Consider the following 975,175-nt stretch of genomic DNA (forward strand, 5'->3'; position numbering starts at 1 on the left):
GAAGATGACGTCTACACAAACTACCACACAAGTTAGATCTGTTTACCTCCTATATCAGTCCATGACCCTATAGACCGCAATATTTGCAGCACAATCGGTGCATGAGCCCTCCGTGATGGAAAGGATTGTTTTTTGTGCTTTAAAGTCTAACTCCCCTATGCCGGCGTCAGTGCAGAGCATTACTTTACCGCCAGACAGAAGTTGGAGAAGCACCAACTGGAAATTGTAACCTTTAAGAAATTGGTCACAGGCTCCTCTATGGAGACCCTGAAGATCCTCTGTGTATGCAACAAAGGTGTGAACTCCTGGTTATAGTGGTTGTTTTTATGAAAAATGATAGCAGGCCTTCAGGAAGTTTGTGGTCCTTCCTAGTCTCCATAGGTCCCTTATCGACGACATAAACCGTTCCATTGTTGAGGTTCAATCATAAAACTGCTCAGTCAATGAATGTCTCAGGATAGTTTTCAAAACCCACCCTGTCAACAAAGGTTTTTCCAACGGAAAGCCAACTGAGTCAACAATTCAATAAGTAGCTAGAATCTCGTGTAACGCAGCTCTAAACAACATTAATGAAGCAAGCGTTTTACAGAGGTCTTAGGACAATAAAGTTCTTCATTTTGCAGAGGCTTCAATGTTTCTGATGCCTAAGTCGGCCAGCATGACCAAGGAGATACTCACTGCTACTATCAAAAGGTTTTTAAGAAGCTATTCCCCACAACGATAGTTATCTCCGCATACAGCCCACAACCTCCAATTTCCTGAGCAGTATAGCTATATTCGTGTTTGAGCCTCCTAGACAAAAGCTGCGAGCCGCAACTGGAGATCTTGTAGATGAGGCCCACGCTCCTAGGTGCTGGGGACCGATTACCCAGGACACACCCGCCTGTCCAGAATGACTGTCTCTGGGTGATGGGCCAAAGGAACCGCTTCGGACGGTGCCCTTGGTGCAGGGCCAAATAAGCACACACTGACACACAAAGGGTGTAATTTGTGCCCATCTCCAGAGCACAAAGAAGTGTGCAGCTTGCGCATTGTTTAAAAAAAACCAAAACCCACAATTGGGACCCTTGGGGATAGACGCCTGGCACATACCATGGAACTGGCGGCTGAGATGGAGTTTTCGCATGACAGCTACGCGGAGAGCAAGGCAAGTGCGCCTGTAGGAGATGGGATGGTTATCACCAGCCCCCACTATTTTGCTTCTGATTGTCCTCTGGTGACAAACCTGGTCCGGTGCATGTTGAGGGGCACGCATAGACTAAGGCTGATCACTGTTTCCAGGCCAAGGACCAAGACTACGTGAGTACTATGGACCCTGTGTAAAGATCTTACTTGCCTCCACCACACCATGGTGCGCTACAGCCCTCTGGCTGAACCATGAGCACGCCTTGGAGCCGAGAAGGGACGAGAATATTCTTAATTCGAATTGGGCAACAAGGCCAACATGTGTACGGCTCTGGCACTGCGCCTGTACAGAAGCACAAGTCTCCACCTACCAAGCCGTCTGCACCAGAAGGCACATCAATACCGAAAGATGCCAAGCAGGCAGCGACCACAAGAAAATCATCTGATCTGAAGAAATGCTCAGGCTCTAGTGCCTCGGAATCGAAAGACCTCCGTTGCGAGGACTGTAAAACAACATGAACTATCTTCTGGACAGAAGAAAAGTCTCACCTCTGGGCTTCCAAAGCTACACAAGGTTTTGGAGGACAGTCTGCTCCAAAGAAACAAGACTCCTACATAAAGAACTGGTGAAGAACAAGGCATTGTCTTTGAAAGACTGCAAACATTTATGCAGGAAAAATGTAAAGGAAATGCCAAGAGACAGGCTTAGGAACAATATTTGCCACAGCCGCCACCAAAACCAGTGCCACAAGCCCAATGACTTTCAGCCCCCCAGAATCGCCACAACCACACTTGCTGTCTCCACAAGAGGAGGGAGAGATACAGGATACAGATTCCAAAGGAACACAGGACACCCACCATACCCCTGACCCATGTGGTGATTATGATGTGGTCCTGCCTGGAGCCACCAGTACCCACTAAAAGGTTGCCACCAAATGACACATCCTCATACCACAGTGTCATCCAAAGAGCTTTGGAGCACAACAAGCTTGCCATGCACACTACAGAGGAGCCAACTGACTTCCTAGTGGAAACACTTTAGGGCACAGAGCACAATTCAATCTCTTCCAATTATTGCATCCGTCTTAAATGTATTCAAAGACATCTTGAAGGACCAAGTCAAATCCCGGGTCCTAACTTCGCATAGAGAAGAAATACAGGTAGTCTCCAATTGACCCTATTTACATGCAGGGCATCCCACAGCAGCCCTGTTGTCGACACAGCCAGGAAGAGAGCTGCAGTAAAAGCCAGTGGAGTCACTGCCTCCGGTCAAAAAGTAAACTAAATTGATGAATCGGGCAAAAGTGTATGGCATGAAAACAACTGGAAAGATCACCAGTTCAGGTGGCCGCCTCTCCTGATAAAATTGGGCTACCTGGGAAGAGATGTAGGAACTGATCTAACATCACCCAGACTAATACAAGAAACGAGGCAAATCCTTCACAAATGAGGGAGCCAGATAGCAAATGTAATAGTCACGTGCACTAGACGGAGCTTACGCTGCTGCAAGGGGCATCAATACATCAATCCTGCTCTGTGGACAAACATGGCTGCACATATCTGGGCTTCAAACCTGAGGTGCAGCAGCACAATCTTAATCTCCCATTCATTGGGGGACACCTCTTTGGGCTGTCTATAGACACACAGCTAGAGAAAATAAAGCAGGTCACCAACGCAGCCAAATCCATGTGTGCCTTAAAAATAACACTACAAGAACAGCCCTTTCGGCGGCAGCAGGGGCGATGGGCAGCAAAAGCCTCTACCACAGAAAATACCACATATCCGCGCCGGCAACCGCAGTATCGCCAGCAAGGGTGTGGTTACGATTGGGAAGGCTACAAGAACAGGGGCAGTGACAGAGGTGGCCTCAACAACGGCACAGCTACACCATCAAGTAAATGACTTGCCCACACTCTACCTCTGAGCACTAAACACCTGTTAGGGGAAGACTAGGGCAATTCCACCAGTTGTGGCTAAACATCACATCAGACCAATGGGTACTACAAATAATCAGGCAGGTATGTTGCCTAGAACTAACTCAACAGCCTCCAAATATCACGCCACAATGGCAGGTATTAAAGCCACAACATCTACATCTGCTAAAGGCAGAAGTAATAAGCATTACTACTAAAAGGGGCCATAGAAGTAGTCCCACTTAAACATCAAAACAAAGAAGTCTACTCCCTTTGGTTCCTCATACCAAAGACAGACTGCTCACTATGGCCCATTCTGGACTTGCGCACTCAGTCCCTACATACGATACGAACACTTCCATATGGTCACATTGCAAAATATACTACTACAACAAAAGGGCGACTTCGTGACTGCATTAGACCTGAAGGACGCTTACTTTCACATTTCCAGTCCACCCGGCGCACTGCAAATACCTACCGTTTGTGGTAAGTGGATGTCATTATCAGTCAAGGTGCTACCATGGGGGTGGAGGGTGGGATAACAACCCCAATGGTGTTCACAAAATGCTTAGCGGTAGTAGCAACAAAATTACATCGGGAAAGCTTGCATGTCTTCCCCTAGCTAGATGATTGGTTGATCAGGAATCCAAGCCAAATGTCAAACACTCATAACACGATCAACTTACTACACCAATTGGACTTCATTATCAAAGCCATAAAGTTGCATCTCCAATCGCTCCAGGTATAACCATACCTAGGAGTGATACTCCATTCTGTATCTGGAACAGCTTACCCCAATCTGCAAAGGGTTCTCCATCTCCAGATCCAAGTGGGTCTTTTTCAGCCACATCGTCGTCTATCAGTCAGTAAACTGATGCACTTACTAGGGATGATGGCATCATGCATAGCGATAGTGGCACATGCACTTCTACACATGAGACCTCAAAGTGTTTAGCATCACAGTGGTCACAAGCAGAGGGGAACATGGAAGATCTTGTGTTAGTTTCACCCAAGACCCATCAGGCACTACAATGGTGGAACACCTCAAACATACTGAAGGGAAAACTCCTCAAGGACCCAAACCAGCAATTGACAATGCACATGAACATGCTGGAGGTGCTAGCCATCTATAAGACTCTCAAAGCGTTGCTAACAAACATTACAGTAAAAAAGGTCCTGCTACGAACAGAAAATGACTGCAGTGTATTACGTTCTTACACAGGGGTGGGTAGAGGGACTATTCCATACAACTGTTACAACTAGCGCCGACCATATGGAAATGGGAAAACAAACACTAAATCTTCCACCTGGTGCAATAGATACCAGGGCATAAACTCCATTGCAGACCTGCTTAGCAAGACCAGCAACAAGGTCACCTGTGGGGGGGCGTGGCCAACCGGGCAACATGGCGGACGCGAGCTGCTGAGGCTCCGACCGTAATCCCCTGATGATCCTGACGGCGATCCTGTGATGGGACAGGACGTGGCGGCCAGACGCGGGTCCAGAGAGAGGAGACCGCGAGGAGTCCGCGCAGCCCAGCGGGCGGTGATTTCATAGCGCCGGGGCCCAGGGCGGCTCGGGAGACGGGGACGCGCGCGGCGGCCTGCGAGGAGGGGCCGGCCGCTGGAGCCCGCGCTGGCACTCGACGGAGGCCCTGTGACGGTGCCTCGGAGCGGAGAGACCTGCAGGCTGCAAACTGCCGGCGCCTGGGGACGCGACCTGACGGGACCCCTGCCGGGTGCTGGGGCATTGTGAGGGGCCCAGAGGAGGCGGCACGAGGCGGTGCCCAAGACTGCCTGCTGGAGGCCTGCTGCACCCTGCGAGGCGACTGGAGACGGGGCATCGTGGGACTGTGGCCCATGCGGACGAAGAGACCCTGATGAATGTGAGCCCGATGTGAGGTGCGGAAGGCCTTGGCGCCGGGGGGTGATCCACGGTCGCGCCTGAGGCAAGACGTGGGCGCAGGAGCCTGGACTGGAGTGGCCTAGAGCCGGTGCACATTGAGGGACGCCGGGCGGTGAGGGGTACAGCGAGCCCGGAGGCCGCGCGCGGGCGGCCGCTGCTGAACCTGAGGCCGGGCATAAACAGGGGCGGACGCCATTTCGTCGGAGGCGCCATCTTGGGTGCGGCTGTGGATGCGCCTGGCCCGCTGGACGCTGCGGGGGTCGCCGACCGGCACACAGCGGAGCAATCTGGGGCCCCCCCCATGAGCCGGTGAGCTGGGGAGTGGAGATCGCGGGAGTGGGACCCCACCCGTGGGACTGGCTGATGGGACTGGACTGACTCACGCCCCAGTGGGCACGAAGACGGCGAAGGCAGAGTGCGTCGAGGGGTGCAGCGGTCTGCTAGCGGGCACCGGTCGGGTGTACCTGGCAAGACTGGAGAGGGCCTAGACCGGAGGACGCGCCAGGGACAAGTGCTGTGGTGCGGTGCCCTGAGGAGTGAGGGGTGACAGGTCCCGAGCGCCCCACCTGGGCGGGGAAGCCTTGCTGGTGTGTTTCCCTTTGGAGCCTGTTGTCTGAGCGGACTGTGGGGTGCTCTCTGTCCTCCTCCCGGTTGTTCGTGGCCTGGCGACTGCGACCTCGGAGCCCGAGGAGGACCCCGGCGGCCGCGCCGGGCGACGTGTCGGTGGGTCCGGAGAGCCCACGCCTGGCTGTGGCCGCGACGCCTGGGGCCGAATCGTGAATGCCGTCCGCCCAGCAGTACGCAATGGGCCGGCTTCGAGACAAATCGCAGCAGGGACAGCTGCGCGCTGGGAGCCTGGACCCCCCGCAGGGGCGCTCGGAGTGAGGTGCGGAGCCGCAAACGGCGGCCCTCTCCGCCAAAATGGACACCATGCTCGCGGCGGTGGAGAAACTCAGCACCACCCTGGACCAGACACGGGAGTCCCTTGAAACAAGGATAGACAAGGTCGCATCGGACTTCACCCTCCTTCATGCTGACCATCGCAAACTGGCCGAGAGGGTAGCGGCTCACGACCAAACGCTCCAGGAGCTTCCGCCTCTTGTCCAGAGCCACAGCGCGGCATTGCAGGATGTGCTGGACCGGGTCCATGCCCTTGAAGACCGGGTGGACGATGCGGAAGGGCGCTCCCGGCGCAACAACATCCGCGCAGTGGGCCTTCCGGAAGGAGTGGAGGGTAGGCACCCGGAGCGCTATGTGGAGACCTGGCTGCGTGCTCTCCTGCCCCAAGGGGTACTGTCCCAGCACTTCGTGGTGGAACGGGCACACAGGGTGCCGGCGCAGAAGCCCAAGCCGGGGGCTCGGCCCCGGCCGTTCCTCTTCAGGCTTCTCAACTACCGGGACAGGGATGCAGTTCTGAGTGAAATCAGGAAGTCTGGCGACCTGACGGTGGGCAGCAGCCGAGTCATGCTGTTCCCGGACTACACTGCAGCCGTGCAGCGGCGAAGAAGCAACTACATGGCAGTGAAGAGGCAGCTCCGGGAGCTGGCGCTACCCTACTCCCTGCTGTTCCCGGCCCGCCTCCGAGTGGTGGCGAAAGAGGGGGCCCGCTTCTTCGACTCCCCGGCGGACGTGTGGGACTGGCTGGAGGAGACGGGGCAGTGGACGGGGGCGAGACCCGATGGTCCGGACAGTGAAGGCCGCCCTAAGCGACGATCCAGAAGACGGGGGCGCAACGGGGCACGGCAGCTAGTGCATCCGGGACGAGTGGCGCCTAGTCCAGAAAGAATGCGGATGGAACGGCAGGAGGCACTTGAGGCGGTGGCGACGCTTGGGGCATCGCCTGCCAGTGGGCGAATGGAGACTGGTGCGCACAGCGCCCCGGGCACGAGTGGGGCGTCGTCCCCGTCCACTGTGGTCTCGGAAGACTTGCTCTTGCCCGTGGTGACCCCACAAACTGCCGACCTAATGGTGTGATCAGCTGTTGCAGTGTTGCGGACTGGGTGGGGACCATGCAGGTTAGATGGTGCAGAGTACTTGCAGTGGCGCCGCGCTGGGTGACCCTGGGGACCCTAAGCCCGGTTTGGGGGGGGCGGGGGACAGGGGGACAGGCGCGGGGAGCGACTGGCCTTGTGGGGGGGGGAGGGGGGTGGCGCATGGCACGTCCCACTAGATGTCGCAGCCGCGGGCTCCCACCGTTGCGCCTTGCGCTGGGTCTGCGCGGCAGTTTGGTCCTTGCCACGATGCTGCCCCTCCTTCTATCAGCGGCGATAGGGGAAGGGAACCGCCACTAAAGCGTAGTTACACTCGCGCGAACCCCATTAGGCACCACCCTGCCATAGCCTAATCTTGCTTAGCAACTCAGAAGTTTGGACGGATGCCCCGTTGGGAATACGCCCCATTTGTTAACTTGTTCATAGTAGTTATATTGTTTGTATGGCAGCGCATTAACATGCTCCCTCCGCACTGTGGCCCGCCTTCCTCCCCCGGCGCTGACGCTTTGCCCCTGGCCCGGCTTGCTCGACTGGCTTCGCAATGGCGCACACCAACATTGTGACCTGGAATATACGGGGCATGCACACGCCGTCCAAGCGGTACTCCATCTTTTCCTACTTACAGCGACATTCCGTTGGGATTGCACTCATGCAGGAGACGCATATGACCCAGACGGAGCTAGGCAGACTCTCCAGGCGCTGGAGGGGGCGGACTTATGGCACTGTTTACTCGGCGCACGCACGGGGCACGATGATCTGGGTGCGTGCAGGCGTCCCCTTCGACTGCAAGGAGGTGGTGGTGGACAGGGAAGGCAGATACACGCTTGTGCGAGGGAAGCTGAATGGGCAGGAGATGTTGCTGGGCTCACTCTACGCGCCTAACGTAGATCAGGCCTCCTTTTTGGTGTACTTGACACAGCTTCTACATCCTTATGCTGGGCTCCCCTGGATGTTAGGGGGGGACTTCAACATGGTGCTGGATGTCCAGTTATATAGATCCTTCCCTCCCCTCCGTGCAACGACGGCAGAGTCCGGTGCCCGGGCGCTGGGAGACTGGCTCACACACTGGTCGCTGCTGGACCTGTGGCGCATACTACACCCTCAGGACAGGATATACTCTTACTATTCGGCAGTTCATGACCTACACGTACGGCTGGATAGGATCGTGGGCTCCCGGTCCTTGCTCCCGCTTATCGAGCAGTCTGAGTACCTGGGGCGGACACACTCTGACCATAACCCCTTGTGGTTTAGGATTGGCTGGGTGGCGGATCGCCCGCCTGTGCCTACCTGGCGACTCCAGCCGAGCGCGCTGGAGGACCCGGAGTTCCGCTCTTCTCTTGGCACGGCTGTGCTGGAATACTTTGACACCAATGAGGGGACGGCGGGTAGCGCCTTGGTGGAATGGGACGCCCATAAGGTGGCCGTTCGGGGGCACTGCCTGGGGGCCCAGTGGAACATACGTAAGACCCTGTCCGACTCCTTGGCGCGCCTGGAGGACGAACTCCTGCAGTATGAGAGGGAGGGAGAAGGAGGGGGTAGGTACTCCCGTAGCCTGGAGGACCTCCGTGGGAAACACGCGGAGCTCTTGGAGCGGCTCCGTTGCCACAACTACGCAGCGCACACGGCCAGAACGCACGCTAGAGCGGACAGGGCAGGCCGCCTGCTGACCTGGTTGATCCGCCAGGACGACCGTCGTGACCCGGTCGGGGCGATCCGCACGGAAGAAGGGGTGGTGGTGTACACGCAGCACGAAATACACCGGGCCTTCACGGCTCATTACAGGCGACTGTACACGGCCAGGGGGACGGGTCCTCGACACCTCCTTGGGGAGTTTATGGCTTCCGTCCACCTACCGGTGGCCTCCAGGGAACACAACGCAGCGCTCGGTGGCCCCCTTTCCCTAGAGGAAATTGGGGAGGCGATACAGTCCATGGCGTCGGGAAAAACGCCGGGGCCGGACAGGCTGCCCGCGGAGTACTACAAGGCTTACCGCGAATCTTTAGTGCCGCTGCTGCGAGCACTCTACAGTAAGGCGCTGGAGGACGGGACGCTCCCACCCTCCATGCGGGAGGCGTTCCTGGTTTCTCTGCCTAAGCCGGATCGTGACAGCACATCCCTGGGCTCCTACCGACCCCTGGCAATGCTCAACATGGATTACAAAATCCTAGCAAAGGCTCTGGCGGACCGGCTGGCACCAGTGGTTCCTCACCTGGTGCATCCGGACCAAAACGGGTTTGTCCCTGCGAGGTCCACGTCATTGAACCTTCGGAGATACTTCCGGGTGGCTAGCGAGGCCGTGCACAGGTGGCCCAGAGCGGGGTGCCTTCTTCTAGATTTGGAGAAGGCGTTCGATTGCCTGGAATGGGGCTACCTGTCCACGGTATTGTTGCAGTACGGACTGGACGGGGAATTCCTCCAAATGGTCGACCTGCTCTACAGGAACCCCACGGTTCGTGTCCGGCTGGGCCCCTATGTCTCGGAGGCGGTGCCGGTGGGCCGGGGCACCCGGCAGGGATGCCCTCTGTCCCCACTGCTGTTCGCCCTGGCGATGGAGCCCCTGGCGGCGGCCATGCGGATGACCCTGGGAGATGGTATACCGCTGGGGGACGCGGTTCATCAAGTGTCGCTCTATGCCGATGACCTGTTGGTATACGTCAAGGATGTGGGGTGCATCCCGGAACAGTTGGCCCAGTTGCTGCAGACTTTTGCCACCGTCTCGGGGCTCCGCGTCAATGCAGGCAAACCTTGCCTATACGCTTTCAGCGCAGAAACGGAGAACCCGGGTTACCGCCTGCACGGCACGCCAGTTCAGTGGCGGGAGGGCACCTTTCGGTACCTGGGGTTGCAAATATACCGCTGCCCGACTGACTTCTTTGATGGCAACCTGGGAAGGGCGGTCACGGCGCTCCGGTCGCAGGTGCGTTTTTGGAGCACGCTCCCCCTGACGACCACGGGCAGAGTGGCACTCGCCAAAATGGTTATGCTCCCCCGCCTCCTGTACTTCTTTGTTAACCTGCCGACGTATGTTCCCCCCCGCCTTTTTCGGTACGCTCACTAGGATGTTGCGGGATTTTGTTTAGAGAACCGGGAGACACAGGCTTGCGCTCGCAAAACTATATTTGCTGACGGACAGAGGTGGTCTGGCGGCTCCTTGCTTTGAGCACTACTACCTGGCCGCCCAGCTGCAATGGGTAGCACGGTGGTTGGCTGATCGAGGCAGGGACGACACAGCAGCGGCGGAGGCACCCTACTCGCTGGAACGTGTGACCGGTCTCTTTCACCCCCTGGCCGCGGTTGGGGGGCCGCTGCCGCTCCTCTTAGCTGTGGCACACAGGTGCTTCCGGAGGGCACTGTACCTCACTCGCGCGGTCGTTCCATACGCACCGGCCATCCCCCTGGAGGGCTCCCCCGGAGGCGGGGGGGTGCTTGCGGCCTCTGCATTGGCGGGCTGGTGGGAGGCCGACGTGCACACGCTGGGGGACCTATATAGGGACGGGGAGCTAATACCATATGAGACTTTGGTGTCGGAGGATGGGCTCCCGCCCGGTGGGTTTCTTACACACCGCTCGCTCCTGGCGAGGTTGACCGCTAAATGGGGGAACTTGACTACGGAGCCCCGCCAACACCTGACCGTGCAATACCTGCACGTCATGGGGAGGGGCGGGCACCTGGTCCGCTGGTTCGCGGCTTCGATGCGGGAGCACGCGGCGATTGATCTGGGCCCACTCCGCGTCAAGTGGGAGCGGGACCTGGGGCGGCCATTCGCCGATAAGGAGTGGGAGAGGGTGCTTAAAAGCCCAGTGCGAGTCCCCAGAAACATGCGGTTCCGCCAAATCCAGCTGTTCATAGTGCACAGGGCCTACCTCACCCCCGAGTTGATCAATAAGTACTTTCGCCGTGATGACGCATCCTGCCCGAGGTGCGGAGAGCTGGGGGCGGGGTTCTTACACATGCTGTGGAGCTGTCCTGGGTTGAGCGCCTATTGGAGGGAGGTCAATAGGCTACTGCATGGGAGCGTGGGCCGCAACATCCCATTTGACTGGCCCGAGCACATTTTGCACCTCTTCAAGAGACCACCCAAAGACAAGGTAACGTCCCGATTCATGGACCTGGGGCTCGTAGTTGCAAAGCGCCTCATTACCAAGAGATGGAAGGCACACGACTCGCCACACACGTGGGCATGGACCTCCTCATTCCAGGCGTGGGCTAGGGCGGAGGGGACAGTCATCCGTAGGGAGGAGACGCTGGGGCTGCGGAGGGAACCTATGGCGGACCGCTGGGAGCAATTACTTGCTGAGCTCCGGCGTCTAGAAGGGGAGGGGCGCACAGACCAGGAGGGGGGGGGGGGGGGGGGGGGGGAGATGGATGGATGGATGTGCCTGCGCGAGTGGCGGCGTGCGATCAGCTGCCCCGTAGATGGGATAGCATAGTCCCTGATGCTTCTGACCCGTAGACAGGGGTGCCTGCGGCCATATGGAGACAACTGCATTCTCAGGGCTGGGGGGGGCGGGCTTGGGGGGGGGGGGGGGAGGGGGTCGCGGGCGAGAAAGGGGGGGGGGACTTTCCGTGTACAACTGTTCAGGCTGCCACTGTTCTGAGTTTTTTCCGTTTGATCAGTTTGTGATTCACTGGTTCTCCATGTCTAAGTTGCTTGGATGGCTCACACTGGCTTGTATGGCTAAGTGGCTGATGTGTGGTGGCTGCTGCCCCCTTTTAAGAGACACCACTGGAACTGATGAGACACAGGCATCCAACCCCCGGGCAGGTTGCGACTGGTACATTTCTTAACTGTGGGGATGTCTGGCTGGCTAGGCCAGACACGGATCGGCGACCCGCATATGTTTATATACTTCCATGTGTAATGTATCCTGCTGAACCACGTATGCTTTCTTTGTTATACTTTGAAAAAAAAGCAATAAAAACAGATTTGCAAAAAAAAAAACAAGGTCACCTGTGTGAATTGCACACTCCATTACTGCAACAAGTTACACCGGTGGGGAGCCCCCACACTAGACCTATTTGCCACCGCCAAAAACTCAATGCCAGGGCTTCGCATCCAGATACCCTCAACTACTGTCCAAAGGGAACATTCTATGGATTTTCTGGTCAGGGATATTGGCTTATGCTTTTCCTCCTCTCCCACTCATTCCATACACTGTCAGGAAACTCAGACTTCAGTAACCTTAATACTAGTTGCTCTCACATGGGCTCGACATCCATGGTACATAACACTGCTAGAGCTAACCTTCGTTCCACACGAGAAGCTACCCAACTAGCCAAACTGTTTCACTCTCAGCAGGAGGCAGGGTGAGACATCCAAATACAGTCACAGGTGGATAAATGGATATGGCTGCCTTTATCCATGGCAGGTAGAATCGCTATTATAAAGATGATAGTGCTCCCAAAATTTTTATATCTGTTTAATAATATCCCCCATACCCCTCACTCTAAGCTTTTTTGCCACATTACGATCCCATTTGGTAAGACTGGTCTGGGTAGGCAAGCAGCCCCGGGTCCGGTGGAAGATACTCACTCTCCCGTACGATAGAGGCAGACTTGGCATACCAGATGTTTATCTGTACTACCTGATCGCACAGTACGCGCATGCATACGCCTGGTAACCACCCTGATGCGCGGATTCCATGCTTGCGCCCGGAAGCGGACTTTGTGCTTCCTGACCGCTTAGCAGCGGTACTACCTAGAGGCGAACCCAGAAGTCTGGTAGACATACAAACTATGTCGACCACTAGCTGGCCCTGGAACAGGCTCCTACGCTACATGGATCAATCCACGTTATATTCCTCTGCTCTCCCGTTGCCAAATGCACGATGGCTTCTCGTAACCAGCGAAAGGATCGTGCAACGCACGTTGACTAAATTTGAAATCCCCAAGATGGGTGATTTGTACCCGGGCGGGCACATATTCTCAGTCTCGGAGGAGGCGCGCTTCCAGGACGCCACTTTCATGGACAAATTTCTTCTCAACCGGCTATATTTAACAGCAAGATCTGAGGTGGGGGGATTCCCATTAGAGCCTTAATCTTTCGAGCCATTGACTCTCCTCATTGAAAAGGAAACTGGGGCGCATATAATTTCCAAATTGTACAAACTGTGCATAGCGCAGGTTCCCTGCAGGGACGAGAAACTGCGTTTGGATTGGGAGGCTGACCTGGGGCGTCCTATTGTGGATGATCAATGGTCAGCCTGCTGCAAGGTCACCCAAAAGATATCACTAAATAGTTGCCATAAGCTGTTACACAAAGTTTTTTCGGAGAAGCTACATGACACCGGCAAAGCTGCATACTATTGACCCGAAGAGGCCACACACGTGCTGGAAATGCGGCGCCCCACACGCTGATTTTGCCCATATGAATTGGTCCTGTCCACGCATACACTTGTATTGGGTACAGATACACAATTCTGGGTGAGATGCTTGGGCTTCCGTTGATCCCTACCCCGGAGGTGGCATTGCTGGAGTATACAGTCAACTTCCCCAAGTCGGCGCGGAGGTTGGCTTCCATTTGTTTTCTGTTAGCAAAGCGAGAGATCGCGCTGTGCTGGGGGAGCGGGGCGGTTCCCACAACCCAGGCATGGCTCACTGATTTGGCCTTTTGCAGCATAAACAGCGAGATTTATTCTAGCCTACTGCCCAGCGTAGCGCGCCCTAAAGATATCTGGGGTCCCTACAGAACGTATATAGCGACTCTGCCCACTTCCTCTCAGTTCGGCTCCCGGATTGTGCACACAGGGGTTGGTTAGCTCGGGCGGCGGGAACACTGTTAGCCGGACGGGCAATGTGTTCGTGGAGGTAGCATCAGGCTCTCCCCTGGACAGGTGCAGATGGCGGGTAATGTCGTAATCAATTGCATAAGAGTATGTATGTAGAGATGGCTCTCGGGGGGGAGGAGGGGGGGGGAACTGTTAGGAGACTGGGCTACCCCAGTGACATTGGAGAGGTGTGACAGGTCTGAAGAAGGCTGCAAGGACTAGGGTGCTATTAGCGCAGAGCTAGAAGTGCATATTGAAAATGGAGACAGAACTGTTGTCGCCGGAATGTATATTGAACACCTAAGACTAATGTAACTGCTTATGTGATTTTATTGTTGATTTGCTTATAAAAGACAAAGTAAAAAAAAGGCATCCAAATACACAGCAGCTCAATCTTTCAATCTGACTCATTAGGTCATAGTTTGGATACCCAAATCTACCTCCAGAATGCATGATTATTCTAAAGTAGGCCAGAAGGCCGACCACAGGGCTTGCTATGCAGCAAAATTGAAATGTTTCATCCACTTCTGTACATTCTATAACATCAACCCTTCGTCCCCAATTTTTGAACTACTAATCTGTTACCTGTTACACCTACAAATGGCACATTTAGCATATACCTCAATATGCCTTAATTTAGCAGCCATTACTGCATACCTACAAAACAGTAAGCACTAGTTGCTTTTCCTCATGAAGGATTAAAACTAGTCATTCCACTGCATACACCTCCAGTACCTGTGTGAAACCTGAACATTGTCCTCACACGACTCATGGGGCCACCATTTGAACCACTTCGTAATTGTCAAATGCAATTATTAACATGGAAGGTGGCCTTCCTTGTAGCTATAAAATCTCTATGAAGGGTTTCTGTACACTTTATATTAAATGGGCACTTCTGTACTACTTGGAACTTACAAAACCTTCCAGGAAAACACAACTATTTCTTTAGTTTTCAAATCCACGTAAAGGAAAGACTATTTCAAAGTCAGGAATAGCAAGATGGATTGTGAAATGTATCCAAATTTGTTATGCTGAAGCAAACCTAACTACGCCAAGGGCTCATTCTATAAGGAAGAAATGAGCAACCATAACCTTTTTAGGGACTATCCCTCTCGATTACATTTGCAAAGCAGCAACATGGGCACACCCACATTTACAAAACATTGTGTGGATATTCAAGCAAGACAACAAGCTCTATTTGGACAAACAGTCCTTCAAGCATTTCAAATAAGTGCACCATCTCATGCCTAAAGCCACAACGGGCGTGGTACTGCAGCCAACATATGCTACGAATGGAGTATTTTTACTGATCATGCAACCATCTATTCCTAGCATGTGGTGCTGCAGATTCACATGCACACTCCCGACTCCCTGGCACGTTTTAGATGGTGAGCAGAATACACACAAATACAGCATGTTCAACAGCAAATGCTAACTTAGCAGACTATAGCCTCACTGTAAATGGCATGGGGAAAAAAATCATTATCTAACAAAGGAGCAGTTGAACATGCGCAATCCTCCAGGGGCAGAAGTAACATAAAAATTCCTTGAGGAAAAACTGTTTGCAGAGTGCAGGCCCCACATTAGATGGCAGGCGTATGCATAGCATGTTAATCTACAGCACAACACGCTACAAATGGATGTTTACAGGGTAAGAAATACTTCTGTGATGTCGGACATGGATCTGAAGCTCACACCCTTAACTGTTCTGTCGTTTTGCAGGATTTCTTTGCCTAAAGTTTCTCCCTGTGGAAGAGATATGTCCCCTTCAAAGACTATAGGATTTAAACTCAGCAGGGACTGTCACTAACCGATGTCTGGCAGGCCCCCCACCCTCCCCACCACACCAGGTTTGTCTCTGCTTCCTGGGTTTGTCGCCTGACTCCAAGTCTTTTGGGAACTGTGCCACGATAAATTCAAAGGCCAGCCAAGACCACAGAGCCAAGCTCTGTTGCTGAACAGTCTGGGTGGTAGCGAAAGGGCTTGTCTCAGTTGAAATCAAGAACTCAAACACATTCTCAGGAAAGATCCTTCAAAATCGGTTATCAGTGAAGTCTGAGACAAAAACCTACGTTGAAGCATCACACTCAATCTTCCTTGAGGAGTCACGTGGACATCATTGTCTTTATCTGTCTCCTACTGCGGAGCCGATCCCATAACGTATCCTGATCCTGTAGGAATTCGAAGGCTCATTGGCTACACAGCAACAATTCAAGGCCTTCAAAGAGACCATGTTTTACGTTTGGCACCCTTCCGGATGCCTCTGGCGTGCCGTCAGGCCACATGAATCTGAGGAGGCCTCAGCATCTGTTCGTAACGCTCTGACTTTTGACCCCATTTCCGGGTTCACCCCCCTAACTTCACAGCACACTCCCATCCCAAATTTGCACCTTGTGCCGAGACCAACCCTGGTCCCCCAATCAGTCAACTCTGATGCCATAGGAGGAACAAATAATTCTTTATGACTCTGAAGCAAATCACAGCCTCCACCAAAGTCATGCCCCCCTCAGACTCAAATGCAGCCAATTCTTCCCCATTTTGACTCTTGGGGGTCCTGTAATAATATTGCATATTCCTTTTGAATTTGGATTCTGACCAAAATGAGGTTTGGGGTAATTCATCTCTGCTGCGATAAATCTTTTTATGCAACTTCAGGATACCAGTGGGTTGGACACATCCCCAGTCACACCATCCTCCTCAGCCCTATGTATCACCACTGCAAACTATGTTTTTGGCTCTTCAGCTTCCAATGGTTGAAGTAAAGAATATGGAAGTCCTACAACCTGGCCAGACTGCCACAGAACCGCTCCTTCCTTTTTTTTTAATGAAGCTCTTACTAAAACACTAATGGACACTTGGGTCTATCTGGGCTCTTGCTCACAAGTCAGCCAGTAAAACAAACATGAAGACTTGCCTTTTCTTCTCCAGCATCCTATGCCTGACAACCTAGTGATCCCGGTGTAGACTACCAGGCTAAACCCACATTCATTCCCTCTTACACCTACAGAAAGGCAATCCAAATGAATGCGGGCATTTGGAACGTAGAGTTCTTCTGCCACTTTTACCCTCTGCTCAGTGAATGCTAGTTGCTTCCTTGGACCCTATTTGCATATGTTATGGGACCTGGTCAGTGAGATTTTGCCACGGTCTATGAAAATCTTCTACAATCTTATGCAGATTATATAGAATGGTCAAGACTTTGAAATATGTTCTCCACTCTGGGCTGGACACCACAGTCTGCTTGAGCAGGGCAGTTGGTGCCAGTGTAGTGCTTCAGTGTCGCACGTGGATGAAATGCACAGGTTTCACTAGTGATGTGCCGGCATTAGTGATCGACATGCAGTCTAATGGCACCCGCCTCTTCAATGCCATACTCCAATCTTGGAGCTCTTCAAAGGGAGCAGGTCCACACTGTGCTCCCCCCAACCTCTTGTTGCCTGTGTGGCAGTATACACTGCAGGTTTTCCCTTTTCAAGGCTTCAGAAGAGACTTTGTACAACACTGCCAAGTTCCACCTCTGCACCAACAAACTCTCCATCCATCCCCTAGACATTTTGTAGCATGGGTCAGTGATCCAGCCAACCTCACCCGGGCCCACATTGGTAAGGTAATGATCAGTACCTTGCCCCTTCCGCCACTGCCAACAGACTAATTTAGCTTACCTTTGGTGGCACATGTTCGAGGCAGGATAAGATATTACCTCCGCAGGTAGAGCATCACATCTGAATGCCTATTTCTGCGTCTCAATCCTGCATTCCCACAGGCATTACCATTGGTTCATGGTGGGCCACAAGCATTATCACTTTTTTGTGCTCACCTTTGGCCTCACCAGAGCCCCGCAGGTGTTAACAAAAGTGATACCCATGGTCGCAGTACATCTTTGGAGATTGGGACACCAGTCTTCCCAGAGCTCCATGCCTGGTTGCTGAAGATCTGCTAGTCTCAGTCAGTCGTAGATCACCTTCAGGTGGCAGCCAACCTCATCACATCTTTGTGGTTCTCGATCAACGTGCTAAAATCAAACCGGACTCCCAGAGGTTGCCATTCATCAGAGCTGTTTTGCATACAGTACACTCTCGATCTTCGTTACCGGCTCAGCGGGTCCAGGACATTTGCACTATGATCCAGATGTTTTATCCTCTATTTTGGGTCTCATGACTGCTAATCTAAGGGTTCTTCCCCTTCTTGCCTCCTCCATCCTACTTGTGGAACACCCCAGATGGCATATGCAGACTTTGCATTGGGATCTGAAGTATCAGTGGGTACAGCATCGAATTCCATCCAGGTTATGACGTAGACTACGAAAGACCTGCAATGGTGGCTGTTTGACCAAAGTTAAACTGATGGCAGACCCCTCTCCCTACCCCACGCAGAGTTAATGGATGCATCATTGATGGGTTGGAGGGTTTCCATCTGGGAGGGGTGGAAATCAGAGGACTCAGATCTTTAGCAGAAACCCTCCTCCACATGTTGTATTTGCAGGCAATTCGCTTGGCGCTAAAGGCCTGCCTCCTGTCAATCAAGGGAGGCTGGTTGAGGTTCTGGCCGACAACCCTGCCACCACCATGACATTGCACCAAACTGGGTGGAGTGAGGTCCTGGTTCCTGTGTCAAGAGACTCTGGCTCTGATGGTGGTTGAGCCTCCCTGACATCTGCTGGTAACCAACCACCTGGCGGTATCTTTGACCACCAGGGTGGACAATCTGTTAGCCTTGCTAATTACACTAAGGTGGCACAGGATGTCTTCCAGTAGTGGGGAGAACCCTCATTGGTTCTTTTTGTTGCCATCACCAAGAACGTGCAGTGACCAAGCTTTTGCACATTGGAGTTTCCAAGGGGACTTTCCCTACTATGCATTCTGCTTAGAGTAGAGCTTAGGACTTGGGTATGCTTTCCTGCTTCGACCTCTTCTGCCCAAAGTTCTGAAGATGAGGAGTGACTGGGCCAAAGTCAACTAATTGGGACCTGAAACTTGTGGGCATGAGCCTCTGTGCCCCTGATGAAGCTTCCGCTTCTGAAGGATTTCTGTTGCCCTTCATTTGGGCAGGCACAATTACATCACCATGTGTAGATTTTGAGCAGCAACAGCTGACTGCTTTTGACCTCCCTCCTAATATTATGGCCTGGTGTGCCTCTTGGTAGCTAGAACTGCTGTTCTTAAAATGCACAGCTGTCCTTTGCCTCTTGTGGTTCTGAAAATCCTCTTTCTCATAGTGTTGCATGAAAGAGTTGCAAGCACTGTTAATTCAACGACTATATACCACATTTTTTCAGGACAAACTGGTGCTGCGGACGAAAGCAGCATTCCTGTCCAATGTTGACTCCATTCCATGTCAGGCATTCTATCGCCATTTTGGCATTCTTTGCTCCACATCCTTCCTCGAAAGAAGAAATGTTCCCTCATTTGCATCCCACAATCACGCAAAGGAACAAAGAATGGTAAGGCAGTAAAGAAAACCAATTCAAGGTAGATAATCCTCTGTATAACTGCCAGTAGTCTTTGCTTGAATATGAAAAGGACTCTGCAGATCATCTAGAGCCACAAGCATTAAGACTGAGGCTACTCCTGAGCTTGGAATGACAGGGGGTTCTTATCACAGTAGATAATCCAACCTTGACGTCACTAAGTAAGTGAGAACAAGCTTCTGCTTTTTCTACTAAGCTGTACAACTGCTGTGGGACTAGGCCCTCTCCAACCAAGTGGATGTTGCGGTGGATCGTCTTTTAGGTTGTCAGAATGACCAAGCAGGCGCGCTCTGTAGGACATGCAAGCTACAAAGGTACTATCCTGTCCAAAAAGACTCAAGTGAATATCTCACCTCAACCTGGGATAATCGTTCCCAATTTGATCAATCTATCAATTATGAACACAATACCCTTACATAAATTTGTGCATTTAATACAAAACTATTCAAAAATACATTTCAAATTTCTTATGGCTATAATTTCAATTAGGACTAAACATTTGAGAGTATTAAATAAGACTCACAGCTGTATTTAACATCCCCCTATAGATACTTAAACTCCTCATCCATACGAACTCATACCAAACATCACTCACACCATCCACATACTACTATCATCTAACACACCATATAAAGTAAATCTTCACATCCACTTTGCACATGTGGAAGGTTACACACAGGAACAAAAACCAACGAACTGGGATTCAGAATACAACAGTACAATTTCACAATGCATATGTTATACAATATAAATTGGACACAACTTTTAAATATGTAGGGCAGACTGCTAAGATATGGAGCTCCACCAACACCTTTTCACCAAATTCCAGCACAAGAGACGCCAGTACTACACTAGCTGGTACTGGCAAAACGGTACCAAGGGCAATGCCTTTTCAATGAGATGGTAGAAAACCTTTGCCGATGTGTATGTATATATATATATTTTCTTTCTCCTAATCCTCGTGGTACTGAGGTAGGTGGAAGTGGATCACAGTTCCCTTATTTTTCATTTACCTGGCATGACCTTCCAAGTACTGGTGTTGTGGTTTACGGAGGCTGGCTGCATGTCTGGCATTATGATTCCAAAAGCATCCCAAACTCCTCCAGACACAACTGAGACACTACTACATCACAATCTTGGGTCTTTCAGTTTGACAGCTTGGTTCCAATACTTCAGGAAAGGGCTATTTGGAGCATTCCCTCCAATACGCTATTCTCCAGTGATGTTAAGAGTTCGCATGCTTTGGTGCCTTTTTCTTTTTGAGTTTAATCCTATTTATCATGTTCGTTTGTGTCTGTCATTAATTATAAAGCCAAGTGGTGTTCCCTAGAGCATTTTGTTAGCTTTGGGTCATTGTAAATGACTACTATGACGTCACTGATGTTTCTTCAAAACATTTTAGATGAATATGCTGTGTGTTTATTTTTGCAATCTTATGGTCCAAAGAAAGTTGCTTTCTTCTGGGCATAGACTATAAAAGTCAGTTGACTTCTGATCAAGTTTACCTTTAAGCCTAGAATTGCTCACAACTTGAGCACCGTTTTTAGGTTCCTATTTTGGTCTCGCCTAGGTAGGGCTTTCGCTCTTTTCGAGACCTGATGTATTTAGGTATGGACTTGAAGCTCCGCCCATCTTTTTAATTGGCTCCTGTTGCTGTCCTTTGTAAACTGACTTTTCAGCGGTCAATAGGCTTAGTCCCACCTTAGTACGCCTTGTCTCATCTTGTAACCTCCTATGAAGGACACCCCCTGTTACATGTGTTAATCGGTAGGCTTTAATTACAGACCCAGAGTGCGATTTGGTTAAATGGTTTTCTCCTGCCTGTTGCAGGTAGGACACGCTCTCACAATGCTTTCCGTTTGTTTTTCATTGCATGGCACGGCACACCTCACATAATGGAGGCCATGCTTTTGGTTTGTTTGCGGCGCTGAACACTGCTGCATGTTTTTTTTTCTTCCTATTTAACTTTTTTGTTTTAAAGCTTTCATTTTATCTGTTTTGAAAACCAACACATAAATAAAAGGCATTGTCCTTCACAATGCCAATAGCCCGAACTGTCACAAATGTGAGACCTATTGCATTGCAAATGTTTGTTTAGCTTTCTGGTTTAGATGCATGCACCAGTTCAGTGGGTGAAGAATAAGTGAAGTTGGTTTTCAGGTACTTTTTCTTTAACAATAGTTAGGTCACAGATCGAATAAAGAGAACAATTTATCATAGGACCCGACAATTATTTGCTAAAGAACAGATTTGTTTTTTTCCTCTAGACTTTAACCATAGAAGGTCTAAGGTTTGATAGAGAGCCTTGCTTGCCAGAAAATTGTGTTACAGCTGTTTATAAAATAACTTTAACAGTAGAAATAATGTGGTTTAGATTTGGCCTTCCGTTCAGTCTGTACACACAGACATTGTATGCAATGCATGTCTCAACCGCAATATATTGGGGCTTGCATGGTTCTCAAAACACGAAAAATAATAACCTGAATGAATGAAGGTTTGTTAACATAATGCTTATCTTGCTTTTTTAAAAAATTTCTGTACTTGCACGTCATTAATAGACCTATGGTACTCCTCGACTTGCTGTACTGAAAGTTGCGTTAACGGTTTCTTAGATTAAACCTACAAATCCATTAAACTTTTTCTTCGACACACCATATAAAAAGTTCAAATTCAAGATTCAGGGGGTAACCCAAAAGATGAGGTTTGCAGGAAACCTAGGAGGGCCCAGAAAAGATGCACGATCAGAGTTCCAAAAGCAAGCACTATCAAGGTCATCTTGAAAGCCAAACTGTTACTGTGCATAAGCTAAGCAAGCTATAGCTGTTGAAATTGAAGAAATAACAGTTTTGGTATTGAAAGAGGGTCATTTGATTCAAGTGAAAAGGAGATAAACACTGAAAACGTATGCACTCCTAAAGGAAAGCTAGTGAGTTAACTAAAAAAAGAGAGGCTGAGCGTATACAGGAGTATTATCAAAGAAAGCTGAATGTTAATTAGGCAGGAAGAAGACTCTTAAAGTTGGGGGTTAATGGTGGGGAGCAGGGGGTAGAAGGCAAGGTTTTGCAGAATCGAAGGATGCAGCATGTAGGACTTGACCCTGTGGAGTAACAGATGTGGTGATAAACAGGAGTTAATCTTGAGGCAGAGCTTGAGGAATCTTGCTTCCTACGCGAGACATCGATGTAGCCAATTTGTGCCTGTTCTGATCAACATTAGTCTAAAGCTGCTAAGGGACTAACCCCCCGGGTTCGTAAGTCACCCAAGATCCAATTTGTTTATTCCTTCACCTGGAGCTTTGTTCACCGACTGCCAGGAAGATAACCCTAATATCGTCTGTTAAGACTAACAGCTTCCAGACACAGAGAATAAGGGGTGTGACTAGGGTTGCCACCTTGCTAGTTTTATAGTGGTATGACCGGTATTTTGCTGTCCCTGTTGGTACAAAAATCTGGAAAATCACTTAATGTGGGTGTATGCCGCTCATCAGAACATACTTTAAACAGTAAATGCAAGAGATCACTTGAAAATGTGTTCCACAGCTGCATTAAATGCCTCTGGCTGATAATTAAAGTAAACCAAGACAGACAATCAGAATATAAAAAAAGATGCATTGTCATAGACGGGCCTAAAAAAATCATAACTTTTACTAGACTACAGGTCTTGTAACTCTTAATCTACTCAACCTAACTATAATGTACTTGACCCGTAACCTGATCTCACATTTTGTGAGCCTAGGCAAATATTTTGTTAGAGCTGACTTGGTCGTCCTGATCACATTTGAGAGCACCTTCGAATATCTGAATTCAGCATTTCTGCTGTACAAAAAAAAAACCTCTTGTTTGATTCAACAGATTAAATGTTTGCTCTTTGTTTAATAAGCTACCCACATATGCAGTACACAATCTGACTTGCCTGTTAGTTCACAAATAAAATTGCCATTGGTGCATGGGCATTTCTCAGTTCATGTTTAAATTAAATGTTCTCTTATAATTAATATATTACGAAAGCATGATGTGGTAGTGCACTGTCATTTGCATTCCCATTAACCTAGTTTTACTGAAACTATATAATGCAAAACAATCTGCGACAATTGGGTTTCAGCAAACCTATTTATCATTTGCACATCGCCAAATAAAGTGTTCTGATTTTGTTTTTATCCTTTTAAGATATTTTGTTCATCCCACAATTACAATAAATGGGCTTTCATAACTATTGAAATGTTTGTACAGTTCACTTATTAGCTATTTAAATGTTTTGTGTTAGAAAAAAAAGGATAGCCTTTCATTTCACACTCTTTATACAGCATGTCAGACAGTTCACTTAACAAAATCCTGGAACTCTGCAGTCAGAGAAATAAAAAGTAATTGTAAGAAAATGTAAAGTGACTTCTGACCGATGTCTCTATACATAGAGCAAATGCAACAAGATTTAAAGGTATCTTTATTGCTCCTTCACTTTCTTATTGCACAGAACACCTGTTCTTTGTCAGCATGCCAGAGCTGGTGAGAAGGCCCTAAATATAGCTCGCCCTGATAAAATCTAACTTGCCATAGTGAGTGGGAGAGTAGATTTCTTGAGTCCTGATAGTTCTTCTTAAGAATCATGTCCAATCTTTTGCAGATTTTTTAAACGAGAAGAGATGAGTATTTTTCTCTTATAAAGGTGGCAACCCTAGATGTGGATGCAGTAAAGTCTGGTGCTACAGTGTAAAATGTAAATTCAACTGCATGAAACTATTTGGAGGACATAAAGGTCTTGCCGCACCTCTCCAAGTAACACTAGAAAAAGGCTGCTTCAGTTGTTTCAAGGAAAGGTCCTTTCTCCTCTCCCTTTGAAGGGAAATAGGATTACCAAGAAGTAATGTTTCCATTGCCAAAATGTTCTTAGTTGCCATGTGGGCTAGCAGTCCATGAAACCTGCCAACTTAGTCCAGGATCTTGGTAGACACCATCCCTGGTTGATTTCAGACAGGAAACCATAAATCCATGCTCCTATTAACACCGCTGAATAGAGAACATTCATTTTGACTTCGAGTTTGTGATAGGGGGGGGGGGAAAGGATTGAGAACAGTCAAAGCCATTTGTAGGGGAGGTGTTTAAAAAAACCAAAGAGGTTCCTATAAGGTTGCCTCCCAAAATCAAATTCCGCCACATGGGGTGGCCAATATTTATAACCGTGCTACAGTCAGCCGCCATCACAACATTGTAAATACCAAACATCATCTTTGTGGCCACAACATCAGCAGTCACGTGGTCCTTTCTTGTCAGGGGAAGTGTTAGAGGACAGGGTAGGAAGAGTTACAGGAGAGTGTTGCAAAGGGCTCTGCCACTATTACAAAGTGAGATAATATTAATTTAACCTAACCATCCCTTGCCCATTTAGAGGCATTGGAAATTTTCTGAGAGCATTTAACTCTTGAGTACTTCATAGGATCTATAGCCAAACCCTAAAACATCAGACCGAAACAGGGACTTGAAGATTACATCCCTCTGTCCTTGGCAGAGGTGCAATGTTGCATAAACGAAGACTCTGGCTTAGCTATACAAGGCTTGCTTTCACATCCACGGGTGTCCCAAGTGAACTTAGTTCAATGCACCAGCAATTGAACGTGAAACAGGTTGTAGCCCCAAACAACCCCACACAATACATAGTTGAAGCGGTGTCTGTGTTTTTAGCTTGCTAACAGTTCCTAAACTGGGATCCTACGACAGTGGAAATTTAGTAGCCCAATTCCGTTCCCTACAATACAACACAAGAACAACACTAAGGAAAAGACACTTTTTTTTTTTTTTAAATACTTTTTATTGGCATTTAAGAATAGAAGTATACATACATCATTTTTCGTGAAAATGGGTACGCTACAAGAGTGAGCAAATAGACCAACATCTATATAGAGAGTGCGTATATGTCTGGGTGGAAGTGGTCTGTATGGTAGCAGATCATTGCCTGTATAAAAAACTGGGGAGGAGAACCAAACTGGGGGATGCCATGGAGTTCTCAGGGACGAGGTCTAGGCTATGTCCCAAATCGGCCATTGCCTATTCAGCTATATTCCTGCCTCCCATCTAGGGGGGGTGGGCGTGTGCACAGTCCGGGATGAGGAGCCATGGGGTGCATCAGGTGAGCGGGGGGGGGGGGGGAACTCCGCTGGCCCGGGGGTGGTGCGGGGGGACATTGGGGGGGATCCCTCGCCGTGGAGACCCGGACCGCGTTAGGCGGTGCGGCGTCGGGGGTATTCCTGCCGGCTACCGGTGCAGGTGGGGTCTGAGATTCTCTGAATTGGTGTAGTAGGAGCGCCCATTCTAAAGAGATAGGGGTTTTACGGGTACCTTTGGCTTCCTCCTCTCGTATTGCATCTTCCTCCGCAGCAGCCCATTTAAGAACAGCCCCCACCCAAGCTGCAAGTGGAGGACCAGTGGGGTATCACCAGTGCATTGAAGCACTTTAATAGTATTTATTTCAAGTCTCATCCTGTTGCTTAGCAAATCTAAAGTAACCGCACCAAATATTATGAAAACTGCACATATGCATGTTGCAAACGACAATAAAATGAACATTTCCACCATAGTTAAAATGACATCTAGCAACCCAACATCTCAAATTCTACTTCTATGCACTATACTAAGTGAGAGTGTGGAGTAGCATAACTTGCATCTAGAGTTTCTTGGGAGAATCGCATATCGGTTTACAACAAAATGCTGTAGTTCTTAGTAGTTGGGAGCAAGTGTTCTCTCGAGAGGTAAACGTGCATGAGCTGTAGCTTCTCTCCCTGACTTGGCTGTGTCCGCTTTCAGTGGAAAATGAGTGATGGTGCAATAATCTGGGAGGAAAGACCTGTCCTCACAAGTGATTGATTGGCGTCCTTTTGTACCATATTTTGAGATCGTAATTTCTTACATAACCTTAGCCTTGTCTATCATAACATATGTGCATAAATATGCTGGTTTTAGACGCGTTCTAAACAAATAAGGTAGCAACATGACAATTCTCACTTCAATGTTGTTTATCCGACTTTGAGATACAGATACCAAGGCACTTGTTCCAGACTGATGTCTCATCCCGTGTCTTATTGATGTCATTGTCTGAATGACTTAATGCTTCACAGGTTCTTGAAAAGTTAAGGAAACACTGCACCTGCGTCAAAGGTAGACTTGTTTATGATTCTGCAAAAATAGACAAAATTAAGTCCCTGCCTGCTCAAGATGGAATTGGGCCTCAGAGGGCCCTTACATCGCAAGCTTTCTTATTGGTACTTCCATCAGAGACAGGGAGGTAGTCCCTTTATTTTCCTTTTAAAATTATTTTTTTTTAATTCTAACCGGTGAATATCATTGTTCGCATAATAACACCTCATAATATCCTTCAGTTGTTGCAAACGTCGGAGTGTTAGGCAAACTTTGACTCAATAGCTGCTTACTTGCCGCACACCCCAAATACTTTTGGTGAATAAATAAGTACTGTCAGTTCAAAATACTTTTTCTAGGCTTACACTCTGTTTAGAAGAGGAAAGTAGGAGACTTAATATTTTAAAAAAAATAATCAGGAGTGTGTATTTCTCCCATTCACCTCTATTGCAATAGAGGCAATTTCAGGCAGAGGACAGCCAAAATAAAACCATATTTTACTTTGAAAAATCGTGAGTCTCCCGTCTGTCATTGGGTCAGCTCCCTACCATTGGCGGCTCCTCTGCTTAGGAGGAGGAACGTGGCCCACTGCGCTTTGAGCAGTGCAAAAAATAAAATGATATTAACACAATGTTATTTTCATTTTATTTTCACTGCACATTTGAAGCCAGTTTAGGGCCTGCCGGGCAAGAGCAGAGACGAGTGGTTTGCACTCTTAAGTGCGCATGAAAATTCATGCATCCTGAGCATGTCCTCCACCCGGCTGTCTTGCACAGCCAAGTGGAGAACTATCCCAGGCACTGCCAGAGCTTCCAGACAGGCTGCTCAGGCAAAGCACGACGCTGCTGTGAAGAGGATGGAGGAGAGGCGGTGGCATTCACAGGTAAGGGTTTTTTGTTTCGCTTCATCCCGGCCTCACCACCCTGTTCTGTAGCAGCTGCCACTGCTCCCAATATAGAGCAGTCCTTAGAAGGATGCCATTGTTAAACCAAATGTGAGGGGTTCCTATCAGCTTAGGAGAGACTACAACAGGCGCAAGGAAACATGGTCATGGAAGGAGTCGTCCTCGAGGTGGCATCCACTGAATGAGCATTGCTGGTAGTTCTGCCAAAAAAAGGGATAGGAGGTTGTGCATTGGAGGTTGTGCATAGAGTTGACCGTGCTTATTGACTGTATTGTAGTGGATAATCACATGTCGCCAAACATAATTGAGTTGATTTCGGTGGTGCAAGCATTTTTTCCACATTGGACCTGGAAGCTGCCAATCATCGGGTAGAATTCTGAGTCTGCAGTGCTTACCGCATTCATTACCCCATCTGGGTTAATTTAATTATGAAGGATACCCTTCAGACTAGCTTAGCCTCCTCATTTTTCAAAGGCTCATATTCTGCATTTTCAAGGACTTGGACTCTTCTGTTAAAGTTTTCCAAGGTATCATGCTAGTATTTGCTGAGGCAATACAAAATAGTGGATTGATTTGAGTCCTGAAAAGTGCTCCTAGTGTCAAGATTTTTAATTGTATTATATGCGACATCCCACCTCCCAGTAAAGGAGTGGTACCCAAGGTGACTTGGTGGAAGCTATTCGAGTAGTACTGGCTCCAAATACATGAGAGAATTTGTCTCTTTCATGAGACTCTGTAAAATACAATAGTAGATTTGTTGTGTAATTATGGAACCTCTCAGGTTTTTGTTGCAATTTGTCTGGAAGAAGGGCCAGAAGCAAGCCTCTATTGCTGTAGAAATCAGCAATTGCTTCTGCTTTCACACGCAAACCTTTTCGTTTTGGTAAGACGTGTGATTACAGTGTACATAAGTGCATACGGCTTGGTAGCCATGCTCTTCTAACACGCTTAGTATTCGGTCCCTTGGGTTGGTAGAAATTCTACAGATAGATTAGCACACTTGTGCTCCAAATTGCAGGAATACTGTTTGGACATGTGATTTATTCCTTGTAAAAAGAATTCTAGGTTAGCTTGTTTAGCTTACTGGCCTCTAAAACAACGCTCCAGTGGATGGGGGGTGAGTGAGACGGTCAGAATATCTTCCATGAGGATAGACCAATCTGTTGGGGGTATCTGAGTAATTTTTTTTACAAGAAGCTTAATCCAAATATAAGAACCTCATACTGTTTTAAAAGTACCTTTCTGAGGGATGGCTAGCATCTAGATAATTACACTGTCTGTTGGGAGCTTTCAGTGATGCAGCATTGGAGTTGACCAAGGTGGGTACTTTGCTGCCAAGGTATTGGAAATGCATGTTTCCTGAAGGGGTTAGAGAAAAATTACTGGATAAAGGTTGTCCTGGTCCTAGGAGTGTCGGCTCTATAAAACGTGTTCTGATCTAATTTTTGGTGGCCATGTATGCATTAGGAGGCTGACCAGAGGTTGAGAGAATGCTGCCTTTGTGCAGACTCCGATAAATCTTGCAAGAGTCTCCTAGCCAGTGTTTCTTGTGGAGAGGCCAAATATAGCGTGGCAGAAACTTGCTTTTGACATAACGGACCCTTCAAAGTGCAGTTGAATCAGTTCAGGTCTACATTAGTGGTAGCAGACTATCATCCTAAATAGCTGGAAGTGGCATTTGCACAATAACCCACCAAGAAATGATGATTTTTTTTTTGTTTGGTGTATTCAGTACGGAAGGGTTTTCAGAAATGCAAGTTATAGACTATCAGGTTGAACTTCCGTCCTTGCGGATGAAAGACATTTTGAATAAATATGGCGTAGCGCTCCTCACCTTTGCCCTGTATGATGCTCAATGCAAGGGACAGGTGGAGCAGTTTAACTTCTGTTTGAAGGATAGTGTTCTTGCCACCCAAAAAACACAACCCTGGCTTAAACCCATGTGGAAAAGACTTTGGGCATACAGGTCTGAGACACATAATTTTTTTTTTTTTTGTTTTCGTTTTTCTGAAGGGTAAAATACTTGCTTCTCACATTCGCCCTGGTGGCCAAAAAAGAATCTCCTCAAATTTCAAGAGAATAAAGCTAACCTTTTTTTTTGTTAAGTTAAAACCTATCCGACAAATGAGCTATAGTCAAAGTATTATAACCTCTGTACTAAAGTCAGGATTTCCAATGTTAAAGCTGTAGATTGGGTTAGATTCCCTGTATAATTTATTGGTCAAATATGATTCAAAACCTTCACTGGTTGAGGGAAAATTGGAAAGTAAACTAAGGCGGTGCAATAACCGAAGATAGAAAATGCTATAATCAGTAGAGTGTCAAATGGTGTCCTCTCTGAGTAGGGAATCTTTACCCATGGACTGTGAAGGGGGTCTCTTCTGAAGGGGCGTGTGGTATGTACTTTCAGACACACCCCATACAGATTCTCCATTGGCGACTGCGTGGCATCATTAGGCAGCAGGAAAAGCAGCTCAACATTGATAACTAACGGCTTCAATGTGATTGTAGTCAGCATGCTGTGAAAGTTGGAGTGCACTCAGTGAAGTCTATTCTGCTGCAGTGGCACCCACTGAGATGTATTGGAGTTTTCCACATCTCATTTCCAGTGTTGTAAAGAACTGAGGCCAGATAACAGACGGGACTTTTATTCAGCGAGGTTACTCTGCAGCATCATCCTACACTGAAAGAGTAACAGTCTCCGTTTTCTTATGGGATCTTGTCGACCGCAATGGAATGTACCAACTATAAGGGGCTAAGGGGTGAGTGATGAAAAGATAGACGTGTATACGATTATAGTATAACTATACATGTGACACTTGTCGAAGATCTATTGTGGGCAATGCCATTACTTACAGGGTGCTTGGTTTCAGCTTATTGCTTACCATTGGCTGTCTCTCTTGTCCATCTCATGTGCTGGTCACTTAATCCATGACTTTCCTTCTTATGTAGTTATCCCTCCCCTGCAGCATAGCTTCTTTCCCATCCTTTCCTTGGCTTTTTTCATATCTCTACATTAGGGAACACCTGTTTTTCTTTTGCTAAACAGTCCATCTTGAGAGACAGAAAAAAAAAACGTACCTTTGTGTGCGGTTTCTCCCCATTTTCCTTGCCCCATGCTGTTGCCCTGCCCAAAACTCGCCTGTTGCTTGTCTTGTCCAGCTGTGCCTTTTCTCTAAATCCCAAAAACGTGCTTTGAGGCAGCTTTTATGTTCTTTTTAATTTACTGAGTATCTGCCATCTTGTAATGATAAATTGAACCAAATGAATACCTAGTGATTATGCACAGATGCATGTCAATTGTCCGGACACTGGGACTGCCGAGGTGTCGAACATGTGATGACACGTCCACACACATTCCTCCTCTATGCCTGCCTTAGTTAAAAGGACCTATATTTCGAATGTTTATTTTTTTCTTCATTTTGTTTTTGTAAGCAGTCCATATGGGATATCAGCTGTGTACATGCCAGTCGTGTAGAAAGTCCACTGAAATTGTGATTAATTGATGTGTGTGTGTGTATATATATTTTTATTTTTCTCTTTTTTGCCCTGCTCAGGCACGTCCAGATCAGCAACGAATCAGCAATCTACTTCTACAGAAAGTTTGGTTTTGAGATTATTGAGACAAAGAAAAACTATTACAAGAGGATAGAACCGGCAGATGCTCATGTGCTACAGAAAAACCTCAAGACACCTTCCCTTGGCCAGAATGCAGATGTGCAAAAGACCGACAATTAAATGCCTATATGTATATAATCAGTGAACACTCTTTTTTGCACTTGCTTATCGCCAAATAAGAGGCTCGTCAAAAGCAAAATTTTCCACTTCCCTTTCTTAAACATACAGTTGCTTACGATTCTATTCTGCCTTCGCTGACCCCCTCACAAAATTGAAATATTTTACTGTGGACTGTAAACTCACTTATTTTCTGGTAATATTTTAAATGTACTATGGGCCTTGTTGGCAAAGGGTGTGTGTTTGCTTTGGTTTTGGGATGAGGAAGTGTGTTCACAAAAATAGATTTTGTCTATAGATATTACTAATTGGGGAGAAGAGGTGTGGCATGCTGAGTATTTTTCTGCTTTCACATTGAAGGGCAGAGCTTAGACATATATCTATATGTATTTATAAAAGATGAAAGATTTAGCACTATCTAGTCTTCTCATTCACACATGGAGCCAAGAGTTTCTCCAAACAACAAGATGGACTTTGTTACGCACTCCACCCCTGTGAGCATTTCGGCAAGATTTCATTTTAACAGTTTCAAGTTCAATATTAAACAGTTTTAAACATTGCAGTTTGATAAATCTGCTTGTTTTGATGCTTTTATTTTCTACTGCATAATTGCACCCAAATCCTTGCTGATGTATGTGCCTTTCTTGGTGGGGTTGAAGATATGGGAAATCGGGTGCACACTCTTTGACATAAAATGCTTACCCAATAGTCAGGAGTGTTGTAAGGAGCCTAGTGATTATATGATCAGCCTTGCAGGCAGATATGTCACCAGTGAGGTATAAAGTGTTAATCACATGCTTTGATTTATTTCATTGTTTTGATGAAAAAAAATATATATATATGATACCCTCCTCACATCTTGAGTGCATGGTCACCCTTCTGCTTCCTCTGTCTCTTCACACATTACCCTACCTGTCCTCAACCTTCTACCTCAACTCCAACATTGAAGCTTTCATAATATTACATGCTTAAATTGTTCCATTTAGTCTGCTAACCTATTTAAGTGTCCAAACTCTAGCAATGCTGAACAGGCTTGGAGGTCCACTCCTCCAGAGACTCCCTGAGCTCCAGGTTTTTTTCTTCACGTTAAGTGTAAGGAGGTAATCCTGAAAGCTCTGCTCGCTTCAGATGTCACCTTCTTAAACTACAATATGTGGTCATTTCTTCCTGTGATGCTCCATTTCTCAGCACCAGCTGAAAGATAAACTCATCTGGTAGCTTCCTGTTGGTTGAGATCTGAGAGTGGAGTTCCTGCTCAGGGTGGACACCTGCAGAAAGGCTGTATTTCAGGCCTTGTGAATCATGTGGAGAACATCTTTTGTGCAACCCTACCATCGGATGCATTTAGTACCTAAAGCCAGAACATACGGACATGAAATGTGCTATTAGCAAAACCCTTGCTGACATGTTCCAGAGTGACTGTTAAAGACTACTTTTTGACCTAAAGGCTGCCTCCTCCAGTGAGGAGTTTGTACCGAGGGCACCTCCCAAAGGTCCTGGCTCCAAGACAAAATAAGGAAGCTGCCCTTGTGTAGCTCCAGTGATCCTGTCAGAGATTCATCTGCCCCTTTGCTTCACAACAACAGCAACACTGTTTCAAGGTGGAAGCTGACATCTAGTGAGTGTGTAAAGTTTGCAGGAAAGTTGAAGAAATCAAAGTCTATAGATACCTTGATGACCGCAAAGGAAATATCTTATTTGCCTTCATAAGTGGCTCCTTCTAAAATAGTCAAACCGACAGTGTCTAGAGCAGACTCCAGTGCTTAGTCATTCACAACCAAACACAGGTCTCAGTTGTTGTAGGCTGTTTTTTAAAGGTCTTTCCCCTCATTCACGTCCCTCTTTGCCAGGCCCCCACTGTTAGATACGCTCAACACTATCAGTGCATACAGAGTATTTCACAGGTCTATTTGGGGCCTCCACCTCAGCCTGTTGTAGCTTCACCACCGATGCAGCCTTTGTCTGAGACGCAACTGCCTCGTTTGACTGTGACACAGCAGTTTGCCTGTTCAGATGAACAGAAAAACAGCAGTTTGCCTGTTCAGATGAACAGAAAAACAGAGTGCCTGAGGACAGGCAATGGAGACTCAAATCCCTCCTTGCATCAGGCTCCTGCTTGATGATGCCACTGACCCACCTTAGAGGGGAATCCATCACCTATCGAGCATATTTAACACATTTCCATACCCTTACTGATAAAGCATGCAAGTAGTTTTATCGTCCTGTGCCCACCACTGAAAATACTTGTTTCCTGTTTGATTCAAAGAGCAAATCTTTACAATACATGTAACCTCAAGACATTACAGAAACTTTCTAGGAAGGTTTGGTCTGTAAGTAAAAACCCTTCCATATATTCTGCTATTATTGCATGGTTGTCTAAAAAATATAGAGCACTTGAGACTTCAGCATTTCTTGTTAATTTGTTGTAGTTAGTGTCCTCTCTGCTGCTGGTCGAAGTCGGTTCCTCAAATAGTTTTGTCATTGCGCAGTGCGTCAGGAATGGAAAGGCAAGACTGGACACCAAGGGCAGAAAACTATGCCTTAAGAGTTGATGCAGCAATTTATTTCTAGGTATGACTGATAACATTGTACTTTTCCTCGATGTCCAAATATGCCCTGCACCTGCAAGTCCACCTAGCTTAGGATGAAAACACCATGACTGCACTCATGAGTCCTCGGATACCTGAGAAATTTTGCTCAGATAGGACTGGCTTCAAAGCACCTTTCTGCCAAGATGTAAATTGCAAGAGTTCTAGACATGCTATTCAACAGTCAGAACCATTTCAATAAGTCAACAAAGCACAGCAGGCCACAATAGGTGATTAAATTAAGTAACTGGCAGCATTATCCATTCTACACAACCTACAGATGCAACACTTGTGGAGAAAGAAGCAGTTATCCAGCATTGTAGCTTTCATACATTTACATGCTTGAATCATTCTGAGTTAGGCTGAGAATTCCAGTTAAACTGCGTTGGAATGACCGTAGGTCTCATCAATAGTGTTTTAGTAGCACATACACCTCATTTGAAACAATCAGCCAATAAGTTGGAGGTGCTGAGTTCTACTTCCCCTTAGAAGCTACATGTTGTGTAAGGGATTCCCTGAGAAGACTTGTGGAGGGACCTCTTAATCGTTACTTCCCAACCATTTATTTATTCTCCCTGGACTCTAGCCCACCCTATCTCCAGCTTTCATTTTTCTGCAAGTTATTTTTAGGAAGTGTATTAAATGTTCCACAACGGTGGTGCAAACACTGAAATATCTTGTACTTCTTTAGCTTGAATTGACTAAAAACAAAGTACTTGCAGCCACCTCCTCCAAAGTAAAGTCTGGTTCCTCCTCTAAAACATTGAAAATGGGCAAAGATCAGAAAAAATGTAATAAATTCAGTTGCAGAAGCCCTGTCTGATTTGCCTGTCCAACACCACAAGTAAGCCTCCCTTATCAAAGAATATTCCACTGTCGTCATCGATCACATCTCTAGTAAAGTCCACACTGGAACTGCTCAACCCAAGTCACCCGCATCCACACTTACAACCAGACCCTTGTCAGCCTCAACACGGATGTTCATCATCCCCCCAAGCCAATCCCCAACCCGATGGAGTTACAACTAGCTTGATGACCGTAATACCTTTTTACAGTGGCTTTGACACATTCACCTAAGAAGGTTTCACCCCAACTACCTTCTCCTATTTAAGACGATACACTGAAATATACAAAAGTGATGGCTGGAACGTTTGAATAAATCTAAATCCCTGGTAATTTCTCAGGACCGCATTCCAGTCCGTCATTATTTTGCACACTATGCCATCTCAGCCCCTCCAAGAGCTAAACTTCTTCAAGCTGCCTGTAAGGCCCCCGCCTCGTCCACCGCCCACATCCATCCATTCACCTCCACTATCCAGAATTCATCCTGTTGGGGGATACATTTCCTTTTTTCCTGCCCGCCTAGGAATCCATTTCTACAGGCTTCTGGGTGCTTCAATCTGTGCAAACTGACACACTAAAATCCTTGCAGAAACCACCTTATCCACTCTGAAAATACCATTATTTATACCTGCAGTAGCTGTAGGAGGAAATTTGCCCTCTATTGGAAAGAGCAGTAGAAGCTGTCCCAATTCCTAAAGGAACAGGTTCTTCCTGATCTAGAATTTGCTGTAGGAAGGGAAATACCTTGTTACCTGGACCTTCAGTATGCATACTGCCATGTCCCAAACGCCAGATTCACAGGCAGTAACTCCACTTTTCAGTGGCGGGGCAGAACTGTCAATTTAAGATGTTTCCCATTAGACTCAAGTCTCCACTTTGTATCTTTACAACGGTCCCTAGCGCCAGTGACTGCCTGTCAGAGCTTTTACAAGCCATTCGTCCAAGTACAGGTTTACTTGGAGACAATAACTCCTCAATCAAGGGACGAGATGAAGACCTCTACAGCTGCCTGCTTCTGACTCGGCCTCATATGTACACAGCAAAATCTACAGTCTGCGCCGGAAACAAGGCTAGAGATCTTGGGGCAGTCCTATATTCACAGCTAGGAAAAGCCTTCCCCTTAAAGAAAAGGATATAAAATATCCAGGCAATGGCAAAAACTTTTTGCACCAATTTGTCAGTCGGCTCTACACATTAGTTGCAACAAATGACTTTGTAAGACAGTCTATCTAACAAGACTTAAACAGGTGGTGGCTTCTATTGAAACTCAATACGGGCCTTCCTTTCCAGCCTTTGAGATGCATCGGTGGCATCATGCAAGAGGTAATGGGCTCTGGTTGGATCCAGAAAGATGCTCCACATCATTATTGTGGCTCTGTGTGCAATAATACTCGGTCTACAATCGCTCTTCCAGATATCAGCAGGACAGGCTGTTCTCCTAAGACATACAATCTTGATATAATACATCACAAAGCAATGGGGAGTGAGGTCTCGCTTGCTCTGATAAAGCACAAATGCTGTGGGACCAGGCCTTCTCCAATCAAGTGGAGGTTGCAGTGGAACATCTTCCAGATTGTAGGAAAGAACAAGCGGATGCGTTCGCTTGGACTGCTCATTCTTGCTAAAACTCATCAGTGGCAAACTAAGTCTCTCCCTGTTCACCATGTTCCAGAGCAAGTAATGCCAGTACCTTGCCTGCAATTACTGGCATTTAGGAACCAAGGGCAATAACCTTTCAATGATCTGATCCAATCTATTTCCTTTTTGTTTGATTCTACTCCCCAGGCTAGTGAGGAAAGCAGATTACTATTCCCTGATCCTAATGGCCCAATGTGGCCTCACCAGTACTGGTACAGTGGCTTACCGAGGTTATCCATGTGGTCCGCATTACAGCTCAACGTTCCCCGTAGCAGCTTCTTTAGACACAGGCCGGATACTGCTAACAACATCACCTAGAGTTTGGCCGCGTGGACATTTCACCCGATAGCAGAAACATTCTGGTGTAGCCACATGCTCCATCAACCACAAAGATCTAGAGAGCCAAGTGATAGGGTTTCTGCATGTGAAACACGGGCCTCCATCTGTGTTACCTAATACTTCCGTACCTACTGCACCTGGCCAGAAAAGGGGCTTTAAGTACTTAACAGTAGGAGTCCATTTAGCAGCTCTCTCAAGATTCTGAAGAACTGAGTAATTCATCATTCTTGTTCTCACAAAGAATTGGAAAACAATCCAAATAAGCCACTCTTTAGCGCCTTTGAAGCTAAACACTATTAAGCCAAGTCAAGCAACTTTATTTGAACCAAGCCTTAAAACCTATTTAAAGTTCTTTTCGGGAAAACAGCTGATTTGATTGCTCTTGGGTCAGCAAGGAGAATTGGAGTTGCAAGGTTTACCGTAAAAGAACACTTTCTCACATTTGCTATGGACAAAGTCCTCTTTCGAACCAACTCCCAGTTCTCAAAGTTCATGCGGAAAGTAAAAGGCTTCCATTAGGAACATTCTTAGTTCAACGAAATAATTCTACTGACTGGTAGTATAAAAGAACGAGCATTGCATATAACATCTGGATTATCAAAGTTCATGCCAAAAGAGCCTACAGACTCTAAAGTTGATCTCGAAAGTGCATATAGAGTTCACATAAACGTGGCTGTTGTTCTGCACTTGTTTTTGCCTAATCATGCCGTGTTGTCAGAAAATTCTGTCCGCCAGCACACTGTGGAAGCCTCCGATGTGCTGGCGGATTCTGCTGCTTTATAATCCCCTTCACCGGCAGTTTTATTTGGTGTCTTGCAATTTTAGTCCGAGGGTGTTTGACTACGGACTACGAGGCATGACGACTAAATTACCCTCCCCCCCCCCCCCCCCCCCCCCTCCCCGGACTGCGAGACCACGAATTGCTGCATCGCAGACCGGAACGCCGGTCAAAACGCGGCTTGCTGTTACTGTTGCCTCAAATAAAAAAACTTCAACGCTACCTGATCCAGAAGGGCTCCAGAGGCATAATCAAGCAGCAACAACAGTGCTTGAAGCTGTGGGACAGACCTCAAAGGGTTCGTTGGATGATTTACAAGGTATGGTCAAAGTGCAGAATCCGGCTATACCGGCGATGTTCACACATAAGGTGAATAGGAAAAAACGAAAAGACGAGTCTGTTACTCAGATGAATCATTGCGAGGTTTTGGTCGGTTTGGAGCGCAACGAAAATAATGAAAGTAATGTAACAGTGGTGAGTGGGGAAATTAGTAAGTCGGTGGTAGTGAACGATATTGGTGAATTCCCAGTTCCAACATATCTAGCTACCTCGCTAGGTATTGAGCCTGTTGGTAATTCACTCTCACTGGGCATTCTGGGAGTTGAAGTCCTGCCAGCAGATGTTATCGAACAACCTAATGCTAATGGCTCTTTCATTTGTGGATGATGATGGAGGAGCTAGAAGCGTTTTACATGAGGATGTCAGGATTGGGGCAAGGACTGAGGTTGTTATGGATTCTGCTGAGGTCTCTACGGTGGCGAATATTCAGTATGGTCTGGAGCTCTGTGAACCACCTGATAAACTATCTAATGCAGATGATTTTTTCTCTCTGTCAGACCATTCTTCAGATGAGAGTTTTGTAGAAGATGGGCTGGAGGAAGTGGGCTCTGGTGAAGGTGGAGCTAAAGTGGCAAGGCCCCCTATTGGATCACTCTCAGAACGCAATATGTGGCTTGATTGCAGCAGAAGGAGGAAGATTGAGCCCACCTGGCTCAGATGCATCACTCTCCTGGGATTATAAGGGCTCGCCGAATTCAATTGCCCCTCCTTTAGAATCTCATTTATCTTCATCAGCTGGTGATGTTGTTGTAAGGAGCGAGAATGGGGAAATAACGTTGGCTACTATCTATGACCTGATCATGGCACATAGGGCAGAAACCCAGGCTGAGAGTATACGGACGCAAAATTCATCTAAAAAATTACAGAATTCAATCCGGAGGGTGGTGAAGACTTGTACAGATATGTCTAACAGAATCAGCGAGGCGGAAACACGGATTTCTGCTCTGGAGGACGACGTCACCGAGCAGAGAGAACTTACAGGATTTATGAAAGCCCACCGAGATGACTTGCAGTGGAAGTTGACTGATTTAGAGCATCGTGTAAGATGCAATAATCTCAGACTTTTGGGGGTTCCTGAGGGGAAAGAAGGTGCGGATACGCGAAAGTTTGTAGCTGAATTGTTGGGAGAGGCTTTTCCGGAGTTCTCACAATGGAACTGGCGGGTAGAGATACAGCGAGCTCACTGCTTTCCTGTCAGTCAGAGAAAGAAGTCAGGCCAGGATGCTTCGTTTCCTCGTGCAATTTTGATATCGCTAAATAATTTCTTGGCTCGTGAAGCTCTTTATATCGCACGGCCTACAAAGAAAGGCCATGCGAAGGACTGTGATTTTTTTGTAAGGCCTGACTTTTGCCAATCCACAGTTGATCTTCGCTGGAGGATGCGGCAACTGATCCCACAGTTTCAGGTTAAAGGCGCTCAAGTTTTCCTCCAGAACCCTGCAAAGCTGAAGATTGTTGCTAAGGGGCGGACATCTGTGTTTTTTGACGAGCTGTCCGCCAAGGAGTTCCTGCATTCTCTATAACATTTAATTGATGACTCTATTATTCTCTTCGTAAAGTCTGGTTATGAGCTGATAAGGAGTTATGATTTATTGGTTACAATAGCCTGTTTGATTTTGTATTAAAACGTAGGTTATGTTTGATTGACTATGGTCCCAATGCCTCATGGGGGTGGTAGGGCAGCTTTGGGGTGGAGATGGGGGGTGTGAGGTAGGGCTAGGGGTTGCAGGAGTTGTAGGGGTTGTTTGCACTGGGTGGGGGGGTTCAGGGGGATTTGGGGTGAAAATTACAGCAGTAGATTTATTTTTGTTTTGGTATGGAGGGATCCCTTTAAATTGTTTTTATAGTACTAGTTTGAAATTGGTAATAGCAGGTTTAAGTCAGAGAATGAAGGCAAACTTAAGGAGGGAGAGTATTGGGCAGAAGACATGATGTTTCTGAACAAATATAATAAAACAAATGGGCAAACTCTCATTCTGTTCTCTTAATATATGTGGGTTGAATGACTCTAATAAGAGGCGGGTTTTTGCAAGGATAATTCAGGTGATGTCCTGGGATATTTTGTGCCTACAAGAAACGCATATATCATGGTCGAATCGAGGTTGGCTTAAGGCTTTGGGTATGGACCTAGTTGTCTGTTCACGTCGGTCAATAAACTCAAGGGGGGTTGCTATCCTATCTAAGAAGGGGGCACTGACGGTCAGGAAGTTTAAGGAGGATAAGTGGGGGCGCTGGGTATTTGCGGAGGTTATTTTTAATAGTAAAATGTTTACAATCTGTACCGTTTATGGTCCAAATTTAGATGAGTCTGAATTCTTTGACAAGATTAATCTAGAATTGTCCACTTGGACAGAACCGTTAATAGTCTGTGCGGACCTAAATATACACCTGGATGGGGGATTTGATGTTAAAAGCAATCGGGCCTATTTTGGTAGGAAGCCTAGAGTATATAAAAGTGTACGCAGACTGTCTTAGGATCAAGAACTATTTGATGCCTGGAAAGAACTTAATGTGGATCAGTCAGGCTATACGTTTTTTTCAGCCCCTCATAAAAAATTGGTTCGATTGGATTATTCTTTTGTTTCACATTCTTAGCTTAGTAGGGCGAATATATTTACTCTCCCAAGGTTTATTTCTGACCATAACCCTTTAGTTTTAAAAATTGAGCTTGACACAGTTACCCCACGGAATTCTGAGTGGACATTTGATAGAAAACTGTTGTTTGACTCTGAGTATTGTAGCCATATTAAGGACTGGATTCCATGCTTTTTTGAGATTAATAGGAACTCTGCCCCGGAAGGGGTGGTATGGGATGCTTTTAAGGCGGGACTTAGGGGTGAGACTCTTAGTTTCGTGGCTTATAAACGCAAAACATTGAAGGCAGTCTTGGCAAAACGCATTAGGGATCTAGGCAATATTGAATGTGAGGTGGATATAATAATGAAAGAAGGAGCGGATTTGACAGATATTGAGAAGGCTTGCTATTAATAGATCTGTTTTATTTCAACAGTTTGCTGAGGAGGTGGCTGCTAAGTTTCAGTTCTATAAAAGGGAATGTTATGAGTATGGGGAGAAGACTGGAAGAGTTCTTGCCAATCGACTTCGACAAAGAGCGGTGCAGAATAAAATCCTTAAAATTAAAGATACTCAGGGAGTACTCCAGCAAACGCCCCAAGGGGTGAGGAAAGCTTTTCAAATTTTTTATGAGAATCTATATTGTAACGAGGACACGGATAAGGCGGATAGTTATTTAGCAGGGATTGTCTCTTTCCCCCCCCCCCCCCCCCCCCCCCCCCTTAACAGAAGAGCAGAAAGATATTTTATCTGAGTCCATTACATTAGAAGAAGTAGAGGCCGCCATCCTCTCACTTCCATGTGGCAAGGCGATGGGCCCTGATAAAATACCTCTGGAGTTTTATAGTAAGTTTAGGGCGGAGCTGGGGTTAGAGCTAGTGGCTTTAATGAAAAATGCTTCTAAAGGTTCTCCGCCGGATTCACGGTCCAAGACGATAATTATGGTTTTTAAGAAGAAGGGGAAGGATGGGTTACAGTTAGGCTCATACCGACCCATTTCTTTAATAAACTCGGATAGTAACATTTATTCAAAACTCCTTGCTAAGAGAATTGCTTAAGTTATCACCTCAATTGTCTCATTGCGTCAGCACGGTTTTATTGCTGGACAGGGTACCACAGATCATATTGCCCGGGTCATATCCCTGTTGGACTGGGCACAGGCGACAGATTCTCAGGTTGGGGTGGCCCTGTTGGATGCCGAAAAGGCATTCAACAGGGTCTGCTGGGCCTATTTATGGTCTGTTCTTACTTGGAAGGGATTCCCCTCCGATTTTGTGAAGGCTATACAGACTTTATATAGAAACCCGGCTGCCACCGTAAGGGTTTCTGGGGTGGAATCGGAGGAGTTTAAAGTGTTAAGGGGCACCCGACAGGGATGCCCCTGTTCGCCTCTTCTTTTCGCTCTTTATATAGAGCCGTTGATTTGTAAATTGGAATATGACCCGCTAATTATTTCTGTTAAACCCCAGTTATATGATGTCAAAGTTTTAGCCTATGCTGACGACCTAGCGGTTTTGACAAGTGACGTGGCTAGTGCGCTACATAGAATTGAGATCGTGACGAACGATTTTGCCCGGTTTTCAGGCTACAAGTTGAACTTGGCCAAGACCCAGATTTTGCACTCGGAAAAGGGACGCCCAGTAGACCCCAAAATAGTTGATAAGGCAGTATAACTGGGTATTAAAATCTCGGCAAAAGTACAGGATATTCCAGCCTTGAATGTTGATCCTATTGTTTCAGATTCTAATTAGACCTTGGCGAGATTAGATCATTTGCACTTATCACTTTATGGGAGAAGCAATGTCATTAAAATGCTAATCTTTCCGCAGTTTTTATATGTATTTCGGGCTGTTCCACTATTGTTTCCTAATTCTTTATTTCTGAGGATAGAAAGGATGTGCTCTCGGTTCTTATGGAGCTATAAAAGGGCGAGAAGAGCTATGAAGTGGCTTTATCTGCCTATTGCTCGTGGGGGGTGGGCTATCCCAAATTTTTGGTTCTATTATTATGCATCGATGCTTTAATATTTTTGAATTCTGATCTCTGGAGAAATAGCTAGTCAGGATTTGGCTATCTTTCCCTCTATTTATGAATTAGTTTTGGGTCTAGAAGCACAGTATTTATTAGTTAGGGTTATCGAGCCAAGTTATTACAAAAAAACTAGATTTAAAATTTTGTCTGCAGCATTTTTTGTTTGGACAAAGATATGCTTGCTGTGCAAGATAAAGGAATTTAACTGCTATACTCCGATTGGTTTGCCTGGGGCTATCTCAACAGTCCTTATGGACTCTGTTGCCCGGAAGTGGCGTACGGTTGGCATTCGGACTGTTGGGCATTTATGTGAACATGGTCAAATGTCATATGCCTCACTGAGAGAGAAATTTGAATTAGACAAGGGTGATTTTTTTTAAATACTTACAGCTGTGTAGTTTTCTAGATAAAAACATTATAAAGGGTATCTGCTCTTTAGAGGGAATTCGCATACTGGAGGTTTTAATATGTAGGGGGAAGTTGGCGCAAATATATCAAGAAGTTACTAGAGGACAGCAAGATGATCTCTCTATGCAGGAACTAAAATGGGAAAGAAGGCTTGGAATTCAGAATATAGATATTCAGGAGTCTTTAGAATTGGCAAGTTCAATCTTGCTGTCCGGAAGCCTAAAGAGTCAGTGTTTTATGTCAATTTTTGATCTCTACTATACTCCCGCTAAGATTGCAAAATGGAAGGGGAGATAAATGTCCTCGGTGTGGTGAGATAGCAGCGGATGCTGCGCATATGTTCTTTTTGTGTCCGGCATTGGCTTTCTGATCTGCAATTTATTTTGAAGTCCTCCTTAGAAATATCGATGGTTTTTAATCCGGGTTTTGTCCTCTTTGGCATTGAGTTTGATTCAACAATTAGTAAAAGATCCGCACCACATAGGGGGTTTTCTATTTTTATGTATGGCTGTGATGCGCCTTTGCATAACCTCACAGTGGCTGAGCCCGGATCCACCCCTTTTTTCTGAATGGAGGGCTAGGATCCTTGCTTTATACCATATGGAAAAGGCTCTTTATAAATTGAAGGGTCATAGAAGAAAGCAACTTGGCGAGCAATTATGGGCACCGATAACCGGATGGTGTTGAATAGCGATGAATGTTAAAAAGCTCCAGTTTGGGAATTTATGTCTGCCTTGTTTCTTTTACTGTATAAAGTTTGGCTATTTTGTAATCTTTATGAAATCTGATACTGCTGAATAAAATTCATTAAAAAAAAAAAAGACAAAAGATATTTGCGCATCTGAGTTGCTGTTTGTGTCCTTCGGACATGCGGGGTAAGGTTGACCCCTGTTGAAACAATGAGTATAATATTTGTTTACTGCCTGCATCACCTTCTACCACAACAAGGTGAAGTGTCCTATCCAGGGCAGAGTGAGGGTGCATTCCACCAGAAGCATGGTGACAGTTGCATTCTTTGCTGGACATCTGCTGTGCAGCCGCGTGGAAGAGAGGGCACGCCTTCACAAAGCTCTACTGTCTGGATGTGGGTGGGGTGGTTCAGCAGTAGGACAGTCTGCCATATGCAACCGCTCAGTAAAGGAAAGCCTGAATTCCATTTTATTATAATGCTATGCATTGTTTGCTTTTCTAATTAAAGCATGTGAATATCCGAAAGATCCTATACTGTCGAAGAAATTAGTTGCCTGTATCTCCAGTTCTCCAGCATTGGTATCTTTCATATATTCACAAGCAGCCCTCCCTCCAGAGGTTCAGTTTCTATTATGTACTCTTCTAACACTTCTTGAAATCTGACCTATGGTGGTCTCTAGCAGGGAGTAGCAGAGCTGGCACTTTCACTATTTTGGCTGAAGACTGGGTTATTTCAAATGAGGTAGATGTGCTATTAAACAATGTGGAGGTCTGTGGGCATTTTGGCACTGTTTAATGCTATTTTAAGTTTACTGGGATCCCCAGCCCGACGATTGGAAAGGATTCAAGCATGTGAACATATGAAAGGACTTGGTCTTATAGCTGGATAACTTGTTCCTAGGAGCCCTACAACTTTCCAGATGTCTGAAGCCATGCACTCAGAAGTGCCACTATGGTTCCATTTGGGCCTCCTAAACTTTAATTAGTTCTTGCCTTCCTGAACACAAGCCTTCTGATTTACACCCGATTTTGAATAGATATCCAAACTCTGCAGAGTCTGTTTTAAGCTTATGGTCCTCGTACAGGGCAAACAGTCCAAAACTGAGAGTGACTGTGGAGCTAAAAAGAGTTCTTGGGTATCCTGTCCTCATGCATCCTGGTGCCTACCGGCTGTCTTGAGAATGCTGCTGCTTTAAGAGATGTTGGTGTATCAATGGCAACAATTCACAAGTCAATGGGATGACCTTGTCCAGGTCACGCATGAGACTAAAAGTGGTGTACAGAGACAGACCACATTTACAAGGACCATGACCGGTTAGTACAAAGTACACCAATCCATCTCGGCAGTGAACGTGTGTGGTGTCGCTCAGAACTTTTATTAGGGGACCATTGGCTACCTCAAGAAGAAAGATTCAACATAAATATAAAGTAAGAACTGTGACTTCTCAAACGAACTTGAAGGTGTTGATGGACCGACAACCTGACCACCTTTACTATATTTGAAAAATGGTTGCTTTCTTGTCCATGGAATGTTCAAAAACTGGCATTGGCTGATAAATAAGAATGTCACCACATATAGGCAAACGTGCTAAGCCGGCAAGGTACCAACGCTAGATGGCTGCTGCTCATCCACGAGGGATGGGAATGCTCCTGGACCTATCTGAAATGGCAGTTTTTCAGTATCACCTGCTTTTCTCTACCATACTCTGCATTAAAGAGGTCTGCCTATCTACGTTTCTCACGAATAGAATGAAAGGCTGTATGCAATCCGACCAACTGTATGTCCACCTTAGTAACTTTAATAAGGGCCAGCTCATTTAAAAGATATTTCACACTGCTTAATGTACTGGGCCATCCCAAACACATTCACGATAGACAAAAAGTATCTGTAGAGCAGATTCATTCAATGAGTTCCCTGGATTTTACCAACCATTAGAGTAGAAAAACTTCAGTTTGCAAACATAGGTCCATCACCTTGTACATTAAAGTTGTGAGTTGAGACTTCATGTGCATACACCACAATGTTGATAATTCACACTGAAGAGGTACAATCACATCATTAGCATCCTGCAGACGAATGCACATGGAAAGGCAATCTCTAGAGCTCCTGAACGCTTGGATGTGGAGAAGTGCTGGTGTGTCCTTCGACAGGTAGATTTATATCCATCTGGACCTGTGTAGAGAGGGGAGGAACAGTGCAAACATCTACTAAGAGATGTGTCGTAGTTTATCGTATGGCGCTTACGTGCACTAAGGTAAAGGCGACCATGTTTAAGCAATCACCTATTTTACCTGTAATATGTAAATTATACATTCTTGTTATTTTGACCCTTTCATCACAGCTAATATTACGTATATTCACTTTCTGTAAAATATACCTCCAGAGGGGGGAATCCAGAGTGGTTGTCTGCAAAATAGCTCGAACGTCATCCCTTTTGTATTTCAGACATGTCCACAAAAGTAGAAAAACTTCCATTAGGAACATTTGTAGTCCAATTAAATGCCTCTACTGACTTAAATATGAAAACAAGCATTGCATATCACCTCCGGTTTCTCAAACGCTGTTCTTCAGATTGGTAGTGCCTCTTTCTAACTTACTTTTTAAAGGTTTGTCCTTTTAGTGTTCTTAGGGTGGGCGAACATGTCTGCACACGGTCACTGCTGTCCTGAACTAGCCTTTTACGAAGATGTTCTTACCTCATGACTTGTCTTGGACACCATGAAGCAATGTATAGCCTTCCAAGGACTGGAATCGATTAAGAACCATTTTGGACGTGTGGAACTTGCTCCAGAGTGAGGTGATGATGTGTTGGACATGCCACCATGTAAGTAAGTCTGTTTAGAATGTTTCACTTTGTGAGCTTGATGGCAATGGGGGCGGAGGAAGGGAGGGAGGTGTAATCCTGCACATTACTGAAAAGTTGAACGTTTGAATGTGATGTACCAACTAGCGCGGTGGTCCTCCACAACAATTAAAACTGTCTAGAATGTGTCACCTTTTTTTGTGAGCATCATATTATGGGGAAGGGGTGGATGTAAACTTGCACCATATTTAAAAGTTGGACTTATGAACGTTATAGACCAAAATACCTGGTGGGCCCCTTTGATACAAAAGTTTATACATATCGAAGCTGTGTCCCCAGATGTTAGCCTGACTTCAGCCATCCACAGGCAATGCTAATAATGCAGTCTGGAAAATCTGAGAGGATGTTCATTTCTGATGGATTCTTCGAACTGCAGATTCTCCACCTTGGGACTTTTTCCCCACCCCGGGTGTCTGCCATCTGTACCCTTTGGGTCTGCATCGGGTTCAGCACCACCTGCAGTGCCGACTTTGGTTCTGATGATGTACCCTGCGCTGGTTCCTTTTGCATCGAGGCCGGAGAAGGATGCTAAGTCCATCTTGCTGTCCAACTCCAAGCAGAAATCACCTCGACTGAGATTGCACCCAGCTCTGACCAGCATGCAGCAACTTGGCAATCCTTCCGATTATGATACCTTGCCCTTACCACATGTTAGGGCCAACACAATGTTTTCGGCACTGACTTGGACAATGATAGCTATGAGGAAAGAGATTACTGTGAAGAGTAACACTGTTGTGAAGAACCTCAGGATGCTAGTGGACTGGATACTTCCTTATATACTGGTCTTGCACCTTCCTGCCCCCTGGCCATGAAGGGCAGCAACATTTTTAGATTTACAGGTCCCCACTTTAGAAGAGAAGACAAATTTATTGGCTGAAATACTTGAGCCTGGACAGGCTCCCTCGGAGCCTCTAAGCCTCTATTACCATTTAATGAGGCCGTTACGGATTCTCTTTTGGTCACTTGCTCCAAACCATGTTCAGTCCCACTTGTTAACAGGCAAGGCTGCTCATTGCCATCTCTCACCACGCGATCCTGCCTTTCTTACTCAACACCCGACGCCAAAGAGCTGGCTAGTACAGGGTCCACCAGCAAAATGAATTGAAATTCTTTTTCTACCACTCCACCTGTGGTCAAAAACAATAGAAACATTAGGGAAACAGAATTTCCTTTCCTCCACAAACATGGCCATGAGGTCTGTGAATGTCCGCTGCCTTCTAGGCCACTACTCTTATGCCCTTTGGGATATCGTGGCACAGGTTTTACTGGGTGTTCCAGATAATCTTCGGGCATCCCTTACCCTCAACATTCAAGATGATTGTTATGTGACCCAATCGTGGCTGATACCTTCGTTCTCAGAGACCATGCTCAGTAGAGCAGCGACAATGCAGTTTCCTCCCCCCTGCCGTCCCAGCAACTGCAGGCGCAAAACTGCTTTAGTGTTTAGCAGCATACAGCAACCCTGTCGGAGGCAGGATTGGATATTTGTCACCAAGAGTAGCAGGTCATCACTTTGGACAAATGGGTCCTCCTAATCAAATTGTCCATCGGGACTATATCCTCCCATTTCTTTCTACCACACCACCCACCCCCTTCTGGGAGGCTGATGGAGGACCACCTGTCCATCTTGCAGCAGGAAATGCAGGCCCTTGTGGCCAAGAGGCCATAGCGAGTGTTCCATCCACGGACATATGAACTGGATGTTACTCCCGCTACTTTAGATCTTTGCCTTTTCAAGGCATACTGTGAAAGGGTACATTCAAACTGTTAATTCTAGCCTTGGTCCTGTCAGGTAGACTCCAGAAACTGGATGGTGGTGCTGAACCAGCAGGATGCTTGTTTCCGAATCCCCTCCTCCTGCAAACACTAGCTGCAGTTCAGTGTTCCGTTTTCACCTCCCAAGTGCCCCTACGGTCTTCACGAAAGTGGTGGTGGTGGGCACAGCACACCTTCGGAGGTTGGGAGTAGCAGTCTTCTACCTAGACAACTGGCTGTTGAAGGTGGGCCTGCCCCATGCAGTTGTCAACCACTTCCAGACAGCGGCGAACCTCCTAACAATCTTGGGGGGGACGCAGCAGAACCACTGATTGTAGGCGGTGCTGCTAGCTGTGTGTTGGTGCTACTAGAATCTTTAGTCGAGCTTTTAAACATTTTTTAAACTGCTATTGCTTGGAAATCGTTGATCCTTGTTTTTAAATGCATCATTAGAAACTTTGCACATACTTGCTAAACTTACTTAACACCAGTATCTGGGAAAATTCACGTGCCTTCCATAGACCACCTCACCCACACCTCGGTCCGACTCGGCAAGTGCCGTTGAGCGGAAGGAGACATTGGGACGGCGGCATTGAGGACGGGAACACTTCCGGTGGGTAGCGGTTAGCGGGCTAGTCTTTCCCGCAATACCTCTACTTAAACTGATGCCAGAGCACACGCGCAGCGGACGCGCTGCCAGCGCACCAAAGGCAAGCCCGTGTCTGCCTGAACCGGGCCTAGGGTTCTACCCCCTGGCTCTTCCTCGTCAGCTCTGCCTGGTAAGATGTTAAAGTATTCCAGTAAACAGCTGAAAGACATCGGCTCTGCAATTAAGGCACACAAGTGTCCCTACGTATACAGGCTCTAACCACGCATTCTCCTCTCAGTTGTCCCAATTGCTCGTTTAAACTGGAACTCCGCACCAACTCGGCACATCCCCCCTAGAGGCAACATCCGCACACTAATCGGGAACATATTCGCCTAGCTCTTATAAACCAACCATAAATATGAAATATCACGTTTTCTAAAAGACCATGATCTTGATATTCTATTTATAACTGAAACCTGGGCGGACCCTTCGTCTGGACCCAACCTCTGTACTGCAACACCCAATGGCTACCTGGCTTATAGATAAGACAGACCCATTTAAACGGGAGGTGGACTGGCGATTATTTGTGATAAATACCCAGTTGGGGTGGAGACTATCCCCTCCTTGGTCTGTGAAGCTTTCCATTTTTCAATTGTGCTCACCCACTCACAACCCTTCAAGGGTATCCTTCTCTATCGCCCACCGGGCTAGCGAGCAGAATTTCTCTCTGCCTTGGGCAACCTTCTAGAACCCTTAGCAGGAGAACCCAACTTCACCATCTTGGGTAAATTTAACTTTCATTTAGAGAACCACAATGACCAGGACACCACCTCGCTTATCACAGAATTAGAGGCAGTGGGCCTTACTCAGTGGGTGACCAGCCCCACGCACTCAGCGGGCCACACCCTTCATGGTCTGTTTTCTAGCAATCCACTAATTTCCTAAAGAACATCCTGCCTTTGGTCTGGACTGACCACTGCGCCGTTTTATTTAATATTCAAATAACAAGGAAAGATACTGTAAACTCTAAGCCAAATCCATCCACATCGTTCAAAGCCTGGAACAGCGTTGATCAACATCTTCTTTAAACCCATCTGCTCTCCGCTCAACCCGACCTCCTACTCTATCCCGATCTCATTTAACTATTTAGAATGGCTTCATAATGCCTTCAATTCCCTGGTACCACTAAAAAAAGCCTCCAAAAACCGACATGCCCCTTCTGCACCTTGGTTCTCAGAGGTCCTCAGACTCAAAAAACAACGATATAGAAACCTCGAGAGGCACTGACAAAAAGATTATGACAACAATGTAATAATCCGCTACAAGGAAGCATTAGCTAAGTACAAACTTCTTATTATAAAGGAGAAAAGTAAGTACTACCTTAAGCAGATACAATCCGCTCAAGATTCTAATAAAACAACTGTCTCAGGTAGTAGCCAAGCTATCCGGGCAGTCGTTGAATTTCACTATAGGCCCCTCACAATCCTTATGTAACTCACTTGCTAACTACTTCCATGAAAAGGTCAACCATATATATGTCAACTTCTCATCACAACCCAAGACAGACTACCAGACTTCGGCCTATAACACCATAGAAATTTCCCCCTCGTTCTCAGAAAGTCTCACCCCATAAGATTGCAGAACTAATCTCCCTTATTAAATCTGGATCCTCCACTGAACCCTGTCCACCTTCAGTTTTGAAACTTATCTCCGCTCTTATAGCCCCCAACCGCTCAAATATCTGTAATGCGATGTTTAGAACAGGCAACTATCCGCTCATATGAAAAAAGGCCATTATTAAGCCTTTGTTTAAAAAGCACAATCTTGACCCTACAGATCCCAAAAATTGAAAAGATCATGAATTCCCAGTTGTCCAAACATATTGAAGAAAATAATTTACTGGATGACACACAATTTGGCTTTCGTAAGGGCCATGGAACCGAGACAGCCCTGATTAAGGCATCTGAAGAAATCAGGATGATACTAGATCAAGGCGGTGCCGCTGTCCTGGTGCTGCTGGACCTGTCAGCGGCATTTGACACGGTTGACCACGTTACTTTAATCGACCGTGTCTCAACCAGTGGTATCAGACATGGGGCCAAAGCACTCTTAGCCTCCTTCCTTTCTAACCGCACCCAACTAGTGAGTCTTGGCGCGTTTAACTCCTCATCGTTCACCCCCCATGGGTGTGCCATAAGGATCATCTCAGAGTCCGACACTATTTTTAACATCTATGTGTCGGACTTAGCCAGAGTCATCAAAGCACACGGAATGGGTCTCACATCTTACGCTGATGACACACAATTGGTGCTTGCAGTGCATAACGATGGAGGAGCAGTCGCGGACAATTTTCAGGATGAAATGGTGGCCATCAGTATGTGGATGGCTAATTTCCTAAAGTTAAACTCTGAAAAAACAGAGGTGATGATATTTGGCAATCTGTCCCCGGGTTGGTCCTCCATCTGGTGGCCTACCAAACTGGGACCACCTCCACTCCCTGTATCAAAAGTCAGAAATTTAGGTGTCACATTTGACGACAAGTCCTTTGCACCTCATGTCAACACTGTTGTCTCATCATCTTTTTATATACTGAGGATGATAAAAAAAAAACTCTTACCATTCCTCCCACGCAGTGCTGGAAAAACCCTTGTCAGTACTTTAATAATGTCAAAAATTGACTATTGCAAGGTCCTCAACAAACTACAGCGGGTGCAGAACTCAGCTGCCGGGATTCTATCAGGCACCGCTAAGTATAAATCTATCTCAAAGGTACTGCGATAGTTCCACTGGCTTCCCTATAAGAAGTCGAATCAAATTTAAGGCCCTCTGCATCGCCTATAAGGTTACGTGCAATACTGGACCTGTGTTCTTGAAGGAAGCTCTTGGTGCCTACACCCCCAATAGATCCCTACGTTCATCAACAGCAAACCTGTTGAGGATCCCCCGCACTAAGAAAGCTTCATGGGGTGACAGACGATTCGCCACCGCCAAATTGTGGAATACACTCCCTCTCCACATCAAAACTAGCCCGACCTTGCTTGCCTTCAGAAAAATTAGAAAAACATGGCTTTTTAGCCAACAGTCAACAGATCTTGGTTCATGCTTACTGTCCGTAGCGCCGAGACACACACTGGTATTTGCGCGCTTTATAAATTGTATAAATAAAAAATAAAATAAATGTGCTCAAGTCATGCCTGACTCCTTCGCAAATACTCCAGTTCATTGGAGCTATTTTGGGTTCAGTACAGTTTTGTGCCTTTCCTCTGGAGCAGATAGTCCAGGGTATTCAGGTTATGATCCCGATGTTTCAGGCTCTGTCCTGGATCTCAGTGCAGAAGACTGAGGCTGCTGGGATTGTTGGCCCCTGCATCCTGTTGATAAAACATGACATATGGCATGTGTGGGCTCTACAGTGGCACCTCCAGTCCCAATGGGCACAGCACCAGGTTTATCTGTTAGATTATATCCATATTTTGAAGGAGACTGCAAGAAGATCTGCAGTGATGGCTACAAGACCTCGAGTGGGTCAGTGGTAGGCTCCTCTCCTTGCCAGCACCCAGAGTTGGCGGTGGTAACGGATGCATCAGTAATGGGTTGGGAAGTTTATCTGGGAGAGGTGGAGATGGAAGCCTCTAGTCTCCAGCAGAGACTCAACTACACATACATCTGTTGGAGTTGAGGACGGTTTGCTTAGGGTTGAAGGCTCTTCTACAGACCGTCCGAAGGCGGCTAATGGAGGTGCTCATGGACACTACCACCCCAATGTGGTACTATGACAAACCAGGTAGGGTGGGATCTTGGGCCATGTGCCCTTCAGGAAATGGCTGGCCCACCAGTAAATTTCCCTGGTGGTAAATCACTTGGCGGGACCTCTGAACATCAGGGCAGATTAACTCCGCCACAGGCACTTAGCAGAACTTGAATGGCAGTGTTAACTCGGAGGTGAAACAAGGTGTCTAGCAATGGGGAGAACCCTGGCTAGAGCTCCTCGCCACAGCAAAGAACACAAAATAGGAGGTCTTTGGCATGTTGGAGTTTCCAAAGCAGCTCTTTAAGATGCCTTCTGTCTAGAGTGGTGTACAGGACTTATGTATGCGTCTGTGTGTGCAGCAGCCTAGATATCAACCTGCATGAGTGGCGTATATATAGGTCTCTGCCTGTCATTCCCAGGGCAGTACGACTTCAGCACAGACCGACATGACTCCACTTGCCTGAGCACAGGAGTACTGCTTTTAAGTTTTCAGATCCAGTCTGACACGTGGGGGGAATGCGTGAGGAATCTAAGATTTAGGTTTCTATGGGAAAGAGAGTTACCGAAGATAAATAACCTATTAATCTAGCTTATGATCACAAGTATACATTGGGTATACATTACCTATAACCGTAACAAATAAAAGTGCAGTCCTGACCTATCAGATCAACTTATTCCATTCTGTGGAATCACTCACATCTCCCTTGTTCAGTCTCACCTACCAGACTGCTCAACAGTGGTGTAACACAAGTTTAAGGGGCCCCCCTGCAATGGACACGGAGGGGCCCCTGCTCCGGATTTAATCTGGAGCGCTCAGGTCTGAGTACTCTGCTGAGGGGGCCCTCTGCAGCTTGGGCTCCCCCCCGCACCGCGGGGGATGCGGGGGCCTGTTACGCCCTTGCTGCTCAAGCTACTTGCGAAAGACCTATACAGTGGGCTTCTGTCTTGCCAATTGCTTACCACTGGTTGGCTTTACTTTAACTTTCATAGATAGCTGAATGGAAAACAAATAAGCAGCAAGCAAATGTGAGTGACAATAATGTGTTTTCGAACTCCTTGGTTTGTTGCCCCTTGCCCCCCCTTAAATAGCATTCTCTGTACTGTTGCTCCCCATCCTTCCCACCTTGTCTGTAAAAACACAGCAACAGGGATATTTTTACAGGGGTGTGGGTTAAGAGCAGACTTTTATGGTTGTTTTATCTTCTGCATTCTACATATTACATGACAGCATGAGCTTTGGCACACATGCTTTCATGGCGCTGGGGGAAGAGCCACCTGCTGCTCACACTAAGCTGGTGTCTGAGGCAGAAGGTGTACTTAGCATGATACGTCTACTGGAGGTCCATAAATATGCTCCCTGGGTTAGTGAAAAGGGCGAAATGGCTGAATGGTGTGGAAAGTAAATTAGACCTTGGAAATTGTTTACCTTTACGTTCTGACACTTCCCTAATTTGTTTTATTTTTTATTCTGTTTCATGAGTTGAAAGTATTTGAAAAATAAACCATCATTGAATTCCATATACATTTTTAATGTAATATCAAATGTGTTTGCTTTTCTTCCAATATGTAGATTTTTTTTTTCTGTTACAATTTTTCTTTTTTTTTTTTTGCTTTACAAACGTTGTCAAAGCCAACAGCCCGGCACATAACAAAGGTCAGACCCCTTAGCTTTGCCAATACTTGTTTTTTGTAATGATGCAGAATGCAGGTGACCTTTGATTATTTTTTTTATAAAAAAAAAAAACTGCTTCTGTGTCACTGCTTACTGATGATGTAAGGCTATTTGGACTAATGTGGTAATCTGTGCCCGTGCTGTTCCAAGTGCCAGAATACTTCATTTCTATAGGTACCAACATCTGCCACTACAGTGGCCCCCACTCTTATGGGTTGGGTTGATTAGAATTGTATTATTACTCCATTTCAGTAGCGGTGGTCTTTTCAGCAGACAAGTGTCTGTATTGTTTGGTTTATTTTCCAATTTAAACATTTCTTCAAGCTCTGACTGTTCACATCCCTTCATTTCATGCCCACGAGAAGTATTCCTAGAGCTTTATTTTATACATTTGATAGAATTCAATGCAAAATAAAAATGGGTTACGGGAAGGAGTGAGTTCAAATTTTAAACTGTTATTCAAAACTTCTTTTGCATAACCAAAAGTCTCAAATTAAGAAAGGCTTTTTGTTGTGCTTATGATAAGAATGAACAAATCACTGGTGCATTTCCTAGAGTCGTGCTCCACTCTTTTGCAATCTTTATAACCTGATCTTGAAGCTGTTTGGGCTGGATGTTTATACATATTCCTGGGGTTTGAATATATGACGTTACAATGCAAACAAATACAACGCATGCTTTTACAACGCAACTTTTACAACGCAACTACCATTACATCGCAACTTTTTGCAACGCATACAATTACAACGCAAATTTAGTATAATAAATTGAATGATCCATTACAACGCATACTACAACAACGCACACATTTACAACGCAATATATATATTTTTTTGTATAATTAACCCCTTGAGTGGGATGCATGGAAAATAGGGGTTTTGGGCACAGAAGTGTATTAAAACGTAATTATTCGAAATTAATACACAAGCATTAGAATTAATACTCTAGTACTAAAATTAATGCTATAGGTTCACATTCATAATTAAAAAAAAATTGATATGAATGTATAAAATAATTGCCACAACACATACTATTTTATTACGCAATATGTAATTAAATTACCCAATAGTAAAAAAAAAATACTCGTGTAACAAAGTAGAGCACTTTTTCAGGATTTTTTTTGTTTATAATTTTAGTAAACATTACCAAAATGCATAATACACATTTAAATTTAAAACTTAAATCAATATAAACTAATTTATTTACATTTTAACATAACATACATTTAACCAACATTTTCAAAATGTTATTATGTAAACACACAAAAAATACACAAACATGAAAACACTACTTCATAACACAAATTAAACTACTATTAATAAATCGTAAATTTTCACATAACAAAAACAGTATAACACGCAACTAATACCAACACCAAAAAGAAAACTTCCCTTTTAAAAATGTGAAATAGTCGTACGACTCTTTCACTGAAATTACTTTGAACCGGAAATAGCCAAAACGGATGTTAAAATATACTAAAATAAAAACATACGAAAACTAATAATTATTTATATTCTCACACACCATAAAAACAATAAGAAAAATGAAACACAAAACATTTTACTTTCAAATAACATTCAAGACAACAAAACGTATAAAAAGAGCCATCCACCACTTTTAAAACTGTAGTTACCTGATTACCAGAGACTGCATGCGGGATTACACACTGCAAATTCTACTCATCGAAGAAAACCAGCTAAAACTACAAAAATGTATATCTACTTAATAATTTGTAGCGAGACAAATAAACTAAAATCCAACATATTATTCTTTTTTTCAGTTTGTTACAAAACTTTACAACTTCCAACCAACTTTAATAAATACTCCATTTGGGATAATATATATCTAAAGTAAGTCACAACATATTTTTTTTCTCGTTTAAAACCAAATGTATAATAGTTGTTTTATAGTAAATATTACTAAAACAAACTAGACTACACCAAAAAAAAATTATTATTCACTTTACAAAATATATTCAAAGTAAAAATATTTCCGTTTAAACATTTGTATACACTTGATTCTGAAAATGTGCAAGATAATGTATTAAAATTACTATTCTTATTCCAAAGGATGCTTGCCTGTGAGAAAATACTGGATAGTGTTTAGGTTAAAATAACTTTTCCTAATCCAAAGTATGCTTTCCTCTGAGAAAATGCTAGACAGTGTTTAGGTTAAAATAACTATTCAAACACCAAATTGCTTTCCTAAGAGAAAATGCTGGATACTGTTTAACTTAAAATAACCTTTCCAAGTACAAAAGATGCCTGCCTGAGAGAAAATGCTGGGTAGTATTGAAGTTAAAATAAATATTCCAACTCCAAAACATGCTAACCTGAGAGATAATGCTGGATAGTGTTTAGGTTAAAATAACTATTCCAAAAGGTGTTTGATTCAGAAAATGTGCAGGATAAGAATGCATTAAAATAACTATTCCTACTCCAAAGGGTGCTTGCCTCTCAGAAAATGCTGGATAGTGTTTAGGTTAAAATTACTATTCCAACTCCAAAAGATGCTTGCCTGAAAACAAAATGCTGGATAATGTTCATGTTAAAATAACTATCCCAACTCCAAAATGTGCTCGATTCTGAAAATTTGCAGGATACTAGTATGTTAAAATTACTATTCCTACTCCAAAATATGCTTGACTCAGAGAAAATGCTGGATAGTGATGAGAATAAAAGAAATATTCATACTCCAAAAGGTGCTTCTTTCAATAAACATGCATAATAGTAATACGTGAAAATTACTATTCCTACTGTTTTTTTTTTATATCAACAGATTACTACAAAATACAACATCAAAAATAAACAACATTTCAACAAAAATCTCAAGATCCACTTGACATCAGCAAAATCATATACCAAGGTAATTCTCTCCAATATAACAAAAAGCAAATGAGAAAACATACAAACACAAAATACATCATCAACATAAATTATTAACAATCGTCAATTTCTTTTTTCCAGCTTTCAAACCTTCAAACAATAAGAAAAAAACAAAACCAAGGTAATTTCCACATCAATAATTATTTAAATTTTAAAATGTATTTCAATTATTTTCAAGAAATTATATTTTATATCCCACACAAAGACATATAACGAGTAAATAAATTGATTATACTTGAATAAGAAATGTTGATGAACACACATTTAAGGCTTGGATTCCCCAAAAATAATTGTACATAATCATAAAACATGATTGTATTGTTCCTTAACCAAAAATATGATATTATATTTAATTATGTAACAAATTTTTAATACAGAAACAATAATATTCTTTAATCTTTTTCAGACCACAAAACTCACAATAATAAAAAAAAGGAAGAAACAACCTATACACTTTTATAAAGGTAAGATTACAAAAACAAAAGCCAACGAAAATAATTGTTACTCTCACTAGGAAACTTGACCAGTAAACTACATATATCTAATCAAACTCAAAATATATTTTTCTTTTCAGAAAAATAGAAGACCACAACTAATTTTCCAACACAAAAGAACATTGCAACATCTAATTCAAAGGTAAGCAAATTGATGTATTTTTCTCTACAATTAATTAAATTTCCTTCCTCCCAATAAAGCAGGATCGTTTGTTAAAATACAACAAAAATAGAGGTACATCAAAATAAATACAATAACCAGATTTTGAAAATGCATACATTGTAAACTGTGAAAAAACTAATACGAAACATACTGTCATTTTCCCTCTAAAAAGGTATACATCACAAAATTTTAGATAAATAACATTGTTTATTTCTTCTCTTTTCAGAAAAAAATGGCAATACCATCCAAAGAAGCAAAGTACATCCAAAGCAAAAGGGGGAACAGACTGCTTAACCATAGTGGGTATGTTTATTGTAAGGAGAGACTATCTGAACCCAGGTGTCATTGGTGGTGTGTGCAATATTACTCAACCTATTGCACAGGCAGAGCGGTTACTCTTGGTGACACTGTCTTAAGGACCACAGACCATAACCACTCTGCTTCTGCAATGGAGATTGAAGTTTGTGAAAGAATAAATGAAATTAAAGATATTGCATCAGCCTCCAATGAACCCTGTGGTTCACTTTTAAGGAAGGTATTGCAACAAATTCCCCCACATGTTGCAAGTAGTATGCCCACCATACCTAATTTGAGAAGAATTATTCAACGTCAAAAACAGACCAGTAACCCACAAAGAGTAACACCCCAAACATACTCTGACATAATAATTCCACCTGAACTCTGGACTGCTTCTAATGAACCTTTCCTATTGCATGATAATGAAAACCCTCAAAAGAGAATCCTAATCTTCAGCACACCACATAATCTAGTAAGGTTAGAAAACAATGATATTTGGATGATGAATGGAATGTTTAAAAGCACGCCCCATCCAGTCACCCAGATATACACTATTCACGCATACATTAACAATACAGTAGTTCCATTAGTATACCGTTTACTGCCTGATAAACAATCCTCAACATACACTTTTTATCAGTGATAAAATTTAAAACATCTAACAAACCTGCTTAGACGGAGGAGCAAAAACAAAAAATGCCATAGAGGGATGGCACAACTCCTTCAACAAAGCAATTGGCAAACCTCATCCTAATTTCTATCATTTTTTGGAACTTTTGAAGAAGGAGCAAAGTTTCCAAGAAATGAGAATGGCGCAATCATTAACAGGTAGTCTGAAACCACGTATTTCTACCAGAACTAAGGAAATGTCAGACAGACTATTGGGTGTAAATCAACAATTTTCGTTGCCAGTGACTTCAGACTACCTTGATAATCTTGCACATATCATACACTTTTAAAACACATTTATTTAACTTGTCTGTTTTACCCTAAAACAACTCCTACTAATTCAATTGATCATATATAAAAATTATTAATAAAAGTTTGGTCTTCTTACCTTCAGAAGTTTTCTATCTTCAACTCTTGGACTTGCATTCCATCCATTACTTCACCAAGAGTCCTTTTTTTTCTTTAATCCATAGTAAATAACAGCGAATCCATGTTAAAAATCCATCACCTGATGAAAAATATATTAATATGCACACAAAAATCAGTGCATACGTCAAAATACGCACCCAATACAAAAATCCAGATTTTTTATTTTTTTTTTAGAAGAAACGCAACAAATTCCAACGTTGCAATCCAATTCTAATCGAAATCCAATAACATTTCGAAATCGCTAGAAATCCAAAATAGGGAAACCCAAGAAAAAAATCCTGAAAATATATATTTTTTTTAACATGGAAAAAAACGCAACAAATTCCCAGAATTCAATCCATCTAGGGCCAAAATCCTGTACAAAAAAAAAAATTAGAGTTGAACAGTTTAAACAAAGTTTAAATACATCTAACCGCAAAGATGATAAAAATGTATTATTTATTAAAAAACGTACCGCTAAACCAAAAAGATACATATTTCCAAACACTGTTGTTCAATTAAGTGTTTAATATATATATATATATATATATATATACACCATTAACCACTTAACAAAACATATGTAGTTTTGGAAATTAATAGACCCAAAGTGGGACTACTACTGCAACATGTAATGGTGGAAATTAGTTTGTTAAAAGATACGTACAGCACATTTACTAAATAGATATACCTCCCTCATCTCTCCTTACAATAAACATTGGCAGTACACTATGAGGCCCATTAGAATGTCGGGCGAATCGCCACCGCCCGCATGGCTGTGGCGATCTGCCCGACATTCTTGCCCGCATGCCATTCTCCCCCTGCCACATTACTATGGGGACCCTGGCGGACGGAAAGACCGTCCGCCGGTTGACAATCCGCCCGATTGCTTACCGGGCGGAAAAGCTGTTAATATGGTGGCGGCGTTTGGTAGACACAGCCATCCTTATTAGAATGCAGGCGGGGACATGCCTTGCCGCCACGAAAAGGCATGCGGTCTTCAACATTGAGGGCCCGTAGCAGGGATTCTGGGGGGTGCACATGGGGGGTACCTATGGTACCCCCCTGCATTTCAATGTACAGCGTGGCAGGCACCGCGCGGTGCCGGTCATGTTGTGCATTGAAAGGCACAACTTGCTTTTGTGGCATTGCAACGGGCGGTGCTGATGCCGCAATGTTACACAAATGCGGGATGCGCCCGCCAGTGTTGCGGGTGCATCCTAATTGTTGTTGCAGGGACCGCCGCATGCATTGCGGGTGGTCCCTTTTCCCGGGGGTATGGCGGGTGGGCAAAGTCCACCCGCCATACTAATGTCCCTCTATGTAAATTTATCTTACCTTAACGCAGCTCTCCCTTGCTTCTGTTCTCTCCAGCGACGATCTCCATAATGATGAAACTTACGTCTACGTGTCGACGTCATATCTTTTAGAAAATATGAAAAAAGGACATTTTCTCTCATTGAAAACAATGGAAAAGCGTGATAAACGTATTATAAAATATTACTCTACATAATAAAGTACAAAACTATTTTTATAAAATGTTTATATACTCTATTTTTCTATATACTTTTCAGAATTTATTACAATGATTCTAAATATGTTAAATCAACTATAAAAAATTCTGAAAAAGAAATTACCGGTTTCCTATTTCTTTGTACATGTTTATTTATCTTTAATAAAAATGGAAAATACATTTTTTATTTAAATATTTAAATCTATATATATTTTTTTACATTTATTAATAAATATTGACATACTTTACATTAAAATATACATATAATTATTCACAATTTACTCTTAACAGTAAGTGTATTTAAACATAACAGTAACTTCATTTTTTCTATATATTTTTTTAATTTAAAATATTGAAATATTTAATTTATATTTTCCATGACTTTTTACATAACAAATACTTATAAACATCATTAATACCCGAGTATTAATTTACAAAAAATGATAACCTGAACCTTAAAATAAAGTAAATAATTATTACCATCAAAATTAAATATTTGCCACCAATATTAATACCGGAGTATTTTTTTAAATATTAAAAAAAAATTCTATACATGTTTCCATATTAATTATAACCGCAGCATTAATATTAATACCTGAGTATTAATTTGCTCATACCTTAAAATTATTCCATAAATTATGTATTAACAAACCTATTAACTCTTTAATAACAATAATAATATATTAAAACGAATGAACTATAAATTATGTTTTATAAATATTAAATTATTTAACATGCAATATCTAAAAATATAGCAAACACTTACCATACAATACTTACCAATGCGTTGTAAAAGCATGCGTTGTACCTATATATGCGTAGTAATAGCATGCATTGTAAAATCATGCAATGGTAATGTACCTGCGTTGTAATGGTTGCGTTGTAAAGGCATTACGTTGTAATGCCTGCGTTGTAAAGGTAGTTTCCCCTGGGGTTTAGCTAGCCTTCCAATGTTTACCACAAGGGCTCCATGTAGGGCCTTTGTAATTCATTTGTTCTTGAGAACTTCGAGGTTGTCCCATTCACCAATGTCTTTGGTAATTTTGGTTAAATCCTTGCCATTCATCAAGAAGGGAAGAGACCAGATCTGAGCAATATGTTCATTGCCATATCCCGTCAAATCTGACATGCTGCTGTGAAAGGAAGTGGGACCGCTGCTGTGTAAATGAGTACTGCCAGCCTGACCACGAGGAATAATTCAAGCATGTTAACTCTTTGAAATATAAGGATACTAGATTACTATACCAACAGGAGAGTCATTTAATTCATCCACCTCCGTTCTCTGATCCAAACCATCACTGCCTCGGAAGGTACTTTCTCAGTTACTCCATCCCTCCAACCTGCTTCCTTAATGTTACTGTTCCACCTTCTAAGTACTCTTTCAAAATTGCAACTTTGTCTCTTACTTCTCCACCTCTCTAAACCTCAGATACTTCCACCCATCCATGCCTACTCCCCCCCCCCCCCCCCCCCACCCTCGTGAATGTCTGTCCTTGAAAGGTAACGTTTCATCCTCTACCTGTCCACCTTTCCACCAGCCGCTCCCACAGCCCTCTATTAGCACCACTTTATCTTCCACAAACCATTATATTACCTCTGTGTTGTTGCTTTTCTTCTTGGTTTCACCTACCCACTACCATTATTCCTTGAACAGTCTACGGACTGCGTTAGCTGGTAGAACTTCGCAACGTCTTCCTTACACCACCACCCCCCCCCCGTGCCGTTAAATCACTCAATAAATTAATAGGGCCAGACTCTGGCTCCTCCACCCCACAGCCACCTCCCAGGCTGTAGCTTTTGCAGAACGCACACCTACAAAAATACCACCTCTTAAAGTCATCCATGCAGTCTTTTCATAAATGAGCCATTCATCAGAGAGACTGAGTATCACCTTAACTTGATTGCAGACTCCTGTCTAGACCTTCTCTGGCCTATGGAAACTTTATTAGAAGATCTGCCCTCCATGAGGCTGTATCTACTGGTAAAAGATATTTATGTAGACGTGTGATACGAAAAAATATTCAAACGCAATAATGGTCATCAACAAGAACCCCTACCCACCACTTCATTACCCGAGTGCTCCCCTGTATGAATCTCTACGATACAGAACTTCAATGTAATTTGACCTGATCTGCCCACGTGTTCCTTCCAGCCCATACTTGGAGAAGCCCTTCTAAACTTTGTTGCAACCATTCTTGGAGACCTCAGCGCCAGGGCGAGCTTGACCCTCCCCAGATGGGGTCTTGAACGTGGATGATACACTCATGATTCTAACTTTGCCAGTCACAGGACTAGACTGCAATGATCACTAGAAGCCTAAGACAAAGCTGGAGTGACCATCATTCAATCATCTTCTTCTTCCACACCCAAATCTCTATGCAATACAAAAAACAAGATGCCCACAAGACAATGGAAGAGTAGTTTCCCTAATTGTCTAGATGCCTTCTTTATTGGAAGGAGGGCCACAAACTCCTGAGTTAGTGTAACTATCTAACAAAGGGACAGCATTAGCATTCGATGTTTAATTCCTGACCAGCAACATACATTTGTCTGAAATAAATTCCACTTTTTCATCAAGAAACTAGTCGGTGAAAGCAACAACAAAAAAAGCACTGTAAAACGCTGCGAGAAATGGCATTGTGAGAATGATTGGCTGCATCTGACGTATTAAAGCAAAGTTTACAGGTTCACCATCCGAAAACATAACTCATCACAAAATACAGGGCTTCATAAAGCTATTACTAAACTGCCCCTGAGAGTCCACTGGCAAGGGCATCGCTCACTTGCAAATCTACAGCCATACCCTAGCAGTGTACTGTCTCCGCAGCCTCTTCGCTGAACTCCTATCCCCTACCAAAAGGCACACTATTAACCACTACCAACGCTTCTGCCAACATGGCTTCCCATTCCAACCGTTTTGCTACTTCAACCCTGTGACCGTAAAAGATTTGATTCAGTAAAATTGGGTGGCCAGTCTGGCTCACCTACTGACCATTCCCACTTTGGGCACCCTCCCAACACCAACAACTAGACTAGCCAGCCAAGATCATCCTCAATTTTGTTTCGTTCTTCCCTGCCAATTATGAATAAAGTAGATATATATCCAACTGGCCCAGCACATTTCATGACAATTGGACAATGAATAAATAAACTGATAAAGAATATCTTTTAATGCTTTTCAGCAGATCTCTTTACTTCTTGCAGGATCATGTTGAATTCACCAACTGGGTTGTGCAGGATGGCGCAGAAGTGTTGCTCATTGTCATCGGGGGCATTCTTGCAGCCGTAGTTTATCAGAATGTGTGGCAGTATCCTTGATCTCTGTGCAACACCATCCCCTCTTTTAGGACAGGCAAATGAATTTATAATCCAAGGGACATCGTTAGTTTGAATCTAATCTTATTTTGTAAAGAGACATCAAATAATTACCTTCTAAATTTTGTATTTCACTTTTCTTTGAATAAGGTGTCCTGGAAAGCTCTCCTCTCTTTCTTTCAATGCCTATCTGAGCCCTCTTCTGGAAATAGACATCAAGCCTCTCCTCCTATACATCTGCTGATGATATCCAGATTATCCTAACGTGGAGCTTGGTTCTTCACCCACCCCTATCCAAAGAATGTAGGATAACCCCCTCACACCACCTCTGCTAGCAAGGCCATGCACCATGAAGGTACCATAGACCAGACCAAAGCAGCCTCCTCTTCTGACGTGCATCTTCCCTGTCCTGGGGTTCTTCAGTGGTTCCAGGATGCCATGACGCTTCTACTTTCCTGGCTTGACTATGCTTACCAAATACCTGGGAGAGGGGGCGGGGGGCAGGGGTAGTTTTTCTCTGATATAGATTGCAGTTAACCTTTGAGGAAAGGATTGCATACCATTCGCACCTTTCTTGTCTCCCTGTTGCTTGATGTATGTCATCCAAGGTGTCCTGCTTTGCTCACAGTCTAATCCCTGATGTAGGCCTGACTCTTAACATTGCCTTTGAAGCTATCCTCCAGAAGGAACCTCCAGTTCAAAAGCGGCACCTATTCCTAAGCATCATTCCTTGTTCGGCTGGATCGAACTTTCTGAGGAAGATGGTCTTGAAAATATCAGCTGTGCTTTATACATAGGTAGACTCGATGGGGGAAACAGGTGTTAGTTGTGTCGAAGAACTCTTCTGATGTAAGCGAGATCAAGACAACTGGTTTCAGCCTATTGTTTGGTTTATGGTTAGGTTGGTGATTGAACGTTTGAGGTCCACTACTCTTCCTTTTCTTCACGAGGTGGGTCTGGAAGCCATTTGCATTTTTTATGAAATGATTTGCCCTAGAATCACAAAGTTGCAGGAAATGTCCCTTTTGTTTCAGTGAATGCTTGGTTCTGGAATTTATTTATGATTTTACGCAGTTCCTGAAGATATAGTGATATGGTGCAAGCATTGTATTCTTCCGTTTGACCTTATTGCTGACATCGATTCTGGATCGGTGTTGGAGGGCTATCTTCATTATTACTACAGGTTTCCTTCAATAATCCCTCAGGGGTTCATCCGTTTGATTTTAACTATTTTAATTCGGTTGTCAACCAACCTGAAAAGTCTGTCATTCCAGATCCATTTAAGTGGTAAAAAATAATCAAAAGAATACAATAGAAAAGGTATTGGCATGCCGGTGGCTAAGGCGGAAATGGAGACTGTAACCATTTTGCTCCAAGATCCTAAGTTTATATTGTCATTTTGGGGGATAGGAGACTGTAATTTATTTTCATTGTTGGAGCATTGGAATTAAATTACATGAGGCTCAGTCTCAGTTACAGAAGGTGCATTGAAGAGGCAGATGTTACACCAAGAATGTATCCAACTGTGCGAGTAGGTCAACAGACTTTAGAAGATGTATAGATACAAAGCTTGAGTGTTGGTATTTTGTTTGGCATACTGTTATATCCTCATGTTTTCGCATGTTCTGTTATGTTTCCTACCTGTTGTCATGGCCTTGGTGCATGTTGCATCACGGCCTTTACTAGTTACCTTGGTGATTTAGAATGCGGGTTTCTTGAAAGCTCCATGGGAGTCAGTTGCTGCTGTGGGGCTAATGAAGGAAGCTGCTCTGTGAGGGTCCTTGGTGCTGTCTTCCTACATACTACAATAAACCTGCTCTTCAACCTGTTCCTGCTGTGTGGTTTACCTTCTTCAGGATGTAAAACATACCCAACCAGATCTTGAAGTCTACATTCTGAATTGGTTGGGGTGGTTTAATGTAGTCTCAGCAATGTAGTCTAGGAATGATACATAACATGCTAAATTGTAGGGTGGAGATCCGTAGATCAGGAGGACTGTCCATGTTTATATCGGAGCTTTGAGCAATTGACTCATTCAGGAGTCGGAATGGCCTCGGTTTGGACAAAGAGCTGCTTTCCTGACAGTGTCCGCCCCTGGTCTATTTTTTGATGGAGAGTAAATTTGGACTATGTGTTATGTAATGGTGAATTCATGTAAAATGGGTGGTTCGCTGTCACTTATGCAGGCGTCTTTCTCAAAAAGGTGACAACTTGCCTCCGGCATGCAGTTCCGAATGTTAAGGCAATTTTTATTTAGTGATCAAGCATTCCTGCACTTGCAAGATACAAAATAAGGGAATCTGGTGGGGTTGATGAGACAATAAGCTAGGTTGAGTGTAGGATTTGTAGGTAGGCGAGTGTCGAACATGTTTAATTATATTTAGAAATTTTTATTATTGGGATAAGGCAATAGGGAGCAGAGAGTGCAATTATGGATAGAGGGGGAAGTAGGGAGTTATGCTTGGTGAGGAAATGAGATACAAAATGTAGGAGGATTAATGCGCAAGGTTGTCAGAGTTGGTGACTAGGAGGAAGGGGTGGATTGGAGGAAACCAATTAATGTAGACATTTGGGTGATAGAGGGTGGTTAATGTGAGCTTCATGTTGCTGAGTATGGAAAGTCTAGGTTTTGCTACTAACCAGGGCAACGATAACCATCATGCAAAGTTTGCTTCACTAAGCATTCTGATGGATACCTCACCTTTAGAAGATCCCAAGGTGCCAGGCTCGATTCAGAAAAACTTCAAGTTGCGCTTCTGCCTGCCGGTAAACGGAGCCACATATAAGCGTTGCTCCTAGCATTATGATGTCCGTTCCTTTCCTTCTGCACTTTCCGATGGGAATCCAGAGTGCCACTCCCAATTCTGTCGCTCTTGCAACCACTTAGAAATAAACTTTGCACAGAGTGCTTAGGAACCATGTCTCCACAGAAAACAACAGGATTAAAGTTGTGCCAAGACTGTAAGAAGGAGATGCCTGTCGTGGGTCAGCGTGAGGTGTACCTTTTGGTGCCTGGGTTCCAGACATGACTCGATCATGTGACCAATGTTCCCTGATGCACCGAAGGTGATTTGAGCTTGGGAGATGCAGCTGTACATCGCTGAACATACGAAGTTATTGCAGTCTTCATGTAGGTCCTGTCCCACTCCCAGTTGCAAGGCAGTTCCTGCGACCGCTAGACTTCTCACTCAAAATCTTTGGGTAGGTCGAAGTGCAAATACTAGCATAAAAAAAAGCATTGACAGACTCAACTGTATCCCACCACATTTGTTCTAAAGATAGAAGTAAGAGCATCAAGATTTAATTGATGCTCCTTTGAGGTCACTGGTCATAGCTCAGCTGGATCGACTAGCCCCGAGTTCCCTAGTCCGTTGTCAATCCCGCAGCACATCATGCCCTCAAGAAAACCATGCTGCAAATCTTTAGGGTTCTCCTATTCCTTTAGGCCCCATGGACCCATAGGAGTGAAATATGGACCTCACACATTGCATTGACATAGCAGTTGGTACCAATTTCCTGCTTCTCATACACGCCTGGATGAGCTTGACTGGATTTTTTGGTGCTATGCAGGCATTAGTGCCTGCCTCTTCGAAAATAAGGCAGATTCTACGCTAGAATGGTTCAAAGATAGGAGTTCCACAGCGAGTTCCTATCTTTTGACTCCTGCAATGGTAACCTTCCCAGTCAGTAATGCAGCAGACAGCCTAGTCCTTTTGGGGCTGCCCACATGGCACCAGAAGATATTGCACAGATCAGCAGAGGCACTAGTCCTCCAACTCCTCTGATACTGCTACTGCGGCTGCAAGGCAACTTTAGCTTAATCTCAGTGGTTCATTCCCGACTGGTGAGAGACCAGATTCAGAATTTCCTCCCAAGCTGACAACACCATCAGATCCAAAAGATACTTCTTCCACATTGTTCAAAGAGGCTATGCCTTGCCCTTAATTTCATCCCATCCCCACATTCTTCTCTCATCAGGACAAACTTTGGAGGAGTATCTGTTTATCCTGCTGCACAAAGTGCACCTCCTAATCTTTAGGGGTGTCATGAAGAGGTACTGGACTTGGAGAGAGGCAATGGTAGTTATTCGTGTTAATTCCTCATCCTGACGCAGAATGGGGGAACAGGCCTATCTTGGACCTTTGACCCTTGAATGTCTTCCTGCAGAAGAACAAGTTCAAACTGCTCTCAACACGGGCGATTGAATTGTGTCCTTGTGCTTGCTGGATGCATATTTTCTTATACCCATCCTGTATTTCCACAGTGTTGCCTCTGGTCCAAAGTGGGCCAGCAACCCTGCCAATCTTTAATGCTCCCTTTCAACCTTGCCTCCGCCCCTCAGGTATTCAGGAAAGTGTTGGCAATAGTCACTGGCATCTTTGCGGTTTGTTTTCTCGTACCTCGACGATTGGCCGCTGAAGGTACCTGGATGATTGGCTGCTGAAGGTGGAGTCCATCTCAGACTTTCACCATAAACAAACAAAAATATCACCTGATTCCCTCATGCAGGCTTCCATTCATTGGGGGTGATCCTTGATACTATGAGGTTCAAACATTTTCCTCTACTAGTACAAGTCTAGTACATTTGCGATATGATCCTGATGTTTCGGGTTCAATCCTAGGTCCTGTTGAGGATGGCTTTGAGGCCTCTTAGGCTCGTGCATCCTCCTTTGTCAACTATGCCAGGTGGCATGTGTGGTCCATGCAATAGAACCTGATCCCAGTGGGCCCAGCATCAAGGTCGGCTTTCTGACCCCATCTAGGTCTCAAAGGAAATGGCCCATGATCGGCAGTGGTAGCTGGCAGATCACAATTTGTTCTGTACAAGACTGATTTCCCATCCCTTTCCAGAGCGGACAGTGGTGACAGACGCATCACTACTGGTCTGGGGGAGGAAGAAATCAGATGCCTCTGGTCTCCTATGGAGAGTCAGCTCCAGATCAACCTATTGGATCAGTCAATCAGCATTGGTAGATGTCATCCCTGGGAGTATCTGGGCACTGAGGTGCGAAGTCTGTCGTGCCGGCTTGAACGGCAGGAAGAGGGAAGAAATTAGCAGAAAAAGGCAAAACATAAGGCAGAAAGACAAGCAGAAAAAGGAAGAACGGGGCCGAAAAACTAGTAGAAAAGTCAAAACAGCAGAACAGGCAAAACAGAGGGCAGCAAAATGAGCAGGAAAGGCAAAACGGAGCATAAGAGGGGGAAAAATTGGCAGAAAGGCAAAACCAGAGGGTAGACAAAGTAGCACAAAAGGCAAAAACAGAGGGCAGAAACATTAGCAAAAGGCAAAACAAAGCAGAAGAGAGCAAAACAAAGGGCAGAAAAACTAGTAGAAAAGCCAAAATGGAGAGCAGAGAAATGAGCAGAAAAGACAAAACCGAGAAGCAAGAAAGACAAAACGGGGCAGAAAAAGGCAAAATAGAGGACGCAAAAACGAGCAGAAAGGCAACACAGAGCAAGAAATTAGCAGAGTTGGCAGAAATAGAGGGCAGAATAACTAGCAGAAAAAGGGAAACGGAGGGCAGGATAGGCAAAACACAGCAGAAAAAGGCAGAACAGAGGGCAGAAATTGCAAAAGGGAGGGCAGAAAAATTAGGAGAAAGGCAAAACAGAGGGCAGAGAAACTAGCCGAAAAGGCAATACAGAGCAGAAGAGAGCAAAACAGAGGGCAGAAAAACGAGCAGGAAAGGCAAAACAGAACAAGAAATGAGCAGAGGAGGGAGAAATAGACAGCAGAAAAACGAGCAGAAAATGGCGAAACAGAGGTCAGAAAAACCAGCAGAAATTGCAAAACGGAGGGCAGAAAAATTAGGCGAAAGGCAAAACAGAGCAGAAAATAAGCCGGAAAGGCAAAATAATGCAATAAATGAGCAGAGGAGGCACAAACAGAGAGCAGCAGGTGACAGGCAGCAGAGGGTAGTGTACTCGCGGCAAACTGGACAGGGGCACTGTCGCAGGGGTAGCTGGCACGAGGACCTGCTCAATGGGGTTGTGCTGCGGCCTTCATTAAGTAGGTCCTGGGAGGAAGGCAGGGCGCTGGGTGGTGGGTGGTGGGAGGGGGGATACAGCAGGAGAAGGGAAATGGAGGAAAGAGGAAAGAAATGGGTAGAAAGAGGCAAAACTGCACAGGAAAGGGCAAAACAGAGAGTAGAAAAGGCAAAAGAGAGGGCAGAGAAACTAGCCAAAAAAGGCAAAACAGGGGGGCAGAAAAACTAGCAGAAGAGGCAAAACAGGGCAGAAAAAACGAGCAGAAGAGGCAAAACAGTGCAAGAAATGAGCAGAGGAGGCACATTCAGAGGGAAGCAGGTAGACAGGCAGCAGAGTGTAGTGGACTGCGGGCAAACTGGACAAGAGAATTGTCCCATGGGGAGGGGTCACATGGGACAGGCTGTTCATTTGGCCCAGAAGGCTTATCTGCCATCCATTAATAGGAAGTTGGAACGGGTTCTCATAGACCAAGCCACTGCCAATGGAACTGCAACAGGCAGGGCAGAGTGGAGTTCTGCTGCCTGTGTAAAGAGGCTATGTGTCTCTGGAGGCAATTGGAGCAGCAGCACCTCTTTCCAGCCTCTAACCACTTGGCGGGGTCTCTGAATGCTAGACCGGATGAACTGAGCACACATCGCTTGGCAATCATGAGTGGCAGCTGCATATCAAGGTGGCCCAGGGTGTATTCAATTAGTGTGGAGAGTCCTGGCTAGAACTATTTGCCACCATTGAGAGCACATGGCGTCATCGGATCTGTGCACTGGAATTTCCACAAGATCGCTCGTTAGGAGACACTTCTAACTATGATGCACAAGGGGACTTTGGTATGCCTTCCTACCTCCACCTCTCTTGATGCGGGTTACGAAGAAGATCCAAAATTACCAGACCCAAGTCAACCTAATTACCCCAGACTGTGGCAGGCGAGTATGGTACCCAGAACTCCTCAGCATGAGCATCTGTCCTCCAATTAGGCTACCACTCTGGGAGGACCTCCTTTCTCAGCAACAGGGCAGATTCCTTCATCTGAACCTCTGCAAATTACATCTTCGTGATTAGAGTTTGAGTGGCATTGGCTGCATTTGACTGGCCCTCAGAGGTGGTGGATGTTGTCCTCAATGCCAGACTCCCTTCTGCGAAATCCATCTAAGCTGGGCGCTGGACCAGTTCGTAACCTGGTGAGATGCCCTGGACACTGACCCCGGCCCAGCAAGGCCTTGCAGTGGGCACCGCAAACGTTGTTGCTCCTTTCAGCCTTTCTGTGTTTGCCAGACCAATCATCTTTTCTTTTGCAGTATACTGACAATATAGAGCAGGTTTAATAATCATCTTTAAACCCTATAGAAAAAAGATAAAATAAAATGCAATGTGGGGCAGTGTAACTTTTGATAAGGTCCTTTGATTACAATGTTTATTTTTATCCACTGGCTAGGATTGATTGGTAGACACTTACCTTGCTTCAAGGCTGGGCGTGCAAGGATGAACTTGTCAGGTGTTGTGCTGATTAATGTTTTAAGACCAGCACTGTCATTGTTAAGGTGTATTTTTACCACCACTGAAAGAAAACCAAAATACTGTGTTTAATATTTTTAAATTTGTGTAGGGAAGCTAAATAGCCTGTGAATTAATTCAGCACTGTGAATTACACAAAATAATTCACAGTTAGACCTCTTTTCTTTGAAATACCAGCTTTAAAAAGCTTTACCAGCATTTTTGGAAGGTAAAGTAGGTATTATAAAGTATTGTAAAGGTCAACAACATCTTGTATGAAATGCAGTGCAAAGTACCTTGTAGTAAAGGCATGCATGGTAACGAATTATATTCACGTTTGATGCAGTGTTTTAAAGGTTTAACTCATATGTTCCTTCCCAAAAGGTTTGTGATGGCCCAGTGGGACCTTAACTTGGTCTTGACATTTCTCATGTCTCCTTTGAGTGTACACTTAGTTTCTTGCTGCGTCTTTTGACTATGTCATCCTCATTCTGATTACATCAGCGCTTCGTGTCAGCGAACTGCAGGCACTTTCAATACGATCATCCTACACCACCTTCTTCCCCGACAAGTGGGTGCTGAGTGGGCGGCTTTTCTTCTTAAGGTGACACCCTTCCACGTTGGGCAGTCGATCGCTCACCAGTTTTCTTTGCTCCCTCTCATCAGTCAAAAGAGGAGGAGAGGCTCCATCGGTTCAACCCTAAAAGCTTTTATACCGATCTACCTAGGCTGATCAGCTCTTTGTGGGGTTTCTGCAGCACCAAAGAGAAGGCTGCACAAAAGAGAACCCTGTCAAGGTAGAGAGTCTTCAAGGTCCCATTCCACCAGGGCCAAGGCCATTACTACTGTTGACCGTAGTATCTGCTGGGCTGCGACATGGGCATCGGTGCATACATGCACAAAACACTACTGCCTTAGCTGCCTGGTCAGGCGCATTAGACACTGTGCCTGCTTAGTTCTGCAGCACTTTGTAATTTGAGTCCACTCCACAGACACTCCACTCTTTAAAAAAAAAAAAAAAAAAAAAGTCTTTATATTGTGCGTTTATCACAAACAAGCAATACTTAAAATGTAACATAATCAAACATAACATCTGGCAGCTGACATGTACAGGTACAGGTTGAGGGGCTGGTTCTGACATAATTCTGTATGACTCAGTTCTATAAATACTGTGGTTCTACCCTCAGGTCTTCTTGTGTCCAGGTCCCCAATGGACACCCTCCCCTTTGAAGATCTCCACAGCCACCAGGACCTCTCACTACAACCAGCAGCTCCTTGGGGACACCATCCATCACTCCCCCTCTATCTCCAAAAATCGGTCCCTATCTCTGCAAATTTCTAGGGACAGCCTCTTGCCCTGAATATGGCTCCTCTGCCTGTCGGCACCAAGCCGAATTGGATATCCAGTTCTTCATTGTTGGAACCTGCATGCACCCCGAATATCCTATCACGTCTCATCTCGGGCAAAGAAGAAGAGTGTACCTGTCTAGGGTCACCTCTCCCCAGATACCCAAGAAGATCAGCCGAGGAGTGAGCTCAAAGGCATCTCCTACCACCTGTGCGAGCCTTTGCTGTACACCCAAACAGAAGGCCCTCACTCTCAGGCATTCCCAGAGTGTGTGCACAAGCGTACCTTGCTGACCACATCCCCTCAAGCAGTAATCTGTGTTACTCTTCCCCATACTGTAGAGACTTGCGCCTGTGAAATAAGCCCGGTGCAGCAGTTTTAGCTGTATCAGCCGCAACCCTGCCCAGACTGCAACCTCCCCAGGGTATTTACAGGCCTGCCCCGCACTCATCATGACCGCTTGGGAGGAAGCGCTATTGTATTTATTCTAAAGGTGAAGAATCTGTGGTTAGATGTATCCATCAGAAGAAAGTTACTTACCTTTGGTAACGCTCTTTCTGGTGTAAACTCTATATAACTGCAGTTTCCTCACAGCACTTCCACTTCCCAGTCTGTAGAGTGGCCTCTTTTTAACCTCTAATAGGGTCCCAAGTTAGAGATCAGCAGACTGTCGCCAACAATTGTTTCACATTCCATGCCTGAGGGTGCAGAAAAGGGAAAAGTCAAGAAACTGACAGCATGCTACAGTGGCACTTATATGTGACTCTTCCCTGTCAATTTTGGGGCAGGATGGAGGAGTTGTTGCAGATCTGCACAACACCGCCTTCAGGCACACAGGAGCATTGGTGGAAAAAGTCTCCAGATCCAATTTGCACCAGAAAGAGCATTAGCGAAGGTAAGGAACTTTTTCATCTGATTCTGTGGTAAGACATGAATGAGGAGTTGCGGTATAGCTCCTGAAGGTAGTGCAGAATAAGTTAAGGTAAACACAGTTATCACAGTTGCAACAAAGATGTGGACCTCCAGCCAGTAAATAATACTTTTATTCAAGAGTATGTAAGTATGCCTTGAGTACAAATGGGAATTCAAATGGAAGTAATCAATCAAAACACTATTAAATGATAATGTAACAATTTCTAGTAAAATTGCAGTTGCTGTCTGTGCGCACTATATACAGTCCGTAATCGCTAGACGATCAAGAGCGTTGGCCAAGTCCTGAAAAACAAAAGCACAATACCATAATAATGCGGGTATGGAAATGTTGCTAAGGTTAGGCCGCATTCACAAACAATGTTTGCGTTCATTAAATTATCGCAATCACCAAACTAAGACAGAGGATCACAATCTTCCCAAAATGGAATTTGTTATGAGTTGGCAATGTTTACTGTTTGCAAACCAGAACCAGAAAGCAATTTCTCTAGAAAACAAAGTGCAGTCTACTGTGTCCCCTACATAAGAAGGGGCTAGAGTCTCGGAGTCTGGAAAGTATTTTTATTTATACTGTCTCTAGAAAGGTAAACATAACTCCTAGCTTTAGGGTAAATCGTATTGTTCAATCAGGTCACTGGATACAAGTCAAAAGTGGATTCCTGATTAACACTAACCTACTATTAACTGGGTTAATAGTAGGTTAGTGTTAATCAGGAACAGCCGAATGTTTGTGGAAGAGGAGACCGAGTTTCTTTTTTTTATAGGATAAAGGTTACTGTCTCCCTTGTCAATTCTCAACACACTAATGTAGCACATAGCCCTCTTACTGGTCTCCACAAACTGGATCAGAAAAAGAACCCAAAAGTTTCTCTTTTGGGTTCTGTTTCGGCTCCAATTCCTGGAGATCAGCAGGAGGGCTATAAGATACCTTGATGTGTTGAGGATTTCTAGTTTACTCTTCGAAAATCAATTCATTATCTTAAAGATCTGTTTTTGGTACGATAATAATGAGCATTTGGCAGCCAATTCTGGAGGGTTCAATTGGATCTATAACTTTGTGAGCTTCAGAAATCCTGTATGATCGCTGACATACCGTTTTTGGTTTGTATCACATTTTTTAAGTATAATATTGAACCCAGACTATGAAGAGAAAATAGAGTCCACTTCGTAAGCAAAATAAAAAGAAATCCGAAGACAGGTAACCATAAAGCAAAGGTATTTGGCAGTTAAATAAATCATCAAAACTACTACTAGAAAACTAGGGTCTAAGGGAAGAATATTTATAGACCTGCCCAAATTCCAATCCCCACAACTGAACTATACACACAAACAAGAACTGGGGGTCTACTAACAGGCAGCACAGAAGAAAAGAGAGAAGGAGGTTGGTGCATAAAATCAATCCCGAACAGTCCTAGAGCAGAGCGTGGATTACCATCAATCTCACTCGTAGGATGGAGCATATAGTAAGAGCAAAGTAGCTCTCTCGATCATTTATATCATTTGGTCATCCAACTTTTGGCAGAGGTATGTCTCTTGATCATGGAGACTGCCTCACTAGTTTGAAGCTCTATAGCTCATTCGGGCTGATGAATGTTGGCCATAAAGCAAGTGAAAAAACTATTGTGTCCAGGATGAATAATCCTCTAATGTGCAGTGCAAAGAAAACAGTGAAAACTAAAAAAGGTTGTGTAGAGAGAAAAATCCTAAATATTCCATTCACTCCGCACACCTTGATTAAAAAAGTGTAACAAAATTATAGCAGTGCTTCCTAGTGACTGCTATATATAGGTCGACATGTTTCAGCCAACCGGGTGTACTACCCATGGCTTTCTTCAGGACCTGTATTTCTCTAAACCATGCTACTGCAGTCAATTAGTACACTCCCACTAGTGAAACGTGCCCACACATATCCAAAATATGAGAAAATAAATGAAAATAAACAAGGTTGAAATTAATACAACCTCAATGAATCCTAATCCTCTGGATCACAGGGTGCAATTGTCACCCCACGTGATCTGGGATTGCACCTCACCTACCCTGGAACCTGGCTCGGGTGAAGGAGGTCCCGCTCTGTCCGTCGTTGCCCCAAGTCTTTCCGAGCAGGGTGGGAGGCCTTATTTTGGATATGTGTGGGCACGTTTCACTATTGGGAGTGTACTAATTGACTGCAGTAGCATGGTTTATGCACCAACCTCCTTCTCTCTTTTCTTCTGTGCTGCCTGTTAGTAGACCCCCAGTTCTTGTTTGTGTGTATAGTTAAATAAATCAGGCAAATTAGGAAGGATAAAATACACAGAATAATCATTAAGGATTTAACAAACACGACAAACTGGGTGTAAAACACTGTTAATAGATTGACTAGATCTTGGTTTTGTACCTCGAATAAGGAGTTTTCTGTCAGGGCTAAAATTTCCTTCACATAGATGGGAGGAAAAAGGTCCGCATTGATCGGATGGACGTAAGGCAATTTACTTTTTTCATTTGCAGAGTAATCTACTACTTTAACAGACTGATGTAGTGCACTCTCATTCACAGGATCAACTTTGGCTAGTCTACTCCACAGGAGAACTTGCTGAGGGTCACAACCTTACAAAGGTCATGCCATTGTGCCAGGAGTCAGTGTTCCACTTTTGATGGTAGTACTAGTACTTCATAGCCTTTGGAAATTCTCTTAGCCTGGATCCTTGATTATAGCAAGTTTCTTGATCTTTTTGAGGTCTATTTCTCAAATGTCAAGTCACAGTAACCATGGAAAATGTAGGGAGCCAGATGCTGAGGGGTCTCAAGGATGAGTTGGAACCAAATAGAACCAGTTATACACACAAAAAAAGCCACCCAAGTGATTTTATAATATTCTGATCTATCACATTATGTAACATGTTCATGTCATACCAGCCTGCTCCTAAACATATACAAAAATGTGACGGGATGTCCTCACACACCACCGGGTGTCAAGCTTCAGACGTCTAGGTCATCGGGAGGAAAGACCATTAGGTGACCAGTGAGGAACGCATCTGTATGTGTGACTATAGGGGTTCCTGAGCCCTCCATGGCACCCAGATGACCTAGATTTAGGGGACCTAGGAAAATAGTGTTGACAAAGGTCAGACCACCAACATAGTGAAGTTAGTTGCTTGATCTCCCATGATTTCCTTGTAAGTGCAGAGGAATCAGCAGATCGTACATGTGTTTACTTGTTATTTGTCATACAGCAAGAGTCTCAATCGAAAATGAATGTACCATAGTCCTAGTCACAAGTATAACGAAATACACTTAGCTGGCTGGTTCCAAGGGGCTGATGATGTTCAAACATTACAGATAGAATTGCTCTCAAACTAATGGCATTGGTTTATGGATCTTCTGCGCTTAGCTGTGGTTATTGAATCAACAATCGGGGTTCCTTTTTCAGAATGTAGCTGTCTGAGCCTATATCCATTAAAAACAATGTAGTAGATTTTAGGACTGCAATAAGTTAAGCACACTAGACAAGAACTAACAGTTGGACTTTTATTTTCTGTGAGCGATAACATACTGTAAATCAATGTTCGAGGCATATGAGCTGCAGATCACACACTTAGGATAAGATCGCCATCTGGTGTTGGGCTCGGATGATTGCAGGTTGTTGTTGTCTTCGGAAGAAGCCTTTTGATCACGAGATAGGTGACTCCTCCTCTGGACAACAGTGCGCATGGGCATCCACTCCATCCTCAGATTGTTTTGTTCTGCCATTGGGTTCAGATGAACTTTTCCACTCTGGCTGAAAACTTCTGAAAATCCAGCTTTCGAAACCAACAACCTTTACAACTCGACGTCGAAATCCAATCGGCCCGGTTCCGGATACGGCTCATGGAAAGGACACCTTTTAAAAAATGCCCCCAATGTGGAGCAAAGTTCCCCCACAGTGACCACCACGAGGTCTGCAACCTGTGCCTCTCGCCAGAACATAACGAATCCAACTGTCCATCCTGCGCCGCATTCCATTCCAAGAAAACCATCCGGGACCGAAGAGCTCGACGCCATATCATGGCCAGACCAGCTCCAGAACCAGAGGACATCTTTGCCCAGGATGTCCTGGAAGACGATTCCGAAGACCTCCAAATCGTATACGAGGCGGACGATTCTGATGACCTCATCACTCTGGGGCAACGAGTGAGTACCAGTGCCCCTACCCTCGGGCCCGGCTCCGAAGAAATATAAGCCTGCAGGTGGCTCGGGCTCGAGCAAACCACATGTTATTGTGACCACAATACCTTCGGCACCGAAGACTCAACACCTCTCGGCACCAAAGCAGGCTCCGGAACCATCGAGGCCGAAATCTCCACTGGCACCAAAACGTTCTTCGGCACCAAAGTCTCCACCGGCACTGAAACGTTCTTCGGCACCAAAATCTCCGCCGGGACCGAAAAAAGCCCACAAAGACTCTACCGATCACCCAAAACATAGATCGGAACCGAAAAAGTCAGTACCAAAACCACTTTCGGACAATGAAGAACTTTTTCGCCCAGATCCCACGCAAAAAAGGATTTATGTCAATCCAAAAACCGGACATGCCACCGCTGTGCCATACAAGAAAAGGAAGCTGGACACAACACCTCCTCCAGCTCCCATAAAGAAGAAGGACTTCGCCACCTCACCCATTCGTCCTTCCTCTCCTATATCACCTCTCATCCCACCCCCTCTGCCCCCATCTCCTTCTCCTCTACCATCTCCTTCACATACACCACCTCCACAGGATGATGATGATGACTTAGGGGGAGGGGGGGATCCGGATGACCTTAATGACCCTTTCACACTCCCGGATACGGCACCCTTAGATGACTGGGCTTACCCTTTACCTGATATTCCTGATCCCACTACATACCCCTCCAAACCCTCCCCTCCTGATGACCACCCAGGGTTTGGACAGCTGATAAACAGGGCGGCACTTTTCCATGGCGTCACCATGCACTCGGATACACCTGAAGAGGACTTTCTTCTAGACACATTTGAGCAGTCGCAAAAATCAGTTCAGATCTTGCCCATGATTAAGGGAGTCACAAAACACGCCACAGAGGTTTTTAAAGACCCTGTTAGAGCTAGGGTTCTTAACCCCCGAATTGAAAAAAAATATAGACCGGCCCCACAGGATCCCGCGTACATTAAAGCACAGCTCCCTCTAGACTCTTTAGTCGTTTCCAACGCAAGAAAATGGGCTAACTCCCAAACAGGAGACACACCGCCCCCAGACAAAGAGTCCAAGCTATTAGAGGCCTCGGGCAAAAGAGTTGCAGCACAAGCTGCTAACCATTGGCGTATTGCCAACACACAAGCCCTATTAGCCCGATATGATAGGGCTCATTATGATCAGTTAGAAGATCTTTTACAACACCTGCCAGATCAGTACAAATCCCAGGCCAACGACCTCATCCAAGAGGGAAAACTCATATCTAATGCATCAATCAAATGTGCACTAGACGCAGCGGACACTGCCTCTAGGGCGGTCAACACAAGCATACTACTTAGACGCCACGCATGGCTACGTATTTCAGGCTTTAAGCCGGAAGTACAAACAACAATTCTTGCTCAACCATTCAACCAAGAGCAACTATTTGGACTCGCAGTAGATACTGCACTAGAGAAGATGAAGAAAGATCACGAAACTGCTAAATCAATGGGAGCATTACAGTCTCCACAACCACGAGGCTCCTTTCGACGCTCCTTTTATAGGGGAGCCTCCAAAAATGTGGGAACAGACACCTATTCCACTTTCAAAACCTCCGCTCAAACATCCCCTAACAGAGGATATTTTAGAGGAGGATATAGGGGAAACAACACCAAGGGCCGAGGTAGGGGCAATACCAACACCCGCACCTCTCCAGCCACTAAACAGTGACTTGCCCCCGCTCCCCCCAGACCATTCCACTCCAGTCAGGGGAAGACACCAACAGTTCCTACCTGTCAGGAATTCCATCACAACAGACAAGTGGGTAAGACAAATTATCCAGTTTGGTTACTGCCTCGAACTCACAAACGCCCCCCCACACATACCACCCAAACACCGTCCAATGTCACCACACCATCTTACACTCCTCAAACAGGAAATTCGGTCCTTGCTTCAAAAACACGCAATAGAACCAGTTCCACTCCAGCATCAGGGTACAGGAGTATATTCTCTATACTTCCTAATTCCCAAAAAGGACGAGACTTTAAGACCCATACTCGACCTCAGACTACTAAACCAGTACATACTCAGATCACTTCCATATGATCACTCTCCAACAAGTCCTCCCACTACTTCAACAAGGCGACTTCCTTGCCACATTAGACCTCAAGGACGCATACTTTCACATCCCCATGCATCCTGCTCACAGGAAGTATCTAAGATTTGTGGTAGACGGACAGCACTATCAGTTTACAGTCCTCCCATTCGGAGTAACAACTGCACCCAGGGTATTCACCAAATGCTTAGCAGTAGTGGCAGCGCACCTCAGGAGACAACAAATCCATGTCTTCCCGTATCTCGACGATTGGCTCATAAAAGCCAATACTCTCGACAAATGCGTTCTCCACACTCACCGCACTATTCAAACCCTACACAACTTGGGATTTCCCATCAACTATTCCAAATCTCAACTGCAACCCTCCCACATACATCAATATCTGGGAGCCACCATAAATACGTCCAAGGCCATAGCTTATCCCAGCACAGCCAGGATAGCCAACATACAAAACCTCATCTTAAAATTTCAAACTCAACAGTCTCTTCCAGCAAGAGTGTTTATGCAACTGTTAGGCATGATGGCGTCATGCATCTCCATTGTGCCCCACGCATGACTTCAAATGCATCCCTTGCAAGAATGTCTAGCACAACATTGGAACCAGGCTCACGGACAACTTACCGATCTGGTGTTGGTGGACAGTCGCTCACTTCGTTCACTGAAATGGTGGAACACCATCAACCTGTCCAAAGGGCGACCGTTCTTAGAGCCTCTTCCACAAGTAGTGCTGACGACCGACGCATCTCTCACAGGGTGGGGAGCCCACCTCCTTCAACACACCACTCAGGGCAGATGGACCACTCAACAAAAACTGCTCCATATCAATCACCTAGAACTTCTAGTGGTGTTCCTAGCACTGAAATCCTTTCAAGTACATCTAAGGAACAAAACTGTCCTCATCCGCACAGATAACATGATGACAATGTATTACATACAAAAACAGGGGGGGGACACATTCTCTCCAACTGTCCCAACTCGCACAGAACATCTGGAGATGGGCAATTCCCCAAAACATCTACCTGCTAGCGGAACACCTTCCAGGGGTTCACAACCAGGTTGCCGATCTCCTAAGTCGTCAGACACAGCAAATCCACGAATGGGAATTACACCCCAAAGTCCTATTCCCATTCTTCCAAAAATGGGGCCAACCAGACATAGACCTGTTCGCCACACACGAAAACGCACAATGCCCAACCTTCGCCGCCAGGTTTCCACGCCCACAGTCGAAGGGCAATGCAATATGGATGAACTGGTCAGGCAGATTTGCGTGCGCTTTTCCGCCTCTCCCACTCATTCCATTTGTGGTACGCAAGCTCAAACAACAGTCTCTAAAACTGATCCTAGTAGCTCCCACTTGGGCACGTCAACCCTGGTTCACGACACTTCTGGAACTATCGCTAGTTCCACATCAAAAACTGCGCCTTTCCCCGGCCCTTTTAACCCAGAACCATGGAGAAATCAGACACCCAGATCCACAGCAACTGAACTTGGCAATCTGGCTCCTGAAGTCTTAGAGTTCGGTTACCTCAACCTCCCACCAGACTGTATGAATATCATAAAAGAAGCTAGAAGACCTACTACTAGGGCATGTTATGCTGCAAAATGGAAAAGATTTGCCATTTACTGCACTAACAATAATATACGTCCACTGGATGCTTCCATCCAAAACATTATTTGCTATTTACTACACTTGCAAAGATGCAATTTAGCGTATTCCTCCATACGTCTACACCTAGCAGCCTACTTACAAAATAGACAACACCTGTCACTATTTAAGGTACCAGCCATCAAAGCCTTTATGGAAGGTCTCAAAAGAATTATTCCTCCAAGATTACCACCTTCCCCACTGTGGAATCTAAATATTGTTCTAACAAGGCTCATGGGCCCTCCATTTGAACCTATGCATAAATGCGAACTGCAGTTCCTAACATGGAAAGTGGCTTTCCTTATCGCAATCACATCCCTGCGAAGGGTAAGTGAGATACAAGCCTTAACTCTTGAAGAACCATTCCTACAACTACATCGTAACAAAGTGGTTCTTAGGACAAACCCAAAATTCCTACCTAAAGTCATTTCCCCTTTCCATCTTAACCAATCAGTCGAGCTACCAGTCTTCTTCCCTAATCCAGACTCAGTAGCTGAGAGAGCCCTTCATACCTTAGATGTTAAAAGAGCCTTGCTTTATTACATTGACAGAACCAAACCTTTTCGCAAAACCAAACAACTGTTTGTTGCTTTCTCTCCACCACATAAAGGCAACCCCATTTCAAAATCAGGTATAGCCAGGTGGATAGTTAAATGTATCCAAATATGTTACCAAAAAGCTAAACGCACTCTTACAGTTCCCCCTAGGGCGCACTCCACGCGTAAAATAGGGGCTTCCATGGCATTCTTAGGGAACATTCCCTTAGAAGATATTTGCAAAGCAGCCACATGGTCTACCACACACACCTTCACTAAACATTACTGTGTTGATGTGCAATACAAACAACAAGCTTCCGTAGGCCAAGCTGTCCTAAAAACTCTATTCCAAACTGCTGCAACGGATACAGGTGACCACCGCTAGGGGAGACACTGCTATATAGTCTATACTAAGTGTGTGATCTGCAGCTCATATGCCTCGAACGGAATATGCTACTTACCAGTATGCATCTGTTCTTGGCATGTAGAGCTGCAGAGCCACACACGGCCACCCGCCTCCCCGGGACCTGTATCTGTCCCAGCATTGTCTTAATTAGACACTACACATGGACATCCTTTCTCTTTTTTCTTATACACCATCATTTCCCACCATGGCGAAAAACAATCTGAGGATGGAGTGGATCCCCATGCGCACTGTTGTCCAGAGGAGGAGTCACCTATCTCGTGACCAAAAGGCTTCTTCCGAAGACCACAACAACCTGCAATCATCCGAGCCCAACACCAGATGGCGATCTTATCCTTAGTGTGTGGCTCTGCAGCTCTACATGCCAAGAACAGATGCATACTGGTAAGTAGCATATTCCTTTCTCGTAGATTGGAAAAGATGTAGTTTGTGGTACCGGTTTTTTAACATTCTTCTGGCGATGACTATCGGTACTCATAACAAAAGTACTTTACTGTCTGTTGGGCTTTCTTGAAACTTCAGCCCACATTATTTAAACACCAATCTTGGAGTCCTATTCACAAACTGCATTCTGTAGTACATTTAATAGCAATACAGTGGTACTACTTAAATCGTACAACATACAATTCACAAACCTAAGTTCAGAGATCGCTGCCTCCAACTCTCCTTTATTGTGTTGATCACTGCGCACGTAGGTCTACGTTTTAGCAGCAAAGGGGGGAGTGGCTGAGACATGGGGAATAATCGCCTAAACTGGAGGGGCAAGGAGGGGTTTAGAGTAACATGCAAAAATGTATGTGGGATTTTTGGTGTCATTTATTCTTTAGAAATATTTTTAATTTAAACAAAAACAATAAATATTGAATTATGAAATTAACATTAAAATTAATGTGCTGTAACATCTTATTAAGTCTAGATTTAAATTAACCATATAAAATTATTTCCCATTAGTATTTTATAATAAAATATTTTTATTTATTTCTTAACATACCTTTTTTTGTTTAAAATTTGTTTATTGGGATTTTTACATTTCTTGTTACATATTAACGTCTTATAGCATTGTATTACATTGACACGTGACTACGGTGAAGAGCGAAATAATTGTGAAGAATAGCATGCACATCATCACTGCATAACAAGCATTACAAAACTAGACACTGTGCAAAGTTTCTGGGAGGGCCCTCCTACTGGTTTGTGCTCCTCGGTGGTATTTTACTATAATCTGTCTGGGCTTGCTTCCCATGAGTGTGCACAGATATTTTACTCCCGTGTTTTCTTTCCCTGTGTCAACACATCTGAGTTTACCTGAATGTGTTCCCATCCAAAAATCATCGGATTTGTAACAGCCGATGAGGAAGTACAAACTGCAAACAGGGGGTACAACTAGTGTAATGGTTGGGGAGCTATCGGAATGTATATCTAAGATATCAATTATGTGGACAGTTGCTTTACCTTTGTACAGTGTGGTGTTACGTATGTGGGGTCCCTCATGGTGAGTAACCCTGATATGTCATTGGTAGAGCACCGGTTTTAGGTGAGTTGGCTCTGTCTTTGGCTATCTGCCGCCGGCCCCATAGGGGATAGGGGTGGGGTCTGGGATTGGGTGTCTACCGGTACTTCCGCCGGGTTTGTTTCATGTGTGAATTGATGTAATAATTGTGCCCATTCTAGAGATATGGGATGTTTACGAATTCCCTTCACTTCCTCTTCTCTCAACACCTCTTCTTCCGCCTTACCCCATTTTTTCATGGCCCCTACCCAAGCTGCTTCTGGGGGTCCTGATGGGGCCTGCCAGTGCATGGCTATTCCTCTTTTTGCTAAGAGAATGGCTTGGGATCCAAAGCAGTACTGCACTTTTTCAGTCTTCCGCCTGCGGAAGATCCCAAGGGCGCACGCTTCCCATGTGGACATGGTCGTAATGTTGGTCGTCACCCGAAGTGTCCGGTGTACGCGATCCCAATATTCTTGAATAGTGGGGCAGTCCCAGAACATGTGTTTGAAGTCTGCTTCGGGGGTTTGACAGCTGGAACATGTTAAGTGCGTGTCAGGGTAAAAACGGTAGAGATGGTAAGGTGGAGGATATCGAATTGTATGTTCCTGAAACCCGCATTCCTGGAGACCTTTTTAGGGTATTCCAATGCTGTGTCCCACTCTCTATCATTAAACACCTGCCCCATTTCTGTTTTCCATGTATGACCCAATGAATCCAGGGAGTTGAGGATTAGTTCTCGGACGGCTTTGTAGAGCCATGTGACCAGGTAACTGCCCGCTCCCATATGTAGAATGGCGTGTATCACCGGGTGTGTCGGAGGTTCCCACTCGTTTGGGTCCCATTAGCGACGGCTGCTATCTAAGAGGTGCCTGTGTAACAAGAACTGGCCTGGCGGGAGATCGTATTGGTCAGTCATCTGGGCATATGTCCTGAGCTGGCTTTCTTCAAACAGGGACTCTACCTCTGTATCTGCATGGTCGGTCCATATTTGGAGAGCACCGGCAGTATAGTATTTCTCCTTTCGAGAGAAACCTACCAGTGGGAGTAGGGGGGAGTATTGGGGTCTTCCTCTGGACATACAATGGATTCTCAGCATACATGTGCGAGCTATGGACATCTGGAGGGGGTGGGTGCGCATTGGCTTGGTGCCAGAGAGGGGCATCCTGCGGATTGCCGGGAGGGGTATACGGCCCTCCTCAGTGGTCGTTTCCCTGGTGTAACGTTCTGCTGTCCAGTGTGATAACCACTGGAGCTGATCTGCCAGGAAGTATGCCTCAAAAGATGGCACCCCTAATCCTCCCTGATTTGTGAAAAAATATAATGTAGTCCGTGCCACCCTGTGTCGACCTCCTTCCCATATCAGCTAAGTGCGCAGGGTATCTAGCTCCTTAAAGAAAGGGCGCGGCGGTATTACTAGGAGATTGGTGAAGTGGTAGAGCAGCTTGGGGACCATGATTATTTTTGCAAGGGCAACTCGCCCGATGCAGGCTAGGGGCAGTGTTTTCCAGAAACCCACTGCCGCTCGTATCCCCGCCATCGTTTTACGGTGGTTCCCTTCATACAGGTCCTCAGGAGAGTGGTACAATCTCACTCCTAGATATCTGGTCGCCTCAGCACTCCAGGCAAATGTCTGAGCAACAATATGGACGTCTAATGGGGCTAAGTGTGGGCTTAGGGGATACAGAGTGGATTTTTCCCAGTTACCTTTAAGGCTGGAGGCCCCCACAAAATCCCGTAATGTCGACCAGATAGGTGTAAGGTCCTTTGTTGCATCACGAATATAGATTAGGAGTCCTCCGCGTATAGTGATACGCAGAGTACCAAGTCTGCTAGCGAAATACCCCAAGTCTCACCCTCCTGATGTAGACGTGTCACCAGGGGTTCTACCGCAAGGGCGAACAATTTCTTAACATACCTTTAATGCATTTTCCTACACGTTACCATAGGTAGATCTCCATCCCAGTGGTGAAGACCTCTGCCCATGTGTGAAAAGTTATGAGTAGTAACTTTGCACTTGTAATTCCTGGTGTAGGATGGTCCACCACTAGACCTGTGTGTCTACACCTAGGAGTAACTTTACCTTTGGAAACAATGAATAGCAAAAAAGTCTAAAGTCGTAGGTGCAGTAGTACATTTACACATGAGTACATTTGCACATGTGAATTGTCCTTTGTAAATGGACCCTAATGCATTCACACATTGTCACATATTTACAGACCATTCCCTCGGTCCTTGATTCACTCCATGGGGCTTCGGTCTGATCATTTACTATCCTCCTGATGAAGCCTTTTGTGTTTTTTAGTATTGAATCATAACAAAAATCAAAATGGCCACAATAAACAACCCAATGTAAAACGATGAGTTAAACATCCTCCAACAGCCCATAAACACGCACTTGGATAGTAACCCGGAGTAATTTGTTTTTGCAGTATCGCCTAAATTTAAGCTACTCATCATCAAATAAACTTTATTTCGATTCAATGAACTATAAAAATGCACAGTGTAAAATTTACAATACATAAAGAACTGAATCAATACATAATGACATCTCCATACCCATTTAAATATCATGATCTATACCGTGCATCTTCTTTATGATCTAGGATAAGGCCCTAAAACTTCAATCAACAGCTAGGTGACAAAAACCTCAAATAAAAGCCCAAAAAGGGTCCCCTAAAGGGTCCTCCAAGTCGCCCACTTTCCTGTGTTTCCAGCCTAAACTGGATATGGAAGGTCATTAGGAGAAGTAAAATTGAGTAAATAATAAAATAGTGCACCTAGGCCAGTTAAGGGGCCTTAAAACTATCAATGAATATCAGAACGGCTAAACCAATCCAAATCTCTCACTCGAGCCCTACATGTGAGTTGGGACATCGTAATTTAAGGAAACTGAAAGGTATGACTATAAAAATAATTTTTAAGTAACCAGGGATCATTAAGTGCGTAAAACAGGATGAGTTAAAAGGTTAAAATTAGGGCTGTTAAGGATTTAAGCTATGAGTGGGCCCATTACTGATTCATACTGGCCTACCCCCCCTTAACAAAAAGAGAGCCTGGCTTGGCAGGGACGTTCCCTGACAATCTAGGGCAGGTTTTACACATATCGCTTTCTGATCACAGCGGCGCCCCTGAAGGAGTTTGCTAACGCAATACAGATTTCAGTAGAAGCCAATGAGTGCAGATGGCTAAAGCCCTCGCTATGCATGCACGGTCGAAGCTTTAGCAGTAAAGGGAGCACAAATCTGGCTCTCACCGATTTATCAAGTCCGCAAAATAGCACAAAGTGCAACGTGCTTTGCTTGGATAAGTTGTTACAGGGTCATGGCGTGAGCTTGTCCGACCCTCTTCTTTGCCAAGGGAAAGCTACAAAAAAAAGTGCACAGGGCCTGTAATTGAAGCTACTCATTACACTGTCCATCTGGAAGAAGGAAGGAGGGGAAGGAGACATTGCACACAGTGCAAATTGCAAACCAGTCCCTGATCTCAAAGTTCTACGAAATCAGCTAAAAAACACTTGGCCCTTTTAATGAGTGAATCCGTTTTTTCTGACCCCTGTCCAAACCTGCTTGCCCAGGGCAGGAATTCAAGGTGGGTTGCTTTTAACTCACCTAGTAGTTATGGACACGTTAAACAGCTCATCCTTCGCTACATTTTGGCAGGTCATACCTGCTGGAGTTTAACAGGGAAAACTGTACGATATTTACCATACTGTGTGCAGTGGCATAGCTAGTGGGAGCGGTCGGCCCCGGATGGCACTTTTCAGGGAACGACGGCAAGTGGTTACATTTTTAGGTCGAGCCTACAGCAGTGCATGCGCTGTTGCTCGACTTTTAGTAAGGGGCTTTTCAAAGTCCTACCCACAAGCGTTTCCTGGCCTAAAGCTTGCGTGCATGTGCGCGTGAACGTGCGCAGCCGCCATCTGCTATTCTTATCTGAGCCGCCTTCTGTCTTTGATCGCGATCTTTTTCACTTTTTTTTTCTTTTCGCGTGCTTGTTTAAAGTTGCTGTGAGTAAAGAAGCCATTAAAATGTGTTTGTCTGCGGAAAAATCCACATTGAGCCATAGGAGGGCAGCAGATAATTAAACATTTCTATTGAGGAAAACTTCAAACAACACTAAATACACGTGTTCAAAAAACAGTGCCAAGCCCCTTTTACCGTAATACAGGAAGTGTTGCGAACTGACGCAGAAGCAACGTTAAGGCTGCAATGTTTATTAAAACTCATGTCTTTAAATTATGTCCCTGAGCTCTTGCGGATTTGCCAAGCTCATAAGAAAGAATCCAGACTTCTGTTGCTGGGACTTTTGGATTGTGAAAGCATTGCTAAAACATAAACATGCCTTGCTGGGCAATTTTAAACATGCTCGGGTTAGTCGGTTGCCTCCCCCTACTGAAATTAAGTCTCAATCACACTGCATTTCACAAGAACGCCATCCGATCCGTCCCCTTAATTAAAAGTTGTCTCAATAATGAATACCTCAAGCCTCCATTCACAAAAAAACGTAGAATGGCGCCTCCAGCAAATCACGGCAAATGACACTCTGCCGGTGCCTTTGTTTCGAGAAAGCGCGCCTCTTCCTGGAAGCGAGTACTTTTGTCCTTAGCAGCTTGTGTTTGTCTCTTTTCAGGAGCCATCTTCACCATCTTTATGCTGCTCGGCACCTTGAACAGCTGCGCCAACCCCTGGATATACATGTACTTCTGTGGCCATATCCCGTACTGCGTAAGGCAGCTTGAACACCTTTCAGCCCAGGAGGCGTCGGCCGCCACAGCGAGCATTAACATGGGAGACCGCGAGCCTGAAGACGTCACTTCCGTCTAAACTGGCACCTCATGCCCTACTATGGTACCTCCAGGTCCTAGAATGTGCATACCTGGCTTGCCCCTACAGACTCTATTTTTTAAAAACAAGGATGGGTTTCAGTTATTGGAAAAAGTATATTCTGAGAACCGTTCCTTCATTTTTGAGGTTCGCTTCAGAGCAATAAATGACAAAGTGCTGAGCAGTACTAGTTGCCAGGGTATTCGTTTTGCTTCAGCAATGTGTTTATCTTGCAATCCGTGCAAAGTTGGGCTGGTGCAGGGCAGTAACCAGGGACAGTTTGTAGTCTGACTACGGCCCAGACTCTTTAGCGTGGCCAGTGCCAACATGTGTGGTATTGATACAGTTCATATTTTACTGTCTTTCTGCCCATGTTTGCAAGGTCCATCCTCTGAAACCCTGGCACTTTTCGTGCTTAACACACCGTGGCTTGGAAAAGCACCTGCCTGTAATGTTGTTCAAACAATAAACCCCTGATAGTCAAATCTGCTGTAAAGGCACCTCCCCTTCCGTCTTCCATGTTACTTGTGACTGAGTTTACCATCAAAGTAAATGATGTTACAGGGCTGTTCAAACACAGACTAGGCGTATCTGAATTCGGTGCACACAGGAGCTGAGCTGAATATAAGGACATGAATGTCTGCGAAAAACAGTGCAATAAGTGGAGAATGAGCACTGGCGTGTAAGGAATGCACCATATCGGGAACCAACTTTGGGAACACAATCATATCCACAAGAGCAATTCAAACATGAATGGCAAAATATCATATTTTGCAAATGTTTTCCACATAATTATGGCTGTGCCACATTTGCCACATAATACATCATCTGCTGCATAATCTGACGATTTTAACTAGTAAATTGTTTATAGCTGAACCGTATCAAAAGTCCCTATAAAATGTGACTTGCGCTGCTGTGAAGTGGACAGCCCTTTTCAACTGTTGACTGGTCACCTTTCTCACTGCTGCAGTTGTATGTTCCACTGGTACTAATAAGCCCAACAAGTTCCAGAGACTGTTAGCATGTGTAAAATGTCAAAATAATAAAGTATCAGAAAATTTACAGCACCACTGATACCAGTGTAGGGTGTCAGAGCACTTTACATCACACATATTACACAGAGGCAATCAATCATAGCCAATAGTTCTCGCGTTTGGGACCTTATAAGTATTTAGTTATGCAGCACAATATCCTTGGTGCAATAACATCAACTGTTGCATGGCTACCAGGAGCATGGGATGGGAGGGTTAGGGTGGGAAGATGTGGTTGGAATTGTTTATTTCAGTTAAAGAGGAAAGCTATGTTTTGCGATATGGATGCACAACGACCAACGCTGCGTGGAATTCGGACACTGTTATCTGCATTTAGGCCTAATTACAGTTCCTCTCCAGCTACATTCCCTGTATCACTGTATAATGGTTTTAAGCACTGTACTGTTTATGTTCGCCTCCAAACAGGGAAAAAGAATGAAAAAGACCTTTTTGTAACAATTGTTGTGCTGCTTACGCTGTCAAGGTTCCTCAAAGTTTGTTAAAAAAAAAAAACTGTTGCATGGCTAAAAACGTATAAGTTCCCAAAGGCGAGACCTATTGGCTATGCCAATGCTTATTTAGGTCTCGCCTGAGCACTAGCGCATGCGCTAGCTCAGGCGAGACCTTCAGTAAGCGGGTTTTTTAAGTGCTACCAGAGTGGCCTAAGGCCAGCGTGCATGTGAACGTGCACAGGCCTCTCCTTTCGCGCGCACCACTCGCGTGGTGTTTTTTTTGCACGTGCGCATTCACACAACTCCCGGGCTTGTTGCTCGCGCTTCTTGGTTTTTTTATTTATAAATCTCCGTTGTGATCTAAGGCCCATGCGTTTTTTGGGTTTTTTTGCGCGTGCGCACACAACTCCCGGGCTTGTTGCTCGCGCTTCTTATGTTTTTTTTATTTATAAATCTCCGTTGTGATCTAAGGCCCATATATATAAATTCCAACTGAATACATGCAAACAATGTTTCACGTTGGTAAAATGAGTATCACCTGACACCGGTCAGGCCTAACAGCTGCTACTTCTGGGATAGTGATTTTGATTTAGAAGTGTACGTTTTAATTTAATCACTGGTACGTGCGTTCAAAGCCGGTGACAGCCTTCTTCAGTTTTAAAAGCTTGTTAAGAAAACGCCCGAAATGTTTTGACAAGCGATAGTATTTTTTGTATGCAGCCCAAATCAGATCCCTTTGGAAAGCAGAGTTTGAAAACTAAAAGAAAAAAGAAAAAACTACGCTGCAGGGAAAGTACTTTAATCTTGCTAGAAATAGTGTTCTATTTTAAGTAAATGGGGCAAGAAAATACGTTTTCTGTGAATGTAAGAAGTGCCTTGGCACACAAAGGCCTCAAGATGTGTAACAGCGTGCCCACATATGTTCCTGCTGGGATACCTTTAAAAGTAATTAGCATTTTTCTGATCTCCACAAACCAAAAACTTGACATGCTTGCTTGCAACTGCAAAAACTACTTTTTTCACTTCCGCTGGATTCATAAGTTTTCTCATTACTTTGCACCGTGGTGCTTCAATTATTACTCATTGACATTCTGGCACTCTGTTGGTTTTTGACTCCCGTGTTGGAGACCTACAGTCTGCACAATAGCTCTTTGTAGGAAAGTGATTTCACAAAATTCAAATGCTTAATTGAAGAGTGGGTATAGTGCCACAGTTCAGTCAACACTCCTATGATTCATCATGCTATCATCATATGGCTCACTGCTTAAGGGGCCGAACAGCCTATAATGAAAGCTTCTCTTATCAGAGTTAATATTTACCTAAGGCAGATAATAGAACCGCCACACACAATTAAAGAAAAATTAGAAAAGTTGCACAGCTACAATAGGAAGGCTAAAATAATTTACCCATATATCCTCTGGAGGAGTGCACAACTTTTCACCCTCAGAGATCCATCAAGGCCAGAAAAAAGCAAACTACATCATTATAGCTGACGTGGGTCATAGGAGAAAGGGCTGAAAGCCATGAAACACTACTGCAAATTACCTGATGCCAAGGTGCTGCTGACCACTCCACTCTCTACACTTTCCAAACCACATAACGAAACAAACAAGCATTGGCATAGCCAATAGGTCTCGCCTTGGGGACCTTATAAGTGTTTAGCCATGCAACGGTTGATGTTGTTGCACCAAGGATATTGTGCTGCATAACTAAATACTTATAAGGTCCCAAAAGCGAGACCTATTGGCTATGCCAATGCTTGTTTCCCCCTCCGTCGTCTGTCGACTCCTGTCCTAGCCCTACGGTCCTGGGTTGCAGTACATCTCTCTGACTATGATGGCATGGTTGTACTGCTCACCCCCACTCTTTCCTGGCAAACACGGGGACCGCCCAGGCATCAAAAGCTCTAGCTACGCCATTGACCGTGTAAATATTGGTGCCTTGACCAGAAAGTAGTAATCAATGCTATTTATTGCATCCCGATAAATAACGTACCGCAGGGTATCATTATTATTTTGGTGTGATAAAAAAACACCTGGATTCCAGCAAAGTCGGACTCGGGGCCCTTAATATATTCTCACAGATTAAACCTAGCTCGCTGGACTTAATAGTAGCAGAAGAATCAGACATACTTCAGCTCACAGTTGCTGCTATGTCATCTTGGCTCATGGGGATGTTTGTTTATAAAAGTATACCCTTGCAACACCTCTGGATTGGAGAAAACAAACCTCTTATCCCCATCTCAGATGCTCAGTCTATCCAGGTACCACAAATAGGTGGTACCTGGCCTGGCCCTGTGTGTTTACCTCCTTTGTGATCGACTGTAAATCTTTCTGCTGTCGCTAACCTTAAATCATTCGAATTGAATCTGTTTTGCGTTCCATAGGATCTGCCATCTCCGCTAGTACTTCCTCTCCTCAGCATTGCACTGCGATTCCCACCATTATGACTATGGAAAGAGCTGTACCTCCGCCTTTGTAAAGTATTGGTGATTGTGCATACTTAGAGGCGTATTTACAAGAGCATTGCACCACTGGAGCCTAACTTTTTACGACTCCAGTGGTACAATGCCCTGCTCCACATTTACAAGCCAGTGCTAAGCCACTTTGCATGGTTTAGTGCCGGATTGTAAATATCGTACCTTTTCATGCAGTTTTCTGCATCAAAGGGGTGTGCAAAGGGTGTTGCTGTGGGTTTTCCACCTCAAGACCCATTGCTTTTTTTTATGCTGCCCCAGATTAGCAAGGATCTGTAGATCTGAGGTAGCGCCAAAAACTAACGCCATTGAAAAGCAGGCATCAGAGTGGCGCAACAAGGTGAAAAGACTTTTATTCCTCCTCATTGTTTGCTCTTTCTATGTGTGCTACATTCGCCAGCACACATAGGACAAAATCGCCTCTAATGATCATGTATAGGAAGGTGTCGCTTCTACCCCAGCAATAGCCCTCGAGTGCTGTCAGGTGGTGATATGAGGCTTCTTTGAAAAAATATTAATTATACATTTAATTTACGGAAAATTATTATCATATAAAAAGAGAGGCAAGTTAGCAACTATCTTAAAAATAATCACCATAAAAATGCTAATGGAGGAGGAATTATTTTTTATGGACATAGAATATTTTAATAAAAATAATAGAGGCACATTTACAGAATCCTTCCATTTACATTTTGCTGAACACTAATACTTCAAAATACAAACAATTAATCAAGAATGTTGTAAAACTGGCCAAAGAAAATAGATGGGTAACATAAAGAACATAGTTTTCTCATTTCTGAATTTACCAGTTTTATATATGATTTCAGATATACAAAAACTCCATTCCTCCACCATTTTACCAAGTAATGTTGAGGATAAACTTAATGTTTTAACTTTAAACAATGTACCTGGATTGCTAGCTCCAACAATTGTTAAAAAAAACTAAAATTGTGTATACAAGATACCATTCATTTACTAAAAAGACTAAATTACAGCCCATTACTTTTAAGAGTAACTGCTTGCTTCATGCCCAAGATGTGGCAGCTATATACTAACATAATAGATGCAGTAGCAATAGAATGCACTGAACACACAAGTGTGAGGCCAACAAGGATTCTGATCCAAATATCACTGATGATCATCCTGACTAAAATAAATACTTTTTACAAGTTACCAGTGTTTCAGGGGTTAAAGTGTAGCGCTTTCGATAGTAAGTATATATATAGTGATCAAGATCGCTTATGCGATCGAAACGCATCCGGGGCGGACACCTGTCTGCACTAACTCTGGTGATGCAAATAAACTGATAATGAAGCAGTAACCATTTGCTCTTGGATACTTACTGAAATTTTAAAGACAGTGGTGGTCCGTACCTGTACATTTCTGGATCGATATCCAGCAACTCTTGTGTATATATATATATATATATATATATATTACACACAGCATTGTTAGACCTAGCACCATTGGTGTGGGTCCCCCTTCCAGTTGTTTTGCTATATGTTTTGCTGGCCTAGATGCTTTGGGCACTGTGCTTCTGCTATTCAGTGCCACAGTGCAAGTGCTCCCTATTGTAAATTATTGTATTGGTTTAGTGACTCCATGATTGGCTTATTTGATTTACTTGTCAGACCCTAGTACAGTGCACCATGTGTGCCCAGGGCCTGTAAATCAAATGAGGCTGGTGGACTTGCACCACTGGTTGTGCCACCCACAGAAGCAGCTTGTAAAATGTAACTCAGGCCTGCCATTGCAGAGCCTGTGTGCAGTCTGGGACTGCCATGTCGACTTGGCAAGTGCACCCACTTGCCAGTCCCTAAACCTTCCCTTTTCTACATGTTAGTCACCCCTAAGGTAGGCCCAAGGTACCCCCATGGGCAGGGTGCATTGTATGTAAAAGGTAGGACATGCCCTGATGTGTGTGGCATGTCCTGATAGTGATTTACAGCCAATTTCGTTTTTCACTATTGCAAGGCTACCTGTTCCCATAGGCCAGAATGGGTAGTTTGATTATGACATCTTATAATCCTAACTGACCCAGGGAACATGGTAGAAAAACGAATTTAGTGTCCCTGAACTCAGAATGATAAAATACGTATTTTAGTGAAGTTGGTTTTAACATTCTGTGTTTGAAAATACCACTTTGAGAAAGTAGGTATTTTCTTGCCTAACCATCTTGCCTGCCTCTGCTAGGTATGTGTATTCCATGTTTGGTTTGTGAGTGACAGGGGCTGTGGTGGCTCCAGGAGACAGGGTGAGTCAACACAAGGCTGAATAGACCTATCTGCATGAGGTGTGGTGGAAGGAGTAGCACCTGGGCCTGAATAGGGCTGTGCCTGCCTTCCACAATGCTGTCTCCACCTCAAGTGGTGTGTCTGATGACCCTGGCCCACACTGACAAAGGAAGAAGTTGTGCACTGGAAGAATGCACCCAGAACTGGTTTTGACTAGGTACAGACACTCTCTGCCTTCAGAGACAAAGGATTTGTGTGTATAAAAAGGGGGACCCAGACCCCAGAACTTTAGATTGACTCTGGGAATCAAGACAGCCCTTTGCCAAGGAGAAGAACCAAGGAAGCTGAAGTAGGAGACTGCACCTGTGCTGTGCTGTTGGGGTTGGCCTGCAGTGGTTACTTTATTGCCAAGGAGAGGAGAAAATGAACTTTGTGTGTACTTTTGCAATCTTGAAGAACTGTGCTTGCCTCCTGCCTGAAGTCTCAGGGATACAAGTCTTCACCGCCAGCTTCCCTGAATTCCCTTGCTGAGTAATTCTACCTGCAGAGAGGTGCCTACTGTTGTTTGGGCCCTCTGAGAAGACTGCGAGTCACTGGGAGCTGGATGCGCGTTGCAATGAGGAGAAGCGTGTCGCTACCGCAGCAGTTGCCGTCTCATCGCCGAAGAAGTGTGCTGCCGCTGCAGCTGTTCGCCGTCGCATCATCAGCGAAGCGTGTTGCATCACCGTAGAAGCGTGTTCACACCGCAGAGGTCACCGTCGCATCACCGGAGAAGCGTGTCGCAGGGCCTGTCACAGCTCAGAAGGTACCGAGTTTGCCGCACGGCCATCTGACGTGCACACATCACATTCAACGTTGTCGCATCACACCGGATCGTCACATCGAGGTGCCATCTTGTCGCATCACACCGGATCACAGTAAGAAACCGACGCATTACCTCCTCTCCAGTAAGGAACCAACGCATCACCTCCCCCGAAGCAAGGAACCGACGCATCACCTTCTCTATGACCCTTTTGTTTGTATTACGTGACGCATCCAAGGTACTTTGAGAGTAAAGTGTCGCATTCACCATCTAAATTGAACTAAGCTATTTCTACCATTTTAAAGTCTATTTTTGATTACAGTATTGTGGATTTTTTTGTCATTTGGTCTTGTGTTAAGTCTAGTAAAGATTGCTTATTTTTCTAAACTTGTCTGGTGTTCATTTGTAGTGTTTTCACTGTATTACTGTTTGCATTCACAAATGCTTTACACGCTGCCTCCGAGATAAGCCTGTCTGCTCGTGCCAAGCTACCAAGGGGGTGAGCAGGGGTTATTTTAGAAGTGTACCCCCTTACCGTGACTAGAAGCAAGGGTCCCTATTTGGTCAAAGGTACCTACCTCTGCAGACTATAGACCCCCAGTTCTAACAAGCATTATGAACACCATGATGCATTGACGTTATTGTCTTCGAACCCATCTCTATGTATGCATCACTAACAACAGAGTCAATGGGTTTCCATACTAAACGTACAGATAATAACAATTTACTTTTACTATCCTATTCATTTAAGTCCATACAGCGAGTTGTTAAGAATTAAAGTAATTTTCCCCTAGGATGAAGAATTTTACGAAACAACTATATGTTTTTATAGAATTTGTTTTTTAAACATGAATATACAGAAAGGTGTATTGAGGACACTTTACAGAATGACGAAATAATGAAGAAGCATAACTTTCTAATATACAAGGAGAACATTGATTGATCTGTGTAAAAAAGTTTAAAAAAAGATCTAGACTAATCAAGAAAATACTTAATAACAACTGGAAAACAGTAGAATGTGATGAATAGTTGAACGACTTGTTTAAAAGTGATTCAATGTTGCCCTATGAAAATGATAGAAGCTTAGGATCACAAATTATTTGAACAATAAACGAGAAATCGCCTACACAAAAAATGTCTTACACAACTGAACGTTTGTACACGTCTGTGTTCGAATTGTTCAAACTCTAACTGAAAGTAAAGGAAACCTGGAAAAGAGGAAGCCAAGAATGTTGAGATCCCAGAAAGATGAGGTGTAGAGTTGGACAGGGGTATCTGGAGCAGTTCACAGTGGTTTTGGAACTTATTTCTCTGATTTATTTTCACAGTGGATACAGGGTGAAAATAAAGTATGGTGACCCCACAGTCCCAGACCATACGCGGACACTCATTTGAGAGCTTGATTCTCACTTGTCTCCTTTTTTTCTCCCTTGTGGCTTCTGCCCCACCTACGTTTCTTGCTCCTCTTCTTTCTCTTCTCTGCCTGTCCTCCTTGTGAGAACAGATTACTTAGGTCCCACCCATGTCCCCTCTGTTAGTCATGATGTGGAACTGGAGGGACCCTATCAACTTGGAACTGACACTGCTTTTGAACGAGAATATTGGACAGCATAATGAATTAATCTTAATTTGGGCCAGTGGTTTCTGGTGCTCGGCACAGGCACTTAATTGTCAATATCAGCACTTATGACAGTCTGCCACACGGGGGCGCTGTTTGTCTACTTTAGAGAAGAGCACAGCAACAGTTAGTTATGAATTCAATGTACATTAAAAATGACCAATACCTGCCACTAAAGCCCTTCTTATAGGCTTGGGGTCCCTGGAATAAACAGAATTGTCACACTTGTAGGAGTTTGATGGTTAGTAGGTATGTTGTTCTTGTAATTGGCAGCGGCAATAGACGGTGCAAGTGGAAGTGGCCTTCTGATGAGGGCCCTTGCACTTATATTGTTTTACAAATTAAGCACTGGACTTCAATCACTAACGGGTGTGTGTGATTTTCCTAAAGTGGTGCTCTTCTGCTTTCTTGAAAGTGCAGCAGAGCTTTGTCATCAAGAACTTGGATTTGATGTTTACATAAAAGAGTGACAGGTGTTAGGATTCATAGATACTGGAAATAAGGGAGTGGGGTGCTTCAGTACCCGAAAAACAACAATGCTAGAGTTTAGAAGGCAATGAACAACAAATATGCCTGTAAATTTAGTTTTCATCTTGTAACATTTGCTGTGCATTCAAAAACCGAGATCAGATGACAGGCTCTGTCTTCTGACAATCTGCTGCCTACTCCTTACCATGGAGATTGGTGTTCACTTTCCTGACTGCAAAGTGAGAGGATTATGTAAAGTGAGCTATGTAACAATCTTGCTGGCATACAAGGAGTGTGAATGAAAAGGCTGTGGGATGACATTTGTTTCTAACACACACAAAAATGTAAATACCTGAAAATGAACTGTTCAAATATTTCCAAATATATCAGCAGTTAGGAAAGCACAAATGAAGCATTTTTTTTTATTCTGAAGTGTGATGGAAACAACGATTTTAACAATATCAAAACCAATCAAGACATTTTACTTGGTGAAGTGCAAATGATAAATATTCACCGAAACCTGATTTCCACAGATTATCATTTGTGCGCTATATCGGTTTACCAATAAAATTGTTTGTCTGTCAAAATCAGTGGCCATTTCAATGGAAAATAATGGGCTGTTAGTAAATGACAGTGCGATACCACATCATGCTTTAGTGATATGATTGCGACCGGGTGCTCTGAAATGCACCACCAGCCAACTACTGCACCCTCACCACTCTCTACAGTGGCGGTGCTTCCATTGGGGGCGTTGGGGCGTTGCCCCACTAAGCTGGAACAGCCCCAACGCCCCCAATGGACGCAAACTCCTGCAAGGGCATTTACGTTCCAATCCAGCCTGAAAGTCCTTTTCAGTTTCACTGAGTGCGTGTCGCAGTCTGTGGGTGTGTGTGTGTGGGGGCGGGGCTGCCGCTGACGTGGAAATAGCGGCGCGCAGCAGTCCAGCAGACAGCAGTGCGCAATGCGCAATGCGCATGTCCAGTTTTGGGCTCTATTCTGGAATCCTGGCCCAAACATGCGCACACGTGTGTGTGTGTGGCACTTAGAAACTTTGACTATTACAGTGGTGACTGGGACCCGAGGGTGCGTCTCATAACGCAGCCCCCCAGGTCTCATTATGGGCAGGGACTAACCCTGCTCTTAAGCCAATCCTGGCGCTGCTGGCACAGTGGCGCTGGTAATGCAGCGCCAGGGTTGGCTGAGTCTATTCACCGCGGTCCGCGCAACGCGCGCAGTGCAGCAGTCGAGTGAGTCATGGTGCGCCGTACGTATGGTATGGCCAATCACACTGTGGCAATGTGAAGCCATCAGTAGAGATTGGCCATTTCAGTCTCTCTCTACGCTGTTGGCGCACCATGCCAGTGCCTGCTGCCTGCCACACGACACACACGAGACGACACACACGAGGTGCGAGGAGTCACGGTCAGAGAGAGTCACGAGTCGGAGCGAGCACGACGAGCAGACGAGACACAGTCCAGCAGCGAGTTTTGACTCTAGTATGTATCACTCACTATAATGTGGAGGCTTAAGCTTTTGTATTTTGTAATGTGTACACTGTACACCGTCACCGAGCCCTTCGACTGAGGCCCAGTCCCTTACACATAAGAACCCCTCTCTCTCCTCACTTGCACTTACCCAGCTCTCTAGCCAGCTGGCGGCCAATGCTCTGGCCTAAAAATGCTTTCTTCATACACCGGACTGCCCCAGCCCCTCCCGTCACAGCACGAAGATCCCTCCTTGCACCCAGGTTCGACTGTACGGTTCCAAGACAATTCCCCTCCTTACCTCGGCCCACACCTCCACTCTTCAACTTATTCTCAATTAGGATCCAGGAATGTGCTCTTAAAAGTGCAGTCCACACCCTAGCAACAGGCAAAATAACAGCACCCTCGGTGAGCCCAGGCCAGGCAGGGCCAGTCCCTGCTCTGAGGTGCCTCCGGTAGGAGGTATCGACCAACTCATAGGCACGAATGCTCCCATTTGGGGTATTTTTGCTTCATTCTGTTATCTTACACACTAGTCCCAACTTAAATTTAAAAAATACACACAAAAGTAGTTATCTACAAGTGTTTCTATCCTCCAAAATACCTCTACAGAAAAATCTGACACTATCTTTTTCAGGCTGAAAATGCAATTTTTTTAAATGATTAGTTACTTTCCATCCTAAATATCAGAGCTTCCTTTCCATTTCTATACCCTTTCGTCATTTTGACAGAATGAAATAAATCTGACTAACATAAAACCCTGCCCCCGGGCTCCGGGACAAGAGAACGGGGGTGTACGACTGCGACTCACCGTTTGGGGCAGACCTAGGGCAGATGGAGGGGTGGATGAGGCCCCCTTCCCGCATCCAGTGGTGGTCGGACAGGGGCCTGTGTGTGTGGCACAAGGCTTATTAGGAAGAAGTGCGCTGCTAGCGTGGAGGAGTACAGACGGCACAGCGAGAGAGCATAACAACACACACTAAGTAGTATAACAGAAAGCTAATAAAATATGAGGAATGCTCCCAATCCTGCTGTCAAGTACGAAGTGAGGGGATGCGCCCAAGAGAAGGGGAGAGCAAACAGAGACAGATGGAGGGAAAGGGCACAGAAAAAGACGTGGGAGGAAGAGTGTAATGAACCGCAAGAGGGAGAGAAGAGAACGGGGGAGGCAAAGGGGAGACAGGAAGTGAAAACAATAGTGACAACAGAGAAAATGGGGACAACGGAGTAGAGATAAAAAAGGATGTAGAAAGGAATGGTGAAGCAGGGGGGCAAAAGAAGAGACAGGGGAGAGAAACGAGCGTATGAAGTGCAAAGGTGAGAGACTACAAGACAGAGAGGGGTGAGATGGGGTAGGACAAGGTCAATAAGATGAAGAGGAAGAGGAAGGAAGAAAGCAATTACGAGGGAGTAGAATGAGGAGCACGCGAGAGGAAGAGAGAAGAGATGCGAAGAGAGGGAAATGTTGTTATAGATGTAAATGCAGAGATGAGAGGAAGTGTGAACGAGCGAGGAAGGAAAGGGGCAAGGAATAAAATAAATAGAGAAGGAGGGGAGACAAGAAAATGGAAATACGATGGGAAACTGGAAAGGAAGGGAGTAAGAAAATAAGGCAAGAAAGGAGAAGGGCAGAGAGAAGCAAACAAAGATCAGAGGAACGGCTCAAAGAAAGTAAAGTAAAAAGTGGACAGGGGGAGCTTGATGGCGAGAAAGCTGGAAATTTGCTTGAAAATGCACCATTTTTCCACTCTTTTTTTCAAAATTTTCTCAGGGGTAGAACCCCCCCGAACCCCCCTTAGGTTGTTCGGGCTCGCTCGCTATGCTCGCTCGCTATGCTGAAGTATGACAAACATTTTACGCCCCACCACTTTCAAATGCCACTGTCCGCCACTGCCGAAAGGGCGTGGCACATCTGCTAATGGGCGTGGCACATCTGCTGCACTTTTGCTTTGTGTGATGCTTGAATTTTCTCAATACCTATGACTTCCGTGAGGTAACATTGATGGCAGCACACACACTCCAAAAACTGTTCCAGCACCACTGCTAGGAAGCGAGATGAATCCCTGTAAAGAAGAAGATGGATAGAAAGCGAACAGTCTAAGGTTAGTTGTCTCTTCTAAGACAGAAACCAGACCACCAAAGCACTGCAGTAAGGTATTGTAATTCTATAACATTTCTGCTCCACAGCATACAGGCCGATGTGAGTTCTTGTGACATACAACATTTTTTAATTATTTCATAATATTCTAAAGTGCTCATACATGTACATGGTAGTGGTCAGGTGTCCTCTAAAAGAGATGGAGCGCAGGACAGACAAACTGCATGAGCACAAGAGTTGATTGGTATTGTGACAGTTTTAGCAAAGTCCTGGCTCGGTGCGGTCTCTTCTGAAGTCATTTTATGTGCAAAGGAGGAAAGGGATGAACCCCAGTGGAGGGAATGCGAAATACAAAGAAGAAAAATCTTCTACCGCATAGAAGGTGGAGAGTTACCACAAGAGGGCGATGTATCGAAGGGGCAACCTGAGGGGGAAGCGCCGAACACAAGGAGAGGGGGTGGAATCCGAATCTACGACCGAACCACTCCACCCCCAAGATATTGGGTTTGCCCGACCATTTGTTTAGCTTTTGGCAAACAGCTTCCTAGACCTCAAAAACACCAACATTTATTCCACCGGAATACTGAAAATGTCTAAAAATATAAAAAATATGCAGCAAATGAGAATGGCAAATGTTAGGATACCGTTGGGGAAATGGGATGTGGGACATGTCTGGGGAGTTTTTCAGAGCTATCCCAATTTCATGTATACACAGGTTATCCAGTCCAGATTTTTTTATTTGCGTTGTGGTACCTGAAGCCTTGTGTTTCCATTGTAATTTCAGGACTATAAATGAACGTTGCTGAGCGGGAGGGAAAGGGCGCGAAAAGAGAGCAAGAGGATGCAGGGAAAGGAAATGAGGTAGAAGAGAAAGGAGAACTCAGACCCAAGGAAGCAGCAAGGATGGAGGGCTTGCTGAGTGACAATCTTAAGGTGAGCATAGACCTGTGACAGGTCTTCGTGTACAGTAGGCACGGGCGATTGCTACCTGGAAGTCAGGCAGAGACGCAGACCCTGGAATGTATGGATGTGATGCGAATAGAAAGGGCGCAGTTCGAGCCTCACATTAGCTGTCAAAGTTTTTTTCTAAGAAGCGGTGACCCAGAATCAAGCTTTGTGGGCTTTCCTCTTGAGAGATCAGCTCTCAAGAGTAAAGCCCACAAAGCGGCACCCCTGGACCAAGTGCAGACATCGAGGAAGTAATCTGTGGCCATAAGTTGGGGTATCTATTCAAAACACTGTCAGATGCCATTGAGTCCAAAGACAATCCCAACAATTGCTGTGACATATTCAAAGGAAATGATGGACGGAGTGTTGAACATTGCAAGCACTCACCCCCAGTCAACTGATCTGGGTTTAATCCATCACCGTTCTTTAGCCCACTCTGCCACACCAGTTCAGACATGGCCATATGCAAATCAGTCTGACCCTGTGCTTCATGGGAACAGTCTAGCCCGAACTGCCAAGCCATGTCTTCCCTGGACCGGAAACAAGCTTCCTAGGACCGGTTTCTGGCATTTCAGCCGTCTTCAGCCAGGCTTGCTTGAATCCAGTGGCAAAGTGAGCAAGGGACTCACGTCTGAGCATACCCTGCCAACTTATGGCGAACAAAGCAGAAACCAAAGGAAATGATGGACGCAGTGTTGAACATTGCAAGCACTCACCCCCAGTCAACTGATCTGACATATTCAGTCACCAGGGACAGTCAAGTGCTTCATCCCTTGGACCCACTATCCTAAGGCCAGACAGCTGCATAAGACAAATATCAAGACATTTTTAGTACAGTAAAAAAGGCTAAAGCCTTCCTTAGTATATATGAAGAGGCATAAAAACACCTCTCAGTTGGCGCTAAAGCACGTGTGACACTGGATACGAAAGGAGCACAAAAAGGAGGTGGCATTGGGTGATGGTTAGGATTTATTTGCAGGGTAATTGAAGGTCAAACATAGTCTTCCCATTCGCCCAAGGTCAATCCATAAGCACTGTGTTCTCAATGGCGGTTTTTGGTAATTCTTGATAATAGCTATGTCTTACCTTTTTTTGTATTTTAACGGAACTTGTGTTGGACTCCCAATGGCAATGAGCGCTACCACTACTTGGTAACAACAGCCTAAGAAGACCGCTGTTTTGTGCATTACCCTACTGACCATCTCAGAACTCTTGGCTTACAATGGAAAGTCTGCAAAATACACACTTGTGTACGCCCCCTTCTCTGCACCTCGATAACATGTACCATGTGTACATTAGATAAAGTTTGCTGGTGGTGATTAGCACAGGTGCTGTGTCAACATCTACCTAACAATGTTCCACACAAATGTCCAATTAAGATGACATATCTCGCTTTATATGCAGTTCCCTCTTCCATTTCACGTCTGCTTCCCATTCATTGGACCCAAGATAGGAAAAGTGGGGCAGAAGATCTGAACGCTATCTCCGTGCCACATCCGAGAATCACACTGCTGAAGAGGCTTGTGATCTAGTGGTCAATCTGATGGGTGTCTACGTGGAAGATCTTCTAATGACCTCACCCCAGAAGAAGTAAATCCTATGAAGAGCTGCTGAAATTAGAATAAGCTCACCAGGGCAATACTAATTTGAGTGGAATACGTTTAACACTGTGCGTCAAATCCTCAATGAATCCAATGACACCCGTTTTTGCGAGTGCTGAAGGGCATGCAATTGACAGGAAATCCAGATGCAAAAGAACAAATAAACCGGCTCAACTACTGTCCCCATGGGGAGAACCAAAAATAAGAATCAACAGCTGAGCCCCGGCTTAAGATGCGTCTTTGTTGCATCCTTGCATTGTCAACGAATGGACAATGAGAATGTCGGCTGAGTCCACTTTTCGGCTGCCTGAGGAAAGGGCGACTCCTCCCAGTCGCCCCTATGCCTTCTTGCACTGAACAGCACACCTGAAAGTCGAAAGTGTCTCCTTAAGCAGCTCCCAATTAAGAGACAGAAAAAGCACAAAGGTAAAATCCTCATTGGCAATATTGTAGCTCCTGATTGATGATGTAAAATAATAATGAAGCTATTAACAAGACAGCACACTCCCTTTGACATCAAAGGAGAGGAAAAAGTCAGGCAAGAATATCCACAAGTAAATACAATAGAAGTTCCAACTGCTAGAAACAAAACTATGTACAAAAGTAGTGGTATGGTGCGAAGTAGAAAACAAGGACCCAAATGAGTTGTCACGTATCCATCTCTTGGAAATGCCCCCTTATATATGATCCAAACAGGAACTGATGTCAAAGAAAAAGACCCATTTTAGCCTGGGAACCTTAGTTAGAATTCTATAGAAATACCACAATTCTGGAAAGGCACACTATAAGGCTTGTCCACATCCCTCATTTCCTGAAACTCCTGGGGTTGGTTTGGCACAGAAAAAAAGAAACCTTAATTTAACATCATTTACCCAGAACTAAATTCTATAGTTCCATGCCACTCATCATGCCTTACGCTCCCTCCACACAGCTCACAGAACACCACTCCAGGCGACAGTGAGTGTGGAAATGTCAGTGCGGTCTAGTCTTCAACGATTCTTTGACATTGTCTGAGCATGCTGTCCAGGACAGAGAGTGCTCTGTCTGCGCCTCACGCTTATAATGTTTGCTAAGCTCTAGGCACAGATGCATCAGTATGTCCTCCTCCTGTAGCTTGGGGCTTTTCAGAGTGCTGTTGAAAGAAATGGCAAACTACCAAGGCAGCATGAACTGGAGAAGCATCTTCCCAAGATGCTCACCAGAAGTATAATCTTTGTAGTGGATCAGAAATTGCAGATGAAATGTCTGAGAATCTCAAATCTTTTCATCCTCGTATTCTGGTTGCCATTGTACCATAGCTGGCAGCGGTTCATGTGGAAACTGACGGTAAAAACCAGCAACACGCGGTTTCTGGTGGGATGAATGGAAGATAGAATGAATTTTCCAAGTGCGAGGTGAGATAAGTTAGCACACATGGGCCAAAATATGGTGGTCAAAATTTAACTGGCAATGCATGAAAAGGAAGAAACAAAAAGGTAGTCAGACTTTCTTTTCAGAAAAAAAAGAGTAGAATTTGTCCTTGACTTATCAGCAGCATCTTCCTTCATTTTGGACTTAGAATGGCAGAAGCCTTCTGAAGCAGCGTGCCCATGCTTCTGCAACAAATTCAAACAACCAGTATGGATCCAATGAAACAATACGGAGAGAAGATGGAAACCTGCTTGGCTGCAATCCTTGCATTAAAAAGAAAGGTGAAACCTCAGTGGCAGTAAGAGTTGCATTATTAGAAGAATATTCTACAACTGGCAAACAGGAAGCCCAATTGCCTCAATATGCATTAAAATAGCAGTGCAGCTACTGCTCCAAACTTTGATTCATTTCTTCTGGTGGCCCATTTGACTGGAGATACCCAGACGAAAGAGCTTTCTCAACTCCCAGTGCTTAATGCAAGGTTCTACAAATTTACAAAAGATACTGCATACCTCTATCAGAAATGACAACATGAGGTAATTCATGAAGACAGTACAATATTAGTCAAGAAATAGTAAATCACTTCTTCAGCCATTAGTGAATTGGTCAGAGGAGAAAAATTGTCCTTCTTTGAAAAAATATGTGCTGTGAACATTACCACATGGGATCCTTTTGAAGGCGAAAGATCTATTATAAAATGTGTGGAAATCATATGCCAAGTGCAGCAGCTACCTATAACTTCTGGAAGTATCCAGAAGGCTTACAATGTAATTATTTATACTGGGCACAAATAAGACAGGCAAGAACATAATCTTGAACAGCAGAATGAACAGTTCACAACCAGAAATATTGCAAAACTAGATCCAATGTAGTCTTAACTGCCCTATGACCAGAAATGGCTGCGTAATGACACATTCTCATTATATTCAGCTGAAGATCCTGAGATGGCACCACGATAGCTTGTTAGCTGGAATAAAATTCATTTAATCAAACTAAAGATGAAGATCTTCTAATTCCTTTGGATCCATATGATATTGAATAAGAGAGACTGGACTAGTCCAACCTCACGTTGAAAGGGATTTACACGCTGATCATAAGTATGTGATGATTTATGATAACAATGGGATTGGGAATCCACTAACCTAGATTTTTAACTAGGAATATACGTGTTCGATAAATCATATTGTGCAAAGGAATATGACCATCTAGCTTGGCAACTATTACTTCACTGAAGATTTCACAAACCCAACAAAACTGATGATCAGTTCGGACTTCAAATGGTTCTCTAGTGTCAATCAAACGTTGCCTCTATTGAGCGTAAGCCATCTTCATGGGTTTAGATCTTTTTGAAGACCTGAGTAGTTTTGGTCAGATTCTGAAGAAAAAACAAAAATGACAAGAGGGTTTATTTACTAAGATTTAACGCTGTGTTTGCAGCACAAAAGCGATGCAAATTGACGCTAAATCTTTTGCCACCTATTTACTTTCCAGCGTAAAGCTGTTTTACACTGGAAAATAACTTAAAAGTACCGCAAAGCAGCGCATAGCATTGTTTTGTGTTGCTTAGCATCAAGGGGGCATACCATGGGTGGTGCATGGGCGTTCCCATGGAACCACCCATGTTTCTGACGCTAAGTCCTATTTAATTAAAAAAGTAGACAAGGTTTAGCATCAGAAAATAGCACTCATTCCAGATAGGTGCTATTAAGGAGAAATGCTTTCATTTCTCCTTCCTTTTCTGACTTTGCATGTGTGCTGCACTGTACAGCTCACAAACAAAGTGGGAAAAGGTTTAAAGTTAGTCTAAGAATAGTATTTTGGACTGGAAGAGAATCCTACCAGTACAAAACCTCTGCTAGACTCACGCAGACACCCTTGCACTATGGTGCAAAGGTGTGTCCATGGAACACGGCCGCAAATTTATGAACCAGTGTTAGGAAGAGGGCATGAGAGTGCCATATTTTTGTAACTATAGCACTCTCCTGCCCTCTGCCTGAGAAACTGGAAAATCTGGCCCAGGATCTTCTTGTCCATTGTCTTTTTTTTGCTCCTGTAACAATACTGCCCTAACTGCTCCTTCAGAGGCAGCCGTTTCCACGTTGATACTGTTCCTGTTGATAGGAACCAGATTGGTGACACCCAGTCTCTGAGGTGCAGGGTAGTAGTAGACATTACCCAAGAAAGACACAAGGGAATTGTTGTCATGAATATGTTTTTGTACGAAAAAGTCTGGTTCCCAGCACTTGATGCCTTAATTGATGCAACAATTCAGATGTGCCATCTGTGCCACCATGATGGCAAAAAGCCACAATCTGAAAATCTGATAACGTTTGAAATTCCTGAATCTGTCTGGCCTTTAGTGGCACTGGACTTTTATGAGCTGTTAGTCTGGAGATACAATCTTGTGTTAGCGGTGGACAAAAATTCATGATTTCCACCAGTTTGTTGCGTGGCTTCCACATTAGTAGCTGATATACTTCGAGTTATTGATGGCATTCTTTAAAATCAGTCAATACCACTCTATTGGGAAGAATTCATTCTATTTATGAAATACATTGGCCGCAGAGGGTAAAGTTGAAGACGTTGAATGACCAGATGAATGGTTGCACGAAGACTGTAGAAGTTGACATGATCTCCTGCATCCATCGCTATGATAGACATGCTAGTTGGCCACACTCTGCTGTACTGTTTCAATTGGAGCAGGGTCAAGACTGATTTGCATATAGCTGGGTCCAAACGGAGGTGGTATGGTTTGCATCATAACGATGTACTAGGATGCGGCCCGAGTAATTCGAGCATTCCACCCAACACTTATGTATACTTTAATGTAGAGGGTGGGGTGGCCTACAGCACGGAGGTCGACATTGTCAACCCAAAGTTGGAGAAGATCATTTCCACATTGCATTGTGCAGGAGCTACGCATGGACAGCAGTCCTCAGTTTTAGGGTCATGAAATCGCTGAGTCCTTCTGGTCATAGGGGATCTGCCACCTTCGAGTGACACCAAGTTGGCTACATGCCAATGGAGAGATGAAGAGATTTATGAGGACGCTTAACAAAGCCATTCACATCGCCAAAGCCTAACATCAACACCTAGAATGGGCTCTGTACTTGTTTGTGTGCAAAAGCCAACAGACTCCCCATGCAACGAAGGGTCAGTCCCTGAAACAAATGTGCATGGGACGATTGGTGCAAGATGTGGTCCCACCCACCCATATTGGGCTCTGCAAGCTTTGGATGGACAACATGTGACTGACCGGTGTAAGGAGCGCACCGATAAGAAGAGTCGACTGTGGCGAGCTCAGGCAGAGCAGTTGTAAGTGGGGGACTTGGTGTCAGTTGACAACAGGAATCCAGGCAGCAAGGTTTCTATTGCCATTTGAACCTGATCCCTGGAGAGTCGCTCAAGTTCAAGGCACCATAGCTACCTCACCTTGACTTAGAGGAAGTCAAGAGAATGTGTTGTTATTCAAGAAATGGGATTCCCCTCATGGAGTAATGTGAGGAGAGGATTGGGGGAACGGATGAATATGGAGGTGCAGTTAGTTCACCAAAGGACACAAGCCTGTGGATCGTCATGTTGACAGGTTGCCGGAGGTTTTTGTGGAGGGAATGTTGGGAACTGAGGCAGGTGCAGTGCTGAAAAGGGAGTGGCTGAGACATCATCCCTGCCTGAAGGTTGATAACATGCCCTCTATCATTACTCAAGCATCGTAAGCCGTCCACCAAGTACCATGACTTTGTGCTAGAGTGATTGTGGGGGTAGTTTGGGTTTGTAGGCAAGAATCCTCATGGACAATGCTGTGTGGGAGGAATGTTGGACTGCATCTCTAGTCATTGCCACTCCTGCGTGGGGTGCGGGAAAATAGTTTGGCCCGTGATCTACGGGCAAGAATGCATACCTGGTGGGAGGGTTCTGGGGTTAGTTAATAAAGTGAGCATACACTTACCTGTTGGTGTGCGTGCTGTGCAAGGCCTACCCTGGCATCAAAATAACAGTGGGCAGGATGTTGGGCTCATCTGGTGAGTCTGACGTAAGAATGGCATTGTCCCCATTTACCCCAGGTTTACCAGTGGCGAGAGTTGATTAGAGAATGGCTGTCCCTCATTGGGGAGGGAGACTAGAAACTCATCTCTGACACCTTGCGAACAGGGTGAAGGTGTGTGCTGAACACCTCGGACCCCACACACGCCTGTCTGGGGGATGCATCCGGACCCTCCAATGTGCTCTGATCCAGGGCACGGCCCCATTTGTTATTATAGTGTCCTGAGTAGCATTTGTTTTTCTCAATCTCATTTATTTGATGCATATGCACATCAGATTTAATAATATTACCTTTTGTTTTCTTTCCTGCTTTTTACTATTCTCTTCTAGTGTGAGAAAAACAGATAAAACTTTGTTAAAAATGGCTAGCGATATACTACGCAAACCCTCTGAGTTAAGACTTTTCAGGTTTTATCATGGTAAATAGCTTCACAATATAATGACAGGAAATATGACATGACGTGGTGACCCAGATAATGTAACTATCAAAAAGAACCTGAATGAACAGGTCAAAAGAGCCTAACCTGGGGGTGTGGGAAAAACAATATGTTTCCCCTAGTCACCTGAAGAAAAGAAAGGGCAAGACTGTGCCTTTCTTGAGTCCCCTCACTCACCAGGGTTTTCCCTTCATCATTGGGGTCCTCCCAGTCCTCTACGGACTGAGGCGTGCTGCAACTTGCGAAGTTACGTAGGAGCACTTAAAGCAAGTTCTATGTGTAGTGCAAGTGTTGTGAAGTGGAGTGGGATAAAGTGATTTAAAATAAACAACTAGTGGGCCAAATATACTTTATTCTTGCTCCTAGCTGAGTAATTAAAAACGGGGTAATATGCTAGAGGCCCTAACTGTAATGAGTAAGTGTGCCTAGCATACAGTCAACTAGTTTCGAGCTTCCCCTAGCTCTTCCTCAGGACCACACCGGGACCAGCCCAGTGTGAGAAACCACTCCTAGAAGACCTAAATAAGGTGACAAAAATTGTGAGTGAAACGCTGCAACTAATAAGCATGCGTTAAAATACATACGTAAGTATACGTCAGGATATATCTGTTGGATAAAAAAACACCATTAAGGAATCCAAGGCAACAGTATGCAACAATAAAATCAATAGTGATCACACTATACACCAGTGCAGGGTACATCCAGACTCCTTAACGTGCCGCTAAGTGGATGTTCAAAAAAGCATTAATAAAAGCTTCCATGCAGGCGCTGTGCTACCGGGTGGGTAAAAAGATTATATGAATGCAATTGCTGTTCATACGTCAAACAAACATTAAAAAAAAAAACATGCATCTGACATAACAAATAACACAAACAAGACTGACAAAAGAGTAGGCCATTACATACAATTTTAAAGGCAAATGATAAGCCTCATGGTCAGCGGAGGGGGTGTGGAAATCTCGTACACCTAGAGAAAAATATATACGAGTTGGTTAATGGGCTCACATGTCTTAATCAAATAGGGTCCATGCCCTATGGTGAACCTTCACGGTTTTGGAGGAGAAGCGAAAAAACGAAGTTGGAGCGAGATTCGTGATCGCCGTCAAAAATGGCTAGCGATATACTACGCAAACCCTCTGAGTTAAGACTTTTCAGGTTTTATCATGGTAAATAGCTTCACAATATAATGACAGGAAATATGACATGACGTGGTGACCCAGATAATGTAACATGAAGTGATTATGTATGAAAATTTAACAAAATGTGCAAGCATTGGAGCAGCCTTGACATCACTAACATATTTCTGTACCATTAAATTGTACAATGGTCGCATTAAACAAACTCGCTGTGACTACTACTCAAATAAAACTTCATCTGTTCAGAACTCTTCGCGAGAAGTATTCGCCAATGTTCAGCCACTATCCTCACGGTCCCGAGTATCAGCTTGCACTCTGCCATCAGAGGATGGCTGCAATCCTCTAGCCCAGTTTTTCTTGGAAAAGGTGCCAAACATCTATGCCTCTTTTCCTGTGAAGTCTAGAGACGCCCCCTGTCTAAACACTTGGTTTGACCCTTGAGAAGACAGCTCCATGCTTCTGCATTTTAAGCCGATTGAACCACTTTTGGCGTCTGTCAAGTTGGGCAACCCTATTGACTGAGTATCCCGCTCCATTGTTGAACGGGGATTGGATGTGCTCCTCCCCCTGTTTTGAGAGCTAGTGAATAGCTCCCTGGCTGTGGGCCAGGTTCTCCTTCAGTGGAAGCATGCTATGGTTGTGTCTCTGCTGGACCCAACCAAGCCCGCTAACTCTCAGGCCATCTCGATGCTGCCTTTACTCGCCAAGATCACGGAGAAGTGCATCGACCAGTAACTCTCCACTTTCAGTGAGGCCAACAAACTACTTCACAGGGTGCAGTTGGGCTTTCGGTCCTCATGTAGCACAAAGTCTGCAGCCACAGGATCCATCCGTCAAATTCTGGACGCTGGTGACACTGCAGCACTGTTGATGCTGGATATCAATGCCACGTTCGACACTGTGTCCCACAACATCCTAATCGAGCGCTTGTGGAAATGCTTTGATGACCACAAAGCCTAGCTATGGGTTGCCTCCTTTCTGCAGGAGCGCATCTTCCAGGTGTTTCAAAAACCCTATCATTCCAACGTGCTCCTTTGCAGCAGGAAGTGCTGCAGGCTCCTCCCTGAGTCCAACTCTATTTAATATATACATTCGCCCCCTGGCTGAGGTCATCGAACGCCATGGGTTCAAAATCATTCCATACACTGATGAAACTAAGCTTATTGTTACCCTCTCTCAGAACTCCGCCCACACAGCTTCCTCGCTAACCTTTTGTCTTGCAGAGGTTTCTTTGTGGAAGGATCTAAACTGCCTCAAGTTGAATGCAGGAAAGGCCGAGTTTTTGATCCTGGGTAATCAACCTAACATCTGGTTGACTTCTGTTGACCTGAAACTGTTGTTCTCGCACCCTGCTCCAAACCCTGGGTTAAAACCTGGGTATTTGGATTGAGGAGGAGCTGTCCCTTGTCAGCCAAATCACGGCTCTCGCAGGAAAATGTTTCGGGATTCTAAAGATTCTCAAAAAAATCACCTTCTTCCAACCAGAATCTGCAAAAAAACACAGTGGTCAAGGCTAGACTGCTGCAATGTGTTGTATCTAGGTGAGACTCCAACGAGTACAGAATACGGCGACGCAGCTTCTGCTGATTCTCCCCAAACCAACCTCCATGTGGGCCGCGCTCTCCAAGCTGCACTGGCTTCCACTGAAGCAGAGATTCTCTTTCAAAGCCTTGTGCTACTGCCACAAGGTCTTTGTGAATAAGGGCCCATGGTACCTGCATTCTCTTATCAAACCTTATGTTCCACTTTGGCACCTCAGATCTTCTGGTGCCATGTTGGCCAGCATCCCAAAATAGAGGGTACATTGGGGGTAGCTCCTGCAGCTATCTAGCGCCTAAACTCTGAAACTCTCTCCCTCTCTCAGTCCTGCAGGCTCCTTCAGATTCCCTCTTCCGGAAATTCTTAAAACCTGGTTGTTCAGGCTGAGCTGATTCAATGGGAACTGATGCATATGCGACCTATGGGAGCTTGACCTTCAGCGCGGGGACATCTCGTTCTGATGTAGCTATGTGCTTTATGAGTCACACTATTATTATTAAGCATACAAGTGGCACTGTTCAATGTGTGCCTGTCTTTCATGTGCCCACACTCAAAGCTGTGCCCTCAAAGCACAGCCTCCCTGTGCAGTGCCATGCTTGGGTGTGGAAAGCAGCACATATGCATAAGTATATGCATAAGTGTAGTGCAGTGCCCTTCCCTCTGGCAGGCCTGCTTGTGACCCACACTGTTGGATAAGTATCACTGAGCTGTGAAGTTTCCTATGTACATGCATAGGAGACTACACAGCTCAGTGGTACTTGGAATAGTTTACCTAGTCCTGGTTTTATAAATGGCTAACAGGGTTTCAAGCCCTAGACTTCAAAACATAAACTAAGTGAGATGTTAGAGCTCTCGTACAAGTGCACCTACACTGAAGAAGGACACAGATGTTTTGGAACTGGTGTGATTGTAAATGCTTTTGTTGAGTGGGTCACCCTCCTTTCCCTCTAGTGTGTACCCTCTCTTATATTCTCTGCCCCAACCTCCCCCCTTACTTCTTAGCCACATGCCCTTCTAGCTAATTCCCTTTCTTTTCCTCTCCATCATCCGTTAGCTTTGCTATCCCTCCATTACCAATCTTCATTCTCCCTCTGTCCTATGCCTTCATTGCAAAAATATCAAGTTGTGCCATGTCATCTGTATGTATCCACTGCATTGGCATTTCCCCTTTGTTTTCTGGCATTTGTAGATTTGTACTGAGTATACGCTCTGATTTGAGACACCTTTAGAGCCCTTCCTCTCTTTTCCCCCGCGTTATCATTAAGCGCTTGTCTTCTGCCTCTCCCAGTTGTTCACGCTCCTGGCTCTTACCTTCTACTTCCCTGCTTTGCACATTCCAGTTTCTATTCCTTGGTAGCTCTCCATGTCTGAGTCTATCAGTCCACACTCTTTATCTCTCCTCCCACATTAAAGGGCCTAGTCACAATCTGCATTTTGTATTACATTTAGTGGTACTACAATAGTGCTACTCGCATACCACAAATTGCTACTCATACACCTATGTGCGGCTATCGCTGCCTCCACCTCTCTTATCTTTTCAATGCAGGGATCGCTGCACACACAGGTATATGTTTTAGTAGTACGTGTGGGAAGAACCAAGGGGTGTGGCTGAAAAATGGGGAATACTTACTACTAAATGAGAGGGTGTAAGTAATTGGGTTATTAGTTGATATGGGTGGAAAGCCCACTCGAATAGTAAACACAATCCTTGTCAAGGTAAACCATGAAAGTCACTGAATAAACCTGTGCTTAAACCTTGGTACAATAGCAGTTAGACTTAACTTAGAGGCAATGCGTAAATCTCTCTTGGTTAGTACACCACGAATAGAAAGGCAACGTACAAGCACAACAATATACATTAGAAAAAGAGTCAAGTGTCCATTGTCTGACTTATGCAAGCAAACACACAAGGTGACCCTGTAACTTGGCCATGATTTTGTTTTTTATGTTAAAATAGCACCAAAAAGCACAAAGCACCACTCTCAGTTACCTGGTTGCGCTGGAACATTGGAGTCACAAATTCGGGCCGACCATAATGGAACACAGATCAGATACAGGGGCCAGGTTCCTTCCGCTGAAGAGTTAACTTCTCAAATCTGCTTGAGGAGCTGACATTCGCGTTGGCCGCGAGGAGGTCGTTGCCAGCGCGAGGAGCTGGTAGGGTGTCAATTTTTTGGTTCAAAGTGCAGATCGATGCTGGAGCTTCGTGTTGCAGGTCGACATGGGCTGCATCTATCTGCGCAAATTGAAGATCTCGCTGGATCTTTGTATTGGCAGTCGTCAAATATGTTTACTGTAAGCACAAAGTGCAAGTTCTGCTGAAGCTACGCACTGGAGGTCATTGCGGGCAGTTTTTTTTTTCTCGGTGCAAAAAGGTGGCATCACAAGGATCCCAAACCTATTGTATCTTCAGCCTGAGCTCAGGAGGTGTACACTCTAAAGCCAGCCAAGTGTTCAGGACCTCGGGGGCACCTCCTGGGGATGAGGACTTCAACCATCGAAGACCGGCATAAGGGCTCAGAGAGGTCCAGTTGGTGGTGTTCAGTTGCAGGAAGGCCTCTGGAAGCTTGTTGTGGCCCTGCAGCTCAAACTGGAAATCAGCCAACTGACTCTTGGAGTCACATCTGGGGAGCCTGGGTTCAAGGCAAGAAGATCCACTCTCCCTTCTTCAGATAGCAGGGCAGTCCTTCTTCTGAATTCTCCACAGGTCCAGGAGTGTCCTGATGAGAGGTTTCGAAGATGCCACTGTTATACCCAGTGCCAGCCTGTGGATGGGGACTGGCCCCTTTGTGTAACCATCCCTCTTTACTGGGTTATCACTTATTTGGTGTAATAAGGAAACCCAGTGTTAAGCTACGCGAGAGATAGACCTTACAACATTGAAAAACGACTTTAGGAGTTTTTCCCTGTCAGGACTTGTTAAACTTAAATGCACATGTTTCACCGTAAAGTCCATTCCCTATAGTGAGACCGACCAACTCAACAGTTTTGGATTCTCATCCCTCATTAGCCATCTGATGGGGTCTGTGGTCTGTCTGAACCCAGAAATTAGTTTAAAAAAAGACCACTACAAAGGCTTCCCTTTCAATTGCACTCCACCTGTGTTGCCGGGGAAGTAGTATCTGTAATCCACACAGAACTGGAGTTCTGGTATTGCGCACGAAGGGGCAGACTTGGGTACCAGAACCAAGTCTGTTGGAGTGCTCAATCACTCCTAACTCTAGCATCTTGGACACTTCCTCCTTGTTGGTTTTCACTTTGTCAGACAGTCTGTAGCTCTTGCTTGACAGGGATGCTGTCCCATGTGTCAAAATCATGGGTACACTAAGTGGTGAGACCGGATGTAAGTGAAAATAAGGAGGAGAACTGCTCCAGCAACTGGCGGCGTTCTCTCTCCTGGTGAGGATTAAGAGGGGGGAGAGGTTCACAAACTCTACTGAACCATCTTGGTCTTTAGAGAAGTGGAGATCTTAGAGAGGTTCACTCTTTTGCTCCTCACCTTGATGTCACCAAGAGCATGGTGAGCTCAGACCTCTCAAAATGGGGTATGAGGTGGGTGACATGCAGGACCCTCAAAGAGTTCTTAAGGGTCTATCAGGTAGGTAACTTCCCTCTTGAGCTCCTTGACCTCATAGGGCACTGTTCACCGGTACAGTAAAGCCTGGGGCTCCACTGGCCCCATTACCCATATTTCTCACCACATTGAAATGCTTTCAGAGTGGCCTTCTGGTCATGCCTGAGTTTCAAGACTTTCTGTCTGGCTTCCAGGTTCTCCTTGGCCTTTTTTCATAAGCACTTCGTCTGAGTCCTGAGAGCCAACATGTAGCTGACTACATCTTGGGGGTTTTCATGGGAGCTTGCTCCCACCCCTCCTTCCCGAGGACGAGAGGCCCTCTGATAAGGTGGTTCATACAACTTACTTCCTTCTGAGGCACCTCCTTGTAAGCAAACAACAGACATGGCAAGAGGATGTTCCATTTATGCCTCACGGGCTCTGGCAGGGCCATGACCATGCCTTTGAGGGTCTTGTTGAACCATTGGTCTGGGTATGGTAGAGCATGGAGGACTTGTAGGATACCTCACACATGAAGTTGGTGTCGACACCACCTCCCTGGAGAAACTGTTGTGTTTCGATTTAGATGTCCATACATAGGTTTTCCTGAATCATGTCCTTCTATAGGCACAATTTACATTGCCCTTATTTAGGCATAGAATCCCAGTCCTTATTTAGGCATTAGCCATGGTATCCAAATACAGGCATGGTCACCTACATCCGTCCATCACAACGTCACAACGAGTTCTTATAAACCAGACCCTTAAGCCTTTGGGACTTTCCCTAGCTAGGATGATTGATTTCTCCAAGAACTCATCTATTATGCATGAACCACTATTCCTTGGGGGTTCATTCATGACGTCTTCCTCTGCCCGACTTTACGTCAATGCTAACAATACTAAGCACCTTCCAGGTATAAATATACCTTCCCTTACCATGGCAAACCATGGCTCGGCTGCACAGCTCGATACGGCTTGCCACAGCAAGTTCGGAAGAATTCGAGTACCCGCCTGATGCACTGACCAGACGCAGTCATCCCTGGTCGCAGAGAATCCAGCTTCCAGTGTTTTGACTCCCTTCGCGGGGTGTTAGAGTTTGAGACCCGGAAAGAGATTCCCACCTCTCTCATTCTAAGGTATGGAGCTGACTAGAACCTAGAGGGACTCTTGGCATACAAACTTGGCATATGCAAAACTATAGCATACCATACTATAGAATACAGCACCTACTTCTTACCTTGCACTACACTTAGGTTAGGTACACTGGGGTAGAATGATTTAGAAAGTATCAAACGAGTATCCACTTTTTAGACTATGTTATTTATGTATGTGTATATGAATATATGTCATAGCTAGAAGACAATGCTGTTGCAGTATTATTTTTTCTTACTGCTTATGCTGTACGTATTATATCTTGCGATTGTAACAGCTCATACCTCTTACACGAGAAACAAGACTGTTCAATAAATCCTTTTATTGAAACGCCCATCTATTTATTTCTGTGTAACTCTGAAGAAACTAAGCATGCACAATTGACTGAGTGAAACTGTTATCTGTTGTTTCCACGATTCTGAGACATGTTCCGATTCTAAGGGAAACAAAGTTGTCATGTTTATGCGGTTGCCAGAAACCACTCGCTTCTTGTTTATTCAAGAAGTTTCTAGTGGCCTCTGAGTTAGCTGGCACATAAAGTTATTAAGTTTAATGTACTTGATAGAGGCATACCGACCTCAGTCCTATGCCACAACTATAGTGTATATTATTCCAATGCGCAGAGCCTATAAGGAAAATAGGAACTACACTACACGGTGCCCAACGGGTTTGGTAAGGCACTAATTTAACGCTAGATACTAAAATAACTCAGTCGCGCTTTTCTCAGAGACCCCTATTCATAATACTCTATAAGACGTCTGGAGTGGGTAGGGTTAATATCCGCCATAGTAGGACGAAAATCCTATGTATTAGCTGTTTGGTTTGTTCAACGTTGAAGGATACAGTGTTCCAAAATATTGTGCACCTTATCTTTGTTTCCTTGAAACTTGTTCTACATTTTTCAAAAAACAATGTCCCAAAATGGGGATAACAATACCGTGACCGGTGGAGCTGTGGCTGACCAAGTCGTAACAACTTTTAATAATACAGGTTTAAATTAAACCGATGAGGGTGTTATAAGCATCCATTCAAATTTAAGGAGAGCCATCACTCTACAACTTATAAAACACGGCCTAACACCAAGAGGTGGTAGAGCAGTTTTTGTGATAGAGGCACATGAAGTATTCTATTCATGGATAGTATTCCCAGAATCAAATCCAGTAACAAAAGTGTTTCACTTCTATAAAGAAGATGAACCACCTGAGGAATATGTTCCCTTCGAGGATGTTGAAATTCCACTCACATAGCAGGAACATAATCTCTGGTTTAAAGGCGCCCTAAAACATTACAATCACATTACCAGGCTCGGTCCACTAGGTAGACCAGGCGCAACATGGCCGGTTTTAGCCGGCTACACACCTCATCCTGACATTGAAGCAATGTCAGACGAGGAATTACTTAATCAAATACAAGAATTAATAGAAAATCAGTTAAACCACAACTGTCTGAAGGTCCTGAGAAGGACTCTATTAAACACAATCCTACATCTTCTAAAAAGAAGTGGGATGGTAACAAACAACATTCCAAAGAGAAACATTCTCAATCCCGAGGTAGGTTTCCTCAAAAGGAGCCCTCTGTAAGGAGGTATAACCTCAGGAATAGGGATAATTTGTAAAAACCTGACAGGTATCAAGATACTGATACACGTTTCTCTCGTACCTTTCAGATATCGTCACAGACATCCGAAAGAAGAGGACGGTCAGATCACAAAGAAGACCGCGTAAAGTCCAAAGACGATCAACACGTTCAGAAAAAAAAACCAAAACCTCAATGCACTAAGAAGAAGGTAGCAGGTCTGAAGATCAGACATGTCGAGAATTCTGAGAACACAACTCAAGAACGGAGAATGGGCTCAGACAATGCTGGACAGTGCAGCAGAAGTAACAATAGCTCGACAGAACCTGAAGGAACTTCTGGAGATAGTGGACTTGAATGAATATATCACAGTTGAGACGGTAGACACCAGGGTTAGTACTCCACAAAGGTTATATGAAGTAACACTCCAGATGGAGGGAGACATACCAAGAAAAGTGAGAGCACTTTTTTGGGAAAAACTTTCAAGGGGTTATGATATACTTCTAGCAGAACAGGACTGGCCACCAGAATTTGTCAGGGAGTGCCCACATGGCGAAGACATCATTATGCCAGCCTTCTCCAACCATGTTCCAATACACCTAAAATATACATATGCCAGGAAATGGGCAGTTGTCCAGGCCCCAGCATTATACAAAAATCATGTAGGATGGGATGAGGACTCACCTCACCACAAAATACAATTAAAAAATCAATCTACTGCACAAAGGCAGAACCCAATTAAGCAAGAAGCTAAAAAACAGGTCAGGGAGATCTTAGATCAACTTGCATACCAAGGGGTGATTGAAACATGCACCTCATCAATGAACACTCCTTTGTTTCCGGTCTCCAAACCAGACAACACATATCATCTAGTTTTGGATTACAGACACCTGAACGCTTGTTCTAAGGCATTTGCAGTACAAAATGCACACAGTACAGCATTAATGAATAACATTGTGCGTAAAAAATATAAAACCACATTAGACATTTCAAATGGTTTCTTTTGTCAAAACATAGCACCTGAAAGTAGGTACTTGACAGCTTTCTCAATAATGGGGACTCAGCGTCAATTTTGTCGACTCCCTCAAGGGTTCAAGAACAGCCCGGGGTTATTCTCAGAAAGAGTAACAGAGTTACTACAAATTTATGATGACGAGGCATTGTCATATGTCGATGATATATATCTGACAGACGATGACCTGGATAGGCACTTGAACAGGGTGAATACCATTATACTGGGCTTCGCCTCTGAGGGCTACAAATTTAATTTAAAAAAATCAAGAATTGCTCATCTTAATGTCCTTTTCCTTGGATATGAGCTTTCAAGTGAAGGCAAAAGCCTGGCAGCTAACTTTTTAGAAAAGTTTGCGCTGCTCCAATCTCCAAAAACGCTGAAAAACTTACAGTCAATTCTAGGTTTCCTGAATTTTGGAAGAACTTACATTCTAAATTACGCAGAAAGGGTTAAACCTCTCTACAAATTAATCAAACCTGTTTTCAAAATCAAAAATTGGACACAGGAACACACAGATATCCTGCGTTCACTTCAAGATGACATGTTGGCAACAAATCACTTACAAACATGCGTAGATACATGCAATTTAGCGATCCGAATAATTTCGGGTCAATGCGGATTCACCTACTTAACTTTTAATGAAGGTGAAAAAATTCCAATTGCATACAAATCACATTTGAATACACAAGCAAAATGCGCTTCACTTCGACAGAAAAAATTCTGACAGCATTTCAAACCATTGTAGCAAAAGAAAGAGCTCTAGCTCAGGGGAAACGCAATATTGTCGTGACTCCGGTACCAGTCTTAGAGGCAGTTACAAAAGCGAGCATTCCAAATGCAAAAGCTGTACACCCAAGATGGATTTAATGGGTTAATTCTCTTGCTGCAACAGATGTTGAATATGTTTTTCATCCTTATTTAAAAACACAAGCATTCCAGCAATATGAACATGAATGTCCTCTGCCTATTGAGATTCTCCCTCTTCATCAGTACGAATTTATAATTTATATTGACGGATCAGCACAACCTGCTACGGTAAGTAAGCAAGCTTACAGTGCAGCGTACACAGTCATTAAAGGTCGCATGCGCGATGGTAAAATTCCGACTAATGGTTACTAAAACACAATCTCTAGGAGATTGTACAGCTCAGCAAGCTGAACTACAAGCATTCAAATTGCCACTTGAAAATAAGGGTCGCGAATTCCCCACACTTATAGCGATTCTTTTTACTGTGTTCAATCCTACAATTAATATTTACAAAATTGGCTTCAAAATGGTTTCAAAGATGCAAAAGGTGGCACAATCAAGCATAAAACGCTTTGGGAACAAGTAGTTCCGTTGCGAAACGGACTACAAAACACTCACGTGATACACACGCTGAGTCATCAACGTGATGGCGTTCACGTTGCAGGGAATTCATTGGCCGATGAAGCCGCGAAGGGGGCTGGGCAAATGGCTTTCATAGCTGCGATCACTTGTTCAAAAACGAGAATAGATCGTGAGATATTATTGGCTGTCAATGCTTCAAGCAAAGGCAGCAGTGCAGCGTTACCTAAAACATTTCCACTCAAATACTTGTATATAATTGATGCGAACAACGTTCCGTTTGCTCAAATCCCTGGAGTGGGGGATAGGGTAATTCCAAACATGGAATGTAGAGCCGCTTTGATTTATGAAGCACATCTGGGAGAGGGTCTGTCACATCAGGGGATCTCTAAAACCATATTAACAAAAAAAGAGATGTACTGGTGGCCTGGAATGAATACACTGATTCACATCTTCATCAATAACTGCATAGACTGCAATAGAGATCGCAGTGCACAACGCCACCAGACACCATGCTGCAAAGTAGCCTGCCCATTACAGACACCATTGTTAGACAGCATCAGACTATCTACGTGCAGGCGTCAGTTTGGACAAATGCAATCCCAAAAACACTAGTTCAAGGTTCCTATGGATGTGGCCTCAGCGCTCGGCTGACGCTCGAACTGTTATAAAAGATTTTCGAGTCTTTATCGGCACATACGCAATTGGCACACTAGATTCTGACCAGGGCCCTGCGTTTAGCTCTCGAGCTTACAAAGAAGCCATGGCCAGTTTGGGCGTTGCATTGCGGTACTCCTCTCCATTCCATCCTGAGAGAAATTCCGTTGTGGAAAGGAAAAACCGGGACATAAAGCAGTCCATAACAGCTAGGATATTAGGTTCGGGTGATAGGTGGGTCAAACATCTCTATGGGGTCCAACGCTCATTAAACAATTTGCCAAGAAGTTCTCTGGGGGGAGGTCATTCCATATGAGGGCCTATTTGGGACAAGAATGTGGGTTCCAGATCTTGAATGTAAAGGCACAGTGGTGGAAAATAAACCATTTGATATCAAAGATCGTTTGGCTATTTTACAGGACTTAAATGAACTAAGCAACATGTTCCTGAAGCCAACCACCACTGGGGAAAATCCAGCCGTCCCAGCAAGGCCTGTCTGGATCCCAAAGCTTGGGGATCTAGTCAGAGAAAAGATTGCAGACAAGAAGGAATTTGGGCCTTCTTACAGATAACCTGTACCTGTCCTAGCCATCCACGGAACAAGAACAGTACTTCTGCTGCCCCTTGCTGGAAAAAAGGAGAAAAGATTGGTGTCGATCGACCTCATCAAACCACACTATGTGGCCAATACTAAGCAGTAGGCCTTGTGGACTCCGAACAAGTAGCAGACGCACTCCTCTAGCTACCATTCAAGAGGTTCAAACTGAAAGACTCATCACCATCGGGGAGTCAGCAGTAAGAAATGAGGGACTATTCACCATTGACAGAACTGCCTCTGGCTATTTCATTAACTTTGATACGTTTTCTGAAGATCCAAGTGAACCGGTGACGATGCCAGCCAAAAGAACTTTCAAAGAACAAGCACAAGACTTTTTTCATCTCCTGAAAAAGACTTATCTGGTTTCACCATGGACTGAACTATGGATTATTTCTGGAATACTTTTCTTTCTGCTTTCGCTAGCTTTAGTAATGACTCTGAGCATGCTGATAAATGGAAGATATATTCACTTGGACACAGAAAGTAAAAATGTGAACTTACTTTTAAAGCCACACAAATCATCCTATCGTGAAACGAGAGACTTGTCAGCAGTGAACATCACAGCTGTTCCTATACAAGATGGTATAGTTTGGGACAAAACGGATTATGATATATTCGGCCCGTCTAAACTTTTGAAGATTCGACACTTATTTAAGATTTCATTAAGTGACTTTACTACCTCCAGTAACTATTCTGATGATTGGGACTTTGAGACTGTTAATAACATGATGTCTGATCTAGAAAGGTCTGCTGCATTCTCTGACCATGAATACTTAGAGGGTTCAACAAACTATGAACAGCTTTATTGTTACAACCACTATGGTCAACATTTCTTACATAGATCTGCAACACCTAGAAATGTATTTATGTACAACCAATGGGAACATTGTCCTACACCATAAAGGGGTAGCTCAAAAACGTTTGCAATGAAGTTTCCATATTTTTCAGGGTACAATACATCCAATCTGGAAACATTTTACTTTAAAAATGTGAACAAAACAGGAACAAAAAATATGTTAACTAATACAAAACAGATTTATTCTGCAGCCTTTATTGCCCAGTTTCAACTTTTGGAAAGACACAATTGACACAAAATCTGTCTGGGGTACAAAAGATTGGCAAGAGCAGGGGATAGAAGCTTTGTTTAGAGCCTGCATCATCCCACAGCAAATAATGTTTTTGTATGACACTGTCCATCAAACGACTCTTGTGTTAGCCAAGATCAAAGACATGAACACACCGTCCATACCTACACCTGCAAGTAATAGCACTACACAGGGGGAGGTCGACGTACATACAATTTTACAAAACAACAGATCAGATCCTGAATGGGAAAAATTGTTGCTCTGGCCCACAGACACAAACATCTGTCAAGAAAGATTCCTGAACAGAATACAGGGTTTTGCAATCAGTAAGCCAGACCTAAGTTACGTCCAAAGACAGCATCCAGGGGTAGTAACAACATACAGTGTAGGAAAATTATTCCTTGATTGGCTACAGACATCTACACTATAGGATGTGAAACAACACTTATCTTTACTTAAAGAAGGCGCAGACCTTAGGGATTTCTTGCTAGGTCCAAGAAAACCGCGTCAAAAATATTTCATATATGCCGGCATCTATGCTGCTTATAATGAAATATGGAAGGTTACCCAAGCAGACGCAGCAGAAAGAATACGAGAAATTGATCGTAATAATTTAGAGAAATCTCTCGCTGTGGTCGACAATGGGTTAACGACTCTGTCATCCAGGATATATTCACTGGGCAACATTGTATCTTCTGCTATAGACATTGTGGAACAAGATTTGGTCCTGCTGCGATAAGGCCAGTCTCAATTACGTTCTATTTTGTTATTAGGCTGAACGCTACAAAACATGCGTGCAGGCTATGTGCCTTGGCATTTCATCAACACGTCGTCTCTGTTTTCAGAATACAATCTCACTGATAAACAGATCGAACTGGCACAAAGGGGAGCAAAGTATACAGTGCTGAGCATTGCAAAAACTGGAAATATTGCCATTTACAGTAGCAGAAAAAACAGCTACTGAATGGATCATTCATGGCAAAATAACTGCCTGTTAGAACTTTCCATTTTCAGTATTGCCTCAAACAAATGCAAGCAGGAAAATATGAAAGGTTGGGTAAAGAATACAGCAAGACATCCTGGGATTTACCTTACACACACAGATGTTGGAGTGGGGGGCGTGAAGTGTTTCTTAGCAGAACACACTGTGAAATTGCACTGAGCGGTTCACTCATATGTCGGGATATTAGTTTACACGGGGCCTGTAGCGGTTCTACTGCAAATGTATCCTGCCACCTGCAAGGTTTACCAGCCGCTGTGATTAATCCAACGTTTGGCCAACTTTCAAATGGGAGTTACCTCATGTTGAATGATCAGAGCTGTTGTGGCATGTTGCCAGGTATCCCATATCTAGTAACGGTTGGCTACAGGATCACTTGCTGTATGCAAGTTTTGTTCCCCCCAAATAGACACAGAAATAGACACAGTCAGGGAGTCGCCTTTATGGCCTTCACCGAACATCTCTTCTAAACAAATTGATTCTTTAAGCAGAATGAAAGCCATTCTTTTACAGCAGACCGTGCCTTTGACCTCGGCCAAAGAAACCTATAATCTACAGATTGCAAGGACTTCGGCTGAGATACAGGCTCTGTTAAGTACAAACTGCCCTACACATTTCACAGAAATGTTGGGACGTATCTTAAACATGTCTGATACTGAACCCCGCTTAACACTGTTGCACTGTACCGAGGAGATAGGGGGCAATATCTATAAGCGACACCTCCTGTTTCTGGGTTTGACGCTGGCCAAGCGAGATATTGCCCAGCATTGGAAGTCCTCTGCCCCGCCCCCGGTTCAGGCCTGGAAGAGGGCATTGGATCGCAGCATGTCCGCGGAAGAGGCGGTATTCCTGGCAAGGGGTTGTCCGGCCAAGCATGGTAAACTCTGGAAGAGATGGGCGCGATATCGGGGCATCGTATTGTCTGTGCGGGAGTGTGCAGTGCCATTGGACCCAATAGAGAGGCTAATCAGAGCCCCGGTGGCTTCCCCTCTGGGGCCCCGGGCCCTAGGAATTGAGGGAGAGTAATCAGAATATGGAGCACATGCTGTTAGGAAATGTTGCATATTTGTGTTGGACTCTGGACTGGTGTGATGTGCGGGCGGGGGGGAGGGTTTGGGGGTCTGATGTTTTGCAGACCAGGGGGGGGGGTTGAACAAGGATGCCACTTCTCACTGTTCTTCTATCCATATTGGTACCGTGTATGGGGACGAGCTCCCTGGTGTCCTTATAAATGCCAATAAAGTTTGTTGTCTGATACGAGTGGTATTGTGCATGTATTTAAGACCATATGTTCAGGACTGTTAGCACCTTTTCAAGCAGTCCTCGGAATCATTCCAAACTTCGTGCACTCGGTGTTTGGTGGTCTGCCGCTAATTCTAGCACTCGTTGCAGGAATCCTGTTTTTATTCCTACTACTACGCTATGGCAAGCCAATCCACCAGCGTCACTCCCAGCACCTTGGAGAAAGCTCTCCTGGAAAGGAAGTGTTGTGAGCGCATAGTACAACTTTTGGGCTTACCTCTTCTACGAGAATTAAATACCACATGGTTTCTGTCATTCAGACCAATCTGGCAAGATTGCATTTTACCTGTTCTACGCTGCCTGCTTTGCGGTGAAGAATGAGTGCTAGACATCTGTCTAATACTCCCATCAGTCATGCCAACGGATATCGATACTCTACTGGACCCTATAACAGCCCAGGCTCTGTGTTGTCCCCAGAGGCTACCAATCCTGATGACGGCATTCGTTGAGATCTTACAGATGCAACATGCTATTGCTGAGGTACGAGATGGATCAACAGGCACACAGGTAACATCGGAATCAAACATTGCTACTGGCAATGCTTCACATCTATGTGCAGCTAATCTTCTAAACAAGGTATTCCAACTATCACCGACATCGGTAGATGATCTTTTGTCTACAGGAATAGAGGATTTCATGTTTTCACCAGCCCCTTACACTGACTTTTGATTCGGCTCACAGTGTACCAGGAAAGCTACGAATTTGGCCTTCATTTTTCAAAACAAAGACAAAACCTTGGAACTTTTTCATACAATTTACTTTTTCTTCTAAATTTGAATTTTTCTTTTTTATGGCGAAGTAATCTGCTTACAGGAGAACTATTCATAGAGAACAGACTTCTTTGAACACTTCCAGGGACACATTGTCACATTTATTCACCACAATTTCATTTATGTACCATGACATGAAATGGCTTTGACCTTTTCTTCTGTAATCATGAGCCATTGCTTCACTGTATATATTTATGTTCATTCATTTAGCATTTACTGTAGACATATGCTTAGAATGGAACATTGCTTTAATATGTACGGCACCTTTGCATTTTATGTCTAGCAAATGTTTTTAAACAAAGACTTATTTTTAGTATACTTTTACAAATGTTTTTAGCAAACATGCGGTACTCAGTTTTATATGTTTCGCATTTCATGTTTAGCATTTAGTTTTATCCTTCATTCGAAAGTGGAGTGGGTATTGTGTTTTGATTTAGATGTCCGTACAAAGGTTTTCCTGAATCATGTCCTTATTTAGGCACAATTCGCATTGCCCTTATTTAGGCATAGAATCCCAGTCCTTATTTAGGCATTAGCCATGCTATCCAAATACATCTGTCCATCCCAACGTCACAATGAGTTCTTAGAAACCAGACCCTTAAGCCTTTGTGACTTTCCCCAGCTAGGATTATTGATTTCTCCAAGAACACATCTATTATACATGAACTACTATTCCTTGGGGGTTCATTCATAACGTCTTCCTCTGCCCGAATTTACGTCAATGCTAACATTCCTAAGCACCTGCCAGGTATAAATATACCTTCCCTTACCATGGCAAACCATGGCTCGGCTGCACAGCTCGATACGGCTCGCCACGGCAAGTTTGGAAGAATTCGAGTCCCCGCCTGACGCATGACCAGACTCTGTCATCCCTGGTCGTAGAGAATCCAGCTTCCAGTGTTCTGACTCCCTTCACGGGGTGTTAGAGTTTGAGAACTGGAAAGAGATTCCCACCTCTCTCATTCTAAGGTATGGAGCTGACTAGAACCTAGAGGGACTCTTGGCATACAAACTTGGCATATGCAAAACTATAGCCTACTATACTATAGAATACAGCACCTACTTCTTACCTTGTACTACACTTAGGTTAGGTACACTGGGGTAGAATGATTTAGAAAGTATCAAACGAGTATCCACTTTTTAGCCTATGTTATTTATGTATGTGTATATGAATATATGTCTTAGCTAGAAGAAAATGCTGTTGCCGTATTATTTCTTCTTATTCCTTACGCTGTACGTATTATATCTCACATACTGTCTTGCGATTGTAACAGCCTATATCTCTTACACGAGAAACAAGACTGTTCAATAAATCCTTTTATTGAAACGCCCGACTATCTATTTCTGTGTAACTCTGAAGAAACTAAGCATGCACGATTGACTGAGCGAAACTGTTATCTGTTTTTTCCACAATTCTGAGACATGTTCCGATTCTAAGGGAAACAAAGTTGTCATGTTTATGCGGTTACCAGAAACTACTCCCTTCTTGTTTATTCAAGGAGTTTCTAGTGGCCTCTGAGTTAGCTGGCACACAAAGTAATTAAGTTTAGTGTACTCGATAGAGGCATACCGACCTCAGTCCTATGCCACAACTATAGTGTATAATATTCCAGAGCCTATAAGGGAAATAGGAACTACACTACAAAACCCATCCAAGTAATTGTCCCTATCTGTGTCCTGACCACTGAGGGCACATCCACTATCCTCAGAGATATGGCTTACAGGTATCATGTGGCATGATCCACCAAGAACAGGATAAACTGTTGCCCAGGGCTGTCTTGGGGCCCAGATACCCCACAATGTCAATGCCCACCCTTTCTAAATCAGTGTCCCGACCAGGAGAGAAATCAGAGTAGCCTTCTGCTTTACCCCGGACTTCATAATGGCCTGGCAGGTAGGGCAGGACCTGGACAATGCATCTGAGGTCATTCTCATTCGGGCAGTGGCGTAACGAAACTTGAGGGGGCCCCCCTGCAAGGTATGTGGAGGAGCCCCCTCGGGGCTCAATCAGGAGCTCCTGGGCCGGAGCATTGTGCTGAGGGGGCCCCCTGGAGCTTGGGGGCCCCCACGCACCACAGGGGATGCGGGGGCCTGTGTTACACCCCTGCATTCGGGGCCAATAAAAGTGAGTGACCAACCGTGCAAAGAATTTGGTCTGCCCCAGATGTCCTGCTGGGGTACGTCATGAGTCATTCCAAGTAGAAAGGCCCGGTAGCTCTGAAGGACCACCAATACATGGGTTGCGTCCAGGCTCAGGGACCTTAGGCTTGCTTTAAAAGAGATCACTCTCCCAGTAAATCAGGTGATCACCAGAGGTGTCGCCAGCTGCCTGGGCCTTGGCTTGCTGCTGTAGGCCCTCAAGATTAGGGCACTCTTTCTGGGCTCCTCCTTCAGCTTGTCATCCAGCTAGTTCAGGTATGTCTCCCAGGACTGCAATGTCCTGCCTTGTATGTTCCAGGGCGTGACCCCCAGGATCAGCTTCTTACATGACCGTGGGGGTTATCTGGGGCGGGTTTCCCATGTACCCTGCCCCTACTCTTCTTGGCAGATACTTGGGCCATTGGTCCAGACTCCAGGTCTTTTGGACTCTGCTCTCAGGCTGACATGGATCATGTGTTCAGGCATACCCACTCCGGCAACCCTAAGTGGGACCAGAGCGCCACCTCCTCCTTCCAGATAGTGTGCCCCAGGTCAAGTTTATCATTGCCTCCCCCGCTTCCTTCTGGTGAGGACCCTGTCCACCCTCTTTCTGATTCCCCCGGGTACCTTCTTTGACACTCTGGTGCTGACCCAGAGTTCAGCTTCCTTTGCAAGCTCCTTAGGGATAGTGAGTATGATGTCTATCAAGTGTTGGCAAAACTCTGTAAAGTAATTACAGAGCATGTGTTCTCTTAAAATTAGAATATATCACCCATCAACATCACTTACATCGCTGCCCCAATCATTCTGTGCCTTACTCTAGTATTCCTCAAAATCCACCCAGGATGGTTAGACAGTTTGTGACTGTCACTAAACCTCAAGCAGTACTTTCCTGGGGTATGAACAAACTTAGTGATAACAGCGAGCTTTTAGGGGGCATAAGTCATCTGGTCAGCTACCTCTACAGTCAGTGGGATATCTCTTCCCATCACTGATATGTGCTTTCATAAATTAACCCCCAATCATCTTCTGAGACCCAATGCATTATCAGGTCTACCTCATAGGCTGCAAATCACATTCAATTCGTCAATCTCGCAGAAGCAGATCATAAAAGATACACACATACATACAATGATAAAAAAACATGCAATTATAAACACATGTATTAAAAACATCCACAAATAAAAAAAATAAAAAAGGGGTAGTATGTTAATTGAGAATTTCTAAAGTGGCTGTGCATACTACTTGAATCCGAAAGCATCAAATCTACTAAAACAATGTAATCAATAAAGTAAAGGATGCGAGGAACACAATTTCCATTTTGCAGTATATAACCCACCACCAGTGTTCCCTGTAAGGTGCACGCCTGCACACCTTAGTGCCCCGAGCACGCAGTGTACTGTGTGGAGGGCTCACACGTTTGCGCTGCCGCTTTTAAAATGCGAGCGGCGAAAAACGGCAATTTCCTGGTTGCCGGAAGCGTTTACTACCAAGTTGCTCCTGCACTTGCTGCATTTTTAATGGAGCCCGGCTGCGGGCTGATTGTGGCCCTTTGTGAAAACATTTATGTTAATTGCAGCACCGTCATGCGCTGCAATTAACATAAATATTTTCACAATGGGCCACAATCAGCCCGCAGCCGCGCTCTATTAAGAAAAGAAATGCAGCAAGTCCGAAAGCACGACGTGTAAAGCACACATCGTGCTTTTGGACTTGATGCATTTCTTTTCTACATAGAGCGCGGCTGCGGGCTGAGTGTGGCCCATTGTGAAAATATTTAAGTGCAGCGCATGACGGTGCTTCAATTAACAGGAATCCTTTCACAAAGGCCCACAATCAGCCTGCAGCCGCGCTCTGTTAAGAAAAGAAATGCAGCAAGTCCGAAAGCACTACGTGTAAATCACACGCCGGGCTTTTGGACTTGACGCATGTCTTTTCTCAAAAGAGAGAAGCTGTGGACTGATTGTGGGAATTTGTGAAAAAATGTATGTTAGTTGCAGCGCATAACGTGGGCTGTGATTAACAGGAACACTTTTACAAATGTGTGCCTAGCAAAAAATGTATATGTCCGTCTGTAACGCAACTGATGCTCAGCTCTGAAACCTTCGGGTCAAGTTTGCCCGAAATAAACCTCAGTGAAAATAAAAATGGCATTGCCGCATGAGTATGTGCCTCTGATGAGTTTTGCATATTTGGGTCGTGATTATTTTTCAAGATATTGAAATAGGAACAGGAAACCTCTTCTGATGCACTTAAATCCACTGTGGGGTGCCTTTATAATCAAAATGAACCCTGTAAGAAATTACCATGTACTTGAATCAGTGTTCGTATTCTGTGCATACTGTGGCCTTTTGATGTTGTTTTGATGCATATTGCAGCTGAAATGGGCTAAGCGTATCATGAAAAGTGGTGGCAATTCTTGGCATATGGTGAGTATTATTGAAATAGAGGTGCAAACTGCTGCCCCAATGTATAATGTCTGCACTAGAAAACTAGTGGTATTTATTAGCATTTTATGTGATTGTCATTACTACTGTAAGAGGCCTCAGTCTTAAAATGTCTATAACTACTACATCTATGCATGCACTGAATTACTATTTGATCAATTCTTGAGGGAGGTAGGGGCAGGAACATAACCCATAGCTCCCATGGCCGCTTTCCTGATTTGCTTCACAGTGTCATGGCATCAAAAGGCTCTGAAAGTGTCTGTGTTCTGTTAAGTGTATTTATATAGCACACAGATGGGGGGGGGGGTGCCCTGGCACTGAAGCAGGAGCTGTATGGGCTGAGCCATGGTTGGGGCTAGGTGAAGAGCCAGATCTGTAGCTTCTTGCAGAGTTCTAGAACTGAGGAGGAGGCTCTGCTATGCAGAGGCAGGTAATCCAGGTTTTACGAGGGAGGTTGGAGAAGGCACAACCACTAAGTCTGGTTTTGCATATGTGAGTGGTGTTTACAGGTAGATGTCCAGCTGAGCTGAGGTGTCTGGTAGGTTTATGCAGTTGTGGAGGTTCCCGGGGCCAATGTTGCGTAAGGCTTTGTATGTGTGCGTGAGGATTTTGAAGAGTGCTTGTTTGGAAATTGGGTGCAAGTGGAGCTGGTTAAGGTGTGTGATGGAGTGTGTGTGGGGTGGAAGGTTGAAAGTGAGTCTTCTGGTCAGTTGAGCATTGATTCCAGATAGAGTACATAGCTGTAGTTGAGATTGTTGGTGATGAGAACTTGGGTGATGGTTCTGCTGGTGCTCGTGGGGGTATTTGAAGATCATTTGAGCATCTTGAGAATGTGGAAGCAGGAAGAAGGAGGCGGATATTGTATTCACTTGGTCAGTTATGGTGAGTTGGTTTTTGAGTGGTATTCTGAGGTTCTTTGTGTGGACTGCTTGGAAGGGTGTTGATTCGAGTTTAGCAGGACAGAACATGGAATCTCAGATCGAGGTGTCTTAGCCAAAGATTACTACTTCTGTCGTGTCTGTGTTGCGCTTGAGGCAGTGGGTTTTCATTCATCTGGTAACTTGAGCTATACAGACAGAGAAACTTGTCTGGGTGTTTGTCTTCCTATCAGAAAAGTAAAGGGGAATATGAGATGAGTGTCATCAACAAAGGATATGCTGTTGATTCAATGGGATTAGACAATGCTGGTGAGTTGGTCATGTAGTCGTTAAGCAGAGTGAGGCTGAGTGAGGATTACTGTGGATGGGGTTGACAGCATCCGAGGTGAAGGGGGCCAGGCTGACCGACTGGGTGCGGCCTATTAGGAATAAGCAAATACAGTGAAGTGCAAGACCTTAGATGCCAGCTTTGTGCAGTCATTGGATAAGGATGGGAGAAGGTGTCAAAGGCTGTAGAAAGATCCAGTAGAACATGGGCCCCAGTGTCACATCAGTCCATGAACATCCAGATGTTATTCATGGGGATGATGAAGGTGGGCTCTGTACTTTGGTTGGGCCTGGATCCGGATTAAGCAGTGTCGAGGAGGTGGTTGTCAATTAGGTGGGTGTCTAGGCATTTGTTTATCATCTTTTCCATGAAATGATTTTTGCTGTGTAGGGTAGCAGAAATATAGGCTGGTTGTTAGCTAGAATCTTAAAGTCTGCTGAGGGTTTCTTGAGGAGGGGGAATACTGTGTTATGTTTCTAGGTGGCTGTGATGATTGAGTTGTTCAGGATCGAGGTGAGGGCTGCACTGATGGGATTCAGTTCTTTGACAAAGACGTGGTGAAATCAGGAGCCCAAGGGTGCTCCGGAGGGAATGAACTGCAGAGATGTTGTGTTTTCTTGAGTGTCGATTGTAGGTCAGGTGGTCAGGGTGGTAGTAGAAATGGGCGGGAGGGCTGCAAGAGTGGAAGGATCCAGTTAGGGCTCAAAGTTCTTGCAAATGCTAGTGATATTGTTCCTGAAGAATAGGGACAGCTGTGTATGGAGGTCCTGAGCTGGGGCTACGCTAGTGGAACTTGCTAACAAATATGTAAAGATTTTCACTATGGCAAAGATTTCCTTGGTGCTGTTTTCGAAGCAGTCAGTGAAGACAGACCATTTTGTGGCTCTAATTTGTCTGAGTGTGGATTTCTAGGTGCTATTGTCAGTGTTGATCTGACTTTCTCTGCATTGAAGTTGCTTTCAGTTGTGTTTGGTGATCCTGAGCTCTTTTGTGTACCAGTTTGCTTGCAGTCTGGTTCTCATGGCTTTGTTGGCTTTGAGAGGAGCCAGTGTATCTACACAATCATTGATCCAGGCTTTGAAGTTGGAGATGGATTTGGGGCGATTGTAGCTGTATTCAGACCAGTTTTGTAGGTGTTTAGAAGTTCAGGAGGCTTCTGAGATATTGTCCCAGTCCCTTCATGAAGATTTGGTGATGGGTTTTCTGAGGTGGTGTTGGATGGGCATGCTGAATTTGAGGTAGGTGTGGTCGGACGAGGTGATCAGTGTGGACTTGTCTACTATGATTTTGCTGAAGCTGGTATAGATGGTCTGGAGCATATGTGTGACCTTCCACTTCCTGGTGATTCTGAAGTTGGAGAGGTCCTTGAGGAGGCTGGGATCAGTGTGGTCCTCCAGGTGGAAGTTGAGGTCACCAAAGAGGAGGAAGGTGCTGGAACGTAGGATCGGGGGGGGCAAAGAAATCTGCAATGGTGATCCGAAGGTGGCACGTGGACCAGAAGGGAGGTAGATGAGGGCGGTAATCATGGGTGTAGTTGGCTGTGATGAGGTGTTTGCGCAAAGTCAGTTTGAGCTTGCTGAAGCATGCAGCAGAGCATGCTTGTACATACTGTTCATATTTAATAAGAATCACACTAATCTCCCTTTGTTACAGAATGTTAGGTACGGTTCACCCTTGAATGTTATGTTTCTGATGATGGAGCTCAAATTTGGTGAATGATACATTGTGTTTAGATAAATGCATAAAACAGGAATGAGTTGATTACCATAAACAGAAATGTGGGTTTGCTAGATGCATGAATTGTGATGAAACTGCTCCTACATGATATCGAAAATAGAAAGTATCCTATAGTCTGCCATAACAGGTGATCCACAGAGTTAGTTTCCAGATTAACTGTGCCATGATAAATGTATGCCTCAATACCCGCCTGTCTCCTGACTGCGTGATGCAGCGGGGCACTCTCCCTTGCCCACTTTACTAGAGTTGGCTGTCCCAGGCTGCTTGGAAATAATTCTCTGACGTGGCCAATAATTTAGCTCCTGTGCCCCCTCACCGAGCGGGCCCCGTGGAGAGGTCTGAGCATCATCATGCTTTACACGTCGTGCTTTTGGACTTGCTGCATTTCTTTTAGGTAACACATACGTTTGAAATCTTTGCTTAGCTAGTGTGCCGCTCGGCTGGTGTTTCGCTGCTTCTTTCTGTCTCTGCATTCAGATATATAATACAACAAGTAACTTTACACCTACAGCAGTAAACTCTTATGATGGTACCACTGTTGGAGTCTTGTGCTTTTCTGAAGAGGAATGTACTTGCCTGTGTAACCAATTCATGCCATGGCGTGTGTATCCAAATTGCAAACCTGCCTTCAAACCCTTGACGTGGAGCTGTATGTGTGGAAATGCACAGTTTTTTCACTTTTTTAAGAAAAGGGTTGGAGTGATATTTGGCGCTGCACCCGCACGCGCAGTCTGGTTCCTGGAACACATAGCCGTGGCTGCCGCACACAGGGACCTTACACTGCCGCCCACAGAGGAAAACAATTAGAGGGAACATTGCCCACCACGCTTAAAATAAGAAAAGGATACAAAAACGATTTTGTTAAAACAACATACTCCTTCTTCTTTTAGCTAAAGTACTCTTCAGGAAGCTAGCAACTGCATGGCATACACAGTGATCATTGAGTTGTAACAGGTAAAATAAAGCAGCTTTACACTTGGAGGATTTATGTCTGCGTAAAAGAGGTAATAAGAATTTTCTTGTAAATGGCAGATAAAATTGACAAAAAAACACAAAGTGTATAATAGTTTGACTAGATTGCTCATCACATGGACAGGTGCGACTTGGGGCATAAGTGTACTGACCTAAGGGAAAACATATTAGCCAGCGAAAGGAACCTAACCTGAACCTTGCCAACAGTGCCCTCTCATAAACATTAGTCACATATGATAAATATGGGGCAATAGTGGGCACCATTTGAATAAGGCAGTAGTCTCGGACTGAAGGTTTGGACACTCCCGTTAGTTCCCTGGTAACTTGTAAAAGGTTACAGAAACACACCAGAGCCCAATTTGTATCTTTCAGGATGGTCTCGGGGTGCTCAAACAAATGAGCACAACCCAAGTGCCATAAAGTAATCTTTAATGTATTTTAACCATGGTATGGCCAATCCTTGTGCACAGGATAAGCAATCTCTGATGACTGCCCGGTTGAGCTTGGCTTCTTTACTGAACCAAATGGAACACCAAAGAGCCAGAGGGCGACATTGATAGTGTCTTGGGCATACTCCAAGCCTAGCTACAGGTGCAATGGGAAATGCGGGGTTGACGGAGGAATGCCTAGTAGCCGGCGACAGAATCTATTCTCTTCCGTCTGGATTACATGAACATCTCTACATCCCCAGATATAAAATAAATGAAATACCAACATTTGTAAAGCGCTCAGCTACCTCCGGAGAGGTGTCCTGGCGTGTCCATATGTTAAAATTGGCAGGCATTCCCGTTTATATATCTCAAGGATAGGTGCAATAGGTTTTTTGCCAATAGACATGGCAAGCACTGCAGTAGTACCAACGGCTTGAGCAAAGCGCAATATCCTATTTTTTAGTACAAGTAGCCCATCTACAGCCATCATCAAAATCCAGGCCCAAATATGAAAAGGAGATAACCCTATCTTGTGATTTATCTTCAATATTTTGAGTACAGGTTTTCATATTTCTGGGCCTGCACACCATGGTAAACGTTTTCTTCAAGTTAGTCTCCAGGCTCAGGTCTCTCATGAAACGGACATAGCTAAAAATGAGCCTCCGCATCGTTAGCATATGGGAGCACAGGTACAGGCTTTGTCTGCCCCAATAGATACCAGGGCTTTTTCCAAATCATTTGTGTATAGGAGAAAGAGAATTGGGGCAAGCACGCAACCTTGGCGCACCCCCCGCTTAATGCCAAAAGATTCTATACATTCTCCGGCACTGCCATATCCAACTTTTGCCGTTAGGTCATGATGTAAATGACTTAAAAATGAGACCATCCTCTCGTCAACACCCATGTTCTCTAAAAAGCTCTATATACGCAGTCACAGGCGCTCGACAGGTCCATAAATGCTAAATGTGTTGAAACGCCCTTTACAAATTTGTATTTTGCCACAATTAGGTGAAGATTGGGGCACTGTTCAATAGTCCCAAGCCCCTTTCTGAACCCATATTGGCTTGGAGCAAGGATTCTATTTTTATTAATCCAGTCAAGTGGGCGATCTAAAACTGCACTCCCAATAATTTTTACGGTGGAATCTAAGAGATATTGGGCGGTAGCATTTAACGTCATGCACATTTCCTTTTTTGAAAATGGGGACTATTATTGAAGTGCGCCACGCCCATACCACTAACAGAGTTAAAAACAGAAGTGAGAACAGGAGTCCAAAACCCTGAGTCTTCCCTAAACAGATAAAGTGGCAAACCGTCAGGACCTGGGGTCTTCTTGCACCTACTGTCCAAAATTGCTTTTAAAACCTCTTCGCTAAACTCCAATTTTTGCCCCAATGTGTCAGTGGCTGGTGCAGATCCATGTCCCCACTGTCAATAGAATACATACCAGCAAAGTTCACCAACCAAGCCTCATCCGAAATATGGACCGTTACTTTAACTTGGTGTGATAGAGGAGATAAAACAGATCGCACAGCTTTCCAAAAGGCCTGTGAGTCTTTAGGTTGGCAAGCGCTAACAACAGATTTCAATTTCTCCTCCTTTATGGCCTGTTTCCTTCTCCCAACTGCTTGCTGGTAGGTTTTTTCTGCTCGCTATAATGGCACTCTGGTCCCTCGGGGACTGCTTTAGGGCCCTGCGTAGGGATACGTTAGCTGACCTGCATTCCCTGCCATACCATAATTTAACTTGATGACAAGGCTGAATAATAGGCCTGGACAACTTCTCCTTTATCAACTGTAAAAGATTTGCGAAATGAGTTAAAATAAGGGCAGGATTGCTAATTACCAGATTGAAACTATTCTACAAGGCCGTACTTTTAAGAACTACCTCGGACATGATGTACTTCAGATTCGCCGTTCGCCAAACCAATTTACGCCCTGCATCCTTTATTGTTAAAACATGGGACGGTAGAAACTTGAGCTTATAGTTCACAAATGGAGTCAGTATTTGCACAGCAATCGGGTTATGATCACTATAAATCTAGGGAAGGACCTCACTATATTTAATGATAGAGGACATACTCCAGGAGGTAAAGATGTAGTCAATGGTGCTCCCTGTCCCCCTCCGTGTAAAGGTTGGGATGCCACGCCCAATCATATTGCAATCTGCTTCACAGATGACAGGATCAAAGGTGGTTTATGGTAAAGATGATAAATACCCTAATTTAGCGTTAAAGTCACCAGCCACCAACAGATTTAGGGGCCATTCTGCCTGAGCCTCTTCATCCGGCTGCAAATCACTTATCAATATCATCCCCCACCACATAACTATGCACCAGGTTTTTAGGAATGTTGACCGGTTTGTCTCCATTGGACACTGCATTTCACTGCCACCATTTACGATGGACTCTTGTTTGGCTTTTAGGTTCAGCTCCTTTAGACTCACTTCAAGAGCTAGCAAGATTGTCTTCTCCTCCCAGGCCCCTTCAGCCTCAGCCTTCTTCTTCTCTGCACCCAGTTTCATCTTGGCCAGCTGCAGTTGGAACTTCCTTTTAGCTCTGCTATCCTCCAATTCCTAAGGAGACAGGTTTTGGGGGGACACACTGGTCCATACTCTAGCAGGGGAACTCAGTCCTTTGGGCAAATTGTCCTCCTCTTGCTGCAGCTCTGGGCCTCATATCAAGCCATTTCCTTACTCAAACTCCACATCCACTTCCTTATCTTCAGGGTCATTGCCCTCCTGTTGTAGCTTACATCCCCCAGACCTCTTCGTCCCACTTGGGATAACAAATGCAAATATGAACAACTGATGGAAGGGATGCTGAACAATGTCAAACACTCACCCCCACTCCTATTCTTGCATTGCTACTGGAGCCAAGCTATCCTGTCTGGTGAGGGGTGATACCCCGAAACCGATTCCAGGATACTTATTTTTGGTCCAGGGAGGACCTTGCCTGGCAGTTCGAGCTGGACTGTTCCCATGGGGAGCAGAGTTAAGACTGATTTGCATATGGATGGGTCCAAACTGGAATGGCATGGAGAGCAAGAAAACAATGGATTTAGGCCCAGATCTCCTACTAGGGGTGAATGTTTGACATTGTTCAGCGGTCCGTCCATCATCTGTTCTTTTTTCATTTGTCAAGCATTGCTGAGGTGCACATGAACTTGAGAGTTAGGCACTTGAAAAAGTAAGCAGAAAAAGCAGCTTGCAGGGCTCACACGGCTGCTGACTAGAGAAGTCATGGTGGCAAGGTGCTACCTGTCAGGCCAATGCTGTAGAACGCTACTGAGAAGATTGTTGAGTGGCCCTGGTACGCCAAAGGGAGAAAAGGTGGAGTCACAGGCTGAGGGCAAAAGAGGGTGATGAGATAACTTAGACACCAGCAGGTCGGCCTTCCAGAGGAGCGTGGAAGTAGCAGCCCTGGTTCCCTAGGGGCCAGGCAGTCAAGATTGGCTAGATCACACTAGCAGCGACACTGTGAGGGAGAGCGGAGTGGATTTGCCAGGGAAGGTGCAGACACCGTGAACGGCAGACCCAGCACTCTGCCCCTACAAAGGGCAAGATCTAGGGGCAAAAAGTATACACCTCTGAATGTATTCGTGAGCGAGGGATCTTGCCAAAGAAAGAACCACAATAAAATAAAAACATTAGGTGAGGTGTGTGCGACACTCCTGCTGGGGGGTGCAGCACGACCTGGACTGTGTGTTGCTCCATATCCTTGCCGCCTTGAACCCTCATAATGGTAAAGGATGAGGCCACTCACATGCCTGCTGCTTAGATTAACAATGATAAATAAACTAGACCACTGGTTAGTGGTGATGAGGGCATGAGAACGGCGCCACAGGAGGCACTGGAACCTACACTGGCCGATGTGGTTAAAGCCATACAATGCACAAGAACCTAACTAGAACCCAAAGCAGACATGGTCGCAATGGATCTGAATTTAGTGCAGGTGGAACTGCACGGGGTCACGGAGAGTGTCACAGGTTGAGGCACTGGCAGGGCAACACCATGACAATACTCCAGAAAAACTAGACGATCTCTTGCACAAAACGAAAATGCTGGAATATTGAACTGTCGACGCAGAAGGCAGTTCACGCCAAAATAATGTAAGATTAGTGGGTCTACCTGAGAAAATTGAAGGAGAATACCTCTATTTATACCTGGAAGATTGGATTAAAAAAAACTATTAAAAAACCTATAGGACGATCATTTTCTTTTTCCAACAGAAAGGGAGCATAGATTGCCGGTAATCCCCTTCTCTGTTGGAGGTATCATCTAGGGCAGTAATTTTTCGATCGTCTAATTACAGAGACAGGAATTCCCTTCTCCATGATAGGTGAAACATGCAATCAGACACCCCCTAACTTTGGACTCAACCCACGGTAACTGGTTTTAGAATGTCGACCATATCGTGGGAAGATCAAGCTCTGTAAAGGCTTGATTCGTGGTTGCCATTGTTTTGGCTTTCTGTTCTTTTGTTAACATAGTTTTGTAAAAGTGAGTTTTACATATGTTTAATGCTGAAAATGCAAATGCCACAATAGCATCCATGGCTGTAGGTAATGATCCTGGATATGAATGGAAGAATGGGCGTGCAGAATAGTGCCCAAATGTGGCCTAAGTTAGACTTATGAAGATATAAAGCAGGAAGCCGGACACTTACAGGTAATCACATAAGCAATGTAACTGGCCATTGGGGAGGGAACGCTCACACACAGCTAAGCAGCAGTGTCCTGGTTACGACAAAGGAATAGCACAACTAGAGAACTTTTAGGTGGGTTGTTGTCAGGAGACAAACTGATGACACTCTTGCTCACAAAAATAGGATCTCACCTCAAAGCCCTCACATGGTAATGGGTACTGTCTTGTTTGGCGGATGTTCTGCCCAAGGTGGGGCAAGCATCCTCCTCAATTTGAAGACTTGAATAAGAGATCATGCATTTCTACATGGAGAGCAGAGGATGCAAGATGACCGTGGACCTATTTCAAACAGGTGCTATGGTCTCATTGGATGGAGCAGTGGAGTGAAATAGATGCAATATTATGCTATATGCAGGATTGTGAAACAAATGTGGGGTAACATACAGGAAATCCCGTGACCATCAAGCGCATTGGGATTGTTGGTTCAGGCGGATCTGGGACGTGGCACTAGCACAAGACTTTATGTCACCATAAGTGATGGCACGATTAAACAACGGCTGACGTCACAAGCACAGTGGGAGGCTGATAGTGAAGAACACTACACAAATAATGGCAAGGGACTCTCACACTTATACGTGAAGCAGCTATCAATGCTAGATTTCGCCTTTTACATTTCAACTTTATGCACCGTACATACTTGACCATGGCAGTGTTCCACAGAATTAATCCTGACGAAACAGAAAGTGTCTGGTGGAATACGAAGGTGGATTCTAGTTGAGAGGTACCTGAAAGTAGAGGGGACGTAGTCTAAGTCACTCAGGAGTGACCTGAAGATCTGGAAGACGAATGCCCACCGATGTCGGGAGTTGCAGGAGAGCTGACGAGGACCTTCACTCTGCAGCTGTGAGGACCAGGCGACGCTGAGGAAGATCAGGAGCCGTGCACGAGCTGTCCCACGTTGGATGTCAATGGCTGAGGGGTCACGTCCGGCTGGAGCACCAACAAGCCTTGGCAAATGCAACCCAAGCAGAAGTCAAAGAAGGGGCAGTGTCGGGTCCAGCAAGGTCCAGGGAACTCACCACAAGCAGGGGAGTCAGGGCAGGCCCGAGAAATCAGGGGAGCCCAATAGAAGAAAAGGTGACCCTCAAATGGGCCCACAGGCCGGAGGCACTGGAGTCGTGATAGGACCCCAAGCAGCTCACCTAAACGATGCAGGCCATGATGCAAACGATGCGGAATGTCCAAAGATTCTGGGCTCTGGAAATGCTCGAGGTTGGGGCTACTTGGAGGCTGAAGATCTTCTTGGAAGGAAGCCAACAAACCTTTGCAACTGCAAGTTGGCGCGGTGCACAGGGGTTCGGTTATTGCAGCCCCCACGAGGGATACTGGCCTCGAACTTGGTGAGAGGGCAGAGCAGGCCCCGATAGCTGTGGAAACCGACCACATGTGTTGCAGAAACTTTCGGAGTCCGGAGAAGCTCAGGATCAGCAGACCGGTCGACTTAGTTGCGGTGCTTGCAAGGTTCCTGTATGGTGCACAGGCACAGACAATGCAGCAGATTGGAAGGGAAATGAAGTTGAACCCAAACAAAATCTAGCGAAGTCCAGTGTGCCCAGACGGTAGAAGAAGAAGTGGTATCTGAATTTTGTTCCACGACAGATCTAGGGACCCACCCACAGGTAAGCCCTTAAGTACCCTTAGGAAAGGTTGGGACGATTCACTGGACCCTCCCAGGGAAGGGTCCGGACAGAGGGTGTGTTACTTCCATGTCCTTTGTCCAGTTTCACGCCAGAGCGGGAGCACATGGCTTCCAGGACTGGGTTGAACTGGACTATGCATGGGGACAAGAAAACAAACAGAGAGGAGAAAAGGGTCTAAGGGAACTTTTAGTGACCGAGCATGGATATATTCCCCAAAAATTATCTAAACAACAACAGTATCCATGGGTCTACAAAATAGTAAGGTCTTCGAGATATACAGCACAATATGTCGGATGACCAGAGCAGTTGTCCGGGCATACCTATTAATAGGACGGATTCCCATCACTCACCGAAGTGACATGCTTCATCATCTTGGTCTCCTCCTAGCGCCACTCTAGTGACGCCAAGGGCTACAACCGCTCACCTCTGAGGGGGAGCTCACGGATGTTTTCATAGGAGTAATCTGATCCACTAGATGTGAAGGAGTCTAATTATTAAGGGAGTGATTAGGCGCAGTGTGTGAACAAAGTGAAAGTGAAAATATAAAATGACCCCTGCGGGAGAAAAGTTTTATTTGGTATCCCTAGAGGGTCAGGTTAAAATGGTAAAGTGACAGTTTTAACAGAATAACTGTCTGTGTCTAAAGGTCGACATGTTTCTACCTAAAGGACTATTTATGTCCACGGCTTTCTTCAGGACCGTACACTGTATGTAATTCTACTGCGGAAAAAGTGCCCGAAGTGTGGTGCAAAAAAATATAATAGAATCAAAAACCGTCTGAATCACAGATGGAACAGACTCAACCATAAACCTGTATTTGTAGGTAATTGAATCCTCAACTGTGTCACGAATACTGTTGGTATCTGTAAGACATAAGTGAATACAGAAAAATTATCTTCTGTCATATATCTAAAAAAACCTTACAATCTTTTAGATTTTATAGTGAAATAAACATTATCATCTATAAGCTATAATAGCAGATTCAGCCTTACCCGTGTGTTTTGAGGAAGGCACCTCACCTCGCCTGGCAACGGCTCAGGATATTGAGGCCCCGCTCTGTAGGCAGTATAATGAGCCACCACATGCTCAAAGTATGGTTCAAAATGTTTTAAAAACTGGTTACAGAATGTCAAAACTAATAAAAAGACCAAACTTCAACTGATTTTAGTCTTGAAGAACCAGGCTGAATTAGGCATGGAGGCGCAGGGTACACCTGAAATCTTCTGAGTTCGCCTTCTAAATGTACAGAGACACGGAACACTCTGTTGGCATAGGAACTTCAATTTATTAGCTGCAGCTAGGTACAGTTGTCCTAGAAGTACATTAGTGGTAGGTTCTCAGGAGACTGCCACTTCAATCCGTGGCTCAGTCTTTAATAGCGCTTGAATCCCCTAAAGCAACAACCCCCTCAATGTGCAATAAAAACAAACAAATCATCCACTAGCAAACATTCTTTGTACAAGATACAGGATAATAGGTAATAGAAATTCCTTCCCTAGGGTCGTGTTATCTACCTGACCCTATAGGCCAGGTGGCATGAGCATTCCTAAGTTAAATTAATTTACAACAGGACGTGTTTGGGTGTTGCAGGTGGTGATTCGTAAAACAATTGGAGAGGCAGAGAAGGATCACCAAGGGTCAATAGATGGTTATCACGGGAATTAGTTGCTTCGAGCCGGGTCTCAGAATGTACTTTGCTCAGAGAGACAGGAAAAGGTCGTTTAACATGTTACAGTACAGAGTATGAAAGAAACGCTACGAAGGTCGTCGGTGCCTGAGTGAGGGCAACATCACAATGGTGTCAATACGCAAGATGGAGCCGTAATCAAATTTCCTTAGTCTGTTATGGAAACTCCTATAGACACATATTCACTCCTACTAATCAAGATATTAAAAAAATCAGCAGGAGGATGTTTTATCTTGATGTCGAGGAGAAAGTATGTAAATGTCTTAAAATCATCATCGTCTGTAATTTAAAACAAGCTCACTCATTAAAAAGCAGGCGAAAGATGATAAACAGAGGGCAGGAAAAGCCTTCCCACTGTTCCACAATTGTAGTTTTAATCAATATAAGTGACAAGGGACTCATGCCAACTCTAGATCTATAGACTGCTTCCAGACAAGAAAAGCAACCGTACGGTCTGAAGGTTGCTTCTAAACCACAAAAGTAACCGTATGATCCAAAAATCGACATATGAACAGAGACGTGCACTTCTGGCTACAATACGGAGCTTTTAATAGAGAAGAACACTATTCACAATACTCGTAGTTTTACCAAGCAGTCCATTTAGGAAAGTGAAAAAATGAAAAAATGAGAAAAGCCATTAGCTGCTCATAGGCGGACCGAGCAGTCCATTAGGAAAGCAAATCTATGTATAGTCACCCGCGTAAATTTCAAACAGCAAAGTAAACCACAAACCAAACGGTATGACAGTTTAAAGTATGACAGTTTAAAAAGCCTGCTCGCTTACCTCTCCGTCGGTACCTCGGGTTTAATACAGAGCCGAGGGGAAGGTACCGGCTGTGAGACGCCGTCGATCTTAAAAACAAGATCGCTTCCGTGTATGCGCATACGTCACATGAGCCAGCCACGCCCTCAAAAACGTTTGCTGTTCATTAGATGGAAAAACAAGTAATAATAAAATACATTTCCATCAGGATAATGAATTATGTATCCTGTGTGTACAGACATAATGATAAACCCATGAAGGGTATACAAAAAAGAATACTGGGAAACATAAGGAAATTAAAGCATGTCTGGTGTCGAGCATGCTGGGAAAAGTAGTTCCTTTCGTAAGACGAAAACATTTCTCTATAATTGGCCGAGACTATCATATTGCCTAGATCCTGGTTAGTACAGAGTTCATAATTGTCAATGACTCGCATTCAGGTATTCAACCATTTGTAAGAATAGTGATATTCAACCACAGAGAACGGGCATTATAAGCATTTAAGTACTTAATCAAAACACTTAGTAGAAAACAGACCTGTTCTTCGAGATAAATGATAATTCCATAGTCATATGTTATGCTAAACGATATATTTAGATCTAAATAATGCCTAAACAAAAGATTACCAACTCTTTTTGCTAGTTTAAACAAGCGTATTGTCTAGGTGAAAAAACTGTCATATTGACTAATTCCTGAATTGATCATAGTGCATTGTTCCCAGTATCCCTCATCTAGTAAGGAGAGAAATGATGGGCTGTGGTAACAAAGTCAGAAACAGGTCGCATGGGAGATATGATATTTGACACATTCCGGCCCTGTCCTACAAGGTATCCAAGAGTATTACCTAATGAACTAAACCCTGGTTAGAACATATGATAAAACATATTCAATGCTATAACGTCATGCGTAGTGGACAATGTTGGAGCAGAAGTGTGTTATAATCTAGGAAGTAAATGCTGCATCCTCTCTGTTGCTGTCCTTGCCTTGCTGCTCAGTCTGTGTGATGTCATCGGAATGTTGAGTGTGTTTGAGTGGAAGCAAAGATCAGTTGGAGAGATGGGCTGAGCAGCAGGGAGGCTGCTCCTGGTGGGGCATTGCTGGACACTGATCAAGGCCTAGCATGAACTTGTTGTGGATCCTAACCAAAGAATAAAGCTAAGATCTTGGACCACATCTCATGGACTACCTAGCATTCTTTTAATTGTAACACTGGCGACGAGTTAGAAGAACCTGCGTGCTGATTGGACTTTTAAAAGTGAAGGAATCATTTCTTAAGAACCTGTGTGCTGTTTGGACTATTAAAACCGAAGAAATCAATTTTCAGTAAGTTAATCTTCTGGATTTGAAGGAACTTGGCACCCCTAATGCCCCACCAGTGAAAACAAATTGGATGAGAGGCAATATAATGGCACAAATAGCTCAAATACAACACAGAACAGATCAAAAATAGAGATGTATTATATCTTCCGTCTTTTATTGTTCTTGTTGTACTTTTTTTACTACTTGTCAGTCTTGGTACGGGACGCGACGTACGGAGACGGTGTTGGATACTCTATTTTGGACGTGGCTAATACCACCGTTCGAATTAAGACCTCAGACAAAGATCGCTTACTCTTGGGTCTCTGAGGTCGTTGTGTCTCATTGTCGTTACACATTAGCTTGACGGATTTGACGTTTTTCTGTTTGCTGATCATCAAAAGAAATATCCTACACTCATAATAATTTTGCCCTGAAGAAGCCCGTGTTTGGGCGAAACGCGTTGGCTGACTGTTTTGTACGTAGTACAACAAGAACAATAAAAGACGAAAGATATAATACATCTCTATTTTTGATCTGTTCTGTGTTGTATTTGAGCTATTTGTGCCATTATATTGCCTCTCATCCAATTTGTTTTCAAGTATTTATTCACGTTCTACAGGCAGCAGAACGTTTGAGGTGGGCAATATTCTATACTACTAGTGACTGACTTTGGTGGTGCAGTCTTCTGTGACCCGGCTGCTTCTTCTTTCTATGTATATGCCCCACCAGTGACCCTGTCAACGGTCGCCCACAACTCAAGGTGCCAGTTCCTGCTACATTGTTTGTTTTGGCCTGCTGTAGCCTGCTGTGGAAGAGCAGGACACTGGACATCTGAGGATACTGTTGGTCGAGACTCAAGTTTAATTTTGATTACACACCAAGAGAGGCGCTGTGGGCGTTTAGCTGTAAATTGCCTGCGTGTGGAAGTAAGCGCCAAGTTTGGAGTTTAAAGCCTTGGAGCCTGTTTGAGCCTATTTGTGGTCTGGGCGGTCTGGCGCATGATCGTTTCCCCGCACCTTCCTTGTGTCACGGGTGGGGCTTGGAGGAGAGAGCCGACGTGCCGCTGCTCGAGGTACATTTCTCGTGGTAATTTGGATGTGTTGGATGCATGTCCTATAGTATACCAAGACAACTGAAATGTGTTTAGACGGAGGAACCGGCGGATATCCGGAGGGAGGAGTGCTGGATTTATTGAACAGTGGAGGTATTTCTACAATGCTATTTTTAAGCATTTTCAGGCGTCACCTTAATTTCGGTTGGCTGTTACGTTGAAATTTGAAAACGACCCTCGTGCCCTGAGTAGCGCGCGCAGAAGTACCTGTTCGCAGTGAGCCGTGAGGTTGCCATGGATCCTCTTCGATGAGCTCTGTCGATGCCAGTTCCATAGCCTGCATGCGACGACGTGCCGTGAGCCACCCGACGCGCCGTCACCTACGTGCCACCATTTTAGATTCAGGGCTCAATTGGAGGAGCGGAGACTTTGCTGTGGTTACTAGGGGCAACGCATTCACTTCCAAAGAGCGGTGACGTGGAGTAGCATGGAAGATTTCATTTTGATTTGACTTGCAGCGATTTTCCACGAGTACCAAAGGGAACGCGGATGTCATTTGGTGGAATTCCTTTGGTATTGCTGTCTAAAGGCACCTGTGAGCCTCGGGTGAGAAGTCGCTCACCGGTCACGTGACTGTTTGGTTAAATTTCCTTAATGTGAAGTCTCAGTTTGTGCTGTAATGTTTAACGCCATCCTTATGCATTCGTTTTGTTTTCCATGTTCTTTCAAGGATATTTGAAGTGATGAATGAACGTTGTCTGGTATGTCATATCACCAGTATATGGTGTTAGGTGTGTGTAGGTTAGGGATTACGTATGTCCTAAGTCCTGGGTTTTTGCAGAAGAGGAGGGTGTTTGTGTCACTTTCTCTTTGTGTCACCTTCTAAGTCCTGCGGGTGTAGCTGCACTGTAGTGCATAAATGGGTGTTCTAGGGGAGGTGTTTCGTGTTTCCAGTCCTGTGAGCTGGTGTTCATGAGGGTTGTTCTTGTCTGTGTTTGTATGAATAAGAGGGAGAAGGAGAGTATCGTGTCTCTGGTTTTGTGTGACTCTGGTTTTGTTGGTGTATGTTTTCATATTAACTTTGCCTTGTGCGAGGTGTTGGTCTGTGTGTCACGAGTACGCACGTTAGAAGTCTCTTTATCTTGAGACTTCTCAGACTTACCTGTCTGGTTTTTACCATTTAGTTAGTGGTTACCTCGTGTGAGGTGTTGGTCTGTGCGTTGTGGGTGCGCACGTAAGAAGACCTTTGTTTTAGGCTTCTCAGACGTACCTGTCTGGTTTTACTCATGTGTTGGTGGTTGCCTCGTGTGAGGTGTCGGTCTGTGCGTTATGGGTGCGCACGTAAGAAGGTCCTTACTTAGGCTTCTCAGACTTACCTGTCTGGTTTTACCCATGAGTGTTGGTTATTTGTGTGAAGTGTTGGTCTGTGCGTGGTGGGTGCGCACATTAGAAGACCTTTGTCGAGGCTTCTCAGACTTAACTGTCTGGTTTTACCTTTGGGTTAGTGGTTACCTCGTGTGAGGTGTTGGTCTGCATGTTCAGTATGCACGTTAGAAGACTCCTACTGTGAGCCTTCTCAGACGCATGTCTGGTTGTACCCTTTAATAGGTTACCTGGTGAGAATGGATGGTCTGTGCGTCATGGGAGCGCACGTGTAGAAACTTATTATCTTTTTGTCATCTTGATTTTCCTGTCAGGGGTTGCAAGATTACCCTTTTCAAGGTTATATTTAGAAGTTTCGTGTTATATTTGAAGCTCATTGGTTTATGGGTATGTGTGTCTTTTTATCATCGCACAATTTATTTATTTAGTCTTGTTGCATGAATGTACTTTGTTCTTGCATTTTACTATCTTCACAAATTGCATGAAAGTACTTTGTTTTTGCATATTCCTAGTCTTACAAATTGTATGAAGGTACTTTGTTCTTGCATTTTACTATCTTCACAAATTGCATGAAAGTACTTTGTTTTTGCATATTCCTAGTCTTACAAATTGTATGAAGGTACTTTGTTCTTGCATTTTCCTAATTTTATAAATTGCATGAAAGTACATTGTTCTTGCATGTTCCTGTTTTCACAAATTTGATGAGGGGGGGATGTGTTATAATCTAGGAAGTAAATGATGCATCCTCTCTGTTGCTGTCCTTGCCTTGCTGCTCAGTCTGTGTGATGTCATCGGAATGTTGAGTGTGTTTGAGTGGAAGCAAAGATCAGTTGGAGAGATGGGCTGAGCAGCAGGGAGGCTGCTCCTGGTGGGGCATTGCTGGACACTGATCAAGGCCTAGCATGAACTTGTTGTGGATCCTAACCAAAGAATAAAGCTAAGATCTTGGACCACATCTCATGGACTACCTAGCATTCTTTTAATTGTAATAAAGTGTCTTTCTAACTGGCTAGTAAAGTGATGTGACTAGTGCTCAATGGAGTCAAAGAAAAGAGATGAAAAGGTGGGGTCTTTACCAGAGTGTTAGGTATACAACATAAAACAGTCACCTTATACTCAATGGCCTAATGTAGTTCTTCATACTGAATGGCCTAAGGCTTATTTATAAAGAAACCCAGGGTGTATCATTGTTTAACCCTTTCTTATCACTTTGTAACCTAAACACCCATTTCTGTTCTCTGTTAAATAGGTACTTAGTGATATCTGTGACATGTGATGGTATGAAGGGTTTTTCCAGTATTGTCCACGTAAAATCATCATGGCGATGATTTTTCTCAAAAAAATGTCTAGTGAGTTTCGTAGTCTGTTTTTTACACCTGACGGTGCTTTTATGTTCAGAAATCCTGACCTTTATTTTGCGGGTAGTCATCCCGACATATTGATATTTACAGGAGCATGTAATAAGGTATATCAATCTGTCACTATTGGCTGGGAGTCGCGTAACTAGTTAGCATGGAGGAGTCTCGTTCATTATCGGAATTAACCAGACAAATCGCTCCACCAACTAAGAACGGCAATGCACCACCACCCACAGAATCGAGAAAGAGCTATCAATCTGTCAATCCTTTCCGTGTCCGGGTCGGGTGAGGATTCCCGTGTGCCTCACATGCAGACTGAGAGGCGCTGGCAAGCGCAACCACCCTGTCCCAGTACACTAATTCCTGTCTGGGAGGTGGTCACACCTTCCTGTGACAGGATGTCTATTGTTCTGCCTTACCTTGCTCGAGCTTGGCTCAGCAGCAGGAGGGCAGAATCGTGTCTCTGGTCGGCAGCAACCATTTTGTGCTGTCTGGGTCTAGAAGACGGGTACCGGGGACATGGAGAGCCTAACGGAGGGCTCTTCCAGTGCTTGGAATCATACCTCCCACACCGTTTATGGTGTGGGGCTATGATTCCAATAGGTTTGATACCAAACATGATAGGATTTGTTGCAGCCAGTTTCGAGATGGTCATCGTGTACTTACGCGGTGCCCCTCTATATGGCTGCTTCACTTATAACCCGGGAAAATTGGGCACCCTCTCACTTAGAACCAAGCACCCTACCTTCAGGATTGCAAAAGGCCTGCTACAGGGGTGACTTATAGGTTTTATTTGTAATGACCCTAGATATAGCGAACCTATATCTTTAGTAAGTGGTGCTAGCACCAGCTTACACAGGCTGCAATGGAAGGCCTGTAGTTACAATTTGAATGGTCTCCCATGGGTGGCATAATAGATGCTTCAGCCCATGGGGGACCTCTGGGGTACCTATGCCCTGGGTACCTTAGTACCATTTACTAGGGGCTTATAAGGGTACCTCAGTATCCAATCTGGGATATACCGAAGTACTGAACATGACAATTTAAGGGAGAAAGCAGAGAGACTGGGGTCCTGATTAGCAGGATTCCAGTTAGACTAGTCAAAAACAGCTTAGCACCAGGCAAAAATTGGGTGTAACCATGCAGAAGGATCCTACCTTCCTACAGTGACCAAAACAAAACTAACTTGAACCACGCAGGAAGCACGATTTTGGGTGTGGCCACCATCTTACATTGAGATCATAAAGGAGAGTGAAGACAGAGTCTTATCACTTCCCAAAGCAGTTTGTGACTGGCAGTCGAAGGAGAATCATCATGAAGCCAGTGCCTTGTGGTAGGAGTGTCGGATTGGAACTTTGACTTCCTATTTTTGCACTATTTGCTGGAAAGATCGTTTTTACATCATTAAAATTTTCAAGGACTTGTATATTTGTAACAATTCTGCGTGCTATTTTCTAGCATGCTTTTGGCACATTCTTGTACTACACTTTGCCTCGCTCCTATCTCATCATTGGCATGGTACACATTGTAATTTTCCTGGATTTACAAGACTAGAATTCGCTTTGAACTTATATGCATTGAACTCTCTAATAAGTCCATTAACCCCTTCGCTGCTGCGGACATTCCGCTGCAGCGCTGGGGGGGGGCAGGGGGGCAGCGCGGTGGGCCTGTGCTCATGACGGAGCCGCTCCGTCATGAGCCACAGTTGAGCTGTGCTCATGACGGAACGGTTCCGTCATGACTCCGCCCATTTGCGTTGTCCCCTCGCACAGGCGGGGAAACAGCGCCGCGGAGGCGGAGCGGCCGCCAACAGGATTGTCATGACGGAACCGTTCCGTCATGAGCACACGCCAACCGTGGCTCATGACGGAACGGTTCCGTCATGAGCAGGGAAGGGGTTAATGTTACATGTAAAGACTACACCACAAAACGTTTAAAGAGAACAAACAATAATCATTGTTTTCTTATATTTCTAGTGAGAAAACTGAATTAAGTTTTAGAGAAGAAAGGGCTAAGTTAGAGGACTTGCTACTTGAGGTAATTAAGTAAAAGGATTGTATATGACATGAATGCTACAAGATTCTTTTCTAATCTAGTATTGTTTCCTTGCAGCCTTCCATAAGCAGTTTTGAAGGAAGTGTCATGTGCTTTGCATCAGTGTTTTCACTCTCTTCTCCTTTTTCCCCTAGGAATGGGCTGCTGTGATTTCTGTTACAATTAGAAATCATGGTCTCTTTGCGGAGGTGACTAGGATTAGCTTCAGTAGACTCCTGTACACTGGTAACGAAAACACATAAACTATGACACTGCACCCTGGTGGCTGCCCAATGTTGTTGCTCTCCTTCCCCAGAGCTCTTGTGCCACGGGTGAGTTGATGCTGCACTCGCAGCAGCAGGCCGCTGTCACAATGAACTGGGATGGACTCCTGTAAGAACGGTGTGGCGTAGGTGGGCTAATGTCGTTGCTGTTACAATGGCTCCAGGCATCAGCACTCACCTGGAAGCTGAAGTCACAAACTTGTTATACGTCGCTGTCCTCTTCTTTTGGTGCGGGTGTTTTCACTACCAAATCACTGGCTGTTATGTTGGGGGCTAAGGTAGGCCTCGCACAGCGCACTTGCGTACACTCACACCAACAGGTCGTTGTATGCTCACTTTATTTACTATAATCTCATTCCCACATGACTCCTATAAGAGCCGAAATCTTCTCTGCAACATTAGATCTTTGTCTAAACACCATAGTGAAGTATGGGATATGATTGATTCAATTCAACCTGAACTCATTTGACAGAAACATGGCTAAAACCGCACTCTGTCCCAGCCATCACATTAGGGATCCCAGAGGGCTATAAAATAGTCAGGCTTGACCGGCCTGTCAAGACAGGGGGAGGCATTGCCATTGTATATAAAAATAACCTATCAGTTACCATCCTAGAGGAAATGAGCACCCCTGACTTGGAAATTCTGGTATTCAAAATCAGCATTCCCAAGAAAATCTGCTATAAAGGAGCATTGGTTTATCGCCCTCCCGGCCCTTGTACCAGCTTTAACATCTTGCTGCTGGAAATACTTGCCAGACACATTGACACTGAGAACGATTTTGTACTTTTAGGAGACTTCAATGTGCACAGTGACCTAAAAGATAATGCTGAGGCACAGTCTTTACTAACTGACATGTCTTTGTTTGGATTAACCTTAATGAACACTGGTCCCACTCATCTGGCAGGACATACTTTGGATCTCATCTTTTCAAATAAACCTAACACCCTGCTATGTGCCCCTTCCACTCAGGTCAATTGGACAGATCACTTTATCCTGGAATTTTTTACCTTCCATTCAGGTAAAACCCCCTCTCAGGCACAAGCCCTTTCTACCAGGCGTAGACCATGGCACAAGATTACTCCGGAAATATTTCAGGAGCATTTTGCCGGATTCTCCATTAGCTCTGGTGAGAATGTTGACAAGGCGTTGGACCACTATAATCGAGCGATACTCCAGGTGGTAAATAGGATCGCCCCTATGAAAACCTACAAACCTCGTTTAGCTCGTAAACAGGAGGTGTGGTTTACGGAGCACCTGAGATCTCTGAAACAGCAGGCGAGGAAATTAGAAAAGGTGTGGAGAGCGACCCACGATTGCATGGATAAGAATCATTTCTGGGTAGCTCTAACTAAATATCACAAAGAAATTCGTAATGCCCGGAAATCCCACATACACGCTCTTCTTTTAGCTGCAGGAAATACCCCCAGGATCTTATATCAAACCTTACAGTCATTTGTGAAACCAGCAGCCTGTGAAACTCTTGATCTAGCTTCACAACAACTTTGCAATGAAGTAGCTCAGTTTTTCACAAATAAAATAAATAAGATTCATGACGATATTGTAAAATCCAATTTATCCATCATTGGAGACAAACCACTATTTTTGGAAAAGGAAAAAGAGATAGGAATCATGCACTTACAATCCTTTTCCCCTATCTCCTTGATCGATACCGAATGTTATCTTGGTCAGATTAAAAGCGGAAGTCCCTCAGATATCATCCCAGCCAGAACTATCCCGATAGTAGGAAAAAGTCTGAGCCCACAGATTCAAAGTCTCATCAATCTTTCCCTGACTGAGGGGCAAGTCCCTGGGGAATGGAAAAAAGCGTTGGTAAGAACCATTAGAAAAAACTCTTCCATCCCCTGGACCGACTTATCCAATCTGAGGCCCATCTCGCTACTCCCTTTTTTAGGGAAGGTTATAGAGAAACATGTTAACAAGCAGGTTTCACAGTACATTGAACAGTTTGGTAAGCTGGATAGTTCCCAGTTTGGCTTTAGACCCAAACATAGTACTGAATCCGCTCTGCTATCTGTGACAGATGACCTTCACATGTATCAGGATCGAGGGTACTCGGCGATCTTGGTACTGTTGGATTTATCGGCGGCGTTCGATACGATATCTCATCAAATCTTAATCGAACGTCTGACCGTAATTGGGATTGAGAGCACAGCGTTAACCTGGCTAAAGAGTTTTCTGTCTCACCGTACCCAAACGGTTAGCATGGGCTCATTTCGGTCGACAGAAACTTATATATCCAAGGGGGTGCCACAGGGCTCTTGTCTAAGCCCTACTCTTTTTAACATCTATATGGCACCCCTGGCCAGCATATTGAGAGACTTTGGGTTCGTCCCTGTCTCCTATGCTAATGACACGCAGCTCTTATTCCCTTTCAAACATCTTACCGACGAAGTGAGGGTGGCCTTCTCAGATGGCATGAAAGCTGTAGCGAATTGGAAGAAGTCGAACTACCTCCAATGCAACGTGAACAAGACCGAAGTAATGCTCTTTGGAGAGATTAGAAATCTGTGGACTCCAGAGTGGTGGCCATGTGAGCTTGGTCAAGTACCTGAACCTAAACTGGTCGTAAAAAACCTAGGGGTTCGTCTTGATCGGGAGCTCACCTTTAAACAACATGGCAACTGGGTGATCGGCCAATGTTTTCATGTTATTGGACTTCTACGCAAAGTGTTTCCACTATTACCTGATTCCATTAGAAAAACCTTGGTACAGGCACTAGTGTTGAGTCGCCTGGATTATTGCAATGGACTCCTGCTGTCAACTAACCAGGGAGTCCTAGCAAAACTCCAGGTGATACAAAACACTGCGGCTAGACTTGTGCTGAATGCCCCCCCAAGAACACCTTCTAAACCACTCCTCGACAAATTACACTGGCTCCCAGTCCGTAAAAGGATTACTTTTAAGACATGCTGTCTTATTCATAGAACCATACATGGATCCGGTCCCTCTCATTGGAAAGACAAATTTACCCCTTACAATCCCACTAGGCTTCTTAGGTCCAGTAGCCAACTTCGACTTAAAGTACCTACCATTAAGAGGAGCAAACAAGGTGGGAAAGCCTTGTCTGTAGTAGGCCCAACACTATGGAATAATCTCCCTCTTGAGCTCAGGCAATGCTCAGAACTCTTGGTTTTTAGGAAAAAACTCAAAACGTTTTTATTCTAGTAATTCATCAACCGTTTTCAGCTCTATACGCTGTATTGGGCTGAGTGTTCCTTTCGTCTCCTGTAGCTGCCAAATTTTCCTTCCTTCCTCCTCTTTTTCTGTGCGCAGAGATACTCTTGTCCAAAGAGTCGATTCTAGCGCGATATAAATCCATAAATAAATAAATAAATATTAACTAACCCTGAAACCTTCCCACCAGGTATTTATTCTTGCGTGTACGTAACTGCACCAAATCTTGTCACACCCCATGCACTGGTGACAATGATTACGAACACTGTCCAAAGACACCAAGTCCCTACTTAACATACCCCCTTTTCCTTATTAAATCAGGCACAAATTGCTCGATTCATCAGCCTCCCACACGGCATTACACATATATCTTAAAGGGTTTGCAAATTTTCAGGATGGTATATATCTTTTCCATAGTATAAATGTGCCCAATTTTAGACCACCATAGTCCTGGGGAGTTGGGATCTGGAGGAAGGTGTCAATTACCCAGCCAACGTTATATGTGATATGAGTCTATCAACTGGAGTGTGTAGTGGGTAGAGTTGGTCCTTGCCAGCATGACCCAGGAATATCACCAGCACATCTAACAGTAAATTCACCATGTCATATCTTTTATAAAGGTTAACAATGATGCCCAATAGGCATCACCAACAGAAATGTAGCAGAGTTCCCCTATGCTAGCACCCTCTCCAACATAGATCAGAACTCTCAAACAAGGCCCTACGCTAATGCGGAGCCAAATGCAAGTGGATTAAATGTTATAAGCATTTTCTTTGTAATGGGTGGAGATCGAAATGTTGAAGTCCTTAACCAAATAGTCTCCCAGTATTTGTACCCATTGAAAACAAAATGAAGATTGATTAAAAACTGATGTTATTTAAAATTATATTTTATTTTGCTAATGAACCATAAAAAATTATCTTGATAATTCTGAAACGTAAAGCCTTTCTTGGGAGGAGTAACATTAAAAGTGTAAAACACATGTTCCTTGTTTCTCTCGTGAGGTGACGCCACCTAATTTTCTAAATACTGTGATGAAATGACTAAGGCTAATGAAGATTACCGGTGAGAGTAACCAGGGCATTCCCTGGCATTTCTAATGAAGGTTTCAAATTAATCAGCAGTATCAATAGAATTAATCTTTACATTACACCTAACACTTAGCAATTTCCTCCAGTCTCCGTGATCGGCAACACCTGATCCACAGCTTCAGTTTTAGCAGCATCGTGTCATTTAATATCAATTATTTATTTTGGTTTTGACCTCTTTCAGCTCTCCAGAGTATATTTTTTAACAACGTGTTTGCGTTATGTGGTGTCGGGCTTGTTTCGGGCTTCTTTTTACCAATGCGAGCATGTCTCGGGCTTGTTTTCAAGGGACATAGCGCTTGTTTCGCACGTCAGACCTGGCAATCCTGCCCCTGCGGCCGAGCCTGAGTCATGTCCGCTGTCACGTCAATCAGCATCGCCCACCGAGCTCCGCAGGGGCGCCCGCACCGGCCACCGTAACTGAACCGACCGCTCCCGCTAGTGGGGTCGCAATGTTTGGAACATTGTTGCCAGGGTAAGCCTCCGTTTGAAGCCACCCTTCCCAGAGAACGACCATTTTGAGGGCGCGTTACCGTCCGTCGCGAGCACCGGGGTTCAGGATTAACCAACTCTTGTGAACGAGCGGAGGACTGGTGCCGTGAGTGCGCATGCGCGGAGCGCCTGGCGTCACCCCCTCCTGTTTCCGGAGACTTCATGTAATGTATAGGCTTTAATGGCTGCGGAGTGTTCCGGGGGGTGTGCGCACTCGGCGCCCCGCCTCCCCCAGGGTCCCCTCTGGGGCAAGCCCTTGTGGCCTTTAACTCTAAAGGCCGAGTTGAACGGGAAGTCCGCATAAGCTGACATTTTGGACAGCAAGTTCAACTGAGGGATGTGCGGGTGGGTTGGTGGAAATGTTTCAGATCCTGCTATGAATGCCTGACATTTTTTGAAGTGATAAGTTTTCACCGGGTGGACCCCAAAAAAAACTACCCGGCATGAGTCAATAATACAATATGTGTAGGAAAATGGTCGAGGTAGTTATTTCTTTTACAAAATAATTTAGAAGAACATAATACGAAAAACACAACAACAGTTCACCACTTGAAATTGTTTAAAATTCAGAGAACAGAAATTTAATTTCTATAGGTAATAACAGCATTAAATGCGATTGTCAATCGAAGCATTAATGGGTTGCAATGCATTAGTTCCAAATACATTGGCAGTGCATACAGTATTTACAGTGCTCTGAACGTGAGAATAAAGAAGGATGGGGCAATGGTAGTGAATGGTAAGTGAGGGACAGGGTAAAGGTGAAGTGACAAGGACACAATTACAATTATGTACATGATGACCTTTACAGCCTAATACAGGTCAGTTAATTCCCATATGTACAATGCTCATAGAAACATTTTTGATTAGATTCTTCCAATCTATGAGTTTGTAAGTGAAATGGTCTACGTTTCGACCCCAGCAGGATTTTTAAAAATATTTCTTTTGAAGGTTTTATATAGCGCTGGCTAGACCCAGAGGTATCAGAGCGCTTTACAAGATAAGGATAGTATAAGGCACATAGGGTATAAAAGCATATGAAAGGTAGTGCAACAGAAATTTGAAATATACAAAGTACAAACAACATGAGCATTATACAAAACCAGATAAATAAACAGGGGCAGGAGCTATACATTTAAGTAATTAGGTAAATGGTGAGCAGGAGAACAGGGTAGATAATTACTGCACAAATATAGTATGATAGATAAGAAATCATGGAGTAGGACACAGGTTAGGAACCCCAATAATAATTGAGGAGGTGGGTTTTGAGGTCTTTTTTGAAACTAGAATAGGAGGGATTACAGCGCAGGTTTTTTGGGAGGGCATTCCAGATAATAGGGACATTGCCAGAGAAGGAGCGAGACTGTGTAGATTTCTTTTTATGCAGAGGTGAGATTAGGAGTAGGGTGTTGGTGCTTCTCAGAGGTCGAGTGGAGCCCGCAGTGTGGAGTTTCTTTGAGAGGTAATGTGGAGTGTTTTGGTGGAGGACTTTATGAGTAATGCAGGCGGTTTTGTAGGCAGATCTTCCTTCGATAGGGAGCCATTTAAGAGATTTGAGAGCCGGGGATATATGATCGAAGCGTTTGCAGTCCGTGATGAACCTGACAGCAAGGTTGAGCACAGCTTTGATTGGAGCTAGGTGTACCTTGGGGATTCCATTAAGGATGGCATTACCATAATCAATACGTGACCGAACAAGCGACTGAACTACGAGTTTGAAATCATCGGTGGGTATGAATGGTTTGATTTTCTTGAGGTGACGGAGAGTGAAGAGGGCTCCTTTGGCAGAGTTTTTGATGTGAACATTAAGGGTTAGGGTGTTGATAGTGATGCCAAGAGATTTGATGGAGTTGGACAGGGTGAGTGAGCAATTGAGTGCATTGAGGTCAGGGATCCATGATTGAATGGGTAGAGGGTTATTTTTGGTGGAGAAGAGAATGATTTCGGTTTTGTTAGGGTTGAGTTTGAGATGATTGGAATGGAACCAGGTTTGGATCTTGGTAAGGGTGTTATTCAGGTGTAAGATGTCAGCATGAGTTTTAATCTTGTAATAGATTTGGGTGTCATCGGCGTAGAGGTGGTAATTTATGCCTGCTTGGTTAAGAATGAGGGTGAGGGGTTCCATAAAGAGGTTAAAGAGGGAGAGAGAATAGATCCTTGGGGAACTCCAAGGGAGACAGGAGTGGGGGTAGAGAGACAGTTTTGAATTTTGATTTGCTTAGTACGGTGTTGTAGATAAGAGATGAACCATTTGTAGGCGGTGCCATTAAGGCCGAAACGGGTCCTAAGCACATTAAGTAGGGCTGAATGGTAGAGTGTATCGAATGCTGCGGAGAGATCAAGAAGTATAAGAAGACAGGTCTCGCCATTGTCAAGTGATTGATGGATGTCATGTATGACATTGAGCATTGCCGTTTCGGTGCTGCAGCCTTTTCTGAAGCCAGATTGAAAGGGGTCGAGAAGGTTGAAATTTTCTATGTGTTTGTCTAGTTGTAGTAGGACACATTTTTCAAGTACCATTGAAAGAAGGGGGAGGTTAGTGATGGGGCGGAGATTATTTAGGTCATTGGGGTCAGCATTGGGGTTTTTGATTATGGGCGAGATTTGACCAAGCTGAAGTGAGGAGGGGACACAGCCGGTGGAGAGAGAGGTGTTGATGATTTTGGTTCAGAATGGGGTGATGATGTGCTTAAGGGCAGGGACAAGGTTGAGGGGTATTGGGTCTTTTGTGTGGGAGGACGGTTTTAGATTGCCAATTATATTGAGGACTTCAAGCTCAGGATGGAGGGTGAGTGGTGTCCTCACTTCGGGGTCTTCATCAGGACAGTTATATAGGTGAGCACCTAGAAATAATTAATATTGGTTCAGTTCTGAGTAAGTATCCGTGGTGAAAGGTCTAGTAGGTGAAGAAATTATCACCTACTTGCATAAGGAAGGACGGGCAACGTACGATCCTTAATGGGCTCTCAAGGGGGCTCCTGAAAATCTAAGGGGAGACATGTTGTTTATTAAAAACATGTCTGAGCGGAGTTATTCCAACATATATGAAAAAGACAGAAGGGTGGTACACTCACTTCTGCAGCTTTCCTGGCATGCGGGGTAATCAATCTCCCGATGCGAGAACGGAATGAATCCAAGAACAGAGTCTGTTAGAAAAGGCGGGAGAAAGGGGAGAAAGCGGTTGTCAGGGATATGTACATCTCATTTGGGTATGATGTCAAGTGCGCACTGGGTGGTTAGATAGAGAACGTGGCATTACATAAAGCGATAATATCATTAAATGTAAGAAGCAAAATGGGAAGGTATTGAAAATACATCGGTGTGCTGTTACAACAAAGTACTGAGAGGAGATGCATCAGCTGCTTTCTACTAACGGCAGCTATTTACATTAAAAGTGGTGTTAGAACATTGGGCATGCCTTGCATTTTGTGCACTTGTAGTGACCCCATATTTCAGGTAAATTCCACATTGTTTGAATAGTCGGGTTAGATTGCATGTCAAGTAATAAACGAACAACTTGGCCCTTAATTTTTTTGGCTTTTTTAAAAGCATGCATGGGTGGTTCCTGCGTTTCTATAGTGTCTGCGATCAGTCCCCAGTGTCCATTGATTATCCGTTTGATGTAATTACTCTTGGTACAATATGTGGTAGCACATATCATTTTGTCTAGGCCTGTAATGCGTTGCTTGGGTGTCAGTAGGGTATCTCTATCATTGTACCACGCTCTCTTTCTAGCTCTTTTTACCAGTCTTCTAGGGTATCCTCTTTCCAGGAGGCGAGTGATCAACTCATCTGATTCCTTAAAAAAGTCTTCCTTGAGCGAGCAGTTTCTCCGAATGCGGAGAAACTGCCCAAATGGGAGATTAGCTCGAAGTCCTCTGGTGTGGTGGCTTGTGTATCTTAATAGCGTGTTCCGTTCCGCCGGTTTCCTGTAGAGGGTGGTGTAGAGGTGGTTGTCTTTTGTTTTTATGCTGATGTCAAGGAAGTCAATAGTATGTCTGTCATATTGCATAGTAAACTTGTCATCAGAGCGAGAGTTCAACCAGGTGAAGAAGCTTGTGAGTTCATTCTCTTCTCCCGTCCAAATGAGGAGAACGTCATCTATATATCTTCTCCATTCAGTGATATTGTTCCTGAATGGATTATCTGATGATAATATATTGGTATCTTCAAAGTCGTCCATGAAAAGTATCGCTAGGTCTGGGGCGAAAGCTGCCCCCATCGCCACACCTTTGTTCTGTATGAAGAATTCATTTTGATAAACAAAGACGTTTTTCTCCTTGACAACGAGCTTCAGCACGCCCCCTTGCCCGCGATTGGCTAGACGCGGGGCGAGCCCCCAGGAATCATCGAGCGTCTGCAAGCACGCCGTATTTTTCACTTTCATTTAGCGTGAGCACACCGAGCCGGCTCATTGTTTGAGCTGACAGAAATCTTGCTCGCTGTGTGTTTTCGGTATCTTTTAAATTGACTCCGTTCCAACACCACTTTTAATTTACATAGCTGCCGTTAGTAGAAAGCTGCTGATGCATCTCCTCTCAGTACTTTGTTGTAACAGCACACCGATTTATTTTATCCTTTAGAGCACCTGTTAACCATTCCTGATACTATCGAATATGGTAACTTCGTTACAAGCTGATCTCAACCACATTTGTGATAACGGCCGCATTTTCTCCAATTGTTCGTCCGCGGCCCTTTGCCTTCGCCGCATGAGACTTTTCAATACCTTCCCATTTTGCTTCTTACATTTAATGATATTATCGCTTTATGTAATGCCACGTTCTCTATCTAACCATCCAGCGCGCACTTGACGTCATACCCAAATGAGATGTACATATCCCTGACGACCGCTTTCTCCCCTTTCTCCCGCCTTTTCTAACGGACTCTGTTCTTGGATTCATTCCGTTCTCGCATCGGGAGATTGATTACCCCGCATGCCAGGAAAGCTGCAGAAGTGAGTGAACCACCCTTCTGTCTTTTTCATATATGTTGGAACAACTCCGCTCAGACATGTTTTTAATAAATAACATGTCTCCCTTTAGATTTCCAGGAGCCCCCTTGAGAGCCCATTAAGGATCGTATGTTGCCCGCCCTTCCTTACGGAAGTAGGTGATAATTTCTTCACCTACTAAACCTTTCATCACTGATACTTACTCTGCACTGAACCAATATTAATTATTTCTAGGTGCTCACCTGTATAACTGTCCTGATGAAGACCCCGAAGTGAGGACACCACTCACCCTCCATCCTGCTGGGGTCGAAATGTAGACCATTTCACTTACAAACTCATAGATTGGAAGAATCTAATCAAAAATGTTTCTATGAGCATTGTACATATGGGAACTAACTGACCTGTATGAGGCTGTAAAGGTCATCGTGTACATAATTGTGTCCTTGTCACTTCACCTTTACCCTGTCCCTCACTTACCAATTCACTACCATTGCCCCATCCTTCTTTCTTCTCACATTGAGAGCACTGTAAATACTGTATGCACTACCAATGTATTTGGAACTAATGCATTGCAACCCATTAATGCTTTGATTGACAATCGCATTTAATGCTGTTATTACCTATAGAAATTAAATTTCTGTTCTCTGAACTTTGAATCAATTTCAAGTGGTGAACAGTTGTGTTTTTCGTATTATGTTTTTCTAAATTATTTTGTAAAAGAAATAACTACCTCGACCATTTTCCTACACATAGTGACATGTTTTGAAGGGCAGGAACAGAAATACATAGTAAACTCTTAAAAAGAGCGAACGGGTAGTCTAGCTTGCATCACCTTCCCATGCTGCTTCTGAAAATGACAGTGTGGTTGCAGTCAGCCAGGCCATGGTAGATGTAGGTTATGGATGCACCTGCTTCCTGCCCATATACAGCAAGGCATGATGTCCTTACCAAATCCCGGCTTCTTGAATACTGTAGCACGTTTGCCACTACAGGCTATCCCTAGCCCTGCCAGTGCATTATTATCAAGTACTCCCCAGCAAAGATGTGGCCTTGAACGTTTTACCTGAACCCCGTGTACTTCTGCCTGTGCACGTCTGTCCAAAGTCTGAGGAGCTAATCCCACATTTCCATCCAGAGCCCAGCCTATCTCTGACAAAGCATCTCCTTTCAGGAGCCCCACAGGCCTCTGTTATTTTATCTTGAGCCTCTATAGCTTTGGCGACACACGTCACTCCTGAACCCAATATAGCTCTCATAATGTATCTGCGTATTGTGTCCCCCCCCCCCACCCCTCACCCAGAGCTCTAACACTACATCTGCTATCTACAGACCTTATATTCATAGCTGCCAAGGTTTCAGAATGCTATGTGTGACATTTTCACAATTTCAGTGTAATTATGAGTGACATTTTAACGACTGTGTGACACTTTCTCGGGAGCAAAATCTAGCAATAAAGACAAGGGAAACATATAAGTATCAGAAATTTCACCCATATGAGCAATGAAAAACTTTAAGATCTTAAAATTGCTGCAAAGCACCAGAATTGGATGAGCACTAACCAGAGACTCCTCCTTGCAGTCCTGCTGCACAGACTATTGACACCAACTCAATTTACTATTCTGAAAGTTATGTAAGCTTTATGGGGCAAAGAATATTTCATAAGTAAACAGCTTCAGTTATGGTCCACTGCAGAACTCACTCCAAAGACTTTATTAACATTTCTTCCACACTCATATTTTGTTAATACTCCACAGTCTTGCAGCGGTGCAACTCATGGGGGCTAGGGGTCACACAGACTCTAAGAATGCATCTCAATACTAAATATATTTGTAGCTAAAGTGAATGTGTAAAGGATCAGGAGTCCCACTGCTAAAAATAGATTTGCATGTAGAATACAAAAATACGCTACTAACTGGGAGAAAATATCACCGGCCCAAACTGTTATCTTAACACCATATGTAATAAAATTGTGTTTTTCAGTACAGACTCCAACTGTGGGCATATTAAAAGGAACTACACAAAGTTTACATAACTGGTACATTTGGCTTGAAAAAACAATTTAGCGAGTCTACACAATCCACGTTACTTAGGGAGAAGCGTTGTTTAAGTTTTTAGTAATAAACTGAAACATAGAAGTTAGTGCTTCCAAAAGAGGTGCACGTTCACGTAGACAGTACTGCTTGCAGATACACTAGATTGATTTGCACAAAAATTAACTCGTACGTCTGATCCTTTTATCAGCACAGGAACCTTTCATTTTTTCTAATAGCAATACACTTGTTTTACATTTTGGTGCTTACACTACCACGAACAACATGCACGCACCTGACTCCATCACTCAATTGTTTCGGGTGATATGAGCAGCACTGTACTCGCCACACAACCCGTCCCGTGATGAAGCACTGCCTTGGGTCAGGGATAGGTGGGCCGTGTTAGCAACACACACACGGTATGATTTTTTTGGTGACCTGGTGACCAGTACGTGGGAGGAGGAGGCCGGGTAAGCACTTGCTCCAAACAGGGAGAGGCCCCGGCTCACAGAAGATGAGACCTTGAAGATAGGTGTAATCGCGAGAGACTCCATGATGCGTAGAGAAGGGAACAAGAGGCACGGGGTTCTAGGAGCTAGCAGCCTCCAATACTAACTGATTACCACAAAAAGAGCTGCTCCTAGTGGGACGGGAGGACCGGGAGCAGCCGCATAGGACGAACGAGGAAAACTTTCCTGAGGCAGGCTGACAACAAGAGTTTTCCCTCCCCCCACGGGGCAAGTAGTTGTTGCATTTAGGGCTTGACATTTGGCAGCTGTTTTTGAAGTGGAGAGAGGCACAGGCCACACCCACACAGTGGTATCTTCTTGCCACCATTTGGTAAGAACGGAGCCCCCATCTTTATACGTAGGTCCTGATGAATGCCCTGGACCCACTCGGGCCAACACGGCAGAAACATGTTGACCACTTACATGATGGCTAGGGGACAATAAATTCCCCATACACCATCCAATGGTTTTAATATCATATAGTTATTAGCCACATTACAATTTATTTAAATAACTATAATGATTTGTATCTTCACTCACATCCTCACGGGCCCCCACTTAGTTTAGAAGTGCATCCCTGTCGAAAGGTGAATGGCCGCCCTCTATCAAACGAAGGTTTTAGAGGGCGAGGACTGGTTAATGATGAAGCATGACACCCGGTGGTGTGTGAGACCAGTCCATCACTTTTTGTGAGATGCCCTCACTCACAATGCAATTGTAACTTCAATAGGGCCACTATACTAGGAGCAGCTCTTTTGTGGTAATCACCTTGAAGATAGGTGCCTCTTTGAGGCCTGCATGCGTGGCAAGGAAAAACAAAACTGCCTCCTCCTGCGTCTGCCGCTGGCCAATCAGACCATCCATGGTCACAGGCAGACAAGGTGTGACTCCAGGGTTCACAAGGGGCAGAGTCTGCTATAATGACACAGAATGAGTTCCTGGCCTTACTGATTGCCAGCAAGAAGGACTGGAAGTTAACTATGGGTGACTGGATTGGCAAATAAGAGCTTCATGTTGTAGATCCACGCCGGAAGCCGCTCATCCCTCACCACTGCTGATATATACACGTGTCCCTTAGAGGTGACACCGGTGCTAGGCTAGCACTATAAAACTAATAATTAAGCAGAGTGAGAGATATCTCACACGCACTCACTTACTTCCCGATGACTCCCTGGCTAACATCGGCCCAGGCATGATGAGGCTTAGCAGCAGCTGCACAGGGAGCCTGACTGGTGTGCTGTGGGCTGCTTAACCACTCCAGAGGAAGGTGGGGTACTCGTCTCAGCCGCCGGTGGGTTCGTCTCCCATCGCTGCAACTAATTAGTTAAAATAACCATTTGTGGCACAACAACGAGCAGTGCTGCGTGTGTTTTAACCAAAGTGCCGCAGTGTCTGGTGAATCCTAGAGGCTTAGACCTGCAGACTCTGAGCTAAGCACCCAAGCCTGCAGGGAGCAGCGTGCATGGCACCTGCTACTCCAGGTTAACTTCCACTGTATGGGCATGATTACAAGCGCTCCTCCGCTTGACAGCAGAGGACACGCTATTATGCCTGACTTTCCGTTTCAGTGCAGTGATGCGTATCACCATGCTGAAATGCGTTATTCTAACGCCTGATGCGTGGTACTTGGCAGGGATGGACATTGCATCTCCATCCTGAGTCCCACAATGCCCCTCCTGATGCCCTGCATAGTTCTGCTGTCGCTTTTTCTCTATGAGACGTTGTAGATACACCAACAGACCTCAGTCAGTGCACACTGGCATGGCATTGAGTTCTGTTTATCCATCTGTCCCCTGAGCCCTACCAAAACCCATGTATTGCACAGAAAGTGACGGATGGAAAGCTTGAATTATTCTCAGCCACTTGTAAGTAATCCTGGATGCGTTTCAGGCCCTATCCAGAGACCAGTGATATGTTACTCGACCTTGGCCTGCTCCACTGGAAACAATCCAGCCTGAACTGCTGGCTTCACCATCACAACGTTTCACTGGCTTAATCTGTATTCAACTTCCCCCTTGTAACGCCTATTGAGTCCTATTGCACAGTAAGCTTAGAATCCGCAATACTCCATCAGACAGCTGTGGGTCCTGTGCCCAGTAGGCCCTAAGACTCAATCTGCTCTTTACTGATGACACATGTGAGTCCAAAGCCGATCAGGACAGATGTCAAAGTGGGCAGGGGAATGTGGAAACAAAGTTCCAAAGCTTTTTAAAATTTGATCAGAACAGTTCCCATACTGCACTAGGTACAATCCACATATTACTAAATGCATTTTTGAAAGCACTGTAAACATTTAAATAACTTCACACATTTCGCCACAGCATATTTACATTGTGTGCAAACTAATACTCCGCGTGATACATTTTTAAACCTGATTTATTCACTGTGCTTTCTGTCACAGGCTTGGACCTCCTTAGCACTATAAATACACATCACTATTTCCCCTGTGCACCATCTAGGATTCAGATTAGTGACTGTCCTATAACACCATCAAACATCTGAAGTGATAGCATTAACTGTCCTACCAGAAAAATGCATTTTCCAAGCTAAATTCAAGGTGCATTTATTTTTCATGTAAGGCGTTTTTCATTATATTTTATATGCAGCTACCGGTAGTTGAAAGACCAACAAAGCAGTTAAAGAATAGTTTGTTCTTTAGTCACATATCTGACCCCTCCCTCCTTGTACTTGGGGTCAGAGTTCAAGTACTTTTTCTTTATGTACTTCGACCACTGGGTATCTTTTGTTACCATTCAGAAAGGAACTTGCCTGTTAGTTCGGGTTGGAGTCTTCTCTTTGCAGCAGGACCGGGTTTAATTCTCATAAGGTTGATGCCAGTCTGTAGTGGTGGAGAAAGCAAAAGGAAAAAATACAGACCGGAACTCTGACGTAACAATTGCTAGAGTAGGAGAGTAATGCCATTCTTCAACCAGTTTTACAGGACACATGCCTGTCTCCGCTTGATAGCACTGAATCCTCCCTTGCTGTTACAACCAAAACGCTGAAACTCACCGCTCGGACGATCTACTCGATTCATGTCGCCTGGTCTAATTAATTTTGATCTCACTAACAGCATCCATAAGATGTATGAATAACCAAGAGTCACTCTGGTTATCTGTGGGTTGTCACCCCCACCCTCGTTCTTTGTCCTGATGAAGATCCGCCTTGACTACCTAATGGAGCTTAGTTTGGGTTGAAACGTCAACGACCTCAGATGGTCCAGATTGACCAAGGCTCTGTGTGATAAAGAATATTTAATACACAGCAGAGTTAGCTGAGATACGAATGCTTATGATTACAGAATAATATATTAACACTAGGCGTTCTTATAAGAAATAGTTGGAAAACCCGACAAAACCAATGTTTTCGTTTACTTATCCATACCCAGGTTCTTGAGGACACAGGGTCGCCCCATTATTGTTTAACCATGTCTGGTTGGCATCAGAAAGGAACACGGTCATAGTGGGAATTAAAGGGTAAAAAGGATGTCTGATACAGGGCGAGTCTTGCACTTACTACATCAATGATTAGGTGTTGCAGATTTACTTGGAAAGGTTGTTGCAGAGGCGAGGGGCTGCAACTGGAAAATGTCGTCCCCCTTCTGCCACTCAAGTTTACATCTGGTTCTGCGGGATGGCCAGGGATCTCCCTACTATGAAACATAGTTTGCAGGTTGGAATTTATTGAAAGCTTATTGAGAACTCTGTCCTGCCCTCTAACCTGCTTTCAAATTATGTTTTTTTCCTGTTGCTGATCATTAGCCAATAGTCAAGTTCAAGGTTTACATGATAAAAATATGTTTCTTAGGGAAAAGGTAGGAAGCACGTTTCACCAGCCCATCTCCCCATAACCCTTTACTTTCTTAGCACTATGAATATTTGGTCAATTAGCAAAAAAAAAATTCCTTCAGGTTTTTTTTACCAGTTACTGTAGCAGGTTAGCCAGCCTGATGATTATCTCTCTTTGGGGAAAATCGTTTCTTTGAAACCTCGAGCAAAGTGGACGTCTAAGCAAAGTGCACTGTCCTTCACTTTCCCATTCGCGATCTATGTGAATCTCTCCTAAAAGTCATTACTTTAGGCTGCATGTTGTTCAAGGGCATCAAACATTTATTAGTGCAGCGTAAATCAGTACTTTCAGTAATACAGGCTACTTCAGGGTCAGGTCGTGAACATTGCATTCATTAATAGGCAGCTGCCTAGGGCACTATTAGCAGTTATGATTCTACAAGCAGCAAGCAAAGCCCATTGGTAGGAATTGGAAACGGTAACATTTAATTTTGCCTATGGTGTAAAAAGTTCTTGCACTGGCCCTGATTTTTTTCACCGCTGGGTTTTACTTGCTGAACTAGGGCTGCTGATCTAGGGCATGTCCTTGTTAAAATACCTCACAGTATTATTTCACTTTGTTCTCTTGTCCTACCCACTCTGTAGGGTTCTAGAAGCATGTGTGATCTTGAGCACCTACCACTCAGGAGGGGCAAACTGAAATACATATTGTGACCAACTTTATTAAAAGAGAGGATTACGTTTGAAAAATATGTTTATAGTCTGGTATCCCTAAACAGTGTCAGGGGCGTAGCTTAGTTAGTTAGATTGGGAGGGGGTTGAATCTCAAATTTCCCAGATAAAAAGCAGTGGTCTTCAGGGTGAATGAGTGAGCTGATCAAGGTTCAGTTCAGTATGGTCTGTTCCCATGAGGCACAGGGTCCTTATTGATTTGCATTAAATGGGTCTCTGGGGCTAATTTAGAGTTTAGAGGAGAGGTATTCCGTTGCAACAGTGACAGAGTACCCTGTCTGCCAAACTCAAGGCCCATCCATCCTAATTTGAGTCAGGCAGACTGAGAACAATTTGCTGCATCATTGTGAAACTTCCCCGGCGGAGTAGGCACCTCAGAGGTAAGCCATCCGACCGTCTGCCCTATTTAGAGTAGACAGTCAGATGTATTTTATTTCTTTTTTTACTGTCCCTCTATGCCAGGCATATTCTGGCTGTGAGGTACAGTTAAACAAGCATTTACAATGCAATGGTGTCTGTATTGTTAAAGTTAGAGCTATTGGCATTGCTCATGACATTATTTTTGTTTATGTTTTTGTTTTTAAAACATATAAAGAAACAGCATTGTTATTTACAATGTCAATAGCTTAATCACGCTCAAATGCGAGACCTATTGCCATTGCACCCACACACAGCGCCACACACACACAGAGCCACCCACACACACAGAGCCACTCGCACAGAAATAGAGCCACCCACAGAGCCACCTACACACACACACAGTTATTAAAAGGTGTTTCTGATGGCGTGACAATCGTCTTCTCTAAATACACAATAAAAATACACTTAAAATAGGTATCATCCACCCAAAATAGTTAGACAAAAATATGTACTTAAAAAAGCATCAAAATATTTAACTGTTCAAAACGTTAACATTAAATTTACTACAATGCAGGAAAATGGAATAGGGTCCGACTCTATAAGTATCATATTACACGCACAAATCCATTTTTAATATAAAAATTGCAAACACATGAAGGATAAATAATATATTTCCAAATGTTAACAGTGTAGCCTGGCGCATGAGTGACATGCAGAACAAGAACCGGCCTGCTCAGCCTAAAAGCCAGGCGAGGAGCAGGTAGCTGCAAAGTACCCCTACTGTGCCATCCAATTGGTGACATACAAGTGGAGTAAACCTAAAGATACTACACGACTTGCACCCACAGTCTGATGTCAGTCCCCACAACAAGCCTGAGCTCCCCTACCTGGGCAGCAGTGCAGGCAGCTAGGGCAGTCGGGCAGCTGTCAGTCGTTGCTCAGTTCCCTCTCATTGACCGACTTCCCCCGGGGCACCCCAGTGGACAGCTGGACCGAGACGGGCTGTCATCCCGAGGCTTGGATCCCCCGCCCGTGATTGACTCACCATGGGTCCTCCACCAGCCAGACCGGGCCCGCTCCGCTCCACGCTGCGTGGCGCCCGCCCACTGGCGGAGACTGGGGACGGCTCGGTGAGTGTTTTGTACACCGCAGGGGCACGTGCGGACCACATGGCCAATCAGCGCCTCTGGAGCCTGTGCAGCACGCTGGGATTGGTGAAGGTGCCAACGATGATCCAATCCTAGGTTATTTTAAATATCATGCAGCCCGCCTACTCCCCCGATTATGTCCAGCCGTGGGATTGGCTGTCGTGAATGCCGTAAGTGCTTACATTATTTATGGACTACTGAGGTTAGGCAGATTCCGATTATGTCCAGCCATGGGATTGGATGTCGTGAATGCTGTAAGTGCTTACATTATTTATGGACTACTGAGGTTAGGCAGATTGAGGCCTGGTGCTGCACATGCGCGAGCTTGCGCGAGACAGCTTTGTGGAAAACAAAACAAGCGCCCCAAAGTAGCGTATATGCCAGCGGAAACCACAACAACAGTCGTAAACAGTGGCAGAGCACTGCGGCATAGGAAGCGAGTTCACAAAAAGTAGAAGCACGCACTAATGCTGAGGGTTGAAAAGCATGCTAGAGGTGCGGGAAGCGTGGTGTGATCAGCGCCGAGTGAAGATGTCGGTGGGGTGAAGAAGATAAGAACAGTCTTACCACTCGATATGGACATCTTCAGCAAGATCAGCTCCAGAGGTGAGCAGGGTTGCCCGAGAGCAGGGGGAGAGGACGAGCACACCACTGCCTTTCTCCGAGTTGAAGCAGAAATGCCTCAGAGAAACGCAGCGGCGGTTTCGAATTCGGGGGCGTGTTTTTCTTTTCTCTCCTCTTGCCATTGGCTAGAGGAGATAATTAGAAAAGTTGCAAAAAACACGCCCCCGAATCCGAAAAGGACGGGGCCTGTTCGGAGAGACAAACCTCTTCTCCAATGGCTGGCCAGCATTCAAGAGGCCAGCCAATGGAGAAGAGGGGAGAAGAGGAGCGGGTTCAAGCCACTCTTCTCCAAGTCATTAAATCTCGTGAGCGAGACTGCGCAAGCGCAGCCTTCGCTAGCCGAGACCTAAAAAGGAAAAATTACCCTCACACCATGGAAAAACATTTTCCATGGTGTGGGAGTCATATTTCTATTTATCAAAGACAAACTCCCACTTTGGGAGTTTGTTTTTGGCAAAAAAAACTTTACAAAAGCTTGATGGCCAGTCATCATGATTGACGGAGCTGCCTGTCAAACCTTTCCTACATTGATTATTTCCAATGTTTGTAAATTCTAAAAAGTAGTACATTTGCATCCATTGAAAGAGTACCTCTATGGGTGCAAATTTGCTAATTTTGTGGTCAGCCAGTCACTAGATCTATATATATTTGAGTTCTTGATCCAAAACATGAACAAGTTAAATCCTCTCCGTAAAATCAGGATGACGAGAAAGCCCAACACAGACATAGCAGACCCTACTCAGGACCCTGAAACCCAACTGCTGAACGGATTATGTACAGGGATGACATCCTCATCAGGTGGAAAAAGAAAACCAAATTAAATCCAGTATCTGTACTCAATCATTAAACTAAATGGCAAGTTCATCCGATACACAATGAAGACCTTGACAAACTCAACTGTTACAAACCAGCTCTTTTGTAAACGTTTATGGCCTCCGATTACTCTAAATGTAGGAGTCTTTCTACTTATCTTAACTTCTCGTGACACCTTCCATCCAGATGACTAGGTAGTCTTTGCCGCAAAACACGCCTCTGGGGGGAGCCTTGACCTTTCATCAAGGACCACAAATGTAAACCTGATTCCTCAGAATGAAAATCCTTTACTGCATGGAGACTGATCTTTTATACAAGTGTTGTAGCAAGTAGTGAAAAGGACTTGCATTGTGTCGCTACTACAGCAATGGCAGCGCAAGTGGAATCGTCACTCCTACACAGAACAGGTGCAACCTGGCTGCAGAAGGACACTAGCTCCTCATACTAGACAGGTACAGTCAGCACTATCAATGCAAACCTCTTTGGCATACAGGAAACCATTGCAGCAGAGACAAAAATAGTGTCATCTACATCACACAAACAATAACTTGTAATGATAACAACTTGTAGATAGTGCTTTGTGCAATGCTTCTGACATTTCTAAGCACTTTAAACAGTAGGTGTTAATGGCGCTTGATATACCAACCTTGAAAAAATAGTATGTTGAGTTGGGCTTGCGGAAATTTGAACTTGTCACTGGCACAGGTCAAAGAAACTAACTCGACCTGGTCAGCAGCAGTTCAAGTGACACACAACACACCCTACAGTATCCTGGAGTTCTCAGATCAGATTTTAATGTCTTTATTTCGATAATAAAATCATAAAAGACAGCAGCGTTTACACAAACAGTTTGGGCCATGCTTTACAAACGCCATATACTGTCAAGATTACAAATATTTATACACACGATAAAAGCTTATACATTAAAAATAATCCTTGTTAAACATCCCATTTATATTTAGACGATCCGTTTATGTATACTTTTAAAAAAAACATAAAATCAATAAATAAAACCATCTTAAAATACTATACAATATCCATCTTTGGATGGGATGTTTTAAGTATGAATCATATAAGCGATCATTTCTAACTATTTATGGGCTCTAATGATCCAAACCCAGCCAAGGAATTTCGCTGTGCTCACCACAAACAACTCTGAGGTATTGGTCTTCAATGCCCGAATGGCCTCCGCGGACCTACTACAAGTAAGGCGTTGAAACAGAGGTTTTATCCATTTTCTACGAGGGTTGTGGTACATGGGGCAGGCAAATAAGAGGTGACCCTCTGTCTCCTTATAACCAGGACACCATTGACAGGATTCAGTTACTCCAGTACCCCAATTTTTAGTGAATGTATTCAAGGGCAAAGTACCCACCCGAAACTGATGGTAGAGTTTCTTATCTAGCGGCCTGGTAATGATATCCCAGTAGTTCTCACGGGAAGGATCCAGCTTGTTAGCCAGGAACCTACCTGTAAGACTTGTGGAACTAGAAGCAGACACTAAGGTTTGTCGAACTGAGGCCCAGTACAATGCTTTAAATTCTTGTTTGGAGGGAAACACATTAGTTCCAGGAGACAACCACAGCTGTTCCAAACCCATTTCTACCAAAATGGTTCTAACCGTGCGTAGCCATGGAATTCTCCCGGATCCCTCAATGGACCTAACTTCGACAAGTTCATTAGCAAATAAGGCAAGGTCAGGAGAAGACCAAATCCGTCTCCAAAAGGCAACCAGTCTGAACCTCGCCATCTCATTAATTGGATTACAACCTAAGTCCAAACAAAGGGGTATAGATGGGGTTGATTGCGGAAGCCCCACTAGATTCCGCAAGAACTTACACTGTGCTTTAAACAGACTAGAAAGATCCATATACGCCCAAAGATCCGCTCCATATAAAATGGCAGCGTTAATCTTTGCGTCATAAATTTTTAGCGCTGGGTGCACACGTTTAGTGATGGATCTCTTTTGTTCCCTAAGGAGACAGCCAGTTAAGCGGGCCAGTTTAAGCTGCTGTTCGACAACCTGCTCCTTCCATCGCAGGCGAAAGTCTAGTGTAACCCCTAGGTAGGACATATGATCTACTTGTTCCAAATGAGCCCCACCCATCCTTACTGAGCTCCGAACCGAAGTGTTCTTAGTAAAAACCATAAACTTAGTTTTGCCCACGTTTACCTTTAAATCATTGATGACACAAAACTCCTCAAAGCGGTTCAGGGCCCGCTGTAAACCGCTTCTGGTCTTAGAGAGGAGCAGAGTGTCGTCAGCAAAGATAAGCATGGGGAACTTCTTCCCAGCCAGGGAGGGAGCATCAGTTGGGAAGGTCTTAAAAAAGTTTACTACCTGGTCGATAAATAACAGGAAGAGTGTTGGTGCCAGGACACAACCCTGACGAACCCCGCGTGTTACTGGGAAGCTGTTCGTCACTTGTCCTTGACCGCCCCACCGAACCCTAGCAAAATTGTCCTCATGCAGTTTAACAATTAAATCCAGAAGTTCCAAGGGTAAACCCAAGTCTCTCAAGACACACCACAGTTTAGCCCTCGGGACCATGTCAAAAGCCGCCTTTAGATCAATAAAAGCGGCGAAAATTTTCCCCCCGCCTAACAGCACCACCTTCCAGTAAATCAGACAAAATCTAAATACCTGGTCGATGGTGCTGATACCGGTTCTAAAGCCTGCTTGCATGGGAGACAAAATGCACTCTGAGACCATCCAACCCTGAACTCTACCTAAGATCATTCGTGCAATGACCTTTTGGAGGGAGTCAATAAGGCTGATCGGGCGATAATTGCCCGGGTTGGACCGATCCCCTTTTTTGTGGATTGGAAGGATCTCAGCCCCCTTCCAGCTCTTTGGGATTCTGGCTCCTTGGGCAATTGCATTAGCTAACCTGGTAATATACGGTACCCAAAGATCTTGGTTGGATTTAAACAAATCGACAGGGATTAGGTCCATCCCTGGAGCCTTCCCCCGCTCAGTCAAACCCAGAGCTAATTCGGTTTCTTGTTCTGTAAAAGAACAGGACCCCGCCGTAATCCAACAGTGTGTGCTCATAACTTAGCATAGTGGAGGATACCGAGATCTCAGACCTAAATTGGGCAGCATAAAAATCCACCCAAGTTCCGGGGGAGACGTGATTTGTAGGCATTTGCGAGTCTGGGTCCCTGCCCCACTTTACCAGTTCCCAGAATTTAGTCTGGTTATTGGATGTCGATGCATCCAGAAGATCGGACCAATGCCTATCTTCCCACTCTCTTTTAGCATCCCACTGTTTTTTTTTATACTGTACCCTAGCTAACTTGACATCACTCATAACCCGAGACTTGACCGCCTTGACTAATTGGCTATAGGCCTCCCTACATTTCCCGTTATACCAGTTCTGACGGGAGCCAAGTTTTTTTGACGGGCCTGCCAAGTATGGACTGGATAAGAGAAATTTAAGCTATTCAAAACAACATTCGTGGGTCTCGGTTACATGATCGAGGCCAACCCCCTCTGACACAGTGGGCATGAGTTCGTTCACCGTGTAGGTGACCAATATTTTAATACTTTCAAGGAGGGTGGCATCACCCACTAACCTAGACCATTTCAGCCTTCTTCTGTCATTGGTCAAGGTGAGATCTCCTATCCTAAGAGTGTCTGGATTCCTCAATCTATTAGAGCCCAGAAACCTTAAACTAAGCGACAGGGGGTTGTGGTCGCTTTCTGGGCGGGATACCACTTCCATGTCGATATTGCCAGAGTTCCAACTTTAGCAAAATATAATCTATACGGCTTTTCCTTAAACCATTATCATAGGTGTTGGAGGCACATTGATCTGATAAGGAGCGGCCATTAACTGCCCTTAAGCCCCTGTTCAAACATAGGGCCATCCAATTCAAAGCTGCCTCAGTCCCTTTGGCGATTTTATCAATTGATAGGTCCGGAATGTTCCAGACTGCATCCTCTGAGGACCCCCAGCTGTCCCCAACTGCCTGGAGCGGCTCAAAGGTGCAGTTCAAGTCGCCCGCTAGGGCAAAGAGATTATCACTGCCTAAACTATCAAGATACCTATCCACTACATCGACAATACCAGGGCAGCGGCCTCCAGGTAGGCCTCGTGCATAGATGTTAATAATAATCAGATCCCGATGGGCAGCTTTGCTCAACTTGATACCCAGGAGGTCTTGATGTTCCAGAGAAATTTCAGATAGATGGACTCCCAAGGATTGCTTCACCCAGATCAATAAGCCCCCTGATGCGCGCCCTTTGCTACCACTGATTGCAGGTTTGGAAAAATTAATGAACCCAACCCTATGGATTGGGACCGTAGCCCAAGTTTCCTGAAGTAATATAATATCAAAGGTATCTATGAATTCCAACCACTCCTCTGAGTGTAGCCGGCCCTTGATCCCAGCCACATTCCAGGAAGCTACCTTTAAAATATCGTAAGGAGTTGTTACATTACTTTTATATGATTGAATCATTGGCGCGGTGGGGGCTGGGATCTCCACTACCTTCACAGGTTCAGCCCGTGACTCGAGTCTAGGCGTCATACAAGCACCATCCACCCCCACGATTTCCTCTAAAATATCCTCAGTAGTTGCTTCAACCGACCCCCCCATAAGTTTTAACTAGGGGGGGTAACAGATATTACATTCCTGTTACTCTCCGCAGTGCTGTACTCCTTACTTGGTAAATGTAGTCAATCGACAGCCTCAAGGTCAGAAAGACGGCCGTAACGATTGAAAAGTTGAAGATGTTGGGAGTGATAAGGTGTTCTCACAATCGGACGCCTCCTGTCTAATAACCTCTTGGGATGGGGGCCTGGTGCGAGTTTAGAATGTCTATCGGGATAAAAATAAGCAAGATCCAGTGTTTGTACATCCCCCATTCTTGCAAACCTTGCTTCCCTTCGAATGGACTCTACCACCCAGGGATCCTTAAACGATACCAAAATGCAGTCACCCTCTAAATCTTTAGTCCCGAAACCCACCCAATCAACTCTCCTCACTAAAAGGATTTCGGTTGAAGTAGATGGCGGGAGAGGGCGGTTTTTATTCAGCCAGAATACTACTTTATTACGTAGGTCCCTGTCTGTCTCTTTAACACCCTCCTTGACGGGTGCTGCCCCAGTTAACACAATGGTATATTGGTTTGCTTCTGGGGGTAGGTCAGTACGGAGGTGAGCACCCTTAACAATGTTTCCCCCTGTATGGATTGTGGGGTTACGAATAGTAGTTGACTTTCCTAAAGGAGGCTGGGATGGGGTGCTATGTACAACATTTGCCCTGTCATCCGCCCTACCAGTTTGTGCTCGTTGCGCTGTTATCATAGAGGAGGTTTTACTGGATCCCTGCACCAGGGTGCCTACACCGACGGTGCTATCTTTATCCCTGAAACCCACCTGTGTCATAGACTTTGTTACAACCCCCATTGCTTTACCAAGGCTCACGTTATCTGTATTCTTAATTAGGTTTGCCTGGGAGGTAGAAGCCCCCACTACTATGGAGGGGGCGGTTAGCTTCTGGAGTAGGCGCATGTTCATGTTCGCGACAGACTCCAAGGCATCAATTTTGATGGACATCAACCTAGTTTGCTCCAAGACGGGAAGCAGGAGGGTTTTGAACATGGCCTCCATTTTTACCAGCAGGATTTCATCGCTGTTAAAACAAGTAGGGCAAGGATCTGATGAACCGATAGGAGTTAGAGTGGGGCACAATACGTTGGGAAGTACCGAGGGGGGTTGTGTAGCAGTATGAGGGTGCAAAGCAGCTGCACTGGTATTATTAGGAGCATTTGGTTTAGACCGCTTCTGTACTCTCCCCCCATGTTTGCTCTGAGTGTTTTCCCTTTTACAGGTTTTTTTTTTGAAGGAGTCAAACACTTCCGGTGGATTCGGCACCGAATTATTAATTGTGTCCACTCTGTCTGTGCCACTAACGTTTGCCCCACTATGCTGGGTGACATCTGAGCTCAAATCAAGATTGTCTGATGAGTGTGGAGAATCCACCCCTTCTCCCGCAACATGCATTGGTGCCTCTGTCGTTAGTGAATGTAGATGATTAGACGGGACTTGAGCCGCAGGACTAGAAATTGTAGCAAGGGCACCTATGGAGGAACGCTTACCACTGACTAAGTCTAGGGAGAGCCTTTTCTCGGTCATTGCTATTTCTTTTTCTAAAATCCCACTTGCTCGGGTTATAAAAGCATCTAGCGGACCAGAAACTATTCCCTTGGAAGTTTGCAGTTGGACTATACGGTCTTTACCTGACCTTAGAGGCATGTTAGGGTGGAATAGAAACAAGCAATACCTATGACAAGCCCCGAACTGTAGTGATAGGTGGATGCCTACAGTGATGAAAAACACAATGAAATGTGGAAAAGGCCTAAAATTGTGGGCAAACTCAGCCTCGTCCAATCACAGGCGGGCACAGACCAGGCCCAGACTAGACCCGGGCTAATCACAAGAACTCAAAGTTGACCTTTTAGCACAATAGACAATGGACAGTAACTGCTCTGTCTGACAAAGGTCAAGAGAAGCAAACTATCGTAGAGGGGCCGACTGCCACCGTACTCAGCAGATGGTCAGCAGGGAAATCTGGGTTAACAACCAGGAGTGGTACCAAAAATTCGTTAGAAAGCAAAGTCCACAGTACCTTGGGGAGACCGATGATGGTATGGCACAACTTAGAGGGGTAGCCCCGCCCCGGCCAACTCCGGTCAGTGACGGGCAAGGACGGGCCCGCCCTTGGCCCGGGCTTCGCCCGGGCGCCGCCCGCGCGCATCCCGCGCTGCGGGGCACCTGCTGGTCTTTTCTAAGGGCTAGGCACTTCCTGATGACCTCATCGGCGTTCGCCCTGCGCCGAGGATTCTGGGGTTTGTATTTCCAGTGGCCGTTCCCCTCACGGCATCGGCGACACACAACACACCCTACAGTATCCTGGAGTTCTCATCTCCTATGACTTCAAAGTGTGAAAGAATCATGACAAGTTTGCAAGAAGATTAACAGCAAGATTGATGTGCAAAGGGGCCTCCATAACCAGAACAGGGGTTTTGTTGTTGTTGTGGTGTTGTTGTGGTGTGTTGTCTGGGTCTGTGGGCAATCTCTGATACCCTGTATTCAGGTCTAGAGGCAACTTGTAGGTAGTACATTGTGCGAAGTTCTTGAGACACTACCTATGTTCACTTTTAGAAGCCTCAGCTGTGGTAGTGTTTGGTTCTGGAGGCCACATGTAGCGTGTTGTGACCGGTTCAGTAGACTACTTTTGGTTTGTTGGGTGTACTAATTTCCTGTGGCCTCCTTTGGAGTGTTTGGTTACTTCTCCAAACCACTTCTGATTTGTTGTCCAAATCTATGGTCACCAATAGCATATTGTGCCCCGTTCTGAGGCCTACATCTGGCTTATTGTGTTGCTAGCTTTGCTGTGCAAAAAAGGAAGCACAACAAGATGAGCAAAGCCTAAATCATATGGCAAAGCCCTGACACACAGCAGCTTGAATCTATAAACCTTGTCAAATTGCTTATGGTACCGGGTCTTATTCTCAAAAATGCAATTCTGGTTTAGGATTTCTCTTTTTGAGACAGGGATTTTGTCTTTGCAACCTGTGATGCTTCACAATGTTAGGTCAGTTGCCACATAATAACAAGCATTGGCATAGCCAATAGGTCTCGCTTTTGGGACCTTATAAGTATTTCGTTTTGCAGCACAATATCCTTGGTGCAACAACATCAGCTGTTGCATGGCTAAACCTTGTACCTTATAAGTGTTTAGCCATGGAACAGTTGATGTTGTTGCACCAAACATATTGTGCTGCATAACTAAATACTTATAAGGTCCCAAAAGCGAGACCTATTGGCTATGTCAATGCTTATTGTATATAAGGTGGCGTCCCTGGGGTCTCCTCCTCTTTGTCTCCTTGGACCCAGGGAAGCCGCAAGAACGTCGGAAACGGAGAGGCGTGTGGCACAGTGGGTCTAGGGAGGCCTGGCATAGCGTTTCAAGGAGCTCTTGGCTCAGTGCAGTGTTCGCGTGATCTCTAGTGCTGAGGTTGACGGGTTTGACCCTTTTGTTGGTTAAAATAAATAAATAAATAACTAACTCAATAAGTTTGAATTTTTGGTGGCGCATAACTGGCCTCGGCTCCCACCGTTATTCGGGGACGATTCATGAGCCAATCATTCTCTGGAAGTGACACGAGAATTGGGAACTTCCTACGTCTGTCCCTATGCCTGGCCATATGCCGTGCCACCTTCAGAAGAGATCTCAAAGCTCCACTCGTGGATACGCACTTGGGCTAGTTCTTCCAATCCTTTCACGCACCTGCACTTACGTGTAATCTGTTTGAGACTTTGTAAGTCACGACTGATGTCTTTGTTGTGATCCTTATGTAATTGTTACCAACAATGTGACCTATGTTCCCTGATCCTGTTGTAACTGATATTCGTGCTATGACTGTTTCGTTATGATCCTATTGTAAGTTTTACTGATGCCCACGGGCCAAGTCCGCGCTATATAAAATCATGCTTAAGTAAACAAGTAATTCTCTCAGTGCACTAACAGCCGCAAGTCACAGCAGTAATGGGGACTGAACACACACAGACCCACCGATAACACCAGGTCTTCCCTAAGTACACAAGTAAACACCTTCACTAACCCGGATTCTGCTCAGTGTCTCCTTTGACAGCATCACGAAAAGAAACCAGCCATTAGCAGTTAGAGAGGACGGGGCAGGGAGCCCCATAGAAGGGGGGTGATTTACAGACCTCGAGGGTCCTGTCACTTTTATGGGGAGGGCTTGTGAACAGAGGAGGCAGCTCACCAACCCTGCGTAAAGGGACTGTGGGGAGTTTATTTACTCAGGAGGCGTGGGCAATAAATACCATAAAACCGGGAGACCTATTTATAAAGCATCAAAGCTAACAGCCAAAAGGTTATGCGCGTTTATTTTGCAATTAGTGCTCGAAGATTTACTACACAGAAGCATTATTCAGTCGTATCAAAAAACATAGTTATGAATCTATAAACGATGTTGTGAAGAGTATAAACTGTGGTGTTCAGCAGAATATCGGTGGCTTGTGCCAGGAAGAATCGCGCCCATCACGCATCGTGTGCCTAATGATGAATGAATCTTCTGAGTGCAGCGCCCAAAGAACCTGTGCAGCAGTCAGTGTGCAGAGTGCCAGCTCATCAGGTGCTGCCGCGGAGAATTAAAAAAAAAAAAAATCCTTGTCAATTCCAATGGCAGACGAGCAGTTTTTATGCGGTTTGAATTTTACAAACGATCTGCACAGATTACACGATTAACCTCCAAATTGGTATTTCACTATGGAATCTCTCTTATTTTAATTATATTGCCGGTTACTGAGCGGTTAACAATGAAATGAGGGGTGATTTTTTTCTAAATAGAAACAGTTGAAGGAAAGCTTCTTTGTGCACTGACATGGAGTATTTTGTATAGTAACGATGAAAAAAGCAGAAGCAATAATGAATGCACGTTTACCTCAGTCTGGCTTCTTCAGTCTTTGATAAACTGCCGATACGAAGTGCTTCAAAAACGGTAAGGCTTGAGACTACGTTTAACCATCTGAATATTTAGAAAAAAAGACCAGCCCGGCGGAGCGTGGCGCGCGCGCTCGGCGGGGGCGGGGGAGCGCATTCCAGGCGGGGGAGTGGACCGTTTGAAGTGCGATGCCAAACGGATTGCATGGCGGCACGATGCGCGTGCTCGCCATGCAATCCGCTTTTCGGAGCACTTTTCGGAGCCCCTTACAATAGTCTCGCTTTGCGATCGCTTACGCGATAGCAAGGCGAGACCTAAAAATCATGTCTTTCAAAGAGCAGTGTTTTCATTGAATTTCTGTTAGGTTCAGTTAAAACTGAGTGACCAACTAGATCTCTAGGGCTGTATCTGGGATGTTTCTCTCACAGAAGCCCCCTTTGAGACTGACTGACTCGCAACTAGTACTTCTCAAAGACCTGTCACAGTGACTCGCTGCGGATTACCTTATAGTCTGACACATACCAGAGGCAATCGCAACAGAAACTCCCAGGCAGCACTTAGGAACTCATAACTTTGATTGTTTTTCTAACTAACATTCAGTCGACATTCACTTTCCTGTCTCACATACCACAATTGAATGGATTTTAAGTTGCCGCCACACATGCATCCAGTCCTTCCTGATCCGTTGTATGAGCTTGGTCACCTTGCAGACACCACCTTGCCCAATCAGTCTGCCCATTTTGGAGACTTAGTGGCTTCCTTCAGATTGAAAACACACTGACCAGGTATTTTCAATTGGCAGTGCCCCTATTCCAAATTGCAGTCCTAAGCTTTGTCATTTGTCCCGGCCGGTTGCATATTAGCCCCTAAAACCTGCAACAACAAAAAAAATCTGAACAAAACATCTACAACTTGCACATATATTCTGGTCCATACTTGCCGAGATGCGAGGACCCCATCTCTTGCCCTTAATGTGAATGCTTGACTGTCCGAACGCCAGAATCTTTACCACGCTCCTGGGATTCCTTCCATCAATGAAATCCTCAAGGCGAGCTGCTCCATTCATGCAGAGAAGACTCATCCTCCTGCTGAAATCCTATTCTGTTACATCTCTTGAGCCAGTCCTCTCGTCCATCACTGAAAAGTGGGCGAGACTTGAGCACACTGCATCTTGTATAGCTTGAACCTTTCACACCAGTATGGTGTGAATCTCTAAACTGTATGGTGTAAAGCTTCAAGCTCAGCCTGTTCTAGCCCATAGTGTGACCCCAGACGAATGGCTCTAAACACGACTTTCACAGGCTGAGAAGCCAATCAGCTGTAACCCTCATCTGCATAAAGATAAAAAGTTGGTCACCAAAGTCGAGCTTAGATTCTTCCATCACAGTCTAAGAGAAGCTGATGAACTCTTACACAGGTGTGGCACTGACTATAGTGTGAGACTTCTATTAGGGGCTCCGATTTTTAGGTCTCGTCTGAGATAGCATGTAAGAAATTGGGTTATTAGTTTAGGGGGGTAAGTACCCTTTTTAAGTAATAATGACAATCCTTGTCGGGGTGAACCACTAAAGTCACTAAATAAACCTGAACTTAACTCCTTGGTAGCTTTGGTTCGAAGCAGACAGGCTTAACTTACAGGCAATGTGTATAGTATTATGCAGTACTAAAACAGTAACAACGTTGAAATGCTGAACAATAAAATTCCCAAAACATATTAGAATAATAGAGTAAAAGTTTATAACCAAAATGACAAAAATCCAATAAGGCGAACCAGAGATTATAATCTTTTAAAGTTTTAACTAGAATTATCACCAAAAAGCACAAAGTGCTGTTGATGGCTGTGGTAGAACAGGACCTAGTCGCAATTTCATGCTGGCAGGGTCCGTCCTGGTCAAGGATCTTACCTTCGAGTCCACATCTATCACAAGATTACACTTTTAGAGCCCCACAGGACACCAGGGGAGGCACCTAGAGCCCCACAGGGTGTCAGACAGAGGCCACAGTAGAGTCCCTTCAAGGTCCAGTTCCCACTGATCATCTAGGCAGTTGCAGGAAAAAGGCTCTTGTAACTTGTTGTGTCCCTGTAGCTTTAATAGGTCAGCCATACGACCCTTGCTTTCCAATTCTTTGTCCTAGGTACAAGAGAGAGAGCAGGTCCAGCCCTCCAAGGCTCTCCGCAGTTTGCAGACAGCAGGTTTAGTCTGCTTTTGATCTTCCTCCAGTCCAGGAGTGTTCAGATGTTGGTGCCTGAAGATGCCACAATTATGCCTAGCGCGAGTTAGTGAAAGGGAATGACCCCTGGGAACTCCTGAACGAATGGAGTAAAGTTTGCCGGGGCTAACCCTACTCACTCTGGCTTTCAAGATGGCTGAAGTCTTCGACCACACTAAACCTGGCTACTAGGAATGCCTGCGGGGATTATACAATGGTGATTGTAGTGTCCTCGCATATCTAGCCCTAAAGTCAAGTTTTGGGCAGTTCCTGTACCCCCAGCAAAGTCAGAGAAAGATGCCTGGTAGAATAAAACCAAAATAGTGGATACAAACAAATTCTGTTTCTTTTCTTTGATGTGCGCCCCAAATGTTCTATGTAAACCCAACAACCTTGTCAAAGAGGCTGTGACGCTGTCGTGTCAAAAAGAGGTCTGCTGTGAGTGGGTCCTGACTGGCAGAGGGGGACAAAAAGAAGGGCACTGCCCAAGTGTCAGCTTACATTTGCCTCTGAAAAGGGAGGCCTCTTTGAAGTGCGCCCTCGGTATCATATGAAAAAACCCAGCAGACCAGTCAAGCATGTTGTTACATTCAAGGAGGACGTGACACTTTAATGTCAAAGAGGATCCTCCCTGCCTCCCCAACATATTTTGTCAGTTACCACATTCATGAGGCACAGGGTGAATGATTTGCATATAGATGGGTCTGAATTGGGGTGGCGAAGGAAGCTAGAGAACGATGCTGGATTCAACCCAGATCTGTGACTGGGGGTGAGTGTCTGAAAAGTTTCAGTGCTCCATCCATCATCTCTTTGTGTTTGCTTTGTTTGCCCTAAGTTGGCAGGATATGCCCAGATGTGGGTCTCTTGCTGACTTTGCCACTGGATTCAAGCTAGCCTGGGTGATGAGGAGTGTTAGCCTGAAACCGGTCCTGGGATGCTTGTTTCCAGTCCAGGGAAGACCTGTCTTGCAGTTTGAGCTGGACTGTTCCCATGAGGCACAGAGTCAAGACTGATTTGCATATTGCTGGGTCTGAACTGGGGTGGCAAAGTGAGCTAAAGAACCATGATGGATTCAACCCAGATGTGTGACTGGGGGTGAGTGTCTGACTGAAAAGTTTCAGCGCTGCGTCCATCATCTCTTTGTGTTTGCACACCACATTCATGCCTATTGGCTAATTACTGGCTGGCCAAAGGGGAAGAGCAAAAATGCAGAATTAAAACGCTGGGACTTCAGGCAGGGAAAAGGTAACTTTCCAAAAGGTACATTTCTGTAATATTTAGAAAAAGTTCAACTTCACCATTGAAGTGGATTTTTAATAACTATTAAAATAGTTGTTTAATTATTTTTCTAGCTATTCCCATTTAAGAGATACAGTATTAGTTTTTTAATATTGCAAACCAGGGCTTTCCTGTGGAACAGGCAGCCCTGCTACAGTGACAAAAGCTTTGAGGTGCTAGTCACTGTAAGGACATGTTTAATATCAAACATTCACGTGTCCTGTTATTAAATACCATACCCTCTGCCTTATGGGCAATACGGACTTCTTGGGGGGTGACGTAAGAATATTTAAAAGGAAGATTTAGGCCTGTCAAAAGGGGATATTTTGACATGTCAAATTTGTATTTCAAATCTGCACAGCCACGCTACAGTGGTAGGACTAGAGACATGTTTAAAGGCCCTGGGTACACTTGGTGTACCATATCCTAGGGACTTATAGACAAATTAAATAAACCAATTGGGTGTATACAAATGTTACCATGTTGAAAGGAGGAGCACAAACATTTGCCCACTGGGCAGCAGGGGTAATGTACACAGAGTTCTACAGCTAGCAAAAATAGCATTCAGCAGAAAGGCAAAACATCTAGGATGCCACCGCAGAAAGGGCATATCTCCCAAAACATTGCATGCACTGTCGCTTGCAAGACATTTGGTTTACATAGAGGGGGCTTAGAGGCCACCCATTGCTCACAATTCGTTGGCTTCGTTGTTCGTCTTATTTGCTGGCTCATGTTTGATTAGTTTAGTGTGTGCTGGTTTCACTTTCTGCTGGTGTGTTTCTCCCACCTCTAGAGCATGCACCAAGTTCTGCTATCTTTTTTGGGAAGTGTCCTTCTGCATTCTGTCTTGGCATATTTGCTTCTTTTACTTGCAGCACTTCGTAAGAGTGTATGGTTTTTAGGTCGTCTTGCTCCAGGATTTGCTCCGTGCTGTAGCTTTCATCGCTAGTTTTCCTTGTTTGTTTGTTTTTACTTTTCATCCTCTCCTGTTCTACTCTTTGGTGCAACATACCAACACCAGCAAGCTACAGGTTGTTAGCTTTGCTTTTAGTAATGATTTCAAAATGTATTAATGGGGGGCGTGGTCTGGCCACGCAGGAAGATGGCCGCCTGACGAGTGAGCTCCGCCGCGGGATGGGCTCTTAACGGAAATATTTTACTCCTTACCGGCTTTGGAGTCCTCTTCACGTGCCCTGTGCTTGCCGGAAGGTGGGGGGCACGATTTGAGCGTGTTCCAGGGATGTGACAGCGCAGTCTTCCTGGTGTTAATCGTCCTGACGAGATTGTGTGGCGCTGCTTACCTGACGCAGCCCGCCTGACGTGCTTCCTTCGGCTGCCTCATCCTCCCCCTGAAGCCGCGCCTCTGCTACCCATGGAGTGCGCCTGCCCCCTCACGAGGCCGCGCCTTTGTTGCTGTTGAGGAGCACTCGCTTCCTTACGAGGTCGGGCTCCTGTGGATGTCGAGCGCCCGCCTCCTCATGAGGCCGCGCCTTCGCTGCTGCTGTCAGGCGCCTTCCTCATGAAGTCCCGCCCTTGCTATTACTGCTGAATACCTGCCTCCTCATGTAGCCGCGCCTCCTTCAATTTTGTCTGCTTTATTTTCCTCAGCAATATTACCTCACAGGAGTCATGGTTCTTGTTGTGCTGCTGGTCTGCTGCTGGTAGGATTAACTCCTTTTATAACCTTATTGTGGCGCTTTTTGTCATTTACCTCAGCCAGTCATTTTGCGCCACACTCTCTGCAAAGTTAATGTTTTTCCTGCAAGAACAAGTCACGACTGTCACTCAAAACTGAACTTTTCAAATTTTTTAAAATTTTTTCATCCTCTTATGAGTGGCCTCATAGTTGTAGTTTCGCCCCTTCGACTGGTGCTGCCTGGAAATGACTCTTTTAATGCAACTTGGGTGACGCATATAATAGCATGTTTTAATTTAATTTCATTATAGTGCTTTAGTCAACCTTTTCAGTCAGGTTGTGTACTCTTTGCTTTGATGTGGCTCATGATTTCCCTGTTCATTCTGCAAATACAACTGTGGTTCATATGTTGTTTCATTCTATTTATGCGCCTTTGAGCATGGCGACAGTTACACTATCTTCATCAATGCTTTAACCCTTTGCTTGTGGTTTTGGGGATAACTAAGCAGGGTTTTCCCCTTCATGTGATGTACTTTTACATTTTAGTGTCTGGAATTGTTGTATTTTTGTGTTTATATACAAGAACTGTCTACCAGCAAGACGCCTTCACGCATTTTCAAAGTTTCTGTCAAATATTCTCCTCAAATGCCTGCCCCTAGGCAAGGAAATAAGTCTTCTAAGCCACTTCTCTTTGCAGAAGCTCTTAAGCAGACCATTAACATGCCAACGAAAGGTACTGCCTCCTCTCCTCCCGCTTTACCCTCGGCTTCGACCTCTAATGGGGGCAGACATCGGCGGCAACTCTGCAACGTATTTTACACGAAATATCTGAGGTTAGTCGCCGATTAGATGACATGAACCTCACAATTACATCATTAGCTGAGGAGACTAAATCAATTAAAGCAGAATTCACCAGCTTTCATGCGAAGATTGAATCTCTTGACTCCAGAGTTCAGACGGTGGAGAACCGCTTGGACTCCCTTCCCAACAAAGACCGAGACCTTCTATTCTTCCGTAGCAAACTTATTGATTTGGAAGACAGAAGCAGGAGGGATAATGTTCGTTTCTTTGGTTTTCCAGAGCGTATTGAAGGGCAGAGTTCCAGTGCATTTCTGTGTCGTATACTTCCTCAGATGACTGGTATTTCTTTTACCCCACCTCTGGAGATACAGCGGGCTCATAGAATTGGTCCTCCACGTGGTGATCCTGCCGCACGCCCACGGCCGATCATTGCTTGTTTTCTCCGACATGACCAAACTAGACAACTACTGTCTGCTGCTCGACTTCAAGGTTCCTTCTCTTTTGAAGGCCATCGCATTCATATGGCAGCTGATTTCTCCAAGGAAACCAATGAACGGCGGAAGGCCTTTCTCTCCATGCGACCTCAATTACGTCAATTAGATATCAAATATGGTCTATTTGAACCTGCACGTTTTCGTGTTACCAAAGATGGAGTCTCTAAGGACTTTTTTGATCCAGAACATCTTCAGCAATTTTTGGACTGCCTTCAACCTCAAGATATGGAGGTTCTCGCTGCATCCTCACAGACAATCCCGTCCCAATCACTCCTTAAATCTTCTACTTCAATGTCAGAACGTAACAGGCGCCCTCCTAGTAGCCCTAGACCTCGGGGCAGGGACCTCGAACGACTTCATCGCTCACAAGAAGATAGGAAGTCTGCAATACAATTGGTTTCGGCAGCCACATTCCCACAAGACTTACAAAGAGACAAGTCCCGTCCTCTTAAAACCCCTTCGGATGCGGACTGAATAATACTTCCTCCTGTGGAAATAGTTACTTCCTGACCTATTGGCAGCTTATGGTGGACTCCTGGTCCTTGCGAGTCTTGTTTCTATTGTTAATTCATTATTATATTTTTGACATTTTTCGCTGTTCTTATAATATTTGATTGCCTTTTTTCACCTCTTTCTCACTAGCTTCTTATCTAATCTCTTTTCCTTTTCACTTTGCCTTCTGCTATATCTCTGCCTTATAATGCTATTCTTTTTTCTCCCTGCATTTATTACTTTCCATGTTACAATTTTATTGCATATTCCTAACTGGTTTTGCAGTTACTCGGGTGCATTGGCGCCTAATTGTTTGATTATAGTTGTATTATTTTATTTGCTCGTATGCATATTGGTATAGGCTTTTTGATATGTGTATGATATGTTTTATGCACTTAAGGTTACCTCACATTTAATTACTGTAAGATTTCTCCTCTTATGTAGTGTCGCTTCTCAATCTCTATTTGGCTGTCTCTACCTTCTTCTGTTCTCTTTTATATTGCTCTTTCGGGTTTCCCTTCTATATTATTAATGCTTTCTTAATTGTTTCTCTCTTTCTGTGGGGTCTTTTCCCGGGGCGGCGCTCTAGTGCGCCCAGACCCGCGGGTAACAGTTTTACGGTTTCTTGTTCTTTACTCGCTACTATTCTATAGTTTCTTTATTACTGTACTATTTTCTAAATTTTACCTCCTTTCGTCTTTATCTTTTTATTGTTTTCTTTATGCATTTCATCTAGATTAGAAGTACTGCTTCCACTTATATTCTTTCTGTTTCCCCTTCCTTTTGTCATTTCTTTCCCTTTTTTCTTTGTCTGGTTCAACACGTTGTTTTGTGCTTTATTTTCTTCCTTCTGATTTTTGCTCTATTCTACTATGGCACAGGCACATTCTCTTAATGCGATCACTTGGAATGTACATGGCCTCACCCATTACATAAAGCGGAAGAAAGTACTCTCCTATCTCCAGACCAAACATGTAGATGTGGCCTTGCTTCAAGAGACCCATTTGGATGCTCTAGAATCAGATAAACTTTGCAGAGACTGGGTGGGCAAGGTTATCCATAGTAGCGTTCAGCAAGACGATTCCTCAGATACAGGCCCCCTCCGCAAATGTGGAGTAGCAATCCTCCTTCGCAAATCCCTCCCGGTCACTGTCTCTAAAACATGGTCAGATGTAAATGGCCGTTATGTATTTGCCAAACTTAAAATTGGAGAGTCTCACATCTGTGTAGGGTCTGTTTATGCTCCTACGGGTACCAAAAAAACATTCTTTCTTCAATTATCCCGTTTGCTGCTTGAAATTAATGCATCACAATATTTGATTGGCGGAGACTGGAATGTGACGCAAGATTCCATTCTAGACAAAACTGGTCCATTAGATAGGGGCAATGCGTCAGACAGAGCCTTGTTGGGGGACATCATATCAGATATTGGACTGGTTGACCATTGGCGTTTCAGCCATCCAACGGATAAGGAATATACTTTCTTTTCATCGGCCCATGGTACATTTTCTCATCTTGATTACTTCCTTATTTCTCATAGCACAGTTCAATTCGTTACAGACTCCTGCATCCTGGAAGCGGCCTTGTCTGATCACTCTCCGGTTCTCCTCTCCCTTGATCTGGGTCTTTCTCGGCCTGGACGTAAACCATGGCGAATGAACATCCAACGCCACAGGACTCCTGCTGGTAAGTCCCAACTGCAATCTCACCTTCAAAATTATCTTTCTACTAATCAGGGGTCTGTCACTTCCAGCAGGACTCTCTGGGCTGCGGCGAAGGCTACTTTGAGGGGGCAATTAATGCGCGATGCAGCAATTGCTAATTAACAAAATGCAAGGAGACAAAGTGAGATTGAATCTGACATACAAACTTATTCTCGCTTATACACCATATCTCCGTCCCTACAAAACCGTAAATTACTTGAGCAAGCTCGAATGGCCTTAAATAGCCTTTTTACATCTAAAGCAGAATACGCTTTACAGAAAATGAAAGGTCGGCATTACGAGCAAGGGGAAAAGGCGGGAAGGTTATTAGCCGCGCAGCTGCGTCAGAGGGAGGCGTCCATGGCCATTCCGGCCATTAGATCTGCGCAAGGTCACCTGTGCACGAAACCTCAAGACATTGTTAATGAGTTCGCCTCCTTTTACGAATCTCTTTACACCTCCGATAATAGAATGGATTCGGATAAAATGACAGCATTTCTTGCAAAAGTGCATCTTCCTTCTCTTTCGGCGGAGGGCAGAGCCATCCTAGAGGGTGAAATAACCAGAGATGAGGTTTCTAGTGCGATTACTGCCCTGCCTTACCACAAGGCCCCTGGAGAAGATGGATTTCCCCCTGAATTCTATCGCTGGGCAGGTCACAATATTATTGATACCCTGCATGCCGCATTCCAGGAGGCGGATAGTTCATCTTCACTAGGACCTCTTTCTAACAAGGCTATTATTGTTGTGCTTCCAAAGCCAGGTAAAGACCCCCAGCTCTGCAGTAGCTATCGCCCCATCTCTCTATTGAACTCTGATATTAAAATCTTGGCCAGCATTCTTGCTTCGCGTTTGCGTAAAGTCTTGCCTTCCTTGATACACCATTCTCAAGTAGGCTTTGTACCGGGTCGTTCCTCTCGGAACGATCTGCGTTCACTGGCCCATGCACTTTGGTCGGCTCAACATCTTAAGGACGATGCGTTAGCCCTTTCACTTGACGCAGAAAAGGCGTTCGACCGCATCGAATGGAACTATCTCTTCAAGGTCATGGATAGATTTGGTTTAGGCACGAAATTTATTGATAAGGTACGCTTATTATACGATCACCCTTCTGCTCAGGTAAATTGTGGTGGGTTTCTATCAGACACCTTTACGATTAAGAGAGGGACACGCCAAGGATGTCCACTATCCCCCCTTTTGTTTCTTCTGGCTATGGAGCCTTTGGCTGCCACCATTTGTCAATCTGATGAGGTCTCTGGTGTCCCCCTTCCAATTGGACATTCTAAAATATACTTATATGCTGATGATATCCTACTCACCCTTACTCGTCTTCCCCGGTCGATTCCTTCTCTTCTTCACATTATTAATGATTTCTCCTCTTTTTCAGGTTATAAGATTAATTGGGACAAGAGTGAGGCTTTACCCATCTCTAACGGTACCACAAAAGCAGCCATTTTTGGATTCCCTTTTCATTGGCAGCCTTCACGCCTTAAATACTTGGGTGTCCTCGTTAATAAAGGATTGCAAGACATGGTTGCAGATAATTTATCTCCTCTTATATCCCAAATGCAACGGGATTTTGACAAATGGAAGGCTTTGGGTCTTTCTCTTTGGGGCAGAACTCAGGCGGTTAAAATGGTTACCCTTCCGAGATTTATATACATTCTAGGTATGCTTCCTTTGCAGATCCCTTTATCTTTACTTCGATCAGTAGATGCCCAGATTAAAACTTTCATCTGGGGTACTATGAAGCCTCGCCTTGCTATCACTAAGTTGAAGGCTCACCAGTTATCTGGCGGAATTGGCCTTCCATCTATTGAACACTACTCTTTGGCGTTACATATTTCCCAAATCTCATATTTTTTACCTGGCATCAAAGATTTACCACAATGGGTTCAAATAGAAAGACATCTCCTATCCTCAGAATCAAACCTTTCTCCTCTGTATGGTACTGGCTCTAGTCGTTTTGACCCAAAAAACCCGATACTATCTGCCATGCATAAATCCTGGCAGAGAAGTCATAGATTATTAGGCTCAAACTCAAGAATCCATGCTAAGGCTCCCCTGTGGAATAATTCGGGGATCCGTATTAATGGTCGTATGTTATCCTGGCCTGAATGGCGAGCTGCAGGTATTCTCTATCCGGATCAACTTCTGCATGATGGGGATTTTAAGTCATTCTCTCAGCTCAGGGTAGAATTTGATCTTCCCCTTCATCATTCTTCCAAATATCTTCAACTCCAACAATGTTTGAAGACCCATATGGGAACATCACCATGGCTCCTGCAAGATTCCCCTATATTATCCTATTTGCACATTTGGGGGAAACTTAAGGGTGTTACTTCTGGTATATACAAAATTTTTTCATCTCATCTTTTTTCTAAATCTCTTTCACATGATCTCCAGCGTAAATGGCAATCTCGTCTCTCAATTTCCTTTTCCGATACTGAGTGGGATTTGATTCTAGAGAATTTAAATAAGGGAGCCCGTGAATCAAGGCTCAAATTTTGTCTTTTTAAAATTCTGCATGATTGGCACTGGTCTCCTGTCAAATTACACCAAGCTGGTCTTCTCTCTCATTCTAACTGTTGGAGATGCTCCAATTCAGGTTGTGATATTACTCATATCATTTGTGAATGTCCTAGTATCCAATCCTATTGGACTTTTATCGGTGTTACCTTGAAATCCACTATGCCCCTAAAATTGCCACTTATATCTCTACTAACATTCTCCTGCATGACTTACGTCATTCCCCAAAGCTCACGAAGCCACAACTCCGTCTTTTTCATACTTCAATTGCTACTGCCAAAATATGTATACTGCGTCATTGGAAATCAACTTTGCCTCCCTCACAGGAGGACTGGTTGGTGGCAATGATGCAAACTGCCTCCCATGAACGTACAATCTATAACCTTCAGGATCAAACCGACACTTTTCTTCGAAATGGTCTCCATTTCTTAAATCAAATGCTGCTGATTCTCCGGCCTCCACTTCTACTCAAACACACTAATCAGCTTTCACTTTTCTGTCCTTTGTTTTTTCTCTTCTCTTTGTTCCCCCCCAATCCTTTGCTTCCTCCGTTGTGGTATTCTTCTGCTTTTATTTAATTACTTTTCCTTTGTTTTATTTCTTTATATTTCCAGCACTCTTTATTCTACTATGTCTTTCTCCTCTCCCTTTTCCCTACAGCTCACTCTTATTACATGTCATTCTGGGTTTTGATCTCATCGTTGCATTAATTAGTATTTATCTATTTAAACGCATATTTATATCGTATTTATTTATTAATATCTTATTCCATGATTCCTCCTAACATGAATTTATTCTCTTTTATTTATTATTGCATATGCTCTAATGTATTTGTCTTATAAAATTCAATAAAAAATTTCAACACAAAAAACAAAATGTATTAATGGATTCACACTATTGCCGTTAAGTTTGTAACCGAGTGCTTTTTAGGTCTCGCCTAGCGTCACAGCGCATGCTCTGCGAGACCTATTGTTGTCAGGTTGATTGAGGAAGTGGGGTGGAAGCTCCGCCTCTGCTTTTCATTGTCGCGCGTCACACTTTGTTAAATGCGCGCCTTTGATTTGCAGTGAGGCTTTTTGCTCCCCTCCCTGTCTCCTTTCCGGCTCGCCCACCCGGACTGGAGATTGTGCTCGCGCACGGCGTCTCTTTAACCTGTTTGCTTCTCTCACGTCCCTGCCGTGCACTTCGCTTAACAACATGGCCTCTCCCTGGGGGCTCTGTTGGTGTTTGGGTAGATGCGGCCAGTGTCAATGTTTTCTGTGTCTTTCCTTGAGTTAGTGACGTTATTTGCAGTAAATATGAGCCGACTCGGGCATATTTTGGACGGCTCTGGGTCTGTGTGGGTGTTTGTCAATGTGTGCCTGTTTCGGCTCTCACAGGCTGCGACGTTGCTGCTTTAGAGTTGCTGAGGCTGAGGCGGTGCTCGCATACACGTGTGAACATTTCGGGGCCCTCTGAGGCAGTTGCGAACGTTTTGGCGCTGTGAGGGCGCTCGGTTCAAATGTCCGCGTAGTTCGCGCTTGGAGGCTCGCTATGACGGTATGTTGAAAGTATGTGCATATTTCGGCCCTGGGATGTGACCATATTAGTTATGATGAGCACGCGCCGTCCGGTCTCTGGTTGTTTAGTAAGCATTGTTGACTTTATTTTCCAATACATGAAAGACGTTGTTTTCTACTATTGAACTCTTTTCTTTTTCTGCATTTTTATATCTGTTCTGATTATGAATAAGCATGCAGTTAGTTGTACAGCATTATCCATAGATACTTTATAGATCTCTTCCCTAGTGCAGGCTGATCGAGTCCAGCAGAGTAGTTAGTGAAAGGAAAAAAACGGGTATCAGCTGATGTTTACCCACTGGCGCATGGCTTTCATAGTGCGCGAGCTCAGAGTGCAAAAGTATCACCTGAGCTCAGTTAATTAATGCCCTTTCGGTGTGGATGTGTGTAGGACACCAGTTCCGGTCTCCGAAGCCGAGGTGGGTGATCTTTGATTTGGTATTTCATTTTGCTGCTCCTGTTTTTTAGCCGTGTTTCCTATAGTGTAAAATGTTGATTCTTGAGCCAAACCTAAAGCTGCTATACTTTGTCAGTGACAAAAATGTGGACTTTGTAACTCGCACTTTTAATAACTTGCATCAAATACTTTTGAGAGGGTAATTGTTCTTTTAATGTGTTCTTACTGGCTGTTTTATAGAAATTGGGTTTATTATTTGTATAGCCTTTCAGCTAAACTAATAAAAAAATAAAGAGTGGTGGGTTGGTAGCACTCTACTTTCCTTCCATGCTGGTCCTGAAGACCATAATAACACTTCCCTTTCTTAGTACGAGTGAAAGCCATGTCCACCAATACAAAGGAAAGGACTGGACCAACGGCAGGATTGTGTTGCTATCCACAAATAAGAGTAAGAGAAAAACTCTCGGGGCCTGATCAGGAGTTAAGGCCCTATTCATCACACCGTATAAATAACAATACCGGGTCAGATATTTAAGGCCTATTACGAGTTTTCTGGGACTAACATGCAGGTTTTGGTGAATAACGCACCACGAACTGCATGGTATGATAAAAAGCGTACACATTTCCCCTGTTAAATATCAGCGGGTTTCCTGTAGTATAAAATGTTGGTTCTTGCGCCAAACTTAAAGCTGCTATACTTTGTCAGTGCACCATGTGGGTTTGTTTTACTTGGTTGTTGTTTACTAATATTTCTGGATGATGAAGGGTGTAGATCCTGCTTATTATATCAGTAGGGTATCTGACTCCAGTAATCGTGTTTTTCTAGAAGCCCAGCGTCCTATCTTCTTTAATTTGCCCATGGTAAGCATCCACTGGCACAGAGAAGATTCACAAATTGTGCTTTTACTGTGAAGTTATAACAACTGCACACAGACGCTCACGCACATAGGCTTACATACCTACCTACATAAAGACTTCGACATTGACACCCATGCATCTCTTCTCCATATATGCACGTCACACGTAGTCAGAGGTATATTCCATGAGGAAATTAGAGAGACTGACAACTACCTTGAATTATGAAAACAGTATTAAAACAGTTGTTTGAGTGAGTGTTTGGCTTACACCACAGTCGCTGTCATCGTCCATGCTGTCTCCAATTCCATCTTTGCACTCAAAAGCAACTTCTGTGTGGGTTTGCATTATGTAATCTAACACTGCAACATGACACACATATAACACAAAAACTTCTCTTATGCATCCACAAACATATAATTTATTTACCAGGCACCCATACAACACAACTATTCCCTTATGCACCCATATGCATCCAACATAGTGCTGCAGTTGATTCTGTGGTCCCAGTGGTAAATTATTGTTCTAAGTCCTCTAGGCAGTGCTGCAGCTGTGTCTCTAATCGTACATACACTACACTCCAAACCAAAACACATAGGTAAAAGGCATTGTAATTTACAACGCTAATAGCTCTGACTCTAAAAAATGCGAGAGCCTATTGCATTGCAAATGCTTGTTTGGTACGTGTTTCATGATTTATACAATGTCTTGGATATCATTCAATATTTTATGAAAAAAAGGAAGTGTCTTAAATTGGTGTATGTTTGCATGATTACAGTTTGGATAGAAATTTCTAGTATTATTCTAATGTGAAACGCTTTTTTGCTTGTTTGGCCGCTACTATTGTGCTTCCTCCTGTAGCTTAAGGTGTACATTGTATTAAAGATTGCCACTCCGTACTGTACAGTTACAGGCCATGCCATACTATACAATGACAGGCCATACCGTACCATGCTACGCACTGCCAGATCATACTATACAATGAAAGCCTATGCCAAACTATATTACAGAATGTCAGGCCATGCCATACTATACAATGAAAGGCCATACCATACCATACCATAGCATACTATGCATGCAATAACAGGCCATGCCGTATCATGCTACGCACTGCCAGATCATACTATAAAATGAAAGGCCATACAATACCAGAGCATACTATGCAATAACAGGCCATACCATACCACACTATACAATGTTATGCCATAATCAAGGCCCCTGGAATTATGCGATTGTGTGGCCACACGTTTTTCACATAATTAGAGATTCGTTGAATTTGCCACATAATCTGCAGATTTTAACAAAACAACATTTTGTTTCTTGTTCAGATGGTGCAGAAGTTACTAAAATGCAGTGACATGTTGCCATGCAGTGGAAGGCCCTTTGCAAAGGTTGACTGGTCGCCTTTCAGTTGCTTATTGCTACTTTTGGGTGTTAGGCTGCACCTTATTTGGACCAGTGTATGCCCAGACAGTGGCAAAATAATGAAGTAATACCATCACATAATGTGCAGCATTACTTACCTTTTCTTACCGCATAATGTACTCAACCCTGCTGTATAATTTGGCCGTCAGCTGCCGCATGATTCCAGTGGCCCTCACCATAGCATACCGTACTATACACTGAGAGACCATACTATACAACGAGAGACCATACCATACCACACAGTGACAGGCCATACAATTCTGTACCATACTGTACAATGACAGACCATGCCAGGCAATCCATATTTTACAATGACAGGCCATTCCATACTATACTGTACAAGAAGAGGCAATGCCATACTATACTATGACACACAATGCCATAGCATGCTACACAATATCAGGCCATACCATAAATTGCAATGACAGGCCATACTGTAGTATGAAATGACTGGCCATATCATATCATACTATACAGTGAAATACCATTCTATTAATTGACAGGTCAGACCATACCATCCTATAGAACACCAGACCATACCATACCATTCCAAATAATGACAGTCCATAGCATACCATATTATGCAATAACGGGTCATACTTACCATACCATACAAAAGTTATCATACAATCATAATATTATTAGAGTGTGTGTAATATATATATATATATATATGATATATCATGATATAATCCATTTGTTCGAAAGTTGTACAACATGGCCAAAAAACATTGACAAAGCCTTACAGACAGAGAAACTAGCTCTGTACCTTATCTGTCACATAGTGTACTGTGACACTCCTATAAATGGCTCACAGGCTTACAAGAGAGAAATTTAAAAGCCCTTACTCACACCTGGCACAGGCTAGAAGGTGAGGTGCATATGAGCAGATCAGTTTTCCTCTGACAGGTAGGAAATTAAGAAACACTTGCTCTAAATGCTAACTATAACAGGCTGCTGAGTTATGCACACATACATCACCCCACACTCTGCTTGCAGGCTGAGTAGTAAAAACAGACCAGTAGTGATACTACTAGTTGCATGCTAAAGGCAGGGGTACAGGTGAGCAGCTCTTACTTCTGCTCTTGCGGACTGATAAGTGTAACACTCCAGCTTTAACGCCACCTGTCATAGGCTAAAGAACCTCTCTTCTCACTGCCACTGCCTGTAAAGGGCGATACATAAATTAGTATCTTCAAACTCACCCTACCCGTAGCTGAATGGTGTGCTGTTCCAAGCACCACTCAAACTTATAGAGTAACAATTAAATGTTATTTTATTAGTAATTATGTAATTATGTAAACAATGTTATGTTATTGGTATGTATGTAGTGCCTTCATCCATAACGCTATGAATTTATCATGCCCATCTAGTTGCCACCTGTAGCTCGTCAGTAGTTATTTTAGTATGCTAATCTGCCCCTCTTGCTTTTCTGTGCAGTAAAAGGAGGGTGAAATGTGAGGTGTATCGAAAATGCTGTAGAAGGAAATGTCTGCTTCTGGAGTCGGTTTAAGACTGATGAAATATTAAAAGTTGAATGAGTCTGGAAAGGTAAGTGTATGGGAAATAATGGAATCCATGTATTACAAAAAGATTCATGGTTGCAGCCCCTTTCATTAGTCATGTTTTCGTGTGCATTTATTTTCTCTCCCAATCCCTATTGGTTGAGGATTTGTAAAAGATTCAGTGAAGTTTATCCCTTGAATAGGGTAGAGCTGACAATGTTGACAGAAGTGTTTTTCATTGGCTACTGAATAAAGTGTCTCATGTTTTTATGTAGCCTCTTGCTGATCATTGATCTGGGTGTCTTGCCCCATCTGGATCACAGAGAAACCTGTGGGAAATAATCGATGATGTCTCTTCGAGTAGACTGCGCTTGTTCCTTCTGCTTTCTTTTGGTTGGTGACCCTATTCAACATCTTGGGTCATTTTTTGTTTTGTTTAGGGCTGGGCTTGTAAAATTCTGTAGTCCTCCGCTTCACTTACTTATGAAGTCCCAACATATGACATGCCTTTTCTTCCCTATTGAAAAATTCCTAGTTGATGTACCTCTCTTTATTGCCTCACTTCTTTAGACTGTGTTGTTTTTATGTATGTTGATAACCATCTGGTCTTAACTCTCAGGAACTGGCTTGGATTTCAACGAAAAGTCTGAGATTTACTCATGGTAGATAATATAAAGCGATCTTACACTCTGTTCTTCAAGGTTGGAAATTGAGCTCAAAACACGTGGCATAGTTCAGATATCGCAAAGCCTGGTTTCAAAACATTTGGAAAGTTTGCTGAGACGCAACCAATAGGGAACACTATTGGTGATGTCTGCCACGTTGAACGTGTCTGTTGTAAAAGTCCCTGCTCTTTCTAATGACCCACTTAGCTTTTAGTCATTGGTAAAAAACTTGGGGTTGGAAGAAGTCCTTCTTTTTCTCTGGCCATATGACTTGCTTCATGCCCCTGAGCCACCTCCACACTGTGGTGCGTCCCATTTGAGCTTGTTTAAGAGCACTGGCCAACTTGTGGAATACCTTCTGCTTTCCTCTGATTTAAATCCCTGGACACCATAAAGGCAGCAGAGGCAGTAAACAAATTCTTTTGAGGTGTGGAGAGATAACTTGATTTTCCCCAAAGCGCCAGCCATTAAGTCTTCAACTTGTGTCTCCTGGGTTATAGCACTGCCTAGCATTCCCATTGGCTTTGGGCAATCCTGAGTGCCTCCGCACACATAAGCCACTATTTTACTTTAATTACTATTAGTCATTTGGAAAAAAGTGCATTATAAGTTTAAAATAAATCAATATTTGGAGTGCACTCGGGACAATAGGCTTATTAGTTACCAACATGACGATATGGGAGACCCCCTGTTTGCCTCCTACCCCTGCACAATTTTATTTATCTATTAAGACTCAGTTCCAATCTTATCTAACTAGGTTCTGTTTATGCACAATGCACTTTTTTTCTGGCATTTCCTCGCCAAGGAGGGTGTTCAAATAAGCGTATGCTCTGTTTGTGATAATGTCTCCGTTCAAAGCACTAGGCACTTTATATTATTTTGCACATTGTATAAATCGGAGAGAACTAGATGTTCGAGGCATGTGGGCTGCTGAATTCATATCTGTGCATAGATCGCCGCCTAGTGTTGGGTCCGGATGTTTGCACGTTGTTGTCCTGGAAGAGTCTTCGAGGTATCCTGGGATAGGTGACTCCTCCCCTGGACTACAGTGCGCATGGGCATCCTCTCCATCCTCAGATTGTTTTTTTCCGCCATTGGGTTCGGATGTGCTATCTTAGCTCAAGTTAGGAAAAACTTTATCGAGGCCAAAAGGCCTTTAGTTCGCGTCGGTACTGTTTTCTCGATCGGTTTCGATACTCCTTTGTTAGTTTAACAACTTTCAGCACCGACTTTTCGCTTCTTACCTGCCCATCGACGACATCGACGATGGAATCGAGGACACCGTTCAAAAGATGTCCGGTATGCAATGCGAAATATCCCCACATCGACGTCCATCCGGTGTGCAACAAATGCCTTTCGCCGGATCACGACGAATCGACATGCATGGCCTGTGCCCGGTTCCGTTCCAAGAAGACTCTACGGAATCGACGAGCGGCAAGACTCGAAGCGCAGCACGCGGCACCGGCCCCGGCAGACATCTTCAACGCCGAGACCGAAGATGTCGAAGAATTGGAGATCCTACCCTCCAGTCCCGTTTCCGAACATGACTCCGGATCGAACGACGTCGACTAATCACTCTTTCGCAGAGATGAAGACGACACCGAGGTAGGAGACTACGATGAGGCCTTAGGGGCCGAAGAGAGTAGCTCCAATGACGAGCAAGGCCTACCCGTTCAGACTGAAGAGAGCCCAGTGCCACAGTCTATGGCTCCGGTCGAGGGATCGCCTTCGGGCCTTACCCGAGACCTATCCCGCAGTTCTTCGGCCCCGCCCTCGGGCCCGGCCTCGGACGTTCAGCGGCAGCCATTATTACCTAAACCGGCTGGTTTCCCTTCTTCCAAACCGAAACCGAAAGCTGCACTGGTTCAATCGAAACCGAAACCAAAAGTGGCGCTGGTCGGATCGAGGCCTTCCACACCTTCGACGCCAGCGAAGCGCGTCGGCACCGAGCGCACCAAGCCAGACTTCGGTGCCGAACTTGAAGCGGCCGACGTCGGAGTCGGCATGCGGAAAAAGGCCTTCGGTGCCAACAAACCTGATCGGTTCCCGGCGTCGACGCCATCGACTCCGACACCAAAGGTCACACTGCCGGCTGCGTCTCACATCGCTTCCACGGCAACACCGAAGCCTCATGCATCGAAGACGTCGACGGCCATTCCCGCCCCTCGGCTCGATGACCCGCCGGCGCCGAAAAAGTCGACGACCGCCTCGACAGACCTGGTCGGCGCGAAAGCCTCAAAGACGCTCCAAGTGCGACCTGGTGCAGCACAAAGCAGCAAAACCAAAACGGTCCTCCAGGACACGTCGGGCTCCGGCCCAATAAAAGCTCCAGCAGCCTCTTCGGCGCCAGCCAACATTACTTTTGGCCTGCCTCCGTCCACGATCCCAAAAATATTCCAACTCAGGACACGGGTCGCCCACACCACAACTACACCTGCTGAGGCGTCTCCGTCACATGTCATCGACGCCATCACCGGCAGGATGGTTATCCACGAACGGAGGATAACTTCGGAGCCACCTTTGGACCCTTTCCGGATCCCGCTAAAAAGGAAGCTGCCTGTGGACTCAGAACCTCTCCTAAGCGAATCTTACCACTCGCCCTACCAGGATCCACAATCATACTCTCCCACACACTCCGACACGGATGTGTTGGGGGATTACATGGATGACCAAGTCCCCTACCACGGAGACATAGACCCTGATTACCAACAGGACCCTGATCAAACTTGGGGCGACCCTGTAGATCCAGGTGCACCTCTAGATGCACAGGACCCACAACTCTATGGGGCGAAAACCTCTCCCACAGAGGACACTGCAGCGTTCAACGCTCTTATCGAACGTGCCGCAAATAATCATGGAGTGCAGCTTCACTCTGACACCATCGAGGACGACTTTCTTATGGACACCTTCGCATCCTCAGAAAGACATGTAAAAACTCTGCCCATGTTGAAAGGGGTCCTCAAACCAGCCAAGGACATCTTCAAAGAACCCACCAGGGCACGAGTGATAAACCCCAGGATCGATAAGAAATACAGATCGGCGCCTGGGGACCCTACTTACATCAGAGGCCAATTACCACTAGACTCCATTGTCGTAGCGAATGCTCGTAAGAGGGCACACTCGCAGACGACAGGTGACGCTCCTCCCCCGGACAAAGAGTCCAAGGTGCTAGAGACCTCCGGCAAGCGAGTTGCCGCCCAGGCTGCCAACATATGGCGCATAGCCAACACTCAAGCGCTCCTCGCTCGCTACGATAGAGCGCACTATGACACATTGGAGCAACTACTCCAACATCTCCCTGACCAGTACAAAGAAGGTGCAGAAATTCTTATCAGAGAGGGACAGCTACTCACAAATGCTTCCATCAAGTGTGCACTAGATGCCGCAGACACGGCTGCCAGGGCCATTAACACAAGCGTCATGCTGCGACGACATGCCTGGTTGCGAATCTCCGGATTCAAACCTGAGGTGCAAAATAATATACTCAACCAGCCTGTCAACCCCGACTATTTATTCGGACCGGAGGTTGACACCACCCTTGAGAAAATAAAAAAGGACACGGACACCGCAAAGTCCATGGGGGCTCTCCAGACTCAGTCCTTTCGGAGCAGCTCCTTTCGTCGCCCCGGAAATAGAGGAGCAGGTAGAGGACAGGGGTCACAGCAGACATACAACAAGGGCAATACACAAACCACCTACGATAAAAACACCCGGGGTGGATATCGTGGCTCCAGTACAAAGGGAAGAGGACGCGGCTACGGCAACACCAGGTCCTCCCCCAAGAACAAGCAGTGACGCCCTCTCCCTTCCTCCCGACCACATAACACCTGTCGGGGGAAGGCTACAAAGGTTCCTGTCCACGTGGAACTCCATCACCACGGACAGGTGGGTCAAAGATATTGTCAAATACGGTTACTGTCTAGAGCTAACCTCCACTCCACCCACAATTCCTCCAAGAAACCGTCCTATGTCCTCAGAGCACTTAACGCTCTTACAGCAGGAGGTGCAAAGCATGCTTCTAAAAGGCGCAATAGAGGTCGTACCCGTCCACGAACAAGGTACGGGGGTGTACTCCCTGTACTTTTTAATACCGAAGAAGGACGGGTCACTCAGACCGATATTGGACCTGAGACCCCTAAACAGATACATTCTTTCCGAGCATTTTCACATGCTCACTCTCCAGCAAGTCCTCCCGCTGCTCAAGCAGGGAGACTTTCTAGCCACACTGGACCTCAAGGATGCGTATTTCCACATACCCATTCACCCATCACACAAAAAATACCTCAGGTTCACTGTTCAAGGACAGCACTACCAATTCAGAGTCCTTCCCTTCGGCGTGACAACGGCACCAAGGGTGTTTACAAAGTGCCTAGCTACTGTGGCAGCACATCTACGGAGGCAGCACATACACGTCTACCCTTACCTGGACGACTGGCTCGTTCAAGCGAAGTCAGCCCAGCAATGTGCCAGCCACATGTCCCGCACCATTCACCTCCTTCACAGTCTGGGGTTCTCACTAAATTACCCAAAATCCCATCTCCAGCCCGCACACGTACAACAGTACCTAGGTGCGACTATAGACACTCTGGCGGCCACAGCTCAGCCAAATTTAGTGAGGATCAACAGCATGCAAATGCTGATCTCCAAGTTCAAACCCCAACACTCACTTCCAGCACAAGTGTTCATGCAGTTGATAGGCATGATGGCCTCCTGCATTTTCATAGTCCCACACGCGAGATTACATATGCGCCCGCTTCAGGAGTGCTTAGCACGTCAGTGGAATCAGGCTCAAGGACAGTTGAAAGACCTAGTGTTGGTGAGCGGTCGGGCATACAACTCTCAGCATTGGTGGAATCCTCAAAACCTTTGCAAGGGCCGACCGTTCCAAGAGCCTGTTCCACAAATAGTACTGACAGCGGACGCGTCTCTCCAGGGATGGGGAGCTCATGTACTCCACTACACAGTGCAGGGACTATGGACGACACAACAGAAGAAGATGCACATCAACCTTCTGGAACTGATGGCAATCTTCTTGGCCATGAAGGCATTCAAAGTACATCTGTGCAACAAAGTCGTGTTGATCCGGACGGACAACATGACTGCCATGTACTACATACAGAAGCAGGGAGGAACACACTCTCCACAGTTGTCTCATCTGGCTCAGAGCATGTGGAAGTGGGCCATTCAGAGGAACATGTTCCTCATGGCAGAGCACCTCCCGGGCAAGGACAACCAGATGGCGGATCTGCTCAGCAGACACAGCCACCAGATGCACGAGTGGGAGTTACACCCATCAGTACTCCAACCGTACTTCCAGCAGTGGGGTCATCCAGAGATAGACCTCTTCGCCACAAGCGAAAACGCAAAATGCCAAAGCTTTGCCGCCAGGTTCCCACATCCACATCCGCAGTCGCAGGGCAATGCGATATGGATGAACTGGTCCGGCAGATTTGCGTACGCTTTTCCCCCAGCGCCGTTGATACCGCTGGTGGCTCGCAAACTCAGACAACACTCCCTGACACTCGTCCTAGTTGCTCCCACGTGGGCACGCCAGCCATGGTACACCACCTTCCTCGAACTTTCCGTGGTGCCGCATCAAAGGCTGCGGATCAAACCCGCGCATTTGACGCAGAACCATGGAGAGATTCAGCACCCAGATCCGCAACAGCTGAACCTGGCAATCTGGCTCCTGAAGTCCTAGAGTTTGGCTACCTCAACCTGCCACCTGACTGTATGGACATCATCAAGGAGGCCAGGAGACCCACTACAAGAGCTTGCTATGCAGCCAAATGGAAAAGGTTCGTCATTTATTGCAGTAATAATGACATTAACCCGCTGGACGCATCCATCCAAAACATCATTTGTTACCTCTTACACCTATACCGATGCAATCTGGCGTACACCTCTATACGTGTCCATTTGACAGCAATATCAGCCTATCTGCAAACCAGGCAGCACCTCTCACTATTCAGAGTGCCTGCCATCAAAGCATTCTTGGAAGGACTCAAACGAGTCATTCCACCAAGCCACCCACCGGCTCCAATGTGGAACCTCAACCTGGTCCTCACACGCCTGATGGGTCCACCCTTTGAACCTCTCCACTCATGCGAGATTCAATTCCTCACCTGGAAAGTAGCTTTCCTAGTAGCAATCACTTCTTTAAGAAGGGTTAGTGAACTCCAGGCACTAACAGTTCAAGAGCCATTTATACAGGTTCACGCAAACAGGGTCGTACTACGTACCAACCCCAAATTCATGCCCAAGGTAATCTCGCAGTTCCACATGAATCAAACTATTGAACTGCCCGTTTTCTTCCAAAACCCACAAACTGTCGCGGAACGAGCACTCCATACACTAGACGTACGGAGGGCCCTCATGTACTACATCGACAGGACTAAACCCTTTAGGAAGACAAAACAACTGTTCGTTGCCTTTGCCCCACACCACAAGGGTAACGCCATCTCCAAAGCAGGGATAGCCAGATGGATAGTTAAGTGTATTCAAATTTGTTATCAAAAGGCAAAACGCACATTAACTATTCCCCCACGAGCCCACTCAACACGTAAGTTAGGGGCCTCCATGGCTTTTCTAGGAAATATTCCCCTGCATGATATATGTAGAGCAGCCACCTGGTCCACCACACACACATTTACCAAACACTATTGTGTAGATGTGCAATCAAAACAGCAGGCAGCTGTAGGACAGGCTGTTCTCAAAACCCTTTTTCAGACCGCTGCAGCTGGCACTGGTAGCCGCCGCTAATAGAGGGCACTGCTATACATTCTATGCACAGATATGAATTCAGCAGCCCACATGCCTCGAACTGAATATGCTACTTACCAGTATGCATCTGTTCTTGGCATGTAGGGCTGCTGACATTCATATCGCCCTCCCTCCTCCCCGGCGCCTGTAGCAGCTGCAGCTCTCAGAATTACTGTAAGCATGGTCATCACTTTCTGTATCTACTCCATCACTGCCACAATGGCGAAAAACAATCTAAGGATGGAGAGGATGCCCATGCGCACTGTAGTCCAGGGGAGGAGTCACCTATCCCAGGATACCTCGAAGACTCTTCCAGGACAACAACGTGCAAACATCCGGACCCAACACTAGGCGGCGATCTATGCACAGATATGAATGTCAGCAGCCCTACATGCCAAGAACAGATGCATACTGGTAAGTAGCATATTCATTCTGCTCCCATTAATAAGGAATGCTCGCCCTTGCTCGTATATTGTTGGTTTTAATCTTTTACAGTCTCTGGCTACGGCTGAAATCTGTATTGCAGTAGCTAATTACATAAGAGGCTCTATAACGATTAGAAAGCATTGTGAGCAAAATGTGTGTAGAGACTTTAACTTGTTATTGTGAATCTTGTATGTACTGTATTTTAATCCTTTTTAATCTGTAAATCTTTTTTATGGTTCTTTGAACCGAAAAAAGTTATTCTTGACTTGTCTTGAGTACACGTTGATGTCAGGGAGTGGGCGTCATGCTCAAAATCTTCTGCCACCAACGGCTCTCAAGGTTCCCGCACACTACCTGCTTCCTCCTCACCTTATCACCCTTTGCATCAATTGTCCGGTAGAGCATAAGGTAGGGTACCCGACCTCAAAAATAAAGGAACAGCTTTACGAGCCTGTCTGTGATCACAATCCATTGGGGTGCATCTTAATTTGGCATGGGGCCGGTGACAATAGATCGGCTCCACATTCTGATAAATATATGTACACAAACTGAAATAAAACAAGTTGGGTTACAATAGATCAAACAGAGTTTAGTAGGGCTATTTTGCACACACATTTACCACAGGTACAGAAAATCCTAATGGATACCTCAATGCTAAACATACTTTAGAAGCTTTTACAGAAGCAATGGGAATCATTGCTCCACCCCTTACCAGAAAACCCTTTTTTAGGTCTCGCTGAGACTGCGCAATCTGTATCTTTGAGACATTTTGTAAGTGGGTTTTTAAAAGTGCTACCCACATGATTTGGCAGGCCTAAAGCTTGAGTGCACGATGACGTGCACGTGCACAGCTGCTGCTCGCACTCCCTCCTCCCTTCTCCCCCTCCCTTTTCGTCAGCTTTAATCAGGCTTCTCTGATGCTGGCATTCCCCACTCCCTTTTCGCCCAGCCCTTCTTGTCACCTCGGCTTGTTTATGCACAGCTGCTGCTCCCACTCCCTCCTCCCTTCTCCCCTCGCTTGATCGCGATCACTTTCACTTTCGGCCAATGCTTGTTTGAGTTCTCATGTTACAGATGACTGTGCTCGAGAGCGTGACCATTTCTTGATGCATCCAGGCTGAAAGCGGTTGCTTTAGGTGCTCAATGTTAAAACGCACCCTCAAACCCCCCCCCTCTACCCTTCCCCCCAGCAATCACGTGCTCCACACATTGAGCAACTAGGTCAGTATCCCGGCTCTTACGTTGATCTTGTTTCCTGTAACTAAAATAAAAAGACACCATGCTTCACAAACATCCTGTGCACAGGAAAAAGCCCCACCTGGGCTGCTGCACCCTTCCCCCGTCCCTCGAGCCCACATTAATCCGCTTCCCATTGGGTGATTCCAACGTGTCCAGAAGTAAGCACCCGGCCAGGCGGCAGACTCCCACACACACCGAGATCACCAGGCAGAAGAGAAGGCCTTTAGCGTCTCGCACAGCCACTTACAGCAAATTTTGAAAATGTGATTGTACGTGATAAACAATTACTATCCCATCATTGAGCAGAGATACCCCTCCCGGGCTTGATTTTTCTATGTGACCAACATGCTCCCAATGTCACATGCCATCATTTTCTGTTAGACGCCGCTCGTTTGTGTGTTTTGATACATTTTCCCTTTATTACTAAAATCCTTTCACCCCCATAATTGGACTCCGGACAATATATAATCCCCCAAACAAAGACTCCATTCATGCACTATCATTTTGTCAGCTATGGGACTTGTAATTTATAATTGCATTTTTCCGTGAAAAAACGTCATTTAACCAGTCACGTTAAGCATCAATGTATATTGTTTCCGTGCGACCCAACTTCGGGGCCTAAATCTTTTCAAAGTTGTTCCCCAACGTATAAAAGGTTATTTTTTGGGCACTCGTGTCCCGCTACACTGCCCCCACCACCCCAAATTCGAGTATGTTTACCCCCAACCTCTAAGGCAGAGCAACGGGATGACCTTGCCTTTTGCTCTCCCCTTTCTCGCTAAGTTTAATTACCGTATGCTAATTTCCTTGCCTACTACGTGATTAATTAAAATCATATTTTCATAATCATTTGGCAGTAGCATTGTTTTTACATTATCCGATGCCTTGTGTGTCTGTAAATACAGCGTTGAGCAGGTGGAGGAAGCAGAACCGAGGACCTTTTTTGTGTTTGTGTGCCTGCGATTGGCAACATAACTGGCTTATTTACATTTCATCCTTCGGAGGTTGATAAATTAGTTCTGTTGAGCTGGGTAATATTAATACCCGCTGTTTAAAGGACAACAGAACTACAGGAGTCAGCGCTGGGTAAAAACAGTCGATTCAGTATCTGTCTGTATGACCGATCTGTAGTGTGGTTTGTAAATGTTGATAATGTTTCCTGTCAGTTACACTCGGACTGCTTCAAGTAATGAACCAACCTGTCCAAATGTGAAACCTGAGGGCCTGAGCATTCGATTAATACTTTTGATAACCGCAGTACGAAATGCTGCAGCCAGCCTATGAACAGCGCTTCCTGCACTCTGATTAAATATGCAAGATTAACAGCAAGAGTGCTGGCTCGGTCCTGGCAGTCATTCCCACTGCTGCAATAAACACAGCCCCGATCAAGCGTCTTGGTAATAATGTTTCATCAGAAACGTTTAAAAAAATTCTGATTGTCGCCCTTTGCAAATGATCTGAAATATGCTGGTTACCGTTATGTTTTTGATATATTTGCTCGACTTCTCTTGGTGTATTTATCATTTGCATTTCTTTTCTGTGCATAATGGCATTGAGCAGGAAAAGCACACCAACTTCTCTATGTAAAGTATATCTTCTGTAGATCAATTTTATTAATGTTAACTAAGTAGTGTGTGACAAACTGTCAGGATTTTCACAAGAAAGTGTGGGAAACAGAACAATTAACATCTTTCACAAAGCGGGAAATATTTCCTCTACAGCTTTGTAAAGATTACATAAAAATAGAATGTGCAAGTTCCCACACCCTTGCTCTTATGCAGATCTCTTCCTATGCATTATAACAGCCTGCGAGTGAATTAAAATGCAGTGTGTTGAAGGTCACATTCAGGTCAGAAGTTTGATCAGCACGATGAAGTTCTATATGAAAAAGACAGCTATGTAGCCTAGTCAAATACAGAAATGGTCGACTGGGAGCACAGTACGAAAGCAGGTTACACACTACTGGCAAAAGGGGTGGAGAAACAGATCAAGCATGAGTAAACAGGAGGGAAACAACAGACACAATGAGATAGGGGGTACACTCATCTCACATCCGCACAGGAAACAAAAATCCATGCTCCTGACACATGTACAGGAAAGCGATACATTCTAATGGGTCACACTTGTGACAAGTGGTGCTGTGTGTTATACACACATTTTAGGGGGTCTGACAGGAGATGAAATGTGAACTCCTCCCAGACACACAAGAACGGACCACCGTTGCAGACTTAAAACCTGCACTGGTTCGCGATTTTCTGCCAGTTTACCCGCTATATTACCTCACAGAGTCTGAAGGCTCGAGCACAAAGGCATGTTTGACATCAGAGAGGATGCTGGTAGTCCATCGGCCTTTTTGGTTGATTTCCACGTGAAGGCGATCCATTTACAAGCTTTGGCATACCCAATAGGTCTCGCCTTTGGGACCTTATAAGTGTTTAGCCATGCAACAGTTGATGTTGTTGCCGCAAGGATATTGTGCTGCATAACTAAATACTTATAAGGTCCCAAAAGCGAGACCTATTGGCTATGGCAATGCTTGTCTAATAGTTGTTTTGCAGCATGAACCTTTCTGGATTCACAAGCTGTGCATTATGCCGATGGCTTGATCTGGAATTGTCTTTCTTTCTCTCTCTCTCTTTTTTTCTGTTTTCGAGTGAGCGTTGTCATCGACTATATGGTGCTGTGTCCCTTGCTGATGGCGTCAAACATATGCCCTGGAAACTCCGCAGCGCTGCTGCCCTGTTCAGTTTTTCTGCCATGGGGTCTGCAGTGGAGGTAATTCCTGGATGGACAGGAGAAGGAGGTTTTTTATTTTTAAGAAATTGAAGAAGAACTGAAGGAAAACAATGAAACCCCTTCTGACATTGAAGGTCACCGAAGAAGATCACTGGTGATACACAGAAGATCTTGAGGGTTTCAACCCTAACAGACCACAAGTTCCCTTGACCACTTGGTCAAAAAATGTTGGTAGGGCAAGGAACCCACACTATTTATGTTCTGCCCTAAGTGCCACCACAAGTTTGTACAGAAAGCCAGCCATTAAGTCTTCAACTTGTGTCCTCCCAGGGATCACACACTGAAGGGCTGCAACACTTGCCCCAAGTTTCAAGCAAAAACACTTAGTGAGAGAAAAGCAAAGGCCAGTGCACTATGCTGTGGTACAGGTGCAGAAACAGCCCCCTAGGACATAGGAGCCATACAGTGATGATAACACAAAATGTGGCACAGCGTCCAGATACTGACGCTGAGATAGTCAATGCTGAGAGGGGACAGGAAATCTGGTACAGAGCCAAAGAAGTTGGACTCCAAAATTAAAAGGCCCATTTCGAACTTGAAGGCGTCAGAAATCAAACACGGGCCCAAAGAGCTCCTCCGATCTAAACGCAGAGATGCCGCAGGAGGCAAACCCTCTGGACCAGCCTAAGTCCCCAAAAGGGACAAGAAACATAGGAGGGGAAGTCTTTCCGCAGGGGTTTGCTTCGGTGCTGAAAAATAAGCCACAGACAGTCCATGTATACGGCAAGAAAAATGCAATCAACGTTGAAAAAAGAGGGACCTCGAGGCCAAAGTGGAGGCCTCAGTCAAAAGGAAAATTTAGTAGAGAATTACTACCTTCAACACCCTTCTGAACAGGTATGCCTACAAGCAGTGGAAGAGATGGAGTCTCCTACAACACTTCCTAGAGCAACACCAGAAGAGAGGAAGGGCACTTGTCTAGGAGGGGAGGACACTCAGCAATACCTAGGATGTGGTAGACACACCATGCTCAGGGTATCTGGGTTCACACACGAGGTGCAGGCAACGGCGGTGAATATGCCCTTCATGGGGGAGTTATCTTTAGATTTGTGCTAGACGAGTCCTTTCAGCTAATGATGGACAACAATACAGAAAAGTTTATCGGCTCACTACAATTTAGGAAGCAATTCAGGGGAGCAATCCCTCTATGAAGGAGAATAATTACTAGCTAATCGATTGCCCTTCTGGCTAGAATGCGCACCCAGAGTGTGCATGAAATATCTGGCCGCTGTGGCAATAAAGGGGATCCACGTCTACCCCTGCCTGGACGACTGTGACATACAGGCAGCATTGTACCAGCAGTGCAAGGACCCAAACCAGGTCACGCACACGCGGCTCAACCTGGAAAAGGTATCCACGACACCAGAGAGGGAAAAGAGCTTCCTAGGAGCCCTACTGGACTCGAAACACTTGTTTATTTCTGTCCTTGAGCTGGCGACAGCCGTACAGGGCCGAGATCAGTCACCCAGGGGCATAGGGATAGTGTTTTCTTAACCTTTGCGTGTATCTATGCCAGCCGCACTACCACCAGTTTGCACAACATACTGTTAAGATGTCTCTTGTCACTAAAAAGGAGCCCCACAATTGATTGGACCTTCAGTGTGGGACCAATGTAGTGCAGTTCGGGTGTGCAAGAAGATGCCAGCAACAGGATTACCCTGGAGTTGTGCAGCTGTATAGCATGCCTACAAACTCAAGAGCACTAAGGCCGCTTCCTCGATGGGCTGGTACAATTTAGAGTCACTCATTACCCCAAATCAGGTCCCTAGTATTGTCTCATGTTCTCACAAAAACAAAAGGCCTGTGAGTGCCCCCTGAACAGTGGTGAAATAGTACAATAATGTGGGTAGAAGAAACATTTAGCCCTGCCCACACTACCCAGAGGGAAGAGGGGTAGTTCTTTCCTTAAGCGTTACAACAAACAAATGATGGACGGAATGCTGACAATGCAGACATTCTCCCCCAGTCAAGAGATCTGGGTTAAATCCATCGTTCTTTTGCCCACTACGCCACCCCAGTTCAGACATGGCCATATGCAAATCAGTCTTGACCCTGTGCCTCATGGGAACAGTCCAGCCCGAACTGCCAAGCCATGTCTTCCCTGGACCGGAATCAAGCATCCTAGGACCGGTTTCTGGCTATCAGCCGTCATCAGCCAGGATAGCTTGACTCCAGTGGCGTAGTGAGCACGGGTCCCACGTCTGGGAATACCCATCCCACTTAGGGCGAAAAGCGTTACAACAAACAAATGATGGACGGAATGCTGACAATGCAGACATTCTCCCCCAGTCAAGAGATCTGGGTTAAATCCATCCTTCTTTTGCCCACTACGCCACCCCAGTTCAGACATGGCCATATGCAAATCAGTCTTGACCCTGTGCCTCATGGGAACAGTCCAGCCCGAACTGCCAAGCCATGTCTTCCCTGGACCGGAATCAAGCATCCTAGGACCGGTTTCTGGCTATCAGCCGTCATCAGCCAGGATAGCTTGACTCCAGTGGCGTAGTGAGCACGGGTCCCACGTCTGGGAATACCCATCCCACTTAGGGCGAAAAGCGTTACAACAAACAAATGATGGACGGAATGCTGACAATGCAGAACTGGGGTGGCAGAGTGGGCTAAAGAATGGTGGTGGATTAAACCCAGATCAGTTGACTGGGGGTGAGTGCTTGCAATGTTCAACACTCCGTCCATCATTTCCTTTGGTTTTGCTTTGTTCGCCATAAGTTGGCAGGGTATGCTCAGACGTGAGTCCCTTGCTCACTTTGCCACTGGATTCAAGCAAGCCTGGCTGAAGACTGCTGACATGCCAGAAACCGGTCCTAGGAAGCTTGTTTCCGGTCCAGGGAAGACATGGCTTGGCAGTTCGGGCTGGACTGTTCCCATGAGGCACAGGGTCAGACTGATTTGCATATGGCCATGTCTGAACTGGGGTGGCAGAGTGGGCTAAAGAATGGTGGTGGATTAAACCCAGATCAGTTGACTGGGGGTGAGTGCTTGCAATGTTCAACACTCCGTCCATCATTTCCTTTGGTTTTGCTTTGTTCGCCATAAGTTGGCAGGGTATGCTCAGACGTGAGTCCCTTGCTCACTTTGCCACTGGATTCAAGCAAGCCTGGCTGAAGACGGCTGACATGCCAGAAACCGGTCCTAGGAAGCTTGTTTCCGGTCCAGGGAAGACATGGCTTGGCAGTTCGGGCTGGACTGTTCCCATGAGGCACAGGGTCAGACTGATTTGCATATGGCCATGTCTGAACTGGGGTGGCAGAGTGGGCTAAAGAATGGTGGTGGATTAAACCCAGATCAGTTGACTGGGGGTGAGTGCTTGCAATGTTCAACACTCCGTCCATCATTTCCTTTGGTTTTGCTTTGTTCGCCATAAGTTGGCAGGGTATGCTCAGACGTGAGTCCCTTGCTCACTTTGCCACTGGATTCAAGCAAGCCTGGCTGAAGACGGCTGACATGCCAGAAACCGGTCCTAGGAAGCTTGTTTCCGGTCCAGGGAAGACATGGCTTGGCAGTTCGGGCTGGACTGTTCCCATGAGGCACAGGGTCAGACTGATTTGCATATGGCCATGTCTGAACTGGGGTGGCAGAGTGGGCTAAAGAATGGTGGTGGATTAAACCCAGATCAGTTGACTGGGGGTGAGTGCTTGCAATGTTCAACACTCCGTCCATCATTTCCTTTGGTTTTGCTTTGTTCGCCATAAGTTGGCAGGGTATGCTCAGACGTGAGTCCCTTGCTCACTTTGCCACTGGATTCAAGCAAGCCTGGCTGAAGACGGCTGACATGCCAGAAACCGGTCCTAGGAAGCTTGTTTCCGGTCCAGGGAAGACCTGGCTTGGCAGTTCGGGCTGGACTGTTCCCATGAGGCACAGGGTCAGACTGATTTGCATATGGCCATGTCTGAACTGGGGTGGCAGAGTGGGCTAAAGAATGGTGGTGGATTAAACCCAGATCAGTTGACTGGGGGTGAGTGCTTGCAATGTTCAACACTCCGTCCATCATTTCCTTTGGTTTTGCTTTGTTCGCCATAAGTTGGCAGGGTATGCTCAGACGTGAGTCCCTTGCTCACTTTGCCACTGGATTCAAGCAAGCCTGGCTGAAGACGGCTGACATGCCAGAAACCGGTCCTAGGAAGCTTGTTTCCGGTCCAGGGAAGACATGGCTTGGCAGTTCGGGCTGGACTGTTCCCATGAGGCACAGGGTCAGACTGATTTGCATATGGCCATGTCTGAACTGGGGTGGCAGAGTGGGCTAAAGAATGGTGGTGGATTAAACCCAGATCAGTTGACTGGGGGTGAGTGCTTGCAATGTTCAACACTCCGTCCATCATTTCCTTTGGTTTTGCTTAGTTCTTTCCTTAAGCCTGCAGAGGCTCTTGCATCTACTAATGCCCTGTCCAGATTATCTGTAGTTCTATTACGGTGCTCTCTACAGTTCATCCTAAACTACACTCAAGAGTGGGCGCGCACACGGTATTTTCCATCTGTGCAGTGAACCTGGGGGTGCACAACCACACTGGATGTTCTTACAGCCAGCGTAAGTTGCTTCATTACTGCCTTTGTAGTGCAGAGCGGAGATTACACATCTGATAGAGTGCGCTGACTGCCTGCAGAGGGGACGGGGAAGCTGGGTCTTTGAGAGATTGGCCCTGTGACCGAGAATGTGAAGAGCGGCTGCGAGGGACCAGTGCTTGTTTGTAGGGAGGTGACTGAGGGAGACGCTGCGGCAGATCTTGTGTTGCCAAGGCAGCTTTAGTTGGTATTCCTAGCTTCAGACTTGCAAAGAAGGGGAATGTGAACACCTAGTGTGGCACGCAGCCCTGGGTCGGCAGGGAGGCATCCCTAAAGGTTTGATTGCGGTTCAAGGTGTTTGCCCTCTTTCTGTTAATGGCTTGTATTGGTCTTCCAAGTCCCCCCTCATTCCATCAGAAAACGCAAAGGCCTCATGTGAGCTGCAAGGACGTGTACAGTGCTGTAACAGGCACACCGAAGAAATCCCAGCAGCTCTCTTTGCTGCTGTGTAGCTGGCACTACTGCTGATACTCTGTGCCAAACCTTCCATGCAGACTGCCACTGTGAATATCTTGCTTCATGCTTTACTCAAGGTACACTGTGACTTAATTAGTCTCTTGGTGATTTGCTGCCTGATGACAACCGTGCCCCCAAAAATGTAGAATGAACTTCTTGATGACAACAAGCTTTCCCTAAAAATATAGAATGGGGCATTAGTAGCTTACTGCAGCTCTGCCAATCCTGTGTGCTGCGTCCATACTCTCTCTCTCTCCTCTCTAACCTTGCACCTTCTGGCTGTCTGTTTCCCCACTAAGACTCCTCCTGGTTATGAATGATGTCACCACTCATGTTGTTCGGTGTCTGCATTTCTAAAGTAGGCAACACTGATCACCACATGATCTTTCCACTTCTGGAATGCAGAGTAGAAAGCTGTAAACTGTTTTGTGCACTCCAAGTAGTTGTAATTCTTGCTTGATTCAGTGTATATTTTTGTTCTTGTCGCATACTTAAGCTGTCAGCCTAGTAGGAGTTGCTTCATGCCAACATTAGATATTCAGTCCAAAGCAACAGTAGCGCCCGTGAGTGACTTGTGGTCAAATACAGGATGAAAGAAGAAACTGCAGATTGTAAAAGATGAAGAAAAAAAATAGTGGTAGTATGAGCAAGAGATTGAGTGCTGCAGAGAAATTAGTATATGAGTGTTGGGACTATTACAGAGAACGAATGAGAGGTAGTAGGGAAGCACACAATGTGTTTCATGTGTGTTAAACAGAGGCTGAATGAGACAACGAGTGTTGCTGAGTGTGGGGGGCAGTGTGAGAAGTTGGTCTGGTATATGCTGGTCACTAGTTAAAGTGGCCACCTTGCGCCAGTACAATTCGACTCTTATGGTAGATATGTTTAAGACAACCTTTTAAAGAAAGCTATCCTAGTGGTAGCTGTGGAAAGCAGCCTTCAGGCTTAGTCTTGAAGGAATGTAAAGCAGCATGTTTTACCTTATAATATATTGAATCACTAAATGAAAGGACACCACACAGGTGTGTGTATATGTATGTGTGTGTGTGTGTGTGTGTATGTATATATATATATATCAAAGTCCACATTTGTCCACAAACGGAGCGCACTCCACACCGAGTAACCTAAGTTTATCACGATGGCAGGAAGGTTGGCATGTACTGTTGCAATAAATTGGTGCCTAACGCGTTTCAAGCTCAATAGCTCTTGTTCACAGGCAAGCGGCAACATAATCAAGAGTGCAGGCTGCTGGTCGGCATTTAAATTCGTTTTAATTTCCCACAGGTGAGTTAGAAAGTTCGCACAATTGCACCATGGGACTGGTAGTTCGTTTGCATAGTAACACTCGTCTTGTGATGCCACTTAAAATACTTTTCAAATAATACCTCAAATAGGTCAAACAGTTCCATGACCGCTGTCCCTGCAAATAACATCCCTCAGTGTTTCCCAATGCCTCGTCGTCCACGAAGCTGAGGTCCGCCATACATCCAGGGCGGACGAGTGTTACTATGCAAACGAACTACCAGTCCCATGGTGCAATTGTGCGAACTTTCTAACTCACCTGTGGGAAATAAAAACGAATTTAAATGCCGACCAGCAGCCTGCACTCTTGATTATGTTGCCGCTTGCCTGTGAACAAGAGCTATTGAGCTTGAAACGCGTTAGGCACCAATTTATTGCAACAGTACATGCCAACCTTCCTGCCATCGTGATAAACTTAGGTTACTCGGTGTGGAGTGCGCTCCGTTTGTGGACAAATGTGGACTTTGATGTTGAACGGCAGTCCAGCCGTTGGAGCTGCACCACCGCCCTGGATGTATGGCGGACCTCAGCTTCGTGGACGACGAGGCATTGGGGAACACTGAGGGATGTTATTTGCAGGGACAGCGGTCATGGAACTGTTTGACCTATTTGAGGTATTATTTGAAAAGTATTTTAAGTGGCATCACAAGACGAGTGTTACTATGCAAACGAACTACCAGTCCCATGGTGCAATTGTGCGAACTTTCTAACTCACCTGTGGGAAATTAAAACGAATTTAAATGCCGACCAGCAGCCTGCACTCTTGATTATGTTGCCGCTTGCCTGTGAACAAGAGCTATTGAGCTTGAAACGCGTTAGGCACCAATTTATTGCAACAGTATATGCCAACCTTCCTGCCATCGTGATAAACTTAGGTTACTCGGTGTGGAGTGCGCTCCGTTTGTGGACAAATGTGGACTTTGATGTTGAACGGCAGTCCAGCCGTTGGAGCTGCACCACCGCCCTGGATGTATGGCGGACCTCAGCTTCGTGGACGACGAGGCATTGGGGAACACTGAGGGATGTTATTTGCAGGGACAGCGGTCATGGAACTGTTTGACCTATTTGAGGTATTATTTGAAAAGTATTTTAAGTGGCATCACAAGACGAGTGTTACTATGCAAACGAACTACCAGTCCCATGGTGCAATTGTGCGAACTTTCTAACTCACCTGTGGGAAATAAAAACGAATTTAAATGCCGACCAGCAGCCTGCACTCTTGATTATGTTGCCGCTTGCCTGTGAACAAGAGCTATTGAGCTTGAAACGCGTTAGGCACCAATTTATTGCAACAGTACATGCCAACCTTCCTGCCATCGTGATAAACTTAGGTTACTCGGTGTGGAGTGCGCTCCGTTTGTGGACAAATGTGGACTTTGATGTTGAACGGCAGTCCAGCCGTTGGAGCTGCACCACCGCCCTGGATGTATGGCGGACCTCAGCTTCGTGGACGACGAGGCATTGGGGAACACTGAGGGATGTTATTTGCAGGGACAGCGGTCATGGAACTGTTTGACCTATTTGAGGTATTATTTGAAAAGTATTTTAAGTGGCATCACAAGACGAGTGTTACTATGCAAACGAACTACCAGTCCCATGGTGCAATTGTGCGAACTTTCTAACTCACCTGTGGGAAATAAAAACGAATTTAAATGCCGACCAGCAGCCTGCACTCTTGATTATGTTGCCGCTTGCCTGTGAACAAGAGCTATTGAGCTTGAAACGCGTTAGGCACCAATTTATTGCAACAGTACATGCCAACCTTCCTGCCATCGTGATAAACTTAGGTTACTCGGTGTGGAGTGCGCTCCGTTTGTGGACAAATGTGGACTTTGATGTTGAACGGCAGTCCAGCCGTTGGAGCTGCACCACCGCCCTGGATGTATGGCGGACCTCAGCTTCGTGGACGACGAGGCATTGGGGAACACTGAGGGATGTTATTTGCAGGGACAGCGGTCATGGAACTGTTTGACCTATTTGAGGTATTATTTGAAAAGTATTTTAAGTGGCATCACAAGACGAGTGTTACTATGCAAACGAACTACCAGTCCCATGGTGCAATTGTGCGAACTTTCTAACTCACCTGTGGGAAATAAAAACGAATTTAAATGCCGACCAGCAGCCTGCACTCTTGATTATGTTGCCGCTTGCCTGTGAACAAGAGCTATTGAGCTTGAAACGCGTTAGGCACCAATTTATTGCAACAGTACATGCCAACCTTCCTGCCATCGTGATAAACTTAGGTTACTCGGTGTGGAGTGCGCTCCGTTTGTGGACAAATGTGGACTTTGATGTTGAACGGCAGTCCAGCCGTTGGAGCTGCACCACCGCCCTGGATGTATGGCGGACCTCAGCTTCGTGGACGACGAGGCATTGGGGAACACTGAGGGATGTTATTTGCAGGGACAGCGGTCATGGAACTGTTTGACCTATTTGAGGTATTATTTGAAAAGTATTTTAAGTGGCATCACAAGACGAGTGTTACTATGCAAACGAACTACCAGTCCCATGGTGCAATTGTGCGAACTTTCTAACTCACCTGTGGGAAATAAAAACGAATTTAAATGCCGACCAGCAGCCTGCACTCTTGATTATGTTGCCGCTTGCCTGTGAACAAGAGCTATTGAGCTTGAAACGCGTTAGGCACCAATTTATTGCAACAGTACATGCCAACCTTCCTGCCATCGTGATAAACTTAGGTTACTCGTGTGGAGTGCGCTCCGTTTGTGGACAAATGTGGACTTTGATATATATATATATATATATATATATATATATATATATATATATATATATATATATATATATATATATTTATTACTAGACACACTCTACTAATCTCTTTATGAGATTAGAAGTCAAGGACATATGCACAAATCAACGTTTCACAACAAATTAAGCACTTGTATGGCTGGAGCCCTAGGGGCGTACCAGACCATATACTAAAAAAGAGGTATAAGAATATCGACTTGAGAAGAGACGAGGCCTAGGGCCTTCAGAAACGCTGGGGCCTCACTAATCCACCCAAGGCATGTAAGTAAAGAACCAACGGGAGACGCATGCAGTGTGAGACACAGCTGCGGATCCCAATAGACTTCAATGGAGCAAGTCGCAGTTGGAATTTTAAAGTTTTAGGATACTTCGGTAGAGCCTACAAGCAAGTCACTTACAGGGTAAATAGTTCTAGAGCCAACACACACAGGAGCACTGTAGTGCAGGAGTTACCTCACCCAGGGAAGCCGGGTGCATAGGTGTCTTTTGGTGTCGGGTCGCGGCGTCGTTTTCAATGGGAGCCAAAGAAGACTTGCTGCTTGTGAAGACAGAAGAAGTGTCCGGTGGAATCCAAGGCTGGATTCAGAAGAAAGAAGACCTGAAAGCAGAGGAGACAGTGTTCAAAGTCACTTGCCAGTGTCCCGGGTACTGAAGCTGGATGCCCACAGAAGTCGGGTGATTTCAGGTGATCACAGGTGTCTTGACTCTTCAGCCACGAGGTCCAGGAGGCGTTGACGATGACCAGGAGCTGGATTCGGCGTGTCCCACGAAGTCTGCAGCTTACTGAGGTGTCGGCAACCGGATTGGAGCCAACAAGCCTTGGCAACAGCAAGTCTTGTGGAAAGTGAAGAAAGTCAGCGGTGCAGACCAGCAAGGTCTGAGGGACTCGCCCAGCGAGGGTAAGTCAGGGCAGGCCTGGAGCAACCAGGGGAGACCTTTGGTTCTGTAGAAAAGTCTTCTGGGGACCCACAAGCCAGCCGGCAAGGGATCACAAAGACGCCTCGAGAGGATTCACTCACCAGGAGCCCACGGTCACTCGGGACGAGGTAGGCCTCTGAACTTCGGAAGAAATCCTGCTGGAGGCTTGGGCCACACATGGTCCAAAGCACAAGTTCGTAGAACGTCGTGAAGGGGTTGCACTCCACAATAATGCACGGTACCCGGGTATTGCTGTTCCTTGTCACTCGTGGGGTCCACTCGCCTCCGCTTCGCTGGGGACTCACGATGCCCTTGGAGAAGTCAGGAAATCCACTTCCGGGGCTGCAGGGACTTCGGACTCCGGTCGGAGCGGGAAAGTTTGCGACCGTTGATGCAAAGTTTTGGTGCCTTCCAAGCAGGGGAGTCACTCCTTGACGCCAAGGGAGATTCTTCAAGGTAGTGAAACGTCGAAGGTCCAGGATTCTTCTTCAGAGCGTCGTCCAGGGATATCTAGTTTGCAAAGGCAAGGGTTCCCTAACTTATACTACAAGGAAGGGAGGGACTAGCTCTATGACCACTCCTCTGGGAGGGTCAGGGGAGTGGGTGGCTACACCCACTTCCCTTTGTCCAGTTTTGCGCCAGAGCAGGGGCTGGTAGCCCCTGAATCGGTTTGAGCTGGCATACGCACAGAGGAGCCTACTGCTCCCCCAGTGCAAGACTTCAAAGCACTCTAGGAGTGCACCCACCCAGCCCCAATACACTAAATCCTGTCTGGAAGGTGGTTACACCTCCCTGTGACGGGATGCCTATTGTTGGGCCTTCTCCACTGCGAGTTTCAGTCAGCAGCAGGACGGCAGCCCTTGTCTGTGCTGGTGGCATCCATTTTGTGATGCCAGGGCTCTTCAGGATTCTACCGTGTTTCCACAGTGGGTACATGTCTATCCCTCTAGAAGGGTGGGATCATACTCCCACACTAGTTACTGTGGGGGTAGGATTCCAAAGCGTTTGACACCAAACACGACATGTTTTGATGCAGCCATCCCAAAGTTAGCATTTACCGCTAGGTTATAATGCACTTAAGAGTATATGGTTTAACCGCATCCACAAACAGCTACAGAGAATAGACTCTGCCAGCTGCAGAGGGGTTCTGCTCATGCAGAGGCACCCCCTCACATGGAAACCAAGCACCCTGCCCTCAGGGTTGATAGGGCCTGCCTTAGGGGTGACTTTTAGGTTTATATGTGTGTGTAAGGTGAGATATAGGGAACCTATACCTCCGTGAGGAGTGCTAACACCACCTCACCCAGGCTTCAGTAGCAGGCCTGTGGTGTCAGATTTAGTCTGCTTCCCAGGGGTGGCATAATACATGCTTCAACCCCTGGTAGGCCTGTGAAGTACCTATGCCCTTGGTACCTAAGGTACCATATACTAGGGGCTCATAAGGTACCACAGTATCCAATCACTAGTGCATCTAATATGCACTCTAAGTTGTTTAGAGAGAACAGAGAGGCTGGGGTCCTGATAAGTAGGGACCCAGCCAGACTATAGCCAGAAACCAGTGTAAACATTAGAAAAAAAGTGGGGGCAACATAAGTGCAGATCCTACTCTCCTACAGGCAGGCAAAGAGGAGGGAAGGGTGACAATATTGGCAGGCATCAAGTGGCCAAGTAACTAATAAGTCGGAATCTCGTGGCCCAGAGACTGCTGGAAGGCCCAGTGTGACCCACTAGGTGATGTGCAGACATCATACATTATGGTGACTGACTGGCAGCCATTATATGCTCCACTAATAGACAGGCGGGTATGATGTCCATTTTACCTTACGGGCATCAAGTGATCATGTTAAATGAATACATACAATATGTGGCCCAGTAACTGATGGCAGGCATTAACTGCTATAGTACCTCATGTTCAGGCATTGTATGTTCCATTAACAGGTAGGGCAGACCTTCCATGGCTGAATAACTGATGAACAGTGTAACCTAAGAACCAGGTATTCCGGTGGACCAGCATGGAAACTAGTCCGTTTGTTCTTTAGATAAAGGAAAACAACACAGACCACTTTATTTTTTATTTAGATATCTTATGTACATAGTTAACATTCTATCACTGTGTTGTTTTTTCATGCATTATCTCTGATGTACATAGAAGTTGTACAGTAAACATCATTGCGTTTTTCTGTGCAATGAAGGTCTACATATGATTTTTCATTTTTCCAGATTGTCTTGATTTCTCCAATTGCACTAAACATGTTTGTGTCTGAGTGGTGTGTAGTTCTTTACATGTGTGATGCAAAGAATACTGCTGACTGGTACATTAAATTATTTATGTTTCATAGAATGAATCTTCTATGGTTAGCAAAGCACTGATTTTATGAGCTATCCTTCTCAATAGCATCTAAGTCAAGGTTTTCTTTTTTAAAGTCACTGTAGTTGAGAAGTATGCTTTAAAGTGCACAATTGAGTTCATTTTCAAAAACAGAAATGGTGGAGAGGAAGGACGATTCCTACCTCTACCTACATTCAAGTGGTTGATGATTCACTTGTTGGTACAGCTCATCACTCGAATGCCCACATAGGCAAAAAGATCTGCACACAAACATTCCATTGCTTCATGCGAGGAAAAAAAATTACAGGGATCATTGGTGCGGTCTGTAAATATCGATCCTCAAGTTATCTTGTTGACTGTAGAGAAAGTTCAAGCCCACCAGTATCTAATCTAGCTAGTGTCCGTGCCATGAGGTCCGTTAAGGTAAAAATATGACTTGGCTAAATTCAGTTTTAAGCTTGACACTTTACCTAGGTAATTTAGGGCTTGTGAGGCCAATAGAAGGCCCGTCTGCACATCCTGGTAATACAACAGGACATCCTCCGCATATAATGCTTCTCCTCGCAAGTATAAGCCAGCCATACCCTTCGGTCACATGAGGCTAGCAAAGGGCTTCAACACTAAAGAAAACAACAATGTATAGGAGTTTGATCCACTAGAGGAACACATGAACAAATCCTACACTTTTGTGATTTTAACGTCTTTTCCCTGTCGTTGGATATACCTGCAGCATAAACAGTGTTTACAGGCATTTTATCTAAAGATAGAAGAGCCTCCATAAATTAGTGATGGTGTTACGCTTTGGAACAAAGCCACTCCGGTCTGTGTGATAAGACCTGGAAAAACAGCTTGCAGCATATTAGAGAGGGCCTAACAGAATCTTGTTGTCCAAATTCAAATAGCCAAGGGGCGTTCAGAAGGCATGTCTAAGTGTGCCTTACTCGGTTTTGGTAGCATCATAATGATTGCCTCTTTGGTGGTGCGAGGGAGTGTACCTGCATCATGGGACTCCAACTGAAGTAAATGAATCATTCATAGTGCTTTATAACACGCAAACATGACCATCGTGGTATCGGAGCGCTGTACAAAAGATGGTTGCAGTACAATAAGAACATCTGTCCCTTAAGATATGTTTTACATAGAGTTCAACGAGCAAAGTATAAAACCATCCTATGCAATGTAGGATTGGTAGACCGTAAAATTCCAAAGGCACATTGTCACTACCAGGAATCTTGCAAAAACAACAGTTGATGGACAGAATGCAGAACAATCTCATACATTCACCCCAGTACAGAGATCTGGGCCTAAATCCATCGTTTTTTTGCTCATCATGCTATTCCAGTTTGAACCCAGCCATATGCAAATCAGTCTTGACCCTGTGCCTCATGGGAACAGTCCAGCCGGAACTGCCAAGCCAGTTCCTCCCTGGACTGGAACCAAGCATCCTAGGACCGGTTTCGGGGTTTCACCCCTCTTCAGCCAGGATAGCTTGATTCCAGTGGCATGGAGAGCACGGGACTCGCGTCTGAGCATACCCGTCCCACTCGGGGTGACAAATGCAAAAACAACAGTTGATGGACAGAATGCAGAACAATCTCATACATTCACCCCAGTACAGAGATCTGGGCCTAAATCCATCGTTTTTTTGCTCACCATGCCATTCCCATGTAGTGGGGTGAATGTATGACATTGTTCTGCATTCTGTCCATCAACTGTTGTTTTGGCACTACCAGGAATCTTACCAGTGCCCAGGTAAACTAATGCTTCAGTAATCTCGGGAATGGGTTTTGGGTGTCTAAGGTGGTGGGTTCAACCTGCACTAGATTGGGGAGGGCAGCTGTTCTCTTGTTCCTGAGCAAGTGTCTCGGCTAAGTTATATACGTTTGTGTAAATAGTAAGCAAACGTCGAATTGATGGCCAACTGAGAATGTAAAAAAAATTTCCAATGTGGTCTAATCAGCGTTACGGACATACAGGCAGTCATGGGTTGAGACAGCTGGGTTAGCAACCTGCCTGATTTATCTCCTTCAGAGTATGAAAAGGCGATATATTTCTTGTAGTCGTAGGACCTCAATATGGTATGCATCTCTGAATGCAAGCACCATCTACTATGTAAAGTAGTGGAAGCTGAATGGGAGTCAGCAAGGGCATTTTATCGTTGTCCTAGCTCTGTCTTTAAGGAATAGAGCTGCATGTGCAGCATTTTACTAACCCATGTAGAAGTGCTAATATAACCACCCCTGATGCAGACCTAGAGTGCGTCCCACTGTGATTGAGTCATTAATGCAACCTTCATTTGTGTCAAAGAAGGTAATTGCCTCAGCAGTAGGGTGTTCATAGACCGCATCATACAAGGCTGAGGGTTGAAAACGCCAAGTGGGTATGCATGTGGACTGCGTACTCCACTGTAGCATCAAGAACAGTGGATTGTGGTCAGATACAGTCTTGGCAAGATATTCAGTACCATAAACCTAGTCCGGTATTTAGAATGTGGCAAAGAATAGGTCAATACCGTAGGGGAGAGGGGTGCTGAACCAACCGCCATGCTGAACTGAGCGCACTGATCAATCGCTCCCGTAGACTGTGGGACATCCATGGCATTCTGAAGACTGGATGAATATCCAACCGGCGGCCCTCCTCGGATCAGTACCCGGAGAGAAAGGTGTGAAATTAGATGGGCGAAAGAGAGGCCGGGTGTGCCCTTCCTTCCACAGAGTGAGCAAATTGACCAAGAGGGCAAAATATATTGTGCTTGGGAGTTAACGGGAGGGTAAGAAGTCACAATGATCAATCTATATGCCCTAAATGTTAACCAGCTGGCCTTCCTCTCCTACCTCTCTGTTTATATGTTCTTGCTGCTATACTAAGAGCAATTGTATTGTGTACATTGCACCAGATCGGTCTCACCCACTGCTCCCCAAATCCCCTACGCATGCAGTAGCAAAATTCCTTCGGAGTTGAATGTGGGACTGGGGCCTATAGTTGTCTCCCGGAGGGAGCATAACCCGCTACTCAGGGATATTCATATCAGTCAGGCCTTCATGACTTTTTTGTTAATTTAGACAAACAACTTTGCACATGCCTCACGTGTAACTCGGTCACTCAATCCGAATACTTGACTAAAACTCACTCGGATCATAATCGCTTCCAGTTGTCCATGTGCTGGGATTCCCATAGGCCACTGACGCTGACCTGGAAATTAAGTACGGAAGCTCTAGAAGACCTGGTCTCCTGAGACTATTTAGGGACTACTTTGTGAAACTATTTGGCAGAAAACTACGATACCACATCCTCCTATCTGACCGAATTGGAGGCTCTCAAGGTGGTGGTTTGCGCACATTGCTTACCTTCGTCCCTAGGAATCTGTTTGGATCTCTTGAGAGAAATAACCCGATAAGAAACAATGCTTGATACACTAGATAGGTAGGGACCACCCAATCCAACTGCACACCAAAGCGCTCAAACTGATAGGGAAAACTTACTGCAATTGATCGAGCGACTTTGCGGATTCGACTACCTCCACTACGTTACTAAAGCACATAGTGAACAGGACAAAGCAGGGAGGCTATTGGCGTGGATCGCTGATCCCAATAGGTATAATGCCCCCATACTCTCCCTAACTGACTCCACAGGGCATAAAATGTACACCCAGTGGGGCATAAACACAATTTTTAGCGACTATTAAGCTGCCCTCTATGCCTCCCGACACACATGTATAACATGACTATGTTATAGCCACCATGACTAAAAGATGACCACGAACTTTGGCTGCTTAGCTTGGGGTTGACATGCAGGTGCAGAAGATGGGGAAAGCCATCAAAACGTGGCCAGAGGGAAGTGTTTAGATGACGGATGGGTTACAAATTGAATATTATTCGACAAAAGTGCTCGACGACACGGACTGGAGATGGCCTGGCTTAGAGGAACATAAGATCGTCCTTTATGCTGACGATGTTCTGCTATTCCTAGAAGACCTGGCTCAGTCAGGACCCCGATGCCTCCGGGCCTTGAATCTCTTTGAACAAACCTCCGGCCCTCGTTTGAACTCGGCTAAATCCATTCTAGTCCACCTTCACCTTTCGAGAGAGTGCTTTGACTGGTAGATGTCGATACCATTTCGGCGACAGTCCTTCAAGTATCTGGGGATTTGGGTTGCCCTTCTTCCTGACCTCGCTTGGTCACTCAACGTCTCCCCATTAGTGAAGAAGGCCTGGGCTGACCTCCTCAAGTGGCAAACTCTACCACTGAACCCTATGGGTAGAATAGCCTTATTTAAAATGATGGTCCTGCCCAGATTCCTTTGTGCCCCAGAATACACACCTCTCCTTCTCGCGGTCGTGGTTCTGAGAGCTGAACAGCATGGCCACTAAGTTCCTGTGGGGGGGGTCAGAGGCCTCGATTGACCTTCGCCCAGTGCCAAATCCCGCCACGTGACGGCGTTCTGGGAATGACGAATCTCTACCTTTATTATCTCACAACTCGGCTCCTCAACGTACATGACTGGTTTAACGGTGGCTGGTCTGACCCGGCATATCGCCTGGAACTGCACACCCTGGGCCTGCCTAAGCTCCAAGGGATGCTGTATGGGAGCGCTATCCCCCAAACTCTACCCGAGATCACCCGTGGGGTGCTTTTGGCCTAGCGAGCTTCTTTGCGCCACACCCAATGGTCTGATAAACTGACCCAACATACCCTGCTGTAGTGCGGCACATGGCTCCGGGAGGTCGCCAACCTCTCGGGTTTTAAAACGTGGGACCTCCTTGGCATTTCCCTACTGGATGACATCCGGGGTGGGAGTCACATACTCACCTTCCAAGAACTGCAAACTCGTTACTCCCTTCACGCTTCCCAGTTCTACAGATACCTTCAAATATGCCATGCCCTCCATTCTCACATTACGGATGGCACCTCCTTACCCGAATATAGCCCGCCCGAAGCCCAGACCCTGACCGTTAATCTGGGGAAGGGGGGGAATCTCTCGTATTTATTGTTCCCTCATCAATAACACCCCTAACACACTCTCACACCTCAGGGACAGATGGGAGGGTTGGCTTGGAACTTTGGATGACGCCGACTGGAGGAATGCATTGTTGGCTCCCAAAACAGTCACTGCCTCAGCAAGGCTTCGCCTGGTCCAAGTATATTATCTTCACACCGCTTGTCTTACACCGCTGCGTCTCCTTCGCGCTGGGCTCCGATCTGATGCATCATGTCCCAGCTGCACCCATCCACAAGCTGATTTTTATCAGATGGTGTGGCGTTGCTCCGCAATTACGTGCTATTGGGAGTCAGTAACTGGGAAACTCACTGAGGTTCTAGGCTGGGAGGTTCCTCTTAACCCTATGAATGTTCTGCTAGGTGTCACAGAGGGGCTGGATGGTTCCAGAGCTGAAAAGCTCTTTCTCAACACGGCATTGATGGTGGCCAAAAGGGACATTGTGGCCACTGGCTGAGTTCGGCTGCCCCCACCATGACGCGCTGGCGCAGAGGGGTGGACTGGTGCGCTGCTCAGGAGCGACCCCTGTATGAGGCAAGAGGCAGCCCGAAGAAATTTTGCAGAATGTGGGGCAAATGGGTTGGGGTAGTGGAAGACTAATACCCTCAATGAACATTCGAGGTTGGGATTGGGTTCAACACTGTCTTTACTTCTGCCTTGTTTATCAATTCCTCTTTACTGATGTAACGTCATCTTGTAATTGCCTTGCATGGCCAAATATACGATCAGCTGGTATTGTTACTTTTTGTTGGTTTCCTATAAAATCAATAAAATTGGTTATAAAAAAAAAAAGGAAGTGCTCGACCAAGCTCTATAACTCGGCTAGGGAGTGCAGCACCCTCCCACAGACTGGGAGAGAAGCCCTGCTCATCCCGCTCCTTAAACGGGGCAAGCAGGACAACATGCCTCGTCCTGTAGACCCCTATTGATTCCAAATGTGGAGTTTAAAATACTGAACAAGATCTTGGTCACCTGGTTGCTACCTCTACTCCGAACTCATACACTCTAATCCGGGTTCATCCCTACACGTAGAACAGTCCATAACATCGGATGCCTTATTCATGTAGTAAATTCTCCACTTAACGCTTATCCCAAGGCTACGGTCTTAGCAGTGGACAGAGAGAAAGTAATTGATTACATAAACTGGGATTACTTGTACATGACCATGGCTGACATGGGTCTAGGTAGCTCTTTCCTCCATTGAACTAAGCTTCTTTGTACCTCCCCTATAGCACGAGTCAAGACTGGTCAAGATAGGTGCCAGGCAGGATTATCTGCTTTCCCTGGGTCTATATGCTATTGACGTAGAAACTTTGGCAGGCCAGCTCATACCAGGGTCTATGACTGGCCCACCCCCCATTCTGTGTCTCACTATACACCAACGACATGCTATTACACCTCCGTTGTAAGCAAGAGAACATGCAGGGGGACTGCACAGCATTTTCAGACTTTACAGAGGTTTCTGGAGTACGAGTAAACGGGGACAAATCCAACTTTTACTCCTTATGCCCTGTGGTCTCGAAGGATAGATCACTGGAAATCGGTGAAGAGATCAACTGGGAGCCACACACCTACTGCTATTGGGGGTACAAATCTATTGCATTGAAACACAATTATTTGACGGCAACATCTGAGTTGCAGACGGCCGTCTTCTAGCACATATTATCAATATCCATCATGGATGCAATCATGGTGGCCCTTCCTCGTTTATTATGCCCTCCCCGTTTGTATGCCCAGTGTAGTCTTCCGTGACATGATCAGGTTTTTAGTATACTTGCTTTAGGATGCTGAGAGGTGTAGAATCTCGTTGCCCAAGCTACGATTACACGCCACTGCGGGGGTGTTTCCAGACTTGGAGCTATGTTACCTAGCTACCCAGCTAGTCGAGTAACTCGATATAGGCCGAGACCGCGGATACTCCCAGTCGTTTTACCCTGTCTCGCCTACTGCTCCGCAATGAGTGGCGGCGTACTGACGCAGATGAAGGCATCCTTTTCCTTGCATCATGGCACGTCTGGGTCCTGGCGCTCCAGCAAACGCGTTGACCTCTCCCCTACACCAGAGAACTTCCACTTTCGGTACTGAGTGTCCTTCATACTCCGGACAATTGAGGGGGACTGCGCAAGTGGGCTGTGCTGGGCATTGCCAATTGGGTGATCTTTTTGAACAGGATGCGGTTAAAGGGCTGCAGGCCTTTATAGATGAATTTGTGCTCCTTCCTCAACATTTCCTTCTTTGTGGCTCCGTTAGGGCTACAGTGCGGACCCATTGGAGACTTGGCTCCATGGAACCACAGAATCATGCTACAGATCATCTGAACAATGTCTGGCAAGCTCAAGGCGATTACATTACTATATAATGCATTAGTTCAACAGACCAAGATGGACCTTCGAGTGCTCCGGACTTGCTGGTCTGTGGACGTGGCCACCCCTCGATCACTAAATGGGACTGGACCAGCATCCTACAAGCCACCCCACGCACGTCTAGAAATGGCCTATTCAAACGTATCCAATATTATTTCCTCTATAGGGCGTTAATTGCTCTAGTGAGTATCAATGTAGTGTTCCCTGGGACGTGCGCCAAATGCCCTAGATGCAGTCATGAGGGGGTTGTTTTCATGTACATGGTGTGGGCTTGCCCAGATATTGTCCCTTATTATTTATTCTTTTGGTTGTGATATACACTGGAGAAAAGAATTGTTTTGCATAGATGGTAAAAGCCATGAATATTGACTCCTCTCTACATGCATTCCTGTGTAATACTGTTGGTGTGAAACTAATGGTTCGAACTATCAATTTAATCGTTTTCTGTCTTACGTATATTGAAACTAATAAAGTCTTACACAAAACAAAATACGGGTGTGGAGAGCGTGTATTGTTGAAAGGTAGGAATATTCCCTGGTGGTGAGGTAAACTGCTCTCTCAAAGGTCTATAAGTCTGTTGTCCTCAAAGTCTGGGCTCCCGGTAACAGGGGATACGACCGGTCAAGAGCACTATGTGGAATCTTCTTAATGTCCCCTGCCAGGTGCAGAGGTGTATGGTCAATTGACGCTGACATTGTGGATATGACATCTAAAAAAGCATTCTGATCTTAGTTAGGGGCAACAGGCCTAACATATGGAGCATCATGCCTTCATGCAGAGCTGAGACAAAACAGAACATCCGTCGGGGTCAATCTGTTGTGTCAATCAATCAGTCAGGGGGTTTGTAGAGCGTGCTACTCACCCGTGAGGGTCTCAAGGCGCTAGGGGGGAGGTGGGGGCAGCTCCTACTTAGTCCAAGAGCAGGGTCTTGAGGTCCTTCCTGAAGGCGTGCAGGTTCGGGGCGTGTCTGGTGCTGATTGGGAGCTCATTCCAGGACTTGGCTGTGATGTAGGAAAGTCCTTCCTCCTGCTCTGCTTCTGCGTATGGGGGGGATCTCTGCTAGGGTGAGGTCGCTGGACCGGAGATTCCTTTTGGGTGTGTGGAAGCAGACTCTTTCGTTGAGGTATTTGGGTCCGATGTTGTGGAGCGATTTGTAGGTGTGTGTGAGAAGCTTGAAGGTTATTCTCTTCTCAACAGAGAGCCAGTGTAAGTTGCGGAGGTGTTGTGTCATGTGTTCGTGCCGAGTAGTCCCGAGCATGAGTCTGGCCGCGGTGTTCTGGATGGTCTGGAGCTTGTGTAGGAGGGTCTTGTTGATGCCGGCGTAGAGGGCGTTTCCGTAGTCCAGTCTGCTGGTTATGAGTGCGTGGGTGACGGTTTTTCTGTGCTCGGAGGGGATCCATTTGAAGGTCTTTAGGAGGATGCGGAGGCAGTTGTAGCTGGTGGAGGTGACGGCGTTGATCTGGCGGCTCATGGAGAGGGAGAAGTCCAGGATGATGCCGAGGTTTCGCGTGTGGTCTATTGGGGTGGGGGTGGGGGGTTCCCGAGGGCGAAGGGCCACCATGTGTTGTCCCAGGCGGAGGTCAAGGGTCCCAAGATGAGGACCTCTGTTTTCTCGGTGTTGAGCTTCAGGCAGCTGTCCTTCATCCAGCCTTCGTTGTCCTTTATTCCTACCTGGAAGCTGATCCTGGTATCATCAGGATCCTTCGTAAGAGAGTGGATGAGCTGGGTGTCATCGGCGTAAGATACTATGTTGAGTCTGTGCTGTCTGACGATGGCTGCGAGGGGGGCCATGTAGATGTTGAACAGTGTTGGGCTGAGTGACGATCCCTGTGGAACTCCGCAGTTGATCTCTGTGGGTTCGGAGATGAAGGGGGGGGAAGTTTGATCCTCTGGGTTCTGCCGAGGACAAAGGAACGGATCCAGTTGAGGGCAGTGCCCTGTATCCTGGCGTCGTGTAGTCTGGCTGCGAGGGTGGAGTGTGAGACGGTGTTGAATGCTGCGGAGAGGTCCAGTAGGATGAGGGCTGCGGTGTGTCCCTGGTTGAGTAGCATGCAGATGTCGTCGGTGGTGGCGAGGAGGGTGGTCTTGGTGTTGTGGTTGCTGCTGTATCCGGACTGGGAGGTGTCTAGGATGGCGTTTTCTTCGATGAACGCAGTCATCTGGGCATTCACGAGTCTTTCGGTTACTTTGGCGGCGAAAGGGAGCAGGGAGATGGGCCGATAGTTCTTCAGGTCCGTGGGGTCGGCAGTGGGTTTCTTGAGGAGGGGTTTTACTTCCGTTAGCTTCCAAATGTCGGGGAAAATGCCGGATTGGAGGGAGGCGTTGATGGTCAGTCGTAGTTCGGGAGCAATGGCGGTCCTCTGGTACATGTGCGACGGGGAGGGGTCCGTTAGGGCTCCAGACCGGGTTTTCATCATGGTCGTGGTGATGAGTTCGACCGTGGCGGGAGACCAGGTGGTGATGGTCGGCTGGTGGTCATCGGAGGGGGTAGGGGTGGTGAACGGCGTCTGGTTGCTGAAGTGGTTGTAGATGTCCTTGATTTTCTGATGGAAATAGGAGCTGAGCTTGTTGCAGAGTTCCTGGAAAGGTGTGACACCTGTGGCCTCGCTGGGGGGTTTGGTGAATTGCTGTATGACGTTGAAGAGTTCCTTGGTGTTGGTTGCGTTGGCGTCTATTTTGCTGTTGATGAAGGTCCGTTTGGTGTCCCTTTATGAGCTGGTGGTACTTCTTCAGGGCGATCCTGTGGTTCTTGAGGTCTTCTGTGGTATTCCGTCTTCGCCAGGTCTTCTCGAGGCATCTGCAGGTGCTCCTGGCGACTTGGTGTTTGGTGGTGAACCGGGCGGCCTTCCGGGGGGGGGGCGTGGTTTGGCCAGGTGGCGGAGGGGGGGGGGGCGATCTTGTCGGCGCATCTGGAGATCCAACTGTGGAGTTTGGTGGCTGCGGAGTTGGCGTCGGTCGTGGTGATGGGGGGGGGGGTCTAGGAGGAGGGTGGCGTTGAGTTCTTTTGTGATTTTGCTCCAGTTCCTTTTGTGGCGGGCAGGGGGTCAGTGTGGGTGAGGTGGTGGTGTTGAAGGTGAAGTGCACGCAGTGGTGGTCGGTCCAGGGAGGCTGCGTGGTGTGGCTGATGTGGATGTTCGAACCTCCTGCAAAGATGGGGTCGAGGGTGTGTCCTGCTCTGTGCGTGGAGGTGTTGACGAGCTGCTTCTGTCCGAGGTTGAAGAGGTTGTCGTGTTGCAGGAACAAATGAAACTCCAGGTTTCACCCATAACAAGACTCCCAAGGCACCAGTTTGTTGGATGGCAGAGTCCAGGGCATAACGTGTGACACCAGAGGAGTTGCAGTTCTCCAGGACAGGTGGACCAGTGGCTACAGGTGTGACCTCTGCCTCTCAGTCGAGGCAGTATTCATGTGTTCCAGGAGAAAGTTATGCACATGGAAGGGCAACCCAGATGGAGGAGTTGCCAGCTTTTAAAGTCCGTTGGGTTGGGAGTGGTTTGGGTGGGGCCATTCTAAGGCCCAATACATGGGCAGAGATTATCCAAGCACCGCATCTCACCTCAAGGAGCAGGTATGTCAGCAAAGTGGCATGAGCTAACGGCCAAGAGAATGCCTCACTCAGTGAGGCAGCCTGTAACATGGTGCATTGTTGAGGGAAGTCAGACCATTTCACATAGATTGTTGTTTCAATAGATGGGGTCACCTGGTGCACGCCTAGTCCCATTCCCAATAGCCATAGTTTGTATATCCTGAGCCCCTATTACCGTAACCTGCGAACAATACCCCAACTTCACAATTAACAGGGTTCCACTTTCACCTTGAAAAACGGTACTAGATCTGCCATATAAGTGATCAAGCTCTCTCCCAGTGAATGGTGGAAATTCTACTTTGTGTTTTGGCATCCCTTATCATACTCTTCCATCCCCCAAATGCCCCCAACAAACCTCTGTTATCACAGACCCTCCAAACACTTATGTGTAGGTTGAATTTTTTAGGACTGTTTAAATTCCTTTTGATTTTGGCCCCTAATTGTATTTATATGTTAAAGCTGAGCCTGAACCCTCTTTGTCTTGCATCCATCTTACTCCTCCACCAGAAATGCATCTTTTGTGCAGTTGTTTTTTTTCCACAACATAATTTTATTGTTGACAGCTGAGACAGAAAGAGTGCCTCACAGGGCACCCAAAGTATGCATACAAGATGACATATATGTATATCAACATTTTCAACAATGATATAGTATTGATCATACGAAGGATAAATTGCAAAGAAAGATAATAAAAAAAGAATAAACAACTGCGCCACATTGCCTCTGTCTGACAGTAGAATAGTCTCCGATATAGGGAGAGTCTCTGCCACCCGTAGTCCCATCCAGTATGTATACTATACCAATGCCAGTCCACTAGAATCATAGCAATGATTCTTCAGTATCTGATGGGGGAGGAGGCTCCAGATAAAGTCCCCTTTAATCAGACCACCTTTTCCAAATTTTGTAGTGTTTCGGAGGGCACCCCCTCACTTCGAAGACCGGGATTTCCAGGCCCATACAAAAATCTAGACCCTTCTTCCATACCCAGGGGATTCGTCTTTCCAGACCCGGGCAATATCTCTTTTCGCCAGCTTGAGGCCCAGAAATAAGAGGTGGAGCTTGTACCTATTTCCACCTAGGTCCTCCGTAATATGCAGCATGGCCAACCTTGGCGAGAATGGAACGTCCCACCCCAAAACCTCAGATAGACATGCAAACACCCCTCTCCAGAACTTCGACAATGTTGGGCAGGACCTCACGGTGTGCAGGAAGGTACCGTCCATGGATCCACAGCATAGGCAATGTGGGTACGCAATTAGCCCAGCACGCCACAGTCTGCGCCTAGTATAATAGGCTCTATGTAGGTACTTAAACTGGATAAAACGCAGACGGGCCACGATTACTGCGCTGCGTGGGCATTCCAGGACTTCTACCCAGTCTTCTTCCTCTAAGGGACCTAGATCCTGCTGCCATGCCTCTAGTTTTGTGTAGTGTGGTAGGCGTGTTATTGACAAGTGTACAGTATATTTTGTTTTTTTTATGGTCCCCCAAGTTGCCCATAAAAACATTCGCTTCGATGGGGTTAAATTCGGGAATCTTTGTGAGGTGTGATATATATGGGGTGAAGGCATGCCTGAATTGAAGATAGCGGTAGAATTGCGTGCGGGGCATATCATATTCCGTTTGTATGTCAAGAAAGGACTTGAGGGTGCCTCCACATACAACTGCTCCCACCGTGTCAATCCCAATAGCTCCCCAGCCTCGAAAGCCAGACAATTGCGCCAGCTGTGGCAGCTGTCCGTTGTTCCACAGTGGGGTTTCTCTGGTGAGTCTCCCCCACCAACCCATCAGGCGGAGCGCAGACTTCCAGATCTTGAGGATCTTGGATGTAGCGGGCAGTATCCCCTTAAGTAGTGCCGCTGAATAAAGAACCATGTGGAGTGCATTGTCTCCCAGCAGCCAACGCTCTACAGCATACACCGGGTCTCCGCGATTGCCGTACCATCAGTCATTGAGAACGAGAAGATGTGAGGCCATGTAGTACGCTTGGACGTCCAGGGTGGCCACTCCGCCGGAGTATGTAGACTGGAAGCAAGTCCTTAGGGCTACTCGTAATGCACCCCCCTCCCACAAAGAAAGCTGGCTAGAATGGCGTTTAATTGGCGAAAACCACGTTGGCTTTATCAGGTTCTGTAATTGATGGGTAGGGAAATCATTTTGGAGATAGCAGACCTGCCAAATAGAGATAAGGGTAGGTGGGACCACACGCTCATCTGGTCACTCACCTGTATCCATAAGGGGGCGAGGTTCTTGTTCCACGCCAATGCCTGAGATGCTGAGAGAAATACGCCCAAGTACCTAAAGCCAAACGGAACTACTACCACTTCCCGCAAGAACTACTACCACTTCCCGCAACCAGTCGCCCAGCCGATCCCGGCCCCTTAGCGGCCTCAAAAAGGATTTTCCTCGATTCATTTAAAGGCAGAAGGTCTTGCCAAAGATCTGCATAATGCGAAGACGTGGACCAGTCCAGTCGAGATTCATGAGAAAAAAACAGGACGTCGTCCGCATAAAGAGCTATACGATCGGAAACTCCCGGTGCCCATTCGAAACCACGCATCTGCTCGTCTATTCGTATTCAGGCCACGAGCCACTCCATGGCGAGTACGAAAAGATAAGGGGAGAGTGGGCAGCCCTGATGCGTCCCCCGCCCAACGGGAAAGCCTCTGGAAACCGAGTCGGCCACTCAGACCGAGGCGGTGATGTTTGTAAACAGCGGGTGGATAAAATTCAATAACCAGGGACGGATATTTAGACGGCCGAGGAAGGCAAAGAGATGTCCTGCTAAGGGAATCAAAGGCCTTGTTCATGTCCGCCAAGAGGAGCGCGGCTGGAGTCCCAAGCCTATCGACCGCGGCTACGGCATTATGTGCATGCCTAATATTATGCCACGTAGCGCAGCCTGGCATAAAGCCTGCCTGATCCGGGTGAACCAAATCCGTGATATGCAGGACCAGGCAGTTGGCGATCACCTTGGCCAGAAGTTTAGCTTCCACGTTGAGTAAAGAGATCGGGCAGTATAACGATTACTGTTCTGGCGGACAACCCGTCTTCAAGAACACAACGATTTCGGCATGCCGCCAATCTGGCGGGAGACTGCCACTCTCTGAGCAAGCCTCAAGCACTGCCAGGTAAGGTTTTAGGAGTTGCTAGGGATATTTCAGGAAAAACTCGCAGGGGAAGTCATTCGGGCCTGGTGCCTTTCCCACTCACATATCAAGGAGCTCAGTCAGCAGTTCATCTACCGATAAAGGAGCATCCAACGTGTCTCGCACCGCATCCGATAAGGGCTGAGGGAGAGAGTCATCGAAACATTTCTGCACTAGGGCTGCGGGCAGAACTTCATGGGGAGCATACAGGTCTGCGAAGTACGAGGCTTCCGCCCAGGCAGTCCCACTCCTGACAGGGTTTTCATCTATCGCCCAGCCTGATACACTTTCCATTCTTAAATCCCTTAAATCGAGCTCGCAGACCGACCCGTGCCATGCCAGACTACTTGCCGAGGCAGCGGAGTTGGTTAACCCTGAGGTGAATACCCTCATAAATTTATCCCTCTACACTGCCACAGTCCCTCTGGATTGGAAGCAGGCCAAACTGCTTCCGCTTTTGAAAAAACCCTCCCTGGATCCCAACACACCTGCTAGCTATAGACCCATATCCCTCTTGCCGACCGTGGCAAAGGTATGCGAGAAAGCAGTTTTTAAACAGCTATCTGCCTTTGTTGAGGCATCTGGCGCCCTCCACCCAGCTCAATCTGGATTTAGGGCATCCTATAGCACGGAGACGGCCTTAGTTGAAATATCTGAGGCAATAAGGGAATGCTTGGATGCAGGTGGTCGAGCGGCTCTAATTTTATTGGACCTTTCTGCCGCCTTTGATATGGTGCCTCATCATCATTTGCTTGCTCGCCTCTCCAGTATTGGGATTTCTGGCCAGGCCTGGGACTGGCTCAAATCCTTTGTAGAGGACAGGACCCAACAGGTATTGCAGCCCCCGTTCTTCTCGGCCCCCAGACAGGTGACTACGGGAGTACCGCAGGGGTCTACTTTGAGTCCCCTGCATCTATGTCACTCCCCTGATCTACCTAGCAGAGCAGCTGGGAGCGAAGAGCATCGCTTACGCCGATGATACCCAGCTCCTCTTCACCTGGAAGAAAAATGATCTGGGCCCGGACAAATTGGAAGACTGTCTTTCCGCTGTTTTTAAATGGCTTGCACTGGTGCAGTTGAAGTGCAATGAAGACAAGTCCGAAGTTCTTCTGTACGGATCCTTTCCACTGCGGTTTAGAGAAGCTATCTGGCCTACTGAATACCCCCCACCCAACTCTGTTGGCAACCCTGTTAAGAACCTGGGGGTTTGGTACAGTGAAAACCTCAGATTTTCTATGGAGATTAAAAAACTGGCGGAGTTTGCTTTGGCACGTTGGAATCCCTCAGAAAGTTCTTTCCCTGCTGACCCTGCCAGTCAAGGAAATGGTGACTCGTGCTCTTATCCTGTCACGTATTGACTATGCTAATGCCTTATACATTGGCCTGCCCGGTTACCATTTAAGAAGGCTGCAAACCATACCGAATGCGGCAGCTAGGACTCTGCTTGGAATCCCAGGAAGAGGAAGCATGAAGCCAAGCATTCGGGACCTTCATTGGCTTCCTGTGGCCCGCCGTGTTCAGTTCAAAGCTCTCATTTTGGCACATAGAGCTTTACACGGTGAGGGCCCACTCTACCTTAGGAGACGCTTTACCTTTTATGTTCCTCGAAGGCATTTACGCTCTGCTGTTCACAGGCTGGCAGTCATCCCTCGTGTCTGCCTCACTAGGATGGGCGGCAGCTCTCTATCTTTCAAGGCGGCTGAAGCCTGGAATTCCCTTCCGATGGAACTGCGCAACATTCAAGACACAAGAATGTTCAAGAAACATCTCAAAACCCTGCTTTTTAGGTCTCGCCTACGCAGTGCGCATTCGCTGCGTAGGCAAAAAGACCTTTAGCGATCGCTTCGGCTTTTCAGCCAAAACGTACACGCGTTCCATTGCCTTCAATGGCAACGTGTGCACGTCTGGAGATTCACTTGTGGGAGCGAGCGGCTGGCGCTATATGTTATCAATTATCGTGGCTCCAGCCGCTCGCTCCCGCAAGTGAATCATGCAGGCCCCCTCCTCTCTTCCCCCTCCTCCTGCTGCTACACGAGGCGCGCGCGTGATTGTGCTTGTTTTTGTCTTGCGGGCGGTGCGCCTCTTGGATCCCAGGATGAACTGAACCAGCAAGACGCCTCCCAGCAGCAGGGCGCAAACACCGCCTCCAGCCAAAGCCCCAAGACGGGCTGCCCGCCCACGCTCCATCCCGCACAAGTTGCCGCCTGTGACGCGCCTTAGCTCTTGGCCAGGTCACTGTCGCGGTGCAGAGAGGGCTGTTTTGGGTCACAGGCTAGATGGTCACGGCTTACCCCGCTTTAAATGTGCTCCACCGGCACCTGTCAAGATATGTTGTAGATGAAACTGTACACCGAGGGCTTGACTTTCAGCGGAGTGAATCAGAAAGTAAGATCTTGGCAGCCATTTTAGAGTGGTACGTACTTTACATTCAGTGAGGTGACTGGCTATTCTGGAAAATACACCTTTTATTACCCCCTTTGTGTTTCGTCTTTCAGGATAAGGAAACATATTTATGAGCTGAAATATGACTTACTTTCAGTCTATGCAAGTTTTTCAACATTACACATTTTTATTTTGCCAAACTAAACGTGTTATTTAGTTACATTAAACGTATGTAATATGAATACAAGTTTTTCTTTACGGCAGCAGGTTCTCTGTCTCATTTTTTTGTATTTTATAGAAATGATATTGTTCTTGTATATGACGCTTTGCTACGGTGTCAGCCATGTACCGGCTCCAAATAAGCAACTACTCGCGGTCCTTCTTTTATGTCTCTAACACATTTCTTTTGTTAATGGCCCTGCTATTCCCCGACAAAATCAAAGATAAACGTTCCCGAGTGTAGTTCGTATACCTAGCGTCCACGCACAAGAAGTATAATCGCAATTCGCAATCTTTGACTCCTTCCATTTTAAGATTAAAAAGAGGTTACTTTTGTAGCAATTAAAAAGTACATCAATAAACAAGCATTGGCATAGCCAATAGTTCTCGGGGACCTTATAAGTATTTAGGTATGCAGCACAATATCCTTAGTACAACAGCACCAACTGTTGCATGGCTAAACACTTATAAGGTCCCAAAAGCGAGACCTATTGGCTATGCCAATGCTTGTTAACTAATTCCTGTTATGTTTAGCCTCCTCCGTCTCCTTTTACTAGCATTTCGCGCCGGGGCACTCTACAGTATCCGTGCGCGCTATAAATGTAGTATAACATAACATAACAATCAGCAATGATGGACGGGTGGTAAGGGCAGTCCCGTAGGGACCACATATCCACGGGAGCGTATGTGGGCGCAACATCTGTTGACACAGGCGATGCAACAAAGCACTAGATTTGTCTCTCCATTGGTATATCCGGCTACGGGTGGCGAGCCAATTGAGCCGGGCTTCGTCCAGGAGCTCTCTGGCATACGTCTGCTGTATGTTCATAAGTTGTCTGCAACTCCCTCAGTGTCCCTACTTGCGCACTCCAGATTGAGCAGCTGGACCTCGCTTTGTAGCAGTTTGTCACGGCGCTGCCGGCGCCTTCCGGTACAAAAGGCAATATCTGCTCCCCTTAGAGTGGGCTTCATTGCCTCCCACAGAATGATCGGAGAGTCCACCATTCCTGTGTTTAGGAATAGATAGTCCGCTAAAGATTTATGAATATGCGCTCTATAGTCATCGTCACGCAGCAGCTACGGTGATAGATGCCACCGAAACTGAGAGCGCCTGGGATCTAGAGACAGTAGGATGGACACCGGTGAATGATCAGATAAACCCCTGGGGAAAATTGAATGTTTCCACACTTTTCCAGATCACAATGGCAACCCAGGTGTGTCGGTGAGCCTGTTGCTCCTAAATAGAACAAAATCCAAAGACCAGGTGGACAATACATTGTCTTCACACAGTCACCCGTAGCCTGTTCTTGTCAGTTACAATAGGCCCACCCACACATGAGGTACTGTTTTATAGGTAGAAGTGCAGGAACACTGGAAATTTTGCTCTTGCCCTAGATTCTGGAACTTTCTGTCACAATTCCTTTGTTTAACCAAAGTTTGACCTATGGAGGGAATTCTAGGTAAGAAGAAGTGGTGAACTCCTCGCAAGCCACACCACCCAGGAAATTTTCAGGTGTTTAGCGGTATGAAATGTCTGGGATTTGTAGTTTTCTTTAGATGACAGACACCTTTAGCCCAGACATATTTTTCGGTTCCCCAGCCAGGAGCTGGGCAGGGTATCGTAGGCTAATGAAAATCCAAACCTCGTCTGACTCCTGCTGGGGCACAGACGCACAACTCCTTCCTCTCTCAATCCTCTTGAACAGCGACGCACTGGGAGAGGAAGAAGCTGTCTGAAACTGAATCGGGAAGTGAAGGCTAGAAGGGGACGACTAAGAACTTTTCTCCTGTTGATGTGGTGAAAGGAGCTAGACCCCTGGAAATCTCCTGAGGCGGAAGCCGGGAGACCGCCGTTCTTTTTAAAAAAAATTGTTATTATCTGTGTCACCATTTAAAAATTGTATTTCATAGCGCACTCACCCTGCAAGCACCTCAGCAGCGGGCTAGAGACACGCTTTAACAGCGACCCCTTCGCTGCAACGAACGAAGCGAGAGAAGCTCTTCTCGCCGCCATTCACGACGAGGAAGTGAGGCCACGCCTACATTAGGCCACGCCCCCCTCACAGTATAAATACGCTGCCGACAGCGCGAAGCACTCAGAACCCCTGGAAATCTCCTGAGGCGGAAGCCGGGAGACCGCCGTTCTTTTTAAAAAAAATTGTTATTATCTGTGTCACCATTTAAAAATTGTATTTCATAGCGCACTCACTCTGCAAGCACCTCAGCAGCGGGCTAGAGACACGCTTTAACAGCGACCCCTTCGCTGCAACGAACGAAGCGAGAGAAGCTCTTCTCGCCGCCATTCACGACGAGGAAGTGAGGCCACGCCTACATTAGGCCACGCCCCCCTCACAGTATAAATACGCTGCCGACAGCGCGAAGCACTCAGAACCCCTGGAAATCTCCTGAGGCGGAAGCCGGGAGACCGCCGTTCTTTTTAAAAAAATTTGTTATTATCTGTGTCACCATTTAAAAATTGTATTTCATAGCGCACTCACCCTGCAAGCACCTCAGCAGCGGGCTAGAGACACGCTTTAACAGCGACCCCTTCGCTGCAACGAACGAAGCGAGAGAAGCTCTTCTCGCCGCCATTCACGACGAGGAAGTGAGGCCACGCCTACATTAGGCCACGCCCCCCTCACAGTATAAATACGCTGCCGACAGCGCGAAGCACTCAGAACCCCTGGAAATCTCCTGAGGCGGAAGCCGGGAGACCGCCGTTCTTTTAAAAAAAATTTGTTATTATCTGTGTCACCATTTAAAAATTGTATTTCATAGCGCACTCACTCTGCAAGCACCTCAGCAGCGGGCTAGAGACACGCTTTAACAGCGGCCCCTTCGCTGCAACGAACGAAGCGAGAGAAGCTCTTCTCGCCGCCATTCACGACGAGGAAGTGAGGCCACGCCTACATTAGGCCACGCCCCCCTCACTGTATAAATACGCTGCCGACAGCGCGAAGCACTCAGAACCCCTGGAAATCTCCTGAGGCGGAAGCCGGGAGACCGCCGTTCTTTTTTAAAAAAAATTTTATTATCTGTGTCACCATTTAAAAATTGTATTTCATAGCGCACTCACCCTGCAAGCACCTCAGCAGCGGGCTAGAGACACACTTTAACAGCGACCCCTTCGCTGCAACGAACGAAGCGAGAGAAGCTCTTCTCGCCGCCATTCACGACGAGGAAGTGAGGCCACGCCTACATTAGGCCACGCCCCCCTCACAGTATAAATACGCTGCCGACAGCGCGAAGCACTCAGAACCCCTGGAACTCTCCTGAGGCGGAAGCCGGGAGACCGCCGTTCTTTTAAAAAAAATTTGTTATTATCTGTGTCACCATTTAAAAATTGTATTTCATAGCGCACTCACCCTGCAAGCACCTCAGCAGCGGGCTAGAGACACGCTTTAACAGCGACCCCTTCGCTGCAACGAACGAAGCGAGAGAAGCTCTTCTCGCCGCCATTCACGACGAGGAAGTGAGGCCACGCCTACATTAGGCCACGCCCACACGCCCCTTTTTCCTCCTTTAAAGATGTGCAATCACCGGACGCGCAGCGGACGGGCGCAGCGGGCGCGCCGTCAGCGCGCCGAAGGCGCGCCAAAGGCAAGCCCGTCTGGGCCCGTCCGGGCCCAGACGGCCCCAGGCCCCGTTACTCTGCCTGGTGGCCCTCAGGAGCGAGTGATGTATACGGCAGATACATTACGCGCACTACGACCTAATAACATCCTTACCTGCTACCACACGTTTACCGCAGGCAATGCGTTCTCGACCTGCCCACGATGCAACCCGATTCCTTCCCTGAAATCTACCACACTCGCTCTGAAGATGGGACTTCTTAACTGCCGCTCGCTCCCCAAACATGCTACCGAAGTAAATCTTTTGGTCCAAAATCAGGATCTTGACCTACTGTTCCTAACGGAAACATGGCTATCCGACATCACCGACCCGGATGTCGTCGCGGCCCTCCCCACAGGGTATCATTGCCAAGCCCTAAATAGACCTAAAGGGAGAGGAGGCGGGATAGCTATAATTCATAGGGAACAATTCATTTGTAGGACAACTAACGCCTGTATCGAGGACTGCGAGAGTGGCCAATTTTCCATTCAAATCTCCCCAGCTCTCACCCTGGCAGGGCTACTGATTTATCGCCCCCCAGGTGCCCCTGGCAACTTTATCAATTCAATATTTGAATTTGTATCACAACTAGCTTCCTCCACCTCCAACTTTCTTATGCTAGGTGATTTGAATTTTCACTTCTTGGACCCCACGGACCGAGGAGCCTCGGACATTAAACACGACCGAACATCTTTAAAGATCCATCTAGTGAACAACGAGCCTACCCATGAGAAGGGCCACCTATTGGACCCTATTCTCACCAATATAGCAACAGTTACCACTAAATCACCCGTGACCCTCCCATGGACGGACCACTACCTGGTCCCTTTTTCCTGGGAAATCAACAATCCTATCCTCCCAACCCCTAAAACTAAGGTCACCGACCGTCAATGGCGCAAATTGTCACCTGAGAAATGGGCTGCCTCCCTTGCAGATTCCATCCCCGAACTTTCCTCTGACTCCAATACGGCTGACAAGCAATTTAGTGTTTGGATTACTTCGTCTCTAAATACGATACTCCCGAAAACCACCACCTTCAAACAGCCCAAAAGACTATCCCCCGCTTTATGGTATACTCCAGAGCTTAAAGCTCTGCGCCAAGAGTGTAAGAAAACCGAACGCTCTTGGAGACGCGACAAATCAGGAACCAACAAAAACAGCTACTCTATTTCTCTTCTAACCTATAAAAACGCTATTCGCAAAACCAAAAGCGTGTTTTATCAGGAGAGAATAGAGAAAGCGGGATGCTCCAGTAAGGAATCATACGTCATCCTGAAAGAGCTTTTAAAACCTTCAGAACAAGGACTAGGTCTTCCCTCCGACCCCAAAGCCGACCAGGAGAAATGCCAACAATTGGCTAATTTCTTCCACGACAAAATCCGTCTAATTTTGGACTCTATCCCGCCCTCGAGCCCGGGGGAAGAAATCGCTTTCTCACACACGACATCCGCCTCGTGTCTGTCCACCTGGGGCCAGGTCACGATAGACGAAGTGAGAAATACGTTCAATTCCTTGAAGAGCGGCTCCCCTAGCGACCCTGCGCCTCTGCGGATCCTTAGGGAGGTAGCCCCCACTATCATCCCCTCCCTTACTCATCTGATCAATACCTCATTCCAACAAGGAGTTGTACCTTTGAGCTGGAAGAAGGCTGTTGTAAAAGCCCTATTGAAGAAGCCTTCTCTCGATCCTGAGAATCTGGCGAACTACAGGCCCATTTCCTTACTCCCAGGAGTCAGCAAGATCGCGGAAAAGTTAGTTAATAGGAAACTCTCGCAGTTCCTAGAGGCCAATAACAAACTAAAAAATTCTCAGACGGGCTTCCGACCAGGGCAGGGCACCGACATCGCCCTCCTGGCAGCGGTAGAGGAGGCCAGAGCGCTATTGGATGGGGGAGGATCAGTGGCAGTGATCCTCCTCGACCTTAGCGCAGCGTTCGACACCGTTGACCACCAACTCCTTATTGAAAGACTCTCAGGAGTTGGAGTGAAAGGCACAGCCTTATCTTGGCTTGCATCGTTCCTGGCCCAACGGTCATATCAGATTTGGGAGAAGAACGCCCGCTCATCCGAAATGCCCCTCCAATGTGGTGTGCCTCAGGGCTCTTCCCTGAGCCCCACATTATTTAATATCTATATGTCCACATTGGAGGAGGTTATCACCCCATTCGGAGTGAGCGTCGTCAGCTATGCTGACGACACACAACTAGTGGTGTCCCTGTCCCATCCCAAACAACAGAAAGCTGATCTCTTCAACTGCCTTACGCAGGTCCATCGCTGGATGAATAGATCAGCCCTAAAGCTAAATGGGACAAAAACCGAGGTCCTTATACTTGGCCCGAAAGGAACCGCACTCCCCCTGGACAGCTGGCCAGCCTGTCTAGGTCCTCCCCCTGATCCAAAAACAGAGGTGAAAAGTCTGGGTGTATGGATCAATTCTGATCTCTCATTCACCTCGCAAGCAAAGAAGGTAGCAGGGACCTGCTTTGGCCTTCTAAAATCTTTGAGGAAAGTCCTGCCCCTTCTTCCCCCTAAATCCCAGAAATTACTAATCCAAGGTCTCGTAATATCGAGACTAGACTACAGTAATGTGATTTATCTCGGCGCTCCCGAAGCGACCCTGAATAAACTTCAAAGAATTCAGAACACCGCTGCCCGGATCATCACAAACACCCCGGCCAGATCATCTGCTAAACCCGCTCTTAAACTCCTTCATTGGCTCCCCATAAGGGAGCGAGTCAAATTCAAAGCCTTGTGCCTCGTCCATAAAACGTTGCACAACCAAGGCCCCCCAGTTCTCAGCAACTTCATCATCCCTTACAAAACCACTAGATCCCTCCGTTCTAACACAGAAAACCTCATTAATACCCCAAGATTCAGGAAAGCCCGATCAGGAGGACGACGCTTTTCGGTACAAGCTGCTCGTCTTTGGAATTCACTCCCCCGCGACCTACGTCTTGAACCTCAATATCTGCGCTTCAGGAAGTTGCTAAAGACGCATCTCTTTCCCTAGCTCTCATACTCCCCCGTGTTTGATCCCTTACCCCTCCCCTTCTCTGCTCTCAGCTCCCGTTCCTCAGGTCTGCTGAACCAGGGTTTCACTAGCGCTGGGATACTTCCGGGTGACTACGCGCTTTATAAAAATAAATAATAATAATAATAATAATAATAATAATAGACTGCTCCTTCTGCCATCTCTCACCTTCCTCTCTCCGTCCAGCAGAAATTGGCCTGAAGCTGGTGGGCAGGAGGGGTGTGTCACCCAATTAACAACATTGAGATGTATGTAGAATGTAGTGGTGTCCTGTGTGGATACCCTTTAATATTTTATACATAGATAAGGTCAGGGGCATGAGAGGTTCCCGTCTTCTTCATTTTTAATCCTTTCAATGCCTTTAGGAAATATATAAATGGAGCAAACATAATACACTCGAAACAGGTCCACTGAGCAGGTGAATGTGCGAGTTATAGGAATGCGCAGTTAACTGCAAGCCTGGGAACGACTAATGGCGGAATCTTAAATAAACTGTGGGCCCTATAGCTCATGCCTGGGGAGATAGGGAGGGAGGCAAAATTGTTGAAAGTGATACCCTGGGAAGAAAAGGTAGAGGGTCGAAACAGGCTATATGAACATTGGATACAGGAGGTACCCCATTTGGTGCGAACAGCCCTAAAGGACTGACGCTAGAGGCCCCATGGAGATGTTGTCTCTAGCTCCTATTTATCTACCACCAATGGACATTACTTCATTGTTTGGGAAAGTGAAAATCCCCTCCTATCTACCATTGTGCTGAGATCAAAGAGAGGCTTGCAAGAAAAGAACTGAACACTATTTGAGGGTTCTCTGGAGTCAGTCCTTCTCAGAGGCGGTGCCCTGCTAGGGATCGCCCTTTACCAGTTAGTCACACTGTAAAATTGCTGGCTGAGGAAGGACAAAAGAATGCCAACCCAGAGAGACTATAAGGCTACTGATTCGAAACTGACAACACAGTTGGAGCTGTTCACAAAGGTTTAAAAAAAAAAAATTTGGTCCTCAAATCACCACAGAGGTATCATAGATCTTAGTTTCCACCATCAACCTTTACCACTGTGCAAGCCTCTTGGGTTATTTATCCTTGCGAGGGTTTCCAACCTCACACTGTAAATGATCTAGGGTTTAATCATGGGATCAGCTCTTCAGCGCGCTCCACCTCTGCTCAAAAGACAGCCACATTCTCTCTCTATCTGGTTTACAGCTTGCCTTATCCAGTATATTCGTGTGTCTTAGGGAGGCCACCTATTCATTAATCCTCGGAGTCTGAGCTCAAGTCCATATTTACTCTCTTCTTGCTATTAATATTAGATAGAAAACCAGTCTTCTATTAACTGGACTGATCAGATCTACTTCCAGTTCATTCGCTTCAACACCAAAGAAGACTAGGATTAAGCTTAACCTGGTTCTCACTCTTAAAGATTTAGGTTAACACTTTACACACACATTACTCCAGAACTCGGCTAAAGCAGGACAATCCAAGAACATGTGGATATCATCAGCTGCCAACCAACCACACCTTCTGCATTTTGGCTCTACATTTCCTTTAAGCTTTTACATTTTAGCTGGGGTCCAGTAGCATCGATAGAGGGTGAAAAGTTGATTCTGCCTTAATGTAGCAGGTTGTACAACACCATAGAGCAAACTCAAGGATACTTGCCATAACTCGCCCATCACCCTATGTGGCAAGTCCTTCTCCCAGCTCTCATATTACGGTTTTGTTTTTCCCTCTGCTGCTACCACCAACAGCCAATACCTTGGTTTAGTATTTTGAAGATCCTGTCCCATTTAACCTATACTAGAATCCATCTACTCTTGGCTCTTTATCCACGAGGTCAGCTGCAAACACTTGAATCTGGAGAGCGTTCCTTCAGATTTCTCACCTAATTGCTCTCATAACCTCGAACAAAAGCCTAGCTCCGACTGCCAAATCTTTAAACTAACTTTCTTGAAAAACCTCAGCGAGCCGAACTTGTACAAAATTCCTTTTTCAACTAAGCTGCTAGACATGCACTCTGACATTCCCCCTATTACACTTGAATCTGGCCTTCTGATCAGCATCCTACAATTCTTCAGCTGAAACTCCCAAAAATAGATCTGTAAATTCAGCAACCCTAAGCCCCCTTTAATTAATTTTTTCTTTAACTTCTTCCAAGAGATTCTTATTGCTCCATACAAAGTTGCTTATACTTCCTTGTGCTTTTTAACAACAATTTTTGCCAAAAGAGAAGGATAAATTATCAAACATAACATTTAATTTTGGTAGGATCATCCTTTTGACTAAATACACTTGACCGTATATGGACAATGGAAGATGGCTCCACTTTTCATTAAGTAATTGCATTTGTTTGATAATGTTGTTCAGATTAACCCCTGTTAGTTCGCCTAGATAGTTTGTCAGCTGTATTCCCCGGTATTTAATACATTCTTTTGGTTCTCCCTGTTCCCAAGTACAGTTCCATGTGAGTACTATGGTCTTGTCCTAATTATCATAGTAGCCTGAGAGCAAACCAAAGGTTTTAACTTTATTCTGGATTTGGGGGATTGTATTGTTAATGCTCGAGGTGCTGATAATGAGGTATTCCGCATATTGGGCAACCTTTTTGCTAAACCCATTACAGGAGAATGGAACTATCCTTTGGTTCAGCCGAAAACTGTGTACAAATGGCCCTATATAGAAGTTGAATAGGAGCGGAGATATAGGACAGTCTTGCCTGGTACCTCTCATAATACGCTCTTGTCCCTTCAACTCACCATTCACCAAAACCTAGCTTTATGGGAACTGTAAATCAGCTGTATTATCCCACCCTCAATCCCATGTGTGCTTATATTTCTGCTAGGTAGCTCCAGTTTACCTAATCGTATGCTTTGGTGGCGGCGAGTTATACTGCTGCCAAAAGCAACAAGTAGGTAATAGCCATTTCTAAAGTCCCCACTAATGTGTGGGTCATCTCGTGAACATATCTGCCCGGCATAAAGCCTTTTTGATCTTCATGTATTTGCACACTCTTGCTTGGCCACTCTCTTTGCCATGATTGCAGCAAAGACCTTCTAGTCACAATTTAGAAGAAAGATTAGTCTATACGATTCACACTTAGGGGGGCTTATTACATTTTAAAATTAAGGTAATAATCCCCTCATGCCATGTTCTTGGTAATTGTACATTTTATCCAAACCACCCTAACCTCATTAAAGAACCTTTTCCAAATTGGAACTATTACTTCCTTTAAACTACTATTCTCTATTGGTATTCAATCTGGCACTGGGGCCTTCCCTTTCTTACTAGATTGTAATACCATTTCAATTTCCTATTCTATTATTTTCTGGGTAAGGGTCAACTGCTGTTTGTAGCTCAATACATTCAGGCGTTTTCCCTCCATCCAATACCTTGGCTGTATGATTACTGGGGTATTTCTTTCTTGATATCGTTTCCCCCAAAAATCATAAAAGGCTTTATCAAATTCTTCAGTTGTACACCATGAGATGTTTGTTAAACTATCCTTTATCTCCTTTATATGATTTCTATTTATATCAGCCTTTGTTTGCCATTTTCCCATACTTATCTGCATATTTGAAAATGTCTCTCTACTTGCTTACATATAAATCACAAAGAGAGTCTTAATTGGAGCGTTTAGAGCGACATGAAGAGTACTGCTCTCAGGGAAACAAATCTAGCACAAATCGGTACACAAGGTCTAAGGGCTTGGTTTTTACGAACAAGGGGCATGGCTATCATCAAGTCTTCTTGTTAAGGATGAAGACCCTCACCTACCCACAGGTGGCATGTTACATCATCTGGTCTCTCTTCACACCAGGACTGATGGTTGCTGGTGTGGGCCATAACTCCTTTAAAAAAGAGAAGGAGCTCCTGGGTTATTTGGGTTCATGCCCTGTGAAAGTTGGTAGTGTGCGTGGAGAGTGCAGATTGCAAGGTATTTGATAGGGAAAAATTAAAACTACTTCTTGGTGGCCACCAGAAGAAGTTACTGCTCAGCCCACCAAGAGGCAGTTTCAGTGTCTCCCTATCTCACACCTTGCACTCTGAGTGTGGGTGAGGGTCTTCATCCTTAACCAAAAGAATTGTCATCAATACAGAGAATACCTCCTGCTGGCAAAAACCAACCCCATCGACCTAGTTTAACTTTTAGTGCTTGATTGGTACTTTATTTGATTCCCACCTCTGTATGGACTGCGTCTCCATGTACATTTTCAATGCCTCATGTGAAACCTGTAGTGCAGATTCTGATTCTCGTCTTCTCCCACCCTCCAGGTTATAATCTTCCAGTGCCACTTGTAATTCCCCAATCTTTTCCTCCATACTGTGAATCAGTCTTCCCTTCTTTTATTTTGTATTATTTAAGCTTATAACTTGCCCTCTCAAAAATTCCTTAAAAGCACCCCATAATACATGGATACTAGCTGAGTTTATGTTCATATGAAAGGAAAAGAGAAATGTGGAGCTATTTTTTCAACTCTTGGAGTACATCCTCCATATGAAGCACCCGCCTATCTAAAGTCCATCTCAGTTTTGTCCTCCGTCTTGCAGTTTTAAGTTCCAAATACACTGCTGTGTGATCCGGTATGTGTTTGGGACGGTGTTCTAAGCACATCACATTATCAATTTCTCTCCTGGCTAAAAGAAAGAAATCTAACCGGGAAAATTCCCATACTTCTTGGAATGGTTTGTTAACCCTTTTACATTGCCTGCCCTTACTCTCCAAATATCACATACCCCTAACTCTTTCCTCCAAAAAGACAGGAATGAACGAGATTTCAGAGAGTGTACCTGAGAACGCACCGTTAACCTATCTTGGTGATTTATCAACCAAAAGTTTAAAATCCCGGCCTGTAACAATTCTAGCCTTATATTCCAACAAGTTCATGAAATCCTGCTTTAGCGGAGCTAGGTCATCTGGATTTGGGCCATAATAGCATGCATATACCAGTGTAGCAGACTGTATTCTCATGTACATCACCACCCATCTCCCTTTATTGTTTACCTTATTTCCTAGTATCCCATCTCTTTGACATGCCCTCACCCAAATTTTCACCCCTTGTGCAGCACGTCTGATCTGTGACTGTTACTTTCATGACCCATTGCTCTTTACTAAAAAGTGTTGCTAGCTCTTTCTTCAGGAGAGGCTTCTCTTTCAGTATCGTTATTGTGGCTCCATGGTCTTTAAGATATCCAGCTACCTGGCGCTGCTTTTTCTGTATTCTTAGCCCATTCATTCTGTGATAAGGAGGGCATAGATTGGCCCAGTATGATAACCACCTCCTCTATAAAAGTCAAAGACCTTAATTGACTTATGCAATACTCAGAAACTAGTAGCACATTAACTGGGTGGTGTGTATATGAGGACACATTTTTCTTTTTTTCTCCCTCATGCTGACCACCTAGTGACCCCGGTGCCTAATCCCAAACTGTACCCCGTACCCTGCTTACTCTGGGGAAACCCTCCCCCTATTTTCCTTGACATTATCTAATGTCAATCGTTCTCTTATCAGTTTTTATTTTCAGGATTAATTGATCCACCTCTTCCGGGTCTCCACAATTATGCATTTTTATTATTGTACATTACTTTCACTAATGCAGGACATTTAATGTGTGCCTTTGCTCCCAACCCACTTGGTTTATCCATCTACTTCTAAGCACAAACTACTGATCTTGTGTCAGGCTAGAAACATCCCTACATATACTAAATCTTACATCCTTCATCTGTAATGACTTTGACTGGAGCTCTGCTCCTAGAATCTGCTCCTTTACACTATGTATCAAGATGTTTAGTAATGTCTTCCTGGGTTTAAAAGAATCATAATGGGCTCTTTGGATTTCATGCAAGAGATCTGAGCCTGAATCCACCGGCAGCACTGCACTTTTTAAAATGTTGATCAAAAAGGTTTTTAAGTCCCGCCTTCTACACCTTCTGCTACGTTAAGAATCCTTATATAATTCCTTCCCGCACTGTTCTCTAAGCTTTCCTCCATATCCAAGACCACCTTATGCTTTTGTTTCATCACCCTCATCTCTATAGCATTCGCTTCAGTCCTCATCTTGTGCTCCTGAACCACCTTTTCTAGTGCCTCAACGAACTGAGGAGCTGTTCAGAGGTAACTTACATTTGTGGATAATTTGTGTGTAATTTATTCCTGCACTTTTTAGACAAAATCTGAGTGTAAAGTTAGACAAGAGTGTAGACTTGCACGTTTGCACCCCCTGAAAAAGGGGGTGGAGCTAAATATAGGAGGTTGTTACTCCTGCCTAAAAGAAATAGTAATAAGTCCAGGATCACACATAACCAGCTGCTGAAACTGCCACGCCCATTCCACTTAAAAAATAATGGAGACTTAAAATAAAACTCTATAGGAAATAATGGTAAAATAGATTAATTATTTAGAGCAGTTAATAATATAACTATAATTTTATATTAGGAAAAATAGCGAAAACGAATGTATATATATATTTTTAATGATACAATATTTTAAAATGTATTAAATGAAAAAATTCAGGGAATATTAATTTGTAATAAATCTAAACTACCTTTAATTCTATATATTACTTTTACTAATTATTAATACATTATAAAGAATATCTTAAGGTTTTTTCTTTTTATTTAAACTACTAAAAGCCTTTTTTTATTTAACTTAACATATTAAAATAAAGATTTAATTCAAATTTGTTAATATTGCTGTAGCTTTTTGATTTTGTTCTACATTTAAAATAAATATATAAAATACATTTATGTTTATATTTAACATAAAATATTTTTACCAATTTGCTAAAAAGTTTTATAAAACTTTTAAGATTTTCCCTTTAGTTTACCACTGGAGATTTCCACCCGGACTGTGGAGACTTAAAAAAAAAAAAAGTTTAATTTAAAAAAAATGTAGTAAAATTAGCAACTCCGAGTCCAGAAGAGAAATACAGACCTGGGTTTTCCAAGATCCTTTAATCCTTGTGATCCTAGCCATACATACTTTTTGCTTACAGCTAACCCCGGCGTAGTGGGCGTAGCGGGGATACGCAGAGGTCCACGGAGTTGCAAACAAACTCCGTGGATCACCGCTCCTCTCTGCCACCTGCCTCCACTCCCTTTAATGAAGTAAGTTAACATGAATTAAAAATAAACTTAAAACCACTTACCTGTGTACTGTGGTGTCCCCGAGCTGCCCTCCTCCTCTTCATCGCCGTACCGGTAATGTTAGAGAAAACTGTCTTCCCGTGAATGCGCATTTCTTGCGAGAAATGAGCATGCGCAGTTTTCTCAAACATTACCAGTACGGCGAGGAAGAGGAGGAGGGCAGCCCAGGGACGCCGCAGTACACAGGTAAGTGGTTTTAAGTTTATTTTCAATTCATGTTAATTAATTTCTTAATGGGGATGGAGGCTGGGGCTGGCCAACTCCGCTCCGCTGCAGAGTGTGCGGAGATTTGCCTTCTCCGCGGAACGCGGAGAAGGCAAATCTCCACACAGTTTGCTGGCGGAGCGGAGGTCTCCGCCCGGGGTTACTTACATCCACGTGTGCATGCTGCCCGCCAGGTCTGACGCACACTATCCAAGCCTCACCCATGGCCCCAAAACTCAACACTGATCAATGTTACCTCAACCAAAAGTCTTATCCCATCTGTGCTCTGCAGAAGTAGTAACCATGTACTTGACCGGGACATTAGGGCCTCGACACGGTTGGAAAGTTCTGTAGAATGCTTCAGTACAATACAGTCCCATCTATGACTGCGCTGGGCAGAACCTGGGAATGCCCTTTGGTTTTAGTACCTTTTTTCCAGAGAGGGTGGAGGCTCCTGTCACTGGAATACAGTACACTGGGTCTCTAAAGGAACTGTTGCCTGTGGCTTTTCCTCCACTTTTATATGCTTTTACATATGATCCACTACAGGATTGTATGCAACCTGCAGATCTTGGAAGAGGCTTTGATCTCTTGCTTTACTATGCCTGCTGATATTGTGTGTGCCACCGTAAAAGTGACTGGTTCTGCAACAATTCTTATTGAAATGTTTATCGCTTTGTTACAAAGAATAAAATTTATATATTTCTTTCTCTCTCACAAACGCACACTTTCTGCCTTTCACTCAGTACATGCTGAAATGCTCTCACCACGCACACACACAGGGGAATGCAGATACGCATACAATGAAATGTTCATACACTGCTTTATTAGTCTGTGGTCAGTGTCCAGAAAAAACTAAAGTTGTTCAGCAGGTGATAATTGGATACATTAAACAGCATAAAATATCACTGAGGCCAAACTATGTTCACCGGGCTATCTATGATCAGGAGCCATAGACCTACGAGAACTTCACTGTACATGACGTTTATGGACCATGGGTGACTTCAAACTATAATTTCTAAGCCCAAAACTGTGATAAGTTGCTTTATGGGGGAGGAGAGTTGGTACAATTAGGGCATTAACTCCATTATGACTAGTAGCAAAGGTTGGATGATTTAGGATTTTATAAAGTTGGGGAGGGCTTCAGTTCCCTTGCTGTCCATCAGGCACCAGATAATAGCCATGGAACGCAGCTTAATTTTTAAGTTAACAGAACTGATACTTGTCGAACCCCATGCATTGTTTTCCTCCCATTCCATGGAATGTAATATGGTGGCAGAGGCTTTGTTCTCCTGTGAAGTTCATAGTGCTTGTTGTTTTTCTTCTTTTATGTAGGTGGCCTCGTCTGAAGCCATGCCTGAATTGTCTGAAAATGAGACTCCTACAAAGATCAAACACCGGTGAGTTTGTACCTTTAGAGGACCTCCCAGCTATAAGATTTAGATTCAGTAGAAATTTCTTAAGTGTGCAATTACTTGACCTCAGCTATCCTAATGCTAGAGAGCTTCAACAGGAGAACTAAGCATAGGGAAAGAAATAGGTTTTCAATGGTTACTGAATAAGAAAAGCGGGGAAATGTAATCCAGAAAGATAGCAAGAGGGTTCCAAGCTTTACCAATTTGGTAAGAAAAAACTCTCCCTCCTAATCTAGCACAATTGAGTTTAGGAACTTGTAGACAGTCAACAGAGGAAGCAAGGAGGTATCTACCTCGTTGACAGTGAAGGCAAATTGTATGAATGTGCATAGGAGTCATCTGATGCCAAAGCATAACCTGAGATACTTGCAGAGATAACTGTTCTCAATACGTAACCAGTGAAGTGCCGGTAAAGGAGGAGTAATATGACAGTATTTTTTAGACTGACAATAATTCGGGATGCCAGGTTTTGTATAATCTGAGAAGCAGAGAAAATAATAGCTTTAACTAGCTTCTTGCAATAGTCTACTTGAAAAAGAGGCAGAATATTTCTGAGAACTCTTACAAAAAAGAAAGAAGTAGAAGTGAGTTTTTGGAATATGATCCTGGATTGTTAGACCTGCATAAAAAATTACCGCCATGCTATGTGCAGAAGAAACGGTTTGTGTGGGCCTAACTCAGAAGGCCACCATTTTGCATCCCAGAAAAATGATGTACAAAAAATAACAAAATCTAGGTTTTGGAGGATTGTAATGCTCTGAGGATTATTTCATCAAATGTGCAAAGGCACATAGACAAGCCTTATACTGAAATTGGAGGGTGAAGATATTCCCATTAAGGTGCAAGATGAACTGCATGTCATCAGAGTATGAAAAAACTGAAGAATTAATCATAGAAGCAAGAGATGTTGTATAGAGGCAAAAAAAAGTGTAGGACTAAGGGCAGAGCCCATAGGTATTGCACAGCCAATATGTTTATAGTCTAATTGAAACCAGGCAAGCATTACAGCTTGGGCACAGAACACAAGTCATGGGCACCGGCCCCCATCCTAATTGTTGGTTGGGATGGGAGAGCGTGTCGGTCTGTTGTGGAAAGATCAAGCAAACTCGTCCATATGGATTTTATTCTTAGACTATAACAAGGATGTCCTCATTTCTTAAGGAGTGTCTGTCCTAAAGGAGTGTCTGAAGCTAAATCAGTGATGCTATAGACAGTGCTTCAACTGTAAATGGGAGGAGAGCTGAAAGTTGGCAGAAGATTCAATAATGTTGGCAGACGCTTGGCGAAAGGAACTAGGTCTGTAGTTAGCTTAGATGATAGGACTGAATGATTGCATCTAGAACTGGAGAATGAATTGGGCTTCCAATCCTTGTGTCCAGTCCAGAGGAGAGGGAGGTATTGCAGAGAGCAGTACACTAAGGAGTGACGAGGAGCCAAGCTTTTCAAAAATTTGATTGGAACAGGATCCTAAAGAGAACCCAAAGTTAGTGACAGAAGCCTCCAGAGTAAATAGAGTAAAGACTTGTCAATAGTTTTTTTTTTTTTTTTTTTTAAGTTCCAAAACCTTTATTAGCGTCCGACACAGTCATACATTACACGCCTACAACCTCACGGGCCGGCTCCAGAGGACATCTCTCATTACGTTTCATCACCCTGTACACAGCCATGTGGCCGACAACCCGGAGGTCCGGCGGCAAATCCCTGTTGTTCCAACACACCATTAGTAGTATACAATGTACCATGGACCCTAGGCAAGCTGCGGAGCACCACAGCCGTCTGGCGTACCCCCTAGGTGCGCTACCTGGAAGTCCTAGGTGCAAACGTCCCGGAGCATAACCCTTTAGTGCACTCCACCACCATCACACTCAGTAAGGGCAATCGCTCAGACTCCAACTAGGTAACCTCACCAGCTCCAAGTCCACCCTCAGCCGATACCTGGCTCTCTCCCTCCACTGAGGCAGTATACGCCGCCAAATACTCCTTAAACGGGTCCCAAATGTCCCTGGCTCTGCTAGTTAATGGTTGCGTCTCAGCGTAGATAGCACTCTGCTCCTGACAGTATAAAAGATCCCCTATCCATTCCTTAAATTTCGGTGCTCGCCCTCTGCCCCAGCGACATGCAACTCTCCGCTTCGCTAATAATAGAGCAATGTTCCCCAGTTTGCGCGTCAGCTTAGGTATTGATACCGTGTAGCCCAGCAGCATCACAAGCGGATCTAATTCCACCACATCTCCCAACATGACCGTCAGTGCCGAATGCACCTGCAGCCAGTAATCCGCCACTCTCGGACACAGCCATGCCAAGTGCATGAAGTCAGCCCTTTCCGCCTGACACCTCTCACATCTGTCACTGTCTGATAGACGAAATCTAAGCTTCTTAACTGGCGTGTAATACATACGCTGTAAAAACTTGTAATGGATAATGCGCAGTCTGCTACTGGAGGAGATCTGGGAGGTGAGCTCGCAACAATACGTCCATTGCTTCTCTGTGATATCTCTGCCTAACTCAAGTCTCCATTGCTGGAGTGCCCTACAATCCATGCTGCCACTGTGTGCCCGAATACTGCTGTATAATTGGGAGACCAAATGCCTACCATCCGAAGACGTAAGCAGTATTTGTAAAGGCCTCACTACTTCTGGTTCCCCCGGGAAGCCTGGTAGTATCTTCCGCAGCCCCCGCCGCAGCCGGAGATAGTAAAAAACATCCAACGGGGTAGGCTGATAGCCCCCAAACAATTGTTCTTCCGTCTTGAACCGACCATTAGCGAAGAGGTCACCCCAGTGCCGTATTTTTATTCTGGCGCACAGCCCCTGAAACCCTCCTTCCTGCAATAACGACAAGTCCGGGTGATAAACCAGCGGCAGCGTCGGAGCATACATGAAACTGAGCGCCAAGCGACGTAGTATACGCTGCCACGCATCCACCGTGCACGGCACCGTAGTGAATGGTGTATCAAAGGCACGGCTTGAGCCCTGAAGGACCCCCATCAATGGCAGAGGCCGGGATAGCCAGTCCTCCACCGCCAGCTGCGGTAGGAATGGCGCAGGTGCAAACCAATGGTATGCAAATTGAGCCTGCGCACTCAGATAATACGTTAGAAAATCGGGAACATCAAACCCTCCTGATTCGTACGGCCGAGTGATAACCGACCATGCCAATCTAGGCTGCTTACCAGCCCAGAACAGCCGCAGTAATTCTGTACGCAATGTTCGAAAGAAGTACGCCCCCGGATAATACGGGATATTCTGGAAAAAATATAAAAAACGGGGTAATACCACCATCTTGATAAGCGAGGCCCTGCCCGCCATGGTAAGCGGAAGAGACACCCAGCGAGTCACATCCTCTGTCAGCCTAGTTATGGCTGTACCATAATTCAGCCTCAACGTCTCCTCTCGATCCTTCGAAATCTGGACCCCTAAATATCTGAGATCCGACTCACACCATTCTAGCGGGTAGTCCAGAGGAAAGCGACCCACTGCAGGCGTCAGGGGAAAAAATTGCGACTTCTTCCAGTTTATTTGAATGCCCGACAGACGCCCAAACACCAAAAATTCTCGGAGTAACGGATTAAGGTTAACCTGTGGATCTACCACGTACAACGTTAAGTCGTCAGCATAGAGAGAGACATCAATCTGCCGTTGGTAACATTTGAAAGCACTTTGTTTATGCAATTGCCGGATACGGCATGCCAGAGGCTCAATCGCGATAGCGAAGAGCAATGGGGAGAGCGGGCACCCCTGCCTGGTACCTCTAGTGAGCAGAAACGAATCGGACACTTCACCATTGATGAGCACTCTCGCTTTCGGGTCCGTATAGAGCAATTTGATCCATGCGACGAATATTTTGGGAAAGCCCATCCTGTACAGGATGGCAAACAAGTAATTCCACTCAACCGAATCAAATGCCTTGGTGGCATCAAGAAACACCGCCGCAACAGGCAGTGTCGGCGCTATCGTGTTTATCAAGGAGAAGAGCGTACGCAAGTTACAAGCAGTTGAGCGACCCGGGACAAACCCAGATTGATCTGGGAGTGCAATTTTTGTCATAAGCAGGGAAAGTCTAGTGGCCAGTACCTTCGCCAGTATCTTCGCATCACAATTAATTAGGGAGAGCGGCCTATATGAGTCACACTCTACCGGGTCTTTGCCTGGCTTCAACAGCGAGGTGATCAGTACCTCCCGCATTGTCCCAGGCAGCACACCCACCTCCAGTGACTCCTCATACACCTCCCGTAGCACCGGCGCCATGACATCTATATAGCTTTTATAGAATTCCGCCGGTAGGCCATCTATCCCCGCCGCCTTACCATTACTCAGAGACATAATCGCTTCCCGTATTTCATCAAGTTCAAATGGGGCCCCAAGGAATTCCCGATGGTCATCGCTTAACCAACATAACGCCACATCATCCAGAAAGTCCCCAAAGACCACCTCCCCACCGCTGCGGGCTTCATATAATTCCTCATAATGCGCAGTAAATTGAGCTAATATGCCCTTCGTATCTTGCTGTAAGATCCCACCCTGCCCTCTGATCTCTAAAACGTGCGTGGGTCCCCGGGCATGTCTAGTAATTTCCGCTAAGGCGCGCCCTGGTCTTTCTCCTTCACAGTATCGACGGGCCTGCCAATATTTGCCCCTGAATTTGGACTCCCTATCCGCTTCCTGCTCGTACTGAGTAAGCCGTTCTCGGAATTCCTTATGGACCGGACCCATTGGTTCCTGGGCCATCCTAGTTTCCAGCTCCGCTAGTTCAGCCTCTAATTTGGAGAGCGAACCGCGTATTGTTTTCAGGACACCGAAGCTCTTAGATATGTAGTATCCCCGGACCGTCACCTTAAACGACTCCCAAATGGTCTCAACACTGTCCACTGACCCCTTATTGCGGGGAAAAAACTCCGCTATCTCGTCCCCTAATTCCGCCTGAAACACCGGATCCAATAATGCCGTGGGTTGCATACGCCACCTAGGTGCTGACCTCCTGAACCCCGGGATCGCCACCTCAACCAGTACCGGACAGTGATCCGAATACGTCCGTGGTAAGTGAGCCACTCGACCTAGATCAACCGCCAAGCCTGTAGACAGAAAGCAGTAATCCAGCCTGGCCCAAGAGTTAGCGTATGTCGTGAAGTGTGTCCCTTCCCGGACCCCAGGATGCACAAACCTCCAACTGTCGATAAGTCTTCCTTCTGCAACTATACCTTCCATGACGTCCCTAGCACCCTTATGGTATTGCGGGCTGCCACCCGATCGGTCGAGCCCTGAGGTCATTGTGAGATTGAAATCCCCCCCCCATATGACATGCATGGAACCAGTGTTCAGTATTTTGCCCCAGAGCATGGTAAAGAAGGCAGGCGAATCCACATTTGGCCCATAGCAGTTCACAATTGTGACCGTATCCGTACCAAGTCTGCCCCACAACAGGACAAACCTCCCTTCCTTATCCGTAAGTTCGCCCAGCGTAACAAACGGCACCGCCTTCTTGATCAGTATCGCCGTACCCCTGGCATACCCTGAATACGAGGAGAAGCTCCGGACTGCAGCCCATTTGCTTGCAAAGGTGTAAGTGGCCCGGGGACTAAGATGCGTTTCCTGTAGCAATGCAATTTGCACCTTATGTTGTTCCAAATAAGCCACCACCCTCCTACATTTCCTGGCGTCGTTTAACCCCCGGACATTCCAGGAGGCGACAGTGACATGTGACTTACTCATCCTATCCGCCATGCGTCGTCAACCTCCCAATCACCAAAGCAGTCGTCAAGATCCATCCGCCAATCACACCCCAGGTGTGTGCCACCCAATATCAGCACCCCCTCCACCCCATCAGATCGAATATTCAAAAGTGGCCCGTTCCACAGTGTATCGGATTCCAGCTCATGCACTCCCCCATAAACCACCCACCCCTTCCTGGTCCTACGCGCTCTCACCCGTTTTGGAACTCCCAACATACAAACCATTGCAACACCCCTCGTGCCCACCCCCCTCCCACTGAAGCAAACCCCAACCTGCCAGTCCTGTACCCCCCCCTGCCCACCCACAATTGCCCCAAACAGCAAGGCAAGTACGTTCCCCAAACCCCCAACATATACTAGGGTATTTCCCGTTAGGAAACGAGTCTAGGTGGCACCACCAGTTCCTCCCCCAGAGACGCCAGCCCGACCACACAACGTGCAGTCCAGCGCGACGAAACAAGGAGGTGTCCGGCGCTAGTTCTTATGCCACCCGGGTCTTACAACAAGCAAATCCCTGCCTCCTTTAAAAGCAGCCAGTACTGTGTCACACCTTGTGTAATCTGTGGCGGATTCTCCTGCAGTGTGAGCGCCCCACACCCCAACAACATCCCTCCGTGCTCGCATCCATATGGCCCAACCATCCCCTATCGCATTGTCTCACAGCCAGCTACCTCAGCATCAGTTCACAGGGAACTCCCTCATCCGCTCACGTAGTCCAATATGCCATCTATAGGCACCCCACTCACGGTTCACCGTCCACCAGCTCCTCCCGCACAGGGTCCTCGTCGTTCTCAGCTCCATCCTCCGATCTGCGGGAACGCTTGTACTGTTTGATGAAATCCTCCACCATCTGAGGATTCGTGAAGAACTTCTGCCTCCCCTGATACGTGACCCGCAGGCGCGCCGGGTAAAGCAGTGCATAGTCCAGTTGTAAGTCTCGTAATTTCGCTTTGACTGCCACAAATTTTCGACGTTCCTCTTGCACCATTGGTGTGAAGTCTGGATACAGCGTGAAGGAGTTGCCCTCGTAAGATAATGTACGCGTACCGCGTGCGGCTCTCAAAGCGGCGTCGCGGTCTCGATAATTGAGCATCCTGGCGATGATCGGCCTGGGCGCCGCTCCCGGCTTAGGTCTGGGTCCTAGGGCCCGATGTGCCCTCTCCACAATAAACTGGGGGGAAAAAATTTCCGAACCGATCGCCGCCACCAGCATCTTCTCCACGTATTCCTCCATTTTGCCCACATTCGTCGATTCAGGAATACCTACGATGCGTACGTTGTTACGCCTACTCCTCGCTTCCAAATCCTCATTCTTAGCAGCAATGAGGCGCAGCAGATTGTCCATTCTGGATAGCTGTGAGGTGTGCCGTGTCACAGTATCTTCAGTGTCCGATATACGCTGTTCCGCCCCCGTGATCCGTTCTTCTTGGGCGTCCAACTTCTGTACTACCGCATCCATTCGGGACGACATTCTGTCCACTTTGTCAGCAATCGTCGCAAACCCCTGACGCATTTCGCGCAAGACATCTTGTAAATTGGGCGCCGCATCTGCTGACCCTCCTGCTGTTACCGGCGGTCCACGTGTCTCCTCCACTGCCTTGGGTGGCTTCTTACTAGTCTCAAACGAAAGTTTGGGCTGTTTCGCATCTGTCCTGCCCATGCTGGCCTCCGGACCGTCCTACCTGGCCGCAGCAGCAGACAACCCCCTCGGGCCAGAAGCAGCGTCAACACTCTCTTCGCACTTCCCAGGAGCTTCTATCTTTCTGCACTCCGCAATCCCAGGCTGACCATATATTCGAGCGCCTTATAGCAGGCCAGCAGACACCAGCTACACCCTCCACTTACTTCGATCAATCTTCACGGCCAGCCTGCAGCATACCAGAGACGCCAACCACGTGGGGACGAGGCCTCCGTCCAGTACTACACCCCCGATCTCCTCTACAGCCCCCGGTGAAGCAATTCGCCCTTCGCAGCTCCTCTTGGGTGCGCGGCTGCACTCAGGGAGCATCCAGGTCCCCCAGTCCCAGTGTCTCAGCCCGGTGCCTGCTCACTCCTTCACTCGCATTCTGGTCCGGATATACGCGGTGTCCCGGGGGGGGGGGGGGGCGCCTCCGCTCCAGTTCGGTCGCTATTCCCAAGTCAGAGGGGGCAGGAGGGGGGGGGGCAGGGGGGCCAACAACTCTCACCCCGATTGAGCCCCGATGTCACTTGGCTCCCCCGTAGCGCCTCGCCTCCAATCCCCTCCTGGGGACGCCGAAATCAGCGCTCTTCCAAAATTCGGGGGGGGGGGGGGAGAGCACCCCCAGCGACGTCTTCAGCTGACAAATCCAACCTGCTCCGTAGCCACTGCCAAGTCTCTGCGTCCCTCAGGTGGTCAGGCCCGGTCCCGGCGCCCACGGCCTGCAGCCGTTAATTCAGCCTCGGTGTCTCCTACCAGCGCGATCCGGCAGGGCGTCCCAGCTCCGCTACGCCACTCGCGCGCCGCTGCCAACGGCGCGTCGTTCTCCGGCGCCGGCCGCCCGTTCTCCGTCAGACTCGGCCAGTACTCGCTGGACACCTCGCTGCTGCCCCTCGCTCAGTTGCAGCCCCCGGGTGGGTCAATTAAGGATAATTAGACGGATAAGAAACGCCGTCCAGCGGGAGCCCTACTCGGCAGCCGCCATTCACCAGTGCGCCACCTAGCGTCCCAAGACTTGTCAATAGTTAGAGTAAAGACTAGTGAATTTAGCCGTGGGGGCAGGCATAGTGAGATGAGAAATGAGAAGAGATGTTGCTGTTGCAGGAAGACCTCCTCTGAGGCTTTTCAACGCATACATGATCGCTCTGGCGAACTTTATCCGTGCACCGTACTTCAACATCTTCTCCTATGTTGACGACCTGTAACTCATACTGTTCCTCTCGGACAAGACCCCACACAAGAAACAAGTTCACCTCCTGCATGATGGAAGCCGCTAACTGTATGAAAGCAAACTGTCTCTAGCTCAACGCTTGCAAGACAGAAGTAGTGATCTTCAGCAAGAACAATTTTTCATGGAACTTGAACTGCTGGCTGGCCGAATTCAGACCCAGACCCAGCAACTACGGCAGGCACCTTAGAATAATCATCTAGTGCAAACTGGGCATGACCGCACACGTGTAGGTGGTGTCACTGCATCCTGCTTCCATACCCTGAGGATGCTGAGGCGAATCATCAAATGGCCCCAAGAACAACTGTCACTCACACCCTAGTCACCAGCAAGTTAGACTACAGGAACACTCTCCACATTCTGAATCGGCAAGCAACTCACGAGAACACTAAAAGCTATTCAGAATTTAACAACCAGACTTATTCTCCATCTCCCACACAAAACTTGCATTATACCACATCTCCGGGAACCCCACTGGCTCCAGATACACAGAAGCGCTCATTTCAAACTCGCACACGCATTCAGGGCACTACACATCTTAGCCCCCACCTACCTGAACAGTCACATACCCTTCCATCAACCACCCAGACACCTCGTAAAGAGACCTAAAAGTATGCGAGGGCTGAATGCACACACCTCAGCGAGTCTTGGAATTTAAGGAGTCACTTTGTGCTAGCCATGGAAGTCACTGAGCTTGGCACCTTTTCTAGGCCAATGGTGTTTTCTACCTGTGCAAGTCTGGGGCAGTGAAGTGAATGGCTAGGGTTTTAGGTGGCTCTGCTGCTCTGCCAATTTGGGAAAAAAGTTTGGCTGTCCACTAGTTGTACACTAAGAATAAGCAAAATCGATCTTTGCTTGGAATTTATTGGTTGATCACAAGTCTTTCACCTTTTCGGTACTTCACCGATTTCAAATGGGTGAAAAGTATACAGAGGTGTGCTGACAGATCTCATCCGGTATGATAGGGAGTACACCAGTCAAGATTTCAGTGAACCATTGCATATTTACCAGTGGTGACCTCCAAAGTGAAAGACGCATCTGGCCCCATTGGAGTGCGAACATCCATCCCACGAAGTGCTCTCTGTCATTAAGGAAACATCATCAGCAATAAGTCCGCTTTAATTTGGAAAATGTTTTGTCCCCAAGCTTTAACTTATCAGTTTCGTAACATGCTCACCATGCTCACATTTTTACAGAAATACGTTTTTTCATTTTCTGGGGGGAAAAACCTTGATAGAAAAAGGGTTGTTAAAATTTTTATTTCATTAAGTACATATTTGATCCCCCAAGAGCAGCTTGTCATTGTCATCAAATGTAACTATCTCTTATGAACAGATTCTGCCTCATATGCCCATGTATTACCATCACAAGTCACGAATGGTCTCCATAATGGCAGTGCTGACCACATTATGCCAAAGATGGCCACCATTAAGCTAAGAGTGGACACCAGAGTGCCAAGAATTGCTGCCATGTAACCACCTTATTGTTGAGGTCCAACAAGGTGTAAATTGATTTGGGTTTGATTGTTTTCCTATCTAGCAAACATGACCTGCTGTGGTACAGGTTGGACTTCTTATTGGAGCAGGACCAAGTCTGATTTGCATATGCCTGATCCCCGTCCGGAGTGACATGGCTTGCATAAAGGATAGACAGTGATGAGTCCTAGATCATTTGCGATTAATTCAAAACTATGCAAGAGATCCACCTATCATCTTTCTGTTTTGGGTACAACGACCTCTGTGTTAGTCCTACCCATACGTGGTCACCACGCTCATTGTGCCTCCGAACTCAAACTACACTTCATTGTTGAAGACCAACGAGACTGAAACCAGTTGAGCCTGGGTTGCATCTGCATGGTCATTGTCTGCAATGACAAAGCGGAAGGGCAAAAATAAGTTGGATTGGAAAGAGGTCCTGAGCAATTGCCAGTGGCACAGACGTTTGCAAACTATCCCACCCGTCAAGAACAGTTTGAGCAAGGGTGTCCATAGTAAGTCAAGAAGTGTCACTGTTCTATAAGGCGTGCCTGTGTGCTATGGGGTGCCACAGTTAAACAAAGAGGAGGCACTGCATGCAATGGTTGGCATCATTTTGTATTTAGTAATGCTTAATTTAATTTTTCAGAATAAAAAATAGTATGCACATCTAACGACCATAACCACATTATGCCATGTATTACCAATGACCTCCTTAGTACCAGGGGCCTGATTAGGGCAGGACGGCTCAAAACATCTTTAAAAGATCACCTTTAAGCCAAGACTACCACTAGGCAAGGCTGGCCACCATTATTCCAGGGATGGCCACCATTGTGCTTCCCTATGTCATTAACCCCCATAGTCAGACTCCGTTTTGAGAAAGTTAAGTTGGTCTGTCTGTCTTTGGTTCACATTCTGAAGGCCATCATCTTGTGCAGAACTTGTGAAAGTGTTTTTCCATCTAAACACTCGCCCTGTTGAAATCTGATAACCACAGCCGATCAGCTGTGAACAGATATGGAGTGCACTGGGCCCCAGGAAACTCTAGAGGCAAGCTAGCTATTCCATGCTCTCATATCATAGTGCATATAAGGAGCTTTAGGGTGGCAGTTTGCTAGGAACCTTCTAAATATGTTTGAATTGTTCATTTTATTTTTACTGCTAGCAACATGCATCAGTGTTGTTTTAATTGTCTGTGTGGTTCTTACTTCAGATAAACACAGGATGAAACTGTTGACAGCAAACACTTCTATATATAGTGTCTTTTCTTAGAATAATCCCTCAAGCATTGCACTACGAACGAAATTGGGTTTGCATTACCAGTGCATTCCTGAACCCTTTAAGGGACTGCTATTAACCCTGAAAGCAGGGACACCACTCCTGCAGGAATGCTCAGAGGGTTCTGTGGTGCTACAGTAACCTGGACTTCCCCGCTCAACGATATTGCACTGAAGTAAGTCCTTGTACCCGTGGGTTGGGAATCCAAACCTCGTAGACCTGGGTACTAGAACCCAGGCTACGCAACACCCATATATGAAGGGGTTTTGTAGGTGCCTGGGAGTGCCTGCCAGGGGTTCACCAGTCACACATACACACTAATCACACATACACAGTAATCACACACCACACACACACACAACCCACACCACCCCCACCCCCACACACCTCACACCACACACACTATTTTTTCAGCTATTTGTTTTTTGTGTTTTTTTCCATTGGAAAAATGAATTGTGTGGAAAATATAGTTAACCATCATGTTCAATGAAAATAATTCAGCTGAGTCCATATCAATGAGCTGATTATGCAGTGAAAAAAAATAGGGGAAGTCCTGGAGTTGTGATGATGGCCTCTGCCTATTCTCGCGAGATCTTTGCTTTACTTTTAGTTTTAAATATTGCAGGTCTTAACATGTTGTACTGACTGATGCCTGGAGTTTCTTTTGCTAATTTATTTCTGTGCTCTGCACCCTTATGCTCCAATATGTTTATTGTCAAGCATCCTGCCGAGTGTTTAGCTGTTCTATGCCATGCACGATCCTAAGACACTTTCTTTTTTTGTTTCAGAAAAAAGAAGAATCGGGAGAGCCATAACGCGGGTAGGAACTGGAAATCTTCTATTTGTTTTCAGTCTCACTCCTTCCCGAGAGTACATCACATTGAGTGCATGCGTTGGCTTCTAGTGACTTAGTGGGAGATGTAATGCATCCATCCTAACAACAAACTTAAGTGGCTTCATTTCACAGGAGTACACCGTTGTAAATTATAGAACCAAGTCATGGTTGTAGCTGTGAAAACATGCAAACTGAAGATTTGTACTACTCTTTGTCTTGCTATCCCTATTTTCGATGATATGCCTGCATCATAACCCTCAACTCGTTGCTAAGAGAGGCATTAAATATTCGACTTTTTCCTATATCAAAGGAACATTTTCATCTCTTTATCAACATAAATCGCAGCTAACAACGGTGCAATCACAATTCAAAATTCACTTAGTCAGCCAGACCTTTCTAGCACAGATAGAATACACAGGCCTCGCACTACCCAATAAGAAACCTGCGTTGCTGTTCTTCTCCTTGATGTGCTTAATCGCTTTTCTAGTGGGTGGTCATGTATGGGGGGGCATGGTCATCAGGACATTCTTGTCGACTTTGCTTGCTCACATCGCAGCGTCTGATTTTGAGTTTGTGGCTCATTCTCGCTGCTTTTGCTTTCCCACATCGCAGCGTTTTATTTTCAGTTTGTGTAGCCACATCGCAGCGTTTGATTCGCTGCTTTTGCTTGCCCACATCGGAACGTTTTATTTTGAGTATGTGTAGCCATGGTAGCGTTTTATTTTAAGTTTGTGTGGTGTTATATGTATGAGTTTTAATATTACCAAGTCTGTGAACAAAATTCCCGGAACTGTTCACTTGCCACAAAGTTATCTCCGCATGCCCTCTGTTATGCGCTGACGTAATAATGGAATGGAGCAATTCGTTTTTGGGATGTGACCCCCTCCCCCCCCCCTCCGCAAACACAGTGTGGGGTGGATACATTGTGTGATACTTGTAAATAATGAGATGGCTTCAGGCGTCCGTAAAGTACCTTTCAGACACCCAGCATGTCACACTCAGGCATGTCATCAAACACCGAGCGTCTTACTCTCAAGCATGTCTTGAGACACCCAGTGTGTCACACTCGGGCATGCCTTCAGACACCCAGCATGTTAGTCTCGGACATGCCTTGAGAAATCTAGCAAGTCACATCCCGCAAGCCTTCAGATACCCAGTGTCTTACTCTCGGGCATGCCTTCAGACACCCAGCATGTTTCACTTGCGCTTCAGACATCCAGCCTGTCACTCTCGGGCATGCCTTCAGATACCCAGTGTGTTACGCTCGGGCAGACACACTCGGACATGCCTACAAACATCCAGCGTGTGACACTCTGGCATGCCTTCACACCCCCAGTGTGTCACATTCCGACAAGCCTTCAGACACCCAGCGTCTTACTCTCGGGCAAGCCTTAAGAAATCCAGCATGTTACACGTGAGCTTCAGACATCCAGCCTGTCACCCTGGGACATGCCTTAAAATATCCAGTGTGTTACACTCGGAGTCGGACATGAGTAGACACCCAGCTTGTTACACTCGGGCAGGCACACTCGAAATGCCTACAGACACCAAGCGTGAGACACTCGCGCATGCCTTCAGACACCCAGCGTACCACACTCCGGCGTGCCTTCAGACACCCAGCGTGTGACACTTGTGCATGCCTTCAGACACCCAGCGTACCACACTCCGGCGTGCCTTCAGACACCCAGCGTGTGACACTCCGGCATGCCATCAGGATCAGACACACTCGGACATGCCTTCAGACAACCAGCATGGAAAACTTGAGTGACCCACCCCCGCCCTGAAGAACATTCGTGCACACAAGCTTGTAAAATGTAGTAGTGACTAAATGGACAAGCTGCAGCATTCGGTACATTACTAGCGGTTCACACTCAGCCGTTCATCCTAAATGCGCACCATTACGCTGGGCTAATAATGCATTAAAAAAGAAAGAACTTCTATCCCAAAACGAAGACACCTGTGTTAACCCATCACTTACTGGACATGCCTGCGGCACACTGGTAGTCCTAATCGTTACCGTCTCATCCTCAATACATGCCGTTATTTATTTCGGACCCTGGTATATCCTTATTTAAAAAGTAAATATGGCTACACGTTTTTCATTTCACAACTGTTAATATCAGCACAGTAGTTTCCAAGGTCAGCGTTACAAGTTCACTTTTTTAACGCATGTATATTTTGACGCTACCTTTTCTCCACAATCTTATCTTCTACTCCACTGCAAAGCGCTTTGACGTGGACTTCACGTGATCCGCGCTATACAAAAATGGAAATAAATACATAAAAACAAATAAGGGAATGGGTAGCTTATACGACTGCCAGTTACTAATGGGTAGCGTATTACGACTACCAGTTACTAATGCCCCCTACCACCTGTCCCTCCCCGCTCCACTGCTTCTCTCCTTAAGACAACTCACTGCACAGCAAAACAGTGCCAAGCCCCCCAGGAGACCTGCGTGCGTGTGCAGCAGCTTTCACGCTAGGCCCAGGATGTCACGCCTTCCTCCAATGAAACAGCGAGCCGCAGGGGGTCCGAAACCCCCCCCCCCACCACCCCAAACCCATATTGTAGCGTTTTATGCGCAGCTTATAGCTTCTAAAATTTTCATTGAACTTTATTGTTCACCTTTACCCCATTATTTCACGTTAGCTCACGCAATAGTTCCAAATAAAACCATTAAGCAAAATTGTCATTACAATACCAATAACTCTAACTCTAACTGATGCAAGACCTGTTGCATTGCAAATGCTTGTTTAGAGAAGCATGCACATTACAGAGGACCCCAGTGACCAGGAAGTCCCCAGAGGACAGGTGTGGGGTCCTGTCTCTGGCCGTGCACAATAAAGACTCCCTACGGCAAGTAAAAGGCTACTCTTTGTCTGAAAACCTTCACAGAGAAGTCTCTTACAAAGAAGGAATAAAAGAAAAACTGATTCTCTCAGGTAGGGACAGGCATTCAAAGGAAAGAAAGAACTACCCTTTTTCTCTTACATGGCATATAAAAAATCGAAATCCACCGATTTGCAGCCTGCCCCCTGCCATGCCCGTTTAAAAACCTTTGCATATGCAAAGCCATTTAAGGTTTGCACACTGATGCCAGCGATGTCGGTACCTCATGAAGACGGCGTAACTGTCCTATATGTTTTGTATTCTGCTAGTTTTGATTCTTCCATAAGACATGCATGACTGAAAATATCAGAATGCAGACCTAAACCAAGCCGCGTGAGCTGCTAACACCTAAGAGGAATGCCGCTCACAAAATTCAAGATTGGGTCTTGCAGGCCCAAACCAAACCGCGTGAGCTGCTAACACCTAAGAGGAATGCCGCTCACAAAATTCAAGAATGGGTCTTGCAGGCCCAAACCAAACCGCGTGAGCTGCTAACACCTAAGAGGAATGCCGCTCACAAAATTCAAGATTGGGTCTTGCCATTTCTGGAATCAGCGTGTACATATATGTGAAGAGGTTCCAGAACACTCAGCGCTGTTACTCGCTCGTTCGCTCTATCTAAGGTGTCTGGAGTGGCCGTTCTAGCATTTCTGCTCAGTTTCATGTCTGTCAGGTGTTTGACTTCATTCAGGAATGTTGTTGGAGAAGGTTACCAGACTCCGGCTGTCTATGGACCTTGTTGAGTATGTCCTCGTGTTGAATGTTTGTCAGCGTGTTGTTTAATCTAATGGTTCTGTCCTGGAGTAAGGTTAGAATAGTGTTCGAGAGAAGCCCTTTCTTTTGCTTTGCCCTCTTACATATATGCTGTTCGGTCAATAGCGAACGTTCTGTACATTAGTTTTACCATGACAGAATCCCAATATTGGACTAGTTCAGTGAGATGCTGCAGAAAAATGTGCCTCAGCTCCGTGTCCCGGTATCCTGCATTGCCTTTAGTGATAAGGTACCTACCCTCAATCCTACAACTTCATGGGGGGTGGGGGGAAGGGGAAGGAGAGAGAGGCAGCAGCGGAGATACTTTTGTTTTTTCTCTGAGGAAAGATCCTCCCTATTCTGAAGCTCATTGTTCTCTTCCTTCAGGTTGTGAGTTACACTGGTATAGGGGTTTACGCCGCTTCCTGCTACTTCATGGTCTCATTTTGTCTGCAGTGTGTGACAGGAGTCTTGCCGAACACCCTTACTCTAGGGCTCAACACCCTTACTCTAGGGCTCAACACCCTTACTCTAGGGCTCAACACCCTTACTCTAGGGCTCAACACCCTTACTCTAGGGCTCAACACCCTTACTCTAGGGCTCAACACCCTTACTCTAGGGCTCTTGCCTTTTTTAGGGCTGCACTAGATACGTTTTTATCCTTCAACATTGTTAACAATAAAGCCAATGTACATTACCAGTCAGTACAGTGCACTTCTATAAAACTTGCATAAGTATTCTATATAACGGTACAGATACAAAGCGAAACAACATAGTGCATTAATCCCATGATTATGCGCATATGCAGGGGTAGTTTCTCTTGGTATGTTGCACCGAGCTTGGTACCTAGTATTTACTGTTATTGGTGGTACCTGGGCTATAGGCCTTTCTCGGAGTGACATATTCTCTGTCTGTCGTTTCATCTGCAAGGTATGCCCTTAGGGGCCCCCAATGTCTCTAAGTCGAGAAGTCCTTGGTAGAAGGTGGCCGTATATTTCCACATGCGTGCGGCATATGACTAGGTCTGTGATTGAATCGGCTTTCGTATGAGTCTTGCCTCTGCTTCAGTGTATGTCTACTCTGCGCTTGCCCATCAGTAGTGCCAGTCCCACAAATTTCCGCTCGCTCCTTGGGGCTTTTATTTACGTTGCCTAGTACTGCTGTAAGCGGCCTGTTTTTTTGTTAAGAACGTAGAAGAGCCTCCTCCTGTAGTCACTACTTGGTGGGCAGGCCCAGGCTAGGTGTAGTAAACCTGCCTCGGGGCATGGCACCGTAGGCTTTGTGCGTTGATGTGGCCACTAAATGTTGCCTGCGAGACAGGTGTGTACTATATTGGGTGTAGGAATTTATAGTGAGTCAGTTTGTGCCTCCCATTCATGGAGACTTCTTTAGTGTGTTCCGAGCAATGAGTCCATTGCGAGTCCGTTATTTCAGTTCCCAGCTTGAGGCCCACTGTTTGACAGGCTTTACTGTCTTTCAAGAGTCATGTAAGCCATGGGAAACAATAACACATGGTAAAGAAGGTAAATTAGTCCAGCAGCCGAGATGAAGAATAAATGATGTAGGTTTATTGATGCAGTTCTTAGGTGGTATTGATGATCGATATAAATCATTAAGCGAGCCCCACCAGGAGCAGCTCCCTTGCTGCTCAGCCCATACTCTCAACTGGCATACCACAACCAGGCATCCCTACATTCCATTACCTCACCACACATCCAACATTCCACAGCACATCCGCACCGGCTGAGCAGCAAGGGACAGGAAGCAGGAAAGATGCATTGCACTGGAAACCAGATACCAGACACGTATTGCATATAAACTGTGTCTGGTAATGTGAGTGAAGGCAATCTCCCACTTCACTTAAGTATGTGCTTCTAGAAGCGTTGAACATTGAGAGATTAAGGAGTTCCTCCTGTCACTGTGCGGTATACAATCCCGACAGACCTGCTGCATAACTGACACATTCTTATAGCCTGTGGAACAAAAAACGTTTTTTTCTTTTTGTTTACCAATCTAATTAGGATTGGGGAAAAAGAAGAAGAAGAAAAAAGCACTTGCGTCATTTTGTAGGCGGATGCATAGTTGATGCACAGCGTACAAAATGACTAGTCGTGCCTCCTCCTAGGACTTGTTTTCTCCTCTTTTTAAAATCCTTGCTGTACAGTGCCCGGATGCTGTAAAGTATGGCTAAAACTATTGGTAAAACCAGTAGGTCCCAAAGGCGAAACCTATTGGCTTGGTGTGCCTCTTGTAATGAGTTCAGTATGTACCTCAGCACCCTCAACTGCTGGTTGGTAAGGGTACGCTTTATGAGCAAAAACCCAGTTGAAGTTGGACGGTACATTAGATTGCTGGTTTCCACCTCCCAGCAGTGCCACATGTGCATCTGGAACCTTCCCATGCCACCATGAGGTTCTGGGTTTGCAAAGACACCCTTATCGGAGTCATGGTTCTGGACTAGAAGGCCAGAGTTTAGACCATGAGCACAACTAACGGCCGGTTACTTCAATATATCTATAGAATGTGGCCAGAATGCCGAATTCTTGTATTGCTGTCTAGTAATTACACAACTACTGTGGTTGCTCTCACTTTTATCTGTTTCACTTTTCTCTGCATTAGTTCTTATTTCTTTTAGTCTCATAATTGTAAAGCACACTTTGTTTATTTTGTCAACAACCTATCTTGCTGATTTAGAAAGAATGTTAAAAACCATACATTGTACATTCTCAATTTCATGCACCTTTTCCAGGATTATTTTGAATCTCACTATCTGTATTTGTTTTAAATGCATCCTGACTGCTAGTTATTGCTTCAGCTAGATTCTTGAATCAGTTGGCGGGAACCGCCATGCAACAACCCTACTGATGTTTCAACCTACACCATCGGTTGAACTGATAAATGGAAACGGTGGAATGAGGCCATGTTTGCCTCTTTTTCTTTGATTTACTTTGTTCATGCACATAGACATTGAACTACTTGTAGCAGGTTAGTGATTCTTCAAAGTCACCTTGATTTTAAACGTTCAATGTGACATCAGTTCTTGTGTTATTCGTCTTTCCTCCTTCCCTAGGTAAAACCATAGATGGGCAAACACAGATGCATGTGGTATTAAAATGATACTGTGATACTACCAAGGGATCCTGGGAACATTGGCAAACTCCTTGATCTCAAGCCTGTTGGGAGTGGAAACTATCTGGCACATGCATCAACAAAGACTTTTGCGAATCCTTAATTGCGATTTTTAAGGAATCGCAATTAAGGAATTGCAAAAGCCTATGCATGTAGGAATCGCTATAAAAATAGCGATTCCTACAAATTCCTTAATTGCGGCTCGCAAATTGCGAGTCGCAATTAAGGAATGCCATCCCATTCATTCCTATGGGCCTGCAGGCCCATAGGAATGAATTGGAGATTGCATGAGTAATTTGCGAGTACCAGTAGGTACTCGCAAATTGCTCATGCAATTTCAAGGGTGCAAGGGTGTCAAAATGAAACCCTATTGCACCCCTGAAATTGATCTGTGTACATATGTTGCACACACACATGCTCTAAGGGAACATGTGTGCGCAACATGAAACTTTGAAAAATGCACATAAGTGCATTTTTCAAAGTTTTTGCAAATTACCATGAAGTTCAATTTCATGGTAATTTGCTCCCCCTATTAGCGAAATCGCTAATTTTTTAACTTTAATGCATTGCATTTAAGGAATCTCAATTTGGGATTCCTTAAATGCAATCGCAATTTAAGGAATCGCTATTTAGAGATTCCTTAAATTGCGATTTTTGCATTTGGGATGATGCATCCCAAATGCAAAAATACCGGTCGCAAAGGGGCAGATTCTGCTAATCTGCCCGTTTGCGACCTGTTTTCTCGTTGATGCATGTGGCCCTAAATGGTTTGTATACATTTCACTTGCATGATGATTTTTTCATTTTCCTCTTCCAGTGGAAAGGCATCGTAAGACTAAAATAAACTCTGGGATTAATCGCATTGGAGAGCTCATCCCATGTTCACCCATTCTAAAGCAGGTAAGTGTCTGCTTTGTTTGCTCACTTTATCTGAATCACGTTCTAGTCTTAGTTTCTCCATTCATTAAATGGGTTGCAAAGTAGTATCTGTCCAAAAAAGTTCTGTCTTTTAACATTGTTTGCGTTAGTGCAAAATGCTTGACATTAGAACAAAAGGGGGCAAAGGATTTCCTTGAGTAGTTCATGTTCATCCAACTACACTTGTAACAGGAGGGGATTGTCCTCCATCAGAAGAGTGTGGAAAGCCCTTGCCACGGATGATCTCTAGTCCTTAAAGTGATATGATGCATGTGCTTTGTGCAAACATACTTGGAAAAGTAGTAGAGTGCCATAACATCCAAGGACACAATTGCTGCTTGTGCGTAGATTATTGAACTGCTAATAACCACGTTATTCTCATTGATGAAGTAAGGGATTGTTCCAACAAGGGAGCCTGCAGAGAAGACGGTAAGTTAATAGGACTAGGGGAGACTAAGTGAGAATTGTGAAGTGTTTGGATCCAAGAAGAGCCCAAGAAAGTTGATAAAAAGATGTTTATTCCAAGGCTGTGGTAGAGAGAAGCAAATTAATTAGAACTGAAAGTGGGAAGAGGGAGAGTGAAAACAAGTGACGTGTCCCTTTGGGAAATGAATGGTATGCTGAAATCAGTGTAGAAATCTAATCCGTAATATCTCTGAGATGTGTGTTTTGTTTTCTTTTTCAGAGTAAGAATATGATCTTGGATCAAGCCTTTAAGTATATAACCGAACTGAAACGACAAAATGACGAGCTCCTGTTGAATGGTGGGGACAAAGAGCAAGGTAAATAATTAACAAACTAGTCTTACTCTTTTATAGGTCTCCACTTACAAACCTGGCATGTACCTGAATACATGTGTACTGCTTTAGTATGCATTTACTCAAGTCTAAGAGCAGATTTTCACTTAGTGTTAAACTGTCTAATTTCCTTCTTTTTTTAAAGGTGAACTCTACTCCATCAGTTGTTTGACACAGTCCGTTTTCCCAATTTAGATCTACGGCTTTATACATTTAAATATTGTATTTTGTTACCCAGTCCTTTCTAGTCCCAACTAGATGGGAATGCCTTTGACTTCTGGTTGATGTTTCTCAAAGCTTTTCAGTAAATCTTGGTTATAATTTGGCAGATATGCTTTGCTGGTACTACAGTGCTTCTGGCTATGGACTCTGGAAGTGATGAGGACTTTGGTGTTGTATTTGTGGGGTGTATAAAAACAGCAGCCTGACAGTGTTTTTTTACATAAAAGTGGAAGCTTCATATTCTCCTCTGAAGGCTAACCCACTCACTTGTACATAAACATGTGTATATACCCCAAGAAAAATACCAATTCTTGCACAAGCGCCAATCTAGTATCTCCAAGCAGATGCCAAAATGGTCAGAAGGCCAACAAATTTCCCTCTGCAGTTATGTTCTGGTAGTAACAGTGAACACCATAGAGATGCAGAGAATTACCTGGGAGAAAGCCGATAAACCCCCTCGTGGTGCGGAAGGGGGTTACAACCTAGACTTTAGTGCAGGAACATTGAGACTGGCCATTCATTAGCCTTAAGGACCCTGTCAGACTAGGTTGGATGGAGGCTAGCCTTGACCCTCGCTAGAGGCTTGCGTAGCTGGACAGAAAGATTGTGACATACTGGGTTGCCATTAAGTCTAAAATCTACAACAGATTACACCCATTGCTGTCTCTCTATGGAATGTCTGTATGAATGTAAATAAATAATACAAAATGACAAGATTGCTCAATGGTGAGGTGTTACTAATGGCTAGCATAGGTGTGTTTATTAAGGCATATGCTATGGTAACACCTTAATTTATACTAGTTCTCTTTTATAGCAGTGTTCTAAACTGAATTGTGCTTACAGGAACATAACAGTACACATGCTTTTTCTTTCTCGATCTAGTTCATCGTGGTTATCATGCACTTTAATATAGAATTTGACATTTTATGTCCAGAAGTTTAAGTTCTAAAGTACTTGATGGGTATGATGATGCGTTTACCTTCTTTGTTAGAAACCAGCAGCCTGACCACATTAAACTTCCATCTCCATCATGCTTACTACATCAAATGACAAGTTATGTAAGCTTAACAACCAGTCACTAGTTCACAGGATCCATAAGTCTTAATTCCACTCCCATCGTAGTCTCTTTCTTTGCAGCAAGGCACAACAGAGAATCCCAAAACTGCTATTTGCTTGTGTGTACTCTTGTGTCTGTTGATTGCTTGAAATAAGATTATTATTAATCTGTAACAGATTGCAATCCCATACCAAAGTTAACAATGCTCAAACCATTATTTTTAATGCTTCCTAAGTAGTAAAAATGTCAGCTAGATTATAGTTTCTGCAAACATAAGGAGGTCTCAGATAAATATACCACAAACATTTCCTAATAATGCATGTCCAACTACATTTTGTGGGATAATCCTTGCCTCCATGTCCTTTAGAGAATCGTAAATTTTGGTCACAAAACCAAAGCAAGTTTGCATCAGAACTGTTACAAGTGTTCTAACTTCTTTTTCTCTGCCATATTTGTATTGTAATTCCGGATAATCCTTCTGGGCATTCACTGACCATTTTACTTTGATCCACTGCTCTTATTTGGGGTGATTTCTAGGAATTGAAGTGAACTGCTGTTTTAATAACCGAATTGAACTTTTTTTTTTTTTTTCCAAACTTATTTTTTTTAACAATTGGTTTCACATTTAGCAGATGTATCAGTTTATCACAATGCTTGGTATGTATTACATCATATAACAGCTCACATCGGTAATCTGTTCTTGTTAGCTAAGCGATGGCAAGGTTGACCATACATTGAAAAAGAACAAGTGCCTCCTCCTCTATGGAGTACGTTAAAAGGAGTACAGATTCATTCCATGAGGGAGCAATACGTTGGTTTTGGCCAAATGCCTGATCAACCAATCTGAAAGAAACCCGCTAGTGATAGATTCCTTACCTTAGAATATCCCCTGGATCTGGAAGGTTTTAGTCAACAGTATCCCTGCGCGTTGGAAGGTGGCGTCGTGCGGCTCCGCGTCCGTCGCTGGCGTCGTAGGCGCCGAGATGACGTCACAGAGACTACTTAGGCCCACCCATGCATGCTGACGTCAGTTCTTTCTTTTTCCGTGCCAGCAAGCGCAGATCCGGTTAGAGCACGTACTCTAGTCACTTTTTGACTATACATTTGAGACTTTTTGTCCTCTCCTTTTGAGTCTTTGGCTCCTGGTGCCACGGAGGTACGGTCTGAAGTCTACGGAGCAAGCCTAATGAAAGACCCATGTATAAGCGGTTCGCGTAATCTAGATGAGAAGTTATCAGCACGTGGACCACAGTTTTTCGGGTTGCGTTGGGCAGATAGTTAAGAAATTTCCTGATGATTTTAATTTTGCCAAAGCAGGCGGCAGCCACCGTTTGAACCTGCGTGGCAAGGGACAGATGTTTGTCCCATCTGACATCCAGATTCCTAACCGAGTCCTTGGGTATCGGAGCGATGCCTAGTTCCTCCGGCCACCACAAGTTAGAAGAAAGTGGAGAGGGTCGGTTGAAAAATAAGATCTCGGTCTTATCTGCATTGAGTTTCAAGAAATTGCGGTCCATCCAGGCTGCAATATTCTTGAGACACTCTTTTAGTGGATCAAAAGTGGCGGCAGACACAGCTTTAAAGGTAAACAGAAGCTGGGTATCATCAGCATATGATATAATTTTTATCCCAGATGTAGAGATCAATTCTACCAACGGGGTTAAATACACATTAAAAAGCAGCGGGTACAGGTCAGAGCCCTGCGGCACACCCCATTTAAGTAGTTTGACTGGAGAAATGAATGGATGGGTCCGGACCTGTTGTTTGCGGTCAGATAGAAAGGACGATATCCAGTTCAGCACTGTACCCTGCATGCCAATGGTCTTAAGACAATTGAAAAGGATGGGATGGGTGACGGTTTCAAATGCTGCTGACAAATCTAACAGCACTAACACCGCCTTAGAACCTCCATCGACCACCCAGAGTATAGAGTCTGCCATTTATATTAGGGCTGATTCCGTACTATAACCGGGACGAAAGCCGTAGTGAGAATCGTGGAGGAGGCTGTTATTCTCAATGAAACCGGCCAGTTGCTGATAGACCAATTTCTCTAAGATCTGTGCAGGAGCGGGTAAATGAGAGATAGGTCTATAATTGCAAGGGGATTCTGGGTCTGCATTGGCTTTTTTTAGAATGGGCAAAAGAAAGGCGTGTTTCCACGCAGCCGGGTAACGGCCCAGTCTAAGCGAAAGGTTCCAGATGGAATTTAATGGGGATTAAGGAATTCAGCAAGGGCGTTGTATTGTTTGGCTGGCCAAGGGTCACTTGGGGAACCGGATTTACACTTCTGCAATTCAAGGAGTGAGGCTTCCTCCGGGATTTCAGCAAACTCTGAGAGCACAGAGCTAGGGGCCATCTTCAAATAGTGGTCCTCTGAGGTCAGGGATACTTCATGAGGCTCAGGAAAGGAAGCGTCGATAAATGCAATTTTGTCCTCAAAGAACTCAGAGAGTTTATTGCATAGGAGCTGTGAGGGCAGGTGGGTATGAGTAAGTGCCAGTGGGTCGGTGAAGGAGTTTTTAGCATTGTCAATTCTGTCGGCTAGAAAATCGCTTTTATTTTCAATAAATAGTCTGCAGTATTCTTTGAGAGCTGAACGATAGCCTAGCTTGCTTTCCACAGAATAGGTAAGTCTCCAGCTACGTTCGAGTTTTTTACATTCTGACTTTTTTAGTCTAATCTCCTCCGAATACCAAGGTGCCCGAAGGGGATGATCTAGGAGACTTTACTGCTTTCAGTGGAGACAGGGAATCAAGCGCGCCGCCTACCCAACTAGTCAAGTTAGAGATGCCGACCTCAAGATCGTTGGAGGGAGTGGGCATGGAGTCCTTCAGATGTTGCGTTAGAGACTCTGCAGTGACTTTCCTCCAATTCCTACTAAACTCTTTAGGGATGGAAGTGGCTTTCTCTGAGCTAATCATCTGTAGTTGAATAGGGATCAAGAAGTGATCTGACCATATCACTGGGAGTGGGGCAAGGACTTTAATATTGGGGAGATTAGAACATATCAGTTCCAGAGTGTGGCCTGCCTTGTGAGTCGGATGGGTAACATATTGTGTTAGGTTACAGCCAGCTAATGTGGAAATAAAGTTAGAACTGTGCGGGCAGGAGATATCATCCACATGAAGATTCAAATCACCTAACATTGTAAAATTAGAGTAACGTATGCTAGCTTGAGAAATGTGGTCAGCAAGAGTGGGAATGTGGCTAAGACTAGAGTTCGGAGGTCTATAGAGCAGAAGACCAGAACAGGAGGAAGACGCCGAGAACCTGATACAAAAGGACAGACCCTCTATGGAGTCCACCTGCACAAAGTTGGAAACTGCGATCGCCCAACGCGTATTATAAAGGATAGCTACTCCACCTCCCAGATTACTCTTCTGCCTATTAGCACATACTATGCCATAGTTTTCCGGGATAGCTAAGGTCAAAGCGGGATTAGTGTCATCTCGAAGCCAGGTCTCAGTCAAAAACAGAAGATCCCATATATACTCTGCGATGGACTGAAAAATATCTAAGGCATGTTTGGGTAGTGATCTGCAATTTATCAGCCCAGCTTTGAATTTAACTGTCAAAGGTGATGGAGGGGGTTTTAGAATACAGTTTGTAGTACATCTGGTGACACTAGCCGTGTTTAGGGAAAACTCACAGTGCAGGCATGAGTAATCAACCTTGGGCTCTCCCAGTGTCAAAACGGACGGATGTGGACAGGGTGGGGGCCTGAGAGAGATCAGATCTGAAGGGCTATATGTTAGGCTACGGGAGATGGTGAAACGGACAGCGTCTCTGGCCCTGGCCGCCGTCCGGCCGCGGATGGGCGCAGACGGGCTTGCCTTAAGCGCGCACGCTGCGCGTAGGTGCCAGGTTCTCAAGAAATAAACTAATGAGGGCAAAACACTAGAGCGTCACCCTGCCACAATGGCCGCTCTGGAAGGGCTATCCAGGAAGTAGGAAAAGCAAAGCACAGGAGTGACACAGGTGAGAGAAAAGCAAAGTGAAGATAAAACAATGATGCAATTTTAAAAACAAACTTAAAATGCAAGGGTTTCAGCCCAAGCGCTAGCGCTGCTCAGCAAGCCGTGCAAACCTCAGGCTTTCTGTCCGATGCGCGTCGGCGCCAGGTTCTCAAGAAATACACTAATGAGGGCGAAACACTAGAGCGTCACCCTGCCACAATGGCCGCTCTGGTAGGGCTAACCAGAAAGTAGGAAAAGCAAAGCACAGGAGTGACACAGGTGAGAGAAAAGCAAAGTGAAGATAAAACAATGATGCAATTTTAAAAACAAACTTAAAATGCAAGGATTTCAGCCAAAGCGCTAGCGCAGCTCAGCAAGCCGTGCAAACCTCAGGCTTTCTGTCCCTTTCTGACCCTTTCTGATTACGCGAAAAGTGCGCATCCAAGTACTTCCAAGAAGGCGACATAAAAAAAAAAAGTATGTGGACTTTCCTAACATGGACATACACCCTAAAACACCTGCAGCCATCTCCTCACACAAAAACACTGGGGTTTCCTCTGTGAAATGCTCCAAACATGAAGAACACAAGTCTGAGCAAAAATACTGACCAACAAAACTCGAGCTCTCTGGACCCTCAGACTGGATTCCAATCTCTGCTGGTGACTTCATCGTTGTTGCCGTTTAAGAAAATTCCACCGCCAACGTTCTAATCTGAAAGAAACACGTTAGTTAGATTCCTCACCTTAGAATATCCCCAGGCGTCAGACTGGATCCGGAAGATTTTTCGTCAGCAATACCCCTTGCGCGTCGCTAGGCGTCGTCTGCGGCTCTGCGTCCGTCGTCGGCGTCGTGCGCCGGAATGACGTCGTCGGAGTACTTAGACGCCGCCCTCGCGCGCTGACGTCAGTTCTTCTTTTTTCCGCGCCAGTAAGCGCAGATCCGGGAGAGCTACCCCTTTAGTCAATTTTTGACTAACTTTTTTGATCCTTTTTGATCTTGTCTCGACTCCGGTGCCGGTAGGATGCCTGGTTTTAAAGCCTGTGCTGACTGTAACCGCTTGATGTCGGTTACCGACCATCACCGCCGGTGCCTTTACTGCTTGGGCCTCGACCACGACGCGGAGTCGTGCTCGGACTGCAAGGCCCTGATCTCGAAGGCTAGACGGGAGCGGTCCCGTAAGCTTCTCGAGATTCGCCACTCGGCTCCGCGCGCCTCTCGATCCCGGTCCAGGAGGAGGTCCAAGGATCGGTCGCGGAGCCGCAGCCGACGTCACCATCGGTCGTCGGGATCCAAGTCTTCGGGTAAGTCGAAGCATTCCAAGAAGTCCAAGAGGCGACACCGCTCTTCGGACTCCCCTTGCCGGTCGCGCGACTCGGCCGAGGGTCAGGGTGGTTCCACCCCCGCGGCTCCGGCGGAGCCGCAGGCACCGCGCAAGTCCCCATACCCTCGGGTCCCTGGGACTGACGCGACGCCGGCGGAAGTCAGTGCCTTCCTCTCGGCCATGAGGAGTCTGGCTCCGCCGTCGACGCCCGCTGGCGCGCCTTCGGGCCCCGCAGACCCGACTGGGCTGCCTTGCCTGCCGGTGGCTCCGGCCCCGGCGCCGTTGACGGCTCCGGCCTCGACGCCGCAAGCGCCCGAGGGACCCGTTCCCGAGTCCCCGCCGACGCCGGTCGACCTCGTAACGCCTCCACTGCCGGCGTCGACACCGGTACCACCCCCGGCGCCGACGTCGACTCCGCTCGACGTCGAGCCCCAGTTCAGCCCCACTCCGGGCCCGGCGCCGGTACGGCGTCGATGGACGCCGCGTTCGGCGCCGCTGGAGACACATTATGTCTATCGCCCGGCTCCGCTCCTTCCTCCTGTATACCAGGAATCGGATGATGGGGACAACTGGGAGGGATCCGAGGATCCTATGGCCGTTCAGGCTCAAATGTCACAGGACTGGGCAGATGAACTGGGGGAGGCCAGTGGCCTGGATACCTCTCCAGACACTGGATTCGTCTCTCCTCCGACTGTGGCTTCGGAGGAGGGCGCTGCTTTCTCTGTGGTGCTGCGCAAGGTGGCTGCAGCCCTTGGGCTCGAGCTGCCTGCCGTGGCTGTGAGGACTAACGTCCTTACTGAGGTGCTTCAGTCTGCAGCAAGCTCCACTGAGCCTCTGCTGCAATTCAATGAGGCCCTCATTGACGTTCTGCAGGGCACCTGGTCCAAGCCCTCCACAGTTCCTCCTGTGGACAGGAACGTCGCCAGGCGCCACTGCCCTGCTCCGGGCGACCCCAGTTTTCTGTCCCAACACCCTACCCCTGAGAGCCTGGTTATCCAGGCCTCTACCTCCCAATCCTCCTTCCCGACCGCCCCGCCGGACCGGGATTCCAAGAGACGGGAACAGTTTGGCAAGAAGCTGTTCTCCTCCCTTAGTTTGGGCCTGCGGTCTTTGAACACCGCCTGTCTCTTGGACCGTTATTCCCACTCTCTGTGGGATGTGGTGGAGGACGTGCTGCCCCTGTGTCCGGAGGAGGTCCGGACACGACTTACCCAGGCTCTGGCCGATGGGAGGGATGCAGCGCGACATGCTATCCGATGTGGGCTTGACACTACGGACTTGCTGGGTAGGGCCATTTGTACCACAGTGGCGCTTCGACGTCACGCCTGGCTGCGGTCCACGTCATTTTCGGGCGATGTCCAGAGCACTCTCATGGACATGCCCTTTGATGGCACTCGCCTCTTTGGCGAGAAAGCGGACAGTGCGCTGAACCGCTTTAAGGACTCCCGGGCTACGGCCAAGTCCTTGGGCCTCTCGGCCCCGCGGTCGCAAACTTCCGCCTTTCGCCCCTTTCGTGGCCAAGGAAGGGGTGCCTCCTCACGTGCGCCTAGCCACCAGCCGCAGAACCAACCTGCGCGCGGTCGCGGACGTGGTTTCCGCCGAGGCGGTTCTGGAGGACGACGAGGTCAGCCCACATCCACCCCGGCAGCATCCGCCTCAAAGCCTTCCTAGTCTGAGCTTTCAGGCCCATTCCACGCCAGTGGGCGGCAGAGTTCGCCATCACCTGCTCCACTGGCGGTCCATCACTTCGAGACGACCCCTCCAGCCATGCCACCGCAGCACCACCGTATCTCGGGGGATCATTTGAATCTTCTCCACGAGGAAGTTTTGGCCCTCTTGGCCAAAGGGGCCGTCGAGCGCGTTCCGAGCCCAGAAGTAGGTCGTGGTTGTTATTCCCACTACTTTCTGGTTCCCAAGAAGGGCAAAGGGGGCCTACGCCCTATCTTGGACCTCCGGAACGTCAATGCCTTCCTCCGGAAGGAAAGGTTCAAGATGTTAACTTTGGCTCAGGTTCTAGCTGCCCTAGACCCCGGAGACTGGATGGTAGCGTTGGACTTGCAGGACGCATATTTCCACATCCCCGTCTTGCCGGCCCACCGGCGTTACCTGCGGTTCACGGTGGGCCAAGAGCACTTTCAGTTTACCGTGCTCCCCTTCGGCCTCACCAGTGACCCTCGGGTGTTCACGAAAGTGATGGCGGTGGTCGCAGCTCATCTGCGCAGATCAGGGGTTCCAGTCTTCCCCTATCTCGACGACTGGTTGTTGAAGGCGGGCTCGCCCCAGACAGTCGTCTCCCACCTCCAGACTACGGCGGATCTCCTGCATTTGCTGGGGTTTTCCATCAACGTGCTGAAGTCACACCTGAGTCCCTCTCAGAAGCTCCTCTTCATCGGAGCGGTTCTCGATTCGGCGCAGTTCCGGGTCCATCCACCGGAACAGCGGGTCCGGGATATACAGGCCCTGATTCCCATCTTTCGGCCTCTATCCTGGGTTTCGGTCAGGCTAGTGTTGCGGCTTCTGGGGCTGATGGCCTCCTGCATCCTACTAGTGCATCACGCCAGGCGGCGCATGCGGGCTCTGCAGTGGGACCTGAAGTTTCAGTGGGCCCAGCATCACAGCAACCTGTCCGACCATGTCTTGATCTCGGAGGGCACTGCACAGCAGTTGCAGTGGTGGCTCACGGACCGCGATTGGGTCAAGGGCAAGAGCCTCTCCCTTCCCCAACCGGAGCATGTCGTAGTGACGGATGCGTCCCTCCTGGGATGGGGTGGCCATATGGGAGAGACGGAGATCAGAGGCCTCTGGTCTCCGGCGGAGTCTCATCTCCACATCAACCTGTTGGAGTTGAGAGCGATCCGACTTGCACTGAAAGCCTTCCTTCCCTCTGTCAGGGGAAGTGTCGTGCAGGTGTTCACGGACAACACCACCGCCATGTGGTATTGCAACAAACAGGGCGGGGTGGGGTCGTGGACCCTTTGTCAGGAGGCTCTGCGCCTCTGGACATGGCTGGAACACCAGGGCGTCACCCTAGTGGTTCAACATCTGGCGGGCTCTCTGAACGCCAGAGCAGACGAACTCAGCCGCCGGTGCATGATGGATCACGAATGGCGTCTGAACTCCGAAGTGGCGCAAGGTCTCTTTCAGCAGTGGGGAGAGCCTTGGTTAGATCTATTCGCCACCGAAGAGAACGCGCAATGTCAGCAGTTCTGCGCGTTGGAATTTCCAAGGCGGCACTCGCTCGGCGACGCTTTTCGTCATGAGTGGAGTTGCGGTCTGTTGTACGCCTTTCCGCCTATACCACTTCTGCCCAGAGTGCTGAAGAAGATCAAGCGCGACCGGGCCCAAGTCATCTTGGTGGCTCCGGATTGGGCACGAAGGTACTGGTATCCCGAGCTACTCAGTATGTTGACCGATCCTCCGATACGTCTGCCCCTTCGGGAGGATCTTCTGTCGCAGCAGCAGGGGACGGTCCTCCACCCGAACCTGTCCAGCCTCCACCTCCATGCGTGGAGATTGAGCGGCGGCAGTTGATGCCATTTGACTTGCCTCCTGAAGTCTGTGATATCATTCTGGCAGTAAGGCGTCCCTCCACAAAGACGGTATACGCCTGCCGGTGGAACAAATTTGTGGCATGGTGCACAGCAAAGGCGGTGGATCCCCTTTCCGCTCCTCTTTCTGAGGTTCTACTGTTTCTTCTTTCTTTGGCCCGGCAGGGCTCTGCACTGGGCACCCTGAAAGGTTATCTTGCTGCCATCTCTGCCTTCTTGCGGCTTCCTGATCAGCCTTCTCTTTTCAAGTCCCCTGTAGTTACACGCTTTCTAAAAGGCATTACTCACACGTTCCCTCCTGTCCCTTTTGTAATGCCTCAGTGGGACTTGAATCTTGTTCTCACATTTCTAATGTGCGCTCCCTTTGAGCCTCTTCATAATTGTCCTCTTCGTCTGCTGACGCTTAAGACTGCTTTTCTGGTAGCCATCACCTCGGCTAGACGGGTGAGTGAGCTCCAGGCTTTATCTTCAAAGCCTCCTTTTCTCTCTGTTCATCCGGACAAGGTTGTCCTTCGGCCTCGTCCCTCCTTTCTTCCGAAAGTGGTGACTCCATTTCATCTTGGGCAGTCTGTCACCTTGCCCACCTTCTTTCCGCATCCTTCCAAAGAGGAAGAGATGCTCCACCGTCTGGACCCAAAATGTGCGCTCTCCTTTTATTTGGACCGCACAAAGCAGTTCCGGGTGGACGACCAACTTTTCGTTGGATACGTGGGTGCTAAGAAGGGGAAAGCTGTGCACAAACGGACCATCTCTCTGTGGGTCGTTTTGTGCATCAAAATTTGTTACTCCTTGGCAAAAAAGGACCCTCCTGTTGGGCTGCGCGCCCATTCTACTCGGGCCACAGCGGCTACTACTGCTTTGGGACGGGGTGTCCCTTTGCAGGACATCTGTGAGGTGGCGACGTGGGCTTCGCTACACACGTTTGCCAGGCATTATTGCCTTGACAGCCAAGTCCGGAGGGATGGCTTCTTTGGCCGTTCTGTCCTCCAGGACTTTCTGGTGTGATCTTGGTTTGCAGACCCACCACCTGGGATGGTATTGCTTGGGTATCTATTCTAAGGTGAGGAATCTAACTAACGTGTTTCTTTCAGATGAACAAGTTACTTACCTTCGGTAACGATGTATCTGTAAGAAACATTAGTTAGTTAGATTCCTCACCGACCCACCCATCCTCCCCGTTCTGCGAACTGACATCTAGGGTTAAGGTTATCCTTTTCAGGCCCCTAGATTTTCTTTTTGGCACCAGTGTCGGTCTTTGCATGGCTCTGCGTTCCTGGCGCGGAAAGCTATGTACAAGAACTGATGTCAGGCGCGAGGGCGGCGTCTAAGTACTCCGACGTCATTCCGGCGCACGACGCCGACGACGGACGCGGAGCCTCAGACGACGCCTAGCGACGCGCAAGGGGTATTGCTGACGAAAAATCTTCCGGATCCAGTCTGACGCCTGGGGATATTCTAAGGTGAGGAATCTAACTAACTAATGTTTCTTACAGATACATCGTTACCGAAGGTAAGTAACTTGTTCTTTAACAACACTTCCATTGCCACTTATGACACCATAGTTGACGACCAGACCATCATCTTTGACAACTCCAAGAATGCCCTTGCTACCGACGTGGACTCCATCAATGATCGCCCTATTGACTGCAACCTCTTTTTTGTAAATCTGTTTATTACTACAATCAGTATTCCAACATCACTTTACAAGCAACAAAGCAACACGTTATAGTCCATCTATACCCAATAACTAAACTCCGTTCAGAGCTCACAGTACCCATGTCGTGGGAGGCATCAGTAAAGTATTATATTTACAGTTACATTGTGGCCTAGACCATACATGTTGATACTGCTTCTTGAGGGGTAGTTCCCCGAGATCCTCCGCATGCCATAGTCCGTATCTGTTGACTGCAACCTTGAGGTTGATACAGTCGAAGACCGTTTTCAAAGACTGGCAAGTCACTTTATGCAAATTCTGGACTCTGAATTGGAAGGTGAATGGAGTGACCAAGATGTCTCAGGGACTGCATACACCCCACGCAGATAGATAATTACCAACTTCAGGACTTCGCACCACATCACCCTCACAAGCCTTATTAACTGCCCTCATGGCTATGCAGAATCTGAGATCTATCAGGTACCTGTTGCTTTTCTAGCAGTAATGCAACAGATGATGGAAACCTTTCAGAGACTACTTACTCAGCAAACTGAGCAGGCCCATGTGTGCCCTTCCTCTGCCTCCACCACCGCTGTCGCCTTCAGCAGCGCAGCCTCCCACACCACCCCCTACTCCTCCAAGAGACCAACTTCCAAATACAGTAACACCAGTATTGGGGTGCGCCAACTACTGAGTATATGGCAGATAAAGATTCTTCTAAATCATCCTATTCGGATATGGAGAAAGAGGGTGAATTAACTCATGAGGAAGGTACCAACAAATGGAAACATAACGTGGCACTAAAGGAAGGTGACAAGTTCAACCGGATTCTTCTCCGTAAAAAACAACCCATTTTCATGCACTGTTGGAGCGAGCGGCAAAAAAAATTAAACCTGCCAATGACCTCCGTAGAACAGCAAATCTTCCTCTCTGATTTTTAAAAAAACCTTTATTTTTATATTTATTGTGACAAACCAATTTAACATTCAGTGCATATCGCCAAGTGCAGATGCAGTTCTACGCGTCTAATATTCCTGATGATGAAAGTCAATACAGGGTAAGCAGCATTACATATAGCAAGTCTGCGAGCTAACATGACTGTACAGTCCTCAAATCCACCCTTAGTGACCATAGCTTCTGTATTCAATAAAAGCTCTATATACCTTCATGTCGCCCGTTCCCTCCCCTGGTCTGAATCAGTGTCAGAGTCCCCATGTTCATTAATATTGCCCAATATCAGCCTTCAGGCTGCCACAACCTCAGCAGCTTCTTCGTCAGTTCGGGAAAGGCATATATGTTGCTCTTCTGCGACCCCCCCTGCCCCCCATTCTAGTACATCTCTAATCCACATGTTTGTGCTCAGCGTCCGGGACCCCATCCAACCTATGGCCACTCTGTTTTACTCTGTTTGGCCAGGAGCAGCACTAGCTGTAGGAACTTGTACGATACCTTATGTCCCCTGGGCTTCTTTTCTATTCCCAGCAGGCAAGCCCCAGGTTTACAGTGGATGTCAACGCCTGTGCCCCCCACTATTCTAGCCACCACCTTGCTCCATAAGCCATGTATCTTTGTGCATTGACAAGCCAAATGCAAAAAGGTGGCACTCTCCTGTCCACAGTGCATTTTTTTCACTGCCCTGTTAGGTGTGATTTTATTTAGCCAGGACAGTATCATATAAGTACGGTGTAAATAAATAAAGTGTAATAATTGAAACCGCCCTTACCAGGCCACATGCATGATCCCAATCGGAATCCTAAAAGGGTTCCATATAGTCTGCTGCTCTTGCCCTATATGAGCTCCTTGTCGTATCTCCTTTGAGGGCTTTGTAGAAAAGTGTAATGAGGTGTCTACCCTCTCCCCATCTAATCAGTCCAGCCAGTGCCTGAGAGGACGAGGAAGCAGTTGGGTGAGTGCGCCATATCTCCTTTGCTGTGCTTTCTAGCTTTGCATAGTGTAGGAAGTGTTTCCGCCCCACATTAAATGTGTCCTGAGCCACTTCCCCCCCCCCCCCCCCCCACCCCCCATGCCCCCTTCTGTCCATGGACATGTCCTGCTCTATGGATCGGAAAGGCTCAAGGTCCCACAGTCGCAACTCCCTATTGAAGGGGGCCCTATGCTGTACCTTCCTTACCACAGCCTCCCATAGCTGTGCTGTGTGCTGTACCAAGTAGGGAACCAGAACTTCAGATCCTCCGCCAACAGTTATCGGTGTCCGTCGGCCATCTGGCTGCATGCTGCAGGTGCGCTGCAAAATCAGAGATTTCTGGGAGAGCCAAAGCCCCCTTCTCCCTGTCTCTTTTCAGGATCGACACAGCCACCCGGCTGCACTTTCCCTCCCACACTAGAGAGATCAGCAAACTGTTGAGTTTTTGAAAGGTTTGCTCCAAGGGGGAACAGTTAGTGCTGGGCCATGTAAAAGCATCTTGGGAGGAAGACCATCTTCGCAATAGACGCTCATCCCATAACTGATCAGGGTAACGTCCTCCATAACTGTCAACCCGGTCAGGCCCCCAAACCTCTATCCACATTCAGGCGCTGGTGCGCAGCCATTGTATCCGTTACCATGAGTCCTAAATATCAAAAGCTCTCCCCTTGCCATCGGAGCCCAAAGTCGGGAAACCCTTCAGGTGGTACCGATGTCAGTCTCCCCAGTGGGAACAACAAAGTCTTCCTAACGTTGACTTGTAGGCCAGAAATTTGACCAAAGTCTGCCATATGTCACATCAGTAGGGGCACGCCTACTGCAGGCGATTGGGCATAAGTCAATGCATCATCAGCATATAATGAGATGATGTGAGTCTGCTCGCCCACCTGTATTTCTCAGGGCTCCAGTTCCCTGCGCAGCAGAATCGCCAAAGACTCTACAGGGGACAGCCCTGTCGAGTGCGCCTCTGTACAGACTAGGCCTCCAAGACCCCTCCCACGGTCCCATTCTGATATGGGCTGTAGAGTTCATATAAAGTTGTCGCACCCAGTCCCGTAAGACTGGCCAAAGTCCTTTCCTCGTAGTACTGCCATGAGATAACTCCACTTGACTGTATCAAATGCCTTTTCCAGGTCAATTGATACAAGTGCCATGTCCTGATCCACTCCTGTGGTTTCATGTAGTACGTGAGTTAACAGTCAAAAATTGTGAGTTGTGCTGCGCACAGGCATTAACCCACAATGGTCCTCGTTGACTAAGTCATGCACCATCCCCTGCAAGAGCTTCGCCAGCAATTTACAGAGGACCTTAACATCTGAGTTGATCTTGTTTAGTGGTCGGTATGAGGGATCCTCTGGTTCCTCCCCCCTGACTTTAACATTAGGCATATTATGCCCTTGCGCATGGTAGGGGATCAGGGTCCTATCCTTCTGTGCCTCTGAGAAAACCTTCAGGAGTTTCTCTGTGACCGCCGCAGAGTAGACCTGAAACAAATTAAACAGGGAAACCATCCACTCCCAGGGGTCTTTGCTTCATTCAACTCCTGCAGGGCTGATCTTAGCTCCTCCAATGTAAGGGCCTCTTCCACATCGTGCACCCTGTCAGGCGAGAGATGTGGCTGGTCTATTCCCACAAGGATGCCTCTACTGTATTCAATCAGCCACCATCTCCAGTGCGATAAGTGCCCTGAAAATGTCACTACGACCCTTCAGGATGTCCTGCCAGTGCATCACCAATTGTCCATTCGATGTCCGTAAATGCAGTATGTGTGGGACCTCCAGTTTGCGTTTCAGTATCCAGATCAGGAGCCTGGTGTGATTTATCGCCTTCTCTATGCAGGTGTTGCAGGTAAGAGTGTGCTTGTCTATAGATTTCCACTAATCTAGTAGGTGGTGCTGGGCATGCAGAACCTCCCCACGCACTGCCGCAGAGCCTGCCTGTTCCTTCTGAAGATCTGCCAAATGTCTCTCCCAAACACCAGTGTCCGTTTTGGTCTCTGGACTACGCAAATGGTCCCCAAGCAGACACCCCCCCCCCACCCAATATCAGTGCCTTAAGGACATCTCACGCTGTAGCTCTGGAGGCAGTAGTGTCCCAGTTGTGCTCCAAGTATTCCTGGAACACGGTTGCCAGTGTCTCCCTGCAAGCTGACTGTTAGGAGTTCAGGAGATATACGCCAGTGCCTGACGGTACATATGTCCCCTCCGACTGCAACTAAAACAGTACCGGTGTATGACCGGAGAGGAACCTTCTCAAATGGTCAACTGTCTATACCGCTCTGGGGTCCACCCCTGCTATCAGTAGCCGGTCCAAGCGGCTATACGTATCGTGTGTCAGGGAATGACAGATATGCTCTCTCCACTGGGGCAAAAGAGTGTGGCAGCTGTCGAGAAATCCCAATGTTTGCGTGACCTGGGTGAGAGACTCTGCCATCTGGCACTTTGTACTCAGTCGCCGTGGGTGTCGGACACTATCCTCATCCAGGATGCAGTTACACTCAACCACCCACATTATTGGAGATTCTAAACTACCCTCGAGCAGTTCCTGAATTGTCCTGTAGAACTTCCCATCATCAATGTAGTGGCCATAAGTGTTGAGGATGGTGATGCTCTTGCCATCTAGTGTGCCCTAGAGAAGTACACAGCATCCTTCCACACCTGCCTCACTATACGCATGGTGAAACAGAAGCTCTGGCGCTACCCCTCATCAACAGCCCTCTAACATATGATGAGTAGGTTCCTGTGTAAAGTTGTCCTTTTTTCCCCCGCTAATTTCTGAACTTCATTACCCATTATATGTCTCCTGCAAACTGGATATCTGTATCCAGTTGCGACAGAGATATGAATGGACTCTGTATCGTTTTATGTAACCCTTCAGCCCTCTGACATTCCAGGTAATGATATTGTTACCGTCAGCCATGAGATAGGCTTGACCCCCACCCAGATCCAGACCGTCCTCCCCGAGGGGGGAGGGGTTACTTGGCATCCTGCACCCACACATGCACAACAACCATAAACCAAATCCCCACAGAAACTAGGTGGTTGGATTAACAACATTGTAACACCCCCTACCCTGGACAAACCACTACATTACAAAACAGTGTTTGCCCATTTGTGTCTTGCTTTCAGGACCCAAAGCCTAAACTACCCTCCTCCACACCAAAGCCTACCACTTCACTTGGAGAGGGCTCCTCAGCCCCTCTTCGTATGTTATGAGCATGTTCTGTACCCTTGTTGCATAATGTACTGTTACATTCCTCTTTCCCTCTGCATGAGTTGTACCCTTGTTGCATAATGTACTGTGTTACATTCCTCTTGCCCTCTGCATATATCCACCCTACATAAAATACCCAGGCAGATCAGATCTCTCCTTGTCCATCTGGGATGTCACTTAGCTCTATGTCCATCATTTAGTAAGTAGTAAAACTTGGCCCCACGCCGGAGGCAGCCAGTGCCTTAGTGCCGTCCCCCTGAATGACGATGCTGGTCGAGTCCCAGCTCCCACAGTCCCGGCCAGGCCCATCGAGCATCCCCCTCCCCCCTGTCCGTGCGGTGTGTTCCCGCCCCGCTGTGCATTCCAGTTCTCCAGAAGCCTCCTTTATCCAGTGGCACCTTATCCCATATCTCCAACTACCTCCAGACATCCTCCGGTGTGTTGAAGAAGTGGGACTTGCCTTCTGAAACCACTTGCAATCTTGCGGGATACAAGATTCTATATCGTAGACCCATAGCCTTCAGCTTCCTCTTTGCCTCCAGGAAGGATTATAGTGACTCTGTACCTTCTGCATGTAGTCAGGAAATGTGGAGATTTTATGATTCTCGTAATGGCCACTATCGGTTTCACGGGACGCACAAAGTAGACCGTCTCGCTCCTTGTAGCGTAGGATTTGTGTTATGGCAGCACATGGCTGGGCCCTGGTCTTGGAGGGGCTGTCTGCTCTTGGTGGGCTCTCTCCACCGTAAAAAATGGTGACAGGCCGGTGGGTCTCAGTGTGTCACAAATCCAGGTCTCCTCAAAGCTCTTCGTTGCGCCCCCTCAGTTCGCTCGTGGAACCACAGCAGGTGAACATTGTTTTGACGCGATCTTCCCTCTGCGTCCTCTGCCCGCACCTGCAGAGTACCCATCTTTGATGTAAGGTGTTGGAGGAGACTGCGAAAAACCTGTTGTGGTGGCTGCTGGGCCGCAAATGGACCGATGGCAAACTCCTATCCCTACCGCACCCAGAACTAACAGTGGTGCAGATGCATCGTCGCTGGTTTGGGGAGGTCATCGGGGATCGTCTCATCAGTCTGCTGAAACTGTGGGCAACGCGAATCACGAATGGCAACTACATTCAGAGGTGGCATGGGCATCTTTCATTTTTTTATAAGCATAATTTATTGAGTTTTATGCAACACGGTATACAGCCTTCATCGTTTCCAATCAGTGGCATTGTGCTTATACATCTTTCTATTGTTGTTTATAGGAGCACAGGGCCAATATGAAACGAGACTCAACAAACACTTGTAAATATAATACCCCGCTCCCTCCCCAACAAAGCCACCCTCCCCTACCAAAGAGTTGAATCCGAACACAGCATAGTAATACATCTACACATGAACACCACCATTGCTAACAATGTCTGGGTGTGGAAAGAGAGAGGTGTGTTGGGAGATCTGTGTTGCGACAAAAATGACATACTACAAATCATTCCCCCAGTTATTCCGTTCGTCTATATTATGCCAGAGGGAAAGCCACAGGGAAGTCTTCTTCTGGGGTTTTGAGACTGTTCACAAATGACTTCCATGCCGCTGTTTCCATCGTGCCGATGCCTCTGCTGGCCTCGCGCAACCAGATGGGTCCCTCACAGCCTGCCCATTTTTCAAATTCCCTGTGCCAAGAGGAGAATCAGGAGCCCTGCGGGGATTTCTAATTGATGGTAATTTCCTGCTTAGCCAGTATGTTTGGTAAATCTTGGAACCTGCTGGTGATAATAGTTTTAGATGTACGGGGAAACCATCTCAATAGACAATGTCCCAGAGTACAAGGGACCTTGCTATCAATGAGCACAGCAGTCCTGTCAGTGACCGTCTTCCAGAACTCAACTATCGAAGGACCGGAACAAAGCATATGCATCAAGTTGGCACCCTTGGTATTGAACCTAGGACAAGCTGCCACCTCACATAGAAACTCCGCTCGGGGGTAAGGTACGCTCTATTGAGAATATGCAAATTGATCGATTTAGATTGAGCATTACTGGACATTCTTGGAATTCCAACCAATATTTTCTCCAAAGCCACCTGTGGTAGGGGGATGCCCAAATCCTCCTCATAAGTGTATCTCAGTTTTTCAAGCGGGCCCATAGTGTCTTCCCTAATAGCTTATATAGACAAGAGACAGCCTTAATAGTGCCTGGAGAAACAGCTGTATAATAACAGCTGTGATGCGTGGAAGGTTCAGCTGCACCCCAGGAGTTTCTGAAACTTGGTTGTGATCGCCCCATGCAGCAGAAAGTGGCTCCGAAGTAGGTCCTGCTCTTCGTGAAATTCATCAAAAGGAAGTAGTGTCCCATCCCGAAACAAATCTACCATCATTCAAGCGCCTGCTGACACCCAATCCTCCACCTGTCTCCACTCTCCCCCATAGGGTAACTCATGCAGTATCTCTATGGGCATATCCGGGGAAGAGGTGTGGCGCAGCGGCCAGGGCGACTGACGTTGGACACTGGGCATCATGGTTTGATCCACGGCACCAGCGGCAGGTCAGCCCAGCACCATGTGACTCTGGGCAATAGCTCGCTTAATCTTCCCGAGGGCCCCCAGCGCCGGGATGCCTACGGGTAGCTGTGCGCTTTACAAATCCTGGATTTACATTTACATTTTACGGGGCTATAACTCCAGTTTTCTCTAAGCAGCGGTGCCAACATTTTGTAATCAATCAGTACTCCATGGCGTCCTCTGCAGTGGGGCGACGCACACGCAAGAGTGTCTCAGTGAGGTCCCTGAGTCTTGGAGTAAACGGTCCAATGGTCGTCTCCAGTGTAATTGGGCTGCCAAGTAATAGGTTTCAAATTCTGGGACAGCCAAGCCTTCCATCTCCCCTGGACGTCTCATTGTAGCCAGTGCCACCCCCATAGGAAAGCTATAGACATAGAAACTCATTCATGAAAAAAAGTATAAGAGGTGTGGTAATGCAACCATTTTAAGCAAGGCCACCCTCCCCATCACCGATAACAATAGTGATGCTCTAAAAAGCCATGTGGGACCGAAGTGATGTGACTGCATACCCCACCTTCCCATCTAATAAGTCTGTGCAGTCATGGTATATTTTGACATGGAGATATGAGACACCGGGGCTCCCACAACAGGGGAACGAGCCCTGCATGGTACACGTCAGGCGTCCTGTACATTGTCTGTGTTACATACAACAGCACTACCACTCCCATAATGCATCTGTTCTGAGGGTCGGTCTTTGTACTATCGTATATTACACTGGTAACGTGTGATCAGGTGACTACATGACTGTAAAAGAGGCCTGCCCACTAACCCAGGTGCTTGGCTTACTCTCTCTGTATGGACCACGCCCCTTGACCTGGATACTCTGTTACTAAACTTCCTGTTATTTGCCCGAAACCTTGTTGGATCTGCCTAGTGAGCTGTGAAAACTTCCACCCTGTGTCTGCAACCTGGCTCTTCGTGGATACTGCTGTAAGCTGACCGAAGAGTAATGTGTTATGGTATTGAATTCTGTCTCCTTTCATCGAGCAGCTGACTCACCTTGCTTCCCTCGCAGCGGTTAGCGGCTCAGCGATACATTCAGCTGACACGCCGCACTCTCCCATCACCTATTTGGAATCACCCGGCGCAGTGCTCTGCTAGTCACCGCTTCCCTTGAAATCATCCTGCAAGAGTCGTACCAGGAATTCCTTGAGTAGCGCGAGGACGCGCTGTTTAACCGGATAGTTACCGCAACCACCAAGCTGTGAAAACGGCTTCTGTTTTCCTTTCGACACACGAGTCCTTGTTCGTCTCTTTAGCAGCAGCCTGCTTTCTTTAGAGTTTTGTCCACGCTGCCATGTTTTCTTTTGTGTGCATTTAGATAACAATTGGGGCATTAAAAGACAATCATGTAAAGCGTTAAAGACGCTAGATCCAAGGACCGTGTCTTATTTCTTTTATTTTTTAAATCACAACTTTATTTGAGCACAATTCTAACAGGACACTCCTGAATGAACCAGTGCTAGCTATCTTTTCTAAAGCACCAAGTTGAACACCCCAAAGGCAGACATATGCCTCCGATTCATCTATTTAGGTGCATCACTCGATCTGCTAATCGAAAGAGCAGTTATTATTTCTTCATTCGTTGGAAGAGTTCTTGTTGAACTGGACACACCTCCATCTAACTTTGAGTATGAGATAGTACAGAACCCGCATTCCCAGACTCTTAGCACTATAGTAACCTTGCTCACTATTTTAAAAAGTTAGGGAAAGCATTTTTAATGTTTGCCATTTCTTCTTTCCTCGTTTTAGGTCTCGCGTGTGTTGCAGCGCAAAGCGCTGCTCTGCCTCCGCAAGAGATTTTGTAGGAGAGGGTTTTCAGAAAAGGGCTTTAAGCCCAGCCCCTCATTGTCATTGGCTGGTGTCACCGTTTATGCTAAACGGTGGCCTGCCATTGGAAATTAGGGTTTTATGTTCACGCCCTTTGTCTCCGAGCCGGACTGGCTCGCCTGCTTTGCGTCTGTCGTGAAGACATTTCTTATCAGCTTGTTTATTTAACAAGCTGATAAGAAATGTCTTCACGAGAGCCGTGAAGGAGCATGCACTAGGCGTCCTGCAACCACGCTGGCTTCCCGCCAGGAGCATGCGCCAGCCAGCTCTCTCATTGGTCTGTCGGTGTCCAGCTGCCAGAGGGCCCCACACGAGGAAGTGTCTACGTGTCTCAAAGGAGGATGATCTGAGAAGGCAGGGTAGAGAACGCCGTGGAGTGGAGCTGCAGGTCTGTGCTGAGAGACCCACTTTGTGAGACCCAGCTGCCCTGCAGGCAAAGATGGAAAACACCGGCTTGTTCTTTTTTCTACTCATTTCCTTCCTCTTGTTTTTGCTCCGTCTCCCCTTCTTTCCTCGCTCCTTCTCTTCCTTCATCCCTTGCCTCTTGATTTTCTTTCTTTTTACCACTTCCTTTTTGCGCGCCTAGCTTTTATAGACACCACATGTTATCATTTTGTGATAGGGCTATTGTGACCGTGGTATATGCTCCGAGCATGTCCGAGGCACCGACCAGATCGTACACGCCGCGCACGGGGGGCACAGGATGGCTGCTATGGCAACTCCCAGGAGCATTTATCTTTCCCAAACACAACTTTCAAATTCTGCAGGGACAACCCCGGCATATTGGCAGAAAAAGAGTTGGGAAGCTTGCAAGCGTCAGAAAGCTTGCACCTTTGACAGGGTCATAGGAGGGAGCCTGGCGCATGACGCGGCGGCCAGACACTAGAACCTGTAAAACCACGTGGGCTGTAAGTAAACCATGGACACAAAGCACCACGGAATGGAAATCAAGAGGTGGGAGGGAAAGAGAGAGAGAGAAGGAAAGTGAGGGCGGTGACAGTCAGGAGAAGCGACAAATCCTGAGCGAGGAGGCGTGCTCCTGGTGGACGGTGCAGTCCACAAGCCACGGAAACAGACCATATATTCAAATAAAAAGAAGCGACTCAAGGAAAGAGAGCGGCAGTGCTTAATTTGAGCCGGTGGTTCGGGCTGGTTGGTGGGCTAGATTAAGGTGAGAAGGGACAGAGTGTGATCAAACCCTGCCAAGCCTGGTCCTGATCGCCAACAAATGTCCCCTCGCTCGTGGCAGGGTGCCAGCACCCTGTTGTCCGAGGCTACCCACGGCTTCATAAACTGCCCCCATGCCAATGCTTCCGTGCTCTCAATGATGCCAGGCCCCGCACCAATCTCTACCACGAACAGCTGTTCACCTCTGGAGCCTTCAGGGTGAACCGGAAGCACAAAGCTTAGCGAGGAGCCGTGTGCCCTACGGGCCCAGACTGAACACGTAGGAACCACTTTTAGGAACCTGTCCTGCTGCACAGCCACTTACTGGATTGAATGAATCCAATAAATCAAATTTTCAATTCCACCTTTATAGTATTTCCTTATTTTTTACACGTAAACTTTGTATTCTTTGCATTCTTCCTCTTCAATTTATTATACTCATTAGTCCATGAATGATGGTGTTAAAAAACCGGAGGAAAGCGTAAATCTGCATATCACGACTTTATTTGCATGACCCAATGCATTTCGGGATTAATTTCCCTTCTTCAGGGGTATCGTGATGTGTGGTTGATTAAAGGCCAAGCTTCCGAGTTCACATCCTGTCTGCACAAGATGAATCCCCCAACGTCACGTCATTTTAGTACTGAGCCGGAGCTCTTTCCTTGCTCGAACCAGAAAGTTTCTACCCAGCCCATGCCCCATGCCTGGCACCCTGCCAGCCTCCCTCCTCCACCGCAGCCCGGGACCTTGTTTTATTGCAGTTTCACGGTGCATAGTTCCGCCTGAACAAACCCACGCTGCACAGGGCGCACAGAGCCCTCTCCATACGACTCTGTCTGCATAAGGGTCATCACGGTGGGACCGCAGACCGCCAACCAATAACCTACCCAGGCATCTGGGCGGGACAGGCCTTTTATTCCACCGGCATTTCCCCAGCCCTTGTGGCCGGCCGGTTTTACAAGCACAGTGCCGCTCCTGGTGCCTCTGTCACTCTCCCCTGCTGCACGGGAAGGCTTCAGGAGAGAGAGGGGCGGAAGGAAAGGTAGAGAGAAAGCTATCGGAGATGGAGAAGAAAGACAGATGGGTAGAGAGTGGATGGATGGAGGAAAGAGAGAGATGGCGCGAGGAGGGGAAGAGAGCGGGGCTGGCTTCAGCATGTTTTCCAGGGTTGTTTTTGTTTTCCCCAGCCCTGCCAGGCATCCATTTTTGCCAACTCTGCGGATTTGGCCAGCAGAGTGGTAAATTTTCAACAACACTCCTGTCTACAGGTTTCCAAGGCTTGTGGGGGCGTGGTGTGTTTTACCTGCTGACCAGCGCTGCACATTCAAGTATACAAAAGTGCAGGTCCTCACTGTCCCAGAGAGACAGTTTACTAACCAGAAGGGTCTGTACTCACCCGCTCTTAACACTGAGCCCCTTTGAGGAGTGCAGGTGCACTCCCTTTCACACGGAAGAAGCGCAGACACTCAGTACCTGCCCATTTGAAGCCCGGCTCCCTAAGCAGTGAAGGTTTACAGACACCCATTGTAGGCTAGCAGCGCCCAGAAGCACACGCCTTGTGGCGCTGCTGTGGTCACAGACACTGATAGCAGTAGACTGCTGCCCCCAGTGGTCACAATTCACTTCATCCCGCGATGTCACACACGTTCACTCCTCTGATCTGGGTCACATTTAACGTCAGGTGACTGTCAGGCCAAAGGCGGTGAGATGTTACTTCCAGTGAAGTCACTGGGATTTTAAATAACGGGTTTGAAACCTCAAAGTCCTACTTGTGGTTGGCGACAAATGTTGCTTTGTATGCCAGGTCAATGCCCAGTGGCACGCTACATTGGAGGCCTCGTTTGGGCCCTTGTGTGTTTCGTGTGTAGGACTCCTTCTGTGATGCACACCCTGACTCCTAGCCTGCCATATAAACAAAAGCTGGGCCCGCCACATACAATTTTTTTCTTTCCACCACACTTCAGAATTACTACAAAAAAAAAAATTGCCCCATTTGTGCTTTCCATGCTCTGAGATATCAGCACAGCTCATTTACAAACATTTAAATTTTGTTTTGTGTTAGAAAAAAAAATAACATTGGACAGCACACCCTGAGTAGCTAGCTAGAGAAAAAAACAAGCATTTGCAATGCAATAGGTCTCACATTTACGCAAGTTTAAGCTATTGGCATTGTAAATGACGATGCCTTTTTATTTGTTTTAAAAACAAAAATAAAAGGCGTTGTTATTTGCAATGTCAATAGCTCAAACTTGCGTAAATGCGAGACCTATTGCATTGCAAATGCTTTTTTATTTTATGTTTATGCAGTCTTGAGACAAGAGCTCCAGGATCTCACTTCTCCCATCTGTTTGCCCAGTTGGAGGTCTTCCCTGGTGGTCCTTCTGTTGTCTCTTATCTCCCTGGGGGTATTAGTCATTTTCATTGTCACATCCTTTGCTTGAGGTGGCTATACCTTAGGGGAGAGTGGGGGCGCCTCTTCGCTCCCGTGGATACTGGTTCTTCTGCCATTCGGAAGTAAGTCCTGACACTGCAGGGGGCACATGATTAGGAGAAGTCGGTAACAACTTGGACTTCTGCCAGTTTACTCTAAGGCACAACATACACCCAGTGTGCTCGAGCATTGCACTGGCCCCTGTCAGATCCCCCTGTGTAATGTGTAAAAAGAGTAAAAGGTCATCCGCATATAACGCAATGCGGTGCCAGGCAGTCCCCATCCGCAAACCCCGGTAAGCCTCCTCAAGCCGCGTGTAGCTAGCCAACAGTTCCATGGCTAAGGCGAAAATCAGGGGCGACTGGGGGCAACCCTATCTTGTCCCCCTCTCCATCATATGGTTCTACCTGTCCTGAGTCTTGCCATCGGGTTCATTTAGAGGAGCCTGGTCTATGCGACAAATCTTTCTCCCAGGCTCGTATGAGACATGACCGCATATAAGTATCCCCACTCCAAACTGTCGAAGGCCTTTTCGTTATCAACAGCGAATATCGCTGCCTCCTCAATGTCCTCAAGATCACCCTCTAACAATGGTCGCAACCATCTGATATTATGCGCCGTATTCCTACCGGGAATAAATCCAGCCTCGTGGGGCGTATTAACTTGTACATGTAAAGGAGCAATCTAGTAGCCAAAATTCTGCTCAAGATCTTATAATCGATAATTAGCATTGATAGAGGTCTATATGCCCTAATATCGGGTGGTTTCCCAGGTTTCAATAGTGGAACCACTAGGGTTTCTTTGGTGGTAGCTAAGAGATGTTTGTTGGCCAGGGCGGCTTCATAAAGCGTGGTCAACACAAGGGTCAATTCCTCCGAATACTTTGCATAAAACTCCACTGGGAATTCATCCCTTCCTGGTGTTTTCCCTCTTGCATATGCTTAATCACCACCTTAATTTCATGCGAGTAATGTCTGCCCCCAATTCATCGGCTTCCTCCTCAGTGTACCCGAGCATGGGAATCGATGCCAGATAGTTCTGGAGTGCATCTGGAGCTCTGGTGTGACACTGTGATACAACTCCCTATAGTTTTTGTGAAATTTACAGTTTATTTCCTCTTGACTATGTATGCTGCCTGATCCCTCCACCTTAAACTTCAGAATAGCTGATCCCCATTTGGTAGGGTTGGCCAGCCAGGCCAGCAAAGCACCAGAATGATCCCACTCCCCGTGAGTTCAGTCCATATAGAACTTAAAGTCAAAATTCCGGAGCCTCACTACTTGAGAAGCCACCACCCCTCTGGCTTCCAGGAGAGGCTCCTGCTGTATCGGTCATTTGGGCCCACAAATTTCTAAGTCTCGTAGCACCTGCTCTGCTTCAGAAATGTCTTGCAAGAGGGAGCTTCATATAACTATAGACCGGGACATGCATTGTCCCCTAACTGTTGCCTTGAAGGCGTCCCACTCCACTTGGGGGCTGGAGTCCGAGCCACTATTCTACATAGAGTACTTTACTATAATATTACACGCGGAGTCTCAGGACACTTGGTCCTCTAGGGATTCGGGCTTCAACTTCCATGAGGGTATTCGTGAGGTACGAAGTGCCCAGCTGAGACCCAGCAGGAGAAGATCATGGTCCGAAATCGTGCAGGTCAAGTATTCAGTGTTCCGCACAAGACTGTGTAAATTAGGGGTGCACAAAAACGCAACCAAGTGCACATGCAGTTTGTGCAGAATGGAGAAGAATGAAGAATCACAAGCATACGGATGAGCTGCCCTCTGAGTCTACTAGCCCACACCTTGTCTGCCAGTCCAGGAAATCTGGGCCATCCTATGTGTATGGGAGTCTGGGAGTAGTGGATGAGATCTATCCAGCAGGGGATCCAGCACACAGTTGAAGTCCCCATCCATAATGACTGAGCCTAGGAGGTATGGGGCCAATGAATTAGAGTCTCAAAAAAGAGGGGCTGATTCATGTTGGGTGCATAAACATTAACAATGATGATATCACATCCTTGCAGTTTACCCTTCACTGTCACATAGCAGCCCTTTCGGTCAACAACACTTGTATCCTGTTGAAAGGTTACACTAGGCCTAATCCACACCAGAATTCCCCTGGCATAAGCTGAAGAGGGCATGCAGTAAAATTGGCCATGCCGGCGCCTTTTCAGGGCGACCCCTTCCTTGCAGTCAAATGTGTCTCCTGTAGTAATGCAATCTGAACATCCTGCCTGTGTAAATAAGAGAACACTTTTTAACATTTAAACATGGTATGCATCCCTCTGAAATTCCAGGTTACACATTTATACATCACACAATTCACCATCGGGTAACAGCAGGTCATTGATAAGCTCCCATTCTTCCCCTCCCCAGTTTACTCCAAGTGTATTAATGTAGTGGATGCAGTCAGTAAGGCCGTCCCCAGTAACTAAACATTCTACAACTACTCCCAATTTGCAGGATGAGCAGGTTGTAAACTCCCATCCAAACCATTACAACAGCAAACTTTTCTGTGAGTGCTCGCAAAGAACTACAACGTGGGGTATGATGCAAGGGAGAAACACATCACATCCCGGGCTGTAGGAGGCTGGCTTAATATATGATGCCCACTTATTTAAGTGAAGCCCCTTGCATTAATCCAGGCAACCCTGATGGTGATTTTAGTGGTCTTTGATAACCATAGAAAGCTCTCAAAGTGGTAGCTGTGGCGATCCACCTTCAAGCTCATCTTGAAGAAGTGTTAAGCAGCTTGTTTAACAGATCTAATCATGTAGTGTAGATTAAACAAAAAAGAACCACACAGTGTCTATATACAAATAGGTGTATTTATTACACAACCTTCACTAACACATTGGTATATCTCCTTCCCGGAGATATAAACACAAATACACAATAATACTTTATTTTTTTAAAAGCAAATTTATGAAGTGCCTGATTACACTAGGCTAGTGTGTCCCCGTGCTGCGGTACAGGCCTGAAGCACCCTCGCAGTAATACAGACCCTACCCGTATGAGACCCCCACTACTCTATTCTGAGGGGAAAAGATAGGGTTTCAGCCCCTTATGGAAGGCAATCTCTGAAGCCTCCGTCCTGAGCCCCCACGGGAGTTTGTTCCATTGTTGTGCCGCCACAAAGCAAAAGGAGCGACCGCCCATCCTTACTCTCCTGATGGTAGGTATGCTGACCTGCCCCTTCCCGCTAGATCTTAACTGATGGGTAGGGGCATAGGGAGTTAGGAGGTTGTGGAGGTAGATGGGCCCCTTCCTCTGTAAAATCCGATGGCTCACACAGAGCGCTTTGAACAGAATTCGCTCCTTAATTGGAAGCCAATGCAGGGTGGCCAGAGCCCTCTTGGAAGGGGCTCTCTTGGGCAGCATGAGAACCAGGCGAGCTGCCGCGTTCTGGATGCGTTGTAGCCTCTGAATGCAACTAATATTAGCTCCCAAGTAAAGGACATTCCCATAGTCCAGCCTCGATATCACCAAGGCATGGACCATGGTTTTCCTGGCTGTGGTAGGTAGCAGGTCCAACGTCTTTCTGAGTCCCTGCAGTACTCCAAATCAGGTGCCTGCCACCCGTCTTGTATGGTTTTCAAACGAGAGCTTAGTGTCGAGCCACACCCCTAAATTCCTAACCTGTTCGCTAGTAGTGGGTGTGGGGCCCACTGTCTGTGGCCACCATGCCGACGTCCATACCGAAGGTGTCTTGCCTATGACCAGCACCGGGTTTTGTTTCCGTTCAATTTGAAGCAGTTGCTAGCCATCCAAGACGCCAGCTCCTGCAGACATGTTGTAAAATTACTGGCTGCCATCTCATCTGGTTGTGTAAGAGACACAACCAGTTGCGTGTCGTCAGCATAAGACACGACCTTGACCCCAAATTTTTCCGTAATCTCTGCCAACGGCGTGACATAGAGATTAAATAGGGTCGGACTAAGGGTAGACCCCTGTGGGACCCTCTGTTTCAACTTGATATGTTTTGACCGGTAGGGTCCCTGTGCTACCTGGAAACTGCGGTCTTGCAGAAAAGATTCCATCCATTCCCAGGCTTTACCAACCACCCCTCCCTTTCTGAGACACTGTAGCAGCGTGTGATGGGCCACAGTGTCGAATACGGCACTCAAGTCTAAAAGAATCAAGGCCACCGTTGGTCCCTCATCCACATATTTCTGGATGGGCTCAATAGACCGAAGCAGGGCTGATTCGGTTGAATAAGATGCTCGAAAGCCAGATTGGGCCGGGTGGAGAAGACTATGCTTACTAATATGATCCATCAATTGAATATTGGCTACCTTGTCAGCGATTTTCGCGAAGTAGGGTAGTAACGAGATAGGATGCAGATTGTCCAAATGATCCATGCTGACATTGGGTTTCTTCTTCAAAGGGAGAACAACAGCCTCCTTCCATTTTTTTGGGACGATGCCTGAGGTAAAGGAGAGCTCTAAAAGATGTCTGATTTAGGGCTCGAGAGTCTTAATACTCCCTCTCAGCACCTTAGGCGATGCAGGGTCTCTGGGAGAGCCAGACTTAATGTTGGCAGCTATCTTATTTAATTCACTTCATTTACTTCAATTAAAAATAAGGTAAGTAGCACAAAATACAGTGGTCTCCAGGGGGAGACCAAACCATATGGTAAAAAAGTGGAATGCGAACTACGACCGAAGTCGGGACTTGGTCCAGGAGGCTGAGAACGACCCGGGGATGCATGGAACCACCCAAGGTAAGTACCGAAGAACCCCACGAAGGCTGTGTGCAGAGTGGAAACACAGCCGCGTGTCCAATAAAAGCCATGGGGAAAATGGTGGTTGCCGTTTTGAAGAGGGACCCTTCCCAGTAGACCCTGAAGAAACCCAGTGGAAGACAGAAGGTTGTAGATTCACCCTACCTGTGGATACCCCAGGAACACCTACACCAGGGAGGCCGGGTGCATAGGTACGAAGTGACGTTGGAAACCGCTGTAGACCACAATGGAGGACTTCAGGAAAGATGCCGCTAGAGAGAACTGTGCAAGAGTCCGGTGGCATCCAAGGGTACATTTTTTAAGTGAAGAATCTGCAAGCAGAGGGAACAGTTTATGCCACTTGGAGGTGACCAAGAGGCACGGAAGAGAAATGCCCAGCAAGGTCGGATGGTTCAAGAGAGTTGACGGTGACCTTGTTGCTGCAACTGTGGGGACCAGGTGACACTGTGGAAGACCAGGAGCTGTGTACGAGCTGTCCCACGTCGGAAGTCGAGAACCAGAGGGGTCGGTGTCCGGCAGGAGCACCAACAAGCCTTAGCAGCTGCAACAGGCGTGGAAAGCGAAGCAGGAACAACGTTAGGACCAGCAAGGTTCAAGGGTCTCGCCACAAGCAGGAGAGTCAGAGCCCACTGGAACAGAAGATCCCTTGAGAAGACCCACTGGCTGAAGGCACATGAGTCGCATGAGTATCTTGAGCAGATAACCAAAGATAAAGGCCCACGGTGTAGCGGATGCAATAAGGACGCTGTTCTTGGCAGGAAGAGATGCTGGAGGCAGGAGCTTCTTGTAGCCCAAAGATCTATGGAATGCAGAGCTAGCAAACCTTGGCAACAGCAAGTCGATGTGGTGTACAGGAGTTCGTTCACAGCAGTCCGACGAGGGATACTGGCCTCAAAATTGCAGAGGACAGGTCAGGCCTGGATGGAGTTGCAGAACCACCACCTGTGTCGCGGAACGTCGGGAGCAGCAGACGGGTCAGCTTCGTTGTAGTGCCTACAAATGCGGTGGAGTGACTCCTTCACTCCAAGGGAGATTACTAAGGGTGTTGTTGATGCCCATAGGTCTGTAGAAGATCCGGGAAGAAGTACAGACAACTAAAAAGACTTGCAGAACAGCGAGACCAGGAGCAGCAGTAGTCTTCCGTGATACAGTCTCGGTTGCAGGCAAAGTCCAAGTGCCCAGAAGGTCGAAGAGTGACGTGGTTTCAGGTTTAAGTCTTGTCCCACGACAAATGTAAGGGCCCACATACAAGTAAGTCCTTAAATACCCTAGGAAAGGGGTTAGGACGACTCGGGGGTTCCTCCCAGCGGAGGGGCTGGAAAGAGGATAGAATACTTCCATGTTTCGTGCCAGAGCGGTAGCCAAGGGCTCTCTGAACTGGCTCAAACTGGAGTATGCAAGGAGGGCACCAAATGTGTCCTTCAAAGCAGTCTGGTGGCGCTAGCAAGTGGCCCCACCCCAGCTCAATACACTAAGTCATGTCTGGAAGGTGGTCACACCTCCCTGTGATAGGAAACCTAATGTTCTACCTTTCCCTGCTCAAACTCAGCTCAGCAGCAGGAGGGCAGAATCGTGTTTTGGGTCGGCTAGGGACTTATAAGGGTACACCAGTACCCACTTGTGGAGGTACAGAAGTACTTACCATAGTAAATTTAGGGAGGAAGCACAGTGACTGGGGTCCTGATTAGCAGGATCCCAGTCAGACTAGTCTAACACACACTGACACCAGACAAAACGTGGGGATAACCATGAAAACAGATCCTACTTTCCTACAGGGGCCAACACTCCGCATTAATGGTACCCAAGGGTAGCCATCTCCTAGGGATTATTCATGATACTCTGTCCCAGAGTAGTCTGAAGCAATTTAATGCACACATCTGTTTAGAACCAGACAGTTAATCTGAGCTACGTTACCACTAGTAGTTCGATGTTAGATGATGTCATGTGATGTGCCAGGAGTCATGACTGGGATTTCCTCATGGCCCATAGGAATGAATGGGATGGGTTTCATTGATTGCGAATCTCAATTTGCGATTCACAATTAAGGAATAATAAGGAATCGCAAATATTTTTGCGATTCCTACCTACATTCAATTTTGTGAGTCCTTAATAGTGATTCGGTAAAAATCGCTATTAAGGACTTGCAAAATTGAATTTACCTACCTCTGGCCCTTAGTGATTTGCCCAGAATCACAGGATGTGGACATGACCCCGAGGCTCGAACCTTGGTTTCCAGCTCCAAAGTCAGCAATCTAGCCAGCGGACCACATCCTCTCCCCTATTAGTGAAGTAGGTAGTCGGCCCCCATGCAGTGCCCCGGCCATAACGAGCAGGTCCTGCAGTCAGCACGATCCTACGGTGGGAGCCGACCCAACGCTCCTTGTGCAAGGCCCGGGATCCGCCTATACGTAACAGTGCTGTACACTCACTCACCGGGCACCGGCCTCTCAAGCCGCGCCGTCCTCCAAAGGCTCCATGGCTCACCAGCGCAGGTCACTCCGCAGCGCTAATAAGCCCAGGCCAGTCACCTCAACAACGCTGATTCTATGGGCCCAGCCGGCAGACGCACAGCAGCGCAGTACCTCCCCTTAGCGAGCCACAATTGGCTCCTTCCTTCCTAGCAGGCCCGGGCCCTGCGGCCTTGCCTGACTTCCAGATCCAGTTCCCACTCATGCACTGGATGTTCCGTGGGAACAGTAATAGTTCTCGGGTCGGCATCTCTGCCTGCCACCAGAAATTTCCCCTCGCTCTGCGTTACGATTAAGGCAGCAGTAACTCGGGGCAGCGGCTGGGCTCAGACACACATCGCGGGCGAAGCAATACTGCCAGCCTGGTTGTTCTACACTGGGGTCTCTGTCTTGCCTCAGGCAGCACCCTTGAATCGCCCCCCCAAACTCCACCTTTCATTCTCAGGTCATCCTGTAAGGTACCACGGCTGCTTAGGTGTGTTTAGATGCCCCCTGGAGCCAATTATTTAAACAGGATGATGCTGAGTAAGGTCACGTCAGACAGAGCCTAGCTTTTTACTGCTAGCCTCGTCGGTCGCCAGGCCACGCCCCTGCCAGGGGGCATACCTCCTCAATGGAGAGAACCCTGGCTGGATCTTTTTTACCACCATCAAGAATGCACAGTGTACACACATTGGGGTGTTACTGTTACCAAAGCAGTTCTCCCCTGGGATTGCATTTCAGCTGCATTGGCGCACGGGACATCTGTACGCCTTCTACCCAAAGTTCTAAATATCAGGAATGACAAGGCCCAAGTCATCCTAGTGGCTTCGGATTGGGCTAGGAGAGTGTGGTATCCAGAGCTTTAGGCCATGAGCATCTGGCATCGGATTCAGTTGCCATCCCGGGAGCCCTTCCTTTCACAGCAGTAGCACTGGGATTTACTCCCAGCCCTGCACAACTTACACCTCAGTACTTGGAAATTAAGCGTCAACAGTTGTTTGCCTTTAATATTCCTCCTGAGGTAGCGAATGTAATTTTAAGTCAGTCTTCCATCCACCAAAACCACGTATGCTGGATGCTGGGAAATGTTTGTTGTTGGGGTTGTTCTCAGCATATCCAACCCATACAAGCCCCGTTGTTTTGGTGTTTTCTCTACCCTTAGTCCAGCAAGGCCTTCCTGTGGCTACGGTTATAGGTTATTCCTCTGCTTTATGGGCTTTTTTTTACGACTGCCTGATCCACCATCTCCGGTTAAATCTCCTATTATGATGCGTTTTCTTTCTAAAGGGGCTGACCCACTTGTTTCTGCAAAAACCTTTTGTGATGCCTGTAGGAAGCTGGCTCTGTATATACTATATCAAAGTGAGGTATAGTGTGCACAGAGTCCAGTGGAACCCCAAAGGTAGGCAGAGGTAAAGTAGATAGCACTTGCTCTCTATTTGTGGTAGTGTGATCGAGCAGTAAGGCTTAATCAGAGGACAGTGTTAAGCATTTGTTGTACACCCTCAGTCAGCAAAGGAATTCACACACTCAAAGACTGAACTTCAGACCAATTGTTTTTGTATGAAAATATTCTTTTAGTTATTTTATTTCCTAGAACCAAGCAAGCCTGGCATAGTTAAGCAATAAATACTTTACAGTGTTAATGCAGTTTGGAAATAGTTTGAATTGCAATTGTAAATGTATCTTGATTTGGTTACAATAGTGTTACTGCTAATGCAATGCTTTTTCAGAATACAGTACGTATACTTTGTATAGAATTTGTTAATAAAATTACAGGTAATTTACTTTTGAGATTACTTTTCTTACACAGTGCAGTATGCCTGGACACTGCACTGGGACATTTCCTGTAAACAGGTAAGTAAAAGTGTTTTTGTTAGTTAGTACAATTTTAAAGAATTTCTTTAGGTTTTCAAACTCCACACTAGGAAACTTTTTCCAAGAAAAACAATCAGTGTTATCCTATCGAGGAAAATAGTGTTATCGGTTTTAGGGTAAGTATTTGGTAGTGGGAGTTGAGGTTCTGGGGGTTGACTCAGGGGTCGCCCAGGTTCTGGGATGCACTCTTGTTACACCCTCAGCGGCACTAGGGCGGCCGGCTGCAGACTGCTGAGGCCAAATGTTATCCAATGGGGGATAGGGAGCTTCCGGTGGTGGCTGCTGACCAGCAGGCCACTTGGTTGTGGCAGAGAAACCCCTGGACTTTAGCTCAGGGAAAATGGGAAAACAAAGTAGCACCAAACGGTGCACCCTCAGCAGCACTAGGGCGGCCGGGTGCAGGGTGCTGTTTCGACGTTGGGCGCCCAGTTGTTTGCAATGGGGAACCTCCGGTCTGCAAAGGCACTGCAGGCTCAGGGACAAAGGTCTTCTGGGTGCAACCACCACTTTGAGAGGTAAGTTGGGATGCTGGGGTTGGTTAGGCACCCTCGGTTTGGTCACCCATGGCCGTGGGGCGTTGGGTGCAGGGGTGCCTTTTAGGGTCGGATCTTCTTACCAGCTCCTGGTCGCGATTGGGGGGACCTTCCGGATTTAGTCTGCAGACGTCAGCGGGAGGCTTGAGGCAGGACCGGGGTCGCCGAATCTCGGTTCAGGATCGCCAAGGAGACCACCTCGTGGTGTTTGCCCCCTCGGGCTCGGGACGTGGACGGCGGGTGCAGGCTGGGGCGAATTCGCGGTGTCCGGCCGGAGCCAGAGGTTGGAGATGATCAAATCCAGTGTTCACGGGAGACAGTCTTTGTGGTTGAAGGCAGGCAGGTCCTCCGGGGTTTACGAGATTGCTGGCTGCAGGACACACCGGGATTTAGCAGGAGCAGGTTCGAGGTGGAGACAGGCCGGCAGGGCTGGGGCCAAGTCATTGGGAGTCTTCCTCTTGTTAGCTGGCTGCACAGCTCTTCAGTCCTTCTTTTCTTGTGGTTTCTTCTCGTCTGAGGAAGCAAAGTTCAGGGGTGCCCCTAAATACTAGATTTAGGGGCTTTACAGGTAGGTAAAAAGGTTGGGACCAATGTGTCCCTACCCTGGGGTGGGTACACCCCCTATTATGACACCCTCCAGTGGGAGTGGGGGAATAAATCTTTCCCTGGTTGGCTGGGTCCCCCTATCTGCTAGATGGCGGGGACTGAGAGTTGTGCTTCACCTTGCCTACCCCACCTGAGGAGTGGAGTTGGCAGAGGTGGGCACACCTCTCTTCCTCACTTGTTTTTCCCGCCTGTTCTCCCGCCCAAAGTGGGGTCAAAACCAGTGGGGACCAGTTGCTGAAAGCAGCAAGTGGCCTGGGGAAGCTCACAATAGCGGACCCTGCCCATCCTGGGGGAGGAGGCTCGGCACCTCGTCCCAGGATGTGATTTGTTTCAGGCCCCCGAGAGCAGCAAGCTCTCGACCCAGGGGTCCAGAAACATATCTGGTGGTGGCAGCAGCTGAAAGCAGCCACTCGGCTTGGACACTAGTGGTATGTCGTTTTTCAGTGGGCATCTCTAAGATCCCCTCTGTGTGCATTTTTCATTAAACCCCACACTGGCATCAGTGTGGGTTTAATGTACTGAGAAGTTTGATACCAAACGTCAGTTTTCAGTGCACCTATTATGGTGCTGTGGAGTTCATAATGACAGACCCCCAGCATCATATACTCTTATTGGCAGCACTGCACTTACAATGTCTAAGAATGGACTTAGACACTGTAGGGGTACAAGGCTCATGCATCTGTACCCTTTCCACTAATATAGTGCACCCAGCTAGAGGGGTGACTGATCTATGCAAGGGCAGTGGGTTGTAGGCATGACACACAGGGATGTGTGCCATGTCGACTCTTCACTTTGTTCTGCACCAAAACACGTAGCCTGCAAAGGCAGTGTGTGAGTGTAATGGTACAGGACCTCTAAGGGTGGCACAATAAGTGCTGCAGCCCTTAGAGGTCTTTCCTGGTCACAGTGCCCTGGGTACCTGTGGTACCATTTACCAGGGGCTGACCTGTGGCCAGAGATGCCACTTGTGTTTAGGCTTCAATGCAGTTTTTAGGGAAAGAACATAGGCCCTGGGTACCTGGTTAACAGGAGCCCAGGGCACACTCAGTCAAAGCACATCAGCAATTCAGCAAAAAGTGTGGGCAACCATGCAGAAAGAGGGCACTTTCTCACAATGCATCAGTGGTACCTACATTTGGTACCCACATTCTTGTTGGTGTACCCCATTTAAGCCAATGCACAGCTGCCATCTAAGGTTGTTAACCCTGAATACAGTTTTCCTCATAGCAATCATATCAGCTCATTGCATGAGTGAGATTCAAGCAGTATCTGGCCAGCAACAATATACCACCTTTTTCAAGACTAGCTAGTGCTGAGAATTAGGGCAGTGTTTCTTCCAAAAGTTGTGGCACTTTCATATCGGGCACTCCATTACCCTGCGGCAGTCTTTGATCCACCTCACCCATCCAAGGAGAAGGAGAGAATCTGTTGTTTAGGCCCAGAGAGAGCGCTGAGCTTTCATATCGATTGCATCAAGGACCATTGGGTGGACAAGCATCGCTTTGCTGGGTTCTGTGGGACAAAGAAAGGCAAAGCAGTGCAGATACGACCCATTCCTAGCTGGACTGCACTTTACATTAACATCTACTATGGATTGCCTAAGAAACGGCCTCGGAAGGTCTAAGGGCTCATTCCACCAGAGCCAAAGCTATCACCACCGCACTGGCACGTGGACATCTGCCAGGCTGCTATGTGTGCGTCAGTTCACACATTCACAAGGCACTACTGTCTGGATAGCCAGGTGTGTCAGGAGGGACGTTTTGCCCTTTTGGTCATGCAGGAAGTTTTGGTCTGAGCCAATTCACAGACCCACCACCAGAGAGGGTACTGCTTCCAGAGAACATGAGGACTCTGCAGTTCAGAGTATCCACTAGATGTTACATACCTTCGGTAAGGCGCCTTCTGGTTGATACTCTATCTAATTGCAGACTCCTCACCAACCCTCTCTCTTATGTGTTCTATGGAATGAACTGTTTTCTGGATCTAAAAAGGTCCCATTTAGAGATCTGCACTTGTGAATCTGATTTGCGTAAACCTATGGGCCCGGCAGCGCAGAAAGAAATGGACTTTGATGCACAAGGGTGGCAGCTATATGTGGTCCCATGTCACTTCTGGGGTGGGATGGACTCGATGCAAAGCTACCCGACGCCACCTACAGGCTCTTGAGGAAAGTGCGGAGAAAAAAATCTACAGATCCGGCCTGTGCCTGGGAGTAGTCACAAGTTGAGGAATCTGCCGTTATATAGAGTAGCCACAGAAAGTGTTACTGAAGGTGAGTAACTTGTTCTACTAATTCATTTATACAGTCGCTTGCATTTAAATCAATATTTTTTAAATGAAGATTCTCGTCTGGGGTTGAGGTTTTCCCATACTCTGTAATGCAGTGGTTACCGCAGTCTTGAGCTGTTGCAGGGCCAGCTTCAGTGCCCATGGCAGCTCAGCAGAGACATCTCCTCCATGTGGCACCATCTCTGGCACTGCTAGTGCCCTTCAGCATGGCACTACTTCTGAGACTGCTCCCACAAGATGACACTTCTACAGCGGCAGCCCCACCATCTAGCGATAACTGCCACCATCAGGCACTGCTAAGAGTCAACTCCCACCAATTCTGGCACTACTGCAGATTTTGCCTCCCCCAAGCATCTGTTTGCTAAACAGCTACAACTTCCACCATTCTGGCATTTGTAGAGAGGGGACTTTCCCCACCCTGTAATGACTACAGCGCCACCTTCCCTGGTTTGTGGTACTGCTAATGATCAAGCTTTCTCAAGCCTGGAATTTTTAGCGAGCCAACTTCCTTCACCCCAGGCACTGCCAGAGAGGTAGTTTCTTCACCTCCGAAACTGCCACCTCTGGCACTGCTATGAAGGTAACCGTCCACAAAACCTTTCCCCAGCCTCCTGTGCATGATAAATAGCTGCCTTAAGAGAGAACGCAGTCATCGTGGCACATAGAATGGTTGTTTGTCTGATTATCGCGGATACAGTTAGTTACGTTATATCATTCGGCCAGAGAGACAGACCCAAATCAAGCCACCTGCCACAGAAATATCTGCTCCAAGCTCAGCGAGACTGGTGGTGGGTGTAAGGGCAGTTGCCATAAACATATATTGTTTCCATTGCTTTTGGGATAAGCAATGGAACATAGAAGCTGTGTCTTGACAGTAGCTAGAATGCCTCCAAGGCTTTTTTATTCACTGACTTGATGTTGCTGGCTGAAGTGATGAAGAGATGAACCATTGCGTAGATGTGCCTTTATGATTTGTTTTTACTGTGAAAATGTTGACTAATTGTTTATAAAGGTTGCAGCTTCATTTTATCGACCCTCACCATAACTAAATGTCTCATTTAAAGGTATTATTTCTGTATTTGGATATTCTCCTCATTATTTTTTTTATTTGTTTTGCAGCTGATGAGATCTTGCGCTTACGAAAGCAACTGTCGGACATTCAGAAGGAAAATGCTCGGTACATTGAGCTTTTAAAGGCAAACGACATATGCTTGTACGATGATCCCACGATTCACTGGAAAGGAAATCTGAAGAATGCGAAGGCCCCTTTAAATATCCCAAATGAGAGTCAGAAGAACATCATTGTGTACTCCAACGGGAGCCCTCTGGGTGTGAACAATCAAAGCGTCTCTTTCAATGTCAACCAGAACCTACAGAAACAAACTGCCAATGTTGTCCCTGTGCAGAGAACATGTAACCTGCTTACACCAGCTACAGCTGCAAGTGTGCCCACAACAAAAACGAAAGTATGGCCCCAGAGTACAGTATGTACATCCACGTCCCATCAGCAGATTCCACTGTGTCTACCTGTAACCATTCCAGCTCAAGCCATTCTTAAGATTTCCACCTCGGAGGGGGAGCCAAACATACTGCATGCAGCTGCCAATTCACAGGATATTCTACAAAGCGGAACCGCCAACCATTTGCTCTGTGTCTCCGGAAGTGCATCACAGAGCAATCAGACCGTTCAGGAAAGTACAGTTGGACAACAAAATGGAAGTGTGGCTGAGATAGTTGTGTCTCAAGTCACAAATACCCCAGTTTTGCCCCAGGAGTCCTCACGATTGAATGTATCATGTTCAGGTTTTCAGGAAAGCTTTGTGGTCACAATAACAAATGCCACCTCTGAGCAGTGCACACAAGCTAATGTCGCTGGAAATTTCCAATCGACTAGTGTCGACCCACTTGTTGATGTAACCAGCAGTGGCAGATTGTTGGTGACTTCAGCAGTCGCAGAAACAGCGGGGATAAACACATTGCCAGCTACAACATTAAGCACATTGCCAGCATCCTGCCTGGACAGTGGTTGGTCTCTCCCTAGTTCCTTGCAAGGTTCAGGTATTACTGCCGACTTAATCAGCAACAGCAGTCTTACAAGGATTCCTGCAACTGGAAACACACAGACTACATGGACTACTTTGCAAGTGGCAGGTAACACAGTTCAACCCCTAAGTTGCGCATCCCATAGCAATCTGCCTGCTTTGTCAAATGAGCCAATAAATAACACTGGAGCTGTACCTTCCACCAGCAGCATCCCAACGATCACTGGTATCAGTTTGAACAATACCCTCCAGGTTGAGGGGCATCCAGCTGAGCAGGTAATTGTTACCTTGCCATCATGCCCCTCTTTAACTGTGCAGCCACTGGTTGCTTCGTCTCAAATAAAACCACAACCAGCAAAAAGTATTGTCCCTTTGAATCCAGCTATGCAGGTCTTTCAGATGGCTCCACCAATAGGCTCCACTGTGACTGCAGCGCCTGCCAACCAAAATGTTATAATTCTGCACCCTCCTAATCCTTTGCCATGCCCTCCAGTAATAAGAGCAGAGGTTCCCACCCAGACAGTTGGGCAACAGATTGTTATTATTCAAGCAGCGCCTAATCCAAATCCTGTGCCGCTGCTTTCTACCCAGACCCCGGGACCTGCCAGGTTACCTACCCAAGGACTTGGTCCTCTTGTGTCCACAAGCAGTCCTGTGCACAATGCCCCAACGCAGCAGATATTCGGGAGTAAACATCTTGTTCATATATTACCAAGGCCTTCTAATACTTCATCGGCATCTGTTTCTACGCCTTCCTTTTCCGTTACAATGTCCAGTCAACAGCAACCACCAACCATTTCACTCAATGGCCAGTTATTTGCCTTGCAACCAATGATGTCTTCTTCTGGGACTGCACAACAAACTCCTCTGCAATTTATTCAGCCTACCACCAGCGAGGATCCAAATACAAATGTTGCTCTCAACACCTTTGGGGCTTTGGCTAGTCTCAGTCAAAGCATATCCCAGACGGCAGGACAGAGCTGTGTACAATTGTCAATCAACCAAGCCACTATTCCATCAGCCCCAGCAAGTTCTTCTGCCACCCCTGCAATCTGTAGTCCATTGACCACCACTGCCACATCAGCACTAACACCCGAACATCTGCCTACTTTACAGAGTACTTCAAATACAGCAAAGTCTTGTTCATCTGCAGCTGTTAAATGTAAGAGGACAAACAAAAAGACCAGCACCAAGAAGCGCCCCACATCCAGCAAAGAAGTGCCTCAACTGAGCAAAGGAGAGGATGCTTCAACACCTGATCCTGCGCGTCTGGAATCCTCAAAGACCATTTCAAATACTGAAAAACCGAGCCCATTGGATAGTACTTCTCAGGCGACGCAATCTCCATCTGGGTGCCAGTTGAGCACTGTGAGCTCTGTGACGGGTGTTAGCAACTCTGACCACAACCCTATAGAGAGTAGTAATTCTGAACTGCTGGCAGGATCAATTTCTGAAGGGGATTTGCACACCTCGACTGTGCCCAGCCCCTTGCTTTCAAAGCCTTCAGGGAAAGGACAGTTTGTTTTGTCCACATCAGTTTGTAAAGATCCAATTCTTCTTGCAAAAGAAACACTTGAGCATGAAGCGGAGTCACAGCCTGGCTCTTCACTGCAAGCGGAATGTTCCAAACAGTTTATTCCAATAAATTGCTCTACTCAGTCTAACACAGTTAATCTCACTCTAGTTACCCCTCTTTCTGAACCATCGACCGACCATAGCAGTTCAAACATGAACTCTATTTCTGAAGCGGTAAACATTTCAGAGACAAATATCAGTAGGCAAAACCACTCCAGTATAATGCAGGCTGCTTCGGATTTGTTGGAGGGACAAGGTCTGGGTAGAATGCTTTATGAAATTGCAAAAGAAAAATCCACCACCTCCCAAACTACGTCACAAGTTCAGAGCGAGCTCCAACACCTTTCAACTACTGACCCAAAGTCAAAGGACTCGGATGATAATGGCTTCTCAGACAAGAGCATCAATTCTGTAACTGAAAATATAAACCTTGAGCACAGCTGTGTTGCTGAACAGGAAGTAGTGGTTAGTACCTCCTTGGCTCACAGCAGGCAGGCAGACTCTCCCATGTCTACTAGCTCTGGAAGCAATCATAGCTTTTCTGTGGCTTCTATGCTGCCAGATACAGCCAGGGGAGAGGTTCCAAACAGTGCACCATTGACCCAAGTGTTCAATGTCTGTACAACTTCGGAACAGACTGATATAGTTGCACTAGCTGCACGAGCTATTTTTGAGCAGGGAAATGCTGAGAGAAGGAAAGTGGCCACCCAGGTTGAAATGAGAGCTATGCCTTCAGAGGCTACAGACAATGCATCCATGGGAGGAAACGTGCCGACTTTTGCACAGACCTATAGTGACAAGAGCAGAGAGCAGTTTGAGACCCAGCAAGATAAAACTCCTTCTCGGGACTACAACCAGCCAACTGACGTTGGTGGTTCAGTTGCGTCCCCAAGTTGTTCTGTACATATGGAAGCATCCACCATTTCTTTGCAGACTGCAGTGCAAAATACAACCAGTTTAAGTATTAATAATTTGATCCATCCTGGCAATGTTGACCATTCCTTTGTAAGTTGTTCGAATTCATCCCAGCCATCAGAACAAATGGCAACCACTACAACAGTTAACTTATCCAGACCGTTAAAGTCCTATGACAACCAGTCACCAGCCCCAGCAGTGGCCACCGAATATTCTCATGAGCAAATACATGCCTATAGGGCTTCAGTAATGCAGAGTTCCCAGGCACAAGAAGTTAATGAGGAGCAAAACCGTGAAAATCGCAAAGAAACTGCCAAACGCCCTGTGCAAGAGGATAACCACCTCTCTACTGCCAAGAGACAGAAACCGTGTGAGAGCGCGCCTATAAGACATGACCGGATGCCTTCAATAAGAGGAACCTCAAATGATTTTGTTGAGCAGACTCAAATTTTGGTTGATCAAATGTCTCATAATTCTTCAAACTCAGTTGTGTCAGTGAGCAGTCATGTACCAACCAATAGCTTCAATGCATTATTCCAAACCAATGTTACCTTTGTAAACTCTGCGTTAAGGCAAACTGATATCCGGTCCAACTCTCAGTCTGTACTTGCAGATCACCAACAGGGACAGCCACATAACCAACATCTTCAGCAGCGGGTATCAGGTCAGACAGTTAATCATTTGCACAATAGCAATCCATACCTGAAACAGCAGCAGAGTGGACAGTTGCGAGAACGGCCTCACCTGTATCAACAGCACCATAATCCACACTCAGACAGCTCGATTCACTCACAGGCTCACAACACCCACCAACAAAGAGCAATGCAACAAGATGTTCAGATGCAGAAGAAACGGAATGCTGGTCAAGGAAGCCAGGCCAACACACTCTCTCTGCAACAGAAACATCACGCAAGTGATCAAGGGCGACCAAAAGGAAACCACACCCATCCACACCATCACCACCACCAGCAGATGCAGCAGCAAATGCAACAACACTTCACAGCTCCCCAAGGTGAGAAACATTGTGACAACTCTGCTGGCAGCAGGAATAATCATGGTGCCCACCAACAGAACCATCTTAATTCAGATATCTTGCATCAGCAAGATGTTGGGAACAGGCAACAGAGCACCGGTTCATCTTCTGAACAGGTGACAACACATAATCAACTTCAGAGACTTATGACTTCCCGGAGCTTGGAGCAACACATGGTGTCCCAGCCAAGTATTGTGTCCCGACAATCCAATATGATCTGTACCCCTCACAGGCAAGAAAGAAACAGGGTATCTAGCTATTCTGCAGAAGCGCTTATTGGAAAGACGTCCAATTCTGAACAGAGGATGGGATTGTCAATTCAGGGCCCCAGGCTGCCAGACCAGATAGAAATGAGAACATATCTTGATGTTTCCAGGACTAAAGGTTTGCCAATTCATAACATGCAGAACCGCATACCTATGGAACATGCTGTCTCTGCTGATGTCCAGCGTGTTTCCGATTGCCAGTCTTACAAAACAGGCAGCTCTAACCATCAGTCAACAGGAACCTTTGAACTGCAGACTTCAAGGAATAGTGAAATAGGAAATACAGTTGCATCACTTAGGAGCATGCAGTCACAGACCTTTCGAATAGGCCAAAACTCTGTTCCAGCTTTAGACAGGCAAAAGAGGCTGCCATATGCACCAGTTCAAGGGATTCCCATTGCAAATTCTATGCCACCTATAGAAAATACCTGTCACCAGAGTTTTATGCAGAGTTTGCTTGGCCCGCATCTGGGCGAACCAGTTGTTGGAAGTCAAAGATTAATTTCTGAACATCAGAGGAACACACAATGTGGTGTCTCAACTACACTGGAGTACAGCTGCCCAACAGGGCGCGAATCTGTGCATATTCGAAGAGACAGTGAAAGTCAGAATAGGGAAAGCTGTGATATGTCAATGGGGGTGATCAACTCCAGAAACAACTCTTTAACTATCCCTTTCTCAAGTTCATCTTCTTCTGGGGAAGTGCAGGGTAGGAACACAAGCCCTCACATTTCTGTTCAAAAATCTAACCCCATGAGAATCACTGATAGCCAAGGCTCCAAGAGCCAATTAAATACAAACGTGTCCTCAAATGTGCATGGCATTTCCCGACCATCACATCCAACCATATCCCATGGGAACTCCGATCAAGGACAGACTTCTGTGCGCCAGTCTAATCCCCCAATAACTCAACGTTCAAGGCATCCTTTGCAAGACAACAGTAATTCGAAAGTACGTCCGCCTGAAAGAAATCGATCTAACACTCAGAGGCACGGGAATGTATTTGACCCAAGCCTTCCCCATCTTCCGTTGGCACCAAGCAGCAGTATGATCCTCGGACGCCAGCCATCTTCAGCGGAAAAGAGAGCCAGTATTGTTCGTTTTATGTCTGATGGCTCTCAGGTTCCCAATGACAATGCAGGAACCGATCAGCACGCACTCTCTCAAAATTTTGGATTTCCGTTTATTCCTGATGGTAGTATGAACCCAACAATAAATGCAAATACAGCCTTTATTCCTCCAGTTACCCAATCCAGTGCTACCCGCACGCCTGCCCTAATTCAAGTTGATCCTCAAAATACATTGCCATCTTTCTATCCACCCTATTCACCTGCCCACCCAAGTCTATCTAATGATCTTTCCATCCCTTATTTTTCTAATCAAATGTTTACAAATCCGAGTGCTGAGAAGCCAAACGGTGCCAGTTTGAATAACCGGTTTGGTTCAATTTTATCCCCTCCTAGACCTGTTGGATTTGCTCAGCCCAGTTTTCCTCTCCTTCCGGATATGCCTCCCATGCACATGGCCAATCCGTCACATTTGTCTAATTTCAACTTAACATCCTTATTTCCAGAAATTGCAACAGCTCTTCCCCCAGATGGTTCTGCAATGTCACCTTTGCTGTCTATTGTTAACTCTGCCACTTCCGACTCCTCCAAGCAATCCTCTAACCGACCTGCTCATAACATAAGTCACATTTTAGGTCACGATTGCAGTTCAGCCGTATGAAGGCATGTGACCGGCCTGATGGCAAAGCATCCAGAGAGCATCAGTGGGTTTAAAGTCATAGACTACCTGTCATGCAAGTGAACCCGTAGGAGTAAAGAAACCCCATCCTCTGTATTTGCCCTCACAAATGTTTTGTGTACATTTGGCTTCTTGTCTCCTTTGCCTGAATTATGTATTGCAGGCTATCCTCAGGGACTGTACAGAGGGCAGATTAGAAAGCAGGCCACAGAGTCATAGATGGTAGGCCTCTAGGGTGATGAGTAATTGCTGATATAAAACACTATGTTTGGAAAGTGGAGAACTATTTCTGGGATCACTTTCTGCCAAATCAGCTCGTACAGAATAAGTATTTTTATAGCGACTAATCATAAGCAAATTTTTTTAACATTCTGGGTTAGTATTAATAAAAATAGTGTGTATGTTTGTGTGTTTGCACGCAAATCAGTGTGAACTTGGGCATGTGTAGACTTTCATTGCCTCCTGGATCCTAGCCATTTGCAGTGCTTCCTGTTCATCTCTGTAGGACCTGGAGTCTTGTGCCTTCCATCAACTGATTCTAGGATTGGCACATATGGTTCTTCCAGGCAGAAGTTGGAAGAGGAGAGCAAAGGTGGCTTGTTTACATTGTCAGTTGGACCGCCATAATTGGCTCCAAAATAATTGTTTATTAACTTATGGCATTTTCAACTCATCAATTTTTGTATTGACTAATTGTGCCATGCTTTGTTAAAGAAATTCATATCTTCTTCCCAGTTCCCCTCTCATTAATGTGGGTATGCTCCTCACGGAGGCCTGACCAAAGTGTTGCCATATACAATTTTTTCTTAAATTATTTTGAGCTTTTGGGTGGGAAGACCTATTTTCAGTATCTAAACAATATTTAAATGCAGCCTTCCGAAGAGGTCAGATTAAGTAAACTACTACTCTACATGGTAAAAGACAGTGTTGCTTGAAGATCAAAAGTAATGTTTTCCAGTACAGTGCAGCGGGAAGGTGTAAAAGAAACACGGTGCTTGAGAGATCTGGAACAAATACACGTATTCTACCCAGAGTAGCAGTATGTATGGTATGGAAAAAAAATGTGACACTTAGGACAATTACAACAAACATGGTTCTTTACCATAGTGCATCTGAAAGATCTGGAGTAAACAGTGCTACTAGAAGAAACATGATGGAACTGAAATTTAGAAGATAATGTGTAGTGGGAAGAATTGGAAGAGCCACTGTGATTGGGGTTTTCCAAAGATGCAGTGTAGCTCAAAATTCTAAAATAACTATGATTGAAGGACGTAAATAGGGCAGCTTGAAGATATAGAAGAAACAAAGTGTGGTTGGAATGTCTGAAGGAAAACAGAGCAATTGCAATCTAGAGAAGAATAAACTAGCTGAAAAATCTATAATAAATGCATTACAGCTAAAAGATATTAAACACAGACGAAACCTAGTGCTTCTTGAATTTTTATGACCTAATGCTTCGACCTAGCACTGCACAAATATCTAGAAGAAACTTAGAGCTGGTACTACAAGAAGACTAAGATGAAACACAAGAAAAGGGGCTTGGATTAGTTGAACCGAGGTAAACCAGCCCAACATACATGGACATTCCCTAATCACGCTAGTAACGTTTCCTAATGTAGGAACGTTTTACAAATATTTAGCTTAACATTTTGAGTTTATATACTCAAATTGCACTTTCTAATTCTGTATTGAAAGTAGGACTCCTGCTCTAAATTTGAGAAAGTAATGTGATGGAAGGTGGGTTCTCATTAGACCTTCATTCCTTTTTTCTGTTTTTCACCCTCAAGGTCCGCACTGTGGAACATAAACAATAGGCTAAGTATTTCACTTCTCTTAGTATCATTGTAGAAGTGTTTTTCTTTGGACCTTTTTGAGCTTGTAGATGTGGGTGTTCTAGACTGGTTCTGGTGCAGGTTTTCTGTTACATATTTATAGTGCTGGGTTGAAGATTACACACTAATGCTGATAGATCTAGCAATCGAAACACATGTACTTGATGTTGGGTAACCCTTGCATTGGCTTCTACGATCTTCACAAAAACCATGATGCGGATGCAATAATTGCATCTAGGTCACAGTTATGGTGTGAGTTTGATGTCTTTAAATTCACTGTGAAAATTCTTAGATGATCCATTAGTCTTCTCACTGTTATTTCTTCTGTTCCCATAACTGCACTTGCATGCAAGCAATTCGTCTGCTATCCACTCCTCCCCATCGCTTTTCCTGCTCCTGTTACATCATTGAAAGCCACTTCATTAGTTGTAGGCTGTGGTCTGCCTGTTTACAAAGTTAAAGCAAGTTGATGCTCCGATAAATCTGGGATTCTCTGCTGCAGTAGAAAAAAACATGGTAGTGTGCTTCTTGCAAACAAACACCTTCCAGTTCTTCAATGATGGGGTATGTCATGGCAGTTTCTAACATTACATATTTTGCTAAAATCTGGGAGAGACGACAGTTTTCCAGTCACTTCCCAGTTGGGCTGTTTTCTGATTTGGCCCCAAATTCTTGTCTGACTTGCTTCCAGGATGATCTTGTACTGGCTGTGAACAAAGCCTGAGTGGTCTTCGTATTGCAGAATTTGTCATTGACATTGTATGTGATAAATGCTTGAATGTATGTGATAAATGCTTGAATGAAATGCTGTTCTTTCATTGATGGTCTGCGTTGGCGTATTGCTGAATGGTATCCACAGTGTGTGGATAGGTTGATTCTCGTGAGAACATGTTGAAAATCTAAGATGAACTGCAAGGTCCTTCTCAATCGCTTGTTCTTCACAGCGCTACTATCCCAGTGGCCACAATTTCCTGAGAGTTTGGTGCCGTTCAGGTGTACATTGTTTTTTAGCCGTTTCTCTAATGACACCATATCTGTCTGTCCAGTGTACATTTCACCTCATTTAAATCTTTATCCCGAGGCATGTGTTAATTCATTATTAAATTTATCTCATGCACAGCCATCTTTTATTTAAGGTTCCACGTGTGCTGTCCTCAATGATCTCACTTATTTTTACGTGGCGTTGTTTTCTATAGGTACAACCCATGTTCAGTAAGCAGTTGTGGAAATAGAGAGAGGTGGAAAATCAGCTAACATGGTGGCAGCCACGTCTTTTAGAAGTAGTTGTATTCACTTTTCAGAAGTAGAAATATTGGTACCCAGTGAAATTTGAGATTGTGTCTTGGATTTGTTTTACAGCATTGTAATATGGTTCTGTTTCTGTATTCCAAAATGTCTTTTACCTGCAAATGTGTCCCCTGCTCTGTTTAGGCATCTGTAGTTTTCCCGATATATTACTGTACAGTTGTGTGTCTACTTTAGTGTCTGGACTTTTAGTGTTCCATCAGAATGTGTGTACCGACTTCCTTGCAAAGAGCAACCTAATGAAAAGATATGCACCCCGGAGAGATGCATTAGATCTCTTACTGTTATAGATGTTACTTTCTTTAAAGTGTATTGGTGCAGGAAAGAGTAGCAGAGATCTCAAATATAAAATATTATACAAAATGATATCCAGTGAGGAATAAATGAAAACTGGAAATGACGCATATTGTTTTTCATTGTATTTGGTGTATTGTTTTGTAAGAAAAAGTGTGGATGTTTTATTGATTACAGTTGTTTACATTAATTCACCTGCAAACTGATCTTTCTTACAGACGCTATATGCTGGTCTTTTGAGTTGCCTTCCCATTGTCTTGTTCCCAGTAGATTTTCGTTCACATTTTGTGGGCGTGGGTGCACATGCACACGGTATATACTTGCTGCCTTCATGTTGCAAACTTGCGTCCATAGGCAACTGAATTTGTGATCTTGGCCAATTTGAACAAACTTGTGAAGCTTTTTAGACATCTTTTGGTCTTGTCCACCGTATCTGAGAGCCTTCCAGTGACCCTTGTATTAGTGCTGTTGCAAGATCAATGCTGATTGCTGACTTCATAGGAACATTACTTTGCTCTTGCAGATCATTTTCATACAAACTAATGTAAGAAATTTAAAAATCCAGGGAAGTAACATACCTTAGACTGTTTCTGGAACCCTTTACATCTACCAGATCTGTATGGCCATAAATGCAGCAGAGGCCCAGTATGGCAGAGTTTCAGCATACCCACTAGATACATTTGGACATATGCTCCACGCTCTTTTCAACGTTCTTTCACTCCAGGTAGGAGTGAAATATTACTGCCTACTATCTGGACACATGGAAATGTATATGTGCATAGGTGAAATTACATTTTTTGCTATAGAGGGACTGAGTTTGATTTCTGACTTGTAATGTTTATATGTACAAAGCTGACAGCAGCGTCTGCTGTGTAATATTGCTGTACAGTTGTTTTTTACTGCAAAAGGAAAACAAGACGTCTATTAAAAAGCAAGAAAAGAAAAATATAAATACATAAATAAGGAGTGTTCATGCTTTGTAAATAAACATTTGCTTTATCAAAGTATACCAATGACAACCTGCCCAGTTTAGGAATTTCAGTTGACTAATGTTAACACTAAGTGACTGTTGTAATAATTATTTGTAAAGAAAATATAAAATATTTTATTAAAAAAGTGGGATTTTTCTGCAATTGTTTCTGTGTGTTGATTGTTCTAAATAACCAAGTTTATGCTACATCACTGTTCTCGCAGTGTATAGAAAGTGCTTAAAGAGTTACTGTTGCACACGAAAAGGATGCTACTTTCTTTATTTACAAATCTATTTTAGAAAATGTGTAATTTGTTACATTTTAAAAGATAACTTCTGTTTCTCTGTACTCATACAGTTCGAGGCATATGAGCTGCAGATTATACACTGTGCATAGATAGCCATCTGGTGTTGGGCCCGGATGTTTGCAGTTTGTTTTTCCTCTTGGAAAGTCTTTGGAAGTCACGAGGTCGGTGACTCCTCCTTTGGTTCGTATTGCGCATGGGCTTCGGCTCCATCCTCAGATTGTTTTTTTCCGCCATCGGGCTTGGATGTAATACTTCGCGCTTTGGTTCCGAACTTTTCCAGTTCAACGATCGACGCAAAATCCTCGCTCATCGAGATTCTTCAGATAACCAATCAGCTTAATCACCTTCTCTTCGACACTTCTTCGATTCCAGTCGTCGACGGCGGCCTTCGGGCCTATCCCGGCTTCGGTCTCGGCTGATGGAAAGAACTCCCTTCAAGAAGTGCCCTCGATGTGGGTCCAAATTCCCCCACACCGATCTTCATGAGGTGTGCAACCTCTGCCTCTCCCCTGAACACGAGGCTCGAGACTGCCTGCAAGTCTTTTAGATCGAAAAAGACTATTCGAGATCGAAGGGCCAGACGCAACATGGCGCACTTCTCGACCTCCGCTCCAGTCGACATCTTCGGGGACGACGTCGAAGCTCCAGGACAGCAGCACATCGAAGAAGATGACGACGACCTCGTCAGTGCTTCCGAGGCCGACGACTCAGATTTGGAGGACATCACCCCGGCGCAGAGGGTCATGAATACTATACCCCCTCCCACACCCGCGCCGATACCCAAAAAGGCTTCGGTCACGCCTTCGCCTTCGGGCCTAGGCAAGACCAAGGACACTGCTTCTAACACCCCACCTTCGGGCCCAGTAAAGAAGCCTATTAAGCCTTCCGGCAGCTCGGGCTCGAGCCAGCCTACCAGCGGTTCCGAAAAACACCCTTCGGCACCGAAGAAAAAACCGGCCTCCACCTCCACACCGAGCTCCGCACCAAAGCCCTCGGTGTCGAAACCCGCCCTCTCGGTGCCGACCAAACATCATAAGACCCTCGGCGCCGACACTCCCGTGCCGAAGCCTCTCTCGGCACCGAACAAAAAATCGGAGGTCCCAAAAAAGCACGGCACAGACAAGCCTAAAAAGCCATCGGCCCCGAAAACCTCGGCGCCGACCGAGCAACCAGTGTCGCAAGAACTATTCACACCGGACCCTCTGCAAAAGACACTTACCAAGGATCCAAAAACTGGACATTTGACACTGTCTTCAAAAAAGAGACATTTGGACAAACCAGCTCCACCTCCACCTCCACCTCCAAAGAGGAAGGACTCTGCTACCTCCCCTTTCAGAGTGCCTTCCCCACCTCCTCCACTCCCTCCACCCTCCCCACCTTCACCTTCTCCACCCCTGCCTCATCGCTCTTCGACCCTGTCTCCAGACCATGATGATCAAGGGGACCCTTACTACGATCCAGCAGATGTGCCACAAGACCCCACCCCTACTGGATCCCCAGACCCATGGGATGACTATAACAATCCGGACATCCCAGATGTCCCACAGGATGACCTTTATCCATCCAGGCCATCCCCACCAGAAGACTCGTTAGGTTTTCACCACCTACTACAGAGGGCGGCACATTATCATGGGGTAGAGCTACATACTGACCCAGTAGAGGAAGATTTTCTCCTAGACACCTTCGATACTGCACATAGGTCTACTGCTATACTACCTATGCTAAAAGGAGTAATCAAACATGCACCAGAGGTTTTTAAAGACCAAGTCAGGGCTAGGGTCTTAAACCCACGTATAGAGAAAAAATATAAAGCCGCCCCCACAGATCCTGCATACATTAAAGGCCCTGCACCACTGGATTCCTTAGTGGTATCTACAGCTAGGAAGAGATCAAATTTTCAGGCGTCAGGCGAAGCACCACCACCTGACAAAGAGTCCAAGCTCCTAGACTCGTTAGAGAAGCGCACTGCGTCACAAGCCGCCAATATATGGCGTATCGCCAACACTCAAGCGCTATTGGCCAGATACGACAGAGCGCATTATGATGAGCTAGAAACCATCATGCACCATCTCCCTGAAAAATACAGAAATAGGGCTAATGAATTGATTCAAGAGGCAAAAACTATAACTAATACCTCTATACGCTGTGCCCTAGATGCAGCAGACACAGCCTCCAGGGCCATAAACACCAGTGTCCTCCTCCGTCGCCACGCCTGGCTTAGAGTTTCAGGCTTTAAACCTGAGGTGCAAGCCTCCATATCAAACCACCCATTTATTCAACAACATTTATTTGGTCCAAAAGTTGATGAAGCCCTTGAGAAGATGAAGAAAGACACTGATACGGCAAAATCCATGGGAGCCCTACAGTCACACACTCCTAGGCGCTCCTTTCGCCGCTCTTCATTTCGGGGCACGGGTAGAGGCTACTCCTCAGATAGCGCATCCACGTCCTACAAATCCCCTCCTCAGTCCACCTTCACAAGGGGCTATCAAAGAGGCGGCTACAGAGGCAATAATAATAAAGGCAGAGGCAAAACAAATACCGCCCGCTCTGCCACACCGCCTACCCAATGACTTTCCCCCGCTCCCTCCAGACCATCCCACTCCGGTCGGGGGCAGAATACAAAATTTCCTTCACGTCTGGGCGACCATCACCTCAGACAGAAGGGTGACCCAAATTATTTATTCAGGGTACTGCCTAGAATTAACATCTATCCCCCCAAACATTCCACCCAGGCAACGCCCAATGTCACAAGAACATGCCACGTTACTAAAACAGGAGGTAATCTCCCTCCTGCAAAAACAAGCCATAGAGCAAGTCCCCATCACTCAGCAAAATTTAGGGGTCTACTCCTTGTACTTTCTGATTCCAAAAAGAGACGAGACTCTATGACCTATTCTAGATCTCAGACCTCTAAACACTTACATACATTCAGACCATTGTCACATGGTAACCCTTCAACAGGTTCTTCCACTCCTCTCCCAGAACGACTTTCTCACCACACTGGACTTGAAAGACGCATACTTTCACATCCCAGTACACCATGCTCACAGAAAGTACCTCAGATTTGTAGTAGACGGGCAGCACTACCAGTTCAAGGTGCTCTCGTTCGGGGTCACAACAGCACCAAGGGTATTCACCAAGTGCCTAGCAGTAGTGGCGGCACACCTCAGAAGACAGCACATTCACGTCTTCCCATATTTGGACGACTGGCTAATAAAAGCCACGTCCTACGACCAATGTGTGCACCACACCGCCGCTACAATTACAACTACTTCACCAGCTAGGTTTTACGGTGAACCACCAAAAGTCCCACCTGATACCATCACACACAAAACAATACCTCGGTGCCACCATAGACACCTCAAAAGCCATAGCCTATCCCAATCCTGCCAGGATTGCAAACATACAGGCTCTGCGTCAAAAATTCATACTTCAACACTCTCTCCCAGCAAGAGTGTTTATGCAACTGATAGGGATGATGGCCTCTTGCATTTTCATAGTGCCTCATGCAAGACTCCAGATGCGTCCACTCCAAGAGTGCTTAGCGCGCCAGTGGAACCAGGCCCAGGGGCAACTGACAGATCTGGTGTTGGTGGACGGTCGCACCCATCACTCTCTGCAGTGGTGGAACACCACAAACCTTTCCAAAGGTCGACTGTTCCTGGACCCGGTTCCACAAATAATCCTAACAACAGACTCATCGCTCTCCGGCTGGGGAGCTCATCTGTTACATCTCACAGTGCAGGGTACATGGACGCCGCAACAGAAGTTTCTCCACATCAACCATTTGGAGTTACTGGCAATCTTTCTAGCCCTAAAATCCTTCCAGACGTAGATTTCAGGCAAGGCAGTCCTCATTCGCACAGACAAAATGACTGCCATGTACTACATTCAAAAACAGGGGGGCACACACTCTCCACAGCTCTCTCAATTAGCACAGAGCATATGGAGATGGGCAATTCCGCAGAAAATTTTTCTCCTGGCCCAACACGTCCCAGGAGTCCAAAACACCGTGGCAGATCTGCTCAGCAGACAAACGCAACAGATCCACGAATGGGAACTTCACCCGCAGGTTCTTCACCCGTTCTTTCAGAAGTGGGGGCATCCTCAGATAGACCTCTTCGCCACCCACGGAAACAAAAAATGCCCAAGCTTTGCCGCCAGATATCCACACCCATTGTCCAAAGGCAATGCGATATGGATGAACTGGTCAGACAAATTTGCATACGCTTTTCCACCTCTCCCACTAATTCCATTAGTGGTGCGAAAGCTACAACAGCATTCCCTCACGCTCATCCTGGTAGCTCCAACATGGGCCAGACAACCGTGGTACACCCCACTACTGGAACTCTCGGTAGTACCACACCAAAAGTTACACCTCTCACCATGCCTCCTGACCCAGAACCATGGAGAGATCAGGCACCCGGACCCAGCTCAGCTCAACCTTGCGATCTGGCTCCTGAGGTCCTAGAATTCGGATACCTTAACCTTCCCCCTGATTGCATGAATATTATCAGAGAAGCTAGACGTCCTACTACTAGGGCATGCTATGCTGCAAAGTGGAAAAGATTTGTTGTTTACTGCCATAACAACACAATCAACCCTCTAAATGTGTCCATACAGCACATCATATGTTACTTGCTCCATCTACAAAGGTGTAACCTAGCACATACATCCATCCGGTTACACCTCGCAGCAATTGCTGCTTACTTACAGAACAGGCAGCACCTATCACTTTTTAGGTTGCCTGCCATCAGAGCCTTTATGGAAGGCCTCAAAAGAGTAATTCCACCCAGAGTACCACCCTCACCTGTCTGGAACCTAAATATAGTTCTCACAAGGCTAATGGGACTGCCTTTCGAACCATTACATAAATGTGAGCTGCAATTTCTCACATGGAAAACAGCTTTTCTAGTGGCCATCACTTCCCTTAGAAGGGTTAGTGAAATACAAGCACTCACTATACAGGAACCTTTTCTCCAAATGCATCAGAACAAGGTTGTACTCCGCACCAACCCAAAATTCCTACCCAAAGTCATTTCTCCCTTCCATCTGAACCAGTCGGTAGAATTACCAGTCTTTTTCTCACAACCTCAAACCGTTGCGGAAAGGGCTTTACACACACTGGATGTTAAAAGGGCCTTACTTTACTACATCCAAAGAACACAACCTTTCAGAAAAACCAAACAGCTATTTGTCTCTTTCTCTCCACCACATAAAGGCAACCCTATTTCTAAATCAGGGATAGCTAGGTGGATTGTAAAATGCATACAGATTTGCTACCACAAAGCAAAACGAACGCTATCTGTTCCCCCTAAAGCCCACTCTACAAGGAAGATAGGGGCTTCTATGGCTTTTTTAGGGAACATACCATTGGATGACATCTGCAAAGCAGCGACATGGTCAACACCGCACACTTTCACAAAACATTACTGTGTAGATGTGCAAACCAAGCAACAAGCTAGTGTGGGCCAGGCTGTACTAAAAACACTGTTCCAAACAACTGCAACGGATGCCGGTGGTCGCCGCTAGGGTTGGGTACTGCTATATAGTCTATGCACAGTGTATAATCTGCAGCTCATATGCCTCGAACGGAATATGCTACTTACCAGTATGCATCTGTTCTTGGCATGTAGAGCTGCAGATCTATACACGCCTCCCCGGCTACCTGTATCCGTTCCAGTCTATCTTATGTAGATACAACACACATGGGTTTCTTTACTGTTATTACTACGCTCCATCTTTCCCTGCTGGCGAAAAACAATCTGAGGATGGTGCCGAAGTCCATGCGCAATACGAACCAAAGGAGGAGTCACCGAACTCGTGACTTCCAAAGACTTTCCAAGAGGAAAAACAAACTGCAAACATCCGGGCCCAACACCAGATGGCGATCTATGCACAGTGTATAGATCTGCAGCTCTACATTCCAATAACAGATGCATACTGGTAAGTAGCATATTCCTTCCAGCTTATCAAAACCTGGTACCGCCTTGTGGACATTGTAAACCACTGTGTAGCTCCGTCATGCCCAGCAGGTTGTGTCTAGATGTGTGGTATGGAGTCCTTTTGTTCCACTTGCTATCCTTGAAACATAAAATTGCCTCCAGGCACCCCTTTTATCCTCCCCCCCCCCCCCAACCCCCCAACCCTTTGTATAGAATAGACTATCCCTTTTTCTTCCAGAACGTATCCGCACTTTTATACAAGTTCGAGGCAGATGTCATCTTCACACTTGGCGACCTGAACCTACATTTACATCCTGCCCAGATTCTTCATGCACATGCCCCAGTGGCAAGCCCCGCTCTGTACGTATTCTTCAGGACCTGATCAATTCTCATGCCCTTGAGGATATCTGGTGCTCTCACCACCCCACCACTCCAGGTTACACCTTTCATTTCGCTTCACACGCACTGTGGACAACGGTTGGACTATTGGTTCCTCTCGGCAGACGGTAGCCCCTGGCTCTGAGATATACAGGTATTACCTCACACACTTTCAGTCCACGCACCAGTTCGGATGCTACTCATTCTTCCATATGGCGGGTGTTGTGAAACTTCGCTTGGCTCTGCTGGATGCGGTTTTCCACACTGAACTACAGGATGCCATTAATGAATACTTTGAAATCAATACAGGTTCTGTGAACCAGTACGCTACACTCTAGGATGCCTTTAAGGCATATATCATCGGTATCTGCCTTTCAAAACACACAAGGGTGCTGTGTGACCTTTGCGGCAGCCTTGCAGGTGTGAAGGTCATGCATGCGGACATCGACAGGGAGAATACCCCCCAATCCTCACCATAAACCCTCAGTCCTGTTAGAGGAATTCCGTGACCTGGCTGAGAGTGAGGTCTCCTTTATTGGCAAATATTCAGTAGCGCAACGTTATGGTGAGGGCGAACACGCCAGGTGAATTTGAGCTCACCTCCTGCACCTCCTCGTGGCTATGGACATATTGCAGAACTTGTCCTTGATGGCAGCATCCAAGTCACAACCAATGAGGGTATAATCCACGAAATAGTCTCATGTTACAAATCTTTGTACTATTACAAATCTTTGTATACTTCCCACCAGTCCTCCGAATCCGTGGCGCGCCAGTCCTACCTTGATGAGATTGCCATGGTCTGGCTTACTGCCATCCAATCTCAGTTCCTGAGTGAGCCGTTATGTGCTGAGGAAATCGCCCAGGCAATTAACTCCTTGGATGGAACAGAGGCTCCTGGCCTTATTGGTGCCGTCTACAAAGCGTACAAAAAATGTTGATCCCCCATTTGCTGGAGGTCTACATGGAAGCCCTCATAAAAGGGGTACTCCCACTTACTGTGCAAGAATAGTCGATCTCCCTGCTGCTCAAACCCTGAAAATATCCCACACGCTGTTCATCTTACAGGCCACTCTCATTACTCAGATTCGACAATAAAATCCTTACTAAAGCAATGGCTAATAGATATTGCTGCTGCTCGTACAGGTGCTATCTACTGTGCAGACTGGCTTCATACCCCACAGGTCCACCTAGCTTAACCTTTGCGCTGTCTTCTGTTCTCAATAGGGTGTCCCCTACACTCCTGCGGTGGTTGCCTTTTTGGATGCAGAGAAGGCATTTGACTCCTTACAATGGCCTTTCCTTCACGCGACATTACGGAAACTTGGCATTCCTGACAGATTCCCGGCCCTCATTTCACTACAATATTCAAATCCCACATTTCGTATCCGTATCAATGGCTCCATTTTGACGTCTTTTGCTATATCCCGACTGAGGCACAAGGCTGGGCTGCCTGCTCTCACCTTTATTATTTATTGTAGCTATTGATCCCTTGATACGCCACCTACAGGAGCGTCCTATGCATCGAGGCCTTCAATTTAAATCTGGACAGCTCCTGATCTCAATGTATGCCGTGTACCTACTGTTTGTTCGGCACCCCTCTGGCAACCGGACCCCTATAGTGTGGGAAATTGTCCAGTTTGGAGGCCTATCTGGCCTGTTCATCAATTGGGCGAAATCGGAACTGTTCCCCCTCACCAATTCTACCACTCCACCCTCCTGCGAATACCCTTTTAAATAGTCAGTTGACTCTACTAAGTACCTGGGCATGGTCTTAATGAAGGACCAGGAACAAGTAAGTCATTTGTTTAAATTATGGACCCGCCATGGACTGACTCTCGACACAAGTAGTTCGCTAGGTACAACTTCCCCTTTCTATGACGTGCCTTTTAGCTGCATAGGAGGAGACCTTTAGAAATCGATTCTGTTTTTTCAGGCAAAAACGTGCATGCATTGCATTGCTTTGAATGGCAACGCGTGAACGTTTGGCGATTCCCTGCGGGAGTGAGGTTTGAAACCATCTGTTTGTAATTAACAGATGGTTCCTGCTCGCTCCCACAAGGGAAACAGACGCAGGCCCCCTCCTCTCTCCCCTCCCCCTGCTGCCTCCTCCTCAAACTTGTAATTTAAAGGCGCTCACACACCTTACTCGGAGTGCTGTTGTAAACATCGCTGTTCTTATCTGAACTGTTATTGTAGATTGCCGCTTCACGACTGGTAGTTAGAGACTGACCCATTTCAGAACAATTTCAGACATGAGTGTTCGTGTTTTCGTTTTTTAATTTAAACGCTTTTACTCGATTTGCTCCGAGAGTGCCATTGTAAACATTGCTGTTCTTAGCTGGAGTATTACTGTAGTTTGCCGCTTCGTGAATCCGCCCTTACTGGTAGTTAAAGACTGAGACATTTTAAAAATGAGCGCTTGTGTTTAAATTTTTTATTTTAAACATATTCACCCAACTTGTTTATCACACTGGCTAGGTATCTTAACGGTACAGCAATTCAATATCAAAACTTCACCATGGGAGGAGGAGCCAAGATGGCGATCGGGACGGCAGCGTAGGCTCCCGGCTCCGTGAACCTCCACATCCCGCACAGATATCCTGCATGAGATCCTTAGCCTGCGCTATATGCCCGTGTTGGTGGCTGAGAGCGGCAACCGATCGTGTGATTCTGAAGTTTCTGGCGGCGGTACCGCCGGAGAAATGTCCATTTGAAGTTTGCGGCCTGTGCAACCCTGGAACCGGGACCTCGGGTGGACAACAAGGCCGGGCGGCAGTTCAACAACAGCGGCCATTGGTGACTGGGTGGAGTCGGAGTACCGGAGCGGTGCGAATATTGGCCTGAATTTCGCTGTGGTCATTCCTACCACTGAGCGTAGCGGAATGAGTGCATGCCCGGGGTGGCAATTCCAGGATTCTCCGGTAATTGCCTGAGCCTTCGCCGGTGAGCTGCCCGGACGCTGCCCGTAACGCGTCCCGATTTCCGCGGGCTGCTCCCGGATTCTCGCGGGCGCTGGTCCGTGGTGGGGATGACTGTTACCCGTGGCCACACACTGGATATATATTTTTGTCTGCCCCCGGAACCCTGTTTCCAGTGACATGGAACTTGATGCGCCTGTGCCTGAGTCCCGGTCCCAATCTGGGATGAACCTACCCGGCGGCCATCTTGCTAGGATGGAGTCTATCATCCTGTACACTGGGTCTCCGCAAGATTGGGAGTGTGTGCCTAAGAGGAGCGTAGCGGAGCGGGCGCCGGGAGCTGGGCTGGGGTACGGTGACCTTCTCGAAGCTCTCGGTGCCCTTTATTCACCCTGGTTCACGGCGCCTCGGTATTGGGGAGAAAGCTTGATAGTGTCGCTTCAGCGTCGGAACAGTTGCGATCTGCCTGTCCCCAGGCACACAGGGACTTGTCACACTTCACACAGGAGGACAGTGTCGTGGCCGCCCCTGTGAATAGGGGAAAGCTGGAAACTTCGGACAATGTGCCAACGTGTGATCGGCTGGCTGTGGGTCCGGTCTGTTCCGGAGGTTTTGGATTTGAGCGGGGGGTGGTGGCTTTGTCCCACGCGCAACCTCCGGTGACCCAGGCAATATTCCAGCAACAGTCGCCTGCTCTGGCTGATTCCGCCTTCCTGGACCTTGTGTGCAGTACAGATCCTGGGGCAGTACTGGGAAAGATGGTCCTCCATAATGTTGACTGTGTTGGTGTGCAGAGACGTTCTCCCTACATGTGTGTGTTGCTTCCTGGTCTTTTTTGGACGCTCCTCTTCCTCGTAACATTGGACATGGCACTGGGTCGATGGGTATCCATGGGTGGATTCGCTAAGAGTGGCCAAGGATAAGGCTGATCCTTCAGAGGTTGTCATCCAACAGGCGGGCGGGCACAGGGGTTGCGTGCTCTCACGACATAACTAATAGTGTAATAGGTGCATAATGCTCCCCATTTTTCTTTGACATGGTCGATTTTGTGTTTGTTTACTGTTTGCTTTGGGGAGGAACATATTGTGCGGGAGGGAGAAGCCGGGGGCATGTTTTGAAGGCCCTCCTCCAGTTTATTAATACTCTCTTTACTCCCCCGTCTGGTGGGGTTTCCTTTCTTACTCCATTTTCTCTGTTTCTTCTATATTTCGGGTCTGGTTCCGGGGCGACAGGCACACTGCTGGGGGGGGGGCCGTACTCATCTGCAGAGGTGCAGGGTGGGGGGTTGGGGGAGGGGATTCTTTAGTTTTTTACTTTGTTTCTATGGCCTCCTTTTTCTTCTCTTATTCTTCTTTGTCTTCTTTTCTGGGGTCAGCACGGCAGGTCTCCTTTGCTGCCAATCACTGCTTTCTTATGTGTGCCTCAATTTCCGTGGTGATTTCTGGGTCTTAGGGCAGGGGACTGCAGGCGCAAATGGCCGTGATATTCCTCCACATCCTGAACCTCCTGTTTTAGCGCCATTGCCTGGATAGATTGCTGTTTATTGTTGGCGTTTACTATTCTGCCTGCCATTTTTTGCTGTTGGGAAATTGTTTGGCACCTGATCCTTCTATCCCCTATTATAAAATGAAAACCTTTTGTATCCTGGTCCCTATTTGGGCTGTTCAGTGGCCAAGAGTATGCTAGCATGGAGAATCTGCTCCCCGAGGTGCTGCCTGTGATTAAAATTTGCTTCTGTTACTCTGACTGCTTAGCGGCCGGCCCCGGGGGTTGTAGGCCCATACTTGTCGTTTGTTGAAATGTCAATAAAGGTTTTTAAAAAAAAAAAAAAAAAAAAACTTCACCATGGCCACCGGATGCCACATAGTCAACTAAGTTCTGGGGTGATGTCTATAAACGCTCAATGGCGAACCGCAAGTCCACGCCGGGGAGGAGTTCAACGATCATTTTTCTTTTGACAACCTGAGGGTTGGCTTTCTAAAATTCTGTTGATTGAGGTGTGCAAGGTCAGTGAGATCTGGAGTGGTGTTTTCAATGCAGCAACGTCGTCATTGCTTGTTGCTTCTTTTAACATAATACGGACTTATGACGTCAAGGGGGTCTTCTTTTAAGAGAAGAATAGTTAATTGTTTCAGAAGGAATCCTCATGCTGGCATTAGCTCTGTGTATTTGCTCACACTCTGTGAAGGTCGTGTTTGTTACTCATCACTTAACACAGCATTAGAGCACTTGTAGTTGGTCCCTGCATTTGTATGAAAAAAATCTGTTGTATATCCCATGGCAGCATTCGTGACATGTTGACAACGCATAGATCTCTGTGTTTGCATGCAAAGGGCTCAGAGTGAGTTTCATGGTAGAGATGAGCTACAATGCATCGGAGCAGTTATCTTTCGCCCCGCTTTTGGTTGCAGCCCGTGGTAAAACATGCAGCATTGCAGAAATATATACTTTTGCTTATAACATTTTTCTGTGTATGTGTATAGTGGATTTACAGGTAATTCTTTATTACAAGTGACAGTGTATCTGAGCAGTTATTATTGGCTCTACTTACAAATAACTCACTATAGCTTGTGGCAGCCATCTGATATCAATTGGCTACAGAGCATCGGAGCTTTCAGTCACTGCTTCTTTTTCTGAGTAAACACTTTTTGTAGCCATTATTATCATGTTTTTACTGTCGGCCATGCAGTGACTTCTAATTAAAAGAACTCGCATGTCTCATTGCTATCAGCACTGTGCGATTGGTTATACTGTGCATAGTCCATGTCTGTTATTGCCTTATTGACAACACAACATTAGAGCACACAGATTTGGTTCTGCTCCCTGTTTTTTAAATATTTGTTCAAATCCGTGTTAATACACAAGATAATGCACAGACCTCTAGGTTTGCATGCAACAAGTCTAGAATGATTGTTGTGTCAAAGATTGGTCATAATGTATCGTAGAAGCCTGCCTAGACGCTGCGTTTGACCTCTTGCTGCAGCCTGTGGTATTATACGCGGTATTGCCTACATTTTCATGCAGTTATTTACAGTCATTTGTATTAGTGCTGGGTGTGCTTTCAGTCGCATGTATATATAGGGCATTATTGCTTATTAGGACACGGGGTCTTTTTTTTCCCCTCCCTGTGTTTTGACAAATGTGGATTGTAGGGCACCACCATTCAGAGGAGTCAACATTGCCAACAATTGCTTACATGCCTATTCATTCATGTAATTGCGTTATGTGCTATATTATCATTGCATGGCTAAACACTTCTAAGGTCCAGCAGGGTAGACTTTATTGGCTATGCCTATGCCAGTGCTTGTTAGCTTGAGCTGTCGGTTAGACAGACCTGTTGTTTCTAGTATGCACACAGGGGCTTGGGTGAGCCCCTTACTCATGACTAGATGGCTTTATTTACTGTTTCACTTCCCTGCTCCTAATTCATGACTTTCATCCCTATTCTTGGGTTGGTCTCACACAGCGGCATTTCCATCTTACCTTGTTCTGACCGGAAACGTTTTATCCTTCCACTGCATATCTGAAGGGACTCTTTTTCTTATTCTGTGTGGAGCACTCCATGTGAGCGTATGTGTTTCTGTTCTTTTTTCCCCATTTCCTTCCTTAGGCTTTGCACAGCAAGGGTGTTGGCTGCAGAGCCAGGGATGTGGCTGGGCCCTGCACTCATCCTGTCGTGGACAGCTAACCCCTGCGCAGAATCCCCACTATGTCCAGCCTTTGGCCCTCCCACTCTCTGTCACTTTTTCACTACCTCTCATGTTCTTCATAGCTCTCTGCCATATACCCCTTCAGTCTTCTTATGTTTTTTAACACTCAGAAAGTGGCAAATTTAATTTTGAGTCACAATCCACGCACAGTTTTCTATGTTACTTTTCCTGGTCTCTTACTCAAGTTCTTTAAGCCTGTGTCCCCACCCTAAGTTTTTTAAGTGCCTGTCCTTGCATGTTGAATTTTTCTCAACAGTGCAAATGTTGCAATCCAAAACTGATGTGTGATTTTTCAAAATGCCAGAAAAACAATTCTACTGAGACCTTCACTAGCCAACCACATTTGCCAAACTATTCAAAGTGACAGGATTGGCAAATCCCTTCGTATCCTACCTGCCACGTTTTGTAAAACTTATGTCCCAAAATCTGGTATTAATCCTTTAAGCAGTTTTTGTTGTAGACTCTAGCACAAATTCCTATGGGAGCTAAAATGGGAAAACACCTTCACCCCATCCCCCTTTGAACTTTTTTCACTGATCTGCATGCAAATTGGCATGCCAGGATTCAGCTGACGAAGCCAAGTGATTGTCAAATCAAAATTTGGTGCAGCTGTGCATGGTGTCAAAAATTATAGGTAAATATAACAAAATGACTTGTTATTATATATCTGTGTGTTTGTGTTTTTTTCATCTCTCTACCCATATAGGTAGCTGTCATGTGGCCATGTTATGTATGACTTCTGTTTTTTAGCTACATAGTCACATGGCCTGACGTCATGAGCTAGTGCCCAAGCGGGGAGTTTGAGGAAGGTGACTGGCAGGCTACCGGTTTGCAGGCAGCGCCGTCTTTAATGCAATTAGGGCATGGCTCAAGCAGCAGAGGTAATAAAAGCGTCAGTGGACACTATTTATAGCCTTTACAGTGCAGGGTTTTATGTGAAGATTCTATTGGGTTGCACCTATTAGGTATCCAGGACCACTTTGTCCTTCTTTAGTGTCAGGGCTCAGTGCTTGACAGCCTTTTTTCTGTTTCTACACTACATGTCCTCTGTGTTGCCGTTCCCTAGTCAGGGTGCTGTTGCTGGGCTGCTGCCTAAATTGCTACTTTTTTAGTGTCTGGTCTCCGGATGGTTCAGCAGCAGCAGCAGCCACGGGGGCGGAGGCAGCCTCCAGGAGAGAGGCAGACACTCCGGCTATGAGCACGGAGGCACAATTTTACCTGACATGGTCAAGGGTGGGAGGCACGGGCAGTAAGGATAACAGCTCTCTGCTGCCTTCAGTACCTAGATGACCTAGACTTTTCTGCACCAATTTCCCAGAGCCCCAGCAGCCACTGGTGCACAACCTGTTGCCGAACACCGCCCTGAGTGACCAAATCCCAGGACTGCAGGTGCTTCTAGAAAATCCAGTAAAGATAAGTTTGCCAGTGGATGAAAGGGAACTGGTACTCAAGCTGTTAGGAGAGTGGTTGTCCACAACCCCATGCTCGAAACCCTGCTTGAGTCATTCAGGTAACTACCGTCCTCCCTTGCCAATACTTCTGGCTGAGGAACCCACCTAGATGAAACCATGACTCCTGCCTAGCTTAGCAACATACCAAATTTGTCAGAACCCGAGTTAATGCTTTTTCATCTCCTTTCTTTTGACCTGTACCTCCTGCAATGCCTATGCCCCATGCCTTTGTTCCATGGCTGAATTATTTTGTTGTCATGTTGCTTTGCAATACCCATCACCTCACATTCTTCTCCCTCTCTTTTGGAATGCTAGACCCCTCCACCCCACTGAAACCTCTACTGACCCAAGCTGCAGACAATGTACTTACTGCATGGTTAAATACTTATAAGACCCCAAAGGCGAGCCCCATTGCATTGCAAATGCTTGTATTTATTTACAAATATCCTTATTCCTTTGACAAACTCTTTCTTTATGGCGCTGCACAGCCTACTTTTGAAGTTTGTATGGGCAGGCCGCAGACTCCAGATTGCCTGGGACACCCTCACTCTCCCATATGATTGTGGTGGCTTTGCTGTCCCCCATTTCCGCATCTATTTCTTTGTCCCCAAGCTCATTTAGCATATTATTGGTTTCACCCAGATGCTCGACTGGTTTACGCTTAACCGGAACAGGATCTGGCAGATCTCACACCTTTAAATGCCCTAATGACACAGGGTCTCAAGCTAGACCCCAAGGACATCCACACTTTATCTACCACCTGCTGCGCATAGCGAAAGCTTAGTGGTATGCTGGGTTTCAACTTTTCATATTCTCCTGAACTGCCGGTCTCTCCAAATCCTTGCCTACCACTAACGGCTGACAAGCTAGTACAACAAACCTTGACTAGGCATAGTCTTCCTTTGGGGATTTGTTCCCCAACAGGCATGCTTTATCGCTCACCCCTGATGCCACACATGCTGACATTACATTCATGGTTAGATTAATCTTTAATAGATTACACAGTACTTAATGATCCCGTGCGCCTTCCTATCCTCTTGCCCCTGATAACTCTCCCTCGCCCCCCTCACTCTTGATAGTGGACTCGGACAGGTCACACCTGCTTGCCAAGCTCTACCATGGTTGCTTGGCTTTAAAACACACTAACGATGGGGGGGGGGGGGGCACGGCTGGGAGGAGGACCAGTGCCACCCCATCACTGACAAAGATTGGGCCTTCTGCTGTGTGCAAATTGAACTAGTATCCCCCAACCACCGCCACAAATTGTTCCATTTCCTACACAGATCCTACACCACTCCTGTTTGGCTCACCAAGATTGACCCCTCCAGGTCATCCCTATGCCCTAAACGCCGGTTTAGGGCATAGGGAATTCCCACACTTAACTTGGACCTGTCCGGCTATTGCAACATACTGGTTTGATGTGTTCAATGCCCTTTCTCAAATGATCTCCCTAATCTTAGACCGCTTGCCTTCTTTAGCACTGTTGGGCAATGTTTCACCCATCCCCATAAAATATTGCCATTGCTTTATTGTTTGTGAAACAAAAGATTGTAGTTCACTGGGGCAAACATTGCACACCATACCATCAAGGCCTAGCGGAAGCATACTACAACCTAACAAACGAGGTCTACGCCACGTTACAGCCCCCCTCTGCCAGACCAAAGGACATTTGGCAGCCTCTTCATTCCTACTTGCTCACCGTAGACTCAGACTCCCCAGTATTTTTACCTCTAGGACCCAGGACTGCCCTATCTTCAGGTCACACCAGCCAAGATACGACCACATGACTATCTGCCTACTATCGCACCATTTCTTCTTGCTGAGGGCTTCTCCTCTGTTCTTCTATTCAAACTCCGATATTGTTTTTTTATTTTTTGTGATGTACCACAGCTTCATCGTCGAGATATGATCATACACGACAGCCATGATGTCTTGGACCTCGTCTTCTTCTGTATTGTTACTCAGAAAATTGTTAAATATAGCTTTAAAAAAAGGATACGGAAACAGCAAAGTCCATGAGGACGATCTAGAACACTCCATACAAGAGCTCCTTTCACAAACAGTAGTCCTGAGGGGCAGCTATGATGATCTCGCTCGAGCACCCGCCCTACCAGAGGCATCCGTCATTCCACTGATAAGCTGGAAGAGGGTACAATAGACGCTCCTACTGGGTGTATCAGCAGGGCTAAGGTCAAAGCTGGTTCCAGCAGAAAATTTGGCACCTAATTCCCCTCCCCTATCTCTGGGAGCCTAGTAGTCTAGACTTTGATTCTTTCTCGCCTGGACTATGGAAACTCTGGGAGCTCCTAAAGCTGTGATTGGTTAACTTCAAATGTTGCAGAACACGGCAGCAACGACCCGGCTAAACATCCCCGACACCATTTGGCACGTCAGGCCCTGGCCGACCTCCATTGGCTCTCAGTCATGCAGAGGATCAAGTTCAAGGCACGGTTCCTCATCTTTCGAGATCAAGGCCCTTCATTCTCCCAACAGCTGATTACTCCTGTTAAACCAGGCAGAGCTCTCAGATCCTCTTCCACCCTCCAGGCTGCTGTCCCTCCCGCGAAGAGGGCTAGAAAGGGAGGAAGATCCTTTAGACACAATGTAACGAAAGTCTGGAACTCCCTGCCCCTTTCTGTGCAGACAATCAATAATGAACTGTCTTTCAGAAAACGGCTTAAAACTTTTCTGTTCGTGAACTAACCCTCAAGGTGCTTGCACCTACAGTTGTGTTGCTCGATCAGCAGTGGGATGCCTCCTGGTCGCCATGCACTTTATAAATTTTCCTAAGACAAGATAAGCATAGCTCCTCCAAACACTGATTTATTCCTCCCAAACCATGCCCCAATTCTACTATACCTGTTACGGGGTGGATACACTATTTCCTCTCTTGCTGGTAGGAAATCATGTCCGACAAGCAGTCCTAGCAATGTTACAAAATGGCTATTGCCTTGAACTACAGACAACCTCTCCCAACATCCCACCAAATAAACACACTCTGAGTGAAGAACACCTCTTCCTTCTTCAGGAAGAAGCGAACACTCTCCTCCAGAAGGGCATCATAAAGAGGCTGCCCTCCCAAAACCGTTGGGTGCCGCGTCTCCTCTTTGCTTTCTCACCCCTAAAAGGTATGGCTCTCATGCCTATCCTTGACCAGAGGCCCCCCTCAATCACTACATCCTATCGGAAAATGTTTGCGCTACAACTCTGCAAGCTGCCATCACCCTCTTTCAACAGGGCAATTCATTCACTGCACTTGATCTCAAGGACGCCTATTTCCACATATTCATCCACCATACTCATCAACGGTACCTTCACTTTATGGTAAGTGGACAACACCAGCAATTGGAAATGCTTCCTTTCAGGCTCACCAGGGCTCCAAGGGGGCTTTGGAAGTGCCTAGCAGTGGTGGCTGTGCATCTGCGAAGTGAGGGCATTCCCTTCTTTCCCTACCTCGAAGATTGACTGATAAAGAGCAGCAGCATGATGCGGTATCTAGCACATACACAAATAGTGGCAGCCCGCTCCATAGCTCGGGGTTCACTAGAAACGCCAAGTCCCACCTACAACCTTCACAGGTCCAACCACTGCTAGGGTCAGTATTGGACGCAGTCGGTGGGGGGGAAAACCTTCGCCACCCAGTAGAGAGTCACAGCCTTTCAGTAGCTTCTCCCTTTTTTGTCAGCTCATGGTGCGGACTAAAAGCCTTGTGCATTATCACTGTTTCACCTGCAAGGCTTCGTGTATGCCCCCTCCAAGAGTGTTTCACAGTTCAATCGTCCCATGCTGAGGATTATTTGGAAAATCTAATGTTACAGGCCAGGCGCACCACTCTCCACAGTGGTGGAACAGCAGCAACAGCTTATTAGACAGGCATTTTGCAGACCCAGTACTTAGTCACCATCAATAGACTCAATCACAGGGTGGTGAATGGCATCTCAACAAAATGACTGTTCATGGAAGGTGTCTCGCTTGATGATAGGGTCACCACATCACTTCCCTGGAACTGTTAGCCATCCACTTAGCTCTCAAATCCTTCTTACAAGTCATTCGGGACAAAATAGGCCTTTATCAAAACAGGCCCTTTGACTGCAGGGCGGCACACACTCCCCTCAGCTGTCCTCAGCCCAATGGATTTGGCACTCTGCCACAACATAAACCGTATGGCAGAGGATCTGGACACAATGACTTTGCAGACCTGTTCAGCAGGATGTTTTAACAAGTCCACGAGTGGGAACGCCACCCCTAAGTCCTACACAGGTACTTCCAATGCATATGCCCCTGATAGACATGTTTGCCACCCCAAACACAAAATGCCCCAGCGTCACCTCCAACTACCCACACCTACAGTACATAGGCAATGCATTATGGATGAATTGGTCAGGCAGTTGCCTATGCTTTTCCACCTCTCCCATTGTTTGCCTACATGGTAATGAAACTGAGGCAAACTTCACTACCTCTCATTTTGGTAGGGCCACTTTGGCAAGGCAACCCTAGTACTCCTCTCTCCTGGAGTTGTCCTCAATCCTCATGAGACTTCTACTCAGGCCGGACCTTTTCACACAGAGGCAAGGTCAAATGAGACCTCTGGATACCAGACAGCTCAACCTTGTGATGTGGCACCTGAGGTCCTAGAATTCATGTACCTCAACCTTCACCAAGAATATTATCAATCTTAAAGAAAGCCCAACGGATCGTTCTGTTGCAAAATGGAAAAGGTTAATTTACCACTGTAGTTATAAGATCCTGGACATTTTAAGGTCTATGGTACAGATATTATCGCCTGTCTTTTGCAAAAATCAGGCTTCGTCTATACCTCCACCCTTTTACACTTTGCTGCAGTAGCAGCCTACATGCTGAAAAGGGAACACTCTTCCCTCTTTGGAATTCCAGTGATTAAGTCCTTCATGAAGGGTCTCAATAGAGTTATACTGTTATATTCCCGAGTTAGGGCCATGTAGCGAAGCAGCTTATTTCTTACATTGTCCTGCCAAATATAATTTTAAGCTGCAACCTTTTGCACATATTTGTGTTCATGAAAGTGTTGGATTAGTTTCCCTGAAACTAAACTTAACACATCTTGCTTTGCACAACATTTTCACAAACACCTTGAACATCATGTACAAGGTCTCGTTTCCCACTATGTACAAATGTTCTCTCTATCTTCATTAACGGGGTGACAGGGCTGTCTACATATACATAACATCGCTAATCTATACGCACATCGCAAGGCTGCTTTCTATTATAAAAGATGAACATCCCAATAGATTAGCAGAGGAGGTACTTCCGCTGACACAGAGTGTCCTTGCATGCTGAGACTTCACCACGCAGCGGTCGGACATCTTGTGAGGGGTGTCCAGTTCGTGACCAAGATGGTGTCCTTCATTTTATCCCATCAGGTAATGGGGTTGAATCGCCCCTTGGAGGCATTCTTGGCTTTACACCTACACACACTCTAGGTACACTTAGAGTAGGGTTCGCATTGTAGGAGTACACGCTCGATTACTGCCTTGTTTTATATGCCGTACAAAAGGGGGTGGTGATGGACAGAGCATCAGAACCAATCAAACACTCACACCCAGTCAACAGATCTGGGGTTGATCCATCACCGTTCTTTAGCCCACTCTGCCACCCCAGTTCAGACATGGCCATATGCAAATCAGTCTGACCCTGTGCCTCATGGGAACAGTCCAGCCCGAACTGCCAAGCCATGTCTTCCCTGGACCGGAAACAAGCTTCCTAGGACCGGTTTCTGGCATTTCAGCCGTCTTCAGCCAGACTTGCTTGAATCCAGTGGCCATCACCACCCCCTTTTGTACCGCTTTGTTTTATATGCCTGCATATATACATTGCTTTAGCACTATGGTAGAACTATATCTACTATTTATGCTTTTGGTGCTTGTAATCACTTTTATCTGCTTCTGTGTATTAATCATTGTAGCACACGTATTTTATGCAAGAATAACGTTGGTTCAATACATTTACTGAAAACGTCGCACTGTGTATTCTCCGTATATTTCTCTGAGAATCGGTGAGCACAAGTGACTGAGTGAAAGGGTCAGTACTGTTTCCCAGATCCCTGAGGAGTCAGGGTTGTCATGTTCAATGGTTTCCAGAAACCATTAGCTCCCTGGTAGGTTAAGGGGGCATACATTGGCACTGAGAATTAGCTGGTCTATAGGCCAACATATCCTGCCGGAGTGTCCGAAATCAGTCTTGGCACCAAGCCCCTAGTTGATGTTGTCCAAACAATGTGCAGATCCTACAGGTTAGTAGTAACTGCACTACAATACCTCGGAACAAGAGACTCCCGCTCCCTTGTAGAATCTCAATGTGGTCTTCACCAGACTCATGGGCCCACCATTTGAACCTCTACATTCATGCCACCTTCAATTCCTATCCTGGAAGGTGGGGGTTTTGGTGGCCATTACCTTTCTTAGATGAATTAGCAAACTGCGGGCACTCACTCTGCAGAAGCCCTTCATGCAGGACCAAAAGAACAGGGTTGGTCTTAGAACCAACCCTACATTCCTCCAAATGGTGGTATCCCTTCTGCCATAACCAAACAAGAGAGCTTACAGTTTTTCCTGCAGCCAGATTCTGTTGGGTAAAGAGCACTGTTACATACTTGTATTAGCATATGATAGCATACACTTTCTGCAAATTCCATGTTATGTTTTGAAGTGCATTCTGGATTCTAGGAGAATGTTGATCCTGGAATTGTTGGCTGCACTGCAGTTGAACTGGAGCTGTCCTACCTATAGGATGCAATGCTGTGCTGCTATTAATATACCTACTTTAAAAGGATCACTGTCTTTCAACAAATGGCGACGATTTGGTGAGGTATCCTGCCATTATTTGCAGAGCAGGAGCGGATTGCCTCACCTACCCATGTATTTCGAGTAACTGGATATGCGCCTACGGACGGAAATTTACAACTGGTTTGTACCTGCGTTTCAATCCTTACATGAAGGCGGCTGTCGGAGGGTGTTTACTTTTCAAAAGCACCACTGACCGCCGGTCGCTCAAACAGAAGCTTGAGCCACAGTTCATTCCATTCTGGCAACAAAGGCGGCGTCAGTGTGAAGTGCACCGAGAGCATCTCTGGTGTATGGGTACGTCTGAGCATCCTCTATGTGATTTGGACGTGCTATTTACTATTTGCTGTGCTCCCGTGTAGCGTGATTACACCACCGCTTTGCGTGGTGGCCAATTTGGAAAAGGAAATCAGTGGTGATTACCAGCAGTTATTGAGAGCTGTTTCCATGACAAACTTTGGATTTACATCAATTTTGAAGGAAATAGTTGGTTTTCACAGGGACAACAACAGATACAAGTATTACATCGGTCAGTACTGTGAATATTTGTTATAATTCATTTCTATTCTTCTCTATTGGATATGTTCTCGCAAAACGAAAAAACAAAGGGGGGAAAACGTTTTACCACCTTACCTCAATTTGTGTACTATACTATATTTATAGTACCTCATACTCCGTATTTCAGAGTTACTTTGTGAAGGATATTTTGTTTCAGGATAGAGCTGAGATTTAAACCCACCATTAGTTTAGCTTTGAACAGATTCACATTTTACACAAGAGTACCAAAAGAGTAGGAGTCATTTGAGTTTTTGACTGCACTAAGGGCTTTAACCATGAATAGTAATTTTGGTACTATTATAGATGAGATGATTCGGAGTCAGATTATAGTACATGTTAAGAGCAAGAAAACTCAAAAACAGTTATGGGTGACCCCAAATTATAGGATAGAATTGCCACGGCTAAGGCATCCAAGCAATCCGAGAAGTGGATGTCGGCCGCGAGGAGTGCTAATGTATTTATGGATAGTACTGAAGATGTGTGTAGTAAAAAGGGTTGAAGAACATCGCGCTGAGGGTCTACTGCAGGTGCAAGTCTGCGGGTAAATAATTGTGTAGGTGTTAAATTTTACAAAACTGGTAGATCTGGTGTGTGCTATAGATGTAGTAGTGCATACATAGCATCATATTCTGGATGCCCTGCTATAAATAGGGAGTGCAAGAAATGTGGAAGTGCAGGTCACTTTGCACGTGTGTACAGCGATTTAAGAAAGAGTTGGGGTCAGACTACGGGTGAGGTGTCATACACGGCTGAGACGCGTGATATCAAGCCTGTATGCAAAGGAAGAAATAGTACAGATAACGATACAGGTATTGTTTTATCTATCCAAGAGAGTGGGAAAAGGTTGACTGAGATTATGGGAAGGAAGTGTGTGGTATAAATTTCAGGGGTGGAGTTAGATCTTATTGCGAATTTGGGTTTCCTTTGGACCATTAGTAGGAGGAAATAATTTAAAGAAAAGTTTAGACACATTTGGGACATGGAGAGTTTGCATCAGTCTGACATATTGGCAGAGAGCTTTTATGGCTCCACCATTGTGATGGATGGTTGTGTGCGTGGTAATAGAGTTCAAAGGGTGAAGTGACAAAAATAAGCTTTGTTGCTGTGAAAGAAGTGAACGTATTAGGATGGAGATAAGTAATTTTGTGCGAGAAAGGTTACGACAAACGTGCCATTCCCTGGAGAAAATGACAGGGAAAAGCGTCATGAGGAACTTTTTAAGAATGTGTTCTGTGTGGAATTAGCAAAGCTGATAGATTTTGCACACAAGATTATATTGAAAAATAATGTGGTTCCTGTACGGCAAAGGTGAGGGATGTGCCAATCAATGTGAGAGATAAGTTGACAGATATGCTGAAGGTTTGGTCAAAGAAGGGATTTTTTAAGAGATTGAGTCAAGTGAATGGGTTTCTCCCATCATTTTTGCCAGTAAGCCTGTTCAAATTGTGCATTTGTGTGTTGATTTGAGGACATTAAATGCTAATATATTGATTACCATCCGTGCCCAATTTCAATGAGGTTGTTTTTATGTTAAGTGACAAAAAATATTTTCCAGATTAGACCTTAGGTCAACATACCATCAGGTCATTTTGGCCGAAGAATCTAAGCATCTAACCACATTTATCACCTCTCAGGGATTGCATCCATTTACAAGAATGCCATTGGGCCTGGCCTCTGCGGCCTCGGTTTTTCAGAGGGCTATGTTCCATATTTTTAGGGACATTGACAAATAAGTTAAGTGTTTCCAAGATGACATTTTAATATTTTTCCAAAATTAGGAAGAGCATTTACAACACATGATTGAGGTGTATGCCAGGTTAGAGAAACATGCTCCAGGGTCGTTAAATATCAATCAGTGGAATATCTGGGCCAGACTTTGGCAATGGAGTAGTCGCTATTGTGAATGCCCCTGCACCCACAACTAAAGAACAGTTGCTTTTGTTTACCGCATGTGCAAGTATTACAACAAGTTCTTAGAGAACTTTGCCACAAGAATGGTCCCTCTTAGAGAACTGCTGAGGCACAATGTTGCTTATCTGTGGTCAGACAGACGACATGTGGCATTTGTGAGACTTAAACAGGAAATTGCACAGGCTCGTACCTTAAGACAATTCTGCGTAGGGAAGGAGTATGCCATCACAGAGGATGCAAGTATGTATGGTGTGGGCAGTGTAGTGGCTTAAGAGTGTAGAAAGGAATAATGGAACGTTGCTTATACCTCCTGCATGAGACTGAATGCAGGAATGCTGTAATTGAAAAGTAGCTTGTTGCTAGTGTGTGGTCCATTGAACATTTGAGAAATTTGGTTTGGGGTAGTACATTAATTCTGAGGATCAATCATAAACCTTTGGTTAACAATTTGTCTCCTGCAGGCGGTTGGAACTCTACAGCAAGCATTGCCAGACTGACCTCAAGATTGCAGGAGTATAGTTCTAAAACTGAGTACGTACCTAGTAAGAAAAATGTGACGTCAGATTTTCTGTTGTGTTTGCCATGCTCAAATGATAGTACAGGTGAAGATGAGATGATTGGCACCATTAAAGATGTAGCTACCGATGAATTTGAGGAAATTTCAGAAGAGTTTTGGAAGGATTGTGAGGTATCAGATGAGATATGGCAAGCCACCAAGAAGTGTGTTTTCGGGTGGGCGGCCTAGGAAGAGCGAAATAAACTAGAGTGGTTACCCATGTATAAAGTAGCAGTCAAATTGATGTTTGAGGGGATTTTTTTGTTGACAGGAGGAAAGTGTGTTCCGCCCGTGGGAGTGCATGAAACTCTTCTTAAATTGGCTCACAAGGGAGGTCCACCATGAAGTGTCTTGTTTGCATTCATTTCTGGTGGCCAGGACTGTGAGAGTGTGAAGTATGTGTGGGAAGTGAGAAGATGTTAAGGGTTAGTACCCCTCCTATGAATAGTTGTGTGTGGCCTGAATTCCCATGGCAAACGTTGGCCTTTGATATATCTGGAGCTTTCAATTTTCTACCTATGGATTCTCGGTTTGCATTAGTCTTAATTGATTACTATTCAAAAGGGCCAGGGGGCAAATTGGTGTCACAGGCTACCATGGTGGCAGTGGTTGAAGGTTTCAAGGAAGTGTTTGCCCGAAAGGGGTGCCCATTGGTGCTGGTCACTGACAGCAGGGTTGAACTCACTAGTGGAGAAATTGACTCTATTCTTATGCATTGCAACATTAGATATAGAACTACTGCTTTATGCGAACCCCGTGAAAATGGTCAAGTGAAGAGGTTTAACCGCTAAATTAAGGAATATGTGATAGGAACACATACTCAGGGTGGTGATTGTAAAAACATTTTGAGGGAAAGGTTTTGCCTGTTCCGCATACTACCACTGAGGTATGTCCATTTAAATTATTAAAAGGCAGAGATCCTGCTTCTCATGGGTGTAACACAGGCCCCCGCAGCCCCCGCGACACACAGTACATTCACTGACAGCAGGGTCCGTCTGGAATGTAGTTTCAAACCTACGCTTGCCACCTCGCCTTATAAATTAAATGGTGCTGGAAGTTAAATTACTCCTGAGGTGGGCGGGGCCGCGGTGGGAGCACTTGGAAGTTACCAAATGTGTTACTTTAGTTTCGGCGGCAGGAAGTACTCGCACGCTGCCTGTGCCCGATTAATCGCAGTGCGTCATCACGCCGCTGCCCTGCGACAGGACGGGACCTTGTTGGAACGAGAGGTCGCATGAGACTGACAGTGTTATCACAGTCGAGGCTGCCGCGTGGCTCACTGAGGTAATCATAGTTTTAAAACTTTACAGCCTGACAGACACTGAGCCTGTAGCTCTGCTATCTGCTCTCCACGCTGCGGGCGGTGACTGCGGCAGAGGATTAGGTAGGCTCCGTTCAGCTGACTGTTGATTTATTTATTTAAAACACTGACGAGAATTTATATATAATTTCGGGCCCTCAGTGCTGTTCTGCTGTGGAAGAGAGCGCGCTCACTCTGACACCTGCGGGAGTGTTTTTAAGTCCTGCTGTGCCCTTGCTGTCTCGCCAGCCCTGGCCCCCAGCAGAGATTCCCGCGTTCAGACCAGAGCCTGTGGCTGGTCGATGACCTGAACTGGCAGCTGCAAATGAGGATTCTGCAGACTGCCAACTCTTTAATGCATCACTGAGCCCCCAAAGTCCAGAGTTGCCCAGCGACGGCTGCTATCAGAGCGATGCCAGCACCTGTTCAGGGGATTGGCAATTAAGCAGAACCCCGTATTCCAGAAAGTTGGTTAGTGGCCTGTCCAGAAGAGGCCCTCAATCCGGATTTATAGCGTGATGTCTGCAGTTGGAGGAGTGACGTATACCTATGAAAGGGTGCAGGCAGTACTTTAAATGAAAAGATACAAGAAGTGCTGGTGCTTATTAGCCACAGTACCTATTCGCTATTCCGAAGTGCCACTGTGCTCCCATTAAATGTATTACAGTACTGCTGAAAAGTGCAGAGGCTCTCCCTTTTAAGTTAAAGTAGTGCTGGCCCTCACTCAGTACCGGACACCATCTGCCCAGTTAAAGCAATAGTTTACAGGAAGAAGTGTGGATTTAATGATTATTATGCTAAGGTTTTTGTTGTAATCGCTACTTGGTACATTCCTTTCCCCCCCTCCTTCTCCTCCCTTGGTTCCTCCCTCTCCCTGACACCAACATTCTATTGCACCCTTCGAGCTGTCTGCTGGATTCTGTGGTGGTGAATGGATGAATAAAGAAGACTTACCCTTCACCTGACTTCACGTCTTCATTATAACACTGGCGACGATTGCTGTGTGGGGACGGCTCACCACCACCCCCATTTCTTCAACTAATCCAGTTTTCCTGCCCTGTCGGGGTATTGAAGTACTTCGTGGTTTTACCTGCAAAGAACAAGTAAGACTGTGCCGGCGCCTTATGCCTCCTTTCCAACTCTCCATGGGAAGCGCTATTCCTCCTTCGCTCTGACTTCCATAGAGAGATTGTTCCTAGTGCTGCCTGGCCCCGTGTGAAGCACTCCTGCCGCTTTCTGTGCTTTTGTGCCTCACGAGGTAACTTTTGCTGTCTTGGCCCCTCAGCGCTGCTGCTATTGTCTTTGCCTGAAAGGTGACGGAGCCTGCGTTCTGTGAGGCTTTTGACCAGGTCACGTCAGCGCTGCCGCCTTTTCCTCAACGCGGCTGGGGGTGTGACGGTGCCTGCCTGTATCGAGGTTTTCTCCTCTTTGCCGCTGTGTTCGTCAGGTCGAGGCCAGGTCACATCAGAGCAGCTGTCTTCGTCGCTGTGTCAGCTTGGGCGGCAGTTCTGAGAGACCTTGCTGACGCAGCCATCCTGACACCAGAGGAACGGGAACCGAGCATTACCTTCCGTCTTCGCGGTGGTTTTCCTCGCTGTGGGGGCATAAGGTGACAGTTCTGTGGTGATTTCCGCTGACGCAGCCACTCTGTCTAGATTTGTGACTGGAGCCGGGCCTTCCTTTCCGTGTGCCAACAGCTGATCGTCAATTTCCCTCAGCTGAGGAGATTAGGGGGTGCGCTTCGGAGCCTATCCACCAGGTGGCAGCGTGACTCTTTCACACAGTCCTGTTGTGGGGAAAATTTTCTATTACAAGGTTTACCCTTACTTAACCACGTGAGGCGGAGGTATCCTACCTCGAGTTCATCCTTCCTTCTCGCTGATGAGCACAGCTTTTGGAGTTTTTGCCTGTCTACTCACGCTGACAGGCACAGCTGCACGTAGTTTTGTCACTGATGGGCACAGTTTTCATCATTTTAGTCGTGCTTGTCTGCTCACGCTGACAAGCTCAGCTGTTAGTTACTTAATTTGGAGTACTCATGCTCGTATGATTTCCCTTGTGTGGTACTAATTCGCCATATATTGGATTATTTTCCTAGTATTGTTTATGATTGTACAAGCTTGCATTGTTGCTTTTGATCTGTACTGCTCTATTCCTCGTTTAAATGTGCATGGAGTTTTGCAGGGACAAGGGTGTAAAACATTTGTGAGGATATCAGCTTTTGCTCCGCTCCACATTCCATAGTTCAAACTGGGTTTTTTTTTTCTTCCTTTTTTTTTTGGGTTCTGTTCTCTACCTTCCTGTGTCATGGCAGCTGCTAATATGTCACAGCCCCCACCGTTCCTTAACGAGGCGGGAGAACCTATCCTGCCTTGGAAACAATGGTTTGGGTTACTGGAGTCCTATCTTATTGCTATTGGGGGAGAGAAATTTTCTCATTTACGCAAGTTACACACTTTGTTACACAATTTGGGCGTTGAGGGACGCAAGGTCTACGATGACATTTCAACTAATGCAGAAGGGGGAAGTGACAGTGATGATGATGAAAATGTGTATTTGGCGGCAGTAAGTAAATTACAAAAACATTTCAGCAAGAAGATAAACGTAGTGTTGGAGAGACATAAATTCTTCTCAAGAACACAGGGAAAAAATGAGAAGGTTAAGCCATTTATTGCAGCCTTAAAGGGTCTAGCGAACACATGTGAGTTTGAGTCCCTTCAGGATTCCCTTATTAGAGACCAGTTGGTCAGGTGCACCAACAATCATAAGATTCAGGAAAGACTTCTTGTAGCCAATCCTAACCTCAAGGAAGCCATCGATATAGCGGTAGGGATTGAGCACACGGCAGATTGTATGGTTGAAATGAAAGGTGAAGGGGGCAAAACCATGGAGGTCAATGCCATAAGCAAAGATCACAAAAGTAAGATAGCCAACACCCCTCCTCAGGGTAATAAACTCAAATGTTACAGGTGTGGGAGCCCAACACACTTAGCCAATAACCCAATATGCCAAGCACGTTCTGTTGTCTGCCACAAATGTGGAAAAAAAGGACATTTATCCAGGATTTGTCACGATCAGCGCTCTAAAGCGGTGTTGGAGATCGAGCCCCAATCATTTCCTGATCCTAAGTTAATCTTTCAACTGAAAGACAAAGACAATACTGACAAATTCCCTTCTTGCAACATTACTCTAGACAACAAAACCCTAACTGTCTTTGCTGATTCATGTTCCCCTTACACCCTTGTTGATGCCACGGTATTCTCCCAACTATTTCCCTCATGGGAAGAGACGGTACAGTCTCCTGACATTCAACCAGGAGGCTACAATGGGGACCCCATACCCCTCCTAGGCATGACCACTAAGGAAATAGGATTCAAAGGGAGGAACACGGTGGGCAAGATATACATTACCCAGAAGGGGTCTAACTTGTTAGGATGGAAACACCAGAGGGAACTCGGGATTAAATTAGACCCCAATAGTCCCGATCAGGTCCTTTTAGTGGATCCCTCGGTGGGAGGTATGGATGTTTGCAACAGTTTCCCCAAAGTGTTTTCTGAGGACCTAGGCTTACTTAAGAATTATCAGCATTCCATCAAATTGAAATCCAATGCCAAGCCGGTAGCACACAAAGCCAGACCCATACCACTTTTAATGCAAGTTCCCCTTCAAAAGGAGTTAGACAGATTGCTGTCATTGGGGGTGATTGAACCCATAGAGTGTTCTCAATGGTTGGCCCCTATTGTTCTTACCACCAAGGCTACCAGTAAGGACATCAGGCTGTGTGTAGACCTCAGGGACCTTAACCAGAACATATGGGTAGACAGACACCCTCTTCCACGCATTCATGAGGTGCTCACCCTCATTAATGGTGCGAGTTGTTTTAGCGTTCTGGACTTATCCTCTGCCTATCACCAGGTGGAGCTTCATCCCAACTCACGGCATCTCACCTCCTTTGTGACACCCCTGGGAGCATTCCAATTCCGTAGGATGCCCTTCGGGTTGGCTTCTGCGGCGGCTGCCTTCCAGAGGATCATGCAGCATGTCTTGAAAGATCTTCCCAGAACTCTCTGTTTTCAAGACGACATACTAATCTATGGGAAGGACTTAGCCGAGCATAATGCCACCCTTAGGATGGTCTTGACCAACTTGGAAAAATCTGGGCTCACCCTTAAAAAAGAGAAGTGTCGCATTGGAGTGGGATCGGTTGAGTACCTAGGGCACACCATATCCCAAGATGGTATCAAACCTAAAATAGACCTGGTTAAGGCGATCAGGGACACCGTGGCCCCCAAAAACGTTCAAGACCTTAAATCATTTTTGGGCCTTTCTGAATATTATTCAAAATTTGTGAAGAACTATTCCTCAATAGTAGAACCCTTACGTACTTTACTCAAATCCAGGACTTCGTTTGTGTGGTCCGAAGCCTGTCAGAAGGCCTTTGATCTGGTCAAAGAAAGCATAATTTCTGCTCCATCGCTGGGTAGGTTTGACCCCAACAAAACCACAATCCTTTACACTGATGCAAGCAATAAAGGGTTGGGGGCCAGCCTCACCCAGATGGGGGAGGGTAAGGAGCACATCGTGGCCTTTGCATCTCGTGCTCTTAAAGGTGCTGAAATCAACTACTCGGTGGTGGAAAAGGAAGCACTCGCTTGTTTCTGGGCTATTAAACACTTCCGCTTCTTTTTGTGGGGTATTCCCTTTGTCGTGAAGACGGACCACAAACCACTGATGTTTGCTTTCACCACCAAAGGAGCTAACAAAACCACCCCCAGAATTGCTAGATGGATTTTGGGACTGGAAGGCTACAATTTTTGTGTGAAATACATGCCAGGTTACCAGAACACGGTTGCTGACTTTCTATCACGCTCTCCATCAGAGGGAGAGAGTGCCACGGTTAGTTGTGAATGTGATGATGTGGTACTGCAACTGACCTGCTTAAAAAAGGAAGAATGGAATGACAGTATGCAAACTGATGCTGAAATGTGTTCGATCAAAGAGTTCATCAGGAATGGTTGGCCTGAAAACAAAAGTGACATTCCGACCAACTTAGGTAAATTCTGGGATGTCAGAGTAGAACTCAATATACAAGGAAATGTGGTTTGCAGAGGGGAGAAAGTTATTCCACCAGAGAACCTTAGAGAGAAAATTGTTGGACTAGCACATGTAGGACACTTAGGGCGAAGTCTAACCAAGAATAAAATCAGACTGGAATATTGGTGGCCAGGAATGGATACCATGACGGAACAAGCGGTGAGAAATTGTGTTGACTGTAGCCGAAGTGACAAAACTCACCAGACCCGCAAGCCTCTTCTCTCTCCCGTTGAAGTTCCTGTTCGACCATGGTCAAAGTTAGCCTTGGACATCATTGGTCCCCTCAACTTAAAAACATTGAAGGAACGCTTCATCCTGGTGCTGGTGGACTATCACTCAAGGTGGTTGGTCTACAAATGCGTCCATCAGATCGACACAAGAGTCCTCATACAATTCTTAGAAAGTGTGTTTTTTGAGGAGGGGTTACCTGATACCCTTATAACAGACAATGGAGTGCAGTTCACTTCGGACAATATGAGAGAGTTCTTGTATCACCGGGGCATCACTCACCTCAAATCTGCATTGTATTGTCCCCGGGCTAATGGTCTAGTGGAAAGGATCAACCGGTTGTTCAAAGAGTGTTTGCAGAGGGCAGAAGTAATGGGGACACCAGCTAATTTAGCGTTAGTGGAGACTGTATGGGCTTATCGCACGTCTCCAAACAGTGTCACTGGGGTTTCCCCGTTCACCTCTCTCAAAGGAAGGATCCCGAAGACTAAACTTACTCCACCTGTAGGGTCAAGAAAGGTCACCGGTGTAGTAAACAGAGATGAGATCTCAAGGAAAGTGGAAGAACACCAAGCTAAATACAAAATCAGATACGACCAGACCAAACGTGAAAAAACAAATGTTCAAAGAGGGGGATTGGGTCCGTGTGGATTTACCCAAAGCACGCAGGAAAGAAGCGTCTAGATTTTCAGATCCGTGCAAAATTTCTAGTGTCGGAAAGAATGTAGTCCATCTTGACAATGGCCAAACATGGAGCATGGACAGAATCATTCCTAATGGCCAACGGGGTGGTGTTGACAACGAGAGCAATCCAGAGACAGAGTCTCCAACTCTCAGTCCCAGAAGGTCTCTGAGAACAAGGAGCTCACCTATCTGGACCAGAGACTACTGTGTTAAATGAGTGTTAATTTATAATGTTCCTTGGGGTTTCTTCCCAAGCCTTGCAGTCCTACTGCTTACATTGTTACTGCAGTGACCTGTCGCTGCCTGTTGTTACTGCCTCATCCCCTGCCTCTTCCTTCCTCTCATCCTATCTCTCTCTATTCTCCCTATGTAAGGAGATGTGTTGTAATCGCTACTTGGTACATTCCTTTCCCCCCCTCCTTCTCCTCCCTTGGTTCCTCCCTCTCCCTGACACCAACATTCTATTGCACCCTTCGAGCTGTCTGCTGGATTCTGTGGTGGTGAATGGATGAATAAAGAAGACTTACCCTTCACCTGACTTCACGTCTTCATTATAACAGTTTTGTACCATGGAATGGCCATTTTACACTGAGTGGAGCCGTGTCAATTATCTGGTTTACTGCGGTGCAAACAGGTGTAAAGTGTAGGATGAGAGGAGATTATGCTAGTGGATGAGAGTGTTTTGAACAGGAGAGTTGGTTTTTTGAAGGAGTATGTGCGTGGCAGAAAGCTGAAGAAGGATGTGGTATTGCTTTTGGCACCTGTTGAGGAGTACTGGCCTGCCAATTCTGGTGCTTTGCAGCAGTTTTGAGATAATCTCGAAGTTTCCCATTGCTCAAATGGGTATAATTTCTGAAATTTATATATCTTCCTCTTCTCCGTTGCTTGATTTTTGCTTGCGAGAAAGTGTCACTCATAGTCGTTGAATGTCACTCATAATTACACTGAAATTCTGAAAATGTCACACATGAGTAATCTGAAACCTTGGTAGCTATGCATAGACTGTATCTGATTATAGGCAGCAATGCGTTCTAGTGGTTCCGATTGCTACTATTTTCTTTTGTTGCCACTTTCTTTCGCGCTACCACCTATAAGTAGAACCAACGTATTCCTTCTTTAAAGATGGCTTTCTGAAGTCTGCTTACATTGAAGTGAATAGAAGTTTTTTGTGTGTTTTCTTTTACCAAAATTCTGAGCTGTGCCTGATGACCTCAGTGTTCCCTGGCAGTATAGCTGTGATTAATCACAAGTTATTGTGAATGTGTGTCTTGTTTAGTTTGCTCCTGCTTGCACGTTTGGGCCCTTAATATTGGTAACCTGTAGACATCATGCGAGACGGCCATGTCATGTTCCCAGTCTGAGTCAACATAGGTGCAGTCTGTCTAGAAATGCTGACCTAAGGAGAATTCTTGTGGGTCCATAACTTGCTGTTTTTGCTAATAGCGAATTCCACTTCAAAACTATGGCCAACAGTTGCCCTTATCTTGAATGTCCTCTTTTATAGCCACAAAGAGTGGAATTCCAACACCTGTCTTTCACGTCAGGGAGCTATGTGCGCTTACCTAAAAAGAGCCCTGTTGGTTAGTTTTTGATTGTTTTACATGATGAGAAAAACTAAAGACATATTTTATGGAAGGCAATGAAAAAATTATTGATACGGTTAATCAGTGATACTCCCCGTGGCTTAGATGTCGTACTGCACATCTGCACCAAGGTGGAAAGAAAAGTTACATTTGTGGTGGCAAAGAACAAGTGAGTCGTGTTTACCATTGATCGGGACCTGGCGGTCAGGATATACTCCTCTTGCTAATGGCTGACCGCACAGTGTTCAGGGCTATGACATAGAACACTCTAGAGTTCACGCCTATAGCAGATGCCAATACTATTGACATTTGAAAAATAGAGTAATGTAAATACAAATTTTAAAAAACATGACTTTGCAATTCGTAAAGTAACTCTTGAGCATATTAAATGGTTTGATTGTCTCACATATGTTTATTGTCAAATTATTCTGGGGGAAAATAACTTTGTAAAACCTAACACATGTGAAGACTGCACTGCAAGTAAAAGACTTGTCTGCGTTCTAAGGTCATCTCCTTCTAATCTCAGTACTGGTTCTGGATGTAAATTAGTGCACTGATCATGATGCGCACATGTTCCATGGCAAAGACATATCTCTGATGGACGCTTCTTCCCGTTGATTCCTTGTGTTTTGATTATCTGTAGGTACCAGACTAGATCCACCTACTCTTTACAAAGCAGTAGCTTACCGTTGCTGCCAGATGGCGCTGTGTGTCTTCAGACGTGACCACACTCGGCCTTATAATGCACCTTGGTGCGCCTCATATCTGTTTCTTTCTGGCACCATGTTCTTGCAGTTAAAAGTCAGCTTGCAAGGAGTAGAACCAAATGTTTGTTGTATTGTATTGAAAGTTTTATATTGTGCTTACTACCCCTATGTATGGCTCTGAAGCACTTACCTACATGGACAGCAAGCTACACCATATTGGTTGTGTGGCTGAAAGGGTGTTGTCTTTGGCACAGCCCAGGCCTGAAATCTTGGCGGTCTAGCTGTTGTCAGCCAAGCATGAATCCAAGTCTTATTCTGCTAATTTGTCATTGGTCAAGCCAGAGACACCATCCCAGGAACTCTGTGAATTTTGTGGCCTGAAAGGTGCCTGGCTGCACAAGGTGACTGACTCCCATTTAGCCCCTCGATCCTGCCTGAAGGCAAGAGGTTGACTTGAGCTGGGAGTTATGCTGTGCTAATGAAGTGGGAAGAAGCCTCCAGGGTCACTTGTGAGCACTGCGCAGGAATTAATGGACTCTCCACATAGAATGGGAATGGTACTTTGCAATGCTATATCTTTGCAGTGACGGATCCAGTGTTTGTTGTTTTGTGCCTACTTTAATCATGACATACTTTCTGATGTTACTAAATGGTTCTGGGATCATTTACTGAGAGGTTTCTTGATTCTGCTGATTTGCTGATACTACTAGTCGACATCAAACATTTTCCAAAGTAGACTTCCAACTCAAATCTGCACTATTGAGGGGTAGACAAATCTATCTTAGAAAACCAGTGTTTGCCTGACTATGGGCTAATTTTGAATTGTGGCTGGAGAAATTGCCTCACTAAATGCCCGGCTTCCTAGACATCTTATACAGGGTTAAAGTTCTTGGATCTACTCTTTTTTGTCCTTTATGTAATTATGAGTCCTGGGTTTAACACAGTTTACACAAAACAGACTGTTGAAAAATAACAACCAAGGAGTTGTGTTGTTTTTTGTATAGTGAATTTCTTTTCTCCGAAGACTCAATAAGGTGCATACAAATATAATTAACAGCGGAGCAAACGTCTATCACACGCATGAAAGCAAAGACCTGGCTCGTGAAGTGAGCACCTGGGAGTCAGAGCCATTCCCTGGTGGAAGGCCTTGGAAAAAGAAGTTCACAAAACAATCCTTGAAGTCTTCTTGCTCCCAGAACAAAGGAGCACACAGGGACCCAAAGGGAAGAGTGAGGTGTACCAAACTTTGTGCCAAAGCATCATCAGAAGTGATGAGAGATGACCAGAGACCAAAACATGGAAAGGTCATGGCTCTAGGAACTGGCAAGCAGTTGGGCTTGGTTCAAATGAGGCAATAAGCCCATAGCAAATAACAGAAAATTATAGATAAAGGCCCTCCCTTCCGCATTCAGGAACGAGTGCTCCACTTTGCGGAAATGTAATCTTCTTCCACTTCACAGCAACATTTCAGGTGTAGCCTCACCGTCCAAATCAGCCGTAGCTTAGAGTGTAAGAAAACAGCAAGTGAAGGGACTGCATTGTGTCTGCAGAAGCATTTAGAAATACCTGGGTTCCTGCAGGAAGTTTGGTGTTACAAGAAGAGACGAGGTAACCAGGCGCTACTGGAATGAGGCCATGTCTGGCTCCAAGAGCAGAGACTGGGCAGTAGCGACCATACTGGAGAAGGCAGCAGGAGCACCAGGCCAGTGGCGTAACATAGTCCCCCGTAGCACCCGTGGTGTTGTGTGTGGGGGGGGGGGGGAGTTCTAAGAGCCCGCTCAGCACAATACTCTGGCTGGAGAGCTCCTGATTGAGTCAGGAGGGGCCCCCTCCACGTATCTTGCAGGGGGGCCCCCTCAAGTTCGTTACGCCACTGCTGCTTCTAACCTGTGTCCTTGGTGGTTTAAGGAGAAGTGAAGAAGCAGAGTGTAATGTGACGGATATTGCTGAAAGAGTGAGGAGAAAACGGTAAATCCAAGGCATGGCATGATACCGAGCGGAAGGTGAAGTCTCGTGAGATTAAGGTTGGAGACTGGGTGAGGATTCTCAAACCTGGTCTTGTAAATGAAGGTTTATTCTGGTTTGGCAAGGCCATGAAGGTGCTGAAGGTATTTACTAATTGTGTGTTTACCAAGATGGCAAAGTATGGAATGTGAGGAGAGTTGCAAGGTGTAATGGTATGGGCATGAGCGGTAAGAACAGAAGTGAAAATGTGAACACTGAGGAAAGGCCCAATGGTTTCATGGTGAAAATGTGCTGCTTTTGTGAAATAGAAAATGTATTGCTCCCATGTTTTTTCTTCCCTTCTTAAGTTATGTTATTTTCTTCTCTGTTTTAGTTGAGGTTGTGTTCCACTCTTTTGTTAGGTTTTTTTTGTAAAGGGGAAGACGTGTTACATTGTTACTTGTATTAGCGTATATTAGCATACATTCTCTGCACATGCATTCTGGATTCCAGGGCAATGTTGATCCTGGAATTCCTGGCTTCACTGCAGCTGAATGGAACTGTTCTACCTATAGGACGCTATGCTGTGCTGCTACTAATAAACCTTCTACTTTCAATGGATTACTGTCTTTCAACAAGCGCTGCACACGTTGGATGTCAAAAGTGCTCCTATGTACCACACTGACAGGACCAAGTCATTATGCAAATCTGATCAGCTCTTTGTCTCCTTTGCAAAGGTCAAAAGTAAACACCCCATCTCCAGGGCAGGTATTGTGTTATAATCTACTTGTTGGTTAATGCAGCCTCCCTATTGTTGTTCTCTGCCTTGCTGCTCAGCCAATGGTGAGGTCATTGGAATATTCAGAGTGTTTGTGCTTGAAGGATCAGTTGGAGTGGATGGGCTGAGCAGCGAGGAGGCTGCTCCTTGTGGGGCATAATATGGAGCTTACCATCTTCCTGTAACCTGTAACTGAAGAAGTAACCTGATGAAAAAATCCATAACCTTTATCTACAAGACCTGTCTACGTACAATCCTTCATTTTGACATATTGCTAAGTGGATAGTTAAATGCATCAATACTGAAGAAGATCATAACAAAGCCTCCTATCAGGTGCTCATACTGTTCTATTAGAGTTAAATGTGATGCTTTTTTAAATTAACTTATTTTTGCAAGGATACGGTGGCTGGCTTTAATAGGTGCCATCTTTTCTTTTTCTTTCTGTTTTTGTGGCATATGCTTGTTATAAAAACTGAAGGGAAAATTAATCATCACAGCAGCTGGCCAAGGTCAGACCTGTTGGCTTTGCCATTTCATGTTCACTTTGCTGCTAATAAGTTTGGTAGAGTAACCAGAATGGTTATGCACACACGTTTAGAGTCCTTGAATTAAACTTGAAACCACTCTAATATTCGTGTATATTTGATGGCACCATTATTGCTATTCTTTGGTTCTGTACAGTGGAGAAACTGTTACAGATAGTAGGACCTTTTAATATCACTGCTCCAGGGATGTTTTTAGTTGTGCTGATGCTGCTACAACTGTTCTAGATTTGCTTAAGCAACAGCTGGTGTTCCCTTGTTAGTAGACCAACATTCAACAATTTGTCAGTCCTGTTGGTCTTTAACTTGTGCAGAGGAACGCCAGAGAATAAAATAAGTGTGTGCCTTATATTCTTTAAATTCAAAATGGCCTCTGAATTTCCTCAGAAATAATTACAAGGTAGTAGAGTTTTGACTTTAACTAATGATTCCCTAGATTGTTCTATTGCCTAAACTCTTTAAGTCCTTATTCCTCATCAATGTATTGTTGCGGGGATTCTGCTCATGCACAGAACTATGCACAGGAATCCAGGACCTCAGTGAATTGTGTTGTACCAAAAAACTCACCTCAGTACCCAGAACCCCTATCCGACTAGCATCAGTGTCTCATTCGTTCTCCGTACTACAGCGAAGCTACCAATGATTAGACAACCCAGAACAAGCGAATCAGGGTACTCTCAGGAATGGTGGGAATCAAGAACACTCTTTCGTTTTTATTCTCCTATCAGTCCACAACGTGAGTAATCAGAGACACGGAAAAGTTTAAAATGTTTATTTATAACTACGTGCTCTAAGATGCAGTATTGTGGCTAACATAAGCATGCAAATGATTAGAAATAAAACAATCAGCATTGTTACAATTCCATAAAACACAAAGGGAGAAATCCTGTTACAATGATAGTGGAAACAGGTTGTATAGCACCTTTTGTACCACCCTTCCCTCGCTAGAAGCTAGGTTTTATAATAAAAGGTCTCTAGTTTTGAATGGGGAACCCCATACCTCCAAGATCAGCTTTGGTGAATGAAATCACAGGATCAACAACGCCCCCTGTAGATGGAAAGGTTTTCTACAAGCGCCAGCATCATGCATGCAATGCAATATTAAAGGCACCTGAGTTTAAGATATTTGCAGCTGTGTGTGTGTTGTGTCTAGAGTGTGGGCCGATCAACCTGAACTCAACAGCATACATTGTTATTATGACCTTGAAGACTTCTCCACACAGTGTACAGACTAAGGTCGTGGTGTAAGTCTAGGGATGTGAAAAACAGACCGTTCTCATTTGAAGAAAAGCAAGCAGTTTAACTTACAATAACAGATACACGTAGTGTCGTGTGCAAAAGCGGCCAAGTGGCAAAATGGCGTTTAAAGTTCGAATACGCTTATGCTAACATAGCAATGTGTGCAAGCAGAACCCTGTCTTCACTAAACCCTTTCCTGATCGGACCACGAACAAAAGGGAAGCAATTTAGGAACACAGAGTTCAACTTCGAGTGAAACAGAACCAAGTTCATTTTTGCCAAACTGGATACTTGGAAGTGATAAGTTCGAAGTTGTGAGATAAAAAATAAAACGGACCACAAAGGGGCAATACAACGCCCACCATCGAAAAAGGAGGGAGAAAATTGTATGCTTTGAAGATGTACAAGAGCCAATTTAATCCATCAGCGTGTAGGCACAGTATGTTGCATCAGCTTCCAAGATGAAGACATTATTATCGTCCTTAAAGGATTCAGCCATCCAATTTAATAAAGTAAATGAACGTACATGTTCTTCGATAGCTGGAGCCTCTAGCACCATCAGAGGACAACTTGCGCGTTCTTCGAGGTAACTTCGTGCCAGGAAGTCATGTGCCGCTGCAATTATATCCCAATTCCCTAGAACTCCATGCGCAGAAAGCGCAGGCCACAATCCCGATACCAGAACAGTCCAACTCATGAGCCACTAAGGGACACATCAGTCGATCATAATCCGGGACAGGAGACACAGTATTGGAGAGGCACAAATCCAAAGCCCATTCAAAGGAACAATCCAGTCAATGGAAGACAGGTTGCACGCACGTAAAGTATGAGAACCGGAATGATAATCCATAGGCTACACTCAAAGTGGCCAGAGGTAGTGTTACATAGTATTCAAGCATCCGGTTGCAAAACTGCAACAGCCGGGGTAGGCTGTCTTGTGACACAGATTGTGCAGCCATTTCGGAGCAAACAAATCAACAGCAGCACACCGGCAGCCAAGGCGAGAATTAATGGTAACCCGCCGATGATGCTGGAAAAAATAGAATGAAAAAATGCCAGGATCACACCAAATATTGTTTGGAACGAGGTCACAAGGCCGTAGTCCACAATTTTGAAAAAATGCGCAAAGCCAGTTGTTGGCAAGGCATTGATTATAGTGTGAATTAGCGCGCCAAAATGAAGTGGGATATCAGTATTCAAAAGCGCATGCACCTTGGTGCGAGTGTTGGCTAAGTGAAGGACAAATGTTTCACAAGAAGAAGTTAGGGTGACTTCTTTTTGGGACAATAGAGCCCTTATTCTGCTCATCTTGTTGAACTCTGCTTTCAAGGTCGGTATGGAAGGCCAGATGCATATATCGAGTCTCCCATGCGGGGGCGGGCAGAGCACATTCTTACAGCAAACTACACATTGGGAAACAGTTACAATGTACGGAATCCCTGCTAGCATCCCGCAACACGTTTCATTATTTAAAAAACAAATAACTACCGTTAGCTAGTAATGTGAAAGTGGGTGTAATAGCTGGCACTGGATTTCCCTTTACAATGCAAGCTAAATTCGGGGCTTGGATGTTACACGCGCCGTGCAATTGTATATTCTTGCACACTAGTGAGTGATCAGGTGTAGAAGTACACTCCTCTCCCTTCAAATAAACTTCTTTTCCCTCTCTCAGGCACCTGTATGTGAATGGGAGTAAACCAAGCAAAACCAATGGGGATGATGATGAAGTGTTGAACATTGCAAGCACTCACCCCCAGTCAACTGTTCTGGGTTTAATCCATAATCATTCTTTAGCTCACTCTGCCACCCCAGTTCAGACATGGCCATATGCAAATCAGTCTGACCCTGTGCCTCATGAGAACAGTCCAGCTCGAACTGCCAAGCCATGTCTACCCTGGACTGGAAACAAGCATCCTGGGACCAGTTTCTGGCTAATCAGCCGTCATCAGCCAGGCTAGCTTGAATCCTGTGGCAAAGTAAGCAAGGGACCAACCTCTGGGCATACCCTGCCAACTTAGGGCGAACAAAGCAAAACCAAAGGGGATGATGGACGGAGTGTTGAACATTGCAAGCACTCACCTCCAGTCAACTGGACGGAGTGTTGAACATTGCAAGCCCTCACCTCCAGTCAACTGATCTGGGTTTAATCCATCATCATTCTTTAGCTCACTCCGCCACCCCAGTTCAGACATGACCATATGCAAATCAGTCTGACCCTGTGCCTCATGGGAACAGTCCAGCCCGAACTGCTAAGCCATGTCTTCCCAGGACCGGAAAAGAGCATCCTGGGACCGGTTTCTGGCTAATCAGCCATCATCAGCCAGGCTAGCTTGAATCCAGTGGCAAAGTGAGCAAGAGACCCACGTCTGGGCATACCTTGCCAACTTGGGGCGAACAAAGCACAACCAATGGGAGTGACCAGACTTCATGGAGAAAAGCGCTACCTAATGGTTCATACCTGCCTAAGGCATAGTGTTTCATACATGAACTGAACTTAAACAAGGGAAAAGGTAGTGTTATTAACCCATGAATGATCCATACAGCCGAGTTAGATTCGGCCATAGAAAATGGTAAAGGTTCCAACTTTTCAATATGCAAAAGCGAATATGTTGCATCCTTCATGGACGTGAACTGTTGTTTATCAGTCGGATTAAACGGTAAAAACAGAGATGAGGTATTCATGTAGTCCCAGGGAACCTTCCCAGACTTCAATGTTTGTAAAGTCCATGCAAACTGCATTATAGAACGTAATTGATTTTGACCATGGTATAAAACAGACATGTCATCCTGTACAATATCCACAACAGATGAAACAATATTATCTAATGTGTAAATTCTGGAAGAAAGAGTATTAATGCTATTATCAACGACAGCAAGCACTTTTTTCCAAATTAGCTTTATCAATAGCTCTCAATCTAGAAGCAGCTTCAATTTGAGATAATTTCCAAACTTCATTGTAAATAGCATATACCCATCTTTTGCACCTGCCTCCTACAGTGCCTTTAACAAAGTCATTCAAATCAACATCGTCAGTCAATTGGGACAAATTAAGTTTAACTGACACTAAGGTCGAATGTTTAAGCCAGTTTTGACATAATTTGCCTACTGAATAGGTAGTAACAGAATGGGAGGTTTCAAAACGGGGGTCCACCCTAACCGGTGTATAGCCTGTGGCCAGACCCAGAAAACGATGTTGGCATGAATCCAAACTTTTTTGCCATAATAACCATCCTTGGGGATCCAAGCTGGAAATATTGAAGGAGTCATTAGTAATTAGGGACTGTTAAATCATCAAGGGACATATATGTGTGATTGTCCCATGTAGGATAAACACCAAGATTCCCCCAACACCCACACCAGCAAGAGAGCCAGCTGGTTCACCGAAGATCTCCAGGCCTCCAAGCGAACCTGCCGAAAACTCGGAAAAAAATGGATCCGTGAGCGAACACCAGAAAGCTACACAGCCCACAAACGCCACCCGCAGACACCACCACCTCATCAGATCCGCCAAAAGGACCTCCTTCATAGACTGTCTAGACAACAACGCACACAACAGCAAAGAGCTCTTCAGCATCGTGAAGGAACTCTCCAACCCCAGCTCCAACACCAACGACGTCTCACCGTCACAAAACCTGTGTGACTCGCTGGCCACCTTCTTCCATCGCAAGATCGCAGACATCCACAACAGCTTCGACGCCGCCACTCCCCCAGCAACCACCAAGACTCCTGCTCACACGACGACAACCAACCGCCTGCTCGCCTGGACCAACATCAACGATGACAACACCATCAAGATCATGAACACCATCCACTCCGGATCCCCGAAAGACCCCTGCCCACACCACATCTTCAACAAAGCCAGCAGCACCATCGCACCCCATCTCTGGAAAACCATCAACATCTCCTTCGAGACAGCGACCTTCCCAGAGAGCTGGAAGCATGCAGAGATAAACGCCTTACTCAAGAAACCCAAGGCGGACCCCAAGGACCTCAAGAACTTCCGACCCATCTCCCTGCTCCCGTTCCCGGCGAAGGTCATCAAAAAGGCAGTCAACAAACAACTGACCAGCTTCCTCGAAGAGAATAACATCCTGGACCCGTCCCAGTCCGGGTTCCGCAGCAACCACATCACCGAAATTGCCCTCATCACTGCCACCGACGACATCAGGACTCTGATTGACAGTGGACAAACCACAGCCCTCATCCTCCTGGACCTGTCAGCCGCCTTCGACACGGTCTGCCACTGCACACTAAGAACACGCCTCCACGACACCGAAATCCAAGAGAAGGCCTTGGGCTGGAACACCTCGTTCCTCTCCGGCAGAACTCAGAGCGTCTGCCTCCCCCCCTCTTCCGCTCCAAGATCATCTGCGGCGTACCCTAAGGCTCATCCCTCAGCCCAATGTTGTTCAACGTCTACATGGCACTGCTCGCCCACGTCGCACGACGGCACGACCTCAACATCATCTCATACGCCGACGACACCCAGCTGATCCTCTCCCTCACCAAAGACCCCCACATCGCCAAAACCAACCTCCACGAAGGAATGAAGGCCGTCGCCGACTGGATGAGAAACAGCCGACTGAAGCTGAATTCGGACAAGATGGAGGTCCTCATCCTCGGACCCACCCCCTCGGCCTGGGACAACTCCTGGTGGCCGACCGCACTAGGAGCACCCCCTACACCCACCGACCACGCACGCAACCTAGGGTTTATCCTTGACTCCACCCTCTCCATGACGAAGCAGGTCAACGCTGTCTCCTCCTTCTGCTTCAACACCCTCTGCATGCTTCGCAGGATCTTCAAGTGGATCCCCACCGAAACCAGAAGGACGGTAACCCAAGCCCTCGTCAGCAGTAGACTGGACTACAGCAACGCACTCTACGCAGGAGCCTTGGCCAAACTCCTGAAACGGCTCCAACGCATCCAGAACGCCTCCGCACCCCTGATCCTCGACATCCCTCGCTGCAGCCACATCACACCCCACCCGAGAGACCTGCACTGGCTCCCCATCAACAAGAGGATAACCTTCAAGCTCCTCACCCCCGCACACAAGGCACTCCACGACACCGGACCAGCATATCTCAGTCAGCCTCTACACCCCCACCTTCCAGCTCCGATCCACAGACCGCGCCCTCGCCACCGTCCCCCGCATCCTAAGAGTGACCGCCGGCGGCAGATCATTCTCCCACCTCGCCGCTAAGACATGGAACACCCTCCCCATCCGCCTACGACAGACCAAAGACCTTCTGACCATCAGAAAACTTCTCAAGACCTGGCTCTTCGAACAGTAGCAGCGTCCCCCCCTAGCGCCTTGAGACCCTCACGGGTATGTAGTGCGCTTTATAAATGCTATGATTGATTGATTGATCAAGAATGGTAGGAGCATTCATTTTTTTTTTTTTTAGAAGTAGCCAATCCAAAGCAAGTAGTTTGGGAAATACTAGAATTCATAAACAACATGTGGTTAGGGATGAGGCACGCAAGATGTAAAGCTTCTATGCCTTGCACTTGCCAGCTTTTAGAACCCTACACAGATTTAAGATCAATGGTATCTCTCCACAGCTCAAAACTCCCTATAGCTAATTGAGCCATAAAGGACTTTGAATACAGTAATTTAGTGTGTGAGTCTAACTTTGGAAGTGGACCCAGCAGTCATTTTGAAATAAAAGGCTTCAGGATTGGATCGACTAAAATCAGTAACATATGTAAATTTTTTCAATAGAGTTTTCGAACTACCTTCAATGGGAGCTGGGCAGTGTTCCCATTATGTATAATTAACCACATTTCTAAATGTATTAGCTTTATGCAGGAAATTATTGGCATAGTGCTGGTAACAAAATAACTCTGCATAATTTGCTGAGTCTAAGTACAAATCTTCAGCATCAAATGCAGCATAATAGTTCAAATCAGAAAAAAGAGCCTCAACGACTTGGACATCCCAATCATCAGAGCCTATGTTTTCCATGAGTATGTTTTCTCCCCTTTCAGTAGCTTTGATTGTTACGATCTTTATTTTTTACTTTTCCTTTTTTTTTTCTTCTCCCTATTTCTTGTTCTATATACACATATCTTTATTGTTATTTCTCGTTTCTTTGCTATTTAATCTACAGTTCCAGTATTACGGCAACAACGTTTACTATTTGCAATGATGTTTAAATGTAGTAATCATATGTAAGCATCGGCGATGATCGCATGTATATTGAATATGAGACAAATACCTGCCAGTTGAAAGGCGAACTGACAGAACTGAATTGCTAAACAGAAGGATGCATTCATACGATGCAAGCACAGAATGTTAACAGAGGTGGCAGTTCCCGCATATCAAAAACGACAGTTATATTTTTCATAGGTACACAGACGTAATTGTTGTTACAGCATAGGCTGTCACGGTTTTATGCTGGAAAGAACCCACTTAAAATATATCTGTTTGTCGAACTAACATCCTTTAGTGTATGATGCATATGTAAACATATGTTTAACTGTATAAAACTCAATAAAAGATATTTAAAATAAAAAAATCGGAGCAGATGTTTTGTTTCACAACATCCCCCATAGCAGCACGAAGTACATTGGGGACATTAATCACCTCTGTAGGGCCATGAATTTGAAATTTCACAGCATCCCATACAATCCCATCCAACACAGGCCAGGCAGTAATATTGACAAAAGTCTGGTCCCTCTTCATGATGTGTGATGAGGAGTGGGGTGCCAAAGTTCCATCAGTTAATATAATTGCAGATCTTTCTGTATGATAATGTCCATTCATTAGACGAAAAAAGAGAACCACAAATCCAGTCGACATGAACAAAAAAATTTAGATTAGCACCAACCAAATGTAAGTCCAAGGGGGAATTAAAAAATGTCTTTTAAACCAAAGAGCAAAAATAGAAATTTGCGATGGGGCACCCGATGTTGTAAGGTTAGTGTCAAATGAAAAATGTGACTGGTCAACTGCACTTCTCTGCACACCAGGCAACGACACATCTGTGGGATAGGTATACTGAGTATCTTCATGGAGATCACCAGCCGGTGGATTCAATAATGGATTAGTAACTGTATGCATCTCGATGGCAATGTCAGGCCTGTTCGTATTTGCAGAGTCCAAAACAGAATTTCTCAGCATTGCTGGACAAGAGACCGCTGGAGTCGTACTAAGAAGAATCGTCCACTCGTTGTAGTTTGACATTGTCAATTGAGATGTACCTGTTATCCTTGCGACCAGGAAGTGGAGTTAAAATGACTGTTCTTGTACCATGCACGCCAAGCACTGGAACAGGTGAACGATAAGAGGGGCCAAACTCCTTCTTGTTCTCCACCTTCTCACGGACCAGGTCACCGACTCGAGGTAGCCAGCCAACTACCGGAATCTGAAGTGAGGATCAGTTGTGGAGGGCAAATGTTCCTTTGCAAGACTGTCTCGAGTCTCTTTTAGGTTCTGTAACACAGTAGAATGATCATCTACGTCAAAGGGTGCGGCGGACGCCGCCATGTCTAGACCATCAAGGTCCATGACAAACATTTTTATGCCAAAGAGCATTTCGTATGGGGTCCGCCCACCCAGAGACCTTCTAGGGAGATTATTAAGTGCACGTTGTACGCTATACAAAAGGGGCAACCGGTTTCTGCCGGTACCTAAAACCCTAGCTGTCAAGGATTGCTTTAAGTCACGGTTCATTCGCTCCACAACAGAATTGCCCTCAGGCCGGTATGGAGACGAAAATTTTACCTGCACCCCCAAAGACCTCATGGCTTCTTTGTAGGCCTTAGAGGCGAACACCGGACCTTGGTCAGAATGGAGGGTGCCACATGCAAAAATTCCCACAAAGACACGGAAATCCCTGAAGACAGTTCGAGCGTCAGCACTTCTTTGTGGCCAAACCCATAGAAAACGTGTGCACGAATCCACTGCAACTAAGATGAACTTATATGCAGTATCAGAGGAGAATGGTCCGCAGTGATCTAAATAAACACACCCAAGTGGTTTATTAGATATGTACAACTGTGTTTGAGGTGGACGCGCAGCAGTTGAAGACTTAATCTGCTGGCAAATGTCACAAGTAAGGACATAATCACAAGTCTAGACAAGATAGCCCCGCACACTCCTGTATGTTAAATACATATACCAGTCATTATTAGACCATGTTCACAATGGAATACATTTACATTCAGCAATTGTTTTCCCAAGAGAAAAGGTCTGAAGAGATCTTGGATTGTTACAGCTCATTCTTTATTCATTTTCTTTTTAAAATTTCAAAACTGCCAACGCATTTCGTCCTCAATCGGACTTCTTCAGGGCTTGAAATGTACAGATACTCGTTCATAAAGGTAGTCGTCAGAGTGTACACCCAAAATGATTTAGAGCCATATATGTTCAGGTATGGGTGTCATATCTGTTCAGATCCCTCTTAATTTAGGTCGGTATGTCTGAACATGACAATGATGCGGTCAACGCGACGCAGATGCGGCCATAATTCGTCCTCTGTGAGATAAATATCAACATACGAGTACGCATCAGAGTCAATGCTCTCTAACAGAGAGACAACACGTGCGGCAAAGACGCCCGGGCTGCTTTTATAGCCCATGGCCAATCTTTTAAACTGTTTTTGTTTGCCGCCAGAAGTAAAGGCTGTCCATTGACTATGATTGATTATGACTATAAAAGCCATTTGAAATGTCATGTGTGGTCTTAAACCTTTTTCTCACGAGACTATCAACCAGGGGTGAACTGTGGGTATTCTGTATCACGCACGTCCAACAATGAGAGTTCAAATGCCGATAATCCAAAACTAGGTGGTACGAACCATCAGATTTGGTTACAGTGAAAAGAGGATTATTCATGGGTGACACACATGTTTCAATTACACCTTGATATTCCAATTGGTCTAGGATTTCTGCAACGGGAGCTTTCGCTTCTCGCCGCATGGGATATTGGGGTTGTGGTTGTGGCATTGACTGCAATGGAATCTCATGCCTGGGCGAGAGTTTATCCCAATCGACCTGAGTACGGTACAACGCCGGTGCAAGCACCTGAGCCCACTCTTCTGCAAAGCTCTGCGCCTGCTCCTTTGGCACAGTATGTGCAAAACTAGGGAGGATTACCTCCTCCCCACTAGGAGGGGCCAAAACAAAAGGTGGGGGCCAGTCCACCTCCGCCAGTGCTTAATTTGTGCCGGTGCTTTCCGGCGCTTAGCACCGGCACTTATTTCTTAGGTTCGGGTCTACACGCATTAACTGTCTCCCCGGCAAACAGATTATATCACTCTGTAATGGTTAAATCTATGCCTGCCTGGGTTTAGTCAGTGGCGTGGTGCCTGATTGGGCTGTATTTGTTCATGCTGCAAAATATTACATTTGGATGGAGCAGCTGGCCTCCTGATCACAAGGCACACAGACGACACACGCACACCACTAGAAACTGCCTGGGCAGGATGATGTCATCCCTGACCTCCCTCCTTGGCTTTGAATAGTCAAGTGTCCCCCTCACCCCCCTCCAGTCGAATGGACCAATGCCGATCAGAGTCCCTGCTTTTGTTCCGCCACAGCGTAATGCGCAGCTGCAGCATTAGTCATTCAAACGAAGCAAGCAGCTCGCAGCAGGCCTAGAAATAAAACCAAAACAAGGCAGTAAGTAATTGTCTCACTTCCGTTTATTAACATAAGTTATGGAAGCAGGTCTGCCTTTTTAATGGTTTTGGTACATGTGTGCCCGGAAAAAGTGCCTCCTGATTTCATTCTAGTGCTTATTTTTATGTGAAAGTACTGAGGTTACATGCTGTGCCCGCAGTCTCAAATCTTAGCGCTGGGTGGGGTCAGTACTAGACTTCGCTTGGCCTGGATCTTAACCTCATCACCTATACCAGAGTGGGGTTTTATGGCTCACAATCCGGTTTTGGGGGCATCTGCCAAGTGTGCTAAATAGCTTAACTTTTGTTTGGGCTTGCTTTTGAGGTCTTAGGCAACCTTCGTTCGGTGCCTCTGCTGACAGGAGTGCCCAAACTTTGAACGTCCACTTGTAAAGATTACTGGCCTCCTAGTTTATCCTTCGTCATTGGCATTGTGTCGCTACATAGCAGCACGCACTCTTTAAGGTGCCCAGAGCCATTATCTTCTCTAGTGCATTTATGTTAGTGGTGAATCAAATATCACGTCAAGTATCAATTATACCATTTGTTTATCTGTCCAGAAAGGTGCAAGCAGTTTCTGAGGTGCTGGTAGCATACACCATAAACTGATACCACAAAGCAAAGGAGAACGGCGCATTATGTACCGATGATGTGGTCTGTATAGTTAATTACTTGCTGGCAATTGATTGATGCACCTTATAGACACTACCAAGGGAATAATGCGATTTTGTGGCTGCAGCGTTTTTAGGAAAATTATGGGTTTGCCGCTTGCCGCATTTGCCACTTAACCCATCGCCTGCTGCATATTCTGCAGATTTTTACACACAAAAAAATGTTTCTACCTCAAACGGATCAAAAAACATATTGCTGTGTTCCAGTAAAGTGGAAGGCCATCTGTAAAGGTTACCAGGTCATATTTCAGTTGCTTATGCTTATTGCTGTTGTTGGTAGTTAAACTGGTACTAACGAGGTGACATTTTTGCGCAGTATTACCATGTGTAAACAAAGACAAAATAATGATGTAATACTATCTCGAAATGTACTGCATTACGCCGCATGATTTGCCTTTCCCTTGCACATAATTTGGTCCACCACTGTCGCATAATTCCTGTGCCCCTATTTATGGGGACATGCATAAAGCAGAGCAAAGGCGTTAAAGGGTATTAAGTTATTATACACACCAATCCGAAGCCTTGAAACACCATTATAAAATTGGCACACTAACGGCCTCTTTCTCAGAGGCACAAAAAATGTAAAGTTGACCACGAAATATTTGTGCCCTGTTTAAAGCAGAGTTTCATCTCAAATTACACTCTGTCGCAAGGTTTGTGTGCCTGTAATTTCCTGCAGGTAATACCTAGAAAAACAGTGCAGCAAATACAATGTGCTGAAGGTAATGTGGCCTTGTATTGATCACTAACAGGAGGCTGCTGTCACTTGGATAAAATTGACTGCAGTGTGTTAAATGCTCCCAATCATGTATGAATAAATTATTGCTATAAAAAAAGTTTTGACACAGTTTACTTCTAGTGACTCACATAGTTTGAGCAGATATATATTGTTTTCTTCTGGGAGCTGCAGCTTGAAGGAAAGTATTGTTTGCTCTGCCACAATTAATTTGCTATTTGGCTGTTGTGGTTGTTTTTCATTACCACATTTTACTATATTTTTTTAGAAGTGATTTAAAATTGGTGTTACACTTCAGCGTTGCGATCACGTCATTAGGCCATTTCCCACAGTGGTAACTTTCACCTTGTGAAAACGTGTGCAGTTTGCTGCTTATCACAACACTTCATGAGGTGCAGGTGTACTTTTCAACCCCATTTCTTGCTCTGTCATATTTTTTCTTTACAAGAGGTAGCTCTTGTGCTCCTGATCAGCTGTTCAACAGTGTTTGCCAAAATGTATTTCTTTTCCGTTTCTTCATATTTTTATTCTAAAAAAAGAGGTGGCTTTTCTTGTATACCAACTACAAACCGCATTATGCCAGTAGGAATGTTGGCCCTACAGATCAACACCTTTCAATCTACTAAGTGTGTGCCTACAGGTTTGTTGTTTCCACAGATGTTAAGTTGGAAGGAATGTAGGGGAGCAAAACATCATGGCAGTTTGATACTCTTCTCATATTGTAATAGCTATCAGACCCTGGAATAAAGAGAAACTTAACAAAAACCCTATTTGTGGCAAATGTAAACACACATTGGTTTTATTTTTATTTTTAAGTGGAGTATTATACAAGCTGGGATAGTACTCATGACTGTGGTATTGAGCACTCCACATTTAAACCATAGCAGAGCAGTGGACTAATTTTAATATAATGCAGCAAAAATGCTAGTTTGGTTCTTTTGATACTTAATCACAGAGGTGCATCCCTGGGCTATAGCTTATGTGAGAAACTGCGTTGTTAGTGAGGAGTGTGAAACCCTACTTAAGAAACAGCCACAATATTTAATAGGGCGAACCACAAAAAGTAATTAAATTAACCTATGCTTAACGCCAGGGACGATAGCCTTTGCTGTTCTGATAATTAGAAAGCACATTAAAAAACGTCATAAATTATAAATGAAATGTAACATGAACAGTTGTTTCTTGTCACTCACACATACTTTAGAAGATGAATGCATATGGGATGTGTAAGGGACTGCGGATGGTGTTTGCTCACAGTGTGAATGTTTGGATGTATAGATAGAACATGCCAAAGGTTCTCTGAATGTTTGTAACTGGTACAAAAAAATAAAAAAGCAGCTAAATACAGAACTGTTTGAGGGTCAAACATTACTTAGGCCACTTAGCAGTAATGCATTATCCACAATTGTTGCCTAATGGCTGATGTAGGTGATTTCTATGGTTTCTATGTAGTGTGAGGGCTCTGACTCCATCTAGTGGGTTTCGGGATTTATCTTCCATCTCTACTTCTATTGAGAAGGTAGATCTTTTACTTCAATAGAGAGCTATCAAAGGTGGTTGGATATTAACCTTGGGGAAGGGTAGTGGTGGAAGTGGGCCTTTGTCTGAGATCAGGACCCCATCATGAAAATTCTGCTGTGCGCAGATCATTGTCAACCTTTCTCTGATAGCTTTCCATCAGGCGATGAGTTACAGTTGGGAGGAAAGATCTTTCTTCTTGTAGTCAGTTGCTCGCTGAAATTCAGATTGGCTATTAAATCTGTCTTTCAGCAGTGCTAGTTGTGGCTAGAGCCAATAGACAAAGTGGGTGGGGCCAGTAGAGGCAGTGGGTGTGGTCTCCTGAATAGAATTGAGCACCTGCATTTAATATTTTACAAATTAAGCACTGTCCATAAGCGTGTGAAGACAGTAAAGGCACATTACGAGTATACTAAATATTGAAATACCGTGAGCTGCCAGATTTCAAGGGCAAGTCACAAGCCAAGCACAAACTACTGTAGTACTCAGTCTGAGATATGTTCTCCCAGTAATTCTCTGTTCTCCTTCACGTCTGGCTGGAACACTGTAAAATAAAGATAAGAAGTGTAGCATAACAGGGAAAAAACAACATAGGAAAGAGAAAAAAAATTGAAAAAAAAAAGAACATAGAAAATAGACCCACAGAAGGATTGGAATATACCTTAATTAATGAATTGTGTTAGTCTATTTTGTTAACTTATTGTTTTAATCCCTTGTTTTGTTAGTTATTTTAGCCTTTTATTTTTACTTTGTTTACAGTGAATATGTCTGACCAAGCCATGGCTTCTCCGCCAACATTTTTGGCTACTCAAGGGTCTCCACCCGTTCCCTGGGAACAATGGAAACAAGCATTGGCATAGCCAATAGGTCTTGCTTTTGGGACCTTGTAAGTAAGTATAAGACTTCACGTTTACATTTACTTCGTATTTAGGATGCAGTAAATGTAAACGTGAAGTCTTATACTTTTATTTTTACTTACAAGGTCCCAAAGGCGAGACCTATTGGCTATGCCAATGCTTGTTTCATTTGTTTGGAGAGGTAGGAGTTAATTATCAGGGGCGTTTGCTAGTGCTTTATATCTGGGCTGTAAGGAGCTTCTTGTGAGCAGGAATGCGAAATATATTTGTAGTCTGTTGGAAGGTTTTTATATAGCGCCCTTGGGGAAGCTGTACAGAATGAAAGTAATCCGTGTTATCCTCCCCCGGAACGTGGCCGGCATAAACCCACATCATTTATTTTTTTGTTTGTTTGATTTTATGATTGAACTTTTTGCAAACTCAATGTAAAATGATCTACAAACATTCGGACCGGCAGAAGCTCGGTACACGCAAGTAAAAATAGTGGGTAAGAGGAAATGAGGAGACTGTCTGAATGAACGTGATGAGAGAACAGCCTAAAAGAAAAAAGTTAACATCGAGGTGACATGGTTCGTGCGCCTAGTTTGACAGAAGGTAGTGACACCATTCACTCGAGCAGCCGGGAGATTCCCACACTTACCAGGACAACTGTATACCTTCAGGAAAGCCATCTGCAACAGTGCTGATGAGCTGGGAAGACGCCATCTTGGAAACAAAACCTTTTGCATTGCAATTGAGGGAGCGAAAAGAGCTGCGTTACACCCCGCCTACCTCCTCACATATGAAGGAGCCGATGCTGCCTCTGCTCCTTGTGGCTGGACCGGAAAAAAGCGAGCCACGCAGAAAGATAGGTGCATTCTCGCCACTGTGAATGTGTGCATGGCACGCTGAAAATAAAAACAAGCGCAGAGTCCCCGGCGCTGTATATAACATACGCGGCCACCAATGCTGAAGCGCGGATGCTGGGCTGCGTAAAAAAAATTATATTTAAAATCCAAAGGGGAGGGTTGACGTCACGCTAAAGTGCTGCTTTAAAGACGCAGTGCGTTGTCGGGCTGGATATAAAAGCGGCCATCATTGCTATGCACTCAGACAGCATGCGCGAAAGTGAAAGTGATCACCTGTGACGGAGGAAAGACAGATGGCGGCTGCGCGCGTGCACACGCTCGTGAACGCAAGCTTGAGGCCAGGAAAAGCCTCTGGTAGCGCTTTGAAAATCCACTAACTAAATGTCTCGCAAGGCAGCGCATGCGCTGGCTCAGGCAAGACCTAAAAACTATTCTTCACTAATTAACATCTATAATAACTTAGCGGATGAGACTTTCCTGAATGTTCTTTCCCTAATACAAGTAAATATAAATGAACATAGCCGCCCTAACCGAATAATCGAAAACGCCAACATAATTTGGGGTGGAGATTTCAACCTTCATCCCTGCCCCAAAAATGACATCTGTGGAATGGTGGACGAATTCGAGAATCCTTTAGTCCACTTTACCCATTCTACTGTGGGCCTAGCCATGAACAAATTACTTGCCGATCTGGATCTGCTAATTGTAAACCCCATCCAAAAATCTAATGACAGACTAGAATTTACCTACAGAGGAAGGGGCCATAAGACCACTGTTGACTACATAATGATTACAGAAGGTCTTAAAGATACAATTTCCAACTTTAAAATCCTGGAAAATAACTTGAGTGATCATTCTGCCCTACAAGTAAGCCTCCAAACAGACCATCCAAGAACACACACGGCAACCATAGCAAAAACTTTAGCACAAAACAGGATAGAATTGGGGAAAAACAATGGATACACCATAAAATGGGAAAAACTGGACCCCAACATTCTTACTAAGCATCTAGTAGACTCTACCTATGATAACATCTTGATCTGTCTCGACCCCCACGCAGAGCCGAATCAAATTGTGGAAAATTACAAGAAAATAATAGAACAAGTCAGAAGTCTTCTAACTAAAACCCCAAAACAAAATAATCTAAGCTCCATAGGCTGGTTCAACCAAGATTGCACTAAGGCACATTCCAAGCTGAAAAAAGCTCTCGGAAATCCAAACAGAGATAAAACAAATATTCAATCTCTTCGACGAGAGTATAACATCGCCAGAGCCACAAGGAAAAAAGAACTGAAAGAATCTCTGTGGAAGGCCTTGCACGAAAGTGCACTCCAGAAAAATAGTCAGGTATTCTGGAAAATAGTTAAAACACCTCTGTTAACGGACAATACTGGTCCAAAAATAGATGTGGCCATCGATGAGGTTACGTGGGTGAATCATTTTTCAAAAATCTTTAGACTAACAGCCACGACCGAAGAGCATCACCCCAATATCAATCCAGTAACCTACCCAATCCTACTGGAGATTGACCTGCAGGATGTCAATACGGCGCTAACATTAAGTAAGAGTGGGAAAGCTCCAGGTCCCGACGGGGTCCCAGTTGACCTATTTAAACATCTCCCAGACCTATGGGTTCCAATACTCACCAGAGTCTGCCTAGCAACAATGAAGCTCGGGCTGTTAGAATCCTGGTCATCCTCAATCATGGTCCCAATCTTTAAGAAGGGGGACCGACAAGACACCAAGTGCTACAGACCAATTTCGCTCCTCGACTCCCTGGGCAAACTTGTTGGTAGAGTCCTCCTCGAAAAGTTACAGCAATGGGTAGAAGACAAAAACATCCTATCAGACTTACAGTTTGGATTCAGGGAGGGATTTGGAACTGTTGAACAGGCACTAAACTTAAGTCTGCTAATTTCAAAATACATCCATGCAAAACCTGGCACTACTTACATGGTTTATGTAGATTTGTCCTCTGCATTCGACTGCGTTTCGCATGCAAGACTCTGGTCACTGTTGAACGCAATGGGGGTAGATCCCCCTCTTTTGGACTTCCTGAGAGAGCTATACAGCGAAGCCACGGCGAGAGTAAGGTACGGAATAAAAGGAGAACTGACGTCGCCATTCAGGGTAGAGCGGGGAGTGAGGCAAGGTTGCGTCCTAGCCCCCTTCCTCTTCTCTTTGTACACCAACGGCCTAGAAAAGGCTATGTTGAGAGGAGGGAGAGACCTCCCAAGAGCAAACGGTCGCTTGATCCCCGCTCTCCTTTATGCGGACGACGCAGTCATCCTAGCCCGCACCCCCATTGAACTGCAGAAATCCCTATCTAAATACGCAGATTTCATGGGCGCTCTGGACCTCCATATAAACATCAAAAAAACCTATGTTATGGTAGCCGGTGGATCAAGAAAGACATCCAAGTCCATTTTTCTGAAACAACAAAAAATTGAAATGACCTCACAGTATCCCTACCTAGGCATTATGATTGACGATGCCCTGAACTGGAAAGCGGCAGTCGAGAATAGGAGACATCTCTTCAGACGAGCCATCATGGCACTAATGAAATTCTCCAAGAAACTCGGCAAAAAGCCAGCAGCAGAGCTACTACAGATGTATGCCGCGAAATGCCAAGCCATCGCCTTATATGGTGCAGGGATATGGGGCCACACACCTATCGACTCGATTCAAAAAGAGGAGAATTTCTTCATGAGGTTCCTTTTATCAACCCCAAGAGGCACTTCCACCTATGCCTCACATATAGAACTAGGAATAACATATATTGAAGATCTAATAAAAATCCAACCTCTTTTGCTTTGGAGGCGAGTATGGATCTCTGAAAAAAATACCTTGACTAAAACCATCCTTCGCGACACCATGGGTCTGGACCACGCCCATAAAATATCCTGGCTCTCCTATGTAAGGCATCTCTTCTCTGACCTGGGCCTAGAAAAATATTACCATATGCCAGAAGAATTGAAGGAAATTTCTAAAAAGGAACTGAAATTAGTTGCCCTAAGCCACCTGGAATCCCTTAGATTGACATCACTGAGTGCGAAAAAATCGGTCATCCATGCAATTATGACACAGCAGACGCAGAATATCCAGCAATATTTGACACTGGAGCTTACAACCTACGAAAAAATGCTCCTAACAAGGTTCAGAATGAACCTCTTTTTTAGACTAGTGTCATTCCCTGAAAAAAATAACTGGAAAACGCAGATGGAACCGTGCCCATGTGATGATCGCTCACAACAGTCCAACATGCACACAGTATTGTTCTGTAAGTTCTTCCATACCCATCGTAAAGTCTGGCTAATCCCTTTATTGAAAAGATGGGGCCACAGACAATGTCGACCAGCCATGCTGGCTCTTCAAACTTTGGATTCTGAACGAACAGTATATCACATACTCAATTTTCTAAAGTGTATTATGAGGCACAGAAATAATTTGTAACATAGTGAATTAATTTCTGTATTACTTAATTTATGCACACTTTCTCTTTTTAACTATGTATTTAATTACACTCTTAAGCAAATTTTATTATGAATATGTGTATGTTATGATATCTTTTATGGTTTTACTCTGTTATAAACCGAATAAAGATTACTATTACTATTACTATTCTTCACTTACATATTAGCTATAGGTGGTGAGAGGTATGGTCCTGTTATGCGCCAAGCTATATTACTACACCATCTGGGAGTTGAAGGAAGAAGACTATCTGAAAATTTACCAGAGATTTCCTTGGTTATGGGAGATGGGCAACCTAACAATGTGTATGAAATGTCCATCATGATGCTTGATATAAGGTTTAGTACTAAAATGAATATTGTAATGGAACGACATACATTTTTTACACAAGTACAGTTATTGGAAGAAGATATTGATACATACGTAGCAGCTTTACGTGGCCTGTCCCTAACATGTAAATTTGAGAACTTGAGTGACTCTCTCATTAGGGATCAAGTAGTGAGATGCACAAATGATAAAAGGGTGAGAGAAAAGTTGCTGACAAAGTATCTGGATCTTGAGGGAGCTATTCAAGTTGTCAAGGGCATGGAGCTAGCTTCTAAATGGTTGAAGGAAATGGATACCTCGTTGAAAGTTGAAACTAAGATTGGGAAGGTTGGAAATGAGAATATTCCTATTTGTGAAGTTCAATAAACACCTTTAAAAGACATTACAAAGAACGACACTGAAGGAGTAAAGAAGAATGTGGTAGGCAATGGTGGAAAGAAGAATATTCCTACAAGGGAAATAACGTGTTTTCGTTGTGGGGCTCATGGACATATTGCAACAAGCTTTAAATGTGCAGCAAGAGGAGTTGTATGCCGTAACTGTGGGAAGAAAGGGCATTTTTCTAAAATGTGTAGAACAAGATATAAACAAAGCAGTTTTAAAGAGGTTGAGGAAGTGTGTGAAAGTATGACTGAAATATTCTTACCTATTTATGAAGAAGAATGCGCTATTACCAACGATGCCACACATGCTAAGAAATTCAATGGTGTAAGAAAAGAAAGTGATGGGAAACTTGAGAAACCACATTGTATTGTAGGTTTAGATGATTTGCATGTGAAAATGTTGGTTGATTCAGGGAGTATGTATACCTTGGTGTCAAAAGACACATTATCTAAAGAACTATATAATGATTGGTCCGAACCTGATATAAAGGCAGTAGGTTAGGGTGGGAAGAAAATAGAAATTCTAGCTGTGAGATGGATGAACATTTCTTTCAAGGGACAAGTAGTCTATGGACGTGTGTATTTAACTGATTTTGGCTGTAACCTGTTGGGATGGCATCATCAGAAAGATTTCGGCATAATGTTGAATCCTAATGCAGAAGACCCTGTCATAGTGTCATTACCAGAATCACATGGTGTAAACTCTGTGGATACATTTGATGAATGGGTAGCAAAGAAATTTCCTCGTGTTCTCAGTGAGGATTTGGGTCTATTGAAAGGATTTTGTCATACAATTATTCTTAAAAAGGGAGCACACCCAGTGGTAAATAAGGTACGCAGTGTGCCTCTCCTGCTGAAGGAACCTTTGCAAGGAGAATTGGACAAATTGTTGAGTCAGGGAATAATCAATCCCATCGAATCATCAGAATGGTTGGCTCCAATTTTCGTAGCTCCTAAGGAGGGTGGTAAGATCAGATTATGTATAGACTTAAGAGACCTTAATTGAAATATTTGGGTTGACAGACAACCACTCCCTAATATTTCTGAAATGTTGTCAGCCATGTCAGGAGGGAGAATTTTTACAGTTGTAGATATGACAGAGGCGTATCATCAAATCAGTCTGTATAAGGATTCCAGGCATCTGACATCCTTCGTTACCCCATTAGGGGCATTTCGTTATTTGCGAATGTCGGTTGGGCTGGCATCTGCGTCAGCAGTTGTTCAAAGGGTGATGGCGAAAATGTTTGAAGGGTTAGAAGATGTCTGGTATATACACGGCGTCTATCAATCGCCACGTTTGAGAAGGAGGTTTGCTGTCGGATTTAGAGATCGCTACGGAAGTACATATTGAACCAGTGCCTCCTATTGATACACGTATCGCGGTCCACGAGTACAGAGTTGGATGCAGAGGAAAAAAACCACCATACGCAAGTTACAGCTTTGTCAACAGTTTGCCCCTGACGAAGGGACAGGGAGTCCGAAATGCATTGGGCTTCTCAATCATTATGTTTTAATATTATGTAGATAATAACATGACCACAGAATGAATTAATGATTACATTTATTTTGAAAGAAAAACAAAGAAATTTGTATTAAAAAAATACAGGTTTGAATACAAAGAGTTTGGACAATAAGAAATTATATATGAAGTATTAATCCCCAAAGCTGTGCACGTATGAGTCCAAGTAGCCACATGGAACTTGGCCACTCACACATTCTACAACACATGCCAGGAAGACATCAGTCATACGTAGCACGCAAATTAGTTTAATTCTTGAAAATTATGTTATAGTTATACATTAAAGTAGGAGTGCACAATCTACCACAATTGTATTTCCAGGATGACATCATGATAGCTGGAAAAAATGAAGTTACTAGAAGAAGTGATGAGGCGTTTAGAGCAATTTGGGTTGACTGTTAAACGTGAGAAATGTCAATTTAGGAAAAAAAGTGTTACATATATGGGACACGTGATATCATGTGATGGTATACAACCCAAGCGGAGCATTGTTCAAGGAATAAGTGATGCACCTTGCCCGGAGAGCAAAGATCAATTGAAGTCCTTCCTTGGGTTTGGCCGAGGATTGTTCAAAGTTCATAACGAACTTCACTGAGATAGTAGAGCCTTTAAGACTGTTGACGAAAAAAATGTGATGTTTGTGTGGAATGATGCGTGTGAAGGTGCGTTCCAGAAAATCAAAGAAAGTATTATTGGTGCTCCTTTCCTAGGCCATTTTGAAGTAACTGGAAAGACCTATCTGACCACAGATGCCAGTGGTGTAGGACTGGGAGCAGTGTTGGCTCAAGTTGTTGATGGACAGGAAAGAATTATTGGATTTGCTTCCAGGAGATTGCAAGGTGCTGGGAGATCTTACTCAGTGATTGAAAGAGAAGCCCTTACATGTTGTTGGGGAATTAGACATTTTAATTATTTTCTTTGGGGTTCGCCTTTCAAAGTTAGAACAGACCATAAGCCACTAGTGCATTTGTTCAAGGGTGGCAGAGGGTTAGAAGGTGGAGTTACTCCTAGGATTTCGAGATGGATTTTATCTGTTTTAGAGTATAATTTTGAGTTGGAATACTTAAAAGGATTAAAAAATGTAGTAGCAGATTGCCTATCTTTGTTACCAACCAAAAGTCAAACAGTTGAAATGATAGATATAGAAACTGATGTGGGCGATGAGTTCACGATCCATGAATGTGTAGCGTTAAAGAGAGAAGTATGGGATGCTGCCATGGAAGATGATTTAGTGTTAAGAAGAGTAAAGGAGAGTATTAGGGATGGTTGGCAATCTGATGTGGAGCAGGAAAAGGAGTATTGGAATGTTAGAGAAGAGTTGAGCATCCTGGATAACAAGGTGATGAGGAGGGATCGTATTGTACCTCCTATGGGACTTTGGAGTCAAATTGTGGAGCTAGCGCATGAGGGACATCCTGGGAGGAATATGACCAAGAGGAGGATAAGACAAACCTATTGGTGGCCTAAGTTGTATTGTATGGTTGAGGATGTTGTTAAGTATTACTATGCATGTGCTAACCGTGATTAAGTAAAAACGTTAAAAGAACCCCTACTTAAGTGTGTTCAGATACCAGCAAGGCCTTGGGAAAGGTTAGTAATGGACTTTCTGGGTCCTATAAATAAATTGGGAAGTGAGAATAGGTTTATCATGGTACTTGCTGATTACCATACTAAGTGGTTCGTGTATAAACCCATGGGTGTAAATAACTCCAAAGCAGTGATAGAATTTTTAGAAGAAGTTTTTTGGGAAGAAGGGTTGCTGAAAATGATATTGTATCAGACAATGGGGTACAGTTTGTTTTAAGAGAAATGAAAGAGTTTATGAAAAAGTGGGGAATTGTTCATGAAAGAGTAGCTTTGTTTAGACCACAAGCAAACGGCATGGTTGAAAGAATCAACCGTTTAATCATGGACAACATACAATTGTTGTTGGTCAATGGATTATCTTGGAAGGAGGAGTTGAAGAAATTAGTGTGGGCACACAGAACTACTCCTCATGCCGTTACTGGCGTTTCCCCTTTTGTTTCTCTGAAGGGTAGAGAGCCAGGGAGAAAAGAGAATCCTGTTTGGTTGGTTGCCAAAGATCGTTTGTGGGTACACCATCAAGCTATTAAAGCTGGTGTCACAGTAAAACAGAAGTGTGCAGAAGAATATTACAACGCAAGAAAAGGTGTGAAAGAATCGAACATTGTGGTTGGTGATTGGGTTGTCACGAAAAAATGTGGTGTGGTGATAAAGGGAGATAGTAAATTCTCCACCCCATTGAAGGTTGTTGAATTGAGGCGTAAAATAGTTATGGAGTATTGGAAATGTTTGCAAAGTGACTGGGCATTTGGGATAGATGTCATTTTTAGTAACTGTCATTTTTCTGAACGCGCTTTTTGTGCACTTGCATTGTTGTTGATTGTATGTAATTTATTGTTTTACTTCCTTTTGTTATTTTCATAAGGGAAAAGAAATGTAGAGTTAATTATCATATTGCTAAGAGATGTGAGCTTGAATGTCCAGACAGAACTTAGATTGCTCAATTCCCAGTGTTCTGGGTATGCTGTGAAGGCAGCGTCATGTAAGGAGCTCCTTTGCTGAGGATGTCGACATGAAATAAACTTATATGAATTACACATACGAAGCCGTGTAATTACTTCAAGACTCATTAATAGATCATTCAGAAAACCTACATCTGCTAATAGTGTATTGCATAACAAGTCAGGAAATGAGAGCAAACAGAAAGACAGTATTCCAATGGGGCATTCTTAAGACAGAAATCAACTGCAGCGACCACCAAACTTGTGTGCCTGAAGAAGGGACTTTTTCAGATTCATACAAAAGAGAAATTCGATCAAAGCCCTGTTTCATGAAAGATGCTTCTGGCATAATGGGCTTTGTTCTGCATTTTCATGAATCTCCAATTATTCTGATATTTGTTACTTTCTATTATTATGATTTTGCAAATCAATTTTGGTACAGGTGTCATGCTTTGCCGTGCCAAAGTCTTGTCACATACCAGTAGGGCACATGGTTAGACATTAGGGAGCAGCGCAGGGCCTTACTTCAAACTCAAAAAACCTTCTTACCTTTGAAGAAAAAGTTACTTACACTTGTTAATACTCTGTCTGTTGGATACACAGTGTCATTTCAGATTCATCTTCGCCCACACATCTTCCTGCTCTAAAATGTTTGGGAAGGATGGGGTGGTTAGTTCTTTGCAAGGAGATCAGATGCCAGTGGGGGTCTGTTTTAATTGTTTGACTGGAAATTGGTGCACTACTCATGGTCTTGTTTTCATTGGTTCCCTCATTTATCGTCTTATTTTGAAGACTGGAAGGATGGACCCTACGTTGGCGCACCGGGGGACGCCTTATACGGCTCTGTGTTATTCCATCCCCATGTTTCAGGGGCGTAGTTTGTCTGCTGCCACCCAGCACTGCTGAGGAGTTACTGCTTTGAGAAATGTTCCAGGACCCAGTCTGGCACTGGGAGGCCATTGAAAGAAGAGGAGTCACTGGGCAGGTAGAATGTTCACCCTTAAAGGCAGCAGGAGATGCTTGGCAAACATTGCAGCCACCAGGGCCTGGAATGAGTAACGCATGTGGCAAATTCCAGCTTGAAGCTGGCCTGTGTGGGGCGGGGTGTGAGCTGGGTGTGGTGTGGTAGTACTAACTTCACATCAGCGTGACTGAAAATGTTCTGTGTTCTCTTGACTACTCTGATGTCCCACCGTCCATAACTGAAGATTTCCAACTGATGGAAGGAGTGCTTAGGGGAAGACTTCCATCCCAAGACAAGTAGCGCTTGGACACTCGCTGCTAGTCTAGAAGTGCTGGCCTCTGCCACAGATGGCTGATTCTCTGCAGAATGCTGACGGCAAATGAACAGCTGTTGGTGAGCTGCAGGTGAAAGAAGACCCAACTGGTAAAGCAGGCTGGTGCAAAGACAATTTGTAGAAATAGATTTTAGGGATCTGAAAAAATACACCCAACACTATGTGACAATGTATTTGTTTTATTTTCTTGCAAAGACAACAAAAGAAATGGTGAACATCATTCAAAATACATGTGTAAATCTCACACTGACAAAACATGGTGAGGAAATGTATTTAAACTGCAAACAAAGGTCACCTTGCACTGCTGTGACGTAACGGGTAGCGGCACACATAACTGACTCACAAAGCTAAAATACAACATAGAGCCGGAACATTCCATGACCCTTCCCTGTCTGTTGGTCACACACTGGAAGTTATTAGTGACGGGCTCTACGAAACATAACAAGGAGCGCACTATTTTACAAATGCAGGATTACATTGTGAGTAAACGCATACAAATTGCCCTGAATTCTTCGACCAATGGTGAGCCATGAAAGGTTCTCTCATTGGTCAATAGTGAGCTGCCCCCTTGGGACCACAAATGCCAAAGCCATGAAAAGGTTCTCTCATTGGTCAATGGTGAGCTGCCCCCATGGGACCACAAATGCCAAAGCCATGAAAGTTTCTCTCATTGGTCAATGTATGATCTTGGCAATGACGGGTTTGGAATCCTGAAGTGCAAAAACCTGAGTCCTCAGACCCAGGACCTTGTCAGGCAGATAACAAGCAAGACCCAAACATCAAACACTTTCTTTTAAGAAAAGACACATAGTCACTCCCTTTGGAATGCAACTGATGCTATTAAATCGGCGCAGCACACATCTTAAATATTTATAAATTTTAAATATAGAAGCGAGTGCAATATGCATTATACAAAACATTTTGTAGTAATAACTGTTCAGCATGAGGACTTTAGAAACAGACATTGCTGCTCATGTACAAAAATAGCCCAGATCTATTCATGAAATGTTTGTCTGAGTTCTCTTCCTTCTAAGTGCACTGGAAACTTTTGCGACATCGTCCTTTCCAAGATGGGCGCTATCTTGCCCAAACTGATCCAAGATGGCTGACACTGTGCAGTTTAGAGCCTTGTGATTTCTTCCAAGAGCTTTGTGAGGAATCTGTCTAATGACTTTTATGCATCTGCTCCTTATTTATGTTATATTTTCTAATAAAACCCAAGCAACCTCTCTTTGAAATTGCTATACCAAAGCAAAAACACATGTAAACAAGACGCTTCTTAGGTCTGATACAATTGTTAGGGGAAAGGAGAGGCATCTGCAGCCCAATTATTAAAAGAGGCAAACTGAGTTAAAACTGCAAGCAGGATTTATTCATAATTCGGAAGAGCAACACATACTTTAAGTATTCAACCTTGTTGATAATCCAAGCCAAGTGTGTCTACTGCATAGAAACCTGTTAACAAATATCAAGAAAGTCAGAAGGGATTTGTGGCACTAAATTGAAAATATTGTTTTTTGGCATTTCAGTTGAAACCATGTAGTTTGTCAGCCTTTCAACATATTGACTTTGAAAGTGTTGCAGACACACTGAAGCCTCTCTAACTCAGAGTTATGAATACCTAGGCTGATAAACACACCTTGATAAGTTATAAAATGTACATAAATGTTTACCATCAGTGCTAATGAGGGGTCATCCCACTGGTATTTCCTCAACATGTTCAATACATTTTTAAGAGACATTCATAATACGAATGTTTTCAGCCGTCCTAATGCACCTCTTCAAACATTGGTCCTAGAAGCGGACTTAGGTAATGCCCTGTGAGATGATATTCTCATCTGCGGGTCAGTCCCGGAATAAGATGCTTATTAGACACTTGGATGGAAAGGCCACCTTAATCGCAGCTTCTGCAACTTAACAATGAGCAGAAGTGAGTTGGTAACCAGAGCCTCTTACAATCAAGGTTTCCAAAGGAGGTGGTGATGGGAAGCGCGTGCAGATACATTTATCCAAGTCAGTTAGTAAACACAAGATTAAGATTTTTCAACAGATTTTGTAAAATGAAGCTTTTTACGATCCATTTATCTAACATGGTAATGGGAAGTGTGTGAAGATCCATTTACCTGGCGTGGTGGGGGGAAGTGTATTATGTTATGTTATTGTGAATTTCTAAAGCGCGCTTTCACCTGCAGGTCTCTTGGCGCTGAAATGAGTTTTGGAGTGATCGATAACAAGACGTCCAATCTAATTGTGTGTTAAAGTCTATTTATATGACATAGTAAGTGTATTAAGACCCATCTCTCTGACACAGTAAGGCCATTGAGGTAAGGTCCATTTATTAAACATGGGGAGGGAAGGTGTTAATATCCATGTATCTTACATCTTAAAGAGAAGCTCACCAGAAACCTGTTAAGATGTATCTAGGAGAGTTAGTTGGTAAAGGGAAGAGTGTCTACCCAAGAGAGCTGAGAGGGAAGTGTGTTAAGATCCAATCATGCAAAGTGGTGCAGAACCATCAAACTCATTTTTCTTTAGGAACTTGTTGCAAACATACAAAGGAATAAACTCAGACGCGGTCCTCGCTGTATTTCCAGAAACATACAGGGCATCAGCTGACCTTCAGTGGTGGACCAAAGAGGGTGTCATAGCACCAAGGAGAGCAGTGGAAAGGGGTCTTACAAGCCTCTAAAAACATTAATCGGTTCTGGAAGAGAAATAGAAACATAGTGGCTTATTTAGAAGCCCTTCGAGTCACTTTTAAAATGGGGAAAAGTGACGTATCGGCAATGCAAAAAGTGACGTATCGGCGGCGCAAGGGGCTTGTAAATAAGCCCCATAGAATAGAAGTAGTGTGGTTCAAGTAATTAAGCACATTTAAGGCATTGCAGGAGAATAAGGAAGTTTCCAGACTTAAATCCTTGGCAACAGGGGCTGGGAGCACACGTGTGGAGTCCTGGAAACCGAGACTTGTCTGAATGGAACACAGAGGATGTGCAGACTTCATACACCCACCACCAAAGATCTTTCCACATGGATGATGCATATGGCTAAGACTAACAAGCTGGTGGTCAAAAACCATACCTAGAGCACATGAGGCCTGGAGAATCCACATCATGCTATGGTCACTCACATGTAACTAGAACAGTGCAATATGTTCACAAACTGAACAATGATATCTAGTCCTGATTTTCAGAACACATTTTCCTGTAAGTTCTACTTTCCCCAGCAGGATTGCGCTAGACTTGGAAGTAGAAGATGTTGTTCCTGCCGGAGGCAGAAGCAGAGAGGACACAGCTATGTCTGGGAATGAAAATAGTTTATTTGTAAAGCCACAGGAAAATAATCTGCAGAAATAACTGGAGCATTCTGTCTCTGATCAAAACAAACCTGGTGCACATAGAGGCCACATATAGGTACAGAAACCCAAAGCAGACATGGAAGCTAAGTCTTGCAAACCTTCACAACCAGAGGACAGTTGGGAAGGTTCAAGCTCAACCCCCCGCTGTAGTATCCTGAGATACCATCTTGTAAGAATACCACGTTACATATTGTAGCTGTTTTTAATATGAAGGAAAAACAGCATAACTATAACAGCAGTGTATGATCCCGGGTATACAAAATAAATGACTACTGCACAGTTAAAGCGCTAGTGTCAATTGAAGGCTTTCATGGCACTAGGTAACCCTGCTATTTCACAACACATCCTCTAAGACCAATTCTCAAGTGCAAAACTGAGGGCAGGATAGAAGAAGGTAACTCTTAAAAATCACAATTTAGTCCACATGGACAGTGAACACAAACCTTGACACCAGTGCTCCAAGGCCCTCTCCAATGAACCTTATGGCATGCCCCACACGGATTCCTATGGGCCGGAAAATCACACTGGCAATCTAGTGTAACACATCACTTAACAGAGTCATCCCTGTGCTTCGGTCAAGGCTAAGGTAGCTTCAGCATCTGTTTAGGAGCAACAAAAGTCCCTTGAAGCCTCTGGATGTGAAAATTGAAGCGCCTTCCCTCAACTCAGATTCTGTCTAAAGAGGCTAGGCCTGTTTTCCCAAATAAAAGGCCTTTTTTGGTGCCCGAACATCTTGCCTCCTTATGAGCTTTATGTGGTTCAATTCTGAATTTGTAGTGTCATTCACCATAAACTTTCTATTTCTGTTTCTGCTAGAAGGACTCATTCTCTTTGAACAGAATCTCCTATGTCCACCAGGATTCTTCATATACCCTCTCTTCTCTACCAACTCTTTCCAAGGGGACGCCCAGTACTTAGGGGGCTCAGGCTTCATTACAGTCACTCCTTTACTCTCCCAGCCTCAGGCACCTCCGCACATAGGAAGCGCTGAACCTCTGTTTCAGATCAACCCCCGTAGGGATATAGAGAGACTGAGTATATGAATATTGGCTAATTCTAGCTCATTTTCTTGTTACTCCACCTTTGTTACAAGGTGTGCATCCACGCGCATGTAAACATTCCACATATTGTTGGCTCCTTTGGGTTTTTTCTTCACAGTTTTTGGTAGCTATTCCAACTAAGGAAACTTAGAAATTGAAGGGCAGATTTACAAGCCCCTTGCGGTGCCAGTACATCACTTTTTGTGATGTACTGGCAGCGCATTTCTCTGTCCCATATTTACAAGGTCAGGAAAAGCTACCCTGCATGACTTTTCCTGTTCTTGTAAATATGGCCCCTTTAAACGCAGCACTTTGCGTGAAAGGGGCGTTCCATGGGTGTTGCTGTGGGTGTTCCCACACAACACCCATGGAACCAGACACATTTCCAGATTTACGAGGAATCGTAAACCTGGAAATGCGTCAGTATGCTACGCCACCCCACGGGTGGCGTAGCGAGGCGCAACGAGGAGGGATTTTTTCATTTCTCCTTTTTTCCTCACATTCTACAGCACGCATTGAAAGAGGAAAATGCCTGTGGTGATAGTTTTAGTACAGGAAGGTGCCCCTTCCTGCACAAAAACAATCTCCCCATGACCCAGGCATCCTTGCACCATGGTGCAAGGGTGCCTGCACCGGCGCATGGCAGCTGTTTGTGCGCCAGTGCAGGGGAGAGCACAGGAATGCGACATGTCACTGTAAATATGTCGCATTCCTGTGCTCTGAAAGTGCCGCAGCGTGGCGCAGCCAAAGGGCTTGCGGTGCAGCACTTTCTTGTAGATCTGCCCCTGAGAGTCCGCACTTCGCACTCTATTGTAGAAACTCAAGCCAACAGCACACTCAATAGAGGAAATCCTGTCTACTCTTTGCTGTGTAAACCTCCGGAGCACCTTCAGAGCGGCTATTATAAGTGACTACCTTTGGGTTAGAAAGGTCCCAGCTGCACCACTTGTGTCTCACCCAGCATCCCTCGGCTCGCTCTGCGTTGCACCTCATGGGTTGTATTTCTTCTTTTAGGGGGCATTTTGACAAATCAAGTCAGACAGTGCTTCTCTGAGTGGCATCTCCACTAGTCAGTCTTCACCACTTGGGGCTTCTAGATCCAGGTCTTCAGCCAGCATCCTTGCGGCTCTGTCCTACCCCTTCACGTCTCCATTTCACAACTGCTCTTCCCCATTGAGGCTCCTCCATAGTTTGTTTCTATTAGAGAGCTCAGTTCTATGCTTCTCCCATCACTACAGTCCATGTAAACCCTCCTAGAGCTCTTGCACCTGCTGCCGGGCATCCTTGGCATCGGAGGCGGCCATGTTGGATGGCCAGGAACACGCCAGCAGAAGAACTCCGGCCGGTGTCCGCACCCGCTCAGGGCCTGGCTGTGATGCCCCAGTGATATGCCACAACTTCTGCTACATGTATGCCACCAATCGTGGCACCTACACACACGCCCTCTGAACGAAGAAAAGAAATTTGGAACTACAGCTGTCCCGCAGACCACTAGAATGCATCCATCTCAGAGACCAGCTGAGAAAATCACTTTAAATTTTAGTTTGGAAAACGTGGAAGGGAGCTTTAGCCTTCAGCTAGCATGGCACAGACAAGGCTGCCATGGAAGGCACATTTTCTATTTCTATCAGAAAATAACAAGGACCCCCTGTTGAATTATTATCGTAATTCCTAGGGCAGGGTACTATAAAAGTAAAATGTATATCCCTAGGCAATTTCTGAATTTATAAATGTCGTAGATCTCTATATAGTTATGCTTTTCTAATGCAATTAATTCTAAGAAACTGAGTGTAACAGTCAAAACCAGCAAAAGGTTATAACAATTTAAAAATTCTATCTCTGCAGTCCGTGGGATGCTTAATTCCACTTTATATGCCCCTAAGCCCACGCCTACCTGTGAAATTTTAAAATGATATTGACATACTTTCTAACCAATGATCTACTGCTTTATGTGTAAATGTATATACACATAGATATAATTATTTACAAATACATAATTTCAACTATTAGATTTGCTAATATATTTGAATTTTTTTTCACGTCGTTGGTCTACCACTCAATAATATGGGCTTAAGTGCTGCCTTCTGAACATATGGGAGCCTACAGACCTCAACCATGTACCCAGACAATGGGCAATAACGGGGATTATGGCAGCAAAACAAAACATACTGGGGAGCAACGCAGGCCCCAACTGTGACAGGCTGGTGTAACGACATGGATATGATCATATTTGCTGAAAAACTTACGTATGTTCATAGGGAATGTCCCAGGAAATGGGGGAAAGTGTGGAGCAAATGGAATGTGTATAGAGGTTATATATGTACTCCTCCAATCATAGACCATGAATCAGAAAATGAGATGTAGTAATTACGAATGTGTAATCTGTCCACCACTGTACACTGTAATGCCCAATTAGAAGTTTTCAGCGTATACTTATCTATATGTGGAATGTTTCGCAGATTTTGTGCTAAATACAATAACATTTTATATAAAAAGATAAAATAAAATAAAATAAAAATAATATGGGCTTGAGTGTGCGGCTGCAGCGAGGTCTGTGGTAGGCAGGCTCTGCGGTCCATGTTCCAGAACTATCATCCTCTGCTCCTCTTTCATTCTTTTTCTTGTGGCACTGGTGTCTTGTTATTACATTTTTAGTTTGAGTTTAGTTTGCATTTGTGAACCACTTTGTGGCTTGTTTTAGGTGAAAGGCAATAACACCACCTGATATTCAGAATTAGAGGCCAATCCAAAGACACCTGCATTACATCATATGTTGCTGTCCCCTTCCAAACCCTCAACCAAAATCTCAAACACCGATTGTAGATTTAGTACTCAAAATACCTCCTCATCTAAAGCGAGTAATCAACATCATACAGAGAACCTACGTATGGTGACATGCATGCGGGGTATATAACCTGCACATGTCATCTACGACCTCAAGTCTGGCCAGGCACTTAAGCAGTCCTCTAGTTTGAACAGTGTTCAAAGATATATTTTGATTTCTTGCACCAAGAAGCTCATGACGAGGGGCGATAATAGAAGATTTCTCCCCTCTCATCAGTCAAGAAACAACAGAGTTTGTGTGGGGCAGGGGTTGTGAAATGGTGTGAGCCTGAGAGTGGTGCATGCAGAAGAATTCAGTAGAAGCTGTACTTTACAAAGATGTATATTAATGTAACATCCTCAAGCATAGGTGGAGGGCACTGAAACAATATTTACATGCAGGATAATATAAAACCAACAGTAATGAGCAAGCAAGGAAGAGGTTACCTCTAACAGCGTACTAGAAGGAGCAACCGAAATGGGCTTAGTCTGTGTTTCAACAGTAAGAGGATGAACAGAGAATTGGGCAGAAAGGACAGGTCTGGCTGCCTTCAGCTACACGTGGCGGCACAGTGGGCAGGAAAGATGAATCTTTGTGTATCATGCATAGTAACCAGGTCTAGGGATAGACTGGATGGGTTCAGAAGTCTTTATATACACTTAGCGTAAGAGTGTTAGGAATAGATGGCTGGACTACCTTGGAGAAGGGCAGAAATAAAAGGAATTGGTAGTCTCTACGTTAAATGAGATTTTCAACAGAATAGGTGGGTGGTCTCACCTTTCTTCCGTACCAGCTACGACAAGGAGTACGACAAGGACCAAAAGGAAAGAGTCAGTTGGCACAGGTCTCTTGTTAGACTTTTGGATGCGTAGATGTCTAGATGACTGCTTTCGACATTCCATAAGAAAAGAAGACCGCTCCAGTAACAGGAAAAAGAGAGAGAGCTCTCATTGACTATCCAACCTACTTTGTATTTCAACACCTTCTTAGAGGAGACATTTGCTTTTTTTTGCTGACATGACCAATATTTAGCACTGGTGAAGCAGTTCCAAACACACTGGTCTACTCAAAACCAACCTGTGAGGTGATTACTTCTCTTGGTGACCCTCTATTCAAAACTGGATGACATGTTCTACCCTCACAGCATCGAAACGGCTACCCTATCAACATCAGGTAACACATGGCAATGAGGAGGAAGCAAAAATCCACTACTGTCCGTGTGGATGCAGAATCCCTAACTCTTCCGAGATCCAATTAGTTGGGGTAAAAGCCAAAATCATGCAACTAGTTTAGGACTTTTGAAATTGACTTCTGTTGGAGCAATGCTGCTGATATCTCAAGAGCAGAACTGAAGACTTCTGAATAAGTTACAGGTCAGGCCTCTTCCAGAAGGATCTAGACGTTTAAATGCAACTTCCAGTGGATTTAATCTCCCTCCTAACCAGACACGGCTCCTAGTTTTTCCATATGTGAGCTTCCAAGTCATGAAAAGAGATCCATCGGCTAAAGGCAAAACACCACTCGGCAGCACGAGAAGCAGGTCATACGCAAAAAAATACTTGGCAATATGAGAACCCACATAGCTCATGTAGAACATGGACATTCCGCTACAACAGCACCGTATGTGAGTTTTCAACTGCATGCAAGATGTACCGAGACATCCAGGTGATTCTTGGTCAGTGCGATAATTTTACTAGTGCTTAGATACTGGCCTCCGTGTGTGAAGTGCTACGCAACACAACTCATTTGCAAGACTATGTCTCGTGTTGTTCCTTTGGAACAGTGAAAAGGCAGGCATTGAACATGTGCAGCAGAAGGAAGGCACTCCTACTCCACTCACGTTACCTCCAAGCAAATGAGGGGGACCTTCTGCAATCTGCATCAAGAAAGTCTGAGTTGAGACAGAGATCATGTGCCTGGAGACACCAGTGGCACAAATATCACATCTGCACCAAGGTAGAAGGCTCTACTCGCAGAATCATGTTTGTTCGCATTTCTCAGCATTTCCTTACGCTGGTGTTGTGCACTTCTTCTGTTTCAGCCTGGGCACTGCTGTGGTTTCCATCTTGTTCCTTCTCACAGAAGGTTTGGTCTCCCATATACGCACTTTAAGGGACTCCCACTGTCCACAGATCACCATTCAATATGGGACAGAGCCTTAGCATCCGCTCTCTGTTCAGAAAACAGGGATCTTTTCTCTGCGCACAGAATCAAGGTCATCGTCCAAAGTTAGAAGGACCTGGGAGAGAGACAAAAAAGTAAAACATTGTTAAACAAATATTGCTGATGAGAAAGCCACCGCTATAGTGGTAGGGAGTTAATACATTTCAAGTGATATCTCACATGAGAATAATACTGGATCCACTACATCAACCTACCACTACATTACCTTAAAAAGTAGCGGTAGGCCAATATAGTGGATGTAATATTACTGAAGGTCGATATTGGTGACCTTAACATGCAACCCATTGTTGTCCTTTCAGATCATACAAGTATGGCCCGTCTATCCTGCTAATTCAACACAAACAGTAGTTTCACTTAAACGCTCATGCCGTCATAGTACTAGATGGATGATTTAATGATTGAAAATCATGTCATGAACATCAGACTTCCACAGGGTCTTCTATAGTGATCGGCAGATCGGTTGAGGTAGCTGGTAGTAGCTCAACGCTTGAGGTCATGTGAACCAGCTGCATTGAAGTACAAAAACATGTAGATGTCTGCTCAAGAACATATGGAAACCAGCACATGGCAGACACTACAAACCCCTTAACAACTGGCGTTCATGCTGCAATACCGAGAGTCAAAGCACTGCTCCGAGGGTTTCCACCATTCATTGACTGAAATCTGATCATTAGAATTCTCTCTGCCTTGTCTTCCTCTCCTCCTACTTTGTGCATACTTCTCTCAATAGACAGCGACCTTCAACTGTGCTGATTAAAAGAAGTGAGATGGAGCTTGAGACTGAAGCACATAGAAGGGATTAAAAAGGCTTAACGAGAGAGGTGAAGGAGAAGGAAGTTAGTGATAGAGAAGAGTTAAAAAGATATGTGACAAAAGGCAGAGGTAGCAGCTAAAGAGAGGAATGGGAGGGAGCCAGAAAGAATGATCCAGAGACCATCGAAAGACGAAGAGGTAGGTGGAGAAAGAAGCAGAAATATAGATCAGATTTTAGAATGCGGTAGAGAGAGAGAGGGGGGAGAAGAACTGTAGAGAGGAGAGGGGTGGTTGCAAAAATGGGGGAGGTCAACAGAGGGATAGGGTAGAAAGAAAGTCGTTGAAACTGGAGTCAGCAAGATGTAGAAGAAGACTGAGAGGTGAGGTAGTGACAGAAGTATAGAGATGCAAGATAGAAAAAGATTGGTGAGGTAGCGGAAGGGGCGAAATGAGAACTACAGGATAGAAAGTCCAGCCATGTAGAGAGAACAGTAATGAGGAGAGAGAATGGCGCGGTGGAGCGACAGGCGTGAAGGGCAGAAAAAGAGATGAGTTGTTGAGAGAAAAGTCGACGTAGAGTCACAGGCAGGTACAGGAAGAGAGGTGAGGTAGTTAAGTGTTGTATAGAGAAAGAGTAAGGAAGAAAGGAGTGTGGCAGCAGTAGAAAGATGTTTATAGAGATAGAGGTGAAGTAGTGATGGTGAACTGAAATAGAAACGAGGGTACAGAGAGAGATGAGAGAGGAGATAATGATAAAAAAGAGGTAGTGAGGTGTTATATTCTTCTCGTGCATTTCTATGTCATCTTTGTATTTCTATGTCATGCCTTTGGAATGCCTTCTGCTCCCTGGAAACCTGTCCTCTCTGATGCTGTTCTAGAATGTAAGGCCAGAGAGAGATAAGCAGTTGCTGTGGAGAGTGGCTGGTGTTTTCAGGGGTCGTTCCTGTTAACTCAATAAACTCTCTTCAATCTATCCATCTCAAATGTGTCGTGCCTCCTCAAAACTGTCGACGAGAATGGGATGCCATTTTGTAGGAGGTTACCAGCTGTGGAGGACGTTTGTGTCATCACTGCTGGAAGAAGGACCATTTGTGGACCATAAGTGACCCCTGAAAAGTCTTTTTGTAAGACATGGCTCGGCACGAGAAGATCGTCTAGTGTCCATCTAGCCGCTGGAGACAGGTACAACTTTCCGCTAATATTTAAAAAGAAAAATAGCTTAAAAGTTTACCTGTGGAAAACCGTCGGAAGTGTCACGTGCCTTTTGCTTTACTTTGCTTAAGGAAAAGACATTGCTCAGCACTGGAGGATCGCCTAGTGTCCAACCAGCCAGTGGATAAAGTTTATTTGGTCGGCTGAACAAACTCATTCTTTTGAATGGATTAAAACTGAAAGAGCACCTGCTCCTTGTTTGAGGCCCTTTATGATGGGTGCTGACTGTATCACTGCTGTGGATGCCACGGACATGGTGCGGAATTGTCAAGGTTGAATGGATTGTAGCGCATGTTGCATGTACACTTTAAGTGGCTGAAGGAATTATTCAGTCACTGAGCGTGAACTATTGACTGCTACAGAATGGACGTGTGGGGGGAAATGTTCAGAATTAGAACAGATCATAAACCCTTGCTCAACATGCTGAGGCCAGAAGGTGGGAGGAATATGACCCCTAAGCTTAGCAAGACTAGTCTCTAAATTGCAATTGTATAATTGTGAAGTTGAATATATCCCAGGAAAGGGTAATGTTGCAGTTGATGGATTATCGCTTCTTCTATGGAGGGTGATGTGATGGCGGGTGAGCACAAGGAATCTGAGTGTGAGGTGTCAATCACTTACAATAACCTTATAATGACCTTATAATGACGCGATGCAAGGAGTGGATACATTGAAAGGGAAGGAGTTGACCGAGGAAGTGTCTCCGGCATATAGAACTCTTGAGTGTATGACTCCGGAATGTAGAACTCTTTTGAGTGTATGACTCCAGAATGTAAAGCTCTTGAGTGTATGACTCCAGAATATAGAACTCTTGAGTGTATGACTCCGGAATGTAGAACTCTTGAGTGTATGACTCCGGAATGTAAAGCTCTTGAGTGTATGACTCGGAATGTAGAACTCTTGAGTGTATGACTCCGGAATGTAGGACTCTTGAGTGTATTACTCTGGAATGGAGGAGTCTTGAGTGTATGACTCTGGAATGTAGGACTCTTGAGTGTATTACTCCGGAATGGAGGAGTCTTGAGTGTATGACTCTGGAATGTAGGACTCTTGAGTGTATTACTCCGGAATGGAGGAGTCTTGAGTGTATGACACCGGAATGTAGGACTTTTGAGAGTAGAACTGAGGAATGTAGGGCTCTTGAGTGTATTACTCCGGAATGGAGGAGTCTTGAGTGTATGACTCCGGAATGTAGAACTCTTGAGTGTATTACTCTGGAATGGAGGAGTCTTGAGTGTATGACTCGGAATGTAGAACTCTTGAGTGTATGACTCCGGAATGTAGGACTCTTGAGTGTATTACTCTGGAATGGAGGAGTCTTGAGTGTATGACTCTGGAATGTAGGACTCTTGAGTGTATTACTCCGGAATGGAGGAGTCTTGAGTGTATGACTCCGGAATGTAGGACTTTTGAGAGTAGAACTGAGGAATGTAGGGCTCTTGAGTGTATTACTCAGGAATGGAGGAGTCTTGAGTGTATGACTCCGGAATGTAGAACTCTTGAGTCTATTACTCTGGAATGGAGGAGTCTTGAGTGTATGACTTCGGAATGTAGGACTTTTGAGAGTAGAACTGAGGAATGTAGGACTCTTGAGTGTATTACTCTGGAATGGAGGAGTCTTGAGTGTATGACTCTGGAATGTAGGACTTTTGAGAGTAGTACTGAGGAATGTAGGACCCTTGAGTGTATTACTCCAGAATGGAGGTGTCTTGAGTGTATGACTCCGGAATGTAGGACTCTTGAGTGTATTACTCCGGAATGGAGGAGTTTTGAGTGTATGACTCCGGAATGTAGGACTTTTGAGAGTAGAACTGAGGAATGTAGGGCTCCTGAGTGTATGACTCCGGAATGTAGGACTTTTGAGAGTAGAACTGAGGAATGTAGGACTCTTGAGTGTATGACTCTGGAATGTAGGACTCTTGAGTGTATGACTCCGGAATGGAGGAGTCTTTAATCTGCGCCATTTATCAGCTCTGAATGTATGAGTTCTGAATATATGCTATTAATGCAGTCCTGAATCTATAAGCCATGACTAAATCTTGACTGTATGAAACCTTACTGTACAAGCCCACAAAGTACGAGTCCTGCGAGTACAAGTCCTGCGTTTAAATTCCCTTAATGTAGGGGTTCCCAATGCATGAGTCTTGAATCTCGCAGTCTTAGGCAAGCCATAAATGCACATGCTACAAATACATGAGTCTTGAATCTGTGTCTCCTTCATGTTCAGATCCTTAATGTACGAGTCCACCATTTAAGGATTGTCTCTGAACAAACGAGTCTCGAATCTTTGTACTGAATGTACGAGTCCTTCATGTATAACTCCTGCGAGTACGAGTCCTGAATGAAGGAATAGTGAATGTAGCAGCCCTGGATCTATGACTCATGCCTGAATCCTAAAATGTGTGAGGCCTGAACATATAAGTGCTCAATGTATGAGTGTTTAATATATCCTATGTCCTAAAAGTATTGAATTGCCAGCTTGCACAGTGAGAAATGATAACCAACGCTTATTGGTGATATGTTATCCTACTCTACGTGCTCAGTTTTCCCAATTTCTTTTCAATGTGCATGCTGGTGACCCTCGCTGCGGGTGAAGGTCTGATTCGGGTGTAAAGTAGACCAACGCCTGGTACCACACCGTACAAATTCCGAAGCAATGGCGAGTACGACTCCCCCAAAACACTTCACAAATGTAATTTAAAATACTCAGTTCCATGCAAAATCGACCGTGTCATGCTGACGAAGGAATGAACAACTCACCAAAAAGGAGAAGAACATGGCTACCGCAGAGAGGAAGTGCCAGATGTCGTGGTCATCGAAGAAGCTCATGAGGATACACTCGCGATTCTTCTCTCTGGACTCTGCCGGGGTTTTCTATAGAGACAAGAGTTACAGGTGGCTTCTTCACCTCAGAACAGCACATATATTCAGTCAGCTGAATGCCAATCTTCACCAAATTGTGGACCACACCAATGCCTCAATCATTTTCCCCTGAGCTTTACCTACTGGTGTGCTTTACCATGGTCACTGTCTCTTTGGAGGAAGCTCTGCTTATTCTCTATACAGGCCTGCTCTCAACTACCAGATTCTTGTCTGTCAAAAATCCAGTGGGTGGAGGCACCGGGGGTTTGCTCACTTTTCTGCCAAGACTGTGCTTAGCAAACCTAGCAGAGGGTATCTATAGTGCAAAAGGGACATCTTTTTATGGGACTTTAATATAGCATTTCAAGTTCAAGTTCAAAAGACTTTATTCGATTAAGTAGCTTACTCATAAAAACACGAGATTTCATCACAACGACAAATGCAAAAAACAAACTAAAAAATACTGACATAACATTTATTCATACATGGATTTACGGCAACAAACAGAACTTTTTAAAAAGCTGGAAACAGCAAAGCATGTTTTTTGATCATTAAGGGCCAGATATACAACCATATTTTCAGGTTCCAAACAGGAAATCAGCCTGTTTGCGACCGCAAAATTGGTCTGCCCCATGTACAAACCCTATTTTGTAAACCAGTAACCTATTACCGACTCGCAAAATAGGGATTGCGACTCGCTATTAGGAAGAGGCGTGCCAAGGGCATCTCTTAGCGAGTCTCACTTAAATGTATGATTGTTTTGTGACCGCAATTGCGGTCGCAAATCACTTGCAGTTTACCACCTACTTCAAGTAGGTGGTAAGCCACTCACAAATAGGAAGGGGTCCCCTTTCTGAGTGTGTGCGAAATATTGTTTAGGAGCAGGCAGTGGTGCACGGACAACTGCCCACTCTTAAAAAATGAAAACTGAACGTTTCATTTTTCTTTTTTAAATGCATCCCGTTTTCCTTTGAGGAAGATGAGCTGCAATTGAAACAAAAAAACTACTTTATTTAAAAAGCAGTCACAGACATGGTGGTCTGCTGACCCCAGCAGGCCACCATCCCTGGGAGTGACAGACATTCCTAATGGGGTCGCAAATTGCACCTGCCTCATGAATCTTAATGAGGCAGGCAATTTGCGCCCCCATTAGGAATAGCAAACAGTGTCTAAGACACTGTTGTAAATTACTATTTGCAAGCCGAAATTGCGAGTTGGAAAACGATGCAATTTGCGACTCGCAAATTGATAGGGTTGTACATCTGGCCCTAAGAGTCTGTAAGAAAACAGGAGCTGGCCTGCAAGACCTAAAATTGTGCAATTTTAAGATAATTAATAAAACAACCTGGTTAATTTGGGGCACACCCACCTTCTGCTTCTGTGTAGACACCTGCTGTTGATTTTACAGAAGCCAACAAACATGGTTCCAGCTGGAATCGACCTTGGATAGTATTGACCTGATATGTCATTGAGCAGAGCTGTTGCGACAAAATGCTCTGCCACCAAACTGGTACTAAATCACCAGTGACTCTGGAGGGCCACTTTAAATCCTCACTGTAACTCTAATGCTCCAGGTAACCATCTGCCATAATTGTACTGTGGGTGTGGCTCATGATTTCACAGTGGTGCATGGTCTCATGGAAATAACACACAAACTAACATTTCTGATGAAGTTTTTGTAATCAATCAATCATCCTTTATATAGCGCGGCAAATCACCTGTGAGGGTCAAAAGGCGCTGGGGTTGCTTGCTGCTCTGAGGTGATCTGTTCATTCGAACAACCATGTCTTGAGTTCTCTCCTGAACTTCTGGAGCGATGAGGTGCTCCTGAGATGCAGGGGCAGGGAAGGTTGTTCCAAGCTTTGGCCGCCAGATATGAGAAAGAGTGTCCTCTGCTGTTGGCTCGATGGAGCCGGGGAACATTTGTGAGGACGATGGAGGCGTATCGTAGGTGTTTGGTCAGTTGGTGGAAGGTCAAGTGTTTGTTGATGTATGCTGGCCCTTCGTTGTGCAGAACTTTGTATGCGTGGGTCAACATCTTGGCATCTCTTTTGGATCGGGAGCCAGTGTAGCTTCTTGAGGTGTGGTGTGATGTGGGTCCACCTGGGGAGGTCAAGGATGAGTCTTGTAACTGGGGTTTGTATTGACTGTAGTCTATTCAGGAGGCGTGGGGCGATTTCTACGTAGAGTGCATCACCATAGTCCAGCCTGCTGGTGATGAGGGCCTGCATCATGGTCCTTCTGGTGTCGACTGTGAGCCAACTGAAGACCTTGCGGAGCATGCGTAGGGTGTAACGCACAGCATTCATGAGTCATGAGTCCTATGTTCAGGACTTTACTAGCCTGCACACTATCAAATAGTTTTTTTACCAACTGGATTCATATATTTCTGCAGTTTGCATCGAAAGTGTAACTTTTTGTGTAGGGAAGGGTCACGAAAGATAACATTGTACATTTCCATTGATATTCTTTAATTAATTTGTGTTGTAGAGTAACGTGAGTCAACATGCTGAGGATCAGGGATACAGAGGCAAAAGTCTTATGTTGAAGTCACAGCTCCTAAATTGGATCTCTGTAATCTCAACGACCCACCTATGTGTTTTGGACGTGGGATTCACCAGAGAAAGATTTGTGGAGAGGAATTCCATTCTAAAATATTTTAGCTGGAGGTCCTCTCTACTTTTCTCTTCGCGTCCTTTCTTTTAACCCCAAATGTACACATGGGGGGGTTGAAAGGTCTGATCATAAATCTGGATGAAGTGATTTTTGTACAGCTACCAGTTCCAGATCTGAGGTAGAGCAGCTAAAGATGACCTGGCATTGCCAAAGTGTACTCCGTCTGTCAATCGTGTGATCAGGGGGCATATGTATCAAACGATTTTGTATTCGCAAATGCTGCGAATCGCAAAAAAACAGCGTTTGCGAATACAAAATCGCAAAATGAGATGTATGAGGCATTTCAGCAGCGCATTCTTAAGGAATCGCTAATTTTGCGATTTCTTAAGTTTGCGTAAGCATTTAAGAAATCGCAAATTGCGATTCCTTAAATGCTATGTAACACGCACCCAAGTTGTGCGATTTCTCCTTAAGAAATTGCAAATTACCACCAACTTCAAGTTGGTGGTAATTTGCGATTTCTTTGAAAAATGCACTTTTTGGCATTTTTCAAAGTGCCATGTGGCGCACATACATGCCCTTAGGGCATGTATGTGCGCCATATGTGCACACATGCTGATTTCAGGGGTGCATCAGGGTGTCATCATGACACCCTTGCACCTTTAAAAATATTCTCAATTTGCGATTAGCAAATAGCGATTCGCAAATTGAGAAAGACTTCCCATTCATTGTTATGGGCCTCCTGGCCCATATAAATGAATGGGAAGGTATTCCTTAATTGCGATTTCGCAATTTGCTAATAGCAATTAAGGAATTTTAAGAAATCGCAAAATTTGTGCGAATTTTTGGATACATCCCGTTTTGCAATTCCCAAATAGCGATTCTCAAAAAATCGCTATTTGAGAATCGCAAATGGAGATGTTGATACAGATGCCCCCAGGTGTGCTATCCAAATTTGTTATGGCCTGTTCACACATTTCTTGTGTTCATAATTCTTTATTTGTGATGTATACCATGGAATCCTATGTGCATCATTTTTGGAATGTGATGGACTTCACAACAGGAGAATTTCTGGAGGGTTGAACTGTGATGACTACTGTCTTTGTGATGTATGCATAAAAGGGAACTAAACTCAAACCCCCTGCCTGTGTGTTCCCTTAACATTGGCGACAAGGATTGTGATGGACTTCACAACAGGAGAGTTACTGGAGGGCGGAACTGTGATGGCTGTACTCTCTTCGTGGTGGATGCAATAAAGAGAACTAAACTCAAACCCGTGCCTGCGTGTTCCCTTAACAGAATTCATAGAAGGAGCAGAATGGATTTAGCCAAACCTGCATGCTTCATCGTCGCATATCCTGCATCCTGGAAGTGCTGACCTGATTACTTTGGCAGACTCCAGCCCCAGTGGATCAGAAAGGAGATGTGATCCCTGGGCTGAAGGACAATGCATACAAAGGAATAGGAGGTAAAATGGCGGCTTACCTCCCAGCTGCTGAGGTTCTGGAAGAAGAAGTAGAGGGCAGAGGCCCAAACAAACGCCGTGGAGATGATACAAAAGAGCGGGATAGGTTGGATCCTCTCCGAGCTGCGGAGCTGCAAGAAAACAAGAAGAAGTCATGCTAAAAAGGAAGACTGACAGCAGGCATTGTTGCAAGGCATGATGGGAACAGAAACCCTGCAAAAACAGGAGTAAAAACTGCAACGGGCAGAGAGCAGTACTGGGTGGAAGAATTAATTAAACAAATACAATACCCAAAGCCTGACACTGGGCACAAAAAAGATGTGATGGTAGTACGGCAATAACAAATGCTGACTGTGGGGTATGTGAAATCAACCGGCGCGGGATATAAACAGCACAAACTGCCCATGGGCACTAAGAGAGGAGGGGGAGATGCACAAAAAAATCTGAAGTACAAATGATAAGCAACAATGTGCAGCCACTGTTTTCATAGCAAAGTGGACCTACAACACAAAACTGGCTCCAAGTGTTGGCTTCAAGTCAAAGTTATGTCAACCGAAATACAACAAAAAAGCAGAGCGTGGTGTAAAAGGCAGGCTTCAACAGGTGCATTGGCTGATCAGTGGAGATGGTGGATGTTCTACGTGGCTGGAAGTCCTTTTCTTTTTAGCTTTCTGCAAGAGTAAAACAATGATAAAACTAGTGCATTGTTACTAAAAGGGCGTGTCTGCAGAAGTGGCCTAAGCAAGGGAATTCCAATACTTCTGGATGTTTTGGAATTGCTAAAGAATGAACCAGGCAGATGTGATTTAAAGTACTTCTTGTCTTGGAAATACCAAAGCGGTGTATACACCTTTGTGTAACTTCCATGGAAACTCTATACTGGTAGTGTACTAGTGGAAACGAAAGGCAGGAGAAATATCTAAATACATGTTTCTTTTAGTGTCCTTAATCAATAGAACACTTACTTTTGTGCTCAAGCCAAAGGTTCAATAGCAAAACCTACTGGTTTGTTTTTGCTGTTATCTGCTCCCTAAAAACATTCTTGCTATGCTAAGAAGCTGATTTATTAAACATTTTACCACATCAGTCATACTTGTACACTCAAAAAGTGTGCTCTGGGACCACAAAATTCAGATCACACAGGTGGACCTGCAGATTGTTCTGACTGAAGGTGCCATTGAAAACAAAGGGCAAAAGACACACAGCTGATGGACAGAATGCAGAGCAAATCAAACATTCACCCCAGTCAAGAAACCTGGGTTAAATCCATCGTTCTTTTGCGACCATGCCACCCTAGTTTAGACCCAGCCATATGCAAATCAGTCGTGACCCTGTGCTTCATGGGAACAGTCCAGCCCAAACTGCCAAGCCAGGTCCTCCATGGACCGGAAATAAGCATCCTAGGACCGGTTTCGGGGCATCACCCCTCAACAGCCAGACTAGCTTGAATCCAGTTGCACAGTGAGCCCGGGACCCAGGTCAGGGCATACCCAGCGCACTTAGGGCGAGAAAGCAAAAGACACACAGATGATGGATGTAATGCAGAGCAAATCAAACATTCACCCCTCAGTCAAGAGATCTGGGTTAAATCCATCGTTCTTTTGCTCACCATGCCACCCCAGTTTAGACCAAGCCATATGCAAATCAGTCTTGATTTCGTGCCTCATGGGACCAGTCTAGGGGACAGGTGTCAACATTTTCCGCTGTTGGGAGCGGCAACTGTGTGTTCCTATGGAAATGTCATGGGAATTGGCATTGGCAAGAGAGTGAACTCCCCAAAATGTTGTGGCTTTGTCTCTTACCACACTCATTGTACTTCTAAACGGATGCCTTATGTAGTGCAAAGAGTTTCTGAAAGTGCCCCAAACACCTTACATGGGAAAGTATTTTACTTGGGAAGAAAAGAGAAAAAAATAAATGAGCAGTTGCACATTCTTCTAACCCTGTGCCTTTGGGGGTTCGGCTCTGCAGTTAACCTGCAGTTTTGTGGTTAGGGCTGAGAAGCAAACTTCAGAGAAAGCAGAAGTGTCAGATTGCCAATGAGTAACCCTCCCATGTGTGTGAAGAGCAAACAATGAGTACAACTGGATAGATTGTTGCACACATGGACATATTTTATGAGAATCCCCTGTAGTACAGGGTATATATTACAAGCCTTCAAATATGAAAGCAAAACATACTTTGTGACAATAAATTTATCTTCAAGGAAAGGTTTTTTTCAATGATTTCATAGTGGTCCCAACAGCAATGGCAGCAGATTTTCTTCTTAAAAGTTAGCAATCATATGTAGTACCTTCTGTTGAAGTGTGAAATTGTGCCGTGACCCACGTCACAATCTTGTAAAGCCTTCAGCGTGTTGATAGGTAAGTAACTCAATTACCCGAAGCCTTTCAGGAGCAATCTGGTTGTCTAATAGAAAGAACGCATAAGACATTTCTGACACACTATGATAATGTTCATCGAGATGATCAGACCAGGTCGCTACCCATGTCTGAGGGTGATTCAACGAAACATTAGTGCGTTTACTGGAGTATCGACATTTTCCCGCTGGCAGGTTTGATGTCCACCAATGTCTTCTAGGGACAGCTGCGATATTGATCCACAAGTGGCTCAAAAAGTAGGATTTACTGCTGAGGAGTAACAATTTAACCATTGATACACAACTAAGGAAAACTATAATTATATAGATGCTTAATTAAACTATTCCAGTATGTCATGTTGGCTCTGTAGGAAGACATGCAGTCTTCCAGGGGTTGGTAAACGTTACAACTCTTTTTCGTGGGAACCTTTATGGTTAAGAGTAGTACTACCCTCACTGGCATTCCCACAAATTGGCGACGGCATCCAACATTCCATGTTTCTCTATTAATTTCTAACAGCTCAGACGTCTGAGACGAACAAGTTACTTACCTTCGGTAACGCTTTTTCTGGTGGATACAGTATCTGCCTGTGGATTCCTCACCTTGTGAATATGCCCTGCACCAGCAACATTCGGAAACTTTTGTAGCAGTCCACGCCAATGAGGTCGAAGACGACGTCACAGAGACATGGCTCCGCTCGCGACTCCGCTGACGTCACCGGCTCCATAAGAAGACCTCGTCGGCGTGATGACGTCAGTTCCGGCCTCTTTTTCCGTGCCTTCGAGGCACACGGACGGACTGACAAACAATATATATACACAGTATACGCAGTACACAATATACAACTCAACACACACAGTGTGGAGATCAAATAGAAAGGCAAAAGAAACAACACAATGCCTTTGACAGGAATAAATACATACTGAAACACCATCATATACTGAAGGTATACAAGGGTGGACAACGGGGAGGCGGGTGGGTCAGTGAGGAATCCACAGGCAGATACTGTATCCACCAGAAAAAGCGTTACCGAAGGTAAGTAACTTGTTCTTCTGATGGATACATCTGCCAGTGGATTCCTTACCTTGTGAATAGATTCCCACAGCAGTCCCACTCCAGGAGGAGGGTGTTCACCCTTCTATACCAGAAAGTCCTGAAAGACGTAACGAGCAAAGTGTCCGTCCCTCCTCACCTCGGTGTCTAAGCAATAATGTTTTGCAAAAGTGTGGAGGGAGGCTCAAGTTGCCGCCCTACAAATGTCCTCCACAGGAACACCTCTAGACAAAGCAGAAGTGGAAGACTTAGCTCTAGTGGAATGGGCCCTTAAACCCTCTGGAGGTTCCTTACCAGCCAAAGAGTAGCATATCTTGATGCACAAGACAATCCATCTGGAAAGGGTGTGCTTGTGTACCGCTCTGCCTTTCCGGCAGCCAACAAAGCTCACGAAGAGCTGGTAATCAACTCAAAAGTCTTTTGTCCTGTCAAGGTAGAAGCTCACCGCCCTCTTAGGGTCCAATCGGGGAAGTCTCTCCTCCTCCTTGGAAGGGTGAGGGGGAGGATAGAAGGTAGGAAGGGTAATGGACTGCCCCAGATGGAAAGGAGTTACGACCTTTGGCAGAAAAGCAGCCCTGGTCCTGAGTACCATTCTTTCAGCATGAATGGTCAAAAACGGGGGTTTTGAACTCAGAGCTTGAAGCTCACTTACCCTACTTGCCGAGGTGATTGCAACGAGAAAAACCGTCTTGAAAGACAACAATCTCAAGGGACACTTATGCAAGGGCTCGAAGGGAGAACCCATAAGATAAGTTAAGACCAGGTTTAAGTCCCATTGAGGCACAATAAAAAGAGTAGGAGGAAACTTGTTTGTAAGGCCTTTCAGAAATCGCAAAACAATAGGCGATTTGAACAAAGACGGCTGATCCGGCAAGCAAAGGAAAGCCGACAAAGCCGATAAATATCCCTTTACAGTGGCCACAGCAAAGCCTTGCTGAGCAAGAGAAAGGGCAAACTGCAGAATGTCAGATAAACAAGCCCTCAAAGGATCAATTGACTTTTCTCCACAACAGAGAACAAATTTAGACCACCTATAGGAATAGATAGATTTAGTGGAATGACGTCTGGCAGACAAAATTACATCTACCACATCTGGCGGGAGAGAGAAATAATTCAGGTTGCCCCATTCAATCTCCAGGCATGAAGGTGTAAGCTGTGGAGGTGGGGGTGTAGAACCTGCCCCTGCGACTGCGAGAGGAGGTCTGCCCTGAGAGGGAGACAGAGCGGAGGGCACGAGGAGAGGTGAAGAAGATTTGTATACCACACCCTTCTTGGCCAATCCAGGGGCGATCAAAATGACTTGGGCGCGGTCTTGGCGAATCTTCCTCAGAACCCGAGGAATCAAGGGTATGGGAGGAAACGCGTAAAGGAGATGTGAGTCCCATCTCAACTGAAACACGTCCCCCAAAGCTCCCTGCATCGGATACTGGAGACTGCAGAATGACGGGCAGTGAGCGTTCTCGTGAGTGGCAAACAGGTCCACCCGAGGAGTTCCCCACATCCGAAAGACGTGACGGACCACCTCCGGATGAAGCCTCCACTCGTGGTCGGCGGAGGACTGCCAGATGATTTGCCATCAGACAAATCTGATGATCCAGAGCCCAGGACCAGAGACGCAGAGCCTCTCTGCAGAGACAATGCGACCCCACTCCTCCCTGCTTGTTGACATACCACATCGCGGTAGTGTTGTCCGTCAAGGCTTGAACCGACTGACTGCGAAGGGAAGGGAGGAAGGCCTTGAGCGCCAAACGTATCGTCCGCAATTCCAGAAGGTTGATGTGAAGCAACCTTTCTTCTGGAGACCAAAGACCCTTGATCTCCAGATCCCCCAAATGAGCACCCCACCCTAAAGTGGATGCATCCGTTATTACTGTGGCCACCGATGGAGGAAGACGGAAGGGCTTTCCCTGAGACAGATTGCCCTCCACGCTCCACCAAGACAGATCTGCCGCAGCTTCTCTGGAGATCCTCACAGACTCCCTGAGATCTCCTTTGTGCTGATACCACTGCCTGCGGAGGAACCACTGGAGGGCCCTTATGTGCCAGCGTGCATGGCTGACCAACAGAATGCAGGAAGCAAACAGACCGAGAAGGCGAAGGACCTTCAGGACTGGAACGACCGCTCCATAGTAAAACAAAGGAATCATTTCCTGTATGTCGAGAATCCTTTGAGGAGGTGGGAATGCACGACACACAGTAGTGTCCAGTACCGCCCCTATGAACAGGTTGCGCTGAGAGGGCACCAGGTGAGATTTGGGTACGTTTATCGAAAAACCCAATTTGTACAACAGCTGAGTCGTAACCTGCGGATGATGAAGCACCTTCTCCGCTTTGATCAGCCAGTCGTCCAGATAGAGGAAGACTGAAATCCCCGACCTTCTGAGATGGGCTGCAACCACTGCCATCACCTTCGTGAAGACTCGGGGTGCAGTAGTAAGACCAAATGGAAGGACCGCAAACTGATAATGTTGCGACCCTACCGTAAATCGGAGATACTTCATGTGCGACTTCAGGATGGGGATGTGGAAATACGCATCCTGCAAGTCGATCGACACCATCCAGTCCTCCTGATTCAGCGCCTGAAGAACCTGCGCAAGGATGAGCATCTTGAACTTCTCTTGCTTCAGATAAAGATTCAAGATCCTGAGGTCCAATATCGGACGCAATCTGCCATCCTTTTTCGGAATCAGAAAATACCGGGAGTAGCATCCCTGACCCCACTCCTGCTCTGGAACCACCTCTATCGCACCTTTCTCTAGTAACTTCAGGACTTCCTCCTGCAGAAGAAGCCGTGGTTCTCTGAGCAAACTCCTTGACAAGGAGGGTAATTTGGAGGGAATTCCCGAAAGGGAAGGGCGTACCCATTTTCTACAAGATCTAGAACCCAAAGATCTGTAGTAACCGATTCCCAATCTTGTAGAAAATGGGTAAGCCGACCCCCCACAGGACCAACATGATCCATAATGGTGGATCTAGGGCTGCTTTGCATTGGTGGGAGGGGCTGAGGAAGAGGAGGAGGAGGAGAGCTGTTGGCCACGTGTGCGACCCCTGATTCTGCCTCTGTACCCCTTATACAGAGTGCTCTGCTGTTGTTGCTGCTGTTGCTGCCTGTAAGAACGAAAGGTTGCCCTTCCGAAACCCCTGTACCTCTTGAACGAACCCCTCGACTGGGATTGAAGGCCCAAAGATTTAGCTGTAGCCTTACTTTCTTTAAAACGTTCAAGTGCAGCATCTGCCTTCTTGCCAAAGAGTCCGGAGCCATCAAAAGGCAAGTCCAACAGCGTTGATTGAAAACTTCGATGACTTAAGCCACGCGCTCTTCCTAGTGGCAACAGAAAACCCCATGACTCTTGCTACCGAGTCAGCTGTGTCCAATCCACTCTGTATCACCTGCCGCGCTGCCGCCTGGGCATCCGCCAGGACCTCATTAAAACCAACCCTATCCTCCTCTGATAGTTTTGGGGCTAGTTGCTTCGCTGAATCCATGAGCGCATGTATATAGCGTCCCAGAAGGCAAGTGGCATTCGTAGACTTAAGAGCCATGCTGGCCGAAGAAAATACCTTTTTGGCCGACTGATCCAGCCTCTTAGCCTCCCTGTCACTCGGGACCTGGGGAAATGAACCTTTAGATCTCCCTGAACATGCTGCCTGAACCACCAGGCTCTCAGGAGATGGGTGAGAAGTTAAAAACTCTCGGTCCCCCGGAGCAGCCCTATACCTTCTGGCAATGATTTCGAAACTGCCGGAGCAGAAAAGGGCTTACGCCACACCTCCATCACTGGCTCTATGATGGCTTCGTTAAAGGGCAGCAAGGGCTCAGAACCCGTAGTGGGAGAGTGCAGCACCTCTGTCAAAATGTTCGACTTGAATTCAGTAGAAGGCAACTGCAGATCTAAAAGTTCAGCTGCTTTTCTTATGACCGCATGGTATGGTGCCACATCCTTTGAGGGTTCATCAGAAGGAGGAGTAATCTCCCATTCAGGAGACAAGTCCAGGCGACTAGCCTCTTTTAGCTCTTCAAAAACATCATCTGACTCCATAAGCTCCCCTTCTTCCACCTCCTCCATTAGTTACCTTTGTTCATCCAGCACTCTTTGAGCCTCCCTCCTAGACCGGATTCTTACAACCGGCGTCGGCGGCGCTGTGATCGAATCCGACGGCGCCGGTGCCGGCGTCAAACGTGGATCCACAGGAGCAGCCGGCGTAGAACGAGGTCGAGTTGGCGCCGGTGAAGAAGGGAACGGCGTTGACGTCCTCGGCACCGGTAGATGCCAAGACGGCGTCGCCGGAAAAAATGGCATGAAGGGGGCCTGAGGATAGGCTTGAGGCACCCCCAAACTGAAGGCCATCGGACCCATAGGACCCGAAGGTGCACCAGGGGAGTACATGGCTCTTGAAAATACCCCGTACATTGCATTTAGATAATGCGTGGGGTCCTGACCTGGTCCAGGGAACGCAGGATACTGATCAGGCATCACCGGACTCGCGCCAACAGGTGCCGATGGTGGAATCTGCTGGGCCGAAGGCTCACCCGGAACTGGAAGCTCCTCGACCGGAGCCGGGGACGGAGCCGGAGCCGGAGTTGGAACCGGCGTCGGAGATGAAGCCGGAGCCTGAGAATGTTTCGGAGAAGCCACTGGAGAAGAAAGGCCAACAGGTGAATCCGGAACGGGCGAGGGAGATATAGAGTCCTTACGGCGTCGAGAGGGTGACTTCTACCTCGGAGCCGTACTCTTGTCCGAGTGACTCCTTGTGCTTCTTCGATTTTGAAGCATGCCCCGAAGTCGACTTCGATGCCGACCTCGATCTCGACCTCGATCTTGACCTCGTCCTAGGTTTTCTCCGGCCTCTCTTCTCTTTCTTCATCCTCGCGATGAACAGCTCACTTCTCTCTCCTTGAGAGCCTTAGAACTCATCTTGCGGCAGCAAGAACATCCCTCTACATCATGGTCCGATGATAGGCACCATACGCAGTCGTCATGTGGATCCGTGATGGACATATGCTTCCCACATTCACGACAGGGCTTGAATCCTGACTTCTTTGTCGACATTTTCACAGAAGAAGACAAAGAAAAGCAGTAGAAAAACAAAGTAACAGTGAAGCTACAGATAGAGATTCCCGACATCCGTTGGCATCGACGGCGCGGAAAAAAGGGAACTGACGTCATCATGCCGACGAGGTCTTCTTATGGAGCCGGTGATGTCAGCGGAGTCGCGAGCGGAGCCGTGTCTCTGCAACGTCGTCTTCCACCTTATCGGCGTGGACTGCTACAAAAGTTTCCGAATGTTGCTGGCGCAGGGGATATTCACAAGGTGAGGAATCCACTGGCAGATGTATCCATCAGAAATAATGTTACCTCAACACCCAGGGTTTCATAGGGAAGACCCCAATAAGTGGCCTGGGTACTTGAATGGTGAGTTGGTATATTCCTTTACCTGAACAAATATAGCCCAGAAGGTCACTCTAGCAGCCTAGTGATTGGGTCTGTGCAGATCGCTTGGTCGCCAAGTTTGTTATCCTGAAAAGCTTGGAAACCTCTTTAGAGGCGGGAAAGAGTCCTGTTGGGGGCTGGGCTAGGGATGTCTCCAGGCACGCTAACATTAGACAGCTCCTTGTTCAAAAATGACTAACATGGAAGGATGGAATCTATAGCTAGCAGATGGATCCAAACTTCTGCTACCAGTAAGCCTTATTTGGATTACCATTTATGAAGAGCCATGGTGGTATCTTTGTGATAATCCACTTAGGTAGTTGAAGCGAGTCACGTGAAGTTGCAGGGGTTGTTGTGGTTTGGAGCTATGCTTAACTTGTAAACATACATAAATAAACCCAGGAGCCCGACGATTTTCTTGGGAGTCTGCCCCCAGAGCTGCCGAATGCCAGGGTTGCCGATTACCAAGGCTGTCTAGTCCTGATTCCATCTCATGCTTTATTCTTCCACCACTGTGCACTTCCTGTCTCTTTATCTCACATATGGGGGTCCTTTTTTCATTCCCGCTTAGGTCTTTGCCAATGTTGTTTTATCTTTCATTTTCTACTTCTTTCTACCTTCTCTGTCTTGGTCTGGGTCAAAGTGTTACCATGAAAAATAAGTCTTGGTCCCTAAAGAGGGGCAACAGAGTCCACCGCCTGCAACCACCAGCACACACTAGCAGTGGTTGCGAGATCCCAGGTTTAGTTCCATTAGCATATGAAAAAGTTATGATTCTGAATCTACAGACTTCAGGCTGACTCCATTTGTTGCTGTTCACAATGAGACTTCAGATCAGAAGTGGGCTTATAGTCAACACGATGGCCAACCTTCGAGCTGTGAAGATGTTCAGCACTGCAGTGCACCTTACTTTGGAGAATTGCATCCAGGACACAGAATTTAGAAGTGGACACCTTAACTTCAGTTCCTTCCCTTTATAACTGGCGCTTTGAAGTTCTGAACTCAGTCTTTGCTTCTGAAGGGGCGTCAATGGTTTCTTCTGCCGATTCTTGGTTCTCCCTCTGAGAGCAGGATTCACTGCGGAAAGACCTTCATGAACTCATGTAAGGTCCCTTTACTTATCAACAGCTCAGGATCACTTGCATTCACCAGACTACCTGGATTACTGCAGCGCCTTAATGAAATAAAAAATATCCCCTTCACCCCTTACTATGAGGTGATCTCGTAGTCCTGCTGCTGAGCAATGATTCTGAAACAAAGAGCCAATGGTTCTGTGGGACTCACTTAAGTCACCCCAGGAGGTAAGAGTATGTGTCAATGTTTGATCATATACAAAATCACAATGTTACTGTTGTTTACAACAGGTGCCAAAGAAAATATCAATAAAGTGCAGTGCAGTGCAGGCAGCGCAGTGCTCATAAGTGCAGTAGTGCAACAATCAAAATATGATACATATATACAATATGGATATCCAGGATTCAAACTTATTGGTCCAGCATAAATACTGTTCCAGAAAACTACATTATTACAGATGATCCTCACGTTAGAGTCCACGTTTCAACCCACAGGTTATTATGGTGGGTCTCCTCAGGAGCAGAACTCCCTCTGACCAGGCACCTCTCAACTGTTCGCGTCTTGCTTTTATGGAGGTCTCATTCAGTGACATACATTTTCCTTTCTCCCAGGGGATCGAACGAGCCTCCCCGCTTCTTCATAAGTCTACTGGATTTTCGATCGCAACACGCCGCGTCAGCCTATTTGGTTCTTTTGAACAAGCAGACGCGACGTGTTGTAGTCGAAAATCCAATTGAATTGGGAAGAAGTCACTGAATGCTTTTATTTTTAAGGAACTGCATTTGGCTCTCATGTCCACACGGGAAGCGCTCTGAGCTGGTAACCTGGAACGAGTCGGAAACATATCAGCTTCCACATGCTTGATCTAGCCAGTTGTGGAGATAATGCAACTGTGATGCAATGGGGACAGTGCTTCCGGCGAGGTCAGAGTACAGTGAGATGGGAAGCTGGGCAGGACAGGCACTGCTGGCACGCTGGACTTGTGGATATATTAAGACATAGGGATAGGACATGACGGTCCCTCTGAGCCATGCATCATGCAACTACACAGATGCACTGACTGAGCTGTAGAGGGAAGGTCAGATCTGAGGACCATTGGTACATAACAAGTTAAGTAAAAAAACACACAACTCTGCCGCATGAAACGGCTTCCGCAATATTTCTGTAGTGTCGCTGGTTGTGTGCAGAGATATATGGACAAGACACATATGACCAAGACACTGATGTCAGCCTCAGCAAGTACCTTCATGATGATGTAAAAGGCCAGGTAGAGAAGCAGGTTACAGATGAAGATGCCCAGCATGTAAGAGGCGAAGTCTCTGGGACGGTAGACCAGACCGAAGATGGCGCTGAAATGGAGGAGAAAGACAGTCAGGATAAGGAACCTGTGTTCACCCAAGTCACATTCATGGCAGTAGAACCAATGAGAACAAAGAGACAGGGCGTTATTTATAGATCTGATTATCTATATGTTAGTCTGCAATCTCCATCTCTGACGGGCACCACTTATTGTCGAGCACCCACCCACAAACCACCCATGCCATGGTCTTCTTGGCCTAACATATGGTGTGCGAGCTTGGCAAAGCATGAAACCATCGCACAGGGCCTTCAGCCCTTTCGCAGTAGGATATGGTTTCAGGGTGTGATCGACAACCATGGCCTCTACCCAGGCTCTGTACTCCCATATCCTACTGCTTGGTGGGCTCTTGGCGAAGGGCACAGCTCCAGCCATGCATTGTGCATGTCCGCTGCGCCTCAGGCCCAGGGTGGAGCTTTCAACATGCTCTATACGCAGCCCTTTACACCACAGACCCTGCCTGCTGCACACAGCATTCTAGGTAAAGACCTTCCAAGCAAATCTGTGCTCAGAGGATCTGGGTGCCCAAGATCAAAGGCACTGAGGACGGCACCCTCTGGACCAGCGGCTCTCTGCCAAGGGCCTACACTCACAGCCTGTGCCGAATCCAGTGCCCCCAAACCCCCTGGGGATCAACACCAGCCACGGGGCCATTGAATTCAAAGAACTGCGGATAATCAGTGGTACACTTATTTCTTTGTGTGGTTTGACAATGGTTTTTTGAGTACCATTTTTTGCTTCTCAAATGAAGCGTGGAAATTTAAACTAATTTGTCACAATAAGAAAATGTTAGACCTATTATAGGAATCGTCTGGTCCCTTCTAGGATTGGGTGTGACAACTGCCTCTTGCATGGCCCCAAAATGCTTTTCCACAACACATGCTTGGGAATGGTCCATGTTCTGCAGTATGGTCCCCCTGTGACCCCATTGGCTCCCTGACTCCGACGGGCAGCCAACAGGCTGCAGTGGACCTTATCAAAGGCCTAGAGAAGTTCCACCACATCACCTCTGGCATGAGGGAACCATGCTAGACGTCCCAAAGTTTGCGTTTATCTTCAAGATTCACTGAGTCATCCACATGGCCATACTCCATCCCCCTGCACAGAATCGAGAACATCACCTCAGCACCTCACTGGAAGCAAGAAACTGCAAAAAGGAGAAAACCAGAAGAAGCGCTTTCCCCCGCTCCATTAACAGGATCATGAACATCATCGTAATATACATCAAACCTGCCCCAACCCTCCTGCAACTCAGAGGGAGCTGAAGATTCATCTCCTCAAAATAAATCCCATCTGTACAGGAAGGGACTCAAGACTCCTGCTCTGTAGCTAGGTTTGCGCTTTAATAGACGACGTTGTCACAAATGGAACAGTTTGAACCTCTTGCATCACATAAGAATGGCCATAGTAAAACCTTTAATTGGTGACAATCAGACTCGCCCAACTTCATGTCAGGAAGTTGGACTCGAGTTGCCCCTTACTGTTAAGTCTGGTCTGAGCGTGAGGAAGCAGAAGCATGAGGCGATCCACGCGGAGTCCTTGTCACCGTAGGAAAGGCTGGTGGTCATTACAGAGCGCTGCAATGACTGGACACAACGAACACTGCACGGGAGAGCACCAGCAGGGAACTACGTTTCTTGGTAGGCAACAAACTCTTGGGCGTCTACAGAGATGACAGACATCCTGGATCTTCAGGTATAACTTCACCCAGTCACGCGTGGTGCACAGCACCCATGGTGCATGCCACTCGTGGTGCACGGCACCCGTGGTGCATGTCACTCGTGGTGCACGGCATCCATGGTGCATGCCACTCGTGGTGCACAGCACCCGTGGTGTACGCCACTCTTGGTGCCCAGCATCTTTCCGAGGCAACTGGGCTGCAGTGGTGCTGCAGCCAAGACCTTGCTACATATGTGTTCTGTTTCAAGCGCCAAGACCTCTTGCTTCCTAAAGTCACCCACATCCTTCACTAGACCCTTAGATTTTCATCCCGTCCCCCCAGCCTGTATCCACTCCCCTTTGCTGTACAGCCTGAAAGCCTTAGCTATCCATCTCAGAGCCCATGCCAGCAGCTAGTTGTCTATAAAGACCAAAAACCAGGGGGCGCTGTTAAGGCAAGGAGTGCTGCGTTCACAGGACCTTCTGAAACAGCCATGAAGTTAATGCACCCACTAATCTACCCATCATGGCTGCCTCAGTCCTTTTACACCAATCGAAAATGACAGACAAGTTATTAACTACCACTGTCCAGTAGTTTTGAATCAGTGTTTCTACCAATTTTCAGTTCTGAACCCTGCCCTGGCTAGACCCATCACTTTCACCAGAATCCTTGACCAGAAGTACTGAAACACAATACAGCAGGTTAGACACTGCCCCATCGCTCTCTCCAGAACCCTCTTTTTCACTGTAAGCAGAGCGAGCCCCGTACGTTTCATGACCCCCATAGGGAGCCCCAGACCTCCGCTCTCCACAGATCTCAGCACGTCCTCAACACTCCTTGTGCAATCACACTTTCTAATCCTTGTGCATGCCATGACAGGCACACTCAAAGAGGGGTGTCCTATGAATTCACAGATATAACAGATCTTCCGTACACACCTGACAAATAGTTATTTGCCCTATCCATCTTCAGCTAAGACACCAAAGGACACCTAAAGGAACATCCTCCCTCCAGTGGTCTCCCCGGCCATCCATTCCCCTGGACAGATACATCACAGAGCAGCAGAGCAGGCAGGGGGCAGAGGAACAAAGGACGTAAGACACATCTTTCGCCACCTCCCACAAACTATGGGGCATATTTACAAAGGCCTTGTGTGATGCTTGTACCACGCAACGTATTTATGAAGCCGCGCAAAGCCACTTTTTGCCTTTGAAGGGCTTCACAAATCTGGACTAATACAGCGCAAGTTGCTGCGTTGCATTACTCTACGCAAGGAAGGCGTTCCATGGGCGTTGCATGGGTGTTCCCACACAACTCTCATGATTTCTGACGCATTCCCAGATTTACCAAACCTGGTAAACCTGGGAATGCGCCAGAAAGATACTCCTCCCCAGGGGAGGCGTACAAGGAGAAATATCTTTATTTCTCTTTGTTTTTTCCTCTTTCTCGGTGTGCTGCATTTTGCAGCAGAAAGAGGAAAAATGCCTCTATGGATTGTCTTTGTGCAGACAACACAGACCCCCTTGCACAATGGTGCCTGCGTTGGTGCTAGGCTGCAGAAACAGCTCCAGCGCGGGGGGAAGGACAGGAGTGCACTATATTGGATGAATACGGTGCATTCCTGACCTTTCCCTGTGATGCAGGGCAGCGCAGCAAGGTGGCTTGTTGCTCTGCCCTGCGCCACCAGTCCCATAAATATACACCCAGTGGCGGTTGCTATTTAATGGCGTTGGGGGGGCTGGATTGCGGAGGGAGGAGAAAAAAAATGAAACAATCAGCTGTGTGTCGTTGCCGCTTTTTGGTTCTCTTCGCCCGCTTCTAGGACTCCAGGGCAGGAAGCAGGAATAGGAAGCACGCAGGCTTCCAGGCTCCCCTTAGCCAATCACAACGCTGCAATCGTCTGAGCGCCAAGGTTAGCCACTCAGACGGGGACAGGGAGCATGGGCATGTTCTCCACCCAGGCTGTAATGCAGCCTAGGTGGAGAACATGCAAAGTGAGCATGACGGTTTAGCTGGCCCAAGACGGCCGGCTAAACCAACATGCGCACTAGAGAGTGCGAACCACTCCTCCTCCAGCTCCTCTGTGAGAGCCCAGCCCCACCCTTCTCCTACACAGCTGAGCAACAACGGAAAAATAAAATGATAATAACGGTGAGTTATCATTTAATTTTTTTCCTTTTTGACCTGCTCAGTGGGGCGAGGCTCCTCCGCCTTAGCAGATGAGCCGCCCCTGATGCCCCTATCAGTCAATGCTGAGAGCAGACCATGCGGGACAACAATGTCACACAGCATGCTGGGCCTCATCCCTAGTACCAGGGTAATCCTGACGGGGTCTGTAATGGGAGTTATTGGCCCCTTTGGGATTACAAAGTCGCAGATTGGCAGCATCTCACCCAGAGGCTTCAACGACTGGAAGAAGGCAAAATCTCCACTCTGAACACCACGCAAACAATGCTTAACTTGTAAAAAACATAAGTGCTGGTGCCCTCGTCAAGAGGCCACTACAGCTTGCACTACTCATTGCCCCAATACTGCCACCAGTGACAGAATTAACATAACTACCAATCAACACAACCTACAAGTATGACATTCCAGACTATTCCAGACCCCAATGCTACAATAATGGCTTGGGCAGCAGATATTAGTCATTTTTAATAGTCATTGAAACAATAAATAATTGTTGGTGTGACAGTGCAGACTGTCATAAGTGCTGGTGTTGACAATTAAGTTCTGGTGCCGAGAGCTGGAAACCACCAGTCGCGGCTCGCAATACTTGCGGGTGGGGTGGGGACACGGGGGAGGGGGGCATTGTGCAGCGGCTCACGGGGGCGGGGTTAAAAGAAAAGCAAAAAAATCTTACCTGCCCGGGTCCCGCGACGCCTTTCCCGTGTTTGGCGTTCTCCTGAACAGGAACAGGCATGCTCCCTCCTCTCCCGTAAGCCAATCACAACGCTGCAATGGCAGCGTTGTAATTGGTGCGGACCGCACCCAGTCGGGCGCCTGTAGGGAGGCTATTTAAATGTACAGTGCGCTTGACTGGTTTGGTCGGCCCCAGAAGGCCGGGCAAAGAGTCGGGGTACTCAGAGTGGTGCAAGCCACTCCTCCCCGACTCGCCAACCCGCCCGCCCCCAACCAGGCATACCCTCCTGCCCGCCCCCAACCAGTTATACCCTGCCTTCTGCTTTCTCGCAGTGCGAGAAGCAGAAACATAAAATGGTATTTAAAATACCGAGAAAGCAGTGGGTCAACGCTCCTCCGCCCTAATGGAGGAGCCGCCCCTGGAAACTACTGGCTCAAATTAAGCACTGCAGGCAAAACATGTGTGGATTATTCACCTAAATCTGCAGCATGTCAAAGCCCCGGAGCCATTAATTCCCATGAGATCAGTATTTTCTAGGGCAGGAGAGCGCTCTCTGACTTGTAGTGATACTTACAAGGACCAGTTCACGAGGTTCCCAACGATGAGCAGCACCATCCGATCCTGGGGAGACAAAACAAAATGGCGTCAGCACCGCCCCCACACTAATGTCTGTGTTTAATGTACTGAGATGGAGCAGGAGGCCCTGGACCACAGACCCATCTGTGTGAACATGTCTGGAAATGGGGGCCAGCCGCCATAGCCAAGTTAAACTGAGTACAATGAGGTCACACCAGGGCAACAACTTCACAGCGACACAAGCCAGGTCTGAGCAACACATTCCATCTTGGTCTGGTAGGGTAGAGCTAGGTCGAGAATCCAGTCAAAGAAACACAGGGGCCACAATGAAACACAGGCCAAAAAGACATAGTTATGATTCCCCACGGATGATCATCAGGGTGATCACTTCCTGGATAGGCTATATGAAATTATTACCTTAGTGCACCCTCTAGTGGCAGCACAACATTACTGCAAAAGACTCCAAATGGATTTCTAATATGCATGTAAATTACTATTTTGCATGGAACACTTTCGTCTAAATGCCATTCCCTGACTGTATATAAATCAGAGACAAACAGGGCTTGGTTATGAACATATAAGCAGTGATGGACACAATCCTGGAGGTATACGAAGTGATGACGTAAACATGCTCTGAACACATCTCACTCTGCTGTGAAGGAACTCCCTCCAGACGGCTCTTTTCATATATGTGCTAACAGAGGAAACAGAAAACTTCAAAGAGGAGCACACAGTGAGACACAGGCAGGAGCACATCACATGGCAGGAGTGCATCACGTGGCAGGGGTACATCACGTGGCAGGATTAGTACATCACGGCCGGAGTACATCTTGGGGCTCATTTATGAGCCCCTGCGTCACTTGTGCGCCACAGGTGCGTCACTTTTTGTGATGCACGCACCAGTGGCGGAAAACATGTGCCATGTTGCACCACATTTACGAAGTGACGCATCTAGGTAGATGCGTCACTTCGTAAACCCCTGCGCTACATTATACCTGCGCCAGGTATAATGTATGCAGGGTGGGCGTACCCCCGCAAGAAAGGGTCGTAGCAGTGGCGCAGCGAAATCTATGAGATTTAGCTTTCGCTGCACCACTTCTAGGACGCTAATGCGTCAAAACCTTACGCCTGCCTCATGGCAGGCGTAAGGGTGACGCAGGCCCTTTCACATGGGGCTTGCCCCATGTGAAAGGAACATTGCTTGAGTTGCGTCAGGCTTCTGACACAACACCAGCAATGCGCCACTTTTTGCACCGACAGATACGTCAGTTATACAGACGTATCTGTCCTTCCTTGCGACATGATGCATCATATTATAAATATGACGCATCATTGGTGTCGCAAGGAGGGCGCACTGAGAAGTGACACATCGCTGCTTTCACGCAGCGATGCGTCACTTCTCATAAATGAGGCCCCATGTGTTTAGCAAAACAGGCTTGGGTCCTTATATTACCTGGACTAGACCACACAACTAGTGTTAAGCAAACATAGTGCCAGATAGACCATTCATGGTAAATGAATATTGAAACGAAGCCTTGGATGGTACTTCCAAAGTACGCGTGATTTATTTCACTTTTCTTTAGAAATATTTAAGAAACAGCATGTCCTAACATTCATTTTATGTCAGATGTCGGGACCACACTTTTTGTTTTGACACATAAATAAAATCATATGGTGTAATATTCAAAGCATCATACATAGATTAAATAGTGAAACAACACAGTGAAACACATTGAGACACATTCACATTTAGCATAAATAATATACAATGTGAACAGAGCGGCCAGTCCTGGCTTGAACTACCGCTAGGCGGACATTTAATTATTCGTGGACTGAAGCTACAGCCTAAAGTCCTGCCTGTGTACAAAGCTAAGGGTATGCTGAATTGGGAAGGGTGTTGTCTAAAAAGGGAAAATTAAATCAAGAACATTCCCTCGTGGCACACCCAAAACCGCTGAACCCATTAGCATGAGCTAACGCGTTTCGGACCCCATGTGATTCTGGGGTTCTCCTCAGGACTAGGCCTTGTCTTCGGGAACTGTGAAGGGAATAATGATAAACAAGTATTATAAAAGTGAAACCCTGTTCTCCCATTGCCCCTCCCTTGTAGAGTAAAACTCTGTGATTAAGTACCTGCAAGTTTGTCAGGGAGACAGCTGTTCTATGAATCGGGGACGCATGGTTCTCGTAAGAAAAACACTACAAATATAAACAGAATGGGGCAGATTTATGACGACTGGCGCATCCCTGCATATCAGCAGGGATGCGCCAGTTATTATGCGCCACAGCTGCGCCACCATGGATGCGCCGCATTTATAATGCGGCGCACCATGGGGCAAAAACGGCACAGATGCGTGACGCATCTGTGCCGAAAAGTGGCGCATTGCTGGAGTTGCGTCGCAAGCGCGATGCAGCTCCAGCAATGATCTGGGGGGCCCTATCTTTACAATGCTGCGTCAATCCTTACGCCTGCTTCAAGCAGGCGCAGGGTTTTGACGCAGCATGGGCCTAAAAGTGACTGAGTGAAATCTTGTAGATTTCACTCAGCCACTTTTAGGAGGCGTTCCTGCGTCGGAACGCCCCCACCTGCCCTGGAACGCCTACATGTGGCGCAGGGCTTTACAACGTGACGCATCTCCCAGATGCGTCACGTTGTAAATACCCCGCACCATGGCGCAGGATTTGCGCCGCTGCTGCGTCACAAAAGTGACGCAACGGCGGCGCAAAAGTGGCGCAAGTGCAACATAAATCTGCCCCTATGTGTTTTAATCTACTTCTCTGTAAACCGGTAGAAAGCCGAGTTCTAAAACTCAAACAGTCACTGTACCTTACAAGGTGGTACCGGGATCTTGTACAAAGAGGCTCCGTGATTTAAGCCCTTCTTTAAAGCTTCATTCACTCCCGGTCTTCAATCCAGCCCCACTCAATGTTTGCCGTTTAAGCAGGAAGCAACTGATGCAGCTTTTGCCGAAGCGCCCCGGAGGAAGATTGGAATTCTTTTGCAAGCAGCAAGGTGCCTTTCAACTTTTTCTAATCCCAGGCTGTGTGTGCTACAAGCTGCTGCACCGGCAGAGCTGTGACAGTGGCAGGATTTATTACATTTTAAAAGTTACCGGAGACACATGCGTTTTCTGCCAGCATGAGAGCCTGTGCTCTCCCTACCCAGAGTAAATGAAGCTTTAAAGAAGGGCTTAAATCACAGAGCCTCTTTGTACAAGATCCCGGTGCCACCATTTAAGGTACAGTGACTGAGTTTTAGAACTCTGCTTATGGGGACAACGACCTTGAGACGTTGCTGTCTGGCTGGTAGTCCACTCTTGCTGGTGGGGGTTGTCTTTGGTGTTGCTGCTTGTGTTTAGTCGGCGCTTGCCTGGACTGAAGAAGCTTCGGGCTCCTTGGGGCTCTTGGTGACGTGCAACCGTTTTTTTCTCCTTTGAAAGTATAGGCGGCACGTTGGGCCATGTGGTGCACTCGTCAACTGTCTTGGCCGTGTCAGTTCTGGTACTAATGCGTGTCGCAGCAGTGTTGGGTCCACAGTGGTGCTGCTGCCGCGGTGAGTGTCGCCGTCTGGCTCGAACGGCCAGTCTGTGTCCAGACTTCTTGGGGTCTTTGTGTGTGCATGGAAGCATTCGCACTGCCGCTAGCTACTTCTCCTATCTCTGTGGCTCCTTTGGCTGTGCAGGGCATTCTGCTGACCCTTGGTAGGTTTCCTCTTGCTGGGAGCATTGTGCACGCTGTGTGGACGTGTTGTGTCGTGCACCACCCCAAGGGGCACGGTGGCTTCTTTTCCATGAGGCAGCAGGTTTGCTGGAGCTGGGAACTACACTGGGGTGGTGATGCAGGTGAAAGGTAGTTTGTGGTGCTAGCAGGCCACGGTTGTCACTTGCTGCTATTTTGAGTCAAGGTTGCCTCCGACAACGTTACCCGGTAAGTGGTGCCACTGGGTAACTTTAAAGAGTTCAGTAGTCTGTCTTGCACTGCAGGTAGTTTCATTGTAGTGTGCTTGGTTGGTTTGGCTGCAGTACCACCGGCGTCCACCAGATGGCAGTGCAGCGCTTCTTTTGCAGGTCCCGGCAGTGTTTCCTGGAACTGAGGCCCTGCAGTTCTGGCATCCAAAGTGGAGTGTCTACCCTTGCTGCTACGGATGTTCTGTGGAGGTAAGTGGGTGTACTGCGAGCTGTTGCTTGACTATGCTGGGTGGCAGGGTGGCTTGTCTGTCATCTGCCGTTCACCCGGTCGATGTTACTGGGTGCTGGCTGTTTCACTGTGGACCACGCCAGCCTTAGGGCTACAGCAACTTTCCTGGGGGTGCGGTGCAAACAATACTGTGTAGCTGCAGGGGTCGTGCAGGGCAGGTGCAGCCTCCCGACGCGTTGCTGCGATGTGTAGGGCCTTTTATGCAAGAGTCAGGAGCTTGAACTGGCATCTTTTCTGTACAGGGAGACAGTGGAGTTCCCTGAGGTAGGGGCTGATGTGGGTTTATCTAGAAAGATCCAGGACGAGTCTGGTTTTGGCGTTCTGTATGGTCTCTCATCGACAGAGGAGGTGAGCTGCAATCCCTGCGTGGAGAGCGTTGCCATGGTCCAGTCGGCTGGAGGTGAGTGCCTAGGTGATGGTGCGTCTTGAGCTTTGAGGTAGCCATTTGAATATTTTACGAAGTATGCAGAGGATGAAGAAGTAGGAGGAGATGGAGTTGACCTGCGTCGTCATGGTTAGCTTGTTGTCCAGAATGATGCCTAGGTTCCTAGCGTGGTCAGTGGGGGCAGGAGCAGGTCCGAGTTCTGAGGGCCACCAGGAGGCATTCCATGGGGAGTTTTTGTTTCCAAAAATCAGTACCTCTGTCTTGTTCGTGTTGAGGTTCAGGCTTCAGTCTGGCTCTGGTGGTGACAATGACTCCATTACATAGGAATGAGGTTTTCTTACCATCCACTGTTCAGCAACAGTCACCAGGGGATGTTACCATCCCGTGCAGAGGTTTTGGGAGTGCTGAAGGTGGACAGCTGTCAGGTAGCTACCTGGTTCTCCTCAAACATTGTGAAACATTATAAAATCCAGGCTGGAAATGCTTGGGTGTTTGCAGTGCGATCTTGGCTTTTTCCTCTGTGACATTTTTAATCTTATCAAATAAATGTCAGTCCCTCATTCTACTTATTGGATGCAGGGTGTTTTTCAAGATGTATCACATTTATTCTCTGTTGGACTAGATGTTTCCTTATCTTCATATGAACATGACCACATTATATGGAAAAGTGCCATGCAGCAATTACCTCTCTTCCATCAGATGAAGCATGAGTATGAAACATGGGAATGAAACAGGAACTGGAAAGGTGTGAGCCCTATGACATAAACGTCCAAATTATAGTGGGGCAGAATGGAAAAATGTAATAGTTTTTATTTTTGTGATATTTGAGATAAGACAAAATAATTAATTTGACCGCATAAGTACTCTGTTGAGGAAGTCAAGATTCAGTGTATTGATAATTATTGACAATTAAACTATGCATTGCTATGGTAAAGATGCCTTATAAAATCACATTCGGTGCATGGAAGTGTATTTTAACTAATTATTACATAAAACAAAAAATAGTGTCTTACTGGTGTTTTCCCCAATGCGTTCCATTCCAATCTGAAAGTCATGTTGACTTGCAATGAAAAGGGCCTATGCTGTTCGAGCCTTCTTTTAATGTCCACGCTTGAGGGTGCCTCGTGTGTACAGTGTGGCAGCTGCCCCATTGCCTCCTCTCACACGGACATCCCTCCCTGCAGGGATGCTCAACCACAAATTTCAGTGAAGACAGTTGCCAAATGGGCAGCTCAGGCGATGCCACTGCAAGACTATCATGTTTGGTGTCTGCACATCTGCAGAGGCCATTAGACATCTTAAGTCCTGCATGTAAACCTTCCAAAAACAGCTATGTCTGTACTCTCTCTAAGCATTCTGAGTCAGGCTGCATTACACCTGGCTGTCACCTAGCATGTCTGGGGTGTCACCTTCCATGTCTGGATGTCTAGGGTCTCACCTATCATGTCTGGGGTCTCACCTACCATATCCATGGTGTCTCCTACCATGTTCAGGGTGTCCCCTAGCATGCACGGGGTGTCACCTAGCATGTCCGATGTGTCACCTACTATGTCTGGGGTATCCTGTACCATGTCTGGGGTGTCACCTACCAAGTCCAAGGTGTCACCTACCATATCTGGGGTGTCCGCTACCATGTCCGGTGTGTCACCTATCATATACGGGGTATCCCCTATCATGTCCAAGGTGTCACCTACCTTATCTGGGGTGTCCTCTACCATGTCCGGTGTGTCACCTACCATATACGGGGTATCCCCTATCATGTCCGGGGTGTCACCTACCTTATCCGGGGTGTCCCCTACCATGTCCAGGATGTCACCTACCATATCCGGGGTGTCCTTTACCATGTCTAGAGTGTCACCTGCCACGTCAAAAAGGTCCCCTACCATATACAATGTGCCCCCTAACATATCTGGCGTGTTCCATACCATTTGCGGGGTATCACCTACCATTTCCAAGGTTTCCCCTACCATATATACAGTGTCCCCTACCATATGCAAGGTGTCCCCTACCATATTCGGGGTGTCACCTACCATATCCAAGGTGTCCCCTACCATATCCAGGGTATCCCCTACAATCTCCGGGGTGTCAGCTACCATGTCCAGGGTGTCACCTACCATACCTGGGGTGCCCCTACCATGTCCGGGGTGTCACCTACCATTTCCAGGGTGTCGCCTACCATGTACGGGGTGTCACCTACCATGTCCAGGGTGTCACCTACCATAACCGGGGTCTCACCTACCATAACCGGGGTCTCACCTATCATGTCTTGGGTGTCACCTATCATGTCCAGGGTGTCACCTACCATAACTGGGGTCTCACCTACCATAACTGGGGTCTCACCTACCATGTCTTGGGTGTCACCTACCATGTCCAGGGTCTCACCTACCATGTCCAGAGTCTCACCTACCATATACATGGGACGACTGCACTGCTGTATACAGTCCGTGTACAAAACTGCAGCAATCCTGCGGAAAATTCCAAAATCTGCAACAGAAAACAAGTCAATTGTGATGAAAATGTACATGGGGTAAAGGTATAACAGTGAAGTAAAAAACTCCAAACACCTGTCTGAGTAGTGCTGAGGTGTAGTATTAAGCAATTCATTACTACTGTCTATCAACCTTGGGAGGCCATGACAAGATCCATGCTTGTGGTTGGCAGGTCACAAACATGGGCAGACAGACACACGTCCCCACAGCAAAGAGCACATGTACAACCTCACAGCTCCACACTGACAGAGGGGCTGAGAGAGGACGGCAGGAAGTCCTACTCCAGACATGGCTGCACCCTAAGCTCAAACAATGGAAACACTGCCCCAGCCCCACCAATAGGAAGTGTCAACAGTCATAGCTGACCTTTAATAATCTACAAGAGCTTATCCCCAGGAGTCTCTGCTCCTGGCTTTATGCACCTTTGAGATTTGGTGGGTACTCATGTCTGAATAAATAACATGTACCTGTAATAAAAGAGGGTGCCCCTGGTTGTCCACACCAACTTACGTAGTACCAAACCATATCTTGCAAAACAAATCTCCAATGGTTAAAGTATAAAGCACCTCGTCATGGACATAAGCACTATATTAATGCAACTGTAATACAATACAATAGAGGTATTTTGTGAGTGGTGTGGTCCATACACATCAAATACATCAAGGGTTAATCAACCAGAAAAGAATAATACCCCCTCAGTCTGGCTACTCACACCACACTTATTCTTATTTCAGATAATGGTTTTAGATACCCTTGGAAGAGGCCGTTTGGTCCGAAGAGTCGGCAGTGGAGAATAACTTCTTCACCAGGTGAGTTTGTCTTGATACCTAGTAAATACGGTGCCGTGCTGAATAATTTTGGATGTGGTCTGGAGATTCTTTTCTTTGATTTGTTTGCATAATTAACAGGTCTGCGGACCGTTTTGGAGATACAGGGTGTGTGTGGACACTATGCCAGGTGACCTGGTAATTTGGCTTTTCTTGAAAACACCTGGGGTTTCGTTAATGTTTGAGACTCGCGAGGTGGAGTCTATTTTGAAGAATTGGTGCGGTCTGTGGACTGATCGTTGGATTTTGGTTGTTTGTCGGATGCAAGTAATGAATTTGTCTCTCTGTATTTTTGAAGATGCCCTGTTTTAGCAAGTTTTGCTGTTTTGGATGCTGTTGTCGCTCTGCTGATGCTCGATTGGAGGAGAGCCAGCCTGTGCCTCCAGAAGGCACTCCGAATTTTGACATGTATGTGAAACATGGCCATGGCCCTATTAAGTTTAGTACACTATGGCACAAATATACAAGGGACAACGCCGAGTTACAGTGGCCTTTGACAGGTACCTTTGATGAAAAGAAGTTGAATTTCCTGCAGGATAAATTGTTTGCAAAAAGAGGTAGGCAGTCTATGTTTGACAACCATCAGGTATGGCAAAAGGAAGCTAAGCAAAGACAGATAAGAGCGGAGAAGGAGGACCGGAGAGGGAAGATGCAGACAGTAATGCAAAAGGCTATAGCGTACAAGAGGGAGAAGATAGAGAAAGGCATAGAATGTGCTGATCGAAAGTTTAGGCTGCAATGCGATAAGTCTTATGTTACACGTGAAGAAGGCGATCCTTTTCTGGAGGATCTGTTAGATGTGCGGCCATCACCCCTTTATGCCCCACAAAGGGTATACACAGCAGTCCCACCAACTCCTCATGCTGCCGCCTCTGGCACCATTTTAGATGGAGCACCCCACATTACCTCTTTGGCTCCAAAGACCGAGACGACAGCGATTGTAGGCCGATCTGCTGTGCCCGTCATCCCAGGCTCCTCCCTACCTCTCTCGCTTACACCCCCTCCGCAGACACTAGTGTTCCCGGTTCCTGTTACATCTGTGAGTGTGTCCTCCCCACCTTCCTTTTCCGCCCCCTCGCTGTACGCAGGGACACCACTGAGAGGAGAGAGTGGTGGGGATCGAGAGGCTGCTAAAGAACAGATGGGGCGAGCGTTGATTCGGTCTGACAGAGAAGAAGATGGTGGCTGATCAGGCCTCAAAGTGGGCCCAGAGTCCGATTTACAGTGTGGAGGAAGAGTGGAGTGTGCTGAAAGACCAGGAGCCGTTTGTGCAGCAGCATGTCCTTAAGCATATGTCGGCTACTTTGATTGGGCTATGGGAACAGTGTTTCAATGGTGTTGCCCCTCTAATTATTTATGATATTCGGGATAGTGTGTACGCGAATGGTAAGGCTCCTAATGACGTTTTTAGTAATGTTAATTAATTGATTGGGTACCGAGGCAGGTTGATCCAAAAGAGTTTGATTGCAGTGTCTCAGTTTCCTATGAGGGAGGTGCATCCCATTTATTACCCTGAAATACCGGAGCTGCGAAATGGGCATGACTAAGTCATCAGACAACGGGTGGAGGGACATTTTCAGAAACAGTGGGTGTATTCTCCTTGGAAAAGGAGTGAGGTTTTATCTCTTAAGACCCAGTTGCCCGACCCTAGAAAGAATCCGACTGCCTATTATAAAGAACTGACGGAGACTGCGTCCTCGACGGTGATGATGCTGACCAATATTGAGATGTTTTTCGGTCTGCTGGTGCCGGTTGATATCTGGCGGAAGGTGCATACGCAGGACAACGTAGTGGAGTTGGGTGGCAGTTGGAATGAGATTACAGCATGGGATAAGGAAAGGATGCCTAGCGAGAAACCTAAAGCTGAGATACTAGCTTTGCCAGGCCAGATTATCATGTATATGCACTCCTTGATCCCACCGAGACGAGTGGACTGGGATCAGTTGACAGCATGTCGCCAGAAGAAACATGAAAGTGTATCTGATTTTTTCACTAAGTTTGTAGGGTTGTTTTTGGATTTTAGCGGACAGGATTTGTCAATGGAGGGAGGTATCCAATTGTTTGTTAACAGGTTTGTTACGAACTTGCTTCCAGAGATCGCAACTCGGTTGCAGGCTTCGGAGAGCACTTGGACTACCTCCTCCCCGTCAGTAATATTAAGTATGGCTCAGTATTATGAGCACAGGGAGAACGAAGAGAAGGAGAAGGTAGAGAAGAAAAATAAGGACTTGAAGACGAAGGTGTTGATGCAGCAGGTGTCCGGGGGCAGTGGTAGAGGGCGTGGAATTGGTCCGGCCCGGCAGTTTCCCCGCACTAGCCAAAATACATGCCTGTGGGACCGAATCAATGCACATACTGTAAAAAGGAGGGACATTGGGGTACTGAGTGTCCAACACTGTTGCAAAGGGTTGAGGCTTCGAGAGGATGGGGGTCACGAGGGAGAGGTAGGGGAGCAGTAGGATATGGCGGGAGTAGGGAAAGTAAAGAACAACGAGGTCGGTCCGAGCAGAACTATTTAGATGATCCAAGGGGACATCAGTAATACCATGAAGATTATGACTTGGACAAAGTGACAGGACTTAAAGACGGCTAGGACAGCCAGGGACAGGGTGAGGGATCAATCCAGATCCCTGTGGACCAGCGAGGACCCTATGTCACTCCTGGTCTGCAGGGCTCAGCTAAGAAATTCTTGGTTGACAGAGGCGCAATGAATACCTCTGTTTCTTGTTCACTGGTCCCCAGGGCAGCCCTGTCTGGCCAAAACAATGTTTCGGTAGGCTTCTCAGGCATACCAGTTGTGAGCCCCATCTCCGAGCCTTTGGCTTTGACTATTGGTCCTTTTAGTGTAGACTCGCCCTTCTAATTGACAACAAATTGTGGAGAAAACTTAATGGGTTTGGACCTGTTGAAGAATTACATGCGACCATTTTGTGCTCTTCGTATGGCGTCTATATTACATTGGACCCAATGTGGTGAATTCTAAGCAGTGTTTGTCAAAAGATGAGCCTCTTCCTGTTGAGTTTAGGGAGGTGCCCATGACATTATGGGCTACGGTTGACTTAGACGTAGGGCTGTTGCAGATACCTCCGGTTTCCATCAGAGTTAAGGACAATGTTGTACTGCCTCGTCTTCCCCAGTATAAGATACCACAGGCAGTGGAACGGGCGCTGCTGCAGATTATACAGGACTTGATTGCGTCTGATGTGGTTGAGGAGACGAATGCTAATGTGTGCAATAGCCATATTCTTCCCATCCTAAAAAAAATACCTTCAGGTTCCCCGATGACCATCCTGATGTCTACTGTTTTGTGATTGATTTGCGTGAGGTGAACAAAATAGTAATTCCCCAGTTCCCTGTTGTTCCCAACATCACTGCTCTTCTGACAATGATTCCCCATACTGCTACATATTTCTCAGTCATTGACTTGAAGAATGCGTTCTTCAGCATTCCCATACATCCAGAAATCAGGTATCTTTTGGGATTTTCCCTGGCTGGCAGGAGTTTTAGATTCTGCCGTGCTCCTAAGGGCTATACTGAGAGTCCCAGTATATACAGTCAAGCCTTAAAAGCCCAATTGGACTCCCTCGCTCTTCCCTCAGGTAACGTATTGCTCCAGTATGTGGACGACCTTCTCATTGGCTCTGACACTGAAGAGGGTTGTAAAAAGAGTACAGTTAAATTGCTGCGGCATTTGGCACACCATGGACATAAAGTGTCCCTTTCTAAATTTCAATATTGTCGACAGGAGGTGACCTACTTAGGTCACCCACTGTCAAAGGAGGGAAGGACACTAACACCTGAGTTTGTGGCTGCTATAACTAAGATGCCCATCCCTAAGACGCAGTGGGCTGTGCGAAAGTTCATAGGCATCACTTTGTATTGTCGCCACTGGATCCCTAATTTTGCTTTACTAACAAAACCCCTACTGCAACTAATCACTAAAGATGTGCATGAACCCCTGCCCTGGACGCATGATTGTCAGCATGCTTTTGAGCAATTAAAGATAGCGCTTTGCTCTGCACCTGTGCTTGGCACCCCAGATTACCAGGAGCTGTTCGTGTTGCATGTACACGAAACGGCTGGCTGCGCACTCTCTGTCTTAACACAGGCCTTTGGAGGTAAGCAAAGGTCGTGTGCTTACTTCTCTGCTCTGCTAGACAATGTCGCCAGAGTCCTCCAGAGCTGCCTGAGAGCGGCCGCGGCAGTGCCATTTCTATCCGACAATCGGCAGGGCTCGTCCTTCATACTGATCTCACAGTAATGGTACCGCATGCTGTGGACATACTCGTGAACAGAACAAAGACACAGCACCTTACCAGTGCACGTCTGACTGGTTATGAGTTGACCCTGTTTGCACCACATGTCACCATCAAAAGATGTGCCACTCTGAACCCAGCCACGTTACTACCCCTTCCTTCTGAGAGTGAGGAGGTGGACTTGCATGATTGCATCTACCGCATGGAGGAAGAGACGAAGGGATGGGTAGACCTGACTGATGTTCCCGCATCTGAAGCCCAAGCGGAGCTATATGTCGATGGCTCTTGTTTTAAATTACCAGATGGCACAACAACAGCAGCATATGCTATCACCACCTTATGCACTGTAGTTGATAGATCACCAGTTTCCTATCAATCTGCACAAGCTGCAGAGTTGGTGGCCCTTCTTCGTGCCTGCGAGTTGCGTGAGGAACTGGTTGTCAATATATATATATACTGACAGGCAGTACGTGTTTGGATTGGCTCATAATTGTGGGCGACTCTGGACGGAGAGGGCGTCCTAACGTCCCATGGCATGAGGATACAGAATGGCCATTAATACACAGACTTTTGTCAGCCTTAACACTCCCTAAGAGACTAGCAAGAGTGAAGTGCAGTGCTCATAATGCAATAACTGATGATGTTGGGAGGGGGAATGCATTTGCGGATCAGACAGCAAAGGAGACAGCTCAGACTGAAATGAAAAGGATATTTGTGGCAGGTCCAGCTAGATGGGTGCCTGAGAATGGGATGTTTGAGGATACGTTAGAGAATGTGAAAGAAATCCAAAGTGAGGCAACAATTGAGGAATTAGCAATATGGCAGGAGAGCACAGCTAATTTGGATGAGGAGGGGTGTTGGACGGACAAATCCGGGAAGCAGCGATGAATGCTGCCGGATGTGTATGTCCTCTCTGAGGTTACCATGGCGCATGGGCCAGCACACATTAGTACAAAGGGTATTTGTAAGCTTTTGGACACTGTATGGCGAAATTACAACATTCCCAAAGTTGCAGCTCACCTAGTAAAGTATTGCATGGTTTGCTTAATGCATAATCCTGGAAAGGGTACCCCCACTCCTGTTGGCAGCTTTGCACCACCCTCCTTCCCCTTTGAGGTTCTCCAGATGGATTACATCGAAATGGAACGGGTCAACAACTTGAAATATGTATTGGTGGTTGGCTGTGTGTGCAGTAAATGGGTTGAGGCTTACCCCACTAAAGATAACACCGCCATGGCGACGGCAAAGGTACTCTTGAAAGAGTTCTTCCCGCATTTTGGTTTGCCCCGTTTGATTTGGAGTGATAACGGCAGCCACTTCAATGCCAACGTTATCCAGTTGGTGTACGACAGTTTGCACATTAGGCAAAAGTTCCATGCAGCGAAGCACCCCCAATCAGCAGGCTTAGTTGAGAAGTACAATGGTACTCTGAAGTTTAAAATGGCCAGGATCAAAGATAGCACAGGATTGCAGTGGCCTGATGCTTTATCCTTAGCATTAATGTCTACAAGAGTCACAGCCCACTCTAGAACAGGATTGTCCCCATACGAGGGACGCCCGGCGAATGTCTGGGGCGTCCCGCGACCACGCAGGTTTTCCGAGATAGAATACCCCTTGCTTATAGATTATCTTTACCAGTTAACCAAAAATCTGCGTTCTATTCACCAACAGATTTCTGAGACATTACAGCAACCTCCAGAGGATTCTGGTCATGAAATACAGCCTGGGGACTGGGTGTTAGCCCGGAATTTCCAGAGGAGCAGCTTGGAGCCATGCTGGAAGGGACCCCTCCAGGTCCTTCTGGCCACCAGGACAGCAGTAAAGGTCGACGGTCGGAAGAACTGGATACACAGCACCCATTGGAAATGGGTGCCCCTTCCAGTGGCCCTATGATCAGTGGGTCGCGGACGGGATTGGGGACTGTGAGACGGAGCAAGTGCCATGGTTCATTCCATTTTTGGACGCCCAGCTCACGTGGGCATCGACGGAGGAGGAGAGTAATGCAAAGCTGACTGAAGCGGTGCCACCTGAAATTAAGGCCATCCAGGAGCCCCAGTCTGTTGGCTCACCTGTGATTGAGACCCAATCTGCCAATTTGCCTGAGTCTGCCCCTTTGCCCTTTGGTCCCCTTGAGCCCGACCCCTTGTTCTCGGACTACGCTGTGCCTGGAGTGTTGAGATACAATTTGCGCCCCCTTAAGAGGAACAGTGCACCAAAGGGACAGTCAGATTAGTAGGGATGGACTGCATTGCAGAAGAATAGAGTGTGTGTACCTTGCCCGTGGTACCAACGATAGCTCAGGAACAGAGGGATTGGTGCTTTACTCAGACAGTCATCGAACAGGGCAAGTGGGCAGTGTTTCCGAGGAGAATGTGTTTTGCCCTGTAACGTGGGATCCGGATCCGAGCTGGACGAGCAGCTCCACCGCCGCTGCTCAAAAGCACCTACGTCTAATGAACAATATACTGTCTTGGTTTCTTTTTGCTTTCCTTTTATTCCAGCTTGGCTCTAAGCGTAAGACTTTTCTGTTGTTCTTGTGTAAATAAAGAAATATATACATGTACCCCTTTGGTCACCCCATTCAAGAGGAGGAGCAGCCTTTCGCAGCCTTTCGCAGCTCCACGTCCTGAGCAAAATGTGCCCGTTTGGTCCACCTGGTCTTTTAGAAGCAAGGTTGTGTTCATAGCAATTATCCTAATTTCTTTGATATTGCTACTTGGGGTGATGTATTTTCTTGAGGAGAAATATCCTGCCCATGCTCTGATTGGCACTACGCCTGTTCCCCCAAGCCTTTGTTACTCTGGCGCCCCACAAGGAGGAACACAGAAAGTCCTATAAAGATAATGTCTTCATTCAAACGTTGCATCAGACACATGCTGCTTACAATACGACAAAGTGTTGGGTATGTGGCTTACTGCCCTCAGTAACTCATAAAAGTGAGAATTTGTTATCCATGCCCTTATCATATGTTAATAGTTGTGAGGGGTGGTTAGGAAGTGCCATCTTGTGCTGTAGTATCTTTACCGTAGCGCTGGGGGTCCGCACCGTACATACGGGGGTGGGGGTATGCTCCGTACATACGGGGGCTGGGGGTACGCTCCGTACATACGGGGGGCTGGGGGTACACTCCGTACATACGGGGGGCTGGGGGTATGCTCCGTACATACGGGGGTGGGGGTACGCTCCGTACATACGGGGGGCTGGGGGTACGCTCCGTACATACGGGGGGCTGGGGGTACGCTCCGTACATATGGGGGTGGGGGTACGCTCCGTACATACGGGGGGCTGGGGGTACACTCCGTACATACGGGGGGCTGGGGGTACGCTCCGTACATACGGGGGTGGGGTTACGCTCCGTACATACGGGGGTGGGGGTATGCTCCGTACATACGGGGGGGGTACGGCGCGTCCATCCGCGGGGGGGCTGGGGGTCCGGCGCGTACTTACGGGGGGGCTAGGGGGGTGTTCGGCGCGTACCGGGCCCCCTTTTCCTCACGCTTCGCGGCATACTTCGCTTTTCCGGCACTTTTTGTGTGCCGTAAAAATATTGCCGTCGGGAGTGCTGTTGGTACGAATCGTACTTGCTGGTACGTAAAAAGCTGCCAAACTCCGTCCGGACGTCACGTCCGCGGTGTCCCGGATCACATTTGTATGTATTTTTCTGTCGGTCGGTCTTTTTTCCGATTCGTACGGAAATGGTGTTTCCGTACGAATCGTACTTGCAAGTTTGTAGGGTTTTTTTCCCGGGTACGAGTCGGACGGAGAAAACGCTCCAACCGACAGTTTGTACCCGGTTTTTCCAGGATCGGAATCGGCCCCTTAGTTGCAAGAAATGTTCTTACTGATACATGTTATGTATTTTGTTCTTAGCATTAAGCCCCTATTATCAGAACTGGTATGGGTTGGATTTGCAATGAGAACAGGATGGTGAGACCCTCATGTCACCTAGGCTAACCAATCACAGTGCGAGTTTCTACTGAAACTGCAACATAATTAGTGTAGTCAGCCAAGAATTAGAGTATAAATAATGACCCCATAGGGGGCGTGTCAGTTTAGGGCTTTAGGACTAGAAGAGATAGGAGGAGAGGGAGCAGATGAGACCTGACATCATATGGGTTAGGTACGTGAACGTCGCGGGTGCATCCTGGGAGGAGATTGCGTCCGAGGAGAGACAGAGGGAGGTGGGGGTTCTTGCTCATATTCTATTCAGAGAGCCCTTGCACGTCATATTTTTGGCAAGGCAGATCACATTCCTCTGTGGTCTTGTGAAGAGCGGGCTGTCTCTCTCTGTGAGGCACAGAGAGGCAGATTGAACAGACCAGGGCAGAGAGTGCAGCTGATAGAAAAGGTTTAGATTTAGATGAGAAAACTCTAAGTTTATGCTTTGACTAACTAGCTAATTTTGAAAAGATTTATTTGTCTTATGCATTTATTACTCTTTATGGGAGATTTTTGCCAATTATTAATTATTGATTAGCCTTGCAAAACTCACTCTTAAATTATATTTTCCTGAGCTCTTTAAAAATTCTGATTGACATTTGATGCCTCATTCCCTTCCTTTATGGAATGCCTTGTATTCAGTCTGTAATATGTTCTGTATTAATTCTATTTTCCTATTTTCAATTCTGTCACCCGATTGATATTTGACTAATGAATAAAGGGTCAGAGAACTTTAACTTTTAACCAGAAAATAAAACCCTTTAAAATACTCACAACTCTCTTTATTGGCTTAAATATTAATTGCATTTTTGATTTTTCATGTTTATGTAAAGTCTCCTGAAGGTAATACACGGTGGCAGGAGTCCAACACCCTTACAGCGGTAAATTAGAAGTAAATGAGGTTTTGCATTGAGAAATTACCGTGAAATTACCGCTGGATCAATAGTAGCTTCTAGCCTGTGAACATGATAAGAGAGATAACTCTTTGTACAATTCAAGTTGTAAGCCAGCTACATTCCTAAAACAAAATGTGAATCGTCATATTTTCATCTCCTTTGGTGTTTCCTCCACCAACCACAACATGGTCTTTTCTGGAGGAGAAAGGCCCAATTGTGAAATTTAAAACTGACCATTTCAGATTGTTTTCCATTTTTTCCTTATTAAAAGCAATGTTGACATTTCATACTTTCCAGGCCCAATCACTAATTGTTTTAAAATGTGTAATTATTCTAATTATCCTAAAGTTGTTGTGTAATATGCTATTATTACCGTTATTCAGTTTACGGAGGGTGATGCCTCAAATGTGTCAGCTGTTGCTCACAAGACCCCCCACACCCCAGCAGTGGCAATAAATAACACATATTATAGTCAACGCCTCTGAATGAATGGTTTATTCCAGGCTTTCTTTTCATGTGCAGTAGCTGTAATCAAAGGTGTTTACAGGTAAGCAGAACACAAGGGGTTAAATCTGTGCAATGAGACAAAACCATGACAACAAGGTCTTGTGAGCATGGCCCCAGTTCCTTTCTCCTTCTGTAACGTGATTCCAGAATGGAATCTGTGAGGCAAGAATTCGTTTTTTCTGAAGTTTGTATTGCTCTAGCGTAGTAATAACAACTTTGCACTCTAGTATTGAGTGTGTTTATCTCTGTTTATTAGCACTTTTGTTCCAAATCAAAGAAGTAACTGGACATCTATTTTAACAGTCAAAGATATGATATGTGTGCCCCTTTTCTACATACTTAACATATTTTGGTGCTTTTATTACTCATACGAAAATCAGGGAACTGTAATGACCACCCCCAAACAACTCTGCAGAGCTTTACTGTTGTCAGGATTACTATGTACCATGATTATGTGGCATGGAGGACGGAATTATCTGGCAACATTATCTAAAGTATGCTGTAAAAAAGGAAAAATTATGTGCCACGTTCTCTGGCAGTATTATTTTCATGCGTTTGGACTAGAAAGAACCTTCTTTGTGAAATCTGCAAATTCAATAATTTATGTGGCAAAGATATGTGGTAAATATAGTAATCCACATTTATCCGGTAAATGCTGTAGCCAGAGAATTAAATAAATCCTCCGACCCTCACCATTGGCTCTTGTATCAACAATTTATTCATGAAAGGTAAACAAAACCTAAACATTCTAATGCACACTGTTAGCGCCACTTTGAAGAACAGAACAGCCTAGATGCACACATGCACGCGCACACACGCACACACACACTAGACGTGCAGGCTTAATATGCCATTAATTAACATTATTGAGTGTAGGAATAGGTCATGATACACTACTGATGGAGGAATTTTGGGATTCCCTGGACATGCACCCATCACCCAGTGAGTAGTGATGTAAAAATGAAACATTAATGATTCTTTTAAGAAACAATCCCCCTTCGTAAAGAACGAACGCTCCCCTGGAAGATGATGAGTGATGCAGAAGATGTTTTACCTGCATTGGACACATCTGAGACGCAGCAGAGGAGAGAAGAAAGGCAGATTGTGAGACAACATGGCTGCCGAAAGTCCAGACCACTCCACACAAACAATCACTGCCAAGCGCACCTCTGTCCCTCTCTGGGCCATATTCTCAAGGAGGTGGCGGAGAGAGGCATTAGCCTTCTTGGCTTAACGGCTCTCTCCGCCACTTTGGAAACGCCAGGCTGCACCCTATTCTCAAGGATACAGTGCAAGGCCCTTGCCCCTTCCCCCTGCGATGGCGCTAAGTTTCACAACTTAGCGCCAACGCAGGCACCCTTGCATCAGAGTGCAAGGGTGTCTGCAAGCAGGGAGGTTTGTTTATGTACAGGAAGGTGTCCCTTCCTGCACATAAAGAAACCTTAAATGCCAGTTTGTAACTTACATGTGTGTTGCTTCATGCAGCACACATGTAAGTTACAAAACTGCATTTACAAAAAATGTTTGTTTATGTGCAGGAAGGGTCACCTTCCTGTACGTAAACAAATCTTGACATGTTGCTTTTTCCATGTATGCTGCACAAGGCAGCACACATGGAAAAAGCAAAAAAGAGGAGAAATAAAGCATTTCTCCTCGTTTCGCCACCTTAAGACCAGATTTTTTCTGGTCTTAAGTTTGGCGCTACCTCCTATTTGCGCTGCCCTTGAGAATAGGAGGTAGCGTCAAACTCAATGGGTGTCGTGGTGGAACGCCCACCGCAACACCCACTGCACGCCCCTTTCACGCTAAAAACAGCGTGAAGGGGGCCCTATTCACAAGGCAGTGTTAAGCCGCGTCAAGCTGCGTTATGCCACTTAATGTGGCTTAAAGCTGCTTGGTGAATAGGGCTAAGCCCCTATTGCCACAACAATGTCACTGAAAGGGGCGTTGTGGTGGCAATGGGGGCTTGAGAATATGCCCCTCTGTCTCTTAACACATGATTTGCTTACAGGCGGGATGTCCCATAGGGATTAAAGGGAAATGGATGCCTTTAAAGGTTTGAGAGCTGGGAGAGTCATCTGCGTGCCAGGGAAGTCCAGGTTCACTCCCTGAACGTGACTGCAGAAATCTCCGCCCAGGAGCGGCGTCTCTGTCCTGGAAGGAGGTTTGTTCCCACGTCTCGATGCCAAGTGCTGGGCCTGGCGCCTGCGGTGTCCCTAGAAGGGTAAATGCGTCTGTCCTGTGTCCAAGTCTGCAGCCTGACCCTACTACAGGCCGCTGAACACCAGCAGCAGGAACCAGCCCTGGCCCTGGGAGTTGCTGAGTTACTTGGAGGTTGATGCATGTGTGTGGTGTTTGTAGAGCATGAACCTGGCCATAGAGGCAGGGGAGAGTTTCCCAGGGTGAAAGGCAAGCACTGAAGCAGTGACCTGCCTCTCTCGTCTTCACCTCCCTTTATCTCAACCTCTTTCTCTCTGCCTACCTCTGACTCCGTCTCCCTCGACACACTCTATATTTCCATCCGCCCGTCTTTCCCTTTTTACGCATCTCTTGCTCTCTTGTCTCTCTAACTACCCAACCTCACCTCTCCTTACCTCTCTTTACTCTTCATCTCACCCCATCTCTCCCTCTTGCATTTGAATTCACATTTCTCTACTTTACTTGTCTCTCCACCTCTTTATCTCACCCCATCTCTCTCTACCTCACTGATCACCAAATCCCTGACCTTCTCTCTACCCCACTTCTCTATCCAACTCTCTCTTCGACTACCTCTGTTACCTTTTTGTCCCACCTTCTGACTCGGCCTTGCCTCGCCAGTGTTTCTGTCTCATATCTCTCTACCTGCTTCAGCTCACCTGTTCTCGCTCCCCTCTCTCATCCCCTTTCTACCGATCTCTACATCTCTGTGTACCCAACCCCTTTCTCTATCATCTCTCCCGACCTCTTTCAAATGCAGCTCTTAACACCGTACCTCACCGACAGCTGCCCCTCTTTCTTTACCACTCTCTGTGCCCACCTCTGTATCTTTACCTCGTTACCCATCTCTTAACTCACCTTTTGTCCTACCTCAACCACCTCATTTTGCACCTCATCTCTTTCCATCTCCCCTCCCTCTCTCAACCTCTCTGCTCTTTGCCTCACCTCTCTATCTCTCCATCTCCCTAACCCCAACTTCCATCTATCTTTCTCTCCACCCCTCTCTTATCTTCAGTACCCATCTCTCTGACCTCCCACTCACATCTCACTATCTCATCTCTGTTTACCCCACCTCCCTCTCAATGCCTAATCTCTTAATTTACCTTCGACTTTGTTCACTATTGCATGTCTCTCTTTCCTCTTTCCCTTATGTTTCCAATTCTTATTTTGCCCCTCCCTCCCTCCACCGCGCCACTGGTTCTCTCCCTTGTATCTCTCTATACTTCTGCTATTATCTCACCTCTCCACCTGAGCTCCTCAACTTCTCACTGTCTCACCTCTTTCTCTCCCTACCTCTCCTCTTTCTACCACTCTGTGCCATTCTTTCCAAACTCTCTCACAAAGCCTCTCTCATCACCTTCCTGTCCTTCTCCTGCCTCTAACCCCAGCTTGTTTCTTCTAATCAGCAGATAGGGCAGACCCAGAGCAGCATGGAGAGCAGATTTCACCCAGTGAATGGTGACAACCTCCAGAGCAGTGCTGTGACTGTCATACCTTCAGAAAGGATCCAAGCTGTTAAGCGGAGTACATTTGTGAATGCGAGTATCCGGAATTCAAGCTACAATTTCAGGCACTTTGTAGATGCATCTTATTTTGATATTATGCACTTTCCACTAAACATCTATCAAGTGATCTTTAGCGTCTTTCCTTCAATGGCTGGCTCTACACTGAAGAAATACTGGTGCAAGACAAAATACATTTTACATCCAAAGACAAACCAAATGGATGTATCAATGCTTGTTCAAGCTTTCTTTGGTATCTATTGGGTTGGCGGACACTGGGCATCTTGAGCTTTCTGCTGTTTTTTGTGCCGCTGTTTCTGAAAGTGTATGCCTTCATGCAGAATTGAAGTAGCATAGAAAAGGGCAAAAAATCTAAAGCTGTTTTGAAATGGGAGGCCTCAAACTTGGTGCTGCTAGGGACCTAAAATCCCTGAGATGTCACTGTTTAATGGCCTTTTAAGACACACAATACCTAGAAGCCCAACCACCTTCATGCAAAAGTGCCCGAGTCTTCTTATATCTCCCTCACTGCTGCTCACTGTTCTGTCTGCGGTGAATACCCACCAACGACCGCTCTCCTTACCTATCTTGAAGCGGCCCATATAGTATATGTGCGTGCTGAGCGCCAGTGAGGCCATGACGTGGATCACTGTGAAGATTACCCAGAACCACACGTTGTCTTTTCCAAACACCTGAAAAACAAACAAAAAAAACAATTGGTTAGAGGAGGATAAGAAAACGAGTTACTTACCAGTAACCTCAGTTATCCAGTGTTGGTATCTTTCATAGATTCACATGCTTGAATAATCCCCACCGTCGAGGTGGGAGTCTCACAGTAAAAATAAATATAAATATAATAGTAGTAATACATGTCATAATATGCTATAATGGACAGCACAGTCACTGCAGTAACCCATCCTTGTCCTTTTGTAAAAATTGAACCAAAGTTGGAACACAGGTTCTAGCACAATCTCTAGAACAATCCACAGAGAGGCAAGGCCCTCAGATTTTCTAGCACAAGTGACAAGAGTAACATATCAATAATAAGGGAAGCCTCTCCGGGGAGGAGGGTGGGTCGCATGTGAATCTATGAAAGATACCACTACTGGAGAACTGAAGTTACAGGTAGGTAACTCGTGTTCTTATCCAGTTTGGATCTTTCATAGATTCACATGCTTGAATCAGAATAGCTAGCAGTAAAACTATTTAATTTTAGAAGATTGTGGTGATCATAGGAATGGCAAATAGATACCTCATAAATATAGATGTATATGTACGTATCTACTACATACGCAACACAATCTGAAAATAAACATTTATGCATAAAGAGAACATAAATCAGTAATCACATGTGAAGCAAATACATTGATTTTAGCATTAAATAAATAATCACCTCCGAAACAGAGGCTTACCTTATTGGAAAAGGTTACGTAAAACTGCTTGTCCTATCGCTGCTTCTGCTTCTGTAGCCAAATCTAAGCAGTAATGCCGTGTAAACGTATTCACATTCGTCCATGTTGCGGCACAGCAAATTTTATCCAATGGCCCTCCAGCAAAAAGCGCAGCTGGGGATGACACTGCTCTTGTGGAATGAGCCGTAGGTTTGACAGAGAGCGGACTGCCTGCTTTATTGTGGCAAAAATGAATAGTTTCTGCAATCCACCTCGCAATCGTTGCTTTAGTCACTGCCGTACCTGACTCTTGCACACCATAGGACACCAACAATTGATCAGATCTCCAGATGGACTTAGTATGAGAAAGATACAATTTGAAGCCTCCCTTAACATATAATGTATGAAGTGCCTTCTCAGCCGGGCAATTAGGATTAGGAAATAATGTGTGTGGCATAACAGGCTCATTAAGATGGAAAGTTGATGGAACCTTTGGAATAAAAACAGGATTCGCTCTACGGAGAACATAGTCATTAAAAAAGCAAAGGTGAAGCTCTTTAATTGTAAAGGCTTGAATTTCGCTGACTCTCCTGGCAGTAGTAAGAGCCAACAATAAGGCGACCTTCCAGGAAATATATTTGAGTTCAGCTCTGTGAATCAGCTCAAAGGGATGTTTCATAAGTTGCACCAGAAACAGATTAAGTCTCCATTCCGGAGGAGGGGCTCTTACAGGAGAGTATACTCCGAAAGGTCCTTTCATAAACTGTTTTACCAGTTGACTTGAACAAAGAGACAAACCTCCAAAGGAACGCCTGTAAGTAGAGATGGCGGCCAGATGTATTTTTAACAGATGTGAACCTAAGGCTGGATTTAGCCAGGGAGAGTAGATAAGGTAACATTTTGTCTGGAGAAGACTGAAGTTGGTGCACACTGTTACGAAGGCTCCATGAATAGAAATGCTTCCATTTGAGAGTGTAAGTCCTAATCGTGGACGGTGACCTTGCATTAGCAAGTATGTCTCTACAGTCTTGTGGCGGATCTAACTCCCTGAACTCAGCGAGTTCTGTAACCACGCATGTAGCTGCAGCGGGGCTGGATGTGGGAGGAGAATCTGGCCCCTGCTCAATGTTAACAGTGTTGGCGATACTGGAAGGCGATAAGGTCTGCATTCTGAGAGTAGGAGAAGCTTTGTAAACCCGTGTTGATGTGGCCAACGTGGAGCAATGAGAATCATTTGGCATGGCTCTCTTTTCAACTTCGTCAGGAATCTCGGAATTAACAGAAAGGGGGGGAACGTGTAAGCGAAGATTCCTGTCCACCTCATCAGAAAGGTTTTTCCCCATGAACCCTTTCTTGGCTGCCATCTGGCAAAGAATTGGCATTTCCCATTCATCTTGGAAGCGAAGAGATCCAAGTTGGGCTTGCCCCACTTCTGGAAAATGGACTTGAGAACTCTCTGATCCAACTCTCATTCGTGGCAAGAGTTGGAAGTTCTGCTCAAGGTATCCGCCAGACTGTTCCTCACTCCTGGTGGATGTTCCACTTTGATATAAATGTGGTGAGAGAGAAGCCACTCCCATATTTCCTGTGATTCCTGTGATAGGATGTGGGAGCGTGTTCCTCCTTGCTTGTTCAGGTAATGCATGCATGTTATATTGTCTGTCCTTATCAAAACCGAGGATCCCTGAATCCTTGGGAGGAAAGCCTGCAAGGCTAGAGAAATGGCTCAAAGCTCTAGAAAATTGATGTGCATTTTATAAAGCGCTTAGGGCCACTTGCCCCTTATACGGAGGTCTTGAAGATGAGTTCCCCATCTTTCTAGAGAAGAATCTGCAGTGAGGACAAAATCTGGTGTCCGAGAAAGGAAAGTTAGCCCTATTGAGAGATTGCTGGAGTGCTGCCACCAAAGCAGAGCTGACTTACTGGAGTTATTCGTACCAGGTCGTCAAAAGATCCGGTCACCTGAAGCCATTGATTGTCTAGTTCCTATTGTATTGGTCTCATTCTGAGACAAGAGCAAGGTACCTTCAGTATTTCCGAGGACATCGTGCTCAATAGAGATTTTATCAATCTCACAGAAGCAAACTTTCTTCTTCTTAACTTTGTTGCCAGAGAAATAAGATGTGATTGCCTTTCTGTGGACAGGTATGCTTTGTCTTTGATAGTGTCTAAGGCTGCTCCTAGAAAAAGCGTCTTTTTAGATGGATGCATCACTGACTTCTGAAAATTGAGAGTTAGCCCCAGGGAATGAAACATTTGAAGGCAAATTGAAGTTGCTCTTGAGGCTTGACGAAAAGACGGTGCTTTCATTAACCAGTCATCCAGGTAAGGGAACAGCTGCAGGCCCTGCAGCCTGAGACGAGAGGCAACTGAAGCCAGACATTTGGTAAATACTCTTGGTGCTGACCGTAGACCAAAAGGGAGAACTCTGAACTAAAAATGAGCACCTGCCACAGTGAAACGGAGAAACGTTCGATGTTTAGGATGAATAGGGTAGTCGAAATATGAATCCTGCAGATCTAATGTGGCCATGAAATCCGCATGATTGAGGAGCTGTAGTATCTCCTGGAGAGTGACCATGCAGAATTATTTTTTCTGCAGATATTTGTTTAATATTCTTAGGTCTAGAATCGGCCTCCACTCTCCCGACTTTTACTTTATCAGAAAGAAACGGGAATAAAAACCTTTCCCCACCTGAGAGTGTTTCCATAGAACCCTTCTGGAGAATAATCATGGCTTCTTTTCTGAGAAGTTTGAGATGAGGTGGAGGCTTCTTTAGAGGTGGATGAGGCGGTGGGATCTTTATGAATTCCAGGGTATGACCATACTTTACTATGTCTAGGACCCATTTGTCTGAAGTGATTTTTCTCCATTGGTCGAAATGTAGAGAAATATTTAAGGCATTGAGGTTGATGTGTGGCCGAATTGTTGCAGGTGCTGCGGAGGTGTCACTGCTTTCTTGCATTGTCTATGGCCTGAGGGGGCTGCTTTCTTCTGTTCTGCTGTCTGGAGTAAGTGGCAGCAGGGGGGGGCTCTGTATGATTGTTGAGGTTGATATCCATATCTATATTGGTAAGTATGTGGCTGGTATTTCTAGTAGCTTCCTCGAAAGGAGTATGACTCTCTGCCATGGGCCCCTCGAAAAGGTGTCTTTCTGTACTGGAGTGTTCCTAAAGCCTTAGCTGTGTCTTTCTTAATCTCTTGTAAGGCATCGATGTGTTTGCCAAACAGTGCGTCCCCATCGAATGGCATGTCTAAGATTTTACTTTGCACCTCACGACGAAAGGTGGTTGACTTGAGCCATCCTTGGCCACAGACAACTGCTGCTCTAGTTAGTTGTCAAAAAAACAAGGAAGCCAAATCCATAGAGATGTCAATAATTTCAGATGCTGCTGTTTCCCCTTCAAACAGAATCTTCCTTGCCTCTTGTTTTTTGTCCTCTGGCAACAATTTGAGGTACGGAGCAACATCCGACCACATTTGACGGTCGTATCTTCCTAAAATGGCTAAGAAGTTTGTTGCACGCACTGAAGCGCCTGCCATAGTGGTAAACTTTTTCCAAATAATATCTAACCGCCTTCCATCTTTATCGGGTCGCGCAGTAATGGGCACCGAAAGATTCCTAGATCTCCGTTGTGCAGCTTGGGAAATTACAGAATCCGGTTTAGGTTGCCCTACCAGGCATGCAGGTGCATCATCGGGGGCCTTGTATTTTTTGTTGATTCTGGCAAGTATTGCTGCCATTGAGTAGGGGTTCTTCATGATTTTAATGCCTTCTTACCAAATATGATCAATGATTGGAATTGCGTGGACAGATTTTCTGTTCTGGTCCTTAAAATCATACAAGAAGCAGCCAGTCTGCTTAAAAGGAATGGAAAGGTGGAATCGATTCGCCGCTCACTCCATAATAGCATGAAAGCCTCCAATACCCTCAGGAGGAGAATCAACTGCTTGAGGAGAAGGTGTCAGAATTAAGTAGTCATCCCACTCATCTATGGTAGTAGGTGTTTCAGGAATTTCACCTTCCTCAGCAACAGTATCATCATCATCATCCTGCAGCCACGGATCTTCTGACACAGGCAAAGGATCCTGAGTCTCCGTCGCGGGTACAGAAGGTGCTGCTGAATCTAAAGCAGGAGGAGGAGAACTTTGTCTTTCAACAGAACCTGCTGCAGAGGTAAAACAAGTGTGGTAATCCTGCAGCATAGCTGTTAAGTCCTGTACTAATCATGGGTTCCTGACGAGGCATCAGCACATGAGGCCTTTCCATAGGTTGATGATAGTGTGAGCCATAATAGTCATCCTCCTCATCCTCTTCTTGAAACTTCACGTGGAGTTGAGAAGGGCTGCGGGCGCTTAACAGCCCATCATCCTCAGATTCCTCAAAAAAATGACTAGGAGGCAAAGGAGAGATGTCAGAAGGGTCCTGGTAAAAACCTCTCGCCAACGGGATCGTTGACGAGAATCTGGATGACAAGATTGGTGTAAACTGCAATGAGGAAGGCCTTTCTCCCTGCGGCATCGATGAAATGTGCGTCAACAGTAAAACCGATACCTTAGATGTTGACATAACAGTTTTCAGCGACGGCGTAGTTGAGGCCGTCGACGGTAGAACTATTGTCGATGAAGTTGTGGTGGTCGACGAAGTGGTCGTCGTCGACGATGAGGGCACTGCCGCCAACAGGAGTGTCTCCGACGGAAGACACATTGACGGAGGTGAGGTTGTTGTCGTCGGAGGCCTCGTCGACGGTGAAGGCGCAGATGGCAAAGAGGTTATCGTTGACCAAGGGACAGTCTTCATCGATGGTTCCGTCGACGATGCAGGCGCCAACAAGGTATGTTGAAGTGCCAACTCCAGAGGTAGTTTTATCGCGGACAAAGCCTTTTTTGGCGACAGAGGATTTGGCAGACTCTGTTTGAGTCTTAGGCTGTTTGAAGATAGTCTTAGAGGCCGTTTTTTAGGCAGTTTTTTCCACAGATTTTTCCTCAGAAGGGAATGGCAGCTTCCTTTTTTCAGAGGCAGTATGTAAAGATTCATGGTGGGACCTTTTTGAAGAATACTTGTGTCCCTCAGGGGATTCCTCAGACCGGTCCCTTTTCTTTCGCCAGATGGACTGACGTCTGTGAACTACCACTGCCCTTGTCATCAGGCACCACAGAGGGCTTGATTTCAGCCTAAATGAGTATTCTGCCTTCCCTGTCCTTTAAGGTCTTGGAAGAAAAAGTCCTGCAGATCCTACAGGCTTTAACTTTATGAGAAAGGTGAAGGCAATAAATACAATCCTAGTTGGGATCTTCACAATGTAGTCTCTTCTTTCCACATGACCCACAAGGCCAGAACAATCCTTTTTAAGAAGTATCAGACATTCTGTACTCACAATATCCAAAAGATAAAAGAAAAGTGAGCAGAGCTCAGGGAGACTCCCTGTCACACGACGTGCGGTAGAAAATCTGAGCGACGTGCCTCTCTGTGGAGTGTTCTAGAGGGTGCTAGAGCCTGATTGGCTGTGTTCCAACTCTGGTTCTTTTTTTACTAAAGGACAAGGATGGGTTACTGCAGTGACTGTGCAGTCCATTATAGCATATTATGTATTACTACTATTATATTTATTTTTACTGTGAGACTTCCACCTCGATGGCGGGGATGATTCAAGGATGTGAATCTATGAAAGATCCAATACTGGATAACATGAGACACTCATACCCTAAACACAGCAGGCTCACTGGAAGCCACTCCACACTAGTGCCAAAGACCAGTCCTGAAACTGGTGAAAGTTCTGAGTATACACAACATGGGTCTCTGGGAGGTGTCTGTGCACACTTTACCAGCTACTTACTTATTGTATGCATGAATTACTACATCTTTTTAATGACAGGTTACTGGGTCAAAGGTACATTACTTTCACATTAGTCAACAATAACCATTACTAAACTATTAACAAATCTCTACTAAGTAAACACAACCAAACTGCTAGACCTGTCAGCCTCAGGGTGGTCTTCCTCCTCCATTTTTTGCTGATCTTGTTTTTGCTGGCCTTGGGATTCTGGGCACTTTACTACTGCTAACCAGTGCTAAAGAGCATTTGTTCATTTCTTAAAACATGATAACATTGGCTTATCCTCAGCTGGCATATTTAATTTACTTATAAGTCCCTAGTAAAATGGTACAACTGCCTGCACCCGGGGCCTGTAAATTACATGCTACTAGTGGGCCTGCACCACTTATTGTGCTACCCATTTAAATAGCCCTTTAAACATGTCTCAGTCCTGTGTGTGTAGTTTTAAAACTGCCATTTCGACCTGGCAAAGTAAACCTTTTGCCATGCTCAAATCTTCCTTCTTAATACCTATAAGTCACCCTTAGAGTAGGGCCTGGACAGCCAGAGGGAGGGGTCCAGTGTATGTAAAAAATTGGAAGGTACTTTTAAGGTTTACATGTCCTGGTAGTGAAACATTCTTTCATTTGTTTTTCACTACTGCAATGCCTACCTCTCCTATCGAATAACATGGGAAATACCTTATAACATTCAATAAGCTGTAACTTACAAAAGCGAATAGGTAACCAGTTCATGTTCGGTGTCTCCGGAGTTGTAATGAAAATCCTCGTTTATGGCAACATCAGATTTTAAATTACAATGTCGAAAAAAACGCTTTTAGAAAGTTGGCATTTTCCTATCTGTGACATTTAGTGCCTGTAGCCTTTCTCTGGGTCACATGACTGGGTGTAGCTGACTGTTGGGTTTTGTGTAGTCCTCCTTCACAGCAGCACACAATAGAGAACTTAGGTGTGCCTGTATGGGCCATCACTGGCAGGATCAGAGGGTGGAGCTACTTACACTTGAATGGACTTAGTCCTGCCTCCACATAAAGGGCTGCATACCCCCTGTAGTTAATCTGCAGCCAGGGTGAGAGAGGCAGGAAACCTGTGCACTCCAAAGGGAAATCTTGGTATAGTTAGTGGACCTCATAATATCAACTCTTCAGTACACTTTTAGACCTGTGGACTCTGCCAGGAAGAAAAACTTCTGTGTTGACACCCTGCTGGATCGCTGCTCTGAAGGACTACAACCCTACTGACCTGTTATCTGCTGCCCTCTTGCCTCGGTGAGAAGGACTGTATCGGCATCTGTTGAAACCAGGATCCAAGAGTGACTCCAAGGGCTAGTTCGCTAGCCTCCTGACTAGATCCGCGAAGACGGAAGGCTCCAAACACTGTGAACCCAGGACCTGGACTCTACCATCTGTGAGTCTTACCCTGCCAAGTGGTGTCGCCTCGGTCCTGACCCTTTTAGGTGGGCCTGAAGGTGTACTGCCAGCTCATCTGTGGATCCAGCAGAACCAACACACCTCCTCTGCTGCGGGGCACAACCCAGAGCAGAATTGGTGCATTGCCTTTGCTGCACAAATTCTCCCAGTGCAAGGAATGCACATCAATGTCGCAGCCCGCATCAGTACCGCTCCTGAGCGATGCATCCCTGACGCAAGCCCTTGCATCAAAAATCTCTTGTCAATGGCAATGACACAGGTTCTCGCATCGCAGCTCCACGAAACCGACTCATCGCCTCAGATTCACAATGAATCCTCGGCGACGGACTTTGCATCGCAAGCCCTTGCCGACGGGTTCTTTGATGATGACACACGACCTCGCATCTCAGCTTCGCCACCCCTGGTAACCGCTGCATCGCCTTGCCTGCATGACACATCCTCGACGCCGGACCTCGCAATGCTCTGCAACCAGAATCTAAGGTACTCTTGTTCAGCGGACCTTGCTGGGTCCTTGTTGACAGCCCGCACTCCATCGCAGTCAGCCTGAACTTGTGACTTTCCCCTGGTCCGGTGCAACTAGATATCCACAGTTGTGCTTTGTGCTTTTGGCACGATTTTTGCCTAAATCTTTAAAGCTATGTATCTCCGGTTCTACTGATTGGATTTTGTCGTTTTGGTCTTGTTTTATTTATTAAAAATTTCTTTATTTTTTTATCTGGTGTGAGATCCATTGGTTGTGTGTTTTCACTGTGTTACTGTTTGAAGTGTTGCACAAATACTTTACACATTATCTCTGAGTTAAGCATGACTGCTCTGGGCCAAGCTACCCAATGGTAAACTGATTGTTTATTGTCCATCGCAGATAAAATCAGGGCGTTGACTATGGTAATATAAAGTTTTTGGTTAATGTACTGAAGGATGTTTTAATGAGCTTTAGTTGACGGAAGCAAGAGTTGGTGACCATGGCCATCTGGCGCTCTACTCACAAGTTAGTATGTAATCTTGGCATCAAATCAACTCTAAGGTTGATGGAGGTGTAGGCGACCCTATAACTTCCGTCAACAAGGTAACGTTACAAAAGGAAGTAAGCTCTGTTGTTGTGATGACCTCTTTTCACAATGCAAAGATCGTCTGGGAATCCTCCACGTTCATAGAGTACGAGTACTGGTAGACTGTAAGTTTGTCTACTAGGAACATACAGACAATAAGAAGGAGGGAGACACAATCAGTCCTCAGGCTACCAAAGCTGACTTCCTTGGGCTTCGATATAAAAGGTAGTAAAACTGGGCTTTTCACTATCCTTAAAGAAGGAATTGAGCTGCCAATTTCACTGAGATACTTCAGCAAGTTGTAGCAAGTCGATCTTTAAATCGTATCTGGTTTACCTCACATATACGCCCCTCCCAATTATTTGATAATCATGCACTTAAACCTGTGGAACTCTCTCCTGTTGCTCTTTTTGTCCCTACAGTTTTATTCTTGGACCTACAATGCTCTCTATCTTCAGTTTAACGGTATACGGGAAGAAGTTAAGGGAATTTACTATTCACTGACAGAACAAGTGACCTCACGGGAAAAGCGTAATTCTGTAAGATCCTTTCAAACTGTATTTGTCTTGACCCTGCATTAAATATAATGGCCTTATGGTCACAATTGGTTGCTGAAGTCTGAATAGCCTCCAGTGTGTTATCACTTCTAGGGGTGATATGGTTAAAGGGCTTGTTTGATAGACCCAGCGTACATCTCACTTTGACTGGCATCACTGTAATGCACATTTAACTGTGATACAGAGTTAGGAGCATTATTCTGCTTGGAGTGAAAGACCATGGCCAGTCCTTAGGGACACTCCAGGTCTCCTGAACCCAGAGTACATATTGACCTATTCTAGGAGCTAGAGACACATGTTGGGTCCTATTGCCCCAAGTGTTGCAAAACCCTCTCTGCGACTTCCCAAAACTTGAAAGGAGTTTTCTGGTCCTTTTTATTGATATTTTGTTCATCAGCAAAGGAATGTCCATTTTTCCGCCCCAAAAATTCGGTATCATTGGTATATAATTCCTTTGTGAAGTGGTCCACAGTTGACACATTTTAAATGTCTGCACCATTTATTATTGAGTACTATTGAACCCAGTAATATCTTGTTGTGCCGTCTGGATAAAGCAAGGTGCGTGTGGCTGAGCAAAGTGTTTTAAAAAAATGAAACATCCTTATCTTTTCAGTTAGTAGCAATAGTATTAGAATTATTGTTTCTTCTCTCTCTTGACTTTCCCCATGCTGAAAAGAGGATAAGGATATTTAACAGAACTATCTACACTAGGGTACACACAGGTCTTTCTTTCTTCTTTAACAAGGTCTGGCTGGATACAATTGGACTACGAATCATCGCTCACTAGGTTAACATATGTGACCTATTGTACATTAGTATGCAACTGTTAAGCAAATATGAGTTCCCATACCAGGCTATGTACTCTGTAACTGATGGTCCCATGGTGACATTAACTCTATGCTTAGCTCACCATGCAATATTTGTACCTCCGCCAGATCGGTTAGCCAATTTATTTAACCAACAGCACTGTAATACTTGTAAAACTACTCATATATCTTTATCCAAGGTGCATTGATGGAATCCTGTACTACTACCCCTCTGTTCTGTATCTTTTATTTATTTTGTGTCTGAAAAAACCAATAAAGCTTTTGAAATAAAAAAATTAAACAACCCTACTATATCTGTGTTCTAAAAAGACAAAGGATTGAGATAACCAGATACAAAGTAAGAGACAACAGAACACTGACCCAATCCTTGGGTTGCCCACCTAAGCCCCACTTTCCCACCAGACCCTGAGTCTCAATCAGGCAAAGAAGCATCTGTTCACTTTCACATTCCATGTCTTACAGACGTAAAGGACGTACCACTCCGATGACCGCGAGGAAGATGACTGCCGCGAAGGAGGCATAGGCGGCGTAGGCACTGGCGTTGATGTCAGGGTGGCGGGTCTGGTAGAGTTTTAGCATGCAGAGCCCAGCAATCATGTACATGAAGGAGGTATCTACAGTGAGAAGGAGAAAAAGAAGGGATGAGTTTCAGGTGTAACCCTAAAGGAGGTGAGGCAGAGGGGGTGCTTTTGGCCTCTTTTAGGATTCATAGGGCAGGTAATGTACAGTGTCAATAGATGCTCACTGGGAGTTATGCTCGATGCTACTTTGACTTTGGAAATGCATGTAAACAAGGTGGTAGGGAACTGTTTTTCTCTGATCAGAGCTCTGAGGAAGATTCTCCCGGTACTACCAGTGATGGCCAGAGCACTGGTCGTTGGCAGTATCATCCTCAATAGATTAGATTATTGTAACGCTCTATTGTTGGAGGCCACTACATTTTTGATTGAACGCCTTCAAAGAGTTCAAACTGTGGCGGCTAAACTGGCTCTGATGAAACCACGTTGTTCATCGGGCTCGTTGGCCCTTACAGAGCTTCATTGGCTGCCTTTACTGCAGAGGGTCCAGTTTAGGTCCCTATGCCTGGTCTTTAAGGCCTTACATGGCCTTGGACCCATACCTCTTCAAGAGACCTTTGCATGGTATACACCAACAAGGTGTCTCCGTTCTGCCACTGCCTGTTTGGTGAAAGTTCCGAAGATTCGGAGAGTCAGGTCAGGGGGTAGGGCCTTCAGCTATGCTGCAGCTAAGCTCTGGAACAGCCTTCCTTTGGAACTTAGACAGTCTCATGATCTTATGCAATTCAGAAAGAAGATTAAAACTTGGCTGTTCCCTAGAACATGACGGCCTTGGAACTTGTCCGCTTGCTTTTTTCCTGTTTTTCCCCCAACCGTTTGGTGACCAGTCATGTAACATAGCGCCAAGGTACCCGTTGGGTGATAGTGGCGCTTTATAAAAACCGTATACAATAAAATACAATACTGGTAAGTAGAAGCTGTCACAAGTCTCCTGGGCTATGTCACCTTCCACTTCCTTTGTCATGCCCCGCCTCTTCCTTTGAGGGCCACCTTGTGTTTTTCATGGTGAACTCGGCATAGCGGTGTCTTTGGGTTTTGTTTTTACTAACATGGTTCAAACATCTTAATATTATGTCCATAGCAGTTTGTGCTGGAATGCCAATACTTTGTAAAAATGTTAGATTATTGTTAAGAATCCACAGCAGTTTGTGCTGTAACCTCTATATCTCTGGAATTATTGGATATTTTGTACTTATGCTACCTCTGTCAATATATACTTTTATATAAGCTTCGTGCAGCGCTTTGAAACTCGGCTGGGTGTAAATTGAGCACGTTAAGGCCTGAAGTCTTGCCTGCCGGCACAGACTCATGTGAATGGCCTGAGTAGCAGTAATTAGAGGGCTATGCTCAGACACAAGGGGTCTGGTTCACAAGGATTTTGCTGTGACTTACTCATGTAGTACTCTCGAATTCCAGGTGTAAGACAGAAGTATCCTGGCTTGCTCCTGAAGTTCATGAGTAACCCAGGGGTACTTCGTGACATTTAGCCCACGGTTTGTACACCCCCCCCCTGAAACGCCTCGTGCACACATTGCTGCATGGACACACCCTTCCTTCTTACCGAACTGGAAGTTGGAGTAGTTGGGGCAGACGTGGTAGCAGGCGCTCAGCACACCCTCCATGGTCAGGGCGATGCCCATAGTGTAGAACAGTCCAAAGTGCTTGGGGATCCCGTACTCCTGAGGAGAAGCAGAAGGAGGGGTCAAATGTTAGAGAAGACACCGAGAAGTGACCTCTCCATTCCAACCAGTAGCCGCGCCCTTCTTTTCCTACAGTGATCCACAGGTCCAGATGTCATAAACCTTACCGGCTGCAGTCGCTCCACTCCTTACTAACTCACAGGCATTCTGAAGCTCCTCAGCTTTCTCGGTCAGAGTTCAGGTATTCCACATTTTAATGTTTGTAAATTACCATGTTCAAAGACAGTACAAGCAATGTGATATACCCTTTGGCACAGATGGTATACCAGAGAGTGACACTTCTGCATACACTCAAAAGAAATTATTCTTTGCCTTATTACATACAATGAGGAGAACTAATGGTTATTAAAACTTACATATGTATGACACTCTATATATAGGCCCATTTCTGGCACGGGCCTTAAAGGTTATTTAAGGCTTTCACCCTCTTTATAGGTCCTCCTCGCTTTGGTAGCAACCGTTATTGCCCTCGGCAGCAGGCTATAATGCTTGATTATTCGTCAAAGTGCATTTGGAAGGGATCAGTTATGTTTGACGCCCGAGGCAAAACATTTTGCATGGTCCTATCGTAGATGTAGCATGTAAATAAGGAAACAAGTACACTGGAAACAAGAAATCATAGAATTTGGCCCCACCTGGTGGTCTTGCAGTGGTGGCTGCATCACAGGGGACCATACCACCTGATTTTTAGGTATTGCCTGCTGACAGCACATGCGCTGTTGCAGCAAGGGGTATTGTTTACTGTAAGAGGCTGGGAGACAGCCCATTGCTTACTATTCGTTGACACTCTTATTAACTGCCTCTTAATTGCCAGAACTTGCCAATGTCATTCCGACCATCAATTGTGTGTCTTTTGCTTTCTCGCCCTAAGCGCGCCAGGTATGCTCAGACATGAGTCCTAGGCTCACTGTGCCACTGGAATCAAGCTATCCTGGCTGAAGAGGGGTGGAACCCCAAAACCGGTCCTAGGATGCTTGTTTCTGGTGCAGGGAGGACCTGGCTCGGCAGTTCGGGCTGGACTGTTCCCATGAGGCACAGGGTCAAGACTGATTTGCATATGGCCGGGTCTAAACTGGGGTGGCATGGTGAGCAAAAGAACAATGGATTTAACCCAGATCTCTTGACTGGGGGTGAATGTTTTGATTTGTTCTGCATTCCGTCCATCAATTGTGTGTCTTTTGCTTTCTCGCCCTAAGTGCGCCAGGTATGCTCAGACGTGAGTCCTGGGCTCACTGTGCCACTGGAAGCAAGCTATCCTGGCTGAAGAAGGGTGAAGCCCCGAAGCCGGTCCTAGGATGCTTGTTTCCGGTCCAGGGAGGACCTGGCTTGGCAGGTTGGGCTGGACTGTTCCCATGAGGCACAAGGTCAAGACTGATTTGCATATGGCCAGGTCTAAACTGGGGTGGCATGGTGAGCAAAAGAACAATGGATTTAACCCATATCTCTTGACTGGGGGTGAATGTTTTGATTTGTTCTGCATTCCGTCCATCAATTGTGTGTCTTTTGCTTTCTCGCCCTAAGTGCGCCAGGTATGCTCAGACGTGAGTCCTGGGCTCACTGTGCCACTGGAATCAAGCTATCCTGGCTGAAGAGGGGTGAAACCCCGAAACCGGTCCTAGGATGCTTGTTTCCGGTCCAGGGAGGACCTGGCTTGGCAGTTTGGGCTGGACTGTTTCCATGAGGCACAGGGTCAAGACTGATTTGCATATGGCCAGGTCTAAACTGGGGTGGCATGGTGAGCAGAAGAACGATGGATTTAACCCAGATCTCTTGACTGGGGGTGAATGTTTTGATTTGTTCGGCATTCCATCCATCAATAGTTATTTTTGCAGAAAGGGAATGAGAAAGAAGGGAAGAAAAGAAGGAAGTGGAAGGGAGAACTAGAAAGAGGAAGAAAATGAGATATAAAATGAAAAAGGAAGTGATAGTAAATTAAAAAAACAATTAACATATTAGAAGTATGGGATAAAACTTTTGTAAAGAAAAGGCAGGAAGAAAGAAAGAGCTAACAAAATGAGGGTGTGAGAAAGAGCAAATAATTTTAAAAAATGAGAACGAGAAAGACAGGAAGAATTAACAGACTGGAAAATACCTCAACAAAGTCGCCAAGAGAGATCCAAGGAAATGGGAAAAGATAGGAAGTTCATGGGAATAGTATCGACCTCAATGATGTCACACTGTCAAAGACTGTTGAGTCTCCCTCTTGATTGCCAATGAAAAGTGTAACTTAGTGCCATGCTGCACAGTATAGTACACATGAGCTGTGTCAAGTGTCTGCTTAATGGGGTCCCAGTTAGGGAGGCAAAAAACGCAAAATGGTAGGTGAAAAAACCTCTTTGACAATCTTGGAGCTCTTGATTAACTATGTAGAATAATACTGAAGTGATTCACGAGGCACCAAACTCACCCTGACATCAGGGAAGAGGATCCCGAACTAGAGTCCAGTAGATGATTCAACTACTTGAAGTAAAAAAATAGAGATAAAAATAGTAGCATTGAGGTGAAGACCATGCTGAAAAGTAAGGAAACGATTGTCATGCACTCCATCCATCGGTTGGGAAATGCCTCCATATATAGGATTCAAACCTTATTGACATCACAAGAAAGGGCTCTTCTTCATCTTGGATTGTGACCATCAGATAGACTCTGATGGATAGACTGGCCGCCATCTTGGAAAGGGCACTTCTTCTACTTCTGTATGCTAGATTAGGGGGACTTCCAGTCATATTAACAGAGTAAAAGGTTTTGAAGTTACTTCTCGCGATGCCATTGGGGTCAAAGAGAAAATTATGTCAACTTCCACCACTCCTGACATTTTGATGCTTCAAAATCTATAAGTTTCTTTAATGACACTACAACTGATGCAAACAGCAGTTTCAGTGTAACTGAGGACAGGCCACCGGGCAATATTCCAGGAGGCTTGTATCGCAGTCTACGAACCTGGCAGTCATCCTCTAATCTTTCTTTCTTCTTACATCGCTTCTGTGCCTGTCTTGCACCCAGCACACTTTAAAGCTATTCTGATATTCCATAGACTGATCCTCATAAACAGGAAACTATTTTTCAAAGCAGAACCTGTCCTTCTAAAGGGCACAGGCTGCTTTATAAAATACTGTTTTCTGTTTGGTGATGCAAATACTGGGATAGACGTCTGCTGCCCCTGGCAGTCCCTCATCGCCACATTTGCATGTTCATAAGGCAGGTCATTTTGTGACCATCTGAGTATGGAAATTTGCCAGGCAGCCTATTAGTACATAGGTCACATCACAAATTGCAGCCCTGTTCACAAACCAATCAGTGTGAAATGTTCAGATGCCTGATCTGCGAATGGGAATCATACATCAGGCTTCCTATTGCCTACAGTAAACCATGGCTTTTGATGACATGCAAAGGCAACAAAAAAGGAACATGTTGGTGTTCCACAGATCAAACCAGTGTTTCAAGTGATGCATCCTGCAGTCTCAAAGCAAGACATGTTGGCAGGTGGAGACTGAGGAGAGGTGTAAGCAACTTCTTTTTTCTCACATGGTATATTTGTTGCATAAACTAGTGTGATGGGATGAGGCAAATTAAACTTAGTGGAGAAACTAGACTCAGGGGTTAAGACAGCACTGGAGACTTAGGGATCCATCTACAGTTTGGCAGGTCGACCAGCAAACCACCGGGGCGTCAGAGACACACACCTGCCGCCGCATCCACATCTTGCTCATCAAAGTTAGGTTTGCTGCATGTGTGGTGAGTTTGTATCTGGAAACTGCTCTGCAGTATTACCTGTGAGTTCTAAATGAGCCCCCTCCCCGAATCTGGAAGTAGCTCTACCTGTGGTACATCTGCCCCGCCTCCCGCTCTTACGAAGCCCACACCACCCTCCCTACCCAACCACGCCTGCAGCGTACCATCTCATAACTGTCTTTGGCTTCCAAGGAGCGTCGATGGAGGATGTCTCTACGCAGCACGATCAGCAGGAAGAGGAACCCCAGCATGATGTGGCCCAGATTGCTCAGAATGTTGTTGAAGGCGCTGTACACAAGAAGAAGCGTATCCAGGTTAGAGGTCATCCTGAACGCATGTTCATATCATCCGTTAGGCGTTCAGACAGCAATACACAAATAGTTAGACAAAAAATAGGTCAAAGAAACAACTACAGGGAGAATACCACCTCTACGTGAGAAAGATAATGTACTCCCTTTATAAGGATACTGCTAGTCAGTGAAGAGTTGTGTAACCCTATAGCCTTATAAGGGCATGGATCCCTAAGGGAGGAGAAAGTGACCTGAACCATGTACCACGTTATAGGCAGGATGTCTTGCTGTTTCATGAATATCGTATGGATATGTTATACTGGACTTTTTTTGGAAACTATAAATCAGTAATGAAAATAGATTTTTGATATACTTTCTGTTTGTTTTCATTATTTCATCCCTGATGATGTCCTTATAGGACGAAACGCATCGGCTGACTTAAAATGAAGTTTTGATCTAAATTTTGGATTGCAATTCAGCTATTGGAACATGTTTGAGATGAAATTTTGTTGAATTATCAATAAAGAAGAAGAATTTTTAATTGAATCCACTGCCTGAGGACTTATCATTAGAAGGATTACAATAATTGATTGTGTTACGAACTGACATTGGAGCTCCTCCTCTCTATAGTTTGTCTACAAGGGTGGTTACTGTGCGGTGGACCACGAGGAGTGAGCTCCAACATTCTTTAAATATTTTTTCTAAAATTGATCAATCAACTAGTGCGCTGTGGTACTAAGCCCTCACCGCTGGAGTTGGACAAGTAACATGTTTCCCACGTTAGTCAACCATCAACTCCGTAGGATGCTCTCCTGCTCCCTTTGAGCTCCTCAGCATCAACTAGCACTGCTGACAGTCGATAATGTATGACAGGCAGGTAGAGCAGACACTGATGAGAAGGGAATGTCCCCCAGAGTGTGCATCGTGACTCACCTCAGGACCCCCAGGGGATGGGCGCACAGGAAGTTGAAATAACAGATATCCTGGTTGCCAGTGACATTCACAACCTGTGTGGGAACAAGAGGGTATAATTAAGATTCTAAGACCCTGATTACAGGTGTAGGTGCTTTTTAGAGCACATGTTAAATAACTATACCACGGGTTACGACATTTATCAGGTTCGATACATAGCACCTAGTACGAGTTTATGGGGAATGGCATGCAGATTTTGGTATTTAATGCACAAAAAGCCGCATATTACAGTAAATACGGTATGCTTTTTCCCTGTTAAATTTTGTTAAGGTTACAAAGGGTCAGTCATTTAATACAGCCAATAATTTTTGGATGCGTTAAATACCTTCAAACTTGCAATTAAGACCCATGTGTAAACAGGACTTTATGCAGGGGCCAGAATTAATCGACCCACTCGTAATCAGGCGCTAAGTTGAGTATCCTGCTGTGTTGTTGTTTTCTTCCACTATTCACTACTATAAAGTCCAGGGGTGTAGGTTAGTCAGTGAGATTTGGATGCTGTAAATCTCAAATTTCCCAACTAAAATCAGTATGCCGAAGGGTGAGGGGATGAGATGACCAAGGTTTGTGAAACACTGTTCCCACGAGGAACAGGTTCACTACTGATTTATATTAGATCAAGTTAAAATCTTTTAGTCATATAAGGACGAAGAAAAGAACCAACAAAGGCAAAGGAGCCCCGACTCATCGCCCAAGACCCAACACTCAGGCCAAGAATGCATGCGTTGAGGGACATTTTCTCTGTAGCCCTTAATATCAACTCTCTTCCAGGCTGGAAATGTAAGGTTCCATGCTCACCCACCTCTGCAGAACTCTTTTTATCAGCCTCAAGGGATGAAAGCTGAGACCTACACGTAACATTCAGACCCATGAAACCGCTGCAGGAATCCACCAACATATTTGACTGCATTAACTTTTCAGGTGGACAGTCCAGGAGGATGATGGATCTGTGGCACAGCCTTCTGAATCTCAAAACAAAATGTATCAGTGATCCCACACTAAGTCATCCACAATGGAATGGACCAGCCATCATCATCAAACCATCATTATTGAAGTGCACTGGCCCTACTCTCTATTGTAATGATTAACAAGCTGTGTAACTTCCTCTCTGAGAGCAAACAAGAACCCAAAGACTCCGTCCTTGGCTGGTGTTCCCTCTCAGTGACATCTTCAGCTTTCCAAACCGCCTCTTTCTTCACGGTCGGGTGCCTCCAGGTACCCATGGCTGTCTGCAGCTTCATCATCAGTTCTGAGCCACCACCGGCTTCTGATCGCTTACACCAAGACGGCCAATCCATTGCTTAGTCCCATTGTCCTGAAATGACCCATCCTTTCCAATCAATTTCCACACAAATACATTCCACAGTGACTTGTTGTCAGCAATTCTGAGGTATAGTTTGAGAGCAAAATGTGACTTTCTTTGTTTATCACCTTCACAGTGACCTTCACAGATTATCTCTAAGATAGGACCCCACATAACCTGTCTCTCAGCCAAGAGCCTGACTAATGCAAATGTCTTCAGAAATCAAGAGGTCCTTACACCCTCTACACTCGTGTTCCAAACCAACTTTGGCATTGCACCACAATGCCCAAACGCATTTAGACGATCCGTGTCCACGCACCCTGAAACGTCACCTCTGATAATGCCAGTATCAACTTCCAGCCTCAAATCTTCTATATGACACTGTGTCATGGGACCACAAATCTCTGCCCTGGAAGGCTGCCCCCTCCCACCTACATCCAGACACACCCCTGACTTCTTAACAAAGGCCCTCAAAATATGTTCACTCCAACCTGAGAGTCTGCAGTCCTACCTGACTACTACCTCTATGTCACCTCTGCCCCATGCGTCCAGCGTTACCTGGGGATGACCATGCCAAGGACTAAAACACAGCGGATCAGTTTGAGATGCTGACCGCAAATATTACAACAAATACTTATAAATCATGGTTAGCTTCTTTTAAATAGTATTTACCTCCTTGGAAATGGATTTCCAGCCTCTGTAAGAATATCGAATTTGAAAAAATAATGATGGTAAAATAAAAATATGAAAAAAAGTGAAGGATGAGTAACCTAAATAGACCTTGCGGCAAGTTCAGAATGGCGCTAAAGTCACTGACGCGCCGGTCAAAAGTACACCTTGCCAGCACCACTTATCAATGTGGGCAGCTCGACTGGCCACCGACAGTCACACGTAACCTGTACAGATCATACATACACAGTGCTTAATTTGAGCAGGTGATTTCCAGTGCTCAGCACCGGCACTTAATTGTCAACACCTGCGCTTGTGGCAGCATGCCAACAAGGTGGCACAGTCTGGCTAATTTAGAGATGACTGTAGCAACACTCAATTATTAATTCAATATACATTAAAAATGACTTACCTGTCACCTAAGCCATTCTCATAGCTTTGGGGGTCTGGAATAGTCGGAATTGTCGCACTTGTAGGAGTGTGAGGGTCAGTAGTTGTGTTGTTACTGTCATTGTCAGCATGGCAGGGACAATGTGTGGTGCAAGCTGCAGGGGCCTCCTGATGACAGCCCTGGCACTTATTCTTTTTACAAATTAAGCACTTCGTACCACAGTGCCAAAACCTCTGAGGTTGCCGATACTAAGGCTGCCTCATTTTGATTCCACCTCATGCCTCTTTCTTCCACCACTGTACTCTTTGTTTCTCTCTATTTCTTTCTAGAGGATTCTTCTTCATGCTGGGTTCTCCCTTTATCTCTGTTTTCCTATCTTCCTCTTCATTCTACTTTGTCCTTTTCAGCCTTTGTTTCTCTTGCTCTGGACCAAAATCTGATGGTAATAAATAAGTCCTGGACACCATAAATAAGTGCTGGTGGGCCCCACATAGCCCCACCTGCAACCGCTGGCTTTGTGGGACTTCTGTATGATGGAGCTTGATTTGTTTATATTTATAGTGTGTGTACAAAGGGCCTTTGGAGGGCAATGAGCAATATCCGAGTGTGAAACAAAATGGTGAGCAAGGTCTGAATGACAACCGAGCTTACTGACTTGAATGAGTTGGTAAAATGACTGAGGCAAGAACTAAAACTAAAAAGAACTTAGGGGCATATTATCAAGACAGGCGAAAACATTTTCGCCTCTTTAGCGGCAGAAAACTGCAGCTAAAACGGCGATAATGGGCTTGATAATATGCTCTATGGAATTCCAATTGAAGCTCAGGTTAGATGTCCTTCACAATTATCAAGACCATTCTCGCAGTTTTAGCGTCAGTTTTCTGCCGCCAAAGCGGCGATAATTTTATCGCCTGTCATGATAATATGCCCCTTACTGCGTGGATCTACTGCCCAATACTTCCCATACACCTATATCTACACTGAGCAACATTTATTTCAGAAACACAGTGGCAAAATGCATTTTCAAATACAGTACAGGGTAGAAACGTTGATTAAACTTTGACTTAAAGACTAATTTACAAAGGGCTGAAGCTTATTCAGGAGGTGTTTGAAAAAGAATGCCAACTTGGATTTGGAGTTCTCCTCCCAACTAATTTTGAGAAAATGTAGCGCCATAAGGTATTTTTAAAGCACATGCCATCACTTACACTTTAGGAACTGGAGGGTTTAATGATTTAATGAGGGTTTCATGACCATTAAATAAAGAGGGACTGGTGGAAAAACAGTGCCAAAATGCACTGAGCGCCAAAGATAGTCTATAGTCTATTTAGACCAAGGTCTAGGCGGGATTTCAGGCCGGCTAAGAAGGAGCGCAGGTCGGATACACCAACTAGGTTCATCCTGGACAGAGATTTTAATTTGGGACTTAGGGGATATGTATAAGGAAGTGGAGGAGCGCTTAACGCTAACGCCTCTCTCCTCCACTTCTGAAACGCAAGGCTGCACCATATTTACAAGAATGTGGTGCAGCCCTGCGTTTCACCCTGCCATGGCACTAAGTTTAGCAACTTAGCACCAACGCAGGCACCCTTGCAGCAGAGTGCAACGGTGTCTGCATGAAAGGGAAGATTTTTATGTTCAGGAAAATGCCCCTTCCTGCACATAAACAGTCCTAAAATACTCACTGTCACTTTCATGTGTGCTGCTTCATGCAGCACACATGAAAGTGACAAAATGGGATTTTAATAAAAGTTTGTTTATGTACAGCAAGGCCCTCTTCCTGAACATAAACAAACCATGGCAATTTGCTTTTTCCATGTATGCTGCACAAGGCAGCACACATGGAAAAGGCGAGGAGAAATAATGCATTTCTCTTTGTTTTGCCAACTTAAGACCAGTTTTTACCTGGTCCTAATTATGATTGCTGCCTCCTATGTACGCCACCCTTGTACATAGGGGGCAGCGTCAAAATGAATGGGAGTTGCGGTGGAACGTCCACCGCAAAACCCATTGCACACCCCTTTCATGCTAACCATAGCGTGAAAGGGGGCCTTATTTACAAGGCAGCGTTAAGCCACGTTAAGTCGCTTACCGCTGCCTTGTACATAAGTCGCAGCCCCTATCGCCACCACAACATCACTATAGGTGACGTTGTGGTGGCGATAGGGGCTTGTACATATGCCTCTTAGTCTCTGAAATGGAAGCCGAAATTCTCCATAGGGTAAGGTTGCCGCTGTATCAGAATAAATCCTCTCAAAGTCGGACGCTTAAGCCATTGATTTTGGAGGCAAAAGCTCCCAGGGGGAAAAGTCAAGTTTCAAACCCAGGGAAGCCCTCTTGTCAGCTGGATGCTTTTGGCTCTGTCACAAGGTCAAGATTTCTTCCTTTGGACTATTGTTCAGAGCTCACAATCAACCTCCAACCAGGCAATGTTGCAGGCTGCAGACTGTACCTGACGCTGAGTTCCATGAGACCAGATATCTTCTCGCCAAGGGACAGCTGAAACTGCTTTGTTGCTGCAGAGAACCTCCAAGTGTAAGAGCCCAGCAAAGTCATGCTTTTTGGCAGATTAGCCTGGGTGGTTGGCCCTCGTCCTTTGGAGGTCCGGCAGTCCAAACATTTTTTAAGTCCCAACTTTTCAGAGGTATTAGGAGAAGTCCAGTTAGACACAGGCGTGGCTCATGCCACGGAAAAGAGACGGGCGGGGGGTAGACAGGGGGACAAGGGGAATCAATTAAAAAAAGATAAAAGAAACTTATCTGCTGCCCTCCATCGCATCGCGCGCGACTTCTGGCTTCTTCCGAAGGCACAGGCTCCCAACCTGCCCTGCAGCCAATCCTGAAGCTTCTCTCGCATGAGAGCAGCTTCGGGATTGGTCTGAGCGCCCTCAATTTGTGCCCCAGGACAGACTGAGTCTGTGCCTGTTCTCTCCAGCCCAGCAGCACTGCTGGGTTGGAGAGAACTTTTACTGCGCATGATGGCTTGGCCGGCCTGAAACGGCCGGCCAAACTTTCATGTGCAGTGAAGGGAGTGCACATAACACTCCCCTCAGTGCCTGTCGTCACTGTGGCCTGGCAGGGTGGGGCGACGCTCATCAGCCATAGAGGAGATGCTGCCCCTGGTTAGACACAGCCAAGGGTCCTGGCATCTCAGCAACTTGGGGGTCGAGACTCACTCTACCAGAGATCTACAGCAGGGTCCAGTTCAGGACCAGTTACCAGTAGTCAGCTGGGAACTTCAGGGAAAAGGCCTCTTGCACCTTGTTGTGTCTTTTAGCCACACCGGAGGTTAGCCAAATGACTCATGAAGTCCACTTCTTTGCCATGAGTACAAGTACTGGTATACGTATGCTCACAGATCTCAAACACAAGTACAGTCCTTCTTCTGTTCTTCACAGATCCAGAAACTATTCTGAGGAGGGTGCCTTAGGGTGCCACATTTATTGTAGGTGCTAGCTACTGGGTGAGGGTGACTCCTGGCTCCTCATTACCCAATAGGATAAAAGCTTCCAGGGGAATCCCCTATCCACTTATGTAGCAATTCCTGTTTTCTCTACTGCATACAATTCCCCAGTGCACCTTACACCCAAAATGTAAGACGGGCCAAGCCTTCTCCCCTTGCGCAGAGCCTGTCTGCCTGTGCCACCAGAAGGTGTGAGCAGGGTAATGAGTAGTCTCTTCATCTGTGGCCACTTGAAACCTGTTCTGAGGTTGCTTTCCTCCAACTAGGTTTGGTGTCAGTCTAACTAGAGAGACACCGTCTGATTCTCTCCAGGTGTCACCTAACATTTACTTGTGATAGGACAGGGCCATTTGAAGTGAATTATGTTCCTAGACCCAAACCAAATGGTCACCCTGCCAGAGGAGGAGTAATACCTCCCCACTCCCAGGCCACTGTCCCTGCTATGGGAGCAATTTTCACACCTGTTAAAGGCCAAGGACTAGCTGAGCAGCTGCTGGAATACTAATGCAAATTAGCCTTCAGGAGTTTCATGAGGGGAAAAGGTAACTTTCTATGATTTACTGTCCCTACATTTTTATTAAAAATCCAACCTTTCCATTAAATTGGGCTATTAATAAATATTCAAAAGAGTGGTTTAAATATTTTCTAGCTGGTCCCAAACCTGAGATAGCAAAAATATGTTCATTTGTACGTCGGGTTTCCTTGTTGGAGAGCCAGAGTCTTCCACCGTGAAAATAGTGTTTAGTTCATTGTCACTGTAGGGATACGGTAACATTACAGTTCTACACGTCCCGCTTTTAAATGCCATGTACTCTACCTTGAGCGCTACAAAGCCTACATAGGGGTGACCTGTTAATATTTAAAAGGGAGGTTTTTGCCTGTCAAAGGTTGTTCTGTTGACAGGTCAGACTGCAGGTTTAAACTGCAGCAGCCAGGCTTCAATGGCAGGGCTGAAGGCATGCTTTCCATGTCACACTAGTGGATGGCACAGCACGTCCTGCAGTCCACAGGTGCTATTTAACTTTCCATGCCCTTGCCGTATTTTTGCACCATATACTATGAGACCTAGATAAGCCAATCAGGAATTAGTCAATGTTTACCTTGTTTAGAGGTCAGAGCGCATATACTGGACATTGGGCAGCACCGCCCCAGTGTGCAGAGTCTAAAAACCAGCAATAAAATCCAGCCTAAAAGGGAAGTGACAACACAAAAAGGGGCCTTTTCTTATCCTGATGTACAAGGCATGTTTGAAGTTCTATGCAAATAAATATTCAGGCAATTTTGTGGAACGTGGCACGCTTTCAGAGCACATTCGTCAATACATAATTAGAATTAAATGTATGTATGGGTATTATACAGCACAAACTTAGCTAGTGAAAAACATAGTACATTCAAATGTTACAATTAAATGACATCTCACATTTGCAATTTAATTACTTTTCGATTTTTGATATGTGATTTGTCCTGTATCACACTATTTTCAGGCAAATACTCTAGATGGGATTTGAACCCAGGTTTTGTAATGTCAACTATTTATTTCAGACTCCCATTGCCTTGTGAGAACATTTTCTTTGACAACATGAGGAGCTGCATTTGATGCAGATACCGCTCAGTTAAAGGTTGAAATCAACAAGCATTTGCAATGCAATCGGTCTCACCTTTGGGACCATATATGTATTTAGCTATGCAGCACAATAGCCTGGGTGCTGAAACATCTACTGTTCTTTAACATGGAGAGAAAGTAAGCACCAAACTGCGTAACACGCCAGGTATGGGAACACATGGAGAGAAGTATTGCCTTTCAGCGGGAAATGGTATAGTCCAAAGCTCTGTTTTTAATATAAAATCAGGGCCTTCGGTAAGTCATATCACTAAAAATACAAGATTTGAAAAAATATTATTGTCTACAAGTGCTCGTGGAAGACAATTTCTATAGACTGGAATCTGGAGAATGCTAAAGTGATTCTGGTATTCTACTGATCTCTGCTGGTCGTTTTCTATCAAGAAAGTCAAATAGAGGCAGTTGCCAGAAAAATAAAAAAAGAAAGTCCCTAAGCAGATAGCAATTCTGGTATTTTACTGACCTCTGCAGGTCGTTTTCTATCAAGACATTTAAATAGAGGCAGTTGAACTGAAAAAAAGACCCTAAGCGGAAGCAGACAAGTCCCAGGGCTGATCTCCAGAGCCCACAAAGTACATTCACATATAAGTATATACTTAAGTATATACAAGAGGTCTCGGATGCTCGACCTAAAGGGGGCAGTGACATAGATGTCAAAAAATATCGTAGCCTGTCTGCTTGGAACATGTATGTTGTATAGCTAGAGTTCCAGTATGTGCACCTTCCATCTAAACCCAAACATGCTACTGCACAAGAGGTTGAACTGTAGACAACGGATGGCCCAGACATGGGGTACTCACCGTCTGGTACGTGATGACCAGTTGGATCACGGGGAGCGCGTAGAACACAGCAATGGTGATGATATTCCTGCGGGAGGAGAGAAAGTGGAGGCACTCAGGCACACAATGTACACAAAAGACACATAGGTGACGTGCACTGGCAGATCGAAGCCATGCTGAGGACCCCTGCCACTTGAGGACTCTAACAAATGATCGGTGTGGGGGGGATAGGGGAAGGGGTGCAGCACCCTTTTTCCCCTTAACTTGCATGTCACAGAACTGGGTGGCGGAGACTGGAGTGGAATAAACCCTGGATTATTTCAGAAACTCACTTTGAAAAATGGATCCACCTTGTCCGCCATTTTGTCTATTACTACTACAAACATACATCCTGTTTGTTCCAGAGAGAAAATTGCTGATGTGCCTGTCACTCAGGGGCAGTTCATGAACAGAAACAACACAGGCAATGGTTGGAATGTACCATGTTTTGGCCCCTTGTGCCACAGCTCCGATTTTTCTTAATTTCTCACAATGAAATCGTTTGCAATTTAAATTAAATATGTATTTTAAGACGTGGCAGTGGGAAGTTTACTGAGGTACAGGGCATGCAGCACAGTGCAGACATTCTGGGAAGGGATTATCTGATAAAGGATGTTATACCAAAAAAGGCAAAATTCCTTCGCGCTCTGCAAATAAGGCAACCCAATCCAAACCAGTAGTGGTTAAGTCCCAATATTCTGTGAATCACTCTTGGTCTTTTTAGTACTTTTTCCCTCTTCTTCCTGTATGTTTTTATCTTCACTCTAGTGCAATGAATACCATTAACACAGTTGAGTTTATCTCCAGTTTGTTTTTCTTGCTATCCTTCATTACAATTCACATCCTTTCTACTTAACTGACGTCAGAGGGTACTCTTAGTTCAGTCTTTTTTCAACTCCTTCATCAGCTCATTCTAGGCTGCTTTACCCACCAACACTGGCCCAGCCTCACACACATCGAAATAAACTACTCTCTGTCCCTCCCAAGATGATGTCACTGCCTCGGTGTTCGCCCTCCAACCCGTTCCTCGCACTCTATGCCTGTGTGCTTGCAACTTGGATAGAATACTCTGCTGACACTACCATGTGCTGTAGGATGGAAGAGTAACTACACTACACTACACTACAATGCAATGCAATGCAACGCAGCGCAATACAATGCAATACAATACAATACAATACAATGCAATTCAATGCAATGCAACATAATGCAATGCAATACAATGCAATGCAATGCAACGCAACGCAATACAATGCAATGCAACATAATGCAATGCAATACAATGCAATTCAATGCAATGCAACATAATGCAATGCAATACAATGCAAAGCAATGCAACGCAACGCAATACAATGCAATACAATACAAGACAATACAATACAATGCAATTCAATGCAATGCAACATAATGCAATGCAATACAATGCAATTCAATGCAATGTAAAGCAGTGCAATGCAATACAACGCAATGCAATGCAATACATTACAATACAGCACAATACAATACAATGCAATGAAGGAATTCACCCATTTTTAAAATAATCCTACAGTGTCTCTTGTCAGCCCTTGGGGGGACCCACCATAACCCCGGTCCCTATGCGGGAAGAACCCACCCTTTAGGCGGAGGGACCAATGTGCTGAGCCGCGGCCACCTTGTTCTTACCAGAAGTAGATTTTGTATTTTTTGCTGACAATTCGCCGGTCTTTCCTGGACAAATCTGACACATAGAGGAACGCCTAAAGTTGAGATTATAGATGGAAAAAAAGAAATGCTTTATATTAGAGAAAGTGAAAATAAAGGAGTCATTCTGCCCCAACTAAAGCTACATTAACCAGACAGTAGATGTTCCTTATGTGTAAAATAGAAGGAACAAAGACCAACAGACACAGAAATTCTGGCAACTCAAACATAAAGATCAACATTTAGTTTTTACCAAAATACTTTGAATCTATTGAGGTTTCCACCAAAATACTGTTTACTGGTATTATGTTTGCTATGGTGTACACAAATATAGTGTCTGTCTCGCTGGCCCATTAGGCGGCGCTGCCAGACTGAAGGGTGTGGGATAACAGTTTCCCATAGCAACAGGAAGGTGACCTGAGAGAGCATCTGGGATGGGTCTGGGACTATACGATGAGCACCGTTGAAGAAAGCGCGTGCCTGGAGTGTGCCTGGTGAGAGTCAGTTCTTCTGAGGATTGCTTGGAGTAGACGTTTTTCCTGTTCCCCGAGCGGCGTTCTCTTTGGGGATCTTCACCTAGAAGTTGTTCCTTAAAGTCCAAAAAGGCCTGGTAGGACCTTAAGAGTTGCACATGTGGAAATTAGACATATACTGAGCCAATGGAGGTTGCCTCGTTCCCGCTGTGCTCCAGGTCCACCGTGGTGGTCTGGGTGTGTGTTGGGACTCTGCGCAGCGGACGGCAGAAAGCAACTCGGCAAGCAGCTGAAGAACCATGCCAGACTACTAAACACTGTGGGCCTTGTTTATGAAGGCCTGCAACACTTTTACGCCGCCGTTGCGTCACTTTTTGTGACACTGCGGCGGCGTAAATAATGCACCACTTGGCACCACATTTACAAAGTGACGCATCTAAGCAGCTGCATCACTTTGTTATCTCCTGCGCTACATTATACCTGCGTCAGGTATAATGTATGCAGGGTGGGCGTTCCCCCGCAATAAAGGGTCATAGAAGTGGCACAGTGAAATCAATGAGATTTCACTGCAACACTTCTAGGACACTACTGCGTCAATATCTGATGCCTGCCTCACAGCAGGAGTAAGACTGACACAGGTCCTTTCACATGGGGCTAGCCCCATGTGCAAAGACACATTGTTGGAGTTGTGTCTGTTTTCAGACACACCCCAGCATTGTGCCACTTTTGCACCTACATATAGATCAGAAATACTGACGTATCTGTGAGTCTTTGCGACATGGAGCGCCGTACATTAAATACGGTGCATCAATCCTGTCGCAAGGATGGCTCAGTGATAATTGTCACATCGCTGTTTTCAGGCAGTGATGCAAAAGTTTTCATAAATGAGGCCCAGTATTGGTTGAGAATCTTGCAGCCGTGGCCCGTGGAGGGAGTTCCGTGGGGCGGAAAGGCGGGACGGGGGAGGGGCAGGGTGGGGGGTACTAAAAACTCGTTTTATTTATTTAATTGTTTACTTACCTCCAATTATCCATATTCCAGTTTTTAGTACCCCCACCCTGCCCCTCCCCCGCTCCGCCTTTCCGCCCCACGGAACTCCCTCCACGGGCCGCGGCTGGAATCTTGGTAGTTTGTGGGGGGATCATCCACCTTTGCCAGTGGTCGGTGCTGTCCTAACATGCTTTAGGGCTTAGATGGTCCTCAACACAAAGTTGTAGCATCTCACTGCTTCTTGTGTCCCCCTCAATAGGGGAAGGAAGGATAGGGGATCCTGATGCGTGATACATGCTCCCCGTCAGCAGTCTTCTAGAATGGAATTCTATCCCTCTAGGACAGTGAAGGAACCCCTCTAGGAAAGCCCCTGGAAATAGGGGGTAGAAAGCTTCGTGACTTAGTGTGATGATACTGGTGAACCAGAGACACCAGCCGTAGGTCCTGCTAAGCAGAAGTACCTGGTTAAAGACCACTATTTAAAGTAAAAATCTCCTAATTCTAAGGCATATGTTAAGGGCAGTCTGGAGGGTCTGACTGGGACTTCTTCTAGTGAGCTTGCCTATCTTTGTCCCTTATGCCATATTTGTACATCCTTAAACAAAATCTTGAGATGGAGTTTGTGTTCTTTGGGTAGGGGAAGTGATCTCTCTAATGTGCACATCCATGTGGCACTATTATGAATGAGGTACTGGGAATGCTGTCTTTCCCCTTCAGAGAGATGGCTTACACAGGCAGGTGGTGCTAATTCTGGTCTATCGTACAGTGATATGGAACTAGCCCCTTCCCTCTGGGCCTTAGCCCACTTCTGAGCCACTGGAGGGTAACAAGAGATAGAATAATACAAACAATGCCCAGAAGCAAATGCACTACAAATTGTGCAACTAAAAAAAGACACAACAATATGGAGTCTATTCACCCGATGACTTAACAGTGGCATGCCACCACAAGATGTCCTTACACCACTCTGCATCACCGCATTACGAAGAAAGGCCAACTCCATATCTGTGCCTGAGGATTACACTGTACCCCGACTAGGAGTTGTCAAACTTACCTTAGTGCGAATAACATTCTTATCACTTTCAATCTCTGGCATAGTATCAAAGTCACTCTCCTCCTCCACCGAGCTGTCGGAGTACGTCCGTGAGCGCGGGATGCCATCCGGTGAGCAGTGCTGTCTGCCTGGACTGGGGCTGGACTCATCTGAAGATGCACAAGGAGGACCCTTTAGGAGTGAGACAGATCTAGACACCAGCATCTCCCTCTGGGGGTATTGTCAAAGCTTCCAAAATAACTCTTACAAAAATACCACTTCTCAATTATTTGTTCTAAAAATAAATATGTTGGAAAAGGACCTCTTGCCAGTGAGTTTGTACCCCCAAAGAATATATTTTATGAAGGACAACGTTAATGGGGTTACCTTAAGGCTTAAATGTTAGGAGTTAGGAGTATAGAGGTTTGGGGTTTGCGGTTATGGGTTGGGTTGGGTTTAGGGATGCAGCGTTAAAGTTATAGGGTAATGGTTTGGAGTATAAGGTTGAGAATTGAGAGCTAAGGGTTTAGGAATTCCGGGTATGGGTTACGTGTATAGGGATATGAGAATAGGGACTGGGGTTAGGGGTATAGGGTTAAGGGTTTGCGGTGTAGGATTAAGATTTTCCAGTATAACGTTATACGGTTAAGGAATGGGGTTAAGTGTACAGGGGTTAAGTGTTAGTGTTAAGGCTGTACTTGGGGTACAGGTGTTATGAGTAATGGGTTAGGGTGTAGGGTCTGGAGTTACAATTTAGAGGTTTGGGTCGGGGTTAAGGGAAAATGGAGATAGGGTTAATAGTTTGGGGTATAGGATTAAAGATTTCAGGTGTAGGATTCAGAATATGGGGTTTAGGTATAGGGTTATGCTTACAGTTAAAAGGTGAAGGGGGAGGGTTAAGGATATCTTGTTAAAAGGGTTTGGTGTAGTAATTTAAGGGTTGTGGTTAAGGGCTAGACACCATGATTACATTTGTTTAGTCTCACTCTTTGAAGTATGTTTACAGTATATCCATGATTGGTACAGTTATTTTAGTCTACCTGTTCAAAATAAAAAAACAGCGAAAGTTGTGCTTATGCATGGAACACACTATAGCTTCGAAGTGATGAAATTAGAAGTGGTAACAGTGAACTAATGTTATTTATCAGTAAAGAATTTGCATTAACAAGGTAGAGTCTCTCTGATGCATGGAATTATGACTGGCTAATTAAGCAAGCACTGGCAAAGCTCATGGACATACACCCTCGAGCACAGTGCAAATTAAAAAAAATGCATGGTGAGATAAAGAAATAAGGGGCATATTATCAATGACTGCGTTAAAAATTATCGCTGGTTTAGCGGCAGAAAACTGCTGCTAAAGCGGCGATAATGGGCTTGATAATATGCCCTTGAGAATTCCAATAGAAGTCCATGTTTTGGTGTCAACAAGGGCTTCTATTGGAATTCTCCAGGGCATATTATCAAGCCCATTATCGCCGCTTGCTGCTAAACCGGCGATAATTTTAGCGACGTCCTTGATAATATGCCCCTAAATACGTGTTGTATTGGTGTACTTTTCAGATATAAAATAGTCCCTGAGGAGGCAGGATACATCAACACAAACCAGTCAACTTTTCAAAATTGAAATGAGGGCGATACCCACAAGACGCCGTAACTCGTGAGTCTCAGGGTTGCTTCCTTGGGTAAATTTTAGGAAAGCGATATGTTTTAATGCAGAACATGTCGACAAACATGGCTGGAACCGAGGAATGTTTGATGAAATCTTTACATACGGGCTTCAGGGGAATCTCCCAGGAACTCGTTTGGGTTTTTAGTTAAAAATATTTGATTTTAACAAACGTTGGGTGGGTAGACCTGGTCTCCTCCCAAAAGGAATTCTGTGAAGGCTTTATGTAAAGCAGATTCGACTAATAAATAAAGTATGTATTACAATGGTAAAAGTAGGAATGTCAAAGCCGTACATGCATATCTTGTGACATTGACACATACACCGTGTTACCTGTGGTGCAAGCTGAGCTGGTCGTAAACATCAGTTCATTATACAATAATGCAATTTGTGTATTAGTAGATAAAGGAGCTAGAGCGTGCACGATTTTAAAGAGTATTTTTCAGATGTCTTTCACGTACTGTTGAAATAATTTTAATAATAAATATATATAGTTTTACACTTTGCTCACTGCAAATCCCCAGACACACTTGCTCTTTAACACCTGGATGTTGTGCTGTTCTTATGCATTGTGTGATCTATGGCAGACGACAGCCTCCAGAGATGTTCAGCTTTGCGGCACTGTGACCTGTAGGAAAGTGTCCCTTTTTGACATGGGTTCCCCACTTTTTGCCTGGTATCTGATGCAGTTTTAACAGAAGGGCACTGGGTTCCTGCTATCCAGGTCCCCAGTGCCAGGACTCTTTCCCTAAACTGTACAATTGTAACCCCAATTGGCAATACTTTTAGCACCATCTGTAAGTCCCTAGTAAGGGGTACCCCTGGTATCTAGGGCAGGTAAGCTAAAGGGGGTCTCTAAGGGCTGCAGCGTGTATTGTGCCAACATAACAGACCCCTCCACACCAACATGCAAGCTGGCATTGCAGGCGGCGTGCCATGGTGCAGAGACAAGTGAAAACACTGCATGGCACACATCCCCGTGTGCCATGCCTGAAGACACTATAGGTAAAGCATCCCTACAGCTGGCCCTACAGCCCTAAGGCAGATGCACTATACTAAATGTGTGGATATTTCTACATGAGCAAATATGACCCTGTGATGTCAATTCTCATATATCACAAGTGAACAGCGAAGCCATTTTAAGAACATGTGCTGGACACTGGTAAAACCGAGTTCCCCAGCTACATGATGGCTTCACTGAAATCAATGGTGTTTGGTATCAAACACCTTGTATTAATAAATCCACACCAGTTTCAGTGGTGGATTTATCAATACATGCACCCAGAGGGCACCTTACCGGTGCCCCCTGAAAACCTACCAGCCTCTAGTGTGCCGGCTCACTGGTGTCGACCAGCCTGCCACCACAGACCGGTTTCTGACCCCCTACAGGTGAGAGCCTACGCTCTCTGAGGGCACAAACAATGCCTGCTGTGGCCAGAGGTGTTGTCACCTCCTCCAAGCAGGATGGCTCAGTAATCAACATATCAAGGTAGGAGGCTTCAAAGGCCTCTGCCGCCTTTGATAAGTGACCATGGCTTCCCCAGACAGGGGAAATGCCAACCCCCTCCCCCAGGCCCATTGTGGCACCAGGACTGCAGGAAATTAGATATGCAGAGAGGCATGGCGCCCCACCAGGCCAGTCACATCTTAAGGTGAGCTGCCTGATGTCCCCCCTATAGGAAAGATCTGCCATCTTAATGACAGCAAAATTAGGAACGCTGGGACCGGGTTATGCCCACTTCCCCTGGGAAGTGGACATATAGAAGGAAGTAGGCCATTGGCTACCACCTTTCACTCACCTTAATGCCTCCAAATCTAGGATTTAGAGGATACCGTGGCACCATGAAAGCAGAACGACCTGACAAGGAGAAGGACACCAAAGAGCAAGAACTGAGGAGCAGCAACTGACTTGGGTCAAACCCTGCCAGCCTGACTGCTGCCCCGACAATTGCACCAAAGACGACTCATCCTGTGGCTGCTCTGCCTCAAAAGCCTGGGCGGCCCGCCAGCACTTCAAGAAGCAACCGGCATCTGCCGAGGAGTAGCGGAGCTACTTCCCTGCAGGCACCCAAGAAGAATCAGGAGGACTCCGGACCGCGAAAAACCCGACACGGGAAAGCACCACTGCACCAGTGCTCCCCAGTCCGAGTCGAAGTGGGCCAACGATTCCAACTAGGTCCCGAGACCCACCAGAACGAACTTCACCTTGGGGTTGCCCAGACTGTACTTCCAGTTACTGCCTGCAGCCTCTTATTGCATTCTCCCTCAACCGTGAGTGCCTCCTGCAACACTGAGTGTACCCGCAGTTTAGCAGTCTACAGCTGTGCTAGATGCAGCAATTACAAAGCAGAGAACCTTCCAGTGGGCTCGAGGCTCAAGTCCACTGGGAGAGAAATACTAGTCAAACAGAGAAATACTAGTCAAACAGCAGGGGCAAATGCAAAAGGGATGCCACACTACCCAAATCCATGAGCGACCTACAACCCAAAGCACCTTCAGGACTAGAGAAAGGCCTCACAAAGAGTGTTGATACTTGAGGAGAGGTTCCAACAACAACCCCTTGCTACTAGCTGTCTGCTTAAGGAATTTCTGTCCACAATAACACAAGTTGACTCAAAGGCCTCATGTAGTTCAGGCAGGAGGCAACTCAGATTCCATCAGTTTCTGTTTTAATTCTGAGCAGCCTCTCAACACAGCACCCTATGTCCATGAATGGCAGCAGGACAGAACTTGATTGAGAAGCAAGGAGTGAACTACAGAAGCTCAGTTTCCAATGTCACAGCTTATCATTCATGAAGGCAACAGACTGTACATCCCTACAACAGGAAGGAGCATCAGATCCCATGTTTCCAGGAATATTTCAAAGGTAGTCCTCACCTATGGCTCCATAGCTGCTTCCTTCGGGGGTGCCGGCGGAGATGGGGTGGGAAGCTGCCACTGTCCCACCACCTACAACAAAAAACATGATCATGAATATAAGAAAAAAAACAATAAGGTTTATAGAAGATAATGTATCATCCAGCCCACATGCCTTGGAAGGCTACTGAGAGGCTTTTATGTATTACACATTTTACTATATGTCTAAATACATTGACATATATGCACTTCTGTGCACTCTCTTAACACTTTACCTGAGGCTGCCATTGACAGCAGGGTGAGATGGAAGGTGTAACTTGGAAAGAGTTTGTTCATAGATGTGTGTGGTGCACGTGGCAACTGACCACAAGTTGTCATTTTATGAGGGGCTGGAGAGGGAGGCCTTGAAATGAGTGACATATTTTCTCCAGTAGAAGCTTGAGTTTCCACAACAGCATCTCTGTGAAACTACACGTGAAACCCCCTTGTAGAGAACTCTAAAGCTCAGCATTATCAGTGATCTAGTTTAACGTGCACTGAGAGCCAGTGGTGCAAGATATATAGGGGCCGATTCACAAAAACATCACAAACGTGGGAAGTAGTACTACAGGTAAACACTTATATTTATTTTAATTTTACTTGTGGTTTTATATAGCGCAAACCAGACCTGGAAGGGCATCATAGCACTTTACAGTAGGAAGAACATGTTGCATGCGAGGGGATGCTGATGAGGTGTTGTTTGGTTGTGACGGTCATGGGGCAGATTCAAAGCTTGGTTAGAGTCACAGTATTTAGCGGTGGTTGAGGTTTGGCGAATCAGGGTTGTAGAAACTGCTTCATGAGGTGTATTCTGAGTTCTTTTTTTATAATTGTTTGGAAAAGGTTGCATCTTATGGCCAGTGTGATGGAGTTCCATCAAGATATGGAACTCCCCCAAGGGCACTGCCTGAGAAAATTGGTTTATTGTGTGGGATTTTTTTAACGGAGGGGTTTCCAGGCACAAAGATTCAGTGCTTCTGAGTAGACGCGATCCGTCTGAGATGATTAGTTTGCAGGCCAGGTAGTTTGGGGTTCCATGATCGATGGATTTGTGGATGGTGCAGGCTAGCGTAAGGAAGTTTTGGCTTTGACTGGAGGCAATTGAGGTTGGCTAGTATGGGGGTGATGTCGTCTAGTCTGTTGGCTCCTGATACCAGTAGTGCTGCCAAGTTTAGCGTTGCTCTTAGTGAGGCTAGGTAGGTTTTGGGTCTACCGATTAAGAGGGCATTTCTGTAGTCAAGTTTAGAGATCACTAGAGCTAAGACCAAAGTCTTGAAGTCGTCGGTCCGGATGAACTGACCTTCTGAAAAAGTCTGATTTGGCATTGGGAGCCTCTAGCTAAGTTGTTGATGTGGGTGTGGAGATTTAGGTTCCTGTCAAGGATGAAACCCAGGGATTTTGTGGACTCAACAATTGTGGGCTTTCCATCCATGAGGATTGCAAACTCTAGCCAGGATTGCATGTGGGAGTTGCTGCGGGGAGGCAAGATGAAAAGGAATTCTGTTTTTTGTGGGTTACGTTTGAGGTATTATTTGGTAATCCATGAGGGGAGGTCTTTTAGCACAAATCCCAGTGTGTGATTGTCCTCTGGGAGGAGATCTTCATGTAGAGCCGGGGGTCATCTGTGTATAGGTGGAATGGAATGTCTGCATTTTGCAAGAGAGTGGTTAGGGATTCATGTGCAGGATGAAGAGAGAGAATGGAACCTTGGGAGCTCCTTGTTTGAGAGGTGAGGGTGATGATATGTTGTTATAAATATTTCTTCATGTTGGGAGTAGTTTGTGAGGTATGATGCAAACCATGTTAACACCATTTTTTTTAAAGGGCCACCCATTCCTTCAGGATTTTTATCAATGATATATAGTTGGTGTTGATTGCCGTGGATAGATCTAATAGGACCAACTAGCATGAATCACATGTTTCTAGGATAGCGAGAGCGTCATCTATTATGTGGAGCATAGCGGATTCTGTGCTTCCTCCAGTTCTAAATCCTGATTGGTGGGAATCCAGGAGGTTGTTTTCTTTAATGTAGGTTTTCAATTGTCTTTTCTTGTAGCGTTGCAATACTTTTGCCATGAATGGAAGACTGGATACCAGACTTAAGTTGTTCATATCTTCTGGGTCGCAGTTGTGTTTTTATTTTAGGAGGGGGGTTATTTGCCCTTCTTTGAGACTGTGTGGTAATATCCCTAGAGTAAGAGAGTTATTTATCAATCTGGCTAGGAGAGGAGTTTAAGCATCTGTGATGTTTCCTAGGATATTCGCTGGAATGGGGTCAGAAAAGGAGCTGGAGGGGTTTATGTTGTTTTCTTTCAAAGCCTTTTTATTGTAATAATTTGCCTTTTCAAATGCGAATTTCCAAAGATCATCTCCGATTAAGGAAATTACTTAAGGCCGACCTATTCTACCTGCGTCAGATTGTGCTTGGTTGCTGGAATTCGCGCTGAGATACCCCTCCCGGAGTGATTCATGTGTGTAATTAATTATAATATTAATAATAGTATGGCTGAGTTGACCTCCGCTTGTGTAACGTCTTTGAGAGTAGACCATTTTCTGGGGGGTTTCTTTGTTAGTTGAACTGCAGGATGAATGTTGACCATAGAGTTCAGCGATAGTTCTTTTGCTCTTACTTTGGAGTCAAACCATCTGGATAATTGTTTGCGGGATTCTTTAGTGCTCGTTAGGAGTGTAGGAGCTTGTGGGTGGTTAGGTTCTTCACAAGTTTAAAGAGTTTTCTTGGTTTATTTTTGGAGTTGTGTATTTCTTATTTGATACAGTTAGCTTTGGCTTTCAGGTTGTGTTTTTTGTATTCTTTATGAGAGGAGTGTAGGGCTAAGAGATTCTCTGTTGTGGGGTTTTTGTGCCAGACCCGTTCCGTTAATCTGAGGGCCCTTCTTTCTACGAGGTGGCCTTGCGGTGCTATGTACTCTTACGCGCCTTTATGAATTGACCAGAAACGTCAGTGCAGACAGGGCACAGCCCTTTCTACTTGTGCTATCTGTGTATGAATATCCTCGTTATATTCACAGTTTAGATGTTTTGGGGCCAATTCACAAAGGCATGTAAGTATATGTAAAAAAGTAATTCAGGAGTCCTACTTTACGCACTCCAAAATGTCTTTGTGAATAGAACCCATAGATGGCTCATTATTGTGAATTATGGGGCCCCAATAGCACCGCGAGGACCACTTCATGCTCACCCCAAGCAGAGGAAATGGGACCTCTTGGGCAGAAACGCTAACACCTGATTAAAAACCAATGCAAGATGCCCGAGACCAGGTCCTATTATCAACAAGAAGGGTCACCAGCAAGCGGCATGATGACACTTCCGGTCAATGACCGCGTGGTCGCGACTGGACAGTTAAGGCCTTAAGACCAAACACGAAGGAATCTTTTAACAGAGTACAAGAGAGAAATAAAGTTAAGAGAAAAGCAACAGCGCCGACAGGAGTCACGTGACAAGGACTACGGTATGGCGGACGGAACGGCATCTATGGTAATACCTTGGGATTCCGAGTTTTGTGATAATTACCGCACATCCACAATTTAGGCTGGACCCTCCTTTGTAAGGAAAACCCTGGGTGACATGCTGTGGGGGGAAGAAGGGTAGGAAAGAGACACAGGGGCATATCAGCAAGGAACGGCGATGAATAACACAAAGCGCGCTTAGCGCTTTGTTATTCATCGCTGTCTATCTCGAATTTATCGCCCTGGTAGCGCGTTATCAACAACGCGTTGCTCCAGGGTGATAAAAATTCCAGAGATAGCGGGGGAAATCGGCGTTTTGCAGGGAATATCGCTGGTTTTTCAGCGATGTTCCCTGCAAAAGGGCGATAACCTTGCGGATACGACCCTGTGGTCGTAGCAGCATAATCCACCCCCTATGTTAGGGATGGGTAAGTCAGGATTTTAGCACACGTTCGTTTTTGGAGAAAACAGCAGTTTTCTCCAAAAACTAACATCTGCTAAAATGCTGAGGCAGCCTTGTAAATATCGCGATGTGCACATCAGCGATATTTGCAAGGTTGTACTGCCCAGTGACGCCCACTTTGCATCTCATTAGAGATGCAAAGGGAGACGTCGGGAAAAAGGGTGCTAACATGTGATTATGCATGTTAGCACCCTCTTGTAAATAGGGCGATAGTTTTATCTCCGCTTTTTTGGCTTTTAAAGCCCAAAAAGCAGAGATAAAGCCCTTGTTAATATGCCAGCAAATATGCAGTAGCCAGGCACGTAAATTCCGAAGCCCCCTTCTGATGTGGGCGGCTATGAAAGATGCAGTAACAGCTCCCCTGGTAAATACCTCATCCTGTGGTATCGCTATTTACTGTGTCCAATGTGATTGCACCAGAAACATGAAAAAGGGGGAATGGTGCTCCAACGACTATACATTATTTACGAAATATTTACGAAAAAGATGTGAAAACGAACCTAATGCATCAAAGAAATGTATTTACCAATTTTTCTCCTTTGTATGAACAAATAGGGAATATAAAAAAAAATCTACGCATAGTAATAATTCTGGATTATGTAAGGCCTCTTGGGATCTTCCGCGGCCCTTAAAGTCTGATCAGCTTATGTTGCACAATTCACAATGAACAAATCCCTTTTTTTGATCTAGGAGCCCAATACTTTTTTTGAATTTGCAAACAGGGGCAGATTGACGCCTCATACATTGGGGTGAGGGTTTTCCTTCACTGTCCCCTCTATTATAAATGGTTACTCACTCATTAATATGCCTCATTTTTTCGTATCTTTTTTTGTATAATACGTTGGGGTACCAATTCCCTCTTTGTTCGAGATTTTTACCCCAACCCCTTCGTTCCTTACAGGACAAACCTCACCTACCACTACCCACAGGGAACATGCCCCCCCCCCCCACAGTGAGGGTGTAGTGGGGCTGTCCCTGTGGGAGGGATTTCTCACCGCATCCTCTCCCCTTCTCATAGTCTATTTCCCTAGAACCAAAAAGGAAATGAAAGGATAATAAATGATCCTGTCGTAAAAAGTTCCCACGCTGGTTGTTCAGCAGCGATCAGTATGAGGTGGGGTATTAAAAGCAGTATGTGTGTGTGTGTGGGGGGCACAGGCACATGAGACATGTTTCAGTCTGGGTAGGGTCTGAAGTTCACACTGCGATTTATGGTCAAATATGATGTGCAGCTCAAATGGCTAATTCTCTGGTTTCGAAGCATAGACGAGCATTTCCACATTTCCTATCGACTTTATATCTTCTGTAAACATCTGTAATCATAAATGTAATTTTCAAATCCGGCCCAATCTCAGTTTCCATGGAAACCTCGGATGCACCAGGCAGCCAGTCCTAGGAAGCCTGTTTGTAGAGTTGAGCTCACAGCAGCAAGGGTCAGGCACACATCATGGACGGCTTTCATCAGCCAATAGAAGGTAGGCCACAGGATGACTGAGACACCTGTGTTTACAGAGTGCAGCACAACTAGCAGTGGAAGGTAGGCCGCAGAGAGACACCTGTGTTTACAGAGTGCAGCACAACTAGCAGTGGAAGGTAGGCCACAGGATGACTGAGACGCCTGTGTTTACAGAGTGCAGCACAACTAGCAGTGGAAGGTAGGCCGCAGAGAGACACCTGTGTTTACAGAGTGCAGCACAACTAGCAGTGGAAGGTAGGCCGCAGAGAGACACCTGTGTTTATATAGTGTACCACAACTAGCAGTGGAAGGTGGGCCGCAGAGACACCTGTATTTACAGAGTGCAGCACAACTAGCAGTGGAAGGTGGGCCGCAGAGAGACACCTGTGTTTACAGAGTGCAGCACAACTAGCAGTGGAAGGTAGGCCGCAGAGAGACACCTGTGTTTATAGAGTGTACCACAACTAGCAGTGGAAGGTAGGCCGCAGAGACACCTGTATTTACAGAGGGCATCACAACTAGCAGTGGAAGGTAGGCCGCAGAGAGACACCTGTGTTTACAGAGTGCAACACAACTAGCAGTGGAAGGTAGGCCGCAGAGAGACACCTGTGTTTACAGAGTGCAGCACAACTAGCAGTGGAAGGTGGGCCGCAGAGAGACACCTGTGTTTACAGAGTGCAGCACAACTAGCAGTGGAAGGTAGGCCGCAGAGAGACACCTGTGTTTATAGAGTGTACCACAACTAGCAGTGGAAGGTAGGCCGCAGAGACACCTGTATTTACAGAGGGCATCACAACTAGCAGTGGAAGGTAGGCCGCAGAGACACCTGTATTTACAGAGTGCAGCACAACTAGCAGTGGAAGGTGGGCCGCAGAGAGACACCTGTGTTTATATAGTGTAGCACAACCAGTAGTCGAAGGTAGGCCGCAGAGAGACACCTGTATTTACAGAGGGCAGCACAACTAGCAGTGGAAGGTAGGCCGCACAGAGACACCTGTGTTTACAGAGTGCAGCACAACTAGCAGTGGAAGGTAGGCCGCAGAGAGACACCTGTGTTTACAGAGTGCAACACAACTAGCAGTGGAAGGTAGGCCGCAGAGAGACACCTGTATTTACAGAGTGCAGCACAACTAGCAGTGGAAGGTAGGCCGCAGAGAGACACCTGTGTTTACAGAGTGCAACACAACTAGCAGTGGAAGGTAGGCCGCAGAGAGACACCTGTATTTACAGAGTGCAGCACAACTAGCAGTGGAAGGTAGGCCGCAGAGAGACACCTGTATTTACAGAGTGCAGCACAACTAGCAGTGGAAGGTGGGCCGCAGAGAGACACTTGCATTTACAGAGTGCAGCACAACTAGCAGTGGAAGGTAGGCCGCAGAGAGACACCTGTGTTTACAGAGGGCAGCACAACTAGCAGTGGAAGGTAGGCCGCACAGAGACACCTGTGTTTACAGAGTGCAGCACAACTAGCAGTGGAAGGTAGGCCGCAGAGAGACACTTGTGTTTACAGAGTGCAGCACAACTAGCAGTGGAAGGTAGGCCGCAGAGAGACACCTGTATTTACAGAGGGCAGCACAACTAGCAGTGGAAGGTAGGCCGCAGAGACACCTGTATTTACAGAGTGCAGCACAACTAGCAGTGGAAGGTAGGCCGCAGAGAGACACCTGTGTTTATATAGTGCAGCACAACTAGCAGTGGAAGGTAGGCCGCAGAGAGACACCTGTATTTACAGAGTGCAGCACAACTAGCAGTGGAAGGTAGGCCGCACAGAGACACCTGTGTTTACAGAGGGCAGCACAACTAGCAGTGGAAGGTGGGCCGCAGAGAGACACCTGTGTTTATATAGTGTAGCACAACCAGTAGTCGAAGGTAGGCCGCAGAGAGACACCTGTATTTACAGAGGGCAGCACAACTAGCAGTGGAAGGTAGGCCGCACAGAGACACCTGTGTTTACAGAGTGCAGCACAACTAGCAGTGGAAGGTAGGCCGCAGAGAGACACTTGCATTTACAGAGTGCAGCACAACTAGCAGTGGAAGGTAGGCCGCAGAGAGACACCTGTGTTTACAGAGGGCAGCACAACTAGCAGTGGAAGGTAGGCCGCACAGAGACACCTGTGTTTACAGAGTGCAGCACAACTAGCAGTGGAAGGTAGGCCGCAGAGAGACACTTGCATTTACAGAGTGCAGCACAACTAGCAGTGGATAGTAGGCCGCAGAGAGACACCTGTGTTTACAGAGGGCAGCACAACTAGCAGTGGAAGGTAGGCCGCAGAGAGACACCTGTGTTTACAGAGTGCAGAACAACCAGTAGTGGAAGGTGGGCCGCAGAGAGACAGGTGTGTTTACAGAGTGCAGCACAACTAGCAGTGGAAGGTAGGCCGCAGAGAGACACCTGTGTTTACAGAGTGCGGAACAACCAGTAGTCGAAGGTAGGCCGCAGAGAGACACCTGTGTTTACAGAGTGCAGCACAACTAGCAGTGGAAGGTAGGCTGCAGAGCGACACCTGTATTTACAGAGTGCAGCACAACTAGCAGTGGAAGGTAGGCCGCAGAGAGACACCTGTGTTTACAGAGTGCAGCACAACTAGCAGTGGAAGGTAGGCCGCAGAGAGACACCTGTGTTTATATAGTGTAGCACAACCAGTAGTCGAAGGTAGGCTGCAGAGAGACACCTGTGTTTACAGAGTGCAGCACAACTAGCAGTGGAAGGTGGGCCGCAGAGAGACACCTGTATTTACAGAGGGCAGCACAACTAGCAGTGGAAGGTGGGCCGCAGAGAGACACCTGTGTTTATAGAGTGTAGCACAACCAGTAGTCGAAGGTAGGCCGCAGAGAGACACCTGTGTTTACAGAGTGCAGCACAACTAGCACTGGAAGGTGGGCCGCAGAGAGACACCTGTATTTACAGAGGGCAGCACAACTAGCAGTGGAAGGTGGGCCGCAGAGAGACACCTGTGTTTACAGAGTGCAGAACAACCAGTAGTCGAAGGTAGGCCGCAGAGAGACACCTGTGTTTACAGAGTGCAGCACAACTAGCAGTGGAAGGTAGGCTACAGAGCGACACCTGTATTTACAGAGTGCAGCACAACTAGCAGTGGAAGGTAGGCCGCAGAGAGACACCTGTGTTTACAGAGTGCAGCACAACTAGCAGTGGAAGGTAGGCCGCGGAGAGACACCTGTGTTTATAGAGTGTAGCACAACCAGTAGTCGAAGGTAGGCCGCAGAGAGACACCTGTATTTACAGAGGGCAGCACAACTAGCAGTGGAAGGTTGGCCGCAGAGAGTCACCTGTGTTTATAGAGTGTAGCACAACCAGTAGTCGAAGGTAGGCCGCAGAGAGATACCTGTGTTTACAGAGTGCAGCACAACTAGCACTGGAAGGTGGGCCGCAGAGAGACACCTGTATTTACAGAGGGCAGCACAACTAGCAGTGGAAGGTGAGCCGCAGAGAGACACCTGTGTTTACAGAGTGTAGCACAACCAGTAGTCGAAGGTAGGCCGCAGAGAGACATCTGTATTTACAGAGGGCAGCACAACTAGCAGTGGAAGGTAGGCCGCAGAGTGACACCTGTATTTACAGAGTGCAGCACAACTAGCAGTGGAAGGTAGGCCGCAGAGAGACACCTGTGTTTACAGAGTGCAGCACAACTAGCAGTGGAAGGTAGGCCGCAGAGTGACACCTGTATTTACAGAGTGCAGCACAACTAGCAGTGGAAGGTAGGCCGCAGAGAGACACCTGTATTTACAGAGTGAAGCACAACTAGCAGTGGAAGGTGGGCCGCAGAGAGACTCGTGTTTACAGAGTGCAGCACAACCAGTAGTCGAAGGTAGGCTGCAGAGACACCTGTGTTTACAGAGTGCAGCACAACTAGCAGTGGAAGGTAGGCCCCAGAGAGACTCCTGTGTTTACAGAGTGCAGCACAACTAGCAGTGGAAGGTAGGCCGCAGAGAGACACCTGTGTTTACAGAGTGCAGCACAATTAGCAGTGGGAGGTGGGCCGCAGAGAGGCACCTGTGTTTACAGAGTGCAGCACAACCAGCAGTGGAAGGTGGGTCACAGAGAGACACCTGTATTTACAGAGTGAAGCACAACTAGCAGTGGAAGGTGGGCCGCAGAGAGACTCGTGTTTACAGAGTGCAGCACAACCAGTAGTCGAAGGTAGGCTGCAGAGACACCTGTGTTTACAGAGTGCAGCACAACTAGCAGTGGAAGGTAGGCCCCAGAGAGACTCCTGTGTTTACAGAGTGCAGCACAACTAGCAGTGGAAGGTAGGCCGCAGAGAGACACCTGTGTTTACAGAGTGCAGCACAATTAGCAGTGGGAGGTGGGCCGCAGAGAGGCACCTGTGTTTACAGAGTGCAGCACAACCAGCAGTGGAAGGTGGGTCACAGAGAGACACCTGTGTTTACAGAGTGCAGCACAACTAGCAGTGGAAGGTAGGCCACAGAGAGACACCTGTGTTTGCAGAGTGCAGCACAACTAGCAGTGGAAGGTAGGCCGCAGAGAGACACCTGTGTTTACAGAGTGCAGAACAACCAGTAGTGGAAGGTGGGCCGCAGAGAGACACCTGTGTTTACAGAGTGCAGCACAACCAGCAGTGGAAGGTGGGTCACAGAGAGACACCTGTGTTTACAGAGTGCAGCACAACTAGCAGTGGAAGGTAGGCCACAGAGAGACACCTGTGTTTGCAGAGTGCAGCACAACTAGCAGTGGAAGGTAGGCCGCAGAGAGACACCTGTGTTTACAGAGTGCAGAACAACCAGTAGTGGAAGGTGGGCCGCAGAGAGACACCTGTGTTTACAGAGTGCAGAACAACCAGCAGTGGAAGGTAGGCCCCAGAGAGACACCTGTGTTTACAGAGTGCAGCACAACTAGCAGTGGAAGGTAGGCCGCAGAGAGACACCTGTGTTTACAGAGTGCAGCACAATTAGCAGTGGAAGGTGGGCCGCAGAGAGGCACCGGTGTTTACAGAGTGCAGCACAACCAGCAGTGGAAGGTGGGTCACAGAGAGACACCTGTGTTTACAGAGTGCAGCACAACTAGCAGTGGAAGGTAGGCCACAGAGAGACACCTGTGTTTGCAGAGTGCAGCACAACTAGCAGTGGAAGGTAGGCCGCAGAGAGACACCTGTGTTTACAGAGTGCAGAACAACCAGTAGTGGAAGGTGGGCCGCAGAGAGACACCTGTGTTTACAGAGTGCAGCAAGAAACATGTTGACCACCTACACTAGAAAGACCCTGTAAGATCATTACCTCCAGGCAGGGTTCAGTTATTTTTAGTTAGCCTAGTGCACCCCCAGAATAAAAATCATTACCTAGGGCAAGACTAGACCTATTTTAAGACACATCACTCACCACACTACCTCGACCACATACCCTCACACACCCAACGGCTTCACCAAAAAAGATCTCCAGCATAGAGCCCCTTCGCAGGTGCCCATCGGGCACTGCAGCGCAGGCCCGAGGAGTAGCAAAAAGCCCTATGATGAAGCATGATATCTTCCAAGGTGTGTGAGGGCAATCCGAAAGAGGCCTGAACTCTCCTTCACTTTAGGAACAGATTTTGTAGCACCATCAGGCTCGTTATGGGTTAAAAAATAAGTGCCCCTAAGGCCAGGCCAAATAACTGTAGGGAAGATGGCCTGATTTCATGTGCAGAGTATGAATTAGCGATTTGCTGAGATCAAGGTGTACCTTCGAGGGGTGTGTTACACCTCCACCCCTTAATAAATGTATTCTCTAGTAAATAGTTGGGTACAAGTGCTTTCAGTCGGATATAGTGCGGTGGCTGTCGGATTTCACCTAGGATTTTTATATGCACACACAGACAAAAATATACACACACACACTCTCTCAACTCTCTGTTTTGAAGTTCTTAAAACTGTTGGTTATTTTTCAACATGTTAGGGCATATTATCAAGACCATTTTCGCCGCTTTAGCGCCTGAGTTAACAGCCGTCTTTTCTCCACTTTGCATGTCAGCGATTTTTATCGCTAATGACATGCAAAGTGGGCGTTCCTCACAGAACAACATGGGTGAACATTGCTACAACTGCATCGCGATATTTGCAAGGATGCCCCAGACCTGCGAATCGATGATCAAAGTCGCGCTAAGGCCCCTTTATCGCAGGATTTTAACTCCTGCTATTAATCCGACTTAGCCATCTGTAACATGGGAGGTGGATCTCAGGGCTAAGTCCACACCTGCCTATTATCAAGGTTTACATTATCGCAGGTCATTTTTCGCTGCTTTTCTCACGCTAATGCATGTATTCACCCTCTATCGCTGGATTTCACATCACCTGGGTGAAACGCGTTAATACGTCACTAACCCGGCGCTGAAATCCAGCGATAGACGGCAATAATGAAAATCGCACTATGCGCGATTTGCGATAATTATCGCATGTGCTTGATAATATGCCCCGTTGTCTTTTAAGTAACCCTAACAATCTACACCTCTATCCCTTTCCATAGCCTCTTAAGACCCCTCATGCTCTGCTTCTCAAATAATGCATTTTAGCATGGTATGCCAGTGTGATTGTCGGGAAATTTAAAGCTCACTCACTCCCAATCTTACTGACCAAGTTATGCCCCTGACTGAGATCTTAAATAGAGGCCCCTTTTGTTGAGGTATGTTTTGTTCATTTTTTCAAGGGCCAGCCAAATAATCTCATTGTTTAACCATGATCTGTGTGTCTGGAGGCAGTAAATCCAGAGTTGCTCCTTTTCAAAAAGAATGCTCTCTGGCTTCCTGGTTCCATTTTCTAGATGTTCTAGAACGACCCAGATCTGGTCCTTTACAATGTGGTTTTGTGAAATCTAATGATTGCTCATTTTAGTTGTGATCTTTTTGCACCTCATGTTGCTTCTATGTTTGCCAATCTGAATCCAGATTTTTCTGCATGTCAGGCCAATGTACTTCATGTTACATGGGTAGGTGTTCATATATATTACATTTGATGCGTTGCAGTTAGTGTTTCTCCTCAAAACCCATGGCCTTGGTTGGGTTTTTTCATGTGATGCACACTGCATAAACTGCATGGGAAATGTCCCATTAGTACATTATTTGAGCCGGTGGTTTCTGGTGATCGGCACCAGCACTTATGACAGTCTGCCACATGGTGGCGTTGTCATTGTAATTTAAACACAAGCAGAACAATAGTTGCTTTTTAATCCAATATATATTAATAATGACCAATAGCTGCCACCCAAGCCATTCTTATAGCTTTAATAGCCTGAAATGCCCCACTTGCAGGGGCATTAGGGTTAGTAGTTGTGCAGGTACTGTCGCTGGTAGAGGTAATGGATGGTTCAATCTGCAGTAGCCTCCTGCCGAGTGCCCTGGCACTTATTTTATTACAAATTGAGCACTGTACAGGTTAGAGACCCCACAATTGTGACACAGTAGTAGTCCTGCTATTGGGGATGCATGGTCAGTTGTTTCATGAACAATGCATGGTAAAGTACAACAATGAGTACAACATGTTCTAAAGGTCAACGTGTTGTAGTACACGCATTGGAAAGGCATATGTGCTAAATGCATGCGTGGTAACAACTGATAATTAAATGTGGGAATTCGAAACTACACTGAGGTTCCTGCAGCTGGTGCCTTCACCCACTGAGCAATGTTACTAATAGAGGAACTCCTCCAGACATTTGTATTCCGTTAATATCGTTCAATGAGTATTTCAAGTTGGCAGTGCTTAATTTGAGCCAGTGGTTTTTGGTGCTCGGCACCTATTGTCAACACCGGCTCTTGTGACAGTCTGCCACAAGGTGGCGATGTCTATCTAATTTAGAGATGACCACATCAACAGTCAATTATTAATTCAAAATATATTGAAAATGACTATTACCTGCTGCCCAAGCCATTCTTATAGCTTTGGGGGTCTTACATAGTCCAAATTGTCACACTTGTAGGATTGTGAGTGTTAGTAGTTGTGTTGTTACTATCATTAGCAGCATGTCTGGGGCAATGCGTGGTGTAAGCTGCATTGGCCTCCTGACGAGAGCCCTGGTATTTATTTTTTTACTAACTAAGCACTGCAAGTTGGATAAGTATTTCAATGTCAGGTGAAGTGGACAGGTTGGAAGCCATGAGCTGCAGGCGGCGCGCTCACTGGAATCGATCTGTTTTCATTGCCTATTTATCTTCAAATTGTGACACAGCGCATCCTTTGATACATGCAAGACCTTAATTCAGTCCTGGCATACCAGCACTTGTCCTTACATTTTGCCATTATGAGCATGTGCTTAAGAATCCATGTGAAGTGCTTTCGGCTAAAACGCCACGTGACATGGGATCATGTGGTAGCTATGAACAGATAAGGTAATAAACAAGATAAAAACTGCCAGCAAACTCTATTTCGAGGTTGAAAGCAAAACTTATTCATTAAGCAAAATAAAAAATAAACAGTACGACCTTGATTACTGTAGCAGTAGGTTCATGTTTGTTGAGCTATGTGGGCAGTGTGAGACGAGATCCGCTGCCAGGAACAAAGAGCCTCATGTATACAGTAGGTGCTATAGGCACCCGTGTACTGAATAAATCAGCATGGAAAATAAAGGGATTAGTACTGACGTCATTCAGGATAGTGCAAGTATAGTCTAGTGGGGACACCCCTGTAGTGTCATGAAATTATGCCGCCACGACCCTAGCGGTTCTGGGTGGACTCAAAACAGGAATTACATAATCTACTGGGAGATGTTATGGTGTGGTTATAAACGTTATGATGCAATGCATGCAGTGAGGAATAAAGACGTCTGTTATTCATTTGCATGCTCCCAGGCTGGGGAAGATGCTACAAATGGCGATGAGTAGGGGATACGTGCATCGAAGGAAAAAGGCCGCTCTCACTGAGAGTTTTCACCGGTACAGCAAACTGCTTGTGCGTGCCATATGCCCCCCAAATCGATGCAAAGCAGTCTGTGGGGTTGGCGTATGTGGAATCAAAGCCCTGCTCCATCCCATACACGGCGGTAGAAGAAGCTGAAGGCCCTGCAGAGGAGCACATTTGAAAAGCCTGCCAGAACCTGCTGGTAACGCTGAAAGAAGAAATACTGCACAGCGCCATAACATAGAGCCATCATCCATACGAAGCAAATGCTAAAAGCAGTAAAAACCAGGTATGAAAGCAGAAACTTACCTACCAGCACAAGCGAGTGAAGTGCTATATGAGTTCAAAATCGGATGAGCTGACCAGGCCCAAACAATGGGGCTATTGTATGGAGAGGTTGCCGGTCCTGCTTGGCACAAAGAACGCTGCCTGAACAGCACATGCCCTTAATAGCAACAAAAGGGAGTGCAAGGTATGACACAGCTACATTCCTGAAGCCACCACCTTTGTTTGACATGGCAAAGTAAAAGAACATCTGTGCCAGGTGGGCTATGGATCGAGACGTTCGATAATTTCATAGATGCACTAAAGAAAGAGACTACAAGAAAATCATTAAATATTCGAAATATCTTGCCGGTGATGGAGTGAAAGAAGTGCTAAAGAATGTCTCACAAACTGCTAACCGTTTTTACCTGTGTTTTTTAAACTTGGGCACTGTTTTTTGTACTCACCACATAGACAAAGCTCCACAGAGCGACCCGATACTCTTGGGGGTCCCGGGGCAGACCGGACTCCTCCTTGGGACAGCCGCCATCTTGGGGCTACAAGGAGGAGGCGGTCTAGTGCTTCACAAATCTGCATAAAAGTCCGAGTCAACAGCGCACGCTCAGCTTTGTTCCTGAGGCGGAAGCCGGGAACCTCTTCTGCGTGGTGCAAGAGTAGGCGAGTGTTTTAAAACTGTGGTTTTATTCATCTTTGCTGCTAACCGTTTTTACCTGTGTTTTTTAAACTTGAGCACTGTTTTTTGTACTCACCGCATAGACAAAGCTCCACAGAGCAACCCGATACTCTTGGGGGTCCTGGGGCAGACCGGACTCCTCCTTGGGACAGCCGCCATCTTGGGGCTACAAGGAGGAGGCGGTCTAGTGCTTCACAAATCTGCATAAAAGTCCGAGTCAACAGCGCACGCTCAGCTTTGTTCCTGAGGCGGAAGCCGGGAACCTCTTCTGCGTGGTGCAAGAGTAGGCGAGTGTTTTAAAACTGTGGTTTTATTCATCTTTGCTGCTAACCGTTTTTACCTGTGTTTTTTAAACTTGAGCACTGTTTTTTGTACTCACCGTATAGACGAAGCTCCACAGAGCGACCCGATACTCTTGGGGGTCCCGGGGCAGACCGGACTCCTCCTTGGGACAGCCGCCATCTTGGGGCTACAAGGAGGAGGTGGTCTAGTGCTTCACAAATCTGCATAAAATGCCGAGTCAACAGCGCACGCGCAGCGGACGCGCGCAGCGGGAGCGCCGCGGGCCGCCGAAGGCGCGCCAAAGGCAAGCCCGTCTGCGCCCCTCCGCGTCCCGTCCAGTCCCAGGCCCGAAACCCCTGCCGAAATCCGACACCCTATCCGCCATGCCTACACGCTACTCTTCTAAGGTGCTAAAAGAACTCAGACTAGCTTCCAAGACACAAACTGGCCACAAAGCTGGTTGTCGACAATCCTTTCCACACCAACTGGAAGGACCAGTAGCATGTAAAGAATGCACCTACAGCTGCACAACTCATACTATAACCAGCCAAAATGCGGAGGCTGAACCACCCACTAGCTGCCTAAATCCAAGGTTTCTATTATGTAATACCAGGTCCTTAGCAAAACACCCTATTGAAATCTGGGACATGATGAACTCATATTCCCCCAATTTGTGTTTTTTCACAGAAACCTGGCTGAATGCATCCAATCACCCTCAGATTAGTTTAGCGATCCCAGAAAGATACAAGTTTATCCATCTAGACAGACAAGGGAAAATAGGTGGAGGAATCGCAATTGGGTTCAAAGAACATCTAAAAGTTCAATGGACAGCCACACACCTGTCACCCACACTGGAAGCCGGCTTCTTCAAATTGAGCCTATCCCCCACTGAAACCTGGAACGGAGCTTTGATCTATCACCCTCCAGGTCCTAGGGCCAAATTTGTAAATGAATTAATAGAACTAATCGCGCTCCACACACTAGCAGCTAAGAACTTCATTCTGCTCGGTGATTTTAACTTCCATGGAGAGGACATAGGCAACCCAGACACCGACAACCTTCTAATAAGTCTCAAACAAATGGGCCTCTCCCTCCTCTCAAACGCCCCCACACACAGAGAAGGACACGCCCTGGATCTGATCTTCTCCTCGGTGGAGGGTCTCCATGTTTTCCCCCCCCTTCCCCTAACATGGTCGGACCATTTCTTGGTCTCTTTTACCTTTCAATAACGGAGCCCCACTTACCCAATGAAACCAGAACAGCGCGCCTCTCAACGTCGAAGACCTTGGAACAACTTAGCGCTAGAAACATTTTCAGCTATTTACAACACTCTACCTCCGGCCTGTCCCGCGCCAGAAACAAACCCCTCGGAGTTGTTGGAATCTTTTTCTTCCAAACTCACCACAGTATTCAACACACTAATTCCGATAAAAAAATTTGGCCCCACTAAACTACGAAAATCTGCCTTATGGTACTCCGAAGAGCTTAGATTAGAAAAATCGAAATGCAAAGGCTTGGAGAGGGCCTGGCGAACAAGTCACTCCTCCCCAGATAGCAAGAGACACAAACTCTCTCTGGCAACCTACCACCAGAACATAAAATCAGCCAGAAAAGCATTCATTTTAAAACAAATTGATATGGCATCCAACTCTGCAAAAACCTTGTTTACAATTGTAAAAGAATTCGTTAGTCCCCAGGCGTGCAAACTGCCTCAAGTAGAGTCCCAATCCTTGTGCGACTCATTAGCAGCTTACGTTGAGGAAAAAATTAATTTGATTTATTCCAACCTGGCCCCCACCCAATCTTACATCAACCCGTCTCAGTTAGGACACATGGAACCTGAAGGGCAGTCTACACGTAAACTCAGTCAATTTACACCACTAACGGATCCTGAAGTCCACTCCCTTCTCGCATCAGCAAAGTCCGGCTCTCCCGCTGACCTTTGCCCACCCAGGGTTATGGCCCTCATTGCACCTTGCTGCGCCGCGGATGTTAGAGCAATCTTTAACAGCTCCATAGAATCAGGCATCATACCTCCAAGTTGGAAGGAAGCCTTCGACCGCCCGCTACTGAAAAAACCTACAGCAGACCCCCTCACGTTCGCAAATTATCGTCCTGTCTCGTTACTCCCATTGTTGGCAAAATCCTTAGAAGCAGCTATAAACAAACAGCTGAACCACTATCTGGAAGTGAATGAACACCTGGACCCATCGCAATCCGGTTTTAGGCCAGGCTTCAGCACTGAAACCGCAATCCTAGCGGTTACAGCCTCCTTAAGGAGAGAAATGGACATAGGAGGATCAGCAATACTTATTCCAAGCTGACAGAAAGATTGAGACACTGTGGCATCCAAGAACAAGCTTTAAAATGGCTCCAGAACTTCCTGACAGGAAGAAACCAAACAACCATGCTAGGGCCTTTCAGATCTGGCAAACATGACCTTGATAAAGGGGTTCCTCAGGGATCTTGCCTAAGCCCTACATTATTTAATCTCTACATTTCCCCACTAGCCAAAATTGCGGAAGCAAGTGGCTTTGAGATTATTTCTTACGCGGACGATACGCAACTCATTTTCAAAATCAAGCCTAACTCCCCGACTGAAAACTTACGTTTTGCAGCAGGAATGTCTGCCATTTCCAAATGGATGACAGAGAACCTTCTTCAGCTGAACCCAAGCAAAACAGAGATACTACTAGTAGGAAAAGCCTCTCTCTCTTGGTCTCCGGATTGGTGACCTAAAGACCTGGGTCCGGCCCCGACCCCGAAGGATAGCGTGAAGAATTTGGGGTTCATACTAGACAAAACCCTCTCTATGAAAGACCATATTGCCTCAATCTCCAGCTCCTGTTACTACAGCCTTTGGCTGCTGAGAAAGATGCTGCCGTATCTCCCCACCAAACACTGGAAAACATTAGTTCAGGCGATGGTGATATGCCGCCTCGATTACGGCAATGCATTGCTGGCCGAACTCGGCGTTTCTCTGTTAAGAAAACTTCAAGTCATTCAGAACACGGCGGCCCGAATGATTCTGCACCGGCCGGCCGGCTCTTCTTCAGCCCCCATTTTAACTGAACTACACTGGCTTCCTATCAGGACGCGGGCCCATTTCAAGACATGTTGCCTCACATTTAAAGCCCTAAACGGCTTGGGTCCTAAATACTTGGCCAATAAACTAATTAACAAAACCCCGATCTTAAACCTACTCTCCAATACCTTGGAATTGTTGAAAACACCTAGAATCCGGCGAGCACGGACAGGAGCTAAGTCATTCTCTTGTCTGGCGCCCCGATACTGGAATCTGCTGCCAATCGACATTCGAAAATGCTCATCCTTTACTACTTTCAAGAAAAAACTGAAAACCTTGCTATTCCTTGCTCCATAATGACAAATAAGGATTTTCCATCTTCCCGCTCACTCTCCCTCTGAATTGAACAAAGCAAGCGCTGAGATGCCCCAGGGTGATTCACGCGCTATACAAAATCCCATAACATAACATAACAATATTGTACCAAAAGATAGAAGAAGCGCTGGAAGCCAAGCTCAATCCAATGTTGAATATGACAGGTACATCTTAAACCAAGCTCGACAATATGCTGATGAGTTTGTAGCAAGACCTGATGCACTTATAGTAAGTTCTGTGACTTTAATGATGAATTTAATTGTGATCATAATGATGATGAAAAAGCCATGCACCTCAAAGCCACTGATGGCTGCCTTTCAGATTCCTTCAGGAGACACATGTTGTGAGAGACACTCAGTTTAGAGAACGTGTTAATGACTGCAAGAGCAGAAGAACAAGCAGATTGAAAAGCTGCTGATATGGAAGCAGGAACAGCAACCCAACTAATCTGTCGGACCCTTCTGCCATTACGGCTGGTGGTTCCCCCAAAGATGCTGGCCACCAAGCTGATGTCCAGATAGAGGGAGTTCTACCCACCAGTAGTATCTCCGTTTTGCTAGCATTCAATTTTAGGCAGTTGCCGGTCATCCACACTGCAACCTCAGATAGGCTGGCCCTAAACCTCTCAGCCGTAATGGCAGAAGGGTCCGACAGATTAGTTGGGTGTCATCGCCATATGACACCACTTGAACCCTATGCCTTTTAATAATGTCAGCCAGGGGTTTCATGTATATATTAAAAAGAGTAGGGCTCAAAATAGAGCCCTGTGGAACCTCTTTAGTTGAATGGAACTGGCCTGACACACAAGATTTAAGAGTAACCTGAAAGGATCTGTCCTGTAGAAAGGAACTAAACCATTTAAGGGCATTTTCTCTAGTTCCGGTCTCCTGAAGTCTGTAAATTAATATATCGTGTGACACCGTATCAACGGCTGCAATCAGGTCAAGTAATATCAGAGCAGATGTCTGACCCTTATCAGCATTCTGTCTCAATGTTTCTTCCGATAGAAGGAGGGCAGATTCGGGGGAAAATGTTGCTCTGAAGCCCAATTGAGTAGGGTCTAACAGCTCATTGGATTCAATAAAACTAGTCAGGCAATTGTTGACATGCTTCTCAAGTATTTTAGAACCAAATGAAAGTCATATTATAGCCATATAGCCCGCCGTAGCGTGCTATACCGGCTATTAAAGGCCCGCTCCCGCGTTAAAGGCCCGAGCTGAAGGTGAGAGACTTTAACAAGGGAGCGGGACTTTAATAGCCGGTATAGCCCTGCTATGAAGGGCTATAGGGCTATTAGAACATTCTGCCACTAGAGGGCAGAATGTTCTAACAAATAAAATAAAGGCCTCTCGGAGATTCAGGGGATTTAAATCCCCTCGAGCTCCGAGAGGCCTTTGTAAAAAATTGAAATGTTGCTCTGCGGACCATTACCGGCCCGTAGAAGCAGGGAGCACTCCATTGACTTCAATGGAGCCCCCAACATTCCAATGTTCTAATATCTAATATGGATATTGAGAGATGTTTCCTGATTGGCATTACCATGGCATGTTTCCAGCATTTAGGTACTGTGCCCGAGCTAATTGATAGCTTCAGAAGCTCCTGTACAGAAGGGGCTATCACTGAGGCCCCTAATTGCAAGATTCTGGGTGGGGCTGAGTCAAGTGGAGAGCCTGATTTGATGGATGCAAAGATATTATTAAATTCCACTACCGAAGGAATCGGGAGGTCTGTTAAGTCCTTCAATTGTTTCCTACACCTATCTGTGCATTCCTCACTAATAGAATCTGGATCTTTGTTTCATATATTTTAGCCACCTTATTAGAAAAAAAGGTAGCAATGTTGTTGCACAGCTTACGTGGCAAAACGAGATTTGGCGAGGTGCGTTCCACCTTCGTTAAAGATTTGAGCAGGAAAAATAATTCTTTGGTAGGATTACGTGCTGAATCAAACAATCGGGCATAGTATTCTTTCCGTTCTAGTCGGATCTGTTTATGATAGGTTTTTTAAGGGCTACTTTGAGGCGAGTGCGAGCCGTTGAACTGTAGTTCTTCCGCCATTTGCGCTCAAGGTGTTTACATTGTTTTTTTAATAAGGCTAAATATTCATTATACCATGGGGAAGAGGGGGATTCTCTGGCGTTCCTTGTCACGGCTAGCGGTGCCAGAGTATTGTTGGTTTCATTTAACCATGTCTCGTACCTTGAAGTGGCAACTGCCATCTGATCTTCCCTTTCAATGTTACACATGCTTTCAATTACAATGATGACATAATGATATTTGGGGCAAAACAAAAGGAGTATCATAAGGCTCTTATACAAGAGTACCAGTTACTTGCTGATGCAGGTCTCACTCTGAATGCAGCAAAGTGTGAGTTTCACAGGACCAAACTTAAGATCTTTGGGCACATATTTTCTGATGGGGGAATGACTCATGACCCGCATAAGGTACAAGCACTGTCATGTACTTGCCCTCCACCCACCTAAGATGAAACCATACTGCGATCCTTCTTAGGCATGGCCAGTTATTGCTCAAGATCAGGGGTCTCCAACCTTTTCTGTAGTGAGAGCTACTTCTGCTCAAGGAAAGTCTTCCCGAGCTACTAGAAAATTTGATACCTGTAAAATAGTGACTACACTATGACCACCCAAAGCAAGATTTCAGTAGTTACCACCCAAGTATACCAAGTGCGGTTACCAGCACAAATGCTGGAAAAATGTTCTTCAATATTAAATGCCTCCCCTTGACTTATGAAGTAACATTCATATCTTGACATGCCCAGTGGCACAAAGGAAATAAGCACAGCAGTACGTCTCCCCAGCTCAGCTTGAATTTTCATTTACCAGTTTCGGAAAATGCACATTTTTCTATCTAATACTACTTTTCACTGTGGGCAAACAAACTCAATTTTCCAGAAGAAACCCCATTTTTGAAAACTAAAACTGCCTTTAAAATATCAGTTTTCAGTTTTTGAGAAATGCACAGTCTCAAAACATCAGCTTGTCATTATCATCATGTACTCCCATGTACAAATGCCTCATATGGGCAGACTACTTTGAACTCCCAGGTATTACAGTCATATGGCATGGATGCTCACCATTGGTATAGGAAACAATGGTCCTAGACTTCTTTAAAGCTACAATTCAGTTATGAAAAACATTAATTAGTCAGTCAGTCAGTCATAAGCTTTTATTCGATATGCAAGATATCTTGTAAGCACATAAAAAATACAATAGACACATAAAAATCACAGTTACAAGAAGCCAGTATGAAAAACATAAGAATATAAAAAAGGGCATAAATTTCCCATAATAAATTATCTAAAAAAGAATTAAACAGCTACTGACAATCTCTTGCAGCGAATGAGCCAGGACCACTTTAAAAATTTCGCAATTCCACACACAAAAAGGGGGGAAGTGTCCGTCGTTAAAATGCGCAGGGCCTCAAGGTGACTACGTGTGCCCATATTGCGACAGAGGGGTTTCAACCAGACACCCCTGGGCCTTGCATAATCCGGGCAAGCAAATAAAACGTGTACAATAGTCTCAACCTTGCTAGGGCAACATGCACAATTGGGAGAAATGCGGGGCACAGGTGACCAACTCGATACCAATGCACCTAGGGGGAGGCATCCAACTCTGAATTTGAAATAAAGGGCTCGGTCATAAGGGAGAGTTATCAAGTCCAGGTAGGGTTCAAAAGCCACAGTGTCTTTAATTTGCAAAAAGGCGACAGTCGACTTGCAGTGGTTGGAGGTTGTATTTAGCCGCTCCGCACACCAGTTCCAATAATGCGCCTTGACAACTTCTTTTGTAGGGGCTGAACGTGATGACCAGCAGCCTCCTAGACCGACATTCTCCAAGAGCTTTTTGGTATCTCTAAGCCACTTTATTTTGGCCCAGCCCCCCAGACTCATAATTTCTCCCAAGGCATCAGCATAAGATTTCAATTCTTCACCCCTCCAGATTCTTGTCCATAACAAAAGCGGGCGAAGCTGGGCCTGGTCTTTAATATTTTTGCAGCCCATGTCCAACCGGACAGGTACGGATGGAGTACTCAGGGGAACGGAGATAAGAGATTTCAATAACTTACTCTCCGCTGTCTCTAGATCTTTCAAACAGCAATGGCCCCACAGTTCTGCCCCATACAAGGCTGATGACACTACTTTAGCCTTGTAAATGTCAACTACTGGGGTGAGTGATCTTCTTGGAGAGGCCCTGAACTCCCTCATAAGGGCACCTCCCACTCTCCTATGGCTGAGGACCATTTTATCAATATGACTAACCCAGGACATCCTATCCGTAATCCGGATACCCAGGTAGTCAAATTCGGCTACTTTCTCTAGGGGTGTCGAATTTAGAGTCGGGGGGCGGCCCAGTTTCTTAGGAGGATTTAGGACTAGATATTTTGTTTTATCCACGTTTATTGTTAATCCTCTTGCATCACAGAACTCCTGAAATCGTGTTAGTAATTTCTGGAGACCTTGAGGGGTCTTCGAAATCAGGAGCGTGTCGTCCGCAAATAGCAGGGTGGGGATCCGGACTCCACCGAGACAGGGGGCGTCGGCTGGTTCTTGCTGGAGATGTTTTACCACCCCATTCACATAAAGTGAAAATAGGGTTGGAGCCAAAACGCAGCCCTGCCTTACGCCCCTAGAGACTGGAATCTTCTCAGTAAGTTCACCGTTTTTACCCCAGCGGACCTGGGCAAAGGTATGGGCGTGAAGGTTGATAAGAAGTGACAAGATGTAAGGGGGTAAGCCCAGCTCGAGAAGTACCCTCCAAAGATCCTCTCGGGGGACTAGGTCAAAGGCAGTCTTCAGGTCTATAAAGGCCAAATAAAGGCTGCCCTTGCCCAGTTCCACCACCTTCCACCCCAGTAATATCAGCCTAAACACCTGCTCAATTGTCCCCATTCCGACCCAAAAACCTGCCTGAAAGTCTGAAAGAATTTTATTCTCCTCCACCCAATGGAGGATCCTTCCGAGGATAGCTTTACCTGCTATCTTTTGGGTGGAGTCGATCAGACTTATGGGTCGGTAATTACCTGGAGCTTCCCTGCACCCTTTTTTATAAACTGGGACCACCACCGCCCCTTTCCAGGATTGAGGTACTGCCCCTCCCATCATGATGTCGTTAAGTAGCGCTGCTATGACCCGTGCCCATTCAGCTGGGTATGCCCTCATAAGGTCTCCCGGGAGGCCATCGGGACCCGCAGCCTTGCGTGGGGCTACCCACCCTATAACCCCCTCAAGTTCTAGCGGAGTAAAGAGGTCGTAGGCATGAGGTTCAATTATATGCGTAAGAGCCATCCCCGCATTACAATCCCCTTCTGGAGGGAGGTATAAAGACCCAAAGTGCTTTACCCAGCTTTGTGGCGGGATGTTACAGGGTCTCATAAGTGCATCGGGGTTTTTCCGTGCACTTATAAGTTTCCAAAATGCCCTTGGGTCTCTACTTTTGCTGGCCTGGAGCAGGTCATCCCAATATTTATCTTCCCACTCCCTCCTGGCTAGTTTAAGAGAGTTATTGTAGGCCCTCCTTGCTTCCTGTATCTCAAGACGGGACTTAGCTTTAATCGCCTCAACTAACTTAGCCTTAAGAACCCTACATGGTTGGGAATACCAACCCTCAGGGTTTTTTTTAGAGAGTTTATTACCCAATTTATTATGATGAAGGGTAAAGACATTAGTCAAGGCATCAGTCAGGGAGACAAAGAGCCCACTCACTCTACCCACACCTTCCGACGATGTTCCAAGGTTTAGTACTGTATGGTTTAGGAGAGATTTTATTTCTTCTACCTTCCCCTCTGATAAAACCAGTTTGGCCCATTTAATTCGCCTGCCACAAGGGGAGACTTCCGATACCTCAGGTGGTGCTGCTACTTGATTTATAGGGACCTTACTTGAGTGACGCCACCACTGAGCCATACTTAAAGAAAGCGGGTTATGGTCGCTTTCAACCGAGGGGACCACCTGCATGTCCCTTACATAGGGCCAAAGACACACGTCTACTAAGAGATAATCTAACCTAGAGGTATGTCCGGGCCTATTATACGTGTGAGCACCCAGCCTATCCGAGGGTGTCCTCCCATTAACAGCCCTTAGATTGAATTCAAGGCTCAGGGAGTATAACTGAAGCGCCACTTCTGACCACCTCTTGATCGGTGGGATTTCCAGAGCCGGAATCCCCCACCTAGTGTCCTCCTCTTCTTGGTCGAGGGAGACGTCCGAACCCAAAGGCTCGAACGTACAGTTCATGTCACCTGCAACCAGTGTACAAGACTTATGTGGGGTGTTGTTTAACAAAGTCTCGAGTAATGATATTATAGGAGACTTTCTCCCGCCCACGGTTCCCCGGGCATAAACATTATAAACGTTTAAAACAACTCTCCCCCTTCGGTCTATTAAAGTTATGTTTTGAATGTCAGGAGAACCTGTGGGGAAATCCATAATTCTGCAATCGAGAGATGCCGCAACCCAGATAAGGAGGCCACCGGCTGGGCGCCCCCTCCCTGAAGTTGAGACATGCGCAGAGGAGAAATAGGAGGAAAAACCCACCCTGTGGACCGGCACACAACTCCATGTCTCTTGGAAGAGGCACAGAGAGTGCTCGTCAACCTGCGTAGTAAAGTCAGCCAGGGGCAGCTTTCCTGCAATCCCCGCGACATTCCAGCTGAAAACCTTAAAGCCAAGGTCCGTCACAGCCGGAGTGCTGCAGGGCACCGGAATGTCCCCGCCTGTAGAGCTCCTCGGGAAAACGTGAGGACAGCAAGGGTCTTGCAAGGTGGGTGTAAGGTCACCTATCCCACTTGCAGGCTTACTTTTGCTAAGTGATAATATTTCCACTGAATCTACTCTCTGCCCAACTTCCAGTCAAATGGGTCCCGCTGAACACAAATGTTTCTCCCTGGAGACCCCTGAAAACCCATTCCTATTCTGATCAAGAACAGGGGGACTTAAGCCTCGACCGGTAGAGTCAATGATTTGCCTGGGGTAAAAGAAGGAAAGGTCTACCACTTTAACCCCCGGGACCCCCATATTAGGAACAGGGGTACAAATTGATTAGTCAAAGGGCATCTGGTACATATAGAATTAGCATTGTATTATTAATGTACCACCATTTTCAATACAATGCAAACAAGTATATCTTCAAAAGACACAAAAGCACACAATATCCCTCCAATAGTGACTGTTTATTATTTAGTTACTTTTATAACAGAACATCATATTCAATGCTCCAGATAGAGAATGAGGTTGCTCCAAGGGAAGTGTGAAAAAGGAAAGTGCTTGTGAGGTAGGACAGATATAAAGGAGAGGAATGCAAAAGGCAAATTCAATAACCAATCAATTACACATTCTGGTATCCTTAGTAAAACTGGTCGTGGTTCATAGTGGCACCAGTTTTACAGCTAGACCTGTCCCTTATGGATTTACAAATATTCATTTCATGATTTTCTGATGACGCACAGAGAACATTCATCTGTGAAAAGGCAGGGCTGGGATGATATCAGGTACAGGCCCACTGGGGGAGAGTGTCGACGTTTCGACCCTGGTGCAATGAGGGTAATTTATATCCTCTGCAGGCGGGTCTTCCTCACGACGGAGGGGAGGGGAGGCAACCTAGGGTGAGGTACTGTCAGGATGCAGCCCCTGAGGAAGACCCGCCTGCAGAGAATATAAATTACCCTCATTGCACCAGGGTCGAAACGTCGACAGATAAATGTTCTCTGTGCATCATCAGAAAATCATGAAATTAATATTTGTAAATCCATAAGGGACTGGACTATCTGTAAAACTGGTGCCACTATGAACCATGACCAGTTTTACTGAGGATACCTGAATGTGTAATTGATTGGTTATTGAATTTGACTTTTGGATTCCCCTCCTTTATATCTGTCCTACTTCACGAGCACTTTCCTTTTTCACACTCCCCTTGGAGCAACCTCTTTCTCTATTTGTAGCATTGAATATGATGATCTGTTATAAAAGTAACTAAATAATAAACAGTCACTGTCCGGATCCGGACGACTTCTTCCACATGGTGTGGGCATGTCCCCGACTAGCTCAGTTCCAGGGTGAGATCGAAAGCGAACTGACCGATGTCCTTTGGTGGGAGGTTCATCACGATCCATGTCATTCCCTTATCGGGATTACAGATGGGCTAGACGGGTCCAGGAACGAGAAATAACTTTACAATACAGCCATGGTTGTGGCCAAGCGGGATATAGCCGCCTCCTGGAAGTTTCTCATACCCCCAAGTTTTGAGAAGTGGCGAAAGGGGGTGGATTGGTGCGCGGCACAAGAGAAACCCATGTATGAGGCACGGGGGTGTCCTAAGAAATACCGGATGGTATGGGGCAAATGGCTGGGTGCCGTGCAGTAACCTGAACTTTATACAGGATGTTTGTATTTACTGCTGCATAGTGGGAGTTAACGGCAATGTCTTCGCTCTTCCAATTGTCTTGTGTTACTATTGGTGCTATCAAATGTCGTATTGCTGGTGCTTGTTCTCTGAAAAAAACAATAAAATTGTTTATCAAAAAAATAAACAGTCACTATTGGAGCAATATTTTGTGCCTTTGTGTCTTTTGAGGATATACTTGTTTGCATTGTAAAGAAAATGGTGGTACATTAATGATACAATGCTAATTCTATATGTACCGGATGCCCTTTAACTAATGAATGTTTTTCATAACTGAATTGTAGATTTAAAGAAGTCTAGGACCGTTGTTTCCTATAGCAATCATTACCCAGGTCCGTGGACAATTGTGGGTTACCCCATTATATCATAATGGATGCTCACCATAGCACCACGGATGCCTGGATTATGCCAGTAATGCCCACCATTATACTAGGGTCACAGTTGTGCCAAGGCTGGAAACCAGAAGGATCAGGGATAAGACCACATATCAGTCATGACCATTAATATGCCAGGAATAGGTACATATAGGCCAGTCATGCTCAGAGTAGGTCTATGATGGCTGCCAGCATACCACAACTAGACCAAAAATACTAAAACAGTCAAGGATGACCATAATTATGCCATTGGCACTATTATGTCAGGAATGGACACAATAATGCCAAATATAACACTCTTATGATGGGGCTAGCATATATATTTGGCGGTTCTTGGCACCAGGCATAGTTTCAGGAAGCAATAGTGTTTATTATGGGCACACACATAAATATTGATGAATCTCTTAATTTTCTCTGGTCTGGATCATACCCTGTTCTCCTCAGGCCTTGAGCTGATCATGCATCAAACTGACACATTTTCACTCTGACTCCTGCAGTCCCGCACTTTGGTGGATCAGCACTGATTACAGCTCAGGCTACTGCTGCCATACTTTTTTGAAGGTGCACTGTTCACACACATGTTGTGACTGATAAAGGAGGGACTGCAACATGGTCAATCTCCTTGTGGCTTAATTATATTGAGATTGGATACAGACTGTCATGTAGCAGGTCCTATAAGCTAGCACAGTGTGTGTTTGAGTGTTAGTATGAGTTACTGTGATAGGTTTGGCTGGCTGTCACTCTTAGGGTCTTGAGTCTTCTTTAACAGACAACTACTCTGAAATTGACATTGGGCTTGACTTCACCTCAAAGAACTACTTTGAAGGTACTGGCGAGCTACCAGTAGCTCCCGAGCTACTCGTTGGAGACCCCTGCTCAAGATACATTTGTGACTTAGTCACAGCGAGTGCCCCTTTGAGAGAGTTAACAAAGCGGAATGTGCCATTCCAGTGGTATCCTAAATGCAACCAAAGTTTCAAAAAAAATAAAACATGCGATTGAGAATGCAACTGAAACGGCCAATTTTGACCCAAAGTTACATACTGAGATCACGGTAGATGTGAGCCCCATGGAACTGGGGACAATTCTTGCTCAACACAATGGCCATCCAAATGCTCAGAAACACATTGTGGCCTATGCCAGTAGAAGCCTGTCTGAAACAGAACATGCCTATTCTCAGCAGGAAAAAGAGAGTATGGCTGCAGTGTGGGTCCGCGAACATTTTCATGTGTTTATATATGGAAAACGTTTCACTGTCATCACTGACCACCAGGCATTGCACACTATCTTTGGAAACTCGAAAGCTAAGATGCCTTCGCGCATAGAGAGGTGGTGGTTGCGACTGCAAGAGTATGACTATGCGATTGTACACAATTTGTTGAAAGATTAAAACCCCTCAGATTACTTTTCACGAGTGCCACTACCTCACCACAGTTCAACATTCAAAGTGGCTGAAGAGTATCTCAACTTCATTGTGAGGTCCAGCATGCCAGCAGCTCTATCCACTGAACACATCATTGCTGCTACCAACGCAGATAAAGACATGCTCATTCTCAAAGACCTCATTACAGTGCAATCCTGGAAGAAAATTATTCAACCCTTTGTACAGGAGGAGCTATCTGTCACCCAAGATGGTATCATATTGAGCGGTTTGAGAATCGTCATACCTACGAGCCTGAGACAGCAAGTCATTGACCTGGCTCATGAAAGAAATTGTGGCTATTTAGCCACCAAGAGGGCCTTAAGAGTCCGAGTGTGGTTCCCATGTCTAGATGAACGAGCTGAGAAAGAGATGAACGTGTGCCACCTTTGTAACTGTTTATTTCCAAAGGTGACACAATATCCATTGACAATGTCTGACCTTCCTACGCAGGCTTGGGAGGGAGTTGCAGTGATTTCTTTGGGCCTCTATGAAATAGACATCACCACATGGTAGTGATTGATGAATATTCGCATTTTCTGTGGTGGAAGACTTATCTTTGACAAACCAATGACAAAGTCATCGAGCGGTTTAATGACATATTTGCAACATGGGGCATCCCCGCTATTCTCAAATCTGATAATGCCCCGCCTTTCAAAAACAAAGATTCAAGGAGTTTCTTGTTTGACCCAATCTCAAGCATCAAAAGAGTACATCTCTCTGGTTCCAAGCCAATGGTATTGTTGAAAGATTCATGGGCACCCTCAAGAGAGTAATTCAACGAGCATCGATAGAAGGAATCAATTTAAACCAAGCCATGTGTAAAGTTCTTTGTGCCTATCGATTAACTCCTCACTTTACAACTCGTTGGAGTCCTGCCAGCTTGCTATTTGGGAAAGCCATTGAAACCAAACTACCACAATCGACACTGGACCAATCGATGAATGTCAATTAGATTTGTGTTACAGACACTTCTCGAAAGTGCAAAATGAAAGCATATGCTGACCAGGGCCGACACGCCCAGGAAACAGTCTTTGAGAAAGGGGACTGGGTATTGGTCAAACAAAAGCGGAAGCCGAAAATGGACACTCTGCTTGCTGTCGACCATTTGAGGGTTGTAACGCGCAAAGGACATATGGTGACAGTGCATCATCCCAGAAAGTCCATCACCCAGGATTCGTCACACCTACCTCAATGTTCGTCAGCTCCTGACGTCACGACTGAAGCAGCCAGTTTGACTCTACAGTTCAAGCATCTGAGCCTGTGTCATCGGCACATAATGAAGGTGCCCCTCAACTACCTGATACCACCTGATCTGGTAGACTATTGCAAGCGCCTCGGAAACTCATGAGGAACTATGATGTTAATGCTGTCTGTCATTTTTATCTAACAAAGGGGGAGATGTAGTGTTTTGACATTATGCGTGCTAGGACCCTTGCGGTTATGGGCAGACTCTGAAACAGGAATTACGTAATCTGCTGGGAGGTGTTAAGGCGTGGTTATAAAAGTTATGACACAATGTGTGCAGTGTGTGGTTGTATGCAAAGGATTAAAGATGTCTATTGCAGAACTTTGTGTGTGGCGTATTCATGTGCATGCTCCCAGGCTGGGGAAGATGCTACAACCCCCATTAGGGAGCCCCACAGTTACCAAATACTAGAGATATTCTTCACTAGCATCAAGTGTAGGGTGTGAGAGTCAGAGTCATTCTCAAAGCAGGCTCTGCTGCCATGGGCGGGTACTCAGAACCAAAGACTCCTTCAATGCGATGAGCACACAAAGAGAAAAGTACGGGTGGGCCTCAAAGGTGGCAGTCCAATTAGACGAGTTACATATGGTTTCTGATGATTCCATCAGTCAGCAGAGATTTTGGATACATAGGGCCATTTGTATGAAAGTTTGGTTTTGCGATTCTCAACTAGCGATTTTTTGGGAATCGCTATTTGAGAATCGCAAAACGCTATGTATGTAGGATTTGCAAATAATTTTGCGAATCCTACATATTCCTTAATTGCGAATTCCAAATTGCGATTCGCAATTAAGGAATACCTCCCCATTTATTCCTATGGGTCTAGAGGCCCATAGGAATGAATGGGAAGACATTCTCAATAAGAGAATCGCAAATTAAGAATGCAATTTCAAGGATGCCAGGGTGTCAAAAGGACACCCTGTTGCATCCCTGAAATGTGCATGTGTGCACATGTGGCACACATACATGCCCTGAGGGCATGTATGTGCGTCCATGGCACTTTGAAAAATGCAAAAAAGTGCATTTTTCTGAATAATCGCAAATTACCACCAACTTGAAGTTGGTGGTAATTTGCGATTCCTTAAGCCCAAATTGCACTTTTTCTGTGCCTCTTACATTGCATTTAAGGAATCGCAAAATAAGGAATCGCAAATTTTGTGATTCCTTATTTTGCGAGGCAGTTTTACCTCAATACATCACACTTAGCTAAATTGCAATCACAAACGCCGTTTGCGATCTCAATTTTGTTTGATACATATGGCCCATAGTTGGGGTCAGTCGAATTTGAACCAGCTGTTTTATTTACAGCACCTCAGCCAAAGGGATTCCAATTGCTCAAGGGAAGATCGTGGGTAGAAGTTTTTTTTTTTTATTGCTCCACCAAGGATATTTTGTATCCTGCCGGACCATGGTGCTGGGAGGCCCTTTTGTTGTTAGTCCGAGGAGGAATATAGGCATAATCATAGGACCCGGGGGGGAAAAAAAAAAAACCCCGGACTCCTATCTCCATGACCTCAGTAAATCCCAAAAAAACAGATTTTTCTTGTTGCAGGATCTGGCCATATCCACTTTAGACACTTCATACAACGATGTCAACCATTCTGAGTGAGTCGGTGGTGAGGCCTCAACCCAGTATTTGCATATTTGTCTTCTAGCGATGAGAATCGCATAGAAAAGTAAAGATCTTGCAGGCCCCCTAATAGTATCGACCAGTCCAAAAATAATTAAGGGTAAACTGATGGTCAGAGGAACCCTAAGAATGGATTCCATTGATGAAAAAACTTCGCCCCAGAATTCCTGAGGGCAATCTTTAAACATATGTATGTCCGATGCTGCGAGGAGGCCACATTTATTGCATGCTTTATCGGGCTGGAATTTTGATAGCCTAAGAGGAGAAAGATAAACTCTATGGGATGTAAAGATGTGATTACGCCTAAGCCAAGCAGGTTTAACAATTCTAAACAGTGTATTGAATGAATCCCTCCAAATCGATTCACATTGCATGCTCATCTGCTGCCCCCATAGATCATCTGCTAGTTTAAACTCGCCATCTACTTCCTCTACTATTGCCCAGTACCAAAAAGAGACCTCCCTTCTTACTCTAGGCTTTGAGACCAGTTGCTCCTCTAGATTACTCTCCCTTCCTAAAGGCCCGGTACTCTTAGCCTGTGATTGTGCCCAGCTTCTCAGTTGGATATACTTAAATTTTGAGAGTCCGGGCCCAACCATCTCATAGAGCACATCCCAGGGAGGGAGGTCAGCACCATCCAGTAGATCTCCCCACGTCAGGAACCCTGCATCTCTTAAGGGCATGCTCAAGCTGTCACGGAGGCATGCAGGAGTGCCGGGGGAATCCCATATTGGGGCCTTTCCTGAAAAGTAACCCAGCCCTATTCTCCTTCTTATTGCTAACCAGCTACTAGCTAATGACCGAAGGATTTTTAATTTAACTTTTTTGAAGTATTTATGGTCTCCGAATTTAAACATAAAGCCATCTTCTGACAAATATGAGCCCCTCAGCATAGCCCTGAACAGGTGTCCCTCTGTAGTGCTAGTGGGTGTCTTCAACAGCATACGAGAATGAGATAACTGGAATGCCCATGCGTAATATTGCAAATCGAGCATAGCCAGACCCCCCTTCTCCCTCTTCCGCCTAAGCTTCTTCCATGCTATCCTAGTAGCTTTATTCTTCCAGATAAATGAATTTAAATCTCCTTGACATTTTACCAATTGTTTCATATCAAAGGCCAATGGGATAGCACCGAAGAGAAACAAGATCTTGGGGAGGATAGACATTTTAACCAAGTTAATCCTACCCAAAATTGATAAAGGAAGATGCACCCATGAGTTCAACTGAATTTGGCATTCTCTAAAGATTTTTTTAAGGTTACATTCTGGGATCTTTTCCACTTCCTGAGTTATTCTAATTCCTAGGTATCTCATGTTAGTGACGATGTGATGATACGCGGTTTCCATATTCCAGACCATGATCTCAGTTTTACTTGGGTTAATCTCGTATCCCGAGATCAAGCCAAACTCTTCTGCACGTGTGATGATCGTGTTAAAGGCACTGTCAAGATCTGCTGTGAAGATTAGTATGTCATCTGCTTTCAGTGCCACTCTCCTTTCCCAGTCTCCTAGTCTCCTAGTTTAAAAGGGATGATGTTATGTTTTTCTCTTAAAACCTGTGCAAAGGGTTCTATATATAAATTAAACAGGAGAGGGGAAATGGGGCCGCCCTGTCGCGCTCCCCTGGTGATGGTAAAGGGATCTGTCAGAGCCCCATTGACAAGTAATCTGGCAATCGGAGCCTTATACAGTAATTCAATTGCCCGGCAGAAGCCGGCTCCCAGGTTAAACTTTCTCATCACCTCCAAGAGGTATGGCCAATAAACCCGATCAAAGGCCTTTGTTGCGTCTAGTGTTAATACTGCCAAGGGGAGGGAAAGAGAAGACGCGATGTCAATAGCACCTATTAGGTCGTAAGTGAGGTCTGTTAATTGTCTCCCTTGGATAAAGCCCTTCTGATCTGGATGGATAACCATGTCCACTACGCCTCCTAACCTTTTTGAGAGGATGGCGGTGAAGATTTTATAATCAAAATTAAGGAGTGATATGGGGCGATAAGAACCACAGTCCGTAGGAGATTTTCCTGATTTTAATATTAGAACGACTGTCGCTTCGCTCCAAGACCCCGGATGGTCATCTCCATCCACCAATATACTATTAAAAACTCTAGATAGCACAGGGATTATAGGATCTATAAGAAGGCGATATAACTCTGCTGGAAGGCCGTCAGGCCCTGTCGCCTTACCTTTTTTGGAGTTAATATTACCATTCTAATTTCATCTTCAGTGATTTCGTTATCCATAGCATCATGCTGTTCCCTCGTGAGGCTTGGTAGTTTAATCTTATCCATCCAGTTACATCTTCTCACAGGATCCTCAATGGTATCGTTAGTATATATCTTCTGAAAAAACTCTCGAAAAGCCGCCCCGATTTCTAAATTAGAAGAACGAGGTAACCTTTCTCCATCCACCACTATCTGCTTGATATGGTTCCGGACCTGATCAGATTTTATTTTCCATGCGAGCAATTTACCAACACTTTCCCCGAATTCAAAATGGGAAATTTTGCTCGCTTCCCATTTGCGGGAGATTCTGTCTTGGAGAATACTCTCCAATTGTTTTTTTAGGGAGTCTAATTCTTCCAGATCCACCTTAGTTACTTCCTGGTATAATATTTAATTTTGATTGGATTCTAGCGATGTCCTCTTCTAACCCCTTAACAGCATTACTGAAATTCTTTTTCCTAAAGGAGGCACGATTAGTAATGCAGCCTCTCCAATAGGCTTTCAAAGTATCCCACACCATCGATATTTTCGCTGAGTTCAGATTTAGGTTGAGAAACTGAATAGTCTCAAGATTAAGAAATTTTATCTCGTCCTCCACTAGTAATATAGTGCGATCAAAAGACCACGATCTAGGTCGTTGCTGCTGCGGAAGTGTTAAAGAGAAAGCTAATGCAGAATGATCTGACAAATGAGATGGAAGATATTCAATAGATTTAATCATATCCCCTAACGCATAGCTGAACAGAGCATAATCAATTCTGGATTTATGGTGGTATTTCAGATTGATAAACAACACCCCAGGTTGGTCTCCTGCACGCTCTCGCCAGACATCTGAGAGGCCGATCCGTCTCATAATACTTAATAGGGTAGAGCGTGATTTAGAGGGAACCCCGGCTCGTGACTTAAGCGATTTATCTAATCCAGGATGTAGCACAATATTAAAGTCTCCCATCCAAATGATGGGATCAGGAAAATCAAGCAAGTGAGTACTAACTGTATCTAAAAAGGAAGGATCATCTTGATTAGGTCCATAATAGACTACCAAGGTGAAAAGCGAATCGGACAGTAATGTTTTTAATATAAGCCATCTTCCACTGAAATCCTCCCTACATTCTAGTACCTGAGCCTTTGCTTGTTTTTTAAAGAGAACCATCACCCCTCTAATATTGGCCGTCTGATCAGTGCTGTTTAATTAAGATTTCAGAGGTCTCTGCTTTTAGCAGATGTGATTCCTGGATTGCAATGACATGCGCAGGCGAATCCTTTAAGTATTGTAAAATTCTAGCCCTTCTATTCATTGTACGCAACCCATTCACATTCCAGGACAGAAAGTGGATTAATGCCATACCAAGATTCTAATTTCGACCTTTAATGCCATCCCATCGGCCCAACAGCACAATAAGCTTACAAAGACAGCAAATAAGTTCTGCTTAAACTGCAAAAGAGAGTTAAACCCGAAAAAATGATACTGGGGCAACGAAAAATGAGGACTTTTTATGCTTTTACCCTTCCCAAACCCTCTCCCCCCTCCCATGGGAAACCCCACCCTTGTTACTATGACCTGGTGTAAGGCCATATTTACGTCACATTGCTACTGCTGATCCCCCCCTGACCTACTACTAAAGGGTTAAGATCTGCAAAACTTAAAAAGAAAAAAAGTGACCAATACATCAAGGAGAAAAAAACCCAAAAAAAAACGAAGCTGAGTGATGTGCAAGCATCGGTTAAGAAAGTTGATTAAGAACCCCTTTAGAAATTACTAAATTACTAAATTAACTATATATTTTTATTTTTGTTTTAAATTTCATATATTTTTTTTTCTTTTTCTCCTCTTTGTTTCTTTTATTATTATTTTTCCCTCCCTCTGCTCTATGCTTCTTTTTTTTCCCTCTCTCCTCCTTCTCCTCCCTTTTTTTTTTCTTTTTTATCCCTTCTCTTTTATTTTTACCTCTTTCCCTCTTTCCCCTCTCTTCCCCTTTCTCATCTTTCTTTTCCCTACACTTTTTCTCATCAATTCTCATCATTTAATCATGTTTACTATCTTGTACCTAAACATCTCGTACTCTTCTCTAGCTTTCAACTTCCTAAAAGTGAGGGGGGAAGGGGGGGCATACCAATTTGAAATTCCTAAGATGGATCCGTTCAATCAATCTGACTCGCTTCTGCTTAAGGACTCTAATAGCTCGTCAGCCTCATATGGAGATCTAATATTAAACATTTTGTTGTTATGCATAATCTTGAGGAAGGCGGGAAATCTCATCTGTACTGTGGCACCCAATGCCCTGAACTTGTCCATCCTCTGACCCAATTCCCACTGGCGCTCCAAAGTTACTTTAGATAAGTCCGAGCGCACCTCATACGAAAAATCCGGTCCCTTTAATGACTTCGCCTTAAGCGCCAGGTTCAGAATATTCTCCTTTAGCGCATATGTGAGGAAGTTTATAAGGATTTTCCTTGGTTTCATTCTCCCGGGAATCAATCGAAATGGATCCCTATGAATCCTTTGGATATCATTTCCAAAGAACTCCAGTGACTCTTCCAGATTGAGAGAGTCTTTAAGCGTAGCCACGACATACGCCTTTAAATCACTCCCCTCCTTCCCCTCCGGGATCTTTAAGAGGCGTAGGTTATTCCGTCGTGAGTTATTTCCAAGTGACTCCACTCTCTCCCTCAGGGCATCTCCGTCTCTACGTAAAGCCTGAATTTTATCCTCGAAAAAACAATCTTGGGTCTTGGCTGTAAAAGCAGCAAGGCTTAGCCTGATAATATCAAAAAACAAAGGAGCTGCCAATGCTGCCCATTATTTGGCACATATTTTCATTCAAAGTGTAATCATTGAAAAGTTAACACTGATGACTTCTTTTTCTGTCAGATTTAATCATAAATGACTTGAATTATAAAAAACACATAACACTACATTGTACCACAAACCTAAAGACTCATCTTAAAGTGATGTACATAATTTTTTGTATACATATTTGACTTTTTGAAAAAGACACAACAGAAAAACTTTTTTTCTATACAAGACAAACATTAAATACGTCACTCATACCCATTCATACAAATCATATCTGGACAAACCGAACTATTTCATAATGAATTATAGAGGCCATCAACACAAATTATATATAATTCATAAAGAACTCTATTTTGATTTAGCTCGGGGATTGGCCTCAAACTACAGGTCGACGCGTTTCAGATCCCTTTTCTTGAAGAGATCCTCATCAGGACCAATGTAAGACTGAAACAAAACAAAAACAAAAACTGCGTTTACTAAATGACCCAGAACATTGCATGTCTAAGCGTTCCGACCGCTGGGTTTAACTCTTACCTGCACTAGTGCAGTGAAAATCAGAAATGGGATTGGTTCCGATATGGATCTAAAAAGGTAACAACAAGATCTCTTAATGCTACCATACCTATTTCAAAAGTCATTGTCAGCCTACTTAACCGTGCATTATAGTCAGTGTTTAGTCATAACTTCTTACTTGTGGTGTCTTGCCAGTTTGTGGACCCAGCTGTGGGCGGGAGGTTGAGGATTCTGTTATATGAAAAATGGACGTGTTAATGTGAGAGCAAAAGGTGGCATAGTTTTTTCAAGAGTCTAGAGAGCTCTTCTTGTTAGAAGCATACCTCAAATCGTAGCGTTTGGTACAGCAAGCCGAGGACGATCGATATTTTTATTTTCTTGGCATTCACTTCTCTCTGTTGAAAACAGAAACGGACGTACTAGGATGCCATCACTCGGCTGAATGCGCGAATCTGATGAACTCACATCCATAGTAAAAGCCTTCTCTTCTTTTGCTCGCGCAGGTCTTACCTTCGGTTTCAATGGTTTTCGGCGTGTTGTATTGCTCGCTGCCTTCAACACATTGGCGTCTTCTCGGTGTTAAGCTTCATCTGTGCCGTTTCTCGCGATCTTTTGCTGCCTCTGGGAGATGTAGTTCAAAGTCGCGCTATTCCGCGTATGTGAACAAACTTTATTCGATACTGGTGGAGTTGTGAACAACACTATCTCCTTTATATAGAAACCTAATTGGTGCATTAATGCCTTATTGAGATAGGAGTTCACCAGGTGCTGGTCTCTTAGTCTGTTATGTTGTATTGGTAAATGATATCCAGCGTGATGTATTGCTCATTATCTTAGAGGCATTTGCATGTGTCCTGATATTAAACTTTGTCTGTATCGTCTGATTCTCGCGATCTTCAGCTGCCTTGGGAGACTACGGTTCAAAAACGTGCTATTCCGCGTGTGGGTAAGCTAAATTTGCTCAGTTATGGTGATTAAGTGGACGGAGCTCCTTCTTTGAAATGGAAACCAAATTACTGGTACTAAAAAGGTGGCCACCTCCATAGAAAGAATCTTTTTGGTATTAAACCTTGTCCCGCATTGGTTCGACAAGTTCATATCTATGCGCTGCTTCTTGTGACATCACAATGCACTGATTAAATGTATATTCACGTATAAACTGATAGTGTTTGAACAGACATTCTGGCCAACATGGTGGCAAGCACTCAAAGTTGAGAAGGAGGGTGCAGGTCATGTACCTTTTGGCGCTCAAGAGGACTGTGTCGCAGTCTTCAACTCTTCCAATTTTATATAAGAAAGAACTTTACAGATTATAAATTTCAGATAATTCATTCAGTCCTTCAGTAGATGTATTAAATTTGACAATAAGCATTGCCTCGCGTCTTAATAGTTTGGAATCTAAGTCGCCTCCTCTCATGTCTTGTTCGACTTTTGAAATAACGGTCCATCTGATGTCTTTTTCCGTATGGTTGTGGGCCAGCCAATGGTTGACCAATGGTGCATTCTGGACATTTTTACGTACTCTGGATTTATGCTGTTGAATTCTTAATCTGATCTCTTGATTAGTCTTGCCAATATATAGCTTGTCGCATGGGCAGACTATTCCATACACAACATACTTGGATTTACAATTTGTAAATTTATCGTGTTTCCAATGAATCTCTTTGTGTGTGAAAAGGACTCCTTCAATGGTTGATTCTCAGCACACGCATAAGCCACATTTGTGGTGACCTTGTATGGGTGGTAGATTTAGAAAACTTCTTATCGTCATATTTTGAGATTTTGGAAGGGCTGCTCGGACTATCTGATTGGCAATGCTTTTATCCTTCTTGAACGCAAAGAGGGGAACCTCTTTGAGTGTTGGATCTAGATTTTTGTAAGTGCCAGTTTTGGTTTATCATCTTTTTGAGCCAGTTGGAAGACGGGCAAAAGGTTGATACACAGACAATTCTGTCTGTTTTGGTTTTATCTTTTCTTTGGAGTAATGAATCTCGTGGGGTCCACCATGCTCGCTTGATTGCTCTTTTAAGAAGTTTTTTGGGGTATCCTCAAGCTAGGAGGTTGTTCTTAAGTACTTCTGCATGAGCAAAATATTCATCTTTGAATGTGCAATTTCTTCTTATACGCAAGAATTGCCCATAGGGCAAGTTCTCTTTGAGACTTCTTGGATGACTGCTTGAAAAGTGTAAGGCTTTGTTCCTATCTGTCTTCTTCTTGAAGAGTGTTGTGGCCAGCTTCCATCTGTGGCATAGACATCAACGTCCAAAAATGACATTTTTGATCTTGAGTGGTTCATACTAAATTTAATGTCCGCTGTTCTGTTATTAAGCCAGTTGACAAAGGACTGTAGTTGGTCTTCTTCACCACACCAAATCATAACGACGTCGTCGATGTAACGAACCCAGGTCTTAATGCTGTCTGCAAAAGGATTGTTGTTAAAGATAAAGGTCTCTTCATATTTTGACATAAAGAGGACTGCCAATTCAGGGGCAAAGGGACAACCCATTGCCACGCCCTTTATTTGGAGAAAGAATTTGTTGTTGAAGCTGAAATAGTTATTTTTTAAAGCAAAGGTGGCTAATTCCATGATGAATTGCGTGGGCAATTTTTCTGGTTTAGGTCTTTTATTGAGTAGGCTTTCCAAAACCGCTAGGCCTTCATCCTGTGGTATCTCTGTATATAATGACACTACGTCTAGTGTCACTAGGAGGTTGTTACCTTCTTCGAAATTCATTTGCTCTAATTTGTTGAGGAAATCTGTTGTATCTTGTAGAAAAGATTTAACCTCCTGAATGAATGGTTTCAAGAAGAAGTCAACGAACTTGGAAATTGGTTCCAACAGAGATTCACAACCCGAGACTATTGGTCTTCCCGGGGGGCACGATTGGTCTTTATGAACTTTTGGAAGTACATAAAAAATGGGGATGCGAGGATGTTTGTTTCTTAAGTAGTCGTACTCTTTTTTGCCCAGAAAGCCTTGATCAAAACCTATTTGTAAGATGTTAAACAATTTGCCCTTGAGTTCAATTGTGGGGTTGCATGTTATTTTCCTGTAGCAGCGGTCATTGCTAAGTTGTTTATTTGCTTCTGCTATATAACGATCTGTGCCCCAGATAACAATTGATCCGCCTTTATCGGCTTGCTTTATTGTTATGGTTTGATCATCTTTTAGCTCTTGAAGTGCTTCTTTTTGAACTTTTGTGAAGTTGGCTTTCCAACATCTTTTTTGCTTTTTTTCAACTTCCGAAATAGCTGATAGTATTACTTTTTCGAACATGATGACTTCCTTAGGAACTTTGCTTGATGGTGGGCAGAAAAACGATTTCTTTCTCAGTCCTGTTGTTTCTGTCTGAATCATTACTGGGTTGTCTTTGAAATATGTAATCAAACGAACTTTTCTGCAAAATTCTATCACTTCTGTTTTTATTTGAATGAAGTTAGTCTCTCTTGCGGGAACAAATGTCAAACCTTTTTTTAGTACACTTGTTTGCGCGTCAGTCAATACTTTGTCTGAAAGATTGTAAATTGGTGATACATTTAATTCTTGTAGTTGTGGCGTCTTGTTGACATTTCCCATGGCTGGTTGTTGAATCTCACTCTGCCTCGTGATTTCTGTTGGCCTCTTCCTAAAAAAGACGGTTGTTGTTGATAGTTTTGTTGGTAGTTGCCACGTCTATTGAACTCTGGGCGGCTATCAGAGGTGTCTATGTCGCTGCCGCTTGACGATGATGTTTCTGAAAAAGTTATAAATTTATTTCTGGATCTGCCTTGATATTCCGGTAGAAACTTGCGTGCTTCTGGTCTGGAGTAAAAATCAGTCTGGAGATATGGATATACTTTTTCTAAAGAAAAGTTTTTTTTATCCTTTTCGAATTTATTGCCCTTCTGATTAATTGAAAAATCCTTAAATTCTAGAATTTCCTTATCCACTTTTTCCAGTAGTGACTTGGCGTCTGTGATTAGTTGATTTGTTTTGATATCCATTTCCAAGGCGGCAATTTCGTCCAGTTGTTGTTTGGACAGCCGCTGCGCCGTCTCAACAGTAAGGACCATGAGGTCTCTACTGCATTTGGTTTCAATCTGACTGTAACCTTTTTTATAAATAGGGTCTTCTGTGAAAATCACAGATACGTTGCGTATCTGTAGTCCGCCTGGGATAGTTCCAGCTCTGAGATGTTCAACTAAAATATGGCCATGAAGGTCAGTTCTAATTAGTTTTTTCTTAAGTCTAATCAATTTATCTGATTCATTAGTGATTTTCGCTGTTGCGCTTAAAGAGACTGAGGCAAACAATGGAGGGTCATTAATCAATTTAGTTATATGTTCTTCGGTGTATGCAAATGTGTCTCGGTCAGTCATCAACGCGTGAAGCTACACTACAAAATCAACAAAAATATAACTAACAACAAATCAACCGAATTCTTTTGAGATATCTACTGGGTTGGTGGCAACAGGATACCAAACCTATTTCCTGCAAAAACAACTCTTAGAACTTGGCTTAACAAGGTGATCGCTTGCAACACCTAGTGACCTCGCGGGCAGGTGCACGCTAGCTAACCTGAAAAAACAGTCTTGGGTCTTGGCTGTAAAAGCAGCAAGGCTTAGCCTGATAATATCAAAAAACAGAGGAGCTGCCAGTGCTGCCCATTATTTGGCACATATTTTCATTCAAAGTGTAATCATTGAAAAATTAACACTGATGACTTCTTTTTCTGTCAGATTTAATCATAAATGACTTGAATTATAAAAAACACATAACACTACATTGTACCACAAAGCTAAAGACTCATCTTAAAGTGATGTACATAATTTTTTGTATACATATTTGACTTTTTGAAAAAGACACCACAGAAAAACTTTTTTTCTATACAAGACAAACATTAAAAACGTCACTCATACCCATTCATACAAATCATATCTTGACAAACCGAACTATTTCATAATGAATTATAGAGGCCATCAACACAAATTATATATAATTCATAAAGAACTCTATTTTGATTTAGCTCGGGGATTGGCCTCAAACTACAGGTCAACGCGTTTCAGATCCCTTTTCTTGAAGAGATCCTCATCAGGACCAATGTAAGACTGAAACAAAACAAAAACAAAAACTGCGTTTACTAAATGACCCAGAACATTGCATGTCTAAGCGTTCCGACCGCTGGGTTTAACTCTTACCTGCACTAGTGCAGTGAAAATCAGAAATGGGATTGGTTCCGATATGGATCTAAAAAGGTAACAACAAGATCTCTTAATGCTACCATACCTATTTCAAAAGTCATTGTCAGCCTACTTAACCGTGCATTATAGTCAGTGTTTAGTCATAACTTCTTACTTGTGGTGTCTTGGCAGTTTGTGGACCCAGCTGTGGGCGGGAGGTTGAGGATTCTGTTATATGAAAAATGGACGTGTTAATGTGAGAGCAAAAGGTGGCATAGTTTTTTCAAGAGTCTAGAGAGCTCTTCTTGTTAGAAGCATACCTTAAATCGTAGCGTTTGGTACAGCAAGCCGAGGACGATCGATATTTTTATTTTCTTGGCATTCACTTCTCTCTGTTGAAAACAGAAACGGACGTATTAGGATGCCATCACTCGGCTGAATGCGCGAATCTGATGAACTCACATCCATAGTAAAAGCCTTCTCTTCTTTTGCTCGCGCAGGTCTTACCTTCGGTTTCAATGGTTTTCGGCGTGTTGTATTGCTCGCTGCCTTCAACACATTGGCGTCGGTGTTAAGCTTCATCTGTGCCGTTTAGATCTCGCGATCTTTTGCTGCCTCTGGGAGATGTAGTTCAAAGTCGCACTATTCCGCGTATGTGAACAAACTTTATTCGATACTGGTGCAGTCGTGAACAACACTATCTCCTTTATATAGAAACCTAATTGGTGCATTAATGCCTTATTGAGATAGGAGTTCACCAGGTGCTGGTCTCTTAGTCTGTTATGTTGTATTGGTAAATGATATCCAGCATGATGTATTGCTCATTATCTTAGAGGCATTTGCATGTGTCCTGATATTAAACTTTGTCTGTATTGTCTGATTCTCGCGATCTTCAGCTGCCTTGGGAGACTACGGTTCAAAAACGCGCTATTCCGCGTGTGGGTAAGCTAAATTTGCTCAGTTATGGTGATTAAGTGGACGGAGCTCCTTCTTTGATATGGAAATCAAATTACTGGTACTAAAAAGGTGGCCACCTCCATAGAAAGAATCTTTTTGGTATTAAACCTTGTCCCACATTGGTTCGACAAGTTCATATCTATGCGCTGCTTCTTGTGACATCACAATGCACTGATTAAATGTATATTCACGTATAAACTGATAGTGTTTGAACAGACATTCTGGCCAACATGGTGGCAAGCACTCAAAGTTGAGAAGGAGGGTGCAGGTCATGTACCTTTTGGCGCTCGAGAGGACTGTGTCGCAGTCTTCAACTCTTCCAATTTTATATACGAAAGAACTTTACAGATTATAAATTTCAGATAATTCATTCAGTCCTTCAGTAGATGTATTAAATTTGACAATAAGCATTGCCTCGCGTCTTAATAGTTTCGAATCTAAGTCGCCTCCTCTCATGTCTTGTTCGACTTTTGAAATAACGGTCCATCTGATGTCTTTTTCCGTATGGTTGTGGGCCAGCCAACGGTTGACCAATGGTGCATTCTGGACATTTTTACGTACTCTGGATTTATGCTGTTGAATTCTTAATCTGATCTCTTGATTAGTCTTGCCAATATATAGCTTGTCGCATGGGCAGACTATTCCATACACAACATACTTGGATTTACAATTTGTAAATTTATCGTGTTTCCAATGAATCTCTTTGTGTGTGAAAAGGACTCCTTCAATGGTTGATTCACAGCACACGCATAAGCCACATTTGTGGTGACCTTGTATGGGTGGTAGATTTAGAAAACTTCTCATCGTCATATTTTGAGATTTTGGAAGGGCTGCTCAGACTATCTGATTGACAATGCTTTTATCCTTCTTGAACGCAAAGAGGGGAACCTCTTTGAGTGTTGGATCTAGATTTTTTACTAAGTGCCAGTTTTGGTTTATAGTCTTTTTGAGCCAGTTGGAAGACGGGCAAAAGGTTGATACACAGACAATTCTGTCTGTTTTGGTTTTATCTTTTCTTTGGAGTAATGAATCTCGTGGGGTCCACCATGCTCCCTTGATTGCTCTTTTAAGAAGTTTTTTGGGGTATCCTCGAGCTAGGAGGTTGTTCTTAAGTACCTCTGCATGAGCAAAATATTCATCTTTGAATGTGCAATTTCTTCTTATACGCAAGAATTGCCCATAGGGCAAGTTCTCTTTGAGACTTCTTGAAAAGTGTAAGGCTTTGTTCCTATCTGTCTTCTTCTTGAAGAGTGTTGTGGCCAGCTTTCCATCTGTGGCATAGACTTCGACGTCCAAAAATGACATAAAGAAGGAGCGGAGAGAAGGGGTAACTTTTACGGAAGTGGATTTAGTGGTGGCCTTAGCACAGCTCTTCTTGCTTGACTCTATTGCCCTCCTCCCCTTCACGGAGATGTTATGAGGAATCTGAGATATCTGCTCCACCTGGGACAGAACGGTTTGCTCCCCCCTTTTCTTGCCTGGTTCTTGTATAGCGAGGGAGATCTTCTGAACCCCTGCCTCCTCTTCTAAATCCCAGAAAACCCAGTCCAGCAACTTCTCTCGAGTTTTCACCTCACTTTTTTCTTTCCTTTTGCCCCCTGCAGTGCATATACTTTGCTGTGTCTTTTAAATGTTAATTTCGGCCTGACCGGCTTTCTTCGCCCGAGTAGAGAAAGATAAACTAGATCTCTCTAATGGGGGATTAAGATGTTTCTTACTGGCCACAGAATCATGCCCCTGGTCTTCGTTATTGTCCACTTTGGATGTAGCAGAGACAGCAACCTTACCTTACCTTACCTTTAGATTCCTGAACGCCACTCTGCAGGAGGTAAGCTCCGATCCCCCTTGTGCTGACGCTGCCTGAGTTCTCCCGGAGGAGACCGCGAGCCGCCGCTCTGCGACCGCGTCGCAGCTCCAGGGCGGCTCTGTCCCAGCGCGGCAAAAACAAAGGGCAGGAGAGACCGGGACTCATCCAGAGAACCTCTCAACGTAGGTAAAAGACGTTTATTCCGCAGAAATCTTCACTCAACCCGGTGACGGCAGCATATATTTCTCGCTGGGTAGGTTAGGGAGGAACGCAGAGCAGGGACGTGCGCTACCGCTCAGCTAGCGGATGCCATGTTTCCCCTTCCAGGAGCTTACTATCAGGTTGGCCAAGCCCATGGGGTCAGTAGAATTAAGCTATTTCCACTCTGTAGCTTTTTCCTAATTTGATGCATAATGTACCATTCGGGCATAATTTGCAAATGTGTTCCCAGCTGAAATCTATCTTAATCTATCAACAAGGGATGCATAGCAGTAGCTGAGTCTTTGTAATAGGTAACTGATTACATTATTAAACAAGCATTTGCAATGCAATAGGTCTCGCAATTACGCAAGTTTGAGCTATTGGCACTGTAAATGACAATGCCTCTTATTTATGTTTTTGTTTGTAAAACATAAATAAAACGCATTGTCAATTACAATGCCAATAGCTCAAACTCCCGTAAATGCGAGACCTATTGCATTGCAAATGCTTGTTCTGGTTTGCACCGGAGATTACCAGTACCTCCCACAAGGAGTAGCTGTGGAAGCCCCCAGACAGCGTAAAAGTTTTACGATTGTAGTGACAGAAAATTCCGGGTCAGAGGACTCGAGTGGCGCCAGTTACCTCATGAGGCCGAGTGGACAGATTGTATTCTGGAATCGTCTCGCAGATTGGTCCTGATTTTAATAAAATACACCGAAAGTGACCGTGTTGCCCTACAGGTCAAACTTGATAATTTAAATGAAGAAAATCGGTAAATTGGAAGTAAGGCCGTGATTCAACAGTACCGTGAAGATATGCTGAACCGTTTGCAGAAAGAGGAGGAAATTTAAAAAAATGCAAAACCTTTAAATTTCAGCGAAAATACGATGCGCTAAAAGCAGCAGACAAGACTGGTTCCCTCTCTACTGTACAACCCAGCACAAGCGGCAACGCACTGGTATCCACTTCCACATCGGACCTTAGTTCAGCAGTGGAGAGTGAATCAGAGAATGAACAAATAAGGTCCGTCAGGGGGTTGGGGTTTCCAAAACCTTCCCTGGCCCAGGAATTGGATTACCTGCGGCAGGACAAAAAAATGACAATGCCTTTTATTTATGTTTTAAAAACCAAAACATAAATAAAATGCATTGGCATTTATAATGTCAATTGCTCAAACTTGCGTAAATGCGAGACGTATTGCATTGCAAATGCTTGTTATTAATTAAATGAAAAGCCCATAGGCCTCCCTTATTTAAAATGACATCCTTTTATACTGTGTCTGGTATAGGAAGGGGATATTGTGACCATGGGATCCAGGACCCACTAGTAGTGTAGTGCCATAATGGCGTCATGGGGGCAGGGGGGTGGGTATGTGCGCGTAATGTCCTGTTTATTTTTAAAAGCAATGAATATACAATGTTTTACGGAGTTTTTCCATGCCCACAAACTGCGATTTCCAGCCCACGCCACCTCCCACTGATGCGCTCATGCACGCACCCACAACTCCACACACACTGACTCATGCTTGCACATACGCTGACACACCTACATTTTTCACACACATGGACTCCTGGTTGTACACACACATACACACACACAGACACACCTACAGCTTGGCACAGCCAAGGCTCTCACACGCTGCTCCGCACACACACACTCACAGGCAGGCGAGCACACGCACAGCCAGGCATTGCACACACATGACACTCACACCGGCAAACGCATCCCAACAACAGGTCTCACAAACTGACACATTCAAACACACAGACGCCCCGGAGGGCTCTCACTCACAACCGAGCACAGCAAGCCGCATCCAGACACACCGACCTACCAGAGACTTGACTGGCATGCCACAGACTCACCCACCTATCACAGATCCCTCTAGACACACCGACCTACCATACACTGGGGTCTCGAAATCCTCTTCCACACCATGTCAATTCAGCGCAGCATAACACGCGCACAGCATTGGTTTGGGAATCACTGAATTAGAAGTACTGGGAACCAAACGGAAACTGCTATGCGCCAGACGTGCAGAGTAGTCAGCTGTTTTAAGCCTCATGCAGTTTTACTTTCTCAATGTGCCCGCGCAGTTTTCTGTAGAATTTACTTACGTACGTGATGTCTCTCAGCTCAACTCCTATCACTACGCACGCGTGATAACTGAAAGTTAAATGCTTTTATCCGGGCAGTGACCGGCTTGCGAGACATTTCACCCAGATACAGCTGGAACAGTTGGGTGAGACCGGCAGGTGAGTGATTCTGTGTGTGCGTACCGGGCAGATGTGAAGATCGGCCGAGCGCAGTAATGGTGGCTCGCTGGTTGGTATGGGGGCGGGGGTCCTGTTCTGATGAACATGAGCGCTCAGCTCCGGATGTCCTTAATCCCCCAAGAGTCGGGAGCACTGGCACGTGTTCTTCCCTTCCTATGCGACTCCCCCTGGTAGGCTTTGGAACAACGTAGTGAGTATCGCGCGGGGGAGAAATAAAATAGTTGCGTATGTGAACAATCCTTTGTAACCACCCAAACGTGCTCTGGGGAAGCTGGACGGTGGTAAAGTTCCAGGGGTCAACGTGGGTAGTGAAGACAAAGGAAGGAGTTGGCGTTTGAGCCCATTTGATGGGGTGCGTTAAGATTGCTTCATGTGGTTGAGACTGTGATTTGAGGCTATTTGAACGGTTATTGAGCGGTAGTGTCTGGACTGCTACGATGACGTGATGTTGTATAGTCTTGTATCTGCCCTTATCGGGAGCACCATTTCAACCAACAGTGGTTTATTGGCCTAAATTAAGGGATGTGGTTAGGCCAGAGCAGCTTCGGGACGGCTTTTATGTTAAAGCAAACCAAATGCTGCGTCCCGCAAGTGGTGCGAGCGTGTCCGTGTGACGTTGGGCTGTATAGGCGAGCGTGGTGTGAGCGCGCATTGGCAGAGAACAGACGGCGTGAGCGTGCACATGGACTGTCCGGGGGGAAAGTGCACATCTCCTGTCGGGTGTCCAGGCGAGCGCAATGGGAGCACGCATCGGCAGATAAGATGGCGAGCGCTGTCACTACAGAACCCACCAGTCTCGAGCCACGGGGGCGAGGCACCTGCCTGCAGCGCCTACCGCACAGGCCGTCGGGAGCGGACCCCCCAATGCCCGGCATCCCGCGGGCGGCATGGGCCAGGCGAGGAGGGAGCAAATAGCCAGAGCCCTGCGCGCGGGGCCAAGCGCGAGCCGCCGAGACAGGTGAGCTGCGCCCGCGGCCGGGGGGATGGGGACGGGCGGGGAAATGAGGGGAGACGGGAGTTTGGAGAGAAAGAGAGAGAATGCGTGTGATGGGAAGCGGGCAGAAGACACCGGAGAGAGCGGGGCAATAGTAGCTGTTGTTGGGCCGGGGAGTGAAGGTAAGAAGACAGCAGAAGCTGCGCACCGAGCGGTCCGTGAGGGGGCGGAGGAGACCCAGAGCACACGGGTGGGCAAGAGAAAGTCTACAATGAGGACGAAAGTGAAACTGCATACTGGCTTGCTGAGGGAAGGGAGACAGGAGATGTGCACGCCGCGTGGCTGTAGGCGCGTACACCAACTCAAATCCGCCGAGACCATGCGCGTGCCCATCTCCTGTCCCACTTCCGAGGCAAGTCAGCAACAATAGATCTCGCTGGCGACAGCGCTTCACGCTGCGTTCGCCAGGCGAGACCTAAAAACACCCATATTCAAAAGTAATAGCATTTCATATGGTAAAACTGCATTGTTTCTGAGGACACATTCTCATGGTCAAACCTGGAGGATTCCGTGCCCAGAAGAAGGCTCAGTAGTATAGAATCACAGGCAGAAATCCCTGGGGAAATGCAGATACCCACAAGTAATGCCCCATCCGGCTTTACCTCATTTTAAATTAAAAACCAGCGGCAGCTCCTCTGCTATGGCGGAGGTGCGGTGCCTCACCCCCCGCTAGCAGCCTCAATACGTGAAAAATAAAATTATAATAAAACATGTTTATTATCGTTTTATTTTTCGTCTTAGGGCCAAGCCTTAGGGACAGGGTCATGGTGGGGGGGGGGGGGGGAGGTGATGGGCACTGTTATCAGTGCACATGTCGTATCGGCCGGCCGTTTTAGGACAGCCAACCTGACATGCGCACTGAGAGGTCTCCAACCTGTGTTGCCTTGCCGGATTGGAGATATCAGGCATAAGCTCCCAGTCTCTCTGGGAGCGCATATTGCTGGCGTTTAGGCAAATCCTGATGCTGCTCTCATGCTGTCAGCAGCATGAGAGCGGCCTCTTGATTGGCCGCAGGGGAGTCTGGGAGCCTGTGCCTGCAGTGGGCTGGAGCCAGAGCGGAGCAGAAAAGCAGCGATGCGGCAGGTAAGTTATTTGTTTTTGTGTTTTGTTGTGTGTTATGTCATCGTCCCATCTCCCTCTGACCACCCCCCCGCCCCACTACTCTGGTTTGACACCAGCTGCTACTGGAAAAAATAAATTGGAGACCACAAACCTGATGACCTCGGCAATTGAAACTCAATTTCGGAGATTGGCAAGGGATAGGGTACAAGGGTGTAGGAGAGGTAAAGGTATCAGGGTTTATGCAGGGGTAGAGATACAAGGATGCCGGCAGAGGTAAAGGAGGCTGGATATAGGTAGGGCAACAGGTGGTAGCATATAGGTAGGGATAGTGGTAGAAAGATACAGAAAGCGGTTCTACAATGTAGTTAAGGGTAGCAATATTAGACTATAGACAGAGTGTAGGTGAAAGTAGGCTAAACATAATATGGGAGAGGTGCTATGACTATGAGGTACAAGGAGAGGAACTAGAGTATAGGTAGCAGCACAAGGACATAGTTAAAGTAGTGGTACTAGGCTTTAGGCAGGATAAAGATATCACTGTAGGAGTATACATACTAGGGTATAGGCAGGGTATAGCTATCACTGGAGGGGTAATCATACTAGGGTATAGATATCACTAGAGGGGTATATGTACTAGATAATAGGCAGGGTAGAGATATCACCGTAGGGATATATGTACTAGAGTATAGACAGGGTATAGATATCACTGGAGGGGTATAGGTACTAGGGTATAGGCAGGGTATACTTATCAGTGTAGGAATAAATGTATTAGGGTATAGGTAGCAGCACAAGGACATAGTTGGGTTAGAAGCAGGGTATTGATATTACTGTAGGAGTATACGTACTATGGCATAGGCAGGGTAAAGATATCACTGGAGTGGTACACATACCAGGGTATAGATATCACTGTAAGGGTATACGTACTAGGGTATAGATATCACTGGAGGAGAATACGTACTAGGGTATAGATATCACTGGAGGGGTATACTTACTAGGGTATAGATATCACTGAAGAGGTATATGTACTAGGGTATAGGCATGGTACAGATATCAGTGTAGGGGTATACGTACTAGGGTATAGTTAGGGTACAGCTATCAGTGTAGGGGTATATGTACTAGGGAATAGGCAGGGTATAGATATAAGTGTAGGGCTATATGTACTAAGATATAGGCAAGTTATAGATATCACTGTAGAGGTATACTTACTAGACTATAGTCAAGGAATAGATCCCACTGGAGGGGTATACATACTAGGCTATAGGCAGGGTATAGATATCACTGTAGGGGAAACTTACCAGGGTATAGATATCACTGTGGGGGTACATGTCCTATGGTATAGGTTGGGTATAGATATCACTGTAGGGGTATACTTACAAGGGCATAGATATTGCTGTAGGGGGTTCATGTATCAGGGTATAGATATCACTGGAGGGGTATACGTACTGGGTATAGAAAGCACAGTAGGGGTACATGTCAATCAATCAATTAAGTATTTGTATAGCGCAGCTAATCACCACGGGAGATATCCTAGACCTGTGCTGCAGGTATCTGTTGAAAAGCCAGGTCTTGAGTCCCTTCCTGAAGTGAACCGACGTATCCTCTTTTGCAAGACCAGAATTGACGCATCGCTATTGTTGCAGAAATAGGAGCGGGGCATCCTCTTCAGAACTAGCGAATCACCTTTGGGACTGCCACTTCAGAACCAACACTTCGCTTCCACTGCGTGGAGAAGATTAAAGATCGATGCATCACCTCTACTGCATGGAGAAACCGGTGCATCGCCTTCGGAACTGTCACATCTCAGAACTTGCGTTTTGCCTTCGAAATCGAAGCAGCATCACCGCTGCATGGAGAAAATTGATGCATCACCCCTACTACGTGGGGAACACCAATGCATCACTCGGCTGCACCCTGCATCTTCGTTGCCGTAACCAGTGAGCCTCACTGGGTTCCTGTATCCGGCCTGCGCTTCATCGCGATCGGCCTGAACTCTTGACTTTGTCCCAGGAAACCACATATACCAAATAAGTGCTTATTGCTTCTAAGTGCTATTTTACAGTTTATTCTTTAAAAATGTACATGCCAAGTTCTACTTATTGGATATTCGTTGTTTTGGACTTGTTGTATTTATTAACGTGAGCTCTATTTTTCTAACTTGGTGTGGAATCTTTTTGTGTTGTGATTTCACTGTTTTGCTGTTTGAAGTGTTGCACAAATACTGTACACATTGACTCTCAGTTACACCTGACTGCTCTGTGCCCAACTACCAGAGGGTGAGTACAGATTGATTTAGGGTGTGCCTGCTTCTTCCTTACTAGGATTGTGGTTGCTGCCTCACTTGGGCTCATTCCCTGCTCAACCTACAACCCACTTTCTAACACTACACAGCTGCAGGACCACCCATGGAGACTGGAAGTTTCTGGAATTAAACACTGAACTCGAATACTTGCTGGAGTTTCATTATAGAAGGTTTTGGAAAGTGAAACAGATATTCACTATTTTCTCAAGTCGTGTCAGGGAAGGTAATATGTTTCCTGAAAGGAAGAAAGGTATACAATGATCTTTATAAATAATTAGAATTTCCCCTACGCATTAGGTGCTTAGTATGTTGCCAATCCAGTTTTAAGTTACACTCTGCAAGGTACTGCCACCCAGTGCATGTTGCGTTTCTACTTTGTTGATCCCGTTGGCAGAGTGAGACGTGGTGACGTCATGAGCCCTCCCCTTGCTGCTTGCATGCGGAATTGCCTCGCGCTCTTCCCTCCTCGTGAGCGCGCGCCACGAGGTGCTTCAGTTCTGTTTACTTTTCTGCTCTGCTCTGGAGTTCTCACCCTCGCCCGGGTAACACCGACTCTAGGCACCTCTTTCTACAAATAAACTATTCTTCCACTCACCTGCTGCCTCTGACACCCTTCTTCAATTTTCCATTAAAAATGGAGCAAAAAAAGACAATATTAACATTTCTCGAATTTTCCAGTTCTACTTGTAAGAGCAGAGAGGGTGAAAAAGAGCACACACATTCCCTATTTTTACAGGAGGTATGGGAAAGAAAGGGATTTTCAGCAAACTGCCTTCGTCATGAACAAAAAAACAGGAAACGCAGTCCTCTACAAATGTAAAAGTGTTGCAGGTGACTCAGTACAGATCACTTATTATGTGAACCAGCCACCCTGGCGTACCCCGTTAAAGTTAGGGTGACCACCATTGTGGAAATTGCCTTCGGTGCTGGACATTTCACCTACATAGATTTAATTTCAGGATTCTAAATAAAACAAGGCGACAGGACCCACAATGCATTAGGCTATCACAAAAAATCCAGGACTGGAAACAGTGTTGTAATGACCTGTAAGCAAGTGGTCACCCTAGTTAAAGCATTTCACTCCAAAGGTTGGTTTTGTCTGTTGTGTCAAACAGCGAATGCAAAACTCCGTTGCCTCTCATCGTACTGAATGGCCCCGCTAATCGTCAGGAACAGGGCTGCCGCGTTGTGCGCTGTGGACATCCCGCACCGAACCTAGGCCACATATACAAAGCTTCCTTGAGGTCACAAACGGCCTATTAGAGGAATCGGGCCATTTGTGAAGGAAAAAAAGTATTTTTAATGTACAAAGGCCTAATTTGCGATTCAGAATTCTATTACCGAATCGCAAATTGGGTTTTCGATTCGGTATTAGGAAGGGGCGTTTTTAAGGCATGCATTCCCTAATACCGAATCGCAGTAGTAAGTGTGAATGTTTTGCGACCGAAATTCGGTTGGAAAACATTCACATTTTACCACCTACTTTGAAGTAAATTGTAAACTATTCGCAAATGGGATGGGGTTTCCAGGGGACCCCTTCCCCTTTGAGAATGTTTGTTAAAACATTAGCTGGCAGTGGTCCCACGCACCACGGCCTACTCTTAAAAAATGAAAAGAAAACTTTTCATCTTTCTTATTGAAATGCAGCCCATTTTCCTTTAAGGAAAACGAGGCACATTTAAAAAACAAAATTGCTTTATTGAAAAGCAATCACAGACATGGTGGTGTGCTGACTCCAGCAGGCCACCTTCGCTGGCATTTTTGCGATTCCCAATGGGTTGCAAATCGATTCATGAGGTAGGTCTATTTGAGACCCACTGGGAATCGCAAAATCCCAAATAGCAAATCGCAAAAATTCACTAATTTGTCATTGCAAACAGTTTCCTATGTGCATCTGTCCCCCAGATTGAAATATGGGAATGGTTTAGTGGCTGCTCCCGTATTCTACCAAATAGGTTCTGACCACTTCATAACATGTTCTCACAGGGGAAGAACCACCAATAAGAATTAATAATAGGAAAATTCACAGTGTTGTTCTTGTGCACTGGGGTGAGTAGCGCCCCATCTAGTACCCTACATATCTCTGACATCCAGGACTTTAAGTGGAATGGAAAAGGTTGGGGGGGTGGTGCTTGAAGGGGTGTGGCATAAGAAGTGTAACTAGAATTTGTTTTCCAAGAGATTTGGCTTATGAATTAAATGTGTGGCTTAAACACATAAAGTAAAATTCTGTGCGTCCCATAGTGTGCATCTCTGAGCTTTCTGTTATTGCATTCAGACACAACAACTGACTGATGCCCTAGACAGGACTATTGGCTTTGCCACTAGTTGTTAGCTGTTTGAGATAAATGAGTAGCAATGATTTTGTTTTAAATAATTAATACTGAAAATGTTTCAGTTCTAAAAATAGGAGAGTGAATGAATCATTACTAAAGTCTGCAGAAGGGTTAGTGATCTTCGGAGTGTCTCAGTCGCTCCTGTTCTTCCCTTCACACCACTCTCTTCTGCAGTCTCTGTTAGACACTTGGCCCTGTTTCTCCCCATGCCCTTCTGAAATCCACCATCTGCATAGCTCGTCTTCTCTCTTCAACACCTTTTCACTCTCGCCTGCATGTACTTCCCTGCATCTACTTCACTTCATCACCAAGGACTGGGACAGAACATAGGCCAGGCACCAAAATATATGTGGCCCCCATTCGCAACTCAGATAGCCAAAAAAGTGGCCCACATTTGGAAATCAAGGCAGTTTTGAACTTGTAAAGACACCCTGTATAGGTGTTTTCATGATATGACGGACTGTTTGTGGAAATACCAGAGAAAACAAGGGCCCACTAGACCCTGGAACAGGGCAACAAATAGCCAAAAATCAGGCTACACATGGTCATGTCTGACCTGCCGTTTGGGCACTGCCTGGTTGCCCTATAGGACAGCCTGGCACTGTTCACCACCCCACAAACACACCACACACTTGTAAGCAATGCATTTTCTTTTACTTTCGCCTTGTTAATATTGTCATATCCGTATACCTCCTTCCACACACTTGACAAAATCACAATTGCAATGGGCACATGTGACTGTGCTCTGTGTGCTCTGCAGAGAGGCCAAGGATTGCATGTCCACGTATTCTGAACACCTTTTTGAGCCAGTTCTAGGCACTTTGAGAAACTCTTGCTGCCTTCAGCTGCAGCCCCAGAGAATCTAAATTGTGAGGTGTTATAAACATCTGGAGGCAACTCAGTTCAAAGTATGCATTATACAGGAGTGATATGCTACTCGATGGAAAATACTACAGAAACACAACACCCTGCAAAAAGCAAAAACTCTTGGGGAATGCAATATTAAGTAAACCACGGTATAACCAGGAACCACATCTCTGACATGGATTACCTCAACCTTTTTACATTCTTTGGGGCTTATTTACAAGCCCCTTGCGCCGCAAGTGTGTCACTTTTGACATGGGAAAAGTGACATACGGGCGGCGCAAGGGGTTTGTAAGCAAGCCCCTCTGTATGTAAAGTTAAGGGCGTGAATATAAGGCCTGATAATGACCTGCTTCAATGTCCGTCCTTAATTACAGTTGGGTCTGAGAACCGGAGGGATCCAGCCCACCTAAAGCTCTGCCGATACCGACTGAAATGACAGCGACAAAGCCAGCCACCAATCCCAGGCACCAATCCCCATGCAGCTTATTACTAAAGAAGGAAGTCCTTCGTTGTTTCCACCTAGTGTGATCACACAGCAGGCTCACTGTGGATGGAAGAGCCACAGCCTGAAGGGCTGACTCACATCCAGCAGCAGGCCAGGAGAGTCTGAGCATTGTAGCAGCTTCGAAAGCCCAATCCAAGCCGCATGAGCAATCCCTACAGATAACCATTCCCCTAGATTCCCAAGGAATCCCTTTGCAAAAACTTCACATTATATTTCACCACAGCTCACCCCACATAATCTCCTGTCCTACAAAGTCCACACCATCAAATACCACTCCTCGTGGTCACAAAACACCACGACTACATGTTTCTCAGTATGGCTGTTATTTGTGGGGTCTACAGACTTCCCAAGTAAAATCCATTAAGCCTCCCTTGACTGTTTCCAACTAAGGGTCTGATCTAGATCTCAGCGGATGGGTCGCTCTGTCACAAATGTGACGGATATCCCGTCCGGCGAAATATAAATCCTATAGAATAAAATGAGAGTTATATTTCAGCGGCGGGATATCGGTCACGGAGTAACGCGTCCGCCAGGATCTAAATCAGGCCTCAAGTCTTTTCTGTTTACGTATTCATGCGCCCCCAAGACCAAAAAATGGAATATATATTTTCTGCATGTGGTTGAGGGCGCTGTCATGAGTAAATGCACAGCATCTCCACAAATGGATATTAGCATTCAAAGGTTCTCTCGCTGAATTTATTACAAGCTTCCAAGGAGTTATCACCCCTTGAGGATATTCCAGTTACAAATGGCTCCTACTGGATTAAATTGTGGCAATGAATACCCATCAAGCTAATAGACACCAATACACAGGTCTGGGTTGCAGCAGAAATCACAGAAGTTCTATTTATAGAGTTCAGTATGTATGCAAAAAAAACATATAGTACCCAGAAGGCACCATTTTGAACTGGTCAACTCAAATTTCAACCAGGGTTCTCCAGATCACAGGACACCGCCTGCAATGTTCTAAGGGACCGCGGAGATGGTCGACCTTTCATTACATGGAAGCTCTTCACAGAACCACACCGAAAGAGTACAGGAACCCATCAGGAGGGTCACACTACTAATCCGAAATGGCAATAAAAGGTTTTTGAGAGGGTAACACACGGTACGTCAAATGGATCCGTGCCTTTCACCGATCCTGAAAAGAAAAGTTGCGCCACAGGAATAAATGCAAACAGAGTTATTGGGAAAATGGTTTCGGCTACCTTCATCAGGACTGTAACTCCTTTCCAGGGTCTTCCTCCTGATCCTGAAAATGAGAAGACACGCGAGTCAACTGCGTTTGCCGCGCGGAAACACTTACATTGTTTTTTAATAAAAGTACTGCTGGTCCTAGAAACTCATCAATAACCCCCATTACTGGAACACACTGCTGCCAATGGCTTAAAGAAAGGACACACCCAGTCGTAGGGGCCCGTGGCCCTATTTCCAATATATGCTGCTCTAGTAGACACAGGCACTGCCCGGAAATGGACAAATATGAGAAAGTGGCAGGGCTGTCTGGGGTGAACTATCCTTGTAGACCAATGGCAGAGGTTTTGGGGTGACATTCCATCTCTTTGTGGAAGCATGCAGAATAGGGAACTGATGTACAACATCATGATGGATTGACGTGTTACACCCTACAAGCTAAAACAGATGAGTGACAATGTAGATGGCCTATGCAGGAGGAGATGTGGCCAGATAGCAGTCTCACTGCATGTTTGGGGGGCGTGCCCATGGCTGACTCTCTTTTGGGAGGAAATCCCGAGCCACATGAAGGGAGTGCTGGAATACCCGCTGCGGTCAGATCCAGCGACCATCATCCTCAATCCTCATCCGCCAGAGATCAAGCACATGCACAAGGTGGACTGGAGATTGACCGCCAATATGATCTTGGTGACTAAAGTGCTGATCACTATTCAGGGGAAATTGCCAATCCCTCCCACAATGCATGAAAGAGTCAGTGGCGCCCTCTGGTGGAGTAGGACAGAAACTTTCTCTATAGCTGCCCCAAAACGCTACTATCTCTCCGTCTTGACAATTATTTTGCCAGATGAGAGAAGGCAATTCCAGTAAATGAACCAAGCGTAAAGTACTACGAAAATGGTGCCACTGAGAAGGTATACTAAAGCCAAAAGGACGGCTTTTGTGCTTCAGCTTGAGGGACGGAGGTGGGGCCCTCATTGAAGGGCCCATGGTTGGGCGTTGAATCTTATTTTCCTGAAAATGAACAAAATCTCTTTGGAAAAAAAAGAAAGCACACACATTGCTCTCAGTGGGTTATAGGAGACACACACACTGTCACTGGGTTAAAGGAGGTACAACAAATGATATCAGTGGGTTTCCTGAGGCACAAATAATGATGTCACTGGGTTACTTGAGCCACAAACAATGGTTGTGCCCCCCTGAATATCAATATCAATATCGAGGCAGAATATCAAAACTAAAATACTGCCAGGCAGGTAAGTTATGTTCAAATATTTATAAAGCGCAAGGCTGCCCCAGCAACGGGGCGTCCCAGCGCTAACTGTCTAGTATGGTGGGAAACAGAGGCAGCTTAGTGATTGAAGAATAGCCAAGTCTTCACAGTCCTTCTAAAAATCCAGTGGTCAGAACTGGAATGGATAGAAATAGGTAAAGAGTTCCAAAGGGCAGGCCCCAGTGCCTTAAATGAACGGCCACCCGCACTGGCCCTGCGTACCCGAGGCACTTGGGCCAGATACAGACCCACTGAGCGCAAGGTGGGTACATAAGGAGAACACATAGTGCTCACAATCCCAGGACAAAGGCCTACAAAGATCTTATGGATAATACAGAGAGCTTTAAAGTAAATTCTCTGTGCCATTGGCAGCCAGTGTAACCGGCGGAGAAGGTCGGAGATGTGACAATGCTTGGAGAGTGCAAACAGAGAGCAAGCTGCCGGGTTGTTGGAGCCTAAGAGCAACACGTTGCAATAGTCCAATCTAGCCATAACAGTCGACTGGACGATCAACTGCCGGGTGTGGGGATCGAAAAGACCTAGGATAGGCTTTAAGCCAAGTTGTAACCCAAAACAGGTGCCTGCCACTGATTTAGCATGTGCCTCAAAAGAGAGGGCACTGTGCATCCATACTCTCAGGTTATTGACCACTGATTTAAGCTGGGGAAGGGGGGTACACCAAGTGCAGGGGCCACCACTGGCTGCCCCAGAGATGGGAGTCTCTGCACACAAAGAGGACTTCAGATTTGGTGGAATTCAGTTGGAGGTAGTTGTTACCCATCCAATCAGAATTAGCAATTAGATCTTCCTGAAATTACACTAAGTCCTGACTGGGGTTGCTAGAAAAAGTAAGCACCAGCTAAGTGTCATCTGCATATGGCACCAAAGAGATGTTCCGGGCTTTGGCCAAGAGAGCCAGGGGTGGGATGTAGACATTAAATAAATAGGGCTCAAAGCGGAACCCTGGGGGACACCACAGCATGAGCAGTGGGTGAGGGAGGAAAAAGAGGGGGCAATAACATGAAAGGTCCAGTCTGCCAGTAAGTCAACATTTTCTATATCTAACCCCACATATATGTACCTAGGTGGCACATATATATTCAAGGCACGCTGGCGTGAAATTAGGAACAGTAAATCTATACTTCCCTATATGCACTTCTCTTTCAATGTGTTGTTCATCAGTATTCTGTCTTCTGTCTTCGATATTAGTATGACACAATATTGTTGGTGTCGCTATTCAGTGGTACAATCCAAACAATGATGTTATCGGGTTAAAGGAGGCTCATGCAAAGCTGTCGGTGGCGTGATGGAGGCACACATGTTTGCAGTGGTTTAAAGGAAGCACACACAATGCTATCAGTGGGTGAAGGCCACACCCACAATGATGTCAGTGAATTATGGGAGGCGCATACCCAATACGGTCAGTGGATTAAAGGTGGCACATACAAGGATGCACACACAATGCTGTTAGTGAAGTGACTGCAATATCCATAATGAAACCAGTGAGTGAGTTAAAGGAGGAACACGCAATGCTGTCAGTGGGGTGAAGAAGGCACACGCAATGCCTTCAGCGGGATAAAGAAGGCACACGCAATGCTGTCAGGGGGATGAAGAAGGCACATGCAATGCCGTCAGCGGGATAAAGAAGGCACACGCAATGCTGTCAGGGGGGTGAAGAAGACACACGCAATGCTGTCAGCGGGATGAAGAAGGCACACACAATGCTGTCAGTGGGGTCAAGAGGGCACACACAATGCTGTCAGCAGGGAGCAGAAGGCACACACAATGCTGTCAGCGGGGAGAACAAAGCACACAAAATGCAGTCAGCGGGATGAAGAAGGCACCCACAATGCTGTCAGAGGGGAGAAGTAAGCAGACACAATGCTGTCAATGGGGTGACGAAGGCACACATATTGTTGGCAGTGGGTTCAACGAGGCACCCGCAATGCTGTTAGTTATAGGAGGGAAACACAAAGCAATGATGGACGGAGCACTGACATTTTTCAGACACTCACCCCCAGTCACAGATCTGGGTTGAATCCATCATCGTTCTTTAGCTCACTTCGCCACCCCAGTTCAGACCCAGCCATATGCAAATCAGTCTTGACCCTGTTCCTCATGGTAACAGTCCAGCCCGAAATGCCAAGCCAGGTCTTCCCTGGAATGGAAACAAGCATCCTGGGACAGGTTTCGGGGTAGCACCCCTCATCAGCCAGGCTAGCTCGAATCCAGTGGCAAAGTGAGCAAGAGATACATGTCTGGGCATACCCTGCCAACTTAGGGTGAACAAAGCAAACACAAAGAAATGATGGACGGAGCACTGAAACTTTTCAGACACTCACCCCCAGTCACAGATCTGGGTTGAATCCATCATCTTTCTTTAGCTCACTTCACCACCCCAGATGCTTGTTTCTGCTCCAGGGAAGACTTGCCGTGGCAGTTCAAGCTGGACTGTTCCCATGAGGCACAGGGTCAGGACTGATTTTCATATGGCTGGGTTTGAACTGGTGTAGCACAGTGAGCTAAAGAATGATTATGGTGTTTGAAAAGTTTCAGTGCTCCGTCCATCATCTCCTTGAGTTATAGGAGGCACCCATAATGCTGCCAGTGGCCTAACAGAGGCGGACATAATGGTGTGAGTGCGCAAAAAGAGACACACACAATGCTTCTGTGGGTTTTGTTAGCATACAGCCAGCTAACCTTCTTTCGCACATTTACCAAACACCATAAACTCCCTAAAAGAGACCACATGCCTTTTGACACTGGAGTTAAATTTACAATGAGCTTGTACAGGCGTGTCAGTAGAAAAACCCAGGAGGGACCAACCCACGTAATATCTATAGCTATCCACTGACTATGCCAAAGAGTTCATTTAGATGTATACGATGTAATGTATCTAATGTGGATCTCTGAAGACATTGCATAGATTTGGCCCTTCTGGTCCTGTACTGGTTATGCATGGGCAGAGGCACAAAGGGGGTATCTACAGACAAGAAAAGTACTGGGAGGCTGCCCAAAGTCACGGCTTTCTGTGGCAAGGAACTTCCTCCCTAACTGAGGTTCAACAAATATGACCTGTACTTTTGACCAGGAAGCCCAGCACTTCTGTCCAAGGTGCCCTGTGGAGGAAGGCTTGTTTGCAGACCCTTTACATGTCTTCCTATGCTTCAGGAAAGACTGAGACAACTTATATTAGAGATAAGAGATACCTTCAAAGGGTCTCAATCGATATGTTATCTGTAGGGCTATTTTGAGCGGTTCATCGGTGTCAAAAACCCCTGTGAAGCTCAGGCAGATTCAGGCTCATGTTCATGTTCTCATGGAGCCAGAGTCCATTGGGGATTTATGTGGCGACTGAGTCCAGAGTGTACCCAATACTAACCAGAGAACTGATAGACAAACTGACCAATCAGTGTGGAGGGCAATGTGCTTCCTTTACTTTCTAGGAGCCCATGGAGATTGACTACTTTAGATCTGCTTTTCTTCTTTCAATACATTGCTTTTTATCTTGACAATCCCTTGTCCTCCTAGGGGCAGTAGGGGCCTTTAATGTAAATACCAGTGTTCAGAGGGCTTACCTGAAATAGTGCACGAAGGCAACGACAAGCGCCCCAAGGTAGAAGGCCAGGAAGATGATGAGGCAAAGGAGAATTGCCTGGATGTACACAGAAGCTGCAAAGAAACAACAGTGTTAGTAATTAAGGAGTGTGAGAGTTAGATTTCTCACTGAAAGCGTTCAATTCATCCATCGGTTACTACTAATAAAGGATAATCCTAAAAAAAAGTAATTTTTATACTATTTTTCAAAAATATGTTTTAAATAAATCCTTAAAACATTTAACATATCAGATTACTCAAGATGTATACCTCATTTTCAATTCTAAATAAGGGGCACAAATGTTGCGTAAAGAAGGACTGTCCTCGCCAACAGAAGTTGGATTGTGACTGGATGGTGAATCTATTATAAGCGGAATTCTTCTGGATAAAATGTTTTACTATTTTAGTACCTTTGGAAGACTATGCAGCACTGTGTTGATTATGTGGGACAGAAGTGGGCACACCAGGATATGCCTCAACTCTTGACATGTCCTCACATTGCTAGTAAACTACTCTGACAGATGCGTACATCTTAAAAGCGGCATAAGAGAAGCTTCCTGATTTTGTGCACATTTATCCAGGTCTCTGCGTCTTTGAGTGTCACTTGCACATTACAGCTGCAAAGTTAAGAGAAATATTTACACAGTGGAATGTGCGCATATCGGAATAGAAAACTGTGCCAGCCATGCTTTCTATCAGCTGCGGCCTCTGCAGGTAAGAGCGGCAGGGCCCAGTAGGGGAGGGGGTCGTCCATCTATCTCTCTGCAGCTTGACTGCAGATAGGTGATCTCTTTCTTACTACTTGCTTCTCTCTGGGGTAGCTCCCACACCTCCCCTACTGCAGTGATAACCCAACATTTACAAAGCCGGAGATGAAAGTATGGTCATATGAATCCCAGGCCCCCCAACAATTACTCAAGACCACCTGATGATCAAAACAGGCCATCCAGCCTCATGGAGACAGGAGGATCATGCCAATCTCTATACATTTTGAAAAAGGTAGATCGAATATCTTGTCATCAGAGCTGCTCTTTGTGCTGGTCAATCTCAATACAAAAAGAACAATTGATGGACAGAATGCAGAACACTGTCATACATTCACCTCAGTAGAGAGATCTGGGCCTAAATCCATCATTCGTTTGCTACCCATCCCGTTCCAGTTTGAACCCAGACATATGCAAATCAGTCTTGACCCTGCGCCCAATGGGAACAGTCCAGCCCGAACTGCCAGGCCAGGTCCTCCCTGGACTGGAAACATGTATCCTAGGACCAGTTTCAGCCCTCATCAGCCAGAATAGCTTGACTCCAGTGGCATGGGGCGCATGGGACCCACGTCTGGGCATATCCGTCCCACTCGGGGTGACATATGCAAAAAGAACAATTGATGGACAGAATGCAGAACAATGTCATACATTCACCCCCGATCTTTGTGACTGAGGGTGAATGTTTGCATTGTCCAGCATTCTGTCCATCAATTGTTCCTTTTGCATTTGTCGCCCTAAGTGGGAAGGGTATGCCCAGACGTGGGTTCCATGTGCACTGTGCCACTGGATTCAAGCTAGTCTGGCTGATGAGGGATGATGCTCCGAAACAGGTCCTAGGATGCTGGCTTCCCTTCCTCTCGGCCCGCCCAAAACAGTCTTGCACACTTCCCTGTTCTCCATGCAGGCTGCAATAGAGCCTGCCTGGAGAACATGCCCACCCCTACAGTCCCTGGCTGAGCTCCGTATCATGGCGCACACACCAATCACAACACTGCATTGCAGCATTATGATTGGCTTGTGGGAGGGAGCCTGTCTGCCTCTTTCCTGTTACTGTCAGAGGCAGGAGAGCAGGAGCAGAGAAGACACGGGACCCGGCCACAAGGTAAGTTAAAGATTTTTTTTATTACCCCCCCCCGCTCACTACCCCCTGACACCCCATCATGACCCCTGTGACCCTCCAACCCAAGAGCCATGCCGGCTGCTCCGGACGTTTGCATGGTTAAGGAAGAATGGGGCAGGTTGCATCGTTCAGTGGGTTACTATTTGCCATCAGAGGATATGTTTCTATTACCTCCGCATAAGGAAGACGTCATAGTGTGAAGCCAGTCCTAAAGATGTAGTCATGCATTAATGCTTTATGACACATTTGGTAGTATTCACCCAGATTGCCTCTGGGGTGGAATTTCTGGCTGTTTCTTGTATTTATTGTGGTCTTGTGCATTTCTGTCACTAGAATACAGTGCAGTGTGTTGGGTTTGTATCCCAAGAATGTGCTGGCCCTGAGTGGACATTGTACTGAGGGCGCAGTGCAGTATGTCATGTTAGCATCCAGAGAGTACTAGCTGATAGAATAGTAGTCTAACAATGCAGTGCAACATGGAGGGTTTATGTCGCGTAGCTATTAAGCACTGTGTTAGGATGTTGTGTATAATGTGATATGTTGGGGGTGCCCATATGATGCAGCACAGGGTGGAGAAAATGTGTTGTAGCATATAGTTTTGTGCTAATGTCACAAGAGTGCAGTGCAGTGGGTCACTCTGCCTAGGTTTCAGCGCAGTGTGGTGGGCGAGTGATCCTAGGATACTGTGATTGTGTGGGGGGGCATTCTCACAACTAACTTTAACCAGAGACCCTAAGTACAGTGAAACCGTAAGAGAGGAATTCTCACAGCCATTTCTCCAAGGAATCCCTCGGCCTTGGATGAACACCAAGAGGTTTTGTTTACAGCCACCAAGGGCCATTTCATTAGGTGAAACACACTTTTCACACCATTAACCATGTGTTTTAGGGCCATCAGGTAGTGACATCCATGTTCAATGGTTTTATGGGTAGCACCCCTCGACTCTCCCAGCAACAGATGTTATAGGCAACCGCCTATGTTGCATATATATAGAAATGGCGCTGTGGCTACGGCTACAAACACTAGACTTTGAGATATGCCCCTAAGCAGCCACAGCCCTAGACCCATCTGCACACTAACTTCCGATAACATCCTCCCCCAAAGATGATGCAAGAACCTGCACAGACCTTCTGCACAGATGCACTGCACAGGACCTTGAGGTTTTATTTAATGTATAAGACTGGGATCTATGAAGGTATGGGGGTCTTTCAAGAACAGCCACCTCCCATCACTCCTCCACCACGCTGCTCAGTTGGAATCCATGAGGTCCCGCCTGGCCGCGAGTACCAAAGGTGAAAGGACCAACGTCATTTCAGAGAAGACACCCAAAGGGACTCTCTACAAACATTTTAAAATTATTATTACTTTTTTGCCACAAGAAACCTGCTACAACAAATCCCCTTGCAACAATAATAGATTTTAATTGTACTCCACCAAAACCCTAAACCCTATCCTCCGCTTATTCCTAAGGATAGTCCTAGCTATAGCTCCACCTTAACCCTACTTTAAACCACACTAGAAACACTAACCTGAATCTAATTCTTTACCTTGTCTTATCTACAACAAAACAACCTTTTCATCACAATGTTAAATATGTTGCAATGCCTTATCTGGGTTTTTCTTCTTATTGACCTTTAGTCGTTGGGGAGTTCTCTGTGGTGGTTTTTCTGGATGTGTCGCCATAACAAAATCGCAAGGTGAACCGTCTGAACTCACCTTTGATGGAGGGAACTATGGTGACCTGGAGGTCCTTCTCCCGCTGAAGGTTCCACGTGTGGTTTCCTTTTCCTATAAAGAAGAAACCATAGCGAACAGACATAAATTCGTTTTTGTTAACAAACCATCATCATCTCTTTCTATAAAGTTCTTCAAACCCAAAAAGAGTACCCAAGCGCACATACATGCACTAATTATCACGGAGAGACCAGGCTCAGTTTCTATCTATAGTTAACAAATGAGAAGCCTTGCATGTGAACAGAGACACTGGGTCGAGGACTGGCCTTCTGGTGGAAGCCAGACTTGGACCAGTAGGAGGTCCAAGAACAGAAGCCGGGATAACGTTTATTAAATGTCCACCAAAAAGGACCATGCAAAGTCGATGCCAAAGCACATGACAGAGTGCACTGCAGGCCTTTCACCAGGGCCCAGCTTCAGAGACAAGCTGGTGGGGGGAACCCATGCCTGCTGATTGAGACAGTCACTGTGGGGATCTAGAGAGCAGGCGTCTAACAATGCGGGGATCTAGAGTGCAAGCATCTAACACTGCAGGGATCTAGCGAGCAAGCGTCTAACACTGCGGGGATCTAGAGAGCAGGCATCTAACACTGCGGGATCTAGAGAGCAAGCATCTAACACTGCAGGGATCTAGCGAGCAAGCGTCTAACACTGTGGATATCTAGACAGCAAGCGTCTAACACTGCGGGATCTAGAGAACAAGTGTCTAACACTGCGGGGATCTAGAGAGCAGGCATTTAACACTGCAGGGATCTAGAGAGCAGGCGTCTAACACTGCAGGGATCTAGAGAGCAAGCATCTAACACTGCGGGGATCTAGAGAGCAAGTGTCTGCCACTGCAGGATCTAGAGAACAAGCGTCTAACACTGCGGGGATGTAGAGAGCAAGTGTCTAACTGTGGGGATCTAGAGAGCAAGCATCTAGCACTACAGGGATCTAGAGAGCAAACGTCTAACACTGTGGGGATCTAGAGAGCAAGCATCTAACACTGCAGGACTCTAGAGAGCAAGTCTCTAACACTGCGGGACCTAGAGAGCAAGCGTCTAACACTGCAGGGATCAAGAAAGCAGGTGCCTCACACTACGTGGATCTAGAGAGCAAGCATCTAACACTGCGGGATCTAGAGAGCAGGTGTCTAACACTGCAGGGATCTAGAGAACAAGTGTCTAACACTGCGGGAATCTAGAGAGCAGCGTCTAACACTGCAGGGATCTAGAGAGCAAGTGTCTAATACTGCAGGGATCTAGAGAACAAGGGTCTAACACTGCAGGGATCTAGAAAGCAGGTGCCTCGCACTACGTGGATCTAGAGAACAAGCGTCTAACACTACGGGAACCTAGAGAGCAGGCGTCTAACACTGCCTAGAAGGCTTGGCTCCAGATCCTTCACACCCAGAGGATTCTCATGCAGCTTTGGTTGGCCAGAACCAGTCCACAGTAGATGATGAAGAGGAGAGGCGATGGAGACTGCGGACGGGACCTTTTGCACTGAAGACTTTTACCAACAGAAGTGCTGCGGTCCCTGGGCCAGTAGTCTGAGCCTCAAGAAAACTAGTAAAGCAAATAATGGTTATGAATGGTCTACAAACAATAACTCAGAAGACTGGTCTGAGCACTGTAGTATCGTAGAAGGCTTGTGACATATGAATTAAAGAAATGCTTGGCAGGTGTCTCTGGTATCTTCGTACAGGAGAACCAAGGGAGCAACTCAAGATAACAATAAGATAGATAGATAGATAGATAGATAGATAGATAGATAGATAGATAGATAGATAGATAGATAGATAGATAGATAGATAGATAGATAGATAGATAGATAGAGAGACAGACAGACAGACAGACAGACAGACAGACAGACAGACAGACAGACAGACAGACAGACAGACAGACTGACAGACTGACAGAGAGATTTAAGTCGGGCGCATAATGATGGGGATTCCAAAGTACTAGAAAGCAATATTTATTTGAAGGCATGGTCTAAGACGCATTGGGCGTGGTCGTAGTGACAGAGCTAAGCTGCTTTTTCTAACTTCACACTTGGGGATACTGCTATAGATATCATAGTTGACACATTGTATGATCGTGTTAAAGGGCTTGTGGATAAAAAGTTTTGATAAGTTATGGAAGCGTTTAGATCGCCTGGAATCTCTAACTACTAAGGCAACACCACCTTTCAGGGAACACAATGAGCCAGCTCGACAGGTCAGCACCCTGGAAAATCCACCTCAGAATGTGCAACTGGCTCGACAAGTGCCCCAAACAGTAAAGTTGTTGCCTGTTCCCCTTGACTCTAATAATAAAATGAGAAACCCCCTAGCCTTTAAGCTATACACTCGATCTGCCAATACCCAAAATGTTAACCCTGATGATTCCCAAGAGGGTCCGATAGTTAGCACGAGTGTTGCTGACATTGGCTCCAGGGGGCATGCAGAACCAAACAAGGATGTTTTAAATGTACCCCCTGCATCCTGCCCATATGTGCTAACTCTTGTAGGGGTACCCCCACTAGAGAAAAATAAACCAGAGTCCTGGGAACAACTGCGGAATAAATGTGTGGACTGGTTGGCTAAACACAAAGGGTACAGGAGGTCTGATATACATAAAATTTTAATGGTTTCGAAGGGTAGGCTGGGTGGGACCTGCAGCGAAAACTATCAGGGGCGATTGCATTGTTATAAATTTTTCCCGGCCTAGGACCGTTGGATCCATATTAGCAATTAAAGAGACCAACTGCCTTTCCCCTACAAACATCTGTGCATTACCCCTTGGTTTCTTCTATAAACCGCCGTCTATACAGTGTCCACTCCTTAGCCTTTCTTATCAGTCGGCAAATAGATTTTTAGCTATTTCTGACTTAGACACCCTTGATTGACTTTCACCCAAAACTACTGGATTGGTCTATACGGTAGCCAAGGAGACTTCTGATATCAGCCCTGGGGTGGAAATGACCCAATTAATCGATTGCTCTGACTCAATATTGAAGGTGTTGAGTTGGAATGTGGCAGGTCTGGCCTCAAAATTAAATATAGAAGATTGGGCAAATATGATAAATACATTTGACATCCTTATGTTCCAAGAAACCTGGGCAACTAAAGAGCTTTATCACGAAGGGTATGAATGTTTTAATATTATTTCCCATAATCCTAAACAGAGTAAAACTAATTCCCACCGAGAATGCTAATTTCCAAGTATTGATCTACATCTGTTTTATTAATTTCTATAATAATGATTTCCTAAGTACACCAAACTTTATCCAGGATCTGGATAATTTACTGGAAAAGTACAAACTAGCAGGGATATGCCTGGGGGGTGATTTTAATGTAAAGATAGGAGCAGGAACTACTGGGTGCTCTTCCCAATTTATTCCACCCAACCCATGCAAGAGAGGATACGAGCTATTAGACCACCTATCGAGTAGCAGTCTTTTAAACGTGATGGATATTGCAGCTGCAAACACTAATGATAATCCATTACCCACTTATAGAGGCCTAGGACGAGCCTCAACCATAGACTATGTCTTCATATCTCCATCATTAGAAGACTACTTAGTTGAGGCAGAGGTCAGGGCATCCACTTTTGGAGATCATAACCCTATTACGGTCTCGTTAAGGGTAGCCCCGCGACCAAATATTAGAAAAGAACCGGGAGCGGGAAACTTAGAACTCTCAACTGATAGTTTAAGAGTTAAATGGAAGGGCATGGATTGTAGGGAGGTTTTCCAGAAGATGGTAAAAACTTATCCATCTTTCTGTGAGACTTGTCTCACCTTGGCTGACCCCAACCCAGAGGCAGTCTCTGCTTTTACTCTATTATGTGCAGGCATTATGGAACTGATCTCTAGACCTGCAGCCCTACACAAATTTGACCCTAGGTGGTTTGACAACACCTGCTCTAGGGCTAATAGGGATCTCAGAGCAGCTTTATCAGTTTCCCCTAGAGATCCCACTCTTATTAGAACGCTAAGGCACAATTATAAAAGTGTAATAAAATTAAGGCGAGACGTGGTCTTAAAAGGGTATTGGAATAATTTGGCTTGTGCTGCCAAACTTAACAATACAAACAATTTTTGGTCTGCCACTAAGTCCCTGAGAGCTTTTGGGAATATATCTACCCCCCTAAGCTGCAATATAACTAGTGAAGTGTGGGTTGCTCACTTCTCGAAAATATATGCCTCCCCGCCCCATTGTGAAGACACTCTGGAAAATGTTATGCCTACCCAAATTCAAATTTCTTTGATTGAGGTCGAGGAGGCAATATTCCAGAGTGCGGGAAATAAAGCCCCAGGCCCGGATGGGCTGCCTATTGACCTTATAAAATCAAGGCCAGAGTTCTGGGCTCCTCTGCTACTTAACGTTTTTAACAATTTAATCACAACAAAAATCCCAAATACATGGTCCCCATCTGTAATTATCCCCATTTTTAAAAAAGGAGATAGATCGAACCCAAGCTGTTACAGACCCATTTCCCTAATTGATAACACCCTTAAATATTGGGGAGAGTTCTATTTAACAAGATCAGAACTTGGGCAGAGGATGAAAATATAATAAATAAATGTCAGTTGGGTTTTCGTAGTCATCTTGGTACTGTGGAACAGTGTTTGAACCTTAATTTAATCATAGGGAAATACACTATCGCCAGACACAGTCCTCTTTACCTGGCATTTATGGACCTTTCGTCCGCTTTTGATTTCGTTAATAGATTCAGGCTCTGGCAATGCCTTCTAGATTGTGGGTTAGATAAAGATTTGGTGTATTTTTTAGCATATCTGCATAGGGACTTAAGGGCCCGGGTAAGGATAAATATGGATGGGGCAGTGTCAGGAGACATAGTGGTTGGGAGAGGCGTTAGACAAGGGTGCGTTCTCGCCCCACTCTTATTTATTTTATATATTAATGAACTTCATAATGTCCTGTCCAACCAAACCTCCGATGTCCCTATAATTAATGGTAACAAACTGCCCGCCTTACTTTATGCAGATGATGCTGTTTTAATGGGCCGAACACCTAACGCCTTGAGAATTTTAGTTAGGGGATTTGCAGTTTTTATGAATAATTTGGATCTTTGTCCAAATTTTAAAAAATCTTTTTTTATGTGTTGTGGTCCTAAGAAACGTTCCATTAATACTATTACCTTGGGCCCTGATTCTTTGACATGCACTCACTCTTTCCCTTATTTGGGCTTACAATTTTTTGATAATGGGTCCTGGACACCACATTTGGCTTATGGACGGACTACATTTTCAAGAGCCATAAACTCAGTAATAAATCTCCCCCAACCTAAAAGAATTGAGGTGGTACTGTCCCTACTTAAAATCTATAGGACACAATGTGTACCAATCATGACCTATGGGGCTGAAATTTGGGGCCATATAAATTTGAAGAGTGTCCAGGCCGAAGAAAACAGATTTTGCAGGAGACTTTTGGGCCTACCAATTTCATCGTCCACCTTTGTATGCCATAACGAGTTAAGAATGCCATACTTGGAAGATTACATTAGGTCCCGCCCTGTTTTATTTTGGCTAAAGGTTTGGAAAAATCCAGCAGCCTTGTTAACAAGGGATTTTCTGGCAGATTGTCTCAAAATGTGATAAGGGCGGGGATATCCCTTGGCTGGCCCAAGTACGGGCAAATTTGACTGCGGTCAATCTAGAGCATATTTTTAATAATCCTGAGCAACTAGATGGAATTGATGGAAAGACTATCCGTAAAGTTTTATATCAATATTAAGGGGATGCGAGATATGTCCAGGAATCCGCCAAAGCATCTGTGAAACAATATATTTTAATGACAGGCGAGGGCGGATCTCCTTTATGCTCTCCTATTAGTTATCTCTTAAGAGATATTACTCGCTGGGAGCGAAGCCTTCTTTTTCGTCTTAGATCGGGCTCAATAAAGTATCTGTTGTGCTTCCCCATAGGTTATCAACCTAATATTGAGAACTTGGTTTGCCCATGTGGTAACTTAGGGAAACAGTCTATATTACACTTTTTGCTCTTTTTATCAAAAATATAGAATGTAGTTATTGATAACATTCTTCAGGGCAAAGGGCAAAACGGATTTTAAGGTTGCATACAAAATTATTCTCCAGCTTAAAGATGATGATATAACTTATCGAGTGTGCACTTTCCTTAAAATGGCCATCCGCTCACGTTTTTCTATGAATTGATGATTGCTGGATTAGGCTGCACAATATGTATTTTTGGACTTTGTATTGCTTCTATTTACATTTTGTACTATGCACACCTGCACTTTCATTTAATGCTGCTAACTGTAACCTTTCTGAGATTTAAGGATTTGCCCATCTTTAGCTGCTCTTCCATGAAATATTTTCACTTCGCACACTGTCACTTTAACATCTTTGATGATATCAAGTTATGGATAATTTAGTAATATTTTAATTGATTAGTTTTAATGTTGAGTTTTATTTTTAATATTTAATGATGATGGACCATGTATGTGAATATGAGTAATGTTTGTACTTTTATGGATAATGCATATCCGAATAAAGATAATGATGATGATGATGACAGAGCTAAGCTATAGGTTGGCCTACATATTATGAAACTTTCTTTGAACATTTCTAATTAAATATAACTTTTTTTAGACAGAGAACCTAGCTGAAATGTGCAATATACATATATGTTTCTACTTCACAAATATATGGTAACCGTATCCTGGAACACATGCAGAATGCAGATGTAAACCTATCTCAGCGGACCGGAGAACCACAGCCATCATGCACCTGGACCCGACACACCCCATTAGCAGCTGTCTCCACCACCAACACAAGTCCCTCTCTCCATCTCTGCCACTCTTTTTCACCCATCATCTCCTTCAGCATACTTCTCAACCTTTCGAAGTTTTATTGAGTGTCCTCGTTGCCATTAAAATGCTCGTACTGCTTTACCCATGTATTCAAATTCAGTAAACTACAGGGATAATTTGGATTTCATAGTAGGAAAATGGACACTTTTTAAAAATATATAAAGGTGTTTTAAATGCTGCGATAGATCCACAGTTACACTTTTATTTAAAACATTGTCCATTTGCATCTGTGGTCCTTAAAATGTTATCTTCCCTACAAAACACATCAAGGACTACAAGGCTGATTGAACCTTCCAAACGAGGGTCACTTTCATAATAAGTGTAAAATGCTCGCTGGACCGTTAAAAAATTATGGTGTGCAACTTTTTACACATAGCCTTCACCCGTTCTTCACTGCATACGGACATCATCAAGGCGGGACAGGCTGAAACATGTAATGCTCTCTTTATTTTTCCTAAGTTTATCATTTCTGAGCAACAACGACAGAGACATGTGCAGATCACCCCTTTGGATGTAGCACAACATTTCAGAACCACCAAGCGCCTAGCCCTCTACGAAAGGATCCGAAACAGCCCCAACACCTCTGTTGTATATGGTCACATCAACACATACTACATGTTCACATAACACATTACATGCTTACAAACATGCATGCAACCATTCATGCAGTTGTACGTAGATAACACGCATACATTGATACGTTCACCTGCACCCACAGATTATCCAATGAGCAATTAACAGAGATATAGACACATAGAATGTAGAATGTTATCATGGCATTTATATGAGGTCATAGAATGTTCCTGGCAGAGTTGGTGAAGGATTTCATGTGCGCTGGTTGCTCTGCCAGGGCGGTTGCATGTGAGCCTAGTACTGCTGTACTAAACAAATAATGAGTAAGTGAAAATTATACTGCCCTGTGACTCTCCATGACAACCTCGAATGAAATCTTTGCGATATTAAAGGAATTCACATCCCCCTCTACCAGCACCACAGACATCACCCCTTCACTGGACCTCTGGCCCTAACTCTTGCAATACTTCACCCACAAAATTAACACAATCTACAACTTCGCCCCCCAACCAGGCACCTCTATACTAGAGATCCTCCACTTAGACAACAAGAACAACCCAAAACCACCTTGACCTGCTGGCCAGTTGTCACCGCCCTGGAACCTGCCTCCACAACGCGCTCCATCCACGTGGGAGCTCCTTCAGATGCTTAGCTACACATTTTTCCTAAAGGACTAAAGTGCATCTGCACAGCCATCAAACCCATTCTCAATGCCTCGGTCTCCACTGCCACCATCCCGGACACTTGGACTCAAGCCACCATCTTTTGTTGATAGGATTCTACCCAAGAACAGAACTATGCGTAGGATTATGAGACCTCAGTGATTAGGGACTGAGTCATCCTACCACCTTAGCGCCCAGGACCGACTAGCTATAGAGTCTCACTTGCCCTCCTACTCACTCACAGAGAAACAAGTGATTAGACACCCCAGAACACAACACTCCTGAATTTCTCAGGACTCGTGGTTGCAAGACACACACTTTCGCTTGCACTCTTGTACCTGTCCTCAATAAGATCTGACAGAGACTAGAACAAATGTAAAATATTTATTTTAACTAACGTGCTCCAACATGCAGTATACATGTTAAATCAAGCAACAAAATGCATAACACAAATACAGTCAGCATAGCAGCTAGTCTATAAATCATAAAGGGAGATGTCATCTTTAAAAGACAATAGGGCCTAACCTCCCTCCCCTGGCTCAGAAGTAGTATATTATCTATTAGATATATATATGGGTTTTGTCTGCAGACCCCATACTTTAGAATATAGATGGTAGCTCTACATCATAGGTGCTGTCCCGCTATTTTCCCTAGAAAGCTCCCTCTCCAAGTGTGTGTTCCATATGCATCTATCCCCATAATACCAAAGTACGATTTCCAAACAACAGCTGCATTGGTATGTTTTGTCTAGGTGCTAGGGCCTGACCAAAATAACAAGGGGCATTGTTTATCAACCTTTCTCACACTGTCCAGACTAAGTCCCAGGAACTGGCAGAGAATGCACACAGCAATAGGTTCTCATGTGACAAGTACGAACAATGTCTTTGCAAAAATAAAGCCATGTAGTAATGTGTGCAAAGCTGCGTACTGTCTGCAAAGCTAATGCTAACTTAGAGAAGATGACAATGTCCCCGATTGACCATGTGACACCCTCTCCTTTGTCAGGTCGATAGCTCCGAGATAAACAGAACTCAGGGGTAAGCAGAGCCAAAGCGGGCTGGATAAAGGCAAAATAGTTGTAAATGTTCAGAGCCGAATGAATGGTGCACAAAGAAAAAAGAAAAAATTCTGCACGAGTATAGAGAACCAAGGCCCTCATGGCGTTTCCCTGGTCTCATTTACAATGGCTCTCCGGAATCAAAAATATTACAGGAAAAGTGGAATGCCTTTAGTTCCAACAGGCCATCAGAACCTTCCATTGTAAAAAGGTATGCCAGCCAATTAAGTAATTCAAACAAGCAGACATGCTCCTCATATCCAGAAGCTGCCAGGAGCATTCCATGGCAACCTGCGTCAAAATCGATGAAACTCTGATCCAGGAGGCGCTGTGCACAAGCCTGCTGAAGCTCCAAATGTAGACTCATACACAAAGCGCCTACCCACGGAACAGTCCTGGTCATGGGCCATCAAAGAGCCCGTGAACAGTTCATAATCCAGGGCAGCGTGTGATGTATTGGGATGTTCTCGCCACCTGCAATTCAAAGGACTCACATGCTGATGTGAAAGGGACTTCTTGTTGAAACAATAACACTTTGAGTCTGCTTAGCTTATTGAATTCTGTTTTCAAAGTTGGAATGGAAGGCCACAGTGAACTATCAACAATCCCGTGTGGGGGTAGAAAGAGGACATTGCTGCAATATGTAACACGTTGTGAAACTATTACTATATACGGGATGCCTGCCTGTAAGCGGCAGCAGTTGTGGTTATTTAGAATAGGATAACTGCCGTTAGAAAGCCAATGTGGGAATAATAGCCAGGACTGGTGTCTATTTTAAAAAACAAGCCAAATTAGGGGCCGAAATGCTACAAGCACCGTGTAGTTTCAATTGTTTACAGACTAGGGATTGTCCTACCGTGGAATCACAATCCTCCCCTGTAAGGAAGACTTCCTTATCTGCCCGTTTACAACGGAACGCAAAAGGCAAGGACCATAATTCATGAATAAAGCTACTTCCAAGGGGTTCATATCTACCTACCGGATAATGTTTCATGCATGCTGTGAACTGAAACAGTGAGATGGGCAATGAAACAACCCCATGTATTAACCACACAGCAGACTCAGTTTCTGCTATTGAGAATGGCAACTGTTCTAGTTTATCAATGTGTAACATTATGTATGTTGCATCCTTCATTGACATAAGCTTCTGTTTATCTGTCAAGTTAAATGGTAAAGAGTGCGAAAGCATTCAAATAATCCCACAGCACTTTCCCACTTTTCAGCGTTTGCAATGCCCAACCAAATTGCATTACAGAACACAATTGATTTTAACCATGATACAATACAGACACTTCATTTTGAACAATGTCAATTACAGATGATATGATATTATCTAAAGTATATATAAGAGAAGACAAAATGTTAATACTGTTATCAACCACGGCAAGAACTTTTTCCAAATTATCTTGACCAACTTGCGTACTACAGCTTCAATCTGGGACAGTTTAAAAAATTCATTATATGCAGCATATGCAAAACGTTTAGTACGAGGGGATTTCGGACCTAAAAGGAAATCAGCCAGTCTGATGTCACCTGACAAGCGAGAAAGATGATGTTTCACAGATGGCAGTGTGGAAAGTTCTAACCATTGTTGACACAATTTACCTACTGAATATGTAGTAACTGTATGACAAAACGAGGATCAGGTCTAATGAGCATAAACCCTCTAGAGGCATTAGAAAAGCGTAACTGACAAGCATTGGTATTAATGAGCCACACTAACCAACCTAAAGGTTCAATATTGGAGGAGTTAATAGTGTCATTTTGAACCATTCCAGTCACTTCTTCAATTGTAAAGTTGGTATGCGTCTGCCATGTGTCATAAGCAGCCAAAGACGTAATTTAAGGAGCAGTCACATTTTTAGCAGTGGCCAAACCAAAACATGTAGTTTGTTGAACGGACTCATTCAAAAATAACAGCTGTGACAGAATTAAACACGCACGATGTAATGATTCAGTGCTTTGCACCTGCCAATCTTTGGTACCCCATATTGATTTTAAATCAATTATGTCCCTCCAATAATCATAACCTTGTAAAGACAAGTTGGTTATGAAGTTGAAGAAGAGACCAATTAGTATGGGTCAGCATGAATTTTGTGCATGTAGGCGATGCCAATTTGAAAAAATATGATTTTGGGTCAGTAAGATCCTAACCAGAAAAATATACAAATTTACTTTTCTGAGTCAGTGAACTTCCCTGAGAAGGTGTTGGGCAATGTTCCCATTCTGTATAATTGAAGTGTGGCCTCAGAGTGTTAGATATGTATAAGAAATGATGGCCATAATGTTGATAACAGAATAAATCAGCATAATTTACTGAATTTAAATACAAATCTTCAGTTTCAAACGCACAATACTATTTTAAGTCCAAAAATAGTGAGTAAACAGCGTTAATATCGAGTCATCGGAGTGTACTCCAGGCAAAATAACATCACCCAAAGAAACTCGGAGTACGTATGGAATTTGCAAGTGTTTCCGTAGGACCATAGACATCGAATGGTACTTTATCCCAAACAATATCATGAACAATTGGGAATGCTGAAATAATAACTATGGCTTGATCCCTTTTGATTTTATGAGACTACGTGTGTGGGGCCAGAACTCCGCCCACCAAGTCTATAGCAGATTGTTCAGGTAAGTAATGGCCATGTAGCAATAAGAAAAAAAGTCACAAAACCATTCCACATGGAGAGGAACACCATCGTAAGCACCATCCAGATGACTGTCCAAGGGCGAACAAGGTAAGCTCTTTTAACCCCTTCCCTGCTCATGACGGAACCGTTCCGTCATGAGCCACGGTTGGCGTGTGCTCATGACGGAACGGTTCCGTCATGACAATCCTGTTGGCGGCCGCTCCGCCTGCGCGGCGCTGTTTCCCCGCCTGTGCGAGGGGACAACGCAAATGGGCGGAGTCATGACGGAACCGTTCCGTCATGAGCACAGCTCAACTGTGGCTCATGACGGAGCGGCTCCGTCATGAGCACAGGCCCACCGCGCTGCCCCCCTGCCCCCCCCCAGCGCTGCAGCGGAATGTCCGCAGCAGCGAAGGGGTTAAACCAGGAGATGAAAACACAAATCCGCGTTGGGGGCACTGAGTCAGAGGAAGACGATGAAGATGTATCAGAAGAAAAGTTATCTTGGTCCATATAGTAACCAATGGAACCTCGACAAAATAATGGGGGTTGTTTTTCATTGGAAGGTGAATGAATTGTACTTTCAGGAATGTCAACTATAATCTCGACTGGTGGGGAGGCTTACTCATTTGTCACAGTGGTAAACGTTGAGGGGGAAACAGGCGACAAATCAATTGAAGACTCCATCTCCCCTTCCTGTTGTTGAGGAGTAATCGTTAAGACAGTAACCATCGGACGCAATGAAACATCCCGTCTGGGATGCTTGTAGGCATACTATTGAGTATCGGCCATATGGTGTAACTTGACATGTTCAATGGAAATAAATCTATTTTCTTTGCGACCAGGCAGCAGTTAAATCACAGTACGGGTTCCCTTCTAACCAAAGACTGGGACTGGTGCACGGTATGAGGGGACAAATTTGTTTGTTTTCTACTTTCTCTCAGACCAGATCTCCAACTTTAGGAAGCCAGCCTGTAAAGGGAATCAGCACCACTGCATCTATGGGGATTCCAACTCCAACTTTAGGAAGCCAGCCTGTAATGGGAATCAGCACCATTGCATCTATGGATGAGGGCAAAGAGTCTTTCGCCAGTCCGTCAAGAGTCTTTTGTAGATCCTGTAACCTAGCACAATGGTTATCTACGTCAAACGTTGCGGCAGCCGCCACAACGTCTAGACCATCAAGGTCTGGCACAAACATTTTAATGCCAAAGAGCAATTCGTATGGGGAGAGATCTTCTAGGGAGATTATTAAGTGCACGTTGAACTCCATACAAATGAGTCAACCGGCACCTAATACCCTCGCTGTTAAAGATTGATTTAAGTCACGGTTCACCTGCTCCACAACAGAATTGCCTTCAGGCTGATATGGAGACGAGAATTGCATCTGCACCCCCCGAGTTTTCATCGCATCTCGGTAAGCCTTAGAGGCAAAAGCCGGATCTAAGTCAGAATGGAAGGTGCCACAGGCAAATGTCCCCACAAAGACACACACATCTTTTATAACAGTTTGAGCGTCAGCACTGTGTTGCGGCCAAACCCAAAGGAATCAAGTGTAAGAATCCACTGCAACCAAGATATATTTAAAAGCAGTGTCAGAAGTGGCTGGTTTGAAATGAAAAGTTGAGTATGTGGTGGGCGTGAGACAGTAGAAGACACCTTCAGAGTAGCTCACAACCTTGGGTTAAATTTTATATAAGCACAGGGTCACATTTTCCTTTTAAAGTTAAGGGAAGGCTGTGTTTACTGTACATTATTATCATCAGGCTGCAGATAGCAGAGCCTGATAATAAGCAGTGCTCAGTCAGATTTATGACCCAGGCTGGGGCACACAGGTGAATATCTGAAGCACCGAGGAATTTAACTCTTATATCAACTCAATATTGGAGGTGAGAACAAAATGATGTTTCTGATTGCCTTTAAGTGGGAAAAAATCTAATGAAAAGTTACCTTAATGATTAATGTAACTCTTCCTTTCAATTTTTTCCCATTTCAAAGTATTGCATTTACAAACAGCAGGCCTCTTACTCCCAGTGGCCAGTAGACACTTGCCAGATTTATAACTGAAAATGCTGTAATTTTTTTAAATGGGAGATATTTAAAGTGATGATACATTTTTCTATGTTAAGTTTTAATGTTTTCAATCAAGACAATTATGTCTTAATGTCTTATGAAGCATTTTTCTTCACTTTAAATTCCTCCTATTTAAACAAATGGCTGTATTTTCTGTTCTAAACTTAGCACCGTGTCTACAGGCAACTGGGAGCAAGATGTCTGCTGTTTGTAAATATGACACTTGGAAATGGGAGAAAATATAAATAATGAGTCTTATGGAATCAATATAAACATAAATGTAACTCTTCAGTTTAATTTCCTCCCACAGGACCAGGAATGTACTGAAGTGTCAGGTAAAATGTATACCTGACACTAGCCTTTGAAAGGGGTGAAACTTCTAGACTAAATCTGATTCTGGAAATGTTCTTCCTTCCCCTGCCCAGGCTCCAAGTAATCTAGGGTGACAACACACTGGTGCCAAGTTCTTTGGGAGTGTGCTGGAGGTAGCCCCTTTAAAATGTAAGTGGAACACTGAACAGCTCTGCCCCTCCCATCCTGCCAACACCAAGTTACGCTTTTATCTCACTGTCTAGGAGAAATACACAAAGGCCAAATGCCAACAACACCCAGCCATGTGACCCAGGGAACAGGCTGTAGGCACCAAATGGCTAGGACAAGAAAATACCAACTTTCTAAAAGTGGCATTTTCAGAATTGTGACTTATAATCCAACTTTACAGTTAAGCAGGGTTTTAAATTACAACTCATTTGAGTATCATTATGACATTCCTACCTGCTCCAAATCAAAGGCTATTACTTATTAAATCTAATAAGATAATCCAATATTATCCTATGGGAGAGGTATGCCATGCAGCACTGAACAATAAATTGAAGAGTTTCTCACTACCGGGACATGTAAAACTTTAATGTACATGTCCAACTTTTTAAATACACTGTAACCTGCCTTATAGGGTGTTTAGTGCCTACCTTAGGGGCGATTCATATATATTAAAAAGGTAGACATTGAAATTTAAAACTGCAATCAGGCTGCATTGGCAGGCCTGAGACACTTTTTGTATGGCTACGTAGGTGGGTGGCACACTAAGTAGCTTTTAATTTCTTGGCCCTGGGTACATGTAGTATCACTTTACAAAGGACTTACAAGTAAATTAAATCTGACAATTTGGTGTAAGCCAATTTTCCATGTTTAGAGGAGAGAGCACATGCACTTTAGCACTGGTTAGCTGTGGTAAAGTACATAGAGTCCTAAAAGCCAACAAAACTGGTTCAGAAAACAGGAAAGTTGAAGGCAAAGAGTTTGGGAGTGAGCCTGCAGAGAAGGCCAAGTCCAACAATAAGGCATTTGTATGTCCTTGTATTTCCAATGCTAATCATGCTTGGCAGCAGGTCTTACACTGTAATGCATCTGCCATTTACATTCAGGTTTCCTCTTTAGGCACTGTTTTCACAGCAAGGCATAGTACAACCAGGGTCTCCTTTCGGAGAGCTGTTGATCTATGTCACTTTGATAAGGATAAAGTAGTCAAGATATGTACAGGTCTAGCTATTAAATACCCCTAATGATGCCCTCTCCAGTGTAGGGTGCACAATCGGCATTGAGTCTGGAAAACGAATGGAGAGTTTGTCAACATTCAGTATGGTCCATGGCCTCAGACTGAGGGCTCTCACTAGTGTAGGACTCTTAGCCCATCCAGAAAGTACAGGAGAGCTCAGTCACGGGTCAGAAAGAGTCATTGCTTGGACAAACTCACACACCAAGCCTGCAGGGCACCACAATGGGTCCGCCACAGGTGCACTGGCTGCCTCTCTGTGGGCATCAGAAGTGGGCCACGGTAATGAGTCTCAGTCAGAGGCAGGCACCCTGTGCCATCAGTGAGATCCAGTGCTTCTGATTGCATCCAGCCCTGACATTGGTCCTAGGCTCCATCCGATCATACATCATGATACATGTTAAAGCAGCTTCAGGGCAAATGACTAAACTGTCCGAGAGACGAGACGTTGTGTCAGACTAGTTCTGCAGGGCCTATGTGACTTAAGGACAGCTAAGCATTTTTTTGTAAAAAACGTTGCCGTTGTCCTTGAACAATAGAAACAAAGTACTACTGTGTGCTCAGTGAACTGCAAAATACCTCCTCTTTAGACTTGAACATTCAGTGGGTGGAGAACAGTCAAGTCTTACTGTTGAAGGGTGGTGTGGGGCAGAATGTTTACTTCCGGCTGTACATGCACCACTCACAGTAAATATAATTATTAAAAACTCTTCTGAAAGTACTATGTTATTCTGTAGCTTCTCTGTGTATACTACCCACACATGGTTATATGGAGAACATAAGCCAAGCACAGATGTCTGGCTTACAGCCCTTCTTATAGCACATTCTGCTACCTGGTTCCAATTTATAGAGACGATTCATGCGGCAACAGTGCTGCTCAGCCTGTCCTGGTCGGCACCATCTCTGGGGGCTCAAGCCGTCTGCTGCAATGGAGGGCACCACAGACGAAGTGTGCAGCAGGAGTTGGGGGGCAGCAGAAGTGGGCAGTAGTATATGGACAAGGATGAATTTTAATACTCATTCTTGCTAATTTATGTCCTATGTTGCCTAACAATATTTAATTCAATTTTAGAGATTAAGATACAAAATTACACAAAAATGATCTAGAGAGAAGGTTCCCTTTCCCAGGGTGCCCCTTGGATGGTGGGGGCTCTAGGCAATTGCCCACTTTGTCCAAGCCTTAAAATGTCTCTGCGGGGAGGGCAGTCGTACACCAAGTGAGCAGTGCTTGGTTGGCTGCAACCAGGCTCCGAGAGCTCGCTACCACCCTGGAAGTGCGCTACTGCTTGCCTGTAAACATAGCCATGCAGAGCGCACAGCATGGGCCGTTTGGAATGTAGTGTGTAGTCGGAGCACCGTGTACGGCTGACATGATGTCCCCATTCAGAGTCATCGTCACTGTGTCGCACGAAGCAGTGCCTGAGCTTGGGCGGGCTGAGACCTTGTAAGGACAGGCAGCCGGCCCAGTGGCCCATTTGGGATGTTTATCAGCCGGCCATGATGACCAGCTTGTAATGGATAATGGCGGGATAGTCTCCTGCAAGGTAGCCCAAAAGAATTGCGGTTTCTAACTATAAGTGCCAGTGGCGCCCACCAGCACCTACTGGCACACTTAACCCCTGACTTCTGGGATACTGAAAACCATTTCCATTTAAAAAACTGCTTGTTCCATGGGTGAAACCACTCTTGTACCCACATCAAGCATTAAAACAAGCATTTTCAATGTAAACCGTTTGTTCTTATGTGTAATGGAAAGTTTCGTACCTATCTTCACAACACAATCTTCACAACACAATAAATGTATAACATGGACACCAGCAGTGCAATCTTCCATAGCACAAATAAGTTAAGGACGGGGCATATTATCAAGAGAATTATCGCCGCTTTGGCGGCCGTTTTCGGCCGAAAAGCGGCGATAATTCGATCGCAGTATCAACAAGGGCACGCTAAAGCGTGTGTCCTTGAGTGAGAAGCCCTTTAAACTCCACTTTTCATGTCAGGGATGAATATCGCTAATGAAATGCAAAGTAGGCATTCCCTTACATTTCTCCCTTGAAATCTGCACTGACACGGCAGCGCAATATCATCAAGCCTCAAGCAAACCCGCGATGCGATAAAATAAACCGCGCTAACCGCGATTATCGCAGGTTTGTAATGCCTGGTCAGAAACTGACTTAGCCATACTTTTAATGGCAGGTGGATTGTATGGCTGAGGCAACGGGGCATATCATCAAGGAAACGCGCTAAATATCGCATTTCCTGCTTAGCGTGATTCTGTTTCAAGCCGCTATCGCAGGATTTATTCACTGTGGAGATATGCCTTGATAATAATGCGATATCCCGGCGATTAAATCCGGCGATATGCGGCGTTAAACAGAATCGCGCTAAGCGGGAAATGCAATATTCAGCGCGTTTCCTTGATAATATGCCCCGATGAGTGGCAGTAGCAGAAGGGATATCAGAAGATTCTCTCACACAGGTAAGTGCAACACACATCTCATTACACCTTGGGCAGAAACAGTGCAGCTTCCCAACTTCAAAGGAAAGCACCTGCCGGGGCAGCATCAGCACAAGGTTTTCTCATCACAGGACAGGTACAAATTGCGCAACAACAATGCAAGCTTTTTTTCCCCTCACATCAGTATGGCAGTAGCAAACCAGGTTTCCCTCTCACACAGAAGGCAATACGTGCAAATTTCCATTTCCTGGTAAAAAGACTGAGCAGAGCAGATCAACGTGCCCCCTAAAGCAAGTTGTTGTAACGACTTGCGGGTTAAAGTAACACTTGGTAACGTCACAGTCGGGGAATGACTGCATTGTAAAGACAGGTCGTTGTGGTGACTGCGGGGTGAAGGATGTTTCCCAATTGTATAGGTGGATGAGTTAGCGAACATGGGAATTCGGACGCCATTCTCGCTTAGGTGATATTCAAGGTCCGCATCTAGAAAATCCTGCTGGTGTCACTTGGGAGATCTGCTTCTTGTTTACATTCCTTGGTAGTCCATGAGTCGAGAAGTTGCCGTCACCTACGAGGTCACTGTTATGTGGCGCAGCTGCACCACAGCGTAACCAACTATGCTCCAGACAGGCAGGCAGGTACCAACCTCTTCGACAAGGTTTTGAGTGCACGCGCCCCAGGCTCTGTGCAATCCCAGGTTCGGTGCTGCACCTGCTCATAATGTTGGCGTCGCCAATGACGGAAGCATTGTATCAATGTCAGGGTGTGCATCCCGGGCTCCGGTGGATGCAGGAGGGGAATAGTGCCAATATCGGCAACAGTTATCACAACACACATAAGTACATAAATAAAAACACACGACACTGAATGTAAGTGGAGAAATATTGCTGCAGGTTTATTAGCATAAGCAATATGCAAACATGGTGGGTTATCTTACGGGCGATCCCAGGGCAGGCCAGCCCCTATGCCGCCTGCCCGTCTGATAAGCCTAGAGTCACCATGGCAACGCCAATTGGTGTATACCTAATGTTGGGAGGGTCCCCCCCTCCCACCCGTGGACCACCAGTCCACTTGCTTCACACGCCCCCCCGTGATGGGTGGGCGGAGCATACATGGCAGCCCCCGGTTGCTCAGACCCACAACCGCCTGTCGGATAGCGGGGCGCCGTCGGTCTTCCAGTGGACACGCTAAATCCTGGCTTAGCACCACGCGGTGCTGCTGCATGCTATACCCCTTGGTATGTGCAGACCCTGGATCGCCCTGTAACTCCTCCTGCAACACAAAGTGAAAATTGTTAGAAAACCTGGCCCCCCCTTTGTCCCTCCGGACGCCGGGTAAGCGGATGGGCGGGCAAGGCGAACGAGCGGACAAGAGGGCGAGGAGGGGGCGGAGACAGAATATGTACCCCCCTGGCTCCTCCCCGCCGGAAGCAGCTATCTGCTGGGGTCTCCCTTGGTCTATCCCAGGGACACGACCTCCCACCCCTGTGCCTTCCTGTGGCACTAAGGCGGCCGCCCTCAAAGGGGCGGGCCGCTGCGCAACCCCCCCCCCCCCCGGGCAGCCTTACATAGTGCCAATATCGGCAACAGTTATCACAACACACATAAGTACATAAATAAAAACACACGACACTGAATGTAAGTGGAGAAATATTGCTGCAGGTTTATTAGCATAAGCAATATGCAAACATGGTGGGTTATCTTACGGGCGATCCCAGGGCAGGCCAGCCCCTATGCCGCCTGCCCGTCTGATAAGCCTAGAGTCACCATGGCAACGCCAATTGGTGTATACCTAATGTTGGGAGGGTCCCCCCCTCCCACCCGTGGACCACCAGTCCACTTGCTTCACACGCCCCCCCGTGATGGGTGGGCGGAGCATACATGGCAGCCCCCGGTTGCTCAGACCCACAACCGCCTGTCGGATAGCGGGGCGCCGTCGGTCTTCCAGTGGACACGCTAAACATCCCTGGGTATCCTGGCTTAGCACCACGCGGTGCTGCTGCATGCTATACCCCTTGGTATGTGCAGACCCTGGATCGCCCTGTAACTCCTCCACAGCCTTGGGAGTGGCCACCGTCACTACCAGGGCCCCCCACCAAAGTCCCCTATTATTCGCAACCCGCAGCTGCCAGTGCTTCCCCTAGATCCAGTAAAAACAACTCCATGCCTAGATCCGAGAGGTGAACCCCATCGCCTTTCAGACATCCCGTTGATTTGGCGTGCAGAAGGCCATGCCTGATGAAGCCAAAGCCTCTTTGCTCAGTGAACTTGCGCATGGCGCTGTTAACTTTTCTTCTAGACACCTCGATGGCGTCGCCTGAGCGAGCACCATGCCAAATCGCGCGTGGTGTCATCTCAGACCACCACAGTTCACACGGCCCCAACAACACGCTCAACTTGCAGAAAGTATCCCTCATGTCTTGTAGCAAAGCTCTCCTTCCTAGTGATGTGAGGTCATTCCCCCCCAGGTGAACCACCAAGAGGTTGGGCGGGAGCCACCCTCCCCGGAGTCTCTGCTTCACTTTCCGTAACAGATCGCACCAGCGCAAGCCTGAGATACCCAACCACGTGATGTCCGTGTTGGCAAAGCCATTCTGCCACTCTCTTGCCTCCGCCCAATGTGTCAGTCTTGCAATAATTGAGTGACCAATTACCCACACCTTCATACCTAATAAAGAGAAAATTGGTTTTGAGTATATGTTTATTAAGCGGAAAACATCAGCAAAACATCAGCACATCTACAGTCAAGGTATACGTCAATCAGGAGCCAGCGAAAGGGGGGGGCCTGAAAGGATTGTAGGTCCCAAATAGACAGCCCAACCAATGTGTCCCACTGCCCCCACGGCCACTCCTAGGGCCGAATGTATCGCTTGAAGCAATGCGATTGCCAGCGCCCCACCTTCATGATACCTTCTGCGGGCAGTCCTGCCAGGAACGCTGTGGTGGCAGCACCTATGCGGAACGAATGGCTGCTGAATTTTTTGTCCCTAACCTCATGGCCAGACAGCCTTAGGCAGGCCTTGAGGATGTGGTCCACTTGAAATCTAGTGACCGGGAGGCCATCCGGATGCACCAGCAGGTAACCCGCCCCCCGCGGGCGAAGCGGCAGGTAGGTTCTGACCCAAGCTACCGGGCAATATCTCTCATCCCCCAAGCTGTGTAGCACAAATAACCTCCCCCGCCCTAGCTGGTCAGTTTTGGACTGTCTCATGACTATTTTCAGGCACCCCGGCTCCAGTTCTACGTCTTTTACGTTCAAAGCCACCCCCGAGGAGTCAGATTTTGAGCGAGCCACTAGTTCCCCGATCCTAAAGGCGCCAAAGAAGGCTAGGGAAAAACAGGCCGAGAACAGTGTAGCTTCGTACCCTGAGTGGGTGACCCTACCCAGACAGTCTAACATCCCTTGTAGAAGTGAGAAACTAATGGGGGACCTGGGATCAGGGGATCGTGGAACCAGTTTGGCCCACCCTCGCAAGGCTGCTTTGATCACAAAGGCCTTGGTGGGATCAGACTGACCCCTAAGTTTGGCGTGGTGGCTGATGGCAGCGAGGTGACCCGTTATCCAGGAATGTGTTTTGCCCTCCCCTCTGGCCCACAGCAAGAATTGTTGGACTCTAAGTTCCAGGGCCACCTGATCCTCCTCCCAGCCCCCTGTAATTGCACAGAAAAGAGTGACACAGCTCCCGTAGCGCTTCGCAGTTCTGGGGGCTAAGGACCGCTCTCCCAGCTCCCTCATCCGTGGTCCCACTTCAGCAGCCGCCACAAGTGCGGCGGGAAAGGAGTCCCCTCTTGACGTGCGCTCGGCCAGGCCTCCCGGAAGCGGTGCCACTGGAAATGAGACAAAGAGTCAGCGGCAACATTAGAAATCCCTTGAATGTGCCTGGCCCTGCACTCTACATTGTTAAATAGGCAGGCCCTGACAAGCTCTCGCAGTAGGCACAGGACTAGGGGGCAGCTGGCAGACTGGGAGTTGATGGCCTGCACCACCGCCAGGTTGTCTGACCAAAAAAGCACACGTTTAGCGGACAGGGCCCTGGGCCAGAGATGAAAAGCTACCACAATTGGGAAGAGTTCCAGGACGGTGATCTTGGACGTGACCTTTTTCTTGTGCCAGGCGTTCGGCCACCTCTCTGCACACCACTCCTTGTCCAAAATCACTCCGAACCCTTCCCGGCCAGACGCATCAGAGAAGAGGGCCAGCTCCCGGCTGTTAGCCCAGGGGTCGCGCCAGATGACTGCCCCATTAAAGTTGACTAGGAAGTCTGCCCACATGATAAGGTCTTCACGCATCCCCTTGTTCAATTTAACCATGTGGTGCTTCCTACTCACCGAGGCCGTAGCTCTAGCTATCCTTCTCGCAAATGCCCTGCCCGCGGGGATGACTCTGGCAGCAAAGTTTAGCTTCCCCAGAAGGCTCTGAATGGCTGCCAAGGAAACCTTCTCCTTCCCTACCACTTGGCTAATCTGATCTCTCAGGTCCCGCACCTTGTCGGCTGGCAGCCTGGCCTCCCCCGCCACTGTGTCCAACTCAATACCTAAGAAAGAGAGAACCTGTGCCGGACCCTCCGTTTTCTTAGGGGCTAAGGGAACGCCAAGGTGATGCATCAGAGCCTGAAAATCCGCGAGGGCTGCCCTGCATTCCTGAGTGCCATCCCTCCCGATGAATAAGAAGTCATCTAAGTAATGGGAAACCCCAGAAAAGCTGTAGGTGTGCTGGAAGGCCCATTGAAGGAAGGAGCTGAAGGCCTCGAAGAAGGCACAGGAAACCGCGCACCCCATGGGCATGCACTTGTCAAAGTAGTACATGCCGTCCACCTTGAAACCCAGCAGGTGTTGGCTGCTGGGGTGCACTGGTAGTAACCGAAAGGCCGACTCAATGTCGGCCTTCGCTAACCATGCTCCTTTGCCAGCCCTCCTTACCAGGTCAAGTGCGACATCCAATGTACAATAAGACACAAAGCATGACCCCTCCTGAAGGCCGTGGTTTACTGAGCTCCCTTCTGGATAAGACAAGTGGTGAATCAGTCTGAAAGACCCTGGTTCTTTTTTAGGGACCAAGCCAAGGGGGGAGACTACAAAGTTATCTAACGGGGGCTCCCTGAAAGGACCCGCCACCCGTCCCAGCCTCAGTTCCTTCTGAACTTTTTCATTTAAGACCTGTGGGAGAACCCTGGCAGATCTGAGGTTTTCCGCATCGCGAGCGGACAGGGGACCTACATAAGGGATGGTGAAGCCCAGCGAGAAGCCTTCTAGCAGGAGCGCACTGTCAGAGGAGAGGGGGTACAGTCTGAGTAACCCCCCTGGCTCCTCCCCGCCGGAAGCAGCTATCTGCTGGGGTCTCCCTTGGTCTATCCCAGGGACACGACCTCCCACCCCTGTGCCTTCCTGTGGCACTAAGGCGGCCGCCCTCAAAGGGGCGGGCCGCTGCGCAACCCCCCCCCCCCCCGGGCAGCCTTACACAGGGCTCCGGCCTGCACTTGTGGCTCTCTCTGGAAGAGGGAGAAGTACCTGGGCCCTGCTTGTGCCAGCTCTGGGGAGGGTTAGCTCTGCCTGGCGCAGCCATTGGCAGAGCTCTGTGGGCCCCTGCTGAAAGGGTCTGTGGGGCCACCAGCGGGGGTGGAGGCAGCATCGAAAGCAGCTGCCATGGCAGATGACAGCAATGAGTGCAGCTGGCACCCCATCTGTATGTGCAGGTCCTGTGCCCCTGAGGCTTTGTGTGTCCTTCTCAATGATGCACAATCTACACAGGACAGATGTAAACAGCTGTCAAAGGCCATGGGCTGAAGCACACACATGGCAGGAACACAGTGGGCCAATGCCTGAAGGGCGTGTCCAAACCAGCCAATGGTTAAAGGGGGCTGACCCAGAGCCTCTACCTGTGTGTTGTGCTGACAACAGATCTGGCATACTGTTAAACCAGCAGAAAGGTTGTTAACCTGTAAAAAGGCGTTGTCACATTATCTAACGTGCAGTGCAGCCAAACACAACAAGAACATCGAATCAGTAATTTAGACACGTCAAGCTCAGGAAGCCGTGGACAGGCAGGTTCAACGTCAGGCAGAGTCGGCGGAAGCTGTTTACACTGGGCCGGAAGTACAGCAGGGATCACAGTGCAGGCGCGTTAATGGCCCAGTGCAAACAGCCGGTGTGTTCAAACACCATGAGTAAACACACACAGCGCCTAATGGATGCTGCTAAACAAACACCCAAGGGTTTAATGGCTGGTCCTAACAAGGGCCTATTATTCCAGCTGTTCCTTTCTCAAAGCAAGAGTATTGACTTCTCAGTCAATTAATAATAGCTTATTTTTTTAAACTTGGTTTTTATTTCAAAAAGTATGCACAGCATGCTGCATTTGACATCTGTCCACTGGGGCAGAGCAGTGAGAAAAGGCGTACAGCAGCAGCCAGTCCAAAATGCATGTAAAATAATTTGTATAGAAGCACCAAGCATTACTGCTGGCACACACACTGTAGTGGCAGTAAAGACAGGGCACAATCACCATGTTAGCCTACAGCACAACCCCAGCCTGAGGGGCACAACTATTATTCACATATATATAATAAGAACAAAAACAAAAAACAACAACTGTGGCAGCAACAGAGCGGCGAGTGGTGCAAACACTCGCGAATGACCCACACAATGAATAGAAATCAAAGAAGGAGCAGTGCCCAAGCACCCAGGCAAGCCAGAGGAAGACAGAACGCTCCAGGCACTGGTCGGGGGCACCTAGAAGAGAGAACACGAAGGGTCTGGAGGTGCACAGCGCCCAGCTCATCCGCTGCAGCCCCAAGACGGCCAGGTCTTGAAAGAGGGAAGGAGCAGGGGCATTCCTTTCCATACAAGTAGGTCCCCTAGGCCCTCACGAGGGGCACAGCCATCCCCAGGCGCCGGAAGACTCAGGCATACATCCCCTACTGCATAGCTAAGCTATATCTAAGGCAGACAATCAGGTGTCAGCACGGATGAGGTGGAGGGTGTGGGCATCCCCCCTCCCATAGCCCCCAGACATCAAGCTCTCCAGCACATCTCCCCAGATCTCCAGGTCACGTTCTGCACCCTCATCAGTGCGAACAAAGTGCCATTGGTGCTTCTTGGCTGCACCCCACTCATGTATGCCCCGCCCTCCAAAATTCCAGCCCAGGAGGCACAGGACGCGTCCAGTGAATTGCAATACGGCGTTTAGCCAAGACAAACCCCAAGAGTGTGAACCTATATCTCATTTTCATCTCAGCGTTCAGGGTGGGAAGAGCCCCTAGTAGACAATGTTTAACCGACGCCTCGTCCTGGAGTCCTGTGACCTCCCACAGCGCCCACAACACACCTGGCCAGAAATCTCACAGCCACAAACATTTCCAAGTCATGTGCAGGAACGTTGCTGGCTCCTGTCCACAGCGGGGGCACATCAGGGAACACGAGGCATTAAAACGAGAAAGCTGCTGAGGGGCATCAGGTAAGTACAATGCAGGTAATAAAATTGCGTGAACTTAAAGCAAGCGCTGCTAGACACCTCCTGGACCTGGGCAAAGGCCCATCTCCATTCGCTGTTGGTATAGGGGACAGCAAGTCCGCTAGCCACCTACTCTGAATCTCAGCCACGTCAACCCTACGATCCGCTTTCAGGGCTTTATAGAGAAGTGACATCAGCCGTTTAAAGGAGCCAGAATCAAGTATGAGTTTGAAAGTGTGTGGTTCCTCCGGCTCGCCTAGAAAGGACACCATAACTTGTGGACAGTACAAGAGATCTTCGCATATTGCAGAAATTGGCAAGGGGGCATCTGATAACACTCCCTCGCATCTGCAAATGTAAGGAATGTCTGATTGAGATAGAGATCCCAGCCACCAGACATCCCCCTCATACCATCTTGTAAGATCCATTACAGCCTGAATGCTGTGGAAACCATGCATTGGGGAGAGGGAGTAGCCGTGCATATGGGGCCCGGCGGAGGACCGAGGTAACCGCACACTCCCAAACTCCCGCAAACTGCCAAACTATGACTAGGTAATCGGCCAGGGCCTGTAAACCCAACATCAAACAGCTTGGAAGATCAGCCTCCTCACCCCAGTCCGCTAACAGAGCCTTCTTGGTCTTCGGGCCTTCAGCACACTATTGCGCTGCATACTGTAGCAAGCTAGAAAAGTAATGAAGACGGAGGTCTAAAGGCCCATACCACAAGTCTCTGTATCCAGTTTCAACACCTCTAGTTTCACCCAGCTCTGCTTACCAGCCTGTGAGAAGTTGGCTTGGCATATGCTGGTCACTAGTTATAGTGGCCACCTTGCACCAGTCCAATTTGACTCTTGGTAGATAGGTTTGAAGACAACCTTTAAAGAAAGCTATCCTAGTGGTAGCTGTGGAGAGCAGCCTTCAGGCTAAGTCTCCGAGGAATGTAAAGCAGCTTGTTTTACCTTATAATCCCTTGAATTACCAAATGAAAAGACACCACACAGGTATATATATCAAATATATATGTATTTATTTCTAAATATACTCTACTAATCTCTTTATGAGATTAGAGTCAGGTAAACATTCAAAAGATCAACAGTTCTCAATAAATTAGGCACAAATATCAGACCCCCCAGGATATTGCGGCATAGATTCGTAAATTTAGCGGCACAAAAATGTAAATTTAGCGGCACAAAACTTGAAATTTAGCGGCATTAGTGCGGCACTTTTTTTTTACTCTAACTCATTCCTTTTCAGTCTTAAATCAAAGAAAACTGTTTTAGCATAGCATTCCACTTTCAAATAGGCATGTGTAAAGTGTCTGAGAGTATTTGTTTGCTAAGTTCTTTCCCCTCCGTTCTTTGTATTTGTATTTAAGTGAGGTTCCAGGCCACGTGCACAGCTAGCCAGGACTGAGCTAAAGGATTTTATGACTCTGACTGGACCTGTTATTGGTTTGTGTGTTTATTACATGGTAATGTCACACAACCACATTATATAATAAACTACTTTCCTCGTAAAGGTGAAAGCGGCATCTTCTAAATGAAATAGATTGTGCGTCATACTGCACATTGCTTGACCAAACACCATCCAAAAACGTTTTATATACGAAGATCAAGGAATTAAAATATTTTGAATTATGGTTTAATCGTTCATATGATTAGCATATTTTCGGTGAAATAACACTACTCAACGCCTGCTAAGTGTGGACATTGGTTCACTTGCTCTTTGATAGGCAGCGCTCACAACAGCAGTTCTCCAAAAGAAAAGAATGCTATACAAAAGGAATACTAAACACAGTGGGAAATGCTTACTGCTGCATAATTATGAAGACTTTTGTGGTTTTTAGTAAATAAATCATGCTTTAATCGATTTACAGAAGAGTTTTCAATTGAGCAAAAGGTGACCATGGCTAAATGTCGAAATGCCACAGAACAGCTGTTTGGGCTCAACTAATAACAACATTACTCCTTTTGATATACGATCAAAAGGAGCCGCCCGATGGCCCCTTAACTTAACCTTTATATTGGAGGCAGCAGAAGGTGACAGTAAAAAACAGGCCCCCCTTGCTGCCTGCACATTGTTGCTGTAAACTAATTGCAGGAATCTCCTCTTCTGAAAGCTTTCTGCCGCCCAGCCCCGATTTCGCGGGCACTTTTGTAAAAAGCGCGGCCTTTTTACAAAAGTGCCGATTTCGCGATTATTTTGCAAATCGCGAAATCCTGGAGGGTCTGAAATATGGCTGTAGCCCTAGGGGCGTACCAGACCATATACTAAAATAGTGGGTTAACAAACTCGAATAGCAAAAGTAAGAGGCCTAGGGCCTTGGGAATCGCTGGGGCTTCAATTCTGCAGTGTTAGCAGGTAAGTAATCAGCCCACAGGAGACGCGTGCAGTGTCTAAACACACACGCGGGATTCTCATTGGTTTCAATGGCAAAATGTCGCGGTTTGTAATTTACAGTTCTAGGGCACTTCGGAGTGGACAACAAGCAAACAACTTACAGGGTAAGTACTTCGATAGCCAATGCACACTTGGGCACCGTAATGCCAGAGTTACCTCACCCAGGGAAGCCGGGTGCGTAGGTGTCCTTTGGTGTCGGGTCGCGATGCTGTTTTCAATGGAGATCGGGGAAGTCTTGCTGCTTGTGTCGTCGAGAGAAGTGTCCGCTTGAATCCGATGATGGATTGGAGTTGCAGGAGACCTAGAAATTGAGGGGACAGAGTTCAAAGTCACTTGCCAGTGACCGGTGGCCAGCAGGATAGATGACCACAGCTGTCGCGTCTCTTCAGGTTGCTGATATCATTTTGTCTCTTCGCTCACGAGGTCCAGGAGGGATCGATGAAGACCAGCAGCTGGATTCCGGAGTTCCCACAACGTCTGCAGCTGTTGGCGGTGTCGGCACTCAGATTGGAGTTAACAAACCTTGGCAACTGCAAGTCTGGTGTGGATGGAAGATTGTCGGTGGATTAGACCAGCAAGGTCCGATGGACTTACCTAGCAAGGGTAAGTGAGGGCAGGCCCAAAGCAACCAGGCGAACCCTTGAAGTGGATGTGAAAGTCTTCTGGAGGGCTGCTAGCCAACGGGCAAGCAACTGCAAAGACGCCTTTGCAGGAAAAGTTCACCAACAGCCCACGGTCACTCGGGATGGGGTAGGTCGCTGAAATTCGGTACTAGACCTGCTCAGGACTTGGACAACAAGTGGTCCAAAGCACAACTTCGTTGGACGTAGTTTAGGGCTTGCACTCGAAATCAGTGCACGGTTCCCTGGTATTGCTGTTCCTCGTCACTCGTGGGGTCCAGATGCCACAGCTTCGCTGGGGACTCAAAATGGCCAACGAGAGGTCAGGAAATCCACTTCAGGGTACGCAGGGACTTCAGGTTCCGGCGGGAGCGGTAAAGTTTGCAACCGTAGTTCAGTAGTTTTGGTGCCTGCCAAGCAGGGGAGTCACTCCTTGACTCCAAGGGAGATCCTTTGGTCTTCTAGAGATAGTAGAACGTTGAAGGGCCAGGATTCTTCTTCGTAGAGCATCGTCCAGGTGTAATCTAAGTTGCATTGGCAAGCTTTGGTATCTTATAGTGAAAAGATGGGAGGGACTAGCTCTATGGCCACTCCTCTAGGAGGGCCAGGGTAGTGGGTGGTTACAGCCACTTCCCTTTGTCCAGTTTCGCGCCAGGACAGGGGCAGGCAGCCCCTGAACCGGTTTGAGCTGGCATATGCACAGAGGAGCCTACTGCTCCCCCAGTGCAGGACTTCAAAGCACTCTAAGAGTTCACCCACCCAGCTCCAATACACAAAATCCTGTCTGGGAGGTGGTGACACCTCCCTGTGACAGGAAACCTTTTGTTGGGCTCCCTCCACTGCGAGTTTCGGTCAGCAGCAGGAGGGCAGCCCGGTGTCTGTGCTGGTGGCATCCATTTTGTGATTCCAGGGCCTTAGAAGATTTCTACCGGTTAGTACAGTGTGTACATGTCGTCCCCTCTAGAAGGGTGGGATCCTACTCCCACACCAGTTACTGGTGTGGGGGTAGGATTACAAGTTGCTTGACACCAAACACGACATGTTTTGATGCAGTCATTCCAAAGTTAGCATTTACCGCGAAGGTTATAATGCACTTAAGAGTATATGGTTTAACCGCATCCACAAACAGCAGCAGAGAATAGACTCTGCCAGCTGCAGAGGGGCCCTGCTCAGGCAGAAGCACCCCCTCACATAGTAAACCAAGCACCCTGCCCTTGGGATTGATAGGGCCTACCATAGGGGTGACTGATAGGTGTATATGTGTGTGTATGGTGAGATATAGGAACCTATACCTCAGTGAGGAGTGCTAACACTACCTCACACAGACTGCAGTAGCAGGCCTGTGGTGTCAGATTGTGAATGCTTCCCAGGGGTGGCATAATACATGCTGCAGCCCCTGGTAGGCCTGTGAAGTACCAATGCCCTAGGTACCTAAGGTAACATATACTAGGGGCTCATAAGGTACCACAGTATCCAATCACTAGTGCATCTAATATGCACACCAAGTTGTTTAGAGAGATCAGTTAGACTGGGGCCCTGATTAGCAGGGACCCAGCCAGGCTATAGCCAGAAACCAGTGTATACATCAGAAAAAAAGTGGGGGCAACACAAGTGCAGATCCTACTCTCCTACACAGCCCACATCAGATATATCAGCAAACTATTCAGGGTGGTGAAAAAGGCACGAGAGATACAACAGAAGGAATTCTGGAGGGCATACAGGCAACGCCGGAGCAGGACCATCTTCTTCAGGGCTAGTCATAATAGACAGGGGGAGGCGATTACAGAGGAAAATGGAAATCTCTAGTCCAGGAATGACCACCCCCATATTCAAGTTGTTATTAGATTCAGCAGTGTGTGCCACCTGCATGCTCAGATACCGAAAGCGGTTGCATTCCCCTGAAATTCCGTTGCTGGGTGATCCAAAGCAGCCGTCATGACCAGCCAAGCCAGCAGTAAGATGACTGATTTCTGGCAATTGATGTGGAGTCCCGAAACTCCTCAAAAAGAGGTCTGTGATGTATATCAATGCATTATCCGCATACAAGGAGACAATATGAGTGTGCCTCCCACCAAGATGCTCCACCGGGCCATATCACGCTGCAGCTGGAGGGCCAGCAGCTCTCTTGCCACGGCAAAAAGGTGCGGGGATAAGGGGCACCCCTGCCTCGTGCCCCTCTCAATGGGGATAATCTTGGAGATCATGTCCCCACTACGAACTCAGGCCACTGGCTGAAAGTATAGCAGCCGGACCCAGGAGATGAACTCCCGGCCCAGTCTCATCCTCCTCAAAACCTCCCAGAGGTAGTCCTAGCACAGGGTATCAAAAGCTTTCTCGATGTCCAAGGTGATCACTACCGCCTGCACATCGCTACCATCCGCAGAGTGCAGCACATGAGAGAGACGCCTCAAATTCATGTGCGTCCCCCCTACGCGGTGTAAACCCACATTGGTCTTCATGGACCAGGTGTGTCACCACACGGCCCAACTGCATGGCCAAAACCTTGGCCAGTATCTTGATATCTACACCCAACATGGACAGGGGGGCGATAGGAGCCCGGATCTGATGTATCTTTACTGGCCTTGTGGAGCATGATGATCTGTACCTCTCGCGTATACGGTGGCAACACTCCAGCATCCTTGGCATCCCGGACGGCTTCCAGCAGACAGGGAAGCAATGAAGTCGCATACGACTGAAAAAATTCCACCAGTGGACCTTCTAGCCCAGGGGACCTGCAGAGAACCAAGGACGTTATTGCTTCTTGCAAGTCCTCCAAATAATAATAATAGCTTGTTTTAAATAGAGCACAAGCAGTCAAATGGTACATTAGAAGATTAGGTTTTTCCAGGTTCCTTGACCTTTTGATATTGAGCAATTGTCAAGAAGATTATACTGATGTATGATGGGCCGACCGGGCAGATTGGAGATGGTTCTAGTTTGTGGAGTTTATTTGCCTGAATCTTATGGATCTTGCCTTTAAAGAAGGTAAGTGACTTTTTGCATAATTGGTCACTGGTCACCCTGATATTTTACAGGACTACTGTATCTGTTTGACCAGGTTCATAAGTAGCGTTTTAGTTTGGTTTGGGTGCTTTTAGTGTGGCCAGATTCATATCAAACTATTTTTGGGTAATCTTGTCTTCTAGTCTTACGTTTGTTTAGATCATGGTGGTGATACTGAGGGAAGGGTTTTGGTGATATTGGCATGTAGTGTTTCATGGAGGCTCTCTGGGTCAGATGTGACCGGTGGAACATACAAAGGTTGGTAAAAGCTTTCTGGAACTTGCTCAGAGAGACCTTCCTTACAACATACCTATTGGAAGAGTTATCGACAACAAGCGATCAGACCCAGAGTTCGAGGCGACGATTGTCTCAAAGATCTCAAGAGAAGCAAGTGAATACCAAGTGCGCCACATGACGTGCTGTATGAGTTAGAGTTGCGATCCTTTAGGGGAATCATGGTGCTTCCAGGTTGTCAATGACCACCGGTGCCTGCTTTTTACCTGGGATTTCTACTTAAAGGTAAAAATTGATCCTCTGTAGAATTTTGTTTAACAGCTACTGAGTAGGTAAGCCATGGCTATGACACACGATGTGTGGTACAGCAACACAATGATGAAAGAGAAGGCGGCACAAGTAGACAATCAAGCAATTAGGCACTCGGAAGAAGGATAATCGAAGACTGATACCTCTGATCATTTTAGGGACTCTAGACAGATTATGGCTAAATTGAAGCTTATCTCACTTAGAGTGTTGGGGAATCATCAGTGAACAATGCTTCACTTATTGCTAAGAAAAGGCATTCCTCTTCAGGCATCTTATGGATTTCTAGTGAATATTTGGCTGCAAAATTGGTGCTGATTAAACCAGTTTTAAATGACTGACGTGGATATGCTAGCCTAGAAAGAGGGTTAGAAGGAGGGATGGGGCTGCTTAGTAGAGGGCCTGCAAATTAATTAGATATTGCCTCATTGATGTTCTGGCCGGTGAACAGATTGGGTTCTTTGCCTAAAGGGGTCATGGTTCATCAGATTTGTTTCTTAGTTCGATGGTGATAATCTGCCTCTAACTGTTGTTTGTACTAGCCTCCAGGCTTGGTCTTAAACTTTCAAGGTTGATTGGTGTGTTCTAGGCTGTTCCAGGAACAGGGAGGATCTCACACACACAGCACAATCAGCTGCTGACATGAGGGGAGGAAGGTTTCTCCTTCAGCATAACTTTGTGATTTTGCAGAAGCGGGAAACTGCAATCGAATAATCTCAGTTGTTTGTGGCTAGACTGGTACATGATTTTACCCACCTCATAGAAGCTCATTGTAAAAGTTTCTTTCAGTTGCTGACTTTCCTATGAGATCAGTCTAAAATTATGGGGAAATCTATGTCTCAGTGAAACAGAGAAGGGTAGTGAATGCCTTGAGATATGTTTGGGTGTTGATTTAATTCATGAACTGAGAAAGTAGGAATGATATACCCTTCATGTGATGCTTGGATAAGGATGAGAACATGGTTGGAGGCAAATGTTGTATGTCTTACCTTGGCGGGCGACAGGCACCGATCCTCCGCATGCATAGTCCTCAGGCTTGATCACGAACACCACATAGAACTGCCCGCTAGGGAAATCCGACCTCTGAAATAAAAAGGATAAAATAAAAATAAAAGTGATAAAGCAAGAGGTAGGGGAGACAGATGCTCTACAGTGGCAATACCAGAAAAGAAAGAATAAATCATTGAAGGCATGAAAGGCAGACGACGCAGGAAGAGAAAGGAAGCCTCAAGCAACTTTATGATGTCTGTGTCAAGTCAGGAGTACTGGAACTGAGCTTCACTTTCTCCCACAAACATGAGTACAAGACAGTTTTCTAGAACAACATGGGAGCAATTAGTGTTGTCAAACAGCAGCTTAGTTACTTTTATTATGCTCTCACAGGGATGGAATATCGGCCAATTTTGGGGTAAGCGGCAGCATCAGCAGTGAGAAGAAATGCCAGCCAGACAAGCTGATAATGTGGCCCACTGAAAATCAGCAAATTCTCACTCCATCTAGGCTGCAAAAAATCCTTTCCCGGCTCCTGGGAAAGTGCACACAAAGGCAACAAGCATTGGCATAGCCAATAGGTCTCACCTTTGGGACCTTATAAGTGTTTAGCCATGCAACAGTTGCATAACTAAATACTTATAAGGTACCAAAAGCGAGACCTATTGGCTATGCCAAGCGGCCGTGCGGCCGCGAAAGTTTAAGTAATCGCGGTCAAGCGCGGCACGCGCGCCCACGCACATGCACTGTAGCTCTAGGCTGGCCTGGTAGCACTTTTTGGAGCCCTCTCAATAAGTCTCGCCAGACCAGCGCATGCGCTGGGTCAGGCGAGACCTAAAAGGGCATTGCCCAATTGTCATCGCACTGATGGGAATCTGCCCAAGTGAAGACACACGTACTATGCACATTCTGCTTTCCCATGAAGCAGCCACTGTCACATTGAAAGAACCTGCCCAGGCCCTGGTACAGCCCCACGTAAAAGCACCCTCAGTTTTAATACTCGACCAGTGTCATGCTGATGGGAACATCTCAGATATAGGACATCAATCCTTATGCAACATATGGGGACCAGTGGATTTGAAGTGAGGGAAGAAACCACTAGAACCTATAATAGGGTCCCACAGTGAATATCAAACTCGAACTTAACCCCAGTCCCGTCATCTACACTTTGAGAACCCTGAAGACAGCACACACTCTGATCTTCAGCAGTCAGTCCCACGGCTTGGATTCAAGCCAAGAAACAGACTGGCTATCATTAAGCGATGGGGACAGGGCATACACTCCTGTTTGTTGCCAACTCCTGCCCCGTCCTACCCCACCATAATACTACCCAGACTGTATATCATGTCACTTTTCCCACCAAAACAATCATTCCTCATTTTTCTTCATTACATCCTCTTCACTTTTACTTTCCCCACTATGCTCACTACTTTCCGTACTTCCTATAAGTGTGTCTCCCCTTTGTTTCTCTCTTCTCATGGTGCTTCGATCGAAGAACTCGCAATTAGGTATAGATTTTTTCTACAAGATATAATGATAAGTTTAACCCATTATCCATAATCCACCAAACTGTAACATTCATTTTAACCCTGCCACTATTGCATGCACCCCCACTTTCCCACAGCCCCCTATAATAGTAACTTCAGTCTCTTCCACGAATGGTCCCTGGACTGCGCTCACCCGGATCGTGATGGCGGCCTTCTTGGTCATCGACTGATACACCCCGTTGAATTCCACGCTGTGGTCCAAGTCATACACAGGGCACTGTGGATGGACAAGAGACAAGGAAGAGGGTGAGACAGACAGAATACCACATTGACAAATCAAGCATGCTCACAAGATACATGCATCAGAGAGCTTAACTCCAGTGGAATCCCTGCAGCAGGCACCTTGACCAGGCTGGCTATCATTCTGTCAGCAAAGGGTGGAACCATGGCAAATATTTGCAGCACAAAACTCTTGGTTCAGGACCCCACTCTATGGCCTATTTCAGAGTAAAGCTGTCCAAGGGATGTTAAAGAGATTTGGATTTTCCCTAGAGAAATGGTGACACTGTGGGTGGAAATAGACTTTTAAGCATTTTCATCAGCCATTGTGCTTCAAACTTAATGTTTGAATGTGGGAAGATTGAAGAAACCAAAAAAGACACGAAAATCCAAAGTCAGTCACACAACCTTAATGTTATCTAACAGAAGCAAATAACATCTAAAATAGCAAACAGTAGAGTGGTTGGCGGTGACGTGGTCCAATCCATTTTTAAAACCAGTAATTCACCTATACTTTCACGGGTTGAAGGTGCGAGTAAGGGCTCCTCTGTTAATTAACGCTTTTTGAGTTTTACACCTGGCGGAGTAGAGCAGAATGAACCTCCTTGTCTTAAGGCACATTACGTGGGGACATAATTTGCAATAACTAGATATATGCCATACCAGAGGTGTTCCATATATGAAAGATCCATCCATATTACAAATGGAGTCCAGTAGGATGCTTCAGGACACTGCTGATAATCATGTGGAAGGCGTAATGGAAATACATTTCTTGAAGGACTCCTTACTTTACACCCGAAGCACAGCTCCACAGTTGTTCCAGCCTCCAGCGGGTTCCAACATGTGCCAGAACTAATGTCTAATTTGAGCCGGTGGTTTCCGGTGCTCAGCACCGGCACTTAATTGTTAACACCAGCATTTATGACAGACTGCCACATGGGGCACTGTTTGTCCAATTTAAAATTAGCACAACGAGGGGGCGTGGCTAGCTGCCAGGCAAGATGGCCGCAGCTTGAAGGAGCTCCGAGGGTGAGGCCGACTCCCCTCTCATCCGTCCATTAATCTGCGGCAGATTTTGTGCCCAAGGTCCGCAGGCTGAGAGCCGAGAGGAAGCGACTCCGCCTGATCCAAGTCTCGGGTCTCCCAGCGGCCCGGAACACGATCTGCACCGCCTTGACAGTTGCGGCCTGGGTCGGCGGCCGAGACCGGGGCCTTGATTTATTGAAGTGGCCCAGGCGGCGTGCGGGAGGCCCGGACTCGCCCGAGCGGCGCACCGGGGGAGCTGGCGCTTTGCTGGGGCCCCAGCATTCGCGCAAGACATCCGCGGCCTGGTCTGGTCGCTCCTGCATGGCCGCGGCGACAACAAGGCGGGGGAGACACAGCGCTGAGGCGGCACACCGGGGGACGGCCCCGCAACAGAGTCGGATGAGGGTCCGGCGGTGGAAACCCTCCCCCGCCTGACAACGCGAGCTGCAGGAGGCGTCCGAGTCACGCTCCGGGGGAGGCCTGGCTGACCACGTTGCCTCGGAGATTTCGGGAGGAGGACAGGAGAAGACTGGTGGTGCCGCCGGACAGTGGTATTTGGGGCCTCCTGCGCTGCCTCCCTTGGGCGAGCTCAGCAAGGTGCGCTGCGGGCTGCAGCGTGATCGGCGCGGGGGCCCTGCGCTATTTGGTGGTGTGTGCCTTGCGATTTGCTTTGTGCCGGAGAGCGGAGCCAACAGCTGTGGGCTGAGACGGCGGCCAATTCTGTACTGGCTCGGGAACGACTGCGCTTCACCTGGGCACCCTGCTACACCAACTGGCCTACAAGAAACAAGGGTAACCCTCCACTGCACCTACCTGCGCGACTATGAGTGGGAAAGGAAGTCGGGCGAACCAGCAGGGCAAGTTGGACAAATTCGCATACAATAAAGACCCTTCCCCAATGTCGGACCGCAACAGGCGCACCGAAAAGGTGGCGGTGGAAGCCGGGACACCTAAAGTGACGCTGGAGGACATTATGGCGGCCCTGACTAAAGTGCAAACTACTGTGGGGTCGATCTCTACAGATGTGTCCCTCCGCAGGGCGGATTTTCAGAAAATGTCGGCCAGGGTCACGGACGTGGAGCAAGTGACATCTACCCTGACGAAAGACACTACCTATCTACTACAAAAAGTGTCGCAACTGGAGGCGGAGAACAAGCGCATGGCGACCAAGTTGGACGATCAGAAGGGGCGCTCCCGCCGTAATAACGTGCGGATTACGGGAATTCCCGAAAGTGAGGGTCACCCCGCCATGGATTTATATGTGGAAGACCTGATAAAAACCAGGTTGCAGCCCAGGGGACTATCAACCTTTTTCTCGGTTGAACGCGCCCATAGAATACCTGGTGGCCGACCGAAGATTGGGCGCCCCCCAGGCCGGTCTTGGCTCGCATATTCAACTTCCGCGACAGGGATGCCATTCTCCAGACGGCTCGAGTGGCGCCGCCTCTCTGTATCCAGAATTCAACGGTGTCCTTTTTTCCGGACTATACGGCGATGGTGTCGGCACAGCAGAGGAGCTTCCTGGAAGTCAAGAAGAAACTGAGAGCCCGTGAGCTACCCTACTCCATGCTTTTCCCGGCACGGCTACGTGTGGTGACGGACGGGAAGACGTGGTTCTTTGAGATGCCAGAGGAAGTGCATGACTGGCTTGAGGGATGGCAACAGGTGAAAAGTGTCGGGCGTTCGGACAGGCGAAGACGACAGCCTGGGGGGTCAGAGGACCTCGCTGATCCAGATCGAAGGGCGGAGGAGGCGGAGCAGCCGGAGGGAGCGGCCGGATAGGGCTCTGACTGGCGCCTCTCCTGGACTAGAGGTGTGTGGAGAACTTGGAGGGCTATCGGGACTGGAGTGGCCTACATAATTTTACTGTACCGCAGGGACAATTGGACCTTGGGACAGGGGATGCTCTTGGTCTTCCTCGGACCTCCTGCTCCTTTGCACGCAAGTAATGTTCGGGGATTTGGGTATTGACCACTCTGCTGAGTTGGGTTGGCGGGCAGTTCAAGGTCCGTATGGCAGGGAGGCAGGGAGGGGGTCGGGGGGACATGGGTTGTTTCAATGTTCTTTTCAAAAGTTTCTGTTCATGGTGACAATGACACTCAGAATATGCAGTACATGCACTAAATATACAATACATGACCTACACAGGTATATCCGTAACGTTTGGTACCTTCTGCCCCAGCCACTGTAATGACTGATATAACGCATGGGACGCCAGCTAGGAACAATATAACGCCGGTGCAGCCTCTCTCTCTGCTCACGTGGAACGTGTAGGGCTTGGGAGACAAAATCAAGCGAGGTCTGGTCCTGCATGGCATTAAGAGGTGCGCTCCGGCGGTGGTCTTGCTGCAGGAGACTCACCTTACCGGCACTGCTAGTAGAGCGATGGATAGATGGGGGTATAAGATGCTGGCACACTCCGAATTCTCCTCAGGGTCTCGGGCGGTAGGCATAATGGTGCGACGACAGTCCCCCTTAATAGTACATAAAGTTAAAACTGATGGGGAGGTTTGCAGCGATCGTCACCCAATGGGAGGGGCAGCCCCTGAATATAGTCTCTGTTTATAGTCCACCAGCACTGCATGCCACGGTGCTCCCGGCGCTTAGCGCGTTTCTGCTGGATCTGCCAGAGGGGGAGTTAATACTGGGCGGTGACTTTAACGCTTTAATAAACGACCTAACTGATCGATGCCCTGCACGGGCGGGTGGCGCGGGAGTATCCCACCTTGGGAGCTTTATTGAAGCACTCTGGCTAACGGATTTATGGCGGCTCTATCACCCAACAGCGCAACAGTTCACATACCACTCGGGAGTACACAATAGTTTAACTTGGATAGACTACTTCCTGGGTTCGGCTGGCAGTCTCAAGAATGTAGACAGTATAGAAATCAGACCCAGGGGCATATCTGACCACTCCCCGATACTCCTACAATACACACGCTGCCACCTAACGAGACGCCGCATCTACCCGATACACCCAGGCTATCTCCAGCTCCCGGCTGTCCACAAATCAATCGCGAAGGCGACGAGCCTTTATTTTCAGGAAAATGCAGCCTCTGTTGACTCCCCAATTGTCCTTTGGGAGGCATATAAAACAGTCCTTAGGGGGCAGGCTATGGCCTCCATTGCGGCTAACAAGCGCGAAAAACACTTAGAGCTGGAGTCATTAGAGCTTGAGCTACACGCGGCGGAGGTCCACCAGGCCCAAGACCCAACTCCTGAAGCTTCCCACAGCCTGCGTGTAGCGCAGGCACGGTACAGGGAGCACCTCACGGAGCGCACCAGGCAGCACTTGGAAGCCACGAGGCACAAAATTTACGACGTTGGTGATAAAACTAGAAAGCTGCTAGCGTGGCTTGATAGAAGGGATAGAGGCGCTAGGTGGATTGCGCAGCTTAGCACTGATGAGGGACAGATGACGACTGACCGCGTGAAATAGTACGCGTCCTGGCAGGGCACTTTCGGGCGGTCTACTCCTCCGCTTCCTCCATGACAGTGGAGGAGGCGCTGACATATGTCAGCGACCTTGACATGCCCAAGCTCTCCCCGGAGGCTAAGGAAACCCTGGAAGCTGAACCCACGGTGGAGGAGATACAGGTGGCAATAGGCGAGCTGCAATCCGGTAAAGCGTTAGGGCCAAACGGCATTCCGGTTGACCTCTACAAGAGGGCGGCTGGGACGCTTGCCCCACATTTACTGAGTATGTTCACTGACAGTTTGCAGAAGGGCGAACTCCCGCCTGATCAGCGCACGGCCACCATAGTGGTGATACCGAAATCGGGTAAACCAGCTGATAAATGTACCTCCTATCGTCCCATATCGCTGCTTAATGCGGAAGCTAAGATCCTCGCAAAATTGCTGGCCACCAGGCTGACACCGCACCTGTCGGAAATCGTGCACCCAGATCAGTCTGGCTTCATGCCAGGCAGAAGTACGTCCCATAATTTGAGGCGATTGCACGGGGTGTTGGCTCGGACGGACCGTTTGCGAGAACCGGCGGTGCTCCTCTCACTGGATGCGCGAATGGCGTTCGACATGGTCGAATGGCTCTTTCTTTTTGCAGTACTGTCACACCTGGGCTTTGGGCCCAAATTCTGTGCCTGGATCCGACTCCTTTACACCAAACCACCGGCTCACGTTACTGCCAACGGACATATGTCGGAGGATTTCCCCTTGACGCACGGCACGCGTTAGGGTTGTCCCTTATCGCCATTACTTTTCGCCCTGGCGCAGGAGCCGCTAGCGGCTTGGATACGCTGGGAGTCCATGATACGGGGCCTTAAATGGTCTGACGGCTGGGAGGACAGAGTCTCCCTATACGCGTATGACGTATTGCTGTACCTGTCCTCCCCTAGACGCTCTACATTAGCAGTACTCAACATCTGCGAAGTCTTTGGCAGAGCGTCGGGATATACGATAAACTGGTCCAAGTCGGTCCTGTACGTACTAAATGGCCCTCCACCGAGGCTACCCGCGGATTGCCCGCTCCGGATGACGGAAGGGTCGTTTAAATACTTAGGCATATATATTACGGCGGATCAGGCGGAATTTTTCCGGTGGAATTTGCAGCCCCCTATGGACTGCCTCAAACGGGATGTACGTCACTGGGGAGCGCTGCCGCTAACCCTGTTGGGGAGGGTGGAGCTCTTCAAAATGATGGCTAAGCCTCGGTTTTTATACGTGCTGGAAAATACGCCGTATCAGGTGCCACCGGCCTACTTTCGTGCCATTGCAGCACAGGTCACTAGCCTCCTATGGGGTAACGGGCCGGCACGAATTGCGCAGTCTAAACTAGTCCGCGGTTGGTATGACGGGGGGATTGCGCTCCCCAATGTCCAACTTTATTACTGGGCGTCACAGCTAAAGGTGGTCAATCAATGGCTCCACGCGCCGCAGTCTGACCCAGCATTTAAGGCGGACAGGGACATATTGAGCACGAGGGGTATGCTGTCGCCCTTATACGACGGAAGATTGGCCCGAAGTTAATTGGCCCTCTGAGACAGACCGTAGTCATCTGGCATGCGGCCCAGGCCAAACTGGGGTGGCGGGGGGTTCTGACCCAGCCCACGCCTCTTTGGGACGCAAAGCGGTTGGGGCGGCTCAGGAATAGCAGGGGCTTTGATGGCTGGGACAGCATCTAGATCTCGGTGGAAGGCGACATGTGGCAGAAAGGGGCAGTGGTCCCATTCACACGCCTGCAACAACAATACGAACTAGCGCCCTCGGAATGGTTTCGCTATACGCAGATTAAACATGCCCTGGTATCAAAGTTGGCACCCGGCGAGGAGGTTCCGGAAGCATCTCCCCTGGAGGACAGGTTGCTGACGGATTATATGCCAAAGAAGGCCACGTCTCTCACATACCGCAAGCTTGTAAACAACCTGCCAGACCCAATGGGACCCCTGCGGGAGAAATGGGCCAGTGATGTAGGCGAGTTCGATGATCCGGAATGACGGGAGGCGCTAGCTTCGCCGCGTGAGGCAGGTATACCCTCGAGGCTACGGCTGGTACAGCTCCGGATTCTGCACCGCTCGTACACCAGACACACACTACATAAAATGGGTAGAGCGCCGCACCCATTCTGTCTGCGCGGTTGCGGGGAGGAGGGTACCTTCTTTCACACCATCTGGGATTGCCCCATAATTCAAGACTACTGGAGGCGGGTGATGCAGACGATGTCACAGTCAGGGGGGGTGTCGTTGGTGCCAGAGCCCAGGCGCTGTTTGTTAAATGTGTGGGAACCTAATGACCTCAACCGTCAGGCTCAGGGCTGGGCCACGCTGGGGATGGTAACAGCTAAGCGGAACATAGTCCAAAAGTGGGGGGCGGTGGAGGCACCGTCGTTGTCCGCATGGGGAAGGGACATGGATGCAGCCATGCTGGCTGAGCGATCAACGTTCATCAGGCGGGGATGCCCCCGCAAATGGGATAAGGTATGGGGGGCATGGAATAAATTTAGAGGAGGCATATGCGACCCACCGTCAGTGCAGGATGATGATACTTCTGACTCAGACTGATGGGGAAGGCTTGGGGGCGGAAATGTGGGGTGTCACTACCGAAAATATAAAACTGTGTAGGAAGGGTTCCAACTGCTTGGATGTAAATTCATGTGCTGTACTGCCAAGTGTTACAGGACAACTGTGCAATCAAATGTCACTTTGTTTTGTTCAAAGAAAAACAATACAAATTTATATAAAAAAAAAAATAATGAGCACAACAACAAGTTATGTTATATCACGCTAATTTGTACAGCTCATGGCTACCCTAAAGCTTCCCAGCGCTGAGTGCGACATAACCCATGCTTGGCGAATCAATACTGGGCAGAATGGCTGGTGGGGATATAGCCAAGTCTTAAGCATTTTCTTGAAGTGGATCTCATTCGTTTTGTTCCTAAGGTCGCTCCGCATAGGATTCCAGAGTTTTGCGGTCAAGTATGAAAAAGACCTGCCACCCCATCTAGTCCTTTGAATTCGAGGCACCTTTAACAACTGCGCCTTGGAAAATCTTTTTTTTTTTTTTTTGAGTTTTATATAGCGCAAACTGGACCTGAAGGTATCAGAGCGCCTTACATAGCACCTGTTACGTTACAGACGGACACATTCATTTTTGGAAGGCATTGGGAGATTAAGTGATTTGCCCAGAATTACAGGATGTTGAGCATCCCTGCTGAGACTCGAACACGGTACTCTAGCTTCGAGGTCGACTGCTTTAGCCGTTAGGCCACATCCTCCTCCCTAGACGGGGTATAAGGTACCAGAAGACCCATGATCAAAGAAGGGCCCCTCCAATGTATTGCTCTACGAGCCAAGCAGAGTGTCTTGAATCTGATTCTTTCTTTTACTATGAACCAGTGCAATGTGGCTAATGTACTTTTTCCTGAAGTGTGATTGGGCAAATTAAGAATCAGCTTAGCAGCCTCATTCTGGATCAGTTGCAGTCTCTTGATGATGTATTGAGGGGCACCCAGATACAAGGAGTTCCCGTAATCAAGACAAGGTCACAGCTTGTACTACTATACTCCTGGAGAGAGTAGGTAAGAGGTCAAGAATTTTTCAGAGTTCTGATCATCCCAAAACAGGAAGCTGTACGTTTATTTCACCTGGGCTTCCAAAGTTAAGGCACTGTCAACGCACATTCCTAGGCTCTTTATGGGGGTGAAAGGGGGTAGTCCTAACCTCCCTGGACATTCTTTGTTCATCTGAGGGTTTGGTTTGTTTCCTTAAACCATAACCTCAGTTTAATCTCCATTTAGTTTAAGTGAATGGTTCGCCATCCACCATGCAACTTTCTCTGGGCAAGGGGCTGGATAGTGTTGGACTAGGCTTATCTCTGGGTAGAGCAAGACAACAAGTTGAGTGTCATCCACGTAAGACACGATCGACACTCCAAATTCCTTGACAATGTCTGCCAAAGGGCTTAGATAAATGTTGAACAGCGTTGGACTCAACGAGGAGCCCTGAGGGTCTCCACACTTTAATGCAGAGACATCAGAGTAAGGGGGCTCCTATATTTGAAAGAACCTATCTCTGAGAAATGATGAGAGCAAGTTCAGGGCAGTATTTTTTATTGCTGAGTTGCTCATGCTGTCATGATACATGATCGACAGTGTCAAAAGCGCCACTCAGATCGAAGAGTGTGATTGCTGCTGCACCTCCTGTGTTGAGCAGCAGTTTCAGCTCCTCCGTGATCGTTAACAGCGTGGTCTCCATGCTGTGCTGTGGCCTGAAACCGGTTTGAGTTGCGCTGAGGAGTAAATTGTCCTACCCAAACTGGGAAAGTTTTGATTATGTTGTTCAAGTATCTTCCCCATGACTGGGAGCAGGGATATAGGTCTATAGCTCCCCCGGGCACAAAGGGTCAAGATGAATCTTTTTTGACCACTGCATCCTTCCACGTTTGGGGAACTGTTCCCGTATAGAGAGACAGGTTGAAGAGCTCCAGCATTGCGGGCCGGATTGCTTGAGCTCCTTGAACAAGAATGTGAGGCGGGGCAGGATCCAGTGGGGAGCCAGATTTGACTTTGTCAACTAAGTCAGAAAGCGACTCCATCGTGACGGATGGGCAGGGCATTGTATATGCACTTAAATGTGTCTTTTAAGATAAAAGCAATACCCCCTCCCCACTTGTGCTCTTTGTCCTCCCTACATATAAAAAATTCTGTGGGAGCCAGATTTGACTTTGTCAACTAAGTCAGAAAGTGACTCCATCATGAGTGGGGGAGGTTTAAGAGGAAAGTGCCCCTTTTCTGTGGAGCCTGAATATAGGGTGGGATAGTCAGAACGCTTCTTCTGTCTTGCAGGTTGTTATAAATAACTAACACTTTATCTTGAAAATAGTCTGCGAGATCATTGCAGCATACTCTAGTGGGGCTGGGCAGCGCGTTTTCAGCTCTCAGAGTAGTGAGCGAATGGACGATGCGAGAAAGCTCCCTAGGGGCATTGGCTGCTTTCATAATTGTGGTTTCATAATATGCTGCCTGTGCTCTTAATTTCATGGTGGTAGCGTCTGATAGCTACCCTGTAGGAGAGTTTTAGTTTGTCATCGTAGTTTATCCTCCAATTTCTTTCAAGAACTTTGCTGTCTTTTTTTAAGGAAACTAGATGATTCGTAAACCATGGTGCTGACCTTTCCTTCCTTCCCTTTATTGTTGTAATGGGGGCCACTTCGACTAATATGTTTTTTAGCCATTCATCTACTAGGGAGTTAGTGGCGTCCAGGTGACTTCCAACAAAGGGTTTGGTTAAGACTAGAGGATTCTTCCAGTTTTCCTGGTTCAGTTTTGTCCATCTACGGCCTAAACTAATCGGGGTCGTCTAGGCCGCAGGAGGGGGAATGCCCTCCAGTGTGAGTGGAATTAAGCCATGGTCTGTCCAGAGCAGCGGGCATGGTGTTTACATTTTTATATAAGGGTTGTTACGGAACGCAGGGTTCAGAAGGTGCCCTTTAACATGAGTACTACTTTTTACTCTCTGAGTGATCCGTAGGCTCGCTAGATCATGTAGGATATTAGAGACCATGAGGATATTTGACTCTTCAAAGTGAATATTTAAATCACTAAGAAGTGTGAAATTGTATTTTTTCATAGCCAGACTGGCTACTGACTCTAGTAGGGTTTCAGTAAAAGTTGTGAAGGGCCTGGAGGTCTATAGATTAATAGGCCTAAGAAAGAGGTGGTAGGGTACAAATAAATGGTGAAGGAGAGGTTCTTGCAGTCCAGGATGGGCAGGGCATTGTATATGCACCTAAATGTGTCTTTTAAGATAATAGCAATGCCCCCTCCCCTCGTGTGCTCTCTGTCCTTCCTATGTATACAATATCCTGGGGGAAGCACTTGAATGACATCTGGCAGTGAACTATCATGTAACCATGTTTCAGTTAAAAATAAGACATGAACCTGTTCCTCTACAATCAGTGAGAATAGTTTGTGCTTGTGACAGGCAAAGGATCTACAGTTAAGAAGTGCAAGATTCAATTTTTTATAACCAGACCTTTTGTCTCTAACTTCTTCAGGTCTGGAAAGCGAAAATCTACAAGCAGGGCAGCACACAGCTTCATTGTCTGCCCAGACTGGTGGACACGGTGTTTGTGCAGTTTTGGGCCTAAGTGCATATGTTGTTAAATTATTCAATATTCATTTTAAATGAATAATACCTGCCCTCTAAAGCATTCTTTAAGATGTGTGGGCATGGAATAGTCAGACTTGTCATATGTGTCGGTGTGTAATAGTCAGTAGTTGTGTTGGTAGTGTCAATGGCAGCGCTGGCGGGGGCAATGGGTGGTGCAAGCTGCAGTGGCCTCCTGACGAGGGCCTTGGCACCTATTTCTTTACAAGTTAAGCATTGTCCAGAACATTCCATAAACGGGTGTGATCTCGCGTGGATTTCCATTACTGGGCGACCAAAGCTTCCAGTTTTCCTTGTGCTGACACTGACTGAGCGCCTTTCACTCGTGGGAGAGTTAATGCTCACAAGAATCATGCATGCCCCACAAGGTCAAATATGTGCTCTTTGGGCTCTAATTGGCATATAAAGGGTCTACTTTCCTAAGAACGTGGCCATGTCCAGTGAGACCACATACATATTCGGCAATGTTGAGATACAGCTTCATGTACAACCTAAGAGTAGGCTGGCACACTCGACACATTGAACCGCTTTAGATCCAACTTCAGGAGGGTACTCCACTGCAAAGGCGACGGGGTGCCCTCGATGCAAACTGAAGATCCACCCGCCTCATTTAGAGTCGGGGGGCCTTCAGTATGTCGACGATGGAGACTACTCTGTCTCCGCTGCTGACAAGCACCTCTGACAGCCCGAAAAAGCGCGTGATCCAAAGGAGGATCTGAAAAATGTGCCGCACTTCCGGGCATCGACCCACCGTGCGTGCTGGCTCGCAAGGCGGGCGGAGCAGCGAGGGGCTGCTTGCCCTGGATCGCCCGTAAGATAACCCACTCTATCGTCATACTTATGTTGTATGAAAATAAACCTGCAGCAGTTCTTCACCCATAACTAATGTGTCAGTGTAATCATTGGGTGATGTCTGTGCATACGTGTTGAGTGGAGCGGATGACGGTGTGGTCACTAAGAGAAAAGGCCGTCAGACACGTTGCCATTTGTAGTGGGTGGACAAATGGCAAGTTTTCACTGTCCGTCACCGCCACGTAAAACCTGACAGTAGGGAACGGTGAAAACTGTAAAGGGAACCACAGGCCATCGGAGAAAACCCCTATGGCAAGGAGGGGGGGGTCATTGATTTATTTATGATGAAATACAGTATCCTGCTTTGGGATTTTATTTTTGAAAATAAAAAAAAACATTAAAAGTTTGAAGTACGGCTCCATTATGTTCATGAAACAACTTTCAATGCATTTACAGGAACCGTCATGAAGGCGGTTTCTGTAAATGCTCGAGTTGTCCGCTAGGCCAGGGAACATCTCTAAACATGGTGGGAGGAGTATGCTCACCATGGCAGTAGCAAAAGTATTCCACTACAGTGATGATACATACATCATCCATCACTCTATATACTAGGCAGAAAGTCTTTCCTTGTAGATACCCATTTAGAACATATTATTCAAGCAGCTGATTGGTTTTCAGGTTCAATGTTTAAAACACTTCATTTCAAACCATTGACCAATGTTACATCTAAAGTGTCTATCACCTAAACATGTCCTGCAACAGAAAGAAGCATTTCTACGCTTTCCTGTCTAAAAGTTTCAATTCTGTTAAGGACACAGAGGCAAGTATTATCGCGAACAGACTTGGGGATGGCGTGACATTTACGTACCAGAAATACTGTGTCCTTTGTTTAGGTTTTTTAAATATATTTTTTCCCATCTAATGATATAGTATTGTGTAGAGATTGTGATTTCATAATAATTCATCAAAGTGGTTAATTAATTACATGTTTTGTGCTTTGAAAGGTTTGGATGAAAAGCAAGACCAGTAATTACCAATTAAGGAGCCTGACTGCAGACCAAGAGAGAAGATAAGATGGCGTCTCACGTACTAATACAACACTACTGATCCCACAGGTGAATAGCCATGTGATGGAGGCCTTGTTGGCATTGTTTGACTGTGGACTCATGGGCTATGCAGGTCTTTTATTATACCTTGGCTGCTGTATTAGTAAAGGGCGACTGAGAGCAAAGCATAATAATTGCCAGGTCTCCTAAAACCTTCAGACGCAAAAGCTAGGAAATTTCGCATTCGAACTGAGCCTGCAGTGTCTGGGTTCAAGGCGTCTGCACACGGCCTCATCTAAATGAGTAGAAATTGTCCCTAGAACCCCATCTATGTGCAACTACCAATAGCAGCCATACCAATACACTGGGAATAAAGTAGCATTACTTACACATATCAGACAGAAAGAAAGATACATTAACATGTATGTTTATCATGGTATGTAGATTTGTATAGCACACTAATCACCGGTGAGGGTATCCAGGCACTTGGGCAGGTGTGTAGATGTGTGGTCCTCACAGAGTTTATTTGAATAGCCAAGTCTTCGGCTTCTTGCGGAACTCAAGAAGTGAGGAGGCGACTCTCGTGTGCCGAGGGAGGTCGCTCCATGTTTGGGTGCGATGTAGGAGAACAAGTGACCTCCTGCTTTGCTTCCGCAGATGCGGGGACCTTGTGCGAGTGAGAGTGAAACACAGCGTAGGTGTCTAGCGGGCTGCTGAAAGTGTATGCAGTTGTTCAGGGATGCGGGTCCTGTGTTGTGCAGGGCCTTGTATTTTCCACCCTGGTTCTGTTAACATCTATTTCTGGGCAGGATACTCTACAAACAAAACACTGCTTATATTTAATGTCTTTAGATAAGCGGGCACTTGTAAATCATCCTGGGGGTTCTGTGTTTGGTGGGTACTAGGCAGGGGCTCTCTCTGAGGATACACTCTGCAGTGGATGTGTCTGTGTCAGTGCCACTCCGCCTCGTCAAGCTGTACTGGACAGTACTGGGTGTACTGGTCAGCACCGTCTACAGGACTTTGTCAGTGCCACGCTGCATCTTCAAGCTGTGTTGGACAGTACTGGGTGTACTGGACAGCGCAGAGTTTACATGTCTTTGTCGGTGCCACAGTGCATCGTGAAGCTGTACTGGACAGTACTGGGTGTACTGGTCAGCACCGTCTACAGGACTTTGTCGGTGCCAGGCTGCATCTTCAAGCTGTGTTGGACAGTACTGGGTGTACTGGACAGTGCAGAGTTTACATGTCTTTGTCGGTGCCACAGTGCATCGTGAAGCTGTACTGGACAGTACTGGGTGTACTGGTCAGCACCGTCTACAGGACTTTGTCGGTGCCACGCTGCATCTTCAAGCTCTGTTGGACAGTACTGGGTGTACTGGACAGTGCAGCATTTACATGTTTTTGTCGGTGCCACAGTGCATCATCAAGCTGTACTGGACAGTACTGGGTGTACTGGTCAGCACCATCTACAGGACTTTGTCGGTGCCACGCTGCATCTTCAAGCTGTGTTGGACAGTACTGGGTGTATTGGACAGTGCAGAGTTTACATGTCTTTGTCGGTGCCACAGTGCATCGTGAAGCTGTACTGGACAGTACTGGGTGTACTGGTCAGCACCGTCTACAGGACTTTGTCGGTGCCACGCTGCATCTTCAAGCTGTGTTGGACAGTATTGGGTGTACTGGACAGCGCAGAGTTTACATGTCTTTGTCGGTGCCACAGTGCATCGTCAAGCTGTACTGGACAGTACTGGGTGTACTGGTCAGCACCGTCTACAGGTCCTTTGTCAGTGTCCCTCTGTATCGTCAACAGCATTGCAAGCTGCAGCAATTACATGTAGCTGCGCCAAAACCTAAACTGAAGCGCCTACAGAAAAAGTACAATATATAAGTCGCTTTAGGCAGGGTTTATTGCTTCTATTTTTATGGTTCAAATCCGTTTATTGCATTTCAAGATCAGTACAACAGAGAGTGCTTCTATTTCTAGAGGCCTATTTTGATTGCCCATGAAGGGGATTTATGGTCTAATTGCCAGGACTCTGCTTAGGGCCACTTGGCATACCCTGAGAATGTTTTCTCACACAGAGAGCTCTCTTGTGAGACTCTGAACGAGAGGCTTTGAACAATAACTAGAGTGTGAAGAGTGAAAAAAGAGCGAGACCAGCATCCAGCCAAAAGCTGGAAGAGATAAGACATGTCCAAACCCTGACTTCAACGCGGGAACATCTAACATCACCAATTACTTGGGGGCCGATTCACAGAACTAACTTAAGACAAAATCCTAAACTTACTACTTTTGGTATTCACAGAAGTTAGGATTTTGTCTTAAGTTTGCCTTAAAACAAACTTAAGACAGGCTTAAGACAGACTTAAGACAGACTTAAGACAAACTTAAGACAAAATCCTAACTTAAGTCTGTCTTAAGTCTGTCTTAAGTTTGTCTTAAGACAAACTTAAGACAAAATCCTAACTTCTGTGAATACCAAAAGTAGTAAGTTTAGGATTTTGTCTTAAGTTAGTTCTGTGAATCGGGCCCTTGGAAACGTCCAGTACTTACCGAGGTGAAAACACAGCAGAAAAGGCCTCCAACTAGATCAATCAAGTAACTGCACATCCAAACTAGTCAAAAGAGGAAATGAACTCTCCCTTTCTATGGCAGGGCTGAGGGTTATCAGTAAAGGCTGCTGTGTCTAGGGCAGGACCAAATCAACGCAACGCACTGTGATGGAGTTCAATGTAGATTCATTGCACGTAAATTTGTCTCGCGTGATGGCCATCATGAAGCTACAGCATGGATTCAGCCCACCTGGACCTATCATGGACCACCCAGATGTGAATACATTTGAACAGGGGAGTGTGATGTGTGCAGCTTCCTTTGTAGAAAGAAGACTTGTGGACCACATGGAGCTAGAGACAAGTCACAGTGGAGTACTATGATATTGCGCATTGAAATCGGACTTTGATTTGTATTTTCTTGCTCATCCAAAGCACGGATATCTGATGTATTACTTGATGCGGTCTTAAACGCTAGAATCTTTTATGCACTTATTTTTAACTGTTTTTATGCATGATCATTTTTGACCTTTTATGCATGGTTACAGCTATGTGCAATATTTCTATGTACTTTTATGGCCTATTGTTTTTAGACCGAATAAAGTTATATTGAATTGAATTGAGTGTGATGTGTGCAGCTTCCTTTGTAGAAAGATGACTTGTGGAGCACAAAGAGCTAGCGACAAGTCACAGTGGAGTACTAGAAGAACCTCTGAAGGAGCAAACGGAATGATTGTTGGACGCAAGTAGGTTGTGTCTGCACAACTAACTCCCAACGTCATAAATATTAGGAAGGGGAAACAGTTTATAAACTATCAAATCAATGGTAGGAAGGGGAGGATGTAGGTGGGTGTCGTATGAGGGTGATCGCCTCAATGGCTCTGCTTGACCCAGCCACAAAGCTCATCAACGTTCTCCAGTGAGGACCTACCACAATATCTTGAACGGACACCACGGAGCAGGGGTAGGTATTTTGGGAAACCACCTTGATGATGACAGAATCCACGTTCTCAGGGAATTTGTAAAGGAAATACTAGAGGGTAAAAACAAAAAGATGAATTGTCAGAGTCACAGCAGGTCAAAGGAAAATATAATAAAAGAATAAAGGGAGCACAGATCTCAAGGTCTAAATGACCACCAAACCCTTCGCACATGAAGTACTGCTTCACCTACAATGGGTTTCTAATAAGTTTGTCAAGTCAACCCAAGAAGATCTCCTTGGTAGAGTGCGGTGTATGCAACAAACCAGTAGCACGGATGGCGCCGCTTACCACGACTTACCTGAGGCTGCGAGGGACTGGCATAAAATTTGAAGGGGATTCCGGTGCTGTGAAGACAGAGGAAGAGAACATTAGGGAGGGGAGAGCCTTACAAGGACATGCACTTAGTCTGCACTCAACCAAATGAAGTATGAAAGTGCCTAGAGACGATAGTGTAAAAATATTACAAGGGCAAAAATGGTCCAAATACTTAAAATAAAACATACATATCTAAAACTGTTGTATTCATGACCATCGAGTGGAACATTTGCACAGAAGGTAAGTATATCCATAAATGTTTCCTGAGAAGGTACAAGAGAGACCAAGAGTTGGGACGGATTGGACGCTTCCGTAACCAAAGCACATCTAAGACAATTAATTCATAATTCTCCAACTTACTCTAGCTCAAAGTTGGCCACCCTGGAAACCAGCAGCTCGTAGGGGACATTGTACGGTGCCATGGATGCGACATCGACAAATATATACTGATCCTCAGTCCCCGGTTCCTCCACTGGAGCCATGGGGCAGAGAGTGCGGCTCACTTCCTGGTAAGGGTAGGTCCTCTGGTAACTGTAAGAGACAAAGAATGCCAACAACATTGCTATTATTTGAGTTCACTGAAAGTAGGATGCAGGTGTGGGGGATTGATACAAACTTGTTAATTCCCTGAATGAGAAACTTGTATACGCGATCTCCCTCTGAGGCGCTTGCAAGCCAGGAATGATGGTTACAAAAATGGGTGTCGAAGAGAACTTTTAAGCCCCTAAGATGTTCAACCACGAAAGAGATACGCCGCTCTAGTTAATGAAATGTGGAGCCATTTTGGCTTTCGGCCATACGGATGAAACATATGTGGTCTGCAGCCATCTTGGCTGTTGGTGTCATACTGATGCCAAGCACCGGGTTGAAACAGTGATGTCATTCAGACTCTTAGTACTACATGTAATGTGTGGAGCTGGTCTCACCCTGAATAAGGGGGATTTTCAAGCTGCATTACTCATCCCTCCAAGGATGTTACAGAACCTACTACTAGGAAAACACCCAGGAGGGTGTAAGGGATTTTGGCTACTTCAATATATATTTTTTCGTTTTTGTGTGTACACGTCAACATACAGGGTTAGTAGTAAAAATACCAGAGGAAGTAAAATTGATAGGGTATCAAGAATACATGGATGTGCATTCAGATGGGAAGTATTAGACTTGTATATTAGAACTTTAAATACAGAAACAAGATCGGAAATGATATGTTTCAACGTACATGCAAAATGGCTTACATGAAAGATCACTGTTGTGGATACAGGTACGTTTCATGTTTTCATAGTAGTGTATTGCACAATTACCTTTAGCAGGGGAATAGCACAAACCTCTGCAGTCCCTGTGGGGTGGGGGGGGGGGCTTCTAGGGTCCTCCCTGTCAGCCTATAGTCTTTGAATATCTGAGAGATACAGGAGTCTCAGGGGACCCTCAACACATTCTACAGGGAGAGGATTTTGAGCTATGCCACTGACCTGTTTTTGGTCCACTCTGACACTCCTCTAGAAGGGAACACAAGCAGCCCAGTCAGGTTTTGGCCTAGTTAGGCCTCGTTAGTGAGGTGCATCTTGGATCCCATGGGACGCCAAGCAAGGGACCTCTGCTGGGCACACACTTGACTACTTTGGCCATTTTCGCTGCATGGAACTTCAAAGCTATGGGTGACACTTGTGAGCTCCCAATCTTCACAAGGAAATCACCAGTGTCTTCACCATACACTTTTCCTATCACTCAAACCACCGACACATTCTGCAGTGCGCTTGACATGTTACGCCCTACAGTCCTGCGTCATTACACTATGTGACAACAGTTTCTGATAAACCTTGCATCAGTTTTGGACAGCAAACCAGGTTTACGCATTCTGACCCAGTCACCCAAGGTGAAATTAGGCACACACACTTTCTTATACTCAGCATACTTTAGTTTAACTTTCTCTTCTTCCCTAATCACCTTAAGACCAACTTCAGGAACGCCATAAATCACAATTTCAACCACCACTGGCATACGTGCGGCAGGATCGCAATCTTTCAATAGTTTGAAAGGGCTTGCCTCAGTAGTGCTGTGTGGTGTGATATGTCAGATACAAATTCTCTCTGGCACATAATCTTTCCAATCACTTCCATTATTCCTAGCAACTTTGGCACAGTCCTCACGTGCTCTGTTAAACCTCTCGACTTGTACGTTACATTGAGGGTCAAACAGGGCTGTGGTAACATGCCTTACATCATCTTTCCTTAGACTATCCCTCATCTCCCTGAAAGTCAATTGCACACTTTTGCCGGTTACTAATTTTAGTGTACTCATCTCTGGAGAAAACGACTGAGAAAAAAACAATCGCAACATCTGTGGTTGCTCAGCACGCAAATTAAAAATGAAACCACTTAGAGTGATCATTCTATTAAAACAGATTTGTATCTCGAATTATTGGTTAATGTGTTAAAAGATTCAGAGATGCCCAAATTTGTTTTTGCCAGGGATGTTAAAGCAGAGCCACTGGATTAAGGCAGATGGTCTCACCTTGAGCGTGGTTACTACCACTAAACTCCACGAAAACTGTCCTCCACATATCTGTCATCGTATCCCTTCGTCGACACCAAAAGCCTTCTCACAATAAACTTTTCTTTGATGACATCCCAGGGTGTCCTTTGTGTGCTATTCTCAGAACCTTCTCAATTATGGAAGAAGAAGGGCAAAAAGTATGCATTTACCATCTTTCAATAATAAATTCCCTTCCACTTCGAGATCATTTCACACATTCCTAAAATTATTGGTTGAATCCACCTCCACAGGCAGCCTGGACAAACAATTAGCCATGAACAGTAATCTTACTGAGTACATACTCAATCGTGGAATTATATACCTGAAGTTTGGAGGTCAGTCTAGCAATGCGATGTTGATTTCCACCCACCACAAAGAGATAGGGCCGGCTTTAGGGTAGAGCGACCAGTGCGGCTGCACTGGGCACTGACCTGAAAGGGGGGGGGGGCACTGACCGGGGGGGAAAGGAGCGCTGTGTTTAGCAATAACTTATGATTTAAAAGCACCTGCTGCAGGGATCCTTGTACGTCCAGCTTGAGAGAGAGATCGGGAGTTGTGTCTAGTAGCAGTTTTAATAGATGAGTCTTTATCAGCACTTAAAGACAAATGAAATGTATGTGAGAGAGGGGATATGGAGAGATGAGGGGGTGGTAGTCAGAGAATCCGAGGAGGAGGAGGACAAGATGGAGCGGCGGCAAAAGAAATTGTCGCTCCAGGCGCCACCCGCACTAAAGAAGGCACTTCCAGGAGAGAGAAGCCGCAGAAGGGTAATGGTCTGTTCTCATAATGAAACAGGTCCCACACACATAATTGCAGAAAAGCACCACAGCCCACATACAAGGTTGCAACTCCTGTTCTATCACTGCATACCTTATTTCCAATACATTAAGGGTCCTAGAAGCAAACGCAACATCCCACTCTTCTCTCCCGACTTCTGCAAAGTATAGCTTCCACATTGTACAAACTAGCACCAGTGGTAATCATGCATCTCACCCCAACACAAAAAGGTTTTAGTGGGTGCACTTACTTTATCTGACTTAATCAGGTTAAATGCATTTTGCCGCGCTTCAGTTCATTCAAGAACAGCATTTTTCTTTCTAGTGCTCTCTGAGGCAAGGGCGTAGTGAAGCACCCGCCAAAACAGCTTCAGAGGCGGTTAGAATAACTAGCTCTTGATGGCCCACAATAGACTTTAATTTGTGACCCCAGTTCAGAAGATAGAAACTAATACATGTCAAAGGAGAGAATCTAACATGACAAAGTTGTGGGTTGGGGCAAGTGGTACCAAAGGCCCCAAACAGTTTGCAATGGACAGGGTTAAAGAGAAATGATAAAAATGGCAAACAAAAAAGGGAGAGGTCGATGTGAGAGGAAAAAGAAGAAAGGACATAAGATTACAAACTAGTAAAAAAGATGGTCAGAAAGAAAGAAAGCAGAATTGAGTTTAGTAAAGAAAGGACTAGCAAAGGGAAGAGAGGAGAGACAGGGAGAGTAGGAAAGACAGATTGAAACGGCGAAAGAGAAGGAAAGAAGTTTTGAAGGATGTAAAGAATGACGGTAAGAAGAAAGGAACAAAGAAATAAAGGAAAATTGGAAGGACAAAAACACAGAAGCATAGCTTAAAAACAGAATGAAATAAAATACCAAAGAATAAAAATATGGAAAGAATCAATGAGAGATGAAGGAAGGATGGAAAATGACATTAAGGAAGGGCAATGAAAGAAACAAAAGAGAAAGGCAGAAAGAAATATAGAAGAGACAGAATAATGAATAAAGGCAGAATGATGGACAGAAAGATAATAAGAAAGGAAGACAAAATAATGAATGAGAAATGGGAAGAAAAAAGACAAAGTGGAAAGAACGAAAGAAAATGAAATAAGAATATAAAGAGCAAAAAGATAGCAAGAAGATGAGACAGAACGAAAGAAGAATAGAGAAAACGAAAGAAACAAGTATTGAAAGGAGAGCAGAAAGAAGTAAATATTTATATAAAGAAAGAACAAAAGAAAGGAAAGCATAGATGACAGAAAAATGAAACTTGGATGACGAATAAAAGTTAAATGATAGTAAACAGTGAGGAAATATTTAATGCATCCTTTTTATCCTCAGGGCAACAATTCCCACAGCAGGCCTTCATGGAAATGGCGGGAAGGCTCTCTTTGCTCGCCCAGCGCCATGTTGTGCAGAGAGGGGGATATTTTAATGTTCCTGCCCCTCCCTTGCTCAGAGACTCCATTTACAGCAAAGATGCAGCTCATTTGCACAAACGCTGGCAGATAAAAGCAGCTTTCTTTTTGTCGTCTGCTGCTGAGGGATTCACAGCAGTTTCTACTACTGATACGCTTGGTACTACCACATCACTGGACAATGTGTGTCCAAGAACATCTACTCGATCCTCAAATAAATGACACTGACTCCTTTCAGGGGCAGCCACTGCTCCGTGACACACTTCCATGGTATATTTCACATTCTCTTATTTCATTAATCTTTTTATTATTCTCTTGCCCTTTACATAAGACATGGCATGACTTGCTATGACAAACATAAACAAGGCAGGCAGGAATACATCCATGTACTGGTTATTACATGTAGCAGTGCACTATGACTAGTTCAGAGGTGTAAGTTAGTCTGTAAAACAATTCGATAAATATGGGAACTTCAGTCTAACTCCACCTGGGACTCATAACCTTCCATGCTCCTTAACACATCCCTTCCACGACTAGAGCATTTCTTCCCCTTATTCGAAATAGTGATCAACTCCTGCCTCCTTCCTTGGCATGCTCTGTCCCTCTTGGCTATCAGGAACCCTAGCCCAGCTCGCCCAAGCGACGCCCTAGAACCCCGTCTGCCACCCGTTATGCCCCGCAGGGCCACCTCCAGGTCCAGAACAGCTGCTCTTTGGATGTTCCACCACTAGGCACTGTATATTTGCCTCCAGTAAATGTGGATTTAGGGACAATCACATATTATATGACAGAAGAGGTGTGGCACCGCGGCCAGGGCGACTGACACTGGAATCTGGGGATCATGGTTCGCTCCCCGGCACCGGCGGCAGATTAGCCCAGCGCTATGTGACTCTGGGCAATAGCTTGCTTAATCTTCCCAACGGTCCCCAGCGCCTAGAGACCCTTACGGGTGATTGTTCGCGCTTTAACAGAGGTGGTTTATTATTATAGAGTGTGCAGAAGGGTCTTTTGCGTCGACCAGGCTCTTAGATTGAGCATATGTCCTGTGTAAGTAGTGGAAATGGATCAGTCTAAGTTTAGATGAATGAAAGACCATACTTGTAAAGCGCACGGCTACTCAAAGAGTATCCGGGCGCTAATGCAAAATAAAGGCCCGGGGCACTAAAGTTATAGTCTAAACCATGGGTTTTTAGCAGTTTGCAAAAGGAAGTCTCATTAGACATATTTCCAAGTTGGAATGGTAGATGATTCCACATCGAGGCCGCAGACAGAAAAGGAGGGTCCTCCTCGTCTCGCCATGCGTCCCCCGAGCATAAAACCCTAGGATGACAATAATGCCGTATCCTAGTGTTGAGATAACGTGGCTCCTTTCCATGAAAGGCACGGTAAGCGAACTCTAAAGCTTTGAATTCAATTCTCTAACCAACCAGAGGCCAGTGAAGCTGTCTTAGATACAAGGACGTAGGGATCTGCCTTGTAAGCATAAATAAAAGACAGGCTGCCATATTCTGCACAACTTGCAGGCACTGAAAGAAGGAGTCTGGGAAGCCCAAGTACAGAACATTTGCATAGTCCAATCTAAATAAAATTAGAGCCTGGACAACTATTTTCTGTGCTTCCCAAGAAAGAAAGGCCAAAAACATTTTCAGCACTTTCACTTTCCAAAACACATCTTCACTACAGTTGAAACCTGGCCCTTGAATGAGAGTTATGCATCAAACAACACCCCTGAGGGCTGGATGTACGAAGCATTTTTGAGGTTGCAAATGGCTCAATTCAATCAATTGGGAATTTTTGCGTCGGCACAAATGCTTTTTGAGATTTACAAAGCCCAAATTGGGATTTGGTAACTTGTTAGCAAATCACAATTTGGTTTTTCAATTCAGTATTTGAAATGGGCATGTTGAGGGCATCCATTCCAAATACCGAATTGGAATGGTATGTACGAATGTTTTGCGACCAAAATGTGGTCACAAAATATTCGCAATTTACCTCAAATTGAAAGTTTGTGGTAAAAGACCTTTTACCTTTACCTTTTGGGAATTTTTGGCAAAATATTTTTTAAGAGCAGGCAGTGGTCCCATGAACCTAATGAAGCTTTCAAGTAATTTTTTTAATTTTCTTAAGAGCATCCCGTTTTCCATTAAGGAAAACGAGAGGCTATTTAAAAAAAAAAAAAAAAGATTGCTGACCCCAGCAGGCTACCATCCCTGAAATGGCTGCAATTCCTAATGGGTCGCAAATTGCAACCCACCTCATTAATATTCATGAGTTAAGTAGGCCTGGGCGGTGAACTCCGCTCCGTTTGCGGCGTCTTCTGCACTCCGCGCTCCGCGTATCTCACGGAGTGCAGAAAACTCTGCTCGCGTAGCGCAGCAGAGTTTTTTCCCCGCTCGGCTCGCAAACTGTAAGTTCATGAATGAGAGCTGCTGCTCGGGTAGAATTTCTACCTGAGCGGCAGGAAGACCAGCGTGAACAGCAGTTCGCACTACACTCCACCACTTGCGGAACTTTGCATAATTTTTTTGTAACTTAGAGGAGTTCTGCTTAGCATAACTCCACGAACTACGCCCAGGTTTAGAGGTAATTCTATTTGCGACCCACTACGAATCACACACGTTAGGAACCGCGATTCCCTAATTGCGATTCACATGGAATTGCAATTAGGAAATCGCTATTCCCAATTTTTTGTACATCTAGCCCTAAATTTCTAGCTCCCTCTGTAGTAGAAGGGGGAGCCAGACATTCCCTGGGCCAACATCCAGTCCATCCAGGTAATGGGTTAGGTCTAAAAAGCTTAATTTCCACCTTGCCTGGATTACATTGCAGATTATTTAATCTCAGCCAACTCATGACTGCCCTTATACAGGCCGTAAAAGTCTCCTTAGCTGAGACTGAATCCCCCTCATAAGAGAGCAGTAACTGAGTATCATCAGCATGAGCGATGACTTAATGCTAAAGGATTCCACTAAAAAGGCAAGTGGGGACATATAGATGTTAAACAAAGTGGATCTCAGTGCTGACCCCTGCAGCACTCCATACTTAAGAGTCCTAACTTCCGCAAAATAGGGCTAAATTCAAACTGCCTGCCCTCTAAGGTTCAGAAAAGAGCTAAACTACATCAAGGCCGACCCTCTCGCCCCGATTGCTGCCAGGCGTTGGAGCAGAATATCATGGGGTACAGTGTTGCAAGCTTCTGAGAGATCGAATAAGAATCAAAGCGGCATTATGACCAAGATTTAAGGTCATCTTAATGGATCCTGTTACTTCTAGCAGGGTAGTTTCCATGCTATGACGTGATCGAAAACCAGACTGAGACGGATGTAAAAGTTTGCATGTCTCCAAGAACTCTAAGAGTTGAATTTTGAAGATTTTGTCTCGTATTTTTGAAGCAGCAGCAGCTACGATGGCTAGTTAGCTTTCCTCTTTGCATCATTTTCTACTAGTTCTTCACTTGACTCTCACCTTACTTAAGGAGTCAGGGTATTTAAAGGATTAATGACCTGTATATCTTGGCAATACCCCTATGACCGAGTAATTCAATTATTAGTTTGGATTCAAGTGGATTAAAGTTGTGGACCTCAGTCAGGCCATCCCTGTGTTAAAGGCATGGCGCAGCTGTAACTACCGAAAGAACTGAGTTTTGTGCAGTTCAAATCCTTTCCCCGATTGTCTGTAGGATTTAACATGCTTGTATGTCCAGTTTTGAGATATCAATTAGGCCCCAAACCCCGAATTCCCGTAGTTTCGCGACTTGCAGCAGTCATGTCCCACACCAAATGGGGGTCTTGTTTAGGGGCTAACTGACCCACCTATGGTGCTCAAGGTATTTCGCCCACAGAGGATCCGTAGTCTCATTACTGGCGGCAGTGTTTTGGAGGGGATCACTACCTTATATCCATGCATGATGCCTGGTTTTTCAACAATGTCTAGCGTGGACAGTCATCGACTCTTATAAACAACCCATCCCGCTACCACACTTGACGGCTTTAATGGGATCCATCTTTAAAAGCAAGATGCTTCATGTGTGTTTCGGCTTGTGCCAAACTAACGATTGCCTGGCAAAATGGTCAAGGAAACCTTGGTGTTCTAAATGCAGGTTCTGTCTTCTACACACGGAAAGTCTAACTCACATTGTCTCAATCGTCCCAAGCTATCCCAGGGCTTTGTTGCGCCATCTTTTTAATCAGAACAGGATTAGAATCTCCAGTCACGCCTTACTCTTCTGTCCAAAATGTGAATGTCACCAAATGGTGGCGGCTTTCACGGAATTTATCATAAAAGCTGAGCGGCTGCTGTAAGATAAAGGTTAGATCCACACGGACGCCGTTCAATGTTTCCAAAGTTCACCGTGGCATTCTTTTAGCGGCTTTTACACAGTTACTTCAGCACTTCATTCTAGATATAACGGATGCGGCAGTATAGGACATGATGTGGAACAACAAGGTACAAGGAAATATGAAGGGACACTATTGAGGAAATATCCTGATCTAAGGCTTCTTATTATTATCTTTGGCACTTTATTGAGAATTTTGCACCAACTGGCCGAAACAAGTGGACGGGTCATTGTCAGATAAAATGTTAATTGCAGATGCTACAGTATGGCTGGGTTCAGCAATTGTTTCTAAGCTTGATGTCTTATAAACAAGCACCTGCTTGGTGGTCATTTATAAATTTGACAATTGGTCCCTCCGCCATGGGGATGGAGAAATTTACTCCATCCCCATTCCATTTATTTTGCGTCTCAATGGGCGTCTATTCTGAGATCAATCTTAAATTGATCCGTAATAGGAAATTATATCAGAATAAGACAGCTTTCCTCTGTCTAGTGAAACCCAATTCTAGTTCTCTTATCCACCAAAATAAAAGATGTTATGTCTCTCAGCCTGAGCTCTTTCGCTGATTTAGGCACAGGGACGGTCTGAAACAAGTGAAAAAAGCAGGGCAAGACAATCATTTTGAAGACATAAATCCTACCTATCCAGGTTATGTGAAGAGTGTTCCATTTGTTTAGGTTTTTCTTAATTTGTCTTCTCATTGCTGGCCAATCAGCTTTACATCTAGTTTCTACACTGTAGGAAAATGCCTCTTTTTGCGAGGTCACTGACACTTTTTGCTAGATTTTATTGCTAGGTTTTGGACTCTGCACACTGCTGTCCAATGTCCAATATATGTAATGTAATGTAAATTGGAATTTGTAAAGCGCTGACTGTCACTCCGCAAGGAGTATCCTGGCGCTGGTTGGTTGGAGGAGAGAGGGGGCCCTAGCAGTGCTAAATAAGTGCAAGGCGGAATGCATCTGGGGTGCCGTATGAAGTCCTCGAGCACTGTCCCGCTTTTTCTCCGCCCGGCCTCACCCTGGGGCATATCAACAAGCAGGCGATCGCCGCTTTTGCGTCCGTTTTCGGCCGAAAAGCGGCGATAATGTTATTGCCTAATTAGCAAGGCCACGCTAACGCGTGAAACCTTGCTTTAGCGTCAGGATTCCTAACGCCCAGCTTTGCATCTCTAATGAGATGCAAAGTGGGCGTTCCTGACCTGGCATGACAGGAGAAATGTCGCTAAGCGACATTTCTCCTATCATCAAGCCCCACGCTATGAAGCATAGCGTCAGGAAAAGTAGCGATAACCCCTGTTATCGCTAATTTCCTTACGCCTGCTTCAGGAGTGACTTAGCCATGATATCCCATGGAGGGTGGATATCATGGCTAAGTTTGTGAGGTCCTATCAACAAGCTAACGTGAGATTATCGCTGGGTTTCCAGCGATAATCTCACGTTAGCCAGTTAGCGTGTAGATTTTTATCGCTGATGAGATAAGCGTTGCTAATAGCACGCTATCTCAGCGATAAAAATCGGTGCTAGCCGGCGATAATTATCCGAGCGCTAAGTGCGCTCAGCGATAATTATCGCCGGTTGTTGTTGATATGCCCCCCTCTCTCTCTCTCTCTCTAGAACACCGCTTCCCTCTCGCTCTCCCGCTCCTGTGCTGCGGTCCCTCAAAACATGTCAAATTGGTATACACCTAATTAGCGTATTTAACTTTTTGATAAGTCCCTAGTATATGGTACACAGTGTACGCAAGGTCTGTAAGTTTCATGGCACTAGTGGACTGCAGCACAAACTGTGGCACCACTAAAGTGACAATGCAAAACATGACTACAGGCCTACCACCAGTAACCTGGCTTGCAGGTTTAAACTGCAAGTTCAACCTGTCCAAATAACCCATTTTAACAGGCCTAAGCCCTCCTTTTATATATGAATAAGCCACCCTTTAATTTGACTTGAGTGCCAATAAGGCAGGGCACATTATATTCCAAAGTAGGACATGCAAAATGTTAATGCTAAAGATGTCCTTACAGTGAAAATGCTCAAAAGGCTATTTTAACCGTAGCAAAGTTAATAAAGTTATCTCTGCTTCGGACCCATCTACATAGTTTATTCTTGGACTTCTTAAAATATTTATTACAAGTTCAATCCACTGGAAAAGTCAGATTTGTAATAAATAGTTTACAAAAGGTACTTTTAAGAAAAGTCACCTTTGACCTGCCTAAAGCTTCTAGAAGGTCATTTGCTTGAGCTTCCAACTGTCTTTCAGGAGCTGACTAGCTCTTTGACTATGTGTGAATTGGGTACCAGAATTGAGACAAATGCCATGGGTGTGGGGGGATGACCTTGCCCCAGCAGAATGGCCTGGGGGTAGTGCCCAGCCCCTTGCATGTTTTCAAAGGGTACCTACCCTTTAACTGCCAGCTGTAGCTCACACCTTGACCTTTTTACCTTTTGTCTGACTAGCCAGCCTGGCACCAACCCCAGTGAGAGAGGAGTCACCAGAAGCAGTGTTGTGTGACCATAGGGGAGGGTTAGCTCATATACCTGACAACACCTCTAGGGTAGGCACAGGAGCTCTGCACAATGGAGGAAAGTGTCTGCCATCTTGGTTTTAGGTAGAGAGGGGTGCTGTGGGATTATTTGCAGTAGAACACACAGGAACTGCAGCAAAAGGGGGTAGGGTTACCCTTGGGAACTTTTTTCCTATTGGTGAGGACACAAAAGCTATAAAAAGCCCACTTTCCTGAAGGAGCCTAGTTGACCAGTTTCAAATGGACCTGGCCTGGACCCTGCTGGTGGCTTCTGTGGAGTGAGTACTGACCCCCAACTGGTGTTCCTGAGCTCCTAGAACCCTTGACTGGTGTCAAAGTGCACTCCTCCTACCAAAACCCAAAACCTGGTACTTAGAAATTGTTTCACGTATGTTTTGCCTGGAGAACCGACAAAAGACCGGAACAAACCTGCCAAGGTGATCCGCAGTGGGTCTGACTTCGCCACCGTTCCCGCTATGTTGTTCTCTGAAGCATTAAATCTGATTCAGTGAGTCTGACGGTGAACCCTATCTGGCTACAGCCTGCAGCCTCGCCTCTCTGAAGGAATTACATTTTTAGGTAGAAATCTTCACCAGATCCATACCCAGCAGCCTCGATCGACATCAACAGCTTCCTAGGAGCGAACTGTGAACTTTTCCTGCTTTTGTCGACGGCTCCACGGAGACCTCATTCTTGGGCAACCCGTCATCGACTACTCCATCTTCAGATCTAGCAGGCTGACTTGCACCCCCTGAGGACTCTATGTTCTCAGAATTTTTTTACGTCAGAAAGTAATCCTTTGACCAGGTTCAATTTGGTCCTTGTATCTGACCCTGACTCCATCGAGGTCGGCCTTAAAACTTACCTTTGTCCCAGCCTAGCACAATCAGTTGTCTGCGGTAGTCGTTTTGTGCTTTTTGGAGCTACTTTCATTTAAAACTTTAAAAATTCATCTTTCTAGTTTCCCCTAAATTTTTATTATTCAGTATTTGTTTAAATTGGAGTGAGATTTTTATTGTGCTGTGTTTGCAACTTTTTAACTGTTTTCGCACTTGTGAATGCTTTGCACATTTTCTTAAGTTAAGTCTGTGTACTCTTTGCCATAGCTACCAGAGGTTGAGCTCAGGTTTCAACTACTGAAACCTTAAATAGCTTGAATAGTGACATCTCCTGGTGATGGAGAGGTCTAGACGCATGTTTCTCAAGTCTAATGTGGGGCCTGATTTCACGGTAGAACAGGGGGTTCCTAGTGTCCCTTTTCCCTCGCTTTACTAGTGCCTTGAGACGCTGTGGCCCATGACCGTGTTTGCCCATTAAGAAAGATTAGGGTTTTTAGAGGCTTCTTCCCCTTTTATGAACTTGCACTTTGAAAATCCATGGATTAAGAGGTATTTGTTTACTCCAAGATAGTACCCCGGGACGCTGTGGCCCAAGATTGTATTTGGCCATCAATAAAGCTTAGGGTGTTTTAGAGGTTTCCTTCCCTTTTATGCACTAGCACTTTGAGAATCTATGGATTAAAATGCATTTGTTTACACCAGGAAAGTTTAGGGTCCCTCTAAAGTCCTTGCTTTCCTCCTGCACTCATATTTTTTTAACATATGGACTAAGTTTGTATATGTATAACTCTGTGCTTCTTGTACTGAGCTTATGAAATGTTGTGGCCGAGCGAATTTTGATTCAAATTTTCTTATGATGTCATTTTAAATAGGTTTTATTGTTGTAAGGTATATGCTTGCAAGATTCTGCTGTTTTATTTCATATTATGTCTTCTTGTACTTTTATGGATTTTAGCTGAAATAAAGATTTGAATGAAAAGAATAGTCGCATTCTTACTTGTGCTGGACTGCCAATCTAGCCCAACTAATAATCCACTTTCTCAAATACCCTTCCAATGATGTTCAGATCCGAGGTTTCGGAGTGATTTAGCAGCCCACCTAAAAGGACAAGTTACCACTAATTGGGCGATTTTCTAATTTACAAGTGTCAGATTCAATAGCGCTAACTTATCTTAACTTTGAAACCAGAGATTCTCTCAAATTCTCTGCGTATAGTGACCACTGCTGGCAAGGATTCCTTAGAGCCAGACAGGGCCAGAAAAGTCATTTAAAAAAAGCAGAATGTGTATTTTGCAATCCTCCAAATGTTATCCTCTGAACCTCTGTCCTCTGTCTCAATATCTCTAGGGGTTCAATTGCTCGGTCAACGAAGAGAGGCGACAGGGGTCAACCCTACTGTGTGCCTTTCTATAACATGAAGTGTTAAGAACAGATACCATTAACTCTAACAAAAACCACCAGAGCACGTCATATGTAAGTTACTCTTATCCTTTGTGCACTCTGCACTCTTCTTCAATGAATGTTCTTATGTTAAAGAGTCCCCAATCAATGAGAATCACGTGGTGTAGATCAATCAGATTTATTTCCTTTCTATGGCATAATGTTCCACAGCCGACGTGCGTTTCGCCCTATCAGAGCTTCCTCAAGGCTTACTAGCAATGTATTTCACACCCTATTTATCTCAATCAGTATCACTTCCAAGAGTGCATTGTTCAATATTCAAAGTACTTAATCTACGATTCACGTTTTAAATCTCTGCACTCAGTCATATATATATTGTATCCAATCCTAGTCCTCTGTCTTCACCCTTGTTATGGAGCCATGATACGTTCCATCGCGCGGTATACTTGTAATCCACGTCCCAGCCTATTTCCAAAGTCTGTTAACTCAGCCTCTTGCATATTCATTTTTAAAATAGGCCAAAAGCCCATTTGGTTCAGGCATAATTCCATGCATGTCCAACTAACCTTGTGAAAGCCTACTCGGCATTTAAACTAAGAAGGACTGCTGGGATGTTTTTATGGGTGACTTTTTTGACGAGATGGCCAACTCTCTATACATGATCACTTCCCTGCCCCACTAGATCTGATTCCACTGAGTCCACTGTGAGTATGGGCAGTCTGATAAGATTCTGGGAATAACCTTAACATCAGCATTGAGAAGTGATGCCTGTGGGCTGAATGTAACTCTGGGTCTTTGCAGACTTTTTGCATGAGGGATATGAAGAGAGAAGGGGACTTCTGACAGCTGGCCAATAGAGTGTGGCCATTGGCTTCACCAAGCAAGACATAAAAGTTGCGCACAACAACACGGTGACCCCATCTGGCTCAGGGGATCTGCTCACACTCACTCCTTCACCGCCTCTTTGACTTCAGGTGCCTAAGTGGGCTCGTTTAAATCCTCTCTCGACAGAGCAGGGAGTTTAGGGACTTTGCAATTTTGCAAGTAATTTTTAGGTCTCGCCTGACCCAGCGCATGCGCTGGTCTGGCGAGACTTATTGAGAGGGCTCCAAAAAGTGCTACTAGGCCAGCCAAGAGCTACAGTGCATGTGCGCGGGCGCGCGCGCCGCGCTTTACAGCGATTACTCTCACGGCCGCACGGCCGCTTTGATGTTTGATCACAAACACTTTCACTTTCGCGGCCACACAGCCGCTTTGCATAGCCAATAGGTCTCGCTTTTGGGACCTTATAAGTATTTAGTTATGCAACTGTTGCATGGCTAAACACTTATAAGGTCCCAAAGGCGAAACCTATTGGCTATGCCAATGCTTGTTTTATCTCCCTCTGATCTTGTGGCTCTTGGGAATACAAACATTGGAAGAATTGTCTATATGCTTCCTCCACCTCTTTTTGTACAATACTCCACTTGAACATTTTATCCTTTTTATGAATCTTTTGGCCTGTTGTGCTCAAAGTTCTCTTGCTAGAGGAGCCCTTACTTTATGGTCTGTCTCATCAAAGTTGAGTCCTCACTTTAATAGCAGCTGGTCTGATCTGATTGTTCGTATAATATGTAATTGATGACATAGTCTTTCCAATTCTCTGCCATTTTTAAGGACGGGCTTTTGCTTGTCAAGATTTCCAGCTCTTTAGGTTATGTTCTTACAATCTATTTTCTTTCCTCCTTTCTTTTCCCTGGATGCCTGCCATTGTCATAGTCTGTCCTCTCAATCTATACTTAAAGGGGTCACATCTGCTCGCTAAAGTGGTGGTGCGCGCCCTATTAGTCTCAAAGCACTCTAATATCCTCTGGGTTCTTCCTTCTCTGTGACCAGGGGCCATATGTAGGTAGGGACCCATTTACCACTTCATAAATACCGAATTTTACCGATTCGGTATTTATGAAGTGGTAAATGATATGTAGGTAATGAGTCGGTATTATTTACCGATTCGGTAAAAGTCGGTAATTACCGAATCGGTATTTACCGATTCGGTAATGAGGCATACCTTCCCATTGATGGGAAGGTATGCCTCATTACCGAATCGGTAAATACCGATTCGGTAATTAGGGGAACACATGCAAGGGTGGCAGGGTGTCACATTGACACCCTGTTGCACCCCTGAGACGGCCATGTGTGCACATGTGGCACACATACATGCCCTAAGGGCATGTATGTCTGCCACATTGCACACGTCTAAGCGCTTTAAAACGCTTAAACACATCCATTCATTATTTACCACCAACTAATAGTTGGTGGTAAATACCGACTCCAAAACACACACACACACTCCCCCTACATCTCATTTCTGTATTCGGAATTTACCGAATCGGTAAAATTACCGATTCGGTAATTTTACCGATTCGGTAAATTACCGAATGCAGAAATGAGCCCCCTACATCTCAAAAGCCAAAATACCGGTCGGTAACGGTATAATTACCGAAAATCGGCCGTTACCGACCGGTATTCGGCTACCTACATGAGGCCCCAGGTCTCTAAATAAGTCTCGGGGGATTCGCCACTGGCTCCCTGGTTGAACCTGTGGCCCCAAATGACTTCAATTTGTCAGATCAGACATTGGAATATCCAATATAGCTGCAGACATCAATCTACGTATCATGGTTCGGGACATTAAGACAAATTGAATACAAGAGTAGGTTCTGTGGACAGAGGAAAAAAAATAAAGAAGCAGATTTACAAGCCCCTTGCGTGACTTTTGCGCTGCAGTTGCGTCACTTTTTTGACGCAACAGCGGCTCAAACAAAGCGGCCTATTTACAACGTGACGCATCTAGGGAGATGCGTCACGTTGTAAAGCCCTGCGTCACATTACCCCTGCGTCAGGTATAATGTATGCAGGGTGGGCGTTCCCACGCAGGAAGGCCTCATAAAAGTGACTCAGTGAAATCTACAAGATTTCACTGCGCCAATTTTAGGACGCCACTGCGTCAAAAACTTACACCTGCTTCAAGCAGGTGTAAGTAGTGACGCAGTGTAGTGGGAATAGACCTCAACACACATTGCTGGAGTTGCTTCGTGCTTGCGACACCACTCCAGCAATGCGTGACTTTTCCACCAACAGATGCGTCAGAATTTTTGACGCATCAGTCAATCCTTGCGCCATAGTGTGCCATATTGTAAATACGGCGCATCTATGGTGGCACAAGGGTTTCTAAGGGTGGCGCAGGGAAAGTGACGCATCTATACAGATGCGTCACTTTATTGGAAATCTGCCCCGAAGTCCTTAATATCTAAATGTAATGTCTGCCATGCATCTTCCAGTCCCACTTCACCATTAGCCTCTATAGGCCTTTAGAAGCCACCCCCGTCCTGTGGCCACCGGGGTTGCTTCTATCCAGGTTGGAGTTCCACACCAGATTGAAGTACAATCCAAGGACCAATTCCCTCAACAGCCCCTCCATGAGTTTATTGATATTGCTTTTAGGGATAGGTCTTGGCCTGCATTTGGAGCATGAAAAAAAATTATATATATATACATCCATATATGGTGGATCAATGAGCTCTCTGAATATGCATCTTTAGGAAACCCTCCCCATAGTCTCTTGTTATCAGTACTTTCTCCCCTCCTATATGACCTTTGCCTAAAATCCCCAACCCTCCTGATTCAGGGCCTTACTGTCCAATACTGCATGGGGTAGACTTTATGTTTCATTGTAAAGAGATCCTTGTGTAAAACCTCAAGGGCTTTCCGATGTCTTTCACGTGGTCTGGAAGAAGGATGACCAGACAGCCCATCTCACACGACTCCAGCCTGGAGAGGCCACACTGATGTCACCCTGGGCTCTGCACAAGCCCAACAGAGATTGACAAAGCCCACCCCTTCCAGCAGAGAGGCCTGGGGCAACCGAGTCGAGCTGCCACTTTGTCAACATCTTCAGCAGAACACGTGGATCAATATTACGAAACACTTTGAACCCGCGCCAGTAGGAATACTCCAAGGCCTTAGGAGCACCCCAGAGCTGTTAGTTTTGTCCCTCACGTCAGCCTCAGAGAGGCACGGCACGGGGAAGGGCACAGCACTGCATTACACTGGGACATTATATGAGCACTGTTTGCCCACACATGGCACTGCACAGGCAGGGACATGCATGACACTGGCAGGCAGCGACAGTCGCCTGTTTGCTCCTAGTCACTGGTATGTTTGATGATGAAGAGACAGGTTGGGGAGGTTAAGGCCGCAGACATTGCTCACCAGTCACTTATTTTGTTACAGCATTACTGATCTTGGCATACACAACTTTTTCCTGCACTCATATCTGTGTTACATGATGTGATGTAAATTCTTGTGCTGACACTCAGGTTAAAAGTAATGTAATTGGCAAGAATACAACGCTATAATCTCGCTGTGCCACTTGCAGAGTGCCCCCGAAGGGTCACTAATCAACTGGCACCAGAACTAGCACAAAAGCATACTTGTGAACTCGGACTGCTGACTCGCATCCAATAGTACCGGCCTGCCAGTGGCGTAATGAAACTTGAGGGGGCCCCACTGCAAATTACATGGAGGGGGCCCATGCTCCAGACCCAGTCAGGAGCTCTGAGGCCAGGGGCCAGCTGCCCGTGCACAGTGCCGAAGAGGGTCCCCTAGATCTCAGGGTCCCCCTGCTCTTCTTTGTGAGTTCCCGCCAGTCACTGATGGTGATGGTCACAGCGGTCTGGGCGGATCAGGAACAGGAAGCGGTTAATGCGTGAAGAATTTAACGCACGTGCCCGGTGCACCACTGTGTCACGTGCTCACAAGACATTGTGGGCATCACTTGCAAGTCTCCCAAGTAAAATGCAGGAAGAAGGCGAACAGACAACAAAAGGTTGTCTGGCTGATAGAGCGCGACTAAGGAAACAGAGGAAATGTAAATAAGTGGGATGCTGCTTAGTGAAAAAGGAGGAAACTGTTAAAGCAATTATGTCACCTCTGTAGGAAAACATTTCGGGGCATATTATCAAGCACGGCGTTCAAATTATCGCCGCTTTAGCGACTGAAAACTGCCGCTAAAGCGGCGATAATGGGCTTGATAATATGCCGCAGAGAATTCCAATAGAAGCCCAGGTTGACACCAGAACATGGGCTTCTATGGGAATTCTCAAGCTCAACTAGCTATAACGGGTGAATTTCTCTGATTTTATATGAGTCAAATGTCCAAGTAACTATAACGTCCCAGAAACCTATGGTTTTTTCAGTGAATTTCTAAGGTTTTTTAAATACTAATTTCTAACTATAACGTGCCTGAAACCCATGGTTTTTGCAGTGAATTTCTAAGGTTTTTTTAAATGCTAATTTCTAACTATAACGTGCCTGAAACCTATGGTTTTTTCAGTGAATTTCTAAGGTTTTTTTAAATGCTAATTTCTATCTATAACGTGCCTAAAACCTATTTTTTTTCAGTGAATTTCAATGTTTTTTTAATGCTAACTTCTAATTATAATGTTCGTTTAACCTATAGTTTTTTCCGACACCCAAAAAGGACACAACACCCACTGCCACAACCCTCAGGACCTCCCCCCATACAACCCCTCTGCCTACTACCACCAAGGCAGTGCAAAACAGGACAGCGAACCCTTCAAAAACGGCATGGTCCCTTAGACATATAAAACCTCAATCGTTGGGAAATGTGGCAATAATTTTTTCAGTAAATTTGATTTTTTTTTTAAAAATACTAAATTCTAACTTTAATCTTCTTGAGAAATATTTTTTGTGTGAATTTCAAAGGTTATTTAAATACTAATTTCTAATTATAATGTTCATAAAACCTATGTTTTTCTCAGTGATTTTGATTTTTTGTTGTTGATATTTTGTAACTTTAATATCCTAAAAATTATTATTTTTTTTATTTTATTTATTATTTAATATCTTCTTGTTTTTTTTAAATATTAAACAACTACATACAGTATGAAAGGGAGCCCAGCCCAGAGCCACATCTGAAGACCAACACATGTCATAGACCTACTGATCAAGCAGCTCTCACACCCAAGAACGCCACAACACCCACCACCACCCCCAGGACTCCCCCTCTACCACCGAGGCAGCGCAGAACAAGACAGCGAACTTCTGAAAACGGCATGGCCCCTCAGCCACACAATAGCTGAATATTGGGACAGGTGTGAACAAACTATATGTAAAGGAAGCAATTCACCCATGAATAACAATGCACACAATGCAAAGTGTAGCGGTGATGTGCTGGACACATCTCAGTATGCAGAACACACACCTCTCCATGTGCACAAATACTACTGGTGCTTATAGTGTTGTTGGACAGTGGACCCAACCATGTTACGTCAAATACTAGGGACGATCTCAGTCATGTAGCTGTATCGTCCCCCCTGTAAGCATAAGCGTAACCGGAGTGGGCTGGTCTGACGTACGCTACTTCAGCGTAGGAGTGTGAATAAATAGGCCGGGGCTCTGGGCGTGGTTCACTTGTGAACTGTGAAGACCAACGACTGTGCCAGAGCGGCGGGCCTCACCCTGCCACGAGGCTGCCGCCATGAACGCGGGTCTCCTCGACACAGGCCCCCTGAGAACCCAGCGGCACAGCACCGCTGACTTATGTCTGTACAGACTACTGCCTTCGATCTACACTGTGGACAGCAAGCCTCACAATTCAGATGGAGTAGCGATTGCAGATGACGCAGTATGGAAGATACATTGCTCCCAGTGCGGCCCTCTCGGACCACGCATCATCGCAGGGTGCGCACACGCTGAGTACTTCAGGTGCCACCAACTCAGTACACCACAAGTCATCACCACGTGGCCTTATTGAGGCAGAATTCAATAGACAAAAGACATTGCTCTGAGTGCGGTCCCCCCGCCCCACGCATCATCGCAGAGTACGTACACGCTGAGCGCCAAAGGTACTACTACCTCAGTGCACCGTAAGTCATCGCAAGGAAGAGTGAACAGTTTTATGTCAGCAGTGAGGCATACTATCACTCGAAAATCACCCAAAAATACTTATAATATAAAAAGAACAGAAGAATCGAAGTACATAAATGATTACAATCCAGTAATTTTGAACATGTAGAATGCAAATATGGACATCCAATATGTTGCAGATAACTCAATTACTGTTCCTCGCATACTACTATCCAAATAGAAGTCCATACCTGGAAAACATATGTCTATATGAAATACTGCAAAATTATAGTTTTAGAAAAAATGTTACAGAAAAAATAAATGAAGTGAAATATGCTGTAATTGGATCTGATGGATGTTTCTTAAATAATGCCAAAGGAAATTTGATTAATCACAGGAAATTAAGTTGTGATACTCCAGATAAGAGAGAGTTTTTCTATTTAGCTCTTCTGCAACTCTTCAAACCTTGGAGGACTGAAATGGAATTACTAGATTTTGACTGCTATGAAGATTCTTTCAAAGCATGTAAAGACATTGCTACTAGTGAGGCCTGCCCGGACCACGCATCATCGCAGCGTGCGCACACGCTGAGTGCTTCAGATGCCACTAACTCACTGCACCACAAGTCATCGCCACGTGGACTTATTGAGGCAGAATTCAACGCAAGCCGCAACACGTGGTGCCACTAACCCTGTTCAACACAAGTCAAATGATCCCGTATGTGGAACTGTGTCCTGAGTCCTGAATGGCAGTGACCCCAAGTCCGTGGCAGCGACCACAGCACCAGACTCCCTATGATCAGTTAGGCATATTTCCATATGCAAGGCCGGTGACACGTGGTGCCACTAACCCTGTACAACACAAGGCGTGACACGTGGTGCCACTAACCCTGCTCAACACAAGCCAATCCCACATGTGGAACTGTGTCCTGAGTCCTGAATGGCAGTGACCCCAAGTCCGTGGCAGCGACCACAGCAGCATACTCCCTTTGATCAGTTAGGCATATTTCCATATGCAAGGCCGGCGACACGTGGTGCGACTAACCCTGCTCAATACAAGCCGATCCCACATGTGGAACTGTGTCCTGAGTCCTGAATGGCAGTGACCCCAAGTCCGTGGCAGCAACCACAGCAGCATACTCCCTTTGATCAGTTAGGCATATTTCCATATGCAAGGCTGGCAACACGTGCCACTAACCCTGTTCAACACAAGCCGATCCCACATGTGGAACTGTGTCCTGAGTCCTGAATGGCAGTGGCCCCAACTTCGTGGCAGCGACCACAGCACCAGACTCCCTTCGATTAGTGATGCGTATTTGCATATGGAAGGCCGGCGACACGTGGTGCCACTGAACCTAAACTACGCAGGCCGGTAGGGCCACCAACCATGCATATGGCTGTGGGCCCTTGCTCACCGCTACCTCTGGCCTACACTGCAGTCAGCAGGTCTCACAATTCAGATACAGTCGCAATTGCAGATGACGCAGTAGGCAAGATACATAGCGCCTACTGCGGCACATCCGCACCAAGCAGCATCAGAGGCTCATACACTTCGACAGTGTATTCTATACATATTTAATCCTTTCATTATACGCCTACACTGCGGTCAGTAGGGCTCACAATTAAAATTCAATCTTGATTCATTAATTACAGAGTCCACTAGGCAAGTAACTATCACAGGCCTGAAACCTACATAATATCCTTTTAGTATCCTTGCTTCAAGGACTTTTTTATATCAGTTATAGCTTTAGTACAATCAACAAATTCATCTTCAAGTGCAAACAAACACTCAATAACTTTCTACACTGCGGGCAAAAGAGCACGCAATTCGAATTTTTGACACGTGGTGCCACTAACCCTGTTCAACACAAGCCGATCCCACATGTGGAACTGTATCCTGAGTCTTGAATGGCAGTGACCCCAACTTTGTGGCAGCGACCACAGCACCAGACTCCCTTTGATCAGTCAGGCATATTTCCATATGCAAGGCCGGCGACACGTGGTGCCACTAACCCTGTACAACACAAGGCGCGACACGTGGTGCCACTAACCCTGTTCTATACAAGCCGATTCCACATGTGGAACTGTGTCCTGAGTCCTGAGTCCTGAATGACAGTAACCCCAACTTCGTGGCAGCGACCACAGCACCAGACTCCCTTCAGTTTTATTTGTTGTTGTTTTGTTTAAATAAAATGTTTTGTATGTAAATCTATACATGACTAAGATTCTTGTTTGTCCAACCGCACAGGGACAATTATGGGCCCAAGAAGGTTGTTGGGGGTATGTTGGTAATGTGGTGCGTTACCTGCTGATGTGAGGAGAGGCAGCATGAAAGGGGTATCTCTCACAGAAAGAACTCCGGTATGTTTTCAGAAATGCCTCGGACAGATGCCAGCTGACGGACTGAATCACAAAATGGCTTTTCAATGCTTATGTAGTGTGACTTATGAACAGTTCGCACCCAGGCTCGCAGAGGGACAACTGCGGCCCGTCCGGTCGACTCACAGTACTCACGCAGTACTACGAGCCGTCTGGTTCCAAAGGAACAGCAGCGTAGTAACTCGCAGAGGTACAGGCACAGCAGCGTACTAGCTCGCAAATGTAGAGAGCTGCGAGCCGACAGACTGGCTTCTAACGCTATAGCTGCGAAGTGGTGATGTTGGGAAGAGGGAGCGTGAAAGGGTATCTCGCACAGACAGAGCTCCGGTATATTATATTGCCCATGGGACCTTTCTTTATATTTTCACTCGATGCAAGAAAGTACGCTTTCTGGACCATGATCTTTCTCCCTACCAAATTTGGCGTAATTCCGTTCAACAGTTTGACCTGTAGCCTTGTCTAAAGTTTCCTATGGAAAATCCATTGAGAAAACACGTTTTCACACCCCCACATAGCTACCTGACGCAGGCGTACTCGCTCTTGGTGTGCAGGTCAGTGCTCTAGTTGTCAACATGTCACGGCCACTCCCTGAGGGCAGGTTTGCACACACACCACACCCATCTGGCACATGCGTCACAGGCCATGTGACCACGCAAATATAACGCATCGACAACGTCACATCCTTTATTGCCGGTGGGGACTGGATGGCAGACGCTCCACGGGTCTCAATCATAAAGAGTCCATGAAAAGTTGCGCAGAGGGTTATTCGCACCCTGAGCTGTATGGCCGTCAGGGGCCTACTACCACGTGGCGCAGACTTGACTTGCACAGGGTTAGTGCCACCCGAAGCTGATGTGGCCGTCAGGGGCCTACCACCGCGTGGCGCCGACTTGAGTTGCACAGGGTTAGTCACACCCTAAGTTGTATGGCCATCAGGGGCCTACCATCACGTGGCGCTGACTTGCGTTGCACAGGGTTAGTGGCACCAAAAGCTGATGTGGTCTCCTCCATTGATGACTCAGGACTCAGCGACAGGTGTGAGATCTGCCGGGCCGTGGAGAAGCTGATGTGGTCTCCGCCATTCATGACTCAAGACTCAGCGACATCTGTGAGATCTGCCGGGCTGCGGAGCTTTGACGGGCACGTGGAGTGCCCACTGGTAGACACTCCGGTGGCAGCAGGTAATTATTTGGTCATGGATGCACAGGGGCGGCAGTATCTCTCTCTCTCACTTCCCTCTCTTCACTCTCTCTCACGCTGTTCCTTCCTTTCCTTCTCTTTCTCTATCTCCCTTTCTCACTCCCTTTCTTTCCTTCTCTCTCTTTAGCTCTTTTTTTCCTTCTCTGTGTCTCGCTCCTTTGATATGCGCATTACACACGTCCTTATTTTGTGCTTTATTTTCCAGGCTGTGTCGTCGACATTCATGGTCCCGACAGGAGTCTTCCGCCTTGTTGTTTTGTGTTCATTTTGTTAAATTTACTTTATCCTTTATATATACACGTTTGCCAAATAATAAAGTTTGAAAAAAAAAACAAATTCAATAACGTTTTTGGTTGTTACTTAAGTGCTGTGTGACTCTTTCTCGTTCTTATTACTGTTATTTGGTGGTGTCCACCATGGTGTTAAATTTTGGGGCAGTTATCGCGGGAATACTGGTGATGTCTGCAGTTTGCACCAGCTTCTGAATAGTGTGTTAGATTTATCTAAACTGTAGTTGCATTAAAGTGCTGATAATGAGATGCAGAGTAGGCGTTCCCGTGCAAAAACACACAAGTTGCACCTTTGCGATTTATTCTAAATACTAAAATCCTGTCTTGAATTGCACTGTGGTAGTGGGTGCATTTACAGTGTATACACAAAATCAATGAAGAAATCTCATTGTATTTATATTGATTGGGAATAGTGGGTCAGGTGCTGGATCTTGACGGGATACACTGCCCAGTTTATTTATTTTTCTGTACACGAAAAAACCACATCACAACTTTCACAACGAAAGGCAAAAACTGCGATGCGAAACAATTTCCGGCGATAAGCCGCGTTAGCACCAGAGATTTTCTACCTGCTTTCTGCTGGTGTTAAGCAGGACGACTACCTGCAGCATGAAAGGGAGCCCAGCCCAGAGCCACATCTGAACACCCACAGGTGCCATAGAGTCAATGAGCATGATACACGGATACCCATGAGGGCCATAACACTCATCGCAACAACCCCTGGACCGCCAACGCTCCCGAACCCGCATCTGAGCAAGTATGTCCGTATGGTCATTGTGAAGCATGATAGGCACGGGCCCTGCAACATCACAGTGTGCTGTCTTCAGCGGACGTTACCATGTCACCTCAGCGTTGGCAGTGAGCCTGGAGATGTAGCTACGCACGCATCCTCCTGCATGCACAAATGGCAAGGGGAACGGGGTTTCTCACACATGTCCATGTGCAAGAAATGCGGTAAGTGTGTCTTTGTGTTCTGGTGTGGCCGTCACAAGGGCCGCAGCAGTCGATGTTGTAAAGTGGCATGCACCACCTCCAAACGACAGTGTCACGGTGGGATTGGAATGCCGCAGCACATGCGCGAATAGGCATTACAAAGGTGTGCCGTAGGAGTGCACGGGATACAACAGCGCAGCGCACAAAAGCGTGGGGGCTCGTGGGAGGGAGGAGCAGCTGTTTGGCAACGTAACACACAGTGAACCCGCCCATGTGCCACGTGCTGGGCATCTCATCCATGATGACCAGGGTCGCAGACATCCCACAAAACCCATGACAGGCCTTTGTACACATCCTGTATGAATGCACCTGGAGAAGTTACTGTAAGGATGAAAGGTTCTTTGTCTAAGCTATCTTGCGCTAACACATCTGCTGCTCCGAGAAGGAACTTGCAAGTGGCCAGCCCCCCCTGACAGATATGATAATATTTGCATCCGTCTCCCACACTACCCACTGCCTGATTTGAGAACGAGTGGACATCCCACACTTAAAAGTCCTTTGTCGTAGTTAACGTGCGTGAAATGGCCTTCACACGTACTCCCACCACAACCCTGCTCTGCACCCATTGCACACAGACCGACTCATTGCACCAAGCTGTGCCATTTCATCCACAAGACTGGCACACGGCAAGCCAGTGCAGCTACAAGCAGAAACACTGACGCATAGCAGGGCATCCCGAACACATGGTTGACTCCATTCACGTCCACATATACCTTGCATGTCTGCTGCATGTCCTGGGTGCACTGCCTTTGGCAGTGCTGCAGATCACTTACCAGCACCATATACAAGTTATCGTGTTCCAAACAAAGCTTCCTCGTACTACGTATAAAATATTGCTGACACTACTTGGACAAGTGTGGCACAGCGCCCAGAGCACATGACTTCACAGCATAGGACACAGAGTTTGGGCTCACGGTTTCATCCCCGAGTCCAGCAGCAGTTCAATTTAGCAGCATGACTCTCTAGGCAATACCTCACTTAATTTCCATACCCCGCACTTTCAGACCGGTAGGGGTCAGTAGTTCAGCGGCTTTCTCCCCGAGTCCGGCAGCAGCTCAGCTTACGCCCCCAGCGCCATCAGACCCATACGAGTGAGTAGTTTGCACTTTACAAATACCAGATTGATTTGATACGCGCGAATTTACTTTCGCACTCCCTGTATAACACCCCATAAGCACCATACACAAGTTACAATGTTCGAAACAAAAGTTCCTCCGAGTAGGTATAACTACATGCTGACACTACTTGCACAGATGTGGCACAGCGGCCAGAGCACATGACTTCACAGCATATGACACACAGTTTGGACTCACGCTTTCATCCCAGAGTCTGGCAGCAGCTCAGCTTAGCAGCATGAGACTCTAGAAAATACCTCACATATTTTCCGTACCTCAGCACTTTCAGACCAGTAGGGGTCAGTAGTTCGTCCTAGGAGGTATAAACACATGCTGACACTACTTCCACAGGTGTGGTGCAACGTAGAGGGCACATGACTTCACAGCATAAGACACACAGTTTGGGCTCACGCTTTAATCCCCGAGTCCCGCAGCAGCTCACCTTAGCAGCATCAGACTCTAGGCAATACCTCACTTAATTTTCGTAGCCCAGCACTTTCAGACCGGTAGGGATGAGTAGTTCGCTTCGCACCCCTGTATAGCACACCCTAAACACCCCACAGAGGTTACAGTGCTCCTACCCTCCTCTTTCCAACTTTTTTTCGCCCTTTTTTCCCCTTACTCGCTTCAACAGAATCACAAAATGTCTGCCAACACTTCCTAGTTGCAACCGCTCGCACCGCTCGCAGCCAATATGCAGCAAGCTTGTGCTCGTAACGCCTCAGCCAATCAGATGGCAGAATTCCCAAATATCGATATCTGTAAATTTCGATATTTCTCCAAAACTACTGAACGGATTTACACCAAATAAACAAAGGCGTGCTTTCTAGACCAAGACCCTTCTCCCTGCCAAATTTGGGGTAATTCCTTTCACCTGTTCGACCTGTAGCCTTGTCTAAGGTTTCCAATGGAAATTGCAGGGAGAAAACACGTTTTGGGATCCCCCTTTTTTCTCGGCCCCCCCTTGACGAATCACCCCCAAACTCTCAACATATGAGCTGATATGAACAAAGAATCAGTTTGGAAAATTTCATGAAGATTCATCAAACGACGCCAAAGTTATAGCAAGCAAGCCTGGCTGAAGACGGCTGAAATGCCAGAAACCGGTCCTAGGAAGCTTGTTTCCGGTCCAGGAAAGGCATGGCTTGGCAGTTCGGGCTGGACTGTTCCCATGAGGCACAGGGTCAGACTGATTTGCATATGGCCATGTCTGAACTGGGGTGGCAGAGTGGGCTAAAGAACGGTGATGGATCAAACCCAGATCTGTTGACTGGTTGTGAGTGTTTGATTGGTTCTGATGCTCCGTCCATCACCACCCCCTTTTGTACCGCTTTGTTCGCCATAAGTTGGCAGGGTATGCTCAGACGTGAGTCCCTTGCTCACTTTGCCACTGGATTCAAGCAAGCCTGGCTGAAGACGGCTGAAATGCCAGAAACCGGTCCTAGGAAGCTTGTTTCCGGTCCAGGAAAGGCATGGCCTGGCAGTTCGGTCTGGACTGTTCCCATGAAGCACAGGGTCAGACTGATTTGCATATGGCCATGTCTGAACTGGGGTGGCAGAGTGGGCTAAAGAACGGTGATGGATCAAACCCAGATCTGTTGACTGGTTGTGAGTGTTTGATTGGTTCTGATGCTCCGTCCATTACCACCCCCTTTTGTTACCATCCCCTTTTGTACCGCTTTGTTCGCCATAAGTTGGCAGGGTATGCTCAGACGTGAGTCCCTTGCTCACTTTGCCACTGGATTCAAGCAAGCCTGGCAGAAGACGGCTGAAATGCCAGAAACCGGTACTAGGAAGCTTGTTTCCGGTCCAGGAAAAGCATGGCTTGGCAGTTCGGGCTGGACTGTTCCCATGAGGCACAGGGTCAGACTGATTTGCATATGGCCATGTCTGAACTGGGGTGGCAGAGTGGGCTAAAGAACGGTGATGGATCAAACCCAGATCTGTTGACTGGTTGTGAGTGTTTGATTGGTTCTGATGCTCCGTCCATCACCACCCCCTTTTGTACCGCCAAAGTTATAAGCAAAACAAAAAATGCTCTTCCTATGGAGTCTTGGTCCTAACTATAACTGCCTATTGGGGACCGCCATTAGGTAATAAACACACGCACATATATATATATACATGTTAAAACAGTAACCTTTTACACTTAGAGTGGCACATTTTCTATATAGAGCACCCTACAACACCAGTGACACTCTGAATCTGCAAACATCAAAGGTCTGTTTTCTAGCAAAGTGTTTAGGCATAGGATTAGCACAGTGCCATCCACGCCGAGCTAGAAAGGGACAAAAGGCCTGATTACGAGTTTGGGGGTCTTCCTACGGGCCGCCACGTCAGTGCACTGCAGGAAGACCGCCAATCACGTAGTCAGACTGCCCGCCGGATTACGAGTTCAAACCTGGGCGGGCGTTTGGTGCTGTGGTGGTGTTACGGTGGGGCATATCTAGACATGCACCGCCGTGAGACCACCGCTGCCCGTTCCTGCACGATAAGGAATACACAATATAGTGCATTCCATAACGTGCAGGAACTGGGGGTGCAAATGCACAGGGGGACACAACATGTGCCCCCCTGCATGCACCCCCTGGCCCAGGAGTTTCAGGGGGTCCTGTTAGAGCCCCCTTAGTTTTCTCAATGACAACTTTTTCATGGCAGGCTCACCACCATGAAAAGGAGGGAGGTGAGGAAACTCGTAGTGGCACTGCCAGTATATTACTTCCTCTGACCACTGCCCCTCTGCCACTGGACCCATGCCATTTTCAATAATGTAGCTCGTTTAAAGTTGCAGGAATTCGGGGGTTAATTTCTGGGGCCTGAGGCAGCAGAAGAGCCCATCTCCTTTCCAGAACAACTATGGCATCTTGGTGCTTAGCCCTGCCTAACCTAGTTGCGGCTAGCCTAACGCCTAAGATGTGGATGGCCAACGAAAGGGCTTTCCAGTCATATTTATCATTTGCGGCAGTTTCTAGGCCAGTAGAGGGCTTCTCGTTGAGCTTGGTTGGATTTCTTGAGTGCATGTGCCAGTGGGGGAGATCTGCAGCTTTTGTGTGGTGCCACATTCCAGCACTAGCTTTTTTTTCCTAAGGTAGTGGGGGTCTCTGATTAAGGTGGATGTTTATCACTGATGGTGTCTACCCCCACCCCATTTTACCCCCACCCCCATTTTTTGTTTCTTAAGCTGCATGGCTTCAGCCAGCGTTTGGACTCTTGTACACTCCTTTATGAGAAGACCAGGGACAGCAGGGTGATCTCACCAGAATGCAACAGCGGCGAGTCTATGCTTGCACTGGGCCAGCATAGGAGGACTTCGCCTGGATGGTCTACACCAGCTCATGGAGAAGATGGCAGGTAAGGAACTACAGCCATCTGTGTTCATCCCTCAGCATATTGGGGGTAATGACTTGGCAGTGCTGGGGAGGAAGGGCTTTTTTGAGCTACTCATGATTGAGATTCCTTGGATGGCTAGGACGTTCCGCAGCAAAAATTATAGCGAAGTAACATATCATACCTTGGGGAGTATGGAAGATGGGCCCCTCTTCCAGGCACCTCAATAAATCAGTCAGGGGCTTAAATAGTCGCATAAGGGGTCTCTCAATACAGCCATTTTGAAGACGGTCCCCCCAAGGCTCCTGAGGGGCTTCCAGTATTTCCACAAAGCATTTGTCCCCCTGGGGGTAATGAGCTGTTTCTGGAATTGGTGCTAGTCTTTGCTACATTTGTCCCCAGCATTAAAGGTAGACCCGTCGGAGATGATGTGCTTACAGATGATCAGCTACCCATCTGGACCTGTGGTGAGGTGGAATTGTGGTAGCTCACAAAGCAGGTAGGTACCTTGGCATCGGGCATCCAGAAGTCAGGGTAATTCTGGGCTCCACTTGAATTTTAAGTAAAGCTAGGGCAGTGGCGCTGCAGTGGTCAGGGGGGTGGGCTCTTGAATAGCAAGTAGAAGAATATTGTGGCACACTAATATTGTGGATAAAATATTGACCAGCAAATGCTGAGAGGGAGTATAGATTTACCATTCTTAACTCTACAACTATGTTCCTTGAAGGTATATATACATTTAGAGTGATTTATTCAAAATCTAATCATAACTTACCTTTCAATATTTTGTCCCTCAATACATTGTTCAAAATAATAGTGTCCCACTACATCCTAGATTCAATATTCCGGATCAGTCTGTAATCGGGTGGGTTGGCGCTGCAGCGACTGTCCCTAGTCCGTCACGGGGACCCTATAGAACTGACGTGGGGTGAGAATGCTCGGGCCAAGGGCCCTAGTTAGGCTAGTTGCATAGGATGCCGAGGGATTGGACCTCTTTTGGGTTCTGGAATGGTTGTATTAGGGGCTCAGCTTACAGGTTGGGTGAGGCTACCTTGATATTCGGGAGTGGGTGAGTTTTCCCCAGTAAGAAGATACGCCTGGGGACCCCCCGAGAGGAGCTGTATAAACTCAAAGCCAATCAGCAGTCGTTGGAAAGACCATCTGGTGGTCAACCAGGACTCTGTGGAATCTGGTGGTTGGGAGATCCAGAGTTTAGTCATCTCTTGTAATTGAATATACATAATAATGGAATGATCAGAATGCAAAGAAATGTTATATTTTGGTTCATTTCTTATACATAGAGCTTGAGCAATGCATTCCTATATCAAGTGAAGGGGAGATCTCAGGAGGATTTATGGAGCTTGGACGGGATGTAATTGTCGACAAAGATGTCCTAGCTCTTGGGCCTCCCCAACCTGCCTCGAGTGTTGGGGGGCGTGCTGCACACATGGTTGAAGCACACAGGAATGTTCACTCGCATGTTGTTGCTGTGATGGATGAGTTGTATCCACTGTTAGTGGTAACCCTGGGCTTATCGAAGCCTTTTTCTGCTGAGTGCAGTCTTCTCTGTTTTACACAAGTCATTCTACTCTGGGAGTTTAACGACATAATGTTAATAAAATCCTGTAATAGTGCTTCTTTTCAAGACACACAATCATTTTTAGTTATATCAATTTTAAGAAGAACAGGGATATGTGAATAGTTGTCTTTTTTAAGTAACCTGTGTATTCTGCATAGCGTTGGAATAGCTTTTGTAGTAATGTGTATTTATATAACAAAATAGCCAGACAATACTGCCACAGAATATGCTGCATAGTGGTGTATAATTTGCAGGCCAGATACACATGGCAGCATGTGTAGGGGCACACACTTAGAGCAGAAGGTAATCTAGTGACTGTCAGCACACCACAGTCCAGGGTGGTCCTCTCATCTCCAGACACCAGTAGAACCAGCTGTCTCTTCAGGCTGGCCAGGAGCAGCCGTGGAGTGCACCTTCCTCTCTGGACTGAGCCCTCAGAATGCACAGGGTCTTTATGTTCCAGGGGATGGTGGGCGTCTTTGTCCAATGATGGCCGAATCCACGTCAAGGACCGTCTTGCCATGAGTTCACTGGTGGACCAACGAAGCCACATGGATCCATGGACAATTTCATTTGTTGTAAATGCTCAGTGGGTCAGTAGCTCTGAGTAATTAACTAGGAGTATATTAAACATCTAGTTTATGACCTTGAATGACTTACACTCATGAGTGGCTGTACCACGAGTGACTGCTTATGAAGTACAGAGTTATGATAATGGAATTACTGCAGTATCTCCCTAACATTTCCCAAAGAGTAGTTGATCCACAAGGGAAGGATGGCAGGATGGCGATTATGGCAGCACAGCGACACGGGTCAGAAAGGAAGAGGAGGAGGAGGCGAGGCAACTGCTGCGTTGGTGTTCCATCTGTTGAAGCGTACCATCTGCCGATGCCATACAGCCTCTTCTGCACGCGCATTGCATACATGCGCGGTGACATGTCCATATTTTCATTCTTCTCTGCTTGCACAGAGTAAGTCTTAAATAAAACAGTAGAACACAGAAAACCTAAATAGGAGTAAGAGAAATCATAAATGCAAGTAGGCATAGCTAAGTTTTCAGCTTGCTTTTGAGTGATATTTCAGTTCGTTAGGAGAGTCCGACTACTATACACAGAGCTGTTGGCACAGGTGCAGGCGAGCATGGCCCTATCCGAGCCATTCCCGGGTCACAGGGGAACTAAATAAGGATGCCCTCTATCGCACCTACTCTTTGCTATCGCGATTGAACTACGGGTTTGTGGGCAAGTGTAGACATCTTAATTCGAGGCCTGGAGTGGAAACCAAGAGTAGTAGATAAGATATCTTTATATGCAGATCATGTCCTCATTTTTTTACATGACCCGCAGGAGACCAGACCTAGAGCCCTCCAGATCCTCCAAATGTATGGCGAATTTTCCGGCCTCATGATTATCGTAACCAAGTCCTCAGTCTACCCCATAAACTACTCAAACACAGCCATACAATCTATGGGCCTGCAAATTCTGGACAAAAGCTTTCAACATTGGGGTCTCTGTGACAGGCAGAGGGCATGGCACAGCAATATCCAGCCCCACCTCGATCGTCTCAAGCACAACTTGGAGTTCTGGGCTACTCTCCTGCTGTTGCTGCTGGGGAGGTTGGCAATATAAAAAATGGAATCCCTGCCCCGTCTCCTATATCAACTTCAAAACTACCCATTTCCCCTTGCTCAGGACTTCTTCAAGAAGCTTGAGGTGATGCTGCAAGGTTTTTTATGGGACCAGCAACCACAGCGGATTGCTATGACCAACTGTTTCAAATCACCACACGGCAGCGGCATAGCAGCACTAGACCTGTGATCCTATTACAGAGCTTCTCATCTAATTATCCTTTGTGAATGGTGATTTGACTGGGTGAGGCCCAGCGTTCACTTCCGAAAAATTGCCAATGGAGCACCTGCCACTCTTGCACCTCCTGTATGGGGGAACTCTTCCAAAGTTCCTTCCCCCTGCAACAGGGGTTGTATTCCAAGTCTGGAGGGACACCAATAGGAACCTGGGATGGCAGGGGCGTATGACCCAGGAGACGCCCCTGTGGTCTGGAACCACACTGTGAAAAGTAACTGTGTGAGAAGTTTTTCAGGCCTGGAATTCCATAGACATCTCCACGCTAGTTGACCTTATGTCGGGAACTGTGCTAAAGTCTTCCTCCGATCTTGTTCGATTTATACTGCAGTCAATTCTACCAATACCTACAGCGGTGCCATGTGCTTCCACGTTACACAAAAGACCTTGGAGGCCTGCCTGACTTAAGCCTCATGGAGGCCAAGATCTTCCTGGATGAACTCACCAAGCACACGATATCAAGCCAATATCGCTCACTAGCAAACAACACCGGCAGAACATTTGAACAACTGAGGAAAGTGTGGGTCAGAGATATTGCACCACTAAAGGACAACGTCTGGAGGGAGATGCCAGTCTCTCCCCAGGAGCCGATCACAGCGTCGCAGTTTCGACTCAGTTAAAATACCTCCACAGAGTGTGTTACACGAGGGATAGGCTGTGGAAAAGGGGAGTGATATCACCCCGAATTGTCTAAGTTGTGGAACACAGAGGGGTGACTATATACACAATGTTTGGTCCTGTGAATGACTGGCTCCCTTCTGGGAGGGAGTGTTCTCATTCACGGGGCGGGTGTTGGGCTGGAGAATCCAGAGGGACCTCAGATCGGCACTGCTACAGGTGACTCTTGATCTGGACTCTGATAGGTGTCAAGCTGCATTGCTGCGGAGAGGGCTAATAATTGCTACGCGAGACATAGCCAAAGAATGGAAGAGCGTTGACTGCCCCCTTTTAGAGGGTTGGAAGAGAGGCTTGGACTGCTGCATGAATCTGGAGATTCCCATCTCCAGGACAAGGGGCTGCCCACAAAAGCACACCAAAATATGGCCAGGCTGCTGCCAATAAAGGGGTATACTCATAGCTATAAGAAGTTTGCATTCTCGAAATATGGCCGACGAAATTAGAGCCTATGATGCTAAGACGCCTCGGGGAGACCAGAGGTGGGAGCACTACAAGTGTTGATTGTAACAGGGTTCATTCGGTGGTGATTATCATACAATTTTGTGAGCATGTTGGACTACATGTATCACTGTTGTGTACTCTTGAATACTGATACAAGAATATCATGATGCATTAATATTATGGATACAATCTCAACAAATAAATACTTAGAGGGAAGTATAGATTTACTATTTTTAACTCCATATCTATGCACCTTTTTTTATGCAATCAAACTTTATTATAATTTCATACAGTGGCAGAGGACAATCAATCCTGTATACACATAGACTCAAAATGACAAGCATCCATGGGTTTGTCAACCCCCTGGCCATCAATAACAAAGAGGAGTCATTGTATTAACCCAGGTCAGGGTACACATACCAGGGAGTTAACCCCCCACCCCCTATAGGTGTAGGAAAGCTACACAGTCATCACCCTAATAGGAAAGGGGAACCACTTCGTGTCATCTTTCGAGTACGTCCTCAACCGCAACCCAATCCCTGCGGTGCCCTCTCACCCGTCCACTAATCCGAATGAATGGACCAGATGTAAGGAAGACAAGCACCAACACCTCAGGCCCTTCCGGGCCTTTATTAGCGCTTGAGTACCCCAGGAGTGCAATGGGAGTATAGGCCCATCCTGCAGCGACGTGGCAGCCCAATGGTCAGAGGGAGTTTAGTCCCGGGCCTTCCAGCGAACAGCATCCACTGCCCCTAGTCAGAAAGACAGCCATCGCTGTCAACTGTGTTTCCCCCCTCAGGTCTGTCATAAGTGCCTCCCAGGCTCGTGCGGACAATATTTTTCCCCCCTGCCCTGGCAAGCCTACCACATCCGCGCACCTCCCTCCCAGTCCACCCGCCGCGGAAGGTCACCTCTCCACTGCGCAATACTAGGGCCCGTGAGCTGTCTCCAGTGCATTGTAATTCCACACTTAGCCAACACTAGGGCCAAATCTATCAACCAAGTTGTGATTAGGTCTCGCTGAGCCAGCGCCTGCGCTGCCCTGCGAGAAATTTAGCGTGTAGGTTTTCAAAGTGCTGCCACAGTCTTTTGGTGGCCTAGCGCTTGCATTCACGCGAGCGTGCACGTGCGCAGCCGCCATCTGTCTTTGATCGCGATCACTTTCACTTTCGCGGGCCGCGCGGCTGTGTCACTTTCACGACCGCGCGGCCAATGCTTGTTTTTTTTGGGTAGTACACTGAATTGGAGGGAAGGTTTCACAAGTGTGAAAGGCTGAGACCGGGAACCTGATCTGACATCATACATTTTCTTCAACTAACAAGAAAGAGAATACAACTTTGGCAATAAAACACTGTTTATGTGCTATAATTCCCCCCCGACCCCTGAATCTTGAGTTGGAGCTTGTGATGACATGCCTGCTAAGAATATAGCCTCAATGCCAACGTCTGCATGTTGCACTTGCACAGTGTTGACAAGAAGGGCTCATTATGCAGATTGTAATGTCTTGATGCTCAAGTGAACATTTTAAGACAAATGAACTTTCCTGACCCAATTGCTTAATTGCAAGTAACACACAGAATGTCATTCTCTAAAAAGATAATTGCTACTAAATTGGCTTTCCAGATCTGGCTATTAAATGTTCAGTTTTAGATGTGTATATTTAGAACCATTACCCCACAACTTTCCCTACAACCCATCCCTCCTGCAGTCCTATCCATGAGTGATCAAAACTCGCATCACTTAAGTGACATGCTCTCACTAGGCTGAAACTCGCCTGTGCTCGGGTGCTGCCTTTAGGGTGCCATATACTAGGAACCCTGCAGGGAGACCAAACTCCCCTCACAGATCATCGATGGGGCATAGCACACCACCTGCATAAAGGGCCAAAACGGTATCTAAATCTGCCTCAGGCCAGTCCTGTAGTTGTCCACTGTCTACCCCTGTGATTCACACAAGAAGCGCCCAAAGTGGAAGGCTCGGAGAGTACATGGCTTGCATCCACGCTCGCCAGAGTACCCTCAACCAGCAGGCTATAGTACCAGCAGGTCATGCCATCCCATAATGGGGATCCGTTTAGGATTAAGTATGAGGGTCCATAATCGGGCATGATCAGGGGGTGCTAGTAGTTCTAGCTGCCCCAGGGCTCCCCGTCCACGAAGCCACCCCATACACCACTGCAACTGCGCTGCCAGGTAATACGCCTCAAAGTCTGGAGCATTCACCCCCGTCAGTGGAAGCCGGTGCAATTTAGCGGGTGCAACGCACCGCCGACCCTTGTTCCAAACTAAGTCAATCAGGATCTTGTCTAGGACTTGACACGTACTCCGCAGTACCACAATAGGGAGGGCCATGAAGAAGTACTGGAGGCGTGGTAGCGCTATCAGTTTGGCTATGGCTATCTTGCCCACCACCAACAAGGACAGCGTCTTCCAGAAGCTCGTGCTCATCTGGAAGGCCAGCAAGGCTGCCCCCACATTGCCCTTTAATAAGTCAGGGATCGTACGATATATCCGAGCCCCCAAGTATTTCACTGCGTCTCCCTCCCATCTCATGCTGCACAAGGTTGTTGGTTCGGTCCTACTGTCACAGGCTGGTCTTGAGCCAATTTACGCAGAGGCCACAGACCACCCCAATGGACGAGAGAAGATTCATCGCACTGTCAAGTTCCGTGCATAGGTCCCCCAGCTACACCACCATGTCATCAGCATAGAGATATACTGTACATCTATGTACCTTGAAGATATATATTGCAGAGACACATATGGAGAGTTAGTTATACTAAATCTATACATAACTTACCGTTATATAGCTTATCTCACGAGAGTATGTTCATAATCTTAGTGTCCCACAATATCCTGGACTACTCATACCGGAGTCAAACCATGATGGGGCGGGTGCTACAGCGACTGTCCCTGGCCCATCACAGGTACTCTAGAGAATTGCCCTAGGGAAGTGGGAAAAAATGGCTTGCGCCAAGTGCCCATGTTAGAAGTTGTTGCCCAGAACCTTCTCCTGAAGGGGGCCAGGGAATCCTTCTTTTGAGTTGGCTCTGGCATGGTTTTATTAGGGGCTCAGCTTATAAGTTGGCTGAGTATACATCGGCATTGGGGAGTGGGTGAGTTTTGTCCTATGAGAAGATACCCCTGGGGGCCCCCAAGCCAATCAGCTGGTGTTGGAAAGATCAGTTGGGTGGTCAACCATGACTCTAGGAATCTGGTGGTTTGGAGATCCAATGACTAGTCTTGTCTTGTAATTGAATATACACAATGCTGGAATTATCTGAATGCAAGGAATGTTTTTATATTGTTTCATTTTTTATACATATATCTCAGTATGATTAATTGAGCTTGGACAGGATGTGATTGTTGGCAAAGATGTCCTTGCTCTTGGGCCTCCCCAACCTGCCTCGACGGGGGGGCGGGGCTGCACACATGGTTGAAGCACACAGGAATCTTCACTCGCATGTTGTTGCTGGGATGGGTGAGTTGTATCCACTGGTAGTGGTAACCCTGGGCTTATCGAGGCCTTTTTCTGCTGACTGCAGTCTTCTCTGTTTTACACAAGTCATTCTACTCTGGGAGCTTGAAGACATAATGTTAATGTAATCCTGTCATGGCGCCTCTTTACAAGAGGAAATCATCTTTTTTAATGAATAACAATTTTAATAGGAGCAAGGATTTTTGAACATTTTTAAGAAACCTGTGTATATTGCATAGCGTTGGAATAGCTGTTGTAGAAATAGTTGCTCAAACGAAAATAGTGAGTTCATACGGCCACCGAATATGCTGCATAGTGCTGCATCAAATGCCTTTTCTTGATCAATTATTTAGTCAACTCTGCTGCATAAGTTGGCACTTCTCTGCCAGCGCTGGTTGTGGTGTGGAGGCCTGACCCCAGGTGAGAATAGGTAACAGTCAGGGTGGCAGGGGAGAGGATGATAAGGTAAGCAGGGTGCAAAGGTGAACAGATGGTCAGACTGGCAAATACTAGGCAGGGTAAAGAGCTTTCTAAGGGTACCTCTTTAGATGGAACACCAGAAATAAAGGTCAGTCTCTGGAGATCCTTCAAAGGGTGGACAGCCTGTCGCACGCGGATGAGGCACTCAGGTGCTACCTTTGGACACTCCCTGGTGCAGCAGAGAGAAATCACAAAGTGGTACCGGTCTCTGGAAGATCTACAGCTAGATACATGCAGCCAGTTTCACATGACAGCATGTGCAGGGGCACACACTCAGAGCAGACCCTGGTAGGATCCAGACTTCCCAGCTGAACAGAATCTAGTGACAGTCGGCCAATCGCAGACCAAGGAGGTCCTGTCCGCTCCAGACACCCTTCAGGCACCAGTAGAACCAGGTGGCCCTTCAAGCTGACGAGGAGCAGCAGATTGTGCCTTTCTCTCGTGAGTGAGCCCTCAGAATGCACAGCGTCTTTTGGCTCCATGGCTCTCCTTGATCCCAGTCACGGGGAACAATGGGCTTCTTTGTTTACCGATGGACGAATCCATATCAAGGACCATCTTGCCAGGAGTTGGCTCCATCGGAACTTCATTAGTATTAAGAATGCAGTGGGTCAGTAGCTCTAAGTATTAACAAGGTGTATATTTAACATCTAGATTATGACCTTGAATGACCTACAATTGTGAGTGGAATCACCACAAGTGACTGCATGAGAAGTAAAGAGTTATGATAATGAAGTACAGCAGTATCGCTCAAACGTTTTCCAAAGAGTAGTTCATCTACAGGGGAAGGATGTCAGGATGGCGATTAGGGAAGGACCCAGAGAATTTGTCTCCCACCGTTCACCTCGTAACCCAAGAAGATCATCTGCGGCATCCCCCAAGGATCATCCCTCAGTCGCACCCTCTTCAACGCATACATGACTCCCCTAGCTAACACCGTCAGATCGCACAGACTCACCATCATTACGTACGCCGACGACACCAAGCGCATCCTCGCACTGTCAGAAGACCCCTCCGCTACCATAGACAACTTCTACAGATGTATGATGAACGTTTCTGACTGGATGTAGGACAACTGCCTCAAGCTGAACACAGAAAAAACAGTAGTCTTTATCTTTGAGAGCAACACCTCACCATAGAACGACACGTGGTGGCTTGTGGAACTCGGCCCAACCCCGACCCAACAGACTACGCCCGCAACCACGGCATCATCTTGGACAGCAAGCTATCCATGAAGCAACAGGTAAACACAGTCTCGCCCACCTGCATCCACACCCTACGCATTCACCGCAAGATCTTCAGGTGGCTCCCAGTCGACACCAGAAGGAAAATCATGCAGGCCCTCATCACCAGCAGGCTGGACTACGGGAAAATACTCTATGTAGGAATCACCGCACAACTCCCGAAGAAATTACAGACAATACAAAACTCAGCAGCAAGGCTCACCCTCCTCAGACAGACCTACATCACAACCCACCTTAAGAAAGTACACTGGCTCCGATCCAGGGGAGATGCCAGTTCAAGGTGCTGATCCACGCATACAACTGCCCTGCAGAACGGAGGACCAGCATACATCAACAAACGTAAGACCTTCCACCAACCGAGCACACACCTATGATCCGCCTCCCTCTTCCTCGCAGATACCCCTCAGATCCTTCAAGCCAACAGCAGAGGACACTCTTCACATCTGGCAGCCAAAGCCTGGAAGAACCTTCCCCTTCACCTCAGGACCGCTCCATCGCTCCAGCAATTCAGGAGAGAACTCAAGACCTGGTTGTTCGAATAAACAGATCACCTCACAGCAGCTAGCAACCCGAGTGACTTGAGACCCTCACAGGTGATTTGCCGCGCTCTGTAAGTGACTGATTGACTAATTGATAATGGCAGCCCGGTTACACGGGTCGGAAAGAAATAGGCGGAGGAGGAGGCAAAGCAACTGCTGCGTTGATGTTCCATCTGTTAAAGCACACCATCTGCCAATGCCACACAGGCTTTGCTGCACGTGCATTGCAAACATGCACAATGTCGTGCCAATATCTTCACTCTCCCCCGCTTGCTCAGAGTAACGCTTAAAAGAAAGCAGTTGGACACAGGATACATAAATAGGTGGAAGTGAAATCAGAAAAGCCAGTAAGCATAGCTAAGTTTTTAGCTTGTGCACGTGGGACATTTCAATGCCTTATGTGTGACACTTCAGTTTTCAGCTTGCTTATGTGTGACATTTTAATGCCTTATGTGGGACCCTTCAGTATTCAGCTTGCTTATGTGTGACATTTCAGTGCCTTATGTGTGACACTTTCCCTCATGTACAGAAAGGCAGCCCGTACCAGTGAAGAAAGTCACGGTCGATCAGGTTGGGGGTCCATGGGGGCAGAGGGGTGTAGTGCCACACAACTCCAAGGCGGCTCTCTCCGACTGGAGTGTTCGGCAGCTCACAGGCAGTGGTGCTGCAGTGCTTAAACATTCACTGCCGCCAGGGCGGATATTGCTCCTGTGATGTAATGCCTGGGCCGCATGGCGCCTCAGTCTTTATGCCCATCAGGACTGGTTCTAGCAGGGGGTGGGAGGCGGGGGGGGGGGGCAGGTCCACCCAACATGACATTTGGCCCACCCAGTCATGGCAGAAGAGGCCATGGAGAAGGCACCTGTTAAGTGCTTTCTCCATCTTAACATTGTAATGTTTTTTTCTCTGTCTTTAAAACTGAAAGTGGGCAGTGTGCTTTGGGGGCAGAGGTGGCAAGCCAACAAATTAACAGGGAGAGCCAAGCCAGAGCCAAGCTAAGGCTCCAGCTTGGCTCTTAGACACCATGCACGAGCCAAGCCCTGAAAATGTTTGCCATGTAAAACATACAACAAACATCACATGAAATATGATAAAGTCTATTCAAACTTTATCAAAGAGTATTTCTTTAAAACATGGAAGCTTTGACATTAATATATCACAATATAACGCTGCACTGGAAAGTACTTCATAAGGGTTTAAAGTTTAAACATGAGCTTAGACTTATTCCTGCCCTTGTCCTCACACTGGTGACAGTTCTATTAGTGAACCAACTGGCAAGACATGTGTCCCTTGGACCCTGTATGTGTCCCAGATTATTATGGAACAACATTAGCCTATTAAATTAAACTCAATAGGTTTTTGTACAGTTGATTTTCTAATCCATGTATTTGAATGTGCTTTCATGTGCAAATATGTAGAAAAATGATTTTTGTTGAAATAAAATATTTGCCCCAGATCACACAATGTTTTTGGAGAAGCTGCAATTTATCCAGGTTTTATGTTTTCACTTTGTACACATCAGCCACTAAATGGCTATTTGTCTCTCCATTTTATGTTTATGCTTTGTCTAGTTTTCTGCAGATTTTATATAGGACAAACTGGGCCTGGATGTATTGAAGAGCTTCACATGAACACCAGTTACATTACACAAGGTCACATTCATTTCTTTTAGGCAGTGGAGGTTTGGCCAGAATCACAGGATGTTGAGCCAATGCCAAGAATCGAGCCGAGGTTGTTCAGTTCAATGGTTTAAAGCTCTCGCCTGGGTAGATTGAGGGTGGCAGCAGAAGGTACATGAAAGATGAGCTTATTATGGTCTGAAAGTTCCAACAGGACCTCAAGCTGATCCAGAGCCAGGCTTTAGGCTCAAGCCCAGAGAGAGCTTCTGTGGGTCTCCCATCGCTTGTTGGGGGAGGGAGGACGGAGGTGTACCTGCCAATGATGCTACAGGTACAGTGACATCAGGGCCCAGGCCCGTGAACGACCTCCGGCACCTCAATGATGGTCTGTGTGGCGATTATACTGTTCAAATAAAGCAGTGCGGGCCTCATTGGATGGCAGTCACCAGGGCGAGGGAATCATAAATATCCCCCAATGTGAATTACAAACCCTAATAGAGTAAGTGTCTGATTCACAAAGGCAAACGTACTCCTAGTTTCTTTCGACCAACAGTCATTTTACAACTCCGGAGATGCCGCAGTCGGGGTGGAGAGCTCCACATATAAAACAAGCATTTACAATGCAATGGTCTCGGCATTGGTAAAGTTAGAGCTATTGGCATTGCTCATGACATTATTTTTGTTTATGTTTTTTGTTTTTAAAACATTTAAAGAAACGGCATTGTCATGAGCAATGCCAATAGCTCTAACTTTTACAATGCCGAGACCGTTGCATTGTAAATGCTTGTTGTTTCATCTTCTCTCTTTAAAGGTTTCTCAATGACGGACTTTGTATTGCTATAGACTCGTGCGAATGATATGTACCCCATACTGGGATTGGACGGATATGGGATACATCCCCCCTTGCCATGGCTTTAGACTAGGTATGGGAATGATTCAACGCCCCCTATGCCCACCTTAGGCCAATTCTGGGGTACACAGACCCCAGTACTAGCAATACTCCAGACATGCCGCTCTGCGCCCCATCCGCTCCATTGCAGAGTTATACCGTCTGTGACGTGATGCATATGTGCAGCAAAGCCCCCTCCCCCCACCCCGAGATCTGGGGCTCTTTCATCCAGATGTGAAAGAAAGACACCTTATTGCTATTGCAAAACTAGGGCACCCCACCCTGCAAGATATAGGAACCCTTAAACAATACTGGAACCGGAGGCGTTTGGGGAATGACGGCACCCCACCTCCAGCACCCAAGGCACTCACTCACAGCATCACTCTATGGGGTGCCAGCTTCAACATCTTGGCGACCACTGAGGAAGTACTGAGGGTGGGCACATGTATGATGGGCGCCCCAATCCTCGCTCTGAATCGCTCCTGCCCTCCCCCCTGCCCAGCCCCTTTTGCCATGGCCCATACACCTTTTACCTCGCTAAGGGCAGTGAGGGAGAGATGTTCTGCTAAACCAGGGGTTCCCAACCCGGCATGCCCCCCCCCCCCCCAGGGGGTGCGAGATGTCATTTCAAGGGGTGCGACACTCTATGCATAATAGGAAATGTGATGTTACTTTTGTAGGAGGTGCGATGCGAACATTAATCAAACATTTCCTAGGGTGTGTGGGGCACAGAAAAGGCTGGTAACCCCTGTGTAAACCAAGGCTGTGTGTAAATGTGGGGCACTGGGACAAAGGTCTAATCGCCCTGGTCAGCCGGCAGCTCTGAGCGGGTTTAGCACATATTTGTGTCGGATTAGGGATGTCTCGCCTTCCAGAGTGAAAGCCGTCTCAAAGCCCCGCCCACCTCAGCGGTCACCTCTGTGAGAGGGAGCCCCAGGTGTGAAGAGAAGAGAAATTATACCCGCACCCCTGTAATCCCACCCTACACACAACCCCCAGATATTCAAAGAGAGGAGGGGTCGGACTCCCGCCTCAGACAAATGGATGAAAGCCGCCCCCTCGACCCTCCCCACCGGTCCCCACATACATGCATTCTCACTCTGAGGAAGTCCCGGCCGAAGCCCACATGCAGACCCAGCTCCAAGCTGCCCCCCCACGTATTTACTCAGTGTCCTCATCGCCATGCAACCCTTCACTCACTCCGTGTCCTCACCGCCATGCAACCCTTCACTCACACAACCCTTCACTCACTCCGTGTCCTCACCGCCATGCAACTCTTCACCCACTCCGTGCCTTCCCTGCCATGCATCTCTTCACTCACTCTGTGCACTCCCCGCCATGCAACCCTTCACTCCCTCCGTTCGCTCACCACCATGCAGTGCTTCACTCACTCCGTGGCCTCACCACCATACCACCCTTGACTCACTCCGTGGCCTCACCGCCCATGCAACCCAGTACTGACTCAGTGCCCTCACTGCTATGCCACCATTCATTCACTCTGTCCCCTCACCGTCATGCAACCCTTCACTCACTCCTGTCCTCGCTGCTCTGCAATGCAGCTCCGTGCCCTCACCACCATGCAACCCTTGCTAAGAACAGAATTAAAATATGTAAGTACTTTATTTCGTCACAGACTGTTGTCTTAGGAATTCATATCGTAAAATGTGCTGCGCGTGCAGTGCGTGCTCGAGCACTTTCTGATATGACGTCGTAATCTGTTATGAGGGGCATTTGTGAATACTCAAGAGCCTTTTCTACTCAGACCTGCAACCCCATTTGCATGATAAATGGCGCGCTGTCTGTGGGATGGCAAGATGTGATTAATGTACACGTCTGCTGTGCGTCGGTGCACGAGCACTGCTAAGTGGGCCAAGCGTTGCTGGTGCACCCCAGTGACCCCGCCTCGCACTGCAGGCAGTGTGTGCAGGCGCTGCTGGTGCACCCCAGTGGCCCCGCCTCGCACTGCAGGCAGTGTGTGCAGGCGCTGCTGGTGCACCCCAGTGACCCCGCCTCGCACACCACCATGGTGCAAGTTGTCCTTTCACTGCCACGAGCAAAGGTTACCCCAAACGTATCCTTTCGAGTGTTACGACCGTCATACCAAACACCCACACATTTTTAGGTCCCACCCTTCGTAGACGTCTGCACGTAGGAACAGCCATATGCTGATGCTACCGACTAAAGCTGACGCTATCACAAATCCTTGACAATCCTCCGGGGAGCGAAACGCGTCAGCGGGTCAGGTCGCAAACTCGATGAATGCGCGCGGAGAATGAATAACGGGGGAGATTCAAAGGGCGCTCAGTGAAAGGCAACCATCCTCTGTAGAGAAGGTGAGTGAGTGACAGCAGCGAGCCCGATCGGAGGAGCAGTCAGGCACACCACCGCCTTTCTCCGAGGCAGAGAAGAAATGCCTCGGAGAAACGCAGCGTCGTTTTCGGATTCGGAGGCGTGTTTTGCTGTTGTCTCCTCCCTGAGACTTTTCGCAAAAAACACGCCCCCCGATCCGAAAAGGACGGGGCATGATTGGAGTGACGGGACCTCTTCTCCAATGGCTGGCCAGCATTTACGAGGCCAGCCAATGGCGAACAGGGGAGAAGAGGGGCGGGTTCAAGCCCCTCTTCTCCCAAGTCATTAAATCTCGGAGCGAGACTGCGCAAGCGCAGCCTTCGCAGCCGAGACCTAAAGATACGACAGACCTAACTTTGTATGTGTCGAGTCTCTGCCACGAGTGTAGAGTCTCCACAGTCATAAGATTACTATTCGTAAAATGAAACTTGTAGTTTGTACACAACGTGTATGTTTACCTTCTGAATCAGGCGCTAAGCATGTCTGTCTGTTTAGTACCAGATGCTGAGGTGAAGTAAATAACTGAGCTATCTCAAGTAAGATATTGTGTTGGGCTGAATATGTGCTCACTAGTATGGCAGAGTTACAAATCTGAGCATTTCATGTCTGATAACTTGTTACAGTACATTGCATAGTCAGCGCCACTGGAATGATGCAATTTTACAGCTGTGGTGTTTTCCGCAAAATTATGGATTTGCTGCGATTGCCACAATATCTATCATCTGCTGCATAATCTGTAGATAAAAAACAAAGTTTCTAGCTCAAAGGGATCAAATGTTACTAAAAACTGCTGCAATACATGTTGCATCGCAGTCGAAGACCCTTTGCAAAGCTTGACTCTTCAACTTTCAGTTGTATATTACCATACTTGGGTGTTAAACTTGTACTGATGAGGTGCAACCTAGGTCCAGACACTGTTAACAGGCGTAAAAATCATAACAAAATAATGATGCAATAATATTGCAAAATGTCGCCACATTACACCACCTAATTTGCCTTTTCTTGCTGCATAATTTAGCCAGCTCTGCTGCATAATTTGGTACTCCTCTACCGCATAAATTCAGTTGCCCTGGTGATACTCTTTGTCTAACCACATCTACTGGCAATGGAACTGATCATAATTCAGTTCAATAAAGGGATACCACAGGTTATGCGATGCGGGATGATATACAAATGGTGGCATTAATGCTAATGGAGCAGAGTAATTTTAGCTCCACTTTTACACGCACGGAAGAGCAATATATATAATGCACTTAGCACCATATATTCTGTGTGCCTAACTTTATCGATGAGAAGTGAAGTATTCAAATGTATTACTGCAATGCTTTTACTGTAGATTCATGAACATGTGCACATTAATGATAAGCCTATCATGAAGAAATGTAGTTCTCAGACGTTTTTACACATATGTCTCAAGTTATGTTACATTTATTTGAAAGTGCATTATATATGTAACCATGACTTATTTACCCAAGTTGCATTTATATTGCTGCATTTATTTTGGTGTTATAATTGCACATATAATCATGTAGTCGATGTGCACATTGTAGAGTTTAATAAAGCTAATTCAAGTAGGCCTGTATTTCGAAAGTGTTTTTTTTTTTGCCTTGCATGTTCTCTCATCTGCAGATGCGGTTTCAAGGCTTAATGAGCTAGAGAAAGGAGTATCAAGGCCTGGCAGAGATGTGCAGCCCATGCAGCACGTATCAGGAATAGTGTAATACTCAAGGTTGTTGTGAGGGTCCAGGTTTCGTAGAGATGTTGCCATCGCAGTGTCAAGTTCACCACCATTGGTTCCTGGAGGTGTGAGGTCTGGGTGATGAGGATGTGTCTGTATGTTTTAAATAATATATACATTGTCAGAGTTTGGAGTAGACGCCTTTGGATGTTGAGAGGTACAGACGTCTCTGCTTGCCCCATTCTTGCAAGTCTAAAGCTATATGCTAATCACTTGTTCCATTTACAGGATTTCTACTGAAATCCTCAGTATGCTGACACCTTCCTGCACGTCTAAATTTCCAGCTCACCATTCTTTTTTTTTTTATTTATTTTTTTTTACTGTCACACCAGATTCCAAATTTCAAATTTTTTTTTTTTTTTTTTTTGAAACCGTTTATTACAAGACTCAAAAATATACAAATATGGGCCTACAACCTTCCGGCCGGCCGCTAGTAATGAAAGAAGCATACGATATACATTTATAAAACACATGGTGCTGCGGCCGAGCATGCACAGGAGGTAACATCGTTGCGAGCCACCCTGTCCAGACCCCACTATACGGTTCCGTTTTAAACTTAAAGAACAACAAATACAAACAAACCCACAAGGCAATCCTCAATCGGAAATAGCAACACGTGCTCCCCTAGAAGGGGGATCCTAGCCATCCATAGGAATCTCAAGAGGGGAGGAGAGATCAGAACTAGGGCTGGGTACACCTAATGCCCAGGTACCGGGGGGATGAGTTGGCTAAGGGGACGGGGCCGGCGACGGATCGGGCAATAACGGTGGAGCACAGATTCCCCCGCGGTAGGTGTTCCAGGGGCCCCACACTTTCACCCATGTCGCAGGCTTACCTCTCGCCACATACACCACCTTTTCCCGAAACATGCACCAATCCATATGTTCCTCAGCTGACCATTCTTGATGACCCTGTCATAGATGGATTTTAGATTTAGGTTTAACTATTTAGAACTATTCATCAGAATTAAATAAATAACCCAAGCCAAGAACCTTCGGATCAACCTTGACTGAAAACTCAACATCACAGCCCAAGTCAACGCCATCGGTGCCTTATGCTTCCACATACTGAAGATGCTGGGGAAGAGTTTCAAATGGCTCTCAGTCAACACGCAAAAGATCATCACCAACACTCTTGCTACCAGCAACCTAGACAACAAGAACACCCTCTAAGCCGGGATCAACAAGCATTTCATCAGGAGGCTGCAGAACTCCCAGAACTCAGTGGCCAGAATCACTCGCAAACCCCCACGACACTCACATATCTCAGCTAGCCTCAAGGAGCTACACTGGCTACCCATACCCAAATTAGCACGTTTCAAACTCCTCATCCAAACTTTCAAGGCACGCTGGCCAAACATATCTCAACAATACTATCTGCTTTCACAAACCTTCCAGAAACTTCAGCTCAGCAAAACTCCTATTTGCACACATCCCACGCATGTGGAAAACCAGATCCGGCGGTTGAGCCTTCCCGTGCATCGCTACTAAAGCGCGAAATGACGTGCCATTACACCTCGCACCGCTACCTCATTTCTTGATTTCCAGAAGAAGCTGAAGACCTGGCTTTTCAAGTAATCACATTAGGCCCTAAGATTGGCTAATCTCTCTCCTGCTGAGCTCCAGGATCCCATCCTGGGTGAGAGTGCACTTTATAGACCAACATGACATGACGTGACCAGAGAGAAGCAAATGCACTTTATGGAGCAATCAGTTCAGATTGGTACAAAACCCAACCATGCTGGAGTATTCTGTTCGTCTAGATGATTGCTTTTGTTTCCCATATTCTGTGCCCGTTTGCCTCTGCTCCCACATCCATATATGGACGGGATAAGAGGCTAAACGATTCCCTTGTTTGCGCGGGGTCACGCCCCATGCAAATGAGGGAATATCCAATGAATATGGCTCTGGGTGTACATGGATGCCAGCGCTATCAGTATTACAGAAGAGGTCGCACAAGCATATGTGGCCCCTTCTGTAACTGGGGCCCTCTGTATAATATGGCCCCAGAAGGTTCCCTGTTTGACTGCAATAACTGGTGTTACACTTGTCAGGCATGAAAACTGCTCTTAGTTGTCAATAGCACTGCTTTCTCTTTTTCCAAATGTGTTGCTGTTTTTTAAACTTTTTTATCAATGAAAGTACACCGCAAAAGAATGGCTTGAAAATAAACAGTTAGAAAGTTCACAGTATGCAAATAAAAAGGTGTTGGGACAATTGCAAGGAGTAGGTAGCCAGCATTCCTTGTGCAAAAGGCCAATGCTTGGGTGTGGTAAGGGGGACCTCCTTGACCTTGAACTCTGCTTGGAATCCAGGTGGTTCTGTAGCAGACAGGCCTGGCCTGCTGGAACTTAGAAGGCTGTTGAGTATAGACATCATCTCTTGCTCTCAAATTACTCTCTAGATGCACTGTATGCCTGTTTGGAAGAAGAGATGATGTAAATCTTGGGTTTGTCGGCTACCTCCAGAAGGGCCCACATTGGCCCACCCAAACTCATCCTCAGCGCATCCAGATGAAAATTCCTTGAACCGAGCCTGATGCCCATGACTTCCTGCAATGTGCCTGCAGCCCAATCACAACACAAGGGTGACATTATGAGAGGGGGCTGCAGCACTGAGACTAATGAAGACAGCCCAGGCCAAGGCAGCCTGTGATGCGGTATCCATGACAACCACCTCCTCTGCTTGACTCCAAGCCCCTCCTCTCTAAGCGCTGACGCAGACCTCGAGTTGACCTGACCCAAGCTGAATGGGAAGAATGCCTCCCGCCTTGTGCGTGACATTGCACAAGAGTGCAGTGATGTGGGGATAAGCATCACTTTGCCATACATACCACTTGGCAGCACTAGGATTGGTACCTCAAGCAGAGCTGGAAAAGAGGAGAATCCAGTCTTATCCCAGATTCGGAAGCTGCTAGTGAGCCATACCCGGGTCACCCCAGCGAAATGTGCTGTTTGACCCGTGTGAATTACCAACTCCAAGTCACATCAAGCAGGCCTGCCAAGCATCACGCATTAGGCGTGACTCTACCGCATTTCAGTGTGGTGTTCCGCATCACCGCACTGAAATGCATTGTCACGCATCTTAAAGCCACTGTCTCACCAGCGCTGAAACTGGCTGTGCCAGGCTGCTAGCGCGCGCCGGCGCCTGTGATACCTGTGCGCCCGCTCTGCAGCTCGCGGCAGACTTGCCAGCAGGCTCAGTAGAGTTGTGTAAACAGTTAATAATCTTGTCTTCAGCGGTCGCATTAACTCTCACAGCACCATGGCCGCGCATGAGAGGCCTCGGGCGCTGCGGGGAGCTGCAGTGCTGTGCGGCCGTGACCCCCGGTGTGCCAGAGGACTTTGAGTGACAACAGAACATGTAAGTTGTAATATTACTTTGCATAGCTGCCAAGGTTTCAGACTGCTTATGTGTGACATTGTCATAGTTTCCGTGTAATTATGAGTGACATTCAACGACTATGAGTGACACTTTCTTGCGAGCAAAATCATACAATGAAGATGAGGAAAAGATATACATGTTATCAGAAATTACATCCATTGAAGCAACAAGATACTCTAAGTTATTTAAAACTGCTGCAAAGCACCAGAAATGAAAGGGCACTAAGCTAGAAAAAAGCAGGAGCTCACAGCTAATCCTCATAAAATACAGCTTTGCGAATATGCGGGATTCAGATTCTTTTGTGAAAACTGTCACTAGACAAAACGCTGATCTTGCTCTAGCACTACATTATTCATCAGTTATCTTGACATATTTATTGTTGTATGAAAACCCCTGGACACACAAGGAATTCGCCCCCATGCCAGTTGGTTTGAAATCCATGTTATTTTTCTGGGCCCATGCAGAATTTGACTGTACTGGCATATTCCAGTCCATTTTAACCCCATTCTCAACTAGGGTGTGTTCACTGGGCAGGAAGAGCATGGGGGTGACTAGGCCATGCTCTGTGGGAGTTGAAAATATTAATTAAGAAAGACATGCCTTTCAGCTTAATGGAAGTGTGGCGGCCAAGGACAGTTAAAGCACCTGCTGCAGTGATCATCAGATGAGCGAACCGTGCACACACAGCCTAAAAAAGTGAGGGCGTGCGACTCACCTCGCCTGGCTGCAAGTCTACACTGGCTATTCCTGAGAGCCACATCTAGTAATAGTTATAGTACAGCAGCCCCATAAAGTTGGATCTGAAAGGAGGAATCAATAAGAACAAGCATTGGCATAGCCAATAGGTCTCGCCTTTAGTTATGCAGCACAAAATCGTTGGTGCAACAACATTAACTGTTGCATGGCTAAACACTTATAAGGTCCCAGAGACGAGACCTATTGGCTATGCCAATGCTTGTTATTTCTTGGCTTACACAAAAGCGGTAAGACTGGGAGAAAGAATGTACGGATACTGAGAACGAAGAGATGAGAAGCTGGCTGACTTTTTTAAAGGCAAAACGGGAAGTACAAAATAACTTTAATTATAGATTTGGTAAATCATATTGGGGTCTTGAGGCAGTTCATTAAACCCAGTTTGTGTTTTTACGATAGTCCCAGTTAGTATTTTTTTGTCAAATGCAATCAATTTGAGTTTTATGTTTTTTTAGCTGCACTCTACAGGAAGGGAGCAGCAGGAATATAGATACTGTTCAAGGAGCGTGAAAGTGAACCGAGCCCCTGCTTCCCTGACTAAAGGCTTTTGGCAAAGGAAAAAAGAACAAGAGGGGTAACCTTAAATAGGAAGACAAAAAGGAAAGCTAGATATCAAGTCCTGGAGAAAACATTCATGAGCACTACGTGTTATCCTAATGTCCCACTTTGTTCCTGTAGTTTCTATTAATCAGAAAACAGGAGGGACGCATCTGGAGGGGAATACCTCATCCAAAGAGATTTCTTAAAAGTCTAGAAAAAACGCACATACATAGTAAAAATGGAAAAAGCCAGGGAAGCCCTGTGCCTGAATAGACTAAAGATAACTATTGTAGGTTATATTTTCACCTTCACTTGAAATGGAGCCTCAAACTCTTCACTCTGACACTGGACTTCTAATGAGGTGCGGCTGCGAAACAAAGCCTGGCCGAAGGTGGGTCCAAAACCATCTAACTGCTTCGTTTCTGACCACAACAAATTGTCTAGCAATGAAATACATGTGAAGTGAGCTGTGCTGCCAAAGTGCTCTCCCGAGCCTCACTGGATTAGATGCTAAAGAAATGCTAAAATGAACGAGGGGGAAATGGAAGACAACATGCTATTAAACAACTTAATTTCATAGCACCTTACTCTGCTTTATATCAGCTGTCTGGTAATCAGAGGCGCAACTAGAGCCAAATTTCGGGGGGGGGGGGCTAAGAAAAATTTCGGGGGGGCTGAATCTTTTAAGCCATAGGCAGAGTGGAGCTGCAGGGGCTCTTAGAAGGGGTGAAACAACAGCAAGGCCTCATTAACATGCAAATGGTCTTTTAAAGACCTGTGAAGTGGTCGGGTGCACCGGGAAGCTGTCTCATCCCGGGCAGCCACACACGATGGGGGGGGGGGGACCTGAAGCCCTGTGAGTCCAATGGGTGTTGCGCGCCTGCTGGTAAATGTAAATGTAAATTTGTGGTAATACTACTAAACAAGAGAGAGCATAAAGGGAGTGGTGCGCGCGTGGCCGTCGCGCGACGCGAATGTGAAAGTGATTGCGATCAAGCGCGCGGCGAGCGATGCGCTTAATGAGCATGAGGAATGCCATATGGCACCTCTGCTCAAGCGCGCGCCCGCGCATATGCACTGCAAGCTGTAGCCGGCGGTAGCATATTTTGAAGCCCTTACTTAAAGTCTCGCTAGAGTAGCGCAAGCGCTGGGTCAGGCGAGACCTAAAAAATGACATTGCGCTAAGTAAAACCCCAAGAACAGCAGATCTGCACCTTTCCATCAAACAGAAATATCAGTGTTTGCTCGCCAGTACCAAATGCCAAGAAAGGGGAGAGTTACTTTTCTGCACTTTTGTCAGCTTCACTGTGTACTCTGTGGTGAACTCCACACAACATGTCCTTGGGCTTCAGACACAGAGCACACAATTAAGATGTGGCTCAGAAAACGGCTTTCGTGACACAGCTAAACATGACGCACAACAGACTCTGTCTGTTGCATTCGGTGTGCTGAGTGAGTTAGACACACGCTACGCTTCTTTGCAGCCAGACCTTTAAAATAGAGGCGGCATTGGAGCGAGTCGGGCTCCGTAGACTGACGTGCACTGACACTGCCCAGCCCGTCGGTCTGTGAGAGGCACTGGGGTCTCATAGAGGCTTGCCTACCATTGTAAATGCACTCCTTGTATAAAACAAATCCTTCGACTGGGGAGTGTCTACGACCTGCTTGAGAACGATCTATTAAAGTCCTCTTGAACCTCTGTCTCGGGGGGGGGGGGGGGGGCAGGGGGCCCGGGCTGCAGGAGCTGGGGGCAGTTGTCAACTGAGGCCGACACACAGTGGCTGGTAAAGGCGCAGCTGCCTCTTATGTACTTCAGGCCTGGAAACTCCGCAGAGAACGGGCATTTCGTAAGGCTGGGATGCAACGCAAACAGTTGCAGCAGAGTTCAACCACACATCACCAGTCTACAAGCCTTTCCTCATGAGCCCTCGAAAATCTAATATACTCTAACCTCCGTTGCCGCCTCTCACCTCAAAAGACCCCCCCCTCGCCCCCTCCCGCCACCCCATCCTAGATCCTCCAAGATGGAAGAAAGCACACCGCACGCGGGGCAGTGGCCCTTGTCAACACGTCTGTCTGAATCCAGGGGCCTCTCTCCACGGTCGGGAGTGGGTCTCCTTCTCAGCTGCAGGTACACAGCCCTCCTCGGCTCGGTCAGCCGTATCTGGCTGAATTGCGCTCCAGTGCACTTCGCTTCTGGTCGAACTGGCTGGCCAGTGATAGAGAGCGGGGAGTATCATCATGTGACACCCCGCGAAGGGTGGTCATTAACTACAGTAAGCACCGGCGTGCACGCATTAAGCACTCCAAGCAGCTGCGTGATGCCATGAGGGGTCGCAGCCGTTCCATGTTACCCCGTGCTTTACAGAAACCTCAGAAGGATGACGAGACAGAGCAGCCCTGCCTGCACAACTGTCTGAAATAAATGAAAGCCTCCGATGATCTTGCAGTGAGTGCGTGCTGTGCAGCAGAGCCGGCTCCACCGTCCAATGCGGACGCCCGGCGACGCCGCAGCCGATGCCCGGCAAACTGCATAAATAGAATGAACTATGGAACGCGCGGCTGGGTCTGCATCAGTAGTCATCTACGCCACGCTAATTCATGGAGCACTAGAGTGTTACTGTGTGAGACTCGACCAGCAACAAGTTCAACTACAGTCAGTGGCAGCACGCCGGTGCTTACTGTACAAACCCTATGGGACCTCGGAGAGCCCAGTCCTTACAAACCCTATGGGACCCCAGAGAGCCCAGTCCTTACAAACCCCGTGGGACCTCAGAGAGCCCAGTCCTTGCAAAACCTACTGGACCTCGGAGATCCCAGTCATTACGAACCAGGTGGGACCTCAGGCAGCCCAGTCCTTACAGGCCCTATGGGACCTTGGAGAGACCAGTCCTTACAAACCCTGTGGGACCCCACAGAGTCCAGTCCTCACAAAACATGTGGTACCCCAGAGAGTTCAGTCCATACAAACCCTACAGGACCCCAGAGATCCCAGTCCTTACAAACCCTATGGGATACCAGAGAGCCCAGTCCTTACAAACCCTACAGAACCCCAGGGAGCCTAGTCCTTACACAAACCCTATGGGACCCCAGAGAGCCCAGTACTTACAAACCCTACGGGACCCCCAGAAAGCCTAGTCCTTACAAACCCTATGAGACCTCGGAGAGCCCAGTCCTTACAAACCTTGTGGGACCGCAGAGAGTCCAGTCCTTACAAAACCTGTGGAACCCCACAGAGTCCAGTCCTCACAAAACATGTGGTACCCCAGAGAGTTCAGTCCATACAAACCCTACAGGACCCCAGAGATCCCAGCCCTTACAAACCCTATGGGATACCAGAGAGCCCAGTCCTTACAAACCCTACAGAACCCCAGGGAGCCTAGTCCTTACACAAACCCTATGAGACCTCGGAGAGCCCAGTCCTTACAAACCCTACGGGACACCAGGGAGCCCAGTCCTTACAAACCCTATGGGACCACAGAGAACCAGGTCCCATACGCACCCTATGGGACCAGAGAGAACCAGGTCCCCGACAAACCCCATGGGACCTCAGAGAACCAGGTCCCACACAAACCTATGCGACCCCAGAGAGACAGTCCTTACAAACCCTATGGGACCCCAGAGAGCCCAGTCCTTACAAACCCTACGGGACCGCAGAGAGTCCAGTCCTTACAAAACCTGTGGAACGCCAGAGAGTCCAGTTCTTACAAACCCTACAGGACCCCAGAGAGCCCAGTCCTTTCAAACATTATGGGACCCCAGAGTGCCCAGTCCTTACAAATCCTACGGGATCCCAGGGACCCTAGTTCTTACAAACCCTATGACACCTCGGGGAGAGGCCAGTCCTTACAAACCCTACGGGACCCCAGGGAGCCCAGTCCTCACAAACCCTATGGGACCACAGAGAACCAGGTCCCATACACACCCCATGGGACCTCAGAGAAACAAGGTCCCCGACAAGCCCTATGGCCCCCCTGAGAGCCCAGTCCTTACAAACACTATGGGACCAGAGAGAGACCAGTCCTTACAAACTCTGTGGGAACTCAAAGAGCCTAGTCCTTACAAACCCTGTGGGACCTCGGAGAGCCCAGTCCTTACAAACCCTGTGGGACCTGGGGGAGCCCAGTCCTTCCAAACCCTTTGGGATCTGAGAGAGCCCAGTCCTTACAAACTCAGTGTGACCTCAGAGCGCCCAGTCTTTACAAACCCTATGGGACCCCAGGGAGCCCAGTCCTCACAAACCCTATGGGACCACAGAGAACCAGGTCCCATACACACCCCATGGGTCCTCTGAGAAACAAGGTCCCCGACAAGCCCTATGGCCCCCCTGAGAGCCCAGTCCTTACAAATCCTATGGGACCAGAGAGAGCCCAGTCCTTACAAACTCTGTGGGACCTCAAAGTGTCCAGTCCTTACAAACCCTGTGGGACCTCGGTGAGCCCAGTCCTTACAAACCCTATGGGACCTGGGGGAGCACAGTCCTTACAAACCCTATGGGACCTGAGAGAGCCCAGTCCTTACAAACCCTTTGGGAACCCAGAGAGCCCAGTTGTTACAAACCCTGTGGGACCCCAGAGAGCCCAGTCGTTACAAACCCTATGGCACCCCAAAGAGCCCAGTCCTTAAAAACCCTATGGGACCAGAGAGAGCCCAGTCCTTACAAACTCTGTGGGACCTCAAAGAGCCCAGTCCTTACAAACCCTGTGGGACCTCGGTGAGCCCAGTCCTTACAAACCCCGTGGGACCTGGGGGAGCACAGTCCTTACAACCCTTATGGGATCTGAGAGAGCCCAGTCCTTACAAACCCTTTGGGATCCCAGAGAGCCCAGTTGTTACAAACCCTGTGGGACCCCAGAGAGCCCAGTCCTTACAAACCCTATGGGACCCCAGAGAGCCCAGTCCTTAAAAACCCTGTAGGACCTCAAAGAGCCCAGTCCTTAAAAACCCTACTGGACCTCGGAGACCCAGTCATTACGAACCAGGTGGGACTCCGGACAGCCCAGTCCTTACAACCCCTATGGGACCTCAGAGAGCCAAGTCCTTACAAACCCTAGGGGACCTCAGAGAGTTCAGTCCTTTCAAACCCTAGGGGACCTCGGTGAGCCCAGTCCTTGCAAACCCTGTGGGATCTCAGAGAGACGAGTCCTTACAAACCCTGAGGTACCCCAGAGCGCCCAGTCCTTACAAACCCTGAGGTACCCCAGAGAGCCCAGTCCTTACAAACCCTGTGGGATCTCATGGAGACCAGTCCTTACAAACCCTACTAGACCCCAGAGAGACCAGTCCTTACAAACCCTGTGGGGTCCCAGTCCTTACAAACCCTATGGGACCTCGGAGAGAACAGTCCTAACAAACACTAAGGGACCTCGGAGAGACCAGTCCTTATAAACCCTGTGGGACCTAAGAGAACCCAGTCCATGTAATCCCTGTGGGAGTTGGGACCCTGGAGAGCCCAGTCATTACAAATAATGTGGGACCTCAGACACCCCAGTCATTAACACCCTGTGGGACCTCGGAAAGCCCAATCCTTACAAACCCTGTGGGACCTCAGAGAGCCCAGTCCTTACAAACCCTATGGGACCCCAGAGAGCCCAGTCCTTATAAACTCTGTGGGACCTCAGAGAGCCCAGTACTTACAAACCCTATGGGACCCCAGAGAGCCCAGTCCTTAAAAACCCTGTGGAACCTCAGAGAGCCCAGTCCTTACAAACCCTGTGGTACCTCGGAGAGCCCTGTGGGACCTCAGGGAGCCCAGTCCTTACAAACCCTATGGGACCCCAGAGAGCCCAGTCCTTGCAAACCCTATGGGACCAGAGAGAGCCCAGTCCTTACAAACTCTGTGGGACCTCAGAGAGCCCAGTCCTTACAAACCCTGAGGTACCCCAGAGAGCCCAGTCCTTACAAACCCTGTGGGATCTCAGAGAGACCAGTCCTTACAAACCCTACTAGACCCCAGAGAGACCAGTCCTTACAAACCCTGTGGGGTCCCAGTCCTTACAAACCCTATGAGACCTCGGAGAGAACAGTCCTTACAAACACTAAGGGACCTCGGAGAGACCAGTCCTTATTAAACCCTGTGGGACCTAAGAGAACCCAGTCCTTGAAAACCCTGTGGGAGTCGGGACCCTGGAGAGCCCAGTCATGACAAACAATGTGGGACCTCAGACACCCCAGTCCTTAACACCCTGTGGGACCTCAGAAAGCCCAATCCTTACAAACCCTATGGGACCCCAGAGAGCCCAGTCCTTGCAAACCCTATGGGACCAGAGAGAGCCCAGTCCTTACAAACTCTGTGGGACCTCAGTGAGACCATGCCTTACAAACCCTGTGGGACCTCAGACAGCCTAGGCCTTACAAACTAGGCCTTACAAACCCTGTGGGACCTCAGACAGCCCAGGCCTTACAAACCCTGTGGGACCTCAGAGAGCCCTGTGGGACCTCAGAGAGCCCAGTCCTTACAAAACCCGTGGAACCCCAGATAGCCCAGTCCTTACAAACCCTGTGGGGTCTTAGAGATCCCTGTGGGACCTCAGGGAGCCAAGTACTTACACACCCTGTGGGACCTAAGAGAGCCCTGTGGGACCTCAGGGAGCCCAGGCCTTACAAACAATGTGGGACCCCAGAGAGCCCAGTCATACAAACCCTGTGGGACCTCAGAGTGACAAGTCCTTACAAACCCCATGGGACCCCAGAGAGCCCAGTCCTTACAAACCCTGTGGGACCTCAGAGTGCCCAGTCCTTAAAAACCCTAGGGGACCTCAGAGAGCCCAGTCCTTACAAACCCTGATCCCCAGATAGCCCAGTCCTTAGAGACCCTATGGGACCTAAGACAGCCCTGAGGGACCTCAGGGAGCCCAGTCCTTACAAACTCTGTGGGACCTCAGAAAGCCCATGAGTTACAACCATGTGGGACCTCAGACAGCCCAGTCCTTACAAACTTTGGGGGACATCAGAGAGCCCAGTCCTTACAAACTCTGTGGGACCTCAGAGAGACCATGCCTTACAAACCCTGTGGGACCTCAGACAGCCTACGCCTTACTAATTAGGCCTTACAAACCCTGTGGGACCTCAGACAGCCCAGGCCTTACAAACCCTGTGGGACCTCAGAGAGCCCTGTGGGACCTCAGAGAGCCCAGTCCTTACAAAACCTGTGGAACCCCAGATAGCCCAGTCCTTACAAACCCTGTGGGGTCTTAGAGAGCCCTGTGGGACCTCAGGGAGCCAAGTACTTACAAACTCTGTGGGAACTCAGACGGCCCAGTCCTTACAAACCCTGGGGAACCTCGGAGAGCCCTGTGGGACCTCAGAGGGCCCAGTCCTTACAAACCCTGTGGGACCTCAGAGAGCCCAGTCCTTACAAACCCTGTGGGACCCCAGGGAGCCTGGTCCTTACAAACCCTGTGGGGCCTAAGAGAGCCCTATGGAACCTCGGAGAGGCCAGTCTTTACAAACCCTATTGGACCTCAGACAGCCCTGTCCTTACAGACCCTATGGGACCTCGGAGAGACCAGCCCTTACAAACCCTGTGGGACCCCATGGAGCCTGGTCCTTACAAACCCTGTGGGGCCTAAGAGAGCCCTATGGAACCTCGGAGAGGCCAGTACTTACAAAGCCTGGGGTACCCCAGAGAGCCCAGTCCTTACAAACCCTGTGGGACCCGAGAGAGCCTAGTCCTTGCAAACCCTGTGGGACCTCTGAGAGCCCAGTCCTTACAAACCCTATGGCACCCAGAGAGCCCAATCCTTGAAATCCCTTTGGGACCCCAGAGAGCCCAGCCCTTACACCCATATGGGACCTCGGAGAGCCCAGTCTTTACAAACTCTATGTGACCTCAGAGAGCCCAGTCCTTAGAAACCCTATGGGACCCCAGTCCTTACAAACCCCATGGGACCCCAGAGAGCCTGGTCCTTGCAAACCCCGTGGAACCTCAGAGAGCCCAGTCCTTACAAACCCTGTGGGACCTCAGAGAGCCTGGTCCTTAGAAACCCTATGGGACCTCAGAGAGCCCATGCCTTACAACCATGGGGGACCTCAGAGAGCCCAGTCCTTACAAACCTTGTGGGACCTCAGAGAGCCCTGTGGGACCTCAGTGAGCCCAAACCTTACAAAGCCTGTTGAACCTCAGAGAGCCCAAACCTTACAAACCCTGTGGAACCCCAGATAGCTCTGTCCTTACAAACCCTGTAGGGCCTAAGAGAGCCCAGTCCTTGCAAACCCTATGGGACCTCAGAGATCGCTGTGGGACCTCAGAGCCCATTACTTACAAACCCTGGGGGACCTCAGAGAGCCCAGTGGGACCTCAGAGAGGCCAGTCCTTACACACACTGTGGGACCTTAGAAAGCCCAGTCCTTACAAACCCTAGAGGACCTCAGAGAGCCCATGCCTTAAAACCATGGGGGACCTCAGACAGCCCAGTCCTTACAAACCCTGGGGGACCTCAGAGAGCCCTGTGGGACCTCAGAGAGCCCAGTGCTTACACACACTGTGGTACCTTAGAAAGTCCAGTCCTTACAAACCCTAGGGGACCTCAGAGAGCCCAGTCCTTACAAACCCTGTGGGACCTCAGAGAGCCCTGTGGGACCTCAGTGAGCCCAAACCTTACAAAGCCTGTGGGACCTCAGAGAGCCCAAACCTTACAAACACTGTGGAACCCCAGATAGCTCAGTCCTTACAAACCCTGTAGTGCCTAAGAGAGCCCCGTCCTTGCAAACCCTGTGGGACCTCAGAGAACCCTGTGGGACCTCAAAGCCCAGTCCTTACAAACCCTGGGAGACCTCAGAGAGCCCTGTGGGACCTCAGGGAGACCTGTCCTTACACACACTGTGGGACCTCAGAAAGCCCAGTCCTTACAAACCATAGGGGACCTCAGAGAGCCCATGCATTACAACCCTGTGGGACCCCAGAGAGCCCAGTCCTTACAAACCCTAGGGGACATCAGAGAGCCCAGTCCTTACAAACCCTATGGGAACCCAGAGAGCCTGGTCCTTACAAAACGTATGGGACCCCAGAGAGCCTGGTCCTTACTAAACGTATGGGACCTCAGAAATCCCCTTCCTAACAAACCCTGTGGGACCTCAGCGAGCCCTGTGGGACCTCAGGGAGCCCAGTCCTTACAAACCATGTAGGGCCTAAGAGAGCCCAGTCCTTGCAAACCCTGTGGGACCCCAGATAGCCCAGTCCTTACAAACTCTGTGGGACCTCAGAGAGTCCATGCCTTACAACCACGTGGGACCTCAGACAGCCCAGGCCTTACAAAGCCTGTGGGGCCTCAGACAGCCCAGTCCTTACAAACCCTGGGGGACCTCAGAAAGCCCAGTCCTTACAAATCCTATGTGGGACCCCTGAGAGCCCAGTCCTTAAAAACCCTGTGGGACCTCAGAGAGCCCAGTACCCGACAATATAACAATGGAACATGCAGCAAGAATGAAAAGAGTTTGACACTTACACGCCACATACACAACATGAAAAAAAGACCAATCACACTTACTAGCCACGAAAGATGAGCGGGACCTGCCAGGACAGCACTCCCTTCTGCTGCCGGACAACAAACAACAGGGGGAACTGCAGGTCATCGGACGAGGAGCTCACCGCCACCCGGAAGGCATCCACCTGTGGAGAGAGGAGAGAGGTAAGGATGGGTGTCTGTGCATAACTGCAAAGCGCCTCACAGCAAGAGATCTCTAGCACAAGCGCTATAATACCACAACCATCCACCTGTGGAGAGAGGTAAGGGTGGGTGTCTGTGCATAACTGCAAAGCGCCTCACAGCAAGTGATCTCTAGCACAAGCGCTATAATACCACAACCATCCACCTGTGGAGAGAGGTAAGGGTGGGTGTCTGTGCATAACTGCAAAGCGCCTCACAGCAAGAGATCTCTAGCACAAGCGCTATAATACCACAACCATCCACCTGTGGAGAGAGGTAAGGGTGGGTGTCTGTGCACACCTTCGAAGCGCCTCGCCTAGGCTGCAAGAGGCCTCTAGCACAAGCGCTATAATACCACAACCCGCAGTTTCCTAGTCATTGAGTAGGCGCCGCCCTTTCAGGCGGTATGGTGGTACCCCCCAAAAGAATATTTTACAACTATATTGGGAATTAAAAAGATAGGGTTTTATGAAGCTCTAAAGGGGAGTGTGCAGAGGCCTGGTCCCTGTCAGCCTTCCATATACATACTGTGATGCATGCATCCTTTTGTCACACACATTGTGAGGTATGCATCCTTTTGTCACACACATTGTGAGGTTTGCATCCTTTTGTCACACACACTGTGAGGTATGCACCCTTTTGTCACACACATTGTGAGGTATGCATCCTTTTGTCACACACATTGTGAGGTATGCCATCCTTTTGTCACACACATTGTGAGGTACGAGTTATGCACCCTTTATGCATCCTTTTGTCACATACATTGTGAGGTATGCATCCTTTTGTCACACACATTGTGAGGTATCACACACATCGTGAGGTATGCATCCTTTTGTCACACACATTGTGAGGTATGCATCCTTTTGTCACACACATTGTGAGGTATGCATCCTTTTGTCACACACATTGTGAGGTGTCACACACATTGTGAGGTATCACACACATCGTGAGGTATGCATCCTTTTGTCACACACATTGTGAGGTATGCATCATTTTGTCACACACATTGTGAGGTATCACACACATTGTGAGGTATGCATCCTTTTGTCACCCACATTGTGAGGTATGCATCTTTTTGTCACACACATTGTGAGGTATGCATCCTTTTGTCACATACATTGTGATGTTTGCATCCTTTTGTCTTCACCCGTAAAAGGACCCTGAGGGGAAGAGGAGGGGGTGCAGGAATTTAATACTTCCAGTGACTTCTCCGCAGGAATGTAATACTTAAAGGGAATGTACAAGCACTTTTAACTGGAAATGCAATAATTAATGGGAATACAAAAGCACTTTCCACCTGGAATGCAATACTCCCAATAGGAAAGAACGGTGACTTCTCGGCTGGAATGCTATATGTTAGACCTGTCAGCCCTTTGGGTGGTCCCTCCTCATCATTATTTATTTTGTCCCACTTTTGCCTCAAACCCTGTTTGAATTTTTCCTTTTTGGGAACCACCAGACTTTTTTCGTGCTGCTGCAGATTCAGGGAGCCATTTTAGCTACCCCTGAAACTTCTGTCTGAGGGCCTGGAGCACAAAATGGTGGCCACCTGTGACATCACCAGCATCCACTGGAACCTACCAGCACCTTCCAGAACATTCCAGAACCCTGTGACAGTTGGAGGCGGTTTAGAATGTTGGGAAGCTAAGACAGAGAGTTGGCAGTTGGAGCTGGCAGTTGGCACCTGACTGGTGAAGGGTGAGCAGCACAAACTTGAAGGAGGAAGGAGTGAAGCAGCAGGGGTGGAAACTTGTGCCTGGAGTGGGGTCCATAAACCCACCCTTGATACTAGTCCCTACTGACGGAGCCCAGCCTAGAGCCCTGTGTGGGAAGAAGTCATAAAAACCATCCTGAGGACCTGGACAGCAGGAACAGGCCTTAGAAACAAGAGAACAGCAAGATCCTGACCTGGAAGCTGGTTTCCCTGAAGTCCGACGTCGAGTAGCCTAAGACCTGGAGCCCGAGGTGGAGAAGCGGCGCTGACTGGAAAAGCAGACGTCGTACCCGGAGCCGCCAGAGGTCGAGAGAGGGCGCCGTCAGAGGTCGTGAGGAATACCAGAGGTCGAGGAGGAAGTCACCCGAGGTCGAGTGAGCGGCGTCATCGGAGGAGTGAAGTCCGCCCTCCGGAGTCGTCGGAGACCAAGGTGAAGTGTACCGGAGGTCGGGAGTGAGGATCGCACTCCGGAGTCGCCGGAACCTGAGAGAATCGTGCCGGAGGTCGGGAGTGGAGGTCGCACTCCGGAGTCGCCGGAAACCTAAGGAGAGGAGCACCGGAGGTCGGGAGTGAGGATCGCACTCCGGAGCCGCCGGAAGTCGACATCGAGTCAAGGCCGGCCGACGTCATCGAATCCGAGGTCGCCATCGGACCGGAGCCGCCCGAGGTCGACATCGAGTAAAGACTGCCCGACGCCATCGAATCGGAGGTCGAGATCGAACCGAGGCCGCTGACATCGAGACCGGAGCCGCCTACCGGCGTCGTCAAAGAACTGACATTGTGCCGAGGCCGCCGACATCGAACCGGAACCGCCTCACGGCATCGACACGATTCCAGCGGCGTCGGAGCATCAGAAAAAGGGCAGTAAGTGGAGTAGAGGGCGCCTAAGGCCCTGTGGAGACCTGAGAGACTGCTCTAAGGTGCCAGGGGTGAACTGGGACTAATCTAGAGAGGTTGTGTGGAGAGAGAGAGCCAGGTCTCTGGTATTTTCCCCCTTTATCTACCTCAGTTTAGGCCTCAGCCTTGTCCAAGCCAGGGAGTAGACACCCTCAAGCCTTCCACATCCCCACAAGCTGTGCCTGGGCCAAATCAGCCCTTAGGAATCAAAAGTGATCTGATTCCATGAGTGTCACTGTCAGCTTTTAAGTATTTATTAGGGGCATTGTATTTATTGTATTTAACCTATTTATTGTTCCACTGTATTTATTGGTCCACAGTATTTATTGATGCACAATATTTATTGGTTACAGTATTTATTGCCTCAGAATATTTAATTGCCTGTCTGTATTGCACTTGTATTTATGCCTTCAGTATTTATGAGCACCCCTATTTATTGAATCATTAAGCCAATATTTATTTGTCCTGCACTTTCTAAAAAGTTTGTATATTGTGATTGTTATTTATTTTCTCCAATCAGCAACTAAGAGAAAAAGAAGATAAAGAAAGATATTTTCATAATTTTTACGGTGTAGAGTCGTTTTTGGAACGGATGCACGCATGGTTATTGTTTGGGTATGTTGTATGCTTAGCACGGAGCCTGATTCCTGACCACTCGAGCCAAGCTACCACAGTGTGTCCGGAAGACCACCACCACCCCTTCTAGTGTGGGAGTGGTTTTCCAACATAAATTGGTGTTCAGTGGTGGGATAGAGCTGTGCCTACGTATACTCAACAATAACTGTGGGTAGTCCATAGGCCTACACCGGGAGTTTTCTCAAAGCGGCCTTCCTAATTGTGGGTTTTTGTTTTTTCCAAATTTACTCTGGTGGTGGGAGGAGGTATTATTAAAGGTACCCCCCCTGCATAGTTACTGCACAAAACCTGTCCTCTAACCTGAGTGGGCAAGATGGAGTTTGTACTAGAAAATCTGGAAACGTACACTGTGGCCCAACTCAGGGAGTTTTGCCAGCGGGAGGGGGTGTACTGTCCCCCAGGAGCAAAGAAGGGTGCACTCCAAACCAGCTTAAGGGCTTGGGGGGAGGCACGCCGAGAAAGCAAGGCTGAGGAGGAAGACAGGGATGGAGAGCCTGACACCGAGGGGGCTGAGATGTACCAACCTGAGGTGGGGAACCTGTCAGCAGGGCCCAGGACCATTTCTAGGAAGGGCAGCAGTGCCTCTAGCGGTGGCTTGTCTGAAGTGGAGTTAACAGACCGGAGGGAGAAAAGACAGCTCACATGGGACTTAGCAAGGCTGGAGAAGGAGAAGGAGGAGCAGAGGATGGCCCATGAATTACGACTGAAAGAAATAGATCTTCAGATCTTGAGAATCGGGGCACAACCTGTTCCTAATGGTGGCAGCCAGACCCAAGAGATCACCAGGGAATCTAAACCATACCTGCCAAAGGACATAGTAGCTAGCTATGGTGTGGGCGACGATATCGCCAAGTGGCTAGCGGCCTATGAGGTCTCACTGAGGGCCCATGGGGTTCCAGAGAAGTACTGGGGAGGGGGATTGTACAAGTACATGCCTCCAGCTGGTAGGGATGCTTTATTGGCCCTCGAAGAGGATGAGCAGACCCACTACCCCACCATGAAACTGGCGCTCATCAGAAAGTTTGGACTAACACCTGAAAAGTACAGACAGAAGTTCAGGGGTAGTCACAAACTGGGCACACAGAATTGGGTGGACTTCCTGGACTATGCAAAGAAGGCAATGGAAGGTTGGATTCAGGGCAGTGAAGTGAGGAACTACGAGGGGCTGTTTGACCTAGTACTGAAGGAACACCTGCTCGAGAAATGTTTCCCTGAACTGCGGCAACACCTGGTGGATAGCAAGCTGACCAGTCCCCGGAAGCTTGCTGAGGAGGCGGACATTTGGGCTAGTACCCGGGTGTCCACAAGGGGGACTGGAGGGGATACTCAAAAGGCCGGACAGGGCGCCCCCCAGAAGAAAGAGGGAGGGGAAAAGAAAAAGGAGTTCTCCAAAGGCCCCCAAAATAACTTCCAAGGGAAGGGAACAGGATTCACCCCTAAGGCTAACCCGCCCAGAAACCCTAATCCTGGCCAGAGTCAGCAGCCAAGGGTTGTCCATTGCTATGAGTGCGGTGGCGTTGGACACTATAAAGGAGATCCGAAGTGCTTGAAACGACCACCCCCTCCCACTGGAGGAAAGACCCCCGGAGTAGCTAGTGTAGTGCTCGGGGAGGAGATGCCCTTAACTAAGGGAAGGGAGTGGGCGGGTGTCACTTTAGTGTCCCTGGGAGAACGGGAGATGGTTCCTAAGATCCAGGTGCCCGCAAATACTGCAAAGTATGGGCAGTGGGTCACCATCAACGGCCAAAGAGGGGAGGCTCTGAGAGACACAGGAGCCAGTATGACTATGGTGCGTAGCCAACTGGTGTCTCCAGAGCAGGTAATTCCCGATGTACTCCACCCAGCCGCGATGGCTGACGGCAGAACAGGCCACTATCCAGTGGCCGAGGTTCCCTTTGAATGGGGGGGGGTTGCAGGTTCACTTCGAGTTGCCGTAAGCCCTGCCGTGCCAGTCGATTGTCTGCTGGGGAATGACATGGAGCACAACGCTTGGAAGGAGGTGGAATACCGGACTCACACCGAGATGCTGGGTACACCTGACTGGGCCTGTGTTAGCACAAGGTCCACGACTACCCGAAGAGGGAGTTCATTTCGGCTGGAGCCTGGAACAAAGGCCCAGCCAGCTGCCAGTCAAGGGAAGAACCGAGGACAGGAGGAGCCTGCCTCGGCGTCCCCACCCCGTAGGACGGATAGGCCACCGGAGGTGGTGGACCAGGAGTCTGCGGTGGGGGACGTTACCAACCTGGAGGACCTACCCATCCCGGCCGAGTGGCACGTGGAGGGAGGCCCGTCCAGGGAGGAATTCTGCCAGGGCCAGAGGGAGTGCCCTACCCTTGAGGGGCTGAGGCGACAGGCCGAAGCCCAGGCAGCAGGGAACGTTGAAGGGAACTACAGTGTTTACTGGGAGGATGGCCTCCTCTACAGTGAACCCAAGGCACCCCTACACGGATCGTCACGAGCCTTGGTAGTTCCTCAACGTTATCGAGCCTTCCTTCTGGAGTTGGCTCACGAGATACCATTGGCAGGACACCTGGGGCAAGACAAGACCTTCGCCCGTCTTGTCCCACACTTTTATTGGCCTCAGATGAAAGTGTCGTCCGATACCTACTGCCGGACATGTGTGTCTTGCCAAGCCAGTGGGAAAACAGGGGTGAAGCTGAAAGCTCCCCTGGAACCACTTCCGGTCGTTAGCACCCCCTTTGAAAGGGTGGGCATCGACATTGTGGGTCCGTTAGATCCACCGACTACAGCTGGTCACAGGTTTATCCTGGTTCTGGTGGATCATGCCACACGGTACCCAGAGGCAATACCTCTGAGGACCATAACAGCACCTGTTGTGGCTAGGGCCCTGATGGGAATCTTTACCCGAGTGGGTTTTCCCAAGGAAGTTGTGTCCGACAGGGGGACCAACTTCATGTCAGCGTACATGCGGGCCATGTGGAAGGAGTGTGGAGTGACATACCGGTTCACCACTCCTTACCACCCCCAGACAAATGGTCTGGTGGAGAGGTTTAACAAAACCTTGAAGGGCATGATCAGAAGTCTGCCTGAAAGCCTGCGGAGGAAATGGGACGTCCTCCTACCCTGTTTACTTTTTTCCTACAGGGAAGTGCCACAGAAGGGAGTGGGCTTCAGCCCCTTCGAGCTTCTGTATGGGCACCCTGTACGTGGACCTCTCAACCTGGTGAGAGACGGATGGGAAAGAACTCCCAGAAAGCTTCCCCAGGATGTGGTGAGCTACATGCTGGCCTTCCGGAGCCAAATGGCTAAGTTGTGGAAGCAAGCTTCTGACAACTTGGAAGCCAGCCAAGCAGTGATGAAGGCGTGGTATGACCACAACGCTCACCCGGTGGAGTTGGAGCCTGGCCAGAAGGTGTGGGTGATCGAACCGGGAGAGCTTAGTGCCCTCCAGGATCGCTGGTCAGGACCCTTTGAGGTGTTGGAGAAGAAGGGTAAGGCTACCTACTTGGTGGACCTGAAGACCTCTCGTCAGCCCCTGCGGGTGCTGCATGCCAACCGCCTCAAACCCCACCACGAGAGGCCCGAAGTCATCTTGATGATGGTGACTGACGGAGGAGAGGACGTGGAAAGCGAGCCTCTCCCTGATCTGTTTGCGTCTCAAGAGAAGGATGGGTCGGTGGAGGGAGTGATTCTCTCCCCATCTCTAACTCCTGAACAGCAGGAGGACTGTCGCCAGGTCCTGGGGCAGTACTCCTCGTTGTTCTCCCTTGTCCCGGGTAGGACTCACCTGTGCGTCCATGACGTGGACACAGGAGACAGCCCACCTGTGAAGTCCAAGATCTACCGGATGTCAGACAAGGTGAAGGCCAGCATTCATAGTGAAGTCACTAAGATGCTGGAGCTAGGAGTGATCGAACCTTCTAGCAGCCCCTGGTCCAGTCCGGTGGTGTTAGTACCAAAAGCTGCACCACCGGGTGCCCAACCAGAACTGAGGTTCTGTGTGGACTATCGGGGACTGAATTCAGTGACCAAAACTGATGCTCATCCGATCCCTAGGGCGGATGAATTGATTGACCGGCTGGGAGCTGCCCAATATCTAAGTACCTTTGACCTTACTTCAGGGTACTGGCAGATCTCTTTGACTGATGGAGCAAGGGAAAGGTCAGCCTTCTCCACGCCCAATGGCCACTACCAGTTCTGTGTGATGCCCTTTGGGCTCAAGAACGCACCTGCCACGTTTCAGCGCCTGGTAAACCAGATCCTCACCGGAATGGAGAGTTTCTCTGCTGCTTATCTGGATGACATAGCCGTCTTCAGTAACAGCTGGGAGGATCACTTGCGTCACCTGCAAGCTGTTCTCCAGGCCCTGAGACAAGCTGGATTGACGATCAAGGCCAGCAAGTGCCAGATCGGGCAGGGGTCGGTAGTGTACCTTGGACACTTGGTGGGTAGGGGAGCGGTGCAACCCCTCCAGGCGAAGATCGAGGCCATCATGGCCTGGGAACCCCCCAAGACACAGACTGAGGTCCGAGCATTTTTGGGCCTCACGGGATACTACCGCCGCTTCGTGAAGGGGTACGGTACCATCGTAGCCCCCCTCACGGAGCTCACGTCCAAGAAACAACCTCGACGGGTAGTCTGGACGGAGGCTTGTCAGCAAGCCTTTGTGAGATTGAAGAAAGCCATGTGCGAGGCCCCGGTCTTAAGGGCCCCAGACTTTTCCAAGGAGTTCATTGTCCAGACAGATGCATCAGAACATGGCATTGGGGCAGTGTTATCGCAACTCAACGAAGAGGGTCTGGATCAACCCGTGGTCTTCCTATCCCGGAGACTACTTCCCAGGGAACAGAAGTGGAGTGCAATAGAGCGTGAAGCCTTTGCAGTGGTATGGGCTCTGAAGAAGTTGCGGCCATACCTGTTTGGCTCGCACTTCCTAGTTCAGACCGACCACAGACCCCTTCGTTGGCTGATGCAAATGAAGGGGGAGAATCCCAAGTTGTTGAGGTGGTCTATTTCCCTACAGGGAATGGACTTTCAGGTGGAACATCGGCCTGGAGTGGACCACGCCAATGCAGACGGTCTCTCAAGGTATTTCCGCCTTAGTGATGAGAACTCCCAAGGGGTTGGGTAGCTCTCCCCACTTTCAGCTGGGGGGGACGCGTGTTAGACCTGTCAGCCCTTTGGGTGGTCCCTCCTCATCATTATTTATTTTGTCCCACTTTTGCCTCAAACCCTGTTTGAATTTTTCCTTTTTGGGAACCACCAGACTTTTTTCGTGCTGCTGCAGATTCAGGGAGCCATTTTAGCTACCCCTGAAACTTCTGTCTGAGGGCCTGGAGCACAAAATGGTGGCCACCTGTGACATCACCAGCATCCACTGGAACCTACCAGCACCTTCCAGAACATTCCAGAACCCTGTGACAGTTGGAGGCGGTTTAGAATGTTGCGAAGCTAAGACAGAGAGTTGGCAGTTGGAGCTGGCAGTTGGCACCTGACTGGTGAAGGGTGAGCAGCACAAACTTGAAGGAGGAAGGAGTGAAGCAGCAGGGGTGGAAACTTGTGCCTGGAGTGGGGTCCATAAACCCACCCTTGATACTAGTCCCTACTGACGGAGCCCAGCCTAGAGCCCTGTGTGGGAAGAAGTCAGAAAAACCATCCTGAGGACCTGGACAGCAGGAACAGGCCTTAGAAACAAGAGAACAGCAAGATCCTGACCTGGAAGCTGGTTTCCCTGAAGTCCGACGTCGAGTAGCCTAAGACCTGGAGCCCGAGGTGGAGAAGCGGCGCTGACTGGAAAAGCAGACGTCGTACCCGGAGCCGCCAGAGGTCGAGAGAGGGCGCCGTCAGAGGTCGTGAGGAATACCAGAGGTCGAGGAGGAAGTCACCCGAGGTCGAGTGAGCGGCGTCATCGGAGGAGTGAAGTCCGCCCTCCGGAGTCGTCGGAGACCAAGGTGAAGTGTACCGGAGGTCGGGAGTGAGGATCGCACTCCGGAGTCGCCGGAACCTGAGAGAATCGTGCCGGAGGTCGGGAGTGGAGGTCGCACTCCGGAGTCGCCGGAAACCTAAGGAGAGGAGCACCGGAGGTCGGGAGTGAGGATCGCACTCCGGAGCCGCCGGAAGTCGACATCGAGTCAAGGCCGGCCGACGTCATCGAATCCGAGGTCGCCATCGGACCGGAGCCGCCCGAGGTCGACATCGAGTAAAGACTGCCCGACGCCATCGAATCGGAGGTCGAGATCGAACCGAGGCCGCTGACATCGAGACCGGAGCCGCCTACCGGCGTCGTCAAAGAACTGACATTGTGCCGAGGCCGCCGACATCGAACCGGAACCGCCTCACGGCATCGACACGACTCCAGCGGCGTCGGAGCATCAGAAAAAGGGCAGTAAGTGGAGTAGAGGGCGCCTAAGGCCCTGTGGAGACCTGAGAGACTGCTCTAAGGTGCCAGGGGTGAACTGGGACTAATCTAGAGAGGTTGTGTGGAGAGAGAGAGCCAGGTCTCTGGTATTTTCCCCCTTTATCTACCTCAGTTTAGGCCTCAGCCTTGTCCAAGCCAGGGAGTAGACACCCTCAAGCCTTCCACATCCCCACAAGCTGTGCCTGGGCCAAATCAGCCCTTAGGAATCAAAAGTGATCTGATTCCATGAGTGTCACTGTCAGCTTTTAAGTATTTATTAGGGGCATTGTATTTATTGTATTTAACCTATTTATTGTTCCACTGTATTTATTGGTCCACAGTATTTATTGATGCACAATATTTATTGGTTACAGTATTTATTGCCTCAGAATATTTAATTGCCTGTCTGTATTGCACTTGTATTTATGCCTTCAGTATTTATGAGCACCCCTATTTATTGAATCATTAAGCCAATATTTATTTGTCCTGCACTTTCTAAAAAGTTTGTATATTGTGATTGTTATTTATTTTCTCCAATCAGCAACTAAGAGAAAAAGAAGATAAAGAAAGATATTTTCATAATTTTTACGGTGTAGAGTCGTTTTTGGAACGGATGCACGCATGGTTATTGTTTGGGTATGTTGTATGCTTAGCACGGAGCCTGATTCCTGACCACTCGAGCCAAGCTACCACAGTGTGTCCGGAAGACCACCACCACCCCTTCTAGTGTGGGAGTGGTTTTCCAACACTATACTATTAGTTCTAACACTTTTTTTAAAATTATAAAACACAAGTAACATTTATTGGCTACAGACAGTGATCAAACAGTGCTGGACAACAAATGCAACATTTCTTGGAGTCTTTTCCCCTTTTCCCCAACTTCTCCCTTTCCCTTTTCTGGTACGCAGAACATCCCAAACTTTAAATGCAGATTCATCCAACACACCATCCAGGCCCATTCCTATCCCTATCAAACTCTTGGACAAGCGATGATGGTGCTGTAGGCCAAAGCCAACCTTGACAGGAATACAGACAGGAGAGGACAGGAAAATGTCCTCTCTACTACCCTAGTTCTCCCTCACCCCTGGCGCGTGTCCCATGATCGACACAGCCAGCACCCCCTTTGTTTGTCCCCTCTGTTCTCTGTTCCCCTCTGCTCCTTGACAAAGCCATCCAAGATCTTCCCAAACCTACATTTTCATCATTCATTTGGCAAATTCTGTTTTTTAGTAGGAGTCATATGAAACATTTATTGGAGCCAGGCCTCTGGTTTTGGGCAGCCATTAGTTCTCCATACTCTCAATATACAAAGTTTAGCCATTATTATTACTGTTAATATTGTTCTGAGTTCTATATAGCGCTAGCTAGACCCGAAGGTATCAGAGCGCTTTACATGTTATGTAATAACATTTACAAGAGGTACATGAGTTTTATTTGACTTAGGGCTATGAGGCCTTATGTAGAGGTGACTTACATATATTACATGGAGTGTTTGTGGGCCTGGCACACAGGGTGTGTGTCAGGTCGTGTTTTCACATTTGTTTGCACCATCTCACTCAGTCTGCAATGGAAGTTTGCATGAGTTTGGTCGTGGGTCCCTTAGGGTGGCACAATACATGCTGCAGCCTTTAGGGACCCCTTCAGTACCCCTGCCCCAACACCATCGTCCTTCAGACCATCTCCTGTGTTGATGTGTAGTCTCTGGGTACACTGCCGTGTCATGAGGCGCCTCCACGTGGCCTAGCTAAGGGCCTGTGATGTCTAAGGTACCACTCATTACCTTCCTAATCTCTACCCAGCTTGTCTCCCAATTTGTGATAAAAAGAAGAAGGGCCCATGAAACATTTGCCTTTCCCAGACTACGTGTGCTACATCACTCTCCGATTGGGGGCATCTCCAATGCTGCCCTGCAGACAGTGATATTTTGGGTGACCAGTACCATCAGTGTAAGATTTTACAGTACCCAACCGTGTTCCACGGTTATCTGTAGTGTGTCCACACAAGATCAGTCCGTCATTCTCAGTGTAAACTTCACTGATGTGGGTTGTAGGTTCCCCTACATCAGGGTTCTCCAAAGTCGGTCCTGGAGGGCCGGATCCATGCCAGATATTTAGGATGACTACACATGTCTGAATGGGGATATGATCAAAACCTGGCACGGATCCAGCTCTCCAGGACCAACTGTGCAGGATCCTGTTTACATAATCAAACCCTGTTCTTTTGCACCCAAGAGAGCTGGTGCGCCTCTTGATGGCGTAAAAACGTTACCTGTCATACTATGCATACCAACAAAATGTGGAATGGCTCCAGAATCTGGATGAATCTGGTTCACAAGAAACGACATTACACCGTCCTGCTGCTGGGCTTAAAGAGGGTATGTAAAATATCCGGGGATGTGTACATCTGGCGGACTCAAGTGACCTAGATTCATATAGTTTACGTCTATGTGGATTGTTTATGCCTGTGTGCAAGTTACATATTATTGCTAATTTACACACAGCTCCTTCCATACTTAAAATAAATTACAATATAGTATCTTCTCCAGTTTCATATACATGAGTCACACAAATACATTACGCAAAGGCATTTTGTAGTACGTAAAGTAGTTCTCCCCGGTCCTCTTTTACACTCTCTCACAAGTCTCAGTGAATTAGACCCAAACACAAACTACGAATATTCAGGGATTATTCACACACAATTAGTACAAATACAAAAGGCCGTGCCCTTTCTGCATTTTTACTGATAGGGAGTTGGACATTTTGGGGTGGATTCACAAAGGCATGTTAGAGAACGCAAAAGAGTGCGCTTGTAGAATTCGTCCCATACTCACAAATGCTTCTGTGAATCAGGTTCCACAGCATTAGTGCCACAGATATACAAGCGCTTGATCAAGTGCAAAGTGAAAATGGCCACACTTTTCTCCACTCTGACGTAACCGCAGTCAGGGAGAACACAGGTTCATGCCAGGTTGAACATTAGCGTCTGTATTGTAGTTAAGGTTATAGATAGTAAATGCCTTACCAGGAGAAGAACAGAGCTCACCGCCCCATCCGCCCTCTCACATCACTAACATTGCATAGACATCACTAGTGAAGGGACAAGCCAGGATACAACAGAACAGTTTACAATAATATTACTCAAAACCGCTGTATTTTTCCAGGTTTTTCCTGCTACAATCTCTGTCTTACGCTTCTTTCTTTTCTGAACTGCCACAACTACTGAGTAATTCACTCCTTTGCAGGCACCAACCATGGATGGCATTGGCTGCCAATGGGCACTTCCTTGACACCCCTCTTGGTACACCCTACTCATACTTACTTCACAAAGAGATAAGTTGTGCATTTCTATTCTATATTACAAAGATACAACACCAACTTAAGTTTATGTGTCTGAGTTTTAAGCTGCCTTTTTAGGCCATATGAAACTATAAGAACCATTAAAGACAAGATGATACCATAAGAAATATTTCATCGAAAGATTTTTCAATCCCCTTCTATAAATACATCCCAGTTAAAAAAGTCACTCTATTTAATGTTTCCTTCCAAAAATTAAACCACTTTCCCAATTTAAAATATAAGCCAGTATTATCTCACTTCAGTACATAAGGTATAAGTTATGGAGCTCCTCACATGAGCAGGGTTCTAACAGTAGAGAATAACAGTACTTTACAATGTTTTTTCATAGCCTCACAAAATAAAATCAGAAGAGTCAAATGACAGATCCATCCATACCTTGACATAATGCACATTTTACATCGCAGTTCAAGATGTATACATTACACTTCTCTTTGATTTTATGTTTTTTTTTGCATGAGTGGGCAAAATTGTTCGATTGGTTCTAGTTGTGATCAGGAATATGAGGTCAAGAGTATCAAATTCTTTCCACCTCGTGGAGCCTGGGCTGCACAAAGAAATATGAGGATCACATATTTTACCAATCTTTCTTTGTTTTCTAATTTCTTCCACTCTTTTTTGTGGTTGTTCATTTTTTCTGCATGTTGCTATACGTTTGGGCTGGGTGTTAAATGGGATTCAGGCAAACAAGTTAATTGAGGGCACAATTTAAACCAATTAACTTGTTGTGCTGTTGTGTTAAATAGTTAATTAATTCAAGCAAATTATTAGATGCATGACTGCACAGGTTGTAATCTAGCCTGTGTGTGTAATAACAATAGTTTAAACTGGAATACACATAGCATCTGCAGGAAGAAAGAGCATGCTGACCCCCTCATTATCCTGACAACATCTTGCAATTTCAAGCTTCCATAACCCCAGAAGGCCGCCTCCGCTGCTTGAATTAAGCAATTTACAAACCCATAAGATCTGAAAGCGGCGCGGCTTGCGACCATGGGGCCCGATTTCTAAAATAATTACTAACTGTGCACCTGTGGCTTTACTCCTTCGCATTGGGGCAAATGTACAAACTTTTTAAAATTCACAAAGGTTTCTCAGAGTGCTCCTGAAACATGTGATACTCGTAGGATGCCGGGAGATCTACTGGAAAAGGTTTGGAAATTCTCCAGTAGGTTCTTGTGAGGGCAGTTCCGCATGCGCAATTTTACACATGTAAAAAGGCCCCTACCCACTAGGGAAATAGCACCTTTATTTCTTTTAATTTCTCCAGGGGATTTTTTTTTCCAAGGGGAAAATTGATCTTACTATTTCCCCATTAGCCTTGGGGGTTTTACCTTCCTATTCCTTTATTAAAACAGACTTGACTCCTGCTCCTCATAGGAGTAAACCTCGGACTGTTTCCAAGCAGCGAATGGGTCAAGGAGACATTTAAAATAGCCACAAACTCCTGGGATTCCATAGTGGTTTCCCCAACAGGTCCAAGGACTATACAAAGTGCCCTGAGGGCTCAACGGGCGTTTGCATCCGCTTTGCGCTCCCCCTGTGCACTTTGGTATTACAGAAGGGGCCACAGATGCTTGTGCGGCCCCTTCTGTAATACCAAAAGCGCTGGCACACATAAAGCACCAGCGCTGTCTTCAAGGGGCATTCCCTCATTTGCATGGGGGCATGCCCTATGCAAATGCACGCCGTATTACCGACACGGGCGCAGAGGCAAAGACAGACCGAAAAGGTGGCGCACTGTCAGTGAGCCCGCTGATGGCAGCCCTCTGGAGGCGGGAAAGGTGGTCCTATGGAACCCCCAGACATCCCCTTGAAGGTGGGTGCAGTCACTGACTGCACCCGCCTGCAAGGGAATCTCTATTGCCTTTTAAAAGTGCAGGCGGGTGCTGCCTGCACAATGAAACACGGAGGCAGCGCATTCCCCTTAATGCTGCGCACTTTCCTTCATTGCACCGGACGCTTCTTTTTAGAGGTGCGCCCAGCAGAATGAAGGAAAATGCGCTGCACGTGTAACGCGGCCCCAGGACATCCCACCTTGAAATGCCCACTCACCAGCCCTGGGAGAAGAATGATCCATTTGCAAAAGTAGGCCATATTCAGGTAGTATTGCACATGAATAAAACCCTTTGAGAGATTAAATTCAGGTTTTCTAAATTCCATAAATACATTTCCACTCCTAAACCAATATAGGTGAATCTCCACCCACCAATGACTCTGTGAAGGAAGCCCTCTTTGTCAAAGGTTCACACAGATGACTCAAGACTAGAGAGCCGGGGATAATTTACACCACCAAGACAGTCTTCAAATCCTAAACAAGAAGAAAGCATGTTATGCTTCACCCCTACTCAAAGATGCTTGTATACCTCTACCTATTACTATGCATGCAAATTAAGGATACAACAGAGAAAAGACACAAACGGATTATCCGTGAAAGACAGTCAGACAAATTCTACTCAATTTAAACTCAAATTCATTGAGAACATGCTAATTAAGATTAGGGCTCCCTGTTTCCCGTTTTTACAGATTTTTACACATAAATACAGACAGAAAACCATTTATTTTCCTGTCTGTATTTATTTTTAAATGTGGATAAAAACGGAATATGGGTTGTTTTTGAGCGATTCTAAATGCTGCCAATCATGACTACCAGGCGAATAGCTCTGTCAGTTGAAAGGCAAGGGGGCTAAAAAAATAAAGGAATTATAATAAAAGGCCTAAAACAGCAATAGATATGCAGAACCTTGATATTAAAATGTGCATGTTTCCTTATAAGAGCATATTTTATCATCCGAGTGTGGTTAGATCCCTAAAACCTTTCAGCCGTTCAGGCATGAGTGCATATTTATCGGTCAAATAAATGTAGAAATATACTCATTTCAGATTCATTTTTTCACAAACCCCAAATTAAATATGGATAAATACAGATAACATTAACAAAAAATAAATATGGATAAATACAGACGCAAATGTTAAAACAACAAATATCATAAAACCGGGAGCCCTAATTAAGATGTAACAATTCCCATCACCTCTTACTCAAACTGCGTCCTGACACGTGTTTGAAATGTAATTTATCTTTAGTTAAGACTGAAAAGATCTACATAAAAAAATACATATTAGCCCAATATTTTTGACCTAGAGTATTTTAGGGAAATGCAAACATATTTCTCAGGCAATGCATTGCAAAAGTGACTACTAGGAGGGCAAAATGTCCAGAAAAAAAATAAGTTTGTGAGAGATTTTTTTCAGCAAAATCTTTTCTTCTACAACCCTTTATTTTTGCGTGCAGGGGGGAGATTTTCACTCACATTTTATGGTCTGGCTTGACAGCACAGCTGTCGCCGGACATTTATGTGAGTATCACCAGGAGAGGGGCTTTGGCTCCACCCACATGTTGGAAGCCAGGAGTACAGGTTTTGATTGGGCAGAAGTTGTGTGCTTCCACAAAAAAGTACTTGTCCTCCACACAGCTGTGATCATTATGTTCATTTATCCAGCTGCCTGAGCTTGACCTTTCAGGGGCACGCACATGACATTGCACTGCTATTATATTGTCTTAGAAAATGAGATGGTTTATGTCGTTTCTCTCTGGCACTAGAACAGATGGGAGAAGGGCCGTCAGTACCGTATATGGATTTCTAAATCTGGTTTGAAAGTGCATTCATAAGCCAGACCTATTGACATTGCCAATGCCTGTTTTTTTGAGCCTGCAAACTATTTCTAACATCATTTTTATTGGCATTTTATAGTAATAACATCAAAAGTTTTAGCATGTAGTACAATTATTGCCTGCCAATTTTCCCATCTACTCTTTCCAGTCACCAAATGGTATCATATATTCTATTTTGACAGGATACATTATATTTTTATATATCAGTTATTGGACCTCCAGAACAGCTGGATTATCCTTTGTACGTACATTTTATGTCTCGACTAGGAGGTTTGTAGAATCAGTTCTCACAGTATCAAAGGGTCTGTCGCTGCGTCACAGTGGCAAGAAGGAAGAGAAACGACAGCAAACTATTCATCCAAATTAAAACCAGACATCCGGCTCTGGGTGAAAACAGGTGAACGTTTCTGACAGGCGCAGTGGGTCCCCAATGACAAAAGCGGGCTATTGCCGGTATGGCCTACATGATGCTTGTGGTGGCAAGATATATTTAATTTGTGACATTCCTACACAGGGTATTTCATTATTAGGCCCCGCCTTCAAAGTGCAAGTCTAAAACCCAGTGGCAGCTGTAGGAGAGTAGGGTCTGCTTCCTATGGTCACCCCCACTTTTTGCTTTTGCTTCACTGGTTTTCGACTTAGATGTGGCTGTGGGCCTGCTAATCAGACCCACAGCCCAGCTGTTCTCTCTCTAAATTCAAACTATGTACTTTAGGTACATAACCCAATTGGTAAGGCTCACCTTAGGGGGCCCGGTACAGTGTACCTTAGGTACCCAGGGCATAGGTGTACCCAGGCCTACCAGGGGCTGCAGCATGTATTATGCCACCCCTGGCTGGCCTCCCATCATGACACAACTGGCTGATCACTCAGCTGGGGCAAGGTCGTGTAATCACCCCTTGCTTAGGTATAGTATTCCTATACCTACCTTATATATAGACACATGGGTAACCTGTAAGCCACTCCTATGGCAGGCCTTAACAATCCTGGAGGCAGAGTGCTTGGTAACATGTGAGATGGTGCTCTAGCATGAGCTGAGCCTGTCTGCAGCTTTCCGAACCATGTCCTTATAGCTGTTCTATGATATCGCCTACCATATACTCTTAAAGTGCCTTATAATCCTCGCGGTTATGGTAACTATGGTTTGGCTTTATCAAAACATGTCGTGTAAGGTGTCTAACACTTTGGAATACTACCCCCACACCATTTCTGGCGATGAGGTTAGTATTCCCCCCTTCTAGAGGGAGAAGACACGTTAAGATCCTACTTACCCGGTTAAAGTTAACCAGAGCCCCAGCATCACAAAATGGATGCTGCTGCCACAGACACAAGTCTGACCTCCTGCTGCTGGGAGTCCTTCCAGCGAGGGAGGCTTGGACAATAGGTTTCCTGCCTTGGGAGGTGCTAGCACCACCCCAGACAGGACTTAGTGTATTGGGGCAGGGAGGGATGAAAGAAACGAGACACTGCCTGGGACACACAAGGTGTCCCATGCATAGCCCGGTTCAAACCGGTGCTGGGGCACTCCAGCCCCAGCCCTGGCACGAAACTGGACAAAGGGAAGGGGGTGTAACCACCCCCCTCCCTGGTCCCACCCATAGGAGGGACCTAGCAGGTAACCCAGCCCCCCAGATTAGTATAAGAGTGGGAGCTGAGTCCCTAGGACTTTGGATTATCCTGAACTGAAACTAGACAAGAAACTCTGGACCTTCGACGACAAGAAGACTGAAGAATCTCCCTTGTGGCCAAGGAGTGGCCACCCTGTGCTAACAGGCACCAACAAGCGACCTGCCGTTTGCTTTGACCAAGTTCTATGAGGAACCGACTGCAGAGCCCAACCAGCGCCTTGACTTCCAGACTTCTCCGACCTTGATCCACATCCACAGCCGAGCTGAGATCCGTGGAGGCGACGAGAGACTTGGGACCGGCTACCTGGGAAAATTGGCGAGTAGCTTCCAGCGCAGCTTCTGAGGCCTCCTCGAAGTTGTGCTCTGGGGATTGAGAAGCCCCAACCCCGAGCACCATCTGCACTGAAGATCAGCCCTCCACACTCCACGAGTTCTGCGTGGGGCCCTTCTGCATTTTCCTGCTTGACGCGTCTGTCCGGTTGCTGGCCCGTTGGCTAGTAGCCTCAGTGACAACGAACCCTTAACTTTCCACCGCTGGTTTGGCCCTTCCAGACTGGTCCTTGCTTCCCTGAGAAAGAGAAGCACCTCAGACCTTCCTGGTCTGCACCTGAAGCGAATTTCCATTTCTGCGTGGGTTGCTTTTGCCAAGGCTTGTTGACTCCAATCGGGACATCGACTCCGCCAACAGCAAGATCCTTCATGGGACAGCTCGTACCCTGGTTCTGGTCATCCTTGACATCTCCTGGTCCACGCAGCTGCAGAGACAAGCTTCAAGACATCACCTGTGTTCTGCACGACATCGCCTGGTTCCTTCCTGGTTCCACACGGTCACTGGCTAGTGACCCAGACTTTGTCCCCTCTGCATGCAGGTGTTCTTCTTCCTAGATCCATCCTTGGGTCCACCGGACATCTTCCTCCTGGCCGCCTGCCTGCATCTGTTCTTCAGGCATCCATAGGATCCAGCGACGACACCCGACACATCTTCACACCTATGCACCCGTCTCCTGTGGGTGAGGTAACACGAGTACTCCGGTGCTCCAGTGGATATTGACTATCCAAGTGTCTAAGTCTCTAGTTGCTTCCTCCTAGTTACTTCGGAAGTGTCCTTATTCTTCCTATTTCTAACTGTTACATTCCCATTGACTTTAATGTAACCTGCGTGTGTGTTTCCACACTGCACACGCTTCCCGTGGGCCTCCCACTTCCTAACTATTGGTAGGGTAGTGTAGCCCCAGCGATTCCCTAGGTCCTAGGCCTACTCCCTGTTCGTGACGTGGTACTTATACCACTTTCTTAGTATATGGTTTGCGTGGCCCCTGGGCCTAACTGTATCTTCCTGTGTAACTTAACGTATGCTAAGAAATTTTTTGTACTTAGACCTCTGAACTCATAAAGAGTGCTGAGGGTATATGTTAGAATAAATACATTCTAATTCTATATATACCTGGTGTGGTGTCCTTTCATTTGGTATTCAAGGGATTGTAATGGTATCACAGCTGGCTTCACATGCCATACAGAGTTTAGTCTAAGACTGCTCTTGTCCATGCTACCACTAGGATAGCTGGTCTATAAGGTTGACTTTACAACCAATCACCATAAGGGTTGTTTGGACTGATACAAGGTGTACACTAGAACTAGTGACATCATATATCAGGCTAACTTCTCACAGCAGCAATAAAGGGCAGATATACTTATGGCGCCCATTCATAAACTTCAGACAAATAAAAACAAACTGTAAAATGTCAAGTGCAGCAGGAGGGTCCTTTGGGCCAACCAACCAACCGACCGACCGACCGACCAACCAACCGCTGTGGAAACACATTTAGGCGAAAATAAGACGGGAGGCGCCTATAAAATACCAGCATCTCTAGTGTTAAATACAATTCACATTTACTAGAGAGTCCACCATCTCATAGTGCTTACAGGAATTTGTAGACAAAGCCCTCACTGCCCTTTTTTTTCCTGCATGTGGACCCAATACAAGGCTCCTTCACCCTTCGCACACCCATGTCCGTAATTAACTCTGTCCTACGCTGCTCCCCAAGAGATCTCTGATCTGTGCACCCATGGAATTTGCTGTCTATGATCCAACCCCAAATGCAAAAAGAACTGTTGATGGACAGAATAAAGAACAATGTCATACACTCACCCCAGTACAGAGATCTGGGCCTAATTCCATTGTTTTTTTGCTCACCATGACATTCCAGTTTGGACCCAGCCATATGATCCAACCCCAGACAGTCTCCGAATCATTCTATTAAAATCCGTTCCTTTTGAGCCACACTGACAACCAGGGTAATACAGGCAGCTTTGGGTGTAATTTGGGATAAAAACTACTCCCAGTTGTTGGGGAATAATTTCTGAAGGGACAGACTGTGGTAACCCCAGAATCCTGCTTTCTGTAACCTGGAAGGGGGACAGGATTTACACCCGACGGTCTCTTCCTCAAAGACCCAGCAGGCGCTCAGTTGCCTCTGTAAATAGGGCGGGCGTCCCGATCTTGGCAAAAAATCCTTAGTAGAATAAGCCACTCTCTTAAAGGACTGCAAACGGGCACTAACTAAAGGGCCCCAATGTGATCTTTCATCTAGCCAAATACCTACATCGGGAAATGTGTCCGTCCTGCTAATGAGCGTCCCCTTGTCATCTGGGATTTCGTTTCCACGCAGGTGCAAACAGATTTACAAGGCAAACCTTGGCTTCATACAATGTGCAGCCTTGTGGAAAGCACACACATTCTACGGAGTGACTTTTAGGAATGTCGGAGCCACATTCATCTTTGGCCTCTAAAGGAAGCTTTCCAAAGCCAGCGAGGCCTGTCGGGTTGGGCGCTGGCCTGCTCTTGACAAACCCATGCATGAGTCAGGCAGGATCGCTCTGAAATACATGGTGTGAGATACACTGACCCTCGCCTTTCGTCTTCGTATACATAAATGGGTTGGGATGGGGCGTGGGCGGAAACAAGACCGCCCACCCGGGGGTGGTCGGGTGACTGTGACAATAAACTGGAGGTCACAGGAGTAAAATCGCCACCGCAGTTGTCTCTTCAGCAACGCTGCTGCAAAGGAAAAATCATGTTACATGCTGACCTTTAACTGTATTTTACTGTTACATTAATCCCTTATTTTCGCAGTGAAGTTGATATATTTGCTTCATTGCCAGGGACCTCTTTGAAGACTTGAGCTCGTGCACTGGACTCAAGTTCTTTGTGACCTCTTTGCTGTTGTGACTGCACAAAGGTAACAGACCCTTCTTAGTGGTTGGCAGGCATGTTTCACCTCTGATAGATTTATCACACAGAAATACTGTCTGTCTGTCCTGTTTAAAAAATATTACTTAAGCAGGTGTCCATTTTGTGAACTTCCTCCAAACTCTGGAAAAAGGAAGTGACATCAGAGGAAGGAGTAAGCTCGATGTGTAAATATACTTAACAGCAGCAAAAGTGCAAAACAATTTCTTTAAGTGTCATCCAACGACAACCCTGGCAGACCTGCGCTAACAAACCTGGCAGACTCGCGCTAACAAACCTGGCAGACCTGCGCTAACAAAACTGGCAGACCTGCGCTAACAAACCTGGCAGACCTGCGCTAACAAACCTGGCAGACCTGCGCTAACAAAACTGGCAGACCTGCGCTAACAAACCTGGCACACCTGCGCTAACAAACCTGGCAGACCGCGCTAACAAACCTGGCAGACTCGCGCTAACAAACCTGGCAGACCTGCGCTAACAAACCTGGCAGACCGCGCTAACAAACCTGGCAGACTCGCGCTAACAAACCTGGCAGACCGCGCTAACAAACCTGGCAGACCTGCGCTAACAAACCTGGCAGGCCTGCGCTAACAAACCTGGCAGACCTGCTCTAACAAACCTGGCAGACTTGTGCTAACAAACCTGGCAGACTCGCACTAACAAACCTGGCAGACTCACGCTAACAAACCTGGCAGACCTGCGCTAACAAACCTGGCAGACCTGCGCTAACAAACCCGGCAGACTCGCGCTAACAAACCTGGCAGACCTGCACTAACAAACCTGGCAGACCTGCGCTAGCAAACCTGGCAGACCTGCACTAACCTGGCAGACATGCGCTAACAAACTTGGCACACCTGGGCTAACAAACCTGGCAGACCTGCGCTAATAAACCTGGCACATCTGCGCTAACAAACCTGGCAGACCTGAGCTAACAAACTTGGCAGACCGCGCTAACGAACCTGGAAGACTCGCGCTAACAAACCTGGCAGACCTGCGCTAATAAACCTGGCAGACTCACGCTAACAAACCTGGCAGACTCACGCTAACAAACCTGGCACACCTGCGCTAACAAACCTGGCACACCTGCGCTAACAAACCTGGCAGGCCTGCGCTAACTAACCTGGCACACCTGCGCTAACATACCTGGCAGACCGCGCTAACAAACCTGGCAGACTCGCGCTAACAAACCTGGCAGACCTGCGCTAACAAACCTGGCAGACCTGCGCTTACAAACCTGGCACACCTGCGCTTACAAACCTGGCACACCTGCGCTAACATACCTGGCAGACTCGCGCTAACAAACCTGGCAGACCTGCGCTAACAAACCTGGCAGACCAGCGCTAACAAACCTGGAAGACCTGCGCTAACCTGGCATCCAGATCAGACAGAAGTGATGTCCGCCTCTGTGCTTCATCAAACCAACTTCTAACCATGTGTTACATATACATGGTGTTTGTAGATGTTATATACACATATTACATAGCCTTAAAATGTTTCACCTTTACATAAGCCTTGTATATGAGATGTTTATCTTCAGGTACTGTGGAGGTTCTTCTGCTTGGTGTGTTAGTCTGGAATCCTGCCGGGGACAGAGACCAGGGGACTTGTTTGTGCTGTGCTGTTGTCAATAAAGAAGTTTTAAAAATAAATAAATGTGGCTCTAACACCATGAAGAGACTATTATGCTGGTCAGCACCTGACACCGGGAAAGAAAAAAAACAGAGACACTATGGGGTCTATTTGGATGGCGGGTGGATCGCCACCGCCCATCTGGTGGTGTGATCTGCCCGCCATTTTCCACCCTCCGCCTACCATTTCCCCCCTGCCAAATTACGATGGCGGTGGGGACCCTGGCGGATGGAAAGACCATCCACCGGTTTTCCGCCAGTCGGACAGATGACCGGGCGGAAAAGGGCTCAAATATGGTGGCGGTGTCTGCAAGACACCGCCATCCATATTAGGATAAGCGGTGGTGCAGGGCTTTCCATGGCAGAGACCCCGCCATGGAAAGCCAGGCGGAGTTCACTTTCGGGGGCCCTTTTGCGGGCCCCCAGGGGTTGGGGGTGCACTAGGGGGGTACCCATGGTACACCCCTTCATTTGCATGCACAATGTGTCAGGAACTACGTGGTGTCTGCCACGTTGGGCATGCAACGGCACAACATGCATATATTGCATTGTCGCAGGTGCTGCTGACAGTACCGCCTGCCACAATGCAATATATGCGGGATGCCACCATGGCGGTGGCATCCTAATTCCCATGGCGGGACCGCCGCACCTGTGGCAGCCGGTCCAGTTTCCCGGTACGGTGGTGGGCCGACTTTGTCCCTATGTACCTTTACTCTCCCTATTTTTATGAATGGGCTCAGCCTGCTTGCAGAAGTGTCAATATCCAAAATGGGGGAAAAAACTTTAAGTAAATCACCTTTGAAGTTATCATTTTACTGCGGCTCCAGCTTGAGACTAGAATGGCTCTGACGCCTGGGTCATGACCTCCGGGCAGAACATGCAGCAGATCTTACTTTAGAATACAGCCATGATTCGTCTAGCCAGAGATGAACTTTGCAATAGGGCTTTAGAATGGTGCTTTTTGAGAATCACTGCTCCTTCAAAATCCTTTGGCTGCTGATTTTCCACTTGATCTCTGTCACGGGGAACCGGACTTGCTTAACTCCTACATACCTACCCTGTATACGACAATAAAACTCATTCTATACAGCAGCCCACGTTCTAGCGTCCTCCTTCGAACCCGCTTACAATCTCCTTGTCTCTTTCCTGGTTTGCACAAATTGTGTTTGTTTATTAGGCATACTCAAGAGCAGGCACATGGCGATAGTCATAACTGTGTCTTGACAGTGCCTGTCCACAGTGGTCTCCAAGAGAGCTCTTATAGGGCTGTGTGGTCTTATATAATAGCCATATTGCAATAGACTATTGTTACTCTTTTCGGGTGTGTTCAGGGTGCTTGTGATGAGACTAGTTGCTATAGGACCTGTGTGTTAAAAACTGGCAGGAGATAGTTGGTACTTCTGATTTTAATATACAACCCTTTCCCATGAATAAAAACTACACTAGGAGGGTGTTAATGATCTCTTCAACTTTTTGATGTCGACATGTTTCTGCCCTTCTAGGGATCGCTACGGGCCAAAGACATCTCCTGCCATTCTGATGCCTTGCCAGCTGCCAGGGTCTGTAGTTTCAATCTTTACTCCCTCCCTCAGTGAGGTGTGCCTGGTCTGCCATCTGCCATCAATGTCTCAGAGCCTGAGCTCACCCTGGCTTAGCTTTTGCTGGTCTGGGAAGGAGACACCTTCTCTCACCTCTTGAAGCCTTCCAGGACTTATCGGCTTTTGGCAGCCCCAAACTGTACAACCTACCTCAGATTCACCTGTCACGGGGTCTTTTCTACAAGCCCTCCTTGTAGAAGATAATGTTGTCTCTTTTTGGTACCATTTGTATTGTGATTTACTGAACTGTGTATTTTAGGAATTTTGCATATTTTATGTTTTTTTTTTATAGTCAAATGCTTTACTGGTCTATCTAATTTTTTATGATATAAACAAACAAATGAAACCTTAAATATATAATTTGTACGCTGTGATGACTATGAGCCCACACTCTGGAAAAGGAAGTGCACTCGGGCTAGGGCACTAGGTACCTGAGGCCCTGTGGTGCACGCGTACATAGCTTCCTGCACTGTGGCACTGATGTGCACCTCCCATATAGATGGAAACAACAAATACTGCTCGCTTCACACTTGCCTTTTCTATTCGTTTCTTGCCTTTTCTATAGGGGAGAGGAGTTGGCCTAACGGCTAAGGCAGTCGACCTCGAATAGGGGGAACTGGGTTCCAGTCTCGGCAATGACGCTGAACATCCTGTGATTCTGGGCAAATCTCTTAATCACCCCGTGCCTCATAAAAATGAATGTGTCCTCACGTAATGCAACTGGTGCTATGTAAAGCGCTCTGATATGCGATTCGGGTCAAGTTCGCGCTATATGAAACTCTGATAAAAAAAAAAAATGTGGTTTCCCGTGCATTCTTTGTTCTGTTGCTTTGCTCCAGGGGTGTGCGCCGTGCAAGTTCTCAGCCTTCCATTGAGCCACAGCCCATCTCCCTGCAGAAGCACTATCTTTGGTAGTGAGACGCGTGTAACACTAGGGCCTACCTGCATAGACACCCCTGGAAGTACCACTACTTCTGCATCTTGCAACATCCCTCATTGGCCCCACTTCCCTCATTGGTCCCAGCCCTCCCCAGGTGATCTTCCAGAAATCTGCAACCCACAGGCAGCCATCAACATTCTGAACAGGTGCAGTACTGAGGGTGGGATTGGGCGGCACCTGCTAGGTGCTCATTCAAGTTAAGAGAAAAAACACATTGTCTCAATTGATCTTACATGATTTTTCAAGTAAAAAAAGAAATTTAAGCTTTACGATAAGAACACACCAGAGAAAGAGAATTTGCAAAAATAAAGTATTTTTTACTTTTTATTTTTTCAAGGAAAGGCTGTCACAGATACAACTTAATTATGGAAGAAAGGATTGTGACAATAGTGAAAATAAGTGACACGTGATGATCAGGGAAGTGGTGGTGCACTATATACAAAACGTACATAAGTGACATAGATAAATTAGATTCAAAACAATTCTTCTGCACATGTACTGTCTCCTATTTATTTCATGAGTCCTAGACACACTGGCGACTCTGTATTGGGGTCAAGGAGGCCTCATGGACAGGTATGATGTGAACGTCAACGTTTCGACCCTAGTAGCAGCGCAATTGTGGTGCATCAAGAGTGGGTCTTCCTCAGGACTGTGAAGGGCGAAATGGACAGCCTATGACATTAATAAAAGAGGAGTCAAGATGTGTTCTTGTTGTATATAAGGCTAACCAATCATAAAGGTTTAACATAAAATGAACTTAACAAATTAGAGGGGACTAATTCCTCTTCGGGTTATGAGATTAATTTAAATAATTAGAGGGGACTAATTCCACTCAAGGTCATTAAGAGCTATGGCGTGGAAGGGAGCCTTACCAGTAATCCTGTGACTGATCAGGAAGTGATAGAGATGAGTGAATCAATTTGCTTAGCTAAAGACATCCACCATCCGGTTGGAGTCTAGGGAGTAATTAGAAAGCCTGAAATTAATGGAGGAAGGCCCCTTTGAACTGATATTTAAATGGCTGGAGATGGGAAACATAACTCGTCGTAAAATTACGCAGATTTACGGGCAAACTCCACCAGCAGGTTGGGGTCTAAACAAAAAATGAGCAAAAATGTTGCTTTAAGAAAGGCTACATGAATATATTACTACTATTGAAACGAGTAAGAGCTGTAAGATGGAGCATACCTTAGAAGAGAGCCGTAGCTCACACAGTTAATTTTCAGCAGGCCGAAGTCCTAAGTGAGAATGATGTCAGAACTCACATATTCACTCACTCATCCACCCCCATATATGAATTGTATGTGTCATGTGATGGGGAAAGCTTGCCCTGCTGGTGTCCTACTTATATTTGTCCTCTGCAGGAGGAAAGTCAGCACTATTTCAGCCAAGGTGTATCTGTTCTATGAAGAAGCGGTATTTTCACTGAAGAATGAAGTTGTCTCCTCTACTTATTAAAAATATATTCAATGCACTTACAAGGCACGCCCTATGAACACAGACCAAGGGCCAATATTTGAATGCCAAAACGGTGTGAAAACAGAATATTGAGTAAAAAATATCGAGTTGCTCAAATATCGAGTAATAAATATCATAGTTCAGAAATATCGACAGCAAGAATATCGAGGTCAAGAATATCGACTTAAGGTAAGTAATATTGGTTTGAAAAATAGTGAAGTGTTTAATATCGTTTGCAAAAATATAGTTGTTAAAAATATAGTTTTTTAATTAATGTTATGTATTTTAATATATATTTTATGTGTATGTGATTTTTTTGTATAAGAATTGTTTGAATTTTTAATATACGTGTTACATTTTTAGTTAATAATTGTTTTTTATTTGAATTTCGCGTTTTTAGTTCCGTAGCAGGTTGTGGTTTTGTAGGGGAATAGGGTGGGAAGTAATTTAATTATATTAAATTCATTGATTATTTTTTATATATTAATATTTGTTTAATTGAGATGTTATAGTTTTAAATGTTTAAACTACTTTATTATTAATTAATTAATAATTGGTTGTTAATTAATTTTAATTAATTAATTGGTAGTTATGGTAATTGTGTAATTAATTTTAGGTGTGTGTTGTGGCGTTGATAGGTGTAAAGGGTAGGAAGTAATTTATTGTTAATTTATGAATTAATAAATGGTTAATTTTAATTATCTAATTGGTAATTAATTATGGTAATTGTGTCATTATTTTTAGGTGTGTGTTGTGGTGTTTATTGGTGTAAAGTGTGGGAAGTAATTTATTTTTAATTGATGAATAAATAATTTGTTATAAATACATTTTAATTAATTAATTAGTAATTAATTATGGTATTTGTGTAATGAATTTTAGGTGTGTGTTGTGGGGTTTATAGGAGTAAAGGATGGGAAGTAATTTGTGTTTAATTAATTAATATAGTTGTTAATTAATGTTAATCATTTGATATTTATTTTGGGTAATTGTTAATTTTTGTGTGTGTTGTTTTTACTTTTAAAGGGGTAAAGGGTGGGTATTAAATACATTTTAATTACTTTTTTATTAGTTGTTTGTAGTAATAGTTTTTAATTTAAAAATAAGTTGTAATACTGTTTTATTATTTTAGTTCAATTTAGGTGTGTGTTGTGTATATTATAGTGTTAAAGTGTGTGTAGCCAATTGATGTTCATTCGTTTTTTTATTAATAATATTATTTTCATTGATTAATAATTATGGTAATTCTGGAAGTAAATTTAATTTAAAATGTTGAAGTGTTTTGTGTTTGGTGTGGTGTTATAGGGTAGGAAATAAAATTAATACATTTTAATTTTTTGTTTAGTTTGTAAATATTTTCTAGTTACATTTTTTTGTTTTATATGGATTTATTATTTTATTTAATATAATACTTGTAGGTTTTTGTTATATGTAATTAATATTTTAATATTTGTTTATATATTTGATTTTCCATTTTGTAAATATTGTTTATTTATTTTTATGATTTTTTTATTTTTAATATACATATTTTTTAACTGTTTGAGTGTGAATAGTAATTTTTGTCTGCCCACTATCCATCACTTTCCTTAATGTTGCACTCATTGGAGTGGGAATAGTAATTTTGACCTCTCCATTGTCCAGCACTTTCCCTACTGTTGTACTCACTGGAGTGGGAATAGTAATTTTTAACCCTCCGCTATCCAACACTTTCCCTACTGTTGCACTCACTGGAGTGGGAATAGTCATTTTAACCCTCCGCTATCAAGCACTTTCCCTACTGTTGCAATTACTGGAATGGGAATTGTTCATTTTATCCCGCTGCTATCCAACACTTTCTGTACTGTTGCACTCACTGGAGTGGGAATAGTAATTTTTACACCTCTGCTATCCAGCACTTTCCCTACTGTTGCACTCATTGGAGTAGGAAGTCATTTTAACCCCTTTGCTACCCAACACTTTCCCTTCTGTTGCACTCACTGGAGTGGGAATAGTAAGTTTTACCCCTCCGCTTCCCAAAAGTTTCCCTATTGCTGCAGTTTTTGGAGTAGGAGTAGTAATTTTTACCCCTACGCTATCCAACATTTTCCCTACTGTTGTACTCTTTGGAGTGTGAATAGAAATGTTTGCCCCTCCACTATCTAACCCTCCTGTTGCTCTCACTGGAGTGGGATTAGTAATTTTCACCGCTCTTGTATCCAACACTTTCCCTACTGTTGCACTGATTGTATTGTGAAATGTAAGTTTAATATTTTTTAAACTTTTAACATCAATTTAAAATAATAGTTTATTAATTGCTTTAAAGTAAATATATATGTATACATTATTATGTTTGTGTGTTTATTTTTTTAATTAAGTTTATTTGCTATATTTCAATATGTATATTAAATGTATTTTATTTGTTAAAATTATATTTAATATTTAATATAATTTAGCTTATTTTATATTTATATAAAAGTCGATATTTTATACAACTATATTTTTTACATCAATATTTTTAGTCAATGTTTTTGTACGTACCTGTTTAAGTATAGGAGTCAATATTTTTTTTTGTCCGTATTTTTTACTCGGTATTTTTACATCGATGTTTTGTCAGTGAACTTGCCAAAACATGTTGACAGAAAAGAGAAGCAGGGTTTCTTGCTATACCCTCTAATTTGAATGTTGTGGCAGGGAGACCCCAGCAAAATAACTTTAATATACAGCAGAGACTTACATAAAGGGGGAAGATAAATGTTGGCATAAGAGACATAATCTTATGAAAATTAGAGAACCCATACCTAGGAGGCTGTACAACTAGTGAACTCCTTGACGCTTACAGTGCTAGTTGTGGAACCCACTAAGGAACCATGTGGCTCTAGGTAGGTGGGTTTCATCATCTTATATGAGCACATGAATGTGTAGTAATTATATTAAGGTGCCGATCACGATCCGGCAAAAACCGGGTACGAACCGTCGGACGGAGCATAATCTCCGCCCGACGCGTACCCGGTCGTCAATTTTTACAAACAAGGAATTACGATTCGCACGGGTACACCATTACCGTACGAATCGTAAAAAAGCCCGACCGAACAAAAAACACCTACCAATGCGATCCGGGAAAGCGCCGACCTGACGTCGGGACGCTCGCAACCAGCCATTCACGACCCAGGAATCACGAATCGCACCGACGTCACCCCGCACGGTGAATATTTTGCGGCAGCCAAAAACTGCCGGGAAATCAGGACGACGCGAACAAGGACCACCAGTACGCGACGGACAGACGACGACGCGAACAAGGAGGACCAGTACGCGACGGACAGACATGGACCCGAACCTACGAGTCATCCCTGCCCTCATAGCAGTACACCTCCTCTACAGGTTACGACGCAGACGCCGCAGAAGGTCAGAATAACTAAGGGAGGGGGGAAAGTGGGGTGGGGTGGGGGTGGCACGACCAGGGCAGGCCACAAAACAACCACATAAGTCACACACCACACATGGCCTGGACATACCTGACTCCCATGCCCTGGTCACCACGAGGGGGTGTGGGCGTGTCCTGATAAGCCAGCGACCGCCACAACGGAAGTCCGTCACCACGCGAACCGGCAACACAACCAGACAGGTACGTCCCGTACCCACGCCTGAAGAGCGTGGGTACGAGTCGGACCACGCCCACACACGTCACCCCAACAATGGCGGGACGGATCGCACCCACGTGGCAAAGGCCTGGGTACGGGCCGCACAAACATCACATAGCGTGGGGACGGATATGTACGGACCCTACCCCCACCCCGTATGCAAGGAGCGTACCCCCCAGCCCAACAGTACAAGTACGACCCGTACCCCCACCCGCGTATGCATGGAGCGTACCCCCACCCCAACAGTGTAAGTTCGACCCGTACCCTCACCCGCGTATGCATGCAGCGTACCCCCCATGCCAACAGTGTAAGTACGACTCGAACCCCCACCCACGAATGCAAGGAGCGTACCCCCCAGCCCAACAGTGTAAGTACGACCCGTACCCCCACCCGCAAATGCAAGGAGCGTACCCCCCAGCCCAACAGTGTAAGTACGACCCGTACCCCCACCCGCGAATGCAAGGAGCGTACCCCCCAGCCCAACAGTGTAAGTACGACCCGTACCCCCAACCGCGTATGCATGGAGCGTACCCCCACCCCAACAGTGTAAGTTCGACCCGTACCCTCACCCGCGTATGCATGCAGCGTACCCCCCATGCCAACAGTGTAAGTACGACTCGAACCCCCACCCACGAATGCAAGGAGCGTACCCCCCAGCCCAACAGTGTAAGTACGACCCGTACCCCCACCCGCAAATGCAAGGAGCGTACCCCCCAGCCCAACAGTGTAAGTACGACCCGTACCCCCACCCGCGAATGCAAGGAGCGTACCCCCCAGCCCAACAGTGTAAGTACGACCCGTACCCCCAACCGCGAATGCAAGGAGCGTACCCCCCAGCCCAACAGTGCAAGTACGACCCGTACCCCCACCCGCGTATGCAAGGAGCGTACCCTCCATGCCAACAGTGTAAGAACGACTCGAACCCCCACCCACGAATGCAAGGAGCGTACCCCCCAGCCCAACAGTGTAAGTACGACCCGTACCCCCACCCGCAAATGCAAGGAGCGTACCCCCCAGCCCAACAGTGTAAGTACGACCCGTACCCCCACCCGCGAATGCAAGGAGCGTACCCCCCAGCCCAACAGTGTAAGTACGACCCGTACCCCCAACCGCGAATGCAAGGAGCGTACCCCCAGCCCAACAGTGCAAGTACGACCCGTACCCCCACCCGCGTATGCAAGGAGCGTACCCCCCATGCCAACAGTGTAAGAACGACTCGAACCCCCACCCACGAATGCAAGGAGCGTACCCCCCAGCCCAACAGTGTAAGTACGACCCGTACCCCCACCCGCTTATGCAAGGAGCGTACCCCCCATGCCAACAGTGTCAGTACGACCCGTACCCCCACCCGCGGACGTACGGAGCGTACCCCCACCCCAACAGTGTAAGTTCGACCCGTACCCTCACCCGCATATGCATGGAGCGTACCCCCCAGCCCAACAGTGTAAGTACGACCCGTACCCCCAACCGCGTATGCATGGAGCGTACCCCCACCCCAACAGTGTAAGTTCGACCCGTACCCTTACCCGCGTATGCATGCAGCGTACCCCCCATGCCAACAGTGTAAGTACGACTCGAACCCCCACCCACGAATGCAAGGAGCGTACCCCCCAGCCCAACAGTGTAAGTACGACCCGTACCCCCACCCGCAAATGCAAGGAGCGTACCCCCCATGCCAACAGTGTAAGTACGACTCGAACCCCCACCCACGAATGCAAGGAGCGTACCCCCCAGCCCAACAGTGTAAGTACGACCCGTACCCCCACCCGCAAATGCAAGGAGCGTACCCCCCAGCCCAACAGTGTAAGTACGACCCGTACCCCCACCCGCGTATGCAAGGAGCGTACCCCCCATGCCAACAGTGTCAGTACGACCCGTACCCCCACCCGCGGACGTACGGAGCGTACCCCCACCCCAACAGTGTAAGTTCGACCCGTACCCTCACCCGCGTATGCATGGAGCGTACCCCCCATGCCAACAGTGTAAGTACGACTCGAACCCCCACCCACGAATGCAAGGAGCGTACCCCCCAGCCCAACAGTGTAAGTACGACCCGTACCCCCACCCGCAAATGCAAGGAGCGTACCCCCCAGCCCAACAGTGTAAGTACGACCCGTACCCCCACCCGCGAATGCAAGGAGCGTACCCCCCAGCCCAACAGTGCAAGTACGACCCGTACCCCCACCCGCAAATGCAAGGAGCGTACCCCCCAGCCCAACAGTGTAAGTACGACCCGTACCCCCACCCGCGAATGCAAGGAGCGTACCCCCCAGCCCAACAGTGTAAGTACGACCCGTACCCCCACCCGCGAATGCAAGGAGCGTACCCCCCATGCCAACAGTGTAAGTACGACCCGTACCCACACCCGCGGACGTACGGAGCGTACCCCCACCACACCAGTGTCAGTAGACTCGTACCCTCACCTCGAATGCATTGTGCGTACCCCCACCGTGTATGTGCCAAGCGCACATATCCTGAAATCGGAGGTGTGTGTGCAGAGTCCACCCAGCAGTGCCCTGAGACAGGAGGGGTGGGTGTGGAGTCCTCCCAGCAGTGCCCTGAGACAGGAGGGGTGGGTGCCTATCACTCCCAGCAGTGCCCTGAGACAGGAGGGGTGGGTGTGGAGTCCTCCCAGCAGTGCCCTGACACAGGAGGGGTGGGTGCAGAGTCCTCCCAGCAGTGCCCTGAGACAGGAGGGGTGGGTGCAGAGTCCTCCCAGCAGTGCCCTGAGACAGGAGGGGTGGGTGCCCATCACTCCCAGCAGTGCCCTGAGACAGGAGGGGTGTAACACATGTGTGTGAGGCCAGAATTATCCACATGCATACTGGCTACAAGGGAACATGTCCCCATGAACTCATGTCAACAGACTCCACACACAAGTACAGTGATCACCAAGGATGCCACGATTGTCGCAGGTGGAGACATGGCCCTGCATGCATGGCCAAAGTAGAAGGGCTCCGTCACACACACAGCTCATGTAGACACAGCTCTGCGCTAAACATTGGGAACACCCTGCAGGGAAGAAAGCTGGGTACACAGAGGAAGGAATACACCCTGGGACAAGTGCACCATGCAGTAACTGCTTACATGAACAAAGAAAGTTAGCCAACACCTTGTGATGGCACACAGATCACAGGGTCCCACCAATGAGCAGTACACTACTACATATCCCACACACCCAAACCCTTACACACCACCCAAAACCATGTAGCAGCCCCACCAACACCAATACCAGCATAGCAGTAGTGTGATAATGAAAACAAAATTAAGCTTTATTCAGCATGAGCACAATGTCCGTGGATCGCAGGCAGTTCAATATTCACAAAGCCCATAGGGCAGTCAATGATTCTCAGCTGGATGGGGGACACAGTGGGATGCGTGTCCCCTACCTTGCCTGCACAGTCAAATGGCATCGTCTTCCACACTGGTGAGGGCATCAGGGGGGGGGGAAGCAACAGGCACCGCAGGGACATCAGGGCAAAGGGGCGGCGTTGTGGGTGCAGGGATGGAGGACTCCACCACAGGGGGTGGGTCAGTGCCAAAGGCGGAGGCCAGGATGGCACTACACACCTTTGCAAGGTCCTCCAGGGAGTCCCCTGCACCCGAAGGGACCTCAGGCCCCAAGGAGGGGGGGGTCAGAGGGATGGGTCGCAGCGCCACCGGGGGAGGGTGGAGACAGGGGGGGAGACTCAACCACCCTGACCGGGGACCTCCTTGACCGCTTGCGTGGTGGTGTAACTGTGGGGCTCAGGGACAGAGCGGCCATGAAGGAGTCCTTGGGGGAGATGTGGCCAGGAGAGCTGAGGGGAGGGGATTTGGAGGGAGTGGACTGGGTGGAATGCGGACTCCCACTATGGCTACGTGTCACACGTTTGCCCCCCGACCCAGTGGGTGTGCCTACCTCACCCTGTGTGTGCGTGTCAGGAGGAGTGCGGTGGACCTTCCCTGCTGGTGTGGTGCCCGTGTCCGTTGATGTGGGTGCATGCCGACGTCTGGGTGTACGTGTGACAGGCATGGGAGTGGGAAGTGTGGATGGGGCAGGGGTAGGTGGGGGGAGGTCGCGCTGCAGGAGACCCACTGCTGCAGTCAGTGTGGAGTCGATGGACCTCAGCAAGTTGCGTTGGTCAGCCTGCGATGAATGAATGCCCTCCAAGAAAGCCTCGATGTTGGTGAGGGTTTTGCCGTGGGCATGGAGGACATTAAGGATCGCAGCCTGACCAACCTGCAGTTGCCGCTGGATGTCCACAGACTCTGCATTGGCGGCAGCAGTGGAGACAGGGGCAGGGGGTGCGGTGCCTGGCAGGAAGGAGACATGCTGTGACCGGGCACGCTGGGAAGGGACACGAGCAAGTGGGAGGCGGCTGGTGGAAACTGAGGGGGCGGTGCGAGGTGTTGTTCCGCTGTCAGCTGCTGGTGCAGCCTCCGCCCACTCGGAGACATCGTCCCCGGACCTGTCAGCTTCGTAGTCTGATGTGCCAGTCGACAGGTCCTCGGCCACACTCTCCTCCGCCTCTGTACCACTCGATGTGCCAGACCCGATGTCACGGCTGGCACTGGTGCTCGGTCCCTCCGCCTGGTCTGTGTCCATGTCTCCCTCTGTGTCCCCCGACGATGCTGTGGGCAGGGTGGAGAGACAGAAATTAATCAGACACCTGTACACATCTGTCACATGAGTCCAATCTACATAGGTAACATTGCATGGCCTGAAAAGGAAGATCCCTAACATCTACTGAACAGGGTACCGATGTAGGGCATGAAACACACAGTTGGTTGAGCCACCATGCCACTGAAATACCATGGAGAGCATGAGACAATAGCTAAACACAGGAAAAGGAGTCTGACATAGCACCCAGGCCCTGGGGACAATCCAGCACTGCATCTGCACCACACAGCGTTGGCGAAAATACCGATGACCAGGGACCATATCCATGAACTTGAGACACATGCTGCATAGGTAATGCTGAAAACATGCACAACATGACTCTGTCACTGCACATTGCGTGTGTGTCCAGACACATCACACACTGCCCAGACCCAGCAAGTGGTAATCAGGATTTAACACATAGGCATTGCCCGCCCCAACAAGACCCTACACGAGGCAAATTGTTGAGACACAGGTGGCACCAACATCTCATAGTCTGGGTGATACACACAGGGGCAGGCAAAAAGCAAGATTGGACGCCAAACAGCCAAGGTGCGCCTGTACAAATAATGAGGTACCAGTGCCCATCCTCAGATGAGTATAACAAGACACACAGGCACTGGCAACTGTGAGTATGAAGAAGGACAATCAGGTCAGGCTGCACAGTGGACACCTGTACAAAATAGCACGTCTATATACATGGTGACAGGGGACAATGGCACAGAGCACAACTTACGCTGTAGACACTGACAGTGGCCACGTTTATGATGACACATACACCACTGAGGAAAAGGTGCCCCAGGGGACAGTAGTGGGCACGCAACTACATGCTACTGAATGGTAATGACTGCAACACACGTCACCATCCCTGCACTATGTGTATCGCACACTCATGCACATCATGTCACAGGCCACTACATGGGACATGCGCGCTGTAAGGCATGACACATGAGAGACCAACTCCCATGTCTGGAGTCAGCATCAGTGCCAACTGACATGGAACCCACATGCAGTGAACTTGACAGTGCACAGGCAATGTCCCACAACCTGTTACACACCACCCCCACACATGATGCTACAGACATTGTTCCCGTGGACAAAGCGCTAGCCTACATTACCCTGTGAAGGAGTGACTACACACAGACCAGGGAACACATTGCAAGGAGGGGAAGGGTGGCAGGGGCACAGCGCTATACTGGGGCAAACAGGATCTGCACAGCACCTTTAAACCCTGCCAGTGAATTCATGCTACTGTGCCCTTACAAATGCCGGTGACACACAACAAACACACATGTACCTACCCCCTTCCGGCTGCTGCATCGCCTGTAAGCGCCTCTCCAGGTCTGGAAAGACCACCGGCAGCACACGCCTGTGGAGGTGGCTCAGACGGCGGCGGCCGCGGTTCTTGTGGCTCTCAGGTGAGTCCCCCAGCAGGAGCCGTGCAATCCTCCGCGTCCAGTACCGGATATCCTGCCAGCGTTTCCTCACCTGGGGCAGGCTCCGCCTCCGACCATCCACACCCCTCACGGCACTGACGGCGGTCAGCCAGATCTGCTCCTTGGCAGTGGCGCCTACCTGTGAGGAGCAACAAGTGACACCACATCAATACACCAGCCACATGTCACAGAGAGACATATGGGTACAAATTAGCTGGTTACAACAAGGCATGTCATGCAGTCAACGCATTGCACCTTTGTCATAGGGACATCATCCCCTGGTGAGGGAAAAAGCACTACGTGCCACAGTGGGTACACAGGTGGAATGATGGCAATGTCACAATCAATGATCAAGGCTCACACTGTGCATCACACCCACCCCTCCTGTCTCAGGGCACTGCTGTGAGTGATAGGCCCCCACCCCTCCTGTCTCAGGGCACTGCTGGGAGGACTCTGCACACACCCCTCCTGGCTCAGGGCACTGCTGTGAGTTCTAGGCCCCCACCCCTCCTGTCTCAGGGCACTGCTGTGAGTGATAGGCCCCCACCCCTCCTGTCTCAGGGCACTGCTGGGAGACATCAGGCACCCCCCCCCCTGGGACCCCCCCGACAGTACATGGCATGTGTGTTACACCTGGACGCAATGGCAGAAGTCACAGTCACCACATAGGGACAGTCTGTGGCAGTGGCCTATGCACTCACCTGATACCCTGGTCGCCCATACAGCATGGAGTACTGTGGGAGGATCACATCCAGCAGAGCCATGTTCTCCTCCAGGGTGAATGGCTGTGTCCTCTCCACAGCCCTTGACATGGTTCCAGGGAATCAGTAGCAGCAGCTGGGTCGACGAATGCAAAGATGTGCAGGCAAGTGCTCCCTCATGGGACCTGGCTGCCTTATATGTGCCCTTCTGCCCAGTCTCATGCACAGGAGTACAGAGAGATTGGTCACTCACATTTGCATCCTATGTTTCCACCAATCCCTACAAACCTAGCAGTCTGTGGGTTCTCTATCGGTTTCATTCTCCTGCATGATGTCAGCCCCACAAACACATTGCAACAAAGTAGACAAATTCCAACTGACTTCTGCTGTGCACCTTCCAGAACAATTTCGAATTTTGAACTTGGTCTCCATGACAACCAGCATGCATGTAGGCCTTAATACTTGTCCCCTATGTAATTTGGAGCATCACACACAGGTACGGTGCGTGTGGGGGCCCTAGGGCACCCCAAATGCATGGCAACGGCCCGTACATGCATGCCTACGCTCTCCATCACTATGGGTCTGCACGCGTATGCGTACCCGTAGTGGTACGGACCGTACACTCGCATCTACACTCTCCATCACTATGGGTCTGCACGCGTATGCGTACTCGTAGTGATAGTGAGCGTAGATGCGAGTGTACGGTCCGTACCACTACGGGTACGCATACGCGTGCAGACCCATAGTGATAGTGAGCGTAGATGTGAGTGTACGGTCCGCACCACTACGGGTACGCATACGCGTGCAGACCCATAGTGATAGGGCCGTACACTCGCATCTACGCTCTCTATCACTATGGGTCTGCACGCGTATGCGTACTCGTAGTGGTACGGACCGTACACTCACATTTACGCTCTCCATCACTATGGGTCTGCACGCGTATGCGTACCCGTAGTGGCACGGACCGTACACTCGCATCTACGCTCGCCATCACGATGGGTACACATACGGCAGCACTCCCACAGTGATTTGGGAACATGCACAGGCCCTCTCAGCAGCAGTACGGCGGATTTTACACATCACTGTGGTGATAGGCGACACACATGTAGGAATAGGGCGGACATACTTGTCCATGGATGGACATACTTGTCCAGGAATGGACATCAAGGCATCGTCTGTGCATTACCACATGTGTGGGGCACAGGTGTCACAGGCTGTGATGTGGAACATGCCTCCTGAGTGGAGAAGGCACCAGATGTATGATGAGATGTGTACATGTGTACTGTGTGAGGGTGCAATGTGTGCCAGGCATGCCCTTGACTCCTTTGACATGTGTGCATGTGGGACTGCGCACTTGGGGTGAGCGTCACTGGCATGGCACGGACACCAACACACGGAAGTGTCCCATGATGCCCGGTACAGGGGTCATGACACATGACTTATCACTACCCACAGTGCACAATGTGACTATGCCATATATGTGTCCGGGATTTACATCAGGTTGATGTTGTAGCACCCTCAAAAGCTGCAGCCGTTGCAGCAACCAACATGTGGCTGTGTGTAGATTGTCATTGCACACTGTTCCCAACACCATGCCACATGTGTTATCGGATGTGAGGTGCACATGTATGCAAGGGACACGGAGTAGCGTGACAAGGCCATGTCAGCAAACTCACAAGGAATGTGTGGTGAGTCATGACATGTGCACCTTCATGGCAAGGTGTGTGGGCTGGACTAGTGTAATGTCATGTGACCTGTGGCTCAAGTGTTCCGCTGCCAGTCTCTGCAATCGGCATCACACTTCTGCTGATGTGTGGGTGTATGTCACTCCTGTCTTGCGTCGGGCAGTGCACTTGCACTGGGACACAGCTATTTCCATGGCGTGGCATGGGGAGGTTCTCAATCACCGTGTGTAGCTGGGTCTTGGAAGGAGTGTCACCTTGCATCCATACGTGTCCTGGGCATGTAGCACATGCCTGACTCCCTATGTGGCATGTGTGTATTGCCAGATTTACATGTGCTCAGTAGACATGAGTTGTTCTCGTAGTGCACTCACTCTTCCTTGTCACTTCCAAATTACTGCAGAGCGCCTCCTGTTGCCCGAAGAATTCCAGACTTGGCCACCATGCAGGAGAATGACAGGATCCGGCTCTACCGCTTCACCCAACCGTTGATTCTGGAGCTGACGGCGAGACTGGCACCACACCTGCAACCGCAGCACAGGTATCCTACGGCACTGACACCCCAGCTGAAGGTAATGGCTGCCCTACATTTCCTTGCCACGGGTACCTTCCAAAATACCATAGCTCATGTTGGTGGCATGTCCCAGAGCATGTTCAGCGGTGTGCTGCATGATTTCTTGGAGGCCATGTTGATTCACCTGGATGACTTCATCAAGTTCCCAACCCCTGAACAGATGACTGAGGTCAAGCGTGGTTTCTATGCCCTGGGAGGGATGCCCCATGTCATTGGGTCCATAGATGGGACACATGTAGGTTTGGTACCACCACACGCACGGGAGGTGGCGTACCGCAATCGGAAGCACTACCACTCCATCAATGCCCTTGTGGTGTGTCTGTCCAACATGGTGATTTCACATGTCTGTGCTCGTTTCCCAGGATCAGCACACGATGCCTACATCATGAGGCGTAGCGGGATGCCTGATATGATGATGCAGCTGCGCAACGAACGAGCATGTGTTGTTGGTGGGTACAGTCTGTCTGTCCTGTATTCTGTTTGGCCGAGCAGCACTACCGCTTCGCCAGTTCTAACGATATCCATGTGCTTTCCATTTAGGGGACGCTGGCTATCCCAACATGCCTTGGCTGCTGACACCTCTCCGCAACCCCATCACGCCGGCCCAGCTCCGCTACAACACCGCCCATGGCCGGACAAGGCGAGTGATAGAGAGGACGTTTGGCATGCTGAAGAGACGATTCCGGTGCCTCCACAAGACCGGCGGCGCACTCCCATATGCCCCGGCGAAGGTCTGCAAGATCTTCATGGTCTGCTGCATGCTGCACAACATGGCAGTTGAAAGAGCTGTGCCACTCATCCTGAATCAACATGACGAGGACCATCCACCCGTGGAGGACGAAGGGCTTGGCAATGGGGCTAGTGATGTGGAGGATGTGGAGCCGCAAGAGGACATCCGGACTCGGCTCATACGCGACTTCTTTGCTTAGTGGTGAGTACCAGTGTCTGAGTGTGCACGCATTGGTCCCCGTGTGGCATGTGTTGTGATGCGTGTCTCCACCTGCATGTATGGCACGTGAGTCAGAGGTGTGTGTGGGTGTGTCACTGGAGTGATGGTGGCAGTGATGGTAGTATTTCCCCACTCATAATTGTGACCTAGCATTTTTTCATCCATACATGTGTCGAGTCAATGCACATGCAAGTGGCTGTGCTTTTTGTGGCTGACTTCTTGTGTGTCTCTCTTCCCCAGGTACCTGCGCATGCCGTCTTCTGGTTGCATTGTTGTGGCACTGCTATTCCTCATGGACATGGCATCGTGGGCTGACTCAGCGTTACAGGCACGGACACGTTTGGAAGTCTCCATGGGGTAAGGGATGCATCTGGGGTGTATTGGGTGTGGCAGTTGTTCACGATGTGTGCACACTGCCCCGGTCGGGGTTTGGTTCCTCTGCAGACATGTGGCATCCCCATGGGACACGACATGCAGCTGGGTACACCTGAATAGATGGGCTGCCTGGTTGTCAGTCATCAGTGATGGGATAGTGGATTGTGATGAAGGCATCAATGTGTGTGACACTGCCCTCGGACACGTACGGTTAACATTGTCTTGACATGGCGTGGGACTTCCACATCAGCGGATGTATGGTGTATGGCAGTCTCTCCGTGAGCAGCTGTGGGTAGTTAGCTGTTAGCCGACACTTGTGTGCCAGTTCCATGGCTATCACGCATTTGTGCTGCAGAAGGGGGGTGCCAGTGTTTGAGCCACATGTTACTCCACATGATGTGTTCATGTGTACTTCAAGTTGCCTCTGCAATCCCAATAACATGACTATTAAAGGTGTCCCTATGCCTCCAAGGTGCCTCTTCTCAGTCAATGCTGGTGTGTTGGCACGGTGCATCCTGCATGTCTGGCATGGTATTCCCTGATTGTGGCTATGTGTCAATGTGTCGAGTGGCAAGATGCAAGCTGTGTGTGTGTGCTGAGACTGTGTATTGGGCATGATGTCCATGACTGTGTGGGTATTGTGACATGTGCCATCCCCATGCATCCAACGTTGTCCATGACCCCATTCTCTGCATCCACCGGACTCAAGCTTGCAGGACATGGTTCTGCCACCTGTCTACACGTACCTGGGTGCCCCCCCCGGACACGGGCCAGGATCCCTGACCTCTGCGCATGACTGTTGCTGTACTCAATGTGTCTGTCAGCATGGTTGTTCGGCCACCCCCTCAGCTGGTTCTGACCATCACGGGTGTGTATGGTGCTCCATGTCTGTCTTGCCTAAAAAACTGTGACCCATGTGTCCTGTGCCAGACTCAGGCCCCAGGGTGTGGATGGTTGAAGTGAACAGATGACTCAGGCATGTTTAGACTGTACAAGACACATGTTAGGTAATAATGCTACCAGCAGGCATCTACTCTTAATAGTGTGATTTATTATTGGGTGGGGGGGGGGACAAAGTGAGGGGCTTTCCGGGATTAGGGAATCCAAAGTTCAGTAGGGGAGTTGGTGTCCTTGCCATTGGAAATCCTCAGAGTCCATGCCACAGTCTTTGTCAACATTGGTCAGCCAGTGACCAGCAGGGCCATGTGGCAGAGAATGTCTCTTGATGCTGTGATGCTGTTGCTCCAGTGGGCCAGGTGCCAGGCCAGGTGTCCTGGGAGATGGTGATGTAGCAGCCACCCTCACGGTCCTTTCCGTGGACGACCCGGCTTCCTGCGGGGAACCTCAGCAGCAGGCCGTGACGACGTCTGGGATGCTCCGTCGGATGTTTCCTCCTCCTCCTCATGATCCCTCCCTGTGGGTGGTGATGTTCTCCGCCTTCTGGCACAGGGAGGGTCGGCCATGGTGTCGGCCATCCGACGGAGTTCAGCGTGAATCCCCTGGGACGCCGTCACTTGCTCAGCCTGTCTGTCCTCCATCCTCCGTTGGTGTAGCTGTAGACAGGCTATTAGCTCCGCATGTTGCTGGGCCTGCTGGACCTTGATCCCCTCGAGGACGGACACAACCTGGGCCATGCCCGTGGTGTCCTGCCGGTATGAGTCCAGGATGTTACGGACATGGGAAAATACCAGATCCCCAGCCAACTGGTCAGGCTCGCGCCTCCGCCGTCCTCCACTCCCACCACCCCTGCCCACTTGCGTCTGGCCTGCACTTGTGGGCACATCGGGTCTCCGGGACCCCTGAGGGGTGGCATTGGCGTTGTCGCCTGCCTCCTCCTGGGTGCCCGGGACACCGTGTCCCTCCTGGCGAGCCTGGCTGCATTGTGGTGTTGGGGCAGGGATCCTGGGTGTCTCCTGGGATGTGGCAGGAGTGGGGGTGGTGGTTGGCACGGTTGTACCTGACGCAGGTGCTGCAGGTGGTTGGACACCAGAGGGGCCAGGTCGGTCGGGGTCGTCCGCAGAGTGGTGAGAGTGGTCGCTGCCGGTGGGATCGGTCTCCTGCAGATCCGGGTCCTGTGAGTGTTCCCCCCCAGTGTTGGGGGGTGCAGCACGACGTTGACCTGTGTGTGAGAGAGAAAATGTTAATTTGGATCCATGCCACATCCATGTTTCATCCGTTACAAAGTTGGCACATTTCCTCTTGGAATTAGGATCTGTCTTGCATTCCACTCACAGTGCACTTGTGCATGTGTGTGTCCCTTGGGCACCAATTTGGCCCCTTTAACTATGTGTGGCACAGTCTTACTTGCTGCGTCAAGTGTGACTGCAGTCAGCAGTGGAGTGTGCATGTGTGCCGAGCTATGCATTTGCGCCTTCCTTGTAGCACTGTACATGTGCACATGGAGTGGATCCACACACCTATATGATGCAGGTGGCTGTCCTTGTGCTCGTGTACAGGTTGTGACATGGCCCTGCGTTTTGCCATGATGAAGAGGGGGGGTTCTGGCACTGGCCACCCTTGTCTACATGCACGCAGTCCACCTGCTGACGAGCAGACATTCCCACACACCAAAGGACTGATTTGCTCTCCCTGTGTCTCCCTCCTTCTCTGTCCCCCTCTCCCTCCCTCTCTGTCCCCCTCTCCCTCCCTCTGTGTGTCAGCCTCCTCCCTGTGTCCATCTTCCTGTGTCTCCCTCCCTCTCTGTCCCCCTCTCCCTCCCTCTCTGTCCCCCTCTCCCTCCCTCTGTGTGTCAGCCTCCTCCCTCTGTCCATCTTCCTGTGTCTCCCTCCCTCTCTGTCCCCCTCTCCCTCCCTCTCTGTCCCCCTCTCCCTCCCTCTGTGTGTCAGCCTCCTCCCTCTGTCTGTCTCCCTCCCTCTCAGTCCCCCTCTCCCTCCCTCTGTGTCCCCCTCTCCCTCCCTCTGTGTGTCACCCTCTGTCACCTCAGCCCAGCTTCCTGGGCACACACTGTTAGCAGATCTTTGAGTGGCCCTTGGCCTGTTGATGTGAGTTTGTTTCTGATCTCCAGGCACCCATTTTGTCTGCTGTGTGTCTGTGCGCTGCTGCTGTGGTGGTGTGTGCTGCCACTCTTTCACACTGTTGGCTGTTCATCAGCTGCTGGCATGTGCAAAACAGTGCCTTCACCCCCATGTGTTGATGCAAGGCGTCCGCCATTTGCTGGCAAGTCATTCCTGTTTTGGGACACAGTGTTTGTCTGCCTGTGACCTAGGCCATATGGGCAGAGGGCATTGTTGTCTGCTTTGGAGTCGCACTATGTGATTCTTGGTGCCCAGCCTCCCGCCATCCGGGTTACCGTGTCATGTGTTGTTGTCTTCTGTGGCCTGTGACTTGACATTGTCCAGCTGGGTGCATGGGGCATGGTGGCAGCAGTGGCATGTGCCTGCTCATGGAGTGTGGTTGAGTCATGCGATGGCTTGTGGTGGTTGCGTGCCTGTTATTAATTTTGGTTGTGGTTGCAGTTCCCCCCATGTGAGGTGCGTTGTTTGTGTACTCACCCGGGTCTCGGAGTCCTTCTACTCCTTCAACTGCCTCCACCGGCAGTATGGCCATCACCCTCTCCTCCCAGGGATGGTACTGTACGGCTCTGCGGGAGGGCCCTCCTCTGGTGGCGTTGGCCTGGTCGTGTTCCTCCTGTCTCTTGGCTCTGACTCTCCTCCGCAGATCGTACCACCTGTTCTGGCAATCCTGCTTGGTCCTCCTGGTGTCCGCAACAGCATTCACAGCATCGACGATGGTCTGCCACATGGCTGTTTTGGCTGCCTGGCTGGTGCTTCTGACCAATGTTCCAAAGATCTGTGGCTCGACTCTGAGGATTTGATCAACAAGGACCTCCAACTCTCGGTGACTGAACTTTGGATTCTTGGTAGTGGGCATGGTGAGGGGTGTGGGTGGGGATGGTGTGGGTGTGGGGGGTGTGTGGATGTTGGGGGGGGGTGTGGATGGTTGTGTGTGTGTGTGAATGTGATGAGAGGGTGTTTGTGAGGGTGGTCGTGTGAAGGTGTGCAAGTGTAAGATGTGGTGTCGCTTGTAGTCTGGTTCTGTGGTGTCTGGCAGCAGTGGGTCTGTTGCAAAGGCTCATGGTTTGTGTGTGTGGGCCCTTTTCATTGGTCCATGGGTGGGTGTGGCAGTGTTTGAATTTTGGGTGGGTGTGTTATAAGGAGTGGTGGTGTATTGGGCCTCTGTTTGTTTTTGACAGTTGCAGGTCAGTGATTGTGTTATTTTAGTGGTTGTTGGCCATGTTTAGTGGCTGTGTGCCTTTCGAATGGTGTATTGTTGAGTTGTTTTGTTTTGTCCTTGTTGTGTACGTGCGTTTTGAGCGTGTGTACGGTGTGTACATGGGCCATTTGGTTGTACGATTTGGTCCTTGTGTGTGGCTTTGTACGACTCGTACATGCGGTTGTGATGTTGGGGCATGGGGTGCGCTCCGTACTTAGGAGGTTGTGTTGGGGGTGCGCCAGGAACGTACTGGCGTGGGGGTACGACTGGAACGTACTGGGGTGTGGGTACGACTGGAACGTACTGGGGTGTGGGTAGACGGGGCTATGACACGTCCTGGGGTGGGGGTGTGGCTCGCACGTACTGGGGTGTAGGTACACGGGGGGTACGACACGTACTGGGGTGTGGGTACGACTGGAACGTACTGGGGTGTGGGTAGACGGGGCTATGACACGTCCTGGGGTGGGGGTGTGGCTCGCACGTACTGGGGTGTAGGTACACGGGGGGGTACGACACGTACAGGGGGGGGTGTACATTGACGGTGGTACGACACGTACTGGGGTGGGGGGGTGTACATTGACGGTGGTACGACACGTACTGGGGTGGGGGTACGACTGGAACGTACTGGGGTGTGGGTGGACGGGGCTATGACACGTCCTGGGGTGGGGGTGTGGCTCGCACGTACTGGGGTGTAGGTACACGGGGGGTACGACACGTACAGGGGGGGGGTGTACATGGACGGTGGTACGACACGTACTGGGGTGGGGGGGTGTACATTGACGGTGGTACGACACGTACTGGGGTGGGGGTACGACTGGAACGTACTGGGGTGTGGGTAGACGGGGGTACGACACGTACTGGGGTGGGGGTGTGGCTCGCACGTACTGGGGTGTAGGTACACGGGGGGTACGACACGTACGGGGGGGGGGGTGTACATGGACGGTGGTACGACACGTACTGGGGTGGGGGGGTGTACATTGACGGTGGTACGACACGTACTGGGGTGGGGGTACAACTGGAACGTACTGGGGTGTGGGTAGACGGGGCTATGACACGTCCTGGGGTGGTGGTGTGGCTCGCACGTACTGGGGTGTAGGTACACGGGGGGTACGACACGTACTGGGGTGGGGGTACGACTGGAACGTACTGGGGTGTGGGTAGACGGGGCTATGACACGTCCTGGGGTGGTGGTGTGGCTCGCACGTACTGGGGTGTAGGTACACGGGGGGTACGACACGTACTGGGGTGGGGGTACGACTGGAACGTACTGGGGTGTGGGTAGACGGGGCTATGACACGTCCTGGGGTGGGGGTGTGGCTCGCACGTACTGGGGTGTAGGTACACGGGGGTACGACACGTACAGGGGGGGGGGTGTACATTGACGGTGGTACGACACGTACTGGGGTGGGGGGGTGTACATTGACGGTGGTACGACACGTACTGGGGTGGGGGTACGACTGGAACGTACTGGGGTGTGGGTGGACGGGGCTATGACACGTCCTGGGGTGGGGGTGTGGCTCGCACGTACTGGGGTGTAGGTACACGGGGGGTACGACACGTACAGGGGGGGGGTGTACATGGACGGTGGTACGACACGTACTGGGGTGGGGGGGTGTACATTGACGGTGGTACGACACGTACTGGGGTGGGGGTACGACTGGAACGTACTGGGGTGTGGGTAGACGGGGGGTACGACACGTACTGGGGTGGGGGTGTGGCTCGCACGTACTGGGGTGTAGGTACACGGGGGGTACGACACGTACAGGGGGGGGGTGTACATGGACGGTGGTACGACACGTACTGGGGTGGGGGGGTGTACATTGACGGTGGTACGACACGTACTGGGGTGGGGGTACGACTGGAACGTACTGGGGTGTGGGTAGACGGGGCTATGACACGTCCTGGGGTGGGGGTGTGGCTCGCACGTACTGGGGTGTAGGTACACGGGGGGTACGACACGTACTGGGGTGGGGGTACGACTGGAACGTACTGGGGTGTGGGTAGACGGGGCTATGACACGTCCTGGGGTGGGGGTGTGGCTCGCACGTACTGGGGTGTAGGTACACGGGGGTATGACACGTACTGGGGTGGGGGTACGACTGGAACGTACTGGGGTGTGGGTAGACGGGGCTATGACACGTCCTGGGGTGGGGGTTCGACTGGAACGTACTGGGGTGTACCTAGACGGGTGGGGGTATACATATACGGGGGTACGTGTCGGACGTATGGGGGCTGGGGGGAGTGTTGGGCGCGTATGCGGGCACATGTCTCCATGGTTGCTGTAGGAGTTCGGTGCGGACGGTGTTTTTTCCATACGGTTGTAACCTCGGACGCACGGGATGGATCGTGATTCCTAGGTCGGACTTTGTTTTTCACGTTTGTAAGGTAAATCGTCCGAGGACGTGTCGGACACATTTTCCGACCCGGGGACGTGTGGGGAATGATTCCCAGTGCGGTTCGTATGGACTTTTTACCATGCGAATCGTGATTGCCAGTTCGTACGGCACTTGTACGATTCGTACGGTAAAAAGACCCGATACGAGTCGCACGGGGGAATTTTTTACCGGATCGTGATCGGCACCTAGATGTCTGGCTCTTTCTTCCAGGTGTGTTGTCCTTTTAGCATGTTTATGTGTGTTTACTAACAGTGTACAACAGCTCTTCAACTCCACTCACTGCTTCTTTAGTGTGTTAGCTACTAGTACCGTACCTGCCCTCTATGAGTGAGAGAATTGTGTGATGTTCCTCCTGCAGGCAGATTTAAGCTAATCAAGTTTCTGGTCCCAGAAGAGTAAGAATCAAGTAAACACAATCACACCGCCTGCTGGTTTTAGGCACAATTAAGTCAAGGCCTGTTGCTGCAGGCTTCTAGTATTGGATGCTGAAAGAGGGATACAGGACATCCTGCTCTGTGCCCCCACCCGTTCCCATGGCAACCTAGCATCTTTTTATAGCCTGCTGTTTGTGAGAAGCACTAGCCAAAGCACAAGAAATACAATATGAGGAACCACTTGTTGTCTCATGAACCAGTGCCCCCCACCAGCGAGATCTAGTGAGACCCCTCACCTCCATAAAAGCCCTGTTATTTACAGCACTCTGGGCGGATGGGTGTAGGCTTGGAATATTGAATCCCAAATATCGACTAAATAGAATATCATTACTACAATACCGAGGAACAAAATATTGAAAGGTAAGTTTCTATACATTTTCTATATCTAACTCCACATATATGTACTTTGGTGATATGTATATCTTCAAGTTACATCATTCTGGAATTAAGAATAGTATAGCCTGACCTCCCCCTGTGCACTTACATTTTGATATTTGTCCCCAGTAGCGGCTGCACCGGACGCGGCTGGTGTGGTGGGGAGAGGGAGTGGAGGGGGGAGGAATGTAACAAACAAATAAAGGACTCACCTTTAACGGCCGGCAGGTTGGCTGCCGCCTCTCCTCCGTTCTCGTCCTCTTCAGTTTCCTGTCCTGGCCGGCAGCAGCAGGAAGCACCCGGGTAGACAGGCTCTCCTGAGCCAATCACAATGCTGCAATGCAGCGTTGTGAATAGTCTGAGCGTCGTGGATCGGCGCTCAGTCTGGAACAGGGAGCTTGTGCGTGTTCCTGAACAGGCTGTGTAATGCAGCCTGGTAGGGAACATGCAAAGTGCACATGAACTATTTGGTCAGCCAAAGAGGGACGGCGAAAAAGTTCATGCGCACTTAGGGAGTGCACACCACTCCTCCCCTGCTCTGGCCAGCCCCGCCCCACCACTGACTGCAATAGGGAAAATAAAATGATAATAACAATACCTTATTATAGTTTTATTTTTCCTTTTGAGAAGTGGGGAGACGCTCCTCCGCCTTAGTGGAGGAACCGCCACTGTTTGCCCCTCAATACTGTGGGGATATATTCTGTGACATGGATATTTGAGATTCGATATTCCGTACCACAATCTGCAGAAATTCAGTAGGAAGCATTGTAAAAAAATCTAATTTATTATTAGGTCGATTATCAAAGTAGGGATTAGGGCGCTGACTGTATGTCTCCCCCTTCACAGAAACGTATGGGAAAAAGTGTTCTTTTACATTTTGAAAGAGAAAGTGAAACCACATTTTTTTATTATTTTTATTAAACATTACTATTTGACTAAAATTGTATTTTCATAATCCAACAGCTGGTAACATTAAAGAAGGGTGAGAAAGAATTGTAGTGTAGTTGTCTAATTGTGAATCGCAACGCCTTTGGTCTATTTCTCATCTTCCAAATTACAATGTTAAACCTTTGTTTCCAGATATACACAATAAAGTAATATTTACTGGCAAGTTTCATTAAAAAAACTATTTAAAAAGTTCTGGATTCATCTTACAATGTATTCCTTGTTGACCACATTCACCTTCTATCATGATTCGGAGCCATTAATCCCACCTTTCGGTACAAACCAATAGAACGTGCCTATAATATTAACATCTATTATAATATGTGGAAGAAAATAAATTTACTGTAATCCCTCATTTTCTTTTTGCCACAAGCGCATTCTGACGTCAGGAAGCACCTATGATAGGAAAACTGTATCACTGCTCACTTGGTAAAACTTGAAACGCATGCAGTGACGTCACAGTTCTCCATCGTTCATGGCCGCACACGTGAACCCTTTTTAACCTCAGAAACTGCGAGAGAAGAAGGTGTGTCGCTACAATAACACACACTCTGTGCCAGACGCAGGGATGCGAACTTCAGTCTGTTCTAGCACAGACACTGCTCGACTGTTTGCACACCTCTCCCTCACAAATCATGATGGGAGGAGATGTTACCTCTGCTCCAACATGGCGCTCCTCTTCCTCACAGAGAATGTGTTGTTTTTAAAGCCATTTGCAAGCGAACATTCTCTTTGACAGGACTGAGCTTTTTTTTTCTTCTTGAACATTGCTCTTAACTAGCTGCAGAGTCCAATGTTGGAGGTGAGACTAATCCATTATGATTTTTTTTTTACCAAAATGTTCTGTTTAAGCTCTGGTAGTTCACATTTTAAAATTGATTTGAGATACAAAATGAGCATGTAAACTCCTTTTGTTAAAAAAAATACAAAATAAACGGGTGCTGTCTCAGAGTGTCACACGTGATGCACGTCCACAACAACACTATTACAACTATAGAATTATTTTGTTGCTCAACGGACAGACAGCAAGTGAGTCAACAGTGCCCTCCATTATAAGGAATAAAAGACCGCAACCATATATCAAATATATACTTAAAGTCACCTCCGAGTTCTGTGACTTTATAAAGGCATTAGGTAGGGCCTCTTGCATCTACAGTCACAGGACGTTTTGGTGACTTGCAATATCCTTTTCAAGTATAGGTGGAGAGGGGGGGGGCTTCATCTCAAATATAACACACAGACAAATTCACTCTATTCAGAATTGGAGATCAAGCCCCAATCCCTGCTCATATAGATAAATGTCTTGGGCATCTTCCCTTGTAAAAGTTAAGTGACCCTGGCCAAACAGTCAGTCACTCACTTTACTTTTCAGCACAGCCAAGTAGACCAAACATGAAAAAGAGGAGTAGGCAGCAAACACTGACAGCCTTAGGTACCCTCCAGATTGGATACTGGGGTACCCTTATCAGTCTCTAGTATATGGTACCCATGTACCCAGGGCATAGGTACACCAGAGGTCTCCCATGGGCTGCAGCATGTATTATGCCACCCATGAGAGACCATGCAAAATGGAACTACAGGCCTGCCATTGCAGCCTGTGTAAGCTGGTGCATGCACCACTTACTTAAGGTGTAGGTTTACTATATCTAAAGGTCACTGCACTTAAAACCTATTAGTCACCCCTATAGCAGGCCTTAACAATCCCGAAGGCAAGGTGCTTGGTTCTAAGTGAGAGGGTGCCACTGCATGAGCAGGACACCCCTGCAGCCTACGGAGTCCATTCTCCCAGGTTGTCAGTGTAGCAGTCATACATATAGGTAGAGGTGCATTATGCGACTGCGTGACCGCGTGATGACCATCTTGAAAATGACTGCAAGTAACCCTTTTGTGTTTGGTATCAAACATCTTGGAACATACCCCCACACCAGGTATGATTCCACCCCTCAGAAGCGAGCTTCGTGAAGTCCCTGGTGTTCCCGGTACCAGCCATCTAGTCCCAATCAGCACAAAATGGTTGCTGCCGACCAGAGACACATTTCTGCCCTCCTGCTGCTGAGCCAATCTCGAGCAGGGGAAGGCAGAATAGGCATCCTGTCACAGGAGGTGCGACCACCTCCCTGACAGGATTTAGTATATTAGGGCTGAGTGGGTGCGCTTGCCAGCAGCTGCAAGTCTGCATGAGAGGCACATTTGATGTCCCTGTGCATAGTCCAGTTCACACGAGTTTTGGGAGCCAAAGGACAAAGGACAGGGGAGTAACCTCCCCATTGTCCAGACCCTCCCATAGGAGGGTCCTTGAATCTGTCCAACCCTCTACCGTGGGTACTTAAGGGCTTACCTGACTGTAGAACCCTAGATTCGACGTGGACAAGAGTCTGAACCAGAAACCACTGAACTTTGACCATCTGGACACTCTGGACTTCGTTTGGGCCCGACTTCGTCTCCCTCTCAGTCTGAAGCATCGTCTGTGCCTGTGCACCATACAGGCTCCGTGCAAGACCTGTGGAACATCAAGGACAACCGAAGATATATCCCTTGGAGTGAAGGAGTCACTCCCCTGCATTTGCAGACACCACAACAATGCTGTTCGGTCTGCTGACCCTGAGCTCCTTCGGACTCCGAAGGCTTCAGCGACACAGGAGGTGGGTTTCTACTTCCCACGAGGTCCGAGCTGCCTCTCACCAATTTTAGATCAGAATCCCCCGTGGGGGCTGCAATACCCGAACCCCTGTGCACCGCGTACATTCGCAAGTGCATATGCTTGTTGACGTTTCCCGAACAAGTGCATTGGGCTGTGAGTAGCCCCAACCTCTGGCACCATTTCCTACTAAGAACTTCATCCTCCTCACACCGAGCGACTCCTGTGCCTCCGGCCTATGAGTCTACTTGAGAGTCAACTTTGCTTTTTTCGGATCTCCTGGTTGCTCCAGAACTGCCCTGACTCCCCTTGCTGTGGTGAGTTTCCTGGACCTTGCTGGTCTAAACCGTATCCATCCTTGACCTTCTGCGTGGGTTGCCGTTGCCAAGGCTTGTTGGTGCTCCCGCTGGACACCGACCCCTCAGCACTCGACATCCTTCGTGGGACAACTCGTATGCAGCTCCTGGTTATCCTTGACGTCTCCTGGACCCCGTAGCTGCAGAGTCAAGGACCCCCTCAACGCACATGAAGCACCAGACATCGGTAGGCATTCAACTACCAAGCCCCTGGGCACTCCTGAGTGACCCAGACTCTGTCCCCTCTGCTTTCAGGTACACTTCAACAAGAAATTACTTTTGGATTCCAACAGACACATTTCTTCCTTTCAGCAGCGGCGCTTTTTCGAAGTCCTCCATTGGGTTCGACAGCGGTTTCTGACGCCCCTTCAGACCTATGCAACCGGCTTCCCTGAGCTAGGTAACTTGGGTACCTCGGTGTCCAACCTCCTATCTTCCATGGGGTTTCTTCGAAGTCCACTGGGAAGGGGCCTTAAACTCTAAAACTTAAACTGCAACTTTCCCATAGAATTGTACGGAGCACACGGTCGTGTTCTCACAATGCACGTGGGGTCCCTATCTACTCACCTTGGGTGGTTCCTTGTGGTCCCAGTGATTCTACGTCCTCTTGACACCGTCTTGACTACAGTCGTAGTTCTTATACCACTTTATTAGTACATGGTTTGGTTCCCCCCCAGGGGCCCACTGTGTATTAGTGCTATTTACTGTCATTTCTGTGCTTAAGTATTGTGTGCTAAGTGATTATCTCTGTGTAGGAGATACTGTGTCATACTAGATAATGTTATATTAAAAAATATACTTTTTTAAATAACTACTGTGTGGTCCTCCTTTCATTTAAACAATACTATAACGTTGTATTCTGGTAAAACAAGCTGCTTGAAATTCCTTCAAGACTAAGCCTGAAGGCTGCTCTCCACAGCTAACACTTGGATAGCTTTCTAAGGTTATCTTTGAGCTCTTAAATCCCCATGAGGGTTGTTTGGACTGGTGCAAGGTGCCCACTTTAATTAGTGGACAGCATATACCAGGCTAACTACTCACAACACGTTTAGGAGGAAGTGAAAGATCTCAGTTCCAGGAGATCACACAGATTTTATTGAAAGAGTCCTCGACACATCTTCCAGGGTTACAGCTAAGCAGCTTGTACCCCTGCATAGTAAATCAGACGCTATAAGCAACCCCTGGTGTGGGAGGGAGCCTGGTTTGTGACAAGCCGTAGTCCAGAACAGTCTAGCACTCAGCTCGGGTAGCTTCAAAACATATGGAGCATCTCACAGTCTTCTGAAGGTGGGAGGCTGCATGGGCAAAGATGCTTGAGGTGATTCAGAATGCCGAGAAGTGAGGCAGAGTGTCATAATAGACGTGTGCAGGAACATATCTGGGGATATGGAGTCTGATCCTATGCTAGGGCAAGATACAGAAACAGTCTTGCTAGACATGAAGGAATGCTTACTGCAGATGACAGACTAAGGTTTAGCTGCTACTCCTTGTCGATCTGGGCTTGCAGTCCTCTGGGTCATTGTGTACTGCACCCTCTTTAGGATCTGGAAGCAAGCATTCCTTTAAATAACAAATAAAAAAATTAAATTGTTGAGTGAGATTCAGTCAAGCAATCTACACATCACTTTTTTGTGTTGCTCAGTGAGACAGCCTAAGTGAAAGGGGTATGCACAGACCTGGCATCCACTGCTCAAAACTCAACTGCACTTCACTGATGTCAGTCAAGGTTACTTTTGTTGCCATCAGTGGGGACGTGGCCTGGTAGTTCGGGCTGGACTGTTTCTGTTAAAGCAGGGCCAAGTCTGTAGTATCATAGTGAGCAAAAAAATGATGGACTGGAATGCAGCCCTGAGTAATTAACAGTTAATGCTTGGTTTATTCCCTGTTGCAGCACATTGGTAGCTAAGATAGACACTCAACACCCTAAGTAAGCAAACTACAGGACAACGGAGATCCATCCGAGAGGACGCCCCTGGATTGGTGCCTGAGTGCCCATGCCAGCCTGCAGAGGATCCACACACAGCCGCAGTTCTTAGCATCTGTTTGCATGAAAACTGCTCACTTACACTTGTGGGAGGGGAAGAAATCAGATATTGTCATGCTCAACAGAGTCTGAAAAGGTCATGTCAAGCGGAAGGATGGTGTCATGGAGGCGGGAGAGCAGGTGAGCTGTGGGGGCACACGCCGGTGTATTTGCACTCACCCTGGAATGCCAATTTCTTAGTAGGGTTATTAATGCAAGCAATTCTGTTCTCTCAGTGTAATAATGGTGAAAGCCCCCCAATATCACACCAAAATGAAAGAAACACTAGCAGTCAGGGTGGTTTCTACATGATAGTAAAATGCCACAGCAGATAAAGCGAGTCAGGGGCTCCCGAGTCCATGCCTGCTCTATGGCTCAGGCCACTGCCCTCTCATACTGCATCTGACTGACCTCTGGTGAGCTTGGACTTTGTGTCGGGCCTCGGTGACCTAGAGCATTCTCATGATCCTTCTCTGAGTGTGGAGTGAGCTCAGAGCCTGTGAACTCTATCCTCCATGTGGAGTGAGCTCAGAGCCTGGTGACTCTATCTTCTATTTCTGGTCCTTGATGACTGGTCCTGCCCCCTCTTGCATGTCAACTTCTTCTTGAGCCAATGAACCTTTCCTCTGGTTCCCACAACAACGAGTCGACGAGGATGGGATACGAATCCACACGTGCAAAGTACAATGAATTGGAACTTGTTTCCCACATCTCTATAGGTTTCCGACACGCTGTCCACAATGCCTCATTCTGACTTTCATCTGGATGTTTCTGAATTAATGCATAATATACCACAAACATATAATATTATGTGCACTACAAGCAACAACCAAGATGCACTGTAGTGCTAACATAAAAAAAACTAGTATATATGCACTGCCAGGTACTTTAGCCTCACGGGACAGATCCAGTCCATGCACAGTAGGTGTGAATGTCAGGTGTTTTGTTGACTCACCACTAACTAATAGCCTACCCACTACTGCCAGAGCCAACTGGACTTACTTGCAGCCATCCTACACCGATGAAGGGTTAGAGACCATTCACAGTGAGCGCAGAGAGCTGCATTGAGGGTGGACATTCACGAATAGGGATTTCCAGGTTCAGAGTTTGAGTAAGTGTTACCCATCAGCCGGGTCTGGTGGCTCAGTGGACTAATGCATCCCCTGCAGGTTCCTGTGTGCGACTTCATGGTCACAGGTTCAATTCCCGGTGGGTCCACTCAGCCCTTCATCCTTTCTGAGCTCGATAAACTGAGTACCATTGAGTTGGGTAACAATAAACATCTCTTATTCAGTGCCAAGTTGCCCCTTTGGGGGTGAACGTGTGCTTTACAAATGCTTATGTCATGTTCAGCCCTACTTACAACCAAAACAAAATCAGCCTGTTGTGCAGATCTTAGGTTGCTGCAAGCTTATTGTCAGAAAAAAACAACGCAAAACACATTTGCGCCTTCACCTGGTCCATAAACTGAGGATGGTCTGTCAAGGGACCTTAAACAGATTAAGGGCTGGACATATAGACTAAAAACTACTGCTGTCGTACATCTCCCTATTTTTTCTTTATAATACTTGGTCACGTCACTCCCCTACCTCCACTTAAATAATCTGCCTTTTTAATGTATGGTGTCACTTCAAACCACACAACTGGGGCTAACACCAACAGCACCTGCACTGAACTAGCCCCCTATTCAAAGTACCTCAAAGGCAACAGCAATCACTTAAGTGCTTGGAACAAAGTGCTGGAGAGTAAGAGTGCAACAAAATAGAGCAACAAGTTGGCCCTCTAAAGACAGGGATAGAGGCAACAATACACACCTCTTACTACAGAATCTCGAGCCCATAGTAGGCAGGTGAGACACGGCTAAAACTACAGCCGCGCGCAGCAAGGGTCGGGACTACCTCATGGGCCCAAGTGGCACAACGCGACTCTATTCTATCCAAGGTCATACATCCCCTGTTTCTTGAAATATAAGCACGCGCAACATATCCCGCGTGACGCGCGAATAAGCAAAGCATATAAGCTTTTAATGGGTAGATTGCTTATGCTAACTGAATATTTGTATTGTATGTGCAAATATGTGACTCATGCAGACACTTGTTAAAATAACATCAAAAATGTTGTAATTTTTTTTATATAATTCAATAAACAAATTTAAACAAAAAAACAATATACACCTCTTACACCTGCTGATGTAAGGGGGTCACATTTATGAGAGTTGTAACCCATAGCAGGAGTAGGCTGGAGGAAAGGTTCTGTAAGGCTCTGTATTTTAAGAACTTCGATGTCAGCTAAACACTGTGAGCATTAAAAGAAAGTTCACACAGAAAGTGTTACGGGTAGAAGCGGGGATGTAAATGCAGATTACTGCACACGGCGCTGGGAGTGACCTATAATAAAATATCAAGAAATACTTTACATATAGGATAATAGATAAGTAACAGTGAATTACGGGGATGTTTTTATCGAGGTGTTCTGGGTGACATCAAATAGACAACAAGAGCGATCTAGAGTCATTGGCATAACAAAGGCCCTTGTAGCCCCCACATTGTAGGGGGAGTGGGGGAGGCAATCTCCAGGGCGCCTCCCCAGCACAATACCATAGCCTGAGAGCTCCTGAGTGAGTCTATGTACTTTGCAGGGGGGCCCCCTCAAGTTTCGTCACGCCACTGCCTCGAGTTGTGCATGATGTCACTCGGAACCCCAAGGTGAAAAACATCCCTGTAATTCACTTTTTACCCATCTATAATTTTATGTTATGTGCTGCCCCAAAATCCTCTTCCCCTGCTTCAACAGCTAAGCAGGTGAAGAGGAGTGAATGGGAAGCCATACATAACACAGCCCGTCATCCCTGTCCCAAGTTAAAAAAAAGAAGCATTGGCATTACCAATAGGCCTTATAAATGTTTAGCCATGCAGCACGTTATCCTGGGTGCTGTGCCGCCAGGGATTGAAGAGCACACTGGGTCAAGCAGACTGATTCAGGAATACATGCTCATCGAACACACTGGCTTCACGAGGCCACTCTGCTTGTGTGAGCCCCAGAAAATCATGGTGTTTATTATGAAGGTTATTTACTTTAACCTAGTTTAGACAGTTAGAAAATATTTACATGTATATTGCGATTACTACCCTTGACGAGGAGTTGATATGGAGCACTTTATGACTCCATGTCACTACAGTAGCGGCTCCTCAAGGGAGTCCTGCGGGGCGGTGGGGCGGGGTAGGGGCTGGGTGGGGGGTAGTAAACTCCGGCATACGGCCGACCGGAGTTAAGTACATAAATAAATATATAAAATGAATTACATTGCGCGCGCTGCAATGCCCCGCAGCACTCCCTCGTGGAGGCGCAACTGTGTCACTAGGGACGAAATGCCCTGGTGCCCAAGTTCAGCAGTAGTAAGGGAAGTGCAGCTGTGCTACAAGTCCCAGAATACATTAGAGTAGAGGTCTTCAAACGTTTTGCTCAGAGCCCCTCTAAGCAAAATGTTTAGAGGTCGGGCTCCCCTCCAAAACTTTATGGCATGGATTGGGGGAGCGGGAGGGACATGGCTGTCTGCAGGGGGCGGGGCCTATGAGATGATTACAAGAGTACTTTTTCTATGGCTCATAAACTACACCCAACATGAGACTTTTATAAAACAACAAATGCATCATACAAAAACATGCATTGTCCCAAAAATACTGCTCCCCATAACTGGGGTGTTGTGAGCCCCTCACAATCTTGGACACCAATGCAACTGCACCTGCGTTATTAATGATAACAGCAGTCCTGAGTAGCAGGCTATCCCCTGTGCATCTTCCACCTCTTCTCCACCATGCCTGACAATCACTCCAATCTTGAAGTAGGCTTTCTGTCCCATCCAGAAAAAAAAGAGCTCCCATATGTTGTCTCCCTTTTTATTATTTTTTGCTACGGTGCCCTCGGTCCTAATGCAAGAAATGAAAATCAGCACACATGCTCCTTTTTTTAAAGTAGACAGTCAAACATTGTGATGCAGTGGGCCCCTCAAAATCCTGGGCCCCAGTTCTGCTGCATCGGCTTAATTAATGATAACCAGCAGTGGCCACTTACACACATGGCATCAGTACCTGCTGCACAAATTAAGGGACTTTTTAAAGGAAAAGAAAAGCCACTTATATTACCCTATTTGCTACATTATCCATCATCAGATGTTCTATTCTGAAGGACAGATTTATGGTGTGTTTGATAATTCTGCTTTATTGTGCAGTACAGGAAGACACATGTGTACCTGTGGCAAACAAATGTTTATAAGTGAACCTAGGTCTATGTAGGTTGCTGTTTATTTTGCTGCACAATTCACTTCCTTGGTGGTCCCCTAAAATGTTTTTAAAATATGTTGAGCGTGGATTCAGCAGCCGTTTAGTCTTCCAAGCCTACTTTGTGATGGGATCACCATGGACACCTTGTTGCTGTTGTTATAAGGCCATTTTATTTGGGCCCGAGCTTGCTGTACAAAAAACCAACAATCCGCTTATTGCCACTCAGACTAATATATTTCCCCACAGCACTCTAACAAATATTAACTCTCCCCTGCAGCTAAACAATTCCCACCCCCTTTAACAATTTCTTATTTAACTTCAACTTGACAACTTCTGTTAGTAACGGGCCCTTTTGCCCTTTCTCCTGACTCTAATGTTTCTTTGCACCGAACCCGCCTGTCTGCCCCTGGACCAGGCCTGTCTTCCTTTCATTCCCCCATTCTCCTCTTACTTTCCGTTGTTCTTTTTCCTGTTACCTCTAAACTCGTCCTTAGTGCCCTTCGAAGAGCTTCACCCCTATGACTAATACCTCATCCTCGGACTGCGTCTCGTTCCCAGTGCCCAGCCTGCTGCTGAAGCCTGCTGTGCCTGTACCAGGGTGGGTTGGTAGGCTCAGGGCTTCGCTAGAACAACTGCTCTGTCGCAAATTCAGCACTGTGAAGCAATTACCACTCCCCCATTCCCCTGGGTGAAGAGGGCTGTACCTTCCAATCCACCCAGTGCCCTGCCAGTCCCTCAGTGTGTGGTGTGCCTGTAAACTTCATGGGAAATACCACCGTTGAATTTACCAATACTGTGTGGTTCTGCAATTGCCGCATAACTTAGAATTATGACTCAAGCAGAAAAAAACAGCTTCCACCAGAATCAGGACTACCAACATTTCCGTAATAAAGCCCCAACTATGTTTATGTCTCTCAGTAAGTACAGCCAATTGATATTCAATGGGGTTTGAAGCAATTATTTCGGCACTTTTGCTGTTAGCAGGATTTCAGTTATATACATTCTTGAGCCATCCTCACATAAGTCAGGAATTGAAAAGGGGCAATAATAAAAGTACATACACTTCTTTTGTTTTCAGCAATTCGTCAAGCATGAAGACTTCTTCCATAATAGGCCATAGCCAGACGCATGAGTAAAAACATAATGTACAACTCCAATAGCTTTACATCTCACAAATGCGGGACATATTGCATTGCAAAATATTGTTTTTTTAGCAACATCTTTGACCCTGCCAGCCCACCACTGCCCCCAGAGCACTTTGATCACAGTCTTACTTCAAGGGCTTGGAGTAAATGAAGACAGTCTGAAAATGCGGCAAATAAACATCGCCACACTTCCAGGCCATTTTAATTTACATGTACTTGCTGAGGCATTTGTGCCCCCTGGGAACCTATCCACGGGGGGCGCCCCTCGGTTTGAAGACCTTTGCATTAGAGTGTTAAACAAAAGCTCTGAAGTGGAGCACTGCCCCCTTAATGACACGGAGTCCCCTGATTAACTAAGAGAACTAGAATGAAAGACAGACTATGGAGTGGGTGAACTGGGGCAGTGTAAGGTTTCTGAGGTAGCCTCCTCCCCTCAATGATGCTAGTGTATTCACAGGAAGTGTCAACATCTACAATGGCTGCCCCCAGCCCCAATGACCAGATTCATTCAGGCCCTCCATCAAGGGGACACACTCCCCTTTGCATTGCTGGATGATGGCTGCCCCCAGCCCCAATGAACAGATTCATTCAGTCCCTCCATCAAGGGGACACACTCCCCTTTGCATTGCTGGATGATGGCTGCCCCCAGCCCCAATGAACAGATTCATTCAGTCCCCCCTTCAAGGGGACACACTCCCCTTTGCACTGCTGGATGAGGCTGCCCTTGTACCCTCGATAGAAAATACCAACATGAAGTCATATGCAAAGATGTGCAAAATGTTGGAAAGAACTTGCTGTGTAAAAACAACAAACAAATGCATGGACTGTGGACGGTTGTGCATGATGTGAGCTCCACCATGACTCAGATACTCAGAGCCCGCATGGTGCCATGACAACAGAGAGTAGCTTATCCAGGGTTTGGTATTTGGTTTGTGGTCTGGAATAGCAGGTTATTGAGACTGGAAAACACAAACATGTGGCATAACATTCAGAGCTGCTAACTTTGGAACTGGGGAACCGGGTTTGAGTCTTGGCGTCGGCTCTCCCCCTGCCGACAAAAAAAGTGCTGCAAATAACAGCTACTTCCGTGACGTGGCGGAGCATACTGTGTGAGAATAACTTACAAATGAGTACGCCACATGAGGTCAAAAAAGTGCAGACCATGAGATGTTCACAAGCAGACAAACGAAAGTATGTGGTAGACGCTCACTGACACGAGAACCGAGTTGATCAGCCCGTCCTCTTTGCTGTGTAGAGTGGGGTCTGTTTCTTACACAGAAGCCAACAACCACCCGCTCACCTCATGGGAACAACTCAGCAAACAGACACTACGGTCTAATGAACTCCATACACTCGGGAGTACCCACCGACCCATCTCCCCACTGACTCTTCAACCTCAGAACCGACGAGATCAATCACCAGCTTAACACCCCTGTCACCACAGCCACCTTTCCCGATGCAAAGAAACACGCAGAGGTCAAACCCTTCCTCAAGAAACCCTCTGCAAACCCCACTCATCTCCAGAATTATCACACCATCTCCCTTCTCCCATTTCCGGACAAAGTCCTAGAGAAGGCCATCAACCTCCAACTCACGAACACTTGCGGAGAAACAACCAGGGTCCACCCCTCCCAATCAGGTTACAGAGCAAACCACAGCATCGAGCCAGCCCTAAATGCCGCAACTGACGACATCTGCACACTGCTCGACAGAGGAGAATCAGCTGCCCTGATCCTTCTCAACCTCTCTGCAGCCTTTGACACCGTATCCCACCACACACTCATCGGTCGACTACAACAGATCGGAATCAATGAAGATGCTCTAAGATGGATGGCATAGTTCCTCAAGGGGCACACCCAGATTGTCCGTCTCCCTCCATTCACATCACAGCCCAACTGCACCATCTGTGGCCTACCTCAAGCTTCATTCGTCAGTCCTACACGTTTCAACATCAACATCACGCTGTTAGCAGACATTGTCAGAACCCACAACATCAACATCATCTCTTGCGCCGATGACACCCAGCTCATCCTCTCGCTCTCAACTGACCCCTCCACGAAAAAAGCCAACTTCCACAACTGCAGGAGGAGCGTCTCAGTCTGGATAAGGACAACCGCCTGAAGCTCAACACGGACAAGACTGAAGTGCTGATATTTTGCAAACACTCTGCTCTCTGGAATGACTCCTGGTGGCTATCGGAAGTTGGCGCTGCACCCACTCTGAAAGACCATGCCCGCAAACTCTTCATCATCCTGGACGGCGGACTCTCTATGAAACAACAGGTCAACGCGGTCTCCTAAGCCTGCTTCCTCACACTCTGCATGCTGCATAGAATTGTTATAATACCAACCCATCAACACCAGGAAAACAGTGACACAGAATGCCTCAACTATGGCAATGCACTCTAAGCAGGAACCAACAGCAAACTCATGAGAAGACTCCAGACAGTCCCAAAAGCAGCAGCCAAGCTGATCCTCATCCAACAACTGAGAGACCTCCACTGGCTCCACATCCAGAAGAGATGCCAATTCAAGCTTGTGACCCATGCCTACAAAGCAATCCATGACCAAGGACCTGCATACACGAACCACCGGCTGAACTTTCACCAACCACCCAGAAACCTTGGCTCCACCCACCTCGCCCAGACACCACGCATCCGTCAAATCCTGGAACTCTCTCCCACTCCACCTCTGAACCGCACCATAATTGATAGACTTCAGGAAGGGACTCAAGACCTTGCTCTTTGAGGGAACTCCCGCAGCACAGCGCCTGGACACCCTCACGGATGATAAGCTGGGCTATGCAGTAACTGTTCGTTTAATTGATTGATGTGCAGCACAAGAATTGCAAAGTTCACCTACAGGACTGAGCACTTTTTGAGAAAATAGCCCCTTGTCATCTCTAACTGTGGGTAAGACCGAGAGAGTTGCACTGACTTTGAAGTAATAGGGTTTTGTCAAAATGAGGCACCCCATGTCTATATAGATGATTAGCCCTATGTGATAACCTCTCGGTAAAAGCTCGCCCCACCCCTCACCTGTCAGGTGCCCTACCCCTGCACTAGTCCTGCATCTTTGTTTTCCTACTGACGCTCCAACCATACAACGAGTCTGAAGTCCCAAGTTTGTAACTGGCTGTCGTAAAAGAGAGCCCTACAGGTCGCAAACACTACTAACAAAGAGGTAAGGCGTGCAGCATGGAACTAGAAGGACTGCAACATTTGCTTTTGTGTTTTTAGCGGCAGAGAGCCCTCGCCTTCAGAGTACTGTATAAAAGTGTTGCATCTTATGTACATGTGCACTTATTTAAATGTATGCAAACTTGCATTTTTAAAAAGGTGAAAGTAACGGGCACCGAAGATCAACCACCTTAACAGTGCTGCAAGGTTGGGCTTCTGAAGGTCTGGTGACTGTGGCTTGCTATAGTAACAAGCAGTGAGGGGAAATGCTTTCCTTTTGAAGTCATAGAAAATCGAAAAGCCAAAAAAAATAAAAGCTGCGTGGGTTTCTAAAGTAATTACACAAAGTTTGTTTACACACGCTGTTAGAAATGGGGTTCTCTAGTTGGCAGTGGTAGGTACCTTTGTCCAAATAGGGACCCTTGCTTCTAGTCAGGGTAAGGGGGCTACACTTCTAAAATAACCCCTGCTCGCCCCCTTGGTAGCGTGGCACAAGCAGACAGGCTTATCTCAGAGGCAGTGTGTAAAGCATTTGTGAACACATACAGTAATAAAGTGAAAACAATACAAATGGACACCACACCAGTTTAGAAAAAAAGTAATCTTCATCTAAACCAAAACAAGACCAAACGTAAAGAATCCACAATACAGTAATAAAAATATGACTTTCTGATAGTAGATTTAGTTCAGTTCAAAGCAGATTGCAGATGCAACACTTTTCTCACAAATTACCTTGGATGCATCATTCAAGCAAACAAAACGGGCCTCAGGGAAGGTGATGCGTCGGTTCCTTACACTCCGGGAAGGTGATGCGTTGGTTTCTTGCTCCGTGGGAGGTGATGCGTCGGTTCCTTACTGCTGCGCAGGGGAGGTGATGTGTCAGTTTGTTACGGAAGAGGTGATGCGTCGGTTTCTTACTGCATGGGGAGGTGATGCGTCGGTTTCTTACTGCATCCCCCAACGATGTGACAAACTTGTCGCCTCGATGCAATGCGACGATCCGGAACGGTGCATAAACTCTTGCAGCCACACAGCAGGCCTTGCGTCAAAATAGGTGCTGTGATATGTACTTCAAGAACGTTGCACTCGATGCGGCGTGCAACGATTTCTTGAGCTGCGGCAAGTGCTGCAACCATTTCTTCAGCGATGTGTCAGAAACAGGTGTGGATGCGTCTCGCTTCTCATAGTTGCGTTACTTTTCCAGCTACTAGTGGAAAACAGTCTCTAGAGATCCAAAACAACAGCAGGCACCTCTTTGCAGCTCAGAACTCCCAGCAAGGAAGTCCAGTGGAGCTGGGGTGAAGTCTTTGTGTCCTTGAGACTTCAGAACAGGAGGCAAGCTCAATTCGCCCTTGGAGATTTTCTTTCAAGCAGGGGACACAGCAAGGCCCTTTTCTCCTTTCCTTGGCAGCAAGTAGCCACTGCAGGCCAACCCTAGACAGCAAACAGCACAGGGGCAGTATTCCTCCTCAGCTCCTCAGCTCCTCCGTCTCTTCTCCTTTGCAAAGGTTCCTCTTGATTCCCAGAAATTATCTAAAGTTCTGGGGTCTGTGCCCCAATATTTATATCACAATATCCTTTGTTCTCTGGTGGCAGAGAAGCCCTGTGCTCAGTCAAAACTAGTTCTGTCCTCTCAGGTGCAGCTTTTTGGCAGGAGGTGGAGACAACATTGTGGAAGGCGGACCAGGCCCATTCAGGTGAAAGGAAATCTCCTCCACTACTCTAAATACAGCCCATGTCTATTCGGCCCAGCCCGACTCATCAGGCTCCCTGGAGTCACAGCTCCTCCCCAGCCCCTGTCATCCAAAAGCCAGACATGCAATACACAAACCTCGCAGAGGCACATTGGATGGCTAAGCAACACAATACCTACTTTCTAAAAGTGGTATTTTCAAACATAGAATGTAAAAATCACCCTCACTAAAAGATGCATTTTAACATTCTGAGTTCAGGCATACTAAATGTTATTTTCCTATCTTGTACCCAGGGGCAGTTATGTTTATAAGATGTTATAAACAAACTCCCTATTCTATCCTATGGGAACAGGTATCCTTGCAATTGTGAAAAACGAAATTGGCAGTAATTCACTATCAGGACATGCCACACACACCAGGGCATGTCCTACCTTTCACATACACCGCACCCTGACAACAGGGGTACCTTGGGCCTTCCTTAGGGGTGCCTGACATGTAAGAAAATGGAAGGGTAGGGCCTGGCAAGTGGGTGCACTTGCCAAGTCGACATGGCAGTACCAGACTGCACACAAGCAGGCCAGAGTTACATTTACAGGCTGCTTCTGTGGGTGGCACAATCAGTGCTGCTAGCCCACTAGCAGCATTTGATTAACAGGCCCTGGGCACACACGGTGCACTGCACTAGGGACTGACTAGTAAATCAAATAGCCAATCATGGAAACACCAATCCATAACAGTAATTTACAAAGGGAGCACTTGCACTTTGGCACTGAACAGCAGTGGCAAAGTGCCCAGAGCATCTAAACCAGCAAAAGGGAGTCTAACACACAGCAAAAACACAGGAGGCAAAGGCAAAAAATCCAGGGGAGACCCACGCCAATGGTGTGAGATCTAACACACGCTATCTTGTGGTAAAAAAATGCCAAATGCAGAGAGCTGAGTGAAAAACACAACATTTCGAAAACACAAGTCAATCGAAAAGCCTAATATATTAAAAGCCACGTGGGCTTCTAAAGTAATTAAGGAAAGTTTGTTTACACATGCTATCTTGTGGTTGAAAAATGCTAAATGCCGTCAAGTGAGCGCAAAAACACAACATTCTGAAAACCCGAGCCGATTGAAAAGTCCAATAAAAGCCGTGTGGGCTTCTAAACAAAGTTTGTTTACACATGCTACCTTGTGGTTGAATAGTGCAAAATGCCATCAGCTGACCTGGCTTGGCAGTTCGAGCTGGACCGTTCCCAAGAAGAACAGGGTCATGACTGATTTGCATATGGCTGGGTCCAAACTGGGGTTACATGGTGGGGAAGAAACGATGGATTAAACCCAGATCTGTTGACTGGGGGTGAATATTTGAATTGTTCAACATTCCGTCTATCATCTGTTCTTTCTGCTTTTGTCGTCCTAAGTGAGAAGGGCATGCCCAGACTGATCCCAGGATGCTTGTTTCCAGTCCAGGGAGGACCTGGCTTTGCAGTTCGGGCTGGACTGTTCACATGAGGAAATGGGTCAAGACTGATTTTCACGTGACTGGGTCCAAACTGGGGTGGCATGGTGGGCATAAAAACAATGGATTACATGCAGATCTGTGAGCCGCAGCCCGTGCAGGTAAGAGCGGTGGGGCTGGGCACACTGGCTGGAAGTTTCTGCCCCCTCAGTATACTTGAGTTGCAGACGGTAATTGTGTATTCCAGCAGTCACCTGTGAAACCGGATCAATGCAGTACTGCCCCTTTTGCTAACTCCACTCTGACTGGCCCACCCTAGCTCTTTGTCATTAGATGCTAGAAGGAAGGTGGGATGGAGAGGGAAGTCTCCAGGCAGGTGGGTTTCAAAGCAAGGGTTCAAAAAAGGGAGGCTGTCCCACTTGAATACCAGTGAACCTGTCGAAGATAGCCTTGCCAGAGAACAGAGGGCTTGGGGAGCAAGCGGAACTCCTACCTTCGAAGGGACCCTCTGTCTCCTTTCATCCACTCCCAAAAGTATGGCCTACTACAAAGGATCCCAGGAAGGCCTTGGGGGAGCCCACCAAATTCACATCTGCTGTCTGACCCTTCTCCCACCTCCCATCTTGGGTACCACTTGGATATAGCAAATGAAGATGGATTCCAGTATGCCTATGGCCACATGTATCAAATACTCGCCATGCAGCTCTGTAGACTCATGAGACCTCCATGTTCCATATGGATGGGCGAAGGTAGCATTGCAGGAGCCTTGCAGACGAACCTAAAAAGACGGGAAAGACCAGCAGGTGACTCTCCCTGGCAGGGACAGGTAAAAAGGTCTGCCTTGCCAATATAACCTTTATCGCTGCCACCACTGTGAGACCGCGACAGCCCAATCCGCTGACCACAGTTACACTCAGTAAACATGGTACACATGGCGTTCCCCTCTAGACCGCACACTCTGGGGTCTCAATCAACAAGACGGGTGGTTCCAGCGACCTGCATGATTGTGGAGCGTAGAAGGGGGAGGGAAACAGCAAGTAGTTCCGGGTTTACAGTGGAGAGGGAGTGAGCCACACAGGTGAGTTCATGGCAGTGAGAGGACTCAGGACTGGCAAAGCTGAGGGTGGGATGAGAACGCTGAATCTCAACGGTGATGCCTTCACTCCATCGCTTCTCGTGTTAACTGTTAGTGTCTTAAGTGCCCTCAGCATATTTTCATGTTTTCTATGTGACGCACACAACTATGGCTTCCGCGCCTGGGGACACAGGAAGATTTGCAACCAGCTCCTACTTAGCGGGGGGGATTAAAACAAGAGGCAGGAAGTACAGGCTCTGACTTGTTACTACTAAAAAGAATAGCCATTCTTGCCAGATTAAGGATTGTCCTGATTAGTAGAAGAGAAAGTAAGCAACACATTCCCACCCCACACCCCCACCCACCCCTCGTGATCCAGGAAGCTGTGAATAGCCCAAGAAATACAGACCTGGACGGGTTTTTCCAATTCTGCTGGGTGCTTGCTGCATCTACCGAGAACTATTCCCTGTCCCAAAATGTTTAGTCGAATATTCAGGTTGCAAAGCCATACTCCACATCAGGTCCCGCTTCCTGTCGTCTGGTAGCATGAGTGACCACCTCCCGCCGCACGCAGTGCTGTGCACGGCGGCTGCTGCGAGTGAGGCCCCTGCGGCATAAGTAGGTGCTCTCTGCAGGGTTCTGCTTCTCCTTGCAGCTCAGTGCCCTCCAGGAAATAACTAAAATAAAAACAACAAGCATTGGCATAGCCAATAGGTCTCGCCTTTGGGACCTTATAAGTGTTTAGCCATGCAACAGTTGCATAACTAAATACTTATAAGGTCCCAAAAGCGAGACGAAAGTGATCGCGATCAAACATCAAAGCGGCCGTGTGGCCGCGAAAATGAAAGTAATCGCGGCAAGCGCCGAGCGCGCGCCCGCGCACATGCACTGTAGCTCTAGGCTGGCCTAGTAGCACTTTTTGGAGCCATCTCAATAAGTCTCGCCAGACCAGCGCATGCGCTGGGTCAGGCGAGACCTAAAAAACTATCAAGGTGGGTAAAACGACTTACGCCCACGTGCCTTCACCTTTAAAACAATAAAAGCTTTGGCAGGGCCAATAGGTCTCACCTTTTTTCGCCAAAGTAAACCTTCTGGCTTTGGCAATGCTTTTTGTCGATGCTGTGCAGCCTCAGAAAAAAAAATATTATTGCTGTATTGCCAATGCTGAACAGTTTCGGCAACATTTTTAAAAAGCGAGATGTTACATACGCTTACATGTGTGATCATCTATGCGTGCATTATGCATCATGACACCATGGGAGACCCAGCCTCACAACGCATGCGTGCATATGTCACTTTACATGCAGGCGCATGTGTATTGCCGTAACGATCAGTGGTTGAAAAACCCGGCATCTATTTCTTGTACTTGTAAAAACGTTGTATTATTTAATTTTTTTTTCCATAATACGAGAAGATAATGCAACGTATTTCAAACGGAGCTCTCGTTTCTCAAGACAACAAAAAGATGTCGAAGATAACTTCTGGAAAAGCTCTGCGTGTGACGCACACTTATAGCCACGCACACACGCGCCCCCGCGCACACAGACGCACGTGCACAGTCAAAGGTCAAAGCGATGCGTGCCCGCAGACCACGGACCGCTGAAAGAGACGGACGTGCCCTTCCTGTCAACGTCACTGAAGCTCGGGCGTATCCGTGCTTTTGCCGCATAACGCCTCCGCATGTGCCAGATAATCTGTTGACTGACACGCCCTTCCCTGCCGTGTTTACTCACTCAAGGTCAGGCTCAGGCGCAGCTCATTAGACATGAAGGTTTTAATCTCTTTTCCCAAAAGAAATATCATCTTTCGCTGCAACACTGGATGCGTCTAAGAGGTCAGAGTTGAATAAAATCCTAGTGCCAAAAAATGTAGTGGAGCAATGCCACATCGGGTAACAATCTCTGAAGGAGACGCAGGGGCAGATTTACAAGAAAGTGTCTCAGTGTGTTCTGCACTATTTGGCTGCGCTGCACTGAGTCACTTTCAAAGCACAGGGATGCAACATATTTTCAACAATATGTAGCATCTCTGTGCTTTCCCCTGCGCTGGCGAACAACTGCTGCCATGCGCCGGCGCAGGCACCCTTGCACCATGGTGCAAGGATGCCTGCGTCGTGGGGAGATTGTTTTTGTGCAGGAAGGGTCACCTTTATGCACAAAAACTATTACTACAGACATTTTCCTCTTTCAATGCGTGCTGTAGAATGCAGCGCGCATTGAAAGAGGAAAAAACTAGGAGAAATGAAAACATTTCTCCTCATTGCGCCACCCCTACGCCTCCCATTTACGATTCCTTGTAAATCTGGAAATGTGTCTAGTTCCATGGGTGTTGCGTGGGAACACCCATGGAACGACCCTTTCACGCAAAGTGCTGCGTGTAAAGGGGCCATATTTACAAGGACAGGAAAAGCCACAAGGGTGGCTTTTCCTGTCCTAAATATGGAGCAGTAAAATGCGGCACCTGTACGTCACAATGAGTGACATACTAGTGACGCAGGGGGCTTGTAAATCTGCCCCAAAGTATTTTGTATAATCACCTGTTGTGGTTCTTTCCTGTGTGAAAACTTAGTGACTGACTCAGCGGTAAATGCACTTGCTTTACACCCTCCTGAATCAGCCTCAGCTGCTCTCCACAGCTACCCCATGAGAGATTTGGTTTTCAGGGACCTAAACACTATCACCAAGGGTTGCCTGGACTCTGTGCACAGTGCCTTGTGATAGGCGCACACTATACTGAGCCAGCCTCCTACAGGTGGCAGGTAATAGTCAGTTTTAATGTATATTGATCCATGGAACGCCTTCCCTTCCTGCACAAAAACAATCTGAAATGAAATTTTTCAACTTCTACGTGTGCTGCATTAGCACACATAGAAGTTGAAAGCATCATTGTTTTGATGATTGTTAACGTGCAGGAAGGGAACCCTTCCTGAACAAAAACAATAATTAGAGGTAATTTCCTCTTTCTATGCGTGCTGCACGCAGCATGCAAAGAAAGAGGAAAAGAAAACGAGGAGAAATGAATACATTTCTCCTCGTTGCGCCTCCCTACGCCTCACGTGAGGAGGTGTAGTATTCACGTGCATTTCCAGATTCACGATTCCTCGTAGATCTGGAAATGTGTCTGGTTCCATGGGTGTTGCGTGGGAACACCCACAGCAACGCCCATGGAACACCGCTTTCACGCAAAGTGCTGCGTGTGAAGGGGCCGTATTTACGAGGGGAGGAAAAGTCACGCAGGGTGGCTTTTCCTGTCCTTGTAAATATGGAGCAGTAAAATGTGCCACCGGTACGACAAAAAGTGACACACTGGTGGCGGAAGGGGCGTGTAAATATGCCCCCACAGTGCTTCTCGCAGCTAAGGTGGCTCTGGCTGAGCAGCTAGAAGCCACGGCTCGTGCTCCCTGGAGTGGATACTGGCCTTTGGCCCCTCGCTTACACCTCTTTGGGCCCCTCGAGTCAACCTGACCACCAGAGTCGAAAGCATCAACCTCAGTGTTCCGTCCGACGAGAACATTCCATCCCTTCATCCCCCAAGTCAGTGCCACCACCAAGGCACCCACCACCAGTTGCAGCTGCCATGGGGCGTCTTCCACCTCAGGCTTTTCCTCATGAAAATGTCCTTGGCCCAGGGTACACGTTGGGGAGTGGACGTGGCTGGAGTAACCCCAGTCATTTTAGAGATGGGACCCGAGGCTGAGGAAGGCTCTGTGGAGTTTCTTTCACTGGGAACCTGCACACCCTGGCGCCTCTCTGATGCATGCACCTTGTTTTTCATAACTTGTGTCCTTTTTCAGACGTTGTGTGGCTTGAGTGCCTTCTCGCAGTAGGTGTTGGGCTTGCGTTTCGTGCTACTGTGCCTTATCACAGGAGAGGTTAGGTTTGCATGCGGTGCTACAGCAGGGTCGTATTGGGATCACAATTAGGCCCGGCCACTCCCCCCCAAAAAAAGTGGCCCAAATTCCGGAATGGTTAGTATTTTTTTGTAGTTTTATTTAGCGTGAACTCGGTCCAAAGTCATTTGCGCTTTGACCATGAGCACCAGCTACATTGCACAAGACCAAATCCTTTTTTTTTTTAGGTAGGGAGATTAAATGATTTGCCCGGAATCACTGGATGTTGAGCTGACGCCATAACTCGAATGTACCAATGCGTTTCAACATTAGCAGCTCTGAGACGATAACGCTACAGCCTATGTTTTTTTTTTTCTGGGAAAGGTGATTTCACAGCGAGGCCTAAGGAAACACTCCCCCACTCCTACACTAAGGTCTCTAAAATACAGGGACAGAGGTGACAACAACTTTCCCCAACGAGGCCACTTCTCTTACTAACACCATCCCATTATAGCCTCAGGGTGTGACCTGGCAGGGGATGGGGGGTCAAGAAAAGTACACAGCTGATGCTGCTACTCCAGGGGGGCTTAAGTAAGAATGACACACCCCACCCCGACGAGACCCCGGCATCCTCCCACCTTCCCCACACCTGCCATGGCCTGAAAAGTGTTGTCCCAGGAGGGGAATGACACTGCTTCTGGGATGGGCCGGCAACACGAGGCAGGGGGCTGAGGTGAGAATGCCATACGGGATAGAACACCCGCCCCCAGCCTCAGTTTGACAGCATGGCAAGGGAGTGCCAGCGATACTGGCGACACTTTGCATTGATCTGCCCGGGGCTGGGGTAGACATAAGTCTCTGTGGGGCGGTTTACAGAGGCCCTAAAAAACACAGTCAACAGATGACCATGAAGCACCGGCCCATTGCACAATGCATGACTGCCCGCCTTCCCAATCCGACCCTGTGCTACAGTGCCTTATGACAGGAGGGGTTGGGTTTGCATGCGGTGCTACAGTGCCTTATCACAGGAGAGGCTAGGTTTGCATGCGGTGCTACAGTGTCTCATCACAGGAGAGGTTGGGTTTGTGTATGGGCTACAGTGCCAAGTGGCTCCAAGTCACGTGTGATAACATCAGCCACTCACAGTAGCCTCTTGTAGTTTGGCTTTGAACACTGCCCAGTGTGGTCTGAAAGATTGTAACAAGAAAGCGCCCTAGGCTAAAACACCAAGACCAGCTGACGATGTCACACATAACATGGACCAGCTGAAAGTGTCACATGTGACATGGACCAGCTGAAGGTGTCACACGTGATATTGAGCCCCTGAAGGTGTCACATATGAGATGGACCAGCTGAATCTGTCACACATGAAATGGACCAGCTGAAGGTGTCACACGTGACATGGAACAGGTGAAGGTGTCACATGTGACATGGACCAGCTGAAGGTGTCACACGTGACATGGACGAGCTAAAGGTGTCACACGTGACGTGGACCCGCTTGGCAAAAAACTGATCATCCTGCCCACTGATCTCCTATATCTCCTTAGTGTTTTACACTTTAACCTATTCAAAGTGCTACTTATATATGTAGCTGCAGAGTATGGGCCACTCGGGAATCTTAACGCCCGACTTGCAGCTCTGACACGGAATCAGGTGTCAACCTGGGGTTCACTATACGCTAAGTATCTGGAGAATATCATATCCAATTCCTATTGTATGTGGAGAATGAAACCACAAGAACTCTGGAATACATGGATCTCATCATATTGTTTGACATTATGAAACTATACATAAGCCCTGAAGAAGTTCATTTCATGAATGAAACGCATCGGCCAGAGGCTGTTTTAATGAATATGGACTAAAGAAAGTTCAATAAAGAAGATTCTTTAAAAAAACTGAAACTTTGGTCTCTTCCTCGTCGGGTGTACCTTCCTTTATTTTCTCAACTTGATTCTGCTTCACAGCAGTACTATTCAGTGGCTGGTAATGACGTGTGAGTTCACCGGACTTCAATTTATGGAACATTGGGAGAGGTGCGATTTTCTGCTGCTCACCTTTGTCTTGCGGTTGATGATCTAGCTATTGCTATAGGTAGACCAGGGCATGCAATCATCATCTAACTGATGCTGTACATAGACCAGGGCAGGCAACCTTAATCTAACTGATGCTGTACACAGATCAGGATGTCATCATCATGTAACTAATGCTATACACAGATCAGGACATGATATCATCATCTATCTAATTCTATACTTAGACAAGGGCATGCTATCATCATCTAACTAATGCTATAGGTAGACAAGGGCATGCTATTATCATGTAACTAATGCTGTACATAGACCTGGGCATAGTAGCATAATCTAACTAATGCTATACACAGATCAGGACATACTATAATCATCTAACTAATGCTATACACAGATCAGGACATACTATCATCATCTAACTAATGCTATACCTAGACCAGGACATGGTATCATCGTCTAACTAATGCTGTACGTAAATAAGGGCATGCTATCATCGTCTAACTAATGCTGTACGTAGACCAGGACATGCTATCATTGTCTAACTAATGCTATACACACATCAGGCCATGCTATCCACAATCCAACTAATTCTATACACAGATCAGGCCATACTATCTACAATCTAACTAATGCTATACACAGATCAAGCCATGCTATCTACAATCTAAGTAATGCTATACACAGATCAAGCCATGCTATCTACAATCTAAGTAATGCTATACACTGATGAGGGCATGTTGGCCTAACGGCTAGAGCGCTGGGGAGAGGAGTTGGCCGGCTAGGGCGCTCGACCTCGGGAACTGGGTTCGAGTCTCGGTAATGACGCTGAACATCCTGTGATTCTGGGCAAATCACTTAATCTCCCCATGCCTAACAAAGAATGAATGTGTGTCCTCATGTAACGTAACTGGTGCTATGTAAAGCGCTCTGATACCTGATTGGATTCGGGTCAAGTTTGCGCTATATAAAACTCTGCAAAAAATGTTTTAAAAAAACTAATGCTATACATAATTTTCTTTTACAAAAAATATTTGCAATGCAGCTTTGTGATCGGTCTGAAAACCGTGCTTCAGCACTGAGCCAGGGATTGGGAGCCTGTACGCATGACTGTTGGGCCCGCCAATCAGCCACTTACAGTGGGCCCGCCACTCCTCACCCTGCTCTGAGAGCAGAGCAGACCTGTCCCGCCAGCTAGGACGCCGCAGCAGGAACAAATAAAATGATAAGAACTAGTTATTATCATTTTCTTTTTTTTTTCCTGCTGAAAGCAGTAGGGCAACACTCCTCCGCCTTAGTGGAGGAGCTGCTTCTGATCTTGAGGCCCCTTTTAAAACAAGCATTGGTAAAACAATCAGGACTCTCCTTCATAATGCAAGTGCCGAGCTGTTTTTGTCTGTTAAGTTTTGTTTAAATAAAGTAAAAGGAAAAAAAAATTGCAGAGGAAAAGCAAATACATATTTAATGGCATCTCAGAATTGAATACACTGAATTCAATATTTCCAGCCTTGTAATACTTTTGAAATACCTTTCACTCAGAAAACTACAAACAATAAGAAAGCGTCAGAAAGTAAAGGGAGCCACTTGCCATGGACTAATTTACTTTCCACAGAAATCAGAATGCAGGAGATAAAACATATGCAACCCTTAAAGACTACTCTTCAATCATACCCCAGCAAAAATATCCCTGTTGCTGTGCTTTTACAGACATGATGGGTGGGCAGCACAGAGCAGGGCTTGGGTATTTGAAGGAGGAAGTAGCAGACAAGGAAGAGAGCTCTTTAACACGTACTCTAAAGGAGTGCTGAATGAAAAGGAAACATAGGGGCATATCAGCAACACCCGGCGATAATTATCGCTCAGCGCTCTTAGCGCGAGGATAATTATCGCCGGGTAACGTGGATTTTTATCGCTGAGATAGCGTGCTATTAGCAACGCTTATCTCCTCAGCGATAAAAATCCTCACGCTAACTGCCTAACGTGAGATTATCATGGAAACCCAGCGATAATCTCACGCAATGTGGCGTTAGCTTGCTGATAGGGACTCACAAACTTAGCCATGATATCCACCCTCCATAGGATATCATGGCTAAGTCAGTCCTGAAGCAGGCGTAAGGAAAGTAGCGATAACAGGGGTTATCGCTACTTTTCCTGACGCTATGTTTCATAGCTTGGGGCTTGATGATAGGAGAAATGTCGCTTAGCGACATTTCTCCTGTCATGTTAGGTCAGGAACGCCCACTTTGCATCTCATTAGAGATGCAAAGCTGGGCGTAAAGAATCTCCACGCTAAAGCAAGCTTTCACGCGTCAGCGTGGTCTTGCTAATTAGGCGATAAAATTATCGCCGCTTTTCGGCCGAAAACGGCCGCAAAAGCGGCAATAATTTTTTAACGCCTGCTTGTAATTATGCCCCAATGTAATTCCCTAAATGTGAGCAGTGTAAGGGTACAAAGTGAGCCAACAATAGGTTTTAAGGAGGCTATGCTCCAGGGGAGAGACAAACACAAGAAGAGGAAGCCAATCCATCAAATAGGAAGCAAGCAAATGAGAGTGACAGTAAAGCATCCAACCAATGGCTAGCAGTAGGTGGGCTGTTAGCCCACTGTAAGGTCACAATGAGTCTTTTGATACCATACAGCATGACCTAAACAAGTGCTGCCATCCCCTCCATGTAGTGTGCATCCAGCTCACCAGTATTTGGTTGTCTTTCTTCCTCACCCACTGTCCTGGACCTGCCCTCCTCCCCAAATGAAGGAAGATGGTTTGTGTGTTCTAAAGTAGTTCGACTCATGATTGACCCGTTCGTCTAAGATACACCAGGGAACACATGCAGCCCCCAGGGCAGGGTGCATATTAGTAGTTTGATCTGGTGACAGTAGGGAAAAAACTGCAGTGCCATGCCACCCACCAGCAGGAAATAGAACATGCCACACTGAGGTGCCTTCCTCCTTCCTCAATTATCCATCCTTACAAATGCTAAGAAAGGAAACCAGTACAAGAAGCATGTGCACAGTCAATGGCTCTCAGCTGTAAAATGCCGAGCTGCTGGCTTTGCCAATGCTTTTTTTTTGCATTCACACTCATGCACATCCTTGAAGACTTATATGCATGCATGCAATTTTGGAATGGGTTTCCTAATAAAGAAATTCCATTACAGGTTGGTCTGCGAAATGATAATGCACACATGTGGTGTTATGCATGCGTGCATATGTCTTTTGATGCTAGTGGCCTTTTTAATTTACAAAATCTAGCTTGGCAGATGCTCATGTTAGATCTTTAGATTAAAATATTTTAAAAAAGGCACACAGAAATGATTGAGACTGGCCCAGTAGTGCTTTGCAGCTACAGGCCATTTAAAAAAATATATATTTTGAAAGAAATAACAATGGAAGCCGAGGGGGAAGGGGGCTAAGGGGAATGAAAACAATGCTTGGGTGTGTTTCGGGAAAAAAAACGCAAGTGGGCTGGATGGGGAAAGCAATACCAAGAGTTAGGGTTGGTGGGGGAAAGTTGCGGGGGGGAGGCAGCACAAAGAAGAGAGCAATAAACACTGCCGCGCCAATGTAGGCGCTTCCAGAAAAAGTAGCAAAATATTCTGAGCCCGAAATGCTCCTGGACAGGAATAGGCAGGAACTGAATTGTACGAAAAGACGGGAGATGGACAACAAAGCCATCCACTCATGAGCAAGGGGCGTACCCAAAGTCCGGGTCACACCAGGGCAACACATTTTGAGCACAGAGCACTTCATCTGTGGCCTGGGGGCGACCACAAACAAGTTGACATACTTGCCATCGTTGGCCCAGGCATATTGGTGACATGAATACCATCTTCAGTCCAGGTGCCCTGCCCCTTGCCCAAGCTCTGCCACAGGCTGATATTTCTCATAGCGTACTTCATTTTCCGAACACCAGTGTGACGTGGGTGCGATATTTGGGCATAGGAGAAACTGTTTAGGTCCAAGTTCTCATGCCAGGGTGTTTTGTGTCACTTCAACTACAAGAAGCTGGCACCGTGATGAAAAGTCATGTAGCAATTAGTAATGCCGCCCTACAAACAAGGAACTGTCGTTCCCAGCCCTTGGGGGACTGGCAGAACCAGCTCTTCTTTTCAAAGCATGAACCTGCTGGAGGACACAGTGCAGACCAGAGCAGGCGGGGTCGCGAGCCACAGGCTCCAGGACGCAACTGCGTGTTGGTCACACAGTAAACAGGAGCTTGTTTGCACTCGGCGTGGTATGAGAAGAATAACCACAAGACCGCCCTGAGGACAAGGGAGGTGCCCACAGCAGTCAGTGCCACATGCATGATTCCTTCACGGTGCCAAGTAGAGAGAGGAAAACATAACACTGGCTAGCAGTCCGGTGCCCCTGGCACTGCCCTTGCTGCTCCTGGTGCCACTGGACATGAAGGCAGCAGCAAAAGATGCCTCGTTTCCTTTCTGCAGTTTCCTCCCTTTGCTCTTCATCAACAGATAACAGGCTGTGGAGGGGACGACAAGAGCTCAACCCTGTGATGTCAGTGGAGGTCAAAGCTTACATGATGTCATTTCTGCCCCTCTCGGAATTCTGGTGAATTCATACCTGTTGTGGGGTTTAGATCCGGTTTCTTACAAAGTCAACATCTGGACTTAAGTTCAGCACAGTAATCTAAGCCAAATAAAATAATCATTCAATTAAGTATCACATTAGTTAAAACAATCGAGCATTGTAGGGTAACTACACGGTGATTGCCAAATCTGGTGGATTTTCTAATGCTCACTGGTAAGTCTTGGCCATCTGGTACAGGGCATCTGGTGTTTTTAGGTCTCGCCTATGGAGCGCGCATGCGCTGATTAGGAAAAAGACCTCTTGTAATCGATTCAGTTTTGGCCCCAAAAACGTGCATGCGTTGCATTGCTTTCAATGGCAACTCATGCACGTTTAGCAATTCCCTTGCGGGAGCCACATTTGAAACCATATGGTTCCTGCTCGCTCCCGCAAGGTAAACAGGCGCAGGCCCCCTCCTCTCTCCCCTCCCCCTGCTGCCTCCTCCTCTCCTCGTCAGCGCGATCCGCACGCGCTTGTTGTAGGAAGTCATAGGTTAAACTGCGCAGTGAGAGAGCGCGAATAGATAGCCTTTCCAAATGCAAAGGCGAACATGTCTGTTAATGGGCTAACATTAACGCACATTAGAAAATTTGCATGCTATATAAAAACTAAAAAGAAACAGGTCGTATTTACCAGAAGGCGCGCGGCTGAACATGTGTGAAGAATCATTAGGAAATGAAAACTGTGCGGCCACCCCAGGTTCCGTAGGGCTTTTGTTGGAATTAACTTGACATTTTTGCATCACAACTGTGACGCGCCCTGCCCTGAAGACTTACTGCTCTGTGAAGACCGCAAGTACTTCTACCTTTCCTCAAATTAGTCACGATGTGACTGGCGTATTCCGTTTTTTTTCTCTTTTCCATTTCTACTGAAAAGTCCGTCTTCTACGTCTAGTGACCCTTATTGGCTGCTCTGCGCGCACAGTATACGGGAGACGACGCAGACCCGCCCTTCGAATTTTACCAGCTCTGTCATCCTCTATTTGTGCAGCACGTGGAGGCTTTGTACGTAGTGTTACCCTTAGCCTCGTTTGCTTTCTTTGCATTTTGTGAGTTTCCTTTTTCCTCACCCAATTCCCCGCTTGGCTTTCGCTGTGTGAATTGGTGGCATGAGACATTGTGTTGCTTACTATTCATATTGCTCAGCTGATAGCCCATTAAGGCTTAAAAAAAGGGGAAATATACGTGTATGAGAGTCTTCGATGGATTAATTGACAGATGTTATTTTCATGTGCAGAGTGAGTCATGCCAGCAAAGAGGCTCGTACGTTAGTGAAAGTTCAAAGAAAGGGGATGCGCATATTATTTGAACCAACCCTGATGTGTGAATACTGAGGCAGCTCAAGCAAAAAGAGAAAAAGATTCTAATTATAATTGTCCAAAGAGTCTCAGAAGATTGGGCTCCCGCGATAAGACAAGACTCTCTATGATGTCTTATTCTACATTTGTGCTTCGTCATAGTATGGGATGTCCATTCACCATTTTTTGGCAATTAGTGAGCATGTGCCTTACTACAGAACAAACCGAGGAGAGAGGGTACACTTCATCAAACTTGTTGCCTACGCCCATTTTATTAACATAACCATCCGATGCACATTAATGCTATAAGGGGTCAAATGCACTTTTTAGGTCTCGCCTGACCCAGCGCATGCGCTGGTCTGGCGAGACTTATTGAGAGGGCTCCAAAAAGTGCTACCAGGCCAGCCTAGAGCTACAGTGCATGTGTGCGGGCGCGCGCGGCGCTTTACCGTGATTACTTTCACTTTCTGATCGCGATCACTTTTCCGTCCGCACGGCCGCTTGTTATCCATTTCTCCCTAGTGTGTGACGTGATTTGTTGTTTTAATTGCAGCCCAACTTAATTGCTTGATATCTTAACTCTGTTGGTGTTTACTAGGGAGTACACTCAACAGTCTCACTTTCTCTGAGGAAAGCCTTGCGGCTGGACCCAAGCTACCAGGGTGAGCCACGTTTTACTGACAGTAACCAGGTAAACTCTGTTAATGCCTTACGGATGCTCAGTCCCATGTCACGTGGACTGGCCTCTCTTCCTCCTCCACATAGCCGGACTTTTCCCTGTACTTATTTTCATTTAGAGACCAAAGTTCGGCTGGGAGCTGATTGCTTCCGGGAGCGGAAACTTGCTAAATATACTTGTTTAGACGGAAACGAGCAATTTGAGCTGGAACAAGTAAACAGACATACTTCAAATTAAAAGTGACATTTGTTAGATATCAATGAGTTCAAATGTGCTCCGCGGGGATTCTCCGCTCGCCATGGAAACGGAGTTACAGTTGATTGCAATTACCATTTAGAGTTAATTGTTTGACTCTGCCGCCATCACATATCGCTTCAAAATCGCGGGTATTAAAAGATGCTGTCTCCAAACTTAATTATTTGTAAAACAGCTTTTTAAATCAAGCAAGAAGAAATCAGTACACGTAGGGCAATCTATTCACCTTTCACCTATGACGTGGGAAGCATGTTGGGAGATGAGGAGTAATCAAACTGCGCATGGACATTAAATTGCAATATTTATTTATCTGTCTTGATTTTATAGTTTTGTGAACTAAAGCACAAGGCAGATGTCCTAATAACGTGATGTTCAAAATGCGGAAACAGAGCACACATGTTTGCATCATATGACTCTTATTCTGAAAGAAAGACCCCTGTGGTACAGTACCACTCGGCCAAGATTACCACTTGGAAGAGGGGGGCTGTCAGCCGTATGGGTATTCTGTATTACACCCTGCAGATACGGCATTACCACTGAAGGTGAAAACCACCAGCGGAACATGCAATTTTCTGTAGTAATGACAGCATTTTTTTTAGCACCTGTTCTAGGATTTTATCGTGTAGGATAAAAAATAACATCAGTCACTGTAAAAAAAGCACTAACCCTGTTTCAGAATCCAGCAGGTGCGATACACTTTTTCATCACCTCCACCACGTACAACAAGAATGTGTTTTGTTTTAACAAGTTCTCGTCATATTTTCAGGCCCCTTGAAGATTATTAGTCCTGTTCTTGTGATCTTTCCTCAAATTGAAGTATCTGGGTATTGTCCGGCACTTAAGGCTACAACAGCTCCCTGTGCTCATAAGAAGTGCGTTCCCTTGTCCACACACTGCCAGTCCCTAGGTTTTTCCTCAAGCTTTTTTGCGTTGCTTTAAAAATACACTTGATAAATGTGACATGGGAGCCAGAGAAATAATTCCAGTAAAATGTGAAAGTCCAGATGAATGAATGAATGAAAATAAATTTATAACGCGCAAAACTCAGCCCAATGGGCATCAAGGCGCCTAACATAATATATTGAATAACCATGCAATGCTTAATAATAGGCTTTCCCAAAATACCAGGTCTTGAGAGCTCTCTTAAAGAGGGGCAAGGATGAAAGGGCCTTGAGCTCGCAGGGGAGAGCATTCCATAGTCGAGGGGCCACTGATGCAAAGGCTCTACCTCCCCATCTTGTCTTTTTAGTGCGGGGGATAACAAGGAGGTTCTGTTGAGAAGATCTGAGACATCTGCTGGGTACATAGTTAGAAAGCAGAGATCCCAGTCCGTCGGCCGATCCTGCTGTAAGAGCCTTATGGACTAGGCAAGTAATTTTAAAAGAGATGCGTTGCTCAATGGGTAGCCAATGAAGATTCTTCCTGGCTAATGTGGCGGAGGCGGAGCAAGGAAGGTCCAGAACAAATCTCGCTGCTGCATTCTGTGTTACTTGCAGGCGATGTATCAATCCCTTGTTAATCTCAGTGTATAGTGCATTGCAATAATCTAAGCGAGATCCAACCAATGCTACCACTGTTTGTTTTCTTGCCTGCGGGGATAAGTAGTGAGCTATTCTGCGAAGAATTTTTAGAACTCCCCAGCAGGTAGCTACAGTTCTATTGATCTGTAGGTTCATGGCCAGCTCAATGTCAAAGATGACCCCCAGGTTTCTTGCCGACTGTGAAGGGGTCGGACAGGTTCCCAGTGATGGCGGCCACCATTCACTCGACCAGGTGTCCCTGTCCTTTCCGAATATCAGCACCTCGGTCTTGTCGCCATTCAGCTTCAAGGAATTGAGCGTCATCCAATCGGCAACCGATTGCATGCAACTCCTGAAGCTGAACGCTGTGGTGCTGACAGACCGTGGCAGGGACACCAAGATCTGAGTGTCGTCTGCATACGACACTACCTCCATCCCCTGAGATCTTACTAGTCTAGCAAGTGGGGCCACATAGATGTTGAATAGGGTCGGACTTAGAGCCGACCCTTGTGGCACCCCACATTGCAAGGACTTTACAGGGGAGAGGTATTTGCCCATTTGGACCCTCTGCTCCCTAAGCTCTAGAAAGGAGGATAGAAGGTTAAGGGCGGGCCCCTCCACCCCCAACTCCCTCAGTCGAGATGTTAAGACTGAGGGAGAAAGGGTGTCGAAAGCAGCGGTCAGATCCAATAAGACCAGCATCGTGGTCTGTCCTTTGTCTACATTCATCCTGATGTTGTTGGTCACAACAGTGAGTGCAGACTCTGTGCTGTGTAGTTTTCTGAAACCATGTTGAGTCTGATCAAGGAATCCAGAGGAGTCCAGGAATACAGACAGATGATGGTTCAGGTGCATCTCAAGCATTTTGGCTGGGGCAGGTAGAAGAGAAATAGGTCTAAAGTTTTTTAGCACTGCAGGATCCAAAGAGGGTTTCTTCAGTAACGGCCTGACGATGGCCCTCTTCCAAGCCGAGGGAAATACACCGTGCTGTAAAGCACTATTCATAACCTCCAAGATGTAGGGAAGGAAGGTGTCCCTGCATTCCTTCAGAGTTTTAAGCGGACATGGATCCAAGGGAGAGGAGGACTTCGTCCTATTCAGCAGGAGGTTAAGATTTTCCAGAGTGACAGGAGGGAATTTGGTAAGGGTCTTGTAAGGATACTTTGACCATGTTTCTAAAATTGACAGATCCGTGGCTATATGTGTTCCCAGACGCTTCCTCTGTATTTCCAATTGCATGGAAATGTCTACAATTTTCGTGTGAAAGAAGCTTGAGATGTTGTCACAGAGCTCCTGAGAGCCTATTATAGGATCAGGTGTCTGTAATGAGCAGAGGGAATCTACGATTTTGAAAAGTTCCCTAGATGATGTCAAGGATGTAGTAATGTTGGAGAAGTGGTCTTGTTTGGTTTTGATAACTGAGGTCTTATAAATCTTTAGGGAACTTTTGTACAGCTCTCTATCCTTAGTGTCCCATGTCCTCCTCCACTGTCTTTCCTGTCTTCTACATCCTTGTCTCATCAGCTTAAGTTGCTCCCCAAACCACGGGGCAGAGGGTTTACGCCTCGCAGCATACCTAGGGGTGGCAGGAGCTAAAATATCCACAGCCCCAGAAATGCAGTTGGCTAGTTCCGAGGCTGCCTTCTCTGGGTCTGAGGTCAGGGAAAAGGTTCCGAAAAACGGAGCCAGGGATTCATTAGAGATATTTTTTTAATTTCGCTTACATTCTCTTGAAGAAAACTCCTTCATGGGAATCTCTATACTAGAGGTGGTAAGTACGATAGGTACTGCTAAGTGGTCAGTCCAAACTAGCTGTTCCGGTGGGCCTGTCATGATCCGGGAGTCATTAGAAAAAATTGCTTCCAGCGTATGGCCTGCTCTATGTGTGGGTTCCCTGACCAGCTGTGTGAAACCGCAAGCATCTAGAGGATCAATCAAGGATATAGTATCTTTAGATGTGATGTCCTCTAGATGAAAGTTAAGGTCCCCTAATATGGTGAAGTGCGGTTTGCCTGCGTAAGGTTCTAATAATCTAAACAGGTCACTGCTGAACTGTGATCTCAGCCCAGGGGGCCTATACATCAGAATCCCTGAGAATGACGAGGATGGTGATGATGAAATACAGCCTTTCTCAGCAGTGGCCTCATTAAGCAGTTGGCGAGGAGACTGAACATTGTTATTAAATTCGGGGATAGTGGATAAGTTAAACCTGCATGTACCACATAAATATCCTTCCCGGAGAGCTTCCGGGGTATGTCTATGATGGCAGGAGAGCGAGCTAGGTTTCATAGCAAGCAAATCTTGGATGGTATATGAGTGAGTTACCTTGGAGGAAAGCTCTAGATTCCACTTACTCAGCCCGCCCTGCAGCCCGTCCTCAGCGCGGACGGGCGCAGACGGGCTGAACTCTGGCGCAACTCCGGCGATCCCGCTGCGCGTGACCGCTGCGAGTTGCCATGGCCTCTTTTAAATGCGCGGGCGGAGTCCTTGTGACGCCTAGAGCGTCCGGATCGCCTTCCGGCGTGCCTCGCCTGTAATAAGATGGCCGCCGCCTGGCTTCAGAGTGTAACTGGAGTGAAGTGTAACCCGCAAAATAGCGGTGCGTTTTAGCTTCAGAGCAGCTATTTTATCGTGCAAGTATGTGGTCAAGAATTTTAAAAACAGGGGAAATGCAAAATCATACAAAATGAAATATACAAATCGGGTGGTTTAAAGGCGCCTAAAATTCGGCAAAGCAATCTTATGCTGTCTTCCTCAATCAAAGTAACCAGAACACTGGATTTGCCCTCCTTTAAATGCGCGGGCGGAGTCCTTGTGACGCCTAGAGCGTCCGGATCGCCTTCCGGCGTGCCTCGCCTGTAATAAGATGGCCGCCGCCTGGCTTCAGAGTGTAACTGGAGTGAAGTGTAACCCGCAAAATAGCGGTGCGTTTTAGCTTCAGAGCAGCTATTTTATCGTGCAAGTATGTGGTCAAGAATTTTAAAAACAGGGGAAATGCAAAATCATACAAAATGAAATATACAAATCGGGTAGTTTAAAAGCGCCTAAAATTCGGCAAAGCAATCTTATGCTGTCTTCCTCAATCAAAGTAACCAGAACACTGGATTTGCCCTCCTTTAAATGCGCGGGCGGAGTCCTTGTGACGCCTAGAGCGTCCGGATCGCCTTCCGGCGTGCCTCGCCTGTAATAAGATGGCCGCCGCCTGGCTTCAGAGTGTAACTGGAGTGAAGTGTAACCCGCAAAATAGCGGTGCGTTTTAGCTTCAGAGCAGCTATTTTATCGTGCAAGTATGTGGTCAAGAATTTTAAAAACAGGGGAAATGCAAAATCATACAAAATGAAATATACAAATCGGGTAGTTTAGCACCAGTACTTTTCTGTTTTTCCTCAGCGCCACCGCAGCATCACTCAGCGCGACCGCAGCATCACTCGGCGCCACCGCAGCATCACTCGGCGCCACCGCAGCATCACTCAGCGCCACCGCAGCATCACTCAGCACCACATCAGTATCACTCAGCATCGCCTTTGTACTAGTACACCACCACATGATCATCACTCAGCAAGACCTGAGTATCATTCAGCATCACCTCTGCATCGTCTCCGCACCAGTCACCACCACCACCTCAGCGTCACTCAACACCACCTCAGCCTGCTCTCGGAATATGGCATCTGTTGATTCTCCCCTAGCTTCTGGCCGCTGCTAGTGTTATAATACAGGTACTAGTTCCCAACCTTCACCCTCCGATTGTTTATGCCCCTTCAAAAGAAGCTTTAACAAACAACAACTGGAATAGGCAGAAACAAGTTGCCGGCATTACAAAAACATAAGAAAACTGAGGAAATTTTTTATTGTAAATACTTTTTTTTAATATGGTCGTTCAGTTGTACATATTGCCTTCTTGGTCATATATAAGGTAACAAAAATGCTTCTGACACTTTATTAAAACTTTTCAGCATGCTGCACAGCAGCCACACTTCTCTACAGCACAGCTTAAAGATATTGGCAAAGTCAATAGCTCTGACTAAACACTTTTAAGGCCCCAAAGGCGAGACCTATTGGCTAGGCCAATGCTTGTTAAAGTTGGCTGTAGAGCCATTTTCTCTTTGTGACAATTCTCAAAGGACCAGTGTGCTTGTGTCTTGCACAGCAAGGTTGGGGGGAAGGTGCATACATGCGCTGTTTGAGCTTCAGAGTGTGCAGTGTTCAGCCTTCCTTTATGTTTACTAAGGTCTCTGCACTCCTTCTATGAGGTTCCCTTTGCATTCTGTCCCCCTCCCTTTCCTGCCTCTGCACCAAGGCGCCGCCCCTGCCTCGCGCCTCCTTCTTCCAGCCGCGTTGCTGCTGATGATGCCTGTTGCTGCTCTCCAAGAATTAACCCAAAGCAAAGAGTCAGCAGCATCGCTCCCAGCAACATCGTAAACAAGCATTGGCATAGCCAATGGGTCGCGCTTTTAGGACCTTGTAAGTGTTTAGCCATGCAACAGTTGATGTTGTTGCACCAAGGATATTGTGCTGGATAACTAAACACTTATAAGGTCCCAAAGGTGAGACCTATTGGCTATGCCAATGCTGGTTTATGTTGCACCTGTGAATGGCCTGGAGCCTTCACAACATGGCAGCCCGCACATGGACCATGCCCTCTGGATGGATCCTCTGCCTCTTGCAGTCCCTGATATTTCCCCTGGAGTACACTGTCGCTGCTTTGTGGATGTCTGGGTTGGATGTTCAGTATGTAATCGACCAGCTATGAACAGTTCCAGGGTCCCTGCCCTTCCCCATAAGTGAAGGAAGTCTGGGTGAAGCATGTGAAATAGCCGGCTGCTCTGGATGACTACTGGGCTCAGTTCTGAACAAGTCAAGTAATTGGATTAGGCCTAGGGCTCCTGCCAGTGTCATCAACTTTGTTTAGTTTCGTTCCACTTGATCCAGTGCCTTGTTACACACCGGCCTTTCAAAGGAGCCACGCAGAGCGGTTGAGAGTGAGAGCTTGGTGGGACCAAGACTCTGTGCTCGATATCCCGAGGTAGGGTGCTTTCACCTGCCCGGACAAGAGCATCGGTCAACCCAAGCTACCCTGCACTTCTAGGAAATGTTGTCAAAGACTAGGGGCCTGATTTAGATCTTGGCGGACGGGTTACATGGTTCGCTCCTAACTTTAGGACTCCTAAATGCCTTCTGTGAATACCGAAAGTCTTAAAATTAGGATTTTTCTCAGTTTAGGAGTAGAAAAGTTAGGACTCCAAACTTTAGGACTCCTAAATACCTTCAGTGAATACCGAAAGTCTTAAAATAAGGATTTTTCTTAGTTTAGTAGTAGTAAAGTTAGGAGTCCTAACTTTACTACTCCTAAACTGAGAAAAATCCTAATTTTAAGACTTTTCGGTATTCACAGAAGGCATTTAGGAGTCCTAAAGTTAGGACTCCTAACTTCTGTGATTACCAAAATGAGTAAGTGCCTTCTGTGAATACCAAAATGAGTAAGTGCCTTCTGTGAATACCAAACTGGTAGTAAGTTTAGGATTTTGTCTTAAGTTAGTTCTGTGAATCGGGCCCAGAGGGTCTGGTTTTCCTCGACTCGCCATATGAGATTCGAAGCTAAATGTAATGAATCTTCAGCCAGCTGGGGCGAAAAGAGGATTTCAAGGTGTTTGAGAGACACAAAGCGGGGAGGGCCGTGCCTGTGAGAAAATGCACTTGAGGCGGTTGCATCATCAGCAGTCATCAGGAAGAGGTCGGCGAACTCTTTCTGCGTTCAGTTATAGGATTCACCGAGAGGCTATGGCTGCTTCTCTTACTGATAATTTCAGCAACTAAGATTATATTTTCAAATCCTTATTTTGTGCTGTGCAGTTTCTTCATATAGGATCCCGGTTACTTCTAGCGAGAGGTGCAGCGTAGCGGCCAGAGCGGCTGACTATGAGCAAGGGATCATGGTTCGATCCCAGCACTGGTGGCAGATCAGCATCCTGTGATTATGGACAACAGCTCACTTAATCTCCCCAACGCCCCACAGCGCCTTGAAACCTTAAGGGGTGATATGTTCGTCCTTTACAAATAAGGATTATTCTAGCACAGTACTAGGGCCCATAAAGTGCCAACGAGCAGAAACTTGCACACAATATCGTGCCTTAGAAAGGAACTCTTTCTCTTTTAATTTACAATTATTCATGGTCCAGAAACCTAAGAGTGTGAAAGTAAACAAATGCTGCAGCAAGTTGCCTTTGGGCGGCAGATTCTTTCCTATGCAGCCTTTCCCCTGATCAGGACAGGAATACGAAAAGAGATGAAATAAATATGGAACATAAATTAATTTTCGTTTCAGCATTGTGTTTGTCAATAGCTATTGTGCGCAACGCTCCGGATTCAAAAGCTGCTTTAAAACAAATGATCGTAGAAGGAACGCTTCCATCTTACTGCCTATAATGGAGTTTTTTAGGAGCTCAATAAAGACCGCTTCTGAACCTTGACACCCGTGGCTGAGAATAATTGCACTCGAGATGATGAATCCATGCAGGCGCTCTGTATTTATAGAAGTCAAGAGGAGACAAGGAGGGAGGGGGTAGAAGGGAGGGGGGAGTGAGAGCGGAGGGCATGGTGGAGGAAACAATGAAACCATGAACAGCGTGGCGCTCGTAAAAGGGCACCGTGCTGATAATGAATCCATGTGTCTTACCAATGTTTATAAGAAACAAAAAGACGAATAAAAGACATATTTGAAGTTAAAGCGCAACGTTTCAGCGCTCTTAAAACAGGAAAAACAAGCATTTGCAATCCGTGGAAACACCCACATGGCGATCCTCCAGCTGCTGTGGGTGCTAGTGAACGCGGATCAAGCAGCGCTCGTGTCTTGCCTGCGGGATTGCAGGGGAGAGAGGGGCGAGAGAGCACGGACAGCGGGAGGGGGAAAGTATTGCGAGCGGTGAGGACATTCAGCGGTGCACGCATGCGCTGCCTAGGCAAGACTAAAAAAAACAACAAAGTAGTACTTACATTGAAAGATACTGCCCTGCAGTGTAAGTTTACTGTAGTTGGTCCATGCTGCTTCCGGGCTACACGGAAGTTAGTATTCGATCAACAGCCAACAGAGAGCAAGATAAGAACAGCAATGCCACAGTTAAACGAATCACAAGCTGTATGACAAATTACACGGAGTTTCACCCAACATACAGATTACTTTATGGCTCGCTGAGACAGTGCATGCGCTGTCAAGGCGAGACCTAAAAATGGCTTTAAAAACAATGGCCTAATTCGGAAGCACGTTTGAACTTGTTTATAAATAAAGCTTGCACATATTTTAGTTAAACTTGTTGGATCAAGTGGTTTGATGACCCTTAAGCCCTCATTAGAGTCCTAACAAGTCAATTATTTGACCCTCTTGGCATTTATTTACAGACTTAGGTCTGCGACTATTGGTGTCAACATCTCAAGTTGGGAGAACAATTACCCTATTGTTTACATACTGGCCACTTCCATGATAAAAGACGATATTAAAAGCATTACTAACATCCTTGCTCCACAAGGTGACCCTGCCTCTGGACATTATTGTATAGCAACAGACACAGGGGCGTAGCTTGGGTAGTAAGATTGGGGGTGAGCTTCGGATTTTCCAACAATCACGCTGGAATACATTATACAACAAGCAGGGCACCTCAGAGGGGCTAAAGGGGCTGCAGAATGGGAGACAAATGCATATTGGTAGGGCTACCGCACATGCCAACCCTCGGATTCAGGCCGGAGACTACCAATTTTAAGGCTAGTCTCCCGCCTCGGAGTATGCACTGCCAGGAACCTGCTCCTGCAGGGCAGTGCACAACATTGTTGTCATGCTCTCTCTGCCTGCCACAGCACCTACTACATGGTCCTGATAGATTAAAAAAAAGTATATTTGCATTTTTGATATCTGATCCTTCCGCAGAACGCTCTCAAGTCCCATATATGAAAATATACCTGATTCAGTCCTCAATAGAAGTCAGTCAGAGAAATACATTCTACTGAATATTTTGTTTTTTAATCTACCACTTTTCGGTTCTAAAATGTTGGCATGTATGCTGGTACTAAATGAGAGAAAACACAATATATTGTAAAATGACCATAATTTTTAAAGACTGTCAAAGCAGAGAGGGGAGAGCGTGTGTGTGAATGTTTTTGTCTGGGTTTATAAAAATTCCTTGTGAAATCCGACAGACACCTCACCATACCAGACTGAAAGCACCTGTACCCAACTATTTTCCCAAAAAGATATTTATTAGGGGGGTGTAACACCCCAAACACCCCCCATGAAGCTGCACACCATAATAGATAAGCATGATTAAACATAGAAACCAAAGACAAAGCCGTATAAAATGTTTTCCGTAAGTGTACTGTTAAAAGTTATTGAACATACACTTATGAAGTGTTAAGAAACTTGTGAATCTATCAATTTGAAGAGGATGTGGTACGCACTTGCCACCAATAACGTCTTGACATAATCGTCTCCAGCAGGAGGGACACAGATGCTCACTATGTGCCAAATGTTGGATTGATAGAAGAAACCATACAGACTAAACCCTAGTGCAGCATTTCCCAAACTGAGGGCCACCAGGTCATTTCTGGTGGGCCCTGAAAGAGCAGTAAATAAAGGTACCTTCAAGTTCAGTATTTATCTTGTCTCATTTGCTGCGCTTCAAAGACTTTTAATATGGGGATAGGTGTTTACTATTTTCTCTGCAAAGTGACAGACGTTTTTAAAGTGAACAATGTGACAATCTTGCTGGGGTACATGGAGTATGAAAAGAAGGCTGTAGGATGCTTTTTTTAATAACCCACAACATTTAAATACCTGAAAATGAACTTTACACATAATTCAGAATATATCAGCAGAGAGGGAAGCAAAAAATGAAGTACCATTTTTTGTAATTCTGAAGTACGATGGAAATAAAGATTTTAATAGGATGAAAACCAATTAAGAAACGTTTACTTAGTGATGCACTAATGGTATTCATTGAAACCCGAGTTCCACATGTTATCATTTGTGAGCTATCTAGTTTTAGCTGTAAAACTGTACGCCTGCAAATGTAGTGGTTATTTCAATGGAAAATGTACTGTCTGTATTTGACACTGCACTGGAGAACAGTGCTTAAATAATATATTTGCAACATTGTGCTTCAAAATGCATCATTAACTACATTCTACACCCTTACCATACTCCTGCAGAATACATTTGCTATACTTTGTCTGAAGCACAGATTTTTCACAACCCCTATGACTTCGGTGATGTAACATTGATGTCATTAGGACACCACAGGAGATTACCCGTAAACCCAGTTGAGACCTGGGTAACTTGTATTATAGCATACAAAAACATTTCAACAGGTAATATTCACAGTAGTTGCAGAAAGGAAGAAACAAGGAGATATCAATGTTTTTAGAAAATTATAAAGAGTGGTCTATATTTTGTAGAAAATATACAGAAGAAGTATCAGTACTATTCACATTATATGTGGGTGTAACCCGTAAACTCTTGTGCACAACCATGCTCATGCGAATAAGTGAACGGCCCAAGTGACAAGTGAGGTAAGGAAAACAGCGAAAATGGCGCAAAGAAAATGTACAATCACTTAAATGGTTGCAAAACTTTAAAGGTACTTAAGAGATTGTTATGAGAATTCAGAGTCATCAACAAGTTAGAGAATGAAAAAACACGCCAAAGGTTGCGCTGGCTAGTCGATGGCGTTTCGACCTGTGTTCAGTTCAGGTCATCTTCAGGACCGGGCTACAAAAGAATTTATAAGTGCTGTAGAGCGGAGAATAAAACAGGGGATAGAATAAGAATAGTGTCGTTCATCGGAAGGTCACATTACAGGTAGGAGAAGGTTAGGGTACTTAACAAGGTTAAGTACATGGGTCAGAAATCAAGGGAAAAAAACGCAAAAGTGTGGTGCACAGGAAACCAGTTGATGTCATAGAACATGTCATGAATGATGCCATGTGAGGTCATAAGCAGTGCATGGCGGGGGAGCAAGTTATAGTTGGTGCTGCTAACTATAACTGGTAAATTTCCATTTTTTTTTTTAGTTCAAAACATTAATGTTGTCGCTGACATAGATTTACCCAACTATAACCTTTGATTTTTTTCCAGTGACTTTCTATAATAAAAAAAAAAACTTTACCCTTTTTTTCAGTGAATTTCAAGGTTTTTTTTAATGTTATGTAAGCTGTGCATGTAATACACAGCACCCCCGCTGTGTATTACGATGCACAGCTTACATAATATTAAAAAAAAACTTGAAATTCACTGAAAAAAACAAAGGGTAAAGTAACATAATAGTTGGGACGCAGGGCATGGCCTGGCATTGCCCATTGTTCTACCCCCGTCCAAGCTTGCTGCCCCTGCTCCCCTCCTCCTTGCCTTCCATTGTCCAAGTCCATAGCCCTACCCCCTCTTCCGGATGTTCTGCCACTGGCATTCCTGCCTGCAATTACGAACACAAAACATTGTAAAGAGTATATTATGGACTACAGTACCGACTTCCTATAGTTCCGCACAGGTCCATGATGTTGTAGTGAAATGATTAATGCTTATACCTCAGAATGTTCAATGTGATGAAATGCATGCAAAACCCTAATAAAAACATGTCAATTATAAGAGTATATTATTTTGGTAATTCAACGCATTTTGAAAGCATCTCTATTATTACGTTAAAAAATACCCCCGCCTCTTATCTGTTAAAGCTAGGAGGACAAGAACGTTATTGTTCTAAAAATTGGGTCGTGGCTCTAAAACCTTTGGGAAGCAGCGCCTTAGTGTTTCTACTCAATGACCCTAGTCTCACCTAGATTGCTTTAATGGCTGTTCAGTGATGCTGGCAGGTCTGCGGATTAGATAAGAGCCGTGACCGGTTCCTGGAAAGAAAGTCAGAACAATGAAACTGACGCAGGCTTATCAGAGGGCCACTGAGTGTCTGGAAACTTAAAATGTACTCCAATGTAAATAACTTACTAAAAACTATTTTGGCAAGGCTGGCCCTGAAAGATGTCCATTGTAATGGATTCTTCAAAAGTTACTTGCGTAAGGCCGCTTGCGTGGGAACATTCGGTGCTGGCTGGCTAAGTCTTGGCTAATGACAACTTTGGATTTGGAGGAACTGTTCACCACATACATACTCAGGACTGATTCACAAACTCCTTTGTGCACCTCAGTCAAATTTCAATACTGATAGAGAATTAACAGTTAGTTTCCCACCACCTAAAAATCAGATAAAAGCACTCCTTTTAAACATAAAACCCCTGCTTTTAAAAGCAAGAGTTAAAACTTATGGAAAATAGAAGGCAATAGTCAAAGAGTTTTGCTACAGGTGAAAAATAAATAATGACACATTCAAATACACATTTGAGGAAGATTTACTGTAGAGGATTTTCCACCGTGAGTAAATTGTGTCTGATCGGAGCATTTCTGGAAGGATGTATGTCATTACATTGCATGCCTTTACCACACATTGCCTTTACCACACAATGCCTTTACCACACATTGCCTTTACCACACATGCCTTTACAGCGAAAATGCAAGTATATATCAGGTAAGTGAAACCATATATATATATATGTATATCCTGTTGAAGGTTTCCACCGTAACTTCCAATCCTCGTGCAGCAGGTGCCAACGTCCGTGAGGGTGGAACTCACGCATCCATTATTTTGAATTTCCTTCCTAGGAGCAAGAGATATACACTTTCGAGGCATTGATGTTAATCAGTAAATTGCCGCACAAACGAACAGACGTGTTTTGGCCCTCCACCTTTGTCAATGTTAGCAAACCAGACGCCATTTGCCATCTTATACAAATCACGTGATAACACTGACATACACATAAACAAAGCATTCCTGCTTGTACTCTTGTATACATAGCTGCCATCTTGCGATGTATTAAAGATAGGTTTACAAGCACAGGGATACTAACGTGATGAATCAAATTGCATCTTTATTGCTTGACATCACCATTACATGGTATCGCTGACACATAGCGTGACCTTGATATGTACAAACTAAAGGTCATGTTAGAATTGCTGCACAATAATACAGTATGAATTCTGTGAAATACTTGTATTATGGCACAATACTGATGTTCTTGACTCTTTGGAATGACTGCAATATAATTTTGGTTGTTTTGTTATCTTTACTTCCTCAAATTGCTTGAGATTTTAGGATACATATTTTTCCAAACTCCCTTTAACATATGATAAGTTGGCTGCCGTGAATCTAGGTAACCTTGGTGAGATATGACCAGCAGGGATTGTGTCATGGACAGCCCATTCAGAGCATAATCAATGTACAAATGTTGGCTTGGTGTGTGTAATCTGAATTAAGTATGGAATTTTTTATATTCTTTGCGGCACTAATTTAAGCGAGTGCTATACCTAGTAATCACTGATGGTTGAGAATCGTTACACTATAATAGAGCATGAGTTATGTTGAACACTAATATGAAGATGTAATGCTGATGTGTCTGATCTACACAAACAATAACGATGCAATTTGATTTATCACATTATTATCCCTGTGCACTTTTCTTTAATGCACTGCAAGATGGCCACTATGTATAGGACAGTACTTTGACCATGCTCCAAGCAGGAAACCTTTGTTTATTTTTATGCCACTGTTATAACAAGATTTGTATAAGATGGCAACTGGCGTCCTGTTTACTAACAATGACAAAGGGCGAGTGCCTCAAATGTGTCTGTTCCGTTTGCGCTGCAATATACTGATTAACATCAACCCCTGCGCTAGTGTCCGTCTTTTGTTCCTGGGAAGGATGTCATATATATATATATATATATATATATAAGCTATAAATGGTTAAAGCTTAGTTATAGTTAGGAAACCGTATTTTCCCTATACAAACCAAGTTTAAACTACACAAACCTTGAAAATTCTAAAGTTAAAATTTACGTTTCCAATTTACCCACCACCATCAAATTTATTATAAGTAGCGGACCCCCGTACGCACTCTTTTCAGCTCGCTAACCAGACAACACTAACTATAACTCACCATTGTAGATTGGAATCAAGTGGAGTAGAGTAGAGTGTAGTAACGTCTCGTAATGAGTAGTAAAGTGTTATATAGTGTAGCGGCATGGTGTCTCATATTTTGGAGTCTAGTAGTGTAAACTGGAGCAATGAGTTGTATATTGGGATGGTGGGTCGAACAGTAGAGTAGGGTGTCATAGACTGTCATAGACTGGAGTAGAGTGGATTAGGGAGTCTCACAGACTTGAGCATCGTCAAGTGGAGTGTCATAGAGTACAGTGGAGGAGAGTGTCGTAGAGTGGAGTGACATGTCATATAGTGGAATGGCGTATTGTAGAGAGACGTTGACTGGCGTGTCATCGAGTGTCATACAGTGTAGTACAGTGGCATTGAGTAGCACAGAGTGTAGTATAATATTGTAGAGTGGAGTTGCATACAGAGGAGGAGAGTGTCGGACAGTGGAGTGGCATAGAGAGAATTATAGTACAGTGGCATAGGGTGGGATAGCGCGTAGAGTGTTGTACACTAGAGTGGGGTAGTTTAGAGTGGAGGAAAGTGTCATTGAGTGAAGTGGAGTGACGTGTCAGACTATGGTGGCGTGGAATGCAGTATATTGGAGTGGGATAGCATACAGTCAAGTAAAGTTTCATAAATTGGAGTACCATCTTGTGCAGTAGAGTGTAGTAGGCTGTCGTACAGAATTGGAAAGTGATGTAGACTACAGTAGAGTAGAGTTGATTTTTGTAGAATGGAGTGGTGTACAATACAGTACAGTGTTGTAGAGTGTGGTACAGTGGATTGACATATAGTGTTATAGAGTACAATGGCATTGAGTGGTATAGAGAGGAGTGGCATACAGTGGAGTAGTGTAGAGCGGAGTACTTTGTCAGAGTATAGTGAAGTAAAGTGGAGTGCAGTGGCATAGAAAGAGTTGTGCACAGTGTTGCATAGTAGACTAGAGTGCCGTGAGTAGAGTGGAGTGGAGTAGAATGTTGTAAAGTGACATACAGTATAGTACAGTGTTGTACAGTGAAGGGAAGTGGTATAGACAGGAGTAAAGTGTCAGAGAGTGCCATACAGTGTAGTAGAGTGATGTTGCATAGAGTACATGAATCAGTGGAGCTGCATAGAGTGTATTGTGGTATAGTAGCGTAAAGTGAGGTAAAGTCTTATACAGTGGAGTAGAGTCGAGTAGTGGGGAGTACAGTCCAATAGAGTGTATTGGTGCTTTGTAGAGTAGAGTTGCATGGAGTGGTGTGTACTGGCATAGCGTAGGTAGTACACTGTTATAAATTGGAGTAGGATCTCATACAGTAGAATGGTGTGCTGTGTTGTATGGAAAAGTATCCTATATTGGAATAGGACATTGCAGAGTGGAGTATAGAGTTGGACAGTGGCGTATACGTGGATGGAGTGGAGTGCCATGAAGTGTGGTAGACTTTTAAACAGTGGAGTTATGTAGAGTGGTGGAGAGTGTCATACAATGGAACATCATTGAGTAGAGTGGCATAAACTGTAATGGCATACAGTGGATTAGAGTAAAGTGGAGGAGCAGTGGAATAGCGTACAGTGGAATACTGTACAGTGGAGTGTAGAAGAGTGGAGTGGCATATAGATGAATAGCGTACAGTGGAGTGGCATAGAGTGGAGCAGGGTACGGTGGATTAGCATAGAGTGGGGTGGCATACATTGAGATGGCGTAGCATAGAGTTGAGGAGTGGGGTGGCATACATTGAGATGGCGTAGCATAGAGTTGAGGAAACTGTTATCAATTGGAATGGCGTCTCATACAGTTGAGTGGAGTGCTGTGTTGTACACCGATGGAAACTGTTGTGGAGTGGAGCAGAGTGTTGTACAATAGAGTGTATGGGCATAGAGTTGAGTGCAAATTTAGACAGTGAAGTCAACGGGGATAAGTGGAGTACTCTCTAGTAGAGTTGCATAGGGTGTAGTAGAGTTTGGTAGAGTGGAGTTATATAGAGTGGAGGAGAGTACACTGGAGTGGCGTAGAATGGAGTAGAGTAAAGTGGAGTGGCGTACATTGAAGTGGTTTAGAATGGAGTGGTGTATTGTGGGGTGGGGTAGCGTGTAATATCCTCCAGTGAAGTGGGGTAGAATGGAGTGGGGTAGAGTGGAATACCATACAGTAGAGAGGCAAAGATTGAAATTGCATATATTGTAATAACGTAGAATGGAGTGACTTACAGTGGAATAGCATTGAGTGGAGTACAGTGGAGTGGCGTTGAGTAGCATAGAGTGGGATAGCATGGAGTAGAATAGCGCACAGTGGAGTGGCGCACAGTGGAGTGGCGTACAGTGGAGTGTTGCAGACTGGAGTAATGTACAGTGGAGTGGGGTAGAGTGAAATAGCATATAGTGGACTGGTGTAGAGTGGAGTGGCATCCAATGGACTAGCATAGAATGAAGTGACATAGAGTGGCGTGGTGCACACTGGATCAGCAGAGAGTGGAGTAGGGTATAGTGGAGTGGCATACAGTGGAACACCGTAGAGGGAGTGCTATACAGTAAAGTGGCATAGACTGCTTTAGCGTAGAGTGGAGTAGTGTACAGTGCAGCGTAGAGTGGAGTAGTGTACAGTGCAGTGAGATACACTGAAGTGGTGTAGAGTGGAGTAGCATACACTGGAGTGGCATACAGTGAAATTGCATATAGTGGAATGGCGTGCAGTGGAATAGCATATACTGGAGTAGCGTATAGAAGAGTTGCATGCAGTGGTTTGATGAACACTGAAGATGAGTAGAGTGAGTACAGTGTAATAGGGTAGAGTGGACTGGCCCAAAGTGGAGTTGTAAACAGTGTAATAACGTAAAGCGGAGTGTTGTAGAGTATTATAGTGTATAATTGAGTAGCATAGAGTAGAGTGGCGTATAATATAGTGGTATGAACTTGAGTGGTGTACAGTGGCATGGGGGAGAGTGTAATAGCATATAGTGAAGTGGCGTACATTGGAGTGGGGTCCAATCGAATAGCGTAGAATTAAGTGGCATAGAGTGGAGTGCGCCATACACTGGAGCGGCGAAGAGTGGAATAGCGCACAGTGGAGTGACATACAGTGGAATAGCGTACAGTGGAGCATTGTAGAGTGAAGTGGCATACAGCGGAATAGAGTAGAGTGAAGTGGCGTACAGTAGAATGGCATACAGCGGAGTAGTGTATAGTGGAGTAGCGTATAATGGAGTGACGTAGACTGAAGTGCCGTATAGTGGCATTGCATACAGTGTAATAATGTAGAGTAGAGTGGCATAGAGTGGATTCTCATACAATTGAGAGGCGTAGAGTGGAGCGACGTAGAGTGGAATAGCGTATAGTGGAGTGACTACAGTGGCATGACATACGTATGTATGTGAAATTTAGCAGCAGTGCAGATTATGGTGTGCAGAGTAATGCAAAGCAGCAAATTGCACAGCCTTGCGTTTCTCGAAATCTACCAATTAACACAGGGCCATGCATGGTGGCCTTGCATTCCTTTGTAAATCTGACTTAAGTATTGCATTGCCCATGCGACACCATGAGTGATGCAAGGGTACCACAATCCAATAATACAGCTAGGCCTTAGTTATATTTTGGGAAATGGTTCACCGTGGTATCTTTGCAATATACCATGGCGATGACAAGCCAGTATATTATCGGGTAATGACTGTTCTTAGAGACTGAAAAGGCAGGCATATTGTTTTTAATGGGTGTGTTCAGTGTTAGGGTCTTAGATATAGGCAAGCAGAAGGTCCGTACCTATTACCACTTTATATAAGTTGTACGAACACTGTTGCCACCTGGGGGATGTTCTGTGCTCCATGTGAAGTGAGTTTTATGGTATCACTCCTCTTCCCACAAGATGAGCTCCGCAGGCCACTACACTTGCCGCCATCAGTTATAGGGCATACTTATTAGCTGTCTTGTCCACAGGGGCTAGGAGACAATCTCTGAGGAGGTTGCAATTCCTCTCTTAGACCTGGAAACTCAGTGGCTTGTGGTACATTACTGTATCTCGGGGAAGCTCACACTTCCCCACCTCCTGCCCATGATTGCTGCAATTTCTGGAGCATAATTATAACTATTTGCTCAAACATGACCCCAACAATTTCTTGAGAACTTGAACTCACTACATGGCACATTAGACAACTGTTGTCTTTTAATACAACAAATAATTTTGTTAAGCTGTATTAGAGAGGGAAATTTATGTATTTTTCAATATGTTTTTAAATATGTATAGCTGTGTACCACAGTAGTTTCACAAAATGTTGTGAAATTCCGCAAAAGTACCGTGGTCACAGATATCACTAAGTTTAAATGTCTTATAACATAAAAAATACTCTATTTAAGTCTAGCACCCAAAAAGCATCATCTCTTCACCATACTGTATAATCCTGCTAAATGTCATGTAAATACATTCAGCCGTTTTCGCGCTACGTCAAATACAACAGTCCATGGGAAATGCTTTGGTGGAAAAATACATTTTGGGACTCCCTTTTATCTTTGGACTCCCTTAAGGATTCACCACAAGCATTTTCATCATCTCGAAATGTAGAAAATGCTATCGGTATGGAATGTTTTGTGGTGATTCGTCAGATGGGTGGAAAGTTATAAGGGACCTAATATCCAATGACTTCCTGTCTTTGGGAATACTAACTATAACTACAGAGTGCCAATCAGATTTAATGTGATTTATTTATTTTTATCTATTGTATTTGCTATGTATCTGTTCATTGGTTTACATAATCATGTGATCATAAATGCATCTTAGTTGTTCATGTAGTAATTCCGAAACTTTACATATGAAGTCTAGTTTCTTTTTTTGGCTTACTTTTTACTTTCAGTATGATTGTGCTACATATCAAGCCCAAAGTGAATGGGCATCAATCATTGTTGTTATAAAAATTAGGATTTCTTTTCCTACATGCCAATTATCATGTTCTTCATACAGCAGTTTGTGTCGCTACTGCTAGTTCATTTTTCCATTTTCTTGCACAGGAGTACATAAGGTTGATGGTTTTGTTTGGCTTGTTGGGCACAGTTTGATTTTGTGAGCCAGAGAGCATGCAAAGAAAACTTATGTGGAGTAAGATGTATTCCATTTGTTATATATTTGTTTATTGTTTTCCATTAGCATGTGACCATAAATGGGCCTTTTCAGTTGTTCATCTAAAACTTTACATATGCAGTCTAGTTTATACTTTAGGCTTTCTTGCTACTTTTAGCAGGACTGTGCTACATATGAAGGCCAAAGTGAATGAAAGGCACTAATTATTTTGGAAAATTGAGATTCTTATTTTTTCCCTAGTGGCCAATTACCATGCCATTCAAATAGTAGTTTGAGTTTGTGTGGTTCACTGCTAGGTTAGTTTTTCATTTTGTTGCACAGGGGTGCATAAGAAATATGTTTTTTATTCGGCTTGTTGGGACAGTTTTATTTAGATGTATTCTACTCATTATGTATTTACATACTTGCCAACTTGAAGAACAATCTCACCGTGTGAGGAAGGGGCGGAGCCTTGAAGGGGACTTGGTCTAATGATGAGAAGTACCCACAAGGTACTTTTAAACCCAACCCTGCCCCCAAGCACCCTCCACCCCCCCCCCAAAAAGAAAAGCTTGCTGAGGCTGGTGCCAATGTCCTGGGGTGTTTTCACACCCCTTAATGGACGTCAGCAGTTCAAAGTATAGGAATAGGAGCTGGAAAAGCACTATTTACAGTGGTTTTCAGCTCGTTATCCCTGCTACCATGTGATATTGGCTCCTCACCAGGAGACCGTGTGATGGGAGCCGATATCGCATGTCACACGGTGGCACCGTGTGAGTTGGCAGGTATGTATTTGTTTATAGGTTCCATTAGCATGTGACCCTAAATTGGTCTTTCAATTGTTTATGTATTAAATCTGAAACTTTACATATGCAGTCTAGTTTATTTTTTGGGCTATTTTGCTACTTTTAGTATGATTGTGCTACAAGAGATCACTGAGTAGAAAAACCTTATAACTTAAAAAATGCTTACTCTACTTACCTGCAGTACACAACATAATCATCTGCGCACCCTAATATCTCATGCTGCCAAATTTGAGCAAGATCTGTCAGGTCGTATTTGAGCAATACGAGATATAGAAGTCTATATAAAATGCATTGGATTTCAAGTCCGTGTTGGGACCCCCCCCCCCCCCCCTTTTTTCTTTGCACCCCCTTGAACAAACGTTGCAAAACTTTCAGTCCTCTGGAATGAAACGGGTGCAACAGGTCTGCAAAGTTTTGTGGACATTTTTCAAACTGGTGCAAAGTTATTTAGGGACAAAACTCCCCAAAATCCTTATCTGTTGTGATCCTAACTATAAATACAGAGTGGCTATATATATCCATTATCACCAATACCCTTCCCACCTCTAAACCCTGAAAACACCCTTACCACACAATACCGTTACTACCCCTAAACACTAAAACACCTTTACCACCCAATACTCTTACCCACCCCTAAACCCTAGAAACACCTTTGCCACCCAATACCCTTACCCATCTCTAACGCCTAAAAATACCCTTACAACCCACTAACCTTAGCCACCCCTAAGCCCTAAAATCACCCTTTCCACCACTAAACCCTTTTTCACTTACTGAATATATACTTACAATTTCTTAGTAAAGGCATGTGTGGTAAAGACTTGTGGGGTAACGACAATGCGTGCTAAAGGCATTGCGTGATAAAGAATGCATGATAAAGGTATTGTGTGTTAAATGATGCATTGTAAAGGCTGTATCCCTTCCTGGAACACCAACACTGGCCCAGATTCTCTAGGTGAATCCCTAAAAAGTCAGAAATCTATTCCAAATGCAGGAGGAAACCTACAGTAGTAAATTCAACTTTCTAAAGCCATGTTTTATGATCCAGGTCTCGGAGCCACTTCTGCCTCAGTGTGGTTGATTCCGCACATTCCACTTAAAGACTGGAAGAGCCCTCACTTCATGCCTAGGGGTACGCAAAATGTGCTGCCTCAACGATAGTGCCTCCTTTTTCTTCATGATCACATATGAGAGCGCCTTGAAATACGTGTGCTCAGGGTGGGCGTAGTACACAAACCTCTAGTGTTAGAACAGAGCATACTCTTGCTTCGTGTATAATAAGGAACTAGTCCACATCTGTGGCGGCTGCTAGGGAACAGTAGTGGTGGTGGGGCAGGGAGGGGAATGGGGGCGGGACGACTTACCTGCCGGCCTCCCCCTCTCCTCAGTCCTCCTTCTGTTACGGACTCTCGGCAGCACACAGGCTCCCAGATTCCCCTAAGTCAATCACAGCGTTGCTGTCACCAGCATGACAGCAACGTCCTGATTGGTCTGAGCGGCCTGGTTTGCCGCTTAGATAGTGCCTGGCAGCCTGGGACTGTTCTCCACTCGGCTGTGCAACACAAACAGGTGGAAAAATGCTAAGTGCGCATAATAGTTTGGCCGGCTCAAGACGGCCGTCCAAACTGTCATGCGCACTATTGGTGCACCAACCACTCCTCCTCCCTCTGACAACAGCCAAGCACTCCTTAACCTGGCTTGGTACTAAAAATAAAATGATAATAACGTTACATTATTTTATTTTTCATTTTGCACTGCTCACAAAGCAGTCGGGGTCGACGGTCCTCCACCTTAGTGGACGAGCTGCCGCGGGTCCACATACATGTGCACGTGACAATCAAGTGCCTCTTAGTTCTCCAGTGGCGTTGTCGTCGGGCCGGGGGAAGGATATTTAAAAACTTTTACTTTTAATAAATGCCTCTCAAATGTAGTGATAAAACCTGATGTACAAAGGTGAAACGCTTCTGCGTGTTGAAGGAATACCTTTTATATGCATTTTGGACATACTTTATCCTAATTTTAAATGAGGTCTGTAAGCCAGATATTTTCAGGGTGCGACTCGTGCACGGGCTCTCATCCCCAAGCCAGGTCCTTAGCTTGACTTTGGCTCGGTTCTTCCTGTTTATTCCTCAGCTCTCCCAACTCTAATTGGGACAAGAAGAAAAACTGAAGGCACCACACCTGGGACAATAAAAATATGATGAACTGCCTTCAAATTTTTAGGAAAACAAAAGACCTCTCAGCCTTGAAATGCCAGTACCTTTTTTCTGTGGGGCGTCAAATATATGTTTTGGTTGCTCTGTGGCTACGGTGCTCCATGAACGGTCTAAATTAGATCAACCCCCCTACCCCCTCAAACCTGCTGCGATTTAAACGTCCCCACTTTATAATACATGGATGCTCCTCCTCGAAGCCATCTGTAGCTGACATGCTGTTTCCACCTCCGGCTGTTGTGGCGCACAGCACCAGTACATCCCTACACCTTGGCTCTTCATCCTCGAAACCCTCCAAACCTTGGGGTCGATTACGATGGCGGTCGGAACAGCATTCCGCCCGCTGAGGTAGCGGAAAATTACCGTCCGCACGGCGGTTCCTCTCTATTGGCTCCATCCGCCACCATTGCAGAAGGAGATTTCTGGCGGATCCCGAAACTCCACAGCGGATAGGAAATGGGCTATCTATGCCCATCGTAATATGCCAGACGCGAGGACCACCGATGGAGTGTGGAAAAGAACATTTTCCGCCAGCACCGCGGATGTGCCTACGACCACCATCGTAATCAGCCCCCTTGTGTGCTGCTTCCACCCCTGGCTGCTGTGGCTTACAGCACCAGTACCCCCCTACACCTGGGTTCTTCCTCCTCGAAGCGCTCCGTACCTTGTGTGCTGCTTCCACCCATGGCTGCTGTGTCTCACAGCACCAGTACCCCCCTACACCTGGGTTTTTCCTTTGTAACTACTTGGTTGACTGTTTCATTTACTTCCTTATGGGGTCTTTCGCTGACTACCAACTCAGTACTGTGATCCAGTTTTGATTGGTTTGCTCCTAAATAATTGTTAAATCTTTTGTTCTTGCTTTGGACCCTGAAGTTCTTTATTTCGTATGACTATATGATTGTGCACATTGTGACATACGTAGCACATACATGTATCTAGCGCTGCCAGATCTGGTTGCCCAAGGTGAAGAATGGGATACTGTGAGGGTCTGGGCCCAAAATGGCACCCAAAAGCATCCCCTCATGCGGTCTTGTGTGTAACCATCGGCCCAGAACAGCCCAGCTCTTTTCTTCACTACCTGGGGCTCCGTTGCTGAGTGAGTGCAACATTCACTGACCTTACAGGGAGTGCTGAGTGAGTGCAACATTCACTGACCCTACTGGCCATGCTGGGTCAGTGCAACATTCACTGAACTTACTGGCAGTGCTGAGTGAATGCAACAGTCACTGATTCACTGGCAGTGCTGAGTGAGTGCAACACTCACTGACCTTACTGGCAGTGCTGAGTGAGTGCAACAGTGCTGAGTGAGTGCAACAGTCACTGACCCTATTGGCAATGCTGTGTGAGTGCAACACTCACTTACCTTACTGGCAGTGCTGAGTGAGTGCAACAGTCACTGACCCTACTGCCAATGCTGAGTGAGTGCAACATTCACTGAGCTTACTGGCCGTACTGAGTGAGTGAAACAGTCACTGACCCTACTGACAATACTGAGTGAGTGCAACACTCACTGACCTTACTGGCAGTGCTGAGTGAGTGCAATAGTCACTGACCCTACTGGAAATGCTGAGTGAGTGCAACATTCACTGACCCTCCTGGCCATGCTTTGTCAGTGCAACATTCACTGACCTTACTGGCAGTGCTGAGTGAGTGCAACAGTCACTGACCCTACTGGCAGTGCTGAGTGAGTGCAACACTCAGTGACCTTACTGGCAGTGCTGAGTGAGTGCAACAGTGCTGAGTGAGTGCAACAGTCACTGACCCTACTGGCCATGCTGTGTCAGTGCAACATTCACTGACCATACTGGCAGTGCTGAGTGAGTGCAACAGTCACTGACCCTACTGGCCATGCTGTGTCAGTGCAACATTCACTGACCTTACTGGCAGTGCTGAGTGAGTGCAACATTCACTGACCATACTGGCAGTGCTGAGTGAGTGCAACAGTCACTGACCCTACTGGCCATGCTGTGTCAGTGCGACATTCACTGACCTTACTGGCAGTGCTGAGTGAGTGCAACAGTCACTGACCCTACTGCACATGCTGTGTCAGTGCAACATTCACTGACCTTACTGGCAGTGCTGAGTGAGTGCAACATTCACTGACCATACTGGCAGTGCTGAGTGAGTGCAACAGTCACTGATCCTACTGGCAGTGCTGAGTGAGTGCAACATTCACTGAGCTTACTGGCCGTACTGAGTGAGTGAAACAGTCACTGACCCTACTGGCAATGCTGAGTGAGTGCAACACTCACTGACCTTACTGGCAGTGCTGAGTGAGTGCAATAGTCACTGACCCTACTGGCAATGCTGAGTGAGTGCAACATTCACTGACCTTACAGTGAGTGCTGAGTGAGTGCAACATTCACTGACCCTCCTGGCCATGCTGTGTCAGTGCAACATTCACTGACCTTACTGGCAGTGCTGAGTGAGTGCAACAGTCACTGACCCTACTGGCAGTGCTGAGTGAGTGCAACACTCAGTGACCTTACTGGCAGTGCTGAGTGAGTGCAACAGTGCTGAGTGAGTGCAACAGTCACTGACCCTACTGGCCATGCTGTGTCAGTGCAACATTCACTGACCTTACTGGCAGTGCTGAGTGAGTGCAACATTCACTGACCGTACTGGCAGTGCTGAGTGAGTGAGTGCAACAGTCACTGACCCTACTGGCCATGCTGTGTCAGTGCAACATTCACTGACCTTACTGGCAGTGCTGAGTGAGTGCAACATTCACTGACCATACTGGCAGTGCTGAGTGAGTGCAACAGTCACTGATCCTACTGGCAGTGCTGAGTGAGTGCAACATTTACTGTCCTTACAGCGAGTGCGGAGTGAGTGCCACAGTCACTGACCCTACTGGCCATGCTGTGTCAGTGCAACATTCACTGGCTTACTGGCAGTGCAGAGTGAGCGCAACATTCACTGACCTTATTGGCAGTGCTGAGTGAGTGCAACATTCACTGACCTTACTGGCAGTGCTGAGTGAGTTCAACATTCACTGGCCTTACAGGGAGTGCTGAGTGAGTGCAACAGTCACTGACCCTACTGGCCATGCTGTGTCACTGCAAAATTCACTGACCTTACTGGCAGTGCTGAGTGAGTGCAACATTCACTGAGCTTACTGGTCGTACTGAGTGAGTGAAACAGTCACTGACCCTACTGGCAATGCTGAGTGAGTGCAACATTCACTGACCTTACAGGGAGTGCTGAGTGAGTGCAACAGTCACTGACCCTACTGGCCATGCTCTGTCAGTGCAACACTCACTGACCTTACAGGGAGTGCTGAGTGAATGAAACAGTCACTGACCCTACTGGCAATGCTGAGTGAGTGCAACACTCACTGGCATTACTGGCAGTGCAGAGTGAGTGCAACAGTGCTGAGTGAGTGCAACAGTCACTGACCCTATTGGCAATGCTGAGTGAGTGCAACACTCACTGACCTTATTGGCAGTGTTGAGTGAGTGCAACAGTCACTGACCTTATTGGCAGTGCTGAGTGAGTGCAACTTTCACTGGCCTTACAGGGAGTGCTGAGTGAGAGCAACAGTCACTGACCCTACTGGCCATGCTGTGTCAGTGCAACATTCACTGACCTTACTGGCAGTGCTGAGTGAGTGCAACATTCACTGACCTTACTGGCAGTGCTGAGTGAGTGCAACATCCACTGACCTTATTGGCAGTCCTGATTGAGTGCAAAAGTCACTGACCCTACTAGCAGTGCTGAGTGAGTGCAACATTCACCCACCTTAATGGCAGTGCTGAGTGAGTGAAACAGTCACTGACCCTACTAGCCATGCTGTGTCAGTGCAACACTCACTGACCTTACAGGGAGTGCTGAGTGAGTGCAACAGTCACTGACCCTACTGGCAATGCTGAGTGAGTGCAACACTCACTGGAATTACTGGCAGTGCAGAGTGAGTGCAACATTCACTGCCCTTATTGGCAGTGCTGATTGAGTGCAACATTCACTGACCTTACTGGCAGTGCTGAGTGAGTGCAACATTCACTGGCCTTACAGGGAGTGCTGAGTGAGTGCAACAGTCACTGACCCTACTGGCCATGCTGTGTCAGTGCAACATTCACTGACCTTACTGGCAGTGCTCAGTGAGTGCAACATTTACTGACCTTACTGGCCGTGCTGAGTGAGTGCAACATTCACTGACCTTACTGGCAGTGCTGATTGAGTGCAACAGTCACTGACCCTACTGGCAGAGCTGAGTGAGTGCAACACTCACTGACCTTACTAGCAGTGCTGAGTGAGTGCAACATTCACTAACTGCACTAGCAGAGCTGAGTGAGTGCAACAGTCACTGACCCTACTGGCCATGCTGTGTCAGTGCAACATTCACTGACCTTACTGGCAGTGCTGAGTGAGTGCAACATTCACTGAACATACTGGCATTGCTGAGTGAGTGCAACAGTCACTGACCCTACTGGCCATGCTGTGTCAGTGCAACATTCACTGACTGTACTGGCAGTGCTGAGTTAGTGCAACATTCACTGACCGTACTGGCAGTGCTGAGTGAGTGCAACATTCACTGACCTTACAGCGAGTGCTGAGTGAGTGCAGCAGTCACTAACCCTACTGGCCATGCTGTGTCAGTGCAACATTCACTGACCTTATTGGCAGTGCTGTGTGAGTGCAACAGCCACTGATCCTACTGGCCATGCTGTGTCAGTGCAACATTCACTGACCTTACTGGCAGTGCTGAGTGAGTGAAACAGTCACTGACCCTACTGGCCATGCTGTGTCAGTGCAACATTCACTGACTTTACTGGCAGTGCTGAGCAAGTGCAACATTCACTGACCTTACTGGCAGTGCTGTGTGAATGCAACACTCACTGACATTACTGGAAGTGCTGAGTAAGTGCAACAGTCACTGACCTCACTGGCCGTGCTGTGTGAGTGTGGTATGGTGACAGCACACAAGGTTTCAGCAGCACCACACAACACGCAACTCTGGCAGTGTGGTGGTCTCTGCTCAGGGGTGGGGTGCTTACGGCACCACAGCAGTCTCTGTCAGGGCTGCAGGGAATCTAGGGGCCACCCCGGGTAGGGCCAGCAGCACTGACCAAAGACTCTCTGCAGGGCCTAGTGTGAGAGAAGGGAGACTGAGGGAAACTGTCTGAGCACATTAGCGGGAAGGCCTAATATTGGAGTAAGACAGAAAAGAAACTTGAAAAGGGAGAGCTTCCTTCATCTCCGTTCATGGTATAAGACCCCAGAGGGGAGGTTGCGTATCCCGCGATCAGACTTTTGGAAGAACTATGAGAAAAGATCTAACTCTGAGCAAAGGGCCTGTTGCTCACTCTTCCTTTCTGACTCACTTATGGAACCATTCCAAGGACACTGGACATGGCAAGAGGAGGTCTACAAGATGGTGGCAGCACCAGCCAATGAAAATGTATGTATTTACTAAGGAGTTTCGGAGTCTGCTGTATGTCTTCTTACGATAACTTGAGAGTGACGAGGTATACAGATGGGAAAAGGACAAAGCAAAACAATACTCAGGAGAACCATTCACCCGGGAATGGTCCAGCAGGGATTCTGCGTTCTTTGGTCAAGGGCTTAGGAGAGGGCAGTAGGTGGTTGAGTTCCATAGATGGTGCTACACAGCTAAATTATTGCACAGCAAATATGATTAATATAAGGGATGTGGAAAACACTAGGTGACATGGAGGCTCATGAGGTATAGAGGTTGGGTTGATCTGTGTTATTAAGTAATTCAACCCCTTATGCGCGTGCAAGTTTCAAAGCCTGTGGGCCTGTTCTCACCCAATATTCTTTTAATGAAGCAAGGAGAGGGGATAAGCAGGACACACACAATACTGGCTGCCAAACAGCCTGTCTGCACACACTGTGGTGCAGTCCCATCAGTGCGGCTCAAGGACAAACAAAATCCAGTTGCAGAAGTTGTGAGGGATCTCATCTGTGGCAAGAAACGATTAGATCCCTGCAAGGATCTGGAGACCTCGGCTTGTTACTTCTATGGGCAAATTTCAAAAACTCCCACAGCAGCTGCAGAACAGATGCAATGGGACAGGAAGACGAGGAACCCACAGATCAGGAAAATGTGAAGTGCCTGTTGGAGGAACTCCTAAAGCAACTGTTGTTGATAAAATGGATCTCTCCAAAGCAATCCTGGACAATAACTAGACCTTTCTCTTTTGCATGAAAACAAATGGATGGGCTGGAAATCAAATCAGCAAACATGGGTATGAGGAACAAGAAAAGATGTGGGCAAACCTCCACAAAAGGAAATCTCAGAGCTTTCTCTTCAAGAAGATGCCAAAAACTGATCAGCATACAAAAACACGCGCACCAGAGGAATTGCAACATCAGTGAGATCCAAGGAACTGGAAGAACATGCCTCGGCACCGTCTGATGAGTTGTTGCTGGACCCTGACATGGAAACATTCATCTGGCAGGAACCCCAAGAGTGATGTCAGACTTTCAGTTGAAGGTCTTTACTCCACATATTCTGGCCAGAGGGCCCTTTTTTGAATATGAAGGAGGAGATAAATTCTGTGAGACAAATAAGGAAACTGATGTTCCCCAGAGACCACACTGTGTAGTAGGACATCACCTGGCCAACAATTAAATCATTTGCACAATTAGAGATCCTTTTCAAGCTCCTATTCAAGTTCAAGGAAGTTTCATAAGGTCCATCGGTCTCGGAAAAAGTTAAAACTATCTCACGAACAGTAGATACCAAGACTGGTGGTAGCTGCAAACTCACAGTTCCTGAATGATTAAGAATTTGTGAAAACACCTGCTACCAAGACGAGAAACAGAATAGTTGGTAGAAAAAATGAAGGAAAAAAGTCTGAAGAAACCTGAACATACAAAGGACACTCTACCCTATCGATAGCCCTTTTGTCTGTACTCTTAGTTGATGCCTAATTCAGAGTTACTATTACTCTCAAGACTTTTTAATATTGCCTGGGTTCTTGCTGAATGTTGGAAACAGCCCACTCCCACACTAGAAGGGGTGGTGGTGGACTCCCCGAACACACTGTGGTAGCTTGGCTCGAGTGGTCAGGAAACAGGCACCGTGCTAAGCATACAATATACCCATACAATAACCATGTGTGCATCCGTTCCAAAAACGACTCTACACCGTAAAAATTATGAAAATATCTTTCTTTATCTTTTTCTCTTAGTTGCTGATTGGAAAAATAAATAAGTCAATCACAATATACAAATTTTACATAGTGCAGGTCAAATAAATACTGTCTGAAGATTCAATAAATAAGGGTGATCATAAATATAAAGGACATAAATCTAAGTGCAGGTAATACAGGCAATTAAATATTCTGAGGCAATAAATACTGTCACCAATAAATATTGTGCACCAACAAGTCCTGTGGACCAATAAATATAGTGAAGCAATAAATAGGTTAACCACCATAAATACAGGGCCCCCCAATAAATAATTAAGAGTATACAGCAACACTCATGTAATCAGATCACTTTTCAATTCCTAAGGGCTGATTTGGCCCAGGCACAGCTTGTAGGGTTGTGGAAGGCTTGAGGGGTTCTACTCCCTGGCTGGGACAAGGCTGAGGCCTAAACTGAGGTAGATAAAGGGGGGAATACCAGTGCCCTGGCTTTCTCTCTCCACACAACCTCTCTAGGTTAGTCCCAATTCACCCCTGGCACAGTCAGGTTGGTTCCAGCACCTCCCTAGCCCCTTAGAGCAGTCTCTCAGGTCTCCACAGGGCCTTAGGCGCCCTCTACTCCACTTACTGCCCTTTTTCTGATGTTCCGACGCCGCTGGAGTCGTGTCGATGCCGTGAGGCGGTTCCGGTTCGGTCTCGGCGGCCTCGGCACAATGTCAGTTCTAGACGACGCCGGTAGGCGGTTCCGGTCCGATGTCGGCGGCCTCGGTTCGATCTCGACCTCCGATTCGACGGCGTCGGGCAGTCTTACTCGATGTCGACTTCGGGCGGCTCCGGTCCGATGGCGACCTCGGCTTCGATGACGTCGGCCGGCCTGGCCTCGATGTCGACTTCCGGCGACTCCGGGGTGCGATCCTCACCCCCGACCTCCGGCGCTCCTCCTCTCAGGTTCCGGGCGACTCCGGAGTGCGATCCTCACTCCCGACCTCCGGTACACTTCACCTCGGTCTCCGACGACTCCGGAGGGCGGACTTCACTCCTCCGATGACGCCGCTCACTCGACCTCGGTTAACTTCCTCCTCGACCTTTGGTATTCCTCACGACCTCCGTCGGCGCCCTCTCACGACCTCAGGCGGCTCCGGGTACGACGTCTGCTTCTTCAGTCAGCGCCGCTTCTCCACCTCGGGCTCCAGGTCTTAGGCTACTCGACGCCGGACTCCAGGGAAACCAGTTTCCAGGTCAGGATCTTGCTGCTTTCTGCTTCTAAGGCCTGTTCCTGCTGTCCAGGTCCTTAGGATGAGTTTTTCTGGCTTCTTCCCACACAGGGCTACAGGTTGGGATCCATCAGTAGGGACTAGTATCAAGGGTGGGTTTATGGACCCCACTCCAGGCACAAGTTTCCACCCCTGCTGCTTCACTCCTTCCTCCTTCAATGTTGTGCTGCTCTCTCTTCACCAGACAGGTGCCAACTGCCAGCTCCAACTGCCAACACTCTGTCTTAACCTCCCAACATTCTAAACCGCCTCCAACTGTCACAGAGTTCTGGAATGTTCTGGAAGGTGCTGGTAGGTTCCAGTGGATGCTGGTGATGTCACAGGTGGCCACCATTTTTGTGCTCCAGGCCCTCAGACAGAAGTTTCAGGGGTAAATAAAATGGCTCCCTGAATCTGCAGCAACACTAAAAAGTCTGGTGGTTCCCAAAAAGGAAAAATTCAAACAGGGTTTGAGGCAAAAGTGGGACAAAATAAATAATGATGAGGAGGGACCACCCAAAGGGCTGACAGGTCTAACACGCGTCCCCCCCAGCTGAAAGTGGGGAGAGCTACCCAACCCCTTGGGAGTTCTCATCACAAAGGCGGAAATACCTTGAGAGACCGTCTGCATTGGCGTGGTCCACTCCAGGCCGATGTTCCACTTGAAAGTCCATCCCCTGTAGGGAAATAGACCACCTCAACAACTTGGGATTCTCCCCCTTCATCTGCATCAGCCAGCGAAGGGGTCTGTGGTCGGTCTGAACTAGGAAGTGCGATCCAAACAGGTATGGCCGCAACTTCTTCAGAGCCCATACCACTGCAAAGGCTTCACGCTCTATTGCACTCCACTTCTGTTCCCTGGGAAGTAGTCTCCGGGATAGGAAGACCACGGGTTGATCCAGACCCTCTTCGTTGAGTTGCGATAACACTGCCCCAATGCCATGTTCTGATGCATCTGTCTGGACAATGAACTTCTTGGAAAAGTCTGGGGCCCTTAAGACCGGGGCCTCGCACATGGCTTTCTTCAATCTCACAAAGGCCTGCTGACAGGCCTCCGTCCAGACTACCCGTCGAGGTTGTTTCTTGGACGTGAGCTCCGTGAGGGGGGCTACGATGGTACCGTACCCCTTCACGAAGCGGCGGTAATATCCCGTGAGGCCCAAAAATGCTCGGACCTCAGTCTGTGTCTTGGGGGGTTCCCAGGCCATGATGGCCTCGATCTTCGCCTGGAGGGGTTGCACCGCTCCCCTACCCACCAAGTGTCCAAGGTACACTACCGACCCCTGCCCGATCTGGCACTTGCTGGCCTTGATCGTCAATCCAGCTTGTCTCAGGGCCTGGAGAACAGCTTGCAGGTGACGCAAGTGATCCTCCCAGCTGTTACTGAAGACGGCTATGTCATCCAGATAAGCAGCAGAGAAACTCTCCATTCCGGTGAGGATCTGGTTTACCAGGCGCTGAAACGTGGCAGGTGCGTTCTTGAGCCCAAAGGGCATCACACAGAACTGGTAGTGGCCATTGGGCGTGGAGAAGGCTGACCTTTCCCTTGCTCCATCAGTCAACGAGATCTGCCAGTACCCTGAAGTAAGGTCAAAGGTACTTAGATATTGGGCAGCTCCCAGCCGGTCAATCAATTCATCCGCCCTAGGGATCGGATGAGCATCAGTTTTTGTCACTGAATTCAGTCCCCAGTAGTCCACACAGAACCTCAGTTCTGGTTGGGCACCCGGTGGTGCAGCTTTCGGTACTAACACCACCGGACTAGACCAGGGGCTGCTAGAAGGTTCAATCACTCCTAGCTCCAGCATCTTAGTGACTTCACTATGAATGCTGGCCTTCACCTTGTCTGACACCCGGTAGATCTTGGACTTCACAGGTGGGCTGTCTCCTGTGTCCACGTCATGGACGCACAGGTGAGTCCTACCCGGGACAAGGGAGAACAACGAAGAGTACTGCCCCAGGACCTGGCGACAGTCCTCCTGCTGTTCAGGAGTTAGAGATGGGGAGAGAATCACTCCCTCCACCGACCCATCCTTTTCTTGAGACGCAAACAGATCAGGGAGAGGCTCGCTTTCCACGTCCTCTCCTCCGTCAGTCACCATCATCAAGATGACTTCGGGCCTCTCGTGGTGGGGTTTGAGGCGGTTGGCATGCAGCACCCGCAGGGGCTGACGAGGGGTCTTCAGGTCCACCAAGTAGGTAGCCTTACCCTTCTTCTCCAATACCTCAAAGGGTCCTGACCAGCGATCCTGGAGGGCGCTAAGCTCTCCGGGTTCGATCACCCACACCTTCTGGCCAGGCTCCAACTCCACCGGGTGAGCATTGTGGTCATACCACGCCTTCATTACTGCTTGGCTGGCTTCCAAGTTGTCAGAAGCTTGCTTCCACAACTTAGCCATTTGGCTCCGGAAGGCCAGCATGTAGCTCACCACATCCTGGGGGAGCTTTCTGGGAGTTCTTTCCCATCCGTCTCTCACCAGGTTAAGAGGTCCACGTACAGGGTGCCCATACAGAAGCTCGAAGGGGCTGAAGCCCACTCCCTTCTGTGGCACTTCCCTGTAAGAAAAAAGTAAACAGGGTAGGAGGACGTCCCATTTCCTCCGCAGGCTTTCAGGCAGACTTCTGATCATGCCTTTCAAGGTTTTGTTAAACCTCTCCACCAGACCATTGGTCTGGGGGTGGTAAGGAGTTGTGAACCGGTAGGTCACTCCACACTCCTTCCACATCGCCCGCATATACGCTGACATGAAGTTGGTCCCCCTGTCGGACACAACTTCCTTGGGAAAACCCACTCGGGTAAAGATTCCCATCAGGGCCCTAGCCACAACAGGTGCTGTTATGGTCCTCAGAGGTATTGCCTCTGGGTACCGTGTGGCATGATCCACCAGGACCAGGATAAACCTGTGACCAGCTGATGTTGGCGGATCTAACGGACCCACAATGTCGATGCCCACCCTTTCAAAGGGGGTGCTAACGACAGGAAGTGGTTCCAGGGGAGCTTTCAGCTTCACCCCTGTTTTCCCACTGGCTTGGCAAGACACACATGTCCGGCAGTAGGTATCGGACGACACTTTCATCTGAGGCCAATAAAAGTGTGGGACAAGACGGGCGAAGGTCTTGTCTTGCCCCAAGTGTCCTGCCAATGGTATCTCGTGAGCCAACTCCAGAAGGAAGGCTCGATAACGTTGAGGAACTACCAAGGCTCGTGACGATCCATGTAGGGGTGCCTTGGGTTCACTGTAGAGGAGGCCATCCTCCCAGTAAACACTGTAGTTCCCTTCAACGTTCCCTGCTGCCTGGGCTTCGGCCTGTCGCCTCAGCCCCTCAAGGGTAGGGCACTCCCTCTGGCCCTGGCAGAATTCCTCCCTGGACGGGCCTCCCTCCACGTGCCACTCGGCCGGGATGGGTAGGTCCTCCAGGTCGGTAACGCCCCCCTCCGCAGACTCCTGGTCCACCACCTCCGGTGGCCTATCCGTCCTACGGGGTGGAGACGCTGAGGCAGGCTCCTCCTGTCCTCGGTTCTTCCCTTGACTGGCAGCTGGCTGGGCCTTTGTTCCAGGCTCCAGCCGAAATGAACTCCCTCTTCGGGTAGTCGCGGACCTTGTGCTAACACAGGCCCAGTCAGGTGTACCCAGCATCTCGGTGTGAGTCCGGTATTCCACCTCCTTCCAAGCGTTGTGCTCCATGTCATTCCCCAGCAGACAATCAACTGGCACGGCAGGGCTTACGGCAACTCGAAGTGAACCTGCAACCCCCCCCCCATTCAAAGGGAACCTCGGCCACTGGATAGTGGCCTGTTCTGCCGTCAGCCATCGCGGCTGGGTGGAGTACATCGGGAATTACCTGCTCTGGAGACACCAGTTGGCTACGCACCATAGTCATACTGGCTCCTGTGTCTCTCAGAGCCTCCCCTCTTTGGCCGTTGATGGTGACCCATTGCCCATACTTTGCGGTATTTGCGGGCACCTGGATCTTAGGAACCATCTCCCGTTCTCCCAGGGACACTAAAGTGACACCCGCCCACTCCCTTCCCTTAGTTAAGGGCATCTCCTCCCCGAGCACTACACTAGCTACTCCGGGGGTCTTTCCTCCAGTGGGAGGGGGTGGTCGTTTCAAGCACTTCGGATCTCCTTTATAGTGTCCAACGCCACCGCACTCGTAGCAATGGACAACCCTTGGCTGCTGACTCTGGCCAGGATTAGGGTTTCTGGGCGGGTTAGCCTTAGGGGTGAATCCTGTTCCCTTCCCTTGGAAGTTATTTTGGGGGCCTTTGGAGAACTCCTTTTTCTTTTCCCCTCCCTCTTTCTTCTGGGGGGCGCCCTGTCCGGCCTTTTGAGTATCCCCTCCAGTCCCCCTTGTGGACACCCGGGTACTAGCCCAAATGTCCGCCTCCTCAGCAAGCTTCCGGGGACTGGTCAGCTTGCTATCCACCAGGTGTTGCCGCAGTTCAGGGAAACATTTCTCGAGCAGGTGTTCCTTCAGTACTAGGTCAAACAGCCCCTCGTAGTTCCTCACTTCACTGCCCTGAATCCAACCTTCCATTGCCTTCTTCGCATAGTCCAGGAAGTCCACCCAATTCTGCGTGCCCAGTTTGTGACTACCCCTGAACTTCTGTCTGTACTTTTCAGGTGTTAGTCCAAACTTTCTGATGAGCGCCAGTTTCATGGTGGGGTAGTGGGTTTGCTCATCCTCTTCGAGGGCCAATAAAGCATCCCTACCAGCTGGAGGCAGGTACTTATACAATCCCCCTCCCCAGTACTTCTCTGGAACCCCATGGGCCCTCAACGAGACCTCATAGGCTGCTAGCCACTTGGCGATATCATCACCCACCCCATAGCTAGCTACTATGTCCTTTGGCAGGTATGGTTTAGGTTCCCTGGTGATCTCTTGGGTCTGGCTGCCACCATTAGGAACAGGTTGTGCCTCGATTCTCAAGATCTGAAGATCTATTTCTTTCAGTCGTAATTCATGGGCCATCCTCTGCTCCTCCTTCTCCTTTTCCAGCCTTGCTAAGTCCCATGTGAGCTGTCTTTTCTCCCTCCGGTCTGTTAGCTCCACTTCAGACAAGCCACCGCTAGAGGCACTGCTGCCCTTCCTAGAAATGGTTCTGGGCCCTGCTGACAGGTTCCCCACCTCAGGTTGGTACATCTCAGCCCCCTCGGGGTCAGGCTCTCCATCCCTGTCTTCCTCCTCAGCCTTGCTTTCTCGGCGTGCCTCCCCCCAAGCCCTTAAGCTGGTTTGGAGTGCACCCTTCTTTGCTCCTGGGGGACAGTACACCCCCTCCCGCTGGCAAAACTCCCTGAGTTGGGCCACAGTGTACGTTTCTAGATTTTCTAGTACAAACTCCATCTTGCCCACTCAGGTTAGAGGACAGGTTTTGTGCAGTAACAATGCAGGGGGGTACCTTTAATAATACCTCCTCCCACCACCAGAGTAAATTTGAAAAAAACAAAAACCCACAATTAGGAAGGCCGCTTTGAGAAAACTCCCGGTGTAGGCCTATGGACTACCCACAGTTATTGTTGAGTATACGTAGGCACAGCTCTATCCCACCACTGAACACCAATTTATGTTGGAAACAGCCCACTCCCACACTAGAAGGGGTGGTGGTGGACTCCCCGAACACACTGTGGTAGCTTGGCTCGAGTGGTCAGGAAACAGGCACCGTGCTAAGCATACAATATACCCATACAATAACCATGTGTGCATCCGTTCCAAAAACGACTCTACACCGTAAAAATTATGAAAATATCTTTCTTTATCTTTTTCTCTTAGTTGCTGATTGGAAAAATAAATAAGTCAATCACAATATACAAATTTTACATAGTGCAGGTCAAATAAATACTGTCTGAAGATTCAATAAATAAGGGTGATCATAAATATAAAGGACATAAATCTAAGTGCAGGTAATACAGGCAATTAAATATTCTGAGGCAATAAATACTGTCACCAATAAATATTGTGCACCAACAAGTCCTGTGGACCAATAAATATAGTGAAGCAATAAATAGGTTAACCACCATAAATACAGGGCCCCCCAATAAATAATTAAGAGTATACAGCAACACTCATGTAATCAGATCACTTTTCAATTCCTAAGGGCTGATTTGGCCCAGGCACAGCTTGTAGGGTTGTGGAAGGCTTGAGGGGTTCTACTCCCTGGCTGGGACAAGGCTGAGGCCTAAACTGAGGTAGATAAAGGGGGGAATACCAGTGCCCTGGCTTTCTCTCTCCACACAACCTCTCTAGGTTAGTCCCAATTCACCCCTGGCACAGTCAGGTTGGTTCCAGCACCTCCCTAGCCCCTTAGAGCAGTCTCTCAGGTCTCCACAGGGCCTTAGGCGCCCTCTACTCCACTTACTGCCCTTTTTCTGATGTTCCGACGCCGCTGGAGTCGTGTCGATGCCGTGAGGCGGTTCCGGTTCGGTCTCGGCGGCCTCGGCACAATGTCAGTTCTAGACGACGCCGGTAGGCGGTTCCGGTCCGATGTCGGCGGCCTCGGTTCGATCTCGACCTCCGATTCGACGGCGTCGGGCAGTCTTACTCGATGTCGACTTCGGGCGGCTCCGGTCCGATGGCGACCTCGGCTTCGATGACGTCGGCCGGCCTGGCCTCGATGTCGACTTCCGGCGACTCCGGGGTGCGATCCTCACCCCCGACCTCCGGCGCTCCTCCTCTCAGGTTCCGGGCGACTCCGGAGTGCGATCCTCACTCCCGACCTCCGGTACACTTCACCTCGGTCTCCGACGACTCCGGAGGGCGGACTTCACTCCTCCGATGACGCCGCTCACTCGACCTCGGTTAACTTCCTCCTCGACCTTTGGTATTCCTCACGACCTCCGTCGGCGCCCTCTCACGACCTCAGGCGGCTCCGGGTACGACGTCTGCTTCTTCAGTCAGCGCCGCTTCTCCACCTCGGGCTCCAGGTCTTAGGCTACTCGACGCCGGACTCCAGGGAAACCAGTTTCCAGGTCAGGATCTTGCTGCTTTCTGCTTCTAAGGCCTGTTCCTGCTGTCCAGGTCCTTAGGATGAGTTTTTCTGGCTTCTTCCCACACAGGGCTACAGGTTGGGATCCATCAGTAGGGACTAGTATCAAGGGTGGGTTTATGGACCCCACTCCAGGCACAAGTTTCCACCCCTGCTGCTTCACTCCTTCCTCCTTCACTGTTGTGCTGCTCTCTCTTCACCAGACAGGTGCCAACTGCCAGCTCCAACTGCCAACACTCTGTCTTAACCTCCCAACATTCTAAACCGCCTCCAACTGTCACAGAGTTCTGGAATGTTCTGGAAGGTGCTGGTAGGTTCCAGTGGATGCTGGTGATGTCACAGGTGGCCACCATTTTTGTGCTCCAGGCCCTCAGACAGAAGTTTCAGGGGTAAATAAAATGGCTCCCTGAATCTGCAGCAACACTAAAAAGTCTGGTGGTTCCCAAAAAGGAAAAATTCAAACAGGGTTTGAGGCAAAAGTGGGACAAAATAAATAATGATGAGGAGGGACCACCCAAAGGGCTGACAGGTCTAACACGGAATATTTTTGAGATTTTAGATTGTTGTTATTATTGAATCTTTCTTGTTAAGCATTTGTTTCGGACACAGGGCTCGATTGGTGGGTAGGGGGGACGGAGGGAGGCGATGTAAAGAAGTGGGATGGGAAAAAATTAGAAATCAACAGAATGTGCCAAATGCATGAGAAGGTGCAATGGTAAGAAAGGACCTGAACTCTGTTAGCACATGACTTCACAAGTAGACAAGAGAAAATAAATCTCATTTGATTAATCACGCTCTTCGGATGTGAGCTATTGAAATATTTTCTTTTATTTTCAGCACCTCTTCTACCTTGAAGCAGAACACATTCCAGTCGAGAGACACTGAATCCATAACTGATTAAACATCAAACAGCATAGATGGCACAACTGAAGGTAATGACCCTGAATGTCCAGGGTCTTAAATCCTCTGTAACACTCAAGTTAGTGTTATAAAGTATTTCCTGCCGCGACCCTGACATCATCCTGCTGAAAAATAACCACTTCCTGCATATTGACATCTAGAGATTGTTGTTAGGACAATACACACTTACAATAGACGCTTGAATTACACTCTACCTTTACATCAAAATTAAGATGACCACTCTTCTACTTAAGGACAAAGTACATTTGCCAGGAAAGACAGAGAGAAGGCTGATTAGAAAGAAGGGCATCTTGAAATCCCAACCAGTCACCATTATTTCCTCCTGAATACTTGATGGTAGACACAACACCTTCAATAATGCTGTTCCTTATATCAAAATTTCCAGAGGTCAGTTTCATTTGGGGGTGGGGGCTTCAAGGCTATCGTGGACCCACAGGTCGCATACTCTACAAACAGGCACCCACAATATGCATAAAACACCTTGTTATTGGCTACAAAAACCAGTTCTGCTAGACATTTGAAAACACTTCCAAAAGGTATAGAAAAGTTACATCCATTTCTCACATATCAACAAATCATATTCACCTTTGGATTCTTTTTTTGTATGGCCCACAACCACTGACGATCAAATTAGCAAAATTTTAATCTCTAACTATGATCCAGGTATTCTGCTGTGTGTTATGTCTACCATTAAGACTTCTGCTTATAGGACCCTTAAACTGAACATAAGCATTGAACAAGACCCTCTCCTAAAGGACAGCATAACCAGTGACACAATACTTCCACGTAAGATAACAGATAAGGTTACATGGGAGTCAATGTGGGAAGCAGATAAAGCAATCATCGGGGAATTAATAGCTCTTTCATTTGCATTCAGGAAAGCGGTCCTATTACAAAGATCACATATCAGACTGCCATACTTGAGTTGTAGCACAAGGGGTGTCAGAAGATATATATATTGCAAAAGGATAACTTAATGTTGGCAAGAAAGAAAAAAGCTGATTATACACACAGCAGTTTTATTGCCACCAACAGCAACAAGACTGGTCCTTCCTGGCCCACAAATTAAATATTGCCTAAACCAGGAACTAAGTGACCTGGCTGGCCACTTTCATATGAATCAGATGGAGAAAATCAACCAGTTTCTAGTCAAAACGCTTTACAAGTGAACATGTACATCAAACCTCCACAACTTGCTCTTCGCTTCCAAGGAGTTAAAGGCTGTGCTAGAATTACTGATCACTTTTGCACAGTGACACCATCTGGAGGAGCCAACCTACCTTTTAAACATCTTTATATTAAAAAACAAAGTTTGCGTTTTCTTTCTGTGACCCGCCCGTCAGCCTCGGAGCTGGCAACCGAGTGCTTACAAACAGTACATCTATGTGTGGAAGATGCCTAGAGACATTGGTTATCTGGAAAATATGTCCTGAATTCAGATCACGTGGACCAATCTGGATACTCAATTCACTTCGGAAAGGTGAGATATAAGATCTTGCGCCCAGAATAAATAACCTATGACCATGACGATATGTTAATGCGTCTTGCTATTTCTGAGCTGAATCCTAACTACAGATCTTTTTTGTAGTTTGTTTTGAAAACTGCCAAAAATTCACTACAGATACCAGAGAAATACACACCATGTGACATGTGACTTATCCAACTTCAGGGGTTAAACATAAATTTGTCCTGTCTTATCACAGAGCTCTTAAGTTTACTTCAGATAGTTTATTTTTAGGTTCCGGGACTTGTAGCAGGGAATTTGTAATAGGATTAACAAGGCTGCAACTACCAGAATTCAAAGAAAAAAGCCAGGACTGGATAGGATACTCATGCATAGACCTGGGAAATTTAAAACCAATGTATACATTGGGGAATATAGACCTGAAATCACCTGCTTCCCACCAGCAGGGGGTTCTTGACGTGTCCATATGACTCACAGTGTGCCAGTGAACTTGAACATTTTGTCTGTTTAGATTTAAATTAGTGATTGTCTCCAGAAACTGGTTCTCTAACTTGAAGAGTAAAAGATTTGCTTTTCTTCTCTGGAATAATATTATATATAGGGGTAAAGTACTCCCTGTTGCACAGTATAAGGATATTGTAAGTCACTGAGGAGTTTCATGGTCATAGACAAATGAGGCTGAGGCTAAGTTCCCTGATAAAGTCATGGAATTATAAGATGACATGCAATATCCGTATAATTTATGGCCGGGGATACTTTGTACCTTATAACACATGGTCACACACCATGACCCTAACCACAAACCATTTAAATCCTTTGTGTGCAGCTCGTTCATGTGAAAGAGATAGGATGTTTACACACAAACATGAGGAATACAAGTAGAATCTCTAATACAAAATGCAACACACCAAAACGCAGATAGATATTTGGTGGAAAGATATATCATAATCAGTTTAATACAAGTCTGTTTAGCAGCTTAAGATATGCAGAGATATTTTATCTTTCTACAATTACCAAAACATGGAAAAAATAAACATCTTGCCATAAACATCTCCTTGCTGCATATTACTGTTCATCTAGAACAGGGGTCTCCTACAGGTCCATTGTGAGCTACCAGTAGCTCCCAGGATAGCTGCCACATGATAATTGTCTGTCAGCAGCAGGGCCGGACTGGGACCCAAAACCGGCCCTGGCGCACCGGGGGATTGCCCGGTGCCCGCTACGGCCAGTCCGGCCCTGGTCAGCAGGCTCGAGAATATACAGCTGCCTATCTGATAAGGAATAAAACACTGTGCCTGTTTGTGTGATGCCTCGAAAGCTGATAGTGCAGCATGATGCAGCCTAACCTCTTCTGAAAAAGTGTCTTCTTTACTTCTTTTTTTCGTTTCTCACTTTACTTTTCTGTCCTCTCCTTCCATTTCTTTTTTCCATGTTTTCATGTTTTTCTCTGATTTCTTTATTTTATTTTACCTTGTCTTTCTTGCATTCCCTCTTTCTTTCTCCTTCTCTTTCATCCCATCTTTTTAACTTCTTTCTTTCCTTTTGCATTCTTTTTCAGTTGTCTTTCTATTTTCTTGTCTTTATTTAACTCTTGCTGTTTTTCTTTCAACTCTTTTTTCTCCTTTCTACCTCTACTTTCTTTCCTTTTCCTTCATTTCCCCATTCTTTGTTGATTTCTTTTATTTTTTATTTTTGGCGTTGTTCTCCTCTTTCTTTCTCTTTATTTGTTTTGTATAGCTTTCCTCAGCTTTCCATTTTCTCTCTAATTCTTTCTTCTTTACCCTTCTTTTGGCTCCTTGTTTCTCAATAATTATTTCCTTTGTATTCTTTCCTTCCTTTTTATTCTTTCTTTTTTCTTCCATCTGTCTTTGCCCCTAGCTTTTTCTCTTCTTCTTTTCCTCCTTTCTTTCAGTATCTTTTTGTCTTATCTTTTCTCAACTCTGTTATTCATGTTTTGTCTTTGTCTTTTTCTTGTTGTGTTTACTTATTGCGCATTTTCCTTCCTGCCCTACTGACCTTTTGCTATTGTCTCTCCTTCTTTCGTATTTTCTTTTTTCTTGTACTTTCTAACCCTTTCTCTCTCATTTTTCCTTTCCTTACTTTCTATTCTCATCTTGTTCTCTTTCTCTTGCTTTCTTTTCCTTCTTGTGCTCTTCTTTTTTCTTATTCTTCCTATGTCATTCTTTCTTCATCTTTCAATTATTCCTTTCACTTCTTTTTTCTTCCTCTTTCATTTTCTTCTTACTTTCTCTTTGTATCTTCATCTCCTTCCTTTCTTTTTCTCCGTTCACTGTTATTTTTTTTTATTTGTTCTTCATTTTTTCTCTCCTTTCTTTTGAACTATTTCTATCCCTGTTTTCTCTGCTTCTTTATTTCTTAATTTCCTGTAGTTACCTGTAGAGAAATAAGAGATGCTAATTACCATACCTTTTCTTGTTATGCATTGTTGCCTGCGGCTCAGGCCCCTAAGTACGGAGAGGGCAATACCTGTTAATGCACTGATAATTTTTCTATATGAAGTAAACAAAAAAGTGATGGATGGAATGTTTGAATTAATTTGCAACTAGTAATTCCTCGGGCTGAAATGTTATTTTGCACTCCATGCCACCTCAGGTTAGACTCAGTCATATGTAAATCAGTCTTGGTCCTGCTCCAATAGGAACAATCCAGCCCGAGCTGCCAAGCCAGATCCACGCTGATCCGGAACACAAGCAACTCAAGGCTGCCTTCACCCTACTCGGGGCTCTTCAGTTGGGTGCAGCTTAGTCCCAGTGGCACAATGAGCACAGGACCGATGTCTGGGTACTCCTGTCGCACTTAGGGCACCGCACTGAAGTAAGAAAAACGTGATGGATAGAATGTTTGAATTAATCTCAGCCGCTGGTAATTACTTGGGTGCAAGCTGTAAACATGTATCCCACAGAGATAGCTCAGGGGGTTGGGTGTCAGTTTTGCTGTATAACCTAAAGCAAATATTGAGAAGTGTGGCTCACTGGTTAGAGTAGGCAGACCTGGAAGCAGAGGTCAGCCCGGGACCAGGGTTCAATTCCCGGCTCGGCTGGGTCTTGAGTCCATAAATTGTCCATGGACTCGATAATTCTCATTCCAGTGCATACTCGATTCATGGGTTCACACTCTGCGACTCTGGGAAATAGCTTGCTTAATCTCCACAATGGCCCCTCGCGGTGGGATGCCTGGCTTTCACCTTGTGGATGCCCTGCTGGGTTATCTCACAGGGGAATACCAGGACGGGTTCCCTAAGCAAGCGCTTAGAGACCGGTTGGTGATTTGCGCTATATAAATATCTGCACATTTACATTTACATTTACAAATATTCAGCAAATGTTAGGTTTAAATGCATTGAGATAGTTTGGTTAATGGGTGGGTAGTAGAGAGAAATTGCGTGTGTCTGAGTTATGTGTACTTCATGTTACGTAGTTAAAATATCATGAATGTAAACCCAGGGTATAAAAGATCGGGTGGAAGTCACATCGTAAAGATCAGAATATGATGAGGGTTATTAACATGTCGTTACTAAGCCACACAATGTACTGTTTGTATAATCCACATTATTGACTCAGAATAATTTTACTGTTGGAGTTACAGAGTATTTACTCACCATCACATTATTTTGGTCACATGACGAAACCAGTATTAGAAAACAAGCCTGCAGAATCCAAGATAAATATTCTGTGTTTTATCAAAGCCATGAGCTCAGAGAAGGCAAAGACAAGAGGTCCATAGAGGGCAGCAGAGGATCTAGAAGATAAAATTGAGGCAATGGAGCAAAATTCAATGATGGGGAAGCTCTAAATTCTGGACAACCAGATGAGGGTCTCATCCACTACAGTTCTGCCGTGCTACTGCATGACACTCAAACATTCTGCCGTGCTACTGCATGACACTCAAACGCCTAGGGAGACTTCTGATAGGAGAACCAGAGGAGGGACTCAACCACTGCAGATCTGCCATGCTACTGGATGCGACACTCAAACGCCTAGATAGACTTCGATGGGGCAACTACATGAGAGACTAAACCAAGGCAGATCTCCTGCACTACTGGATGTGAAGCTCAAATGCCTAGATAGACTTCCGATGGGGCAAACATATGAGGGACTCATCCACTGCAGACCTGCCACGCTACTAGTTGTGTGAAGCTCAAACGCCTAGATAGACTTCCGATGGAATAACCAAAGGAGGGACTCGTCCACTGCAGATCTGCCACACTACTGGGTGTGAAGTTTAAACAGCTAGATAGACTTCAATGGGGCAATCACATGAGAGACTTAACCCCCCGCAGATCTGCTGTGCTACTGTATGTGAAGCTCAAATGATTAGATAGATGTCTGAGACAACCACATGAAGGACTCTTCCTCTATAGAACTGCCACGCAAATGAATGTGAAGCTCAAATGCATAGATAGACTTCGAGAGGGCAACACATTAGAGACTAAACCACTGCAGATATGCTGCACTACTGGATGTGGTGTTCAAACGCCTAGATAGACTTCTGATGGGGCAACCACATGGGGGACTCATCCACTGCAGATCTGCCACGCTACTGGGTGTGAATCTCAAACACCTAGATAGGCTTCGATGGGGCAACCACATGAGAAACAAAACCACTGCAGATCTGCCATGCTACTGGGTGTGAAGTTCAAATGCCTAGATAGACTTCCGATTGGGTATCCACATGAGGGAGTCCTCCACTGCAGATCTGCCGTGTTACTGGGTGTGAAGTTCAAATGCCTAGATAGACTTCCGATTGGGTGACCACATGAGGGAGTCCTCCACTGCAGATCTGCGACGCTAATGGGTGTGAAGTTCAAATGCCTAGATAGACTTCCGATTGGGTGACCACATGAGGGAGTCCTCCACTGCAGATCTGCCACGCTAATGGGTGTGAAGTTCAAATGCCTAGATAGACTTCCGATTGGGTGACCACATGAGGGAGTCCTCCACTGCAGATCTGCCGCACTACTGGATGTGAAGGTCAAATGCCTTGATAGACTTCCGATTGGGTGACCACATGAGGGAGTCCTCCACTGCAGATCTTCCGTGTTACTGGGTGTGAAGTTCAAATGCCTAGATAGACTTCCGATTGGGTGACCACATGAGGGAGTCCTCCAGTGCAGATCTGCCACGCTAATGGGTGTGAAGTTCAAATGCCTAGATAGACTTCCGATTGGGTGACCACATGAGGGAGTCCTCCACTGCAGATCTGCCGCACTACTGGATGTGAAGGTCAAATGCCTTGATAGACTTCCGATTGGGTGACCACATGAGGGAGTCCTCCACTGCAGATCTGCCGTGTTACTGGGTGTGAAGTTCAAATGCCTAGATAGACTTCCGATTGGGTGACCACATGAGGGAGTCCTCCACTGCAGATCTGCCACGCTAATGGGTGTGAAGTTCAAATGCCTAGATAGACTTCCGATTGGGTGACCACATGAGGGAGTCCTCCACTGCAGATCTGCCGCACTACTGGATGTGAAGGTCAAATGCCTTGATAGACTTCCGATTGGGTGACCACATGAGAGAGTCCTCCACTGCAGATCTGCGGTGTTACTGGGTGTGAAGTTCAAATGCCTAGATAGACTTCCGATTGGGTGACCACATGAGGGAGTCCTCCACTGCAGATCTGCCACGCTAATGGGTGTGAAGTTCAAATGCCTAGATAGACTGCCGATTGGGTGACCACATGAGGGAGTCCTCCACTGCAGATCTGCCACGCTAATGGGTGTGAAGTTCAAATGCCTAGATAGACTTCCGATTGGGTGACCACATGAGGGCGTCCTCCACTGCAGATCTGCCACGCTAATGGGTGTGAAGTTCAAATGCCTAGATAGACTTCCGATTGGGTGACCACATGAGGGAGTCCTCCACTGCAGATCTGCCGCACTACTGGATGTGAAGGTCAAATGCTTAGATAGACTTCCGATGAGAAACCATCTGAGAACGCTGTGGGTCCCCAAACAGATCCAGAATGAAACCATGAAAGAGAGGTTATGAGTGGCCTTCAGTGAGCTGCTCCCGGGAGATGCATGTGATGCAACCATTTCTTTTCTGCATCCATGACTGCCGCAGAAACTTTGAGGAAATAATATGGACATAAAAGGAGCACTGATGACTACCCTTGTGAGTGCTGAGATGAAAGTAAAAGTGCTGCAAAGCGATGATGTATCCGATCATTTATCCCTGACCTACGCCTCGAGACGCTGTCCCAAAAGAGAGTCCTAGAAGTGAAAAACAAAGGGCTCCGCATCATTGGCTGGAATCCCCGTGAGACAGAAGGTGGACCATGTTGGGAAGAAACGTGTTTTCCCAGGTAGACTCAGACAGGCGGTCTTGGGAAGAATTTACAGAATGTGGCACTAGGTGATGTCGACATACAATGTGGGGAGAGCTGTCCACGTATCGCTGCCTTATGGTTGGGGTGTTGGAGGCGTGTTGGTTGGAGGAACGGGATCCTCTGCTGGTAATGGAGAAATGGTTGAGAGTTGTCATAGGTGATGGATCGAGTTTGTGTTCATTGCTCTGTTTTCCTGCCCCATTTCTATTCTCCCTTTGAGGGCGGCTGAGCCATGCGCCCAAGGCCCTGATTACACGCTTTGGGTAGATTCCATTCTACATGTAAACAAAGGTTTGCCCAGGGTTCGGACTCCTGAGCTGTGGATCATTAGGGCACCCCTGGGGTTCTCCCCTGCGCATTCCTGCAGGTGAAGCCAGCTGCAATGTATGGACGAAAGGCATGAAAAAAGGCAAAACCAGAGGAGTCTAGTGTGTTAAATGTCCATTCCACATGTTATGCATCATCATTTCAATGAAGGATTGGTTGTTTTACTGTGTGACGTGATTGTGCTTTGCCTGCTGAATCTTCGATGATGCAACAAAAGGCGTAAATCCAGAAGAACTGTGTATATAAAGTTCAGTTAAGACCTTTGTACAGAATATAAACAAATCAAGAGTTCAAAGTGAAATAGAACTATGTCTGTGGGGTAATCAAACAAGACCCTGCCCATGTCTTCATTCTCTCACCATCGAAGAGTCTTGTAGGCCCTCAACAACCGCTGCAGGTTGGGACCTGACAAACAAGCTCATGGTTCAGGCCTACACAGGAGGGGGGTAGTGTGGCCTCAGAGGGGCAGAGAGTGGATGATCAAAGCAGGTTATGGCAGGGTGGCTCTGCAGGCAGAGTTAATTTACATTATCTGAGGTGAAGCCAACACAGGGCTTGATTTAGACTTGAAAGGGGATGGAAACTCCTCGGATTTGTGAGTGAAGAGCTGACTCTGGTGGATTATTCCACGAAGGACTCCTCCACCATAATATCCACACAATGGAGGATCATTCCACGAAGGACTGCTCCACAATGGAGGATCATTCCATGAAGGACTCCTCCACCATAATATCCACACAATGGAGGATCATTCCACCAAGGACTCCTCCACCATAATATCCACACAATGGAGGATCATTCCACGAAGGACTCCTCCACCACAATATCCACACAATGGAGGATCATTCCACGAAGGACTCCTTCACCATAATAGCCACACAATGGAGGATCATTCCACGAAGGACTGTTCCACCATAATATCCACACAATGGAGGATCATTCCTCGGAGGACTCCTCCACCATAATAGCCACACAATGGAGGATCATTCCACGGAGGACCCCTCCACCATAATATCCACACAATTGAGGTCATTCACTCTTGCATCCTCCAGTATTCTGAAGATATTATTTCACCACTCAACTACAAATCAGACCCATATTTTTGTAATTAATTGCAAAAGATAACTGTGATTACTTTGCTCTTAAAAGAACCATCTGGATGGCTCAGTCAGCTGAATGTTTGCTTCTGAACATGCAGGCGATATGCAGGGCAAGAGTTTAAAGACGGGTCAGCTTCCCACCCTTCAAGTTTAATAAGTGGAGTAGCATTAAATTGGGTAATAGTAATGCCTGCTTTACAGTGTCTAGAAATGGCTATGAAGCGCTATAAAAAAAAGTTACTGATGGGTACCGGCATGGGTGTACCATGACAGGTTTCGAGTATTCCTTCTGTACCCAGCAGGCAAGGTTTTGAACAGGGCACAAGCCCTAAATGAAGAAGTGGGTGGACTAACCAAGTTAGGTAATATGCAAGTGACATCATGACGCGTGACTTTACTGTACTTGACATCGCATGTGGCACACAGGATGTGACCTCACAGGAAGTGACATCTCAACAATGACATCAGATATAAAGACCTCACATATATGTTAAGTAGATCTGTCATTACTACATTTAAGCACATTATAATATTTAACAAACAAGATTTTGCGTCAGGGTTGTGCTAAAAAAAAAGTGGTGCAACACCGATGCAAAATCTGGGCCTCAACTATTTTTTTTTTAACTCTGCCACAAAGAATTTGGCAACAAGGATAAACATGGCAGTAAATCTGTTTTGCTTAATCGGTTGCAAAATCTGCATTTTAAAATATGTTATGGGGTTAAGGCACCTGCTGCAGAGATCTTTGTGTGGCAAGTAAATCTCAGGAAATAATAATGGTAAGATAACTCTGGAGTGAACGCTCTTGCTGGAGAGAGCTGTGTCTTGTCGAGCCCCAGATTTGAATCAAAGTAGTGTAGAAAGTTGATGTGTCTCCTGCAAAGCACATCATGTAACATGCAGATGACAGATTTTGATTTTATGTAGATAGGTAAGTGGGATACTACTTTTAACACAGAGATCCTTTTGTTATTTGCAGTTCATAAATTGTAATCCTTCTAATATAGCACAGTGAGCTAAGAAGGACATGTGAGTCTTTGTAACCCTCACTGCCTTATGTAACATATCCTGTTCATTGATTTACACACAAATGATTTGTTGTTAATACATAATGAGTATGTCACGTAAAGTGCTCTGACTGCATTGGGATGAGCAGCGCTGGTAAAGTAATAAAATAAAATAACAGTATTTAAATTATTATTTATATAAATACTGGAACAGACCAACACATCTTTCAGTGCATGCATATCTCTTATACACAGGGGCTGAACAAAGTCAAAAGTATACCTCTCTTAAGTACCTATGAAGTGATACGCTGTGTGCCTTTGTTTCCCCTCCATTGCATTTGCAGCTAAGTGTGAGCCTTCAGACTGCTCCCAGCCAGGATCCTATTGGAACAAAAGGAGGCCTGAAGGCCCCTTGACTTTTATCTTCAGTCCATCTGGAGATGGATAAAAGAAAGTCCCCTCCTGGCCTGCAATGTGCTGCTGGGAATGGAAAGCAGACAACATGCAGGTGCTTCTAAACTTGTCCCAGTGCCTGAAAATTACATGGGACAAGTTCAGCATATTTCAGAGGGGCCCAACTTCTTGGCAGGGTAGACGTGACTGGTGCCCTGGCTTTGGGAGGGCAGAGTATTGAACAAAAATAGGGCCTCTACTGTTCCCTGCTCTGAAAGCCTTAACGCACATCTTTCGAGCAGTGGTCACAGCGACTCCCAGTGGCATAACACAGGCCCGCACCCTCCTGCCCCCCCACTGCGATCCGGGGGGGGGGGGGCAAGGTCCAGGGGCCCCCCTCAGCAAAGAACTCTGGCGGGAGAGCTCCCAATTTAGTTCGGAGCAGACCCGGTTCTAGCGGGTGGGCCAGGCCTGCCCAAGCATGACCTTTGGCCCTCCCAGTCGGCAGAAGAGCACATGAGGACGGCCAAACATTGTAATGCATTTTCTCTGGGGTAGCGTTGTCACCTTTCCAAAAGAAAATGGCGGATATTTGTAGTAGTTTTAAAAGTGTACACAGGCACGGACATGATACTAAATAGAGCTTTGAATACAAATTGTATGTATGCATTTGTGAAACAAAAACGAGTACAAAGTTCCTCAGGTCAGAGAAGAGAAAGTAATGGTTTCAGCAAGAAATGTCGTATGTCATGGAAAGGGGGGAAACCCTTTTTGTTGGAACTAGGGCTCTCACACACCCAGCAAGCTAGGTGTCATGCTTCATCATTTGAGCCTGCCCCTCGTCAGGTCGCCGCTGCAATTCCTGACGGGCTCCCAATAATGGGGCTCTTTAGCGGGGATCTTCTGTTCCTGCCGAAGGGTGCTGTGGGGGTAAGGGGCCCTAGACTGTGTAGATGTGGTGTGAGGATAAAATAGGTACTGTTAGTCCACAAAAAATGTATTTAATAGAGTGGTAAACAGCCTAATTAAAAGAAATGTGAGGTGGGGATAGCTACTAGTGGTTATGACGCTAGTTGTGTATGCCCTACTCTCAAAAGGATCAACATGTTTCTTGCCTATAAAGCCAGTAAGTGGTCACGGCAATTCGTCAGGATCAAAAAACATAGACTATCTACAACGAAGGTATGTGTGTTTTACATACCAGAGAGGTGCTCAGGAGTAACCTATGGAAAAATGGGAGACAGAAAAAACATGACAAAATACTGCATGGTAAACAATACACACATAACATAATGAGCTGAAATCATCAAGAGTCTCCTGGGGAGTAGCTCCCAGGGGGGGTAATGAAAGGTCACAGGGTACGAGACCAACCAAGAAACAGGACTCGGGGCGGAGACAGACAGAGGGGAGGTGCAGAACTCACCTCGTGTACTAGCAAGGCAATCTTGCAGCAGTCTCCGGCGGGTAAAAAGGACTCCCAACGTGGGTCCTGGGGTAAAAAACCGGGAAGAGCGATTATGAAAACCATGAATAGACCAACGCCCTATAGTGGCACGAACGTCCCAGCAATCCGAGCGGTAAGTAGAGTGCTGGAGGGTGATGGCAGCCTTATATTTCAAAGGGTACTAACATGAGCGGTATGGTGTGCAGCCATGGTAACCTTCATACTCAGGGGCCAAGGCGTGTCGCCGCCCCAATGGTCAATGAGGTCAATAACAGAGATGTTACGGAAGACTCATGAGCAGAAAGGGGGAACCGCCGTAGCCCTTGGTAGCGGAAGGGTCAGTGCAGGACGTTCTCGCTCGTGCTGTCATTGAAGTCATGGAGGCGCCCAAGGCCCCCTAAGTGTAGCCAAACTCACCTTATGGAAATTTGAGCGGCGGAGCCCGATGCACTCACCTGCGTCGTTCGACGCTTGGGATGAAAGACCTACCCCTACCGCCGGACCTGGGATGGGTCCCGGACAGTGTCAGTCTTGGCCAGATGAGGGTATCGGGAGACGCCAATTACGTCACGTGACCACGGCTGTCTCAATCCCATTGGTCGGGGAATAAACTATGGTGCGGCCATGTTGGAACGGGTAGTGTGAATGACTATCGGTATCCGGTATGTGTCAGGAAGTGATTCTTCATGGGTAGATGTACACAAAGAACAGGTTGCCATAGCGATATTGGGTGAGGCTAGGCAGAGGTGAGTGACCAGGCTACGTACCAAGAAATCGGGATAGTGGTGGCAGTCGCGGGGGCCATGATGAAGTGTCATGGAATCTACGGGGATATAACCCGTAAATAGGGGTCTAAAAACAGAGCGGCAACTATCCGCATGGAAGACAGACACACACCAACAAACAGAGGGAGGGAGGCAGATAAAGATAAAATAAGATACAGGTGTTGTGTATCTATGTACTGCAGTGAAAAAGGGGATCTAGATGGTTTATGATCTCTTCATGGTGTATTCTCAGCTATCATCACTGCTAAGGAGTTAAGGTCCGCATGACAGGTACCAGGATTGGCCAGAGTGGACATAAGAGTGATAAACACACATCGTGTATTTAGGAAGGGTGGGCCACAGGTCCTGTTAAGGAGCATGCTTAACCAATAAGTGTGGACCATGGGATGTCGTCGTTCAAACCAGTCAGATGTGAAGACAACCTAAGGACCCATCTTTGCTCAAGTTTAAACAATGCATTTTGAGAGATCTGAGGATGTGCTTCTAGGACCATCCAGTTGATAGAGTCTGTCTGATGTTGCATTGTTTTGAAATGGGTGTAGAGTTTGGTGGTCACTCTCTGACATCGTATGTTACTCTTGTGTTCCATTATCCTGGTCTTAACCATGCGGGTTGTCATGCCTATGTATACCAACTCACACGGACATCTAATCATATATATGCAGTTCTTAGTGTTGCAATTCGTATGTCTGTTCAGTGTCCAGTGGAAGTCATTCTTAAAAGTTATGTCCTTGCAGGTGTTAGTCAGTTTACACACTATGCACGAGCCACAAGGAAAGTGGCCCTTAACTGGTGGTAACTCCCACATCGTCCTTTGTGGGCCAATGGTGCGCAGTCTAGGTCTAGTGTGGACAAGTAGGTCTTTGATGTTTTGTGTGCGTCTGTAGGCAAATCTGGGTTTGGGTATGTTAAGATTACCCGTGTCTAGAATACCCCAGTTGTTCAGAATGATCTTTCTAATCCTACTTGAATCAGATGTAAAGGACGTGACACAGGTCAAGATATCGGTTTCAGGTTTGGTGTGTGTTTCAAGTAGTGTCTCCCGTGGGTTATTCTTAGCCCTTTTCATAGAGTTAAGGACACACCTAGGGGGGTAACCCCTAGCCATCAGGTTGGATGATAGTATCTTGGCTTCTGAGTTGTAGTCCGTTATCTGAGTGCAATTACGTCTAATGCGTAGGAATTGCCCAAAGGGCAGATTGTCCCTCAGTGTTTTGGGATGGTGGCTATCGTAACGTAGAAGACTATTGCGGTCAGTTGGTTTTTTGTACAGTGTGGTGGTGAGGGTACCCTCGAATAGAGTGATGTTCAGGTCCAGGAATGGTACCGAGTGCTCTGATATAGTATGAGAGAACTTGAGGAACTCGTTCTGCTCATTGATCCACTGTATGAAATTCATACACTCAGTATGTGTACCTTGCCAAAAGACGAGTATATCGTCTATAAATCGTTTCCAAAGGGAGATGTTGTCATGGAAAGGATTAGATGTGCATGAGATCACGTTCTTCTCGAAATCAGCCATATAGAGGCATGCTACACTGGGAGCAAAGGTACTACCCATAGATGTTCCTTGGCTCTGGTGGTACAGTTGTCTGTTAAATTCAAAAAAAAATTCAGTAAGAGCCAAGGTAGCACAATCAATAATAAAGGTGACTGGTGTGGGTGACGACCAGTCTAGTGCCCGCAGTGTTGACTCAATGACTGCCAAGGAGGCCCTCTGGGGGATGTTGGTGTAGAGGGCCTCCACATCCAAGGTCACTAGATAGTTAATGACACTAGTGTCTGGAAAGTCATCAATGATTTTGAGGACGTCAGTGGTGTCCTTGATGAATGAGGGTATGTCTCGTACCAAGGGTTGAAAAAAGTGATCACAAAATTTGGACAAAGGTTCGAGGAGCGAACCTATGCCAGATACAATCGGTCGTCCTGGGACCGGAGTCGTACCCTTATGGATTTTTGGGAGGGTATAGAAAAAGGGGACCCTGGGTTCCCGAGTTATCAGAAACTCTGCCTCTTTATGGGTAATCCAACCATTGGCTTCGGCTTCATAAACCATGGTGCAGATGGTAGTCTTGAGACGGGGAGTCGGATCAGACGTTATGGGAGTATAATATCTCTCATTTGTGAGTTGACGTCTGCATTCAGTCTCATAATCTGTGGTAGACTGAATCACGATCGCCCCGCCCTTGTCCGCCTGTTTGACAGTAATCGTGGAATCCTCAGAGAGGTTTTTCAAGAGAAGGGTTTCGTGCCTCGTCAGATTATGGAAAGGAGCCTCCCTGTGGGGTGAATCCAGTGCCTTCAAAACCGCTTTTTCAAATGTGAGAATCTCCACAGGAACCATGTTATTCTGTGGAGTGAATGTAGAGGGGTTTCTTAATCCGGAATCGATAACCTCATTGTGAGGTTGGTCCTGAAAGAAGGCTTTGAGGCGTATCTTCCGAAATAGATTATGGATTTCACAGTGATCCCTAAATCTGTCAACCCTTGGAGTGGGGACAAAACCAAGGCCTTTCTGCAGTAGTGATTTCTCAGGAGCTGTGAGGACCCTATGTGAAAGATTCACTACTAGTTCCTCTTGTCCTTCGTTCTGCTCCTGGTGTCCATGCCGCTGGTTGGTGGTTCTTGCCAGTGGACCTGTTTCTGTGCGCCTCTTCTGTTGCGCCCTCTTCCTCTGCCCCAGCCTCTGCCTAAAAAAGGCTGGTTGTTACCATTGAAAAACTGGGGGGGGGGCAATGTTGGTATTGAGGAAACTGCCAGTATGGTAGTGGTTGAAGAGGACCTTGAAACATAGGGGGGCCCTGGAAGGGAGGGCCGTTGTAGGGTCGATTATTCCGTTGGTTTTTTCTCGAGCTATTACTCCCCCAGCTATTGGTGCTAGAATTACTATCGCTGGAGTCTCTCCTGTCTGAAGTCTCGTCAGAGGAGTAGCTCGTTTTATCCGAGGTGTAGTCAGCCTTCAAGTATGGGTAAACCCTTTCCTTATCGAATTCCTGTATGTCTTTTTGCAATTTGGTTATTTTCTGTTTCATCAGATAGTCTTTGTTATCAGAAATTTCGGCGTTGATTTCGGCCAGCCTGGTTTTGTAGGCCGTTATCTGTATAGTTGTTTTTAATGCCCCTTCAGCAATTTGAATTCTCACGAGGATGGCATCAGCCAATCTCTTCGCGGTATTGATAATGCATTTGTACCATGACTTTTCTGTGTGTTTTTACCATTTTTAATAGTCAGGAATCTTTGCAGCTCTAAAATCCATTTAAAAGTGTATTACATTTATATCTGCTGTTTGAATTAGGTACAGATAAGGGCTAAAAAGTCTTGCTTTACATGGTTTTGCAAATTTTTGTACCAGCTGGGACATTAAAATAGCAGTGGTGCTAGTAAAAAATCGGCCAGGTGGCAACCCTAGTCAGGTGTAATTAAGGAACTTCTAGAACACACTTTAAAGTGCGTTGTTTTTATAAATACTGTTCTAAGTATGCACTGTAAAGGGGGAAAATGCTGATTTGGGGGGATTTTTTCAATTTTTACTCTGGCTGAAACATTAAAATAATCATGTCGGAAGAGAACAGCAATGTGGCAACCGTACCTCATGTCAGAGGCAAGCTGCATTTAGCTGGTGTGTATGGGGGATTGGGGAAAGAGTGTTACCTACCAATGATGCAGCAGGTGCAGTGGCACTGGAGCCCAGACCTGTGAGTGTCCTTTTGCAGCTCAAATATTTAACATAACGTGTATTTGTAAAATTCATGTTCACCCAAGGGTATCTTGGCACTGAATAACAGATGTTCATTGTTACCCAACTCAATGGTACTCTATTGACTTCAGAAGGATGAAAGGCTGAGTGGGTCCGCCGAGACTTGAAACTGTGACCATGAGGTCAAACACAGGACCCTACAGTGGACGCATTAGTCCACCAGACCTGGTTGTTTCTGTGTGTGGATTCTTAAGGTGTTTATGTATTTTAGTCTGTGTATGATGTACACAGTAATATACTGTAGGATGTGGCATACATTGTAATATTCCCATCGTGACATCATGCCTCATTGCATAAGCAGCCAAAAGGGAATCATAAATGTCCGACCATTATCTAAGAATAAATGAGGAATTATCCTCTTCAGATGAACATATAATTTTTCATGTAAAACTAAGAAAAACGATTAATGATCCCCTTTCATATGACACCAGCACCCTAATACAAGTGGTATCTAAAACAGGAATTTCTCAACGTTCTGTTATTGTATTAGTCATGTTTTATTATGGCTTTTATTATAACTTCAGCCATGTCAATTATTGTGATGTTATAAGGGTTAAAATCATGTGACATCACTTCGTAGGAAGATTGAGGGTCAGAGGTCAGATGATGTCACTTCTTGTGATGTCATTAAGGTCAAGGATCTGTGATGTCATTTCCAATACTTCTGGCATGTTGGTGAATCGATGTCCATGTGTAACTCTAGGGCTTGTAGTCTACCTTCAGAATTGTTATAAATTGGGCCCGCCTTGGCCCACCCAAACGCACCCTTGACCCACCCAAACGCACCCTTGACCCACCCAGATAGAAATTCATGAAAGCGGGCCTGGTTCGGAGGGGGCCCCTCCACGTACCTTGCAGGGGGGCCCCCCTCAAGTTTCGTTACGCCAGTGGCGACTCCTCTCGGGGTAGGTCGGAAGGCCAGAGAAGAGAAACAATTGCGTGCAAGTTGGCACATGATCCAGTTTGTGGCTGTAAGGAGGGCACATAGGCTCTGAAAGTAGGGGTACAGAAGTGCTGCAGCACCCCTAAAATACCCATGCTGAAGTTCAGAAGGTGAATGAGCAATCAAGGTGTCTATAGCTTGTTTATATCTTGTCGAATTTGGAATGCGTTCAAAGACAGGGGTCAAATGTCAGGCAATGTCCTCTGATAAATTGCAGCTTACTCTTTTAAAAGGGATATTGGTGTTTACAAAATCCTCTCACTGTGCCTTGAAAGAAGGAAAAGTAAAGAGGTGTGACAATCTTGCGGGTGCTCGATTAATGTGAAAGGAAAGGCTGTAGGACGTCATTTTGATTCGAACAGACACAAGTGTGATTGAAACAAAGATTTCAACAGAAAGAAGACACTGTACTTGATGCACAAATGATAAGCATTCACTGAAACTTGTTTTCACGCATTATCATATGTGCATATAGTTTTATCGCTAAAACTGTACCTCTGTGCTGATTTTGTGGTCATTTCAATGGAAAAAGTGTGGTCTATAAATAACAGTGCGGTCCCACAGCATGGCTTAGTGACGTGTGTGTGACACTATGCACCTCCAGTTACCTCCTACAGCCTTACCTCTCCCATTTGCTACACTTGTTCTTAGTGTGACTCTTGAAGTGTTTGCACAATCCCTATGACTTCTGTGATGTAACATTGATGGAAGCACCCCTACTCTGAAAATAGTTCCAGCAGCACTGGGAGGACGTGGAGAGCAGCTTCTCATGCTGCGCCTGCGCCGTGCTGCGACCTGTGCTATCCCAGTGCATGCGTTTGAGAGGCTCCGTAGGAGCAGGATTTGGTGGTTGTACTTGAGAACAAGCGGCTCTCCTTGAGCGGTCACAGCACTGAGAGCTGATAGAGCATATATTAACAAAAAAGAGGGACTATGGGCTTTTGAACTGGTCCAACGTACATGCCCGCAATCAGTAAAACAAAAAGGGTAGGTAGTTCCTATGTCCTACATCCCGGTTCCCGCGGCGCTGGTTTAGATTTTTTTCCGAGCGGTACTGACACGGACCAACAAGACGCATAAACGTAGTGCGCCCAGAACCAGCTGGAAACTGCTGTGGTATAATCTTACATACACTAGATTGTCCTCCACACTTGCGGGCATGGTTCCCGCTTGCTCATTAAGTGATAGGTGGGTTTTCACCACATCACTGATAGTAGATATAGGTTGTTTAGGTCCTGAAGAATCGCCATTGATCCTCCAGACAGGCAGGCGAGAAACATGTTTTCACATCAGAGGATGTTCTACCAGAGGACAGGCTTTAAAGCCAAGGACATGCTCCCCATGAACCCTAGGAAAGAAATGAAAGGACCGATTCACAAAGCCATTTCCTCATATATGGCCAACTTGCATTTGCAAATGCCTTGCTCTACAAATATAACTTCATGACTTTTTGAACAAGATGTGTATTTACCCGGGTGAGTCTATTTATGTAAGTTTGATATTACATTCTTATTGTATAATATTACGTAGGGAGTAAATCTGCTTTCATGAGTGGGAAGTGGTCCTTCCAGGGCATGAGGTGACCTGTAAAGTGTGAGCATGCCCACATGCTTGTGAGTTAGGGGTTTCCTGAACTTTTATATGCCTATTCAAAAGTTAATCAGTCAGTGGTGAACTCCTGGCAAAAGCAGTGAGTTACCAGGGTGGAATGACTATTACAAAACGCCAGAATAAATAAGGGTTTAGAGTAAGAGGTTTCCTCACAGTAAACGAAATTTTCCAGTGAAGACGAAAACATCATAAAAGCAAATGCATTTTTGATAAGCAATACAAATTCTTAACTGTGGCTAAAGCCACTGATTTATCCCTGACTCTGTAACGCTTAATGTTCTTACTCACTCTGGTTATACTATGTCAACCCGTACGAACCATCTTATCACTGGAACCTGTTCTCACGTCTTGTAAAGCGCTCCGATACCCTCGGGTCTAGCTAGCGCTATATAAAACTATAAATAAATAAATAATAAGCATGAGTAATTTCTTATACGATTCAGTACTCTAGGCAGGCTGCAACGCTCACAACTTTCCAGAGGATCTCATAAATTCTTTATGAATTTCAAAAATGTGTAAAACTACCCCTAAAAGTTGGGTAGAGATTTGCTTTTTTTTTTTTTAATGGGCCTACCTAAAGTTTAGGACACTTAGAAATATACTTATTTGTTATACCAAAACTTATAAATTTTAAAGTCGAATACTCAAATAGACTCAAGGAAAATTAAGAAGCTAGAATGGACCCGACAGGACATTATTTCCCCTGTTCTTCTGCAAACGTCCTTCTGTCTGGGCGAGTCAATTTACTGGCAAGGATCCGAGATCCAAAGTGATCAACTCGGCGAAATCCCTTGGCTTCATTGACAAAATACTCCACTCTGATCTCCAGACCAAAGAAATGGCCATGAATGCAACATCCCAGGTAAAACTTCTCAGTAGTCTGTATTATTTATGGTATTTATGAGGGACGCAAATACCCAAAGGCGTCCAGGCGCTATGCTAACTGTGGACTGTGGACATTCAATGAAGATTAAACAGCTCGTCTTGAGTTTCTGCCTGAATTTCAGGTATTTGGGAGAGCTTCTAAGGGGTACGGCCTTCCAGGTAAAGGCATGTGGCCCATTGGCTGTCCACGCCGTAAGCTTCTCAGTTCTTGAGAGTGGTATGGCTTTACTGACTGACATGCCTCAGTGTTGGCTAACTCCCCTCAAGCGGTCCTCCACGTGATGGCTTGTTCTCAAATACAATACAAAATATGTCAGTGCATTACTCCTGTCTCTATATCACTCAGTGCCCAGATACCCCTCGGGGTGACAGTGTTGTGCTCTACTAATGCTGATTGATTGACTTAGGGCTAGATGTACTAAGCCCTGCAACAGTTACAAACAGTCTACTTTGGTGTTTGAAACCGTTCAAATGCTTTTTTCAATGCATTAAAGCCATTCTCGGGGTGGTGGCCGCGGTAACTTTTTCAAACTCTTAAAATGTCTTTGGGAATAGCTACCGATTCGCAATTTGGAATGGGCGTGTTGTAAACGTCCCTTTCAAATGGGGAATTGGTATGTGATGTATCAATGTTTTGCATCTGTAATCCAGATGCAAAACATTGAGAATTTATGGACTCCAGAGTTGGGGTGGTAATGCATTCCAAAACGGAAGGTGTCACTTTGGGACCCACTGGTGAATCCTAAAAAAAGTTTTGGAGCAGTATGCATTGGTCCAAGAAACCACTGCCTCTTCTAAAAAAGAACCTTTTTAAACACAGACCAGTTTTCTTTAAGAAAAATAGGCTGCACTAAAAAACAAAAAACCTTTATTGTGAGTAAATTGCAGACATAGAGGTTCCATAGCAGTCCACTATCCCTGTGATGGCCTCCAATTGTGTGATTCACAATTTACAACCACATGAATGTTAATGAGGTAGGTCAGATTGCAACCACTCCGAATCCTTTTTTTTGGAAACTGACATAATTTCACCAAGAATGTTTTGGTTGCAAAAAACTGGTTGCAAATCGCGAGCGGTATTTGCAAGTGGAAAGTGCGTACATCTTCCCCCTTGGGTTGACTCCCTTAGAAAGTTGCTAATAAATAAGACTCGGATGAATTACCTACAAGGCGATCCACTCTACAAACTTGAATACCCAGTGGTGGCTCCTCTGCTAAGGCGGAGGAGTGTTGCCCCACTGCTGCTGTGCAGCAGAACAAAAAAAGGAAAAATAAAATGCTAATAACACAATATTATTATCATTTTATTCTTCCCTGCTGCAGCAGCATGAGGGCGGGGCTGCTCTGCTGACAGACCAGGGGAGGAGTGGGAGGAGTCGTGGGCACACTAAAGTGCACATGATGCTTTGACCGGCCCACTCGTTTCGGCCAAACAGTCATGCGCACTTTAGCATGTTCTCCATGCAGGCTGCGTTACAGCCTGCATAGAGAACATGCCTAGGCCCCCAGTCTCCGTCTGAGCGCCAAATCAAGGCGCTTAGATCAATCAAAGCGCTGCATTGCAACATTGTAATTGGCTCACGGCAGCCTGGCTGCTGCCTGTTTGGCGGAAGAGGGATGACGTGAGACTGAGTGGCGAGCAAGTGGGTGAATTTTTATTTTTTTTAACAATTATACCTCCATACCCACTTGCCACCTTCCCCACCACCCCAGATCCGTGCTGGCTGCCCTGTCACACAAACCCCAGATCTATGCCCAAATCAGATTTAAAAAAATTCCAACTCTGCTTACATAAGGTGCGTCCCCCCCACCATTAAATAATCGTTCCCTGGAAACGCATTTGAGATATGGAAGGATCTACCAGTACACCTGTCTGCCTTCCAGAGGGATCTTAAAAAGCACTTTCTTAAACACCTTACATGGAACTGTCCATTGCCTAAGTTTGACCGTCAATTGCCAAGGTTTTCATCATCCATAAGTGCATGCTGATCGTCTCTCCCACCGGTGCACTGGACTGTTATAACCTGCTGATCATGTGAATCAGTGACAGCTGCCTCCAGAAAGTACGTGTGGGGTGGGAGGTAGAAAAATCAATAAAATGACTTACCTGGCTGCCGGATGGGCACCGCTTCACCTCGCCTCCATCCTCTTCTGTTCCTGCCGGAAGTAGGAAGCACACAGAGGCTCCCCTAAGCCAAACACGACGCTGCCGTCACCATGAAAGCAGTGTCGTGATTGGTCTGAGCGCAGTGGTGTAGTGCATGTTCTCCACCAGGCTGTACAATACAGCCGGGTTGTAAACATGCTAAGTGCGCATGACTGTTTAGCTGGCCCAAACAAGCAGGCCAAACCGTCATGCACACTTAAGTGCCACAACCACTCCTCCCCTGCTGACTGCGACGACAGCCCAGCCATGCCCCACCCCGTACCGTAAACCTCCCTCAGTACGGAAAAAAAATGTGTTGTGATCTCATGTACACTACATTCCAGCATTACCTCACTGGAATGTAGAATGTTAAAATGTGCTTTGGAAGTAGCAGATTCTATATTGGTCAGTTACCTGTGGACTGCTGAATCTGTGGCTAATAAATATAGATCAGGAAGTATTTCCATCTGTTGACTCTAATTAAAATATACTTTGTGAGAAAGTGGCTCTGTATATACTGTTCCCAAATAGGTACAGTGTGTACAGAGTCCACAGTCCCCAGAGGTTTGGCAGAGGCTAAAGTTAGATATAACCTTACTCTCTAAAGTGGTAGCTTGGTCGAGCAGTAAGTCAGTATCAGAGGACAGTGTAAAGCATTTGTTGTACACTCTCAGTCAGCAAATGGTCTCACACACTCAATAACTGAACTCTAGGCCAATAGTTTATATAAACAAAATATATGCTTGTTTTATTTTAGAACCAACAATAGGTATTAAAATATACTTTCTCAGTATGAGATGCTTTAGGTAAATACTTTTGCAATATGCAATTGACTTGTGTAAATACTGATTACAGGTTGTTGCAATAGGCAACACAATTTCCAACACAATAATGCATTGAGCTCAATGGAAGTTTTAAGTTATTTGCAATAGATTACTTTCAGGATTACTTTTGTAACTCCAGGACTGGATCCCAGATTCAGTCCTGGGACAGTTCTTAGAAACAAGTGATAAAAGTCGACTTAGTTACTGTTGTGATTTTTAGGCAATATTTTGCTATTTTAAAAGTTGACAGAAGAAATTTCATAGAAAAACAGTCAATGATTCCCTATGGGAGAAAACTCAAGTTGCAGGTAAAGTAGGTACTCCTTACTTTTGTAATCCAGTACTGGGCTCCTAGACTCAGTACTGGGACCTCTATCTAAAACAGGTAAGTAATTACGTTTTCACAGTTGGTACGATTTTTAAAGAATATTTGAAGTTTGCAAAAATCGACACAGAAGAAATTTCACAGAAAAACAATCAATAATTTCCTATGGAAGAAAATTGGGTTACTGGTAAGTACGGCTGTTAATATTTTTCAGGGTCAGTGCTGGGCACCAAGATCCAGCACTGGGATCTCTCCTAATAGCAGGTGAGTATTTTCGTTTTCGTTACTCGGTTGATTCTTGGTGAATATTTAAAGTTTTAGAAACTCCACACTTAGAAGAAATTTCAGAAGAAACCAGTCAACGTTACCCTATGGAGGAAAATTGGGTTATCGGCTTTTGGGTAAGTACTCGACTGGCAGAGTTAAGGTTCTGGGCACAGACTCAGGGGTCTCCCAGGGTCCGGTAGGTACAATTGTTACACCCTCAGCGGCACAGGGGCAGCCGGGTGCAGAGTGAGTTAGGCCCAATGTTATCCCATGGGAGGCAGGGGGGCCTTGGTTGGTGGCTGCTGACTAGCAGGCCACGCGCTGTGGAGCTGGGCTCCTGGTCACTTGCTCTGGGCAAATGGGGTAGTAGTTAGGTGTAGAGGTTACACTGCCAGGGCCACTCGGGCGGCTGGGTGCAGGGTGCTTTTGAGCCTTCGGGTGCTCAATGGGTTTCAATGGGAAAGCTTCTGGTTGAACAAAGGCTACAAGCTCGGGTCCGAAGATTCTTCAGGTGCCACCACCACTTCGAGAGGTAAGTTGGGTAGCTGGAGGATAGGTAGGTACCCAGGAGTTGGGCACAGGGGTCCACAGGTCTCCGGGTGCAGGGGTGCCTTTTGGTGTCGGGAAATCTTACCCTCTGTTGATCACGTTTGGGGGTGTACCTGGTTTTGAGGCTGCAGGCGTCGTCAGGAGCGTCGAGGTGAGTCCTTGGGTGCCTGATTCGGGGTCACAGTTGCCGGGTGGACGTCTTCGGGTTCTATGTTCACTCCGGCACAGGCCAGGCTTGGCGGGTGCAGAGTGTGCAGGGTTCGCGGTTCCTGGCTGATGCCAGGGGTTAGAAGCTGGTTTTGAGCAGAGCCTCTGCTCATGGGAGTCCCAGGTGCTTAGAGCCAAAAGGTAGCCAGGTCCTCCGGGGTTTGTGAGGTTGCTGGCCAGGAGCAGGTTCGAGGGTCGACAGGCCGGCAGGACTGGGGCCAAAGCAGTTGGCGTCTTCCTCTTCTTAGCAGCTGCACGGCAGGTCTTCTTTCTTCTTGCTCTGCTTTGTTTTTCGGAATCTGGAATCTAAGGAAGGAAGGTTCAGGGTGCCCCTAAATACTAGATTTAGGGGCGTTACAGGTAGGTAAAGGGCAGGGACAAATGGGTCCCTGCCCTGGGGTGGGTACACCCCCTATCCTGCCACTCTCCTGTGAGAGGGGGGCAGTAGCCTAGACCTGTTTAGGCAGGGCCTCCCATCTTCAAGATGGTGAGCGCCCGGAGATGTGCTTCACCTCGCCTCCCCCACCTGAGGGGTGAGGTTGGCAGGCTGGCACATCCCCTATCCTTATTTGGGGTTTCCGGCCAGGCTTCCCGCCAGAGTGGGGGCAGCAAGTGGCCTGGGCTCATGCTCCTGCTCCTGTGCCCACACCACTGGCATAGGGCACCCAGCAAGAGGGGTGGCTGATGTATGCCAGGGCAGTGTAGGTGGTGAGCATGGCACACAGGGATGTGTGCCATGTCGACTCTTTGTTTTGTCTTGTACCCAGACACTCAGCGAGCCAGGGCAGTGTGTGTTAGGGTGCACGGCCTCTAAGGGTGGCACAATGAGTGCTGCAGCCCTTAGAGGCCTTCCTTGGGCACAAGGCCCTGGGTACCTAGGGTACCATTTACCAGGGGCTGACATGTGGCCAGGGTTTGCCAATTTGGGTTTGAGGTTTTTAGGGAAGGAACATAGGTCCTGGGCACCTGATTGGCAGGAGTCCAGGGCACACTCAGTCAAAGTACATTCAGCAATTCAGCAAAAAGTGGGGGCATACCATGCAAGAAAGATGGCACTTTCTCACATACTTCACTACAGTTTGGCGACGATTTAGCCACAGCCAAGGACCTACGTTACAAAGAAGCTCTGCCACCAGAGAGAGAAGGAGTATACATCGTGCTTGTGAATATAATCAGGCCTTTATATATCTTTTTCAAGACTACGATCTAAGCGCTGCGTTGTCAGTAGTTTTCTACTCCACATGTTTATTGACACTGGAGAAGAGACATAAGTTATCGCACATTTATTTGAAGAAAAAGGAAGCTGTGCCTGTTGAAAGCAACATTTAAAAGGTTACGCGCTAGACTGATTGTCGTGTGAGACTTGAAGCTCCGCCTTTATCATTATTAACATTAGATCTAGTTTGATATTGCTTATATATATATTTTTAAAGTTTATCGGCATGGCTACCATGCAGAATGTGAACGCTCCACCACCATTTCTTCAAACTCCTGATGATCCTCCTGTATCATGGAGAAATTGGTACAGGGCTTTTACCAAGTATTTGGGAGCCATTGGAGATAATAGGTATTGTCCGGAATGCAAAAGGTTTTTATTAGAACATAACTTTGGTTTTGAAGGGCAATCCATCTATGAACATCTCCCACCGTATCCTATCCAACAGGACCAAGAAGAATTAGATGAATATGAATTGGTTGTTAAAAAATTGGAAAAACAATTTGATGTGCAACCAAGTTTCGATTGTTAACAGGCAAATACGTTTTTTACTAGGGAGCAATTACAAAATGAATCTATTGACATATATGTTGCTGTGTTGCGTATGCTGGCTGCGGAATTGGAATTTGAAAATTTTACAGATCAACTCATTCGTGATCAGATAGTAGTACACTGTTGGGACAAAAAAGTCCAAGAGAGACTGCTCACCATGAGAAATCCTAATCTATTATAAACCATAGATATAGTCATAGGTATTGAGGTTTCACGGAAGGCTTTAAAGGAGCTTACTTGTAAAGACAATAGTAGTGTGTCTGTAGTGAATGAGAATACAGTTTTAAAACAAAACAATTTTTTTAAAAAACTAAAAAGAAAGAGTACAAAGGTGGATTTTTCTCACAGAAAAACATTTGTTTTAGGTGTGGTTACCCTAACCATGGTCCTAATGGTCGGCCTTGTCCTGCAAAGAATGTAAAATGCAAGCTATGTGGGAAAATTGGGCATTTTGCAAAAGTGTGCCAGTCACCCAGAGACAAAGTCAACACAGTTCAAGATGGAGATTTGTGTGACAGTTCGGATGAAGAACAAAATTGTATGAGAGGTGTGAGGGACATGGTTGTTGTTGTACAGGATGATGAGTCCAATTGTGTGGATGGTAAACATTGTAGTGGATGGTAAAATTTTAAGACTTCTGATTGATTCTGGTGCCAGAATGACAATGGTGACTGATGAACTGTTTGCTGAGATCTGGGGGAAACAAGAGTTATCTCCACCCAACAGAATCCTGTAACTTATGATGGGAGAAAGATTGAACTGTCTGGGTATTTTGAGTGTTATCTCACGTTTAAAACTCGGGAAAGTAGATGTTGCTTAAAAAGGTCTTAACATTCTTGGGTGGTACCATCAAGGCCTTTTTGGCATGACCCTCAGACCTGGTAAAGGTGTTCAGGCATCATTAGTAACTAAGCGTGAAGAAAATAAAAGTTCTCATGACAATGATGATAACAGTTCTAAGTGGACTGACATATTTCCCACAGTTTTTGATGACAAACTGGGTAGAATTAAAGGTTTTAAACATAAAACATAAAATTAAAGTACAAAACGATGTCACACCCGTAAAACACAAGTTGAGAAATGTACCTTTTAGTGTGCGTGAGGACTTAGCAAAGATTCTGAAAAAGATGTGTAATGAAGGTGTGATAGAACCTATTGAGTCTTCTTTATGGTTGTCTCCCTTAGTTATTGCTAGGAAGAAGAATCGTCAATTGAGAGTCTGTGTTGAACTCAGGAGCCTTAACAAGGTTATTTGGATTGACTCTCATACACTACCTAGAATAAATTACATCATCAGTACATTTTCAGGTGCTAAGTTTTCCCCAACATTGATTTAGCATCTGCGGCAGCTGTTTTTCAACATGTTTTAGAAAATGTTTTAGAAGGAATTGAAGGTGTTGTAACTTTCCAAGATGACATCTTAATCGCGGGAGAAAATTTGTCCATTCACGACAAACACATGCGTGCAGTTTTGGAGAGGTTAGAAAAGTTCGGCATTGTTGCCAATCTTCGGAAATGTGAGTTTGCCCAAAATACCATTGAGTATCTGGGTCATGTAATTTCCGAGAAGGGGGTTGAACCTAGACCTGGATTAGTAGATGCTATTGCCAGAGCTCCCACTCCCAAAAGTGAAGAGAATGTTGCTTAATTTTTAGGACTTTGTGAGTTTTATTCCAAATTCATTCAAAACTTCTCTGCTAAAACTGTTATGTTAAGAGAACTGTTGAAAAAAGAGAAAAAATGTGTCTGGGAAAGAAATTGTCAAGAAGAATTTGAAAGGTTGAAAAAAGAAATTATGTCAGCAGGTGTTCTTGCACCTTTCGATTCTGCTCAGTAGTGCATCATCACGGTTGATACGAGTAATGCTGTTTTGGGAGCTACTATTGCTCAGATGAAAGGACAAAATGAAATGACTATTGGTTTTGCTTCTAGGTGTTTGAGGTCAAATGAAAAAGATTTCTCTGTCATTGAAAAATAACTTTTGGGTTGTTGTTGGGCAGTTGAACGGTTTAAATGTTTTATTTGGGGGAGGAAATTTGTTCTCAAGACTGATCATAAGCCTTTAGTAACTATCTTAAGTGGTTTTGTAATTAAAGATCACACACCAAGAATAGCAAGATTAAGTTAAAAACTTTTACAATATAATTTCACTGTTGAACATATTCCTGGTGGTAAGAACATTAGGGTGGATTAGCTGTCTCGCTCACCCTTAAGTTTTACTGATTATCCTGAGAATAACGATGAAAATGATGAAGAGTGTCTTATTGCAAGTGTTGACGTTTGTCATGACACCACTTTCACTGAACAAGAGTGGAATTCTGATTCTTTAAAAGATGTTGAACTGGAAAATGTACGGAAATATGTGATGAATGGATGGCCTAAAGAAAAGGCACTACCTCAGGCCCTACAAGCTTATTTTAAGGTCTCTGAAGAATTGTCAATTGAAGAAAATGGAATGTTGGTACGGGGGATACATTTATTCCACCTGTTTGTTTGAGAGACAGGATCATTACGTATGGACATGAGGGACACTTAGGCCAGACCATTACCGAAAAGGAAAATCAGAGACAGTTATTGGTGGCCTGGGATGGATTCTGCTATCATTGCTAGTGTTCCAGCATGTGTTATTTGTGCTACCAGTGATAAAGGACTCAAGACTGAAGCGGTTCCACTCCAACCTGTCAGTTTACCTGAATCGGTGTAGTCCAACCTGGCTATTGATTTCATTGGACCTTTCAGTGTTCTACCACGCAAGTTTAAATTTGCCATTGTTGTTGTTGATTATTATAGTAAATGGTGGGAAGTTAAATTTGTAAAAAAGCCAAACACGTTTCTAAAAAATGTGTTTTTGAGAGAAGGTTTCCCCAAAGAGATCATTTCTGACAATGGTGTCCAATTTATTTCTAAAGAAATGAAAAGTTTCCTGGATACCAATGCTATTAAACATAAATGTGTTGCTTTATATCATCCTCAAGCCAACGGCCTAGTAGAAAAAATGAACCACACTCTGGTGTAGTGTATACAGTGGGCTGTTCAAAACAAGATTGATTTGTGTAAGGCTGTTGAAGAAATGTTGTGGTCTCACAGGTCATGTTCTAATGCTGTTTCTGGTCTTTCACCGTTTGAAATACTACGGGGACGTCCTCCTGCTTCCAGGTTGTGTCCTGCTTGGTTGCGAGAGTGTCAGACCAAGAGTGATCGCATGTTAAGTGTAGACAACATTGTAAGACCTAATGTTGAGAAATTTCAAGCTAAAATGAAAAGTCACTATGATACTTTACATAGAGTCAAATCTACAGAAAGAGATCTACGTGTGGGTGATTCGATCTCTGATAGGGATCCTAATCATGTTCCCAAAGCGATGTCGAAATTCAAACCTCCAGTCAGAATTGAAGTTGTGACCAGGAATGCAGTGAGAACAAACAGGAGTGAATGGTGGAATAAAGGAAGAGTTGTGAAGGTGCATCCTCGTGATGTACATCCTCGTGAACTTTCTTTTCCATTCAATTCGTCTATGCATCCTCGTGTTGTTCCTTCTCCATCTTCCTCTTTTGACGTTTGAGTCGAGTCATTCTTCTCATCCTGTTTCTGAACGAAGGAGCAGTAGCCGAAATATCATTAAACCTTTAAGGTTTTGTGATTGAATTTTTCTTTATGTTTCTATGCTGTGAATGTTAAGTATTGAATTGCTATATTTTAAATATGTTTTACTGTTAGTTGTTTTGTTTTTGTTTATAGTAAAGAAAGGGAGATATTGTTGTGATCTCATGTACACTACATTCCAGCATTACCTCACTGGAATGTAGAATGGAATGTAGAATGTTAAAATGTGCTTTGGAAGTAGCAGATTCTATATTGGTCAGTTACCTGTGGACTTCTGAAGCTGTGGCGTATAAATACAAATCAAGAAGTATTTTAGTCTGTTGACTTTAATTACAATATACTTCACTACAAAATGATAATAACGATGCGTTATTATCATTTTATTTTTCCTTTTTCCACCGCTCATTCAGCAGTGGGGCAGCGCTGATGTAAATTGTTTTATCTCCACCGGTACCACGTACCCAGTCAGGGCAGATGCAGGTGGATGGTGTTCGCCCATTATTTTCACTGAATGAATGTCGCCCCTTGTGAGAAAGTGGGTTTCTGTTGCAGTGAAACCCCCCCTTTTTTCTTTTTTTTAGTTGCCAGACTACTGATGCTCTTTGACTTGATGTGCCCTGGTCTCCTGCCAATCAGGTGCCCAGGGCCTGTGTTCCTTCCTTAAAACTGCCTAACAGCCAAAATCCAATTGGCATCTCTGGCCACATGTCAGCCCCTGGTAAATGGTACCCTAGGTACCCAGAGCCGTGTAACCAGAGAAGGCCTCTAAGGGCTGCAGCACTTATTGTGCCACCCTTAGAGGCCCTGTACCCTGGCACACACACACTGCCTTTGCAGGCTGAGTGCCTTGGTGCAGAACAAAACAGAGTCGACATGGCACACATACCTGTGTGCCATGCCCACAAACACACTGCCCAGGCATACCTCAGTCACCCCTCTAGCTGGGTGCACTATGCCAGTGGTGTAGGTACAGGTGCATGAGCCCTGTACCCCTACAGTACCCAGGTCCATTCCTGGGCCTTGTAAGTGCAGTGCTGCCATTAAGAGTATATGGTGCTGGGAGGTCGTCAACACGAACTCCACAGCACCATGATGGCTACACTGAAGACTGAGAAGTTTGGTATCAAACTTCTCAGCACATTAAACCCACAACGATGCCAGTGTGGGATTTAATGTACAATGCACGACAGAGGGCAACTTAGAGTTGCCCCCTGAACCTAACCTACAATCCACGTCTTGTCTGAGGGGCTGCCTAGGCTGCCATACAGCAGACATGTTGCTGGACCCCTGGGTAGAGAGCCATCCGCTCTCCTGGGCCTGCAACAATGCACATCCTGGGCGAGGTGCTAGGTCTCCTCCCCCAGGATGGGCAGGGGAAGCTTCAAAGGCATTCCGCCTTTGTGAGCTTCTCCAGGCCACTTGCTGTACTCAGCAACTGGCCCCCACCGGTTCTGACCCCCACTCTGGCGGGAAGACTGGCGGGGAAACCCCAAGGGAGGAAAGGGGGTGTGCCAGCCTCTGCCAACCCCACCCCTCAGGTGGGGGAGGCGAGGTGAAGCACATCCACGTCTCTCGCCATCTTGAAGATGGGGAGCCCTGCCCAATCAGGATTAGGCTATTGCCCCCCTCCCACAGGAGAGTGGCAAGATAGGGGGTGTACCCACCCCAGGGAAGGGACCCATTGGTCCCTGCCTTTTACCTACCTGTAACGCCCCTAAATTTAGTATTTAGGGGCACCCTGAACCTTCCTTCCTCAGATCCCGATTCCGAAACAAGCAAGAAGATCAAGAAACAAGAAGACCTGCCGTGCAGCTGCTAGCAAGAGGAAGACACCAACTGATTTGGCCCCAGCCCCACATGCCTGTCGACCCTCGAACCTGTTCCTGCTAAACCCCGGCGTCTCCAGTGGTCAGCAACCTCAAAAACCCCGGACGACCTAACTGCCTTGTGACTCTACAAAGACTGGGACTCCCACGAGCAGTGATCCTGCTCAACAACAAGCAACAACCCCTGGCACCAGCCAGGAACCGCGAACCCTGCACACTCTGCACCTGCCAAGCCCAGCCTGTGCCTGAGTGGACGAAGACGACGTCCCCCTGGCAACTGTGACCCGGAATCCAGCACCCAAGGATCCACCTCGATGCTCCTTAAGACGCCTGCAGCCTCAGAACCAGGGATCCCTCCAACCGCGACTAGCATAGGGTAAGATTTCCTGACGCCAAAAGGCACCCCTGCACCCGGCGCCCTGTGGCCACATGTGCCCAACTCCTGGGTGCCTACCTATCCTCCAACTTCCCAACTTACCTCTCGAAGTGGTCGTTGCACCTGAAGAATCTTCGTCCCCGAGCTTGCAGCCTTTGATTGTCACTGATCTGCTCCATTGAAATCCATTGAGCGCCCGACGGCTCAAAAGCACCCTGCACCCAGTCGCCCGAGTGCCCCTGGGAGTGCAACCTCTATCCTAATCTACTTCCCACTTGCCCTGAGCAAGTGACCAGGAGCCCAGCTCCCATAGCCGCGTGGCCTGCTTGCCAGCAGCCACCAACCAAAGGCCCCCTGCCCGCCATAGGATAACATTGGGCCTAACTCACTCTGCACCCGGCTGCCCCAGAGCTGCTGAGGGTGTAACTACTGTACCTACCTGACCCTGGGAGACCCCTGAGTCTATGCCAAGAACCTTAACTCTGCCAGCCGAGTACTTACCCAAAAGCAGATAACGCTCTTTTCTTCCATAGGGTAACATTGACTGGTTTCACTTGGAAATTCTTCTAAGTGTCGAGTTTTGAAACTTTAAAATATTATCTAAAATCAGCCAAATAACGAAAACGAAATTACTCACCTGTTATCAGGAGAGATCCCAGTGCTGGATCTTGGTGCCCAGCACTGACTCTGAAAAGTAATCACAACTGTACTTACCGCTAACTTGATTTTCATCCATAGGATAACATTGCCTGGTTTTCACCAGAAATTCTTCTGTCGATTTTTGAAACTTGCAAATATTCCTTAAAAATCGTCTGTATAACAAAACGTATTCTTTCAACTGTTTACAGGAGATGCACCACTGCAGGATCCAGGATCTAACACTGAGTAAGAAAAGGTAACGATAACCCCACTTACCTGCTAAGTGAATTTCCTCCCATAGGATAACATTGATGATTCTATGTGAAAAAGTTTTTGTCAACTTTTAAAATACAATAATATTCCTTAAACATCATACCTGTAACCAAAACGTTTTTACTCACCTGTTTCCAGGAACTGTCCCAGGACTGAATCTAGGATCCAGTCCTGTGGTAAGAAAAGTAATCAAAAAAGTAACTAATTGCCTTTACTTAGAAATTCCCATTGAGCTCAATGTATAATTGTGTTTGAAATTGTGTTGCCCATTGCAACGACTGTAGCTACTGTATTCAAAAGTCTATTGCCTATTGAAAGTATTTATCTAAAGCATCTCATTCTGAGAAAGTATATTTTGATACCTATTGTGGGTTCTAAAATAAAACAACCATATATTTGTATATACAAACCATTGGCCTGGAGTTCAGTTCTTGAGTGTGTGAGACCATCTGCTGACTGAGTGTGTACAACAAATGCTTTACACTGTCCTCTGATACTGCCTTACTGCTCGACCAAGCTACCACTTTAGGGAGTAAGGTTAAATCTAACTTTAGCCTCTGCCAAGCCTCTGGGGACTGTGGACTCTACAGACTTCCTGAGGCAGCTACATGGACTCAATTGGCAGGAAGATTACCTATTGATTTCCATGGATGTATGCAATCTTTACACATCAATACACCATCTTGATGGAATTAAAGCACTGGAACATTTCTTAGGAAAAAGACCTATAGAATTTCATACCCATAACAAAATGCTAATTGACTTAACCAGGTTTTGTTTACATAACAATTACTTTTTATTTCAACAGCAAGTATATCATCAAGTGAGGGGCGTAGCAATGGGCTCGAGCTTTTCACCCAGCTACGCCTGCCTCCATATGGGATGGTGTAAAAAACAAATATGCGGAAATATGGAACAACAAAATAATCAAGTGGGTACGGTTCATTGATGACCTCTTTGTAATCTGGCAGGGGGACAAAATAAGTGCAGAAGAATTTATCAAGGAGTTGAATGTAAATGGTGTCAACATTCAACTCACACACACCATCAGTGAAAGCGCAATAAGCTTCCTAGATGTAGAAGTTTATGTTTCAAATAACAGGCTGGAAGCACGTTTACACTGCAAACCTACATCGGGCAACACAATTCTGCACTCTAGCAACTTTCACCCCAAGCACACAATTCTTAGCATACCCTACGGGGAGATGCTAAGAATTCGAAGAATATGTAGCAATGAGCCGGATTTAACCAGCGCACAGAGTGAATGTAAGACTCGTTTTCTAGCTAGGGGATACAAAGAAAAAAAAAATAAAGGAGGCAATAAGTCGAACCCGATCCAAACAACGGGATGACTTACTCTTTAAACCTTCCGCCAGCAAAAACAAAAAAGCAAACGACTTAACCACTGAAAGTAGCCCACGACTAATCCTTACATATAATAAACAAAGGGACGCTTGAGGAAAATTGTCAAAAACAACTGGCATTTAGTGCAGAATGACCCAATAATTGTCAAGAAAATGCCGGCAAATCCCTTAATAACATATAGGAAAGCGCCGAGCACAGGGGACTACTTAGTCAACAGCAGCTCCGAAATATCTAAAAGCACCAACTGGCTGTCCAATAGAAAAGGATTTGTATGTTGTTCAACATGCAGGGCTTGCAAATGGGGTGAAAGTAAGACCTCATTTTTCACAACATTCAAGGATAGATTTACAGTCATCAACAAATTGTTGACATGTAAATCAGAGTTCGGCGTGTATGTACTGGAGTGCTCTTGTGGACTGCGGTATGTGGGAAGCACGAAGCTACAGGTCCACAAGAGGATACTCCAGCACATACGGGCTATCACCAACAAAGATATAAATTATCCGGTGGCCCGTCACTTTGAAAAGGTCCACGCTAGTAGCCTGGACCATTTAAAGTATTATGTAATTGATAGCATGCCGCCACCAAGGAGAGGAGGAGATAGGGAAGCTATGCTCAGGCAGTTTGAAAAAAAATATATCCTTGAATTAGATAGCAAGACCCCGCATGGACTGAACACAACTGAAGACTTATACACCTGGCTATAACCGTAGTTATGCAAGCAGAGAACAGTAGAATCTGAAGTCAGTAGATCTACAACATGAAATTATGAGAACAGAAAGTCCACTTATTAATTAATTATTTTTTAAGATAAGAAAGGTTATTAAAAACCTTCCCTCAAATAAAACTCCCCCTCCCCCCAGTAACAAATATTTTTTCTTCTTTGTAGTTGCAAAACATGGGCTCATGTGGCAACACAAAACTGTTTTTATACACAGCACTTTTGCACAGGTGAATGTTAATAAACATTAGCACTTTTTTTAATATATATAATAAAAAGCACTTTTTTGCCAACATTTGCACATTAGAAACAGGTCTAAAGAGAATAAACTTTACATTGTTTACAAGTGAATGCGTATTTTGCACAGAAATCCGTATGAGACCAGGATATTATCATATTTTAAGGATATTTCATTGAAATAAAAACAGTGTATTTATACAGTTTTTTAGAAACCTATATGCGTATTTTGCACAAGGTCGGGGATGATTTATTCTGATTTGATTAATCATGAGTGTTGGGTACAAACAATATAACATGAACTGTGACCGTAATTCCAACAATTGTAAAATAACATCAGAATGTATAGTTGCAATGTATTTATACTGTTATAGAAACAAATATTGATTCTCTGAAACAAGACTGCTCTTAATACAGAGGTTTATTGAATGCGTAAATGGGGAAAAACAGCCGGGTAGTCTGTTTTCCTGTTCTATTATGTAACAATAATGAGCACCTAGCACTTTAAATATTGGGAGAAAAATCACGGTATGTCATGTGATCAAAGACCCGAGAGGTCTGAAACGCGTCATGGCGGCTATGCACTGTGAAAAATAAAGGAATTAGCACTGATTAAGCGGAGTTCGTGCCTTTTTCAAAAACAACGGCGAACCGATTGGAGAAAGGAGTAAGGAATATATCTATATATAAGCATAGGAGTGGGGGCTCCCAACTCTGCCACAAAAAAAACCTTAATCTTGGCTTTTACTTACTTATCTAGACCTGTTACCTCTTCCAGACCTGTTAGCACCGCCAATGTTTCTCCATGAGGTAACTAGCATTATATTTGGATATTTATATACTAAGAGATGGTTGTAACGCTATGTTATTATATATCGTGTGATTGATAACTTCTTTTCCTCTCTTCTTTTCCCTTTTTCTTCTTTCCCTCTCCTTCTTCTTTACACTTAAGAAACTGAAAATCGCTAGAATTCCTTCAAGTGTTTTGACTATTTTGATGCTAAGCATTGCGGCCTTCAATGGTTCTGCTCACTTATCTATAAAATCTTGTTTATGTTTGTTGTTTTACTGTTCTATATCTGATGCACTCACAATGCTTAGGCGATGTATATCATTATATTCTTGTATTGTTTTATGATCCTCTTCAATAAAGCATCTTAAACATAAAAAAAAAACCTTTTGGCTGTTTATTAATTATTTACTGCTCCCTCGCAGGAGCTTCCCTGAAAGCCCTGCGTGGGCTTTACAATATTCTAGTTGTGCTGGAGCCCCCAGGCGGGGCAGAAGCAAAACCAAATATAATTTAAAGGGTTATGGACGGCTGCAGGGGGATGTATGACGTTACAACGCAAATTATTAGAATGCATACTTTTACAACGCAGTTTTTACAACACAACTTCTATCACAACGCTTGCTATTACAGCGCAAGACATAACAACGCATGCCCCATTACAACATAATTTACTATTCTAACACCGCCGGGTGCTTACCTCAGGGAAGGTGCTGGTCTGTGTTGTAATAGCACGCGTTGTAATGGAACTTGCGTTGTAAAGGCAATGCATTGTAATGCCTGCTTGAAAATGATGTTTCTGCTGCAGGGAGCACAGCAGCGTCAAACACATGTTTATGGCGGTTTGCAATAAACACGTATTTTCAATATTTTTCTGACCATTATTATAAGGTATTGCCATATTAGTATTTATAAGGAATACATTTTATTACTATTATTGATAAAATATTGTGGTATCTTTTTTTTTTTACAAACCCAACAAGTCTCTTTTATACATGATGATGTGGTAACTGATCCCCTGATAAGTTTATAGACCTCCCTTTTATATTTTGGTGTTCTGACCTGTTGCCAAAGCTAGGTCTGCCTTGCTTAAATTGACGCTACTTTATATAGTTACTCTACATTAAAAACTCCTCAGACATTTACAGAAAAACAATGGTTAGAGTGAGGTTAAAGTTAGGTATGTTATCACCTTACTTTACATTTAAAAAAACTTATGAATTCACTCGTGCCCCTTCCATGCACTGCTTATGACCTCATAAATTACATCACTCATGACATGGTCAGTGACATCATTGATAAATTCACTGATGCCACCTGAAATGAGATTATCATGACATCACTGTGCATGGCGAGGCTGTGAGTTACAGTTACTTCAGTTAACTATAACGGGTGATTTTCATTGGGTTTGAAGTTGAAATGGTATTTTGTGGCTGACATTTCCACCTTTGTTTTTTCAGAGTGTGTGCAGATATAACTGTGTCGTTGTAGTTTGGTCAATATTTCCATCAATGTCATCTTGAGGACTTTTGGGGCCCTGGGCAAAACACTTTGGGGTCCCCTGTTTGGGCCAACAATGAATGTATTACCCATTTTCAGTCGCCACAATGATAAACAATTTTGACTGTACATTAAACTTTCAGAAAGAGAATTATGAAAAAACAGCCAAAAGGCCCATGCTTCCTGCCATTTACCAGACAAAAGGTACCAAAAGAACACTAGAACTACCATTGACGAAGCCATTTCTTTGTGTACTTCGATCTAGATTTTTTTGTCCTGCAATATCAATATTTTATATGGAATTTTGGGTCCAACCAGACTGTTCCTGGAATGGCAGGAGAGGCAGGGTGAGGGGAACTAGTACATAATATTTAAAGAAGACATGTCCATGGGGCCCTTTAACTGGTTGAATTAATTGCCGGAAATTTATAATCAGAAGTCAACCCCTCGCCACTACTGCCATTCAACTTGCAACAGAGAAGATCAAAGCACCACTCCGAGGAAATCCACCAGGGAAATCTGATTCTTTTCTTATCCATCCTCCCCTGCCTGGTCCCTCCCATCTCTCTTTGTAAGTGTACATTTCTCGTGGCTGGACAGCTCTGCAGAGTAAGAGAAATGGAAGGTGCCAGGAGGCGGGCAGAGAGGTAAAGAGAATGGGACAGTGAGAAAGGGAGGTGGACATAGAGATACGGTAGGGAGATAGAGTTCAAGTGAAGAGAAGAAGTGAGGTAGCCAGAAAGAAAGATACAAAGAGCTGGAAAGATGTAGATAAAGCGGCTAGAGAGGCAGGTAAGGCTCAAGAGTGAGAAAGAGAGCTGGAGAAGGAAATGAAGTGAGAGGGAGATGGGGGGGGACATTAGAGGAAGAGGTAAAAAAGAAAGGCGGGCTCCAGAGAGGTAAAAGCCGAGAGAGGTAGATGTAGGGGGGTAGTTGAGGGAGTATGAGACGTATAGGGAGATAGAAAGTGATGGGGTGGACAGAAGGGAAATGAGAAAAGGTATAAAATAATCCAGATAAAGAGAGCAGAGAGGCAGAGAGAGGCAGAGAGAAACAATAGTTTGGCGAGAAACTGAAGCAGCCTCAAAGCACAGGCCTAAAAATGGCGGGATTTGTTGAGGTTTATTCTCTTGCACGCTATAGATTTTAAATATTTTCTACAGTGTCGTCAGATTTCGTAATGGCCATGAGGACTCTGACTAATACAACGTAAATAAGCGCATACATAAGCAGGGGGATGAGGGCACCCGCCCGCACACCCTTTCCCACAAACAATGGCCATGTGCATCTGCTTACTTTGTTTTAATCCGAGTTTCCACACATGCAGGTGTAGACTGGGGGTTTGATTTAGATGTTGGCGAATGGGTCACTCCGCCACAAATGTGACGGATATCTCATCCGCACGGGCTGAGCTTGGTCAGCGAGATGGGGGGGGGGGGGTGGGCTTCAGATTTCCCAACAATCACGCGGGTTAAAATACATTATTTGAGAAGCAGGGCAGGATAGGGGCTTCAGGAGCGGCAGGAAAGGAGAAGAGGGTGAATTGTGATGGGTACTTAAAAGTCAATATTTTGTAAAATTAGAATTTTTTAAAACAGAGCCAAGAGAGTATCTTTGTTTCTGTCTAAATGTGTATGTAAAAATCCCAAGTGAAATCTGACAAACACCTCGCCGTACCCAATTTAAAGCACCTGTAGCCAACTATTTACTACAGAATGCATTTATTACGAGGTGGTGTAACACCTCAAACACGCCCCTGAGGCTACGCCCCGGCCCATCCGCCCCAATATGTATCCCATAGGATATAATGGAATTTATACTTCAGCGGATGGGATATCCGTCACTGTTGTGACAGAGTAACCTGTTCAGCAAGATCTAAGGCAGGCTCTTGGATTGCCAACTGAGGGCCTTCTTGTGATGCCACTTCCTGTGATGTCGCTCTTTGATGTTATATGTATATTGCTTATCTTTGCGAGCCCCCAACTTATATACCCTGGCCAGGACTTTGTAAAACTGTACTCTTTTTTTATAAAGTGCTCCATCCACCCTGATGGGGCTTTCAACATCCTACAACAATAACAAAAGGAAATACAAAATAACTGGAGATGTGTCCACCGCCCATCCATCATTGGCACAGTTCTTCTTCTCAGCACCATGAAACCTAGGCGTCCGTGCGCTTGACAAACGTGCAGAACTTGGACCCAGGGCACAGGTTGAGGGTACACCAGAATGTCAGGTGTGTTCGTCTACTCTGCACCAGTATTTTCACAAATAACTATTTCAATAGCACTATTTTATTTCCTTTATAGCGCTATGCAAACCAATGCAGGGTGTCAGAGCTCTTTACGTAACATACACATTATACATAAATCATGTACATGAGTAGATCAATGTACAAGATGAGTTACTTGAGACAGTAGTGTGGCTCAGGGGTTAGATGCGGCAGACCCGGAAGCTGAGATCGGTCCTGGACCAGGGTTCAATTCCCCGCCTCGGCGGGTCTTGGGCTAAAAATTCCACGGACTCGATAATTCTCGACCCGGTGCCTCCTCGACTCACGGGTTCACACTCTGCGACTCTGGGCAATAGCTTGCTTAATCTCCACAACGGCCCCTCGCGGCGGGATGCCTGACTTTCACCATGTGGATACCCTGCTATCACACAGGGGAATACCAGGACGGGTTCCCTAAGCAAGCGCCGGGAAACCCACAGCGGGTAGCTGTGCGCTATATAAGCTCAACTACATTTAGAGTGAGGGTTACTAGGTACAGGAGTCCATTGTCCTTCATACCTCACGGTGGTCTTTTAGATGGATTACAATTTATGAACTGCAGGTAACAAAAGGATCTCTGCGTTAAAAGCAGTCGCCCACTTTACTATCAACAAAAAATAAATATCTGTCATCTACGTGTTACGCGATGTGCTTTGCAGGAGACACGTTTACCTTCTCTACTACTTTGATTCAAATCTGGGACTTCTCAAAACACAGATTTCTCTGTCAAGTGCATTAACTACCAGAGTTATCTCACCATTATTATTATTACCTTAGATTAACCCGGCACCTACACAGCAGAAGCTTTAACCCAATAAAATATTTTAAAATGTAGACTTTGCAACAAATTAAGCATAACAGATCTACCACTATGTTTCTCCCTGTTGCCAATTTCTTTGTGGCAGGGTTTGAAAAACATAAATGTATTAGTTGAGGCAAATATTTTGCGTCGGGACTACGCCACTTGTTTGACACAACCTCGATGCCAAATCTCATTTGTTAAATCTCATAAAATGCGCTTAGATTTACTCATGATATACCTGATAAACATATGTGTGAGGTCTTAATATCTGATGTCACTTCTTGTGATGTCACTTCCTGTGATGTCACATGCAATGTCATGCGTTGTGACATCATGTGCTATAATGGCACACATCATGATTTCACTTGCATACTGCCTGACCTGTTTAGTTCCCTTCCCCCCCCCCCCCCCCCCACCTTCTTTTTTTAGGACTAAGTTGTGCCCTGCTTGGACCCAACCCGGAGATGCGCAGAGGGGAGCTTGGTGGTTCGAGAAAGGACAACTCCTGCTGCTCTCAAAGAGACAAGCACAAGCTCACGCCATCTCCTTATCAGAGGCCCCCCTCACCCAAGGCTGCGAGAAATGTCAATATTTAACGCGACGCGCGCGAGGGCTGCGCGTTGTGACTTCAAAATCTACATTTAACGCCCCAGGCTGTTCTCAACAGGAGGCGCAGCTGGTGGGTGTGTGGGAGGAGGGGCTCTCCGAGTTAGTATGAGTTAGTAGATGTTTCTAGAAGGCCTCTGTCACTGGTCACGGAGGTACAATATATCACGCATTTTAACTTGGAGCAGCATCTGGTCTAAAACTCCTGAGGGATGTCTTGCTTTGCACTCCTTTGAAGGGCGTTCGGCCCTCTTGATAAGTCTTTAGTGAGCATTAGGTAAATGAGTCCAGCTGGTACAGAGCTAGAGGCTGTGAAGAATTTATATGGCACAGTGACACTGGGCAGCGGCCCAGGGCGCCAGTAGCAAGGTTCCACTCTGCAAGCATTAGCTCTGGATTCATTGCCAAAGGAGGGATGGCTAGATGTGTCCTTTTCTGTGGGGACCCAGCCCTTCCTCCGAAGCCAGCTGGCGAACAGGAAGCCCGCTGCGGCTCTGCGTGTCCCCGAGTGTCAGAGACTACAAACAAGTTTATCATCTGCAAAGGAAGCCTCACGTCACGAGACATACATTTTGAAGTGCCAACAGCAGGCATTCATCATGACCTGCAGGGCACGTTTGACACATGGCAGGGCTGATTCTGCCTTTCGAGTTTGGATTAAAAAAAGGAGAGCTAATGACTTGGAGAGTTTGCAGTAAAAAGAAGAGAACAACACTTAGTTATGTGGCTGGCAATGTAACATTTGAGCCAAAAACACCCTTTCCGTTGTGAAAAAAAAACATTCCGTCTCTGAGACTGTAGAAGGGTTTCTCCTCAAGGTCCAGCTAAGACTGGGCACTGATTGCAAATAGAATCTTTCGACTTTGTTCTCCTTTCATTGATAGATGGTGGATTAAACAATAAATCAATTATCAGGGTCAGTGGAGCTATGCAATGCTGTGGCTGCAGCGTTAGCCACATAATTAAAGATGTATTATTACCGTACTTGCCATGTGGCTCAAATGGATCAAAACAACAAGGCAGAGAATGTGAGGGATAATTTGCATTTCCAAGATGAAGTGGTCATTCTGATGGTGAAATCCGTATTTCCCTGAGACCGGTGAAACATTTCTCACCTTTCAGGGATCCCTGTGAAGTTTCTATTTTTTTACATCACTTCATGCACAAAAGCAGCCAGACACAGAACAGTGAAGCATCTATGCATAGAGTCTGACAGGAAGCCCGAGTCAGCTCTTGCAAAAATGTGCAAAGCAGTCCACACTGTAAGAGGCCATGATTGGAATGGGGCCACGGGGGCTTGGGTCATGACAGGCCCTCAGGTCTGAAAGCAGCCCCCCAAGCCTGCAGCCAGAGTGGTAGAATGACCATGAGTCACAAGAAGAGAAGTCTTAAGTGGGTCACTCATGATGGGAATAAAGGGTGATAAATGCTTACTACATTCTGTACACCTGCATGTATGATTTATGCCATGCTGTTTTGTCAGAGCATAAATCGTACTGTTTATGCCCTTAGTGCAAAACAATGAATGTATATGGTATGATTGTGTTGCGGTGGCACCCTCACTGTGATAAGAACACGGGATTTGATCTTTGAACTTGAAATGAAATGAAAAAGTTTTATAGAGCGCGCAATAACCGAAGGTGTCTTAACGCTAAGCGGACCATATAGTGGAAACCTTCTATCAGACGATGGACAAGTGTGGACCAGCATACCTCAACAGACGACTCACCTTCTACACCCCGAACCGCCAGCTCTGCTCCGCCGACCGCGCCCTCGCTACCGCCCCCCGCATCCGAAAAGCGACCTCCGGCGCCAGATCGTTCTCCTACCTCGCCGCCAAGACATGGAACACCCTCCCTATCCTCCTACCGAATTTGAACTAATGAGACTAAATATTTTTTCCTTAGTGAGAAGCAAAGAACCTTTCAAATTGAGGTGTACCTGAAAGCACCAGATCTAATCCGGGGTTCAATACCTCAACATGCCCTGCGCCTTCATCTAAAATCAGCGTGTTCAAGGAGGTGGAAAACGCTTGAAAGATAGAGTCAACTTCAAGTTGAAAAAATTCAGCCAGCTGGATGCAAATGTATTCGTCAGGATTGAAGATATTACTGTTGTTCCATTTGGACAAGGATTTAACGGTTTTAAAACGTTCCCTGGTAGAATTAGTCGCTGAGGTTATTCTACCGAAAAATACTTGGTCTTAACTGCTTTAATGAGTTCTTTATACTTTAAAAGTGATTTTTTAAATATATTTTATTCTACACTTCAGTTGCACAGTTTTTAATTCTTGTGAAAACCATGGGGCAGCTGGGTTTTTCCTATAGCTCTTAAGTGTTTTTTTCCAGTACCAATCACATGGAGTCATGCGTCTAACCACTGTGTATGATTGATTGCTGCATTATTGACATTATCTGGAGTAGGATTTGATTTAGGGAGAATATCTTTCAATGCCTCCGCATAAAGATTTTTCCATGGCCGGTATTTAACGGTTCTGGCTGAATTGCTACATGTTGCTTTATTTAAGGGGACTTTTATTTAAAAAAAGATGGCCTTATGGTCTGACCATGTAACTGGTATGACTTTGTCTATCTGTAGATCTTGGTTGTTTGTAAAAATTCCATCCAAGGTATGATTGGCCAGACGGGTGGATTCTTCAATTAACTGGTATAAATTGAAACTCGTCAGAGTATCCACCAAGCGACCTGTATCTGCATTCGTTAAAAGCTCAAGAGGGAAATGAAAGTCACCTACAATTGTAAAACTCGAATAGTTTATACATGACTCCATCATGGTCTGAATATCTTGGATTAAATTGGCCCTTGGGCCTGGTGCTTCATAAACTAAAAGCCCCTGAAACGTATACAAGTTATTCAGTTTTATGCTAAAACTGAGGGCTTCGCAGTCCAGATGGGGTATGGGTTGAAAGATGGCATTCATTGTGCTACGATACACAATCGCAATCCTCCCCCCTCTCCTATCTGTTCTGTCCAGCCTTTCAATATTGAAGCCATTAGGAATGGCTATTTTAAGATCTGGGTTTGAGAAACTATCTGCCCAGGTCTCAGTCAGAAAGATGATGTCAGGATCGTGTTGGAGCATAAAATCTGCAAACTCATATTTATTTTTAATTAAGGCACCTACAGTTAAGTACAAGTAGGAGTAAACATTCCCTGCCGCTTGACTGTCTGTTACCTCTACCGCTGACATTATAGAGGTGTTGTGCCGCTGCTGATCCTTGTTCACTTTCTTGAAGACAAAATTTCAAGCTCTACATTTAAAGTTATCTATACTAGATTCCCATTATTGGGCGCAACAGAAACTAGCTTTACTAGTGTAGCGGTGTAGCGTAATTCCAAAGGGTCTCCTCTTGTATACCTTGTTGGAGGAGTAGGGGTCCTGGCGGCGTCGACAGTCGCAGACGGGCTTGCCTTTGGCACGCCTTCGGCGCGACAGCGGTGTGCCCGTTTCGCACCCAGTTCTCCTTTCCATTTTTAGCCTGGGTAAAGAAAAAGCCCGACCGCTAACACCTAAGATGGCAGCCAGCACGGAAGTGAGGAGACAGTAATGGAAAAAACCTTCCCTTGGCTCTCTCCGCGCAAACGGGACAATTCCCGCAGCGGACCGGCGAGTCAAGGGTGACTCAACAGGTATGCTGCCTCTGTTTTCTATTTTTAAATGAAGAACACACAGTGCCACCTAAGCACTAAAAACAAAGTACAGTGGTAGTTTAAAAATGCTGGTTAAAACAGTGCTCCCTTAAGCAATTCTTCTAAAAAAGTCAACTGTAAGGGATCAAAGCTTATCAAAAGGACGCCACTCCTTACTGTAATTATAGTCCGCTGCGCGCTTATATGTCAGATTCAGAACACAGTTGACTGGGCCCTTTATACTAATTCATAACCCTGTCTTGTGGTGCTTTCCTGTGGTTCATTGCAAAGGGTTTTATTCTGAGATGAGGGGGGTATGTGACAAGACCCAGGCTGACCCATGATGCTAATACAGTGGTGATTACATTGACAGGCGGACTGTTTGAGGTCAGTGTCATCCTTTGTCAAAATAGCCAAAAGAACTTCCCTGGTGGAATCTTTCTTCCCATATAAAGAACAACACATTTTTAGTGCATACATTTTGCCTCTTGGCACTATACTGGAGGTATTACACCTCCTGGTGGAATCTCTATTCCCATAAAAAAAACATTTTTAGAGCATACACCTTGGCACTATACTAGAGGTATTAAACATACTGTATAAGTGTAGCTGCCACCCTCACTGAGGGAGCGCCACCTGTTCACACCCGCTTGAACTGCAGATGATCATCAATCTTACACATGGTCGTGGTACAGAGTCCTCCCCCACCTCCAGCTTGAGCCGGGTGTGTTCCTACCAACAAAGCTCATCACTGCAGGTGAATATTTTCATCTAGTTTCAGGTCCATAAAAGAGGTTTTACTATTTCATGCCCATAAAAAAGCTAGCTAGGATTAGAGTTTGTGGCAGGTATGAGGTAGACTTGGCCTTAACTTTAAGGTTAGGTTTAGTGTTAAGGGAAGGTCCAAGGTTGGGCCTAGTGTTAAGGGAGGATCTAAGGTTGGGCCTAGTGTTAAGGGAGGATCTAAGGTTGGGCCTAGTGTTGAGGGAAGGTCTAAGGTTGGGCCTAGTTTTGAGGGAAGGTAAGATTGGGCTTAGTGTAAGGGAAGGTTTAAGGTTGGGCTTAGTGTTAAGGGAAGGTCTAAGGATGGGCCCAGTTTTGAGGGAAGGTCTAAGGTTGGGCCTAGTGTTAAGGGAAGGTCTAAGGTTGGGCCTAGAGTTAAGGGAAGGTCTAAGGTTGTGCCTAGTGTTAAGGGAAGGTCTAAAGGTTGGGCCCAGTTTTGAGGGAAGGTCTAAGGTTGGGCCTAGTGTAAAGGGAAGGTCTAAGATTGGGCTTAGTGTAAGGGGAGGTCTAAGATTGGGCTAAGTGTTAAGGGAAGGTCTAAGGTTGAGCTTAGTGTTACGGAAAGCTCTGAGGTTGGGCATAGTGTTAGGCTTTTGATCAAGTTAGGAGAAGGCATAGTCTTAGAGCAAGGAGTAGGTTATTTTTATGGTTATGTTTCGGTAAAGGCTAAGGTTCAGAATTAGGTTTATGGTTAAGTTAAAACAAGTGGTCAGTCATGGAGTTAGGGGTAGGTTTAAGCAAAGGTTTGGGATAAGTGTTAGTTAAGGTAAGTAAGAGCGTTAGAGTTAGGTAGCATTAGGCTTATAGTAAATGGTGACGTATACACAATGCAGTTGTGTCGATATAATGACCAATCACAATATAGATGGCTATGAAGTGGTAAGTTAATGTGGTTCTTCATGGGCAGTGGTCATAAATATGAGAAACTTACAACCGTTTAAAAGATTAGTTTTTGCACACTCCGGTATATATAAAGAGCACTTTGTAGATGTAAATTTCACAAATTGATTCACAGATTCCAAATAAATTAATTTTATGTTTAAAATACACTTTTGAATGCAGAAAGTCAGGTAGTCTGGCGAAAAAACTAAATTTGCAACCTAAAGGTAGTTGTGGCACTGCGTGCATTACTGATTCACTTTGCAGATACAGGCGAACACCTGCAACCGTCTAGCTTGCCAGGAATTCACGTACCTCTTGCAAGTACTTTTTCACTCTGGAAATGTTATGTTACAGTTTCTTATAGAGCACATGGCTCCCAGCACCTGCGAGGGATCGTGAAATAAATAATGCGCAGATTGTACAAAGAGGTGAGTATTCAGTTGTGAGTAAATCTGCTCCCCTAAAAGGCAGGAGTGAGTGCTTGTCCAGGAGGAGAGCAGGGAAAGAACACCCTGCTGTTTAATGGGGATATAGAGAAACAGTTATCTCTAAGGATACAAACATAATTTCCCAGTATAGAAAAGGAAGTTGCATTTATGTTTCACTCTCTTAGTGGAAATTCAGCATGCATAGACTATTACTCACTGGTATACTCCAGGAAATCAGGGCTGTTGAAGATTTCCAGAACCACTCCTGGGATTCTTTATAAATCCCTAAAAAGTCAGAATCTCTTATCAAAATTAGGATTAACCCTGCAAGAGCAGCATGACTGCATGGCTTTTATAAGGGTAAAAAGTGGGCAACTTAAACTTTGTGTGCTAGAAATATATGTATGTCAAATAGCTCTGCTCTTCCTTACTCTGCCAAAGACGCCTAATGTAAAACAATGCATCTAAGTTAACTTAGGGACAGAAAAAGCACAAGCAAACGAGCCAGCGATGCTCCTGACAAAACCGACCAGGGAGGAAGCAGACAGATTTATTGCAACACCCAAGTGCAAATACCTTCCGGAAGTTGCAATCCCTTGAGACACACCTGAAGGTAAGAGGAGCGCTTTTTACTCCTTTTAATCTGACCGTGCCCTGGTCTGACAGTGTGATATCTGTTACTGTGTGATTTCTGGCAACATTCACTGGCCCGTTTGGACGTTGATCCTGTTAGCTTTGAACTCTTTTGTAGCTCAAAGAGAGACAATTTATCGTGCTAAAGCTTGTAAGAGCCCCTTCCTTTCCCTCTTTCCAGCCTGTTTTTTAGGTCGAGCGTAAACGTACAACCTCTTGTATACTTTAGTATACTTCACTTTTGATGTGTTTGTTTCCGTGCGCTTTATAAATCCTTGATTGCTAGTGGTCAGACCTGCCTCTTGGTCCCTCCTTTTCTCTTTCATTCCTTCCACACAGCAGGGACTAACTACGGTATCAATACGCTTTGTCATGTTTGTGTGTTCTTTAGGGGCCTTTTTTTTCTAGGTTTCCTGCTTTTGTTTGGCGAAACTTCCCTTTTCATTTGCAGAGCATTCTTGCTCTGTAAATTAGGTTTATTGAGATACTCCGCAGTACACTGCCAAAGCTCCAACAACGATTCTGAGACACATTTCACCTGCAGCCGGCACAGGGAGGCGATAAACACCGGCACAACACGCACTCATTTTGCATCTGGGAGGTTTTCGGAGAAAGCCATGGTTGAATATGAACGCCGCCGTCTAACCTCTCTGCTCCATCCTCTCTCAGCCCCCTCCAACGTGACTCCTCCTCCACACCAGTTAAGAGGAGACAGCAGAGTTACTTACATTCGCCCACTAACCCCAGCTCTCTCTGGAGGCCCCCGATGCCTTGCAGCCCCGGTCTAACGACTGACACAGTTGCAGGGTCCTTTGCCCTATCTGCTAATATCAAATTTCACCCAGTTAAACTGATCTGGAAAGAAAGTGACTTTCACAGCTGTAAAACATCAGCAGAACAAAGCAACACAACCTCTGAGGTGGCATTAACGGGGCAAGGTGGCAATATCCTCTGATGCCAATTAACTGCTTTAAAACACCTATAAAACAATGAAAGCATTTTATGGCAATTTATGAATTTCTGTCTGCTGCGCTTACGATTTTTACTCATCCGAATGAATAGCTATGTGGGCTGTCATGGAAAGAATTCCGAAACCCATTTATTCAATTTTGCTTTCAATTAGACAGATTCTTTTTTTTGTGGTCTTTATTGAACATTCCTGAAATCATTCATTTTACTGGTATGGTAAGTTAAATATTTTAAAGAACTATTATTATAATCAGTAAATATGCACATAGGAAATCATCATTTTTGTTCTACGCACATATGTGTACGAGCAAAGCCATAAAGAAAAGTAAGGAGAAAAGTGATGAATAGAGTATACAGTGACATCTTCTAGTATAGCTAAAAGCAAAAATAGGAAAGCAAATAAATGCAAATTCGGGAAAAAGTCAATTGTCTCAATTTATTAAAGTCTCGTAAGCAACGACTAAGTACAAAGTGCGTGTTTACGCATCGCTTGAAGGTTTTCCGAAAGACATAAATAAAAGGCATTATCACTTACAATGCCAATAGCTCAAACTCACGCAAATGCGAGACCTTTTGCATTGCAAATGCTTGTTTTGTCTTCCGCTCTGCGCTCTCCACTCTCCCACATTGTGATCCAGCGCTTCCCCCTCATCCTCCACCACCTTCTGGTGCTGACCCACTTTCTGTGCTCTCCTTTCCCATTTTGCAGCCTCTGTTCTTTCCTGTCATCCAGCCTGAGCCATCTCTCTCTCTCCTCTGCTTCTCCTCTCACCTCCCGTGTGATCTTGCACTCTCCCCTGCACCCCCTGCCACAAACTGGCTCTCCTCTCCTTTCTTTGTGCTGCTCTCGCTCTTTGCAGACTCAGATTCGTTTAATTTCCTGCTCTCCACTCCCCCTCTGCGTGAACCCATATTCCCCCACCCTCAATCACCCGCCACTTACTGGCTCTTTTTCCCCTGTTTGCAGCCTCCTTTGTTCCCCATTTGCAGCCTCCGTTGTTTTCTGTCCTTCGATCTGAGCACTCCCTCCCTCCTCTGCCCCTACACTCACCCCCTGTGTGATCCTCAGCGCTTTGACTTCTCCTCCGTTGTTTTCTGTCCTTCGATCTGAGCACTCCCTCTCTCCTCTGCCCCTACACTCACCCCCTGTGTGATCCTCAGCGCTTTGACTTCTCCTGCGCTCTCTCTGCCCCCTTGCCTCTCCCCTCTCAGGCCCCGCTGACTACCTGAGTCTGCTTATCTGCCCAATCGCTGCATTCTCTTCTTCTCTGACTACAATCAAAGGGCTTCTCTCTGCGACATCCGCTGATTCGCCGCAGAAAGAAGGAATATCAGTTTTAGATCATCTTTTTATGACACATTTTGCTGCTGTTAACTGTTAAAGTTTGTGATTTTGTTGCAATTCTGCCTGCCACTTACTAATCTTTATTTCTGCAAGATTCACTCTTTTTACTCTTTGTACCTTCCTCCTTCCAGGCCCCTCTTCCTCCATTTCCCTCTTCCTACCTGCTCTCCCGACACAAGGGGTAATCGCCCTCCATTACTAGCATTGCTCCCCGTACAGCGGGAGCCGCGTCCCTGTCGCCGACGTGACGCTGACTGTGTTTTTTATCTATAACAAACATCACCTGTCCCAACCAGCTTCAGATGGACATACCTAGACCTCTCTACTCCTTCCCAGAGGACCCGCATCAGTTTCCATCCATTCGAATGTTGGCGTCCACACCCCTCCTGAGAGTTGTACCATCTCACGAACCACTTACAAGATTCGTCCTAGGAGCCCTTTATGTTAGGCCGTTTCCGTGTTCTGTCTGTTTTATCTTGAAAGCACCTACACCTCTTTCATTTGATCTTCGTCCAGAAGGACAGAAGTTGTCGACTGTTTGACACCAAGACTCTCCGATCCTCACATGTTTTAGCGCCCTGATGAAGGTGCAACCTCTAGGCCATTACCGAAACGCACGTCGCCGCATGCTGAGGAGCCCACCATAAAAAGGAATCACTATATACAAGGTTTACAGTAGAGATAGATTTACTTCTATTCAGGATTGTATTTATTTAGGGCATTTGAAAAATTGTATTATGACAATATAATAATACTGTGCAAAAAATCTTTCTGTCATATACACTACCCAAAAACACTGACTCTGATTTATTATTGTATACGCAGACATTTCACCTTTCGCAGTTCTCTGAATATGTGTGAGGGATGGTCTTCCCAGATCTTTTCATCCTTTGTTTTTAGTGTGTGCAAATTGTTTGTGGTATGAATGTGGTATGTATGGAAGTGTGGGATCAGATATATTAATATATTCCTTTGTGTCTTGGCATTGCATTCATTAATTGCTTGATTTTCCTGCTTATTAATGTATCTCTCAGGCAGCATACTACTTATTTCAGTGTTACAAGTAGTGGATCAGAAATCTGAACATACCCCTTCTCCGGATGTACTCTTTTGGTGGTTGCTGGGTAGCCAGTAGGCTGTGATTGCAGGTCAGCCCAAGATATGGTCACATGGCCTCACCACCAGCCTGTCCTAGGCCTCCCCACTCTCCCCAGGTGACAAGGCAAAGGGCGGCGAGGACAAGAGTGACCTCTCTGTTTGGGTCTAGTAAGGCCTAGGACCAGAAATACTGCCAGTTCCTCTATCGATACAAATGAACCAGAAGACATCCACAACAAAAGAACCAGAAGACATCCACAACAACTAACATACACGCAGTCTCTCAACAAACACACACCTACCATTCCCAGGAAATAACCACCCGCCCTCACAAACTACTATCCAGCCTTACAAAACACTCCTAAATACCCTTCTACCCCTACATCCACACAAGGTGCCCTTCATTTCTACACACATAGCAACGCCGTGCTAAACCTCAATCCTAAACACCTACCCTTCTTTGCCACTACCACACACCGCACTTATCCATACTCCCCACAATCTCACACACCCTTTCCCCTTTCTCTCCAAATCCTACCACCTCCCTTTTCCAAATCCAATTATTGGCCATGCTGACCCTCTCAGCCCTGTACTAAACTCTCTATCATACCCTCCCTCTACACAACCCTATTCTTCTTCCCTCCCAAAGCCAATGACAACACTCTTTGAACACTCCTTTCCACCAATAAGTTTACCTCTTCCCCTCCCCTACACACCCTACAACTAACCCTCCTATCCCGTTTATCACCTCTCCCACTTCCTAAAGACTCTCCTTTAACGCCTAACCCTACCCCTCTCCTTGAACATCCACACCACCCCAATCCTTCACATTCAAATCCTTACATCGCAAGTCAGTTTACCAATATCAGACAACATTCCCCCACCAAAACAAACACACACCTCCACATACCCTTTCTCTGTAAAACATCCCAGACATTCCCAAATTCCCATCAATCCTAGAACACCTACACACATTCAGTATGCACTGAATGGCAACCAAAATAACTCAAATTCTCCCCCATCCCACCTCAGTTTCAAGCAACAAAGACGCCAATCAATCAGTAAACTAACACACAACAGCACTCACTCAACTATATATAATCTATTGCAGATTTCAGAGCCATGAAACCAGACCCTTAAGCTCCACCACCACCTCTCATCCATACCCCATCCTCTTTCACAATACGGAAATGGAAGCTACTCCACACAACTCTTCATAACCTCCCATCCGCTTGTCTACCACACAACAATGCTACTATTCAAAGGCAACTGAGCAGCCCATCCCCTCAATTATAACCAGTCTCCAAACACCAACACCCTAACAAATGTCTACAAATCTGTTGGATGAGGATAACAACACCCCAAAAACAACTCAATTTCTGTCCTCCTAGACTAGAGCTAACACAATCACCAACAGCACACAACCTACAACCTCCAAGGTCAACACTCACTGTCACGCAACACAAAATCACACCAACTCCAAAACAGGTCATTTAAACTGTTGATTAATGAATGCTCATTGTGGGTCCAAAAACAAGTAACATCTTCAGCCTATTACAAGATAGAGAAAGTGACTTACACCTTAAAATGCATAACTGAATCATGGCAGGGGGAAGGCATGGCTCCGGTATTGTATGAAGCTGTTCCAATAGCTATCAAACTGTTACACATAATCACATAGGCGAAAAGCAAGCAGCAGAACAACAACTCTCACCAAAGCTGAGGATTTTCTTAACATTGTAAGACCCTTATCGTGATACGCAGCCCTATCCCAACCTTTTCCTATACCTTTGTCCTTCTTTGCAGACCGCCACCTCCGAATGGAACATTCCCAGACACCTTTCTAGACAAGGTTTCTAAACTTCTTACTAAATATTCGAACCTATTCATCTTTGGTGACCTGAACTTATGGTTTGACAAACCTAATATTGCCCACCCCAGAACTATCCTCATAGATCTAAAGATGCTCAGCCTACAACAGCTCATTCCCAAAACCACAAACATTGCAGGGCAGACAAATATGAAATGTGATGTTTGCAGACACAGACCTAGTTGCATTTCATGGGTTACTCCAGTCATTTGGTCAGACCACCACCTGGTTGCCTTCCAAAACAAGACACCACAACTCACCCCAGCTAAACTCTGCTTACCAGCAACTACATAGTGACATCGGAACAAGCTGAATTTGGAAGACTTAGGAACCCAACTTACTTGCAACACAGATGTGGACACAAACACAGTTGAAAAACTCTATGGATGGCTCCATGAAGCGTTTGTCATATTAATCCTTCAAAAAACATCAAGACATAGCAAAAGAAAAAGCCCAATAAGATACATGCAGATTTAAAAAAATAAAAAAACGACAAATTGCAAAGCTTCAACCTTTGACTTTTGAAATTTGATTTACCATCCAGTATGGATATTAATTAAAACTACCTTAATTGGAAATTCTATGAATAAAAAATTGATTCTGAAAATGTGATTCTCCAATTGTGATTAAGATTATGAACTTCCTACTGGTTAGTATTCCAAGCAGTGCAAAGAGGGGACGAACCCCAGTGGGGAACGCTTTTGAACTAAATACGCAGCCACAATAGACAGGGAGCTTGCAATGAGGAGCGCGTAACAGGAAAGAAGGGAAAACACAGGGCACACCTGGCAATAGGTAGGAAAATAAACCACACAGATACTGGAAAGACTACAGGAAGACATAAAGGTTGAAAGTGGAAGAAAAGGAAAATGGAAAAAAAGGCAGGGACTGGGAAAAGGTAAATACAGGAGAGAAACTACAAGGGTGCACTGAATAGTTCTGGTTCAGGTAGCAATGTAGCACTGAAGGCAGGGCTAGTTCATCGAACAAGGAACTAGCTCTAGCTCAGAAAAAAAGGTACAGGAAGAAAAAGGAATAGGAAGGGCACACTTGGCAGAAAGCGGGTACCAAACATACAAGGAAACTAGAAGCAAGACAGTAGGCATTAGAAGATAGCAAACTAGGAACTGGAGAAAAGGTAATGGGAAGAAGAGCAGGGACTGGAAAAAGGGAACTACAGGAGAGAGGCTTCAAGGACTTAACATTACTGGTCCAGGAATTAAGGAAACAAGGAATAGCTAAGGCGCAGGATTCCACGTAGCACTGAAGGCAGTGCTAGTTCAGAACAAGGAAACTATAACTCAGGAAACAAGGAATAACTATAGCTTGGGAAACAAGGATATCACAAGATCAGGAAACAAGAGTCGGTCTCACAGCTACAATGACCAATACTGGACTGAAAGGAGCTGGGACTTAAAAGAGCTGACAGTTATCACAAGCATCAGGTGCGAGCAGGCTACCAGCTACCAGCCACAGATGAGCTGAATTCCTCCACCCATCCTTGGCCTGCAGGGGTGGAGAAGGAGCAGTGAGCAGAGGATTATAGTTAATGGAGTTTCAAGCATGAGCAGATTGGCTTCCACAAAACCCGGCATGGATTGAGAATAGATAACATTTCTCACATAGCGTCCAAAAGGCTGGAATTCAGGATATGCATGCAGGGGAGTGTCCGGAAGCTTGGAAAGCCCCACAAGTCGGCCCCCTGGTGGAGGGCATGAGAGAGTGCAGGGAGTGAATTGTGACAGTATACCTCCTCCCACGACTGACTCCCTGGATCTGGGTCTGGATTCAAAAGTTTTTGCTCCTAAGAAATATGTCCATTTCCATCAGAGTTGTAGTGCAAGATATTAGAGGACTTCTGGCAAAATGTGATGTTCTGAAGGGTAGAATAACTGGCTGTGTACTTAGTGGCAGCTGGCAGGTAACGGGGGTGGCGAAGCGGGAGGGGGGTTGAAGAAAAAACACACACATTTAAAAAAAAGAAAACTTACCTTTTCACAACCGCGGTCCTTGCTTCTCTTCTGGCGAGTACCAGAACCAAGAAGCACCCAGGCTACCCTAAGCCAATCACAGCGCTAGCGCTGCAATGCAGCATTGTAATTGGTCTGAGCGCCGTGAATCAGCACTCAGTCGAGGACAGGGAGCCTGTGCATGTTCCTCACCAGGCTGTGCATTACAGCCTGGTGGGGAACATGCAAAGTGCAAATGACTGTTTGGCTGGCCCAAGACGGCCGACCAAGCAGTCAGACGCACTTACTATACATAAACCACTCCGCCTCCCTGTACCCCCATCCCACCCTGCCCTAACCCAGCCCCACAGCAACGAAAAATAAAATGATAATAACAAAGTTATAATCATTTTCTTAATGTCTGCTCTGAGAGCAGTGGGGCGATGCTCCTTCGCCTTAGCGGAGGAGCCGCCCCTGTGTTTACTAACAGCAGTATCCAAAGCAGAACTTTGAAGTGGGAAGCACTCTGATGCAGGAGGCAGAGAAGAATGGAGCCTTGAAGAGTCCAAATCCAGGAACAGGGACTTAGGAGCCTGAATCAAAGGTGCTGGGGGTTCAGATGATAGCAGGCTGGAGTAGCACTCTGAAAACGAAGACAAATTAACTGTTGTGTCAAAAGCAGATTGGCAGGAGGCACAGAAGTCAAAGGCAAGCTGATGGATGACAACGGAGGTAACAGGAATAAGACTTGAAGCTATTGCCCTGAATGAAAACATACAGAAGACTCACATGCAGGAGACTCTGGAAGCAGATATGCAGGACGTCCAGGCCCTGGAGGCTTACATGCTGAGGGTTTTACCTCTGAGGCTGGAAGCTCTGGCTCTGAATGCAGTCAGTCCGCAGGGCGACTGAGGGCTCTGGCTCCGAAGGCAGCAGGGCGACTGAGGGCTCTGGCTCCGAAGGCAGCAGGGCAACTGAGGGCTCTGGCTCCGAAGGCAGCAGGGCAGCTGAGGGCTCGGGCTCCTAATGCGGCAGGCTGACTGAGTGTTCGGGCTCGGGCTCCGAAGGCAGCAGGCCGACTGAGGGCTCGGGCTCCGAAGGCAGCAGGCCGACTGAGGGCTCGGGCTCCGAAGGCAGCAGGCCGACTGAGGGCTCGGGCTCCGAAGGCAGCAGGCCGACTGAGGGCTCGGGCTCCGAAGGCAGCAGGCCGACTGAGGGCTCGGGCTCCGAAGGCAGCAGGCCGACTGAGGGCTCGGGCTCCGAAGGCAGCAGGCCGACTGAGGGCTCGGGCTCCGAAGGCAGCAGGGTGGCTGAGGGCTCTGGCTCTGAAGGCAGCAGGGCGACTGAGGGCTCTGGCTCCGAAGGCAGCAGGGCGGCTGAGGGCTCTGGCTCCGAAGGCAGCAGGGCGACTGAGGGCTCTGGCTCCGAAGGCAGCAGGGTGGCTGAGGGTTCGGGCTCCAAAGGCAGCAGGCTGGCTGAGGGTTCGGGCTCCGAAGGCAGCAGGCCGGCTGAGGGCTCTGGAAACTCTGCAAGAAGACAAGCTTAAGGCGGAGTGGCACACGGTTCACAGACTTCAAACTCTGGGAATGGTAGTAGCTCGTGAAAGGTAGATTCCCTATTGTCAGTGACATTTTCACAGTTTCTTGGCACATTAAAACACACGGAAGCACTTTCTTTCAGATGGCTAAGAATAGTGCTTATCTTAAAGTGGAGACTTTAAGATAAGCACTATTCTTCAGACTTTTTTTACCATTTGGCAGTTCACATCTCGTAGTCAGAGGAAATAGGTCAGAGATTACATGGTCATGGGAGATCTTTTAATTTTCTTCTGCATTAGATGGTGGTAAAGATGCATCAGAGCACAGAGTATTATCATTTCCCGACTTTTCAATATGTGGTGTGCTTGAAGGCAAGAGAGCAGACAAGGGGTCAGGGTTTTGTTCCTTCTCAGTGAGGAGGTTGGCTTCAGTCGCAGCAGTTAGATCAAGAGTGTGGTCTGAGTCACCGGATACTGTCACATCGGGGATTATGGGGGGCGCTAGTTCAGGTTTTCTCTGTATGTCAATGGCCTGTCTATGGGTTACCTCTGAGGCAGAACTGATCTCTCTACCAGGAAAAGAAAGCAAAGAGATGTTTTTTTGAGCTTTGTTGGGTTTCTTGAAAAGTGGAGAGACAAATCTCAAATGTGGAGCCTAATGTGATTTAGCATTAGAAGACAAAACATCAAAGTAGTTAGAAAATGCAGAATTCAAACAAATACTTTCATTAACTGCAGCTTGAGGCAAGGTACCATTGTTATTCTGAGTGGAATCTGGGTGGTGAGCCACAGTATCATTCACATATTCAACCAGCTCGGAGGGGATCGCCAAAGAGTGCACAAGGTTTCGTTCTCCGTTTGTGAGGAGGCTAACATAGATTCAGAAAAGTCGTCCTGTACAGGAGTTTTATATTCCAACTTGAATTCTGGGTTATAGTGCTTTAACAGGGTCTGAAAAGTTTTACTCTCCTGTTGTAGTTTCATAATATTAGATTTCATTATATCCTGTGAAGACCGTGGATCATTCTCTACAAAGACAGTAGAAGGCCTGGCAACTTCATAATGAACAACAACACTAAACCTTGGATTTTGTTCAAACTAGCTACTAGCTGCCTAGCTGTTCTAGTAGGTCTTGTCTCTATTTTGGCAAACTGATCATCACAGTTTACTTTGAAAGTAGTTTTAAACATTGTCCCTTTAGTGTCAGGGTCTGTGGTCTTTGCCGGGCTACGTTACTTGAATGGAAAACAGAGGTTATGAAAGGATTCTACTTTTTCTTTGGTTGTGTGGTTGAATATTGTATTTTACAACCACTTACAGCGGACATGCGAGAATCAGAACTCTTGTTCAGCAAACAGAGTAAGGTATCGCTCTCCGTTTGCAATGCTGACACAGACATGGAATCTGGATCAGAACAGAAGATTAAGTCGGGATCTGGCAAAGACGTGTTTAAGAGCCAATGAGTAAAATATTCAGAAAATAAATGTCCATTTCTCATAAAATGATTATTTGTTTCAAGACTAGTGTTAACATCCTCAAATTTTAAAGTAGACACTAAATGCCTTTCATTGTTGGGCACTGGGGAGCTGCCCTGCACAAACTTAAATGAAACACTGGGGCTTCTCTTTCTTAAGCCTTTCATTATGACACATATGCAAACATTTCACATACAAATCTAACAGAAAAATGATAGCTAACTCCATGCAAGGAAACCTCACAAGTGACCAATGTGGGCTGGTCATTCCATCAGGACTGTCCTGAACACTGTCAGGGACTTGGGCAAGGACTGGTGACTGGGTAGAAAAAGTAAGCAGAAAGAGGAATACAGCACTGACCAGAATCACACAGAGAGTCAGAAGAGAAAAAGGATTCAAAGGGGAAGCCTGTATTAGGGTTTAAGATAGTTAAGACTCAGAAAGGACAGGCACTCATAAGGAGATTTAGCATTCCGAATAACTCACACCTAGGACGGACGTGTAAGACATATATATAACAAAATTAACAATAAAGGGAATGTGGGGTAAAGCACTCGAAAGCTCCAAACGGTAGGATTGAAGCTCAGTAAGTTCCTCATCCATAGATGCCGACTACAAATACCCACATATAGGATATACATGCAAAGGCAGGGTCTGTGGAGCTGATACCTATAGTGATGTTATGAATGTAACTCAAAGTCAATACACACATTAGACCAGAAACACCACCTATGTTGTCAGGTGTGCCCACGGATCCTGGCGATCAAACAGGAACACACAGGCGGTAACAGCAAAGGTGTAGAACTAAATACACATAGGGGGCGAGCAACAAGGAGAGCTTAACAGAAAAGAAGGAAAAACAAAAGGCACGATTGGCAATAGGTAGGAAACAAACCCCACAAGGATCCTGTAAGCTAAGACTAGAGGAAGACAGCAAAGTAGAAACTGGAACAAAAGGAAAATGGAAAAAAGGCAGGGACTGGGAAAAGGTAAATACAGGAGAGAGACTACAAGGGTGCACTAAATAGTACAGGTTCAGGAGTTAAGTAAACAAGGTAGCACTGAAGGCAGCGCTAGTTCAAGGAATTGTCTCGAGGTCGGAAATCAAAGAATCAAGGTACAGGAAAAAAAGGGAAAAGAAAGGGCACACTTGGCAGAAAGCAGGTAACGAACATACAAGGAAACTAGAAGCAAGACATTAGGCATGAGAAGACAGCAAACTAGGAACTGGAACAAAGGTCATGGTAAGAAAAGCAGAGACTGGGAAAAGGGAAATGCAGGAGAGAGGCTTCAAGGACTTAACAGTACTGGTTCGGGAATCAAGGAAACAAGGAATAGCTAAGGCGCAGGAGTCAAGGTAGCACTGAAGGCAGTGCTAGTTCAGGAGTCAATGAATAACTATAGCTCAGGAACCCAGGAAATAAGGAATTAAGGAATAACTATAACTCGGGAAACTATAGCTCAGGAACTCAGGAAACAAGGATATCAGAATCTCAGTAAACACGAGTCGGTCTCACAGCTACAATGACCAACACTGAACTGAAAGGAGCTGGGGCTTAAAAGAGCTCACAGTAGTCACAAGCATCAGGTGCGAGCAGGCTGGCAGCTGCCAGTCACAGGTGAACTGAATTTCTCCACCCATCCTTGGCCTGCAGGGGTGGAGACAAAGTAGTGAGCATAGGTAATGGAGTTTCAAGAATGAGCAGACTGGCTTCCACAAAACCTGGCATAGATTGGGAGTGGATGGCATTTCTCACATAGCGTCCAACTGGCTGGATTTCAGGATATGCATGCAGGGGAGTGTCCAGAGGCTTATAAGAACACTGGAAAGTCCCACAATTTGGCCTCCTGGTGGAGAGCATGTGGGCCCAAGGAGCGACTCGCGACAGTGGTTCACTTCACCACTCTTCCTCACTTGTAGTAAGGAATTATAAAATTGAATTGCACAAGTGTTACCTCAAAGTGGCTTGTGACCCTGTGTTCCAATGGGATATGATGCTGCTGTTAAAAGACATGGCATCAACATTGCAACATACTACACCAGCTGTAATGTGTAAACACAATGCTACCTCAACTTCAGATCAGAAACCTTGCAGCCAACAAAATATAAGGATCAACACTGTTCACAGATGTGCCAACAAATACTGAAGCATCTGCAACAATCGAAAAGATTCTGAGAGGATTCATTTGTGATGCACCAGTAGTGCTTGGCAATTCCAGTCATGCACACAATGGCCGCCACGCAAGGTCAGAGTGCAGGACCCTGAGCACGTCATGTACACTTACAGTACAACTCATGCAACCCAAAGATGTGTACTCTAGTCTACAAACACAGTGGCAGCGTCTGTGATGCCACCAACACGTGAGCAGGATTCCAGGGCTCACTCAGGCTGCACACGCAGAAACGGACGTTGGACATGCCGACATCAATGGTACTCATGGCTGCGGAATCAACATAAGAGCTGATCGGCAGGTAATCCGCAATCCTGAAAAATCTTGAACTTAGTTCAATGGTGTCATTGCATCTGGAGCAGAGATATAGTAGTTTGCAGTGACTACCGAGCAGGCAACTACAGCCAATAATGTGTTGAGAACACATGAAACGCATGGTTCTTCACCTAGTTCATAAAAACTCATGGCCAATTTTGTAGTATAAATAATGGAAGTCGGGAGCCAATATAACTTAACAAGTTTATTCCCTTGCGACCCGGCTATTCATCACCTACAGACTCCACCCAGCAACTCTCTCTTCAGGTTCCAAGCCGAGTAGAAACAGGCAAGATTGCAGTTCAGGTTTGGAAAGATGAGCGGAGATTGGTAAACACAACATTACATTCACTCAGAACCTAGGACTCTGGACTTGTAAAGCCTTTCTCCTCACACAGATTCTGAGCTCTCCCTCAACTGACTGGCAAATCCGGTCAGCCTCAGGATTCCAAGATGGCTGCTCCCAGCCACCCACCCAGCTTGCAGCCATACAACAATGGTACAGAAGCACTCTGCATACACAGCACTAAAATGGTGGTGCCTGAGGCGATGGGAGTTCCTATGACGTCTCTCCCGTGATAATTTGGGTGAGAGGCACACTACAGGACAGGGCAGGCGGGGATATGTGGATTTGAGGGCAGAGGCAGGGTTTAAGTGGCAGGATCAAGGTTGGTGGGCTCCTATCAGGGTGAGTTGTGGTCCTCTGGGCCGTCTAGTTTTAGCAGCTGCTGTTCGTTGGTTCTCCCTTATGGCACACTTGGATAGTTGGGAATTTTTGGTGAAGGGGAGACTGACGATAGCAAGGCAGTATGGGAGACCCTGCACATATTGTACGATACGGGCTGTGAAAATTTGATAAACACGGGCATCCTTGCCCTGGAGTGGGAAGGCCTTACCTAGGCACAGGAGAGAGGTGGCCAGCGCGGTCATGGGCGCAGTTTTAATCTATTCGCTGTCCTGTGGCAGAGCAAAAAGAAGAAGGTGGCTGGGGACCTTGGAGAGGGGAGGGGGTCTGGCAAAGCCCTGCCAACGATGAGGAAATTAAGTGCTGCTAAGTTATCCCGAGCATAGCCAAGCACGGTGGTCGCGCACGCCCTGTGTCTTGGCCGCAGGGGTTGGCTGGGCAAGTGACTTCCTGCGGTAGGCGGTTCGAGACCCCTAAGGCTACTGAAATAGAAATAGAAGATATCCCAAGCATCACAAGATATGAATTGCTGGTGCTGGGGAATGCCCGCAGACAAGGACCACAGGTAGAGTGTTGGAGTCAAGATTAGAGTAGGTAGCTTGAAATAGTAGGGTGTGAGGCAAGAGAAAAAAAGAAGGGGTGTAAAGGGATGCGAAAGAGAGGTGTTTGATTGCGGTGGGTGTTGAAAGAGCTAAAGAGGACATGCGTGGTGCCACCGGGCCAGAGGTAGGTAGTAGTGGCAAAGATGAGGGCACAGAGTAGAAGATGGTCAAGGAGGGGCTGGAGCAAAGGAGGAAGGGGAAGGGGCACCGAGGCTGGTGTTAAAGAGACTAAGAAGGAAGTGACATGGGGATCACAGGATGCAGTGATGGGGAAAAATAAGATGGGAGGATGATAAAGAGGAAGAAAGGGAGAAAAAAAGAAAAGGGAGATACCAGTTAGAAGCGGCCAGATGTTGGGTATCCATGCCTTTGGTGCCCCTTTGTGAACAGTGACTAAACAGAAGATATGGAAGAGTGAGTTGGTGAACGTGTGTAAGCGTTTACACAGGGAAATACAGGCTAAGGAGGGGTCAAAAGAAGAGATGTAGTAATTGGCTAGAAGTGCCTATTAACATTGAGACTTGGACTTCAGCCTTTCTTGTAAATGCAAGCGTCTACTCCAAGAACTTTCCAGAGAGATCATTGACCATAGTTAAATACGTAGGACGGCCCAAATGGATCTTGGGGGAGTGGAACGAGAAAAGCACGGTGGGGAGTTCAGAGCCATGTTGGGGGCATGCCATGGGAAACGTTGACTGCGAATTATGGTAGCAGCGGATGGCCATGATTAGGCTGGTACCAGTAATACACTTGGCATGCAAGCTACCAGTACCCTCTGAGCCCTTCCTGGGCAGTCACACCCCTGGTGGGGTGAGATATTGGGGAAGGGAACAAACTTAATGCAGGTGTCTGGTGGGGTTTTAACAGGAATTTCTGACTTGTGTGTTTGAAATGTGGGGGAAAGCATGCAATCACACAATATTTGGGACCCTTTACCGGTCCTCGGCATTGGTCCTACGGGAGACGACACGGGTAACAAAAGCCTGGGGGGAAGAGCGTACACACCAGCTAAAGTTGAAGTTATCGTTCATTGGCTGTGTATCTACCTTCTGTCTTGTTGGAGGTGGATCTAAGGGGGGGCAGATTAGGGTGCCAAGGTTCATGGGGAAGGAGAATGATGGGCAATATGAGATTAGCCAAAGAAAGACCACGAGTGGTCCAAGGGAAAACGGCATAAGGAGGTAACAACAGAAGGGACGACGGAAAATCTCCTTCAGCACCGGCTGTTGGGGGTTTGATGATCTTCACCAAAGGTGTTGCCCGTGAGTTTAGATCCATCTTTTATTGTGTCCTGAAGGGCATTCGGTGACTGGTTTAATTGGGAGGGAGGATGCAATTGATAGTTTACATCAGTGGATGTGGCCACAGAGTGGGTCCGACCTTCTGGAGTGCGGGCAGAGTTGGCACAGTGCAACGTAAAGTCAGGATTCAGGCTTTTACCTGATCACCCAGAGGAATCTACTTTGCTGGGGATTTGTTATGAAGAGTAGATCTTTGATGACAAAAGTACTATCAATAAACTCTACTATTCCTTGCAACTTGTTTGAAACTTCAGGTCTGCTTTTGCAGTGGTGTTTTGTGGCTAGTTCTGGTGATGGCTGTATTACATTTTATTTGGACGATTTCTTATTTGCTGGCATTGAAGGGGCAGACGCATGTGGGAAAAGACTGGCACAATTTAGGAATTAGGCACATGAGCTGGAGCACCAGAGAAAATACCCTGACCGGGCACCACATTGAATAGCTACGGAAGCCGGGTTGCCACGGGTACAAATACAAGAATTGTTGACTTTGTGTGAAGAAGCAGTGAGGGCGCACAATGAGCAGAGATTGTTGGGCCACCTTAATTTTGCATGTAGGGTTGTTAGAGCTGGCAGGAGGTTTTGCAGAAGGCTTGGCTTTTCAGTTTCGGGTGCCCAGCTACCACACCCGCAGGGCAAGGGTTTCAGCCTGGGTGAGAGCAGATTTGAGAGTGTGGCTTTGTTTCATATGACACTTTTACGAAGTGACATTACGGTTCTGAAGGACGAATTCCTTCGGCACAAGCAAACGTTCTCAGATGCAGCAGGGGCAGGGGGCTTTGTGCTGTTTTGGGGCAGTAGATGTGGTTTCGAAAGATGGCGGAAAAAAGGTGTGACGAAGAGAGAAGCATGGCCTTTTCGAAAAGGCTCCTGCTTCTAGCAGCACTGGTGTTATGGGTCGGTGAATTGGAGGATAAAAAGATGACTTAAAATGTGTATAGTGAGGGAGTGAGACCCTTAACGAAAAGGCGAAAGTGAATGACGTATTACTAGCATTGTTGCAGCTTTTTGATTCATGTTCAGTTGTTTACAGCACAATATTATTTTTCGGATGCAACCCATGCCAGGTGTAGACAATAACACAGCTTATGCTTTGGTGGGGTACGAAAGGAATGCGATGGGGCAGCTATTACCCTGGTTAGCGGATTTGTCGTTCTGCAGAGCATGCCCAGATCTACTGTTGGTGAAAAGGATTTAGTTCAGCTTTCAGGTTTGACTCTGTTAAAAGCAGTGAAGTTTCATGTGGACAAGATACGTCGTCTATGGTTAGGTACATACGTGGTGTGGGCTAGGGGCGGTTTCTCCATTAGGTCTCTGGGGCCCCTCTGAAATTCCTACACAATTTTATTAAACAAATATTAAATAGATCGATGTATCTAGAGATATGAATGTATCTTTAAACAAATTGATGTATTTGAGTCTGTGCTGACTGTCCCAGACTACCTGACCCACCTCATTTTGACGCAGGAGACGGAAGCCAGGCACTAAATCAACTCTCTGAGCTGTGACGCACAACGCATCACTTACCTTTTTAAAGCCCTTCTTGCCATTATGATCTATATTAGTATGCACTGTAGGCCAGTGATGCTATCGGCGTAATGATTTTGGGTGTCGGAGACTTCATCCCTGCGGGATTCCTGACATCCGTTATTCACAGGCATAGATCCCACCCTTTTCCATTCGTCACACGCAGGAGTGAATGCACCCACTTGTGATTTGGTGCCTTGTCCTCAGTAATGGCAAGTGTTAGAATGCTAACCTTGTGTTATGTATATTTTGCCGAGTCCCCTCGTCATGCTAACCACCCCCACTGTGACACCCCAGGCCCTGGCTGCAGGGTGTTGGACCCTTTAGAAGTGGAGCTGCTGTATTTGTTCCCTTGCGAAACTGATCCAAAAGACGAGCATGGTTTTCAACCCTTTGCGAAGTTGATCCAAATATCCGAGTCAAGCCCAAAGTGAGAAATATGTGCCTACAGTAGACAGTTATCTGCTGTATGACATTAAAAATAGCCCTATCGCCATGCCCTTAGAATTAATGCCAAAAACATGGATTGATTGACGTAAAATGAATGTTAATAAACGTTAAGGTAATGCACATCAATGATTTAGTTCCTCTCTTATTTCATGTTTTACTTAATCTTGCATTCCCCTAGAGTTAGCTATTCAATTATGTTGTGTTTCTGTATTTTTTGTGCATCTTATTATTCCTGTATAGTGCATACTTTGAGTCGTTTATGAGGGGCGTTGATTGAGGGAGCTGGCGCGGAGGAGCCGAAGCAAAGTGCCTGCCAGTGTGTTGCCGTCTTTGCAGAGCTCACAGATCAATGGCCATTTTTAGGTCTCGCGTTTGGCAGCGCATGCGCTGCATGCGCTGTCTCAGCGAGACCTAAAGTAATCTATATGTTGGCTGAAACTTAGTCTATTTTGTTTTTCTGCTTGTGATTGGTTTAACTGAGGCATTGTGTTTGTGTTTGTGCTTTCTGTTGGCTGTTGATCCTCAAGTTACTTCCGTGTAGTTCCAAAGCAGCGGCGCTTAACTACAGTTTTCGTCCGCAACTCGCACTTGTTTTCATTAACTGCAGTGTGCCATCTGTTTCTCATGCCACGTTTGTTTATTTATTTAAGACGTGCTCCCCGTGTTCGCGATAGAACGGCGGCCTTCCTCCAGCCCAGCATGCTACTTTCAAGCCTGTTTTTTTATTTCCTACTCACAGCCGGGTCTGTTTCTTCTCACTTCCAGCCACCCTCGGCTCTCCCCTCTCTTTTTAATCTTTCTCTTCTGCGAGGCGCGGGCGCTCGTTTAGAACTTGTGACCTGCTTCCATGTAATTTGGCGCTTGAACACACTGAGCCCACGCCGAATTCATGCAGACGCTAACATTGACATTTATCAAAGGACAGAGCATGACTCCGCCTAACGCTGCGTCTGGTAAACACTGCACCGTTGACGGTCACTTTGTGCACACTCACCATCGTTATGCCAACAGATAAATCCTGCACAGTCAAAGGACTTGTTCTCAGGAGTGTTCTGGTTTTCGCTGCCCATGTACACAGATCGCTGTTCTCATTGTCTAAAACGTTTCATTGGTTTGAGATAGCGCATACACAGACAGTCAGGCCTGTCGCTTTAAAGAGCATGGCATTTTGGCAGTGTGTATGAAAGCGAAAAAGGTGTTAAACGAAACCAATATTTAATAATCTTTAACTGAAAGTAATGCATCCAAGGGCAGTCAGGTGTCAGAGCTGCCGACCTTGGAGCTGGGGAGCCAGGTTCTAGTCTTGGCGTCGACTCAGCGTCCTGCGATTCTAGGTACATCACTTAACCTACCCGTGCCTGCCAACAATGAATGTGTTCTTGTGTAATGTAACAGGTGCTCATTCAAAGCCCTCTAATACCTTGATGTCGTGTTCGCCCTATATAAAACTGAAAAAAAGGCTGTAAGTAAAGAACCAGGGCTCGATTCAGAAATACTTTTCTGTGACTTGTTCGTGGCTTATTCCACCAATCCAAAAGTGAGACAGATATACTCCTGCAATTGAGGCGTAAATCAGTAGTACTACAGGAGTAAGTCAGATGTAGTTGCCGAATCATCGATGACGCATTACTTTTCAGAGATGTCCTTAATGCTGTCTTCTTCCCTGGTGGCTTTAGCTTGTGTTTGTTTCAGCAGCTGCTTTTTTTTATATGTCAGCTGCTGTCTTGTTTTAGGAGCGTCCAACATGTTGAGAAAGGTCAATCCAAGCCGGGATTTCAGTAGATCCACATATGCTAATATTACATACAATGACTGGAATTTATTTGCATAGTCAGTGGTTACCATAAAAATCTCTTGTGCATCGGCCCCTACTGGACCAGGGTTGGACACCCTGAAAAAGCCCCTAATCATTGAATCTGCCCTGGACTCTTAGGCAACAGGGCCTGATACTGGCAAGCAAGCATCTGGGAAGGTGTCCCCTCCCGCCGAGGTATGTGGGTGCCTGCTTGAAGTTGGCCTTTAGACCAGTGATAGCGCTGTGTGTCGCCCAGATATTTTAAAGTGACTTCGGTAATCCTTTAATGTATCTCACCTTTATACCCACGAGAAACCCTCCTTATTTTCGTTGCTGTAGGAAGCAAAGCTCTATCAACCCCTGCAACTCTCCTCGACTCCTCCAAACAACCATATATTACCAGAATTAACAGCAAATGGACACCCGAAAATAGTACTCGTGCAACAAACAGAGAGGATGGAACCCGGTGATAGTGCTTTGAGTGTATATGTGTTGAAGCGCTAGAATGTTATGCTGGGAACTCATGCCCGGAAGCAGCATGTGTAATAATAATCATAATCAGGGCCACTGGAATTATGCGGCAGGGAGGACTAAATTGTGCGATACAGCTGGATATTTTATGCAGCGTGAAAATGCTAATTATGTGGCATTACGTGGCACATTTTGTTGATTACCTCATTATTTTTGAATTGGTAGAAGTGTTAACACTTTCCATGTAAGGTTTCACCCCATCAGCACCACTTTGAAACACAAATACAAAAATAAGCAGCAGAAGAGTGAGCAGTCAACCTGACGCATTTTTAGTAACTTTGGCTAGAAACATGCCAGTCCTTGCCCCCTGCCAACTCCCGTCATTTGTAAATTGCTTATTCCCCTAATTGCTTGTTTTATTTAGGTTCAGGCATTTGAACACAGGAGGGTCCGGGACATGCTGGCTGAGCTGTGTTACCTGCTCATGTTTGTCTGTGTCTGCACCCCTCCCCGCCTCGCCACACATCAGTTCTTGTTATTATTCACGCTTCTCTTTACAAAGGTACAAGATATGTATCTAGGCACCTTTATAAGAGAGAGTACGGTAGTTGGTACGGTCCTGTTTTTCGTCTGCATGTCTACTAAAGACAGTATCAGGGCTGCTGTAGGGACACATTTGTGGTGTGCATGTATTAGGTGCTTTACGGGTGCCCCCTGCTCAGCAGTTTCTGGCCCCTCTCTGGGGACTTGCCACATACTACACAATCCTTGCAGTAGACTTGCCGCAGTGGCTGTTAGAGAGCATGCTAGCTCAGGGTTTGCTGCTCCGGCAATGGCTTCCCGCTGCTTCCCAGGTCTCTCTGAGATGTGTGCCGAAAGCTGCCTGCTCCTCTCTAGGCTCCGCTCAGCAGGGCCACCTGTATAAATGCAGGGGAGTCTCGATATCTCTGGTCACCCTGCGCACCGTCTGGATCCGGCCTCCTTCCGGCACCACATACAGGGCAAGTATGATCTGCGACACCACACACAGATAGCCCTGGCTTCTTGTTCTGCATCTCCTCTGCCTCGTCACTAATGCCTTCTATTCTCTCTTCTCCCTCTCTCCTCGCCAGTGTTTTAGCTAATTTTTAGGTCGAGCCTGTAGCAATGCGCATGCAAAAAAAGCATTTGCAATGCAATAGCTATTGCTATTGGTGTTGCATTATTATGAGCAATGCCAAGATCTCAAACTTTAATAATGCGAGACCTATTGCATTGCAAATGCTTGTTCCAGTTGCAATTGAAATTCTGTGTAAATGTGTGTGGAGGGGGGGGGTACAGAGATGTCAAAATATGTACAAGGCAAAAGCAAAATGAAATAAAGTGCTTAATGTGAGTGAGCGCAGTGTCTGTTTGGGGGTGGTGAAGGGAGGGAGATGCGAGAAGGTGCATTTGGGGGAGAGTGAAAAGAGGGTGCTGAAGAGGAAAGAGAGGAGGTTGAAAAGGGCGTACATATCTAACATACAGCACGCATACCTATAGGCCACTACTCCTTCCGCAGGCCTCAATAATATTTAATTCCCAGCCTCACAATTTCAGAATTGAAACATTTCCAATGTTAATTATTTATAACAATATCATTGTTCTTACTTATCTTAAACGGCTGGCAGCCATTGGCCGAGCCAGTCGCCCTGACAGGTTTTAGGTGTATGTCAGCTGCTGTGTTACATATCTGGATGCAATAGCGTCTCAGAGAAAATACTGGTCAGGTGGCACACTAAGGAAGTCCCAGAAATGTATTTTACATGTTCCCTTTTAGAGAGCCCCCACTTTATCCATCCCACTTAAAGACCTGTCTGCACATACTTCCATATGACTGACTGCAGCCAGCAGCTGTGAGTGCTTCCCAAGGCCTGGTTAGAAAATGCTCTTCCAAAGTTGAGGCCGCATGCAGTGCAAGACACTGGGCAAGCACACACTTTAAAGGGCTGAAGTTGTTGCACTGTACAAGTTGCATATTAAATTAACTGATGAACGTATTAATGCAGTAAGGTAGGTGACAATTTTAATGTGTTTAATGTTTCAAGACTATATGTTCCGACTGCTTTAGCTCTTGCTTTCTCATTAAATTAATTTGCTTTCAAATGAACCATTTGTCAATGTTTTTTCAATTTGTTCTTGGGAGGAGGACTCACTCTGGACCCCATGTTTGTCCTTTAAGCTTGCTCACTTCGCTTGCTACATAAAAGTAATAGCCAACTTTTATGCCTCACCACTTTCAAATGTCACCAGCCACCACTGTGGGCGGAGTTAGTACAAGAAACAGTGAGTGTGGTGCAGGAATACTGAACAAAGTGTGGCCGAAAAGGCAAAGTGTAAGATGAACAGGGAGAGAAAGTGTTCTTGTGACGGGAATAGGATAGGGGGTTATTAGTAACACAAAAAGATGATAGACGGAATGCTGAACAAATCAAACATTCACCCCCAGTGACATGTCTGGGTTGAATCCATCATTCTTTTGCCCACCGTGGCACCCCAGGTTGGACCCAGCTGTATGCAAATCAGTCTCGACCCTGTGCCCCATGGGAACAGTCCAGCTTGAACTGCCAGGACAGGTCCTCCCTTCCTGGGTGTGAGTGTTTGACATTGTTCAGCATTCTGTCCATCAATTCTCCCTTTTGATCGGTGTTATTGGGCATGGCCGCAGAGTGCAGGATCATTTTAATTTGTTTGGGCCTGACAGTGTTCACCTTTCTCTTTTAGGGAATGAATGCTACTTGTGGGAGCTTTATGAGTGTTTAGACCGTAAACTCTAGTTACGTGAGGGTGTTGATGGCCATTGGGGGCAGTGTTGTTGGAGGGGATGGCTGTTTGAGGAACAGCCTCCTTAGGTGAACAAGGGGGAGCCTGGAAAGCACCTGTGCAGGGTTTTCCTGGTTGGCATAAAAAGACAGGGTGATTCACTGATCCGACAGGGCACGGGCGTCACGGGGCGGGCACGGCAGCTAGAAAAGGGGACATTAGGGGGGTGCAAGCAGGGACTGCAGATGGTGAGGGGGAAGAGTTGTGCACTGAAGGCAACAGATGGGTAATGTTTTGAATGGGTGGTGGATGGGAGTGGCATGATTGGTTTGCTAATAGGGGGTGGTTTAAGGGGGGTGGGGCAGGTGTCAATGTAAGGTTGTTGAAACCTAACTCTTGACCAGTCCTAACAAAGCAGCCTTTTGTCTTTCTCTGGATGTCCTGGTTGTTTCTGCCGCATCTCACAGATGCTATAAATGGCACATTCACGCTTCACAAGACCTCCATGGACAACACAGCATGGTAGATGCTCTTAATATCAGCACAGCTCACCCAGGAAATTGTATATCCATACAGGGTGATATCGGGGCCAGTGGTCTCTAAAGTAGCCCCTTCATACCCGACATAAACCAGGACTGTATATATAGTCCCAACAGTTACATGTGGGTGGAGGTGAATTGCCAATAAATGACTGTGGGCAGAGGCACAATCCCAATGGCCATCTGTGGGCACAGCCAAAATGTTGCATTAACCATCTGTGGGACGGAGAAAGTCCCCAGAACCTATGGGGGGGGGGCTGCCTTGTGTAGAGTATTGGCAAACTTCAAGTTTTCAGAAAAGCACTGTTTTGTCACCATCTTTAAAAATCTCTCAGTGTTAAATAGGAATAATCAGGATACTTTGTACACAAGTGTTCTGCTAAACCTTGTCTGAAAACACTCCTTTAGAGTTGAACACAAACAGCAGTAATGTGCAGTAACAGCAGTAATGTGCAGTAACAGCAGTAATGTGCAGTAATGTGGAGTAACAGCAGTAATGTGCAGTAACAGCAGTAATGTGCAGTAATGTGCAGTAACAGCAGTAATGTGGAGTAACAGCAGTAATGTGCAGTAACAGCAGTAATGTGCAGTAATGTGGAGTAACAGCAGTAATGTGCAGTAACAACAGTAATGTTGAGTAACAGCAGTAATGTGCAGTAATGTGGAGTAACAGCAGTAATGTGCAGTAACAGCAGTAATGTGCAGTAACAGCAGTAATGTGCAGTAACAGCAGTAATGTGCAGTAATGTGGAGTAACAGCAGTAATGTGCAGTAACAGCAGTAATGTGCAGTAATGTGCAGTAACAGCAGTAATGTGCAGTAACAGCAGTAATGTGCAGTAACAGCAGTAATGTGCAGTAATGTGCAGTAATAAACCAAACATAAACTGGAAATTGCCGACCTTATATCGTCACAGCAGCCGACCGCCATTTTCTGGTGGAAACATGACTTCACACGCAGTCCGCACCCGACATTCTGGAGGCTATCCCAGCAGGCTACGCGATTTTAAGAGTAGACAGGCCCAACGGAAGGGGAGGGGGACTGGCAGTGGTCTACACACAATATCTGGGCTACAGTCCTACGGACGTCCAGATCAATGGATCCGAGACAGCTTTCTTCTCCATATCTCTAACAGGGCGCTGCTCCCTAACCGGTCTTTTAATTTACCGGCTCCCCGGGCCTGCCTCTCAAGTCACCGCTGCCCCCCATACACTCTGCGGTATTCCAACTTCCTAATCTTAGGAGATCGTAGCTTCCACCTGGAAGACCTGGCCTCCCACACAGCCACTAGTTTCATTGAAGATTTAGGCTCCCTTCACTTCCAACCCTACTTGGCCAAATGGGCAATTTCAAACATAGGGCTCAGGGCGTCTCAGCCCAGCCGTCAAGGATACGGGGGAGAGGATAACGGCAGTTGCTTGTTTGGACTTGTTCGGTCAGGCCTGGGGCCAGAGATGCTGCCCAATTTTCACTTAGGAGCTACCACCTTAAGCCCTCTACACCTGCCAACATCCAAACACAATATCAGCAAAGGCATTCCACTCATGCACCACAAACAACACTCACACAGATTTCAATGTGTATTCAACACTACAAAACCCCACAAACCACGCCTACGCACAATTCTACCCCAAATACAACACCTGCATTCTCACACAAAACACAACTCTGTCCTATACCACTAACACATCACCACACAACACAAAGCCGCATTATACATAACCTTAATGCATCCAGACACACACTCCCTGTTCAAACAAAGCACCATCTCTATCCGCAACTTGCTCCTAACAGGATTCCCTTTTATCATGACAAACCCTATACTCAGCCTTCCATACACCATACACCAACACCCGTCACCTCTTTTACAAATTACACACAGCCATACAATCTTTACATGCACTCCACCACACACATTACCTACTCAAGTGATCAAATCTAACACAAACACTCATAACTCTTGTCCATCCCCTCTTACACACCACATACTCTTCTCCAAAACACACCACCACCCCTGTACTGTTCAAATACCACTCACCCGCAGTACTGCACATACACATCGTTCACAGAAAACCACTACAGCAGGATCGTATCTCACTACTCCACAAAAAGAAAACACACAAATCTCAATATGTTACATTCCTTACACATACATTCCCTTACCATGTAATCATGGATCTATATATCTATTATTTTAGTCCTATTGTACCAGAAAAAAATACACTCTCATAAGCTTTACTCGGTCCTACCATCACCCTACACCCTATCAATGTATCCTCTATCTTCACCCTCTCGGATCCCAAACCCTTGCGACTACTATGATCTCCAAAATAGCCCTTCCTAGATTCCTCCCTCCTCTACACCTCCTGGCTCACCCCAAACATCAGTTTAATACTATCATCTCCCAAACAACCCTACTACAGTTTCCCTCGCGTTATCTCTCCTTTCACTCATCCCAAACCACATTTTTCTACTCTGTCTTCCTCCCTAATCCCTTTCTACCCCCTCTTCCCTCCTCTATCTCTCCTTTACTCATCCCAGGCCTCAGCTTCGACTCCTTGGCAGGAGTAGTAAGCGCTATGTAAATACAATTACAGTTCACCCGTTGATTTTACGGTCTGGTTCTACCACACGGAGTCCCTATTGCTATAAGGTGGCTAAAAAACATGGAAAAAATATGGTCTGGTTTATGATTAAAGACAGCATTAAGTTAATTTTGTGTTTCGTGGAACGGTGCGTCACACAAAAGGGCCAAGTGCCTGTGAAAAGTACCTAATATAGCCCAGGCCGCTGGAGTTATGCAGCAGAGGAGGACAAAATAATGTGGCAGGACTGCCTAAATGATGCAGAAAGAAAATGCTAATTATGTGGCATAACATGACACATTTTGTGACAGTATTGCTTCATTATTTTGTGATTTTTACAGAGGGTAACACTGTCTTGGAAAAGATTTCATCTTGTTAGTACCAATTTAACACCCAAACACAGCAATAAGCAGTGAAAGGGTGACCAGTCCACTCTTGTGAAGGGCCTCCCAGTGTTCCAGGAACAGGTGTTGTATTTTAGGTAATTCATGATCCATTTGAGCTAGAAACAGTTTTGCTAAAATCTGCAGAATATACAGCAGTTGGTGAATTGGGTGGCACATGTGGCAAACCCAGAAACGCCACAGAATCACATGATCCCAGTGGCCCTTAATACAGCACTATCTTCACATGCAAATAATGTTCTTTCTTTTTACAGTCTTGCCTCCTCAGAGTGCTGTCTCAAAATGCATCCTCTGTATTTCTAAAGCACAGCATGAAAACTGAGGGCAACTCACAACTTCCGGCTGTCGCCTTTCTGTTTTTCCTTCCAATGTTTTTCTCTCCCTTCCGTCCCGCCTCAGAGAGCCTCAGGCATGTTTGCTTTATAAATGCATTTATGCAAATTGCCCTGAAGTGCTTTGAAGCTCACCCCTCTCGTTTCAGGAAAGCCACATCCTGAAACGTAACAATGCCTAATCTATCCTAGAGCATCGTTTAACCCCGCCCACAATCTGCATGAGGTAACATGGCCCCTCCCCAGCTCCGCGCAGGATCACACTGAACCCCTGCTGGCGTGCAGGAAGTGGAGTGAATGCATAGAAGCACACTCGACTGATCCCTACTATAGCCATAACCAGAGATACCGAATTAAACGCAAAACTGCAAGTCCCAGAATTCAACACGCCTATGGCTGAAAAGCCATGCCTGGGTGGTGGTATTTCTTGACGTAACGCCATAGGGTAGCTATGGAAAGTGACCCTTCTTTCCAGAACGCGCTATTCTGGTGTATTTTCTTTTTTAAAGAATGTGTCTATTTTATTGAATCATTCGGTACATTATAAACTGTGTACCATTAATAGATTCACAACAGTTGAGCCGTCATCCCCGACATGTCGTAAAACAGCAATACCTCTTCTGGTGCACTTGAAGTGTTCACCAGGTTTCCCTATGGCACCTTGAACGGACATACAACCACAGTTACCACGCGCTCCCTCCATTCAGCCCGGGCTTTGCAAGGAGGGGCGGCCACAGAGCACAGACCTCCGCCTTGCAACCCACCCTTGAAGGTTTTAGTCGACAGATGAATGTCCACACATGAAACACATTCTGCGATTTCAGAGCAGAAGCCCCTATAGTAAAGTCCCACAAACAGAAACCAACATGGCGAGAGATTCGCAGACCTACAGCTAATTGACTACATGGCGCGGCGGCCCATCCAATCGCTGCCGGATCTGCACCGGATGTGCACCGGGAGCCGCCATGCTGCCTCATATAACAGCCAAATTGGGTCAAAATAGAAAACCATCAGTGAAAAAAGCGCACTTTCACGGCCAGGCCTGGTCCAGCTGCTGCGAAGCGTCGCCATGGCAACGGGGTGTGCCGCGCTGCTTCTGATGAGAGCGGCAGCAGCGTGGTGGCACCCCCTCCCTGAGACTGGCAGCAGTGGGAGCACGGTGTGTGCACCCCCTCCCTGAGACCGACAGCAGCGGGGAGCACCCCGGAGCACGGTGTGTGCACCCCGTCCCTGAGACGGGCAGCAGTGGGGAGCACGGTGTGTGGACCGCCTCCCTAAGATTGGCAGCACAGGGGAGCAGTGTGTGCACCCCCTCCCTAAAACTGGCACCTCCTCCCTGGGACCGACAGCAGCGGGGAGCACGGTGTGTGCACCCCCTCCCTGAGATGGGCAGCAGTAGGGAGCACGGTGTGTGCACCCCCTCCCTGAGATGGGCAGCAGCGGGGAGCACGGTGTGTGCACCCCCTCACTGAGACTGGCACCTCCTCCCTGAGACTGGCAGCAGCGGGAAGCACGGTGACTGCACACTCTCCCTGAGACGGGCAGCAGTGGGGAACATGGTGTGCGACCCCCTCCATGACACTGGCAGCCGTAGGGAGCACGAAGTGGGCACCCTCTCTCCCTCCACTGAGAAGCACTGGGTCTGGGCATCGGGTGAAAAATGATGCCCTCTTACACGGTTAGGAAACTCCAGGGTATCCGGTCCTCCCGCTGCCAGGCATCGGTGGGAGAGCGTGTCCTCACTCACTCTGTTAATGTACTGGAGGGGTTATTTCACCTCATGCCGTGGGAATACTGCCCTCACACAATTTGAGGGGAGCTCAAGGGAATGCTGAGCCACCACTCACACTATGGGGTGGTGGGCGGGGTTTCCAGTTTTCCTCCCAACACTGAATGCACTGGATAGCTGCCCCTAGCCTGGTGCGGATATGACTTACTCCCCCACCAGGCATGGTTCCAGGAATTTTCATCTGGATGGGCCACAGGTGCGTTCAGGTGGGCCAATGGCAGGCACCATTTGTGTCGATTCTGGAGGTAGCCTCCAAGCCCTAGATTTACATGACATCTCCTTCCTTACAGGCGTGCAGAGCATGTGGGGAGCTCTTTGAGAGTAAGAGCTGATGTCTATACTGGTCAGCCTCAACCCTCATAATTTCCAGCAGGCCAGGCTTCAACACAAGCACCTGGAAGCCAAGCGGGTTGTGATAGTTGTGCAAGTCTAAGGAAGTCCTTGTTCCCACACCCAAGCCTCTGCAGCTTCACACTAGGAAGACTGGATATGTATTCCCTGCAGTTTGCCCAACACCTATTTCTTTGAGGTGGAGGGTGATTCTGGCCGCCAGGTCCTGGATGTTCTGCAGCCTCCTGATGAGATGCCTATTGATCCTGGCACAGCGGGTGTTCTTGTAGTCTAGTTTGCTGGTGACCAGAGTACGGGTGATGGTTTTTCGGGTGTTGACGGGGAGCCATTTGAAAATCTTCCTCAGCATCTTCAAGGAGTGAAAGAATGAGGGAGCGATGGCGCTGACTTGGGCTGGGCTCCCAAGTCTGCAGTCAATGGCGATCCCGAGGTCCTTGGTGTGGATGGTGCAGGGGGGATAGACCCTAGGTCTGTTGGCCACAAGGTAGAGTGGCACGGAGAGTTTCTCTCCTCAAAGATCACAACTTCAGTCGTGTCGGTGATGATTTATCAGGGAGTTGGGCTCCACTCATCATGCCCGGTCTGCGAATGGCGAAAGTCTGTGCTTGTGTGTCTCTTGTAAGTGGAATCTACGGGCCCGATTCACAGAACTAACTTAAGACAAAATCCTAAACTTACTACTATTTTGGTATTCACAGAAGGCACTTACTCATTTCGGTATTCACAGAAGTTAGGAGTCCTAACTTTAGGACTCCTAAATGCCTTCTGTGAATACCGAAAGTCTTAAAATTAGGATTTTTCTCAGTTTAGTAGTAGTAAAGTTAGGAATAGGATTCCTAAACTGAGAAAAATCCTAATTTTAATACTTTCAGTATTCACAGAAGTCATTTAGGAGTCCTAAAGTTAGGACTCCTAACTTCTGTGAATACCGAAATGAGTAAGTGCCTTCTGTGAATACCAAAATGAGTAAGTGCCTTCTGTGAATACCAAAATGGTAGTAAATTTAGGATTTTGTCTTAAATTAGTTCTGTGAATCGGGCCCTACGTATGCACATGTGCAGTTTGAGTGAGTGTTGTGTGTGCGTATGCACCTGTGGAGTTTTTGCACGCGTGTTAGTGGCATGGCCATTCTAGTGTGGGTGTTTCCGTGTGCAGTGTTCGTTTGAGCCGGGTGTGAGGTGCTTGTACATAAACAGTGGGTGCCTGTATGTGGTGTGTATTATGTTAATGAAACACCAGGTGGATTTGAAAAATGATGTTGCTAAAATGACACAATAATGTATTTCAAGGGAGAAAACCACACCTATTTTCCGAATGTGTATGTGATGCAGCTTTGGGCCCCGAGGGTCGAGGGACCACATAATCTGTACGGATCATCTATCGTGGGACCTCTCACTTCATCAGGGGGCCCATCACACCGAGTCCAATGCAGAGAAATGTCAAAAGGAAACAAAGGCTATTTAGGAAATGTGACCAAATAGAATAGATGAAAATGTGTATTCAAATATAGATTTGGTTTTAATATGGCTGTATAAAGTGTATGCTCCAAGACCCAGGGATATCCCTTTATCTGAAAATATTTTGTGGCAGAACTTTACAGATACCCATTTTTAAAAAAATGACTGTGAATTAATTATTTGTGTGCTGAGGTAAGTGTGGATAATTAGCTGTAACACCTCCGTGTGTACATTATGCCAGGTTGCCTAATTTTTGCTAGTCTTTTATTTAACTGAATTATGATCAGTACCATCGTTAGCAGATGAGATTAGACAATGGGTAAGATCACTAAAACCAGGGCCACTGAAATTATGTGGCAAGGGCGGGTCAAATTACGTGACAAGAAAATGCCAATTATGCAGCATAAAAAGGCCCATTTTGTGATAGTTTTACCTAATTATTTTGTAATTTGGTTTTTACACTTAACGCTTTCTTGGCATAGGTTGCACCTCAAGAGTACAACTTTAACACCCAAGTATAGCAGTACACAACAGAAATGTGACCAGTCAACCTTTGCGATTGGCATCAATTGCAGAGCAACACATGCAACCGGCTTCCGCCCCCAATTCGGGACTGAGACCGCTCTGCTTGTACCAATGGAGGAGGCGAGGATCCTGCATCAAGGGGGTAATGCTGCCATCATCCTCCTTGATCTCAGTGCCGCCTTCGACACTGTAAACCATAACATCTTGATTTGTAGACTAAGAGATCTGGGAGTGTCTGCTATAGCTCTCCACTGGTTGCAATCTTTTCTGACTGAACGATCGTTTAGGGTCTTTGAAGGTGAGGTAGTTTCCAACCAGATGCCGTTAAACTGTGGAGTTCCTCAGAGTTCTCCCCTGAGCCCCACATTGTTTAATGTTTATATGAGACCATTGGCAGATGTTGTCCATCCATTTGGCATAAAAATGGCCACCTACGCAGATGACACTCAGTTAGTGGTGGCGTTAAACCACCCTGAGCGATCACCCAGCGCTCTAGGCTGCTCCCTAGAAGAGATAGCCAGATGTTATGTTATTTGCACTTATAGAGCGCGCAATTACCCTTGGGTGTCCTGGCGCTAAGTACTGGTTGTATAATGGCAATCCCTTCACCAATACACAATGGTACAGTATTATTGCACAGTATTACACAAAAACAATTCAATGTCCTAATGTATATCACATTTATTATAAAAAACATACTTGTATCACAATAAAATCAATTATACATTGCCCCTAAGCATATTAAAAACACATCATTACACAATTATAAACAAATCCCAACCTGTTATGAGCCCGCATAACAGAAAACCTTAACAGAAAGTACACTTTGTCATATGTTACACATCCTGCATGGCCAACAATTTATATCCGCAGTTTGTGATATGTAAAACACAATTATATCTCCAAATGACTACGGTGGTCCCCTGGATTGTGTACTGGTTACCTGGGAAGCTGGGGAGCACTACTGGAGGAAAAGCCATGTCTTCAAGCCCCTATGAAAGGACAGAAGATCTGGGGCAGTTTTGAGGGAGAAAGGAAGCTCATTCCAGGCTCGGGAGGCACAGAGAGTAAAACTCCTACCTCCCCAATTAAGTTTTTTAGCTTTGGGGATTTGCACTTGTTTGGCACTGGTGGAGCGTAGTGTTCTGCCAGGTACATACCAGTGGAATTTTTGTTTAAGAAATTCAGGGCCGATACCATTAACGGCCTTGAAAACAATGCAGAGTGCCTTGAAACAAACTCTTTGTTTTATCAGAAGCCAGTGTAGTTTCCTTAGTTCTCCTTTTACAGAGGCAAATTTAGGTGTTCCGGACAGCAGTCTAGCTGCTGCGTTTTGTACCAACTGAAGCCTATACATCTGCTGTTTTTGTATGTTCAAATAAAGGCTATTACAGGAGTCCAGACGCGATGGTATAAGAGCCATGACTACTGTCTTAAGATTGCTTTCGGTCAGGAAAATCTTCATTTTCCTGATGATTCTAAGAATCATAAAGCAGGCTGAGGTCACTGAGCTTACTCGATCGCCCAAAGTACGTGTGTTGTCAACTAACACCCCAAGGTTTTTGGGGTACGGGACAGGATCCCAGATCTTCCGGCCACCAATCCGGTGTCCATACAAGAGGATTGACCCCAAATTTTAGGACCTCAGTCTTGTTGGAATTGAGCTTTATGCCATTAGAGGACATCCAATAGGAAATAGCACTCATGCATTCAAAAAAACGGCCCCCCGTTTCTTTCTCATTTCCCTTCGCCAGTGACGACACTATTCGTGTTGTGGATGCACCACTCGTGCCTCAAGCTCAATGGGGACAAAACGGAGCTTATGCTGTTGGGCAATGCCTCCGCATTTAACTCAGCTTTGTTGTGGCCCAATTGTCTTGGGCCCGCGCCAGCTCCTAAAGAACAAATTAAGAGTTTGGGAGTATGGCTGGACCGCTCTCTCACCTTTAGCCATCAAGCAGTGAAACTTTCCGCCTCCTGCTTTGGTATACTTGGAATGCTTCGAACGGTCCTCCCTCTTCAAGCCAGAAGGATCATGGTCCAGGCGCTTATTCTCTCTCGCCTCGACTACGGCAATGCTCTTTATCTGGGTGCCCCTCACTCGACCATCAATAAGCTCCAGATTGTTCAAAACTGTGCCGCTCGCCACCTTTTACAGACCCCGCGGTGGCAGTCGGCAAAACCTGCCATTACGGCCTTACACTGGCTGCCGATCAAAGAGAGGATTCCGTTTAAAGCCATGTGCCTTGCCCAGAAAGCTTTCTGGAAGACTGGCTCCTCCATCATCCAATCTTTGATCACTCCCTACCAACCTAGAAGGGTTCTCCAATCCACCACGGCCTTCCTCTCTCTCCTCCCCAGAATAAAGAGAGCTAGAAGTGGCGGACGGTCCTTCACGCATAACGCATCAACTCTTTGGAATACTCTCCCTCTTTCTCTTCGACAGGAACACAATCTGCTTGTCTTCCGGAGGCTTTTAAAAAACTTGGCTCTAACATGCATCTTACTGGTTCTGGCTGTGCTGTCCGTAGCGCTGGGAGGCCGCATGGTAGCCATTGCGCTTGATAAATACAATTTCATTCATTCATTCACACGTTGCAGCCTTTTTAGTAACTTTTGATCCGTTGGATCTAGAATTCTTTTTATAAGTTTGCAATTTTGCCGCAGAAGATTGATAATGTGAGAAATGTGGCAAGTCGATAATTATGCGGAAAACACCAACGCCGCAAAATTGGATATTTTCAGTGGCCCTGACTATAACCTGGAAATGAGAAGTGAACTGTAACAAGATATCAGCACAGAACATGCTCACTTTTTCAACCCGCCCTACTGTTGAGAATAAACTCAGCCCAGCACAGTATCTCACTGGAGATAACCTAGTTATTTACTTTACCAAAGCCTCTGGCAGAGAACAGACAGACAAACAAGCTCTAGCCGGCACTGTAACTCCACACTAAGGGTCTGATAGAGTTCGGGGGACGGGTTACTCGTCCCATCCACCGTATTACAAGTGCACTATGTCCAGGCGCGCAACACCCATTGGACTCACAGGGCTTCAGCCCCCCCCCCCCCCTCCCCGTCGTGTGTGGCAGCCCGGGATGAGACACCTTCCCGGGCAAAAAAGCAGCCGCACCCGAGCACTTCACAGGTCTTTAAAAGACCATTTGCATGTTAATGAGGCCTCGCTGTTGTTTCACCCCTTCTAAGAGCCCCTGCAGCTCCACTCTGCCTATTGCTTAAAGTTCAGCCCCCCCCGAAATTTTTGCTCAGCCCCCCCCCCCCCCCCCCGAAATTTGGCTCTAGTTGCGCCTCTGACTATGTCCAGTGGCAACTGTAATGCGGCGGGCTGGATAGCAGCCATATTAGGCGACCCCATAACCCATCCACTGAACTCTACATCCGGCCCTGGTTCCTAGGTGAAGGGGCAGGCGTTGATGATTCCCTCCTCGCTGCTCATCCATTGAGGTATGCACTGTCTGAATAGTATAATGTATGCCCCATTCTATAGTATATCAACCAGTGCTTTAAATGGGCCGGCACTGTCCGGTACGGAGTACCAGCACTTTTTTATTTTGAGAGGGAGAGTACCGGCACTTCTCAGAAACAAGCAGGTACTCTGGTGCAGAGTACCCGCACTTCTATTTTTCCATTTCAGGCACTGTATATCACTGCGTGCACTGCACACAGGCTAAACTACATAAAACTCTCAGAGCCTCTAAACAGAACCAGCCATAACTCGGGTGCAGAAGGCCGCTCACAGCCATGGGCCTTGGTGCCACTGCACCTGCTGTATCATTGGCAGGTAGAACGCTGTGCCTAGTGCCCTAGCACACACCACCCAACAGCAGCTTGCTTCAGGCATGAGGTACGGCTGCCACCTGGCCTTTGTATTTATTTTTACCGACATGATTATTATTTTAATGTCAGCCAGAACAAAAAAAGCGCAAATCCCTTCACGCCAGTTTTTTCCCCCTTATCGTTACATACTTAAAAAAAACTAATTATAAAAACAATGCATTTTAAAATGTGTTCTAGGGGTTCCTTAATGACCCCTGACTGGTAGCTAAAGTAAACAAACTGAAAAAAACATCACAACATTCAGCCATCGCCTTGGAGGAAGACCTAACAAGTGCGTTCTCCTGGTGTCTTCTGCCCTGACTGGGAGGGCCAAAGGTCATGTTTGGATGGGCCTGCCCCCACCCCCTGCTAGAACGGACCTGCCCCACCCCCATTAATAGTGGGTGCGCTGCTGCACTGCCCCCTAGGGGGCGTCTACCTGCCCCCCACCCCTAGAACCGGAACTGCCCGGCCCCACCCCCATTAATAGCGGGTGCGCTGCTGCACTGCCCCCTAGGGGGCGTCTACCTGCCCCCCACCCCTAGAACCGGAACTGCCCGGCCCCACCCCCATTAATAGCGGGTGCGCTGCTGCACTGCCCCCTAGGGGGCGTCTACCTGCCCCCCCCCCCCCCCCCGCTAGAACCGGACCCGCCCGGCCCAACCCCCATTAATAGCGGGTGCGCTGCTGCACTGCCCCCTAGGGGGCGCCTTACCTGGCCCGGCCGGGTAGAGTAGTTGAAGGAGTAGATCTGCTCGGCGCTCCTGGACACCTGGCCTCGGTAGAGGTGCCCGAACTCGGCCCCGAGGGAGGTGGTGGCCTTCGACACCCCCGGGGCCGGGTTGACCGGGGCGACCAGGCCGAGCAGGGTCAGCAGCGCCCAGACCAGGGGGCCCGGCATAGCGGGCACGGCGGGGCCCTCAAAGGACACCTGGAGCCCGGACCTGGCCTTCTGCCTGGCTGTGCGTCCACGTGAGGGGGGCCCCAGGGGCCTGGCAGTGCTGAGGGTACTCCAACGCCAGGTGTTTAGGGCTGCTCCAGTGCCACAGGGCTGCAGGGTCCGCAGAGAACCAGTACCGGTGCGATCCGTCTCCAGTGCCAGGTGTTCCGTGCCGCCCCAGTACAGAGGTGTGGTACTGTAAGTCGGAGGGCTTAATGGTTGGGGGTAAAGGGTTGGCAGCAGACGTCCAGAGTTAGGGTGGTGAGCAGGGCTCCGCTTCCAATACCAGGAGCCCTGTCTGGAGGTGAGGTACGGTACCCGGGTGGCTGCAGGGGGTTAGCAGGGATGCAGTAACAAGGGTGCCTCCTGCACCAGGTGTTCCGTACTGCGCCGGTACTACGGTGGTGACCGGTACCCGGAGGGCTGCGGGGGGTCAGTAGAGATCCAGTGCCGGGGGGATCAGCAGGCTCCGCCTCCAGAGCAGGTGTTCAGTACAGCTGTGGTGCTCGGGGCTCCCAGGGCTCCAGTACCGAGGCTGCCAGGGCCCTTGAGCCGCCAGACCCAGAGGTGTATACAGCAGCCTCCGGGTCCCCTTGTCTCCGGGGGGCTGACGCCGCCTCCGCTGCTCCACAGCCCGAGGAAGGCGAGGCTCTGTTAATCAATAATCAATAACATCCGATGGTGACCAGCTCCCCCTCCCACCTCTCCGCGATCAAAACCACCGACAACCGGGCATCCTGCGGCCTCAGGGCGTCTATCCACACCCATCCAATCAATCCGATCGATACACAATCTCAGGGTCTATAACATTTCCCCTCTACGGTCAGATGCTGCCTGCACCTCGGCGCCCCCTCCTGTCCACACGCGGGGGTGGCGGGAATCGAGCGCATCTTCTCCGCTCCATCCACGGCCGACGGCAGCTGTGATCCAACCAGCAGCAGGGTGTGTCCGTCCGTCTTCTGTTACCAATCCATGATCGATGCCACGGGATCCCGAGAGCAGCCCTCCTCCCCCGGCAGAGACGCGTTTACCTCCCGGCTGCACCAAGCTGTCAATGCGCCTTGGAAGCAGCCTGTACGCTCTCAGGCGGGAGGGGCCACGGGAACACCCCTCCAATCAATCCCCAATCGATACCCCCACGATCTAGGATATCAGAATACCTCCAAGCGCTGCCCTGTACCAAGCTGTCAATGCGCCTGGAAGCAGTATGTGCGCTCTCAGGTGGGACAGCCACGTAAGCACCCCTCCAATCAATCAATAATCGATACCCTCAGGATCCAGGGTATGAAAGACCTCCGAGAGTAGCCCTCATCTGCCGGAGAGATGTGCTTCTCTGCTGAGGTTGCAGTAAGTGCCGATGCGCCTAGAAGCAGCCTGAGCGCTCACAGGCTGAAGAGGCACATGGACAACCTTCCAATCAATCCATAATCGATACCCTCTGGGTCCAGGGCATCAGCAAACCTTTGAGAACAGCTCTTTTCTGAGGCCGAGTTTTGGTTTCGTCCTCCGGCTGAGGCAGCTGTTTAGGTGCCTGGAAGCTGCCTGAGCGCTCACCGGAGCACCTCCCCTTCTATTGATCCATAATCGATAACCTTCGGATGCAGGGTATCAGAATACCTCCGTGAACAGCCCTCTTCGGAGGCAGAGTCTTGGTTCCCTCCCCCGGCTTTAGCCGCCATATAGCGCCTCTCCTGGCGGGAGCCTGCGCGCCTCCGCCCGATGCCCCGATCAGCAGCCTGGCACACTTTCCCACCAGCCCCGGGCAGAGGAGGGCCGGAGGCGCCGCACTTCCAGGAGCCGCACGTATCAGATCGGCCTCCTCTGCGAATCAAAGGGGGAAACACAGCGCAGGAAACACCCAGCCTGAAAATACAAGCAGCAGCAGGCAGAGACCAGCAGGCAGAGACCAGCAGACCCGCGCCCTGCCCCGTGCCAGCCTCTGGGGGCTATGTCATTGTTGTAAGGACGCTTTCATTTTTAAACACCGGCTCATCTTATACTACCAATTGTTTCTGTATTTAATATTGTTTAAAAGAACTTGATGTCCAATAACTTATCACCTGTCACTATTAAAGAACGCCTTTCACTACGGTGCGCCTTGTGGTCCAAGCCTGAACTCGAGTAGCCTCCGAGTTCTAAATACTGTGTTTACTGGGCAGGTTTTTCTGTCTTCGTCTTTTGCAGCTTCAATGCGCTATACATTACAAGTGTTAATATTAACAAAAACCATGTTATCCACCTCCAAAGTTACAGCTGCCGAGGCCTTTCTGTGAAGGTTCGAACCTGTGATTTACGAGTTGAACGGATGAAACAGCTCAGCTGGCGCGTTAACCACCCGAGCTATCTCCTCGGTGAAACAGCCCGTCCAAAGGTGTCTATTCTTTTTAAAAACAGCGCTACGGAAACGGGTAATATCTACATGGCCTAAGGATGAGGGGTGTGCGGCCGAAGGTCCGAGCCTGGGGCAGCGCCTCTCTGTGCACACCTGTGCGCTGCACTTCTCTTTCTAAACACGGGGCGGCGCCTCGATGGGAGGACAAGCCATTAGGCGCTGCCAAGGCAAACACAGGAGTGCAAAAAATAACACAACACACATCCTGATGAGCCGGAGGGCAGTTTCTCCAGGCTGCTGGGAGCAGAGTGGTTTCGGCTGCTAGTAGATGCAAATTCGGTGCAGCCCTCTTATGTTATTTCTGGTAACACCAAGCAGCTGTTTATTGGAGTTTCCTACAGTCTCTGTGACTGACTAACGTGTTACTATCACCCAATATTGCCCAACTGGGGGCGAGGATGTGGCCTTACGGCCAGAGCTGAAAAACCAGGTTCGAGTCTCGGCGTCGACTCAGCACTTGGTGATTCTGGACATCACTTATAGATAGTGCCGAGATCGGCTGCCCTCCCCCACCAGCAGTAATTCGGCGCGCTGCGCAAAATAAACAGTGCCCATAAGTTTTTTGTTGGAGAAAGTTTGCCGCAGGTTTATTAAATACAAGGAGTATGCCAACTTGGGGGCATATTTACAAGGGCTTTATCTCCGCTTTTTTGGCTTACAAAACCAAAAAGATAAAACCAGCGCCCTATTTACAAGAGGGTGCTATCATGCATAATCGCATGTTAGCACCCTTTTTCCCAATGCCTCCCTTTGCATCTCCAATGAGATGCAAAATGTGTGTTACTGGGCGTACCCCGGATGGACTACCTTGCAAATATCGCTGATGTTTACATCGCAATATTTACAAGGCAGCCCACATGATTTTAGCAGACGTTAGATTTTGGCGAAAATGGCAGTTTTCGCCAAGATCTAACGTCTGCTAAAATCCTGACTTAGCCATCCCTAACATAGGGGGTGGATTATGCTGATACGACCCTGTGGGTCGTATCAGCAAGGTTATCGCCGTTTTGCAGGGAACATCGCTGGAAAACCAGCGTTGTTCCCTGCAAAAGGGCGATAACATCGCTATCTCTGGAATTTTTATCACCCTGGAGAAACGCGTTGTTAATACCGCGCTACCAGGGCGATAAATTCCAGAGATAGCCTGCGATAATATTCTTATCGCTAAGCACGGACAGCGATAATTATCGCTGGCCGTTGATAATATGCCCCTTGGTGGGTTAACTTACTGGCGATCCAGGGGCAGGCAGTGGTGACTCACCTAAGCTGCTCTGCCCACCTGATGAGCCAAACTGTCCCCAGCCCGCAGCGCACCAGAAATGACGCCTTAGAGGCGCCAGACCCGAGGGGGGGTGGGGACTCCCAGAGGAAGGGGTCCAAGCGACACGTGGTGGGGAGGTGCCTGAAGGGGCACTAGGGGGCCGCCCTCTTAAGGGGCCCACTGCGTGCGCCGCGGGCAGCCGCAATCTCCATGTGCCTACCAAAAATGAATGTGTCCTTGTGTAACGTAACCGTTGCTCATGTAAAGCGCTCCAACACCTTCGGGTTGAGTTCCCGCTATATAAATGTGCAACAAAAAACATATATATAAATTGGTGTTAATCAGCTGCATTTGGAAGGCTGAACCGGCCCTGCTGGGACTCAAACTCTTAGCCTGAACGACACAATAGGTAATAGGATAAGCAGGGACACTGGAACCATACAAAGGACAATCAAATTCTATGGCAGGGTGGACTAAATTATGCGGCAAGAAACGAAAACTTAAGCATTAAAACCAAACAAATTTAGCGGCAGAGTTACTTCACTATTTTGCCATTTAAATTTAAACGCAAAATTATTTACCTTTGTGAATGTGATCAAAACTACAAAACAAGGCTCCCTGGAGAGAGCTTACAGGCTATGTTCCCCTGGCAATTTCTTAAGGAAAAATCACATACACAAACCACTGTATGCTAAATCCATAGTTTTTACTGTCTTGCAAGCAAAAATATCGATATAGGTGCGCCAGAAGAAAACAGCGCGGTGTAAGGGGTTTGTCACAAAGGTGAATCATAGCTGCGCAAAAGGTATTTACAAGAGACTCATTACTGTTGACAAAAATACATTTCTACAAGCATAGAATACATATAGTTGGATTTTTGCTGTACAAGAGAACACTCTAATGCCCCGGTTACTTACCGGTAATCTTCATTACTCCGAGCCCTGGTCCTCCTCGCCACAGTAATTAACACAGGAGCTTTAGGCTCCCACAGAAACTCCAAGCAAAAGAAGGTCAGCCTGCTAGTCTCCCATCCCTCTAAATGGGCCCCACCTCCATCCACCAATGGGATAAAAGGAGGCACCACACTCCTCAAAGACCTGCAACCAAAGTCACAGAAACATAAAGCCCGCAAAGAAGGTAAGTAACCGAGGCATTACCTCCTCGTCGGCCTTCCTCGCCACAGGAATCTACACAAGAGCAGGTACCAAAGCCAAATCGGTTTCGTGGAGAAGAGAAGACAGCCAACGCACAGAAAGTCAGCAGCTGCAGGTTTAACGACACACACATGGGGCAGAAACAGAATCTCAGGAATCAACAGAAACCAGAACAGAAGTGGCAAACGCAACAGAAGCACCACCCCAACCTCAAGCCGGAATGCGCCATAAAGGTACGAAGAGAAGACCACGTGGCCACCCTGCAAATATGCTCCATGGACACCCTCTTGAACGCGGCCCAAGAAACTGCCACAGAACAAGTAGACCGCCGCTGAACAGGATGTGTGAGAACACCATAAGCCAACAGAACAGCTTCCTTAAGCCAACGACTACAGGGCGGAAAGGGAAGGCTTCAAGCCCCGTCTAGCCAAACCGAGAGTGACAAACAGATTGTCCACTTTACAGAAAGAAGCAGTGCGCGGCAAGTAAATCCACAAATCACGCTTCACATCCAAAAGATGCAACACAGACTCCTCCTCAGACTGGGGGATCGGGAAAGAAAAACACACAATACTCCTACAACAACCTCCCTACGGATATCCACACACACAAAAGAGAAGTAGGAGTATTCGGATTTACCCTGTTGTATTTGGTGGCACGTGCTACACTTCATACCTGGAGTTCCCGCTCAGGATTAAAATGAATTGAGGATGGTGGCGTCGGGGATTCTAGTAGCCCCTCAACCCTCCTATCTGCATATTTGTCAACATGTTTCAGCCGATTAGATGTAGCCCTAACAGGTCTTTACGGCTTTCGTCAGGACCTACGATCCCTTATAGTCCCCATCTTTCCTACCTTACTTCTGTAGGTTGAGCATAGACCCACTCTTGTCTGGGGCTGCTAACACACACTGCGGTAGTACCGAGTTTCACAGTAGTTGAAGCTCGAAAAGGCGTAGGAGTGATGGCGGCTCCCTGTAGTCAAACATTCATCAAGGTGAGACCGCTATCCTTGCACTTCCCTCCCCGCGCGGGCCTCAGGCTTTTCCGAAAAGTTTAGGGCTACATCTAATTGCCTGAAACATGTTGACAAATATGCAGTTAGGAGGGTTGAAGGGCTACTAGAAATCCCCAACACTACCATCCTAAATTCATTTTAATCCTGACTGGGAAATCCAGGAATATCGTGTAGCAGCGGATATTCCACAGCCAGTTTTAGACTTTATGTTCTGTACTAAATACTTCTATTTTTGGTCTCTGTGAGTTTATGTTTGTATTGTCTTCCCCCTCCCTTTAGCTCCACCCCAGGTGTTGGTCTGCGCAGGGGTGTTGTTTAGCAAGCCCTATGATGAAGAATGCCACAAACTATGGGTGAGGGAAGTTTTTAAATACTAAGCATGTGCCACCAAATATACCAGTTTAAATCCTAATCCTCCCACTTCTCTTTTGTGTGTGTGGATCGGGAAAGAAAACAGGAAGGACCACCTCCGCAGCCCCATGAAAGAAAGAATCCACCTAAGGCACAAGTGTAGGGTGAGTCCACAACGCCACCCTATCCTCCAAAAACTGCAATAACGGGGCAGACCTCATGAAAGACCCCAATTCTCCAACCCGTCTGGCAGAAGCAATCGCCACCAAAAATACCACCTTCAAGGTCAAAAGTTTTAAGTCCACATTCTCCAGAGGCTCAAAGGGAACCCTTTGCATGGCTCTCAACACCAATGGAAGATCCCACGGAGGGGGGAGGCAACATCAGTTTAGGGCGCTGAAAAGCTAGAGACTTTAACAGGCGAGCCACTAGAGGCACAACATCAACAAAAAGGGGACCTTGGAACGCCCGAATAGCTGCCCATTGGGCCCGGAGAGTAGATAGGGCCAACCCCAGATCAAAACCCTCCATTAAAAAAATAGAAAACACCAGCCGGATCCACCACATCAACAGACACCCTCTGGCACAGACACCAACCAGAAAAATTGTCCCAATGCTTAGCATAAGTCCTCAAAGTAGAAGAACGCTTGGACTGCTGAATGAGGCCAGCCACTACCTGGGAACAACCTCTCTGGATCAGAGATTGCCGTTCAAGAGCCAAGCCTGAAGACTCATTGATTGGAACACTGGAAAGGGAACCTGGGGACCCAACAAAGGATACGGATGAAACGGAAGCGCCCAGCCAGGACGCATCGCGAACTCCAACAACAGCAGAAACCACAGGCGGCGCCGCCAACCCGGGACCACTAAAAGAACCAAAGCCCCGTTCCTCCTGATTTTCTGCAGAACCACCAGAATAAGGGGAACTGGGGGAAATGCATACAAGAGACCTTGAGGCCACAGGAAGGATATTGCATCTACCTTCCAAGCCCCCAGGCAAGGCCTAATTGTGCAGAAACATTGGAGGTTGGCATTGTCCAGAGAGGCAAACAAGTCCACCTCCGAGACCCAAACCTCACCTGCAACATCAGGAACGCCTCCAGGGTCTGAGACGGCGAACCCATGAAGGGAAACCTCCTTCTGAGACAGTCTGCCACCACATTCTCCTTGCCCGGCAGGTAAATGGCAGACAGGGAGCCCAATATCGTCTCCGCCCAAGAGCAAATGACACAACTGAGACAACTGAAGGACTGCACCATGCAACACCCCTGATGATTCAAGTAAGACATGACAACCTGTGTCTGTCCAGAACTGCACAAGTTAACCCATCAGAAGAGCTGCAAAGGCCAAGAGACCCGAGTTAACCGCCCTCAGTTCTCTGTAATCCGAAGAACAGGACATCAGGGCCCCGACCTCTTGCCCTGGACCGAAGAGTCCCCTAGGGTAGCACCCAAGCCCAACAGACTGGCATCTGTCGTCACCTCTAGAGTAGGATCCACCAGAAATTGACGACCCCAGGAGAGGTTCACCTCATCCACCCACCACCCCATATCCACCCTGACCTGGGCAGTCACCGGTACCCCTGACGGAAATCCTGACCACACGGGAGCCAGTGGGGAAAAGCATGGTTCACAGCAGAGTACATATGCAGGCGGGATCAAGGAACCACCATCAAGGAAGCAGACCTCAGGCCCTGCACCCTTAACCAATGTTTCCCAGGAGGACAGTCCATGGACAACAAGGCACGAACCTCCAACATCAGTGTCAATTTGCGAGCCTATGGCAGAAAAACCTTCCCCAACAGAGTCATGAAGCGAGCCCCAATGTAAGTGAGATCATGAATTGCAACAAGGCATGATTTCTTCAGATTCACCAGAAATCCATGGGCCCCCAGTACTTGTCAAACCTCCTGGATGTGACACTCTGCCCTAGGGAAAGAAGAGGCAGGAATCAAAAGATCCTCCAGGTAAGGAAGAATCTTAATTCCCCCACCCATGCAACACCCCAATCAGAGGCGCCAACACTTTAGTAAAAACCCAGGGAGAGGAACAAAGACCAAAAGGCAACACTTTGAACTGATAATGATGGCCCAATACAAGGAAGCGTAGAAATCTTTGGGACTCTCGATGTACCGGGATATGGAGATGAGCATCCTGCAGGTCGAGCGAAGCCAGAAAATCCCCCTGAGTGATCAAGGGAAGAATCAGTTGCAGTGACACCATCTTGAATTTGACAGGGGGGATGAACACATTCAGCCATTTCAGATCCAACACTGGCCTGAGGTATCCGGTATGCTTCTCGACCAGAAAAAGAATGCAATAATCCCCAAGCCCCACCTGCTCTTGGGGCACCGGAACCACGGCACCCTTGCCACGAGACTCAGAACCCCTGCCAGGAGAGCCTCCTGGGGACACTGCGTGATCTGTAAACAGTCGGGGTTTCACCGAAAACCAATGCGAAACCCCTCTGTCACCACCTGAAGGACCCTCTGCTCCGAAATGGAACATCTCCACCTGTCCGCAAAGAGAGACAGGCATCCCCCACTTGGGCCCCGCTCACAGTCATATAGTCAGGGTTTGGAAGTAGCGGAGGAGGCGGAAGAAGAGGCAGGGAACCAGGACTTGCCAGCTGCAGGAGTAACCGGGTCACACCCCTTTTCACGAAAGGGCTGGTGAGCCCTCCCTTGCCGAGCCAGACCAAAAGCTCTCCAAGCACCAAGGAACCGTGGACGGGCCGACCTTTCCAGAGCCAGAAGTTTGCGATCCTCAGCAGGCTTCCTAACCATATCCTCCAGAAGAGGCCCTAAAAGCTTCACCTCTGAGAAAGGAATCTTTATCAATAATCCCTTCTCAATCACATCTGCCTTCCACGCACATAACCAGATCTGGTGGTGGGCAGAGGCCTAAGAGCCAGCCGTAGAGGCCGCCGCCCTCAAGGAATCAAAAGAGATGTCAGATGGGAGCCGCACCTGCTGCTCCTTCAGAGCAAGTGTGGGTAAAATGTCCTCGCCCTTGTCCATTAACTCAGCCAAAGACTGGAAGTTTTTCAGCAAATAATGAATAGTATACGAACAATAGGCCGCAGCTCTAATAGGAAAACTGGAAATAGCAAAAGTATGTTTAACAGCCACATCCACTTTCTTATCAACAGGGTCTGCCAGAATAGCATCCTCCGAAATAATTGCACCCTGTGATGTCATCCCAGCCATCAATGAATCCACCTTCACAGAAGCAGGAAACGTATCTGCAGGCCCTGCAAAGGATAGCATCTCTCCAAAAACCGTGGAAACCCATGCGTATCAATATCCTTCCATTCAGTTTCATAAACACTAAGAACTGAAGAGTAAATAGGTAAGGACTCAGGCTCCCTTCTTTTGATACTGGGAAAATAAATCTGTGTCCTACTCGGACACCCCTGCCTCAGAAAACAACAGATTAGAGCCAATGTGCTGAAGGACCTCCTTCAAGTCCGAACCCAGCTCATAACGACCCTTCAGCTCCACATCCTCCTCTCCGTCAGAATCATGTGAGGTACCAGGATCCATCATCGACTTTTTAGAAGGAGGAACAGCCTGCCTGTCATGGAATGCCGCAGCCACAGCAGTCTGAATCAACTGCTGAATAACTGATAAGGAAGGAAGAGGTTCCAAAGGTTCTACCTCCTCCACCTTTTGGGATTTCCCTAGTGCTTTGCCACCCAACTCCATCATGTAGCACAGCACACAACTACCCAAGCACAGGAATAAATAACCTACTTTACTGGCAAACACTTGATGTAAGAAACACCTTGGTTGCCAGGCAAACACTCCCACAATGCACCGCGGCAGCTGCCGGCAAGTTCCAAGCGAGCATGCCACTTGTAAACAGTAAATAGACCCTCCCACGGCCGCCGCCCGTATCAAAGCCACGTCCACAAATGCTTCTGATAGGAAGCAGCAGAACGAAAGACAAGGCCGTACTGCGTGGACCCCGTAAGGTGTGAAAGGAGGACCAGGGAAGTCCGAAAAGGTGAGTTAACACCCCAGACAAAGTCAGCTCAAGCAGGACAAGACCGGAAGACTACGTGGCAAATAGTTCACAGTAGGCAGCCTGCACAGACAATGCCAGACCCGCGCTCCCCATGAGTGCCCTAAAGCAGGGTACGTGGAGTGTGAAGCATATCGTATATTAGAACATTGGAATGTTGGGAGCTCTATTACCGACAATGGAGTGCACCATGCTTTTACGGGCCGGTAAAGGCCGCAAAGCAACATTCCAATGTTGTTTTCAAAGGCCTCTTGGAGCCCGAGGGAATTTAAACCCCTCGAACTCCGAGAGGCCTTTGTTTTATTTGTTGGAACATTCTGCCCTCTAGTGGCAGAATGTTCTAATAGCCTTATAGCCCTTCGTAGCTGGGCTATACCGGCTATTAAAGTCCCGCTCCCTTGTTAAAGTCCCTCGTCGTTGGCTCGGGCCTATAATACCCATATAGCCCGCCACGGCTGGCTATAAGGCTATATAAGATGATGTTGCCTCAGCATGCCCAGCACACCTCAACCCCAGGGATATTAGAGTCCCCTAAATCAGGACCTTGATCCCACTTATCTACAAAACTGGAAACAACACTCAGAGCAGTGCAGAAACGAAAAACAGGTCTTTGAGGTGTATGGTGCCTCCTTTTATCCCATTACTGGATGGAGGTGAGGGCCATGTTGGAGTGATGGGAGACTCGTAGGCTGACCTTCTTTTGCTTGGAGTTTCTGTGGGAGCCTAAAGCTCATGTGTTAATTACTGTGGCGAGGAAGACGGATGAGGAGGTAATGACAAACAACAGTAAAATTAATTGACCTTTCAACCCCTTATCTTGATTGCCATGGGGTATTCATCAGAGCAAAGGAAGAATAACAGCAACCCTAAGGACATTCAATGTAATTGATGCACACGCTAAGAAATAAATATACAAAGTAGAAACAGTTTTCCAATATAAACTTCCGCTCTTCTTATTTATTCATAAATTCCATTCATTCATTTATTCATTCCACTCCCAACGAGTTTCGTCGTTAAGGGGTGTATCCCATACGACTTCTTCAGGGCTGGAAGCAACATAAATATCAATTGTAACGGAGTATAACAATAATGGGCAACAAACAAGTACACGCCCCAAAATTGTGTACCTAGTGCAGAGGAATGACAGGTGCTTACAGGTGCTCCATATATATTCACAGGTTTTAGATCGTACGTACTGTGGATACGATTTGGTGATAATATACACGTGAATTTGACACTGGAGGATTCTGTTAGAAACGATACGGGAGTTTGGAAGGTATCGTTATTACGCTTAAATTCTGATCAGTGCTTTGGTTTATTGTGCCTCAAGTGTGACGCAGTTAGCGGTTCATTAACTTAGATCAACTTATATCATTACAGGTTCTCTACACTATAGATTTTGAGGTACAGACTTTCATATATTACTATTTTTATTAGCAGCACGAAGCATGCAAATCACTAGGGTTGGTGAGTGAATCAATTACCAGCTATAAATCACGTTATCATAAAGAACGAAATTGCAATTCTTGGTTTTTCAAAATGTATCTATTATATTTTGAGTGTATTCTGTTTCTGTAACTTACATTTTGGTTTATTCATAACTTTTACACCTGTATATATATGGAGCACCTGTAAGCACCTGTGATTCCTCTGCACGAGGTACACAATTTTGGGGCGTGTACTTGTTTGTTGCCCATTATTGTTATACTCTGTTACAATTGATATTTATGTTGCTTCCAGCCCTGAAGAAGTCGTATTGAATACACCCCTTAACGACGAAACACGTTGGGAGTGGAAGAATCCTTTATGAATAAATAAGAAGAGCGGAAGTTTAGATTGGAAAACTGTTTCTACTTTGTATATTTATTTCTTAGCGTGTGCATCAATTACATTGAATGTTATTTCAATCTACGATTGAGTTTGTAGGGAGTTTGGGTGGTATTCCCTATTGATAGCACCACTGTAGACGTTACATTTCTATGTCAGTTTCTATAATTAATTTTGTGCGATTTTGTTTGTAGCGCCATACAGCCTCTCACACCCATCAATTATTGTAACCCTAAGGACATGTACAAAAGAAGCTTCTGCAATCATTAAAGTATGGCAGTTGTACAAAACAAAAATCGTTCCAAACTGCTCATGGATCACATCATCTGAGGCACCTTCTGACCGTCGTTTTTTTGGGGGGAATACGTATTTATTTTATACGTAACAGCACATACATTAACAACAACCTGTCATAACATGCGCCTTGATCCTCACAGCCACCCCAGAACTCTGTGCACAGTAGAGTTGTAGAATCCCACTTCCAGTGACCTCACAGCCCGTCCCCTGTGCCCCTGACTCTCATGCAGGCAAAATGTGTCTGTTCACTCGCCCCCCATCCTTCTACCCTCAGAAGTACGGAAACCTGTCTCCTCCGAACACTCAGTTGGCTCCCGCACCCCAGCCAGCCCAGATTTTGTCAAATTTCTTCTGGCAACTTGGAGCAGGAGCAGGTCCGGTGGCAGCTCCCTCTGGCATCGTCTGTTCTTGCTTGTCCGCCCTGCTCTGATGACCGTCATGTTGCGCACTGAGCGTGCGCGTGAGTGCTCTGTTCGTTATTGCGCCTACGTGCGTTTTGTCCCAGTGTATTCCTTGTTGGTCAGTATTTTGTCCACTCTCCTTGTTGGTCAGTATCTTTGTTGTTTTTCCCCAGGTCCCCACTGTTATTACTGTGTAATTGTTGGTTAGTTAGCCTCCTGTATTAGTCTGCCCCTCCCCATGCCGTTCTTTTACCCCCCGCAACGTTTGCCACCAGCCGCCTCCCACCACCCAGAGCCCCTCCCTCCCCCAGGACCTACTTCATGGAGGGCGCAGCGCGGCAGCACACCAGACGCATGCTTCAGGTGCGCTCCTGGCGCGCTGAAGACAACCCCATCAGCGCAGGTAACCCTGCACCTCCTGCCATTCACCGGTGCACCTCCACAGAACTTCTGTCCCTGATAGCCAAAACAACAAACTGCTGCATCGCCTCACCACTATCCACAGAAGGACCCTTCGCCTGCCACCACTGCAGTTTCACCTGTCGAAGCCCCGGTGGCTCCCTCACAGTCGACCCTGAACCAGATGTACAACGTCAGTGCATGCTGTTCAACGTCCGACCCCTTTGCAAACACGCCATGGAAATCTGGGACAACGTATTCACCCTCATCCCTGACGCGATATTCATCACTGAGACCTGGCTCACGCCCAATATCACAACAGCAACGCCCCACAGCTACAGGGTGATACACAGAGACCGCTCCAACAAGCACGAGGGAGGCGTCACCATCATCTACAAAGACACTCTCCAATGCACCACCTCCGAAGACGAGATCTCTTCTATCATGGAACATCTCAACTTCCAAATCAGAACAGACACTAAAACTACTATCAGGGGAACCCTGGCCTACAGACCCCCAGGCCCCGGTCCCAGCTTCTGCAACGCCATTGCTGACTTCATCTCCCCTCTGGCAATCAACTTCAAACACTACATATTCCTTGGAGACCTCAAGTATCACCTCGACGACCCCAATGACATCAACTTCGCCAACCTCCTGGAGACCATGAGCAACATTGGCTTTAAGCAGCTGGTCTCCAGCCCCACACACAGCACAAGACACAACTTGAATCTCATCTTCACAGCCAGTGACAGAATCAAATTCTCCCATGTAACTGAGCTAACCTAGACAGACCACAGCATAGTCCACTTCACCATCACAGGCTCACCGCCACCCGCCACGAAATCTACCATCCCCTCTCTCCGCAGATGGAGCACAGTTACCGAGGCCCAATAGCCCACCGCCCTCAACTAAACCAGACCGGACCCCACCACCAACCTCGAACTAGCCATCCAGAACTTCTCTGAATGGATCTCCAAATCCGCCCACACAATCGCCCCCATGAGGGGATCCAGCAAGCATGCCAGCTGTTCCCGAGCTCCAATACCTCAAGCATGAAAGCAAGTTGGCCATTCAGAACACAATCTGCATCTGCCCGTCCTAGTCGCTCTGTGACACCCTAACAGACTTCTTCCACAACAAGATAGCTGACATCTCCACCAGCTTCGACCCACAACCCACCATCCTCGATCACCTCCTGACACTCACCAACGTTGTCCACAACCACCTGTTCAATGACTGGAAACAGCTCACCACGCAAGACACCACATGCACCATGACTTCAATCCAATCCAGAGCACCAACAGGCCCCTGCCCCCACTACATTTTCAACTTGGGACAGAAAGAAATCAGCAGGGCCCTCACAAACATCCTCAATGCATCTACCACCATGGCCACTGTTCCCAGCACATGGAATCATGCTGAGGTCAAACCACTCCTGAAGAAACCCTCTGCCAACCTCGACAAACTCAAGAATTACAGCCCCATCTCACTGCTCCCCTTCCCCACCAAAGTCCTGGAGAAAGCCATCAATCGGCAGCTCACCGAAATGCCTGGAAGAAAACGACCACCGCAATACCTCCCAAACCGGCTTCCGATCCAACCACAGCATCAAGACCACCCTGATCGCCGAATCCATGACATCAGATGCCTCCTCGACTAAGGAGAGGTGGCAGCCCTGATCCTCCTCGACCTCTCAGCAGCTTTCAACACAGTATCCCTTCACACCCTCATCAACAGACTCCACCACATCAGCATCTACGGCAACGCCCTCAAATGAATCCTCGATTTCCTCACGGACACACACAGAGGATCCGCCTCCTACTCTTCACCTCCGAACTCAAGAGCATCATCTGCAGCGTCACCCAAGGCTCCTCCCTCAGCCCCACCCTCTTCAACACCTACGTGATGCTGCTGACCAACATCGTCTGCACTCATGGACTCAGCATCTTCTCATATGCCGACGACACCCAACTCATCCTTTCCCTCATATAAGACCCAGCCATCATCAGATCCAACTTCCACAACACCATGACTAGCGTCGCCGATTGCATGAGATCCAACTTCCTGAAGCTGAACCCGGACAAGACAGAAGTGCTCATCTATGGAAATAACACCTCACCCTAGGACAACACCTGGTGGCCCACTGCACTCGGGCCAATACCGACCCCCACGGACCACGCCAACAACCTCAGCAACATCCTCGACAGCCAACTCACTATAAAATGACAGGTCAATGCAGTGTATTCCTCATGCTTCCACACCCTCCGAAAGATCTTCAGATGGATCCCCGTCAACACCAGGAAAACAGTCACTCAACCCCTTGTCTCCAGCAACTTAACTACGGAACACACTGTGCCAGAACATCATCACAGCTCCTCAAACAACTCCAAACCATACAGAACACTGCAGCCAGACTCATCCTAAACCTTCTGAAATGAACCAGCATCACCCCCACCTCAGAAGTCTCCGCTGACTCCCGGTCCAGAAAAGATGCCTGTCCAAGCTGCTGACCCACGCCTACAAAGCTCTCCACAACATCGTACCCATCAACCACAGCCGGACCTTCCACCATCCCACTAGACAACTCTACTCTGCCTCCCTCACCCTCGCACACCCCCCACATCCACTGGAGCCGCAGCGGAGGTCGTTCCTTCTCCTAACCTGCCGCCAAATTCTGGAACAACCTCCCCCTCCACCTCTGAATCTTTCCCTCACTCGCCGACTTCAGGAAAGGTATCAAGACATGGCTCTTCGACTAAATGGCCCTTGGATTCCCCTACGGGAGATAAGACATGCTATACAAATACTGTTTGGTTGAGTGATTGGTCCTTTGTAAACCTCACTTTCCATAAGTTTGCAATGTGCCATACCTGTCTCCCAGTCTAGGGGCGGGAAGCGGGAAGGGAGTAGAATCCCAGTGCCCCATTTCTGAGCAATGTCTCGTTTCGCCAACATGCAACCCCGGTTTACTAGAATTTTCTGATATCAAGATAGATCTTTTGGTCCTCATATTCCCAGGAGTGCCAGCCGAGTTTGCAACTTCTGAGTAACCCAGTTGCCTCCAACAGGGAGCTCCTCACGGGCTCCTAAATGTCCCGTAAGCTAGAGTGTGTGTAGCAATGGCAGCTAGTGACACGTGAAAGTGGTGGGGCAAATAAGGGGCAGCAGGTCTCGGGTCTCACGGCTAATGGGAACACTTCGACTCAATAGCCTTGAACTTCTGTCAAATTAGTTTAACAGTTGGAAAAATTTACTTTTTTATTAACCTCTTGCGTACGTTGGACGGCTGGGAGTCGTCCGACGTCACGGTGGGCGTGTGTGTCGGGCAGCTCCTGGCCGTCCTAGCACCCACCCTCGGGGGAAGCACTGGCGCTCCCCGTGGGCCGCCCTTAAAGCTGCCCCCACCGTAGAAGGCACTCCACCCTGCTACTTAAAATACCCTAACCTGGTATTACATCACCGCAACATTTCAAGGTAGAATCTGGAACCACTGGCTGATAAAGTGCTGGCATGTACTAGTAGGGTACCATCTGACACTTTATCATCCAGTTCCGAACACATACATGGGAATTACGTGCTTAAGGTCAAACAACGCTCAGTTTTAATTGTTGCTGTTTCAGTTCTGACGATGCAAGCTTAATTTCCAGCAGGACCCTTTAGTCTCTTTAATACCACCCTGTATCAAATGCCTCGCTTTCAAAGAGTTAAACATGAATGATGTGGATGATTTCAATATATTATTACAAAGAGATTCGAATTTTGAGATGACTATACAAATAAACTGGCAAGCCACCATATTATACTGTGTAAATGTATGTTACTGGCAGTACCAGTGGCGACCATACGCCAAGATGTCCCAGTGGTGCACACCTTGTGATGCCTCCCTCCCTCTCCACACTTTTCTTCCCCCCCTCCCTCTCCACACTTTTCTTCCCCTTTGCAAGGCCTCACCGGGGTTGCATACCAGGAGCTAAAGTTTTCTCTGTCCTGCACTGTGTAATAAATATTATTTTCAGACAGTTGGTTCGGCCGTGCAAACACTCAGCAAGCCGAGGAGAGAGAGGGAGATACAAATGTTCATGGGAATAAATGGCTGTGTAAGTAGTGCTGACTGAAGTAAAACCTGCCATAACAAGCATTTACAATGCAACGGTCTCGGCATTGTTAAAGTTAGAGCTATTGGCATTGTTCATGACATTATTTTTGTTTATGTTTTTGTTTTTAAAACATTTAAAGAAACTGCAATGTTATTTACAATGTCAATAGCTTAATCACTCTCAAATGAGAGACCTATTGCATTTGCACCCACACACACAAAGCCACCCACACACACACAGAGCCACCCACAGAGCCACTCACATAGAGCAACCCACATACAAATAGAGCCACCTACACACACACACACGCAGTAGCCCACTGACCTATTTACATTATGTGCACTTTGTGATCTGCATGGTACATGTTCTTTGCTGCAGGCACATTAACCGTATGTGCTAGCTTTCCAGGAGTCAAAACTTCCACTAGACAAAACTCCGATCTCTCTCTAGGAAGAACATTAAACATCAATCATAAGTATACAGTTTTAGAAAAATACACTTAGTGATCCTCCTAGGTAATAAAGGCCACGCTTAGGCATAGGTGCAAGCCTACCATGCTCCTGAACACCTGCAGATCAAATGCACTGCAAAGATGAAAAGTACATGTGTGTCTGTAGCTCATGTTCAAAATGCATTTCACAAGTGCTTGCTAGACCGCAGAGATACCTTTTCAGCTCTATTAGTCTTAATGCCTTCAGTTGTATGAGGTCTGGTGTAACTATTGCCGTGCAAGGTTTGCGGCGGATAAGTTCTCTGCTACGCAGATAACGAGCACAGCTCTTAAAGAAAGGCCCAGATCCTCAAGATATTGCACAAACCGGACGGGTTTACTCCTCTAGGAACGTCAGTTGCCAAAAAGATGTCTACCGTACATGGCTCTATATATATTCAACAATTATGGCAGCACAACTGTACTGCCTATCCAATCGCACAGCTTGAAATAGATGCTTCAAAGCATTTTTTATGTTTCAAACACCATGTTTATTAAATGTTATTCAAATTTCATCAAGCTTTTTTCAAACTTTTTTTCACTTTATCTTTTACTTTGCTGTTCACAACAAGGCTGTTCAGAAACCCAATTTTTTCAAATGGAGCAGTTGTGCCCATCCAAGCCTCTTACTGCCCCACGTGGGCAACTCAATTCACAAGACAGTTCGAGCTGTAACGAATCCCAATGCATTTCGGGCCCATTTATATAGCCCTTCGTCAGGGGTAACTGTTTGAATAAAATAAAACCACCATTAATCTTCTATTACCGAACACTTCACTGTTTTGTCAAACATGCATATTATAATAATAACCCCTCTCTGCACAAATAAGTGATGAAATGAAAATTAAATTGTTAGAAGGTGATCCCAGGGGAGAGAGGGAGGTTACCTGACCACCTTGAGACCTACCCTCGGGGTAATGTAGCCGGGCACTGGCGGGAGACTCCTCAGAGGAAGAGTCTCGTATCTAGGATCGTACACACGGCACCACACGACAAAGAGACACCACACAGTAGGTTCTTGGGAACAGATCCTTTATCTACTCAGCTACGTCGGATCTTTATGATCACCAAGATGGATATGTACACATAGAGCACGGGCTCAGAGAGTCTCGGTAGGGAAAAGGGGTAGCGGGACAGTCTTTGGGGATCCGGATCAAATGCAGGGGCGCACCCAATGCACAGCTCACAATCCTCGAGCCGGGGATACGCTGTGGTCCAGCCGGACCGAGGGAGTCTTTAGGAGCCGTGAGTCCCTCAGCAGGGCTCAAGCACATGGTCGGAGGTCTTACGATCTTCAGGGGAGCTGCGAGTCACTCAGCAGGGCTCAAGCACAAGTTCGGAGGTCTTACGATCTTCAGGGAAGCCGCGAGTCACTCAGCAGGGCTCAAGCACAAGTTCGGAGGTCTTACGATCTTCAGGGGAGCCACGAGTTACCCAGCAGGGCTCAAGCACAAGTTCGGAGGTCTTACGATCTTCAGGGGAGCCGCGAGTCACTCAGCAGGGCTCAAGCACAAGTTCGGAGGTCTTACGATCTTCAGGGGAGCCGCGAGTCACTCAGCAGGGCTCAGGTGTTCCAAGGTTGCAAGGGAGCCGCGACCACGTCAGCAGGGCTCTCGTCGTCCCAGAGTCGAATCTGCCAGATAGTCCCAGAGCACCCCTTGTTATAGGTCAACTCCTCTTTGATGTCCGGGGTCCGTGTAGGCAGGGGTCTTAGCGCCTGGGGGCCGCTCGCTGGAGTTTCCCGCCATGTAGTCCTTTGATCCTTTTCAGGTCTGGGTCGGGAGGAGTCCCAGACACCCAGCAGGCGTGGAGCCAGCCCTCAGGGAGGCCAGAGGGCCGATCAAAACCCATCTCCAGAGGGGAGGCCAGAGGTGCGATGGAAACTGCTCCTCCCTCTCTCACTCCATGGGAGCGCGATGTTCCCCAGCCGGGGCAGCGCCTCTAGGTCTGGGTTGTGCTGAGGCCGGGCGGCCATCATAGGTGCATGAAGTGGGCACGCGGGCCCTGTGGTGCTGGGAAGATGGAGGGCACGGACAGGGAAGTCCGGTTCGGGTGTGTGGCTCGGGGTCAGGGATGGCCATGCCACAAGGCCGGGTCTAACACGCGTCCCCCCCAGCTGAAAGCCGGAGAGAACTACCCATCCTCTTGGGGGTTCTCTTCGCTGAGGCGGAAGAACCGGGAGAGGCCGTCAGCGTTGGCGTGGTCAGTACCAGGGCGGTGCTCTACGGTGAAATCCATCCCCTGGAGGGAGATTGACCACCGCAATAGTTTGGGGTTTTCCCCTCGCATCTGCATGAGCCATCGCAGGGGGCGATGGTCGGTTTGGACTTTGAAATGGGTGCCGAACAGATAGGGTCGTAATTTCTTGAGGGCCCAGACTACGGCGAACGCCTCGCGCTAACTGGTGCTCCACTTCTGTTCTCTGGGTAACAGCCTTCGGCTGAGGAAGGCTACGGGCTGGTCTAGGCCTTGGTCATTCACCTGTGACAGGACTGCCCCAATGCCATGCTCGGAGGCATCAGTTTGTACCACAAACTCCTTGGAGTAGTCGGGGGCCTGGAGCACGGGGGCAGTACACATGGCCACTTTCAGGGCATCGAATGCCTCCTGGCAGGCAGAGGTCCACTGCACTTTCTTGGGCTGTTTCTTGGACATGAGTTCCGTGAGGGGACCGACAAGGCTGCCGTACCCCCGGATGAATCGCCGGTAGTAGCCGGTGAGGCCCAGAAGGGCTCGGACCTCCGTTTGAGTAGTGGGTGGTTCCCAGGCTAGGATGGCGTCGACCTTAGGCTGCAGAGGGGCGACCTGCCCGCTTCCGACTTGGTGCCCTAGGTAGACCACCGAACCTTGCCCAATCTGACACTTGCTGGCTTTTACTGTTAGGCCTGCCTGGCGCAGGGCGGTTAGCACCCTCTGGAGGTGCTGGAGGTGCTCATTCCATTCGGAACTGAAAACCGCGATATCGTCTAGATATGCGGCGCTGAACTTTTCCAGCCCGGCCAGGACTCTATTTACCAGTCGCTGGAAGGTGGCCGGGGCATTTTTCATCCCGAAGGGCATCACGCGAAAGCGATAGTGCCCATCCGGGGTGGAGAAGGCGGACCGCTCCTTGGCTCCCTCTGTGAGCGCAATTTGCCAGTACCCGCAGGTTAGATCGAAGGTGCTGAGGAAATGAGCCGACCCGAGACGGTCAATGAGCTCGTCTGCTCGGGGAATGGGGTGAGCGTCGGCTCGGGTGACTTCATTGAGCCCACGGTAGTCCACACAGAATCGGAGTTCTGGGGCGACACCGGGGGCCGCTGCTTTCGGGACCAGTACCACGGGGCTGGCCCAGGGGCTATCTGAGGGTTCGATCACCCCCAAGGTCAACATCTTCGAGACCTCGGCCTGAATGCAGGACCGGACTCGATCAGGGACTCGGTAGGCTCGTTGCTTCACCGGCGGGCTGTCTCCGGTGTCCACGTCATAGACACACCAGTCGGTGACTTTGGGGACGAGAGAAAATAAGTCGGGGAACTGCCCTAAGAGCTGGCGGCAGTCCTCGCGTTGCTGGTAAGTGAGGGATGGAAAGAGGTTCACTCCTTCCACGGAGCCATCCTTCTCCTTGGTACACAGGAGGTCAGGGAGGGGATCTGACTCCTTCTTGGCCCCGTCATCGATGGCCAGCAGCAGACTCCGCTCCGTCCGCACGAAGTGGGGCTTGAGGCGGTTTACGTGAAGGACCCGAAGGGGGTCCCGAGGTGACTGGACGTCCACCAAGTACGTGACCTGGCTCTTCCGCTCAACGACTTTGAAGGGCCCGGTCCATTTATCCTGGAGGGCGCAAGGTTTCACGGGGGCCATGACCCATACCTGCTGGCCCGGCTGGAACTCGACCAGAGCGGCATTCTGGTCGTACCAGCGCTTCATTTCCTCCTGGCTCGCCTCCAGGTTGGCCTCGGCCAGTTCACGAAACTTCTTAGTCTGGTTTCGGAGGGTCAGCACGTATCGGAACACATCTCGGGGGGGGGGGGCCTCGGGGCGCCGCCTCCCACCCCTCCTTGACCAGGCTGAGGGGCCCCAGGACAGGGTACCCGTAGAGTAACTCAAAGGGGCTGAACCCCAAGGATTTCTGAGGAACTTCCCGGTAGGCGAACAAAAGGCAGGGGAGCAGGACGTCCCACTTGCGCCGGAGGGGCTCTTCCAGGCCCGCGATCATTCCCTTCAGAGTCCGGTTAAACCGCTCTACTAGGCCATTTCCTTGGGGGTGGTACGGTGTGGTGAACCTATAGGACACTCCACATTGTTGCTACAGGGACGTCATGTATTTAGAGATAAAATTCGTTCCGCGATCACTTACGACCTCGCGGGGGAACCCCACACGGGAAAAGATCCCCATCAACGCCCGGCCCACCACGGGGGCGGTGATGGTGCGTAAGGGAATGGCCTCCGGGTATCGGGTGGCATGGTCCACTAGGACGAGGATGAAGCGGTGACCTTGGGAGGTTGGGGGGTCCAGGGGCCCCACGATGTCGATCCCGACCCGTTCGAACGGGGTATTGACGACAGGGAAGGGTTGGAGGGGAGCCTTGCGCTTTCCTCCACTTTTCCCACTAGCCTGGCGCGTGGGACAGGACTTGCAGTGGGTCTCTATGTCTGCTTTCATTTTAGGCCAGTAAAAGTGAGTCACTAGGCGACTGTAGGTTTTGTCTTGGCCCAAGTGGCCTGCGAGGGGGACATCGTGGGCCAAGCCCAGGAGGAAGCGTCGGAAGCGTAGGGGTACCACCAGCACCCGGGCTGATCCTAGCTCCACCGACTTCTGCTCGCTGTACAAAAGGTCATTTTCCCAATATAGCCGGTGTGTTCCTGATTGGTCGACCAGGGCTTGGGCCTCTGCTTGCTGCCGGGGTCCGACCAGGGAGGGACAGGTAGCTTGCACCTGGCAGAACTTCTCTCGGGAGGGGCCCCCCTCGTGGTGCCGCTGGGCCAACTCGGGCAGTTCGCCTAACTCTGCGATCTGTGCGGGGTCGGATGGTAGGGGTTCGTCGCTGTCGACAGATTCTCCACGTGGGGAGATGTGGGGGACCTCGGCTGGGACAATCCTGTCCTTGTCGGCAGGTGCGTCCTCGACTTCCCCAAGGGGGGGCAGTTGGGCCGCCATAGATCGGGTGGTGGCGCACACCCACTCGGGGAGACCCATCATCCCTAGGTGGGCCTAGCGCTCGACTTGCTTCCAGGGGGAACTTTCCAGGTCGTTCCCCAGGAGACAGTCGACCGGCTGGGAGGTTCTTACTGCTACTTTCAATTTACCGACCACTCCGCCCCATTCAAAAGGCACCAGGGCTACCTTACAAAGACTCTCAGTGTTGTCAGCTGCAATTACAGGGCAAAATAGATTGGGGAGGATCTGGTCTTCGTGGACTAAGTGGCTGAGGACACCAGTGATGCTCGCCCCGGTGTCACGAAGGGCCTCTACCTGTTGGCCATTGATCGTCACTAGCTGCCCGTATTTCTTCGTGTTGGAGGGCAGGAGGCTCCCAGGGACCATTTCTCTGTCTCCTAATGATATCAAGGCCATGGCGGCGGGTTCCCATTCTACGGTCTCCTCAATCTCCTCCCCTAGGGCTACATTGGCTATCTGTCTGGCTGGGGGGGCTGTAGTGGGGACACGCAGGGCCATGGGGCATTCGGGGTCACTGGCGTAATGCCCGGGCTTCTGGCAACGGAAACAAGTGATGGACACCCGGTGCCCCCGTCTCACCGGTGAACCGGACACAGCTGGAGGGGGTGCTGGGAGGTGCGGAGATGGGCTTTTCGGAGGACTGGACTGGGATTCCCTCTGCCCTCCCTGGTTTCCCCCCCCTCTCTGGCGGGGTGGTCCCTGACTGGCTCGGGGGTATTCTCCTACAGGGCCCCGGGAGACCCGGGTGTTGATCCAGCGATCCGCCTCGACAGCCAGCTTCCTCGGATCCGTGAGCTTGCTGTCGAGCAGATGCTGGCGCAGCTCCACAAAGCAGTTCGCCGCCAGGTGTTCCCATAGCATGAGGTCGGTTAGTTCGTCTAGGGTGGTTACTTTGCTGCCCTTGATCCACCCGTCGAATGCACGGCTGAAAAAGTTCACATACTCCACCCACGTGGTGCCGGGGATCTTCTTGCAGTCCCGGAACCGCCGGCGGTACATCTCCGGGGTGAGGCCGTACCTTGTGAGGAGGGCCTCCTTCATGTGGCTGTAGGAGGTCTGCATGGAGGACGGTAGGTCGAGCAGGGTGTCTCTCCCCTCGCTTAAAAATCGGCCCCACAATCCGGCCCCCCAATCTTTCTGAGGGACTCGGTGGGAGGTCATGGCGACCTCGTAGGACTTGAACCATTGTTGGATGTCATCGTTTTTGTTATATTCCTTGACCACATCTTTGGGGATGTGGACCTTCTGTTCCGCCGGTGGTGGCGCACCCCGGTTCCCCGGGGGTCGAGCTTCTTCGCTCCTTGCCTTGAGCTCGATTTCTTTCAGGCTGCGTTCGTGCTCCAGTTGGAGTCTTCGTCCTTCGTGCTCTCGTTGGAGTTTCTTCTCTTCTAGTTCGCCTTGTACTCGCATCTGTTCCACTGCTAGCTTCTTCTCAGCTAATTTCAACTCGCCCTCAATATTCAGTTTGGCCAGTTTGAGTTCGTGATTACGACTTCTCTCTCTGTCTGTGAGTTCTTCCGGGGATAGACCCCCGTCTGGTACGAAGCTTCGTGCCTGGTTACTGCTGCTTTCTCTTGGGGAGAGTCCAGCTTCGTCGTGGAGCTCCACCGCTCCTTCTGGGCGGGGGGCTCCGGATTCCACCCAAGCTTTCAGTGCCTTCTGCATATCTTCTTTGGTGTTGAGACCAGTGGTAGCGATTTTTAGTTCTTTGCAGAATTGCTTCAGTTCTTTGTGCGTGTACTCTTCCAGTTGTTCCGCCTGGAACACAGCACTCGCGTTGGTTTCTGTGAGACTCATGGCGTTTTCTTCTGCCGTATTTGCCGGTAGTGCGTCAGCCGCTTACGGTACGATCTCTAGATGATGGGCCCGAATCCCGTCGCTTGCCACCAATGTTAGAAGGCGATCTTAGGGGAGACAGGGAGGTTACCTGACCACCTTGAGACCTACCCTCGGGGTAATGTAGCCGAGCACTGGCGGGAGACTCCTCAGAGGAAGAGTCTCGTATCTAGGATTGTACACACGGCACCACACGACAAAGAGACACCACACAGTAGGTTCTTGGGAACAGATCCTTTATCTACTCAGCTACGTCAGATCTTTATGATCACCAAGATGGATATGTACACATAGAGCACGGGCTCAGAGAGTCTCGGTAGGGAAAAGGGGTAGCGGGACAGTCTTTGGGGATCCGGATCAAATGCAGGGGCGCACCCAACGCACAGCTCACAATCCTCGAGCCGGGGGATACGCTGCGGTCCAGCCGGACCGAGGGAGTCTTTAGGAGCCGTGAGTCCCTCAGCAGGGCTCAAGCACAAGGTCGGAGGTCTTACGATCTTCAGGGGAGCCGCGAGTCACTCAGCAGGGCTCAAGCACAAGTTTGGAGGTCTTACGATCTTCAGGGGAGCCGCGAGTCACTCAGCAGGGCTCAAGCACAAGTTCGAAGATCTTACGATCTTCAGGGGAGCCGCGAGTCACTCAGCAGGGCTCAAGCACAAGTTCGGAGGTCTTACGATCTTCAGGGGAGCCGCGAGTCACTCAGCAGGGCTCAAGCACAAGTTCGGAGGTCTTACGATCTTCAGGGGAGCCGCAAGTCACTCAGCAGGGCTCAAGCACAAGTTCGGAGGTCTTACGATATTCAGGGGAGCCGCGAGTCACTCAGCAGGGCTCAGGTGTTCCAAGGTTGCAAGGGAGCCGCGACCACGTCAGCAGGGCTCTCGTCGTCCCAGAGTCGAATCTGCCAGATAGTCCCAGAGCACCCCTTGTTATAGGTCAACTCCTCTTTGATGTCCGGGGTCCGTGTAGGCAGGGGTCTTAGCGCCTGGGGGCCGCTCGCTGGAGTTTCCTGCCATATAGTCCTTTGATCCTTTTCAGGGCCGGATCGGGAGGAGTCCCAGACACCCAGCAGGCGTGGAGCCAGCCCTCAGGGAGGCCAGAGGGCCGATCGAAACCCATCTCCCTAGGGGAGGCCAGAGGTGCGATGGAAACTGCTCCTCCCTCTCTCACTCCATGGGAGCGCGATGTTCCGCAGCCGGGGCGGCGCCTCTAGGTCTGGGTTGTGCTGGGGCCAGGCGGCCATCATAGGTGCATGAAGTGGGCACGCGGGCCCTGTGGTGCTGGGAAGATGGAGGGCACGGACAGGGAAGTCCGGGTCGGGTGTGTGTAGGTCCTGGCGGGCAGGACCGGCTAGGCCGGGTACTGCGGAACTGAATGAGGTGTACGGGTCAGGGGGTGTGGCTCGGGGTCAGGGATGGCCATGCCACAAGGCCGGGTCTAACATAAATGAACATGCAATGGTATAAAAACCTTCAGTGAGCTGCCCCCTTGTCAAATAATTTACAACACGCAGTAACCTCCCCCACACCAATCCACGATCTCATACCTGCCTTTTAAAACCGCGTTGTTACGTAAAGTTTTAGATAAAATTGGCATATCAAATCGATCCCTTGTGCCTACATCTCACCCCTCTAAACAAAATGTATAAAGTGCCCAACTATTACCTATTAGTTATGCTTTGCAGCGTCCCCCCATCCCGTTTTTCTTAACATACCTGCTGTTATTCCATAAACATTCCCAACCGCTCCAACACTTCCTTTCCTCGTGGTAGCTGCTAACACCACTTTCTCCTCCCCAAAAGCCAAAATTTAAACTTGACCTCTAACGTGATTCCTCCAATCACCAAAACGTGAGCAGCTGCGCCTGCTTTCCTTTAAAGCTGCATCTCTTGTTCCGACCAAATTTAAACCCGACCGACTCGAACATACCCCCCGGTGTAACACAACCCATGTTCACTGCAAACCCAAACCAATTATCTCACCTACAAATCCCACTATCCCTTGCAACCCCACATCCTGCTAATGTGTGATATTAAACAATGCCTTATTTCACAACAACTCTGTAAATACAATCACATTGTCGTCGACTTGGTTTATATGTTATAAACCTTCATTTTTGCCAGAACGTAAATCCATGTGAATATGAACAACAATATTATGCACAAATGTACGTAAAGAGTATGCATTTGACTCCCGAATCTTTGACATAAGTCCGAGAAGACACGCCTCCGATGGCTTTAAAGTGAATTGCGACAGCCTTGTTGATGAAGATGTTATCTGTAGTAATCTTGCAATGATCCAAATTAATCCTTTGATAATATGGGTGCAAAACTGCTTGCGTGAGACAGCTTTGAGTACTTCACACAATAAAGGGTAGCAGATGCACACCATATATATTCAGACATGGTGTCCGGTGAGGCCACCTTGTAATAGCAACAGCTAGTATGGGCTTGGAGTCAAACATGACTTATCATTGACATACCCGAAATGTCTCTGGACTGTATGCATAGAAAGGCAACAAGAATTACACAGAGCAGCCGGAAAGATCTCAGTTATGGGGGTCTTCTTTAAAAACCCAACAAACGTTCCAAACCCTTATCTAAACAACCCTAGCAAATACCACGGCGCTACAGGTACTACTGGCCAGTAGATAAAGTCCCAGAACGCACGAAACTAAATGATCCAAATTACGTTCCTGTGATTGAATTACAATTGCAGAGAAGCGATGAAAGTTCACTCTCACAGGAGAAACCATCTCACCCCTACGGAATAAACGCTAGCGCCGGTTAGTAAAGCGCAGTATTGCTGTCGATGTGGTCTCGCGGCGCTGTGCCTAAAAGTACAATAGCAATTTAGAATAATTAATAGAGGGTTAACTACAACACAACGAGGCAGTAAAAGACAAAATCTGGTTTCGGCAGTGGCGTGTCTCCGTCTGTGCGCCCGGATGCTCTCCTGGGAGACGCTAGGTGGGGTTTGGGGCGGAGTTTCACCCCTGTGATTGGAATTGGAAAGAGGCGGCTCAGCATAGATGCCTGCAGCCTGTCCCACAAACTGGAGTCCAGGGGCGGTGGAATTCCCTACTTGGCCGAACTGGCCCACAGATGGCCTCAAACATTATGAAATGTTGTAAAACCAATTAATGCAGCGTATGAATAATGGTTTCATAAAATAAAAAGTCCAGTGTCTAGAATGAGTTTTACGTAAAAGGCATTAGGGATTATTTGACACCGATATCAGGCAAAATTAAGTTACGGTATGCTGTATTGACGTTTATTATGGCATTTCACGTTAATGTTTGACATAAAGTTTGCCTTGCACAGAAACGACTGCTGCCTCTTCAAACCTCTTCGAATAATAGCATTTCACGTTAACCTGATGAATGTTTTCATTACCCCCAATCTCCTCTCGTAGTGGGCCCTGCTGCAGCCTCGCAGCCTCAACCGAGCATGGCGGGGGTGGGACACGCTTCACGCCGAAAGCCCCGGGGAACGGGGGCTGCCGAGGCGTTCAAGATAGAGGGTTTATGAAGCAATTTAGAGCCCACGCAGATCTCAGTTCGGAAAGGGCCGTCTGCTGGTCGAGGGCTGAACCATACAGCAGCTGCTAGCCCCGTTGTTCCTTTCCCAGCAAGGGGTGTGAAGGCCGGCTTCACATGCGCTGCCTTGTGTGGTGCTTGTACTGGCGAGGGGGAGGGAATCCCTGTTCCTGGGGGGCTCCAGGAGAGCCATGAACACCGCCGCCTTTCTCCGAGGCGAAGCAGAAATGCCTCGGAGAAAGGCAGCGGCGGTTTCGAATTCGGGGGCGTGTTTTTCTTTTCTCTCCTCTTGCCATTGGCTGGAGGAGATAATTAGAAAAGTTGAAAAAAACACGCCCCGAATACGAAAAGGACGGGGCCTGTTCGGAGAGACAAACCTCTTCTCCAATGGCTGGCCAGCATTCAAGAGGCCAGCCAATGGAGAAGAGGGGAGAAGAGGGGCGGGTTCAAGCCCCTCTTCTCCAAGTCATTAAATCTCGCGAGCGAGACTGCGCAAGCGCAGCCTTCGCTAGCCGAGACCTAAAAACCCACAGAGCCATCCGTAACCATGGGTCAGGAGAGTGAATTGAACATTGAATTCACCAGACAATGTACAAAAATCAGTGTTTGCACGGTGGGGGCATTAAAAATGCAGGTCACCTGAAGCTCTGCCATTGTCTGCTGCCAAACAAAAAAATGCTTGATAATTTAATGTAATGACTCCGAGACTGCGAGTCACCTGTTTTCCAAAATAATCGTAACTCTAACTTAAAACAACTCAACTGACTAACCGAACTTACTTTTATTTTCAATTTCACTCAACTGATAAACCGAACACACTTTTATTTTCAATGTATTTCACCTCTTCATTTTACAGAGTTCAGCATGAGTGTCTCCGAATCCGATTCAAAAGGCTGTTTTGCGGAGTTGCGGCGAGAGGCCACTTGTGCTGAAATTATTTCACATTTAAAAAGAACAGACATATTCGGATCACATAATGTGCTCCCACTCACACAGTACCTGATGACCTGTACAATTCAGTCCCTCATGTACGTGCTCGTTTTGCTGGGGCCTCTGCTCGCCAGCAGCGGCCGGCATGCTCGAGGGAGGGGGGGGGTCGCGGTGGGGGAATCATGGGATTTATACGGTAAAAAAAATTGGTAACTGGACCGGATGCATTGGTGCTTTTCTTATATTTTAAGCAAACAATAAAAGCAATACATTTAATTAAAAAACAACCCTGGATGATAATATTCTAATAACGTGCCTTGCATCTTTAGCACTCTGATAAGCTAAACACAGCTCTAACTGTACGCTTTGCAGAATCACTCCACTCACTGTGGCGGCCGGCATGCTCGAGGGAGGGGGGTCGCAGGTGGGGAATAACAATTAAAATAAAACGTACCTGAGTAGTGCCGGGTACCGCACCGCCTCCTCAGCTCCTCGCCTGCCACGCTGTACTGGTGCAGCAGCAGCTGGGTCCGCGTGTTCCTGCTGCAGGAACAGGAAATAGCCAGCAGGCAGCTTCCCTCCCCTACGCAAGCCAAACACAATGCTGTAATGGCAGCGTTGTGATTGGTAGGCGCAGCAGGAGAGCGCCCCAGCCAGGACATTTTCTCTGCAATGGAGAAAAAGGGAGAGTGGGCGGTCCCGGGCGAGAGCGAGGGGGGAGTGGCTTAGCCACTGTTGTGGGTACTGGCTGTTTGGTCGGCCCTGGAGCCGACCAAACAGTCCGTACCCACAACAGTGGGCATGCCACTCCCCCTGCCCTCGAGCAGGACTGCTCACCCGCCCTCCCACAGCCAGGAACAGAGGCACTTCTGCTTTCTCGCAATGCGAGACGCAGAAACATAAATGGTAGTTTTCACCATTTATGTTTCTGCCTTCTCGCACTGGGAGAAAGCAGAGGGGCGACGCCCCCACACCCCAATGGGGGTGCCGCCACTGCTTTATTAGTAAGGATTATGGCTAGCTGTAGAATTACTGCTCAGCAAGTGGTTGGTATGCTTTTTTAATCTTCCTCTGAGCAGGATTATGAGACTGACAGTGCGTCTGAGGGAGAGGAGGGAGTGCAAGATTCTGGCAGTGAGTTTTCTGTCCACGAGGAATCATCTGATGATGAAGCTACTCTCAGTGCGGATGAAGCTGCACTCAGTGCGGATGAAGTGCCCGTTTTAGAGGAGGACACTGATGTGTTGATGGTGCAGCAAGAGACATCGGTATTGCAGCCTGAGGCTGCAAGGCATTTTGTACTGGAAGTACTGGACTCTGGGTTGATCCAAACATGGTGCATCCGGTGTTGCCTGCCTTTAGTGGTGATGCACGGTGTAGAATGGATTCTGAATTTTTTTTGCCTGGATGATGTATTTTTGGCTGAGATTGTTGAGCAGACTAGTTTGTATGCTGAACAGTTTTTGAGGGACAACAGTGCCCGATTTAGGCCCCACTGTAGAGCTACCCGGTGGACTCCCACAAATCTGGATGAGATGAAGAAGTTTTTGAGTTTGACTTTTTTGATGGGCTTGATAAGGAAGCCGTCCCTGGCTTCATATTGGTCTACCAGTCCCTTGATGGCAATGGCCATTTTTCCTGCAATTATGAGTCGTGATCGGTATTTACTTTTTCTTCGGATGCTGCATTTTGTTAATAATGCGTTGGTGTTGCCATGAGATCACCCTGACTGTGACCGACTTTTTAAGATTCGGCCTGTTCTTGATCACTCAGTAGATCGATTTTCAGAGATCTATACTCCAGGGAAAGAAATAGCTGTTGATGAGTCTTTGGTCCTGTTCAAGGGCCGTTTGGTTTTTAGGCAGTACATTCCTAGCAAAACGGCACATTATGGAATTAAGATGTATATGTTGTCTGAGAGTAGGACAGGATATGTCTATAATTTCCGGGTGTACACTGGTAGGGATTCCACTATTGACCCCCCTGGTTGTCTGTCCACTTTTGGAGTTTCAGAGAAAATTGTGTGGAATCTTACTAGAGGACTGTTTAACAGAGGCAATTGGTTTGTGTTTTCTTTCTTGTTAAAAAAATGTATGACGGTGTGCGAGGACTTGCACTTGGCTGGCGGTGTGCGTGGACTTGTGCTTGGCTGGCGGTGTGCGTGTACTGGCGCTTGGCTGGTGGTGTGCGTGGACTGGTGCTTGGCTGGTGTTGTGCGTGGACTGGCGCTTGGCTGGAGGTGTGCATGGACTGGTGCTTGGCTGGCGGTATGCGTGTGCTAGTGGTTGGCTGGCAGTGTGCGTGGACTGGCGCTTGGCTGGTAGTGTGCGTGGGCTGGTGCTTGGCTGGCAGTGTGGGTGGGATGGTGCTTGGCTGGCAGTGTGCATGGGCTGGCATTTGGCTGGCTGTGTGTGAGTAGTGACTTGCTGCTGGTCATTACACACTCTGCTAGTCAAACACCACTGCAGACACTATGTCAACCACCAGCCGGTATGATTGCTGTGTCAGTCATGTGGGCGTATGAAAGTGATGGGCCCTTGAATGGCGCTGTCTGTTGATGTGAATGTTGCAATGTGCTGGGCCCGCGGCTGGCGGTGTGAATGGTCTTGTGTGTCATGCATGAAAGGTGTGTGAATGGCCTGTAAAGAGGTTGGTGCCTTGCCGTGGCTTTACAGCTCACGAGCTGTAAGTCATTGGTTTAGGTTTTTAACCTTTTAAATATTAACAGTGCATTTCCTTTTTGTGAAATCTCTTAATAGAATTTTACGCTCTGAACCTTCACTCACCCTCGTACCAAATCCAACCAGTATGTGTGAGTACTTAAGGAATTGCTCATTTTGAAGGAATATTTGTCTTTTCTGTCTCTCTCTGCCAGGGTGTACATTGTCTCCACGTTGTCTGTGGATGTGAGTGTTGTAATGTGCTGGGGCCGCAGCTGATGGTGTGACAGTGTGTGTCAAGTATGAAAGGTGTGTTGAATGGCCTGTAAAGAGGTTGGTGCTCATGGCTTTACAGCTCACGAACTGTGAGTCATTGGTTCAGGTTTTTAACCTTTTAATTATTAACAGTGCATTTCCTTTTTGTGAAATCTCTTGTTAATAAAATATACATTTTGAACCTTTCACTCACCCTCATGCCAAATCCAACCAGTATGTGTGTGTACTTGAGGAACAGATGGAAAGGCAGTCATATTTGTCTCATCTGTCTTTTTGTGCTAAGGTGTAGTCTGTCTCTAGGGAAAATTTACCAACTTTAGATAATTCAGTAAAGTAAAAAAAAAAGTGGGGAGTGCTGGTTGGTGTGCCTCTCGTGGATCCCTACAAGTTTTTTTACTCACAATGCCATGCAAACCTCAAAATGCGATTATGGTCACACATTTTTCTTGCATTACTGTGTCATAATATTCTGTTGTCTGAAAAACCACAATTTTCCTACCACCCAACATTCCCCCCAGTTCTCTCGATAAAAATGATACCTCACTCGCGTGGGTTGTTCAAGTACCTGTGAAAGGCAAGGGCCAAAAACCTATTGAGGCGACATCAAAATTACCTATCTCAAAACAACCTGGTTTTGCAAGGGGGGTCCCCAGGGTTTTTGGCCCTAGGCTCGGCAGCCATCTAGGGAACCCTACCGAACCCACATATTTCTGAAAACTAGACACCTGGAGGCATCCAGTAAGGTATGGCTTGCATGGATCCCCCAACGTTTCCCTACCCAGAATCCCACAGCAAACCTCAAATTTTTCACACATTTCTGTGTGAAAAAGTTGTAGGATCACCGGGCAGACACACATTTCCTACCACCCAGCGTTCCCCCAGGTCTCCTGATAAAAATGGCACCTCACTTGTGTGGGTAGGCACAGTGGCTGCAACAGGAAATGGCCCAAATTGTACTGTGGAGACTTTAAAATTACCTGGTTGGGGGGACCTGGTATTTGGCCCCGGGCTCGCCGCCATCAAGATAAACCTACCAAACCTACACATTTCAGAAAACTAGACACCATGGGGAGTCTAATGAGGTATGGCTTGTGTGGATCCCCCAACGTTTCCATACTCAGAATCCCCTGCAAACCTTAAATTTAGTGGAAAAAAACACATTTTCCACATATTTTTGCGTGGAATCACCGTACTGGCACAAATGTCCTACCCCACAGCGTTTCCCTCAGTCCCCCGAGTAAAATGATACCTCACTTGTGTCGGTGTCCAAAGCAGAATAGGCTAAAAACGTATTTTTAAACAAATGTAGCTCTTGGATTTCTCAGTGACATACCCTTAATCCCTATGTTTTGGGCCCTTCCCAGTCACAGGCCTTTGGCCCACCCCCACAAGTGAGGTATCATTTTACTCGGGAGAACAAGGGGAACACTGGATGGTAGGTCATTTGTGCCGGCAGGGTGATCCCATGCAAAAATGTAAGGAAAAACAATGTTTTCAACTAAATTTGAGGTTTGCAGGGGATTCTGGGTAGGGAAACGTTGGGGGATCCACGCAAGCCATACCTCATTGGACTCCCCAGGGTGTCTAGTTTTCATAAATGTGTGGGTTTGGTAGGTTTCCCTAGATGGCAGCGAGCCAGGGGCCGTAAAACCAGGTGCCCCCCCAAAAACCAGGTAGTTTTGTTATAGGTAATTTTGAAGTCTCCACATTACGATTTGGGCCATTTCCTGTTGCAACCACTATGCCTACCCACACAAGTGAGGTACCATTTTTATCGGGAGACCTGGGGAACGATGGGAGGTAGGAAATGTGTGTCTACCGGTGATCCTACAACTTTCCCACACAGAAATGTGTGAACAATTTGATTTTTTCAGCAACATTTGAGGTTTGCAGGGGATTCTGGGTAGGGAAACGTTGGGGGATCCATGCAAGCCATACCTTCCTGGAATTGCCCGGGTGTCTAGTTTTTAGAAATGTGTGGGTTTGGTAGGTTTCCCTAGATTGCTGCTGAGCCCGGGGCCAAAAACCCAGGGGACCCACCTTGCAAAACCAGGTTGGTTTGAGATAGGTAATTTTGATGTCGCCTCAATAGGTTTTGGGCCCTTGCCTGTCGCGGGTACTTGACCCACCCACACGAGTGAGGCACCATTTTTATTGGGAGACCTGGGGGAACGCTGGGTGGTAGGAAATGTATGGATCCACGTAGATTCCAGAACTTTCCCACACAGAAAAGGTTTGAAAAATTGTATTTGGTTCAGCAAAATGTGAGGTTTGCAGGGGATTCTGGGTAGGGAAACGATGGGGGATCCACACAAGCCATGCCTTCCTGGACTCCCCTGGGTCTCTAGTTTTTAGAAATGTGTGCGTTTGGTAGATTTCCCTAGATGGCCGCCGAGCCCGGGGCCAAAAACCCAGGGGACCCCCCTTGCAAAACCAGGTTGTTTTGAAATAGGTAATTTTGATGTCGCCGCAATAGGTTTTGGGCCCTTGCCTGTCGCGGGTACTTGACTCATCCACGCGAGTGAGGTACCATTTTTATCGGGAGACCTGGGGAAATGCTGGCTGGTAGGGAATTTGTGGATCCACGCAGATTCCAGAACTTTCCCACACAGAAATATGAGAAAAAAAGTTATTTTTTTGGCTAAATTTGAGGTTTGCGGGGGATTCTGTGTAGGAAAACGTTGGGGGGCCCAGGCAAGCCATACTTCACTAGACTCCCCTGGGTATCTAGTTTTCAAGAATGTATAGGTTTGCTTGGTTTCCCTACGTGCCGGCAGAGCTAGGGTTCAAAATCTACAGCTAGGCACTTTGCAAAAAAAGGGTCAGTTTTCACTGTGAAAATGTAGTGTGTCCATATTATGTTTTAGGCCGTTTCCTGTCGCGGGCACTAGGCCTACCCACACAAGTGAGGTACCATTTTTCTCAGAAGACTTTGGGGAATGCGGGGTGGGTGGAATTTTGTGGTTCCATGCAGATTCCAGAACTTTCCACCACAGAAATGTGAGGAAAATGTGTGTTGTTTTATAAATGTTGAGGTTTGCAAGGAATTTTGGGTAACAGAACCTGGTGAGAGCCAGACACGTTACCCCATCCTAGATTCCCCTGGGTGTCTAGTTTAAAAAAAATTAAAGGTTTGCTAGGTTTCCCTAGGTGCCGGCAGAGCTAGGGTTCAAAATCTACAGCTAGGCACTTTGCAAGAAAAGGGTCAGTTTCCACTGTGAATATGTGGTGTGTCCAAGTTGCATTTTGGGCCGTTTCCTGTCGCGGGCACTAGTCCTACCCACACAAGTGAGGTACCATTTTTCTCAGAAGGCTTTGGGGAATGCGGGGTTGTGGAATTTTGTGGATCCGCGCAGATTCCAGAACTTTCCACCACAGAAATGTGGGGGAACTGTTTCTCTTTTTTTTTTTTTTTACAAATGTTGAGGTTTGCAAGGGATTCTGGGTAACAGAACCTGGTGAGAGCCAGACAAGTCACCCATCCTGTATTCCCCTGGGTATCTAGTTTTAAAAAAAGTATAGGTTTGCTAGGTTTCCCTAGGTGCCGGCAGTGCTAGGGTTCAAAATCTACGGCTAGGCACTTTGCAAAAAAAGGGTCAGTTTTCACTGTGAAAATGTGGTGTGTCCATGTTGCGTTTTGGGCCGTTTCCTGTCGCAGGCCCTAGGCCTACCCACACAAGTGAGGTACCATTTGTCTCGAAAGACTTTAAGGAATGTGGGGTGGGTGGAATTTTGTGGATCCACACAGATTCCAGAACTTTCCACCACAGAAATGTGAGGAAAATGTGTTTTCTGTTTTACAAATTTTGAGCAAGGGATTCCGGGTAACAAAACATGGTGAGAGCCAGACGAGGCACCCCACCCTGGATTCCCCTGGGTATCTAGTTTTCACAAATATATAGGTTTGCTAGGTTCCCCTAGGAGACGGCAGAGCTAGGGTTCAAAATCTACAGCTAGACACTTTGCAAAAAAAGGGTCAGTTTTCACTGTGAAAATGCGGTGTGTCCACGTTGCGTTTTGGGCCGTTTCCTGTCATGGGAACTAGGCCTACAAACACAAGTGAGGTACCATTGTTCTTGGAAGACTCTGGGGAATACGTGGTGGGTGGAATTTTGTGGATCCACGCAGATTCCAGAACTTTCCACCACAGAAATGTGAGGAAAATGTGTTTTTTGGGGAAAAATTCTGAGGTTTGCAAGGGATTCTGGGTAACAGAACCTGCTGAGAGGCAGACAAGTCACCCCATCCTAGATTCCCCTGGGTGTCTAGTTTTGAAAAATGTATAGGTTTGCTAGGTTTCCTTAGGTGCCGGCAGAGATAGGGTTCAAAATCTACAGCTAGGCACTTTGTAAAAAAAGGGTCAGTTTCCACTGTGAAAATGTGGTGTGTCCACGTTGCATTTTGGGCCGTTTCATGTCGCAAGCACTAGGCCTACCCACACAAGTGAGGTACCATTTTTCTCAGAAGACTTTGGGGAATGCGGGGTGGGTGGAATTTTGTGGATCCACGCAGATTACAAAACTTTCCACCACAGAAATGTGAGGAAAATGTGCTTTTTGTTTTACAAATTTTGAGGTTTGCAAGGGATTCCGGGTAACAGAACATGGTGAGAGCCAGACAAGTCACCTCACCCTAGATTCCCATGGGTGTCTAGTTTTCAAAAATGTGTAGGTTTGCTAGGTTTCCCTAGGTGACGGCAGAGCTAGGGTTCAAAATCTACAGCTAGGCACTTTGCAAAAAAAGGGTCAGTTTTCACTGTGAAAATGTGGTCTGTCCACGTTGCGTTTTGGGCCGTTTCCTGTCGCGGGCACTAGGCCTACACACACAAGTGATGTACCATTGTTCTTGGAAGACTTTGGGAAATGCGTGGTGGGTGGAATTTTGTGGATCCACGCAGATTCCAGAACTTTCCACCACAGAAATGTGAGGAAGATGTGTTTTTTTGGACAAATTCTGAGGTTTGCAATGGATTCTGGGTAATAGAACCTGGTGAGAGCCAGTCAAGTCACCCCATCCTGGATCCCCCTATGTGTCTTTTATTTTTTATAGGTTTGCTAGGTTTCCCTAGGTGCCAGTAGACCTAGCGTTTAAAATCTACAGCTAGGCACTTTGCAAAAAAAGGGTCAGTTTTCACTGTAAATATAAAGTGTGTCTATGTTGCGTTTTGAGCCGTTTCCTGTCGCAGGCACTAGGCCTACCCACACAAGTGAGGTACCATTTTCATAGGGAGACTTAGGGTAACACAGAATTGTAGAGCTCCTGTTATTACCTATTGACTTTTGATGCATTTCTGCCTTCCAAATGAAAGACAATGTGTAAAAAAAAAGTAACTTTGAAAAAAGTCCTATAATTCTCATGCTAGTATGGGTACTCACAATTTCGGACATGTGCAAATATCTACTGTTTCTAAACTGTACATTTTGTCCCAATTTCCAAAATACATAGGTGTCTTTCATACCGATTTTTCCATGTACATATTTTCCCAAATTCATTGCTATATACCCGGTACATGATAAAAAAACATTGCAATACGCTGCTCAGTTATTGGCTCTGGGTTCGTCGGGTTCTTGGTGAACCTACAAGTCTTATATAGCTCACAACCAGAAAGGTCCAGCGGATGTAACGGTATATTGCTTTCAAACAGCTGTCATAATTAGAAGAAGTTACAGGTGAAAACGTTGGAACAAATGGCTGTTTTTTTCAACTAATTTTCAATTTTTTCTATATTCAACTGTTGGTTTCTATAAAGAAACCTTGAAGGATCTACAAAAATCACCCCTTGCTGAATTCAAAATGTTGTCTACTTTTCTAAAATGTACAGCTTTCCAGGATCCATTATTGCTTTCATACCCATTTCTACCATTAACTGGAAGAAGGTTGAAAGCACAAAAAATAGCAAAAGTAGCTATATCCCAGTAAAATGCTAAAACTGTGTAAAAAATGTTGGTTTTCCGCCCCACAAACCCTTTGTTGATACCATTTGCAGGGAAAAAAACAGATGCTTTCATTTGCAGCACTTATTTCCCATTTTCCCCCCCAAAAACAAAATGTAGCTGTATTTTGGCTAATTCAGGGGAATGCACAAACCCTGGGTACCGTTAGAATCCTCCATGATGTTGGAAGAAAAGGACTCAAATGTGGCGTGGATACCTTAAGTGATCAAAACGCTGCAGGGGCCTAAGCGTGAACCGCCCCAAATAGCCCAAAAAAGGCTTGGGGAGGGGGGGGAGGGGAGGCGGGGGTTTGCCTAGCAGCGAAGCGGTTAAATAAATTAAAACAAAAGTACTTTGCGACGTTGGTTTCACGTGTGCAGGGAAAACCTGGGGACGCAGCGCCACCATCAGGCTGGTGTCTTCAGAGAAGGGAGGCACTCCACGTTCAAACCACGGAGCCTGACTCGGAAGTTGCTCACAGAGATGTAATTCTGACGTGGGAGACTGATAACCATTGTACTTCCCAGCGCTACACTCACTCTCTGCTGGTTTTCACTGCAACAGTGTGAGATGGAACAAGGAAGGCACCTTGGGGGTTGCGCTCGGTATTGATTTAATTAACTTGCTGTCTGTTCTCATCCAGCACATGCTGTAACCTACAAGCTGCCAGCGAACGTTAACAGCTCCTTTGATCTGTGGTCCTAGGGGCCTCACATGACAGTGGCTTGAGAAAGACATTTAGTTTGAGGAAAGGTTATTGGGTGCCTGTAATGTGTGCATATTTAGGGAAGCATGCCACAGATCAACCCTGTGGCCCGCCTGTGAAAACTGCGCTAGCGGTGAGGAGACGATCGCGCTGACTGTGTGTCGCAGGCCGCAATAATTACAAGCACACAGAGCGTGATGTTAACTGGTGCTTGTGTGTCTCGACTCTCGGCTCTGACGCCAGACGCACACGCACACAGCGTTATTAACTGGGCTCCGCTCTACGCGGGCAAAACCATCATACGTAGCATACGGCTCACCCCGCGTAACTGAGACAACATGGGCACGCCCACCCTCAAACTGATATCGCGAGGAGCGATACAACATTCCCCCTCAAAATAGAGTTCAAACTAAATATCAGCAACAGTTACACTGCTCGGACGAGCACAGGAAATTGAGTTAGATCCCTTAACACCCGAAGGTGTTTCTTTAGCAATGATAGTCTCTGAGTCTGCTGGATGCTTCAGGGTAGGTCCTCAACCTGTACTGAGTGCGACTCTCTCTCCCTTGACTGGGCTCTTCAGTAACCACAGGAATAAAAAATTAGCTAGCATTCGCGCCAAGAATTTTCAATTCTATTAAGGACACGGAGGCGAGGATTATGGTTCTCTTTCATTTACTGCAAACAAATAGCAGCCAATGAGAATCATGATAACATATAACACAACATTCCCAGAATGCTTAGTGTAAGAAAAACAATAACTATGAGACTAGCTCTTCTTTCTTTGCCCAACGAACAGAGTCCAAGTCTATTAGCATAAGTCCGAAAAACAACGGCGAAACATCCAAACCACTCCAGGAGGCTGGAGCCACAGGAAACGTAGAACTGGAAAGTGAAGATCATGGAACCAACTCCTCCGAGGACCACACTCTGGTCTAATCTCCTTTCTGATCAGCGTCTGAAACAGAAATATCATACTCGTAATAATTGTCATCGACTGATAAATCAGGGTGGGTAACATGACATTATGAATCATCCCAAATATTCTGTTGTCCCTGGGCGGGATAATCCTCGCCTCCGTGTCCTTAATAGAATTGAAAATTCTTGGCGCGAATGCTAGCTAATTTTTTATTCTATTGCAGGACCAGAGGCTTCAGATTATGCTAGTTTAACGCTTATGTAACACCACAGAGGCTACATCACCTACTGGTTTATAATAAAACTGTTTGAAAGTAGAGCTGGAAGACCAGTCGGCCGCTTTCATGATATCTTGTATACTGGTACCCAGCATGAAAGACTTGGAGGCCATAGCACCTCTGACCGAATGTGCCCCAAACACATTAACATCAATGCCTGCTTCTGACATAACAAATCTCAGCCATCTGGCAATAGTAGCGGAAGTCACCGGGTTAAACGGTTTCTGTAAGGCAATAAGTAACCTGGAACAACCAGCAGGGCGAAGTGATTGTGTACAATCCTCATATACCTTAAGGCATTTGACCACACAAAGTTTTTCATTCAAAGGAAACGCATTGTAATCTATAGACCTGGAAAAAGTTTTAGTACGAGCAGTGATAACAAAGGACACTCCTTCAGGAGAAAAAATCCTACCCTCCAAATCAAGCACTTTAACATCTGACACCCTGCGGCAGGAGGATAAACACAACAACATGGCTAGCTTATCTGACAACTGTTTACAAGATAATAATTCATTACTAGACCATGCATCAAACAGAGTCAAAACCTTTGAAACATCCCACAAAAAAGTATACTTAGCCTTAGGTGGATTGGAGACGCGAATTCCTTTCAGAAGCTTACACACCACCGGATGCATGCCTACCGGCCTGCCATCCAGCTGCGAATGCGCTGCTGAAATGGCGGAATGAAAATCATTCACTGATCTGTAAGATAAACCTTCAGCGGCCTTTTGAGATAGAAAATTCAATATGTGAGAGATATCTGCTTCCACGGGATCCAGGTGTTTCTCCAAGCACCAACCCAACCAGGCCTTCCAGGCAGATCCGTATCTCTTTCTGGTAGACGGGGCCCAAGCTTGTTGAATAAAGCTGGAAGCTTGCTCCGAAATACCTGGACCACTGTTGCCGGAAAGCCTTCTGGCCATCAGGGACAGCTGTCTCGCTAGAACTAGCGGGTGGAGCTCTCCCTGAGGGTCCTGGAGTATCTGAGGGAAGAAAGGGAGGCGAAGCGGGCAGTCGCACACCATCTCCAGGAGAACTGGGAACCACGGCTGCGATTTCCAAATCGGAGTAATCAGCAAAATCTCCGCTCCCTGCCAAGAAACTTGATTCGCCACCCTGGGTATCAGAACAAAGGGGGGAAATGCGTATTGAAGATTCAGGGACCAATCCTGAGTGAATGCATCCATTGCTCTCGCCAAGGGATCCGGCCTCCAGCTAAAGAACACTTCCAACTGACAATTCAGTCTGGAGGCAAAAAGATCTGTGTGGAAGGGGCCCCACAGAGATTGGATCTGATGGAACAGAAATGGATGAAGTTTCCAATCGCTGAAATCCTTCAAGTGGCGTGATTGCCAATCCGCCACCGCATTGTCTCGCCCCGGAAGGTATTCCGCAATAACCGATATCTGATGCCCTAGGCAATAGTGCCAAAAGTCTTTGGCTATCTCCGCCAACATCGGGGATCTGGTACCCCCCAGCTTGTTGATATAGCGTACAGCTGAAATGTTGTCTATTCGCAACAGAATACAGCATGAAACCTTCCTGGGGGAGAGGGTGCGAATCGCAAACGAGCCCGCCAGGAGCTCGAGACAATTGATATGGCGTTCCAACTCCTAGCGAGACCACTTGCCTCCCGTAGTGACCTCCCCGTAGCGGGCTCCCCAGCCTGACCTGCTGGCATCTGATTCTATGATCACCTCGGGGTGAGATCCGAAGATCGCCTGACCATTCCATGCCTCCACATGGGTCAACCACCATTGGATTTCCACTAGGGCTTCCTCCGTGAGTGGGACAAGGTCTGAATAAGAGAGGCCCTTCTGGAGATGTCTGATCTTTAGGCGCTGTACGGCGTGATAGTGAAGAGGGCCCGGGAAAATCGCTTGTATGGAGGATGCTAGTAGGCCCACCAGACGAGCAATCTCCCTCAGAGACATTACCTGTCTGTCCAGAGTCTTTCTCTATTCCTTCTTCAGATCCCTGATTTTCTGTTTGGGCAGAAGCAATTGTGCCGACTGCGTATTGACCACAAATCCCAGGAATTCCAGGGATTGCGTTGGAGTGAGAACCGACTTCTCTCTGTTCACTACAAAGCCCAGACTCTCCAATAGTGACATCGCTAGCTGCAGGTGAAGTGATGCTATGTGCGCTGAGGGAGCCATAATCAGAATAACGTCGAGATAGATTATAAGACGTATACCCTGCTCCCTGAGATGCGCTACCACCGGCTTCAGGAGTTTGGTGAAACATCACGGAGCCGAGGAAAGACCAAAAGGTAGGACCAAATATTCCAGGCGCCTGCTGCACCACTGAAATTGTAGAAATCTGCGATCGGGAGGAAAAATGGGCACCGTAAGGTATGCGTCCTTGAGATCGAGGCGGACTAGCCAGTCCGCCCGCCTCAAGAGATCCGCCAGAAGATGGATACCCTCAATCTTGAAGTGACAGTAAAGGAAAAAAGGAATTGAACCCCTTCAGGTTGAGAACCAGCCATAACCCCACACCCCTCTTCTGTACGAGGAAAACGGTGCTGCAGAAGCCTACGGGACCGTCGTCCTCGCAATAGGTCACTGCGCACTTCTGCAGAAGATCGTCTAATTCTTGATCTATAAAATGCACGTCTTGTTGGGAAAAAAATAGAGGGGGGAATCGTCTCCTGAAAAGGAGTTTGATAAAAGTGTATGCGAAAGCCTTGCACTGTTTGAAGAACCCAAGCGTCCCGAGTAAGGGCCTGCCAATTGTGAAGAAAATGGCGAATCCGACCCCCCAAAGGATTAACAGACAAAGGCACTGGGCTTACCTGCTGTAATTTGAGGACGGGAGTTTCCTCTGTTGCCACCGCAGTGGAAACCACGACGATTGGATCGCCTCATGGGGTAGAAGGTTCCACCTCTGGTTGAGTCCTGAAAGTCTCTGCGGCCTCGGCCATATCCACCTCCGCTGCCGGTAACGCGGCGAAATGGACCGGGCACAGAGGAGGCGCGTTCGGAAGGTGAGGAGCGCTACACTAAGCAATCTGGGAATGTTGTGTTATATGTTATCATGATTCTCATTGGCTGCTGTTTGTTTGCAGTAAATGTGTAACGCCCTGAACGTCTCAGGATCGTTTAACAGACACGACAATGAGGACGCAACCACTAGTGAAGGGTTAGTTGTTTTAATGAAGGCAAATATAATACAAAGAATAAACAAGTTATAGTCACTGGAATCCTCCAGGCTAAGTACGTTACCAGCCCACAGCACGGATGGTCCTAACCGTCCTCTGCATATACGCCGGTCCCGGCGTATGCCAACAGAGGGCAGAAATGAAATGGCCGACAATGCCAATCGGTAGGCTGTGAGGGGCACGAAGAGTGTTGGGGAGAATCGAGGAGTCAGGGAAACACCCAGCCGGGGTCTCTACCTGAAGGGAGCAGCCGCTCAACCTCTTCCTCAGACTGCACCGGGACGCGGAGTCACCTCCTGGTGATGCGTCACCGATACCCCAATCACAAGCAAGAAGACTGAACCGAGAGCAGCCGCTCGATCGATCCTGTGGACTTCCGAGTCTGTAACGCGGCAAACACCTCCTGGTGTGTGTTACAGCTGGCAGTCCCTGTGTCTCTGGTCGGGCTGGGAGTTACGACTCCAACCAGCAAAAGCGCCACTGCGCTTGGACTCAGCCGAGTCAAAAAGCGAAGCTCAATGGTTGACCGGTAGAGCTTCCGGGTCCTTCACAGGTGACGATGGGGCAAGACACGGCCCAGGGAGTAACGACTCGACCTACCTCCGTTCTTGCCTTACTGGAGCACCACTCCGGAACACTGCTCTTCACGAAGCAGGTACGTCGGTGTGAACACAATATCCGACAGCGTTGTACCTCCCGGTTCCTCCCTTTATAGGGCGTGTTTTCCTTGAGTTATGTAACAGCTCTCCTGTTTACATAAGGGCGTGTTTCCTTGAGTTATGTAACAGCTCTCCTGTTTACATAAGGGCGTGTTTCCCTTGAGTTATGTAACAGCTCTCCTGTTTACATAAGGGCGTGTTTCCCTTGAGTTATGTAACAGCTCTCCTGTTTACATAAGGGCGTGTTTTCCTTGAGTTATGTAACAGCTCTCCTGTTTACATAAGGGCGTGTTTCCCTTGTATGACAGGAATTCTTGACAGTACATCCTCCCTCTCAGCGGCTCCCCACGGGTCCAGCGCTGGCAGGAAAACGCCGATGGAACAAGGAGACCAAGCGCGGAGCATGAACCCCTTCAGCCGGTTCCCATGAATGCTCCTCCGGGCCATAGCCTTTCCACGCAACCAGGTACCACAGCTTCCCCCTGCGCCATTTGGACGCCCGTATGCCCGACACTTCATACTCCACCTCCGACTCCACGCATACCGGCCGAGGTGTCCCAGACGGCTTGGAGGGTGCTGGTTTGAGCAATGATACATGAAAGACAGGGTGTATCCGCAATGACTGGGGCAAGCACACCTTCACGTTCACGGGACCCATACACTTGGTAATTCGATAGGGGCCCATGTACTTGGGATGGAACACACTGTTCTTTCGAAACCTCATGTTTCTTGTGGATATCCAGACGTAGTCTCCAGTGCGGTACAGTGGCCCGGGCCTTCTCTTCCTATCTGCCGCAGCCTTGTATCTTCTCTTGGCCTCTATTAGGACAGCCCTTGAGCGCATCAATGTGTCTTTTATGTGTGCCACCCTGTCCGCTGTGGCGGGAATCCTGTCCTCTCTGAACGGATGTAGAAATGGCAAGAACCTGGGATGTTGGCCATAGTTGCTATAGAACGGAGATGACTGTGTGGAGCTGTGAGTGGCGTTGTTATAGGCTATCTCTGCAACCCATAGCAAGTCGACCCATTCTTCCCTGCCCTGGTCCACAAAACATCGCAGATACTGTTTGAGCGTTTGGTTCAGGCGCTCGGTTTGGCCGTCCGTTTGAGGGTGGTAGCTGGTGGACAGGGCGGTCTTAACATGCAGCGCAGTGCACCAAGTCTTCCAGAATTGCGCAGTAAACTGCGACCCCCGGTCCGACACGATCACCCCAGGTAATCCATGCAGTCGTACCACATTCTTTAGGAGTAGTGACGCCAATTCCCCGGCCGTAGGGACTCTCTTGCAGGGGATGAAGTGCCCCATTTTCGTCAAGTAATCCACCACCACCAGTATTGCCGTCATCCCCTGGTCTACCGGTAGGCCCACCACGAAGTCCAGTGATATGCTATCCCATGGTCTATCCGGGGTTGGAAGTGGATGTAAGAGCCCTTGGGTTCGGCCATGGTCGGCCTTCATGGTAGCACACGTAGGACACTCCTGTCCCCACCTCCTGACATCCACTCTCATGGTTGGCCACCAGAAATGCCGTCCCATGCTAGCCACCGTTTTTTCAAAGCCCAAATGACCTGCGCATGGAGAGTCATGGCACCAGATGAATGCTTGTTTCCTTAGCCTAGGCGTGGGTATCAATAGGCACCTGCCCTTCAGAGGTATCCCGTCCTTCAGCTGCCATTCTCTGTGACTGAGGAGCCACCTCCGCCATGCGAATGACCTGATCCCTCTCTTTATTCCCCTCAGGAAAGTATCCGGTTGGATAACCCCCAATACCATCCTCGGGGAAATGATGGAACGCTCGGTCGCAGGCAATGGTTCCTTAACTGCAGATTGACGGGACAGGGCGTCCGCCTTTCGGTTTTCCGTCCCCGGCCGATATGTGATGCGGAAGTTGAACCCCGCAAAGAAGATCATCCACCGCAGCTGCCTGGGAGAAAGGTGTCTAGTGGCAGTCATGAACTGTAGGTTCCGATGGTCCGTGTACACCGATACCACATGTCTTGCCCCCATCAACCAATGCCTCCATTCGGTGAAGGCGTCCTTGATTGCGAGAAGCTCCTTCTCCGCAATATGGTAGTTGCGTTCGGCGTCGTTGAGTTTGCGGGACATGTACGCAACGGGATGAAGCACCCCTGTGTCGTGTCGTGGTTGCGTTGGGACAAGATAGCCCCCAGCGCCACATCCGACGCGTCCGCTTCCACCACGTAGGGGAGATCCGGATCGGGGTGAGCCAACACCGGCGCCTTACCAAAGGCGCTTTTCAGGGCCTCAAAGGCTTTGTTCGCTTCAGGGGACCAGACAAACTCCTTGGACTTCCTCAGTAGCTGTGTGATTGGGGCCACCACTCCTGAAAATCCATCTATGAACCGCCTGTAAAAGTTGGCGAAGCCAATGAAACTTTGGACGTCCTTCACGCTTTGGGGCACCGGCCATTCTTTCACCGCCTTGATCTTTCGTTCTGCCATCTCCTGTCCCTCTGGACTCAGCATCACTCCGAGGAATTCCACGGATGTGACGTGGAAGTCACACTTGCTGAGTTTACAAAACAGCATGTTTTCCCTCAGCTTTTGGAGCACAGCTTTGACGTGGTGTACGTGCTCCTCCACACTGGACGAATAGATGAGGATGTCGTCGATATATACGACCACGTAGATATCCAACTCCTCTCTGAATACCTCATTCAAAAAGTACTGAAAGGCTGCCGGGGCGTTGCACAGACCGAACGGCATGACGAGGTACTCAAAAAGGCCGAACCTGGTCTTAAAGGCGGTCTTCCACTCGTCTCCGTCCCTCATGCGCACCAGATGGTATGCCCCTTTCAAATCCAACTTGGTGTAGATACGAGCTTTCTTGACCTGTTCCAGAAGTACACTGATGAGAGGCAAGGGGTACCGATTTTTTATGGTTATCGCATTCAATGCCCTAAAGTCCACACAGGCTCTCAGCTCCCCATTAGCCTTCGGGATGAAGAAGAGTGGCGAGGCGGCCGGAGACTTGGACGGGCGGATGAATCCTAGCTTGAGGAGTTTATCCAGGTACCCCCGGAGATGCACGTTTTCAGGCTCCGTCAGGGCATACAGCCTGCCGCTGGGAACGCTGGCCCCTGGCACCAGGTCGATCTGGCAGTCAAACTGTCTATGTGGTGGTAGCACTTCCGCCTTCACCTCATCAAATACATCCTCAAAACTGTGATAAGCCTGGGGGAGAGCCACATCTTTTTCTGCCGCTGTAGCCACCGTCTGACTCCCGCTCTCATCTGCGTCAAGGGATTCCGTTCTTATTCCACAATGCAGGATGCAATACGGTGACGTCATTTCGATGCGATGTGTTGGCCAATCCACAAAGGGGTTGTGTTTCTGTAGCCACGGCAATCCCAATATGACGCCATATTGGGGCGCTCGGATGATGTTAAAATCGATTTGTTCCAAATGGTTCCACCCATATCTCATCGGAAGGACCCCCGTGTGCTGCCCGATGGGCCCCGTCACCAATCGCCTTCCGTCTACAGCATAGACGTCTTCGGGTACAGCTTTGGGAAGAAGCACTAGCCCTAGCCTGCATGCCTCGTTGTGGTCCATAAACATGCCAGTGGCCCCTGAATCCACCATGGCCACAACGGGTATCCACTGGTCATGCACTCCCACGTGCACCGTGATAAACAGGTGTCGTTGTCCCTTAGTGACCGAGTTGGAAAGTGAAGGGATGGATGAGTGACTCCGAGATGCCCCTTCTCTGGTCTTGGAGTCCTCTAGTTTTCCGCCGGTATGTCCACCACGGCTGTTACCGACCGGTTGGCCCGATAACGTGACGTCTTCGGTTTGGCAGGGCATTCACGTACGTAGTGGCCTTTTTTGCCACAATATAGGCACAATCCTTGTTTACGGCGTGACTCTTTCTCCGTGGCTGTGAGGCTCGCTCGTATTGCGCCGATGTCCATGGGTTCTCCCTTGGATGCGGTGGAAGTTTCAGGACTTCCCACCGTCACATAGGATGGAAGGGATTTTCCTTTTCTCCCATGATCCCCCTTTCTTTCACTTAGCCTATGTTCCAGCCGTAATACCAGGTTGATAAGGCCCTCACATGTCTTGGGTTGAGGGTCAATATGAGCCACGGCGTCCTTGAGCTCATCGCACAGCCCTTGATGGAAGAGCGCCGTCTGTTTAGCAACAGGCCACTTGGTTTCCGCAACCAGCCTTCGGAACGCGTTGAGATACTGCACCAGGTCGCTGGATCCCTGTCTCAACTCAAGCATTTCACGGTCCGCCGTGTACGAGTCAGCCCTTCTGTCGAATACCTTCAGGAATTCCTCGCGAAAAGCACCCCAATCACATAAGAGGGAGTCGTCCCTGCTCACCAGAGGTACGGCCCATTGTGCCACGTTTCCAGCCAAATAGGATATAAGGAAAGCCACACGAGCCTGACTCGTGGGGAACGCCTTTGGTTTGCACGATAAATGTAGCGCCACTTGTGTGAGGAATACCTGCACTGTGTTAGGATCCCCACTGTACCTCTCTGGTGTCGCCAAGGGGATGGCTACCGGCATTTCCACTACTACCGCAGGGGTCTGATTCGTGAGGGAGGTGCTGGGCGTGAGCGGGTCCAATTGGATAGCATCCAGTCTGGCTTTTACATCGGCTGTTTCTTGCCTAGAGGCAGCCACTTCAACTTGCATGGCCGCTAAAGCAGCCAGCACATCATCAAGTGTTGCCATGTCTGTTATCGACCGGGAGACAGTTAGTGTTATTAAGGTCGGATATTTTGTAACGCCCTGAACGTCTCAGGATCGTTTAACAGACACGACAATGAGGACGCAACCACTAGTGAAGGGTTAGTTGTTTTAATGAAGGCAAATATAATACAAAGAATAAACAAGTTATAGTCACTGGAATCCTCCAGGCTAAGTACGTTACCAGCCCACAGCACGGATGGTCCTAACCGTCCTCTGCATATACGCCGGTCCCGGCGTATGCCAACAGAGGGCAGAAATGAAATGGCCGACAATGCCAATCGGTAGGCTGTGAGGGGCACGAAGAGTGTTGGGGAGAATCGAGGAGTCAGGGAAACACCCAGCCGGGGTCTCTACCTGAAGGGAGCAGCCGCTCAACCTCTTCCTCAGACTGCACCGGGACGCGGAGTCACCTCCTGGTGATGCGTCACCGATACCCCAATCACAAGCAAGAAGACTGAACCGAGAGCAGCCACTCGATCGATCCTGTGGACTTCTGAGTCTGTAACGCGGCAAACACCTCCTGGTGTGCGTTACAGCTGGCAGTCCCTGTGTCTCTGGTCGGGCTGGGAGTTACGACTCCAACCAGCAAAAGCGCCACTGCGCTTGGACTCAGCCGAGTCAAAAAGCGAAGCTCAATGGTTGACCGGTAGAGCTTCCGGGTCCTTCACAGGTGACGATGGGGCAAGACACGGCCCAGGGAGTAACGACTCGACCTACCTCCGTTCTTGCCTTACTGGAGCACCACTCCGGAACACTGCTCTTCACGAAGCAGGTACGTCGGTGTGAACACAATATCCGACAGCGTTGTACCTCCCGGTTCCTCCCTTTATAGGGCGTGTTTTCCTTGAGTTATGTAACAGCTCTCCTGTTTACATAAGGGCGTGTTTCCTTGAGTTATGTAACAGCTCTCCTGTTTACATAAGGGCGTGTTTCCCTTGAGTTATGTAACAGCTCTCCTGTTTACATAAGGGCGTGTTTCCCTTGAGTTATGTAACAGCTCTCCTGTTTACATAAGGGCGTGTTTTCCTTGAGTTATGTAACAGCTCTCCTGTTTACATAAGGGCGTGTTTCCCTTGTATGACAGGAATTCTTGACAAAATGAAAGAGAAGCATAATCTGAAGCCTCCGGTCCTATAATAGAATTCCTTATGACTCTTGGATAACTTCAGAGGCTCGGGGGGATGCCTCTCCACCCTCGGCCCCTAGTAACTCCGAACCACCATCTGACCATTCGTCCCAAACAGGGCTTCGGGAGCAGTCATTTTCAGAATTACCTCCTTGGCCAGGGTCTCCATGGTATCTCTTGAATGCTGACACATTCCACATGAGCACTTCCAGATCCCTTCTCACAGTGACTTGCGTGCCCTGAATTTTGACAATCCGCCAAGGAATTTTCTCAAAAGGTAACCTGAACTTGCTGCCAGGATACCAGTACGAGATCCCGTTCTTGAAGTCTAGAGTGTTCAGCTCTGTGCCAGGTATTGGCTTGATCATTAGACCTTTTTCTTCTCACTTCCACAGCCTTTTCATTCACTTCAGCAGTAACCCATCGAAGATGATGGGGAATAGAGTCGCTCACCACTCGTCCCATTGATAAGTGTCCAGGGGCACAACCAGTGGTGGAATGAGGGGTCTGCCAATAATCCCTCAGGAAAAAATAGATGGATTGTTCTACAGTTTCACCATTTGCCACAGCTATGCGTATCACTTGTTCAATGTTAAATCCTTCCACCTCTCCATTGGCTTGAGGCCACTTCAGAGTTTTTTTCCTGTGCACAATTCCTAGAGACATGATGTAAGATGCAAATTCTTGGCCTTGAAATGGCGGACCATTGTCCGTCTTGATTTCCTTGATCAGACTATGGGTGGCTATCACTTTCTCCAGTTTTGGAATCACCTCTCCTGCATTCAAAGAGGACAAAATCTCTACCTCCGTGTACTTGAAGTAGTCATCTATTACTACCATGAAGTGTCTCTCGTCCGGTAGACTTCCAAAATCCATACTGGCACTCAACCATGGGCCTTCCGGTCTTTTTTCTGTCAGCACCGGAGCCAGGGGATTCGGATCACCAGTCGCTTGGCACCATGGACAGGATCTTACCATCTCCTCCACCTTGTCATCCATGAGGGGAAACCAGACTTTGGTCCTGAGTCGCCCTTTCGTTTTCACCATTCATTGGTGTCCAGCATGAGCTGGACTGACCACCACGATCTACCAGTGCTGACGGGATTACCAGCCGGTGACCTCGGAGCAAACACCCAATTCGGGTCAGCACTGAGTTCATGTCTTACTTGGTATAGGCTCTCTATGACTTTCTTGGCCATTGAGGTTAGACTTGCTCCTTGGCTTCGGAGGGAATGCCAGTGGCTGGTTTTCACTGCTTCTAATGCCCATTGCAGACACTTGTCCTGTCTAGTCGCTTGGCACAGGTCAGCTACTGAGATAGGCAATGGGTGTGAGTGGTCCACGACATACATAACATACTCTTCAGTTTTCTCGGCATCCTTGATTTCCTGACGTGTTGCTTCTCTGGGATGACGAGATAAATAATCGTCCGGATTACTTGTTCCAGGCTGGTATTCAATTTTGCAATCAAATTCCTGAAGCTGTAACATCCATTTCTCGATGCGAGGAGGTGGTTTGGATGCTGTGCCAGTAAACAGAGGAACCAGAGGCTTATAATCCGTGGTGACCAGGAAGAGTTTTCCGTATACGTACAAATGGAAGTGCTGGCACCCCCAATGTATTGCTATGGATTCTTTCTCTATCTGAGAATATCTTTGTTCGGTCTCCGTCAGTGACCGGCTCGCAAATGCCACTGGGGCCCACTCATTTTTATCCGTAGACCTTTGTAAGAGAACGCCTCCAACCCTTTAGGTCCAGCATCAACAGCAACCAGTGTCTGCTGTCGTGGATCAAAATATCGAAGCGTGGTATTGCTTGACAGAACATCTTTAGTCCGCTGGAATGCATTTTCTTGCTCAACACCCCATGCCCATGGAACAGAAGATTTAGTCAGCTCCCTCAGAGGTGTGGTCAATGAGGACAAGTCTTTGATGAATCTCCCGCAGTAATTAACCATCCCCAGGAAACTGCGCATCTCTGTCACGTTAGTAGGAGCCGGGGCTTCGTTGATGTCTCTTACTTTTTCGGTGTCAGGAGCTACTCCCTCCGCCGAGAATATGTAATCAAAGAACTGCAGTCTCTGTTTCAGGAACTCACATTTTTCCTTATGTAGCATGAGACCAGCATCTTGTATCCTTTGCAACACCTGTCGCAGTCGGCTGTTGTGTTCTTGTACTGACTTGGCGTGAATCAGAATATCGTCACATTAACTGTGCCTGAAAGATCGGCCAGCAGCTCTCTGATAGTATTTTAGAATACCTCCACCGCACTCGATATCCCGAAACGTATCCTTTTATATCGCCTCAGTCCGACATGCGTTGATAAAGTCGTGATATATCTGGATTGTCCGTCCAGGACCAGCTGACGATACCCAGCCCAAAGGTCAAGTTTTGAGAACCAGCAGGCTCCACTTAGTTCTCCTATTAAATCATCATGGGTGGGAGTCAGGTGCCGTTCTCTTTTGATGGCAGTATTTGGGATACGCATGTCCACACAGATCCTGACCTCCCCTGGTTGCTTGGGTTTTCTTGCCACCACGATTGGGGACACCCACGTGGTCGGCCTTTTCACCTTCTCAATAATCCCCGCCTCTTCCAGCTTGCACAGTTCCTTTTCCACCGGTGGTCGCAGATGGAATGCAACTCACCTGTGTCGCAACGCTACTGGTTGTATGGACGGGTCAATGTGTAGGTGCATCAGCTTGTCCTTTAGACACCCAATGCAGTTAAACACATTTGGGAACTCTTCAACTATGTAATTCACCCCTTCTCAGTGAATTCCGAAAGCAAATGTGACAATGCCCAGGGCCGCCACAGACCTGCATCCCAGCAACATTCCGCGTCCCTCCTCCGGTACATACACCAGCGCCACCCAATCTCTCCACCTCCGGGCCTGAGCAGATGGCACCCCTTCCACCACAAAAGGCTCAATATCCGGTATGTGTGCCATGACCAATGTCTCACGAATGTCACTGGACTACCCTCGGTGGCACTGATTCACTCACTGGCAGCAGCAGGATGACGTGCACCGCTTGTTTGCTACTCACAGTTGGCAGCATATGGCAGCGTCAGGCACCTCAATGGATAATCACCGCCGCAGCCGGGGACTTTCCCCCCGTTGTGGCACTCATGCAGCACTCAGTCTACGCTGGTCAGACTCGATCCCACACTCGTCGCCAATGTAATGTCTGCACATTTGGGGATGCATGCACAGATCAAGCCTGTAGCCTGCCTGTGAAAACCTGCTTAATTGCACTAGCGGTGAGGAGACGATCGCGCTGACTGTGTGTCGCAGGCCGCAATAATTACAAGCACACAGAGCGTGATGTTAACTGGTGCTCGTGTGTCTCGGCACTGACGCCAGACGCACGTGCATGCTGCTTTATTAACTGGGCTCCACGCAACGTGGGCCAAACCATTTACCATAGGTAGGCGGGGGAAGCATACGGCTCACCCCCGCGTAACTGATACAACATGGGCACGCCCACCCCCAAACTGATATCGCGAGGAGTGATACAACAGCGCTCTGCTCGTTATGCCTCTCACTGTGGCAATGTGACAGGGATTTAACCAATCAGTGTACGAGGAAATCTGCGTGTGTGAGAACAGCTGGTCCAGAGGTGGCGCAGTGAGGTGCAGGTACAACCTCTTGGCGGGTGTCTGCTAGCCAAGAATTGCAGGTTTACATAGGGACACACGTGTGGTTTAACAATTTGAGATTACTAAAGTGGTTTTAATCACTAAAGTACTTCCAAAAAAGCATGCAATAAAGACCTATGCCGAGTAAAAAAAGATAGAACAATATGTTTTTTTAACAGCCTGAGGCCTGAGGACAGCTGTGTGGGAACAAGAACACATGCCGCTCGCCGCTCGCCGCTCACCGCTCACGAATGCCCGCCGTGCCGTACAGGGCGTCTTGCCCTGATGTTGTCAACCCTTATTCTTATGATTCAATTTCATCTTGAGAGAATGCAAAGAAAAGGGCCCCCTACTCAGAGGATGTGGTTCCTTAACGTAGAGAATTAATAATAATTGTAAAGAATTAAGGTAACCAAACAACAACACAAATTGATAATACGTACTGTCATATAGAACCCAAAACAAACAATAATAATGTAAAAATTACAAAAATAGATTTTATTAAGTATCAATTTTATGTAAAAACGTTATGACATTCCTACAGAAACTTGCGTATCCACCATACATACTTCCAGTCGTATTGTCAATGGTACAAAGACTTATAAATGAATAGACAACAATACATAAATATTGAGCATAAATAAATACAAAAAATGTGGCACAAATTTGGTTGACAAGGAATTCTTCTACGAGCGTTTCGGCACAACAAGGTGCCTTTGTCAGGAAAAGTTGGCCACTGGGAAAAGAGAAACACAATGGGACTTCTTAAATCTCTTTTTCTTAGAAGGCCCACTTTAAGCACGAATACGAAAACAGGGAATAGGCTAAAAAGTGAAATCAATGATGACCTGATAGATTTCCTAGATTCAGTGAAGTAGGTGTCTATAGCATCTTCGAATGCAATGATTAAAACTGTGTATCTCTGATATGAGAACCAACTGAGGACAAGTTTCAATTTTAGGGGAAATGCAGGAATTCACAAGATTAGTGCCGTCCAGACTCTATATCGTCTAGGTATTTCTTGGCCCACAGCGGAGTGTTAGGTACAATATTTCATGATACATTTAAATTTGATTGACTTTAAGCCTTCGGCATTTTATTTCAGGTTACTGCACGTCTTTCCCCATCTTGAACCAGGGACGTTCAAATTTGCATATGCTTCATGCATTTAAACATGACCACCACATCCTAGTGCATCATGAAAACAGAATAATTATTTTCCTACTGTGAGGCAATCAGGCGTCTCAGTCCTTTGAAGTGAAAATGCAGTCAAGCCATGTTTAACATTTATAATGTCACGCGGATCGCTCTTGACCCCATGAGTGTGAGGAAGCACACAAACTGCTGAATCCTTAGTTGACACATAAAACCGATTTTGACTCTTTTGAGAGAAAAATGACAAACATGCACAATTCGCGCTCACTATATGTTGAAGAATGTTGAGAAATTGATCATGAAAAGACTTAGTTAATGCATCGTAAAAGCATGCAGAAGAGTGTAGATTAGACAAAATGCTCATTTAAATAACATAGGTTCATGTTTACTAAATTGCAATGGTGTATTTGTTTAACGTGAAATAGAAATGTGAATGTGATGACACGTGTTATAGAGATTTCATTAACCACTTACTCTCAAATAATAATGTATGTGCAAAAGTAATGAAACTAAATGCTAATTAGATAACACTATGAATGTTATTGAAGAGTTTTTGATTTCAACTATATCTTTGCTCATGTTAAAGTGCTCACCAACAGAGAAACAAACAAATGGTGCTACGCATTTATAATAATTCCAATTAATCATACATTTCTAAAGAATGATCTTTATACATGCACTAATGAGAATTTTTATATACAAGATCATTATTTTATATTTTGAAATGATTTCACATGTTGGTACTTTTCAAATTTAGTAATGTGCCATAGTTACAGGTGCTAATTTCAATGAAGCTAAAATTCTTTATATGTGCTATAAGTTGAAGAAAAGGATATAAGTTTTTCGAAACTTTTGAACGTTATACATATTTCCCTTATTTTATATTTCATGAACTAAATTCAATTTAGGCTTGCATTTACTTTTAAATAATAATGTATGTGCAGAAGCAGTGAAACTGAATGCTAATTAGATAACACTCTGAATGCTACTGAAGAGTTTCTGATTTCAAATCTCTTTGCTCATGTTAAAGTGTGCACCAACAGAGAAGGAAAGAAATCGTGCCACACGTTAATAATAATTCCAATCAATCTGAAATTTTACTAGAATGAGCTTAACTAATGTACTAATGGGAATGTTTAGAAATGAGATAATCATTTCATATTTTTGAACAATTTCTCACGTTGATTCTTTGGAAATTTAGTAATTTACCATGGTTACACGTGCTAATTTGAATTAAGCTCAAATACTTTATATGTGCCATAAGTTGAAGAAAAGGATATAAGATTTTAGAAACTTTAGAATGTTATACATTTTTCCCTTATATTATATTTCATGTACTAAATTCAATTTAGGCTGGTAATTTCTTCCCCCTTGTTTGATTCTTTTCTCATGGAAAGGCTTAATAACTTGCAGTATGAGATGAAACTATGTCTCACAGAAAGAGTTCACATGCACATGCTAGGACTACTTGCTACTAATTTACTATTTTGGGAATATCTGCTGTAAGTAACTGTCTTCTTGAACTCACTCATATGCCTTTGCTGAAAGACTATTGTTTACAAGCATACAAATTTAAAACTTCGACAGCTTACGTGATGATCACCACCTTTTTGCCATAAAATGTCTTCTACATGATACATGACAATTACCCTATACGAACTGACCAATGGACTGAGTGGTCTGACCAGATGAGGTGACCTAGGGGGTGTCACCCCGTAACGTGAGAAACGATATACAGTGTGTGCTGGAGAGACAGGGTTAGTCGATTTTGTCCATCTTGCTCTTGCAGACTGAGAGAAAGATTTTGATCTTTCAGACTCTACTGGCTTTCCTTGGGCTGACGTATAAGCTGTGTGCGATATTTTCCTGGACTCCTTTCCCTCATTGGGAGAGAACCTTTTAGCTGAAAGGATTCACGCCCTCTCCTGAACTCTTACTTTTGAACTTTGGTAATTGATGGCCTGAAAGAGATTCATTTGATTATTCTGCATTTCTATATTCAAATGCCTGATATTGATATAAATACTCTGCTTAACTTACTGATAACAATCTTACCATCCCTCAACTCCTGTTTCTGTCTCTCTTTGACTTGTCTCCAATAACTGATTTGTGCATTCCAATATAGTATTAATGAGGGATGGGAATTCTAATAGAGAGGTCTCTGGTAAACAGATCCTAATGTTGCTGTTTTGCAGAGCTCTAACCAAATTATTGGTTTGTATGATTCTTGTCCGACTGAATTTCTTCAGGAGAATAGATCTAGCAGTAATAATCCTGTATTTGTTTAGCATAGTCTTGAGAGTTATATACATGAATCTTATCACACGTTTGTAGGTCAGTTACCCAATTCTTGGTCCTCATTGGATAATTGGATTGGATCCCCTATATTCGACCCCTCTCAGCACGGTTCAAGATTCATCAGAGGACCAAGTAAATGACTCTGAGGGGTAGAGTAAGGAGATAATGTGAAACAAAGTAAATGGACCCAGTGGCGCTACAGCAGTTATATCTGATAGAGTGCTGGATTGTTTATCCGTCTGGTGAAGTTAGGATATAGGGGGATCCCTACTGAGAATCCTATTGAAATTTCCTGTCTTAAGATTTGCTACTCCAGCCCAAGCTCAAAGCACATGTCTGTTGAAGGAGACCAAGTGCCGGTGTGAACGACGGAGTGCGACAAAGACAGTTTAAAACAGTGGTGTGAGTATCAATAGAGTTGCGCGTTGCAAATGCTTAAAGCTTAGAATGCGGCATTGAGAAATGGCTGTTTGAGGTTATGTGAAGTGATTATTGTTCATGTTTGAGGGATGCGGTTTGTGCAGAAGAGTTGAAGTTGTTATCGGGTCCGTCGTACCTAAGATCCAAGGATACACAGCTACGGGTGGTCTCAGTGTGGCATACGCTGAGTAAGTTTTCTGCTGTGTTTCAAAGGTGGTGTTCATGAGACGTCGTCGGCAGTACCACCAAGAGAAGGGACATTTATTTGTGTGAGTGAGGGTTACGGTTGTTACAATTGTTTCCAGTGCACTGGAAACATATTGTATCAGCTGATTGAGATTGCACTTGTCAAGGTCTCACTTTGAAGTGCATGTCAGGATAGATTGGATCATCGTAGTTGGTTAGATTTCTTGTGTGAAAGGATCTATTGTTTCTATAGTGGAGCAGACAGAGGTTTTTGAAATAAGCTTGCATTTTGTGAAATTTCGCTAAGAGAGAACACGCACGGAGAATTGTAAAGGAGGGGTATGCGCTGCGAGGAGTGAGACTGACGTGCTAGGGTGTTGCGCTGGTATTGGTTGGTTGGTGTCACGCCACACTGTGATAGGGTGACTACGTCACTGTGTGCCACGCTGGTATTGGTTGAACAGGAGCTGAACAAGGAAGTGTAGAAGGATTTGATCAAAGAGAATTATTCGTAAATGACAACTTTAAATTGAGGGGAAAATGACAATTCTGAGATATTTGAAGAGTTTAATGCATGGGATGCACCTATACCTACACGGGGAGGTGCACCCACACCACCCAAGGGTACCCCAGCATTATATATTGTATTGTATTGTAATTGCATTTATATAGCGCTTACTACCGGAACCCATAAAGAATTAGTGGTGAATTAGTATAGTGAAATATGAAAGTAATTTGAGTGGTGGATATGTTAGTCAGTTATTTGGATTAATAAGGATAGCAGAGGGATAGAAGAGGTAAAAAGGTTTGCATTTATATAGCGCTTGCTACCCCTGATGAGGTGTTGCAGCTCTTTTTTGGCGAGTAGCATGCTACTCCCGTGCCCAGAAAGGATTAGTTGTGAATTAGTATAGTGAAATATGAAATTAATTTGAGAGGTGGATATGTTACTCTGTTATTTGGATTGAAAAGGATAGTGGAGGGAAAGAAGAGGGAAGGATTTAGACTCTTGTTTTGTTTTGGAGGTCATAGCAGTAGGAGGAGGCTTGGGATGAGTAAAAGGGGTATGGAGGGGAAGAGTCAGAGGGAAGGTTTAATAAAGGCTTGTTTGGGTGATTGGAATAGTAAAAGAGGTATGAGATGATGCAAGGAGGGGTAGAGTAGGGAAGAGTTTATAAAGGGTTATTTGGGGGTTCATAGTAGTGGTATGGGGTTTGGGATTAATGAGAGAGCGGAAGTAGAGGATATATTGATAGATGTATAGGGTGAGAAGTAGGGTAGTGCATTTGAAAGAGTTGTAGAAAGATGTTTGAGATGAGTCAGAAAGTTGAGGTAGAGGATATACTGAGAGAGGTATAGGGTAGTGCATTGGGTATGCTGAATTAGAAGAAAAGTAATAAATATATATATCCATAAGTGCATGCAAGGTATATAGGTGTATAAAGGAAGTAAGTATATGTAGATTAAAGATGCATTAAATAAACTCCGGCTTTCAAACGTTGTTGTAATTAAAATTAATTTCATTTATTTGTTTACATATAACAATTTTTTTTGTAATTCAATAGTGAAGCAATTGTATATAAATAGTTATGATAACAGATTTACTTATTTATGCAGTCACTTATATTCATGTTAAAATTATAAAAAAATGTAAATATGTACATTTGTTTAGCAGAACTAATGAATATCTATATATATTTTTTGGTGTAAACGTAATTAGTTTACACGTTTACACAAATCAATACTCATATATAGGTACATATCTATAGTACAAATAAATATTTATATACAGAGGGATATGCTGTATATTTCTGTTTACGTTTGGTGCTTATGTGTGGAAGAGCCAATTCTAGTTTTCTGAAGATAAGGTGGTTATCTGTGGATCTTATGTTGGGGGGTAAAGTGTTCCATAGTGTGGCTGCTTGATCAGAGAAGGATGTGCCACCCATGTTTTTTTTCTTGTATCTTGGGATTTTGAGGCGAGGTGCCACTCTAGAGTTGAGGTTCCTTTGTTGAATGTGACTGGTGATTTTATTCCTGATGAAGAGCTGTCCCGTTCCATGTATTGCTTTGGGGGTGATACAAAGCAGCTTGAACGTGGACCTTCTGGCAACCGGTAATCAATGCAGGACTTTCACGGCAGGGGAGATGTGATCTTGCGGTTTTATATGTAAAAGTAGTCTGGCAGCCAAGTTCTGAATCCGTTGTAGTCTTTTCATGGTCGTTAAAAGTGATCCGTGGTAGAGGCTATTGGCGTAATCAAGTTTGGACAGAATAAGGGAGATGGCAGCTTGGACCTTGTGTGGCAATCCCAAACGGGGGAAGATATGTCGCAGAGTTTTTATAGTAACAAAGCTTGATCTTGCTAGTTTGTCCACGTGTGCATTCATCGACAGTTTGGAGCCCATGCTTATTCCAGGGTTTCTTACTTCCTTCTATACTTTAGGCAGTGTTCCCAGATCATCAGGCCAGGCGGCGAGCGGGTCATAATGTTTCCAATCACCACATGTGAGTATTTCTGTTTTGGAAGCATTCCATCTGAGATGGCTGCACATCATCCATTGAGCCACAGCTTTAAGACAACTGAAAATTGGCAAGTTTCCAATGTCTTTAGGGCATTCCAGTTGAAGGAGTATTTGCATGGCATCTGCATAGTTATAGCACGTGAGGTGAAATTGATTGATCAGTACTGGTAATGACTTCATGTAGATGTTGAGCGAGATGCTAGAGCCTTGAGGGACCTCTGCTTTCGTGGAGTACGGTTTGGACGAGAAAGGTGTGGTATGGATGACATTAGTTCTGTTGCGAAGGTAGGATGCGATTCTGTCTAGAGCAGTGCCCTCTATGCCAGCTTCGTAGAGTCTTTGTATCAAAGTGTCATGGTCAACAGTGTTAAAGGCAGCCGAGAGGTCCAAGAGAAGTAGCGCAGCAACCCCATTGTGGTCAACTGTGTTCTTCATATGACGCAAGAGAGAGGACATCACATGTATATGGCTTGAAAATTGGATGAAGTACACCAAAATTGATGGACAATAAGCTTTCCCAAAATATGGAACATTTAATATCAGAATTCTTGAAAATCTGAGGAGAAATTATACGAGATTAAACCTTCTTCTAGACCCATGCAAAATGAGGCGCTTAGTGAATAGGAACATATAGCTCACAGAAAGACAAACAAAAATGTCAGGGAAGGTACAAGAATACTTTAAACCAATATGTTGAGGCTAGGCAGTATGCACAAAAGAGGGCTTGGACAAGAGACATAGCAGAGGGAACCCGAATGTACCCTGTACTAGTGGCAGAAAAAGTAATGGAGGAAAACGTAAGGAAAAGAAAAAGCATCTTGAAGAGCCAAAAACACTAGATACGACTGGAGATAGTGATCATGAATTTGATGATGAATTTCTAAATGAATTGTTACTGAATCACCCACCACCTTATAATGAAGACCAACCCAAGAGTTTAACAAACTCTTACTCAGGGATAGTTCCTGATGCACCTGCTGTTCCCATACATCCAGTTCCACACACCCCTTTTATACCAGTGGGTGGAAATACAGAAATATCTGATGTGAACAATCAGACTGTTTTGAATGCACCAGATGCTTTGACTGTTCCAGTGACTATAGGTCCTGTTGTTCCTCTATATCTGTCTGGGAATAAAGGGAAACATGTACACACATTGGCTGACCTTACTGAGATAAATGGATCATACTTTACTCCTGCAGATGTGAGATCGAGACAGCCTTCCCAGATGCCTTTAATTCCAACTCCAGCTGACGTTCCTCGTGGAGCCAGCACTGGTTTGAGTATACATTTTGTGAGAAGTTGGCCTGATATGTAGTGCTCACTATTCTAGTGATCACTGTGTATCATTCCAAACGACCCTTATTGATGATTGGTTGTAAGTCAACCTTATAGACCAGCTATCCTAGTAGCATGGACACGAGCAGTCTTAGGCTAAACTCTAGAGGGCGTGTTAAGCCAGCTGTTTTACCACCACATTTACCCCTTGAACACCACGTGAAAGGACACCACACAAGTTGTTATGAAAATAAAGGATATTTATTTATAACAAGTCTACCCTGGCTCTTTATGAGTCAGGGAGCTAAGCACACTACAAAACTCTTACGAAAATACTTCAAGTTGCACAATTTACACAAATGCCCGAGGGGCACGAGAGACCATCTACACTAACAGTGAAATGCGAATGGTTAGAGTCTGGAGTTACTGATTCCGGAGTGATCCGATCAGTGGGACTAAACGAAAAAGGAACTGGACACTTGTAGGGCGAACCTGCGATGGAGCACCGAAATGCTTGAGTTACCTAGCCCAGAGGCTGCGGCTGCGGGAGGTTCGGCAAGATGTCGGGAGTCCTCGTTGTAGTCTCGGGAGCCTGAAAGAAGAAGTTGCTGGCAGGCGACCAGTGTCGATGTTCAGCGAGATCCAAGCCTGGATCGGTGATGAAGGAAACCTGAAAGCAGAGGGGACTCAGTTCTCAACCGCTAGCCAGCGATCGTGTGGGCACCAGGAGGGTACCGGCTGAAGTCACCTCGACCAGGCGAGTGGATGACGTCGGACTCGGCTGTTCCTCGGACCAGGAGGCGCGGCGGCGACCAGGATGGAGGGCGAGCTGTCCCACGGAGGTGTCTGCTGTCGATGATGCTGGGCCCAGGAATGGGGCAGCAGGTCTTGGCAGTGGCAAGCCCACGTGGTAGAGTCAGAATGGCGTCTGGAGTGGACCAGGAGGGTCCGAGGTACTCCTCTGTTGAAGGGGAGCAAGAGCCAGTCTGGAGCAACCAGACCAGTGATGAAACTATCGTGGTGCGTCGTGAAGAGGGCCACAAGCCGGTCGGCGAGTGGCCGGACAACGCGGTGAACAGCAAGGAGCGGAAGGGCCCCCACGCAGATCTCGTGGATGCTGGGGAGGCAGACTTCGGTGCTGGAGCTGCTCAGGGTTAGGGCTTCTCAAACCCTAGGTGCACTCACTCGAGGGTCCCTCGGTGGGCGTGCTAGATAAGCGTCGTGCAGGTTCTGAAGATGGCCGGTCCCGCAGGTCTCGTCACACCTACGACTCTCAGCTGGGCTGATGATGTAGGTAGAGGTCAGAGATGGCAGGGAACTCGGGTCTCGTCGAGCTGGGCAGTCTTGATCCGTAGGAGAGACGTACAGCAAACCGCAAGCGCTTAGGTGGTGCCTGCTGGTGCAGGGTGGCTACTCCTTAGCCACAAGGGAGAGTCTTCAGAAAAAGTCAAGAGTTCCTTTCGTGGAAAGTAGTTCAAGATTCAGAATTATCCAATTTGGGAAGGGGACTCGCTCCTACCTTTATTCTAAGGAAAGGGGCTGGCCCGTGACTAGGTCCTACCTATGGGTGGGGCCAGGAGGGGGGTGGTTACACCCCTATCCTTTGTCCGGCTTCGCCCCAGCTCAGGGGCAGGGTTGCCCCCGAAACTGGTTTGAGCCGGGCTATGCACAGTGAGCACCGGGGTGCCACTTGCAACCACCTTCCTTTCAGCCCTGCCTACCTGGGATACACAAACCCTGTCTGGGATGGTGCTAACACCGCCCTCGACAGGAAACCCTTTGTCCAAGCTCCCTCCGCTGGAAGGTCTCCCAGCAGCAGGAGGTCAGACTTGTGTCTGGTGGCAGCATCCATTTTGTGATGCTGAGGCTTGAGTCAACTTTTAACCGGGGTTCAAGGTTACTTCCATGTCGTGCCCCTCTAAAAGGGGGGAATGCTAACCCCGTCGCCAGAATTGGCGAGGGGTTCGTATTCCAATTCGTATGACACCTTACTCGACATGTGTGGGTGATGCGATGCCAAAGTTAGCAAATAACCGCAAGGATTATAATGCCTTTTAAGGTAGTTGGCACGCGTCACCATGGAACGGCTATTAGGACTTGGTTCCGCCAGCCGTCGACAGGCTCAGCTCGCGCCAGAGCACCGTCCCACATGATTCCCTGCACTCTGCCTTCAGGATTGATAAGGCCTACCATAGGAGTGACTGATAGGAATCCATGTGTCCATTTTAGGGTTAGGTGTAGGAATACTACACCTACAGCAACGGGTGATTACACCACTTTGCCCCAGCTGTCGTGCAGCCAGTTGTGTCAGATTTGGGCGGCCATCCAGGGGTGGCATAATACATGCTGCAGCCCCTGGTAGGCCCTGGGTACACCGATGCCCTGGATACCTGTGGTATGCTGAGACAGGGACTGACAAGGCGGCCCAGTTCCAATTAGTGGATGCACCTAATGTACATGTGTGTTAATTTCGAGAGAGAACAGCTAGGCTGTGGGTCTGATTGGCAGGCCCACAGCCAGGGAAAGTCGTAAACCAATGAAGCAAAAGCAAAAAATCTGGGTGATCATAGGATTGCAGACCCTACTCTCCTACATGACCCCCCCCCCAAACTTTGGGACAATAAGCTAACCTTGACCAGGTGAGTCTTCTTGCTCTAAGTGGAAATACCTGGAGAGCCCATCTGCATTGCCATGATCAGTGCCAGGTCTATGCTCCACTGTGAAGTCCATCCCCTGTAGGGAAATGGACCACCTAAGTAGTTTGGGGTTTTCACCCTTCATTTGATTTAGCCACAAGGGGGGCTTATGGTCGGTCTGAATCTTGAAGTGAGTGCCAAACAAGTATGGCCTCAACTTCTTCAGGGCCCAAACCACAGCAAAGGCCTCCCTCTCAATAGCTGACCAATTCTTCTCTCTGGGGGTCAGCCTCCTGCTAATAAAAGCTATGGGCTGGTCATGACCATCAAAATTCAGTTGAGATAGAACAGCTCCCACACCCAACTCCGAAGCGTCTGTTTGGACAATGAATGGTTTGGAGTAGTCTGGACTCTTTAGGATAGGTGCTGTGCACATGGCCTGCTTTAGGTCATCGAATGCCTTCTGACAGCTTGCTGTCCACTGAACTTTTTTTGGCATCTTTTTACTTGTCAGGTCGTTTAGCGGGGTCACAATGGATCCATAATTTCTGACAAATTTCCGGTAATAACCAGTCAGGCCCAAGAAAGCTCGAACCTGAGTCTGGGTGGTTGGAGGAGCCCAGTCCTGGATGGCCTGTATTTTGCTCTCCAATGGCTGAACCTGGCCTCCACCTACAAGGTGGCCCAGGTATACAACCCGTGTCTGCCCTATCTGGCACTTAGTGGCCTCGATAGTGAGGCCTGCCTTTCCTCAGGTGGACCAGGTGATCCTCCCAGGTGGCGCTAAAGACAGCGATATCGTCCAGATACGCCGCACAGACGTCGTCCAACCCAGTGAGAACTCGATTCACCAGCCTTTGGAAGGTGGCAGGTGCATTTTTCAAACCAAAGGGCATTACCACGAACTGATAATGCCCACCCGGGGTAGAAAATGCTGTTTTGGGCTTGGCCTCCTCAGCTAACCTGATTTGCCAATACCCAGCTGTCAGGTCAAACGTACTTAAGTAGTTGGCCGAAGCCAACCGGTCGATAAGTTCGTCTGCTCTTGGTATCGGGTGGGCGTCAGTCTTAGTGACTGCATTGAGACCTCGGTAGTCCACGCAAAACCTCATCTCTTTCTTACCGCCCTGGGTGTGAGGTTTTGGCACGAGAACTACGGGACTAGCCCAGGGGCTGTCCGAGGGTTCAATGACTCCCAGCTCCAACATTTTCTGCACCTCTGTCTTGATGCAGTCTCTGACATGATCAGGCTGCCGATAGATTTTACTCTTTACGGGCAGACTGTCCCCAGTGTCGACCTCATGGGTACACCAATTGGTCTGACTGGGCGTCAGAGAGAACATATGTCGAAAGGATTGAAGAACCTGTTTACAATCCTTTTGTTGATGTCCAGAGAGGCTGCCACAAAAGACAACACCATCTACTGACCCATCGTCAGGGTTCTGAGAGAGCAGGTCTGGGAGAGGGTCACTCTCCTCCTCCTGTCCCTCATCTGTGGCCATGAGCAAGCCCATGCCCTCCCTGTCGACATATGCCTTGAGCCTGTTTACATGGAGCACCCTGTGGGGGCTCCGGGGAGTTCCCAGGTCTACCAGGTAGGTGACCTCTCCCTTTTGCTCAATGATCGTGTGGGGCCCAGACCATTTGTCTTTGAGTGCTGCTGGGGCCACTGGCTCCAGCACCCACACCTTCTGTCCAGGCTGGTACACAGTCAGGACAGCCTTTTGGTCGTGCCAAGCTTTTTGTAATTCTTGGCTCGCCTCAAGGTTTTTAGATGCCTTTTCCATGTACTCCGCCATCCACGAGCGGAGACCGAGCACATAGTCCACAATGTTTGATGCCGGCTTTCTGAGAGGTCTCTCCCATCCTTCCTTTACCAAACAAAGGGGTCCCCTTACAGGATGTCCGAACAGAAGCTCAAAAGGGCTGTAGCCAACCCCCTTCTGCGGGACCTCTCTGTAGGCGAACAAGAGGCAGGGTATCAGGACATCCCATCTCCGCCGAAGCTTTTCAGGTAGTCCGTGAATCATCCCTTTTAGGGTCCTGTTGAATCTCTCAACAAGCCTATTGCATTGTGGGTGATAGGGTGTGGTGAACTTGTAGTTGACACCACACTCCTTCCACATTGCAGTCAGATATCCCGACATAAAGTTTGCACCTCTGTCTGAGACAACCTCCTTAGGGAAGCCCACTCTGGAGAACACTCCAACTAGGGCCCGTGCCACCACAGGCGCTGTGGTGGTCCTAAGGGGAATAGCTTCAGGATACCTGGTGGCGTGGTCCACCACCACCAGTATAAACTTGTGCCCTGATGCTGTCTGGGGTTCCATTGGTCCGACAATGTCGATCCCCACTCGTTCAAAGGGTACCCCCACCACCGGTAGTGGTATGAGGGGGGCCTTTATCGTGCCACCTGACTTACCACTGGCTTGGCAAGTGACACAGGAGCGGCAAAACTCCTTCGTATCTTCGGACATGTGGGGCCAGTGAAAGTGTGGAACAATTCTGTCCCAAGTCTTATTCTGGCCTAAGTGACCTGCAAGGGGAATCTCGTGGGCCAAGGTAAGAAGGAAACCTCTCAGAGACAAGGGGATGACCAGCCTCCTGGTCGCGCCAGGTTTGGGGTCTCTTGCCTCGGAGTACAGGAGTCCATCGTCCCAGTACACTTTGTGGGTACCTGTGGCGTTCCCTGCAGCCTCAGCAGCAGCCTGCTGTCTGAGGGGTTCAAGTGAGGGGCAGTCTAACTGTGCCTTCCCCAGGTCTTCCCTGGAGGGTCCCCCTGAGCCCAGAAACTCAACCTGACCAGGTTCAAGCTCTTTTGGCTCAGTTTCCCTCAGTTCTTTAAGGTCAGCCTCCTCAGAGACTTGATCCACGACCTGGGGCAAGGGGGAAGGCGAAGCCTTACCCTTACTGCTCCTTTTCTTGGAAGGTGTCTGGTCCGTTCTTCCAGGATCCAGCACCTGTTCAGTGGGGCATCTTTTGGCTTGTGACCTGGTCACAGCAAGGACATGTGCTGGCAAGCCTAACATTTCCATGTGAGTCCTCTGCTCCACTTCTGACCATTGTGACGTTTCCAAATCATTGCCCAACATACATTCTACGGGGAGGTCTGAACTAACCACAACCTTTTTCGGGCCACTTACCCCTCCCCAGGAGAAATCAACAACTGCCATACTGTGATTGGTAGTGACGTTGCTGGCATTGGTCACTAGGTAATCGGTACCTAGCATGATCTGTCCAGGGTCCACAAAGTTAGGCGTCACCATGGTGACACTGGCACAAGTGTCCCTGTAGGCCTGAGCCACTTTTCCATTGATCAAAGGTGTCTGTCTGTATTTGCCCAAAGTATTGGGACTGGCATCAGGGGACATATCCATATCCCCTGTACAGACAAGGACGGCCTGAGTGAGCGTGCTGACTAAGTCGTCACTCCCCTCGGTTCCCAAGGTTAACCCAACTAATGCCTTGGGAGGCGCACTACCACTGCTGACTGTACTAGGGGGTGCAGGTGCCTTAGGGGCTGCAGTGGCAGGAGTTTGCCCTCCTTTCTTGGTGCACTCACTAAACCAGTGAGTCGTACTTTTACAGTATTGGCACCACCTTTTTGGCTGGCCTTCTTGAGTCTTCTTCTTCTGTGAAGCCTGACCCCCACCCTCTTTGGTTTGTTGGGGACCTGTCGAAGACTTCTGGTCATTTTGTTCGTTCTTGCTACTACCCTTTTGGTCTGCTTTCTTCTGACCACCCTGGTTCTGGTTCTGCTTGACCCTTGTTCTGACCCATCTGTCTGCCTTCTTTCCCAATTCTTGGGGAGAGGTCAGATCCGAGTCGACAAGGTGCTGATGCAACAATTGGTTCTGACAGTTGTTTAAAATCTGTTCTCTCATGATAAGATTGTACAATCCTGTGTAATCAGTAACCTTGCTACCCAGCAACCAGCCTTCCAAAGCCTTAGTGGCACAATCGACAAAGTCAGTCCAATCCTGAGACTGAATTTTCTGGGTGTCCCTGAACAGCAACCTGTACTGTTCCGTGGTTAAGCCAAACCCATCAATCAGTGTGTTCTTCAGGACTTGGTAGTTGTTTGCATCCTCAGCTCTAGTAGTGAGGAGCTTGTCTCGCCCTTTACCTTCAAAGGAGAGCCACAGTATAGCTGCCCACTGACTTGGGGGGACGCACTGGACAGTGCAGGCCCTCTCCAAAGCAGTTATCCACTTGTGGATGTCGTCCCCTTGTTTAAAGGGGGGCACTATTTTACTCAGGTGTCTAGTGTCTATACCCCTGTCTTTCTCTCTAATGAGAATGCTGCCACCAGTGGGATCTAACCCACTTAATTTCTGCTCTCGGGCCAAGGCAAGTCTTTTTTTGGCGAGGGCAAGTTCTTCCCGCTTGATCCTCAGATTGACTTCCCTCATCTTCGCTTCATGCTCCCTTCTCTGAGGGGACGTCATTCCTCTCTGAGAAGATGCCTGAGAGACATGTGTACGAACAGATCTGTTAGAGTCTCTGGAGAGAGACCTAGCTCGTCCGTTCCCAAGGTTAGGCCTGCTTGAGCGTGGGCCCGGGGCTCCCCCAGTTCCATTCTCATGCCTGCTTAAGTTGGTCCTTGTAAGCCTGCTGACTACCACTGGACCTTTGTTTGCCTCGTCTTCTGATAACTCCTCCTCGTCCTCCTCCTCTGTATGGAGATCGAGGTCTGGGTCACCAAGGGTTCCCTCTAAGGGAGGCATGTTCCCATCAGCATTGGGGGGACCTGTGTTAGAGGACCTCCTAGCATCGTAAGTCTCTAAGACACCTATCAGAAATGTGATGGTAGGGTTAGAACCCTGGTTTAGCTTCCTGGAGGCACACAGTTGTCTCATCTCCTTGAAGCTAAGAGCTGCATATCGTGACACGACCTGTGGAGGGTCACTGACCACTAAGGGAGTCTCCGCAGACTCTCCGTGGACCGACATGCTTTCTAGTGAGGTGTAAGTGATGCACCTACCTACACTATGTGTTTACCTACTGATCCCTTGCTAAGAGTTGTAGTCAGGGTGTGCTAAGCCCTGTTACACTACAACAGCTGGTTCAGTAGAACTCAGAGTATTCTAAGTTAAGTTATATGTACCTGGGTACTTATGTGATCTTTCACTTTGATATTCTTAGGATACGTGTGTGGTAAAACAACAGCAAGCTCAAATCCCAACCGCTGCTCACCAATGTGAGAAGTTGGCCTGATATGTAGTGCTCACTATTCTAGTGATCACTGTGTATCATTCCAAACGACCCTTATTGATGATTGGTTGTAAGTCAACCTTATAGACCAGCTATCCTAGTAGCATGGACACGAGCAGTCTTAGGCTAAACTCTAGAGGGCGTGTTAAGCCAGCTGTTTTACCGCCACATTTACCCCTTGAACACCACGTGAAAGGACACCACACAAGTTGTTATGAAAATAAAGGATATTTATTTATAACAAGTCTACCCTGGCTCTTTATGAGTCAGGGAGCTAAGCACACTACAAAACTCTTACGAAAATACTTCAAGTTGCACAATTTACACAAATGCCCGAGGGGCACGAGAGACCATCTACACTAACAGTGAAATGCGAATGGTTAGAGTCTGGAGTTACTGATTCCGGAGTGATCCGATCAGTGGGACTAAACGAAAAAGGAACTGGACACTTGTAGGGTGAACCTGCGATGGAGCACCGAAATGCTCGAGTTACCTAGCCCAGAGGCTGCGGCTGCGGGAGGTTCGGCAAGATGTCGGGAGTCCTCGTTGTAGTCTCGGGAGCCTGAAAGAAGAAGTTGCTGGCAGGCGACCAGTGTCGATGTTCAGCGAGATCCAAGCCTGGATCGGTGATGAAGGAAACCTGAAAGCAGAGGGGACTCAGTTCTCAACCGCTAGCCAGCGATCATGTGGGCACCAGGAGGGTACCGGCTGAAGTCACCTCGACCAGGCGAGTGGATGACGTCGGACTCGGCTGTTCCTCGGACCAGGAGGCACGGCGGCGACCAGGATGGAGGGCGAGCTGTCCCACGGAGGTGTCTGCTGTCGATGATGCTGGGCCCAGGAATGGGGCAGCAGGTCTTGGCAGTGGCAAGCCCACGTGGTAGAGTCAGAATGGCGTCTGGAGTGGACCAGGAGGGTCCGAGGTACTCCTCTGTTGAAGGGGAGCAAGAGCCAGTCTGGAGCAACCAGACCAGTGATGAAACTATCGTGGTGCGTCGTGAAGAGGGCCACAAGCCGGTCGGCGAGTGGCCGGACAACGCGGTGAACAGCAAGGAGCGGAAGGGCCCCCACGCAGATCTCGTGGATGCTGGGGAGGCAGACTTCGGTGCTGGAGCTGCTCAGGGTTAGGGCTTCTCAAACCCTAGGTGCACTCACTCGAGGGTCCCTCGGTGGGCGTGCTAGATAAGCGTCGTGCAGGTTCTGAAGATGGCCGGTCCCGCAGGTCTCGTCACACCTACGACTCTCAGCTGGGCTGATGATGTAGGTAGAGGTCAGAGATGGCAGGGAACTCGGGTCTCGTCGAGCTGGGAAGTCTTGATCCGTAGGAGAGACGTACAGCAAACCGCAAGCGCTTAGGTGGTGCCTGCTGGTGCAGGGTGGCTACTCCTTAGCCACAAGGGAGAGTCTTCAGAAAAAGTCAAGAGTTCCTTTCGTGGAAAGTAGTTCAAGATTCAGAATTATCCAATTTGGGAAGGGGACTCGCTCCTACCTTTATTCTAAGTAAAGGGGCTGGCCCGTGACTAGGTCCTACCTATGGGTGGGGCCAGGAGGGGGGTGGTTACACCCCTATCCTTTGTCCGGCTTCGCCCCAGCTCAGGGGCAGGGTTGCCCCCGAAACTGGTTTTAGCCGGGCTATGCACAGTGAGCACCGGGGTGCCACTTGCAACCACCTTCCTTTCAGCCCTGCCTACCTGGGATACACAAACCCTGTCTGGGATGGTGCTAACACCGCCCTCGACAGGAAACCCTTTGTCCAAGCTCCCTCCGCTGGAAGGTCTCCCAGCAGCAGGAGGTCAGACTTGTGTCTGGTGGCAGCATCCATTTTGTGATGCTGAGGCTTGAGTCAACTTTTAACCGGGGTTCAAGGTTACTTCCATGTCGTGCCCCTCTAAAAGGGGGGAATGCTAACCCCGTCGCCAGAATTGGCGAGGGGATCGTATTCCAATTCGTATGACACCTTACTCGACATGTGTGGGTGATGGATGTATGTCGTTACAACGCACACTTTTACAACGCATGCACTTACAACGCATTTTTTACAACGCAAAATCCATTACAACGCATTGCATTACAACGCATGACACTACAACGCATTTCTAAAAACTACCTTTACAACGCATACCATTACAACGCATAATATTAAATTGCATTTAAGGTAAGTATTAGATAGTATAGGGGTAAAAATTACTATTCTAACTCCAGGGGGTGCAACAGTAGGGTAAGTGTTGGATAGTATAGGGGTAAAAATTACTATTCTAACTCCAGGGGGTGCAACAGTAGGGTAAGTGTTGGATAGTGTAGTGTAATATTATGCGTTGTAATGGTATGCGTTGTAAAGGTAGTATGCGTTGTAATGGAATGCGTTGTAAAGGTAGTTTTTAAAAATGCGTTGTAGTGTCATGCGTTGCAATGGAATGCGTTGTAATGGATTTTGTGTTGTAAAAAATGCGTTGTAAGTGTAGTGCGTTGTAAAAGTTGCGTTGTAAAGGTTGTTCCCCGTGGGTGATGCGATGCCAAAGTTAGCAAATAACCGCAAGGATTATAATGCCTTTTAAGGTAGTTGGCACGCGTCACCATGGAACGGCTATTAGGACTTGGTTCCGCCAGCCGTCGACGGGCTCAGCTCGCGCCAGAGCACCGTCCCACATGATTCCCTGCACTCTGCCTTCAGGATTGATAAGGCCTGCCATAGGAGTGACTGATAGGAATCCATGTGTCCATTTTAGGGTTAGGTGTAGGAATACTACACCTACAGCAACGGGTGATAACACCACTTTGCCCCAGCTGTCGTGCAGCCAGTTGTGTCAGATTTGGGCGGCCATCCAGGGGTGGCATAATACATGCTGCAGCCCCTGGTAGGCCCTGGGTACACCGATGCCCTGGATACCTGTGGTATGCTGAGACAGGGACTGACAAGGCGGCCCAGTTCCAATTAGTGGATGCACCTAATGTACATATGTGTTAATTTCGAGAGAGAACAGCTAGGCTGTGGGTCTGATTGGCAGGCCCACAGCCAGGGAAAGTCGTAAACCAATGAAGCAAAAGCAAAAAATCTGGGTGATCATAGGATTGCAGACCCTACTCTCCTACACATTTCACTCAATTAAATTCTTCCAGTGGAAGAATAGGCCAGACCCAAACTTTTTATGTACCTGAGAATGGTATGGTAACTCCACCAAGGGTAACACAGAATACTACAGGGAACACTCTCCCATTGCCCATTCTCTACTGCACACCTATTGAAAAAATGGAAGATCAGGATAAGGATTTGTCATGGAATGCTGCAGAAGGACAAACTGGTCCTACTTCTCAAAAATTCAATGATTGGCGTAAAGGTATGGCTATTCTTGCAAATGACACAGGGGTTGGAGTTAATGGAACAAATGCTTCGGGAACGAGAAAAAATAGGTCCCTTGATGTCGCAAGACTTAAGGGGGAATTGGTGAAAATAATTATAGGGACCATAAGCCCTGACAGGATAGTCACATATCAGGATGATGAATTACTGTTCGTCTGTAAAGACATTACCAGACGTGCTCGAACCACACATGTAAAGTTATCTGAATTGGCACAAAAATATGGAGTGAATGTACAAGGGTCAAAAACATTTACAAAATCCTATAGAATAGAATTGAGTGACAAGGACATTAAACACATGAGACCTTCAGGAATGAGGTTGCAGATGAAAGAGTTACTGGCTACTCTCAGGAAATGGGGAGAGCTAGAAAAATGGGTAGGTCAATGGGCCAAAAAGAAGGAAACAAAGAGGATCACCATCCAAATGTTTCCAGATATCGAAGATGATGGGAGCGAGGTAGTGATAATGCTTTCTATGAGGAACGTACCTGGAGGGGGATATGTGCATGCCCCTTGGACCAGACCAGATATATTGTCCTTTAAAAATGATTTCGCTAAATAGAGAGAGAATCCTGTTGAATAATACAAACAAGTTGAGCAGTTTGTGAAGGTTTCAAAGGTTTTGCTGAAGGATTTAGATACCTTATTTGACATTGTGGTCCCAGGTGACTTGTGGGCAGAATGTAAAATTGCTGTTGACTGGCCTGAAACAGAACCAGCAACAAATGGTCATACAGGTGCACCATCTCCTGAGGTGATGAAGAAATATAACCAAGCAATCGCCTATTTCAAGGGGAACATTTCTCCTAAAGAGATTGAGTTAGTAAAGATTGACAGGACAACACAGGAGTTACAAGAGATGGTTCATGCATATTATGAAAGACTTTTGCAGGCGTTCAAGAAGTATAGTGGGGTGGAGAATGTGTCCAAAACAGTTATGGGACATTTCGTTTATCGGTCTGTGGACGGACTGAGACCTGAGATTAGCATCATGATTCAGCATCATTTAATTTACTGACAAAGTAAACCCATAGACGAAATACTTATTTATGCAAAATATTGTGGAGATTAAATCGACTGGAAACACAATAAGCTTAGGGAGAAGCTAATGATAGCTCAGATGAAAGTGGTTCAGAAGGGCCAGGGTGGAACCGGTGTTGATCCCATGTTCATTGTGCAGGGAGGTTATCAGCAACCCCTGAGGATGTGAGGGGTATTTGGAGGGCAACTATAGGGTATGCAGCCTCAAGGTAGAGGTCGAGGTGTTTTAATTGATGTATCATGTTTGTGGCAAGTTGGGGCATTGGAACCGTGAATGCCAATTTAATTAATCAAGGAAATAGGGGAAAGATTCACAATGTCGGTAATGCACAATCACAGGGAGATGGCATGGTACAGACTCAACAGGTTCACAGACAAAGAAATTAAGTTCAAAATGTACCCCCAAGCCCAGATGCCTCAAATGAATGGTTAGCTTCAGAAATACAATTCAAACAAAGGGTTTCATGCCGATGCAGGATCTAATGCAAATCAGAATGTGTCCCAGAAATATTCTTTGATCCAAGTAGATGACACAGACTCAGACCTATCACAATGATGGTGCCTGAGACGGGAGGAGAAATGTGTGTGCGTATCCTTAGAGGTAGACCAGAGTGGTCCCTATGTGGATGGCAAGGTAAATGGGACTCCTATCTCATTTCTTGTCACTGGTGCTTCCTGTTCCACTGTAAGAACAGCGGAACTTTCAAACCTACCGCTCTCGGGAGAAAGAATCCAAGTTGTAGGAGTCGCAAACCGACTGATGTCAAACCCAGTTACAGAAACTGTACCTGTGAAAATTGGTTCCTTTGAGGATTTACACAAATTTGCTGTGTGCGATTCAAGTCCGGTAAACTTACTGGGACGAGACCTATTATGTAAACTCAATTGCTCAATATATTGCACTCCAAAGGGAATCGAGTTCCACACAAACAATGAGGATGTTGTCTTTAAATTGGCTAAACAGAAGACAGAAAGTGCAGAATTATTTTCCTTGCTAATGAGAGATGACCTGCCTTTAGAAGTAAGAGTCATTGTATTTCTAGAGGTCTGGGATTTTACAGGAAAAGACATTAGTCTGATCAAAGGTGTGGCTTCAGTAAAAATTACTGGGAAGCCCAATGCTGAATGCCCAGAAATCCCATATTACAATTTGAGCCCAGAAACCCTTGCATGGATTACTCCTTTAATGGATTTGATGATTGAGCAATGAATCCTGAAAGAAATTATGGGGAGTCCATGTAAATCTCCTATCATGGTTTTGCCAAAACTCAACGCTAAATACCGTATTGTTCAGGATTTGCGCAAAATCAACCAGATTGTCATCCCGTGGTACCAATTCCAGCAGTGATTCTATTCTAAATTCCATGTGATGCTGAATGGTTTTCGGTCATCGATTTGTGTCAAGCATTCTTGTTAGAAGGTGGTCTGACACTATGGGCCGCCCGGATTTTTCGCTTTTTGAGCACCTAATTGTTGAGCTTTTACTGTGGGGGAGCCTCATAAGTTGGGACTCACCCACAGTGAACTCAGGATGTAAGAGACTGCATGGGGATTTTACTGGTGTTCCCCTGGCTTGACCAGGCCACTGCGCAGCAGCTGGAGTAAGGGACACAGGGCTGGTTACATGCAGACACATGTGTACATGCGTGTGCACACGTGTAAGGGCTGCGCAGGGGTGATTCCTAGCGTGCGCAGTCCAGGAGCAGCTACCAAGTGAATGGTGTGACAGGACTTATGCAGTATTGGGTGGTGACATGGAATAGGCTTTATACACTGAAAAGAAACATGCCAGGGAAAGTCAGTGTGTTTTACTGTGTTTTCACTTCATTATTCCCCTATGGGGATGTGAGGCCCATGGCTAGATTAACTTCCGTTAGGCCTACAGATTCCAGGCACGCACTTAAGTCCAATGTAGCGAATGTGAAAATAAGTATTCTGCAGAGTCCAAAGTCATATTTGTACTGCTTTTGGGTCATCCAGAACTGTCATATTTCTCTGAGCCAGCCATGACCAGACCCAGGCTGAGGGCTGACCTCAGCTGGATGAATTGATAACCTTTCTTCCACAAGCGAGGGCCTCCTCTCCAGGAAGAGATGATGGGTGGGGCTACAGACTCATCTATCACTAGGTGCCAGGCACCAGGCTGCACCAAGGAGGGAAGGAGTTGGGTTTCAGAGGCCATGTGGCCAGAGACACTGGACGACGCCATTTTTAACAAACCCAGAGGCTGGACAAGAAGGAGGGAGCAGGGGCAGGGACATGATGTGTCGCTGTTTGATAGGACCGACAGAGACTTCCTGCCAGCCCCCTACTCAACTTTTCAAAAGTGCTTGCACAGGAAGAGAAGCTCTCGCTGGGGTGTGGTCTACTGAGGCTGAAGGTGCTGGAGCCTGGCGCAATGGGCAGATGGAAGGAGAGACCCCCTGACTGCCCCCAGGACCCTAACAGCACCAGAAGAAGAGCCCAGGACCGGTGTGCAGGAGCAGTGGCCTCTGCGCAGGGAGAAGAGAGGCCACGGAGGAGAGGCAGGCGAAAGGATGGCGCAGGGAGCCAGTAAAGATAGCACCCTGCTGAATCAGAGACCCCGAGGGCGGAGGAGAGTGTTCCCAGTGGCTGGGGCTGGTAAAGAGGAGCATGAAGCACCCCATAATGCCTCGCCAGGCATTTGGAAATCTGCCGTTTTGGTGCTTTGTGGCCCCCAGAGGAGGGGGGTCACCCTCACTTGTGAAAAGGTGCTGGGGGAGCTGCTGGAGAAGCGCAGTCTCCCCCCCCAGCACGAAGAAATCTGCCGTTTTGGTGCCTGGTGGCCCCCAGAGGAGGGGGTCACCCTCATGTGTGAAAAGGGGTGCAGGGGGCTGCAGGAACACCGCAGCCTCCCCCAGCATAAAGAAGAACAGTCCACCCATAAGTTTCACGGGGCATCTGAAAGAATAACCCCTCAAGGGCTCAGCCAGCCTTTAACACCTTCTAGGCTGGAACTTATGTTCTACAGCTGAGGGTGTACTATGAAGTGCATCATGGAGTGAAGGGCTGAGTTGGGGATGTCTGGAGAAGGGCATCCCCTGGAGGTGAAGTAGAGTAATTGCACCGAAATGCATTTACTATTTGTTATTTCTTTTTAGGTGGACTGAAAGTCACATGTGTAAAGTGAAGTACCTGTGTAAAGTGATGTTAAGCTAAATGGAGTTATGTTGCTGGACCTTCCTGCTAGGGGGTCTGGCTGTATTTACGTAGTCCTATGCTTTTACCTGTGATTACTTTTAAAGTGAAGAGGCGCACTGCAGGAGAATTGTAGTTGCCAGGAGTACTTCTTTTGAAGGGACTGTAAGTCACATGTGTAAGGAGATGTCATAAGCCAAGTGGGGCTATGTTGCTAGACAGTCCTGCTAGGGTGTCTGGCTGTATATGCGCAATCCTGTGATTTCATCTGTGATGCCTTTAGGGGCTGTAATTGCAATGCATTCAAATGATCAACCAAGGTGATGAGTACTGTCATTCTAAAGTGTGCGTAAACATGGATTCTTGCTGCTGCGCTTAGGTGAAGTCCCCAGACTGCTAGCCCTTAAGATATAGAGGTGCATACTTTATGGTCAGTAGGAGATGCTCAGTCAGGGTCATGTTTCACCAAGGCAGGTTTACCCCTTTTTAATGCTTGTTGAGGTAATGGGGTGGGTCGCCACTGGGATGGTGCCAGTGCGCAGGGCCCTCGCTCAAGGTTATGTTCAACTATCTGCATTGGGAGCAAGTTAATGTGCATACATGGGAGTGGTGGTACTAGACCCCACCCCCCCTTTGCGGGAGGGGTGGAGATGTTATGCAATGTCACAAAGTAATTCCAACAGCTTATGTATATTTGTAAATTGGTGCATAGTATTGAGTAGTGTGTGTGTTTAATAAATGTACTCTTACTTTTATAAAGCAAAGTACAGACTGGACAATCAATCATTGAGTGTTATTTTTGTGCACCTGCAAATGGCGATTACTAGCCCACACCACCTCCCTTGAGTAAGCCTCAGACTGCTCTGCAACGCTACCCTCTGAGAGTCAGGCGCTACAATTGGGTGTTTGGTTCCCAGTGAAGGACAAATGTAGTCATGTTATTTGTGCAGGCCTCACAGATGCTGCCTCGTTTTCCAACAATTCTTTTCCATTCCACTGCCTGAGGACAGCCAGTTTTTTTTGCTTTCTGGTTCAGACATCATGTTTTGGCATAGTGCCATGCTCCTGAAGGGTATATGGAAAGCCCCTCTATATTCAACCACATTTTGAAGAAGAATCTGGAATCCTTGGAGATGCCAAATCACTATGTTCTTGTTCAGTACATTGACAACTTATTGGTAGCATTGAGTACACATGAGGCTTGGCACGCAATACCATTGCTTTACTGAATCACTTAGCTGTGAATGGACATACGGTGTCAGCATCCAAACTGCAAATTTGCAAAGTGAACATTCTGTACCTTGGAAACCCACCATATTGAGAAAGGAGCAAGGAGAGTGTCTGAAGACAGAATCACTGTGGTTCTGAATATCAGTTCGCCTAGTACACAAAAGGAAGTTTGCATGTTTCTGGGAATGGTACTCAAAAGGAAGTTTGCATGTTTCTGGGAATGGTTGGCTATTGTCAACAATGGATTCCCAATTTTTCTTTGACAACCAAACCTCTTCAGAGGCTAACACACAAAGATGTGTCAGACCTGGTACCCTGGAATGATAATTGCGTGCGGTCTTATACTGAACTGCGAGAGCGTCTTTGCCAAGCTCCAGCTTTGGGAATGCCCGACTACAACAAAAGCTTTACTCTGTTTTGTAGTGAGGGCAAGGGATGAGCATTATCCGTACTAGCACAGATACATGGTACTGTACGCAGACCTGTGGGCTACTTTTGGGCAACTCTTAATCCTGTTGCTGCCGCATTGCCCGGATGCCTAAAATCTGTTGCAACCATGTGTGTGACTTTGGAGAAGAGTGAGAGCATTGTGATGGGACATTCGCTTAAGGTGTATGTGCCCCATTCCGTTGAGGTCTTGCTTACTTGTACTTGAACCCAACACCTCACAAACAGCCGCCTCACCGGCTACGAGCAAGTCATACTGGGGGCCGAGAACGCAACTTTGATGCGATGCACGAGTTTAAATCCTGCAACCTTGATACCTGTTCCCCGAAATGAGGTTGTAATTGAAGAGGCTGATCATAATTGCCTGGATGTGACTGAGTTATGCACTAAGCCCCGTCCCTATATTCTCAATACCCCTTTGTTTGAATCAGATCATGTGCTATTTGTGGACTGATCTTGTTTGCGTGATGCAGAAGGGAATTTGCTGTATGTACAGTTGTGGGTGATTGAAGCTTCCTAGTTGCGAGGTGTGTTCTCAGCTCAATTGGCTGAATTGGTGCGTTAGCGCAAGCCTATAATATCTGAAAAATTGCGAGTCACCATCTTCACCGACAGTCAGTATGGATTTGGCGTTGTACATGACTTCGGGCAATTGTGGTCACAGCTCGGGTTCATGACCTCGTCAGGGTCCCCAATCAGAATGAAGAGTGTGAGGAACCTCTTGCTGTCATTACAATTGCCTGCTCAAATTGCAGTGGTGAAGTGTGCAGCCCATCGTCAGTGCAATGATTATGTCACAGTCGGAAACCGCTTTTCAGATGAGACTGCGCCCTATTGCGCTCTAAATTGTTACATCATCAATGAGGATCCTCTGAAAGAGAACACTGATGTCACAGATTTCAAACTGTTGTTATCCACTGTAGAGACGTGGGAGGGAAGGCATTACCGGAATAGGTACCTGAAACTGAAAGACAAGGATGGGTCAGAGCAGGTTGTACTAAAAGGCAGGAAGATGAGTTGTGGGTGTACACCGATGGGAGACCTGTATTACCAGATAGTTTGCTATCTCCTATGGCGAGATACTATCATGGTCCTGCGCAACCGGGAGGGATGCTAGAATGCGCATCTTTTGTCAAACATGGTTAAACCCAAGGTTCAGATCAGTGGCAGAAGTGTCACAGTTGCACAGTGTGTTAATAACAAAATGTGGGGAATAGAAAATCCGTCACCATGAGTCATGTAGGGAAATCAGGAGGTCCTTTTAAATGAATGCAGTTCGACTTTGTCGACATCACCGCTTGTAATGATTTGAAGTACATTCTTGAAATTGTCTGTGTGTTCTCGAGGTGTGTAAAAACCTACCCAACAAGGTAAAATGACAGTCTCACTATAGCTAGGTTACTGTTGAGGGAGTTAATACCACGTTTTGGATTTCCGCCTTCTTTGGAGTCACACCGAGGGACACACTTTAACAATGAAGTCTTAAAGATGTTAAGTGCAGCATTACAATTTTGACCCGTAGCTCCATTGTGCTTATCGTCCAGAAGCCTCCAAATTGTGGAGCAAAGAAATGTAACACTGAAATTCAGATTGGCAAAAGTGTGTGCTTTGACTTTTTTAAGATGGCCTGATGCATTGCCTCTTGTGTTGATGAGTTTGAAAAGTACCTCAGACAGAAAAACAGGACTCTACTCATGAAATATTATGGGGAAGGCCATGAGACAGTCTGCAGTCCCAGCAAATGCATTGGTTAATATTACAGTTGATTTGGTGCTCGATTATTGTAAAGGACTGGCTGACGTGGTATGTTCTGTGTCTCAGCAGGTTGAGGAAGCTGCTACTTTGCCTCAACAAGAGCAGTGCCATGACCTTAGTCCAGGCGACTGGGTCCTGGTGTGCAAGTCGTGTTTGGAACCACGTTGGCGTGGGCCTTTCCAGGTGATCTTGGTAACCACAACTGCTGTTAAGTGTGGTGGTCTTCCAAATTGGGTGCATGCTGCTCACACTCGTAGAGTCCCATGTCCTCTTGACGGTACAGTGCCTGTTTCGGACGTGCTCGTGGTTACAGAGAAACAGCCGTATCAGGTCAGCCTAACTGTAAAGAGGGCTCCAGCTACTGGGACTCTGCATTGGTTCTGAGGGAGATCCTAGAGAGTCAGCTCTTGTATGTACCAAAGGGTCACAGGAGGAAGAGCTGACTAGGCTTAATTTTGATCTCACCGAAGGGAACAGTGCACCTGAAACGCGAGTAGCACCCGGAAACTGTTGGCCCAAAGATACGACAGATTGAGGTGCATTCTAATGGAAAAAAGAGTGACACGAACCATTGCGGAGGCCTCTAGTCAGTCAGAGCAAAGCAACAGTGATGATGAGAGACCGTCAGTGAGGAATTCCAAAAGAGGAAAAATACCAATGTAAAAATACACTGCACCTGCATGGACTTATCTGGCAATGAACAACTGGGAAAAGCATATCACACCTTTTGCTACAACAATCCGAGCTTGCATGAGCCACTGTGAGAAACTGTGTGTTCCAGTTAAAGGTATCTGAAATCAATTTGCTAATAAAGAAACTGAGTCAACTTGTGCTGACGAAATATGCGACATTTGAGAACTGTACAATTGCTAAGAGTCTGCATTGACAAACTATAAAGAAGGTGTGAACTGTGCTGAGGAATAATGTTGCTGAGGTCTTGAAAGGAACGATCTTCCTGAAAACGTATTTTTGCTGCAAACGCTATTAACATATAATCCAAGTTTATAAAAGGTCACATGGTCTGATTCCAAAGAGGCGATGGATCCTAATGCAGTGTCATCAAAACACCAATGTATATGTGCATGTATGCTTGCTATATTTTCTGTTTCACTTGTAGTGTTTCTTAAAGTTTTGAACTTGCCCCATCATATTTACACAAGCAAGCCTGAGCCTACTTCTGTGCCTAAAAATAATTTTGCGAATCATAATGGAATAAGTACTTCAGATGATAAGATATTGCACGGAGAGAAGTCTATCGGTGATTTTTCAACAAAAGTGTTTACAAAATTGTTGAACGAATCCGTTGACACCATGGATACTAGAGATTATGTGTGTTCAAAATTGACTACATCAGTTTCTGATGGGGTGACCTATTATCATCTACCTGTAACATATGGTATATCTTGTAGTGTGTTAACAACCTTATTTAGGTGACAATTTCAGTATTATTATTCTAACTATGATCTCATCTTTTCTGGAGTGCTAGTGAGGAAATATTGTAATCCTGTGCTTGATACTAAAACGGCTGAAATGATGGGAGAATTCTTTGAGCCTACACAAAGCTTAGACACAGCTTATAAACATCGACACAATCTAACATGCCTTTTGCATAATGAAATCGTAGAATCAATAGAAGATAGACGAAGAGAGATCATGGCTAAAGCTGCAAATCAATCCAGGATACCATCTTGGGCAATTAGAGAACCAGATCTCAAAGCAATGGGAAACCAAGTTGCTAATGCTCTAGACTGATGACATAGAGGAAAGCTATGTATATTGAAGCGTAGAACTGAGGCAGATACAAATTTTGTTGGTTCCAGCAAATGTGACCATACATTCCAAGTATTGAAAAATTGGGGACTGCTCTTGGGAGGTGTAGATCCAGTATTCCCTGGGGTTTATTACATCTGTGGAAAAAATGCCTATTACTGGCTGCCTAAAAAATTGTATGGCTCCTGTTACATGAGGATAGTTTTTCCAAAAATGTATCATGTGGGTCAATCGGATGGAACCAATGGAGGGTCTCATAGGAGACATAAGAGAGGTGCAAGTGCAGGAGAGATAGTGGGAGGTACTGTTTGAGGCCTAATACCATCTGTTGGGGTAATACTGAATTCTCACAAAATACAAAAACTGTCTAACGTGGTAGATAAACTGTCTATTGATACTGCTGGAGGATGCCTAGCAATAGATACTGAAATGATTGCCATGGGATCTACGGTTCTTCAAAATCATCTTGCTTTAGATGTCCTTCTTGCAAAAGAAGGCGGAGTCTGTTGAATGCTAAAGGTGCAACACTGTTGCAGGTATATTCCAGACAAAAGTAAAGATTTGAAAAGATACATTCAGAATTTCACACACCTTGGAAAGGACCTGATCCAGGATAGGCATAGATACTATCAGTGCTCCCACTTATCCGTTGGTCGCAGCATGCCCCTTTCCATAGCAGGTTAGGGAAGAAACCTGTGATGAAGCATGCCGCTAAGGGGTAACCCTGGTGGGTGAGGGTTATTGAAAAGAAAAAAAAAATCCCATTCCGAGGTTAATGTAATATTTCTTTGTCAAAAGAGTGACTCCTCTGGATTGTTTGCATACACGTTTGGAGGACGAGTTTTTCCCTCTACCTCCCTTTTTCATGTTTTTCAACTGACCTTCGTTGTCATCTTTAAGATCTAAAGACGTTTGAAAACTAAGAAAGAAACTAGAGGAATAAAAAGGAAGGGAGCTGAAGTAGAATTGGAAGATAGACAATGTGGGTACCACGATGAAATGAAGGCTTTGTAAAACTCTAGATTAAAAATGATGAAAATAATGTGTGACATCAGAAAATAATTTTTGTGATGGCTTAATTCGACATTAAATGGGGGATTGAAGAAGCAGATAAACTGCTGAATCCTAAGTTGACACATAAAACCGATTTTGACACTTTTGAGAGAAAAATGACAAACGTGCACAATTTGAGCTCACTATAAGTTGAAGAATCTTGAGAAATTGATCATGAAAAGACTTAGTTAATGCACTGTAAACGTATGCAGAAGAGTGCAGATTAGACAAAAATGCTAATTTGAATAACATAGGTTCATGTTTACTAAATTGCTGTGGTGTATTCGTTAAACGTGAAATAGAAATGTGAATGTGATGACACGTGTTATAGAGATTTCATTAACCACTTACTCTTAAATAATAATGTATATGCAGAAGCAATGAAACTAAATGCTAATTAGATAACACTATGAATGTTATTGAAGAGTTTTTGATTTCAACTCTTTAAAGCGCGCACCAACAGAGAAAGAAAAAAATAGTGCTACACATTTATAATAATTCGAATTCATCCGAAATTTCTAAAGAATGATCTTTATACATGCACTAATGAGAATTTTTATATACGAGATAATTGTTTTATATTTTGAAATGATTTCACATGTTGGTACTTTGGAAATTGAGTAATGTGCCATAGTTACACGTGCTAATTTCAATTAAGCTAAAATACTTTATATGTGCCATAAGTTGAAGAAAAGGATATACGTTTTTCGAAACTTTTGAATGTTATACATATTTCCCTTATTTTATATTTCATGAACTATATTCAATTTAGGCTTGTACTCAGTTTCCCCTTGCTTGATTCTGTTCTCATGGAAAGGCTTTATAACTTGCAGCATGAGATGAAACTATGTCTCGCAAAAAAAAAGTTGCCATGCACAATCAATCAATCAATCAGGCATTTGTTGAGCGCGACTACTCACCTGTAAGGGGTAGGGGGTGCAGGTTCTAGTCCATCAAGGAGGGGGTCTGTCGAAGAGCCAGGTTTTGAGGTTTCTTGCGAAGATGTGGAGCGATGTTGTCTGTTTGAGGTGGACATGCTAGGACTACTTGCACATGCTAGGACTACTTGCTATTAATTTGCTATTTTGGGAATATCTGCTGTAAGTAACTGTCTTCTTGAACTCACTCATGTGCCTTTGCTGAAAGACTAATGTTCACAGCCATACAAATATGAATACTTCGACAGCTTACGTGATGATCACCACCTTTTTGCCATAAAATGTCTTCTTCATGATACATGACAATTATCCGATACCAACTGACTAATGGACCGAGTGGTCTGACCAGATGAGGTGACCTAGGAGGTGTCACCCCGTAACTTGAGAAACGATATACAGTGTGTGACGGAGAGACAGGGTAAGTCGATTTTGTCCCTCGTGCTCTTGCAGACTGTGAGAAAGCTTTTGATCTTGCAGACTCTACTGGCTTTCCTTGGGCTGACGTATAAGCTGTGTGCGATATTCCTGGACTCCTTTCCCTCATCGGGAGAGACCCTTTTAGCTGAAAGGATTCATGCCCTCTCTTGAACTCTTACTTTTGAACTTTGGTAATTGATGGCCTGAAAGAGAGTCATTTGATTATTCTGCATTTCTATATTCAAATGCCTGATATTGATATAAATACTCTGCTTAACTTACTGATAACGATCTTACCATCCCTCAACTCCTGTTTCTGTCTCTCTTTGACTTGTCTCCAATAACTGATTTGTGCATTCCAATATAGTATTAATGAGGGATGGGAATTCTAATAGAGAGGTCTCTGGTAAACAGATCCTAATGCTACTGTTTTGCATAGCTCTAACCAAATTATTGGTTTGTATGATTCTTGTCCGACTGAATTTCTTCAGGAGAATAGATCTAGCAGTAATAATCCTGTATTTGTATAGCATAGTCTTGAGAGTTATATACATTAATCTTATCACAAGTTTGTAGGTCAGTTATCCAATTCTTGGTCCTCATTGGATAACTGGATTGGATCCCCTATATCCGACCCCTCTCAGCATGGTTCAATATTCATCAGAGGACCAAGTAAATGACTCTGAGGGGTAGAGTAAGGAGATAACGTGAAACAAAGTAAATGGACCCAGTGGCGCTACAGCAAGTGCTTTCGTCAATGAGAGCCACTTTGTTTGTCTGCTCTGCGTCATATAGCATGTCAAAGCGTCAGAATCTACCAGGAATGTTCTAGATGGATACAAGGTAAGTAGGTAACCTGGTTCCACAAAAACACCAATATTGTTAATACAATCATTTACTTTGCTCAAAGGAACATGCACCATCTAGCGTTGCTTGCAAGCTTTATGATAACCAGACGCTGACAGGCTGTCAATTACAAGTGCAGGTGAATTAAAGGCAAGCACCAGCTATTCATTCAGTTACCTAGCAGGATTGCTAAGTATTTACTGGTAGGGCTGCAAATTTGCTCTGGATTCGGTGTCCTCTTTTATTTTATTAGAAGTGATTTTTTCTGTGAGACTACGCTCTCACACCAAACAACACCAAAGCATATCTCACAACTTAGGACAAACTTGATCGCAGCACGAGCAATGAAGTGAAGGGCCAACAAATCCCGGAACTGCTCTCATGACATTTTCAGCATGAGAGTAGTACTGTGACTGATTGGAGCAGGCTAACACAGCGCTCCATTTTAGACTAGAAGCCTGTGCCTGCAGTCTGCCCGGCTGTTACACAGCTAGTATTGGTGCGGGCTGAAGTGCGCATGTCGAGATGGCACTCGCTAGACAGCCGGCCAATCCAACATGCACACTTTAGGCAAGTCATTCCAGCTGCTAATCAGCAGCAGGAATGGCCCCACCCCTGAGCTGAGACACGATGCGCACTTCACTAAAATGGTCATGTCCATTGCCCATTTTATTAAATTATGTTTGCTTCAGCTACTACGTTCGCCACAGGCAGGGCGATGCTCCTCCGCCCTAAAGGAGGAACTGCTCCTGGAGTGTAGTAGTGTGCCCCACGACCCGCAGCCTCTGAGACAGTTTGCATCCTCCGCTCTGCCTATCCTATGGAGCAGTGTTCGTGTGTAGTAAGCGTGGTGTCTGATTTTCATTTGGCTCAGGTGAAAACTCGCCTTTAGTGCCACCTCTGCGAGAAATCCCAATGCCATCTGTCAATTGTCTTTGTCAAGTTCCCCAGATTTTGCTACCATCTGTCCTGTAGTTTCAGCAGGGGGCTTGTATGTTCCTCATTATGGTGCTATATGTAATTGAGATCAGATTCTTATCCACCCGCCCATTAAACAGTCTCTCTTCAAATGGGGAGTCTTCCTGTCTCTCCTCTTCCTGTGAAACACATTCCGTTATGACCTGTCTCAGCTTGTCATATCGTATCTAATGTTTCTTTATATCTAGCAGAAGTTTGCATGCCTGGACTTGCAGGCAAAAATATAAGTCCTAGAATCAAGAATTGTGTTGGATTGAAAAAATAAATGTCTTTGGACAAGTGCAGAAAATCAGTCTTTTGTGCATGGTCACTCTGGATTTTTTGCCTTTAGCTGGACCCTACACGTTTTCTGACTTTAGAACTCTGCACACTTTACCCCTGCTATCTAGTCATAAAGTAATGGGCTCACCATTTTAACATGGCTGAATTTGCATATTTAACTTGATTAGAAATCCCTAGTATATGGTATAAAGTGTAACAAGGGCTTGGACGTAAATGCCACTAGCGGACTACAGCATCTATTGTGACATCCACTACAGTAGCAGTGCAAACATGGCATGAGGCCTATTAGTGTAGCGATAATGTAGCAGTGTAAAAACTGTAATTTGATCTGTTAAATATAAACCCCTTTGAGTGGAAAAAACCTCCCTTTTAAACATTAATAAGTCACCCCTATGTAGGTGTTTTAGCTCACAAGGCAGGGTGCATGGTATTTAAAAGTAGGACATGTAAAAATGTAATGATGGCATATCCTTAGAGTGACAAGCACCCAAAAGCTATTTTCACTGTAGGAAGGCTTGCAGGTCTATTTAGAAATAATGCGATGCAATATTCATTACTAATACTGCATCTAAGGAATGGGGCCAGCTAGAAAAATAATTAAACAACTATTTTTAATAGTTACTAGAAATCCTGGTAGTTAACGGTACCCTAAAGAAAGGTGGGATCTGGCACTTAAAGTAAATGTGCCTGGTAGATAAGACTCAATGGGGGTATCTTGTATACCCTTACAACTTTGTGACAGACCACGAGAGTTGAAATTAGAGAAGGACATCTGTAATTTTCTGCATGAGAGCCTGTCTTAGTAGGCATTGGAGAAGGGCATCTGCGATTCCCTGCACAAGTATCTGTGTGAGCAGGGATGGGAGAATGGTGTGTGTGATTGCATGTACAATTGTCTGTCTTTGGGTAAAGTTGACTACATCTACCCAATTTGATAGACCACAAGAGTAGAGATGGGAGAATGGCACATGTGATCCCATGCACAAGTGTCTGCATGGGTGAGAATGGGATAAGGGTGCATGTGATTCCATGCACGAGTGTCTGTGTTTGGGTAAAGCTGACTACATCTCCCCTATGTGACAGACCACAAGAGGGAAGTTGAGATAAGGGTACATGCAATTCTCCGCACAAGTGTCTGTGTGAGTGGGGATGATAGAAGGATGCATGTTATTCTCTACATCAGGGGTGTAACGGAGGCCTCCGCTGTGCGGTGGGCCTCCACACCGTTCACCTCAATGGGGGCCCCGTTGAGATGGCCAGCTGTAAACAACTAAAACACTCAGAAGCAGTATAGCAGTTAGGGAATGGGGCCCCCCTCACTTTACCTTGAAGGGGGACCCTCTGAGGTTTTTTTACTCCACTGCTCTACATGACTGTCTGTTAGGGTGAAGATGACAGCATCTCCCCTGTGTACAAACCACAAGAGTGAAAATGGGAGAAAGGTGCATGCGATTCCTTACACAAGAGTGTGTGTGAGTGAGGGAGAATGGGATGTGATTCCCTGCACAAGTGACCTGCACTAATGTGTCCAAATTGGACAATTTAATGGGATGTATGATGTTGTTCCCTGTAGCGTGTATGCCTGGGCATTATACAAAAAGTCCCTGTCTAGTACCAGCCCAGATGAGAGGTCCAAATTCCATAGCATGTTTACCATGTACTACCTGCTCCCTGTGTCACGATTCTGGTCAACCTGGTATGCTTCCTTGCACATATGACCTTTGTCATGAGTCCCCTAAAATGTGCTCTTTGTACTTTTCACGTTGATCCTCAGCAGAGCCTAGTCCACAGACGCAAACTCAGTCATACTCCTCTCATCGGGAGTGACTTCTGTCCACATTAGCAGCCATGGCATGAATAATAGTTGGCGGCGGCTGATCTAGATGCATGTAGTTTTAGCCACAGCCCAAATTGCAGATACTGACTACTACACACTGTGGCAAAATCAGTTTAATTAGCCTTGAATATGTCACCTCAGTCCACAGTGTGTTATAGCGTTCAAAGTAGTGCTTAGATGCATAATGTTTGGGACAAGTAATGTAGGATTCCATAGGCATATAACTCCTGCATTGCGTTGTGCTCCTAAGGTTTAGTAGTAGTGAACCACTCCGTAAAAAAAAACTATATTATCAGTATGATGCACAGTCCCTTGGCAAGGCAATGCACCTACTATTCTGGAGCCCATAGTAGTTTTTCACGTATTGACTACATTTTGACACAGGCAATTTCTCTAGGGCACAAAAGCTGACCACTTGCCCACCTTGATGGAGCTCAAGGATAGAATGGAAAGAGGTGAGAGGGACTGGACAATCCATGGCACCTTAAAAACAAAGAGATACTGTTGGGACTCAGCCTGGCCACCGGCCAATATTTTACGGAAAATGAAGGGCCTATAGACTCGCCACTTACGCTCTGGGAAGCATATACAACTGGGGTGAGTTGGCAGGCGCGGTCTCTGGTGCAACTGAAAAGAAGAAAATAAAAGAGGTAGAGAGGGACCTTCCTGATTTGGAACTCCTTTTTGACCCTCACGCAGACGCGATGCATAAACATTGACTGAAGCATCAGGAATATCAGGCTGTAGCAGAAAAGGGCACTCGGACCACCTCTGTGACCTCCAAGCATCACCTGTATGATGTTGGGAATAGGTCAGGAAATTATCAGCCTGGCTAGAACGAAAAGACCAGATAATAAACTGGGTCCTAAAGATCAAAAACACTAAAGGGGAAGTAATCGGGAGGGACTCTGAGACAGCGGAAGAATCTGTGAGATACTACACTGAAATATATTTGCCCAGGACCACTAGGTCCACTGCAGAGATCCACAAATTCCGTAAAGACAGACAACTGCCCCTATTTTCAGCAGAGGACAGACATGCTCTTGAGGCAGAGATTGAAATGGGTGAGATTAAGGCACCAATTAGGGACCTCAATCCGGGAAGTCTATGGGGAGAAATGGACTTCCCGTACAACTGTATCAGAACATGGCCACCAAACGGTCACCACACATGCTTCACATGTATACTCAGGCAAGATGGACAGGCCAGCTCCCACCAGATCAAAGACTGGTCACCGTAGTGGCCATACCAGATGAGAGTAAACCACCTGATGAGTGAGGCTCATGTGGGCCGATCTTATTGCTAAATGCAGAAGTCAAAATACCAGCCAAAATATTGGCAACTAGACTCTTATTAGCTACAACAACCCTGGTCCCTCTCGATCAGGCAGACTTCATGCCAAACAGGGGGACGAGGCTCAACCTCCGTCGTCTATTTGGGGTACTGGGGTGCGCTGGCAGTGCACAGGAACAAGTGCTGGTAATGGCACATGTTGGCATTCGACAATCAAATGGAATCATATGTTTGCAGTCCTGGATAGATTGGGCTTTGGTCCCCAGTTCTAGAAGTGGGTAGGGCTTCTATACAACCAACTGCTGGCCAGGCTCAGGGTCAATGAAGTTCAATCGGGTATCTTCGAGTTTAAAAATGGAATGAAGCAGAGCTGCCCACTGTCGCCCATGATCTTTGCCCTTAACTCGAGCCGCTAGCGGCATTGTCTAAGCAAGACACTTTGGCTAAGGGGCTGCACTGAAATGGCACATGGGAAGAACAGATATCTCTATACCCGATGCTGCACTGCTCTCCATGACGGACCCTGAGCTAAATATATCAAGGTTAATACATATGATAAGAAACTTCTGTAAATATTCAGGCTATAGTATAAACTGGGGCAAGACCTTAATATAGCCATTGGCAGGAGGCATACCTAAAAATACCACCTGACTGTGTGATGCCCGCAAATATCTGGGTGTGTATAAGTAACCAGCGTACTAGAGGTGTTCCTAGACCAAAATCTCTACTCCCTCCTTGACCAATGTAGGAGAGATGTTTATGATTGGCGAGTGATGCAACTCTCAATTCTGAGATGGCCACCCTACCCTCCTGGGTAGGTTAGCAATGTTTAAGATGAAGTCTCTGCCCAGGTTCCTATATGTACTTGAAAACGCCCTTCCGGGTACCCCCAGAGTTATTTTAAAAAGCAGGGGTGGAGTTGAGGTTCTTGCTAGCGGGTGGAGCCCCGCTTACCTCAACCCCCTCCAACAGCCCTGAACAAACTGATGGTGGAGTATAGGATGGGTGAATCACCTTACCAGACACACAGAAATATAAGTGGGCATTCCATTTGGCTAAGATTAATGATTAGGTCTACACGGTGCAAACTGAGCCAGCAGAGGCGATGGACAGGCATAAAATGGGCGATAGAGGTTACTCTGTGGCACTGTATAGAAGGGACCCTCGTGTGACTTGTCTACTCACACCAACGAGGTGGTCTCGATATGGACTGGAAAGAGAACTCTCTGCAGAAACACCATGTGGGACAGAGACATGCAATCAGCCATAGGAAACTTGAGAGGCTTTGCCCAATGGGACTTGATAGGCATTTCAAAGGTAGGGAATCTGAGGTCGGGGTGGGGGTGAATAATTCCTCAGGACCTCTCCGTAAGGAATATCACTTAGCGGCAACTGATACTTACCGATACCTACAGGTTAGACACGCTCTGGAATCCCACATCAAAAAAGGGACAGAAGTACCAGACTCATCGCCATTGGAGGGAGGTGTGCTTGAAGACCCACTGCCCAAAGGGTCAAGATCATTCCTCTACAAGACAAATCACAAACAACTCTCCTGATCATCTACAGACCCCCAGGGAGGCCTGTGAGGGTGACCTCAGGCCTTGGATGGATGGAGGAAGTGCTAGAGGGTAGAGGGTTATAGTGGGTTCCGACTTGCGCAACTTTGCATTATACATTGATCCTACTACTCTAGAACAACCTTGGTAAATGGGAGGTGTCACTCTGATAGATGCCTGAGGGAGTGCAAGCAGATGGAGGGTCTTTCTTTCAGAACTGTCTGGGTGTGTCCACGTATATAGAGCTATTTAGGATCTCTTGGGGTGTATGGCCTGAGTAACGGGATTGTACATAAAGGACTCACATAAACGACCCCCACCCCCCAAAATACATGGGGTGAAAGTTCGGTCCCAGATTATCAGACAAATTGGCTTGCATTGGTTGTAACTGTGGCCAAATGAAACTTCCCTTGAAAATGGGGTGTGGGTGGTCTGTGAGCTGTCGAGGACGGGGGCATGCTGGCCAAAAAGGCAATATATGAGGGCAGAGTTTGCCCAAAGAAATTGGGAAAAATTTGGAATACAAGGGGAACGTTGATAAACAATTTTATACAGCAGTACACTTGGAAAGGCCAGATAGAACACCATGAATTGGGGTCAGAAAATGGATGGGAGGTGTTCACTGAGATGCTACCCCGAACGTGTAAGTTCCCCCCGAAAATGTGAGATTTGCTGGAGGTGCAAGCCTGTTGTTCTTGTTTAAAAAAAATGCCAATAAAAACAAGGTTTTTGAAAAAAAGAAAAAGCATTAGTACTGTGCTTGTCAAAAGTGTTTGTTGGGCTTTATCCGCTTTTGACCAAGTTTGCACCCCTTTGGTGCTCCCTCACATTTCTGGGGTTTTCTGTTTGCACAGTTCCCCCCAGTAGTTTCCTGCCTGTTTGGCGCTCTTTCATAGTTGTTGCTTTCTTCCCGACAGAATCTACGACCGAAGCTTCGCTAGGCAAGCGCTCCCTTCCCTTTCGTTCTCTGGTTGAAGCCTGGGAGCTGGGGTGATAGCTACAGAGATACCCTTCCTTCAATCCTGGTGAGCACCAGACTGAGTCTGAGCTTTGAATGATGCACTCTTGTTAAGACCTGATTATAATGTATTATGTGTTTTTTTGATATAGAAACCCAAATGTCTGGAGAGACTTCAAGAAGTGCTGAGCCGTATTACCATCCAGCCTCTCTCTCCCTGAGGTAGCATTGTCTTATTCTTCAGGGGTGTCTGTCTCCCTCTGGGGGTACGCTTCCTTAGGAAAAGAGGAAGACTCTTTACGGCTCTTGAGAAACCAAAACCAGCCTCAAGTTCTAACAGTTTATCAAGTCATATACTAGGGTCTCGTTCCATCAGAGATGAATCCGCTTCGGTCGATGGCTCAAGCTATAAGCGAAATCCAAGATGAATTAAAGGCGGCCAGTCAAGAAAGGGCTGTTTTGTCAGACTGTTTCAACAAGATGACGCCCAAAGCCACCACAAGTTTCCCAGACCAGTAGTAGACCATTACCACTCCTATTTCCCCTGGAGTTTCCATAAATCTAAACTACTTGATTAGTGCTGGGGTAGGGTTTGAGGTTCTGGGTTTAGAGTCCGTACCGGAATGCCCCCACCGGAGAAATATTCAAGTGATGCTGATAGCTTCTCTGCATTTCTGTCCCAGTGCAACCTCAAATGTTGTACATTACCCACAAGCGTTTATAGCCAATCAAGCTAAAGTCTTGTTTATTCTAGAGTATTTTCCCCGACTTGTACTGACCTGGGCTGCCTCGCTGAGCCGTAATCAACATGCTTGCTTACAGAATTATAGCTTCTTTCTGAAAGATTTTGTAGGAAGGTAGGCTCCTTCTGCATGGTTACCCCCACTTTCTGCCTGGTACTAAGCTGTTATTGACTAGTCTGACTGGGATCCTACTAATCAGGACCCCAGTCTCTCTGCTTTCTCCCTTAAATTGTTGTATTCAGTACTTTGGTACATCCCAGATTGGATACTGGGGTACCCTTATCAGTCCCTAGTATATTTTGTAGGCTTTTATATAGCGCAAACTAGACCCAAGACATCGGGTATCAGAGCGCTTTACATGAGCACCAGTTTTGTTACAGATGGACACATTCACTTTTGTTAGGCACGGTACGTATATATGGTACTAAGGTACCCAGGGTATAGGTACTCCCGAGGTCCCCCATGGGCTGAAGCATACATTATGCCACCCAATGGAGACCATTCAAAATGGAACTACATGCCTGCCATTGCAGCCTGTGTAAGATGGTACTAGCACCACTTACTAAAGATACAGGTTTCCTATATCTAGGGTCACTGCACTTAAAACCTATAAGTCACCCCTATAGCAGGCCTTTGCTGTCCTGAAGTCAGGGTGATTGGTTCTAAGTGTGAGGGTGCCCCAGCATGAGCAGGACACCCCTACAGCCAACGGAGTCAATTCTCCTGGGTTGGAAGTGAAGCAGCCATATACCTTATAGAGGGGCACCGTGTAATTACGCGATGACCATCTCGAAATTGGCTGCAATGAATCCTATCATGTTTGGTATCAAACATGTTGCAATCATACAACCCCCACACCGTACGTACGGTGTGGGGGTATGATTCCAAGCACTGGAAGAGCCCTCTGTTAGGCTCTCAGTGTTCCCGGTGCCAGCCTTCTAGGCCCGGAATGCACAAAATGGTTGCTGCTGACCAGAGACACGATTCTGCCCTCCTGCTGAGGAGCCAAGCTCGAGCAGGGGAAGGCAGAACAATAGGCATCCTGTCACAGGATGACACCGAGTGGGTGCGCTTGCCAGCACCACTAAGTCTGCATGAGGGGCACATTTGGTGCCTCCGTGCATAGTTCAGTTCAAACCAGCCGTGGGAGCCATTGGCTCCCGCTCTGGCATGAAACTGGACAAAGGACATGGGAGTAACCTTCCCCCTGTCCAGAGCCTCCTCTGGGAGGGTCCCCTGAATCATCCCAACCCTGTTTCTTAGGGTACTTAAGGGATTACCTGTGGATGGGTCCCTAGATTCGTAGTGGGACAAGATTCAGAACAGACACCACTTCTTCTTCTACCGACTGGGCACTCTGGACTTCGGTGGACTTCGTTTGGGCCCGACTTAGTCTCCCTTCCAGTCTGCTGCACTGTCTGTGCCTGCGCACCATACAGGAATCTTCTAAGGCCTGTGGGCATCAAAGACACCTGAAGGAATTTCCCTTGAAGTGAAGGAGTCACTTCCCTGCGTTTGCAGGCATCGCAACTAAGCTGACTGGTCTGCTGATCCTGAACTCCTACGGACCCCGATAAGTTCTGCAACACAGGTGGGGGTTCTTTACATCCCTTGAGGCCTGCCCTGCCCTCTCACCAAGTTTGAGGTCAGTATCCCTTGTGGGAGCTGCAGGAACCGAACACCTGTGCACCGCGTCGACTTGCAGTTGCAAAGGTTTGTTGGCTTCCTTCCACCAAGATCTTCGGGTTCCAAGTAGCTCCAACCTCAATCACCTCCAGTGACCAAAGTCTTTGTCCACATCAAATCAGTTGCACCGTGGCCTGCATCTTTTGATGAGCTGCTCAAGGTCCTCTTACGACTCCAGTGCCTCCGGTCTGTGGGTCCTGTTGAGGTATCCCTTTGTTTCTTTTAGGCTCCCCTGATTGCTCAGGGCCTGACCTGACTCCCCTGCTTGTGGTGAGTTCCCTGGACTTTGCTGGTCAAGACATTGCACCTTCTGCTACTTCTACGTTGGTTGCATTTGCCAAGGCTTGTTGGTGCTCCCGCTGGACACCGACACCTCACACTTGATATCCGACATGGGAAGCTCATGCATGGCTCCTGGTCTTCTTCAGCACTGCCTCGTCCTCACAGCTGCAGAGTCAAGGTCCTAGTCAACTCTCCTGCAACTCCAGACATTGGTGGGCATTTGTCTTCCAGATCTCCTGGTCACTCCTGAGTGACGTAGACTCTGTCCCCTCTGCTTGCAGGTACCTCTCAACTAGAATCTACCTTCACATTCCACCGGACACTTCTCCTTCTACAGCAGCGGCACTTTCCTGAAGTCCTCCATTGGGTATAATGGTAGTTTCCGACACCACTTCACACCTATGTACCCAGCTTCCCTGGTGTAGGTAACGTGGATACTAGGGTATCCACGGGTAGGGTGGCTCCCCAACCTTCTGTCTTCCACATGGTTTCTTCAGGGTCCACTGGGAAGGGTCCTTAATCTTTAAAACTCCAACCGCGACTTACACGTTGATTTGTATGGAGCACCAGGTTGTGTTCCCACAGTGCACACCCTCTTGGTGTGGCTCCTAATCACTCACCTTGAGTGGGTTCGAGGGTCCCTAGCTCTTCTGTATCCTTTCGACATTGTCTTGACCCGAATTGTGGTTCTTATACCACTTTCTTAGTATATGGTTAGGTCCCCCCCTGGGGTCCACTGTGTATTTCATGCTATTTACTTGATTTCCATGCAAAGTATTGTGTGCATTGTGCAGATCTCTGGGTAAGAGATATTTGTATGTGTCAGAGAGTATTATATAATAAAAACATATTTTTATAAATACCTTCTGTTGCTGTTTTTCACTTAATCTATACATATAAGATTGTGTTCTGGTAAAACAAGCTGCTTTACACTCTTTCTGGACTAAGCCTGAAGGCTGCTCTCCGCAGCTACCACTTAGAGAGCTTTTCAAGGGTGTCTAAGACCACTAAAATCACCATAAGTGTTGTCTGAACTGGTGCTGGGTGTCCACTTACATAAATGGACATCATCTGCCAGGCCAGCTTCTCACAGATTTCAAGTGCATATTTAGTAGGAGCCATGCCATGCAGGATGCTTTTGTGGAGTTACTAATCATCAAACGGGGACCAAGAGATTCAGTATCTTATATGAATCTCTTTAGACAATTGTTGGTAGAGGTCGCCTAGATGGACGAGTCAGCAGGTGCTGCCTTCTATCATGGTCTTCAAGAGGAACAATTTTGTATCTCTGAATGACTTGATCAATTTAGTGCTACAGATTGAGTCACAACAGAAAGGCATCGTATGGAGAATGAAAGAACACCTCACCCCTTTCAGCCTAATCTCAAAGATTCTAGTGACATGTCTCCTCCTGAGACTTCTGGGGATAAACCCATGCAAACTGGTAATGAGGATGCTTCTGGCTGTTTTTGAGAGACAGCAAAGCAGATGAGTCTGATTGTCTCTCTATGGGAAAGCTAGGCACTTTTTAACTTACCTGTTTCAAGAAGTCGGGGAACTCTTAGCTCGTCAGTGAATGGCAAAGCCAGGTCAAGCCCTAGTATAGAAAAGGGTTTGCCTCTTCCAAGATTCCTTATTATATGGCAGTGAAATGAACATTCCATCAGCCGGTGAATGTGTGGGCCTTACTTGACTGTGGAGCCTCGGGCTGCTTCATGGGTATCGCATTTCAACAAACTAAGAAGATTCCGCGATACAAGAAAGAAGCACCTGAAGAAATCCTCTGGGTGGGTGGCATTCCTTTAACATCAGGAAAGGTGGATTGGGAAATTGCTCCTTTGAGGGTGTCCACTGAAAATGGACTCCTGGAAACCATAATATCTGACCTGATTGCCAGTCCTGTTTCCACAGTGATTTTGTGAACCAACTGGTTGCAGAAACATAACCCTCAGATTACCTTGGCTGTGGCCGGTATTCATTTCACAGATCTATTTTGTGAAATTCATTGTTCCCCGAGGAGGAGTCTCCTGAAAGAACAACCCATGTCCTATTTGACGGTAACCCTAAGTCCGAACCTCTCAGAGGTCCCCGAGCTCTGTCAAGAAAAGAAGATACATTAATTCCACACCAACCAACGATTGTGCCATCGAGTCACAGTCTGAAGCGATGATTCCTAATGGATGCAACCATTAAATCACTGCGAAGACCCGATCCTGAAGGAATGGCTTCATGAAAATGTAAGGAAGAGATTTACTCATCATTCCACCTCTCCTGCAGGAGCTCCCATGTTTTTCAACCTAAAACCTGGAAAAGATAATCAGTCTTGCATAGACTATTGTGATTTAAATCAAATCACCATCAGAAATCGATACCCATTGCCATTGATTTCTGTTTTGCTCGTTCAACTGCAAAGGGCCTAGATTTTCACAAAACCTGATCTCGGAGGAGCAAATAATCTTCTCAGCATCTAAGAGGGAAATGAATGGAAAACCACTTTTTGGACCTTTTATGGCCATTGGGAATCGTTAGTGATGCCCAGTGGCCTGTGTAATACTCCAGCAGCTTCCCAATATTTTATTAATGTTATTTTTTGTGATTTATAGGACTTCTTTATTATCATCTATTTGGATGCCATTCTCGTCTTCTGTTCTTTCTGTTGGATTTGACACACACATCACTTTGGCTGGACACCTTGGTTTGGACAAGAACCATGCCAGGTTGGTGAGTCCATTTTACCAGCCCCAGATGGGAGTGAGGGTGAAGGCGTTCTGTAGCTTCTGCATGACAAATCAGGCGGAGCGCGGAAGGCACCCCGCGTGCTTCTGCCAGTGGAGGGGACACATTTGAAAGGATGGGAATGGATGTCATCAGGCCCACTGACCCTAAGCCATCCTCAGAGTACAGGTTCATTCTTGTGGTGGGATCACTCCTAAAGATACCCTGAGGCAGTACCTCTGAGAAAGGTAACTGCATCTTTCAAGGCCAAGGCCCTCTTGGGTATTTTCACTCAGTTACTGCTCCTAAAATAAGTGATTTTAGATAGAGGAACAAAGTTCATGTCTGCATAACCTATAGCTGTGTCAGTTTTCTGGATGTTCACCATACTACTCCATGACCAAAAGGCATGTCAAAAGATCCCCTAGAGTATGAAATACAAGATAAAAGAGTTAGAACTCCACAGGAGAGAGTAGGATATCCTGATATCATGCCTATTGTTTGCATATAGGTGGTTTGCACAGAAGGGGGAGGGGATTTAGCCTGGATACACTTTTGTATGAACACCCTGTCAGATGTCCTTTCAGTTTTGTGAGGGATAGGCCGTGGCACTGGAAGCAGGGGTATGCGGGTGCTGCAGCGCCGCCCAAAAACCATGCTGGAGCTCAGAAGATGAATGATCAATAAAGATGCCTTTAAATTGTGTGTTTAACTTGTCATATTTGCTGTGAGTTCAAAAGCAAAGTTCAAATGTCATGCTATGTCTTGCAATAAATTGCTGCTTCTTATGCAAAGTGAGAGGATTTGGTAAAAGTGACTTAGGCGGCAAACTTGCTGGGGTACAGGAAGTTAAAGGAAAGGCTTTAGGATGTCAGTATTTTTCTAACACAACGGGCCCGATTCACAAAACTAATTTAAGACAAAATCCTAAACTTACTACCATTTTGGTATTCACAGAAGGCACTTACTCATTTCGGTATTCACAGAAGTTAGGAGTCCGAACTTTAGGACTCCTAAATGCCTTCTGTGAATACCAAAAGTCTTAAAGTTAGGATTTTTCTCAGTTTAGGAGTAGTAAAGTTAGGACTCCTAACTTTAGGACTCCTAAATGCCTTCTGTGAATACCGAAAGTCCTAAAGTTAGGATTTTCCTCAGTTTAGGAGTCCTAAAGTTAGGACTCCTAACTTCTGTGAATACCGAAATGAGTAAGTGCCTTCTGTGAATACCGAAATGAGTAAGTGCCTTCTGTGAATACCAAAATGGTAGTAAGTTTAGGATTTTGTCTTAAGTTAGTTCTGTGAATCGGGCCCTTCAACATTTAAGTACCTGTAAATTAACTATACGCTTACTTCAAAATATATCAGCAATTGGAAAACTGTGATGGGAAAGAAGATTTTAATAGGATCAAACGAAATCAAGACTTGGTGATGCGCAAATGATAAATATTCACTGAAACCCGATTTCCACATATTATCATTTGTGCGCTATATAGTTTTACCAGTTAAACTCTAGGTCTATTCAAACCCAGTGGCCATTTTAACAGAAAATGTGTGCTACCACACTAGTGTTGCAAAATCCACCACCAGCTACATACCATAAGCATACTCCTGCTGAATGGGCGTTGCACATTTGCTACACTTGTCTTATGTGTAATGCTTGGACTTTTGACAATCACTATCACATCAGTGAAATGATATTAATGGCAGCACCCCACCCTGAAAATAGTTTTAGCACCATCAGAGATAAGTGAGAAAAACGCCTAAGTAACCGTACCAAAATATGGCAGAATATGTGCTGGGTCTAAGATGGGCCAGTACACAAGGAAGGCCAACAAGAAATTGGGGGATAGTCAGGACCTGATCAAACAGTGCTATGACAAGAAGGCAATTCTAGCCAAATATCAACCTGGACAGAGGGTGATTGAACTGGTGGAGCCCTGGCACCTCAGTATAAGTGAACCAGACCGTACATGGTGCTGGAGAAAAAAAGCATGGTAGTTTACCTCGTCGATATTGGTACCGCGCAAACCCCTCAATGCGTAAACCATGTCAACTAGCTTAAACCCATTATGAGAGGGATAACACGGTGATGATCTTGGTGGCAAAAGGAGAAGAGGGTGAGCCCTCCCTGATCTACTGTCCCCTGGAGGAGAGTGCCACACTTTGAATGAGCAGTCTTTCTGCTTGAAGGACTGCTCGCTCGAGGTGTGGTATCTCCTCCATACTGACAGAAGCGCAATTGTCACCAGTTACTGAATCAAGGGCCAGATGTACGACCATTCATTTTAGCAAGTCACAAATTGCGCCGAATTGCGACTCGCAATTTGCGACTCGCTAAAGTGAATGTACAACAGTTTCTCAGACACTGTCTGCGTTTCCCAGTGGGATCGCAAATTGCATGCCTCATCAGTATTCATGAGGCAAGCGCAATTTGCGACCCCATTGGGAATGGCTAGCACTCCCAGGGAAAAAACAAGCAGTTTATTTTTTTTAATGCAGCCCATTTCCCTTAAAGGAAAATGGGATGCATTTATAAAATTAAAATAAAACTTTTCTGTTTCATTTTATTTTAGGGCAGGCAGTGGTCGCTGGGACCACTGCCTGCCCTTAAAAACTATTTTCGAACTCCTTCTCGTTTGCGAGTGGCTTATCACCTACTTGAATACAAAAAACACTGGTCCTAGACCTTCATTTATAAATCAACCAATGATTATATGAGCTGTTGACTCATATGACTAAGTTAAATTTTTATCAACATAAAAGTGCAAACGACCAAAAACTGGATCACCATATATTTTATTTAGAGCAATTGATGAAATACCAGACAATATTCTATACGTTTGTAAATTAAGAGTTGCTCCAAGGGGAACGTGCATGAAAAAAGGTGCTCAAGTGTGAAGTGAAAAAGAAGGAAATTCAAGGAAATTACTTATAACAGTTAATTATGTCAGAGCAAAAAAGGGGGACTGGTTTGATTCACCGTCCTTAGGTAGCCTGGCCACAAATCAATCACAATTATATTACATTATTTATTTCAACTAGACATCATTTCTAGAATAGCACGTGGGAGAAAAAACGGTTCAAGATCCAGGCTAAATAAAATGGGCCTCGACGTTTCGATCCGTCTTATGGCCTTGGGGCGATTAATTCCTCGGCCTTGCGGATCTTCATCAGGACAGGGTGGAGCGACCCATCATATAATCTACTGATCAGAAGTAGGAACTAAGGTCCGTCATTCCATAGTCACGGCAGGGGGCGCTGGTAGATATGTATATCCACAGTAATCTAAAGGGTGAGGATATGATTATATCCAGGAACATCAATATACTTCAATATAATTTCAAGTCCACAGGGATAGACAATTCAATACCGACTGATGTTTCCTGTTGCTTTGAGAAAAAACAATTCCGAAGGTTTAACCACTCCAAAAACCGCGTCCGTCTCCTGCTGTATACGAAGGCATACTAATATATCACCTACTTGAAGCAGGTGGTAAACTGCAAGTGTTTTGTGACCGCAACTATTATACATTGGTGGCTGCGGTGTCACTAGGGTTGGTGTCACCCGGTGCGGGTAACTCATGGTGTCACCCCATCACGACTTACCGCATGGACCTCCTCCGCTCCGAGTCCACTAGTGGACACAGTTGGCAAATAACGGAACCATACAGAATCCTTAGTAACGTTTGTAAATTTAGGTCCTCGATTTACAAAGGCCATAGAAGGGTTTTGGACCACCTACCTGCACCTGGTGGCATCACCTGAGAATAACCCCATGAACTACAGTGAGTACCGAGGGGTGGGAAGAGGGCCCACATGTATGTATTGAGCCATATAAAAAACTTTGTGCCTTCTGCTGAAGGTTTTTTCTTCATGTTGTTTAGGTCATCAGGAGGAAGGTCTTACCTTGGGGCACCAAAAAACTCCCAGAGGCAATGTCTGCTCAATAACATGTTGCTTTATTGTGGAGGCACGTGCAGACATGCAGCATTATATGCTTGGCATCCGTCATGTTCTAAAGCTGAACATCCCAATGCACATGGACTCATCTCCGAAAATGCTTCCTTGTTGTGGCCTTATGTCACCAAACCACACTGTGCCCACTGCACTCAGTGAGATGTCACAAAACCCCATTCTTATTGTTTGTTTTCTTTGGGTGTCATTTTAGTTTGCCCATTGAAATGGCCACTAAATTTGCACAGACATTCAGTTTTACTGATAAAACTATATTGGTGACAAATGATGATGTGTGGAGCTTGGGTTTCTGTGACCATTCATCATTTGTGCATCAATGAGTTGCGTGTTCTGATTTGTTTTAACCCTATTTAAATCTGTGTTTCCATAACTCTTCAGAACTAAATGGGCTTTGTGCTTGGTTTTCTCACAGGTGAATGTGTACATTTAATTTACAGGTATCTACATTTTGTTGTGGGTTACAAAAAATGATAGCCTTCCCTTTCGCACTCCCTGTGCCTGGCAATATTGTCATATAATTCACTTTACTTTCTCTGACCACAACGTGAGAGAAGTTTGTAAATACCAATCCTTCACGTTGAAAAAAACATAAGAAGCAATTTGTCAGAAGTCAAATGTTAGGTCATGTCCTCTATCTTTGAAGCATAGGAAATGTGACAAGATAAATACAGAATTTACAAGCATCTTTGTATATTGCTCGGACTAACTTTCAAGACCCACCAAAAGTAAGCTCGACCCTCCAGTGGGTCCTGAGCCACAGTTTGGGAAACGCTTTGCTGCTAAGGCATGCAACCACAGGTAGGGAAACACAAATGCAGACAGACTATTTGTGCGGTGCCTCTGTGTAACCTGTCACTTTCTGTTTGTATTTTTGTCTGTGCCCTGGATTTTTTGTCCTAAACATCTGGTGCTGCTTTTCTTTTTGTTCCTCAGTTTACAGTGCAAGTGCCTTGCCACATGATGGGGTTGGGGTGAATACCTAGTGGAACTGAGCTGCTGACCTAGGGAGCAGGGGTTGAATCCTTGTCTAGGCTTAGCAGTTTTTGTGGGCAAATCACTTAATCTTTTGCTGCTTAAAAAATGAAAAAATGTGTACGTAGTATGGTTTTGTTGTTAAGTGCACTAATGCCCTTGGGACAGATTCACGCTATAAAAAAACTGCATAAAAAAATGTCCAGTCTGGGGTGACCTAGAAAGAATCATGCTCCACTGAGAGACCACATACATTGTCTGTGTTTGTTTATGCATGCCTCTGTTTACATACGTTAGCAAGTTCTAGTCAGACTTGCTGACTTTGTCAACGCTCGTTTTAATAGGTCCAGCAAAAGTAAATAAACTGACTTGAAATTTGCTGGAAAATCCTTATATGCATGTGGTTACTCACGCCATAAACCCCTTAGGTATGCAGTGTTTACGTTTAAAAGGCATATGTTTCATGACGTTTTTACAGTGGGTAGTTTAACCCCTTGAGTGCCCCGCCCTTTCCACGCCCTGTGCCGGGCGTTTCATTAGCGGGCGGGGCTCATGACGAGATAGTCTCGTCATGGGCACAGCGCAACCGCGGCCCATGACGAGACCATCTCGTCATGGGCACTCAAGGGGTTAATAACAAGAGGTGCATGGCACAGTGGCGCAACCGCCCTGACCTTTCTCAGTACCTATCAGCACGTGATGCAGGTGTACTTGTGAGTGGGTGGATGCAGGGGTACTCGTGAGTGGGTGACATTGCCTTTGTCAGACAGCAGCCCTCATGCATGCATCTCTTCCCAGGGGCATCCAAGCTGACTCCAGGTGAATCACTGTAATGTTACATGAACTGTAACTGCAGTGTGTGTGGTCTTGCGGGTACTACGAGCAGCCTGATTGGATTACACGAAACATCTTACCTTTTAAGACTTCACTGTGGTGGTGGCTGGGCCCCTACCGTATGGGTTCTGCTTCTGCAAATCGCCCAGCAGCCCTCCCCTGCCGAGACTGTCTCTGTCTTCATGCAGTCTAAGCGCGTGGTGATGGTGCGCGTTAGAGGAGCACAGCACGGGGGCTGGCCCAGGGCCGTCATTGGTAGCGCTATAAGATTGACGGCCTTGGGACCCACAAACTGGGTACGCCACCGCTGCGCATCGCACCATCACCACTATGCTAGTAGGTGGTGCGTGCGTGGCGCTGGCGTGCACTGCAGTATTTGTTCCTCTGAGTCCTGATTATAAAGCAGTCAGAGGCAAGGCTGCAGAGCTGTGTTACACTTACACAGCGTAACCAGATTGGTGTCACCCAGGGCCGGCTTTAGGGCTGGTGGCGCCCTGTGCGACAATGTTTGTTGGCGCCCCCCCAATGACCACCTCCACCTCGGATTCTCTCACTAGCACCCTTTAACAGTGACCAAGTCTCCATAACCACACCCTCTCAGATGCATTGAATTAGTTATACAGCATCACTCATACCAGTGTAGGGTGTCCGAGTACTTTGCATCACACACACATTACACAGAGACAATCAATCATACATGTGTAAATCAGTGTATAGGCAATGTTACATAAGCCAAAGGACTAAAAGTGTAGGAGTCACATGTCATCCATACTGGTAGGCAGTATAGTTTAAGAGTGCTTGGTGTGGAGAAGCACAAACTCAGAGTCGAAAAAGAAACAGCCTAGTTGGGAGTTTTCTTTAAAAATAATCATCGATTTCTAGCCAAATTATCCCTTTTGCAACATTAATCAATGCTCTAATAATGTATATTTTGCGGTGTGTATGCAGTTCTAGGATGAAAGTTAATAGCTCACTATTCTATATTAGGACTTTAAGTTATAAATTGCAAGTAACAAAAGGATGCCTCTTTTGAAAGCAGTAACCTGCTGATCTGTTTACATCATACACACTCTGTTATCTACTTGGTACACGTTCTTTGCAGCAGGCACATTAACCCGCTGCACTAACTTCACCTAAGTCAAAACCTCATCTATACAAAATGCTGATCTCTCCCCAAGAAGATAATTAATCACACGAGTTATCTTGACATTTATGTGAGGCCTGGTAATTGATGGGGGAAAGAAACGCTGCAGCAGGTGCTTCAAAGGCATAATAAACTTTCGAACACCGCGTCTAAAGCGGCCCTGGTGTCACCCCATACGATGGTGTCACCCGGTGCGGTCCGCACCATCCCCCGCACCCCCCTAGTGACGACGCTGATTGGTGTTGGACACGCTATTAGGAAGGGATGCCCTTGGCACGCCCCTTCCTAGTCGCGAGTCGCAAACCATACTTTGCGAGTCAGTAATAGGTTACTGGTCTGTGTTTTTCTGTGGAGGGTGGTAAGAAAGGTAGCAACCAAACTTGTAGCAGGTTAATTTAACTTTCAAGGCCAGTAAGTGTCAGATAGGTCAGGAGTCTGTAGTTCACCTAAGTCACCTGTAGGATGGAGGTTGCATACAGATGCTCTAAACCAAGATTCAGACTGTCATAGCTTGGAAGCCTCCCTAGAATATTACCAAAAAAGTATAACATGGTATGGCGGGAGCATTGCGGCACTTTTGACTGAGCTGACTTCCGAGAAGCAACCCAGAATTGTAATTGGACGGCAAAGTGTCCGCAGGCCTTTGTTACTCTGAAAGAAGACTTGTCCACTGCGTCCGTGCATCGGACTTCAGAAAGGAGTTTGTTGTGCAAACAGATGCCTCAGAGCTTGACATAAGGGCTGACCTGCCCAGTTGAATGAGGAAGGGCAGGAACAACCAGTAATTCTTTTATTGGTGCCCAGAGAACAGTGTTGGAGCATTGTGGAAATGTGGGCAGGGACTGTTGTGTGATCTTTAATCAAGCTGTGGCCATTTCTGTGTGTGACTCATGTCGGGCTCTCAGGTGGCAAATTCAAATGCTAGGAGAGAATCCCAAACGGTCCATCTCCCTGCAGCGATGGCTTTTTGGGTTGAAAACCATCCAGGCAGTGAACACGCCAGCATGGATCCCAAAGTTCTTCGACTTAGGACCTGAAAATCACCATGGTATGAGGTAGATTCTCTGGTGACCTTTAGGTTGGGGGACAAATTGCTCTCTTTTAGGCTTGGTTCCATCTATTTCTTGTAACTGGACTGCATACATTTTGAATCTGAGAATTCGCTACTCCAGTTCCCATTTTATCATTTTATGTTTTCCTTAATATGCGAAGAGAGATTGAAAGACGCATCATATGAATACTTGTAGTGCCTGTAAATGCCCTGTATTTAGTTTTCTGCTGTAGGCGCACAGCCTGCCTATCGCTAGTACCGAAGAAGCATGGCTCACCACTGGAAGGAGACAGTGAACGCTGTTCCCTTTGCCGGAGTCATGGCCTGTAGCACAGAGCAGTAGATGTCTTCACAGGATTCAGGCAGAGGCGATGGCAAAGGAATATATAGGGGCTGGGGAATTAGGCCAGGCCTCAAGAGACTCATCACAGGGGGATAGCAAGATGCAGAGAATTCGAAGATTACTCCTCCAGCTTGGATAGGACACCCGGAGAAGGGAACAAATCTAAATCTCATTATGCCTCTTAAGAGCGCTGACGTTTTGAAAGGTTTTGAGCTGAGCACTCACTTTGCAGAGTCTTAGCCATAAGTGAGTAACCAGTAGTCGCTGGGGTTGGAGATTAAGAGCGGTGACACTCCTCCCACCCCACTAGGGACACTGTATCCTATGGCGCCTACATTCAAGGCTTGCGAAGACTCCTGGAACCTTCATCCGTCTGTGAGGTTTGCCAGCCCACAAGAATGTCTGTTTGGGTTAGGAGGGAGGACAGGGCAGCCCGATGGGCGGATCAGGATGCATTCTGTGTGAGACATGGCCCATCGCCTGCTCGCATCACCAGGATTAGAGTGAAAAGATATCCTTGTAGCCGCCAGAGACACAAAAAAGCAGTGGAAAGCAGATCAGTGGACTAGTAACTGGGGTTGCACTGGCCTTTCTGAACATTCTTTGTAGGAACTTAGAAGTGAGTGAAGAACCTGACTTCTATTCACATGAGCTGGTGCCCGGAAACAGAACCCTCCAATTCATAGCGACGAGACTGGTGTCAGCACCAAATATTGAACATGCACCAGAGCAGGCGGGGTGCTGTCTACCGCTTAGGCAGATCAGAACCACAGGCAAAACATACATCCCTGCTGTGGAGATGCAAGCCAGAGAAACCCACAGGAGCTCTGTGAAGTTTGAACCCCCAGCACAAGGTGACTGAGGCTCATTCAGCCCCTCTAGTCTGACAGTGCTGCGGGCCAAGAGGCAGCATGGAGCTAGCAAAATGGATGTGTGCTCATGGTGTGGGAGCAAGTCTTCAGGGGCCACTTGTGAATAATGTGCAGGAAATCTCACCGATTGTCCAGGCAGAATGGAGAAGAGTGGCACGGGTTACTTTGAAACTCTATATCTTTGCAGTGACTGATCCAAATTGTGTTGTTTTGATCATTTTTCAATCATAAAATAGTTTTTAATTTTATTGGCTTGGTTTTCGAGCCCTACTGGGTGATTTTTGATTCAAGTATTGTGCTGGTACATCCAACCTATAATGCATTCTTTGAAAGAACCTTTTGTCTCTGTCCCATACTACTAAGGGGCCCACAATGCTGTCTGAGAGAAGCAGTGTCTGCTTGTCAAGGAGGTAGTTTGCACTGTGGTGGAAGAATTTGCCCCGGCGGGTAATCTGGCATTCTTAGGCACCTCCAAGGAACCTATGTCTGTGCCTCATGTGCAGGAAAATCAGAAAAATTGAAAAGAGTAGCAACACAGCATAGGCCTGCTGCCCTGTTGACTGACACTATAGCCCATGCGAAAGGGGCATACCCCGCTATCCAATCTAATAGGACATCTATGTGAATTACCACCATCTGCCTGGTGTCAGGGATGCTAGCACCAGGTGAAGATTGCTGCTTGTCACTCAGTCGCCCCTGAAAAGTGTTTCGGAGGGATCATGGCCATCACACCACAAATAATGGGGCCTTTTATGCATCTCCAGTCCGAGAGCAGCCCACCTCAGAAGGACACATTTGAGAGGAACCCTTCTGGAGGTTGGAATGTATGGGGCTTGAAAAGTAGTACTGGCATGGCTGGGTCGAGTTTCAGTTTCATGTGTTGGGAGTTGCCTCACCCACCACCCTTTAAAGGTGCAGGTGTCTAGTTGGGTCCCAGACTGGACACACTGCCCCCTGGTGTTTGAGGGGAGAAGCACAGCAGCCCCTCAAGGGGGCTCTTCGGGGTAATGTATATTGTCTCAATGGGGATGCAACAAATCACCTGGGTGCACAGAAGCAGCGGTGGAAAGTCACCCATGAGTTTTGGTGGAGAGCAGCCATGCTCTATGTTTCAACAGTTTGTGTGGGAGAAATAAAGAAAGTGTCATTGACACACAAAACTAGAATTAAAACATATATAGAATTAGAGTTGGGTGATACAGAAGAACAGGGATTTTGTTCACTGCAGGGTTCCGAATGTCATCAAATAGACAAGAGACAGCAAAGCTCAAGGGGTCTATTATGTCACTGAAAGCCCAAGATTGCTTACAATGCCAATGGCAGAGATCTCAAGGACAAGTCCAAAGACACAAAAGCTGAAAAGGCCTCTCTCTGCCACGTTGAAGACTCACATCAGTCCAGTCTGTCACCGGTTTCTATTCTTGCTTTGATATTATGTATCCTGCGATGGGTGACCAGTGCAATCCGTGTGGCTGGAGGGATCATTTTCATACAGTAATCAAATCTGGAATAAAATGAAAACTGACTGGCGTCACCTATTGTCCACGCGTCAAAAACATGTCATCAAAACACTGAATGAAAAGGGTAGAACCCGGGGCAGGCTTATCCATCTGACCCTTGCCCCGAGGGCATCAAGTGGGCAATCGAATGGAAATAGGATGTTGATATCATAGGAGAGGATGATATCACAGAGTTGCTACTGGACGTTCAAATGGATGATGTGAAAGTGACACCACACTCCAGTCACCTGTCACGCTGCCAGAACGCGCTATCGAGAGAACGCGTCAATGGAGCCGCAGCGAGGAAGGCATGCACTGCCCAGGACGCTGTCTAGTCTCTCTGACAGCGTCCTGTGCTTTGAGTTGGGTTTTTGCTTGGAGTTTTGTTAGATGCTCTCTGCCTTCCTATCGGGGAGCCCTGGAGTTAGTTGGGTACTGCTTCATCGCTTTTCAGAAGGATCCTGGAGACCTGTAAGTACAAAAGTATTGGATTCTTGCTACAATTTGGTAAGGTGCATGCACAGATGTAAATATGAAAATAAACTTACCATGATGGACTTTCAGAGCTCAACAATCTTCTCATCTGAAGTCTCTAAAGTTCCAGGATCGCAAACAAGTAGGTCCAGCTGACTGAGTCGAAGGCCTTGTCAATATCAGCTAGTAACCAGTGGTGGTTCTTCAGCAATGGACAGTATTCAGTCAAGGCCTGGTGCATGTGGGTCTTGTATTGTTGAGGGAGAGAGGCGCCAATGGAAAGGAAGGCTGTCTGAGCTCACCCGGAGCCAAAGTGTCACTGGAGAGTGGTCCGAGAGACCTCTGGGCAATATCGCAGGGTCAGAAACTCTGTGAATATGGCTAGAAGGTACAAGTACATAGTCGAGCTGAGAGAGTGAGCCATGGACATGGGAATAGTATGTACAGCCACGTTCAGCTGGATGGAGTGTCCTCCATACATCTACCTAACCCATCAAATCGGCCAGATGCCACAAACGTGATTCGCGTATCCCCCCGTCTCCCTCGCGTATACCCCCGTTTTCCTGGCGGCACGCCATCTATCATGGTTAGGGTGCATAACATCATTGCAGACACCACCGAGCACAGCCATCCCCGTGGGTATATTTGCCCAGACAGCCATCACCCGCTCCACCTGGACCTGTGTGAGGGTTCGGGGGTGTACACACTGCCCAGGACCACTGGCTCCCGTGAACTGTTCCTGTCACGAAGACATAACTACCCTGTGTGTCTACCCATGACTGCAAGAATTGACAGGGAACTCTGCGATGGATCAGAATGGCCACGCCTCGTGAGCCTCTAGTAAACCCAGAGTGAAAGGTTCTGGACAGACACAGCGTTTTAGAGCCCAGGAGGGGAGTTTCTTGCAACAGCAGTATGTCTGCCCCTAAATACTTAGCCTGCTGGAGTTCCGCCCCCTGCTTCACTGTGTCCAGGACCCTCCAAACATTCCAGCTAGTAATTTGAAGCCTACCCTGTAGACTACGGCATCAGTGACAAGTCATGCGCGTGGCCGCTGCATGGAGAGCACCTAAATCATACACTAGGAATAGAACACAAATAGCAACTAAACTTTCCCAGCCACCCCCACCCTCTCACCCGAATACCTCAAAACCATTGAAGCATCGGTTGCGGAGGGAACACTGCCCCAACCCCAACGCGAGCCGGAGACGAGGTCGATTTAATCGATCCCTAAGATCCACCCCATTAATATAGAGTCTCTTTGGAGGGGTTGAGGTGTATCTTTTGAGATGCATAGCTCATTAATGATGCCATCATGTTAAATGTTCAGGCAGAGAAATGTAGCTTGCCTCCATCAGGGTAACCCGAGACATAACACTACGATGCAGGTGTATGTTTCAAACTTGTGGGGCCTCCGTCCGGTCCTCGCTGGGACTCTAGATTGCCACAACAACCTCGATCTATGGCGGTGCTTGTCTTAAGGCTTTGACTGTCGCCGGAGCAGGTCACCTGAAGGGGAGTCTGAGTCAAGACGGGGCGGCATATGGAGCTTCACACGTATCTCTTTGTCTGTCCAGGCAAAAATCTCTTCACGGGTGTCAAAGAAGAGTGTGCAGGAGTTATAGACAACTCACAGACGGGCCGAAAACAGGAGAGCGTAGGATATCTTGAGATCTTGAAGGCGAGCCTTCAATGCCGTGAAGGATTGACGTCGCTGCTGAACCAGCCTGGTACAGTCCGGAAATATCATAAAACGTTGGGACTCAAAGGAGAGAGATTCTTGCAGTCCGGCCTCTCTAAGGGTAGTGTCTTGATCATGAAAGTTAAGGATCCTAGCAATAACAGGCCAAGGCTTAGCTCGATTACAAAACAGTGGGAAAGAGTCTTGGGCGGAATCAACTCTACTATTCACTTGATAGAGAAACTTTCCTACGTGTTCGCCCTCGCAGCCCTCCAGACAGCCCATGAAACGTAGGTTACTCCTGCGGGCACATCCCTCCCCATCTTCAACGCGTGTTGCAAGATCTCTCGTGACCAACAGCTTCCTCGCTAGATACTCAGTGAGTCACTCAACCGCGTTGCGCAGGTCTTGGTGCAACAGTGTCATGCCCAAGCCAACTGCCCCTAGCTTGGCGTTGACTGGGGGTGAGTGTTTGATTAGCTCAAATGCTCCGTCCATCATCCCTTTGGTATCGCCAAGCTTGGCGTCCAGCATGTCTCTGGATTGAGTGATGGCTGCTAGCAGTGCCGCGCTGTCTGTCACCTCGCCCGCCTGTCCCTCGGGGTCTGCGGCCAGGGCCCCAGACCCCGTGTAGCGGTCAATTGGGCTTTGTTTAAAGGCAGAAATGGTGGTTTGTCGCGTGTCATTGTGAGGGGGGGTCGCAGCCCGGGGTCCTCAGAGCCCTGTCAGGCAGCAGTCGAGTTGCGTCGCTGAAAACCACGCAGGTGGTAGAGCAGGGTATATGCAGGTGTCGCAGGTGACGTGTGGGTACTCAGGCCCTGGGGCGACCCAGTTGCCTCTGGATGTAAGGTGGGGAGGAGGAGAAAGAGCTGCAGCCCCCGTCACTCAAGGTATAGGCCAGGGGGCCCACAAGCTGCTCCAAGGCATAGCCCAACCGCCTCTGAGGGCAGAAGTCCACCCCCACCCCACAGGAACCACAGTGCACGCTATTTGACTCTTTCTGCCCGATCATTTTCACTTATTTTTCTATCTATGACAATACGTGTAGGGTTTGACTACAGGCGTCCCTCCTTTAAACTCCTTCGATGGTCGCATTGTAAGTATGTACTTATCCAAAAACAATTCATGCTGGTGACTCTGTATTGTGTGTTAAATATTTGTTTTGTCTGGTGTGCCTCACAGAAGTACGCACGCCTTTGGGGACGGTTTGAAAAATATATTTCACCACCACTTACCATAGTAGTATCACAACAAAAAGAATACAATATGGACCTAAGGGTCGTGCTTATTTTTAATCTCTCCTTTCTATTCTTGCAGGTCTTTTTTGATTTAACACAGACCAATTAGGTGCTATATGTTTATTTTGTATTTTTGTTATTATTGTGTTTAAAACAACACCTGGACTGGGAACATCATTTCTCCTTTCGAGGTCCTGATGAAATGCCTTGGGGATGGGCATGAAACTAGTTAACCACCAAGAGAAACAGTAGCTAATTACTCCTAGAGTGTTTCCACGCATCCCCAGATTTTAGCATACCTTTTTGGGGGTAAGAATACAATTGTTTTTTGGACCCACTAACCTGGTATTTTTTAATTCTCCTTTTCTTTCTGCTTTTTGTTAAAAAAAACACTCCCTTCTGAATCATCATTAGCGGTTAGGTGTATAAGGACACGCCCTATTTTTACAAAACTAGTGCTCCCGCGTATTCGTAGGTTGTAGCACGCCCCTGTCGGTAGAGGGCCGGGATAGACCCAATGATGAAGCATGCCAGCAAGGGGAAACCCGGGTGGGTGAGGGTTTTATGAAAAAGAAAATAATTTCTTTTGAGTTGTTTTTCTACAAGGCAATTTAGATTTCTTTCCCTTTTTCCTTCTTCCTTTAGAGGGTACCTCTGTTGATTATTTGCATGTCATGAGGCCCACCACACGCCGTGCGCATGGGCAATGCAGGCGCAGTTTTCGGTAGGCCGCTGTGGTTGGCTGAGGCTCATCCTAAAAAAAAAAAATTCCAAAAGAAGCAGTTGTTTCACGCACTCGACATCTTAGGTGATCTATGCAAGAGATTGATGCTTCATGTTGCTTTAAACAGTAGGTCCAGAGCACTTAGAGAGCGTTTAGCGTTATGGTCAGAGCTGCTGACTATTGAGCCAGCCTATGTGGGAAGGGTATGCCCAGACGTGGGTCCCGTGCTCACTACGCCACTGGAGTCAAGCTATCCTGGCTGAAGAGGGGTGAAACCCCAAAACCGGTCCTAGGATGCTTGATTCCGGTCCAGGGAAGACATGGCTTGGCAGTTCGGGCTGGACTGTTCCCATGAGGCACAGGGTCAAGACTGATTTGCATATGGCCATGTCTGAACTGGGGTGGCGTGGTGAGCAAAATAACCAGATCTGTGACTGGGGGTGAATGTTTTGCCAATGTGCAACATTCCGTCCATGATCTTGTGTGTTTTATTGAGCTAGGGAGCCAGGTCCCAATCTTAATCTTCCAAGGCCAGGCCCCGGTATCTATTATTGATCAGTGTGGCATTAGAGAGCAGCCCTGAGTGAGGGCATTCACAGACATCATACATGGAGGAAGGCGGCACAAACACCCCCGGCCCGACAAGATCGCAGGCACCGCGGTTATGGGTATTCTACTGCCCGCCAATTAATATGTCACTGTGCAGCCCTCTTCAGGAGGCCGCACTGCGAGCCGTAGCACTCTAGGGAAGGGTTGAGTTTCGCTTTTGTTCATTGCTGTCGTCGTTGTGTGGTCGAGTATATTGGCACGTTTGGTTCCTCACCCACGCGAGGTATGCAATCGGAGGTGTGCCGGCTTGCCAGCTGCAGCCCCGGGGGTGCCGGGCCACTGAAGCAGTTTCTTCGACTCCGCCGTGCTGGGCGCAGAGATCACATGGGGCTGGGGGTGTGCGGCGTGCGGCGTGCGGCGGTTTTGTTGCATAGTGACCACACCGTCATCCGCTCCACTCAACACGTATGCACAGACATCACCCAATGATTACACTGACACATTAGTTATGGGTGAAGAACTGCTGCAGGTTTATTTCATACAACATAAGTATGACGATAGAGTGGGTTATCTTACAGGCGATCCAGGGCGAGCAGCCCCTCGCTGCTCCGCCCGCCTTGCGAGCCAGCACGCACGGTGGGTCGATGCCCGGCAGTGCGGCACATTTTTAGATCCTCCTTTGGATCACGTGATCTGTCTAATACTCCCGCCCCTTTTAACGGGGGCGGAGCGTGTTATGGCACCCCCCCGGTTGGTCAGGCCCCCCAACCGCCCGAAGGACTAACGGGGCGCCGTCGCGGTCTTCCCAGAACCTCCTTCGGCTCCCGGACCTTGGCTCGGGCACCCTTACTGTGCCGGACAGGGGTACCCTTACTGTACAAACTGTCGCAGAGGTACCCTTACTGTACCCTTCTGCCTCCAGATCGCCGTGTAACTCCGCCACAGCTCTGGGGAGGCCCCCGTCGCTGCCAGAGCCCCCCCTTCCTCCCTTCGCTGTTATAGGTGCCCTGCCCTTGCGAGCTGGCTTTAGTGGGCTAAATTATGGGTCCTGTTCTGTAACCCATAAATAACAGCAATAATTTGCAACTTTACTCAGAAGCCCAGAGCAGACTAACAAAAGAGATTTCTACTAGAAGCGAATTGACGCAAGGATGTCTTTTGGCCCCACTGCTGTTCAGCTTATACGTGAATGGTGTTCCTAACTTTCTTTGCGATGCGACTGCAGATCTTCCTAACGTAATTGTGTGAAGATCTAAAACCTGCATATGGAGCCTGAACTGAACCATAGCATTTTTCTTTTTTTTTTTTTAATTCTTCAATCCATCTATACCCTTCATTCTTTTAACATAATTTTATAAACAATGGAAGATATGTTCTCTGCAGGTAAAGGTGGGTGTATTGTCGGAAAACAGAGTTTCTATCCTAGCACGAAGATGGTTTTAATTTCCACTTTGTCTACCAAGGTGATGTATTGATAGTGTTATGGTTCCCGAATTGCTGCTGCTTCGGGTTTGCATGATTTCTAGGCAGGGCAAAATATTTAACGCTGACTGCTATATGGACGCCTTTTATCATGACTCCGGATAAAGCCAATATGGCTGACTGACTAAAAGATGAGAATATGCTTCTGAAGGATACATATCTTTCAGATCTTGTGGACCTCCTGTGAGTTCCAAATCTTGAAATAAAACTTGACTTTACTGCAAGCTTTGACATCTTTGACCCTGAAGCCCAAAAGGAACACAGTGTTCATGTGGCTTCTGCCTGCCATCCACATTCAAATGTAATACACCAATAATTAAAGACAAAGCATTAACATTTGATGTAAAACAAGAGAGAAAAGAGATACCCAGCTATTTTCTGGATTGCACAATGTGAAACCAGAAAACCTTGAATTATGTAAATTCCACATGCGTGCTGTACAAAAACCTCTCATTTGTTTGATTTAATAGAGTATAATTTTGTGTCATGTGTAACAAGAATCTACCCACACAGAGTACACATGATGCCTGGCTTGCCTTTCAGTTCACTAGTGGCATAGCTGTTGTGTTGGGAGGAGGAGAATTAAATTTTCCAAGTTCATGTTTAAAAGATATTACTATACAAATGCCTATCAATGCAGGGATATAATTTAATAAATACATTTTTGGGAATTTTGAAGATACTTTATTTTTTTTTTAACAAACTTTATTGAGTTTTCTAAGTAGACTTGCTTATACCATTGGTATCTGTCCCATAGTATGAGGATACATGTATAACTATCGCAATGCAAGTGGTACAGTTACAATGCTGTTATATAGCTGCCGCCTCCTGGCGCAATCATACTTTTTCATAATTGGTCCTACTCGTGTTACGTCTTCACACACCACTTGTCTATCTTATACACTAGTTGTAACAGGAGGTCATTATGCCTAGCGGTGGGTGGAATTTGCGAAATCCACTTTCGCAAATTATCGTGAAAATGTTTAAAATTATCGCAAACAAGCGGAAATATCGCGAAGATGCAGATTTTTTTTCCCCGCATGTTCGTGAGATTTTCTGCATGGTTGCGGTTCGCCAACTTACCCATGTGGTTGCTCGCGGGCGTGGCCATCTTGTTTTGAGTTGTCTCGCGGTGCATGATCGCGAGAAGAAAGACGTGATCGCGCGACGAATGACGTCACTGCGGGCGCGAACTGTCGCGAGACAGCGCAAATGGCTAAAAACAATCCAACATCTCATGGAGAACGCGACCGGATCAAGAAAACTTGTCGGCGAATGCAGGGATTCAGGTAAGGCGATCGCGCGCGCGCGAGAATGTATTATTTTACAGCGCGAGCAAGAAACAAATTATCGCCAAGCTGCGGAAAGCGGAAATTTTGACATTTTCGCGCTCTCCGCGGAACGCGAAAATGTCAAATTATCGCAATTTCCGCGAACGGAACGAAATTTTCGCCCAGGTCTAATTATGCCTATAACTTGAAGATACTTTATCATATTTTACATGGAGTTTGTTGCATGTTTTACATGCCAAACATTTCCATGGCTCGGCTCGAATGGATTGTTAGTGCCAAGCCAGACCCTTGGCTCGGCTCTCCCTGTCAACTCGCTGACTCGCCCACCCCTAGCCAGTGCTTTAAGTGGGATTAAAAAGTTGTGTGGGGAAGAGGGGTGTTCTATAAATGGGGTATGGTCCAATAAGCTTAACTAGGAGTCCTCACTGAGACACATGGAGGCAACTTAGATCCAAATACACACTTACAAGAATCATATGTTGGATGAAAAATATGACAGAAATCAACATCTTGAAAAGAGCCAATACTCCTAGAGAATGCAAGATAAAGTAAAACATGTGAAATGTAAACATGGATTACCCAACAGGGTTTTACAGTCTATTGTAAGAAACTGATCAGGTCTGTGCCAGTAGAGTTAAAGACACAAATACAGAGCCCGATGAGGACATGTTTCAAAGTCAGTGTTTGATCACTATGGAGGCTGCGAGCCAGCAGCACCTGCCCACTTTAAGCCCTACCTGATCTCTGGAGCTCCTGCAGCACTCTTATACTTTACATGCCAATATGTAGGAACAGAAAAGGAGATTTTGGATAAACTGGCAGCAATTAATTTCACCATTCACTTGCATTGAGGTGGAGTATTTGCTAAGCAAGTGAAAGCTGAAATCGAGCCTTTTCTGATTTACAAAATCAGGAGTCATTCTGCTAAATTAGGAAGGTGCCATTAATTAACATATTACTCTCAGACGGCTTCCCTCCATGCTTTTTGCAGATACTGCTTTTAAAATATTTATATTTTTATTTAGACAATTACCTTATCGTTTGTTCGTGCCAGTTTTTTGTAGGGGGCTGCTATGCACCTCCGTTTTGCTCTGATGTTCAAAGCACAGGCACCCGTCCTCTCGAGCTCCTCTTTATAACAATGTGGAAAAAGAAAATACTGCCAAGGCTTGAAGTGGTCTTGGTTCTTCCGGTCTCACACCTGGCAGTAACTAAATATTGACATTGAAATGGATCCCTATTGGGCCCTACATTTATGTCCTTAGCTTTAAATGCAAAAATTGATTTCTGAACAACGACTCGAACTAGTTACGGTAATCTATGTCAGTGACGCACTTCCTGTTCATATTGCCATGTTTTACTTAATCTTGTATACTCTAAGACTTTCCGCGATGTTGAGTTAATTTTGTTTTTTATGCTGCATCTTAATATTCCATTGTGCATACTGTGCACTCATTCACCTCTAGGTATCTGTGTGTCTCTAGGTTGTGAGTGGTCCGTCGGCTTAAACTGCCGACTTTGGTGCCGGAAACCGGGGTTCGAGCCTCGAGGTCGCGTCCACATCCTGTGATTCTGGGCAAATCACTTAATCTCCCCGTGCCTGAATGTGTAATGTAAATAGAGTGCTCATGAAAAGCGCTCCAACACCTTCGGGTCGAGTTCGCGCTATATAAAAGATGCAAACAAAAAAATAAGACTTTAGGCAGTGTGAGTTTCTCAAAGTGTCTGTCAGTAGACCACGAAGGTGTTCAGAATACAAGCTCATGCAACTCTTTGCCTCTCTTCAGGGTGTACAGGGCAATGCCACATGCGCCAATTGTAAATGAGATTCTATGCGAAAGTGTGTGAGGGGCGTACCCAACTGCTGAAATATTAAGAGGGCGCAAGACATGAACATGTAGTGCTTACAGGTGACTGGGTGCACTGTGTGTCTGGTCTGGGGAGCGCAAAGTAAAGGAGGATCAAGGCAGTGCATGCAGAAGAGAGTGAAAGAAACGTGCTGATGAGGAAAGAGGTGAAATATAAGATGTGCAGATGCAGGATTTCAGAAAGATTTAGGGGGAGGCATTATCCGTCAAACAGACACGGCAGAGGAAAGTGGTGCTAAGAGGGCATTTTCAAATCGCTGACACAGATGGGGGGCATTTTCAAATCGCTGACACAGAACTCAGATCCTAGTCCTACCTGGGCTTGAACTCACGATCACGGGTGGCAACGCTGTTGGTCTCCCCTGCCGCCGAAGGACACCACCGGCCGCAGTCGGGGGAGACTACAGCCCTCAGAATCCCTAGCAGCATCTGGGCACTTCCGCCCACCAGCGCGCCCGGAGGCGCTCAAAAGGCAGAGGCTCCCTCCGCGCCGCGAGACGCGCGCGGGACGTGCCCGGGCAAAGCCCGGGCAAAGTGCGGGCCGTCCGTGGCCATCAGAGGCAGAAAGAGGCCGGGCTGGGCCACACTTCTTTCGTTTGAATTCCGTGAGTGGCAAGGTGACATTGTGGATTGTTTACTGTAACTAAGTACTCTGAACAATTGTGGCATTTCTTAAAGTTCCATGTTAGCACCACAAACGCTTATACAAGTAATTCATCTTGTGACCGTGTGAAATTCCGGGATTTGATCTGTATTTATAATTGTTTTTAAGTTATTGCGCCCTAGCTAAATTGTGCTGAGGATGGGGAAGAGGGCTTGTACTGTGAGGCAACATAACCCTACCCCCTCAACTAGTATGTCCAAACCTACATCTATTGATAGAATGCTCGAGAAAGCCCTAGGAGCAGTGGCTACAGAAATAGAACGCACAGAGCGGCGCCTTTCTATCACCCCAAACTTAGAGCTTCACTCGCAAGC

General features: G+C 46.4%; 3 protein-coding genes across 6 annotated transcripts in view; 2 read left to right on the plus strand and 1 right to left on the minus strand.

Moving 5' to 3' along the window:
* Nucleotides 1-31,490, plus strand: part of NAA50 (N-alpha-acetyltransferase 50, NatE catalytic subunit) — a 165,327-nt gene extending 133,837 nt beyond the window's left edge. For both annotated transcript variants that reach the window (XM_085621088.1, XM_085621089.1), the window contains exon 5: nucleotides 30,754-31,490. In XM_085621088.1, the coding sequence (XP_085477214.1) occupies nucleotides 30,754-30,934 (181 nt within the window). In that variant the 3' untranslated portion in view covers nucleotides 30,935-31,490. The remainder of the gene's footprint in view (nucleotides 1-30,753) is intronic.
* A 124,490-nt stretch (nucleotides 31,491-155,980) lies between these two features.
* USF3 (upstream transcription factor family member 3) lies at nucleotides 155,981-324,054 on the plus strand. Of its 2 annotated transcripts, XM_085621091.1 has the most exons (8): nucleotides 156,038-156,170; nucleotides 189,096-189,221; nucleotides 197,444-197,554; nucleotides 253,767-253,831; nucleotides 266,023-266,054; nucleotides 273,659-273,741; nucleotides 274,445-274,541; nucleotides 313,038-324,054. In XM_085621091.1, exons 4-8 carry the CDS (start codon nucleotides 253,785-253,787, stop codon nucleotides 319,475-319,477), a joined length of 6,699 nt encoding a protein of 2,232 aa, XP_085477217.1. In that variant the 5' UTR covers nucleotides 156,038-156,170; nucleotides 189,096-189,221; nucleotides 197,444-197,554; nucleotides 253,767-253,784; the 3' UTR covers nucleotides 319,478-324,054. The 2 variants fall into 2 exon arrangements, with proteins under 2 accessions (XP_085477216.1, XP_085477217.1); XM_085621090.1 differs by lacking the exon at nucleotides 189,096-189,221 and having other exon boundaries at nucleotides 155,981-156,170.
* Nucleotides 324,055-386,493: 62,439 nt separating this feature from the next.
* SIDT1 (SID1 transmembrane family member 1) lies at nucleotides 386,494-974,742 on the minus strand. 2 transcript variants are annotated; one of them, XM_085621093.1, is made up of 25 exons: nucleotides 974,514-974,742; nucleotides 655,229-655,350; nucleotides 594,499-594,669; nucleotides 594,122-594,167; nucleotides 593,772-593,873; nucleotides 577,715-577,798; nucleotides 576,034-576,127; nucleotides 543,184-543,255; nucleotides 539,565-539,658; nucleotides 534,731-534,774; nucleotides 477,556-477,627; nucleotides 473,034-473,182; nucleotides 470,499-470,572; nucleotides 468,819-468,885; nucleotides 460,534-460,607; nucleotides 459,475-459,598; nucleotides 455,440-455,557; nucleotides 453,778-453,914; nucleotides 442,794-442,902; nucleotides 428,006-428,082; nucleotides 421,015-421,061; nucleotides 415,807-415,912; nucleotides 404,665-404,775; nucleotides 400,462-400,575; nucleotides 386,494-395,791 (listed from the first exon to the last, which is right to left on the minus strand). In XM_085621093.1, exons 3-25 carry the CDS (start codon nucleotides 594,618-594,620, stop codon nucleotides 395,729-395,731), a joined length of 2,100 nt encoding a protein of 699 aa, XP_085477219.1. In that variant the 5' UTR covers nucleotides 594,621-594,669; nucleotides 655,229-655,350; nucleotides 974,514-974,742; the 3' UTR covers nucleotides 386,494-395,728. The 2 variants fall into 2 exon arrangements, with proteins under 2 accessions (XP_085477219.1, XP_085477218.1); XM_085621092.1 differs by lacking the exon at nucleotides 974,514-974,742 and adding an exon at nucleotides 856,660-858,727.
* Nucleotides 974,743-975,175: the final 433 nt, after the last annotated feature.

Source organism: Triturus cristatus, chromosome 8 (genome assembly GCF_964204655.1).
Source record: "Triturus cristatus chromosome 8, aTriCri1.1, whole genome shotgun sequence".
Taxonomy (NCBI): domain Eukaryota; kingdom Metazoa; phylum Chordata; class Amphibia; order Caudata; family Salamandridae; genus Triturus; species Triturus cristatus.

Bases quoted from the DNA above. Each gene is read 5' to 3' on its own strand.
- USF3 (XM_085621090.1), top strand. From the start codon at position 253,785: ATGCCTGAATTGTCTGAAAATGAGACTCCTACAAAGATCAAACACCG. The intron at 266,055-273,658 runs GTAGGAACTGGA...TTCCTCTTCCAG, and splicing joins TCGGGAGAGCCATAACGCGG to TGGAAAGGCATCGTAAGACT. The intron at 274,542-313,037 runs GTAAATAATTAA...TTTGTTTTGCAG, and splicing joins TGGTGGGGACAAAGAGCAAG to CTGATGAGATCTTGCGCTTA.
- SIDT1 (XM_085621092.1), bottom strand. From the start codon at position 856,845: ATGCCGGGCCCCCTGGTCTGGGCGCTGCTGACCCTGCTCGGCCTGGTC. The intron at 442,903-453,777 runs GTACGTCCTTTA...TTTGTTTTTCAG, and splicing joins TCCTCGCGGTCATCGGAGTG to GTGTTTGGAAAAGACAACGT. The intron at 404,776-415,806 runs GTACTTGCTGAG...GTTTTCTTGCAG, and splicing joins CCTTTTACATCATCATGAAG to CTCCGCAGCTCGGAGAGGAT.